We start from the raw sequence: 992247 nt of genomic DNA on the forward strand, positions 1-992247 counted from the left end.
TTAGTATGCGAGTTATATGAGTAAGTATATGGGAAATGTCTCTGGGTGCGGATGTTTGTACAAGATGTGAGTGGGGCTGAGCGGCGCAATTACAAATTGGGGTTGAGTCGCTCCCAGATTTCCATATAAAAAAAACTATCGCTTTAGAATTTAATTCCGAATTCCTGAAATTTATAAGAGACAAAAATTTTAAATAGGTGTCCCTATTTATTCCGGACAACTACTTCAAGGCAGAGTTGGAAATTTGCTGTGCTGAGTGAGCTGAGCTGTCTGAGTGAGCTGAGCAGTTCAGCTCAGTGATTTTTGAAAATGATCTGATCTGCTCAGCTCAGCCCAGCTCAGACAATTATCACTTTGCTCAGCTCAGCGATTTTAACACAATTTTACTTCTAAAAACAGCTCAGCTCAGCTCAGCTCAACTACCTTAAAAAAGGTCTGCTCAGCTCAGCTCAGCTCAATGACCCCCGAAATAGGCCAGCTCAGCCCAGTTAAGCTCAGCGAAATTCTCACTCAGGACAGCTCAGCTCAGCTCAACAATAATAAAGCAAAATTTGCAACTCTGCCTGCGCTGAGCAACCTGTGTAGAAAACCTGACTCAGGCACCTAAAAGCTGAGCGACTTGAGCGAAAGTTTTCTTCGAAAGAAGCTTAATATTTTTCGCTGGCAGGTTAAAGGCTGAAGGTGCGAAGGTATCAATTCCTTTCGGCTGAGTGACTGTAACTGGGTGCACTTGAGAGATTCATTTGATGTGCTTTGTGCAGTTCGAGAGTGCGCCTTCTGTCGCCTTTCTCGACTCTTGAGCAATTCCTGGCTGCTCTGGATTTATTATTAATTCTTGAATATTTATAGCTGCTCGAAGGTAAATAAATAAGTCCATCCCGTACGCCATTATCTAATTTATCATTTTTCATTTTATACTTATTAGTAGCGCTTGCTGAGCAGATGACCCGTTCCAGTATTATCATTTCAATTATGCATTGCATTAGCTTAGCTAAGCATCACCAAATCAACAATCACGAGCTTACGTATACTCGCCCATTACTCTCACTCGCTAAAGATCGGCTACTGTCAATAAGAAAGTCAGAACTTGATTTTACTTTAAAAAAAAGTTCCTTTAGGCCTTTAAACCTGTGTTGAAACCTGAGTCAGGAAGTTTTTGGCTGAAAATGGACAATTTTATGTGCATTTTGGCTTATGCAGTGAATGATGTTTTCGATTTCAGAATTGTTTTCGTTTTTTGTTTTTGCTGGAAAAACGCTTAAAAATGCAGCGCGAGGCTAAGCTGTTTAGTTGACTCTAAATTTCACACCCTCGTTTAGCCACTCGCCAAAATATTTGCCCGCCCGAAATCACCACTCTACAGCTACCTCTACAATTTTATATCAAACCACTATCAATTACGCTTCTTGCGTTTTCCCCAGACCAGAGTCGGTCAATCTCAGTCTGTAACGATTCTTGAACAGTAACTCGCGAGATCTGACAGTAAAAAACCGCGCCGCCGTCCTCAAACTTTTCTCATTATGGTTTCTTGCGTTACTTCCAGCCTATCTCTCCCAAAGTATTTTCGCATAAAATATTCAATCAGAAAATGTCAAATCGCGATTCCCAAAAATCGAAATCGCTTCTTTTTGATGAGCGCTCAACCGAGATTTACTTTGCGGAGCACATTTGCGGCTGGTAATAGCAGTAGTAAATACAGTTTCAGTTTAGCCAAGTACAGTAGTTAGCAGCTCTGAACTGCTCCGGACTAAGCTCGGCAATCTGAGTAGAAAACCTGAGTCAGGATTTGAAAAAGAGCTTTCTCAGACCCTGACTCAGGTTTTCTACTCACGTTGGAGAGCTCATTCCGAAGCAGTTCAGAGCTGAACTACTGTAATTTTTTGGTGAAAAATCTGTGTAAAAAACCTGTGTCAGGATTTGAAAAAGAGATCTTTCAGACCCTGACTCAGGTTTTCTACTCAGGTCTGAGAGCTCATTCCGGAGCAGTTCAGAGCTGAACTACTGTACTTGGCTAAACTGGTCCGGACAGAGCTCTGCATCCTGAGTAGAAAACCTGAGTCAGGGTCTGAAAGATCTCTTTTTCAAATTCTGACACAGGTTTTTTACACAGATTTGTCACCAAAAAGTCAGAATTGCCGATTTTTTTTTTATTAGCAAAAGGTCGCCACAAACAGTCAATACTACTGTATTAATTGCGCTGAATTCCCAGAGCAGACTTCGAAGTTGAATTTATTGCACTTCTATTTTTAATGTGTCCTTGCATTAAAAGAGAGTGTGCGTATTTGAAATCGTATTCAAGCGGAGATCTTCAAAGGAATACATTTAATTCATTTCCAAAATATAATTAAAAATGGATGAATACATTTAGAACATCCACCGCGGAATTAGGAAGCCAGCAGACGCACCTGCTCACAATTTATATACACTAAACATAAAGGCTCATCCACCGCTCAAGCAAAATACAGCAAGAAAAATAACCGATTCTTTGTAAAATTGTAGCGATTGAAGGTCGCAATTAGGAGGAATACTTAAGAAAATGTTTATTTGAAAAAAAGACTTGACGTTACTTCTTCAAAGATTGATCTGAAGGCTGAAGGACAATGTGCGTTCAAGAGTAAATAAACAGAAGCTGACTGAAAATACAAAACAAAACTCAAAATTCTAGCGTGATAAATTGCCGGGCGCAATCATCAAGGTCACCTGCCAGATCAGCATTCGCGTTTTTTGACGGATTACTGTATTAGCGGCGGTTTGTATCAATGATGATCTACTGGCCTGGTTTGTCTTCAACAGACTTCGTTTTTCATAAATTAGGGCATTTCAGTTGGCATTGAGATTGCTGGAGGAGAAGTTCTGGTGACTCGAATTTATTATGATTAGTTTTGAAATGGCTTGATTTGGATTTTCTATTTCTAGCGCTTTAGGAGACATTTCGTTATATAATTGAATAATCCCAAAATAACGAAATGGAAGTAGCATGAAAATAGTTTAGCCCCTTTTATTTTTAGAGGGAGTCAAATGGGTTCCTTTTTGAAGAGTATTTAAGTAAAAGTGACAGTCGCGATAGATCTACTCTGTTTGGGGCAAAACACTCGGAAGATGTTTTCCGTCGTTTGTATATTTAAAACATAGATATTGTTTGTTTTCATTGCTTCTTTACAAGGCCGAAAATGCACCTTTCCAATGTGTTAGAATTTTTATAAATCGACTTGTCAAGTTTATGCATACACTTTCCAATTGTATTTCTTGTCTTTTCACTGCTAGAATTAGAGTTGCAAATTTGTTGAGCTGAGTGAGCTGAGCTGGCTGAAAAGGATCTGATCTGCTCAGCTCAGCTCAGCTCACCCAGCTCAGCTCTAATTAGGGTCTGCTCAGCTCAGCTCAGCTCAACCAGCTCAGCTCTAATTAGGGTCTGCTCAGCTCAGCTCAACTACCTAAAAAAAGGTCTGCTCAGCTCAGGTCAGCTCAATGACCTCTGAAAAGGGGCAGCTCACCTCAGCTCAGCTCAGTGAGCTCCGAAGTAGGCCAGCTCAGCTCAGAGAATTTTTTACACAGGTCAGTTCAGCTCAGCTCGGCGAAAATAAAGCAAAATTTGCAACTCTGGCTAGAATGACCAACAGAGTGGCCATGGCAATCTAATGGGTTAAGAGGTTATTTTGGCATCTCTTCCCATGGCAGTCGTTATCATTGTTGTGTTACATAACCGGTTGGAGTGGGATTGATAAGCAGTTTCGTTATTTTTCAATTGAAGAATCGAAAAATGTTCGAATTGGCTTTGGAAAAACAGAAGTTATCTCAAAACAACAGAGACAATTTAAATTCTCGGTGGGAGACTCTTTTATTGATAAGAGCCCAGTCAAAATAATCGAAGTGGCGAGCGCCGTACTGTCTGAGCAAAATTATCGTTTTCATTTGGAAAGTGCCAAATCTGAAGCCTTTCAACTCTCAACGGCCAGATAACACAAAAGTGGAGACACAAGTCCGCATTCTCGCTTTCTTGGACAGCTCTCGAACGTTTGTAGAAAACCTGAGTCAAGATTTGAAGGACGATGGAATATGTATTAACACGAAAACATGCATTTCGAATTGATTTCATTTGCCTGGCATAAGTTTTACCGAAATCAGCGAGAGTGATTAATATTTGAAAAATATAACTTTTGGGAAAAAGCGTAGAAATGCTTGAAATTCCGTAAATTTCGGCGGTGGCCGCGGTGCAAAGCGTATTAAGGACAATAAAACTAGATTGGAATTCGATCACGTGTCGCGCCGAGTATTTTTTAGTGCCTTTCTCACGCCCGAACTTGCACTGGCTACAAACAGGCCTAAGCCGTCTGATTGGATCTAATTGCCATTGCAGCTGATAATAAGTCCATAAAGGGGCACCCATAAAGACCTAAAGATCTACTCTCCTTGTTTTTATTGCCCCGCTGTGTGCACAGAAGTGCAATTAATCGCCGCTTAATTTTTAATCCGCAAAAGATGAGCCCAGAAAAGCAGACTAACGGTGTAATCCGCCTGCCATCTTGGACTTCCGGCGCATCGATTCGCAACTTTCAATAATTATACATTACATGCCTGATCAAATCCAAATGACGCCCTAAACCGATCTAAAGCAGCCAAAATTCGAATCGATTACAACTTTTTTAATTCACTTCCGAAACTGAACTTTTCTTGTTTCAATGTCAATTTCAATTAACAAACGATCAATAATCTAAAACTTCTTACCCATAAATAGAGTAAAGCCAATTCATGGAAGTGATTTTATGGATCAGGTTTTTGATTGGCCGGTAGGCCAAATACAGCAATCTTATTGGATATCCAAAAATGCACTTCTATAAATTGGTTTAGTCCCATAAATAAGGGTATCACCCAGAATAAACCAATTTATGGAAGTGCATTTTTGGATAGCCAATAAGATTGCTGTATTTGGCCTACCGGCCAATCAAAACCCTGATCCACAAAATCACTTCCATGAATTGGTTTAACCCTTATTTATTGACCTCCCTCTTTAAGGGGGTCCCTTAATTAATCCAGTAAAGTCATTTTCAAAGCGGAGATCTGCAGTACTGAAAACGTTGGACTGCAGTATTCGGCTGCGCGTTTAATAGCGAGGTCGGTAAGCAATTATGATTCAGTTAATATGATTAAGGGGGTCAATACGATAATGAAATAATGTTTCATATCGGAAGGGGCTGCTAGTACCGTTCCCAGGGTCGAACGGTTAAGCTGCTTTGCAAATGCTCCTCAATTATGAGCTTTTTGAGCTCGATTTGAGCTAGGGAGACATTTTTTGTCGGAAGGATGCAAAAAGCTTGACCGGACAAATCCCAGAAAGCCGTTGAGCCGCACGATAGCCACCCGAAGCCATTTTCGCCATCAATTTATTCACAAGCCTATAGTTAACCGCTATACCTTCTCGAAAGCCCAGCCAGTTTCTATTCTAGCTTTCCACGACCTCGCTAATTGGAGGTTAATAACGCCGGCGCCAAGAATGAAATGCAGATTTTGGCACTTCAAAAATTAACTTTAACTTCCCGAAAAGATTTAGCCAAAAAGATGGTCTCCAAGACCAAAGGGGAAAATATTCAATTAGAAAAAAAGAGAGTCTGATAATGAATAACTGCTAAAACATAACTGCGCATTCGAGATAGAATTTGCAGAACAACAAAGGGTTAAAGGGAGGTGAGTATTTTGTGTTTGGGAGATACACGACGTAACGAAGGTGTCAAATGTCCAATTGACCTCGAAAATAGTAAATATATTTGCTTCTAAATAATTCTTATTTCCATTTTCATCGCCAAATCAAAAACTAATTAACAACACATTCGATTAAAAACACAAGCAAGAAAAAGGCAGAGAAAGAATAACTCGAAAGTCGGATTTGGCCAAGGCCGCATAAATGGATTAACAATGAGATTCAGACTTTTGAGATGGCTTTTCTTTCTATTAAACCAGTAATAGAACATATTCATTTTGAAATCGTTGAGTTGTCTGCGCTAGTTAATAGCAGATGAATCAAAAGCGAGACTTCCCGCCGTTTCCGTCGTAAAACAGCAAAAAGGAGCGTATATTTAGAATAATCTTTCAACAAGGAAAATATAATTTTACGATTTTTGTGATCCATCTTCTCTCGCCTCCAATTATTTACACACACACCGAGTTAGTGCGGCGAAGATCACCCATCCATTTTTGCCAATTATTTGCTCGTTGCTCAGTCAGTAACAGAATGTTATTCTGGCTTTAGGAGGTGACTTAAAGATCTGGGTTTTTATTGGCCGGTAGGCCAAATACAGCAATCTTATTGGCTATTCAAAAAAAAACACTTCCAATTTTTGGTTTAGTCCATTTTTTGGTTTTTTTTTAAAGCTTCCAGATACAAATCTTTCAAGAAAAAAAATATTGCCATCGAATCTGGCCTAGAAAAAAACTTCCGAAAGAAGTGAGCGAACTTGTCAAATTTAAAGAAACGGGCGGTTGAAAGCGGCGCCGGGTAATTTCGCCTTTGAAGGCGGCGGGTAGAACTGATCTAGGGAGCACAGCTGGAATTGCGCTCAGAAGGCGCCCTTATCAGATTCCAGGAAGCGTCATTTTTATGGCGACCAGAAAGATGCCAGCGCCGATTCTGCTGATTCTAGCGCTGATTTTATGTCACTGCAGGATACTAAATCTCTAAAAGGGATCAATAAAACGATGCTGCTTTTCTCACGCCCCACGACTTTCATTCTCTTTATACAGGCTCCATTCTACAGGAGTCATAAACTATTTTCAGCAACACAATATTTTCAATGAAGCTTTTCGCTGAAAGAAGAGCTAAATAAAAGCGAAATAATGTATATTTATGTTATTCTGGTGGCTCCCTTTTCTTTGTTACCAGTTGGCAGTGTTGATCCAACAAGCTAATGTCGATTGAGATACATTCGACATTAGTATTTGGCTGAAGATGAGGCCTGGCTTATTTTGGTAGTCTGTTTTTACAAATTACGCCGTTTGGGAATTTATTTTTTACGTGTCGCACCAACAAGAATATAATTTTCTTTTCCCTGTTTTGGAGTATATTTTGGACATTGGCTTGGCGGCACACCGCGTTGCAGCCGACAAAAACGTGTACCCGACTCTAAAATCGAAAATCGAAAGGAAGAGCTTTAGAAATAAATAAATTTTCATCGCTATTAATCAAAATAAAAAAATGGGAGTGTAGATGATTGTGATTTTGTGCAGAGTTGCAAATTTTCTGAACTGAGTGAGCTGAGCTGGCTGAGTGAGCTAAGCAGTCGCTCAGCTCAGTGATTTTGGGAAATGATCTGATCTGCTCAGCTCATCTTAGCTCAGACAATTTTCACTCAGCTCAGCTCAGCTCAATTATTTTCGAACATGATCTGTTTTGCTCAGCTCAGCTCAGACAATTATCACTTAGCTCAGCTCAGCTCAATGATTTGAATACAATTTTACTACCAAAACATAGTAAAAATAGCTCAGCCCAGCTCAATCAGCTCAGCTCAGCTCAGCTCAACTACCTTAAACAAAAGGTCTGCTCAGCTCAGCTCCGCTCAATGACCTCTGAAAAAGGCCAGCTTAGCTCAGCTCATCTCAGAAACCTCCGAAATAGGACAGCTCAGCTCAGCTCAAAGAAATTTTTACTCAGCTCAGCTCAGCTTAGCAAAATAAATCAAAATTTTCAACTCTGATTTTGTGGATCGCGCGTTCAAGCAGCGTATTAATATTAAATTAAATAAAAAGGAGATCATGTCTATTCCGCTCCAAATGCTCCAATACTGTAGCTAATTTGTTAGAAAAAAATAATTAAAAGAAAGTGCGGCTCCCCATAGATTTGGCTCTATATGAAGTCCATAGAATCTAACTCTTGTAAAGCGAAATTCAAAATAGACTCGCGGCGGCTGGTTAAAAGACCCCCCAAAGTGGAAGTCGCAATTGAAATTTTCTCAGATCGATTTCACAAAAATAACATTATTGCTCAAATCAGGGCATAAAAGAAATCGAACAATTTCCGCAAAGCCCATTTATGGCCCTTGGAAATCGACCTCATTAGCCTTGTTTGCCATTTTTTGTACTCTTGGGCCGAATCAATATTATGAGGCTTCTGATCGCCTTTTGTACGGAATGGGGCTAAATCTAATTACCCCACAACTTTCATAAAAAATTAAAAGAATGTCAAGAAGACCAAGTCCCGCTTTTGAACCCTTTTTTTGAAGCGAGAAAATTTAACGCTTTTTTATGCATTAGGGGCTTCAATCTGAGTTTGGCAGTCTATGTAAAAACCTGAGTCAGGTTCTGATGAGTTTAAATGAAAAGCCGCGTAGCGGCTTTATTTTAAAAACGAAGCCGCAAGGCGGCTTCGCCAATATTTCAAAGTTGAAATGATTATGAGCGGCTTCGTTTAAAAGGCCGCTACGCGGCTTTCCATTCAAGCTCTTCAGAAACTGACTCAGGCTTTCTACGCAGGTTGCCGTGCTCAGATTTGCGCTGTCAAAAATGAAGCGTGATTTAAAAGTTAAAGTGTTAGAAATGTCGAATTGTATAAACCGCGCTTGAAAATACAAGGCGGACATTTGTAGAAGTTAGGATAAACAGGCTGTGATCTCCGGTGCTCGCTCTGAGCGTGGCCACTTCACACTTTCGACATTCCGCGCGAATAGTTACACTCTGCCTTCTTTGATCATTTTTACGACTCTTTGGCCAGTTCCAAATTTCCGCGCCACTTGTACAGCTCTCACCAGAGAGAGTAGAATCAAAATCAAGTCTTGAGTGGTACTAAAATTTCGCGCTTTCTAGTGCGTTTGATATTTATCTGATGAAGCGAGCCTTTATCGCTTTCCCAGGCGACGATCTTCTTCTTCTTTTTTCCTTGCAACTTGAAATTGATGCTGTATGATGCAAGGTGCACCTATGCGCTGGAAAATTGGGATTTCGTGGAATCGGAATCAAGAATTACAGATCAAATGGGACTTTCATTTATTCAATATCCCGCCTCTAAATCCTCCTCTTTCTAAGAGCGATCCTTGATTTATCAGCCTGTGACAGGGTTGCAAATTTTGTGAGCTAGCTGAGCTGAGCTAGCTGAGCTACAACTTTGAGGTGACGGTCAGCTCAGCTCAATTTTTCTGAAGAAAGCTAGCTCAGCTCAGCTCAGCTCAATGGTTTTTCGAAAAGTGCCAGCTCAGCTCAGCTAGCTCAATTTTAACCTCAGCTCAGCTAGCTCAGCTCAGAAAAAAATTTCAAAAATTTGCAACTCTGGCCTGTGATAGCTTGAAAAACATGTATTGACTAGAATACTTCCTGGCAAAGCCCGGAAAAAGTCCGGAATGCGCGCGCACGAAAAAATACAAGAAAAATGTTCGAAAAAAAAGAAAGGTTGAAGATTTTGCATATTTTGGAGTGTTTCGAGCAAACACTCTCAGTGTCGCGTGTGTCTGAATAAATGACCTGGTCATCGCGTTCAGCGTGTGCCTAGATTTGGGTCAGCAAGCGCTTCTGTACATAATGGGATACAATTGCGATCACCTGCCGCGCCAAAAATGTTGATACTGATACGTGTGGGCTCGGCGGGAAACTACTAATCAGATTTTCAGCCCCAGGCGTGCCCAGAGCAAATATACCCAATTGGGCACGCACTAAACAAAATCCCTTATACAAATCAGCTCAGCGGGACTCGGCCTGGCCTCCTTTGCAATTTTGATTTCGAGGATTAGCCACATTTGATTTTCGTTGTTCCAAATTTAGCCCGGTACTAGCACTATCTACAGCCCGGTTTATGATTTTTCATGGCCGGAAGAGCTGATCAGCGGTGGTCAAATCATAGCTAATCGGTGGACCTTGGCCTGGGATTATCCCACAGTAAAAGCTATAAATATTTTCGCGCTAGTTTTTATTTTGACGGAGGCGCGCACCATCGATCAGATTTAATATTTTAAGTGGGCGGCTATGCATTCTAATCTATCACCATTTTTATGTTGCTCTTTCTTTTCTTTTTTTCAATCAGGCAGCTGAGCGAGAGTTTTGTGTGCTCGCTCTTTGATGAGCGCAGGAAAATATTCTGGGCTCAAGGCCAAGGCGCCTCTAGAACCAAAAGAATTCACTCTCAGCCTTGATCTTTGCGAGCCACCCTTTCATGATTAACGGGTGCTGAGCGATTTGAACTCGCTCCTGCCCAGCCCAGATTTTGATTTTTTGAAAATCCACCCATCAAAAATGCTTCAAATCAAAAACGCTCCATATTCGAGAGTCTCCTTCTTATCGAGCTGAATATTTTGATTCCCGGTTGATATTGAGCCAGCCGATCTTGGAAGGAATCAAGGCCGGAAAATCGGCCAGCAATGTTTATGTTTATAAAACAATATTGATAAGCGTGTTTTTTGGGTTGAAATTTCCATGTTTTAGGGCAAGAACAAGTATGCCAAAAGTATTGTTCGTATTCCAACGAAATTTGCCACGATTAGGAATGTCCACAATTCAATCGCTGGCGACTTCGAATCCAAATCTTCGTATTTTTGAGAGTTTGAAAATGAACTCAAGGGTTTGAACTTGTTTCTGCCAAAAAACAGTCAAAATCGCAACCTTTCAGAATTTTTCAAAGCTCTATTTCATTAAATTAACATCAATAAGTTAGAAGCGATCCATTTTTTATCAATACTTTATTAAAAATAACGAATTCAAACTTGATTTTAGCACCTTCATGGATGGTCTTATTACGCGGCTTATCAGTAACAGGTTGATTTGAAGTGTTTTCTTTATAAATTGTTTTCATTTGCGCGGCGATAAAATTATTCGCGCCCGCCCGAAAGGTTTATTTACTGATTCGAACATTCAGTTATATTTAGCTAGTTTTATATAAGAGCGGAGCTAAATATATATCATCCCTTTTTTCCATTGCAGATTTGATTAGCGAATGAGCTATGTTGTTGTTGTTGCAAGTTAACCCCCCTGCTGAGTTAAGCGTTTATATAACCGGTGGCGCGCGAGTGCACGTATATGGCTTTTCTGAGTTTGTATTCGCCCGTTGAGAGCCTTAGCTCGTCCAGGCGGAGCGCTGATTAAAGCACGCGCGCCCCCGCGCTCTACTGCCACCGCCAAATGTGACGAGCCACCGCGGTCGAATACAAATCTCCAAGTCCACCGGATACCTTTACACAAAACACAGCACCAAAAAAATAAGTGCAAAAAGAAAATTCTTCCAACAGTTTTTTGAAAGAAGCAACTTTTGCGAAAAGAAAAAAAAAGAGCCGCCATGACTCTAGCAATGGAGCAGGCCACAGTACAAACAGCCGCTACAGTTAACACACACAATACAGAGATTGCTGACAGTATAACCTGCGGAGTCTGCGACGAGAAATTCTACCACGTGAGCAACTTCCTCAAACACAAATCCTCTTGCCAGGGAGAATCAGAAAAGCCAGAATCAGGTAAGTCAAGGAAGAGAGATTTCCCAGTAGAATAGAAATTAAGCCCCACTACAACAGTCTTATACAGTCACATTTGTATAATTTTAATCAGACAAATTTGTATCGTCCAAATTAAAAGCACAGGGAAACGTATTTCTATTTTGAATAAAAATATTTTTTTAAAACACTTCCCAACTCAATTATTTAAAAAATAACAACAGCCTTTTCCCATCAAAAATTTTTCTAAAAGGAGGATTTTCAGAGTCGCCAACAAAATCGGAGTCTTCGAGCTCGAGTTCCGAATCTCCCGGCGCCTATCTCTGCCAAGCGTGCCCGAACCTCGTCTACCCTTCCTCAGATCTGCTTCGTCTGCATCTTCTCGGTAAGTACAGTAAGAGTCCAGCAAGCGCCAGTCGATACAGTCAGTCCAGAGCGATGTAGAATCGATCTACATCGTCTAATGAGATTAATTGGTAGTTTTGACAACATGAATTGAATATTCAAATCGACTCAGGCTGCACAAAAATATACCAAGGGTATCTTTGAATATAATTTTAATTTAAAATGGAATTAAGACTCTCACCGAGTGTATCTGCCAGCGGGCGTCGACCTTTCATCAATGTTGCAAGAAACGAAAGCGTTTCAGGTTCATCCCGACACGGCTAAGAAAATCGCCACCCTCTGCCAGAGGTAAGTCCAGATAAGGGGCTTCAGTCTACTAGACAAACGGAAAGAAAAATGCATAAAATTCGGACTCATAAAACGTTGGAAACTTTTGCTTGCTGCCCAAGAGAGCATATCATTTATCAGCATAGAAACTAACTACATAGCGTTGGGTATACCCTTAATTATAACGGAAGGCAAGATTCGATTTGCGTATGTGTCATGTATATCTTGCCAAGGAAAATTGAATTCATTAACCCGCAGTGTATTTTCGAAACATTTTGGGCGCCGCTGTTTGCTTTTCGAAAACAATTTCAAAACAGCGCTTATTTTACATTTTTCCATATACAGAGAAATGGTACGAGCAAAAAAGCGCGAGTAGTTTTTTTCTTATTTCGCGAGAGGGCGATTATGCAAACTGGATTTCCCACTCGCGAATATCGCAGCACAACTTGATAAATTATTTCCACATTCAGTTTCGACTGGATGATGCATTAAGGAGCCCCCTAACGATCACTTTCAAAGGAGGAAATGTAATTATCTGAATAGGTTCACATCGTCAATTTTCTTATTTCATTTTTTTTTTCTTTTCGTCAAAAATTATGGTGGGGGTGCTCCTTAGCGTATTTTGGTACAAGGCTTCGTTTATTTTTCATTTCGCAAATGCAAATTCGAAATCGAAAGAGAAAAAGTAATTATTAATGTCTTTTGGCCGCATAAGTAAATTACACTTCTGCGGACATATTTTGCGGTCGCCTTTTATTGTATGCTAATATACAATATAAATACTCAGATCGCCAAAACTATTTTCTGTGGTCTCGCAGAATTTACGCGCCAAGCAGCAATAACACGCCATGCAAAACACTATATCTAAGAAATATAATTATTATCTTTGTTTCGCGACTTCCTAATCACTCTGTGCGCGAGTGTTTTCCTACCGGGGGAAATATATTTCCGATTTCTCAAATAACAGAAATCTAAAATAAACGTTTAGCTCCAAGAAAAACACCTTTGACGAGACTGGCTCAGATGGCAACTCCGAAATCTCCGAAAGCCCCGACTCCGGCAACGACTCAGAACACAAGAAGGTAAGCCCGTGTTACTTTGAGCGATTTATACCCACAGTAACTCTCTTACCCGGTCCAAGTACTACACAAGCAACATTGATTCCGCGGTTTTAGTTTTCTTGGTTGCGGTCTGCGGTCGCTACAACCAGGGCGGGGTCGCTTAAAAAAAGACACCAATCAAAAAAAGCTGTTATTTGTTACTTTTGTTAATGTTTACTTAATTCTGTATTCAGGACCTCTCTGGCCAAGACCTGTCAGTCTCTCCTGGCGGGGGCAAGTCGTCTACCGAAGGCACTGATAGCGGCAACCACGAGCTCCGATCACCAGAAGTCTCAGCCGATGTGATCAAGCCCTCGCTTCCCAACATGCCTCAGATCCCCAGCCAGTTGACGCGAAACTTCCTCGAGAACTTGGTCGCCAGCCGTCTTCGGGCCAATCTGGAGCAGCAGCAGAAAATCAACAACGAGAACAACAAACCTAGCGGACTTCCACTGCCGAACCCCTTCGCTCAGGCGACGAATCCGCTCAATGGCGCTCCTCTGGTGCCCTTCCGCCTTCCATTCGCCGGTCTTCCACAAGCTGCTTCGGCTGCCGCGCTCAACTTCAACGCCTCGCCATTCAACCAACAGGCACAAGCTCAGCCTCAGCAGCCACTAAGTGTGATCGGACAGACCCGCCCTGCTGATTCCAACACTCTCTACCAGCCCGCCGTCAAGAGACGACGACGCGGATACGGATCTGAGGTAAGACCAGCGCACCCTTAACTTGTAGGACATCCGGTATTCGATATTATAGACTTTGGGTTGTAAACATGAAAGAATGATTTGACATTTTTGCGACTATTCACCATAAAGTCATTCATTTAAGACTTATCTATCTCTATAGCAGCGACTTTTATTAACTTCATCATCGAAATTGAACTGATGTCATAAACGATTATCTAACTAAACATTCAGGTCGGTACTGAAAATTTGCGAATCGAACGAGACGGCGATGGATACATGTGCCCACTCTGCAACTACAAGTCTCGAGTCCGATCCAACCTTACCATTCATCTTCGAACTCACACTGGTTACAAGCCATACAAGGTAAGATCTCCTAAACTTTTCCATTTGATGTGCGAATTCTCTAAAAGAAAATAATCTTTTGAAAAGTTTTAAAACCTCAACCTAATTATTCAATTCTAGTGCCCATATTGCCCATACTCGTCCTCCCAGTCTGGCCCGCTGAAGATCCACATCCGTGGACACACCGGCGAGAAGCCCTACCGATGCGAATACTGCTCCTACGCTTCAACCTGCAGAGGAAACCTCAAGGTCCATCAAGAACGACACCACAAGGAAGAGATTCTCAAGCACGGCGTCAACGCTGGTATCCGCGGGCCCGGTCAAGAAAACACTTCGCCCAAGATGATTCCCGATGGACCTCTTGCCGTTAACACTTCTGTCTCAGCTGGCGAAGAAACCAAGACGAGCGCACCAGCTAGCCCCGAGATGACCAACCAGAGCAAACCGTCCGCTCCTACCTCACTTCCAAACTTCATGCCGACTTCCATCCCAAGCTCCACTCCGATGATGCCGAACCCTCTGTCGCAGTTCGCCGGTTTCCCACCTGCCAGCTCTGCCGCATCCTTCATGTCCCCATTCAATCCCTCTGGCCTTCTCAACATCTTGAGCCAACAACGAGCTGCCGGAGGACACCACTTCCCACTCAACCTTCCCACCCCACCAGCCGCTGGCGAGAGCGAAGGGGCCCAAGTATCTGAAATCGAAGAAGACGTTCCCGTCGAGGAGGAAATGCCCGTCAACGTCGAGCCCACCGCCGCCCCCGTCGCCGCCGACGTCAAAGTGGAGCTCTAGTCTGACAAGCCATGTTCTCCAAAAAATCACCAACAGCTCTGATATTCGAAAAGAAATAACTCTGCACTGAAATACTTTCCTTCCTACAACGTCGTTCTAGATATTTATTTCTATCCTTTTGGTATGCCCTCTTCCTTATGAGTATTCAATTCCGAGTATGACCCTACTACTATTACGCTCTGAACACTTTGCCACAATGCCTACAGGATCGCCCTGTACAGCTTATTTTTGTATATACTGTGTCGTTAAATAAACAAAAAATATTTTAAAGCCTTGCTTTGTTTTTTTATAAAGCTCACGTTTTTATATTATTGGCATTATGAATATTCCTCTTGTAAATAAAGATAACGCTCGTGTCTAAAAGCTGATAAGAGAAAGAGCAATATATAACATTTTGCATCTTCGCTACCTCATCACACAAATTGAAAAAAAATGATTTTGATTGATGCAAAAAGCAGAGAAATAGAATTGTACTCGAGAGAGGAACACATGATTGAACTGTCCATCATTCTCATAATTGCGTTTTTCGTGATGCTCTGGGTGACTATTTTGCTCGTCTGGGTCTTTGTCAACTATAAGCCTTTCAAAACAGAATCTGTACAAAATGAAGACCGTCCGAATGGGCGAAAGAAATCAACCTTCTCGGAATCAATCACTGGATCAAGAGAGAATATCATCTAACAAGCGTTTCACTAAAAATTGTTAATAAAACTGATTGTTGGTTATATTTGGTTGTCATCCTTGATTTCAAAATGGAATAAGTTTTCAAAAATACCAATGCGACCTATCTTTCTTTACTTTCTATGTGTATTTTTGTCTATGTCTCGTCTGCCCTAGTCGTCTTGGATTGCTTTTTTTAAGTTTTTCCTGCATAAAATGAGCGAAATAGACTTCTTCGTTTAAAAAAGTCTACGGAAATGATCAATTATTATAACATATATTATGTCAGAAGAGGATCTATTCAATAGATACGAAGGTGAGTAGCAGTTTAAATTCCTACTAAAACAAAAAGGGCTGAATGAATCAGTACGAACGGCGAAAAGGAGTAGTTTGAGGGCGCATAGAACTAGTAAGGAGTAAATGAAAAGTGACGCTACTGTCCGTCCCTACAACGTAAAAGACAAGGAGTGAAAGCAAACAGAAGGAGGAAAATAAGCGTAAACAGGTATTAAAGAAATTGTTATCGTTGGTATCGTGTTTGTTTTAAATAAATAGATAAGAGTTTGTTTGATGATAGAGAGAAGGAGAAAGCACAATAAAGCTCTGGTAAGTAGTTAAAAGACATGAGTTACAGTGGATTGAGGGGTTTCACTCCCCAATTCTTGATCATCAAATTCATATTTTCCCGAAAACCTGGGGGCAGAAAAACCCCTCAATCTACTGTAATACTTGAACGAAATGGGACTAATTCTGGCAGTTCCTAGAGTGGCTGCCAGCTAACTGTTTTTTTTCAATTTTGATTTTAAATATCGGAAGAGCACGTGACACATAAATACGACGTACATTTACGCAGCGTACGAGAACTTTCTTGTCACATGCGGGGACGCCAAGGATTTTCTTTTCTGCAAGTCTGACGTCAAGAAACCATTCTCACTCCTTCCGGAGGCTGTTGCTGAATATTTTTGTCAATTTTTCAAGTTTTCAAAGACGCGTTTTTGGATTTTTATTTATTCTATTTTTATGAATTCAAAGCAGTTAACGAACTGGACAGTATAATTTATTGAGCAAGTATGTTCAGAGTATTCTAGTGCGAGGCAGAAACGATGCTCACCTCAGTGACGTTCTCGCGCTCGTCGTCAAACATTTGCGCGACGACTTTGACCAGCGCGCCGGGAGTGTACTCCCATTGTTTTTCCTCTTTTGGCACCGCCAAGTTCAGTTCGTCCATTTTACCACTCAAGAAGTCCAGGTCCGGGTCCAGTTCGTCGTCAGAAGCGTCAGAGTCAGTGTCGAAGTCGATCGTCGGATACGCGTCCTCGTCAACCATGCAAAAGTCAAGATCATCCTCAGAGAAGCATTTCAGCATTCGGGATTTAACTGATTTCAGGTTGAAAATAATGAAAACAATATTTTACTCACATGATGTTGGGGTGTAGTCGAATTCGTCAGTGATGGAAATAATGTTGTCCTTAGCCTTGTTGTTCTTGTTGTTTTCGCTGCTCGACCAAGTTCCCTTGAAGATAGTCATGCAGAGCAGAACGACCATTACTGCCGCAGAGGTCTGCGTAGTCGCCGATTTGGCGTTCTTGCCTTGGAACTGCTGGTTCACCACGTTTCGCAATTCGCGGACCTAGGAATCAGTCATTTAATTTCAAGCAAAATAAGCGTACCTGGCTCATCAAGGACTTGTTCTGCGCTCGTTCCTTTTCGAGTTCTCGCTCCAATCGCGACGATTTGCTTTCATAGTGCTTTGCCTTCTCCTCCAAATCGGTCATGTGTTCCTTTTTCCGGCGGCGGCTTTCTTGCGCCGACTTCTTGTTCTTAATTTTTCGCTTTGCTTTCTTGATGTTTTTCTCGTTCGCCTCCCAGTTGTTCTGTTCGAGGACTGCGTTGATTTCTGCCTGAGACATTTCGCCGTCGATGGTGAAATCCTCCTCTTGGATTTGAACACTTTCGGGTGCCTTTTCAATCTTGACGATTTTTGGCGAGTCGCATTTTTCGATTCTTGCCTTTTTCTTTGGCGTTGGTTTCTACAAGGATATGTTACAAATGCGACAAATAGTATGATCAATTTCTTAATTTATTCTTTACCACAAAGGATTGACATTAAAAGGTTAGATAACATTTGAAACAGATGAAAATGTAGGTTCATTTTATAGTATTAATCATTGGAGACCTCCTCATGGGCATTACTCATTTTCATAACGCTTACCCTTACTATAGAATCATTTCATTATTTTTATAATCAATCTAAATTTTGCGGGGCTTATATTCGCAAAACAGTCCAAAAGAGGGCGCAGGATGATCGACACCCTCAGTGGGAGAGAATTCTTATTTGGTTCGATCCTACCGATAATCATCTTCACAGAAATTTATGTTTAGTTTGTAGGGTTTTAATTAATAATGTTATTCGTCTTATGATTGATACATAAATAGATAAACTGTACCTTTTCGCGAATCGAGATGCGTCTTTTTTCACAATTTCTCGTTTCAACTTCGCTCGCCGTCTTGATCACAATTTGCGTTGGTGTTGGTTTGTACTCAACAAGTGCATCGGATGTTTGACATGCCAGCTCGTTGTAGGTGATACTTGGCTGGGGCGAGTTTGTCGAAATCGTAGAGGTGGCCGACGATGGCGAGGATTGCGGAGAGCAGCCATGGCCTGAGTCGATTTCGTACTGAGATTAATTTGAAACGAGGTAAAGGTAATTGGTCTTACTTTGATAGACGATAGTGAGCTCGCCTGGTCAAAAACTGCTGGGTCGAAATCGTTGATTATTGAATCCTAATCGGCTTGATTTAAAAAAAAAAACAAGGAATTTTTAAACTTACGAAATCGATATCGGTCTGAAACGGCGGAAGGAAGTCATCTTCGTAACAGTTGCCAATCACTGGATCGGCCGAGCCCTCGTCCATGTGGCGCTTGTGTCGTTTCTCTGTTCTGTTGGAAAGAATAAAAACGCGCTAGTTCCCGCAGTGGGTGGTGGTGGGTTTGTTTCGGGCACACAAAACCGGGCGAGGTACCGAGAGCCAATCCCCCGAAACGTCTAAATATCAAACGGACAAAACAAGCACTAAGTCGCAACTAGGCGGAATTAATCACACCATGGATTGAAGAATGAAATTTTGTGAGTTTGAAGCACAGGCTCAATTATTACAGAAAAAGAAGGAAAGAAAAAATGGGAAACTCTTCGATTTACACCAGAAATCATAGAAAAGGGCAGAATCATTCAATCGGAAATTTCGCAGGCCATAAATTAATTAACGTTTGTGCAGAGATTCTCTTTGTTGATATCAACAAAATGACAGTGGAAAATTATTTAAGCTAATGCTTCGAATGCAATAGCAATCATGACGCTACCCGCATCGGGTACTTTTGCAGAGTCTCTTTCTTTGCAATAGGAGGCTCTTCCGGCCCTAGCTACCATATCCTTTGTCGCCTCTGCTCCTGCCCTCGCTGCTTTTGCCGCTTTATTCAGATCGGCAGAAGACTGCAGCTCTCGAAGAGCAGGACAAAGAGCATCGAGCATGGTTCGGTCCTGTTCAGCCGCTCGACCGATTTGCATTATTTGTGTACATCCGGACGAAAGGGCAGCGATTACAACTGGCGCCGTAAATTGCTCTTCCGAAATCTTTATCGTAGTAGCGAACGCGGTGAACAGCAAACTGAGAAGGCTTCCGGACGAACCGCCCATATCGTTTTCAAGCGCAGAGGCGATTCTGTAGAAAAACGCGGAAGGATCACAATCAAGCCCATCAATTGCTTTTAATACAGCTTCGGCACCAAGAGCAACGGTCGATCCACAATCGCCATCGCCCGCAGCAGCGTCCAACTCGTTCAGAAGGTCTTTGGAAGCAATCAACGAGGCACAAACTTTCTGGACAATCGCGCGAACTCCAGAAACACCCCAGTTGACAGTCTTTGGGCAGTCAAAAGTTTCTTTTGTTTCTTGAGTGTCTATCTCTCCACCAGGAGTTGTCAGGGCTGGCCAAGCTGGGAAGGAACAAGGGGCGGTGATAAATTCACGGATCTCGGTGTTCATTTTTAAGAGACTGAAATTAGCGCCCGCCATGTCCAACGATGTCATTATGTGACCAGAGCCCACAAGGGAAACTAAAGGAGAGCTTTAGCTACAGAAAAAAATAGAATTTAAAAGAACTCTTTATTTCTTCAAAAGAACTACATCGAATACATTATTAAAAATTACGACAAATAGACAAGCTAAATTAATCAATCGATTTTATTACCTTTTGCGTTCTGCGCTTCAATTTCTTCGACAATAGCCGTGATCAAATTCAGCTGCTCGATCTCTGTAAGTCCGCCGAGATTGTTGATCAAAAGAAGCAAATCGTCGCTGGGCGAAAGCTTGATTCTCCGTTGAACAGGCTTCAAAAGTTCTTGGACGAGAGCACGCGTAGAAGTGATTTTGTATTTCCTGATTCCCGGCTCGCCATGGACGCCAAGCCCGAGTTCTACCTCTCCCGGATTCAACTGAAAAAAGAAAATAACGCGCTAGCTTGGAGTAGTGTTCAAGTGCGCACTAGTACAGACTCCGTGCCACCCGAAATGGATTAATATTAATTCACTACTGCTATATGGAAGCTTGAGGCATTATCTACCTATTCAGCTACAAATTGGGATCTTTCCAAACAGGACTTATACACAATCAACTTATAAATCTAGCTAGTCATCCGGGAGTAACAGCTAATTTTAAAAGAAGCTAATTTTTGAACTTTATTTTTAACTTACATTAATCCCCGACTCGCCACTAGGAAGCGAACATCCCGTGGCAGCAAAGCCAATCGTTCCCAGCCTGCTCTCTTCAGTCACTTCCTCGAAAAGCTTGCCCATGTATTCGAGATCTTTGCCTGCCTCAGCTGCAGCACCGAGAGTTTTTATCGCGGCGATACCGCCGAGCAGTCCTCTTCTTCCCACAGCCTATTTAATCAAGCATGAAAATTGTGAGAATAGCGTTTAATTAGCTACCTTGTCTTCTGACTCGAGCGCGCAATCGTCAGCGACGAAGTGAATAGAAACTCGAATACCCTCGGCTCTTGCTCGTTCCGCAGCGAGGCCAAAGTTAATTCTGTCCCCAGTGTAGTTGAATACTACGAGCATGACACCTCCAGGACCGGCTACTTTGCGCAAAGCAGCGAGAACAGCTCCTGCGGGAGGCGAGGCGAAAACAGAACCGGCTACAGCTGCGGTCAAACCACCTTTACGAGGATTTACGGATTAGTTGAGACGATATCGTTTTATGGGGAATTCTATGGACCATAGACTATGGTCTTTCTAAAAGACCATCATCGATGTTTTGTACTCGTTCATAAATATCCTTTCCTTGACCGACAAGACCAGCAGCAAAGGGCTCATGTCCCGATCCTCCACCAGAAACAATAGCAACCTTCCCCTCCTCTGCATTCCAGTCTCTGCGATAGACGACTCGCTAAAAAAGTCATTTGAACTTTTTGAAAATTTTGCAACTGCCGGAGCTTGCTACAAGCTTTTTACGAGCTTGAAATCATTATTGTTGCGATTGATCGCCCTTCCCCAAGGGGGAATTGTTTAATCACAGCTTTTTTGCCTTGTTTTATATATTTATCGGGGACCAAAACAAACCTCTTTGCACCGCTTCGGGAAGCGATGACCTTTAAGATTGGCTATATAAATGGAGATATGTCTGGTAGGCGAATAACAAGTTACAATATCATTTATTTTTGAATACAAGGTTCAGTAGTACAAGATACAAAGAAAAAGTGAAGAAAATGTTTCATTTTACAGATTTCATTATGAACAATTTTCAACCCAGTATTAGAAACACTGTAAGCTATAGTTTCATTTTAAGTTATTGATGCTATCATCTAAACTTTGACCATCTTTATTCATACAACTGTCCAAAAGAGGGCGCAAGATGAGAAAGATTCCTAGTGGGAGAGCATCATCATTTGGTTCGTTTTTAGTCACTGATAATCATCTACTGTGGCGTCCGCTAGTACCCATTTTAGAACTCGTTCCCAAAAGAAAAAAAGACTTTACCCAACTCACCTCATGCAGCAAAAGGCCGAGCTTATCTGTGGTTCGGACAAGGCCCGTCAAAGCGCATCTAACTGGGTCGTCATCCGTTATCAAATGACCACTGCGCGACATATCTAAAGGAAATCTTGTTTTTCGAATGAAAAAAATAAGGGTTGATTTGTTTTTTTTACGGAACAAAGAAAAAGAATGGTTGTTTATTTATAGAAGGTAAGTCAAAATATAATCGCTGGTGTTTATCCTTTCTTTCTGTATTTTCTGATGGTTTCTTCGACGAACTGGTCTTTGGCCGATTTGAAAGTGCCAGTTTGAAAGCTTTTCTTCGCATTCCCGCGCCCGAAGCCAAGAGGCGTTTTCACCTTCACCTCGGGCACGTGATCGAAGTAATTCTCGGTGACTTTGCCTTCACTCCGGAACTTGCGCGAGCCAAAAGACTTTCCTTTCGTATTTCGAACGCTTTCTGTAACAGTCCCAGATCGTTTGATTTTTAATAGTTCTTCGTATGCTTCTTTTATTTCGATATATTTGTCATTTTTTGCCTGAACATTCAAGTTTTCGCTTGTATTAAATTTACGAGCTACGAAGACTGGCAATTCTAAGACCACACTAGAACTTTACCTTGTTCCCTTGCGCCAAGTCCGGATGATAAATGCGGGACTTAGAGTAAAAGGCCTTTTTCAACTCTTCAGCGGAGGCATCTTGTCCGACTCCCAGCAGCTCTCTGTAATATGGAACCCCTTTGAAAGACTGTAGTGGCGTCAGGCGCACAGTACGAGTCGTTAGCTTCAGGGCCTGCCGAACATTTAGCATATACATCTAATCAATCAATTTTTAGATCATTTTCTTTTTAAAATTTACAGTTTATTAAATATTATGATAAGGAATTTCAGAACAGGAGTTATCAGTTTAATGAAGAAGTGGAAGATGTTTTGAACAGAAGAAACAGAAGACGAAGGAATTCTAAGGCGTTATTGTGATTGATAAAGGAAAAGAATGGCTACAGTAACTTACACAGGAAAAAGGCAAAAGAACTACGATTCATTATTGGGAGAGAGCAAGGCCTGATCCCACGGGGTTTTTCGATGACGCTGGTAAAAGAGCATCGCGGATAATAACAAAATCCCGAACAGGATGAATGAAAGAGTGAGACCCAAAAGTAAGCTGGTAGAAGACTCTCGGAGACGAACAATTCCCGAATGTTCTTCTATCATATCGTCAGAGTGAAGTAGAGTCCAGGATTCTCCATTTGAAGAAAGAACTGAAAACCCACCAGCGCTGAAAATTATTATCATCTTCTTGCATAATTTCTCTTCAAAAAACAGAGACTTGATAGCTGAACCATGAGAATTCTTAGTCACGCAATGTTCTATTTGAATAACCACTCTATTTCAGTTCACTTTATTTGTGAACTCAAGTTCAACTGAAATGAACCAAGTTCTCTTATTGACCCATTTTTAATATTGATAATGCTTTACTTACGATTGAGTGAAGGATGATCCATTTAAAACAGTATTCGGATTAACTCTGAAGTATTTTTCGGGCATAGACAGGGGCGCATTTGGAAATAGTTCTTCTAGGACTTCTTCGCTAATTTCTTCACAAATACCGTGAACAGCAGCTTGAAGACCAGTTCCAGAACAATCCCCTTTCGATTGGTAAACAAGCGCGTCAACAGGAATCGCATTTGCCCCGTTTTGAAAATCTTTGAGGAAGCAAGTAGACTTTAGTCCCGTTAGTACTTTGTGAGATGTAGATGGATTTGAATAAGAAACTGTATAAGCGCTCTCTTCGGTTAAACAAGTCGTGCTCGATTTGAGTCCGTGAAGGTCAGTTTTCCTATCGCCTTTGCCGCTATTTGGTGGGTTGTTGTCGCTTCCCGTCCAGTGAAGATTGATTAGGCCGGATTTGGGCACGCTGAGCACATTCGGGTGAATAGACTGGTACATGTTCGGATACACCTCGAGCGAGTTTCCACGCTTGCCCGAGATAGTCAAGTCAACTATTTCATTACCCACGGATGGTTTTTCAACGGTGAAAGAATGCGTCCTGTCTTGGAAAGTTCGACCGTACTGGCCAGTATTGATGTTCAACTGATTTTTCACAAGCGGCAAGTCTTTGAAAATCTGCACTTGGGGATTCGCTCGGAGCTCGTAGCCTCGTTCGCCGCCATTTAGGCCATAGAGAGGGCCCATTCGCAGTTTTGAAGAAGACGAATCTTGAGTCGTTGGATAGTCGCCAGTGGAAATATTGTATCGGACGCGGATAGTACAGGGCGTATTCGTCGGAAAGTCATCAGGAATGCGCCACTGGAACTTGGAAAGTGTTCCTGGACCATTGTCGCCATGGAAATTATCGCGGCTAGGCGTTGGCGAGCCGCAGAAAGGCCTTTGATCGTTTTTCTCTGCCTCCCATTTTACTGGAACTGCGGAGAACTGATCGCAGCCTTCTTTGGTCAGCGGCAATTTCGGCCCATTTTCGCCAAGTGTTTCCAGATCCTTCTGATTGCGGACTTTACAATAGCCGGAATAATCATCAAGCGAGGCAAGGAGCTTGCTGCAATCTTGATAGTCGGTTAAAATGGCGATATCTTTCCAGGGGGAGCGACCCCAGTAAGGATAGTAATCGCGTTCTTCTGGACATTCAAGGCCGTAGCGGTTTCCGTTGTTGTTTTGCCTCGTGTACTGAGATTAAAACTTGAAGACTTTGAAATTAGACTTGGTTTACCTTGGCTGATGAGCCTTTGAGTTTTTGGGTGCTGGTGAAAAGGCCTTTGTTCCTTTCGCGAGCCTTGCAATAGGCGTAGTTGGCGTGACTCTCGTGCATTCCATGTTCTGGTTGTGGATCGCCTTCCAGAGGAATGGTACCAGGGTTTTTGCCATCGCGAAGTTCTCTCGAGCACATGTATTGGATAACTTATTAGGGCTTTCTTAAACTATCCTTGTTTCGGAAATAAAATTGATCAGAAAAAAACTTGTAAAATAAAACGAAACATCAATGGGATTGTCCCTTTGAGTAACTATTTAAAACCATTCCTGTATCGCAGTGAGCATTTCCAGAGTTGCAGGAGTGTTGCTGAGTGTAAGATATGTCCAGTGTCTGGCCTCTATATAAGACCAGTTCCTGAAGTCCTTTATTTACTCCTCCACGGTTGTTATTCTGCGAGTCGAACAAGCGATTGGCATTTTTCCTCGCTCTTCCATCTCCATTGAGTCTGTTGTTTGATCCTCGAGGATGCGTTACATAGATATCTGCACTAACTACAGAGAGCGCTGATACGTATAGAATCCATTTTTCCTCCCATTTCATTCTGAATAAGCCTTTGATTTAGTAGTTTGTAGTTTTAGTTCTCGACTAAAAAGCGCAAAAACAAAGAAACAGCTTCGTCTGAAGTCTTGGCAGTCGGCAAATTGCGAAGGTAGGTGATGAATTGCTGACGAACGCGCCCCAGTTGAACGGGTGTCTTCGCTTCTTCTAGCGTCACACTTTCTCCGATACAAGTCTAAACGTTTTGGTAAGTCCATGACCAGCATCAAAACGGGGCACCTTTACTGTAACGCCGCAACCTCCAGCGTCTTTCTGTGCACTTAGAATTTGCTTGATGATTTCTTTGACCTTCTTATCCGTCTCTTGAAGGAAATCTGTGCTCTTCAGTGGCGGATTTGTCGTCGCTCGATTACTTTTCAACCCTAGAGGAAAAAGCTCAATAACTGCTCATTTCTCAGCGCCTTACCTTTGCCTGAAGCGGCCCCTAGAAGCGTCTCCTTCTCAATTTCCTCCTCGTCTAAAAGTGGGATAAGAGGCGACTCCCATCTTCTATTTTTGTCTGGTTCTTCCCATCTCATAATCAGCTCATCTAATTGTTGCTTCGTGTAACTTTCGCTTTCCCTAGCCTCATTTCTTTCTCGACAAAGCTGATGATTCCCAACTGGCACTACTGTACAGCAAGTGGTACTGGCAGCGCGGGCGATGCACCAGAGCTCGTAGCGGAAACCCTTGATGTAATTTGGACTGTCGACAATTGTGATCGTGCTTTTTGAAATGTACTTTTCTACTTGATTGCGAATTCTTCCTCGTGCTTCTTTTTCTGCTCCGAAATCGCCATAGTCTTTTCTAGCGTTTTTAATGTTAATTCTTTCTATAAAAAGTCCTGCAAATCATAAAATACAAAACAAGTATTCTTAAAAACGCATTCCTGAATATTTCACCCCAGCCAATTCATCATTGACGGTAGTAATCGCGGACCAGCCGCGTTTTTCTAGCTCCGGCTTCAAAATTTCTCTAATTTCTTCCGTTCTTTTCGTTTTTCCAGAACAAGGCAGTCCACAAACGATGATTAGCGGCATTCTTTCGTCCTTTTCTTTCTTCCCTTTTACGAAAATTCTTCTCTTTTACGCTTTTCTTCTGGCGCTGCTGCCTTCAGTGGGAAAATTCAATGATGACTCATTCTGACACTCAACGACCAGCGACAATGAAAAAAAGCGAGCAAACTCCGGCCAGCGCGGACAGAGAAAAAACTAAATGATAAAATGAAACTCAAAGTTGGTTCGTTAACTGCAGATATGTTAGAATGCAATTTGATGTACTTTTGGAAGAAAGAGGAACGACAATGAAGAAATAATGATCAAATACGACATTCATTCGAACAAGAAGATATTTTGCATGAAGAACTGACGAAACCTATTTCCTCATTAGCTTTACGAATTATTCTTCTGTATTCCCATTTTTTTAGCAAAATACAAACCTACGCGTAGTCTCTACCGGAGGCATCAGCCCGGTATCATCAAAAAACGCGAGAAAACTAAAACTGCCGGATTTATCCAACCCTTTATTTTTATCACCAGAGAAGATATATTTTCATAAATAATAACAAACAGTTTACTGTAACCTTAGAACAATTATTTCTCACTTATCGCGAGCTCAAAATGATTCAATCTAAGGTTGAATATTTTCAGATGTTAATAAAATTCGACGCGAAATCGGCCAGGGTGAAGGGTTTATCCTTTCACCCAAAGAGGCCGTGGATTCTCTGCTCGCTCCACAATGGGTCGATTCAACTTTACGATTACCGAATGCTCACTAGAATCGAACAATTCGAGGAGCACGACGGACCAGTTCGAGGAATTGCCTTTCACAGTCAGCAGCCCCTCTTTGTTTCTGGAGGAGACGATTACAAAATCAAGGTTATTCATCTACTAATTCATTAATTAGCCAATATCAATTAGTGAAAGACATGTTTTAGCCTCTTACTAGTAGTAAAATTATCATTTGTAGCGATTTTAATCCTTGACAGGCTATTTTTTGAAGCAAGAGAAACTAACCTCCACGTTGGCCGTTGTGACGTCAATAAAAGAATCAACGGCGCGTAGGCTACGTGGCCTTAGGAGGGAGCGCTAAATTCTAAACGATCCCTTTTAGGTCTGGAACTACAAGCTCAAAAGATGTCTCTTCACCTTGCTGGGTCACTTGGACTACATCCGAACAGTTTCCTTCCACTCCGAGTTGCCCTGGATTCTTTCGTGCTCGGACGATCAGACAATCCGAATCTGGAATTGGCAGAGTCGCTCTTGCGTCTCCGTCTTGACCGGACACAACCACTACGTTATGTCTGCCCAGTTCCATCCAACAGAAGATCTCGTCGTCTCCGCCTCGCTCGATCAGACCGTTCGAATCTGGGACATTTCCAACTTGAAAACGAAGAACAGCTCCGGCGCACCTGGCATGTCCGGTCCAAGTGGTCCAGGAGGATCCAACAGTGGCAACTCTCCTCAATCGCTTGACCTCTTCTCCACCAGTGGTGCTCAGGTTAAATCGGTGCTTGAAGGCCACGACCGAGGAGTCAACTGGGCCTCTTTCCATCCTTCCATGCCATTGATCGTCTCTGCTGCTGATGATCGACAGGTCAAACTGTGGCGATACAACGAGACGAAAGCATGGGAGCTCGACACTTGCCGTGGTCACTACAACAATGTCTCCTGCTGCTTGTTCCATCCTCGTCAGGAGCTCATCCTCTCCTCATCCGAAGATAAGTCGATTCGAGTCTGGGACGTGCAGAAGCGAACCGGTCTCCATACCTTCCGTCGCGACCACGATCGATTCTGGATCATGTCTGCCCATCCAACTCTCAACCTCTTTGCAGCTGGCCACGATCAAGGTCTCATCATCTTCAAGCTTGAGCGTGAGCGCCCAGCTTACGCCAGCAACGGCAATTTGGTCTACTACGTCAAGGACAAGTTCTTGCGACAGTTGGATCTCACCACTTCCAAGGATACGCCACTCATGATGCTCCGAGCTACCACTCAGAAGGCACCAGTCTATTCCATGAGCTACAATGCGGCAGAGAACGCAGTCTTGCTCTGTACCCGATCTTCCAACGTGGAAAACTCCACTTACGACCTGTACCAGGTTCCCAAGTCTTCGGACTCTTCGAACCCTGATCAGCCAGAAGGCAAACGATCATCTGGATTGACAGCCGTTTGGGTGGCCCGAAACCGATTCGCTGTGATCGACAGAACTCATTCGATCCAGATCAAGAATCTCAAGAACGAAGTCACAAAGAAAATCCAGTTGAATGGAGTGGACGAAATCTTCCAGGCCGGCCCAGGACACTTGCTTCTTCGGGATTCGGAAGGAATCACGCTCTACGATGTCCAACAGAAGCGAAACCTCGCTCAGGCTAAGATCGGCAAGGTCAAATACGTCATCTGGTCGCCAGACAACTCCCAAGTCGCTCTTTTGGCCAAGAACCAGATCCTCATCTGCAATAAAAAGCTCGAAACACTCGCCAAAATCACCGAAAACCGCGTCAAATCCGCCGCCTGGGACGAAAACGGCATTCTCATTTACACCACCGCTCATCACATCAAATATGCCCTTCCCAATGGTGACCACGGAATTATCCGAACTCTGTACGTCCCGATCTACATCACCAAGGTCCAGGGTAGCAAGGTATTCTGCTTGGATCGAGAAGCACGCCCTAGAATCCTCAACATCGACCCTACCGAGTACAAGTTCAAACTCGCCCTTGTTCAACGTAAATACGACGAGGTCCTCCAAATGGTTCGTGGTGCCAAGCTCGTCGGCCAGTCTATCATCGCTTATCTCAAAGAGAAGGGATACCCAGAAGTCGCCCTTCACTTTGTCAAAGATGACAAGACCCGGTTCGCACTTGCTCTCGATTGCGGCAACATCGAAGTTGCTCTGGAAGCGGCTCGAAGCCTTGACGATAAGTCCTGTTGGGAGCGTCTTTCTGAAGCTGCCCTCCAGCAAGGAAACGTTGAAGTTGTTGAGCTCTGCTACCAGCGAACTAACAATCTCAACAAGCTTTCATTCTTGTATCTTCTCAACGGCAATCACGACAAGCTGAAGAAGATGATGAAGATCTCTGCTGTCAAAGGAGACGTGTCTGGTCACTTCCAGACTTCCCTCTACCTCGGCGATGTTGAAGAACGAATCAACATTCTCAAGGGTTGCGGACAGAAGTCGCTCGCTTACCTCACCGCCGCTACTCACGGTCTTTCCGAACAAGCTGAAGAAATTAAGGAAGGCGTCCAAGGTGAACTTCCGACTCCACTTGAAGATGCTGCGCTCCTTGTTCCACCACCATGCAAGACCAAGGACAACGGAAACTGGCCGCTGCTGACCGTCTCCAAGGGCTTCTTCGAAGGTGCAATCAAGAACAAGGGCGCTGGCATTGCTGACGATGTCAACGATGATGATGACGATGGCAGCGTCGGCTGGGGCAATGATAGTCTTAACTCTGAAGCGAGTGACGACGAAATCGAAGCCAAATCCGAGGATGGCTCTGGTTGGGGCGGCGATTCCGATGACGACCTCGACATTCCAGACGATATCGATATTGGACCAGATCCAGTCGGCGACGGCAGTTACGTTCCACCAACCAAGGGTACCAGCCAGGCAATCCACTGGGCCAACAACTCCCAGCTTGCTGGAGATCACGTTGCTGCTGGGTAAGTAGATTTAATTATTTATTTTTGTTTACAAAATCCCAGCTCCTTCGAGTCTGCATGTCGACTTCTTCACGATCAGCTGGCAATGGTTGATTTCACTGAGATGAAGCCTGTCTTTATGCAGTGCTACGCCGGTGCTCGATCCTCTTTCGTCGGTCTTCCATCTCTCGTCCCTATGACTGGCTTCCCTCATCGCAACTGGCGAGATGCTGGACCAAAGAATGGACTTCCAAACATTTCCATCAAGCTCGAAACTTTGACTGACCGACTCCAGGAAGCTTACACTGTAAGATTGCTTCAGTTCATTCTCAATTTAACTTTGCTAATTTTAGCTGACGACCAAGGGTAAGTTCCAGGATGCCGTTGATACCATGCGTCGAGTGATGCTCCTTGTTCCCTTGACCGTTGTCGACACCAAGAACAAAATCGCCGAGGCCCAAGAGCTCATCCGAATCTGCCGTGAATACATCATCGCTCTCTCAATGGAAATTGAACGAAAGACCCTGCCAAAGGTTTGTTCTCGATAAAGCAACATCTAGTCCTAACATTTAATTCCAGAGCGAGGCCAAGCGCTCTTGCGAAATGGCTGCTTACATGACGCACTGTCAACTGCAGCCCAAACACTTGATCCTCTCCCTCAACACAGCGATGACCCTTGCTTACAAGATCAAAAACTTCAAGTCTGCCCACGCTTTTGCCAAGCGGTTAATCGAGATGGGACCCAAGCCCGAAGTCGCGCAAAAAGCTAGAAAGGTAAACCAACATCTAAGTAACACTCAGTAACTCTTGAATATTCAGGTTCTCGCTGCTTGCGAAAAGAATCTTTCCGACGAGGTCGCTCTCGATTATGATCAGCATAATCCCTTCGACCTTTGCGCTGCATCATACACGCCAATCTACAGGTAAACCCAGTCACTCAATTATCAGATACTAAACATACTTTTCAGAGGAAAGGCTGTGGTCAAGGACCCTCTCTCCGGAGCTTCATACCTTCCAGAATACAACGGACAAGTGTGTCGCGTCACCAAAGCCACGAAAATCGGCGCCGATGTTGTCGGTCTCCGCATTAGCCCTATTCAGTTCCGTTAAATCACTATCTTAACTCCACTTGATAAAAACGCAAGTTTATGTTCAGCAACTTTCAATATTTTAGTATCATTCTAAGTGCAATCTGTATTTAAAAATAAACCAAACTTCATTTCCCCAATAACAAAAAATCCCAACTAGAAAGTATCCGTACTTTCTACTTATTCGTGCATTACAGCATTTTTGCAGCAGTTGTTTGTATATTTATTGCATTTACATTTGTACAGGAATTTGGCCTCGCCTGTTTCAGGACTCGCTTGATAGCATTACTTTGTTGAATAGTTCGAGCACTTCGCCTTGCATCTTTTGGATTTTAGCTAAAACGAAAGATTTAATCGAATAATTTAAAATTAGCAAGAAAACTGGGAATTCCGAATAGCATCGACTTTCTAGAAACGTTCTTCTTTTCTTATGAGAACCATAAGTATGTGAAAGTTATGATATTTAAACAATATTGGTCGAATGATCTGAATATCCATTTTTCGTCAATGTTTGCGGTTATCTTGGCTATGATTAAACTTAATGATCCGGAAAGCGATGGATCATCGGAGAACCTTGTATACGCCGGCATACGGGGAGTAAATCTCCATCTGAGCCAACTTACGACTACCCAGGTCGATGACCAGATCACCGATCAAGCCCGCCTATTTTTACGGAAGCATATGCTTATAAGTATGCTTCATTGAGTTATGACTGTCACTCGGAAAACATCGCGGCCCGATCTACTTTAGTTTAAACTCACACTGTTGTTCATTGAGTTGTGAGTTGATTTGTTCGAGCGCATTCTCCATGTCGGTATTTTGATTTTTCAACTTCGCATTCATATTCGAGATATTTCCCTCCGCGTTGTGAAGATTAATTAGCTAAACAATCAAATTGGTAACTTCCAACTTTCACTTACGTTTTCTTCAATTTTCTTGTTGGAGAGTTTGAATTCCTCACTCAGCGCGTCGAACTGCAAGTTCCAGTCCGACTTTTCGTTGGTTAGTTGTTCTCTTTCTCGGGTGCATCAATCATTCCCCAAAAAAAGGGATGAAATAAAAGTAGACTGATAAAGCACCTTTCCTAGTTTTGGCAACGTCAATCTGTAGGTTCTTTAATCGATGGTTCACGCCCCTATCAGAACCTCAATTTGCTTTTATTAATTGACTACTTGTATAATCGTCTTACCAGAACCAAGAACAGCGTTTTTCGCCTTCAGCAACTGTTTCGACTGGTCAGATAGGTTTTCGAGCATTTTCGCATGATCTACGATTATTTACTAGCGGTTTTAAATCACGTGTTTTTGGACATACCGTTGTACCATTTTTTCATGACGACCATTGTGTTGATAACGCCCTTTCCAGCATCCGTCAGATTTCTGAACGACAGCTCGCCATCAATTTTATTCCCAAAGAGCAGATACTCCATCTCTTGTACCGATAGAGTTTGTTGAGTGACGAGTTCTTGCGCTTGACCAACGTCAGCACTAGAAGAGCGTTATATTCCCGCCTGGGATGGTCTTATTCTTCACCTGACTTTGTTAACGCGCTGGGAGAAAGAGTCCCAGCGCTCTTCGTTGTTTGAAAATTGCACCACTAAAATAATCATTCCAGAGATAATATTTCGTTTGAAAATTACCAGTGACTAGAACTAGCGAGAGAGTAATTGCGAGGCAGATTATGTTCGTAAGGAGCGATGCGTTTTTCTTCATCAAGTCAAAGGGCGTTCGTTTGAACAACACTGACTCGACATCTGTATCTATTGTACCTTAATCACTCTCTTGATAAATTAGTTACAATCACACTGGGTACCTTGTTTGTGGAGCGAAAAGCGCGAGCGTGACTGAAGTAGTGGCGAAGTTCCATGTGCTCCTCCACCAGCACCGCCGCTCTGGTTCAATGCACGAGGGAGCGAGTTAGTTTTCATCAAGCTTGATTTCTCTCTTCTTTCATTTGGGTGAAAACTTGCAATTAATATTATGATTGCTAAGAATAACATAAAAAGATTTAAATTCCTTTCGGCAGAATTCATCCCTTTTTCCTAATTTCATGATTATTGAGCGAGTAGTTTCTATGTAGCTGTGGCCTGATTGCTGGATAGGGCGTAATTTCATCGATGTTCTCTACAATCACACAATCTGCTTGATTCGCCCCGTCGTAAGTAGTGCTCGAGTCGGCTGTATGCGACGACATCGTCCTGCTTCGTTGCTTGCGTTTTCTCAACAGGCTCTTCTTGTTGCTCTCATTGCTCTCGCAGGTCTCATAGGCGCAGTTTTTGGCACAGAGCTCTCTGAAGCGCGTTCGCTTTATTTTTTATTTGCCCTTGCTATAATAACTTTGGCTTCTCTTTACTGTACTTACGTTGAACAGTAAAGCGAAGAGTCCTCTGAGTTGATTTGAAGGTGTCGAAATTAAAATTAAATTAAAAGACGTTTTGTTTACCTATCTGACTAGATAGAGATGAGCCAGCGCAGTCCAATCCCTCCAGATCGCAAAGATTCAACTTCAAAAATATTTTTCGTGAAACGAGCTCTCTCACAACGAGATTGTTAGCTTAGCTACTGAACTTATCTGATCATATAAAAGAGCATCGTTTATTCTATTTAGGACATCATTTATAATTGAATTTGACATTGTTTTGAGGGAGTTTGAAGCGGTTAAAGAGTTTGGAGAAAGTGTGCAGTTGAATTTTTGACATCGATTAGTTGATATAAAAATAAAATAATGCCAGCAGGCATTGCCCAAATCTTAAGATCTTAGTGCCAAGGAAAAGCTCAGATCCTGGACTTTCTCAAACTGTCATAAGTACTCATTACTACGATAAAAAAGGGATGATTTTATCAATGAGAATTAAGGCAATTATTGAAGCATACCTCCTGAAGTTCGCTAAGACTTTCAGAATAAACATCGGCGACGTAAAAACATCCGATCTTCTTTCTCACTCTTGGCTTCTTTGGCCGCGCTAGAATGCTAGAATATTGCACGGTTGAAATTTTTACTTTGAGAGGATCTATTTCCAAGAGAACGAATAAGACGTAGACTTCCTCGACCGCGCGATTTCCTCCTTGATCCCGAAAAGCTGCTTCTCAGTTTTTCTTGATAAGTTTCATCAACAATAATTATGGTACTTTGTCAAAGTTGAACTTTCGAAGAGTTGTGACCTTTGAAATAGAGTGCAGTTGAAACTTTCCTTCGATCGAGAGACTTTTCCAAAGTCCATTCAGCGTCCTTGGGAATGGCTTTTTGTTGCTTCGCTGGGTGCGTCTAATTGATCAGAATGAAAAAGAAAAACAAAGACCTCGTGATAAATATTTACTCGGTTGATGTACTACGACCGCGGAAGGGACCCCTCAGGGACTTTTCAAGGACGCGTTTTATTACGTTCAAGAAGTTCAAGAAAGAATCATCTTCTAGCATATTTAATCTTCTTTACCTGGAGATAGCGATCGTTTCCTTTTCTTGATATCTGCACGCACCTGAAATTTCATGAGCATAAATTATTGAGTTTGATTTATATTAACCTTCGTGCTCTTCGTTGTCATCAAATACTTCAGTAGACTTTTCTTGGAACATAACTTGAGACTTTTCGTCTTTGACAACTTTCGGGGTCGAAGGTTCCATGTGATTTTCAAAGAATTGATCGATGAGTTCTTCTAAGTCTGAGAATTTGGTCTGCTCTGGAATGGGATCAAAAGAATCGTTAGATTATTAAATCTACTGTTGAAGACTTCTTTATCCTTTCCTGGAAATTGAAAGTCGTTTAGATAATCAATCGACTCATTCTTTTCCTTGTCCTTTCGCGTTAGAGACATATATTTATCCGTGCATAAAACTTCGTCACTTCCATTTTCTGGCTAAAGTGACGCTAGTATAATTTGAAGATTATGAAAGCGAAAACTTACATCAACACGAGTGCTATTGCTAGTAACACATTTATCTTCCTGTGTCGTTTGGGCTTTACTTGAGACAAAGTCCAGAAACTTTTGGGCGATTTCTCTCATTCCGCTCAAAATTACTCCCTTTTCAGTCACTCATCTGGAGTAACTGATCAAACAAATCCAAGACTTCCCTTTTTGGATCTTTTCGCTGCAAATCAAAGATCTTATACGTTTACTTCAACATATCATATGGAATAAATAAGTTATTTTTCAATTAAACAAACTGTTTTTTTTTTTACTTTTGATTAAATTGCGACCCGATTTTTGTAATTTTCAAGCGCAATCCTGGCTCGCACATAATTGTGTTCAAGTCTCTCATAATGTTCTCTCTCGGTGCCTTCATTTTTATAGCTTAACTTTTCTTATACTAAAAAAGTTACAGAGACTGACAGTGTTCTCAAACTCAAAGATGAAAGTTTCTGTCCCGCTCTTGACATGCTAATTGATTTATGATGACATAACAAAGCGAGAAATCACTCATTTCCTAGTCTTTCCGCAAAAGTATTAATCTTATCCTCTTTGGCGCTAAAATATAAGACTGGAAATAAAAAGAAGACACTTTCAAGCAGCGAAAAAAACTACTTGAACGTCAAGGCGACAAGGATCTTCGAAACATGGTGTTCAAGAAATCGGGTTAAATTTGTACGATCCAGCTTGCAAGGCCGCTCAGTACGTCAAATTAGACTTCTATGCCGTCGTATCTTGTCTATCTCGAAAACTCGGCCTTCAAATCGGTGCTTTTTCAAGGTTTTCAAGGTTACTGATGATAAATTTCCGCTTGTGACGCGTCTTTACAGTGCTTCGCCGAAGCAAATTTTGCATTCTGATTGTTTGCGAAGGGGTTTGTACAGGCGATGTCCTTGGATTAAGCGTCCTTGAGTCGATAAGAATCACCGGAATTTTACTTCAAGGACAAATTCTGTTTGTTTCTCCTATAAATATCTCTCAACATCCTTCTCTAGGAATCACAAACTGCATTTCCAAAATGCCAGCAAAATCAAAGAGTGCCAAGAAGCCAGAGTCGGTGAAAGCCGAAACAATCAAATCAAAAAATGAAATCACAGGAACAAGCTTCGCAGTGAAAATTGCAGTCGCAAGTGTTCTTTTCCTCTTGCTCAAGAATTTCGCTCATCGGTGAGTGGTAAATTTCATCTAACAAATGCTAATTCTATTTTTAGAGGGATCGAAAAAGCTCTTGGCGAAAGCCGGGTTTATGAGAAAACAGAGCCTTTTTTCACGATCGATAACTTTATGGACGAAGAAGACATCGATGAGCTCCGCCAATTTCTTTACAAAAAGCGCCGATTTGTCACTGGACTCGATGCATTCTCCGACGACCGAGGAATCGAGCACATTGGCGAAGGAGTAGAGGCGGACGAAAATGGAAACTGCCCGAAGGATCTTTACCGAACTGAGCAAGGAAACTGCTTCATCCCCGGACGATTCGACATTGGCAAGCATTTCTTCCTCACCGGCGGTCTTACTGGAGCAAAAGAAACTTACGAAAAACTGTTGAGCTCAATCTACGCCTACTACGGAATTCTGCCAAAGGATTTCATCGAAACCAGTCCGATTCTCGAGCGACTTTTCAAACGACCTCAGTACGTTGAAGCTATGGACACTCTCTGCCGAAACCATGGCCAGGAAGATTACTACTTCAAACCGACTCAGGTACTATCCAAATCTAACCACTCAAGTTTGCCCATCATCAAATCTTAGGTTAACATCGTTCTCGTCACTCCCGGCCAAGACTTGCCGCTTCATTACGATAACGGATGGTTCTGGGGCGCCAATCGATTCACCATTCCCGACTATTTGACCGTCGCCATGACCACTTCTGGACTTTGGGATCACCTCAAAATTCGACAAGCGCAATCTGTTGTTTACCTTCACGGCAGCAAGGACGACCCCATTTTCAAGCACGGCGGAAAGTAAGCAAAAAATATTGCGAGCAATTTCCTTATGAAATTTCTAGCTACGTCTTCTACCCTGATGGTCCTGGCGGTGAGATGCGACAAATTGTTCCAAAACGAGGAATGGGAGTGATCATGGACGGTGGTCAAATGTAAGATTTTAAAACCAATAACAAGTGATGATTGTTCTATTTAGTCCCCACGGAGGTCAGCGAATCGCCGAACATTACACTGTCGCCAACCACGGAGGCAAAGATCAGTTCCACCGAGTTGAGTACCAGAGCAACGATACTTGGTACATCATGAACGATGACGATATCATCTCCACCGTCAAAACTGAAGATCTCCGACTCAGCTTTGTCTGGCGCGGACTCTGCTTCGACAGCAAAGAGCACGCCGACTCGTACGACTCTTATCCAGGTGACTTTAGTAATGATAGAGAACAGATGGACTAACTCAAGTTTAGAAATCCCACTTGAAGAAATCCTCAACACCTTTGAAGCAGACATGAAGAAGCGAGGCGTCCTTCCTAAAAATGCTCCTCGACCACCACCAAAAGAGTTTGCCCACACTCTCATCAAGACCTACATTTCCATGCCGCCACAGAACGTGCACAACACTCTTCCATTCAACTACTGCATAATCTCCAAGGAATACCCCTGGCTCAAGACGATTCTTTCGCCGTTCTGCGAGGACGTACAGCCGTACAAGCGGCTGAACGACGAGCTCCCTCCTGCTCGTCCTTTCTGCGGCGGTAGAAAATCCACGAATTGTCCAGAAGAGTAATTTTTTACGGAAATGAAGATATGCTAAGTTTGTATACTCAAAACTGTTTGTTTATGTAATTAGTTTTATCGACCCTGTTTGTCCTCGTTCAATGATAAAGACGCGCTTTTTTTAAGGTTGTGCAAGTTATTTTTCTTATTGTATGATTCTACACCAGGAACACCATATATAGTTGGAATCAGTGAAAAATTCTGAGAACTTTGACCTTTTTAGTTTTCGAAAATTCCGTTTCCGGTCCGATTCTAGAGCCGGAAGTTGACGTAATTTAGGTGTAAGGGTAACGTGTGAGGTATCAAATTGATGCTCAGAAGATTCTGAGTCACCTCATCATCATTTCATAGGAAAAAACCGTCCCAACCGCGGTCTAACCGACTGGTTAAACTATGAAAAAAAGCTTAAATTGATGAATTTTTTTTCAGTTTTAACCGGTTGCTTTCACCGGGATTCTCTTCGTAAATGAAAGGAAATCTTCTGAGCATCAATTTAATAGATCACGCTTTACCCTAACTACTAAATTACGTCAACTTCCGGCTCTAGAATCGGACCGGAAGTGGAATTTTCGAAAACTAAAAAGGTCAAAGTTCTTAGAATTTTTCGCTGATTCCAAATATATATGGTGTTCCTGGTGTAGAATCATACAATAAGAAAAATAACTTGCACAACCTTTAAAAAAGCGCGTCAAAATAAATACACATGTAAATATGAATTTCTGGTGAGTTTGTCTTTGTTTCTTTTTTATTTTGGACTCTTGGATCTCATAATCTTGCTAATCACTAGAAACCGGTTCACCGGACGCTCACTCGCCTCGAGTCAGACCCGAGGCGCCCTGTGAATGGCACGAGCTCGCGGACGGCGTCGTGCCCCCTCTAGGAGTCGGTTTTTCGTCATCGAGTCAGTCCCCGAAGGAACTACAGTAGAGGGCTTCTGAGGTTGTCCAACCGAACGAACGTATAGTCATCTTATGGTTTTTCGGCTCGAAAATATCAATGAAGTGAAAAAGCTAGAACAGTATTAGTGATGAATTAGTACTGTTTCCCTTACCAAAAGGAACTGCTCTAACGAATTGACTACAAAGAAAAGCCTGTATGGGTTTGGTTTTGTAAAGTTCAAGAAATCACTTCCTTTCTGAATCACCAGACGGCCCTGCATAAGTCTTACAATTTCCTCAAAACCCAATTGAATCCTCCGCGCCAGCTGCTTCCTGTCCAATTGGTCGAGTTACGTCATTCCCGGCATCATCTTGATTTTCATCAGAGCGGCGCTTTTTTTTCATTTTTGGGGCATTTCCGAAGTCGCGAGAAAAAAAAGGAAGAATTTTCTAGATCGCGGGGCGCCGCCCCCGGTTTTCCTCGATGATCGCATTCGGCCATTCCTCGGTCCTCCGCTCACCCAAATTCGAGCAACAGGTAAATCAGAGAATTCGTCCTTGTCGAGTGCTTATTAGAGAAAATCTAGGCGAAAAATTAAGCGATTATTATTGGCTAAAATTTTACACGCCACGCGCTGCGTAAATTTGTGCTTATTCGCCGAAACAGGGATTTTTTCAACAAAATGATCGTTTTTTAAAGATTTTTTGGTTTTAGAAATTGTTGATTCAGAGAGCTAACACGATACGGTGCCCGTGTTTGGATCAGAAAGAGGCGCAAGACTACGAAATGCGCCGCGCGTCGAACACTTACGACCCACGTGTCGATATTCGGGTAAGATTTCTCTCTTTTTACTGAACTGTAAAAACTCGCTTCCTTCTGTTCTTTTTTTCTGATATTTTACTCCGACTCTTCAGAACTATCCTGTGAGTCCCGAGAAGTACTTTTATCTCCTAAGGAAGGAAGGCAAATTAGAATCTTCTGAAACTTTTGATCTTGATCTTGACTCATTCGAGGTTGATACCCTTATTCTATGTTCTCAAAGCAACGCGCTCTCTTTAGTACAACAGTCGGACGACCAACAAAGTCACCCGGGAGCAGCTTTTCAACGCGATCGACGCCTACAAGGGCAAAGATGCCGACGTCAAAGTTGCAGTGAAGGAGATCCAGCTCATCCTTGGCGAAAATCCCGACCTGATCTACGAGGTGGACGATGACGGTGACAACGCGCTGATCCACGCGTGTAAGCGGCAAATCCACCCGCGATACCGCAACTTCTGGATTCGAAAAGGGCCCGACATCGAGGTCGTCAACGCACTACTGCACTACGGCGCCGATCCCAATGCTCGAAATCAAGAAGGAAAAACAGCGCTGCATTACGCCTGTATGTTTGAACCGCGAAGCTCCAAAGTTCGGTTAGTTCTTACTTAAATTAAGCGGTAAAGAGCCTTACGCCTTTTCTAGTGATATGTACGAAACAATCACAAAAATCAACGAAGAGGAAAAGCGTCTTCTCACCCGAGTCGTCCGAAAACTCATCAAGTAACCTTTTTTTCACTGTCTGCTTTTCTTATTTTCACTCTTCAGAGCCGGTGGTGATCTTAGACTGCACGATAAAGATAACAAGCTGCCATTTGATTACGCAAAGGTATCATTGATTATTTAGTGACCGTTTACTAACTGTATCAAAAGGAAATCCATCAAACACGATTCCGAAACGAGATGGTCAAGTTCCTCAGCTTCCAAAAGGAAGAGTTTATCCGCGACATTGATATGCATGTAGATCCAACTCGGTTGAATCGGGTGATTCCTGGCTTGAAGAAAAAGAATGCTAGAAAGGTGAGTGAATTAGAATGAAAAGGACGATCCAAGTGTCTAGGAGAAAAAGAGGAAGGAAGACGAGATTAACTCGTTTTTAGGGCCGCCTCTTCTAAAGGTACCAGATACATTCATCTCTAACTAAAATGAACTATTCAGACTTTGATGGGAAAGCCAAGTTTCATCCTTGACCAGCCGAAGCTCAAGTTCACCGGTTTCGGAGTTGTGCTCGAGAAGACCGGAGGCAAGATGGGCGGCTTTGGCGAGGCGTGCTCCATCCCGTACATTCACGACTCGACCCTGTTTGACCAGAAGAGCGAGCAGAAGATCCGCATTCGCCACTTGAGCCTCATCATGTCGCGACGTGTTTGGCGCGGGACACCTGTCACCTATCTTTCCCGCGAAGAGGATCTTCCCGACGAAAAGGGCGACCTGAAGAGTTTCGAACGTTCAGACAAGTACGATCATCTCAATGCTGAGATCATGAAGAACTCGACCATTCGTCACCCGAATTTGCTTTTGATGATGGCGCTCGTCCACGATCAATCTTCGGCCCTCATCAAGGGAATCGTTTACGAACGAGTTGAGCTTGGCACAATGAAACACTTGATGAAAATCGGACAGGTACCAAAACTCTCCTTTGTCATTTTCTAATCGTTACTATTCTAGGAGATCGAGCCCTTCGAGTGGGTGCCGTTGATGACTCAAATTGCCGACGCCGTTCAATTCCTCCATGAGTCCAATATCATCCACCAAGCGATCATTCCTGAAGCTATCATGATCATGTCGTCAAAAGTCGCGAAGCTCGGAGCTCTTTGTTTCTCCCGCCCCGCGAATGACAAGTCTTTCAATTACGAAAGTACCCGGATCCCCGAACGTCTCCATCGATACATCGCCCCTGAAGTCCTCCGAAATGACCTTCCAACAAGAGGAGTCGACGCGTTCTCTCTTTGCGCTGTTCTTTTCGAGCTCATGACCGGTTATGCTCCCTGGGCTTCCACTAAGGTAAGAAATTTCAAACCTCCATGTACTCAATACCAATTTAGAATGCAAAAGATCGCGTTAGTATCGAAATCCCTGCCGAGGCTCCGCCGACCGATCTCCATACAACTGTCCGAATCGGCCTCTCACTCGAGCTGCGGGAACGTAAAACTCGCCTTATCGACATCATTTACGTTCTTGGAAACATCAAGATGATGTACCACCGACTCGAGTGTGAATCGCGCAACACTGGATCCTATACTGGATCTTACCAGACAATGAAACGTAAGTCTGGTGTCAATCGACACTGAAAATCATCCATATTTGTAGGCGCACAAAACTTGACCGATTCGCCAAACAGCAAAGCCTCCAGATTCTCCCGAGGTTCGAGATTTTCTCGACCCTCAAAGTTGAGCTTTACTCGACGAAAATCTGCAACTCTAGCCGACGTCCGACCAGTGGGAAGTCTCCGATACTTTGAGGAGGTCTCTAGCAAGCGCCAACGTAAGTTTAGAATGAGTACACAATCTACTTATACGCATTCAGCCGATTATTTTGTGGACATGAATGCAAATCCGACCCTTGAAGATCTTGACTACACACAGCCGTTCCATCTTCAGTACGACACGCATACTGTCTCCGCCCCTCCAACCTCCCGATCGAAGCAATCGTCTATTCGAATGGAGCAGTACCTCACCGAACAGCTTCAACACGTCTCCTTCAATAAAGAAGACATCAGTGAAAATGCGCCAACACCCGAGCGCCGACAAAACACTACTCCTGCGCGCGGAAACATCTTTGCTGATCTCCAGAAGGAAATTGACACGGCCCAGAATGAGCCTTCCGAAGGCTACGACTTGAATGGACTTCGCACTCAACTTGAAGATGCGAAGCGGCAGATCGAGGAACAAGAGGCGCAGATCAAATCGATGGAGGAGACACAAGACCTCTACGTCACTGCCCGCGAAGATCTCGACGTAACCCCCGAATGGTCAACGAGCCACCCATTTGTCCGCCACGAAAGTCGACCAGTGCCATGCGCGTTCGACACCACTCCGACTGTGAGTCCAAAGAATCCTACGAGACTCAACTGAATGCAGCTTGGTTCGCCAAGCGAAAGGAGGAAGCTAAGAAGGCAAGAGAAGCAAAGGAAGAGGCGATGTTCAAAGTCCCAGAAGTGCCACAGGTGGACGCCAATTCATTGAAGAAATCAGCTTCCAGCACCTCCAACGCGTCCTCCAAAGGATCCTTTAGCGCTGGTCTTATCAACCACTTCGAGCGAATTTCGGCCATTGCTTTGTCCAAGTCAGAGACCTCACTGCCCACACCACGAATTAAAGAGACAGAGCCACGAGAAGCCAAATCATCAATCTGGTTTGAATTTTCTCTCATGAAACTCATTTTTTTTAACTCTTTTTAGCCATAACTACATTGATGCGAGCATTGAGGAAAAGATCGAGATCTTGGCAGCGCCGTCTACATCTGCTACCGACACTGCCAAATTGATTTTGAATGACACCTTCAACAAGGCAGTCCCAGCAAGCTGCTTGGAAGAAGCTATCGACGACAACAGTTTCGATAGTGAAGTTCTGCTGTCCGGTTCGGACGTTTCCCGAGCTCGCAGCTATACCGCGAGTATCAGTAGCATTGCCAGCTCGCCCTCTGAGACCTTGCCACGAGCAGAAGAGTCAACTTTTGAGCCCCCGACTGATCAAACTCTTGAATGGCAGTACGACGACTTTGTCGCCGAAAAACTCTATGGTAAAACAGGCAAAAATCAAATCTCTCAAACAATATCGTAAGGGCTCGATCTCAATGGAAAGAAAGTCTTCGGAAAGGGCGAACATCACGTCCCCGTGACCGAGTACATCGACGACGTCGATAGCGAAGAAGCTGTAGTCGTCAACCGCGAAGAGATCGATTACATGGAACCCAAACTCGTCGAAGCAAAGTCAAAGATGCGTGATGCAAACGAAATCCCTCGCATCTCAGTTCAGGTAGACTTTATTGACGAGGTCCAGCTTCTTACAATAATTCCAGACCGCCACTCCACCATTTCCCACTCTCCGAAAGACCTCCGGCATGGATGTGCGCCAGCTGCCAAAGCCCAACTTGGGCTTGAGCGATCTTCAAGAGGAGAGCCTCAACGTCACCCAAGACCTAGGAAAAGTGCCGCAGACACCATCACGACTTTCCTTTCCGCAAAAACTTGCCAAGTTTCGAAATGCGGAAGCATCAACAAGCAGCGAAAAGTGCATCTTCACTGCTCCACGAAGCAAGGGAGACGTTACTGATAGCGACAAACCAACTCCGCTGTCCGTAGTGACCTCTACTCCATCCGTGGATCGATTCGGCAAGACAGTAAGTCATTATTTTCGGAATTGGATAGTTGGAAACATAGAGGAGAATTTGAATCAACTTTCATCGTTCAGGCACAGCTGGAGGAGTTTGATTTGAACGACTCTTTCGAAATCGAAGGAGATACAGCTCTTAGCTTGAAAGAAGACCAATTAAATGACGAATCCGATTCGGGAGAAGCTTCCGAGATCTCCTTCGTCGCGAAGCGCTTGTCCAGTCCTCTCCGAGAGGCAGAGGAGATCAAGCAGATGATCAGCGATTCGCAGACATCGTTACTCGCCGCAGAGCAAAAGCAAAGAGCCGCAGAAGGCATTGAAGGGCGACGGGCTATCCTTTCTCGTTGCAAGCAGCATGAAACCTTCTCCAAGTCAGTCGATTACGAAGGTAAGACGCTCTCTTCGATTATGTCAGTAATCAAAACGATGGAATAGGTTTTGCTGGACTTGAATCCGAAGAAGATGGAAACATGAACGAGACGATGACCATTTCCAAAGGAGGAAACAAATATTAAAGAAAAACACTCCATGAAAAAACAGAAAAAAGAACAAAAAAAACATGAAAAAATTTAAAAAAAAAAGAACAAAAAAATACACATCGCCTAAAAACTTTAGTGCGAAATCAGGGAACTATTATTTTCCCACTGCCATTTATCTTCAACAATTCCAGGCGTTTAGTTCCTTTTTGCGAGCTTTTCATCCTTTTTTGTTGACCTTCCATTTATCGTTTTGATTTTTGAATTTTTCCGCGGCCTCTTTCTTCTTTATTTTTCCATCGAAAAATATCGTCGAAAGGTTGCATTAAATTTTTATCCCATTTTTTGCTCTCAATAATTATTGATTAACTCACTTCTGAAATAATTAAAGTAATTATTGCGCAAAATTTGTCTCTATTGAACACTGTCTTTGCTGCTATTTGCCCTGACAACTATGAGAGTTAATAAATATCTATTTATTTTATTGCCTGACTTTTCGTACTGATATTTTCAAGCTTGAAAATCTCAGAGAGTCCCGAGTCCTTGCGAGTTCATCTTGTTTTGCAGCTATTTTTTTGCATCACCTGACCTTTGTCATCAACTTCAAATCAATCACGACTTCAGTAAATCAACAGGGTTATTACTGACATGTAGAAACGGTTTTTCTAAGAAACCGAATAAATTATAAGTAATTATTTATTCTTAAAAAACGTAGTTTTAATAAATAGAACACGAAAAGTTTTTCCTGAATTCATTTAAAAAGTTATATTCTTGAAATTATCAAAATTTAAAATTTCTCGGAGTCGAGCCGCTGGCATTTGTGAGTCACTGGGAGGGTGGTGATTGGCTGGGCGGCGCCTTTGAAGTGCGATTTGGCGAGTTCGAGGCGCAAGTTCCACCCAGAAACAGAGAAAACGGGTACTTTCCGCGCTTGGCTCTTCGCTCGAGTCGAGTTGGCGCGGCGGGACGGGCCGGGCCGGACTCCTGCTCGCGGAGAGGCGGGCGCGCGCGGCCCGACCCGCTGCTGACGTGGCACCAGGCGAGAAACAAATCTCAAATCTCCAAAACTAAAATCCAACAAACTCAGAGTCTCGCCCTTTTTCAGTAATTACACTTTGCAAATACCAAAATAAGAGATTATCCTTTCCAGCACGAAGATTCTTCCGTATGTTAATTTTTTTAGTCTTTTCAAATTCAATTATTTGTAAATCTAAAAGCTTTTCTTCAATTATCGCTAATCTCTTAATTAATTTAACAAAGAACACTTTTCAGTTATCGATAAATATGATTATTTCTGTTATTATTTAATTTTTGATCTCCAAAATTATTATTTTTGTTAAGAAAAATTTTTAAGTCTCATTTTTTTCGAGTACTATTCAAAAAAAATAAAAACAATTCTGTAAAATTTGATCTGAAACTTCAATTTTTCTATAGAATTAAGATAATTGATTTTTCTTTATATTGAGATTTAAAAATCATTTCTTGAAAATTAGTTTCGCTAAAAATATCAAGCTAGACATGTTATTTTGTCTCTTGGCTAGGCGAGAGTCTATTTACCAAGTTGGACCATCATCACCAGTTTTAAGCTTTTCTTTTGTTTTAAATTTTCGAGAAATTCTTCATCGTCTTTTCGGATTAGACTGACACGAATTCGGAAAGATGTTTTTGTGGGACTGGTTTACTGGCGTGCTGAAGGGCCTCGGCCTCATGAACAAATCTGGTAAGGAATTCTGTACTGGGATCGGCAACCTGTGTAGAAAACCTGACTCAGGTTCAGAACATCTGGGTCTTTTCAGCTTCGTTTTCTAAAAGCCGCTACGCTGCTTTTCATTTGAGCTCCTTAAAACCTGACTCAGGTTTTCTACCGAGGTTCCCGATATCTGATTCTGTAACTAAGTATGTGAAATGCTGTTTAGGAAAATTGATGTTCCTCGGACTCGACAACGCCGGTAAAACCACCTTGCTTCACATGTTGAAAGACGACCGCATGGGAATCCACGAGCCAACACTGCATCCTACTTCTGAAACGCTTTCCATGGGTCAGTTATCCAGCTTGAAGACATTCTAACGGCCTTGTTCTTTTCAAGATCTTTAAAATAGTCTTTAGGTGGAATGAAATTCACGACTTTCGATTTGGGCGGTCACGAGCAGGCCCGCCGAGTGTGGAAAGAATACTTCCCAGCCGTCGACGGAATCGTCTTCATGATCGACTGCGCCGACCAAGAACGTCTCTACGAATCCAAGGTTGGTCTTTCATCCCCTTTTTCTAGATTACACTTACCGCCCCCTAGCATTTGTGTTCAAGAACCCTTCAAGTCGTCCGTTCTTTTACCCTTTAATTTCAGGCTGAGTTGGACCAGCTTCTGACAGACGAGCAAGTGGCGAACGTTCCCGTCCTCATTCTTGGCAACAAAATCGACAAGCCGGGCGCTTGCTCCGAAGAACAGCTGCGACACTTTTTCCAAATGGCGACCACGGGGAAGAACGCGCCGAGAATAGACGAATTGAACACGCGCCCGATCGAGCTCTTCATGTGCTCGGTGCTGAAGAAGCAGGGCTACGGCGAGGGCTTCCGCTGGTTGGCCAACTACATCAACTAGAATGCTAGAATGAAAGAAAGAAAAACACACAACCGCCCTTACCCGCCCCAACAACTACAACTGCAAATATGAATTCCGCAATAATGAATACAAATACAAAGAAACCTTATGATTATATGATATCTGCTCTCCGACAATAACCGAAAAGATGAAAATAATGAAAGTTATAACCCGCTTCTTAAAAAAAACACCAACCAACAAGAAACAACACGGACGACCTTTTTCACTGCTTTACAAAAAATTCTGATCAATATTCAAACTTGAGAGTGAAAAGTTTTCACTTAATGACGAAAAACCTTTAACAAAAACTTAAAAATATAATAAACCTTTCAAAATAAACGTTTATCGTCAACTCGTCTTTTGATCGAAGTATTTACTAAATGCAAGTTATTAAAAAGGCTTTTCTAGTTAGTTTTTTTGTTTTTTAATTTTAAAATCTAGTCTATTCTTTTCGCAGTTTTTTGATAGTTCTTTACTTCTACGGGGAGATGTGTTTTACATGCAAATTTGTACTTGAAAATAGAAACTACGAATTCTCGGTTCTTCTGAAAATAATGCTCTCTAGAATTTCCGGGTAATGTAGTTCCTCGTATCTTCATGTTAGTTTGAAGGATTGAATTGAAGACATGATTGTGTGTAAATACATCTCTTTACTATTTTCGGTTCCGAGCAATTTTCTCATTCTCCAAATCTCTAACATACTCACACTTCCAGATCCGCATCTCTAGCCTCTACCCAGCCTCTACTCATTCTTATATTATCACAAAAAGTATCTTCAGCAAGAACAAAACTCAAACTAGACTATATAAATCTTCTTTTTTTTTCCATTTCGCGATGGCGAATTTAGGCTTATTTCAGTTGTCACCAACCTGGTTCCTAAATCTAAGTTTAGCTCGACTTCCACGATAATTTTCCCTTTTTTCCAGAGAAAATTTGCAGTTTTGATAGTTTCGAGCTAGTTATTTTTTTACTAATTCCCCTATTAAACTATTACCATGCTATAGTATCATTATCGTTTTACTCAATCGTGATTTGTCTATCAGTGCAATAGCAATTCTTTAATTCTGATTCTTTCGCCTTTAGTATATTTACTTCAGTTTCGGTATTCAAATGTCTGGCTTGATCGGACTTGGCGGATATGGATCGGACTCAGATTCGGACTCTGCTTCCGGAAGTCCTGGCTCAAGAACGAGAGCATCGTCGTCTGGAGAGATGGAAGTCGATGGAAAGGACGTGATTACAGTTGGCGACGGGGATGCCAGTATGGATGAAGAGGAGATTGTCAATGCCGATGCAGCGGCCGAATTTTCTTCGGAATTGAGAAGGATGAGCAGGTATTTAAATAAAATTTTAAGGCCCAATAGACACCGTCTCTTAGTGCTGGGCTTCCTATAAGCATCCAACTTCCTCCACCTCCAACTGGCAAAATTGACCAGAACTCGAAAGTCCAGTACTTCAAAATGTTAGACGGCTACAAGAAAGGAATGAACATCAACAAGCAAATCAAGAGTGCGAAATCCTACAGGAACCCTTCAATCTATTCCAAGCTCATCGACTACTTCAACATCAAAGAAGGCGGCTCCAACTTTCCAAAAGATGTCTTTGACCCGACAAAGCTTAAAAATGATACGAAGTTTCATTACAAGGTTTGAAATTTGATAAAATAATAATCTCGATATTTCAACTTCCAGGAATTGTCGAAACTTCAAAATCAGCTTGAGGAAAAACGCCAAAAAGAAGAGAAGCAAAGAATCCTTTTGGCGAGAGAGAAAGAAGCAGGTCCCGCGGTTGTCAGCTCAAGATCGAAAAATCACAATGGAAAGTCCATCCCCGCCGTCGGTATTCTTGCCAAGAAGACATCAAAGGCTGGTTTTGAACATTATTTACTTAGAAAGAGATTGCTTGGGAATTTATTTTTCAATACTGAAAGGCTCGTGAAACGCTCAAGAAAGAAATAGGCGAGGTGAAATTTGGAAAGAGCAAATTTATGAGTCCTGATTAGGGTTATTCAAGACTGTACTTCGTAGAGTTCTGGCTTACTTGAGTCTATAATCTACTAGCCTAATGTTTGAAAAATATAATCCAACATTAGATATCGACTAGCGATTCCAAAACCTTGCGACAGGATCGAAGATAGCCCCTACTCTGCCAAGTTACGTGATTTCTCCAGCTTTTTTCTTCTCAACTGTCTAGAATTTCCTGTTCATGTAAATAATAACAGACTGCCCTTGACCGATAAGCTTACCGTGTCCTACTTTTTATCCTTCTCCGCAGATATATCGAATTCGCAAATTACTAAATATAGAATCGTGTTATTTCAGAAATCGGATTAGAAAAAGAATGGCTAGTTATATCAACCCAAAGAAGCGAAAACGATGAGTGCAACTTTTACAGGCGAGTTTTTGATAGCGCTACGAAAAGCGCCTTCCAAGCGCACTCAGCAAGATATTCAAACATTACAGAAGACCTTCAAGGAATAGTTCATACACTTTATTAGAAAATATCTTCTTCTTTGGTTACATAGTTGTTGAACTTTGTGGTAGACGTTATCATCGCTAAAGTCTCGCCCGGATTCTGAATTGTTAAAATACTCGACGAAGGCGCGTTACGAATATTATCCTCCCAACTCTATTCTATTCAAAAAAGGTGACGAGTACACCTCCTGGTTCATCCTCCTATCCGGCGCGGTTTTCTCCACTGGTTCCGTTTTCTATCCACCTGCATGTTTCGGACAGGAGCCACCCGCTGGCGGCAGTTCGAAGCGTCCCTCCCAGTGCTACACAGTGGAGCCCTCGGAGTTGATCGTCATCGATACTGAGCGGGCGCGTAGAAAGTCATCGACGACGTCGGTGACGCCAACATTGAGTCCTAGCCGCCCTCATGTTCGAGTCAGAAGCTCGATTGCGTCTAATGACTCGCCATCTCACTCAGGAACGGGAATATTATCTTAAAAAATGTCAGCTTTTGAGCAAAATGTAACTCCCAAAAGTAGACTATTACTCCTACAATTTGAACTTCGAAGACAATGGCGACTCAGACGGAGAGGAAGGCTCACTTCCCAACTCGTTGCGCTCCTCTTGTCCGAGTCTGCTCATAAAAGATCAGGCGCTGGACGCGCTCGAGAAGCAAAAAGATGAGCGAACGGAGGAGGAAATTGACATGCTCCATGAGTTTTTGCAAGTGTTGCCGGCGTTCAACAACCTTACTGGACCGGTGAGGCGGGAGCTGTGCCGACACATGGTCTACGTCTCCGTAGAGGAGAAGGGACAGACAGTTCTAGGTAAGACAATTGCGGAGTTGCTTTTCTTTTGCCCGTGGGCTCGACTTTCTGACTGCCTATTTTTTCTAACGGCGTATTATGATTGTCTTTTCTAGGGGACGGAGAAGAGCTAGACTCGTGGGCTGTTCTGTTGTCCGGTAAAGTAGAGCTTCGTCATCTCGATGGGCGAAAAGAACTGCTTGAAGTTGGCAAGTCCTTCGGCGTCACACCTTCCCTTGAGAAACAGTATCATAGGGGAACTCTTGTTTCTCTTGAGCCGGACGCCCAATTCGTCTGCATCGAGCAAGCACAGTACTACGACATTCTTCACCGCGGCCGGGAGAATATGATCGACGTCCTTGATCAAGTCACTGGCGAAGTCTGTCTCGTGAAAGAAAAACGAATGGACGGTCCTGTTGCAATTCGTGGCACGCCAAAAGCGCTGTTGACCTATCTCCTCGAGCACGATTCCAAAGCGGACAAGTTCTTTATTGAGGACTTTTTGCTCATGTCGCGCATCTTTCTCCAGAGCCTCTCGCAAATTGGAGACACGCTATTACAGTGGTTCGAGCAGCCAAGCTACAGGCGAAACGTTACTCGCGTCGTCTCACTCTGGGTGAACGAGCATTTCTGCGATTTCGACACCAACCGAGAGCTGCTTACATTCCTCGAGAGCTTCGAGCGACGACTGGAAGAAGAAAATCTCCCTCAAGAGCGTGATCTGCTGCATTTGGTTTGCGAAAGCAAGCCTCGAGAGCGTGTAATCAAAATGGTGCGAAAAGATGTTGAAGGAGAGCTCTTCTTCAAAGTAATGGGGGGCGCAGAAAAGGGCTATCCTTTGTATGTAAGCTCTGTGGACGCTGGAAGCCCGGCGGACTCAGCCGGACTTAAACGAGGCGACATGATCCTGGCGATGAACGATCGAAACTTCGAAACGATGAGCTACGAGATCGCAATGAAAACGATGAAGCGGCATACGGACATGACATTTTCCGTGAGGACGAATCTGTTCGGTTTCAAGAAAATGGCGGCCGAGATCAAGCATCAAAAATCGACGCCAAAAATAATGAGTTCAGTCAAGGAGCCAAAAGTGAAGAAAACATCCAAGAGCCTCTCGAGCTGGAATATTTTTGGAACGAAGAAAAATCAAAAAGAAAAACCTTCCATTTTACCTAACCCGCCGAAATTCAACAAAAGCGCTCATGGCTCCATTGACTCGCGCGATCCTGAGGCTGATCAGGACTTTCAAGGTGCGTATATTAACTACACGGAAGATTTACTCTGGTGAATAGAGCTAGTTCTTATAAAGCACGCTCTTGTTGGTGATAATTGGTGACCATGTCTTCTAGGAAATCTATTTATGAAAATGCTTCTCCCGAAGGGTAAACAAAACAAAACCTGATTGATTTCTCGCTAGAAAGTCGCTCTCGGCTTATCATCGCTGCATATTATTATGCTTATCGTTACATATGAATTTTGACCACTAAAATCAAAAACTCTTGATTGATCTTGCATGCTTTTTCAATTATAAAAATACCAATCGAGTGTATTTTTGCCATGATGATGTCGATTTTGAATCAAGCGCAAAAAGCTACTTGATTAGGATTCGATTTAATTTTCTAAAAAAAATATAGAGCGAGCAGAAGAAAAGGTGATAACTGCAATTTAGATTTGCCGGACGTTGAGGCAATCAAAATCTTTCGCTCTGATCAAACATACAAGTACTTATCCATCACAAAAGAGACGACAGCTAAAGAAGGTATTTGATTCGTATACATTTTCGTTAATACTTAATTTCGCACATATAGTTGTTCGCATGGCACTCCGAGAATTCGGCTACGCAGAGGATGAAATACAAGGGCTCACATCAGACAATGAGCCACAGTACTCTCTCTCGAAAGTCTCCTGCCAGGTACAAAGCCTCGATAAGTCAAAGACGGCGTGATCGTCAATTTTAGGATGTTTCGATCAAGCAGTCGCGCTTCCCGGACCAAGTTGCCGATCTTTCATCAAAAATCAGCCTCAATGAGCGATACTACCTCAAAGCCCTCAAAGAAACTGCTCCACTTGGTAAGATTTCCGTTCATTATTTGTCGTTTTTTATGTTCCAATCGTCCTTATTCAACAAAACTCTATTTAATACGCTTTTAGTTCCGGATTACCTAGCCCCAGAATTGGTGAAAGAATCCCACATATCCTTCCTTGACCTATCGACCTACGAGCTCGCTTTTCAACTAACAATACGCGATTACAACATTTTCCGGAACGTACTACCTACCGACTACGTCAACGACATTTTTCATCGCATCGGCGGCCAGAAAGACCCCTCTCATATCAAGGTATAGCATCTTTTCTTTTCTGCTACTATCAATATTTTAAAGGAGATGAACAGCTTGGAAGCGCTGGTGAACGAGGAAATGTTTTGGGTGGTGCACGAAGTGCTCCAAGAAACCAATCTCCACCGCCGCGCCAACAGTCTCAAACAGTTCATTCAAACTTGCATTCACCTAAAAGAACTTAAAAACTACAATTCTCTCTTCGCAATCATTTCCGGGCTTGATCATACGGCCGTCGCGCGTCTCAAGCAAACCTGGACCGCTGTCAGTCCCAAAAATCGCAAGAAATTCGAAGAACTCAAGGTACAGTTAATTCCAAAAAAAAAAACAGACACTTACGATTTTAGGCCTTGATGGAACCTTCGCGTAACTTCTCAACCTATCGCTCGCTGAAGCAGAAGAACGAAGTTCCGCCCCTCATCCCTTTTGTACCTGTTGTCAAAAAGGACTTGACTTTCATCCATTTGGGAAACGATACCAAGGTTGAAGGCTTGATCAACTTTGAGAAGATGAGAGATTTTGCCCGCGAAATCCGCACTCTTCGAAAGTACTGCGAACCCATGGCATTTCACTCTAGTTACAGGTAAACCCTCTTAAATGTCATTAATATGAATTCTGAATGAATTCTTTAGTCAAAAGAACGACTCTGCTCTGAGTCAAGGAACGACGCTATCTCGCAAGACAAACCAGAGCAGGATGCTCAATCCAGAAAAGCTCTATAAAGAAAAAGCGGCCGAGCGAAAGGTCAAACAGTACTTGGAAGCTCACTGGTCAAAAATCATCAAGGATGAAGACTCTTTGATGGCTGTATCGAAAAATCTCGAGCCTCCCCCTGGTGCGTTCTGGGGATAACTTTTTGTTCTGACAATTTAATTAAAGCACCGGCATCTACAACGAGTTCACGAAAGTCTACTGGTGATAATTTATCCGTGAGCTCTTCACCAGGCATCTCAATCCGCCACAAGTCAGCGTTAAAGCAGCAACAACCGTCCTCGACGCATTCTAGAGGCAACAGCGAGCCAGTTCTTCTCAGCCCAATGATATCTGTGACCAAAGGGAACAACAGAAAAATGGTGCCAGTCACAGAGCTTCCTAAATTCGGTTCGTCTTATTACTTTCTTTCGAAATCGACGAGCTGTTTTCAGGCGCCGATAGCAGCCGCAACTACAATAAACTGATGTCCCTGGCTGAGCCCCCTGTCGGGACCAATGTGTCACGCTACGGCGGGGACAGACGGCGCTATCGCTCTGGACAGTCGGACTCTTCCGCCAATACCAATTCCACAAGCTACACCAATAACTCCGCGCCTGTAATTTCCTGTAAGTCCAAAGCATTCAGACACACTCCCATAACTCTTAACAATAAGCTCGAGTTGTTCTCGCTAAACCACCCCTGCCTCCCTCAAAAGAAACAAGCCACAAAGTCAAAAGTTCTGAAGCAAAACTTCGTGAAAGTTCATCGAAGCAAGGCTCGAGGCCAGTCTCGGAGCACATCAAGAGTCTGACCCTCTCGTCGAAAGAGCGAAAACGCCAGCGTTCTGTTGATCAGTCACGTGAAAGGTAACGCTCTAAAGTTATAATTGGTATGTAGAATTGTTCTAGTGACGTGACGCTTATCTCAACGAAGCCCTTGAGCGGCAGCAATCGCTCTAACCATCGTTCAACGCCCGATTTGTTCCAAGCTCCTATCAACCCCATTTACCAGCCGGCGCAGTCGCGCGATGCCACCTTTGTTACCAAAATCTGATTTCATACAGTCACCTTCCAGAGATTTCTCCGTAAAGCTGAAATTCAACAAGTTCTGGTAGCTGATTGTATTTATTTACGTCTACTAGTCTGTCTATGCTACACCATGATTCTAGTGCCCTTAGACGATTGGGTGCATCTCTGCTCCGTCATTTTTGAATGCTGCCAATTATCAAAGATATTGACCTCATGCGACCTCCTTAATTATTGCTCTATCCTCTGAACTAAACTATCATCTTCTTCCATATTCGAATCCGGAAGGCTCCGCCGTTGAAATCGTAGCAATATATTCACTTGGAACAAATTTACTATAAATGCTGTTCGCAAGTGAAATTAGTTCAGCGGCTACGATTTCATACGATAAGTTCATTGCCTTTCAACTTTTAATTTTTTTTTCTGTAAAACCCCAAAGACGATACTAATCTTATATTTGGGCCATTCGCTCGAATCTTCCACTTTCATTTCCTTGATTCTTCCTTGATTTCATTTTTAGATCAGCCCAAAGATGTCGGTTTTTGAATACGGACGAGTCCAGGAAGCATGGAAAGATAAGGACGGCATTGAGCGAACTGCGTCTGAGCTCCTTGAACCAGAACATATCGGCAACAAAGAGTACCTAATGAGAGTCGATATGCGAACAGACGCATTTATGAAAGGGAGAATTGCATTTGGACCGAAAGGAGTTAAGAAACCCGCGTCAGTTGGAGAAGACCAACTGGTGATCTTCTTTGAGCCTACAAGGAAAGCGTGATGCTTGCATTTACTTATCAACGTAGTTTTTTGACACAATCATCCCACAATCAGTTTTCTGGAGGCTATTATTGATGGAAATAAATTGAAGCTGTCCGGAAACAACATGGAAGCTCTCATTATTAAGCCAGGGCGGACGTACGCACTCAAAAACCCAGCGAAAGAGATCAAGTATTTCGGAATGGCTCCATAACTCGTAGTAATTTAAACTAGACATTATGTTGAAAAGCCTCAAAGACTTCACTTTGCTGAATGGTCCCTTTGGCGATATCAATGAAGAGTCAAACGGGGAAATCTCCCTTACCGAACATACAGAATACGATCCTGAAGCTACCGAAGAAGCCACCCAAGGGTTTCTTGAGAGCTTATTTTCAACACTGTATCTTCTTTTTTAGTTATACTTTGATGACAACCGATGGATCTGAGAAAACTGGTGTAACAGAAGGAACTACGCGTGTCTCTTCCGACGAATTTTCTGAAGAAGAATGAGATCCATTCGAATATTAGAAAAATGCACATCACCAGCTGCATTTATCGACAAGCTGCCACTTACCCCATTCCACCATATTCGTTCCATGTATCATAAATTTGGTTATAAACTTGTCACATTTTTGAAAATTTGTTGCTTATGTCTGTTTCCATTAGAGTGGAGCGGAAAGTATGGCAGAAGAAGTGGATAATCCGACGCCGCTTAAATTCGGTGCGGACAAGCGTTTTCGCGAGGCCATTACAGAAATGGCGCTTTCGCCCAGGCACGATTTGATTGCTCTCGCCACTGAGGGCTCGCAGGTGCTTCTCCATCGCTATGAAAAGTTGGAGCGTGTTTGGGTCTTCGAAAAGATCGCTAGTTTCGACGAAAACAAAATCTCCGCCCTTTGCTGGCGAGATGATGGTCACGTCCTCGCTGTAGCGTACTGGATTGATGGCAGTGATGGCTTTTACAAACTTCTGGATGTTCGTACAGGTTCCTTTTCTGACAATCACGGATAAGATTCAAACTCGTTTCAGGTCAGAGCCGCCCAATAGACACTTTTCCGGACTTCGACTTGACAATTCCAAGTCCGTGCATTTCGATGCACTGGTCCTTCTCCTCCCACGAATGCAAAATCGACGAACGAGTGCGATTCTTTGGTCGCCTTCCGGACATATCAAAAAATGTTCGCGAGCCGAACATAGAAACGCTTGTAACGAGGAACACGAGCATTCTTGTGATGGTACTCAAAGACGAAACGGTTCAAGGTTTTGGATTCGGAATTGTGCCGATTTTCTCGTTGAAATTCGATTTTTTCCCAACAGAGGCTTACCTCAAGCGGGATTTCTCGGAGATGATTATCATATCTTCGCCAGATGGAAGAAAATTAGACCAAAAAGTGGTCAAAATGAACGCGCTAAAAGAAAATATGAGAGTCATCCACAGGTGGAAATTTAATAAATAATGAATTGGGTTGAGCTGCGTCTTAAGATACTGCACCTATGTGTGTGCAGTAGAACTAACCATCATCTACTTGCAATTGTGCATGGAAGAAATGCGAAATACGTGGAACCACGGGCTGGGCCCACTAACTCATCACATCCCGCATGAAATGAGCAATCATTTCATAATGTTTTATCTTTGGGGAATAAAAAGCACCAAGTTGATTGCCTTCCTCAAAAATTATCTTCCGTTGGAGCCCTACAAGAAAGTGTGTGCCGATATGGCGAACAAGTATGTCCAGCTTCAGAAATTGTCGATGGTGAATTTTATGCAGGCTGCAGATAAGCTCTATGGGCTCATCCATACGGTGTCCTCTTTGTGTCGGCTTCCAAAGGTTACTTCGTCCCTTTTTGGATTACTATTTTAAATGAAATATAGTTATTCGAACTGCTCGCTCCTGACCATGTGCTGATTAACTTTGAGTACATTGAAACTCGCGCTGCTGAACTCATCTTGAAGAACACTATGTTTCTTCGTGAAATGGACGATCTCTTCCGCTGCGCTGTGGCGTTTTCCTCCTGGATAATCGTTCAGTACGAGAGGCTCGATCCGCCAGAATCAGGAGAACTGTCCGAAGATAACGAACACGACCAAGATGAGGAGCTCATTATGAGGTAGCAAAAGTACTATTGTCAATTGCATCAGGGTTTATTGCAGATTCCTGCAAGTGTATGTCGCTTCGAAAAGAGACAACATCATGGAATATCTCAACTCAGAGCCGATGCATCCCAACGAGCATGCAAAAAGATGGGGAATCTGCCTGGAGCGAGTTTATCGAAAAACATGGCTTCACACAGCACTTAATCCAGAAAGATGATCCACAAGTGTCGCTTAAAACGGCTCTCGATTATGTCCGTCGTCTATTTGTGGTGAGTGTTTGGGAAATCGAAATTGGACTTTATTTTTAATTCGTCCCTAGAAATACTGTTTCCGCGAAGACGACGACTCATTTGGTTGTCCGAAGAGCAAATTATCGGATGAACTGGAATCTTCCATTGGCGATTTGCAACAGTTCGTTACGCACGATGATGCGCCAATGGTATTTGTGAGTTTGAAAGAAGCAAACTGGACATAGTAAGACCGGACTAAAGGGTTCCTTAATGATTTTATTTTTCAGTCCTGTTTGCTGCACTCTTACACAGACGCACCTCAATATTCTCCGTTACGACGACATGTGGCCGAGTGATCTTGGTGAGGAGGAAGAAGGACGTCATATAGCAGAGGTGTACCGGCTCAATTCAGAATATCGTGTGCTTGATTTTGCTTTATTTCTTTATCATGTGCGGGACCAAGTTGCAGAAGGGTTTGCACTAGAAGTTTCCGTCGAGGACGAAACGCAGCAACGCCTCACACACTACGAGTTCTCCTACGACGAGCGAGACGAACCTCCTCACGTGAAGTCCTTCATTTCTCTTCACAACCACAACTTCTCCTCGCTCGAGCTCAGCGTGCGCCGGAGTCTCATCGCTCTTCACAGTGCTGAGTCCAACATCGTCAACGTCTATCAGCTAAAGGACGACGGACAGATCCTCGTGAAGAAGTAACTTAATCTATTCCACAGAAACTTACTGCACTGCCCTGTATGTACCACTCTGCCCTGACAGGACTCACCTGAAAATGAAATTTGATTGCTCTTTCTTTAGAATGCAAATAATCGCATTGCTGATATTTTTAATCAGCTCGGTCGAATCAGAATCGAGCGAGTTCTGCGATGATGGAGTCACAGACGCGGAGCAAGATCTTCCCGAAAATTGCAGGACTCCTGATAGTTGGAAAACCTGTCCGGAGTGGCACTGTGATGTGAAATGGCCGATACAGAACCAAACCGAGCTTCTGTATATAAAACCTCAAGGTAAAGCTCAATTAATGACCACCTTTCTAAGCGCACTTTTTAAAGAAATGGACACGGGCGGCCACGTTTGTAGAACCGACGAGCGAGAAAATTTTTATCCAAAGTCAGGCTATCCGAACGGGATTCCAGTCTCTGGCCATCACACGCCAAAATGGCCGAAATACGGCGAATACTACTGGGTTCCTCCGCTTCGATATGTTCATGCTCTCGAGCATGGTGCGATTGTATTCATGTACCATCCTTGCACAGACGAGCAGCAAGTGCGACGTCTTCGAAAAATCGCCACAAGTTGCTTGTGGAAACATCTTTTTTTCTCGTTCAAAGGTGATTAACATAAGCGAAAGCAATTGCTATCTTTCTAAACTAGGCGATTTAAATGGCACTTATCCGATGGCTGCCGTAGCATGGGGAAATCTGGTGAAGATTCCGCAGATCAACGACAGCAACTCCGCCGCCATCAAGATCTGGATCAAAGAACACGCAAAAGTTGGCGGAAACAATGAAGGTCGCGTCTTTGGGAATGGCGCATACAGCCTCGCTTTGGTGAAAGAAGCTGGAATAGTAACCGTCGAAGAGGACTCGGAAATCTGCCCAGAAACAATTGATGATCAGGCAGAGACAGTTAAGAAGGCTTTGGAGATTTTGAAAAACAACGAGACTCCGCTCGAAGAAATTCACAAAATGATCCAGGTTCCTGAAGCGCCAATCGAAGTCTCCAACATTACCGACATCCTCGAGAATAGCGCCCCGATCGTTGAAACAAGTGCCAGCTCAACGGAAGCGACAGTGCAAGAGACAAGCTCCTCTCAGTCAGTTTTTGAAGCGCCGGAAAATGCTCCTGAACCAAGTGTCATCTATCCAACAAAAGTTAAAAGTGGCGAAACGCAGCCACCGTTGACTCAGCTGACTGATAATGACATGGGCGAATATGCACAAACTGAAGATGAATACTCCGAAGAGAAGAATGCCGAAGAAACGTCATTTCCGGAAATCGGCACTGAAGGAGCCTTTAGCACAGTAAACGACGATTTTACGACGACAGTTGACCCTTCCAGGCAAGGAAAAGATCTCATCTTTCAAGTGCTTATTCAATTTTAGAGTCACGAAGAAAGAATCGCTGCAGGACGAAGTAAATCAAAGTGGTGAGCCGCTGTGGGCTTTTACGTCCTTGTTAATCTTAGTAATCGGTGAGTACAATTTATTTGCCTCTGATAGTTTTACTTGTTCGTTTCTTATCAGGGCTGGCCGTGGCGATCCGGCGATCGAAAATGCTCAATCGCAAGAGTCCGCGAAAGGCGTACCACAACGTCCAAGACAGCTGGTCGGACGACGAAGGGACCATCTCTGTCGGAAGTGAGTTCTATTAAACTATACATCCAGTTGAGCGTCTTTTCTTAGCGCTGGTGCGCGGTTTCCGGCGCAAATCAAAAGACGAGCAGTCGTACTCCCTTCTCCAGACTCGCCAAGACGAACCCTGATCAGATGCGTCTTCCTGCCAAGCAAAAATCAATTCGTTACTCAACGTACTCTTCTTCTTCTGTAACTTCAAAGATAAACCTAATCGCAAAGACAATCAAAGAAAACCAAATCACAAACTCGCAAAATGACAAAAACTCCGCTAATCCAAGCAAATGCCAATCAAAGATCTCGCAAGAGAAGTTCTCTGTAAAACTACGACTGTAAATTATATTTATCCAACTTGTGCAATATTCATCTTTTCTTCTTCTTGTTCAAAATCCGACAATTCCGCTTCACATTTACTAAATATATTAAATAATATATTATTTCGAAAAAAAAATGTGCAAAATCATTTCTCGCAGAATGCTGAAGATCCGCGGATCGACGGTGAAGCAGTGCATTCGCTGTAAGGGCAACTCGGAATCGGCGAATCGCTTCTTCAAGCGCATGAACCAGCAGTACAACCAGTCCATCGAGCAATCGATCAACCCGGCGCTCGAAAACTATTACAAGCGGCCAGACATACTGCCCCATTTGCTGCCCCCGGGATCGAAAAAGATCAACGACCCCGTCGACTTGTACAATGCCAGATTGGAGAGCGACTACTCAAATCAAAGGTAAAACACTCAGACCGTCCAAGAATAATCAGAAGCGGCAGTATCGCCTCTGTGAAGGCGAAAATGGCGCAAGAGCCGATCAACGAGCACTACAACATGTCAATGTGGGAGTTTCAAAAACGCCCCTGGAAAACGTACGGTCCTCGGAACACTGCTTACCACGAAACGCTCATTATTCAAGTAGAATTCGCCTGGAATAACATCAGATTTCGTTGTATGGATCCAAACTGGCAGAAATACTATGAAGGTAAAGCAAAAGTGGCGAGTTTTTAATTTGAATCAAAAAAGGTCACGACGAGAACGATCTCGGAGATGTCAGATGGCAAGAGCACTTCCCAGAAAAGACAAATTCATTTTTTACCAAACTCGGGCCTTATGGCAGCCAGGTGCTTTATTCGGACATGGTAAGAGTCCTCCGGAAGTTCTGTCGAATTTTCCACTGTTTCCAAGCCTTGACTATCGATAATGATCGATGTTGACTTTAATTTCTAGCGCGTTCAAGGATTCCAGGGCTCCGCATCGCGAGTTGAAGCAAACGTAGAATATGTTGCTGGCAAGTTTGGCGACGAAATCGTTAATCGAGGGTGGGACCCTTACGCAAGGTAAAACTTTTATCTCAAATCTGACTCGGTCGACTCGAAAGTCGCCATCGTGGAAAACACATGGACGGCCGTTCATTCGTTCATTTTATTTTTCGCGCAAAGAGATTTTTAGAAAAAAATACGAGGCTTTTAGGTTGGTTTTGGACTTTTGGGGAAAGAACAAGGGTTTGAGAAGTACTGTGATAAAGGGTATTCTATCCTCGGGGGTGAGGATAGTCTCTTTTACAGAATCTACAGCAGATGCTGAAATTGTCAAGGAAAGTGTTTCTGAAACCAGTTCAAATAATTGAAAGAAAGTTTAGCGTTTAGAAAAGATTTTTTGGAAACATGAAAAAGCCAAAATATAAACAAAAGTATACTGCCGTTCATCCTGACAACTCGGGCATGTGGCATAGATTCTGGCGCATGAAGGATGCAGAAGCAGCTGGAAAAGACTTTGACGAACCTGAGGAATAATATTCAAAGAAAAACTTCATTGCTTGACAAGCTCTTATCCATTTATAATTTAGAATGAATCTCGGATCGGAAAATCGCCCCGTGCTCGGAGTTCGAAGGCCTGCCAAGGACCTTCAGCGCAAAATGGAGTCGCTAAATGTCAACAAGGTAACGAACGAAAAAGGAGTGTGGTTTATCGAAATCTCATTCCCTCTATAAGCTTCATCTCTTTATTATAGGCGTCAGAAGCGGTGACTACAGCTCCCGCGGAAAAAGAAACGAAAGGAGGGCTTACTGAAGCCGAAATTCTGGAAGAAGCAGTTTGCCAGAACCCAGACGCATTCGATCCTTCAAGTTGCAATCCTGGCGACGACCTAGTCGACGCCTTCCAATCCTACACCTCGAAGTAAGAACGACTTCTGCTTTCTTTTGCTAACAAATCTTCTTTAGAAAAATTTTCGGGACTTTGGATGATAAAACATCTGGCACAAACTTCATGCCGTTTCCGTGGATGGATAGAAACAACAAGCGGAGCGCCTTTGAAGACCTCGACCATTCATTTTTCGACCATAGTTCGTCTTCCAACCAGTCCATGTCTCCGCCATCCCACTATGACAGCAGCTTCGACCTGGACGCTCTCGATCTCTAAAAAGAACACCAACTACTGTCAGCTGCATTCATGAGCAAACACCAGGTCAAACGTATCTCAGAACCGCCAATTCCATGTTCACAAGTTGTGAATCATAGTGAATAACAACTTTCAACCTTTTCAAAATTCGAATTTCTAAACTTCACGATCATTCTAGCTTTTTATATAGGATCCCAAACGAACTGTTTTGTTCTTCAAAAATTTACACCGTGACTATAGCATATTTTCTCAAATCATCTTTCTTTTTTCTTTGTTTTCTCACCGCCATTTTCTGCGCAAATGTTTTTGAAATACGTGTTTTATACTACTCACACGAAGCATCATCATTTCACCATTCCGTCCTATTATAGCTATAATAGAACCCAATACTCTTTTGAATTTTAATCTTAACCGTCTTGAAATCATTAGAATGGATGAAGAGGTGATCGAAATTCACACACTCTCGGAATTCGAAGGGCTGGATGAGAAAACCGAGTCGACGGACGAGGAGTCGATGATCAAAGTCATGGCGAAGTCGCGTCTTCCAAGCGAAGACTCTGGAATCGGCATCAACGATGGCGATAACGCGAGTTCTGGAAAAGTTTTATACCCTACTACTCCGAACATGGCTTTGGTTCGACTAGAACTCAATGGCCGCGATGGTTCTGGTATTTATATAGGTTTTGCTTTGGCATGTCTAACACTCGTTTCATGTGAAAGCCGGCCTTCAATGAAATGTTTTTTTTCGTGGTATTATATCCTGAATATAATGCTACTCCTCAATCAAAGTAAGACTCATAATGACCTGATAAATTCAGACAATAAAGCAGTCTGGGAGAACACAGGACTCGTGCCAAAGTACTACAAGCCCTACTCACTCATCGAAACAGACGGCCAGTCAAGTCAAGAAAATGGGCCAGTCTACAAGTGTCACTTTTGCCACATGCATTACAAAGGTAACTCTTCAAGATCGTCCTGGCTTGCTTATAATTGTCGCCTTAATAGGTCACAATTCCATCGTTTATCACGCCCGTCGTCATGTAGGCGATTATCCGTATAAATGTGGAGAACCCGGTTGCAATTTTCACGAGGTAAATAAATTTAAAAAATCTAAAAAGCTTTTTTAATAAAAAATAGGTCTGCAAATCGGGTCTAAGCTCCCACACTCGTCGCACAGGGCACCGCGCTCAAATAAGAATAGAAGGACCAGAACGCGAGGCAGCACCGGCGAGGACGGTAACTCCGGTCTCCAAGGTGGAGAAGATGCCCGACCCGGACCAATTTGCATCGAACTTGATCAAGGAACGAACCCAAAATGCAATCGGCAAACAATTTCTTCCCGAAAGTCAGAAGAAGTTCTTTCTTTCTGAAAGACTTCAGAAACACGAATCGATGCCACCCTTTTGCGAGGACTTCAGAAACTTCAAACCGATTCGCCACTCTTCACTAGTACCGGTAACATTTCATTCTAGTGCCAATTTTAACTATCATTTTTCAGTCAGTTCCAGAGAGCCAGCGGGCAAAAGTCTACGAAGAAGCGACAGGAATGATTCCCAAGTATATGAAGCCCTTCAGGATCCTGCCAGTGACGGAGAACAAGGTGGTGTACAAGTGTGATCGCTGCGGAAGCAACTACACCAGCTACGACGACATCGTCTCGCACGCTCGTCGCCACTACGGCGATCATCCTTATCGCTGCATCACTTGTGGATTCGCCGGCGTCTGCAGAAGCGCCTTGGAGATGCACATGTTCGAGAAAGACCATCCGAAGGCAATCTTTCTGAAGCATTCTAACGTCCATGAGTTCATCCTCAAGCCGAAACAAAAGCCAGACAATGCCACTGAAAAACGCTCACGAGTGAGCTCGCCTTCTCCGCAAATCACCCCGCGCTTCATGCAGACTCAGTCAAATGGGGACCCGATTAAGGACGATCCTGCTCTACGACTTCAGTACGCTCGGGCGATGCAAGCTCAGGCCAAAGTTGCATCCGAGTCGGGCTGGAACAGTACTCCTATTAAAGATCCGATGGCTTCAAGTCTAGATATGTCCAATTACTTCTTGGCAAATGGATTCCCTTGGTTCGCGTCCTATCCCTTCCCGCCCTCCGTCAATCAGACTGGTCAGCCTCTTGCGACTTCGGCCCCACCTAAGAAACCTCAGCAGCCACCTAAAGCCTCAAAGAAAGCAAAGGCCCAAGAAGATACGCTAAAGAGAACGCCCAGATCATCTCCAGCGCCCGTTGCAGATTCAGACGTCCCCAAGAAAGTGCCCAAACCGCCAATGAGCCCATTGACGATCAAAAAAGAAACGCTAGAACTTCCAAAAACGCCTGAACCTTCAAGAGAAAAACTTTTGATTGTTCCAAAAAGTAAGTCTTCTTTGTCGAGTATCTTTTGATGAAAAAATTAAAGATGGCGTGAAGAGGAAAGCCGAGGAAGAACAAGCGCCTGATCTGACGATAAAAATGGTGCCAGAAATTCCCGACTACGAGCACCTGATCTGGCTCGCCGAGAAAGTTCAAGCGCGGAACGATTTGCTCACGCACAACTGGGACTTTTGCTCCACTTGCAAGTCTGCCTTTTACAACACTGATCTGTACATGTCACACTTTGCCTCTTCTCCCGAATGCCGCCCTCCAAAATAAAAAAAAAGACAACCCGCACCCTCACCCATGAACCAAACAACCAACAACTCACCAATTTTTTCATCACATGTTTCTAAGTTCAATTAAAAAAAGACCTAAAAGCTAAAAAAATCTCAAGTACCTCAACGAGTGTCTCTTCTTCTGTTTGTCATTTCACGCCTTATCGCCTTATTAAAAATTCTTATCATTGCTGTTTTTTCTATAAGCAAATATCTGCTTATATTTTTTATTATTTAATTAATGAAACAAACAAGGTTGCAGAAACATTTCTTCAAGTATCAATCAGGGATATTTCTTTCTTTGAGTCGATTTTCAGAAAGAAATAATTGTATATAAAATATTGATAAATTTTCATTCGTGTATATTTAAATTTAAATTTAATGTGTTCTTTAACGACTACACTTTATAAAACAGCTCTGCAAGTCGTGAATCAGAATTATTAGTTAAAATCACCATTTGTTCAATCCAAACTGCCAAAGATGACATTTTTCGTGAATTAAAAATGATCGTACATTTTCTCTTCTTGACGCTTATCACATTTAATTTTCAAACCAGTGCACTATCAAAAAAAAATGAACAAACAAAAAACTGCTGCTCAATTCTCGTTTTTGCTTAAAAAAAAAAGACAACTGTCCACAATAAAAAGAAAACTTCGAAAAACTCATTGAAATTTAATTTAAACAAGCTTTATTTGAACATTTCTAAGCGGTCATTTACGTTTTTCTTGGACTGGTTTTTTTATTCTCGCTCGATTAAAAATTGATTTGTTTTCGGTTCAGATGGGGGAATAAAATGATCCCAGAATATCGCAGTGAATGCTCGGTTTCACTGCTTCAGCGAAACGACTGTCCAAGAAATGGGAACAAAGGTTAGTTCTGCTCCCTTTTTTGAGGAGAGTGTGAGAGCGCAGGTTCAGGTTTCGTCGAAGTGGCGTCGTGGAACGACTGGGTGGTGGCGGCGCCGACTGAAAAGACCCTCTTCCTGATCCACCGCGAAAACAAGCGCCTGAATACGGTGCATCTCGACCTGCACGAGATCCTGCCATCGACGACAAACGTCGCCAAACGAAAAATACTCGATTTGGCGATTTATTATTCCGAAAAGAAAGAGGAAGTTTCCATCTACATCTACGTCATGCTGGAGCAGGCGGAGAAGAAGTTTTCGATTTACGAAATTAAATTCCTACGCACCAAGAGCATTGACGATATCAAAAATGGATCAGCAGAGAGACGATCGCAGCTTTTACTTGACCCGCCAGGTTAGTTTTTCTCCCTTGCAAAAATTAACTCATTGGGCGCGAGCCTGGCCCTGTGCGTTGGCAACCGCGTGGCGTTTTAAAACGCCACGTAGTTTTTCTCGATTTTGAAGCCTTTCTTAATTAATTTCTCTTACTTTTAAAGAATCGATTGATAGAAAATCGTTCGGGCTATCCATTGATGCCAATTTTATGTTTTATCTCCGTCGGAAATAACTGTAAATAGCCACTGAAGATTGACCAAAAAACAGGAAGGCGCCGCGCGCTCTCCCTCTGTTTTCCCTTTTTGAAGGGAAAAGCGCGTGAGTAACGCCTATTTTGGCCGAGTCAGACTTTTTCTTTTCGATTTTAGAACAAGTTCTTCTCGTAAAAAATATATTTTTAAATGATCAGTTTGTAGAAAAATGTCCGAACTTTTCAAAAAAATAAGAATTTTATCTATCCGTCGGGAAATTTTAAGAGAAATGCCGCGCCAAAGTCCTCGTGGCGTTTAAAAACGCCACGTGCGCCCAAAGGGTTAAGGATAAAAAAGGCAGATCCTCCTTGGAGCTTGACCGACTTACAGGAGTTAGAATGCCTCTAAATCAGTAAATTGAGATTTTCTCCCGTTAAAATGTTAAATTTATAAAACAATCAGTTCAGTGAATGCCGAAAGTCAAGCCACTCCGTCAAAATCCAAGCTCTCCAAGTTTCAACTGGGTTTCGACCGGAACCCCTTCACGAAAGGAAATGACGAGCCCCGGCCAGTGCGCATTTATATCTATGGAATCCTCGGGCAGAAGGGGCGCATCTTCTGCTACGATTTGGACAAGAGCACCAGCGCGCGAAACAACTCTGCTCGCAAAGTGATGACCTTCGAGACGAACCAGGTTCCCCTCTGCTTTGAAGCGGGCAATACGGAAGTGACGAAAGAAAATCCGATCGAACGAGGCAAACTTGCGGTCGTCATCCGGCAAGGAAACGCTGGCAACCTAGGCGATCCAAATATCAAAATCAAAGAAGACGTCTCCAAGAATTCCACGACACCCAACAACGGAAAGCGCGAAGTCAAAATTCCTGGCATTTACAAATGTCCCGGTAACTGCGGTTCTTTTCGACAAGTTATTTAAATTTGTTTTAGAGTTGATACGATGGCATCCGCACAAAGACTGGTTATGTGTAGTTTCTGTGAAAGACAACACTTACGCTCCAGTTGGCCGGCAAGTCTGCCTTTTTGACTTGGCAGAAAGCAGGAATCCGAAGTCTGATCGTTCAAAGAGATCCAAAGCACGCTACGAATTCCAACTTGATTCTTCCGGCCAAGTCTTTGTTTCTTGGAGGCCGTGTTCTTCCTGCGATCCCAACGCACACACCTACAATCCATTTCAATTTCTGTATTACACCTCCAGTGAAGAGGCGACCCCCGTCTACCTCATGGACTTTCGTCGTGCTTCTGTTCCTATAGGGGTTTTCAAAGCTCAAGGTTCGGTTTCAGCGTTGATTTAGCTCTTCACTTTTTCGCGGGTATTTTACTGAAAATAACTTGTTGTGCGATTCCAGACGGTCGAATTGATAAAGACCGTCTGGGACCAATGATAACATAAGCCCTATCCATCCTCAGGCTAAGTGATAATTTAGGAGAGTCTATCCGCTGTATTTCCGTAAACCAAAACGGGCGGGGAATGTACGCCGCTACGATTGAAGGGAAAGTCCATTACTTCGCGTTCAAAGCAAATGATGTTCTCTACTCAAGCGTGGAGGACAAGCTGCCAAAGAGGGCAATCGCGATCGCTCCCAGTGGAGAGATAATTCAATCTGTTAGGAAAGAGTTTTTTAAATTTTAGAAATCATCTTTCCTTTTTTAATTATCGAAGTCATGTAAAACTCGACCAGTATTAACAAGACCGCCGGGAAGCGGAGCTCACATGAGCTGATCCCCACCCAGAGTTTATCGTTCGAGCACCCGCGCAGCTACTATCACAAGCGCCAGTCTAGCATGAACGGCTTGGACGATATGCGCTCCAGTGTATCGTCGACAAATTCAGACTTGGGGTAAGGCTGTCACACACTGAGCGCCACTAACACCTTGTTTTCTCAATAAAAGAAGCTACAGCTACGAGAGCGACTTAATACATGAACGGTCGAGCTTGAAAACGAGCAAGAACAGAGAAGATTTTCCTAAAATTGGTGACAGGTCAGTCTTCCTTGATTGCTACTGCAAATATAAAATATTAATTTTCAGCGCTGCTGGATTCGTTCAAGACCGAACATTCAGTGTTATCTATTCACCCCCTAGGCCAAGCGCCTTTGCTGAGTTCGCCGAGCTCATGCGCATTCCAGAAGGAGAGAGTCCCGCTGTCCAGGCTCGTCAGATTGCCGAGCTTGCAACGGAACTAGGCGTGATGAATCAAGACTTCTATGTTCGTCTTGCTGATTTCCTCGAAGATGTTCCCTTGTCCAGGATAGAAGAGATCCCTGCGGATCTAGCTCCAGCTGCTCCCAACGAGTCACTCGATAATGTCAGTGGCGAGCTTTCTGACGAGTCCGACGCTTTTTCGGAAACAAACGAGGAGCAAGAACTCGGGACGATGGTCTACAATGATCCGCCTCCACCCATCTACACGCAGAATTCTGATGCTAAATCTCAAATCTCGAGCTCATCCATAACAAGGAGGGAGATTCCAAGCGAAGATTCCGAAGCAGTGGTACCTAATATATTCATCAATTCTATCTATTACCCGGATATATATATATATATACGTTGAGATCAAAGATAAATATCTGCTCCACTAGAATACTGATATAGAAGAAGAAGAGCCCAAAAAACGTAAACAACGCTGCTCCCCAGCTAGAGATATAAAGCCACGAACATGCCTAATGGTTATCGACTGTAAATCCCTGGTTCAACAAGCTGAACTGAAAACTGAAGGTAATCGACTGATACAAGTGAAAGAAGCGTGTATTCTCCTTTGTAGACTTGGTCTTTCGTCTCTTCGCTCAGGAAGTCGCCAATATTCAAACCTTCGAATGCATTCAGGCTGCTGTAGTAGCCGTGTGCGTTTTGGGCGAAAAAATCGTCAAAATTCTTGAATCGGAAGGCGTCCCTTGCGACCTCATTGAAAGCTGGTTCCTAGAATACTTCGACTACTTGTCTAGTCGTTCTCTTTTCATTCAAAAAACTTTGATTTCTCGCAGATGTCCGATCGCTAATATCCGCGAGATGCTTTATAAGGTAAGTTTTGAAGTGATTAAGTTTTAGGAAAATCAAATCGAATTTTATTCTCATCATTTTGAATGATCTTTGATTTGATTGAATAATTGAATCGTTGAAGTCACGATTCACTGATTAACCATTTCTTTTAGATGACCTTAGAGAACTTAGATGAACATATTATGTTAATGTTGATGGAATTGAGTAGTTTGATGGTAGTATAAAAACGATAATTTATCATCCATTTATCTCCCCATTTTTCATTTATTTCTTATAACACTGCTCTTTGCTACGCGAATGCTGCTTCCGCTCGCGCTTCTTTTCTTCACTGCACGCGCCTTTATGCCCTTCCCTGCGAGATAACGAGCAAAAATAACATCGTTTTCAGCCAGCTGATGACAGTGGCCTCGAGACAATGCATTCTGGCCCTTCGTACAGAGTGACGTATCCCCTCGGCTGTGGCCACTGTAGGATGCAGCAAACTAACGAGCCTGGCGTGGCCACGAGCTGCGAAAAGTGCAAGCGTTTCATAATTTGCGACGTCTGCAAATTGCCCTGTTCCGACTCTCTCAGGTGCACTTTCCTTCTTCGTCAACTTTCAAGGCCCGTTTTCAGTCAATTCTGCCGCCTCTGCCGTCATGGGGGCCATGTCGAGCATTACGAAGCTTGGGAAGCTGAAAACTCGCGCTGCATGGTCGCTGGCTGCGAATGCGTCGGTCATTAATTATTCAAAATTGATAATGCCAAAAACTATTTTTTTCTATATATTTTCTACTATTCATGCCTTTGATTCTTCAATTTATTTTCAACCGCAACAGTTGATTCTATTCACCCCAAAAAACACTGCCGCTTTGCTTCACTCTCGCTATAATCAAGATTCAACTTCGTTCAACTTCCAGGACTTGAATTTGAGACCGTTCAGATTTTCGAAAAGTATGTCCCGCGCTGTTGGTGTTTCCCGTGTTCTCTCAAGACGATTCTTGACGTACGAGACGACCAAGACCCACAAGGATCACTCCGCCACTCGAAAGTTCCTCCTCAACAAATGTAATTATCACAAACCTAGTTCCAATCTTCCCATTGAATTTTATAGTATTCGGCCAGGGAAAACTATCTGAGAAGCAATACTTCGCCAACGAGTACAAAAGAAGCTGCATGTGGTCGACTGGTCTTTGGCTCTTGTGGTCGATGTGGATCTTTAACGATAAGTGGGATTCCGTTTCTTTCCTGGTGAAGTCGAACAAGACTCCCCAGGTAAGACAAGACATGTATCAGCAGCTGACAGACATACACTTTGTTTTGGATTAAATGCAAAATTCGTTTTATGTGCCAGTGGGATAAGAAAAGAAGTTTAACTGCAAAATTTTAATTATATCTATCTGAAACCAACCATGAATTTTTATTGTTTATGCTTGACAAAATATCTTAACAAGGCATCTTGCAATTTAAAAATGAGCAGAAACCGCGTGTTCTTTCCATTTTCGTAAAAAAGAGAGAACGAGCTTTTTTCTAGTTAGTTACTTTATTGTGACTTTGTTGTTTCACTTGATTAAAAAGCGATTCAGATGTATCCCGCTGTTCCTGTGAAAGAGTTGCACTGGACCCCATTCGGCTGGGGCTTCTGGGGCTAAACGAGAAGACTCTCAGACTCTCCTGTATCTCAGATATCTGTTAAACGAATTATTTATTCCTATTGAACAACCACAAGAAAAAACGCATAAGAGTTCATTTTCAACGGTCCCTTGAGTTTTGTTCTTCAGAACGGAAACTCGGACGCTTCAATAGAGACCGCAAAAATGGTGATTCGAAATCGGAATCCGCACCGTAATCGCCCGACACGACCTGTTATGGCGCGGAACGGGCGCAACTACCAAAACGGCAACACAAGCTCAACTAGGATCGGATTCAGAAACAAACGATCAAACCTTTATTAATGCCTCTTTCTTCGACAATTTCTGAATCTCCCGTTAGTCATACAACATCTTGGCTTTGGGTTTTCTTTGTCTGGGCGTTTATGTCAGCGCTGGACATTTTCCTAACCTTCAGGATCGAATACTTCTATCCTGTTTTTCTAGCTATTCAAGAAACTCATTATTTATGGAAAACTTCTACGCTGTCAAGGTAAAACAAAATTATCGCATTGCAGGCTATAAATTTGATAATTTCAGTCTTTTCTTCCTCGTCGTCAATATCTCTGCAGATATAACGATATTTTCATTATGGAAAAGCGACAATTTATTTATTTTTGCAGGATTCCTAGTCTGGCTCAATGTAAGTAGAAAATCCTCTTTGCTGCTTCTTAAGAGATTGTTTAGGTGATCTTTAGCGGGCTAGAAATTAAATCGCCGACGCTTTACACAGCCTTTGGTAGTATAGTAATCGTTCTGCTCGACTTTGCGCTATATTCGACAAAATCGAATCCAGAAAACGAAGGATATTATTTCGCCGAGGGGTTAAAACCCGTCGCTGCGCATTGTATTGGCTATCCTCTTGTTTCTATAGGTTTGCTTTTGTCTAGTCTTATCTCTGATTTATCATCCGGTTAGGTTATTGTATGAAGCGATATATGGCCTATCTTCTAAGGCTAAGAAAGCAGAATGAAGTCGAAGCAAAGAATAAATATTATTATAATCTTCTTTATGAAGCATTGCCGCCTTCTGCCGTAAGTTACCGAAATATGGGACACCATTTGATTTGCTTTTCAGTATAATCACTCTTCCGACAAAGTTTGGGAGAAAGACTTTCTCGAATTGGAGCCCGACCGCGACGATGGCGAAAGTTCAACATCGAGCAAGTCGGAGCGAGACACGAAGCCGGACAAAGACAGCCCTGGCTGGTCGCAGCGATTAAAAGACATTTTCCAGGACTTGACGTGCTTCTCAAACTCCAGTCGATCTCATTTACTAACGGTTAGAGCAGAGAAAACATTTTCCAAGGTGGATTAATCGATGCTTTCAGGTAAAGGAGCCCGGGCGAAGTCAGTCAAACAGCGGCAAAAACTCTAGCGGAGGCTCGAATCTGCGCGCGTATCGTCTCTACCGATGGCTGGAATCAATCGCGTGCTGGTTACGTGAGTGTTTCGCCAGTTCCGGTGTGAACGCGTCGAGCTCTGCCAGCAACAATGCTCCTTCTGTACATAATTCGGCCGATAATTCGAGCAGTGCTGCGAATAGCCCTAGCGCGGCTGCAGGCCCTAGCTCCTCGTCGTCAAGCTCGAGCCACGTGACGAGCAATTCGGGAAGCGGGAAAAGTCCATCAAGTTCAAGCAACAACTCTCACAACTCGGGACGGCGGAATACAGCGTCGAACAGGGCAGCGAAGGGGGAGCACGCGAATTCGAAAGCGAGCCACCACTCGAGCCAGTCCCAGTCAGCAAGCAACTCCGGCGTAGAGAAAAGTCTACCTAAAAATTCAGCCTCAGATAACTGCCAAAAAAGTGAAAATACAAACAACTCTAAACATAATAACCACACCAAGAAGAATCACCATGAAACCGGCGAAAACGGCGATGGCCAGTATTCGCGCCACACGCCAACTAAAAAGGAAAAGAACAACCTAAAGAATCAGAGTAACGGCGAGCACTTGTACACGCAAATACAGAAACAGGATTCTATCAAAAACGACGATTCGCAAAGCAACCAAAACAGGTAAATTTCTCCAATTGAAATCAACAACGACAATTTCTCTCATTTTCGGCAAATCTCTTTTTACACATTTTTTCATTATGAATCCTTTCTCGATTATGTAACTGAGGACTTCAAATTTTCAGAAAAATATTGATTCTTTTTGTTTTGATATCACCACCAATTTTCGGACAGAGTTAATAAACACGCATTGCAATTATACGAAATGGTCATTTTTGGCAAGGCGAATGTGCGATGTAATGTGCAACGTAAGGGAAACTGTTTTTGGGGAAGGCGTGTTGATCATCCGATCAGTCAGTTTTCTTCGTAGATGTCTGAATTGAAATACAAAAGCGAGCGATCCCCGTGCTCTGAGGGCTCAAATCCTCTCCCCGACGCCGCGTTGTTTGCGAGTTGGAATATTTTTCTAGAGCATCATTTTTCGCGACTTGTTTGTGAGTTCTCTCAGTCAGATAAAAATAGCTGAAATCGCACGCACGAATACGATTTTTACGAAACAATGCCAAACAAGAAAAAGAACTCGACCAAGAAAGCTGTTCCCAACAAGGGTTCTAGCAACAAGTTATTTATGCCCAAGACCTTGCCAAAATGCCCATTTCCCAAGGTTGAGCCGCCCAAAACTGAGGCTAAAATTGAAGAGCCTTCCGCGTAAGTACAGCCAGAATTCTGTTTTTACGGGAAAATGTCGTTCACTATTATGAAATCAAGGAAGAGTTCGGTTACTTTTACTAACATGTAATTTTAGTCGAGGTGACTCTGATGCTGCCCAAGCCGAGTTGGGTCGAATCAAGCGCGAGAACGAAAAACTCAAGAAAAACGAGATCCAGCTAAAAGGCAAGATCGACGACTTGACGCAGCACGAAGAGTTCACGAAAAACAATTCGAGGACGTCAAGAAGCGAGACGAGAGCCTTCGCAATCAGCTCAAGGTTGAGCGAGAGCGAACTGGTGACCTCCGATCGCAATTGAAGGAGAAGAACGAGGAAACCCGCCTTCTCCAGAGCTCCTTGAATGACCGTGAATCCGAGAACGAGCGCCTCCGACATCAACTCAAGAAAAGCGAAATGGATCGTGAAATGCTGATTCAGGTGAGTCAAAATATATATAAACAAATATTGTTCTAGAAACTAATCTTTAAAAATATTTAGCAATTCCAATTTTATTAGTTTCCACTATCTTTAACCTTATTTTCATGGAGAATTAATTGCTTCTTTAGGATGCTAAAAATCGAGAACAAGAACTGCAACATTTGCGATCCAAGCTTGCAGAAGGCGACCTCAAGATCAACCAGCTCCACCGAATGGTCGAGGAACGGCAACAGAGTGTCCGAAACAACCAGGAAAAGCTCCAGGCCGAGAGCCGGCTCAAGCTTGTAAGTACTCAAATTATCGATCCCGAGCTTAATGAATCTCTAGCAACTGTTGGAACGATTGAACACCCAGCAGCAAGAAATAGAAGATCTCCGTCACCGCTCTACTCTTTACCAGCGTCCAGTTATTCACGACTTTCAGTAAACTCGCGAATAATATTGATAATACTCACATTTCCTGTATCACACCCCCTGTAGAGGCTGCACCCATAAATACACCAACATTTGCAAACACCAACACATGCTCGTGGGCTTGGCCTCAAACTACTGACGCTCCATGCGATAACAACTCTTTTCATCCTTGGACGGAAAAGTCGTTATCTTGAAAAGCCTGTGTAGTTCCCGTTTATTTTCTTTGGGAGCTTATTTTGATCCAAGTTCACGCGCAACGCCCTTTTCGAGAATTCTTCAATACCTTTTTCGATTTCACTTAAAGAACCCTTTCTAGCACGAGTAAAAATGAAACATGAAATTTCCGAACACCTTGAGAGATTTAACCATCTCTCGCTCAGTGCGTCTAACAACAAAATTAGCAACGCCCCCACCATTCTTCCTTTTTGAAAAGCGTTATTCAAAGTGAAATAGAATATATGTTCATGTTCAAAATGCTGTCTGTTGGTTGTCGTTTTATAAAGCGAGCAAGGATGAGCTTTGCTTGAAAAACTTCTTGGGTGGAGGTTCGCCATTTTCAATTATGAGATTGTTATGTAACAAGCATCGTTCTCAGAGATGCATGCGAGCTACTGTTAAGTTTTTTCGCTGAAGTTTTATGTGAGGGAAAAATCAGAGAAGTGATTTCAGATGCGGCTGTCGGAAGCGAAAAGCGTCATCCAAAAAGTTAAGCCGCATAAAATTGGTATCCGTTTCCCCAAGCGCGCCGCGTGGACACCAACAAGTGAGTCGCACCTAGAAATCAAGGAAGAGTAAGGCTAGCCTGATATTCGTAGTTCCCGCCTCTGGTCCAAAGATCCCAGATGAAATTTTGAGACTCGCCATTGTCAAGAGTCCGAGCGCAAGCAAGGCAGCTCCAGCAAAGACAGCCGCTGCCATTCCAGAGGGAGTTCCACGCATGCGCGATGGTCGACCAAAGTACGAAGGTACACTAAGAATAGGCTTATCAGTTAAAAAAAACGACGAATACTGTTGTTTTCTAAAGCGTAAATATTGACAACTATTCTTGCTTCTTTATTATCTTTAAATTAGACATCCCCGTGACAAACATTCGAAACGTTATTGCGAAGCGTTTAACTGAATCGAAACAGACAATTCCACACCAGTATACTTCAATTAAAGTCTCTGTTGACAACGCGATGGCTCTTCGCGTCGCACTCAAGGTACCAATTCGTCTTTTTTCGTAATTTTCAATTTCTCTTCTAGGAGTCCGGCGTCAACGTTTCAATGAACGACATTGTATTGAAAGCAGTGTCCATTGCGCTGAAGCAAGTGCCGGAGTTGAACGCAGTCTGGTCCGACGGAGACGTCCAGAGACTCGAGGACGTTGACATGTGTATTGCCGTGGCGACCGATGCCGGCCTCTTCGCTCCCAAATTGTCCAAAGTCGATCAGCTCGGTCTATCTGGAGTCAACGCGCACGTCAAAGATATCGCTGGACGAGCTAGAGAGGGCAAGCTCACTCCCAGCGAGCTGAGTGGGGGCGGATTCAGCGTTTCTAATTTGGGAATGTTCGGAATCACTGAATTTACCGCCGTCATCAATCCTCCTCAGGCTGGAATCCTGGCCGTTGGAGGCATTGAAAAGGAACTCACTCTTGATGGTTTAGTGTAAGTGCATATTGGGTGACTGTGTTTCATCTCAAGTTGGCTCCATCAAATCCAGCTAATATTTTCGTTTAGTAACACAATGACCCTAACACTCTCTTCCGACGGTCGCTCAGTTGACGTCAACGACGCGTTTGTATTCTGCGAGAAGCTGAAAGCGATCTTAGAAAATCCCAGAATAATGCTTATGTTATGAGCCCCTTTTCACTTCAAGTTCAACTATTTATTCAGTCAAAAAAATTGATCCTTCCTTCAATATAAAAGCAAAAGTGCAGGCAACTGCGTGAAACTAATAAAAATCAGAGCCTAACCTTGATATAAAACATGGAAGAAAAGATACAGTAGTTATGAGCTGAACTGTATTTTATTGTTGTCGATTTTTTTCATTTGCAGGAGCGTTGAACTTGGGAATGGTTTAGCAAGTGAATGTACAGAAATATGCAGTTAGCGGCGATTTTCGCGCAGTGGGAGTCTTTCCTCCTTTCCTCGCCGAAGTTCTTTTCGCTTTCTTTTCTTTTTCTTGAGAGTTAATGTCGCTTCTTGGCCGAAAGCGATGATAAGAGCGGCGAAGAGCACTGAGAAGGCGATCGTCAGCGCGTAAATGTACGGGTAGAATTTGTCGTCCAGGATTCCCTAAGTTACAGTTAAGACGAAGACTGTATTTGAAGATAGTAAAACACTGGGTCTACTAGTAGATTTTAATTAAACCTGATAGATGCTTGTCGTAAAGAACTTCTTGCATCCGTCCAGAGCACAATTTTTCATGGGTGGATCATTCGGGCAGACATCCATTACGTTTACGATATTTCCCTCGTCGTCATCATAACAAGGCGAGTAAAATATCTCTGGTTCGTTGGCGCTGTGAAAAATACTGCACGTCGAGTCGGGTTTGTAAGGAGACGTGAATGTCGATTCAAACGAGTTGTATGACCTGTCGTCGTCGTAATAGCTAGATGTATCATTTGAGTAGTCGTAGTAGTTGCTTGAAACGTCTGTTGAATCTCCATCGTCGGGAAAGTTGTGAATGTTCGCTTTTATATAGTCCTGGTGTTCATCGAGAACCACCCAGCGGTAAATCAACGAAAGCTTGAATTTCACGTTGCAGTGATCAAAGACATTGTCCCAGCCACAGCATAGATATTCCTTCTCCCAGCTCTATTTTAGGATAGTCATAAAAATGATTTCTTTCTTTTGATTGCTAGCGTTTATTCTCCGCGATGAAAAAGAAAGAATCTGAATCAAAGTTACTATTCAGTCAATCTATCCGCCTTCCTGTATGTATTCAAGATTGACGATTCTCAACAGTAGCCAAACCTCGTAGATAAATTTCTCCCCAATATCGGCGACCACGGCGACTTGATCGGACATCATGCCCTCGCTCATGTATTCTTCGCAGTAGCCTTCGCCGAGATGCCTGATGCAGCTCATGTACTTGATCATGTAGATACAGAAGCTTAGACCAAAGAGCAGGATAGCAATGAGAATGCCCGTGGGTGGGATTTACACTTTATGATCATTATTCTTCTAATTAGATTTTCGCTCGAGTGCACAATTGACACCCGTTTACGAATAATAAAATTATCAAAATCGAAAATAATGATGAAAAAGAAGATTTGAAAATCCCATGTCTTGATACGTTCGCCAGGCGATTTTGTTCCCACTGAAGCCTAGGCCATGAAAGGCAGCAAAAGTAGCGCCAAACATGTAGAAAGAATTGATCAGGTTCCGTATTTGCTCGGCAGTAAGGATCAGTTTCTTGTGTGGAACGTTTTCGACCATACTATTGTATTCAGTGATCCTTGAAAAGGTGAATATTGGCTTGAATATTGACAAAGGCTTCTTACTTTTCTTGAATTTTTAGACCTTGAGAATTGTGGAAGTGAAGCGTGGCTGTGATGATGACGACACCAAGGAGCATTCCCAAAAACGCGACCACTTTGGTCAGCGTTGGCGAGGGCTGTCTCTGGGATTGAAATTGCATTTTCAAGATTTTCGTTGGATCAACTCATTTGCTCTCTGTTTATTCAGGGGAGTATATTAAACTACTCTTTCTGATGATTAGACTCAAGGAACTCGTTGCTAGAGTCGTGGGCGCCACACGTCCTCAAGCGCTGAAAAAATGAACAAAGCTTAAAAAATTCAAACGCTCATTTTCGCTCTTCATTTATTGCTCAGACTTTTTTATTGCGACGTCCTTCAAAATACGCGAATTCCTTTGAAAATCATCGTAAAAGGAAAAGAAAGAGTACATTGTTCGACAACGAGAAATTACAAATTTGATTAAAAGGGAGATTTTTATTCACTGTTATTTACAGTATTATTAAATGTTTGAATAATCTCGTCGACTTCTTGAAAAGATTTTTGGCTTTTTCCGACTTGGGCTCTGTACTGGGCTTTTATATTTCCACAAGCTGAATTGTTAAGATTCATTTTTTCCCTGATGCATTTTACCTTGATATCTTGCAACGACAACAAACTGAAAACGAATTTCTTTTCGCTTGAATCCTTCGTACTCTGCGATAGCGAATCCAACCCGCGTCGACTTTTTCCAACAAAGCTGGCTGTAATGTCCCCATTCGTGAAATGTGTCCATGTTGGGCTCGGCATCGTCGGAGATTTCATTCAGATAAATGGGCATCTCTTCATACCACGACTTGAGTGAGCTTTGTATTAGAAGTGTGTCACGTGCTCGCTTCGAGAGGCCTCTAATCGATTTATAGTGGCTCCGATAAGAGAGATTTTCTCCAGCTCTTTTTGAGGTTTTTTAAAATAATAAACCATGTTTGGTATTCTTGGAAAAAGGGCTGAATAGTTGTTGAGAGTATAAAAACCTTGACCATGTCGCTCAGTCACGTGTCCAGTAAGATTATTCTCAGCCAGCTCATTTGCTGCATTTTGAGCTTCGTCACACAATTTTCTGCATAAAACCAAAGGACCTGTATCTTCATGAAAGCTTCGGTAAAAATTATGCCGAAAAAGTCCTTCGATTTGATACGCTCTGAATCCTACAATGATTAACTTTAAACGATGTGATTCGTAGCGAACTGCACCTTGTTGTTTGTATATTTGTCTTTCGTAAGGGGCCTCTCCAAGACTCAGAAGTGAAAATTTCGAAAGAGAAAGTTCCGAAGCATTGACGATACTTTCTGGCTGAGAAACGGCTGGCTCGTTGTCAAGTTGAGAAACAGAGCAATTTTCAAGAAATGTTACTTCTTTCTCTTGCTGTTGGAGAGGTGGAATCTCTTTCAATTCGTCTGGCTTTTCATCTAGAATCGGGTCTACAACCTCTGTGGCTTTTGAATCAGAACAACCCATGTTTCTGAATCTGCGCCACATTAATACAAGGGATCTCACCAAGACAACGCGAGGAATAGGAACGATTCCATTAGCAAAATATTTACTTATCTCGATGAGCACCTTATCGGCATCATTTTGACAATGCATCGAAAACGGTGGAAGAATATGTTTGACACCAGCCTTGATAAATTATCGCAAGTCCTGTTAGAACGTCTTTGAATTGCAAAAAACGGGTTTGCTTAATTGCTTGGATTAACGAGAATGCAACTGCTTAATTGCTTATTGTGCGACTGCGATCAAGAAAGACTAACACAGATTTTTTTTTGGCTTTTTAGTGTTTTTATTATACATAGCCGGATGTGAAAGGTAAGATGAAGTGACAGTGAAGTGAAGTGAAGAGAGTCGATCGTGCAGTTACGAGAAGAGCTTCTTGTTGTTGGACTTTCGTCCATCTGGGAAGCCCCTCCCGAGGATCGACTTATTCGTATAAGTCGTCTGAAATTCAAAGTTAGAAATGGGAAGTCGAAAATTGAAAGCTCACCTTTATGTCGCCAAATGCGTCGTAGGAGTGGTTGGTGACGCAAGTTGTGGCGATTGAAGAGACCGGACTTGTCACTGTATCATCACCTTTCATGAACTTTTCGAAGAAAGCACTGCCCAGGTTGAGTAGTGCTTTCAGAAGTCCGTGCTAGAAATAAAAATGAGTAATGAAAAAACAATTTCAGAAGAGAGAATTGTCCAAAGTAGAGGGCGAAAGACAGTCCTTAAAAATTAATGATGCCCTTTACTAAAGATAATTCTACAAGGAAGTCTTCCTTGATTTCCAAATTGGTTTACCTGATAGATGGATGCTTCGTGGATTTGATTGGCATCGGGCAGTTCAGTCACGAAGCCGATGAGACTTGGGCCGACGCTTTTTGAAATAGCCTCGATTGTCATTCGGTTCTGGTCAGAGCGTTGGGAAACCTATGTTTTTAAGAGATTATTTGAGAAAGACTTGATTTGCTGTTTACCTGAATCAGATGAATGAGCATAAATGCGAGTGTATCTCGATGGACGTCGGGCAGCTCGGAGAAGAGATCCTTCAGCAGCGTCGCGTTCTCATCCTTGTAGGCTTGGATGAACGACGGCATCTGCGCCCAGGTCAACAGAGGCTGATCGATCATGTTCCGGAAAAAGTCCTTCAGCGTTGAGCAGATCACGTTTGTGTCCGTGATCGTCTTCAGATGCTGCGTCGTGACTCGGCCAGAAATCATTTTCTAAAGAAAAGTTCAGTTTTTTTAAAATTCAAAAGTTCGTACTTTTTTCAGCTCGTTGACTTCTTTCGCCGCTCCGGAGATTCTGTAGATGCCTTCCTCGAGGATTCTAGCGTCGACTTCGTGAACTGCTTGGTAGACAAACTGCGGAATCAGCGGGTGTACATTGCGATTCGCGCAGTACTAAATAAATGCGTCAATACGTTTGATAGCTGGAGTTGGGACTCACCTCAATCAGCGGACGCTTTGTGGTGATGGCTTCGGACTGGACCAGGCAAGCTTTGGCAACGTCGAATCTGCACTGACTGTGGACGGCCAAGCGGCAAGTCACGCACTTGAACGCTTCGGACGCGAATTTGATCTTTTTGGAGCAAACTTCGCATTCCTTGGTGATGGGATTGTGAATAGACCGCTTCTCAGCAGTGATTCACAAACGAGGGCGATTTTCCCATCTTGGCCGGGCTCGTCAGCGAGGACATCTTGAGCTTGGCCCGCACTGGGGCCTTCACGTTCCAGAACGAGTCCGTGTCGCCGGTCTGTTCGCTTTCTCGATCGCCGGATCGCCGCCGCAGTGTCTTCGACATTTGCCGCTTTCGCGAGTTGATCGAAATGTTCAATCGCGACGAGTTCATCACGTCATCGTCGAGACCGTCCTCCGCCGTCCTGTCGATGACGTCCGAGTTGTCCAGCAAGTCGTACTGGCTGTCATCCTCGAACGTCTCGTGAATGACTCGGTTTTGCGGGATCGGCCGGCGCTTCATCGACTTCTGTCGGGAGACCGCCCGGATCAGCCGTTGCTTCTTCTCCGGGCCGATAGCGCTCCCGATTTGTCCTCCTTCATTGTCCAGGATCACTTCTTTGCAGAGCGCGACGACATCTTCCAACTCCCCGATTTCGGCTTGGAGAGAGGCGTTCTCTGTCTCCAAGCTCAACACCGTCCTGAAAAAAAAAATCGTTAGAAACAAGTTCAATCGAAAATTTTTAGGGGAAATGACAACTTTAGCAATCTGTGTTGAAACCTTGTTGTTTTCAAATAGATACTAAATTAGTAAAATAGGAAATTTTGACTGTTCCGAAAAGACTTACTTGGAGTTGTGATTTAGTTGCGTCGTCACCGTCTGCAACTGTTTCTGCAATTCACGGACTTTTTTCGTGCTCGAAGTCGCGTCCTGGTCGCGCCTTTGATACTTTTGTTGGAGAGTCATCATCTTCTCCGCCAAAACGAGCATGCAGTCTTCCAGCTCGTTCTTTTCTGTCGTTGTTTGTTTCATCTGATTCATGATGTCATCAAACATCGACAGAAGGGAAGAGTTCTGGTTGACCTCCTTAAATTTTTTTATTTTCACATTTCAAATTTTGAAATAAAAAGAAAATAATTCATTGAAAATTTTTTTATATATCAAAAAAATAAAAACTAACCTGGGCTTCATCGAGATGCCGAATAGTTTCTCTGAACGACTGGAATTTCTTCAATGGTGGTGGTGGAGCAACCCTCTTTGCCATTTTTGTGCGTTTTAGTGGCAGTCCAGAATCTATATTATTGTTAAATTTTGTAAAAATATCTCTGTCCTACCTGTTTGAACGCAGAAATGGGAGTGAAGTCAGATTGAACGTGCGGTGCTCAGAACAACAAGAGCACCATCTGGTTTTGACGTGGCAGAGTCAAATTAGTGCGCGATCAAAAATATTTTCGTTGCTTTTTTGCGGGAAAAACACGAAAACATTTTAATTTTCTTTATTTGGAAATTTTATTGAAGATAGATCGCATAATTAGGAAACTCGCTGAAAAATGAGCTCTTTTTGCGCTTACTAAAAGGGAGTATTATACAGTTTTAGAAAGCCCAAGAGCTGGGCTTCATTTTGACTATTGATAGTAGGGTGGTCAACTCATGCCCTTGGGCGTTTTGAGCCTTCCAAAGTCCCGGGTTTATGAGTAAGCGGTCCATATCAACTTGTAGAGGAGGCTCTGACGGTTCAGAATATGTGTAGAAAACCATCGTCACCCCCTATTCTAGAGGCTCTAGAAGGCCCGGAAGTTGAAGAAGTCACCTAAAACTCAGCACTTTTTACGAAAATAGAGTAAAAGTGCAATATTTTCATCGGAATTTGTTAGAAAAACGTTTTCACTGACTTTATGACACACAAAATTTAGTCTGGGGTCCTTTCGGGTTGAGTTTTTACGAAATTCTATTTTTCTCACAATATGACCCCACGTGACCTCAAATGACCCCAGAGTAAATTTTGTGTGTCATAAAGTCAGTAAAAACGTCTTTCTACTAAATTCCGATGAAAATATTGCACTTTTACTCTATTTTCGTAAAAAATGCTGATTTTCAGGTGACTTCTTCAACTTCCGGGCCTTCTAGAGCCTCTAGAATAGGGGGTGACGATGGTTTTCTACACATATTCTGAACCGTCAGAGTCTCCTCTACAAGTTGATATGGATTGCTTACTCATAAACCCGTGAGAAAAAAAGTTACAACCTTTTTTCTGAACTTACCCCATTTTCGGGACTTTGGAAGGCTCAAAACGCCCAAGGGCATGAGTTGACCACCCTACTATCAATAGTCAAAATAAAGCCCAGCTCTTGGGCTTTCTAAAACTGTATAATACTCCCTTTTAGTAAGCGCAAAAAGAGCTCATTTTTCATCGAGTTTCCTACGCATAATCTATTTAACTATAATTTGCAGCGATAATGCATTAAATACAGTAGTAGCACAAGAAATTGTCACTCATTGACTTTGAATGATTGTCAATCAGAGGAGAAATTGGAAAATGATAAAGAAGTGTTTGATTTTGCTTTATTTAAAAGTTTGAAATTGCTTTTCTTACAATTCTATAATTGGGATCTGATGAGGTCGTAGTAAGCGCCTCGTTTGTCCAGTAGTTCTTGGTGGCGGCCGCTTTCCACGATGACGCCGTTGTCGACGACGGCGATAACGGTGGAAAGTCGTTGCGCGATCAGAATCGCAGTTCGCCCTTGCCGCGCCTTGTCCAGCGCATCTTGCAAGATCTAAACCGATTTTCAATTTTTGAATTTCTTTCGTTTTCCGTGTACAGATTCTTGCAATGATTACTGCTTTTCATGAAATAAAATCCTTCAAATTTTACCGGGAAGCAGTTTTCTCAAGTTCGGGGAAAGTGAGACTTCTTACTTGTTTGTAAAATCAACAGTCGGTCGAGTTTCGTTATGCATACAGAAGTCTGGCGCGCGTGCCTTGCTCTTGTGCAGACATTCACTGTCCGCTCTTCCAGTCAACGTCGACGGTTTCAAGAGCCTTTTGTCCGCGCTACCCTACTTTCCAGCGCACGTTTAGAAAAAGTAGAAGCAAGAGAAAAGAACCAGCCTGAAGGCGAATGGGGGATCGCTTCCACAGGGCCGCCAAGGATGGCTCCTCGCCGCAGGGGAAGGCCTTGCTCAAAGAAGCTACCAGTCGTGATCTCAACAGGTTGATCTAAAATTCTATTTTGAATTAATAATAACTAGTCGAAACACAATTTTCCATCAGTAATTTCAAATGAGTTTATTTCCTTTAGAAAATTAAGATATTTTATTAACAAAAATCGTCCCAATATCGATAAACCATAACTCTAAATTCTAGACGAGATAAAGAAGGAATGACTCCAACTCTAATCGCCGCTCAAGAAGGTCACTCAGAAGGTAAATCAACGGGAACTCTGAAAAATAGCCTTTACGGGCCATAAAAATATTATTTGCAAATGAAATTTTCATTTAGCCTTGATGGTGTGCATTCAGCGCGGAGGAAAGCCAAATCTTTACAACGCTATCGGCCAGACGACTCTTCATTTAGGCCGGTTGTTGATTGCGAATTTAGCTTTTTTATTTTATTTTTCTTGTGAGAATGTTTGCATGCGCGGTCAAACACTTGCTTGCGATTCGGCAAAAATTCAAAATCCTCTGGGAGCTTTTCCTGACAATTCTAATAACCTCATAAGCCACTGATCGTGGACACTTCCGCATTGTCGACTATATCTGCAAATACTACGAAGAAGATTTGGTCAAGATCCTTTTTATGATGGATTTGGCCGGTAATACGGCCAAAATGCTGGCAACTACTCAAGGTTATCGATTCATAATTCCGTGATTTTTAACAGCTTTTAGGGCACAAGAAACTTATCGCTTTACTGGACAGATGTGAGGCAGAACTGAACAAGCGAAATCCGAAAAAAGTCAAGAAATACAAAGAAAAAGCAAAGAAAGAAATGGAAGTCTGCAAAAAGAAATATTCAAAAATCATGGTGCGTCCTACTTTTCTTCATTCCAGATCTAGGGCTAAGATAAATATGCCCGCATTAGATATAATTCTCGTTCGAGTACTTGAGTACTTCATATTTCCCTCTTGAAGAGTTTAAGGGCTAAATCGGTGACCAGGGATGAATAGATAAGCTACTAGAACGAGTGATAAAGGTGAATCCTTCAATTACAGCTTCTTCTTCAGCAAAAACACAAAAACGAAAAACAAAGTTCATCAGCTCCTTCAAAGAAGACTGTCTATGGCGAGGCAACGTGCGTAAAAACGATGAATTTTCTCTTACTTCAGCTTTGATTGATTCAGTGTCACAACAAAAACAGCCGATGGGGGAAACAACAAGTTCCTTGGAAATTTCACGATGGGTAAGCGAATCGGAACAGTTCGCCGAAAAGAAATGCTCGATATGGTCGACTTTTCCGCGATGGACGAAGTCGACGGAACGATGACAGTTTCTTCCAATAAAAACGTTCTCTTCGGACAAGGCACCGTCAAGAGCACGACCAAGTAAGAACCAACTTGGAGTCCATCTATCAATGCGATATTCTAGGAACGGAGCATCCAAAGCGCGCCCAGATGTTCGAGACATTTTCGGCCAAAATGGAGATCTAGACGATGATCTAGCGGAAAATGGTGAGCTGGGCTCGGTCTCGGCCGTGGGCATGATCAGCACCAACCGCTTCTTCTTCAATAACAACGCTCTTGCCGAGCAGTTTGATCATTTAGGAGCGGCCGCAACTACAGGAGGAGCTACTTTTATCGGTAACTTTTTTAACAATTTTTGAAAGTTAATGTTATATTTAGACAAGAATGAAGAGAGCGATTCAGAGCAAGGGTTCAATTTTTGATAATAATTTAATTAAAAATGTTGCTTGATGAACCCTTCCCATTGATGATTCATTGATTGAAAGTGACGACGATGAGGAACAAACCTCCGATCCTCTGGAGAACTTCCTGGCCGCGCTTGGGCTCAATGACTATTGGGATTTATTCAAAAAGGAGAAGATGGACATTGAAGGTGTAAACTGAAAAGGAAGGAATACTAACATTGACTTTTAGCGGTAATGATGTCGAGCGATGCTGATTTACGCGCGCTGGGAGTGCCTCTCGGCCCTAGAATTAAAATCCTGAAGACGATGGATTCCCGCCGGGCTGCAATGGCCTCCATCCAAGCTGCTTCTTCCGACGAGCCAGAAACTCACGCGTTTTAGCAGCTCCCGTCTAAGTTTGAGTCTTTTCTACTAGCTTCTACTGTAATTGTTTCTTTTGTTCACTGACGATTCCTCATTTTGTTTCTGGCCGCTCGTATCGCCGTCGTTTTACATCTTCTGCTTTATCGGGATGTAATAAAATAAACCTGGTTTGTTTTGAAACCTTTCGATAAAAAAAAAAAAGAATTATAGAATTTCAAATTGAAGTATTCGAAATTTAGGCGTTAGAAAACCACGCCACAAAGAAAAAAATCTTGGATCTATTTTTCCTTGTCCAAAAGAATTGACGCAAGACTTCAAGTGGCCACTTGACTCTTGACGGGTTAACCTTGTCTACCCAGCTTGTAGTTGACAAGGAATAATAAAAAAATATATAATAGAATAAGTTTATAAAGAGCTTTATCAGCTCTTTCTGACCGAAAATCGTTGCCAATTGTACTTTGAAAGAGGCCTTTTTCTTCTTGTCTAATCAATCTCTTCAATCGGACGTACTCCCCTTACGCAGTGCTCAAGTTTGTTTGTTTGTTTTGAATGTGCCCCAGTCCTGGCGTGATCTCGCATTTCCAAAATCATTAGAGAAAAATATGAAGATTTTTAGGCTATTTAATATTTTGTTGGGCGGTGCTCTTGCTGGCAAGAATAACCAGTAAAGGATTAACAATTTCATCTGCATTTGCTGGTTGATTATTTCAGAATTGAAATGATGAAAACTTGTCTTTTAAAAATTGCTAATTCAAAATAAGAAAAACATCAAGATTCCCGACGGCTTAGTGAAAATGCAGTTCAAGCCGTGCACGGAAGGAAGGGGCGGAACAGGCGACTTGACAGAGACGATCGGAAACGTACACTCGATCCAGATAGAAGCCTGCGAATGGACGGGAAAGAACAATGAGTGGTGCGGCCTCAAGATCGGCAGTTTCAACTCGATCTACGTCGAGTACGACATGGCCAACGCTCACAAGCTCTCCTCCGGTCCTATCAAGAAATACCCAAAAAAGGGAGACCAATTGAACGTTGCCATTTGCGGCCGGATTCCTGTAAGACCCCCTTTTTTATATCGACCAATTGACTTTTTCAGGGTGTCCCGATTTGTGCCCCGTTTTCCCTTCCAAATACAAATGCATGTGAACAAGGTATATTTTTCAATCAAGGCCTTCTTATTTCAAAGCATATCCGTTAAGGAATCAATTGTAAAAGACGAAAGGTGAAGAAAAATAAGCTGGACAAGAAACGCGTCTTCCGAGTCGCACTGGAAATTCAAGGTACGCATCATTCCTTCAAGAAGATACCTTCAACCTTCTTTGTTCAGAAATTTATCCACAAGTAAAGGTGGTTTCCGAATGGCAGATCAAGGACCCCACTCAACCCGACGCACCCCCTTTATTCTGCTTCAATCTGCCCCTCGCTGTCGTCCCCTAACTCGGCAAATAAATCGGACAATATGGCGCCGCTGAGTGCCCAAAAGAAAAATAACATAAAACCTTCTCTGAGTGTTGTTCTTTTTTGTCAGCAAAAGTTGCCTTTTCAAAATTTCTCCTCAAGTACTTTCCCACCAATATTTTGATTTCATAAGATAATTTCTCTCTCGCTCTTTTTGGTTAAATTCAGTAGTGTAGATCTTACATAACACTTATCTACTCCACGTTTACGACTCTTATAAATTCATAAAACTTCCATTCTTATATTTTATTTAAAGTTCTTAATTTCAAGTGTGCACCCTTCGCAAACTAGTAGTTTTTTTGGGGAGAGAAGTTTCGAAAAAGGCATATTTAAAAAAGTTGACCACTTTATTTCGGCAGCATGTCATGTAAGAATGTGTCAAGTGTGTCGGGCAAGATGTACAAAAAATTGTTGTAAGAAAAAAATTCATTCATTGGAATGAATTCAGGAATATAAAAGTGTCGGAAGGAAGAACTCGTCCAGGGTAATTAGTAGACTTCTGGCAGGCATTTTCCGATTTCAACGCAAGACTTGATGAAGATTCTTTCCAGCTTCGTCTTTTTCGCTTCCTAGAAAATAAATAAGATTTTGGGTTTTTTGGCAAGGATTTTTGAATATAGCTGTATTAGGAAAATTATATATTGATTGACTGACGATGTTGTCGATGTGCGCCTTCTTGCAGAATCCAATGTCAACAAGTTGAGCCTGAATGAAGTCTTTGTATCGCTCGTAGACAGCCTTGATCTCTCCGGTGTAGTCGATTTCAGATGTGTGGCGAAGGAAGTCTTCGTCAAGATTGAAGTTGGGGTCGAGGGCAGCACCGCCGCACTCGTGCCATTTCTCGTAGATTTGGTTGAAATGCTCAGAAATCATGTTGCTGATGCGCTCGTGATATTTGTCGCCTTTTTTGGATGAGAAAACCGCGCTTGCCTCTACGAACTTATCTTATCAGCCACAACAGTTTATGCAATAATAGTGTTAATGAAAAAGATACAATAACCTCCCCGAGGAAAACTAGAAAGTTCTTGACGCGAAACTGATACTGAAAAAAAATATAAATAGTCCCAAATGATTCTACTAATTAGTTTTGGGCTTTTCAATTTGCTTATCTGACGGGGTGATCGCATATCTCTGTTAGCCAGTAGCTGTCATCTTTATCCATTCCTGGAGTGAATATCTTGTTGAGCAAGAGCTCTTCGGTCTCCTTCAAGTTGACGATTTCCTCTCGCACTTCGTTGGGTACAAAGTAGCGGTCCACCATTTGGTAAACCAGTCGGAAGCCGCCAGACAGTTCGTTGATTGTTCCGTCGGAGTCAAAGGCAATCACCAAGTGATTTGTCGGAAGTTCGATCCAGTCTCGCCACTCTCTAGATGCAATCTGAAAAGAGGATGTCCTGAAATCACAAAAGATGAATTTGAAGCAACCTTGGTCTTGTTATAACTGAGAAGCGCTGGAAGTCCGTTGTAGGTCATTCCCTTCGTATGAGGACTATTGCAGAGCCGTCCATATTTTTCGCCGCCGCCGCCAATCACGTGAAGACGGTCTGCTCCGCAAATCTGCTGGTGCTCGATGTCGAATCCTTTTCCTTGTGTGATTCTTAACGTTCAATTTAAAACACGATCAAGACCTTCCAGTAGCTCACCTGATTCGAATACGGTGATTCGGGTTGTCAGAAATGATCTCCCAGCGGCAAGAAAATCCCTTGGTTGGGTCAATATTCTGCTTGGCTTTTCTCTTGAGACGAATCCGACCTCGATTCTTAGTTAGAACTTTTCCTTTGCATTTCGGGTTGATCTGGCGGCAAATTTTTGGACTTTGAAGAGGTTAAAAATTCGTACTTAGGAGAGCTATCGAAATTTCTCTTTCTCTATTTTCTCTGTTAAACCTCTAGCTTGGGCACAAAGGCATATCATGAAGGTATCTATCACTAGGCTTATAAGATGAAATTTCGGCCCATCTTTATAAGTTAGTTTAGAGGTTATATGACACAGTTTTGGAAAGCTCAGAAGGTGAGCTTTCATTTGGGCACAATATCAAGGGGTCTGGTTTATGCCCGCAAGGCAATTCATGAGACCGGAAGTTCCGAAATCGGCACTAGATCTCTTCAATCGAATTTTTGAGTGCCGGTAGTCACTCGAAATGGCTCCAGAGTAGATGCGTTAGAAAGCCCAGCGTCTGAGCTTTCCAAAACGCTAAAAAAATCTAGCTGCCCTGCTACCTAGTGGCCGCTAGGGGCGCTAGAATAGTGAATTTTAAGGATTTCTAGGAAGAAAACTGCATAATCTTGGTCTCAACCGGTTGGTTTTGTCACTGTTAAACGTCACTACTAAGATGTTTACGTCTTTATTAACAAATTCAAGCCTTAAATTTCGACCAAATGAGCAAGTTCTAGTGCAAGAAATCCCATTTACGGTGCCAAATTTGAGTTTCTAGCGCCCCTAGCGACCACTAGGTAGCAGGGCAGCTAGATTTTATTAGCATTTTGGAAAGCTCAGACACTGCGCTTTCTAACGCGCCTACTCTGAAGCCATTTCGAGTGACTACCGGTACTAAAAAATTCGATTGAAGAGATCTAGTGCCGATTTCGGAACTTCCGGTCTCATGAATTGCCTTGCGGGCATAAACCAGACCCCTTGATATGGTGCCCAAATGAAAGTTCAGCTTCTGGGCTTTCCAAAACTGTAACATATGACCCCTAAACTAAGCTAGAAAAATGAGCCAAGTTTTCATCTAATAAGCCTATCTATCACTCAATCCAGTTGCAATTCCTACAGAACTCTCTAATGCAGATATTCCCAAAAAGGGCAGGAAGAAGTTAAAAAGTCTCATCTTTGAAAAGATGTCGACGAAAGAATTGACTGATGCTCTAACTACGAACTTTCAAGCGAGCGGTGCTTTTCTAGCGCGCAGAAACGATGGCGCTGTTTCGCCCGCCATGAGATTTCGTGCGCCAGCAAAAATCATGTGACGCATGGAAAACCCTTGGCTGTTTCTAACTTTTTACTGTATATTTTCTTTCGCAGATAAAAGAGTCTATATAATCTTTCTTTTAGATTTATTTGAAACTAGTTGTCTATGAGCAGTTCTATGTCACTTGTTGAAGGTTTCTTGCACACAATGAAGTAGGGTCTTTCGGTTTTAACGAGAAGGAAACGTGTGCAAAAAGTCGAAGTTGGGGAAGTTGAGAAAGCGATATCTGTTTCATACAGTGCACGGTCAGTACAGTTCAATTACAGTAGGTGGTTTTAGTTCCTCAAAAACGGCAAGAGGAGACATGTCAATTCACAGTTTGCTTTGTTCCGGCGATCAGCATCGGTACACTCCTTGATTCACAAACATCAGATTCCCTAAAAGAAAACATAAGAAAAAGAACGTCATTTGAGGGAAAGTTTTAGCTATACTTTTTTTCTAATGAAACTTACCGGAAACTCCATGGTGGTATCCATGAGAGGACTGAACGTTCGGGAGGGCGGACTAAAAAAACTGTTAGTTTTCAAATTTTAAATGTGCTTGGCTGTCTCACCGAATCGTACATTGACTGGTTTTCAGGAATGTCCTCGACTTTGACAGAAAACGCGGCCGTTGAGGCGCCTAGATCCACTTGATTCGCCTGAACAAAACAACTTTGAATAAATGTAAGGCTCTTGAAATTGCTAAAGGAGCTAGCTCACGCCCTGAAATTTTCGCTAAGATGTTCTTTTCTAACTTCAATAGTCAAAATAAAAGTCTGTTAATTACCACGTGCTCTTGATCGTCCTCGGTACTGAACTGCACGCCAGGTGCAGAGTTTGGCTGAGAGGCACCTTCTATTGGAACGCGGTGGCAGGAAGTTTGGCCTGATTCGGATTCCGACTCAGAGTTCGGCGAGTCAAGGCCAGCTGAAGTGTCCTTCCCATCAGGAAGCTTGTCTTTTGTTGATCGCTTCATTTTGTAGCTAAACAGGGCATAATTAAGCTGCTAAAACGGCTTAATGGGCCTAATGGGGTTAGGGTCACTGATGATGACGACAGCGCCGTGTCTCCCAAAGTGGACAACGGGCTGCCGGGTTTAATCGCTTACCGATGGTTCTGGAACCAGATTTTCACTTGAGTCGGCGTCAAGTTAATCAGCTGGGCAAGAGCTTCGCGTTCCGGCGCAGAGAGGTACTTTTGTTGCTTGAAGCGTCGCTCCAATTCGAAAACCTGAAAATATAATCAGAGCTAAAGAAAATAATGTCATTCCCTAATTTTTTGACTGAGAAAAGTAATTTACAAGAAAATTAATCTGTTATTTTTGATCGAAAATTAAAAAAGAGAGTCTTGCAAATTTTGTTATTGAAGAGGGAGCCTTGTAGTCTAGGGAGTTGTGTTATGAAAAGCACAAAAAGTCAAGCAGAAGTACTTAATCAAGAAAAAGCAACAGGGCACTCGAGGCTAGGTTGAACAAAAGCGACACATGTCCGGGACATGCCGGCGGCGAGTGAAGTGGCTAGCGATCTCAAGGACGAAGCCATCCCCTCCCACAAGGGATTAACTGGCAACAACTTGTGCCTCGTTGATTTTGCCAGTCTGGGCAACTGTGGAATTATTCCAGCTATTGTGAATTCAAACAATGGGTGAGAAAGGCGAGGTCAACTAATTGCAAATATCTAGGAATAATTTGGGCGTAGTACTAAAAGACAAACAGTCTTGTATTCTCAAATAAATGAATAATCAAAAAGGTTATCGTACGTTATATTATTTTTAGCTTCCTAAAGTTATTTTTTCTTTGCAAAAAATCTCACCTGAGCTTGGGAGAAAAGAACTCTCCGTTTTCTTCTTTGAGCTGAGGGCTGCATAATGTGCTTGTAGTCAGATCCGAAGCCATACGAAGTAGGCAGGTAGAGCGAGCCTCGAGCTGCCACTGAATGAGAAAATCAGAATCATTAGAATGAAAAATGTATTTGATCCGGCGGGTATTTGAACGGAATTAGCACGTAACACTCAACGGAAAGCAAGCTATCAGTCCCTGTTAGTTCCTCTCCCTCACTGATACCGAAGCTGGCCCGAAGCTGGGGACCGCCTCTCTGACAGCTCCGGGGACTTCGCCTCACTTCCATGTGCAGTAAATATTTTTAGGCACACACAATGATTTTTTGATGAGCGGCGTGCGCTCTTGATGATGGGGGTAATCAGCGCCGAGGAGATAAATATTTGAATCATTGCGCGTTTGCTAATTATTTGCACCAACATGCGGGTGGTGTTTGGCGGTGGCTTTAAGGCTCGTGCGCGGCCCTGTGCATTTGGGTACGCAAATAATAGACAAACTTGTTAAGGGATTAGATGAGTGGTTAACACTTACTGGAGCTGGTGAATTGGCTAGTGCTCATATTGCCCGATGGTGGGTACCACGCGGTAGGTCCGGCTGAGTACGGATCGCTCGTGTAGCTGGACGGGGAAATGGTCTAAAATGCGTGTCTGGCGGAAATCAAAGCGCTTGAAAATACCTGCGACAAGTAAGGCGTCATTGGAGAGGTAGCATGCGGCAGATTGTGATACGTAGGTCCATAAGAGGACATAGTTTGGGTCTACGAACAAGGTTTAATGACGAAAAAATTTTCGCAAAATTTAAAGTTCAGACTTTTGAATGACTGTAGTTTTAATTTTCATCAAATATTACCTGTGCTCGATAGACATCATTCGTTGGGTCGTAGGAGGAGTAAAGAAGTTGCTGAGGATCTTGGTGGTGGAGCAAGTCATTGACGGAATAAGAGTTGCCGGAGGAAGTTGGCGATTCTTCACTCACGGAGCTTCGGAGAAAACTTTACTCTCTGTTTTGGGAATCTCTTTTAGACTTACAGTTGCGTGCTTGAAAGCGTGATTTGCTCTTGGGAAGTGTCGGCAGCAGGAGGTGTTTGGTTGCTGATGTCGATGGAGTCACTCATGATCGTTTTAAGGGAGTGTGGAGAGTCTTCAAGAGTCTCAGATCAATGTCTGTAGTTAGGGGTAAAGTGGTCAGTTGATTGGTAATTATGTGTCTCTAATTGAGCTTCTGTAGCACCCTCTGAGAGTACCCTCGAATGCTTCTTAGAGGCTATCGGGCCGATTTGTCCCGAAGCGAGTTTTCGGTGGAACAGCGCCACCGCCGAGCGGCGTGTTCGAGTGCTCATTAGGCGATTCGCTCCGCGCTCGCCCTGGGCCGAGTCATGATCCCCCGCAGAACTCGCTGTGCAAATACACATTGAATTATCATTCATCTAGAACCCTAACCGAGACTGGCCAAACACAGCAGGGGAAAAGAACGTAGCAGTATTTATCCCTAAAAACCAACATTTTTGATGACCCAGATTCGAGTTTGCCTTGCTGATTTCATCGCAGAGCAACAAGTTCGAGGGGATTTTGTGAGGGGATGGAGGCTAATTAGAGGGTCAAGTGATGGTACAGAAGCAGAAATGAAAAAACGAAGCAGGTCAAGTCCGCTTCTTAGAAAGTACTGAAGAGGCTGTCGGACATGTCCTCCGGGGCACTTCGGAGGCGTGGAAAAGTGTCCGTAAGTCCCTCATCAAGCAGCCTCATCGGAATAAGTTTGGGCACACTGGGCACTTATCGTCGCCCCTTCTACTTCACGCTTCCCGAGAAACATCCGAGGCGGCGACGATAAACGTCCAAAGAAAAATATAAACTAATGGCTTCTGTGTATCATTCGAACGTTCCCTCCAGGAAACTTCCAAGGCCGAAACTAATCCATCTTCCAATATAGATTCAGTAGAACTTCCTCGCATAGCAAAACGTCAAGAATAGATGACAAGTCATAGATTTTCCGAAGAAAATTAGCGATGATTTTTTCCGCAAAAATTGTATTCAACCATGTTTGAGCAGAATCTTGGTGGCGATGGATAAGCAGCTTTGCATTTTCTTTTGTTTCGATGTGAATAGAAGCCGCTTCTCGAGGATAGTTAAGGAGGTCCTGCTCGCATTTTTCTTAGCCACTCGATTCTAGTTTCAAGCATCCTTCAGAAACAACTCGGCCTAGACCAAAAAAACGCCTTGAATCGCTCAACTTTGCGCGACTTATAATAACACAACCTTCAACTTATATTAACAGTAATCTGCAATAAATTATTGCCATTAATGAAAATATAATTGTCTAGATACTCAAGTTTCGTGAGAGTCGATCCTAATTTTAGAGCAAATACGATGAAGGTTTGAAAAAGATTTTACGGAAACTTGGGACTTGTTTGAGTAAACGGCAGCGCTCCGGCTTGATTCTTGATGAAAAAAGTTCAAAAGTCGCGCCGCCACTTCTATGCCTTCTGGTTTTACTTGTTAGATGAATGCGATAATTGAGCGATATGCAAACAGTAATTACAGTGATCCGCTTGCTCTTGCAGAGTTTTTATTGAACTTGACTCTGATTGAAAGTTGCCTTAATTTTTACCACACATTTTTGTATGAAGTTTAAAATTACTTGTGTAAATAGCCAAGTCCACGAACCGCGATGAAAATAGGGCTCTTTGACAGTAGTTTTTATTTTTTGCTCCACGAGACGAATTGCAGTTCTTGATTCCATTAAAATCCAAAAGACAGTGTTGCGTGTTAGCGACAGTGTCCCTTTGTTGGGCGAACAAATGCAGTGGACTCTTGAACATTTTGGCGTTTGTTAATTTCTATGCCAAGATTAGACTCGGATGTTTGCCCCGAAAAGCTCCGAAGCTAAATTTCCCACCCCAAAAATGCGGAAGCATGGCCACAAATGATTATGCAAAAACAAACCGACTTTGATCCTGCTGTAAGTGGTGATTTAAGCATCCGCGTGCACGGCCCCGATTTATCAACGGATCCGTGACAAACACACCTGGTATAAAAATATATTTTATTTGAATAGAAAAAGAAGAATATTAAATATCGATAGGTTTGGGTTGCGGTTTGCGGAAGTGGCGCATCGTAGATCCCGGTTGCGTCGGCTTGAAGGGAGCCATCGCACCGTAAGGGCGAGGGATGGGGATCGTGCCATCCTTGGGAATGTACGCGTTGGGGCGGGGCACAGCTGTAGATAGGAACTCATCGCAGTCATCAGGCTCAGTGGGAACAACTAAAATTTATTTTAAAACATTGACTCCGGTATTTTTGAAAATTTGAAATCAAGGAAGAGTACTCACATGTAATTCGCTTCCACTCTTGCTCGCACTGTCGATTTGGCGGTAGACCTTGATCCATTCGCTGCACCGACTCAACCAAGAGCTCCTCGAGTTGAACGCGTTTGCGTTCGGTTTCAGAGAGCTTTAACTTGACCATGCTCAGCTCAGCTACTCGCGCCATCACTGAACGCGTTCTGTTCGCCAATTGACTTTGCGCGTTGTTGATTTGGAGAGAAAGATCCAGAGCAGGTCCCTGGAAAAAAATTACTCCAAAGAGCCTGGAAGGAAAGCTTTACCTTTGAGTAGCTGTTTCGTTCTTGTTGTTTTTCTAGCAGCCGTGTAACATGTTGCAGTAAGAGTTCTTTTTCCAAAGCGACTTCTTCAATATTAGCCAGACGGTTTTGAATCTGCTCGAGCTTATTTTTCAGTTCATCTGGGGCCAAATCTTCACCAGGTAATTCTCGTGCCCGCTCGTCGAAAAAGCTAAAACCGCAAAATTAGCCAGGACAAAAACAATCAACGAGTTACTTTTCTGGATCACAAAGTTTCTCCTCCAAGCTTTCGGTTTTCTTTCTTATTCTCGCGAGTTTAACCTTGAGTTCGACTAGCTCCTGCTCGTTCTGCTGCAGTTTAGGGATCTTCTCACTCCATAGAGCGATCTGTCGCAGATCTTGCTTCATTTGCAGCTTGAGGAATCGGATGTTTTCGTCGAACTCATGGATCTTCAACTCGCCGTTTTGAATCAACTGCTCTTGCACGTTCAAACGCTCGTAGAAGATGCAGACTTCTTCTTCGCGCTCCACAAGGGTGACTCCCCGTTCGTTTCTGTGCAAAATGGCCTTTTCGATTTGAATAAGAAGATTTCGCGAGTCCTCTTCTGACTTCACTCCCTAAAATGAAAATTAGATTGAAGTTGAAATGCAATTTTTGTACCATATTATTGAGTCGGTCAATATCAAGCTTTCGGCTAGCAAGAGTGTCATCGATTCCATTTTGAACGTCAATTGCTTTTGACTTTTCGTTTTGCAAGTTTTCGAGCTCGGCCTTTGCGTGAGCCTTTTGTAGCTCTGCTTTGTGCAAGTTTTTCATTTTTTCTTTGGCGGATGCTTGAAGTATTTCAACCTCGTTGGAGAGTATTCTTAGCTTGTCGCGAAGTTCAGATGCCTTTTGCGTCGATCCTTGGATCAGATGTACGTACTTGTTCTTTTCGTTTTTGATCACGTCGTATAGCTTCGCGAATTCGTCCTGCTGCGTCGCAAGTTCTTCGCATCGTTTGCGGTGGTCCTTGAGCACCAGATCGCGCTGCTTCTTTTCCTGCGTGATTGTTTTGATTCTGGTTGTAGCTCGAACGAGGTCTCGTGATTTGTGCTCCCGCTCGTCTTCTTTGATCTGGCGGATTCTGGTGAGTTCCACAAGACTGGCACGCTCCTCTTCTTGTCGCCGGAGAAGACGTTCTTCTTCAATGAGCATTTCTTCGTAGCGCACTTTCTCCATCGCAGTCATCTTTTGTTGGTGCTGAAGTTTGCGTTTTCCTTCCTCAACTTCTTTTGTGAGATATTTTCGCTGTTTCATCAGCTCAGCCGGGTCCGGCAGCTCGTCAAATGCGTCTTGTGCTTTTTGATTTAGAACTTGTTGTTGACGGAGGGCAGAGGAAGCGTGTCCCTGCATGATCTCCTTACGCTTAAGAGCTTTGATCGTCTTGTCCATCTCTTTGTTCTGACGGGCGTAAATTTCGGAGGCATGCTGTTTTTCGCTATTTCGGTGCTTGAACTTGAGCTGAATCTCCGTTTTTTCGATGTTTTGCTCGTGTTGCCGATCGGCTTCGATTGCCAGATCATGGTTTAACTTCTGTTCTCGCTGAGTGGCGCGCTCGATAGCGATTCGGATGTCCTCATGCTCCATCTTTACCGCTTCGTAATCGCCTATCCTCTGTCTGTTAATTTCGCCTTCCATGCGGTTCTTCTCTTCGAGCCCGCGAAGATGCATTACGACTTTATCCCGTGCGAGCCGCTCTTTCTCCAAGATTTTCATAAGCTTGTCGGACTCCTTCTGAAGTTGCTGGGGGACATTGTGGATTTCTGGACAGACGAGTTTGTTGCGGAGCGTTTCTTGCTCGTCCATGCACTCCTTGAGCTCTCGCGCTTCCCGCTCTGCTTCTTTGACTTTTTGGTCGACAGCGATCTTCAACTGGGAGATTTCCGTCCTCCGCTGTCGATTCTCTTTGCGGAGCTCTTCCTCTTCCCGCTCCATGTCTCGTTTCTTCACCTCCGCTTCCTCCGCATTTGGCTGAATACGCGCAAGTTGCCGCTCTAGATCAGCCTTTTCTTTGTAGTACTCCATCAGGTACTGGTCAAGCGATGTTGAGCGATCCTCTGCTGCGCGTAGCACATTTCGCTGCTCGAGGAGCTTTGCGCGCACCTTGCTTACTTCGGCATCGGGGTCTTCTACATAATTGTCGGCGGCGAGGCACGCTCGTTGCTCGTCGATTTCTTCCGTGTACTCTCGCGCCTTGTTCAGCAGCGCCTGCTCTTCGTCCCGGTATTTTTCAAGCTTATTGAACGCCTATGGAATTTATAGAATAAATGTTGAAATGTTGGACTTCGTTACCTCTGAGTACTTGGTGCGGAGACGCTGCAGCTTGAACTCATCCACCTCTCCTTTAGCGGATAGCTCTTCCAAGTTTTGGATGGCGGGCGCAATGTCTATCTCCGTCATTTCGTACTCATACCTATCCGGCGGCATGATTTCCTCGTCCATTTTCAAGGATTACCGATCTCTGGTCTGAACCTAGTAATTGATGATAATTGATTTATTGCGATATCGTAATTTGTTGCTGGCGTTAGGCAGACATCGTCTTTGTTTCTCGGCAAAATGTGCAGTATGCAATAGTCATTATTTACAGTGACAGTTTCAGTAGAAGTGAGGCGTTTCCCCGAGGACAAAAAAATAAGGGTAAAAAGCGAGGGGGAAGATGAGGACAATTGTGAGAAGCCTAAATATGTGCTAATTGTATCTTAGAAACTTGTGGAATTGACTATCCAAGTCTAAGCCGGTGTTCTTTAGAAATACATACATTTAGGACAGAGTTTTTATAGAATCGTGTTTACTATGTCTGACAGACATGATACAGACATTTTTATTCAAGCCTACGCGATTCTTATAGGATAAACTCAGATTTAACAATTCCTTGTATTTTAAAAGAAATCAAGTTTTAGAACTTTGGTTCAATTTCAAAGTAAAAGTGTCTAAGATGCATTTTGGAAAAGTACGTAGCTTAAAATATCATTTTTCAGGGATCGATTCTGAAAATGAAAAGAAATAGAGGAAGAGATAGAAGATAAAAAAATAATGAAAGAGCAGTCGGGGGGTTTTAGGAAACATGTGATTGATTCTCTGGGTTGAACAAAGTTGGTTTTTGAGTTTTTTCTTCTTTTTGAACTATTCAATGTAGATTTTGTGATAGTCATTGCCACCAAAGTTCTGATTGCACTTGGGACACTTTCTTTGGCGAGTTTCGTAACGCGTTTTCAGACACTTAAATTTAGTTTCATCGTTTGGTCAAAATTTGACTTGGACTCTAATTTTTTAAGCTTCGATATTTTCAAAGGATAGATGAGACCCCTAAGTAGAGAGCTATATAACGACCTCGTCTATTTTAAGGATGTAGCCAGGGAAAATTTACCTTGTAACAGAAAACGTGAAAGCATTTTGTCAGGATAGCATTTTTTTCTTCGATATTACAAATTGGGCATTTTAACCGTTTCTGGTAGCGTTCGATTTGCTCATTCAGAACCATATACGTCATATCAGTCTAAATCGAAAATTGTAACTACATTTCGTTCACTGCAACTGCTGGTTTACCTTTCCCCTTTTCTTGTCCATATGATAGCTGGATCGTTGCGCCTTGGCGCGCATCTCCTCGATTTGATCGTTTTTGCTTTTGATAATTCTTTGTACGTCTTGAAGTTCATTCAATTTATCGTGTTCCTTCCTTTTTTGATCCTGGCAGAGTTGGGCGAGCTCGATTGAGCGACGCTTGTGCAGCTCCAGCGCCTGAAACAAGATTTAAATATTTTTGTTGATTTTCTAGAGCCTGTTTTGGAATATACGACTCCAGCTCAAACAATCATTCCAGACGACAGAGAGAGAGAAGGACAATAGATACAAATGGATGAGACTGACTCAAAGAACCGAAAAGAGTTCTTCGATCGGCTAAGGCGATCGCCCTTCAAACCGAAACGATCGGACTTTTACGAAGAATACGGAGAGCCGAGCCTTTGGCGACCTAGAAATACTCCTAGCCGCGGATCAAATCCACTCTTATGCTATCATGTATTTCAATTTAATTGAAACAATTCAGCGAATCCATTTCTGATCCGTTTTCTAAGCCCTCCATTAGAGCTCTATAGCGACGATTCTGACTATGAAGAGATCATGGAACAAAGAGAGCGAGAAAGGGAAGAGCGAGAGAGAAGATCTAGTCAGTCAGATGTTTCAAGCGGATCTAGTGCTAGCATCATGTGTGAGTAGTAAACTTTAGCATTAAGTTGAGCGCATTTTGAGGCACTGAAAGACATTAAATGTTTAAGTTAATTGTGGAGCGGCTACTTTTGAAGATGTAATGGAACTAACCCCGCGAATGGAGGATGAAGAGATCCCTTGTTCGCTCCCTTCTCTCGGCGAGAATCCTTCCCGATTTATGCTCGCTGTTAGCGCAGGTACAACAATAACCGCTTCAACAAGCCGATTTTGATTCTAGGAACAAAACGAGCCTATGATTTATTGTTCCTGACCGTTTGCGCTTACCACTACTGCCTTCTCTCTGCCATGCGAACGAAGGAATCTATCGTCAATTTCTGCCACGCTGCCAAAGCCTTTTTTAAAGACTTCATTCAACTATACCCAGATGAACAAGTAATGCCTGCGATAAATTCTACAACTAAAATCATTTCTAGCAAATTTTGTGCAAACGCATCTTCCAAGTCTACTACCACACAAATTACGGCGACGCAATCAAGATTTTCTTCACCTTTTGCTTTGCCTACGTTTTATTTTCCTTCAGAGTTTACTAGAAAAACTATTTACACTTAACCACAAGGTACGCTAATCGATTCTAGCACCGTCAAAAATCTGCTTTGAAGCGAAAAAGAGAAGCAAACGAGTTTCATTACCTGAGTACGGAGAGAGAGTTCCTGTTCGCCGTTTTTCACTTGCGCTGTTTGGAGCATTTCCTTCTCTTCCAGCTGTCGAACGAGTTTCTGTTGACTCTCGGCCTGTGCTTCCAGCTGTAAGATTTTACTTTCCAGTACTTCTTTTTCTTTCGCTTGTATTTGCTATTGAATAAAACACTCAATATATCTAGCAACGTCGAACGTTATTACCTGCAGGCTTCCAATCTTGATGCGCTCTTGAAACAGGTTAAAATACTCCTTGTCCTTGTCACGGAGATCTTGAACGAGCCGAACATTTTGCTCTTGTATCTCTTCCAATGCCTTAGATCCAAATCAAAACAATATATTTCGCAAAGAAAAAAGAGCTTACCAAGCCGGTCTTTTCGAACTCGTCCTGCATCGATGCATCCTGAAGCTCTTTTTCTGCGTTTGCTCGTTTCAACTCGGCGATTTTCGCTTCGTATTCCTCCACCAGCGCTCTCTTCTGGTGCTCCAAGACGAGGCAATCGCGTGGCAGTTCGTTCAGCCTCCTTCAGAAAGCTTTAGCGACACGCTTAAACCCTCCTTTACCTCAAGTAGGACGTGCGTAGATCAGAGAGCCTGGACTCCATCTCAGCCAGTCGCATTTTATAATCATTTGCTTCGCTGGGCTCATGATTCGTCAGCAGAGCTTCGAGTCTCGCAGCTTTGTCTCGTGCACGCAGCAGCTCGCATTCAAGGCCTTCCACTGAGCTTTCTAGCGCTTTCTGCGGAATTCCTGAATCCAATTATACAGCAAAAAGAGCGTAAAAAGAGTACCTGTTTCAAGAACTTCATTTTCCAAATCCGTGAATATCCTGTAGACAGGCTCTTCTCGTTGTTTCTGGAGGAGTTGTTCGGCCTTGAGACCTTCGATTTCTTGCTGCTGCTCGCGCGTTTTACGTTTTTGCCTGTTGAGTTCGGCTTTCAGTTGGCGATTGTGGGATTGAAGCGAGTTGATCAGCTGGCGCATTTCTCGATTGATGGGTCCTGCTTGCTCGGTCGCTTTCTGGTGCTAAAAATTTGGTGTTATTAAATTGATAAAAACAACAATTGTGAATTTTTTAATTGATAAACAAAATATATTAAATTTGTACTTACCAAATGATACTCGTTGCAGACTTTGTCGTATTGCAACTGAAGCGTGTGATTTTGTGCTTCCTGTTCTTTGAGTTTCGTTCTCATTTGCTCCTGCAGATTGAGTTCTTCGCATTCCATCTGCTCGAGTTGTCTGAGGAAGAGGTTGCGCATTCCTTCGTGCGAAGCCCGGGCATCTTCGGCCTGCCTCTTCAGCAGCTCCGATTGTTGGTACAAAACCGAAAACTGCGCCTTCAACGATTGATAGACGCCGCTGGTGATGATGACCGCTTCGGAGGGATTTTTAACGCGCAGCTCCATGTTGTCGCGCTCCGTTTGCAACTCGGACAGCTTCGCCCTCAGCTCGGCGATCTCGTTATCTTTTTCTTGGAGAGCCTCGTCTCTATTTTCGGCAGTGATGGCTTTTGGCGAGAGCTGCCATAAGGTTTCAATTTTGTTTATTTTTTCTCAATCGAATAATAAAAAAAAACTTATTGAAATTTAAAACTCTCTTTAAAAATTTGATATTGAAACCGTGCCTTGTCCTCGTACTCTTCTTTCGGCTGTTTCTTCTCCGGCACCTTCGCAGAGCGGCTTTTCATCTGTCCAATGAGTCTGTAGTTGCGTTTCGTCAGTTGCTCGCATTTGTGCTTCAAGTCTTCGCAGAGTTCCGTCTTCTCCTCCAAATCGTTCTCGACTTTTTCTAACTCGGCCGAGAGGTCTCTGTTCTTTTCCGTCACCTCGGCCGCCATTTTTTTGACTTCGGCATCGTTGACGCCAGCCAGGAGGCGCTGCACGCAGCGGAGAGTGAAGTCGTTTTCAGATCTAAAATTTCAAAGGTAGCAAGTTTCTTTTATTTCTTTATTAAATCGACTAATTATTCTTTGTTTTTAGTAACGAAGCTTCAAAATTCAACTATTGGAATTAAAAAAATCACTCATTCTCGAAATTTTATTCTAAATCTTTCATTTCAAGTTAGGGTTTGACTGAGAATCAAAGAGAAGGAGGCTTGGATTTATCCTTAAGGATTTTTGTTTTTTAAACTATCCAGTTTTGATTTAAAATTAAAACTAACCGTAATCGCCTTCCAAAAACACGTAAAACTTCATCAGATTCGGGGGCTTCGTCGAATTCCTTTTGAACCTCCTCTTCCGTTGGAAAATGATAGGTGAGATTGACCGGCTGGTTTGTCAGCGTCCCCAGCTCGGCGGAGAACTCTTTCCACCAGCTCCGGACGACTCGGTAAAACGCTTTCTTCTCCGCGAGTTTCTTTTCGGCCACTTCGGCGCGCTGCAGACTTTCGCTTTTGATCTTCTTCTCCGCTTCGAGCAGATCAACCAGTCTAATGAAACGCTAGAATTCGAGACTCTAAGAAGGAGGATCGTACCTTGCTTTGGAGAACTCGTTGACTCGTTTGTCAAGTTCTTCGGAAGAAGAAATCGTCCCTAATCGATATTGTGGCAGTGAGGACATGCATGATCCTGAAGAACCCAAATCCAGCGCATCCTGAAATCATGGCTTGAAAGCTGCCCAACTCAGGAACGAATAGATAACAATAGATAGCGCAAGAAGTTATCTTAATTCTAGAGATATGCCTGGATAACAGATGGCCACAGACATTCCCTATCTGTACTCTTTGAATGATACCCAAATCAATGATTGTGTTTTAAATTTAATGATTAAGCTACTGACTATACGAAAATAATTTGAAATAAAAAACATCCAGTTACGAGAACGTTCATTTTTAATTGGAATTGGAAATTACTACTAATTCTAGCTAATTATAAAGTAATTTACCATGGCGTTGACTTTCTTCTCCAGCGGGAGGCCATCCGGACCCTCGTCCGCAGTCCTTTTCATCATAGCTTCGTTAGAGACTATTACTGTATGTTAATACTTTATTTTCGATAATAATAATATTAAATTCCAGATATATTCATTTTCCTTTTTTTATCCTTGAAAAATCAAAAATATTCCCAGATTTATTGATAGAGATATTGAACAATCAAACTTTTGACACTTTTGTTTTATTGTTTTTGATCTAAAACGATAGAACGGGAAACTTCTTTACCTTTATCTTGAGTGAGGATTGAGGCTTTCAGTTTGAAATTTGAAATTGAGATTGAATGCTTGTGTCAGGGATAGATACTAGTTACAGTGAGTTGAGAATGGTTGAGATAGGTGGCAAAAAAGAGAGAGAATAGCGGTGTCAGGAATTGAGAAGCGTCAACTTGAGGAGCGTTGCTTTCTTCCTCCGCTGAAAATCTGTCTGGCAGACAGTCTGCAGGACGACAATGCAGGTAGTATTCTCGGACTTAGGAAGGAAACTAGGCTCGGCGCTCGGGCATTTTATTCGCCGCTCAACGACGCTGCGGCCAATCAGCGCCCAGAGAAATACATTCCAATTCCATTTCTAGCGAGATTCCTTTCGAATGCGAGAACTCTCCTTATTTCTAATGCTATTTCTCACTAGAGCTCTCTCGTAGTTTATGATTACGTAATGTTTAACGACTTGAAAGCGGAGAATACAGTCTACTAGACTTGATTATCATCAAATCTAATTTATATATTGCTTAAATTAATTGATCATCCATTTATGATTGATTATTTAGTAGGAGATTCCGTCAACTATTACTAACAGTGTCCATTTCACACTGATTACAATTGCAATTACAGTTAGGGAACATTAAAGTTCAGAACATCGTTAACACAATGAGTTCGAATTAATCAATTAAGCAAATGCTTGATTAATGATTGATAAAAAGAAGGCCTGGATACGGTGAAAGCTCACCAAGAAATCGAAGAAGGAAGAAATAGAATCAAGAATATAGAAGGATTTCAAGAATTTCAATGTCGCTCTCTTCTCAGCGTGCCTCAAGAAAGGATCTTCAAACATGACTTTCCTCCCTCATTTTCTGTCAAAATAAATTCCTTTCCTTGCCTCATTAATCGCTCATGACAAATTCGTGGAGCTAGAATGATCCTTGATAAAGGCAGAACTCGGCAAATGTACCGTGCGATATGCAGCCGGACTACCAGGCGGAGGTGCATGATCACGGGACGATCAGAATCGCACTCGCCACTCCTCCCGGCCAGGAGAATCAACGCCTCAATGATCGAGTCCAGTTGAAGCTAGAGAAGCACAAAGAGCTCTCTATTTCCGGCAGAAATCTTCGGATGCGTTACTCGTGGAGTAAGGGTTACTCCGGCGAATGGCTAGCTGCTAGTGCTTGGGGAGATGTTCAGCTTTATCGGCGGCCGCTTGGATTGATTTTTATTGTTGATGCGAAGCGGCAGGAAGATGCTGATAGAGGAATTGAAGAGTACATAGTTAGGGGTCTTCCATGATTTCATGATCGAATTTTAAAACTGATTGTTCTTTGTATTAAAAATCCTTTTCTAAGCTCTCCGAAAGGAACTGAACGCATCTGTCTATGACGGGCGCTGCTTGCTGGTAGGCAGCAAAAGCAGTCAACCGCTCAAACCCGACATTCTTCACTTTCAATCCGTCGATGCTTGGAAAACTTCTTGGAAGGATATTGAAGACATGGTGACGTCGATCTACTACATTCTCGAGTCCAAACGCGTTGAGAGGTCGTCTATGTCTTCTTCCAACTCGGACAAGTCTTACCCAATGCTAATGGCTCCCTTCGAACGTCGGGAGGGAAATCTAGACTTTGATTCGCGAAGCTTTCGCAAGAAACTTCAAGGACGATTGAGAAAACACATCGGGGATCTGTGTCTGCTCTGTGGCCTCCCACAAGAGGCGTTGATTGCCTATCACAGCGCATTAGATGCTCTGCGCCTTTCTCAAGATCATCTCTGGGTTGCGGCTTCGCTAGAATCTCTGCGCCGTGACAGCGTCGTATTCAACCGTAGTCAAGTCTGATCATTGCTTGGAATCGCCGAATGACATTTTCGAAAAATACCGCGAAGCAGTGATCAATTACTCGAAGTTTAAGGAAGCAGGTGTTCTCGAACTCGAAGCGTGTCTAAAAGCGACGAAGGTTCTTGTTAATATGGGTCGAAACTTGGACGCCTCTGATTTTCTTCAAAACACAATCTACATTGGCATCAAATTGCCAAGCGAGCGTGAGATTGAAAGGCTCTCGACTCTGGCCGATCTATACGGGATGATCGGTTTCAAGAGGAAAGAGGCTTTTTACAAGCGAGTAGCTGCAATGTACTGTGTTGCCGATCAGAACAATTCCGAAGCCCGGTGGCAGCAGTGTTTCAGCCTTCTTCGGGAGAGTTTGCCCGGCTTCAGTCTCGAACACGTTCTCGGATTTATAAAGTCGAGCGAATACGAAACAGACCTGTTTCTTTCATCCGGAGAATCGACTGGCTGGCCGGCGGTGCAGGCGCGCGTTCTCCACGAACTAGCCTTTTCAGCACGGAAGATTGGCGATACCAAGCTTGCAATCAAACTTTTATCCGGCCTCCTGCATAGTACCCACTCGTTTCTTAACAAATCGGAGCAGGAAGAGATGCTCCAAGCTTTGAAGAACTACTCCTCTGCGTGTCGAGAGGAAAGCGAAATCCTCTACGAGCCGATTTGTTTACCGAGCTTTGTTAATGTTGTGATACCGACGGGAAATGGAGATCCAAACCTTGAACCAATCGAGGTATTGTAGAAACTATCAATTTTTCTTACTAATCGATAATACTTATATATTTCCATAAGTAACGAAATTCCATAGACTACGGCCCAACAAACCAATCGAGTTTTCATCTACTCACCATTCGAAAAAGACCGGAAAAAGATCCGCTGGGTGAAATCTGAAGTCAACACAATCGAACTGATATTCTACAATCCACTTGCTGCGGAAATCGATGTCAATCACATATCTGTAAGGAGTTATTTTTCAAAACACGTCGTGAATCTGCTTGTTTCTATAGATCGTTGCGAAGGGAGAAGCTTCCCCAGTGAATATCAAGCCGCAAAGTGTTCGTTTGTCGCCTGGATCTCATGTTTCTGTCAAAATCGACTGCATCTGCGAGATTGTTGGTGAATTCGAAATCACCGGCTACAGAATCGATCTATACGGTCTCGTCTACGAGGTTCACTTTGAGCGGCTTTTGAAAAAACGAAAGGTTCATAAACTCTCAACATTTTGATAGTTAATATGTTTTGTAGGAAATTTACATTCTGAAAAGCTACAAGATCGAAGTGATCGACACGATTCCGATGCTCGGAGTCGACGTGTCCCTCGTCCAATCTCCAAAAGCGTTGAATATCGTCCGCGAACTCCAAGAAAACCAACAAGTCAAGTACAAATCTGCCTTCTACGACGGGGAACATCAGAAAATTGCGATCACGATCGAGAACGTTTCTCAAATCCCCATCGGCGAAATTGAAGTTTATCAAGAAGTCGATAGTGAATCAAAGGGAGTGATTAACTTTTCATGCGAGAGTGCTCCTTCTACTTTGAAACCCGGCGAACGCGTCATTTTCGAAGCCTTCTTCGACAGTGAATTGAAAGACAGCAAAATTGAGACCGTCCTGCACTTCATCAAAATCAACTACAAAGGTAAACAGTTGCCTTAGCCGGTTGTTTTCACTCAAAACAACTAAGTAAGAGTTTCGATCAATGATAAATTAGAGCTCATTCTTTCCATCAAAATTTGCAATAACTTTTTTCAAAAGAGCACTCCGATGTTTGCTACATGCGTACACACACGACGATCTTCGAAAGTGATATCATCCGTCCCCTGGAAGTTATCGGCCTCTGCGTGAAGCAGTCAGAATCATCCGAATACGCAACGATCGTCCTAGAATGTCATAACAAGGCAATCGAGGAGATAAACATCATTCAGTCGTACATTTTTCTAATTCAAAAAGAAAAAAATCTAATCCTCATCTAGTGTGCCTAATCAACAGGGACCTGCTTCGCTGAAATCAACTGTCGTTCGAAATGGGCACGCATCCGTGCTCTACGTCCAAATTGAGAAGCTAGCGCACATTCCACTTTCCGAACAGTGCATGGAATCTGCGCTCGGACTCAAATGGCGCTGCGATCCAGCTCGTTATGGGGTCGTTCATCTTTCTTCCACCACACTTAACACGAATGAACTCATCGCCCTTCAGGTATGTTCATTTTTCCCAAAGATCGATTTGTATTCCGTGAATCAAGGCTAGTCCTCTCTACTGGGAGTCTGAAGTCGATGATGAGCCACTGGAAGAAATCGTCAAAAATGGAAAAGTAATGGAGCCCATGATCGTCCGGACGACAGCGATCAACCGCACCAACGAGCCCTTTGAAGATCTCAAAATAATGCTTGAAGCCGTCCAAGAAGACTCCCGCGGGGAGTTCAATGTTCTCGACGGTGCGATCATGTCCACTGGCCTCAACGAAGCATTGACTCAAGTGTTGGAGTCGAAGTCCTCCGTTGAATTTTCTCACATGATGATTCCACGCTTTGCTGGCAATTTCAAAATTCGCTTCAGGGCGTTTGTCGCGGATAAAGGTTGGTTCTTGTAGATCAATAGGGAATTATGAAACTTAAGGTTCTTCGCTCAAATCTTTCGTCTCTCCGAGTTATTCTTTCTGTATCAGCCATCCTTCAACTGCCTTATAGGATCATTCTTCTGTTTCTTATTCCTCCGGTTTATTCTATTAATATTTCCTAATATTCATATTCGGATACATGAAAATCACTTTTGCGGAGCAAAATTCTACCCCCCATGTTTCTTGTGCTCATTAGAAAGAGCAACTCCTAAGGAGTCGAATGGTATAGTTTTGAGGGTCTGAGTCATCACATATGACGTCATAAGGGCCCCCTTTGAAAAATGGGCATGTCCCCCTGTATCTCCGAAAATTTTCAGAAATTTATGGAGATTTTGATATCGTTGGAAAGCCCACCTCAAACTGGCTATGAGCACAAGGTGTGCAAGAAAAAATTTCTAGGAAAAAATTTTTTTCTGGGACAAAAACTTTTTACCCAAAATTTTTTTCGGATTTTTTTATTGCGCACCTGGTGCTCTTAACCAGTTTGAGTTGGGCTTTCCAACGATACCAAAGTCTCTATATATTTCTGAAAATTTTCGGAGATACAGGGGGACATGACCTGACATTTTCAGGTACTTTCGGCACTAGAATTGGCGATTTTTCGTGGCTTAGACACATAAAGATTGCACTCTTCGACTCCTCGGAACCTGCGCTACAAGATGAGCACAGAAAATATTGGGTTCCCGATTTCGCTCCGCAAAAGTCATTTTCATCTATCTTCGTCCCTTTCAACGATCTTTTTTTAGATGATGGAAGTCGATCAAAGCACCTCAGCCTGGCTGCTGAGCAGGGCACTCAACGCAAAGAACATCAACGAGGCACGTGTGTGGCTCGAATCCGCCAAATTAGAAAGCCCAAAATCCTTCAACATGATGATATCTGCTTACGAACTTGAGTGCAGGGCGCTTACGTCTCCAAAAGACACTGCTAATGTGATATTAGGTAGAAATAATGATGAATGTGCTTGAATAATTAGCTCTTTAAGGCCTCGTTAAGAATGAAGAATTCATCAATGAGCCCCGACTGTGGGACGAGGAATGGTTCTGAGACGCGAAGTTATTCCTAGAAAGAAAACTTATAAAGAGACAGCTTCAGAACTCAAACAGGTTAGAATACTGCTTGAATCTGATACAGATTCCAACAGGACAGCCGTGAATATATTTCGCAGCGAAGTAATCACTGCTCTCGGGCCAACGAATTTCCGCGAATTGATCATCGAATTCATCAACATCTACAAGCAAGAAATTGAGCTGCACATCGAGCTCCTTCTTAAGATTCTAAAGAAGTATCCAGATTACATCAAACCAGTTGGGCCAAATGTTTGCGACAAGCTTTTCATGGGCGAGAAGCACGACGCTGGAGAGGACCCAGATTTGACGCCGCTAAATAGGAAACGACACTTGGCTGTAAATACTGTTTTCCCAGTGCTATTTGAATCCGGCAAGTTGGACGCTGTGCAGGCAAAGACTTTGTATAAATGGTTCCAAAAGAGTCTTGAATATACAGTTTGGTACGTCTCTACGACTAAGCGCCCCAGTGATCTGCCAATGATTGAGTAAGTTCAAGCCGTTAACTTATGAACCCATTAAATATTTTGTTAAAGAGGAGATGCATGGGAGAAACTGCGAAAGATCAGATTGCATATTGGTAAACACGCAGGTTGGGAAGCCGAGCCCTCCCTTCCTTGTCAACCAGCGCAAGCTTTGTGGCAAATGGTCAAATGGCTGAAGTCGATCTACCTCCCTTTCAACTACAACTCGCGCAGGCCCCCGCCGAATTTAAACGCCATTCGCAAGCAGACATTTTACACTGCGGTTAACGTCTACCTCGAAGCAGCAGTGCGCTACATGGCCATTTCCGAACCTGCCTTGATCAGGAATCTATCGGGCAAAAAAACCTACAGTCAATTCCCTATCTACGGCATGATTATTGATGCTGCGGATAAACCAAAAGGAAAATACTTTGACAAAAATTGTAAGTCAACCATTTTCCTGAAACAAAAAAACTAAATAAATATAGTCGAGGACATGTGCGAGCGTCAGCAATTCTTTACCGCTTCGATCGCCGCCAAGAAGATTTTGACCGACGACGATATTTTCGCCGAAGATTTGCAAAAGCTGCAACGGGCGCTGAAATTCAACAAATGGCACTGGCTCGAAGCGTTTCACATTGATTGCTCGTTCAAAGACGGGGATTTCGACCATGCGATTTTTCGGCTCTCGCATTTGATAAAGGTCAGTTGCGGAATAATTGGCTAACTATTACGATATTTTTGTTTCAGGCTGAAAATTGGCAATCTCCGCTGTTATACAGATGGCGAGTTCAACTAGGCTCCTGTTATTATGAGCTGAAGAAGATCAGGACGTCTGTAACATATCTTTACGATGCGATGATGCAAGAGCAAGAAGACGCCTTCGACACGGAAATCGACGGGGAATACATTCTCTCAAATCAAATGGGAGAAATCGAATGGGTTCGAGGAGTACACTGCGACGTCCTCATCATAGGTGGGCAATAATTAAGGAGTACTTTTGAATTACGCTCTATTTCGTAGCAATTCATGCGATTCTTAATGCTACTGCAGTGCTACTCGACCGAGCAAACGCCGCTAATGCACCACACCCGAGACAAATGCAAATCGTCGGATGGATGCTAGTACTGAGCCAGTACGAGTGGCCCCGCTTCTTCGAGACGACAAAGTACGCTATCGAGAAAATCAAGAGCGAAGGAAGCTTTACGTATCCAAACATGCTCGATTTCATTTACGAAGGAGGAGTCATCGAGGAACTCGCCTGGCTGCTCAATCAGGTAATTTTGCAAACAAACAAAAAAAGACACGAGTTTTTGGAAGGTCAGTTGAATTCAGTTATTCTTTTGATTCCTTCCAAAAAACCAGAATTTTATGTGAAAAATTGATTTTATTCAGGGCAGTTCAAGCTCGGTGAAATGGGCTTCTGCTAGCCGTATCACTTTCCCATTTCCTTTTAGGAATCCAGGGAATTGCTTAACATACTGTGTCCATTGCCAATTTTTTGGCTTCTTGTCGAGCTAAAATTACAGAATTACTCAAGAATCTTAATTAAAAAAATATTCTGGTATGATTAAAATTACCTGAAATATGACGGTTTCGGACCCTCCTTTCCCCTCACTGGCGAAGGAGACTGATGACTAAAACTGAAAAAATAAAGTTGGGATCTCGTGTTCTAGAAATCAACACGTGATTTTACCGATTTCATGGAATTTTTAGGATGTGCCGCTGAATATATCGAACGCAAATGAGCCCAGGGAGCTACGCGAGCAGCTTATCAAGGCGGTGCGTTCAACGATCTCCCCTTCTATCTGTATTCGTAATTTCCTTATCATAACAAAGGAAGAGATCCTCTCCGAAATGGAGCTGCCCAACCGTTAATCTTTCTACTTTCAATTACCCTCTCAACGCTGCGCTCATCGTCGACCTGCTAAAATCTTCAAGGATAAAACAAATTGAAAAGAAAAGTAACAACTCTCTTCATTTTCACTTTTCAGATCGAGATCGAAATGCGCCGCAATAGCCGTATTTTATTGCTATTTGGCATAATATGGTTCAGTGGTGTATATTTATATGTTAGAAATTCCGACAACTCAAGCGGTGTGTACAAGGCGGAAAGTAATCCAAGGCATGGGAATAGAGTAAGCAAGGATGCCTCTGAAAAACGTAAGAGTTTGGAATTGAAATCAAGGAAGAGTATCAATTCTTTAGATCATAAAAAGAAAAGCACAAGCCAAAAAGCCCGCTGCACAACGAAAATGACAAGATTGACGCTGAAAAACTAGAACACGACATTGAAGATATCGAGCATGGCATCGAAGATCTCAAGAATGATGGCAAGAAAGACGAGTTTGCTGAAATTGAAGACAGCATAAGGCATGATCTGGAAGGCGGAAAGGATCAAGACTACGGCGACATGGAAGGCATTTCGGATAATGCTGAAGATGGAGATGAAAGTGAAGGCGACGAGAGTAAGGCGCACGCTGACCCGACAGGAGATACCAAGATCAACAAAGAAATCGAAGAAGGCATCGAAAATGTTGAATTCGAGCAAGACGAGTTGCAAGGTCCACCGACTGAAAAGTCAGTCCAAGGTATGCGACGATTTTTGATTATTCAACTCCTATATTTCATTAGATGACGATGATGAGGATGATGAAATGGAGGAGGACGAAGACGAGGAAGACGACGGCAAAGTAGATTGGTGGGATTTCGACGATGCGGCATACCTAGCTGCCGGCGCTCTAGGTCCAGACGACGATCCTTACGAGGCGAACAAGTTCAACCAGGCTGCGTCTGATCGAATAAAAAGCGATCGGGCGGTTCCAGACACTCGCCACAAAGAATGCAGCAAGCAAAAGTTCCCAGTCAATGATCTGCCCGATACTACTGTCATCATCACATATCACAACGAAGCTCACTCAACCCTCTTGCGAACGGTGATCTCGGTTCTTCACAGATCGCCTGCTCATCTGATCAAGGAAATTATCCTCGTAGACGATTTCTCCAAAAACCCGAACATTGGACCTCCATTGACGAAGATCAAAAAAGTCAAAGCGATTCGGAATCCAAAGCGAGAAGGGCTTATCCGATCACGAGTTCGTGGAGCCGCTATCGCAACTGGCAAAGTTCTGACTTTCTTGGACTCGCACGTGGAAGCAAATGAAGGCTGGTTGGAACCCCTTTTGGGAAGAATTCACGAATCCAGAACGGCTGTCGTTTCCCCGGTGAGTTTTAATTGAAATCAAGAAGAATATTTTACCGCAAATTTCGTTTTGAAAGCAAAGAACGAATTTTCATTTAACGGCCTTACTCAAAGAATTCGCCAACTAGCCAAATAAGCTCACTATAACATCCCTAAATATTTGACCGAGAACTGACGATAACCGCACTATATATAGCATCTCTAAATTCTGATTCTGAACCTGCAAGAAAACATAAATACAACACACTTTGGAAAGTCTTGTTTTTGAAAGGACATGACCAAAGTTTTAAGTTCGTACAGTAAATTGATTTTATTCAGGTAATTTTGAGCTCAAACTCGGCTTTTGCTAACCGTATCACTTTCCCCGTTCCTCTTGGAACTCGCACTTTTGTTCTTCCCTCTTAGGACGGCTTTGAATTCAAGCTCGCTTGCAGGGAATTTCTTCAAGCTCTCTAATTCGAGAGTTCATTTTCGCTCTCTTCTTCACTAAACCAACAAAATTAGTTTAGCATCACTTGTAAATCGGAATTTTTCAACAAAAAATCATTAATTACCTGTGTATTTGGCGGCTTCGGACCCTCCTTTCTCCAAACTGGACCGAAGGAGACTGACGAAAAAAGTGAAAAACATTGTAGGTCCCATCTAAGGGATCCATGTTCTAGAGAATCGTGTCACGTGATTTTCATGTTTTTGAGTTTCACTTTTCTCGAAAACTTGATTTTTTTCTAATTTCTTTTGTTAGATCATTGATGTCATCGGAATGGACGATTTCCACTACGTCGGAGCTTCTGCTGACTTGAAAGGAGGTTTCAATTGGGATCTTGTTTTCAAGTGGGACTACATGAGCGAGCAAGAACGACGCGAGCGACGAAAAGCACCGACCAGTCCCATTCGAACTCCGATGATTGCTGGCGGTCTATTCAGCATCGGTATCTGACAACTAGTTTTTATCCGATAATTAATTTCTTCAGAGAAAAATTGGTTCCATGAGCTGGGCGAGTATGACATGGACATGGACGTTTGGGGCGGCGAGAATCTTGAAATTTCATTCCGCGTTTGGCAATGCCACGGCACACTAGAAATCATTCCTTGCTCCCGAGTCGGCCATGTTTTCAGGAAAAAGCATCCATACACATTCCCTGGAGGATCCGGCAATGTGTTTGCCAAGAATACAAGACGCGCGGCTGAAGTCTGGATGGACGAGTACAAAGGTATGAGATCGAATATGCTGGTTGAAATCAAGGAAGAATGTCTTGGTAGTGGCTCAGAGTCCAATCTTTTTTCCTTCAATTTTTTAAAACTATTCTTGGTTTTTAAGAATTCTACTTTGCCGCGGTTCCAAGCGCAAAGATGGTCAAGTTTGGCGACATTTCGAAAAGAACGGAGATCCGAGAAAAGTAAATTTGATTACGTTTATTTATGGATAGTGACTTTTATATCTAAGGCTTCAATGCAAATCGTTTTCGTGGTTCCTGGAGAACGTCTACCCGGAGCTGCGAATTCCAAATAAGGACGCAATCGGGTGGGGTGCTGTCAGCCAGAAAAACAAGGGGCTCGAGGAGTGCATAGGCACGGATTTAATTAAACAAATTTCTCCGATAATGTCGATATTGCTTCGCAACAGAAATTGAGTAAAGAGAATATCGAGCAGCGATATTCGTTATCCGAGAATTTGTCCGTTTCAAAGATGTTCAATCCGGCCAAAAAGACACGCTTGGAAATACACATGGCGGCGGCACAATTGGAATGTACAGGTGCCACGGCGACGGGGGCAATCAAGAGTTTACGTTGACCAAAGAGGGCAAGGAGTTTAGACACATGGATCTATGCATTGGCTACAATGCCAAAGGTAAGGGCAATTCGAAATTTCTAATTATCAAAGCAAGAGGCTAAGAGAAAGCAATCGCTTATTCGATTTGTAATGAGCGTGAATTCAGAGCCCGTCGGGAACCCTGTCAAATTTAACACGTGTCACCAAATGAGCCACCAGCGCTGGGAATACTTCGGAAGCCAAATAAAGCCCGAGGGACACACCAATCTGTGCCTGGACTCGAAGAACCACTTGGAGAAGGGGCTCACGCTCGAGGTGTGCAACCACTCAAGGACGCAGGTTTTCTCGTTTGAAATGAGAAACATCAAGTAGACAAAAAAATGTCAGTCGAAGAAAACGACGAAGACGAACAACCGCAAAGTGTAAAAAAAAAACAATTACTCGCTCATGGATCTTAGCGCACATTCAAAGCTTATCAACTTATTAGCTCATGATCTTCAGCCTTAAATTAACTCAACCCGAGTGCCGACATTTTCGCTAAAAACACGCAAAGCTTAATCTTGTAAATGTCACAAAGTCTTAAGTTTGTGGCGCGTTTAATCTTTATTTTTTTCTCCTTTTCGTGGCCTAGTTGAGATTTCCATTGTTCAAAGTTTTTAAATGAGATGTTGCTTCATATTTTCTGTCAAAACCAGTTTTTTCCCAAAAAACAACCTCCTATCCACATTATTATTTTTATCGACTTTTCTACTGCTGATACTTAGATTTTTCTTCTATTCTTTATTCTTCTATTCACTGTACCTTTTTATTGCTTTCTGCCACGGGCGTAGACTCGGTGCTGTATTTTCTGGGAACGTTGCAAATATTATTAAATCATTCAGTCTCAACCTTTTCTTTCTTTTCTTAGCAATGTCGGACATTCGGAAGCGAAAATCAGCTCAGGCCAGTTCTAAAGACAGCGCCAACGGAGCCAAATCGTCCGCTCCCGCTGCAGCGAGCTCAAGCTGGCTTGTGAAAATCTTGATTTTTGCAGCAATCGGAGTTTCATTTGTCCTCTTTGCTCCTGTCGAAATCACTGTTTCTTATAAGACGCCTCTCATTCTCCAGCACTTCCAAAGCCAAGAATCCGCTTCCAGTCCGACGCAGTTCAAATCTCAGCCAGCTTCCGAGGAAGTTCATTCTCCTCAAAGCTCGTCAGAACCCGAAGTCGCTGAAGCTCAAAAAGAGCCATATCCAGTGCCAGAATTTGTTCCAACAGATTTCGTACCACTAAACGGCGAAGAAGAGAAATCCTTCGATCTTTACAAAGCAGCACGAACAGTCAGTCCCGAGGACGTCTACGTCGATCCCAATAGCCAGCCTTGGCACAAGTTCGACATCAAAAGCTACATCGACGAGGGGAGAATCAAGAACAAGAAAGATGCCTATAAAACCGCCGCGTTTAATCAGCTCGTATCCGACGACGTCCCAATGGACCGAAATATTCCAGACACGCGGCTGGGAAGATGCAACACTGTCGAATGGCCACGAGAAGGTCTACCGACTACTTCCGTCATCATCACTTTCCACAATGAGCTTCGTTCGACCCTTCTTCGAACCATCATTTCTGTCATCAGAAGAACACCGAGCAACATTCTCAAAGAAATCGTCCTCGTCGACGATGCTTCTTCTGACCCTCGCATCGGAATGGAACTAATCAAAATTAACAAAGTGAAGCTTATTGTCAACCGAGAACGACAGGGCCTCATAAGGTGATTCTCAGTTTTAAAATATGTTCGTTTATCATTCATCGTTAGAGCGCGAATCCGGGCAGCGATGATCGCCACTGGAGAGACCTTCACATTTCTCGATAGCCACGTAGAAGTCAATCAAGAGTGGATCCAGCCTCTGATGCTTAGAATTAAAGAAAATCCAAAAATGGTCGTTGCTCCAATTATCGATGTCATCAATAAAGTAACGCTAATTACTTCTGGAAAAGAAATGAAACATGAAATTAGGACAATTTCCAATACATCGGCGCAGACGCTTTCCTGACTGGCGGCGTCAGCTGGGCAATGGTATTCCGATGGGACTGGCTGACTCGATCCGAGATGGAATCAATGGATCATACAGTTGGACTCAAAAGTCCAACGATCGCCGGCGGACTCTTCTCAGTTGGTATGTTTATTCATTTTTTTCTTCTGTTCAGCTGATAATTAAGGTAAGGCTTGGTTCCACGAACTTGGTGAGTATGATGATCAAATGGATATCTGGGGCGGAGAGAACATTGAGTTTTCCTTCCGAGTCTGGCAGTGTGGCGGAGAAATGGAAATTCTTCCCTGCTCAAGGGTAGGAATTAACAGCTGTATATTGTTTTTAATTACTTAGGTCGGCCATGTTTTCCGCGACGACCACCCTTACGACTTTGGCAAGAAGGGATCTAACCACGTCTTCGTGAAGAACAACAATCGCTTCGTGCACACCTGGATGGACGAGTACTCAAGTACGCTTTATTAATGAATAGGCAGATCAACTCAATCATCATTTAGCGTTTTATTACGGAACAAGGCCAAACGCCAGATCAATCTTGCCAGGAGATCTGTCCGTCCGAAAGCACTTCAAGCAAAAGCTCCAATGCAAGGGTTTCAAATGGTACATGGAAAATGTGTATCCAAGACAACACATGCCCGAGAGAAACTCGATCGCGTGGGGACATGCCAAGCGTGGCGAACATTGCCTTACTGGTACACTCTTATATCGGAAGCGCTCTTTATCAACCGTTTTTTTTTTTGAAGTTTTTAACTTGTCGAAGCCAGTGGAAGGAGTCTACGGCCAGCTTGGCGGAGGCAACTGCAACCAAGGACTCTACAATCCAAACTTCCAAGACATGGACAAACAGAGCCTGGTTCTGAAGAAAGATTCTGGCCTCTTTCAACAGCCGACAAAGATTCTTGTTGATGGTCAAGAAGTATACGAGAACAAGTGCTTTGGAACTATCGAAAAACCTCCTAAAGGTAGATCATTTGTCTGGCCAGTTTTCATTAAAACAATCTTCAGACGGATCAAAAGTCGTCCTGGCAGACTGTGCGGAGGAGGATAACGATCACCAGCGTTGGGTGTATCACAACGTCAATTTGAAATTGGACGCTTATCAGCACTTGTGTCTAGACGCATTCCAGCTCGGCACGTTCAGACTTAAAAAGTGTGCTAACAAAGACTCGCAGCAGTTCCTCTTCGAAATGCTGCATATTTAATTCCTTCGAGTTTCACTCTCTTTTTATTCATCTTCTAGTGCAATATCTTTTTTATACTTTTGCAATTTTAAACATTGCCTTCTTTTTAATAAAGCTGTATTCTTTGATTTCCCAAATGCTACCGGTACACACCGAATCTGTTGCCTTATTTAAATGATAAATAAAAATCTAGTTAAATTGCCTGCTTCTTTCTATTTCACCATCTTCGAGATTCTGTGCTCCGAAACAAGATTAGTTCACTTCTGTTCCTCGAAAATACACTTCAGTTAAATCAAACAAAAATTGACAGAAATTCAATTAAGATGGCTTCTCTCGCCAGTCGCGTTTCCATAGTTCAGGGAGACATCACAAAACTGCGCTGCGACGCGATTGTTAATGCTGCCAACAGGTCCCTCCTCGGAGGTGGAGGAGTAGACGGTGCAATTCATCGAGCCGCTGGGAGGAAACTGTTGGAAGAATGTAGAACGCTGAAGGGTTGCGAAACTGGCCAAGCGAAGATAACCAAAGGCTACAACCTGCCAGGTTTGTAATCCTTCAAGTCAATTTATTAACAGCCTTTATAGCTAAACATGTGATACACACCGTCGGACCAAACGTCTACAGAGGAGAAAACAAAGAACTGCTCCGAGACGCGTACCAAAACTCGCTCAACGTCGCCATCGAAAACAAACTAAAATCAATCGCATTCCCTTGCATATCCACTGGCATCTACGGCTATCCACAAGAGGATGCCGCCCATGTAGCGTTAAATGTGACGAAGAAAACGCTCGAGGAAAACGAAGTGCTCGAACAGGTCATCTTCTGCGTCTTTCTCGACAGCGACAGAAAGATTTACGAAGAGCTCAAGCCAAAGTACTTTCCGGAAGCGGAGAAGTCCGCAGAAGGAAAAAAGGAAGAAAACGGATCTTCGGAGTCCGATTTACTCAATCTTCCAGACGTGCCTTCAGAGGAGCCAGTACCGAAGTTGGCCAAAATCGAGCCGGAAAAAGAGGCAGCCGAAACTCCTGACGAGCAAAAAATAAAAGAAGAAAAATCTGAGTTATAATTTATCGGCAATACATGTTCAACTTTAATTCCTTCAAAAAAAAAAGACATTATTAAAAAACGCAACGATTTTCTTGTTAAGAATGCTTATTTAAAAATCTGTTAGCAAGAGCTGATGCGTAAAAATTCGTTCGGATAGTTATGGCAGCTAGAAAGTACCGATTAAATTGGAATGCTGGCTTCATTCATGCGACAAAGGTTTCTTTCCGTTTTCGCTCCTTTTTGTTTTATATAATTTTTTATTAACGGGTTATTTATAGCGCGGGTGCTCGTTTGGTCTCCGCATTTCAAACGAAAATGTAGAGCTTGATGAATCACAAGTCCAACAATCCGGAGGAGGAATCGATGTTGTGGCAATTGCTGGTGTTATTCGCGCGAGCGGAGAGGAAAACTGCAACTGTCTTGGAGCCGTGACACGAGCCTCTGTAGTCGGCAAAGTCGGATCGACTGACATTCTTAAAATCAACGAATTCAAGGTAAATGAGACGACCGTCTTTTTTGGAATAAATTCTAGGACCCTTGCCCTCGATTTGACAATTCATAGAACATTCTAGTTTGTGCGAATAAACGCGCCAGAAAAAGAAGTTGCTTCAAAACAACTCAACGACCTAGCAAAACTACTCGGAGAAGGCGAATACTACTTTAGCATCAATCAAAGCGACGAGCGCCCGTTTGACATCACAACTTCATTCCAGAATCAACTCTCTGGAAGTGAAGGCAATTCTGAGTACTTCTGGAACAGGGTAAATAGTCTTGGAATTTTACTTCTCCATCAACGATTGCTAGAGTTTGTGGGCGCATTTCGCGCCGCTAGAAGAGCAAATAAAAGCTAGCTGGTTGATAAGGATAACATGTGGCTACATCAATTTCAAAAAATGTTATGCTGGAGCAAGACAAATCCACGTGGGGCTCATTTCGAGACTTTCCACTGGCCGCGTTGGAACTCGATTCATGACCAGGTTAGCTCTGAAAGTGTTGGTCTTTCGCTTACTTATGCTGTCAGAGGAATCGACGATAGTGGCTATGTTGCAAATTATGTTGAATCGGAAACAATCGTGATCGAAGGAGAAAACATTCTAGCGCATCTTCAAATACGCGGATCCGTACCAACCTTCTGGGAACAGCCAGGAATAAATTTTGGCCAACACAAATGCAACATTGTGCGAAACCTTGAAGGCTCATACCCAGCCAGTCTCAAGCATTTCTCGCGAATTCTCGAGTCGTTTTCTGTTTGTAGAATTGGTTGGTTAATTCAAGTGTAGAGCTTTTATATGCTATTTTTCTTAGTTAACTTGCTGGGAAAAGGCGAGGGAGAAGATAAAGTCTCATCTGCTTTTGCTGAAGTTATAACTAAAGCACAAAACCAGGTACATTTTTATCTACGTCTCCTATAATTGCATAAATTTGATTATTCAGGGTCTTCAATTGGAGTACACAGCAATCGATTACCACAAAGAAACACCAAAAGGCAAGAACTTGCACTCTGTCCTGATGGGTCACATCGGCGAAGCTCTCTCAAATCATCAGTTCTTGAATTTCACAAACGGAAGCTTTGTCTCTCAGCAAAGTGGCGTCGTTCGAACAAACTGTCTCGACTGTCTTGACCGGACCAATGCCGTGCAAACAGTGATAGGTATCTTTGTTTCTTTTGAATGTTCAATCGTTCATGATGATGTTAAGCGTTGGAATGTCTTGGGAAGATTTTAACAGAAATGAACATCGATGGAAGTCAAGCATCGCGCTTCAACGAGACCATCAAATCGCTCTGGACAGAAAGTGGCAACGCGATTTCACACATGTACGCCGGTACCGGCGCATTAGAATCTGGCTCAAAGCTACAAGATGCCACAAGATCTATCTCAAGAACAATCAAGAACAACACTGGCTCGGACGGTACTCTTCGTTGATTTTTATTTTCAAATCTTGAACTTGTTTTTAGAGAACAAGCAACGATTGATTGAGCGACTTCTCTATGGTGACCTTCCTATGACTCTTCGTGGACAGAAGATTCTTTCTCTGCTCGGAAACGAAGCCGTTTCTTTGTCAAAAGAAATTTCTGAGAATATCTACTTCCGTCGCGACGAATTTGCAACAGAGTTGCCCATTCGTGTTTCTTGCTGCACTTGGAACGTCAATGGGGGCACCCGTTCGCCTAATTTGAACACCGATCTTGGCGAAGACAAGTTTGCCGACTGGTTGTTAGGAAAAGCTGATAGAAGACGAGCGGCGTACGATTTTACTGGCGAAGCAGAATCCGATCTTAGCTTTGTTGCAGGAGATATAATTACAGTCACAGGAACGAGTTCAAATTGAATTTAATACCGCTTGAATCTAAGCCGGCTGATAGATAGTTTTGAGCTTGATGAAAGGAGAATTAGAAGGCGGCGAGTGGCTTCAAGGATCATGTGGAGATCGCCAAGGAATTTTCCCGGCCGCATTTGTAGAAGATATCCCGGAAGACACTTACATCGCGTCTTTCGACTATTGTTCTGAGGAGACCGGAGATCTGGCCTTCATGAAGGGCGAGAAAATTATCGTGATTGATAAGTCGAAGGGCGACTGGTGGGAAGGCGAGTCTTCAGATGGAAGACGAGGAATTTTTCCAGCTGCTTTCGTGGAGCTCGAAGACCCTCGTGGTCGGCCACCAGATGTTCTTGTCGTCGCGTTTCAAGAAATCGTCGACCTGACTCCTGATAATATTGCCAAAGCACCGACAAAGAATATGGAAGTTTGGACGGAACTCCTTGAAAGCGCCCTGATCGAAAAAGGGCTCAACTACATCCACCTTCGCTCTGAACAATTAGTTGGTGCTGCGATTTGCGTTTGGGTACGCCAGCATCACATGGATCACATTCAAAATTTGTCTTTCACCAAAGTCAAGACTGGTATCAATGCCGGTGTGTACACTGGCGGCAATAAAGGTGCGCTATTGGTGAAATTCCAGCTGTACAACTCTTCAATGGCTTTCGTGTGTGCACATTTCGCCGCACATCAGAAGCAAATCGCCCAGCGAAATTCAGACATGCACGAGATTTACCAAAAAGGAATGTTCCAGCGAAGCTCGCCTTTGTCCGCTCAAGAGTGGCAATTCTGGCTCGGAGATTTGAACTATCGCATTGATATTGACCGTCAGCAGTGCATAAACTCAATTGAAAATCAGGACTGGAATACTCTTCTCGAAAAAGACCAGCTTATCGATCAAATGGCAAAGAACAAAGTTTTCAATGGCTGGCAAGAGGGAAAGATTCGTTTTGCCCCGACTTACAAGTACGACAAGGCATCCGATGTGTATGATTCATCAGAAAAGGCGAGAATACCTGCCTGGTGCGATCGCGTCTTGTGGCAACGCGAGACCGAAGATAATGGCGGATCAGTTCTCGATTGTGGGCATGTAGTGCATTACGGTCGATATGAAATCAAAAGCTCAGACCATCGTCCTGTATGCTGTCTCATCGACATTAATGTGCTTCGCAGCGACGAAAGCATTCTTTATGAGGTCATCAACGAAGAAATTAATCGAGCGACGAACTCATCGTCGTCTAGAACGCCAAGTTACGAGAGCCAGGAGCAACCTCAAAGCGTCTATCAAGAACAGACTCAAAATTTCTACCAGGAACCGCCACCGCAGCCTGACCATGTTCCTGCTTCTATTCCTGTCCAGTCGGCAGACGCGAGTGATATGGCGTGGAATGATCCTTTCGGCACTGTCCAACAAGTCGAACAAAAGGCAGCAAAGAAATCTGGTCCACCGCGTCCTCCACCTCCAAAACGACCTCCTCCGCCAAAACTTCAAAATCAAAATGGTGTGCCAGGAGGTCCTTCGCGGCCACCTCCTCCTTCTAAGAAGTCGCCGCCGCCATTGCCTTCGAATAAGGGTACGATCAAGCGAATCCAAGTGGCACGCTCCGCGCCAATACCTCCGTCAGCGGGTCTGCCCAGTCCGCTTAAGCCGATGAAGGCAACAATTTCTTCAGCAAAAGTTCCGCCTATGATTCCTTCACGCCAGCCTAGCGTCGCGCCTAAAACTAACCATGAATTTGGCAAGCCGTTATCTGCCCCTCCACCAGCATCGATTGCCCGCGCTAGACCTGGTCGAGCAGCTCCATCTCCAGTTAATCAAAGTATAACGCCTTTTCCAACTGCTCCGTCCCAGCCTCAGACAAAAGCTCCTCCTGCTATTCCTAATAGAACACCCGCCCAGCCACCCGGATACTCCTCAACTCAACTGCTTCAGCCTAAGATTGCACACTCCGCTCCTCAGCCCGTTTACAGCATACCACCTATCGTCAATAACAACTCGATTTCGTCATCGACAGCTCAGCCTGAAATACCCATCAGAGAGCAGTTCCTCAAACACATGAACATCACTCCAACCATCGACCCATTCGCGGCCAAGCCCGATGACAATGTTTATCAAGTGCCCCCTAGTGACAGTTTCGACGACTTCTTCGCTAACCGAGCAAGACAGGCACCACCTCCAGCACCAAAACCAGCAGTTGCGACGAATCCATTCGCAACCAGTGCCCCTCGGCCAACTACACTTGGTCCATTTGCCCAAACCTTGCAACCTGCTCCGGCGAACCCTTTTCAGCAGCAACAATTGCCTTTCTACTCGTCAGTGCCGGTGCAACCGATGATGCAGCAGCCTCAGCAACAGCCACAGAGGATAGGAGTGAGCGACTTGCCAGCGCCTCTGATGCCTTCGAAATCGGCCACGATCTCGTCGAGCGGATCCAAGCCCCGTGCAGCCATCAACTTATCCGACTTCGACCCCTTAAGTTAAACTCACTTCCTTGTAAATTACACCCCATCTATCCAGTGCAATCCACATATCAACTACATGTTCAATATAACTTATTTTAACATGCTTTAAAGATATCTACCGCGACTTGTAATCACTGATCTTCGTGTGCGTCATTTTACTACTATTCAAAAAGCTTTTTACTATGCTCATGTCTTCATTTTTCTTCATAAGCTTAATCAGTGATATTAGTTATCAGATAAATTGTACCAACTCAAGTTTTAGTTCTCGATTTTTAGACATTGTCTGATGACGATTTTTGGAAGAATGCAAGATATACGCTAATGCTTCCAAAAATGTTTGGAATAATTTATTTATTGGGAGTGGCTCTTTGCACCGACCTCTGTCACATCAATGAAGAAAAGTTCGTTCGACTCTGGGATGGCGAAGACTTTCTCCTTGCTGCGGATATCGATACAATCACCGCTTCGCCGCTCAACAACGACATGGAGCACAGGCGTCTTGTCGAAGAATGCCGCGGCATCGTGGCGATTGACTATATCTACTCGGAGAAAACTATCGTCTGGGCTGAGTCAGAGACTGCTCCGCCAAGAATAAACGTTTACCAAACTGCTAAAAATGAGTTTTGGTACTTCGATCTCCACGAGGGTTCCGATATTAAGTCCATGGCTGTTGATTGGGTGGCGAAGAATGTTTACTGGTTCGACGATACTGACGAGGCGATCAAAGTCTGTAGTCTTTTCAGCTGCCAAGCACTCTCCGATGAAGAGCCGAAAAAGAAGTCATGTTCGTGTAAAACTCTCTTGCTAAAAATCCAGAATCAAAAGGCATCTCGCGATCTGGTAATAGATTCACATGGAAGTCGCCTGTTCTTCATCAATGAAAACTCCCTGGAGTCGGTGAATCTAGATGGAACGAACAGACAAGTGCTAATTAACTCCAGAGATGTAGTGGGAAATAAAATCTCCGGCTTAGCTATGTATGATAGAAACAACCTGATTTACGGCTCTCCCGAGCTGAAAATACATAAGCTGAACCTCATCACTGATACTTCGCAAACAGCTGCCCTTCCTCTTTCGCAAACGATGCTGTTTTCATCGAAAAGATTCCTCTCGCGCGAAATGGTTGAGCAGACAGCTGAACGAGCTGGCTTGAGCTTTATTCTTTCGTTGACGAGTCTCTCGTCCTCGCTTCAGGATCCATTGGCGAATCCTTGTAAAGATTCGCAATGCTCTGATCTCTGTCTACGCTCTCCAACAGGGTTTACTTGCTCTTGCTCGGCTGGCCTTGCTCTTTATCCTAATTCAACTACACTTTGCCGAGAACATCCGGAATCTTTCATCATACTGGCTAAGGAACAAGTTCTTCGGAGAATATCACTTGATACCGAAGAGCACGAATACATGAAGTTGGTAGAATACGGCGATTCCTCTCGTTCTATCACCGCAGTTTCAATTGATCCCTTGTTCGGGAAGATATATTATTCGACCGTCTACTCGGATGAAGACGGAAAAAGCATTGGATCGACAATCCATAGTGTCAGAATCGACGGTTCTAACCAGGTCGACTTGATTTCGGACGGTCTTGCAGAAGTGGAAGGTTTAGCGCTGGACTCACAGAATCAATTGATCTACTGGGCTGACAAAATAATGATGCACATCGAAGTGGCTGCATTGACTTGCAGATGCAACGTACGTGGTTGCTTGCACGAGCATTGTCGCCGCATCATCGTAACATCGAAGGACCACAAGCCAGACTTCCAGCCGCGCTCGATCGTCGCTGCGCATGGCTACATCTTCTGGACAGACATTGCTTCCTGCAAGATCGTTCGCGCTCACGGCAGCGGTGGATCCCAAGACGTGCTCAGAACGTACAACACTCGCACATCGCATGGTTGCCCGAATAAAATCAGCATCTCGGATGATGGGAATAAACTTTTTGTCATCGTGCGAGACTTGAAAATTCGTGTAGAAAGCTACATCGAAGTTCTGCACAACATAATTCCCGAGCTTTCTCCTGGAGCAAAGATTGAGTCTCAATTATTTAAAAGATTTCCAGGGCGTGATTTTGAGAGCATCAAAGTCTTCAAAAACTCAGTTTTTGTAGTTGGACAGAGTGCGCCACTAACTGAAGTAAATGCAGGCGGGCAAGAAAAAAGATTCTACGGGACTGGGCACTTGAACAGTGATGTGCTGGACATACAAGATCTGTCCGTAAAAATCGGAAAAAATGAGCAGATCTGCGACTTTATTCAATTCGCGAAGCCGGGAAATGGACGAAACTGCCAATGTCCAGATGGACTATCCAATACACTCGACACTTCTTCGGCAGGCTTGGGCAGATCCTGCAAAGGTCCAGAGCTTGACCTGCTGTTTCTTCTATTGGACGACAATGATAATCGATATAAATTCCACCAGCTCCCGATTGGTGACGAGACAAGCAACGACCGATCGACAGAAGTGCACGAGTTTGAGCAAAATAATCTTCGCGAGCCTTCTTTCGACTTTCACTACAAAACTGACCGAATATTTTTCTTCGCCAAGGAAAAATTTACCACGCTTTACACAGCGCAGCGCAAGAAAACCGGCAAGTTTCGAAAACCAGTTCAGATAACCAACGTTGGTCTCGAAGGAGCCGTCAAGCTTGCTGTCGATTGGATAGGAGATAGCGTTTACTGGACGAATAACATCCTCCATCGTGTGGAGCAAATTGTCTTCGATGGAAGCGTTCGACGCACGATCGTGCATGACTGCGACCAGCCTCATGCAATAGCTGTTGATTCATCTGCTGGTTACATTTTTTACTCCGATTTTTCTACCTCTGACGATTTTGCCAGTCTCAGTCGTGTCGATATGTCTGGCGAGAACAAAGTATCAGTTCTCGGGCCACACTCAGATTACAGGCAGATTCTTTCTATCTCTCTCGACATCATCAAGCAGGAAATGTACTTGCTCGACGAAATGAAGAATTCGATTGTCAAAGTCCCCTACGACGGGACTACGGCGGAGATTGTGTATTCTTATCAAGCCGAAACGCCGTCTATCACTTCTATTTCCTTCTATCACAGCGTTATTTACTGGTCTGAGTTGAAAGATCGGAGCTCTTGTGAGCTAAAGTCTCTCCAGCTTCGCGATTACAGCAACTCTAGAGCGAAAACTATCGGCAAACTGAGTAGCAAACCCCTTGGACTCACTGTAGTAGCTCCTCAGGTCGGCTGGGGGCAATGCAACATACCAAGGCCGAGTAACTATCCTCAGTACAAAGAGAGCATTTGCATTGCGAAGCCGACAGAAGACGAACACATACACAAATCTGAAAATGTCTGCTCGACTCACTTTAGCCTTCAGTACGACATTTGCAAGGCGCCAAAAGAGTTTCTGATCTTTGCCCAGGAGCGAGAAATTTCGCGTGTTCTTCTGAAACATGCAAGTGATACTACCGACCAGATCATTCCAATTCACGGAATCGGGAAGACCTTTTCAATGGCATGGGATACTTATGCTGGCAAGGGACGCTTTTATTGGGTGGATTCAGATAAGGATAACCAAATCTTCTCATCCAGAGGCGTCGGAGATGCACCAGTCTTGTTCCTGCCTAAAGAGCGGTCATATGCGAAGAATATTGCTATCCACGAATTGAGTGGAATGATTTTCTGGACACTCGCCAGCAGAGACGATCGGAACGAAGAAGCGACAATTTGCTACGCCTTCCTGACTGAAGACGGCGAAGGAAAAGGCGGAAAGTGTTTGGACGAGTGGACGCGTTCTGAGCACCGAAGTATGATGAGCAACATCTGGAACAACATCCGCCCAGATCTGATCGTCATCCACCAGCTGACGGGAACTATCATCTTCACCAACGACTGTAAAACTTCTGACGAGTCTTGCCAGCTCATCTTCACGACCAATATTTTCGAAGGTAAAATCTAGTAGAATGAAACATAATTATTTTTACTCCTGTAGTTTCTTCTGGCCGCATATCAGCTCCAACTCCATGCGTCGTTTTTGAAGCGACGCCTCCTGTAACCGCTATCGCTGTGTACAGCCCACCAGAAGATCCTTACCTCGTAAAACTGTTCTGGTCCGACGAATTCAAGATTTATCACAAGGAGTTTACCATCCCCCGCCATCGAGCGTCAATCTGTCCTGATCAAGGAGAGAGCAAAACTTTGAGTCTCAATTGTGATATAGAATGTTGGTATATCATCTGAGTCCACAATAACATTCATTTCATTAGCAAAAATCATCCCCAACGGAATTGCAATCGCCGAAGACGAGCTCTTCTGGGTCGACGGCTCCGCACTCAAACGGTCGAAAGTCGGCCAAGGACAGAGTTGCGCGCCAACTCAAACCGTCATTGATCGCGAACTCAAAAATCTAACCGCCATTGCAATTGTTAGAAGCAACGATCGCATCAATGACCTCCGCTACGAGTGCATCCACAAAAACTGTTCTCATTTTTGTGTTGGTAAGATTTTCATCTTCGATAAAAATTCTGTTTTTAACCTTTTAAAAATAGCTGACTCGTCGCTGTCATCATCGGTCCAGTGCAAGTGCCCACCTGGATTGGAACTGATGCGGAATGCCAAAGACTGCGATAAAGGAAAATGCGGAGATAAATTCACCTGCGGAGCGGGATCAGGGTAAAAACTTTCTTTCTCGGGCCATTTTTCCTATTTTTGTATAGAACGAGTCCTGATTGTATTGAGCAGATTTATGTTTGCGATGGAAACTCAGACTGCGTCGATGGGAGTGATGAAAGCCCAAATCTTTGCAATCGTTGTTTGGAAAACGAGTTTTCTTGTGGAAATGGCGAGTGTATTGATAGGTAGGAGATCAGAAGGAACTTTCAATTGACATGAATTTTAGTGATAAACACTGCAATGGAATCCCAGATTGCCAAGATGGAAGTGATGAACGCATATGTCCGATTACATGCGAGTTAAATGTAAGTACTGATTTGCGTTGATCTTTTGTTTCACTTTGAAAAAAAGGCAAGAAAGGAGCGGCATTATATAAGCACCCAAGCGCTTTGTTATGCAACTTTTGTTTGAGGTGACAAGCTAGCCAAATGAGCAAGCATTTCGAAAGTAAAGAGATTATTTTTTCTAGCAAAACCGGTGTTACGACGCTCTTAAATGCTACGATGTCTCGGAGAAATGTAATGGCGTGGATGACTGCGATGATGGAAGCGATGAGCAAGACTGCCCCGAGCCTATTGACGCGGTAAACTTTTTATTTTTCTTTCATTCTTTTGAAGGATGTTTTTAGACCGCGAAGATTGTTATTTACATCGTCGCCTTCTTCGTCTTCTTCCTGACCATAATCATCATCATCATCGTGGTGCTTACAAGACCACGGCCAATCACACAAGAGCAAAACATTCATTTACAAATTATTCAACCCCCACCGGTAAATCATTTATTTTCCAAACAATAATAAATTTGATTCATTTCAGCCGTTGAGTCATCGTTCGAGCATGATGCCTCCTCCTTATCACTCGCATGCGGACAGTGTCTACTCCGCCGAATACGAAGTCAATGTTCCGTTGATGGCTCCACCGCCAAGTGTCATTTCCTCGGGAGTGGCGGCTCCTCTACGGCTCCCTCTCTCTCACCGCCAGCGTCAGCAACAATTCAGCCATGATACTCTTTCGGAGAGCAGTCGTGGCTCTGGAACGGGCGATTCGAATCCGCCCTCCTGCAAAGTAAATATAAGACGCCTCTCGCAAGAAACAGACCTGATTGTTCCGGGTTCTTATGCGCCTTGCTCAACCCCTATTCCAACCTCTGAAGAATGAAACGTTCTTCAACAGACATTGTTAAACTACTGTAATTGTAAATAAGTTTTATTCTGTAGATTACTGAATCAATCGCAAACTGCTTCCTTTGATTTCTTTTTCCAAAATAGTTCCATTCCTCTGTGCCTTCAATTTCTATCCAATTCCCAAAGTAATACAAGTCACCTACCTCCAGAAACATCCTCCCAAACATCACCATTCAGAGTCATGATCTCCCGAGTTGCCCTTGCCGCCCCACGAGTTGCCACCCGAGTCGCTGTCCGGTAAGAAATGCAGTTCCTTATTCAAAGCTTACGGTTTAACTCAAGACCCTTGGCTGTCTCCGCCCAGGCTCGAGATATCGACACCGCCGCCAAGTTCATCGGTGCTGGTGCTGCCACCGTCGGTGTTGCTGGCTCTGGAGCTGGTAAGATTGTTTTAGCGATTAAATAGAACTAACAAATGCTTGAGGTATCGGAACTGTGTTCGGCTCCCTCATCATCGGTTACGCCCGAAACCCATCCTTGAAGGCTCAGCTCTTCTCCTACGCCATTCTCGGATTTGCCCTCTCTGAAGCCATGGGTCTCTTCTGCTTGATGGTCGCCTTCCTCATCCTCTTCGCTTTGTAAGCGCGATGCCAGACGGTTGAAATTACAATAGGACAAATTACTGTTACGTGTTCTTACAGTTCAATGATATGTAGTGTGCACAACAAATACAGACTATCCTAAAGACGCGCGTAATTTTATTTTCTTCTCAAGATGAAATCGGGGCATGTTCGGGGCTCGTAAAAAAACACAGGATTCGGAGCATCTGGCGCGTCTTCAGAAGGAGTTCGAGACTGACTTCAGCAATAAAGTGGTATGCCAAGATGATTTCTGAGTTGGGCGTTGATTTCTTCTTGTAGGAAGTACCAGTTAATCGGTCATGGGTGCGCGGCGAAGTCGTCCAGCGCGGCAACACCGGCATGAATATGGCCAGCCACAATTTAGCGGCAAAGAACTCGCTCTACCGACCCGAACTCCAACAGGTATTGGATCATCCCCCTAGCACCGGCCAAAGATCCTTCCAAAATCATACTCTCGCCGATAAAACGGCACTCGTGCGTTTGCTCATCAACTGACCAGATTGATTTTAAGCAGCATAAGGGCCTTAATCAAAATGCGTTTCAAAAAACAGCTTCTCCAAATGCGATTGACTCCTTGGAAGCTAACGGCAGGGTTCTCATTGCAGTAGTACAATTGTCCTCTTGTATCATAAAATGAACGTAAAACAACATTAGTTGACGATATGAGCATATGAGAATCCTCGAAGCAAATAAGCCTAATAAGCCAAAGTTTGGCAAAAAAACTGAAAAGAAAAAATCTCAAATGGAGATTTTCAAAGAAGAAATAAAAGCTAAACACGAGGCAGCAGAGGCCCTAAAGGCCAAGCAAAAGGAAAAGGCCAAATTGACTGGCATTCCTGTTGACTACAATCCAAACTTTAATGCTCAAGCTATTTCAGACCAGGTAATTTCTGACGAAGCTCTCTTTTTTAAAGATGATCTAGGGCGACCCACATTCGACGAACATCTTCATCGCGTCCCTCAGCAGTCGATGTACCGAAGAGGACGTAACTCGTCACTTCGGACGATTCGGGCCGCTCGTTTCCGTAAAGATCATGTATCCAAGAACTCAGGAAGAAAAATTCAAGGATCGCAACTGAAGGGATCCTAGCTTCTGCTGAATCTCCCACTTCTAGCGTAGTTTGCCTGCTCTCTATATCTGGACGAGTGAAGAAAACGAGTAAAGTATCTTTGACGTCTGTATTTCGAGCTGGAGTAAAATAGAGGTTAATTCACGAACTGCGTGAATTACCGAATGAAGAGAAATACACGGCGGCGACCGAGCAAAGCTCGATCTAGATAAGCAAGTGACCTTAGGGGACGAGGGAGTCTAACGAATCTAAGATCCCAATACCCCCCATGAGACTGAAACGTCCTCTAAGGCCAAAGTGTGTGATTTTTGCAGGAGTATAAGCGTAAGATGAGTAACATGGCAGGTTCGAAACGTCGAGGCAGTCTGATTCGCGTTAAAAACCCTTTTTGGGAAAAAGCTTGAATCAGATGCGAAGTTTTCGTGATGTCCGAGCGGTGATGACATGAAGGAGTAGCTGCACATGTAGAAGAACTCAAAATACGTCGGCGACGGTAAACTGTGATAATTTCCGTACCTTTTCAGGCCCCGGTCGATGAATAGGGGACCTGAGTGGGGCAGTACTTGCGCTTAGTCGTATGACTGACCCGAGTTTGTGCCGATGTTTAGAGGTTCGACGGGCCTCGTTTCACGGTGTGCTCGTTTTGTATGTTTCGGGAGATGAGCTGCTCCAACTTCGGTTAAAGTCGCATTCGGATCGGCGCCGGCTGAGTATTGACGATCTGGTGAAGACTTTGGACGGGTTCTTTTCTTGCTGTTTTCAGTTGCTGAGCCCTCAACTACTGTTGAATTTTGTTTATCGACTGACATATGGCTATTGTCGGGCGCAGCAACCTCCGAAATCACTGTAGCATCAGCTGACATGTCCTCGGCAGTTTCATAAAGAGTACCACCAGAGTACCAGCGATCTGACGGCTCGGCTGGAGCTACCGACGAGTCCAAAATAGATGTAGCGGTTGTATCTCCCAGATTTTCCATGTCCAATCGGCGTCTACTTTCCAAAATAGGTGATAGAGATGATCTTGGCGGTTTTTCCATAGCAACCATCGGAGTCGACGCGACCTGAGAAGATTTCCTCCCCATGCGACTTCGACCCGGACTTTTCCATCGGTTTGGAAGTAGGAACAGGCGATTTTTGTGGGACTTTCGACTTAACGATTTCGGTTAAATGTGGGAATACGTACTCGGCCTCGTAGTAATCAATCCAGCGTAAGTCGTGATTTCGTTCTGCGGCGTGAACCACGTGTTCTCGATGGATGAAATCACGTTGTCCTTTTTATCTTCGACCATGACGACCCAGTCGTTGCTCGAAACGGCTTTCAGGGGACCTACCCAGCGTTCCTTCTTGCTTTTAGCGTCGGTCAGGTTTTCTCGCTTAATGTACACGACAGCGCCAGCGGGATTGGTCTCGGCTTAGGCTCGTTTTTCAGCCTGTGCTCCATGGCTCGGTCAGCAGCTTCCATCGCAGTTTTCACAATGGCTTCCGCCGATTTCGCTAAAGCTCCCACATTGAGACCAAACACCTGAGGTGTTTCCGCTGTCATTTCTGCGCCAGTAGAGTGGGTGAAAGTACTTTTTCGGCCAAACCAAACTTCTCGCGGTGAAATTTTCGTGCTTTTGTTTTTCACACTATTGAGCGCGCGCATCACGTGGGGAACGCAGTCGGCCCAAGTTTTTCGACCGGAAGATGAGTTGACCATGCAGAATAGACTGTTTTTGATAGTCCGATTCGCTCTTTCTGCGAAAGCGTTTGATTGAGGGTGAAATGCGGTACTTATTGTATGTTTTATCTGGTTAAGCTTACACATTTCGTCAATCACGCTTGCGCAGAAGTGGGTACCTCTGTCACTGTGTAGATGTTTCGGCAAGAAATCCATGGGAAGGAAGACCTTGTAGATGAGCGCTTTTGCAGCGCAGATAGCAGTGTCGGACCGCGTCGGAATGCACCAAGTGTAGCGAGAGAAAGTGTCCGCCACCACCAAATAATACTTGAATCCGCCAGCGGGAGGCATACAAGCGAAATCGATCTGAATCGATTCGCCAGCTGTTTTTCCACGACGAAGGGTTCCAAGTGGCGGTTTGGTACGAGTTCCAGCAGATCCTTTTCTGCGTAGGCAAGGGACGCAGCTGTGGACGTAGTTAGAAACATCGTCTTGAAATGAAGGCCACCAAACGTCCTCTAATCGCTCTAAAGTCCGCGGCTCGCCCAGATGACCGGACAAGTCGTGAGCTAGAAAGAGAAAGTGACTTTTACCGCTTCCGGTACCACCGCCCGCGCGCCAGATTTGAATTGACACATCAAGCACCCGGTAGTGTTATCCAGGAACAGAGCTTTTTCCATCTTGAGTAGAGACGATTGTCGGTGGTCGGAGTCCTTCACCAGCGATTTTATGTCCAGTGGCTCCTTACCAGATTCCAGAAAAGTGATGATTGCACTCAGAGCAGAGTCCTCCCTTTGATAGTCCAGAATGTTATTATAATTCGCTGACACCAACGGAATCTCCATTGGCGCCGCGATAGCCTTGACGTTTACCTTATGTATCTTCACCTCTGATAAAGTGATTTTCTCCGGAAACTGATTTTCGTTCCAGAAAGGGACGAAGACACGTACTGGTGAATTCTTGTCGATTTCGTACTCGCGACCAACGGGAAACTCAGAGTCGTATCCAAGTGATTTGTCGTCCTCGCCAGGTCTGCGGCTCATAAAGTCGGCGAATTGATTTTCTGATCCCTTGATGTAGACAATGTGAAAATCGAATTCTTCCAATCGGCTTTGCCATCGGCTTATTTTAGAATTCTTGAACTTCTTTTTGTGTAGGAAGATCAAAGATCGGTGGTCTGTGTGAATCTGAAAGAATCTACCTTTCAGGAGCTTTTCCAGTCGCTCGCAGCACCAGACAATGCTAAACATTTCCTTTTCTGAAGTGTTCCATTTTCTTTCAGCTTTGTTGAAGGTGTGGGAAATCGCGCTTACTAGGTGCACTCTCCCGCCATACTCTTGTAGCAGGACGCCACCCGCTGCGTACAGGCTCGCGTCTGTGTAGAGATGAAAAGACTCGTCAAAGTTAGGAAAACTTATGACTGGAGTCTCGGAGAGTCGTCGTTGAATTTCCTTGAGCGCCAAATCCGCTTCTTTGGTCCACTTGAAACAATTTGTTTCGTTCGCCGAATTTCGAACATCGTTTATGGGCTTCATTCTGCTCGAGAAGCAACCGGATGAAATAGCTTCGCCCATTTTCGTTTCTAGAAAACCTCGGATCCAATTCAATGACCCGATTAATGAAGCTAACTCCTTTTGGGAGCGTGGGGGTTTCATCTGACGAAGAGCGGAGACTTGCGCAGGGTCCGGTTTGATTCCATCTTCGTTGATGATTCGGCCCAAAAAGTGAGCTTCGGATTGTAGGAAAGAGCACTTTTCGCCCTTGAGTTTAGCGTTAAACTTGCGGAGCGCGATGAATAGGTTTCGGAGAGTGTTGTAATAGCAGCTGAAAGTCTTCCCAAAACACACTATGTCATCGATATAAGAAAGCATCTTTTTCCTGGTGGGGCTTGAGTCGAGAATTGTGTTTACGACGCGCGAGAATATATTCCCCGAGCATCGATAACCGAATGGTAGTCTGCAGAAGGCGTAAGATTTCCCACCCCACTGGAAGGAAGTCTTGTACCTGTCGCTTTTCTTTACAGGGCACTGCCAATATCCACTTCGTAGATCAACTGTGGCGAAAAACTTATTGCCCGGTCCAATGTTCGCAATCGTATCCTCCATGCTTGGGAGATGGTAAGGGTCGGATTTGTCGGAGAGGCATTTGTTCAGGCTGTTTTTGTAGTTGATGCAGAAGCGCATTTCCCCAGATTTCTTAGGAATAGGCAATACCGGGCTGTTAAACCCTTTCTGGTCTTTGATCTCTTCTATTATTTTCGTTTCGAGCAGTTCGGAGATGTGATCGCTGACCTGACCATGAAAAGCTTGCGGAATCGGGTGTTGACTGATGTTTCGACTCGTACCATCAGTCGGGATTTCGATCTCGAACGGGAATTCACCCATTTTTTGACCGTCGCAGCCGAATCTGTCGTCGAATTCCAAACACAGCTCGGCGACCATCTTCTTTTGCCCCGGGTCTGCGTCTGCTGGTAGGGTTATTCCGAGTTTTTGCTTCGCTAGCTGAATGGGGCACCTGGCTGCGTTCTTGTTCGGCGCGTCCAGCTTTGGGACTTCTCGTGGTGGTTGAGTGCGGGACCGATCGCTGTCTTTGACCGCTGATCTAGTCGTCAAGTATTTCTTGATTTTGGTCCGCTTCACTCCGTCCAGCTTCACCACTTGAGTCTCAGTTTGTGTGAAGGCTTCGTTGTAGCAAAATGAGAGAGTACGATTCTTATTGTCGACTGTGAAGCTGTCCGTCATCGCATTCTCTAGTATATCGCGGCCCAGTAGACTTGGGTATTTACTGCCTGGCATGATGGTGAGATTCAAGGAGAATGCAGGGCCACCATTGAATGATAAGCGGCAGGGAAGGATACCCCTCGGCTGCTCGGCGGGGATATTTGGGCTGAAACCGGTGACCTTGAAGGGGCAGGGCTTCAGCATCTGGAGAAATTTGTCGGGAACGTAAGCAGCGGACAGACAGGAGGACTCGGCTCCGCTGTCGACTTCCATCGATACGTCAAAACTTTTAGAGCCCGTAATGATGGTAGCCGAAGCGAAATAAGCCTTTCCTGGTCGCTTCTTCTTCACTGTGTAAAAGTGAACATCGAATGGTTGGAAATCTTCGACGTTCTTAGTCGTATTAATCTTCTTGGATTCTGGTTGTTTATCGTCTTTCCCATCCTTAGAATCGGTGCTGGCGCGCTTAGCATTCTTCTTCTTTTTGTTCTTATTTCTGTTGAAGTGCTGGGAGACGGTCGCGCTGTCAACTCGATTCTGTCTTGTGGATTGGGCGAGACGGCAGAGTTCGTTGATATCGTAAACTTTTGATAGGCTTGGAAGGATTGCGTTGAAAACGTCTGGTTCTTCTTTCCTAAGATTCAAGTACAGCATCATCGTCGAGAATATGTCGAATATTTCATCGACCCCGGCGTCGGCTGACTTCTCTTGTCGGTAAGAGTTCAAAGTCGCTTGCTTCGCCTCGTTCATCTTTTGCAAGACGTTGGCGGTGTAGTGTGCAAACGGCTTCGAATGGTCGTATTCGACGTCGAAAACTTCGCTTAGCTTCAGTAAGTAGTGACTCTTCGCGGCGAATGATTTCTCTAGCAGCGCCTTGGCCGATTTCCAGTCTTGACAATTCAGAAATTCGGTTCCAAGTGAGCGTTCGATGTTCAAGTCGAAGTGGCTGTACACTGCTGCGATGAAAGGCTGTTCACGTGAAGGTCTGTCGCGGACGTAGGCGCGGTGATAAATGTCGGCTCTGCCCAAGAAGGTGTTGAAAGATGTGTTGCATGCGGCGTCCAGCTTCGGCAAGTCTTGGACGTGACGAGACCAGGTAGTGGCCACCCATGCTTCTTCTCTCATTGTAGCATTCGTAGATTCTTTTCCTTGATCGAGCTCGCAGGTAAGAAGCGTTGTACTGAGCTGTTCTAATTTTACTCTGCTTTCTGTGATCAAGGGCTCTAGGCTTGGCTTAAGTGATTCGTCATTTCGCACTTGTTCTTCGAGGTAGTTTACTCGATCGTTTATGCTTCTTATTTCGGTGACGGTTTCTAGCAGTGATTTGTTCGCCGCCATAGCTCGAAATATATCGGCAGTAAGGGTTTATGGGCCTTGGATTACCTTTCAGGCCCTCAGAAAATACTGCGACTAAAAGTCGCAATATGATGAGCTGAGGTGCCTTTTTGCGCAAACGCCCGACGATTTCTCTGTCCAGCGATTGTCGAAATTTCAAGGTCTGGTCCAAGGGTCGATTCTTCGTAAACTTCTCTCGATTTTTGGTGAAAAGTGGCGAAAGAATTCTGTTTTTCTGAGTATTTTAGGTTTTCCCCGGCGTGCGTGCGTGGTTGCGTGGGCGCGACTTTCGGCGCGTGGGTCGTGGTGGCGCTCGTGTGGTGGCGCTCGCTCGGGGTGGTGTTGGTGTGGTGCGGCGCGGAAAATTCTCTGAGTGGAGTTTCTCCGGCGGCGCGGTGGCGGTTGGTGATTCGGTTCCCCTCGACTCCGCTGACGGCCAATCAGCGTCCAAGTTGCGAAACTTCGGTTGTCGATGGCGGAAAATTTACCTTTTCTCCAACGGGACTACTCTGATACCACTGAAGGGATCCTAGCTTCTGCTGAATCTCCCACTTCTAGCGTAGTTTGCCTGCTCTCTATATCTGGACGAGTGAAGAAAACGAGTAAAGTATCTTTGACGTCTGTATTTCGAGCTGGAGTAAAATAGAGGTTAATTCACGAACTGCGTGAATTACCGAATGAAGAGAAATACACGGCGGCGACCGAGCAAAGCTCGATCTAGATAAGCAAGTGACCTTAGGGGACGAGGGAGTCTAACGAATCTAAGATCCCAATACAACTGCGCATTCGTTGCTTATTGCTGCAGAAAGTAACATTTTGACAAGGTTCTCTGTATAATTATATTTTTAGTGACGCGGAACGAGCAATGAGCAAGCTGCAAAACACAGACTTCAGAGGAGTTGACTTGAAGCTTGGCTGGGGCAAAGCCGTTCCCAATATTCAGTTGCAGAATCCACTGTACGTTCCAGATCGGTTGAAGTGGCTCCTGACACCGCCGAAGCAGTCGAACTTGCCGCTAAACGCACAGCCACCCCCAAACTTTCAACACTCGAATTTCGAACGGGATCTGCACAAGTGCACGGGTAAGAAACAGTTTATGAAACCTTTTATCATTGATTTCAGTGCGTGTTGTGATTCCCAACGACGCAGCGCTGACTCGACTGATCAACCGAACTGTCGAGTTCGTCGTCAAACAAGGGCCTATGTTCGAAGCGATGCTGATGGACAAAGAGGCAAACAATCCCATGTTTCAGTTTCTTTACGACTTCCAGTGTCCTGCGCACTCCTATTACAGGTTTCTTGAGTCTCTTTCGCCCTTGTCACATATTTCATAGGTGGCGTCTGTATTCAATTTTGAATGGTGAATCGTTCACTTTCTGGAGAACAAATCGCTTCAAGCTCTACGCCGGTGGACCCTGGTGGAAGCCCCCGATTCTTCCTTTCATCACACATGGAATGCCCGACAGTGACGAGGACGATTTCGATTCCGATCCGCGAGACTCGAGACCAGGATTTGCCCCCATTGGAAGAAATTCTGTAAGTCAATTTGACGATGAGCCGCGAGCTGGTCTTGGAGCATCACGAGAGCCTGAACTTGCTCCACGATCGGATTGGGATCCTATTGACAACTCAAAGAATGACTATCAGAAAGAGAAGAAAGAGGAGAGCTCGAAAATGTCATCTGTTTACAGGTATAAACGAAACTCATCCGCGCAAATTAACTTGATTCCAGAAACGAATTTGATTCGGCTTTGAACACTCTCACCCCTGTTCGCGATCTGGTAGGTGATCTAATGGCACTCTGCATCGACCAAGTTGATCACGCTCAAGAAATCACCGAAGCGATCATCGAATCGGTCATGGCAGACGAATGCTCGTTAGACCAGCGTCTGGGTAGAATCTACCTCATCTCTGATATTCTTTACAATGGTTCTGCAGCGCCGAAAGCGTCCAAGTATCGAATCCTCTTTGACCAGCACCTTGAGAAGATCTTCGAGAAGATGCACTCGGTGCACAGCGCAATCAAAACACCCTTCGTCGCGGACCAGTTCAAAAATCGTATTAAGACGCTCTTCCAGGCGTGGACAGCTTGGAGTCTTTTTACAAACGAAACTTTGATCAAGTTACACAACATCTTCATGGGGATCGAAGAGGAGAAAAAGGAAGCAGAGTCATCATCGGAGGACTCCGATGTCGATGGTGTCGAAATCGATGACAAGCCCGAAGCGGCTGAGTCCAAGAAAGCAACTTCATCCGATGAAGATGAAGACGACGTTGACGGGGTTCCCCTGGAACAGGCAAAGCCCGCTGCCGCACAAGAGCCAGCGCAAAAGAAGCCAGCGCCGAGCACAAGTGCGAGTGGTGCGAAACCCGCTGGAGTTGGATCCGGCTTCGTCGCATCCAAATGGGAAGCTGTTGACGAAGATGATGTTAAAAACGAAGCAGTCACTAGCGGAGAGATCTTCGCCGACTTGAAGAAGATGGAGCAGGAGAAAAAGAGAAACGAAGAAATGGACGACAAAAAGAGGCCAAGCCTTTGTATCTTCAATCGGACGCTTGGAGAAAAGCGATAAGAGACGTCGAAGTCAAGGTTATTTGATTTTCTACATCTTGTGTTATCTTTATGCCATCTTAGGTCATCGAATACTGCGAGCAGTTGAGAGTGGTGGACGATTCAATTCAAGCAGAAACTTATAGAAGTGGACTAATTGCCAAACTCGCCGAGAAGTTCAAAAACGACCCAAGGTATTTAAACTCTCCTTCGTTATCAAAATCTTACGAGTTGCTTTTCTCTTACAGCTAAAGCTAAAAATTCATAGCATTAAATCATGGGGATTAATTGTCCAGGGTAGCCTTCAAACTTATCAAAAATTAGTTGAAATCAAGGACGAGGGGCTCACTAAATCTTATTTCAGCATTTGGGAGGAGAGTCCTCGTAGTAGTCCAACCATGAAAAGGTCGAAGAAAGAACGAAAAGGCAGCGGGGAAAAACGATCGAGGAAGAGAAGTCGGTCGCGTGATCGAAGAAGACGCTCTCGTTCGAGGTCTAGATCGAGGTACTCTTGAGGCGATGAGTTTTTTCTTATTCTCAATTCTAGGGAAAGAAGGAGGAAAAGAAGATAGCTTCTGATTGACGAACAAGTACGCAATCTCATCACTGCAAAAATCAACTTGGAACGAGCTCGGCGAAAGCAAGAGAGCCTCATTTAAATGTACAGTTACTGCTCTTGTCCTATCTCTTCGTTCTATCAACTTACAGTCCTTTATCGAAAACGCCCCAGCCAGAAGAAAATCGTCCATTCTGTTCAAGCCAAATGCTTCCTAAACCTTTTGCATGAAGCTGTTGAAAGTTCTTTTCTTGTGTCACTATTCAAAGTAATGACAAGTCAGGAAAAATATATTTCCAAATTAAAATTTAAAAAAAATGGCAGAAGTTGGACTCTTTAGAACGGATTGTATTTTTTTCCGTTCTCTCCTTTTTCTAGTGTTTATTTTAATGCATCTAAAAATATATGAAAAACATCAGCAAATGCTTCAATTGAAGGTTAATTTGAGACAGAGGCTCATTGAATTATTTTCAATAATTTTTTTCTTTCATTAATTTCGACGAAGGGAAGTCATTAGGTGCAAAAAAGGCGGCAAACGGGAAGAAAATCAAGCAAGATGGCGGGAAGATAGCCGCAGGAGTCCCTTTTCGGTTGCATAGGTCCCATTCTGAGAAATTTCGACTCGATCGTCGCGGCGACCAATCAGCTGCAGGCATTTTTCGAAAAGCGCCAGAGCGCGCTCCGCTTGTTTTTGGAATTCGCGGTGCTCGCAAAAAAGGCCCTTCACTCCCTTTTCTGACAAATTAGAGGGGCAAGCAATTTCTCAGGAGGCTAATTCTAGCATTTCGAATTCTCAAAATATGGGTGAAAATGAGAGCAACTCGTCGAAGATGCGAGTCGTCGTCAGAATTAGACCCATGAACACGAGAGAAATAAACAATGACGAAGAGAGTATAATCGAGCAAATTGACGACAAGGTAAATAAATTATAGTTCCCCGAAAATTCTATCAAAAATAACTTATATTTTCCATGCAAAAAGATCGTTGAGACTGAGCTTTCCATCTTTTATAAGAACTTTTATTTCCTAACGAAACCGCAAATAAATCAACATATTTATTTCAGGCGCTAGTATTCGACCCAGAAGTCGAAGAAGACGCCTACCTGCAAGGCTTCAAAAAAGTGGCTCGTCTGGGACAGAAGAAAAATCGAAAACACCGTCCCCGACGAAACAATACTTTCTGCTTTGATGCAGTTTTCGGCGACACCTCCACACAGGTTCGTTTTTTTATATAACCGACACTTTCTTATCTTGATTGTTTCTAGCAAGAGGTGTACGAGCAGACGACGGCAGATACGATCGAAACGATCGTTGAGGGCTACAACGCCACCGTCTTCGCGTATGGAGCCACTGGCGCTGGAAAAACGCACACGATGCTCGGTACGCCGGAGGATCCAGGAGTCATCTGCAGAACAGTCCAAGCGCTCTTTACAAAAATGGCAGAGTTGAGAGAATCTTCGACGGATACGAAGGTAATTTCTAGCTTTTTCCTTGATTTCAATCAATGTTCCGAATTTTTGATTGTGTCTCCAACTCTGTCTTCTAGTACAAAATCACTGTCAACTACCTGGAAGTCTACAACGAGCGAATCAACGATTTGCTGAACGACAGTAAGAAATCAAAAGACCTGCCGATGCGCGATATTGCCGGAGCTATAAACATCCGAGGACTGTCAGAAAAAGAGCCGAAAACGGCGGAAGAACTCATGGCCTGGCTCAAGGAGGGCAACAATCTGAGAACACAGGTGAGAAGAATGCAAACTCGAATGAGCTAAATTGACGCTATGTTCTTTCCTAGCATCCAACCGATGCGAATGCGCAGAGTAGTCGATCTCATGCCGTTTTCGTTGTGCATTTCACGCAAATGGCAGGAACAACGAGGACGATTTCAAAGTTGACTTTGGTCGATCTTGCGGGTTCCGAAAGAGCGCAGGCTACTCCGAATATGGGCCTGAGGTAAGTGTTTATAAACAATGCAGTTCTGTAGAGAGAATGATTTAGACTCCGCGAAGGTGGTAACATTAACAAGTCATTGCTGGCACTTGGCAATGTTATCAACGCGCTTGCTGATCCGAAACACAAGGGGCACATCAATTATCGAGATTCGAAGCTGACGCGAATCCTTAAAGACGGTCTCGGCGGAACTTGCCGTACGATTATGATTGCCAATGTGTCCCCTGCCGACAAAGTCTATGAAGATACACTCAATACGATTAAGGTACAAATCACATGCTCATTTACATTAGACTCAATTTTTTCTAGTACGCTGACAGAGCGAAATCGATCAGATCTAGTCTGACCAAGAGAGTGATGGAGACGCAAATGCATGTCGGAAACTACAAAAAGATTATCGAGGATCAGAAACTTCGAATCAAGCGACTTGAGGCAAGTAAATTTCGATTTGTAACTGAGATCATGGAAGAGAACCTTTCAAACCATTAATTTCCAACAGTTACCTGGTGATAAAAATATCTTTAGGCGGAGAACGCAGAGCTTAAAAAGAACGGCCCAGCGAAGACAGGTCGATTGTCGAAGGCGGCTGATCCCATCTGGGGCACGCTGACAAAGCTCCAGTCGGAAGTTATCAGGCTCACCGGCGAGCAGCGAATCGCCATGTGCGAGAAGCAGCTCAAAGAATTCGACTTTGAGGTCAAAAAACTCGCCACTGAGAATACTGAACGCACGCCAGGCTCGAACAGATACGAGCGAACGCTGGCAAGCTTCGACCTGCGCGTGTCTCGCATTGAGGAGAAAATCGAAGAGCATATCAAACAGTTCAAGAACTCAATTCCTCAAGAAAAGGTAATTTCCACCCTGAAAGAAGTGGCCCAACTTATTCTATTTTCAGCCGACAGATGAGGTCAAATCGCAGCAGGCGGCGGAGGTGAACTATCAAAAGTCCATCATGTACCAAAGTCTCTGCGGAAAGCTCTTCGAGAAGATCAAGCAGCAGCACGAACTGATCGTAAAAGTAGCCGCCCTCAGCGACGACAACGACAAGCTGCCAGAAGTTCTCTGCCCAGCGCAGCCGCCAGTGTCCTTCTCTGACGAGAGTTTGCCGGAATTCCTCAAGATTGAGACGCGCTTCTCATTCGATGACTTCGTTCCTGCGAAATCAATCTCGCGCACTCGCAGAGGCATCGTTTTCAATGTAAGATCTATCTTTGCTTACAAGAGCTAAATTAAAACTATCAGCGCTCTGAACCGACGAAGAAAAGGCCCGTCAGTGCTGCGCGAAAGCCAATGCCTACTTCGTCGCTCAAAAAAACAAAATCGGACCCTGCTCTTCGTCCGAGCCGAGTGCGAACTCCTGTCGATCGTCAGAAAGCCCCTTCTTCTGCTGAAACGAAGAAGCGACCCATTTCGAGGGTCGACGCTGCGAGTGAGCCAAAGAAAAGAAAGACAGAGGTAGGAAAGAACATTAATTCTTATCACTAACAATAAATCAGAGTCCAAAAAGTTCTGCCAATAAGAGCGCTCTTGATTCCTCGATTGAGAACGAAGTCCGTCAAGAAAAGGTAAAATTTCACATCTAAACATTATACTTACTGGTACTCTTTCAGCCTCTTCCTCGATACATGCAGGCAACGGCAACGTCGGCCAAGCAGTCTCGCATTCGGCAGAAAAAAGCCGAAGACAGGCGCAAGGAGAACAGCCAAAGATTGAAGGAGTTGAAGGAACGCCAGCAAAACATACATAAAAAACCCTTCCCCTTCAAAAGTTCTCCATAACTCACCCTCTCATTTTCATCCACACGTTTTCACTCACCATTTTCACCAAACCAAAGTTTCACTATGTAAATTCACTATTTAATTGTATATATTCACTCACTACCTGTACTTTTCACATTCCAATAAAATACTCAAAACGAGAACCAAGCAAAAAATATCCGTGTTATTGACTGAATGTGAGCATGTTCTATTTCAAATAGACTATTTGCAGGTTAATTTTTCCTTGATTCCAGTTAGATCACTTTCGCAGTTCTCTTCATCGCAAATCTTTGGAAAAGAGTAGAATGAGACAAAAAATAGCAGCTAATGACTTCGTTTGTACTTGATATTTGTTGAGCAGTAGATCTATAAAAGAAGACTTGGTGCAGTTGCAAATTCTAAAAGTTCAAAATGAAGTTTTTCTTCCTCGGCCCAGCAGGAAAAGATTCCAAAATAGAGACAGCTTTGGTTCTATTTCGTTTTGAAATCCTCGTGAAGCTGCAGCTGTAGTAGATGAGCGTTTCACGCATCGAGTTGGGGCTGGAAAATTGACTGGATTGAAAAGATCGGGAAACTTTGATGGAGAAGCACGGGAATGGTTTGAATTTCGTGGGATTCCCTTCACTGCAAAACTAAAGAGGTTTGATTATCCAACTTACTTGGATCCTTTCCAGTGGAGCGAGGAGATTCTTGATGCAACAGGCAATCCAACTTCATGAATTCATTGACTGCTAATTATTTATTCAAGAATATGGCGATATCTGTAGGCAAGGGAACCAAGGCTCGGAGGACTGCCTGACGCTCAACATTCTGGCGCCAGATTCGCTCTCCAGCGAGCAATCGCCTCGTGCCGTCATGATTTGGATTCATGGCGGTGCTTTTGTCACCGGAAGCGGTGCCGGTTCCAATCAGGTGAGGTCAGAACACTTTCCAATTTCCAACGATTCTCCCAGCCATCAACTCAATCACATTACACTGATGGGCGTGCATTAGCGTTACATGAAGATGTTATAGTTGTCAATCTCAATTATCGCTTGGGCACCGTTGGCTTCCTCGCTGGAATCGATGATGCTCATAGTTTTGGTGCAAGTTTATGTACATAAGTGGATCAATATCATTTTTTGCAGCATAAGATAAGAGGAAATTTCGGCGTTCGAGATCAGCAGGTGGCAATTGAATGGGTTTTCCGTAACATTGCCGATTTTGGAGGCGACCCAAGCCGGATCAACATTTTTGGTTGTTCTGCTGGAGGCCGCTCGGTTGGAGCCCAACTCGTCACCTCATACAACGACGGCATTATTTTCAGCGCTATCGGACAGTCTGGCGACATCTCATCCGACCTGATCTGGGACAATTTTGCAGAGGATAACTTACATGCTGTGCTTGAAAACACAAACTGCGCTGAGGCCGCTAGTCACCTTGACTGCTTACGAAATGTTGAGATTGACACTTTGCAGCGTGCTGCTGACAGCTCCAAGGAAGGTTTTGATCAGTTTTTGCATAAGAACAGTATCTCATTACTGGAACGCTATACGCAAGTTTTTCACAAAAACTACTCTTATACGTAGAATCCAAAGTCACGAATTTTCAATTGATAAATGTTTGAAATTATTACAAAAGGCACAGAACAGAGAGTGGCAGTGGGGAGTCGTCGTTGATGGTGACTTTTTGTTGACAGGTAGAGGACTAAGGCATTTTTGCATCAAGATTTCTTTTAAAAAATCATCTGTAGATGTGGAATGAAGGAAAATACTTCTGACGAGAACTGCGTTCGCCGCCATTCCCAAGTCAAGTTCATGTCAGGACCCAAGATCAACTAATGTAAGGACTTAATTTAAGTTGTAAAAACAGTACGTGTCCGGATCTCCAGTAAGGCTGCTGCTCCGCTGACGGATACGCATTTGCACCTTCGTGGACACGCAATGACGGAGAGGGTTCTATTGAAAAGATAAGACTTGTCAAATCAGTTTTTGATCACGAAATCATACAGTTATGAATTTCAATTTTTGACAAGCTTTTAGTCTGTAGAAGCTATGTACGATTTTACAGTTCCTTTTGGCTACCGAAATGAGTCGCTGGAGGTAGCAAAACTTACTTACAGGTGACGTATAAAATATCACTTTCAAGTCCAACACTAAAACTTTTTACAGAAATTGGGAGAATCCCTGGGACGAGTATTTTATTCGAAACCTGACAATCGAAGCTGAAACTGATTGGCGATACTGTGCCCCTACCATCAATATGCACCAAGACAGATCCTTGCTTGACGAAAATGATGAGACGTATTTCTACTACTTTGATGTTCCGTCTGATCTCTCTGGTGGCATGCAGGGGGCAAATCATTGCACAGATAACAAGTATCAATTCGGACATCCGATTTTAAATCCGCTGTCATCGCCAGCGGATAAACTCCTGAGTCGGCAAATGATGAGATACTGGGCGAACATGGCCAAGTACGGATCCCCGAATGATCCTGAAGGAGACGATGATCTTCCGAAATGGGACGCTTATCATCAAGGTAAGTGATTTTATATTGAGCTCTTTGAGTAGAAGTTTAGAACGGCGCAACTATCTTCGAATTGACCACGGCGTCCTTGAAAACGAGGACAACTTTAGGAGCCGCTTCAGTGCCACTTGGATTGACACCATTCGAAATGTCGAAGATCTCCGAAACGACTAAACTTTACAATAAAAAAATCGGTTCCGAATGAACTTTTTTCAAATTTGTGCGTTGTCATGTTTCTGCTTGTATAAATATTTCTCCGCTGATCGGGCTTAATAAGGTGGAAGCGATTGGCTCGAGTTTTAGCGGCTCAAGTTAGAGTACTTCTTGGATCCGCCGCGCTGGTGATTTCGTGTTACTTCCGAGAGGTACAGTTATTGACGTAGCAAAATATATGCACGTTTTTGCTTAGATTTGAGTTTTATTTCAGAATTCAAAAGTATCTTTGTTGCAGCGAAAACGAGAGAGAGAGTGGTTAAAAACGAGTAAGGGATTGCGGGTCAGAATCGTAGAGTCGAATTGTAGAAAAAGGAAGAATATTCTAAACAAGGCCGTCGTAGAGAGAAAGCGCCTGGACGATGGACTTGTCCATTCTAGCGCCTTCGAAGAACTCTTCCTTTGAGAGCTCGCCATTGCCATCTTCGTCCATTTTGGCGAAAATGCGGTCCACTTTTTGCTCAGGTGTTTCGGACTCCGAGAAGTTGCCAACCATGCGGAAGATGGCGGTAACAATTTGCATCATTTCTTCGCGAGAGATTGTTCCGTTGTTGTCGATGTCGTACAATCGGAAAGCCCCTAAACAGTCGTGTGAGTTCAAAAGTTTGATTTTAGGGAAAAATAAGGGATAATATAGTAAGAGGAGAACTTACATTCGAGTTTTTCTTCGAAGTGACCTCGAGAAGTTAGTGAGAGGGCTGTTATAAACTCGGTGAATTCGATGCTTCCGTCGTTATTCTCGTCGAAGACGTTGAAGACGAATGCGGCAAATGCAGAAGGATCGCCCTTGGGGAAGAAGCTCTGGTAGATCTTGGCGAATTCGTATCTAGTCAGCTTCCCAGTTGGGCAATCTTGGAGGAAGCCGTCGTGCCAGTGCCGGATCTCCTCGCGAGTGAAGTTCGTCTCTTCAACCAGCTTGTTCATCGCAACCTTGTTGAGCTTTGACTTGTGGATTCCCATTTCTTTCTTTTTGTTCTTTCGAGTTTTTCGATTTTTGTTATGAGCTCTAGTCCGCGGTTGCCACTTATATATACTGCTCCTGACGTAATAATGGAGCGAGCGCCGTAAAATTTTATTTGCCTTCTAAGTAGTTCGTTACTCACAGAATTTAACCGACCTTGAACACTTCAAGCATTTATGGAGCTATTTACGAGCAGAAGGCAGATTGGAAAGGCGATCTTTCTTGTTGATAAGGGCTTCCTCTTATGTTTTAGGGTCGCTAAAACGGAACAGCTCACTTATTCACCGCTGATTAATTGATTTGTTTTTAGGAAACAGCGACAACAAACAGGAAGTCACCTAATTATAGAATTCAAAGTCAACATCAGAAGTTTCAGTTTTCGAAAAATCAGGGTGGTTCTCTAGAACACGGGAGGCGAAAAGTTGTTTCTGAAATTTTTCATTCATTACTTTCTCAGCGAAAGTGATTGAAAGTCCGAAAAAGACAAGATAAAGGTAAGCTAAACTAATTTTCAGTTTCATCATTTTTATCTTATTTTGCTAGTGCTGCAAGTGGCGCTCTCCGAGAAGCTTTCGTTCACCTGTCCCTTCGAAGAAAATGGTGGACGAAGAAATCGAGCGAAAACAAAAAGAACTTGCGGAGAAGTCAATGACCTAAAGAAGTGACCGGCAAATATACAGTCTGAAAACTGTTACTACCTTCAACACTTCCTGAATAAAATCAATTTGAATTCCAAAAAAAAATTTTTAAGATTTTGTAATCAAAAAATTTGCTTTACAAAATCTTTGATATTCTTTTGTCATTCTTATTTCAGCAAAAAGCAAAGCAGGGCATTTCAATTTCAACAAAAAATAATAAGTGAAAGCAACTTTTTAAGGTTCTCATTGAGCTTTTTTTCTGGCAATTTGGAACCTTTTTGCGCGATTATGCGCCATGAACTGGCCGTCTAATTATCTGAGTTGAATTCAAAAAGGCGGCCAAATGCGACACGTAGTTTTTCGCCAGTAAGTAGCTGAAATGGGTTCAACTAGCATTTTCCGGCGAAGCAAAAGTAGAGCGATTAATTGCCACTGCTCGGGAATAATTGAAAGGTTGAGCGAGGAATTTCGCGCGACAGAGCCAAGTGCCGCCAATTACATTACATAGTCGTTACTAATCTGCTCGAGTTCCGGTACTTGAGAAGAGCTCCCACTCGCGCAGAGGCAGAATTCATCTGATAAGCGATGCACTCATCATTTCCTGCGTTTCCCATCGTTAGCAGTTTACGTGAACTCTTATCGACTCCGTTATAGTGAAAAGAAATTTCGCCACTCAAAAACTATAGGAACTATAGGAAAACGTGTAAAAATATGTGTTGGTCGAGAATAAGGGTTCATTTTGACCAAGATTGAGCCAAAAACTCGAGAAGAAATCGCTCAAAGTTCCCCAAAAAAGTGAATTTTGCGGATTTTTGCCTCTACTTTTACATTCTTTTGTCAAAACTATGGGTAGGGCCCAGCCGCAAAAAATGGCCAACTCGAAATCGCTGTTTTTTTCAAAATCTGTCATGATAGGATGATAGAGCAGCTCAAGCTGAACAACTTTCATATTGAAGACTTTTGAAAAACCTTTGTTGTGTGACCGGAAATGACCTGCAAAAGTCCGAAAATCGCACCAAAATCGGTTTTTGGCCTGCGCAAGGTGTGCGCATCGGAAAAGTGTCTATTTTTTCTTCTTATTAAAAAGCTCAGGCTCTGAGCTATCTGTAGGTACCAAAAAAGTGGTCTTGGTACCCATTTTTCTAAGTAAAGACTGCCGGAAAGTACCGGAAACCAGCGAAAACTGGCAAAAATGCCGGAAATTAAGGATAGGCTTCTAACTACTACATCTTTTTCGTCCTCGACGTTTAAAAACACTTAAGGTCAACTTCGGCCACTAAGTGCCGGAGGACCTCCCGGAGGACCCCTCTGCTGGAAGACAAGCTGCTGGAAGACCAGTATTTAAAAATAAAGACACAAACAAAATATAAAGGCTGGATTGGCTGGTTATTGCCGTATTCGGCCACTTGATGCCGGAGGACCTCCTGGAGGACCCCTCAGCTGGAAAACAAGGTACTGGAAGACCAGTATTTAAGAAGAAAGATATAAATAAAATATAAAGCCTGGATTGCCTCGTTATTGCCGTTATCGGCCACTTGATGCCGAAGGACCTCCCGGAGGACCCTCTGCTGGAAGACAAGCTGATGGAAGACCAAAATAAAAAAATAAATAAAAAGCCTTGTCTGGGCACAAATTGCCACATTTGGCCAAACTCGATCACTTAAGAGACATCTCGAAAGACCTTAAACAAAAGACATACTGCTGGAAGACTTATTGGAAAAAATAAGTTGCTTTTCTTGTAACACGTCTGTTTATTAAATTTGTCAAGGAAGAAGAGGCCCGTTAATTCTTTTCAATCAGAACCAGGGCGAAGCCGACCCGGAGGAGGCCACGCCCGCTTATTCTTTTCAATCAGAGTCAGGGCGAAGCCGACCCGAAGGGAGGCCACGCCCGGTTATTCTTTTCAATCAGAGTCAGGGCGAAGCCGACCCGAAGGGAGGCCACGCCCGTTTATTCTTTTCAATCAGAGTCAGGGCGAAGCCGACCCGAAGGGAGGCCACGCCCATTAATTCTTTCAATCAGAACCAGGGCGAAGCCGACTCGAAGGGAGGCAACGCCCGTTTATTCTTTTCAATCAGAGTCAGGGCGAAGCCGACCCGGAGGAGGCAACGCCCGTTTATTCTTTTCAATCAGAGTCAGGGCGAAGCCGACCCGAAGGGGATGCCACGCCCGTTTGTTCTTTCAATCAGAGTCAGGGCGAAGCGGACCCGAAGGGGAGGCCACGCTTGTTTATTCTTTTCAATCAGAGTCAGGGCGAAGCCGACCCGAAGGGGAGGCAACGCCCGTTTATTCTTTTCAAACAGACTCAGGGCGAAGCGGACCCGAAGGGGAGGCCACGCCCGTTTGTTCTTTCAATCAGAGTCAGGGCGAAGCCGACCCGAAGGAGGCAACGCCCGTTTATTCTTTCAAACAGACTCAGGGCGAAGCGGACCCGAAGGGAGGCCACGCTTGTTTATTCTTTTCAATCAGAGTCAGGGCGAAGCCGACCCGAAGGGTGGCAACGCCCGTTTATTCTTTTCAATCAGAGTCAGGGCGAAGCCGTCCCGAAGAGGAGGCAACGCCCGTTTATTCTTTCAATCAGAGTCAGGGCGAAGCCGACCCGAAGGAGGCAACGCCCGTTTATTCTTTTCAATCAGAGTCAGGGCGAAGCCGACAAGAAGTCGAGGCTACGCTTGCTTATTCTTTTCAATCAGAGCCAGGCCGAAAGGGTTTAACAGGCCTTGACTTGTTCGCTTCTTATCGTTGAATTCCGATCTTCTGGGAATTTCGAATTTTGAATCTGTGAAAAGCCTCCCGGATGATTCGTGAGACTGATAGGTTCGGAAAAACTCGAAATACTCAGGATCTTGTACAGATGAAATGCTCGGTCTGGGACAGCCATATTTCACGGAAGCGTCTTAAACCAGGCGTTTTTTTTTTATTTTTGTCTCTAGCGTCAATTTTGCTTCCAACAAAAAAAATCACCCCCGGTCGGGTTCCAGATTATCCATCGCGGTCGGCTGTGCCCTGACTCTGATTGGAAAGTGTTAACAGGCGTGGCCTCCCCTTCGGGTCGGCTTCGCCCTGACTCTGATTCAAAAGAATAAACTGGTTTGGCCTCCCCTTCGGGTCGGCTTCGCCCTGTTTCTGATTGGTGAGAATAAACGGGCGTTGCCTCTCCTTCGGGTCGGCTTTGCCCTGACTCTGATTGAATAGAATAAACGGCCGTTGCCTCTCCTTCGTGTCGGCTTCGCCCTGACTCTGATTGAATAGAATAAACGGCCGTTGCCTCCCTTCGTGTCGGCTTCGCCCTGACTCTGATTGAATAGAATAAACGGCCGTTGCCTCTCCTTCGGGTCGGCTTCGCCCTGACTCTGATTGAATAGAATAAACGGCCGTTGCCTCTCCTTCGTGTCGGCTTCGCCCTGACTCTGATTGAAAGAATAAACGGGCGTTGCCTCCCTTCGGGTCGGCTTCGCCCTGACTCTGATTGAAAAGAATAAACGGGCGTTGCCTCCTCTTCGGGTCGGCTTCGCCCTGGTTCTGATTGAAAGAATAAACGGGCGTGGCCTCCCTTCGGGTCCGCTTCGCCCTGACTCTGATTGAAAAGATTAACGGGCGTTGCCTCCCTTCGGGTCGGCTTCGCCCTGGTTCTGATTGAAAGAATAAACGGGCGTGGCCTCCCCTTCGGGTCCGCTTCGCCCTGACTCTGATTGAAAAGAATAAATGGGCGTGGCCTCCCCTTCGGGTCGGCTTCGCCCTGACTCTGATTGAAAAGAATAAACGGGCGTGGCCTCCCCTTCGGGTCGGCTTCGCCCTGGTTCTGATTGAAAAGAATAAACGGGCGTGGCCTCCCCTTCGGGTCGGCTTCGCCCTGACTCTGATTGAAAAGAATAACCGGGCGTGGCCTCCCCTTCGGGTCGGCTTCGCCCTGGTTCTGATTGAAAAGAATTAACGGGCCTCTTCTTTCTTGACAAATTTAATAAACAGACGTGTTACAAGAAAAGCAACTTATTTTTTCCAATTAGTCTTCCAGCAGTCTGTCTTTTTGTTTAAGGTCTTTCGAGATGTCTCTTAAGTGATCGAGTTTGGCCAAATGTGGCAATTTGTGCCCAGACAAGGCTTTTTATTTATTTTTTTTTTTATTTTGGTCTTCCATCAGCTTGTCTTCCAGCAGAGGGTCCTCCGGGAGGTCCTTCGGCATCAAGTGGCCGATAACGGCAATAACGAGGCAATCCAGGCTTTATATTTTATTTATATCTTTCTTCTTAAATACTGGTCTTCCAGTACCTTGTTTTCCAGCTGAGGGGTCCTCCAGGAGGTCCTCCGGCATCAAGTGGCCGAATACGGCAATAACCAGCCAATCCAGCCTTTATATTTTGTTTGTGTCTTTATTTTTAAATACTGGTCTTCCAGTACCTTGTTTTCCAGCTGAGGGGTCCTCCAGGAGGTCTTCCGGCATCAAGTGGCCGAATACGGCAATAACCAGCCAATCCAGCCTTTATATTTTGTTTGTGTCTTTATTTTTAAATACTGGTCTTCCAGTACCTTGTTTTCCAGCTGAGGGGTCCTCCAGGAGGTCTTCCGGCATCAAGTGGCCGAATACGGCAATAACCAGCCAATCCAGCCTTTATATTTTGTTTGTGTCTTTATTTTTAAATACTGGTCTTCCAGCAGCTTGTCTTCCAGCAGAGGGGTCCTCCGGGAGGTCCTCCGGCACTTAGTGGCCGAAGTTGACCTTGAGTGTTTTTAAACGTCGAGGACGAAAAAGATGTAGTAGTTAGAAGCCTATCCTTAATTTCCGGCATTTTTGCCAGTTTTCGCTGGTTTCCGGTACTTTCCGGCAGTCTTTACTCAGAAAAAATGGGTACCAAGACCACTTTTTTTTGGTACCTACAGATAGCTCAGAGCCTGAGCTTTTTAATTAGAAGAAAAAAATAGACACTTTTCCGATGCGCACACCTTGCGCAGGCCAAAAAACCGATTTTGGTGCGATTTTCGGACTTTTGCAGGTCATTTCCGGTCACACAACAAAGGTTTTTCAAAAGTCTTCAATATGAAAGTTGTTTAGCTTGAGCTGCTCTATCATCCTATCATGACAGATTTTGAAAAAACAGCGATTTCGAGTTGGCCATTTTTGCGGCTGGGCCCTAACTATGGGTTGAAACTGAGTGAGAGCCAATTTTTCGTTAAAACAGGCTTCACGAACCATTTTCTATTCAAGAAAAAACTGCTCGACAAAAGGAATTATTGAATTTTTTAGAAAAACCGGGTCTTATGATCGACCACCACCCCTTAAAAGCGACGACAAGCGGAAAATATTTCAGAACTTTGTTCTCGGCTCCTGAAAAATACATTAGTACTATGAAAATATTTGTTCTTTTTTTATCAGTCTCAGTAGCAACGGATTGCAATAAAGTGAGAGAATTCCTCTATCCAGATGATGAATGAAAATGACATTCTCGGGACCGAACTCTGATCCCCATGTTTCTTGTGCTTATCTTGAAGCCCGTGTTCTGAGTAGTCGAACAGTATAGGTTAGGGGTCTAAGTCATCAACAATGACGTCATAGGGATAACCTATTGGTCGAAACCTATGTAGTCCTCTAATTTTTAACTGAGTGTATAAAAGTAATTTGATCTTGGGCTCATTCAAAAGGGCAGCTCGAGATCTAGGTCGGGAGACAAAAACCACGGTCAACCACCCGTTGAACCACGTGGTAAAAATCTTGAAACCGGGCGGTTAACAGCGATTTATAGCTCCCGACCTAGATCTCGAGCTCGTCTTTCGAATGAGCCCAAAATCAACATATTTTTATATGTTCAATAAAAAGTTATGGCACTACATAGGTTTTCCCCATAAGGCCCTCTTTCCGACCGAAATGACGTCATTGACGATGACTCAGACCCTAAGTTACATACCATTGGACTCCCCAGATCACGCGCTTTCAGATAAGCTCAAGAAACATGGGGGTCAATATTTCGTCCCGAGAATGTCATTTTCATCCATCAGATGAACCTTCTTGTGGCAGCTCAATGAGCTGTGGAGATGATTACGCTTGTGTTGTGACTGAAACATGCTCCTCTTATCAATGTTTGAGCGCTCCTCAATGCCCAGCTGGTACCACCTACACCGTATTTACTTCCACTGCAGCTGAGTATGGGAATGAAACTCATGCATATAGTGTAAATGATGGATTCTACTGTGCACCCGATGGTTTATTATGCGATTATGATGATAATGGCGACTTCTTCATCAAAATGATAGTCGACGATAAGCTTCCCGGTTCAGACTTCGGTATTCCAGATACACGTGAAGTGACACTGATTTCAAAGTCAAAACATGATCAGCATTCCGATGGACCATTTAAGCAATTTTCAACCTCTAATCAGAGTTGCAAATTTGGCTTTATTTTCGCTGAGCTGAGCTTAGCTGAGCTGAATGAGAAATTCTCTGAGCTGAGTTGAGCTGGCCTATTTCGGAGCGCACTGAGCTGAGCTGAGCTGAGTTGGCCATTTTCAGAGGTCATTGAGCTGAGCTGAGCTGAGCAGACCCTTTTTTAAGGTAGTTGAGCTGAGTTGAGCTGAGCAGACCCTAATTAGAGCTGAGCTGGGCTGAGTGAGCTGAGTTGAGCTATTTTTTACTGTTTTTTAGTAGTGAAATTGTGTTAATATCATTGAGCTGAGCTGAGCTGAGCTGAATGATGCTTGTCTGAGCTGAGCAGAAAAGATCATGTTCGTGAATAATTGAGCTGAGCTGAGCTAAGTGATTATTGTCTGAGCTGAGCTGAGCAGATAAATTCATTTTCGAAAATCAGTGAGCTGAGCTGAGCTGAGCGACTGCTCAGCTCACTCAGCCAGCTCAGCTCACTCAGCTCAGCAAATTTGCAACTCTGCCTCTAATTGCAAAGGACAAGTAGTTGGAGACAAGGTCTTCTTCAAAAAATCTGTAACGGACCCAAATTGTGCTAATGAGTTTGATTTCAGTTATGGCCTTTCTGAAACAAATGGGTACATGCATGTTATCGATTTCGCTATAGGTTAAAAGAAATGGATCAAATATATTTTTAATATGCTCTAATAGGTTTTGACGATTTGTGGCAAGTAAATTCTTTCGGAAAAGAAACAATTCAAAAAGGAGGTGTTTCGAAGATTTTACAATGTAGAATGAAGACGTCAAGTGGTGGATACTGGGATCCAAACCCAAAAGTGAATCGACTTTTCAACTACGAAAATGCTACATTTGATGTTGATTTTCAGTTTGATGTGTATTCAGATGATCAATTTTCCATAGGACAGAAATTAAACTGGACCATTTCAAAACTATTCTTTATTATCGAACTCAATTTATATCTCTGTATTAGAATCAAATGGCATAATCGTGCTTAATGAAGGGAAAAGTAACGGAGGAATGTATATTAATGCCAAATCTGATCGTGTGAACAATTACATTTTTCATCTGAGGTATTTTTTTTTGCTTTATTGATAATCTAAATATAAATTCTCAGAGAATGCACAACGTTTTTGCATGAAAAGTCAATTGATAACGATGGCACACTCCGAACAACACAAAGATCTTTTTCATTCTTGAACAACGGCTGCATAGAAAATGATATTAATGATGGTCGAGGAAAAGGCTACAACCAACTAGATAGTACTTATTATCAAAAAATAACTCGGACAGAATGGACCAATTCAACAAATACAGTACACAATGATCAGCTTCTTATAAAAGCTGAGGTTGACAAAAATACAAAAGACGGTATAGACAAGGTAATGTTTGTTAAAAACCGAATCAGATGATTTCAGTACACATACTCGTGTGAGATGGTTCTATGTCCGACCGAAGCTATAATGCTAGAAGATGATCCAACAAAACCATGCTACTGGAATAGCGAGAAATGCCCGGGTCGATATGAAAATTTGTTCTCTGAGCCAACCTCGCGAGATAGAAGATCAACAAGATCGAATGCTGTTGAGACGGTTAACTCTGTGCAGAAAATTAAGATGATTAGAAAGGAAGTCGAGTTCAGAATTCAGAGAAGCGCCAATCTTACATCGACTGAAACAGAAGATACTCCTGAAACGACAACAACAACATCCACAACAACAACAGCAACATCAACAACAACAACATCAACAACAACATCACCACCAACAACAAAAACATCAACAACATCAACAACAACAACATCAACAACAAAAACAACATCATCAACATCATCAACAACAACATCAACAACGACAACAACAACAAAAACAACTACAACAAAAATAACTACAACAACAACTACAACTACAACTACAACTACAACTACAGTGAAAACCGAAACGACAACTACAGCAAAAACTACAATAACAACTACAACGGCAGCGCCGACTACCTGTGGAACTGACAAGGCTTTTTCAAGCGTTACCATGGTCGCTGTTCTCATTTTTCTGAATTTTGTTCAGTGAAAAAATATTTTTTCTTCCTTCATCTTTTCTCCTGACTTCTAATTGATATTCTATTTCTAATCAGCTATAAAATACTAACATTTCATTAAAAAAAAAATTCTTCGATTACAATTGCTGACGACATAATATTCTCCGAATTTTCAGCTTCACGGTAGTAGTAATTGAGGCTTGCTTGGAAATGAAAATGGAAATCAAAGCCGTGTGGACAAAAATTAGTATAGAGATTTAAATGCGCATTCTTTTCATTAGCAATAAAGTAAGGAGGTAATTTTTGTTGCAACGTTTTTTTTTATTTTACGGTTTGGTATATCTGAACATGCGTTTTTGCTCAAATTTAAGGGCAATTCTTTTCGCTCGCTTCTTTCCAAGAATCGCTTCAACTTGCTTGAAATCAGTAATTGGACGTGCCTCGATAATTCGTTTAGCGTATGTTTTACCAATGCCGGAGATCCAGTCTACCATGCAGTCGAGGGAGATGTTGAGATGATCAATGAATGCTTTGTGGGAAGAGTCGTCGCCCTCGATTTCTCGGAGATGAGCCATTATGATCCAAAACATGTCAGAATCTTGGACGAAGAGGTCGGTCGGCTGAGAAATTCCGTCGGGAGGGGAGCTTTCTTTCTTGAAATTTTCGAGTTTTTCTTTGTAATTGAGTCTTTTCTCGTCTCGTTCGCCCTTCAGAATTCGAAGTTGGCTCTCCAAGTCGTTGATTTTCGTGTCCATCTCGGCGATTCGATTCCATTCTTTCCTGAAGACGAGGTTGTTATGTCGAAGATGCTGGGTGTATTCTTCCACCGTTTTTGCGGCTTTCGGCTTGCGCATATCTGCATCGTCCGAAAGTTTTCGCTTTTTTGATTGAATAGGCCTTTCTGGAGTTTTTGCTGATTCATTCATCTTTTTTTTCTGTTATGGAAGGTTTCAGGTTTGCATTTTTATTTGCAGAAGATCAGATAGATGGCGCTCATTTGGCCATTCGTAGCAGATGGTCAAGCTGTTGGAAAGACCAAATAACCAGCCGAGAAAAAAGACTACACACTGTTAGATGATAATAATCATCATTTCCTTCACAGAACAAACCATTTTAATAGTTAGTAGTAGTAGTTAATTTCGGGGAAACTTCAGTTCAAGGGAAACTCGTTTGAAAAGAAGGCCGAAAATCAAAGCCGTGGTCAATAAAATAACGAATAAACGAGAATAAACCAGTTTGAGCTACTGTCGACTAATGACCAGCAATTTTGATGCAATAACACGTGTATTTTCGAGAAGAAAGGAGCTCGCTTTACGATACTGGTCAAGGACCGGCGGGACATGAAGAACGCTCGTGTCCGACATGCGTCATCTGTTGGTCGAGAGAAGTGCCACTTGCACCTTTTTAGAACATCCATGAAGATGTTCTTAGTGCCTTCTCGGAAATCACGGGCTTTATACTTCTCCTCTTTTCACGTTCAATTTAGACGGAAGCGGTGTTGTTTTGCAAGCTCGAAAAATCTGTGTATTAAATGAATTAGTGGTCGACTAAATGAGCCTCTTTTTAGACTGTAAAATTCGATGAGTCAAATTGAGACTGTAAAAATTCTAAGTAAGAGTGATTAATTCAATTTGTCGCAAAAAAGTGATTTGTATCAGAATTTTAACGCGTTTACTTGGCTAAGCTGATGATTTAAGTTTGGCGAAATTGACTTAGCATGGGTGGCAGGTGATACGTGATCCGGGAATCTCAAGATTGAATGGCACAAATCCCGGCAACGTGAAATCATTCATGCTCGTTATCGACTGCTGCTGTTTAGAGTGGTAAAGCGATTTTGCGTATTATTGCAGGAATCCGGCTATAAGTTCGGCGCCACGAGGCTGCTATTGCAGATCTGCGCGCTGTTCATTCGAGGTCACCTTTTGGAGTTTTTGGAAGGAGCACGTGAAGACAGTCGCTAATGATCTAAAACGCCATGGCAGCTGGGAATCGTTGGAAGTGTTTGGGCACTTGGCCGGGCTTGGGTCACCGAGACCGCGGCGCTAAAACCAGAGCAGAAAGCAGTGGCGGCTCCACTCGCCTCCTCTCCACTCGCAAAACACGCGCTCTCGACATAACAGCCGCGCCGATATTCCAGAATCAACAACGATAATTCCAACGTGATCCTGCTTGATGCAATCGCCGCCATGATGTGAGCCTGCAGCGCTGCCCTTTGTCCAAGTGCTCGAAGATTGCCAAATCAAAGGAAAAAAAGAGAAAATCGAATTTTTACGAAAGATTCACTGAGTTTCACTGTGTTTACTTTCTGAGTTTTGATATTTCGTATTTTGATATTTGAAGGAGCTCGGCGGCTGACCCTGGCGGCTTTTCGACGAGCGGCTGGAAAACAAATTTTTTGGTCGAATACGTAGAGGAGAAGCCCGCCCGATTGCAGATTAACGAAGGGATTACTAATAGCTTGGTTAGCGCAATTGACAAAAGTTGACGGTCTCTAATTAGCGGCCCGAGCGGCCGGTTGGGCAGCTGCCGCCGACTCTTTACGGAATTAAACGGGCTTGACATATAACGTAACTCAGCAGCGATTACTTAACGAAAAGGTTCGCCAAAAAACGCTTGACGTTTCTTTTCATCCATAATTGCTGCTGTAGAAGAAGAAATGCTGCAAATTCAATTGAACCCAGCAATTAAAAGAAACGCCATCAATCAGGAAATTGCAATAACAAGTAGGTATTTTCCCATGAAAAAAGCAAGACATCCGGATCGCCGATCGTTCTTATCTCTTGTGCAACGTTGATTGATAAATCGACATCCTGAAATCGACAGAACTTGAAATCTTGATTTTATGCGCTCACAAGCACTCATTAAAATATGCACTCACTAAAAGAAAGATCCGCGAACGCAACGTTAAAATTCTCTAGATCAGAAAAAACAACAACCATAACTTTCTTTTCAAACATCCCCGTTTGGAGTTTTTCCAGCTCGTTGGAGCTCAAGTCCTGAATCAAGGCGCTAGGACTTCCTTTGAACAACTGAAATTGCAATACCATTTATGCATAATTTTTGAAGGGGACAGGGCCCCCTCGTTTTGCGAAAAAACATTGAAAACATGGCCGGGGAACGGCTCTCTATCGAAGAGGTGCTTGATCCTTGCTTGGAATTAGATCTGCGTCCTCGAAAAGCAATCAGCGAATGTGTTTTTCTTTCAAATTATGTGATTGAAGCGGTTGTCCTTCTTAAGAAATCTGCTGCCCGAGTTTATTGAAAATCCTGCAGGCCGCGGTTGGGCACAGCAGCTGCCAATTTCGCCACTTCTAAATGCCCGTCTCGGACTTTCTCAACTTCGCCCAACTTTGCGGATCCCAACTTAGAACTCGGCCCAACTATCTATTTTCATTCATGGAGCAGTTCCAAAAAATCGTCAACCATGACTAAATCAATGAAGGACGTAAAGAAAAAGCGCTATATTTGTAAAACATAATTGATGATTTTGCGTATGTTGCGTATGTTGCGTAAGTTCCATCAGTTGATTAATTCAGGCGGAACCCAAAAAATACAACCTTGTAGTCAAGGCCTAATCATGAAGCGTGGGCTCCAGCCGCTCGGCAACCTGTGTAGAAACCTGAGTCAGGCTTTGAAGAGCTAAAATGAAAAGCCGCGTAGCGGCTTTTTGAAAACGAAGCCCCAAAGCGGCTTCGCCAATATTTTCAAGTACATAATAGTGATTTTGTTGCAAAGCCGCTTTGCGGCTTCGTTTTCAAAAAGCCGCTACGCGGCTTTTGATTTTAGCTCTTCAAAGCCTCGCTCAGGTTTTCTACACAGGTTGCCGAGCCCAGCATGAAACCTGCAATTGCGAAATGCAAAAGAGAAAAGAGAAACAAAACGATTTTGAAAGAGTATTTTCACCCTTTCAAAATCGGTTATTTGAGATTTTACAGTAGGAAATTGATTTTATTCAGGAGTTATGTAAAATTTGCAACTTGTCAGGAAGTTGATCAGATCGGCAATGTCTATCGCTGATCTTCTCGTCCAAATCGTCTTTTTCAAGATGTATTTGAACTCGATGGATTGTGACCATTTTGACTTTGTCGCTTCTCCGTCTTTTCGACTGAAATTGACCGAGTGGAAGGCCATCCCATCGAGTTGAAAGCTAAAAAAAAATTAATTCGCCGCCGAAAATCATCAAAACTCACCGTTTAACTCTCAAAATTCGGACTTTCAATCACCCAGGATGTGAAAGTGATAAATGAAAAAATGCCCATAACAACTTGTGCTCAACCCGTGTTCTAGAGACGAGCGAACAAAATTTTCGACCTGGGAGATTTAGAAAGTGCGAGATCTTCCTCAGCGCGTGTTTAAATCGGAGTACGTAGGGCCGTGTCATAATGTGTGTCTAAATAAAGGCTCGCAGGTCTGATTAGCGCAGCTGAAGGTGGCTTTATGTATTCTTCGATATCCATGATGACCGCAGGAAAAATAACGATGGGCTCCCATTATCCTGCTGGACTTCTGTTAAGACAACAACGCTCGACCATACTTTCAATAAAGACGCTTTAGAAGCACTTTTCTTCGCTTTTTTTGTTTTAAGATTTGGTGCAATTGTGTTAATTGGAACGTGGGGATGGTTAGTTCGTTTGTGCGCTAAGCCCGATTGTGAGTAGTAAGCGCCCGTTCTCGCCGTTCTTTTTTGGTTGAGCAGTCTTTTTGGGGAGGGAGCGTCACGTGTCCGCTGCGGGGAGCGATGTCCGCACTCCGTCCGACAGAAAATCAAAATCCAAAGCGCTCCATCAAAGACACCTTGTACTGCTCAAAAATGGAAATCGCACCGCCCGCAACTATGAAATCGACACCAAGCCATATCCCTAGTGAGTGAACATCCAAATCAAAGACGACGTGGGTCAAAAAGAGGAAGTAACCCTCCTTACAAAAAAAGCTAGTGAAAAAACGATGTAACATTCTTGCGAAGATCTAAGCGCTAGTGACCCAATTTCTGTTTATTCCGGAACAATGTCAAATAGAAAGGAGAAGAAACGGGATGGAATGGAATTTGTGAAGGAAAAAATTGACGATCGTGGATCTGATCCAACTGGGCACGAAATGAGCAGATGACGCGCAATGGAACATTCTTGGGGATTCCTGCGGCGCTTTGCTCCTGAAGAAGTATTCGAAAATCGAGCGATTCCAACGGGTCGTGGATCGGAACGCAGCACAGTTATTACCTCACTCTGCCTTCCCATTTCATTTTCAACAATTCAAACGGGCGAAGAAACTTTAAGTGGATGAGCCGATAAGTTTTTTTTCTCTGCTTCTATTTTTTTGTGTAGTCATGGCGAATTCTTTTTAGAAGAAAAATTTTGAAATTTGCCAATTGAACGTAGCTTATGCATTAAGGAGATGAGCGTGGAAATGGAGAAAGGATGGTCCTCTCTGAGCGGGTGAATCGATCTGATGAAACCTTAGCTCGCTCTTCTCGTCACACGTTCCATCACGCCAGCCGGAAGCTCCTCGTAGAAAGAGAACTCGCCAGTCGAGTGACCATTCATCATTTCTAAGCGATTAAGATGCGCTAGTTTAACTGATCTCCATCAAAGCACTTTCTTTGTTCAATTCATGGGGAAATGCAAACGTAGACAATACTACTTATAAGATAAAAGTAGGACGATTCAATGTTCATCTGTCTTAGGAAAGACCTTTTTTTCTAGGATCTGAAGATTTTTAATGTAAAGTAATCATATATAGTTCGAAAGAAAAGAGAAAGACGAATGAGACTACATTTTTAGATTTTTTAATCAATGGAGAATTTTCATTCTAGAGCGATTTTTGTTTATGATCAACATGTGCAGTTGAGAAGCACGCTTTTTCAATACCACAATATGAGAACCTGACCCTAACCCTAAGCATCAAACTAAAGCTGGAACAATACTACTGTTTCTCAAAAGTGACGTGTAAGCAAGTCAAGCTTGTGTCTTTCCTGAGTGTTCATCTTCAGGAGCGAGCATAGATTTGATTTGTCTGAGGGCGTTTAAAACAGAACTCGATCTTTGTTGCGAAGAAATTCACGCGTCTTTTGCGTTCAACAAAATCAAATAAACCCCAAGAAAGGGAAAAAACGTCGAAAATGACGACAACTACATTATTTTTTTTATAATCACAAGGTGGACCAGAGTCAGTCGCTCTCACGTTGTTGCGCAATCGAAAAATACTGAAACGAACAGAAACTAAAATTATCCCTTCCACTTTTGTTGAGGAGCTCATGAGGGTGAGAAGAAAGTGGGGTTTTCAAGAGCCCGCAATAGTTCGCCTTTTCAAAAAGAAAAATTAGAGCATCAGAGTCTTCAATTTGTGAAACGCGAATTTGAAAAGTGTTCAAATTTCAAAATTTAAATCGGCACTTTTTGACTTTATTGATTTAGGGGTACATAATTTATGTTTATCGCTAATTTATGTAGATGTTTTTTTTCGCTAAGAAAGTTGATAAGCAGCGAGAAGTGAAAATATTTTAGATGAGACTTGTTTATCTGTCAAATAGAGCTGCAAGAAGAGGTCGATAACCAGCACCTTTGATGGTGGGGGTCCGCACGTTCACGCAATATTCCGAGAAGATCCGGAATTTACGTGATAAGCTCTTGTAGCTTATCGACTCTGACAGAGACTGTATTCCTGCCTGCAATAAGACCTGCAACTGGGCTCGACAATCTGAGTAGAGAACCTGAGTCAGGCATTCTAAGAGCTAAAATGAAAAGCCGCATCGCGGCTTTTTTAAAAACGAAGCCGCTTTCAGGAGTCTAAAGAAAATTTATATGGTTTATTTGAGAAGCCGCTTTGCGGCTTCGTTTAAAAAAAAAGCCGCTGTGCGGCTTTTCATTTTAGCTCTTAGAATGCCTGACTCAGGTTCTCTACTCAGATTGTCGAGCCCAGACCTGCAAATGCGAATGCAAAATTTCTCAATAAAGCGAGAAAAACAAGAGGATTCTGAAAGGGCTTTTTGCCCTTTCAGAATAGCTAAAACAGAGTTTTACTTTAGTAGAAATTGATTTTATTCAGGAGTTATGTAAAATTTGCAACTTGTTACAGATTTTATTGTGGTCCGCGATTTTCCGGAGTTGAAGTTGGCTCCAAGAGTTTTTCGGAGGAAGTTGAAGTTAGCTCCAAGTCGCAAACTAAAAAAGAAAAATAAGCTCATCGTCGAAAATGATAAAAACTCACCTATTTACTCGGTTAATTTGGACTTTCAATCACTCAGGGTGTGAAAGTGATAAATGAAAAAATGCAAAGAAAAACTTGAGCTTAGGCCGTGTTCTAGAGATGATCGACAAACTTTCAATTCTTTGGTCGCTAAAAATTTTTCTTCCTCGCATTTTTGCGAAGCCGATTTGCGGCTTACTTGTTAAAAAAAGCCGCTAAACCCTATCAAACCCTGAGTCAGGGCCTGACTCAGGTCTTCTGCGATGGTTGCCGACCCCATTTCATGACTATTTTATTCAGAGATGAAAATTGCTTTTCAGTAAGTTTTGAAAATTCAAAGAACTTAAGGTTCTTTTCTTATGCAAGCGAAGAATGCATTTCGAAATTGCATTGTTGACTAGGGATCAGTAGATTGAATGAGTAAACTCGTGAAAGCGCGGCTCGCTTGCGCCTCCGCCAAACAGCGCCGCCGATTCTTGAGCTATAAATGCGTGGATCAGGTGGGACAGGGGATCAACCATCGCCAGAGAAGACTTATTAAAAGAGAACTTTTTATATTTTATAGGTAACCTTAGAGACTCGACGAATACTTGGACGCCTCTTTTTATTTGACAAATTTTTTTGCGCTTGAATTAATTTTAATAATTATTTTAACTTTCTCTAAAAAATAGGGTTTTTTTGAAGATAGAAAACACTCTGGCTAAAAATATTTTTAGTGTAAGTATTTTCAGTGATTTTTAGCTTTCTTGACTGATTTTTATAGTTAAAGATTTGGTTTGCAAAAATACTTTCTGGAATTAAAATTAATTAAAAAATGTAGTTAAAAAATAAGTAAAATAAAAAATTGCAAATGTGAACCAAGCGAAGATGAAAATAACCTTGTTTGCCATCTTTTCTGTAAATGCCCAAGAAGACTCAGAATCAGCATCTTCACCAGTTGTGCCGCGATTTCCAATCATCGCAGGTAAATTTCCCGAAAGCCAAGTTGCAGGAGTTCCTCAAAGTGACCTTTTAGGATCTCGACTATCGCGTAAATTCGTCGACTTTCGAAACATGTGGCGAGAGTATGGATACACTCAGCAGCAGCTCACAAGTGTAAGGCTTCTTTTTTTTAACAGTGTGACACCCTTATTTTTGACCCTTATTGATACCCATATTCCTGATATAACGTTCTTTTTCTGATTCCCTCTCTTACCATTTTTGTAGCTATACGGTTACGGCTGCTACTGCCTGAACTTGGGCGGCAGTCCGATGAGCGGCCTTGGCGAGCTCAACGGATCGAAGCCAATGGACGAAATCGACCGAACTTGCTTCCACTGGACTCGGTGCAACCGCTGCGCTGCGATCGACTACGGCGAGCAGTGCAGGGCCGAGGACAAGAGCTACAACTTCGAGATCGACCCTGTTACCAAGGAAATCACTTGCAAAGGTAAACTGGCAAAACTATCCTCTCTCCTTGACACGGCGTTGGTTAGACAAAAAGAACAGCTGCAAATGGGCGATCTGCGAGTGCGACAAAGATCAGGTGATTTCGATGAAACAGTTCGTCGACCAAATGACTCCGGACAGCCCAATGCTCGCTCACAACGGATTCGATACGGAGGCACAGTGCCAGAAGAGAGAAGTTTCGAGGATGGAATCAGGAATGGTTGCAAATTTATCGCTTTCGTGCATTTTCCTTTCAATTTTAAAAGAATTTTTCGTCGTTCTTTTTTCCGATTCTGCGGTCTTTGAGACTTCAAGACGGTTAAATCGACGACTATATGATTTTTTTAATTTAAAACTTTCAAATTCTCGACCAAAATTGAAGCGTCGCGAAAACAGTGCTGCGGCGAGTTCCCAAAGCGGCTACCATTCAACGAGAACCTGAAGCAATGCTGCGATGGAAAAGTCAAGAGCCACGGATCCTGCATCTAGTCGCGCGGGTTTTTTCCCCTTGCCGACGATGATGATGCTCTTATTTTTTTTTTTGTAAATATGGTCGACCCTTTTTTCTTGATTTTTGAACTTGCAGGTTTAACAGGGCATTACAGTAACACGCAGTATTCCGTTCTCTACCTTGCATACATGTCTGCTTTTTCCAAAAATTAACTTTAACCCTCGCTCGTTTTTTTTCCTTCCTTCAGCTAGTTCCAGAACCGCCGATTCCAGGAAGACAGAAAACGCAGCCAGCCGACGCCCGAAGATCCTAGAAGATCGGACGAAGAGTGACTTTAAAACGAACCACTCCTGTACATTCTTTTCAAAAACACAAACACCAAAAACGCAATTTTAATCAATCGCTAGTTTTCAATCACTTGTAAATAAATTTTCATTTGTTTCTTTTGGAGACAAATTCGCATTTTCAAATTTAAATCAACGTCTCTTTCTTTCAAAACTTATTACAGAAGCACTGTTCTGAAGCAATCCAGACTATCTGTATCTTATGATATACCCTTTAAAGTTTAAACTGATAGTTACTGGCCTCAGCAACCTGAAAACTTGGCCTCAGAGCTAATCTAAAGCAGAAATTGGGTTGTTGTTGTCGCCCTGGGATTTTCTTTTCTGAAACTTTCGGCGCGAAAGTAAAGTAAAAATAGACCAGTTTTCATTCAAAGACTTCATTTTCTGATTTTTTCCTTCAAAGAAAACAGAACTTTTTTTATTCAATGCTGCGGTGTAAACTTTGCAATTTTGAAGCTCCTAAGCAAGGAGCTAAATCGGGTGTAGGGCGGCCACGGTACAAATTTGTACCGCCGTTACAAATTTGTACCGCCGGTACAAAAATTTTTGTACCCCCGGTACAAGCCAAAAATAAAATTTGAGAAAAAGAGTGCGCTTCGCGCTAGAATTGAAGGAAACTCCTTCTTGGTATAGCTGAGGTGGAGTTCTGTCCAAAAATGAGCTTTATTTTGGGTAAAAATCGGTTTTTATTGTCAAAAAACTTATCATTTTTTGTACCGCCGGTACAAAATTTGTACCCGCGGTACAAATTTCACTTTTGTACCGCGGCCGCCCGCCCCCCGCTAAATCACCGAATAAATATGTGCAATGGTTGATGCGAAGGCATATCAGAGAAGAACACGCAGAGAGAGTACCACTAGCTTCCGTTGCTCAAGGGATTTTCTTCAACGAAAACATCATTTATCTAGAAGGTAAGTTCTAAATAAAAAGTTAGACAGTTTCTCATCTGATAAAAAATCAACTTGAATGGGGAGTTTTGCTTTGAGATGGTTCCATTCTGATTTTTGAACGTTTTTTTTTTGAAAAATGTTGCGTTGTAAAATTTGCGCTTTTGAAGCCCCAAAGGTAATTGCAAAGCAAAAGCAGCGGGTAGAAGAGATTTTGAGGAAGCATATACGCTTGCAGCATAGTGATATATTCCCAGCTACTAACTCCTTTGCTCAGGGAAAATTCTTCGTCGAAAATATCATCTACGACGGTAAGCTAAGATTTTTCTTGATTATTATTTTTGATCTTAACTTTTTAACCACTATTTTTGTCAATTTGAATGACAAAGAACCTGCTTCAAGCAAAATAGGAGACCAAATTGTGGCCGATAAAAATCAACCCCGCTCCCATGAAAATCAGTTTTCCCAACCGGCACAAACGTTTTTCTTTGTATTACTATTTTCAAATTGAAATGTTGAAATGCAAGTTATGCTCTTTCGAAACTCCCCTGAACAATATGAAAACGACTTACAATATAGAAAAGAAGATTCGGATACATCTTAGAGAACAGCATTCAAGTAGTATTCCAACAAAACCCGCCGAGATTGGATCCTTTTTTAAAAAGAATATTATTTATGCTAAAGGTGCGGGGATCCCCTTGTTTATAATAAGAGCCATAGAAAGCTTTTGATTGCATGTAGCTAAAATTTTTGTGGTTAAAATTGTCTTTTAGGCAACGAATCGGCGATAAGTCAAGTTCAGAAGTCAGCTCCAACGGAAGAGGTCCCGAAAAACGTTCAATTTGCGAAGCCTTCTGGTCTGCGAAAATCAACGAGAACCGTCAGCACAGGAGATGAGCCGATGACAAAAGGTAGAAGACTTTTTCTCAGAGGAAATTTAATAATTATTACGAAATTTCTCGCCCAGACCTCGGCGCAAGAAAGAAGACGGTCGATAAAGACACCATGATTCAATGCAAAATTTGCACCTTCGTTGCACCCATAGTGACTGGAAGAGGACAAAGACCGGAAATATATGAAGCCAATGTTAGACGCCACATACGGGAGGTGCACGCTAAACTGCTCCCAAGAAGCAACAAAGATATTGGAATATTTTTAAGCAAGAATATCCGCTACTTACGAGGTATGTTTAATAAAATTCAAATATATTTATTTCTATTATAATAAATACTAGCTAAATGTAGTGAATGACATGATACCTTGTTTTAGTAAAGAAATCTTAGTTCCGTAAAATTCATATTCTGAGAATTCAACTTTGAGTTCCCGCGATCTGACAATTGGCCATTTTTAGGAGACGGGGCAGCCCACGCAGCTCCAGCGATATTGAGCCAGATAAAGAAAGAGCCCGAAATTACTATCGAGGAGCTATCGCCTGAAGAGTCTTATCCTGAAGAGTTTTCAGAAGAAGAAGAGGACGAAGATGCTGAGCGAAGAATGAGCGCGATGGATACTGAAAACTGGGAAGAGAATAAAGAGAACATGAGCGAAGAGTCAAGAGCGAGAGAGAATCATTGCGAAGAAACTGAAAGAACGAACGAAGGCAGTGCCAAAGAGCAACAGAAAGAAAAAGAGCAAGCAGCGGAGAATAAAGAAGAGGAAAGTGAAGAAGAGCGCTTGCGTGAAATGTCCCGACAGGTGGACATTTTCAGTGGCTACATGATCCAGTTGCCGCAGGAACGAGTCGGAAATGAAAAAATAGACAAAAAGCACCTTGGCAAATATGGCGATTACTCGCGTCTGATTCCTCTGGAGAATCAACAAGGAACATTTGAAGAATGTCCACGAGGTAAGAGCTTTATCGTTGCCCAATTAATATGCTCAAAAAAGCCTCTGGCCAATAAAAAGCCTGGTAATTCCAGGCTGGAATTTTCTAACGAACATTATTATCAGGCAAAACCTAACGATTGTCTTTTTAGAGATGTTCGTTCTTCCCGATAGCAGCAGAAAATGGAAACCCGTCAATCTCTGCGATGAGGAGATCGGCGAGACAAAGTGTTTCCGCTACCTGACGCCTCATGGCAACATCTCCGATCCTTACTATGGCCGTCTTGTCTACCTGCACGACACTCCCTTCACCAAGCGCACGGTTCGCGACGCGGAGGTGCCAGACAACGAGCTCTTCTGGTACCTTTTTGCTACAAACATGATCCAAACATGTCAAAAGAAGAGTACATAAAGATGGAGAGAAAGTTTCACAAGACGATGGAGGCGGTTCAGACGCCGGAGCAACTCGCTGACATTGTTCGAAAATCACATCGCGAAGTTGAAGAGGAAGAGAATCGGACGCAAGGCACAAGTTCTTCGACCGGCGCCGACTCGCAGGTGCAGGCGGAAAAATCCAAGAAAAACGAGTTTTCTGACTTGGGTCTTGATATGAGCGATGAGGAGGAAGACGAGGGCATTGTTGAGGCAGCAAATAAAGACCCCTCGATTGATGATGACATGGAAAAGTGCCTGAAAGGACTGGAGCTGTCTGATGAGGAAGAAGACGAAGATGAAGAGGGAAGCGAGAATGTCGACGGCAAACAGGCGCGAAAAGAATGGATGAAAAAGCAGAAAGCGGATCTTATCGAGAAGATCGCCAGAGCAATTCACAAGAATATCATGCTCACTAAAAGGGAGAAAGAGGTAAAGAGTTTTCTACGCGAAAAGAATCCGCTTGCTTACATTTATATTATAGATCGATGATGAAATGGACAGGCTCATGCAAAATCGATCCGACGAGATCGAACGACGAATCGAGGAACGCTACACTTGCGGAACATGCGGAAAGATGCTCGATTCTGTTAAGGCAACCAGAGTTCCAAAACTAGCGAAATCGTGATTTTAGTTTAGCTCTAAAGCTTTGTCTTGATTACTTGAAATCTTTTGAACTCTGAATCAGGGAGTTCCAGAAGCGAAACACGAGCATTTCTGCAAACTGGCCTCCAACATCTAGCTCCAGAAAGTCACAACAACATTCTCCACAACATTTTTCTTCACACCAAAGCCCATTTTGGCGACTATTTCACTGTCACTCACTCCTCAATAAAATTGAGATCAATCAATCCTCTTTTTCTTCCTTTGTTACATTTCTTGCATGAATCAACACAGATAGTTACAGTTCGCGCTCGTTTAAGAATGACAGGGGAGATCGTAATAAAGCTAACGTCGCCAGACTTCCCTGAAATCGAAGCGGAAGCGATCGAAGTTCCGCTCACTACGGGACCAGAAGAGCTCAAGGTGATCTTTCTTAATGTTTAGGACGTAAATTAACCCTACGATTGTAGACACTGGTGAAAGGGCTCAATGCAGAACTCGAAGAAGGAGTTCAACTCGACTTTCTCCTGCGCGACCAGTTGATTCGACAATCGTTGGCGAAGCACTTGGACGAAAACGCCATCGAGACAGATGTCAAGTTGGAAATTCTAGTTCTGAAAAAGCAAGATGCGCCTGTGCCAGAGAACTCTTACTCAGCTGAAGATTGGATATCAGACATTTCCTGTAGAGGGGATCAAGGAATGGTCCTTATTGCAAAATATTGAATCAGATTCAATGAATCTTGCCTTTTTAAAGTGTCTTATCCAGGATAATCTATCCTGATGGCAATTTGTTAGCTTGATTGCATAAGAACCGGATAAAGTATTACTTGCATCGTACGATGGAACGGTAGCACTGTGGGATGCTGAAGAAGACGAAGTACTCTTTAGTGTCAATTGCTCGAGAAACGTTGACCAGAGCGAGCCGATCAAATGTGTCGCCTGGGTGCACTCAGAGAAAGAAGACAGTTTTTGCAGCGGGAAGTATGGATGGCGACGTGGCTGTATTTAGATGGGAGAATGATCGCTCGAAAAAGGCTGTTCCCATGTACTCCCTCAGGTAAGGCTGTAAAATAAGAAACTTTACTAACCATTTTTTCCAGAGGACATCATGGATCAGTAGACACTGTGGCCTGCCCGAGTGAGGGTGTGATTGTGAGCGGCGGGCAAGACAAAAAAGTAAGAATTTGGAAAGACATCGCGGACCTTCCTCTGGGATGGGAAGAGCTTTCCGCCAAGAAACGAGCCAAACGAGAAGAAAGAGGAGAGGTTAAAACCTCAGGTAAGATATTTTTATCTTGCGACGTAGAAGTAAAACTGAGTAGATACGATTATGGAAGGACATACTGAGTCAGTCTCGTGCTCGACTGTTTTGTCGAAGGAAGAAGTAGCGACGGCCGGAATGGACAACACTTTGAGAATCTGGGACTTGAACAAAATGGCCGAATCGAACACGCTCTCGGGAGTCAAGGCTTTCTTCGACATTGACTACTCCAAGCACTCGAATCTCATTGCCTCGGGAAGTAGCGACAGACATGTGCGGCTTTGGGACCCTAGAACGACCACTGGAAAGGTAAGACTGGTGCTTTATAAAGCCTTTTTGTGTGATCGCGAAACTCGTCCTTTCTTTCTTTATATTAACTTATAGGTTTCTGCGCAATCACTTACCTCTCATTCTCTTTGGGTCTCAACAGTGCGGTGGAATCCAAACGACAAGAATCAGCTGTTGAGTGGAAGCTACGATAATGTTGTAAAAATGTGGGACGTGCGCAGTACCAAGACGCCACTGTATGACATGCAAAAGCATGAAGATAAGGTACGTCTAAGTTATAAAAAGCGGATGTTGACGTATTCACTTATTTAGGTCCTTTGTTCGGATTGGTCCAGGTCGAAGTTGGTTGTTTCCGGTGGCTCTGATAAACAGATTCATAGCTACCGTGTCAAGTAGAATGTTATTTTTTGCGAATAAATGCTGCCCTGCCTCAAAGTTTTCAAGAAGAAATGAACCTCATGCTTTTTCATGCATGAGTATCATAGTATGCTTTCCTTGTTTTGAGTTGTTGAGCGTTGTGTAGACAGAAGTTGATAGAAGTGAACTTTGTGAAAGAGAAACAAGATCAGGATTGTAACTTTTTAACTGAAGGAAAACTGCGGAGGCATTGATTGACTTTTTTAGACAGCGGATTTAAATTTTCTTTGGAAAGATTGATTAAGGAATGATCAGCTCACACGCCAGTTGTTTTGAATCGGACTCATCTTTGGCTCGTCTAAATCGTCGCTAGAAGGCTGCGAGGAAGGTTCTGTTTGCTCTTCGACCGCGCTCAAGTTTCTTGAGTTGACGAGGTCGCCGGAAGAAACCGCTGGGTCATTTGGATTGTTCAGTACTGTGGTGATTGTCGGCGGCGCTGGCACTTCTCTTGTCTGCCCGTCGCAGAGCGTGACGACGCGGTTCGAAACTGGTTCAACGGGCGAACCTAGGGCAGAATCAGCATTGCTCGGCTGCTTTTCGGACTTGAGATCCAAGTTCATTGATTCACGATTGTTTTGCGATGCTTGGAACTCGTGCTCATCCACATGGCTATCGCCTTCAGATCTTGCAGAACCTAAAATTTCACGGTCTTAAATTCAGCATGATATTTCAAAGTATCAACTTAATTCTACTCACCGAATCTATCTCCTTTTCTAAACGAGTGCTGGTGGACGAACTCATTGGGCCCACCGCGTTCTCGGTACGGATTGATGATCCTACTGCTGCCAATAAACGATTCAGAACCGTCGCTTCTATTGGACTCAGCGTAGCTCAGCAATCTACGACGCTGATTCCGCTCTGAGCCGCGTGAACGAATAGACATTTTCGACATTAGATGATTTGACTCCAGATGCCCCGCCAGAAGATGCGAGCGACTATTTCCAATGTCTCCTTCGTTTAAATCGAGCACGGACTCTAGGGGCACAAAGTCTGCATCTGGCTTCACACCAATATTCGCCGTCGATCCTAGAAACAAAAGACTGGTAAACGGATGAATCTCGGTCTTATTTACCGAGGAATGGCTCTTTCTTGTGTTCTAGCGCGTCTTCAGTGTATGGAGCTTCGGCGAAAGTCTTTCCAACCCAAATATCTTCGTCGTCGGAATCGGTGGGTGAGACATTATGAAGGGTATCGACGGCGAGGAAAGATACTTCCAAGTTTCTATCGATAATCATGTTCACTTCATAATCTTCGTCGTCCATTCCGAAAGGATTGATCAGCTGCTCTGCGACCTTCATCCATCCCATGTAGAAAAAGAATTCTAGCAGCGTATAAATCGGTAGGATTCCATAGAAATGCTCGTCCGAGTCTGAAACTCTGGTCGTATTCAGTGGAGAACAATCCTCTGTGCCGAGCATTTTCTGGCGGCCAAAAAGGGCAAGCACGAAGTATCCATAGACCGCCACGCAGACCACTTAAAATGATGGTAAATTTCAATTTCCTTCGTAACTTCTATTCTTGTAGATTCTTACCTTGCGTGTAAACAAGTGGTATACAAATCCAATCATAACTTTGAAGCATTCCCAAATTGCCTCGATAGCCTTGCATCTCATTCACAAGCCTGTCCAAAGTAATATCGCTAGCTACAAAGAAAGAACTGTTAGATGATTTGTTAAGTGAGCTAGAACAAACATATTAGGCCTTCTTTTCGGGCACGATTCAGCGTGTTGATGTACCAAGTGAAGGGAATCCAGTATTTCAGTTGAGTGGTTTCAATTGAATCGTAGGTTTCTCGCTCCGACTCTGTCATAAAACCGGCAGAGTACACGTGTTCGATTGTGGGAAATCGAGTTTTCACTGACGCAGCTCCTCAAGGTTCGCATTGTTCTTATTACAGGCTGAAAACAGTTCCTTTCTTGCTCTTTACATTTGAGTAAATGCGTTGAGTTATCGATGAGAACCTTTCCTACGTCACGAAACGTCAGTATCGCTGCCAGGTTCAGCCATCTCACGAGTTTTCGACGATAACTGACGGCCTTCTTGCATTTCTGACATTCTTTTTTACGGCACGAGCCGTCTGAGTCTATCAAATCTGTTTAATTTGCGGCAAATAAACCCAAATAAGCGTCTTTAGAAATTTCCAGTCTGTCTATCTGCCAAGACTGGAGATTTAAGGTAAACGTCTCTTTTGAAAAGTTCATAGACTGTCCATAATTGATATACCTTTATCTGTGACGTGATGCCTCAAGTATAAACTGATAAAAAGCATATTTCTATCAGGCCAAGGAATATTCATGTACTGATTCCACCACCTTCCAATGACGACCGAAACGAAGAAGCCAAGAATGAAACTGAGCGGCACATAATTGGAGAACTCGTTTACTTCCACGCAAAAGTCCTCGAATACACCGCGAAGACTCGGATATTTGCACAGGGCTGGATCGGAGCTCGGACTGTAACTCAATTATTTATAAAACTGTTCCATTGTCAAAAGAAAGTTGGCCTTTCGCCAATGTGCTAAGTCCGACCCTTTCCCATTTTGTTCACCATCGCGATCGAGTAATAAATTCCCAGCCACGTGAGCAGCTCCCTAAAATGCAACTGTATTAACTATAGAATCTTATTCGCCCTACCTCCAAAATAGCTTGTAAACGCTTCCTCTCCACTTGAAGAGTAGCTTTCCAAAACCCATGAATTTGACTTCGGCGACATCTTGACTGTAAGTGATTGTCATTCTCTATGTATTTGGGCACGCTGCTGCCGGGCCTGTCAGCCAGCAATCGGTCCGCGACGCAATTTCAAAGATCTTTTCTTCTGAGAGCAATGAAGGGAGCTTGAGGGCGACCCGTTTTCGTTGCGCAACCACCCCCCTTATCCAGTCTGCGGCGCCACCCTACAACTGGATCATCCTGAACTACCGCAGCCACCCTAAAAAGTATATTTCGAGTACACTTTTAGAGTGTAGAAAAGTGGGCGTTAAGCTATTTAAGTACTGACAACCCTTAAAATCGTTCCTTATTGACCTAGAAATACGCAGTATCCACGATGATAAGTATAAATTCCTTCGCTTTGATATTCACTGGGAAATTAAACAGCTGAGCATTAATTTGATCCGGTAAATGACCCAAATTAGATTGAAAGAGATCAAAAGACGAAATGAGACTTTTGCCTTTAGGATTAGTCGCGGCTCAATCAGAGTACTATTTTCAGCACTGGTGCGGTGCTTATTACCTTCCTATGCTCGATGATGCTAATTGCGCCAAGGAGGGCTCGATGAATTACTTCTACTCTTAAAATTAAAGCCTTAAAATAATTGTTTTGGATAATGATGCAGAGAATTGATTTAAGAGCCTCTGACTCAAGAAACTGGTTCATACTAGCTCCGCCCACCCTTAATTAATTTACAATCATCGTTCCGATTTTAATTTTTCACGCCGATAATTAACCTTTGCGAAGTCATTGACGTAGCTTGCATCTTATCGATGAAAATTCGATTTTCAATCGATTTACACGTTTTCTAGGAACAAGTTGTGTAAATAAGGACTTGCTGATTAAGCTTGCCTATCCAAGCAGAAGACGATCAGCGCGCCGGCAAAGTTTGCACATGATTTGTAAAGGCCGTAACAATCATGAACTTCTGGAGAAAGTTCGTCAATGACTTCGTAAAAGAAAGACTTTCCCTTCCGATTTGACTCGCGGCGAGTGTCCGGTGCCCGTGCTCACATCCGTCCCCAGTGGATACGTAGGCCAGTCTTTGAATAGAGAAGCAGCTCCATTGCCCCATGGGGAGCCACTTTCTTTCAAAGCCGAAAAAAGCTGATACAGCTTTGGATCGAATTCAAGTGGACACTTCAAGGCTTAGTCACGTCACCGGCGCTGATGTCTGTATTGTAATGACGAAAAGGGTGAACATCAATGGAAAAGTTCGTCCTTACAACAAATACTTCTGCAATTCTAGTGCAGCTGCTAATACTGCTTATGAGACGTGGTCTTCTTCGAAAGTATTTGCAGCAGCAAATGCGGGAAGCAACATGCGAAAAGGTTCACCAACTTGCTCTAGCGGACGCTTTGGACTTGACGCCAAAGTCTGGGGCAAAAACGGATACACACAGCTTGCAGATCTCGTTACCGCCGTCGTTGCTTACGACGAAACAGCTGGTTATAGCTCCAATGGTCTCTCTGCCTATTTCCACGATATTGGTGGGAGAGATTCAATGAACTCCCTCGTCAAGGAAAGGGTCCTTGTTGTCTTCAAGCTTCAACAAGTACACTTTATTGATCCATTAAAAGTCTCCGTGGCTTGGGCAGTCCCAGAATTCGTTGGGTGGGAATTATGGCGAGTCAGTCCCCTAGTAAGCGATTATTACTTTCATCTGCAAAAAAGGAGAATATTTATTGATTATTAGCGATCTGGGGTTGACATTTATCGACGAATACGGCGAAGCTTGCGTCGTATCAAGAGACAATCCATCTCAAGTGTATCCCAATTCACTGACGTTGCTTGCTCAGAGTGAGCTTTTAAGAAGACTTGTCCAGCACAACATCGTTGATGAAGGTGTCCAGTGGCCCAACTTAGAAGCTCGAGATCTCGAGCAAATCCTCTACGGAGCTGACGAGACGGGTTTATTCGGCTCTCAGCAGTGGGGAGGAATGACCGCGGATACAGCCATCTACCTACAGAACTCACTGAACATGCCAGAAGTAGAGAGGCTTTCTGGGGGATCGTGGCGAATTTACTCCAAGCTTGGCGCGGGTTATTCGAGCTCTCGAAGAGTTGGAGAGATCATTACACTCGCTTATGGGTGTTTCCCAGATCTTCTAAGTAAAATTCGTGTTGCTGCTATGAAATTAATTGCTTTCAGATGATCGCGAAAATTTCGAGTTTACAGTTGCTGTAAGAGGTTCAGTTGCCAACGATAGCTTTTTGTTCAATGCTGAGCAGCGGGTCAAGGATGCAATGGATAGAACTATTCAAGCTGTTTGGGAAGGAAGACTAAACTAGTAACAAACTGGTATTGACTGCTTCAAATAAAAGATTAGTCAAATTTACTTCTGATTTATGTAAAAATTCGAAAGGTAGGGTGAATCAACGTACGAGGACAAGGATGCCTGACGATGATTTACAGAATAGAGTTCTAGTGATGAAGAGATCCATGGGAGTTCTGGGACGAGTGAGTGACGAGCTGGAGTAGCGCCAGGACGGGTCAAAGTTCGTAACGCGTTACGATGAGTTAACTGGGCGGGGAGGAGACTTTGCCACTCGATCAAGAGGCTACCAATGACAAACATTTGCCAAAAACAGAAAAGCAAAAAGAAAAATGAAAATGGTGAGCTGAAGAGAATCGAATTCCGCCGGAAGCGCATTTCCTACAGACACATTTTGAAGCAAATTCGACGTGGAAATTGATCATTTTTATGACCAAAATGTCAGAAAGTCTTCATTAGACTTGCTAAACTTTAAAAAAATTGAAAAATTCTTTAGATGTAATTAATAAAAATTCTCTCGCAGATAATTAAGAAATAAATGTTCATCGTAAATAGCCTTAAAAATTCAAAAGTAGAAAATTTAGCTGAATCGCGAATCAAATATGATAATTTTTAAATGAAAATTGAGAATCTTCAATGACAAAAAAAAACGAGGTCTTTGAAAAACGTGTCAGTTCACACTAAACTCGAGATAAGCGTGTTTGATGAAAACCTGCCTAGAAATTGAAACAGTAGGAATCAGGACAGAAGCAGAATTAGGTTGCCGTTTTGAATCGAGTGATTCTGGCCCGAGGAATGGTTTTTATCATTATTTTGTTTTGATTGAAAATGAAGGAATGTTTGGGTGGTCAACTGGCATATTTAGGGACAACAATGCTCCGATTTTTGGCCAACCGGTGTGGTGCAGAGGCAGGTGAAAAGAACCGGTGCAGTACCATCCGGCTGGCGGTAACACACCGCTTCTTTTACTACTCTGAGCCTCCTCTAGCAGCTCCACCTCCGCCACTTTCCGCCATTCTCAATTTTTCTTAAGGAGCTCCCCAATTAACAAAGGAATTTCGCCAGCGAAGCCGCCAGAGAAAGCCGCAACGAGAAGCCGCAATCGAGAGAGAAAAAAATGAGAAACAATCGACGTTAACTTGGCCTGTGCAAAGCCCTAACATGTCTAGTAGCCCGGGGGGAGTGTGTAGACATGAAGGGAGTAGCACCCGCCAAGCGTTCGAACCCTCGACTAACTTTGAAAGAGAATACAGCGAAGATTAGAGAGCCTAGAGACAGCACCTCGCCTCTGAACTCGCAAACCGGCAAAGCGCAGCAAAGTTATTTTGGCTTTATTCAGCGACCTTTCCAGTTTTCCAATTGTGCGCCTCGTTTTACACCAATTCGATCGTAATTTAGCCTGTACACACGTGCAAACGCAATGCTCAATTGGTCGAAAATGCCGCTCTAGCTCTAGCCTAGGTTAGAGCGGTTTTAATTTGAACGTTCAACCTCTACGACACTTACTGCCGGGCTTGATATTCAATTTGTCACATGCAAAAATCAAAATAAACGTTGGAAATTTTAAACTTGTTTTCACAAAGCACGAACTTGTCTAGTCTTTAAAATATCGACTTGTGCTGGAAAATCGGCAAGGCCGAAATACTCTTTTGTGAGATACAAAATTTCTGTAGCGAATTTTTAACATTACTTTTACAAAAAAATGATGAAAGAAAATGCAAGCTTGGAGCAATTTCTGATCGTGATAGAAGCAGGCCGCTCCCCTGCCAAGATGAAAAATCCTCAGCAGCTGTCCGGACTCCGGAGCATTCCGGAAATTCAACCATCTGCGGCCACGCGATGTCCGGTGGAACATTTAATCACCGCGAATTTCGTAAAAGCAGAAAACAATCAATTTAGCAAACAATCAAAAAAATAACAACGATGATCTCTAAGAACAGCATCAAAAACTTTTTCTCCAAGAAGCACGAGCGGTTCGACAAGAAAGAGAAGAAGCTGAACTCTTCCATGATTTCACTGCCTTTTGGAGCAGTGAAAAACAGCTTTGACACGAGCTACAGGCAGTTCGACAGTGGCAAAGGCGATACACAAAGAAGACCCAACAACTCATCCTCGAATGGCTACCAACAACTGTAAACGCTACCGCTTATCATGATTCAAATGCAAATAAAAAAAGAAAAAAAAAACTAATTGATACCAAAAACGTATGATGATTAAATTTGAAATTTATTGAGAGGAAAGAGGCCGAAAAGTAAATCAAAGCTGAATGACTAGGATGACCGTATATGCCGGAATCGTCGTTTAGAAGAGTTTTTGTACTTCGGTCGTTTCGAACGGCTTTCTGCAGATTGGACAGCTTTTTGGATTGACGGATTCGAGACAGGAGAGGCAGAAAGTATGCCAGCAAGACTTGATAACCGCCCGGTGATGCTGGTTCTTGTCGAAGGGCGAGAAGCAGACTCTGCAGCAGTTTTCATCAGCTTCATCTAAAAAAGATATAATAATTTAATATTATATATTATTATATTAAATATTATTATTTTACAGTGCCTCTGATTTGTATTACAAAATAAAAATTTTTCTGTGCCTTACCTGCTTGCCCCTGGTTATCCCGGTTGAGCTCTGGTCTCTCTTCGAAACGCATAATTCTTTCGTCTAAATATTATTATACTTAAAATAGATATAGAGAGTAATAATTCTGAATCCTTAATTCAGAACATTTATTCTATAATACATATTTTAATATGCAGAACTCAAATTATTACGCGCAAAGAAAAATACCTGCCCGATTCCGGTTTTCGAATATCTCTCGCATGAGTGTTTGCCTTATGTTTTGAAGTTGAATTTCGTAACTTTTCGGCGAGAAACAGACTCTGCAGCAGTTTTCATCAGCTTCATCTAAAAAATATTTAATAATTTAATATAATATATTTTACAGTTATTATTTTACAGTGCCTCTGCTTTGTATTACAAAATATAAATTTTTCTGTGCCTTACCTCCTTGTTTAAACTGGCTTGTTGAAATATTATATATTATATATATATATTATATATATAGAAATATTATATAGATATAGAGAGTAACGATTCATATAGAGAGTAATAAATTATTACTAATAATTCAGAACATTTATTCTATGATACATATTTTAATAGACTGAACTCAAATTTTTTACGTGCAACGAAAAATACCTGTCTGGATTCGCATAATGCAAGAATTTCTTCCTTCTGAAGTTTCGCATAATTCTCGCATGCGTCTTAGCCTTATGCGTTGAAGTTCAAGAAATTGAAGTTCGTCGTCATCGCTCAGTTTTCCCACTTTTCTCGACATCCCGCAAAAAGCTCGGGCTAGAGTGAACAATTTTCGGTTTAGGAAAGCAACAACCGGTGCAAAAAGCCTCGGAGCACAGATTAAAGACAAAAATTGTTTTTTTCAGATTGAAAATCGCACTGAAAAAGGGGTCAGAGTTAACTAGGGTCGATTCATTTGTTATGATTTCACTAACGGCAGCCCTAAGATTGTAGGGCCGCGTTCAAAACTTGAGAATCTAAGTGTCGACCACATGAGCTAAAGACTACGCCACCGGTTTTGAGTTTACAAGGTTTTTCGATGAAGGTTCCCCGTTTTCGATTCCTTGTTGTGAGCAGAGTGTTATCCCTGTTAGGAAGGTGGTGGCTCAGTAGTCTCGCTCTTGTGGCACACAGCCTAGTCCTCCGGGTGCTGCGCACTTGGTCGGATAAACTCTGCGAACAAGTCAACTAGATGCATCGGAGATGCTTGTACAAAGACCGGGCGGTAGAAGAGCAAGACTGTTTATGGTCTTCGAGGAGCGATAAGTCGAATGAAAAAAGCTGTGAGGATCAAAAAGGGGGGTTTTATGAAATAGCAACGTTTAATTTAGGCAGAATCTCTGCCCCAGAGATGACTACTTTTAGTGATCAAGAAAATCTTTTTTTCAGAAAATTTCAAAATTAGATGCCCTCTGTGAGGCTCGAACTCACGACCTTCAGATTATGAGACTGACGCGCTAACCAACTGCGCCAAGAAGGCAACTGATCAGGCCACTGTTGCTGAGCACAATAAGGACAAGGAAGAGAGACGGGTTTGTTTCGTTTTAAAATGTATCCGACAACTTGTGCGTTTGTGTATTAATGTTTACAGTATTTACAAAAAGAAGTGTTTCAAATGGATCGTCTTCGTCAGCGCGCGGCGAAACTCCTTGGCGATGTTGTCTTCCGGGAGTCGAGAGCTTGTCTGTTTCATCAAGTTGATTTCCAGAAGAGAGAATGAGTTAAGTCGCCAATTATTTGGTTTTCGCCGGGCCACGCTGTTCCCGTGACGAGCATTTTCATTAGCCCCCAAAAAGACGTTTTTTAAATATATAAAAAAAATCCATCGGAGTTGATATAAATTTTAACCCATAAAAAACAAATAGCCGGGGTTGGACGGACCGCGAGTAGTAAATCGCCGGTCGGGTCGGACCGAGTAAGAAGGAAACCGGGCGGTCGGGAAAGAGAGGAGTCGAGGATCGAGATGGGGGCCGAACGGGCGCGGGAATTGGTACCGTCCCGGCCTGTTCAGCAGTGGTACCGGTTAACCCACCGCGGCCGCGACTGCTGACTCCGCCGCGCGAAGCGATCTTACCAGGCGCCAGACCTGACTAGTGGAAAAACTACAGGTAGCTAATCCAACTCAGACGATTAAGTTTTAAGCGCTGGGAGAAAATGGCTGGAGCCGAAAATGTTGAGCTCCAAGTCAAAAAAAACAAAATGAATCGTAGAAGCAACAAAAAATAATTATACAATATCCAGTGTGTCCTTAGAGTGAGAATACAGCCATCTCCAGAGAAATAAGTAGGGCCACCATTGATTCTTTTAACAATCGACGGCGCGGGATTTCACCTCGCCGTTGCAGCACTGCAACCATTTCTGGTCGTATGTCTGTTTTGAGGTACAAATATGACTAACTTCTTATCTAAGGGTAAACTACTTATTCACTAGATTAGGAGAGAATCGAGAGTGTGACTGGAGTACCAAGCTTGTTGCCGCAGCAGCCCTTGGTCTGAGAGTCGAATGGGAATCTGTGGCTGGCGTAGTCGCCACAGCACTGGGTGTTGTTGTCTTTTCCAGAGCTTTTGAGTTGGACGGGGCTGACCAATTTGGCGCGGATGTTGGTGTTCGCGTTGGGGTCTACTCCGCAGAGATCTTCGCGCTCCATCGAGTACTTCGAGAAGGCGAGATTCCACTCAAATGCGGCGCTGAAAAAAACAAAATGAAAAAAAAAGGTCTTGAGTGAAAGCGGGAATCGGGACAAAAGTCCAGCACCAACTCCTGGCCGAGCTACCACACCGCGATACAGGCCCTCGCTGAGTAGCGCTCGCGAGCAACACTCTCGCTGCAAGAGCCGCTCGATTCAAACCCGCTTCTCTCGCCTCCCTCTACTACGGGGCCTGTAGTACAGGCGTTTTTATTGTAAATGAATTAATCAATATTATAATTGGCTTAAATTAATGGTTGGCTTAAATTATTGATTGGCTTAATTTAAAGGTTAGGGTTAGGGGGCACCGCGCAAAATGACAGAACAGTCTCACCCGAGGGGGATAGGCTAGGGTTAGTTAGGGTTACCGAAGGTAACCCTAAGTAACCCTAGACTAGACCCCGGCATTTTAGGACCTAAGGGGCGAAGCCCCGTGGTAAGGGGCAATTAGATTTATCATTTTCTGCTCATATCATTATTAAAGGGTCAATTGAAAACATAGAATTAATGATGAAGGCAAGAATATTGAACCCGTTATAATTGTGGGCCCCTTAATAATAGTTATTATTAATAAAAGTTATTATATATAATTTATATCACTTCTTCTGGTTCAAAATCTGAAGATGGTAAGCTTTTATTTTCCATCAAGTGCTTTTGATTTCAGCGGGCGCGCTCCGCTGCGCCCCCCATATCTTGGCTAGTAGCGCAGTGTGGTAGCTCGGCCAGGCGTTGGTGCTGGACTTTTGTGGTCCACTTACTCTGTTTCTACACGCTGCATGTCTTTGGCAAAAGCGACCGAGCATTCGCACAGGTTCCGTCCACAGCTGTTTTCCTCGTCGTGGCACTGTGCGGACTTCTCCAAAGTGATAGGATCTTCCTCGAAAGTGATGTTGTACTGATTCAAGTTGTAAGAAACTCAAGCAAAGTCGCGATCAAAGAATTACCTTTGTGAGATGGTCGCATTGCTTTCCATTGTCGATTCCGAGACACCGTTGACACTAGAAATGAATTTTAGAGAATTGACAATTGCCAAAATATTATTGCGCCTCTTGAAAAATCATCAATCTTGGTTGCATTCTATTACGAGCGCGAAAGCCGCGATTACGATAGACGGGCTGCGTAACCACTCTATCTACAATAGATAGAGGCCCCGACTGATCCTGCAACGTAACCATTGGAAACTGATAACTATCTTGGTGTCTTTAAGGATACTCGTGATCTAGGGTGATACTCTTCGTTGATTGCAGATCTGACAAACCTGGTGAAACTTGAAACAAGCGGAATCTGCTGCATCGAGCCTCTCGCCGTGGCCGGAGAAGAAGGCGTTCTCGAGACCGTTCTGGAAGCAGTAGCATCCGTAACGGTCGTACTTGTGCCCAGTGAAGAACTTGGTCAGTTGGTGAAGCTAAAATTGCGTTAACCTAAGGCCAAACGAAAAGTCTTTACCGTATCCATAAGCTGACGAGCCGCTCCCGCCTGGTCGTCATGTTTGACGCCCAGGGTAAAGGGCACAAATGTAGAGACTAGAATCAACTTTTAACCAAAGTAATTTTTGATCTATTAATTTATATCCTACTAGACACCATAAGTAAAGTGTTTGATTAGTTTGCTGGCAAAAGAGAAATTAAAAAAAAAAATATTGAAAATTTGAATTTTTTGAAATCCTGGATCGCCCGGAATCCTGAATCCCCCGATTCGGGCGATCAAGGAAAACGGGCGATTCAGGATCCGGGTGATCCAGGATTTCGGGCAATCCAGGAGCAGCCATTTCAGATACCAAAATATCGAACAAATTTAAATGTCTTTAACAAGGAATCCTTATTTTGGTGTTCTATATTTTGATATCCGGAGTTATTGGAGTAGCGATTACGCAAACCAATAGCCTTGAAAATTACCGATATCCGAAATAGTTATCAACGAGGAGAATTAAATTATAGCTAATTATCTAAGGATCGTTGAATAAGTAAAGAGTTGATATAACGTGAATGAGTGGCTGAATAGTCGTTGAGTTTTCGAGTGGTTATATTAATTGGTTTCGGTTGGAGTGTTTAATTGTATGAAATTATTCGATTGATGCAACGTTTGGTTAGTTGATCGACGCCGAAATCAATTTTGAAAAGGAGGGCGCCGTAAAAACAAAAACGCGCGCAGCTGTGGTCAAATAAGCCAACTAATTGGGATTCACGTTGTCAGCCTTTTTTAAGGCGCTAAGCGTGCGCGTTAACTAAACACCGGTTACAGTTCAATAATATTGACAGAGGAAGCTTTTCCCAGAAGAAAGCAGGAGTTAGGCGACAGAAACGAAAATATGAAAAAGATTCAAATTTTTAATCTAGATCCGCTCGAATAATATTTACGCTTGTGGGTGATCTTAAGGTCTTGACAAAAGAATTGATTCTAAGAAAAATTTGATAGGAAAGACGTATGCCTCGGAAATTCTGGAATATTTATTAGACTTATTAATAAAAATATTACATAAGAAGCTCCAAATGCATTAGGTCTATTCCTCTCTAAATCTTACTATGGCTCTTGAAATTTCAATTTCTAATCATGAATTCAGAAATATAAGGGAGTCACCATGCTACTAGGGCTAGGGCTAGGGCAAACAATAATCATTTTTTATGATAAATACACCCTTTATTGCTGCTTAAAAATTTAAATAAATCGTAAATTCGATGATTTTTTTTTCTAAAAATGAATTTTCATGAAAAGTTTCAATGAAGAAAATCTGTCTTTCTGTCAAAGACATTCGATTTTTTCATCATTTGGGGTTTGAAGAAGGCGTCGACGGGTGTTTTCTCTCGAGTCTCTTTCGGTGTTACTTACGGATTGAGCATAAAAGTTTCATCGTGGCGCTTTCTGTTTCTTTTTCAAGTGTGAGATAGAAAAGAGGGCTAGAAAAGTAGGTATCTGAAGAGAAAGCAAGAAAGGCCGGAAACTTTGTTCCAAATGTCCGGACGAAGCCGATGCAGCAAAAAAATCAAACTCGGAAAAGTTTTAACACTTTGGAAGCAAAGCGCGCTTTTATAGTCGACGCAGCGCGCCACTCGCGGACTATGCGCGCTCGCGAACGCTCATCGCGCGCGATGGCACTAGTGAGCTAAACATGAGATAGGCGGTGGAGAAGAGCGCGCGATCGAATTCTATGCGTCACACGGTGGGAAAATTATCGTTCCCGTAATAATACATTTAGGGGTTGTCCACTTTGTGTCGGGGTCAAAACTTCGCACCTGGAAAGAACGGGCAGGATCTCCAGCCGAGCAAATAGGATGCAAGGGTCGGCCGACATGTGCTAACTCCTACAGAGACTGCTCTCAGCGCAAAATCGAAGCTGCACTCGGCACGAGATGTGTGAGCCATTGAGTAAGTACAGTATATGATCACAGGGCATATTGAGTCCAAGATCAGGATCAAGCTCAGCCGCGTATAACTTATATATACGGTATAAGTCTCAATTAATTATTGACAGTTATGCGAAAAAATATAAGTTGGACAAATCTTGCCTAATTTTTAGCTTGCGATTGGCGAAATAAGGGTGAAATAAAGGTTATTATACACCTCCTGAGGCACGAGAGTCGAAAAATTAGCTTTCGCGCAGAAATGCGTTGAAGTTTTGAAAAAAGTAAAAAAAACTGTAGATATCTATCGCTTAGCTATTTTTAGATTACACTTCGACTACTCTTGGTTAGGGTTAGGGTGAGGGTTGCTGAGGTGTTTTGGCGGGTCGGCTAAAAATGACAATTCTGAAGGGTAAGATTAATTAAAAAATATTTACTTGATACCCTTAACCCTGGTTTTCACGATTACCCCTAGAGGCAAGAATTGAGCAATTTTTATTTTTGAGTCTTCCATTTTTTCATATTTGAAGCTTATCCGCGGCTGAGATTGATCCTAATCTTGAGCTCAATCTGCCCTGTGATCATATTTACTTAATGGCTCATACATCTCGTGCCGAGTGCAGCTCCGATTTTGCGCTGAGAGCAGTCTCTGCAGGAGTTAGCACATGTCGGCGGACCCTTGCATCCTATTCGCTCGGCTGGAGATCCTGCCCGTTCTTTCCAGGTGCGAAGTTTTGACCCCGACACAAAGTGGAGTGTGCCTACATTTATTCAGGGCTCAATGAAGTTTATTTTTCGGAAGATAATTTTCAATGCAGAATTTTCAATGTCTCAGTTTTGAATAATTTTCTTTTCAGTAGTGTAATCGTTGAAAGAAGTTTCGTAGTCCTCGATTGTAATTTTCCTTATGAACAAGTTTCTTGTAGTCTTTGATCTGCTCTTCCAAGGCATGTTTCTTTTCTTGCATCTGTATTTTGAGGAGTTCGGCGCAAATATGTTTGTCAGACCTTCTTACAACATCTGAACATCCGGGGCAGCTAAAGATATTAAAATATTTGTAGAGATACTTATTTAATTTACCTGAATTTTCGATTGCATTCTTCTTCCCAGTGGTTCTGCCTGTCCATGTAGTTCACAATTGCCTTTTTCACATTTTATTATCTTATTAATTGATAGTAGATTACCTTGCAATCATCTCCCAAGCAATGGTACATAAACGACTGCTTATAAAGTTGCCTTTCAATGGGATAGATTGGCTTGAGAATGTCCATAATTCCACCGAGATAATTCCGCTTTAATTCAAATTTCCATTTATCATCGCTCCGAAGATATTCGATAAGAGTTTCGTTGGGCACAATTTTTTCGCAGCACGGATATCGATAGACGTTCTCTTGTTTAAATGGACCCTCATTAGTATGTGGAACTTGGATTGATTCAACTTGGAAACGGTAGCAATCCAAGCAAGTAAGTTTGTCACAGCACATGGTTTTGTATTCTTCCTCCATGAAATCAGACCATTTGCTGCAGAAAATGCATTTTTCGTCCTTTTGGAAGGGATTTATTCTCTGAAAAAATTTGAAGAAATCTGTCATTCTATTACTTTGAGAAGTAAAAAATGAGTCGGTTGCGATTTGATGCGAGCTTTTATACCCGCTTTAAAATATCTCTCGATATTTCTTGTACAATTCCTATTAGCCACTTTCGAAATAGATTGATCATGGAGTTTCGAATATTGAATGTTGATGTATTCAGGGCTCAATGAATTTTATTTTTTGGAAGATAAATTTCAGTGCAGACTTTCAATGCTTCAGTTTTGAATAGTTTTGTTTTCAGATAAATAATTGTGGAAAGTAGTTTCGTAGTCGTCGACTGCAGTTTTCCCGCTCATCAAGCTTCTTGTATTCTTTGAACTGCTCTTCCAACTCATCTTTCTTTTCTTGTATCTGTATATTGAGGAGTGCGACGCAAGCATGTTTTTCAGCCCTTCTAAAAATCCGAGCATCCCAGGCATCTAAAGATATTTCAATACTTACGATTCGTTACGATATATAGTTACGAATATAATTGTTCAATTTACCTGAATTTTCGATTGCATTCTTTTTCCCAATGGTTCTGCCTGTCCACATAATCCACGACAACCTTGATTTATCGAAATGTTATGCCATATATATTAATAGCAAGTTACCTTGCAATCCACGCATTGGTACACTAACGACTCTATATACGGTTGCGTTTCCAGAGGGAAGACGGGCTTAAGAGTCTCCATAATCCCGGCGAGAAACCGATATCGGAAGAACCATTTGATGTCCTTTTCTCCGACATAGTCACAATTTGTGACTCTTTGTGACTCATGAAGAATATGGTTAGGCACCTCGTTTTCACAGCACGGATATCGATAAACGTTCTCGGAGCCAAATATCGAATCATAATTTGGAGGCAGTTTGATTGATTCAACTTTAGAGCGGTAGCAATCCAAGCAAGTAAGTTTATCACAGCACATGGTTCTGTATTCCTCCTCGATAAAATCAGACCATTTTCTACAGAAAATGCATTTTTCGTCCTTTTTTTCGGGAAGTATTCCCTTAAAAAAATGGAAAAATTCTTTCATCTTAGTTTGAAAAGAAAAAAAAATGAGCTGTTTCCGATCTAAGGCGACTTTTATACCCAGTTTAAATATCTCACGATTTTTCCTTTCCAGACACTTTAAAAGTTTGACGATTTGATTCTAAGGAAGTTTATCTTTCAAAATTAATTTCAAATGTGAATGCAGAACTCTAAGATGAGCCAAAATTTGGCTGATGACCTTGAGGATAAGTGGCAGTTGAGCAGCGTATCTAAAAAGCGCCGCAGCTGATGTTCACAGAAGATAAACGCTATCGGAAATACACGCCATTTGTATCACTCTATTTAAATAAATTTGACTAAACAGGCCTCATGTGTATAAGCGCTCGCCCGTTCCAAAGTCGCGTTGTTCTTAGTTAGTAGCAAAATCGAGCTATTGAATCGAAGAAACGTGTTTGTATTTTGGGGCGGAGGGATACGTGAAGATTGGGAATTCGGATTTTCCGTCTCCGGCTTATGTAAACGCTAGAGCTCTGAGCTGTTCACGGGAAGTCTCAAGAGTCGCTTCTGCTTTGAGCCCTGTTGACTCGCTACAACCAGCTTTTACCCAGATCTAGGTGCACTTCTAACTTTGCGAGAGAAGATCAATCCCTGTCTAAAAACTGTTCATCGAGCGCGCACACCATAAATAAGTCTCAGATCGAAAATCAACATTGAGATGCCGCGCTCGTGAAATGATAAAATGAATTATCAGAATTTTTCTTCTCGCAGTACATGACGCAATAGACGACTACACCCCCAACTACTGTTAAGTCGCAAGATGCACTCGTTGCCGGATTCCGCTTTCACTTGGACAAACGTGCCCGTCTTCCCAAGCTCTTAAACGCTGCGGTTTTAATTCCAATGCGATCAACATCCGATCAGACGCGTTTCGTTTCTCTTTTGTGGAACATCTGAGCAATTTCTAGCTATGTGTTGGATCATTTCCCGTTTGATGAAGCGCATTCCACGAAGAGGAGCTAGCAAGCCCATTCCAACATGTTCAAAAAGCGCGCCCGAAAAACAGCTCATTGATCCTCTTGGAAAAAACTAACACAAATTGAACTGAATCTGAATCTGCTGGTCACCAGATCGGGTAAAAATTGCGGCTCTCAAGAAACTCGAGCTTGGTGGATCTTTATTGCACGTTCGTCTTTGAACAGTTACTGTGGGAAGCCACGTGATGCAATTCTAATTTAGTCGAAATTGGGAAGTCGCAAAGAGTCGCTTTAAAAACGTCGCAACTTTTCGCCGGAACATCGTGTTCACTTGAGAACGTGAAAATGAGATGAGAACTGAACTAATAACCAACGCGGCCGGCGGTATCTTTCCTTGTTGCTACAGTAGTGTGCTGTTCATTGATGGTTCAAAAAACCGCTGCGAATTATGCATTGATGACGTAGACAAAGCCTGTTGCTGTCGAAGAAACATTTCTAAGTGCCATTCTCGTGTCTAAACAAAATTCTTGCGCTGCGCCCCTTTGACATTCAATTTTCGAATATTTAGACTCATAAAAGCATGCTCAAATAAATAAGTCATATTTTTGTCAATATTTTTGATACCCTTTTCTGGCCGCTAAACTTGAGTCAGAGTTGAAAATTTTTGAAAATTTCTTCTGAGCTAGCTGAGCTGAGCTGAGCTGGCGCCTTTTAAAAACCACTGAGCTGAGCTGGGGCTTATCTGAAAATTTTGAGCTGAGCTGACGATTTCTCGAACTGAGCTAGCTGAGCCGAGGTCAAATTGAGCTGAGCTGAGCTGAGCTGACCCTCAAAATTGCTGAGCTGAGCTGTAGCTCAGCTAGATCAGATAGCTCAGCTCAGCAAACTCACAAAATTTGTAACTCGGGCCGGAGTCAATTTTAGATAAAATCCAGAAAGTCTTGGGATGTGTTAAGAACGTAGTAATTACAATAATTTATACGGTTGGCATTCCAGTCTAGCTCATTTGCTACGTTTTTATCCAAATTCCAACAGGCGGGGTCTCATTTAATTCCTTCTCCGAAGTTGGTCCCTTGGTTGAGCAGCAGACTCCCTTAAGACAGCCGGGTCAAGCCAGGCTACTTAGCTCTGATCCTCTTAGTTATATAATTACTTAACAAAAGGGTAGTTCTGAGGAGCGAAGTTTGCGGAAGCCCAGTTTGGCAAGGCGTAATTACGATAAAGACTCCTTCTAGATTACGAAAGACGGGCCGGCCATTTGTTGGCGCTGGAAACGTGAGTCACACTGCTGGACTTCCTCTCTTATCACAAATACACTCATCAGGGCAGATTTAATCGCGATTCGGGAGAAAGTACTTTCGCAGGCAAAAGAAAGAACGAACTCCGCCAGTCGAAAATATACCGCGATTCTGATTTCTGACTGACTAATTTTTGATCGAATTTCCATTGTTACAAAGAACAGCTGAAAAAGAGAAGCCGCTTGCGGCTTCGAGCAAAGATACGGAATAGCCGCGCTTCGCGCGGCTTAAGTTTGTTCTTGCTCGAAGCCGCAAGCGGCTTCTCTTTTTCAGCTGTTCAAAATTAGTCAGTCAGAAATCAGAATCACCGTGAAAAGTCCAGCTAAATTGTATATTTGCGAGTTCCTTACTGTAAAGAAAAAACTACTATAAGATGAGGGGAGAGGATGACGTACGTTGCTAAATTTGGTTTCTACGTCCAAGCTCTTCCTTCTTCCCTGAAAAGCGCATCTCACGTAGACTTACGAGTGATAGGCGCAGATTTCGACGTCCAAGATAGTTAACGCGTAAATATTTACTTTCATCGCCTCCCGAATACGTTCATTTCGTCTTCGTTCGTTGGAAAATAGCTTGGTGCTCAGCAAGATCCTCGCAAAGTGTGTCGTCAAATCGAAGTGCGATTTTCTGGGTTCCTGGAGAGTGTGGAAACGCGCTTCCACGATGGAAATTGCTTCCTTCCGCGCTGTTGGAAAAACAAAGCTCACTTTGTGATGTGGGAAATTGGCGGGCTCTGCGTGAACTGTGAAAATATAGCTGCCGATAGCTTACGTAGTCGGACTTGGAGCGAACGTGGAGCTCTTCTTCTACTGCAGAGTGCTCTTGTTTAGCCGACGCAGTTATAGAAGGCTCAGCGCATGTTGCATCAAGTTCCAATTAGTAGCTCAACACTAAACCCTCCCTTGTTTCTGCTTCAAATATTTTGCGACATGAAATTAATGAGCATCTTTAGAGCGCTAAATATTTTTGATTCGAAATTTATTGTCTGAAGATTGTCTCGGCAACCTGTGTAGAAAACCTGAGTCAGGCTCTGAGAGATCTTTTTTTATAATAAATTACCATCTCAATTCTTTTCTTAGGCTTTCTCAGAGCCTGACTCAGGTTTTCTACACAGGTTGCCGAGACAATCTTCAGAAAATTAATTTTGAGTCAAAAATATTTAGCGCTCTAAAGATGCTAATAAACTTCAATCTATAGATTTTTGCCTTTTTTTTAATCGAAATACGCCGAGTGGAGACTAGCTTCAATTCTGGAAGAAAAATCTTCGATTTCTAGTCGAAATTATTTCCACTCAAAAAAAGTAGGCAACTACCTCATTCAGGAAAAAAAGAAAAGAGAGGAGAGAGAGAAATGCAAAACTTTTCATTTTCACCGGATCGATCTCACTCAGGAAGCTGGTCATTTTCGAGGGATGAACCGCGCTCGGCTCCTTCTATCTCAGCAACGAGCAACCAGTCGGCGAGGAGAAACATAATTTTGCGAGATTCGGCTCGAGATCAATTTAGAACTCAGCTCAATCGAAACAGGAACAAGTTTTTTTAATTACATTATACACGTAGCGCTTTTTTATAATTATATGAGACCAACCTTAGAAACTTTTAATACTTGATGCTGGGCTCGTAGAAAGCCTGAGTCTTCTTCTTTTCTCAAAAACTTGCAAAAGTCAATTTCATCGCTCATTTCCGAGAAGTTATTCTCAAGTGCTCCAGCCGCGTCAAGACTCTTTTCCGCAGCGAGAAAGTCGCGAAATTCGCTCGACCAGCTTCATCGAAATTGCACAACCTGTTCCGTCGGTATCTCCGATTAATCGGCCAAGCTGGGCAGTTCGCATCAATCATCACAACGAACAGAATCGTCAAGAGTCTCTGAGTCAACAAAGTCTGCAGCCTTGGCCAAGTCAGCTAACTGACAGTCAGAGATCGCATAGAAGAACCACCGGATCTATCATCATTGACTCGCTACAACGTCTTGAAGATGACATCATTGAAGGTATTTTCCCACGTCTTTGAAAAAAAAGATAGAAAATCTCTCTTCTAGCTGAAGAAAATGCAGTGCCAATCTATCTGTCCGATTTGGTCCCTCACTTCCAGGTACAATCATTTCCTCTTTTTGAATATGCTAAACAGCCTTTTTTTTAGACAAGAGGACAAATGTCTGTCTTCCCGAATCCTTTCTCAAGAAAGAGTTTCATTAATTAATTATTTGATAAGCCTAAACAATAATTTCGGAACTCGAACAAAAGATGCGAGAATTCAGAGTGCGGAAACAAAGATCTTGATCTTCTATTTGGCGTAAAAAGTATGTTTGAACTTAGGGAATTATTGAGAGTTCAAAATTCAGAGAGCTGTTATCATATTCTTTGTTTGGATTGCCTTCAAATTTCGCCGAATTCGCAACATGCGCGGAGCCGACTTCGCTCCATTTTCAACTCTATCAGGAAAAGGGTGCTTTAGACACGATCTTATCAGGGAAACATATTTCTCGAGCCCCTAAAAAGAGGACTTGGCACTTGTGGCTCCACTGCTTCCGGAAGAAGTTCAACCAGAGGAAGTTTCTCTGCTTCAGAGTCGCAGGAAGTGGATCTCTTTATGAATCTTCTATCCTTTTAGTATTTGACAATATTGAATATTCTTATCCTCAAAAAAGTCTCAACGAAGCGATTTGTCTGGCGCCCAAAAATTGTCCAAATTTGTCCGACGACTCTTTCCCTTCTTTCGACCAAAAGATTCAGCCACCCAAGGCGACGATGCGCTCACTGCTTTCTGTCCCATGTAGATTATTCTTTCAATTGAAGTTCAGACTGAACGATGATTTTAGTTGCAAAACGGAGACCTCTTTTGAGCCTCTTTTCGAACCTGGGTTCGGCAACCTGACTAAAAAACCTGAGTCAGGGTTCATAAAATTACAAATGAAAAGCCGTGTAGCGGCTTTTTTAAAAACGAAGCCGCGAAGCCGCTTCGCCAGAAATTAAAAATAAGATTGAGGAATAACATTGCGAAGCCGCTTCGCGGCTTCGTTTTTAAAAAAGCAGCTACGCGGCTTTTCATTTGTAATCTTATGAACCCTGACTCAGGTTTTTTACTCAGGTTGCCGAGCCCAGCTACGAACATGGCGACAAACTCTGCGATCCAGAAACTTACCAGCGTGAATACGAGCTTACCCGACAAGTCCAGGCTGCTTTCCTAGCCAGGTACAGTTGTTAAAGAGTTATTCTAACGATAACTCTTTGTTTCTAGAGAGAACGAGTTCGTGGAAATGGTCGAAGAAGGCAAACGAAGCTACCAAGAAGCATCGGAACTGCACGGCAGCCAAGACTCGAATAGATTTTCGTGAAATTTGAAATTTGAATAAAGTGTTTTCAAATCGTGACTGTTTTAATTTCAGTTCCATCAGATTTATTGCCGGAGGGGCGCCTTTGCGGTGGTTGAAAATTGAATATGCCAGAAAGTGGAAAATCGTGAAGGGAGAAGATGTAAACATTGGTTAGCACAGGAGCACACGGCGGGGCTTCTAGAGCTCATTGAGGCTCATGAGCTGCTAGAGAGAACACCGACTCCCTGGAATTATGCTCAAGCTACGGAGTTCTAGAATATAAGCTACGATTATAGAGAGTGGAAGTCTCGAACTCTGGCGGAGGAAAATGTGATCGAAGAATTCGCAAGTTGAAATTTTCAAGTAAAATCAGTTTATTTTAAAAATAATTAATCGACGTTTCTATTATTTCAAAATGACACGAATCGCAACGTGCTGGAAATGAGCTAGCGGTGCAATTACTTCTATTTTGTAATCTCACAAAACTATTTGCGAGCTCGACACCTTCACAAAGCTGATCCCCTTTTTGGCATTTCACGCCAGCGCCCGTTTGGTCAAATTTAGATTCCCCGGTGAGCTTCTTTTTAAAAGGCGCAAATTAGAAATTCGTCTATCTTTTTTTTAATTTTCTTCAAACGGTCTGCTTTTAAGATCCCGCTACAAATACTGCTCCCTTTTGCGATTTGCTCCCGCTGATCAAGTCGAATGCTTTTATTCGTTGCACGAACTCGTCCTTCCATGGCTCGAGCTGTGCGTTTAGATGTCAAGGTGAAGATCGTCTTCTGGACGAGTATGGACAGGAAGTGAACAGGTACACGACTTGCTTCTGCGACGAGAAAGATTTGTGCGACTGGAGAGGCGTCGCCCAAGAAGCGAAATGCAAGAACCCAGAGAAGGTGCGCGAAGAACTCGTTTCCAGCGTCAACAAGGGCTTCGTCAAAGCCTATCTCAAAGAAGAAATGACGCCGATCATGCTGAAGGTCTCGAAAAGCACTGGTGGAAACATCCGCCGCGTCATTAAAAAGTCGAAAAAGCTCCGGAAGCAAGTTTTGAAGGCGATTCCATCTTCGGATGATGGTTTGACCGAGTTCTTCGACCAAAAGGACAAACTGCAGATCATCAATGACGTTCCGCAAAGGGCTCTAAATATTGATTGAGCTTGGGTAGAAAATCGAAGCTGTCCAAAGTGAAAAATCTTTGGCGGAATTATGATAATGCTCTTTGAACGAGAGAGAGACTTGTGAGCCCGGTCTAGATAGATGTAGAGGAACTTGAGCGGAACATCAAAGCGGACAGCAGCGGCAGTTGCAAACCGCTCACTCTCAGTCAAGGGGCAAAACCGCTAGCTTTTTTTGCTTAGATAACATAAGGGGGTCAATATCAAATAAGAATATGCGATGATTTTATCCTTTCCAGATTCGGAAGCGTAGAATGCTCAAATGGCTTCGTGGAGAACTCAGAATGCAAGAATGTCTGCAAAGAAGGCTATGTTCTCCACAGAAAGTCGCCTGGAAAACGCGTTTGTATTTGTACAAAATGGGGCTGCACATGGCTCAAGAAAACGCCCGCACGATGCCAGAGACGGACAAAACGTGGCAGAGTCAAAGCAAACTGGTTAAAAATTTTTTCGATTCCGATTTATTCGGCAAATTTCTTAAAATACACTTTTTAACCAAAGACAGGCGGCGTGAATCTTCCTTCCTGCGTGCACATTGCCAACGGTGTCAAGGTGAGAGCGGCGTCGATACTAACCAGCGCGTTAAGAGATCTCAATTTGCGGATTTAAGCTTTCCGTCTTTTGCTTTTTTTGCTGAGCAGGGATTTACGTGGCTCATCAGATCTCCTGGCGCTGGGATTCGACCGAATATCATTTCGTTCTTTTATTAGGTTCTTGTTCGTTCCAATCGATGTGTGTGCCCAAGCGGATGGCGAAACAGCGACAGGTGTGCCTCGCCAAACGACGATTGGACCGAGCCGTGTCGCTTCTCTCACCCAGCTAGTCTCGTTAAATACCGGTAAATCGGAAGATAGCAAACGTAAAAGGGCACCTAACGTGTTCACCCAACTCCTTAAAAAAGGGCAAGGCAATTTAGATTGGCCGCACCCTCTGCCAAATCTATTTAATTGCTAATTTTGTAGGGAGGAGGAGTTCGGAAACGTCAAAGTGAAACTAGACTGCTCGAACACAAGAATATCAACGCCGATTTCGGAGGATGGAAACGAAGAGTCTTTCCAAGGGCCTTTCGTAAAAATGATAGTTCCCGGCCATACGACCCAAGTGGACTTCCACAGTTCCGGCCTCACCATTCTCAAGCGAGAGCTTCTTGAAGGTAACGCAATCCAAATCATGAAATAAGCAGTGAGATTCTCTGAATTTTAGAGGGCTCGTTTTTTATTTAAATCCCCCTCTTTTTGTCTGTTCTAGCGGAGTAAAAGCTTACTTTCTGATTGTGCAACGTGGCGATTTAGGTTTGTGTACTTTTCGCGCGGCCGCAAATTTAACGCCCGTGTATCGGATCCGCGAATTTCAGTAGCTCTTAGACTGACCCCATGATTTGGCGCGAGCACGGGCGAATTGATTTCACGCTTTTCTATTTATACCCTGCTTTCATCAGATGATGACCATTTCCACTCTGACTCGATTTCGTCATTTTGAGATAATCGCATTTAGGCGCTTTCCGTCTTCAGACAGCCGACTTCTCCGAAAACTTTCTTAAAAATTTGCCCTTTGACTTATTTGTCAAAAACCAGGAACAGTTCCATCTTCACTAAAAAACCCTAGAACCCAAGAATCGAAACAATAGGCCCATCGATTGAACTGCCCAAAGATCATCTCGGAAATCAACCTTTCGAAAAATCAGATTCATTCTGTTCCACCGCGACTCTTCCTTGGACTCAACCAGTTGAAATCGATTGATCTTAGTCACAACCAAATCACTACTCTCAACAAACTTCTATTCAAAGACGCCAATTCAGTCACACATCTGGATCTTTCTAACAACAGACTTCTCTCAATAACGCGTGTTACGCTGATGAACATGATAAATCTGCAGGTAAATGAAAATAGATCGAATACCAGTGTCGCAAATTTTACTTTGTTTTTGCTCAGCTGGGCTGGTCTGAGAAAAAAATTTTCTTAGCTGAGCTGAGCTGGCCTATCTCGGAGGTAACTGAGCTGAGCTGAGTTAAGCTGGCCTTTTTCTGAGATCATTGAGCTGAGCTGAGCTGAGCTGAGCAGACTTTTTTTTAAGGTAGTTGAGCTGAGCTGAGCTGAGCTAATTTTACTGTGTTTTTGGTAGTTAAATTGTGTAAAAATCATTGAGCTGAGCTGAGCTAAGTGATAATTGTCTGAGCTGAGCTGAGCAGAACAGATCATGTTTAAAAATATTTGAGCTGAGCTGAGCTGAGCTGAGCTGAGTGAAAGTTGTCTGAGCTGAGTCGAGCACATCAGATCATTTTCAAAAACCACTGAGCTGAGCTGAGCTCAGCTCACTCAGCTCAGCAAATTTGCTATCTGTCGAATACTATGGTATTACCACGGTGTTAAAATAGCTAGGAAAACGTGGGTTTGCGACGTTTACCCCTTCAAGTGAACAGTTGTACCTTGTAAACTTATAGAGCCTGGATCTATCAAGCAACCGGTTCCGCGATCTAAGCCCGCTGAAGTTTGACGGGAAGCAGTTGGAGAGCATCAAGTTGGACCATAACAACGTGAGTCTTATCAAAACATCTTAGAAGTAGCTAAATGTAAACAACGATGATCCTCTAATGCGATCGTTTTCAGCTGGACAAGCTCTCGATGACCATGTTCAAGTATTTGGACAATGTCAAGGAAGGTGCTCTTTAAAATTCAACTCGGAAAAATCGGAACTGTAAAAAGCACATAAAAGACTTTCTCGGCGCGCGGAAACCGACTGGAAGCAATTCCCTCTTTTATTTCGAACAAGCTTCCTTCTGCCATTGCGATGGATTTCGGGGAGGGTTGAACTGCAAACGAATACGAAAGAGTAACGGAAAACGAGGAGCACTTATCGTGTCCCCGCTCGAGCGGCTAAAGCTTTCCAAAGCTCTTTTTCTTGCTTCTCTGAGGCCGCCGCGCGTATCGTAACGTGTATCCTTAATTTTGAATTCATCCGAACCCAAAAAACCCAAAAAAGCGCAAAACAAAATTTCGGAGATAAAAGAAGACCAGTTCAAAAACGCGACACGGCTGAAGCGGCTCTTTATGGAAGACAACGCCATCAAGGATATCCCAGAAAGCGCCTTTGGCGAGTGCGAAACGTTGGTATTCCTTGACTTTCGAAGAAATAGGTTCAAACGCGTCAAGAATGACTGGATCAAGTAAGTGCGAAGATTGGTTAATTCGATCTTCTGATATACTTTTTGGCCCCTTCTTCCAAAGTGTGAGGATTTTTGTTATTAGGGGGGGTCTAAAATCATTTGATAAAAATTAGTTTTAGGGGGTCAAATAAATAAAATTGATAAAAAATGACCATTTTTGGTGCATTTTCGCGAAAATGGCCCTACTTCGAGTGGATTTTTGACCGATTTTTTCCGGCCAAAATTTTTTCTACTTCTCCCTGCCTGATTTTTCAACCCTTTTCTATCCACCAGTTACCTCAGATTTTGCCTATCTCATCTGGTTTTCCCGCATTTTTGGTCACGGAAATCCCGATTCTCGTCGACCCCCCCCCTTAATTTGAGGAAAACGCTGATACATATGATAGGTAATATTGTTAGTAAAATATGGTTAGCGTCCTGGACCAGGAAGTTGTAAATTTTTAGCAAAAGTGGTAGCAAAGTGGTTTAGGCATGAATATTATTCATGAGCCAAATACTAGTAGGAAAATCTTATTAGAAATAAAAACCTTTTTATTCTGGTAAGACTCTTATGACAAGTCTGACTTTCTAAGAGCTTGAAAATGACCAGCTAGCAGCAATCGAGCATGTTAGTAGAATGAGCGGACGCGGGCTTTATCTAACAATAATACTTTCTACGTAATAATTAAGGAAGTGCGCTAATTTGACACACGTGTTCTTCGGCCAGAACGACATCCAGGAAGTGCCGAAAGCCTTGTTCAACCCGCACGAAAATCTCCGCACCTTCGATCTGAGCAACAATCGCATCAAGAAGCTGCCGGTCGAGTTCGCCGAGGAGAACCAGGAGCGGTGTTTCTTTTTTCCCAAAATCGTACGATAATCCAAACACGTGGTTTAATTTTGTGATTGAAATTGCTCACCTGAATGAAGGACCTGGCCCACATTTTTCTTCAAAATAATTTGATCAAACGGCTTCCAACGCACCTTTTCTATGGCTCAGGACAGGGTCCCAAATTAGAAAGAAACTTCTACACTGTAGATTTTATAGATGAAGCTCATTTTACCAGAAGTTTTCCGCAAGATTTTCGACTACTAAGCTTGTGGCTTCAGGATTGTCGATCAAGATTCCAAAAAGGTGTCCAACTTCATCGATAAAATTCCAAAACCTGGGCGAAAGATTGACAATCTTGGACCTAATTTTCGAGCTTTTCTTGACTTCTAGTCGAAAATCTTGCGGCTGGTTTTTCGCAAAAAAATCGTTGAAAGAGTGCAAGAGTACCCAAAGTACAGAGAGGCTCAAGTCAATCGACTTGGCGAATAACCGGTTATTGACAGGTGCGTTGAACGTTTATCGCTTTTTTTACAAATGTGATTTGTCCGCTTTAGTCGGAAACGTGCTGCCCCGCGACCTCAATATTCGCCCGGATCACGTCAACCTCATCAATCTATCCAGGAACAAGAACGTCGGCGAGGAGCTCAACAAGGCAAGATTATGTCATTTTGGCTGGAGCTGACTAAAACATGAATTCTAGCGCTGGGCCGGCTACGACTCCTGGCACTACAAGAGCGGCGCCGTGTTGCATCCCGTCGAAGACCCCATGACCGCTTTCGAGAACGCACTCAAGGAGTCCAGTCACCACTTACGGTAGAGCGGCTTCTCTTATCGCTCGAGTTCATTAAATTGACGCTTCAGATCGCTAAATCCCACTGGTGGCCTCGTTGAGCGCTTCGGCTTTACGCCTTTCGAAGACGACCAGGTAAATCACAAATTTACACGCTCTAAACTAAAATATAAACGCATGCATTCGTACGGGGATGAGCGTCGATTAGACCGACGAAATTTCTGACGAATAATTTTTAGGAAGAAGCTGGAGCTCTTGGACTTCGTCGCGCGCTCGACAATCTTTCTGGCACTTCGTTCGGAAGCTCCGCGCTGCCGGAGAACGAGCTCTAGCGAATCTGTCCTTTCGTTATCGCCTTCCCTTGCTTTCTTTCTTTCTGACCTTCTAATTGTTCATCGCGCCACTCAGCTGGACTTATCTTGCCCCTCTTGCGGCGCGTCTGCATGAATACGCAATAAACATGCCACGACAGACAACAAACCACTTTTACGAATATCTTTTCATCTTCTTCCTTTTTGGAAATGCTTCCTGTCAGAAAAAGTCTCCATGATGACTCGATCATCCTTTTTCGGCAGTTTCAAAAACCTAGTCATAGGCTGCTGGGCTCAGCAACCTGTGTAGAAAGCCTGAGTCAGGGTCTGAAAGAGCTGAAAGAGCAGCGGCTTTTTTAAAAACGAAGCCGCGAAGCGGCTTCGCCAAAATTTTTGATAGATTGTAATGGTAGTATTAGCGAAGTCGCTTCGCGGCTTCGTTTTTAAAGAAGCCGCTGCGCGGTTTTTAATTTCAGCTTTTTCGGACCCTGACTCAGGCTTTCTACACAGGTTGCCGAGCCCAGATAGGCTGGGCAGAGTAGGAGAATACTTACTCTTTGCGAGTTCTTTTTTTTTCTTTGCTGAAAGTTCACAGAAAAAAAAATCTGAAAATTGAGAGTTGAGTTATTAACTAGGCTAAATGGAGGGATTTTTTATGAGGTGAAAATTGCTGAAATGGGCCATCGAGATGATATAATAACTTGCGCTGGAATCTCTAATTAGAGAAACGAAGAAAAAAAGAAGTGGAAATGAAAAGAAGGATTGAAGTCTTTGAATCAGAAACTTTGCAAAAGGTAGGTAAAGTCGTTAAATTAATTTTTTTTCACGATACAGATCCCGAAAATATATTTGATAATTAGTTTTATGCATTTGACGGAGGTGTTTTTAGATGCAGTAAAATAAAAATAGGGAAGTTAGGACTTGATCTAACGCTGGTAACGCATGCTTTCAGCACCTGTGCTTGATGCTCTGCGTCATTTTTAATGACCATTCTAGAATTAGCAAATTAATTAAAGAAAATTGCAACTTGTCCCTTTTATTTAATTTTATGAGAAGTCCGAGAGCCAGAAGAGCGGCAGTTCTTTCCGGCGAGGAGCTAGAGCTCGACCATGCGGAGAAATTTAGAATTCACAGGACAGAGGCAAGCTTTTTCTTTTCAATAATTTTTTCAATCGCTAAAATGTTATAATTAAATATTTTAAGACAATGCGCGAATTCGCATCGCGAAAACAGCACTTCGTGATTCTCAACTGCTCCGGCCAAAAATTCAGAATCGCTCGATTTCTTTTGGATAAGGATTGCCTCCGAAATCATCAACTTACCATAATTACTTCCAATGAAAGAAAGTAGTGAATCCAAGAGTAGTACCCCAACACGCTTCTGGGCACGGAAGAAAAACGTGCTCCTTTTTGGTTAGAAGAAGGTAAAAATCGGAAACTGCGGTCGATAGTCTTAGTTTTAGATAATGAATTCTTCCTCGACCGTCATTACTCTGCCAATGGGCTTCCAAACACGTTTTCTTCGCCGCAGATAGCGCCTCTTTCTTACTTAGCCGCGCAATTAAAACACAGTAGTACTGTAGTCGAAAACGGCGACAGTAGTAGGTAGCCCTGTTTGAGCATTCCGCGCGATTTTCGACTTCTATAGAACTGGGAAGCTGCGGCGACCGTTGGATATCCCTCTCAATATTTTTATACAAGAAGTTCAATATTTTGAGGTGCGACTCGCTAATATTTCCACTTGAGCTTGTTTAGCTCCACAAAGAGATTATTGGACAAGAATACCTCGAACTGCCATCTGAAAAGCTTCTCGACGCGACTGTGAGGAGCTACGAGCTCAATTATGATGGGATCAAGTCGTACATCAGGGACATCGTGGAACAGGATACAGACAGGAATACAGTTACGCAATCAAATGACAAGAATGACTACAAAAATCTGAGACTTGATATCGATAACCGAGCTCCAAAAAAGTCGGTAATACTTCGAAAGTTGTTCCCAAGATTGTCCATTTTTAGATGCTCTGTGCTTTCATTGGCCGATAGTTCTTTGTTATTATGTAATCCGAAAATCGAAAATCTTGGACTCAAATTCCGAAGCCTTATCGACAAATTTAGACCCCCCTCTTCAATATTTGACCAAGAATGTCGGTGTCTAGTGGACATTGCGTTGAAAGAGATAGTGTCACTATCACAGTTAGTCGTTTTGCGTAACTTGTAATGAGCTGGCCGGCGAAAATTTTCTTCTTCATGCAAATGAGCTTCATCCTGATTTCAGTCGGGAACTTTGTGCTCGCAACGCTACCGCAGTATCGCGACGACTCAGCTTTGAACACTCTGCCGATTCCGAGTCCGGACTCTAAGCAGTTTCCCTTCTTTGTCGTGGAGATTTTCTGCATTCTATATTTTGTTCTCGAGGTGAGATGCTTTGCGCACGTGGTCTGATTGAGCACAAAAAGAGCACTTTTCAATTTCGTGGCTTACGTATTCTTTTCAGCTTCTAATTCGATTTTGGGTAGCGCTCTCGCCTGCCGAGTTCTTTGCCGACATTTTGTAAAAGCTTTCGAAAAAAATAATCTCAATTTAGAAAAATTATTTTTAAATTTCAAATATAAAAGTTGCAGCTATGAGTTGCAAATTTGCTGAGCTGAGAAAGCTGAGCTGGCTGAGTGAAAATTTCTCTGAGCTGAGCTGAGCTGGCCTATCCCGGAGGTAACTGAGCTGAGCTGAGCTGGAGTTTTTCTGAGATCATTGAGCTGAACTGAGCTCAGCAGACATTTTTTTAAAGTAGTTGGGCTCAGCTGAGCTGAGCAGACCCTAATTTGAGCTGAGCTGAGCTGGTTGAGCTGTGTTTTTAGTAGTAAATTTGTCATTGAGCTGAGCTAAGTGATAATTCGCTGAGCTGAGCTGAGCAGATCAGATCAGATCATTTTCAGAAACGACTGAGAAAAACTCCAGCTCAGCTCAGCTCAGCTCAGCTCAGCTCAGTTACCTCCGGGATAGGCCAGCTCAGCTCAGCTCAGAGAAATTTTCCCTCGGGCCAGCTCAGCTCAGCAAAAATAAAGTAAAATTTGCAACTCTGCAGCTCTGCAATAAAAACGTCATAAAAGCACTTTAGAAAGCCTTTTACTAGAACCAGATCGATATACTAGCAATTGTGCCATTCTTCACTGATGTTCTTCTGTCACTTGGCTTCAAAAATAACTACCTTTGCATTTGGTGGAGCGCCTCAATTACAGTGGCTCTAAGAGCATCTAAGAATTTCACCAAACATTGGGAATCACGTGCATAATTTCTCAAAGACTCTGAGGTTTTGATTTCGCGCGCCAAATCGACCAGAGAGATGAAATTCTTGAGCGTAATAATAGGTTGAACTCGGAGATTAGGAATGACGGAATTTTGTCAAATACAGCGCCAGGAAATTGCTGATTTAGGGGAGACACGCAAAAATCTAATTGATGAAGTAACGAGCAATATTTTTTATAACAGAAAAGGATGTTCTAAAAGAGCTGGGTTTAGAGAAGCCAGGAGAGTAGACTTTTTACGAGATAAGTGGCCACGAAGCGAAATACAGCTTGGTGCTTGTCTTCCGAATCATCCGCGTCTTCAGAATTATTCGCGTCCTCAAACTACTGCGGTAAGGAACTACATCGTTTCTGATCATATTTCTAATAGACATAACTTTTGCCTCCTCGCGCTCGTCAAAACCTTCAAATACGCTGGTGCTGATTTGGCCTACGTCAATATCTTCATTTTTGGTGAGTCAAAAAAACACAAAATTAGATAATTTTAAAAATTCAAACGTTTAGTTTTTGGTACGCTTTTTGCAAGTTTAGAATGGTTTCTTGAGGAAAGGCTTCAGCAGAAAAAAAGAAATAGGGGATAAACACGAATTGCTTTAAAATTTAAAAAAATTGAAATTGCGAGAAAGCCGCTGCAGGACCACACGGACAGCGAGAATAAATTCCGCTCCATCCCAGATGGCATTTGGTGGGCCATCATCACCATGACCACCGTCGGCTACGGAGACATGTCCCCCTCTTCCACGGCAGGCAAATGCGTTGGTTTTGTTACGGTTACATAAAACGCTTTCGGTTCTGTTCAGCAGCGCTCTTTTCAAATGTCTTTTTCTCTTATGTAACCATCAACAGCTTGTGCTCTGGTTGGACTGCTATGCATTGCGTTGCCGATTCCCGGTTTCATCGCTAAGTTCCAGATGCTTTACGAATACGAAAGCTCAAATCTTCGCGGGCGGCGAGAGTTCACCAAGAGAGTTAAGAAGCTGTCGATTCTGGACGACAGGCAAAGCATCATTCATGCCAAGAAAGAAGATCACGCGCGTTATCTCATTCAAGAGTATCTCTTCTCTCGGGCGGATATTAAACAGACCTGACTGCTTTTCACCTTTTTATAATAAAAATGTACGTATGAAGCGTTCTTTCAATCAAAGCCTTCTATTGTTTTTGAGTTGATAGCATCGAGTTCGTGGAAAATTGCAATGTCAGCTCTAAGCAGAAACATTCAAAGGAGCGTTTAATCGACGAATAATATTTACGTTTGCCTGATCGTTTTTTTTCCATTACGATCCATTCTCTCTCATGGCCATCGCGCAATAAATGCCTTCCGAAATAAGCCACTTATAAGGGGCCTATGATTATGACGAGTTCTTTTTATTCAAAATACACAATAGACGCCTGGCAAAATAGTACTTCGCTGCGTAATCATACCCTCGCAGCAAAATTACTGTTCGACCAAAAAAAGATATCTTTTTTTACGTAACAAGCGTTATCAGCAAATATGAAAATGCGCATCACACAGCTGGTGATTTTACTATTTTGGAAACACTATTTGATCGTTGACCTGATTCAATACCGGTAGGGGGGAGCAGCTGTTGGCGTTTGTCAGATGATTTGACCGGATAACCCATTTCCAACTCCTTATAAGGAGCTCTGATCGAGCAGAAGCATTCAATTCTAAATTAGCGTTTTCAACAAAAAACAAAGAGTATATTTTTTATTCGATTTTCTCTCAACGTTTTAATTCCATGGACAACCAAATGGATGACCAAGATATTTGCGGTCTTGCCGCTGCTATCACTTTGTTGGTGCTGCTGGTTTTGTATGTGTTCTGTAAATTGTTCGTCTGTGGTTGCGAATTTGTTGCTGTGACTCCGTTCAAAATTGCAAAATGGATCTTCAAGACGATGGCTATGAATCCCTACGAAAACTACAAGAAGAATCGAGGCGGAGAGACAAGTGAATACAACCCAACGGATCTTGAATTAGGCTATCCTGCTGAAACTCAGATCCTCGACGAATCACTGGACACATTCAACTTGAATGATTCAAGCAATAGATGAATCTGAAGAAGAAAAAGAAAATGATGATCAACCGTTGATCATCCAATTCTCAAATTTAATAATTTGAAAATTTGTAAATGTTTCTAACTCTTCGAGTCTTCACTTTTCTTCTGTTTCTCTTTTCCTAGCATTCTTTTTAGATCTATTTTATTGAGCTTATCATAAATATTATAACTAGGAAAATTAATTATGACAAATTATAACTTGAGACTTCAATATAACAATTACTTCTGTTAAACTGTGTTTAAATAAAATTGATTTCGAAATTTCATGTTGCGATTGATAGTCACTTTGGAAAATTTGTAAATGCCTGAGTTTCTAATTCGAGTCTTCACTTTTCTTCTGCTTGTTTTTGCTCTTCGGCCGTGGAAGTCTTCGACTTGTTTTCACAGGACTAATTGCTCCTCTCGACAGCTCTTTACGTTTCTTTTCTAAACTTGTGCAGATCAACCAAATTCCCCGCATAAAACTCCTGCGGCCATGCATACATGTGTTATTGCATTAGCAGGCTATTTATGAATCAGTCCGGAAGCGGAAATAATCCAGCTTGAAATATTTATCGAATGTTTATGCGCCCGCTTGCATGTTGCTAGACTCGTTTCTGTCAAAAATTAACACACAGATATGCACAAACATAATTTATCCTGCTTTTTGGAGCATTTTATAATTTCGCAAACTTGTAAAAAAAATCTAAAAAATTTTTCGCTTCGCTTCGCTTTCGAAATTTTGATTTGCTTCGTTTCGCTTTCGCTTTAAATTAAAGAAAAATTCGCTTCGCTTCGCTTTCGCTTTAAAATAAAGAAAAATTCGCTTCGCTTCGCTTTCGCTTTCGAAATTTTTCGCTTCGTTTCGCTTTCGCTTTAAATTAAAAAAAAATCGCTTCGCTTCGGTTCGCTTCGCTTTCGAAATTTTTAAAAAATTTTCGCTTTCGCTTTTCATTTTTGGCCAAAATCCAGAGCCCTGTATGGGTAATTTTCGAGTCTCGAGGACAATTTTAATGGCTCATTTATCTACTAAGTAACTGATTCTCAAAAAAATTATATGCACGTAAAAATACTTCAAACAATATAATATCAATCGACACGTCCTTGTAGGGGTTATGAACTCGGTCCGTGACAAAGTGACCCGAAAAGTGTTTTTGAACAAAAACGTTTTTTTTTCGAGCAGGGTCGATTAGAATCACTTTCCCGGGAAGTCGCCTTTTCTGTTTACAATTTTTTGTTGGAGAGAAAATGAAAGATAAAAGCGAAAACTGCGAAGAGTATGAAGAACAAAGTTCGGAGAAATCAGTAAGATTTATTTTCTCTAAAAAGAATAAAGAAGGCGTAGATTGTTCCGCTGCGGCGATACCAGATTGTAGTTCTGTGCTTATGTTGCTACATCAACTTTATCTCAAACATGTCCTTCACGATTCTAGCGTCGTTTTTCGACGACAACGCGACCAAACACGGCCTGACAAAGACAGAAGTCGGCTTTATTGTCGCCATCTACGCGGGAATAGCTACGGTCGGCTGTCCAATCTTCGGAATTTTTCTTGCGCAAATTGGCAAAAAGTTCACGCTCATAGCAGGTTTGCATAACAACTAACTTTTCTTCTCAGTTGATAAAATAAAAATAAATAACTCCAGATTATGAAATTAGAGTAAATATTCGAATACTTCTAGGGCTGACATGCGCCGCCGTTTGCGCGGGGTTATTCGCTTTTCTTGACGATATCGAGGATCCGTCCACCTATCTTTGGATTGGTATTCTTCTACGCGGCGTCCAAGCAGTTGGGGTTTCGGCATACTTCACCGCCACTTATGCTTTACTTGTCGAAGAGTGGCGCGGTTCTCGACTCTCACTCGCACTTGGCGTTTATGAGGCCTTCACTGGTCTGGGCATGATTTTGGGGCCTATTACAGGCTCTATTTTGTACAGGCAAGATTTGGACAAGTTTAAACGCCCGTAAAAGCTATTCTCTAGTGTTGGCGGATATCGGCTGCCTTTTTTGGTCGTCTGTGGAATGCTCCTTCTCGCAGCAATAATCAACCTAGCCGCACTGGAAAACAAAGACGTTTTTGGACAAATTGGAGCCGACGAAGACGAAGCACTCCTTGGCAACGAAACGATTTCGACCAAAGATGGAATAAAGACACTTCTCTCCAGCGGACTTTTTCTCATTCCAAATCTCTTGATGATTCCCGTCTGGTCTTGCATGGATTTCGCCATTCCCTTCGTGGGCACTTATTTAGAAGAGTGCGAGCCTGGTAATGTGTTTGAGTGAACATCTAAATTCTATAATTCGACTAAAAGGAACGACTAAGATCCAAGTGGGTTTGCTCTTTGTGGTCTTTGCAGTTGCGTACATGCTCACTTCGCCACTTTGGGGATTCTTGTGCGGCCAATTTCCCGTCTCCCGCTCCCTCATGTTCTGGGGTTCCTTTCTCGCTGCCTTGAGCTACTTTTTTCTCGGCCCAAGCCCGTGGCTTCAGAACATTGGTCTGTACTACTCCTGCTCCTTCACGAGAATAGCGCTTGTAATGGCCGTTCTTGGCCTCAGTTTGGCCGCGGCTATCATTCCAAGCTGTAACGAAATGGTCGAAGTCGCGCGAGCAGAAGGAGTAGAAGAACAAAGTAATCACTAGAAGTAAAAACTCTGCACTCATCATTCGTTTTAGCTTCTGATTTTATCGGAGGGCTGATAAATTCGCTCATTTTTCTCGGTGAATTTGTCGGACCAACTTTCGGTGGCTATATGCTCGACTATGCTCACGGAGACTTTCCCGTTGGCTGCTCTTTTTTCTCGATCGTTTGCATGGTCATCGTTTTTCTCTGTAAGTAAAAAATGTGTCGCTCAACGAAAGGGTTTTTTTAAGGTGGAGTTTGGTGGATCGGACTTTTGATGAAGCGAAAATGGAAGCAGAAGAAAGAATCCGCTGCCGAAAGAGATATCAGAAATATCAGAAATACTGAAGAACGATACAGTAGAAGAATACGAAGACGGATCCACTCACAACATTATGTTAGAGACCTAAGGAGTTTTCGCCATTTATTTTCCCGTTTTTAGCAAATTTCGACCGGGCCCAAATCCTTGACAGAATCTCTTGGAAGCTCTCTTCGGATCCCCATGCATTGTCACGAGCCAAGGACCTCAGAACAAGTGTCGAGTGACGAGTTCCCGATTTGAAATGTGAACCGTTCGTGCTTTTGATGATAAGCTCTTCTCGTTTTTTTTCTAAATAACTAAATAAAAGTCAATTGCTTATTCTTTGTATTGGCTATTTTCCTTTTGATCTTTGTTGAATCGGAATTTGACGCTTACGCGGGACTGGATTAAGTGCAGTCCCGACATCCGACGATTTGGAAAGGAGATGACGAGGGGAAGGTACTCACCGCGCTCCACCAGATACTTATCGCCAGGTACCAAATATTTCAAACGAATACCTTTTCCTAACGTGTGTTTCCTCCTTCCTAGACAACGTAACACTTTCGGCTAATAACTGTCAACTCATTCCTCAGCATTCTTTCACGGCACTGTTCACGCAGAACAGTACAAATCTGGGCTCGGCAACCTGAGTAGAAATGAGTCAGGGTTTAAAAATCAAAAATGAAAAGCCGCGTAGCGGCTTTTTTAAAAACGAAGCCGCAAAGCGGCTTCGCCAGAAGTTAAAAATAAGATTGAAGAATAATATTGCGAAGCCACTTCGCGGCTTCGTTTTTAAAAAAGCCGCTACGCGGCTTTTCATTTTTGATTTTTAAACCCTGACTCATTTCTACTCAGGTTACCGAGCCCAGGTACAAATTCCTCGATGGTACCGATTTCATGCTCTCATTATGGTATCATTATGAGAGCATGAAGTTTTCTCATAGCATAACAACTTGCCAATCGATGACCTTCTTTGATTGAATCAATCAGCACAGGTGCAAGAGCTGATTATAGTTCGATCTTTTGATGGTATGCTCTCTACTGTCATCGTTTTGTTACTATAAATGTGTTTGAAAATGCAAATAAGTATTAATTTTAAAATGAACCTGTTCCCGTAAATAGGCTTGCAGCACAAATGTCTTGCTGATTTTTTTCTTTCTAAATAAGTTTATTCATCGCTGTTAAAATGACTTATCAACAAATTCTACTCCTTCACAATCAAATGCTAGATCCAATAAAATATGTTTTCTTCTGACAAGTTATCTAGTGCTATCCTCAAAAGAACACGCCTGTTATAAAAAAATGCCGTGTTCATTTTTGAAGGAGTTCCTTTCGCATTGAGTTATTTGCTTGCACAAGTAAGCTAGTTGATGACGACAAATTAAGCCGCTGCAACGCACTTCTGGAATTTACATTCGCACTGGAAGCACTTCGTATAAGTCGAATCAGGGCAAGAGGATTGTGACTTTTTTGAGGTTTAGATGTCGCTCAAAAAATATTCCTCAGCAGACATTTGCTTCTTTGAATTTTAGTGTTGAATGCTAACGTGTCGCAAATACGGACATTTTACCGTTACTGAGTGTGCAAGGGCTGGCTGATCCGGTAGTTGGCGATTATCCGAAAATTGACTCGATCGCGGCACTTTCTGATTGCGCCTTGAAAAGGATCAAGGACACGTTGTACTTGGAGACTCCTTGATACTAGAAGGTCTTTCGCGAAAGTCGCTACACAAAGGTTTTTCCGAAAAAGAAAATTTAGATGAACGATCTAATGACTAGGCAAAGGCGGTCGATTTTTCTAATGACTTGAAGACGCGTTGGAAATGACCAATTTGAGATTGGGACTTTCTCATGGCTCGCTCTTTCTAAGGGCTTCCTATGATCGTTAAGGACTCCATCTGGACTTGAAACGTTCATTAAATGACGAGTTCCTCCGCTTAATATCTTTCTCCGTGCGACAAAATGACAATCGAAGGAAAAATTGAAGAATAAGAGGGCTAGGGCAAAGGCCTTATGAAAATTATAATGTAACATCTGTTTGAAGCCGTTGAATAGGCAAGAATTCCACGAATTTATTCACAGATTGCCTCATTTCAGCTGCTTCAGAACTGGTTCGAACGAGAGATTTTATCTCTCTGCTGGCATCATTCAGAGGCTATAAATGGGACCGAAAGCGTAGGAAGGAGACATTTTAAAATGAATCAATTAAAAAAGTAGCTCAAGCGCCAAATACAGTAGCTTTCCATTTTCGAAAAATAAATAAAATGATATCATTTTAATTTCGATTTCTGTGATTCGTAACTATTCTGTAATAAAGATAACTCAAGAAAATTCAATCGAAAATTATTTTATACTCAAACTCTTAAAAAACAATTTTACCATATTAATTGAAACTAAGATTTTCAAAAAAAAATCTAGCCTGATCTCTGCGTCCTTTTCTAACATAGCGAAGAGGGGATTAATCAGCTGGAGAATTCTTGTGTTTGGAACACCTCGAAGAAATTTTAATTCGCGCCTTGTGGAGTTGCCGATTAGCTATCTAAGTAAAACATTGTCCCCGTGGTGTAACTAACGCAAACGTTGGTTTGGGTGAACAGTTTTAGAAAGTAAGAAAGAGAGAAAAAACGATGATGAATTAATTTTGAAAAGAACGGCTAAAAATTGCCATCAACCAGTTAATTATTTCTGTCAACAAAAAAAAAGTTACATAAGAAAAAGCTTTTCAAATCTTGAAAATGTTATCACAAAGAAAAGTTGTGCAAAGGCGGCGCGTATCGGCGCGGATTACTTTTAAAATTCTTGTGCATTTCACGTTTGATATGCAGCGCAGCGGATTTGAATGAGCGTCGAGCAGAAAAAGCAGCGCCGGGGTCAGCACTAATATTTTCGTTTCGCAGGGGTTGAACGCCAATTTGCTAAACAGGCATCAGACCCAGTTTACATAATTTAATTCCAGGCACGCAGCGGCCAGTTCCACTCGCAAATAGCTACGCTCGGACTGAGCACAGCCGTATTACTTTTCGATTGTTCGTCTAAGAAGTTCTTCCCGCAGAGGTTCAACCACTTTCCAACCTTTCGACGTGTTTTACTGATCAAGTTTCTATCGGCACTAGAATTGTGCAGCACCTAAATAAGTTTTAACGAAAAGCGGTTTTTTTTATAACGAAGCCGCGAAACTAATATTACCTTGATTGGGCGACCTGTTCAAAAAGCATGAGCCAGAGTCAGAAAAATAGTTAATGAAAAGCCGCGTAGCGGCTTTTCTAGAAACGAAGCCGCGAAGCGGCTTCTCCGGAGTTTTTCCAAATCATGTTGGAAAATCATTTTTTTGAAGCCGCGAAGCGGCTTTGTTTCTAAAAAAGCCGCTACGCGGCTTTTCATTAACTATTTTTCGGACCCTAACTCAGGTTTTCTACACAGTTTGTCGAGCCTTGTATTTTGCATATCATCGAAATTCGATTCAAATGATCTAATAATTGCGTTATGAAAAACAAGATAAGTTCTTTTAGCGGCGCAAAAGCCAACGTGCTGCAGAGGGTGTCAGCTGGAAGATTAAAGTGTATAAATTTACACTCGCTAAGAGTCCACTAATGAGCTTTTAGTTGAAAAATTCGAAATTGAACCCAACTTCGCTAAAGCGGGCTATTATTTTTGCTCTGATCCGATTAATTCGACTTTTCTGGGTACAGTTAGCCAACTGCTTCGCGCTTCAGCATGAGCGCCAGAGTTGCAAATTTTGGTTTATTTTTGCTGAGCTGCCGTTTTTCAGAGGTCATTGAGCTGAGCTGAGCAGACCTATTTTTTAGGAAGTTGAGCTGAGCTGTGCTGGGTGAGCTGAGCTGAGCTGAGCTGTTTTTACTGTATTTTTAGTAGTAAAATTGTGTTAAAATCATTGAGCTAAGCTGAGTAATACTTGTCTGAGCTGAGCTGAGCAGAACTGATCATGTTCGAAAATTATTGAGCTGAGCTGAGCTGAGCTGAGTGATAATTGTCTGAGCTGAGCTGAGATGAGCAGATATGATCATTTTCGAAAATCACTGAGCTGAGCTGACTGCTCAGCTCACTCAGCCAGCTCAGCTCACTCAGCTCAACAAATTTGCAACTCTGATGAGCGCAGACTCTTGGTAAGGTTGAAGAGGATTTCGGAGAAAAACGTGAATATTACGGGAAATCTAAAGAGTGCTTGAAAAGTCCTGAAGAGCAGCCTTTCAATCAATCTGACGGGGGATTCTTTCTTGTTTCCGTTCTTTATGAGATTGAGACATCCTTGAGACTAATAGGGTATTCAAAATTCGGAGGAAACATAGGATAAAAGAAGCGTTTATACAAAGCTTGTAACTGAGGCGTAAAAACAATTATTTACTTTAAAGAATAGTATGTTTTCTTTTGAAAGAAAGAATAATTTTGTTTGTCTTGGTCAATCTCTTTTACCCCGTCTTTTATTTAGCCATAAATACGAAAGCAGAGAATAAGCCAACATTTAAAGATTTTCAGACATTTTTTTTAATATCCGGGTTGGGACAATGCGGACAACGAAACGATGGTCTCGCTTTGCCTGTTTCAGTCTGAAAACTTTCAGAAGAGAGAAAGCGCTGTGGATGAGTGTTTTTAAAGAAAAGAGAAGCTTTCTCTTGTGGCTTTCGTTTTTGGCGATCATTACTTGCACAGCTTTGAATGAATTTTCTGTCGATCAAAAGAGCCTTTTGAAATTTTCTAAAAGCATAAGCACCCCGACAAATAAGGAAAAAAGCTCAACTACTGAATGTCGATCATGATTTTGTTTGAATAAATTAGAGCTTTAAAAGTTCTACTCAAATGTACTACCAGCAGAAAGTTATTACGGCCTGAGTTGCGAGGCGATCATTAACTCTTCTTTATCGGACGCGGAATTGGAGAAATTACAGCAAAGAATACAAAATACGAAGCAAGAAGACAGAGAAGAGTTCTTCGCGACGCTGTCAGAGTCGAACTTAACAAGCTGGATCGAAAACGAGCGGTGCGACTCCTTCATCAAAAAACGCAAGTACATCACGGCTCCATTGAGCGATCGCGAGGCAGAGTTCCCCATTGCATATGCAATCGTGGCGTACGAAAAAGCGGGCGAAGTCGAGGTCAGTTCTTTTTAGCTAATATTTTTCAGCTTTATTTCTGCTTTCAGCGTCTTTTGCGCTCTATCTATCGCCCGCAGAATGTCTACTGCATCCACGCGGATAAGAAATCAGACAATACATTTTACCAAGCTCTGGTAAGGCTAGCCAGTTGTTTTCCGAATGTGATTCTAGCGTCGAAAAGAGAAACAGTGACTTACGCTCATTATTCAAGGATAGGTTCGAATTCCTAAGCTCAGGAGACTTTGGCTGATGTTCTTAACCCTTCGTAGACTGCAGGCAGATTTTAACTGCATGGAAGATCTGTTGAATCATCCCATCAAATGGAAATATTACATCAACTTGTGCGGAACGGACTTTCCCCTGAAAACGAACGCAGAAATTGTCCGCTATTTGTCGTACATCTCGCCGCACAACGAGATCGAATGCGTCCCCATGAGTCCTGGAAAAGTAGCCAGGCTGACCTGGCATTATCAGCTGGAGAAAGGGGAAAATGGGAAATATAATGTTGTTAACACAAGAGAGGAAAATCCACCGCCACCTCGTAAGTTGTCAGAAATTCTGGAAATTCTGTTGAATTAATGATTTTTTAAAGACGGAATCGGAAAATACGCAGGCTCAGCGTACAACATTCTCTCCCGCGCCTTCGTCGACTACACGATGAACAACTCAACGGTGTTCGAGATTCGCCAGTGGAGCCGGGATACGCTCACGCCAGACGAGTTCCTCTGGGCAGCGCTCAGCAGATTTCCAGGAGCGCCGGGCTATCTTCCGCCAAATCCGCGATACGACAAGAATGAATTCCAGGTTCTCTTTTTTCCTCCCTTTGGTTTACGAAAAACGTGGTTCAGAGTCTCGCAAGAATCGTAAAATGGTACGACCACGTTCTCAATGGGCTCTATCCTAGATGTTACGGAGCGTATCGCCATGGAATTTGTGTCTATGGGGCCGGCGACTTACCATGGGTACTTTTCTAATTGATAATTTGATCTCGTTAAAACTTTGTCATAATGCCCTTGTTGAGCCAAATAATTGGACATAGTGGGAAACACTAATAGAACAAGAAACACGGCAATTAAAACGTGTCGTTAATTAACGAAATTTCGTGTAGCTACTCGAACAGAAGCACCTCTTTGCGAACAAGTTCAGCGCGTGGAACGACGATTTGGCCATCCAGTGCTTGGAAAAACACCTGAGGAGAAAGGAGCTTTCCGAAAAGTTTTAAAGCCTTTTGGATTATTCAGATTAGACTATTTTTGAATTATTTCGGCGGTACTAACTATTGGTGACCAGAGTTGCAAATTTTGCTTTATTTTCGCTGAGCTGAGCTGACCTGCGTGAAAAATTCACTGAGCTGAGCTGAGCTGAGCTGAGCTGGCCTATTTCGGAGCTCACCGAGCTGAGCTGAGCAGCCATTTTTCAGAGGTCATTGAGCTGAGCTAATTAGACCTCTAATTAGAGCTGAGCTGAGCTGGGTGAGCTAAACTGAGCTGTTTTTTACTGTATTTTTAGTAGTAAAAATGTGTTAATATCATCGAGCTGAGCTGAGTGATACTTGTCTGAGCTGAGCTGAGCGGAACTGATCATGCTCGAAAATAATTGAGCTGAGCTGAGCTGAGCTGAGTGATAATTGTCTTAGCTGAGCTGGGCTGAGCTGAGCAGATCAGATCATTTTTGAAAATCACTGAGCTGAGCTGAGCGACTGCAGCCAGTTCAGCTCACTCAGCTCAACAAATTTGCAACTCTGTTGGTCCCAAAAACAGTACCTGCTTATTATTATTTCTGTAAGAGCAAAAGTAAGTTGAATATATAACTATTTATATCACTGTGCAATAATAAATTGAATCTTGCCATTCAAAAACAGTCAATTTAAAGTTCCTTCTCAAAAGTTTTTATTGACTTTATAAAGTGTCACTTACACGTGAAAAGAAGAAACATTCCTACATTATGAAATTTGCATATGAATGTTCTCAAATAAAACAAAGGCTGGAAAAACTCGCGGAAATTGGGAAATTACGAGATCATTAGGCAGAGAGGTCATTAGGTGTTTCTTTATAACTTTTACTGCTATCCCTCAGAGAAGATCTTTCGCAATAAGTAATTGCCAATAACCATCTCACGACGTAATCAAATCGAAAAACTATTAACCCAGCGTTTGACATAGAAGACTGACGGTTTTTCTGAAGAAGGCAAACAACTGAAACTGAACTAGAGTTTGCATATCGCCAATTTTTAATGAGAGATCAGGGGTTCGTCGTTACTATTAGCAAAAAGACTTTTTCGTTGTACTGCAGCATTCCTAGGGTAAGGGTTAGGGTTAGGAAAAACATAGTGTACTCAATTTTCACAAAACTTTTACTGTAGATGTAATTTTTTCCGCTGATTCCAAAAATGCCGAAATCATAATGAAACTCTAAGTTTCTGGTTATTTATAGCTGATAAGGTCGCTTGGTGGTAAGCTCTAGTACTTGGTTGGGTTAGAAAGTAATCTTTGACTGGAGTCGACTAATTCTTAGTAAACCGGTAGCTTACCTCTTCCGGGAACTTGGGTCAGAAAAAGAAACACTTGATTAATCACTATCATTAATTTTATGCTTTAAAGTCGAGCTGTTAAAACCACGATATGTGCTTTTCTCTGACCATAACAATTAAAAATATCAGGTCTAACTTCAAGTGAACCCCTTTTGAGAGAAAATAGAAGAGAAAAGATGAAAACATACGTCAAAGTTTTATTGATACTTCTGGCTATTTTTCTTGTTGTCTTTGAAAATTTCGGTTTTCAACGAGTTAAAAGAGAGACAGTCTCGAGAATAAAATGGATTTCTGCGACGTTATCGCCGAAATTGTATAATCAAACGCCAGCTAGGGCTCGAAATATATTTATTTTAGGTAGTGGGGGTTTATCGGTCGGGCCCTCTCTATTAGGGTTAGGGTTAGGGTTAGGGTTTACCTAGCCCTAACCCTAACCCCAAGGTTTGCCAAGGGGGCTTTACCCTCCTGGACGCCCCCCCCTAACCCGACCGATAAATCCACTGCATTTTAAGATGTTAGCTGTTTATTTTTTTTTTCGCAGCCTGAATTTAAGCCGAATATTACTACAAAGTTTCGTGCAATCAAATCGCGAGCGAACGCAATTCCACTGAGCTTGATAATCTCGAGCAAATAGTCCGGGAAACGTCAGATGATGAGAAAGACTGGATTCGACAGGTCATGCCGGACAGCGTGTTGACGGGAAAACGGGTTAAACAAAGTTATGCTTAGAAAGCGACGTTTAAATTGGTAGTAACTTTGACGGGTTGTAAATAACCGTTTGAAGAGAAAACTGAACGTGAGTGCAGCGCGTTTATTGACGAACGGGGATACATCACTTCGCCACTGTCCGCGGAAGAAGAAAACTACCCGATTGCGTATTCGATTGTGGCCTACGAAAAGGCCGGAGAAGTCGAGGTTAGTTCTTCACGCATTTTTTCCATTTCTGCTGAATTTTTAAAATTTTCTTTCAGCGCCTTTTGCGCTCCATCTATCGCCCGCAGAATGTCTACTGCATCCACGCGGATAAAAAATCAGAAAAGTCATTTTACGAAGCTTTGGAAGGCCTGGCCAGCTGTTTTCCGAATGTGATTTTAGCGTCGAAAAGAGAAACCGTCGTTTACGCGCATTATTCTAGGATAGGTTGCAATCGTTTATTGTATGAAGAGACGATTACACTTTCAGTCAGAGTTGCAAATTTGTTGAGCTGAGTGAGCTGAGCTGAGCGACAGTGATTTTCGAAAATGATCTGATCTGCTCAGCTCAGCTCAGACAATTATCACTCAGCTCAGCTCAGCTTAGCTCAATTATTTTCGAACATGATCAGTTCTGCTCAGCTCAACTCAGCTCAGCTCATTGATTTTAACATAATTTTACTACTAAAAAAAGAGTAAAAAACAGCTCAGCTCAGCTCTTATTAGGGTCTGCTAAGCTCAGCTCAGCTCAATGAGCTCCGAAATAGGCCAGCTCAGCTCAGCTCAGCTCAGTGAGCTCCGAAATAGGCCAGCTCAGCTCAGCTCAGCTCAGCGAAAATAAAGCAAAATTTGCAACTCTGCTTGCAGTAAAATTTAGGATTTACAACCTTTCAAGACTGCAGGCAGATTTCAACTGCATGGAAGATTTACTAAACTTCCCTGTCAACTGGAAATACCACATTAATTTATGCGGCACGGACTTTCCTCTGAAGACAAACGCAGAGATCGTCCGCTATTTGCAGTTCATCGAGCCATCTAATGAAATTGAAAGCTGGCCGATGAGCAAGATGAAGAAAGACCGAATTGCATTCGCGCACAATCTGGTCGACGGGAGAAAACTCTATATTTCAAAGAAAAAAGGAGACGCGAAATCGCCACCTCCGCGTAAGCCAAAAAATAGAGTTGAATATAAAAAAAGATACAATTTTCAAGATGAAGTTCCAGAGTTCGCAGGCTCCGCGTACAACATTCTATCACGTGCCTTCGTTGATTACGTCATGACTGACGAGAAAATACAGGATTTGAAAGAATGGTCGAAAGATGTGTTTTCCCCCGACGAGTTCTTCTGGGCTGCTTTAGGTCGCTTCCCACTGGCTCCCGGCAGCATTCCACCAACCGGAATTTTCAACAAGAATGAGTTTCAATCCTTGGCGCGGCTGACAAAATGGCAAACGCACGTAAAAAATGGCCAGTATCCGAGATGCCATGGAGAGTACAGACACGATGTTTGCGTCTACGGAGCTGGAGACTTGTCTTGGGTAAGCAACAGCCGCAAAATGGAAATTGAAATTGCTTTTAGTTGCTGGAGCAGAAGCATCTCTTCGCGAATAAATTCAGCGCGTGGACGGATGAATTAGCTCTTCAGTGCTTGGAAAAGATTCTTCGTGAAAGGGAAATCAAAAACAGCCAAGATGTTTGACCATCCGATATCCTTAGCCCACGATAGTCGGTAAAACTTTGCTAGGTGGACCCTAGACTGCCCATTTCAAAAGCCTATCCTAAGTTTTATCGACAGTCTAACGGACGAGCTCTAGAATTTGATACTGTACCTTTCTTTCTAGGTTTATTATAGTTCAATTAAATAAATAACTCGAAATTAAAAGAGGAAACCCAACGTGAGAGAATTTTCAAATTGCTTCCGATGGCGAAATTAGGAGTGTCAAAAGCGACTACTGTATTTTGAAAAGGCGACTTTAAAAGGAAGTTGTTTCTGAGAAGTACCGGGGCAAGAGGATAGTTTGTGTTGTTTCTAAACGGGGCCAAGTGCAGCGGCCCAAAACGTGGCCTAATCTCGGAGAGTGATTCTTGAATCTCGACTGATAAGTAGAAAACGGGGCTTCTTGCAATCTTGCGCGGCGCGGATTTGTGCAAGTACTCTAGCTCTGACAGATCGGACAAACACAAAGAAATTCGCCACTGATAGCCAAGGACAGAGCCCGACGCGCAGAAACAACAAAGTCCAGATGCTATCCCTTCACTTTTTTTTATATTTGAAAAGCGGCTGACACGATAGAACCTTATCGACTAAAGAATCCCAGCTCAGTCGGAAACAATCAAACAAACATCACCAAGATAAAATTAAATACGAATGTTAAACTAACCTTTTTTGCCTGTGAAGAAACCCTGAGTAAGGATCTGGAAGATCTCTTTTAAATGAAGCGAAAATTTTCTTTCGAATTCTGGCGAAGCCGCTATGCGGCTTCGTTTAAGAAAAAGCCGCTACGCGGCTTTTCGTTGGGAGACACTGACGCCGGCCCCCTGGGGGGCGGGGCGGCCCAGAGCGGCCGTGGGCGGCTGGCGTCAGTGTCCCCGTTTTCGTTAGAGATCTTTTAGACCCTGACTCAGGTTTTCTACACAGGATATCGAACTCTGAGTTGGGATATCCATCTTCGACCCTCTAGTGTTAAACTAGGCGAAAAAAGTCTACACAACGACCGCAAAAAGAACTGAAAACGACAAAATAAGAGTGCAAAATTGATTTTATTCAGAATGATAAGTATGGTCACATATTCCCATAACAGGGATATGAAATCTCTAACTTTATTGTAAGAGCACTTTTTCTTCGACTTGGTTTTTCGGTCGACCATGATCTTTGTGTACAGTCCACTTTGACTGTCGATTTCAGAAGCTCTTGGGTGGACTCCACTGTGAACTTTAAAATAATTTCTGTTAAAAATTAAAATTCTCTTCATAAAAGAATTTACCTGTAAATTTTCGTCTTCGGACTGTCAAGATCCCAGTAAGATCGGGAACTGACTGAAATGGAATTTTAGCCCTGACAACAACATCAGCTCTAGAGACTTTTTTTCTCGAATCTCAAAAATAGCTCTCCCAGAGAAAATAAGTCGAAAATATCGACATTTTTGTTGATTCTGTGAGTTCCGACGGTTGAAATTCTTTCATTTTTGGTCAGCTTATGGAGAAGATGGTGACGCTTTCAGAAATCGACTTTTTGAAAAATTTCATCGGTGAAATTTTTCAAAAATTCAATTTTCAACCTGAAAATGCTTTTTATTCGAAACTTCACTTTTGAATTTTTCTAAAACATGGATATTTAAAATCTCCACCATCTATTTTATAAGTGACCGAAAAATGGAAGATTTTTGACCGTCTGAACTCGTAAAATTCACTCGTCATCTTTCTTGGAATGAAGATTCTTTCAAGTTAAAATTATGAAAGAAGGTTGTCAGAAGATCTTACCTGTAGTGACAGTAAGACGCATTTTCGCATTCTTTATGGCGGGATTCTTGGCATTTTCCTTCGCGTCGTTGTAGAATTGTCGGTGAGCAAGATAGTGTTTCAAAAATAAAATTATGTTCAGATGCAAAGATATGATGATAGGAAAGAAATGGCACGAAAGAGACAGGATTGTGATAATACAAAGTTTTTTCCTAAGAAACTGCACAGAGATAAGGTATAAAAAACAAATTTATAGGATTTAAAGAATGAAAGGGACAGCCTGAAGATGGGGCAAATTGCGAATGATCATGGGGAAGGTAGCGAGTGTCAGTATGATGATTTCAAGCATGATACAAGCAAGTACGTGGTAGAAGAGTGTGAAGTAATCGGATACACGACCAGGGAAGAAGTTCATCTTTTCGTCGACGTTTTTCCCAAAAAGAAAATTTTGAATTTCTCTATTTATTGTTTTTCCGAGTGTTTTTCTTTCAAATGGCAACTGAACGATTGGTTGATGAAAATTCGTATGGCCACGTAGCTTTCATTTTTACACAAATCGAACCTATATTCATCCTGATAAGAATTAATAGGCTTTCGGAATGTAAGTCTTTTTTTTTCTTCGGTCGGATTCATTTCAAGTAATAAATTCCCGTTTCTCGGAAAAAAAGGAGCGCTTAGGGCCTAAACTGGACCCGATTGAAGCAAGGGTGCCAATTTACACGTAAAACAGAGTCATAGTTATTTTCCCATTTTCGCGCGAATGGAATATTATGGCATTTCGGCAATTATGTTATTCAGTGATTTGCTTTTGATTCGAATTCCCACGAATTTCAAAACGTTAGCCAAGCAGAAATCAATTAATTCCAGCGCCGGCGTTGCTCTTTCTTCTTTCACTTTTACTTAGAAAAAAGAGTCAGAATAAAGAGTAAAGTCTTTATTAAAAAGAAAGAGGATGACGGAGAAGATCTGCTTTGACAGGAACTCTGTTAGCTCGGTCCACGACTTTCAAGTCAAAGGAACCTTCAGGATCTTTACGGAGACTTTTCTCAGGTAATCAAGGAACTATACAAAAGTTTGAGAAGAAAATTAAGCGATTTGTTGATCGACAACGAGTGCCAATGCGAAGGCGAGCCAGTGAATCCGGTTCTTCCACTTGAGCTGGTCTTTGTCATCGACGGATCTGACTCGTTCAACCAAGGAGTTAGAAACCAGCGGGGACTGATTGAAAAGGAGGCGTCTTTCAAGTACACTTGCGAGTGGGTGGCGAACTTCGTCAAGTCAATCAATCCATCACATTACCCGGCGGTGGTTGTCTCTGTTTTCCAGTTCTCTGGGCAGAAGTCGCACGAGGCCCGCTACAAACCTGGATCGGGCGGCCTTGCTTCCACCTCGATCGATGGCGTCAAGGACTGGCACTACAAGACGATCCTCAAGCCAACTCTTCTCCGCCCGAACATGTCTACGGTCAATCTTGTCGACACAATCAAGAAGCAAGAGCAGCTCGACTCCAACTGTCAACTTTTCCTCTGTCTCCAAGATTTGGGTATGAGCAACTTTCTTGCGCAAATGGACCAGGTTAGCTCTGAGATACAGTTTATAATTAATTAAACCTCAAATTTTTAGGCAGTGCCGAGAGAACTAGGCGCAACAGCAGTCGAACGGGCAATGATAATCCTGACAAACGGAAACAATTGGGACCTCAATACATTGAAGCGATGGGACGAGCCCACTGTCGTCACAGGTTAGAAATTACACGCACGCGGAAAAACAATCAGAACCGTTAAGATAAGGCACGTGTGGCCGCACTGCTCAGCAAATCGTACAACAACGTCGTCCCAATCTGCGTCCAAGACGAGCCGCTCGACCCAGAAGCCAAACAATTCGTCAGCTCCAAGGCCCGTTTGCCAAAAAATAGACGTGTCTCTTTCCAAATTTTGAGAATTTGAACGTTTTGCAAACGCGAAATCAAGCTTTCCAAGCCGCGCAACACAGGCATCGTCGTCGAAAACAACAAATTTTTCGAGCAATTGGCCGCCGCCAAGACTGCTCTCCTGCAACGACTAAAGCTCAACTGAAGATTGCTCTTTTCAAAATAGAAATCGAAATAGAAGAAAATCGTGTTTTTTTTTTGGTCACAAAGATTTGTAGCGGCTATCAATGCCTAGCAGTTGTCGATAGGTTGTGTTTTCCGTTTGGACTTTTTCCGAGTGACGGATTAGTTCCGCGATTTCTGACTGTAGAATTTGTCGTGCCTCGGTCTGAATAATTTAAGGGTAGGGCAAGGTAAGCAAGTTTTTTTACCTGTTTTTGCATTTTCTCGGAAATATATCCTTTGATAGTGCCTAGCTCGTCCTGAAGATGTCTTATCTGTTTTTTCAGTGCCTCTTCTTTATCTGGACTTGTTTCTACTTTTTCTTCTGGTTCTTCTTTCTTAGGGTCTTCGCCAGGGAGATTGGCGAATTTCAAGTTCGTAAATTCGGAAAGATAGTCTGTGTCTATTGAAAAGGTTATGAAAAAGACCTCGCTTCATTTGTCTGTTTTTAGCTTAGATTTCCTGAACCTCTTCCTATCATACAGTCTCTTACGCTCGTAGAAGTCATTAATGAAAAATATTGACTTGTGCAAATATGTTTTTTCAATAAGCTTATTAGCGAGACTGTCAAATTTATTCAGACAAAATTTTTGAGAACAAAGCGCGAGACACCCACGCTCCGTCATCTGTTTGCCGACTTACTCTACTTAGCTTGTTACTTTTTTTTGGAGGCACTGTAGATTGTACAGGAAGAGGCCAGGATTAGAACGCTACAATGGAGGCTTACCTTCTTCATTTTTCTCAGCGCTTTTGTAGGGATACGGCAGCTGAAGGAATGAAAGTGTTAATAAGAAGAAGTTGGTAATTTTTTGCTTGAATTTATATAAAGAGTTACCTGGGCAAGCCTCTCTGGTTGCTTAGGAGGAAGTTGTGGGGATGTGGCTGGCTCAGTGTGCGATAAAAGCGACTGTCCGCAAGCCGGCGTGGGTGGCGACGAAATCCCTAAATTGAGGTTTTGAATTTTGCCCGTTATCAGCTTTCCGCTTCTTTCCTCATTACTACCTGTGTCTATCGCTTTCTCGGCAGTAGTGAACGTCGCCTTGTCAATTACTTCTGGCTCCGTGCAGGTGAAACGCACCGTTTTCTGCTTGCTGTCTATTGCTACTGTTTCCTTGTCGAAGTCATTGAACCAGCTTTGGTTGAACTCCGTCAGCTCTTCTTTTTCCTTCAAAAATTTCAACATCGGACTTTTTCGCTCACGCAGCGGCGAAATACTCTCGATGCGTCTCGCCGAGCTCTAGAATCACATTCCTCCTCTTTTTTTTGCATAATTTATTTCCTACCTCAGATGGCTGCCAAAGTCGCTGCGAGGACTGATCCTTTGAGAAATCTTTTTATTAATTTTAAGCACTGGAATTAGTCTAAATCGTTTTGACTCCGCTTAAATCGGGATATCCAATCATATCTCGGTCAAAAAATATATATGAACCCCATTTACAGTAACTCTAGAAATAAACGTCAGTGCATAAACCTTCCTAATCGCCATTGAAGATCTTCGATATCCGAGTTGAGCTTCGCGAGTCTGTTATTCCAAGCGTCTAAAAAGCAGGATCATCTTGCGGCTTCACCCTGGCTGACCCGGGGTCGCCGCTTGCTTACCGTATCGCGTGCGCACTTCGTTTAACGCCACATACATCGTCAAATAAGACATCTTCACGAAAAAGAGAAAAAACGAAAATGAAAAAAAAAATCTTGGCGAAATTCTCTGCCGCGTGAATTCGCCGATTTCTGGCAGCGAGCAATACGGCGATGAATATTTCACCAAATGCTGAATTTTTTAGCGATCTCGCTGGAAATCAATTCACACGCTGGAAACAGCGTAGATTAAATTGATCCTGCTTTATATTTTCTGGGGCTTATATCGATGGCTGGAGTTATTGAATTGTTTATCTCAAGTTGGAGACATAGAGGAGAATTGAAATAATCTATATAATATTGAGCATATTAAAATCTTTCCAAAATAGGGGAGAATTAAAGTGAAAAGTATAATTCTGATTGTAAGATTTTATTAAATCTTTTCGGCGAATCAAAATGGTAGAAAAGAGACTCCGACTAATCAGAACGCTACTAGTAGATTACTCTTTTTTTGCAAATTTTAACTGCAAGGAATTCTCAATTGAACGTCGTTATCAGCATTCGAGAGGCTAAAAAAGTGTTTCTTTCTTAGAGAGTAAGAGAGCACTTGAAGGTACTTTTGATTTCTCTTAGAGATTTCTGGAACGCGGGCGCGTAAGCTGTTGCTCCGGAAGAGTGGCCCTGTCGAGATCCGACAAATTGTGAAAACTATTCTCGTTTTAGAAGCGTGCCCTGTAAGTGCTTATCGGAAAACCTCGGCGGCGTTGATGTAACGTTTCAATTAACGCATAATCGGACGCAGACCTGTCCCTCTTCTGTCCGCGCCTGTCCGAAGCTGGAGAACTCATCACTCTTTTCTAGCTCCACAAACTCACAATTAAAATGAATAAGAACACTGGGCGATTTCTCCATGTGTGGCATCACATTTATTATTTGAAAGAGAAAACAGCTGAATATCCAAAACGACGCAGATCAGAACAGAATAAGACACAAATTATTGACCGGGAGTGGTATCCCCATACCATCATTTTCTCCACGGGATTCTGACTGTAGCTCTGACTGCTTGTCGTTGAAGGTGGTCATCGCGAACATTTGTTCAATGTTTGAATGTGAAGAAAATATGTTCTAACGGGTATACAGTCGATGAAACAGAAGAAAACTGAGCTGTATACATTCAGAACATATGGGCAAAAGGTGGCTCAAAAGAGTGTGCAAATTAAAGTTAGTCAGAAACAGGAAAGTGAGAAGAAAATAAGACAACAAGTTTTCGTGTTGCGAGGGGTCAAGAATAGAAAAAATAAGTGGAAAAGATTAAAAGTTAAGAGCGGAGATTCTCGAAAAAGAAGATCTCACTTTTTAAGTTTAGAAGAATTACTGTCGATTACGTCGAGCTCGTCGAATGCTGAGAGTAGGCAGTTGAGGCTCGTCGTTCTCGTAGCTATCGTAGTTGGGAGATTCGAAAGAGGAATAGTCATCGAGGATGATGTCCCGGGTCACCGGTACTTCTAAAATTCGTCGATCATATTTGCTCCTCTTAATTTTCTATAAAACTTACCAACATTGGCGGAAGCGTTGGCATCATCATCTTCTGGCTCAGGGCCCTTGTTGGGTCCCTTTTGGGTTACCTAAGAAAGCACTTGTTACGACAACTTAAATTTCACTTTAATATACCTCGGGGAATTTAGGGTAGCACTGAGAAGGATCACACAGACCAGGGGGACCGACAACACCTTGTGGACCTGGCTGACCGAATCCACCTCTTGGGCCGGGCTCACCACGTTCACCGGGTCTTCCGTCTCGACCAAAGCCTGGAGCACCTCGTGGACCAGCTGGACCCATCATACCAGGTTCACCGCGGATAGACATACCAGGAGGTCCCTATGATTGCGATTGAAGAATTCTACTTTTTAGATGCCTGAATACCTTTTCACCTTCTGGACCCTTGCTACCCTTAAGACCTTGTGGACCAATCTGACCAGCAGGACCAGCAGGACCTTGAGGACCAGCTGGACCAACAGGACCAGGATCACCATTTCTGCCAGCGGGACCAGGAGGACCAGGAAGACCAGGGTAACCACGAATACCAGCAGGACCATTTCGCTGTTTAGGGAATTCCAAATTCTTGAGCTCATCTCGGATAAGAGCGAGGCAGATTTCCTTGAAAGAAGAATGATATAATTTTCGATCTCAGTAATTTTGATACTAACCCTAATAACGTTGTCGTCAGGGTTCATGCCGGGAGGACCCATCATACCCATTGGACCAGGAGCACCTCGTTGACCAAGTGGGCCACGGGGACCGACTGGACCTCGACCACCCTGTTCACCTTGTTTGCCAGGGGGACCCATAGGACCTCGGCCACCGTTCTCACCACGTTCACCAGGCTGTCCAGATTCTCCAGGATTACCTTGGGGACCACGTTCACCAGTTTTTCCAGGAGGACCTTCTGGGCCAGGAGGACCTTGAGCTCCGTCGAGACCGCCGACACCTTGATCACCCTTGTGTCCCTTGGGACCAGATGGACCAGGAAGACCAGCAATACCTTGAGGACCAGGCAGGCCAGTTTCACCAGTAAGACCGGGACCACCAGCAGGACCTTGTGGACCGGGCTCACCACGCATACCAGTTTCACCAGTAAGACCTTGTTCACCAGGTCGTCCAGATTCACCGGGGGGACCAGCTGGACCAGTCTCGCCAGGAGGACCAGCATCACCATTCAAACCAGCAGCTCCAGTTTCACCGGGGGGACCGGGTTCGCCTTGATGACCCTTAGCGCCAGTCTCACCAGGGGGACCAGGCTGACCATCAGCTCCAGGCTCTCCGTCGTTTCCGTCAGCACCAGTCTCACCAGGTGGGCCAGGCTCGCCATCCTGACCGTCGGCTCCAGCAGGGCCCATAGGACCAGCAGCGCCGACTGGACCTTGAATACCTTGAGGACCTTGTGGACCTTTTGGTCCAGTCTCGCCAGGTTGTCCAGGCTCTCCAGGCTCACCAGGATATCCTTGGTTTCCTTGCTGTCCTCGAACACCTTGTGGACCAGGGGCACCATCTTTTCCTTGCCGTCCAGACTCACCAGGGACACCAGGAGGACCAGCGGGACCAATAAGACCTTGTTCTCCAGGAGGACCAGTTTCACCCTGAACACCAGGCTCGCCGGGAGGACCTCGCTTTCCGTCTGGTCCAGGTTCACCACGTCGACCGGCGTGACCTTTAGCACCAGCAGGACCGGGTGGTCCACCACCTTCACCAGCTGGGCCGGGAGGACCTGCAGGTCCAGTCTCTCCAGGAGCACCAGGAGCACCAGGTTCGCCGTCTCTACCAGGGAGTCCGTCTCTTCCAGGCTCACCCTAAAATAAAAAATTAATATTATAAATTATAGATTCCAATTGTGAAAAATTTGATGGGTTTAAAAAATTACCGCAGCACTAGAAAATGAAGCATTATCTGAGTCAGGAATAGCTGCTGGGTTATTCGGGATTTCGGTTGTTGTCGGGGGAAGAGTTGTTGTTTCGTCAACAACAGACTGGACAAAAATAGACTGGTCGAAGTTGGACTGTTGGGAGCTGTCCAAAGAGGTACTAGAAAGCACAAGCGGAACCGGTTCAGGCTCTGCTGAGGTTGACCCAGCAGAATCTACAATCGGCAACGCAGGCAACTCGTAGCTAGGATCATCTGACGTCTCGTAGCTTCCTGATGCACTCGAACTACTACCGAAGTCCGAGTAGGAAGCCGAGGCCGATGATGAGCCATCTGATACGCTGTCAGAGAAGGACTCTGAGGAGGAAGAAGAAGAATTATTCTGTCGACTTTTTCTCTTGAGTCTTTTCTCTGCCTTGCGCCGCTTTCTGGCTTCCTTCTCAGCCCGCTTCGCTTCTCTCTCTGCCTTTTTCTGTTGCTTGAGAAGGGCTCTCTCTGACCTAGAAAGGCTCTTGCTGGCGTAAGCCGCAGAGCCCCCGGATCAGCTCCCGCCGCAGCCGAGGCCGAGGCCACGGCCAGGCTAGCCAACGAGAACAATCGCATCAGAAGACTCTCTCTAGGATGCGATCTGTTTCAAGTTGTTCATCCGGCGTGGCTAGTGTGGCTCAGCCCAACCCGACCAAGCCCCTTTTGTGAAGAGAGCAAACAAGGAGGAGTTCACTCTGAGACTCTCTTTGTTTGTTCAAGAGCGTGATGGGGGTTGATCAATTACATTTGATTAATGAGTTTCTATTCCAGAGCAAGTACGCCGGCCGGGCAACTACCGAAGTTAAATAAACCCCCACGGAACTTTTCGAACTTTTCTCACACGCTACTCTCATTCCTAAAAACCTCACCATGGGAAAGGTAAATCTGTAAATTTGTACTTTTTGTGATTACACCGAGGAATAACTTTGAATGTTACTTTTTCAGGCCTTTTTTCAGATAGGTTACCCATGAAGCTTACCCGAATTTACTAATGATGCTGAAATTAGCTAGTTTTTATATCAATTGATTCATTATAGACCGGAAAACTCGAAGTGAATCTGATAACATTTAATTGATAAATGGAGGATTTTTCTTTTGAAATCAAGAAGGACCAACCCTACTTTTTTTGATTTTAACTTACTGATAGATCATACTGGCGCTTTATCCTTTCGTGGGAGCGTTTTGCTTGTGCTCCCGTGGCCACAAGGCCCATAAGGAGTGTAGGCCAGAGCTTCATCTTCGACTCTGCGGGCGATTATACCGAATACTGTATCCAAAACAAAAAATCTCTCGCTACAGTATTTGGTATGGCTGCGGTGTTTTCGGTGAGTCCCAGTCGCTAGATGTTTTTGCGCTCTGGACTGCTCTTGTAGTCCAAAGGGGGCTGTGCAAGGTCGCCACACGGCGGCGTCACGTGTCAAAAAATATCAAAAATCAAATTTTCTCGCACCTTGGATCAGCCGCGCACCGAGACTGAAGGATTGAGAGTGCCCGGCAATGTGTGCCCAAATCACACTAGCTTGTGTGACTGGCCATCGCCACTGGGTGGTGTTCACTTACATCCCGAAAAATCTTTTAGGATCCCTTTTTTCAGCTCTTTTCCCACAATGGTAAAAACTATTCTGCAAAATTTGTCATTGGCTTACCGGTCGAGGTCCTCTTGGAGGTCCTTGGAATCCCTCTTCGTCTGGTATCTCGCCAGGTGATGCATTGTCCTCGTCAACGGGTGCTCCAGGCTCGCCTGACAGTGAATCAACGTCACCTTCTGGGTTAAACGAATCGTTACTTTCCGCTGGAAGAAGTTGTTGATCAGGAGCTCCTGGAAGTCCTTGGATATTATCATCCTTTCCCATGCAAGGGTAGCAAGGCTCCTCGTCACCGAATGAATCTCCTCTGTTTTCGCCTCTAGATTTCTGGTTAATTTTCAGTCTAAAATCCGAACAAATTTTAAAGCAGCTATACGTACGTGTAGAAAGAGCCTTCGTTCTCTGGAGAAATGTAAAGTTCGCTTGAAGAGTCTTCCGGTTGGTCCATGATTTGCAAAATCTCTTCGTTGTTGCTCGAGTAAGCGTCCATGTAAAGAGCGCTTGCATCGTTGTACTCAGGCCAGCGAGCGTCGCAGTGAATGTTGAAGAATTGAATGTCCACTGGCACGGAGTTGATGTGTGTGCCACGGCCGGAAGTTGCCATGCTCGTTCTTCGCTCGCCGGAACGAATGTCCTGGAAATCATCAAGCAAGCTGAAAAGGCGAGTGTTCACATGATGGAAGAACTTTTTGAAAAAATCCCGTGCTAATGGGAAAACAAGTGCCAAGACAAAATTTCAACTTCGCCAAGGTCAAGTCACTCACCTCAAGGGTAGACCCAACTCTGAGGTGCTAACTTTGTCGCTGTCGATAAACAGGCCGACGCTTTTATCCTCGCGGTTTCCGTACACCTGCAACGAGAGCTGATGCCATTCCGTGTTGAAGAGAGGCTCCGCGTTTTTGAGCTCGGAGTTGATGAGGACCTTGCCGGAGCTGTCCGCCACGATGAAGCTGACCGTTTTCCGCCGGCCGTTGATTTGGACGGAGTACTCGGCCAATCCGTCGAAGATCTTGAAGAGGTCCCACACTTGCCCCGTGGTGTACTCGGGCATGCGCAAAATACAGTTGATCGAGAACTCCTTTGGCAACACCGGTGTCTGCGCATTCACCAAGCTGGCATCGTTGGAGATTCTATACGCGCGTTGTCGATTAGTACTTCCGGCGATTTCTGTCACGCCGAGAAGCTGTTCTCGATCTAGAGCGAGTTTAAAACAGTGAATAAATAAGAAAGCTACCGAGTCCAAATTGAGAGATGAAATCGAAGGCTGGGATGTCGCCACCTTGAGTGTAGACATCAACGCCTGCGCAGAAGTCCTCGATCTCATCCGCTGTGACAGCGGCGCCGAGGAACAGGCCGCGTATCACAGATTTTCTCCTGAATAAATTATTTGAAAATATTGGAAGGAAAAACAGTAAGATGATGATGTTCTAATAATCTTGCTGATTAGTTGATTTCCATTTTGAGCACTGTATGTAGGCCTGTATAATCTAATTAGTACCAAGTGTGGTCCCTAACGAGGAGCTCAGCGTCAAATTCCTCAACGTCACAATGATTCGCCGGTTAAATTTCCGCTTAAAATTCTCTCGAGCGGGTGCTAATTGGCTCTCTTGTACAAAGTCAATCTCTGTCGCCATCTTCGGGGGCGAAAATGGAAAAATTAATAACGAACTTACCACGACATCGTGAAGATGATGAAGTGAGTCTAATCTAATCAGAAAACTGAAGCGAAAAGGGGAGTTTGGACACTCGAAAGCCCCAATTTTGACGCTTTCACGTGTTAGCACAAATAATCAACCCAAGTCGGACGGCCAAATCACCAATTCAACAACAACTTGAGCTCTACTCGTCTTTCCCAGAAAATTCTAGCCAACTAAAGAACTTCAGAATTAAATCATAAATGGTCGACAGTTCGAAACTCATTCTTAGCAAGCAAAAACTCTGCAGTCAATATTATAAATAAAATATTATAATCATAATCATGATTTAAAAAGGAACACTTAGACGTGAAACTGGTGGAAGATTTTTATCAACAAAAAAAAAACCGGAAGCTACGATAAAATCCTCAGATAATAGCCCGTGTTGATCGATAAGGGAAGCTTTATTGCAGCTGGACCGCTAGAAGCGCCAAACCCTCCATGGGTTTCTCCAATATAAATAGGAAAAGAAAAATTGGATCTTCATCTATTCGTTGATAAAATGATACTAATATAAAAAAGTTTTTTGATTCATAACTTAAAAATAAGTTATGAAACATACGACATTATTTATCTACCTGAAGTTTTCTTCAAGCACGGAACCATTCAGCAACTTTTGACCTTTTGTCTAGTTTCCGATGATTTATTGAATAAAAAAGCATTAATAACTGTCTATTCTCGATATTTTTTTTATTATTTTCAATAATAAATTCTGTAATATGATTTGAGTCACAATATATCTTGCCCTTAGTGGCACCCAAACTATTATTGAGTTCTTTTCCCAACTCAACGGTCTAGCCTAGACTCTAAGGTTATCATTCCCCATTAATACTTAAAGTATTAAATATCGTTTAGCGATGATTTCATTCTTCAAACAAGAAAAACGTGAAATGTAAATTTGTTATCGAGCTGAGTCAGAAAAAGAAACTCGTCTGCGCGGGCGAGTTTTCCCTTTTCGCGAAAACCGCCGCTGGATTTTTATAAACGACCTCGTCAAAGAGAACTACCTACACCCTGGGCTTATTTGTGACGAGATAGCGGGTCCTTTGATAGCTGCCCTAAGCCAGCATTATCGAAAATTCCTATCATCCGACCCACAGATTGAATCATTCTGGATGTCGCTTATTAGAGGTTATTGCGCGCGCTTCAAATCAACAATGCTGGCGGATTAAAGGAATTTTGATAAAGGTTGCTCAGTCATAGTATCAGCGTTTCCTTATCTCGTCACAAATAAGCCCAGGGTGTAGGTAACGTAAAATGGGAGAAAGTGAAGATTACGATTTTGTGAACGGATCGACAAATCAACCTGGCGGTTCAAATCAGCTCTACCCGAGTCTGTCTCCTTTTGCTTCTTAAAGAGAGGGAATGACTTCAACTCGGACGGACTTGTCGACCGAGGAAGGGGATCATCAAAACCGCGATGAGTCGCATTCGCCGATTTCGATGGCCAGCACGGGAATCAGCTTCGAAGAAATAGGCCATGACGATATTGAAGATATCAAGTAAGTTCTAGGGCAGTTGTTGATATGACCATCTTTAAGGATTGAAAACTAAGAATCTCGAAAAAAACAATCAATTTATTTTTATTTTAAAATTTGTTCAGTAAATCGGAAGCTGGCAAAAAGTCACCGACGATTTCTTCACTTGCTTCTTCCTCCTCAAAAGATGTTTCGATTATAGAAGACGCTTCGGAAACAGAAGTCAGCGGCGACGACGAAGAAAGCTCAACTGCCGCCAATCGTAATCTTCGAAAGCAATCGGAAATGCAGTTGGAGGAAGAGCCAGTCGTTGCTCCAGAGCAACCTCCTTTGCCGGACTCTCCGGCTTACACTCCGCGGGGATTAAACGACTCGCTAGTGAGCAGTGGATCTCTTCAAAGCCTTCGAGGACGGGGCCGTGGGCGGCTTCGAATGCCGCAGCCGCCAAAAATGACCGACCTTGGAGAATCACTAAAAATTCGTCAAGTCACCAACTGATGCCGTGCCTCTAAGGTAAAAGATCTATTTGAGGCTTTACTCAAAGTTGTTTCACCGTAATTCACCTTTTAGAACGAATCATCCTTTCCAGTACTCGGATCCAGAGTTGAAAGCCGAGCCTGCTCTAATTGAGAATCTTGAAATAGCAGCACCAAGTCCGCCCCAAAGAGCCACCGTTGAAAGCGACTTTTCTGAAGAGGATGCGGATGACGAGCGTAACAATTCGAGAGAAGAGAGCCCGGTTCTAGAAGAACGCCCCGAGACGCCGGTCAGAGATCAGAGAGAAGAAGAACGAAATCATGGAGGAGAAGCTTCGAATCTACAAGTTCCAAATGAGGAATTTTTTAATTTTGAAGAAATCATTCGGGATTTGCGGGAAGAGCTGGAAACGACTAGAACTGAATTTGATCTTCAACAAGACTCCCAAGTTGACGAATTGAACTCTCTGAAGGAAGAAATAAAGCGTCTGATGAAACAAAATACCAAATTAGGTGATGAGAATGAAGAAATAAGCTAGAATTACGAGAAGCTTCGCGAAAGTTACGATCAAGTTCTGCAGGGGACACGGACTATTAGTCCTTTGAAAGGATCAGTGCATTTTCAATTCCTTATTATTACTATCTATTTGTCAATAAATAAAATTTACGCCTTGCATCAATAAGTAGATACATCATCATTAGCAGCTTTTGGTGACGGTAGAGGCGAGTTGGAAGAGGGTCATTGAAGTTTATTCAAGTCCTACAGCTCGAACTATACAAAAGAAAAAGGAACAGCGGATAAGTGTACATGTGCTCTGTTTTGTTCATGGCTGTGGTGCAGCTTCAAGTGTCAGTGTACAGGTTTGGGTGGCCATAATGAACGTCGCACTCAATTTCGCGACAGTGCACGCTTTTTCGAGTTTTTAATTGTGAAATTAAAATTGTAAAAAGTTGAACTTGAAAACCCGTAGCAAAATCGTCCGGCGTTGTAGTCGTCCATGTCCACTCTTTTTTTCAGCGAGACTTTGGAAGCAGAATCAACGATCAACGAAATAAGGCCGCCGAGCCAAGAAAGGCCGAGTAATGTCCAGATGTAAACTGAAATGAAAAACTTCAACTATGAAATATTTTTTTTACTACTCTAAAAAAAATAATGCTAAGGAAACTGCCAGAGCTATTTTCATTTTCAACTAAATTTTTGGACAATCCCCGCCCAAGATTCTCGGGGATGGCCACTTGTCAACGTCAATTATAAGTATCGATAAATCGGTTGTTTTACCCGTTACTCTGTAGAAATCGAAATATATCTGTCCAATTTGATTATGCTCGTGATCGTTGGTGACGTCTCTGTCCTGGCGATGTTGCTCCTTGTATCGAATGTAGTCCGCTAGTGAAGAAAAAAAACGCATTTCATCAATACTAAATAAAGATAAAACTCGCTTACATGTTGGGCAGTAGTCGCCGAAGCCGATTGTAAGAAGCGTGATCATCGTGAAATACCACGCTTCAAGCAGCGTCCAGCCCTCGATGTGATGGAAGACTACGGCTTTTTTAGTGGTTCAAAAATGAACCCGCATTTGTCGAATTCGGAAATATTGTCTTTTGAACCTGGCTGGAATGAGCGAGCAAAAAATGAAACCGCCGACGACGTAGACAAGCAAGGCAATGGCGGAAGCGAAACGAGCAGTTGTTTTTGCGACTTTGCGTTCTAGTTCTTTGAACTTTTCGAGCAAGAAATCCGATGTCCTCTTCATGATGTAATAAAAAAGCGGCACTCCGATCATTGCATAGCAGATGCAGAAGACCTTTCCTGGGTTCGTGCTTGGATACACATTTCCATATCCTAATTTCTTTACATTCCTTTTCACAGATTACAAGATAGAGTACCTAGAGTTGTGACAACTGTGCCGACAAAGTAGTACGAGCTCAGAAACGACCATTTATTTGTGCACCCGTCCGAAATCATGTCAGCATGGTCGACAGCACCAGATTTGACAGTTTTTAGCAGCTCACTGAAGAAATAGCTAGATCTTTCGCCAGAACACTTTCCAAGATGGGTGCACTTACTTGTACATTTCTTTGGTCATTGTGATATTGTCGTCTTTGCTCAAGTCCTTTAGCTCTGTCATGTTCCTGCCGAAGCTAAAGAGAAGTAATTAGCGCTACTGTTCTGAGACTGTTGCGTTAATATTAATCCAGTTACTGTATCCCTCTGAATGCTCAGAAGGACTCACGTTTGCCAGACCATCTCTTCGCCAGCGACCAAGTAGAGTCTCCCAAACTCATTAACAAATTCGCATTTTTGTTCTTCGACAGGCCTTTCCAGCTGCATAAACATGTAAGCTCTTTCACCATCGGTTGCTCAACTGAAGATGCCTCTTTCTAGCCGCTAAGCTTTTGATCAACCGGTGCCCAAAGAACAAGTACGAGAAATACAGTAGCAAAAGGAACCAGTACGTCCAACATGAGAAGTTTTCGTAAAAGCTGTCGGGGAGACTGTTGTCCAGATTGAACCTTAATTGAATTTCAGCCTCTTTTTGCCAGGTCTAAATTTAAATCGAGTTAAAGCTCGACCCCTCTTTCTCTAACTTTGCTCAAGCTGAGATCATCAAAACAGGGCTGCTATTAAGGATATAGCCGTTCTCAAGGCACTTTCGTAGCGCCGAAATGGGGCGATAAATTTTTTTCATTTCAAGACAGGTCCTACCTAAAATTATGTCTACAGTTCGATTCTGATGTTTTTGAAAATTTTTTTCAAAGAAAATTTCTCTCTAGACCGATTTGAAATCTTACGATCACTTTTTCTCGAAATTTTTCAATTAAATCGCTAAAACTAAACCGTGTATTATTATGAAAAACTGTTAATCTAGCTTCGTAGGGCCTCAAAATTTGAAAACTCGAGCAAATTTTAATTCTAGCGTCTTCTTCTTTTTGGCTCTTCTTTTTCAAAAATGCTGCGTTCAGGGCTCTCGACCAATCAGCGCGCTCTTTCACATGCGCGCCTCACCGCGCGATGGAGGAGAGCGTCCAGCGCAGCGAACCAGAGCGCTGTCTGACGCTTTGGCTCACTCAAGTAAGCCTCATAAAAATGGCTGTAGAATCATAAATATTTGGAATCTATTTAAATTTAGGCCCTAGGAATGTAGAAAAAGGTCCAAATTTTTAATTTATCAAAAAACTCTACCGATTTAATGGAAAATTCTTGAGAAAAAGTGATCGTAAGATTTAAAATTGCTCTAGAGAGAAATTTTTCCATTAAAAAATTAAAAAGAACACTAGAATCGGGTGTCTTAGGCAATTTTAGGTAGGGTTCCTTTTGAAATTAAAAATTTTATCGTCCCATTTTGGCGCTACGAAAGTGCCTTGAGAACGGCTATATCCTTAACATTAAAAAGCATGATCGATGAACTTACCAATTTTTGCTGGGGCTGGTTTGACTTCCACTTCTTTGTTTGAGTTTTTCTTGGTGGGCGTCGAATGAGTTTTTCATCTGCAGTGGACCATCATGCGCCTGAATGTTAAATACAGAATAACAGAAGCAGAAGCCAAGAGTTTACTTTGCACTGAACGCACTTTCTACACTCTGTTCTCTTTCTACCGCAATAACATATGTTTAATCCCGCTCCATACTAAGCGCCCTCCATCTGGGTTCGGCAACCTGAGTAAAAACCTGAGTCAGGGTTCATAAGATTACAAATGAAAAGCCGCGTAGCGGCTTTTTAAAAACGAAGCCGCGAAGCGGCTTCGCCAGAAGTTAAAAATAAGATTGAGGAATAATATTGCGAAGCCGCTTAGCGGCTTCGTTTTTAAAAGCCGCTACGCGGCTTTTCATTTGTAATCTTATGAACCCTGACTCAGGTTTTTTACTCAGGTTGCCGAGCCCAGCCCTCCATTCTTAAGATTTTTCAGAAAGCGAATAAAAAAATCTAATAAAATTTTTTCGACAATCGTGGATCGAGTGTTGATCTTTTGTCGAGGAAAAAGAGACCGAAGGAGTCTTCTCTTGGATGTTATATTAACTTACTTTAACATGGTTGTAGTAAGTTTCGACGCTGATTTCCCAGTCTGATTTCACTCTCATGCCTTACTGCAACTTCTCGGCATCGGAAAGAAGATTGAAAAGAGGATTAAGATGCGCTGCCTGTAAAAATGGATGGGTTCAGGGGCGAAATGCAAAAAATGTCTTGAGTGATTTGGGGCAGTAAAAGCAACATATGAATTATAAAAGAGGCAAAGAGGGATGTGCTGGCGTCGAGATATACAGTACTTCTATGCTTGAAAAAAGAACACAGTCAATTTAAAATGCAAAGAAAGAAGAAAATTTAGATACGGGCGCTTAAAAAACTGTTCTTATGAGAAACCATAAAACTTAGTTTTCTTTTGAGAATTAGTATTTTTATGCGCGGCGACTTTTTTGAGTCATTAACCCAAGGTATATCATCCTCTAGGACGACGTAAAGACTCTTTACTAACAACATAACAAACTATAAGCTACAATATAAATTTCTGAATGACCATACTCTAAGAACGATTTCTTTTGAGCGAAATTTTCGCGAAAAGTTTTGGTAAAAAGCGAAAGCGAAGCGAAGCGAATTGAAATTACAAGAAGCGATAGCGAAGCGAATTCGCTTCGCTTCGCTCATGAGCGAATTCGCGAAGCGAATTCAGACCCCTGGTATGAATCATACTGTATAATTCATACTGTTGAAAGGAGAAGATTTCTCTCTCTTAGGGAGAGATCCTTCTTTGGTCTCTGATTACCATTCTTGCGATGGACATCGTTTTTCCAACAATAATTTAGTAAAAAGGCCATTTTTAATCGAAGAAATCAAGGAAGACTCACTTCTTTCAGCAAGCGAAAACTGTTTCCTTCTCTTATTTTGAGCATCATCCTGGAAATGAATGAGAAAGACGAGAGAGTAAGAAAAATGTTTTAATCAAGGAACAAATGGAATTTGATATTTATGAGTACAGGGTTAACTCTACGAAACTCAGCCGATCGATTTTCGTGCACGAGATATGCCAGAGTTGTCTTACTCAGTTTTTGTTCCTTTTTTTATCCCGCGATATGAAATTAATTTTTAATTTTAGCAGTAGAGACAAAAATAATATATAAACAATTTTCTTGACTTGAGTCTTGAGTTGACGACCAATGGTTATTGTGTCGGAAGACAAGCTATAGTTTCTGATGATGAAGGCCTTCACCATGAAGGCCTTGTCCTTTCTGAAACATGTCGAACATGTTGTTGGTAAATATGCTTCTTTCAAGGTCTTTTAGCTTTGAAAACGTAAATCAGGGATCTATTTATGAGTTATCAGAATGATCGGAAAGAGTTGCATTTGAGAAGTCAGCAGTAAACTATATATAGCCCGATATCTGGAAAAATAAAGGGCTAAAAAATAAAGCTAAGACTAAAATGTAAAAATTTGGAGAACTGGCCCAAATAAGTCTTATTTGAAATTAGGGTACCTAAAAATTGGTCGAAAAGATACCTTTTAATGTTCATTTTAAAGGGTTTCCCTGAAGTAAGACAAAAAAAATGATCTTCTATAATATCATTCCGGCTTAGAAAATAAACGCGAAGTAAAATTGTCGTAAAAAGTACCTACCATTTTGACGGGGTATCATTTTCTCTTCTCTTTTTAGTGGTGGATGATGGTGATGCTCATTACTGCAGTCGCCTGATAAGATATTAATAGCATAACTATCGACCACGAGAGGCTACAAACCGGATCAATTCACCTCTTCAATATTGAATGTAAAACGTTTAGCATTGATTCGACCAACACGAAAAACGGCTGAAATGATGATACACAGACTGCAGTGCACTGCACAAAATATTCTATGTAATCGAAATCGATCATTCCCAGAATATTTTAAAAACAAAATAATTTAAAGAAAAAATAACTATGCAAACTGACAACACGATCAGCGTCATGAATCATGAAAAAAAGAAGCGCCATGCATTTTTATTTCTGAAAGAATTCTTTCAAGAGTTATGATAATGACGCCCTTATTTTAAAGGAGCAAAAGAAAGTTGAACTCTTACTTGAAAATTAGCTGTCCCAGGGGATTAAAGGGGACTATGCTTTAATACAAAATAAAATCGCAGTATAGAGCGGGAAGCATTTTCAGCATTATGAAAACCACACTTGCCACACCTGGAGATTACCCGTAGAAGAACTCTTCTGATTCACTTACTGCACTTTTGACACCTTAAACCCACTGCACAGAGCGAAAAAATGCAGCACGTCAATTATTCATAAATAATCAAAATTTTGTCCTTGAATCAATTAAGGACCCCCCCCCTGAAACATTTTTCCTCGAAAATTTCAAAACATCCATATTTAAAATATGATATTTTGGCTTCTTAGTGTGCCTGGAAGTTAAATTCATCATGAAAACTTGTCTGGAGCAATTTTTGACCAATAAACAACAAAAATTTCATCAGAATTTGAGTTTTTTCGTCAATTTTCGACAATAAGTCCCATTTTCAAACGCGATTTTGAGGGTGTTAGAGTCGAGATAGACTCTCAAAAAATAAAGCCTCAAATCGTTTTTGACCTGTAAAATCCATTTCCGGGGTCAAAATTATAGCTTCTTGCCAAGCGATAGTACATTTTTGAAATAGGAATTAATGAAATATTTTTATAAAAAATGGTATTTGAAGAAAAATCGAAATTCTTGAGTACGTCAAACTTTGCCCTGTCCTTGCTGAAGTTGGTGACAATGCCATTTGTCGGGTGAAATGTAGAGTCCCCTTTAATACTCTAATATTTGCAAAGCCTAGGCTGCAAATCCACTCCCATGTTAGGCGAATATCTATTTAGGAAAATGGGTCGTTTAATTTCCGCTCCTGAAAATGGCATTCTTTTCGATGTTACCAGAGAAAGAAAAAGCTTAGATAAAGGAACTGGGATAGAATCGCTTGATCAGATCACGAGGAAATAATTGAGTGATGAGATTATCCAAAAAATGAGATTATGAAGGATCTTGTCCAGGATTACGTCTGCTCCAAAGGGGCCTACATTAACCCGGCAATGGAGATCTTCGACTTCCACACGACAGGACGAGGTTTTATTGCCAAGACGTCCGCGATCCTAAAACTCTTCAAATTTCTAACCCCCGCCTTCTAGCTCGATCAACAGGGGCCAAATGGTGCTCGAAGTGCCGCAGACTGCAGTGATAACGCCAAACTGGATTTATCACAACGCCATTTCCGTAATCTACAAATCAAAATTTCAATAATCAATAAGTGGTATTCAATTAGTGCGTTTCGAATATTGTCGTGCTCGAAAACGACTTCAAAATTGACGCCTTTGATTTGGTCATTCTCTGGTTGATCCACGAGAAACAGAAGGGCATGCAGTCCTCAGTCAGGGACTATATCACTGTAAGTTGCTTTAATCAGTCCATTCATTCACCAATTCAAGTCGATGCCGAGCCAGTGCACGCTTCCACACCATTATCGGCCCCGCCATATGAAACTCTTTCCGAAGCAGTTTCGTCAGAAAGTCGATACTCAAAAGAGCGACCTACTGGCACGCTACGAGTACTTGGACAAATGCTATCGACGGCACGGGCGTGGAATCGCCTTTGCTGAATTTCAGGTAGCAGCAGTTTCAGTTGCACAGCTATAAACTAACTCGCGCTAAGTGGGCAGCAACTATGGTGTTAACGAGATCAATTCAAGGTCACGGTCTCGAACTTTCAAGTGAACTGACAAAGCACGAAAATGTCAAGTAGAAAACCTTTCCTTACCCAGTACCTAAGCTAAAATGATTCTAGACCTTGAAAGCAAGCAAAGGGTCTCAAGTTGTGCTGTGAGTTGATTGACGCACCTTGGTTTAAAAGCGCAGAATCTGCGTCGGAAATTGGCCTCTGCCCTTTCTTCGGTAAGATGAGCGGTACTCTTCCTTGATTTCAAAATTGATTTAGATCTCTTGAACCACTCATCTGAGAATAACTGCGAGTGGGATTTCAACCCTGTTACTGGCTCCGTCTGGGTGGAAGCCATTGGAGACATAAAAAACTCAGGCAAGAAAAATCTGGAAATGAAAAATTTTCATCCCAAGAGCACAGTTATCAAAGCCCTACTGAGTCGGAGTGAGACTTTATTCGTTCAGATCAATTGCTCATCGATTACGACCAAGGATGCGACGACTACATGTTAATCAATTACGGATTCTGTTTGCCACCTGGGGAAAACCCAAAGACCGCCCTTGAGCTTTCTTGGGTAAGTTGTAACCGTATTCCCCAGAGTTGCAAATTTTGATTAATGTTTCTGAGCTGAGCTGAGCTGACCTGAGTAAAAATTTCTCTGAGCTGAGCAGGCCTATTTCGGAGGTTACTGAGCTGAGCTGAGCTGAGCTGGCCTTTTTCAGAGGTCATTGAGCGGAGCTGAGCTGAGCAGACATTTTGTTTAAGAGAGTTGAGCTGAGCTGAGCTGAGCGGACCCTAATTAGAGCTGAACTGAGCGGATTGAGCTGAGCTGAGCTGTTTTTTACTGTTTTTTCGTAGTAAAATTGTATTCAAATCATTGAGCTGAGCTGAGCTAAATGATAGTTGTCTGAGCTGAGCAGAACAGATCATGTTCGAAAATAATTGAGCTGAGCTGAGCTGAGCTGAGTGAAAATTGTCTGAGCTGAGCTGAGCAGATCAGATCATTTGGCAAAATCACTGAGCTGAGCTGAGCTGAGCGACTGCTCAGCTCACTCAGCCAGCTCAGCTCACTCAGCTCAGCAAATTTGTAACTCTGGTATTCCCTTTTTAAGAGGAATAATAACACATCCTCTGCGGCGTTTCCAACGAAAATTTAGTCAGAAATCAGAGCTGTGATCGAAGCAAACGTGACCAGCGATATCCGTCAAGTGCAACAAATCTTCAACAGGACTAAAATCGACACAGAAAACGCAGAAGAGCGACTTGTCTTTAAAATCTTCCACGATCGAATTCCATTCAAGTTTTCCTACATTTTCGAGGAGATTTTCAATTCGGTCAGTTCTTGATATTATTCAATGAGTATTCAACTGTTCTCCAAGGCTTCATTTGAGGAAAAGGGAATTTTATTCCACAAGCGTCTTTCCGACGAGCGTCTAGCAGACGAAGACTTCCAGGCGCTTTATTTGGAGCATCTCCAGCGCGTCATCCTGCTCAAGTGCTTGGAATCGCGCTGCGCCGAGCTCGACGAGCTCAACCAAGCTTTCGACCATGCGAAGTTGACGATGGACGCGACACGGCTTTACCAAGTCGGACAGATTTTGAAAAATCACAGCGCCATCGCCTTCAAATGGCGAAACGAACTGACCGCCGAGACCGACCGCTTGAAAATCGAGCTTGAAGTGTTTCAACTGGCCAAAAATCTGGATAACTGCGAGATCGACAATTCAGAAATCGAAAACGAAATTACCGCCTGATTTCAAATTTTTCATTTCTTACACTTTTCATACTTTCAAGGTTCAATACATTCATATAAAAATAATCTTCTCTTGCCAACTTCGTTGATTTCATCTAAAAAAGTGTCCAAAAGAGTGGGAAGTCAATCCAAAGAAGAATTTAATAGGGTTGAGCTACGAGTAGGACGGAAGCCATAAAGCCAACCGACGCGGGTATTTTTCTCGCCAAGGGTCGCTCAGGGCCGATATTTCGCTTTTCGCTTTTCCTTTCGCCAACTATCGAGCTTCGAAATCAGCGGAAAGACATAACGAATTTTCAAAAATAATGAAAAAGTGAAAAGAGAAAGTGAATGGCGCACGCTTATCAGAGAACATTTAAAAAAGTTCTAGGTGAAGGGCTCAAAGTCGAAGAAAAATAGCAAGACTGTAAACTACTGGTCGAGTAGTAAAAGGTTGTTCTTTGTAACTTATGGATCAATTCCTTATACGTCTAATTTTTCGGCTATAACGTGGCTAAATCGACAATTACATCCTTAAAGTAATCTTCAAAGCAAAAATGAGGATCTAAAAGTTTTCTTGCGGTTTCTTGTTCTTTGAGCCAAAGTAAAGGACCGCATACGCTCAACGCTGATGAATTGCGAGTGGCGGCGGTCCGCTTCAGAGATCGCTACTACAACATTAAGGTGAGTGAAAATTCACTGAACGGTAAGAAACACAACATTCCAAGAGAGAGCATGTTGGCTTCGGCGAATACGAGCGCCGCGACAATCTCAAAAGCAGCTTCTACATCAAGACATTCGATGACATTTTTCCGAGGCTACAGGAATTGGATACTCACATATTTTCACTCCTAAAGGCCTTTTATATAAGAGGGAGGGTCAGTACTGAAAATGTCACGAATGTCACGAGTGTCACGAAAGTCACGAATGTCACGATTTTGCTGAAAATGTCACGAAAAAGAAACATGTTTTCGTGAAATTCGTGACATTCGTGACACTCGTTACACTCGTGACAATCGTGACATTTTCAGCACTGTCGAGATGGAGACTCTTAATATTTCTGTTGACTTCTGAATCCGTGAAAAGCGCTTCCGGCGAGTGAACTACTTTCCACATCAGATGAAATACCGAAAAAACATCGCCGACGCGTTAACAGCGCAAATCTGCTGCGGCGATAACAGTTTGGAACACATCTGGAAGAGCAAGAAGAAGAAAATGCGCCTCAAAACAATGCCAAGTTTTACAAGATTAAATCGAGAACGTAGTTAATTCTCAAGCAACAGCTGTAAATCTTGGGAAAAGACGCACGCGATCGCGGGTTTTCACGATGGACGCAAGGTCGGCCTTCTGAAAAACGAGACGGAATCGACGTTCAACTTCGGCCGACACTCAGGAGCTGCCTTCAGACCTACGCCTTTTAATCAGCTCCTGTTTCTGGCTTTCAGCAAAAACGTAGCTCTCGTTCAAAGCCTAACAATAACAATAAACACTTGATTCAGGAGTTCGAAAGCATGGACTTTATCAACGCTGTAGCGCGGGACCAGATCAAGACGAATCTGCTCCCATCTCCGTCCTCGTTTCTTTTGGCAGGACACGTATCCCTGCAGCAGCAAAACTTGGAAAAGCTCGTCGGTCCGGCAGGCTTCCTCTTTTCGCAGGGAAACAACACACTTTATGCAGACTGCGGCTCCGACTACGAATACTTTATCCTCCGCGGCGGCAAAGTCGTCGGCGAATCCAACAAGCAAAAAGCACATTACAAGATGGAAAAAGGTTCCGTTTTTTCAATCAAACCCATTTGGCATATTTTGTTATTCTAGGAGACGTAGTGGTTGTTGCCTGCGAAAATTGCAAAAACTTCTTGAATCACGATGAGCTAAATACACTCACAGTTCGAATCCAAGGAATGTTATTTTTCAGTTCTAAGAAGAAGAGGGAGATCTTGTAGCGGTCTTATAAGCCCCTATTTTTTCTCGCTAGAATTTTCAAAACTAAGAATAACCCGAAAAGGTCCAACTTCCGTGGCACAGTTCTGTTCAGCGGCGGTTTCCGAGGCAGCAGTCTGCATCGTCTCCTACGTCAAGCAAAAAGTGTACGCCACAGGCCAGCAGAAGCGCGAAATCAACTTCATCTGCGTCGTCGCCGTCGTGACAGACTCCGACGCTGTTTACCAACTCTGAACTCCACCAAGCTCATCGACTTTCTTTCTAATAAACATTCAATTTCGACATTCAATACATGAAAAAGTGTTGGATCATGGAGACGCGGTAGAATTTTCTCTCATCGCGGGAAATTAGTTTTGCGGCGTGAGAAAATCCCCTTCCAAGAGCACATTCCTCAGAGCAACCGGCTGGTTACGTCTATTTGCATTGACAATCGAGCGTATCGAAGCATGCTACGCAACAGATCGCTCTGTTGCTTCCCAGCCCCTCCTATTTTCTCTCCAGTCATGCATACCCAGCAAAAAAACACGGATCCCAAATAGGCGTCGCCCGGTTCATCTTAGTTTTACACTCCCTTTTTGGCTTCACGATTGAGTAACTTTGGAAACTGGGACCAATGATTGTCGATTATGTCATTTATTATAAATTAATTAAATTTATAAAAGTATCTATTAATTAAATTAATTTGAATAATTAATTTGTCGATTCATGTCTTATAATCGAACGTAGAAAATGATATATTCAGAAGCAAAAAGAGTTATTTTTCAGGAGAAACTCATATTTGAGTTCTGAAATTTTTTTTCCTGAAACAAACGTTTACCGACTTCTTATCATGCGCATAGCTGAAATAAAGATAATACACTGAACTGTATTTTCTTTGTATTTTTCAAGGTAACCAAGTTTCGGAAGCAGAAGGAACCAGTCGGTGATTTAAGGGCTTATGCGTCATGCATGATCAGCAGAATACTCGAGAAAGGGGCGTCAACCGGTTCAAGCAGCCTTGTTGACAGCGCTTTAGGCCACTTTTGGCGGTAAAGTGGCTAGGGATTGGGTCTCAAGACTGGCGTGTTCTATCGGGCCATTCTCTCTCGGATCTTAGTCGACCTCGGACGTTTCTACTAGGCAGCCCCTCCTCTCCTTATTTATAGAGAAAGTAGCTTGTAAATTGGGAGATGCGCCTGACCCAGCGAGTTGCCGCCTTCGCCAAGGCTCCCAAGGTCCTTATCACTGGTGGCGGCGGTCAGCTCGGCCCTGGTCTCGCCAGGCTGCTTAGAGAGCAATATGGACACGAAAATGTGGTCCTCAGCGATGTCCGCAAACCCAACAATCCAGAGGCTTACAACGGTCCCTGGAAGTACGCCGATGTCACCGACTACAAAGGTCTTGAGAAGATCATCGTCGAACAGGACATTGACTGGGTCGTAAGTAAAAATTAGAAATGTACTGTAAATTTTCTAAAGGGCTCCTAAATCGAAATAATGCAAATTTTTCTTGAAGGAAAATTAAATAAAGGACAACCTTATTTCAATGACCCTTCAAAAGAGAAAAAAAATCACTCGATTTGAAACCTTATTTTAAAAATATTTAAGTTCAACTTCGCGGCTTTGCTCTCTGCTGTGTCGGAGGCGATGCCCGAGCTGGCCTACAACGTCAACGTGGGTGGCTGCAAAAACGTCCTCGACTTGGCGAAAGTGCACAATTTGCGCGTGTTCATTCCATCGACGATTGGGGCGTACGGGCCTACTTCCAAGTTGACGCATCCGGACGGCGTGCCAGACATTGACATTCAGCGCTGCACCTCGCTCTACGGCGTCCACAAGGTTTTCGTGGAGAACTTGGGCGAGAACTATTTGCGGTAAGGCATTGGCGAGAGGCTGATATTACGCGGTCGCTGTATCTCGCTAAGTGATAAGCTTTTTTCGAGCATTTTTGAGAATGTTTTAAAAAACGGGCGTTTTCAGCAAGTTCGGCGTGGACTTCCGCTGCCTGCGCTATCCGGGCATCATCTCCGCCGACACTGAGCCAGGTGCGTAGCAAATAAACCACTTGGTTAATTCCGCTGTTGATAGGCGGGGGCACCACCGACTACGCTGTCGACATTTACAAGAAGGCCGTCAAGGGCGAGAACTACACCTGCTACTTGAAGCCGGACTCGACGTTGCCGATGATGCACGTCGACGACTGTCTCAGAGCAACAAAAGAGTTCATGGAGGTAATTACGCGCATCCGGATCAGTTTCGAAAAAAGAGAATCATCTCTTGACGAATCACCCAATTCATCAGAGAAATTTTGAATTGCGAATATACTTTATATCAAATTTCGAAAAGAAAGATATCATTACTTTTCCCTTAAAAAGATCAGCATTTGTCTTCAATAACTCTTAAAAATTAGGGTTCTGCCAGCTAAAATCCTTAATTTCTTAATTTGAGGTTCAAAAGAGAGCTCGGGTGGCGAAAATAAGTGCGGGCAACAATTAGCGATTCTAAGTCTTCTTTCAGTCGTCAGCGGAGCTTCTCAACGTGGCTCGCCCGGGCAACCGATGCTACAACATCAGCGCGATGAGTTTCAACCCGGCGCTGGTGCACGACTCGATCAAGACCTTCTTCCCGCAGTTCGAGGTTGATTACAAGATCGATCCGGTGAGACAGGCGATTGCCGACTCTTGGCCACGCCGCTTCGACGACAGAAACGCTAGGTCAGTTTAACTTACAGATTATCGTTTGGACGAGAAAGTGTCTCCCCGCGGAACTTCGAAAGGGGATTTTCAACGGCAGTAGGAATTAGACACAGCTAAAGAAAAGCTCTTATCAAAGAGGAAATACTGATTTCCAGAAATCTTTTCTTTTTTTCTAGGTCTAAGAAGAATTGGAAATTTTTGAATTTTTTTTTTCAGAGCTGAGCTAGCTGAGCTGAGGTCGAAATCGAGCTGAGCTGAGCTGAGCTGTTTTTTTTTTCAAAAAAATTGATCTGAGCTGACCCTCACTTCAAAATTGCTGAGCTGAGCTGAGCTGTAGCTCAGCTAGCTCACAAAATTTGCAACTCTGGGTCTTAGAATAGACATTAGTTCTTCATAAATTGTGAAAATGAGTAAGAACCGTGTCGCTCTAAAAGGACTGTCATGTAAGTTGATTGTTATTGTTCAGAGAAGTGTGGGGCTGGGATCACGAATACGACCTGGCAAAGTTGACTGAATACATGATCCAGAATCTGGGCGGATCGACTGCTGCTGAAAGCAAAAAGGCTTCACTGTGAGGGTCAAATGCTTAGTTTGACCTTCTGTCTTTTGAATGTGCGACTGATTGCAAAATTCAACTCTCGAGTTACATTGCTTTGAACGTTATTATGAAAAAATAAACAGCGTCTGATTGATACTTTCTCGTCCAGATCGATTTCCGCGAAGCAGGACGGGCCCCTTAGTTCAAGTGGCAGCGGAACCACCACCACTCAAAGTTATGTTTCTTCAATCGCCAGGCAAAGATAGACGCCCATTCTGAGAAAAAAAAAATATTCAAAATTTAAGAAACGGGCTTATATTATTCGTAAGTGTCACTTCCTGTCACTCGCTGAATGCGAAAAACTCAATTTCATCGCTTCGAAGAACTGTTTTTTTCTGAACGTGCTAAGAAAGAAAAAGTTTTCTCTGTCGACAGTTACTGTATATTTTGACGGGCAGAAATTAAGGAGGCCGCCATTTTACGCTCATTTACCAGAACTCGAACGTAATTGGGGCTAGGGTTAGTGCAAATGGAGCAAATAAGGAAGCAATAATTCACAGAAAAGCGTCAGAAAAAGAAGGTCCAATCCAAGTAAATCACAGATGAAGGCGCGCATGAAGAGTGTGGCAAAGCTTTCCATGGTCACTTTCCAGTATGATACATTTTCCACGCCATTTTTCGCTGCTGAAATCGAAATTCTGTAGAGAACGAAGACAATGATGAAGAAGAGCTTTCGTTGAACTGGTGGACGACGAATATCGGTGTTGATTTTCAGCCATTCCTGATGAGATGGATCTTTATTTAGCTCGTCTATTCTTCTTAAAATTTCATCGGCGATCTCTATTGCCTCTCTTTCTTGCCAGCCCTGGTCAAAGTCATGTTCGCACTCCTCGATTCTAGGTGCCGCTTTTTCGAGGTCTTCATCCTTCTTCTTGAAGTTGTCTTTCTCCAAGCTGAACATGTTTTGAATTCTTGGTTTTTTTACGTTTGTTTCCAAAATGGTACGTATTTATATCCCCAATGGCGCTAGACTAGCAGCAGTTTAGCAGCTGGATATCAGTATTTTTCAAGATTGATTGGCCTTTTTCACGAAATTCAAATTCGTACGATTTGATTTTGCGTTTATTCGTGAGATTTCGGTATTTTTATGAAAATTTCGGAATGATTTTTTCAATTATTTACTGAGCCCAGGGCCTAACTCAAACGATTTGAAACCTAATAATCAAAAATATTTATTTAAAAAAAAAATTATGCTTGGTAATTGTTGGATATGCTTTTTTTTCAAGGAGAAATTCAATAAGTTTTTTTTTTGCAAATGTTGAACTTTTTTCTTTTTCTTTTTGAGAAAGCAAAATTCAAGTCGGTTGAGTAAGCGGGTTATTCGATAGATAGCGAGGGCTAGTGAATTCATTGAGGGGCGGGTTTTTAACAAGTGCGAGCACCTTTCCCGAAAGAATAATAAACGCGGCAAAGTGAACGCGCAAGAAGTTCTTTTTCTCTCAGTTTCAGATTGGAGATATGGAACTGGCGCGTGTCTTTAGAACGATTTGACAAATGTTCGCGAGTTGTAAGGGGCCCAGTCGCCGATTGTCCAGCAAGCCGTGGTGATAACGCCGGCCAAAGCGAATTAGCTTCCTGCGAATTAACGCTGCCCAAATCCAAATTAAGCAAAACCAAAATTATCGTTTTTATTTTTTCGCCCTAATCGCTGAAGACAAGGGCAGCTTAAAATTTGTTCCTTTCTTGAAGAAATTCCCAAAAGTAATTTTTTTTATTCAAATTTATTTTTTACTCGCTCAGATTGAAAATATTCAAATTTTTAGTAAAAGAAATTTTTTTCAAAAATTGCTTATTTTCTCGGATGAAAAGATCCGCGGGAACGAGTCGGAAAGATCCTAAATTTCAACGTCGATCATTCAAATGAGCTGTCCTGAGCAGCTCGTTAGAACGAAATTAAAGTCGATCGCAGAAGAAAGCTTCTAAAGCCGCTATTGAGTTGAAAGAAACGGAGTTGTTAAAATTTGTAGATGGAGCGGATTTTTAACTCTGGTAGCTTTTATTGACAAAATAGGCCTATCAAGACCGCAGCGACATTATAACTGTTTGCTACTAGAAAACATGCGCTAAGCAGATTTTTCCTTTTGATCGCAAGTTCCTCTGATCGCTTGAAACATGAGGATCACGTGTTCTTTACCCTAGCCCGCCGTTGGTAACGATATTTGGCTTTGGCGGGCTGAGGTCAAAAATAACCGATTTGTTGTCGATTTTGGCCATTGCGCGATCTTATAAGAAATTTTGATTCAAATCGGAGATTGAAAATTTTTCGTTACCCGCCATTTCAGAGCGCCAGATTCCGCATTTCGAGAAAAAGCTCGCTTTTTGAGACGTTTTTCTTCAAGAGATCATGAGTAGCAAGGCCGCGAAACAGCTTCATCCTCCCGCCGAAAAAGTCACTTCTTGGGGACTTTATGGAAAATGCGCCGCCTGCCTTAGGTTTGTGGTGAATCAGAATGAATTTAAACTAAAATTTAGTCCCGTTCAATCAACAACGGTCGTAGCGAGTGGGAAACGAGTCTGCCGACAGTGCCAAGCTGGCCAATTTACTTCTGATCCAGCAGATTTAATTTTTACAGAGTCGGATGCGACATTCGAATGTCCTGCTTCCAAAACTTGTGGCGCGAAAGATCTTTCTCGCCGCCAGTTTTGGATTGGAAGCTGCTGCAAAAATGGTGCGAAGGAAACTTCGATGCTCCTCGTCCATGATGATGGTGAGTTAAATTTATTTATGAGGATATAGCTTTGTGAATTATAATTAAGAACGAACGAAGTGCGAGTCGCTCTCGATTGTCACCAAGATCTTCAACGAGGCACGAGAGGACGAAGTCACTGCTGAATGCGACGCTAAAATGGCTGGAGAAGAACTCATTCAAGCTCAAAAAGTTCTCCAAAAGGCACAAGCTGCGTGCGATAACGCGAAGCAAAAAGTCAGTAAAGCGAACGAGAGCCTTCTCAACAAGAAAACATGGCGAAAGAAAGCTCAAAAACGAGTTCTTGTTTTTGCGTCGTTTTTGTCGTTGGAGGATAGTGATCCAGGTCAGACTCATAAATGAAAATTAGGGAAACAACTTATTATAGAAACGGAGCCTGAAACATCGGTTTTTGAGGAAACTTCAGAAGAGGAACCTGTTGTTTCCCGCGACGAACCAAAAAGTACTCTAGACTACTGCAAGCTCTGCTACGAGGATTACGACAAGAAAGAGCATTTGTTACATAAATGCGTCTATGAGCCATGTAGTCACTTTGGCTGTATGGGTTGCTTCTCTAAAACCAAGGGCTCGTGTCCATTCTGCAAAAAATCAGGACATTTTATTTCTCTTTATGAACGTTAAATTTTTCTGCCTTCCTAGTTCAATTAAGTTTATCTTTTAAAAATAAAAACATCAAACTTTCAGATTCAAGAAGAATCTTTTAATATTTTCCTTTGCATTTAAAATTAGCAGGAAGTGTAATTCTTTCCTGGAAAGAAAGTGTGCCCTTTTAGGAGAACAAAGAGCTGCTGCGGTGGAAAGTGTGATTAGATTTGTTTTCTGGCTCTCAAGTGATTATGTAAGTTGAGTGAACACGGGCGCGAGGGCGCTCCAGGGACCGCGCTCCACCACCACCAGGAGCGAAACGCTAAATCGTTAATTTTGCTCTTCATTTTCTCGATCTTCTTAAAAATTGCCACATTTTTTTAATAAATCTTTTTATTGAAAAGCAAAACAGAGAAAAGCAAAGATCAGAGAGTGCTGAAATCAACGAAGAGAACAAAAAGAAAAATGGTATTTTTTTATTTCACGCAAATTTTTTTCGAGGATTTTTTCGAGTTTGACGACGATTGTTTCATAAAGCAAACTAGATTATTATTTTCGCGTAAGGGAAGCCACAAATGTTTAATAACAGAAAACCTGCCAAGTTTAGATGCAAGCGTCGTCCTCAACCGAGGGCTACATTTAATCCTCAGCTGCGGCAACTTAACAATAATTAAAGAAGCAACACCCGATTTTTCAAAAATAACTCGCGGAAAATGTCTATTTCGGAGGTTTTTTTTTTCAAGTGTCAATTAAAAATACCTTCATTTGTGATAAAATTTGAATACAAAGCTGTGGTCTCCGCGGTATCCTCTTCTAGAAAGTGATCAACTCACGGTCGGGGTTACTTCCTAGGCTCAAGGACGCGTAAGGACCGTTGATCCAATAATATTATTGAGTTAGGCTCTAGTCCAATTGCTAAGCCACTCCAATTTGCTGTAACAGGAAAGCGCGTATTAAATAAGTACGGCTTGAGCGCAAGTAGCGAACAATGAAAAAGTTGGAAAACGCTTGTCACAAGTGTTTTTGCCGAAAATAGAAAGGCATCGTGAAAACAACTCTCGTGTACATACTCACATTCCTCAAATATGCTTCTAATAAGCTCCTTATCTACAAATGATTTACTGAATTCGAGTTGTCCTTATTATTGGAATTGGCATTAAATTTACATTGAGCCCGTTTTTTACTTTGTACTTTTTGATTCTTTTTTTTTTTTGGAAAAAAATTGATTATTTTCTCGTAAAAGGAGCGCGCCTAAGCATGTTATTTCGTCGCTTGAAAATTGCGCCCAAGACATCGTCAGCTTCACGTAACTCCTCAAGGCTCTCTCCTCTTCGCAAAGATCTTTGTTTTTATCCCAAAAATACATCACCGAAAACACGCGTTCTTTGTGGCAATTCAAATTTAGGTGCGGTCAAGTTTGCTCCTTTCTCTAGTCGCCGCGGAGAAATTACCTTGCCAGCAAAAAGCGCCAAGCAAAAGTTACCAATCTCTACTTGTACTAACAAGCTTGCTGAAAATTAATTTCGCGTCTTATTATTTATTGTTTGTTAACTTGTTGGAAGAAACAGAAACTCTGATGGAAAGCGTCACTGGATCGAAGAACTTCCTCGTAAACTAAAGGTAGGCTGACGGAAAGCTTGTTTTAGTTAGGGTTAGGGTTAGACCTTATATATGAGTCATATATGATATGCCTTTATCATATTATATGATACATACATATCATAAATGATACTATATATACTCATATATTATATGTATGTATCATATAATATGATAAAATCATATCATATATGAGTCATATAATATGACTCATATATAAGGTCTAACCCTAACCCTAACTCTAACTAATATATGATTAGTTAGCCTAATTATATATGATTTATACATATATATACATCATATAATATGATATATATTGATATATTGATATATATTATATAAAATATGAATCATATTATATGATATATAATATCTTAAATGAGAGCTCTAGTAGCAAGGTGCTATATTATTTGTCATCCTAAAAATCATTGACAACTCCATTCTAGTAAATTTCTTCGTGCAAAGAAGAACAAATCAAGAGTGTTTCTAAAATGTTTTACTAGTCTAGTAGAACGTTGAGAGTAAATCTCTGTCGGAAGCACAGAACGTCATCTCGTTAAATCGTTTCTTTCCGTTCTTCTTTTTTGTACGCAAAGAGTGCTAATGGGATCAATTTCAGCTCTCGTCGAGTTCGCGGTCGGCAGGGGTGGCGGATTCTTGCTGCGACGGAAGACCGTACAGGACTGGATCAGACAAAATCAAACACAACGCTCACAGGTCAAGAAAGTATTAATAAACGGGCACGAGTTTACGAAACGAGGCATTAGCACGTTGCTCTTTTTGGAAAGAGGCGGGCTACTTCCAAGATTGGCAGCGCTTTAAGCTCTGAAAAATGATCCGAAAAAGCTCCTCTCGAAGTCAGTGTTGTTTCAAGCGAATAATTCCGAACACGAAGACGTGCTGTTTTACCGGGGAAGTGGTCGATCGCGGGTTAGCCTGTCCATGCGCGCCTTCCGGCGAGTGGGTACGCGTCGAGAGGGATAGATTGGCGACGCTCACTTCGGCCATGGAGCAGCTCGGAAAGAAAGTCGGTGCGGCAGCGGAAGAAAACTTCAATCAGCTCAAGAAAACGGAAGAAACAATAAAACGAGCCGATTCATTCGCCACAGAGTTGGGAAAAGAGCTCTGCGACTTACTCAGATTAAGCATTCAAGATCCAGAATGCAGAAATATTGAGACGTCGATTTTGGAGGACAGATTCGAAAGGAAACGGTTTTTTTTTCTCGAAATATTCTTTATTTAATATTTTACAATTAGAATTATGCATCGTTTTTTTTTTGCCAACAAGATCGCCGGTTTCCATTTTATTCCAAGAGGCAGGGATAGGTGGTACGACGGGTGGAGATAGAACGAGAGCCGGGTTCAGTAACAAACGTATTTTCTAAAAGGAACTCGCTTTGAATATCGTTGATGTGCTCATCTTCCGGCAAATAGTCCCCATTGATGATTTTTCTGAACGCAGAGCTTTCCCTCCCTTATTTTCCTTTGAAAATACCTAAGGCAGTTGAGAAGCATTCCAATGATAAAAGTAAAGAGTAGAGCGACGCAAGCTGCCATTACATTCAGCCAGGGAACGATCAGTTCTTTTTCGAAACGATTTTAGATCAAGGTTGAGAAATGAAAGGTTGAAGTTTACGATTACCTGCAGCGAGCTTGCGATTTTTCGCAATGAGAGCGTGATCATAATATGCTGGCACAAAGAAGTGACCGCGAATTGTGGCTAAATGATTTCAAAAATCAAATCTCCGGGGCAGAAAAGTAAAAAGCTTACCGGAACGCAAAAACTCGTCCAAAGGAAGTTCCCCATTCATTCTTTCTTTTTCGTCCCTTTGTGTCTCTGTCTCTAGTTTCGATTTTAAAAGGTCTACTCTCTAAGGTTCCAGTACGACTCAGTAAGCCACATATTTATCGGTTGTATTATAAGCGATTAAGCGATAAATGTAAAATCGCGAAAATCTGTGCGAAAAGGGGCGCTGGATCGGAAAACGAGTACGGCGCTAATGATGCATAAGTAACGAGTCCATCAGTTTGATCGACAATCGAGTTACAGTAAGAGAAAACCGAGACAGGCCCCAACGACGCGTGCGACCCCGCCGAGGAGTCACAATCCACGAGGAAGTGGTGCTTTCCCGCGACTATGGCAGCAGCGAATACGGGAATGAATACGAGTACGAGGAAGAATACGAAGAGTACGGCAACGCCGGTAATGAGCAAACTGATAACGAAAGCGCGCTTAACTTGTTTAACTTTTGAAGAAAGACTTAACGACTTCGTGGAGTACGATGCCGAGCCGGAAGAAAACTACGTCCCGCAGCAAGAACAGATTTACTCACTTGTACAGGCAAATGCTCGAAAACTATATTGAGCATTACATATTTCTACCACTGCGTCTTCGGTGAAAAATGTAGCTAGACTTGCTCATTCGTTAATTACAAAGTCGAGCCTTTACTAGAAAAGAGCATCTCTTCGCGGCGAGATTACAGGCGGCTCGGCGGCGCTTCTCCGGAGCAAGTATCTAGCAGAGCAATTCAAGCACGTAAGTTCTATTCTAAGCTCCCTAGAGAGCCCCTTGCGCGAGAGTGAGTACATCGTCGAGGCGCTAGAAAAAACGGAAAAGAGTGGTGAGTGCTCGACCGCGCCCTGGCTCTCGAACACCTCCCAGTACCTAGAGCAGTTCAAGGACTTGCAGCTGCAAGTTGATCAACTGTATCAAGAAGCAGGTAAGAAGGAAATTTATTGCGCGGCGCTGAATTTGAAATTAGGCGCCCGAGTCCTTGCCGGTCAATCTAAGTGGATAGCCGACAAATACTCGGAACTGGCTTATTGGCACGAGAGGCACGATCGCGCGAATCAAAATTATGATAATTATATCGATGAAGAGTACGAGTACTACCAAAGCTGATTTCAACCCTCTTTCTACTTCAAAATAAAACAACATCTACCTCTGTTCATTTGCCATTTGTTCGTTAGCTTTATTCTGCAAATCAAATTAAATTAGTAAAGTCGGATGAAGTCGGATTCCCTCGCTGGCTTATTGCAAGTCGGGCAGCATTGTCGACGCGAGAAAGAGGCTTTGATGCACGTATTTCCAAACTTGTGGCCGCACTTGAGAGCGATTTGGAAGTGGTCCTGTTCGTTGAACGGGTCGAAACAAATGGCGCAATTGTTTTCTAAAATTTTCAAATGCCTCTGTCAAAAAAGCATTGATCGTTACCTTCTTCAAGTTGCTCCAGTCGTTCCATTTTTTCTTTGTGCTCTTTTGCTTGTTGGGCTCTTTTCTGTTTTTCCTGATTCAGAAGTTCCTCCATACTCTTGCGCTAGAAAAAAAAATCATAGAAATATTCGTTAAAAAATGCCTTACTCTGACAGATTGTTGAGCCAGTTGTGCCTTTTGATTTTCATTTAGCTCCCTGTAATCGTTTACGTTCGACTCTGCCTGAAGTTTCTCCATCAACAACTTTTCTTTTTCATCGAGTTCATTTCGAATGTTCTTGTGCAAGTCTTCTTCGGCCTGCGCCAGCCGGCGAATTTCTGTTTCTTGAACCTCGATTTTCGTGTTCGCTTGTTGCAGCTGCAAATTCAAGTTATCAAAAAGACTAAAGCTGAATTGCGAGAAATGACCTGTATTTTGAGGCTATCGCAATCGCCCTGCTTCCACTTCAAGTCTTCGTTGAGCTTTTTTTAGGTTCAGACTTTTGTTTTAGGATTCTTATTTGAAAAGGAACTTCATGAAAATCGGTCGATAATTGTAAGAAAGCGAGTCCGACCGAACCTTGCTGCATTGTTCATTGGCCAAGCGTTGTGCATCCGCTGCAGAGCGAAGGAAATAAAGCACTTGACGGTTGGCGTTTGTTCTCGCTTTTTTCCACTGGGCATTTTCATTCTCCAGTTCCTCGATTCGCCGCTCACATTTCTTCCTCTGCGCAGTTTGTTCGTTTTTTTCTGATTCAATATTTTTGACGTATTTTTCCATGTCGTTGTGGTAACTGTCCACCTCTGCATCTTTTTTTCGGATTAAATTTTTAAGCTCAGCTACAGTGCCAAGACTTTCTTCCGATGTTCTTTTCAATGCTTCGTATTCTTCTTGTAATCCGTCAATTTGAGCTTCCAATTCACTTTTCTCTTCAGTTATTGTTTTGAGATTCTTGACAGTGCTATAATATCATCTATCAGAGACCTTTCACAAGCTTTTAAGCTGGAAAATGTCTAGTAGACATCGACATTTCGGGGGTTAGGGCTTCGGGGAGGGACACTGTATATATTTGTTCAAGAATTTAGGTAAATTACTAATTTAGCACATTCCTTTTGAAATTCTCTTCTCTCTTCTTGTCTTCTTCTCGTCAAGACGGAGTTTTTATTTTTGGATTCTTGAAGTTCAGCAGAAGCTTGTTCGAATTGCTGGAAAACTTGATCGTAGCTTTCGCGAAGCTGCTCGTAATTCTGGCTTATCTCTTCATTCTCTTCACCTAATTCGGTATTTCGTTTTATCAGACGCTTTATTTCTTCCTTCAAAGAGTTCAATTCGTCAACTTGGGAGCCTTGTTGAAGAGCGAATTCAGTTCTCGTCGTTTCTAGCTCTTCCCGCAAATCTTGAATTATTTCTTCATAATTAAAAAATTCCTCATTTGGAACTTGAAGATTCGAAGCTTCTCCTCCATGATTTCGTTCTTCTTCTCTTTGATCTCTGATCGGCGTCTCGGGGCGGTCTTCTAGAGCTGGGCTCTCTTCTCTCGAATGGTTACGCTCGTCATCCGCATCGTCTTCAGAAAAATCGCTTTCAACGGTGGCTCTTTGGGGCGGACTCGGTGCTGCTATTTCAAGATTCTCAATTAGAGCAGGCTCGGCTTTCGGCTCTGGATCCGAGTACTGGAAAGGATGATTCGTTCTAAAGGGTGAATTACGGCAAACCACTTTGAGTAAAGCCACAAATAACTTTCTTACCTTGGAGGCACGGCATCAGTTGGTGACTTTTCGAATTTTCTTTGTGATTCTCCAAGGTCGGTCCTTTTTGGCGGCTGCGGCATTCGAAGCCGTCCACGGCCCCGTCCTCGAAGGCTTTGAAGAGATCCACTGCTCACTAGTGAGTCGTTTAACCCCCGCGGAGTGTAAGGCGGAGAGTCCGGCAAAGGAGGTTGCTCTGGAGCAACGACTGGCTCTTCCTCTAACGGCATTTCCGATTGCTTTCGAAGATAACGATTGGCGGCAGTTGAGCTTTCTTCGTCGTCGCCGCTGACTTCTGTTTCCGAAGCGTCTGCTATAATCGAAACATCTTTTGAGGAGGAAGAAGCAAGTGAAGAAATCGTCGGAGATTTTTTGCCAGCTTCCGATTTACTGAACAGATTTTCGAGATTCTTAGTTTTCAATCCTCAAAGATGGTCAAATCAACAACTGCCCTAGAACTTACTTGATATCTTCAATATCGTCAAGGCCTATTTCTTCGAAGCTCGTCGACAAGTCCGTCCGAGTTGAAGTCATTCTCTCTCTTTGAGAAGCAAAAGGAGACAGGCTCGGGTAGAGCTGATTTGAACCGCCAGGTTGATTTGTCGATCCATTAACAAAATCGTAATCTTCACTTTCTCCCATTTTACGTTAGTTCTCTTTGACGAGGTCGTTTTTAAAAATCCAGCGGCGGTTTTTGCGAAAAGGGAAAACTCGCCCGCGCAGACGAGTTTCTCTTTCTGACTCAGCTCGATAACAAATTTACATTTCACGTTTTTCTTGTTTGAAGAATGAAACCATCGCTTAACGATATTTAATAAACTTAGTCATCTCTGTTTGCACAGGCATTACTGAAATAAATAGGGTGAAAATTTCAAGAATTTTTGAAACAAAAATTATTAAAAAATATTCTTTAAAAATCACTTACAGAGCCAAAATGGGCTTTCAAAACGACTCCTCCTTGATTTCATCCCCGCAAAAAAGAAAAGATGGATATATAGCAGAGGGAGGTTTCGATCCTCCGACCTCTGGGTTATGGGCCCAGCACGCTTCCGCTGCGCCACTCTGCTGAAAGCAAGCACCTCGATTTGCCGTTATCAATGAACACCGATGGAGGGCGATCCGTTATCATCGAGGATTTTTCTTTCGAAGTATCGGCTTCAGTTGGGGATATTCTCTTTCGACAGGAAATAGGGAAGGCAATGCTAAAAACGATGAATATGCTTATCGGCATAAGGAATTTCCTATCACCCCAGCACCGCTGATTAATCAACGAGAAGCGCATCTCGGGTGAATAAGTCATCATTTTTACCGACCTATCTTATTCGATTCTAAGATTTTTTCGCGCCAAAAGAAATTGTGCGCACCGTTCGAGGCCATCCAAATGTCTGAAAATAGAGGAAAATTGTGAACAATCTGAATCATTCGATTCCATTTTTCTTTTTTTTTCGTTTCTTGACTGCGCCTCCGATTCGATTCCGCTTTCAATCACGAGACCATAATTGAACTGCCAACTTCCAGTCCCGAACCAAGCGAGAAATTTTGTACCGCCAGAACGAAGAAAAGATGAACTCTCATCTTCAGAAGCTCTCAGAGAATCTAAATATGCTTGAATCGATGATGGAGGAAGTTTGGTCCTCTACGGAGTCTTTCGATTTCACAGGTGAGAAAATCGCATTCAGTGAAGCTTTTTTTATGTTTATTTTTTTTTGCTCTCCATTGATGTGTCGAGAAATGTCGGATAATTTAACCAGTGGCGAATTAATGAGGATAATTTTAGAGACCGGTCAAGTGGAACAGCTGATGTTCCTCCCTCACGACGTTGTCAGTTTCGTCGACGGTAATTGATTAAAAATGAAAAACGACTTGATTGTATTTTGGATTTCAGAAGACGGAACAATCATTCGCGGTGTGGTCAAGAACACAGACTATTTGGGCGATGACCTTGGCCTCAGCTTCAAGGAGAAGATTGCGAAGCTCAAACATAAATATGTCGATAACAACGCTGAGACTTTCACAGTATCCACCTTTCCGTCGAAAAAGGTCGTCCATAAACAAGGCGAAGAGCTTAAGCTGCTCCATCGACCATTCATTTTGGGCGACGTTGTCAGACGAGACAAGAGTGATGAGATCGGAACAGTTGTTGCGATCGAGTTTGAAAGTGACGTCAGAGTCCCAGGTACAAACTTGGAATTGGAGAAGATCTCTTCAAAAAGGTTTGAAGTTAATAATGAATATCAATTCTTATTATTTGTTCAGACTTTTTTCCTGTGCTCCGACCTTTCCTGGGCAGAAGGTGGCTCTCAACGGCTGGATCGGCGAAATAACAAAGTACAAGAGTAAAACAGGAAGCATGGCGGAAACCGGTTCATTTTCTTCGAGCGACGAGGTCGAAGTCAACTGGGTCGCCTGCGGAAAGAATGAGCCGTCCCCAAAACCGAACAGCAAAGTTGACTCTTCTGAACTATCGCAGCTGCAAGCGCCTTGGAACCAGGAGAATATTGCCTACAAGAATTCTGGCACTACCTCCAAGATTTGGGGTGTTAGACTCGGGGACCGCTTTAGAATCAAGCTTGCAGAAGAAGAAGCACAGCGTCTCAACATCCTGATGAAAAGTCAAGAAGTCAACCCTTCGAAAGTCGTTGACCTTGCGAAACCCAATTATTCGAAGGATGCAAAGAAGATTTCCTCGGATGATTTTCTGGAAAAGCTGGCAAAGATCGCCAACGATGACGAGAACCAAAACTGGGTATGCCTCCGCTTTCCCAACTTCACGGTGATAACTTACAAAGGCAATTCGTCGACTTGGTACAACGACTTGGATCCAGAAGATCCCGACCCAAAAAAGATCAGCAGCTTGTTCGAGGCTATTTTCAAGAATGAAAAGGTAGACAAGGAGGGGATGAAGGAGAAAGTAAACCGAGCTTACGAAGAAATCGAAAAGCTACTTGGGGAAAAACTTTCACTTGACAGCATGAATATCCAATTTAATGAATTCACATGGCCAATGCCGGAAGGGAAGACGAGAAAGAATTACGAATTCGACCTGGGATATCAATCAGGCGTGGAAAACTCAGCCAATTTTGAATTCAAAGATGAGAAGTGGATTGCCGTCGAGATCACTTCTTGCACGTCGACTTGTAAGGTGGTATGGCAATCGGGTGAAATCGAAGACTGCAATTCTACTGAACTCTCGAAATACCCCTCTCTTATAATTTCGCAGAAGTTCCTTCCAGGCAAGTTTTATTAAAGCGAAGTACTTATTGATGGTTGAATAATAGGCAATTATGTTGCTCGTAAAAAACAGGAAAATCTCGCCGAATGGGGTAGCATCTTTTCCGTCGATTTCACTAAGAAGCAAATGGTTGTCCAATGGTACATCGACGAAACAACTAAAGAACGAGAAACAGTCTCTTTCAACGACACGAATGCTCATCCAGATCTCAAATTTCCCCTCGGAAGCCTCGTTGTAAACAAGAGTCAATCACAGATCAACTGTCCGGGCGTCGGAATGGTAAAAGGCTACCTACCTTGCGGAAAACTCGAGATAATGTGGGCCGATAGGACCTGAGTTATAATTCTAACAGATCTCAAGAACAATAAGTAAGACAGCTGAGCAAAAAATTATAACTCTGAGCAGAACAGAGTCTCCCGTTTTTCCAACTCAACTCATCCCCGAAAGTCTGCTCTTCCCAAAAGAAGACTTTTCATGGTCCATGCCATGGACCATGGGAAGTGGAGCAGGCTATGGAATGTCCGAAGAAGACGGATCAAAAACAACCGAGGAGAAGATTTCCGAGATTACAGAGCCTGTTATTGATGAGGTGCCTATTGCCGATCTTGGCCAAGGAACGGGCTCATCAGCAACTGCTATTTTGAAAAAAAAATAGCTCGTTAGTCCGTCAAAAGTTCATTTTCTTGAAGATCCCAGTCCAAGTCACGCTTTCTTCAATTCCAAAAATGATCACTCAAAGGCTAGGTTCATATAATTTCCACCCTTCATTTGATGTATCGTTATGAAGGAAAAAAGAATAACCGAACAAAAAGTCATTTTTAAAGATTTACAACTCTGAAATCAGCAGACTTCAAACGTCGATCCCTAAAGGTGTTCACTTGTGGGCATATGAAAGTCGCCTCGATTTACTTTCATTCGCCATCGAAGGTATCCGAAATTCCATTTCAATTCTTCGAGAGCATTTTTGTTAAGGGCCAGCAGGGACTCCTTACGAACACTGCCTCTTCTGCTTCGACGTTTGCCTTCCAGATGGATACCCGCTCACCTCCCCGCCGAAAGTCCGCTACAGATCAACGCTAAATACAAGGTTTTCCTCTTTCTCTTTATTAGAAGCTCACGCATTTTTTCAGAATCAATCCAAATCTATACGCCGACGGTAAGGTCTGCCTATCCCTCCTTGGAACTTGGGCGGGTAATGGGTGCGAGAAGTGGAAATACAATTCGAATCTTTTGCAATTGCTAGTCTCGCTTCAAGGTAAACGAATCAGAGGCATTTGCGAATTATCATTCCTACTAAGGGCTCACACTGAATGCCGAGCCGTATTTCAACGAGCCTGTCCACGAGCTTACAAAAAATAAAATATCTGGCGAAAAAGGCTCAAAGATATACAATCAGGGTATCACGAAAACACTCTGCGATCACGTGATCACGACAATCAGGTAAAGAACATCCACAACTACAGTATTTCTAACAACGTCCGTCGCAGAAATCCAGGACAGCCATTCGAAGAGCTCGTGAAGGAGTTCTACTTTGGATCGAAGCCGTCCGAGAAAAAAGGAGTCATTGACAAGTTCATCGAAAAGATGGAAAAGCTGACTACAGAAAACCCAGGCGATTTAGCTTATCCACTCTTGCCCATCTCAGACGACTCAAAATCTTTTCTGTCAGGTCAGAAGCTCATTCTATATTTTATTCTATAACCATTTACTAGCAAAAGTCAAAACGCTGAAGAAAATCAAGTCCGAAAATGATGAGAATGTCACATCTTCTGCCTAGAAGTTCATCACTGTACATTATTTTTCGGCTGCCTCTTCGCTCTCCTCCTTGCTATCAAAAAAACTGGCTGCAAATGACCTTGGCTACTTGAGTCTGCGTTGATTTATGAATGTTGATATGTATAAATTTTGGCGCCTGTACAATTTTCGATGCAACAGCGATGACATAGTATCAGTTGGCCGCTTTTTCATAAATATTTTATTTGAATGAAAGAAAGAAAGAATATTAGAAGATTTAATTTTATTATTCTAAAAAGAGCGAGGTAATGGTTCTGTCAAAGAATATCAAGGCGTTTTTGGCAAGAGGGGTCACGTGACCAGGGTCGACTTTGTTGACCGTATTTGTCTTTTGCTGATTTGGTCAAAGTTGTTTGAATGAAACGTTGTTGTGCGGGCTGCTACTCCGCGACGAGAGCCGTTCCGCGGAAGGAAACACTCTTCTCTGGTCGATGGCGTCTTCCAGCCGCAGTTCTGAGAGAGGAGTTCCCAGGTCGCCGCAAGGGAGTGTTCTCGCCCTTTTGAGCACCACTCGGCCGCGCGGGCGGTGCCACCAGTTGCGTCGAGTCAGACTCTGACTCGGCAGTGCCCGAATTCTTGCCGCTGCCGAAGGAGTTTGTCCGGCTCATTCGGTCAGCCTGCGCAAAGTTAGAATATCCAACGCGGGTGTTCAACGGCACCAGCGATGGCTCCGGTCCTTGTTCTGAAGAAAACAATTATTAGCAACTTCTCAGTGATATTTTCCAGAATTGAATTTTGAAGAATTGCCTTACCGAGAAAAACACTATCGGCGTAGTTGTTGTTGGTGGTGTCGAGGGGTTGAGAGTTGTTGGCGGCGGGTAACGAGTAAGTGGCGCGGTGGGGAATGTTGGCACTTGTATTATCGATTTCTACAGAGTTGCTCTGGGCGTGCTCTTCCTGCGACACTCGGATAAAGTAGCGAGAGTGGAAGATCACCAAGCGTCCGCATAGATACACATTGTAGAGGCTCATCAGCGCAAGGAAACCCTTAGTCTGGATCAGCGCGTGCTCAGTTTATCTACTTCTTCTTTCTTAATTGAATCGAGAAGATATGCCACGCGAACCCGATTTGGCATACGATAATGCTTATTTATCCCCTTTTCTCGTGGTAGAAATTGAAAACAGAAAAGTTCTCTTTGTTGATATCAAGACGCGATTTCTGATCCTCATTCCTGACAAGCGCATTCAATAAATAAACAGCTGCGCAGTATTGAAATTTCATTCGTCAAGAGCTCTATCCCCAGATATTCCAGCGTCGTATCTGACATTCCTCCCTTTGTTTGGCTGTTTTCAGCTCTGTTCGAGTAGAGTATTGACAGATAAGCACCAAAACTCGACGAGCCAGTGCAAATTAACGACTAAAATATGGTTTAAAAAAGGGATGACAAAGTGCTTTCTTACGAGTAAGCAGGAGGTGCCGTATGCCCATTTGGAATTGACGCAAGCGCCCTTCCTGGGTTTTTCAAAGTACTCATTTTTATAACAAGTCTTCCTAAACCGTGGAGTTGATCTAACCCGAACCTGACCAGATTCTGAGTGGGCAGAGATCGCGAATAGCGACGCTATCACTGCAAAACATGAACAAATCATCCCATGTCCGAATGGACCGTAGGTGTCTTCTGAAAAAATGGTTCAAAAAGGGTTAAACTCATAATCAAGACTATTTATATAAAGAAGATTGAATCTGATTTTGAATTTTTAATTCTCGTTTTAAATTTTCCGAGAATATGATTTAGGTCAATTTGTTTCTCTTTTTTCTATTAATTTTTCATCGTTTTTTGAACCCTTTGCAAAACATGATCTCGTGATGTGATTCATGCTTATTTTGTTTTCTGTTCTAAAGGCGGAGCCTTTTTTCTTCACATCGATTTCATAATCGGACGATTGCTTGCAGAATTCACTGTAACTGAGGGCGAGAATGATGATGTCCAACAGCCAGATCAATACGCACAGTACTGTTGAGGTGACGGCAACTCGTGACACTCCATTGATACTTTTGCAAGGGTCACTCTTTTCGTCCGCCTTTGCTTTTAATTTTCTAATTGTGTTAGTAATTAGAGCGCGTGTAGCTAATCTATCAATTGAATGTTGGAACAGAGCTGTCCCGGGCAATTAATTAGCTCCATATGCGTAAACCTTGAGCCAGAGGTCATCGTTTATCCCCTCATTTCGCAACTGTACTGTATTGATAATGCATAAGTAGAAACGGTTATGAGCGGCGCCGGCTCTGTTCCAATTATTCGCGCATTACTGTAAATTGCACTCGAACACGTGGACTTATCGAAAATCTAGATAACCGGCGTGAAGGAAGAAATCTCTGAAATCTCCGGGTTGCATGTGATTTAGAAGGGATCAACCGGGATTTTCACCTACTTTCATTGCATTATCCTATTACAAATACTATCGCCCCGCTAATCTCAATGAAACAGAAGAGCCCAAACCGCTTAAAAAAATAAATATTTTCCCAATTTTGATGAACTTGTTAGTCTGAATCTAGGATAGAAAGCCGCAGTCAGTATTTTAAGAGCTTTTTATTAAGGACCCCCCTCCCCCCTGGGCTCGGCAACCTGTGTAGAAAGCCTGAGTCAGGGTCTGAAAAAGCTGAAATTAAAAGCCGCGCAGCGGCTTTTTAAAAAACTAAGCCGCGAAGCGGCTTCGCTAATACTACCATTACAATCTATCAAAAATTTTGGCAAAGCCGCTTTGCGGCTTTTAATTTCAGCTCTTTCAGGCCCTGACTCAGGCTTTCTACACAGGTTGCCGAGCCCAGCCTCCCCCGTCAAGTTTGACGATTTTCGGGAATCAATTCTTCAAAAATCGTCAAGAAAAATTTCAAAAATCTTAAGGGGATCAACCCGATATCCTTCTTTGAAAAAGTCGCTAGGAGAGAATTACGAACCTGACTCTAGTTAGGCATTTTAAGGATAGATCGGTCTTTAATTAGTAAGGAAAAAGGCATAATTACAGTAACAACAACTCTTTCCCACGTCGTAATAATAATTTGAAGGCGAAAGTTGAGTCGAGAATGCATGTATTTTTGCGAAAAACGATGCAGCTCAGCAGCATCAAGCACGAATTTGGAATTGTGACACTATGACACGATGAAATAGTATAAATGCCAAGTCAATGACGAACCAATTAAAAATTAATTAAAAACGAAATTATTAATTTTGCTTCAAAAGACAAATTATATTTCGGCTTGGGAACGTATTTTACTATTATCCACTGTCTGGCGAAAAAAAAGGTTGAAAAAGTTCACTCAAGTTATCGCCGAGTAAGATGACGGACAGTAACTTCAGTCTTCAGTTTCTGATCATTACAGAAAAAAAAAGTACGAATAATTGATATTTCTGCTGTCATAAAATGACTCGCAACACGTGACACGTGTGTCTGTTTGGGAGGTGTTGCATTTGGCCAGGAATATAAATAAGAACTTACGTAGATTTATAAGAACCATATTATGGGGCTTGGTGAACGGGGCGATTTTGAGCTAAATTATGAATGAGCAGCCGGCTTTTGCAAAGCTCGGATAGCCGATAATTAGAGCTTTTAACCTAAACTTATTAATTCTGAAGTCGGAATATTGATCTCAGTCGAGATTTTAATGCAATCAACCGACACGCCAGCCCAGCTGGTATCCTCCAAAAAAAGCCCAGACACATTCGAAACTGAACTTCAAAGATGGCAATATTCAATATCAAAAATACTACATAGCTAACTGTATTTTTTAAGGCATTTCGACCCGAAAGCCGGGTTGGATCCATCTTGTTGGGTTTCTGGGCTTATTGGCATATGATTGGCTTACATCAGCCATACAGGCTTTTGATTGGCTAAAACCCCAGGAGCATCCCCATCCCCCATAAAACCTTAAAGAACTACCCTCAACCCCACGTTGCTAAGAGCCCATTCCAGCTACTGTAATTACTGTTTCAGTTGCGGTCTAATAAGTGTTCCCTTTCCTCATGTCATAATTTCCGCCTCTGGAGGTAGTTACTGGATCTGTTCATAATTTTTCGTAAAGCAGCTTTTTCAGTCTTTTTGTTTCTTCTTTGCTACTGAGTTCTTTTCTGGAGTCTCTCTTTCTGGCTTTGGCACTCTCTGGACTTTCGCCTTGGTTTTGCAAAGGGTTTTTTTTGGGGTAAGAAGGAAGAAGTGAGCTATAGTGAGCCGCCAGGACTGAGATAAGCTTCTATCTGATTCGCGTCGCCGTAAAAATAAGCGGCGGAGGGCGCGCAACGCGCTGAAGAGAAAGGGCGCCCGAGGGGCTCCGCATGGAACTTCTCCATCTCTCCCTTTATCTGTACGGGAGTATACGAGCATATGTGTAGACCGTCTTCTACTTCCGAAAATCATTGGAAACGGTCGATCGAGCGCAGCAAATTCCGAAGCTGGCGCTGGTTGAACCCAGAAATTTATTCTAATTTTAGAACTCGCGCTTTTTTAAAGAACTTGTTTGTTTCGCAAATCTAAAAATTATTCAACAATTTTCTCTAAAGACTAATCTTCAATGAAGAGCTAAGATGTTCTAACTTGATCTTTTCGTGATCACTTTAAGGGGGTGGTGGTCGAGAATTAGGATTCTTTCAACCTAAAAAACTCAATTTTTTTCAAAAAAATTTTTCTTGTTCTCAATCTAAATAAGTTTAAAAGGGTTCAAATTGTGTGGGTGGTTTGGTTTTAGAAAAAATTTTCAAGGGAAAAATGACGAAATCGAGCGTCAAAGTCGACCTAAAATCGCGTTTTTAGTTATTTTTCAGTCGACATTTTCCGACATTTTCCGACCACCACCCCCTTAAGGGTGTCACTATGTTAAATCTTTGGAAAAAACCAGCTCATTGAAGCCACGGTAAATCATTTTTAAGAAATCGGATGGATATATAATAGGAGCTAATTTGTCACATTGAAAAGGCAAAACAGTAATAGATGGGCACTCGAAGGGACATATTGGCACTCCGAGGGAGGTTTTTGTCTCAAGTTGGATTAATTGGAGCGGCTCTTTGTGTTGCCACTGCTCAAGAAAAAAAAACACAACGCAAAAAGAAAATTTCGCGCTCTTGAAGTAAACGCTTTTGAAAAAGGTTAATTCCATCTCTCCCAGTTCCGAGCCCAATTTACTATAAACGGATTACACAGCCACTTCCTTAAAGTACTATCTAACGCGTTCAAAAACGAGGCGAAATGTGATTTCTTCAAAGCTCAAGGAACATATAGAATTGGCACTGGGAATTGTCACTGAGGCGGAAAGAAAACGCGTCCGTCAAAAAGTGAGCCGAGCCGTACTTAAATCTAGTACCTGTCATGATTGTTTTCGAATCTTGGTGGTGCTTTCCGGCAGTCAGAAGATCGCGCCGGCAATTTTTCCGTCTTCGCCAATTTTAAAAAAGAATTTCAGATTGAGAAATAATTCGAATGATCTGATTTTAAGGGAGTAGACCGCGTAAAATTAATTTTTATAGTTTGATACATCAAGCTACGCTAGAACTAAAGTTGAAATAAAAATAAGGGTGTCACTACGTTTTCTTACGGAAAACTCTTTGTGAACATCGGGACTGGGCTCGGCAACCTGTGTAAAAAACTTGAGTCAGGGTTCTAAAAGAGTAAAATGAAAAGCCGCGTAGCGGCTTTTTTTCAAACGAAGCCGCAAAGCGGCTTCGCCAAAGTTACAAACTCAATGAATTATTTATTTAGTTAAAATAAATATTTAGTTATACCTATATATATATATTATAGGTATATATATTATATATATATTATTTAGTTAAAATAATTCATTGAGTTTGTAACTTTGGCGAAGCCGCTTTGCGGCTTCGTTTTCAAAAAAAGCCGCTACTCTTAAAGCCGCTTACTCTTTTAGAACCCTGACTCAGGTTTTTTACTCAGGTTGCCGAGCCCAGCATCGGGATATACCCTTAAGTTTTTGAAGGAATAGTTTTAACAGGATTAAAATGAAAATATGGAGAAGACAATAAAAGTGTCTTCTTTGGGTAGACTAATCCTGTTTAGGGTTGGCTATCTGCTAACCTCAAAAATTGGTTCAGATTCTTTTCGACGAGTAATATTTAAACTGTAAATAACAGTTAGCCAAGGCCTGGGTCAGAGCAACAACCGCAACGCAGCCTGGCAGAATAAGGGATAAGTCCACGATCCCAATTTAAGGAGGCGCATTACGTTTTAGAGCTCAGATCAGGCTCAGATGATCCAACCGCGCTCAGCCGCACTCAAGGCGAACATCAAAGGACGCCGCTTCCGGCAGCACGATTTTCGTGGGTTTAACTCGCGCCCGGAAAATGATCTGTTAATCGAAAGCTCTTGTAAATCAGCGAAAGTTTAAATGAGCGTAATCAAAGCCAGAAAATCGTGATTTTGCTTTACCGAGATTTTGCTTGATAAAATAAGGGTATCACTTCGAAAGCGAAAAGGCTCGATTAATCGAAAGCTGTTGTAAATCAGCGGAAGATGCTCGTTTTAATAAGGGTAATCGAATCCAGAAAATCGCGCTTTTGACTTAGGGAGATTTGTACTGCTCGCCCGAGACCGGCCACTTTTGACAGTATAACGAGCAGCTAAGCCCTGGGCCGAATTTAAAGACACATTGCTGACACATAAGCCGCGCCAAGACCGGATTACTTGTAAACGCATGGAAACGAGTATCCCCTTCTCTTTGTCGAAGAATATGTTATTCTAAAAAATAACCTTGAAAACGGGCGGCTGGATCAATCAATGAAGAAAAAGCCTTTTCTTCATTATTACTAGATACAGTAAGCTTCTAAGCAGGGTGAAGCGCGGTCCTCAGACTTCAGAGCGCAAATTTTGAGAATAATTATGATGGGGACGGGCGCGAAATTTAATTTCAGAGAGCAAATTAAAAACGCCACATTTGAGGTTTTTGTGACAAGACAATCGAACATTTTTTGGGGAAAAGGGGATGAATTTAATCAATCGATTTTACGCCGCGCGGACAGGCGCCAATCTGAGCTGGAACCTGCTCAAGAAAACTAACGAAAAGCTAGGCACCTAAAAGGCAAATCCCACTAATGAGCCCGCAAGAGCATTCTAGTCCTATTCCGCGTTTGTCTGACTAAGACTATTTCCACCCACTTACAGGAGCGAAGCTTAGGGTTACAGTCTTCCTTTTGACTTTGCGAGGGATGTTATTATGCCTGAAAACTGCTTGAAAAAGGATTTTACGATGCGAAACTCCTGCGTTTAAGTCTTGTGTGATTTGGATTTGGATTAACTATGAATTAAGCAAAAATTTGAATTAAGCGATAAGGGACTCAGAAAAGCAGCCGATCCGCTTTCAAGCTCACCTGTGCGATTAGGGTGAGCTTAAATTTAGCCGAGACGACAAACGGTATAAACAAACTCTATAAACAAAACATCGAAAGCCGACTTGAAACATTTTTTATCGTAATTCCTTTTGAATCTATTTCCTATCGTGTTTTCAGTTTTTTGGCAAATTGAACAAGTCAAAGTTGCAAATTTTGATTAATTTTTCTGAGCTGAGCTGGCCTTTTTCAGAGGTCATTGAGCTGAGCTGAGCAGACTTTTTTTTAAGGTAGTTGAGCTGAGCTGAGCGGACCCTAATTAGAGCTGAGCTGAGCTGAGCTGTTTTTTACTGTTTTTTGGTAGTAAAATTGTATTCAAATCATTGAGCTGAGCTGAGTTGAGCTAGGTGACAATTGTCTGAGCTGAGCTGAGCTGAGCAGAGCAGATCAGATCATTTTCCAAAATCACTGAGCTGAGCTCAGCTCACTAAGCTCAGCAAATTTGCAACTCTGCAACAAGTAGTAATCGTTCTTCTCGAGTCATTCATTTTACTGTTTCAAATCGAACTTTTCGATCTTTTTTGTTGATTTTAATACAACTCTATATTTAACTAGCTATTTTTCGTAATCAATTGCTTATACCACAGCTTTGAAGCCAATTTAATAGACACTTGACGGCTGGGCCAGCCGAGCTGTGGTAGGATTAAGACAGCGGAAGCGGATATTACTACCTTTCTTTCACTTTTTCGAAAATGTTGTTTTGTCAACTGAGCTGAAGTGAGCGTGCGAAAACTCATTTCGCAATTTAAGTTTCTGAAAAGCGGCTCGGTTTTGTTGTGACCAAAAATCAACTTCTTTCATGCTTCTTTATTTAGTGAAACATCCAATTGCAACGAGATGCAAACCTGGAGCGCTCCAGCTGCTTTTTCAGACAAGCGGAAACCATTTCCGTCAATTTCGCGTTCATTTTCAACCGTTCAAGAAAACCGCACTGGACCGCCGATTCTTATTTTTTTTACTGTCAGTAAGTATACCTTTTTCTTTTATTTTGACCCTGGCGAGAAAAATGTGCTCCCTAACCCTAACCGTACTCAGAGTTGCAAATTTGTTGAGCTGAGTGAGCTGAGCAGTCGCTCAGCTCAGTGATTTTCGAAAATGATCTGATTTGCTCAGCTCAGCTCAGTTTAGACAATTATCACTCAGCTCAGCTCTGCTCAGCTCAATAATTTTCGAACATGATCAGTTCTGCTCAGCTCAGCTCAGACAAGTATCACTCAGCTCAGCTCAGCTCAGCTCAATGATTTTAACACAATTCTACTACTAAAAATAGAGTAATTAACAGATCAGATCAGCTCACCCAGCTCAGCTCAGCTCTAATTAGGGTCTACTCAGCTCAGCTCAGCTCAATGACCTCTGAAAAAGGGCAGCTCAGCTCATTGAGCTGCGAAATAGGCCAGCTCAGCAAAAATAAACCAAAATTTGCAACTCTGACCGTATTCACGATTTAGGAGCTTGATTTTCTAGTAGAAGCAACCGATTTTCATCCTTATCTTTTAATTAGCGATAATTTACTTTTGATTTTATCACTCGATTTCGTAAACAAGAAGAAAAAAGTTTGATAAGTAAATTAAAGCGTGGAGAATGAGAAAGGAAGGCGCCCTCTGTTTGAGGTTGTGACAGAGGAAAATCAAAATCGTTTAGACGGAACTGTCAAAGCTTCTCTGAACGTTTATTTTTCACTTCGAAAAACGATGTTGTTGCGCGATCATCACACTAGAAGGATAAAGACAAACTTCGAAACAGAAAAAAACCAAATTCGATAATAAACAACCTCGCATTCCGATACATACAGATTTATGTAGATTTATAGAGCCACAGTAGAGTTGCAAATTTTTTTTTTTCAAATCTGCCAAATTTTTTTTTATTTTGGCTGAGCTGACCTGCGTGAAAAATGCTCTGAGCTGAGCTGAGCTGGCCTATTTCGGAGCTCGTTGAGCTGAGCTGCCCTTTTTCAGAGGTCATTGAGCTGAGCTGAGCAGACCTTTTTTTAGGTAGTTGAGCTGAGCTGAGCCGGGTGAGCTGAACTGAGCTGTTTTTTACTGTATTTTTAGTAGTAAAATTGTGTTTAAATCATTGAGCCGAGCTGAGCTGAGTGATAATTGTCTGAGCTGAGCTGAGCAGAACAGATCATGTTCGAAAATAATTGAGCTGAGCTGAGCTGGCCATAGTAGAGTGAACATACAGTCACTGGCGAAATAATCAACCAAGTGAGAGTGAGACGAAGTTTTCGACTTGAACTAATCACGCAAATTAGCGAGATTGGACACACAGGAACACTTCAAGTGGCTCCGAGTCCGTTAGAGTGAGATTGGATTTTTCCTTCTCGGGATTGAAATTTAGGAAACAACGAAAAGAAACAACTTTTGTTTGAAAATTAGGTTTTCGGATATTCGATAAGGCAAGTTGTTGTAAGCTGATTAGGATGAGTCGGGATGTGTATCTAATCTTGTAAAAAATATCGACGAAAAAGCGCCACTTCTTTTATATAATTTTGTATGCACGTTCCGCGAGTGTTATTTGATTTTTCCCAAAACATAACATAGTTTTCTCAACTACTGAAACCTTTGAATCTAATTTATTTGAAATACTAGTTTGTACCCAGAAGCAAGCACAGGACCAAAGCGCCGATATACAGTACAATTTGGAAAATGCCCACTGCTCTGCCGACGTGGTACTTGATAATAGGTAAAATCAAAAGCAGGGAGAGAAGAAGAAGCGTAGTTCCTCCTAAAAGGGCGGCTTCGAGGGCTCGCAGATCCAATTCTATATCTTCCCAGTCGTTGGAAACGATGGAGATGGTACAACCAAGGCCGGTTCCAACTTTTTATGCGCTTTGAATAGTGATTTTGGCCAGAGTTGCAAATTTTGATTAATTTTTCTGAGCTGAGCTGGCCTATGTCGGAGGTTACTGAGCTGAGCTGGCCATTTTCAGCGGTCATTGAGCGGAGCTGAGCTGAGCAGACCTTCTGTTTAAGAGAGTTGAGCTGAGCTGAGCTGAGCGGACCCTAATAAGAGCTGAGTTGATTGAGCTGAGCTGGGCGGGTTTTTACTATTTTTTGGTAGTAAAATTGTATTCAAATCATTGAGCTGAGCTGAGCTAAGTGATTATTGTCTGAGCTGAGCTGAGCAGATCAGATCAGATCATCTTCCAAAATCACTGAGCTGAGCTGAGGTGAGCGACTGCTCAGCTCACTCAGCTCAGCAAATTTGCAACTCTGATTTTGGCAAATAAAGAATTTGCTAATTCAAAACGGTTCCTAAAAGATTGAGAAGGGGAGAGCCAAAGCATGCTGCCACAGCTGTACCAGCTTTGCCGATTCTAGAGAGACCCAAGTCAGCGACGAGATCGCCAACAGAATTCGCCCATGCTAAAAAAAGGAAACATTATCGCGACTGATCTTGTCAAGAATGTTACCGAGGAATGTCAGTCCCATAACGACGTTGTTTATTTTCCAGAAGAATCCTAGAGCAGTGAGCAGTCCGACGACTTCATTGGCGAGAACGAATACCCACAACATTCCGCCGAGAAAGCCCGGAATCGTGAATAAAAAGTAAGCCGATGATGGCTTCTCCAAGGGCTTTTTGAAGCATGTCAGGAAAACAACTAAACAGTGATGAAGACTGCAGCCGATTTAAAAGTGACATACAAGCAGCGAAAAGAACAGAAAGGGCAGCAGGAATGATCGCTCTATTCCAACCACCAGTGCAGACGTCATTGTCATCACAGTAGGCTCCGAAGTTTGGCTCACTGAAAATGAATTTGAAGATCAATTTCTCTACTTCCTAGAATCATGAATTTTTCCCTACCCATATTGCTGAAGAAGGATGTACCAAAGCCAGGGGAAGCTCACGGCTTGCGCGTACGCCAACGGTCGATTCCATGTTTCCTTTTCATCCTCGCCGACGACTGGGACTGTAAGCTTGCCAAGTAAGAACAGTGGCGCCATTAAAATTGCGAGGGCCTTGCCAATGATGCCGGCTTCTTCCCATTCCTCGGGATCCCATGGAACGAACATTTCCTAATCATTTCAAAAATCATATTCATTCGAGTCTAGTAACTACACAACCGAAAATTCTCTACTTTCCATATAATAATAGAAAAAGAAAAGAATAAGTACCTTGATGTACTCTCTTCGAGTTTTGAAGCCAACTTCGCTCGCTTTTTGAACAGAGAGCATACTCGGGCGTGGAGTGTGTCCTGCTCGGCTGAAGTTCAAAATTAACATCAAAGCAATCGTTCTCCTCCTTGATTTCAATTCTTGAGCGTCACTATGACCCACCTTGAAACGTTTGAGAGCGCTCTCATTCGATTTTTGGCGATACCAAGAGTATTAGTTGCTGTATTAGATCTTGATCTTCCTTCTGGATTCGATCCATCAACTGTCATTGTATTTCTGGCAGAGGCAAATTTTGAAGCAGGAAGTGAATCGTTATTTTCTGTGGCGACATCTTCGTCAGGATTATCGTAAGTAAACCCTTAGAAATTCTAGCTTTCTTTCTTTTTTTTAGTTGATCTTACCTTTTGCTTTCGAAAGTCCAAGAATTTTGCCAAAGCGGCCGCCGAGACCGACAAATAGAACGTAGATAACATAGAGGACAAGGAAGCCTATCGAATCAAACAATTCAATCTTGCCCTTGAACAAGCATTGAAGAAGCCAGTAAAGCGACCACAAGTAGAAGATGACGTCGCGGAGCAGCGGTCTGGCAGCGGGCGTAAACGGTCTGATCAAAGTTTGAACATGAAAATTTAAGTAAATATAATTGCTGAAGTCAGGCGAGTTCAAACTTTCGTAGTAATCATACAGGCTCCGGCGACGACGCTTGTCACAAACAATCCCGCTCCTTTGATGGGCTCTAATCTTTGTTTATCCAAATCTGCTATGCAAATACAGTACTATTCCAGTGAATTCATCAGAATTCCTTGAAAGTGACAGCGTCAAGGAGACGAAAATCTTTAGTTCCCTGCCTATGAGTGATCCAATGGCGAGCTTGGCGACTTCTCCACCTGCACCGAAACTGGCAATGGCAGAGAAAATGTCAGGAGCGCCGTTGCCAAAAGCGACCAATGTCACACCAGCTACATTTTCGGAAAGCTTCAACTGGGAGGAGATCTTGGTCAAATTGGGTACAAAAAATGCATCTGCCACGAGGCCAAGAGCGATGAAAAGCCACAGACACCACAAAGAGTAGAGAATATTCATTCCTTGAAAACAACGACGACTCTTTGAAAATCGAAACTCATTTTCTTACCAATAAAAAACGCATCGTTTTTGATGTTTTCTGAGCATAGAACAACTTCGACGTATTCCACAAAAGTCTCTTCTAGCTCACAGCTCTCTACAGCTTCGTAGAAGTCGCACCAGTCAGTTCTGTTAAAGTCGTGAAATTCTTCACAAACTTTGCCGTCGAATTGTCCCGTCGAATTTCTGACTGCCCAGTTAAAACTCTGTGCCAGCTCCAATCCTCCGCTCATCCCAACTGAGCTCATCTTCTTCGAGAAAACGAACTTGAAAAGAAAAAAAACTGTTAATTTGAATTTATCACATTTAAAACTCGCGGATCAGCGGCGCAAGAACGCGTATTTACTATTTACGGAGTCTTATCAAACTTTTCAAACGGCATGTGTAAACGGAAAAGTCGAGGTCCGCTTCACTGATTTGTTGATTCTTTGGAAGTAATCCTACTATCGAACTTTGAGAAAACAAAATCTTTCCGCCCGAAAAAAAAGTCTGTGCCTTAATTCTATAAGAGGCCGGTTCTGAACGGAGTTTCCTTATCTGGTTAAAATCAGAGTTGCAAATTTTGGAAATTTTTTCTGAGCTGAGCTAGCTGAGCTGAGGTCGAAATTGAGCTGAGCTGAGCTCAGCTGGCCCCTTATAAAAACAACTGAGCTGAGCTGAGCTGGATTTAAAAAAAAAATTGAGCTGAGCTGAGCTGGGGCATATTTGAAAATTTTTGAGCTGAGCTGAGCTGACGATTTCTCAAACTGAGCTAGCTGAGCTGAGCTGACCATTTTTATGCTGAGCTAGCTGAGCTGAGCTGGCTCTTTTCGAAGAACCATTGAGCTGAGCTAGCTGAGCTGAGGTCAAATTGAGCTGAGCTGAGCTGTAGCTCAGCTAGTTCACAAAATTTGCAACTCTGGTTAAAATGCTAGTTACTTGCTCTTTTACTTGCCAAAGGATTTATTAAAATCCTAATTTACCTCTTTAAAAAATTCTGGTCAGGAACTACAACTCTTCCATAAATTATCGAAGGAACTATTTCTTCGTCACGCATCTGCAAATTTCGCTATGCGCAAAAAATCTTTATCGACCAAATGTAAAGTTTTCGAAAGTTTTATTTCCTCGCCTCGCGTATTTGACTTGGTAAAAATCCATTCGTTTAAAAAACGATAATAATTCCAAAATAAGATTATTATTTGTCCTGTCATCAGATTTGCTCAAAAATGGAGCTCTTATTTTAATTTAGAATCTGAAGCGAGTCATTGAGTGTCCGCGCTGCAACGGGCAATTTGCATTTTTGCCAACGAGGCTCCTTATTCGACCAAATATCTTTCCAGCGGAGTGTAGACCGTGTTACGAGCAATCTTATTAAACCACCAAACTCATCTGCCAAATTCCAAGATATTAAAAACTATTACTATTTAACAACTATACAGTATAAACAGAGTTGCAAATTTGCTGAGCTGAGTGAGCTGAGCGGCCGCTCAGCTCAGCTCAGATAGTTTTCACTCAGCTCAGCTCACATCAATTATTTTCGACCATGATCTGTTCTGCTCAGCTCAGCTCAACTCAAACATTTATCACTTTGCTCAGCTCAGCTCAGCTCAATGATTTCGACACAATTTAACTATTAAAAACAAAGTAAAAACAGCTCAGCTCAGCTCAACTAGCTCAGCTCAGCTCTAATTAGGGTCCGCTCAGCTCAGCTCGACTACCTTAAAAAAGCTCTGCTCAGCTCAGCTCCGCTCAATGACCTCTGAAAAAGGCCAGCTCAGCTCAGCTCAGTTATCTCGGAAATACGCCAGCTCAGCTCAGAGAAATTTTTACTCAGGTCAGCTCAGCAAAAATAAACAAAATTTGCAACTCTGAGTATAAATCTTTACTGCTTGTTAATTTATTGAATACACTTTTATTACGTCTAAGTTGAGTTACCAACTGTATACTAAATACTAAGAGTTTATAAAAGAAATTAATGATGTTTATGTATTTTCCTTTATTTCCAAAAGAAGTAATAGTTTTAACCCGATCGAATGATTCGGGAGCTAAAAATAATTACCTTTTGTGCTTCCCCAAAATATTATCCGCTCTTGGCAGCTTTCAGAAAAAAAGCTTGCAACTGCAGTAAAAAGTCAATTACAAGCACTTTTCAATTTGAACTGCACGTTTCCCAATGAGAAAGGCAGGGAATTTACAAAATTTATTCAGATTCAAGTTGACCCAAAAGTGGCCGAATTTTAAAACCAGTCGTTTGTTGCCCCCAATGCGCATTTGTGAAACGAATGATGTCGCTAAGAATGACAGTTTTTAAACAGTTACGGAGTGGTGGAATTATTTTGGCCTCGTCTCGTCGTCAATTGTCGTGCCAAATAATGCCGGACGCTGAGAAACAAATGCTTTGAGGGATTAACTCTACTTTCTAATTGTCAGGGCTGGCATAGCCTTGAAGTCTTACGGCTATTTTGGAGGCAATAATACTTAGTTACAGTCAACATCGGCTGATTTAGAGCACTATTAAGACAAACTTGACCAACTTTTAAAGAAAGTTCGACTGTAATAGACTGTAGATTCTGTTCTACACTGTTCTACAGTCCCTAACCTTTAACCTAACCTATAATAATCATTTTTTTAATTTCTTAAATAAAAATTTTATAAAAAAATTTATATTTCTTTGGTGATCTTGAGGCTAGTTAACGATTTTCCCGTAAAAGTGGTTAAGTGCTTAATGACGAAATAATGCGCGCTATCTCAGTACCGTCGTGCGTTTCATACGTTTATCGGGCTGGAGGTTCAAGGGCGTCGGAATGGAGCGCGCTCATTCGGCCAAGGAAATTCGAGCGCCGCGGGAGATCGAGCTTTATTCTTGCTGCGCGATAAGGACGCCACCTCGGCAAATCGTCCTGCACCAAAACAGGGCCTTTTGTACCCAGCACATGGGTGAATATCGGTCGTAAGAAGAGCCCACAAATAGAGATTTTAGATAGAGAAATAGAAAACTAGAACAAAATCGAGATAAAAATGAAGCTGCTCAAATGGGTTATTTTCGCTGCTTGCGCACTTGCTAGCCAGAAAAAGGAGTGCAGAAGCCAAGCAGGAGGAGCCGGACCTGAAGTTAAATATGTCACATCAGACGGATATCCAGCCAAGTCGAAAACAGTTGAAGAATGCGTCTGGAAGTAAGGCTTTTTCTTGCAGCGAATTTGAATTTCGTACTTGACCTACTAGTTAAAATTTCGGCTTTCAGGGGACAATATAAAGGATTAAGCTTTGTGTATATAGATGAAAAATTCGGACATCAATAGATAAAAATAAAAAATAATAAAAAAAATATATGACAACAGATAAAAGAAAAAAATATCTGTTGATGTCTATTTTTCTTTGAAATAATACATATCACTACAATATAAGGGTAAATAAGGCCAGCTGGAAGTTGGCAACCGCTTCATTTTGATAAAAACAACAAGTTATTGCATCCTTATTTACAAAGCTGTCACGAGCAAAGTATGCCACTTGAAAATATTACTTGTAAAAGATGTTTCGAAATGTCCAACTAGACAGTACTTCCAAAACTTTATTTTAATGATGTCGTGCTATGTTTCAATATTAAACTCGCTGTCTAACGGGCAGTTTTGGGATAATCTCCTGCCACGAAATGATTCGAAAAACATCCTTTTCGGGAATGAAATTAGTGAAAAAAAGCAGCTAAGAATTTAAGACATATTTAGGCCTAGTTTATTTTTCTTCAAATAGGACTCAGAATGGGATTTATTAATTTATCATTTTAACCTTATTGAACCTTTTTCTTTTAAGCCCTTTAGTAATAGGTTACTAATAACAATTCAGTTTACAAGTAAACTACGGCCAATACATCAAAATCATGCCATCTACGATCTCAGTTCCCTGCTCTGGAGGCGGTGGAGTCGTCTTCAAAGAGCTCCTCAAAGAAGGGAAAAAAGAACGTGAAGTCTCTTCAAAAATGTACTGCGGCGCAAATGCGAAAATTCCATCCCTTGTGTCGACCGGAGTCCGTCTCGAAATTTACTTCAAAGCTCCGGTAACTATCCTTTTGCGAGATTGATTTGGAAGAACCCCAAAAATAGAAATAATGATAAACAAATGAGTTGGGGAAAAGAACGAGCACTGTATCTTTTGACAACATTTTCTGAGACTTTAAGGCACCCTAAGTGGCAGATTAGGCGCCCTACGTTCCCCTCAACGCGTAAACGGATTGCCAATTTCACGTTCGTGAAGGTCAAGGCGCACGAATAGACTGCCTGAAATTTTGAATCAAGACACGTCTTTTAGCCTGGAAGCAAACTGAAGATCGGCTACAAAATGACAGAATCGTCTGGCGGAACTACGGTGGCCCAGGCCGGCGGCGCCAGAGCAGTTGTCGGCGGCTCAATCAAATACAACCCGCACAATAAATTCACCTCTCGAACAAGTACAAGCTCAAACTATGCACGAGAAGTTCCACTTTTAGGAAAATGTCGAGCCAATTTTTGTGCAGATTAAGGCTGCCTTAGCTCAATTTTCAGAATATCGTCGTTGATTTAGCCATCTTAAAACGTGGCTTGACATTTTGAACAAGGCTCAAAAACTCCGCCAAAAGTCGAAAGCAAGGGAAATCCACTGGTGTTCCTTCTCGCCGGAGTGATCGTCTGCGGCGTCGTAGGCTCCCTAATGTACAAGTTCATGTACGCGAAGGAGGATGACTCCCCCGCGCCGGTGATGGAGAAAAAAGCGGAAACGAAAGAAGTTTCGAATTCCGCTCTTCGCACTTGCTCGGAGGAAACTACTGATACAAATCTCTCCTCGAATTAAGAAAAAAGAAAACATTCAAATCCTTCAACCCGGTTTTTAATAAAATACATGTGTCTAAAAAGCTTCTGTCTTTGTCAATTAAAACTCTTGATATCATGAAAGAGAAGTCAAGGATCATGTCATTGACATGTATGTCTTTTATTCCAGTTAGAAGGTTCAGATGATAAGCATTTTTTCAGTCGAAGAGGCAGTTCAAAATAATGTTCAATGATAAGAGTCTAGGGCCCAGACTCTAGGCAGAAGATGTGGCTTCCTTTTCTTCTTCGGATTTGATTTCCTTCAGCGTTTCGATTTTCGCTATAATTTTTTAGAACTCAGAATATCGTGGAAAAATAACCTGACAGGGTGGATTTCAACTTGTCTACGATTGGCAGTAGTGGATAAGCCAAATCCTCTGGGTTTTCGCCAGTCAGCTTTTCCATCTTATCGATAAACTTGCCGATGACTCCTTCTTTCTTTTCCAGCTTCGATCCAAAGTAGAACTCCTTCACGAGCTCTTCAAATGGCTGTCCTGGATTTCTGCGACGGATGTTGTTAAAAATAGTGAAGTTGTGGATGTTCTTTACCTGATCGTTGTGATCACATGTTGGCAGAGATATTTTGTGATATCCTGGTTATATTTCCTTGAGCCGTTTACGCCAGCGTCGGTCTTTCTTGTTTTCTCGTAGCCAGGCTCGTTGAAATAAGGCTCGGCATTCAGTGTCAGCCCTGAGAAGAAATTGTTATACGCAAATATTTCTGATTTCTTTACCTTGAAGCGAGACGAGCAATTGCAAGAGATTGGAAGTGTATTTCCACTTCTCGCACCCATTACCCGCCCAAGTTCCCAGGAGGGATAGGCAGACCTTCCCGTCATCGTAGAGATTTGGATTGATTCTGAAAAAATGCATGAGCTTCTAATAAAGAGAAAGAGGAAAACCTTCTATCCAGCGTTGATCTGTAGCGGACTTTCGGCGGGGAGGTGAGCGGGTATCCGTCTGGAAGGCAAATGTCGAAGCAGAAGAGGCAGTGTTCGTAAGGAGTCCCTGCTGGCCCTTGAAAAGTGCTCTCGAAGAATTGAAATGGAATTTCTGATACCTTCGATGGCGAATGAAAGTAAATCGAGGCGACTTTCATATGCCCACAAGTGAACACCTTTGGGGATCGACGTTTGAAGTCTGCTGATTTCAGAGTTGTAAATCTTCAAAAATGACTTTTTGTTAGGTTATTATTTTTTCCTTCATAACGGTACATCAAATAAAGAGTGGAAATAAGATGAACCTAGCCTTTGAGTGGTCATTTTTGGAATTGAAGAAAGCGTGAGTTGGGCTTGGATCCTCGAGAAAATGAACTTTTGACGGACTTATGAACCATTTTTTGTTGAAAAAAGCACTTGCTGATAATCCCGTTCCTTGCCCAAGATCGGCAATAGGTACATCATCAATAACAGGCTCTGTTATCTCGGAAATCTTCTCCTCGGTTGTTTTTGATCCGCCTTCTTCGGACATTCCATAGCCTGCTTCACTTTCCATGGGCCATGAATAGTCTTCTTTTGGGAAGAGTACACTTTCGGGGGTCAGTTGAGTTGGAAAAACGGGGGATTCCGTTCTACTCAAAGTTATAATTTTTATCTCAGCCGTTTCGGTTATTGTTCTGGAGATCAGTAAGAATTATAACTCTAGTCCTATCGGCCCACATTATCTCGAGTTTTCCGCATGACAGGAAGCCCTTTACCATTCCGACGCCCGGGCAGTTGATCTGCGATGAACTGTTGCTTACAACGAGGCTTCCGAGGGGAAATTTGAAAACTGGATGAGCGGTCGCGTCGTTGAAAGAGATTGTTTCTCGTTCTTTAGTTGTTTCGTCGATAAACCATTTGACAACGACTTGCTTCTTGGCGAAATCGACGGAGACAACGCTTCCCCATTCGGCGAGGTTTTCTTGATTTTTACGAACAACGTAATTCCCTATTATTAATCATCAATATGAACTTCGCTGTAGTTAGACTTGCCTGGAAGGAACTTGCGCCATTGAGAATGATTACTACATGTTGAGAGTCCAGTAGAATCGCAGTCTTCGATTTCGCCCGATTGCCATTGCACCTTACAAATCGACGTGCAAGTAGCGACCTCGATGCAAATCCAGCTCTCTTCTTCGAACTGGAAATTGGCTGCCCCTTCTAAGCTTGACTTTTCTTCTAGTAAGAACTCAATATTCTTCTCATCAAAGTGGATGTTCATGCTGCCAAGCGAATATTTCTTCCCGAGTAGCTTTTCAATTTCTTCGAAAACTCGGTTTACTTTATTTTTCATCCCCTCTTTGTCCACTTTTTCATTTTTGAAAATAGTCTCGAACAAGCTACTGATCACTTTTGGTTTGGAATCCTCGTGATCCATGCCGTCTAAGTAAGTCCTCGACTCTCCTTCATATGTGTCCACCATGAAGTTTGGAAAGCGGAGACATATGTAACTTGACTTCTCGTCATCGTTGGCGATCTTCGTCAGCATTTCCAGAAAATCATCGGAGGAGAGCTTCTTTCCTTTTTTCGAATGGCTCGGTTTCGCAAAATGACGGAACTCCGAAGGGTCGACCTCTTGACTTTTCAGCATTCTGTTCAAACTCTGCGCCTCTTCGTTTGTAAGCTTGATTCTAAAGCGATCGTAGAGTAGAACACCCCAAAACTTGGTGGCAGTGTCAGAATTCTTGTAGGCAGTATTCTCCTGGTTCCAAGGCGCTTGCAGTTGAGGCAGCTCAGAAGAGTCAACTTTGCTGTTCGGTTTTGGGGACGGCTCATTTTTTCCGCAGGCGACCCAGTTGACTTCGACCTCGTCGCTCGAAGAAAATGAACCGGTTTCCGCCATGCTTCCTGTCTTACTCTTGTACTTTGTTATTTCGCCGATCCAGCCGTTGAGAGCCACCTTCTGCCCATAAAAAGTCGGATCACAGGAAAGAAGTCTGAACAAAATAATAAGAATTGATATTCATTATTAACTTCAAACCTTTTTGAAGAGATCTTCTCCAATTCCAAGTTTGTACCTGGGACTCTGACGTCACTTTCGAACTCGATCGCAACGACTGTTCCGATTTCATCACTCTTGCCTCGTCTGACAACCTCGCCCAACATGAATGGTCGATGGAGAAGCTTTAGCTCTTCGCTTTGTTTATGGACGACCTTTTTCGACGGATAGGTGGAGATTTTGAATTTCTCAGCCTTCTTATCACTCAACGACCAGTTCCCAAACGACAAGTCCACATCGTCCGCGAACACACCGCGAATGGTTGTCCCCTCTTCTTAATTACGAAAATTAGTAAAGTGTTTTTTCAATTTTAACTCAATTACCGTCGATGAAACTGACAACGTCGTCAGGAAGGAACATTGGGTCTTTCTGCGCCTGAGCGATTCCTAAAAAATAAGTTTGCCAACAGAAACATTTTCTGATAATTCTCGATGCATCAAGTCTCACTGATTTCGAATTTCTCACCTCCATGGGACCAATGGTCGGCCGAGGCATCGACAGAATCAATAGACTCCGAGGTAGACCCTTTGTTCTCCGTTAACGATTCATCCATGTACAGGTTCTCTGAAAAACTCATCTCTTTCTTGTTTTTTTGGCGGTTACCCGTTCTTCTTGATGTTTTTATCAAAACTAAAAATTGGAAGTCAAATTATGGTTTCTTGACTGAAACAAGATGAAGCTGAATTGGCGTGCAATCCAGAAACGAAAAAAAAGAAAATAATCTTTCACAGTTTCTCTCTTTTCTAGACATTCGGATGGCCTCGGATGGGGCGGCTATTTTCTGTTGGCTCCTAAAAATCTGCGAATCGAAGAAGATAGGTCGGTAAAAATGATGACTTATCAACCCGTGATACATTTTTCTATGATTTCTTCGGGCTGGTGCACTGATACGAATGTCTATCAAAATCAGTTGAAGTCAGCAATTCGCAATAAAACGAATTCACACGCCTCCTTCGTCGGTCAGATGTCTTAGATGTTCTGTTGCTTGATCTTGCTTGAAGAAGGTCAAATCTTGGTCAGTGGTCGGTTTTGTCGGGTTCGCAAGTTCTGACCGAAAGCCCGATCGACCCGACCACAGATCAGGCCAATTTTCAAGGCGACGCTTCTTCCGACCAACCCCGACCTGGAAAAAGGTCGGTGCCGACCCTAGTCCGCTACAGAAAAAGCCATTCTTCTAGTGCCAAAGTTTCAAACTGAAAAATACAGTAGTGCAAGAGGATCGGCACATTTTCTTTCTGCCTAGCTAGTTGTAGCCCTCTAATAGCTCCCCCTATTTCAATCTTACGGTTCTATTCTCGCGTCGCTTTCGAACCAAACAGGATTTCCGACCCTGGCTAGTGAGTCGTCAATCTTAGAAACGGGTTCGTCTTGCCAAAAATATTACAAAAAATCTCGAGAAAACAGAAAACAAGATGGTGGATTCTTTCGAGCCCGCTGAATTAGAACAGCTCTCGCAAAAGATGGAGCATCTGTACTCTCGAGAAAAAGACGAAGGAGATGCATTCGCGGACGGTATTTTCTACTGAGATTTTTCTCGGACAAGGTTAATCATTCAGGTAATCGAGCTCGATCAAAGTTGTCGAAGAAACGGCAGTTTGAAGAGTCTGACGAAGAAGAAATTATGAGCCAAGCGAAGAAGGCGCATCTAACAGTCTCGTTGAAAGAAGCTTTGTCTCGAACGGCGGTGGCTCGTGAGAAGACAGAATTCACTGTAAAAGACTGCCAAGATCTTGATCAATTGGTAAGAACTTCTCTTCAACAGAAAAATTATCGCTAAATAAATTTAAGAAAGCACGATACGAAGAAATGCAAGACGAACTCAACAACCTCCAGCGCAAATACACGGAGCTGGAGAACAAGGTGGACAATTTCGGCCATAAACTCGACCGATTCAGGTTCTTGTTCAGAAAACCATCTTCCAATTTTCGTTTTATTTTAGGGAGCAAAAATGAAGAGTCTCGAAAATGTCGATTGAGAATAATTAGCACTCCTGCTTGAATTCCATTTTGAACGAATAAAGCTTTAACAAGAACTGATTGCAACTGAATTGTAATAACTTTAGGAATCAAAGAGGCAGATTTGAAACATTGGCAAATTCGAAAAAATCTCTAGATGAAATGCAGCTTGTTTTCATTTTCATTACACAGTGGCAGAGCGCTAAGAGAGGCACGCTGTACAAAGGATTCTTGTAGACTTCCTCTGAAGTGTTAGTAGAAGGGAAATGTTCTAGAACTCCTCATGATTTTATTTTGCAGCGGGGATTTTTCAGTCAGTTGAGTTCTAAGATGAAAAATGACTTTTTTGGTCATTTTTCTTGGCGACCGAGTCGATAAAGTTGCATAAGGGGGTTTTTAGATAGGTCAGAAATCTTCGCCAAGGACTTGTGTTCAGAGAGCCCGCTCTAGTGACTACGAGACAGCTCGGAAATTGGTTCGATTCAAAGTCGAACGAACCAATTTGGTAAGATGCCCGATTGGAGGATATTTTCCTCGACACAAGGTTCTCTAGAAGGTGGAATATTATCATTATTGGCTGAATAGTTGGGTGAGTCTTCAAATCGACTTTTTATGAGAAAGGAACGAAGAAAAATGACGCTGCCTTCTATTGTCGACTTCGGTCTCTAGAACTGTTATTTCCCTCCCGCATTCTTTGCCTTTCTCCGCAGTTTAAAATAACTTTTGAGAGTCTAACAGTGCTTGCTTTAGATTGCGCCCGACTGTTTCCTTGACTGTCATGAATCGCGACATACAAAACCTGTGCACTGGCGCTTCTGGCCTTCAACGATTGAAGATCTCCGGCAACTACTCCAAATCTCTCCATGGCTCGCAGGATTGTATTCGATAGATAATGGAAAAGAGCAGCAAACATAGAAGTTAACATAGAAGTGGCGTCTAAGAAGCTTCTTAGTTAGTAACGGAAATTTATCGAACACTGAAAAGACTTCCCTGGCATCAAACTCTTCCACGAAGAGCCATGGAGTAACGGGTTACTTCAAGCGCAAGGGTCTGTCCCTTCTAGGTGACAACAACGGCCAGAAGGTAAGTAACGTCTTTAAAATTCTGCTGACTTTCGTTTGAAGGTGCGAAAAACTTGTGATGTCAAAAAAATCACAAGAGAGAGAAGCGTTGTCCGCCGACTCTCTCAAGGCTCACTCAAGGGTAAGGAAGAGACCAAGGAGCGAGTGCAAGTGCCAGACGACGAGGTTAATCTCGCGTTTCCGCTGAATGAACCAGGAGAAGATCGTTTTGGAGCGATCAGACCCAAGATCGAGCCCTGGAGACAAGCGATCTGGGATCGATTGCCGGCGGAAAAGAAAATGATTCCCTTTCCGTCTTATGAGCCGTATTCCTTCACTTGTAAGATAAAAGTTCGATTCCATAATCTTCTTTCACACTGTAGCGTTCGAATATGTCCGTGCTCGAGAACTCAAGCCAAAGCACGTCGTTGATCCCGCCTACCTCCAAAAGCACAAAGTCCTCAGTCCAAGACATCGATACATCCTCGTCAATTGGATGATGGAAGTCCAGGAGAGCGACGACCACTACTTCCGCAACGAGCAGCTGTTCCAGGCTGTCCGCTTCATCGATGTCTATCTAAGGAAGGAGCCCACAACTAATCGAACTCGTGACTATTTGAATTACTATCTTCCGTGCAGTAGTTTTAAATTAGATTTTGATAAGAGTCCTCGTTGTTGTCGACTTCAAAAAAGCAAGACGGAGAGCTTGGAATTGGATCGATTTCAGCTACTGGGAATTACTGCCATGTTCGTCGCCTGCAAAATCGGGGTGCGTTATAAATATCCGAGAGCATTCGTAAAATTTAGTTCAGATGCAGGATTATGCGGATATCAAATCATGGGCGATCCTCGGCGACCCTGAGCAGCCTTACGACACTGCAGACATCCGCAGGTTCGAGATTAAACTTATGCAAGCGATCGACTGGGATGCGGAAATTTCAACTGCGTATTATTCCCAGAAGCGACTGTCCATGCTCGCCAAGTTGAAGGACCACCAGGTAAGCGAAAATTTCTCAGAGAGTTTAACTCTTGTTATAATCAGTGCCACATGGTCCGATATCAACTCGAATTGTCACTGCTTGCGAGCGAGTTGGTCCCCGTCCGCCCCTCAATTGTAACTGCTGCTGCCGTCCTCGTTGCGAAGACGTACTTTGGCCAGCCCGTCGAATGGGACGATTACTTGGCCTACCACAGGAACGGCTCCACCTTTGACAGCGTATATTTTTGTACCATGAAAAAAGGTCGACCCTCTAAACAGCGGCTACAGACTCCACGATCTCCTCCCTGTATGCAAGAGTCTCGTCTACCTGATGAAAAACGCCTACAGCATCGGAAAGGCGAACCTCAAAGGCGCCAAAAATATTGTCTTCGCAAAGTATTCCAGCGACGACTGCGCAAATGTGAGTTGATCGATTCGTGCCCGTCGTTGTGGGATGAAATGAATTTTTAGATTGCGCTGCTCGACGAAAGGCTCTTTTTGAACTTGAGAGATTTGGAGTAAAGACTCTTTCGTTTTTTTTTTATTGTATTTTTCTTTCTGTATTTTTTACTGTAAATAAAAAATGATGAAGTCTCCAAGACTTTAAACATAAACGTGAATAGAACTGATTATTTGGTCGACTACAAATTTGTAATGACATCTTTGCTCAGTTCTATTGATTCTCTTTCTGACTCTTATACCTGCCTAACAATGCAACCTGCATAAGAAACCAAATAAGACATTAGTGCACCCAAATTCGAGTTTTAGCCTTTTAACTGCAAATTTGAGATTGGTTAAATCAAATTATAAATATATTCATATTGAAGGCGTGATCGAACAAAAATTTCAGTTTGGAATGAAAAAATAGAATTGATTGCAGAAGTAATTGTTGCACAAGAAAAGAGCAGTAATTGAAAGGGGCAAAAGAAAGTTGTCAATAGGCGGAAGTATCAATGAAAAAGAAGGCGATAAAAAAGGACTCTTTTATGATGGGGGAGCGAGAACAAGGAACTTGGTGAGCGTTGATTGAATGACTGGTATTTGGAGAACTTCTGTATTCCGCGAGTCGATATACGCAGGATCCATACTCGCTACAGTGCGATTAACTTCAGCGAGGACTTCGTGAATGTCTCGATTGTCGGTACTTTTCAGCCGATCCAAAACCTCGCACTAGAAATATTTTCTGTTCAACTGCAAACAACCCTTTTATCTTACCAAAGCGACAACGAAAAAGCTTCCAACTGTAGTGCTTCTCAGCGAATAGTGTTTTTCAATAGAAGAGTAGTGGATCAAACAATCAGCATCATAGGGCCACCTAGAATTGCTTTCGTTAAAATATTCCTTAACCCGATTAACAGAAAAGAGAGAAATTGTTACCTTTTTTGCACGGTGTTTCCTTGAGCTACGAGATGCGTCTTGCTGAATTTATTTCCTCGACAGGCGTTTACAAAGAAGAGCTTTGGTTTCTTGGCCATGGTTCTGTTTGCCTTTTTTAGATAATAAATCATTATTCCTACCACCAGTATTCCTTCGTAATGATTTTTATCCGCTCCTTAATAGGATCGACAAAGAAGTTCAAATCCGTGTGTGTGTCCTTCAAATAAATGATGTTATTCGCACTTCCATGCGACGAAATCGCCATGCCGAATACTTCGATATTTGAAAGATCCATGTTTTTGAAACTTTGAAGAATGTCCTCTGTGAATTTTTTGTCCGCGTTGTTGTAGATTCGAACTTCGAAGCCAAGGCGCAACATTGTTTTATTCAGTCTGGCGACGTCATTTTTCGCACCGTGTCTGAAATAAGACTAATACTGATCCTGGCTCCCTTCTTACCTCTTATTGACCACAGTACCGGTCGGAGTTCCGTCCTCATTAATCCAAACGCACGAGTTATCAAAGCTTTCGATTCCAAAGATCAAGAAAATCTTCTTCTTCGACTGCTCGACCTTTTTCCAATCATATTCGCGCTTTGTGTAAGTAGAACTAGCACTGCTGGGCTTAGTAGTTTTCGAAGAGGAAGGTGGCTGAGCGTCAGTTGTCGTATCTGATTTTTTCAAACCGACAACTTTCTTGAAGCTCTTGATGATTCCGTCGACTACGTCTCCTTCGTCGTACTCGTTCTCGACTTCGGGCAGCTTTGCTGGGTCATAAGACTTTTCCGTGACGTCCTCCCAAAGCTCAGCGTTCTTCTCTTCCGACATAATTTCTGAAAACGGCGAATGATGAGTCTTCCATGATTTCGAATAGATTTTCACTAGTTTCTCTAGTGAACTCAGGTAAATTTATTGATTCTGAAGGCATAATTGGACAAAAATTCAGGTTGGAATGGGTGTAATAAAAAATAATTGATTGAAGAAATTATCTGTTGTTGCACAAGTCAAAGAACGGTAATTGACAGAAGTTAAAGAAACAGTCAAACATAAGTCCAGTCAAATGGGGGAGCGAGATAAAGGAACGTTGTGAGCGTAGATTGAATAACTGGTATCTGGAGCACTTCTCCTCGATCCTCGATAGGAGTAGGATCCAAACGCGCTACATTGCGATTGACTTCAGCAAGCACCTCGTGAATGTCTCGCTGGTTTGTACTTTTCAGCTGATCAAAAACATCGCACTAAAAATAGTTTCTGATTCTCTGAAATAAAACTCCTCATACCAGGGCTGAAACGAAATAGCTTCCAGTTTTCCTGTCTCTCAGGGAAACTTGTTTTTCAATCGTCGAGAAGTGGATCAAACAATCAGCATCATACGGCCATCTAAAATTTATTTCGTAAAAACGTTCTCTTTAAGATACTCAATAGATAATACTCAACTAACTGAAATGGTTAAGACATTTCTTTATTCAGAATTAGAATTTTAGTCGTGGAGAAAATTGCTTTGAAAGAGTGCCTCAGGAACTCTCTCCTTCCCCTTTACGACGACGTGTTTATTAAAACTGATTTAGGAGGGTTTAATTTTTACCTTTTTTGTACTGTGTTTCCTTGAGCTACAAGATGCGTCTTGCCGATTCCCTTTCCCCGGCATGCATTAACAAAGAACAGCTTCGGTTTCGCGGCCAGAGTTATGTTCGACTTTTACAGATATTAAATTAAGATTTCATGATCTGATGGTTCAACCGTCCGCTATAATATTTGTATCTGCTCCTTAATTGGATCCACGAAGAAATTCAAATCCGTATGAGTGTCCTTCAGATAAATGATGTTATTCGCACTTCCATGGGACGAAATAGCCATGCCGAATACTTCGATATTCGACAGGTCAATCTTTTTGAAGATTTTCAGAATATCCTCCGCGACGTATTTCGAAGGATTATGATAAATACGAACTTCGAAGCCAAGGCGCACCATCGTTTTAGTTAGCCTTGCGATATCTTCCTTTGCACCATCTCTGAAATGAGGTTCAATATTACTGTCTCAACTTATCTCTGTTTTATAACTTTCAATTAAAACAAGGATCTGATAGAAGTTTAATCCAAAAGCCTAATTTAACCTTTTATTGACCACAGTTTTAGTCCGCTTTCCAGTCTTATCATCAATCCAAACGCACGACTTATCAAAGTGCTCAATTCCAAAGATCAAGAAAATCTTTTTCGACTCCTTGACCTTTTTCCAATCGTATTCACGCTTCGTGTAAGTAAAAGTAGCACTGCTAGGCTTAATAGTCTTCGAAGAGGAAGGTGGCTGAGCATCAGTTGTCGTATCTGTTTTTTTGCAACCGCTTTCTTGGGCTTTCTTGAAGCTGTTGCTTCTGAGAAATCCGTCGACCTCAGCTCCTTCGTCATATTCATCCTCGACTTCGGGTAGCTTTGATGGATCATAAGACTTCTCCGTGAGTTCTTTCCAAAGCTCAGCGTTCGTGTCTTCCAGCATTATTTCTGAAAACGGCGAACGATGAGTCCTCTTTGATTTCGAATAAATAGATTCTCAACTAGTAACTCTAGTGAACTTAGGAGTAGAAAGACAGAGAATTTTCTTCGAAGTTTAAAACTTCGAGTTCAAGAATTTGGACACAAAATCAGTCGCTTTAGGATCGTTTTGAAGGAGCTCATCGAAGGGTCGGTGCATTTGCGATTCCTGAGAATAGCCGACAACCAACTCCTGGAAATCCATCTGGCCTTTGCCGAGGAGCAACTCGATCGCGCGAGTGTCAGAAATGTTACTGAAGAGATTGTTATTTTAAAATGGTGGCATTTTCCTTCCAATCACCTGTTTTTGGCGAATTCGTTTTTGATAACTTGTCGGTAGACATTGACGGGAATAGAAGATTTGTTCAAGACGAGGATCTCTGGGGCGGCTCTGTAGAATGCTTTGTACAAGGTGAGGACTCGAAGACGAGAGTTGGCCTGAAAGGAGAGAGCATTAGGGTTAATGGGGTTGCGGAAGTCTTACTCTGGCATAGTCGGCTCGAGCTTGAGTGTTCAACTTCTCGGATGGGGTCTGCTTGACGTATCCTTCGACGGAGGCGCCGGAGTTGCGAACCGCCTGGCTCCTTACGACAGCTCGAGTCAACATTCTAGTAGTAAAAGATAGAGTTCTGCTTTTTTAGATACTTTGTAAATAACAAAAGAAAACGGCGCTTATTTTCTTATTTTTTTGACCTATTAAATTTATAATAAATAGATACCTTCAAAATATTTGTGTTTTGGTCATTTTAAATCTTCATAAAATCAAATTTAAATATTTTCATTGCTATTTCTCTACATTTAAATCTGACCAAACGAAGAGAAACCAAGCTAAACTAGCAAATCATTTTCCCTTTAATCATTTTTACTACTTTTCCTTCTCTTCTATAAATTTCCCTTTTTATTATTTACCCTTTTATTCAATTTTCGATATTAAAAAAGCATTGAAAGAACTTTCTTTATTTAGATTTTATTGAAAATAGAAGGAGGAAAATTGTAATTCAGCTCAGAAAAAAGGAGGAAAAAACACATCAAGAATAACCACAGATAGAAATTGTTTCGTAGGGTCATGTTTTTGGAAAAGTAAAGTAACGAGGTAGAATTATTTACAAAATCGGAAAGTAGTAAAAGTCAAGTAGAGTGCTAAAAGGTGAGAACAACTGTATAAATAAGGAGGAGTGGGTGTTCAGTGAGAAGTGTCGAGAAGAGGCGTTTTTGAGCGGAATCGGGAGAAGTGGGAGGCAAATGACTGCTGCACCCCTTGCGAGTGTTCACATTGATTCACTGCGCCCGACTTTCTACAATGTTTGCAGACGAGCACGCCGCAGGAGCTAGAAAATAGAGTTGAGAAAGGTCAAAGGTCGGGTCGAGCGACGTACCGGCAGTGCCAAGGGCGGCGAAACCAAATACTGGCGTGGCATTGGTGGCAGTTCTTGTGGCGCGTCTCGATGTTCTTGCGTCGGAAATTGTGCTGGTCGGTTTTGGAGAGGTAGGAAGAGTCCTCGGATTGAAAGAGGAGGAGGCAGTTGACGAAGAGGGATGACTCATCGTCCAGGTCGATATACTTGCCAGTGGTAGGCTCGATGATGTTCACTTTCTCGAAATCAACGCCGCGCAGACGGTTGCATTTTTTCAAAGTATCTCCCACGGACACTAGAAACTAGAGTTACCGACCTAGAGCACAAGAAAAATGACTCACCATCGTCGTGGACTGCAACAGTTGTGAGACCGTTGAGTGTTAGAACTTGGAAAGTCCTCCGCGGCATGCCGAAGTTTCGTCGCTGAGTGATGTCGTAAGCTGGTTTCATTTCTGTGAGCATCATTTTTTCTATGATTGATGGATTGATTGAGGATGAGTTGAGTAGTCAGAAAAATACAGTATGCGCCGATTTCAATTTTATAAATCTGAAAAGAAGAGGGGTTAAAATCTAGAATTTTTTAAGTGAGCTTAAACTTGAACATTAATAATTGAACTAGACGGGACGTTTCTTGTGCGTCTCATGTGTGGCAGTCTAACAGGTGAACAAGTCGAGAGGTTCGTCCTGAATCTCACTCTTCTTCTTCCTCTTCGTCCATGGTAATGTCCATGACTTCTATCGACGTTTCCGCCTCGACTCTGCGCATCTTTTGCTCCAGCCCATGAATCGCTTGAAGAAGGACATGCACTTCTTTTCTTCTCTCGTTTAGCTTGGAATCGAGCCCTTCCTTTTCTATAAAAACGACGGTTAGAATTATTCTCTTCCTTGATTTCAGATGATTTACCGATAGTTAAAGCGTCGATGTCTTCTTTTATTTTCTCGATTTCGGCGTTGGACGTTGCTCTGTCAGGATGTTTGTTGATGATTTTGGCAAAGGCGTCGTATTCTTGCTGATTGGACTTGTATTTTCGCGCTTCTTTCAGCTCGGCTCTGAAATCGCATAAAATTTTAAGCTAGAACTGTTGAACGTACGTTGCTTTTTCTATCATTTTCGAGGCATTGGACATTTCAACTTCAACTTCTTTCTCGTTGTCAATGTATTTTTGTCGTTGGCGCTCGTTGGCCTTGGCGATCATTGTCAACTTCTTCACCTGCGAACGAAGTTGAAAACGAAAGTACTTATGAATGGCCCTGGCAAGCTTCCTTGACCTAGGAACGGATAATTGACCTGATATTCCGCTTGATCGAGCATTTGCAAAATCTTCTGTCCAGCTGCCTGATCAGGTTCCGGACTGTTGCACCACTAAACCAAATACTCACTATTTCTTATTTACTCTCTCGCGCGAAGTTTCAGGTTTTGAAAGTTCTAGGCACGTCGAAAGGTACTTTTACGAGTCTTACCCGAAGAAAGGATTTTAATAAAAGTGTCAGCTTCCTGTCATCGCCCGCACCCTCGCCGTCAAGCAACAATCGTGTGCGAATCACTTCATCGTCCTTAGCGGTGTTCATTCTAAAATAACTAATATTGGAGAAAATCTTCATCAAAATTCATAAAAAACGAATAACTTTGTAGACTTTAAACTAAAAAGAAAATTGACCTGAGCTGCCTCGAGTTTTCCGTAAATTTGAGCTCTAAATCAGCAGCTATTTGGCAATCCAACTTTTGGAAAAAGGAAAAGACACTGCCTAATCATTGCTGATTTAATAAACTCACAGAAATGTAACCCTCAACAGCGGGGGGTAGGGATAAAATTTTCACGCGTTTCTTTCACAACGGGTGTTAAAATTATCCTCCGCAAATTTTAACCCTTGGCAGCTGGCTGGTATTTAAAGGTTATTAGGATCCGGCGAGGATCGATTTGAAGTTGCTAAAAATATCGTTTTTTTTTTCTTTTCAAGCCCAACAAATTTAACGAATTTTAAGAATTCCAGGGTAAGAAATTTCACCCCTGTTCTTTATTCGATAAATCTAATTCTTCAATGACAATCGCATAATTTCTTTCCCTCTTTCCGGAGCAGAAAATACCTGCAACAGAAAGATGACAAATCGAAAAACAATCTCTAAATTCTTCTTTCAAATCGCTGATTCCATCTTCCTTCTGTTCTTCTTTCTCTAATAACAGCACTTGGGAAGCTTTTCCTCTTCTTCTCTCAAAAATCTCTTTCACTTCTGACTTCGAGTCTTTTTAAAACGGTTCAAAAACACTCCAAACTCTATTTCCGGGAGAATGAAGCGTGCGGGCATTTCCGCTTCTTAATCCGGTCGAGGAAAAAGGAAAACGGCGAAAAATTGATAGTGCGTGGCCCGCGGTGCTTGCTCTCAAAGTGCCCGTCATTTTGGTTATGGGGTTTTTTTAAATTGGTGATTTGAACCGGACCGACAGCGGCGCAATAATGCGCCAAGCCAGATGCGCTCACGCGCGCCGCGATCTCGACGGACGCCCCGCGCGGCAGACAGGACACGAGGATACTGAAGCTCCCTAAATCTTCGCTGCGGATGCTGTTTTTGGGCTTCTTGGAGTAGAAAAGTTAGGGTGATGGGATAAGAATGATGGGAAATATCTTTGCTATTCGTTGGAAATTGAAGTTAAAACTCGAACCTTAGACCAAGAAAGGGACCATTTTGAAAATTTATGAGAAAATGATAGAAGATGACCTGATAGAAGCTACTGTACGCTTTAGTCTCTTATATTCAAGATCTAAAAAACAATCTGAACAAAAACACGGATCAAATAAAAAAGCGAATAAGCAAAATATCAAAGGCCAATAAAACTTAGTAGACAATCATTATTTGAGGGGATAAACTACCGTTTACGATAAACATAGACAACATTTTGTTTATTGATTTTTGGGAATAAGCCCGTTCCTGGTACCAGTGGCAATGTCCTCCGAGGTGATGAAAGAGTACATGCTCTGAGCTTGAAAGCTAGGCGCCATCAGTTCGATCAGCTGGTCGCGGTGCGAACAAGCGAGGCGCAGTTGATTTGAGGCTCCCGCCGCTAAGAGGTGTTCCATCCCTCGTAAACCTTTGCAGAGCTTTAAACCGACCGCCATCAGTTAAAAGCAATAAACCACGGGCAACCAAAAATGCATGCTGTTTTAGAAGCACTAACTTTTCCTTCAATACAACCCATGTTGTAGAAAATCTCAAACTCTAAAAAACCATTTATTCTCGGGCATTTTAGTTTAGCTATTTTGATGAAAATATTTTTTCTATAATTTGAAAAATATCGTTCCAGCTTTCATCCTTTTTTGAACAATTGCATTGCACATTTTTTTAGTTCCTATTCTTCAGAGAAATCTTCTGAGAATTCAAATAAGCCCATAAAAATACCCAATGCTCCGGATTTTTGAAAATTTATGACATGCTTATTTAGATGGGAGCCGGATATCATTTTTTGTCGTGTCTTTGAGCAAAGCCATAAATCGCCGAAAGTCAGTGTGCTCAAATTTCCCTATTTTCCCACTTGTGATATTTCCTTCCGATAAGAAATTTTGAAATTTCCAATTGTGTGAAAATCTCAGCTCATAAAGTTTGGACCTGGGAAGATTGCAACAGTGATTTATGAGTATTGCCTTTTCTGCAATTCTATCTGTAATAAACATACTGTTGGGAGGAAGTTATTGTTGCTCATTGGCTCATGGGTATTTATTCAAGAACCAGTGGGGTATAATTTATTTTTGGGGTCCCCTTGAAGAGCTGAGAAAATATTTTTCCCACAGGTTCGAAAACAGGAAGTGGCGGGTGCTGCGATAGTGGCGGGATTAGACACCCTGTCCTAGACTGGCCGAGATACATTTCCGCTCCCCTGCTGAGATTTATGGTACCTCCTATGGCGGCAAATCCTTTCAAATTCGGCCGTTAAGCTCTCTCCTATGATTCCGGACAAGTACAATTCCTCGTTGAACAGCGCAGCTTGAGAATATGGCCCAACAACGGAGCAGGCCCAATTCGAGCGGCTAGTCACTTTCAACCTTATTTTTTCGTTGATCTACTAGCAGAGTAAAAGCTCTTCGTGATAGCCTATTACATATAAACATTAGGTCTTCGAGTCTTTATTGAAGAACGAAAACATTTCGTGAGAGGAAAACTAGATAAACGATCCTTTTCGAGTTTCCAGAGTCGCCTCCTCTTGCCAAGACGTTGATGATGAACGACTGGTCGGGTGGCAAGTCAACTTCGACACAGAGCCTGGTCGGCGTTTTTTTCTCGCCTTTGAAGAATTCGTTGTACGCCGCATTCATTGTGTTAAATTGACTGTGCGAAGAATTGAAACGTGTGATTATTTTTCTCTCGCTTTTGAACCAACCTTAAATCGCGGAGAAATAGCTGCACTTGAACAATGTCGGCTCTATTGAGGCCTCTCGCCTTTAGCCCGCAATTAACAGTTTCCAGCGCGGCGGCGAGGGTTGAAGAGCTGAGACCGGAAATCGCCACGAATCGACCATCGGATGCGATGATTTTACCCTCCGTGACTGCTGGAACGGCCGCTGCATCTGATCGATACTGCACAAGTGTGTTGGGAAAATATTCACTCTAATAGCCACGGAAGCGGGAACGCGCACGCGATCCAATGCACTGACAAATTTCATGCTTAGACTTTGCTCGAGATCTTCATCAGAGATCGAATTTTATGTTCCCAAATTTCAATCATTCAATTAATAATCATCATTAATTCGGGTCAGAAATGTCTGAAGAAAAATCTCCTTTTGTATTGTATAGCCCCTCTAACCCACTCAAGAAGTATTTCTCGAATGACCTTTAGCCTTGGATAAAAATAAAGGATGAATGAAAACCCCGTCAAGAAATTCGGCTCATCCCTTTATTGAGAAACAGGGAAAAAATAAATCGAGGTGTATATTTTCATTTGAGCGCTACGTTTTTTGTCGCATCGACAAAATGAAATTCTGGTTATTGTTGCATGCATAGAAGCGTGACCTAGTTAGCGAGTACGGCTTTTATGTAGCATTTGAAGCAGTAATCCTCGAAAACAATGGACACCATAAACAGGGTAAATCGGCTTATCGAACAACACGCGGCCTATATCCCCCACTAAAACTTGATTCAAGGCCTCTTGACCTAGACCATGCTAAAAAAATCTCATCCCACAAAAAAAGGATGACGAAAAAAAGTCCAAATTGGCATTCAATAAGTTAGTTTAGACAGCATGTAACTTATGTATTGAAGATTTTTTTGCAATTCTCACACCCTTCTTTTTTGTTGTGAGAAAAACACAACTCGCTCTAGTGGCTCATGTAATCCGGATTCTTGATCCCTGAAAACAGAAAATCTAGTCGCGAACACACATTCCTGTCGCATCGCTGGCGAAAGCCTCCAATCCGCGTTTCCGCTTTCTGACTGCCGGAAACTCTTGGTCTCTTTGGAATGCGTTGAGCAACACTCTACTAAACAGCGACTACTTGTTTCCCACTTCTTTCACTTTCTCAAATCATCTCCTAAAGAAGCTTTCTTTATTTGGAGGTAGTAAACCGGGGCGTCGAAGTCATCCGAGTGCAAGATCGTTTCTGTCTCCTCTAGAGCGATTTTCTTCTTGTAGAGAGGACAGTCGGTCACGAACGATTCGAATTCGCCACCTGAAAAGGGAGATGACTATATTGAGAAAATAGGGGTAAAGAGAAAAGTGAAATGTACCCCTAAACAACTCTGTATCAACAGAGAACAGAAGAGGATGAAATTCAAAGCGCTTTGAAGCTCGAATCGCCACGAGCGTAAAATTTAAGCGCACTGTTACCTTCGCCCGCCGGATGTACTCCGAATTTCTCTTCCAAAGTTAAGAGCGTCGGGGTCAGCTCGTGAAGCAGCTTTCCGACGTGCTTCCGGTTTAATCCCAGCGCCGCCACTTTTACAATGACGACCTCGAAGCCAAGTTGCGACAAGTCCTGGATGTACTGCTTCTGATCTTTTTGCCAAAGCGGAGCGAGTGAAACCAGCCCAAGTCGGCTGCAAACGGACTCAACTCGTACTCGCTGGTAATCTTTCTAGGCGGTCAAAGTTTTAAATAAAGGGTATCTCCATCGATTAGGCAATCTTTAACGAATTTCAAAATTTGGGAATCATGGAGGAGAATCTTTCAAAATATCAAAGGTCTTCGAAAAATGAGCCGCTTTCCTGAAAGAAGAGCACCGCAGCAAATTCCATCAATTTGCATCTGTTTCTTCATTTTTGCCAGAAGAAGGTAGAGATCTTCCACTTCGTCGCCTTCTGATGGTGTGTAGTCCATGGTTGAGCAGTTGGACTTGCTTTTAGAGCCTTGCGTGAAGATGGGCAATTCAAGCGCTTGAGCAACGAGTGAGATTCCTTCTGTAGCGACAGATTGGTACATTTCCGAGTCGGGCTCGCCGCCATCCTCGGGATAAATGTGGCCAATACACGTGACATCGTGGCCCGATGCAACTTAGCAATCCGAGTTTGATGGATGGAAAAATTACTCTAGTACGTAAAAAAAGGATCGGAGCAGTGAAGCGTGGAGCTACTCAATTTATTTAGTACAACTGTTCTCTAGGTCACACGTCCGTCAAACTTTCCTACAGCGTGAAGGGCGAACAGCGAATCTTTCCCACCGGAAAGCAAGGCGCCGATTTTCATATTTATTTCTTATTACGCTTTCGACTTTCTATACACAAACAATCTACATTTTCTTTAGAACTTTATTTTTTAATTTCCGAGGAAAATATTTCAACATTGAAATTAGTTTAAAAAACTGGAGGAGTCTACCCCCATAAATACTTTGAAAAACTCCTATTGAACAATTTAGGGGTCCTTTTCCGACGGTCAGTCGACAATTTAAGGAGACTCCAGATATTCTGATATTGAAGTATTCAGAAGGGTTTTATTTAGAATAGCGAATAGATTCAAATAGGTAAAAAGATAAAATTGGTACATGCAACAACGTATGATGTGAGTGTGTGTGTACGAATATGTTTTTTTTGCAGACAGTGTACTGTTATTATATAAAATTGATATTTTCTGAAGGTGAAAATGGCATTGTTTGTATGACAAAAATAGAAAGGTAAACAATAGTTTTTTTAAACATGAAGAATTAGGCGGGCAGATTTTTTTTCAATTATTCGTTCAATATTTAGCAGCTTGTCTAGTCGGTCTAAAAATAACGATGAGGGATGGAGAAAAAAATACTTCCGCTCTTGTTAGTTTTTGAAAAATACAAAGAAAGAAAATCGCAAAATAGAACCTTTCTCTCGACTTTTCTGTTATGATAACTTTCTCGTTCAAATTTTCTAACTAGCGGCTATAAATTTAAATTTACAGTAGCTTTAATCAAATACAGTAGGGCTTACTTTAATGATGTCGGAAACTGGGACAGCTTTTGTCTGCGAATCGCGTCGTGGAAAACCGTTGCTTCCGTTGCTTCCGAGGAGGGCCTGTGCATTTGCCTGAGAATGTAAATCAGTGAGTTTGTTAATTTGCCAATTTTAATGCGCATCTTCATTGACCCCGGGGGTCAAGAAGTGTCAGTTCACGAGTGAACGAACCTGGAGTGATTTGGCGTGAGACGCAGCAGCAGCGAAATAGTCGACCTGGGCGTCGATGAATTCCTGGTACGCTCTCAACTAGAAGGAAAATGAATGATCACGCCTCTTGCCTGGAATGATAAGTTAACAAATTCGCACCTGTGTTGAGTGATGCGAGCTCGTTCCTTCCAGCAATAGTTTCAGGAGCTCTTGTTGTCTTTCAAAGTCCGTCTAAAATTCAAAAGCGTTAAAAATCAAAACTCTTTAATCAAAGATCACCTGTAAATTGCGAACTTCTTTCTCCTGCTGATCTCGACCTTCGAGGGTCTTCACCTTTTTCAACTTTGCTTTTGCCGCGTCCAGGTCCAATCGTTTTGTCTCCAGAATTCCCTTTTCCTTGAAAATAGTTTTTGCATCGTTCTCGAGGAATGTCTTGAATGGTCCAATTACACATTCCTTCGCCTTGTCCAAATAAATCTTCTCTGCCTTTGAAATTTCGATTTGGGCGTTACCAGAAGCCTCAAGAATAGCTCCTAGTTGTTCATTGCTTTCTTTTGCTCCGGCACTCGAGCAGAGGAGGGATGACCCGAGTGATTCCAGCCCAGAGAGGTCTTGAGGTCGTCCAAGCGAGTTGCCAGAGTCGATCTGTAAATAACGCTTATGGAATACTTCGAAAGTGAAGGAAGATAAGCTAGTAACTCTTATTTTGGTTAGAGATGAAAAATCAGAATCGCCAGATCAAAAGACCTTACCACCTTATTACTCTCACAACTCGCCCATTTTTGATTGATCGAGCCTAACTACAAGCAGAGCTTGCTAAACGAGCACAGTATCAACATTCGAGCGTACCTTGCTGAGAACGAGCTTCTCCATGCGGAGGTTTGGGTTTGGTTGAACGAGCGCATTCATTGAATCGCAAATTTTCGACAAATTGACTTGCATCACTTGAAAGCGGCGGAACATGACGTCCACATCCGGGTCAAGCGGCGTCTTCTCCACTGAAAACATATTTTGGAATAAATTAACGATTGTCCAAGATAATCCGGCTTTATAAACAAGAATACACTTCTCTTTTTGTATTCACGGAAAAGTGGAGCGGGGGTCACTCAAATCTCTTCCTTGCCATTATTTTTAAGCGGGAAAAGCTTTAGTTTGCAGTGGTACCTTGGCCTAACTGCAGTTGCTCTTCTGTGTACTGCTTCGCCCTGCTAAAGAGGGTTGAAGCATCTGAGGCGAATTTTTTGACGTCGATTCCGAGTCCCTCCATGGGCGAGCCAGGCAATCTGAGCGACATTTTCTTGGAGTAACTTTGAAACTTTCAGAGTTCACTCTGAAAAGCAACTCGAATTTTTTATCACTTTCTTTTCGAAAAACTTTAAATAATTTCGAATAAAAAACAGGGTTGAAGAAGGGTCTGAAATTAGGCAATGGAAAGTCGAGGAATGTCGATTGTTTCGTTTTTCTGAACTGATTGATATTGAGCGATGACCTCATCGATTGAGTGAAGAGCTTCTTGGAAGAGGCTCGAGTCGAAGCCATCCACGTGGTTGTAGTGGTGGAGGTGAGCTTTTCGGCGGTAGAGTTTGGAGAAACGAGATTTCAGCGCCGTGAAGGATGGTAAAATGCTCGTTGAGTTGTGAAGACCGAGAAGGGAGAAGGGCTGACCACTTGGCGCGACTAGAATGGTTAGGGTTAAGCTTCAAGGCCTCGTAAATAGACTTACCGTTGCATAGACCAACCTTCCATCCATCTTGGTTCCAATTGACAAACTGCAACTAAAGATAAATTTACAAAAATGCAAGCAGGTCTAACATGGTCGCACTCAATGAAGCGTAATTCTAGCGTTATAATACCTGTTTGGCAAGACGGGAAATGTTTCGCCGCATGTCCGATAATTCAATTTTGCCTCTCGCGATCAAGGCCGAAGCCGCAAGTACAGATCGTCTCGGATCGCCGCCCACGAGCGCATGCGTGCCCAAAATATACCAGGTCAACAAAAAGAGAATAGGATACTGGATGCTATTTAGATTGATTCCAGATTAACAACGCGTCTCTTGAGAGTCGAGTAAAATCGAAATTGCTGTAAATTGTGGACCTGGACCGAAAAAGCGCTTGTGAACATTTCATCGAGCCGTCTGATGGGAAGATTCAGATCTTTGGAGAGGAAGAGAGGGGAGAGACAAGTAGTGAGATAGTGCATCCGTGGGAAGGGAACGAGGTTCATCGTGATTTCGTTCAAATCGACATTGAGTGATCCTGGGAATCGGCAGGAAGAAGTGATGTTCAAAATACTCTGAAAAGATGGGTTACTTACTTCAAATTCAAAAGAGAATAGCCAGTTCTGCCGATATTTTCTGATATTTTTCAGCCCCGGTCGTTTATTTTTTAATCTTGTTGTCTCTTTTCTTTGTTCAATTTAAGTTAAATCACAAAAAAAGATGGCTGCTATGGCCGGCCGATTAATATATCAATAATGTTTGGTTTAGGGCATTAATGAATGAGCAAAATGCTCAGGCAAGAAAAAATGTCATATCGATTCAATTCGACATTCAATTTGTCAATGCAAATCAGATATTTACTGACCTGGGCGACTAACGAGTTCATCTCGCCCCAGCTCGTCTTTTTCTCGCTGCCGGCATTTGCAGTTTCCGTGATGCGGTGTCTAGAATTGTTCGAAGCGGCCTTGACGCGATTGGTGATCTCAGCGAGGGACGAGTTGTCGACTGGCATCACGGAATTTGCATAATCGGTCAATTGACGCATTGCTAGCATTGAATTGTAAGGGCTTGTGATGACATCGTCGTCTCCTGATGGATACACTTTGTTTTGGGCTCTTTAATGAAATATTCATAAAGGCTAGATAAGACATCATCTCTCGATGAAATTGTTTGAAGAGGCCTTGTTCTTATCCTCGAAATCGAGCCCTTTGCCTGGAGTAACTAGCCTCTCAATATCAGGAAATTCATCTGCCAGTACTGACAGTACATTTGTCCCCAAGCCCGATCCAGTGCCACCACCCATCGAGTGAATAATGAACCAGCTACTCATTGCTTCGCATTTTTCAGCAGTATGTCTCAGCACTTCATAAATTCCCTCTCCTTTAGGAGGGTTACTCACAGTTTCAAAGTAGAAACATCAAATTGACGGTAATTAACTGTTTACGGTTTCCCCGGCCTGTATCGCGATCCATATTCATAAAAGCCAACGGCCCAGTTATTTCCGGAGCCAGATTGGGAAGTGACGGACAGGGCGGGATCAAAGAGCTCTCCGATGGATGAGCGTTGAGACGCCTCCACAACAGACTCTTCCATATCAATTAGGACTGCGCGCGCTTTTAACGACGAAATTGGAGAGCTAAAAATATCATTCCAGCTTTCTGTCCAACCTAAGGTTCTTCAAGTTGAACCATCAATTACCCGACTTTGAGCTCCCTTCCAGAGGACGAATCAGTATTCCGAAAAAACGAGCTCAGCGCCATGTCATAAACAGTATCTTGTTTGGCTACAGAATGCTCTGCCAAGGCCATTTCCCAGAATCGCCGGCCAATTTGATTGCCGCATTGGCCGACTTCGACGAGCACATTTTCAGTCATATTCTGAAGGCACCATAAGTTATTCCTTGCTAAGAGGGCCCCATACTTTATGAGATCGAATAAGGGTGTCCTAGCCTATAAGGCTAATATCAAAGCAGCGCTGATGATAACCCTGACACCTCTTAGACGAAGGGAATTAGGCCTCCTTAATGACTACTTTCCTGTGGTACTGAGCTGCTCCTTTTTCTGAACACACTTACACCCACACAGGACCTAATAAGGTCTGTACCGAAGAAAAACTACTCCAACGTATGGTTTCAGTACCTCGGGAGATAACGACTATTCAGCGTAGAATGATCAAGGAACTGTATTACAGAATCGAAAAGAGAGGCAAGATTAGAGCGATTGAATGAATTCGACCAAACGGGAGTTGAAAAGTTCTGGATCGTCCAAATAACAAGGGTGTTTCCCATTTGGAATCATGAGAACTGAAGAGTGGGGAATGTTGGACATGAAATCAACTGAAGTCGCGCCCAGGGATTTGTCTAGTTCGCCGTAGATGATCAGCGTCGGGACAGTGATTTTAGCATAGTCCTCTTTGCTACAGAAAGGTTACAATTGTTCCTCAAGAAAAGGACGAGAAATGAAGTACCTTACTCTATTAGCACCAACAGGAGCGACTGGAACATAACCCGCAAGACGTTCTGCTCCCTTCTCTTTCAAAAAAGGAACAGAATAACTACCAGACATCGACGGAGAAACGAGAACAAACTTTTCACCAGGATAAAATTTGTTCAAATAGGTGACAGTGTCGGACGGCTTTGAAATTCCTTTTGACTCGCCAAAACCGGGCAAATCAATCGCTACTCCTCTGATGTTTGCTTTTGACAGAGCTTCAAGAGTGTTTGTTTCAACCCAAGTTGCAGAAGAAAACGCAGCTCCGTGGAGTAAAAGAACTGGCGGATGAGATGAGGAACTTTTTTGGCTTTTTATATCAGAAGATTCTTACAACAAGTTGAGAAATTCTGAGTCCTAAGAGCCCTCTTGAGGATTTTTGACAAATGAGAGGGGGACCTGATGACTCAAAAAATGGCCCGTATTTGTAAGGATTTGAAAACCATTCCTAGGTCCAAACGGAACTTTCTTCAACTCAGGATAAGGAAAAACATCGTTTTGTTTCTCGCTAGAAACAGATTTCGCAGATGGAGGCTCAGCCATATCAGAATCTTTCGTCGAAGAAAAAATTAAAATTATTCCAAAAACGAACAACGCCGAAGCTGCGATTTTTAAAATGGTATTCTTCGACAAATATTTGCCTGTTTGGTTTTCGAGTAATTTCACTTTGTCCGACATTCTCAACTTGAAGAATTCGACTTTTGACTTCTGCAGAGGAAAAAAATACAAGTTTTATTGATTTTCAAAGAAAATAATAATATATTTATATCCTATTTTTAAAAAAGGCAGTAACTGTGGAATGGGAAACAAAAAAGTAATAATTAGACTACGTTCTTTTGGATACGTCAGTAATTGAGTAAACAGTAGAATGAATCAGTCGTCCTTCTATTTTTGAACTTGAGTTCTTGATTTCTAAATCTCCATCTGGGCGGTTTTGTTGCTCACTTCGCCGTAGAGGAAGTGCTCTTCGTATTCTTTGAGATACTCGGTCGAGCGCTTCTCGTCCATAAACAAGCCGTAGCACTTTCGAACGTCTTCTACGCTCACTTGCTGGAAGATTCAAGGTTAGGGTTCGGAAATCATAGCTAGAGCTTTACCTTGCTCTTCTTTCTTTTGGCGTGGAGGGCTGCGGGAGTGATCAACTGAATAGCATAGCGGAGGGAGGAGTCGTTTGCGATCTTCGTCAGTACATTCAAAGCCATCTTCAATTTTTAATTGATAAGCGTGCTAAAGAGGGCAGAACTTACGTCTTCCATGTTAACATCTTCTTCCTCGCAGCGCGTCTTCAAAATCAATCTCAATTCGTCTTCCGTGTATGGCTCCGTTCGAATGATAATCAAACGATCGAGCAAATCTGTAGGGAGACCATGAGCCGTCTAAAAAAGGGGAATGAAAATCGGAAGAATACGGGTGTACAATCGTACTTTATAATCAGTTCCACGGATTCTAGTGACGCCTCTGTTCGTAGCCATAACCATAATCGGCGCCATTTCGTCTTCTAGTGCTCTGTTCAGAAAACTGAAGCACTCAATGTCCAGCATGTGGACCTAAAAGCGAAATGATGAAGATGAAATGATATGTGAATGAAATCGAACCTCGTCGATGAATAAAACGCCGGGAATGATGTCGGCTTTGCCTTGCTCGCGCCACTCGGAGACTTTCTTGTTGATTTGGCTTCTGACTTCGGAGGTAATTTCGCCAGTGTCGCCGCTGAAGAGGGCCAAGTAACCTGAAAATTGATTGTGAGCTTTCTTAACTAAATCTGGCAGCTGCTGCTGGCCTCTATAACTACCAAGATGTTTATTGATGGAAAATGATTTTACGGTAGAGCAATTTCATGAAAAAAGAATCATGATTTAAAACTACGAAAGGGCGCCTTATTTTCGTGCTATAAATACCTCCCAGAATCAAGGGAGTTCCTAAAGTGCAATTTACACATTTGTTAGTCATTTTATTTTCTTACAGATGCCAATTTCTCAATGAAATTTTCCTGCTGCAAACGAAGACTGAAATGAAACGAAAGGCCAGCTCAAGAGTGAATTCACCTCATCGTATTTCTTAACGCTATGAAAACCTGATTCTCGAATATAAATTAACACACTAAACAATCTCTATTCTTGTACAGTGGGTTGCGCAGTTGGTTGCCCCTCTGCGATTGCAGCTTTGGTTGCCCCTTTGCCCGCGCTTTTTTTATTGTTCCTTTCTAGACTCGCTCAAAGTGATTGCAGGATTGGTTGCCCCATCGCCCGCTCTTTAGGGGGCAACTACCTGCGCAACCCACTGTATCTGAGTAACATCGCTCATTCATCTATCCAAGAATTCTATTCAATTAATCAATAACCTCTCTCTACTAACTCCTTTCAAAGCTCCTCCCTTCGGAAATCCTCATGCTGCATGAGTCATGGATAGGGGGAAATCACTAATAATTGAGTTTTTTTTCTAGCTTAGTAGGATGGGAGTTTAATACAGTTTTAGAATCCCCAGAAGCTGGGGATCATTTTGACTATTCATAGTGGGGGTTGATCTCGTACCCTGAGGCGATTTACATTCCTCCGAAGTCCCAAAATCTGGCCAATTTCGGAAATGAGAATTTTTGTAGCCCTAACTCGACCTTTTAGAGGTCGTCGACTATGCCAGGTTGTAGCCCAGGCTCTGGCGGTCATTTTGAGCCCTAGAAAAGTAGTGAGGGGGGTGGGTCCCTGGGGAGCTAGAGCCTCTTGTAGTTAGGGAACTCGACAAAAATTAAGTACTTTTTCACAAAAAGTATATTATTTGTATCACGAATGCGTTCCAAAGACTTTTATTCGAAATTTATTCATTAAAAAATGGTAAAAATGTCATTTGGGGTCATCTGAGGTCAGATGGGGTCACTTATCAGAATTTTATGTATTTCTCATAATTCTTGACCAAAAGTGACCTCAGCTGACCTCAAATGACATTTTTACCATTTTTTAATGAATAAATTTCGAATAAAAGTCTTTGGAACGCATTCGTGATACAAATAATATACTTTTTGTGAAAAAGTACTTAATTTTTGTCGAGTTCCCTAACTACAAGAGGCTCTAGCTCCCCAGGGACCCACCCCCCTCACTACTTTTCTAGGGCTCAAAATGACCGCCAGAGCCTGGGCTACAACCTGGCATAGTCGACGACCTCTAAAAGGTCGAGTTAGGGCTACAAAAATTCTCATTTCCGAAATTGGCCAGATTTTGGGACTTCGGAGGAATGTAAATCGCCTCAGGGTACGAGATCAACCCCCACTATGAATAGTCAAAATGATCCCCAGCTTCTGGGGATTCTAAAACTGTATTATACTCCCATCCTACTAAGCTAGAAAAAAAGCTCAATTATTAGTGATTTCCCCTAGTCATGGACCATTCAGAGAAGGAATACAGTACCTTGCGCTCGGGAGTTAATAACATCGATCTCATGCATCGTGACAGTATGAACGACTTCCTTTCGCTTCTCCAGTTCTCCTTCGGGACATTGCACGAATCGCACACTTCCAGAGGAAGCGTCGAAGTCTCTTCAAAGCCGATAAAATCTTAGTAACTCGCAAAGACAAACCTGGCTCTGGTGAAGCTTCGTCCCAATTTGGAAACGCGTCCGGAAGCCTTGTCGATGCTGACGACGTCTCCGGCCGTGATCTTTTCTTTCGTGATTTGCTCGATCATTTTCTGGCCGAGATCATAAACAGTCTCCATGTCGGTCGTCTTGATCGTCAGTTTTCCGATCTTTTGGCCGGTTCCGGTCGCGGGTCGCTCAATTTCAATTTCGACGACTTCTCCTTCCAGAATTTCCGCTTCTTCCTTGATCCTTACTCCAATCGACTTTCGAAACGCCTGAAAAATCATTTGAAAAGAGAGCCAAATACCGGCGTTCGTACCTGCGTCAAAGCTTCAGTCTTGCTCATGTCGTGTGAGAAGATTTCTGAGGCTCCCATTGCCGTAAAAGGCGTGTCCTTGCCCAAAGACTGCGCCATACCCATTGCAATGGCTGTTTTACCCGTTCCAGGCTGTCCGGCAATTAGGACTGCTCGGCCAGCGATGCGTCCAGACTACGAAAGAAGTCACTTTCATTTTTCACAAAAAGCTAGTCAGCTGACCTTTGCCATTTGAAGCATGACCCCAGCGCCTCGACGGGCTTTTTCTGTCCAACCATTCCCTGTGAAGTTTCCCGCGGCTCCAGCTCATCGGAAAGACCTAATCCGCGAATGTGAGAATGAGCAGACACTCGCTCGATTCTGGTCGTATCCCGCACTTCTGTCAAAACCTTCGAATCCATTCTAAAAACGCACGAGTTATTTTTTATTGCAAAATTTCGAGAAAAATTAAGAGGTTAACAAATTTTCTTGACGAAAGTCTTTCTCGTTACATAGAAATTACGATCTGCAAATATTTACGCTTTTTTGCTCTAATAAAGCGGCGAAAATCAAGTCGAGAAGAATAGGAAGAAAAATTGCGAATTCTTTCGCGGCGCGGCCAATCAGCGCTTGAGAAGGAGCCAGAGAATCTTCCGTCTCAAAAATCGTCGGATTCTACAGATGCTCCGAAATTTACGTATACGAGCCGCTAGGAAGGGATTTAGAGACAGCTTTTCATCCAAAAAGAGATTAAAATTCTAAACAGACGATTTTAATAATAATTCAAAATTTTTCTCTCAAAAGAAGCTCTAGAAAAACAACGCTGATCCCGTTTTAAAGCTACTACACGAAATACGGAATCTCCCGAAATGCAACAGATGCGGAAATCAAGAAGGCGATAAATGCGTACACTCTGAATAATGCTTTCAAATCTCCTTTTTCTGCGCCCCTGCCGAAGAGTCCCAAAAGCAGACTTGGACTTGTTGCGATTTTTGCGGCAAGGGATCAGTTTGCCAAATATATTCTCATTTATCAGAGGTACATTCATATCCTAGTTATATAAAATGTTGAAGCAGCAAAAATTCATGGAACTCTTATTGATACACCGCATAAAGTCTTCATTATAAATTGTGAAATGATATCCAAGAGGCACGATATTAGGGAAGTTTCAAAATTTTGTGACATGGCAAAAATTTTGAAGTTTCCCATGACGAACTCACACTATTTCCTTAAGCTCTTCATTTTAGCATTTTTACTTTGGAAATCGTCGATAGCTCTCCGTTTTATTTCAAATTGTTTACAAAAGATCGAGCGCCACATTTAGCGTGTTACTCAACAAATACCATCTTGACCTAAATTGTATACCTAGGACTCCCCAGCAATTTCAAATTTATTCAATCCTCAGATCAGATTGATAATATAGTTCAAGTTGGAAAAAATCGAGTAAGGTAATTATGAGTATCTTGGGCTGCTCGTATTCAAAATAAGATTGAAAAGGGGGAATTTTAAAAATCATTGACAAATAACTCTTTAGACAAGCTTACAACATCTGGGTAGACGAACGTAATCTTGGAAAGGCGATGGCAACTGCTCTCTATTCTAAAAATCATCTTCTCGTCTGACGATCAAAATAAAAGAAAACAAGGAAGAGAACGCGACGAAAAATGAACACAACTTAAGTGCCGATTATTTGAACAGAAGACTGGCCGAGGAACAGAAAGCAGCGTGGAGTGGAACCAGTTCAAGACAAAAAACAGTTGATGAAAACAAGAGGGATGAGAAAGCAACAGAAAACAATAGAAGCTCAACAGAGAAAAGTGAGATAAAAGGAGAGACTGTTCTAAAAGGCGAAATTGAACAAGAACCTATTCTCCCGAAGGTAATTGTTTACACAGCCAATACGGTATCTCCCATAAAAGTGCTTTCTTGCTGCGAAAATGAAACTAGGGCATTCTCTTTTTTGAACGACCCACGATGTTTGCCATGTTCTCTTGGGTCGATCTAAGGCTCCATATAAAAACGCAAACCTATTCGAGTACGACTCAGTTTAAATAATCTTTATTTTTAACCAGAAGATGTTCATTAATGCTTTTTATAAAATATTCTACAGCGAAACAAGCAGTTCCCCAAGTCTGAGTAACCTGAGTTACTCGTAGTACGTAAATAAAAGATATAAATGAAAATTAGCCCCTCGTCTCATTGTCTGCAAAACTTTGAATTTTATTTCAGGGAGTCGGTGTAGCACTGAGCGCAGGTCTACTACTATCACTTCGTTCTCCATTGGGCAAACGATTTCTTGCCCCTTTCTTGACTGCTTTATTGGTCCCTTTCGCTGCGATTTTCTATTACTTGTTCGAAGATGGTAGAAGTATTTCCGACGATCCGAACTCTTCTTATCCAAGAGAATCGATAATTGAAATGAGGCGGAAAAGAAGAGAACGCGAAAGTTTAGATTCGATTGAGCACAAAGACACCTGATATTCTTCCCTGAAGTTCTTATATTTAAAATCATACGGATACTAGCTGCTAAGAAGCATCTAAAACTATTGATTCAAGAATGGCATTCGACCCGACAGAGCATCCGCATAGAAGGTTCAACCCGCTGCTAGACGAATGGGTTCTAGTTTCGCCGCATAGAATGAAGCGACCATGGAGCGGCCAAGTCGACCCGCCAGAGATGGACGATGTTCCTGTAAGTAGCTTACTCCAGTCCTTTCTCGTCAACGATGATTAGGAATACGATCCGAAAAATCCCCTCTGTCCTGGAAATACGAGATCGAACGGAGAAAAGAACCCGGAATACGAAACAACTTTCGTCTTTCCCAACGATTTCCCTGCTATTCTTACGGATACGCCTGAGCCTCCCAAGGGTAACAAACCCTCTTTTTCAAGCATTAGATATCAAACGATTTTAGATGAGAAGCCAAAACTGTTCAGAAGCGCCCCCGTCCGCGGCGAATGCAAAGTCATCTGTTTCCATCCAAAAACAAACGTCACTTTGGCCAAAATGAAGACGGAAGAGCTCAACCAAGTTGTGGACGCCTGGGTTGAGCAAGCAACGAATCTCGAAAAGTACAAATGGGTGCAGATCTTTGAAAATCGAGGGAAAATGATGGGCTGCTCGAATCCACATCCGCATTGTCAGATTTGGGCGACTGATGTTTTACCAACGCTCCCAGAAAAAGCTGATAATTCGCAAAGAAAATATTTCAAGGAACGGGTTTTCCGGTTCTGGTTTGATTTAATTGAATGATTCTGCTTTTGAAAACCCACTGAAAAGGAAGAAAACACGCCGATGCTTGACGATTACTGCAAAGAAGAGCTCTCTCGTCGCGAAAGAATCGTAGTCGAAAACGATCACTGGCTAGTGGTCGTTCCTTACTGGGCGACTTGGCCTTACCAGACGCTTGTTTTGCCCAAGTTTCCGATGAAACGAATTCAGGAACTTGGAGCATCTGAAAGAGCGGAGGAGAAGATTTCCTTTGGAAACATTATCAATCAGTTGACAATCAAGTACGACAATCTTTTCAAATGCAACTTTCCGTACTCCGGCGGATTTTATTCTGCGCCCAACGGATCTGAAGGAAAAGGGAAAAGATCAACCTTTATTACAGCTTAATCGTAATAAAAGACTTCCTTCTATCCCAACTTGAGACGATGCTCATTGGACATTCCACGGGCACTTTTACCCGCCACTCCTGAGATCCGCTTCTGTTAGAAAATTCATGGTCGGTTTCGAAATGCTCGGAATGCCACAGCGCGATCTCACAGCTGAGCAAGCGGCCAAAACCCTTCGCGATTTGCCACAAGTTCATTATACAACGCAACAATGAGAAACAAAAACTACCATTCTAGTGTTATATCCAATTATCTGTACCAACTGCTAATTACTTCGTGATTTCTGTCAAATGTTAAAAGACATCAATTCCAAAAATTCAATTTTCAATTTAAATTTTATTTAATTTCAACGAATTTCAATTGATAAAAATGACTTCAGAGAAAATGGGAGACCGGAGAAGCACGATCGAGGGAGAGTCATTTTTCATGGAAACAGCTCGAGAGCTCCTCAGAGATAAATACATACTCATCATTGGCGATTCAGTGCAGGGGTGTGCATTCGGCTCTCGGGCATTCGGCTGCCCGACAAATTTTTCGGGCAAATCAGGTTCGGCTCGGCTCTCGGTCGGCTGGTGACCTGAAATTCTCTCGGGCAGGTTCGGGCAGGCTCGGGCATTCGGGCAATTCGGCCCAATCTTCGGGCAACCGGGCACCCGGCCAAAGTTAGAGAGTAAGAAAGAATTTTACAGAGATCTGTGCTTGATTCTTCGACTGATATCTACCAATAACCTTATAAATTGATAATCCAAAATTTTGCCATCAGAAATTTGGCCGATTTTCCTCAAAATCGGTTGTTTTTTGAGCTCAGATTTATATTAATTTTCCGAAAATCATTGCCCGAAATGCCCGAAAATTAGCCCAAATTGCCCGAGCCGAAAGTTGAGCCGAAGCCGATTCGGGCACTTCGGGCACCTCGGCTCGGCTCGGCTTTCGGCCGGCCCAACACTGATTTTTCGTTTCGGCTCGGCCCTCGGTCGGCCCGACACCCGATTTCGGGCCGAATGCACACCCATGATTCAGTGCAGGTACGTTATTTGAATTGAAATCAAGGAAGAGTACGAAAGTTAACAAATACCATCTAGCGCTGCGTTTACAAAGACCTGATTGCGCTGTTGGAGGACGGTTGCATGATGACTGAGAAGGAAAAGCGAGCGAAGTTGGAGCCCTGTTATAGAGGCGATCGACTGGTTGCGGAGACAGAAGCTTGCAACGGAACGCACTTTTGCGAGGTTCGCGAGTGGCGAGGTATTCCGAAGAATGAAGCGTGGGAAGATAGTATTCTCATTAGATTCATTTTCACAACGAAAGTACATAGGAACCGGTTATCAAATACAAGAGATAGGACCCGACTCAGATAGTTCTTCTCTTATAATTTTAAACCGGGTTGAAGCGACGCATTGGAAAATATGATCACTTTGTACACGGAGGATCATTTTCCCGACGTAATTTACATGCAGAGCACGTTTTGGGACATAACCAGATACGGAGATGGCATAGAATTAAACGGACAGCGATTTTTCCTCAATACACCTGGAATCTCCGTCTATTGGTCGATCACGTGGACAAATTGTGGAAAAAGGAAGAGTTGAGACGCGCAGAACATGTGCGAAATCATGGACCGCCGGCAAATCCTAGAGATTTAGATCGGCCGTTGAAGATTTGGCGCAGCGCTCTTCCGATCGGCAGACACGCACGGGGAGGATTGTTGGTCAAAGAAGTGCGTTTCGGCGAAAACTCCGAGGCCTTCCGCGTAGACATGGGCTTCGCGAACATCGCCGCGCAAAAAGTGATAGCCACCACTGACTGGGATTACTTGGACGCGCACTACATTTACCGAAAGATCCAAAACACGGACAACTTTCGGGAAGCAGATGGCGTCCACTGGAATCAACTTGCTCATCGCTGGCTCACGTTTATCTTTCTACAGCGAGTGTGCAAGCTATGGCGTTACAAAATCGAGTCATCGCCTGAGGAACTGGCAAAAATGTTCCAAGACGTGGCGAACAGAGCCTGCACCGAGAGACCAAAACATAGAGGTGAAAAAAGAAAAGACAGATCTCCTAGTGTTGATCGAAAAAAGCGTCGATCAGAGAGCAACAGCCGAGGAAACCATCATGACGGCCGTGGTGGAAATCATCACAATCGACCAGTGCATCACCATCGTGACTCGACCCCGAATCACGGAGACTGGAAGCAGACCTATCAGCCTCCTTCCAGCGGATGGGTACCTACGCCTGTCCAAACCAATCGTCACAACCCGTTCCAACAATTGCCTCAATCAAACCCCTTCCAACAACGGCCACAGAGTCATGGCTGGGGCCCCGTCCATCCTCCAAGACCTCACTTACCGCCCCCGGGACCTCCTCCTCGATATGAGCCTCCTCCAAGGCAGCATGTGCCTCCTCCAAGGCTCCAGTACCATCCTCCAGGTCCTTTCAGACCCATTTTAACCCCACCTCCACCGCCAAATTCCCAGTCTTACAACAGATACGGAGAATTTTGATCCTGTTATTTTTCTGCTAAATATTTCTCACTGTCTGCCTTCATTTTTATTGATTTTTTACGGATAAAAGAAAACATTGAAACTCAAGCTCACGATAAATAAAACACTTGCTGAACAAATAAAAAAGGAAATAGTGATTAGTTCGAACTTTTTGAACTGATCCCTAGTGGCCCAGGAATTGATTTGGATCTACGGAATATACTTTTATTTAGGCATTATTCGATATTGGTGAACGTAACTGTGAGAATGTGGAAAGTGGAATGTGAAAAATTGTTGGCAGGAGTACGATTTCGAACGTTTCAGAGTTCTAAGGAGTCGTCGGCGATATCGTTGTGGAAGAGACGTTGATTGGGAGTCGGGTCCGGCGAGTTGAGCTAGAATAGTGGCTACTTTTTTAGTGTAGAAAAGGAGTCGCTTACCTTGACTTCTGACAATTGCATCCTGAGTCCAGTCGAGTTGCGCCCAGATTGTCCTCTCTGCTTGTCGAATATTTTTTTCACGAAGTCTAAAAAACTTAATCGCTATTTCAGAAGGAAACTCATGCCTGGTGTGACTTCTTGCTCTAGCTGAGGATTGAGGGTTGTCGGAGTTTGAGGAGGAAGATGATCATCAATGTCTTGTTCCTGGAGGATTGCTTCCTTCTCCACCACGTCGAGTATTTGCTCGAAGAGCCTTTCCTCCGAATGCTCTTCTGCTGCTGCTTTTACTTCTTCGACTTTGCGTTCCAGAGCGGCCACTTTAGTCGCCATGTCTCGCTCGCACTTTGCTTGGTAGTCGCTAATGCCGGTTATTAAATTATTTATTAATCAAGAATGCCCATACCTAGCGAGCTCTTGGAGCTGCTTCGAATTGTGCTCGTTGATTGAGCCTAGGAGATCGCGAAACTTCGCACAATTCTTGGCGATTACACACTCTAGCTCGTGAACTTTTCCGTCAATCGGCACTTTGTTCGGTTTGACTTCGGCCTTGAAATTGGGAAAAGTCTCGAGCGTGTCGCAAATTTGCTCTTGTGCCTCGACCAGTGACTTTCTGAGCTTGCCATTTTCGTCGGAGAGCGAGCCGATCTGTTTCTGAAGCCGGTCGATGGCCAGTGCGCTTGTGTTGCCGTTGCGAACGGAGCCGGCGGCTAGAGATCCTTTCATGTTGATAACGAGCTCCATTTTCGCTCGTTTCTCTCGAGTACTCGGCCTGAAACAGAATAACCACTAAATCGCAAATGGTTCTTTACCCTCTCGACAAGTCGCTGAGTTTGTCCTTGAAGCGGCCGTTCTCTGATTCAAGCTTTCTCTTGTCGATTCTAAAATATTCAAGTTAGTTTCAGACGAAAACTTTGACGCATATCTAACTTGAACTTGCTGTCCTGGTTCTTGAGCGAAATCGACAACTTCTTTGCTTGTTCAGTTTTTTCTCGCAATTTCAATTCGAGCGAGTCAATTCTCTTCAAGTGCTTGAGCTCTCGTGCTCGCGCATCGTGCAGAAGTCGCTCCAGCTTCTCGATCTCGTTTTCTTGATTCTGCACTTTCTGATTCGAGCTTTTCAATTCCAGCTGCTGCTTGCGGTACTCTTCGTTGATTGCAGAAACGCGATCGGTTATTTTCCGCTCTCGGTCCAGCAAGCTTCTCAATGCGACTCCGACTTTTTCTTGGTCCAAAGCGCCTTTTGGAAGGAATTATTGACTGCAAATAGCTCAAATCTGCATATATGCACTTATGGGCATCAGATCTATGAAGACAATGAAATCCGTTCCTGATAGCAAAATACCATCCATCCCGTTTGCTATCAGTCGGCTGTTGAGCGAACCAAAGGGGTGCTGAGCCTCAAACACCTCTTCCTCATCGAGACTGTCGAAATCGTCGATGAGCGGCATCTTTTTCTGAAAGAGGTAAGATTTTTTAACTAGATTCGCGAAGGAGATAGTATTATTGGATATTGCAACAGGAAGACTGGATGGGTACAGCGACGTGCAGAAAAATGGCACAAAAAAGTGAGGGAAGAATCTTTAATCTCAATAACTTTGATAGTACGTATTTTGTAGTCGGAAAACCTGATAGGATTTTTTGAAGATTTTGAAGAAATGAGAAGGAACTTTGTTTCAAGAGAGCAAGACAGTGGAATGTTAAAATTTACAAATAAAAAGTTTGCAAGTTTGTAAGATGAAAATAAAAGTGCTAAATGAGAAGTACCATTGTTGTAAGGAAGTAGTGTTGTTCGAAAATGCCGTTTTGGGCAGCTGGCGATAGGCATAGACAGGATGATCTGGACAGTGAACATGAACGCCGAAGATAGATTTGTTTTAACAAAAAATTGCTTTTTTCATTGCATATTTACTTTTCGAAAACTTGTGCTTAAATTATTCGATTCTGAGGGGGACGTCATCGAGAGCTTCTTCCGAGTCTGACAGATGCTGCAAATAAAAGCGTTATTTCATGTAAAGATAAGATTAGCTCTATTAATAGTTAACTCACAGTTTTGCTTGTAAAACGCCGTGACAGAGCCATAAACGGGCGGTTGATGAAGCTTCCCATTCCGGACAGCTGATCAGAGAATGAACGGGAACCCTGTTTCGTGATATAATTTCTCTTGATAGACAAAACCGACTAGGTGTATTCAAGTTGAGTGAATACGAACTGAAGCGTCGTTGGGGGAAAAGTGTCGGCTGGATCCGTATCAGATCAACGGTTAAAAGTTTTAAGATTTGCGGGGCGATAAAAAACAGTGATCATCTTATAGAAACCTGTTTTACTTCCAGATCTAACTGATTCTGGACATAAGCTAATTTAAAATCTCGATCAATAAATTATTTCAAATATCATGAATCAATCACATTCCTGGATAGTAGAAGGTGTTCCAACGCTCGACAGATTTCTCGATAGCGTTCGGAGTGGGTCGTATTTGTCCTTACGCGGTGATGGAGACATCTAAAATGGATCGTTTATTCATGGAAAAGGATTGATGACGGTACTCTTGGCTGAAGCGAGCTTGAGTTGAGCATTTCCCCGGCCGAGCGTAATCGTTCTCGATGAAATACTTGATTACTGGGCGCTTGATTGAGCAAATTAACGGAGAGCACGTGATCGCCGTTTATGAGCGGGTGCTCGACGAGCGTTGCTTCTGCCGATGAGAAGAAAGCTGTTTCGTCTTCTGAACAAGCTAAGTAAGCCACTGTAAAGAATGATCCAAAATGCTTATAAGGGATCCCTTGTTAAACTTACTAAAGGTATTGGTTATATTTCGCAAAGGATCAATGGGAGTCACGGGGCAGGAAGACATTCCAGGGCGAGTTTTATTTCCGACGGCTGTGGAATTCATGTGTATAGGCGTCTCGGGAAACATGAGCTAAAAGACAACTATTGAAAGATGGAATTAAAAGAGGGATTCTCTACATTTCCAACGGAAACTCGGTCATCAGCAATGCGCTTGGCGGCGTTGAGGGATTCTAGCGCTAATTCGGTAAATGGATCGCCTTTGTTATTGTCAGTGAGCATTTTGCTCAGGAGGGAGATGAGCTCTTTGTTCTGACGGAGAAGTTGTTCGCAGCGCACTTCAGTTTCGACCCTGGCACCTTGCTCTGCGGAAAGAATCGTTTCCATTCTTCGGATTTTGTTCGCCAAGGCGCGGGTCTCGTGCTCCGCCAGTTCGACCTGCTGGCGAAGGAGGACGACGCGAGCAGAGTCCGACGACTCTCGGCTGTCAACTGAGTCTTCTTCTAACTTGCAATGAGCTGGGGTACCCTGAAATGGACTTTAGTAAAGAAGGAAGGAAAGGAGAAGGGAACCTTGAGGCTGAGCTTCATGCTTTTCCGCGGCGAGGATTTCTGAGAGACTTGAACATTCTCTTCCGAGTTGTCGTTCTCGTCCGTGTTGTGAGCCTTGTCATCCTCGTTGATTCGGTGGACGACGTCGAACGCTTGGCCGATTGTTCGAACAGTATTCGTGGCAGTGTCTTTTCGAGTCTTGAACACACTGCACTTGAATGCCGCGGACCTTGAATTACAGAATTAAGAACAGCTGTCTTTGGTAGTATGCTCTTACTTGGCATCTCTAGCAATGTATGACCAAATGTTAAGATCGGAGGAGTCATGGGAGACGTAAAAGATTCGGTTTATCGGGTCGTGCATTAGCTCTTGTAGAATTGGTGCGCCTGTCTTTGAATTCTTCGGCTGGCGAAGAGAAACGCGCACGCCATCTACAGACACCATGATGTCGACTTTTTTCTTCTTGGTCGAGCGTGCTTTGAACTCGTATCGCACTTTTCGCATAGCAGCGACGATTTCAACGCGCGAATGGGGCTACAAAGAAAGGTTAAGCACATTTCAGCGCTTTATTTGTACCTTGGGGATCTCTAGACTGCCGATAAAGCGAGCTTTGAACTTGATTCCGGCGCGGAAGGCTTCTTCCGCGTGGACTTTTAGGCGCCCCTCGCTGGTATCATCGATCTGGTTGTAACCAGCAGGGGCAGAAGTCGACCTCGCTAGCGACGAACCCAGCTGCAGCAGGTTCTTCATTTCCACCATCCCTCATTCGTCTGAAAACAACAATACAATGCGCAACTGATTCAAAATGATGATTTTATTTGTGGCGGAACAAGAAATCAGAAGAAAATGGCAGTTTTTAAGGGCCGTTTTCAATACATCTTTTCGAAAGAAAATCCAGTCGAACTTCTTGGGCGAAAAAGATTAACAGTTACAGTCAGAGAGGAGAAAATACGAATGGAACATGAAAAGACGCATCTACTAGGAGAAAAAGAAAGAAAAGAAGAAAGAGTGGTTGGACAGCCGATTCAATATGAATTTTGAGGGCAGAGGGTGGCAGAGAAAAAATACATAAAAGAACAGTAATGGAACTCTTTTTAGAGCGAGTAGAATTGAATGAAAGTTAATCAGTAGTCATCTACAGCTTGACGATTGTTGACGGTGTTTCCTTTTCCATCGCAAGCGACCACTAGAATGTGAAAATTAAGATTATGCGCAGATTAGAGAGGCGATATTGAATCATTGAAGTTATAATTCCGAAGGAAAAATTTCTACTGTTTCTTTCAGTAGCTAAAACGTCAAAAGAATGTAATATTTCATTGATTTGTCTACCTTTGACTTTGGGAACTTGAATGCAATCTATGACTTCTCTGAACTCGGCATTTTCAATCACGAAGGTCCACACATTGTCGCAGAATCTATAATTCATGAAATTACACAGTTTATCGATTGCGCCCCTTGAGCATCGTTACCGGTATGTGTTGAGTTTGCCTTTGAAAGTGATTCGGTTGCGCACTTTATTCGCCAGAGCGTAGTTGATAGCCTTGTCGAACTAGATAATAAATGCACAGTTAGTTTTTTCTTTAAACCCCCTATCTTTGATTCTGATAAAATATGACAAGTCTCAAGCTATTATATTTTATTCTATTCTTGTCAATTTGAATAACTCTATATTTTTCATCAAAAGAAAGGGCAAGTCTCAAAATTCGCTGGTAAACCTCTTCGAGCACTTTCTGTCGGAGGCTGTGTGAGATCGCCTGCTGCTGAATCAGTTCATCCAACGAGTCGATCAGAGTCGTCCCTAGCGTCGTGTTCCTGTACAGCTGGTAATTCATCCCAGAGCTCATGCTTTCTTTTTTTACTGCTCCGATGACAACTTCAACTCTACAACTTCTTGATTTCAATTTTATTTGATTTTCTGTAGTTCAGATATTATTAGCTTCTGTTTTGTTTTTAAATCCTAGACTTCGGCGTTTATTTTTTAATTTTTGACGAAGGCAATAAATACTATTTTTTATGAGAAAGGGTCAGTTCGACTCAGTACAGTTGGGAAAAACAAGCAAGAGGAGAACTTAGAAGAACTGGGAGCGGAGGACGGTCTGGTTGATCTTGGCCTTGACCTTCTTGTAAGTATCGGCGTTTCGGAGATAGTTGTGGGTGACGCCAAGACCGAAGAGATGAGCGCCTGGCGTCGAGGAGTGACCTGTGGTGATGGTCTAAGAATAATGGGTTAGACTGATCGAGCTAGAAAGAGAGACCATAAGCGCTCGAAAAACTTGATGGACTGGAATTTCAAAGGGTCTACAGTAGTTAACGCTTTTAAATCCATGGGATAAAAGTTCGGCTCCGAGACTTTCTCGTACCCGACGTCGCCCCGTGTAAAATGGACCAGGAAGATATTTGGGTGAAAACTACGCTTGAGTGTAGCCGCGTTTTCAATATGTCAGCCGACAATTCTATCATCAAAATAAGAAATAAAATTAATGAACTCACATCGAGCATCCATTTCTCGTCTTCTTCGGCTTGGTATTGTCGGCCAACGTTGTTGAGGAATCGGTGATCGGCGGCGATGGGAGCCCAGTCTTCGTAGGGCATGACTTCTTTGCACATGGTGACCTGTTCACCTCGGCCGATTCGGAAGTACATATCTACATAACAAAGTCATCGCGGTATTTCACCAGAGTTTCGAATCTTTTGATGCACATCTGGAAGTCGAGATGTCCAAAAAATGTCATTTTATCAAAGTAAAACTTTCATGGGATCTCAATTTTGCTAGTTCGTACAAAAAGGTGGACTTACCCTGTCGCTGGTTATCGTAAAGTCGATCTCTCATAGCATCGTAAGAAGTGTCCAAGTGGTTGTTCTGGTCGTCGCAGAGCATACCGACCTAATTTTAAATGGTGAAAAAGGAGGAATTTGCCTGTTTGACTTACTCGAGAGTGGTTACCGTGGGGCCAGTCCATTCGGAACTTCCACTTGTTGAGGGACTGGAGGTAGCCGGGCTGCTCGTTCGAAACCTGAGCGTGCTGCACGTGGCTGCCCATGGGAGCGACGGAGAGGGCGCTATCGTCGATTGGGTTGAATCCTTCGCCTTCGCCTGGAAAAGCAAGCGGTTAGAGATGAGACATGGGGGAAATGGTTTACCGTTGATGTCGTTCGAGGTAGCGGCGTAAGAGCCATCGTATTGGCAGTCGAGCTTCTTGGAAGCGTCGAAAGCCTCGATCTCACTGGCGGGCTTGACCTTGCCGGCGAATCGGAACCATTCGAGAAGACCTGAAGAGGGTATGAAGCTCTCGAATTTGCAAGAAGAAGCTTACCAAAGTTGATTGGGATATCGTGAGCCTTTCGAGCAACGACGACTCGAGTGGCGTTCTTTAAGACAAACAACTTCATCTGAAACAGATTTTTTAAAAGAAATAGCCATGTGATCATTATTTAAAATAAGTAGTGTATTTTTAATCTCTTTCGCAAAATAAAAAATAGGTTGCAAGGAAGAGGTTCTGTATGGCAACGGGCGGAAATGGAAAATATTAATGGCAAGAAGATAGGTCGAACAACGAGAACTATAGAGGCGGAGAAATCTTTTTATGTAAAAAAGGTGCTCTCTCATCAATTATTTTAAAACGATGATTGACAGGAGGGCCCCGTATTGAGAAACCCAAGTGCTGTGGTCATGCAGGTGCTTTTCGAAAACGGCTTGAAAATAATAAATTTGAAAGGGGCTCTATTTTAGTTCTAGAGAAATCGAATTGTTGAAATTATTTGAGATTGAGTAAAGCTTATTTCTTAATTATCAAATTATTTATGAATTAAATAAAAATTTTAGATTAAAAGGTGAAAACTTCTTCGACTTGGTCACGTTTATTCTATTCGTCTGATAGGCTTTATTTAAAGTTAGAAGCTATTTCTTAGTTACAGTTACTTTGATTAAAAATTCTAAAGTTATTGAGCATTGCTGAAATTCTAAAGTGTGATTGTCACGTTCTTGGCAAATTTAATAGTTTTTTGTTTAATCTCATCTTTTTATCTCTCTCGATATAATTGTTTCTTTTGAATGTCGTTGTTGTTTTCAGTAAAAAATTTCGGCAAAAGAAGAAAAAAGCAAAAAAGGATCTGTGACGTAACTGAAAATCAACTAGCCGATTCGCGAGCAAGGGCAAATGCCTCTTCGCTAGAGCAAACAGAACTTTTTTTTCTATTTCTCGATTTTTCAAGATTTTTGGCCTTTTTTATCTTTGTACTTTTTGAACAAAAAAGAAGTTGTTAGTTCTGAGAAGATGCATATATTTGGAGTAGAGAGTAAGGTCTAGATTTTTCGCTGTTTTTGAAACTTTAGTATTTAAGTTTAATGCATTCGTTTTTTTTTAATATCAGGGCCACAGAAAAAAGTTTGAAACAGAAAAGAAGGGGCAACATTTTACTGTACAATTACTGTACATTTATGCAATAAGAACTATAACAGGGGAAGCCTTAGAAAACTAAGAGTTGGATTATTGACAAACGTTTTCAATCAATTAGCTACAAAAATGGTTCAAAATAAGCCCAGTCCTAAAATAGAATAGAGGAATGGTTGTTTTGAGATCAAAGTGTAGAAAATCTAATTGAAAAAAGTTCGATAAAAATGAAAAATATGAAAAAGGGCAGCATTTACTAACAAGTATAAATGTTGAATCAGAAAGTCGCCATTATCGGACGATGAGATATCGATATCCAGAGCGATCCCTATTCATTCAACTCATCCTTGCAGTACTTCTCTTTCATAGAAGTAATTTATCTTCGATTTAATGTAGTGCACAATTTAATGTGGTATGTAAAGTTGTCTAGAATGCTGTATCAAGCCAGAAATTGACTGTACTAATCCTAGCTTCGTGGAAAAATACAACTCGAAAAATTTTTGAACACACAAAGAGAGAAATAAATTGAAAAAAAGCATAACGGGTCATTCTTATTGTCAAAATAGTAAAGTTTAGTAGTAAGTAGTATCTTTGTCGTTGTTGTTTATTTTTTTGAACTGCTCGGGCTGAAGAAGACTGATTTGTTGAGTTGGAACCACTGGATAAAAAACAAAAGGGTGAGGTCAGCTGAGTTGATTCTAAGACGAAAAACCGTATAGTAGAATACGTTTTCTTTGGGCACACATGGTCCAGGAGCTTGATCAATTTTCACAATTCACACAGTGGTACTGGAGCAACTTTTTTTGTTTTTTGGGTTGGGGCGAGTTTGGGGAGAAGTGCGTCTCGTGGGCTATTCTTTTTTTTTAAACAGAAGCAATAATGTAGCAAGCAAGGGAATTAGCGACACTGGAACAATACTACCAAGTCGTACAAAGACAGACTTGTGGCAGTTACAGTTAAGATAAAAGTAGTGAACCAGTACTACTACTAGCTGCTGTTGCTGCTTCAGAATAAAATACATAAATTAAAAGGAAGAAGAAAATGGTGAACTCGTCAGTCTCCGCCGTCGAGATCGTTCTTCTGATTCGAATTCATTTCGATCTTCTTCGCCCGGAGTGCTGCTAGACGCGCTTTTCGCTCTTCATCCCGCTTCTTTTGCGCTTCGATTTGAGCGGGCCTAAACTACAGTAAGAAAAGAAAAGGCAAAAAAGCACTCACGATTTTTTAGCTGGAGTTTTTCCTGCTTTCTTCTTCACAACTTTCTTTGGCGCTTCTTTTTTCTCAACCTTAAAATTTAATTAATTAATTCCAAGAAATTATAGAGTTTGACAAACCTGCCAGCTGTTTTCCTTGAGTTTCTTGATGTTTTGGCACTTTTCCTTCATCTGGTCGACTTGGATGTTGACTAGCTCCCAAAATCCGACCAGGTCTTCTTCAGTTGGCGGCGCGACTTCGTCTTTTTTCAACGGTAATTCGCCCTTGGCTTTGAGGCACAAATTGCGGAATTGTTTGCCCAGTTTATCCTGGCATAGGAGTCGGCAGCCTCCGACTACGGCAGTTATTTCGTCTTTGATGTCAAGCGGGATTTCCTAAAAATACGTTGTTTCTTTTGGCAATTATGGCAGATCTCTGATACCCTCTAGTCACTAGAGTCACTAGTGGGTTAACTGTAAGGTCACTGATCTCAAATAAGCTGCATAATGAGTTAAATGGAGATAAAAATGAAATTCTACCTCAACGAGTTAATTATGTTTAACTTACCGATGGTTCTGTGGTGAGAAACGCTTCGACCTCAGTTGCCGCCGCTAGAATTTGCGAAATGGTGGAGTTAAGCTCTTGCAATAACTCATCGGCCTTTTCGTGCGTAGCGTTCTTTTCGCCCTTCTCTCTCTTCTCGGAGGAGTCATTTTTCATCTCATTTGAAATTACTCTGTTTGAGCTTTCTGAGCTGCTGCCGCTGCTTTTCGCGGAGCCTCGCGAACCGCGCCGAGTAGTAGCAGCACTCACTTCACTATTCGTGTGATTGGCAGATGGAGACTCTGTAGTTTTTTCTTTCTGAAATGCAAACACCGTCCCGACGGGGATGTCGTCATAGCTCCGCGGCGTTGCTTTCGCCGAATCGTCTGAACAGGGTAAAATAATTACGTTTGCTTTCCGACACTTATCAAAGGAGATAAACGCAGCCCGCGCGTATTTGGTCACTTGAGTGAACAAATACTAGTCTAAATGGCCAAAAAGTGGGCATTTACACCAAAAAAGTGACCGGAAGAGTCATAAATGACCATATAATAGCATAACAGGCTACGATAGGGCATAAATAAACAGCGAGAAGGGCAAAAATGGTCGAAAAAGCTTACCTATGTTAGGAACATCGTCAAGTGCAAGCGGCCTGGTCATGCTATCGTCGAGCGGCTGGTCGTTTTCATTTTCCAAATGCTGGGCGTCGGAGGAGGAGAGGTTGGAAGGTTGAATCTTTGGAATGGGAAGACTTTCTGATAAGTTGAGCTCTCCGGTTTCAACTTGTGGCGGCGCATCTCGCGCGGTTTCCTCTTCGGAGGTGTTGCTCTCCCGCTTCAGAGGAAGCTTACTGCCAGCGTCGACTTCGTTCCCGTTGATGTCTGTTGCATCTGGCTGCATTTGATCATTTTTCTCGAGTGATTTCTGAAAGCCCGGATTAAAATTTATCAAAGCAGCATTTATTTGTTTATTGCGCCCAGAGGAGCTTCCGATCATGATGAATTTATTGCCCCTTACTAGTAGTTAGTACCTATGCTTTAGTTTGAGTAGCTATAATACCTTGAGTATCTCCCTAGAAAATTCTCTAACTCGTGATAAACGAAGCAATAAAAAAGGTATTCGTGAAGGAGAATCACATTTTTCTCAGAGCAGCTTCAACTAATAAAAAAAGTGCTGCACTAAATTGATTGTGACGTGTTTTAGGAAAACAGTAGCTTTGTCAATTATTTACAGAGCACTCTTTAATCACCTCATAAAAAGAAAAACTCAGTCATACTTGAATGAAAGCACGCTCGTATTTAGTTAGATCTTGACATCAATAAAAGTAGAATTATTAGGACCTTATTCTTAAATGAAATGAGCAAAATTATGGCTGTATGCTTCGAATAAATTTGAAGACAAATGTAATTACATATATCAATCACAGTTATAAATCATCACCAAAAAACAACAAATTAATACTTGAAACTTCAACTTAGCCCTCGCGAAAGCCTAAAGTAGCGAGAATGGGAGCAAGTACTTACGAATCCGCACAAATATCCGAGGAATTTCATGGCGCTCTCTTTGACAACAAAAATGAATAAAAACAAAGTGGCATGGAGCATGAAGCTAGCAACGAGTGGAGCAAGTCATCATCTCTTTGCGACACAATCACGGGCCCTGTGCGAGTGTGAGTGCGACCTGATGACAAAGCTTTGACGAGCACAATAAGACGGGGGGCGATAAACTGGACCGACAAAAAAAATATTTGCTAAGGCCATTAGGGGGCGCACAGGGCGGCAAGAGTAGCATATTGTCTTCGCTTTGATCGAATAACCTTTCTTAGAAATTAGGAACAATAATTTAGTAATGAACACGCCGCAGGCCATGTGGCTAATCGATTCCTCCGCCCGCCGAAGAAAAAAAAATCGGAGGGATCATTGATTTTCCCGCAAAGTTGATCCGCTAATAAAATAATTAACTCTGTCTTTGCTCAATAGTCAAAAAGTCGAAAATACTGTAGTGAAAGCAAACAAGTTTAACTTCAAGAAGAAAAATTTTCAAAAATTGAATCAAGGAAGACAATTTTCCCTGCACCACTTTTCGGTAAAATAATGTTCAAAATAATATTGAAGAATAAAATAAAAAACGTACCTCTTCTACTTGAAAGTCGGCAAAAGCACTTGGGTCTTGCGAGACCCGCCTGGAGGAGCGTGAATCTTTGGAAGATTTTCTTGATTTTGAGTCCCTCGATTTCGAGCTGTCTTTCCTTTTCAGTCCCTTGAATACCGAGTTGAACCACTTGGAGCCGGACTCGACCACCCTAGCCGAGGGCTGGGGCTTCGAGGAGCGCGCCCCCATTCTAAAAAAAGGCGGATGTAATGACCCTTGCCGGGATTAATTTTTTTTTCTTCTCATTCAAATTCTTTCTCGTTCACAAATAGTTGGCCAAAAACACAGAAATAGTAAGTTACTCCATCGCTGCTTGCTCGACCGGGAATCTTTTGTCTTCGCCGCGGACACTTTCGAAATCCGGCACCACCTCCAAATCCTTCGGCCTCACATACGTTCCAAGACCAGCGGCTGCTTCCGCTTCTAAAAAAACGATCAAACTATTATTCTGAAAATCTCTTTTTTTTACCTTTCTGAGTGAATGGTGCGTCCTTGAGCTTTTTGACCTGTTGCTTGTGCTTCTTTGATCGCAAATGTTCTGTCAGTGCTTGTCTGTTGATCATGTGACGGCTGAAAATAAAATTTTAATTAAGACTTTCTTTGAATGGAAGCTAATTTTAATCCGATTACGAGCTCTTATCAGGAATCATGTTTTTGTCAAGTCGCCAATAATCCATGTCAGAAGGCAAAAAAGCTGGCAACTACTGATAATTCAAACCATAAAAACAATCGGCAATTACAAGCAGCGCAGTAATCTAGAGCTCTAAATCTCTCTGTGTCAGTTGATGATAAGCGCATCTGCTCCGGGCGTGCGGAAGGTACGCCACGGGGTCGGCAAGGGCGCTCCTGCGGCTTATGGAGTCACCTAAAGGCGAGCAAGAGGTGCTAGGGGCCATCTGATGACACAATTTCTCTCTCACGACTATTAATTTGGCTTCCGGTTATTCGAAATCAAGGAAGAGAACCGCGGGAAAATGAATTAATCTAGACGATTATAGTTGATAAGCCCTTTGATCATTAGCTGGATTAGACTTCTTACTCGCAATGTAAGCAATAATTCTGTCCAGCTCCAGGAAGATCGTCGTTTAACGAAGGATCGGCAACGAGCGCAGCCACATTCTCGGGCTTGAAGTTCTCGTGAATTTGGTCCAAGTGCAGAACTTTGGTTTCGAACTTGGTCTTGAGGTAGTGTGACTCGGGCTTGACGGTGCCCTTCTTTTTCTTGGCGCCTTTGCCTTTACCTCCTCTCTTTCCCTTTCGTTTAGCCATCTTCTGTTTATAGTTCTGAGCCGATTTGCTGACGAGTTAACGGAAAAGTTCTAAAGGAAAATCCATCATGCCGCGCTCTTCCAGTTTTTTCAAAAAAGTAAAAACAAAGTTGTATAAAAATAATCTTGAGAAGGATAAAGCAGTGCATTTGTGAGATAGGAATATTACTGTAAGAAGGGGGAATGTTTGTTGACAGGTTGAGATCAGGATCTTCGGTCAGAGACTTTGGTTCTGAACCTGTCCTTGAAGTCGGCGCAGTTTTTGATTCGTTTTTTCGCTTTGAAACTTGAGGTCTTTGATTTAGGATTAAAAAATGCTTTATTAATAATAGACTGAAAAGAAACTCATGAATTCGGAGCTCAAGAATGAAGCTTTATTTCCAAGAAAACCATAAAAACCACCTAGGTCTGATGAGTTTATATCTAATCTCAAGAAATACCGGCCGTTCTACAGCTCGTTTTGAGCGGTAGAATTACCACCGTGTCGTTTAAGAACTCGCTGGAACCACTTATTATGTTCCATTGAGTGTCATATCGACCGTAGATAGATGTTGTGAGATTCGCTAACGTTGAAGGATATTTTCACCTTCATGTTTGATGGTAGCCTCACCGACAGCTAATTTATTTAATCCCGAATGCCTGTAATTTGTCTTTTCAAGGACTCGATTTCTTGATCAGCGTCAGCGACTTTGCTTCTCAATTCAATTCGATCCTCGTCCGCGGCGTCGGAGCGCGCGGCTGCGATCTTTGCCTTTTCAATTTGAACGTCTCGATCTGCCTCAAGCTCCGACTAATAAAATTTGCTAAAAAGCGAGACAACAAAGTTAACTTTTTCCTATAAGAAAGTGTCAATGAAGTGTTGTACTACAACAGTTGCAACACCAATCTAGAATATGAGAAACCTTGAGAAGCTCATTGGCGTATTGCTGCTCGCGAAGGGTGCGTATCGTCTGTTCCAAGGTGCGAACTGTATCTTCAGCAGAGCCCAGCTGTCGCTTTAGGCCTGCGATGGTCTCCCGGAGATCTTCTGCTACGGCTTCCTGCAAAATAAATAGATTCGACTCATTCGAGCTAGACTATTTGCCTTTTCGGTGATATGTTCCAAATGCAAGGCGATCTCCCTTGTAGTATTGTCAGAAGTAGACTGTAACTTGGCATTGAGATCCCTGGATCCTTCAAGAGCCGATTGCAGAGCCGTACATTCGTCTGTCTTGTGCTGCAGAAGCTCCTCCAATTGACGAACATTCGATGAAAGTTCGCCAATGTTACCTTCGTTGACTTTCGAAGCTAGACACAATTATTGATCACCAAATCGGGAAAAGAGACTGACCATGAAGATGCTCCACAATTTCATTTTCCAGTTCAATCGCTTTTTGCGACAACTGCGTCTTTTCATTTTCTGTATTCTCCAAATGTCTAGACATTGCCTCATACTCGCTGATTACCGTACTAAATTATCAGATAAAACGTAAGAAAGGAAGAATCTATTTTTACCTGAGATCGGTCGTTAGCTTTTGATTCGTTGCTTCTAGTTCGGCGATTTTATCGTTGAATACTGTCAGCTCGCGACGAGAATGGGTGAGTTGCACTTCGATGCCGTTTATTTTTTCATCGTCGGTTTCGATCTTACAGGGTTTCAAACGATGTCATAGATAACGTCAGGTAACTGTATATATTGGCCCCTCTATGTATTATTAATACAGTATTAGTCTTGTTAGATAAACAGGAACTATCTTTTGCATTCTTCTATATCATTTCATTAACGGGAGCCACCATTGACTGTAAATAAATAATTTATTACTGGAATTCCTCGTATTCGTAAATAACGCAATAAGGATGTATACATCTCCAAATTCATATCTACCCGACAAATTGAGCACTGTGTGGCGGACTCTTTATACTCACAAATGCGAGCAAAACGCCACATCCAAATATTGGATTCCAAAAAAAGAATAGAGAATAAAAATGCGAGTCCTGGGCTTCGTAGTTTTTCTCAATTTTCTAAGTTTGCTTCAAGCAAGAGTAATTAACATATTCGACCTCCAACCTGGCCCTTCTGCGATCAATGTCCTCCCGAATAGAGCTCAACCGCAGTTACAGTTACGATCGGCGAGTAAAAGGAGCATGGAGAGGCATGAAAAACTGCACGAAAAAGGACAAAACGAAAAAGAAAGATTGTCTCGCTCCAGGACGGCTGGTACATGCCGACGCATTTCTACGATCACGTGGGCTTTCTCATTTTCCACTCTCATTCTGCTGTCAACTCAAAGGTCTACTAATAAAGCTACCTCACTGAAAAACGCGTTCAACCCGTTCCTTGCTCTTATAATCGTCTCTTTGTTCGACAGCAATGCCCAATTCTTTAGTCAACGCTTCGTTCTCACCTACCAGAAGATCAACCTTTTCTGCCAGTTGTCGTTTCTCTCGGGATGCGTTTTCACGCGACGCGATGAGATCGCTTTCGATGGAGCGCTAGAATAGAATTAAGACCTCGTCGATCATCTATCACTTACCTTCTCTTCCAGTTGTTTTCTCGCTTGAGAAAGCTTTCTCTCTAAATCATCAACTTGATCATGAAGTAGCTCGATTTCCTGCTTTAAATTCGCGATGAGCGTTTTTTGCTCGCCAGAACTATGTTCGCTAGTTTTTGCACTTTTCTCCAGCTTCACCAGTCGTTCTGATTTCTCATCAAGCGCAATTGTCAACGCATCTTTTTCGCGATCGAGCGTGGTTACTGTATTCCGCAACTTGGCGTTTTCTTGGCTTAGATCGGTGTTGTTGGAGACTAGGACTTGCATTCGGCCTTCCAGAGCGTTGTTCTTTTCGACTTCGGCATCGAACTCCGATTGAAGCTGAAGTCCAGCTCATTTTTTGTTAAAAAAAGTTGACGAACCTTTGATCGAACTCGCATCATTTCTCGGTTAGTAGAATCGGCTTGGGATCGCAACAAATGAACCTCGTCAAGATCGCATCGGACTTTTTCCGCCTCAGCTTTGAGGTATTCATTTGCATTTTTCAATCTAAGGGACTATTGATTTTGCAATCAAAAACGAAGCAACTGACCTGTAAGCATCAGCCTGTGCCTCCTCGAGCTTGGACTTCATCGCCGACTGCGCCATAAGAAGTTCTCGTCGTTCATTTTCGAGGAGACGGGCTCGATTTTCTAAGTCCTCGACACTTTGCTCGAGCGTCACTGTATCGATGATTTTGTTCTCTCGGTTGATTTTGACCTGTTCGAGGAGCGTGTCGCGCTCGCATTCGAGTTTTCTCAAATCATTGACGGCTCTGTCGCGCTCTTGTTGGAGTCGTTTGAGAATTGCCTCGTCGGAGGATTGACCTGGTGCTTTTCGCCCTTTGCTCGGCGAGTTTGTGATCACTTCGCGTCGGAGGGTCGCAAGTTCGTTGTTGGACTCAGCGAAGCTGAGCTCCAATCGGTCTCGCTCTTGCTGCAACACTTTCACATTGGCTGCTACCTCGGCATACTGTCGTTGAAGCGTGATCACTTCTTTTCGGGCTGCGTCTCGCTCGAGAACAATCGCTTCTACCCGCTCTGGCGTCACGACTTCATCACCAAGGCCGCCATTTCTCGCCGAAATCGTTCGATATGCATCCTGGTAAAAGTCTCGCTCCTTTCTCAGCGCAACAATATCTTCTCCAGGCTCAATGTCGCTTAGCAATCGCTGAAGACGCTCCGAGTTTTCGCTCTCTCTACCGAGCTTGGCCGACATTTCCGTCAACTCGTCTTCCAACCCTCGGATTTTTCGTTCCAAGGTTTGCTTCTCTACAAGAGTCGAGTTATTATCGGCTTTAGCGACGGCCAGTTGTCGTTCTTTCTCCAACGCAGTTGCCATTTGGCCGATTTCATTGACCTCTGCTCTAAGTTTGTCATTCTTAGAGCGGAGGCTTTCAATTTCAAGATTGAGTGATTCGGCCGACTCTTCTGCCTCAATTTGGGCTTCCTGAGCCAGTTCTAGCTGGAGGGTCAACTGAGAAATGACCTTTTCAGACTGCTTAGCCGCTGCATCAATCGTTATCGCTGCTTCGGGGCGGCCACCAGAGAGTTGTCGTCGAAGCCGCTCGTTTTCCGTTTCAGTGAGTTCCTTTTGCTTCCTCAGATACTTCAGCCTGTCGTCGGACTCTTTTTTCGCATCACGGAGCTTGGCACATTCGCCCTCGAGCGCGTTGCATCGCTGCTCTGCAATTTTGAGTACATCAGCGACGTAGAGATCATTGGCAGCTGGAATCGGCGTCGCCTTGAATTCGGAAAATGGAAGAGTATTGTCGAGCGTTATTCTCTGTCTTCGCGTGGTCGTGCTGCTCTTCTTTCCAGTCTCTGTAACGATTGCAGTGGCGCTTGCTTCCTGTAACTTACGTAGCTTTTCGCTCTTGGCGTATCCCTCTTTTTCCAGCTGTTTGATTTTCATGAGATACTGCGTGTTGAGAAAACGCAAATCGGAGTTTTCATTTTGAAGCTTTCGACCACGCTGCTGAAAGTTGGCCGATGTTTCCACGAGTTTATCCTTGATCGAGACAATGTTTTTATGAAGCTCATTATTTTCGCTCATCAATCGCGAGTTGTCCTGTCTGAACGGCTCCACTGTTTCCTCAAAGCTACTCGTCGTAACCGTTGGCTGTGTTTCGTGGAGAGGAAGCGGTTTCATCCGCGCCTTTTTGAGCGATTCAGTTGTGTGGACCAGATCGGCGAAAAGACGCTCGACGAGAGGAATACTGTCGATTCCGAGAGGAGCTTTGTAGCCAAACGCGTCTAGCCGCGATCTGACTGCGTTGTATTTTTCTTCGACCCCCATGTCTGAAGTCAGTAGCTTTAAGACATCTTTGAATTGAAAGGAAGGGAAAGTAGAATATAGGCTGAAATTATCATTTTTAGATGACCAAGGATATCACCGAGGGAATGAATCCTGGACTATGTACGCAGGGTAATTTTATACCCCTAGAATAGTATGTTTTAGGTGTATAGAGAAAATAAATAGAATGGTGGACTTGGATTTGTAGTTCACTCAAAGGCGATACACTCATCAACTAGTTTCTTCATCGCTTCCTTCTCAATTGCAGCGGCAATTCTCTCTTAATCGATTTCGTTAACTAACTGTTCCCAGGAAGTGACGCGGAAGCTCCTTTTTTCCCGCGGTGGAATTAATCGTTTCTCACGTTGGAGCGTTTTTGATTACCTTTATCATTTATCTGTCGATTGGAATCGTCTTCCTGTTGGAGCGTTCCCGGCCTAGCAAGTATTTTCAGCTTGTAACGGTAAGGAAAGTCGCGGCGGATCTTCTCGCTGATGAATAATCCGATCATCGTGGAGAGGTGGCTTAGTTTGGGTTGTTCTTTGCTCGGTTCGAGTTCTCCTGCTCTTTCGAGGATTCCATGAATGACCCTTCATCAGTGAGTGACTGTCGGCTTGTACCAAACCACCAAGTCGTAATAGTCCTCTCCGAGCTCACTCACTTCGATCCATTCTTCACGGACGATATCGAGCTCTTCCAGAGTCTCTTAATCATCTTTACTACAGCTGGAGGGCTATTTACGAGCATCTTCAGAGAGATCAAGGGGACTAAAGGGACCTAGAGAGGTATTTAGGTACTTATGGAGGGGCCTTGAAGAACGTACCAGGTCGCTCTGGATCCCGAATCGGAGCGATCAAATCGTATAAATCCCCTTTTATGTCCGTCATCCTCTTTTCATGTCCTCTCTTTCTGAACTGGGTTTGCTCAAAAACGGTCAACAAGGAATTATTTCTTGAAATTGAATGAAGTATTAATGCTTAATACAAAATAGCTGTTTGGTTTATTAATAAAAAGGTCAAGGTCTTAAATCCAGTCAAAAAATATAAGTTTGTGAGTGTCAAACTTGAGAATTTATGGTACAAGTAGGATTTGATTGAAATTAAGGAAGCAGAGAAGAATAAAAGCTTATTTTTTTCGTGTGCGTGTTGTTTATCTCAGAAGAAATTGAATGTTTCATGATGATGATTTTTTAGGTTTCAGCAAGAATGAAGAGTTCAGCGCTGGAGTGCTCTAGAATTGGAAAGAGATTAGTGTCTTACTAACAAATATTGAAAATAACGCCCGTTCAGTGGTTTTGAATCAACGAGAACTGCCTCGATTTAGACGCAATGTAGCTCTTTTTTGGGAAGAGGTAGATTTCGTCGAATTACAGTCAGCAATTTTGAGTCAAAATTCAGGCGCGTCTGCAGACTTAGTACCTGGTCAGGAAAAGTCTCTCGTCGGCCTCGGAAAAGATAGGATTGCGTTTGTAGTTTTCGATCATTTTGTCTAAACTTTCAAACTTGCGCTGTCCGATTTGATACTGATTGTCGATCAGTGAAACGCGGAAGTGTTTCACTTTCGTTCGCCCCTTCACCGAAACCGAAAAGTTTCCTGCGACTTTGGAGCTTTCAGAAGGCCTAAGAAAAGTGTTAACCGAAATTGCGATTGAAGACCATCTTACCTAACGAGAAATATGCCTTCTGAAGCTGGCATGAGTTTGTTCTCGGCGATGCCACGAGAACTGACACTTTCGTGAAACCATTCTCGATCGGCGATTTCTGGATATCTGGAATTTTGGTGAAAGGACTCGGGTTGCGAGATTGGCTTTTCTTCTGGAACTGGATAGGTTTGCTCAATTACTTCTGTGTAGATTCTGGGGACGAGGCCGATCTGACCGTTTTGGTTTCGAGCGACCCACTTTCTTGAGGGTTCTTTTGCAATTTTCTTTTGGAATTTTTCGATAAATTACTCAAATAAGATTAATTAAAGGGCTGAGAAACGCTTCAAAGCTTTATTTTTGACCCTTTCCCATTCAGGATCATCAGCGGGCTTGCCCAAGATCTCGAGCTCCTCGTTTTCTTGAAAAGGGAGCTCGCTCTCGTTCTGTCCCGCGAAAGGATAGAGGCAGCGCACATTCTCCAAAATCGGCGAATTGTGGTTGTAATTTTGAAGAATAGAGAGCTCGCTCTCAAGCGGCATTCCCGCGGCGTTGCTCTCCGCGCCAGCCTGAAAACACGCGCGATAAAGCAACTTATCAAATTATGTCACTTGTTATGCATATTTAATTTGAGGAGTAGCTTTTCATGTATTACCTGATCGTCGTTGTTTTCGGTTACGTAATTGGACGGGAACCATCCGTCTTCGCCCGTTTCCAAATTGCGTCCTCTCCACCACTTGTCCTCCGATTCCTCCAGCACGACGACCCTGTTCCCTTTCGTCAATTCCAGCTCGTCATCTCGCTGCTTTTCGTAGTTGTACTTGGCCACGACGCGTCTTTCCTGGCTGCCAGCGTCGCTCTTCGATTCTTTTGGCTTATTGTTGAAGCCGAAAGGCAGCTTCTTCTTTCGCGAAATGTAATTTGAAGGAACGTAACCAGTTTGTCCGTTTTTGTTGCGCACCTTCCACCAAGTCTTTGAATCGTCCAAAAGTGTCAGCGCCTCGTTTTTCGTCATTGACAGCTCGGAGTTATCTGAACAAGGAGAATAATGATCGTTTACGAATTCCTTTGTTATTCATCATTTGATCTATAATGGAAAATCATTAGTCTAGCAGCAGAAATGTTAATGTGTCCATTCGTTACTCTTATATAACATTTTTACGGTAGATCTATGTCTGTAAATGAGTGGCCAGCAGACTGAAAAGACTAGCCCTTTACGGGAAGAATGACCCCAAACTGGGCTCGGCTACCTGAGTAGAGAACCACGCAGCTCAGGTCCTATAAAAGCTATAATCGAAAGCAGATTCTCAAACATATTAAATCTGTAATCTTACGCGGCTATTCATTATGCTTTTTTAGGACCCTGACTCAGTTTTCCTAAAGAGGTTGCCGAGCCCTGTCTCTAATATAAAATCAACTTTGGTTTTACGGGATAAATAGTAATTACAAATTATTCGAATTCGTTCGAGTCTTCGCTTTTTCTGATGATTCTATCGAATAAAGGAAGCTTCCTTGATAATTCTATTAAAAGAACGATACTAGAATTATTTGACACTCTCTAGGTATTTACTTTCTGCTTTGTAATCATATTTGGCTGTAACTTCTTCCATCATAGAATCTCTTCTTTAATTTCTTTTCTTCTTGATGCTCTTGTTTGTTAATTACTCTTTCGTCATAAGTTTTTCGTGTTCTAGAAATTGAGCTGGTTTCTTTTTTTATTCCTGAATTTAGTTTTTTGGATGAGCCGAGCGCCAGCTAATTTCCCTTTTTTTCGCTGCCGAGGAGCCAATCAGGTCGCGGCGTTCACCCACGGTTAACGCCGATTTCGCGCCGATTCTTTTCGAAAACGTGGCCGGATCATCCCCAAAGCCACACTGTGGCAATATTCTAACGATAAAACACATCTCTCCTCGTTATACCGTAAACATTTAGGATTCGCCCGCGCGCGGTAATTTGGGAGTTTCTTTTGTCTCTAGAACTCGAGTTGTTGTCAGGCCTCACTTTTGCCGTTTTAGTCAGTTTGCCAACTTGAAAAGTCCGAAAAGGACAGAAAAAAGGTGAGAATTCATTGATTTTACTCGAGTTTGATTTTAACTTCGAGTATTTTAGCAGAGCCCTAGAGAAGAGCGATTCGCCCTTCAATCGTCGCAAGACCGACATTGACATCAAGCCTGGAAAATCATGCAAGCTTCTTAACCATGCATCACGCATGATTACGGAAATAAAGTTCTGAAAAACAGAATCAGACGTTCATTGTCCACCTGAATAAAATCAATTTCATTGCACCTCGAGTCTTTGTTGTCTTTTTGCTTAACAGATTGTTACTTTGAAATGTCGTTCTGCGGTTGATGTGTAGTGGATAGACTGTAGTCAAGTTAGTTTGAAACCAAAGCTTTGATTTTAGTTATAGAAAAGTAACTGCCCTAAAGAAACCTCAAGAAAGACAAATCTGATGTAACCATTGTGCATTTTATTATTCAGAGACAGTGTTCGAATTTCGAAAGGCAGTTAAAAAGGTCCTAATTCTCGCTCGGATTGAATTGGAGGTTTTCGATTTTCCTGAGCCTTACAACGGTTATTCATTACCAGTAGAACCCTTTCGAGTTGCCTTCTTCAGATTAATGGCAGATGGTCTTTTTTAAGTTCGATAAATAATATTCTCTAATAATAATTTTATAGTCAAAAATAGCAAAATATTCGAACTTTTCCTGGAAGCCTCCTCGATTTCTTCAAGTGTCTTCCCTTCACACGTATGCGGCTCGTAAATTTTATCGTGTTCGTAGGTTGACTTATCAAATGTTCTGATGTCTTCGGTTTTCCAGACGATGGTTCTTCCACCATTATGCGCTTGGAATAATTCCGTGCATGAACACTATAAATAGGAGCTTGTATTCTTTCTTTTTTCTTACTTTTATGATATGTCGACCACTGCATTCTTTAATTGAGCATCGGACTATTAATTCTCCGCGACCAGCATTGTAGTAGCTGAAGTAAGCAGAAATCGATAAATGGTCAGATTCCAGGTGCAAGTAAGGATTCGATTTCTGTGATACGAGTACTTTGGATAAGTACCAATCACGTTCGAGTCTTTCTTGCTCTACGTTTGGCGCGAGAGGAGCAGACTGTTCATCTAAAATACAATAATAACTATTCTTAAATAAAAGAACTATCATACCTATGTTGGGAAAAACTGGTTCCTCGCCGTAATCGTCAGCGAGTTCCTGTTCTATGACAGCGCTAAGATCGAGAAGATTGATTTCGTCTCCATCTTGCTCGCTAAATACACTTGTCAACGAGCAGTCGATTTTTTTTTTATAAAAATTAAGGATTCTCGCGTAAATTTGAGACTAATCGTCAAAATCATTATTTGTTCCTACCTTTGATTTTCAGCTTGATGCTCGAGTTGAGCGATATCTGGCTCATCCAAGTCCTCGTCAGGCTGCATAAGAAGAAGATCTTCTTGAGCAAACTGGTTCGTAGAAGAACTTCCAGTAGGCGCCTCCCTTAATAATTTTTGAAAAACTATTCAACTCAAAGTTTTCAGTTGAGAGCCTTTTTTCACAAATAAAAGGCATAAAATTATCGCCGAAGGAAGGCAGTTACCCCACCGTAGACTTACCTGTACGTGTCGTTGTTGATTTCATCATTTTTTTGCGTAGAACTGAAAATGCCATTGAGCTCAATGACATTGGCCTCATTGTCAAGTTCTTCTTGCAATCTTCGAAGATCTTCTTTCTTCTTCTGCAGTTCTAGTAGCTTATTTTGCTGCTCTTGCAGCTTATTTTCCCGCTCTTTGAGCACGTTCAAGTCTTCCGTAGTCTGTTCTAGCATATTATCGATTTTGTCCATCGTCTTGATTCTCTTTATCAAATTTTGCTATCTCTTGTCTTCACTTTAAAATCGCGAAGTGAGAGAATTCCTCTTTTGACCGGGTTTAAATAGTCGACGATTTTCTAGAAAGCAAAACGCTCCGGTAAAGAGACAGCGCCCAGCGTGCTTTTCTAGAAAATCACATTCTGGAAAGGAATCTTTTCTAATGTTGCTGAGCTCAGCACAAATGCTCGTTGTTCAAATTAAAGAAAATTTAGAAATTGTTTAGGAAATAATTTATTTACGAATGAGTTTATACAGATAGATAGATTCAGTAGAATTAAATAGATTCTTCGATCGCAGGTAAAGACTTCGGCTCTGTTTGTGCAGCAGAATATGCTCGGACGGAAGATTTCACGCTTTCGAACATTTTTATATGAACTCGCTTACATGAAATTTTACCTTTTTGGGCCTGGACTGGATGCAGAAGTGTTCCTACTTCTGTTTGTGCGGCTTCTCGCTGATTTAATTTGCAAGTGGCGGACGAAACATGCGACGATACAGGGATGATAGACCAACGGCATTTCGCACATTATTTTCGTCCTGTTTTTGTTCTTGACGCTTTCCAGGAGCTCTTGCTCTTCTAAAGTCATCACGGGTTTGTGAACGGTCTAAAGACCAAAGTGAGATCAAAATTTAATGATCGAAGTAACCTTGAAGGTCTTCCATCTTTCTTTAAACTCGTCGCTGAGTGATTTTGGCTTTGCATGAAGCATGAGCATATGCGCCACGAAAGGCCGTGCCCTAATCTCTTTCAAAATAATCCTGCAAGCTTCCGGCATCATCGTCAGGAAGCCCAGAGCTGTTGCTGCTCCATCCCTTCCCGTTTCGGACATGAGTGGGGAAGAAATCACATCGCAGAGCACTTCGCAGACGCCGATTGAAATTAACCCACTAGAAATATTCAGTACGTTGATTATTTCCTTCAATGCTTACTTGGCGACTCCAGAGCCTTTCAATCGAATGAGTGCTGCAATATGATTTGTAGCAGCTGCGGCGAGTTCCACATCGTAGCTATCTTTTGCTTCTGTCGCCTGATATATCTTTAACAAAAAGGGCTCAAGGAAGATTGTTACCTTTTTAGCTCCTTCAATTAGAATTTTCACTCCTGCAGCGGCAAGTAGAGCTGGATCACGATCTTCAATGCTCTTGGCCAGCACGACTTGGTGAAAAGCAGCATCGTATCTTACTTCTTCGATTAGGAATCTCGTGTATTGACAAACCTGTAAGCTAGAATTTCCGAATTAAGCAGGTCGTCAATGGATTCGCCAGTAAGACCATCGATACATTCTCGAATAGCGGCGATATTTTGCGACGAATTGAAACAGAAAACGCTCAAGGCTGCTGCTGCATGAAGTTGAACCTAAACAGCTCGTCCATTTTCTTCTTTGATTTCGCGCGTACTTACTTTAATATCATTCGAGTAGTACAATTTGACGACCAAAAGAAACGACCAATCTGGATCTGCTTGCAGTTCTTTTGTCGTTGTTTTATTTCCAAGTGTCAAACAGGCGAGAGTAAACGCAGCATTGACAGAGACAGAGTCAGAGTTCGAGTGAATCAAAAGATTTAGAAGCAGTCTGATAGTAGAACTGGAGCCAGAAGCTGCACGTGCGACAGTCTTTTGAGCAAGAACATTAGGTACGAGTCCAGAACTGACGCAGAGAAGGGAAAGTGTTCTCAGAACATCGATCACGACTTGAGGCTCTTTGGAACGAATGATTGTCATGAGTACTTTTGCCGAGTCAGCTTCGAGAACCTCCTTTTGTCTGCTTTCTGGTCCTCTGCAGAGAACACCCAGAGCCTCGGTGGCCACTTTGTGAAGCGTGTGCGTGTCGTTGGTGTTGTTGAGTGGAGTATCTTGTAGAATCGAGATTAGCAAGGGTTCACCTATCAGCGTTGCGATCGCCTTTTGCTCTCCAAGCTCGCCACCTGAAAGCGTCCACAGCGCTTCAAGGGTAGAAGCTTTAACATCCAACTGTGATTTTGTCTGATCCAGAACGATTTGAAGATTTCGCGCTGCTCCAAGATCTATAAGAGCAGTAGAACACACGCGGCTGTTCTCTGACACACGTTGGAGCGTCCTGATAGCGCGCAGTTGCATCGTCTTGTGACTTGACGCTTGCGCTAATGTGATCATTCCGGTCAGAAGCTTTGGAACTTTTGCGATGGCGCTTTGATTGCCGCTGGTTTTCGAAAGAGCGCTGACTGAATCGAGAAGGGCGAGAACAAGTTGTTCACTTTCTTCTATGTTTTCGCGGCTGACGAGTTCGAATGCATTCGCCAAATACTCGAAAATAACGGGTTGTTTTCCAACGACTTCGGGAGCACTTTCGTCGGACTCGACAACATGAGTGAGAATTCTAGCCGTGGCGATGACGAGAGGAAGGGCGGCCTCGTGACTGCGAGAGAGTGAAGTGAGGATGACCTCTAGAATGGAGTTCTGGAAGGTGATAAAAGCCCAGTCTAAAGACGACTCGCAAATGAGAAGCAAACAGTCGAAGCCATATCCAATGACCTCTGGCGTGCTTTGAAATGCCTTTTGGTAAAGTTCAACATTAAATTACTGAGGCAAAAAAGTTTCTAATAGATACCTGTTTACAAATCATCTAAAATGACGCTGAAACTTTTCCTTGAGTACGTCCACGAGTGTACAAATGCCGCCCGCCTCGACAAAGATCTCCTGATACTTGAGACAGCCATCAAATATTGCAGTGAGCAGATCAATGGCGCAAATTAATCTCTCCGCGTCAGGATTCGTGTATTGAAGCGCGCTCTTCACGGCATTCACTCCGTCAAAATTGTCCACAAAGTTTGAACAAAGTGTTCCATTCGCGCCGCCATCTTCCACAATAAGCTTTCTGAGTTGCTCGCAGCAGGCTGCAGAATCTTCATTTTTCCCATTAGAAATAATGCTGACGAGTTCTTTCCAGCATTTTTTGTCGAAGTCGAGGATAGCTTTCACACATTTTTCGTTGTCCTAAATTAGAAAATTAAGCTTGCATATTAAAATCAGGGCTGATCGTAATTTCGCTTATACTCATAGTCTGCCAATGAAACTTATATTTTTGGAATCTACAGAACTTTCTGAATCTGTTGAGCCAAAAAATTTTTTGATAAAAATGAGATTTAGGGGGTGAAATTAACAAAATTGTAAAAAAATGACCATTTTTGGTGCATTTTCGCGAAAATGGCACTACTTTGACGCGATTTTTGACCGACTTTTGCTGCTCCAAATTTTTTCTAGTTCTTGTCGCTGTATTTCTACAACCCTTTTCTATTCACCGGGAAATTCATATTTTACCTATCTAATAAGGTTTTTCCGGATTTTTGGTTACAAAAATTCCGATTCTCGTCGACCCCCCCTTAATTTCGACCAGAAATATTGAAAGTGATTTACCGGCGTTTATTTATAGACTATCTAAAAAAGGGCTAGCCTAAGCCAATAAGGTATATAACCGTCTATTTCAAAATTAATGCCATCATGGATAACCTTAGGATGTTTTTGTAGAGCAACTTCTTGAAAAAAAGGATTGTTAGGTTTGTTTTCTACTTACGAAGTACAGCTGTTGCATAAACTCTTTTCTATTCATTTTGTCGATTTGGGAGAACTTACATTGAGAGCGGCCACTTGAAGGGCAGAGAATCCTTTTGAGCAGCGCTGGCGCAGGTCGGCCCCGAGCTCGAGCAAACAGCTCACCGACTCAGCCTTGCCCACTGCAGCACTGAAATAATCCACTTTAATGGTTTTCTCTTGATAAAAGAGCAAATTGGTTTCATTTGTTTATATTCCAACATTATTAGACAGTTTCAAATCGATTTTCTTTCGTAAAATTAATTGAAAAGAGAGCTGTCAAAAATCAGTAGCGCAAACGAACTAAACAAACTCAAACTATTTAAATGTCACTGAATTTATGGCAACAAACAGTAGCCTAGGAAAGTGGAAGAATAAAATGAGCTCACCTGAGAAGCAAAGGCGTGAATTGATGCTGATCGCGTACTTTGAGTTCCAATAATTGCGGATCTGCTTCGCAAAATATTCGAACTAGCTTTGATTTTCAAAAAGTTTTTCCTATTTTTTGTTTGATAGAGAGTTTTTTGAAATCAATTCCTTGGTTGAGAAGGGGTTTGTCGGCGACGACCATGTGGTGCACAACTGCAAGGCCATTATCGTCAAACTCTACTCAGGATTTAATCAAATTGGTACGAACCCGTTTTTTACCCATCAGATCGAGTCTTCTAAATTTTTCTTCCTTCCGATGGCGCGGGTTATCGAGGAAAAGGTGGACGCCAGAGTCGAAGAGTAAGTCTTGAAAGCAGGTCACGAAATGATGTCTGATTACAAAATTAAATCCCCTTCTAGCCAAATATTTGACTCATCCCAGCGTACTGCCATTTAAACTTTTAGGTGACCTTAGCTGGAGTTTCAAATCGAAAGCGCGCTTTACCTTGTTCACAAACATAAATTTATTCTAGCTTCGACAAACAACTACGGGAGCTCTGTGCGACATTCTCTCTTTTTAACAGTAATTTACGAACAAGACCTGGATTCGTTACCACTCGCTGAAAGTCTCTCCACTGAGTGCTTAAAAATTAAAAGTTAAACTTTGAGAAATTAAAAGTTCCATAAACACAAAGAGCTCCTATCCAGAAATCAACTGCTGCCCTGGTTACGCGTTATTATGAGCAACTTGCAAACAGAGAAAATATTTCTCTCATTGATCGTAAAAGACTATTACTTCAATTAAATTGAAAGAAAATCATTAAAACATAGAAACAGAAATAAAGATAGAAATGGCAATTCTGAGTCGGGAAGAGTTTTTGTTTCTACAAAGCTAAAACCCAAAAATAAGGGTCTTCTTCAAAATTCTCAAAAATATGATAGAAACTCGTATTTTTTTAGGGATGAAATTTTCATCATGAAAACCTAAATTGCAATTTCTGTCGACTCGATTTCCAAGAGGGAGATTTCAAAATTCCGTAAATTCTTACTTTGAGTTCAAGACTCTCATAAGTTCCTCGTAAATCTCGCCATCTTCAAAGAAAAAAAAAATTTTCTATCCCCTATCAAACGTGCAAATTGCCGTCAGTTCTCATGCGATAAATCTTTTACAAACGTTATCTGTCAAGAAACACAGCGCGCTTCTCCTTGTTGTTTGCAGAATGTCAAGCGCTGCATTTTTCCTCTCCTGGTGGTGATTCTACTGTTTAGTATCAGTTCAGGAAAGAAATTGGAGAAAAGAGCGAGAATCGTTTGTTCATAAGTGAACTAATGAACCTGGCAAGTTGTGTTTGAAGCAAAAATAGTCAACGCTTTTCTTGTTGATTTAGTGCACTCAAAACGGAATCAAGTGTCTTGAGTAACTGCAGTATAAAGCGGCGACTTTTGTTCGAACCCTCGCCTGCAACCGTACCGCTTATGATGATCTCACGATCAACAACTTAAGGTTATACAGGCCCTTAAAGGTAAGGTTGTTAAGTGCAGCTTTTTTTCGGGTTTTTAAGTGGGGTATACCCTTAATTTTTTTTTCCAGGATAAAGTTAAGGCCCTAAGCTACAACTGTTTTCTTTTTGAGAGTTTTTGGTCTTCGAACTTAAGGAGGACAGCCCCTTTAAAATTTTAAAAGTCGAATCTAAGTCAAATTTCCAGATTTTTTTATTAAAAGGCAAAAAATTTTTGACTTTTTATCTTGATGGGGGTCCTTAACTTAGGATTTATCGTCAACGGAAGTCTATTTAATTGAGTACCCTTAATTGTTAGTTGCACTCACACATTTGCCACGGCTCCATCATCTGGCATGATTCTCTCTATTCGTTCTTATAATTATAGAAGGTCGCTCTTTCCGAGAAATGTCGGAGATGATCTATCCGTAGCGAAGCGATCAAATAGCAACGATACATGTATGAAATTCAGAGTTTTTAATTTTCTTTCACAGAACGATACAATTCCGAGTACAATGGAGGGCATTTTTTTGTTTGAATTTCGGTGTTTCGATTCTCGCCTCGAGCACATAATTCCACTCAGGCACTTCCGTTGGGCACGCTCCCACACTTTCAGAATGCAGCAAAGAAGAAGCTACAGAGAGCTGTACTTACTTTACAACTAAAAGATAAAGGTTTGAATTAACTCCATCTTAGATCAGTTTATCTTACCAGTAGGAGGAAGATTTTAGTTCTCTCAGCGGGTGATGAGTGTTTCGCGGGTGTGATGCTTTCCCACAGAGGATCACTGCGCGCCCTCTTTTGAGAAAACTTTGCATAAACGCTCACGAACTCTTTCCCAAACACTGAAATGTATTCGAACGAACTCAACGTTGACCATCGCAAGTTAGCATCGCTCGACCGAAAGTTTAGAAATTTGGTTTCCAACGACAAGCAGCAGCGTACCTTCACCCAAGCGCATCTACTCAAGATTATCAAAGAATATGCTGGATTGATGAAAGACGAAATTTTCGAACCCGACAGAAGAAACGCACAGTTCATAATCGAACGGATCACATTGGAGCCGGAGATGACGCGATTCGAAGCTCTTGATCTTCTTTCGGTGAAATTTACGCGAAGTAGCAGAAAATAACGAATTATTTCAGCTTCTTTCGATTGCTTCTACAAAAAAGGCTTGCGACATAATTCTCGACAAAAACATGGCAACGAAGGCTTCTTGCTTCATGATGTTGCAGGCGATCGATGGCTCAGACGAAGACTATGACATCCCTAAAATCCAACGGACTTATTTTGGTACAGACCAAGCTTCTGATGAGCCTGGCGATCGACTTGATGGAGCTGCCCCAGAAGGTTCTCCACCAACAACAGCAGTGGTCGAGAATCGACGACGCTCATCCAGACAACGACGCCCTCCTCCGCGCCTATCATATTCTCGCCGAGGGCAGCATAGTTGCCAACTGCTGTGACAAACTGATATTTCCTAAAGCAAACTTCAAAAGCCTACCCCTAACTTATAATAAATCAAATGCCCGAATTACAATTGGTGGATCATTTAATTAAGATGATTAAAAAATAATTTTATTCTTTTTTTATAAATACTAGAAAAAAGACTCAAAACTAAAGTATCTTCTGAGCAGTAGAAAAAGCTCCGGGAGTGGCGAACAAGCATAAAATCGGTGCCGGTAACACGGCTATTATGGAAATGAGAAGTGCACCTGGAGAGTGGTTTTGTTGGCAATTGGGAAAAACCAAAATCCAAAAATCGCCAAATATGTCTGAAATCGAATTCGGAATTCAATTCCGAAATCACCCTTCTCAGCTTTTTCCTCAAGCTCGAAATTAAACTTGTTATGTTTCAACTTGTCCATCTCAGCATTATTCTAATTCTAGCGCTGGAAACAAAAACTCACACTGCAGCATTTGCGGTGGGAACGTAAAATTTTTCACCTTCCGAAAAGATTTAGATAAAGTTTTCCGCCGAGCTATCTTTTTCAATTACCGCTCATCCGGGGTTTACCATTTGCGTCTTCTCCACCCAAAATATTTCTAAAGGAGTTCACCTAAGACGTTTTCGATTTCATGCTTGTTTGCGATAGCATCAGTACGTTCTAACGCGCTTTAAAAATCACACTACAGATAGGCTAAAACTTTCAGGCTTGTGACTTTTATGAAAACCAAAGAATTAGATCCCAGACCTCCAAAAAAAGCTCTTTTTGATGATGTTTTGGTGGAGGATAATGGCAGCCATCGCTACTTGGAGCAGTCGCATCCGATAAAGATCTGCTTCCAATTCCATTAGGTTTTGGATTTTTTCTAATTTGGATAAATTTGGCTGAGCCATTCACCCGATCACTGGTGCCGCGCAGGTGTTAAAATTTCGCCACCCGCAGAAATAGACTTTGTATAAGCACCCATGCCAGGAGAATATTCAAGCAGTGGCTCTTGTCTTCAAAAAACGTTCTTTTCTAGGAAGAATCACTTCTAAAAATCAATAGAAAAAAGAATGATTTTCCTAGTATGCCTCGTATGCAAGCCATTTTCTAACAGTTCTTCGGAAGAACTTCTTCCTAAATGTGATTGAAGAGGTTCCTGTGGGAGAGTTCCTCCCGCCCGTGAGCTCCACTTTTGTTGCGTAGGCGGCTCGCACGGGATCATCCGCTCAGTACTCATTCGCCACTCAGTCGAACTCAGACTTGAACTTCACACCTCAACAGAGAATTCTTCCGACTTTCCGCTGTCATTCCTCTTTTTCAACAACCATTCTGATTCGATTTCTTTTAGATAAATCTGCGGCGTATTCGATGCTTCTTCCCGGGCGGTTGGTTGGCTCGTCTTTTCGATGAGTCCACCTATCCGTTCTTCCCGGTTTGACGAGCGTCGGTGTATGGTCCTTATTGCAAGGAACATATGCTGGGGTTGGTCTTCTGGCCGAAGAAGCATTCGCAAATGAGAAGGGCTCTTTTCAGGGTCTGATTCCGGTTCCTGAAGCCTAACCGGGAGAAGAATCGCAAATGATCAGCTACAAGCTGACGCTCTCGTAAGAAACCTTCAAGTGAGAAATTAATTAAACCATTTTTAGGGAACGAGACGAGATGACGAAACACAGGACAGTGTTTCAAATCTTCCAGGCAGCGAAGCTCTCAAAGACAAAGACACAGAGCGACTTTTACGAATTTCCTTATTCTGAGATGAATCCTTTTTCTTTGCTATCCAATGAAACCTATCTTCTCTTTTCACACATGGCATTTTCTCTTTCTATATTTTGAAGCAGGTCGATTTTAAAAGATTTAGATTAGCGCGAGTTTCATGTGTTTAGGCTCTGGAGATAGATCTGGTTAGGGTGAACGTGTAGCGTAATCCCATTCATTTGGGTCACGTGATTACGATTACGCAATTTTCATTATTCGGAATTGAGTTTCGCGTCTTATTTGTATTGAATTTGTTTCACTTTCACGGCTGTCGACCCCGCCTCGGAGCAATCACTTTAGACTCTCCACCTTGGCAAGAGGAGATTCTATTTTTCGAAAAGTAATTTGTTTCAAATGGTCCACCGAAATTGGGTAAAGCAACTCAATCTCCGAAAACCAACTCGATTGACTCTCACGCTCCACCAAAGAAAACATTATGTCACCGACCTCGCACGAAAAATATCATAATTCTAGCGCCAAGCTTCTCCTTTAGAAAATCCTTACAATGACAGATCATGTTCTGTAACTTCTTTTCGATAGAACGGAGCAGAGTTGCAAATTTGCTGAGCTGAGTGAGCTGAGCTGGCTGAGTGAGCTGAGCAGTCGCTCAGCTCAGCTCAGACAATAATCACTCAGCTCAGCTCAGCTCAGCTCGAATTATTCTCGAACATGATTTGTTCTGCTCAGCTCAGCTCAGACAAGTATCATTCAGCTCAGCTCAGCTCAGCTAAATGATTCTAACACAATATCAATACTAAAAAACAGTAAAAAAACAGCTCAACCCAGCTCACTCAGCTCACTCAGCTCAGCTCAGCTCAACTACCTTAAAAAAAGGTCTGCTCAGCTCAGCTCAGCTCAATGACCTCTGAAAATGGCCAGCTCACCTCAGCTCAGCTCAGTGAGCTCCGAAATAGGTCAGCTCAGCTCAGCTCAGCTCAATGACCTCTGAAAATGGCAAACTCACCTCAGCTCAGCTCAGTGAGCTCCGAAATAGGTCAGCTCAGCTCAGCTCAGCTCATAGAATTTCTCACTTAGGGCAGCTCAGCTCAGCGAAAATAAAGCCAAATTTGCAACTCTGGGACGGAGGGCAGCTGAACAAAATCGAGTTGGAGTGGTGAGCGGTTTTGGATTTGTTGTCAATCAGATTGACCTTCTCGGATCATCGTATTATGTTCTAGTGCTAGGAGCTTGTTGCGCGCGATGTCGGCAAAAAGACCAGGCGGACATTTGGCTTTGATGCACCGCCATGTAAATTCCAGAGTGATTTCCAAAGGAGCCAGGCTTCTGATTGAATTAAAAAGTAGCGGCGCTACTCACGTGGTGGCGCTTTCCCACGGAGCATTCATGAAAAAAAAAGCTGCAATTAGAAAAAAACGCACCTGTAAGCGCTGACATCAAAATCTCCGTCCGTAATTGAAAAATTGAAACAAATTCGATAAATTACACTCCGAACTAAATTCGAAATGCACTCTCTGTTTGCCATCAGAACTTCCCAAAATATACAAGTACTGATTTCTCTCGACTGCGAGTCGGCAGACCGAGATTTAATATTCAAACAGCAGATTCTTAATTTTGCCATAAATTGATTAAGGATTTCCAAGATCTGAGGCAACGGGATGATGCTTGTTTTTCGATTATAATAATATACAAAAAAAGCTGCTTATCGGAAACGCGAGATTTTTCGAGTCCGGTTTATTGATATAAAGTTAGTCAGGAAATTGAAAGCAGCGCTAGAATCTAGTGGCACACCATGCCCATCCACTCGATTATTGGTAGAAGGTATTCGGCGATTGTCGAAACGACTTTGAGGAGAAAAGAAAAACCAGCCTTGAATCTGTCCGCGAATTTCGTCGGCAAGTCTCTGAGTTGAGGACAAGTTGATCTTGCTGGCGTTGGAGACATTTCTTCGCCAAAATTTCAGAAATTTTCAAAAGTCAAATTTATTCTACAATCCAAATTCTCGACGTCTTTTTATATGCCAGAAAAATACATCGCGAAAAATGTACATCGTCTCAGAAAAATAGCGAGGAGAAAAGATCACGATTGAGAACTCTCGATAACTAAAGATTCAACTGGTAAATTTTTATCCGCGTCAGAAAGGCTTATGGTTCAGTCAAAACGTAAGCTGGGCTCGACAACCTGTGTAGAAAACCTGAGTAAGGGTTTGAAAGGAGCTATACGAAAAACGAAGCCGCAAATCTTCTAAAATAAGAATTAGAATATAAGAAGAAAAGGGGTTTGCTCCTTTCGGCTCGGCTAATCGCATTGGGCTCTTATGTGTCTACAGTTGCATAAATAGTCCAAGGTATCGAGTGTTAATGGGCGTTCATTTGACGGCGATTAGTGTGCGAAAATATTTAAAATTTCCTTTTTGTCGCCGCTAAGTTAGCAACCTTGGCGCTACGGATTTTCCAAATTGGTGTAAAATTCGAAATCTTTGAAGGGATTCCGAACGCTAAAATAAAGCAACTGCACCGCGACAGCACAGGTGCCCAAACCTCGCACGCACTTCTAACCAAAGCTACTCTATAATCAGGAAAGCGTACTATTAGAAATACGCATTTCAACCGAGCTAGTGCAAAAAAATCTTTATGTTGATAAAAAAAATGACCGCCTTTAAAGCTAATACTAATTGATGAAAATAACGAAAACTAAGATTTCTAACCCTACTATGCTATTTTTATGACTGCACTATTTAATCCTTTGTCAGAGTATTTTGTAATATCGGTCAAGAAGCAAGCGGTCAAGAAGCAAGCGTGATCGAAAAAAGGGATGGGCGCGTAATTTGATAACGGGCTCGCTTCCAGATTGGAAGCAATGGTCGAGCTCCCAGGTGCTGTAATCGAATGAAGTCGGTTTTCTGGTTTATTTAAGTCTAACAGTTAAAAATCCAAAAATGCTTAAATCGAATCTCCGGCCGTTGTCAGCGGTTTCTAGCGGGCCCAAGGAATGGCAAGAAAAAAAAATATTTTCGAACGGCCCTCGCCCCTCGTGATTAATTGACGTTGATAGATTCAATTGTGGTTCGACTAGATGTAAGTTTCACTAAGCGCGACCGATTCAATCAGCCAAACATTACAAGTTTTTGTTTTAAGATGGCCAACTTGTGACCTATTAGGACTTGTTCCGTGAAAACACGGCATCAGCCGGAATAAGATTAGCTAGCGCTAGATCCTTAATCGTCCCTGTAATGGAAGCATGGTATTTTTAATCTAAGGGGGTAGGAGTCGTTAGAGTTGACCTGTTCCCTTGGTATTCCTCATGAGTTGAAGTACTGGTGATAGTTTTTTTTATATGTGAATTTTCCTATTTCTAGTATTTTCCGTAAGGGTGGAACAACGCTTATTCTCTTTCAAGGGGTTAGAAACAGCTTTTTTCCGAAAAAGCCGATTTTTGACCGACGCTACTGAGAAGAGAATCTTATATTTTCAATTTTTCTCTTCAGGTTTAGATAGATACATCTTAGATCTAGGAACATCTCTCTCGAAATCTGTTTTAGTCATCAAATTTTTGAGTAATCGGGCTCAGAAGCAACTCATCTCGCCGAAATTCTTGATTTTCGCCAATTTTCAACCACGAATACCTCGAGTCCCGTGATAGTTAAACAAATTTCATACACATTTTTGTGATGCTCAACCCCTTTTCTAGGAACATTTATAAGGAAATTCCGTTAACATAAATAAATCTTATGTTTTCTTTTATGTAGCTACAGTTCAAAATCGAGAAAGCTGTTTCTACCCCCTTAAGATTCTGAAGAAAGACCCTTACTTCATAGCCTGTGGACCAAAGGTAAGGGAAGATGTGTCTTTAGAAATGATTTATACGGTAAGAAATTCTTTACTACTTTTTAAAGGTTTCGACTATTTTCATGGCAATAAGGGACCTTTTGGATGGCACTTTCAGAATGTGCTCGTTCTCCGAACTCGCGCGGTAACTCATTTAGCCGGACGACTCCTCTTTTTCAAATTGTACTCCGACTTGATCAAATTTCGCCCGTGGAGCAAAGTACAATGCGCCTAACATTTCCTCTTCCGGCAACAAATTGTTTTGCTATTTTCCGCCTCGTGATAGTATTAGCGTCTTTTTCGGAATTGGAGCTGTTTTGTACTGCTTCGAAAAAAGTCGCGAAATGCTCTTGCGGCTTGCGGCTTAGTGATCTAGTACGAGCTAATCTTCTGCTTCCGAGTTTTCGACTTTTTCGTCTTTTTTTTTTTCCAAATTCCAAATCTAATTGAGAAAAGATCGAGTTAGGACTTCGGTCAGCCAGGGCGTGGCTGGTGCATTGCGGCGGAGCGAGTTGCGGCCGCCCGCTGAATCCAACAAAACGGAAATTTCCGACAAAAAACTCAGACTAAGCGACTGAACGCCATGATCTGTACTGTACATGCGCTTTTACCAGTGCTCGCGGCCGAGCGCAGCTGAAAGTGGAAAAACGAAACGCGAACAATGTCCCCTGCCAGGAGTGACATGGAACACCGTCACCTGAATGCAGCTGACTAAACGAAGACTGTCTCTATTTGAAAAGCTTTTGGCCACTGATCAGTTTTAGAACGGAAGAGAGAGGCGTTAGGGTTAGGTTTACGGTTAACGTAAGGGAGGGATTTAGCGCGTCTTGAGATAAGAGAAGACGATTATGTAAGGTTGTGGTCGCGGTGGTGTGTCTCGGTCAAGGCGCTTTCTACTTCCGGTGCGCAGCTTCCGCCGGGAAAACAGGTGCTCTCCTTGGAGGGGATCACAGGGAGTCGGTGGTGGCAGCGCGGTGCACGTGGCCAACCACCAGAATCAGCCAACTCCAAAAGGACAAACGCTAAACCCATTAAGCGATGTGAATAAATGCCAAAACGTTGGCGGCAGCTAGCAGCTGCGGAAGTGACGTTCGTGTGAACGTCAAATACTAACTCCGAAAAGTAAAAGTAAAAATATAGCTCAATGTAGATTAATTAACACTGATTGAGTGAAACGAGTACCCAAACGCGCGGCGCGGGGCTCATCAAGCTGACTTTTCAGTTTGCGCTATTTATCGTAAAACAGTTGTTCTGTTTTGTCTCTGGCCCTTAATTACATTGCAAACAAGACTATGCTGCCGGGGATGACACTAGAATCATTCCTTTTCCGGTCCCAAATCGAATTAGACGTTATTTAGAGAAAGAGAAACTTACTTAATCCGACCGAAGAACAAAAAGGTAATTTCTTGTTTTTCCTTGTCTGAAACTAATCATCCTAAAATCCAATCACTGTTCCAGCAAAAAATAAAGAATGTTTTTCCAAAAAACAAATCAGCACTAATCTTCTAGCGCCGAAAGGAGCCTCTTACTGTAACAATAATGCATCTAAACAAGAATGAAAAATAAATATAAATAAATTACGATAATTTTAAAAATTTTTCTCCTTATTAATTTTTTATTTATTCCATTATTGTTTCAGTAAGTTGTTACTCGCGCTAGAATGTTTAGGGTTAGGGTTTTCTGTATTGAATTTTTTCTGGTTATTTTTTTTCTTGATAAATCTTTGAATTGAAATGATTTTTAGCTTTCCTGAAAAAAGAATTTTTTTTTAATATTGAAATCTTGCTTATTAATTTTTCTCTAATATTCTTCGTTTTGACATTTTTTTTTCTGGATTCGCTTTCTATTTTTTTGGGGAGTTTTTTGCGCAACGGTAAATAATTCGCTTTGTGTAGCGCGTCGCTCTAAGTTCTTGCAGCTAACTTAATGGCGGCGGGCGGCGTAACAAAATCGTATCGGCCAAATCATTACAATCGAATCTATTATGCCGAGGCCAGGCCTACTCCAGGCCACTTGGGGAAATGCAATAACGCCGCCACCAAACTCGTCAATTTTCTTAAACGAATTCCACGTTCACTACACACAGGACCAGCTACCACTACTCTTCTTTGCTGCCGCGAAATTATGAAAAAGAAAATCGGATTTTCTTCTATTTATTATTCCAAAACAGGGCAATTCAAAGAGAAAATCATCTCGTTTCGTTGTTATCAATTTGTAGCTAGAAAATAGCGGCGATTCAGCGCTCGTATTTCTAAAATTTGAACTAAAACTTGGCCCATTTTTTTCAGAAAAAAAACAAACAGAAACAGGGAAAAATAAGCAACAAGTCTGTGTTTTTGGCAAACAAAGGACGTTTGTGGAATCAAGTGCACGGCGAGAGATATATTCAACTCGAAGAGTAACTCGATTAGAAATATATTTTGTTACATCACAAAGCTTATTTTGAGGAAAATAATTACAACCCAAATAAAGCGAACTTCTTCGCGGTGAAAGCAAGCGCTTTCTGTCTTTGCGGATTGTTGATGCTCCCATTTTCCATTTGGGAAAAATTTCTTCTTGATTCTTGAAGCTGCTGGAGCTTCCGGGAGTCGGGCGGGTTGAAGTTCTGGCGCGGCTGTAGCTCTAGGGCGCTCGCTCCTCCACCAAACGCGACGCTCAAAACTGCTCGCAGACTGATTGACGCCAACTTCACCACTAGACACCTTGACGCCACTCAGGCGACGTTAAGTCTCTCTTTTCTTGCCCATTCTGATTTCCAAACCAACCGCTCCGTCGACGACTCAGAGATCCCGAGAGACCAATTGCCATCGCAAATGATTTAAAAGAGAGAGAAAGAGAGGTAAAAATAAAGTGAAGAGGAGACTTACTTTTTGAGCTCATTTCTAGCCGAATATGTGCTATTTTCAGTCTATTTTTCAACTTATTTTTGTATGAATTGGTTTTTTGAAATCTTCGATTTTTAGATTTTTTTCTAAATCGCTCTTTTTTTTCGATTTTTGAGAGTTTTGCGGAGTTTTAGGAAGTATTTTTTTCACAAGTTTCAAACACTTACTCCCGTACTACATCGTTTACGATTATCACAATTAAAAATTTGCTGCTTTGAACTTTTGAAATTCGCGTTTTTCGGCAAGGACCAAGTCTGAGTAGATTCGCGCGCGTTAATTGGCCGCGGCTGGTGGCAGGAGTGGCGCTGTTTCGCGCTTACAGTTTTTCTTTAATTAATTAGCATCAATTTCTTTTTTTTTACATGTCAAGTTGATTATTACGTATATTGAATCAACTGCCCAGGATGTAAATGAGTTGCTCTCAATCGACGAGTGCTCAAATTTATTATTTTTCAACAAATGAGTCGGAAGAACAAATTCAATTTGTCAACTTGCTAATCGAGGGCAAACGAGCTAATTCTGCCGTGTTTTGGAATTCTTGTTTTTTTCTTTTCTCGTCGGATACTTTAAATTTTACCATCAAAAACGGTTTCCAAAGAGCGATTTTCAGCTATCTTTTCTTCAAAAGTTAACATAAGGATACCCTTATTTTGTCCGACCAAAAGAAGGCTTGATCTAGTACCTTTGAAATATTCTTCATTCTAGAGGAGATAAACTTTCATAGCTATGTTTTATTGAAGTCGGGCCTTTGAAGAAACTTTAGGGCCAGTTTTTTGAAAGAATGAGGCTCAAGAAGGTCGATATTTTTGAAAGTTAGCAAGTTGATATTTCGAGATGATATCGGCACTGACCTTTGGCTTCGGTTTTTAGGGATTTGATTGGATTAGAGCGTCCGGGGAATGGCATTTTGCCGCCGACAACGGGCCGATAAATAGAAAAGGTCCGATGCTGCACTTTCACTTCGAGGCTAAATCAACACTAAACATGTCATTTCTATTCTGAGTCGATAATCAGCTCACTTAGACACTGCCACTCGCAATTAGCCACATGGATAATACGCCCCTAATAGCCAAATCGATAAACAAACACATTCCACAGAGGAAACTGTATTTCACCTTCCTCTTCTTTTCACGCTCTAGTGCTAGTAAGATAGCGCCGATAAAAATTATACAAGAATAATTTACGTAAGTCATGTTCGCTGAGTACATTTACGTAAAGTGATTATATTTTTATCGCGCTGATTTTACAGTTGAGCGATTATTCAATCCGAATCCTTGTTATTTTTTGATCTTTATATAATCAGCAATAACTTACTATTAGCTCGTAGAAATAAAATCTGCTCCACTCGACTTACAAAATTAGAAGTAACGATATGTATTTAAAGCCGACGGATTTATTGTTATATATGATACATTACATAAATGATGAATATTCCCTCAAAGCTATCAAAACATTATCTAACATATTCTGTAGATAGACACTCACATAAATAAAGAAAGAGAGGTTGCCACGCCTCCCGTAATTGACCCGTTTGTGCGTAAATGTGACATATCTTTTAGAACAATCACAAGAATAATTTTTTCCCTATTTAGAAATAAAATTGAACAACTACGTAAATCACATTTTTAAAAACTCAAGAATTTGAAATGCATTTTGTTCTATCGTTTTTTTATATGAAAAAATCCTTAAGGGTGTCAACAACGATTATATTCCAACTTTTGACCCCGGTAGAGGCACCTTAAGTTGGGTTGTTCAAGATTCTTTATATGTCAAAAGAAAGTTTAAACCCTTCTGTGACGCGTCTGAAAGCCCGATTTTGGATTAGTACTCTCGTTAATCCTCCCGCCGACTTCAAAGGAAGTCCGTTTTACACAAAATAGGGGTAACTTTTAACCCCCATTACTAGAATTCTAGACGAGATGTGAATCTGAAATTTTCAGAGAAGAATCTTCAGACAAAACTACGAATCATAAGAGAGACCCTTATTCGATCGTTGTTGACACCCTTAAAAAAGCATTTAAAACATTTCATAAAATAATTTTCCATTTTTACATTATGGAGGTTATTCATGGATTGTGAGTGTTTGAAATCGATAGGTGTGTATTGCTATTATAAGATTGGTTTTAGATAATTGTACACGACTCCGGCGCTGTTGCAGAAAAGAACGCCCTCAGCTGAGTCTTCGAGAATTTCCCGAGCTCCAAATTAGAAAACTCATTTAACAAAAAAATCAAAGCAAGGAAATTTAATTTTCGCAAATCATCCTCAACGTCCTCCAAATATCATGGCTACTGACACCGAGACAAAGAGAGAAGTGATGGAGCTTCCGGTTACGCCGACTCCAACTTACAATCAGGTGATTTTAGACAAGAAAGGCCGGCATAATTACTTTTTAGCAGAGCCCACTTGGGATGTTTCCAACTTCATTGTCGCGCCCATGGCCGGAGAGTTCACCAAACACGACTCCCTCCGGCGTGTCGCTTAATCTAGGCAGTCCTGCAGGCAGCGCTTCCGGTCAAGTTCTCCCGACGACAACAGGCAACCCTGCCACAACAGTCACGAGTACCGCTGTCACATCCTCTCCCAGCGTGGCGAACATTTCTTCAGCAGGCGTCAAGTCATCGCCATCGCCGCCTCCAGGAGTGCCCGATGCGAGCAAGGACGGAAAAAGTTCACCGACGTACTCGGACTCGACGAGCTCGCGTTGCTTTCCCTATCCTTATCCAACTCCGGCGCGGAGAAGACATCGGACCTCCTTCACCCAAGAACAGTTGAACTTGCTAGAAAGTGCCTTCGCCAAAACGCAGTACCCCGACATCTACTACAGAGAAGAACTAGCGTCAAGGACGAAATTGACAGAAGCTAGAATCCAGGTACGTTCCTCTTTCGTTGTACCCAAAACAGCGCTCGAAACTCCAAACAGGAAAAAATAAGGTGTCGCTGGCTCTTTCATTTCGCCGCCATTTAGCAACGGATTAGGACTTTCGACACATGTTCACAACTGATCCTAACATTTTTGAGAATGAGCAAAAAAGTATATGTATCCTACCGCGTATAATTCGATTACGGCTCCAGTCTTACATGTTTCAAAACTCAACTACAGCTCTATAAAGTTTGTGTTTATACAGACACGGATCTTACTCGAGAACGAGTAATCGCTAGACGTACTTTCAGAGTTAACATAGTGACACCCTTAATTTTGGGGTGGTGTCTGGAACCGACAAAAAAATTTCGACAAATTTCGCGTGGGCGGCTACTCGGCTGTTGATTGGCCCGTTTACAAAATCCAGGCTTCTCGTTGGTTAAAAATTTCAACGCAAAATTTGTGGAAATTTTTTTGTCGGTTCCAGACACCTTCCCTTAATTTTGTCGCTTTTTCTATCAAAATCTAGCTAATCATAATTTCCAATAAAAGATAAGCTGCAAATCGAACTTCGATAAAAACTAAAATTAGCTGATGGTGAGATTTTTGTCCATTTTTTTTTGTGTTCGGCGTAAATAGCCGGTTTCACAAGGAGTGTATGAAAATTCAAATCAAATTACTCGAAGGCGACTTTTCTATTTTGGCTAACAACAGAGCCGGCCACTGGCTTCACATGCGTCTATCCTCCACCGGCGATAAAGGGGAGAAGATTCGTAGCTCTCCGAAAAAGTAGTAGTAGCGCAAAAGTGATTTGCACAACAAATATATTTATCACTGGACAAATCAAGCTGAGAAATTAAAATCGAACCTTGCTTTTTCGCTCTTTTCTTTCTCTGTCTATATTCAATATACGACGATTGAGATTTGGTAAACATATTTGCACCAAAGCAAGAGCTATAAGCAGGAGAAAGAGTATTTTCTTCGAAAACGTAACAAATAGGAGCAGGACAACTCTATTTTTAACATCTTGATGGTCCTAAAAGAAGCGTTTTTATTAAATTACAGTACTTCTTTGCGACCTTCCGAGCTAGGCTCGGCAGCCTGTGTAGAAAGCCTGAGTCAGGGTCTGAAAGAACTAAAGTGAAAAGCCGCGCAGCGGCTTTTTCAAAAACAAAGCCGCGAAGCGGCTTCGCCTGAATTTTTGATAGATTGTAATGGTAATATTAGCGAAGCCGCTTCGCGGCTTCGTTTTCAAAAAAGCCGCTGCGCGGCTTTTCATTTCTGTTTTTTAGGACCCTGACTCAGGTTTTCCACACAGGTAGCCGAGCCCAGCTTCCGATCCTAGGAGCATGAAGTCGAAATAAGTTTCTCAAATCTACCTGTTAGTTTTGAACCCTTTATTAAACCGTTAATTAAACGTTGTATTCAGGTCTGGTTCCAAAACCGTCGAGCAAAGTTCCGAAAAGTGCAGCGCCAAATGATGGCTTCGAATGCTCTCCAGTCACAGCCCAATTTGCTCAATCGTTCACCAGCTGGAATCACTCCATTTTCGCAAGGATTCCAAGGTCTACCTTGCCCGTCCGGACTCTACAGTGCCGCGGGAAGCTATAGCTACTATCCTCTGAACACCGGCGTGCCAGGTGCTCCGGAACAGAGTCCTCTCAACACGTAAGTCCCTGAATTTTGGAATTCAATTTGGAAAGTGTTTATTGCTAAAAAGCTGTTGGCTAATCTCCCCTTTAACTGTTGAATTTCTTCGGAGGGCAAAAAGACCACCCCAAATGTCTCCTCAAATTGAATTTGGGTAACTCAATTTCCCGCCCGAAGCGTCTTCCCAAAATACGATTTTTGACACTTTAAGGGTATAGTTGTCTATTTGCCTATCTAGGAGATCTTATTTCTCAGAACTTTTTGATTGTACGGCTGGCCAAAATAGCTAGGAAGAAAGAGCTCCAGTAAAATGGCAATTTAGCTTATTTACTCAGTCAATATCTTCACTAAGAAATGATGATGAAAGTTTCAGTTATAAAACTGCAATATCGGCAAAATCTGGCGCTTGAATTTTGAAATGGCAGCTTTGAAAATGAAAAAAAGATCCTCAAAAGTCAAGCTCAGACGTAGTACTAGCCGCCCAAAACAAGTTCTAATCGGCCTAATTGCCCGCCGCGACATTTTCCTTTCATCTTCACAGCTCCGACCCCCGGTCATCGGTCAACAGCCAGATTCACACGTTTTTTTGGAAGATTTTGGAAATTTAAATCTCCTGACCCGCGCCGCGCGTTTACAAAACACCAAATTACCAAATGCACCTTCAAAGCGTTGGAACCTTGATTAATCCCGTTTTTTCATTTTAGTGGCGACTCGGCACTGGACAACGCATCCGCCGCCTCTGCTTGGGGAAGTTACTCGCGCAGCTTCGCCTTGCCGCCCAGTTCAGCCGGCTTCTTGCCTGGCAACGGCAACTCTGCGCAGAATTCGCTCCTCCAACTCGCCGGGCTCCAAGGACTCGACAAGTGGCAGTAGTCCTTGCAGTCAGTAGTCTCTTCTAGTTTCTCTAAAATCTCGACCCTAATTATCAACCTTTCCCACCTTCACTGGGTCTTCACAAAATGAAACACGAAAAAATCAATCTAACTGTAACTTACTAGTGATGACTGTAACTGTAACTTTTATTCTCATTCTTTCTATTTTTATTTTGCCAGTACTGTACTGTGATAATTAAATTTGTAAATTGGACTTGTTTGGACAAGTTCGCCTTGGAAATAATAAAAAAAATACACGTAAAAGTAAAAGTTGAACCATTCTTGTATGAACTCAAGTAAATGGCTTTCTTGGTGTTCCAGCAGAGCAAATCCAATAATTGATGATTTATATTCTTGTTCACGGCTTATACAACAAACATTCGATTGAACCGAAATTTAATTCAAAATATTTAATTAAATTAATCTAAAAATTAAGCTTGGCAACCGGTGTAAAAACCTGAGTAAGGGTCTGAAAAATCCTTAATAAAAAGCTGAAAATCTTTCAAACCCTGACTCAGGTTTTTGACACAGGTTTCCGAGTCCAAGTATCTCAATTCAAGCATTTTGAGCATAAAATCAAGTTTGCCCTACCTCCCCCTTAATTTGTTTACAAGCGTATATATTGTGCAATATTTGGCTATTGGAACTAACCAGCTGTCACGTGTTTAGCAGGCGCTTTTCCTCCGCATCAAAACACGAAAAAACTGCGTCTTCGCCTGAAAGTGAGGCGTTGTTGACGGAAAAACGGCGCGGCGGAAATTCGAAAAGCCAAAATCGTGTTAGACTCCTGATCTCCGGTCTGATAAGGGGAAATTTATCCAATTGTCAAGTTTGGCTCTTGATTTGCATAATTACGGCTTGGACGAGAATGCGCTGCACAAGCAATGCGCTGCGGACGCGCTGTTTACTTGTTTGGACGAAGCCGTCATTCGCCGGAAGTACCGCCGCTGACAAAAGCTAACCAGATATACATATATGCCCATCTATAATAGCATAAACGTTTTAAAGGCCCTATCATACTTTCAAGACGCGCTGAGGTGTCGTTCATAAATTTGACGGCGATGATTTTAGTACCGCAAATCCGACTTTAGTACAAATCCGACAATGGTACAAAAAAAATATTTGTACTAAAGTCGGATTTGTACTAAAATCGGATTTGTACTAAAATCGCCCCCGTCCATAAATTTTTATGGAAATGTTAACATGTGAGAAACAAGGTGGGAAACACTCGTAATTGCGTTCTAGAGCAATTATTTGTTTCCCACTTCGTTTTTGATTGAAAAAGAAGCAAGTGAGAAAGACTTGAGTTTCTAGAGATACAAGAAACTTGACGGCGTTTATGACAAAAAATAATGATCTCCAACAATTTCGAATATCTCTAGAAACCCCTGTCTTTCTCACTTCCTTTTTTTCAAAGAAAAACAAAGTGGGAAACAGATAAATTACCTAGAACGATTACTAGAAGTGTTTCTCACCCTGTTTCTCAGCTAACAAAAACATGAATAAATGAGCATCTACTGACGATGATGAAGATTTTGGTGTTCGAATGATGGCAAATAATCAACCGTAATCTGCTAAGCTAACTTTTCTGGCACATTATTATTCCTCAAACTGGCTTGAGCCGCGACAAAGTAGCAGGTGCAGCTTTGGGCCGCGCATTTCGCGAAAATTGGCTAAAAATATTATCCGGGTTGGGCGATTTTGACGGAAGTGCAACCACAATCGCGTGCACCTGTTTGTCCATTTGCTTTTTGCCATTTTCCTCGGCGGCGCATTTCCTTTCTATTTTTGGAGGCGAACCAGCGGACCGGATGTCCGACTGCGAAGACTTCCCTTGGCGCCAAGTCAGTAATATTAATTAAGATAATCGATTATGTCGCGCAAAGGTCGCCAAAGGTTCCACTCCGCTCTGAACTGATCAACGCCACATTAGATTACTCGCATCGAAAATCATCAATTCGACGACACTAATGCTCAAGCCAATCTTTTCTATTCAATAAAAACTATCAATTGGGTCCAAATTATCGCCGTACCTTCGGAAACAGAGTTGCAAATTTTTTCTGAGCTGAGCTAGCTGAGCTGAGGTTGAGATTGAGCTGAGCTGAGCTGAACTGGCCCCATTTAAAAACAACTGAGCTGAGCTGAGCTAGCTGAGCTGAGGTTAAAATTGAGCTAGCTGAGCTGGCTCTCTTCGAAAACCATTGAGCTGAGCTGAGCTGAGCTAGCTTTCTTCATTAAAATTGAGCTGAGCTGACCCTCACCTCAAAATTGCTGAGCTGAGCTGAGGTGTAGCTCAGCTCAGCTAGGTCACAAAATTTGCAACTCTGTTCGGAAATTGATTTTGAAGTCGTCAATTTTCAGTTTCCTACATTTTAAAATTGCCAATCTTGGGCACAAATGGCGAAGGTTGAATGACAATCTTGGAGATAGGTTGCAGATGCATGATCGACAATTTCGGAAGGAGCTCTAGAATTCTAGTAGCGAAGGCAGTTCATGTTTAGGTAGCGCAATAATTAGGCGAGGCGAATTTCAACCGCCAAGTCAATTCTAATTCAGATCCAAATTCAGCACCAGGTAGAAACTCAAAATCGTAAAGATCTGAAATTCAAAATTCCTCGCAGCTGACTCGCAACTGACCAAAATAGAGAAGCAAATGTGAAAAGTGAATATCCACGAAGGAAGCAATCACTTCCAATATGCTTAGAAAAGGTCGCGAAAACTGCTGAAAATGCCATTATACACAATGACCAAGGTTGAATCATCATTTCTTCAAAAATTCAAGTGAGAAGAACTTGGATAATTCTAGAGAGCTTATTTTGCCAGTAAAATCTTCCTCATCGTCGGGTTTTCGAATTACATGTATTGATTTGTGGTATTCACGCGCTGATTGCTGGGGTGTTGGATTTGGTGGTGCCAGGTGCCCCAACAGAAGGGCTAAGCATTAGCCGGCGCGAGCAAATAGCCAGTTACACATACAGGTCATTCGACATTTATTATGCTTCGCTTGACCCTTCTACTCTATGCACATGCTCCTCCATTCTCCTCACACTTGTGTGTTTACGCCAAAACAGCGCCAGAAAGGACACAAGGTGTCGTCTGTGTTTGGCTTTCTGACTTTCTTTGACAAATAATTTGATTTCCAAAGACAAACGCCACCTGAGTGAGCATTTTTTTTTCTTACGGCTACTTTGCTCAATACTTGCTACAGTAGAAGTATTCTATTTGTAAATATAGTACTCTCTACTAATGAAAACGCTAATCTTAACACCGAAAATTCGGGAAGGTGTCTGGAACCGACAAAAAAATTTCGACAAATTTTGCGTGGAAATTTCCAACCAATCAGAAGCCTGGATTTGGCATACCGGCCAATCAGCAGCCGAGTAGCCGCCCACACAAAATTTGTCGAAATTTTTTGTCGGTTCCAGACACCACCCCGAAAATTCTAGGGTTTAAAGCCCTTGAGGACAAGAAAGTTTGATTCATGCTGTTTCTAAACCCAATAAATAGACAATTTGTTTTGCGATGAAAATATTTTATTAGACTAATGTACAGCGAGGAATGCAGGAAAACTGCTTTGACAAAAAAAATGTATTTGATTTAAAAATTGTTCGAGTTTTGTTGTAGGGTCGGGAAAGGACAGTTTTGCTTGATCTTGGCAAGTTTTTTGTGTGACATACAGAAAGGAAGAGAATTGACAGTAATTGAATTGAGAACATCTAAGAGAACGTCTAGTGCCATTTTAGCTCGCCACTGGCGCCCCATTTCGCTGGGTCGAGTCCTTGGAGGCCAGCGAATTGGAGAAGAGGGTTTTGAGCCGCGGGCGTGTTCCCAGCCGCGGAACCGGGCGGTGTGGGGAGTGAGAGCTGGCTCCGAGCGTATGCTGACCAATCGTAAGCCGCTCCTTCGCTAGCGCTAGAATATGCAGTTAGAATTCATCAATCACTCGTTCAGGGACTTACTTTGGCGGGGGTAAATCACCAGAGCTCATGGCCGAGTTTCCCAGCGGATAATAAGGGTAACTTGTCGGCGCTGGATATCCGGGTAGCGAGGGCATCGCTGGAAAACCTTGAGGAAATGATGTCGGTATCTGTGGTCTGGCGGTGGCACTGTGCGCACCCAGTGGGCTTGAAGATGTGTTGAGCGAAACGGCCATCATTTGGCGCTGTACTTTGCGGAATTTGGCGCGGCGGTTCTGGAACCAAACCTGAAAATAGACTTATCAATCAATCAAAATAAAGGGAAATAATTAACATTGCTTCGATAATAAGTTATTTTTTATGTTATTAAAAGTTATTAAAAAAAATAAAGAATTAAAAAAAAATATTTATTTTATAAATTTTAAATTTGAATTTTTTATTTTCTAATTTCTAACAATTATTTGTGAAGAAAGATTTGTCAGTTGTCTTTGGAAAGAAGAAAATAGAAAGTGTTGGAAAATGGACCGCAAGAATTATTTTGAATTTTTGAAAATTCACCTAGAAGGTGCCGCATCTCGATTTCACAGTTTCGCATTTAACGCTGCTTAGCTCTTTTCTGCGGTTCTGCTTAGGTGAGAAAATTCAGCTAGCAGGACCGGAAGTCGGGATCAAAGGGGACGCACGTGACTTTATTATTTTGGAACTTTGCCGTTGGGAAGTGGATGCTTTTCGCTAAAGCGGAAACAAAGCAGAAAACCTAATTACCCCAGCGCTACAAATATCACGTAAAATCTCGAAAATAAATGCGTCTCCTTCTTCACTTCCGATCGGGGCGAAATGCGAAAATACCAGCGCTGCGCCATCCTTTCCGTAAATATTAATAATCTAATGAGAGGGCATTTTAGTCACGTTCCAAACAGTTTCGCAACAGAACGGATATCAACCCCGTTGACAAAACAAATTCAATTTAGACGTTTGTTTTAATCTTCAGGAAACGAGTTGTTTTGGCTCCTAGTTCTTTATATATGTTTCAAACTCAGATGTCAGCTTACTAATTATGTTTATTAAATGCTCAACAAAACTTTTTCCTCCCTCAACAATTCAATACGTTTTATAATTAACAACTAGTAATTTTTATTGGTTTGACGCCCTTATACTAGGCAATAAGGATTGGAAAGAATTTTGATAAGGATTGAAACTTTATTATCCCGAGTAAAAATAAGGGTGTCACTGCGCTAGTATGGTCCATACTGGGCTCGGCAACCTGAGTAGAAAACCTGAGTCAGTGTCTGAAAGAGCAAAGATGAAAAGCCGCGTAGCGGCTTTTTTAGAAATGAAGCCGCAAAGCGGCTTCGCCAGAATTTAAATATAAGATGGAAAAATATTTTGCGAAGCCGCTTCGCGGCTTCGTTTCTTAAAAAGCCGCTACGCGGCTTTTCATCTTTGCTCTTTCAGACCCTGACTCAGGTTTTCTACTCAGGTTGCCGAGCCCAGAGTATGGACAAAATACCATATTTGAGGATTGACGCGGATTTGAACCATAAGTTATGGTCCATAACTATTTCCTTAGTATATAATTTATTTGAGAAAAAAAAACAATAAAATTCTCGTTGAATACTTTTGACTACTTCGAGGGTCTCGAAAATGGAAGACTCCTCTAAGTGTTACAGTCATTTAAAAAGTATCTTTAATTCTGAGCGAGGCAAAAATGCCGTGACTAGGCAATTTGCTTTCAACAGGACTAGCGGCGCTGGAGCCTTCGGACAAACCGGAAACGCGAATTTCACACTTCGTCGGGGAAAATAAATTGGCGAGCCCAGGCGCACCTGCTGACTCGCCATCTCGTGACAAAAGTGATTAATGTTTTTCCCTTCGCCATCAACACCACCACCGCGAGGTGCAGGACTACGCCCTCTAAAATTTACACCGCAGCCAATGAGCAAGTCTTACGCCCGTAATAATTTATAAAAATAGCTCCGCTTTTTAAAACAAATATTTTAAAACATCTGTAAAAAAAGAAACAAATAAACGATTTTCTTTTTATACATCAAATTATAATTAAACTATTAGCTCGTTGATTTGTGCAAAACATTTTGTTGGCCCTTATTATAAAATCTGAAAAATTCTGAAGGGAGTTAGAGGCTGGGCTCGGCAACCTGTGTAGAAAACCTGAGTCAGGGTCTGAAAGATCTATAATGAACGCTCTTTAAACGAAGCCGCGAAGCGGCTTCGCCAACTTATTATTTCAATAAGTTGAAAAATTCTGGCGAAGCCGCTTTGCGGCTTCGATTTTAAAAGCCGCTACGCGGCTTTTCATTTTAGATCTTTCAGATCCTGACTCAGGTTTTCTACACAGGTTTCCGAGCCCAGGTTAGAGGTAAAAGAAAAGCCCCAGAGTTAAAAAAATAAACGTTTCAAAAGAAGGTGAGTAAAGTCGAAAGAAGAAAAGAAATGAAATTGGGGGCTCGTTCATTGTTTGGAAAGTTTTTTTGGTGGTGGTTGATTAGTACGCGTTTGATTTGTCACGGCTCGGTATAATTACGGTGTTTGGGTAAAAAGGCGGGCGGTGGTGCTGGTGTTGATTTGGTGTACAAATAGCACCTGTGTTTGGCGTCCACTGCGTCGGGCCAGTTCGAAAGAGACTGAAAGCCGCGCGATGGCGTACTTTGATCCCACGGTATCAATCCTATTCCAAAATCAAACCCCGTTGAGTTAATGAAATCAGGCAGCTGCTGTTTTACGAAAATACGAATTTCGCCAGTCGATGATCTGTCACTCGCGCCCGAGACCGGCCACCGTTAAAATCCGATTTACTAACGATACTTATACCTTTTAAATACCCACTTTTATCATGTACCTACCTAAGTTTTCACTAATAAAAGAAAAAGTCATATTGAACAAAATCACCCAAATTCAATTATTCTAATCAGTGTTCCTAAAAGAAAATAATCTTTGGAATAAAATTATTTTCTCAGAAGCCTTTTTGATCACCTTTTTTAACATAAAAAAAAATTATTAAAAAAAAAAATTTATTGACCGAGAAATTTATTTGTACTTTCACTTTCTTCCCCAGCTGATATTTACTAATTATTATTCGTAAAATTACTCGAAACGGGTTAATAAATAGGTTGCTATTAATTAATAAAGAGATAAAAAAAGCTACTATTAATGTAAATATCCAGAAAAGGGCTCGATCGAAAATGCCTTTTTATATAGATGAAAGTATTCTTCAACCCATATACATTTATTCAGATCTTAGCCAGTTAGCAGCCGAGCTTCTTTGTTGATGATAAGAAAGTGGGGGTAAGGTGTAAGTGAGTTATGCAAGAGGACTTCTCCAGCACAAAGTTCTGATTGAGTAGATTAAAATTGAATTGGCGCGGGTGATAGAATTTAAAAAATTCTATTTTTCAGAAAGCAGATTGTCAAAATTCAATTGTCAAATTTCAATGTGAGCATGTAATTAACCAAGTTATTTCTGACGAGAAAGATCCACTTTTCAAGCCCTTACTTTACAAACAATCTTTTTACGTAAAAACGAGAATAAAAATAGCTCTATATAGCTAGTAGAGTTCGGAACGGATTTTATGCTTGGCTAAGTTGAAGCTTTGATTTAGCTGGTACATAAACAGATTACGTAAGCTCTAATTAGGCATGAACTAATCGAACAATTTACACAATACTGCCGGTGTTTACCTGAATTCTAGCTTCGGTGAGCTTCGTTCTTGACGCCAGTTCTTCTCTGTAGTAGATATCTGGATATTGCGTCTTGGCGAAGGCACTTTCGAGCAGGTTTAGTTGATCCTGAGTGAATGAGGTTCGATGTCTACGTCTGGCCGGGGTCGGATAAGGGTACGAGAAACAGCGCTCGTTTGCGTTGCCGACAGAAGACGTGTAGTTGGGCGATTCTTTGCCGCTGTCCCGCGACTCTGTTTTTGGCGGAGAAGCAGACTTGGAATCTGATAAGAACGGTCAAGACATGCTCGCGCGTCGTGGAAAGTTAGATTTCTAGCTACTACTGACTCGAGATCGGAAAGAAAAATGGATTTATAATGTCATTTGCAAATGTTGCGTTATGTCGCGCTCGTTGAAAAGCGGACTCTCCAAGTTTCGAAAGGTCACTTTCGGCTTTTGTCACTTATTATTTTTTGTCTTGCCCGTTTCCTGAAGAAGTTTGCTCTTCTAGTGGCGGTGTCTCGATTTCGGCAACATGAGCGTGCAGCGCCTGGTTGTGCGCGTCCCCGATCCAGGGAGTGTCTCCAAAGGCGACGGAGGAGGTGGAGTTCTGAGCTTGAACTGGGCCCACGTCCGAGTTCGTCATTGTCTCCTTGGCGAGAACAGGCGCACTCGGAACTGCGTTATCGACCAGCGCCGAAATGGTGATGTCTAAGCATCAATAGTTAGCGTTAACTCTCTTTCTCTCTCTTTTCTTTTTGTTTTGTTTTATTGATGATGATTGTGACTCTCACCTTTGGTGTTTTCGTGTTAATTAATTGGATGTTGATGAACGAAGTTTGCGTTAGTTTCTCTCTGTAATTGTAAGATCGGATGAATCAAACAGAATTAGCTGATTGAATTAATTCGAGCGGATTTACGAAAAGCGCGAAAAGTAAAAGTGTTGAGCTGAGCCGCGGAGGGTAGACGGACAGGCGTCAATGGTGGAGCAGGCGCCGCCTCGTCTACACCACCAGAAGCGTAGCACCACCACACCCCACTCGTTGCTGCCACCAACGGACCACCACCGAGCTAGGCGACCTTTCAAAAACCAATTAGGGTATCCAACCAGACCGGAAGTCCGCAGCCAACGACGAAAATGACACTGTACCAATCGTCAACACCAGAAATTCGTGCGTTTCCATCGCTTCTTTCAATAATTAAGAAACTTCGACAAAGTAAATTAGCAACCTCTTTTGAAAATTTTCTCTCAGGAAGATTTTCATGGCTTGAATTTAACAATTAAAAACTCAAGTTTTTGCAACAAAAGTCGATCAATAGAACTTTCTTCTTATAAGAGCAGTAGATTTTCTACTGTAGGATACAGCACTTTTACAATTGACTGCAGTTTTAGTTGAACTGCCCTTTTTCGACGGTTAAAGTTGCGGATTAGAATTCTAGCGTTGTTTCGTTTCTTTTCTTTTTCGCTCATTCGGGCTAATTAACTTTCCATAATCCCAACGCGCATCGAATTTTTTTTCGCCTTTTCCTCGGTGCTATTTGAAGAGTTACGTTTCAGGCTTCTCCTTCGAGGAAAATTTTTATTTTCAATATTAATTTATTTGACTTCTCGCGAGTCAGAGTAGCGTCCCGCCAATTAGATATACATTTGACGTTAACCAAATCAAATCAAGTTTGACAAACGAGGACAGCTCGCCGCTGGGAGGCGCTGTTTGCGACCGAGTTCTCAAGAAATAGCAAAACTGCTCCTTGCTTTATAGACCCTTGTAATTGGGTTATATAAAGATCAAAGGAAGCGGCGCACGATGTATAGACTTGTTAGTTTTGCGCCGGCGTCAAAGTACTTTGGTGGAGGCACCGTGTGGATTTTGACACCTTGACCCACCGCCGGTTAATTAGATTAAAGCACGCTATCCCTGCACAGCGCACAACCAACCCGCAATTCAGAAAGCAACTGAACTCTACATCAACAACTTTTATAAATGCAATAACAAAAAAATCATATCAGTAACTATTTTATTTCTATTTCACAGGGAAAATTATTGGAAAAGAGGTTCCATCAGCGGCGTCGAATGATTTGTGCAAAGTAAGCATCTTTAACACGGTCAATTCTTACCACGTTATTGCGATTCTCTTGATCCTCTGTTTGGATACTGTCGTAGTTTGGAGCCTGAGTTTCACCAGGAAGTCGATAAACCTTGAATTATTATTTTATCTCTTTAAAATCTAATTCTCATATAAATTGATTTACCTGAAGTGGAGGAGCCTCCATAATTCGCAATGGATCCTTGCAGCCGTTCGTCCTTGGGTTAACCCAGTTGAAGATGTAATTTCGCTCAATATGCTCCCAAGAGAATGGAGTCAAAACTTTTGGGCGACATCGGAATTCGGCCCGGCCATCTCCAGGAGTCTCTTGAATCATTATCACAGTCGCCATATTCAATTCAACACCACATTGAAAAGGAAATCTTGTTCGACATCCTTTAGGAAAGCTTATTGTAGATTCAGAGATTAATTTTAGAAAAAACAAAAACTCTAAAAATATTTTAATTTTTTCTGAACCAACCCATAACGCTTGCGGAAGACTCTGAACCAGTTGTCATTGATCTTGGAGACGTTTTTTCGATCTAAATGTTATTTGAATTGAATTCAAATAATTTACACTACACTTTGCATTTCTGCACTTACTGAAAAATGGTTGTTGAAGTGAGTTCTCTGCTAGTCGAATAACGTCATCCTTGTTAAACTTGCATCTCTTAGCATTAAAAGTGACTTTACATTGCAGGGCAAGAAAATCTTCGAACTCGGTTTGCTCGGGATTGTCGCGCTTTTTTTCTACTCCAAAGTTGTCGTCTTATAATATTGAATGTAAAGAGTAAAATATTCATCTTTGCAGTACGTTCCTGATTCCTCTTTGTTATCTTGATGATGTTTCTCACGTTATGGAGCGAAATCGGCCTTTCGAACTCATCAGTAGCCCAGGTCATCAACTCTTTCTGCTTCATTGTCGGATCGGTATTTTCATACTTCTCCGCAATGAGCTTTTTGATGTCATCAGACAGTCCTCGTGGCATGATTCTCTCCTATTGTCTACAAAAAAGTAGTTTTACTTGCGAAAATTTTATATGCAAAACAGTATCTTTTAAAAATCTATCTCTGAGAAATAATGCACAAAACTCTTCCCAAGTTTGAAAATGAAGAAAAAATCACGGGGCGCGGGCTTATAAGCTCTTTCTCCGAATCGAAAATGACGACCGGCACAAGAGTTTTGCTCTCTAGATTTTGCCCGCTCCAGAAAAGACCTATCCAGCCTGCGTCTCGAAACCGACTCAAATGAAATCAACAACGACTAAGCTACTGAAGCAAAACTACCAACTCCTGCACCGCATTTTCGAACAGAAGAAACTGACACATTCAGATGAAACTACAGTCATTAACTGAGTTTCATCATTTCGATAGTTTTTGTTTTAAAAAATTGTTTATTGAAGTATTTGATGAGAGCAAGAGAACTTGCTCTCACTGGAAGACTTTTTGTGAAGAAAGAATCTTGGTTTTTTGTCGCCCAATCACTAGAATAGCAATTGGACAGGAAGTTGAAACAATAAGGGAGGTGCCTGAAATATTTTTACGCTGGTTTTTGCCGCTTTTTGCAGTTTCTTACCTGGTAATCTTGATTTTTCGGACCCAAAATACGTCCTACCCACTCTTCAGGTGGCTAGAAAGTGAATGGCTGAAATTCAAATTGGTCTGAAAACAACTTCGATTCTAGAGAATCTGAGTACCTTGTTTTGGGTAGGAGCTCATCCAGCTCTGGAATCTTTGGCGCGGGAGCTTTAGTAAACGAGTACTTGGCACAAATGGCGTCTATCAGTGGTGCCTCAGTTTTCTCGCGCGATGCTAGTTTTGCTGCCTAAAATGATGATAAAAATTTTATTTTATCATAAAATAAAGGCTCAGAAAAGGGATGAAAATTCTTACCCTCTTGAGTCGAATGTTTTCAATCGCTTTCTCCAGCCTAGCCACTTCCTCGCCGGTTTCTCGGTCCTGTATCTCGTAGAACAATTTCTCCTGCGTCAGGAACGCTTCTTCTTGTGAGCTAGATGGAACTCGCTGCGCTGGAGTCGGCTGAATTTTTTTGCTTATCTCGATCGGAAGAATGCAGTTTTATCTTACCGTCATGATTCTTTTGAAAGAAGGAGCATCATCCTCCGTCAAATCGACAAAGCTCAAGGTCGGCGCCGAGCTCGTCTCTTTCAAAGTTCTCGAGTGCATTTCAATGAGCTGCTTGTAGTCTTCTTTAGTCAAGGTTTTCTTGCTCATACTCATCATCGGCGTTCTCGGATTGCGAGTAGAACGCTTTGTCACGAGACCGCTTTTCGTCGCCGTCGGGCTGCTTGTTCGCCAGGAGACCTCTTCTAAAAACGATGGATAAGTAAATGTTTTATAATTTTCAGAATACCTTTCAAATCGCTTCGGGCTCCGAACCTCTTATTCTTTCCAGGTGAGGGGCAGTCAGAGGAAACGGCCTCGGAGACCTCTGAAAGAAGATTGCTCCCCGTCTCCGGCTCACTCATTTGTCTCGACTTTAGTTTCGGAAGATCCATATCATCAGCCCTATTTTGCATATCCGTCACCACGAGGCTCGATATCGTGGCATCATTCCCTTTACACAAAGTGTCCAGAGCATGTCTCAATTGAGATGTCTGGCGGGATGGCCAATTAATCTCCTGATGCCGCATTGCGTACGTTTCCGTCAGGAAATATTTTAATTTCGTTTCAAAGCTCAAATTCAATATATCTTAGTGATGATAAAAAATCGGAATGTTTCAGAGCTCTTCCTTGATAATTCCTTTTATTTTTGGCGTGAATTTACGGGTACCCTCCCAATCCCTGGGCAAAATCGAAAATCCAGGGATTCGGAGGGTCAAATCCAAAATGTTCTAGAAATGTCTTTTAGCTATTTTACATCAGATTCATTGATTAGTTTTTTCTAATAATTGGTTAGGGTTGAAAGCAAAACAACTTTAGCGAACTTATCTTTATGCATAGATGCAATATTTGTGAGCATACACTATTGATTGAATTCAAATGAAGTAATGCTTAAAATTAAAGCCTCAAAATCTTCATTAATATGGTCTCATAATTATTATGATAAAAATGTCGGTTGGAAACTACTTTTTGCTTCTATTCGATTTCCTTCTTTTAGGGTTAGTGTTTTATCAAACATGACATACAAGCTTTCTTGTAAAATGCTTAAATTTTTGATATATTTTGAAAAATGATAAATAAAAGATGTTTTTTGATCATTTGTAGGGGTTTTCTAGAACATCACCCTCCGAATCCCTGGACTTTCGCGAAAAACCCAGGGATTCGGAGGGTGCCCAGGGATTCGGAGGGTCACCCTGAATTTACGAGTAGATCTATTCTTATACCAATATATCAAATCTTTTTCGAAAGAATCTTTAATATCAGCATACTTGATAACAACCATGCCTAGAAAATTATTCCTTTAACACTAGAAATATATTTTTTGAGAAAACTGAAAAGTTCTTGTTTCAAGGAACGAGTATGCTCAGGTGAAAGAGCATCCTCGATTACGTATGCTGACTCAATCCGGTGGGGGGCTGAAAACGGAAATTTTCGAAAAAATGGGGTCGAAATCTCGAAAATGGTGGTTCTTATGACGCCAGTTTTGGGTACTTTTACTTTCCCGTTTTAAAAGGTCAATAGCTCATTTTGTAGCTCAGAGCCTGTGCTTTGCTGCAATGTATAGATGAGCCGGTCAGTATAAGCCAAAAATTATTCTCAGGACCTGAGAAGGTTGGGTACTTTTTCGCGATAAGCATGTCCCTTTCTTCTTTGATTTTGGCTAATTTTGTTCTATGTCAGGGCTGGCTGAATAAAGATTGTTATTATTGCCACTTATTGCCACTCTCTGCCGGAGGACCTCCCGGAGGACCCTTTTCATGGAAGACCAACTGCTGGAAGACCAATATAAAAAAAAATAAATAAATAGCCTTGCTTGGCCACCTATTGCCACATTTGGCAAATTTCGGTCGCTTTCTGCCGGAGGACCTCCCGGAGGACCCCCTTACTGGAAGACCAACTGAAGGGTAGGCCATGCCCGTTTATTTTATTCAATCAGAGTCAGGGCGAAGCCGACCCGAAGGGGAGGCCACGCCCCTTCATATTATTCAATAAGAGTCAGGGCGAAGCCGAGCCGAAGGGGAAGCCAAGCCCGTTCATTTTATTCAATCAGAGTCGTTTATCTTTAACAGTAATAATAAGCAAGCTAGAATAGTGAAACACAAGTCGATATTTATCTATCCAAGAGAAACAGCGTACTAAGGTAGTAGAGAGAAACAGGCGTTTTGAATAGTTTCTGCTTGTTGAAATGAAGCATCAGAAGCTACAGTTAGTAGTTTTTGGGCCGAGTATTGAATCACGCCGGCGCGTTGAAAGTTGATAGTAGTTACAGGCGTGTAATAAAGAAATGCATGTGTGACTGTAAAGAGATAAAGGCAGTGAAGTGACTGAAATTAAGGTGAAAGCACATGAATGATTTAGCACAGTAAAAAGTTCTATTGTTCGAGTCGCTGCTTGAGGCTAGGTAGAATCTTGACGGCGGCGACGTTGCTTCTCATGCCCTTGATAGTGTTGATGACACTGTCGCGGAGGCGGCGGGCTTCCCAGGCGGTGTTGTGATTTTCCCTGCAGGAGGGGTACTGCTTCATTTCGAAGCTCTAAAATTAAGGATAAGTGGGGTGGAAACTGGCCTTAATTCTTACCAAAAATCTCGTTCGGAGGATTGAAGTAACGCGGTTGATCTGGGGGATCACCATAAGCAGCCGCTCGTCCAGGAGCCTGAACGAGTGACCGCCCATGGGCTTCAGGATCTGGTCGATCCGACAGTACGGATAGTCTGCCTGGAACCGTTTGAAGCTCTCGATGTACTTCTGAAGGGTCTCTCGGGTCTCTTTGACCTTTTTGCGGTTTGAAACTGGCATTGGAAAAGGGCTATTTGGGCTCTCTGCTGTTTTCAGGGAGGAGCCGAAAACTCGAATGTATGTGATAGTGAATGCTTGATGGTTAAATAGAAAAAATCGTCGATTGATGGCGCCTCGTGTAAAGTTTGATTTTTTATCTGCGGCTGCGTATCCGGTTAGTTTCAGCTGTTTGCGATCAAATATAGTAGTGAGACACTTTTGATCCTCGCGGGTGATAGGGCTCGCGCAGGAGACGTCGATTAAGATTGAAATACAAAATAGTTAACTAAGGACGGTTGATATCACAACTACTGTACATTCTTAATATGACAAATGACAGTCCATAAATGAAAGATGATCACTTGAACTTGGTCAATGTAATCATTTGGAAATTAAACTACCTTAATTAAACTACAGTTCGTCAAAGAGACTTTCTTTCCTTACCAAATTTGGTCGGGAAGAGGGTTAGAAAATATCAAACAAAGGAATTTAACACGGCCGGAGTCCGGAGCCGCAATTCAAGGCTTAGGCTTTTTTGTGTTTTCTTATCAGAACTTTTATTCTCGTATATTCAAATAGTCTAGCAACCATAAATAAGAACACTTATAATTAAGGGTGTCAGTAGCGGGAGTCTAAATTATCTCCAGATTTTGGCATAAAATCATCAATTTATTAAGCACGCGACGGGCCAGAGGCCCTTACGCGCGCATTTTCTGGTAGAGAACTCATTGGGTTGGCGGGGCCCAACTCTCGCTCTTGTTCAGAACACTAATTTTCGCCAGGATTTGGTCAGACAAGACCCGGTTTGTACCCAACCGGGCGGCGCAGGGCGGCGCAAGGCGGCGCAAGGCGGCGCTAGGCGGCGCAAGGCGGCGCTATTCAGTACCCCCCCAGGAAAAGGGTCCTCCGGGAGGTCCTCCGGCAGAGAGTGGCAATAAGTGGCAATAATAACAATCTTTATTCAGCCAGCCCTGACATAGAACAAAATTAGCCAAAATCAAAGAAGAAAGGGACATGCTTATCGCGAAAAAGTACCCAACCTTCTCAGGTCCTGAGAATAATTTTTGGCTTATACTGACCGGCTCATCTATACATTGCAGCAAAGCACAGGCTCTGAGCTACAAAATGAGCTATTGACCTTTTAAAACGGGAAAGTAAAAGTACCCAAAACTGGCGTCATAAGAACCACCATTTTCGAGATTTCGACCCCATTTTTTCGAAAATTTCCGTTTTCAGCCCCCCACCGGATTGAGTCAGCATACGTAATCGAGGATGCTCTTTCACCTGAGCATACTCGTTCCTTGAAACAAGAACTTTTCAGTTTTCTCAAAAAATATATTTCTAGTAAGAATAATATTCTTTACTGCAAGTTTGTCATATCAACAGAATAAAGTTAATTCAACAGAAACGTTTAATTACGCTCTGGGGTGGTGGTCGGTTAGGGTTGGGGTTAGGGTTAGGGTTAGGGTTACTTCCATCTCTTGGAAAGAATTCTCTGCTATCAAATTTTTCAAATTTTTCAATTTCAAGCAGGTGCAATTATATCCAAATAAGGCGTTTGCGCTTTTCGCGCACTTATTTTCATTTCCAAATAAATGTCCAAATTATGTCGAAGCGCTTTTCGCGCTATTGCTTTTTAAAAATATTTTTTTTCCGTCTTAATGTTTTTATAGTGCTAAATGTTAAAATAGTGCTGATTATAAAAAAATATATAAAACGGTTTTTCACATTTATTATCTCATAATTTTGTGTTCAATTTTAGTGTGAGGAAATTGGTTCGAAAATGTTGAAATTACTGCCGAAATCATTTTTAAAGATAATTTCAGAAGGAAATACCAGTTAGATTTGGTAAACCCTACTTGGTAACAGAATTCAATGAATCAGAGTCTAATTATTAAGTTATATAAATTAGGGGCCATTTAGTCAGGAGAGCCATTTAGTCAGGGAGCCAGTTAGACAGACCTGACTAAATGGCTCTCCTGACTAAATTTGTTTTTTCCTTGACTTTTTTTTGCTTTCTGCTTCCATGGATGCTCTTTTCGCAAATCGAAAATATCGACCGCAGTTCTCTAGAATTGTTGTCGATGTCAGGCCTTTTTTACGAAGAGTGATCAGTCTTCGGATTTATCCGAGTCCGAATGGCATTGAAAAATAGGTGAGAATTGCTGCTAAATGCGTGATTTTTGAGACTTTTTTTTTATTTTTAGTGAGTTCGACTTCTACCTCCAATCTTCCAAAAGGACGGAGGAGAAGCAAATTGAAGAAGCATCGGCAACGATGGTCTCAAAGTGAAGACTCGTCTTTTGCTCTGCGAAAGAGCGCGGGCCTTTGGAAAAGGAAGATTCTCGCCAGAGAGCAAGCGAAAAAGACCAGTCACTTACGAAACAACTCCAGAATCGAATAAAATCCAAATACTCAAAACTAAAAAAATGTATTGCGTCTTTCTTTTCTTTCAAGCGGTTGACTGTAGTTTGGTTGCATTTTGAGGTAGAGAAGGAAAGTATTAGCGTTTTCAGTGGTGATCATTGATCGAAAATTTGTTGCGAAGGGTGAGAGCGATTTTGAAGATAAAATCGAGCACCTGCATAGTCGTCTATATTTTTCAATTTGCGAAATGCAAGATCGCGGAAATCATAACGCGAAATGTAGCCAAATTGGCTGTATATTTTCTCGAACCGGTTTGATTTAGCTCTGGTCTCTCTTCAGAACGTATAATTCTTTCGCCTTTTACTAAAGAATTCCGTGGAGAGGGACACTCTTATGAGTATCTGAATTTTTCTGAAGCTCCACACGGAGCAGTAAACCCAAACCAAACCGAAAAAGAACAACGATTTCGAGTGACAGCTCTTGCTCGCGCTCAATCTTCTTTTTAGAACTGATTATTTGCTCATGAAATTATCTACTTTGATTGCTTGGTATATTGATAATTATCATGTGCAAAACAATCATCTCCGCATCAATCATTCTTTGAGAACCATTATTGGGATCTCTAGAATTGTTGTCGATGTCAGGCCTTTTTTCCGAAGAGCAGTCAGTCTTCGGATTTTCCGAGTCCGGCGCACACGAACAAATAGGTAAGAACTGCTGCTGATTGCATTTTTGAGAACTCACTTCAAATTTTAAAGGCAAAGTATGTCTAATAATAAGCCCGAGAAGTGTTTCGTCGAAAGTGTTACGCTCTGAAAAGAGCGTAATCTACGTCTCACTCGACCAGTATCGGCAACAACGACGAAAACAAGCTCAACGGTTGGAAATCAACACATTCAGCCTAACAACTCCCACAAGTTCAAGACCTAAATGATCCAACACTTGGAACACACAAAAAGATGGAAAAACCAGTCTCTTACAAAAACAACTCAAGAATCGAATAAAGTCTCAAATTCTCGAAATCAAAAATGTCTCGTCTCTTTCTTTTTTATACGGTTGGATGTCGAAAGGTTGTTGGAAGTAGAGGATGATTTTGATGTGGTATTTATTCAGTAATAGTGAGATAATGAACTGTCATACTTATGAATGAAACATGAAGTGTTCCTTATAAAAATCTGACCAGAGCCCCAGCTCTTGAAATTTGGCTCGGCTGAGAGTTACAGTTATCAGTTTCGGTTTGGTTTGGGTTTACTGCTCCGTGTGGAGCTTCAGAAAAATTCAGATACTCATAAGAGTGTCCCTCTCCACGGAATTCTTTAGTAAAAGGCGAAAGAATTATACGTTTTGAAGAGAGACCAGAGCTAATGATTAGTTGTCCAACTAGAATCCCGAGCCGTCGAGTTGAGCGCCGCATTATGGTCTTTTCGTGGAGCGACGCACAGAGCGCGGCGCTATTTTTCAGCCAATGAGAATCGAAAGAAATTGAGAAAGAGAAGGAAAATGATCAGAAGTTTTAGCGGTAAGAGATTTCTGAATGTTGGGAATGCGCACTTTGGAAGATCTTTTAAATATGAGAAGCCAGATACCCAAAGGCCGATTGACAAAGGTAATTGAATTAATACAGGTAGAAATTAATTTGTCTATCAAAGATTATATTCTAAAATTAGTCTTCAGCAAAATACGAAGCTGACAAAGCCCGTTTTCAAACTAAAATGCCCGGCGCCATGCCGAAACGTTTTCTGAGGAAGATTCATCAAGTGCGCGCTGATCAAAGTTCCTGGGACCGAATGGACACCGACGAAAAACGCGCTCACATCGAGCGAGAAAAGGACCCCTTCCAGCCTGTAGTTTCCAACTTTGACGCGTACAAGAAGCAAATACGCTCGTCCCTGCGCCGCCCTCTTGAAGTTGTTTCAATTCCTGGGACGGACTCGGCTCCGCTGATCACTTGCTCCGGAACTGGCAACGCGAGCAACTTCAATCTCCAGAGCAACGAACGGTACCAGACATTCACGAAGATCCGTCTCTTTTCTGACACTTTCTCGTCCTCAGTTACTGACTCGACAAAGACTCGTCGTCCTGAGATCAACTTCAACGCTGTAGAATCAAATCGTTCGCTTTCTTCCAGCTCTTTTGCTTCGACAGAACTATCAGATGACCTCAAGAATAGCTTGGCCAATCTGAACTTTGTAAAAATGTCCAATATACAAAAAGAGGTCCTCGAAACATTCTTCAATTTCCCGGAAGCAGACATTGTTGGCATATCGGAAACCGGAAGTGGGAAGACATTGGCCTATATCTTGCCAGTCCTTCACAGCTGGTTGGAAAAAGGGTCGACTGCGCTGATTATCACGACGCAAAATCATTTGGCACTGCAGATTCGCGAATTGGCAGAAGAACTCATTCAACAGCTAGGCATTGGTAACAAGACTGATTCTTTCTAGGTCTGTTTAACAACCTTTAGATCCTTCCGAAGTTGTCTCTCTCACAGAAGTCGTGCCTATTATGATCAGAACTTTGCACTCGATCGACGCTGGAACAATACGTCGCGACTTGTTGGTTTTCGACGAGGCGGACGAAGTGTTCTCAAGTCAGAACTTTGCAAAGTCGTCGCAGCTCCTCTCTCTTGAAGGACAAAAAATACTCCTCGCGCCATTTCACTTCTCGGAAACGCAGTGGCCCTTGGTGCGAGAGTCACTTGGAAACAGGATCAACCTGGAGACAGACCTAGCAAATCGAATCCCTCTTCATATTCCACAAAAATTCCGCCGTCTCAAGCCAGAAGAACGCTCTTTGGACATCATCAAACGCCTCAAGAGCGGAAAACGAACGATCATCTACGTTAATCGATACAAAGAAGCGGTTTTTGTCGAGAGGCTGCTGAAGATGTACGAAGATGATGGATTTCAAACGATTCGAAAGGGGATGAACTCGCGTGAAGTTAGAATGGCTATCGATGATTTTGAAAGCGGGAAGATATCTGTTTTGATTGGAACGGACAAAATCAGCCGCGGAATTGACTTCTCTGCTTTAGAACAGGTAAGCTGACTTCTAGTCAACCAACAACCTCCATTTTTTAAAATATGCTCAATCCTACAAATTTAGATCATCAACTTCTGCCCACCCTATTCCGCCGCTGACTACTTGAACAGAATCGGTCGCACAGGAAGATTGGGCCAGTCGTTTGTCTCCAGTGTTATTACATACGCTGTAGATTCGAAAGAGCGAGAAAATTTACAAAGAGTGAAACTCATTGAAGAAGCTGTCAGAAGACATTCGAAGATTTCGGAACTTGATCCAAATTTTAATTTTGACCAGCATGCGAAAATTGTGCAAGAAAGAAAATACACTGCTAAAAGTTGAGAAAAAGATCAGAGAAAGAGAGTCTTCAAGACACTATCTCTTGCTGTGTGTTTGTATGAGTACTTGCTTTATTCTAGCTAAAGGAAAGGGCAGTGGGATTAATGAATTTTATAATGGACTAAGGGCAGGTTCTTTCTTAGAATAGCAGTTGTTTGTTGGCGATTTCGACGAGGATTGCTTTTCGCATCGTCTGCATGTTCTCGGCTTTGAAGTTGAACTCATTCAAGCCGCGGGAAAGGTAGTCGCCGAACTTGCAGGTGAAGACTCCGCAATCGCTGCTGTTGTCTTGCTGCGGCACTTGGTGAGACCAGGATTCGGTTGCCCAGTCCGGCGAGAGCTCTGAGCCCCTTTTCACTAGATGGAGGTTAATTTTGCATCAAATAATACGATTCATATTTGAAGGAAGTTTGCCCGGAAAAAATGTTGGTTTTTCAACAAGATATCCTTTATATAAAATTACCTTCGTGCTCGACTCTTAGATACTCAAGAATGAGTTCTCTGCACTCTTCATTCGAGGCACCCATGGAGTCCAGATAGATCACCTTCTTTTCCTTCATCAGAGCAGCCGCGATCGTCCAATGAACCCCGAGATGGATCGGAAAGAGCAGCCTATCCATTGCGAATATGTCGACCTTTTTCGTCCAGCGTTTCACGCCCTTGTGCCCGTTCTGCTTGACTTTCGGGTAGAAGAATGTCTTGAAGCAAAAGACTCGCGGGAGCTCTTTATCTGCTTCTGCGCGTTGCATTATCAGGTTGAAGTAACAGTTGATCACCAAATCATTCAACCACTGCCTGCCTAAAAATGAACTTCAGTTAAACTTTGATCTAAAATTTTTTCTACCTCTAAGTGTCAGGAGATCACTCTTCTTGCATTCTTCGCCGGCGATTTCTGCCACAATTTTATCTCGTCCTCTCGACCAAACAGAATCGACAAGCGCCAGTTGATCCTCATCCAGTTCTGGAATCTTTGGCGCGGGAGCTTTAGTAAACAAGTACTTGGCACAAATGGCGTCTATCAGTGGTGCCTCAGTTTTCTCGCGAGATGCTAGTTTTGCTGCCTAAAATGATGATAAAATAAAGGCTCAGAAAAGGGATGAAATTCGTACCCTCTTGAGTCGAATGTTTTCAAGCTCTTTCTCCAGCCTAGCCACTTCCTCGCCGGTTTCTCGGTCCTGTATCTCGTAGAACAATTTCTCCTGCGTCAGGAACGCTTCTTCTTGTGAGCTAGATGGCGAGCCCTTTGGCTTCAAGCCCTGAGCCAAGGATGCTCTGCTTTCTTTCTCTTCGATGATTTTCAATCGTGTTGAAACTCGCTGCGCTGGAGTCGGCTGAATGTTTTTGTTTATCTCGACCGGGAGAATGCAGTTTTATCTTACCGTCATGATTCTTTTGAAAGAAGGAGCATCATCCTCCGTCAAATCGACAAAGCTCAAGGTCGGCGCCGAGCTCGTCTCTTTCAAAGTTCTCGAGTGCATTTCAATGAGCTGCTTGTAGTCTTCCTTAGTCAAGGTTTTCTTGCTCATACTCATCATCGGCGTTCTCGGATTGCGAGTAGAACGCTTTGTCACGAGACCGCTTTTAGTCGCCTTCGGGCTGCTTGTTCGCCAGGAAACCTCTTCTAAAAAAGATGGATAAGTAAATGTTTTATAATTTTCAGAATACCTTTCAAATCGCTTCGGGCTCCGAACCTCTTATTCTTTCTCATTCTAATTCCAGGTGAGGGGCAGTAAGAGGAAACGGCCTTGGAGACCTTTGAAAGAAGATTGCTCCCCGTCTCCGGCTCACTCATTTTTCTCGACTTTGGTTTCGGAAGATCCAAATCATCAGCCCTATTTTCTTAAGTGAAAGGGCTCGAATCTGCAACTGTTACTTACGATTCTTGACTCGGTGTTGCTCTCTTCGGTGGTACTGACTTCTGCCTGGGCGAGATCGGAAGTCTACCACTTTGCTGCTCTTTTTTAAGAAAACTCAACATTGTAAAACTGTTTCTCGATTTCAGTCTGAAACTTTTCCGTTACTTTTTGGCGAAGGGCAGTCGAATCGCCGGTTTATTGGGCAGCGATCTGATCGGATAGGGCGGACGAAGGCCAAAGTAACAGATCGAACCATCACAATTCATTAAAAATTTCGAAAGGATAATATCTTTTTAGTGAACGAAATGTCGAGTATTTAGAGTTTCTTTATTCAATGAAGAAAAACGGCAGTGAAGGTGTCTGATTTTGAAACAATTGCTCTAAGGAGTCAGTGTTTTCCGGCAGCTGTAAAGAATTCTACGCCTGATGACATGACTATCATGGTGAATATGTGTTGATTGTGTGCCTGAAACATTGTTCACAAATCAGCACCAAGCTAGTGAGAACAAACCTAGTTGAATGAATCCACTGACTCTTCCGTCTGCTCCTCCGATCAATATCTTTCGTCCCTGTATCTCCAAATTCTTGAATCCATCAAGTTTCAATTGCCTAGCAAGTCCCTCGACTAAAAGTTTCTCATCAAAAAGCGTGAAGTTTCAACCATGCTTACCCGTCATTGATCCCCACAGTTTTTGCTCAATGTTTGATGTCCCTTCATAGTCTGTCGAGAATCTGAACTGGCCATTTGAAATGTTGAGCGTTCCCGAAATTGGGCCAACGAGGATTTCCGGATTGCTTGGAGCTGGTCGTAGGCCGAATCTACTCGCAGCAGAAACGTCCATCTGAATTGAAGAAGATGATCTAGCGTTCTTTTACGTTTCAATTACTTTGACTTCTCTGAATGTCTTGAAGCTGTTGAAATTATGCGTCTTCCCCGGATGGAAAATTCTCGGAGGAATGATAGACTCTCTCAATTTCGGATGTGTAAGCAAAATCGCCTGAAAAAGCAAGTTTAATTTCTGACTAACATGTGTTTCTCTTACTTGACAGATGATCAGCTCCTTTGGCTTGAGTTCTTGGATCATGATCTTCGCACTGGAAGTTGTCATTCTTGTATCAACAGGAACATGCTTTACGTTCATTCTACCAGCAAAGGCGTGAATCGGAAAACCAGCTTCAGTGCTTATAAATCTATTCCTCGGGTTCTTACTCCAGTCCTTTCCCAACTTGCGTGAAAGACCAAGTTCTAAGCAGGGATGTCCGCCGAAGAACACAGCCGGACTTCTGAAATTGTCTGAGAGGCCTTCGTTCGTATCTTCCAAAATTTTCAGCCTGCCCTTTTCGATGGCGATATCGTGATCGAATGGAAACTGAGGAAGAGCTGCCTTTTCTTGCTTGGCTTCTGACAAAGCCTGAATTATTCCAGTTAAGTTTTACTGAACATAAAGAGGAAAGAAAACCTCAGGGTAGATTTGGGCGTGAGCAAGAGCTGCCTTGGCGATGGGAGAAATGAAGTAAAAAGGGATGTGTCCTCTACCCATTTGGCTCAGATAGTCTATGAAAATCTCCAGCAAATCAAGCATAACTCCTGTCGGAAAAACGGGAAACATGACGCTGCCGCCGCGTTTGATAGTTTCATCTAGTGTCTGGCAGGCTTCGTTGACGGATCTGTCCGGCGAATAACCAGGGCAAGATTTTAGCCCGTTGATAATGAGCATGTCAGAGTCTTTCAAAGCGTTCGTGTCGACTCTAGACGCATGTGTCTTTAGACTAGTGTGATCGCAGACGTAAGAGATCTTCTTGTCGTATATTTCAATGACCCAGTTGCAAGAGCCGATGCAGAAGCCGCTTGAATGAGCCGTGATGGTTGCAATGCCATAGAGGTCAATTACTTCGCCGTAGTTGATTGCCTTGACGAATGAAAAACATGCATCGATTTGCTCAGACTCTGCCATCTTTTCTCCAGGCATACTACCTGTAGGTCTTCCTGTTAGTTCATTGCTTCGGATATCGTTCTCTACTTCTTGCATGTAAATACTGATTTCTACAAAGAAAAGCTAGAGATTCTGATTGTTAACCAGTCTTACCGACCTTTCAGATAGATTTTGGCGAATTCGAAAGTAGGTAAGGTGCAATAAATAATCCCTCCCCAATCTTTCTCTTTCCACGATTTGGAAATCCAAGGCAACCCGGCAAAAGAATGATAATTGGAGACAATGATCACATCGATCTCGTATAAATCGACGTAGCTGTTGACTGGGGGAATGAGAAGTCGAGGAGGACAGGGTTTGTGCGAGTGGCGACCGTTTATGAGACTAGAGAAGTCTAGACAGCAATCTGCGAGAATAACGATGCTTTCTGTTCGAAAGAGCCAACATGGAGATGTGTTAGGTGAAATATTGGTCACCTCCATTCTTAATTTTATTTTATTCTTAATTTTAAAGCACCTGCATTTCTGCTTTGCAAATCACAAAATAAAATAAAATATACGCCCATCAGAGTTTGAGAAAAGAAGCGACATTTTCTCACACTCCAAAAAAATATAAGAAAATAAATTATCCGTGTATTTGAATAAAATTTCATCAAGACAAAAAGCGAGACTTCATTTTTAATTTGTGAGGTTCTGAGAAGTGGTGAAGGAAAATTTTGGCGAGAGCAATTGGTGACTGAGTACAGTACTAAGTGGCATTTCTTGAAACTTGATTTTAGAAAAATTATGAAGATAAAAAGGCATATAACAATGTGGTTTGAAAATTGTTGCTAAAAAGAAGTGCGTCGTTTCTTGTCAGGATTAGTCGGACTCGGCCGGGGGAGAATGCAAAAAGAAGTGAGGAACAGAATGGCAGAGATCAGTTGCAGGCCAGGCACCATGATTAACATTGCGCTGTGAAAGGAGAGGACTTGACGAAGGAGGCTGATAAACGCCGCAGAATTCTGACAAACGAGGCGGAGGATGAAAATCGTGTAGCCGATAGCCTTCAAAACACGTAATAATCAAAATTAATCGGTCCGGCTGAGCATTACCTGCCCCTGAATGCGGGAGGGGAAAAAGCTGGAATAGCAGACGAGGAAGATCCCGAACCACATCTCGATGATCATATAAGCAAGATAGAGAAGGTAAAAACAATACGGAGAATCCACAGTGAGCACGACTGCCATCAGAGGGCCACCAACAAACTGCGACAAAAAGAGAACCAACAGTCCCGCTCTTGGCCCCGCCAGCCGCTCGTTCTTCTGAATCGCATCGGTGAGCAAGCCGCCCAGGAAGGATCCACTGACTCCGGCGACTATTGGCGCAAATGGAAGATAACTCTCCGCCTCTTCAAATTTCCGCTCGTTTTTGAAGTAATCCACCTGATTGTAGCCGAACGTGAAGCCGGCTGTATGGCGGCATAAGGCGCCTATAAGCATTAAAAGCGTTTCATTTCGTTTGGCGATGTTGAGTATTTCAAGCAGATTCTTCTTCAGCTCTTCGAGTGCTGGAGCTTGTGGATTCACTTTTTCTCCTTTAGAATACGCCGAGCTTTTTGCTGACTTTTTTCTGCGACTTAATTCTAAATTTTATAAGTAAAAGTGGGACTAATTTGATTACCTAGAATCAAGATGGAGACAAAACATAAAAAGCACAGGCACCCCAGGGAATAATAACTCCACCAAAACTTGTCTTGCGTGATTTTGTTCAAGACGATGGCGGAAGAATAAGCTAAATAAATCGCCCAGTTGTAGACTCCCATTGCTTTTGATGTGTGTTTCACGAAGAGAGAGGTGATGACGGTGACGCAAATCGGCTGAATTGCTCCTTCAGCAGCTCCGGTCAGAACGCGGAGAAGGGCAGCGATTCCGTAAGACCAGGCGTGAGGAACTGCTAATTGAGTGAAGCCCAATATAAGGACGGATGCAGCCAAGTAGAGCAGGCGGCGATCGGCATCGTCAGCAGCAAAACCAAAGAGAATGGTAGTGATAGAAACTGGCACCACGTAAAGAGTCGCTAAGATCATCTGTATTGGGGCCTCGTCCGTGAAGGTGCAGGTACAGTTAGAGGCGCAAAGGCTTCCATTCTTGAATAACTTATTTGAGGTCCTTATTTCTGGAGTTTCTAATTTTGACTTGTAAAAAATACTTATTATACATTATCTGTGTAAATAGTTAACTCGAAAATAGCCCAATAATAAAATTGCTAAAATTAAAGACAAATTACTTATGAATCATAACCTATGATACAGCTACGTGACTTTCGTAAGACTCCTCAAAAATTCATAAAAGGCCATAAATTCAAATCATTGATACGATCAATTTTTAGTGCTAATAATTCACCTTTCCTGTCCATCGACGAGCTCACAATCGAGTCTACCGACTCCTCCAAATGTAGCAGCGGCTAATTGCTTCTGGTTCATGGCAGGCATGTAGAGAATCTGCTGTGCGCAGAAAAATGTAAACGAGAAAACGGCGAGGTAAACGAGCTTTTCGGCATTCTTGCCCATTCTGAATTTCTTGACTCTAACTCTGCTTTTTGATGTTGCGTCTTTTGAACTGAACGGGATTTGTTGTTTTGTAATTGTTTCATTAGGGAAGTTAATAATCCTAGAGACGAGGCCACTTACGCTCTTCTGGGCGCGCGAAGAAACGCATCTTTCGCCGAAGCGAGTTTGAAATACTTGCAGATTAAAAGCAGAATTACGACGAGTTTAGGCTAGCAATAAATAAGTTAAGGAATCAACGAAGAAAACGAAGCAAAAGACGCATTTCTTGGCCGCGACCGAGAATAAAAAAGATGCCGAATTTAAAAAATAGATCAGTGTAATATGTGATAGGATGAACAATTGTAAATGGCCAGTGTATAATGTATAAGCGTGGTAGAAATACAGAGTTAATTTTAAATATAAAATATAGTTGCAATTGATATTGATATATACACTCGTATAACGCAGCTAGTAAGTTGATAGAAAGGAGGTAATCCTGCCGCTTTTTGCGCCGAAGTTCGATTTCCTTCGACGAAAAAAGAGGGACGAACGAAAAAGAGGGACAAGTGCACTTGAAGACATCAAAAACTTGAAGATCACTTTACTCGACTACATACAGTAAGGTTGATTTAAATACAGAGGCTCCCCAACACGCGCTAGACCTACTAAACTTAATGATTGCTGGGCAGAGTTCGAATGTATGAGCGCTAGAAGAGTAAAGTAACTTAAATAAGAAACATAAAGCAAAGTAAAGAAAAATTGACACCGATTTTATCATCATTGTATTATAAATTTTTCGTGACTACACAAAAGGACCGGAAGGTGAAAACATTGCACATGTGATTTTTGTCAAGGTGAATTTGCATGGGTTGATATTCTATGTTCTTTGTTTTTAATATACATACATATTTTATTTCATATTCTTTTGAAGATATTGTAGGAACTCGTAGTAGGATTGCTTATAAGAATCATCAACGGAGCTTTTCTCAGAGGCTTTCTGTCCAGGAGTCTTTTTTTGAAAATGGAAAAAAATGAATTCTAGTGAAAAATCGAGACCCATAACAGAGGCGGATAAGAAGTGATGATCCTTGCCTGAGAGCTTGTTCTGTCCCGTATTAATTTTCTCAGAATAGCATTATCTTTTAAGTTGCCGTCCGCTCTAAATGGACAAAGAGAAGTTACACAAAGGGGTAGCTTCGGAACAGAATTACCTTATGATCTGAATTGGCGCGCCATGGGAACGATCGTCTTGGAGGGAGTTGATAAAATTGCGCACATACGTCCTAGACTCTGGTTCGTTCGAATTTTCGTCTTCGGGCTCTTCCGGTAGCTCGAAAATGTCTCCATCCATCAATTGCCCGTATGATTTATCTAAATAATTATGATAGATTTCACTTGGCATTTTGACCATTTTCTTACCCAAAACATCTCTGAAAAATTCTTGCGGCGCGTGAACACTGATAAACAGCAATAATTTCCAGCCGCAGTCCATCAAAAACACCTGTCCTTTGCCAATACTTTCGGCAGTTAGCGGTAGACACCTCACGATCGGACTCTCTGGAACTGGGAAATCCGGATCTAATCATTTCATTTCTAATTCTGTTTTGAATAGATTTCGATTACCTGTTGCCCTGCTCGAGTCTTCGTCATTTTCGAATAATTGTTCTTGCTTGATATTGTCGATTTTGTAGAGCGCAGGGAGCCAGTGATATCTCGAATACTTCATCGGCGACTGCTTGATATCTGTCATTAGGAAGGCCTTGTTATCCAAGTTCCTATTGTCTAGCCTAACGAATGAAAAGTTAAGCTCTGTGAAACTTTAATTTTAGCTGTACCTGAATGCATCTGACTTGAGCAGGGCTGAAATATATAGAGCGAAAGGCCCAAGACTTCTTCTTGGAACGAGAACAGCAGTAGGGTCTCTTTTCTGATAAGCGGGAAGACATTCTTTGTAGTTCGACAGTGCATCAGTGGCAGCGTGAAGCAGCTACAGAAATTTTCTGTTAAAAGCCGCTTGGATGATTATACTAATGACTTACCGCTTCTCTGGCATCATTGACAGTGTGAGTTAGGGACCTTTCAACAGCAAAATGTGCCAGCATTGCAGCAACAAGCTCAGCTAGGAAAATCAATAATGGACTTTCAAATAAGAGTTGAGTTATTACCGTCAGCGTTATTGTATACATCTTGAAGCTGATTTGTTACTGGGAAGGACATCGTATGGACTCGAATTCTCCTGTCTCCCTTTGTCGAGGTGTAAAGTAACGCGCACTGGAATCCAACGTAGTCGTATCCTTTGAGATCTTCGTCAATTTGCAAACGCATTGCGTAGCCAGAGTCCGGACTAAATTAATCTTTGCTCAATTTCGAGGTTTTTATTTGAAAGGTACCTGATACACGCGAGATTAAGTAAATCCGTTGATCTAACAAAGAAGTTTCCAAAGAATGTGTGAATAGAAATGCCTCTGGTCGCTCGAACGCGCATGACAGATTCGAAACCGATTTTTCTCACGAGATAGCGGTGGAAATCGCTGCGGAATCGCTCAGATTGAACAGGATTTGTTTCAATATGCAAGCCTGGAATCGAAATAATATTTCAATCAAAGCAACTGCTTTTTACCTGGATATCTATAAACATGTCCAGCGCTATTTCTCGCCACTGGAGCCAACGAAGCAATGTCTTGGAATTGATGACCAAAGAGGAAAAGATCAATCGCTATGTGTTGCTGATTCGCTTCAATTGCCAGGGTCTTGTAAAAGTCCGTAACGCCGTTTAAACATTCACCATCATTGGGTGTCCGTTCCTGCAGTTTTCCGAGGCCCTCGGAGATCCGTGTCGTAGAGAAGAGCGATATCCTTCCGCCGTTTTTAGAAAGCATCTTTTGGCCAACAGTGATTGCCGATCCGCCGCAGGATGAGGGTGAAAGTGTTGATTTGAAAAGATTTGGCAGCATTTTGAGGAATTGTTCTATCTGTGAAGCGGATTCTTGTCGATTCACTTAAATAATTGGATAAAAAAGGAAGCGAGGGCTGCTTTTTAGAAAGAATTGCCTCGATAAATCTATGCTGAAATCAAAGAAGATAATCATTTTGTCAAGTTTGAGTTTTTTACCTAAAATAGAATCTGGCATTGGTTCAAAAGGATCATCAATATCGGAAACGGACAACAACTGCGGCTGGGCAAGTTCATCGCTCAAATTGAAGAAATGTAGCGAACTGTCGAAACACAAGAAGCCAATTTTTGTTCTCCTATCACCAGGCATATTTTTGTATTCATGTAGTAGCTCGTCCGCGAGTATTTCGAGATAGCCTGACTGGACTGCGTTGAAACTGACATCAATGATGAATAAATATTGAGCGGCTTGAGGTGGACGGGACATGTATTCGGACGGGGCGATGAATTCAACGGTTGAGTTGACACATTCCGGTCGTTCCTCTGGCTTTCCGTACTCTTTTGTAACTGGATTACTTTTGAATTCCTCCGGCACTTCATTAATTCTACTGCACAAATTGCATTTCCACCTGTTCATGTCGATAAAGCTCACGAAGGGGTTGATATAAGCGCGGCAGCTTCTACACCGCACGATATTTGACGTCGTTATTACAGGTAGTGTCAGTAAGTCTTTGTAAGGATGCAATAGGAGTCCGAAAGGGAGCTTTGCTTTTTGACAGAGAGCATCGCTCGAAGGGATCGCTTGAAGAGTACAGCTCATTACTTCTCGATCACAATTTTTTCGATTTGGAGGAATTCGCTGGATGCCCGGTGGAGGCTGCGTCTGGTACCTTACTTCGGGAGGGACATATGTGCCGTCTGCGCTCAAAATTGGAGCACGTAAATCCATTAAATTGATAGGTTCGGATTCTTGTTGATTCTGCTGGCCGCCGAAATTCATATTGCCAAATTGTTGATTTAGATTTCCTCCAGGACCTGGTGGTTGACCGTAACTGTTCATCTGGGGAGGGGGCTGCTGGGGATATCCATTGGTCATTTGTGGTTGTTGACCGATACTCGTCGGTGGTGGAGGTCTTGGCTGCGAGGTGACGGGTTGGTATGAGCCGCCAGATGGATAGGAAGGTGGCGCTTGTGGAAGCGGTGGTCGATTCGACATCTGAGGAGGTGGGACTTGCATTGGCGTTGTGTTATTCATACCAAATCCACTGGGTGGCTGGGAAGCCATCACAGGCTTCGGCGGCGCTGGCATCATTCCTGGCATTGTAGGTGGCTGCAAACTGGGCGCTGACAGCGTTGGAGGGCGCGGAGGGTGACCGGCCATCTGCGGCATTTGCATTTGGCTCGGTGGGGCACCAAGACTAGTTGGGGGCATCGGTGGCACGCCAGGTCTACTCATTTGAGGAGGTACTGCTCCAGGAGGGGGTTGCATTCCGGGCATTTGCGGCGGCTGTGGGTAACTGTTACTAGTGCCATTCTGCGGAGGCATGGTCGGCCTAGCCTGCCCGTAATTAGCTCCTGGACCGTATCCATTCTGCTGTCCTTGAGGGTACTTTCCAGGATAGCCCTGGTTATAACTCATTCCACAAACACTGCTATCACCCGGCCCTCTAAAGTAAAAAGGGTTTAAAAAAGAATCGACTCTTTTCAGGGACAAACAGTATCTTTATTGTTTTTTTTCAGGGGTAAACTCTTTTTCAGGAGGAAAATCTTTCAGTAGTTGTTTCAAGAAAAGCAAGAATAGAATAGAAGACAATGGGAAATCGAAATAAAATGAACTGTTCACGAAGTGGTCGTCTGATGAATGGGAGCTGAGGCTGAATTTGGACGAGACGGAGTTGTGGAGGAGTTTGTTCCTTCTGTGGATTCTGAAGTGAGTGCCACCGCGGGACCTGTTTTACTCGAGCTGACTTTCACAGAGGCACTGAAAGAAACGGATTAGAAATTAATAGGAGAGATAGTCTCACCTTGAACTATTGTGGTTATCTTGGACATGAAGAACAACGTATTCGCTCATAGAATTAGAACAAAAAGAAGCAAGAGCGACAACGGAAGAAATATCTGCGTGTGGTGGGAAGGGACTACCATGCTCTAAAGATAGAATTGTTAATTCATATTTCAAATCAGCTAATTTTTCAAAATTTGGCGATTGATGTAACAATCAAAGGAAATCTGCCGCATTATGGGAAATTACCATCAAAACGGAATAAACAATCAAAAAAAGGAGGCGACAGGCTTATCACCTGTCTTAGTCTACGCAAAACTAAGAGTTCAAAAAGGGCGCAATTTCGGACACCTGGCCGTAGATGGCGCTAGGGGCGCCAAAAAGGGATATTTATGCGCTCCCTTCAGCGAATATTCATAAAAAAATCCCACAGTTTACAAGAAGAAAGCTTAAAAAAAAACTCAAGAAAAATGTGCTTTCTGGAAAATGAATCGAACACTTCCAAGACTTTTTCCCAGGCTGAACTCGAGAGAATCGTCAACTTCTCGGCAAAGGAAAACTACTGTCCTTTCTGCAGGAAAACACTAGCTGGGCCCAGAATCGGTCTAGTCGTACATCTCGCAATGGTTCACACGGAACGATCGCTTTTCGACTGTACTCGTGTCCTCACTTCTGCCGAGACAACAAGATTCGTCCTCGCCCGAAAGAAACGAATCGACACCCTACTAGCTGTCCCACAGTAGTTTCTATCTATTTCTCTTCAACCCTCAACTCTATTTCATCGAAAACTGCCCTTCAATAAAACCAAAAAAAAATGAATTCACTTCAAAATTTTTTTTAACTTACCAAGAGCAGAAACGGAAAAATCGTCAGATTGATTGACAGAAGAAGTAGTTTCAGCCCACGTCGAATTAGAAGTATTAAGGCTTGTTGATTGCTGCTGGGTTGTTGGGGCTTGCGGAGCGGGCTCAGCAACTTCAATGTGTTGGGCGGGCGCGTCGTGTCGATTTAGTAGGCGCAGGGCGCGATTGCCTGGAACTCGGATTCCACAGCCGCCTGGTTGATTTCAGTTAACAAGGATAAAAAGGCATGGATAATCACCTGTTCGGCAAAGGGTAATCGGAATCACCCCGTAGACATACATCATTATCACTGGCACACCGACACCAACTAAACTTGAGTATGAATAAAAAGTTTCGAAAATATTAAAGAGCCTGGAGAGATCAATTAAAAACTTACCAGTGACACCAGCGACAAGGGGCGATAAGAGGAAGGCAAGAGTGGAGCCTAGTCCTACCAGTGCTCTTCTTTTGCCCTTGGAAATTTCAGATTTCTTCTTTAGCTCGGAGCGGATTTGGCGACCGGTCCAAATTGGAACGCCGACGATTGTGGCAGGAATGGCTACTCCAGCCATGAGGCCGATCATCGGGGAGCAAGCACAAGTGTTCCGATTTGCTATTATTTAGAAGTTTAGTTTTATTATTATGAAATGCTAGAGTGAGCTGCTCTTACCCAGAAAACAATCTTCTTTTTGCTCCAGATTTGTTTTCCCCAGAAGGTGCATCCAGACGGAGAAAGATAGTGAAGATCTGAGATTTCCTTTAAACAGAGCCAACAAAATTCGCAGCCACAGCGGCAAGTAATGTGGTTGCAACTCCCATCATCCATTTTGCTTATCAATGCTCCACATCGTGGGCAGGGGCGGATGTCTGCGGACTGTTTCAACGCACGCGACGTCAACGAGGTGGCGATTTTGTTCCACGAGCTCCAGGGCGAGAAGTTCATTTCCGTTTCGATCAGTGATGTCAGCCGAGCTTGGTCACATGATTGATCTGCGTGCCAAGGACCTCGACAATGGTAGCAGAAGCTAGTGTTGCAGCCCTTTCTCTTGAAAAAGGGTTGAACGCGGGATAAGGGAGGGAAGACCTTGTACCTGACAATTGATTTTGGGACAAGACGCAAAATCATTTGCTATCAAAGCGAATCCACAATCGGGCTTTGGGCACCAGCGCGTATCTCTGTCTCTGTGCAGGTAATGCCGGACGGATATTTCGTTGTATTTTTCAAAATATTTACTGAATCCATCAGTAACTCAAGATCATAAAAAAGGGAAGTACCTCTCTAGAATTCGCTTTGCGTCGCAGGGATGAATGGGCTCAGGACAAGACATACACGTCGGCAGTTTTCCTAAAAACAGAATCATAATCGACTTCGTCATCGGCTTGAAGGGTACCTTCGTCAATTTGTTGGTGACAGTAAAATACCAAACAGTTGATACAGGGCGTTGGGTGGCACTGCAGTAGCCATTCCTCTGGCTGCACTGGGCTTGTGTCGAAGCATATTGGACACGTGGAACTACTGGAGGAGGCGGTGGAGTAGCGCGAAGGTTCTGACTTTTTCCTCAGCGGGATTTCTTCTTTTTCGTCGTTTATCAGCGACTCTACCGCTTCGTCTTTTATTGAAGACTTTGAGCTCGTCATTCTAGGAAAAATAATAGTCCTAATAATTTTAACACCATGATTCACACCATGGTCCATGAAGGAGTCCCATTGATGAAATTTGTCTACTCTGCTGTATAAATGCATTTATTACAGGTACTTACAGGTCTTTTCTCTCCTCGATTGGTAAACTGGAGGAGCTACCATTGTCCTTTTTTCTCCTTCTAAAGGAGAAGAAGCGCCGTAGGAAGCCTCGAGATCTCTAAAATTATCCGGTGATGATCGGTTATTGTAAAGCTACGGTTGCTTACAGTAGATCTAGTGGACAAAGTAGAAATGCCCGAACAGACGCTTTTGTATCATTTCCCGATTTTAATTTCATCGCTCCGATCTATCCGATACCATTATCAGTTCTGAACGATTTTGATACTCAAAGTACGTTTTACCCAGTTTATTTCACAGAGAGGGAGAAGTAAATCATTCCTCATCTGGTACTGGCTCTTCGAATTTTCTCTTTCTTCCTTGAATCGCTGCACTTTTTACCGTCTTCGTTCGAATAGATGAGATGCTCTCGGCGTTAGAATCGGCCCATTCCAGCACCAAACGTCTTAATTCAACGATTAGACGATTTCAAAGTAGTTTTTTTTTTATGAGCGAGCTGAGCTGGCTCGTCTACACCTTGGCGGATATAAGTACGCGAGGGGAGACTCATCACAACATTGGTGAAAATTCTAGCCATAAAAAATTCCAAGGATGAATACGCTAATAATAGAGTTGTCGCGAAATCAGAGTTAGTCGCCTTCCTGGTGACAGCAGTGGTGTAAAAATTTCTTCAGACACTGTCTAGCAGACAAAAGCTAGCCAGCACAAAGCTCAACGGAAACCAAATGAGCCAGCTCAGCTTGCTAAGCTAACCGGAAAGATCTTGATTTTGCTTCTAGTTTTACTAATAAATGCTCGAGTACTTAAAAATTTTCGGACGAGGTATTGTGACAAACGAATTTCGTCGCGACAATGTAGTCACTATTATCAAAGTAGTAAAAACTGGTCGGACTGCGAGTCAAAAGCAGGGCTCGTCCGGGATTTGAACCCGGGACCTCGCGCACCCGAAGCGCGAATCATACCCCTAGACCAACGAGCCACGTTGGCGGCGCCACCCCAAGGCCACTACAAATCACGGCCTCTCACCTTCCATAAATATGCGTCGACAGTTTCAACGCCGCAAATGCGGAACTCGCGTCCGCTGCCAATTTGTATTCGACAAAGGCGAAACCACGATGCTTTCCAGTCGGATTCTTCGGCATTCGAACGAATTTCAACTCGCCAAAGGTCGAAAACAGCTGCTCCAGTTCGGGAACTTAACGAATGAGGGTAAAAGCATCCGAAGATAAAATGAAGTTTATCTTTTTTCTTTACCTTGGCATTGGAAAGGAACATTCCTGACCATGATCTTAGATGAGCCCTCTGGCTGATCTTGGTTTTTCGCTTCTTGACGATTGTTAAGTTTTTCTTCCTCTTTCTTAGATATTTTCAGGTTGATCCGGTGGCCGTCGAGTTCAATTCCCTGGATCGTTTTCACTGCTTTGCTCGCCAAATCGGGGCTGGCCATTTTCACCCATCCGTATCCCATCGACAAGTACTTTCCTCGTTCCAAACGCTTTGAAATCGAGCACTCTGCTACTTTGCCCACCTTCTTCTCAAACAGTTCCTTCAGGCCTTCATCAGTTGTCGCAAAGTTGACATTTTTCACGAAGATCATTGCTCCGCTATTTTCCATCGAAGACGCGCTGGTTACAAGTCGCTTTTTCACCGTTTTCTCGTCTTCCAGACAGTCAATAATGGACTTTATATTGAGGCCAAAAAGTTTTGACAGCTTTTGGTTAAATTCGTTAAATACTTTATTTTGTCAGAATGATTAAAGTCCCTTCCTGAAGGAGCCCATTCCAAATACAGCGGCCTATCTCCAAATCTCGAATACGCTACTGCCTTGAACGCTCTCTTTGCATTAATACTTCCATCGAACTCTACAAGTGCTGCCAAGCCACTCGGAGGCATGATAATTCTCCCAAGGCCGCCGAACTTCTCGAACTTGAAGCGCAGCTCTGTCGGCAACGCCCCCGAGGGCAAATTCTTGACGAGGATGATCTTGTCGGATCGTGTGGCGTCTTTTTTGAAAGTATCTAGCTTCACTCCGTGATCTTTTAAGTACTCGCTAAAAGTTTTTTTCAAGATCAAAATCACATCGTTAAAAATTTTCGCGCAACGAGCAGATTATCACAAGGTGTACCAAATCGACTCGATTACATCAATGAGAAACGGGGGCTACTGTTGCTCTAGGATAAAAGTTACCTTATGTCAGAAACAATTTGGGATTCGCCAAGGGCCAGTTGCACTGCCACATCGTCTCGTTTCATGATTTGGTCTTTGCTCAGTTGATAGCGTTTGCTCATTTCGTCGGCGACCGCGTTCGCTCCGACGAACAAGGAATTCCAGGAGAAGTCTTCCTTGTCTGCATTTTCCTTCATCTTTGCCATTTTCTCTTTTTTATAGCTTGTGTTCAAGTTCGGATCTGTTCGCGGGACATAATTCTTCTTCGCAACTGCTTCTCTACCTAAATTAAAAAATCCTTGAAAATAGATGCAAGGAAAACGGATTTTACCAGGAAGTACATGCATAATTCGCCCCTGAAAGCTAGAACCATCAAGTTCGGCCATTGCTCTAACCGCGTTTTCTGGCATCTGATATTCGACGAATGCAAATCCTTTTGGTCTCTTTGTCGTTTCATCTGTCGGCAAAACCAGCTCGGTCAAAGTTCCGTATGATGATAGCAAGTCTTGAGACGGTTCAAAACTGAAAACCTCAAGCAAAGGTCAGAAAAAACAGAATCTCAGTTGAACCATTTTCCTTTCAAATCTGTTTCGGTGCACAAATACGACAAGTTTCGAAGGAACAATCTTCCAGTATCCGCCACATCTTCCGTCTTTTCCTCCTCTTTTGCGTCCTCTTCATCGTCCGAGTCAACCAGATCTTTGTCAACTTTTGCCTCAATAAAGGCTTTCTTGTCATTTTTAGGCTTTTCTTTTCTAGCTTTTTTGGCGCTGCCGGCATTGCCCCGGAAGTCCTTCGCGAGTTCGACTTTGATCTTGTTGACGCCGACTTTGGCGCCGTTTAATTCGTTGAGCGCGCGTTGTGCATCCTCCGGCCGCGCAAATCCAATAAATGCGATTCTTCGCGAAACACCGTCTTCATTTTTCAATAACCTACAGTCTGTTATTTTCCCACCAGAGCGGCTGAAGAACTCGCGCAGAAATTTTTCATCGCAGTTTTTCGTCAAGTTTTTGACACATATCCTCGACTCCTCGATTTGCGTCATTCTGGTATTGGAATATCAAAGCTGGAGGCTTAGAAAAATAAAATAAAAGTATTGTGAGAAATTAAAAAGTGAAAGAATAAAAAAATTAATGCGAGCTTGCGCCCATTATGACAGGTTTGATAGGAGGGACGGGAGGGAAGTATTGGCTCTGGGAGTGGCTTTTGAAGGTTCAGACTTTTTTCACTCGAGTCACGTGATTTTCCCATCAAAATAGAAACCGAAAAGAACCATTCCTGAAGGCAGTTGTATCTCTTTCAATTGAATCGTCGTCGGGAGTAACGTTCAAATCGTCGTAATCGTGTTCGTAGGAATTCGTTACTCTCGGAATCGGACTTGGAACATCAACGTCCCTTGACGGATCGGAAATAATTGTCGACGACTGTAGACTGCTAACTGAGTTTTGCGGGAGAACGTCATGAGTCTCATTTAAATCCAAGGCGCGGAGCAAGTTGCATGGTGCTTCACTAACATCTGTCGGGCTTATTGTTTCATAAAGAGCCGTCGGTTTCGATTTTTTATCGACCGCCTTGGCGAGGCTCGTTTCGTTGAACCACAGGAACATGCAGAGTTGCTCGCCGCCGACGGCAAAGCCGTCACTGCTAGCGTCAATCGCAGTTACTCGCTCTGGGCACTCGACATCGTCGATGTGCATCTTCATTGTTGGCGACCACAACTGATTAGAAAGTTGAAATCAAGGAAGAAAATTTGGAAGACTGCAATTATGCTCGGTTCAGGGCTTTTCCTATCCCTACATTATAAAATAATAAAGGATGAACCGAGAATAGTTACATTATTCCGAGATTTATACCTTAAGTTGACCTCTTGCATAAGATAGGGTGAACGCCTTTACTGAAGCGGTAAAGAGCAATCTATCGGCGTCGGTAGCATAATGCATCAGCTTCTGCCGCTGGATAATTTTATTCTTTGAGATAGAAATTTGGAACGACGAATAATCCTCTAACACAACAATGAGCACAGTCTCTGCGATGAAGATCCAGTTGATAATACACCCTTCATTTTTTGTTTGAATTTTGGCTGAAGAATTATGTGTTTTTGAAGGAAAAAGGGAGCAATTACCAATTTGATCTAAATAGGGAGAGTATAATTGAATTTTGCTGCGCGATGATCGGCACAATGTCGTTATAAATTTGCCATCGGGGCTGGGCACTAGCTTGTTTGTTGAGTGTCTGTTCGCACCGTCTGTAATTGATCTCGACACATGAAATCTTCCGTTACTATAAAGTACAACTGCAATGTCGCCTTGAGAATCCAAAGTGTACAACACACTTTGCGAATGATAAACGAGACTTCGTACGCTTCCTTCGTTGAAACTTAGGGATCCTCGAAGTTTGCCAGGCTTATCTCCAGCTTAAAAATAGCAATCAAGAGAATGTACAATCTAATGGCCAACTTACATAATTCATAAATGTCGATCCTTCCTGACACGAATCCCAAGGCAAGAGTTTTTTCTTCTTCATCAAGTGCTAGCGCTGTCAACTGCTCTGGCAGTTCTAGCTGAAGAATTTGAACAAGCGTTTGAAATTGACTCGAATCCCAGATTCGAACATCAGAGCGTGAAGCTGTCGCAAGTAGATTATTTGTAAATGCACAGAAGAGAATCCGACTGCGGTGGAAACGCGTGAGGGTTCGAAATTGCCTCTTCGGCACATTGAGTAGCCCGATCAATTTAGCATCGGAGACAACGAGGACTTCGTCTTCAACTGGATTGTCGGTTGGCACGAACTTTACAATTCTGTAGCCAAGAGCGAGCTCGAAGGGAATCCTTTCGTATTCAGGTGTCCAGCTTCGTACAAGGCCATCTGAAGTTCCCACTAGGAGGCAGTTTTCACGAGCGAGAATGGCGGTAACTTCGTGAGACTTTTGCTTGTGGAAGAGTTGGTGGGCGGAGAGAAGAGTCATCCTTTCGGGATCTATTCGCAGAAGAGTTCCGCCCTTAGTGCCGGCGAAAAGTCCCATCTCGCTGTAAGTGAGAGTATTGACGATGGAAGTGGCTTGTGTACCAAGGTTAACAGCAGCAGAGCGCAGATGATTCTGATGACGAGTTCGCCAAATACGCACGCCTCTGTCCCCTCCAGTGACGAATTCAAGAGGTTCTCGCTTCGAGATGATGACTAGATCATTGATCTGCTGATCGGTGCTTCCTCTGCAGATCTCAACTGGATTATATGGATCTGAAAGGTTCCAGAGAGCGACGGAGTTGTGGCTCGAGCCGAGCTTCGTGCACTTGCCGGCGATTACCAAAGTCGACTTTCGAAAATCCATGAATCGAGCAATAATCGACGTGGAAATAATCGACACAAGCCTCTCCCGGTGGCGGACTCGAAGCTCACCTGTAACTTCCGATGAGACAGTCAAATCGCCAATTTTGACAACGCAGATTATATCGAACTTCGACGCGGGGTAGCATTGCTGCGCTAAAGTTTCTTTCGACATCCGAACGATATTCTTTCCACAGCCATAAAGTATGTGATCTCCATCGTCTACCGGCATCGCTGTAAATCCGCAAGTTGCTGCTATGCCGTACTTTTTACTGTTCCCCTCTTCTCTCCATGAATCTCGTTGACTAGCCTTGTATTTTTCAGTCGTAGAAGTTATTTCGGGTGATATCCTCTCGGGGTGGATTTCGCCCTCGATCTGACTTGTTTCTGGTCTGAATTCATTGAGAACTTGGACAGACGCGATCGGAGGTACTTCATCAAAACTCATTTTTGAACTGATTGGACGGATGCACGCTCCTGAAACGGGCCTAGTCTGCAGTGGAGGGCGTGCTTTAGAAGAGGCAGGGCGAGGCGGACACTTCTGTTGCTGTTTGTGAAGCAGATCAGACTTTTTGCAACTTCGTAATCGTACTCTTCCGTCGGGAACCTGACCATTTGATACTTTCTATCCCAGAAGTCGTTTCTTTCGACAACAAAGTTCATTTCTCTTGGCATCGGCGCCAAGTTATCAGAAATATTTCTGAAACCTTCTGCTCGCGCTTGTTTGATCGATATCTTCGGATCGTATTCTGTATCGCTCGTATAACAGCCTTTTACGGTCATGTCAGAGCAAAGTTGAACCTGCCGAATGTGCGAGAATGTTCGACCAAAGTGAATGCGCAGCAGTTGTTTTAAATCTACGATGAACATGAGCCAGCCGCTGATTTCCGGCGCACGGCCAGGGCATCCCACGTTACCTAAAACATGCATAAATTACTTGGTTTTCATTTTATTCCACCGAGAAGATCAGCGACAGTGCTTCTTTTGGGAGGAATGACGAATGGGAATTGCGCCATATTTGCGGCTAGACGTTTGTTTTTGTACATGTTGGAAAAGGAAACGCGGCATGTGAAGTTTTCTTCGCTGGCGATGTCAAGATGGAAGACAAAGTACTTGAGGGGAGTTGGACGAAAAGCGAGGTAGAAGAAACGCCCGTTGAGACTGACATGTCCGTTGGCAGGGACTTGGATAAAGTTTTTGGCCGATATGTCCCCAGAAATGGACCACACTTGCGAACGGATGAGATTGTTGGTCTTGGCTCTCACTGCACCCTGCGTGCGCGCTTTCTCATTTGGGCGGTATGTTTTGAGCAAGGAGACAAAAGGGTTTTGCCAGTACGACATTTACTGCGATTTCAGAGCATTCTGAAAAGTAAAAGCTGGCATCTTTTAACTTAAGTAAAAAATCTGCAATAATAAGGTGCATGGGACTTTTCTAGTTTTCATTTCTTTTTGAAGTGGAGTCGGGCAGTGTTCACGAGGTGGCGCATTGTCGGTCTACCATGAGGACAGTTCCAAGGCTACGATTGCATATTATTAACTGACTCTCACTATTTCTCTTTGATTAAAAACGTACCTGGTCCATGGTAGACATGTTTTTGAGCATTCGCTGCATTTGGTATCTTTTGAGGGCCTCGCCGATCATCACTGACGAGCGACAAGCTGCCATGGCATTTATACGTCTAATTTTCGACGGCTTCGGATTAAAGTCGCCTTCGTTAATGAGGAACAGCATCTCGTGCACGTCCTCTTCTCCCAGTGTCGATCGTCCTACGCGAGGCACCGCCGTCATTCGAACACAATCGGGGTCGGAGAAGTCGAAGTTGAATCCATATTTTTTGAAGAGGGCAACTTTCTCTTGGAGAATTTGATCCTCGCCTGGATTGAGTGTCATGCGTTTTCCAATAACTAGCGGCTGGGACTCGATTTTCTTGCTCATTAATCGCTCGAAATTAAACTTCTCGTCGCAGGCGTGCTGATCAATTAGGAATAGGTCCTCTCTCAGCTGGCCAATAATGAATCCTCTGTTAAACTGGCCGACGACTTCCATTTTCGTGAAATCCTCTTTCGAGAATTTCTTCGTCAGTTCCTCTTCGGCATTCCTCTGGTCGCTCAATTTCGCGTAAAAGCTTCGCCCTTGAAAAATTTCCATTTTCCTACGCTCTTCTTTTTCTTTAGCCGCTTTTATCGACTCCAGGGAGATTTTTATCCGTGGCCCTCTTTGCTTGTGCTCCCTCCGCGGTTCGGAATCGTCGTCGTATATAATCTTCATTTTCTTGATCTCCTCGATTCCTTCTTTCACTGCCTGAGGGAGTTTGTTCGTAGGGATGAGATCGATGGACTCTACTCGTTTCCCTTCACTTTCGCTTTTATCTGAACTGTTAAGACTTTCTCCAATTCGTTTTAACGAGTCAGCGAGGGCCTCTACATTGTCTTCTGTCTGTGGCTTCTCCTCGAATAGATCAACTGAGTTATCTAACTCTTCGCTACTCGGGTCTTTTTCAGGATTTCCTTCAGAAGCCTCGAAGTCAATAAATTGTCTAAAGGTCTTGTTAATACTTCTGAAAGCTACAGAGGTTCTTCTTGTAAATATCTTGTAAAGCATACCTAGCGAGTATCGCTTCTGGCGGCAAGGGCTTTTTCTTCGGCTCGACCACATCGTCTATAATGAAGGAGTCGGTTTCAGTTCTAGTGGAGGTTAGTGGCTCCGGGGTCTTTGGCCTAACGAATTCGATGATTGTTGATTCTTCTTCTTTCGGCTCATTATTGGCAGTCGGCAGTGGCGTGTAAAACTCGATGATGTTTCGCTGCTTATGTTCTGGAGACATGGATACATCTTCGGAATTTCTTTCTTTTCCAGTAAAAGGCGGAATCGGTGCGGTAAAGTCTAGTTTTGCCATTTTGGAAGGTCTTTGAGTACAATCGCTTTCAGGATCTTGCGAAAGAGTTGCGTCACTTTGAGTGAAATCAACGGAGTTTTCAGCGAGGCTACTAGTTTCCCTGGTCGACTGAGTACTGAAGCTCGTACTGAATTGATCCATGGATAATTGCGTCATTGAAACGACATCGCGTTCCGTAGAACCCCAGATGTTTTGTAACAGCATTCGAAAGCGAAATTGACAGTGCTTCTGATTCTGCAAGAGCACGGTTCTTTTGTCGGGGGCCAAATTGATATCCACCGCGCTTTGGTCCACTTCAATATTGAGGACGACGACTGGGTACTTTCTAGACGTTGTTTTTCGCCATTCTTGATTCATGATTCGCGAGAGAAAGGGAGCATCAATAGGTCGTCCATTTACAAAGAAAAATTGACGATCAGGAGAGGTTCTCCCGCCAGAGTCGGTTTTCGAAATGAAACCAGTAAATTTAAAGATTCGCGCTTTTTCAAGGTGGCCTTCAATCACTTCCTACAAAAATTAACCAGTTCAAATGTGATGGGCATAATTTGAAATGACCTCGGTTGGTGAATGAAGATTCCAAAACGATTCGATTTCGTCTCGACCGGCATTGAAATCATCTTCAATTTCAACGAGTCCTTTCGCAATTTCACCGCCAAGGACAGTCGATATTTTGCCTTTCATTCCTTCCCCAGCTCGAGTTTGAATTTCCGTCTTCATCGACCGCCCGTTTTTCGTTGTAACGACGATTCTGGCGTTTGCGATCAGGGCATAACTCATCATCGTTGCCAGAGCTCGCTGTGCCTCGCGCTTGGCATTTTGTTTGAAAACGCTTCTGCGAACTGGAATTCGATGAAACAGGTTCTCAACTCGTATTGTCGTTCCATTGCTCGACTGGGCTTTTATTTCCTGCGATATTATCGAGCCGTACTGGTCAAATTCCAACGCCGCCCCGATCTGATCCGCCGCCGTCTTCGTAAAGACCTTGAGGGTAGAGATCGCCCCCAAAGCCGCAAGAGCTTCCCCGCGAAATCCAAAAGTGCCGATCGCTTCGAGATCGTCGAACTCTTTTAACTTAGAAGTAGCATGTCTCATGGCGATTTTGTCGTAGTTCTCTGCTGCTATTCCGGAGCCATTATCCTTCACCTCGATCAGTTCAACGCCGTTGTCAACGAGCGTGACGGTAATTTTGTCTGCCCCTGCATCCAGTGCATTTTCTACGAGCTCCTTGACCGCTACGGACAAGGAAACGACCACTTGATTAGTTGATAACGAATGTACTGTTTTCTCGTCTAACTCGGAAATTCCTCGCTTCATCGTTCTTTCTCCATTCTAAATTTAAAAATTGGAATGATTGAATCTTTTAAAATTGGTTTTATTACAAATTAAAAGAGTTAATCCTCCACGTTGAGCCAGTTCTGATTGCCACGTCTGGCCACTGTGTTAGCCACAAAGGGCTTAAATTTGGACTTGCGCAAGCTATCAACAGGTGGAGCAATTAATAAGGGAACTTTTTCACGGATAACTCTGGTCCTCGCCGTAAACGCAGCCTTCTTCGTTCCTGGGTAGTCATAAATCAATTCTTCCTGGACCAGTTCGCCTTGCGAGAAATCAGAGTACTTGGGTAGTTCAAGATTTGTTCGAACGTTTCTATTTTGCCATAGTTTGTGGTTAAAACCTTACATTGGATTTTACAGTGACCAATTGAATGATTAACATCGTCGAATTTGAAAATCATGACTCTAACGGTCATTTAGAACCACAAGATTTAGAATCCAATCCTTGAAAATTTGATTTTGGCTCTAGGTGATTATCTCTGTGTGTTTGTAGTTGTACTCCGGGAGATATTTCTTGATGAATGTGCTAAATTCACCCTCAATAATCAGCCAAGACATAATATTTTTTGAAACAGCGCAAATTCGGCTAAAAGCAGCTCGAATCATACCGGGTAGTTGCCTCTATGCCGGGCATTCTGCGCCCTGGATGTGTAAAGCTTTCCCTGCCCGTGTGGCGTAAACGATAGCGATAGTCCTCTTTTACAAACGAGAATCCGATTCATTCTTGGTGATTCAACGTTAATTTCAAGACAAAGACGCGACTCGTTTTAATAATAAAATATATTTTATGAAATAGAAAAATATCTCTCATGTGGTAATAGAAAAATAGTTATGTTTATACAGTTAAAACGCGAGCGAAACGAAGGATCACTTATTGAAGAGCTGGGTTATGCTGGTAGAGATACTCGGCCAGGAAGTCGACGGGATCCGTGGGTTTCACCTTGGCGCATTCAATCAGGCCAGCTGTGAGAGTGGGCATCACGTGAGTAGCAACATACTGGCGGAATGGACGGGCTTTTTCTTCCAAAATTTGCTTAATTTCATATTTTAAAAGAAGATGATGATGAAAATGCGTACCCTTTCTTGTCGTCGGACTTCTTCGAGTTGAGCGGTCCAAAGCCCGATGTTAGCTTTTCGGGCCTTGGCTTCGGCAGCCTCTTTCTTGGCTTTGAGGGCTCTTGAGATTGCATCACGGGCCTGTTGATCTGCCAATTCAACGCGAGCGAGCTCCTAAATCCGTGAACTTATTCCGCACGGTCCTAAAAGATGAAGATTTACCTCCTTCTCTTCAGGAGTGAGTCCGTAATGTCGAGGGGGGCCGACAGCCTTTTTGATCGCTTCGATAATGGGTGCGTTTTCCTCGTCATTATTTTGAGTTACATCTGCGATGACGGGGTCGATTTCCATTTCACTGAACCAGTGGATAACGGTGTCTTCTTCCGCTCGATCGGCTTGGAATTGAGCGTGACGTCGGAGAAAACCCTCTTCGTTATTGTGAGTTCCTTGGACGACTTCTTCGGGCAGATTCATCATTCTTTCCTTCAGGAAATCATTTGTAGCTGATAAGTCAACGACTAAAATTAACAAAGTTAAGCGACCGCAGATAATGATCCCTACTCACTCATTTCTGGGACTTTATTGCCAGCAGGTTTGCCCTGTGGTTCTCCTTCTTCGTCCATTTCTTCGAAGATGGCTTTCGCTTGAGCATACGTTTTGGGATAACCGTCGAGGACGTAGCCTTTGTTCAGAACTGGTTTGGATTCGAGTTTTTGTTTCAGTAAATCGATGATGAGCGATTCTTCGATGCGTCCATCGTTTGCCGCCATCGACTCTTTCAGCTGAGTGAGAGTGGCTTCGGCTTCGGAGGCTTTTTCTTGGACCTCTTCTTCTTCTTCATCTGTCAATTTAGATTAGTTCACGAATTCAATATGATATCTGACTCAGATTCTGAGGGGAATGAATTAAATTCACGTAAAAACTCACCATCTTCAGCTGGAGCATCTCCCTTGGCAACAAGTTGTTCAAGATTTTTAATGGAGTCTTCAATGACTGCTTTTACGTGGATGTGATGGATTTTGTAGTGCGCTGCGAGTTCAGTAGCGACACAAGTTTTTCCAACACCCGGTGGGCCAAGGACAATGATTCGAATAGGGAGAAGGCCTCGCGATTTCTTGTACTCCATGACGACATCTTCTACCATTTCGACGAGGCCGTCTTCGCAGACCCAACGGAAGGTGAAGTCGTTGCGGACGGTGCCACCCTCGATCATCAAATTGCACGAGAGAGCGTCCAAGGCCAGTTGACTGATGTCATTAGTCGCCTGGGCATCGGCCTTGGGCACAACATTAGTTCGTCCAGTTGTAAGAGTGCTGGAAACGCGCTTGACGATGTCGCGCACGGAAGAGTGAGACTGATCTACAGCCAGAATGTATTTCGTCTTGGGCATCAAGTCGATCGTGTACAAAACTGTTGAGGCCAAATCTCGAACGTGGATCATCGGCACAACTGAAAGTTTTCATCGTTAGATCATCTAACTTAGATGCTATTCCTAGTAAAGAAGGACATACTTCCTTGTCCGTAGCCACTTCCATAGATAGGCAACGATTCATCCCCACTCCATGCGGCTTTGAACATCCAGTGCAAGAGCGATTCTCCATCACCATAGCAAATACCCGCGCATATCACGTAGCAAGTCAGATATTTCTTCAGCTGGTTTCCCATTTTGATCGCGAGCTAAATTCAAATTATTTGATCACTTGAGTTTTCAATGTACATTTAAAAGTTCTTTATTCAATGAGTACCTTTTCGAGAGCAATGTGATCTTTGAATTTGGGACTTGTTCGACGTTTTCGATAGTCGTCTTCGGTGAATGGAATTTCTGGATCGTCTGGGTCGAGGTGCTTCGTCTCCAGCCATGTCATACAGGTCGAAGCGAGGACAAACGTTTTTGGAGCTGTAAAGTGCTGAGCTTCCTATAATCGTTGTAAATTTTTGACAGAGATTGAGTGAGATACGAACCTGTTGAATGAATTCCAAAGCAGCCATGGCCTCAGCAGTGTGTTCTCCTTCAGCGATCGAGTAGATAATAACATCTGCCGCCATGATCGCTGCTTGGACAGAGGCAGAGTCATTTTTCACGATTCTGCAGTTGAAATCCGGCTCTCGTGGCTCTTCGCCCTCGATTTCCAAAAGAGTTCCAGAGACGATGAAGTTGCTCTTGATTCATTTTTAACCAGAGTCAATAAAGAATAAGTTCTGTACCTTGTTGTTTCGGGCATTTTCGAGGGCTTCTTCCTCCTCCTCGGGCTCCACTGGCGGAGTATGTGTTCACATAGTTTACGAAGACCTGGATTAAGTAGTTAGTTAGTTGGGCGATCGAGAGGTAACTGTCTTACATGTGGAATGCGTGGTCCGTCCTCATGATTCTCCTCAATGTCTGACATATTCTTTCCGGAGTTTTGATAAACTAATTGTCTAAATCACAACTGCTGTCAATCAACTCTAATAATTAATAACTAACAACGAAATGCGCATTGTTCTAGAAGTTCCTGCCTTTCAAAAGCCATTTTATTTTGTAGTTTGACGAAGGGAAAAAGGGCTAACACCTGAACTTTCTCGAGCTAACTGTGGGAAGGTTACAAGTTGTAATAAAGAACGATTCAAGCAGATATAGGTTGAAATTGCGTATTGCTTTCATAGTATTCCGATTGATCCAGGGCTACTTCGCAACTTTCGCGGAGAATTTGAGCAGAACTTGTTCTAAAAAGGTATCAGAAGAAGAGGCCGATTAATCTTTCTCACCGATGTTTCTTTAGACATTCACTAGCAACATCACTTGACATATTTCCGAGTGCTTCTGCAGCTTCATGCCGGACCATTCCATGCTCGAGTTCGTCGTCGACAACTTGGACGAGTCGCCCAGTCGCGTGTGAGCCCTCTTCCCCAAGCTGGCCAAAGACAAAGGCGATTTCATGTCTAAACAGGGCCGATTTCGTTTCTTTGAAGCCGCTCAAAAGGGCTTCTATGCATTCATTTCTTTCCGCCTCTGTTTTCATCTTTGGCAAAACGTCTCGCAAGCCGAACATCGCCCTGTAACGATCGAAAAGCGAGAGTTCCGTGTTCATCAGCGCCTTGCTGAGTTTTGCGACGTCTTCTTCTTCGGATCGCGGCGCTGGATCGACCGAGTTGAATCTGTTTTTCATCAAGTGCTGCTTGTCCGGATGCTCTTCCAAGAACTTGATCTTGTCGAAAGCTAGTTCGGCCGTTTCCCTAACTTCTATATCCCTATCGTTTGCAGCGAGCTCTTTCAGCATTTCAAGATAATCTGGAGGGCCAATGGCGCCGATCGCTTCCACCGCTTCGTGTCGAACTACCGGTTCTTGTTTCATATCATTGAGACAGTTCTTTAAAATCTCCAGCGCCTTCTCGCTCTTCGTCTGGCCCAGGCAATAAGCGACCTCGTGCTTGAGCAACTCGGAAGAATCGGCAAACGCCTTGCCCATTTCTTCGATGCATCGGTCGGTTCCAAGCCCTTTGAGGGAGAAAAGCGCGCGAAATCGACGAGCCAAGTTCTCCCCTTCGAAATTGTTCAAAATGCCGCTGTACTTTGTGATTAATTCGTCGAGCTCCTGTGCGTTCATTCTAAAATCGTCAAAATTATTGTTCTCGAAGCCCAAAACAGTTTTTAGACTTTTGTCTCTTCTTCAATTCATTTTTGAAGCTCGTAAAAGTCACAGTCGTTGAGATACAGTACTTCGTTGCCAAGAACCGTCCAGTTAGGGACGAGTCTTCTCGCGAATATCTCAAGAAAGCGCCCTTTTGGCGCCAGTTTCTCCAAAAACGCGTGAATCGCTGGCTTCTGGCTGTGGACACGGCTTGGAATGGTGGCAAACGTAGTGTTACATAACTCGGGCACAAGGGATTCTCTTCGGGAAAAGAAAAGAAGTTTCTCCGAGGGCAGTTTATGAGCATTTCCAAAAGGCACGACGGGTTCTCCATTTGCCGCGATTTTCAACCATCTCCACGTGGCACAGTGGGAAAAGCCCCGTTTCTCCATGAATTCGTCGATGTATTCTAGCACTCTTTGTTCGAGGATTATTTTCTCTAGATTATTTTCCAAAAGACCATAAGAGCCCGTTTTCGCCACCGCGTTTGTAGCTAAAATTTCCCCAACAAATTAGGCGCAAATTTCTTTGCACTGCCAAACACATGTTTTATTAACAGAATGGAATAACTAGTGTCAACATGACAAAATTTTTGGAGGGGGCTACGACCCCTTGTTAACTCGAAAAGAATCCTTTCCTAGCGTTGTTGGTGATCCAAATCGCGACAAAGCCATCATTTGTCGTGATTTTCTCAAGCCTCAGCGACTCCAGCAGGGTCATCGAATTCGTCGAGTACTTTTTCCTCTCGAAACGGACTTGTTCTTCCATGGCGGATCCAAATAGACAACGTCGAACTTTTCATCGAAGACCACTTTTTCCACGTCGGCGAGGATGAACCGCGCATTTCCAGGAACTACAAACAAATATGTCTTGAGTTGGAGGTTTTTAACGAAGCAGTACCTAAGTAAGAAGCTCCTTCAATTTTGAGCTTGATGGTTTCAATTTTCGCGTTTGAGCAAAGTCTATTCGTGAAGAATTCCTTCGGCTGGCCAGAATGAAAATTCTCCAGCACAAGTTCTGACTGTAATTGATCAGAAGTTCCACTGTCCAAGTTGAGCAGTGGCTTTTTATCTGCTCGTCAGGGCTCGCTAGAATCGCTTCCGCCAGCTCGCCAAATTTACTCTCTTGTCGCAGCCTTTTCAGTTGATTTTCCAAAGCCTAAGTATCCAACTTAGAATTCTCTCACTTCTTACTTCTTTTTCTACATTTTCGTCGTCGGAAAGTTCCAATTTCTTGCCACTTTTCATCGCGTTTTTAAAATACTGCTGCTTCACGAAAAGTGTTCGTTTGAAATTCCAGAATTCTTCATTTTCATCTTCTTCGGGAATCTTCAAATCTCCATCATCAAGAAAAAGAAGCTTCTCTTCTCCGTTAGAATTCATTTTTTCTTTACAAATTTCAGGGCGCCCATCGATTTATGACTCATCGCGTCACTATCCGCCGTTTCGAATGAAAAGAAAAAGAAGCGTCCCTAGCTGGGATCGAACCAGCAACCTCTCGATTAACAGTCGAACGCGCTAACCAATTGCGCCATAGAGACAACTGAGGGAGGGTCTAAAAGCCTACACTATATAACACAGCTTATGATTTTGCAAAAAGTTATCTTTATATTGATCAAATTTCGCGTCCCACTCGACCCATCGTAGCCCGGTCGGTAAATAAAAGGCTACACCTGTATCATAGAGCGTGAAGCCCCGAGTTCGAATCCCAGGCTTCTCGACTCTCTTGTGTTCAATGGGATTGGCTCGGAAGAAATCGGCGAATCTAAATAAGGAATCATACATCTTCATTGATGTTCATGGGGAATACAACATTCCTTTTCCTTTTGAATGATTGATGATGAGTGTATATTATACACTTTATAAGAACAAAAATGTGATATTTTTCAATTTGAACTCCGGATTTTGCTCGGCAGAAGTCATTTTCATCTATCGCCGCTTGTATCATTTAATATAGAATATATTCTTCTATACTAGAGAATCTAATAGACTATTATTAATAGTAATGAGGACAATTTGAAATTGTCAATTTCACTGGATCACTTTGCTTTATTACGATTTCTTTACTAACAAATGTGTACATCGGTAATATTAAATCAGAAGCATGAAAAAATTAGTTGAAGTTCCTGACGGAAAAGTTGTGGAAAGTTACGATTTGCCGATCTTGTCGCTACGAAGAAGCATTTTCGCCGCGGCAATTCTAGAGGAGCATTCGTTCCCAAGGCGACATGGCTGCTCTCTTGATCTCCGCCTAAAAATATTGCGCTTTAGGAAATCTAAAAAGGGTGCATTTTCCGGGCAGTGTAGGTCCTAGATTCTAGGAGGCTTCATTCTCTTTTGAAGAAGAACTCAGCCTTGAAAATTAGAAACTAGGGTACCGTCTCTGGTTAGAGTTATGAGTGTCTTCAAGTTGTAATTTACCTGAGGAAACTGCATGCTGTCATCGAAGATTCTTCGCCAGAACTGATCTTCGAGATTGTCATTTTCCTGCTGGCCGATGTTGTCGCTATCCCGCGGAAGCGCTAAAACAAGGGTTTACTCTTTACTCTGTTCTCTCAGCAGCTCTCACAGTAGATGGAATTTGCGAAGACGAGGGGCGCCAAAGTCAGAGTGAAAAATTTCATTTTCTTTCTTTTTTGTTGGAAGTGGAAGTTCTGTCCTGGCGAAGATTCCGCGCTCCGCCTTTATATAATTTTTCTACACCAGATGGCGAGCGATTTTGGCCAATATCCTGTAACTAGCTGGTTATTGCTTCAATTTTTAAATAAAGAGGCATTATTAGCACTTGTCGATAATACTCAGTCTCAATCAACAGCCCCCATCGATTGTCAGTAATTCACCTCGGCGAAATTTCTCTGATTCAATCATCCCCCACTGAAGTTGCAGAATGAGCAGTGTTCCAAAGTAGAAGTAAGCGAGTACTGTCATGTTTTTCCTCTTTTGTGGAGATTTTATGTTTCCAGTTTTCTGGAAAATTTCCAAAAAAGTATGCAATTTTGAGTTGTGCGCCGCAAATTTCTTGGAATAAAAAGTCAGAAAAGAGATTAAAATTGATATTCATAAAGGAGAATTTAACTAACTACTAAAATAGGTGGTGGTCTAAACTTTGAAGTTCTTACGTGCGATAAGAACTTCGTGTGGCCTAAACTTTGATCGTTCCCATGTGTGATTCTTTGAGAAAGTGGCCTAAACTTTGAATTTCCCCGGAGGCACTTCTGCCATCGGTGACTAGAGCACCGCCCGCTAAGGCCACTACGCTTTATGCAGACCAATAAGGTTTACGTTTTTCATTCAAGGTGATGACACACATAGAACTAGTTAGGGCGCCTCAGGGGAAATTCAAAGTTTAGACCACTTTCACACATAGGAAGAATCAAAGTTTAGGCCACTTTCTTAAAGAATCGCACATGGGAACGATCAAAGTTTAGGCCACACGAAGTTCTTATCGCACGTAAGAACTTCAAAGTTTAGACCACCACCTATTTTAAAAACTTTGGAAAAAACCCAACAACTGGTCCGGGAACTTAACGAATCATTCGCTCGTTCTGGTGGTCCTTCTTAATTTATTATTACTCAAGACTTAACATACTCAAGCTTTAAAAACCATTTCTGCTAACCGAGCTTTAACTCATTCATGATTTTGTGTTCAAACGAAATAAATGATTGATTTTCAGCGGTCTTAATTCTGGATGCTTATCCCTGTCAAAAGACACCCGAAAAAATCGCAAATCCAATTGGAAGTAAAAATTACGAGTAGCTAGTAAACTAACCACAAAGAAAGATTTCTTTTTACGCTTGGCCAATATTTGGGTCGGATTGAATTGAATATTCGCCTCCATGGGTAATCATTTTCGAGATGTTTTATATTTTAATAACGATTACTTGAAGAAAGAGAGCGTTTTCACGCTCCAAGTATTTTGTGCTCATTGGCACCGTCTTAGAGAGCTCCTCTCATTCAATTGTGTTCTATCACTTCTCCAGTGCGAGACTTCTACTCTACTTTCTCTTTTGAACGCCACGAGCGCTGATAACACACCGATTAAGTTAAGCTGTAAGTTAAGATGCTCATTTCATTGCTGCCTTTCCTGATTTACTCGATCCGCGCTGTTGTTTATCCAGGGCCAAGCGGTGGTGAACTCAGCACTACTACAGGTATCTTTTAGGAGAAATTATGACAAGTAAAGTTGATCAATACTGTAGAAGGGACTGAAGGAGAGCCACGTGAAGTAGTTGAATGGCACTGCGATTTCGATGACGGTTACGGCGAGATTCAAGGGCAAGTGATCATCAGGGAGGTTGAAAGGGAGCATGAACAACACACCATCACGACAAAAGAAGGTAACAAATAAAAAGTGAAATCTTTAGTGCTTTAATCTAGCCCTAGTCGAGTTTGCCGGCGACCTTACTTCCACCAATGAAGTTGTCAAAACAGGAAAGGCTCTAAAACGCTGATGAACTTTGACTCGAGATAGTTTTCCCTCGGGACCAGAATGAGGTTCGTTTTTACTGAAAAAGCGTTCTATTATTCAACGAATATAAGAAATGTATAAGGTAATAAACTCTCTAGTCTAACTGAACTGACGTTGAATCAGATAGTTCAGATATGAAAGTTTAATGTTTGAGCTCATCAAGGAAAATTCGGATTTCATGTTCACGAAAAGGCTATTGACGAAGACGGAGATTGTTCCACTGCTGGAGGTCACTTTTCTTTCGGAAATCAACCACATGGGCCCAAAAACGCAACGACAAATGACAGGTTAAGACTGAGAAAGAAAGAAAATAACCTCGTGATCATAATTTATTTAGACATTATGGCGATCTTGGGAACGTAGACTTTGTTGATGGCGTTACTTCTTTCAAGTTCACTGACGAGAACTTGAGCCTGATGAAAGATGTAAGTTTCTACTCGTGGTTTTCCAGCGAGATATTGGATATTAGGGGTCATTTTGATGACGATTATTAGGATGGGAAGTTTTTCGGAAACAGATCAATTGTCATTCACGATCGATTCGATGATGGAAACTCCGCAGGAGAGAATCTAGGAAACAGGTAAGCCCATTTTTTCATGATTCGTTTCTCGAAAAAAAATCCCAAGAGTTGGATGCTGCAACGTGAAGAAGAGCTCCGCGAAAAGTACACTTCTCAACTCGACCCTACTGTCGATCGTTGTTTACGCTTTTCTCCTTTTCTAGCTCTGCCAGCAATAAAATCACAAATTAGGATCTTGAATATTTCCGGCTTGAGTGGTTTTAGCAGCTCAGTGGAAAATCCTGGCTCGTTGTTTCTTTGCCCTGGGGGTTGCATCATAGGCTGACTCGTTTTCAGAAAGAGTATTTTTTCTTTCGAAGCTAGAATTCGAATTTTTTTAATGGAGCCTACCAGCTGGCAGGTAGTGCTCGGCTCGGTTTTTGTCCTTGCATACATATTTTTGATTATACAGAGAGATCTAGTCATACGAAGAGTGCAGTACACAGGCTTGTTGGCAATTGTTAGTTGTAGTTAAAAGGAGAAACACCATTGATGATTATTTTATGGTCCGATTGGAATTCAAGTTGTTTGATCCGTAATTGCGAAGCGGCTGCTTTCTTTGATCATTTAAAATTTTCAATCGAGGCCATAACATATAGCCGTAAACGATAAGAATTGTCAACTGACTCGAAAGTTCCCCGAGTTCCGTATGAACGATGCGACGGTTCTAAGACCGTAGAATTCTTCAAATTCAGCAAGGATATTGCAGGTAACATAAACAACGGCGATGAGCGAAATGAGCTGCCATTTTAAAATTGGATCGGAATGAAAATGTAATACGCTGCGACAGCTTGTAATGAAATTTCTCGCCTGTTGCTCAAAACGTCAATAGCCACCGGTTTATTAGATCAGCGAGAGATAATTTGAACGAGTCGATCTCTTCATTGCGGCCTTCTTAAAAAAATAATGAATTCAGGGTATACAATGTTGCATTGTCAGGTGGTATTTGTTACCTTGAGGGTTTTAATGTTGTAGAATTTTATTTCCAAGAAAAAATCAAAAATCAAGTAGGCCAAGGGGGTAGATATCAAGAATCGTATTTCCTGTCAGTGTTTTCTCAAATTTTTAACATAGTGACACCCTTATTTTTTCGGCTCAAAATATATTTCAGGCAATTATCTCTTTCCTATGGAAGCCAAAAATTTTGATTTCCTGAGCTTTAGAGGTGCTAGAATGCAAATCGGGCACCTCCGATTGTCGCCAAAATGACCATTTTAGGAAAGTTAGCGATCTTTGGCGAAAAATTTTGGTAAAAATTTTTTTGAAATTCGAAATTTCGGCTTCCATAGGAAATAGAGAAAGGTTGAAAGTTTTGTTTCCAAAGTAAAATAAGGGTGTTACTGTTTTAACTTTGTGAGAAAAGTCTGACAGAAAATCCCGATTTTTGATATCAACCTCCTTATTCATATATCATGATTTTCTAGTTATTCTTTAAAATTATTTTGTAACAGCATTATCATTATTAGTTTTTAATCTCTAATTTTAGAAAATCTGCCCGCTGAGTTCATCTCCAAAGTAAAAGAACGCTTCGCAGCACGTCTTGCCTTGTTGAAAAAAGAATGCTTCCACAAAAAGCAAGAGCCAATTTTTCCCACGTTCGCAGAGTTCAACAGAAAATTCCCAAAGTGGTACGAATTTCGCGGCGCCCGATTTACTGACGCGATTTCGCGGGATCCGGCAGTATTCGGATGCGCCGCGCTCAAGTCAGGTAATAAAAAAGTTGCTTTTCGGAGCATTCTTTTGATAAAATTTGCTTGTTCACATTTTACATGTTTCACAAGCGAGTGGTGTTTTACGAACCGTGGTGATGAATTGGGCTGGCGAAGAGTTTCACTCGCAAACGTACTTAGATCACCTAAGGAATGGGACTCATCCAAAGAAATCTAAGGTTTTTTAAATACGAAAAAAAGCCCAGAATAGAACATTTACAAACGAAGATCTTTCTTCAATCCTCTCTTCCGAAAATGCTCTCCGAATTCTGTTCGTTCGGAATCCGATGAGTCGGTTTTGCACCGCTTGGGGTCAGAAATTCAAAGTCGGGGGCGAGTATCAACTGCACCGGGAAGAGTGGCTCAAGAATTGGCCATATTTGGAGCGCTACGAAAAAGAGAATACTGCCAATGTGATCGGTTTTGACGACTTTGTGGATTTTTTCAAAACTCGACTCCTGGCTCTTTCAACTCTCATTGGAATACCATCCAAGGTAAGTTGCTAGAGTCTGGAGAGTCGATTGTGCAGTTTAGACTCGTGCGACATTTGCCGATTCCCGTACCAGTATATCGTCAAAGAAGAAACTCTCGACGCTGATCTTTTAGTTATTGCAAAGGAGCACAACTTGACCTTGCCCAGAAGCTTCTTTGAAACTATGCATGGCAAATCTTCAAATAGCAATTCAAGAAGAAACTACGCTAGCTGGGAGGATGTTTATAGAGGAGTTGGGGACGATTCGAAATACGCCCTGCTGCTTTCTTCAATTGAGAGAGAAAAAATTGCCAAAATCGTGACCGATTATGCAGACGACTTCACATTACTTGGATATTCCTTCGATTTGGATTCACTGAAGCTGGCTGGCCTTGACTCGCGAAAATGAGCCGCCGATTCCCAAGCTGGGAAAGAGACGGAACGACCTTGATACATTTTATGGGCTGCCAATTCTGTTAAATAAATCGCTGCATAACTGCCTCTATCCGCTCTAGTAATCTACTTTGATAAGGAATCTCAGCAGGTGCGCATTTTACGCCTGGGGGTACGGTAGCGCCATTCACGGATATAAATAGTTCTCTCTTGGAATTGGAACAGTCACAAAACTGAGAATTCAAAACTGAAAAAATGAAGATTGCTTTTTTGCTATTTATCGCGAGAGAGGCCGTTTTAGCCGAAATTCAGCTCTTCAAAACCTCCTGTTCCGAGTGTGCTCCCGAGTACGACTGCCAAGATGTTGCAGTAGAGATGTACAGAAACTTGGCTCATCAACGAGCACAGCGTCACGTGCCGCAGTTACTCGATATGTTCTTTACTTCAGAACACCGATTCTTTTGCCTCAAAGGAAAGGTTCTCCAGTTTTAGAAAGAAATTTGTTTAGTTTAGACGTCTATTCTCGTTTTCCCAATTTAAGGGTACTCGAAACAGTTTTTTTATTAAAGTGAATTAACAGTAAATGCGTTTAATTCTCTTGCGAACCGTTTTAAAGGCCACTCAGAGGTGAACTTTCGCTTTGAGCTTCCGATCCCGGATTTAAACATGGCAACAATTCCTACCTTACTGGCATTCGATGGGCGCCAGGAACTCGCCCTTTCTGTTCTCGCCATTCGAGATCGCTACGTCGAAGGCTACGACAGTCTTTCTCAACGACTTCCGAGCCAAGTGGAGAAATTCATCTCCCAACTTGGTAAGCAAGACGATAATTTGAAGGAACACTATCTGAGTTTTTATTATTAGAATTTTCGGACGAAAGCAATCTCCTCCAATTTATGAGCGAATACCTCATGCTCGCCGAACTCGCGTATATTGAGCGCAATTTAGAGGTAAATTTAATCAAAAAATATAAAATATAATCTGCTCACGTCATAATGTGCACGGCAAATGATCTCGCGTGACGACACGTTTAGGATTATTAGGCGCGAGATTAGTCTTTCTAAATCTTATATCAGGTTATTTCCATTCTGCCATCCCTCCTCGTCGCAGCAACAGAAAGTGCTTCAGCAGAATCGATGACTGAATTGCTCGAAAACAGCAGCGGCAAAAACAAACGACTTTACGAAATGCTCATGTACGTCGGTCTCCAAAGCAGCATGGAACCAGCCGGAGATGCGGAGCATACAACTGACTTTTCCAGATTTGCGGCAATCATGAACTTCATTCGAGTGAGTCCTGGGATAATTGATTTGCCAATGACATGAAAATATTAATTATTATTATTTTCTCTTTTAGGATTCGAACACAAACTTAGAGCAGAAAATTTCCACCTTAGAAGATCCAAACGCTCATCCCGAATACTACCAACAGACCGTTGAAAATGACTACAAGGTTCAGCAGCCTCATCAAGGATTCAGCCCAGGTACTTTAAATACTTTCAAGTTCTTTCAAAGACGTTATTGTTTAGCTCTTCTGTTCGTAATGTCGAAGGAAGACGAAGCTTTCTCAGTCGAGGAGTTTATTTTCATCCTTCAAAGTACTCCCTCACTCGCCCAAGATCCGATCATTCCCTACTTGTACATGAAAGACTCTGACAACCACGAAAAACTGCGCACATATTTGATGGCTCGTTTGCTCAACCCAGAGCTTTTCCAGAACAACGGAAATAATATGTCCACGGCTTTGGCACTCCTTCAATAAAATCCTGTTCTTATTCCTGTTCTCTCGCTACCTCAAACTTTCCTCCAATAAATTTTAGAAAAAAAAGAAAGAAAATCATTTTAAAATTAATTGATCTCATTTTAAAGAAGAGCGTTGGAATAATAGTTTTTCTTTGTAAGTCATAAAATGAATTGAAGATGTGTTGATGTCAGGATTTATCCATAAAATGAAAAGGATTCAAATTCAGCGGGCTTTTCGGAGGAGTCCGAGGGAGCAAGGTTGAGGCTGGAGGCTCCGGACGAAGACTTCGACGATGACTTCGATGAGTGAGAAGAGGACGAAGTTGAGCTAGAAAGGCGACTGTGAACACTCGATGCATCATCATCCTTGTCTTCATCATCAGATTCCGGAACTCTTTGGGCCATTTCTTCCAGCCAGTCTGGAATTTCGGCATCTCCTTCCTTAGATTAAAAGTTAATTTCCCTCATCTTACTAAAGGAATTACCCTCATGAGTTTAACCAGGATGGGGGTTTTGGTGAAATCGTTGTAACTACCCCTTCCTTGCACAAAAGTGACTGCGGTGCCAGGACGACCAACGCGTCCAGTTCGCCCGATTCGATGGATGTAGTCGTCGTGGAAAACGTCTTTGTCCGAGCAGTCGAAGTTGACGATCAAATCGACAGCGGGAATGTCCAATCCGCGGGCGGCCACGTTCGTCGCAATCAAAACTGGGCAGTTGCTAGTCGCAAAGTTCCAGAGCGCAAACTCCCGCTGCTCCTGAGAGCGATCGCCGTGCATCGTCATGCATTTGTATTTCAGTTTATCACTGAGGAGACAACCCAAGTAGTCGACCTTGGCTTTTGTATTCGCGAAGACGAGGGCCTTCTTGCTGCTGCCATCAGTGCCGACTTCGTACTCCTTCAGCACTTTGTCGAGTTCTTTTGGTTTCTTCTCTGGACCGTCTATCTGGACGACTTTTTGTTCGACGGAAGCACTTAAACAATTAAGTTATTTAACGCTCCCATATTTTTGATCTTACCTTGGAGCATTGAGAATTCCACATTGAGCGTACAAGTAATCCTCACGGAGAAACCCGTTGGCGAAGCTTTGAACTTCCGCTGGAAAAGTGGCGGAAGTGAGAACCTTGCAAATTGGGCCTTGTGGTCGCTCTCCTCGCTTTGCTTCAATTTTCTTGATGATGAGGTTGCTGATTTCGGCGAAACCTTCGTCGAGCATTCGATCCGCTTCGTCGAGCACGACAAAATCGCAGCTCGCAAAATGTTGCTTAAAACCGTTTAGATGGCTGTTTAATTTGATAATTTAGCTACCTCAGTAACGCCTTCGACTTTGGGAAAGAGGATATCATCAACGCGGCCAGGAGACCCGACGATAATGTCAGCTCCGAAGGCGTGGAAGCGCTGGGTTCTTCGATTGGTGCCGCCGTAGAGGTTGCTGACTTTGATTGTCTCGCCTAAAAGAGAAGTAGAGGATTGAAAAATGAAGAGGGACTTACGTTCAAGTCCGCGAGTGAGCTTGACGGCTTCCTTGGCGATTTGAATCGCCAGTTCTCGAGTAGGAGTCATAATCACAGCTCGAGGGTCGACTCCAATGATTCCTTCGACACCTGGAATTTCACTTGATCTCTCTCGAGCAAATTTTTTCTGTCTAAATTTGTGGTGAATATAAAAATGATTTAAAATATTAAGTTTTACCTTGGATTATTCAAAATGTAATTTATGAGGGGAATTAAGAAAGCTCCTGTCTTTCCCGAACCAGTTTGAGCGTTGATAAGAATGTCTTGCCCCTCTTGAATCGGGTACATTGACACTCGCTGAACAAGCAATGGAGTTTCCCAGCCATAGACGCTCAAGTTTGTAGCCAATTGTGGGTGAAGATTGAGCTCTTCGTAGGAGTAGCAGAGATATTGCTCAGGTTTGAGCTTGATGATCTCACCGTTGACGGCTTGGAAGACTTGAAAGTCGAGGGACTCGATCTTTTTAAGCTCGTCTCCTGGGTTGTTGATCGGATGGAGCTCGTCGTCGGCTTCGAGAGCGTGGCAAATGTGCCCGCTGTAGAAGCGATTCACTTAAAATTATTGTTAAATAATTAACTTATTGTAGCTTACATTCGAGTTGCTTCCAAATTCGCTCTTTCTCCTTTTCTTCGTCAATTGTTTGATTATTGTTTTCTTCATCTGCGGGTTTGAAGTCGCCAAAGCCAGCTTTACCATTCGACTGCTCAGAAGAATCAGCAACGCCGCTTTCATTTGAATTCTGTTTACCAAATCCTGATAGTTTTCGACTGCTTGAGCTTCCTGACTCCAAGATATCAGCATCCTCATCATCATTGTTCTTTTGGCCGAACCCTGCAAATTTCACGCTGCTTTCTGATTTTTCATCATCTTCCGGTTCTTTCACGGACGAGCTTTTCTCCCCGCCAAATCCTTCAAATTTTTTAACACTGTCTTCATCATCGCCGTCTTCTTTATCTGTTTCTACTTCTGTATCGGAGCCTTCGATCGGGACAAAGGCTTCAGAAGACGTTTCTGATTCGGGCGTTTTGAGGCCAAGCTTGCTTACTTCTCTGGCTAAATCGATCGCTTGTAGTCGCTCTTTTTCTTGATCATGGCTGCTTTCTTTTTCCTTCTCGCGTTTCGCCTTCCACTCCTCGTAGATCTGATGGTAGAGCGGATCGACATGTTCGCCCGCACGCTCACCCTCAGTGTGTCCATAAGTGTACTGGCGATCGAGAACCAGCGGTCGATTGAATTTGTTGAGATATTCTAGTTTACGGCTAAAGTACTCGTCTCTGTAGAATCCCTGCTTTCTTTCTTCAGTTTCTGAAAAGATAATATTTTATATCAGGATTTAGTATATTATTCAATTATTTGAAGTTAGAAGGAATTATTTCAGCGTTCTTTTATTTAGCTTTTTAATTTACCTTCTTGATCACTCTTCGCCCCAAACCCACCGAGATGGACAGATTTTTCTTCATCGCTCTCGCCAGAAACCTCTAGAATCGCGCTTTCTTCGGAATCATCCTTTTGACGATTATCTTTTTTAAACGTAGATGTACTTCGGCTATCTTTGTTTTTCTCGTTGTTGATGCCAGAATGGGTAGTTGACGGACACGAACTGCTATTTTTTTCCTAAAATCATTATTTTATCTAATGCTATTTTAGAGTTGTCAAAACCAAAAATTGGCATTTTCAAATTTAACTTTCTTTCAAAATTAACATAGTAACACCCTTAGTCGAAAATTACTCGAAAAAATCAAGGAGAAAAATGTTTTCAAAAGAAACTCGCTGCCTTCTCCTTAATAAATTAAATACTTACAGAAGAAGATATTCCAGTCAGTGGAGTTTTGGAAGAAGACATTGTGGAAGAAGAGGCGATTTCTGCGATACCCGCCATCGTATCCTGTCCACTTGAATGAGGCTCCTTTTGAGAACCTGAAAAAACGTCAGAATCGCCTTTCCCCTCCGAATCTGCCATTTTGGCAGTTTCTCTCTCTCTCTGCTTCTGCCTCGATCTCCGACTTACCCGGCTTAATATCCGCCATTTTGAAAGTTCCCGATACAAGTAAGTCTCTCTTTCAGGATCCCGAGTAAAATTTATAATTCCTCGTTGCTCTCGAGAAATCGAAAAGTAAATGGACAAATCTGGCCGAGTAGATCTTGCTCTCGCCCATGTGGAGAAGATTCGAGCCGACTTCGAAGTGCATTTTTGACTCTGCAAGGTAGACTAGGCTTTTCTCAGTGTCTCGCAGACTGAAAGTTTTCTCAACAATTTCAAAGTCAGACTCGAGTCAACAAATATGATGTCCATAGCTTTGGCACTCCTAGAATTAATATCCTGCTGAATCAGCAGTGCTGATCTTTTGCTACCTTAGACCTCCCTCCAATAATAATAATAGGGAAAACGAATTTTATGAAAATGGAAATTTGATGAACTCGATTATTACCCTCGTGAATTTGACTTTTATTCTTGCCGAACTCGATGTTCTTGTGACCAAGCACGACCCTTTTTGAAACATAAAATGATAAAATAAGAGAAGAGAGCATGAACATCGCAAGGTACAAGGGCGAGTAACATTAAAAAGAAATGTAAAATGAGATTCAGAAACATGAAAAATTGGTCTCTTCTTCTTCTTTGTTCAGTATTCATTCTTCTGGTTTCTTTCTTGAATGTTAATAGGACGAAAAAATCGAGACTTTCATCTTCTTTTTACAAAAGGACATTTTTAGCAAGGGATTTAACCAAAATATAAATTCAATTATTTGCCAAAAAGTATCCCATCTCAGTTATTCACGGCCTCAATACGAATCAAGAACGAGACTTTTTTCTTCATCATGATTCCAAGGAAAAAGTCCACGAAGCAAAGAGAAACGAAATCGGAAAAGAAAAACAAATGATCAAAATTCTCCACGGCCGGAATTACGGACATTTGCGAACTCAAAATCCACAATTCAACTTCAAGTTCCACTTTGTATCCGCCTTCAATCACCGTGCTGGAAGAAAGTCTCCTAATTTCATCACTGAAATTGCAAGAGTACTTTCATCTTATCCCCATCCAGCAGAGTGGACAATAATCCTTCCAAAATACCAACAAAACATTGGCAATCCGAACTGGCTCGATCACCTGACTGGATTGGAAGGCAACTATTTAGTCTGCGCAAAAGAAGGAAAACTTGCGGTGGGGAGTGAGCGACGCAAGCATTTTGTCGCCTTAGCTGAGGATTTAGAAGACTTGAAAGAGGAAGACTTAAAAACCTGCGTTGACGATGCTTTTGCGATCAAAACCTCACTCTTGAAAGATTTGTTAGCGGCTAAGAATTACAGCGTTAGTTTGTCGACGGAGATGTTACTTGACGAAGCGCTTTTTGACGAGAACAAGACCTTTCTCTCCAGTTGGCTCTATTACCGGTCACAGGTAAGGGACTAAAAAATTATCAGATTAGAGGTTCTAGTCGTCAAGTCTCAAAAATTCGGAAACGAAGTTTGTCGATTTCGAAGAGTTACGTCAGAAGTCCTTGCAACATACTCATGCCGTCGGATTCGAAACGAGCCAGAAGCCAAACTGTCTTGTTCGCAAAAACTGATTGAATTCTTCCCGACTAAATCCGACCAGCTCCCCGATATCTATCTCCAGAACGAAAATCAAGCGCGAGAAGTGATACTTCGCCACCCATTAAAATCTTGCAAGGAAAAGAAAAAACTGCTGGTTCTTGTAAAAACGTCTCCAATTGCTAGTCAACGCGCAATCAGAGACTTTTATCGACAATTTTTCGCAGCATTTTTAGGTGATCAAGAATACAGCTTGGTTTTCGTTATTGGAGCGAAGGGACTTTCGGACTCTTCTGGGGAGCTAAAAGCCGAAATTGAACTCAACGACGACTTCCTGATCGCCCTCTTCGAAGATAGCTATGAAAGCTTGCCCCACAAAACTTTTGCGACTCTGCAATATTTGACGGGCGTCTGCAAAGACAAATTCGAGTACTTGCTCTTCATCGACGACGATACCCTTCTGGACCTGGAGCGGATTTCTCAATTTCTTCTTTCTTCTGATTCCAGCTCGCCTTTCATCCGCTGCCTGCCTGGCAACTATCTATCTCTGGACGCAGCTCCCTACACTGGAAAATACTTTCTTTTCCCGGAAATGTGGCCGGTCGACTACAAACCGCCGAAATACTGCAACGGACAATGCTCGCTCTGGTCCAAAACAGCTGTAACACGCGTTTTCAAGGAAGCTCTGCGGACCGACAGACGAGAATTTAGACTAGAAGACTTCTTCTTCAGCGGAATTCTGCGCGAAAAAGCGCGAGTTCATAATGTCAAGGGGCTCAAATACACGAACAAAGACGGAGTTTCCGCTGGCTTGTGTCGACATTTCCCTAAAAATGGATTGGCAGACTTTATAAGCAAGAATTTCGAAGATGATGGCAATAAAACGAGAAAACTGAAAATAAAGGACGTCAATTTTCTGGATAATGTCTTTCTGGATGCTTTTTAATTGCAATTGACTCTTCCTTGATTTCAACTGATCATTAACAATTTAAGAAAATCGTTGCCAAAAGCGTTATTAGGAGTTATATCGAGCACGTCATTATGAACATATCAATAACTCGAATAAACAATTCTGATCGTTCTATTCTTCTAATTGCACGAGAGACTTTTCCTCGATTCTATCATTCCCATTCGGCAGAAAATGAGCTACGATGACTCTCTTGAAGAGTGCCAGCACGAGCACGTTTTCGAGCGTCTTGCAAAGAGATACGTTCAGCCCGGCGCTGATGTCCACGTGGGAGCAGCCGACGGAGAGTATTGCATCAGTGACTTGCGTTATTTTGGATCGCTCAAGAACTCGCGCCACGTGATCACGCACTTTTTTGCGGACTTCTTACTCTTGGATTCGGCCTCGTTGTTGTCATCAGGAAGACTTTTCGGTTTGTTTCTGACTTGAATTGATAAAATAATTTTATCAGGTGGAGTTTCGTGGAATGTCTGTACATTGGCGCTGTCCAAATAAGTGCTTCCGTCGCTATTTTTATGAGGAAAGACAAGAAGCTTCTTGTAATTATGGTATCAGTGATTTTCTTTTTGAACTGCTTTCTTTGCGGCTCGATTCTTACGAGATTCGCCATTGAACGAGATCGACTTGAAGGTACTCTTGAAATGAAAAAATCATCATCTCGAAAACATATTTTAGAGATTCGGCATTACCACGCTGATTCACCTGGATTGTGGTCAATAATAGTCTGCCTTCTCAGGAAATTTGAAAAGCATTTTTGAGAATAATTTTTTTTCTTTTGATATTTTCAATCAAAAGTGCACTCGTGGAAATTGTCCTTGGCTTGTCCTCTCTAGGAGCATGCTTGCGCTACGCAGATTCGATGGGTGAGCCATTTTATTAAACAAAACGATTAACGATTATTTTCAGACAATCTGCGTTATCGATTGAAGATTTACCAGCTGGCGACTGAGGTGAACAACATCTCGGAGTTGATCAGTCCGAGCTCCTCGCTCGAGTCCTTTCTCAAAGGAATAGTCGCACACTAACAAACACACTAACACTAGCACGCACTCTATTCATCGATTGTACACTTCAATACAGTCATAATGCCTTCACCAGCATTCGAGAGCTACTGCCAGTCGTCGAAGAGACTTGGAGCGTCTGGGAGCAACAATAGCACGCCCATCATTTTGGATTCTAATGGCATCCCGATCTCGAAAAACGCTCCTTCAGACACTGAATTTGACATGTGACATGTGATATTCACCAGTAATAACTCTCACTGTAACTAACAAATTTTAAACGTCATTGTAATTGTGTAAATAAAGTTTCACAAATCAATGTGCAAAAAGAATTACTGGGATAGATTGTTGTCTATTCTATTGTCTAAACTTTAGACTCTAAAGTCAATAGAATTAAATTAAGAATCCGGACCTGCGTGACGAAATATTGCGCGCACTCTCAGCGGACTCACTTGCGATGGACAAAAAGGGACGAGGTAAGTGTGCGCTTGCTTAAGTGAGTGCGAATTGAGTGTTCAGCGTGTAGAGGAGAACCGCTCGTGCACAACAGATCAAAGCTAGGTATCGCCGCAACACGAGAACAAGTCATTTTAAGGCGTCGGCCAACGAGGCGGCTTCGGCAACAACAATGGCGACTCGGGTGGCGAAGGCGATGAAGAGGATGAGTCGAATCCTCCTTCAATCGGAGACGAGTTTGAACTTGATCTCCAGGAACGGCTCCTGCTACTCACTTGAAAGATACGTAATACTGCAAAATTCTCCGAGTGAAGCAGCAATCGGAGCCATTTTCAAAGATGGACGATTTGAACGCTGAAATGGAAATAACAGAAGCGCCGAGTCCAAATGATAACGATTGATTTCCGAAATTGAGAGAATTAATAAAAGCTTGGAAGTTTAATAAACATTAGAAATTTATTTACAGCTCATATAAAATGACAGTTATTAGCATGTTCCAGTAGGTCGAGTTGCTCCATCTAGACAGCATTCTAGTCGACCGGAGTGGTAGGGATGACGCTGAAGTCCTTCTCCGCAGCATTGAACTGGGTCTTCCTTGTTGTCTGCATTTTTGAATGCGCCCGAGATCTTGCTATTTCGGTTTTCGTTTGACTTCGATGACTTTGGAGAAGAGTTGATAAGCTAAAAACGAGATCATTTTCCTTGCTACATCTTCGCGTTACCTGTTGGATTCCGCAAGTTTCTTGTCTATCGAAGCCATTAAGTTTGTGAAACCGCGCTTTCCATGAATTCCGAGCAGCGAAAATTTCATTTGCAAAATCAAGATCTAGTCGACAAAGGTCACCCGCACAAGTTCCCACTGGATTTTCTTAAAAAAAATTAATAATTATTCGTCGATTAATTTAGGCTTACCGCATGTTGCACGTCCTTTGGTGTCGGTGACCCACTCGTACTCGGTATCGGGCGTGCAGCCGTCGAAATCTCGCTTCAAACATTGATAGCTTTTGAAAAGCTGCATGCAGATTGTGTCGATCTCGTCGACGGGTTCTCCTGTTCCGACCCAGAAGTCAGATTTCATTGATTCCATTGTTGGCGTGCAGTAGCAACCGTAATTACGATAACGCTCCTCGCCTCGGACACTCGATCCACGAGCATCGAGATCATCATCATCATCGTGATCCTCATCGTCGTGTTCGTGTTCGTGGTCTTCTTCATCTTCGTGCTCGTGGTCTTCCTCATCGTGGTTGCTTCCAGCAGCGGACTTGAGAACGACGGGTGTTTCGATAGCGATGAGGTCGATATCGCGGAGGGAAAGCAATCTAAAGACATGCAATCAACGTCACGAAATAAAATTAATATCCTTATCATTTCACCATTTTCCCTTCTCTTCTCATTAAAATCGCGCACAATCGCGAATAAATCTAAACTCAGTCTAATTCGAAAAAAAGCAATGGACAGCAGTGGAGACTCTCCAGTAGAGATCGAGGAGAATCATCATTTGAATGATACTCGTCAAGTTGATGAAAAAGGACCCTTTGATTCTTTTTTACAGACTTTGGCTACGGAAGTTACTGTTCAATTCTGGGTTCTCGTGCTCTTTGGGCTAGTCATTTTCGTCGTTGTACTCGGTGAGTTCGATATTTATGGAATTAAAATAACTTTTCATCATTTAGTTCGATGTGGGGGCTGCTGCTGTTGCCCTCGATCGAGGCGACTTTCTCGTCCTCGGCAGCCTTACAGAATGAATTTCAACTACTAAGTCAACTCAGAATCTCAGAAGCAGAATAAACTCTTATATTTCGACTTACTTAGAGGAGAATCGAAGAACGGTAGCAGGCGTCAGGGGAACATAAGGCATCGCCGTGGTCATTTCAAACTCCTCGAGCTCCAGTTCAGGGTATCCTGGATGGGGATGAGCTCCGGCGAGGACAGCAAGGGTAGCAATAGTTGTTTTCATTATAAGTATTTATAATCTCTGGAGAAGTTAAAAAAAAGAGTTGGTTTGCCGAATTATTCCCTTTCGGTTGAGTGCTGATTTTCTCAGCTATTAGATTGTTTTTATGCGCTGGCCAACGTGCGAGAAACAAAACAGATAATGTTCAACAGGTGAGCTGGACATTTTCTGATAACTGACACTCGAGGAAAACATTATGACTTTCTTCAAGTTATGAAATACGAGATCTATTTGATATTTGGTGAAAGAGGTGAAGATGGACCAGATGAGGTGTCTGAAGCCGGAGAAACTGGTACCAACAATTTGAGAGGCTTCTCAAAATAATTGAAAGAATATGATTCATATTATATGAATATTTCTTCCGTCTTTTGCGGGTAAGTGCTGATGATTGCGAGATCGAAATTTGGTGAGTTTTTTTTTTATCTCTATTGAGTGTCTTTTGTAGAGAGGTAAGTTTATATTTGCATTTGCGTTTTGATGACAGGTTTTGTGTAGCTGGTGTGTATCTCCGTGTGACGGGAGGGGCTTTCAGTGGAAATGGGGGGTGGAGGAGACTGCTTTCTCTGGATTGACTGCCACTCGCCCGAGAAATGTTTCGAAAGCAACTACCCGTGAAAACGAAACTTATGTCTCTTCTGAATCACATTGACCTACAGCCTATTCTACAGTGTCGTTCTGTAATGAGATTTTATTCTCAGAAATTCATTTGGGACTTATCATATCTTCGAGGTCCTTTTCCAAAAGCTCCAGCTGATATTTCGCTTGATCAAGATCCTCTTAAAATTCATTTATAAATTTAAGGCACTAAATAAATCATAAAACTTCGAAGTTCAAAGATAGAACATCAAACTCACTCTTTATCTTTGCTAAGTTTGGCTTGGAATCGTCTCCGCTGCCTTCCGAATTCTCAATTTTCGGAAGAAGAGCTTCAATTTTCACGACTTTGCCGTCTTCACCCCCATTGTCAAGAGTCGAAAGTTGCAGTTCCAAAATCTCTCCAGATGATTCTCCCGCTGTTCCTAGATTTGCGCAACTCTCTCTGAATTAAAAAAAAAATAAGAAAAATTAGTTTGGAAACAAATCACTTGCGCTTGTCGGTAGCGAATTCAAGAAGACATTCCAGTACGCGTGCTCGTTTTTCTTGAACTTTTTATGCTTCTCAATGAGAAGTTCTCATAAAGAATTTCTACTCTGCTCGACAACCTGTGTAGACAACCTGAGTCAGGGTCTGGAATCAGTTAAATGGACAGCTGCGTATCGTTTTTTCTGTAAAAGCGCCTGGTCTGGGACGGTCAAAAATACGCCTGGTTTGGGACGGTCGGGCCGTTTAAAGATCAAAGGCACACGCCCAGGGGTGATTTTTAACTTATTGGAAGCGAAATTGGCGAATAAACGAAACTTCAAAGCGGCTTTTCATTCAGACCCTGTTTCAGGTTTTCTTGAGATTAGATCCATCATATGGTCCATGTGTATTTAAATTTTAATCCTCGTGATGATAACCCTATCAAATTAGTTGTTGAAAATTTACTGCCTCTTGATTTTCAGTATTCTTTTTGAAGCATTTCCTGAAAGACTCTCTGCGGAAATAAACAGCGCTATGAAAAAAATAAGAAGTCCGATTTGTCCTCTCATTGTGAGTTTTGTCTCTTGTTCAAAAAGGGGATGATCTGGCAGGGCTAATAAGAGGGGGCTCAAATTGGACAATTATATTAGAGAAGTCGCAGTAATAGAGCCTCATTCGATTTACACTCATACTTTCAAGCGCATTCAAAACTTTTTTCATTGTTAAAAACTTTTTCATTTTTTTGAAAAGAGGATTTTTTATAAAGAGCATTAAAATTAAATAACTCAAAAAAAATTAACAATAATTATTTTTGCAGTGAAGAAATCGTTCAATCTCACACGTGACAGAAGTTCAAACTTTGGGGATGAGATTGAATAGGACGCGAAATCGGAACACGCGTCGTCTCCATTTTTATTGACTCTGACAGCATCTTTTGTATCCTTCCAGAACAAATAGATAAGGTTTATTTAACTCCGGGCTAAAATAATCTAAAAACTTGGAGCAGAATCTAGGGCACAGGAAAAATCACGTGCTCATCTAATTCCTGAATTCTCGGACATAGAAATGGTCGTATTTTCTTCTGGATTCTATTCAGCCTAATTTGCCTTTGGATCTCATTTATCGAGGCGCACTTGACACACAGCAGGGAGCCCGACTAAGAGTGATAAGAACTAGGCAACCGGCGGCGAAAAGTGTTTTCCAAAGGAAGTGATCTCCTGCCACCATTTAGCCCAGTTTTCTTCTCCACTTCAGCTTCCGGATCGTTGATGTTTGACGAGCACCACCTGAAATACCTTGGTAGAAAATTTTATCATCGCAGAAGAAAGTTCGTTCTTTTTTTAACTTAAAAGTTTAAAGAAATTTTCTTAAAGGTTATCAAATAAAGATAAAAAACCAAGCGGTATTTCTGGGTAATGGCGGGATCGGGTCTTTATAAAGATTGGGTCTTTTTGAAAAGACTCATTCCCGCCGTCACCGCGCGGTACCGGCGGGATCGGGTCTTTGTAGAGACTTTCTCAACTTGCCAAGTACAGTTGAAACAAAAAAAAGTTTAAACTGTTCGATCAATGAGTTCCCTAGAAAATAAGCGCGAAGCGCACGCTCGCTCTGGAAATAGTTTAAAATACCATTTTCACTTATTCTAGGTTCCTCGAAAAAGACCCAATCTTTTTTTCTCGAAAATAAAAGATCCATTGCTTCAAAAAAAGACCCAGTCTTTGCGCAAAGACCCAATCTTTATAAAGACCCAATCCCGCCGTCAACCGTATTTCTAGCAGAGCCTTTCATTAGGCAATTTACTTCTTTAGTCTGCAAACCTCCGAAAATGGGCCAGAATAATAAGCAAGTTTGAATTAGAAAATTTAAACTTTGTATTATGAAAACATTCAAGTTAAAAGTATAAAAGCTTGATTTATTCTATATCTTCTGTTATCTTATTCAGCTCTTTAAAAATTCTCGAAGAGCGTTAAAATCAGCTATTATATCTAAGTAAATATTTTGGCCGGATTTGAAGGGTAGTTTTTGATTAGCTTGTGGCTTGTAAACACCTTCCATTGTAAAGGAGCGGATTAGCGGAGCTGCAAGACCATTTTTGAAGCAACAAGGAGACTATAGGTGGCCAATTGTCCCGATTATTGCGCCGCGCTGCTTCGGAGCCCCATCTGGAGGTCGGAAATCGAGAAGGGCAAAAGTCCACAAGTCCAAAAATTACAAATCATCAACATAAACTTCTTATCAATTCGAAATTAATTGAATTAAAAGCAAGAGACGAGAAAAAACGACGGTCGATGGAGAACTTTAATGCCACTTACGAGCCGGAGCAACTTCTTCACAAATCTGGTGAGGGAGATTTTTTAGCCAAAGAGAGTCAAGTCGGATTATTTTCATCATTTTCTCTAATATTGAGCTTTCTTTCTTTCTGAACTGATTTTAAGAATCAGTTAGAAAATTCAACAAGAAAAATGGCGCTGTTTTTTGTCTAAAGATTCTGAAATTAGTTATAAAAAACTTGTGATATAAAATAATAAATTAAATATTAGTAGGGCTGGATCTCTCCGAAAGCGGTGGCGAGATGAACCAGTTGGGAGGACACTTCGTGAACGGACGTCCACTGCCAAATCACACTCGAACCAAGGTAAACTGAACTTTTCCAAGTTGAGTCATTGACGGAATTAATTGTCAGATCGTGGAAATGGCCCGAGAAGGAACGCGTCCATGCGACATCTCGAGACGGCTGCGCGTCAGCCACGGCTGCGTCTCCAAAATACTTCAACGGTAGTTTTCCTCTACAAATTGTATTCATTTCCGTTACTCGACGCTTAGGTTCAACGAGACTGGCTCAATCCTTCCCGGTTCTATTGGCGGTTCGAAGCCGCGGGTGACTACTCCGCAGATCGTCAACAAAATCAGAAGCTACAAAAGACTCGATCCAGGTAATTTAAACAATCATAGGAATTTTGGTTTCATGAGAGATTAGGATATTTTTGAGTCTTTTCTTTCTTTCCACTTCTACCTCACTTCCGCAATCGCACAATATACCCATCTCGTTCCCACTGCCATGAACAAACACGATGGTTTCAATCCTATTTCTCTAAATTAAATAACTTTTTTTTCTAATCAAATTTGAATTAAGGAATGTTTGCCTGGGAAATCAGAGACCGTTTGATAGAAGACAAGGTGTGCGACGGGAATTCTGCTCCTTCTGTATCTTCCATTTCACGCATTTTGCGCAACAAAATCGGCAACATCTTCTACTCCAGGCAGGAAGACGAAGACGAGACACCACCAGCGAAGAGTCAGCGAACTCGTAAAAGAAACCGACCGCAGCAGGACCCTTCTTTTGTTCAAGGTTCCGGCGAATTTTCGATTCATTTTTCGTAAAACTGATTTAGCAAAACAAGAAAACAAACTCTACTCTCCACCGCCGAGCGTAAATCACCTTCTTGGCGCGAGCGCTAACTCTACCGGACGTTTCATCGCTGGCAGTCCTGGAAGCTCTCTCTCCGAAACGGTGAGTTATCAATCAGATTAGAAAGAATGCAGTTAGTTTCATTTCCTTGATCTTGATGTCTAACTTGAACTATTCTTTAGTCTGGATCTTCTACTCCCGGCCAGGTCTTTCCAAAGCAAGAGCCGGATTTATCCGCTCAGATCTGTCCGATCCCTCTGGAGCACCAAACTGCGTACCCCGCTTATCACCAGCCCTTTCCTTACTACCCAATGCCTTACCAACCGCAGCACCACCACCTCAACGCGCAACATGGACACCAAAGCGCGAGTTACGAAGCAGCTCATTGCTTCGCGCAAAACCACAAGTTCTTCAATGGCCTTCCGGTAACTACCAAAAGCACGAGCGAAGAGTGTTAATCATTTTTAAGCTGAATCACTACATCAGTTTCGAGCAACAAAACGACATTATGAACAACACACAGCTCTGATCTCTCCTCAAAAAGAAAAAAACTAAATGCCAATCATCAGACCCTTTTTTCTTTCAGATTCTGCACAACTCTTGTCAATAAAAGCGCCTTCCAAGATATTGAAAATTCATTGTTGTTTGATTATTTTTTTTTATTAATAATTTATCTGTTTGGTCAACTTAAACTTTTGGAAAAAGAAAGGCGATAAATTTATTTTGAAAATATTTAATATGATTTTATTTAATTAAATAGTTGAAGTAAATTTTTCTTATAATTTATTTTGAGATATGAATTTGCGTTTGGCTAGTTTGGATTGATATTGTCGGTAGTTTGTTTAATTTGTTGCCAAAGATTGGCGATTAGAATTTGATCGCGGCGTAATTAGCTGCAGGGGACTGATTGTTCCTGTCGCTAATTGCGGAGTGTGCCCTAAGCCCTAAGCCCGATCGCCATCGATTGTGATTCATTACCGAAATATACTAAGCCCGGTTTAGCGGATTGTAAGAGCTCTTTGGGCAGCGTTTCCCGCACCCAAGCTGGACGAAAACCTAGAGAACTAAAACAAATCCTTTTTGCCACGATTCCTCACAACTCGCAATCATGGAAGACTCATAGGAAACGATCAACTTAGAGAATCACTTCTGAATTCTTCAAAAAGAGAAAGTATTGTTTTGAAGAATATTCTTAAAAATAACAAGAAAAATATTAAATCCAATGTTTTTAAAATGTAGTTTTTTAGCCTTTCCAAAAGTATAAAAATAATATTTTGATCCGTGATAGAAGTAAGATTGCTGGCTGCAATCAAAGAGGAGAAGATCGAAAAATAAATAATAAAGTTGAAAGAGAACTCGCCGTATGAATGGTGGGAATGATCCATTCTAGCAGAGATAACATAGAAGAGTCTCGACCGGAGAGAGACACGAATAGCCGCAAATATGCTGGCAGACTTTGTGATTAAAAAGTCGACGAGGAGAAGAAAAAAGGATGCAAAGCACAGCCAGGTATTTACTAAGCGAATCAGAGAAGAAACTCGAATCGGCTCTATCCCCTTATTTTTACATTGCCCGCAAACCGTATATTAAAAATGATTGTGACGCTAGAATTTCCGTGAAGCCCAATCAATCTAGCGATTCAGTCCCATAAGGAACGCTCTCAGTATAAACATAGGCATTTGAGTTCGATTGACATTTTTATAGGGTTGAGCGCGTCGCCAGCAGGCCTTCTCTGATATTATATGAGGTTATGACCCGAGTCGCACCTTCACCGTTTCGTCTTTATTACTAGCCGCGCTTTCCAAGTTTTATTGTTACAGGCAATTATCAGCTTCCATCTTGAGCTTTATTCGTCCCCAAGATTGACGGTTAATCCATTCCCGTATCGTCTCATTTTTCTCCTAAACTTTTTTAGAATTATTTTTCTAATTCTTATTTCTCATCAATAATTTTTATGTTTTTGTAAAAGTCTCACGTGTTTTTCCCATGATCGAAAGTTCCACTGTGAGTAGAAAATAAGAGGCAGGTACAGTCAGCTGGCAGGGGTTGAGGAGCTACAGTCAGTTGGTAGTTTCACTCCGCCAAAGCCGACGTACTGTCAGTCTAAACAACTTTAACCGCTTTCAGAAGAGATCGTCTTTGCGAGACAAAACTTGTCAGATAAGGTATCAAGTACTTGCCTATCAGACTATAAGAATAGCTCCACCGAAAGAGTAAAAGGGAGAGCGCTTTTTTTGAAAAGAGAGAAAATAAGGAAAAATTATAACAAAGAGAATTTTTCATTCAAAATAAAGGTAAACCTATATTTTCCCATCAAAAGCATTACGGTACTCAGATGAAAATTTCAAAGGATTTTCAAAGGATTTAGAAAATGTACAGATTCGAAAAACTTGCAATTACAGTCTTATATTTATAATTTCGATCCAAAGTTTTTTGCACGAATAAATGTGGCTTTGGTGTTCGAAGTGAGTGGCTAGAGCGTTTGAAGGGTTAATTGAGTACTGAGATTGCTTGGCCTGCGGCGAGTGTGAGTCGTCTTTGACTGTGTGCGTGCCCAAGGAAAATTTCTTGCGGGAGATAGACACCTCACTGGATGGGCGCTTGCCGAGAGCTCAAGCCTTTACTAGCACTGTACAGAGCTCTGTGCCCAAAACACACTTGAACCGTTTTTTCCGGCCGACTTTTCACAAGAGAGCGCGTGCCCGACCCACAGAAGTAAGAATTTATAAGGTAAAAATTGAGTGTTTACAGCCTCCAAAGTTGACGCTAGAATTTACACCTGAACGCCCCAAAAATTAAATTAACTTGGAAATTTTTTTTTCATTTATTTTATTCAGCCGCTCAAATTTTCTTTGTCCTCCAAATCTGTGGAAAAAGAAAATCTATAAAGAAAATAAATTTTTCAAAATTAAGAATCTAAATATATTCCTTGAACTTTCGTTATTCAATTAATTAATTTTGGGTTAATTTATTATTTTTATTTAAAAAAATTATTATCAAATCTCTCGTTTTCTTTCTTTTTTTTTATCTTTTCCGGTGAAAAAATGAACTTCAGTTTGCGACGGGTGCCATCTTTCGTGGGCAAGAAATGATTGTATCGAATAATTTATTGCTTTTACTTTTATTTTCTATTAACGGGGCTGATACAAAACGGTGTTGGTGGCGCCCGTGCGCCGTCGGCGGCTTTAGGCACACTGCAAGCCCGGGCATCCATGTGCGATCTTCCTATCCATGCCACGCTCTCATCGCTGACTCTACTCACTCTGCCCGGTGTGAGAGAATCATTCCAGAGCCATTCCAATTAAAGCTCCTTTTTTGCTAAAAGAGACTCTGACTGTAACGACCATCGCGAGGGCGAATAAGAGAGAAAGTGGAATTGATCGAACTTGCGAAATTAATTAATCGAAAAAGACAATCTCCAGCAACTCAAAAAAAAAACTGAAAAAAAACGAGAGAGAGAGGCGGCAAACCAGAGATCATAAGAAAATCTATCAAGAAGGGTCAAATTTACTTTTACTGATGTCGGGCACTCTCTGACGCTGCTTTGCCGGCGTCTGGGTGGATTTGATGGTTCAGTGGGTTCTGAATCGCGACCGGAGCAAGTCAGTCCAACTACTTTTTCTAATTTGCAAAAAGATCTTATTATTAAAGAAAGATTTTATTTAGACAGTTATGCTTACTTTTACTAAAATTTCTATAATTATTTTATTACTAGCGTCTTTAAATTAAATCAATTGCAATTGCAAAATCCAGATTTCTTTTTTTACCGAGCGGTAGATGGCGCTAGTCAGATTTTAACCGACCATTCAGGACTCGAATCTGGCGGTGGACCTGGGCACGACTTGGGCCGCCCCGTGCCACAATCCTCTACGCCCATAAGGAACTGTTGTTCAATGTGACGGATGCTAATGATCATTTTGAGAAAAATGTTAATGCGTATCAATTGGCTGGATAAAAATCAATAGGTTAATAATTCATCCCCAGTTATGAATAACAGTGAGGAGGAGTATGCAGAATGACGACACAAAGGGAATCACGAACTGGAACACCGTACTAGCCGTGAGTAGTCTGCCAGCTTTCTTGCAGCAGAAGAAGCGTATAATCGCCCGTAGAATGCATCTGCTAAACCTGGTAGCGCGCGCGGAGGAGCAGAGCCAGGATAAATTGGCGCGCGCACCGTGGGTGCCATGATCAACCAGATAAACCGTCTGTTAATCGCTCTACCCGGTCCGCTATCATTGATATTCTTAATTCGCGATTCGAATTTGCTCCTCCTGCCGTTGCCAAGCCCAATATCATGAGCGACACGGGACCGTTGAATCCCGGAAATATACAATTTTTCTTGAAAACTCATTTGAAACTTCAGAACGCTCAATCTGGCGGTCCAAATGTCGCACAGAAGAAAAAGCCAAAAGCTCAAACGGGGATATTTGCTAACAAGGCTCCTCGGGCCTTATTTTGCCTTACTCTCCAGAACAAATACCGCCGTTTCTGCATTAAGCTTGTTGAATTAAAGGTATTGCCAAAGTGCGTTAATTATGTATACAGGCTCCTAATCGCCTCTCACTGGCTGATCGCGTCTTTAAGGCCTTTGATTATTTTATTCTTCTCACTATCATTGCCAACTGTATCACGCTGGGCGTCCAAACACCTTATCCGCAGAGCGACTCTGATCCCACGAATGAAAAAGTGGTAAGTTTCAACTCCATCTACCCGATTTCCGTTCTTAGCAATCTCGAAGTACTTAAGTCTGTCTACATTATTTTCGATACTACAGAAACGAGTAAAATTTCTTTTAAAAAATCAAAACTACGCGCCGGACCAACTACTCGCTAGTGATGACAACACGCAGCGGTGATAAATGAGCACTTGGTGGCGCAGGCGGTGCTTTAAATAATGAATGAAATGCAGCATATATCCGACAGTGAATTAGGATTATATATCGATTCATTCGATTTCTGCTTTCTTCCCGGGTGTATTCAATTTAATGTAAACAGACAAATCCCGCGGCGGACGAATCACCGTTACTAATCGCTTCGCTTCAGGAAAACATAGAATATGTATTTATGGTTATCTTCACGTTCGAGTGCGTGCTCAAAATCATCGCTTATGGATTTACGATGCATCCGAACTCCTACCTCCGCAACGGATGGAACATCCTCGATTTCACCATTGTGATCATCGGCCTGGTGTCTACTGTCATGGAAAGAATCGTCTCCAAAACCACTGATTTCAAAGCTTTACGTGCCTTTCGAGTGCTTCGACCACTTCGCCTAGTTTCTGGAGTGCCAAGTAAGCTCCAACTCAAGCTCCCTCCTTTAATCACAGTGCTTTAGGTTTACAAGTTGTCTTGAACTCAATCTTCCGTGCTATGATTCCACTTCTCCACATTACTCTCCTGGTAAGTCGCGCGAAATGACGAGAAAGAAATATTGTTTAAAAAATTATTTAGGTGTTTTTGTTATCGTGATTTATGCAATCATCGGCCTCGAGCTTTTCAAGGGAAAGCTCCACGCCACGTGTTACAAATTAGGAACCCAAACCTGGGTGAACGTCAGCGACCTTTATGGACCAGAAGCGCCTTTAGTATTGAAAGACCCTGGCGATTTTTCCGTCGACGAAGACGGCTCGCCCTTTCCTTGCGATCCTCAGATAACGCAGGGAAGAGACTCTCGCTGGAAGTATCAGCCAAAGTACAGCACCAATTACAGTGACGACGACAATCACGGCCGAGTTTGTCTTGAAAACGAGCTCTGCCTCGGCCCTGCAGGAGAGGCTCATAAATTTTGCATAAAAGCTGTCATTAATATTTTTTGAAATATTCGACGAAAAACTACTTTGTATTATTCAATTAATTGTTGAGATTTGAGTGCGATATTGCGTGCCCAAATCGCGCGTATGTGTGCCCACAGGGCATGTTAACTATTTACGAGGTTTATGATGCGATTCAACTTGCATGGTTTGACTACACCAATGTCATGTCAGGAGCAATATAGATCCGAGCTCTTTTGAGTATGATTGAGACTGGTATTGAGCATACTGTCGCGCGGCCAAGTAATTGTTCCATACACTTCAGATAAACTGCAAGACAAGCTACAGTAGCGTTTTGCTATCGGATTTGCGCCCATACTAAATGTCAGCGCGAATAGCACTCGTACTGAGCCAGGTTAAGCCTGTCTCACACTTGATCCAGAGACGAACATGTTCGACCCTAATAAGCCGCAAGTCGACAATTGCTACCACGACCCGGAATGGCCCGGTTGGCGCGGTTGGGAAGGACCGCACGGCGGTATCATCAACTTCGACAACATCTTCTTCGCCATGATCACCGTCTTCCAATGCATCACGATGGAAGGCTGGACGGACGTCCTCTACTATGTGAGTATTCTTACTGTCTAATTACAGAGTCTGACATTGCTCGCCGCAAGAGCTGATGCCCGTCACTGTCACTGCTTTCTCTGACGCGCTAGCTTCGACTGTAGCTCCCCTCCCAAATTGTTTGTTTTCGACGAAAGTTTAAAAGACACTCCCGATTTCCAAATTGTGAGTTTGGGCGTCTGTTAATAATAAAGAGGGTATTAAAATTAAATTCATCATCAACCAACCGCCCCTTACTCCGTCAGACACGCCTGGGCCGTGACAGTTGCGCCCTTGGGAGAAATTATTGCCACATTTCGATAGACAGATCGCCCAGAATGAGTGCCTGCTTTTTCTAAACAAAGATTTGATACTCTTATCTTAACGTTTCTAAATGAATTTAGGTAAATAATGCTTATGGACGATTATGGGCTCAGGGTTTCATTCCCGTGCCTACGATCTATTTCGTCAGTTTGATTATCATCGGCTCGTATTTTGTGATGAACCTAATTCTTGGTGTTCTTTCCGGAGAGTTTTCAAAGGAAAGAGAGAAGGCGCGCGCCCGAGGCGACTTCCAAAAGCTGCGCGAGAAGACGCAGATGGAAGCCGATTTCAAGGGCTACTTGGATTGGATCACCCGCGCTGAAGATATCGAGCCAGAGGACGACGATCTCGACGACAACTTGTCCCTGCTGAGGGAGAACTCGCGCCTCGGCAAGATGGCGATCATCGACAATCACATCGACATGCCGGATTACGCTGGCAGTGACTCCAGCTCAATCAAGCGAGCCAATTTGGGCTGGTGGGGCAAGACCAAACGCAAAATGTTTCCAGCTTGCTACAGCAAGAAAAAGTAAGTCTCGGAGTTTATGCTCGCTTGCGTAACTTGACGAACTTTTGTTGAAGGAAGAGATTAGGGAGTTGACACCCATAATAGCTTAACCGTAGAAAGGGCATCTGCGCCCCTTAATCGCTCAGAATGAGCTTGGCAATCAGCAGTAATTTACAGCTCGTGTTGTTAGCGCCTGGCCATCAAGAAGTAGTCATGGGATTGTCACTTTAGCTCTTCTTGATTGATCGTGTCCTCTTTTCCAAAAACGTAAAACTTCCATTATCCTTATTTTCTACTGCTTTATACTTTGTCAAACTTTTACGCGGGCATCATTCTAAAGTTGTCCTTAGAAGCCGTAATTGGCATCTAATTTAAGAAAGAGCTTCTTTATGAAAATAAACTTACTTAAAAAATTAATCTTTAACGGAACTAAATTAAAATTGAAGCGAGTCTTTTCGCCGCTGGAATGGACGAAACAGAAAACGCCTGCGTTTCTTGGTCAAGTCAAAATCTTTTTACTGGTTCATCATTTTCCTCGTCTTTTTAAATACTGTCGTGCAGGCCTCTGAACACTACAATCAGCCCGACTGGCTCACCAATGTTCAACGTAAGTTTAGCAGTAGCTTTTCCTTTTCTGAGATTTTCAGTTGTCGCGAATAAAGTGCTGCTTGGGCTGTTTACGGCCGAAATGTTTCTAAAAATGTATGCTCTGGGACTTGTGACTTATTTTTCGTCATTGTTCAATCGGTTCGACTGTTTCGTCGTTTGCGGCTCCATCATCGAACTCATCCTTACCTCGGCTAATGTCCTCGAACCACTTGGAATTTCTGTTCTGCGTTGCGTACGCCTTCTGTAACGGGATCCACCAAACAAGTCAACTTCGAGATTTAAAGAGTAAAATGTCTCCTTCGTGAGCTAGCTGGCCATTAAGAATTAATACCGAAAAAACGTTAAAGTTAGTGTTTCAATTGCGAAGCAATCCCCATGGGGCCAGTGCGGCCCGCAGAGTATCTTTTTGCATGATAATTATGGGGAAAATATTTGAGCAGAGCTTGGCCAAGTGCCAGTCTGCTGCGGCGCGATCAAGATCGAATGTGGATCCCCCCGATAGCGAATCTTTAAAGTGACCAAGTACTGGGAGTCACTGTCAAACTTAGGAAAGCCTTGACAAATGTAAACATTTAGGAATAATTAGCATTTGATCCAAATCAATAGATCGCGCTCCGGTGATTTCTAAACTAGGCTTAATTCAAAAGGAAAACTTAAATTCTTGAAGCGATTGTCAAGGCGTGAAAAAGTTGCCTCTTTATTGAATTCAATCCGTTCAATCGCCTCACTGCTTTTGCTGCTAGGACTTTTTATAATTATCTTCAGGTACGTTATAATTAATTATTTGATGAGCATAGCATTACTTATTCATGCACTATTATTATTTTCTGTGATGCAGGCTTCATTAAATACAAGAATAGGGCAGATGCAGAGGGTGATGTTTTACTGCTTCGCCTTAATGTCCTTTTCTTTTGCAATCGATAAGAATATAGATTCTAAGGATATCTAATGGATTATTCACATATTTATACGCATATAGTGTAGCCATGCCAGCTAGCGACTCGATTTCCTTCCAACAAAAAGTCGCTCTTTCACGCATCAGAAAGCACTTAGCAATAACTATTACAGAATTACCGATTTGTAGTTTGCTTGGGATGCAACTCTTTGGTGGAAAATTCAACACAATCGACCAGGCACAGACGCGCTCGAATTTCGATGATTTTCTACACGCGCTGCTTACTGTCTTTCAAATCCTCACTGGTGAGGATTGGAATTCTGTCATGTATTCTGGAATCCAAGCTTACGAAGGTCCAGCAAAGCCATGGTTACGAATTTGAAAAAATGACTGTTGATTATGCAGTGCAAGATTTTTTTCCTTCTTGATTTTAAGGTGCCACTTTTGTAACCCTACTAAGCCACTTGGAATGGTGGTCTCAGTCTATTTTATCATTCTGTTCGTCTTCGGAAACTACATTCTGTTGAATGTTTTCCTCGCCATTGCCGTCGATAATCTGGCTGATGCGGAAAGCCTCACTAAATCTCAGCTAGGGTCAACAGCGATCCGCCGATCGATTCTTATACTCATGCATTTATAGCTTTAGAAATAAGAAAAATGATTCCTCGCGTTGACCTAAAAACAAGAAAGAAAATGAAGAAGAAAAGAAACGCAAGAAAACTCTCCGCTTCCAGAAAATCTCAAGGGTCTTCCGAAAACGCCAAGTTGTGGAACAAGTGGAGCAACAAGTCCAACTGCCCGAAGAGGTAGAGGAGATTGACGAAGAAATCGCCGAGAACCAACATGTGCGAATAGAAGTCACTTCCGCCTCGGACAGTGAGTCCCTTCATTTGCCTGAGGGAGACGAAGACTCGGAACCTGAAGTGCCTTCTGGGCCCCGCCCGAAACGACTTTCTGATCTGAACCTCAAGGAGAAAACGGTTCCTATGCCCAATGCGTCGGCTTTCTTCTGCTTGAGCACGACTAACCCCTTCAGGAAGATATGCCACAAGATTGTCAACTTGAACGTCTTCAACAACATCATCCTCGCATGTATTGTCTTCTCCTCAATTACTCTTGCAATCGAAGATCCGATCGACGAGTCATCGAGGAAAAATCAAATTCTGAAGATTTTCGATTACTTCTTCACTTCAATCTTCACCATGGAAATTGTGCTCAAAGTGATCTCCTACGGTGCCATCTTCCACAAAGGCTCCTACATGCGATCTTGGTTCAATCTTCTGGATTTGCTCGTTGTTTGTGTCTCTTTGCTGTCGATTTTCAGCGATTCATCGACATCTGACATTTCCGTGCTCAAGATTTTGCGAGTTCTTCGAGTTCTGCGACCGCTGCGAGCCATTAATCGAGCAAAAGGACTGAAGCACGTCGTCCAGTGCGTCTTTGTTGCAATCGGTACCATTCAGAATATCATTCTCATCACTATGTTGCTCATCTTCATGTTCGCTTGTATTGGCGTCCAGTTGTTCAAAGGAAGACTTTATGCCTGCAGTGATAATTCCAAGACGACCATGGAAGAGTGTAAAGGTAAAAAACTTAAAATTACGCTCTCATTGAATAACGAAATTTCAGGCGAATATGTGGAATTTGAAGACAACACATTCAATAAGCCTGTTTTGCGCCAGCGCGAATGGCAGAACAGCGATTTCAACTACGACACTGTGCACGGCGCGATGCTGTCACTCTTCGTCGTGGCCACTTTTGAAGGCTGGCCAAGTCTGCTGTACAAGTAAGCGATCGTCGAAAAATTTTTATAAGGAAGCAATTATTCTGGTCCTTGTCGCGGCTGGGCGTAAATCTATTGTAATCCTAGCTAAGCTGCGTGATTCATTTACTCAAAATCAATTTCGCGCAATTTCGTCTCTCCCGTGTCTTATGGAATCGTTTTAGGTCAATTGACTCCTGGTCGGAGGACCACGGACCGAAGTACATGGCTCGCTCTGGCGTTTCCCTCTTCTACATTGCATACATTATTGTCATTGCGTTCTTCATGATGAACATCTTCGTCGGTTTCGTCATTGTCACCTTCCAAGAGCAAGGAGAAATGGAATATAAGAACTGCGAACTCGACAAGAATCAACGCCAGTGCTTAGGAAAGGCTTACTAAACCAACTATTTTGAAAGCTTGGGAAAAAATAAGCAGTAGTTCAAAACTTTTGCTTACTATTTGAATGAATTAAAAAGCCGTTACAAAGAATACGCGCTAAAAGCGAAACCCATTCCACGATATATGCCGTCAAATCCCTGGCAATACCGCGTTTGGCTCGTTGTCAACTCACCTTACTTCGAGTACTTTATGCTCGGCCTTATTTTATTGAATACCCTCTGTGACGGATTTCTTAATTTAATCAGATCTACGAGATTATGAAAACAGTAGAAGCTTTAAAAGCTTTCGAAATCCGTAATCAGTTTAACAGTTCAGCACGACCAACAAATCCCCAATCTAACGACCCTACTTGGCTACCTAAATGTTGTCTTCACTACGCTCTTTACCATCGAAATGGTCTTCAAAATGGTGGCCTTCAAACCAAAAGTTAGGCAATCTAATTGATCACTGATCTAATTGAATTTCAGCATTATTTCCAAGATCCCTGGAACACTTTTGATTTCATCGTTGTTGTTGGCTCCATTGCCGACTTGTTCGCCGATTCCAAGGACAACAACCTTTCGATCAAGGTTTCTTTCTTCCGTCTATTTCGCGTTCTTCGACTTGTCAAGGCACGGATCGCGAAATTATTAAAATGGAGCTTAATTTCATCTAATACGTCAAAATGAGATGAGTGCTATATATCCAGTTAAATCGGCAGATATTTATGCGAAGGGCTAAACAATTTGAGTAAATGACCAAAAAACGAATTAGATCGATCCTAGGATAGCTGCTTTCGCGGGGCGAAGGCATTCGGACACTGCTGTGGACCTTTGTCAAGTCAATCCGCGCTTTGCCATACGTTGCCATGTTAATCTTGCTACTCTTCTTCATCTATGGCGTTGTCGGCATGCAAATGTTTGGCACCATTCAGCCGCTCGAGCATAAAATGATCAACGAAAATAACAATTTCAAATCGGTAATCTAACTTAATTATAACACGAATGATACGAGTGCTTCAGTTCTTCCAGTCAATGTTGCTGCTCTTCCGCTGTATGACTGGAGAAGCATGGCAAGATATTATGCTGGACTCGGTGGCAAATCGCGAATGTAATCAGCGCTACCTCCAGTCTTTGCCTGACCTGAAGGGAATCGACTATCCACCGATTCGCCCTGAAGACGGCGACAAAGAAAAACAGCGTCTCTTCGATATCTACATGGAGAAGAAGTTCTCTTGCGGTTCCAACTTTGCCTACGTCTACTTTATCAGTTTCTACATGTTTTGTGCCTTCTTGATCATCAACCTTTTCGTTGCTGTCATCATGGACAATTTCGACTACCTGACGCGGGACTGGTCGATCTTGGGGCCCCATCATCTGGACGAGTTTGCCCGCATCTGGGCTGAATATGATCACGACGCCAAGGGCAGAATCAAGCATCTGGACGTCGTTACTCTTCTGCGACGCATTCAGCCTCCTCTTGGTTTTGGACGTCTTTGTCCACACAGAGTTGCCTGCAAGCGCTTGGTCTCGATGAACATGCCGTTACAGTCTGATGGAACGGTTATGTTCAATGCTACTTTGTTTGCTCTTATCAGAACCTCGCTCAAAATAAAAACTGAAGGTAGGAAATTAATCCTCTCTTCAGCGTACTAAACTTTCATTTCAAGGAAATATTGATCAGGCAAATGAAGAACTTCGCTCTGTGATCAAGAAGATTTGGAAGCGAACGTCCATGAAGCTACTGGATCAAGTCGTTCCTCCAGCTGGGAATGACGATGTGACAGTTGGCAAGTTCTACGCCACTTATCTCATCCAGGTCATTTCTACTCCCAAATATTTTTTTGAATATCATTTTTAGGAATATTTCCGCAAATTCAAACAGCGGAAGTTAGAGCGTCAGACCGGTGGCCATCGAACTGCAGCCGCTCTCCAAGCCGGCATTAGGTGAATATCAGAGCGAGAGGCAAATCACTGGATTATCTTTTTTTAAGATCGCTGCAAGAACTCGGTCCAGAGATTAAGCGGGTTATCTCCTCCGACAACATCCACGCTGCTGCTGCCGCTGCCTCAGGAGAAGATGGCGACTTTGTCGACGAAACTTGTTACGAAGACGAGGAGCCAGTTCACAGGTCAGTCAAATTAAAAAAGTAAACGATTTTCATCTCTTTTTTCAGACGACGACATTCACTTTTTGGAAACTGGGCGAAGAATCAAAATTCACAGTTCAAAAACTCCTCTGATCCCGTTTACCACACTGTTCGTCCCTTGCAGGTCCAGAAAGTTTATCCTAAATACGACGACCCACGTGGGGAAAAGAGCTCATTCCCAACGATTACAACTACGAGAGCCACTATGGCAGTCAGGAAAGGGAGCATTTTACATCACCAAGATTCTCTTCCATGATTTCAAAATGCAACCTCTAAAAGCGCCATCAGCGTCCAGCTCATCCTCTTCAGCGAAGTGACCGTGCTCCCATCGCTGTCGAAGATGAGGACTCGTCCTTTCCAGAAGATCAGGAGTTCACTGACGAGGACATAAATACCAACAACAACCACATCGCAAATCACTCAAGTGATGCAACCTTCTTGGGCGTCGAGTAAGCCTCTTTCGAACGACAAAAACTAATCTCGCACTTTAGCCAGCCTGAATATCTCACAGATACTACAGTTTCACAGCCGCATTCACCAATTGGAGCCTTATCAAATCTCGTCAACTCTATTCGCCGCACAATGGGCCGCAAACTACCTCCTACGCCCTTCCACAAGCCCTACTTGGAGGAGTCAGTAGAAACCTTCATTCCGCAAAATACCTCAAGGTTGCGCCCCTCTTTCTTTTTTCTTGCTAAGCTTTCTTCCCAGGCCATCGGTTGATAGTCAAAGTTTCTACGAACGTCGCTCTCTCGGCCGGGCGAGCAACTACGAAGCCAGCGGCGCCTTCCACCAGCAGAAGTCGTACTCGTCCTCGGAATCGGACTCTAGCGACCCGACCCGCGTGCCCAAGTACAACTCGACCGTGATCGGCCGCAGCACGCGCAGCCTGATCCAGCAAGTCTTCCTCGACGAAGATCTGCCGCAACTCGCCGCCGACTCTGACATTGTCTCAATCACGGGCAGCGAAATCGCCAACTCTTTCCAGATTCCCCTGGAGCAGCTGGAGAACGCAGCAGATGAGGTAGCCGAACATAAGAGAGACCGTTGTTCATTATTTACTTACAGGTGATTTCGACTAGCTCACGCTACTCGCTGGAGGAGAGCGGCTTCGCCCGCACTTCCATGCCAAATTACGACAGTTGGGTAGAATCGACGTGAAATTTTCCAATTTCTCCAAAAAAGAAAAAAATAACCTCCGACGATGCCTCAGCACAGATACTTTACTGTACTTCCGATTCAAAGTTCAAAACCTTTTTTCCCAAAGTTTACCTTTTTATTTTAATTTTTCACTTTCAGAAGCCATCTTACAATCGCGTTTTTGGCCCTAATAGTTTTCATTATTATTTCCCTTTAACACTCTATTTATTTATTCAAATGACCCTAGCTGGGGAGAAGACTGTAAAGAAAAGGCTTTTAAACCGAACGAACCTGCCACCAATTAGAATATCAATAAATATTATCAAACAAATAAACTTCTTTATGTCTTTTTGAAACTTGGCTGAAGACATAGAAGAAGAAATTTCAAAAGGCCAGGAATAGTTATCTTCGTAGTCTGGAGTTAAGAAATTCTTAATAATATATTATATATCATTTGCAGTTATTAATGAAATTATAAAAAGCGTGTTGATGGAAAATCATCGAGGAAAAGTTTTCTTGACTTTCGAAAGTCAACGATAAATGCCGAGCTTTTCGAGAAACTGGCTCGAAAAATCAAAACTCGCATTTCTCTTCTTTCGAGATTGGACCAAAGTCAGTCCGCTTTTTGACTTCAGAAGAGCAGTTTGAAAGTTTTTGTGACGAGATGAGTTTGCTGAAAAAGAGACCGAAACTCAAAGGAACAGGGGAGTTACTAGCATCTTACTGTAGTAAATGCATTACGGCTTGTGATGAGTATGTAATCAATTGAAAGAGGACGCTTGAATTTTCGTTTGTGACCTCGATTGAAAGATGAAAAGGCAGCAAGGACTCAAGAAGAGCCAGTGATCCCTTCATCTGCGCCTGAAGTTCGGCAGATACCGAGCGAAATTATGTCCATCGACGTTTCTGGTTTGACTATGAAAGAGGCGGTGGAGCTACGAACGGACCAGTACAATCAATTGGTCAAAAGTACAGGCGATTTGTGAGTCACTAGTCATTTTCCCGATTTGCCAATGTGTAACTTTGCTTTTAGGAATATCTTCGATTGCGCTCTAGAAATCGCCAACGAACGGGCGGATCTGACTCGTCAGCTTGAAACCGTGCAAGAAGACGTGCTCAAGGAAGACGTCTCGATCGGTACGAACGTGCCACTGTTTTTCATTCCTGATCGTTTTTTTCTAGCGGCGAAGGCGATTCAAATGGTAGACGCTCCCTTTCTTCTTGAAAAACAGCCTTCGATCAAAGAAGAAGATCTCCAGAAACTCGCTGCTTCTGCTGATTCGGCCCGAGCTGCTTTTAATTGGCGCGCAGATCAATTGAAAGGTATTTAAGACTCTGTAAATTATCGCTACATGAATTTTAGAATTGGAAAAGAAAGCAGATGAAAACTTCTCGGAGCAGCGGGAAAAGATCCGAGAAGAAAGCCGCGAACTGCGAAAGCAGACGGAAGAGATTTGGGAGCAAATCAGACGAGAGGACGATGCCGCCATTCAGGTCTTCAGAGGTGGACCAGGAGAGGAAGATGAAGAGGATGACTTTGGAATTGGCGAGGAAGAGTTTCGAGAAATCAACGAAATGCTTGAGGGTCTCAAGTTAGATACGGCGGTAAGACAATTAATCAAGATACATTTTTTATAAAAATTATAATTGCTAAATATATTTTGCAGGAAATTCGAGCGCGCCAAGAGGCGGAAAAGGAAGAAATGATGCGGTCGTTGGAGCAAACGCGAGTCAAGACAACGCAAAATGAAAAGATCGCGTCGCTCAAGATCGAAAAAGCGGAAAAGATGTTGGCGGAGAAAAGAGCGAAGGATGACGCGCTGAATGCGGAGATTGAGACGCTCGAGCGAGAGATTGCGGCTGAGGAGATGGTTTTCCAAACTGAAAGGTAGTTTACTTTGCTCGAAGTTAATGAGTACTATTTTTGCAACTTTCAGGGAGAAAATAGTGCGCTTAGATGAAGAAGAAAGGGCGCTAGCCGATGACATCGCCCGACAACAAGAGGAAAGCGACGAGCTTGATAAGCAAATCGCAGAACTCTCCAAAGTCCTTGAGGAGCAGAATGCGCTGCTCTCCCAGGAAATGGCTGAGAACGATGCCCTTGCTAAGAAAGAAGTCGATTTGGAGAAGGAAGTTGCTGACTTAAAAAATGAGTATTCTGCAGCGCAAAACTCCATGTCGATCGGCTGGACGAACTCGATCACGCTCAGACGGGAAATCACCGCCGGCAAGGATGATTTGGCTAGGATTTCTGAAGAATGGAAGGCGGCTGAGGAGGAGAAGGAAAAATCGAGAATGGAGCTGGAACAAAAGGTCAACCTTTTCCAAGGTAATTTTTAAAACCAAAATGGATAAGCAGTGATTATCGTTAAGAGTTGGAGAAGAAAGTCGCTTCTGAGGAGGCTTCGCTCGCGAGTGGCAAGAAAGAGCTAGAATTGGCGAAAGAAAAGTGTTCCAAATTGGGCGAAGAAAATCAAGTCGCTGAAGATTCCGCCGCTGAGCTCGACGATAACATCAAAAAGTAAGTTTTATCCTTTACTTAAAAAGTAATTTTGAATAAGGCTCACTTCTGATGTTGACCAACTCGTCGAGAAGCAGAAGCAATATGAAGCTCTTCTTGTCCCCGAAGATAATTGATACAAAATACTAGTTTGAATGTCAATAAAGAAGATATCATACAATTTTCTCTGTCTGTTTGTCTTCCTCAATGATTTCGATAACTTGTTTATCTCCTTTCTATTTCTTTTTGTTACAATTGCAACCGATTATTATTTGTTTGAAAACTCGCAGTGATTATCAACATTGACCTAGTTTCAACCGCTCAAAACCATGCGCGATTGCATCCTCGACGCCATCGTCCTCGAATGCGCCACCTACCTAGCTAATCCTCATCAAGATTCCGACCTCTTTTCATTGAATAAACTTAGTTGGACTTCGCGCAAGAATGAACAATTTTAGAGGTGAAAAGACGAACTTAGATTCCACTAGATGAAAATCTCAGAGAGCTAAGCAACTTGAAGACCGCCATTTTATTTTGCAGGTCAGACTCGTTCTCGAGAAAAAACTTTACCTAGATTTTTTTTCAGCAATATTTGCTAGAGAAAAAAAAGGAACCAGAAATGATCGCTATTTATAAATTATTTAAAGAGGGCACTTTAGATGAAAACAACAATGAAAAAGGTAAAACAAAGAGAATTGCATACAATTATTAACGATTTTTAGACTACCAAAAATGGGTCTACCTAAAATGGGAAAAAGAAACGACCGACATTGAACACTCTTTGGGAATTCTCGACAAGCTTCGATCATTGGAAAGCAAACTTGCCCAAGTGATCAAGGTAGGCATCTCTACTTGGGCTTAAAAAGTCAGATGTTATTCATCCATTTAGAACATCAAGAAACGACTGGATAATTTCGAGGACAAAGTCTTTTTCGGAATCTGGAAGGCAGACGACATAATCATCAAATGGGAGAAGAGAAAGCTTGAAAGCGCTCTTGAGGAACAAATTGCTCTCGCGAAGGATATTCAGAAGTTGGAAAGCGATCTTTTCCGTTTGCTCAATGTCGCATAATTTTACTTTCTTCAAAACTGTTCACAAACTTTAACACTGCAAAAAATTCGTAAAACAAATAAAAATTCATAAAATCCGAGAAAAACTCACTTCAATTCTCTTCCAGCAGGGGTCCTCCGCTCCGCGTGGGAAAAAGTCCTCATCTAAAATCGGCGCGCGCAGAATTATTTCTAGATGAAAACCGGGTGATGTTTATGATTTGAGAGAAGACTTACAGTAACTGCCAGTAAAACGCGAGAAATGACGAAACGAATAAAAGTGCACGAGGAAGGTAATGTGGGTATCAGCTTTGAGGCTGGCAGATTGCTCACGTGGGGAGATTCCCTGGTCAAGGCGTGGCCCAAAGGATTGGAAAATGAAGCTGAGGAGTTGGAATGCTTCGGCGACGTCCGACATGCCCTTTCTATCAAGCATGAAAATAAGATTTATGGTAATAGTCCTTTTAAAACGCGTGAAGGACTGAAACTTTATTTTAGTTCACGTGACATCCGAAAGTGTCGACACTGAGACTTACGAGTGGCCTTCTTTGCTCGAGGATAAGAACTACACTCTCTTCCGCTTTACCTGCGACATCGGCTGCATTGCCTCGCTCAAGAACGCGGAGTCCATCCAAGCAGCAGCCGGAGCCGGCGATTTCAAGGTTAAATGGAAAGACCTTCAACGGCAAAGAGAAGTGACTCTTGAAGGACACGATGCGCCTATCCTGAGCGTTGCCATTGATCCTAGAGGCAAGCTAGTATGTTCAAGCTCCTGCGACGGCTTCCTCAAAATCTGGGACTTATCAAAGGCCGAATGCATCTTCAACGAAAAGCTATTCTTCAGATCCAGCGACATCGAACACGCCAAGTGCTCGGCCAAGCTCGAGTTTGAGCCAAGAAGCGGAGAACTGCTCGCCGTTCTTGTCGAAAAGGGCGCCAAGATCTTCAATCGTTCGGACAACACTCTCCTCCACGACATTGAAGAGCCAGAAGTTCCGAAAACCCTCGCTTGGTCCAAGTGTGGCAGCGTTTTGGCCATCGCTCTCAAGACTGTGGTTAATTTTTATGACACAAAAAGGCAAGTTCGAGAGATAAAAATGAATTTTACATAAAACCATAGTTTCTCAAAAATCCACGAAATCTGCTCCGAAGAAAACTCTCCAATTTCCGGCATTTGCTTCACGGACAAAAGCGTTTTGATCGCCGAAAAGTCTGGAACGCTTATTTCAACCCCAACGAGCGATTTCATCACAAAAGAAATGAAAGGAAAGTCTTCTTCGCTGCCCAAACCAGTCGCGAAAATCGTCTCAGAAGAATCAGTCGCTATGTCTGTCGACGATGAAGAAAGTAGGAACAACCAATTCCTCGACGAGGAAGCTGGAGAAGCTGGAGAGGAGGAGGAAGTGGACGATCTTGAAGCGCTCTGGGACGAAGATGCAAAATCCGAGACGGATGAGAAAGCGAATGAAGAGGGAGCGATGGAGTTCGACGAGGATTCCAACAACGCGGTCAGTCTCAACGCTGTTAGGGACAGCGTCCCTATGGATAAGCCAAGAGAATACTCTGATGGCGAAGACGATGATTTAGCTGGAGCGATCTATGAAGGCCCGCAGCCCTCGCAGATGCAAAAAGCATTCCAGCCAGGCGAGAGTCCAAATTACAATGCCAGCAGGTACCTGTGCTGGAATTCGACGGGAATCATCAAAGGAATGATCGACGAGCAGCGGGGCATTTCTACGATCATCATCGAGTTTCATGACGTGTCCGTTCATCACTCAGTCCAGCTTGCCAATCAACACGATTTTGTTCTCGGCGATATGTCGGAACAAGGTAGATCATCAGTTAAGTATTGCTTTCATTTCTGATTTTAGCGATTATTCTCGCTTCGAAAGGTGAGCTCGAAGGCGAAGATAGAAAGAAATCAATCGTCAAAGTGATGAATTTCAAATCCTGGTGGGACAAAAACCGAGAATGGCAAGTCGAGCTTGCTAGAAGAGAAATCGCAGAGGTAGTCTGTGCTTCTACTGATTCCGTGGCTGTCGGAACCAGTGCTCGGTGAGTTTTAACTTCTTGAAACTCTCTTCTCAGATTTTATTACAGAAACATCCGGATGTTCTCGCATGCAGGTGCTCAAATCAGGCTGGTTACCGTTCCCGGTCCAATTGTAACGATGTCGTCGAATCTCGAGCAACTATTTTATGTTTACCATCGACATCAAGGATTCGAAGGAGATCAATACATGGCATGTGGAACCATCGCAAGCAGAAGAATCGGGAAGAAGCGACGAACAGCAAACATTCCCAGCGATGTTGCAATTTCCCCAGGAGCGAAACTGGCATGGGTAGGCTTTACCGACGAGGGAACGCCAGCTACATACGACACGACAGGCATCGTTCGAATTGGTAAGAATATCTATTAGAAAATTAAATATTATATTTTTTCAGTTGGTTGGGCTGATCGTCAATGGTTCCCGATCGCGAACATGACTACGATCAAAAAGAATTTCAAGACGGTCGACTGGTGGTACATGATTTCGATCAACGAAGGAAACAAAGAGATCGCAGCCGTACATTGCGAAAATGCAACCTATCCTGAGGTGCATCCGAGGCCCGAAGTTCACGTGATGAGGATAAACATGCCCCTAGTTAATCCGAAGACGGACATTTCTATCCAAGAATCTGAATTGGTATGTTTGCCGTTTATCCAAATGATGATTTTGTTTTTAGATGATAAATGCAAATATCACAGGCACGATCGACTCTTTGAAAAAACGTGGATATGACAACGACGACGAGATGGAAGAGCTCGTCCAGAAGCAGATCACGAAGGGCATTCTAAAGCTATTGCTCGGAGCGATTATTCAGGATGCCGATGATCGCGGCTATGAGATTTGCAAATTGTTGGAGCATCCGGGGCAGATTCAGATGGCCGTGCGACTCGCCAACAATAAGGTTTGATTTTGTTGAGATAGAATGAGGTTGAAAAACGAATCTTAGGGACGAATAAAACTGGCGGAAAGACTGAACGATCTGGCGAGAAAACGGGCGGAAGAAGACGATAGCTCTTCTGAGGAAGAAGAAGAAGAAGAGGATGAAAACGAGGATGAAGACGCGGTGGAAGAAATCGAGGAGGAAGAAGTCGTCGAGCAAGGGATTCCAGACGAAGGAATAGCCAACGAAGTCAGCCAAGATGGTTCTACAAGTAATTGAAGCTGTTATTGTCGAGTTACTGAGCTTGAAATTAAGTTTCGAACGTGTCGACCACGCAGGGAAGCACTCAGGAGTCACGAGAAGCTGAAGGAGATGCAAGAGCTGCGGAAGAGAGACTTGCGAGACAGAAGGCGCGCAATCCCTTTGCGCAAACGAGCACAGAGGACGATAAAGAGAATGACAAAACCACGCTTGACGAACTGCCAAAGTCGGAGGCCCAAAGATCGAAGCCAAAGACTATGAAAGACAAACTCGCCAGATTCAGGTAAAAGAGACGCAATGAAACATTTGCGAAGTGGTTTTTAGAAGCAAGCAGAAAGCCTCTGGAGCTGCGGCGAAGTCTTCGAAGATTCAGTCCAAGATCGCCTTCGGCAAGCGGAAAGAGCTGTCCACAGAAGAGCCAGCGACAAAAAAGCTCAAGGCCTCGGCATTAGAAGCCAGCAGTGACAACGCGAGCGGATCAGCTGTCTCTACCTCGATGGCGATGGATGATTTCGCCGCTGGGTCTGATTCTGATTAAATTCTACTTTAGAGAAAAATTCTAGTTCACATTTATCACTGCCTTTATCAATAAAGTCCATCAGCCTCAATACACAAACAAGCAAATTCGAGACATTTGAAAGTTTGCCCAATATTCGTTTTTTTTAATTTTAGTTTTCTGCTCAATTCTAGTAAATCAGGGTCTCCTTTTTTTATCTTTCTTGTAATACCGCGGTAGATGTCATGCTATTCTGCCAGAAACAAAAGAATAAGACGAAAAATTGTTAATAATTTATTTTGTAAACTTCGCTTTACAAAATAATCTCGTCGGAACAGTTACATCCATCATTCTGACTGCAGATGCGATTCATTCTGTAGCAGCCTCCCGTTTCCAAGATATCTTCCCTTTCTGTCCACGCGAAAGAATGTTGCTTCTTTTTTCACTCAGTGAGAGCCTTTTCTCGAAGTTTTGCAGCGTTCTCGCGCAGTTCGTCAGGTTTGATTTGGGCTCCCATGTTGCTGACTCAAGTGGCCATCCTTTCCAGAGCACATGATATTGAATTACTCCGTTGCTGGATCGCCGCTTTCCCATGATCTCCTGGACTTCCCATTCTTTCTCCGAATCTGCTTTCTTTTTCGTTTCCTTTGTCGAATGCTTGGTTTCGTCTTTGTATTCAGTTTTCATCCGCTCAGCTTCATCAAACAACTGATTCTCGTCAATATCCTCAGCGTAGTAATTGAGTTCTCGTTTTTTCGCGGCGCGTTCTCGTCCTTGATTTTGTCGGATGTTTTCACCCCTCTCTTCCTTTACTTGAGTCTTCTTATCTTCGAAACGCGTTGGAGTAACCTTAACTACATTTTGAAGTAGGTGCTTGTCTTTCCACGGCACATATCGTTTTTTATAAGAGAGGCTATCGTCCTTTTCAAGCTTATCATCCGGGCTAAATTTCGTATGTATGATCGTGAAAACGTATCCCTGAATGAAATCGTTTATAAATAATTATTCTTCAAAAGTTAAATTGACCTTGGAGTAGATGAAGTTATTGACAATATTTTCATCTTCCGAAATAAAATCCGCCACTTTGGGCTTTCGTCTTTTTTCAATCTTCCTTCTCATCGTTTTGTTCCTCGAAAAATTCTCTTCCAAGCGTAAAGCGTGAAAAATTGTGGCTTCGGAAAAGAAATTTCGCTTGCAACGCAAACTTAAGAACAACGGCCCTTATTTTTGTCTGAAAAAAGTCTTCCAGACATCCTCAAAAGTTTTTTTCTACATTCAAAAAGCGCCATCAAAAGTGCGTCCAAGATTGGGAGTTACGCGTACTCAATAGCCTTTCGAGAATCAGTCGGAACGAGTCGAAAAAAACTCACTTGCTTCAAAGGAAAACCAATCAGTCCGCTTTGTTACACGTGAAGTTTCCTTTTTTTCTTTTTTTTTTTTTGAAAATGATGAATTTTTCAACTGAGGATCATGACCGAGGCAGGAAAAGAGAAAAGCGAAAAACGCAGGTAAAACCTTCTGAATTACTACTGTATTCTACGGTTACTGTAGCATGAAGAGACGTACATGACAGATTTGGAGGGGATTCTGACAGATGGAGGAGAGTTTTCGTCTCAAAAACGACTCAAAATATCGCAAAGTTTCAAGAAGGAAGGGCTCTGAAAATACTTCTTGTGTAATAATTTAATTATAACGTAATGTCAGAGTAAAAAAACGTAATTGTAAGAGCCAACAAAGACACAAAACGAGCAGAAATCACCCTCCGGAATCCCGTCCAGAAGTCCTCCTTCAAGACTCATTCAGGGTGCGCCTCGACAGTCCCAAAAGAAGACATCAAAATCAGGATTTTTACTGGAGAAGTACCTTTCGCCAGAAGCCATAATAGTCTGTCGAAAATGCGCCAAGAGGGTTGATCCAAGACAGGACATTGCCAAGACTGTGGACATTCTAGAGCGCGAGTTCACTGTTTCTAACTGCACAAAAGTGCTTTGCAGAACATGTAAGTGATTGACTTTTTAGAGTAAACTTTCTGACACCGTTTTTCTTTCAGGTAGTGAGAGAGCTCAATCGAAACGAGAAAGCTGCATGAGACACTGTTTTGTGGAAAAATGCGAGAGGCATCCGTTGATCGAGTTTTTCATCCCGCTTTACTGCGACTGGAAAACTGTCTACCAGCCAAGGAAATGTCAGCTACAATCAAGCACTGTTGTGACGAAGCAAATCGAGCGCGAACGAGAAAATGTCAAATTTAGCTACCAAAATTTGCAAAGAGATTCGAGAAAGACGCAGCAAGAAATCCATCTGCACCAGAAGATTCAAAATGAATTGATGGCAAAGGAACAGGTCGCAATTACAGTATGATTAGTATTTTTCCGCAAGTAAAGATCTGATAACAGGAACGCATGTTTTCCGAAAATCTGGAAAAAGCATTCAAGGACAATAATGTTGTCGAGCAGAGAATCGCCCAGAGCAACCGATACATCCAAACCTCATCAGAACTCTCTGTAAAGCTTTCTCAATGACAGTATAACGAGTTACCGGTATATTTAGAAGCAGAGCGACATGGTACAGGAGCGAAGCAACTATCTGACAAAGAAACTCAAAGAGGCTACCAATTTCAAAATGTCGCTTTTGGAACGGATCAAGTCGATGAACATCAACTTTTAGATGAGTTTATTTACTGCGACAATGTACAATAATAAACAATCATATATACGGCATTGTGGACTTTGATGAATAAACAATAGGGCATCGTGGCTGTTGAAAGGATTGAGTTGGTGGGTGTTGAATCTTTAAAATGGGATATCCGTGCCGCTTCCTAACGGGCTGTTCAGCTGGCACTAGAACGCTCTCCAAGGACCGCGGCGAGTACTCGTAGGCGAGCAGCATCGAGCCACTGATTTCTTGTAAAAAATTCATGCACTCGATATTCAATGTTTTGGGACCAGCCGGTCGAAGCTCCATCTTCCCATTTAGAAGTTTGCCCTTTTCGTTTTTGAGATTATGAGAGGATTGCTGCTCCTCCTAATAAGTGCACTCGACGCAGGTACTTTCACGTAGAGAAAGGACAAGAGATTAAACTGGATTTAAGCGATCATTCGACAGACCATCTGCAAGAACAAGAATGAGATTGACTCGGCCTCTCTTTCCGTCAATTTTGTCCAAGTTAGCATTGACGGAAAATCGCTCGAGAAGGTGACGAAGATTCCGCTACGAAGTGCAAATGAAATCACAGATGACAATCGCATTCTAGATCAGCGTAACTATCAACACATTTTTTCGGAAATCATTAATCTTCAATTCTAGCCGTAACAAATGTCGTCTTCGAGCTGCTTATAAGAATTGGTATGAAGAGTTCCTGGATCTAATCTATCATTTTGTCCATTTTAGAAATCGTCTGGAATACTAGAAATACCGCAGATAGGCTGTGCTTGTCTGGCCTTGAAGTTAGAAAAATAGGACTACTCCAGGCACTGGTTAAATTTCAAGTCATTTGATAATGATTTAGAATAAGTTTTTAATAAAAATTATTTAACCGTGCAAAAGCCGATCCAAATTTTGGATGAAGTTGACGGCCAAATTTACCAGTTCGGCTGTCCTTTTACAGATTGCGTCAAACAGAAGACAAAGTTTCTGCCTCCACGGTTAAACTTTCCTTCGAACGGAACATTCTATTCAGGAAATACTCGCCAAAGCTGACTCAGTTGAATACAGTCAAATTTATTAACAGTCTGGGTACTTGTGGGAACACATGTTCTACAGATGTAGTAGGTGACTAACTAAAACCCTTATTTTGGCAAGAATACAAATCGCAGAGTCCTGTCGAGCTAAAAAGGGCCTCTTGAATATTTTAATCAATCTCTAGAGCGCAAATGAGGGAGAACGATTAACTTTATCGATTAAAGACTCAAATTAATCGAGCGCCGTACTTCCATCTTTTAACTCATCGGAACTTCTTTCTTTTGCCTGTAAAAAAAGAAATAAGAAAGCCACGCTGTTCTTCACTGTTCAGTCAAAAGGCTGTAGCTCAACATAAAATTGATTGTGGAACGTGTGTCGAGTAAGCAAAAGTCGTTTCCGTAAAACTGCGAAATATGACCGACGAAAATGACCTGAAGAGTGACACGGCGGTCGGAGAATCCATCGACAAGCTCAACCGTTACTTCGACAACCTGTTCGAAGACGTGACAAATTTTGACGGGTCACGTGCAGCCGTTTTCCGTCCTTATTCGGGCTATCTCCTGGCAGATGTTGTCTTGACATTCACGGACTGGACAGATAATTGGCGAATTGATTTGCAAAAGCCGTCCATCATGGACTCGATGAAAACTGCGCTAGGAAATGTCAATCATCATGTTCATGAATTTTCATAATGACATCAGAAGACGCCTGTTGTTTTCAAAAAGGCATTCTGAAATCATAGAAGAGTACTGGTGACATTCCAAAGAAACCTACGAGAACTCAGTGTCCATTGAAAACTTTCCTCAATACCACGAAATGGAAACAGCCCTAATTGCCCTCTTTCCGACGCTTACTTTTTGCGGTCTCATCTTTCCCGCGTTCATCAGTTTTAAACACGAGTCGGGCCCTAAGTATGCACCCACAAACTCTTTTTCCATCTTCTTCTTTCAGCGTGACTCGAGCGTAACCGATTTTAAGACGGTGTCGGCGTTGGCTTTTTATGATTTTTACAGTTGTGGAGACTTATTTGGACGTTCGCGTTTGGCAGAAATTCGCAACAACTGGCATGACTCTGACTGGATACGATCCAACTATTTCTAACTTGATGATATTTTTCACCTTCATGACTTTCTTAGTCCAACTTGTGAAGTTTAATCTGGCCGTCATCCCCCACATTAAAGGCCAGATTCGCAATCACATCAGAAATCGATATCTGCAGCAACTTGACTCTAATCTTTCTAAAAGCATACAGACGAGTTAAATTCGGCGACGACAAGTACAGTGTGGACACTACAAGAACTGTTTTTAAAATTGACAGCTTCACGGCAACGTTGTATATTTTCGGCCGAGTCCCGCTCTCGTTCATTGTCCATTTTTACCTTGTGAAAATGAAAGTTCCTCGTGCCATAGGAGCGGATATCAATTAATTGTTACAAAAATAATTTCAGGGCATTAATTATAATTTGCTAGAACAAATAAATTAAATCCGTGGATCAGGTTGAGTTTTGAATAAAAAGAAAATTAAAAGATAGCCACGAAAATTGCTTTGAGATAAACTCAAAAAAGTACCACGAGAACTAACTTGGAAGCTGATCTTTCACGTGCCAATCTACCTTTATCTCTTTTGGGTCGCTTATCAGAAGGTATTTTTAACGTCTGTCGTTATATCAATTTTTAATTTTAAAAAGGTTCGAAGAAGCATCAAAGCGACACGAGATTGCAGACTGAAACCTTCCGCACAAGTCGGCAATCCCAACTGGCAATGGGTCTGTGAACCATCACGCACCACTTGCTGACCATATTTTAGCTCCTTGGAATGCCTTATTTTCTAGCTCCATTCTACTCCATCATGCTTGTTGCTGCAACAACAAGCTATCTTCAGATGGACGAAAAATCCCAGCTCTCCCTCAAAGGCTGCATTGTCGGCCAAGTAAACATCTGCTATCCGAAAGTTTTTTTAATAGCATATTTTCAGAACCCCGTCTCACAAAATCCGCTAAGTTTTCGCTGCCTCCGCGCGGTTGACTACGCAATTCTGATCTTCTTCTCGGTCTTTATGTTGTCTGGGCTGGTCATGTTCATCTTCAGAATCATCAATAAGCAGGTAATTATTTTACTTATCCGATAATTTCTTAACTTTTTTGAAAAAAAGATGGAGCTGCTCCCCGCGCTGAACGAGGAAAGTTACTCGAGAGGAAATCGTGCTCGCGCGCAGAAATCAAAGAGGACTCAGCCAGCCGAAGAAAGCAGCGAAAAAGTACCGTGAACTTGATAATTGACAATAATTGGTTTCAGACACAAGCGGCTGTGGTTTACGACGCAGCGAAAGAGACCTCATCGAAAGTCGTCACCAAAGCTGTTAAAAGTAGGAGTGGCTACAGTATAAAGAGTATCCAATCAAACGGGTAAGGCCGTCCTGTTACAGTCGCACGCTAATGACGGACGTAGAACTCTTTTTACAGTGTATTCAGGTCCGAAGCTTCCCGCCTCCTCGACCAAGAAACCGAACGAACTGAGAAGGAGTCATTCAAAAGTTTTTGATGTGCCCAATTTACCTCAAAAAGTCAAATACCTTACCTGACCTTCTTAACAACTGCCTCTCTGACCCTACCATCGAATCAGCATAATTATGTACATTTGTTACTGTAAATAACACGCATAATAAACGCAATGGGAAAATGAATGTGGCGCATTTCACAGAAAGACAACGTTTAACATAAGCCAAGTGGTCATTGTTTGAGCTTTGTTTATACGTTAGAACGTCATGAATGTAAACAACGCAACTACTCTGATTTTCAAAACAGCGCCTTCATCTTAAATTTTTCCTAATATTTTTTTCGCCACATACACGCGGTCAAGAAATTCCAGGATAAAAAAAAGGATTGCTCGAAAAGAAGAATGCCAGCTGAAAATGAGACTAAAAGCTCTCAAAATATGCTAAAAAAGGAATCGAACTTCTGGATACTAAAAATTCCGCGGATTACAAATTCATCACTGGACAAAAAAACGCGATTCCGATAAGAAAAGCGAGCTCGTTAAAATTTTCCATTGTTTCCAGCGAAACACAACAAACCGTAAAAACCCGATGGGCCCTACTTCTGAATTGAAATGAAGAGTTTCTGATGAGGATCAAATTTCGAGAGCTTTTCAATGTCATATATTTTATTGTGTTAGCGTTTTTGACCTTTCAAGTTGCGAAGAGAATCTTTCAAGAAAACTTCGAAATCATTCGAAAACACAATGAGCAGATCACGAAGTGGAAGCTGCTTATTATCGCTAATAGTGAGGATTGGCAGATTGTACAGGTACTGATCTTTGTCATTGATGATTTCTGACGTTATGCTCTAGCAACAATACATAGATTTGCTTCGTCGAAAACTTCCGTCATTCGAATTTGAATTCGATTTTTTCCAGTCACCCAAGAATTCTAAATTTAATCTCGGCGATGTTTACATGCCAACAATGGCCATCCCAGCGAACTTTTTGATTCTCTTTCCAAAGCTGGACTTCTTGAAGATCGGATTTCTTCTCTCCCGCGAAATCGGCGTTTGCGCCAAGCCTATGGCGGGCAGCGATGACGTAAAATCGTGGAAAGACATGGGCAATTTTTACGAAAACGAAAATGCTGTCGACAGGCCGGACAATCCAAAGTTCGAATTCGCAGGGAGCCTGATAGAGTGCGACGGGCCACTTATCTTCGACCAGAACGTGAAGACATTTATCGACTTGGAAATCGACGTCCGTTCCTTCAACTCTCCAACCGGCTTCTCAGACGCTGCTCGGAAGAAGTACTGGCCTCGCGAATTCATCCTCAAAGAAGTACCGAAAATCCCTTTTCACCAGTTTCATTCTCCTTCCGAGCCTATTCGATTCACTCACATTCCAAACGACGCCTGCCAAAAAATAGTCTTCCCCGTTTTTGTCAAATCTACTGTTACCAAAGTTGGTCTGCGCAATCTCATCCGCGAGAACTTTAAACTCTGGAACATTGATAGCGGCAAACTTTTCTTCATCTTCGGCGAAACAACCCAGTCTTCCAGAGAGGCGCTAGAAAACGAGATCCAAAAGTACGACGATATCATTATCACAAGCTACGAGGACACTTACGACAATTTACCATACAAGACATTCGGCGCGTATAAATTCATTGAAGAATATTGTAATCTGTAAGAATCTTTTATGAAGATCTTGTTGATGAGTTTTAGGGCTTCTTGGATCATCATTCATGACGACGATACATTCATCAAATACGAGCGGCAGTACGAAATCTTCAAGCGATCTAATTTCTTCCCAAAAGAGCACCTACAGTGTATGTACGGCTACTTCACAGAAGAAGCGCCACTGAGATGGTCAAAGTACGGAGTTGGCTTTCGCGAATATCCCTTTGGCTACTACTACCCGAAATTTTGCCACGGGCCCTGCATGTCGGTAAGTTTGAATTCTAACGAAAGAGACTCGATTTGAACTATTCAGTTGTCAAAAGCAGCTGCTTCGAAAATTTACCATCAAGCAATGATCACAAATTGGAATGGAATTATCCTTGAAGATGTTCTCTTCAGGAACAGTGTCCAAAGCGGGCAGATATACAATACAACAACGACAAATTAGGCTGCACAAAATTAAAAAAAAGTAAAATTTGAACACTGTAAACAAGTGGTATCATCCGTGAGTTGGCGAATGTAACCTCGATGGACATCGAGCGCGGAAGCTGCGAGCACATCTCCAGCCGTTTACCCTCCAAAGAAGCCGCTTTTCAAAAACTTTTAGACGCGTCGCGGAGAAAAGCTGGCGTTTCTAAACAACCCTCGCCCGGATAACGAATTTCCATAATTCAAAAGCAAGAACCATTAACTCTGACAGCACGCTGACGTTTGGGTCCTTATCCTTATCTTTGTGGACTCGTTAGCTAATTGTATTTTTCTCAAGCAACTGACAATAAAGAAAACCTCAACTGCACAATGTGATATGCATCGAATAATATGACGTATAAAGAGTCTTAAATTGAGAGACTGATTATGAAATTGAAGTAGCATCTTTAATTTGGATGAAAAACTGCAAAATAGCTGCAAAAAAAACAACAAAAGACACATATTTTTGAAGAATCAACTTTAGCATTCAAAAATAAGTTGAGATTTGAGAAATTGATTTTATTCAGAGTTCCGGAATGGTGATGGAAGTGTCCGGTATCGTCTCTCCTTTCTTTCTGCTGAACGGAGAGTCAGAAAGTTACTGCAAGAATCGGCAGCAATTGGTCTCCAGCAAGGATAATTTTCCAAACAAGTTGTCAATCGTTCCTAAATTTATTTTATTTCAGAGTTCGTTTACGTTTCTAACTTACGTGTATTTTTTGCCTTTTCGGACTTTTTCAGCCTCTCGAAAGAGGTGAATGAAAAATTCTGAAAACAGTCGGAGCGGAGGCTCGATTCTAGAGACGCAGTAGTGTATTTTTGACATTAACAATAAATTTTGATTCTCTGTTCTCGGGTATGAAAAATCTAGTTCTACGAACAATTATCCAAGTTTTAACAGTGTTTTTTGAATGCTTATGAAAGTTAGTTCAATGAATTTCAACATTGATAAATCGGCGCTAACAAACTCGGCACGTTCAAGGTTCACGAAAGGGACTTGGCTTCGTAGAAATGTAAATTGTCTTTGGGTAATTGAATTAAGCCGCAATCGTCATCGAGAGCGATTCCGGTTTGCGTCAGAGCTGGCGCTGCTTTAACATGCTTCTAAATATTTGTTGCACGCGGTTCTCAGCGCCACCACCACGAATTCCTCCAAGACACACTTGGAAGGCGAGAGTGATTTGATTGTTGGAAGACGAAGAGGAATGCGAGCTTTTTTCGCTCTCGCCGCTTTGGTGATAAACCAGGCAGCAGCAAAAGAAAAGATCTTCAAACAGATTCTTACAAAAAACACAAAATGCGAGCGCGCCAGATATGCAGGAAAGAATCAAAACTGAAAATTGAGAATAAAAAAAGAGAGAGAGAGAAAAAAAGAAATTGAAAGAATTCATTTTGGTTAACTAGAAGACCGGGAAAGAAATTGAAAATGAAGAATTACATGTAGAAGCTCATATTTTGATTCTTGAAAGGAAAAATCTTCCCAATGGCGCATATAATCGACGGGGAAGAGTTCTCCGGTGAGCATTTGCTCACAAAATTCACAGAGAAAGAAAGGAAGGTGATGAAGCCCAAGCACTGCATGCGGCGGTGCTTTCGATACGCAGGTTGTGTGGCCTTCAACTACCACTACTTTGACGATTTCGACATTTGCGAGCTCTTCTCAGCAGTCGGGCCAACAATAGAGAACACTGCTAATGTCACACGAGGCTTCTTCTCCTCCGACTGCGACGTAATTGACGATTTTTATGATTACCGCATGTCCAGAGAAGTCTCCATCATCTTCAAAAAAGTGTCTGAGTTCGTCGACGACGAAGTCAGAAAAAATCTACTCACGGATGTTTTGACAGTCAATAATCTGCGACCAGATATGAACAACAAGTGGAATCTAACAGCGCTCGGGCGAAATGGAGATACAGGTTTGAGCGAAGCAGAACGCTTCAAGTTCCAAGTGACGGAATTTCCACTCGGTGAGCACACCATGTGCCATTTCAAGTTCGAAGTCGACCGAGTGGTGAGAGTTAACTCGGAACGAGATAACAGTGAGTACATAAAAGAGTTCTTCGGGTCCGACGATGTCTTTGTCGCCAATTTGTTTAAAATCAAGTGGCCCGAGAACATAGAGCTCTATGACATCGAAGCGTCCCCGTCCGACATTCGCATTGTCTCCTCGCAAGAGTACTATGGAATGAAAGGGAGAAAGGCAGATCGCGTTGATGGTAAATGCACTGCGTTAGCAGGAGAGCTCAAGTGCACTTGCGGGCCGGGTCTTTATTGGGAAGATGGAGCGTGCAAGGACGTTGACGAGTGTCAGGATGAAGATGTCGGCAACTACATCTGCGGAAAAAATCAGGAACGGGTCGAGGAAGACAATGAAAACTGAGACTGCTGCCTTCTTTAACTCGATGTAAAGGAATGCTGGAATCAGCGCGGCTCATTCAACTGCATATCATACCCAGAGCATGACGAGTTTAAATCCGCAGCTGCTCAGCGAATCGCCATTCTTATTGCCAGACAAGGTACTATCTACAAGAAAGTCTAGAATTTTACTATTCCCAGAAAAACTGCCAAAACGATTCGATTACTCAACATGGGTTATGAACATCATCCTCTTCATGGACGAAATCGACAACGTTTCAATCGACGGCAACTGCACTAATCCCTTCAACTATGACCATTTCGATTCTGCTTACGACATCGCGCGCGCTGGAGACACCAATGTATCATCAAAAAGCTATCAGCAATTCCTTTATTTTCATTTATAGATCTGGTTTCAACAGCTTTACGAGAAAGTATTCTGGGTCTTCAAAGATTGCGACAAGTACGGGCGGATGAAAGAGTATTTCCGAAAAGTCCGCCGCCTCTATCGCCAAGGAGTGCGCTCTGGCAAAAATCCCGACATGTTTACCGACTTGAACGAGGAACACATGCTCGCGAAGTTTTCCTCGGCTGACTACGAAGAAGAAAATTACGAAGACTACTTCCAGGAGCGCTCAAGGAAACTAGAATCAAAGTTGATATCTGCGCCTCGAAAGGAAGACCACCATCAAGCAGCTCGAAATGAATTCGAAAGCATCGACTGGAGCTGGACGGATGACTACAATTGGTCGTAGATATGTTTTATATTCACTGTACATTTTTGAGATAGCTGTAATATAACTGTAACATATACTGAAGCCGGGCTGTGAATTGATGAACTAGCTGTGGTAGTCGACGACGTAAGCGAGCACGCCGAGGGGTTGGCCGATGATAATTTGAGTCCACACGAGCATGTTTCCGTAGCTTGGTCCCAGCTTTTCTCCGATGACTAGGCGATGTTAAAAGAGTTTAAGTATTGAGATGCTTTCATGAGAAAATTTTAAAACTTACAAGTAGTGATTGGCTGCATCGGGATTTGTGTGATCATCCCAAAGAAGGAGTAGAATCGAAGTCTTTGAAGAGGAACAGAGATGAAAAGCTCGTGCATTACGGCAGAGAACAGGAAAACTGCGCAAGCGGTCATCGCTTTTGAGCAGCCTGCACGAAGAAGAGGTTTGTAGAGATGGCGAACACACCATTTGTGCACAGGAATATTCCAAGCTTGCCAAAAGTACTGCACGTCCTTAAAAAATGAGTTTTTGGCTTTCACGTTAAAATTTTACCGTAGCGTTCCACCAGTCGCGGTAAAATTCGCGATCGCCAAATCGAAGCAACTCGGCAAGAAAGTTGAGCCAGGAATGAAAAATCAGGAAGAAAGCGCAGAACCAGACAATGTTGTTAGACACGGACATGGCGAGAAGATGATAAAGAAACTTTTGAGGACTTTCTTAGTCTCGGTTTTTAAATTTCCTTTGCGATGACGTGAAAAGATAGAATATCGGATATAAAACCGTGCCTGATCCATCAACAGCAGCTCTGTCCATATGTGGCATCAGCCACTGCTGGATAAGCGCAATCATGAGCCAGAATAGAAAGAGAGTTTCAAACAGCCGCTTGAAAAGAAAATAAGGACGGACTTTCTCGGTTCGTGGGTATTCCATTTCATAGCACAAGGTCGGCGCCAGGATAAAATAATACAGATTCGCGGTAGTCAGATTATTCGGATACATCATTTCAACTTGTTGATCATTATCACCAGTAGCTGTTGGCATTGAGAACCGTCGTTTTCTTTTTCGATTTTGTTTCGCGTTTTCGCTTGTTACTGTAGCTGACTTAGCACTGTACCAGCGATTTGCCTGTGCATATGACCACATCTACGATATTTCTTTGTCAGTTTTCAAAAAAATTTACCTTGAGGAAAAAAACGATAGAGAAAATTATACTGATAAACGAGGGAATGGGCATTTCCGGAGCCAGAAGAACTTGAATGCAAGGAGCAATAACGATGAGTAGACAGTTGACTACATGTGCAGTTTTTCCAGTTGATTCAGAAAGATTGCCCTGTGCCATTTGCCGCTCGATGTGCAGACTGACCAACGCGAAGAGGTTGATCTCGATAAATATCCAGGTGTTAGTCCAATGCATTGGGTCCTTTGCTAACTCCCAGAAAGAAGGCAGTACATGAATTCGAAATCCAAATGTCACAAGATTCTCCACAAACAGTCTAAAAGCAATGATTACCTTCTTGGACATCTACGCAAACATTTGGTAATCTCCGAGTTATGCAACGCGAACTTTGATATGTTCCGAAAGGAGCCTTCTGAATAATATTTACCCGTCTAGATTTAACTTGTTTTCGAAAATGATGACGTTAAATTTCTGATGAAATTATTTCAGAATAACAATAAAATTGGCTCTAGAAATGATATGAAACTAAATATCTCAAGTTTACCTTACATTGGCGAACAAAAGCATTACTTTGAGCAAGTTGATAAAGCCCGAGAAGTTCTCCCAGTTGCTGGCGGATGACATCAACGATGGACGACTTTCATGGCAGATTTTGGTCTTTCTCTTTTCGTAGTCAGGAATGTTCGATCCAGAAGAGTACAAATTCTGCTGCGATTTAAAATTCTCTTCATGCACATCAGAGATAGACCTTTGGCTCAAGAAGCGACGACGTATTTCGTTAGCTGAAGTACTTTAACATTCTCAATTTTAAATAAAAACATACATTTGAAGGCTTGCGGAGCCATCTTCTAGCTCTGAGGTCTCCACTCGAGATCTGGGGCAGAGAGTTGTGTACCTGAACTGTGCTGCATGCGTATTAGCTGCAAATAAGGTAATGCAAATAAGACTGCTGATGATCGAGGTTAAGATTGAGCAAATACCCTTCCATCCTGCGTATTTTTGACCGGAAATCGATAAGACAGAAGTCTGTCGTTTATGATGTCAAGTTCACTTTGATCACAATCCATCGCTAGCGGCAAAATAAGGTGATGTTTACTAAAGCCACCGCCCGAATTAAAAAATCAAAATCGCTTCACACATTCTCCTTAAAGAAAGAGATCGCAAGCGAAAAGAGCAACAAAAGATGTCTCTGTCGGGAAAAGTATGTGTCGTCACAGCTGCTGGGCAGGGAATCGGAAGAGCAAGTGCTGAGGCGTTCTTCAACGCGGGCGGAAAGGTTTTCGCAAGGTAAAGAGTACTAAATTTCCGAAGATAAGAATTTCTAAGTGACATCAACGAGGAGCTTCTGAAAACGCTTCCTGAAGGAATTGAATCTGCTAAGCTCGATGTAACCGATTCAGCTGCCGTAAGCGCCTATTTCTCTAACTTTGAAAAGATCGATGTTCTCTTCAACGTTGCCGGTTGGGTACCACATGGAACAATCCTGGATTCTGATGATGACGTCTTTGATAAGGCAATGGATCTCAACGTCAAGAGCATGTTTCGGTAATCATTGCAGAACCCTTATATTTACTCAAAATAATGTTTAAGGACTTCACGAGCAGTCATTCCGATCATGCTTAAAAATGGTGGTGGTTCAATAATCAACATGAGCTCTGTTGCGTCAAGCAGAAAGGTAAGCTAGAAGGATAGCTACAACACTAGCAACTCAATAGGGAGTCCCATTGCGATGCGTGTATAACACTACCAAAGCTGCGGTCATTGGGTTGACAAAGTCGATCGCGGCTGATTTCATCAAAGAAGGCATCAGATGCAATGCGATCATGCCTGGCACAGTCGACACTCCAAGGTTCCACCCTTGCATGTCAGATGTAACCAACCTATTTTAGTCTCCAAGAGCGCATCGCAAGTACAAAAGGAATGACAAAGGAAGAAGCCCTCGACATGTTCATGAAACGTCAGCCAACTGGAACACTCATGGGTGCTGGTGATGTGGCTCAACTCGCTGTCTATTTAGCAAGCGATCACGCCAAACTTGTAACAGGTGGAGAGCACGTTATTGACGGAGGATGGAGTCTTTGAGCTGCGAAATGCGTTATCACTTGCGAAACATTTTCAATTATAAGCCTGCAAAGAGTAGTCATTGATCCTGATTCTACACGTATTTATCTGTAATAAAAATGAAATCATAAGAAAAAGAAAGAGAGAAACGAGTTCACACTTTCAAATCGAGTTTGGCGGCCAGTTCAAGTTCATATTTATTCTTTAAACAGAGTCAAGGACTGGTGGTTCGTAGGAATCAACGACTTGTCCGTCATTGGCACCGCCTTTGACGACCTTGCCGGACTCGCCGTGCATATCCAAAAGCTTGGACATATCGAATCGGGGCTTCTTGAGGACCTTCACTTTTCGGATGTAGACATCGTGGAGAGGGTAGGTGGAGGCGGCGGCCTTAAGGATCTCCTGACCAATAGAGTCGGGGAGAAGCTTGGCGACAATGTTCTTGATGTCGGAGGTGGAGACCTAGACAGATGCTATCATCAAGAACGAATGATAGAGTTCGATGAAATTACCTCTCGTCGCATGATGGTCATCATCTTCTTTCGGATGGTTCGGACCTGGGTGGTCTGAGCGTAGGTGGTCTTCTTGACCTGGTTCTGTCGCTTCTTGGTGAATCCGACAGCGAAGAGTCGAAGCTTGTATCTAATGAGATCTTTAGAACCTTGTTGCACTGAGTTCAGGCGACTTACCCGTCAGTGGAGGTGACGTCAACGTGGGCCTCGATCTTGGTCTGCCACTTCTTGATCATGGAGCACTGCTTGTCGCGGGTGAGCTCCATACCGTGGAAGTTGGTGAGACAGTTGTCGCCCTGAACCTCCTCGCAGATGAGTCGGAACTTCTTGTAGGTGGACTCGTCACCGTGGAGGTCAGCCTGGTTGACTTCGTAAACTCGGCCTCGGAGACCGTCAGCGGCAAGCTATAACGAGTGGTTAAGTTTGGTCGCAATTGATAAAAAAAAGCACCTTGGTACCGGCAGATCGAGTGACGAGGGTCTGGCCAACAGTTCGGGTCTTGAAAACAGCTGGGGCCTTGACCTTGTACCATTCCTTCTTGGTGAAGGGATCAACGATCTTCTTCTTGTTACCCTTTCGGCCCTTGGTCAGTCTCTTGTTCTTACCAACCGCCATGTTGGGTTAATGAATCCGTTAGATCTAAATAATGATCAATTACAGAGAGGGCGTTGCAAGAACGGAATTTAACGGAATTAGGAGAAGAGGAAAGCAGATTCAGGATTGGTTGGAATTATTTTCCGAGTTGATGCATTTTTGCAGCTCTTCGTAGTGATCAAACAGTTGCTGAGGGTTCATGCACTCTCGTAAAAAGCAATGGTCCAGCAGTTGTTCGTAGTGCGCCCGGTCGATGGGGTCTTTCTGAACAAAGGCATGAGGCACAGCAGCAATTAAATGTTGATTACCTTTAAGCACAGCGATATGAAATGTGCGCAGGACTCTGGGAATCGATCATCTTGGTCGAGGCCAGGAGGCGGGTCCTCCATGACCATTTTAAGAATATCGAACTGTGTAGAAGCGTTTGTGAAGGGGTGTTTTCCGTCGGCAAGCTCAATGAGGGAAACACCCAGACTCCAGATGTCTGACTTGAATGTATACCCCTCTAAAAATTAGATGAAATTAAAAAACTTCACTTGAGGCAAATTTTGATAAAAAATTTTTTCGTGCTCAGAAGAAAGAGCAGAAAATTCTGAGTTGAATGGGCTAGATTTGACCCGAAAACTTTAACTTAATGACCCCAAAAATTGCGTAACAAAGTCCAAATTAGGGCATTTTTGGTAAACTTTTGGGGAACTTTTAAGGGGGTTTCCGTTGGACTTATTCGACGTTCTATAGCTCAAAAGAATCGCCGTCAAAAATTGAGGGGGGGTTTTTAAGGGTTTTGAAAAAACTTAAGAAAAAAATTTTGACCATTTTTCGACCGGTCGGTTTGAAGGTGTTTCTCTTGGAATTTTTCAAAATCCGCAAAAACCCCCCCTCAATTTTCGATGACAATTCTTATGAGCCCAAGAACGCCGAGAAAGTCAATCAAAAACCCCTTCAAATCGGCCCCAAAGTTTTTTGAGGAAAATGACTCATAATGACGTCATTTCAAAAAATTATAGAGCCGGAAGTAGACCAATCGACTCAGAATTTTCTACTCTTTCATATGGGGCCATAAAATTTTTCTGAAAAATTTTGCCTCAAATGAGGTTTTTTAATTTCATCTTAGATAACAGCATACTCAAAAAAAGCAGTTATTTACCTCCGGCCTTGATTCTTTCAGGACTCATGTAGGGCTTGCAGCCGACATTGGTCTTAGCCATCGAATTCACCAAATTGCCGGCAATGCCGAAGTCGCAGACGAGGATCGAGACCGTGCTCTCCTGCTTCTTTATGAGAATGTTCGACGGCTTGATATCTCGGTGCATCATCTTTTTTTCGTGAAGAAATTTTATCGCGTTTAGGACAGCATGCGCCACAGATGCTAGACACTTTTATTGAATTTGAGTATTCTAAGTTCTTTGGATAAATGTTTGATAACTGGAGTGGGAAAAGGATGCGATAAATATGTTTGGCTCACCTAGAACAAAGTCATTGACACAGAGCTCGTATTGATGGGCTTTTTTATAATATAGGTCGAGGGACATGTCGCACAGTTCCATGCATATCAGGATTTCACCCTCTTTGAAAAGCGCTCCCAGATAGCTGACTGTATATGGACACTCTATTGTCGATTTGTTTACTTCAAGATCTTTCATCATTGTTTTTTGTTCCTAGGGAACCTATCAATTAAGAAAAGAGAGCGCAGAACTTACATTATTGTCATCCTGAAATGTGATGTGCTTGACAGCGAAGACGTAGTCCGGATGAGTCCTGAGAAATGACCGAGTGACGATGCCAAAGGTCCCTTGGCCGATGTGTTCGATGTCGACGAGGTCGCGAGCATTAACATTCTGCGAAGTGCCGTCGGGAAATATTAGAGGCGCCTGCACATTGGGGATCCACCCATCTGTTCTGTTCGGCTCTCGGTTTGAAGTTTGCAGGGGGATTTTAAGCTAGAAAGACAGTAAGAATCGGGGTATTCGCAGAGGACTTACTCTGGGCCCTCTTCGGTGGAGTGCAAAGTGCTTATCTACTTAGAATTAGACGCTTTCGCGAGAAGTGATAAACAATAAAATTTGATAAGAAGATGCACCCCACCTATTTTTCTTCGCTTTCGCCTTTTTGGTCGACAAGGGTCGTTGCTCGTCACTCATTTCGACTCCTAGCCATTTACGCAGGGCTCAATCTAAAGCAAAGGACGATAAATTGCTGCTCGATGGGGCTTGATTCCGAAGAGGCCGAGGAACTTGTTGCAAACACACAAAAGAAAAATTACTTCTTTCTTGGGGCAGCGTTCTTGGCAGCTTCGGCGGCGTCCGCGGCCTTCTTGACTCGGGCACCCTGGAGCTTGGCGTTGGCACGGGCCATTCGGAGAGCCTGGAAAACGGAGTGCTTCTTCTCCTCGGCGGTGATAGCTCGGGCCTAATGAACAAATCAGTGGCTTGTCATCATAAAGATAGACTTACGGGTTCCTGGGCGGTGAAGACGTGGTCCTGTCGGATTGGGAGCTGAGGAACCTGAGTGGCGGTGGCGAGTTCTTCGGCAGAGGAGTCGCCCTTGCCGGCCTTACCAGCCTTTCGTGGGAAAACGATGAGCTAAAACAAAAGTTAGACTAGTAACTAATGAGGGTGATTCACCTTGGATCGGTACTCCTTCAGTCGAGCAACGTTGGCCTGAAGACCTTCGACGGACTTGTTTCGTCGTCGAGAGTCAATGGCGATGCCAAGCTGTCGGGCTTCTCGGACGGTGAATCCGGCTCCCTTGAGTTCGTCTTGGGTGAAACCTCGTCCAGCTCGGACTCGGATGTTGTATCGAGCAGTCTGGCATCGGACAATTGGTCGAAGAGCGCCTCCGGACGGTCGTGGGGCAATAGCGGCGGCCTACAACAGAAATAAGTAGGTTTGAATAACTCACAGAGGGTTTTCCTTACCTTGTCCTTTCGGGCATTTTGTCGTCGCTCCTTTCGAGCGGGCTGGTTGAACCAGGTTCGGACTCTTCGCTTCCAGTCCTTATGGAAGTGGGCGTTGGCCAGAATGTTGTTCCTTTTGCCAACCATGGCTTTTTGGTCCGAGCTCTGAAATTGAACAGTCGTTAGTTCTGTGTTAAAACAAGTAGTCTCTTTGCAGATTAAATAAGTTGGTGCCCTTAAACAGGTTATATATCAGTTTCATCCCTTTTCGGGATTAAATAAGTTGGTGCCCTTTTCAGGTGGAATATCGATGTCGAACCCTTTTAGGGTCAACTTCAGGGAGAACTTGTGCCTGAAAGGAAACGTTAGTTTATATTTTTTGCAAGATATCATTAAATAATATATGATTTAAGTAGACACCTCAGCAACAGTGTATAATCTTGATCAAGCAGGGGTTGTCACGCTGTTCTAGTGGTCTCTGGGAGCCAATCAAAATAACTTTGGTAGCTTCCAGAAGAGCTTGACAGAAATCCAAAAGTTCTGGAATAACTTGAGGTGACTGACAATCCAAAAGAAATCACGAGAGCCCGAGCTTGATGTACTCATAGAATGGATTTACTATTGTCATCATAGGCGTTTACACTTGTAAATTTAAATGAAACTTACACGTTCGGATGATTCTGAAGATGACCTTTCTCTACTTCAGCGTTGACCGGGTATTCCGTCCAGGAGGGCAGCATTCGCCCTATTACGCGGATGAGCATTCGCCCATTTCTCAAATTTTCAAATCACATCTAAAATAGTTAAGAAATTAGTTTCTTGTCGAATGCGCCGAAGAAAACGGCTGAAATTGAAGTTCTTGGAATAAATAGATAACTGTGAACTGATAAAACAGAACGGGAGGAATGTGAAGAACACTTTTTGCGCTTTAGTACTCGAAGAATTTGAGCATTCGCGCTTACTTTGTTTGAGAAGATAGGTGCTTGCTTTCAACAGTTGTGATACAGAACGAGTGAATAAGAGGGGGTGAAAGTACAGAAGGTCGGATCAGTCGTGAATCAAGAGGAATTAGAAACAATAAGCAAAACTACAGCTCGATCGAAATGGCGGTTTGTTCGCGGTGTAACATTGAAGAATCATTTTGTTTTGTTTTTGGGTTGCAATTGAAGTTGGGATTGAAGAAAAGAATAAATAAAAACTACCCGCGATGGAGCCACTTCTGGAGCTTTTCGCTTCAGAAAGCCTCGCTGAAGTTTTCGTTGTTTTCGAAGTTTGCTTGGCGAGATTCTCGCAGCGAATATGACAGTGGTGAGAACTGGTTTTCAAATGTAAAACCGTCAAATGGATTGTCTGCAAAAGAGACAGTTAGTTTCGCTATCAATTATTTAGCGTGTACCTGGACCGAGAGTTCCAACAGCGGCTTGATTGACGGAATTGGGGATTGGCGAGTTTCGGAAGGACGCCTCGATGTATTTTCCATCGGTCGGTCCGTTCTAAGACAACAAATTATAAGAATTCATCAAAATATATTTCTTGGGGCGATGAATTCGCCTCAGAGGTATCGCTTGTGTTGGATTCTAATCTTGTGCGCTTGCGAGCCTCACCCGCTCACGCCCTCTCAGATATCCGTTCTTTTACACGATCATCACCGACGATTTTAATTGTTTACGCTTGAATTATACTTGACTCACCAAATTAGGGATGAAGGGAGGGGGAATTTTCTTGGCCAGTAGCTTATCCCAAGCTACGTCTCGGAAGAACTTGTGGCATTTGATTTCTTCCCAGTCCGACTCTCCGTGACCGAGACGCTCTTTTGGATTTTTCTGTAGGACGTGCTGCAGGAAGTCGCGCATTTCTGACCTGAAAGATAGTTTAATGATCTGTCTTTATCGTTTAATTGTAAACTTACGAGACAGAGGTTGGCAACTTGAGAGGTTTGTAAAGTATTCCTCTGTACATTTCATCAACGACACGTGAGTAGAATGGAGGCAGGCCATATACCATCTCGTAAGTGACTGCTCCAAGGCACCACCAGTCGATAGACCTGGTGTACGGTTGCTTCTTTAGTACTTCTGGAGCCAGATACTGAAGATTAACGTTATAGGCGAAATAAAGTTCTTTATAACTATTAGTTTGAAGTTATGTCCTCAGAAACGTATAATAATCCTGACCTGTCATGTGGCGATTCCTCCGCTAGAGCTCTTTTGGATCAATCGGAAATAACTTCCGACCGGTCTAAAGAGAAAGAACCAGAGAGAAATGCTTCCTTCCGGAGAAGTCAAAGCTTGACCCAATGGCTGACAAAAGCGTTAGATAATCGCCAGGGATGATTGGTACTCAGAGAATGGATTTACTATTGTCGTCATTGACATTTATCAGCTGTACGAAAATATAAGCAAAAAGATTTACCTCCGGCGTGCCGCAGAAGGTATCCGTTGTTGTGCCCGCTTTCATGTTGTCTTTACAGAGGCCAAAGTCAGTGAGTTTCACGTGTCCGTCCGAGTTAAGAAGGATGTTCTCTGGCTTGAGGTCGCGGTAGATCAGCTGTCTCTCGTGCATGTAGCCGATCGCGGAGCCTATTTCGGCGGAGTAAAACTTGGCTCTCGATTCTGGAAAGGTCCTGTCGCGTTGGAGGTGGAAAAAGAGCTCTCCGCTAAAATTCTGATTGAGAATTGGCGAGGTGAGTAATCGCGTGGGCGGCGCAATATTGCGCGCGCTGGAGGAATGATAACTTACCCGTTAACGTAATCCAGGACAAAATAGAGCTTGTCCACAGTCTGGAAGGAGTATTTCAGGGAGACGAGGAAGGGGTGCTTTAGGTTGTCGATGAGCACGCGTCGTTCGCAGTTGATATGGTCGGTTTCATTCTTCTGAAGGATCTTCTTTTTCTCAAGCGTCTTGATAGCGTAGTACTTGTTTGATTGCCCGTTCATCGTCGCCAAATAAACGCGACCGAAAGAACCTTTTCCGATCTGCATTATGTATGTGAAATCCCTAATGAAAAGTTCAGGACATAGCACCGACGGCTTGTACTTACGTTGGCGTTAGATGACGTGATTCTGTAACTCCGAGACTGATGTCGCCGATGTGCTCGCTGGAGATGGAATACTCGCTCTTAGAAGAAGGAAGTCTCCCGTTGAGTCCTTTTGGGCCATAGAGAAACTTAGGAACGCTTTCGTGCTGCATGAAATGTCTGTTTCCGACGACCTGTTTCATCATTCGATCCAAAGTGTCCAGCCTTAATCATTTGTCTAGGAGTTGTTACTCAGGCGTTGAATTTACCTGTGAACGTAAAATTTCTTGTTGAGCTTCTGAAAAATGGCCTTTGCGCCTCTGACGGGGAGTTCGAGCTTGTCAGAGGAGACCTCTTTGTTGAGTAGCTTGCCGAGATGAATAAACTCGTTGAAGGAGCGCTGCGTGACCGACTTGTTGTTGGAGGCATCGGTGTACGTAACCTGGGATTTCTTTCTAGCTCCCAAAGGCTTTTTGTGTACCTACCAAGTACTCGTCTGAGCTGGTTCCGTTCGGGTCGGTGACGACGCTCACCGTCGCGACAGACATTATTCGATTTTCGATCTATAAATGCCAAATATTTAGATGACCGGCGATTTGTTTCAAAAATAATAAATACTGTCAGTCTGTATTTCACAGAATATAAATAGAACGCCTGGTTAGGTGAATAGTTGACGCAGGTGGTAATCAACCTTTTTGGTTGATTAACAGTTCCGTTTGAATCCAAACGGATCGAATGAGCCTTTCTGACTCTTTCGGCTCACATAGGCACAGGGCCGCCACTCAGGGAATTATAGCAGCCCATTTTCGCCTCTAAGGATGAACAAGTAGGGAGACCCGGCTTCTTCGCGAAACTGGACGATGGACGGGCCCCGCGGTTCACAGCGCAAAAACATTCGACCGTCTAAAAAAGAAAAATGAAAGTGAGTTGTTGTTTTGTGGTGAAATAGAGAGCTCTTCTGAATGTGAGTGAGATATAGGCAGTGTTGATAACTGAAAAAATAATACAAAAATAGGTATCCATTTGCCGGCAGTTGTAATTTTTCCTAGATGCTGGGATTTGAACTTATTGTAGTCAGCTTCACTTTCTTCTTGATTTTTTTCGCCGGCCTGAAACGAAACAGTAAGGGTTTTCACTCCTTATTTAAGAATAATTCTCGCTTATAAATCTGGACTTACTTGGCATCTGCGACGAGAGTGTCGGACACGGATTTAGCCATCAAGTCAGTTTTTCCTGCCGTTTTCGCCGCTGGTGGGAAGATGTTTCTTGATGGTCCCGGGCCGGGAGAAGCAGAACGGCTACTTGGCCCGGGAGAAGCAGCTGGGGTTGTATTCGCAGAAGAAAGTGGCGATGCATACTGAACAACTGACTTCTGCTTCGAGGCAAGATGAAGTTTCGGACCCGTCTTCTTTGTCCGCATCGGAGTAGCAGTCTTCTTCTTTACTTTGCCATCAGATGACTTGAGAGACTTCACAGAGCCGCCAGATGATGACCTGCTAGCGACCGATGATGACGAAGGAGTCTTTTTCTTCGCGCTGAGAAGAAATATCGGCGCAATCTTGACAACTTTATTCGTCGGCGTTGTCATTGTTGGAACCTCCTCGTTCGAGCTGCTCTTCGAAGTACTGGAAGATTGAGATGTCTTCGAAGATTTCTTAGAGCTCGCCTTCGGCAAAATTCCGGGCTTAGGGAGACCTTCGGGCTTCGGTAAAGCCATTTCTACATCGTCGTCGATGATAATCGCTGCCGAAGATGAAGCTGGTTGCGCGGCCCCGCCAGGGGATTTTTCTTTTGACTCCGACAGTTTTTCGAGCTTCTCGGTGAGCATCGCTGTATCGAGAACTTTTCGCCTTTTCTCCACGCTCTCAGCCTGATCATCTTCGAACGTCGACTTTCTCTTCTTGTCATTCTTCTTCTTTGGAATGAGCGTGTTGACTTTTTCGGCCGGGGGAACTTTCGCGTTCGCATTCGAAACCGCCTTCGTCGCCAGTGGAGCGGCTTTCGAAGACGGAGTCTTCTTCTTGCTCTTTGCGACGAGCTGATTGACCACGGGAAGAGCCGCTGCCTTCGTTATCTTTGGCGCAGAAATATTTTCCTTGCTTTTCCCGGAGTCGCCGATTTTCGCCTTCTGGATACCAGTCGTCAATTTCTGCACCGGATCTTCTTTCGCCTTCGAAGCAAGCTTCTTTTTCTCCGCCTTTTTGAACGCGGCAGCGATGGAGGCAGCTTGCTTCTTCGCCTCCTTTTCTTTCTGCTTTTCGAGCTTGGCCGCTGCTCTCTCCGCATCCCTAGCCTGCTTTCTTGCTTCTTTTTCGGCTGCTTTGGCAGCAAGAATGGCTTCTTTCTTCTTTTCGGCGCGGCGCTTCTTGACAAATGCTTCCAGTTTGACCCGCCTGTTGATAATCTTGCCGATTTTTTGTCGCATTTGGGATGGAGAATCGCTCAGAATCGGGCCCATCTTCTTCTGGTCAAGATAAACAGAGGAGATATACCCGTCGCGAGAGCTAACCATGAGATGCGTGCCACAATTTGACCAAGATGCGTCCGTCATATTCGCATAATGGTTGTCGACGATCCTTGCGATTGGGCGCATATCATGCGTGTCGTAGAGCACCACCGAGTTCTCGCAGATAGCAGCCAGAATCATGCGGTAAGGCATTTTAAGGATCGTCTCCATTTCGTACCCATCCTTGTCGAGCTTAGGCGCATAGAGCGTGGGACACCAACGAACTGCCAAAACGGGCTCGGGCGAAGCAAGGAGAAACATCGGCGTCTTCAAACTGCGGCGGGTGAAGATCGCGATGCACGTCTTTCTAGGCGGGCCCTTCGATTTTCGTCCACTTTCTCCCGAAGAGGAAGACGCAACTGTAAGAGCACTCTTCGTTTCTTCCTTATTGGCTTTTGGAGATTAGGCTCGCTAGCGTCCATCTCCATCGCTTCTGGCTTCTGCGTGTCATCATTTTTTGATTTTCGTCCCTTTTTAGAACCCTCCGACTTGTGAGGAATTTCCGCGCCGGGGCAAGCAAGAAGAAGGCCAGTTGGGCACCACTGGAGTCGCCTGACAAAACCAGCAAGATTATCATCAGCGAAGATTCGCACTGGACGGTCATGCTCTTTTGTCGGAATGACTCTCGACACTGCCGCTTTGGAAACGAAACGGTCTTTCTTCTTCTTCTTTTTCTTCCGATCGACCCAGCAGCGCATCGAGCGATCGGCCGACAAGGTAGCAAATAGCTTTCCAAGAGGGTCGATAGCGCAGCCCTGGACGTAGTGAGTGTGATTGGTGAGCTGGGCGATTTTGGTTTTGTTCCATGGATCCCAAATGATCATCGAGTTGTCAATGCCGCAGCTGGCGAGTTTGCGACCATCGGAAGACCAGGAAAGATCCACAACGTCTTCGATGTGGCCGCGGAGAGTCGTCTCGCATTTCCAACACTCCGAGCCCATGTCCTCATCAGGATCAGCTCCAAAGACGACTGTCGGCTTTGCGCCCGGATGGTGCACCCAAATCAAAATGTAAGAGTCGTCAGCGGCCGAGGCTGATGGAAAATTTTGAATTTGAAAGAATAAAACATGAAGTTCTTACCTAGAATAGTTTTGCCGTTTTTAGTAACAGGAGAAAAACGAACAGCACCGATTCCTTTTTCGTGACGGGAGAGCGTTGCTGTGTGCTTGATGTCGATGTCTCCGTCTCGGCGGTGGGAGATTATCCAGACTCTGGGCAGGAAAGTTGAAAGAGGGAAGATTTTAATAAATAATTGGGAGATTTTAAGAATAAATATACGGACCTTATTCATAACGAAATTTCAAATAGGTTAGAAATTTACACTTATTTTAAGAATAACTGAAAATTATGAAGCTTTTCTTACCTGACCATCGTGTCGACACCACCACTAGCCATTCGGAATCCGCATTTATCGGCTCCTTGAGCTCTCACTCGAGCGATCTTCCGAACACCGTCGGTTGCGGCGTGATAGTTGATCGTCTTTTGCGGAACATGATGCTTGTAGGGTAGGAAATCTACCGCATGAATGGCCTCTTTTTTGTGCCAGATGATCTCATTCGTTCTTCGAGAAAGTTTGACAAAAATACGAACATCTCGAACGAAGAATTCAAGAAAATTATTCACAAATTGGAAAAACAACTTTCATTAATAAATATTTAATAGAATATCGTAAATAAAATAAGAAAGATTGAAAATAAATACCAAAAATTCTTCGCGCCGAAATTTATTTTTCGAGTCGTCGATTTTCTGTGTCAATCTCTAGCCTGGTTTTCGCGGAGTAAAAGCCGTGAGGACGACCTTTGGGCACTTCTACAACCTCGTCAGGTGTCGGTTCTTTTCTCTGTTTTGCTTTGGGCCTGAATCTAACATTTTTACGTTCCATTGGGGCAGATCCGAGAGGGAAAAAACTCTAAAGCGCGACTCTTTCACTACACGTGAAGCGCGGTTGGCCAATTGGTTCGGCGAGGCGCGCCAGCTCTCGGCCAATCAGCGCCGGGGAGAGCGCAAATACCTTCAAAAAATCCAAAGAATACGCGCAAAGGGAAAACGAGCACGCATCTTCCCACCCTCCAGCTGATCCCCAACCTATCCCATATCAGTGCCATTAAATATTTTTTGCTATTTTAAAGTGGTTTATTAATTCAACAGAATTTTAATTCATCGTATTCTGTTTTTATTTTGAATTCTTAAATCCCAAAAGAGAATTTATCAGGGAACATTCACGTGGGTCACTACGATTGTGGAGGACTCTTCGTGTGTCTTCCAGCAGACCATTCAGACTCCTAGGGAAGAGGTCGCCAAGGGGCGCGATCTCTTTAGCGCGCCAAATTTGAATCGCAATCGAAAAATATGAAAAACATGCAGAGATCGAGACTTTCTCGAAGACTTGGCGATCTGTGGAATGGAAAACTTTCAGCTTTTTTTACACGAAGCTTTTATTTCCTCGGTTAGAGTTTGAAAAACTCTTTTATTTTGGGAAGTTGTTTTTATTACATTTGCCAACTAATAAAAATGAAGACTTTCGAAACATCCTTTATTTTGGAGCTTTTCGAAATGAAATTTTTATTCAAGGTATGCTTGTTTATTGGAGATGGATATCGCGCGAGTTAAAACAGGGAGAACAAAAATAAATTTCATGGATTTCTGAGGAACGAAAACAAGGTTGATTCAGACCACTTGGCAGATGTTTCGATATTTTGTTGTCTACTTGATGTACTTGTACATGAATCGACGGTGGAAGTCCGATCGGATAGTGTCGTTCACTGAATTAATTTTCGAGAGGCTGAAAATGCTGGGACTATTTACCGAAGTTTTTCTTCTTTTCAGGCTCTTGTCGGGCGCAGTTCTTGAAGACGACGTCGTCATCCCACCGCCGTTTCACTGCAGTTTGCGCTTTCTTTCCATCGTTGAGCAGTGGGTTGCCCCTAAATTAAAATATTCATATAGTAGGCTTGATCATTCCTAATTGCCGCATTCTTCCTTGATCGCAAACAAATCGGATTCATATATTTTAGGGGAAAAAATATCATAAAAGTGGACGAGAATTGATTTGATTTTGAATGCTTACTTGAGAATATTTTCCTGGCGAATTCTTTCTTCATCTTCAGCGCGAGCGGCTTCTTGTTCTTTCTTTTCTTCTTCTCGTTCAGCTTTAATCTAAAAACGCGGAATAAGCATGCCAAAAGCAAAACTTTTCACGGACCTTGTTGAGCTCGGCCAAGAGATCGGCGGTCTCGTCTTCTTCATCTGATGAGTCGTCGTCTGAGTCTTCTATCGGCTCGTCCGCGTCTATATTCCTTGTCCGAGACGAGCCTGACGTTATCGCTGAGTGCGCTACTGACGAACTCGAGCTACGAAGAACGAATAACATAAGAAACTAGCCGGATCGAGTGGACCTCACCTTGAGCCCTTGTACATTCCTCGTTCCTTGTTTCTGTCTTCTCGAGCCTTTCGCTCGGCCTGCTCGAGTTTCTTCTTGAAATCGGTCATTTCGTAGTCGGCCTCGTTTCCCTACAAGAGACTTTTCATCCCGTCAGAAGATGAAAGCCAGTACCTGTCCATCTCCTCGGTACTTGAGGGTCATTTGCGAGGGCATGTCTCGGGTAGAAACTTGCTTGGAGAGCTGACCCAAGTCAGTCTCTCCCTTCATCATTCCACCCTTCGCCGGCTCGAAGGTCGGCCGCGCTGCCGTTGTCATTTTTTACGCTTCTAAACTTTTACTCACATATTTTGTGAATAAGCAAACTTTTTGTCAGAGAATTACTAGTCGTCGAGCAGCATAGACTCTACCAGGAATATCTTTACCCTGGTTCAAATTAAAAGAAATCATTTGTGTGACATTAAGGATAAAAGTAGTCGAAGTTTTAAACTCGAAGATCCTCATGAAAAGCATGATTATTAAAAAGAAATAAGCTCAATGCATATCTTCTTGCTAACATCATCTACCCGGTATTTTCTTGCGCGAAAGCTGCTGTATGACAAATAGAAAAGACGCATGAATTAAAAAAAGGTATTTGTTATCGTGTTGGCACAGAAAAAAGGTCGATAAATTGTTGGAACAGGATGGAAAAATTGAATACGGACTTCCTGCATCCAACTAAGCCCAACTCTTCTAGCATCTGCCTTTCGTTTCAATGTCCATGTCGGGCATCGTTGTCTCTCTTATCGACCTCCCTGTTGATAGGTGAGGAGAGGTCTCGCAAATGGTTGTAGTCATTGTTGATTTCAACGTCGTCAGATCCGAATCTCGCATAGAACCATACTTTGGGCGCTACGCCGTCCGCCAATCTAGAATTTAAAAAGAATTAAATAATGTAAGTTAGAGAATAATAGTCTTCAGTATCTCAACGGAGATTACTGACATTTAGTGATTTTACAGGATCACCGAATAACATGAGTGCAGAAGTACAGATCTTGACAGCAGCTTCCTATTCCATTATAGGAAGATATTACTCTGCAGAAGTTCCTGCCCCTTTCATCTCAGAGTGCTTCATTCTTCGACTTGTGATTCGAATTCTGTTAGTACTCTGATTCGACGCATTTTCAAAAACGAATAGGGAGTAAGGTCTCCGAAGAGATCATTTCGAAAGTCATTCCGTTCAAGTCTAAAGGAGTGGAGATTAAAATAAGGACAAGTTTGCGTGGGGTTGAACTTTGCAATTTTGAAGAAAGACAATGATGCAGAGGGGACAGCTTTAAAGTGCATTTTCATATTTTTAAGTTGGTTAGTTGAAGTGGTGATGACTACAGCCCGTGTAGTTAAAGGCAGTAGTCGAGGTCGAAGTCATCGTCGTGATGACCAATCTTGAAAACACTATTTATCTCAGAGAAAATGTCGGAAAACTAAAGGCTCCTGTCTCTATTATTGCAAAAATGCAACTGAGAATAAATGACTAAAAAAGGATAATCCCGTTGATTCGCCTACGCGAGCGGAGGTGGGTTAAAAAGCTCATACGATAAGTCGCGCTCTTATTGGCTTATGCTAGTTGCCTACGATATCTGCTCACGCACGCCATCAGGGCTCAATGGTGTCCCCCGCAGCGCTACGGAACCAACCACCGCGTAAAGAAATGAGCCATCAATTCAATTACAGGCGCGAATAATCTGTATTGATTAATTATATTATAGAATAGTAGCTCGGAATATTGTTCTAGAATTAAGTCTTTTTATTTCTAAAATTGAAGAAGTGGAATGCCATTTGCATACCTTTTCAAGATAAGATTTCTGATGTTGGAGTTCTTTTTCGCGGATGTTTTGGATCAGGGTGAGTCTGTGATAGGCAGGCAGAGCCTCCATGTAACTGTCACTGTGGTTGACCCGTCGTATCGAGTCCGTGAACTAGAAAAGCATTGAGTGAAAGGAGATGAGAGCTTATGCTTACGCTTAGAGTTAGACTGTGATTGAGAATTTGGGAGGTCATCGCAGCGGGAAGATTTCTGTCAGAGAGGAAGATCGGCCCTCCAGCAGCGCCGACCTCCAGGGATTTGAAATTTTCTTGCTCGTTGATTGACAACTTGTGAAAGGGTTTGAATTTGGATGGAAGACGGGTTTTCCGCGAGACGAACTGGCTCGTCAGAACTGTGTCGACTTTCACGAGAGTTGTTGTGACTGGACGAATTATGATTTCAACGAAAGGGAAGTCGGAGTCTTGCGTGCCTGGCATGTAAGAACCTCCACTCTCGTCCCAAGTGATCATGATTTCACGATTACCTAAATGGATTTAATAAGAATGAAATTGCAGAAGATATGATATCTTACCGATCGTGGCCAGCTTTTGATGGTCCTTATTCGTCGGCAGTAATGTAGCGACTGTATATTGTATTTTTGAAATATCATCGCAGTGAAGATAAGTAAACTTGCCGTGTCGTGTAAAATCAAGTCCAGAAACAGCATGATTGTGTTCGGGGCCTTTTCGTTGGAGACGAACCTTGTCTCCAAGCCCTTCCAAGAATCGCGTGTATCGGACGCTGCCGCTCGAATTGTCAAAAATATCGGACCAGTTTTTCTGTCCAGGGGCTACGTAAACCAGGGCTACTTGAATCTTCGAAAAGGGCATGTGATCATCGAGTTGCTCAAGAAGATCGGGATGTGTAGCGCGCACCGGTAAAGAATCCTCTGGATTGCGACCGCGAGGGTACGCGTTGTCGTACAGCCAGAGATAGGCGCACTCGGGCGTCAGCACTTCATTGGCGAAGCCTTCGATCGACGCGTAGTTCCTGATCATGCCAGCTGGCTTTCGAATAACTTCCATGTACGAGACGCCGCAAGACTTTACCGGAATGGAAATTGAATGAACATTGTATCCACGTATCCAGTGAAAAGTTGGGGCACCGACGAAAAACTAAAAAAAACCCATTACCTCCTACAATTATTAAAAAATACTCACATCAGCATAAACTGGATTTTCTTCTGCAAAAACTTTGTTGCCGAGCATGTTGTGCTTGAAAACATCACGGAGTGTCACCACAAGATCTTTGTTGAAATTAAGAATCTTCTCGAGCTTCGCCAGATCTTCTTTCAGCTTTCGTTCAAGTTTCTCTTTTTCCTCTTTTCCTTTTGCGCCGAAAGAACTTCTTCTATTTTGTGATTGTTTTTCTCTAAAAATAGAGATTATGGCTGCTGGTGTATTTTATTATTTAACGAACCTGACTTTGTTTTCGATTCTGTCGATGGCGGACTTGTACAAAAGACCTGTCTTGCCATGCGAGATGAGCAGATTCAAGTAACGAGGTCGCTTTTCGATCGCAAGGCGAAAAAGAGCTTCATAACACCTGTATAAGCAAGAGTGATGTTCATGTGCTGATCTGAGGGCGTGTCTTTTTGGTCGATGTCTCCATTGAGGAAGAAGCCGAAAATTTCGAACATGTGAACATAATTGTTCGATTTACTTAACCCAGTTTTATACAAAGAAAACGCAACCAAAACGTTTAAGATAAATGAGGGACGAAGAGTTTCAAAACTGTTTCTTGTGGCCAAATTGCTCAAATCTTCACCCGTGAAGATATGGCAAAGATCAGCCCGGCGAATGAGCGCAATCAAGAACTCGAGAAACCAGGGAATATTTTCACATGGCCAGTTGCGAGCCATTTTGTGCCGGAAGTAGTCGAATATGACATCGATTAACCAACTGACTTCTGCACCAGGCTGCGATACGCGAACCTTCCAATCTTTAGTGAGGTTCTTTTTCAATGAATTTGAGTTATGAAGGTTTCGTTGTTTGGTGATTACTGCAAGATCTAGCGGTTATCGTAACCAAAAAGCTTGAGCTCCCCCGGGACGCCAAAACGCAACCGGATTCAATGTTCGGAATACGGGCTATTTCGTTGATCGACTTTCGATCCGCGAATGAAATGATTCCGAAACTCTAGTTTTTAAACTAGAATTTAAATTCGGTAACATCAGAGCAATTTCTATTTTATGGTTTTGGAACCTTTCATTTGGTGGGTAATTCGACAGCTGCGATCTTGAGAGAAGTTAGACACATCGTGTTGAAATTGATTACGTTTCTCTGCTCCTGTTTGATCGACTCTGAGGCAAGCATGGGACGGCAGGCCAGTGCCGATCGCCGGATAAACGTAGCCAGTACGTTTTCAGTCTCGCCCGCCTCTGGAAGAAAGCGCTCGTAACTTAAGAATCAGTCATTCAGGATAAATTGAACGAGCGCCTTTTACCTAAAGAGCAGGCCAAAAGCTGACACGGACAAGTAATTGAGATCCTCAAGGGTGTGCGTGTCCTTCGTGTCATTTTCTGACAAATAGAGTCGATACGATTTCCAGCAGTCGACGTGCGTTTTCTCGATCGAACGCTCGGAGGAAGAGAGCGAGTAGAATGTAAGGAAGACTTTTTGAATCGTCTTCTTCTCGAGCGAACAAAACAGACTGTGATTCTCCAGCGCCTGCTTCAGGAAGAAAACGGCATTATAAATCAAATCAATGGAGACAAAAGAAGCGCTGGATGGCTCTGTCAGCAAGGAGATCTCGCTGTGTAGTAGTTCTAGGAGCTTTGAGATGATTCTCTCCAGTTCAGGCTAGAGACAGGAGGGTAGAACTGTGAGTCATAGAAGGAATCATACCTGGCGGAGAGCACTTCTTGGAAAGATTAACTGGTTAAATGATAACTGGTCGTTGATAAGGCGCAGACTGAGCAATGATTTGTAGCAATCAATTTTTTGATGATAAATAACGTTCTGAAGAGATCCATTTTCTTGTGTCTTTTGGGTTAAGTGAATCAGGTACTCGAGGACGACGGGGAAGGCACACTGGAGATGGTTGCCAAGCTTGCGTTCGCTGAGCGTGAGCAAGTGCGTGAACATAAGTGAGTTGAAATAGCGGTGCTGTTCGGGGGTGAAGCAGTGTTGAACTGGGATGGAGCAGATGGGCATTCGGGTCGAGATAAATGTGTGGATAATCGAATAACAATGTTGAACATCGGATAGAATGAGGAAATTCGTATTAGAAACTGAAATATAAATTCTTAAAACAAATAACGGTATTTTTCATCGTTACCAAGTCGAAGAAGAAGTGAGAACAATTTTTGAAAGTCTTGAAAGTTGAGATCGAGAGGAGGCGAATTTGAATTTTGAAGTCTCTTCTGAAAGAAATTGAAGATGTCGGTTGAAAGCTGGGCACTGATGGTCTCCGAATGCATAGTCGAAAGAAATCGCTCGATCCTGTCGGTGGCAACTGAGAGATTTTCCTTCACAAGGGCTTTTTTCAGTCCACAAGAAAAATAAAAAGAATAGATTATTGAGCGAGCCCGTTCCTCGAGAGGCAGATAAGAAAGAATGTTGGGTTCGGTGTTGACTTTGGACTCGCCATCTTTGTACATCTTTTCCAGCAGCGTGAGAAGAGCAAGCGATTTGTCGCTCTTTGGAAGATCGACCGAAGGACTCAGGACAGAGTCGCAAATGTCTTAAATGAAGATGATGATTGCTCTGTCAATGTGATGGTTGAAGAAAGGTACCTTTGAGTTTCTCGTCCGAATAGAGTTTGAAGAAATTGATACTGTCTTGAAAGATTGTGAACTTTTGTGGAAATGAATGCTCGCATGTGAGAATTGTTTTGACGAAGTTGTGGAGCAGGGCCAACGAGTACGGACTGAGGAATTCTTTTTGCTTTAGGAGGGATTGCTGGAAAAGGCACGAAATCGTGCTCCCCAGAGCAGCCGCGGTGGTGCAGCTTCGCGGCTCAGGAGCAGCAATCTCCAGCGCTCGCAGCAGAGTCACAAAGTTATCGCAGCTTTCCCACAAATAGTCGCCGACGATCGGAACCGAAAGCAAAATTGCCTCTTACAAAAAAGTATTTAGCGAGCTTTGAGAATATGGGACTTACCAGGGGCGAATTCTTTGCCGGCCTGTCTCGCAAGAAATTTACAGAAGTGAATGAAGTCGGAAGACGATTTGATTTTCTCTTGGAGATTTTGAAGAAGTTTTTTTTCCGAGTTTGTGCCTGATGTTTGACGGAAGAGGCGGCACAGCGTAAGAAGAAGTTGTTCCTTTTCTTTTTTGAAGAGGGAAAAGTGTTCGGTGAAATTTTCCTGCTGCCCTGACATAATTTCGTTGATTTTAGGGTTAGACGCGTTAAAACGATAAAAACCGGGAAGCCTGGTTTTCGCTAGTTACCTATCAAATAGAGGAAATCCATGAATACTTCTATGACCGTTTCCTCTTCATTCGGACTAAGGAGACAAACAGACGAATCGAGAATCTTCTGATAAAGACAGCCATCCCATCTGATGAGTCGTTTCGCCACGCTGAGCCAGAGGACTTTCCCCTCGCCGTTCAACTCTGCCGTCGAAAATTCCGAGCAAATGAATTCTGAACAAAACATTCCTTTCAAAAATCATATCATAAACTGTTACTGTACCGAAGATGCTTGTAAAGGTCTCGGACGTCTCGCAAATATGACAACCATTGATGAGAATGTAGATGACTTTCAAGGTCCAGTACTTGCGCGTGAAAGAATCAGTCGATTTTTGAACGTATTCGAAGAGCTCTTCTGGTTCGTACTAAAACAGAAGTTCAAATAAAAGAAAAGGAAATGATGAACAACCTTGGCTGCATCTGTGACAAGGCGGACGATTTGCTCTTCTGTTTCTTTCGATTCAGGTGAGGAGGAAGAATTGACGATTTGCTGGTGAATGTCGGGGATTCGCGTTGCTTGACTTCGATTCTTTTCAGCGATTCACAAAAATAAGGGAGATAATTTTAAATGGAAAAGAAGTTGAGAAAATTAACTTTTGAAAAATAATACAAAAATTCCGAAAGTCGGAGTGCTTAACGAAAGCAATTGCATCAAAATAAAACGATTTGATTCTGTGAGAGTGGATTTGGCTGCACTAGATTGTGCTTATCAAATTGGCTGGATTAGAGATAGCCCTTTAGCGACGTCGAGACGGTTCTCAAGGGGAGGATCACCCGGTTCATTTTCAATTCAGTTTCAATCGCTGCCTGACTGTCGAGCGGGTTGTAGAGCTGACTTTGGAGGTTGCTCGACATCAATCCCCTCTAAAGAGATAAAACGTTAGCCTTTTTCGTTCTTTTCTTCCTTTTCCTGCTCATGTTGGCCGAAGAGACTGGCCTTGCCAAACTTTTAGTAAGTAGGCATCCGCCAAAATAGACTTTTTATCAACTTAGTTCTCCATTTTTAAACTAATTTTGCAAGGACACCAGAATCAGATGTGAATAGGGAGGCGGACTATGTTCACTATCGGTGATTTTTAGAAAGAAAAAATAATTGCAGAGGATTGTTAATAATTTCTACTTTTCGCCGATTTTTTCTGTTCTAATTTCCCGAGGTGGAAATTTCTGCACGACTACGGTAATTTGACACGACTAAAATCGACTCGTTTTCCGATTTTCCAATTATTTTTTTTGGTACAGTTTACGAGAGACTATCGGTAAGGAAGAGAGGTCTGTGGGTTGAATCTCTTTCGCGAGCTGGAATTGAGAATCTGGCCGGAGAGAGAGAGAGAGTCGCTCGGGAGCAGCAAGATTGGTAGAGACGCGCCCAATCGCCGCTCTTCTCTCAGTCTGTCAGTCTTTCTTTCTCGCTTTTCCCTTTCCGAGGACATTTCCCTGTCAATCCACAATAATTGTGGTTTTTCAATCTATACATTCGTTGATTATTTCTATTCGCATTTTTTCAACTCACATTAGATTTGCCTTGTCAATCAAATTCGATGATTCTTTTGTGTTAAATATCAATTACTGAAACTACACCGTATCTCATGCCCAAGAATTATTCACAGGAAGTTTACGGAGAGAAAAACTCATTGAATCCAACAGTTATTGTGGGATTTATCCAAATTTTATACACAATTGATTCGGTGAGAGCTTAGCTGTATGTTTAATACTTTGTTAATTCTCCTGTTCGTTACTGTGAGAACACAGTAGAGGAGAAAACCGTACTGTTAGATCTTGTGATTGATGAGACGAATCGTAAGACGCTTAAAAATATTATTGTTTTCAGAGGAACAATATTTTTCATCGAATTTGCGTCCGTAGCAGCTTTGCGTCTTCTCGTAGAGCAACAGTTACTAGCATACAGACAGTATTCCGCAGCATGGTAAGACACGCAGCTAGAGACGGACGCTTTCTAGAACGGAGGCTATTTTCGACTAGAAGTTGCGTCACTTCCCGAAAGTTCGGGAGCCTAAATTATCGAGAGTATCCCAATGACGTTAAATTCTCAGACAAACTTTCCCGTCGGAGGAATTCTGCCCAAGGATGAGACTGGAGTCGCGCAACTACTCGCCGAGAAACCCTACCTCGACGGGCGAGGACAAATCGTCGCTGTCTTAGATCAGGCAATGGCTTACAAAAAAAAGAAAACCATTTTACTAAAAATAATCGTTCAAAACCATGATAAAAGGGCGTAGATCCCGGCGCAGCTGGCCTCATCGTCACTTCTGAAGGAAAACCAAAGGTCATTGACGTGATCGACACTACTGGCTCTGGAGATGTGGATACGACCTCTGTGGCGAAAGTCGAAATCGCCGAAGATGGCTCGAAGTTCCTCACTGGCCTTACTGGCAGAAAACTGGTCCTTCCCGCCGAATGGAAGAACCCGAGCGAGAAGTGGAACGTAGGAGTTATCGACTTGACAAAGATCTTCCCAAGCTACCTAAAGAACCGAATGAACAAGACCTGTAAAGACGAGGAATGGTCGCCAGCTTACAACAGCGCGCTCTCGAACGCACAGGACAACGTCAACCAAACTACGAGTTTGGACGTTACTGTCCTCAAGAATCAGATGAAAAAAGAAAGCGCCAAGGAAACGTTGGAGGCGCTGAAAAAGCTCAACTCAGGATGGAAGAACCTGAGCTTCATCGCCGACGTCGTCGTCTGGAACAATGGAGAGGAGCTTGTCGCCGTTCTTGACTCATCGTTTCGCGGCGACTTGAGCTCTTGCAAAGTGATGCGTGATTACGCCACTGCGCAAGAATGGCACAAGCTCAGCGAGGAGACTCAGGTGGGTTTCAAAATTAGAGGGACAAATGCCTCAATTGAGCCAATCACAAGCTCGTATTTTTTAAAGGATGCACCCTCTTGAGGATGAAAAAACGCGATAACTCCGATAATATTGAATATATCGGAAATTCCAATGTTCGAGGCAAAGAGCATCAGATTCTGAACAGATTGATAATTTATTGTCTGGGGGTTCTATGGCTCTGGTCGGAGCTAGAGCAAAAGTAGTTTTGTCCCTCTAATTTTGAAACCCACCTCAGCTCAACTACAATTTCAAGATTTTCGACGACAAAATGGTCCAGGTCGTTTGCCCCAGCGGCTCTCACGGCACCCACGTCGCCGGAATCGTCGCCGCATATCACCCAGATGAAGAGGACAAGAATGGCATTGCTCCCGGTGCGCAGATCATTTCCGTCAAGATTGGCGACTCCCGATTGAATACCCTTGAAACGCAGGCAGGTTTCATTCGAGGCCTCCGAGCGGCTGTTCGTGGCGGTGCTTCCATCGCTAATTTCTCCTATGGCGAGCCGGCTAAATATCCAATGAAGGGCGCTTCAGCGCGTGAAATCACAGAGTGCTATCTCAAGCATAAAATGCTCTTCATCACATCGGCTGGAAACTCTGGCCCCGCTCTTACAACAGTCGGAGCTCCAGCTTCTATTTCCGATCATCTTCTTTCCGTCGGTGCTTTTGCCGCGCCCTCCTCCCACTTGCCATGCTATTCGTTGAAGGAACAAGGTCACGAAATCAACTACACGTGGTCCTCTCGCGGCCCCACCCAGGACGGAGGTGTTGGCGTCAACGTTTCAGCTCCCGGTGTTGCCATTACCGCCGTTCCCACCGCCACGTTAATGAATAATCAATTGATGAACGGGACTTCAATGGCGGCTCCCTCTGCTGCCGGCGCCGCTGCTTGTATTCTCAGCTCGTTGAACGGCGAAGAATGGACCCCCGCTGGACTGAAGCGAGCTATGGAAAATGGCGCACGAACGATTCCAGGCGCTGAGAAAGAAACCCAAGGACGTGGTCTCATTCAGGTCCCCAAGTCTGCCGAAATCATTAAAAACGTTGATTCCGCGCATTATCAGCTGAAAGTTTCCGGTGGAAAGCGTGGCGTTTATCTTCGAGAACCATGGGAAACCGAAGAGATTCAGACGATTGCCATGTCCGTCAAGCCGAGTTTTGTTCACCAAAAACCCAAGTCTGAAATTGTCGCCTTCGAAAAGCATTGTCTCATCAAGAACCCGGCGAAATCTTGGATCCGGGCTCCTGAATTCATTCATCTGAATTCCGGAGAGAAGCACTTCTCAATCGAAGTGGACCCGACGCGTCTTCCAGCCGGAGATTACCGCTCGGCGCACCTCACCGTCGTCGAATCCGGCAACGAACAAGAGGTGCTTTTTGTCATTCCTGTGACAGTTGTCAAGCCACTCGAGCTCGATCCAGGCGCAACCAAACAAAAGGAGCTCAACTTTTCACCTGGACAAATTGAGCGTCAATTCTTCAAAGTCCCAGTCGGTGCTAGCTACGCGAAGGTTTACCCTTTGGTTGTTATAAAACATCAACTTTGGTTGTTAAGGTCACTGTAGCTGCTACTGGATCTGAGACTGGCCGTTTCATGGTCCACGTCGCCCAGCTTGAAAACGAGAAGCACTTTGATGTAAAAACCGAAGAAAAGTTCTACTCACTCAACTCCACTGGTAATATCTAGCGTTCAAAACAATATTATAAAATATTCTTCAGAAGCACCAAAAGTGTTTGCTGTTCCAGTGAGTGAGTGTGGCACAGTGGAGCTTACTCTCGCCAAGTTCTGGTCGTCGCAAGGACAGTGCACTGCGCGCTGGTCGATCGAGTTCGGCGGCCTCTCCGTGACTAGTCCGACGGATCTAGCTCAATGCGCCAATGAGTTCATCATCAAGTCCCCTCTTCCCGAAAAGATCTTGCCAAAGGCAACTTTCGACCAGCTCGTCATTCCCATGGCGCCGCAGAATGTTTCCATCTGTCCGATCGAGTCACTTCCATACGATAAACCACTGAACGAGGCCGAGCGAACTTTCCTCGCAAAAATCGACTACTCCTTCTCTCTCGGCTCCAAAAGTGATATCACGATGAACTGCCCAACCCTCGAAGGGCTCCTCTACGAGTCCGAATTCTCGGAAACTCTCATTCATGTCTTCGATTCGCACAATAAGCACGTTTTTACGACAGAAGTTCTTAAGCCATCAAGCTGGAAGGTTAACCTTCCAAAGGCTGACTACAAGGTGCAAATGCACATCGCTGGTAATTAAAATAAACAAAAAAACTCAATTTTTAATTTTATAAATTTCTCGCAACTAGTTACTAACGATAGTAATTACCTTTTTGATGATTATACGTTCTTTCATTTTTCGTTTCTCGACTTTTTGTTTCTCTCTTATCTAGGCACGAATTACACGCTGCTGGAATCTCTGAGCAAAAATCTACAACTTGATGTTCTCCAAAAACTCTCCAAGCCAGTTGCCGTCGATGCGTTCTGGAAGCATATGGACGCACTGGCGGGTGCACCCAAGGAAAGAATTGAAAAATATTTTTCCGTAAAAAAGTCGTGTCTCACAGACGGTGACGTCGCCTTTAGACTTTGACATAAATAATCACTGTGATGGCATTTGGAACTGATTCTAGTTGTCTTGCAGACTCCGTTCTTTTTTTCAATTTTGCCAAGGCAAAGGACAAAACTCTAAAGCCTAACACACCCGTATCGCTGTACCTGGGCCCTGGAATGACGGAGCTGGATCAGTCCGACCTTGCCAAGGCCGAAGGCGGTCGATACTTGAAGGGATCACTCACCATCCTCAAGGATGACGTAACCAAGAAGGTCGAGAAACACAGGTACCCTGCTGACAACAGCGGTTTTACGCCCTGTTTATTTGAGCATCATCTCAATGGCGTTGTTGTTTTTGCGCGAGTTGTATCATGTAAAGCGCTGAGCTCAGCATGTCGCAAGATACTCAAAAGTGATTACTAAACGGATTTCGTTCAGCATTCGAATGAGCCTTCGCCCGCGCGCCAAGTCCAAGACTGACGCCCCGCCAAAATCTGAAAAGGACAATTCGATCGAAACAATCGAGCGCAACGCGAATGTCAGCTGGGTCAAGGCTGGCCATGGCGGTTCCGACTACTTTAAAGTTGCCGTCGAGAAGTACCCCGATCATGTCCCTCTCCATCACGTAATTGCTCATTTTCAGACATACTCATCTTCAACGATTTTTTAGGCTAGGTTGCAGTTTTTGACCAAAGAGTCCAAGGTCGGAGCCCCTGTCACCACTGACGAGGTTGCCAAGCTCTGCGAAGTCATCGAGCAACTTGTTGATTTGAAAACAGCCATTTACAATAGCTCCATGAAGGTAATCCAAATTTCATTAAAGGATTCTGAGATGTTCTTTTCAGGGCAAGCTCACCGCTGATGAACAGAAACTGGTAGATGCGGCTAAAGAAGAAAAGGCGGCTCTTCAGCTTGCCACTGTAACGAAGATCAGAGCGAAGCTTAGCCAACACGAGAAGGGTGGCGATGACTCGGCCGTGTTAGAGCTACTCAAAAACCTGTTGAGAATGAATGACTTCATCGCAGAGGGCAAAGACAAAGAAGTCCTAAAGATGAATGTAGAAGTTGGAATGCGACTGGGATTCCCTGGCCTTTCACTCAAGGTACGTAGATAAATCGTGGTTTACGTCTTAGATCATTAAACTCTTCCGTTGTAACAATTTACGAGCTCCAGGATGTTCGCATCTCTTTCAATATACATTTTTAGGCTGTCTCGAAGCTAACAGCCGACAGCGACTCAAAAGACCTTGCAAAAACGTTAGCATCACTGTATTCGGACTTGGGATGGGATTTTGCTGCAACGAACCAAGAGCAGAAGATCGTCGCCGACTTCCCTCATGCCCAGCTCTTTCTCTAAATAGACCCAAAATCGTTATTTCTTTCTCGTGCTAGGTCCAAGCCTGTCTTTTGTTTTCATAGGCTAGGACTTACTAAGACTCTATATTCCAAAAACCTAGTCACAGCTAAGTACCGCTGTGCCCTTTTATGCAACTTTAAACATGTTTAAAAAGTAACCTCAAACAAGCGAAACAACCTATAAAGAATAATATCATTTGTCTCTTAGTTCTATTTTTAATTTCGAATGCAATGCTTCATATTTTTAAGTTTCTATCTTCTCGAAGTTCACTTTCAAGAAGTCCACAATTCCGGAGTTCATATTGTTCCGTTTCCACTTTTTGATATTGAATAAATTTCAAGCTATAAACGTGTGTGAGTGTTAGAGTAGTAGGTTTACCAGCTGTACTAGACTGTCCCCAATGAGACAGTCAGAGCACTGCCGATTATTGTTGATGATCTGGAGTTGAAAATTGCAGACGTGAGTTAAGAATGAGCGAAGTTGTGAAGCTGATCTTATGCGGCGACTCGGCTGTTGGCAAATCCAAATTGGGTAAATAGAAGCTAGATGTCTAGATTTCAGCGGCTCGTAGCTTCACTTTTCATGCTCTCATCAGATCATAATTCACATCCATTTCATCACACTTAACTAATTTTGCTTTTAAAACACTCTTGTATTCGAAATGCCACGATTTCAAAAGCCGCAAAATAAGAAGAAAATGAGTGTTTACCATTCAGAAAAAAAATGAGTGAAATAACATCAATCATTCGTCTTTCAAAACAATCGAAACTAAATTGTCAATCCTAGTCGAGAGATTTCTCATGGACGATTACAGCAAGCACACGTCCTCGACGTACGCCATCACTAAGTTCACACAAGACGTAGACGTCGATGGTCAAAAAGTGAAGGTGGATCTGTGGGACACCGCAGGACAGGTACTTTCATTCTATCCAAAGAAGAACAAAGTCAAAATGACCCGTATTTAGGAACGTTTTAAAACGCTCCATTCGGGCTTTTATCACGGTGCGCACGTGGCAATTCTAGTGTTTGACTCGACGCGCAAAATAACGTATCGAAACCTGCAGGACACGTGGTATCCTGAATTAAGAAAATATCGCGAGAATATTCCAGTTCTAGTTATCGCAAATAAAATTGATGAAAATCAAAAAGCAACGACGATCAAATTTAATTTCCCAGCCAAGCACGGGCTCTACATGAATTACACATCTGGTAAAATAAGAAACAGCTCTGTAGAGAAAAGTATATCACCTTTAGCGGCTGACGGACGAAACGTAGTGAAAGTTTTCCACGACGCACTGCGCGCCGGAGTCAAATACAAGAAAGACACTTCTTTGCACAGCTTCAGCGAAATGATCACACAAGAGCTCGACCAGTGGGACGATTCCGACGAAGATGCAAGTTAATTACCCTTACTCAGCCTCGCTAGATTCCCTTCTCTCATTCTTCGTAGCCTTTTCGCTGTTCCGCGAGCCGTTAATTTGTTTCCTTACTATTTCAACTCCCCGTTCGATTTTCTGTTTTGATCTCCTCACTGTTGCGCCTTTATATTTTTCTAGCAATGATTTTTATTTTTGTTATGTTTGTTAAAATCCTCGTCTTAATATCGTTGATTCTAGTTGCTCGAAATCGGTAATGTAAGAGATGTCCGGACGAAGTGAAAGTCGATCCGAAACTCCTAGTGAGAAGGCGCCAGAAAAACCACAAGAAACGGAGAAAATGACTCTTCCAGAGGTTGTTGTCTCTTTTCTTTTAGTTTCTAAAGACATCTTTCAGGAGAGTAGTGCTCCACCTACTTCTGGAACTCAAGCTGCACCAGAAGCAGCGAAAAAGGAAACTCCGATAGAACCCTCGCTGGCTCCAAAGATTCCAGCTCTGCAACCGGGCTGGCCTGAAGGTCCCGTGTCTACGCCTAGCAACCCTAATTGGTCGTCACAACCGACAACGCAGCAGAACCCAGCGACGTCACAGTCAGTAGGTCCCAATTGGGACGTCCACGTTGATCAGTCAAAAGCGTGGGATAGCGATGACAAAGGCAAGGCGCCGCCAGCCGCGCCGGGACAGAACCCATGGCCGACTACGTCCGCTTCGCCGGGAACTGACGTCTGGAACCCGTCCCGTCCGAATAGTAAAGGGATTTAAACACGAAGGTTTTTCATTTGAACTTTAGATTCAGCACAATGGGGGCCACCTCCGCAAGCAACGCAGCAGCATCCGCAACAATCTCTTCCAACCTCATGGCCACAGCATCCATCGAGTCAGCCGACGAACTCGACGCCAACGCAATCATTGCCCTCCAGTATGCCCTCAACGATCGGTAATACCAGCCAAATACCGCCGAATCCAGCAAATCCTAACTGGGGTCCGCCATCGCAGCACCCATCTCAGGTACATTTATTATACTCAATTTGAATTTACAGTCGAATTTTAGCAGAAAAGCCAGCAGCCGGCGCAGAATCCGTCCGGAAGCTCTGCTCAAAACTGGGGACCAGGCCCTTCGACACCCAGTCAAACAGGCGAGAACAGATCCGGCCCATGGGGCCCTGGATCTAGCGGGGATGCTCCAGCGACATCAGTGCCTCAGAGCGCTGCTCCTCCAAGCTGGAACACTCCTGGAAGCACACCCAGTACATCGCAGCCACAAACGCCTAATTGGGGTGCTCAGGGAGAACCCAGAGGTTCTTCATCCAGTTGGGGAACGACAGGTAATTTTAACTTTTCTTTTATCATTAACAATAACTTCAAAGGAATCGACGGAATCGGTCTCAGTTCTTTTGGAGACTCCCGTCAACTCAAATTACCAGGTTTAAATCTAGACGAATTCTTAGTTGACCAAACTGTTTAGACATTTCGCATCTCTCCGAAGAGCAGCAAAAGCTTATCAACAACAACGAGGGCTGGGGTAAACGGCCAATTTCTCAGAGCACTAAATGGGAAATCTCAGAATCAAGCCAGCATGATTCTAGACCGAGATTACCATCGCAGGCGACTGGAACTGAACTGTGGGATCCGAAAGTAAATAAGATTTTTTAAATATTATATCATGAATTTATCTCAAGGGCCCTGTGCATATGAACCAACGTGAACAACCGAGCGGTCGAAATCCAATGTGGCCACACGCACCTTCTGGTCCAGGCGAGCCAAGAGAAAGTTCCTGGCCCAGTAGCCACAATCATCCTGGCAGCGGCATGAGAGTATGACTGAAAACAAACTTCCCAAAGACTAATCATGCGTTTCAGTACCCTAGCGACCACTGGCCTCGCGATCCGGTCGCCCATCAGCCCGTTCAACGGCCTCCATGGCCGTCGCAAAATCCATATGACTCGGTCAGTTGCTAAAATCATTCACAAAAGTTTAAACGATTTTAGGACTGGCCACAGAACAGATCACAGCATAACAATGATCCAAGCCCCTGGGATCCCCCACCAAGGTGCGTCTTTACACGACTTTCAGCTTCTTTAACCCGTTAAGGCCGTCTTATCCCAATCCTGGAGGTCGCGGCGGATACGGTGGTGGCCGCGACTGGCAGCATCATGACAAGAGACCGAACGAAAACATCAGTGGCTGGCCAGGCGATGTAGGCTTTATGTTGAAATGGGGTCCGGCATATTTTTTTCACGTTCTAACTTTAATACTTCTTTCACTTTTGTTAATTTTAAGCTTCTAAGATTATATTTGACGATACGTTTCGTACGTTGATGATCTTCAGGCTATTAAATCACAGGTATAGACAGTCAGGCTTTTGAAATAGCTTTAAAGTAGTCCCATCAAGTTGCTTTTACATCTAGCTTTTCTTGATTACGCTCTTCGATTACTAATTAAAGAAATGCCGTGCCCAAATGGGAAAACTGATTTTTAACGTTATTTAGTCGAGGAGGCCGAACCCCGGAATGCCGAACTATATAAATGTAAGATTTACTGTTTTTTGATCATATACCATGATAACTTTAGATCTCTAATGCGTTGAAATACAACCTGTTACCTGGGAATATTCGCTCACAGATGCAAATGTGCAGCAAAGATACGCTCGAACAGCTCGACAGACTTTGCCAGATGCTCCTCTCAGAATGGGGCAAGCGAGAGTCACTTGCTAGCAACATGAATGTAAGTCCAAAGCTGTTTCTTTCTCGCTCCTACTGTCTTTTCAGCAAACTAATTTCACCTCGTATCAACAACGACAGCAAATTGAGCAAATGATTAACCATCATTCAAGCAATGAACAGGTTTTTGACTATCTGGAAAGAAACGAACTAACTATTTTTGAAGAAACACAGAAGCGATATTATGTCACTATTGAATCCCGGTTTTGGCGGTGGTCACCGTGGTGGCCATCCTGGAAGCAGGCCGTTCCCTCATATGCCAGACCCGTAAGAAATCTCTTCAAGAGTTCGTTTTCACACTATTTTCAGCGCTTCTAGCTTCCCACAGGAACCTATTTGGGGATTACCGAAAGAGACACCAAAGCCTCATGATCTTGACCCTGATATGCCGGTAAGAAAATTATTGAAGACTCTAAAAGAGCTGGATGAATTTCTTATCAACATCATTTAGCCAATTGGTGGTCTCAATTTGAACACTCCAAAACAGAGCGACGTAGTGATACCACCCGCGTTCGTTCCTGGACAGAGATGGGAAGGTGCCAAACCTCAGATGGAGCTCGAAAGAAATAAACCAATCGGAGAGTATCAGCAGAGCATTCCCGCCATCTTCAAGAATACTCCCAGCAGGGTAAACGATCAACAGTGCTCGCAGCGTCATAGTAAACAATTTTAGGAAAGCAAATGGTCCGATTCTGCGACTTCGGACAGTCCAAGCTGGGGCAACTCGAACATGCGCGAGATTTGGAGAGGTGGACCGCGGGGTGGAAGCGGCGGCCACTGGGCTAATCATCCTGACAGTAATCAGACTTGGGGACCGCATGGTAACTTCAAGCGCAAATGATTCAACGCTTTGAATGAAGCTTTTCAGAGTAAAAGACTCCTCCCCGCCTTGGTCTGACCCTAATACGCTACAAGTTCCTCTTGTCACCACAAATCCATCCAACTTTAAACAAACTACAAAAAACAACACCAAACTTGAACTGCGATGCACGAACCCCTCGTCTCGGTGCACACCCTTATGTTTAATTAGCAAATACTCTGCCTAAACGTCTTAATCTCCTTCACTGCTAGAACCAGTCGTGAACCGCGAATTTGCTCAGCCAAAAAAGAGCTCACCTCGGCGAACTTTTTTCACTTTTGAAAATTCTTTCTTCAAATCTAATCTTCTTGGTATCGTAAAGCGTGGTTTCTTCTCGGTTTCGTGACGGTCCCGAGTCTCGATGAAGGAGGAGCTCATCCAGTCCCTCCCGATTCCAGCCAAAGACCTTTGCTTGTTCCACCGCCGCTTACCTCATAAATTTTTCGCATTTTATTTTAACCAACCGTTTCAGACCAGATAATCCCTAAGCACGGCCGTTCTACTGCACCCTGTACTACTTTTTCTACCTGGATTTTCTCAATTTTCCGGGGCTGCTTTTATTGTGCCTACCTAACCTATCCGAAACACCAACAACCCAAACACACATCTTTCGGGCATCACTAGAACAACCCCACCAAGTTAGGCAAAATCAATTCTACACTCTAAAACACCCATTCTCGCTAATTGACAAAAACCCACTGACCCAACTCAAACCTTCCCACGAATTCTAACTCGATGCCCAGGACACAACTTAAAATCACCAAAAACCGTTCATTATAAATTCTCAAAAATTAAAAAAAACAAATTCTAATTCGTCGTCCAAGTGCAGTTTTCAACTGCGCGCTTTCAAGAAAAATCTCAATGAAATATAAAATAAAATGCTTTTTTTTTCCATATTATTTTTTCTTGCTGGGGACGCGTCAAGTGAGCTCAACGTTCCGACGAGCTCAAGGGCTTTCTTGGGCTATAATTGGCTGCCCCCGATCGCTCTCCGTCCTCGGTGTATATGCCCGGTTATCCCCGGTCGATTTATGATCCATTTATATAAACATGAAGTTTTGAAGCTGCTTTTACTGTAACGGGAGAATAATAAGCTGCCTCGCCTCAAATATTAAACTCCAGTTATACGCCCCGCATCCAGCAAAGTTTTCAACTTATTTCGTCTTTTTTTATTCAACCACATATATTTCTAACAATTCGGGCTGTAAGTTCCAAAGTTCGGAGAGTCGCTAAACCTTGACCGCGAAGATGCTAATAAAAAAAAACTTAAAGCAATCTTCCAGACATTGTAGTTCCATCTTTCAGATGGAGTGTCTCGTAGTGCGCCAAAAAATCCCTTGCCAATGTACTTCTGTCATTCCGAAGAGTGCTTCAGAAAGCTGTCTGCACTGGGACAACTCATCTCGTTAGTCTCGTGTTTTCGCTGCTCTCCTTACTTACAGTAGTTTGTCGTTTTTACAATTTTCAGTTTTTTACTCCCTGCGGATTGATCTGTTATCGAGCGTTCAAGCATGGTGAATTCTTCTTTTTTAAATTTCTTTAACGTTATTTTTTGCTTCGTAATCGTGCTAGGCCTACGTCCGTTCTCGTCTTTCCAACATTTTTCTTTTCCTCTTTTTCGCGCCAGTTGTTTTTCCGAAACTGTTTTTTAAAAAATTTCTCCTATTGAGACTTTAATTTCCCTACCTTGAATTTTCCAGTGCGGGTTTTGCCATTGATGACATAAGGTGGCTTCTCTGGCTCAGCCCGGCGCGCCCGCTACTGAATGTAACTTCAACCTTTTTTTCTATTTTTTAAATGTGCATTTTCGTCTTGCGACTATCTATAAAATCAAAATGAAATATTCTGCATTACTCGAAATGTTTGACTTGTCCTCGCTGCGAAAACAAATGAAAACATCAAAAATCGTTGAGCCTAACCCTGCCCTATCCAAAACGAAAAAGATTGAGCTTCAAACTCTCTGTGCCTAGTTCACCGACTTAACTGTAGCCCGGCCTCTCGGTCCCGCCCGAAACAACTGCAAACAGGGGCCACACTTTCCAAAGCCAATGCCTACAATTAATCAAGTTCTGCACTAACTTACTCACTCCTGAAGCAGGGCCCGTTCACTCTGGAGTTTCAAGCTATTTTTTCTTTGATTTCCGTTTGTTTCATTCGTCTGTTTCGCCCTCTCGTGGAGAAATATATATTTCTTATGCCATCATGTTAAACTGAAACTATATTCATACCCATTATCGCTTCCTTACGCTCCCCGCTTTCAGAACACTCGAGATGGAGCCCAAAGATCTCAACCTCAAAGTCATGAGGATATCAAAACCGGTTCTTCACGAGCGCGTCCCGATTTTCTCAGAAGAAGACAACGATTTAGAAGAGTCTGATGCCTCTGGACTTAGTTCTGCTTATTTGATGCCGAACTCTGTTGGCGACTTTTATTTAGGAGAGCCCGCTCATTTCTTGCTATCCATTCAAAACATGTCTAATCCACCGATTCAGTTCTCCGATGTGAAGGTCACCGTCCAGGTATTTTTCTTTTCATAAAAATAGAACTCAGTCAAATTTTAAAGACAGAATCAAGAAACGCCCCACGAACAATAAATGGCGACGTTGCAATAGGCGTACTAGCACCAAATGAGATTCGAACGACACAAGTAAAAATCGACTGCCGTTATCCCGAAGAAATGAACATGCTTTGCGCAGTGGAGTACTCACGGGATGGACAGCCGGGCAACTATCGCCGCAAGTATTTGCTCCCAGTTCGAAAGCCTTTTGACATTTCTTGGCAATGGACAGCTCTGGCGAAAGGGTCAGCAATGCTCAATGTAATCATCACCAACAAAGTTGTCGGACGTACTGTTCTGTTCCAAACTTGCGCGCTTAACAACAGTGCAGGGGAGAAAAGGTGCAACATCACAGCGCTAAACAGTGGCGAGAAGAAGCCTATCGAAGTGGACACGGTATTTTCAAGAGGATTCATGGTTGAGTCTGTTGATGGCAATGATTTCACCACAGAACTTCTTTCGCTCGATTTGAAATGGTTGCCTTCAAATGGCCAAGTTGGACATATTCAGTATTCGCAGATAAAACCAAAGGTATCGTGACAAATCAACTCGAGTTCTCTTCCATGATTTCAAAGGAAATGACTTCACAATCTCGCCAATTAGTTCAGACATATCCTAATCTTCTTATTCAAGGTAGAGAAGAGGCCAAAGCTGGAACTTTCGATTCACAACCTGGACGATCAGCCTTTTCCACCCAAGTGCAACGAAGCCTTTTCATTTTCTGTGTTTATCTGCAATCAGACTGAACGCGTTATGGAAGTCGAAGTGCTTTTAGACAGGTTAACAAATATTATTCCATCTCATTTTGACTTTGATTTTTCAGTGATGAGAGCGAGTCGATCAAGTGGAACTGCGTTTCAAAGTTTGATCTTGGCAAGCTTGCTCCTTCTGCTCAAAAAACAGTTTCTCTGAGCGCGATTCCTCTTCTCAAAGGCTTCCACTCACTCCCGTCTATCATCGTCAACGATCACTTGCTGAATCAGACTTACGCCTTCCGCGATTTCTACCGCGTCCCTGTCTCCTAGTCAATTTAGAATTCGGAAATCAATTAAACCCGTCGATATCTTCATCTCTTTCTGTTTCATGCTCATTCTCATTCGTGCGCCGATTTCTCGCTGTAAATAATAAATAATTAACTTATTCGAAAGTCGCATCTTTCAGTTACACAATGTACGTAGTTGTCATGGTTGGCCTTCCGGGCTCAGGGAAATCAACTTTTGCTAAGCAGCTCTCTCAGGCATCAAACTTCAAGCTCTTTGAGCTCGATCAAGTTTTCGAAAATGATCCCTACAGTAAGGGCGATTGACAATTGACAATTTAAGCTTCACGGTTCAGATGAGAAGATCAATCGCCAATACGTGTTTGATCAGATAGAATCGCAATTCGAGCAATTTTCAAAAAATAACAAAGAATTCGGATGCATTGTTGACGATCTCGGTCACCTACGCTCGATCCGGCGTTTTTGGTAGGTCTATGACCTCTTAAATTTCGTTGATAACTCTTCTGAGGTTCAATCTGGTCTGTGAGCATCAGGATCGTCGAATAATGCAGGGTCAATACAATATTTATGAGCATGATAGTGATTAAGATTGTCTTGATCCTTTTATCAGTCTTTATTGAAATAGCCACCCCCGCGCATGTATGTAAAGAAAGAAATGGCTTGAGAACACATCCGGTCCCAGCGCAATCAATGGAAAAAATTATCCAAACTTATGAATCGCCCGGAAACGAATACTTCGAGAAAAACTTAGTGCGCCTCCGCTCCATTGATTCCCTGTCGATCGAGATTGTGCTCCGTGCAATTCGTAGTTCTGTGTTCATCGAGCTTAGGAAGCAAGAAAAATGCCAGACAGAACAGAGTCAGCAGCACTTAGTTTGGGTTAAAGCATCCTTCTTTGTGATCAAAACTATTAGCCATGTAAAGCCCTTTTGAAAGTAGAAATCGCCATTCGGAAAGAAATATCGGAACGAATTAAAAAGTGTTCGTCCCCCTCTTCAAAAAGAAAACTTGCCAGGAGTCTCAATTCGCTCAAAACTAGACTTTTGAATGATCCCTCAAACCTTTCTCTTTCCGATTTCAGTCGACTAGCTGACGAGTTAGATTAGGAAACGCTGCATTTTAAATGAATTATTTAACGATTTCTTGAGCTAGAATGGCAGACTCGGGCTCAAATCCTGAAGAGGGTTCGATCCCCAACGAATCGGTTCAATCAGTTGGCCAGAGTTTCATCGAGCCAACAGGCGAGGAAATCAACGACACCGCCGTTATTGACAGCTTCGAGGACACTGGAAAACCGTCCGTTCCTGTCGACGGGAACCAGGCCGCTGGACAAGGCGCTGCTCCACTACCAGGAGTGAGTGGTGCCGCCAATGCTACTAATACGGACTTTTTCAACCAGGTATTGGACTGAGTAATCTACTTGTTTAATCTATGTATTCGTGGTGCTAAATCAATTTCGCTCACTTTGAGATTCTTGAATCCAAGAATTTCGTGTTTAATCAGTTGTTGTATTTGGAATAAAATCAGTATTCGTCCTAATTACTAAGTTCTTTGTTTCAGAAAGTTGTGTTAACAAATAATTTCCTTATCAATCTGTTTCTTCTCAAATTAGTCCTAGATTCGAAAAGAAACTACTTTACCAACCTCGAAATTCACTAATTCTCTAGAACGCTCATTTGCATTAGCTTTTTTCTACGCATTTGAATTGAGATTTTCTTTTTTCTCCCATATTTGGAAAAAAAGACAACGAAATGGGGACAAGTGCGTCTCCAACAGCCCCGACGAAGACAGAGATTAAGCCGTCTCGTGCGGTTATGCACAACCGTTTTCAGGAAAACTCGTTGATTAAAGACCCAAAGAAAACAAGGCTCATCTCACCGACGATTCGACAACCTAGAGGAACTAAGAAGATCAAGCCAAAAGTGTACATTCCAGTGATGATTGGTATCCCAACTCCGGTGCTCGTGAGGCCCGAATTCGACCCCGCACTAGATTTCAATTTTTACGACCCTTCTCTTTCTCCGCCATTGCCTAGCCCGTTCTTTGACTATGGTTACTCTTCAGGAATTGCGTCTCCTTGGAGCTCAAGTGGTTTCAGCAGTTCTACAAGCCCCTGTATCTCCCCCTTTTTTTCTCCTAAACCCTGGCACGCCCCGTTCCAGGACTCCCTCAACTCTCAAAACCCCTCACCTAAGAATGCATTTACACCAAAACAATCCTCTGATGCCGGTTTACTAGCTCCTACGCCTCAAATCGCCGAGAAACCAACTCAGACATTGAACCCGAAGCCCATTCCAATCGCCAAGACCAGACCACCTCCGATTATCAAGCCAAAGCTGATTCAACACTCACAACCAAGAACAGCTCTTATTGTCAAGCCAAAGAAAGTTTCCAATCCTAAGCTTATTCCAAAAGCCACGCAAAAACCACCTCCTGCTGCCAAGCGAAGCTATAGTGCCAGTGTTCGAGGAGTTCAAAAACCCAGACTAAGCCCAGTAAAAGCCCAGAAAAAACTTACCTACAGCGACAGTGTCAAGCGATCTCTAACTGCCAACCCAGAACAAACCCAAAACAATTCGTACTCAGCCGGCAAACATTCCAATCCCAGAAAGGATATCAAGAAATCGTCAAAAGGGCAAGTTTATAAACCCCCACATCTCAAGAAGCGCGAAGCTGCTGAAAAAGCCGCTCAAGAGTCTGCCAAAGAAGCCGCCGAAAGAGCTGCTAAAGAGCCCACTCATGTAGCAGCCGAAGAAGTAAGAAAAGAAGACCCTATAGGTCCAGAAAACTCACCAAAGAAAAAAGAATTTTTGGCGCTTTGTAAACCCTTCAGGCAGCCGGAAGAACCAATTCTCTACCGCCGTGAGCCACTTCTCAAACCTCCGATGCCTGCACAAGCTCCCAGACAAATGGGTTTCGGTGTAAGAACTCACCAATTAATGTCACCGTTCCAGTTCTTCCGCGAACGACAGCAAGCTGAAAAGAGAGGGGTTATTATTACTCCCAATTATCGACAGTTATCAAGTTACTGAGATTTCGGTTTTCGCTGATATAAGATAATCAATTTGAATGACAACTACTTCAGTACTTTCCATAAAGAATTTAATTCTATTATCTCATCAAAAGCCGTCATCTTCTTTTTTTTTCAGTTATCTCAGACTCTGAGTCAGAGCAAAGCGTTTTTTTTGTAAATTACCCATTTTTTTCATTCACTGCATGCGATAATCAATCACAATTAACTAACATTCAATCTCCTAGCTCAGAGTGAGGCTCTCATGCCAATGATTTCTAGCTATGGTGAGTTAACGCCTTCCTAACTCAACTTTTAGCTGGACATGAGCACGCTGCTTCAAAATCAAGCAACTTTGAGCCTTTTGCAACAACAACAGCAGCTCCTTACCGGCCAAGCTCCAAACACTGCCCAAACAAATCAAGCAAATCTCTTGCTTGCTGCCCAGCTGGCTCAGCTTCAGTCCCTTATGCCTTGGGCTCCCGCAATGGCACAAACTGCTCCCCCAGCAGACTTGTATGCACAGCTAGGCGCTACTGCTCAACTGCTTAATCCTTTTATGGGCTTTCCAGTAAGTAAAAACATAAAATTTAAATTTTTTTCTTTTATGAAGAACTTATGCCAACTAATCTTCTTACAGGCTGATGGCATGTACAATCCGCTAGCAATGAATCCGATGACAGGATGGCCAGGCGCCCCGCAATCTCAAAACCATCGTCCATCGCAAAAGACTGCCTCTCAGAATGCAAAAAGCTCAAAGTCAGCTGGAAACAGAAGCCAACAGACGCCGAGCACTTCCGGCAAGTCGCCATTTGGCATGAGCGCGTTGGAGACTCAACTTATCGATATTATCAACGGACAAGCGCAGCAAGGAGAAGGCTCACAAAATGGCGAGGATACCGATAGATACTCGCGCAAGGTTTTTGTTGGCGGCCTCCCGGTTAGTTCACATTTTGATTTTCCTCCTGTTAAATATCGATTCTTTCCAGCCTGACATTGACGAAGATGAGATCCAGGCGTCTTTCCGAAAGTATGGCCCCTTGGTTGTTGACTGGCCTCATAAAAATGAGTCTCGATCGTACTTTCCCCCAAAGGTAAAAACATTTTTTTGTCAAGCTTTTTATCTAATCCTCAAGGGCTACGCCTTCTTGCTCTTCCAAGACGAGGTGTCCGTCCATGGTCTTGTGCAAGTCTGCGTCAAGGAAGACGACAAATTATTCACGACCATCTCCAGTCCCACGATCAAAGACAAGGCCGTTCAAATTCGACCTTGGAACCTAAGGTACGTATCAATATTCTGATCAGCACTTTTCATCTTTATTTAGCGACTCAGACTATGTGATGGATGGTTCGGCGCCTCTCGACCCGAGGAAAACTATTTTTGTTGGAGGCGTTCCTAGGTAGATTTTTTTCAGTCAAATGAGCGTGGACTTTATTTGAATTAGGCCTCTGCGAGCTGTGGAATTAGCGATCATTATGGAGCGTCTCTACGGTTCTGTTTGTTACGCTGGAATCGACACGGACCCCGAACTCAAGTACCCAAAAGGCGCTGGACGAGTGGCCTTCTCCTCGCAACAAAGCTACATCGCAGCCATTTCTGCTCGATTTGTGCAGCTGCAGTACGGCGACATCGATAAGCGCGTAGAAGTAAAGCCTTACGTCCTCGACGACCAAATGTGTGACGAATGCGCCGGGCAGCGATGTGGGGGCAAGTTTGCGCCCTTCTTCTGCGCAAACGTGAACTGCCTCCAGGTGAGTTGGCATTGAAAATCCGCCTTGTTCATTTGGGAAATCGACTCATAATTAACTTTTGTACTGTACCTATATTTATTTAGTATTATTAATAAATATTTATTTATACAAGAAAAAAAAAACTAATAGCTTCATTCATTAACCTATGCATGCGACTCAAGGCTAGTCGGTGCTCGTCACGTAATTCAGAGTGATTAAAATGGAATCCCTTTTAATTACTGAAATTGGTGATTTACAAAAAAACAAACCTTTCAATTCAAAAGAAATTCTTCATTGAATTGTAGTATTATTGCGAGAACTGTTGGGCGTCTATTCACGCACGGCCCGAGCGTGCCTTCCACAAGCCCTTGGTGAAGGAATCCACCTACACGAGGTCGAACAGGACCAGCGGGCAGCAGCAACAAGCGAGTGCCCAAAGCGCCGCCGCCGCCACCCAATCCCAACAAGCCAGCCAGTTCCTGCTCTCGTGAAAGTCATTAGTACTTGATTCTTAAGTTCCTCATCAACTTATTTCTCTGCTAGCTCGTATTGACTTTGCTAGTTTTTAATATCCGAAGTCTTTATTTTTCTTCACAGCGGAGCACTCGTGCCCAAACCCACCCAAACAATTCATTGTCATACTTATTGTCAAGTATAAACCAAAAGTGGATTGCCGAACAAATTTGGCCTTGCCAAATTTATACCGTCTTTGGAGCTATCTTTTTGGCTGCTAACCAAAAGACCTTTTACTAGTTTCGGACCTGTCTTGCTTTTAAAAGACTGTTTTCTAAGAACTGTTTTTGTTTTCATATATTTCTACTTAACGCCGGAACGCATAAAATTTTTTCAACGACGAACGCAGATGGTACCAATTAATTGGTATGCCCCTTTTACCCCTTTTTGACAATGAAACTGATTAGCTCACTGTATAAATGATATAGATAAATGATTCTCAGACGCTAAGCTTCAATTTCATCCCCATATTATACCGATATCATAACATAAATATGAGTAAATATGCGTATTGCCAAATGTGTTGAAATGGCATCGAAGGGCGCTGTACCAATTAATTGGTCGCTGTGCGTTTCGGCGTTAAGCTTAAGCTCGTCTGTTTTTATCAGATACTCGTAATTTTTCATTTTTCTCAAATATATATTTTAATATTTTAACAATTTATTTTTGCGCGGTTATTTTGGCCTGTCATCGCCGCAAAAGTTTTTTATATTTACAAAGGCATCTTTTATATTAAAATAAGAATTCTCAAGTGCATACGTTATAATTGTGTAAATACTATATAAACAAATGGAAAAGCACCTTCTCAACCCCCAAGTGAACAACCCCATGACACTTAATTTTCACTGTGTTACTCCCCGCTGGTGCAACTTTGCTGATTCATATAAATTTATATCTTTTCGTAGAACAGCTTCTTTTCTCTCTTGTCGTGAAGCATTCAGTTCAGGGTAAGACGTTTGCTTAGAAAGACTTCGCCAACTGATGATTTTTAGTAAAGCGACTCTAGATCCCCAAAATAGCATTTTCGAATCTAAAAGCTCAATAAATTCATGTTCTATAAGAGCTTTAGTTTCCCTTAGCAAAGTTCTCTTCCTTGATTTCAGAATAGATTTTTTAAAACCAAATCTATCTATTTTTATAATGTTAAAAATCTAATTCTTGGAAAAACACGAAAAGCTCCCGAATCCCCGTTTCCCATATTTTTCTATAATCGTTTTACTAAAACACATCGGTGAAGGGTTGTACTCAAAGCACGTTCTGCCTATTTATCAGCCCATCGCAAAAACAACAATTACGAAGCAGACCTGTAGAAATTAGCCAGTTGCCGAACTCCTGGAGCTCTAAAGCACTGCTACATTACAGAGGAGATTCTAGCTTCTTCAAAGAGTCCATCGCTTATTTTTTGACTGGTCAGTTTTCAAATTTCTTTCTTCAAAAATCTACCCCTTTCACCTTTCACACTTGACCAAGTTAGTACAGTAAGACGGATTCTAGCTTTAAATGGCAGCCCTTTTCCCCAGAATGTGACATTTCAATGTGCCCTTATTCTTTTTTCTCAGCCGCGGATTTTCTATTTTTCCTTCTAAAAACTCTTGCATGAGCTGGCTGCCGAGATTTTTAATTCGAAACTTTTGACTGTTTAAATTACTGAAACTGTATAATTCAAAAAATATTGCAAACTAAAAACTTTATTAAAAAAAACAAGAATTCTGGAGTTTTCCGACTCTTCCCACCCGCCAGATGTCTTCCCACAACTACTAGATTGATATTTTTCTTATAATCAAAAATAATAAAATAAAAAAGGCTCAAGAAATGCAAAGTGCCTGACAAAGGTGAGAATTTATATATCCGATTCTAGGATCCGCAACCTGTGTAGAAAGCCTGAGTTCAGGGTTTGAGAAAGCTTGCTAAGTTGCTTCATTTTTGTAAAAGCCGGTTAGCTATTCCAAATCCTGACTCAGGTTTCCTACACAGGTTGACGCCCCCAGATCAAAGTGTCTTTCTTTTTCTAACTTGATCTCGCTCTTTGCATTCTTTGTGTCGATTTATACTTATTTATAACATTTGTATGTGTATCTCGCCCACTTTTCTACATTTGTAAAACAATTTCTTCGTTTCGGCATCGCTCGATACCGAAATGCTCATGCCTTATAATAAAAAGCGAAAACAAGAAGTGACTTGGAACGGAACTAATTTCTGTTTCTCTCTTTAGAAATGCAGAAGCCGAAGATGTTGCCAGTTTTGCCGGTTTCGCACCGCATCGACTACTTGTTCGAAGTCGCCGAGACGGTTTCCATCGAAATGATGAAGGAGCGCGACTGCATGATTCTCCCTGTTGAAGCAGTCGCTGATGAAGTGGCCAAGTTGCTACCTGATAGGCCGCAAGGCCAGCATTCGATGCGAGCGCCTGGCTATCTCTTCCGCTACATGCTGGATGTACTGTCGCTTATTGCACCTACTCCTCGGATCGAGTATCGACTGAAGGCGCGGACAAACCGTTTGCTTCACGATGGCACGCACGTCCACCTCTTGAATCAAAAGTACTGGTTCCCCTCGCCGACCTCTTTTATCGCTAGGAGTGCATGCCGAGTCAGATTGCCTAATCATATCACCCGTCATGTCTTCGACCTTACAGTAAACTTCCAGTGCATCCAGGGTTATTGGTACAATCGAAAGAAAGAGAAGGGCTTGCTTCTCACCCCTCTTGGCCAAAGTATCGGTAACGAATCAGTGAGCTTTCTTTTTTATCGTTTGTTTCAGTCGAAGACTACGGCTGCTTCGCCACCTATTTATTAGAACGCTGCAAGCAATACCGACCGAACTGGAGCGAGGAGGACGTGAAATTATACAAAAAGCGTTTGATAGGTCAAATTTTGAATATTTTGGAGAAGCAGGTGAATCACACCACGATCGTGGACATGGCCTATTTGACATTTTATTCGTTCTCGCATGTGCCGATGATTGTGGACACTGAGCTGATCTACAGACTCACCGAATCGGACGCGAAATTCGAAAGAGACGGGCTCTTTTTGAAGAGAGCGGGATTCAGAGGATTTTACGTCAATCCGGGAGAAATGGACGACGAATGGAACTCGCTGGATCCTGAAGAAGACGTAACGGACGACGTAGCGAAATTGGGCGACGATGACATTCTGCAGTCTTCGATCGTCTCCGAAGAAACATGGGAATAGTTCCCTGGATCGCTCTCCAAGAGACTTTTGCCACTTACTGCCCTTAGACTTCATTTATTCCCTCTAGCTGTACATACACGACTGAAAAAGCAAACCTAGTCGAACTTCCTTTTTATTAGAATGGGCGTCGAAAATGATTCTGCGACGCTGGAAATTAGCAAGAAAAGGAGACTCGGGTTTGACAAGAAGCAAGCGACGTTTTCGTCTATGTCTTCGTCGCTTATGATGACGTCCGCTCTGCGACAGAAAGAACGATTCAAAGCGTTCGTAGAATTCTCGACGGCGATAGACGAAAAGCTAAGAAAACTGCATTTGAACATGACCGAGCGGGTGTTTCGGGATATTCTGATGTATGTTTCTGAAGTAGAAAGCCTCATGGACGCGGAACGAGTGATCGAAGACAGCGTTCGTCTTCTGCCAGTGATTTGCTTCAACACCGGCATCAATCTAGCCGATCACAAGGAGACGTTTAAAATCCTCGGCAAATATCTCGAGAAGGAGCTGGGCGAGTCAAACATAAAAGTGTGCAGACTCGCGGCAAGCAAGGTGACGACGCTGAAATCGACCTTCGCAAGCATGTGCAACCAGCTGGGCGTCAAGTACTCGGTCGACGCGACGATCACAAACATTGAGAAGCACTTTCGTCAAGAACAACTTCAACTGGACGAAGAAGAGCTGCAAAAGACGCAAGAGCCACTGATCGTCATTATTCTGGAAAACTGCGAGGCCATCGACATTCGAATCTTTTCGAAGTTCCTGGAGATCATCGCAAATGCGCAGAGCAAGCTCAAGATCATGGTCATCCTCGGAATAGCTACTGACACCGAAATGCTCAAAGATCTAATCCCATATGAAGCGCTTTCGCTTTGCGATATCAAACAGTTTCGCTGCTTGGCGGCGACGCATTACCTCCAAGAATTCCTCGACGCGGAAGTTATGCATCCTGATTCATACTTCCAACTTTCTGGTCGCTGTTTCGAGTGGTCCCTTATTGAGTTTCTTAGGTAGCGTACCCATATCGAACTGCATTCGAACTAATCCGTGATTAAGCCATGACTTCTCTGTGGCAAACTATGCCTCAAAGTTAAAGTTTGCAGCTTTGGCGCATTACTCAAACTACTTTGCTTCTTTCGCTTGTTGGCCTCGAGAAAAGTCACTTGAAATTGCGAAAACGATCAGCAAACGAGAAATCGCTATTGTCAACTCTCTTCCTTCAGTAAAACAAAGTCCGATTTCCTCGGCAGCGGAGTTCGTCGCAGCAATAGAAGAATTCTTCGACAACGAGCGAAAGACGCGCATGTTGCTCAAGTGTCTGCTCTCTGTTCAAAGTCACTTCATCGACCCTGTTTTCGGAACGCGCTCGCCAAATATATATGCGTTCGTTATCGGAAGCGATCTACAAGTCCACCGAATATCGAAAGTTTATTACTTACTACGGAGTCCTCGACTTAAAATCCTTCCAAAAATCAATTGAAGAGCTTTGGAAACTCCTTGGGAGCTCCCCAGGGATAGAGAATTTTCCGATGCTTAGTGAAGCCGTTTCCGATACATTTGATCGCTTACAAAATGAGGACTTGAACAAATTACTCGAAGACCCCGACCTCAAGGAACCAGAAATTAAGCGGCCGAAGAGAGCAGCGAAGAATGCATTCGAGCTTCAAAAGCAACTCAAGGACATGGCGCTACAGAATAAGCCGGGTCCGAAGACCGTTTTTCAGGTACGATTTAGTCAATTATTTTCTTATAAAAACTTTTTCAATAGGAGGTCAGAAAGGAATTCTGCGGGAGACTAGATAAAATCGTCGAAAAATACTTGAGTAAGGCGCGACAAGAAAAGCCTTTCGCGGAGATTTTCTTCTTTTACAAACTCAAACTGGTCGACAACAAGATGGTCCCTCCGATGGTCAATAACATCGAGCGCTCCCTTAAGAATCCGTTTCAATACACTAAGTAAGCGACTCGCTTATTTCAAAATATCGAATATGAAATTAAGGGACGAAAAGATGCAACTGGTAAACGCAGATAGCAGTAATCCCAACCTTCCGCCTGTGTGTGTTGCTTTCAAGCTCTTTACTCAAATGGGTTCGATGGTGAATGTCGCAGACTGGCTTGACTCCTTCAAGTGTATTCTTGAAACCAGAAACAAGAAAATCAAGAAGGAAGACTTGGATGCCACGTTTTTTCAATCAGTCAGCGATCTTCAGTTTCTCGGCCTTCTGAAACCCACACAGCGAAAAACCGATCACGTCCAGAAAGTCACCTGGGCACTTTGAACATTAGAATTCACTTGTTTATCCAATTATCACTGCCTCTCAAATTAAAAACTAGGTCTGTCATCCTTTAGACTCTCAAAGGTCACTTTCAGCATGACTCGGGCGAAATGCAAGGATGGCATCAAGAATATCTTGAAGTTGAGTTCTTGCGGCATCGTTCCACCCGCGTTGTATGTATCTGGTGCGGCTGGTTGTGGCAAGACGCACATGCTGAAGCAGATCATTGCGGAAAGACGGATGGAGGAGCCAGTCGATGTGGTTTTTATTAAATCGAATGAAATCTATTCTTCGCGGCTCTTTTACGAAGCCATTGTTAATGGTGTTCATGAGGCGACCGGAAGTGACACAAAACTACCGGTCATTGGCGACAATCCAAGGTGAACATCTATTTTCCCTCAATTCAGTCGAGTTACTTCTATAAAAGCTCAATGTTCTACGTTGTTGGAGAACTGTTGGCGGCACATGAGCGTCCAGTTTTCGTCGTGATCGAGCGGGCAGACTTGTTCATCAAGAATCTGCCAGAAGCAGCGACATCCCTCGCTCAACATGAAAAGTTTATACCAGACAATCGCTTGTGCGTCATTTTCGAGTCTCGAGTTGCCTTTCACTCCGTCATCTATCCAAAATCGGCAGTGTCGCCAGTGATCTTTCCCCTCCCGGAGTACAGCTCTCAAGAAGTTGAAGCTATTCTGCGCAAAGAGAAGCCCGCTGACATGTCCGACGTGCTCTTTCACAATTTCATTCAAGCGATTATGGGTTATTTCTACTTATCGACGCACGATTTGCGTTTGCTCAAGTACGTGGTGCAAGAGCAGCTGCCAGTGTATGCAAAGCCCGTGCTAGATGGAGATGTAAGCGAGAACTCGGCGATCTTGCTGTGGCGGAAAATTGAGCCGACATTCAGAGCGGCAAGAGCAAGTTTGTTCTTGAAGTCGAGTCAAGAGGAAGACAATCATGTGTAAGCTTATAGAACACAAGCATCGTTCTCTTTCTTACAGCGCTTTAGAATTGACTTGCCTTACTTCTCCAAACACTTGTTGATCGCTTCCTACCTTGCTTCATTCAATCCTCCGAAAACGGACAAAAGATACTTCCTCAAGAACGCTGGCAAGATTAAAAAGAAACGAACTTTTCGAGGGCCTGAAGTGAAACAGCGACTGATCGGGCCTCTCCAGTTTTCTATGGACCGGCTTATTGCCATTTTTGAATCGATTACAGAATCTGAGGACCGCAGTATTTCGATTTTATCACAACTCAGAACTCTCGTTAAGCTCAAGCTTATCACAATTGGTAAGGAAGTAAGTCGGTGCATTGATTTAAAAATTTACCGTTTAGCTTCGAGCGACACACAAGTTCTTCAACCAAAGATGAAATGCAATTGCTCCGAAGACTTCATGCGCAAAATTGCCCACTCTGTCCGCTTCGAGTTGGACTCGTATCTTTTCGACAATGTCTAGATATTTTTTGCTTCGTTTCCTAGGCGCATCCAAGTTACACTCACAGCCACATTTACAGTTCTTATCGACTTTCTTATTTCAGACCTAACTCGGAGTGAATGATATGATAGTACATGAATGGCGGTGATAAGATGCTTTTCGCTGAGCAAGCTGCGCGTTCGGATCCATCCGAGGTAACAAAGAAACTTGGCACTTCAGCTGAACGAGGTCTCTCTTCCGTTCAAGTTACCGAAAAACGGCGTCTATATGGAAGCAATGAGCTCAAACCGCCCCAACCACCGCCTATTTGGAAAAGATATTTGAGCCAGTTCAAGGATCCGCTCATCGGATTGCTTGTTGGCTCGGCCCTTGTCTCGGTCCTGACAGGCCAATTTGATGATGCAATTTCAATCTTCATCGCACTCGTTATCGTCGTCAGTGTTGGCTTCATTCAGGTAGCGAAAACAATTATTTCAACATTTGATCATCTTTGATTTTCAGGAATACCGATCAGAGCAGGCCCTTGAAAAATTAACAAAATTAGTTCCCCCAAAAGCGCGTGTTGTGCGCGATGGGCGCGAGGTCGACATGCTCGCTTCTGAACTCGTTTCTGGCGATTTAGTCATTCTCAAAACTGGAGATCGCGTTCCTGCCGACATAAGAATCATCAGCCAAAATGGTTTTCTCGTTGACGAGAGCTCAATGACTGGTGAGCCAGAGCCACAAGCGAAAACCATTGAGTCGATCGTTGTTGTTGGGACTTCTCAAACTTACAGCAATATGGCCTACATGGGATGTCTTGTCTTATCAGGCAATTGTCGAGGTATCGTCACTGCGATAGGAGAAAGCTCGCAGTTCGGTGAAATGGTCAAGCTCCTCTCTCAAGAAGAACCCCCGAGGACTCCACTTCAAGTTTCTATGGACAAACTAGGCCAACAACTGTCCTTTGTTTCCTTCGGCGTCATCGGAGTCATCTTCTTGATAGGCATGATCCAGGGCAAGGGTGTTTTGGAAATGTTCACGATGGGCGTCTCCTTGGCTGTCGCCGCTATTCCAGAAGGTCTCCCAATTGTCGTTACAGTAACACTCGCTCTTGGTGTATTGCGAATGGCCTCTCACAATGCTGTAGTGCGTCGTCTTCCAGCAGTGGAAACGCTTGGTAGCGTCGATGTTCTTTGTTCGGACAAAACTGGAACATTGACGAAAGGCGAAATGGCCGTGACTGAAGCTTTACTCTCCGATGGCTCAAGAGCGAGCATCGGGCAGTTGGTCATGCTCCATGGTGAAGTTCAGCACGGACGATCACATCCACTCATGGAAGCATTGACGACAGCATGCGTAGTGTGCAACAACGTCCAGCCGACGTATGGTAAAAAAAGAGGCCTTGGCAATCCAACAGAAGCAGCGTTGATGGGCTTCGCTCAGAAACTAGGACTCGAAGATCTGCGGAATGACTGGCAACGTGTCAAAGAAATCCCATTCACTTCAGATTCTAAAACGATGGCGGTACAGGCTGTCTACAACAGAGATCCCGATCGCAAGCCATTGTGGTTCGTAAAAGGTGCACCAGAGATCATCCTCGAAAAATGTTTTCTCTTCCAAACACGGGATGGGCGACAAAATCTAACTACGAAAACAAGGATATCACTAAATGATCACGCGACGTATATGATGAATCAGGGTCTTCGTGTTCTAGCAATTGCCAAGGGAGAGAAAACGCCCGACGAGTTAATATTCCTTGGTCTAGTCGGGATTTCTGATCCACCGCGACCGTCCGCCTCGAAAGCAGTCGCCGAGCTCCGTGAAAGAGGTGTCGAACTCAAAATGATCACTGGAGGTAATTTCAAATCTTATTGCGAATCTCAATCATATTGTCCTATATTTTCTTTTCAGATGCCCGTGAGACGGCTCTTGCTATCGCTGCCAAGCTTGGAATAGGCCGGGATTTCGCAGTATCAGGAGAAGAAGTCAGCAATCTGGATGCAACCGAACTGACCCGATTAGCGAACAAAGCAAATGTGTTCTATCGCACATCGCCTCAGCACAAACTTAAAATTGTCAAAGTATGTTCAATTTGATTATTCATATTCATTAAAATATTTCAGGCGCTTCAACTCTGTGGAAGAACAGTTGGAATGATAGGAGATGGGGTAAACGATGCGGTAGCCGTGAAAAAGGCCGACATTGGCATATCAATGGGAGTTAATGGAACTGACGTTTGCCGAGAAGCCGCGGATATGGTTCTTTTAGGTGCTAATAAGTATTCCACAAACTTTTTACACATTTTAAGATGATAACTTGCAAACGATCGTTCCAGCGATTGAAGAGGGAAAATCAATTTTCTACAATATCCGCAACTTCGTTACTTTTCAGCTTTCTACCTCAATCGCTGCGCTGAGTCTCATCGCTATCTCGACAATACTAGGCCTGCCATCGCCACTAAACGCCATGCAGGTGCTATGGATTAATATACTTATGGACGGACCTCCAGCACAGAGTCTCGGGCTGGAGCCCAGCGATCCCGACCTTACCAAGGGCAAGCCAAGGCCAAGAGGGCAAAAACTATTGAACAAGAGCATCATCAAAAGGATACTTATCAATGCTACTTTGATTCTTTGCGGGACACTTTGGGTCCTGACCAGAGAATATCTAGGTACACAAGGTTGGATTTTGTCGTCTCTATAAGCTGTTTTAAGACGATGGGCGGCTTTCTGATCACGAGAGAACAATGACCTTTACCTGCTTCGTTTTCTTCGACATGATGAATGCACTTGCCTGTCGATCCCAGACGAAATCAATTCGTCATCTTCCTCCGAATAAACCGCTTTTCATTGCCGTCTCTTTGTCCATCGTCGCTCAGTGTAAGTTCCTTTGCCATTCAGCGTTTTCTTAAGAGCTCGTATTTAGTACTCGTTGTCTATTGGGCGCCACTGCAGTCCGTGTTCCAAACACAATCACTGTCTCTCAAGGACATGATGACGATAGTCGTTATTTCTTCATCGGTGCTAGTGACTTCCGAGTGGATGAAGTACAAGAGCCGTACTCAACGGAAACCTGCCGGATCGCCTGTGCTGCGTGAAGTCATCTGAAAATAGCTTTAATCAAGATCGAACTGCTCAGAGTTTGAGTGCTGTTTTGAATCGCCAAGTAGTGTCTTAAGTGAATTTTACCTGCCCAAAGAACTTGCTATCATATTTATATACATATATCTTCTTTTTCATTCATTCTCGACTTGTGCAATATTTAATCTAATAAATTTAAAAATATTACATCTTCTTATCGTTTTTTCTCGAGAACTGGCGACAAAAACGACGTATTTCTGTTGTTGCAGGCACACGTCTTTTCAAAGTGCAAGAAGTAAAATGTGCGTTAGTGTAGAATGGTGTTGTAAATGAATTCGGAAGAGAAACGGCGCAAACTTGAAAGCAACAAAATAGTTCTACCGCCGCTCAGTACAGTAACACATCGTCAAATTCTGGAGCAATTAGCGACAAGCGACTCTACAAGCATTGAACTCCCCTCTGGATCGGGGACGTCAATATTTACCGTCGAAAAGTTCCAGCCGGGGAAATGAAGAATACGTCATTCGTCCTCTCGATAGACTCAACTGTTCCAAACGATGATTCGCGACGATCACTTTCGCGAAAATGGAAACGCTTGACTGTAATACACTGTTTTGCAGTGCTCGAGAATAAAATTCGGTTTAGCAATGTCAGAAGCGAATCCTTATTGTCTTTGTGATTCTCATCACGACTTTGACTTATGTGAGCCACAATCTCAATGAAATAAAGCGTCGTCATCATCAGCAGAAGAAAGCTCACAGAATGAACGAAAAACCAGAGCATGCTATTGAAGATGATCAGCAATACTTGAACGATTATAGATCTGAAAAGTACGAAGAGCGTGACGAATTCGAGAAGGCTCAAGGTTTGGCATAAATTTTATTTAGTTTATCTTTATAATAATGAGTAACAACGAGAAGGAATACTTAATCTTTTTTGATAGTTATTCCACCAGACTCAGATGGCGGACGTTTTGAAATTGATCCCGATGAGCCCGAGTACGAACTTGAAGAGCGCGACGAAGACACTCCCGAGGAAATCGAGCCAGAACCAGCCCGCGTTTCTGATGATAGTTATGGACACTGGAGAGGATCCGGCCGTGAAAATCGAAATATGACCGCAGTGAAAGAAGCGTTTCTACATGCTTGGAGGGGATACACGACCTATGCGCTTGGTCACGATATGCTCAAACCATTAAGCCATCGTTACGAAGATTGGTTCACCACTGGCGGAGACCAGATGGCTCTGACAGTAAGAAATCACCAAAATAAGTGTTTGGCTAACTCAAGTTTTAGCTGATAGACTCGCTCGACACAATGCTGATAATGAATCTCACGAGCGAATTCAAAGAAGCGCGGATGTTCGTCAAGAACCGCCTCAGTCTCCAGCCAGACAACGGCCGAGTTAACCTCTTCGAATGTACCATTCGTGTTCTTGGGGGATTCATCTCAACTTACTATCTCACAGGGTATTTAATTCGCTGATGTTTTTAAAATCTATAAATATCTATAAATCTAATTTTAGCGACGAGCTATTCAAAGAAAAAGCTCTTGACATAGGCGATCGACTACTGCCAGCGATTACATCGTCAAAGTCTTCGGTACCATATTCCGATATCAACCTCAGAACTCGGGTCGCAAAGCAACCAGCTTGGGGTTCAAGCTCGTCGACAAGCGAAGTCACGACGATACAGATGGAATTCGGAGCGCTCAGGTTAGAGTAGTTTTATTTTGTTTCGTTTATTCCGATGAATTTGAGTACAGAGAATCTAGCACAGTAAATTTTCTTTCTCTTTGTTGTTGTTTCCTCTTTTTTCTTCTGCTTTGTAATTTTTCCACGCCTTCGCGAGATACCATTTGTAGGTTCGAGTCTTCGGAATCTTTGTTTTTGCCAGGAAATCTTCGAATTCTTGGAATGCGTTTTCGTCGAATTTCTCAATTTTCAGGGCTTTGTCTTTCTCCATCATCATGTGCCAGTACTCGATTTGAGCGGAGATTGCCTCACCCTTGATATTTTCAGCGAATTTCTCCGTCCACTCTTTGTATGTTAGCGTCATTTTCTGGAGTAAAAAATGCGTTCTAGCCAGGTTAATAATGCCGCGGACTACCAGCCACTCGGTTGAGTGAGTTGATCGCTATCGCTTCTGATTAAGATGATAGGATAATGAACGAACCTCTTTTATTAGATCGAGCCACTCACGCCACTTTAAGCTACATCTCTGGCGATCGTCACTGGGATGATGCTGTGCGAGATGTTTCCCGCCACGTCTCTCGGCTTGAAACCGGAAAATTGGACGGCCTGGTTCCTCTTTGGATCGATCCAAAGACTGGACAGTTCTCCAAAAATGGAGTGACTTATACGATGGGCGCTAGAACTGATAGGTCTGGAAGATCTTTGTGCTTTATGATATAACTTTAGTTTAGCTATTACGAGTATCTTTTCAAGCGTTGGTACCAGTCGGGTAAAAGCTCCGAGTACAGCTTCATGGTTCAAGACTTCCAAGACTCTATGGAAGGTGTCAAGAAACATCTCTTTGGATACACACAGCCTAACAAATTTCTTTTCGTTGGCGAGAAAGTAGGAACGAGATTCAGCCCAAAAATGGATCATCTTGTCTGCTTTCTCCCCGGCACTCTAGGTAAGAACTGAATCGAAATAAACTGCACACTACTAATATATACTTAAGCACTTGCTGTTCACGAAAAAAAACTCTCGCAAGAATGGTTAGAGCACGCCGAGAAAATTCTTGAAACATGTCACCAGTTTTACGTAACAGAGACTGGCCTGGCACCTGAGATTTCCTACTTCAATACAGACGATCCTTCTAAACCAGATTTGAATATCCACACTGCAGATAGATTTTCCATCCTTCGCCCAGGTAAGTCGTCCTTGATCTCATCATTTTACTGTTTTATTGAAGAAACTGTGGAGAGCTACTTCTATCTGTGGAGACTTACGAAAAATCAGAAATACCGCGACTGGGGTTGGGAGTTCTTCCTCAACCTGGAGAAGTACGCTCGCGTAAAAGACGGCTACACGAGTATAGCTAATGTAGAGTCTAAAACGAAACCTTCGCCAAAAGACAAAATGGAGTCTTTTTCCTAGGAGAAACGCTAAAGGTTTTCCTCGTGGTTGTATTCTATATATCGATTAATGACTTTAGTACCTGTATTTATTATTCTCCGACGACGATATGCTTCCGCTGTCCGAGTGGGTGTTCAACACGGAAGCTCATCCCTTCCGCGTGCAAAAATAAAAAGAAAAGAGTTCAAGCAAACATGACTCAAAGTAGTGACAGAAAGTGCACATGCCAAATATCTTCAAAATTCTGTTTATTTATTTCAACGACTGGTTTTTTACTGTCTTGATTGAGTGGCGCGTTCTAACTGAAGCTGGAGTTAGTACTGAGCGAAGCTCAATAAGCTCGACTGTGGAATATTTAACTTATCATTCTTCTTCTTTTTCTGTAGCGCTTGCCTTGCGAAATTCATTCACCGAGGGTGCAACAATTCAGTTACTTCATGACTAAAACCTACTGCTTAGAAAAGTGTTCTCAGCTTTCTTCATTCAGAATAACAACAAAAATATGAATCCACTGATAAAACAAGTGCTCCAGCGATTTCTCAAGTCACAGGGACGAAGAATCCTGATGCGCGGCGCGGCTAGACTTGCGGCTGGCCTGGGAGCAGGTTAACGCCTGTTTTGAAATAGATTTTTAATAGTTTTCTAGCTGGTGCTGGGGCGGCGGCTAGTGGTGCCGCTGGAGCTGGAGCCGCAGCAGGTGCCAGTGCTGGAGCTGCTGCCGCCGGGGCAGGAGCCGCTGCTGCTGGGGCTGGAGCAAGTGCTGCTTCTCTCGGAGCTGTTGCCCAAGTCGCCGGTCGAATCCCCGCTGCGATGTACCCGATCACTATTCCAGTCATGATGCTCGTCGTGTACGGAAGCGAATACTTAGAAGGCGACGAAAAGAAAGAAACTGTAGTGACAAAAAGCATAATCGAGAAGAGACGAGAAAGACTCGCGAAAGAGCAAAGTGAAGATAATAACTCGACTGATAACAAAAGCTTATCTCTGTAAAATATATTTTATTTTTCGATTCAAAGCAAATAAAAAGAAGGATCATGGAAATGCAAACTATTGATTCTTTTTTTTATTTTCTGCATCAGCATTTTGAATATGAAATCATAGAAGAGTTTGAGGCAACGTAATTCTGGTTTACTCGTACCTTTGCAAGTTTTAGATAGTGTTAGTATTTTCAGTAGTTTATTCATAAAAAAGTCTTCAAAAGTGTGATCAGTATCAATGGTTTATGTATCCGTCAAATAAAAATATGGCTAGTTGCAGACCTACTACTTCAGGACGAGATTCAGGCGGAATCGTTCTTCTCAGTTTTCACGTCCCTAAAACAAAAAAGAATAAATGAGTTTTGATCATTGAAACTTACGGTTCGGAATCGTCGTCGGTCAGGTCGATGAAGTCACCTGTGGCGCCCCTAAAGATAAAATAGACTTGGTCTTGATCTGTAAGCACTTACTCTTCGGATGTCGCAGCTTGATCTTGCTCAGAAGTTGGTCCTTCATCTTGTCGGGGAGTTTTCGATTGGTCTTGCACAGCAGCTTGATCGAGGCATGAATGCGAGATACTTTCGATGATTTCATAATTTTCCCGCTTCAAGGTGGAAGCATTGTCGATGTTTAGCTTGCAAACGGGTCGGCCATCGGAAGACGAATACCAAGTTTTCATTATGTCTGGTTGACGGAGTTTGAGGATATGCCGCCCACTACATTTCTTCTTCTGACCACCTGTAGCTCTTTTTGAATATATATTATATACTTTAATTGAAGAGTTTCTTTAGAGAACTTACGTGCAGTACACTCTCACTGTATCTGATTCATGGCGAACTGCGCAGCCATAATATTCTCTTCGTACGCCATTTTCGTCAATTAAGAACTTTCGGCTGCCGTTGTTCTCAGTGACATTAATGAGTTGGGGCATATTTGGGGACGTTTTAACAGCAGTAGACAAGTTATTTTTCGGCGTATTACTAGTTTCCGCCTTTTTTCTAGAAGCCGCTTTTTGAGCCTTCGGTTTTGATTTCTCCGACTTTTTTTTCTTGGAGCTGGCTGGAAAAACTTCATCATCAAGAGCAAATTCTTGAGCTCCTTCTTCTTGGGATGCTTGTTCTTGAACTGCAGTTGTTCGCTTTCGCTTTGATGGTGGGCGGAGCCCTGCTCGTCTAGATGTACCGGAGGTAGTTGGCGCTTCTTGAATGGTTGGTGGACCTGGCGCAGCTGGTTCAGAAGGAGAAGCTACGCGATTTTTTATTCATTTCCGGGGTGATACCAAAGTTACCTTGAGAAAATTCGGCTGGAGAAGGTGTCGATGAAGGTGTCGACTGCGATGGTGGGCGGAGCCCTGTTCGTAGAGATGTACCGGAGGTAGTTGGCGCTTCTTGAATGGTTGGTGGACCTGGCGCAGCTGGTTCAGAAGGAGAAGCTACGCGATTTTTTATTCATTTCCGGGGTGATACCAAAGTTACCTTGAGAAAATTCGGCTGGAGAAGGTGTCGATGAAGGTGTCGACTGCGATGGTGGGCGGAGCCCTGTTCGTAGAGATGTACCGGAGGTAGTTGGCGCTTCTTGAATGGTTGGTGGACCTGGCGCAGCTGGTTCAGAAGGAGAAGCTACGCGATTTTTTATTCATTTCCGGGGTGATACCAAAGTTACCTTGAGAAAATTCGGCTGGAGAAGGTGTCGATGAAGGTGTCGACTGCGTCGGTAATGGAGCTTTTGAAGCTAAAAAGCTGTAGATATATTTTGGATATTAAGCCTACCATGAGAGTCATTGATATTTTGTTGACGTCCCTTGTCAACTTGATTTAAAATCATTCGAATGATAGCTAACTCGTCGTCAATTGGGGGATCATCGTTCTCCTGATACTTTCTCTTCATTGACTCGATTTGCCGGCAGAGACCTGGAATATAGACGGCAAGGGCCATTGCTTTTGCCATCGCGAAAAAATATACTTCTCCAAAATCTGGGGAATAATATAGATTTCTATATTTTTCGGCTGTGGTCTGCGTTAGTACGACGAAATAAGTTTGAATCGTGTGTCAACCTAAGCAAGGAATCGGATTGGCTGTCCGTCACAAGGCATCGAGGGGAATTTTTCCTGCCCGATCAGAAAAGATCGCCGCCAACAGCTCCTCTGCTGACGCAGCGCTGATATTGAAAATTCTCAGATAAGAAAAAAGCTACACAAATGTAGCGCTTCTGATGACTTTTCAGTGATAAAGACCTTATAATCAGTGATTCTTTCATCAGTATTTATTCAAAATGAAGTGTCATTAAAACAATTCAGAAAATATAAAAGAATGGCGCTTACTTGCAATAATTAAAAAAAGACGTTCATAAAATTTCGAGGTCGTCTCTAGAACATCTGTTATTGACTGGTCGTCTTGATGATTTTCATTCATTCCGAAAATCCGGATATTCCGGGTCCACAAAAGATGAATTACCATAAGAATTTTTCGGGCAAAAAAATTTTTTTTGAGATATTGGTATATTCTGAAAGCCCGTAAAAAGTTATACAGAATCACCAAATTCTAGGGTCAGATGACGTCATTATGACGTCATCGGGCTGATTTGAAAATTTTGTCTTTGGAACGCTTTTTCGAGCCGAAAACGTTTTTTAATTTTATCTTTCTCGACGGATTTGGATTTTCCATGAAAAACTACGTAGGGACCCGGGATCAAACCATTGAATATCAACCATTACCGACCGGTTCAATTTTTGAAACCGGTCGGTTCGAAAAATAAACCTCGGGTCCCTACGTAGTTTTTGATGGCGAACAACATGCCATCAATCGAAAAATCTATTTCCAGCAAAAACCGCCTCAAAAAGCGTTCCAAAGTCTCATGAATTTGGAGCCTTTTCGGACATTTATTCATCATAAATGACGTCATAATGACGTCATTGAGCCCTAGAAATTTGGGAATCGACTAATTTTGACTTGGGCTTTCAGAATATGTTCTTATCTCAAAAAATTTTTTTTCGGCCGAAAAATTCTTATGGTAATTCATCAAAATGTCATTTTCCAGGTAAATTATTGAATTCTAGTTAGATTTTCAGTTTTAGCTAGCTTTCACATTTGTTCTTTGCAAAACTAATTCTTTATTTTGTAGCATTCGCGAAGCCGCGGCCGAAGACCATGTCGAAAGCGGCTCAAGTTGCCTGAACTAGGCGCCAAACTCGAGGCTGCAAAAAGGGAAACGAGTTCAAAGTAATCCTGACAAATGCAGCCTCAACTAGATTGCCTGACAAAGGCAGCCTCAACTAGATTCTCAAAAAAAGGGAATTCCAAAAACTTTCAAATAAACTTTACTATTTCATCTTCTCTATCAGATTTTTTCCTCGAAGGAACTCTCCTAGAAGGGACAAAATCTGTTTTGTGTGTTTGTAATTTGTTGCAGGAAAATCTAAAAGAAAAAAATGCAAGCTCGTAGTTACCACATGTAAAAATGCTCATTTGCTTTTTGAAAGGCAGAGATCTGCATAGAAACATGGTTTTAGTTTTAAAATAGCTATTTTATTCAAATAAATAAGAATTGAAAATAATTTTTGAACTTAAAAAATACAAAACTACAAGGTAGATAAATTAGATTGAGTTCCATCGCTGAGATCTGCGAGCATGAACGGGCCGATGGCCATGCTGAAGTTTGTCGAGCTAAAATTAATCGTCAATTTGTGAACGATAGAAAATCATTTTACCTGTTTTGGATAGAACGGCCAACTCGAGCAGTGTGTTTGCATGCGTCTCCGGTGCACAAGGCGGCAGTGCATTGAAGTGTAGAGTCACGGAGGTGCGTGTTGAGCAAAATCAAGGAGAACTCGACGCCAGTTGCAGGCTGAGGAGTGTCGAAAGAAGCGTGAGCGTGACCAGAGCTCTCAAGTGCCACTCCGTCTTCGATGATGGGAGTTTGAGTATTGCCAGCAACAAGGTAGCACTAGTAGAAATCAATTTCATCATCTTTAATTTTGACACTTACATTTTTGACGCGGATGCCAGTCTGTGAGCCAAGCTCTGGGAACTGATCGAATGAGTTGGCAGTAGGAGCAAGATTGACGAAGATTTCTTCCCTCACAAGAAGAACTGGGCTTGATCGGGCTCGACGGTGAATTCCAGCACGAGCATCAACGCTGAAGAACTTCATCTCTACTTCAAAAGTCTAAAACGATTCATTAAAATATCTACCAAGTCTACTATCTTACCGCTTGATCGGCTTCTACCGAGATCTTCGGCCACTCAAGAGGGGTAATCGTGGCTGGAGTGAGGTCAACGCCATACTGACACTGGAAGGAGAAGATTGTTGTCACAACTGGAGTAGTTCCTTCAAAGGTACGAAGAGATCTGACACTGCTTCCAAAGGTAAGTACGCCGTTCTCCACAGCTGGTGCAGAAATCTTGCTGAAGTCTTTTCGCTCGATTCGGAGAGTAGAAAGTGCTCCACCGTCAGAAAACACCAATTGATTGTCAGTACCAGTTGCAAACTTTGCGTCGCTCTTGAAAATGTGACGGAGGAGGAGATCGTTAGTAACCCTATTTTATATGATAAATGCTCGTGCAAAATACTTGTAGACTTACGTGACAGTAATGTGATCACTTGCGCAGTTGAGTTGTGGCTCATCGAAGTTGCATCTCTTGCCGAGGAAGTATCTACCTTGTTTGTTGGTGCAAGTGTAGTCGTATCCATCGTGATCTCCATCGGCGCACTCACATCCGTTTTGACAAGGAGATAAAGCATTGCAAATGGACTTTCGTTTCTCAGTGCAAATGGCAACTTGGTTCTCCATTTTGCACTCGTGAGTTGATAAGTTGCACTTTGATTGGCAATCCTGAATACAAATAAATCTACTGCTTAGTTAATCAAAGTACCTCTTGGCAGTTGCTGCCATAAACGCCATCAGGGCATCTGCAGGACATCGAATTGACGCCATGAGTACACCATCCTCGTCCACATTTCCTGGTGCATGGAATCATTACTTCGCAATAGGGGCCTTTCCAGCCAGGCGCGCAGCTGCATTGAGCTTCTCCGTTGATGTTGTTGCACACACCATCGTTGTAGCACTTGGTTTCGACGCAAGGATCACGTGAAGCGCAAGTTGGGCCAAAGTAACCGTCTCGACAGGCGCAGTAATTGCCATCTAAAAATCTTTATAAAATTTTATTTCCATATCCAACTTACAGCGTTGAGCGTCATAAACGCAGGGGGCACCATTCTGGCAGATGCCAACATTTCCACAGCTATCTTGAACGGTACATGTTTTTCCGCTCCAACCTTCGTTGCAAACACAGTAATCATCGGCACTGGAGAGGTCGATGCATCGACCGTTGGTGGAGCAAATGAGGTCCTCGCCGCACTGTAAATAGTTGAAGGCTTGAGCCTGGTCGCACATAATGCCCTTCCAGCCACTGTCGCAGGAACAGTAATCATCGGTGTCCTGGGGAGTCTGGATACATTTGCCATGTACGCCACAGTAGTTCAGATCACGGCAAGTGACCGATCCTGCTTGAATGGGTATGTTGCATGAGGCACCCTGCCAGCCGACATTGCAATCACAGTATGCGTCAGCAGATGGTTTACTGAAGCAACGACCGTGGTTGTTGCAGTAATTCAGATCCGAGCAGCTCTTCTGATTTGAAATCGGTTTCGCGTTGGCGCAATTGTCGCCAGTGTATAACGAGTTGCAGATACAGATCGCTTTTGACTGGTTTTCAAAATGTCTCGATTTCCGTTGAATTTTTGAAATTTCGAAAAACCGCGCCTGAGTCGGGTCCCGTCATCGCGCACTGGCCGTTTCCGTTGCACCAGTTGAGCTCGTCGCAGCTTGATGCAGTGACCGGATTCACGTCAAAGTCGACTCCACCAGGCGCTTCGGCGCAAAAGTAGAAATTAAACTGCTCATTAAGAGTCCAACACTTGTTCGTGCCTGCCATGCAGGTATTACACTCGTCTCTGTTTCTACTTCCGTAAGTGAGGGTGTTGCAAGCCACGCAGTTTATGTTTGGAGCCGCAGTACTCGGAGCTGCTGTACTTGGTGTATGGGATTCACCAATCGAAAACGCTCGCCCATTTATGCCTTTGAAAATACGTTATCAATTAACTCTGAAAGCCATACTAATTCGAATGAATATTTTTGATAAAAGAAACAATTCAAATTAATCGAATTATTTTCTTATAAAGATATTTTTTAGTTATCAATATCAGTTTACAATATCTGGTTCTCTTTATTCTGGTACTCAAACTTACTTGCATTTATCCCGGCGATGAGAGCATTTATGAGTATCCTTACTCTTGTCATCTTTGTTGTTGCTGTTGTTGATGGAAAAATTAAAGATAAAAAACGTAAACGTTGCCCTTCCTTTCGGACAAAAAAAAAACAAAATAAAAACTCAAAATCAAAAAATTAAAAAGTGGCCCGCACGGGCGGTGAAAAAACTCAAAGTGAAGAGCGTCGACTTTTGCCGGTGAAAATTTCGACTTGCAACGTAAAAAACATCGATTTCGCGCACGCCAACAGATTTTTTTTTCAAATCGCACTATTGTTCATGCAACTTTCTTAAAATTGCAGGATCGTCTCTAGAACATCTCTTGTTGACTGGGCGTTTTGAGGATTTGCAGTCATTCGGAAATCCGGATTTTCCGGGTCCAAAAAATGTCATTTCCAGGTAAATTATTGAATTCTAGTCAGATTTTCAGTTTTAGGTGGCTTTCACATTTCTTCTCTGCAGTTCTAACTCTTTATTTTGTAGCATTCGCGATGCCGCGGCCGAAGACCATGTCGAAAGCGGCTCAAGTTGCCTGAACTAGGCGCCAAACTCGAGGCTGCAAAAAGGGAAACGAGTTCAAAGTTATCCTGACAAATGCAGCCTCAACTAGATTGCCTAACAAAGGCAGCCTCAACTAGATTTTCTTAAAAGGGAATTCGAAAAACTTTCAAATAAACTTTATTATTTCAACTTCTCCAATAGATTCTATTCTAAAAAGGGTATAATCTGATTTTGTCTTTTGCCGTTTATTGCAGGAAAAAATCATAGAAGATACAAGTAGAGCAGGCATGCAGAATTGCTTTCATCTGAAAATAGTTGGGATTTTATGCATGTAGACTTGCATCAATATTATAACGCTAACTTCCTCGTCTATCCCCATGCCTTGATAGCTCAGTTGGGAGAGCGTCAGACTGAAGATCTGAAGGTCCTGTGTTCGATCCACAGTCAAGGCATATCTTTTTCTATTAAAAATTCTAGCGTAGATTGCCTTCGTTTGATTTTGAGCTGCACAAATGCTCTTTCTTGCATGAAAAATTGATTACGACGAATTTTGATTATAATTGTTTTTATTTTTGTTTTTTTTTTGAACTTGGCCTTTTACGCCGTGTTAGGGTCGTTTCAGATGAAGAAAGAGTGCAAGAATATTTCAAAATAGCTCACAATATGACAATGCGATAGAGTATCTGTAAATACGTTTGTACAGTTGGGTTTCGAGGTAGCAGCAGATATATATCCTTAATTTTTGTTTGGACGGTGGCGGTCATTCGAATTCGAATCGTATGTCAGTGTTACAGTGACTTTATGCCAGAAGCAATTTACAGTGCTAGCTTTGTACATGGCGCTTTGGAACTGGATGAGCGTGGAAGTGCCCGCTAGAACTCAGAAGAGGTCCTTCTGTTCGGGCTGAACTAATCGTGGCGTAAATAGCCTGTCCGCATGGCTCCTGGTAGCTCTCTTCGTAAGGCGGGGAGGACCAGTCAGATCACCAACTAAAACGATGATAAGAACTTTAGCTTTTGTAACAAATTTAAATACAGCGTAAAATTGAAAAAAGAGACTTACGTGATAAGTTATGAGAAAGCAAGTGGTGGGGAACTCGTCTCGGGAGCATATTTGGGTATGGATGTTCCTTCGGATCAATGAAGACGAACTCGCGAGGCTCAAGGGCAGCGGAAGAGCTCGGAGAAGCAGCCATAAGCACTTGATCGGTGACACCTGATCCCATCGTATAACTTGACCCTTCGTGCTCGGAAGACTTCATGCTGTTTTTGTGCTTGACCATGAAAGCGAGAAGAATGACAGCGAAGAGCGACAGAAGTCCAAGCATCACGGCAAGGACGTACCAGATCCAATGATTGTCGACTTGAGATGGATCGACAGTTGAGACATCGTAAGCGGCACTGAGAATGACTTCGTCGCGGTAGGTCAGAACTGAGGAAAGATCTGACTTGCCAATGAGGGAGTGACGGATTTCTTTGACAACGAGCTCTGCCGAAGATTGATGCTTGACGACAACAACGACTACGCCTGCTTGGGCAGACTCGCAATTCAGAGATGTTTTCTTGTGTTCAGCAACTCGTGCAAGAGACGGAAGGAAATTGAGAGCGCCGCAGACGTCCATCGCATGAACTCCTCGTTCAAGCGAGGAAATTCGAGCAACATCAAATTGAATGCGCAGTTCGAGGCAGTAAGGAGCCTTGCACGAAGCGGGCGGTGCCACTGTGTAGGGTAAAGTCTTCTTCTGACAAGTGTAGCGGCTCGAACAACGAGAAGAGACGCAGTTTTCGTGAACGTTCGGTGTCTCCAACTTGCATATCTCATCTGAGAGACATGTGGCAGAGGGCGCATGTGGAGAACAGCTAACTGGACCACAGTCGAGCTTGGAGCAGGAGACGTCGCCATCGTGGCAAGTGCAAGTGTTACACTGCTCGCGCCAGGAATAAGAATGAACAAAGAGCTTTCCTTTGTAGGCACAGGAACGTTTCGTTGGAGAAGACGAAAGTTTTTCACAATAATTGCCTTCGCGACCGGGAGGACAGAGGCAATCGAAGCCGCCAACTTTGTCGACGCAGGTTGAGCCGTAAGCGCATTGATCATTCGCACAATCGTCAATGTCTAAAAATGAGATAAGAATGAAATTGGAATCAAGGAAGACGATTTTTTAGGTAGATTTTCTTCGTTAGTATTTTACCTTTTCGACAGTCCGCTCCAACAAAGCCAGGTCGGCATTTGCACTCATAATGGTTCATTTTTGAAAGACAAGTTCCTCCATTGAAACAAGGCTCGGGCTGGCACATGTCAATTTCTATAAATGTGAATAAGAACATGGTATTGACATTTGAAAATCTTACGTTTGTCACAATTGTCACCAGTGAAGCCAGCTTTGCATCGACATTCGAATTCTTTGCCGTTTTTCGGTACGCAGGTGCCATTTTCACACGAGTTCGCTGAGCATGGCGATTTGGCGTCTAAAAATGTGAAAATCAACATCTGTAACATTTAATCCGGGAGTTACCGATTTGGCAGAAGGCTCCCTTGGTTCCCTGAGGACATTCGCAGGAAATGCCTGTCGAGAGCCTCGTGTCCGGAACACATGTTCCAGCGTTGCAAGGGCTCGAGTTTTTACAAATCTCCTCTGCGGTGTAGGCTAAACACGAGTTATTAACAGCTCAATCTTGCTTTCCAAGTACCTTTGGTAAACTGGCAAATGTGTCCTTTCCAGCCTTCGGCGCAGCTGCAGCTAAAGTCAGCAGGGTGGCCCGAATCGCCTCGGATGCATTCTCCACCATTGAGACAAAGGTTTTCGGAGCTAGAGCAGACGTGGTTCTCTTCCTCGCACCGGGAACCAGAAAAGCCAGTTGGACAGAGACATTCGTAGGAATTGACGCCATCGAGACAAACTCCATTGTTTTGGCATGGGTTTGAAGCGCAATCGTCAATATCTAAAAATAACGTTTGAATACTCATTCTGTTAATTATAAATCTACTGAGGGAAAAAACGATGAGAAAATTAATCAGATGAATGAAAAACGTCACACTAGCTATTTCAGTCTGCGAGAAATGGCAAGTTTGTCGAGCGCTCAAGGTCAAATTTACGATGCTGGGAAGTGATCTGAGCATGGCGGTTCACATGGATCAGGATTCACGAAAACGATTTCGCGACGTTTGCCATTACGCGGCGACGGATACTGTATAAAGGAGCGCGTTTCGAGGGGCTATTAAATCATTTCCTCGGTGAAATATGATTCTTGGCCGCGGCATGGAAAAATGTTTCGTTATCGCGTTTACGATGGTGCACCGCTGAATCTGCCTCCGGGCAATGTGCGTGCCCATTTCCGCCGGCGAATTATTTAGGCACAATTATGACGCTATAAATTCTCCTCGCCAAAGCGGCACATTAAGCATCTGCCTTTTATGCTCAACAGGGCAATTTCACGCGCGTCGATAGAACATGCGAAAATAAATTCGCACAGCGTCTACCAGTCTCGCCTTGGACTCCGTAACGTGTTACTTTGACTTTTATGTGAATGGTTTTTGGCTGTGATACCCTTAATATGAAAGGTTTTTCTGGCGTTAATTTGTGAACATGTGTTGAGTGTGGCTAATTCAAACCGGTCGAAATCATTCAATCAGGTACCCATAAATCTGGTCTCGAATTAAAGAGCAGCCTCGGCTTTCGATTGAATTTTAAATTTTTAGGGCGACCGCTAAATGGTGTCAAAACGCCAGTAGTGACCGCAGCTACGAGATAGCCGCCGCCTTTCTCATTCTTGTTGGAAGAGACTCAAAAAATTAACGAAATCGGCGTTCGCTCTTTAATGAAATTATCAAGGGGCCGTGTTTCGCGAGGCCGAAACTATTCGAATTGATAAAAGTTCAAGGTCTGGACTTTTTGTTCAGCAAACGGAGCGAGCTTTTTTATGTTGACTTTCCCACGAGAATCACTGTTGATTCTGGTCAGAGTCGTGCAACTCTACGTAAACACGTTGCTGCGCAGTTTCCTGTCATCGTAAGCTCCCTCAAAACTGTGCCAGGTTTCTCCTCCTGTACTTACTTTCTTCGCAGAAATCTCCAACAAATCCTTCATCGCACTGGCAGCTGAAGCTTTCGAATCCCTGAGCGCGGCAAGTGCCATGGTCGCCGCAGACCTTGGTTGTCAGTCGCTCTGTTTTGCCCGTGCGAACGTCGGTGAGTCTGGTCTCACATGCGTCAATCACTGAAGAAGAAATTATCGGCGATGATTAATGGCTTTTGCAGGAAGTGGGTTTGCGCCTCCGTCACAGGGAGGAATTTCCGGGCGCCGTGTTTCGCTGTCGCACGAGCATGACATTTTCGACATTTAAATGTTTAAAATTGAGAGCTGCCACTTCTCCTCCTTTCTCGAGCATGCACATTCCTGCATGAGTAGTGAACAAAAGAAAGGGCCATGCAAATGAGGACAAAGTGGAGCTACCGGCTACATATTTCTAATTTACCGCGCGTTCGTCACTGTGGTCGCCTTTGGAATGCGAGAAAATTAACGGCGAAAGTGATTTTTTCAGAAAAATGTCCCCAGAATAAACTTTGCGTCTTTTTTTTACCTTCGCAAGACGCATCGGGTTGTGCGCAGTAGTCCTTGACTCGTTCACAGTTTCGCCCTTCAAACTCCTCCTTGCACTGACACTCGTAGTCGTTAGCAACGTTGAAGCATTTGCCGTCGTTTTGACAGGGATTGGCGGAACAGAAGCCCATCGGAATCTACAAGCAATGATTACAAACAAGCACACAAATATTAATACAGCTCGTCTTTTAAGTATTCATAGCTAGTTGAACCGCTAACTAGGCAATTAGGAGTAAATTGAAGCTTGTCTGAAGATTTGCATAATTCAGCACCCTTCAGGGCGAGAACGCTTGTCCCCGAGGAGAATTTCGGAAATTTATTTCATTTTATTATTTTCGGCTGTATTTGTGCTGAAAGTTACCTCGCACTTGCGTCCCGAGAAGCCACTGGGACAGAGGCACTTGAAGTCGCCGACCATATCGCTGCACGTGCCGCCGTTGCTACACGGATTTTGGGCGCACTCGTTAGTTTCGATCTCGCAGCGCTCGCCTTCGAAACCATTTGGGCACACACACTTGAAGGAGCCGATCGCATCCTGAAGTAATTTCAGTTACGAGCGGAAGTTCTCAACATCTCTCAACGAGTTCGTTTTCTGCTGAGAAGGCTCTTTTCTCGCCCCGGGCCGGAACGAGTCCCACCCCGAGTGAATTTATAAGCCGAATAAGCTAATGAAGAGAATATCTGGTATTTGGAAGGATATTCAATTTTTTCCCTGGAAAAGGGCGGTATTATAGCGAATGAATTTTCAAATATTTGGGTGGTATAGAATGCGTGCACAAAGTGGCCCGTCTGTGGTGTTACACTTACGATGCATGTCGCCCCATTCGCGCACTTTGGAGCGCCGTCTTCGCCCGCCAAGCACTCGTCGATTTCTGAAAGTGGTTAGGCTACGAATCTCCACAGCCGCTGTCTACCTTTTTCGCAGAAGACGCCTTCGTAGCCGGCCTTGCAGTGGCAGAAGAAAGTGCCTGCGCTGTTGATGCATCTGTGCGCGTTTTGGCACGGGTTCACCGCTTCTTCGCACTCGTCCACGTCTAAATTACAGTCAGTACAACGGTACATGCGCGCGCGTCTTGTTTGAACTAAATTAAGTACCCACGGGGATGTTGGGCACGCGCGGGCCATAAATCACGCCTCTGGCACTTGTTTTCACAAATATTATCCTACTAGAGGTGAAAGTAGATTAGTTGGATTTATTTCCGCGCTTTAAATCGCTCAATGTTTTCATAATAAATCAAGCAACATTCGCGAGCGCTATTTTAATTGTTGTGGAGCGAGCGGATGAGCATGAGGCGCAGGGCTGGGCAGGGCCAGATAAATATACATCTTCCGGAATTTACATTTCGGATAAGCCTCAGACGGGGTTCCGTAAAGATGCATGATTCAGCCTAGGGCACGTAATACAAGGAAGCCTTTATCGTACTTCCCCAGCAGCGTGGTATTTGAATTGGCATTTGCTGGAATGGAGGCGCAAGATTAGCCAAATTGTCATAAAATTACTCAAAAATTGCTCCACTCTAATACTACCTCTAAATATGAAGACTTTCGTTTTAAAAGAAACAAGTTCCATACAGAGTTATTTTTCAAGAAGACACTAGAAATGAAGCTCGAACCATTTCGATTCCAGATCTTATTTTATATGAAAAGAGCTCTGTAGTTTGCGAAACGCGGAAAAGTATTTATTATTTTGGCGTTTGGCGCGTGTGAGATAAGTCGCCCGTTCTCTCTTTTTCTAAGGCGATCTCGGCGGCCCTTATCGCATTCTTATCAGGAGCCATAATTGTCAAAAATTGTCATTTCATCGGGGGATTATGACGAGATCTTGGAAAAATATTCTTCATCGAGCTCATCCCCTTCAATTTACTTTTTCTAAAGGCCAGTGCTCCGCCGCGCAATTATTTTAAAAAAGTATTTTTTCTGGAACGTCTCCGCACACACAAAAATCTGGCACGTGATCAGATGGGGCACGACGTTCGTTTCTTTTCTAAACAAAGGCCGACGGAGTAATTGTCGGATGGCGGGATTATCAGCTAGAGTTCCTCGCGCCCAGGTGGTGCCCCACAGTGATAACAAAACTGCGAAATGATATTTTGATAAGGAAAAGACGCCCAGCTGGGTCGGAGAAGTCCGTGACTAGACCTCTTATCGCAAAAATTCCGCGCGAAAATTTTCTTCTTAGCAAAAACATAGCCTCTCTTACCTAATTGACAGGTTTTGCCAGTCCATCCAGCGGGACAAGCGCAGACGAAATCGCCCTCGCGATCAAGACAAGTTCCGCCATTTTTGCAGGGCGAGTTTGCACACTCATTAATGTTTATGTTGCAGTATGGTCCGGTCCATCCCTCTTTGCAAGAGCACGTGAAGGAACCTTCCCTGGTGGCCTCGCACATTCCGTTTTTTCCACAAGGGTTGGAGACGCACGCGTTTGCCTGGTGCTCGCATCGGCGACCTGAAATTAAAAGAATTAAATCAAAAGTTTCCAGCTTGGAAATTGAAAAATCGATCAGAAAAGAAGGCGGAAATGATAGATAAAATTTGTCGATTCGCCCAATTGGCCACTTTTCGCTCAAAGCCCGATAAACCTTATAATTGCTGCCTTCATCCGTTAAATGAGGGTTTTCCTCGAGGGGCACCGCTAGACCAAAAATAACAGTCCATAAGTTTAGCGTTTTTGCTTCTCCTGGCCTTACTGTATTATTAGAATCTACATTCACCCGTGAAAATTAATAATAGATCTGTGCAAAATCTGTTGGGCGAATTTAGGGTGGTTTATATAAAGGTTATCTGAAATTAACTACGGATCATTAGGGGACTGAGCATTCTGTGTCGGATTCGGTGATTAGCCGTTTCACTTACCGTGGTAGCCAGGGAGGCAAGTGCAAGTGAAATTGCCGTAAGTATTTTCGCATTTGGACTCGTTCTGGCAGGGATTGGACTCGCACGAGTTCAGGTTGATGTCGCAAAACTTGCCGCCCCAGAATGGCGTGCACTTGCAATCGAAGGGTTCGTCACACGTGCCGTGTACGCAGCCTTCCGCAGGAATACACTCGTCGCAGAACTGACCAGTCCAGCCATGGCGGCATCTAAAAAAGATTTTGAGAAAAATAATATCCAAGGTGTTGTAAAGGGATGAAGGGTGGAACGGAGCTCTTCAATCAGATGGCCCTTAAAACTTCCACCTTATAAATCGATCATATTTAAGCTGTCAAGCAAGGAGCCCAAAAATTTCAGTGCCCTCATCTTGGCAGACATTCTAGGCATGCTCGGCTAGGTGACACAATTTCAAAGCTCTCTTCCGACAGATTGTTAGGATTGCGGATCTCCGCTCGCCGATCTGATGGATGAGCTGGATTGGACCTTCTGTCACCGAGAAAATGGGAGCAGCTCTGAAAAGTATCTCGCGAAATTGGAGCGACTTAAATCGACGCCAATTACCACCGCCGCCACGCATGTCCGATAACATGGCACATTCAACTCGAGTGGATAATTTCTGACAAGTGAGCTACTTTACAGAAAATACCCAAAAGATTCTCGAATGGACGATTTCGAAGGACATCATTTGTTACCATACGATTTGTTAATTAATGAGGAGGTGAGGTATTGATTCGATTAAGGGTATCGAAGTCATCTGGCTGACCTCGCCGTGCCCAAATGCGGCTAGCGGGCTGACAGGTTTAGGCATTTCGCTGTCAATATTCTATTTCCATTCGGTCGCCCTTTGGACATTCGAAATTTCTTCTTCATTAGTAAAATCATATCAAGTCATTGAGAACGCGCGGTGGCTGTTAATTTTTAATCCAGCCAGCCGAGCTTTCATTAATTTGGAATTTCGCTGACACGTGATAAAGATGAACCCGTACAGCTCGGGAGCACCTGTACCAGTGGTCTCCTAAGGACCCGCTGCGAAGATGCCAGTTTTATTTTATCAATTATTATTAAAGAGTATATCGAATTTGAGGCTTACCTGCATTCGCCAGCTTTCGTACAGTATCCGTGTTCCTGGTGGCACTTCTCGCTGCAAATCGCTGAAAAATGTGATTATGGCTTTTGCGGAAAACGCTTGTGGGAAAATGCAGAACGCCGCCCACCGAGAGGATGTCTTTCCAACCGGCACTCCAGCCACTTTATCGCGGAAGTGGCGAAGAAGACTTCCCCACGGTTAACGGTTAATCAAAATGCAACGCCTGTTAATAAGCACTTGATCAGGGCGTATTTTTTAAATTCGAGAATCTTGTTGTATTTTTAGCTCGTTCTGCGCAAGTGGCCGCTTTTGATTAATGAGAATATTCCTCGCACAGGCGAAACTACGCGCGGATGAGCTTCGCTGATCCTGAAGACGATTAACTTGTCGAATCGGTCATAATTTCGGGGCGATTTGATTCTAGCGCCAAAGGGTGTACATTCGCCCTCAGAGTAGGCAACTCTCGCAATTGATCAATGACGACAGACGGGGAATGGGCTCGAGTTTCAACCAGTTCCGGAACCCGCTCCCGCCACTCGATACCGTGACAATCATTTTTTTGATGATTGGCAAACGTGAATTCTAGCGATACTAACTTTACTCGCGGCTCCTCGTAGCCCGAAAAGAGGAGCATTCGAGTTAAAATTCTTACAGAAGCTGATCGGCACTTTTAATACGCGCTGCTAATAAAACTAGTTGGCTTGGATATTTTCCTTTGTCTAGGGTCAAAAATCTGAATGTCGAAATGTTTGCCTAGTAGTCATAAGCGCACACTTTGCTTTCCCACGGGCACTCGAGCATCAGAAAATAAAGAAGACCTTGGCCGTAATGGAAACGGGCTTTTTTACTCACGTTGATCGCAGTTGTCGCCACCCCAGCCGTCGAGGCAGACTTTCTCGCCGAAGCGATTGCAGAAGAAGTGGCCGGCTTCGTCGTCGTGGGCCTCGCAAAAGGTTGAACAGCTCATGTCATAGTAGTTGGCGTCACATTCCACCTTCAGCAGATACTCGATTGTGGCCACACTTCCTCGGTGAACTCTTTTCATCCACTCCCCGGTCGGACGGATAGTCTCGCTTTCTTCGGTCCATTCAATCAACTGGGCTTCTGAATCTTCATCGTAGTCCAGAGCTTCCAGTCGCATGTGGTATCGGTACTGAAGAATAAGATTAGTAACATGACTTTTTCAGATATTCTTGTAAAGTTCGCCACTGAAGAGTCAATTTCTAAAAAGTGGTCATCGAATGATTTTTATTTCTAAATAGTAGTTTCATCCCCAGGTGGCCGCGATTGTAGCACGTTTTGTGTTGATTTTGAAAAGTGGCACCCTCTGTTACGTTGGTGGAGATAAATGGCCGCTTCGTGTACTTGCGACTAATCTGGCTCAAGTCGCGAAAATAGAAACGGTGAGGACAAAGGACACTCGAATGAGAAGTGAATTTGGATCATCAGGCGTGGTCATCAAGAGGACTCGAAGATCAAAGGCGGCCATAATCCGTGAATTAAAAACTCGCCAAGAATTCCCGAGATTTAAAAATTTTCAAGTTGCTCCCAGTTATTTTTACTATTTTTGCTTTACATAGTGTTTGGCCAAGGATGAAAAGGAACTTTGTAAGCTGGAGTGACAGTTTCCCAACGCGAGTTTGGACCAGCTGGGCAAATAAGAGAGATGCGCGATAGAACAATATTTGCCCCGTACAAAATAATATGTGCTTGGAATACTGTGTTTGACGGGGGCAGGTGTAATAGTTCCAAAAACAATAATCTTTTGGGAAATATTTCCGGCCACTTGAGTCCATCCTCACACGTGACTTTGAAATGGTCAACGATCAAACTTGGAGGAAAATTGAATTTCGATAAAAAACGGAGCGCCGTTTTTTTTGAGAGGCGATTTTTGTCCCTTATCTATATAGCGAGGCTATAATCAATAGCCAGAAATTACAACCCTAACTGGCATGAAATTTCGGAAGTGGTGCTACATTTCCGCCCCGGACGGCAGCCCGTGACCGATAAGGAAACCATATCTTCAATTCACGGATGCCCTTGCAGAACTAGAAACTCCTCATGAATTCGTTTTCGGAGTTCGCAGTTGAATCTCTTGTTTGCCAACGTTTTCAGCAGCGGGGGAGCCGGAACAGCGGAAATGGTTTTATCGAGTTTTGCGCAGAACTCAGCCGCCAGTCCAAAAAAGGTCACTCAGCTGTAGAAAAATGAAACGAAATGTTCCTTTCAGCGCCAAAAAACGCGCCTTTCTCAAGTTCACGCTACGCCGAATCACAATAATAAACGCATTCATTATTAGGATGCGAGCCAGTCCAGTTTTTATCAAGTTATGTTTTATCATTAACTATAATGATGCCTATCTGGCCAAAAATCACAAGTAAAGAGGTCTTGTCAAAGTAAACATTTTATTCAAGAATCCACTTAGTTTTTAACTGGCTGTGAGACTGGCGGCGCTCCAGGAGCAGCGCTAGAATCCCGCGCCAATCCGACAGGAGCACTATGTTCCTGCCTTCCATTTCTTGACCGTGGTCCATGACACTTATCGCCATAAGCGCGTCATGTAGCAGAAAAAGCCCCTTGCGCGGCGATAAGTTAACTTATCCGCTCGATACATGCACCGCTCTTTGAAAGTTTCAAATGTCGCGGGGAGGTCCGAATCAGCGCTAGAAAAATGTTCAGCACTTTGTCGAACGCACCGGTTACGCGAGGCGCGTTTGATCACACCGCCGCGGCGTACGGGCCGCGCGTAAACGGGTTAAGGAATATGCTAGGCAAGTGAATCATGTGACGGATAAGCGGATTAGCCGGCTGAATTTTTTTCTTTCGTGATTTTTGGAGGCGTACACATTCACCACCGCAATTATGTTACGCCGGGCGCCATCACGCGGTGAGATAAGCCACGCTCTCGTATAAATAAACCGTCAGATCTCAATCGCCGCACGGTTAACCTCTCGGCGCATACAGAAAGCCAGCAATAACACCCTGTCATCGCAGGGCCCTTTTAATTCACTTAACCCTTGAGATAACTTTGAAATCACATTTGCGGCGCTCAATCTCGGCGAGTAACTCGATTCTCTGACTGTAAATACACAGCCAAGGGAAGTAATGGTTTTTACGAGTGCGCTAATAGGCGCTCAACCACCGCTCGTAACTCAAATGCGAAATGCAACGCGCTCCCTGTTTACCCTAAGCACCTGCTCCATAAATATACTCGCCCTGGAAAGTGTGAAACGGGTCACCTTTTTCAAGAACGAGAAATCCCTGCTATGAACTGAAAATAGAAATTAAAAATTAATGATTTAGGTATCTATAAAATCAGTTTTCTAATGATCAAAGTTTCACATGAGTGCGAAAAACCCAGGCTGGTCAGAGCAGGAAGCAATCTCATCCAGATGATAAGCGGCTTATCCCGGAAGAAAGCTCCCTTTGTGAAAGAAAAAACATCGATGACCATCTGTAGGTCTCAGTGTGTGTGTTTTGCCACATCGCTGAATATCGGAAGTGAATAAAACCCAAAACATGGTCTCCGATCCCGCGCCTCGTGAATATTTAGCCGCTTCGGGAAGGAAAAGCAACGAAAAGTACTGAATTTGCCTGCATTAGTCTATTTAGGCTTGAGCCAATGCACAATTCATAAGTGTGTTTATTGTCCGGGCTTGAATATTTATCCCCTGGAGTGTGCTTCAATAACTGCTGCCTCTTTATTCATTTCGAACTGCGCGCCAAGTTGAAGTTCAAGTGCTCTCACAAGGGATTCTTTTTTTTCACTGATAGTCCTGTTTCCAGCGAATTTTACTTTTTTATTTGAAACGCGGCGAAAATTTCCAAGCTCTAATTCAAGCCTTTTTGATCCGGAAATTTGTTGTTTCAGCGCGAAAGTGAATGTACGCCCTTAATGTTATTTTTAAGGGGAAATTTGGTGGGAGCTTCCCATCTGTGTTTTCACAAGGGTGGCTTTGAAGGCGCCTGTTTTTGGAAGGTTGTATGTAGAGGGATTAGCAGCCAAGTGAGCAAAATAAGCATCAGGAATAAAACGAAGCGGACTTGCTCCCGGATCGCAGCCGACCGCGGAACAGCTTCTTGCGGTGCTGTAATGGCACCTTGCTGCAAATTTGGCGAGTACACAAGCCGAACGTCATAACCCCTAGAAATCAGTTTCGACGGCCAGAAGAAAGATCTCCCGAAAAGGCCTTATCAACTGGATGCAAATTGATGCGAGAATCGAACTTCAACAATAAGAAGCTCTTTTTATTTTCTGGATTGTTTTAGGGTGCGAGGCAGCGCAGCGGGGATGGCCCGTTCCCTTTCTCCACGGACAAAAAGGTTTAATTTACCTTGTCTTTTCGAAATCGAATTCGAAATTAATTTTCTTTGAGAAATTACCCTAACCCTTATAAAAGAAATGCGCCATGTCAACATTGTGACATTGGCCACATCTGGCGCTATCTCATTAATAACTGTCAGGACTGACTGTAACTTACTCCTGTGCACTGGAGCCTAGCGAAATACGGGCTCCTAAGGATCTTAGGTGCGAAGAAGAAATCCGGGATTTCCATCTGCGCGGCCAGCTTTCGCGGTCGGCTTTGGGGTAATATTTTGGCTTTGGATGAATTATTTTTTCAAAAACTGGGCGAAAAAGAAAGAACTCAAGAATCAAGTCGAAAAGTCACGGGAGTCAACCAGGGGCGTGCTTCATCCCCGGCGATAAATTCCCAAATGTCAATGAATCGACCCGAAAATTCCACTCGCGCGCACCGCAAAAAACTAAAGCAAGAAAAATCATAAAAAGAAGGAGGCCAACCGATAATTGTATAAAAATATGGGGCGCTGTAGGGAGTCCCTTGAAGTGCCCAATTCGCTTATAGGTTTCGCGGTGGGTAGTCGGCGGCCCATGTCAAATGTCTCAATCGGGGAGATGTCTCAATCCATCAAATCTTTATCAGAGGCGGTCTCCTGACGCCCTGTCCTTCCAATCACCCAGATCCTTCTCACCGAACAACTCATTTCACGGTTACCTTGCTTCAGAGCATCATCATTATAAGACTACCCCTTATGTCTAACGATTTAACAATGATTTTAAAGTTGAGTATCTTCAGTAGTACGCGAGTATTTCTTACAACAAGTCAAATTAGCGTCTAAGGGTAACCAAAGCTGAACGAATATAAAAAGCTCGGTGAATTATTAATTTCAAATCGGATAATTTAAGCACGTAGAAATACTTGTCCGGATGCTCGATAATCCGGCCTTGCGGATTGTTGTAATTAATTTTCATCAGCAACAGGCCCGACTGAACGGCGATGTCGATAATTTGAAAAATTACTGCCTCTGATTAACATTTACTGTGTCCAAGCAGCGAGATTTTTTTTTCTATATCAAATGCTTATCAATAAAAAAAGTTTATCAAGTGAACCTTGAACCGAGCGGTCGAAAATGTTTCAAGGGGTGACCGTGATTTTGCGCGGTTATACGATAAGCGGTTTTTTAAAAAATGTATAAGGCTAGATTGAGATATCGAGCGGTGGAACCACTAGTGAGGCGGGCTCCTCGAAATAAGCCGGAAATGGATGGCGGCACCTTCAAAGACTCATTTTGTTTTGTTGGCATTTTTCATTCAGAGAGCGGCGAGTGAAATTCGATAGTTCGGTTTGGACGACAACCTAACCATAAGAAGACGAGTGCGAAGAGGAGCGATCAGTGGACAGGAAGAATCAAGCGCGGTTGAAATTCAAAACCTGCTTTTAAAATCACCCAAAAAGAAAAAAAAAGTCGTATTCGATGACCACTTTTGAAAGTAGAATTCCGACTTCCTTCTTTTTATAAAAAACTTACCATCCAACTTTGGGAGAAAGGAATCTTCATCTGGAATGGAGTTTCTGCTTCGTTAAGATCTAGATGGGCAGGATTCTCGAAGCTGTTTCCACCGAGAACCGGCGTTTCTGCTTCTCCAAAGGTGCAGCTTCCTTCATCGGCATAAGGCGAGAAGCAAACGCGGAAGAAAGTGTCGCACTGGTCGGAACAGATCCTTTTCTTCCTGTGGCTCTGTCCGTCGCAGCATCTACCGTTCTCCGCCGCGTACCCCGCCGAGTTAGTGATCTTTGTGATAACCACCGATATCACTCCAGAGCTCTGAAACCAAGCGGTTAGAAACACAAATACCACCATGAGAAAATACGCCAAAGAAACAAAAATATTTGACTTCAAAAAATTATCCTTTCATTTCGCACTTATCGATAAAAAAATAAAATTATCAAAAAAAATTAAACCTGCATGAAATCAAATCCGCGCGAGAAATACAAGTTTTCAATCCAATTTTGAGAATATTATGTGGCAACAGGCTCAGAAGGGGATTAAGATGAGCAAAAACACTTCGAAAAATTAAATGGTAGCTGTGACATTTGGGGATGATGGAGTAATCCTGTTGCGTCTCCATTCAAATAGAAAATTTGCGTCCACCGACCTTTGAAAAAAAATAAGAAACGGGAAACGCGCGGAGCCGGAAAATTGGAGGAAAAAAATGAAATTTTCACATGCTTGTACTTTTCGGAAAAGTGGAGCAGATAAAGCGGCCGCTCGTTTATCCGACAGGTCATCACTAAAAGTGCCAATTTGTCCGGCACACTGTCAGATACAACACAGCCAAAATACTAAACTAGCCATAATTTTACTATTTAAAAACTTCTAGTCTTTCCTTGAAAAGATTCAAAAGACCGCTCACTTTTTACAGTACGAATATATTTTAGCATTACAGTTAGCCTCTTTAGAAAGTAATATATCTTTTTTTTTAGCCGTGGAAGAAGATTTACTGTCCGTTTACTGTTCATACTTGGCCAATAAAAGCCCAACTGTATAGGTCAGCTGTTGATTTATTGTAAGATCGTCAATTTTCATTAAAAAATAAGAAACTTTTTCAAAGCTGGATTTGCTCCAAACGAAAGAGGAAAAGATTGAAATTTGAAAATTGAAAATTGGATTGGTATTGAATTAGGCGCGCGGAAATGTGGTTTATATCGTCAATAAATTGGAAATTTGGCTTGATCAGTCTAAATACTATTTCGAGTGTCCCAAAACAGCGCACTTTCTATTTCCGAAATAATTTACCTGGGCGCACTTGATGCCGGACAAGGCAGACAGCAGGCGCAGGATAATCTGCTCGGGGCTTTCGAATACTTCCGCTGAGGATCAAAAACTTCCCAAAAAATAATCATAAAGCCGCTTTTTTTTGCTTTCAACTTTTTTAATTTCTTTCGGACAAAAACAGTATTCTTAGGGAGAATCGGCAATGTGCTTGCTTTTCAGTCGATAGCCCATAAAAAGAGATTAATTCCCCGAATCCATGAATTTCGCGAGTTGAACAAAGGCTCCAGTTGAAAATTGGGGAACGAAACTAAAAGGCTCTCCGCTGGGAGTTGAATAACAGCCGCTGCGACTTAACTAATTGGCAATTAATCCGAATCCGTATTTTGGCCAGTCCCTAAAGAAGGATGAGCTGAGCTAATAAAAATTCAATGGGAAGGAATTCTAGCCGCATTCTTCCGCCAGGGATTAATTCAAAAGCGAGACAGTCTGCCCAAAAATCTTACGCCAGGGTCAAGCCCCAGCCAACAATTGATTTTTTTACGAATACTGGATTGATTTTTAGAAAATTAGAAAAAAACTCGGCAAACGTAAAATGCGGGCTTGAGTCCGAATTTTCAAAAAGTCAATTTTATTTGTATTTTTTTTTCAAATTTCTCCATTGATAATTAATTTCTTTCCAAAACAAAATCAGCATGAGGTGGCACGTGACCTTGAAAAGTTGGAGAAAAGCGGCGTCGTGGGAACGCTCGGGAATAGATCTGCGATATCCGGAGTTATATCGTGTGCGAATTCGTCTTGATCGCATTTTGGATTGAAATCATCGAAAACTCATTTCCTTGGAAGGGAGAAAAAACGGTGAATTTAGCGGATTCGGCAGCTTGCTTGAAATCAATTGCCTCTCTCACGAGAAATGTCGAGAGCTGTACCATTTGCTTTGTTGAATTTATTAACCGTGGGAAAAGTAGCTGCTCAGAACATCATAAAACCAAGAAAATGAATCGCTCAATAAGCGTTACCAACTCCTTCAAATAAAGATAAAATTGACTTTTCGTGAAGAAAAAAATTGCCAAAAGAAAGTTTTTTTGTTTTTGTTATAATTTTTATATAAGAAACTTTCTTAAATTTTTTTTTACAAAAGAGCTTTTTTTTAAGTTTTAGGCGAATTAGAAAACCTCAAAAGTATATGTGGATGCGGACGGAAGGCGTCCGAGGATGTTTGTTTGAAAGGTTTAATAATAATCCGGTTGACGCGGCGGGCGATTATCCGCACGAAAAATGTGGCTTAGCCCTTATCACAAGAAAGTCTTTTTTAAGCAAAAATTTATTCGAAAGCCCGCTCCTTCATGATTGCTTTGCTAATTAACAAATTACAAAGGCAGCTCTTGTTCTTCGGGAATCTTCATAAGTCGAGTTTCTTCTTTTCAAATCTCTATCTTCAAATTTCAGTTCTAATCTCTTTGTTGTCTCCAAAACTGTTTCTTCCTAAAAGCAGCAAATATGACTGGTATTATTATTACTTCAATAGGAATTTATTTCCTCGGAGATTTTTTTTTTCGTGGAGCAAATTTCGAGAAGCGCGGCGCAGTGCGCGCTCGTAGCTCTCCGGCGCCGCCAAGAAAGCGCAAAAAATATAGGGCGGCGCATTAGTAGAGCGCAACACCACGCACTTCTAGCGCTACCCTAAGCATATCAAACATGTTGATTCAAATGTTGCATAAGAAAGAAATGGAAAGACCGTCTTTATTCAACTCTACTTCAAATTAATTGCATTAGCCAAAGTATAGATACCTTCTGACTGTAATTAGTACAATACTGTAATTACACTTCGTTAATTTGATCTTAAAACTGAAGGCTTTGAAGATTATCGCTTCCGTCCTATTATTATTATAGTGATAATTATTGAAGAAAAGGTGGTCATGATTTTCACGAGTAGAATAAAAACTGGATATTGGTAGTGTGCGAAATCTAAAACTCGATTTGCGAGTTTGAGGAATTCGCTGGCTCTATTACACATGTTTGTTATTGGGCGCACTTCCGGCTCCGGGGAAATTACTCTGAAGAGAGGCTTTACCAAAAAATAACCATCGGAAATTGGCGCCTTTGTGTGTTTTATTAGGACGATTAGCATGATTCCTCGCTGGTTATTTTCTCTCTGACTCTAACTTCCTCGTGACGTACGGCTTTAACACCAATTACCGTTATTGCAATCAACTTTACGAGTTTGATTTTATTGCTTGTTCCATCTAGAATACTTACTTTTATGCTGCTAATTAGGAGAGTTAATGAGATGGACTTCTGATAAACCCTCTCTCTGCAGAAACGAAGAGGATTTTATTTCTTTTAAAATGAAGCGATCTACTTTCCGAGTCGAAATTCTATATCTTTGAATCTTTGGCAAAGTTCTGATAGATTAGTTCTCGCTTGAGTGCTCAAGAATAACAACTGATGGTTGCTCGATGCGAGTATAAGTCGCCCAAGCAGGCCAATTTCATCGTAAACGATGATTTACAACAGGCACGCGCAACACCTGCCCTACTACAGTAACATACAGTAGCCAAGAAGTGAAATATACCGACGGCGCGCACAAAGGGATGATCTTCTGAGGGTAATCCAGTTTATGGTCCCCTATTATCCCCAACATACTGACAATGCGACTCGCGCTGGCTCCCCGCCAACTGCCGATAGATCTCGGCTCCTATCGCCGACGATTTCAGAAAAAAAAACGAAGCAGGTTCAGAAGAAGGCTGGAAAAAAGCCAAAGTATGGACAAAACGCTCTTAGCGAAATTATTAATGCCCAGCGCTTTCAATTTCGAGTGCTATCGCAATTTCAGCCCTGACAAATAAAACAATCAAAAATACTGCAAGACTTGGTCAGAATATTTAAAACTGGAAGGCTTCGATTCCAAGCTTTTAACTTTTTAATTCGCTGAGTCGATAAGAGCCTGTCATTTTTGTACTTTGAGCGTCAGCTATGTTTATGCCGAGTTTGTCAGAAGTCGCCTTCATTTAGGCTCCCGTAGTCCTTGACCCTGTTAGCGCTGCCATGTCCCTATTACTTTATGGGCCATCGGCGCCATGTTTGAAAGTGGCTTCTTGTCTGATCTCGGTTCCGCCCCGCCGCGCGTTTTGATCTCAATCAGCAGAACTCGCTGCTCAGAAAAGAAACTCTCAGGTACTTTCTACTGGCGCCCATCCAAAATTACTTTCAATCCGAAATCGCTCTTCCTTGATTCACGAGTAAATTTTCGTTGAATTTTAAACCATTCAACAGTTTAGTCCAACGAACTTCGCTGACGATAAAAGAAGATAATTTATTCATGTCTTTCGTGAAGCGTCACATCTTTTTTTTACTTTTTTCGTAATTTCACAGTTTTCACAAAATGTTCAATTTTTTTTCTTTCTTTTTCGTTTTTTCTTGTGCCGAAAATTCGGATCCGCAAAGTGTCCATTACTTCGAGAGAACACATGATAACGGAAATTCTATTCAAGGGACTCAGAGTGTTCTTGAAGCAGTATGCGAATCCCCGACAGTGCAAGGAAACTTACCAGGTCGAGTTTTGCTAGCTCTCTTCGTTGATTTCCTCCGTTGAAATCAATTCGAAACTCGAGAAAGGGGTGGATGTGAAACTAAAATGGAACTCTCTGGAATCCTGGATAAAAGATCCAAACCAATCAAGATTTATTAATAAGACGATTCTTGTTAGAGAATCTCTCGAAAAATTAAAGACGAAAAAATTCATAAATTGGCGAAATCAAGCGTACAGTAAAAACCGCTGGTTTGGGACACCTGAAAATCCTTCTGGTTTGGGACAGTCGGGCGAATTAACGATCAAAGGCACGCGGCCACGGGGGTGTTTTTAAACTGACCGCTTTACCCGGAAGGCGAAAGTGGCGCGCGAGAGCAAAAGTGAAAATACTTCTAGTTTGGGACACGTGGGTGGACTAGGGGTGTCCCAGACCAGCGGTTTTTATTGTACAAGAACTCAACGTATCAATTTGTAGGCAAGCTCCTTTCTTAATTATTTCGTGCTTACGATGTTTAGCTGTCGAAGTTGGCGGAGTCGACAAAGAGATGGTTGCGTTTCCCATCAATGGTTCAGTAATGGTCAACGCTGTTATCTGTCAACTCGCGGATGATGGTCACAAGTTTAATGACTTTCTTGGAGTTTACTGGCATTATCTGCTTGTTTCACAGCCGTTGGTTTCAAGAACCACATCCTGGATCGAAGATCAATGCACTAGTCATCAGGGCTCAGTTCCACACATAATCGACAACAGAATGTTTCACCATTTGACGATTTGGGGCAAATCAAGGAACATAACTGACTTTCTCGTTCGAGCAAATGACGACCTACGATGGCTGAGTACTGACACAGATAGAGATGCGGCTAGGACAGGCTTGGTTTGAACAAATAGTTTTAACGACTTTCTCGTTTGAATATTCTAAAAAATCAAATAAAAGGACCTTCATCGTATAAATTATTCAATGTTACTTCTGGACTCCTTCCTGTACCCGGTGATTTCAAATTTGAAGATTACCAAGAAAATGAAAACGCATTAGGAACAGCTTTACTTTCACAACAATCAAAATTGTCAGTAAGAAGCAAGATATAAAGCTGAGAAAGTCTGCGAGTTCTCAAGCCACCGCGTCTTCGCTATCAAACCTGTCAATCAGACGGAAATTCCCGGTGTTCAATGCGAATCGACATCAGCGAGCTCTATCGAAGGATCCTCGACGGAAGATTACTTCTCTCCGAATTTTAACAGAAACAAAGTCCTTATTCATGGCATGGATTTTGGAAGTTGTGACGACCCGTTTTATTACAACACTAGCATGAAATTTGATTCGCTTTCTTGGGAAGGCAACAGATATGGAAGCTCTGTCGAAGCTTGGCTTTTCCTTCCACGAACCCAAACGTCCGAAATGGCGAACTTTGGTGCTATCCCAGGCATCGCGCCATTTACGCCTTGTGTCTCCAAATTTAAAGCTTCGGCAATGCCCAGAGCTTGTTTTAATCCTCTTGACAATGTCACTCTTATGCTCGGGGTAACTTTTTTTATTCAGAAGAAATCATTAACTATTAATTGAGGTTAACATGAATTTGGAGGAACGCAACTACAAGGCCAGATGGCCAAGAGTTCGACTTCGTCTTCGGATAGACTTTTATGAAGAGGTAATCTTTCACCTTTTATGTTTATCATTTTTTTATCTCAGGCGGATTCATGGCTTCAAATTTACGAAAATGACCCATTTCGGTCGGAGTTTCATGAAGTTTCAGATCTCAGCACGCAAGAACTCACGATTGACTCCCACGACCGTGACATAATTGTACTTCCTCTTCGCGATTCATCATTATTTCTTGCCAACGCAAGTCATGGACCCGATTATCATGTTCTTCTCCATTTCGAAGATTTGCCGGATTTCAGTGTCGCAATAAGGGATCAGGCATTCATCAAGACACTCGACAATGGACTCTACAGTACTTTCATGAGTTCGTTTTCCACGTATACTTTCGGAAATGGAGGTCAACCATTCTTGTTCACGGTGAAAAATGCGTCGAGTCTTCAAACGAAAAAGGAAATTAATTTCGATCTTGAACAGCCTGAGATCGGCTTTGCGAAAGAAAACTTTATTTATGGCTGGCGGAAGGACGGAAATACCGATTTAGTATTCGATTCACTAAAATATGACGACAGCCGATACGAACTTATAAACAGCACAGAGACAACCAGCCACAAATGCTTCCACAACTGCATCAAGGCACCAGGTCTCTGTTTGACGTTCGATTTCAACAAGGATACTGGAATATGTTTTCGAGTCCATTTAAAATGGGCTTTCCACGGGACTGGAAGTGATCTATCTAAAACTCAACAATTTCTTCAGTACGACGATAGAAGAAGAAAAGCCGCTTATTTAGTTGAAGTCCCTAAAGAGGTCAATTTTACTCCTCGGGCAAAATTTTCAATACCTTCGCATAAGCTTTTTTATGCTCCTTCCACTACTGCTTTATCATTTGAACTATTTTTCAGGAATAGGTAGATTATTTCGTAAGAAAACTTACAATATGACAAAAAGTACCCTCACTTAGCAACGATATTGATGCCTGTAAATCTTTTGTAAAAGCCATGTCTCCTTCGGATTTTTACGTCATTCATCGAGAAATTATAGAAGCTCAGAATCTGGAGAAATTTTACGAATGCAGAGTATACACAAAAATAACGTCAGAAGAGTTTGAAGATAAATTACACGGCGACACGACTATTATTGAGAGTTGGACCGATTGGTTTTCCTATGAATTTGAAGAAATGGATAATTATCGCTTCGAAACGATCGAGGACAACGGAGTAGATTGTAAATTTAGTGAACACCTTCCATCGTTTCACTATATCACAGATGATTTTGATGTCCTGAATATTCGATATTATACCGATATTTCAATGTGTTTTGAATATTGTAACGCTGATTCTAGATGCGATGCCTTTTACATTGTATTTGAACTAACATCGACTAGTACTACTATCTGTTACTTCATTATTGCTGAGGACTGGAATCACTCAAGTGTTCAAGCGTGTCCAAGATTTAAGAAAACAGGCCACAGTAATGCAGGCGGACTAGAACCTTTTGGACAGAGTTTGAAACACTTGCTCGAAAATACACTAACTCATGCTTACAAGACTTGTTATGGCCCTGCCGATGTCATATCATCAAAGTATGAACCATATATTTCAACAGCTTGGAAAATCGACGAGTCCCACAGTTTTGACTGCAGTGCCAATACTTCGCTGACGAATCGCTTTGTAATGAAAAATTTAGCAACAGGCGAACAGGTGTGCTTCCCTTTGACCCTGACAATGATCGACAAACTTGAGTTCAACAAGTCGCCAGATAAATACGAAATGCAAATATCTGTTTGTGACATAAACGAATGCCTAGCAAACCCTTGTGGCGATGCAGGTCAATGTGAAAATACAGGTTAGGTTTTTTTCTTTTACACTATATGAATTTTATATAATTGTGTATCATCTTTATTATCTTCCTTACTCTCCAAGAAAAATCTGAAATTTAGACGGTGGCTATGAGTGTGTTTGTGATGATGGTTATTCTCAAAGAAATTCTGAAGCAGTCTGTGAAGATATCAACGAATGCGATTCCCAAGAATGGAGAGGAAACTCTTTTTTTGTACAAGCTAAAAGACGCTCTGCCACACTGGATTCCGATGGACCTTGCAGTGAGCATGCGTATTGCATCAATCTTGAAGGTAGCTACGAATGTGAATGCAAAGCTGGATATGAAGGTATCAGCTGCAGAGGAATCGAATGTGATGCCGGCCACAATTGTACTGACATAAATGAATGCGAGACTTTCTGCTTTGGGGAAAATTCTGATTGCGTTAATACTCCTGGAAGTTTTACGTGTTCCTGCTCTACTGGCTTTGCTTTCCAAGAAGGAGAATGCACAGACATTGACGAGTGTAGAGTTTCTACTTTCACTTGTTCTCAGAACTCAATTTGTAGTAACAATCTTGGAAGCTATTCGTGTGACTGTCAAAAAGGATTCACAAAAGCAGCCAATGGAGAGTGCGCGGACATTGATGAGTGCGATTATGATGTCTGCGAGTACGACTGCAGGAACACAGTCGGCAGTTACGAGTGCGTGTGTCCAGTAGGCACAGAAGTGGCAGGCAGCGGCAAATGTACCAAAGTGAAGAGCGAAGTAGAGATGAAGGATTCCGCCAAAATGACGAAGCAATTGATGGCGCAGATGGTAGACGAGTCTATGAAGAATGTCGTCAGCTCAATTGACTATACGATGAACAACATGGCTAACTTTTCTGAAAAAGTTTCGCAAGCACTGTCGGAAACAGCAATTTCGCTGGAAAAGACGATCAAATCGATGGTGAATCCAAAGATGCCGGAAGAAGACCCGTTTTTGGAGCTTATTATGGCTCACGCATTCGACATGACAATGCGGAAGTCTTCAACAATGACCGAGGCGATGAGCAAAATGGCAGAATTTTTCGAGTTTGGAAATATTTTTGGAGAGTCTAATGATTTCTTTGCCCTAGCAGAGGGACAAGTCGGCAATTTAACATTGCCGAATTTAGAAATCCTCCAGTCAGCAAAAACAAGAACTCTCAGCGGAAGCCTTAGAGCCTCTCAAATGAATGTCAACCCGTTTATCCATTCTTTGGGCGATCTTTCCCTTGATCCGAACGTTTTCTTTATCGAAAGTTCTCCATCAGAAGTGCTTTTTCACGTTAAAAAGAAAAGTAACGCGAGAAGATTTACGAAAAGAATTGCGAAAAATTCGGGGGAAGTTATTCGATTTGAACTGAAAGAAAAGGAAGAGTTTTTTGTCTTCATGCAGCCCGAGTCGCTTGATAGTTTTCGAGTGTACCTGAGTTTTTGGAAGGCGCCAGAGCCACATACCGGTGATTTTATTGAACAAGTGATTTTGCCAGATTGGAAAGGCATCTCAAACATCACTTCAATCGATTGCAAAAGAAGCAAATGCGAAGGAAATCCGTTCGGAATACGCCTGAGAGGAGATCTGCTCGACTTGTGTTTTATAAATGATCATTGCTCTCTGTTTCTGAGAATCGACAATGTCAACGCACCCGTGCATCTTTCTATGGATATTTTGGCGTTTTCGTCGACTTGTTTGATAGAAAAAGGCTCATCTTGGAAATCTGATAGCTGTCAAATCAGTCCTGCTTCTACGGATACAGATGTTTTTTGTCTCTGCAAGAATTTAACTGACAAAGTCATGATGACAACGAAGACTAATGGGCTTTCTGTTAGAATGAATTATTTATCAGGTTAAGTTGTATAGATTTCAGAAATCCTTAAAATAATATAGAAACGATTACGATTGTGACAACATGGACTGTTTCTATGGTTCCCCTCGTGCTGTTTTTCATTTGGGCGGCGATGCTTTCCCAAGCGCGTTTCACCGACAGACTGATTTTCAATCAATTACGTTTGCGACCAGTTCGTTCAATTTCTATCGCGCCAAAGAAACGCTGGTATATTCTGACAATAGAAACGCGGTTCTCTGTCAAGTCCGCGCCATCAGAAGTAACGTTGTCACTTTGCTCGACTGATTGGATAGGCACTGAAGTTTGGGAAACTGTAACTCTGAGTGGAAGAATTTATAACGGAGGCGTTTTTTGTTTCCTTGTTCAATTACAGCCAGGGTTAGAAACAAAGTTCCTAGAGCTTGATGCGGATGTAACAACTGGAGGGGACTTTGCATTCTATCCTTCAAAAGTGGAGATACGAAGAATCAACCGAGACATCTTCGATCTGCCCAAAATATTCAAACTGGAAAAATACTCTTCTGTAAAACATGATTTTCATTTTGATGGCGCAATTATGGCATCAAAGAACTCTTTGAAAACATCATATCCTGGATCTCAACCTTCACCGTCTCCATTTCATGATCTACTCCTGGATCACTTTCTCTTTGAAAATTTCTGGACGACTCCATCTTTACTGAAACGCTACTCACACTTTTCTCAGACAATGAGACGTCTTGTTGGTGGAATATCCGTTGGCATTGTGGTGTTCGTCAATTTTCTTTACTATCTTAATGTCCGTCCAGGATTTGTCTTTATCAATAGTCGAGTAATCATTTTTGGGCCATTCTATTTGAGTCCTCATCTGTTTTTGTCATCCTTGATTGCAGTGATGTTTTCAACGACGATCACGACAATGTTGAAATCTATTTTAGAGAAAGTCCCACCAGCAAGTCTCAGTTGTCTCTCGCGCTCTGCAGTTATACTCAAAACATTCTATGTCCGAAATTTGATTTCGATCTTTCTGGTGCTAGTAATTTCGTGGCTGGCGATTCACTGCGCCGTGGGATATCAAAACTTGTCTGTCTTCGACCGCGATCTACTTGCAACATCGGTCTTTGTCTCTGTTGTCGCTGATGTTATATTTATTCCCTTATTGAAGAGTTACGCTTTGGCCGTTGCAAAGCGAGCGGTGAATTATCCGATCATTGTTATTTTTCCGAAACTAACGGCAGAGTATCACACGAACCCATGCTCATCAACCATCTTCAAATCGACAACTACAGCGCTAGAAATGAAGAAAACAGTGAAACGATCAAAACAGCGTCGGGATATTCTGAAAACTCTTTTCAAGTTTCTCAAGCTGGGCCTAATCTCGGGCAGTCTTTTGGGCATCACGAACTCGATTGTCCCTACTGGGCAATCAAAATTTTTTATTGATTCGAATATTCGACAAGCTCTTGAAGCTGGACTTGAAGATGTTTTGAGTATGAAAGACATTTGGACGTATTTGTCCAAAGAAACAATATCTTTCATTCACCCGAATCATCTGTCGCCGAATGGAGAAAAGCTTTCTGAAGATAATCGCAAGTTTGCCGCCGACCTGGTGAATTTTCGACTGGGCCCGGCTATTCTAAAGCAGCACAGAAATACTTGTGGAATTTATGAAATCGGATGGAAGGAAAAGGAATCCAATGATACGGGTGTGTTGCAGAAAATGAAAGAGTCGCCACTTCACTCACCCTGGGTCTCTCATACAGAAAGTGTGATTCCTTCTGATTTGACGCTTCAGTCACCAATTGAAATCGAAGGTTGTGAGTTCTCAACGATTCTAGGGACGTCAGTGACAAGTGGCAAATTTATTCTTGGCGAACTCCGTAAGAACAAGTGGATAGACTTGAAAAGCAGTGTAGTCATATTTGAACAGTCGTTTCTCCAAGCGCATTCAAATGCTTTCATTCAACTGCGCATCATTTTTGAACTAGTCGACGGCGGCGGAGTAGTCAGCTCCCTCACCATCCAACAGTTGAGGAATGTTGACCTCAGCGACAACACAATCGCAGTCAGCCTTACGATCTTCGGTTTCTTTCTGGCCGCGCAAATCATCTACTGCCTCAAACTGTTCACGCTGAAGAAACTGAGTTTCTACTCCTTCTTTCACTTTGGAATAATGTGCATGGACCTCTCTATCGTCGTAATTTTCATTTACCGAACTGAGTTGCTCCGCCAAACAATGGCTACCTTCACCATGAATCCAAAAGGCACGCCCAACTTCGGAAAGCTGTTTCTAGTTCAGTATCACTTCTTCTCCCTTGTTTCTGTATCTCTCTTTCTGCATATACTCTACTTGATACATATATTCTCGACGCTGAATATTGTCCGATCGTACAAGTACGTGATCAAGAGCTTGAGAAAATCACTGTCTCCGTTTCTAGGACTTTTGCTGCCAGTACAGGTAGATTTTACAATAAGTTGTTTTTTGTTTATCATTTTAGCTCGGCCTTGCATCGATCGTTTATCTTATTTTCCAAAGCTATTCGGTAATGTACAATGGCTTCTCTCATACTTTTCTTTTAATCATTTGGCAGGGCTATCTACGTCCTTCTGGTAACGCTGCTGCATTATTCAAATCACTTTAATGTGTTCAGATATGCGAGAAGAGATAGAAACGCTGCCAGGAGATTTGCAGATGTTGGCGAAGCTTATCTACCTGTTTCTCAACTTTTCGATGCTCTTCCTTGTCATCAACATCATCATCACTATCATCTGCGACGAGAACACCCGCGTCCGAAAAATCGAGCACCAATTCGACTGGCTCCCTTTCACCAGCTACTGGACGAAAAAACGAGCCAAAAGTGTATTCAAACGAGCCAAAAAACTCTTTACTTTACAAAAATAAAAGAAATATAAATAATTATTTTCAACATTCACATTAGAATTGCTATCGTCATTCAGGAACAATAGCGGTTATCAACAAAAAAGACATGTTCTCCAAATCTTCCGAATCCATCCAAGTCACGTGATAGTTGTTCTTTGTCGAAAACGTTCTTTCCTGGTCGCGGTTTCAGTGTTTCTGTACGACAAGAGTCATTCTTTGTGCATCCACCGAGGACGATGATTTTTCCATCTTGTTCCATGACCGCTAAAACATAGTTGGCCCAAAAGCCAGCAAACCTATTTTCCAACCTGGAGATATTCTAGAAGTTTTAAGCTGTGGACCGGAGATCCAGCTGTTTCCGTTGAAAATCCACACTCTTGAAGTACTTCCCGCTCCTCTGTTTCCTCCGAGCGTGAGCAGTCTTCCTTGAACGACCACTGTTGAGAAATCGTAAATAGTACCTTCGCTAAACGGTATCGAAGGAAGCTCGTTCCAGCGACCAGATTGGTAAGCCTCGACTTTTGGTTTTTCGTTTCCAGCGATCAGGGTCAGTTTTCCTTGATAGTTGTTTATTCCACCTCGCAAATGGTAGTGCAAATGATCGGGAAGCGCCTGAATTTATTGTTAAAGACTGGCTGCGATAAATGAGATGACCTCTATCTGATTTATGTCTGAAAAACTCCAACAGCTTTTCAGACTGCCTCTCATTTGAGGAGAGCAAAAAGAGACCTCTTCCTTGTTTGAATAACAAAGCCCGCTTAAAAACTGGCTATCTAGCTTTTGCACACTTCTGAAGCCGCAGGAATCACGACCTAACGAGAAGATCTCATCGTTGTTGACTCCTGCGCCAAGAAAAAGAGGCTTGTCTTCCCAGAGAACTGAGCAAGATCGACTTATATGATCGAGATCTATTTCGTTCACAAGATCGATGTGTTCAAAGTCCCCAACGCCGATTTGATACTGATCAAGAGGATGAATTTAAACAATCTACAAAGAATTCTTTGCTGAAAATTTTCATCCCTTGCTTGAATACAACCATATTGCCGAGCTCGTGCTCAGCCATGACCAGGAATGTATCTTTTACTCCACAAACGCCGCAGGTTTTTCGACAAACTTCGAGAAACAACTCGTTATGCTCAAGGAAGCAGTTTTCTTTGTTCTCAACGCAAGTTGGCAAGATATCGCCGCATTCTCCATCACGAATTTCCGAAACAAAAGTGGTTGTAGACGCCGTCGTCATTGTCCAGCCATCAGTCGTCGATGTTTCAAATGATTCTGTTCTTGTTACGACTTCTGTTGTTGTTGACGTTGTTGTTGTTGTTGTTGTTCTTGTCGTAGTTCTTTTGGTTGAAATAGTCATCGGTTTGCATTCTGCCGAACAGGTTTTAAAACAGTTATTCTTTATGTAAGATTGGTTACATCTAAATACGTTGTTATTTTCTAAAAATTTAAATTCACTTACGATGGGACTAAACGATCACAATTGCTCCAAATATCAATGCATTTGCGCCCCTCGAACTCCATTGAGGGCGTCGCTGCAACTGTAGAGGTGATCGTATTTTTAGTGGTTGGAATAAATGAAATGTATTTATCCACATTCATAGTAAGATTAATCTTTGGAGTTGGTCTAGTTGTTGTTCTTCTAGTCGTTGTTTTCCTGGTTGTTGTGGTTCGCTTTGTAGGCGTTTTTCGAGTTGTCTTTTCAGGCCTTGGTCTTTTTGTACGCGCTGTCGTTCTCTTCGTTGTCCTCTTCGTTGTTGGCTTCGGAGTAGGTGGCATTGTGACAGACACGCGGCAAAGGCCACACGTTTTCTGACAGTATTTTCGAATCTGTTCAGTCAGTGCAGAGCCCGGAGAACTGTGACAGTATTGCTTCGTAGTGCTACAGTTTGTGGCTCGATCAGAACAAGAGGATGAATTCTGAGTTGGCTGTACAAGTTGTTGTTGATAAGCTGGAGTTCGATTTGGATATTGATGGTTGTATTGGCTGTATGTACTAGCCACTGTTGGAGCCTGGGTGAGATGGGCATAAGGTGTATAATACGCTGGCGTCGGATAGGCCGGTTGGAATTGATAAGGTTTTTGAGGATATTGCCAGGGATTGTGGTACTGCGGTTGGGTGAATTGATACTGTGGCAGGGATGGAGAACCCATCGTAAATGGATATCGCTGCGTAAATGCGATAGGTGCTGCCGTAGCCCATGAAGACTTCGTAGTTTTAGGTTTCCTGGTAGTTCTTTTTGTTGTTCTCCGAGGCTTAGTTGTTTTTGGCTTTCTTGTTGTCTGAAAAGATGGTATTTGAGATATTTATAAATTAACGAGATTTTACCTTTGTTTTCTTCTTAGACTTCGATTTATTTTGGTTACTAGACTTATTTCCACACAGACCACATGTCTTTTTACAATTCTGGGCGTACGTACTTCCTGGATTCGAGCAAAGAAATTGATATGTTGGGCAGGTACTAAAGACATCAGCGCACATCGTTGCGGCCATGAAATTAACTCCGTATTTTGCTGCCACTTTGCGCGCGTATTTACGCTTTGCTTGCCGCATCGGCTTTTCTATCTGCCTCTTCTGATACTGCGTGAGTTGTGGCTTTTCATTGCACGCGTTGCACGTCACTTTGCAAGAATCTCTTATGTATTTGTTTGAACACTCATGAGCAAGGGAATTGCAATTTATAAAGTTGTCTGAGCACGCCGAGATGACCGAAAATGTAAGGAACGGAAAAAGCTTCATTATTATCGTAAAATGTTCTGATACAATTTACAACCATCTTCATGAAAGAAAGGATGGAACTTTGCCTCGGGCTGCAGTGATTCTAACTCCTCGTGACGGGATGATTATGATTCTTGGAATTTTTAAAATTTATAAAGTGAAAAATTAAGAGTCAGTTGTTCGTTTTATTATTTTTGAAGTGCTCGTTGTTTTCAGTGTCCTCAGATATTTACAGAATTTGGAGAGGTGTCCTAGCGGCTTGTGCATTTCTTGTAGTTCGTGATTGCTTAGTATCCGACCTTGACTTCTTCGCCGACGCACTTGGTGTAGTCGCAAGTCGGGATGACGCCTGGCGCCTCAGTGTCGATTGTCACAGGCTTCGCGGTTCCCAAGCAGTCGAAGAGCAGTTGGTAGTCCATCGTGTTCTGAAGAGCAACCATGATCTTGTCTTGCTTGGTGTTTCCAGTAACGTCTGGCTTTGTCTTCGCAGCGCTAAAATTGTGTGTTCAAGCAAGAAGAATCAATCAAATGGATCTTACTAGAAGCCGAAGGTGACGGAATTGTGTCGGCCTGGTTCATCGTCTCTGTTTCTGTAGTAGACGTTGTCGAATGTGTGGTAGTTGGTCATTGGAGTCGTCAAGTCATGTTCGGCAGCATTGTGAAGATCCAAGAAGTAGGCCTTGAAGTTCTCGTCTCTGAAACCGAGGAGACCATCGACGCTGCAAGCGCGCTGAGACATGACGTAGTACTGCTGGTAGGTGTTCTTTTGGGCAACAGCGGCGCTGGCAAACTGGAAGTAGTCCATCGTATCACCTTGGTAGATGGTCTAAGGCGCTGGTTAAGAAACGGTGAGGGAAGCGAATGGATACCTTGTACATGTTGTATTTGGACAAAGGAGGCTCGTTTGCCTTGATTGCAGCGATGACATCGGTCGTGCATGGACAAGGATCAACAGTAGTAGTGGTTCCCTCAGTCGTTGAAGTGGTCGTTGACTCGGTAGTTGTGGAGGTGGTCGTGGTTGTTGTGGTAGTAGTAGTAGTAGTAGTAGTGGCTGAAAATGTTATTCTCTCGCTCAGAAATGAATTTTAGAATATATTATTTCGGTCAAAGAAAATTCCGATGGATGCACGATGAGAAACATCGAGTAGCCAGCGATAATTGCTTTCATTTTCTCTCAAAAATGAGCAGCTGGAGATATGAAAGGTATCGTTTTATGGAGCGTTGAGAAAAGGGCAAAATCAATGAGCGGTTAAATTGACGAGTGATCAAAATTGCAATCAAATGTCAGAGAATGAATTCCAATGGAGATTTAGAAATGACCTGCAAGTTTTATGGATCTTTACTCATGAAACTACTATATTCTGTCATCAATTTTACGTGCCTGCTTTTCTTGAAATATTCTGTAATTTTCCTGCAATAACTGACAAAAGAAAAAATCTCGATTTCGTGCATTTTTGAACAAAATCTGATGGAGAAATTGAAATAATAAAGTTTATTTGAAAGTTTTTGGAATTCCCTTTTTGGAGAATCTAGTTGAGGCTGCATTTGTTAGGATAACCTTGAACTCGTTTCCCTTTTTGCAGCCTCGAGTTTGGCGCCTAGTTCAGGCAACTTGAGCCGCTTTCGACATGGTCATCGGCCGCGGCTTCGCGAATGCTACAAAATAAAGAATTAGTTTTGCAAAGAACAAATGTGAAAGTCAGCTAAAACTGAAAATCTGACTAGAATTTACCTGGAAAATGACATTTTGAGGACCCGGATAATCCGGATTTCCGAATGAATGCAAATCCTCAAAACGCCCAGTCAATAAGGGATGTTCTAGAGATGATGTGGAACTTTTTGCATAAGCACTCACTCAAAATCAACTTTCAAAGAAAAACTCTACCTAGAGACTCATATTCATCAAGTCCGCATCTTTCATTACTACTCGTTTCAGCTCTGATCCGATTCTCGCTAATCAGGAGATGTGATGAGCAGTTACGAGCATTTGACTCGTGCTCGCCACCTTGATCCGCCATTTTCTTCACAAATAATTTTTGTTATTTGTAAATTGTTACCAATTTGTTTGTTCATTTATCGAGAGCACAGATTTCAAAGAAATATTTTTTTCTCTGCAGCGATGAGTGATGATTCCGAGGAAATGCCAGAAGAACTGTTGGAATTCGGAAGCAATCTACGAAACTTACTTCTTACCTACAGAAATGGAGTGCACGAGAACAAGCTTATTGCAGACTTCCGAGATGTTACAGGCGAAGACGTGCCAGGTACCTTTGAGATATTTTGCGTTTCTCTATTTTTTTGTTTTGCAGAGATTCTCGGCAAGTTTGAATACAAGGGGCTTGACGATCCGGAATTACTTGAAGATTTCGAGGAACTGATCCGTTTCGAAAATGGTATATTTCATGGTATTCCACTTGATATCCAAATGGCTCAAGTAGAGTAAGCACTCATTCTTGTTTCGACACCTGATAACGTTTTTGCAGCCTAATTCGAAAGACAAGAAACAGAAAACTCGACAAATTTGGACGGCGTCGAAGACGAAGACGAAAGCCACTCTTTGCCCGTCCACAGATCTCGAAATTCTTTGAGCAAAAAGATGGTGAAGCGGAGGTTACCTTGCCGAGCCGCAGGAAGTGCTCACCTCCCGCTGAAAAAAGGGAAACTAGCTGCTACATCTTCTCGATGGAGACAATCTACGACGGAAGCTCGTCGAATGGCGTAAAACTCATCCAGCTCAAGAAAGACAACAAAGACTTCATCAACCTGTGGGTCATTGGAGGAGAGGAGAATCTCTTTTTCAGCAAAGAGTCCTTGCCAAAAGTTGTTGTAAGTTTAATCGCTTGATTGCTCTTTTCTGAACTTTTCAGGCGAAAGAGGAGGACGTGGACTTTCTCAACTGCCAAATCGAGCGATGGGCCGCTAATCGTCTACTGCCAATCGTCAAGTCGCCGCCAGTCATTCCAAAGCCAGTCTACAGGAGCGAAATCAATCTGATGAAACTCGAGAAGTTCTGCGACCTCTTACTCGACGAGACTTTCGATTCCAGCGCTGGCACTCCTCTCATTAGGCGCGGTGTCCACAACTAATGAAACACTAAACAAAATATTCCTTCCCGGATAAAGAAATAGTGGGAAGCCAAAAATAAAGAATCCACAGGTTCGTCCGTTACAAACTTCTCTGCGAAAAACGACAGAAAGAAGCACAAAGAAGAAAGAAAGAACAACAAAGAAAGCAAAGACGAAGGCGTTGCTAACTTCTCAATCATGACTTCGCGAGGCTCTTGAACAAGAAGAAATCTACACTACAGTATTAACGCTATCTTTGATTAGCCACCCTCAACATTTTCCCAAGTTTCTAAACCAACTCTGAGCTGAGAACTTCCCCAAAACTACACTAATCGACCGGTAATCTTTCTTGATTTCTTCCTGCAATAAACGAAAAAAAAACACGCAAATCCTGATTTTACCCTATTCAGAGTAAAATCTACTGGAGTATTTTGAGTATTAAAGTTTATTTGAATGAAAGTTTTTGGAATTCCCTCTTCGGACAATCTAGTTGAGGCTGCCTTTGACAGGTCCTGGGTAACTTTGAACTCGTTTCGGCAGCGTGGTTGTATTTCAGCTCTGCCTGATTTAGGCATTTGAGCAGCTTTCGATATCGTCGGCGGCGGCAGAACATTAAATTCTTAAAATTTAACAGTCAGTTTGAAATAATAAAAGTGCTGAAAGGCTTACCTGAAAATTGTCATCTTGCGGACCCGGAAAATCCAGAATTCCGAATGACTGAAAATGCTTCAAAATAGGCAGTCAACAAGAGCGATTCTAGAGATCATCGCAAATTTCCAAGAACAAGTCAAAACCATCAACCACCAGCGCCCTCGAGTATTTACGCAATTCAAAAAGTATTAAAACTGCTATCTGGAAAAATCTGGAAATCCTCGCCAATATTGACGACTCAAAACTATTTCGAGAATTGGATTTTTCGCGAAAATGGCGCCGCGTATGGATTCATTTGTAGCTTCAAGAGCCATTATGGAACTACATAATTTCAATTCTTCTTCAAATTTCGAAAACGACGTCATTTTATCCGACTTTGTTGACCTTGTTATCCTCAGTCCGGAAGAAGAATCGAAGCTGGAGATGGTGACCCTGCCAATGGTACGTATTGCAAAGTAGAGAAATGGGGTTCTAATCTGGTGATTTTTGACTCGTCGCGATGATGAATTCTAGATTAATAACAGCAGGAAACGCATCGCCAATAACAAGCACGTACTGCCGGCTAAAATACTTTTTCGAGCGGGGGTGTACCGAAAATAGGAAAAAAATTGTTCAAAAAAATCAGTCGGTCAGACATGGGGCGATTTGGGCGCGGAAGAAACAGATTTTTGGACGCCACTTTTCCATTTCGAATCAGAGACGAAACGAGATTTTGACTTTTTTTCTACTCCGCCGAGATTTTAGTTTGTAGCGCTTATTTTAACTCTTATTCTTGGCATAATTATTAGATATTATTTATCCTCAGTAGATTCTCCTTGTGTCTTGTGGTGTGACTGTAGGATAGATTATACAATTCGAGTAATTTATTCTTTACCTCTATTATTTCCGCTTCGCCCTCGACTTCTAGCGGATGATATTCTATAATTGAGTGTTTTCAGTTGGTGACAATGTCGAAGCGCTCGGCGGAATCCAGCCAGAAGCCCAGCATCTTGGAGGTGCTGAAGATTGAACGGGTGCCACCTCGACACCGGATGAGCGACGATGATCCGCTCCTGCCACAAGTCGGCTCACCGGAAATTTCTCCTCTTCCAGCTCCAACCCAACAGGAATGGTATAAATACTTTTAGTCTCTTCCTTGATTTCAAAGGCAATTTCGTACCTCCGAAAAAAGAGCGAAGCGGACGACACTGGCATCGAAGAAATTAACTCGGATGACAGTGACTGCCCTACCAAACGATTCAAGGTACCGTTTGATTTTCATTTTCCTTGCTTAATTCTTTCAAGGGCGACGACTCGACTGGAAACTCGAACTTGGCTGAGCTGAACACTGTCTACCCGGACTATCTCGCTGCTTACGACTCGCCAACCCCTGGCCAGGCCTTCCCAGCTACTCCGCAAGAGAGACCTGTCCCGCCGATCTCCATCTTTCAGAGCAACACGCCTAAAACGCACACCACCCCCAATCCGACGACCGACTACTTTCCGGAGATCAAGATTGAAAAGGTAATTCCAACTTCTAAAAAAGCTAAAACTGACAGCGAAAGATTCAGACTTCGGAAGACGGTTCAATCAATGGAACTCCATCCCGAGCTTTGAACGACTCTGGCTACTTCGAGTCGAAATTCGAAGTTCCAAAAACTTCGATCCAGACACCACCTCGCTATCCAATGTACCGGAACGAGGCGATCGGGTCTTTCTCCGGCCACCACGCTGTTCACCCGTACGGTGTCAACTTTCCCCACCCGCCAAATGGTCAAGAGACAAATCAACCATTCCAACAATCGGTATCTTTGAAAACCTCAAGAGCTAACTTTTAACTTGTTGAAATTGCAGCAGTTCGGAATGATGCCCTTTGGCTACGGAGGCATGTCTCCAGCAATGGTACAGGAACACCATCATCGAATTATGCAACACATGATGATGATCCGACAGCAGCAGCAGCAGTACTACGAGGAGAACCGTGTTCAGTACTTCAACGGGCACCAGATCTCGCCGACGAAGATCAAGGTAAAAAATTATCAAATTCTCTTTTTCACTGACACACGTACGTAGATTACGAACACGACTGAGCGAGTGACGAGCCCTGGGCCTGTTCCAGCCGACTTCGATCCGGAGATCCACGGCTCCACCTCGCACCCAATTCTCGTCAAGATCTCCAAGTACTCTCTGACGAGCACTTCAACGGGGATAAACTTTTATTTCCGAATCTTCGGCCGTGTTTTCAAAGCACGCAGGTACGATTCTGACATTCTCACTCACGCCTTTCAACTGATTTTTAGAGATTCCTTCAGCAAGGACAAGACGATGATGTACCTTCGCTGCAATACCTGCCCGAAAGAACCTTGCAAGTGGCGGGCGAAGATCAGGCTCCTCAATCCTGAGATCAAGATTGAGGACGAGAAGGAATGTTCAGAAGAAGAAAACTAATAAAATAATTTCAATAAGAATTCTTGTTTTGAACAGACAAAGTTCCAAGATATTGAGAACTATCAAGTGCTGTCGAACACGAAGGCCCACCACCACCACCCAGCCTGCAGAGAGCTCTCCCTCACCGACAGCGATATGGTTGGAAACACGGACAATCGTCTATCGCCGACCCTAGCGCTACCTGACGCATCTCCCAGCGCGCCCCAGCTAACGATGACGACCATGGCGACTCCTTAGCTGCCTTGGTCATGACGAGTATCCTCCCTCCGATAAGTTCTCATTTTTATCACTGCTCGACACGTCTTAGTTTCACTGCCTTTTTAGAATACTAGACCTGCCTCCTTCACTTTGACTCGAATTAAAGATGAAGGAATCACATCTATTTAATAAACTTTAATTAAATCTAAATTTGTAAGCGTTTGTTTTTTATGCAAAAAAGTGAAGGTTAAGCTTAAAAACTAATTACAAAAATTTTTGTCAAAAAAAGAATATTCGAAACAGTTGTTTCTAGAACAGCATTGTTTTTCTTTGAATTTCTGCGCCAAGAGAGTTCCAAAATGCCCCTTTTTTATGCTTCTGGCCCAAATTAAATGATCTAACCAGACCAAAAACGCTCTCTAATTAAATTTCTTCGACAAAAAGACCTTCTCTACCAAACTCTAAACATTCCTATCCACTCATTTCCTCTAATCTCTGGTAGACGCTCTAGAAACTCAAGACTACCAAACTAAACCGCAATACGCCACAAAGAAAGGAACATGAACATTTTTGGATCAAGAGGTACATAGTCTGTAAACTATGTGCCTCTTGAAAGAAGATTTTCAGGAAAAAAAGTTTATTGGTTCGTTCATTGTCATGAAGAAAGTTGACTGGGTTTTCGGGTAATAATATCGTGCGCCGACCTTTTCAGGTCATCCTTTAATTCTGAAGGTGCTTTAGGATTGAATTCGTTTGAGTCACACCTTCTAAAAAGATTCATTTAGAAAAGAAAATCCACGATTAAAGAAACTTACCAGAATTTTGGATTCTTTTTTCGTCTCTTGACGGTGACCCGACTATCTGAACAAAGAAAGGTTGAGAAATGCCAAAAGGTCTATCATAAATGAAAATTAAAAAAAAAATTACACAACGAACATACCTGATAGTCTGACTGCTTCGGACTCGTCTATTCGGAAAATTGGATTTTCACGAATGAGGCCAAAATTGAAAATAGGCTTGAGGAGCGCGCGTGTTCTAGAAACTTTTGCTCAAAAATGAAAACAACAACAACACCGAGCGGCATCACTAGAATCGTGAAAGTTGCAGTTTTTGAAGCTTTCACTTCATTTTATAAGTTTGCAAACTGCACTGTATCACATTCTAATGCAGTAAACGTACTGTAAAAAGGCTACGGAAGTACTTGACTTTCTTCAAAGATTGTAGACTCCATTCGAAGATTTTATTTCACGAGCACAATGAAAAAAAACGAACGTTTCAAATATTTGATGGAGCGAGCAACTCTTGCCGGGGACTCGAAGTCCCGTAAAGAGATACAAAGATGGGGCAGCGAAAGTTAAAGTTTCTCAAAAATGCAATAATCGTCTTTTAATTGTTTCACTTTTCTTTCATTTCTTAGAGATCATGGCGCTCGATAGGGAGCAGGAAGGTGTCGAAACTGGCCTGCATGAAAAACTATTTTGCTAAAGGCTGACTTTTTAAAGAACATAGACCAGTTTCGACGCCTTCCCATGGGAGCTTTTTATAGATGAGTCTTCTAAGAATGACGGGAGAAACTTCACAAAGAAATACTTTCTCGTTGGATTAGCTGCACTAATAGTAGGTATTGGAGGTGGCATTGGTATTGGCTGGGCGATAAGAGGCGATTCTAGCGAGGTTGAACCTGAATTTCAAGGTCCTGAAACCCTTGATTTTGACCCCTTCGAGTTCATCGATGCTAATACTGACAACAACACAATTGGAGGTTAGATCTACCTCGACGAGCGAAATTCCTAATTTTAAGGATATCTCCGTGCTCTTGCTGCAAAACCTCATATTGGCGGATCATTAGAGGATGAAATCACTACAAAGAACATCGTCAGAACTGCGATGGAAGAAGCAGGCTTGACAATAAAAGAAACAACTTACAATGTTTTGCTCTCTTATCCAAAACGAGAAGATGGCCAGCGAAACTACGTTGCGCTGAAAGATAGTTCAGATAACATAATTGAAAGCTCGAAGTCCGCAGAGGTCGAAGAAATTCTTGATGATACTCAGGACGACCCATTAGTCTACAATCCGTTCATCGCTTACGCCAAGGCTACTCCAGCTGAAGGCCTGACTGCAGATCTCGTTTACGTAAATTACGCTCGCAAAGAAGACTTCATCCGCCTTGAAGAAGATCTCAAGATCGATCCCACTGGGAAGATCTGCATTTGCCGATATGGAAAGATTTTCAGAGGGAATAAAGCGCGAGAAGCAGAAATATACGGTTGCGCTGGATTAATTATTTTCTCCGACTCCGCGGACTATGCGCCTGAATGGGTAAAGATGTGACAGTATTCATTCACGTATATTTGTATTAATTATCTCAGGCTGAAGTTATTCTTATGGAAAATTATAGACCGAGCCTTATCCAGAATCATGGTGGTTACCGGGCACGGGCGCACAGAGAGGCACCACATATCTTGATAATGGCGATCCAGAGACACCGTTTTATCCATCTATTGGTGGTGCTTATCGATGGGATAGGTTCGGATAACTACAACAAAATATTTACTTATTGTTGTTTCCAGAGAAAAAGTCGAAAAATATGGGGCGAAGTACGACTTACCCGGCCTTCCAAATATACCAATTACTCCAATTGGTTACAATGATGCTGAAAAACTACTTGTTGCGATCGGTGGCGATAAAGCTCCTGAAGACTGGCAAGGAGGGATCAAGGACGAAAACGGCAATGTGATTGATTACAACTTGGGCCCAACAATGAAAGATGGACAGGTAATGCCGAGAGCTGCTTCAATGTCTTATGAAACTTCTTTTTATCAGAAAGGATTTATGTTCGTCAGAACAACAGAAGAAAGACGTGATACAACCAATGTGTTGGGGTATTTTGAGGTAATTTATGAATAGTTGATCAATGAAACAACTGTGATAGGGTACTGTTGAGCCTGATCGATATGTAATTCTTGGTAACCATCGAGACGCGTGGGTATTCGGAGCGATTGACCCGAGTTCGGGCACATGCACAATGCTTGAAATTGTTCGCGTTTTTGGCGAGATGTATCGAAAAGGGTGGCGCCCCAGACGCACGATCATGTTCGCCTCTTGGGGATCGGAGGAGTACGGACTCATCGGCTCACAAGAATTCGTAGAGGAGCATCTCACCCAACTTACAGCATCTGCAGTTGCGTATGTTAATATCGACGTGGCCGTTGGTGGAAATTACTCACTAAGTACTCGGGGAACACCTAATTTCGAAGACTTGATGTTTGAAACCGCAAAGACTGTCGATAACCCGCGAAAAGTAGAAGACGATGGCGCCGCCTCTCTCTATGACAATATGATGCTCAGAAATGCGAAGGACGAAAACGGAAAACTCGTGTTTGGAGGTGTGGGCTCTGGCTCCGACTACGCTCCATTCTTGCAGCAAGTTGGAGTTTCTGTCTGCGACATTAGCTGGCGATGCGACCCGCATTACAGCTATCCAGTCTACCACTCTGTCTACGAGACAGTCCCCCTCGTGGAGAAGTTCGTAGATCCTGGCTATAAAATTCACCAGCAGGTCGCCAAATTTACAGCAAAAATGATGGCTCAGCTATCACAAGATGCAAAGATTCCGCTAAAAGTTGTGCAGTACGCTGCTAGAGTCTCTAAAGAAGTTAACAGCTTGGAAACTGCGCTCAACAATTATCCAAGCAATGGTGTGGATCTTACGTTTTTGAAGCAATATGCTAACAAATTCACAAAAGGTAATAGTTTCTATGTAATCGTCTAGAAATATAAAATGTGATTAAAGCTGCTGCTGATTTTCAAGCTAAATTCGAGGATGCTACTGATGCTCAGGAGATCAAACGATTGAACGATCAAGTCATGAGAGTCGAGCGTAGCTTCATAGATCCAAATGGTCTTCCAGAGAGACTTCAATACAGACACGTCGGTAAGTGCCTAGCCCATGTATTTGTGTCCTGTGTAAAATTTGTTTCTAGTATTTGCTCCAAGCAGTAAAAACTCATACGCAAGTGCAGCGTTTCCGGCAGTTTACGACGCGCTCTTTGAAATTGAAAAATTGACAGGTTATTATTCTTATTCCGAAATTTTGCTTACAATAATTCGAAAAGGCGAGGAAGAAGTAACCGCTTGGGAAATGGTGAAGGAGCAGGTGTCAACTCTTTCATTCTTCATTTACAACGCGGCGGAAGCTCTTAAATTATCAGTCATTTAAATTTCCCTTCCGTATATATTCTCTAATAAACCAAAATTATGCTCCATTGTCTTTTAAAATATCGCGCTGATGTCCAAAAGTCTTGCGTATTTACTTATCGCAAATCGCATTTCACATTTCGTTGACTTCATCTTCTCTCTTTTTCTTTTGGAATTCTCGTTATGGACCAACTTATATCCATCGAGGTATTAAACTTCCTTGTTTTTTTTCCCTTTCCAGAGTTTTTAAGGACCCTTTGGAACAAAATGAGAAGTCGGAAGAGAAAGCCAACCGGAATGAACAAGAACCAAATGATTCTATTATAATGACTTCGGTTGTTAATTTATCATTTTCCAAGTAACAAATGGTTAATTTTTTCTGGTTTTCTGGGCCATAAACATTATCACCGGGGAATATTTAACCTCATAAATAACAACCGATTACTGCCAAAAAATTCACCTGAATCAGCTAAAAAGACTGTTAGGTTTGATTTGGAGAAAAAGATGCCTGACGAGGTACTTAAATTTCTCACCATGAGATCACCATTTTTTTCGCCGAGGTGGATCCAAAAGAAGATGTGAAAAATGTCGATGCAGTCTTTGGCGACTCGTCGAAAACAGGGTTCTTTGCAAAAGGAAGAGAGCTAGAATCGGTGAACACGAATCACTTTTACACTGAACTGGAAAGGAATGGTTCGCTAATTTTGATTTAAAATGTTCGAATAGAGTCAACAAGTTTCGCGCTAATCAATTAATTTTCTGATAGAGTCATTTCCAATTAGGAAAAGTGACTGTAGAAAGTAACGTCTCACAATGTATTTTTATCGGATATCAATAGCGCCAATAATAAATCAGCGTTTGGAGCGCCTTGGGCCCCCCTTGGGTGTTAAACAGCTGATCAGTACAGCAGAAGTATTTTGTACAGTCGGAATTTTTCTATCCCGAGAAATTATCCGCTCGCTGTCCCCGACTGAGAGACAGAACGAGAGAAAGAAACTATCTTTGCTGCTTTTGAGAGCGGAAGGTTCTGATCTTGGCGAACCATGATGTCAGACAAAAAATGGCATCATTTGAGAGCCAAGATCAGGAAGAGTTTGAAATCATTGTCATTTATTCATTAACTTGAATTGATCAAATTTGAAACTCGAATACAGGGCTTTGAGAACGAAAATAAAAAATCACTTTATAAACCCGGGCGAGTATCTGAGCCAGAACGTAGAGTATCTCCCGCCATGGAGCCAGTCGTACCGCGAGTGGCTGGTCCAGCAACCGAAACGACTCGACTGGGACAGATGGTAATTACGGTAATCATATGTAGATTATTAATAAGTAGCTAGCTCTGAATCTTATGTATATTTTCTGAAAGGTGTCTGGGTCGGGGCCACCCTCTGAATACACATTTTTGCTGATGATTTACTTTATTCTTTTCTCGATTTCACTTAACACTTCATTTATATGCGTCAAGGCGTCAAGTGCGCTCTATTTATGGGGTCTTTCGAGGTTGAAATTTTCTGAAATAAAAACATCTCTCGATTGCGTTTTTCCTCTGAATCGAGTCTGAACTTGGCTCATTGTGAGATGATCTCGAAACGGGCCTTGAGTGTCTGTCGGAGAGTCTCCTCTGCATTGGCACTTTGTGAAGTCTAGCATTCACTTTGTAAAGCGGAAGAGCGAACTTTCACGAAAGCGGGTAGCAAAGATGCGCTACTGTGCTAAAAGTCACGCTATTGTTCTTTGCATATTTAGTAAATTCACAGGAGTCAGAAGGCGCTCAGTGGCTGTGCGGGGGCCTTTGCACCCTCAGATTAGGCCTTCCTCGCACAGAGAGATATACACGCGCGATAATAGAGCATCACCTGCTGCGCTGCCAAACTTACGTTTACGCCTTTTTCAACACCAATCCTACTACGAGAGCGTTTTTTTTTCCGAAGCAAGACCTGGCGACAGGCACCAAGGAACCGAGCCCACATCAAATATCGGAGATTCGTTTACGTATCCTTATTCAGATATCGTATTATTGATACGTCGCATAATGAATTATTTAGGCACGGCCGAATCTTTTTAGCCCCTCGCTTTTTACTCATGAAACTTTACAACTAAGGACTTTTTCGAATTTACTTTTTCATGTGATTGGGTATGGCTTGTTACATTCACGAGAGTCACTTTACAATTAAGCCAACTTTACCGAAATTTATTAAGAAAAACAAATGTTTAAATTTTTTCTAATAACTTATTTGAATTATCCACTTTTTTGCGTTATTTTTGAGCGTAACATTGTGCAAGAAAGAGTACTGTAAGTTTGGTGCGCGTTGGCGCCTCCCTATTTCTACGAAGGATAGAGCAAGAAACAACTATTGAGTTGGTATTGAATTTTGAATGAAACATTTTGGGGCGCTTTTTCAATTTATGGGAACATATCGATCCTATAACTTAGTAATGCATTGATACTTCTTTTTCTATACCGGAGAGAAAGTCTCTTACTTTTTGCCGAGCTCGATGAATGTCGACCTGAGAAATAGAAATGAAGAGTCGAGAAAATGCGCACCACTGTCAAACTAATTTGCGTCCATGGGTAACTTCCGCCTTCTAGCACCGTATTTTATTGCGCACAAAAATGCACAGAAAAGCTTTCTGATTCGATTAAGCCTTTAGGTTAATTAGCTTCAGAAGCTCCAGAAGTTTACATGTGGTGCATGAATTTTTAAACATAATCATCACGTCTAGTGACCAAAGCTAATGTAACATATGAGAGATGTTGACTCGGAGTATTGAGGGGGATGAATGGTTCGTCGAAAACACAAACCGCCCAGACACGATGGCATTTATTGGTAATATTCTTTTCAATGCAAATGATTTTTCTTCTCCCCGCAATTCCATGAATGAGGAGCGATCAGTGACCGCTCACTGTTCATCAATTATTTTGAGCTCTGTCTGCTAAGTTGTGGTTCCAGTTCCCTTTTTTACAGGCGCACGCGTGGCACATTATCCTTCAGAAATGAACGATATTTCTGTTGTTCGTACAGATTAAATTTGTTTGATAATCTATTTACAACAGCTAGTTTTTTTTATTAAAAGTGTAGAAAATGAACAAATTAAATTGAATGTATATATTGAAAATCAGGTGTTGTGCATATTTCTTACTGATTTCAGGCTGATGATGGGGATGATCGGATTCACCGTCGGCTTCATCGGCTTCTTGCTTCACAACGTTATCGATGCGATTGAAGAGCCAATACTTGAGAAAGCTCTCGGTAATATCTATAACTGCGATCTGAAACTCCTAAACGCCACATTTTTGAATAGATCTCGCCAAAGAAGACAAAATCGGCATAGTATGGTGCTGGCGCGTTGGAATGGGCGTCATACTCGCCACTCTTTCTTCCGTTATTATAGGACAGTTTCCACTTTTCTTGGAAGAAGGAAAAAGTTATCAATTTCGAAACCAAAAACAGTCTATTTTCGTCCATCTGCCGGCGGTTCGGGGATCCCAGAACTCATCGCCTTTCTCAACGGAACCTCTATCCGTCATATTTATAATGTCCGCACACTGCTTGCCAAATTCGCCTCTTGCGCCTTCGCTGTTAGTGCAGGTTAGTCGTTGTCGTTGTCGATTTTTTGATAATTTTTTTCTCGCAAGGTTTATTTGCCGGACCAGAAGGTCCCATGATTCATATTGGCGCACTTGTTGGTGCTGGCCTCTCTCAATTCAAGTCTGACTCGATGGGAATCAATCTCGCCTATTTTCAGCGTTTTCGAAATCCGGAAGACAGGTTTTCTTATAGTTCTTCAACTTCGGTAGTCATCTATGTATTCAATATAGACGAAACTTTATCTCCGCTGGTGCTGCAGCGGGAGTATCCAGTGCTTTCGGAGCGCCTGTTGGAGGGCTTCTCTTCTCGATGGAAGAGGTTTCAAGTTTCTGGTCGAATCGACTCACGTGGCAGGTGTTCTTCTGTTCAATGATCGCTGCTTTCACTACAAACATTTTCAACTCCGCATTTCTAGGATTCCACTACCAAGTAATACTCAAAAGACTTCCTTTCATCTAGCTCCTATTCAGGGATCATTTGGCTTATTGAAAGAGTCGAACATTCTTTTCAAGTCGAAATTGGAGATTCTCAATAATATCATCATCTTCATTCCAACAGTAAAACCGAGCCCAAGCCTCCTGCTCAATATGAATTTCTTTTTAGATCTGCCTCGGTATCATTGGAGGAGGATTAGGAAGTTTATTCGTCTTTTTGAACCTGAAAATCGTTCGACTGAAGGATTGGCTTGAAACGTTCTCTTTCTCGAACAGATTCAAAAAACTTCTCAAAATTGCAGAAGTGATTTTGATCATCACATTGACCGCAACAATCTCAACTACACTTCCACTGGCTCGGCAATGCCAGAAGCCTCGGTAAAATCCATTTATTGACTTTGTTCAATAACAATTACAGCTGTTACGCCGCAAATGCTATCGAAGCAAACCAAATAACACAGGAGTCTTGTTCTGTCAACTATGCTGGCATCCCACATCCTATGCCTCCCGTCACTGGTGACATGGGGGCTGCTGGAACGTTTGACTGCATGAAGCACTTTAACGAGGTTGAAAAAGCATAAATTTTTTGATCAAACGTCTGTCCCATAAGGTGCCCATAAAAACAGGTGTTTCTGCGAATGGAAAGTGGCGCTACACTAATCAAACGTACAACGAGCTGAGCTCGCTTCTGTACACTTCACAAGACCATGCAATCAACCAGCTTCTTTCGAGAGGGACCCATAAGCAGTACTCTCCAGAAGGTACAGTATTTGAAAGAACAAACAATCAGTTTCATAGGTCTTTTATATTATTTTATTCCATACTTTCTTCTGGCCTGCTGGACGTCAACGGCTTCTTTATCCGTCGGCTTGGTAATGCCAATGCTTACGATAGGCGCTCTTTATGGACGAATGATTGGGGAGCTCCTGGTTATTTGGTTCGGCGAGCATTTTTACTACGGCAAGTTAGGTCCTAAACTTATCAAATTGACGCAAATTTGCAGGCGACAAGTATTCTGATGCATCCGATTATAAAGCATGGATGGATCCCGGAGCTATTGCATTGATCGGGGCTGCGAGCTTTTTCGCTGGTGTCTCTCGTCTCACCATCTCACTGACGGTAATCATGATTGAGATCACCAATGATGTGACGATGCTGCTGCCTATTATGACTGCAATTATGGTTGCAAAGATTGTCGGCGACCAACTCACCCATCCAATTTACCATGCTCTGCTGGAAGTCAAGTGTATACCCATTCTTGACGAAGAGCCCGTGGTTTATACGCAAGATCCAAATGGTCGATCTGTTCTGTAAGTAAATCGAACTCAAAACAATAGCATGGGAAACAATTTCAGACGGAATCTTGAGCTTCACACAGTCTCAGAAGTTATGACGCGGACTGTTACTACACTCAATCAAAAAGTCAACGTCGTCGACCTTGCCTCGTCTTTGAAGGGGAACAAACACATGAGTTTCCCCGTGCTGGATGAGAAAGGCTACTGTGGAACTATAAACAGAATCGATCTCATTCAGTTGCTGCAGCACCCAGAGCTCTTCCAACTTCCAGGTTAGAGAGAAGATCAAACTATGTCTTCATAATGTTTCAGATGAGCCTCCGAAAACAAATGTTCTGAAATTTCATTCCGTGCACACCGATAAGCTGCACGAAGATGAAGCCTCGATTCTTGACTCGGCCATCGAGCACGGATCCGAGAAAAATTTGTATATTCTTCCTTATACAAACCGCTCATCAATCGCTCTACCTGACTCTTTCTCACTTCACCGAGCTTATTTATTACTAAGGTAACTTGACGCAGCTTTGACGTTTTTTAACCGCGTTTCAGGACTCTGGGAATCAGAGTGTTAGTCTTACTTGACGATCGAAACATGCCTTCTGGAATTCTGACGAGGAAGGACTTGATGGGCTTCGCTGTTGAAGAAAAACTTCAAGCTTCGATAACGAGGTCTCTCTCTGAAAGCGACCCAAACAGTAAGTGAAAAGTGATGTCAGATTGCTCATTCCCTCTTTCAGCGCAAACTACAATCACCACCGTCACCACTGGAATCAATAGCATCGGTCCCTGTTCAATCAACCAATATACTGTTTCTTGACCCTCTTCTTCACTAGTTTTATTAATTAATTATAAATACAGCATCTTACTTTATCAGTCTCGAATCCGCAAATGTAAGCTGCCTCTTCTCTAGGAAGATCTACGAGATAAGTTTATTGCTGGCGAATTGACATGTGTGAATGAGAGTGAATCTTTATTTTCCTTTGAGCTTTTTGAACTGACTTTGAACGTTTGTAACAGAAACTGACTCGTTGGCGTCGTCATCAAAGTCATACCACTCGCCATCTTCAAGCTCCACTTCGAAGCTCTTGCCATTTTCTGTCGAAGCAACCAGTCCCCCTCGGCATTCCCATTCGACAGGCTCCAATCCTCGGCAATCAAATGACACTATTTGCTACAACGCGTTTTAATATTTACGCGATTAAAGATTTCGTACTTGAAAACCGCCCTTCTCGGCATCATAAGCTTTACGGCTTCCGTCTTCAATGCTGATGTTGCTCTCTCGACCGCAAAGCTAGAAATTCGTTTACAAAGACAGTCACAAAATAGAGTTTTACAGACCTTACAGTTGAGAACCATGTTCGCCAATCCACGACCACCTTTGACTTCAATTGTATCTTCCTGATCCAAGTACACCCAGTCCGTTATTTCGCCGCAGTTCCCACAGCAGATCTTCACAAAATAGCTAGATAAATCAGTAAGTCAGAATTCAAGCTGACAAGAATACAATAATTTTGTGTAAATAAGAATAATTCACCGGAAGTCGGTCCCAGCAGCCTCAATCTTGGCGATATTTTCAACGTCGAAAGATACTTCCAATCCGATTCGAGGCATTCTTCAATAAGAAAAGATTAAAAAGGTTTCTTATAAAAAATATATTTGTCAGTACAAAAACTAAACAGGAGAAACAAGAATTGATGATATTCGAACATATTTTTTTGGATTTTTGTCGATTTTCCGGCTGATTTCTCCCGCAGCGAGGACTCCCTTCTCTTCTGATTTGGAGTACTCGCATTCGAAGGAGATAAAAATTTGACGAAAGACGTGGTAGGTCACATCTTCGATGGTTTTTTCTTCGATGTATTTATTTAGGGCACCTTCTTTGGCAAGTGTCATGGTTGCTTTGCACAATGTCATCATGCAGGTACAAAAAGGATAAGAATCAGGACTTTTTGTGCAGCTTTGCGAAAAGGACTTCTTCACTACCGAGTCTTCACTCAGTCTGAGTAAGAGCCAGAGACCAAAGACTCCCACGCCGCGAAGATCAGTCGCTGGGTCGTTTCCTTGAAAGCCGATTTTTTGCCAGTGCGAGCCGTATCGCCGTGGACATGGCTCCGTGGTTAGATTTTCGTAAAGAGTCGCCAGAACCTCGTACTGTGTTTCTTCCGGCAGGGCGCCAAGTGATAACTTTGTCAGTGAAAGGATCGAGGCTAATTTTTCCCGACAGCGCTTTTCCAATAATGGTGGTCCAAAAATGTAACGTCGGATTTTTGAGAAAAGGGAAAGTTCATTCGCTTCTAAGATTGCAGCACAGCGAGGGCCTTCAACGATTTGAATGAAGTCGGTTATCAGTCTTTGTGATAAGACTCTTTACTTGGGGTCATTTTTGTCTTTTTTTTTTTTCCTATTCTCAAGTTCAGAATCTCATCAGTTTTATAGTTGACCCTTGCCGAGAATACGAATCGCCCGACTGCAAAGTCGCTAACTGCTTCCCTCCCTGAGCCTCAACGAAGTCCCACTCGTCCAGAGCCTCTTGGTACTGTTGCTCGTCATGAAATGCGTCACCCTCCATAGAGTTCGATCTGAGATGTTTTTCATAAGAAAAGGTACTACAAAATTTGAACATTCGAGCTATTCATTGCTGGTCTTTGAACTCAATAAACATAAAAAAGAAGAGACAGATATTCTTGTAGTGTTATAGTGTTGAATGTTGGCCTTTATAGGAGTCATCAAGAAGGAACGAAACAGTGAAAAAGTTATTTTTATCGAGAAGGAGATTTGTACAGCGCTGAAGAAACTCGAAGAATAAATACTTTCTTCCGAGGGAGGACTTGTTAGACTGATGTTTATCCTTCAACACGCTCGAGCTTGGAGGGCGTCTGGTGGTTCGTCAGCATCTTCTTAATCTAAAAAATCACGATGAACAGAGTCTATTGAGCAAGTTCTCTCGTACCTCAGCAATAGCCCAGGCTGGGTTCAGATGTTTGGGACAAGCTTTCGTGCAGTTCATAATAGTGTGACACTTGAAGACGGAATAAGCATCGTTCATCTTTTCAAGTCGTTCAGCCTTTAAAACAGTCATCTACCAAAGTGAATTGCAAACGATTCTTACGGTGTAATCATCCCGAGAGTCGATGAGCCATCTGTAAGCTTGCTGAATAATAGCAGGGCCGAGGTACTTGTCACCATTCCACCAGTAGGATGGGCAAGAGGTGGAGCAGCAGGCGCAGAGGATGCACTGACAAAGAAAATTATAAACCGCTGATTTTTTGTTGAAATTTACCTCGTAAAGTCCATCAAGTTTTGCTCGATCAGCCTCGCTCTGGTAGTTTTCGGTAGTTCGTGGAGTTTCGTCTCGTTTCTTCAGCCAGGGCTCGATGGATTTGTACTGGGCGTAGAAGTTGTTCATATCGGGGACAAGATCCTTAACGACGTACATGTGGGGCAGGGGCCAGATCTTGGTAGTCTTCCCAACATCGGTGCAGTACGAAAGACAGGCTACATGAAAAAGAAGTAGCGTGGATGTGAGAGACAGAGTTTCAATTACCCAAGTTGTTGACACCATCGATGTTCATGGCACAGGAGCCACAGATACCTTCTCGGCAGGATCGTCGGAAAGTGAGGGTAGGGTCGATTTCGTTCTGAAAGAAACTACTGAAGTTGAGAAGATTCAAGATTATACCTTGATCTTGATAAGAGCATCAAGAACCATGGGGCCGCAAGTGTTCATGTCGACCTTGTAAGTCTCCATTCGGGGCTGTCCACCATCATCAGGGTTCCATCTGTAGATCTGGAACTCTTTGGTACCCTACAACTTTCAATAAGACACATTCATAACTAGTAAAGGAGTCCACCTTGTCAACTGGCTTGGGGTTAGAGAGGGCGGCAGCCTTGAGAGTAACGGAGAACTTCTTGCTCTGCGTCGTCACCTGGCGCAACATTTTTCTCTGAAGCGGAATCAATTAAAAATACAAAAAAAATAGAGATGGAGTCGAAAGGTCAATAGTTTCGGTGAAATAGGGTAGAAAACAGGTTGCGAACAGAAAAATGAAGCTGAAGGTTTATTTGAGGCAGGATCTTTCAAAGCGTTGGCAAAATCGAATAATTATCACTAAAGCACGCAATGCTCAAAATAAGCAATTGCCAAGGACTATTTAAAAGTTTGCGACGCTTTCCTGAAATGAGTGTTTCCAATATAACCTCCACGCATACTTCGATACACATTCTGTTCGAATTGTCTCTTATCACGCTTCAGAACATCGGCGGCTTCTTTATTCAATGGATCGTCTGGGTTAGGTTCCTACAAACCAAGATGTAAAAATGAATTTGAATGTCAACAAGGAAAATATTGCGAGTGTAAAACTTTAAACAGAACATGTCTGTTGATTTTTATCTTATCTTACAAAATGCAATTTATCCAAGAGACTTACCAAGAAGAGAAACTGTAGCCCATAAATGACGGAGTTAATGTTGAGCACTGGTTTCCAATCCTCTCTGAGAATATTCAAGCAGACGTTACCGTCAAGGTCGATGTTCGGGTGGTAGACTTGCGTTTCGCATTTCACCTAAACGTTGAAAAAAGCTACTTTTTCCCTTTTTATTCGCATTTTTGCGCTATCGGGAGCTTTTTGCGCTTTTCCTTCGCCGCGCCGCGCCATTACACAACGATTACGTAACTCTGGGAAAAGGGTCAGCTAGAATAATCGACGTTGTAGTTCGCTAATTTCACTGTCTACTATTACTCTTTTTTGATCAGTGTTAGATAAGCTCTCATCGTGATATGCGCTAGAATTTGATTGCATCTACTGGCTGTTTCAGGCGAACTCCTGATTGGTTTAGGGACCTGAGACCCCCAGAATGATAAGTGTCTAATTATAAAAGCCTTGAAATTTGAAGCAAAAATTATATTATTACTAGATTTTGTATTGCTTTAGCTTTTATGATAAAAAAAGTCAACGAAAACGAAAACAGATAAGGTGACCTACCTTTGGTGGCTCGTGTGGATATATCTGGGGCACTTTAAATCTGAAGACGAACCTTCCGCCTTGGTAGAAACCCTGGTCCGGGCAGATTTGTAATTTGAAGTTCAGCAGGTCGTCGCGATTTTCGAAGTGAGTTTGACATGTTGGAGGAATGTCCAGGTCGTTGATGTCCTAATCAAGAGCTTCGTTAGCTTATTGCTAGAGATATGGGCCGAATTATACTATTCACTTGAAATAAAGGCGATCGGGTTTGTTTGACGAACCTTGGCTATTCTGAGCTGCGCTGCGGAGATTTTACTTTTTGGCTGATTCCCAGCCGCCTCTTCAGCCTTTTTCTGCTCTTTCATCGACGACAGACGAATCATCTTTCTATTCTGACAATTTTTCGAAATGCGCTATTTTTTGTCGAATTTGAATTCCTGGTGTATTTCAACGTTGTGAGCAGGGACGTAGATAAGTTTGATAGAATTGAATTATGATTCGCTCTGTTTTTATACTTTTTTTTTTATGCAAACTGAATTTTGAACTTAATCTCAGATTTTTAGTTTTGAAAAGCTCGATAGGTTTCTTTTTGCTGTATCGAGAGCGAAGCAGATTTTCACAAACAGGAGAGACTGTAATTATACGTCTAACTGTAGACTGTCTCTAGGGGATTTTAGGAGTCTGATTGATGCAGATTTTCTGAAGGAGCTCTTATGAGGCGCTCGACAAGAGTCATGTTCAGTTTTAAGGCTGTCAACATTTGTAAACTGTGTGGACACACTTGGGGGTAGTTTTACGACTGAGATTTTAGTGAAGTAGAATGATTAAGAGCGAGATCTGAAGTGAAGAGTTCAGTGATTTGTACAGAGAAAGGAATACTTTGTTCTTAACTTAAAATATCAAGCAGTGATAGTTTTTAGTAATTGAAATTGGTCTCATGTAATTGGCTAGCTCTTCCGGTTAATCCTTGCCCCCAAAGGACAGCATCATTCTAGTAGCTCTTCAAAAGCTTTTCGGTGCCAAAAGTTTGGGTCTTTTCGACCTAATATAATTTGACCTGCAAGTTTCGAGGAACACGAATGAAATAATGGGACCTCTTAGGGTGGAGAGGATCAAGCGAAAAAGAGACATAACAAAAAATAAAAAAACGAAAAAACGAAAGGAATATTAGTTGATTGAAAGAAGCAAGTTGAAAGAAATTTACAAGTTTTTTTTTCATGTGGAACAGTTTTTTTAGAAAGATCTTGAAGAATTTGTTATAGAAATCTTTCAGGAGTAGTTTTTTTATGTTGTTGCGGGAATAGTAAGGAGCAGACTGGAGAATTAAGCGCGACCCATCAGCTTCTCGATGCATCTGATGCCCTGTTCTTGGTATTCTCTCTTCGTTACCCACCACTGCAGGTTGTTTTTCATGATGTCAGCCAGCACAGCGCCGCCGAGGAAAACCTTTTTTAGGAAAAAATCGTTATTGACAGCTAAATGCACTTTAACGTACCAGATGTTTTCTTCTTGGAGGATCTTCGACGCCGATTTTAAACTTTTTATATTGATTCACGTCTCCCTGAACGTTTCTGTTGGTAAACTTTATAGACAAAAAGAAGTGGGCTATGAAAATATTGACATGAACTGAGTAGAATAGTTCAATCCGGCTCTTGAAAGCTTCATTAATTGCCGCGGATGAGTAGCATTACCTTGACTACGTTCTGGAAATAGAGCTGCTTGAGTTCACGCGTCATCCGACTGGGCAGACCTGGGTACATCGTGCTTCCGCCTGAAAGGACGATGTGTTTGTACAGCTCTGGGCGAATGTCCATATCGGCTCCCTGAAGAGGGCGAGTTTTGGAAAAGAAGCACTCAAGCGGCAGTCAATCTAACCTGAATGGCGTTGAAAAGCATTTGCGCGACTCCCTCTTTTTCTACGTCGACTAAATGTGGCTGGAAGAGAGCTTCTGGTGCTTGGAATCGCTCGGCACCGATCTGAGATGGATTATACTCTGAGTTACATGCTCGTTTAGTACGTACAGTGATTTCTCTTCCGTCGGGCAGCGTGTACTTTTCTACAAGTGTTGTTGTTTCTTGCGCGAGTCGGTCTTCTTGCTCGACATCGTAGGCAACGTAACAGAATTTTTCTTTGATTTCACGAACTGTATCAAAATCAGCAGAGTGGTTGAAGGCTACAACCAACAATAAGTCCGTCTAGGTAGATCCGATTCGAACTTACCATAACCACGGAGAAGCAATAGTTTGATTAGGTACTTAGTTATGTCTCGACCAGCGACGTCGAGGCGTTTTGTGATGTTTTGCAGGCCGAAGCCTTCATAGACTGGGCAAATGTGAGTGACGCCATCGCCACTATCGACGACGACGCCTGTATGAAGACCCTGTGCGTATAGTGTCAGGACAGCTTGGATCGCCACGTAAGCGCCTGAAAACACTTATTTTTCTGAAGGGTAGAAAGTATCGGTACCTTGAAAGCCGTATTTTTCGAACATGGTCTCGACAAGTCGTTCTCGATTCTTTTTTGGGTTCATTGGTGCTTCTGTTAAAAGAATTTTGGATAGCGTTGGGTCAATGTTCAAGCATTCATTGCCAAAAGTGTGGTCCCACAGAAGCTCCATGTCATCCCAGTTTCGAATGATTCCGTTTTCCATCGGATACTGGATATCTAGCGAATGCCTCAGATCCGCTGCTTGTTGCCCGACGATGATGTCCTTTAGCATGGCACCGCCTAAATAAGACTTAACAATTGAAATAAAATCGCTGATTAGTTCGGAAAGAACACATTTTAGAACATTTCTCAATTCTCGCCTCGAGAAAAAATAACACGAAAAGCTCACGGTGAAGATTACTCGCAACTATACCATTTTTTAAACGTTGTCGATTTTTATAAGCTAAAAGCATTTTATGTGGCAACGATGGGCCCTACAAACCTTCTTTCGATTTCGCGCGAAGGATGGGTCTACCGACCATGGCGGGAAAGATATGGGCGGGAAAGTTGGCGCCCGCGAAGCCGCACTTAACGAAGCCGGTGCCATTGTCGCAAACGACCACTTTGTGTCCTTCGCTGTCTGTCATTTCAACCTCTGTATTCTAAAGCGAACAAATTTGCGCCACGGTCAATTATGATGACAGTCAGTAACAATGAATAATTTCAAGCATGCTGAATCATACTGCCAAATAAGCCCTCCCTCGTCTCCACTACTTCCGCTGGTTTGAATTTTTGACATCAACAACGATTACTTCATGGTTAAACATGAAACGGTGGCTTTTAAGGAACTGATTGTTAATCTTTATTAAGGCAAAAATAACTCTGTCATAGAAAAATAGACGCTTTGCAGCAATATCTGTACAGTGGAATATTCAGGGGTCATGTGGAGGTTGATGTGCGTTTCAATGCATTTAGTTGGATGGGATTGTGAATACAAAAATATATGTTTTTGGGAAGGTTCAGTCTTTGAGTTGATCCGTAATGAGCTCGTGCAGCAGACATTCCATTTTGAGCAACTTGTCCGAGTAGTTCTCTTCTATTAGTTTTTGGAATTTGTGGAGGGTCTCGATCTGAACTCGCTGGTCGTTTGAATTGTTCCTATTTCGTACCTGTCGCTGTTTTTGCTGAGCTAGGACGTGCTCGTGGTGCTCCACAACTGTATCTAGATCTTTTTCCAGCGCCAAATTCAGTCGTTTCATTGCTTCTACATGCGTTACTAGTAGTTCGTGGTCTTCTGCACCAGATTGCTACGCAAACAGTCGTAATTATCAAAATTGACAAAGAGGCTTGTTACTTGAAGTTTGGAGATGTTGGACGCGTGATTTGTTCGTTGGGCTTCTCGTTTTGATCTTAGCTGGTGATGTAGGACTTTGACGGAATCATTTTGAATTTTGGCGTCGCACGCGGCAAGATGGGACTCTTTTGCTCTGACCTACGATGACGAAGCTTAAGGTAAGGAGATACTGTAAAACTTTACCTGAATCAAAGCCAGATTAGTTTCACGTGCGTCTCCACCATTTTTAATGCGGGCCAGTTCTGTCCTTGCAGATTCAAGGTCGAGCCGGAGAGCCTTAAAATCGATTACTCAGAACGTAAAACGAACAAATAGAAGACGCTACCTGATATTCTTGGGCGAGCTTCACGTCATGGTCCGTCTCTTTGCTTTCCAACGCCCACATCAAACCGTTCCGCTGGAGCTTTTGAGCACGAACCGCCATGAACTTCTTCGCTGCGGCGATTCGGGCTTCTTCATCGACTTCTTTCGTCGTTTTTAATCGTGCTAAATGATATGGTCAACTCATGAAGGCTTATGAGACCGTACTTAGAAGAGATAGCATATTTTTTCGTTGGTCGTTATCAGCTCGCTTCTGCCGGCTCAGATCCTTGTTCAGCTCCGAGATTTCTTTCCGAATTGACCTAGCGCTGCCTCTTTTGACATCTTTCATGCTTTTCATCATTTCATGAAATTTGAAGAAAGCTGAAACGAGTTTAATGTTGCTTTTTTGAACAGCTAAATGCACCTTTATCCAAATTGCTATCGGTGAGAATGAGCAAGGCAGCGGATGAATGGATCCCTCTCGGCGGCACATTTTGACCAGGTGGATAGATGATAAAATTGAGCGAGTATCCATTTCTTGAGACGGAAAGTATCGCGGCGTGTCGTATACTGAGACTGTCCCTGGCACGAACAGCTTGGTTGAAGTATTCGATCACTTCTTTTGAGCTCTTGGCGAGCACTTCTTCGGACGCATTGAGACAGCCTTTTATAAACTCATAAAACGTTCCGTGTCTAGAGTCTGGGAAGGATTTAGAGTGCCCCTGACTGTATAATCTCAATTGTAAATACACGCGCAGTCTAATCTCAATTCAAAATAAATCTAGATTAACCGTTTGAGTTTCAAAACCAACTCCGCTTTCTGGAAACGATCTTTTCCTGAACAATAGTTCACCGCTTTCAAAGCGCGAGTAAATAGAATATGCGGTGAGATATGTCAATGATGGGGAAGTAAGCACATTTCTTTGACCTTTGGCGACGAGGATTTAAATAGCAAATGGGCGAGATAAAGGCCTATCTTAGACAGGTACTGAATGAGTACATAGCTACCTGGAGCTTTGTTTTGATTAAATTTTTATAATGGATTTGCACTCTTCGTTGATCTCAAGAGATAAAAAATGATTTGTTTTAATAAGCTTTCCTGAAAGAAGCGAACGTGGATTCTCATTAAGCTCCGAAGCAGAAACAAGACAAACGGAACCACCACTGACGCTTAGCAAATCTTCAATCACGGGCTTCCAGAGCCATTCAAGATCATCACTCTTCGCTGCGATAAAAGTTTTCTCTTTCTCATTTTGCGTCGATTTCAAGAACTTCGCTAAGTGTGTTCGATTGCGCGAAGGACCGGTCTCATCGACTGTGAATTTTTCGCCTTCTACTTGGACACTTTGCCGGGATCAATTTCGGTTCGGGGGATTCGGGTTACAGTTGTTCAGTTGACCAGTTTTAAAGTTAAAATCTGGATTGGAGATACAAGGCCCGCGAAGATTTTATGGCGGACAAAAAGAGTTAACAAAAGTTATTCATATTGCTTTAAAATTTCAACAATGACGTAGTTTTATTGATGAGAAAAACATATCAAAATTGACGGAAACGAGTTCCCATAAAAATGAGCCCACACTGTCTTGATTGATGAACTAAAATGAACCCTTCCTGTTTTGTGTGACGACGAGCGATTCGAGATTATCCGGAAACGTTACATAGAGCATTTCAGTCTATTTGATAAAAAGAAGATGAGTGGCGGTTGAATTGAATGTTTGAAATGGTCATTTAGATTGATTGGAATTTTTCCAAAAAATAATGAGTTTGATTTCAATGAAAAAGAATGGGCTGAATGAGAAGAAATTGAAAAACAAGGTCAATCGATAGATTTGTACAAGTAAGAAGGGAAATTCTAGCTGTATATAACTGTGAATAGTTTACAGAATAGTAGAAGAAAAATGATTAAGGCAACTACCACGAAATGATCAATTTTGAAGACTCTATCGTACGCGGCGTGGAAAATTGTCAAAAAACGTTTTTTGAAGCAACATTTTAAAGACTATCGTATGCAATGACATGGCGTCTGCCAAAGAACCAGATCATAGCGCCTGATATCGCTGCAACTAGGGGCACTACAGTAAAGATGAGAGCAAAGGGGAAGTTTTGTTTGTCGGAACATCTAAATCCGTCAAAACCGTCGTCGCACTTTTTCTTTGTTCAACGCTGCTGGGTCTCTAGGATCCAATTAAACGGTACGTGTATTTGCATGGCTCTTCATTTGCGGCCTCTTGAAACAGAAATCTAGGCCTTACTTAATCTCTCGAAAAAAGCTTCATTCAAGGACTCAGACATTTACTTTTCGACGGATGAGGAAGATCGCATGAATTGTAAGACTGTTGCCATTGACGACAATTAAATGCCAGATGACTGCCAACAGATCTATTATATTCAGGTCGTCATTAAAGAATCTTCTTGAAGAGAAGCTCTTTCAAAAGATGACGATAATGATTGCGGTTGTTCAAAGAGCCCTTTCTATTTTTCTAAACTTGAATGATTGAAAAACTTTGCTTAAGTAGCGAAGATTGAACCGGAATTATTTCTGTGTTGGAACTCAGAGAAGTCTTCTAAGGGGTTCTCTCTTTCAAAAATACTTTTTGATTTCCAATTCTCAAAAATCATTGAAACGAAGAAAAATGAGGCTCTTTCTCTAAGCAAATAACGGCTGACGACAAAAGCGGCAGCAAAGCGCCCAAAGCGCAAGCTACTCGTAAAAGCTGTTCATTGTATTCTGAGGGGTTTTAACTCCAAATCCATTAATATCAGGATTTGCTTCTGCGAGTGCGCTCTTTTGAGCAGTTGAACAAGTTCCTGACAGTTGAAGACGCCTGGGCCTGCGTCGACGCATTGGGAGTTCTCTGGACAAGTATCTACAGGTGATTACGTTAGTCTCTGTCAACAAAAACGCATGTTCAAGGGAGGAGCGTCCTCAGATTAGACAAATTTATAGTCCACCAAATATTGACCGAGAATTTGCTCTGAGCTTGAACGAAATACTTACAGTTGTTGAAGGGTGAATCATTCTTCTGGTAGGCGCAGAAGCTCGCCTGTCCTTCACATTGGCGGTAGGACTTGGAGATATGATCATCTTCTTCCCAAGCAGCAAAGGTCTTTGTGCTATTCGTTGTGAAGTCTTTTACAGTCAACGCGCCGGGACATGTACAATCCAATCTCAGTGTTCTGAAGTGGAGTCAGATGCAATTTATGGCCGGGAAACCGCAATTTTCTGCCTCTAATTTCTTTTCTTTTTGTTCTCCGAATTACACTCGTATTTCCAACAAAAGTAACAATCGCCAAGGAAAAATCTCTTTTTAGGAAGCATTTTTATACGAAGAATAACTCGAGAAAAAAACACTCGACGTTTGGGTCCTAATTTGTTTGATGATATCAGTATAGAAATTATCCGCGTCGTCTTTGGAGATGAGAGAGCAAGCAAAGTGCGGATTATACAAATAGTGACATTCCAGCGTAACGAAAACAGCGCCAGCAACAATAGCGATTAGAGTCTCCGTTCAAATAAGACTGCCAGTTAAATAACCACAGCTAATCACGGATCTCTCTTTACACACAATTGTTGGCGACTGTATCCTTATGATGTTCACAAAAATTTCGAAAAGCGTAAATATTGGGGCTAATCGCCTTAACAACTTTTCCTAGAGGGGTCCTAGCGGCGTCCTTGACCCCTTAGAACAGACTTACACTGTGGACAACTGCAGGGCATTAGCAAGGTCGGAATTATTCCTCAGAGGACATGGTACATCTGCTTTTGTCCTGAAGTCTAAAAGCTCCAGAATACTGATGTCTTCGACGTCCACGGAGGTAGCGTTCTCGCAGAATGAAAAAGACGCACCAACGGTCTTGTTTTTACTGTTTTGACAGAAGGACCCTCGTTTACTAAAGAATATATCAATCGGTTAATTCAGTTGAAAGACGTTTTACCTTCGTAAGATGCTTCCTTCTACAGTTTCACAAAAAGACGATAGAATTTCCAGGTCCCCACACTCTTCGCTGTCATTCTGTGCTCCAACGAACACCAACAGTACCGAAATCAATAGTCTCATTCTAAAAGTATTTGGTTTGAAAACTTGGTTAAATGGTCACTCAAAGGTTTCCCCGAGTGTATTCCCAGATCGAAAGTGCCGCAGAAACGTGAACATTTAATGATCTGATGATTCCTTTCTGTGGGATTTCTAGCACCACGTCCAACAAACCAATAATGTGCGCTGGAATGCCTTCTCGTTCATTTCCGAGAACTACCACACATTTTTTCGGGAAGTTGAACTAAAAGAAAAAGTTTTAATTTCATGATCTATCTAAGTCAATATGACACCTCTTCAATCGAAATAGAATTCGCAGTTTGCTCGAGTCCAGCCAAGCAGTAGCCCTTATTCTTCATCGACATCAACCACTGTGGGATGTTACGCGCTTTAACTTCCTGGATGTCAATCCATTTCATCGCCGTCACTGCCAAACTAGTGTAGTCTTTTGCCTTCACTTTGGTATAGATTTTGACATCAACAAAGAATCTTCGAAGAGTCAAGAATTAAAATTTAAATACCATGGTTCCTTTAATACAGACAGATTGTCAAAGGTAAGAGACTCAGCTCCAAAAACTTCCGCTGTCCTTGTAATTCCACCAAGATTATTTGCTTTGTCTATCAGCGAGGCGCATATCACCAATCCTTGTGAAAATGAAAGTTAGTAGACTTCCGTAAGCAACGAACAGAAAGTGGTATTTGGACAGTTCTCTCACCTTCGCAACTTTTCTTTTCAAGCTCAATGTCCTGAATCCAAGGAGTAATCTTCTGCTGAACATCCGTCACCCCAGGCTCAGTTTTAACATCAGCATTTGGTGTCTTGTCTCCGGATTCATTCGCCGCCTTCCATTTTCTTTCTGCCCATCTGTCCATTTGTTTTTCGAAGGGCAAGTTAGTCCGGTGCGACACTTAAGAAGAACACTTGAAATGACTATGCGCAGGCTTGTTTCCTCCTTGTTTGCTCAGAGGGAGTTTAGATAAGATGATCCGAAAAGTAATCTGGAAACACTATCAAGGCGATTCGCACTATTTACCAAGAAATCAACGCTGTCGCATATGTCAACAACTATCGATTTATAGCTAAGATAAAGAGAAAGTATCAATGCAATGAAACTTACGTTCTTGCAGAAGTGGCAGACTTATCAGGTTCTTTTCCTGTGAGCCTACAGAAAGAGGTATCGAGCGGAATATGCCAACGAAAGAAAGATCGTCCATGACATTTACTTCCGAAAAGAACATATTTCCCATGACTTTGTCGACCTGGCGTCCTAAACTGCCTCGCTCCTTTTGCGAGTCTGAAAACTGCACATGCCGTCCTAGAAACGGAAACATTTGATTGATTGCCACTCCTTGCGCAGGGTCGTTCTGAGTGCTCTTGTAGAGTTTGTTGACCACTGCAATGGCGTGAATCCTCACGTTGATATTGCTGCATTGCTGCAATCGGAGGGATTGCTCAAGAAACTTCATCGTAAATTGTGGGATCTGAGAACGGAAGTATTAATTTCAATTCACAGGGAGATTTGCTATTTACTTTGACGCTGATACAAAACAGCATGCCAACCACGAGCACGGAGGAAATCGAACCGCTATAGTTGAGAAACTCATCGTCCTTAAAAAATTCATTCAAACAAAAATAATGCATACAAATTACCTCCAGGATTTGATCAATTTTCTTCCATTCCTCGGTACTGTATGTAATTAACTTTGCCAGCGATATTTGCTGCAACATTCGGACTGACGGTTCTTCTTCATTTGACAATGTATTTAGGATCGCATCAACGAGTTCGGATATCGCGTCCGTCTCCTTGAGCTTGATGTTTTCTTCAATAAGTTGAGTGACGAGCAAGAGAATCGACTGCCAGCAGCGTTCTCTTGTCAGATGTGTGGCGGAGTTTTTATGACACGTTTGTTTCCTTTTTGTTTCCCTAATATGCTCTTTTACAAGCATCATGATGACATCGTTAGGAGGACACTCATTACACAAAACTTCGTCTTTAATATATCGGAGAATAAGATCGACCCCATACTTGCGAACCATCATCATTTCTGTTAGAATGTCAACTTGATACTCGTTTTGTGGAATGTCTTTTAGTACACCTTGTTCTTCAAGCTCGTCGACTTTTCTAGCAGTGTGGAGTTCAACAAGAACATCTTTATTGAATCCAGCTCCTGAAGTCAAAGCAGCAAAAGTCAGAAAGGGTTTGTGGTCGGGATAAGCACAGTAACGAGCATACTTAGAGATGATTGGCAGTATCATCCCATGTCGAGTAGCAGCCTTGTCTTGTATTTCTTTGAAAAGTTTTTCCATCACCAAGTCTGCAAATCGACTAAAAAAGGAGTCTTCGTGCATCAACACCCTCGAAAACAATTCATAAAGTTGATGGCAGTGACGACTTCCGAAATTCGCCTTGATTTCTCTCCATAGAGCCCATATGAAATCGTCTATTCCGTCATTCCGTTCATTACCAACATTCCGATATATATTATAACAATCAGGGTTGTCTAACGTCCTGAGAAGACTTTCCACCACTGGGATCTAAATGACCTTCATTGCATTCGATAAATTCGACTCTCAAGTACCTGTCCAGTAATGTCAACCGTCGAGAGTGCCTCCAAACTTTCAGCAACAGTAGCTTCGTGTTTCAATAAGCTTGCACATTGCCAGGCAAGCTCTACGGCTCCTTTTTGGTCATTGCTCGATGAATTGCAGATTCGAAGCGGAATTTGAAGAACATCTTTTCCGGTGAAATTTGGGATAATTGGGACATCGTCGCTCATCTTTTCGAGTAAGAACTTGAGAGTTTTCAGTGCCATTATTACGAAGTGAGAGTACTTATGTCGAACATTAGAGTTCAGAATCAAAGGGACTAGCTGCTGGTTCACGAGAGTCCTTCCGCCAGGCTCGAGGGAAGAGAGGTTTGCTTCACATGCTGCGAGGAGTAAATCGAAAGTGCTAAAATCTGCATCAAGATTTCTGATATTTTCCCATCGCTGGAAGAATTTGATCAGGAGTTCGAAGAGAGACACAGTAATGGCGTCAAAAGTCATTCGTGGCTTCAAGTGGATCATCTCTCTGTAGCGTTTAAGAGTGGATGTGATGAGAGAAAAGGTTTGTGCGTTTTTAGGGTCCAGCTCAAGCCGCTTCGTTTCCAGTTGAAAATTGTCAAAGACTGAACGATGAAGTAGCTGGCTAGTGTAAGGACAATTCACGGTTTCTTCTGGCGGCGCGAGAGGTCTTGCAAGGGAGTAATACGATAGACTACCAACGTCTGCATTAAGCTTCATCAGCAAAGCTTTCTTCAGGAGTTCATCAAAAACCATTTGGTCTACAATTTTTATGATCAGTCTTTGGGTAGCACACCGAACTTTCAAATGGTGCTTCTTCGTTCTCTCATAAAAAATTATTTCAAGCCGTTCCAACATCTTATGAGTTACATCTGGTAATTCATGCTTTTCTGAAATCCGCGAAAGAAGATCTTTTTCATTCGATATACTAAATATCCAGTAGAACAATGGCGTCGGGGACTGATTGAAGTTTGATAATGATTCAACGACTGAAGGAAGAAGTGATTCGTTGTTTTGTAAAAATGTCCTCATGTACCGCGCCATTTTCGGCTGATTGAATTCGCTTCCGTCCAATGCTTCTTCCTCTACATATAAACCTAGCTGAGATGTTGTTGGAATAAGACAGTCGCTAACGAAATAATGCGTCCCATCCGAAGATTCCATCTCCCGCATATTCATCAACACTAACTTGCAGAAAGATGCGACTACTTTCTTGTTCTCGTGGCAAAAAGACCGTCGAAAAGGCAGGAATTTAATGAATGGTTCAATTTTCTTGTTTTCAAGCCACTTGATGAATCTGTTTTGGTGCGTGTCGACGATGTGTTGTTGATTTTCCTCTAAAAGCATGAGCATAGAGAGGAGTTCCTTCTCATCCACACCATCACTAAAAATCCACTCCCAATCCTTAAGTCTCTTTTGCAATAAGTTGTACAGTAAACTTTGCGCTTCTTTACGGTCCACAGCGCTTGAGGAGACGAAAGCTTCATAACATTTATTGAGAACACTGCAGTCATACAACTTGTAAAAATGCGGGAACAGCGCGAGGTGCGCTGAAATGGATGGGTATTGATGGAATTTTATCAGTTCTTCGAGATGGTTCCAGAGGCGGGAATCTTCATGTGTCAATGTTCTTCGTAAGAAGCCATTAATTGCCTGAATAAATGCACGGGAGACAATATCATTGTTTTCGATATAGATGAAGATGATTTCACTCGTAAAATGACAGGCCTTCTTGTTGAACGCTTTCGCCGCTTTTTCCAACTCGGTAAAGAGACAAATCAGGGCGGTCAGGTTCTGGTCATCAAGCAAGCGATTTATAAATGGACGATAGTGGTTCTGTATTAATGGATTTGTAATTGAATATATCCTCACGAAATTGATGACTTTTGTAAACTTGATGAATGACTCCTCCTTTGCCAGAAACTCCGCGTATTCAATGAGTGTCTGTTCCGACTTATCATCTATCAGAGGACGCTGGCGAGCCAAAGAATTGTAGTCCTTATTTTTTGTTCAATTAGGTGCGTCGTTATTTCCCTGCATAACTGGTAATTTACGAACAATGCCTTGACATCGAAAAACTCCTCGATAGTTATGCCTCGCCCGTTCGTGAGAGCTAGTACTCTTTTTCAATAATACTCATCTAGTGCATCACTCTGAAGAAGGAATGACATTTATTTCACGGACGCACAAGTGTTACTTTTACTGTATGAGATCAACAGGCAAAACACTGTATATTTAGAACTCGGAACATCGTTATATAGATTTGAAATAAATTAGGAAATTTGAATTTTTCGAATTTCTTCAAACTTCGAGGGAAATGCCGGCGGCCTCTTGTCTTCGGACGTCTTCGGCAAATCGTTCCTCGAGGTAAGGCTTGAACCACCGGATAAGACCTGAGGAATATTCATTAAAGAAATTCTCCGCCAAATATTGATTACCTTGGGCTGGCCATGCAGCACCGTCGGCGAGCGCGCAAATAGTGTTTCCTTCGACCTGCTTCGAGATTTCCCAGAGCTGTTCGATTTCCTCGGGTCCTCGAGACTGTCCGAAAGTCCATCGCTTGAGGATGTCGTTCATCCATGAAACGCCTTCTCGGCAGGGAGTGCACTGACCGCAAGACTCGTGCTTGTAGAACTCCATCAATCGCCAGATACATTCGACTGGATCATCGTCCTTGTCTATCGGAAAAGTTGAGTATTAAAAAATTAATTGTTGACTTACTCATGACGATGAGAGCGGCAGTGCCAAGACCAGATGGAGCAGCGGCAAGAGCGTCGAAGTCCATCATAATATCGTCACAAATGTGCTACGAAATCGTTATCATTTGAAAGGCTAAAGAAAGAAATAACCTTGGGAAGAAGGGGAGTGGAGGAACCACCGGGAATGACAGCTAGCAGGTTGTCCCAGCCGCCCCGGACACCACCGGCGTGCTTTTCAATAAGTTCCTAAACAAATGATAAGGAATTCCGAAGTAGAATCGAAGGACTCACTCTCATCGGGATGGACATGGTCTCCTCAACGGTGCAGGGAGTGTTAACGTTTCCGGAAATATTGAAGAGCTTGGTGCCAGTGTTTCGCTCTCGTCCGAAGGAGGCGAACCAGTCGGCTCCTCGTCGGCAAATGGTTGGAGCAACGGCGATAGTTTCGACGTTGTTGACGGTGGTAGGGCAGCCAAAAGCGCCGACGGCGGCGGGGAATGGTGGCTTCAGTCTGGGCTTTCCCTAGTAAAATCCATGGTATAGAGATTTGAAAATGATGCCTTATGTGTACCTGCTTTCCCTCGAGAGATTCAATAAGCGCGGTTTCTTCGCCGCAGACGTACGCACCAGCACCTCGCTGGACGTAAACGTCAAAGTCGTAGCCAGTGCCGCAAGCGTTCTCGCCGAGGTATCCCTTGGCGTATGCCTCTCGCACAGCGTACATTAAATTGGAGGTTTCGTTGTAGAACTCTCCGCGGACGTAGATGTAGGCAGCTCGAGCACCCATGGCGTAACCAGCTACCAGGCAGCCTTCGATGAGCTTGTGAGGGTCGTGTCGCATAATATCTCGATCTTTGCAAGTTCCTGGCTCTCCCTCATCGGCGTTGACAACAAGGTACTTAATTTGAATTAGGGAAGATCGGAAAGAAAATAATGATTTTACCTTTGGTCGACCATCGGTGACAGGGACATTCATAAAGGACCACTTGAGACCAGTGGGGAAACCGGCACCACCACGTCCTCGAAGGCCGGAATCCTTAACCTCCTGCTGGATCCATTCGGCACCCTTGAGGATGATCTCTTTCGTCTTGTACCAGTCGCCTCGAGCTTCGGCACCCTTGATCGACCAGTCGTGGAAGCCGTACAGGTTTGTGAAGATTCGATCTGTTGAAGAATAAATAAACGAAAAGGACTTCTATTTGATTTTTACCTTGATCCTTCATGGGCGCATTGTTGATCACTCCGGACGCCCTGGCCGAAGTGCGGGCCGCAGTCTTTGCGATCCGATTCAGCATTCTTCAATTTTCAAAAGTTAAGCTCTTACAAAAAAACTATCCGTTGATTTTGAGGCTCTCTTTGCTGAGCGGGTTGGGTTTTTCTATTTTTTCGCCCCTAGGTAATCGTGGGTAAGACCTTCCCAGACCGCGGTAAAGAAAATTCTCGAGCTGTTACGTAACACCCAGTCATTTTAATTCAAAAGGAAAAATCTTTTGTACTATCAGTATGGGGGTGATAAGGGTCAAGTGTGATGACTCAACGCTTTCTTATCGCCTCGTGTTAAAAAGTACTAAATAAATAGTGCGAGAAATTTTAAAGTATCACCATCTAATGCGGTTAAATTAACAAAATAGTGATCTTGATTTACTAAAATTAATATGACTACCATGAATACGGAAGGAAAATTACTATTTTTAATCTCACGGTATGAATTTATTAAATTTTTAATTAAAAAACTAAAGACAATTTATGAAGCTCGTTCTTAAGAAATTTAATGTAAAATTAATTTTCTCGGAATATAAATTAAAGTGCACGTGATTGACTGTTCAAGATTATGCTGAGAAAGTGTTCTGTCCAATTTCTCTATCAGAAGAAAAAGTCTGTTGATGAGGTCGATTCGAGGTCGGATGGTTCGGTCCTCTTGGCGCCGCCCATTGGCTAAAATCACAAAAGCGCGAAGGAAAGAAGCGGGGTCCTAAGAAAAAAAGGGAGGATATTCTGCGCTTCTTTTTCTTCATGAAAACGTCTTATTCTGCCTATTTCTAAGTTTCTGTCAGAATTTTCCATGTTAAAAAATTGCCTTACAATGAGAAAATCTTGATAAAATGGTTATTGAAATGAAATGGTATATTTTTTAATTGCTGCAAAACACGCTCCTCATAATAAAAAAGATTGTATGGAAACTTGAATGAATCAATTGAACGTATATCCATTGCATTTTTGAATCTAGAAAGTGTGCCGAACGGAGCTAGGAAAGTTGCGGGGCTGATCATGAATCTTTGGAAGAACATGGATCTTGAGCGACGAAAACGCCAAAAAGATATAGGCTCTGCTGGTTCTGCAATTAAGTATATTAAAAAAATGACTGCTCAGGCGTATAATCACGAATTTTCCTCGAATGCAGGTTCTTTCTTTTCATGGGGGGACAGAAAACGATTAGCGTTTTCTCTCTAAAGAACCAGGAATAGCGACGCGGGATATCATCATTTTCGGCGGCTACCAGGCTGGGAAAAGCTCTGTCATTCGAACTTTACTCAACGAAGATGCTCCTACGGAAAGTACAGTTGGTCTTAATTACTCGTACTATCGAGCGAAGAGCCGGAATAATGAGGCAAATAGTCATGGGTTCCATTTTATAGAACTTTTGTGTAAATTTGCAGAAGAAAAAAAACTCAAAGAAACCATCTTTTTATACACAAATCGATACCCAAATATAAAGAAATTTCAATCTTTGGGAAATCGGCGGCGAACTCAACTCATCCGGGCGAAATATGGCTTTAGTTCCACTGAAGCATTCTACGAATATCGTTCTCGTTCTAGTCTTGGATTTGGCCACTTTGTCGCAAGTAGAAGATCTGGTTAAGAAGTTGGGAAAGTTCAGCAGCGCGATAAAGGAGAAAAAAGTCAAGCTGGCCATTGTGGCGAATAAATACGATCAGTTCAGGAAATGATTTCGCATTTTTAAAAATAGAGAAGGATGATCTTAGAATTTCAAGCATTTTTTAGCAAATTCTGATTTATAAAATAAAAAATCATTATGAAAGTTCTTTGAAAAGCGACGTGAAAGCAGCTGTGAACGAGTTTCTAAAAGTTTCTTCGAAGTATCTCAAGGCTTCGTTGATCCAATGCTCGTGCACTCAAGAATCGCAAAAGACCATCCTCCGGCGCTTCTTCCAGAGCGAAGTGTTCCACCTCTCGGCTGTATCTTCCCTCTCGGAGTCGTCGACGGACAATTCGCAGCCGCTGGTTCTTCTTCAGGGAGCACAGAAAGTCCAAGTGACGAGTACTGTCGATTCCGCCGCCATTGAACTCTCCCAAGTCGTCGAGGTAACGTTCCGCGCGCTACAATTCATGTATCGAATGTAATTTAAACAGAGAAGCCGCCAGCGGCTTTGAGTAAAAAAAAATACTAAGCCGAGCGCGGCTGTAACGATTCATTTGAACAAAGCCGCAAGTGGCTTTTTGTCTATCAGTTAGATTTCGTTAAAATAGTAAATAGCATAGAAAGATCTCCTAATCCATCATTTTTCAATTCGGTGTTGAATAATTTGAATTTTCTCCGCTTGAAGAATCAGACGTTGTCATTATTTTGACTGTCTAGCAGAAAGCTCTAGCTGCTAGGGATATTTATGGAGCGCCTTGCTTGATGCCAAATTTAAACTGTTGTTTCTAGCAAGAGAGAATAAAGTCTTCATCGATGAATCAACGCCAGCCGGAGAACATGGACAACTTCGCGGACAGCGAAATCGACGGCGCCGTAAGGCACTTCCACAACCATCGCGAGTACTCCAAACTCGCTCAACTCCAGTTGAGCTAAAAACGAAAGCGTCTTCTTTCGTCGTCATTTTCTTTATGTTCTATTTTTCTACTTCAACAGCTACTTTTCTATGAGAACGACATTTTTATATGTTTTCTAAATACGGTTCGAAAGAGTTTTCTTTAGATTCTTGGCGTAATGGCGGATTTGACTGGACCAAAAGCGAGCTTCATCAAACTTGTCTCTTCTGACGACCATGAATTCATCATCAGAAAGGATGTTGCTCTTACCAGTGGCCATGACCGTGGATAAATACATTTTTCATAACCTTTTTTGTTGAATTACGCGTATTTTTCAACGTCTAAAGAACGATCAAAGCGATGTTGAGCGGCCCCGGCTCGTTTCAGGAAAATGAAACGAACACCATCAAATTTCAGGAAATCCCCTCTCATGTTCTGAATAAAGGTAGCTTATTCTTTCTTCTCCTAATCTATTTACTCGAAGTCTGCCACTATTTCACGTACAAAGCACGGTACACCAATTCTGCCATGGAAATTCCGGAATTCCCGATCGCCCCCGAAGTCGCACTCGAACTCCTCATGGCGGCCAATTTCTTGGACTGCTAGCTTCGTTTCCACCGTTCAAAACAATAACTCAACAACCGCCAGATAAACGTGAATTATTATATTTACCCTTTGTTTTATTTTGTTTTGTATTCTATTTCAAGCAGAGTTCAAAATTAGTTTTTTTCCTTCTCGCTGAACACCTCTTAATCTTCCTCTTACCAAGATTCGATATCTTTTATTCACCTTAAACATGTATTTTTCTGTAATCCTTGCTGACTCGATAGCTTTAGAATGGAATACGAAGGGTTGGAAATACTTTTAAAAAGCAAACATGATCTTGAAGTGGAAACCATCGCTGGGAACTTGACTGCACCAGTCCTAGAAGCCTTTCCGAAAACTGCGAAACTGATCGACTCTCCTTTCAGTGGTCTTCAAATACGACTGAAGCTGCTCGCGGAAATAGCCCAGTCCGCTTCTGAAAGCAAAGACTTGATTGTCTCGGCGGACATGCTCGCATACTCAAAACTGCTACTAGAACAAGCGGTCGTTTTTGCAATTTCTCCGAACTTAAGGTGCGCTTTCATATCCTGCTCAATGATATAGCTTTTAAATTAAGTAAAGGAATTGGAATTCCAGTTGAGAAACGACTGAAGATGCATGAAAAGTCAGTGTTCAAAGTTGATTTTCAGCGAAACAAAGATCCAAGCGCCGAAGTGCTACATATGACATTGGAGAGTATGTACGACATTTTGACATCCAAAACAATGTTTGCTCCGTCCGCAAAACGATTAAGCATAGGATTGGTTTTGACTGTTTAAATATTGTTAATAGTGGTCATCTATTGACAATAGACTATTGTTCGCACTGATCTAAAACCCCCCAAAAAGACATCCTCTGTGCATGCATACAATTGGGCTTTGGACGAAAGAATGATGCGCAAAATGACAACGAGATGTTTGCAACGCGCGAGCAGGGTCTTTCAGCCCGAAGAATGCTGCTGTCTTTTTGTGACAGCACTCCACTCACGCTCGTCTTCCAAGAACTGTGTCTCATCATGATTGCAGAAAAGCAATCCGAAGGAAAGTGGGGCCCTCGGACTTGGTTCAGAGCTGGTTGCAAAAAGATTATTCAGCGATGCATGAAACAGGAAAACGCACTCTCCGCCTTCCTCGATGCTCTCATGGGTCCAGAAAGCGTTCTGATGAAAACTCCCCAGCCGATTTCGTCAATCAAATTGTACGTTTCTTTAGCCGGCCCACTGGATAGCGAAGATAAATTTGAAGAAATGAAAATACTTTTGGAGGGAGCCGACAACCTTGAACCAAATCAAGCACTTTTTCTATCCGTCGTCATCGCTCAGCAGAAGCTTTATAAACTTATTACTTTCGATGAAGACAACGCGTCCTCGAGCATGCGCAGAATAAAGACCGTTCTCCAGTGTCTGCCTAAAGATTCAGACATCGGTGGCTTGGAAGAGGTCCACCAGTTCGCAAAGAAACAGACTAAGGTTATTTATCAATACGCTATCGTCTTGGGGCAGAACTGTATCGAAGGCCAAACTAATTACGACACCGCCTTCGAAGTTCTTCAAATCCTCTCATCCACGGATATCCTCAGCCTCGTTCACTCCAGAGCTGAGTTTTCCTACAATTTCGATTTCACAAGAGTCCCTCCAAAGCCATTCAACGGAGATGTTGAAATCCGGATTTTGGCGGAACTCATCCGCCAAACAAGTCGCAACTGCCGTCTTGATATTCTAGTCGATTTGTTGAAATTTTCCTTTCGTTCAACAGATATGGAGTACAAGGAAGCTTACTGTCTCCTGTTAGGGGCATTTTTGGAAACATCGCCGGAATTCGTTGTTGAGCTGATGAATAACGAAGAGAACATTCCTCAGATTTTAACAGTTTGTGAACTGATCTTTCCGCACGCAGATGATTCTGACCTTCGTCAGTTCATCCTCTCCATCGTGGCCCTCCTTCTTTCAGACTTGGTTGGCTATTCGCTTGCTACGAAGAAGCAGGTCCGTGAGAGAATGGCCCCCATTATCACTCAGCTCATTCACTCCGAGGAGAATGCGGAGGTATTGCGCACCGCGAAAGATATTCTGACGAAAGTCCTTACCTTCGGCCAGACGCAAAATGAAACGAAGAAAAGCCATGAAGACGAGTGGAAATCAACAGGCAAGGAAAATCTATCGCATTCCAAAGACAAGAAAATGACTCTGAGAACTTGGGCAGAATATTTGGACTCGAATGAAATACCGCTTCGTAGTGGAGCGATAAGAGAACTCACATCAGCTCTTCAAAAGAACGCGCTCCCGGATGATCTCTCCGAAAAATTAGAAAAGAACTGCATGCTAGTTTTGCAACTGAAGACGGAGCCGTTTTTATTTCTCTCTGCTGTGGAGGCATTGTGCCAATTCGCTCTCAAGCGAAAAGAAGTCTTTGATCATCTGGTGGATCTTCTCAGAACGCAGGCGTCCAGAAATCCTGAGTTAGCTGTTCAAATCGGAGAGGTACTTTCCCGAACATGCAAAGGACTCGGGGATATGGCTCCTTGTTACGCAACAACCCTTATTCCAGTTCTTTTGTCGATTGCTTCTGCCAAAAATCTCGACAACATGATAATAGCGAGTGCGATTTCTACCGCCAGTGATCTACTGCCTCTTTGTAAATTTCTCCTTCATGACATACAGGTTTCGCGAAACGATTAGAGAGCAATTTTTTGAGAGCTGGTTTTAGTACGAAGTCGGTGCGGCTATTGTTGGCTTCCTTTCGCCAACAGTCGACGAATCCGTTCAAAAGTCCGCTTGCGAAATGGCAAAACAGATATTTACCGCTATCGGGCCTCGATTCTCGACTTTCACGGACGGAATCGTTCTCGAGGTCTATCGAGCGCTAAAGAAGATTGTTAAAGATCCCCTTACGTCAAAATGGCTCTATAACAGCGCTGCTCTGGCGCTGGAGTCCGTCGACCAGGCTGTGAAAGATTACCTGACTCCATCACAGAAAATGGAAAAGAAAATTCAAGTCTTGGATTGACAACCAAGCAATTCCAGTCAAAATGATTCCGCAGCTTACTTTTATGTTTCTTTTAAGATTGTGCCATGTTTTATCGCGTTGAATAGAGAGGCGCACTTGTCGGAATTATGAACTCAGCTCCCCTCAGTATTCGGCGACGCGCATGTGGAATCAACCCGAGGCGCGCTCAGCACCAACTAGAATGCATCGCTGAAGATCATCTAGTTCGAGGCCAGAAGACAATAGAAGCTAAGTTGCCTGATCACACGAAGAGCACTTATGCCATTGCTTTCTCTGCATGTGGCAAATACTGTGCTACTTCTACCGGTAATGGCACACTTTAGTTGTGTCCATAATTTTTCAATTCAAGGGGATCACAATGTTCACGTAATCGAGCGAGCAACGGGGAAGCTAGTGAAAACCCTAACAGGTCATCCTCGGACTTGCTGGTCGGTCGTCTTCCATCCCAAAAATCCAAAGCTCATTGCATCCGCTGATCTCAGTGGAGAGGTGCGCGTCTGGTGCGTCGATACGGGAGAAGGGCCCGTCTGGAGACGCGTTAGAGGCGTCGTGGAAAGAGAAACGAATAGGTAACCATTTCGCATTTTTCGGTTTGCTTGAGTTGCTTCGTAGTAGCGAGTCGCTACTTGATTTTCATCATGCGAATCAAAAAATCATGAATAACTAAAAATACTTTTTAGCGAATTCATTGAAAACATAGAAAACATTCCTCCTCCTGACGAGGAGGAACTGGGGTAAAAAAGTAACAATCATTTATCATACTTGCATGCTTCACTTAATTTAGCTCGGCACACTGCACGCATTTACAAAAAGTGAACTCGTAAAACAATTTGAATCAGCTGTGCCGGGATAAATCGAATTTTAAAAAACGATGAGTTTCAGTAAGAAATGCTAGTCAATCTTTGAGTAAGGGATGATGGACCCATTCTTATTGAAGCTTATCAAATACCCGTATAAAACTATATTTAGGGTATCGGTATGCTTTCATCCACGAGACAATGTGCTAGCTATAGGTATTAGCAATGAATTGCACTTGTGGGATTGGTGGGAAGACTTTAAGCCTTTTGTCTCTCTCAAAACAGGTTCTGACGCAGAAAAATATTATTCTGCCGTTTTTCGCCGGATGGAAAGTATGAGTCCAATATCTTGAACCATGTTCCTACTTTCACCTTTAGACAACTTATCACTGCCATCAGTAGCGCTCCAGAAACTGCCTCTCCCCAGCCCCCAGACCCTTTTCAAGAGATCATAACTCATGCAGATCCGATCGTCTTGACCCGTGAAAATACTCGTGCCCAGTTTTCCGCTATGGGTTCAAAAGCATTTCTTTGTTTTTGATCATCACAAGTATAAAGCTTATATTTGAATCCGTAATAGAAAATACAAGCCAGCAGCCCTCCACGAGCACAAATGTGGACGAGACAAATATGAGACAAACCTCGAGGACGCGTGATACGAGTCCTTTACGAGTGACGTCCCCGCGAAATTCTCGGATTTCGCCATTCCATCGGCGTCATCATCGAACAAATCAAAATCAAAACCCCCTCGGTCAGCAGCCCTTTTCACTGACTGTACCTGGTGCGAATGTTGCTCCTGGCGATTGGGGAGCCAGCGTCCCTCCAGGAATGGATAAATTGTTTTTCAACCGATCTGATTTATGAAAGAAAAATATTTTTTTTATCACTCACTTGAGCTTCAATTACATATGGGCATCTAGAGGACCTTACATCGGACATGCAAGACAGAGGTGACGATTTGTAATCACGAAATCATTTGTCAATGATTTTTAGCCATTCCAGGAACTATTTACCCACTCGGAAACTCAAGAGCGATTCCGTTACTCAGGCCCAATTATGTTACATCAGGCGACGATGGCGTTAGCATCGAGCAACTTATCGGCTCGCGTACTCTTCAAAGGTAGTTCTACCACTTACGAATCCATGTAATTATTTCTAAGGGCGTTTGTAAGGGATTTCGCCATGCACTTACAGTACGATCGCCACCGTCCACGCGAAGAGAAAAAGAAGCTGTGCAGGCTGCAGCTATGGGACTTCGATCCGCAAAATCTACCAGAAATATCACTACCAAATGTTGGTCATCTTCTCTCCCGCGTCAAGCTCAACAACGACTCTTCAGTTTCCATCGCAAAAGATTTCAGGTAGCAGCATACGTATTACAGCAGTCCCTAACTTTTCTTCAAGTCAAATCGCTTGCTTCGTCCAGGAGCAGAGCGGGAGAGAACATCACTACTCATCGATTTTCTCCAAACTGACACTCGTCGTTATCTCTCTGCGCCCGAATAATCTAGGAGACACGCTTTGGTCGAGGAACTTTGGAAACGACGCGTTATGTGTCTCGATAAGGTAAGTGATGAAAAACTATCGGAAATAACCAGTGACTCCAGTCCAATGAATAACTATCTCGCAATCGGAATGAAAGTTCGAAGAATGAGCTTTCCGCCGCGGAATGTCCCGCTGATTGAATTCTATTCTATGAACGACTCCACCCGGGCTGTTTCAACGATGACGGCGGACTTGAGCTCCAACTTTAGTAGCCGAAACCAACAATTCGTCGTTAACACGATTGCGTTCATGCCCACGTATGTGGTTTTAGATATTTAATTTATAAACATATCCTTTAGACCAGGGCAAGGGCTACTCTACGGCACTTCAACTGGAAAACTGTGTCTCGTGGTTCCAGATTCTGCGAAAGAAAACTCGTCCGAAACTGAGGACCCTCTGAGCGAACGAGAACGTCAGGAGCAACGAGCGGAAAGCAGAGATAACCTCCGCGCGCGGCTACGTTCTGCACAACGTCAGGATAGGGTTTTATTTTCATAAGTTCATGTCTATTTAAGAAATAAACGTATAAACATTGACTTGAATCCTTACCAGGCATCAATCCGAAATACGACTTCCTATCTTCGTCTGGGCGAGAACACAGTTTCAGTCACTCCTGCATATTCAAGCACGCGTTCGCGGGCTATTTCCGTTATGAATCGACTTGATACTGCTCGTGGCATTCTTCGACGCACAACGCAAGATCCACTTTTGTCAAGTGGTTCTATAACCGAGTACAGGCCTGTCACAGTTCAGTTGCAGTCTGGTCAAAACGTACGTATCACGGTCTTGGAAACTTTGATAGTACTTTCCTTGGTAAAAAAATATTTCTCAGGGTGAGATCGGAATTATAAGACGAGATGTTTCGCCAACATTACTTAATCCTCCGAGTCGGTCTTCATCGGAACGAAACGCCATTTTGAACCGGAATGCTCCTGCGCAATTTAGCTCTCCTTTGTCTCAACGTCGTCGAACTCGGCGAAGGTCAGCAGCGTCTTCCAGATCATCAAGCGCACCTCAACGATCGAGAAGACGCGCGGATGTCCCTACTAATATCGCAGATTATTCTGCATACATCGAACAGATAAGGCTTGAAAGCGTGGCAAGGGTAGCTGCGGCGAGACAGGAAGCGAGGTTAGCCGCTGAGGCCAGGCGCGATGCCAGTACGAACACCGATTCGAGTTCAGCAGAACCCTCCAGGACTTCAAGAGCATCTACTTCAACCTCCTCCCAGCAACCTACTCGATCATCTGCTCGACTGAGAGAACGACGAACATCACCTACTACTCAAGCTCAAACCAGGCGGCAGCTGATGGAGAATTTACGTAGAAATGCGGAAAGTTCTGGCACTCAGCAATTGGATATCCAGGCCTTACAGCGAGACTTGATAGAACAACGTGCTCAACTTGCGAGGCAGCATGCGATCCTAGTAGAACATCAGCGCATGAACAGTCGCCTTAGGAGACGAGTCGTCCATCAAGAGCGGTTAGATGAGTTGATGGTACGTTCCGTTTTACTTTTATTTAAAATGATTGAAATCTTAGAGAATCACTGATGACGCGAGGAACAGTCTTACTTCGCTAGAGCCTGTTCCCTTATTCGCGGAAGATGTAGGATTTAACGTTCACCCAGCACATTCTCCACCTACAACGTTGACGCCGCAAACGATCGCTCCATTTCCAAGAGAAGAGAATTCGGGACCGGCTCCTCCTGCAACTATCGCCCAGTCGACCGATCAGGCGGCTGGAGCGCATATTATCGATCCCAATGTTCACATGCGACTTCTGGAAATTGAAAACGCTTTGAACAATCCAACTTCTTCATCGCCCACGAATCCGTCAGAACCTCCACACAGCGACCGTTAGTTTTTCAACAAAGGTGCCGCCACTCCCAGCTTGCTGTGTAAAAATTCCTTGCCAAGTATTTTCCCATCTTAAAACAACTTTCAACTTATTCAAAAATAAAATTCAACTATTCCTGTACTCTCGAACGGATAAAAATGAAAATGCATTTTCAGCTGAAGAAAATCAATTATTTTTTGATCTCTTAATTACCTCCTTTATTATTTTAGAACGATAGCTAGAATGGACGCCGGCAATAACAAAAAGTTTTACACTCATTCGAAAATCGAAGATTGGCGGAAGAATATTCATAGAGGGCAGAATATACCAAATGATGACGAACCTTCAATCTCTGCCACTAATAATAGCAACACTATCAGTAGTGAGATGATGGATCTCTATGAATCGTAAGTAAATTTGGAATATTTATGAGAACCCTTTAAATCCATTTTTAGAATGGACTCAGTTTCTGTCATCGAGTCCTCTGCCGACAGAGCAACAAAGAGGATGCAACAGGCGTTAATAGTATGGTTCATCAGTAGAAATATCTTATAAACCTTTACTTAGGCACACTGCGAACGAGAGAGGTCCTTAGACAATTTCCGAAGGTCAAGAAGATCTGGTTCGCTCCTGAAGGAATGTTAAATTTTCTAAATATGTATCTTTGATCAAGAAAATATAAGAGTTAATAGAAATTTTAATCGAGACAAGGATTTGATAAATTTAATTGCCTCCCACCATCCCTACGGGTTCGAGGAAAAAAACTTGGAGGACATAATGATGGCATCAGAGGAAATAAGAAGAATGGCAAAGAAAATCATCGCAACGTTCGATGTCGACGAAAACAAGCCTCCAAATGGCGAGTACATCCTCTGGAATCTTAACGGCCTCATCGAAATAATAAAGACATGCTGCGTCTACTCCGTGTCAAGAAAATCATCCACCGTTGGTTTTCAACCGAGGAAATTTGATCGAAAAATTTCTACATCGATTGCCGATCGCATGATCTACCAAGAAGACAACTTCATGAATGCCAACGAGGAAATAGTCTTTACAGCAGACTGCTATTTCCATCGCCTTTGTCTGATCCTCAATGATGCTCGAATCATATATGGATCTCAAAAGCCAACAATCAACAGACTCGCTCAGACACTACGAGCGGACCGTGTGGCATCAAGTCTTCTCGTCAAATTGTTCTCTCTCTTGGATGGATCGGAAGAATTACGAAGGGAAAATAAGCAAACAAGAGTTCATCAGGGGTACGATGCGTTTACTGTTCTCAGGTGGGCTCTTTCAAAAACATTTCTCTTTAGCAGACGAAATTTAGACTGCCCTATCAATATCCGGAGTCGATCGCTGAAGGCCACGAAGAGATGCTTTTGTACTTGGTAACAAGTCCGTATGCTTCCCATTTGAAAGAAATGGCCGCATATAAAGATCGCTCTGCTCAAAACATTGAAGAGATAGCCATCGTCGCGTAAGTAAAAGAAAATGGACTTTTTTATCCTTGATTCAGACCCGGTCTGGCGTCAACACCGCAATTTATTTGGGAAAAAATAACGAACGAAACTGGTCCGTCTCTTGAAAATTTTGAATTGGAAACTATCGCGACTGATCAAGACCAGAAATTGTGGCGAGAAGAAAAATGGAAAATATTCGAAGAGGCGAAGTATCGCGATGAAGATGGCAAAACTTTTTTTGCTAAACGCTCAGTCGGGGTTCCTTGTCAGCTGTCGAAAAATGGCTGTAAAAATACGGAGGAGCACCGACGACGAATACTATTTGATGGAATCGGAAATGACTAAAAAGCTACAGAAGTTCGCTGACGAGCGACGAAAAGAAATCGGAGGAATGAATTCTAGTCGACCGACTGTATCACTACCGCCGCCATACGCTGTTCGAGGAAGAGAACAACATCTCAAGCCCAATATGTTGCTGCTTAAATGTACTGAAGGTATCGAGGCGGTCGACCGAGTAATCATTCAACACGGAAAGTGGTTTGACCTCAACCATAGATCATACTTTGAAAGAAGGCGATTCTTTTTCGAATCCGCGCCCGGGCTAAAACCTACTCGCCATCAGAAGTTGATGAATAATGACGATTACCGGCTTTGGTGTTACTATGTAGATTATGGTTATCACGAGGAGGTAGATGTCGGAGATTTGTATTTTCCACCTAAATTCGCCTTTCAGGTCAGTCAGCTAAGACTCCATCATTTTGATTGTTCTTTCAGTGCCCAGCGACCGCCCTACCGATTCTCATGGCTGATATTGAAATCAAAGACGATCAAGAACTAGCGATGGCGAGCAAGTTTTGTAGCGACATAAACTGGAGCGTCTGTCATAGATATTCGTATCTATTGGGCTTTGTAACAGATAATAGAAGTGATCCTGATGAATATCCGGTGTTCCACATTAAACTTTTAAAGGAAACACTCGTCGACGAAGAAGGCAATGATTCCGTTCCGATCGTAAGAATTATACTTGTTTTTTTTCATTTAACTTTCTTATTTAGGGACTTTTTTCACGGTTAGATGCCGTTAGAGGGGGAATGAATGGATGCGAGCCTTACTTTGCGGAGGACTACACCAACTATAGGATAGCGTCTTTTTCGAAGAAATATGACTACACTTGTCATCCAAGACAAAGACGCTGAAGAACATACACATCAATTTATACTAAAATCCTGCTAAATTTGAGTTATACAAAATGTCTTCAATTGAATTCCGTTTCAAGTTCTTACTTTCTATGTAGCTATAAAACAAACATATTTATAACTGTCATAATACTGCCCACCACTCAATGAACAGTTTTGACTCAGTTTCTTCAAAGCCTTCACTGTGAAGGCTTCACAAATAAACAAAAAGATCTCAATCATTTGGTGATAAGTAAAAAGAACGCTTATCAAAGTTGTAAACATCAAGTGTATTTATTAATTATTGCAGGGCCTTGAATTTCATAGAAAATGCATGCAAATATGTAATGAACAGTCGCGTCGATGCTATGTGTTATCAGTGAAGTCAGCGTCAGTGTCATTTGGAATCTCACTTACATGCTGAGTATGAGGCGTAATAGAGACGTCGGAATCGACTGAAGAACTTTTGCTCCACTGGAGAGACGACGCGACTTCTGATTGTTTGAGTCTCATCAGGTCAGTTCTTGGGATCGGTTACGTGATTTTATACATTGAAATTAAGTACCTATCGAATGAGTTAAGTTGTTGTGGTATTTCGAAGGAGGGTGCCGACCAGCTCTGTGGAAATATGTTCGTATCTAAAATAAATATGCTCCAGGATAGCCAATATGCGTTCATTTGTCATTAGCTTAAGTTAAGACCAAAGGCGGCATATTACTTATTATCATTACTGTCGATTAATTATTAAATTCACAGAAGTACTCACAATGTGAGGAAAAATTGATTTTCGGCCAGTTGAAGTTCTGCGGGGGGTACATCTGTGGCGCATGCCCATCACTACTCGATGGAAAGAATCCTGAGTTGAAGGGCGACCTTAAAAAATGATGACATTAGCTCGAAGACAAGAATTTTTAAACTTACGGATGACCCAAGGAGAACGGCGGAAATGGCATTCCATGATGCCCTAATCTTTTGCGGCGATTCCCTCTAGGTCGCCTTAAAATTATAAAAATTTAAATAAAGCTACTAAAAGTTTTAAGACCTGTCTCGAGCTCGACGATTTTGAAACCATACTTGAATCTTGTTTTCTGCAATATTGAGGCATTTTGCAAGACGAGCTTTGTCGTCCCGAGATGGATACTAGTCGTTGATCAGCAATTCTGAACTTTCGAGCGTTACCTGTTGATCTTTGTAGACATTTTCAAGCTCGTTTCGTTGCTCTGGCGTGAAGTAAACCCTTTTCTTTGCTCCTAATTCCAGAGCGCGTTTTCCACTCTCTGCGACGGCCTAAATCGAATCTTATCAATGTCAAATTTGTCGAAGAGCTACTTCGGAAAGTTTTCTGTAACAAGTTTGTTGTGAGCTTTCTGATGCTGTGGTTGTCAGAGCAGGCTTTGGCTCCTCGTAGAATATTTTATTGCTAACGCAATTTGTTTGATAATTGCTCTAAATTAAGGTTAATGATTAAGCTGGAGATGGTCCGGGCGTTTACCTGATAATGGGTACTTGAAGTGACATCCTTCTGAATAGCACTCGCCATATTTTTGATAGTTATCAAAATAGGTGACAGTCTCTTATGTGTTTGATCTTTATAAAAGTATATTCCATCACCAATATAAAATACATAGGTGGCGCAAAAGTGAGCAAGAGACAGCGCGCCTCTCGCTATGGCCCAATCTTTTTGCAAATCGACAATTTTACGCGCATGGGATGCGAACAACGACGATTGTTTTGCTTGCTTGAATAGCGGAGTGCAGTGTGAATTATATCTTTTAGGTACTTTCATAAAAAAGATTCTCTGAACGAAAATGCCCTGATAGTTTGTTCTTGCTCCCTGGTATCGATAAACTAAACATGTTTGAAATTAATTAGATGTTATTTGCATGTTTTAATCACTCGAGCGCGTTCCTCCGGCATCAGCAGGAAGCGATGCAGCATTGCTTGTTTCCCATCGATTTTTGTCTAGCCGACGGAGCCAAATCAGCGGAATCTGAAGTTGCGTGTTATCATTCTCGACTCCTTTGATAAGGTCGCTGTAGTGCGTTCCCATTATCCCCGAGGCTGAGAAGCTCAATCAGCGCACATGCAAAAATGCGTCGAATGCATCGTCATTTTATTTTCCTGCGGATCAATCTAATTATTAGACAATGAACAAGTCTCCCGTGAGATCTGTCGGCGCAAGAACAAACGGAAAGACCATCTCATGCGTTTCAAGCTGATTCTGTAAACACATCAAAAATACAAAAAAAAATCCAGTGATATATTTTTGTATTCTAGCAACGAGCCGGTCAGTGGTAAAACTTCACAATGCCAGTTTTACAGGTGATGGTTTAATGTCGGCAGGAAGGGGAAGTGTGGGTTTCTGGTCGACCGCAGGTGCCTTCAAAAATTTACTTATCAAGTACATTGAAGATTGGCACTTACTTTTCTATTAGATAAATAATCTTGCATACGGAGCTCTTCGATCGAAAATTGCTTAGCATGGTCCATTGCGGAATAACTGACAAAGGCAACGTTCTCCGAACCCGCACCCGGATTGGTTTCAGTTGCCATTGTTGGCTGATTCACGAGTTAATAAATTTTGTTTTAATTTGTTAATAATTACCTGAAATTTTTGAGACGTTCCGTCGATGGCATTCGATACAAAAGTAAACCACTTAGGTTTGTCCGTTTCAGGAAACGAAAGAACGCTCTTTTCGGTAAAGAAACCGTCTTAAAATTTTCATTTTAGTTCCAAAAATTGTTATATTTCAAACGAACCTAGTTCCTCCTTCATCAAGCTAAACGCAGTTTTTGTCCAATCCAGATGGATCAGCATAAGCTGAAGACGTCTTTTCGAAGTTCCAAGGGATTTTTCGAAAACATCGCGTCTATCGATGACTTCTCCGATTTCAAGATTTAACTGTCCCAGGTCAGGCACAGGACAGTGTCCCTCATTTGAAAAAAGAAAGTTGGGTCTACCCAACCAGATTCCTTCTGCCCAGACTACTTACAGGGATACAAATTTGTTAATATTGGATTCATGTGGTATTTTTTATAAGAATTATTATTTCATTCTTAAAATTCGCGTTCCGAGTCCTTTTGGGTATTTCCGCTCGATAACGGCATCTTGTCCGAGGATAAGAATCTTCTTTTTGAATTGGTCTATCATTGCTTCTTTTCCTTCGATTTCATGTTTCTCAGAAGCTATATCCTTCTCCAGCCCTTCCATTTTCTTTTTTAGTCTCTGTTCAAAATGGATTAATGAAAGCTACAAACTTATACATTACCTTCAGCTCCTCAAAATTCATGTTCGCTCTAGCCATCTTGCCCGCGATGTCGTCAAAGCTGATAGAGTCTTTTCCCTGAGCAGTTGTCTTTGACATTTTTTTTCAAATTTGAAAGCTGCGTCGTTCTCGGAGAGAGTTTTGCCAAAGGTTTCGCGCCGATTGATTCATAGATTTGGGTTTCGATAACTGATTTTTGTAATTCGCCAATGATGAATCATCTTTTACATCGATGATTTTCGCTTTGTGCACAAATCTATCATCTTGTAAATTTATGCCCATAATTAAGAAATAAACAGTTTGCTGATAGGAGATGAGTAGCATAAATCTACATAGAACAATGATATCCCGGCACTGACGTCCCAGAACAAACTAGACTGTCTGGTTGTTTGTTGGGCACTTGATTTGCAAATAAGCAAAAAGTTCCCATTGGCGATTAAGTTCGGCAGCAAATAATCCAGCTCGGCATTTTTTGCGACGTACCAAAGCGCAGGTCACTTTCAAGAGAGTCGCCTCCCGCAAATGAGAGTCCTACAAAGCTTCGCCTTTCTGGCGACAGTCCTGGCACAATCGTTCGAGCGAGGGCCGCGCCCCAGCCCGGTTTCGGACACGTGTCTAGGCATTCCAGTCAACGCTCAATGTGACTGTCTTAATCAGTAAGTGCTTCCTCTTCCGCACAGGCAGCGACGTTCTTTTTTAGAAACCCGCTCGATTGCGATCATTGCGTCGCCATCGTCGTCCATCTCGGCTGCGACATTCAGGGCGAACTCAAAATCATCAAAGAACAGGTCAAGGGTATTCTCGATCAGCTTCGAGACCGCGATCTCTTCCCCGGAGTCATCCAGCTATCAATGGTCTACTTCGGTCACGAACTTAGACAACAGGTCAGTTATTTCGGCGACTGCTTATCTACGAAGCAATTAGATTCCAGTTACCTTCGATGATGCTCTCCAGGAGCTCGACATGATTGTTGACGATCTCAAGAATGTTGTCGATCAGATTTCTCCCATGCCAAAAGGAAAGGCTCAACAAAATAAGCATAATCCTTCTCATTAAACAATCGACGCAAAGCAACATTTTTCGAGTCTTGAACAAGCTAATATCACTGCTGCCATGGAATCTACTTTCACCCTGTTTGACCAGTGGACGACGAGTATGGGCCGCCCTAGATGCAAATCGAAAACAATCTTCTTGATCACCAACGGCCACATCATTTGTGGGCCATGCGTCTGTCGAGGATTCGAGATGTGCAAAGATTACAACGAAAGCGAGGAACAATGCTGGGAAGAGACTAATCGCCAAGTAAATATGTATTTTAGACTCACTTTTCATACTTTTGCTTAGTATCAAAGGAAGATCGAGGAACTAAAGCGAAAGTACCAAGATGTCAATGTCGTCGTTGCGACTCCGAATGAAAAACCCTGTGGAAGGCCTTTCGGAAGTGATCTTCAATTGGCTAATGAACGGTACTTATCATCATAAAACTCTTTAATTCAAAGTTCGTGAACAAGGTTCTCCGAAGATTGTTTCAACGAAGATAATGTCATTGGCTTGAGCAAGTGGCGACGCAGCTGTTATGACAGAGCGCTTAATAACAGAGCCGCTGACTGTCCTCCAGAAGTAATTTCGTCTCCACGATCCGTAAGCTGGCATAAAACTAGCAGCTCATTCGTCGATTTTGTCGCGCAAACTTCTCGAACTGGTTGTTCTGTCGATGATCTCTCACATGGTAGGATATGTTTTAGATAATTAAACTTATTGTGATTTTAGAATGTGAATGTGACATCGAAGTGCGAGTTCGCGCGGGCACTCCGACATTTGAAGATGGTTGCTGCGGACCACGCGGTGGACCAGGTCTACCAGGTCTCCGCGGTCCCAATGGCCCAAAAGGACCTAACGGGTCTCCTGGTGGAGAGGGTATTCAAGGCGATTGCGGTCCACCTGGACCAAAAGGAAGTGTTGGACTACCAGGACCTGACGGTAAGTTTTGGCAAGCAAATATACTCAGAACAAATTGATTAGGATCAAACGGACCACGCGGTGCTGCTGGAACTCCCGGTCAACCTGGCCAACCTGGCGGAGCTGGTCTTCCAGGCCAACGAGGAAAAGATGGACTTCGAGGAAACAACGGACTTCCTGGTCAGCCTGGCCTTCCGGGCGCCGCTGGACTCCCAGGTTTACCTGGAAACCAAGGACCAAGAGGTTTCCCTGGACCAGATGGACCTGACGGACCACAAGGTAGCGCTGGTTCCGCTGGAACTGGTATCGACAGCGTCAGATACTACGAAGGTAATAGACATTTCTAACTTTAGATTAAATTTTTTTAGCGTATGTTCGAAAGTTGAGACAAACCGTTATCCGTAGTCTGCAGCGAGATGGTCAAAACTCAGTTTTCTTCAAGCAGCTTCGCAATATTCTCCAAGAAGAGGTAAAAGAGTATAAATACTTAATTCAAATCACGTAACAAATATTCAGAAGAACCGTGTTTGCAAGTGCGGATGTGATTTTGATACCGACAACTACGGCACATGCAAGGCTAACTTCAGCCCACGATACAACCCAGTAGTTTCTCCACGATACAGCACCTGCGAAGTCCAGAGACCTCCTTTCATCGGATATCCAGAGACCAGCTATCCCCCTGTGAATCAGGAAGGGAAAGGATTCTTGAGAATCAATAAGAATCTCGAGGACAGAATGGTTCGTACTAAGCATTAAAAAATCTCGCTAATGAGAATTATAGATGGTTGTGGACAACAATGAAACCAACGGTGTAAACGTCCGGTCAATGCCTCCCGTGATGGGTCACAGCGCAGGTCCGAAAGTTATTCGACGACGTCGCAAGGACCATTAAATTTGACCAAATCCCTCAACGCTTTTATTTCTCCTGACTGTTTATGCTCACGTGAAAGCTGTGAGTTATCACTTTATTACAACTCTTAAATAAAGACGATAACATTAACAAAAATCATCATCGTCTGATTGACTGCAGAAGTGGACGTCAATCCTTGTCGGATCCATGTGACACTGCTCGCGTAAGCCAAAGCTCTTATCGAAATTCCTCCTTGATTTCAACAGTTTTATACGGAATATTAGCCATAAAAAAGAACATAAATTTGCAGAAAAGTTCCCTCAAAACATTTCTTTCCGTCGCTGCTAACGGATTAAAATAAATATTTCTGCACCGCTATGTTGATATCATGCTATCGAAGCATGAATCGTGCGGTCTTTTGGTATCTCCGCGGAAAGCTTGCGCTAAATTGGTACTGGTGGCGCCAACGAGCGAAATCGTGCACGTTCTGAGCGATGATAACGCGTCACTTTGAGCTAGAATTTTCCTTGGAGGCAAAATTGCACTGCTCGAAAATTACAGTCTAGTTAATGCTTGGCAACTTTAATAAAGCAAACCGAGACAGAGATTAACGAAGATTACGTCCAGAGAGATCAATCGAACAGGAAGAATGAAAATTGCTGCCCTTTTCGTTTGTCTTGGTGAAATCTTGGCAAGTCAAGGTGTGTTATTATCATCATTTTAGAAATCTAAACTCATTAAGGGGCGGGTCGACGAGAATCGGAATTTTTAAACCAATTTTCCCGAAAAACGCGATTCTGTAAACATATTTTGACTTATCAGGTGAGAACAGAAGGGTATTTAGAAGACAGCGGCAACGAGTTTCACGAGTTTTTGCAGGAATTTCGTGCACTTCATTACCAAATGTGGCATAAAAAATAGCGAAAAAATCGCAAAATTGCCAAAATTGCGATTTGGGGTCCACTTTGAGACACGATTACGCCCATTTTTTCTGGACAAATTTTTTTCTAGTTTTCGCCGCTGTATTCTTCAAACCCTTTTCTACTCACCTGACCAATCAGAATTTTTCATTCAAAGCTAGTTTTTCCGGAATTTTGGTTGAAAAAATCCCGATTCTCGTCGACCTCCCCCTTAAATTCGAATCTGTCATGCAAATTTAAGCTTTATTCTTTTACTTATGATTTTAACAAGTTATTTTACATCTGATAAAAACAAAAACCGAGTAAACACTTTATGGGCTAATATACTTCAAATGAAACTTTGATTATTTACCCTAAAGTAATGGATGCGAAAATATTTTCCCTGGGAGGTGTACTCATAGTTTAGTATTTGTATTCGCTTGAAACAATACGCGGAACAAATGGGACTTTTTAGACACCAGCCCCCATTGGACCACCGTTAACGTTATCACTAAGTGGCAAGCTCAAGACTTTATCATTTTTTCCGAATGACATTTTGCGAAAAAATCAAATTCTAAAATAGAGCTTTTCTCATTTTTAGTTTTAAACTAAAAGACTAATAGTCTCATTACAAATTTTACTTCCACAAGGATCAATTCCGAATCTAGGACTACAGACTTGTTTATTATGAAGTGTAGTCACTTTTAACCTGGTCACTCCTCACGAATCCCAGACATGCGAGCTCGGTTCACGTTAATTTCAAGGTTGAAATGTTTAGTAACCGTAATTTGACCAACGAATTTTGCGCGATCCCGTCAGCCATAATAAATTGAGTTTACATGATAGCACTGAATAAAATAATTAATATCTGGCCGTGCATGATTTTGAGTGGACCAACTCGAAAATAGCTTATCCTCTAAACTTACAACGAAATATACCGAATATAAAATTTTCTTAAATATCCATCATTGAAAAGCGAACGTTCCCGCTGTCAAAAGTCGTTGAAAATCTCCTTCTCTCACTGGTTCCCATTTTGCGGCTAAATCAATTAAGCGGCTATTTAACGCAAGAATTGGTCCACAACTTGACATTTACCGCCCTCGATAAGATTTAAATTTCATTTCTTTGAGAATCAATTATGTTCATTGCTTTTTAGCACACATTTTTCCCATGCTGATAAATTATTTTAGTTCACCAAGGAAAAATATGTGGAGAGCAAACAAACTTTGCGTAAGTCTTTATGTCCAAATTAGCAGATGTGTTCTAATCTCGGTTTAGCTTGGGTGGCCAAAGCCAAATACTAAAGAGTCCGTTCTATCCGACACCTTTCCCTGGACAGATCCAATGTGTGTGGAACATAAAAGCGCTCAATCCTTCAATGAGAGTGAAGATCGAGTTTCAAGACTGGATTATCCCGACCTCAGGAAAGGGGTGCGACCAGACTTATCTCCAAGTCACGGATGGCGGTTCGGGAGTGGACCCGGCCACCGGCATGGCCGCAGCCACTGGCTTCGTCAAATTATGCGGACGAAACCCAGGTACAATTTCTACCGCAATAACATATTTAAACAATCTCAGGCTTTATCGTCACGCACAATAACGAGGTCTCTCTGCTTTTACATGGGGACAGTAGCGGAGGTGCAGGCCCTTCGGCGCTTTCATTGCCGCCTGTTCAGAGATTCAGGTAATCGAAAGAATCTCTAGTATGCTGTTGAAATACCGACTTTGTAGGTTGGTAATTTCAACGACCCAGGATCGTCCCAGAATGCTGGACTACAAAGGTCATTCCGTCACAAATGGCCGTCCTAAGTCACTGGATGCTCCGGCGCCGGCTCGTGCAACTGCGCCGCCGCGAATGATGATGCCAAGAACAAATTTAGCTCCTAGACCAAGAATGCCTCCTTACGGACATCCTGCTCAGATTCCCAGCCATCCAGGTGCTCATCCTCCTAGACTTCACGCCGAGTTTCAAGGAGCAATTCATGGAGGCTCTTCAAATGCCTGGTAATTTTCTACACACGAGAGCACTAATTTAAGCCAAATTCAGGCCAACACAAGCTACTGTCACAACTTCTCAAATTGACAACGACTCCAAGTCGAGCAAAAAAGTCGCAACGCAAGTGGGTAACGTAGGAATCATTCTGCTTGTTCTTGCAGTTTTACTCTTTGCCGTCCTGGGAATCGTCTACTTCCGCAAAAAGCGCACAAAAGACGAAGAAAAGGAAGAAGAAAAACCTGAGCAAAAATAGACTTCATTCTCAATTAGACCCTTGTGTATTTTCGCATTATCTGTACAGCTTTCTGATATTAAAGTCGAAAACGAAGAAGGATAAGTCCATTTAAAGCAAACATGGCCGTGACCGGAGTGCTTCCTGTCAGAATTTGACAGTTGCCCCTGTCAAGTTATTAGCGTTGTGGAGGGAGAACGGAAGTGTGTTCCCACATTGCATGAGCTGACCTACAAAATCTGATACCGCGGATTAAATGAGATGTCGGGTATTACTAGAGAGCCCTGATTTCCAAAGATTATTTAATCTAATAGATTTGCCAATAAAATAAATTCACAAGAAAATACAAAGAATTGAGGTAGAATAGAATGATATTTTCGAAGCAAAAGAATTTTAAACAGTTGAATGAAGGAGAAACTAAACGATGTCGATTTGGAAGTCAGAATCGTAACCTGCCGCGTCTTTAGTGTCGAGACCTTCGATAAGATTTCTCAGCAAGTTTATTTCGCGTCGACTGAATTATATTTGTAACTATTTGATGGACTTTTATGACTAGAACCTGTTATCTAACAACGCTCTTGGATCGTCCGACACTGGGCGAAATAGGTTCGGTGCCATCACCATTGCCAGATTTGACGAGTCCATTCTTGTCTTCAGCGCGATCTGATAAATAGTCAACTGAGCATTGTCTTTGAATGGAGAAATTACCTCTGGCTTGGTAAATGTCTGTAAGAATCGGATGAGATGCAATAGCGTTGCTTGATTTTCAGCCGGAAGTTTCGCAACGATCGCTATTGAAGATTCCATGTCTTCAGAGCAATCAAGTATTTCCTCCGTAATGGAAAGCGGGAAAATGGGTTCTGAGAGCTCGCGAAACCACAGTTTCAGCAAAGAACAGGCAACATGGCAATCAACAGAAGAGGTATCGACGATTTCGTAATCTTCGACCTTAACTAGCCATTAGACCCTGAAATTATCGATCAAGTTTACCTGAGTTTTAAGAGCATGAACTTTATCAATCTCTCCGGGCAACCGAAAAATCCCTTCAGTAGTAAATCCACCAAGGCGGATAATTTCTTTGGTAAGTTCTTTTTGAATCCAAGGAATCTCCAACTCAGGAAACTTTTCTTTTTGAATAACAAGCAGCTTCTGAAGACTGATTCCGAACATGCTTTCATGGTAAAGATGACGCTAGAATTGATATTACTCATCAGAATGGAGATCAGTCGTTTTTTACTTTTGCTTGAAGAATTTCGCTCATGCTTGGCTCCACTAATCCTCGTCGATTTCCCTTTGTTAAAATCTTCTCTAAGTGACTTCTGCAAATTTTCTCCAGCTGAGTTTCGCCAATTGCATTTGCGGCTGTTGCAGCGACTTCGTCCAGCCATTCGAGAATCACGTCCGACAACGTCAAAGAAGGAGCAGTAAAGAACAGAAGAATTGCTACAAGCTCAAGTCCCCTTTGAAGAGATTCCTTTACTTCTGGATTTCCTCGAGACTGAATTTTTAGAAATAACAATGAAATCAAGGAAGAGTACGTACTTGCTTGATTATGATCGCATAGATTTCATTCGCTAGATCACTTTGATTCCATCCGTAGACAACGAGTTTTTTCAAGTCGTCATTATTTTCAGATTTCAGATAATTGTTGACTGATTTGAAGCATTCGTTGAATTCTTTTTGAACCAATTTGCTCGGGCTGATTGTCAATGGTCGCTTCAGAGCTTTTTTCTGGTGAATAAGAAGTTCACCTCATCAGGCTATTCTCATTTTCTGTTAAAGATAAAATTAAAGTCATAAATGACAAAAAAGTTTTAGTAGCCTTCCCTACGGTTATTGGTTTCTTCATGAAGCCCTTGTTCAACTGGAAAGCTGGTGACGAGGCTTGCCCAAAACTTTCCATCAGTGATTTGCGCTCAAGGCGACGAGCTGAGTTCGGGCACTTTGCTGATCCCGCTCTTTGCAGTTTGTTCTCTGGCGTCTTCGTCAACGTTTCGTTTGCACTTGATTTCGACGATCCATTCGATTTCGAGGAAAGCTGGCGCACTCTCATGGCAGTTCCAGGTGATTCCGCAATTTCCGCTGCTTGATGAGTCTTTTTCTCTTTCAAAGAGTTTTTCAACAGTTTAAATTTACTCTGCGGTTTTTTCAATTTCCTATCAAGAATATTTGAAAACTCTGGCTAGTATGGGAGTAGAAAAGGCCGATTGTGCTTTCCTGGAGAGTGTCGGCGGCGTTCGGGGACGCTCAGCTCCGACCCCGGGCACTCGAGTCTCGGGCATCTCTTGCTGAATGCATCTTGACGCATCTGGCACGCAGGACTTGTGGTAGAAAATAAAGATAAGAGAACCCACGCTCGGTTACCTGCGAGCGCTGATGCAACGGCTCCTTGAACTTTAATTTTGCGTTTGTTTCTCTAATTGGAACAATGACGTTTGATCGCGAGTGTTGATGGCCGGAGAAGGACTTTGGCTGAAAGGTCGAAAATTTGGGAGGAATGGTCTCTTCTTGAATTGCTTCGATCAAATCTTCTCGCGAGCTCATTGAATGTCCAGCGCTCGAAGGAAGACGAGCTTTCATCTTTTCTTCTTCTTCTTTTTGCTGGAACCGAGCAAGAGGGATTATATCCGCATCTATAGGACGATGCCAAACAGTCATGGACTTGACAGTGTTGTAGTAGTAAAAGCGCCTGTTTCAAAGTGTTTAATGCATAAAAATAAAGAAGAAAATACCCGGATGCATGATCAAATAGCTCCCACCACTGATTCATCGAAAACGGTTTAACTGGGACACCAACAGGAGCAATCCACTGGCATTCTCCACTTCCCAGATCGGCGAACATTCTCTCCCCTCGCTCATAAATCTCTACCCACATGATGGACGCACTTCTTCTTTCTCAGCGTAAATCCTCTTCGAACATTTCTTTATTTTTTCTCTAAAATCAAGGGGGTGAACTTTCGAATGAAACTCGGGCGAAATAATAGTTCCATAGAACTGGTTAGAAAAAAAAAGGGAGAAAATGAGAATCAGCGAAGCGCGTCGAGAGCAAATTCTTCAATTATGCAAAGAGGGCGGGACGATTTTGAAATCAATGTACACCTGCCCGTTCGACACGGGATGATAACCTTCATTATAAATTCACATAATTGTACTGCTATTAAAATCGTCAACGAAAAAAATACGTTTTGAGACTGAAAAGTCTTACTGTAAGACTTCCACTCGTCTCGTTTGTGGCTTGGTCTCTCTGGAAAGGAATTTATTTTTTATCTTCTTTATTCTCTTTTTGATCTAATTTAGGCTGATTTTTGAAAAAAAATGTGGTATTGACGGAAGCATACGCTTTCGCCAAAAAAAAGCGGTAATCGATGCCACTTTTGTCTTATGGCGAAATCGAAAAGATTTATCGCTCGAAGGCTTCCCGCTCGAACCAATTCGGGTCACCCCTTGAAATACTATTTTTCAAATTTGGGTTAATTAAATTCAGTTGGCGAGCTTCTGTTGGTTGATTATACTTACAAGTTTTGTGCTCTTTGAGTCTCGTGATAAACGTCATCGGTGAAACTGAGCAAGTCTCAGGTCATTTCCTCTGCTGTCTGACGCGGACTGAACCTTTTACTAAGAAACATACGAAACGAGAGGGGAAATCGCGCGGATTAACCTTCTCCGACAGCCCCACTACTCATAAAACATTACAAACATTTCCTGTCTAACCTGAACAAACTCTTATGCAACCTGATCTTGCTTGACTGCTCGAACATAACCCCGTGATAATTTCCACGGAATATTAAAAAATTCTAGCTTTAAGGACCCCCGTCAGCTTTTTCCTTCGAAAAATGGAAATTTTTAAAAACACCATGTTTTTGGTTCTTAATGCGTCTTCAAGTTAAACTTGCTTCAAAAACTTGATAAGAGGAATTTTTGACCAAGAAAAATCAAATATTTTTGCCAAAATCAGGGCAAATTCGTCAATTATCGGCGAAAAGTCCAATTTTCAAATGCTATTTTGGGGGGTGAAGGAGTCGAGATAGACCCCCAAAAATGAAGCCTCAAAATGGTTTTTGGCCTGTAGAATCCATTTCCGGGGTCAAAATTTAAAAATTCCGAAATTTGATTTTTCGAAAAGGGGGGGGGGTCCTTTATACAAAAATATAGACTCCATCTCTATGAAATAAAATTCTGGTAAATCATTACTCTTTACAGAATGAGTTGCTTCTAAAAGGCTACATTTCTATAACATATAAGTATTAAGTATGTTCACATGGCAATTTAAACTCCTTATCAATACATAAATGCTTGTTGGACAACTTTCTAGGACTAATTTTGCGGGAACAAGGCAATTTGAAAGTTAAACTTTGAAAACACTTTTTGATCGGCTTTATTTTACAATTTTGGCTATTTTATTGGAAAAAAAATAAAATTGTTGAAGATTCATTTCTGGCAGGGTCACAGTGAAATAATGACATTGGTACAGTTATAATGGCAACTCATACTTTTGGTTAAATAGAATAAGGCTATAATTCACTTATTTATATAAATATTTATATAATTAGTCGCGCAGATGCCTCCTTGGGCGGCACCACTTGATCAGCTGGAGCAAGAAGCCGATGCTAAGGACTCCGACGACGAAGGCCGACGGCGTCGGCAGGTAAGACGACCACGGGTGAGACAGACCAAGCAACACTTGCAACTCTTTCGTCCCTTCTTTACTAGAAGCGGGCTTCAGATGTTTATAACCACTTGGTTGTTATATAAGAACTTGGTTCAAGCGGCTTAATATTTAATTGGAAGAGAACCGCAATTATACAATTATCGCGGCAGAAATACCGTAACAACAAAACTCTTTTATTGTTCTATTTACGGAACAATTTCTCAAAAAGCGTCTAAACCTGCGACATAGGTTTATCGTTTTATGAACGAGAAATTCGCAAATGGTATCGTACATTTCTCAGAGCTCGATCTACTTTTGTTCGCCGTAATGTTCAAAAAGAAAAATAGATGATTTTGGATCTGCCAGTGAAAAACATCTTATATAAGTTGACATTCGAATTTTTTTTTTCTGGAACAATAATTTGTACCAATATGGGTAAGTCTTCATTTTATATATCATGTTTACATGGTAATTTGTTCTTAACATATCTTAAATTTAAGGCAATTTTCTATCTGGTTCTTTTTAAAGATGAAAGATGTAAAAATGATTTAATGATCTTGATTCCATAAAATTAAAACCCGTTTTCACTAATATTCGTAATTATCGAAATAATTAATATTTTCTGAAGCCCTAACAATAATTATCGACTTCTTCTAACCAGTCGAGAAGTGTCTGTTTGCTTGGAAAGCCTCGCGATTCTACAATCTTCTTGTAAAAAAGGCCAGAGGCTTTCATCGTCCTCAGCTTGTCAGGACGATCGAAAGAGGTCCAGAAGAGACCGAAACGCTCTGTGTAGCCATGAGCCCATTCGAAGTTGTCCATTAGACTCCATGCAGTGTAGCCTACGACGTTAACTTCGTCGATCCGGATCGCCATCAACACGTTGTTGAGATAGTTTTGAAAGAAGTTAACGCGCGGCTGGTCGCAAAGTGTGACGCTTTCAGGACGATCGGAAACGCCATTCTCCGTCACCACGATCTCGCGGTAATTCGGATATTGATGCTTTATCCAACTTTTCAACGGTTTAATAATAAGTCATCTTTCGATAAAATTGTATTTTCAGCTGCTTCTTTTTAATTTAAAAAAACAAAATAAACCGCTGCCTAAGAAGCTTTCGAATGCCCCATGGAACCGGCCTGAGCCACGAAGAACCGCTTGTTGGCCAACTCGGATCTGCAAAAGCTCTCAGATCCTGGTCGCAGTTGTAGTGATCGTCTGAACAAAAACATTTAACAAATACCTAAAGTTTTAAATAGTACCTTCATCTGAACACTGCTTGTACTGGACCATTCGGGTAGTGTACGAGTTGAGCCCGAGGAAGTCAAAAGTGCCCTTTATATAATCAATCTCATCCTGGCTGAATTCCGGGAGGCGACTTTTTCGAAATCCTTTCGCGTTCGTCTTCGATTTAACAGTTTCCTTGATTACCGCCGGATAGTCGCCGAGAAGAATCGGATGTGCCCAAATGCCAATGTACCTAAAGCGCCCAGTCAGAATGCCGCTCTATCCAAAGACTACAAAAAATGTCACCTATTTCCTTTCAAACCCCAGTCTTGAAATTTGAACTTATCCCTTTACATTTACGACTACTTTTTCTGAGAAAATTACCATTGAAGAAATCTATCGGCAGCGTCTCTATTTGCTACAGAATTGTCCACCGGCTGGGCCCAGTCGCAGTTGAGCGTGATGCCAACCTCTCCGAATTGCAAGTTCCGATAGCGCTCAGCGTAAAGCCGGTACGCCGCTGCATGCGCTCGCAAAATTGTGTACGACGTATTGTAAGTTCCCGTTCCATGAAGCTTGTAGCCAGGCGCCATGTAACCCTAATTTGATTTTGCTAGTGAGGCCAAAGCGTTAAACACTTACGATTTCATATCCACCTAAGGAGGTTTCTCTGGGCTCGTTGAACGTGATCCATCTCTTCACTTTGGGCCCAAAGCTTTTGAAGCAAAGATCCGCGTATTCCTGAAAACGCTCGGCCAGCGAGACGTTTGTCCAACCGCCGTAGTCCTGGAGCTTTTGAGGCAGGTCCCAATGGTAGAGTGTCACCATCGCCTCGATTTTCTCCTCCTCTGAAAAGTATGGCTAATTCAGTTTTTTGGTCAAGGAAAAAGTTATTTCATAAGTTCAAAATTTGACCATCAAATAGATGCTTACCAAGTTTGTTGAGAAGTTTGTGATAGTAATCGAGGCCGGACTCGCTGATTCCTTCAGAAATTACTCCGGTTGGTATGAGCCTGCTCCAAGAAATCGAGAATCTGTAGAAATCCAGCCCCAGAGCGGCAACATTCTTCACGTCAGTCTCGTAGTTTCGGAAAGAATCGCAGGCTTCATCGCCTGTGGACCCATCTTCTATATTTCCTATTTAGGGCTGCTTATCGTTGTTTGTTTTACAAAGATTATACATAAACAAAAGATCGTTAAAAATGAGCGTCTGATTTATTCTGTTGCAAGCCCGCTTTCCTGGAGTATGAGAAAATGTATCCCATATGTTCTTTCCTCTGTGAGAGGCTCCACCTTCGACTTGATAAGAAGCAGTCGCGATGCCAAAACGGAAACCGGCCGGGAACTGGTCAAAGTAAATCTTGTCGTACTCGCTCGGCAAGCCTGAAGTAAGTATTGTTTGTCAGGGTTGCTTCTGCAATTGAAATATTGGCTTTAAAATTTCGAAATTGCGAAATTTTGAACAAAAACTTGAGACGAAATAAAGACCGCGGCAATTTCACACCCACCACCTTGGAGCGAATTCGCTAATCGTAACATAAGGAGATAAAACGGATGAGAATTTATCGCAAGCATGTTCTAGCCTAGCCCTTTTTTCATTCTTGTTTTTCAGCATTAAAAAATAAATCACAATGATCCTTACCGTTAAGCATAAACACCGCCGTTCCAAGAGTGAGAATTGTTACTGTTCCCGGTTCAGTTTTGATTAAAATATCTGATTATATAATTTTCAATTGTACGATAATCAAGTTGAACAAATTGTTTTTTAAATTGGTTTTCTGAAAATAGCAACAAGATCCAGCTTCAAAAGTGTTATGTAAAACACGTTGTACTAATATAAAATATAAGTTGTTTGAAGTTGCTAAAATAAATTGGCGCGGTAAATATGAAATATGTCCTCCCTTATATTTAATTACTTGGCATTGTCGGCAATTCTCGGACTTGGTGAGACACAAGAACTTTTTTTTTTATCCAAACTTATATAAGAAATTGTAAAATGTTAAAAGACGTATAAATGATAATAACAACGCACAATAAAAGATAAAATGCGCTTGTCTAAAAATTGAACCAGCTCCTGTGAAAATAAAAGACCTAACATTGCGAAGCAAGACGTTCAAGCAGCAAAGGTTGAAGAGCTCCTCCATAGTTCAACTTCGTTGTTTCGTTCTCTAGGGTCGAATATCAACGTGGCGTCTTCGTGGCCAAAGGAGAAGCTCTCTACTTCGCGTGCATATTCAGTTCTGGTGAGTATTTCCGCCTCTTTCGATTTATGATTTTCAAAATTGAGATTTTAATGAAGGGAGAGTGGAGAGCTCGGCGGGAAAACAAGCTCAGCGCAGCATTGCCGCCGGTCATAAACATTCGAACCGCTTAAACTGAGCCCAAAGCTCAAGCCAGTGAGTGGATCTTATCACTGTTATTTTACAAAAAAAGGTTGAAGGCTAGCATGATATTCCCGCTTGAAACAGCGATAGTTCCCTCAAAAGTTTTGATTGAAATCAACGAGGAGAAAATGCGTGACGGAATCCAGTGTAAAAGACTTGATGCTCCTTATCACGTGCTTTTCGAACAAATTTCGACTTGCATGGTGTTCCTCGATGTTTCTTAGAAAGGGAAGCTAACCACGGAGATCTAGCGTCCTGACTGTCCCTTGTGTGCCTCTTTTCTGGCGCGCGAGAGTACCGAGATTCGCCACTATAAAACCCAGTCCTGTCCAAGAAAATGCCAAGAGTTCCTCGTTTCTAAGAACCAAACAAACAAAAAATCAATTTCCATAAGATGAACATTCTTGCTCTATTATTCGCTCTTTTGGCTTTATTCGTCAGTGGTTCCGTTGGAGATCTGATCGGCTACAACCGCGGCCAGAACAACGTCAACATCTTAAACATGAGCCGACACAAGCTTTCAAGCCGTCGATACCGTAAAAACTATCACGAAAACAGCAAGGCGAAGCCAAGCTCCAATATTCGAAGACTTCTCCTGCAGTACCTCTCGGAACGATAAATCATAGTCTCTTCTCATCATCAGTATTCCTATTTACAGAGTACCGATCCCTTTTTCTTATCAGTTTATTAGTTATTTATCTGTTGTACCTTTCCATTGCAATAAATAGTAATTTTACAATTACTACTTTGCTTGTTCCTTCCGTTCTAAGATAAGACATTCCATATGCATAAATATTATTGAGGCGAAATTCAATGAGTATCAATTTTTTATTTGAAGGAAATTTGGCCTACTGGTCATCATGCAGTGTGATGGAATTGATCAATAATTTTGAAGATATTTGTACAGAAATTTGGATGCAGAATAATTTGAAATAATGATGAATTGAAGAAGAGTACAATACTCTAGTCTAATTTAGAGGTGAATAACTAATAATGACTGAAATACTGGTAGGATGAATTATTTGCTTAGAAATCGGTTGAAAATCTTCCTGAAATGGTCTGGATTATGGCCCATAACTTATAAGTTATCGCCAATTTGGCTCAAAAAAACCATCCGCAATCTGGGTTGTCCTTAGTTGCCATGCGTCGCAAGTAAGTCTCCAAAACCAACAGCAACTAAATTCTTATTTAGATTTTAGCCTTTTCGTTTTCTACCAACCTCTTCCGAATGTCCCCGCCAGTGTCGAGTAGACTTGTCACAGCCATAGAGATGTTCCCGCTGCAAAATCTTGACTTTGAACGTCTTTTTCTTCTTTTCATTTGCTATCTTCTCGAGGACTTTGTTGGAATAGCCACCATGAGGGAAGAAGCAGTAATATTCAGGTGTTGTTGGAAGAGGAGGATCGGAGAACATGTTGTTTTCATACTGCAACACATTCACAAACTGAACCGACGGTCCTTGTGGGGTGTTGAATCTGAATCGTACTCGGCAAAGAGGATGAGGAGCTCTATCTTTTTTATCGACATGTCTGGCGAAGTCAGCAGCGTTCCAGATGATTTTTCCTTCATAGGTTTTCCCCACTTCAAGAGGTGGGTACTTTACCGGTGGAGGACTTTCAACCTCATCCGCCATTTGTCGATCAGTATCTTTTTTTTTCTTTTCAGTAAAAAATATCTGTCAACTTTTGATTTTTTTTGCAATTCTGCTAGTGAAAGCTAAACTAGCTGGATCCGCGCTTATATACGGCCGAAAAATAATTCATGATCAGCGTTGATGAGCTCCTAAGTTTCCGAAAAGCTCAAAAAGATCACTTTGGATTGTGTTTCTTCGTATCCTGCATACTCTCATAAAATACAAGCGAGGGGTCTCTTGGAAATAATTAACATGTCTCAGAGTTAATTATTTTACACTTTTGCCATAAAACTTCGAATGAAGGATTTCATTATTTCGTGAGATAAGAAATGAAAGTAATTAATCATAAATGCGCAATAATCGTAAATTTGAAAAATATAAATAAGGATTTCTAAGGATCGGACTGAATCAGCATCATGAAGCGGAAAATATTTTAATTCCGTTGCTTAAAATTCTTACATAAGCGAGAAGAGCATACCTTCTTGCCTGAAAAGTGCGTTGAATTTACAAATTTTATTCCCCGAGTTGTGAGCGAAGAGAGTCAGTAAAGATATACTCCGCGATTCTGGCGGGAGAAAGGAGATGACAGTAATGGTAGCATCGTGGATCAGGCGCCTTAGGGAAATAAGGGAATTCGTATGGAGTCTTCAGCGATCTAGCAACAACTGAAAAATGTTTTAGATTCAATATTGAATTTGTTAATCGATGAAAACGTTCAATCTTTACGTTTCTGTGCCGACAAAGACAATAAATTATCGATCTTCGCAAAATATTATATAACACGTCCGAATTGCTTTATGGAAATTCAGGGCTGTGGAAGGTAGACCACCGGTCTGTGAAGCCTTCACCAAAAGGAACGCGACGAATTGACTCTATTAGGTCTTCAAGATGAAAAATTTCAATCTATACCAATAAATAAAATTGTTTTACTTACTCTCCAGCGCGTCAACTTTTCCATCAACGATTCTTTCATTGTATTCAAGCCCAAACTCGAGCCAACTTGGTCCTGCAATAACCACGTTGTCCTCCATCATTTGCATTGGGACGCCATTTTCGTAGAATCTTTCCAAGGCTAAATTATAATGAGTAAAGTCGCGGCCCGCCATTTATAATATTTTGTTTATAAATTAAAATTATTCTGTCATCTACCTATAAGATGTGATCTGTCTGATCAGTTTCTGGGATTTGAAAGAAGGAGATGTTAATTTATGGCAATGTACACCTGGCTCTTTCGCAAGACTTACCTCTTGTACCCTCTAAGGATTCAAGGACGAGGTCGTATGCGGCTTGGTTGATCTCTTGACAAAATGACGGGCCATCCAGTTCGCGGTAATCAGCTTCTTCTGGTTCTTTGTAGCCACTAGTATTTCAGCGTTGAAATCAACGAAGACGCCTATTCTGACCTGAAAATATAAGTGCATTGGCGAGAAAAGATTTTGGTGTGCAGAGTCCATGCAGATGCATAGGTTTCATTCTCATCCCAGAATACTTGTGTATAAATCTCGTTCGTCAACTGCATCGGATCGTTTTCATCCACGTAGATGTACGGCAAATGATGCAAACATGCAGGGCATTTGAAGCCTGGTCGTGAGCTAAAGAAATATAAAAATTAAAATTTGAATGGAAAAATAGATCTTCCGAAATCAACATCTATATTTGCTGTCGTCAGCATCAATTTCGCCCATTAGAGATAAATTTCCGCATAATTTTAGTTGATCGATTTAGATTATCTACCCGATAGACAACAGATCAATATCTTAGTACCTTAGAGCGGCCATCTTTGCGGTGACATTGTATTTATAACCGGCAGCTTCCATTTCAGAATCCTCGTTGCAAAAACCAGAAACATAACGCTTCGTTCAGTTTACAAATCAAAATTCGTAAATCCAATTCGTTTACAAAATAGATTTTGAACTAAATGCCTGTGCGAAAACTCCCCATGGAGCCCCATCCTCTTCACAGAGGCCTCTATCACCGGACCAAACAGTAGGACAAAGATCTGGATCCCAGTCTGGTCCAATTTGATTTTGGCCACCGTAGTAGTAATTATTCTCGAGTGCAAAAGCCTTGAGAGAGGGATCCAGCATCGAGGCGGCTTCGTTTCGTTTCCTCGTCAAGTAATCGCTAAATTGTTTTAATTTTGAGCACAAGAAAAATATCTACTTTGGAGCATTTGTATCAAGGTTGTGGAGAAATGCATCAAATGCCTTTTTGAATTCTTCGAGATATTCTTCCAGAGAGATTTCTCCTTTCAAATCTCCTGATTTGTCAAAAACATCTTGGTCGTCCATGATTCCATAGTGGTTTCCTCCATTAACAATTACCACGTGGTTTTTCTCCGCGCTTCCATGAAAGAGATCCTCGCCAACGCGCGTGACTCGAGAAACTCCATCGAGCTCGCCGATGAAAGACAAGCTCTTTGGTCTGAGCGGGTCATTCTCTGGTCGCCAGAAAGAACGAGGCACTCCAGCGCCGATGAAAACAACTCCGCCAAGCACCGCTGTATCGTCAGATTTCCAAGCCTCAGCGGCTTCGCTTCCGTGGACAATCGACAGTGTTCCACCGCTTCCAGAAGCGCAGACAGATTCTTCGACTGAAGTCATCAAAGAGCGATAGAGGTCGGCAGATACTGGCAGCGAACCGATTCTAGCAGTGTACAAGCCAACATATGTTCCACAAAAGAAAAAACCCATGTCAGGATCCGCCCTGGCAAGAGCCAAAAGAGGAAGTGCTATTCTCATTATAAACTGTCTCTGTTATCGAGACTTTTAAAAAAGTCAAATGAGTCCGAGTTTGCGACAGATGGTACATTTTCATGGTGCAGTTACCTCAAGGGCGTTATCTTATTTGCAGTAATGTTTAAACTTCTTAAACAGTACGTTTTCTAGCTAATAAAATTGATTGGAGACCCGCGAATCGGTGGATTCTTAAAATTCTCGATGTTGATTAAAAATAGTCTCTAGATGCGGAGTCTATTTGTTGATGATTTTCATTCCTGAATTCACTCGCCAAAAATGAATTACTCCAACGAGCCAGAATCCTACAAAGCCAAAGTCATACAAGCTTTGCTCAACGAAGAAGAAGATCCTCATGAAGGTATCGAATGGACGACGCTTGAAGACTTCATGGCCGATATTTTGCCCACCCGAGCCGAACTCAAAGGTAAACAATAACAATTTGAGTAAAAAACAACGCAATTTTAGTGCCCACGACGAAAGCCAAGCACCCTTCGGCACCTTCAGAGGAAAAGCTTCGATCAATAAAGACTATCCTCGAGGAGATGAGAAAGAACAAAGAAAACCGAGTCGATCTCGTACAAACATCGAAGAACATCCAGCGAACAGATGACGGCTTCTCGTTCAAACCGAACTCAAAAAATCAAGAGTAACATGACGCTTTCTATCGTTCTCTTCTGTAGTTCATGTCCTGTACTTCTATACATCAAGTCTGCACAAGAATAAATAGACAGCAATCTCAGATTGCCAATCTGTAATAGTGACCGTTTTTATAAGAGAACGGTGACTTTTGAACACTATTATTTGTATCATAGGAACCAACTTTATTTGAATTGAAAAGTAGCTTTAACATAAATATTTTGTTTCTAAGGGAATAGCTTAGAAGTTCGTGGTCTGTGGGTAAAGCCAGACCCAGAACCAACAGGTCGTGAGGAAAACCAAGAAGAAGGGCAGGTTGACATCGAAGTTGGGCGTCAGCATAAGCTAGTAGATAGAAGAGTAAATCGTGTTAAAAATAGCTCTCGTACCATGATGATTTCCAATTCGAAGAGAAGGAAGACCCAGATGACAAAGGTGAAGCCGGCGAAGATGACACCGCCCATCTGGTTGAAACCGCACTCGTAGGGCTGTTCGTAATGGGGCTTGTGGGCCATGTTGGTAGATCGCTCCTGCATCAAGTGGTAAGCGCCGATGAGACCGCTGACCATGCCGATTTCGAAAACGACTTCTCGATCAAGCTAAAGCACTTATTTCCACAAAAGTCAAGAGGAGGTTTCAAAAAAACCTGAGTGAGGTGAGATCTCTTGGCGAGGAGATTTGTCTTTCCGTAGGAGCCAGAAGAGAGTTCTCGGCGGCTCTATATTGTAAAATGAATTGACGATTTTATCAAGGAAAACTCACTGTCAAGGGATACTGGGCAGTCTTGAGCGCCATGCTTCGCATAGCGGGAATTTGTGCGACCCGGGCGAGCATTCCGACTTGTACTTTCTGAAGAAAATCGGGTGAAACAAGGAAACTATTGCGCTTGAGACATTTTATTAGGAATAACGTTGTCGCCAGCATTTAACAGCATCAAAACAGGTGTTTCAATTTAAGAAAGTATTTTGTCGGAGACAGAGAGTAGCTTGGGCACAATTTTCTACTGCGAATAAAAAAGAGAAGGAGGGAGTCATTCTCGGTCATTCGGGGACGCTTCCGAGAGGGCCGACGGGAGAAGAGTTCAATGTAGTCTGGAATAGAAGTTTGTAAAAATAGCCACAGATGAAGCAGTGAGGACTGAATTGAATTGAGTCGTGAAATTTCAATATTTACAAGTGAACAAGTAGAAAAATCAGCCTCTGCTTTGAAATTGTTCTACTGCTTTACTCGTTTGCTAATCAGAGAGAAGGAAAATGAAAAGGTTTATGAATTTTCGATGAAATGGTTTCGATCGCGAATATTGTAAGATTTTCACATGTAGCGGCACAGCTGAGTGTGAAGATGGGAGGGCCAGGGGAACAGGCTTCAGTGTATACTTCCTGTATCTTGCTGTAGTGGGAATGTATACTAGGCTAGCTACGAACACACGCGAACAAAGAGCTAGAGCCTGTCAATGCCAGAGTTTTAGAAAAGTAACAATCCAGTTCGAGAAAATATACATTAAAATTATAATATCACTTCCGGTGCGCTAAACTTTCAAAAGTCTAAATTTAAAAAGAGCCTAAACTGTGTTTGAAAACTAAAATTGACAAGCTGAATCTCGCTCTAGCTCTTTTTTTCGGCATGTGGAATGCGCTAAACGATGGATCTCTCCTTACCGGCAACGAAAAAGAATTGAAGTGAAATAAAAATAAGTGAGAAAGAGCTTCAATAACGGGGTCTAGCATTTTTTTTTTCGCGAAACTGAAATTAACTGAAAGCAAACTTAAAATGAAAAGTAAAACAAAAAATGAATTTTATAGGTAAATAACACTTGGAATTGAATTTTCTGGGCCCGGGAATTTAGTTTCATGTATGTACTCGTTCGGTTAGGTCAGTAAGATTAAGCAAAAGGAGACTTAAAGTAAATGAGAATAATGAATGGTGAATCGAATGCTTTCTGGACCGAATCTAAAGCACATTCTCAGGAAGACAGTTGGAGGAGACATTCAGGCACGCACTGGAAAGACAGTTCCAATGGATGGCCAGAGAGGGAGGAGAAACGCGAATTCAACATTCAAATAGGCCTCGGAAGAAGAATATCGCCCGCTCAAAGTTCACCTTGTACGGTCCTCGAAAAGAGAGAAAACTTAAAATTGAAAAGAGCCATTCAAATAAATGAAGGAAACGGAAATAATTGCTTCGTAAATTGTTGTTTTGAAAAGCTTCAAAGCCATATTTAGGGTGCGCTCAGTGTGCTGGGCCCATTCTTTTTGATGATGCTATCTGATTCCATATACAAGTGAATTCGAAGTTGGAAATTATAAAAAGAAAATCAGAAGAAAATTATTATTGGGGATTATTTCATATAAAAAAAGTGAATAGAATACAATTTGTCGTTGAGTAATTATACAGGTATAAATACGGTGAGGCGCCGCTCGGTTAAATCCAAAATCGGATGTCCCTTGGTTGGAGAGAGGAAAACGTTGTTGCTGCTTGAATCGAGGCTAGCCGAAGGGAGGTTCTTATTCTAATTGGCGCTGCTGGGCCCGGGACTCATCGGCTCGGTCTTGGGCTCTGCAGAAGCGCTCGTGGTCGAAGTTGAAGAGCCGGCGGGAGCCTCCGCTCCATCAGCGACGGCAGTGCTACTGCTCGCAGCAGAAACTGGCATCAGCAAACCGTTGATAGTTGGTTCAATTTGTAACTCGTGCTAAAGAAAGGTGATTATTTTAGACGATTTCCAAAGAGACGTACTCTTGTGAAGTTGAAAAGTGGAGGAAGAGGTTTCTTATTTGGCAATCTTGTATCAGGCTGACGGAGAACATCAAAGAATGTATGCGAGCAGGCTTTGAGGGGTCTGAAATTCATCGTTAGCAAAATATACTAGTAATATTATTACTAGATAATAAAAAATGATCAAGGTGAGTATGGAAGTGTCAAAACTTACGTAATTCTGGCAGCGGGTCGATATTCCAGCAAATTAGAGCAGAGAGCGATTGCTTCTGTCGAGGTTCTTGGGCGAAACACTAGAAATTTTAGATACGCTCGAGCAGATTCGATAAGCTTTTACCTTTGCTCCATGGGTGAGCCTTTATCATTGGAAATTTGAGTTCAGTATAATTTGGATTCATGTCTTTGATCTGCTCTCGCGTTGGCGTTCCAAGCACCTTGATGATTTCGACAAGCTGATCGACGCCGGAGTCACCGGGGAAAATCGGTTGGCCGAGAAGCAACTCAGCAAGGACGCAACCGGCTGACCAGACGTCAATCTGGCAAGTGTAATCGGTAGCTCCGAAAATCAATTCTGGTGCGCGGTAATATCTTGAGCATATATATGAAACGTTCGGTTCGTTCTGAAAGGAAATGTCAAATAAAGAAGTTGTATGAGACTTACAGGAATGAGTTGTTTAGCGGATCCAAAGTCGCAAAGCTTCAACACGCCTGACTCCGGATCAAGCAAAAGATTCTGAGGTTTGATGTCACGGTGACAGATTCCATGAGAATGAATATACGCCAAAGCACGGAAGAGCTGATACATATACAGCTTGATCAGGAGAATCGGAATCATTTGCTAAATATAATTGGATTTCCTTTTTGCCGCGCGTAATTTATTCACCTTTGCTTTTCCATAATTTCTTGCAAGTCTGTACAAATTTTCGGGGACCAAGTCTAGCACCAAATTTAAATACACTTCGTCCTTAACATTATCCTTAATTAATTACAAAGTAAGCAAACTTTTATCGCAAAAATGCGCTTACCCTCTTGTCTCCGCCTGAGTAGAAGAAAAAGCGAAGAGCGACGATGTTTGTGTGCTCGATCTTCCTCATTATTGAAAGTTCTCGATTCTTGAAGCGCTTGTCTTGCAGCACTTTCTTGATCGCGATTACATTTTGATCTGCTGGTCCTGCGTCGTCCAGAAGTCGAGCCTAAAAGTGCGACCTCGAAAGCGCGAGACTAGAAACTTGATCCTACCTGGTAGACGACTCCGAATGATCCATTTCCAATGACTTTCGTGTCAGTGTAGGATATTTCAATCGGCTGGTCGGATCCATGGCCGGGTGTAGCGAGCACAACAGTGACTGAAAAATTTAAATCTCTAGTAAATGACGAAGGCTTTTATCAAGGCAGTGAGTTTTTTTAACAAAAGATATTAAGAGAAAGTTTGCTTATTCATTGCAAAAGCTTTTTGTCTTTGGAAACATCTGTTTTTAGCCTTGAATGATCAATATAATTAAAATTGTCAATATTGATAGAATGCAGCTATTACAAGCTAGTTGAAATCTGCATTCACGCTTTTCTTACATAAATGATTAAGAACTTAATGTTTCTAGAATACTTCTGTTTGTTTACGCTGTTAACAGGTGGTTCTATGCGATTGAATGCTTTTGCTGATAATTGGAAATAATTGCGGTGATAAATGAATACTATTCGTTGCTTGGATGTTCGAACCTGGATCGGAAGATATCATATTGACTGAAAGAAGTTTAAACCTGCTGCAGTTACTGCAACGACTGAGTACCTATTCCTGTCCCTTCAAATGGTGACGATGAAAGCTGTGACTCTGACTCTGATAGCTCTGTCTCTGTTTCTACAAAGAAATGATCGTGCACTGAAATCATGGAAGAGTATAAAATCCATACCTTGATTGTTATTTGGCTGGTTGTTGAAAATTCGATCGCGTTCTCTGGACGACCTCATCTCGTTTTGTTTCTTTAGCTGCTTGCCTCTGATTCAGCGTTTTCTTTACTCGAGTTCTATTCTCGTTTCATTCAGATACAGTATTCAGTCCTTACTTTGGATTTCGATTTTGGACTCGTCAAGCTGCGATTTCCTTCGCGCTTCGCCGGGCGACGCTTCTCAACGATTGCTTCCGTTTGGATAATGACGGATATCGTGTCGCCGAGTTCTGAAAACAGCAGATGTTCTAGAAGCGGTAAATAACTTTTTCCATTTTTTCGAGTAATCTGAATATCAGTGGAAAGCGTCGCAGGATCATACAGAATCGTCGCGCAAAGCAGTCGTAGTAAAGTATTTAATTGAAGAAATCGAAAACAGTTTTCTAGCGAGATAGGCAAAACGTTGTATCAAAGAATGAAGTAATGAAAACTTAAGTGTAACATGTCTAAATGCAAAAGAACGGTCAGATTATTGGTGCCAGTCCTTAATTTTTGGCAGAATCAAAACGAGACAAGAGTGGGCTTTATAAGGTCAACTTTACGCTTCACGCTTGTATAGTTTCTTGAGAATCGTCCTGAATATGACTGGATCAAGAGGACCACTGTAGTTTTTGATCGAGTCGGTTATCCGTCCGAAACTAATAACAAAATTAAGGTACTTTTCGAATTCTTTAATAACCTTGCGATTTTACGATTATTTTTAGTCTCACCTTTCTTCCTCATAATTTCTGAAGCGTTTTTCCAGATTGAGATCTGAGTACAATTCTTTAATTCTTTGCTCGCATTCTTCATTTTTTCGCCCATAGTTATCTTTGATAAGTTGTCTTTGCTGTTGCGACGCATATTTCAATGCTTCGACTACAAGCCAGCTGCACTTGTTATCCTAAGAAGCTCGTTAAAACGGCACTCGAGTTATTAGAGGCGTTATTTAGGGTTGGTTTGGGTGACCGTCATTTGATGGCCGCCATCGAAAGTACTTTCGACCTACTTGAATGTCAGTTCCGATTTTGCCCGTGACTTCGGGATTACCGAAGCAGTCGATGAAGTCGTCTTGTGCTTGGAAGTAGTGTCCCATTTGAAGTGTGATTTTCTTGAGCTGAGGGCAGTTAGAGTCCTGCCGCGCCGCTACAAGACCGCTCGCAATTGGAAGATAGAATGAGTAGACTGAGGTTTTGTATTTGACAATGGCACTGTAGGTTTCTTCGGTGAAGCGAGAAAGATCCACGTCGGAGCACTCGGAATTCTGCATGTCTAACGTCTGACCCATTTCAGTAATGATTGTTGCCCATTCAAAAAGCTCCACTAGCTTTTCTACAGGAACATAGCTCGGCAAGGAACGCAAAAGAAGATAGACACACATCTCTATAACAGGAGAGTTTTAACACCAAAGAGCACATTTCATAGAATCTAACCGATAGAGAGAGCGTCGTTAATTGCCATCAACCCTACGTTAGGGTTTTTGTACCAACAAGGCCTTCCTCTTCGAGTGACAGATGAATCCATCACATCATCGACGACGAGAAAGCATGTCTATTAAACTATTGAAGATGGACAATACTAGCTTCTATTTCTACCTGTAAGCATTCCATTGCCCAACCGAGGACAAGCGCATCTTCTTCAGACACTCTCGAATCGTCTGCCGTCAAAAGAAACACCTGGGAAGCAATCATACCACGAGACATTTTTCCACCGCTAAGATTGTATTCTAGTGACTTTTCCAGTTGCCTCGTTGCCGGATGGCAGTCCAAATCGACAATGCCCGCGCTGTTGTTGTGTTTGTAGAGTCCGTTAATGGCGATTTTGATTGCATTGTCGGAAAACTTGGCAAAGCGCTTGAGATGAATCGCACGAGCCATTCTAGATCGGATAATGTTGAATAAAAGTTGTGGTGGTTAAGTTGAAACTATATGACAGATTTGTGAAGTGAAGGCAGTATCGAGGTTGCAAACAATATTCAAGGAAGAAGGCGTCGAAGGGCTTACAGAAGTGATTGTCTAAAAATATCTACAAATGTTATTTTTGGGTGAAAATATTTAATTAGTTGGTAAATATTTCTTCGGGGTCAAAAAAGATTCGTACCTTCAAATATCTTTATTTGTTGTGGCGATAAGTAGCGGACATGTTTTATTTTGATGCTCCATTTGGACAAAATTTCACGGTTGAGCCCGTGGCGAATGAGGAGCTTGAGTGTTTGAACACCGTCCCACGACTGCGAAACGACATTGCGCGGTCGAAAAAGAGCATCAAGCACCGTGTTTCCTTTTTTAGTAGAAAGGTTGGGGTCGGCGTGAGCCTCCAGCAGGATCTTGGCGATGGGCGCGCACACCATCCGATGATAGCACTACTGATCACTTCATACAAGAGAATTAGAAGAGAGTTCGATTACCAGAAGCATCAGCGGTGTGACGCCAGATTCGTCGCGCTCGTTGGGATCTGCTCGAGTTGGGCAGCGAGCTGGAAGATTCTTTACAGAAAGCAACTGCTTCAAAGGTGCCATTCCGTTTGAGATAAGTGACGGGCGACGAACTGAAAAAGACGATATTTTTAGACAATTTTCTCTTATGAAATGAGTTGGTTACTAAATTGATATTCGACTCGCGGTAGCGAAGAATACAGACGTCTTATATTGATAAAGATGAATTTATCGATCTAGCTGAAAAATAAACAACTCCATACCTTTTTGAGCAGGAGCAACAGTGATGTTCGGTGCTGATACTCGTCGTGGTCTAGCGTCAGCTTCAGATGGTTTGATCTTGTATGACTCTCGACGTTGGTCGAGCTGTTTTCAGTTTTGGACGATTCCGGTCAAAGATTTATAGAACTGAATAAACATCTAATTGGCTTAATAAAAATCGGGCAGACGGGCATGAAACTGTTCCTTTGCTTTCGCCTTGTCGAAGTTTTGAATCATTAGACATGTCTCGCCAAGGCATCGACACTCGGACGTCTGTCCCAGCCCGAACTCGTAGTAAGACTGGTCGGGCCGGTAAAGAACGAATTCAACCAGCTCAGCGCCGAATTTGACATTGGAGCAACGAATTATTCGCGACAAGAGCGACTCTGTCGAATACGGAATCTTTTGAAAACACTTGAGGTTCATTACTTGGCGCTATAAAATCAATGAGGTAGGAGAAGTTCCATAGAATACGCGCTTACCTCAAACGTAGGTCCTATCCGTAATCTACAAATAAAATCCCACGGCTTTAGTAGCAATAAGTGTATCGAGTCTGAACAGAGATGGATTTGCTTGGATGCTTTGTAGCCATACTGGTGCGGGTCGCCTGCGACAGCAGCTTCTGAAGGTGATCATGAAAATTTGAGAAAAAGAACATGCGTGAGAACGGTGAAGCTATAAGCAAATGACACTAATACCTGCCTTCGCTAGATGATTCTTCAATCAGATCATAGATTACTTGGCTGGCAAATCGGAAAAGAACGGAGTCCTTTTTGAGCGCCTGGCTCAACAGGATCCTGTCTTTCCGCTGTTCCCAAAAATGCTAGCACTAGGTTCGCTTATTTTTCTATTTCGGCAATAACTAGTGAGGCGTATAACTTTATTATACTTGAGTAGAACTTGCTACGTGATCCAAGAGGGATAAACAGCCGATTATAAAATTAACTTAACGTTTGTTAGTCGATTTACGTGATGATAATGAAATTGTTAGTGTTTCTATCTTCGAGATAGTTTAGCTAAATGAGTACCATCTTGAGAACCTAGAAGACCTTAAGACCAGTTAAACTGTTGCAAGCGCCAGACCTATCCCAGAATCGCAAGGACTCGTGTCCTATTACATCAACCATCCTTAATACTCCATGTTTTTTTATCGGAAAAGAAGATAGAAAATTGCAACATTGGTAGAATTTATTGGTGAATATCGGTCGTGGTTGTCATTTGTTGTGAAGACGGATAAGACAACGGGAAGAAACTATAACTACGCAAGAAGAAATACAGGGCAAAAAGTGAAGATAAAAATGGTTCGGTTCTGGACATCGGTAAGGTAGTTTTTTACTTCAATACGCAAAGGCAAATTAGTTTGTTTTTATTGAAAAGGAGAAAATTTAATTTTGCGTTTGAAAAACAGGCTTTAGGAGACAACATTTGGAGACGGGTTCTTTCGGTTAGTTATTCATCAAGTATTGAACTATCTGAGTTGCCAAAAATGAAAATTCAAAGCGAATGCTTTTAGAAGAAAATATTAAATTCGTGAACAAAGAAAAAATTGAAAACGTTGAACATGTTTTTTTTCAATAAAAGAAGGAATCTCAATATTGTGAGGTACATAATTTAATTTCATTTTCCGTTAATTAATATTACAAACAGTGATAAAAAAGCAAAGTAAAAAGGAACAGTGAAAAAGAAGTGATAGTTTGGTGAAGGTGAAGTGAAGGGGCGTCGAATTTGGTGGAGAATCAGTAGAGAGCAATTAGCCAGTGTACATTTTGACCTGCTCGTCTACCTTTACGTCGCCCTCGCCGAGCATGCCGTGTTGCTCGAGCATCTTATTGATCGCCTCGAGTTGCTGCTTTTTGACTTGAATAATCATTAAAATACGATTCGAAGTGACGTTTTCTTACTTTCTTTTTCGGAGTCTTTTTCCTCAGCAGCAGTCGACAGGTCGACCAACGGAGCCTAAATTTTTTCTAACATTCGTGCTTTATTTGATGACTACTTACGTGTTCTCCAGCGCTTGAAAGAATTGTGTCATCAGCGAGATTTCCTTGCTGGAACTGATAATAATGTTGAAAATATTGATAAATAATAATAAGAGTACCTCTTCGCCAGTTGTTTCAGTACAGTCGAGGTCTGGGAGAGCGATCTCTTCGATTCCGGATAGAGACTCGTCAGCCTTATCTTTGGTAGGCTCACTCATCAATTCAAGAGTGTCATCTTTCGCTGAAGACACGGCTGGTTCGGATGGAGTCTTTTCCATCAGTTCGAGCGTATCTTCTTTCGCGACAGAGTCGTTGATAGCCGACTCATCGGCGATAGATGTTATCTCTTGAATACCAGTCAAAGAGAATTCGTCCTGCGACTCATCAGCCACATTTTTTTCAGTTGCGTTGACATCGATTGGCACAATTGGCTTCTCTTCGATGTCGACTTCAACTGGCGCAGCCTTCAAAAATAATTAAAAAAATATTTCAAAATAAAAAGATTAACCTGGCTGAGCTTGGTTTCGTCCTTAGGAAGAATATTCATGTCTCCCATGAGCTCGTCGATGGCAGCATCTACCTTCGCGATGTCAATCGCTTTGACGACGTCTTCTTCCGTATCGACTGCTTCTGCGCCAGAAACGCGTTCTTCCACAGCCTTTTTGCTCGAAGCATCAGCTTCTTCGCGATCGATTGCTTCTTGTTGGACGCTCACTGGTGGGACGGACTCGGCCACTTGCTTCGACATCTCGACATCCTGATCTGACACAAGGATGGGAGATGACGACTTGACCTCCTCGAGAGGGTCTTCGTCGTCTGATGGCTCCGTTCGAATCGATGGCGAGTTAGAACGCTCCTCGATCTTCGTCTCCTCAGTCTGTTCAGTTGCTTCAGAAACGACTGCCTGAGGAATGACCGGCTCAGACTCAGCCACTGGCTCAGCTTCAACGATATCTTCTTTTGGAGCTTCAAGGTCTTCGTCAGCGTCGTGGATGCTGTCGAAGTTCACGAGCATTGAGACTTTACTATCCTCGCTCTCTGGACTCTAAACCATTAATAGACTAAAAGTTCTCTTGTAACAAGTTATTACCTCTACAGCGCACTCTTCTTCCTCAGACTGTGGCTCAGTCTCTTTCTCTGGCTCAGGCTTGCTCTCGAGGGTTGTGTCGACGAAGGACATGAATTGAGTCTCTTCCATGGCAGCTTTTGGCTCCTCATTTATCGTTGCCTCGCCTTCTTCGACAACGCGCTCTTGCTCCTCTTCAGCCGGCATGTCGTTGGCCTCAGAGTTGGAGATGCGCTCGAACTCAGAAGAACCGGTCGAGTTGGACTCTTCCTTGTCTTCATTGATTGTCTCAGAGAGCTTGAATGCTGGCTCTGGGATAATCACGGGCGAAGGCGTTTCTTTCGGCTCCTCGTCTTTCTCCTTCTAAATATTCGAAATAACTTTATATCACAAAATATATAGTTTACCTCTTCCACATTTTCTTCCTTCCGAGTCTCTTGGACTCTTACTGGCTCTGGAATCGTGTCAGGTCCGAAAAATCGGTACCCGAGGCACGCGATGATGATCGTGAAGACCAAACCCAATGTGGTCCATGGGGTGGCCTCCTCCTCATCGTAAGTTGTCATTCTGAACGCGTCTCTAGGATTTTCTGTAGAAAATAATTTTTTCACGCTGCCTCTTAAAAGAAGACTAGGTGAATGATGAAATAACGACAAAAATCGCAGAGGGAATGGCGCCATTCAGACGAAAAATGCATTTTTAGATTTTAATCAGATTTAACCGACGAAAACATCAAGTTCACGGGGGTGCTGTTGCCACGTCAGCTTCTGATAGACACTAAATATGGGTTTAACATCAGAGAACAGCATTCTCGTCTTACTTATCGCGCTGTTTGATATAATTCGTCGAAGATGACTTGCATTCCGCGTATGATTCAAAGTCGGGCATGATTTGTCGAAACTTCCTAAATAGATATTTCGGCGCGAGAATGGAATGGCTCTTCTCCAGACGAAAGTTTTTCTTGATTGCGCCGTGTTTATATCCTAATTTGCCGGTCAACTGCTCCGCCTTAGCCATGCACAAGTTCCAGGCCAAGCAAGAACTAGCCGAAACAACTTTGGATCCGTCATTGTTGTTAACTGCTCGAGGAGATTTTTCAAAGATGGGTTTTTCAACGACAGATGTTTCGACTTGATTGAGTCTCTTTAGAGGGAATGAGACAGGCTCGATATGTGACGTAATTGACAGAAGATGGTCCCTTTCCGAAAATGCACGAGTCAGGGACTTTTGATCATCGACACAAGGTCCAAAGATCATCTTAAGCGGAATCAACGGCGCGTGAAACAAATGACTCAGCATCGCTCCTTGCCACCCACAAGAGTTCCATTTGGTTATCTTATCTATAATTGTACTTAAATTGATAGATACTTTTAAGTTTAGCCAAACCTGAGCAACTCATAGAAACAGTGGCAGGGCCGCGGCCGCCCTTTGTTCTGCTGACCCCAAGTTGGTGAAAGTTGGCACCTTCACCTTTCGGATCTGCCCCTGATTGCACTGGTCTTGCACCCGTCCTGAAGATGTCTCCTTCTCCCAACAAAACGCGTTCTGATCGAAAGTCATCTAAGATTCCTGTGCGGGCTCGTTTTGCAGGGACAGGATCATCCTGATCCGACTCCATCTCGACAATAGAAGCATCGCCACATGGCAGGGCGGAAGAATAGAAATAAAACTTCCACCTGAGTCGCCATTTTCCATCTTCGATTTCTTCAACATACGAGTTGTCTTTCTTTTGGATGCTTTCCAGAAGAAAATGAATAAAGGCTCGTCTCGCCAGTACTTCGGCATGACTATCTGCTATGATCGTCCCTAAACTTTTTCAAATTTAAGAGACTCAAAGATGTTGAATATGAACAATATGATTACTAGATATAGCAAGTTTGAATAAATAAATGTACCTGGGGTAGCTTGATTGACTCTTGAAAGCCCAACACACTGAGTTCCAGCTCCGATAGCTACTGTTTCCAGCTCACTATTTTCTTTTATTAGTACTATTCCCGCTAGAACAGTCCACTCGCTTTTTTCCTTCGTCGAGGCAGCATTCTTTGCATACTTTATGTATGTTTCTTGAACAATTCTAGCTATGGCTTCGTCTGTTATTTGGTCCATTCTAAAGACGAGTTGCTAAAGTTGCTTTTTGCTGATGAAAAGTTCTTCTTCGAGACGGGCTATTTCTCCGTCGATATCTGCTACTCTTGTCTTGATAGATTCCATGTTTTCGGGAGATATTTTCCACTGAGGGCCCAGTTCTTGCGCAGCAGGGGAAAATATTATTGGCGACCTATAAAACAACAATCGAAGAAAATATAAATACAATCATATCAACGATTCAAAATTAATTATCCATTATTTCGGTAATAGAATTAGACACATAACCAAGATAAGGAATTCACCTCATGATGGAATTAATTAATATTGAAAACGAGCGGTAATTAAAAAGAAAAACTGACCTTCGTTCCATAAGAATGTAGCCGCTACGAGCACAACCGAAATTCGTGATGTCCGGACACAAATCGTCGCGTAACTTCTTCCAATTCAGCTCAAGCTCACTGGCACTAGGGCGGTTTATCTCTTCTTTGATTTTGGTCTTTGTTATCGCTAGCTCAAGTGAGAGTGTTTCGGCGATCTTGAGCGCGTCTTGAAGATCAAGGGTGGCGGGTACTTGCTGCGTAGTGCAGAACTGTTTGAACGATTCGATGTGCTTGGCCATTTTGACACACTGAGAGTGTGTCGTATCTGAAGAGATAGGGTTCAATCATCATTTTGTAGATTTAGCTTATTCTAGTGCCAAATCACTAAAGTTGGCAGCAGCGTGGCGGGAAATAAATATAATTAAACGAGAATTTGATTACTCAAATATTGAATATTGAGCTTGCCTATAATAATTGAACTAAAAGGAAAAACTTCAAACTTTGAGGTCTACAGTATCTCCCAGACGATCTGCATACCGCTTGAGAACTGGATTCACCTCTGCTTCGATAAACTCTTCGACTTGTTCTGGCGCTCTGCCGATAAACGTTGCCGGGTCTGAAATAATTAACATCTCTCGTTGTTGCTTCTTATCAATCTCTCACCGAGTAATGAGTCAAGCTGCTGGTGAATGGACGCAAAAAGTCGCATTGACGAATCCTGTGGATCAAATCATTCTCGGCGCCCTCGTTCTTGACGCGCGCGCCTGCCTAGGGAATATTTTTGAATACACATGGGAGCACATACGGAGCTACTAACCTCTTGGGACAAAACTCGGAATTTTTCGTGGGCTTCTTGGCGACTGCCACCTGCTTTTACGACAGCCATCAGGATATTTTCCGCTGCCATAAAGGGCAACTCTTCTTTTACGTGTTTTTCGATTACTTTCGGGTAGACAACTATCATCAATATCGATTTAATAATCTTAACGATCGGTTTACCTAATCCTTCGGTGATATTTTGAAGCAAAATTGCAATCGCGTCCGCCGTGAGAAATGCTTCAGGAAGATAAAGTCTCCGCGCGGCCGAATCATCGAGAGTGCGCTCCATCCACTGCACGGAGATTGTTTGTAGCGCAGCATTCGGCAAAGTGAGCAAGTGGCGAGCCAGACCGCAGCATCTCTCGGATCGCATTGGGTTCCGCTTGTAAGGCATCGCTTTTTTGAAGAGTCGTTATTTTCGGCTTCAGACGAGAGCTTTTTACCTGATGATCCGATTTGCTTCTTCTCGAAGGGTTCTTCCAGTTCCTTCATCGATGCCAAGAGACGAATGTCTGATGCCATCTTATGAGCACTAGCGGCGAATTCCGCCAACGCGTTGATAACATGCGCGTCCTGTTTTCGCGGATAAGTCTGCCCAGTGATCAAATAATGGGATTTGAAGCCGGCCAATTCTGTGAGCCGCGCGTCCAGCTGCCGAACCTTCTCATGATCGCCAGCAAAGAGTTCCAAGAAGCTTCCTTGTGTTCCAGTTGTGCCTTTAACTCCGCGGAAACGGAGCGAGTCGCGAACACGTTTTAGGTTTGACAGATCACTGATCATGTCTTGAAGCCAAAGACACGCGCGCTTCCCGACAGTTGTCATTTGAGCAGGCTAATGATAAGAATAGGTCTTGAATTGTAAGGAAAAACGAACCTGGAGATGAGTGAAGCCAAGAGTAGGAAGATGTCTGTACTCGTTAGCGAACTTCGACAGTCTGTCAATGCAAGTGGCAATCTTTGGAATGAGAATGTCGAGAGCATCGCGCATGATGATGCAGTCTGCGTTGTCGCCGACGAAACAGCTTGTCGCCCCAAGATGAATGATCGGAGCTGCAAGCGGCGCGGCGACACTGAGCTGGGTTCACACAATCGAAGCACATTCAAATCGGTGCTATGCGAAGAAAGTTGGCGAAAGTTTGATTTTGAAAACCCCGCCCCAAAAGTGTGCACATGCGCCATCACATCGTGGCGGCGGAGTTTCTCCTCCTTTGCAGCCATTTCATAGTCGATCTTGTGGATATTGGCGCGCAGCTGTTCCACTTGCTCCAAACTAACGCTTTCTTTGGAGAGATTCACGAAATTCTATCTTTCTTCTTGCAGTAGTGTTTTTATCAAATTGAAAAAAGTCGTTTCCAAGTGAATTTCCATTTCCTATTCCAAGCTCGTGCTCGGCCTGAGCGAGCCAAGTCCAAAGCTGTCTCCAAGAAGAGAATTTCTTGTGGCTTCCGAAGTTCGCATTCATTTCGTTCGAAACATATCGAGTAGAAAGGGGAGAAACGTACTTATCATTATCCATCTTTTTCTATGCAAAAGACATTTTAAAAACCTTTTATTCGAACAAAACAGCTGCCAAGAAAGGAGTAGTGCAATCTGTTTGAAAGCAATTTGAGTACCAGTCAGTCATTAACATTAACAGTATAAATTTCATTTTTATTAAAAAATTACTTAAAAACTAGCTTTTATAAGTCTTATCACAATAAAAGCATAATTATCAATTTTTTCGCAGGAATATTCCTCTAAAAACAAGGTTTCTTCAGTCGATATAATTTGAGGTTGTTCCCACGGTGCGGGGAAAATCGCTGAAGCAATTTCAAACTGGCGCGCTCTCAGAGACAAACTGCTTCTGATTCGCCGATTCTTTAGAATACTAATTTACTGGATTGGAAACAGTACTCTGCCTCTAATTTTGCCGAACCGGCTAGCTGCTCATATTCTCACACAAATGCATAATTTTAAATGCATTTACTCAGATTCTGAACCTTTCTACACCAGAATTTCTACTACCGAACAACCGAAAAAGACAGGAGCAAGTGGAAATTTATTTTATTCATTTTATTCGTTCAAACAGTTCTAGAGCCAATTTTGGAACTTCCGGTCCCAGAAATTGTCTTGTGGGCATGAGCCAGACCTCGATATGGGTACCAAATGAAAGCTCTCGTCCTAAGCTTTCGAAAATTATGTCAGCAGTAAGCCTAAAAATAGGAGTAGAACGGTTATTGAAGTCGGAAGTCGGTAGAAATCGAGGGAAAGATTTACAAAGAAGAAGACACTCTCGGCCAGTTAAGCTTTTCTATTCTCGAGTACAGTATCTATTCATCTTATCTCACGTACAGAAGCCAGCAGGGGATAATGAGCAGTGCTTATTCGAGCTGCGAGCTGGAAATTGAGGACTAAGCAAAAAAAGCTTATCAAAGTCGGGTTCATCGGATTCGATGTAGCTGTCGGGGCGGACGTAGACGATGAAGTTGTACATTGACTAGAAGACGAGTGTCCGTCGCATTTGAGCGTGCTCCAACAAAAACACATAAATAGTGTCGTATGTTTCATAACTTATTTTTAAGTTATGAAGCAAAAACGCTTTTATTTTAGTTTCATTTTATCAAAGAATAGATGAGGATCTGCTTTTCTTTTTCCTATTTATATACGAGAAACTCATGGAGGGTTTGGCGCTTCTAGCGGTCCAGCTGCAAGATAGATTCCCTTATCTATCAACACGGGCTATTATCTGAGGATTTTATCGTAGCTTCCGGTTTTTTTATGTTGATTAAAATCTTCCACCAGTTTCACGTCTATTAGCTCGTCTTAGCTTTCTCTTCGATTGGATTTTGTATCCATTTGATTGTGGGTCGTTGTAGTTTTAAGTATATTCGACTTTATGTCCCAATTTTAAAAATTAAATTCCAAGTTTCTTAACAAAAATTATAGAATTATAGTGAGCCCCTATTTTTGGTAAAAAGACAAAATTTGACAGAAATTGACAGTCGGCAAATCGACCGCAAAATCCGCAAAGTGCGAAGTGCGATGAAAGTTAAAAAGTGCGGAATACGACTGCGAAAAGAATCGCACTTTTCAAAAATTCTGCGGAAAGTGCGGAGTGCGGGGCGATGAAAAAATATCAGGTTTGAGTGCGGTGCGGAGTGCGAAATTTCCGCAGTCGCACCTCGCACTGCGAAGGCACATTCCTGATTAGAAGTTCTAATCAGTTCTAATTTAGTTCTAATTTAGAACTGTTACCCGGCAGTACTCCTCCATCAAAGGAGCCTCTCTCCGGTAATTTTTCGTTCGGGTAGACGATCATTTCTTTACGTCACGATATTTCTTTACCGTGTTCCTAGGTTTGACACACCATTACGGGAATGAAATTCCCGGGGAATCCTCATGAAAGAAGAGTGATTAAACTCTTCGGGATTCGAACTAACTTGACATTTTTTGCCTATCAACCCACTAGCCACACCACCAGCTAGTGCCCGAGAAAAAGGATGAGAAACTGGTTTATATATTGAAGAATACATATCAGAGTATAAACACAGAATACGCATTTTTGATTATACAATCACTTTTATATTTAAACGAGCAAATGAGATCAAAAAGGGAAGCAAAATTTCGAAAATTTATGTTGACCGGATTAAATTTTCAAAATTTTATTTCAAAAGGAGCAGACACAAAAAACATTTTCAAGATGGTATCTAAAAAGCGGGAAGGGATGAGCTTGTCAAAGTGAAGTAGTTGCGGTGAATTATTCTTCTTCGTCGTCCCTGAACAGGGAGAAATCCCTGTTGATAACTTGGCGCAGGCGAGTTTTTATATGCTTGTGTAGGGCCTGAGATCATGTGTTAGAGTGTGAGAATAAAAGTTTTAGGTACCTTTATCTCTGAGTTTTTGCGAAGATACTCTTCGCTCTTCTTCGCCATCAGCGCCCACTCTGCCTCATAGTGGTAGGCAAAGTTGCGCAGCGACCATAAAACGATAATTGTCATCATTGTTTCGGAAGAATCGACGGCCTAGAATCGTCATAAGAAGATTTCATCATAATTTGCTCTTACCTCTTGCGCTTGAACACAAAGAGTGGCTTTGATTCCAGGATGAAGCTGCATGTCATAGACCTTGAGCAACTTCCAAACCGCTCCCTCGTCTTTCCAGGTTCCTGTGAGAGGACACGCTAGCTGTATCAAATGTTCGTGAATCTAAAAATCGATGGACTAAGTTTTTCGTTGATTTTGATTCAACGTACCTGATCCTTTGGAATAGTAGCTTCGTATTTTTCCCAGCCCATCTTTGTCTTTGACTTGTGCTTTGTCTTGTTGCGGCTTGAGCTGCGGGTGTTGTCGTCAGAGTCGGAATCGAGGCAAGTCCCTTCGACCTCCAAGAGCTCTTCCTCTGCATATTCGACGTCAACATTGGTAGAGAAAGATTTAAAGCACGAGAGTTGCACTTACCTCGTCCAGAATACGCAGCAATGTCGGATACTGCATTCGACATCATTGTTGGCATTCCTTGCGGTCTCGACTCGTCCGCGGTCCATGTAAATAGAGGTTTCACATTTTGCTGCGTTGAAAATCAAAGTACGCTTATTGCCATGTAAACAACGTTGAAACCCTTATCCAGAGTAGTTATGAAGAGTCTCCAACGCTGAGTTCGTCAGATGGAAGCTTGCCGATGGATCTGATCCTGCCTTTGGTGCGTTTCCTTTTTCGCAGATACCGATGAAGGCGGTATAAGCGTGTAGGATGTTGCCCTCTTTTGATAATTCAACAATGCGGTCCTTCACTTCAGCATGCTCGCCCTATGATTTTCATTTCGATGCCGTAAAGCTAGCTTAATTACCTGGAATCCAATTGACCTTCTCAGCACTTCGAGCTTCTGGATTTCTTGTTTGGCCCAGTATGACATCAACGAGGTGTTCTCATTAGCTAAGCATCAAAAGATGATAAAATGAAGGAGATTTTTATATGGAAAATCTTACATTGAACAGGATTAATTGGAAACTCGTGAATGTATTCCGCATCTTGATCACCAATTTTGAACGTCATTTCTACGCGAATATTTTGGCCTTCATATTTTTTCAGGAAACCCTCATTGATCTTCTTGATTCGGAAAAATAGCCTTGTCTCTTCATAGATATAGACCTCATCGCCCTTAATTCCTGGGCCGGATGGGATGCACTAGCACGAAAAGTTAGTAAATTCTTCTATATATTTATGGCATCTCTCTATGTCTGCTTCATACCTGAGGAGGGAGCGATGGAAAATTGACGTCAATCAATACCAAGACTGGCTCCGTCGTGTATCTCGCAAGCTGGAGAACTTTCTGAGTCATTCTGTCGTTTAGATTCACGTAGATCGACTGTCCTCTTGTGTTTTTAGCGACGCCGTCAACAAGACCTAAAGCCAGTTGAATGGATAGTCATCTGAAGTCAACTTACATGTTGAAGCGCCGGAGCCAATGCCAACTGTAAATATCCGATTCTTTTCTTTATTTCTAGCACAAAATTCGAGCACTTCCTCGGTGTTAGACACTGATCCATCGGTCAGCAGGATGATATCTCGAACCTCAACTTTCGGATCCAGGTAGCAATTGAAGATTTCTTATTTCAAAAATTAGAAAAGTTTTGGATAAAAAGGTTACCTTCAAGAGGCTTGAGAAGTTCTGTTCCTCCGAGATTGGCAACCATTTCGTCGATATGCATTTTTGCTTCAGTGATGTTCTGGGATGTGTAAGGCTGAGCTACATCCCAGAGCTTTGAAAAGCTAGGCAAATAAAATTATTTATATAAATCGAGATCGGGCATTACCGGGATCCGAATGATACGATATTGAACTTGCATTTGCGAGGCAATTGTTGGATAGCTTGCTAAAAATGGCTTGATCTGAGTTCTAAAATATCGATCTACCGTGAGACAGTGCTTTGCTTGCTTCATAAGACTGCCGCTCATACTTCCGGATCGATCGATCAGGAAGATGTATTCCTTCATTTTCTCTTCTTTCTTCAAAAATTCTGGGATGAAATTGTCGGGAATAAGCTTCTTTGGTTTTATATGAGTTACATAAATGGCCTCTTTCTTGTTGCACTCGAAAGCATCGGTCATATTTCCAATTGAAAAGTCTTTTCCAAGTGAGTTTTCGATGAAAATCTCAATATCAACTGGACAAACTTTAAGTTCCTCCGAATCTAAATCACTGTTATTCACCGAAATAGCGTTACTCGCTTACTAAGAGCCCATCGCTCCAACTTCAACTCTTCGTGGACATGCTTGGATATCTTTCGCTCGACTATTTTTCCAGTTGAATCCATGATCTTGCCAAAGACTCGCTTTGCTGGCGGCTCGCATGTAAGGTAAACTTTTGTTACAAAAGTTGAATCGTAAATGTTCTCATGGAGATTGTGCTGAGGCACTCGTTCCCCGACAACAAATCGTTTCTTGTGGCTCATTGGGAGGTGAAGCTTCATGAGTCGAGAGCGGCTGTCAGAGGATTGATGTCGATGCTTGCCGCCTTCTTCAACCTTGAGATCCATGAAATACTCGAAATTAACAGCCACAGATTGGTCCGGTCCAATTTGCCCAAGCTCGATAATGAAAGAGTCAGCAGCCGTGTTGTCCAGAGTGCCCATGACGGCGGCCTTATCTTCATCCTTAGATTGTTGGAAGATCTGAGACGCCTGTTCACGTTCAGTAATCTTCGCTTTGATTCGGTGCACAAGAGTGTTTTCCTTATTTACGGTTCAAAACGGTTCTCTTCTATATTTACATTCTTTATTATAGTTTAGAAACGCTCCTTGGAATAAAGCTCAGCTTCGAACTTGCATACTGATGCTCCATTATGAATCGGGTAGATAAACTTTGATTCTTGTCGAGTATCTTCGGAGTAGTTTCGAGCTTGCGGTGTGGGAATAAAGCGCACTTTGTTCTTCACAGTGCAGATTCGGTTGACAATGTTGATGTTGACAACATATTCAGCCACCTTATTTCTGTGTTTAGCAATTTTGTACAAAACTTTTCATCTCACCTTCATGTTCTCGATTCGAGGAAGGAAGCAGTAGTTGTCGAACTTCGTTTATGCTCATTTTTGTGTGTATCGAATTTGAAATCAAGAAAGATTTTTTTGAGAATAACAATGAGAAAATCTCAACCAATTATAATTATTTTCTATAATCGAACAGAGAGTCTGTGGAAGATCTTTGGGAGCATTTTCCTGTTCATGAATATAGCCAATTTTGGCTTCTTCTTGAGAGTCGACAGACTCCCTCCATCCGCTTTGCGAGTACGGCATCTCTAAAGTGGCCACGGCGCTGGAAAGATACGCTCCTGGTTCAACTCAATTTAAGCGAACTGTCCTTGGCGTATTTTTGATACTTTCTTGTGTATATCTGGCTCAAGCGCTGTCGGAGTTGATCTCCAACGGGTCGCTTTACGAATAGTGAGCTGCTACCCGTTTCGAATTTTCACGCTCAAGTGAATCGATTTGAAAAAGCACTGGAAGGCGCCGGATCGTGATTCGATCGATTTCATTTCAATTTAATCAAAATTCGAAATTCCGAAAATTTCAACGCCGCAAAAACGATACAACCTTGCTAGACTCTCATAATGAGAACCTTTATCTTTGACCCCCCTATCATTCAAATTTTACGTCACCCTAACGCAACAAAAGTAGATTTAGGTAAAGCATCATTTTATTTAGCAGAAACAGGTGTCATAGGTTAAGTGTCTTGCGAAGATTCACTCCAATGTCTTTGATAGGATCGTCATATTTGCGTAAAAACATCGCTGGTACCAGTCCCTTCGATCCATTGTATCTAAACATATGTTATCCTTTACACTGGGGTAAAACGATTCTACCTGACAAGCCACCATCCATCAACATTCTCCTCAAGAACACTAACTATGCAATTTTCCTCCACGGATAGTTCTTTATCGTTTGTTGCTCGAAACTTCTCAGTTACCAGGTAGTCATTATTTTTGATGAAAGCTTTATTCTCTATGCCATTCTCAAGACTGAAATCTACACTCAGCTTTCAACAAATAAGAGTTAACGAACCCTTGAGAAGATTCAGTAGTCGACGTTCTTGACTCTTCGTGAATGTAGCTTGCAGGGACCCAGCCGCTTTCTCCAGTTTCGTAGTTTTCAACTAGCCACCATCCAGTTGGCTCGCGCATTATGACATTGAGACGATCCCCTTTGCTCAGCGATATTTCACCTTCTCCCCCGCTTGTATAATCCTCTTCAATCATGGTAAATACAAAGCTATGAAGATCTTTTACCAAGGACGTATGCTCCACTTTCTTCTATCGCTTCTATGTTTCCATAAATGTGGGCAAGCGATTTCCGAACAGTTTTGCGATAGTTTTCTGTTTCCATTACAGAATGGTCAATCATCATAAATGTCTGGTATTTTGATAGTCAAGTTTCTTTGGTTTAATTATGCCACGACAAAATATACGCTGCTCGATCATTTTAACCTCAATTTCCTGACAAGTCTCGTCGTCAGGTGTCTTTGCTAAATCGTACATTGAAATTCGTCGCGCAGAAAAGAAAAGCCTGACTGGACCGGATAGAAGAATTTCCGTGTAGTATTCAAGCAGCGAGAAGTATTCGCTTATTACAGGGACCAAATGAGTATATACAGTCAGGCGCATTTCGGAGCGAAATCGAAGTCGCTTTTTGATTTTGGTGCCCGAAGGATCGAGATCAGATCTGGCGTTTTTTGAAGCCATGTTTTCGATCAATGCGGTGAGTTCTCGTATTTGCTTTTCAAGGACTCTATATCATAAATCGAACACAATTCTATTGTCGTAATGAATTGGGGTCATGGAAGAGCCCTAAACTGTAACGATTTGTAAACCAACACTTCCGACTCGTCATTCCATGTAACCATTATCAAAAATAGATAGGTCTTCTTGGGCGTGAAACATTTTTGAATTCCAGATATGGAAAATGATTTCGGAAATCTTATAAAAATTTGATGCAAGTTTCAATGGAAGATAGAATATAACCTTGAAGGACGACCTAAGGACTTTGACGATGTTCCATATTTCGAGTCATTTACCAAGGAAATTCTGTCTTGGGTTTGTAAAGTAGTCAATTGTGCTTGAACCTCCCAAACATTAAGAATAAGAGCTAATTTAGATCATGAAATTAAATCATAAATGAAGTTTTTCTAACTGTTTTCAAGCGAAACTCCCATTCAAACTAAATACTATCTAATCTTAACGAACTTCAAACCAAACTCTTACAGATTTCTTCTGTCTCGTTGAATTCATCTCTTTGCTCGAACTATTCAAATCGAAGCGGTATTCTCTATTGTCTTTCGTACTTTTAGTCGTTAGACGATTTTTTTGTAATTGAGGCCTGATGAAAAGCCAAAAAAGATTCAAATTTGCGACGACACGTTTACGAGAGCTGAGTGAGCTCAAAACTAATTTCACTGCCTGAATTTTTTTATTGTACCCCAGTTAGGGGAAACAAAAAAACCGCAAGGTATATTGACTTGTGGTCATCCAGGAAATATCAGTTAGTAGTTGCAAGGTTACATCAGTATCTGCCAGTTGCTGAATACTAACTCGGCCCCTTTGATAAAAGCGCTGATTTACTGCATCTATTATTGCCATAAAATTCGGTTGTTTGATTTCCTTCCGAGCGCTGCGATTGATGAATAGTAACTTTCTTCCGACCTGCAATGTCAACAAAAGACAATCACTACAACCAGTGCTACTGGTTGGGGCGTAAATTCATTTTGTTTTTTTGGAACTTTATTTTAGAAAAATGTGGCTTACCAAGAAAATATTATTAATTTGACTAATTAACTAAGTGTAATTAGACTAATTGCAAAGAAAAGCAGGTGAAAGAGAGCCACAAATTTACGATAGTGGGGCAGTTGAAGATTACGGGAGGTGAGAATTAATATGTACAGTTTGATGAGGGAGTGTTTATATTGTTTCCATTGAGAAAAGGCACGCTTTGGATTTGACCTGAGAAGAGCGGCAATAGAATCGATTGACAGATTGGCGGATCTAGGCGCTATCTTCGGTTTCCGAATCGGCGCTGGAGTAGAGAATCTGCGTTCGTCGGGGACGATCCTCGTTCTCGGAGTCCGCCTCGTAAGTTGAGACGTCGCTGTCGGAGTCGAAGAAGAGACCCGACTTCTGGTTGAAATCCTGGAAAGAGTGATGAAATGATCTTTTCACATGAAAGGAACTTACGCGGACGCTGATGCTGTGCGCCTCGTCGGCAGTATCTGGGAGGCCAATCATGCCGTCTTAGAGTGTTATTTATCTAAGTTCTTGAAAGGTTATAAATTTTCTCACCTTCGTCGTTGAATTCGCTCATTTTCTGGCACTTCCATGGGCCTCTTTTGTCAGGTCTGTACGCTCGGAAACCAAGTTTGTTCAAGTGCTCGCGGCGGGTTCTCATCGTGGGCCAAGGATAGATCAGCTTCGTCTTACTTTTCTGCATCATGCTTTTAGCTTGCTTCCGTTGCTCAGGAAGAAGCGATGACTCGTCGACCAATTCCGCTGTCCATTCGTCTTCGCTCCCTTCCCAGTTGCACTGCAAAAGAAAGCAAAATTTCATTTTAGAGACATTTTTGTCTTACCCAGACACGCCAAGCCTTGATATTGGTTCCGCGGCCCCAAACGGGGTAGAAGCCGTCCAATTGCTAGAAAATAACGATTCAGAACCGAATTTGAAAAGTGAAGTTCTTACTTTGAGCGTGGCTCCAGTCTTCGCTTCTTCCGTTGCCTTGCGCTTCATACCGCGTCGGCCAAGAACTGGCTTTTCTTTCCGGGCGATGTTCGTTGTGCGTGGAGCTGGGGCGAGTCGCATCTTTTCCCAATTTCTTAAAAAGAAAAGTGTAAGCAAAATCAAGTTTACAGGCAGCAGTAATTGGGGATACGTTGGTCGCAGTATGGTTGTAGAAGAAATAAAGAAATAGTGGTACATGTTTAAAACTTAAAATGAAGAAGAAAGAAAAAATGCTAAGATTTGAAACTGAACTTTCAGGGAAAAGTTAGAATTATGTACAGAAAATGAGCAAACGCGCGAGTTTCATTGCTCTAGCGCAGAGATGACAGTTTCAAGCGCCAATCTTCCGTGGGGCGACAGAAGTCCCCAGATGTCCGAGGACCTGATTTGCGGAACAGAGCTCAAAGGAACAAAAGTAAGGGCTGTTGCTTCGTCGGTTTCGCTGCCTCCTTCTCTCCACGAAGCTTCAACTTTCTCTTTCGTCAGCGATGTCGTAATCTGTCAAAAAAATCGAGTTATAAAAAGGGTCATAAAATAGGGGCTAAAAAGTGGCTCTGAGGCTGTTGTTAAAACCTAATTTTCCTTTTTCCAATATAAAAAAAGGGAAAACGCGCCAATCACAGATGTTGAACAAAACCTACACGGAAATAGAAGTTTACTCTTCCAGCAAGCGTCCCCAATCGCGCCACAGCGTACAACCTGGGCTCTGACAGATCTTCCTTTGAAATGTTGAATTCGCAGTGCATTTCGTCCTTGAAAGAGTCGAAGAGCTCGTCTCTCACTTGCGACGGACAAGACGAATCGACTTTGCTTGGTTCTGCGTGGCCGCCAGGAGTGTCCAAAAGACCTGCGTGTTCGCCTACCCAGCTTGCTCGCTTGACGATGACGATGTAATTGTCTGATGTTATTAGCACGCCATTCACACTAGAATTAAATTAAATATCTATTTGTAAACAGAAAAATGAAAATGAAAAATGAAAATATCTCTACAAATAGCTGTAATCATTCCAATAAAATCAAATAAGTTGAGAAGCCGCTCGCGGCTTTGAGCTAACACAAAGGGAGCCGCTTTTTTCGCGGCTTTTCGAGAACAGTATTCGATAGATTTTCAGTTATACCTTCTGTCCGAAGCGGTTAAAATAAGCTTACCCAATGATATCGGCGAACATAGACCTAGTGCCACACTTCTTGATGTAATCAACGGATTCTGGATTTAGATTGGTGCCAACATGCTGTCTATAATCCGACACGCCGATGCCAAGCGTAATTTTGCTGTGCTGGGAAGTGCTCTGCGGGCGGTAGATATCAATACTCCTCTCTTGCGAGTCCAGAATCGAGCCCAGCCGGAATTTGCTTTTTGAATAGAGACGCGAGTTCGCAGCGCATTTTTCCGCCCAGACGCGTTCGACTATCTTCTCCAGCTCCTTGCTCGTCTCGTGATCGAATTCAGACGAGAGAAGGACATCCACTTGACTCTTCTCTAGCCCAGGCCATGGAGTTTGAAAGATTTGAAACGAATCGAACAGCGTCTCCATTTCGCAACTCATTCTTGAAAAGTACTAACTAGTTTTGTGATGTTTCTCTGTAAAAAATGGCCAAAATTCCAGCAGAATATGATTGAATATTTTAATGAAATTTTAAAGAAGAAAAGAAATTCGTAAAAAGAGGAAAATCGAGTTTGAATTTTGAACTTTTCGTCGTCTGGGCGAGGATCCCAGAACGGCGCCATTGGCTCTTTTTTCAGCGAAAAATCAAACAACGTACGAAAAATCGAACTACTCTTTGAAATTGCGGGAATCGTACTTCTCTAGAGAAATCTGATCGGGAAGTCCAATTCTTCATCGGGAGTGATAAAACAGTAACATTTTATTAACGACTCTTTTCCTGAGTTTCCTTTTAATAACATGCCTTTTGCTAATATTAATTATGGTGCGCACATGCCTACATATTTCGTATAACTTACCGTACTGCGTCGAAGAAATGATTTTATACAAAAATGTTATTTTATTTAGTAAAGTAATAGTTTATTACTAATGAAACAGGGTCATTTTATTGTTACCTAACTGTTGAATTAACATTTATATTTCCGATTTATGTGTATTAACGATTTCTTCCTTGATTTAAAATTTCAACAGAAGTTTCAATACAAGGTCATGTAAGTCGGTTGTTGTTTTGAAATAATGCGATTGCATCTAAAAATGCGCAAGGGCGACTTTGCTCTTCGCTCCCAATGTCCGTTAATTTTCTCTGCGAAAAAGCTGCACAGAGGCCGATTTACGAATTCATTTTATGAGGGCTCTTTTGTCCGCCGCCGTTTAGCGTGGATGAATTTATGTGTTTTGCATTTTTAAGAAAATAAAAGTGGCGAACGCGAATTTGAGAGAATTGCGAATACTGAGGAGTCGGACTGATGAGTGCCGCTGAGTCGGGCTCGGAGGATGACTCTCCCGGTGTCCTGCGCGAGCGGAATCTACAGTCGGGACTCTCAGGCAGACGACAACGGATGGGCATGCGCAGACGCGAGACCATTGGCACTTCTGCACCGAGCACTGAGAATGTTAAGAGGTAACGTTAACGCCAGAACTCTTACAGTAACTATGACGAATTTCTAACGATATTTGCTCGCAAACTCGAATTCTAACATCGTATCCTAACCCAGTGAAAACCTCCTTGAAGGGGTAAACCAATATCGAAGCGAAATCGGTGAAAACCAGATTGAAAACGCAGCGCAATTCGGCGCTGGAAAAAACGACTCGCCACCAGTAGACGAGATATGATCTCGAAACTCTCTGCCCCGAGCATTCTAACCGTTGAGTACGTTGAAAACTCATTTCAAACCTCATCGCCATTTACCATCGTCAATGGTCCATCGACATTTTTCATCTTTGAAGTTTTCTCTTCACGGAATCATTATTTTGTTTCAGAAATCGGCACCCTGCAGAATTGGTCTTTCGCGAATTGATAACGACAGAGGAGACGTATGTACAGCGGCTAAATGCGTACAGAGAAGTGCGTCAGCGACTGGAGCAGAGGCTCCGGCACCTCAAGAGTGACGTGAAGCGACAAGTCGAGCAGGCGCTCGATCCTCCGGGCTTGGAAGCGATCATGCGTCTTCACAGGTAAATCGACGATTCTTGTCGCATCTCGATTCTACTATGACTTCAGAGATGAGATTCTACCTCAACTGAAGCGACGATATAACATGAATGGCGAGCTGTGCTTTGGAGATATCTTTTCGTCGAAATTTATTGCGCCTTTCTTCAAAATCTATGCGGAGTTTCTTTCGCAGAAAGAATTAATCGACATGGAAATCCATAAACTGCGAAAGAACACACTCATCGGGCCACATGTAAATAGCATCGAGCAAAGAGACATTCCAGGAACGTGAAAAAAAGACTTCAATCAATAGAAATTTGCTTGAAAAGTTTATTTTTTACACGAAGTTAGAACTGCTCAATGGTCTGAAAATAGGCTTAAATGTGCTTCTTCTGGAGCCGGTGCAGAGAATACCAAGGTTTGCTCTCTTCTACGCTGACTGATAATTTATTGTTTCTTTGGTAGATATGAGCTGTTGCTGCGCGATTATATTAAACGACTGGACAAAGATCACGTGGATTTACCCGCTGCGATCGAGGCCGAGAAACTCGTTCAAGAAGCTAATGTCTCTAATAATAAGAAAAAGGCAATGGCCGAGAAACGCGGCTATCTGGCGAAACTAGCGAAAGATATTTCCGGACTGGGGCCGCTAGTCGATGGTAGACGGAATCTTATTTATCATGAATCTACTTATAAACTCAGTAAGACAGCTTTTTTATTGATCAAATAGTTAAAATATTATTAAGAACAAAAATCGTATACGCCAAAGAGAGCCGATATTCTCATACTCAACGATGTGGTGGTCATTTGCGCCGAACGCAACATCAGTAAAGGTATGGAAGTGAAGGCGAAACTGCCGCTGGAAACGCTCTACGTCGAGAAGCTAGACATGCCCGTCCAGGTGGGCAAGAACTCGAACGATTATCGAAATGTGAAGGGTCTGCGACTGTCGTCTATCAAGGAAACTGTTGGTATGAGACAAATCGATTTTCGAACGATTGAGTACTTTCAATTTAGATCTTGTCGAATGTCCACTCAAAGATCACTCCGGCCATTTGTCGTCCACGCGCTCCTCCGTCGAGAAGATTTATTCGATCCTCATTTCCGTCATTCGCGAATTACAGGAGAGTCTCTTGACGCTGAAGCGAGGAGATGATCATCCTGTTCTTGAGCTGCCAGAGAATGACGATGAGCCGGTTAAATTTCCGCCTATTCGATTGGGTTCAAGAGCGCCGAGACTGATGCGCGAATCTGATGTTTCTGCGTGCATGATGTGCACCCGTGGAAATCGATCAAGGGGCTTCAGGAAGGGCTTTTCAAAAAAATGATGTTTTGATTTGTAAAAGAGAGGACATTTACATTGACGAGAAATATCGAGTTTGGAAAGCCTAATTTCAGCAGTGGTTCAAGCTTGATTCATTGTAGAATTTGCGGGCGCTTGGTTTGTTCCTCCTGTCTTGTCACCGGGCATGCCCCGCTTCAAGTGGATTTCCTTGATGTCAAGGACTCGAAAGACCTTCACGTCTGCAAACTGTGTATACGAAACTCAGAAGACAACTCCGTGGATTCCCATTTTTCCCACTATCCAATGGTAATTACTTGTAAACGTTCTGATTTTCAAGCAAAAGTGTTAAGCACTTTGACGACTACTGGAGACAAATTTCTGGCTCAGCGCAAGGCTACTTGAAGGTGCTGATCCCAGAGAAGGGGATCTTTGGCTCTGAGTACAGCAAGGCGTGGTGTGCAATCCTCACGGATTGGAATGTGGGCCAGTCGCTCAAAGTCATTGTCAAAAGAGCGCCTTGTTACGGTTCAATAATTATCTCCGTCGCACTTGAATATTACACAGCTATAGATAAAATTCATTCTTGAACCTATTTGAAGTGATACGGAAAACTTGTTCGAAGCAGACTTGAACAGTTCCTTCACATTTGATCGACTAGTTGCTGACAATCAGCGCCAGTGGCTTCTGTCGAACGGACATCTGCGGATTCGTCTCCTCCTCGAAGAGGACCACTTGCGCGACGACTGGGTCACTGCTTTCAGATTTGCGATCCAAAGTAAGAAGCCTCTCTTTTCTTCAAAAATAATATCATTCTTTCTAGTGGCAGGTGATGCCTTCCCCGGTAAAACCGCACCGAGCCAACATGCTTTGCCTCATGATCGTATTCTCCTTCGCGATGGCACCAAGGAACTGCTCCCTTAAATTCCCTGACAAAGAAATTTCCCTTGCCATTGATTTTTGACCATTCTAAGTATCGACCCTTTATTTTCTTCAGATAATAAGATATGACGAGATTTATTAGAGAAAGTAAGACTATGAGTCGATTTTTTTATTTGGCAAAATTTGTATTTTGCATGTAATAGTTTTTTCCCCTTTGCTACTAATCTGGAATGATAGGAAACTAAAAACACTTGCTAACAAATGTTATTACCGTTCGTTACTGGAATTATATTGAATTAAACTGATAGAGCCACTTTGTGAAGAGCACGCGTCAGAGCTTGGATCGATCTCGCGAGGCACGCTCTAACCGAGAAAAACGGGTTCGTAGCCTTCAACCAACAGATCTATACAAGGTGGGTTGAAAATTCTCGCGAAATTTTCAACCATTGTGATTTCAAACCTCTTTCTTTCCATTCGTTTCAAACGCTTAATTTCAGTACACAAAGGATCAAATATCGGGCCCGCTTTCTGCTTTCTTCCAAAGCTCAAACACCTCCAGTCAGCTGCACCAAGCGCCTCCACGGGCGAGTCGAATCTCGCGCTCACACTCACTTCGTTCAAGCACCAAAACAGACCTTATCTCTGACGTAATAGGAGCATCAACGAACTTGGTCATAAACTTCTTCTTTAGCCGATGTCTATTCCTGATCACTTCGTCCACGGCTCTCCTCATTCTTCCCCAGTCAAAGCCCACTTGTCACACTTGAATCCCTCACTAAGGTACTCTTGCTCAAAACCCATTTCATATAATGAATGATTATAGCCACAAAGTATCCACAGGAAGCCTGGATGACATCTATTTATGCAAGAAAACAGAGCAGGCAGCGCCGGATTCTTTCAAGCGCAACGAAAAAGAGCGCTTCTCAGCGCGCTTCAAACTTGGCTCACGGCTCAAGGTAAAAACCGATCGTCCTTGATTTTGTAACTAATATTTGTTATTCCATTCAGAATCTTGTTCGCACGAACAAATAGCGCAAAGACGAAAAAATCGCTGCATCGCCGAATGAAAACGTCCCTTCACCTCTTGTTCACTTCTTCACATTTTTAAATTAAAATAAAAATATCACTCTTCGTATCAGTGCAAAGATAACGTAAAACATTCTCAAACACTTCCATTCAATTTTGACAATGCCCTTCGCTCAAATCCACCTTCCGTGCAGTTCCAATCAAAGTTCGTTCTTTCGCTTCTTGACAATCGTGTAATACGTAACTTTGTAAATACAGACATTTGTTAAGAAAGACAGACACAAGTTACAAACTTCTAACGAAAATAAAATCACCAGCAATACTTGTATTATACTAGAGCATCTGGTATGCTCAATTTATCATTTTTTTCGAGCAAAAATTTGAGATTTCCGCAAAATAGAGATTGCCAAACTGAATCGTTGTTGATTTTGTGAGTTTTTTTCAATTTTTCTTGCATTTTTTATACAACTAAAGCATCTAATTTTATACGCTGTTTTTCAACATTATTATCTGCCGCTTCTACAAGAACCAATTCATTTTCTTTCCTCTTCACAATCGTTTCAAATGCTAAAAATGCAGTCACCAGTGCCTCCAAAATTATAATTTCGAATTCAATTCGTATGCAGTGTATATTCACGTACTGTGTGTTATTATGTATCTTATAACTTGCGCTGTGTTGTCACTTTCGCGAAAGCAAAAGGAGAAAAAACACTGTCTTGTAGTCTATTTTGGGGAGTGCGCGCCCCGCGTTTCTAGAACACGATCAATCCCATTCCGTTATTATTGCACCAAGTCAGTCAAATACACTCGGTTATACACGCAACACGCAAGTTTCAATTATGTCCTACCGGCACGGTTACGGCTACGACTACGATTACGACTGGCAGCGCCAACGAGCGCGAGCGTCGTGCAGCGACTCGTGCTTCTCAGTCCTTCCCCAAGCGCGTCTGGTCATCCTTCTCCCTCGATAATCTCCCGAATCAATACCACTGTAATATTTTAAGAAGGAGAGGAGGGAGCGTAATCCATGAAAAAGCGATGGAGTACCTAAAGGATAAGCCCCTCAACGAGAAGCAACTGGTAAGTGTCAAGAAACACAAGTACCGCGCAGAAGGCATCACCTACTTAGAGGAATATCTCCAGGAAAGGTTCGACTTTGTCAAAAAACAAAGATTCTACTTCTGGAAATGACTTTTGTAGTATCGGGTTTTTAATACTGGGAGAGGAATCGAAAGTCATTCTTCGCAAGAAAAGCACTTGAAACAGAAGTAAAATGACTTTTATATCAATAGAACTTTTTCTTTTAATTTTCCAGTGACAACGCAATTTTAGACGGTATTTCAAGGGAAATTCCAATTAGAAAATATTTCCCCTTTGGGTTTATGAAAGAGCATCTCATGAAAAGAACTGGCTAACTTTGCGTTGTCATTGGGAGCGAGAAGGAATGCTTTTTTGCATTTATCAACCTCGACGAAGCCATTTTGGAATGCGATCGTTCCTCATGTTCCACGCTGGATCGCACCCAACTTGATCACCCTCGTTGGACTGCTTCTCAACGCCTTGTCACTTTCGTGGCTGCTTTTTGAGCGTCTTTACTACGGCCGGGGATCGTTTAGTACCTACATCTACTGCGGGGTCTCTTTGTTCATCTACCAGGTAGATATAAACAGCAAAATCGGCAGCGTTCGTTTATGCTCTTAGACCTTGGACTCTATCGATGGAAAACACGCGCGAAACATCGGCGTTGCGAATCCACTCGGTGAACTTTTGACCACGGCTGTGACTCCATCTCCACCATTTTCCTTTCTCTTTCCATCGGTGTGATGCTTGGTGCGCACATTACTGAAGTATGCCATAAGCTCATTAGAACCCCCTTTTTATTGATATTTTAGCCATTTTACTTTTGTGCTGGTGTTATTCTTGCTTCGCATTTTTTCTACTGCAGCCACTGGGTTGCCTATGTCACTGGAGCTCTTCATTTCGGTAGAATAGACGTTATCGAAGCCCATTATGCATGTAAGCGAAAATACATGCACCGGGCAGCAGAGCGTTAAATTATTTTCTCTAGGCATCTTTTCGTACTTTTTCACGGCTTTTGTTGGCGAAGAATTCTGGGACAATGTCTACGTCTTGGACTACCCTGTTCGATGGGCATACTACGCCGTTTTGAGTACATTTACTATCTGTTTTCTGATTCATTTATATTTTCCATAGTCGGTGGCCTTGCAGGCGTCACGCCTAGATACTGCGACTTGTGCACTACTGCTGGCAGCGGAATGAACGGCTCAACATGTGCGAACACATCCATCCTCTCCCCCAGCGGCCCCGTTTTCTGCGTCCTCACCCTCGGCGTCCAAGTCATCTACCGCTCTGGACTCTACAAAAGGCAAGCTCCAAATACCACGCTTCTTTTAACAATTAACTTTAGAGAGCCGATACTGTCCGCCCTGATCGTCGCCCTCGCTATTGCCAAAATTACGAACAAGCTGATCGTCGCAACTATCACCAAAAAAGATCTCTGCCTTTGGGATCCGATTTTGGTCGCTCTCATCGTCTTGTTCATGAACCAGTACTGGTACGCAATAATTCCTGAAGTTCCCCTCCTGTACCTCGGAGTCGCCTACTCCATCTTCAATCTCGCCACTTATTTAAATAGGAACTTGGTCGAATTACCTTTTAAATTTTTTGTTAAAATTGAAGAATTACGGATTGGTTTACGAATAATTTCAATATAATATAAAACTAACATGAGCCTATATTCGACCATGCCCAAAGCACTTACCACCAGATTGCCGATTGTTTGGACGTTAACATCTTGACGGTCAAGGAAAAGTCCAAGAAACAATGAACGCAATACGGAAACTACTTGATCGTCGTATGTTCTTCATCGTTCTCTTCAATGAAAAAATAGTCTTTGCAATTATCTGATTTTCTCTATTTCTATGTCTCTGTTGTAGAAAGAGACAAATTCAGCTCTCTTTCTAATATTCTTCGTGACTCCTTCAAAACATGAATAAATATATTTAATTCGGAATTCTAACCCTGCGTCGCTATTTTCTTTTCAATTATGCAATCATGGAAGATAATGTTAGGAAACTATTTATTTCTTACGGGAGACATAGAAAATAGTACGGTTCAGTATAAGAAAGGTATAGTGTTGAAGTAGGAAGAAAGAGAATCTATGGTGAAAGATGACAGTGGGCGCAGACACATATAGATAGTAAAAGGTCCTCTCGGAGTTTCTTGGCGTTCTTCTTATTCGTCGTTACAATCGTCTTCTTGCTCTGCATTCATCCTTTTTAGCAATTCGTTGGATGATCGTCGACTTTCGACCATCGCCTCCGCTTTTTCCAAGTCAAAAGTAAAGACATCTTCATTGATTGGAGTGAGAAGAACATGACAGTAGGCGTTGCGAATTGTAACATGAGGACCACTGAAGAAAAGCTTGTACATCACCTTCGTAGCTGTGTCCGTGCCAATAGTAAAAGGGGTGTCATTTGGTCGTTGCAGCATCACCATTCTTCTTACGTTGACGAGCTCGTCGATCCGAGTGAGTTGATGCTCGTCTTTCTCGCAAAACACATGAGGAGTTGGGCCAACGTCGAAATCTGTCCAGTAGGAGTCTTCCAGCTTGATTGATTCTCCGCCGTAAATGTAGGATAGCCAAAATAGGCATTCAGTGTGGTCAGGGCCGGCGAGCTGCTTTGGAAATGAATAACCGCAGGAGAGGTGGACTTCATACTTGCCTTTGTCGGAAATCATCCTCAGTTGAAAGTCAGGATGGCCTAGGACTCGAGTGAATTTGACGATTGCAATGTCTTTCATTTTTTTCTTTTACGATTATTTCGGAATTCATGCCAGATTATATCCGTAGTAAACCCGAAAGATGGCGCAACATGCGAGGAGTAATCAGCGGGGGATAGACGCTATCTCACAAGACAGGTGATTATCTCCGCCATCAAATTTCGTACATCCGCTAAGAAGTTCTTAGTAAGAACTACAAACCGAACCAAATAGACAAAACTTTCAGCCATAATCACAATTGATAAAAGAACGACACCGTATTTTGTCAGAGTTTTGGGGTTTGTATTTAACAAAATATATTTTTACAGTGGCAGTTCAGCTTTTCAAGAATTTTCCGTTTCGTGTGTCAAAGTTGGAATGTTCGCAAAGCTGGAATAAATATGAACTTGAAGTTGTCGACCTGGGGCCGTTTGGCTAGTTTGTAGAGGTAGAAGGTGTTTTTTATAAACATTTACAGTTGGTAGGGTCATCGGTTGATAGTTCCTTCTATGGTCGGTCTTCAGTAGATAGGCGCGGGCAAAGAGTACTCGTTTGGCTCGACTTCAAGTGTCATTTTAGAAGCAAACTCGAGACGCTGGAGCATGAGGAGCAGTGGATCACCGTCGATGCGGCGCAGTCCACAGTCAGCCGCACTCAGCTGATCAAAGACAAAGTCGTTCTTCCACTCAAAGCTAAAAGAAACGATTAATTAAGCTCGTGATTCGACATGTTAAATGTCAAAGGGCCGTTAAATTAATATCTATAATAGCGGGCAACACATTCTCAGGATCGTTTCCGCTTAGATGCGAAAGTAGTTTTTAATCACTTACTTGTTTTTTATCCAATTGACGATGTCGAACCAGTCTTGTCCTTTGTCTCCATATTCTCTCACCCCCTCAATGATCGCCGCAAGCATGTAAGGCCTGAGTCGCTGATTCCACAGCCGAACAAACCAATTCTGGAATTCGCTCGCATTCCAGGGGCAAGTCTCGTACCAAGCGGATCCTAAAAGTATGGCGTTAATCCCGTTCCGATTTTCGCTAATTCAGTACCTATTTTTGCCTGGGAATTCTTGTAGGTGATAAGCATCATATTTATCTTTTCATGGAGATTCTCAAGGAACTTGATCTGGTTGTTGACGGAACGGCGGGCCTTGACTGGACCGTGCATGACGACATGATTTGCGTATTTCATTCGCAACTTCATGGCTAAATCAGCACCCCCGCAAACCATTTGAACAACACTAAAGAGGAGGGTTAGTTAAATTCTACAAAGCAGCATTCTATTAAACTATCGTTCTTCGGAAGCGCTCAATCCACGGGGCAATACACAAGCTCCGCCGCGATATCATAACTCGATTTATAGCGCGCGGTGCACATCAAAAGACCGTATTTTAGAAAGAAAAATGTCAAAAGAACTCACTGAAATATTTCGGCGCACTCAGCGGAAACTTCGTTCTCCTTTCCGATTGCCACTACGATCGGTGTCTTCCCCGCGATCGTAAAGTCTTCAGAAGATCCTGCTGCTCGACTAGGGCGATATCAACGATGAGGATGATTGGCCGATCTTGCTCAGCTTCTGGTTCGTCGGAAAGCGGCTCAAACAGCGCTTGCAGGGCTTCCATGTCCTTGACAATGCCAGCTGTTTTGATTGCATGGTGGGGAATGTCCTTGGATGCCTCAACAGATAGTTCCTGACAGGCGAGAATCTGTGCGATTCGGCGAGCAAGATCTTTCTTGCTATCAGCTGCAGTTCCAGAAATGAGAATGCGACGAGACTCGATTGCAGCGTCGAATATTTGAGAAGCTTTGCTCAAGTGAATCGCCTCGTTGAGAGCAATTGCAGCGGCGAAGCTAACCCGAACACAAGCACTTCCATTGTTGACCTGGAAATATTCGTTAAATCAGAGACAAGGAAACAATTGATTCAATCAACCGCCGTTTACATGAACTTTTCAAACTCACCTCAGTTTTGACGATCGATTGCGCTGTCAGTCCAAACGATTTTTCGTCCATTTGTTTCAAATACTCTTCGAAGACAACGTGGATTTCCGCTTCGACATCGTCGACGTCATCCGTCGACAAGTGGCCGATGACGCGTTTGTCGTCGCTGAAGGTTTCAAGATAGACTGGTACTTTCTTGTCGTCACTGTCGGAGGAGAGATTCTTCATCGAGGAAAGCGTCCCGTTTGCGAATGAGGAGCGATTGCAAATGTTTCCGTTAGAGTTCTTTAGCAGATCACGCTCTTCTCGTAGAGCCTTAGAGTAAATATTTTGGAAAAAGATTATTTCATCGTAAAAATACCTGAAGCTCCTCAAGCAGCTGATCTCTTTCGTGTTGATACGAAAGCGCAGCCAGGCGAACATCGGTCAGTCTTCTGTCCGATTCCTTCAGTTTCTGGTCCTTTTCTTTGATAATATTCTTCATTTCATCGACAGACTCGTTGGTCTCGGAAGTATTGATGGACTCGTCGTCATCTATGATGCCCAGCACTTCGCCGCAAGAAGAGCGCGATGCAGATGGATACTTGCTCGATCGGCTTTTGCCAAAAGCAGAACGAAATGAATCGCGCAGCTGAAATAAATTTGTCAAACTCACTCAATCGAAATATTATTTTTTCTGGCAGTGTGAAATGCGCCCCGTTTTGTTTATATTATTTTGGATCCCACGAAGTCGAAATTTTTCAGAAAAAGAAAAGTTTCTCACAAAAAAAGATTTTACATGGAATGATTGTCGATGAGAAAATAATATTAACCTGTCGACGCATGGACGTCTTTCGCCCTAACGTGGACTCAAACGACGTTGAGCTGAGCGGTTCATCAACCATTGAAACGGGCCTTTTATCGTGCTATATCAAAATGTTGAAATTTTGTTTCTCTATTTGTTGATTTCTCGATTTAATTTTTCAGAAATCTTGTAATCCGAATATTTCTCTCACTATTTGAAAAAAGTGGGTATCGATTCGGATTGGGAGAAAAAAGCGCGAAATTAAAGATTTTGTACGATAAAACTTTCGATTCACATCTGTCAGAGAGATGCACGCATTTCGCCCTGGGCATGCATTTTCTGATTCTCAACTGTCGAGTTGAAACTTACCCAGTTCTTTCGATCGTTGCGTTTGCGCAGCTCTTCGAAGCTGTTGCTGCTCGAGTTGGACGCGTGGGACGAGATCGAGGTCATGCTCTCGGCGGGCACAACTTTTTCGGTCATTGTGGGCGAGTTGACGGCCGCTTCCTTCTTCGACTCTTTACATGCGCTCGTTTCAACTGATTCTGCGTTTGTCTCTGTGATGGTGTCGTCCTTTTCGTTGGTGTTCTTGCTTTCTGGCGAAGAGATTCGGAATTTCTGCAGTTGCTGCTCGAATGCGGCGCACACAGTTTGCTGAAAGAATGTTACTTTCAATTCACACACAAAAAGCGAAGAAAAAAGGGATGAAAGGACCCTCGAAAAAGGGATGAATAGAGTCCCTACGCAGATCGATGATTTTGAATGAACCTAGGAACCAGCAAGTTTGAGAACTCGAGGGGATTGTTTTCAGAGCATTTTCCAACAGCTGATCATGTGAGATCATTGTTATTGTGACGCTCCAAGTCCGGCTAGAGGGGGCAGAGCCTAAGCCGTTTGAAATCGAGAGGACTCGAGTTTCCTTCGTCAAAGGCGGATTCGGGAAATTGCCTCGTGCTCGAGCCACTTGAAAAGACAATTGTATTCGAATGCGAGTTAGCCGAGCTGACATAACGAGCTCTGATTGTGGCGAATTTGGGAATACAAGCAATAAAAACATTTTTTTTTGTTTTTTTGGGTGTCAATGTCAATCTGTATTTGGATTGTGCAAATGGAGCTTGCGAGTTCAAGGGCGTACGAATTGCGATTGCACTTTTTTGAAGCAGATCAAACAACGGAAAGCCACGCTTTTGGAAGAATGAGGAATTGTTATGGCTTCAGCATTTCGAATGCTGAGGCTTACATTCTGCGCGCAAGATCGATTACAGTCAAATTGACATAACGGCAGCGTCAAACTGTCCGCGAAACGTTAAAACACCCGCTTTGAATATCGATTTTGAGTTAAACTCGGAAGTTACCTTCGCTTTTCGGATTGAGGCCGATCGCTCCAGTGTGCCTAAATTGGCGCTGAATTTGCGCGATTTACTCGGCTTCAACGCCACGGCGGAGTCGTCCTTTGGAAGTGTACTGTCCGATTTGGTGGTTTTGGACCGCCTTGGAAGGGGCATGGTACTGTAGTTCGGCTTTCCTCGACTCAAAGAAGGAAGACTTCTCCGCCGCTGGACCTTGGCAGCTCTCTGCTCTTCAGAAGCGGAACTAGACGAGCCCTTCCGTATGGAATTCACTCTCTGCAAAAGTCTCTGTGGAGAAATATCCATCTTCTTTCTTTAATCAAAATCTCTTGCTGTTGTTTTTTATTATTTCCGTCGAAAATTTCAAAATATGGAATTTTAATTTTATCTGTCTCCTTTCTGGTCAAGTATCGGAGAACAAGCGCTGGGGCAGTCGGAAACCGCCCTCGAGCGCCCCCGCCTGAGTAGCGCGTTTCCGTCAAATTTATACGCTCAAGCGAAAAATTTTTTTATCACTGGACCGTTCTCGACATCAACGATGATAACGATCGTCAGGCTGATAAGGCAGTAAGTACATGTGTTCTCAGGAGTTTGTTTTTACTGGAAAAGGAAAGATAATGATTTCGCGCTTCCTCTACAATTTCTCACGAGGCTTTGCTCTGACTGATTGAAAAAGCTACTAAAGTAAGTAGGAAACGCAGAATTCGAGACCGCTGGAAACAAACGAACTTAGAAGGCGATGTTGTCAAAGGAATAGTTGATCAATCAAATTTAAGAATTAAGCTGTCGTTCCCGTCCCAAATCGTAGCTTTTGACACCTTGATAGGTCGTCCAGTTCATGGCGGATTTCTTCCGGGCCCTTTGGTCTAATCAAGGATAATAGGACCCCTATCTAGGTGGCCTCGAATCACGTCGGACTTGGCACCGGGCCGACGACGGTGGGTCTACGTGTGAATTATCATAGCAATGGCTTCGTTCGTTAATCGACTGCTCTACTGTACATGTGCATTTCTAACTGTAGCTCGAGTGTTTGAAAAGGACACGAGCTGCTGCCCCTTTCCCAAAGGCGATTATTTAGATAAACTCTCAATCTTCTGTCAAAATTGAAGGGCATTCAATTAAACAACATTACAAATTGAATTACACTTTGCAGCTTCAAAATTACTGTAGGAAGGGAAAACTGGATTCTGTTAGTTTTAAAAATCGGGTAGCATGTTTGTTTTAACTTGCCCGTGAACATCACTCGACCGGAAAAGCAAACTTCGCTGCCCTTTTTTGCAATTTCAATATTAGACAGATAAACACGCAACATCCCAATTAACAATGACGCTCAACCTTGATAGCGAGAGTAAAGTGCAAAACGAACCCTCAAGCTTGGAAAGTCCGTTTATCAAAGTCGGCGGCTTGACCGGCTTTGTGTATTGTCCCCTAGTTTTCCTGACAAAAGAGAAAGGACATGCTTGCTCGTCATGATCGCGGCTTGAGATCAATCCCCCTCGAACCGTACTCGAACAAAATACATTATCCGTTTTTATCAATTTTAACCTCTCCGCGTGGCGCCCCTCTTATACAATAGAAGAAAAAAATCAGCATAATTACAGAGCGAGCTCCTAGGTTCGCATCGATCGTAATTTTCGTCGATTGAGCCCTTTCATGTTCCTCCTCTTAGCGGTCGCTTTTCAACGCGAGTAATTACGGGACTTACGTTTTGTTCGAGCTGACGTTCTTTTGAGTTTATCTGCTCCTGAAGCTGCGATATTTTGGACTCGTAGTTCTCCAAATAGTTCCGGAGGCGGAAAATCTAAATAATTACAGTAAGCTATCGCTCATTAGAATCCAATTGAATAGTAAAATAAAAACTCTGCAGCTGAATAACTCCGCAAGCACCTGTCTAACAGGTAGATAGGGCTCTGTTAGCAAGCGGTGTTATCAGCTGATAAGACAATTTTTTAGAGCGCTTGAATCTGACTGTAACTCTGGCTCACCTCTTCTCTGTCTTCTGGATTTGAGTACAAGCTCACGCGAGATCCCTTGTAAAGTGAAGCGTCGTTTTCACCTAAACACGTTGACGATGTCTGGATATGCCCTGTTTCCGCTGTTATAAATTTCAAGCACACTTGCGGACAGTTTTTCGCGAGATAAAGATGCTTTCAAAATCAAGACAGGTATTATGAGAGACAATAATAGCTAATTATGAGATTGGTATTCATTCTATCGACAATTATTTTGATTAGATTATGTATACTTGCTTAACATTGATAAACATGCAGTTTATCAGAGCTGAAGCCCTGTTGGTGGCTCCCAGCTGAACATCTGGGCGATATTCTCATGCATTCACAAGGGCACGTTCTCTGATATTGCCAAATTCCGATGTTGAAAGCAGCGATGTTGAGAGTCAGGATTCTCTTACCTTTGAGATTTTGCGATGAGAAGGATCGACCGTAGTTTCGAGGCATTGACTGGTAGTAAGGATAGCGCACAGAAGGCGAGACTGTCGGATTGTTACTCTCCGTTTTTCTCAATGAATGAAAGTCCCTGAGAATTGGTCAGTTTTGAAAATATTAGAGTGATAAATTTCAACTGAAAATTTTCTCTGGTTTATGAAAAACTCGGAGCGTTTCTCACAAAAAAGACGCGATTTTTAATCACAAGGTAAAACTTCAAAGGTCATCTAGTAGCTACCAATTTTGCCTTACCGTTTAGCGTGGAAAGAGCGTCGTTGTTGAGATCGATTAGGAAGAAGGGACTTTCTCTCGTAAGTGGTGTCAGAATGAACTGATTCTGGTGGAGTGGAAATCAATCGCCGGAGAGGACTCTTCTTTTCGCGCAGAATACCTTGATTTGGCCGAGGGAGGATAGAACAAGAGCTGTCTGATGAATTCTCCGCTTGGATGGCGATTTTCTCTTCATGAACACTGAGAGATTTCGTCTTTGCCAGCCTAGCAGCAACTTTCGATGACCCGAGCCGTTTCCTCTCCATTTCTGAAAGAAAATATCAATTTCAGCTCAATGCCCTGTTCAGAGCGGTGTGGGGAGATCTCATTCGTGTATAATAAAAAGAATGATTGACCAATCTAGCCAAGTTCAAAGATAAACTAAACTCACCAGGATCGCCAGTCGGACTACGAGGATTCGTCGAGCCGCTGGAGCAAGAAATTTCATCCGTAAGAACATCCTCATCTGGAGAAGAGAAGTCATCCGGGTCCCATCTGAAAAGTCGGATTAGTTGAAAATTATCAAATTAGATTTTCTCTGACCCTAGAATTGAGAGAGAGAGGCGGTGTATCTTGATGTCCGATTTAGAGAGTCTCTTTGAAAGCCGTCCCCGTTTGAATGGGGACTGGGCAGTAAAGCACTTGAAAAGCATAGACAAAATTGTGTTCTGTCTTGTATCGGTTGGTTATTTTTTGTGAATGAGCTTGTGAATGAAGGAAAAAAATATAGCTGCCGAAGACCAAGCAGGGTGGCCCGGTGATAACGCTACTAAAAGACAGCGGGAAAAAGAGAAGTCTGACGTATTCCTCCTCTCGTATCGTTACTTCAAAGGAGTGAAAAATCCCTTGATTCTTGTATTAGTGTCTCGTTTTTATTAATAAATATGGGATAAATCTTAGCTCGTACCTGTAATATTTCGCCCATTTGATAGTGTTCTCTAAGTGAAGCTGTGCTCCAGAGAAACTGATTCTAATACCTAGCGTGCTCATGCTTCTAACATTTGCAAGTTCTCTTTGAAATTATAAAAGTGGCTGATCGGCGAGCGATCTGACTCGCCGCTGAGCGTCAAAACTAGGCTCAGTCTGGACTTGAACATGCCAAAAACTGTCCACAGAATAGCTTAATTTCCTTTCCTCTGACCGCACTGGAAAATGCGGCTTTAAATCTCAATTAGCGCCTACCCGCAGGAATATGCTAAGACTGATATTGAATCCTTAAATCAACGTAGTAATTTGACATAAAACTGAAACCTTTGGCAAAGAAGCAAGGCAAAATTCAGCATTTTCTCTGCTTTTCATTTGGAAGCAAATAATTCCAAATCAATGATGAGTTGGAGCTAAGTTGGAAACCAGCGCTTTTAGTGGTTACATCAGAGTCTCTCTCTTGTCAATATTTTATTTCTTTTCTTGAACCGCCTCTTTGCTCAATACTCAATAAATGCTTACCTTTCGAGTCGCTGGAGTAGATCACTACGTTCCATCGCCCGTCGGACAGCACTCAACGCCGGATCGTCTACTTGGACATCATCTAAGTCCATTTCCCCGCTTTCAGAAATTCGAGGAGTCGTGTACGAACAAAACAGTGAGTTTGGTCGAGGTCTTGGACGCGCTCTCGGTGATCGCGTTTGAACATCTTTTAATGCTTCGTACGATTTCGTTCTAGCGATATTCGATTGAAAAGATTCCACCATCAGAGAAATCTGTGATGCAGTATCGGAAGCTGTAGGCGAAGTTGCAGACTTGAAACAATCATCGTCATCATCGTCGTTGAGGTACTCGTTGTTGTCTCCATTTTTGACCGGGGACTCTTTGATAAAAGACTTCGTATCGGATAAGCATGACGATGCAGATGTGTCTGGGCGGTCGGAGCCCTCCTCTATCGTTTCTTTGGAGATTTCTTTGACGGAGAGATTCAAGTCGATTTCTTCGTCGACGACCATTTCGTCACCGACGAGGTCGATGATGCTAATTTTTGACGACATTGACGGATTTCGAGCCATATTAGACGCTATTGAACTTGACGTGCTGGGCTTTCGTTCTTTTTGTACAAGAACAAGGCTCTTTGGGCGAGCTCTTGTTGTAGAATCTTCGGAGAGGACAGAATTTTTGGGTGGAAGATCTGGGGGAGTTTCATTAGATGGCGACTCGATATCGATCAGTGCAGGATTAACTTGAGGATCTTCTTGGTCAACTTCTGGCACATTTCGCTTGATTTTAGGGTTACTCGCTGGAAATTGCGACGATAATTTTTAGGCACTTTTGGCGAGAATAAATTTCCAATTGACCGGCGCTCCGTTCCCGTTTGCGTTTGCTCTTTTTCAGTAGCGACTGGTTTTTCAGGCTTGATGTCGAGCTGTGGTTTCGAAACTTTCATTTGCTTCCGTCCAAATTTAGGCGACATTTGTGAAAGCTTCGAGAAAGTCGAAGCGATTTTTGACTTTCCATCTCCCTTTGAAGGAGCAGTTTTAGGACTTGTAGGAAGGTTCTTTGTAGGTGGTTCAGGAGATTTATCGCTTGTAGATGTGCTTCTTTGAGGTAATGGCGGCGGCTCGACTTTCTTCGTCGCCGTTTCTTGAGGTCGCGCATCAGATTCTTTCAGAGTTTTCGGTTTCCTTAGATTGGACGGCCTGGTTGAGCTCGATTGCGAAAGTCTTCGTACGATTTGCTGGGAGGAAGTTGATGCTGGGGCAGGTGCAGCTGGGGCTACCCTACTCTCTGATTTGGAGGCGGAGACGTAAGGCAGTCGGGTCCCATGGGGCACTTCGGAGGCAGCTTTGGCAGTTGGGCTTTTGATTCCTGTTTTGAAAGTTGGTGGCCTAATACGCGATGAAGACATAGAAGAGGACTCGGTTGATAATCTTGAAGAAGTCGTCATCATTTCTGTTGTCTCCTTCTTCATTCTTGTTGATTTCAGGGGGAGGGAGGTAGGTTTTTGGATTTGACTTGTGCGAGCAGTTTGTTTTGCAGGCGTTTGCTTTTCAGGCAACTTGGGTGGCACTGGTTCAGCAGGGTCTACTGATAACTTTGAAGTTGTGCGCTGCGGCGGAGCTGGCGCGGTCTTTGGGCGGACCAGCCCCTTTGTTGACTTTGTCAGTTTTGAGGGAGTAGAGCAAGTCGAACTTTTACTCGTACCGACTGCAGATCGTCTCGGTGGTTTAGATGCATTTGTCGATGCTACCGAGGATGCGCGGGATGAGTTGGAGGCAGATCGCGGTCTCGGAGGCTTCTTTTCTATTTTCTCTCGCATCTCCGGCTCTAAAAAGATGATAAAAAACGAATGCAAAAAATAAGGAATCTACCTAAGTTAAAGCGTACTCTACTCATTTGAGGGAATATTGCGATTCCAAGTTCAATTACGCGTCCATAATTTTAATCTATGGCGCACTAGGGAATTCCTACTCGATGATTACTCGTCATTAAAAGTAGTTCACCGCAAAATGGAGTCCAGTGGATTCTCTACGAATACAAATATGGTATCTGTAAATCATTGCCTCCTTTTTCGGCGGGGTTTAACATGTTCTCAGATCTTCTGAGACATTAAAGATTTACGGATACTATCTGAGCAATTATTGATCTCAATCATGAGGCCAATGGTCGTGTGCCTAACTACGAGCCCTGCCCTCTAACGTAAATGAGATGTTGGGTTCATAGGCGGGAGGAATTAGACAAAACCAGCCACTTATCCGTATCGATTTAACTCGACCAACATCTGGCCTTCCAAAACTCTCCTGATAACTAACTGATCCTCCAGTAAGATCGTGACAGAAGCTGACCACCCAGTCAAGCTTATTCGAGCGATAATATGGATGGAACTTACCGCTGGGAGTTGTCGGTGTCTTGCTCGGTCGCTGGAAGCCAAAGCCGGACTTTGGATTAGCCTTTGGCTGCCCAACTTTGGATTCGCTAGCTGCACCTCTGTCGGGAGTACTTTTTACGGCACTGGGGAGATTTCGCTTTGGTAGTCGACTCATCGTCCTAAATAGCATTTGTTATGACAAGATCTTGAGTTATTAATCAATTTCCAAAACATGAGCACTTGAACGCATATTCTGCCACTGGAGTGTTTTGGCAAGCGCTCAAATCTAGTACCGGGCAGCGACTCACGAGGAATACTCGAACATGGAAATGCCGCTGCTCAACAAAGAGAAACATTTTCGTTGAATACTCAGAATTAACGAGTGAAATTGTGTCAATTGTTGAAATTATATTTGAAAATAGACTTTAATATGTAATACTCACGCATCAATCTCTCCTAGAATAAGATCTACTTCAATAAAAAACTGTTCGTCTGCCAAGTTATCTCTCATCGCTTCAGAAATTCGAAAATCAGCGAAAAAAGCGAAGAGTGTTTTTTGAGTTTGCTCCCAACTGTGTGCCCAGATTTTGGGCTGTAATTAATCCCGCTTATAGCAGATCGATGCGGGAGTGTTTTCAATTCCATCCCGCTACAATATCCTTAATCAGCTGGAGCTGCTCGCCTTGAAAGGCTCGAGCGCTTTGGGCACACAGGCCACGCTCGCATGGGCTCATTCGAGTCCCTTGGGAAGACCTTCAAGGGATTCCTAAATGTCAGGACCGACGGGTCGCATTGAATTTCGAGATTAATTTTTAATGCGCTCAATACCGAAAAATCGTATGCACGCTACGGTACTGGAAAGTCTTTTTAGTTTTTTACTTACAGTGATTTTCTGCTTGTTGGTATCTGTGGCGGTTTTATTTTTGTGATCGCTTGTTCTTTTCGTGTCTCTCGTGGCTAAATGAACCAAAATTAGATGTCAGCTTTGCCCCTGTGTGCCCGATAGGAAGATAGCCTCTTCCTTGATCTCATTGAAAAATAAAAATATTTTGGGCCCTTATCGCGGTGTCGTACTCGAGTCATAGCTGGTCCAGAGTTATCCAGAGTGGCCGACATTGCCTTCGTCAAAAGATCACAGTCCGTGAAACAACTACCTTTTGTCCCCAAGTGTGTTTGCGTTCGTGTACATATCCGGCCGCTCAACTAGAATGAGCACTTTCAATTACTTTATTTACCAGAACTCAAGTACTCTTCACAATTAAAGACAAGCTCCAACTACCGGCACGGTCACTGTTTGATGACTGTATATTTTTCACATACAATTTTTCTAAGTAAAAGTAAACCACTCTTTTATGTTAATAAACGGAAGTTAATTGTATTACCAAGAAAAGATTCATTTTCTCGAGTGGCCACTTGTGCAAGAAAGCGTTGAAATTAGGGTTTAGCGAGGGTGAGCACCTGGAGAAAACGCTAGAATAGGAGCGAATGGAACGTCCGAAGGTACTTGTGATCAACCAGGTCGAATTACAATGAGTGACTTCCGGCTGCGCGAGTGTAATCATGAGAATAAATTTAGAAATAAATGACTTTTACAAAGAATCAAAATATCGAATAGCGGATGCTCTTTGTCAAAAGCATTTATCAGAATCGAGAATTGGAAAATTCCGAAATTCCTTGTTTGGCATTTCTTGGACTAGGCGTGAGATTATCGTGCTGAGGCCTTTATCAACTGACCGCAATTGATGTGAGCTCGACCGCGAGAATGGGCGCAGGTTGGCTGCGTTCCTACTTTTTGCTCACTTTTGAAGAAATTTTAGGATTTCACGCGCCGTCGCGGTGAATTCGCCAAGGCAGTGCTCTTTGATGGTCCTGACTGGGATCACTTCTATCCGTTTCCGGATTATCCCGCGCAAAGAAAATAATAGGCAGAGGCGAAGGTAAGAACCATGAAAGAGCCGAAAAAGACTCTTGAGATCGAGGAAAAAATGACCAGGGCGAAAAACTCTCTGGAAATAATCAACTAGTTCTAACCTGTTGCTCAGTTCGAGGCTTCGCATTCTCTTTTTCTTCTTTGTATCGGGATAGGTTGTAGCAAAAAGCGAGGACTGCGTCTAAGTCACCGTCCAAAATTCCTAAATTTTCATTTTGAATATTCTCCGATCCCTTTATTTTCCTGCCTTCGAGTCCATCTGTTCGACATTGGATTTTTGAATATTTTAACACATTTTTGGAGACTCTTGTAGGGCCCTTATAAGGAAAATTATCGATTCGCGTGAAAAAAAAAACCGGACAGATTGGGCCCGGAAGAAATTCGCTGCGTTGAAATAGGTCAATAGCCGAAATTTTGATAGCAAATGAAGCTAATTTAGTATCGACGCGGCTCAGAGCGCAACACATGGCGTCTTTGATCCCTCTAAGCGAGGCAGACGGCTTCTCAAAATGAGAAATTGCATAGAGGGTTTTTAGTTATTCTCGAGTACTTCGTTCTGTCACGACCGTAAAACCTACTTTCTTTATTTGCTGGTGGTAAATAGAAAGCGTTCAAGATTTTCAATTTCGTCCAGTTAATCGCAATGAATTGAGTTTCAAAAAAAAAGTTGACAGGTATGGGCTTGTGTTTTGATCTAAGCGAGCAGGATGATCTCGGCTCTGTTGCTTCTCGCCAGCTGAGTTTTTAGTAAATTGGAAAACTCTGAGAGCGCACGGCAGCTGACTCGTCTAGATTATCCCGCACCGCCGAACATGAAAACGAGAAATCCCCATTCTGTGCCAAAAAAATAGCAACACTCCGTACGCCGACTTTCCTTATCCAATAAAACACCTAAAATATGGAAATCAAATCTCCACCGTCTTAGGTTTTCTATTTTGGCTTCGGATCAAACGGAGGAAAATGAATTCCCAGTACTCCATGATTACGGCTTTGCTTCTAGGGCGAGTTAAAGGGTGTGGTTCCTCATGGAATGTCAATTAGAGGCGCGAAAGAAATAGTTTTGCCTTCTTTGAAATCAACCTTCTTGAGCTAATGGCCAATTTCAATAAGGAGTTGAGATTCGAAATCCTAGCACCCCCCTTTCTTGTGCTCATTAGAAAGAGCGCAAAAAGTTACGCTAGAAAATAGTACTTTTAGAGGATGAATCCCCGAAAATGACGTCACGATGACTCATTGAAGTTCCAAAAGTCCAAAACTTTGCCACGCTCTCATTTTTTTTCTAGAAATGGAAAATTTGAGTTCGATACAGGAAAATGATCGTCTTGAGCCACTCTACCTGAAGAGCTACATATAAAAGATCCAACTCAAGAAAACTCTAGAACTAAAACTAGAAAATTTTTTTTTCTAGAGGTGGATCTTTCAAATGTAGCTCTTCAGGTAGAGTGGCTCAAGACGATCATTTTCCTGTATCGAACTCAAATTTTCCATTTCTAGAAAAAAAATGAGAGCGTGGCAAAGTTTTGGACTTTTGGAACTTCAATGAGTCATCGTGACGTCATTTTCGGGGATTCATCCTCTAAAAGTACTATTTTCTAGCGTAACTTTTTGCGCTCTTTCTAATGAGCACAAGAAAGGGGGGTGCTAGGATTTCGAATCTCAACTCCTTATTGAAATTGGCCAATCCAAACCCTTCAAATTTGGGATTTTCCCATCTGGATAAAAATGGTTTCTATTTTATTAAAATTGTAAACGCACGAAGATAAAAATAGCTTAGCATTAGGTTGCTGCTTGAGAAGTTCCCAAAGTCCCTTGTGGAAATACAAACTAACCTTGTTGACCTTTCAACTTCCCATGCACGTCTCTAATAATAGAATCTTCTTTTCTTTAGGCTCTTATTATTGTTTTACCCTGTTGTGGTCAAAACGGGGGGGTTGTTTAGGCGAAAGTTTGTTTCAAAATTTTCGAAAAGGCGCCATGTTCGAACTTACTCTGCAAAAAAGGACGGTGCGCGTAGAGGGCGCTGCTGCGTCCGAGTAACCCGACGATGACTCATTCCTCCACCGCCGCCAGTCACCATGACGGGCTGCACTACTACGAGCATGCTCATCACTCGTGTCAACCCTTTTTCTTACTCATTGTGGATGATTCTAGTAGGCTAATCATTCAGTTCATGCAAAGAATTAGTTTACATATTCTTACATAAAAAGAATCATAATCTCAGAATTATTAAATTGAGTGCATTTTGATCGGCAGTGATTTTCGAGACAGCTCAGACTGATCATTCAAGAATCCCCGTTCGCGCTGCTGATTTACGAGGCCTCGAAAAGGTGGAATGTGCTTGTTAAATATTCCGATTTTTGGAGGGACTCGTCGGACAGCGCCGAACAAGAACAAAAACATTTGGGCAATACATTAATCATCAGATGCATTAATAGACACCCCGCTGTCTGCCAGAATCAATACTGATTAGCAGTAATTAAGTAATCCTTAGTAGAAAATGAAATATTCAAGTGATTTGTGGTCCGATGCACGGACAACAAAGCTCTTAGCCATATTTGTACGGATAGGTGTCTACAGCTTTGCCGAAGCGCATTTTATGCACTGAGGCGGATTTGACAGAGTCATCTGGTGGCACTTGGTGCTCGAAAATGCGCGCCACCAGTGGTATCAGACAATGTCACCTGCTGCGAGGAGCGATAAATAAAGTCAAACCGACCGGTGCCTGGCCCCTGGCCAATAAGAGCACTCTTCAGCCCTTTATTCAAGAAGTGGATTATAACATGAAACAGCGACTCTGTTCACTAAATGGCAAGCCACTTAGATCCTTCGATTTTGCTCTTGAAAGTCGTGGGATATTTTCTAAGCGGTAGATCTACGCGGTTTCAAAGCTCCCCCAAATGGAATTATTTATTCATTTCTAAGCGGTCTAATTTGAATGTTCTGTGATTTGCGGATGGGATATATGATTCTTTCATTCGCTAATTAGGATCTTCCATCATCATAGTTGTCATTGATTATTGTTAGAACACGCGCGAGGCTTGATAAACGACTTAGGAAGTGCCCAGTTGGCACGGGTCTTTCAATACCAAATAAGCACCCACAAAGTTGAATAAATACCCCGATCCAGTGAAAACTTGAGGGACTCTGAGCGATGATTATCCGGATATAACATTGATTCAATAATTTGCATACCGTTTGGTGAGCAGTCAGCAAGGTCGCATCCGCGCTCGCTCAGCTGTTTCAAAACTGCGCGCACGTGATCCTCCGATGTTTCGTCGAGTTTACGGCGCGGTCGCTCCCCAGCTGATTCAAGGTTAGCGTGTGCATAAAATGCAAAAAAAGGAACCCGGAGAAAGTTAGTTTCGACCTACTTGTCAAATAGACGAGCTCGTCTAAGATGTCTAAATTGGAGAGGTCCACTCTTATGTCAGAGACGCGTCCAGACAGCTGTTCTTGAGCCCAGCTCGTGTAAATCTTAATAAAATCCGTCATCGGAGGAAAATGTATTTGTCCAGTGATCGCACACTGCCTTCTCTCTGTTGGACGAAACTTGTCCGTAAACAATGAGCAAGGGATGATGGATCAGAGGAGCCGACTCATTCAAATATTTGTCGGAAGAAGAGGGAGGGATCAGCCTTAGACCACCCCCTACCGCAAGATCGATTGCAGTTTCACCACAGGATCCGCCTTACTGTAAAAACTTGTGACCCCATGTGGGCCCATTTTAAACCTTTTTTATAGCCCGACATTTTCACAAGTAGTTTGATTTTAGTCTTGCGGGAAATTTACCTGTAGCATTCTCATGTTGTTCCTCTGTAGCATAAACTTCATTATCTTCTGTCTTCTCTCCCGTTCGCCATAATCTCTAACTAAAAACAAGTGTTTTGTCGCTGTCCATGCTGAAAATGGGGAAAATAGCAAAGTGCATGTGTATCATGTCACGTGTTAGCTTTTGTTGCATATTAGTGTGTTGATGCCAAGGATCGAATATTTAAATTTGGTTATTGCCAATAACTAACTGTTTAGGATGACCTTTGGGAAGCGCAAGTAAAGAAAAATTGGGCAAAGCAGGGGCCTTAGGGGAGGAAGAAAATCAAATTTCGTCCTTGGCTCGTGCTCGGATCACAAGCGCCGAGCATCTGGCGGATAAGCCCACTTTAGTTTTGATTATCTTTAACTTCAGATTCTGAGCTCTGCTCACAGGTGCGCATCTTTGACTCGCTGCAATTGTCTTCTGACAAGGCCGCGATCGTCAGGAGACAGCTCATTACAATCACTGCAATAAAATGCACCAGCTAAACCTATTAAATCTTGCAACGAAGATCAACAAAACCCAACTCCTTTCAAGCGTTGAAAGCTCTGAAATGAGCATCTTCTCCCTGGATATTCTGTGACTTACCAAGTCCGAGAAACAGTCGCTATTTTCAAATTTCTTCGGGCTAATTATTCTTCTGGCATATCTCTATTTTACTTCCGGTATCTCTCATTCAAAAGTCGCTTATCAGTTTGGATCTTTTCGTATTCCGGGAAGCGAAAAAGTAAAGTCGACAGTGGCACAGTCGTGTTTTCCCGCGACGTGAGCGCCACCCGCGCGCACTCCGAAAAGGGTTTAGCAGCGCTTTTCACAATTTCTGGAGCGTTTTTGAACCCTCCTTTTGTGTGCCCTGCTTTGCCGGGGAAAGACTTATTAGTTTGAGACTATAAACCTTTTTATTATATATAGGCTGTCCGATTTACGAGTTCGCGCGGGGAGTCAATGCTATTTCAATGAGCGGAGTATGACTAGGTCTTAGCCCGAGGTCACTTGTCCACTGGAGAGCTTGAGCTCGAGCACACAATCATCAGATCGGATCGTTCAAGCACTCGATGCTTTATAGAGCTGAAAAGGGATGATAACAATCACCGTGCATAGTAATATTCGTAACACGTGGCTTGTACCATTCAGAATGGAGCTATTCTTACAACAACTTGAAAGAAGTGAAAAACTGTCAATCAAGAAGGCCTCAGAATTCGACGAGAGTGGATAAATATTGAGTCGCTTAATTAGAGCCTCGATTTACGATATTGCTTTGCTGGGGCTAGTTTCGAGCGTCTGATTTATAATCGCGATGGCTAAGTGCCACATATAAAGGTCAAGCGAGGTGGGTTTCGTCTGAAATGGCAAATTTGTCCCTTTGAGGTGAGTTTACGGCCTGCTACGATCATATTGGTGGGGAACTTTTATCACCTCAACATTTATCAATGGGAAGCACAACTGTCAAGCAGTTTCGTTTTTGTCGAAAAGATCAAATTTTCACTTTCACAAAATCATCCGCAATAAAAGCCCATTTAAAATTATAAAAGCATCGAGAAGATGAGCTAAAATGACACTTATTCATGAGCTTCTATTCTCATTTTCAGATTTGGCTTTGAAGTGATCAGGGAATGATTAAACAGGGCTGCAAGAGTTTCGCACGAGCAGTCGCGCGTTTCCAATCAATCAATGTCATTTTACGCGTGCACCGTAAATGTCGAGCCAGGAAGTTGCGTAAAAGAATAAAGCTTGGGACCCGAATGAACATGTCAAACTCAGCAAAAAGCGTCCCTTCGTAAGTGCCCCGGTTTTTCAAGCTCGAGTGATTGAAAATAACAGAATTACGAAAAACGGTTTGTACCTGAGCTAGCTTCGTACGGGTTCCAATCGTAAACGACCTCTTTATTTTCCGAAAAACTCGCATTCAACATACTTGAAGCAGGAGAAATGTGTTCGTAGTAACGCTTACATAAAATTAACTAAAGAGGAGAGGATCTAATTGTAAGGTCCAGGGGCGATTTTAGGATAGTTGAGTGGCCCCATTATCTGCGAGTTTAGTCGATGAATCAACACTGGAGTCAACGCCTTGACCCGCAATGGCGCCTGAAATTCAGCTTTCGTCTTTCCTTGTCCTCCACCTTCCTTGTTGAATTCGCATGAAATGATTTTCTTTCGATTCTTTTGTCTATCAGACTCCGGCTCAGTCTGGCTGTTAGCGTCAAGAGCGTTCTCGCGCCGTGTCGGACGGAGCGGGATCTTCTCGCAGGCAGGGATGTGCTTTTTGCCATTTTTTGGAGTGCGGTGCGAAGTGCGATTTTTTTCAAATTTTCATGCGCAGTGCGGCGCAGAGTGCGAAGAGCGGAAGATAAGGAAAATTGCGGAAAATTTTGCGAAAAAATTGCGATTTTCTCCGAGATTTCGAAAAAATGAGTAAAAGAGAGCTCTGAGAGCTTGAACTAAAAAACTTTTCTTGTCGCACTGCCTTCGACCCACTGTGGCCCGGTCGTTAAATGAATCGGCCACATAGCAAGAGGCCCCGAGTTCGAATCCCAGGCTTCTTCGCTATCTTGAGCTCGATGGGATTGACTCGGATGGGAAAGGGGGGCGAAAGGAGCACTGGACAATCAAATATCTGTGAAGGAGTCCCTCCCTTCTACTTCTAAAATTTAGAACTCTTATTTTGGAATTTTTGCGAACGACAAAATTTGCCAAATTTTCGCAAAAGTTCTCTTATTTCAGGTCCTCATATTTTGGAAAACCACTGTAGTTATCCGAAGAAAAATACTATTATGATTTTTAGGTCGCCGAAATTCTTCAAAAAGGAACCACAACAAATCTCTCAACTCTTACCTTCATGCAAGGAGCTGATCTTTCCCTATTTGGAATTGACGGTATTCGCGCAACCAGGGAAGATGCGGATACACTGGAGAAGATGGCTTCGAGCTTTCTATTCCGGCAGAATCAGTAGAAGAATTAACGCAGAAACTGATGGAGGATGGAGCGCTTTTGGCAGGACTTGGAGCGACGGATACATTGAGGTTGGAAGCTGGATTGTGTCTTTATGGGAAAGGGTTGAAAAGGGGGTGCGAGTCGCAGGTGCGGCGAATCTCCTTTTCTTATTTGGAGATGAGCAAAGCGAGTCCACATTGTGGACTCCACAACATAAGAAACGACGAGTCGTGTCAGAAGCGAACCGGGGAATTCGGCTGGAAAAAAACTTTTTCAAATCAAAATCAATGTATAAAAAGCCCTGTCCCACCAAGAAAGCTCACAAATATTTTTTTTATTATTTGGGAAGACGAGAAAACGAAGAGAATTCGTCGATGGGTTCCCAGCAAGAGAAGAGCCAAAAGAGCGCGGAAGAGATTCCAAACGTACAATTCCAATCTAAGGCAGATTCATCCCAAACTGAGGTAGAATGAATTGTTACATCTTTATATTATCCTTTGATTTAGACAGGTTCTGATGTCAGAGAGCTCTCCCAAAAGATGGAAGAGCTGTCTTCTCAAGAAAAGCCTGAAGAAGACGATGTTATCTGCCACGATAGCCAGGCTACGAAGGTCACGAAAAAGCGGCCAATCGATGACAATGAGAAAATACACCCGACAAAGACACCTCACATGGAAATCAAGGAGGAAACCAATAAACGTCCAGAGAAGAAAGCCAAACAAGATGATTCCTCTTCTTCTGATGATGAAGGTATGAAAGCGTAAATTCTCTATGTATAGACATTTTTTTGTTTTTTTTTAGGGTCAGATCTTGTCCAGCGAACTTTCGATGTTTGCGCTTGTATTCTTGACCTTCTTCGCAAGTACGACGTTCCTGATCGTGATCGACATGAAGCAATAAGTTTTATTGAGAAGAGAATCATTGAGGTAAGTTTGAGAAGCTAGTAATTTTTAAGTCTATAAAAAGTTAAGCTCGAAAATTTTCTCGAAGATAGAAAAGATCCACGTCCAATACAGCGACCTTGCAGAGTGACGGCTATAGATGGTCACAACGCATGCCTATTGGATTTATTAGAGATGCAAGATGAGCTTTTCCAGCTCAGAACGAAATTAACTCGGTCGTTTCAGGACATCCAAGCTTGCTTATCCATCTATAAAGCCACTCTGACACAGGTAAAAGCCACTTTCTAACAATTGTAAGCAAGATTGTCTTTCAGCTGCGGAAATTCAATAAATGATGAAGATCCCTGAAATTTATGCCCGATCTTATTTTTGAAAAATCACTTCCTGCTAAAAGTACACAACAGTAAAATTCACATTATCCTGCTTTATAAGTTATAAGTTTCCTGCACAAATAAAAACAAGACAACAAACAAAGACTCAACTGTTTCCTGTTCTGAGTAGTCGTTAACTTTTGTTGAACAGAAGACAGTTTTCAAGAGAAGTGAAAGACAAATTGATTTTATTCAGGATTTAGATGCAATTCAAGGCTGCATTCGGATTTCCGAATGCTGAGAGAGTTGAAGATCACATGCTACCCTCTAAAGGTAACATGTCATCGTCATCCGATACTTCTTTCTCGATGTTGCGACTTGAGTCGCTCTCGTCGCTAGAATTTTCGTTAAAATCGTCGTGAAATTCACGCATTACCTTTTGTTTTTCGCCGTTCGGACCTTGAAACTCCAAGGTGAAGTGACTTGAATGAGCAGCGAAGCCCTCACAACGACAACAATTCTAGAGAAATTGTGGAGTATATCGTCTCTTGAAAACAACCGCTTCTGTAGCGAATTCTATGTTACGTCATAATTGCGTAAGAAAATGATCGCTTTCCGCTGCATTTTCAGCTGGAATTAATTAAAACACCTATTTTAAATGTCAGCTAATCACAAGAGAAGAATTAGGCAATTTCGGAAATCATAGAGGAGCGCTGTTGACTCCGCGCTTCTGATTGGCTGGCGCGGCCGTTGACGAGAAAAGTCCTCCCTCGAGTTTTTCATCCAGAGGATGAGAATAGCTTTCCAACCCAATTAGTATCGATTTTCTGTTCTTTTTCGTCTTGCCCTTTGAACTTGTACCCCGTGATCTTTCGAGAACTATCCTTTATTTTTCTCCACTGTCTTCAAAAAACTTCTTTCAGAGAGGGCAAATTATGAAATAAAGAAAATAATAATGACAGAAACGAAGAATCACGAAGATCAAGAAGTCTTCCAAGGCGATATTGTCTCGTTCACCGACGGTAATTTCGTTAAAAGCGATTTTGAAAAGCTAATTTATGAATTCAGAAAATGGCAAAATCGTCCGCGGCGTGGTCGAAGTCTCCGGCCTCGATTCAGAAAGCGACATCCTCGAGAGCATGGAAAACGCCGAGCTTCCGAAAGACATGGTGAAGATCTTCACCTACCCTACTCACGAGCTCGTCGACAAAGAGATGAAAGACGTAAAGCTGCTCGATCGATCGCTCATGGTCGGCGACACTGTCAGACGAGGCAAGAGTGGCGAAATCGGCACTGTAGTCGCCCTCGAGATCGAAAGTGACGTGAGAGTTCTGGATACGAACATGGGAATGAAGAAAATTTCATCCAAAAGGTTTATTGAATCTATTTTCGATCCACTAACGAGTTTGAAAATAGATTTGAACCGTTCGTTCGCTTGAACGAAGGAGATAAAGTGGCTCACAATGGATGGATCGGACAGATTCGAGAGCTCGAAGAAGATAAAATAGGGTTGACGACGACGCACGGACGATTAGATTTGGAGGACGATGGTCAAATTAATCCAGACTTTCGCTTGCTTTCATCGAGAGGCGTTTATGAGCCAATTGCGGATTGGAGAAGGAACGAAGAAGATTCTAGTGTTTATCTTAATCAACAGGAAAGGCTTATTAATAACGACTAACATTTCCGAAAGGATGTGATTTATTTATGTTTGTATCTTTTGAGCCAATAATCAGCTCCATGGCGCCTACTCAAAAAAGGGAGACGATGCATTCGCGGTTGTGACCGATGTAGGCAACGGTGATGCTGAAGTCAACTGGGTTGCGTATGGACACAACGAGCAAGCGGAAATGCCGAAAAACGAGTGGTACTCTTCTGAGCTGTGGCAGTTACAAGCTCCGTGGCTCGAGGAAAATATTGCAAACACAGAGGGACAAGGAATCACGCTCGGGGCCCGTTACAAGATAAAATTAACAGACGAAGAAGCGAAGAGTCTCAACTTCTTGAGAAACAACCCAGAAGCTAAAGAATTCAACGGTTCCAAAGATGTTCAAGTTTGGCAGTCGCCTGAGCCGCTGCAGACAGAGAAAGAAGTAGAGATCTCTTTCAATGATGTAATTGAACTGCTGTGGAAGATTACCGACCAGACAGAAGACGAGACTGCGCCCTGGATAAAAATCGACTTCGGCAAATATTCGGTGATCACATACGAAGGCGAATCAATCTGCAAATATGACTCAAAGAGGGGAGAACGCGTTGCCGAACACATCAGCTGCTTGTTTGAACCGATTATCTTTGGAAAGGTCGACAAGGAAGGTACGAAGCAGGAAGTGGCGCGGCGGACCGAGCAAGTTTTCGCAGAAGTTGGAAAGATACTCGGGAAGCAGTTTGAGCCAGACAAGTTGAAGATACACATGAGTCAGTTCACGATGGAGTCAGCGGGCGAAGGAAAGTGGAGAAAGTTCAGAACGATCATTAAAGAAGATCCAAATCTGAAAGCAGCTCTGCGCGGCCAGGGCCACTCAAAGTACGAGTTCAAAAAAGAAAACTGCATTTCCGTCGAAGTCACCGACTATTTCGCCAAGTGCAAAGTTATGTGGCAATCTGGCGAGACTGGAGAATATCATTCCACACAACTCTTCCCTGCACTTCATATAAATGATCACGATTTCTGTCCAAGTAAGTTAAATTGTTACTCTTTTTGCTAATCAAATGTTAGCCGATTTCGTCGTTCGTGAAATACGCGAAAATCTTGAGGAGTGGGGAAACGTCATTTCTGTCGATTTCGTCGAGAAACAACTCGTCGTTCAGTGGCATATCGACGATCAAGAGAAAGAACGAGAAACAGTCTCCGTTTTCGATGTGGTGGACCACCCCGATTATAAATTCCGCCTAGGAGAGCTTGTAGTTGGCACGGGCACTTCTGACAGTAATCCTGCCGGTGTCGGAATGGTGCAAAACATCTTGCCTTCCGGAAAACTTGAGATCTTGTGGGCGGACAGGACAGAGTCTCTTGTTTTGCCGACGCATCTGATCTCAGAATATGTACTCTTTGGTGATGGCTATGATCACGATGATGACATTGACCCAGAAGACTATGCCGAACTAACTGGTTAGAAATTATCAGAATTTTCGATCCTGATGTTATTTTAAGATGGCGAAGGAGATGATTGTGATAGCTCGGATGGCAGTTGGGAATCAGAAGACAGCGATGTCGCAATGGACGAGGAGAGAAAACTTGAATTGGACGAAGAGCTCAAAGGCTTCATCAACGCCTCGGCAGGTCCATCTGAAGCGAAAAAAATCAAGTCAGAGGAGGATTTGGAAGCTCGCGTACTCGCTTATGTCTACGCCAACGGAACAGGTTCGGGAACCGTTATTTTTTAATCAAATTTGAATTTATTCTAAGAGGAAAGTTGTCTTGAAAAAATTGACAAGCTGGAAGACATAGACGAGGAGCTGAAACGAATAAAACAAGCAAAGAAGGAAGTCAAAGCTGAAATGGCGGCTGAAAACCAAAGATTGGAAGAGAAAGCAAATGAAATGATTGCGGAAATTACCGAGCCGGCTAGTAACGATGTGCCTCTTGATGAGCTTGGTGAAGGAACGGATTAACATGAACAGGTTTTTATCGCCTAAGAAACGTCTCATAAGTCCGTCAAAAGTACACTATTTTGAACTTCCGAGTCCAACTCACGCTTACTACAAAATCAAAACCGAACATCCCAAGGCTTGGTTCATCATTTTGTAAAGCAGAACTCTTAAATTGGATGAAAATGAGTAACCAACAAAAAAGTCATTTTTGAAAATCTACAACGCCGAAATAAAGCGGCTACAGACCTCGCTCCCGAAAGGAATTCACTTGTGGACCTATGAAAGTCGCCTTGATTTGTTTTCTTTTGCCATCGAAGGTATTAACGATTGCAAAACGAAATATCCTTACAGTCTTTTAATAGGGCCGGCTGGAACTCCTTACGAGTACTGTCTCTTCTGTTTCGACATCTGTCTTCCAGAAGGCTATCCGCTTACATCTCCCCCCAAGGTCCACTACAAATCCGCCATCAAGCAAAAGTATGATCCCCTATAATTTTGATTCGACTTGAGATTTTTTTCAGAATCAATCCAAATCTTTACGATACTGGAAATGTTTGTCTATCACTACTTGGAACATGGGCGGCGAAAAGAGACTCTGAAGACTGGAATTATCATTCAAATCTTTTGCAGTTGTTGGTATCGCTTCAAGGTAAATTTGAAAGATCTCTCCACAAGTTGAACTTATAAATTTAGGTCTAACACTCAACTCCGAACCTTACTACAACGAAGCTGGCTACGATCGCCAAAAAGACACTGAATCTGGCATGGAGAACGCCAAAAGTTACAACGAGTTTATCACAGTGAAGCTCTGCGACCACGTGATCTCAACTATAAGGTAAAGAATTGGAGGAAACCGCAGTGAGTAACATCAATGCTAGAAACCCGGGAGAGCCGTTTGAACAGCTCGTGAAAGACTTCTATTTCGGCTCCGAGCTTAGCGAAAAAGAGGGCATCTTGGGCAAGTTTATGGAAAAGGTGGAAAACTTAACAACCGAAAGCCCAGACGATCTACCTTATCCGCTGCTTCCTATCTCAAAAGGCTGTAAATCCGCACTATCAGGTTCTATTTTCTATTGATATTTATTTTTGCTAACCGCCTGCGTAGTGAAACTGGAAAAGCTGAAAGAAATCAAATCCGAAAACGGAGAAAAGTTCACCTCTCCCCTTGTCTAGTCCTATCAAATTTTATCCATCACTCATTATTTTTCAACTGCCTCAATTACTTCAACGGAAAAAGTTCAACTTCAAGAGTCTTAAGCCTAGTCACTGAAATAAACGACAAAAATAATATGTTTTTCGAAACTGTTTCTTCGCCTCACTTCCCCCTTTCAGAACGAATGTAACTTGATGAGCGGGAAACAGCAAAAATCCATCTTGTCGTTTTTCAACAAGACTCCTAATGCCAAGTCCAGCGGAGGGGTTACACCTTCAAAATCAAAGCCGCCAAAGACCAGCGTCGGGTCATCAGAAAAGAAGAAGAAATCGTAAGTTCTTCCACTGTAAGTCTTCTCTCAACCAATTCCTAGTCCTTCGTTGAAAGAAAATAGAAATGATCCGGTCGCGAAGAAGCTTGATCTCGGAGCCTCAGGCTCAAAGTCCAAGAAAGCTCGGATTGACGATGAAGAGTCGGAAGAAGAACTGAAGATACCGCCCCGAAGAAGTACTGGAAAGCGACGACGAGCAATAATTGAATCTGACAGTGATGACGATAAGGAAAGCGGCTTATGATTTATTTTAGACATTGCGTAATTCTCGATTATCTCATTTTTTGAAATTCATTACAAGCCCGACTGTAGGGTCCAGAAAAGAAACAGAAAAGCTCCCGGAAGCGAAAGGAATCCGAGGATGACGATTTCAAACCCCCAGGAGATGCCGAGGAATCATCGGATGATGCAATGGATGTTTCCATCGCTGAAAGCGAAGACGAGACGATGTCTGAGCCAGAAGAATCTCCAAAGAAGAAGAAAAAACCCGTTGCACGGGCCAAGAGTACTGCTGCTCCAAGAAAGCGAAATGTCAACACGACGATGAACGATATGAGCGTCTTTGCTGCGGACAATGACGAAGACGGCGAAGGCTCATCCGAAGTTGTATGGGCGCATGAAGAGCTAGAGTGGCTCAAACCCGAAAACATCAAGGACGCGAAGGGACGAAAGTACGATGACGTTAACTACGATCCAACTACACTGCATATCCCCGATGCCTACATCAAATCGTTGACTCCAGGCATGGGAAATTGGTGGAAAATCAAGTCCCGCAACTATGACGTAGTTATATTTTACAAGGTCGGCAAGTTCTACGAGCTTTATCATATGGATGCAATCATTGGTGTTCAAAACTGCGGCATCACCTTTATGAAAGGAAAGTTCGCCCATGCTGGCTTCCCCGAAATGCGATTCGATCATTTTGCTTCAATGCTCGTGACGAAGGGATTCAAAGTCGCCCGAGTCGAGCAAACTGAAACTCAGGATAACAACAAGGCCCGAGTCAAAGAGTCCAAAGACTGGAAGGGCGTCTCTAAGAAACTTGACAAATTCGAGAAGCAGACACGACGAGAAGTCTGCAACATCGTCACACCAGGAACACGAATGGCCGCCTTCAATACCCATGACGATCTCGGCCACAAAGAAGGCCTCTTCGCTTCTATCTTCGAAGCAGATAAGACTATTGGTGTTGCCTTGGTAGACACTTCCACGAGTGAGTTGATCGTTGGCCAGTTTGGCGACGACACTTTCTACTCAAACCTTCGGACTCTTCTCAGCCAGCGTCATATTTCCCAGTTGATGAAGCAGAAAAAAGCCTGCCTTTCACCAAATCTCTTCCAGGTGCTTTCGGCCACGAGCAAGGGAATTTGCTACGATGATCTCCCCGACAAGAGTTTCTTAGAGCTTGATAAAACGAAGAAGATCATTCGAGAGATCGAAACTGAAAAAATCAAAATGGATACGCTATTGGAAATCTGCGACGCGAATCCTGTTGGTGCGCAAGCTCTTGGAGCTTTGCTCACACAGCTCAAGCGATATGAAATTATCCATGAAGTGCTCCGAACAAGTTCCTTTGTGCAATACGAAACGGCGGAAAGGCTGACGAAGAAGGTTGTGACTCAGCAGCGGATGGTTATGGACGCTGCCACCTTGATCAACCTTGGAGTGACGCAGGGCGATGATCTAGGATCGACAAATGCCCCCGAAATCCGGATCGGGTTTTCGTCGGATTTTCTCGAAGTCTGATTTTTCCGATCGGGTTTTTGTCGGGTTTTCGTCGGGTTTTTATCGGATTTTCGTAGGGTATTTTTCGGGTTTTTGTAGGGTATTTTTCGGGTTTTTGTCGGGTTTTTGTCGGGTCTTTGTCGGGTTCTTGTCGAGTTGTCACAACACTGAAGTTGAATCAAGTAAGATGAATCCAAATGGGGGAAAATAGACATAATTTTTGGCTAACAGAATTTCGGGTACTGTCTTTAATCAAACTGATGAGTAGATCCGAAGAGAAACCCGACGAAAATACCCTACAAAAATCCGATAAATGACCCTATAAAAACCCGATTTTGTAGGGTCGCCAAAATTTCAGCGTCGGGTTTTTGTAGGGTCGGCAGAATCCAACAAAAACCCGAGAAAAACGTCGGTTTTCGATCGGATGTCGGGTGGGACTTGTCGATCCTAGGCGATGATGGATCAGAAAGAGGGTCCTTGCTGCGCAAGCTGGACACGTGCTGCTCTCCTGGAGGAAAGAGAAAACTTTGGGAGACAGTCATTTCTCCTCCTGCAAACGCAGATGTCATTCGACATCGTCAAGGTACGACAGATATAACTAGAAATCCCATATTCATAATTTCTTTCTGCCTAGAATGCATTAAAGCGCTGATGGAGGACAAGGACTTTTGCAAAGATGCCAGAAAGCTGATTTCTGGTCTGCCGGATCTTGCCCGTCTCATCAGCCGCTTTGGGAACTTGAGCTTTGGAATTCGGCCATCCGATCACCCCGATAAGCGCGCAGTCATGTACGAGGAGATTCTTTACAACCGCCAGAAGACTCGAACTTTTTGCAAAGTCCTCTCTGGTTTTCGCTCAATTGATTCCTGGATAAAGAAAGTATCGGAAACCAAGTACGATCTAGCTAAAATCCTGCAGCTTGTTGATAACAAGAGCATTGTGATTGACGATCTCCTGGAGACTTGGAAAAAGACGTTTGACATGGAGAAGGCCAAGCGAGATGAAAAACTCACTCCAAAAGAAGGAGCGAACCCTCCTTTTGACGATGCCGTCAAGGAAATCAAACGGATCGAAGGTGAAGCCGAGGCTTTCCGCTCAGAAGTCGCCGATAATTACGGTCATGCCAAATTGCTCAAATCTGGAAAGCTGTATTTCGTCATTCAAGTCCGCGATACAGTGAAGCCCCCTCATGAATGGACCTCCATCGGACTCAGCAAGGGATTCAAGAAATACCAAGCGCCAGAGTTGGATGAGCTCAACAAAGAAATGGACCGCCAAGTCAACTTGAAAGACATAGCCTTGAGTGAAGCTTCTTCAATGATTTTTGGCAGATTTTACGAAAGTGCTCCCCGATGGCTAGCGATCGTCAAAATAATTGATGAGTTGGATGCCCTCATCTCACTCGCAAACTATGGAAATTCCATCGAGGAGCGATGCTTCCCAGAGATTCTTGATGATGGCGAAGTTCTTAGGTAACTATTGCGTTTTACTAACCACTTATTAATTTGAATACTTCAGCTTCACTCAAGGAAAGCATCCCACTGTTGACCTCGCCAATTTTATTCCAAACGATGTTGACTTGGAAGACGGTGGGAAATGCATCCTCCTAACCGGTCCAAACATGGGCGGTAAGTCTACAATTCTGCGACAAATTGGTCTTCTCGCTATTCTCGCGCATTATGGATGCCCTGTTCCTGCCGAAAGCATGCAGATCTCGCCCATTGATCGCATCTTTACCCGACTCGGAGCCTCTGATCGCCTCCTTGCTGGTATGACTTTTCAACTGAAAATATCAATCACCGTTTATTATTCTAGGCGAGTCCACATTTATGGTGGAGATGGCGGAGACCAGCTCAATCCTGAAGAGCAGCACCAAGCAATCTCTTCTTTTGCTCGACGAGCTCGGTCGAGGAACCGCCACCCACGATGGGTCTTCAATCGCTCAAGCCGTTCTAGAAAACCTCTCTTCCAGAAAGGTCCGAACAATTTTCTCCACTCACTACCACACCCTCTGCCTCATGCTCCCCGCTGGTTGTGTTTCTAAACACATGAGCTGCCACGTAGAAAAGGTAATTCCAAACCGACTTATTGTCGACAGAAAGCTGACACATATTTTAGGACGAAGAAACTGGCTTGGAGAAAGTCACGTTTCTGTACACTCTATGTGACGGCCATGCTTCGCGCTCTCATGGATTCCACGCTGCTAGAAGCGCCGGAATACCCGATCAAGTCGTCCTCGCCGCCCAAAGAGCTGCCAAAGATCTTCAAAAGTTGCACAATGGACTTCAATACATCAACCATTTCAAACGGCAGCGATTTGAGAAGGCGCAGCACTTCAAGTTCATCGAATGCGATGACCAGATGGTATAGATTACCTATCAGCATTTTGTAGGCTCCTGACAAGTTCATTTATCAACTGCCAAGAAATTTTACGAATAAAGCCTATTGAAAAACCAAAGATCAGTAAATGCTGTTAACAGGCAACTCACCCACGCGTTATCGTTCTTATTTCGTTGATCTTGCATTTATTGTAACTGATAATATTTGCCCAAAGACTTTGAATCATCAAGAACGAGCCAAAGTCAGAACTTTTCCATTCGCCAAAAATTCGATTGGACTAAGGCAAAACTTTTATCGCCTGTAGAGAATCTCTAGATGTTATATTTTTTTAAAAGTTTTTTATTCAGATTATGATCAGACATGACTGAATCGTTAATCCAGCTCAGATTTGGGACTCGAGGGGAACCACCTAAAAGTGCCATCAGCAACCCGCGCAAAACTGTTGATGATTTCGTTGAAGAGTTTCGGCGAGCAAAAGAAATCGTCGCGGTCAAAGAGCGCGAATCCAAATTCTTGACCGGTATCAACAAGGTAAGCCATCTTTTTGATTGAATGCGGTTATTCTCGGTGTAGTTCTCTGAAGTATTCGAAGTCGCAGAGGACGAGTATTTGTCTAACCATCCAGATCCGTTCGATGAACGCGCTCCGTTTTCAATTGTGCCTGACTGTTCCCTTGGAAAACTACAGAAAAACCTTTCAGAGTATCCAGGCTTGTTTTGAAACTCGTAAATCTCCTCAATGAGAAACTCGTTTCAAAGCTAAAATCAGAATTTCTCGATGAAGTTATCGAAGACTGCATTTTGCGCGCGACATGCAAAGACCTCCAAAAAGCAACATGTCGACTTCTTTTGCTGACGCTGCCCGGATTCGAAGCAGCGGCGACTTTTTCATCGTTTGGAGATCGACTTATCCCCAAACTTCACAGCTGGGCAGAGCTTCCGCTTTCAAATCCGCTATCTGGATACGCTGCGGGTTTTCTTGGCCATGCGATGGAGTCCAGCGATCTTGTGTCCGACTATCGGACCATCAATCAACGACTCGTCCCAGTCGTAATTAGACGACTTCAAGAAGCAGTGGAGAACCTCCGGCCACGGCCATTTCCCCACTCATCTTCGCCCCCATCCAAAAGAATGCGACATTCCACCTTAGAAATCTACGACGACAGTGATTCCCGCGGCTCTTTCACATCAGAAGCTGACCTGAGACAAGAACACAAGCTTCATCCTCTAGGAAATCCTCGGAAAATCGTCCTCTACTTGCAGTACTTGACGCCCATGGGTGAGTACTTTGACCAACTTCCGTCATTTATGGAACACGACGCACTTGGAACGGTACTGGACCTTCTGGACATTGGAGATAACATCATGAAACTAGAAACGTTGAAACTACTCTCATCGATGCTCTGCCATAATAAGGTAGCGCTGGACTTTGTCAATCGAAGCGGGTTGGAGCGACTAACAAGCGTGAGCAAAAGCTCAAGAGCTGGTGCAGCAGTTGCTGTTTGTCTGTATTACCTCGCATACAACGGGGACGTGATGGAGCGATTTTTTCAGATAAGCCGCGAAAAGATGAGGGGCGTAATCAGTTACGCTTTGGATCTGATCGAAGTAAAGCATGATTCCGCCCGAGTACACTCAATAATGTTCTTCACGTATATTCTTCTCAACCCGAAAAACCGGGTGATGCTCCAGATCTTCGACGAAAAAGACGGTGTCCGGCGAATATTCAACGTGATCTCGACCATGTCAGTTCTCCAAAACGGCGACATTGAAGACCAAGAAAGTCATGCTGAGAAAACGAGCTGCAAGATGGCATCTGTTTGTTTAAAACGATATATCGAGAGGAATATCGTCTTGAAGGCTGAAGCTTTGGGAATAAATACTGCTCTTTACCAACTAGAATCGAACACTCAGTCAACCGGCAAGAAAATGTCCCTCTACGATCTCGCAGAGAAGATAAACAATTATGGGACTGGCTGCTTTCTATCAAAGATGGGCTTCTTGCGAAAGTTCATACATATGAAATGCATCCGAACGCTCCTTCGTCTTGCTTTACGATGTGCGGATTGGACGGGCTTCACTGGGCGCATAGAAACGATCCGTGCCTTGATTGACATCGTGGCCATTTGTTCGTTGTCTTTTGAGGCGATCATGCAGCTTTGCGAACCCATTGTGTCTGAGGATTTCTTTGAGAGTGCCATACAATTCAGAACACAGGCTCCCCCGGCGGACTTAGATAGTAGGCATCCGTCTGACGACCACCGCAACTGTGGCCTCAGTCTCCTTTTGCTTATGGTTGAAGATAATAGTGAGGATGGTCACTTCTTCAGTGAAGAGTATTTTACCATCTATCGCCGTTGTATAATTTTTCCTTGTAGCATTCGCGCCTCTGCTCTAGACATTCTGAAATCAGCCTGTTACGTTTCACCGCGGCGAAAAGCCAGCGAAGTTGTATTTGGTGTTCTCCAGAAAAACCACGGCATTCAAATTCTCATTAATCTCATGGACAATCCAGCGTTACGGTATGAACATGATAAAGACCTTGATAAACAATATTTTTTAGCATTGGGGCGACAATAGCCCTAGCAGGAATCGCCCGCCTTGATCACGTGAAACAAATTGTCAGAAAAGTGCTCCAGCCAAAACACATCGTGCGACAGTTTTTCCTTGGCGATTCTTCGAATCTTGAAGACTTCCAACGAGCACTGAATCATCTCTCAGATATTTCTGGAATGCCTAAGTACAGTTCTGAAACTTGGGATATCGAAAAAATAACGAGGCGAAATGAGATCCTGAAGAATACAAAGATTCTTGTCGACCAAAAGGAGATCTTGCAATTAGTAGAGGCTCATCTACGTGAGGCTGGACTGCCGCAAACAGCGGAAATGCTCAGAAACGAGGCTGGAATATCATCGATGAATTACAAGTCCGCCTTCAAAACTCCGCGCCAACGAACCAGTTCCTTCGATGAAAATGCGCTTCCAACTCCACGATGTACTGCTCTCAGTGAAATTTCGACAAACGTTTCTCCCCAGAAACCGACTCAACCTAAAATACGATTTTCAAATGCCAGCAGATCACAGAATTCATTAACGTTCTCAAAGACCGTGTTGCCTCCGAATGTTCCTGCTAAACAAGAAGAATCAGAGGAGCCCGAAATCCTCTTTAGCCTCACAGATGCCGTTCGATCATACTTCCGCGAACAGTGGCATGCAAAATGTAAAAACCCAATATCGTCTTGCCCAAGATTCTCAATCTATAAACAACACAAATGCCCAGAAAAGCGTCCTGATCCGACTCCAGTACCACTGCCGATCCGTCTTAGATCCCGGAAAATTAAAAACTATCGTGCCGGTGACCGAGGAAACATTTTGGACAAGCAATTTGTTTGGAATAGGTTTAGATCGATGCCAGTGAATATTCGCACCCCTGCAGATCAAGGGTTCTAAAAACGGGCGACCGTGTTTGACTGAAGACGCAGTTCCAAATACCGCATTGTTCATTCGTAAATGAAGGCGTTGTTTTAGTGATAATTGCGAATAAGGACCTTCGTCTTCTAGTTATCTCTAGTCAATCGTTTTTTGAACCTTTGCTCCAGATCAACACGCGACTGCCTGTGCGTTGAGTACCAATGAGAATCTCCTTATTGTTGGCAGTACCAACGGGGATGTTCTCATGTACGACACGAACACTGATCACAACCAGGCCGCTTACAATTGCTGTGAGAATGCGATCATTCATATTGGAGTGACCGAACGATTTGTGACAACAACGCAGCGATACGGGTCGCATCCAACCACTCTTTGGTCGTTTCCCGATATGGACATTGTGAAGGATTTCGAAGACCCAGCGGTGATCTGGGGAGAATTCGCAAAGCACAGCAATCGATTGGCGCTTACTTGCGAGAAAGAATGCATTCTCTACGACGTGGAGACCGATAAGGTTAGACCTGATCTTAGACGTCAAATTCAACTTTATTTTAAGGCACTCTTGAACATTCCTTACATCGATTTGGGCTGTGGCTATGAGCAAAATAGGACCTTTTTTGGACCTGGTGACGATGTGTTCCTATCCGACGGATGCTTGTGGGATCTACGAAGTGGCAAAAAGATAACCCGATTCGACAAACTGAACCAGAACGTCTCGGGTATCTTTTGTTCCTCCTTAATTTTATTAATTAATATTTAGGTATCTTTCATCCGACCCAGCCACATGTCATCATCAGCTCTGAGATTTGGGATATAAGGATGGTGGATTCGAATAGAATTCTAAAGCAGGTACCTGAGCTGCGTGGAATCTGGCCGCGATTCACGCCAAGAAGCGACGCCATGTTCGCAGCAAAGTGGTTTTCCGACATTGAAAACCAGGATATTTATGAGCTGGATAGCGTGATAAAGATTTATGACCCGATGGATTATGAGTGAGTTGATTATCATGTGACGGAAATTACAGCAACTTTAGGAACTTGGGAACATGGAAGTTTGAGTCTAACAGATCGAAAATCCCACGGCGGAAAGTACTGGATTTTACAATGAACAAATCAGAAAGAATGGTGAATGTTTTGGAGTCAGATATGAGCAAGCACGTTCAGGTAGAGCTTCTTACTTTCTCAGTTTGTAATTTTGTGGATCAGACGAACTGCGTGAGCGCGCGATGGTACCAGATTGGAATGTTGCAGGACGACGATGACGAAGAGTCCGACAATGCGAGCGACAACAGTGATAACGATTACGGCGGAATGGGTCGACGCCCACATAGAGACGAGATGGATGACTTTACGGACGAAGAAGGATCGGATTATGAAATCTACGAAGGCCCACGGCTTGGGCTAGGACACCAGTCTCGGAGGTCAGTTTCTATTCGCGCTTCTACGCCACCGAGTCAACGGCCCAGCGACGTCCTGAACAGAGACACGCGCATCGTCAGTCTTCGTGAGAGTCCTCTGGATCCGGTGGTCAACGCCATGCAGCAAGCTAATAGAGAGCGAGAAATTCAAGTACCGCCCTCAATCAATCGATCACCGTCTATTCCAGGCGTTATTCCAGATGATGGAGACGAAGATTGGGAAGGCAAGGGACAAACAGTTTAGCGATCTATACGAAAATTCGTATAATTATTAAAATAATTATTTTATCTCTTCGTCACGTAGAAATTAATAGTATCAATTTGTTTACCCAAAGAAAGATATTGAAGAGGAACAAGGAGAGTCCGAAGGCAGTGCGTGATTCGCCAAGACAAGTCAACTGATATCTGTAATATTTCTAGAGTAAAACTCATTTAACATTTTTTCTTTAACACTGCCTCACATGCTTCAACTACAGAAAACGTCATTTTAACGTGTATTAGCCAGGCTTATTCGCAGCTTAATTGAATAATTCTGACACTTGAGCTGATAGAGTCAGAACAGAAAGTGCTTCTGAATCAGATTCAACCTTCTGATAGATAATATTTTTTGACAAGCGTTGCCAAAATTTCAACAGCCGTAATTTTGAGTACTCTCATGGCTTAAGTTTGTTTGGTTTTACGTCCTAATGACTGCTTCTTGAAATCGGCTAGATAAAAGTATTTCGTCCGGAGCATCAAATTCTAGTGGCGAGGGTTCAACCTGTTCCTGTTTATTGAAGTCAAGGAAAAATATAAGAAATACAAACGGACACGGAAATAAGAAGAGATTTATCTTGATATTCTCTTCTCTCGTTGTTTTCTTTTTTTATAAAAATAAATGCATTTATTATAAAAATATCATAAATATAAAATAAAAGATCTGAAAGGGCAAACGCAGGTTAGGAGACTTCTGGTTGGTTTGTTTCGGACTTGAGGGAGATGAGCGAAAGCGACTGAATGTGCGATCTGACGTTGACGAGTTCAATGAGTTTGATGTCTTTCGGGTTGTTCCGCTTTTCTTCCATCTGGTGCATTATCAAGTCGACTTGTTCGAATTCTATCCAGGGCGCGAGTATTCTTTCTAAAATCGGGGTCAGCGATGCTGCATCTCTGAAACGGAATTACCGTTGAAGAAGTCGACAATTTCGGTCATCACACTCGCCGAGGAAATAAGAGATCGAGCGACTGAGTCGCCGGACTTGATTCGCTTTTCGGACATGTCCGATATCGTTTGCAGTAAGCTGCCGGACTTGGTTGGTCCGTTTGTTGTCGGCGTTTGCGTTGAATTGGAGATTGTTTTTTCTAGTTTGTTACTGGAGACGGAGGACATCGATTTCACGACGGTTGCGCTTCCCTCTTCCTCGTTGGGCATTGGGTTACCGTATTCGCCGGAGAGTCGGTTTGGCGGTTTAACTGTACATCTTCTGTTTTTAATTGGCTGCTGTTCTTGTTCGCGGGCTTAGAAAGACATTCATTTCATTCTGCGAAACTGGTTAAGTTCAAGCCCTTCCTGTGGGGTCTGCGTTACTATCTGGCGTGTCGAGTTGATTTCTCAATTGCTCTTCTGTTTCACTTTGATTGTCTTGTGACGAGCGACCTTCCTCTATCGTGGTGCGAGAAATCTCCGAGTCGATCTTTTCTTCCAGCGGCGGATCTGGGTTGATTCTGACTGATTTTTCGACCGGTGCTACTGGTGGCGGTGCGATCTCGGGTTCTGGCTCTTCTGGCGGATTTCGCTCTTCTATGATAAGTCCGATCAGCGCATTTGCGAATTGAATAAAACTGATTGTTCTGTCAATATCTTCTTCCATAACTGGATCGTCGCGACTAATGTTTCATTTGTATATCGATTTAAATCAGATAGTTTATGAACTTACCACATGATTCTCACGCCTTGTGTTGGAGTGAACGGACTTTTGATTTTCTTCAGAAACTGAAGGAAATCTCTACCCGTCATTCCGTAATCATTTGCTGCCCAGATCCGCGAAAGGCCTTCCCGCATTTTACAAATTTCTATTTTGTAAAGTTCTACGAAGAATTAAATAGATAATTTTTTAAAAGCTCGCCAACCTCTGTAAGGAGTTTTGACCGGCTTGAGGAGCATTCCGTCGAGTAAAAACTGAACTCCATCATCCAACTTTTGCTGCGGAAAGAGCACTCTAGCAGTATTGACCAAAAACCAAGCAAACTCGCGGAGCAGGAGAGGGCGCATAGGATCTTTGATGTTTTCGGAGTAGAAGCCTTCAATCGGGTTTAGCTTGACAATGCCGTAGTCGACGCAAAGCCGATCAAAGTGCATGAGTCGGAAGACGTTGTCCTCGGCATAGGTCGAATAGAGGTGGCGGATTTGGCCGATGTTTCGAATTATTCCAGCTTTTCCGGCAGCGAGGAGTTCTCCGAGAGTCGAGTCGAGCTGGCTTTCTGTGATAGAGTAAAATGTGTCGCCGTTGTCAAACTGATCGACTATTCTGTCATCCTAAATTGTTCTTTAATCTTTCGGTAAAATATCTTGGAACAAACCTCAAATAAGATAGGCGCCTCTTTATAGCCATTAGTAGAGACGACTTCTGCTTCTCCCCATTTCTTGTCTTCCTTCCATTCGCCATTATAATAAGATCCGTCCCCGTAAGTCATCGCGCCGATCCCATCTCGCTGACCGTTTTTCCAGCTGCCACTGTACTCTGCGTTTCTTGATCCGTGCCATTTTGCTGAACAAAAAAGCTCAAATTCAAGATCATCAATAAATATTGTTCAAACCTGTTCCTTCTCCATGCTGTATTCCATTTTGCCACTCGCCTTCGTAAGTTTGCTCTGCATCGACCCAGATCATCTTTCCTTGGCCGTGGCGTTTTCCATTTTTCCACTCTCCAACGTAAGAATCATCGTTGCCCCAGTGTCTTTCGCCGAAGCCGTCGCAGAGGCCGTTTTTCCAGCTGCCTTCGTAGAAGCTTTTCTCGTTCCATTGGCAGCGTCCTTCCCCATGTCTTTTTGAAAAAAAAGATTAAGATGGCGTTTCATGATGAATAAACTTACTTTTTGCCGGCTTTCCAGAAGCCATGATAAGTAATTTCGCCAAGGCGAAAGACACCTTCGCCGTGGCGATAACCGGCGGCAACTTCGCCTTCGTACTCGCCGCCGTCAGGGAAATAAATGCGCCCTGTGCCTTGAATCGAGCTCTGGACAAAGTCGCCCTCATAGGTCCACCCATTCTCGAGCTTGAGTTTTCCCTTTCCGTGGGGTCTACCCATCACAACGTCGCCTTCGTACACCGCCCCAGAACGCAGAATCATCTGGCCGAATCCGTGCGGGATGGATCCTTCGCATGGGCCTGTCCAAGAAGAGACTATCAGATGAAGAAACTCATTGAGCGTGTCCGTCTTGAACGTATCTTCTTTCTGTACAAAATCATCTTTATTTTTTAAGTTAAATCGAAAGGTTGACTTACTGGGGGCTCCTCTTCAGGCTGTGCTTCTATTACTTCTGGTATTTCCTCGACAGGGGGCTCTTCTTCTTTTGGCGCTTCTTCTTTTTGCCTAGGTTTTTTCATTTTAATATCGTTTATTCTGAGAACTGCTGCTTTCCTTTCTATATCAAAACAACTTTTCTAGAAACGCAGCTCACTTCACGCTTCTACTTACGGCTCTTCCTCCTTCTTTGGCGGTGCAAGGGACTTCTTCCTATCTTTAGGCATTTTTGTTTTAGAGGCGTTCCCTTTCCCCATCTTTTCTGCTTTATCGTTGATTCTTCGGACAGTAGTACTCGGGTATTCTAGAAGGTGCATTTTTAGTACTCGAATCTACCATTCAGTAATTTTTCTATTTTGAACATGTCCTGCTTGAAATGCGAAAGAAAGATAGAATACGGCCAACTGGTATTGCTCCATTTTTATTTAGTTGACAATAAATAGAAAATAGCAGTTAATGCACATTATTTGCCTAGATTTGGAGTGAACGGTTGTTGAGTTACAGTTATTATCAATTTCGACCGCAGCAGTGTAAGGTATTTGCTACGTGATAAAGCCTAAACGGAGGAGGAAGCGGAACACCAGCGAGTTGCCGCGGCTGGCGATTACTTTGGGGCGGCAGCAGCGGCCGCAGCTTTGATTCGGGCACGCTTGCCGACGACGGCTTGAAACCCCTTTGTGATGGCGACGACTGTACGCTCGCTAGAATCGAGTTTAACAATTCAATATTCACCCGAGAACTTACGATTGACAAATGTCACATTTGACGAAGAAGAGTCGGTCGCGCTTTTCGAGACTGGTCTGGTACGATTTGCACGTCTTGCACTGGACGTACTCCTTACAGTACGCCTTGAGCACCTTCTCCATCGCCTTGTTGACGAATTTACCCTTGAGAATCAAACCACCGGACGCGTCCTGGTTTCCAGTAGTTCCCAACTCGGCGAAGATGTAAAGCAACAAGTGATCGGACTTTCTGTTCAATGCCCTAAAAAGAAATACGCTAGAAAACATGATAAATCTTCACTTCTTACTTGGCGGTGGCGTCGAAATTGGAGAAAGCCGTCTTCTTGGTACCGATACGAGCGAGTTTTGGAGGAGGAACAACGAGCTTTTGAGAGCTCTCTCCAGAGGAGGGATTGTTCTTGTTGATGATAGCGTAAACGCGGTCCAAGAGCTCTTCGTAAAGGAAGCCGTCTCGGCCCATGTCTCGGTCGAGCCATGGCCGCTCCGATTTCTGACCAGGCTCGGCGGTCTTTTCAAGTCCATCAGCCTAAAAATATGAATAACAGATAAATAAAGAAGCGTGTCTTACTGAAAGAGAAGCTCCAATGTCCAAGGCAGCTTTGTTCTTTTTCTTCTTCTTCTTGTCGAGACTGAGCTCGTCAAGATCTCCAACGAGATCTTCTTCTCCTTCTCCGAGGTCAAGAGTAACCTTCTTGCTCTTCTTCTTCTTTTTCAACGTCTCGTCGAACTTGGTGACATCGACGTTCGATCCATCCTCGCCACCGAAAAGGTCTTCGTTGGCTGCATCATCCAAGATCTTTCGCTGATCCGTGGTATCTTCGACATCAAGAGGAGCCGCAGTCTTCTTCTTCTTCTTTTTCTTGGTCAGGTCGATATCGGGCAACTCGGCGTCGGACATCTCTAAATCAACAGATTATTAATTCAAGCGTAATCTACGCGTAAGGTTATTAAAATCGCCAGTTTAAAAACATGAATTTCTCTGAAACACTAAAATTCCTAACGCTAAAGGGGATAATTGTGAGAATTTCTCATTCAAGAATCTTTCTTTTTATTTGATTGGGCTCGCGGTGCTAGTCCGCGCCAATAAGATCGGAGTTATTTCAACGCACCTCACTTTCGGAAATCCTTCTCAGAAGGACTCAGAAGGGTTAAAAAATTACCTAATGATTCTCCTTCACCCCAGTATCTGAATATTCCGTTGTATCGAATGGTAGATCGTTGTTTTATGCTGTAAGCGGCACAGTAATGCCATAGCATCGACATTATTATTAGCAAAAATTCTACATAAGTATCATTCGCCATTTTGAATCTTTTACTTTTTCGATGAAACTTTTTGATTGTTGTCTACTCCTCCCTTTCTTTATATAGGCTTTCATTTCGTGAAATTTCTCGCCTGAAAGCAAGGAATCCTGATTGATTATCAACGATAATTTCTCATACAGTAATATCATTCAAGATCTTTCACAACGAAGATACAACTAGACCGATTGTTAGAACCAATTTGAAGGCATAATTTAAAGTTCATTGCACCGACAAAAAGCACACAGAGTGGACTGTCTGCGCCGGGTTAATGAGATCGACGAAAATATCGATCGCTGCATTTTTCTCTGCAGTTGCGAAAGGCGTCTTCAGATCGATCGGCAGCGACATTTCCCGGCTTCAAAAGCTCATTTATAAGGGTTTAAAATCGGGGATGATCATTTTTAAAGAGAAAATTGTCTACTACAGCCGAACCGTCGTACATGGACCGTGTACAGATAACTTGAGCAATTTTGCAGAGCTGCTTTTATGGGTGACTTAAAACATCGAGTATCATCCTTCTCAGCCCTTTTTTAGATAGCTCTTATCTACATGCTCATTGCTGGAGTACTCGGTATGCAAAAACAGGTAGCTCAAAGTCTTTATCACAAATCTACTTCTTCTCAAGGGGCGAAAATCAACGAAGACTCGCCGAGAGGCGAAACAACTCGCACATACTGTCCAAGAAACTCGAGAAAAACTGCTGAAAATATAACCACAACGAACAAGAGAACACTCTGAAACACATTTGGTTTTTCGAAAGTTTTATTGTAAAATAGTGTGATCAGTTTCAATTAATATTTAATTATCCGTTGAAAAAATGTATCAGGGCAGTGAAAAATCGCCATTGATGTGCTCAGTCTATTATGATGGGTTCTTGTTTAACATCAGCTCCACTAAAAATGATATGAACAGACTCAGGTTGAGTCACCCAAGAAAATACTTACGGTTCTTGCGGTGGAGTTCCTCGACCTTCGGTTCCACCATTTTGAACAGCTTGAGGACCTGGCGTTTCCTAAAAGATATCTTGGGAAGGAAACGAACACATTTGACGTACCCGAACACAAGTATGTTCATCTGGAAATTGTTCGACAATCTTGTAGTTGGAGATTTGATCGATCTCCTCTTTGTCGGTATTCAGCTTTCGTTTTTTGCGATTATAAACATCGTCGGTGGTGAGAATCATATCATTCGGCTTCTCGATCGAAAGCCGATACTTTCCCGGGCACAGTTTTCCTTTGGTTGTCGGGCGACTAAATTTTTTATAATACCTAATTTAGTACTAGAATATATTTACCCGTCACAATTGACTCGGAATGTGTCGTCCAAGCGGATATTGTCTTTGAGATAGTACCAACACTCTGTTACGCCATCGGTGATGAGAAATTTTCGAGTCGCGGCACCTCTTTCCTCGATCTTCAGAATCTTTGGCAAATCGAGCAGCGATTGCCAATGGGTAACGTCATTTCCATCTAAATGATAGTCAATTAATAGAGAAGTAACGCACATCTTTTACTTACGATTTTGATTCGATCCCTGCGGACGGGTGGAGGACGGAATCGGAGACAATGGAGGAGGCGTGATCGAAGTCCGCGGAACGGCATCAGCACGGCCGTTGTATGAAGTCGATGATCCAAAATAAGTGGCGTGAACTTCGTTCCTTGAAGTTTCACTGATGTCAACTACTTTCAAGTAGTTTCGAAGTACTTGGAATTCCACTTTCACCGTCTCAGGGTCCGTCCGGTCCTGCACTTTCTCTTCGATCTCTTGTATTTTCTGCCAGATGAGTGGCCACATGGTGCATTCTCGCATCTTTCTCGTTAGCTCTTGATCTTTTGCTTTTTCCATTTTTGAAAATTTTGGAAAATTGTGGAAATCGAATTTGATTTCAAAAGAGTGAAAGAGAAAGAAGATATGAATTGCGAATCTATCGCGCTATTCGAATCTATCCTGTGGGTCGGATGATAGGAATTTTCGATAATGCTGGCGTAGGGCCGCAATCAAAGGCCCCGCTATCTCGTCACAAATAAGCACAGGGTGTAGAGAGTTGACTGGAAAAGAAAAGAGAGAAAAACCTCCGTTCTTTCTAGATTCTACCATGACGTGACAACGCGGTGATGATGCGCGCTCGGAACCCTACATTTCTAGATTTTGCTTTGCTACCCCAAATGGGGGCCAAGCTACCAGATGAGTGTGCGTCATCTCTGCGTTGTCACGTGATCATTTTCCGAAATTAAAAAAAACCGGTGACAAGCTTTATTAGAAGGATGGGCACATTTTACCCACAATAAAAGGGGAGCCCTCTTGGCATAAAAGAATGGATGGAAAGACAGTCTAATCCATTTAGCAAGAAACGAGTTGCCCTGTAACGAAAAAAATATAACGACAACAAACAAGAAAACAGTAGAAGTTTTTATTTATTGTGTATTAGCGATTCACGAGCATGGAATTTCTATTTTGCTTTATTTCTGGCAGAGCGGCGGAGTTTTTGTCCAGCACCAAAAAGTCGTCGTGGACTCATTTTGTAATTCTCGTCCGACGCTTCTTTCAATGGTGTTCGTCCAACGATACTTCGTTCTAAGCTGTCGCCGGCGCTGACGTGTCCACTGTCATCAAGTGACTTCTCCTCTTCGATTTTTGGCGAAGCTGCCAGCAACTGATTTAGGCTTATTGCCTTCTTCGCAATCGGCCTTTCTTCTATTTCTTTAGGAACTGGTGTTTTTCCGCTAGAATTCTCATAAATTTACTAAAATAGCAAAATAACCAACCTTTGGCCACTTTTGAGTAATTTCTTCAAGTCGAGCTCTCTGTTGACATCCGGCGTTTCTGTGTTTCTTCCGGATCTAGTTTTTGGCATTTTCAAGGTTTTCGCAAATGAAGGCCTGCATAAAAATGAGGTAACTTAGCAAAAAGAAAGGCGCAATGGGGCCACCAAATAACCGTTGGCGGTGATTTAGTCATCAGATAAAGGTGGAATTGAGTCGATGAGATCGTCAACGCTTTTTTGGAAAATTATCTTTCATTTCTATATTTTAGGATACAACTTTACAAATAGGGATGTCGAGCACAATGGCCCGACCTACTCCCGCATGAGGGCGCAGGGTGCGCGGAGGACTCTGAGTCCTCCGAACTACGCGAGTCCAGGGAGAACTGATGAGTTGGCGGTAAACCCTAAATACGCTAAGCGAGCGTAACACCTGGGAGTGAGGGCAGCAGGGGCGGGCGGGATATTTTTGTTCTACCCATGCTAGTATCAATTCTAGAGGCGAATAGGAGTGATGGCTTTGTTTCTATGGGACTTATATATATCAGAAGAAAGCTCTTCGCACACAGAACATGGATTTTACGGAATTAAAAGACAAAGTTAATGGTATTCCTAAAGATGGGGGAACCAAAGATAAACCTATCATTTTTCACATCGGCAAAACCAGAAAGCTACGCTTTTTATCTGCAGTAAGGAGAGAAGATTGAAGGAAAATACCAGAGGTTCCGGATGCGAATAAGGCACTTTCTCCTCTTTTACTTTTCCTGTAACTTCCCACTAATTTTCCACAAGTAGGTGTTTTTGACTCTTTATTTAGATTCAGCGCAAAATTTCACTCTAGAAAAGTCTTCCTTGTTTATAAATAGCTTCATAAAAATGTGCGCGAAAAATCACTCTAGTGAAATTTAGCTCCTAAGGGGGGTACTACGCCGTCAGAACTGATGGCGGTGTTTGAACAGAGATTGACACACTTCACGCTGGGATTAGGCGGCTTCGCGCTCCCTTCCTTACTTGCTCACCCGCTGAGTAATTCGGGTGCGCGTCGTTTGCTACGGTTTGGGGGGTTTGCGTATATTTCTACGATGCGTATATTTCTACGGTGCGTATATTTCTACGGTCAAAAATGAATCATAGGGACCGTAGCAATTGACGCACAGTTTAGGGTGGGCAAAAAGCCGGGTCGGTTTTGTCGGTTATTAATAAATTAAAAGAATTTAAAGCTATCTAAGTCGGTCGGAACGAGTGTCTGGCCGGTTTTCCCTTAAAAAAAGATGAAATTCATCATGAATAAGTATCATACTTTGACAATGCTTATTCCACCAAGGTTTAAAATTATTTTCCTTCATATTGTTTTCATTTTTGTAAGGGAAAACCGACCAGACACTCGTTCCGACCGACTTAGATAGGCTAGATAGCTTTAAATTCTTTTAATTCTATTAATAACCGACAAAACCGACCCGGCTTTTTGCCCACCCTAAACTGTGCGTCAATTGCTACGGTCCCTATGACTCATTTTTGACCGTAGAAATATACGCACCGTAGAAATATACGCATCGTAGAAATATACGCAAACCCCCCAAACCGTAGCAAACGACGCGCACCCGAGTAATTCATGGAGGTTCTCCTCTACGCTCCTCTGCGCACTCTCCTCCGGCGCCATGCTCAGAGCGCTCTTCAACCTCTTTTCCGCTCTTCCACCTCTTTTTCGCGCGCCCTCTTGCGGATGGAGGTCGGGCCATTATGCTTTTACCCCACAAATAGGCTTTATTCACGCTCATTTAGCAATAGCAACACGGACAGAAAGGGACAAGTGAGAGAGCTGGAAGCGATCTTGATTCTTTCCAACAAGTTCGCTCATTTGAATCTAAAATATTTATTGAAAAAAGAGTGAAATTAGATCCACTGACCTCGTTGTTATCTTCGGTCATAAGCGTGACTTTTGTCTGCACTTTCCAATCAAAGACCTGTTTCGTCGGGTATCGCTAAAATCATTATTTTTAGCGAAGATGATTTAAATTCTTTCAGTACTCTGAAGTAGCCAGTAGCGAGCCCGTAGAGATAACAAGTAATAGTTCTATAAAGCTCCTCTCCAGAAGGAGGGTCGTTCAATGTAAATTCGCCAAAGGAATCTTCATATTGGTCATTGTTGGTAACTAAATGGATAACGAAGAATTTTCGAAATGAAAACTTGCTTTTTGGATTTTGTTTGGCAATGTATTCGCCAAGCGTTCCCAAAGGCCGGCCAAATTTGTCGAAAATCTTCCATCCGTTGAAGTCATTTGCTCTTTCTCTTTGATCGGTTCTGTAGTTTCGGTAAGAATTGTCTAAAACGAGCACCATTGTTTTTTTGAGTTCTCCCTTTCCTTGCTAAAAAGATCGAAAAATTGTGTCAAGAACGAGCCCTGAGAGAGATCAACGCACGAAAGAGAGAGAGGAGATGACGCCACGTTTGACACTGTTTAGCGCTGTAGGAATAAGGCAGAGACGCCCTTGAACTCGACTAAATCTGAAAGCTTGATTTTTCAGAGGCCCTGCTGATTTATTCAGAATTTGAGGAGATATAGAAACGATCGTAAGAAACTGCAAGAAACTTGAAGTCATTAATTGATTAATTGTTGAACTTTATTTACAAATTGTGATTATGATTACAATTGAATCGAAAAAAATCAGACAAAAATAGAGAAAAACATTATTTCTCCAGCAAAGAAAAATTCAGCATTCTCAGTTGATGATAAAAAGTTTATATGGCTATTTTTCGTGTTGTTCGCCGCGGCTGGGTGTTGGGTGGGCGGTAGGACGCTGGTAGATGAAGAGGGTATGTCCTTTTTGCAGCTACTTTGAAGAGGCGAGCGTTACAGTCGGAAATGTAGTCCCATCCTTTTGGTTCACCATTCCATACATTGTTATCTTCTGTTGATCTTTTTTCTGGTCGGACTGAGATTGTTTTGCGCCTCTTCGCCAAATTTTCGCATTTCGCAGGAGATTCTTCTTCATTTTTTCGTTTTCTTCCAGATTTCTTCGAATTTTGACCCAACTGGACCCCGACTTCCTTGAATTTCTTGTGCAGGTTTGCCCTTTCGTTAATACATTTGTAAAGCTGAAGCGCTACCTCGCGGTCGTTTACCATTTCAACGGTCTGCAACTCTCGACCCAACTGTTTCACTGCCTTCGGTTTCCTTTGCTGTTTTGTCCTATCGTTGATACTTTTATAAAGCTGAATCGCGTGCTCTCGCTTGATTGATTTTTCTGTTGTATTTTCCAACTGCTCTACTGCTTTCGGTTTCTTTTGCCGCTCTGCCCTATCGATGATCGTAGAAGCGTTAAGCTGAAGCCCGAACTCGTGGTCTGCGCGTTGACGCTCTAGTTGGCTGAGAAAATCGTTAAAGTACTGTCCTTAGCAGACATCGACTTACTTCAGCCAGACTTCAGATGGTGTTGGCTCGTTGGTATTTGTTAAAACGCGATATATTCTACTTTCAAGGGTCCTCATTCTCTTTTCGTACTTTGATGCCAAATCCGCATTTTTCTCCCGTGTACTTTTTCTTCTTTTGATTTTCTTGAGTTTTTGCTGACAAACGGCGTGCTCGTGGAATAAAAATTTTAAACTGGTATTTTTTATTCTTGCGTCAGGTAAAGATTCAGCATTTTCTCGTTCATTTTGAATCACGTACACTCGGTCAAATATTGCCATAATCTTAATTTTTCTCAACGTTTATCGAGAAAAATTTCGAAGGCGAATCTTTTTAAAAATGGGATTGGTCGCCGATCATACAGATAATGAAACCAATATAGATTTAATAACGATAAGGACTTCACTGGCAGTTTTCTTGTTTACAGGAATGAATTTATTGAGCGTATATCGTTATAAAACTTCATATTTGATGCAGTAGACTAAGACATGTCAGCTTCTTATCTACTCTGTAATTAATTACAGTTTGTTCGTCCGACTGAAAGCATGATATAATATCATTGATATTTTTTAGAATCTATGATTTGCTTACGATATCGAAGGTGAGTGGCGAAAAAAGATCGTCTTCGTCGTTTAGAGAGAACTTCTTGCTGATCACGTGAATTTTGTATTCCATCGTTTCTTCATCAATGTTCTCGTCAGCGGCGAATATGAACAAGCCCTTTTACTGCTCAATTCTTTACGTCTTTCGATCAATAAAAGGCTGTAGCTTGAGCGGTTTCCTTTGAAATTAGGCAGTTTATATGAGCACCAGGTATAGCTACATGTTCGACAATGTCAGTTCCGTCGACGGTGGATGAGAAAATGGTGTCACCACCTTCGGCCCAATACAGCTTTTCTTCTTTATCGTCAAATGCCATGGCACTTGTTTCATAAAATGTTGTATTCTTGAAAAGAGGTCTATCCATATTTATTTTGTTTTCTTTTTGAAAAGAATTGAAATGGCCATATTCAAAGTTTACAGTTCAATTCTCTTGGCTTTTCCTGTAATGTTGTTCTGATAGAAGCTTCCTCGAAAAGAAACGAGAACTTGAGAGCTTGTAACTGAGAGGGATTCCCAAGGAAGACCAATGATAGGATGAGCAAGGGCAATGGAAGGCCTCCGATCTAACTCAAGATTGATGCTTCCGATAACAGAAATAAGCTGCTCTGTCTTGAGAATAAACCAGATATAGTCTCGAGAAATAGATAAGTCAATGATTTCGCTTTGGTCGCTGATCAAGAAAAAGTTTTCTTTTACCGAAAAACTCTCGTTTTCGGGCGATAAGGAGTGAAAGTGGACGACGGAAGAATTCTTTGTCTAGTTGCACAAAAAATAATCAACTTTTCTCGCTAAAAAATGTGTAACTCTTCCTTGACTCCATAAATTAGAAATTTTCTTTTGTCGTCTATCACAAATGTTGTTACTTGGCCTTCAACCAGGGTGGAACGTTGGGACCGGGCAAGTCGGGCAAACCGGGCAAAAAATCGGGCGGGCGTGCAAATCGGGCGGCGTAGGGCTCGATTTTACGAGGTAAAAATCGGGCAAAGTCGGGCAATCGGGCAAAAATCGGCGCCCGGAAAAAGTCGGCGTCCGGATGAAAAAATGGCATCTTATGGGACATTAATACTGAAATTTTCTTTAAAAACGTCCGGTTTCGGTTCTCCATGAGTGCCCTTCTTCTTTCGAGATACAAAATAATCCTTCCTCTTCAATAAATTTACATATTTTTTGGTTTTGGGGTTGCCGAAATTTCCGGGCAAAAGTCGGCACCCGGGCAAATCGGGCGGGCAAAAAGTCGGGCGGCCATCGGGCGGCGCCGACAAAAAAAAATTTAATCGGGCGGGCAATCGGGCGGCCAAATTCAAATATTTTGCCCCAACGTTCCACCCTGCTTCAACAGATGCTAGAATAGGAATCGAGGACAGCTCTTGTTTCAAGTGCACTTCTGGATTGACACTTATTTCGTAAAATACTGTCTTATCCGTTGTTTGATTGTAGCCATCGTAGACGAGTTTGACTCCATCATCGCAGACGGTAATATCGCAACTTTCCCACCTTCTTTCGGGATCTGTTGTGTAGCACCAGGCTCCTCGCAAGTCCAAATGAAGGTTCACATGATTGCGTCGTGAGTTTGTTCTATAATAAAGCCTACTAATTGTAAGAAGCATAGAAGCAAATCTGAGAAAAGAGAATGAACCCAATCTAAATCCGGATTTCTGCAGAAGTTGTGATCATTTGGAGGCTGCGGCACTGCTTTTGGCACGTGAGGAAATGTTTCATTCCATTTCTGACAAGTTCGTCCAGAGAAAGTTTGAGAGAGCGTTCCATTATAAGTGAGACTCGTATTGTGAGGCCAGCATGTCTTCTCTTGAAACACCGTCTTCCATGTGATTTGAAAGCCCTCGCCGCTTTCTGATCCGTCGGTGAAAAATAGCATTCCAATTTTAATGAATCCTTCACTGTTAGCTTCGAATGTGAAAGAAGTAGAATTGCCTCTGCAAAGTGTTTTTATGTTCGACACACTTCCGTAGTTAGATACTTCGAAAATGCTCAGTGAATCCCATAGACATGGAAGATCGTTCTGCTATTCGTTGCAAAATAAAAGTAAGTTATTACTTTTGAATCCTACTTCTGAAAACAATCGTTCTTCGCCCAGTTTCAAGTAATCCACTCGCAGATGAACCCTTTTAGGGATAGTCGTTCCGACTGAAGTGGGCTTATGAAGCGTTTTTTAAACATGAGAGACCAACGTTATTCTCGTTAATCAAACACTTTCCTGAAGATGCCATCGACAGTTGATGCTGCTTTCGTAAATGTCTCCAAATGCTTCTCGGGAAGAAAGTAAGCCTCTAGCCACACGAAAGGTTTCGCCACAAAGACTTTGGACACTAGAAACTAAGAAAAACTTAAAAAGGTGCATCATGCCCATTTAATTGGCATAAAAGCCGCTAGTTTATCGGACATTGTATCAGACTCTAGCGCACCGCCCGGGGAACGGTCATTTTGTTGATTAACTTGAACAACATAACTCCAATGAATGAAACAGATTTATCGTTGTATATTTCTATCAAAGCTCCAGACTTTTTCGGTCGCGCAGATGCTTTTATCGATCGAAAAAAAAGATACACACAATGGTAGGTTGTATCAAAGGATGAAAAAACCCGCTGCATTGTACATAATCTGCGTCGGGTAAAACTCTTCCTTTGTTGAAAAAGGCTGAGATTTGCTTAAATTATTTATATAATGTAATTATTTCTTAATTGAGCTGATTAAAGTTGCTCGATTGAACAGAAAATGCCAAGAACTGGACCAAAAAATCGAATGGAATCAACAAAGACTTCGCGAAATACATCGCGAAAACGACCATTTGAAAGAACAGAAAGCTCAAACTCAGGCTCTTCTCAACGAAACGATCCGTAAGTGATACCCACGAATTTTTTCCTGTACTTTTTAAGAAAATGCACTCTACACCTCTACAGAAGACGAAGATCTCCAAGGAATAACCTTCAAACATGATGATTTGGCTTCTTAGTTTAAAAACTGAATTTCATAATTTTTTTTTCAAATACTGCATTCAAGTTCGCTTATATAAGCGACAGGTATTCTTGAATAAACAAATTTCAACATGACCTTTTTTGGACCCGGCGGCATAGCACTATTAAAAATATTTGCCAATGACAAGCATTGTGCCTTCAAAATCGTCTGTTCTCTACGATAGAATCACTTATTGATGGTAGACTTCTCGAAGACGAAGCATTACAGAAGTCCCTTAGAGCAGGTGTTTTCCTTTGCTATTTTGAGAGTTCTGTTATCTTAAAAATTGAAGAAGAAGAGTAAACTTGTCGTTATTTATTTCCTACCGGACTCAGTTGATGTCCACATCTGGTGGCTAAAAAATTCTTCGGAACCGCTTGTCAGGATAGATGGGCGTCAGGACGCGGAGAAAAATAGACAGGAACTTTTGTCGGATGACTAAAAAGGCGAAAACTCAGGCGTTAGATACGATGAGTCGAATTACGGCAGGTTGAAATTCTACCATTCAGGAAGGACTTTTTGAAAGGCAATTTACTTTTTATAATAAGGATCTTTGTTTTGAGAAAAAAAAGAATCGGCTCGAAGAATCGATGAGAACAAATAAAACGGTCGTTTTCCCACTAACAAACTCATTTTACCTTTTGAGACACAGAGAAATAACGAGAGAATCTTTTGCTGTACAAATGATATTAACCGCTATTTTTAAGAATTTTTACCACTTGAGATACAATGAGTCGAGAATTCGATGAGCGCTCTATTAGAAGCTCTGCAAGTAGATACAGAAGGGGCCATGAATACGCTCCGTCGTTAGCTGGGTCAGATGGGTTCCGATCTGCCTATTCTGGGGGATCTTCGAATTATCATGGAGGAATAGGAAGAGGTCGAGGAGGAAGTCGCGCTGGACATGCTGAGCGATCAAGGATCTCTAGTTCCCATAGAACTTCAGGTTACCTCCCTCCCACCAGCGAGTCAGAGTTCAAATTCTCGAGAACGAGAAGAAACTAGCGCTCTTCCGTTCGTAGTGCCAGTGTCTACTGTTAAAAAAGAACTCTGTTAAAGATATTTGGTTCCGTTGACCATCGATCCGAACACTCAGGCACATTGAGACCAACATCACGAAGTGAATCGAGGTTGGAAGTATACGACCCTGGAATGCATTCTGAAAACCCTGCCGCCCAAGAAATTTGTTCAATTAATTTATAATTAAATGCATAATTTTTTATTAGTTCTTCCTTTTTTCTAACCTTTTGAATTTTACTAAAAGTAAACAAACTCTACAGAAGACTGAAGAATATCGATGAACAGATTCGCCACAACAGAGTCATAATCAGAAATAAACATCAAGAAAATGATGTTCTTGAGCGAAAGAAAAACGATACGCAGAAACTTCTCGAGGAAACAATCCGTAAGCAAAATATATTTTCATATTCAGCCTGTAATTTATATTCACTCGAAAGAAACCCTCCATTTCACTTCTGAAAGCCATGAAGAATATCCCCCTGCCCTTACTTCTGAGAATGGAAACCCTCTTCAAGGACCACTTGGAAAGATTACTGAGGTCGATACTGATGCAGACAATAGCATGGACACATCACTTTAGTAAGCCCTATTTTGAACTAAAATACCCTCTCTTTACAAACTTCTAAGATGCTGTTCATGCAGAAAGAGTATTAAGAAAACACAGTCACAAGAATCAATTTCCTCGGTAAATTTATTTTATTTTCTGCTGGGCAAATTATAAACGACCTCTTGTAGATTTCGCTGTTGAAGAATAAACTGAAATATTTAATAAATAACAACTCTCACCCTGAAAAACTCGCCTTTATGATCTTTTGTTCCATACGATTGAAGTATCTGAGCACATTAGCATCTGCCCAAACGAGATCAAACTTCTCCTTTAGCTCCCACTTCGGATCAATATCCTCGACAGTTGCAATGAGAAAATCCCCTTCTAGCCAGGCATGATCTTGAGTGAAAGTCTGCTAAGTTATTATGTCTTTGATTACCTGTGTTGTAAATACTATCAATAGTATTGTCAGAGGAAGCGACAAAGAAGTTAATTCCTTCGAAAGTTTTAACGATTGTTACTAAAACTACAGAAACTAGAATATTTGAAACTCTTTCTAAGTAGTTCTCGAGGTCTTGAATCTTATTTTCTCCATCCTTATGAATCCAAAAAGGAAGTTGATGCTCGTTACTAGTGCATCCTCTTGCGAGAAATCTTCTTCCAGAAACGACGAGCATATAAGAAACTTTGTTGGCACCTGGTTTGTCAAGGCGACCCACGCCAACACCTCCAGTGCGTCCGATTTTATTCAAAGTAGCGTTCTTGGGAATACTCTGGGGCAAACCGATCACAACTGGGTCGTAATCTTCCCAAGGCGCGTCCCATTTTAGATTTTCATCTGGAACCGGAAATTTAGGTTTTTGACCGGGCAGCGAGCTTCGACTGAGTCTCCACTTGGCGGCGCTTTTCTCCACAATCGCAGTAATATGGCTTTGTATTGTCGAAACGCGTTGGATAATCGTGGGCTCTTCGAAATGGTCTTTGATCAGACGATTGGAGTCCGTGGAACTTCAAGAATATAAAAACTAAAAATTTGTTCAACTCACTTTTCCACTGAGCGTCCCCAGACACAGAATAACGGCGGCGACTGTTGTTCCTTCGGCTCTTTTGTTACTTCCCCTGTAATCCTTTCTGTTGATCTTTTTGCACCTTTTGGCTCGCTTTCTGCTCTTGAAATTCGTCTGTTTCGGCTGTTTAGAGTGCTTCTTGTCATTCCATATATTTCGAAATCGCTTGAATTCTACTGAAAAGTTGAAGCACCGCGAAAGTTACCTGGGAAAACCATCAAGGCTCATATGCTCCAAGCATTCCTCACGGGTCGGTTTCGGAAGAGGGTCTGTTTGAGCACTAGTTGTTACCATGACTGGTGGGGGAGTGGGCGGCGGTGGTGTTGGAAGTGGTGTTGGTGTTCGTATTTTTACAATTGGTTTCCCTCCAACTGAGGATATTGACTCCTCTTTTCAATAATTCAACATTGCCTTTTTTGTTTTCACAAAGTGGCTCCGAAAATTAGGAACTACTAAATCTTCCGCTCACCCCCTGAGAACTAAATCTCACGATGAGATCAAACCAGCTGTACACGCGGTACCCCGCCGAATTCCGTCGCTAAAGCGCCATCAGCTGGACAAAAGTGTAGATAAAAATAAACACCCGGTTTTCTTTCTATCAAAACAAAATGCAATCAGATAGAAAGCGAAAATCGACCGGACCCAAAGTTTGTGGCGCTCAATTGAGACTTCGAAAAATCCAGCGCAGAAGGCTTGGAGAGCACATTCGCCAAATGATCGAAGCTGAAAATGAGCTCGAGAAACTGCGGAAAGAGGAGCAAGAAAAGCAAAAGAAAGCACAAGAAGATGAGCGAAGAAAAAAGGAAGAAGACCAGCGAAAACAAAAAGAAGAAGAGAATGTGAAGAAGTTCCGACAATTTTTCAGCAAGGAAATTCTCGAGATGCGACGACGACTCTACATAAACGAAACATGGTAAAAGAACAGACTGCCTCCACTGAGAAATACTGCAAATTATCTAATTCTGAAATAACTCGAACTTATTTGGAATAAAACAAAAATCGTGAAGCTGGCGAGTTTTTTATGAGATCCGTGGGATTGAATTCAATTACTGTATCGCAATATGACGCCGATCCAGCCCAAAAAGCCGGGCAAAACGAGTTTCCCATCCTTCACCAGATCGAGAATATCTCACAAAGAGCATCGTCGAGACCACTGCAGAGAAATTAAACTACTAGATTATGTCGAATCATTTCCTAGAGATACTTGCATTTCTTCCAAATTCGCATGAAGTAGGGCTATCTTCTCATTCATTTTATCGAGCTCCCTTTTACCATCTCCTTCATTTTTGCCTGTCACCTTTTCTTCTAGTTTTTCAAACATTAACTTCTTTGAAATATTAGTCTTTTTCCAGGTTAGACTTGTTGATAAGTTCAATTTTGTTTATCTCTAACCGGCCTGTAATTTTTGCATTTCTTTCTGCTGAGTTTCATCCAATGGCGGGCTAATTCCTTGAATTTCCTCTGATTCAGGGTTTAACTGCTCTCTGAGAAAATAAACTGCTTCGGTAATAACCCGTTCCTAAAGAGCTGCTCAAAATATCGCTATGCCAGGATGCTGGAAGCTGATGTTCTTGTGCCATTACCTTCAATGTGAAAAAGATCCAGATAAGCGCATAAAAAAGGTAAGCAATTGTGATGACGGGGATGATTGAATGAGTCCTCATGCAGCGGACATCTGTATCGAGAATATTTGTTTCGGTGAAATTCCCACATTGTTCAACATCATATCGTGACTCTAACATTTCATTTGTTCTACATTTATGCCCAAGTGATTATAATTCTCAGTTACAGAGGCTATTTTAGAACATGCCTGAAAGAGATCATCGTTTGATTGCAAAAACAAGGCCGAAAATGAGCGGGAGACGATGCCACGGAAAAGGTCGGTCGAACGAGGTTCGTTGGGAAAGAGCAATCCTTGGGTCGTGATTCCAAAGCTGACGACAAGGAGGAGTAAGTAAATTCCGTTCCAGTAGACAGCACGACTTTCAAAGGTGTCACAAACCTCGCCGACTGTATTTACGTGTCTAATAGCCAAGCAATACCGTCCTTGAATACCAGATTAAGCCCGCAGCATGTGCAACGGTCAATCAAACGATAATGAAAGGTCCTTCGCTATTTCGTAAATATCATAATGATCTCATTATCGCGTCCACGCGTTTCTTATTCACGCAAAGGCGCTTAAAAAATTTAGGCAACGTAAAGACAAAACTCAAAGCAAAGAGAATCAACCCATTGTACAGACCATCGCTCAGTTGTAAAACTGTACCAGTTTCGCTACTCGTAATGCTTCGCATAATAATGGCAAAAGAAAGGAGAATCCAGGAGATTCCAGTTGATAAGTTTACGAGTGACCTTTTTTGCTGATTGAAAATCATGATTGATTACTGGTACTTGATATAAATGAGTATTTCTCCGAATGGATCATTATAACTCGAGGCTGATCATTTCAGCGTATTTAAACCGCATCCTGTGCCAGATAAATTCATTCGCGTTTCGCCAGTCGCGTACAACGGTGAAAACGGCCAGCGCAAAGTTCAACCCTTGCAGCGCGTAAACCAAGTACTCTTCCGGCTGAGGCGACGAATAGAACTTCTGCAAGAGCACTATTGAATAGAGGACAAGCATGACCAGATAAAATAGAGTTCCATAAATGTGCTGGACAAACGGCACGGCCAAGAACTGACCCGTCGATGCAGAAATTGATGTTGATTGGTTCTGTTTCTTTGGCAAGTTAAAAAAGTTAGCTTTGCAAAGAATACTGCTTAGTTTTTCCTGCTTCTATCCAGAAAAACCAAGATAAACTAATCTGGATTCTTGGCGTAGCTTGCACTATCGACAAAGAAAATTACTTTTCTAGATTTTAGCTGTTCTTCAGCCATCCAATCAAAGCCACTCTAGACCACCTGGATGTCAGAAAATGAGTGACAAACGTTTTCTCCAGTCAAGAGGTCCGTACTTTCCCCATCGTGAATTAAAAAAAAGCGTAGGTAAAATACGGAGTTCCAGCTTTGAGAAAAAAAACTCGACTGTTACTGTAACCAATCAAGGGGTGCTTTGTCAGAAGTGTCCAAAAGGACTGTCTTCTTGGAATGCTAGAAGAAAACGGACTTTTGTCACTTCTAGCAGAGCTTCCCTTTCAACCGACGACAAATTTAATCTTCGACTCGAAAAGGTGTTTGAAACCATAATGGATAAACTAGAACGACAGTATTTGTATTTTTCTATACTCGCCTATTACAACATCGAATCAAATCTTGCTACAGGTGGTCAGAAGAAAGTGCAGACATCTTTAGGGCAAACATTCAATCCCTGAAGCAGCCTGGGCGGTCTTCCGGCCATCTGAGAGCGCATTCGACAAATACACCTCACCAGAAGTCCGTAAGAAGCCCTATTTCGGTAATAATCCTCATCCCCTAAGCAGGGCGAGACCGGGCGACGCTGGGCGGCGCAGGGCGGCGGAAGGCGGCGCAGGGCGGCACAATTCAGTGTCTCCCCTTTCTTCTACTCAATTACTTTTTATGCTATTCTTTTAACTCATTTCCTTGACAGAAAACTTCGCCATAAGGGGGCAGAAAAAAGAGATAATGAAAAACGTGTAATTTCTTTTCTTCCTAAAGTATTTGTGAGGCGTTAACGAGCTACAGTAACTGAGGAACGAAGGTTTACCTTAGTGGGATGAGAGCGCCGTACCACCTACTCGAAATGTGCTCTTGGATAATCTGGCCGAGTTTTTCACTTTGAGTGGGATATACGAAGTGGCGCACTTGAATTTTTAGTATTTTATATCCGACTGTTGAGTTCCATCGACTCACAGTATCTAACTAACTGAGTTTATATCCAATTTTTGAAGCGGCGAAAGCAGCTTCTTCAGTCGCACATCGCCCCATTGAGAGCATCGAAAATTCATCACTTGCTCGTGTTCGCTGATAGATAGCTTGCCAAAGCAATCCGTTAAAATCGCCATCGCAACAGGACATTTTAGCACGTGAGCGGCTACAGCTGCGTTTGGAAGTAAATTCCGCCGCAGACGGGGAAGACAATGAGCAGCAACTTCAGCCTTTGAGTTGACCAGCGCCCAAACTAGAATTGTATGGAAAAAGTCGTCGTTTTCCATGTTGAGAGGACATCTGTCGAAATTGAATCCTTTTAAAAGCATAAAAAATGCCCGAATTTTCGGTGTTTTGGTACATTTAGGATAATCATTCACGCGATTTCCTTGAACGCCAGCGAAATATTCCAGCAGCCAAAATCTGCGGACGGGCATATTTTAACAAACTCTGCGTGATTGGAGATAAGCGGCCCGTTTCCTGATTCTTTCATGTATAAACTGGCCAGGATTAGCCGCCTCGTCCGCTGCGAACAGGCGGTATATCGTTTTTGAAATGTTGGGCGACTTTCGAGGGCTACCCACTTAACGGATCACGTGTTCTCCGTAATAGGCAGCCGTTCCGAGCGCAGATTCTGAAATTGCTGGCAGACGAGTCGAACGAAAAACACTTCGTCCTTGAGCAAAGCTGATACTACTCGTTCAATAAGTTCCGTAGACCCTTAAAAGCAACGAATGAGCAGCGAAAGTGGTTAGAAATCACACCTAAAATAGCGTTGTAGTCGTCGATAGGGCAGTTTTCAAGAAAGTCGGCGCAGATGGACTCATTGTGAGAAATCAACGAGAAAGTTTCAATCGGCGAAAATTTGAGGTTTGCTTCTCAATGCTCTGAAATCATTCATACTTTTCTTTATCAGTATTTTTCAATTTTAAGCTGTCCTATTTGTCGTTCAAAGTTATTCTCCAAGAGGATCAGGTTGTGAGCGAACTTGTTGTACAAGTCTTCTGAAGGCTGTTTTCCAAGAAGGTTCTAAAGAGAGGCAAGATGACCTTTGGCTAATTCTTAAAGAAAAACAAGGCTTGAAAAGAACTTAATAAATATCGTGTGCTCTTTCTTCTGATCGCAGTAGAAAGCGGGTTGAGCTGTGGCGCGAGTGGATTCATTAGCACGGGCACTCCCTTTGATATCACGTCTCGGATTCTCCTCTCATCCTTTGCAGCTTTATTTGGGATCAAAATGCGATAGAAAAGCGAACCTTTAAAAAAGAGAATTCGATCCGCTAGACTAGAAGCACTTGAAAACGTGGACATTGCCAGTATGTCTCTAAGCCCGCTCTAATATCATCCGGAAACTTGGTTAGAAGCGTGTGGGTTAGATTTGGGTCCAAACTTGTGTTTTCGCCTTCATCGACGACTCCGATAAATTTGACCGTTTGTTTAAACTAGATCGCCAATTCATAAAAAAATGAGAGCATTTAAAATTGCGCCCACCTTCGAGTTCAAACGTGTAAGTTGCGAGTCAATATCGCACCTGACGCCAGAGACGAGCACTACTGCCTCTGTTTTTGCTGCAAAGTAGAAAAGCAGCTTTAATTTCTCGACGAGCTCGTGGCGAGGCCAGTCGCTTAAAAAGGCTACCTTTTTACTCCGGCAAGAAGAAGTACCTGCAATTCGCGAGTGGACCACCTCTGACGATGAGCAAAAGGCTCGGACGTTCTTGAAACCATTGGTTGACAATTGAGCCGAAATTATTACGATTGGCATAAGCCACCTTCCCAACTGATTGAATACTTTTCAAGTCTCTCGTTCGTTCCATCTCCAGAGACAAGCAAAAACCTCTAAAAACTCGTCCCCAATTCTCTCATCTCGAGCAAGTGGCAAAAAGAATTCGCGAAGGAGAAGCACTGTACTGGCGATACTTGATCTTTGCCCATTGTAACGGTTCACATTTGCCCGCTGGAAGAAAAAAGGGAGTTACTGTGGTTACTTGGCCTGGCTTTAATTCGCGGCAAATAAGCATTTCACAAATTCGGCAATTGGAATTTTAATTGTAAATCGCAGATTGACAAAGTGCTGCTCGTTTATTATCCTACAAGAAGAAACTTCCGCCGCGTCAATTTATTTTCATAGCCAAACTTAATAAAATTCAATTTAGGTGAGAACGTCTAAACATTTGGACAGGTGATGAATGGCTCCTCTCATTGCCGTTTTCAAACGCGGTCCCATCCATTAGAAAACCTATTAATGTTGATTTTCGCTGTAAAAAACGACGCTCGCTACGCTTGAAAGGTTAATTTTGTTGGAGCGTGTTCCCGGAACTAATTAACTAATATAGGCTTTGGGGAGCTTAGTTCTCCTGTACTTTCGCATTATCACACGCCTTCCGACACGAATATTCGGCCCCTGCATATTCAGTTAAAGGATATGCATGTCAAGGCGCTACAAATTAAATTTGCGCACCTTGCATAGGGACACAGCCGCACAAGAACCAGTTAGAATGACGCCCTCACACTTTATTTAGAACGTAAATATCCAGCGAAAAAATAACATCTGCAACGTTGATTATTGGCGCCCAGAAGAAAATTAAAACGAGCATGCGGAATTCCATCGCGGACAAACAAGCTGTGATGAAAGAGAAGAGCCTCTGAGAGCGTAAAAAACGAGGAATGCATGAGACAGTGGCGATGGAGTACTCTGATGTGAGTATTCTCACGATGCTCGCCACAATCCCATATTGCCCCGCGGGGATATTGGGCTTTATTCATGATTCTGCCCCTACCCGGACCGGGTGGTTACTACTCCGTTTGATTGAGGTTAGAAGCGCGGAATAGCGCCACCGTTTTCACGTAGTCCGCGTGCCGTAGAATCAACGCGCCGCCCTTACTACAACTACACATTCACAACACAACCCTAGAAAAAGCAAACGATTCACTTCACTTACCTCAACACGCTTTTTTCCTATATTCGGCTGGGGAAGTAGAGAAGGAAAGAAAAATGAAGCGGGAATGAGAAAAAACACGGAAGATAATTTAAACGTGGAATGGGCAGACTAATCAAACAATGGGACAAATGGAGCCAAGAAAGAGAAGATGCATCTGTATTGCTTTGACTTGTGCGCTGACTCTGGAACGGCTCATACAATCAAAAATTTCTTAGACTTTGATTTTTATTTGCTGAGCCGCGGAATAGATTTTCATCCTAGCAGGCACACTATGCGGTATTTTCATCCCCAAAATGCTAACATCAGCGCCCGAGCACGTAGAGGTCACTTCAGGTATGCCCAAAATTCTAGCGCCAAAACAGGGTCAACGTGCGAATGAGTATCGGCGCGATAATCTAAGCGCAACACATAAACTTGCACAAACAAAGCTTTTCCAGCGGGGGCTAGAATCATTGGCAATTTGGCATTAATAGAGTTCGGCCACAGCGTGCAGATAATTTATTCAAATGATGACAGGAAATTTGAAAGTTTGAAAATTATCGTTTTCTCGATTTGCCGGCTGATTCACATCTTGATGAAGAGAATACCCTCATAATTAGCTAAATTGCGGAGCCACTTTTAGATTTAGCTCAAGGGCCTGGTGCGCTTCAAATAACACTAGTCTTCCTCCGCGTCCGATGGTACAGACAAAATTTTACCAGCACTTTTTGATCGTTGAGTTTCTAAACAATATGCCCTTATAGATAGCGATACGCTTGCAAAAGCTCTCTGACTGCGTTATCAGCCGCAGGTGGCCTATATCCCCTTCACCCGCGAAAATTCGTGGTGTAATGATAACGCAGACGAATGTATAATTAAATTTCATGAAAAAGCAGCATCTTGCTTGATTTGCAACGGATTATTAATGCAATCGTTAGATTGAGAAGACAAATTCACTCAGAATAAATTCAGCGAGCGCGCCGATTGAAGTGAGCTCCACGACAAGCGCGAGCACGCTGAGCAGCGACTCGACATTCACAGAGCTTGAAACTACCACTACCACAACAACCGAAGCAATAACAACGACAACTACGACAACTACAACGACGACAACTACCTCAACAACAACAACTACCGCATTCCCAACAACAACGAGCACGGTGCCCGTAATAGAAGCAGGCGAGCCGTTGCTCAACTTTTTAAAGAGCACGAGAGAAGATGACGAGCCCAAAATCGACTTTATAGACACGATGGACACGACACAAAGTAGAGTTCACATTGTAAATATTACTACTGGAAGCTGGATGTTCGGCGATGTCGAGAATCTTTGGTCACATTATCTCGTGATATTTGTTCCAAAGGGAAAGGTCACGATAGCAACATCACTGCCCGTTTATTTTTAAAACAGCAACGAATTAGTTATTCAAACCTTCTAAAAGTACCGCGACCAAAACCTCGATGGAAACGGATTCTTCTACTCAACCGAGGGGCCTGCTGATGGCAGCGATATGCTCCTCTCAATCGAAGCCGAATTCATGAAGGGTCTCGCGGAGCGCACAGGATCCGTCACAGCGCTGCTCTACGGTAATCCGCCCTCTCCGTTGCGACATGGCACCGGGTCAAACGACACGGAAGAGGTCTTCTTCGGAAACCAGATCTTGGCGCTATCGTGGGATTACGCCCGCAAATCCGAGCCTGTCGATCCTTCGGTGAGTCGTTTTTTTTCATTTATATATAACACCTGGAAAAATTAAATAATCCATTTATTAATTCTAAAATTATAGTTATGATATGTATGCAAAAAATAAGAAAGAATCCTTGAATTGTGGATATTTCAGGCCTTTTCTTAAATGAATCGAGACCGGGAATGAATCCTCGGTAACATGATCCGAACGTTAGCCCTTTGCGGCATCCGAGCTCTCGAGAAATATGCCAAAGAATGCTTGTGCATTTGCGATGTTCCGCTCTCTCCTTTTTGTATAAGAAAAACGCAGCGGAACAAACGCGTTCCGTTACGTTTAACTCAAACATCATTTCCGTGAAGTCCATAATTGGCGAGGCGCGGATTGAGCGCGGCCACACTCGAGAGTGTTCTTCTTTCTCATCTGTTCGTTCAGAAAAACGTGGTCTTTCCGATCCTGCGATCTGTTTTGCGAAGCTTGGACGCGGTGACGGACATTGTGCAGGAGAAAGACGAGCTGCCGGTTCCGATTAGCAATTTCTGCGTGATGTCGGAAGTCCCCTTCGTCGCCTGGCTCGCTGGAGTAGATCCGAGGGTCAAGTGCTCAGTTCCGATACTGACTGACTTGATTAACGGCACCGCCCAGTTCGAGCGGCAGTACAGGTAAAAACCCCCACGTTTCGAATAATTTCTTGTGAAAATATAAAAATCGTCGCGCTACAAGCGTAAAATCAAATTTCAAATGGGAAAAATCGTAGCGCTCAAAACTTGTCTCGAATAATTTTCAAAGTTCCTGCATTTCTTTTTTTAAAAAAGTGATCAAAGGTCTATGGCTGGCTGGAGTCATCACTGGGCTGGCTTTGGGGATCTGTTTGACGACCTGGGCTCGAGAGAGCTCTGGGAGGTTCTTCGACATGTGGACCCGATTTATCAACCAGAAAGATTCAATCAATCGATTCTCATGCTCAGAGCCGGAAACGACGAAGCTTCTGGTAGATACTAAGTCATTCCTCAATGCTTATACAATATATATTAAGTTCCCGATGCAACTTACGATTTCTACGACAAAATGAGCAAGAACCAAAAGATCTACCTACGCTCGCTGCCCAACTCGTTGCATGAGATCGACGAGCGTTTCCGCAACACCATCGAAGGCTTTTACGTTGCCGATCGAAGCCAGTCGCGAGAGTAAGTCTACTTCATTCAATCAAGCTTGTAAAGAGAGAAGTACTCGGTCTCTGACTAGAGGAATGCGCCGTGCATAAATTTATATTTTCTTCAAAAATGTGCTTTTAGAAGCCCGCAGCCAAATCTAAATTGGACTTTGCTTGCCACTGACGAAGAGAACGAGATCATCGTCACCAGTGATAGACGACCTTCGCGGATAACAGTGTGGATGTCTGAAACGCAGAACAGGAACAAGAAGGATTTCAGACTTTTGAAGCTGGTCAAGGATGGCGTCACCGCGCAAAACAGTCAATATTTGTGAGGAGATTCAGTTGACTTTCGCTGTTTTACTGTTCTTGTAGGCCCTTCAAGGAACCTCCTTACCTCGAAGACATCACTTTCGATTTGGAGCGATATCGAGGCAGGCGCCAGGCGATGTACACTCAGCTGTACACTTACCGGGCGAGTTTCGAAATGCCCCCGAAAGGCTACTGGAAAGCATACTTCATCGAACTCGAGTTCGTCGGCCAGTGGTCCTCGCAGATCTACACCACGGAGACAAACGTGATCCCGAACAAGCTGCCCTGGCAGGGATGCTGGGAGAACCAGCGCAAGAAGCACTTCTACGACTGCGAGAAAAAGTACGAGCGTCGCTTCTTGTGACAGAGCAGAATCATCAATACAGAGTACCTCTACGAAAGTGGGAGGCACTGCCGCGCGCCGGAAAGTGCTCTTATTCACTATTTTTATAATCTTTAACCTATGTAAAATGCCCTCAATCAATACACTTCCTGAAAACATATTTATTAATAAATTTCTATTCAAATTTCAGAATCAGTGTAGAATTTTTATTTATTCGCAGACTTTCGAAATTAGCTCTTTATCTTTCGCCGCAGCTAAAAAACTTTATAATTTGTATGCAAATTATCTCAAACCTTGTATTTCGCAGAGAAGAGAACTTCGACAATCTTTATCGCACTTTGAATGCTGGCTTTTGTGGTACTTGTTTGCAAAATACTTTCGAAAACTGCCACTGCTTTTGCCGTCTTTCCACGCTGCGACGAGTGCACCCCATGATTCAGGAGACAGGTCTTGAAGATTGTACTCCGCTCTCGCCGAGTATGACTAGATAATGATGAAAATTAGAGGCTTTTCATGAGAAATAATGACCTTGAAGAACTTCGGCGTTTCGTTTCTAGCAACGTCTTCTACATTCGTTTTGAAGGTATGATGCTCCAGTACAGCAAAAGTGGTATTTTCCCGTTCCCAACTGAGTAAGGCTGATTTTGTCATCGAAAAGGTAAGAAAATTGCCCTCATCAAGTTCATAAAATATTAACACTGAAATCAGTCCTGTCAATTTCGTACACTCTGAAAGAAGGATCCACACCCTCCCATGTTGTCACACTTGGAGTGACATAGGCTATGTTGCTTGGTTGCTTCTCGTCGTAGTCAGAATAGAACACTTTTATGTGATCCCAATGGGTGTGGCCATAAAACTGTACAGTGACGGTTTCTGAGAACCTAGTCAAATTTATAATAGCCCTAAATCTATACGCCGTACCGATCGATTATTTTGTAGAACTCCGCCGAGCAAAAGTGGATCGTGTCGGGCTCTCCAGGTGGTATGTGTCCTAATAATAGCACTTTTTCCGACGTAGCTTCGGCCCTCACTAATGTGTCCACAAGCCATTGATGTTGGTTGCTTACGGTTTTTGAAGGGAAGTATGTAATTTTAATTTGTAAGGGTTTGTCGCCTCGTGAATAGAAAATGCACGAGTGACACGGCGCAACTAGCTGTTATCAGTTGTTATATTCACGGGAGAAAACCGAGCCCGGGGTCGCCATCCGTGAGAAGAATCCAGAAGTTCTCATCGTTGCAGAAGTTCGAGTTGATGGAGACGACTCTGAAGCCCGGTCGTAAAAGCTGCGTGTACTGAAGGAAGGGGATGCTTTTAGTCAGAATAAGGATCAATTTTATACATATCCGTGGCGTTTTATGGTCTCGTAAGATTGTGCCTCGAGTCCAAATGGTTCCCACGCGTCTGCTAACACCTAGATGGGCTTTAGATTTTTCACACATGGCAGAAATTACTTCGTAGAGCCAATAGTCGCTGCTGGGAAAGGCGTTGACCGGAACTCCTTCATGATTCCCGACCGACGGTAAAATCACTGTTTTCTGAATAAAATAAAATAGAACTAACGCCAGAGGAAGAACTTGCCGGAAATCTTTTGCGAAATTCTTGCGTGATATTGAATATTAGACCAGCGGTAGTCCGGGGAGAGTACTCCCAGAGGTTATGTGCTAAAATTATAAAAATGGCTTTGATCAAAGAATCAGCTTACCCGGCGCGTCACCTGTCCAAAAAAGGAAGTCCGGTTCGGGAAGCGTCTCTTTTGCTGCATCTGAGGCTGATAAAGAAACTCGCTCAAATAATCGAATAAAATATGAAAGGTGTCCTTTCCTAAAGTGGCGGCAAATGTTCTGAATGGAATGTCACAGGATGCTTTTGTGCCCCAGAAAAACGCTGAATTTGCTGCGCTTTTTTGTGAGCTTCCAGTTGAGGAAGAGCGGCAGCATAGCGGCTGATCGCATTCAGATAGCGCGTTCTCTTCGTAATCCAGGTCAATGTGGACGTCGGTTATGTGGAGAACTTTGAGAGTTTTAACTGGCTCGGTCTGGGGTTGAAAATGTGAAGTTGAGATTTCAACCTTTGTGCTCTTTGAAATTTATAACCCGCGCTTAGTTGGGAACGCCGTCTTCGATCGTGGACGCTTTCTAGTTGGGATTTGAACTTGCTTCCATTCGAACAGATTCCAAATCTCAGCCGAAGAAAAACAATCGGGCAGAATCAAATTGCAAACTGATTGAGGACTGGGTCGGACATTACGCACAACGGCGAGAAACTCCGGCCGGAAGAGGTCAATCGTCCCGTAGCAAATGTTTTTGTCGAATATTTTAAACTGCCAGCAGATTTTCTTGAGAGACCTTGTCTTTTGATGCTAATGGAATTTCGTGATTATCGCGGCTGAAGAGACAAAGATACGTCTCCTTGTCTCCAACAATAACCATTTAGCTAACTTTGACAAATGAACGCGTTGGCCCCTCGCTCGGTTCTCACAAACGGCAATAAGGTTTTCACCCCCGCTTCGCATGCGAGACATTTCGTCGAGTAAGCTAGAATATTGACCGCTCCAAATAACTGTTAATTAATTCTGCTTTTCTACCTCTTGACTTTAGAACAAGTGATGCGTCGGCCAGACAAATAGCAAGAAAGATTACCAGCTTCATGAGCAATAAACCTTCTCTTTTAAACTTTCCGCTCTCGCCTTTTTAATCCATTGTTTATTTTTTTTATCAGAACTTGATCTCGAAATCAAGTCTGGGCGAAAATCGTTGATTCTTTTCTGAACCTATCCCGCTCGTAAAAATGCTTTTAGTAGGAAACAGAAAGTGACAGAAGAAGAAGCAGAAAGTGATAATACATTGATTGAGGGCGGAGATTAGCCAAAGCGGGTATTATTTTCGGACAGCGCTTCAAGCTGGGAAGATGAACTTTTCGCGTCATTTTTTCGCGGATCCTCACCCCCTGTGAAATCTAGCAACAGTTTCACAAGCAACGTTTTTTTGATGTTTGGCGGAATTCAATCGATCCGACGTCATTCGCCGTTTATCCTATATTTTCCATCGATTAACAGCAAAATGGCGATTAATAATTTTCGCGGGCTCAATACTTTTTTCTCCCTTCTTTCAATCTAGGTACCGGGCAAAATATAAGCAAGTGGCTTTGTCCCACGGCAATGGAGCTGGGATTCGATTTCGTAAATTTTCTCGTCATTGCCAAAATTGAAAAGGATTGATGGATGATTTTATTCTTGAGATTTGCTCGAATCGCATTAGGTTTTTTTTTCAGCGCAAGTCATTTTTGTCAATTGCAATTTCGCTTATTGGATGTTTTATGCTTGAATGCGCTGTCAAGAAGGTATTCCTGTTTTCGACAGTTTGGGAGGCTGTTACGTTGGCTTCGTAGGCTAAAGTTAAAATGGGCATTGGATTTGGTAGTTATCGGAGAACGAGTAGAGAGATCGACTCGGTTGGGATTGGTTGAGGAGCGCCTCCCGACCCATCTGGCTGCTATTTTTGCTCATATGGTCTAACCACCACGCTGAGAATATAACTCGCTTTTGTACAGGAAGGAAGTTACAGAGAGGACGAAGATCGACAACCGAAAAAGAAATTCATAAAAATCCAAAGCAAGTAAGTCTGATATTCGATCATCCCAGTCACCCCACACACCATTAAATATTCATTTTTTTTTGGGGAAAGGTGATTTTGCTTTTGTTGTTGGCAAAAACAGAAAATGGCCATTTTGTTTCGAGAATTTATTATTATTTTTGGGGAATCTTGAGCGGAAGAAGGAAAGCCTTGATCGTATCGTTTTTGTCGTGTTTTTGGGGAGTCAAGGTCGCCCATGGATGGATAATCCCAAGGGAGCCCATTTCAAGGTGAAGTCAACTTCAGCCCTCGCCCGGCCAGAATTGTCTTTTTAAAAGGTACAGCTTTCGCGTTACTCAGTGAATAGACCTTGCAAATCGATCTGCAAATAGCTTAGCTCCATTTCAAACTTAAGTTTATCTATATCTTTGCTTGAGAAGCTCCTTTCCATCAATCCCTTTTTTTTAATTATTTTTTTTTCATAAATTTGAATAGTTTTATGTTATTCGAAAAATTTTACGAGTTTTCCCTTTGAAAGGGCGTCAAAATCTGGAGATTATTGAAAATGTTTTATTCCAAGAGGATGACAGTGAGGACGTGACGTGCCCTGTTTCTCAAAGCTGCAATACACTTTACTGCAGTTCGTAGCTGGCACAAATATAAAACTAAACCCGACTTATCCACAATTCGCCCAAAGTACGGATGCCGATCAATTTTCAGTACAAGCTCACGCATCCCCGTAAAAGGGCACTGGTAAGGTTCGCTCTGGAACAGGCGCCCCAACTGATAAAATAAAAACAATTAAGGGTGTCCCCAACGATCGAGTTTGACTGTTCTTAGTCGGGTGACCAAACTATTTTTAAGGAAGCTGCCTTAACCGAAAAGCCTTCAGTAAGTCCTATAAAAATTAGCTCAAAGTATAGCCTGTTTAAAAAAAAAATCGTTGGGGACACCCTTAAAGCGAGAGTTTTTATTTAGTAGAGATTATCGCTCATTAGTATCGATTTCTTATACCTAATGATTTCAAGGTTGTCTTGTTTAAAAAAACTACTCGTTTTGTGATAATTTCAGATTTTTGTGTCTCTTTTTTTGGAAGTGTTGGTTTTTAAACTGTCGATTGAATTGATAAGTGAAGGAGAATAGTGACAGGTGAAGGTACTTAGGCGTACTGGTTCTTTGGAGAGCCTGGGCGCCGTTGAAATATTCATCTCTTGACAACAGATCAGAATGCTCTGCTTTCTTGATGACACTAGTTGGATGCACCCCTGAACGCTTTCGCTTTACTAAATAGAGCTCAGAGAGGGATAAGCGTCGAACAGATAGATACAATTTTTTCTATTATATTGCCAATTCTATATCTGGCTAGGGCGAGCGAGGCAATGATCTTCTTTTTTTCACAGCCAAAGAAATCGAGAAAGTAAAATGACTCTTTTTCTGGAATAATTTATCCGTAGCGTTTCAAACGCAGCCGCACAGCACACACACTGCATGATTCGCAAAAAGGATGATAAAGATTAGCCAAGCTGAGTAGAGAAATCTTGTTCAGAAAAAAAAAGGTGGAATCGAATTGAGAATGACCGTCCTGGCGTGCAATTTGAGATATCCCCAAATGAGATATCCTTGTAGTTCGATTTTCTGCAACAACTTGCGGGAATTTAATGATCGCTACTTTTTAATCAATTTTGTTTCTTTTTCATCTTGGCGGGTTTCTTCCTTGATTCCAAGGTTTTCTCTTTTCGAGCGCTCGGGAAATATTCGCGAATATTTTGAATGATTAGAACATCGCTAAATTATAGATGCGGACTAGGAATAATACGCTAGAATATTCAAATATTTGAGCGAAGAACTTGACTCGCCGCACGGGCTCAAGAACTGTTGATTATTTATCAGATCTTTCTTCTCTCAAACTCAAAGGAAAATTCTGAGAGAGAAGGACGAAGGCCAACTAAAATGTGAAAAAGAACGGTTTCATATTTAATTGGATTGAGGTCTCTGGGAGGATGTTTGGGATAAGGGCATTTAATGAAGGAAATGGCCGAAGAGATCAAGTGCGGTCTTTAGGGTGGGTTAGGCACACGCTTTTGGGTTCATTTATCGCTAATTGCCCCAGGCGCATGGGCATGTTCTTAATTTGCCTTAAATTCGATTCCATGTTTTACAATATCTGATGATGCGTGATGCGCCATCTAGGGCGTCGTTTATTATCCATTCAACGATGGCGGCGGAATTTGGGCACACTTATCAAACTTGCTAGAGCTTCTCACAACACCATCGAAAAGCATGGAAACAGAGAATCCCATAACATAGAGCGAATTCCTCAGCACAAACTAACAGAATGCCGACGCGCATTCAAGAGCTCCACGAGCCCACGGCTTTGGCCAAATCTAGAACATTCCCGTTCTATGAGTCCGACTTGCTTGTGGATGAGGTGTGCATGGAAAATGATTTTTTTTTCATAACTGAACGTGTTCAGTTTGAGCCGGCCAAGATAAAATTATGATCGCCAATTACCTTTTGAAGCAAAAATTAAAGAGTTCAGAACTTTTCTTATAATGAAACATATCAGTGGACTTATTCTAGTTTATATGATTATAGAGAAAGCATTATTTATTAGACTTAAAAGCCTACAGAAAGAATTAAATAGTGGAGAATATATTAAATACTTACTGAAACAAATAAATGCTTTATTTCAAAATTTAATGTTTAAAATTTGTTAAGATGGAAGGAAACAACAGCGACCGATTTATTGTGAAGACGACAAGCCTGGAACTGTAAGTATTTGTCATTGTGTGGAAAAATGATTAGGAAAAAATAACTTGGGATTATTCTGTAGTTTCGAGAAGGACGGGTCGATCGCACTGAGTGACCATAATTGCATTCTTGCGGATTTCTTAATTTATCCAAAAATCTATAATCACTTGTTTTATCTGACGGTCGCCGAGTAATCATTTATCCTCATTTTCCAGCTCGATGGATTTAAAAGCATTCTGAAAAAAGGTGCAGTAGCAAAGCCGCTCGCAAGAGTGAAAATTAAAGTCAAATTAAAAACAGAACAGCGTCGCAGTCTGTGGCAGACAGAACTTTCAAGGCATAAACATTGGTTAAGTAATAGATTAGGCAGAAACTTCGGCTGCCTGAATAAGCAATTCAAGCAGAGCCGATACGTTAGTGCCGCAAGAGTACTCCAATGTCAGAACTGGGCCTAAACAGCCAAGTAGGCATCGCATTGAATTTTTGTACAATAAGCAAAAACGACAATGAAGATTGTAAAGTTCTTTCAGAAATGGAGATGAGGAGTCCCTACTACGGCAGAATTCGCAGCCGACAGTCACAGAATCAACTTACTGGACAAAGGACAAGAATATCCCCGATCTGCTGGCGAATTTGGATAGCGAGAAAAAGGTAAACATGTCTCAATCTGTCGATGCTGTCTGATCAGCATCTTAAGTTTTTTAATTATTCATTTCAAACTTTTATTTAGCCCGTTGGAAATCGACTCTCCACGCTAATGGGTGTGTTTTTCCCCACTATGCAGAATATTTTCGGGGTGATACTCTTCATTCGTATGAGTTGGGTGGTTGGCGTTTGCGGCTATCCTCAGGCTTTTCTTCTTGTCTCCACGTGTTGCCTCACTACCATGCTGACGGCAATCTCGATGTCAGCCGTCGCCACTAATGGCAAAATATCGGCCGGTGGAAGTTACTACATGATCAGTCGCAACCTAGGCCCAAGTTTCGGCGGCTCAGGATAGAGTTCAAGTCAACATTCATTTTACGCCCGAGGAGTCGACTCAGCGACACAGCTACTCGCAATTAGCAGCTAAAGAACTCTATTAAAGTCGGCATACTGTTCTATTTGGGCACAACTTTTGCCTGCGCAATGTACATTCTCGGAGCAGTCGAGATCATCACCAAATACATCGCTCCAAGTTTATCGCTCGGCTGGGGATCGCCGGGAAGTGACGGCTTCTTCACTATATATTTTAACGATTGCAGAATATACGGCACAATCATCTTGCTATTAATGGTTACGATTGTTTATGTTGGAGTAAAGGCACGGGCTGAAAAACTCTTTCGAAAGAACTTTCCAGAAGACGGATTAATTTTTCTCTTATTTGAGTGCCGTTTATCAATCAGAGCTTACCTCTACTAAATTAAAGTGACACTCGCTCCAGCCTGCGAAAGTATGTGAATTACTCCGCAAACATCTTCCTCGGAGTGACGCTGATTAGTATTGCCACTATTTTTGCTGGATTTGTTAAAAACGCTGCATTTCCTTCTACTGCCCAAGATGATCTTCATGTCTGTCTGCTCGGGCCCAGATTACTCAGACAGCCAGAAGATGAATACTGCTCAGGTAATTATTCGCTCGAATCCTAATTGTATGCATTTTCTAAGCCATTCAATTTCGAACTTGAGCCTGAATTTGTCTCGTTTGTCAAAATAAATATTAAACTATCAATAGTGTACCGTAATGATAGTGGATCCTACAAGCCAACCTGGATCTACAACCAATTTTGTCCTCCTGTAAACGACTCAACCTTTGCTAAGCTGTTTGAAAATGATCAGCACTTGGCACCCTGTCATGATTATCTCAAAAAACTGGAGCTAGTATCTCGAGTACCAATTCCTGGTGCGGGAAACTCAGAGGAGTGGAAAATTAATATCAACTCTGGCTACATGGATCAAGGGCAATTCGTCTCTGCTGACCTAAACGCTTTCGACCAGAGCTCGCTCAATGTCTACAAGAATGAAACAGCTGAAAAGGAACTTGGTGACAAAATCGATCAGATCTTCATTCGCGCTGATATGACGTCCTCTTTTGCTATCCTCATCGGTAATTTTTATCTGCAAGTACCGTAAATAACTTCGTTAGGAATCTTCTTTCCTTCTTGCACTGGAATCATGGCGGGAAGCAACCGTTCTGGAGATCTTGCGAATCCAGCAGCGTCTATTCCAAAAGGGACCATCTCTGCTATTCTTGTTACTTCTATATGCTATCTGTCAACGGTGATTCTTTTCGGTATCTCGGTCGACGGGGCTGTCCTTCGAGATAAGTTTGGTCAATCATTGTCAAGGTCGAACAAGCTTCTAACAGCCAAAGTTGTCTGGCCGCACGAAATGGTCATGCTTATAGGTTGCTTACTCTCTACTCTCGGTGCTGGTAAGATTTATACCCAGCTACTTGCGGTAACGAATATCATCAAGGTTTACAAAGTTTGACTGGTGCTCCTCGTTTGCTCCAAAGTATCGCCCGTGACGGGATCATACCTTTTCTACGCCCAGTAGCAGCTGGAAAACCGGGATCGGGAGAACCCACATGGGCAATTCTTGTCACTGCCGTTATCTGCGAGGTCGGAATCCTCATCGCTGCACTTGATGCCTACATAGCCCCGCTCGCTACTCTTTTCTTTCTCATGTGCTACATGTTCGTCAATGTAGCATGTGCGCTTCAGGGTTTCTTGAAATCTCCAAGTTGGCGTCCGACGTGGCGATATTATCACTGGGGCTTCTCCTGTCTTGGTGCCTTTCTTTGTTTTATGTTAATGTGGATGGTGGGCTGGAAACTGGTCCTTGTTGTCTTAGCGATTGCGCTCTTCCTTTACAAATACATTGGTAAGAATTAACCTCTCACTTTTTAGCAATAATTTTTTAGCCTACAAAGGTGCAGAAGCTGAATGGGGAGATGGTCTCAGAGGCTTGTACCTCTCCGTAGCGAGATATGCACTGTATCAAATGCCTCAAACCAAAGTAAGTGCTTCCTCTTCTATGTCTTCAATAATGACTCTTTCACAGAGTCTACATACGAAAAACTATCGCCCACAAATACTCGCCTTTTGCAAATACGACCAAAAGTCCAAAACAATTTCAAATCCAGATATTGTCAAAGTTGCTCGCGATTTAAAGGCGGGCAAAGGATTGTCAATGTACGCCAGCGTGCTGGAAGGTGACATACTCGACTCGGAGTCGACCTCGGAAGTGGAAGAGTGCAAAATGCAACTCGGTAATCTGCTGAGACAACACGGTTGCAAGGCCTTCACGAATATTCTCCTCCAAAAGGACGTCCCACAGGTAATTTACTCGGATCTTTAATCAGTGAGAGCTTACGTGTCTTTGAGGGAATGTCAGCGCTAATGCAGACATCGGGCTTGGGCTCGCTAAAACACAATTCCGTACTGATCAGTTGGCCAAAAGACTTCGATAGAACATCGTCGACGACACGGTTCAACAAAACGCTTCGTGCTGCGAATTCGACCGGCCTTGCATGCATGGGTAAGATTTACAAATGACAAATGCAACCAATTCTATATCGACGTTTAGTCACTAAATGCTCAAGCTCATGGCCCTCGGAGCCAATTCAGAAGGGAACCATCGATGTCTGGTGGATCATTCACGACGGCGGTCTAATAATGCTCGTCGCCTGGCTGCTCAAAAAGAGTCGAACTTGGAAGGGATGCAAGATTAGACTCTTTGCCGTCGCTCAGGATTCTGATAACTCTATTCTTCTGGAGCAGAGATTACAGGTAACTTACCGTTACAGTTTTCATTAATTATACAAATACTAACAGGAGCATATTGCTGGTCTTCGAATCGGAATCTCCCAAATAAAAGTTGTTGAACTTAACAAGCAGGACATAAGCGCGTACGCTTACCAGGTAAAAAATCAGTTCAAACTTAAAGTAAACATTTTTTTTAAAGAGAACGGTAAAAATGGACCAGCGAAACGAACTTCTGACAGAACTTGGCGTTGAGGACATTGGATTAGTGGCGGAAGAAGTCAGAGCAGGTAATTTGCTTGAGCCAGGGCTTTTTGAAACGGAGACAAATCAGCAAATAATTCTAAAGAGCGTAAAAACATTTTAGTGAGCGCAGAAAGTCAAAATCATTTGGAGAAGATCGTCACCGACAATAATATGACATGGAGCCCGACTCACAACTCAAACCGCAACAATGCCGAAATCATCCATCAACTGAGGGTAAATCATCTAATCAGAGCTCATTTAAAAAAAAAACGGTAGCAGATTCTTTATTAACCCAATTATTTAAAGCGGGTGAAATTCGACGAGTCGGACTATGCCAAGACTTACGCAAGAATGCACAACGCTCGTGCACTCAACAACGTGATTTTGGATGATTCTGATAGTGCTTCGCTGGTCATTATCAACCTCCCAGCACCACCAAGCAATAACACAGAGCGGTAAGCATGTCCTTCAATCGCTGTTCAATACCCTCTTCTACCGTAAATAACAAACTCTAGTGAACGAACGTACATGATGTTTATCGAAGCGCTGACGATGAATTTGGAACGAGTTCTGTTAATAAGAGGCAGTGGGAAAGAAGTAATCACAGCATACGGCTAGAAGCAAGAAGAAGCCTACTTTGATCTCGTTTTACCTCTTCCGGACTCTATCACTCATTCACTTCCAGTTCTTCAGAACAAACAACTAGGCGCTTTTTTAAATTACTGAAAGGAACCCTATCAACCAAGAATGCTTCAAATAATTGAGCCAAAACACACTTCACCGAACTGTTATTGAGCCTCAAGGTGTATTTAACTGTAACTAACTTAGTACTTCAAAATGCAGTAAATAATCTCTGAAATAAACCCAAAAAATCTTCTAAAAAAGCACGAGTGCGCACTCAAGAGGGGAATCTCACGAAGCATAATTATTAATTAATGCATGCACCTTTGGATGAGTTATGAAAAGGTTATGTCACCGAGTGCTTCGTTCCGGTATTCGTCTTGTCTCTGCAGGGTTTTAAACGGATCCAGAGAATATCCACTCCAGAAAAAGGGTGCAATGAAAGTCAAGAGTTCCGAATTTTGATGCGGTTGACGATTGAAAATGTTCCTCGGCTATCATATTTTCCTAACGGTGTCATTATCAATTTCATTCCCTCAAAGATAGCATTGAAAGTTATCGCATCCGTCATTGGAGTTTTTTTTTATCGAAGATAGATTACGGTATTGGCAAAATAACAGTGTCTCCAGAAGATCGTATTTTTTTTCTTATAGCAGTTTATTCAGTGGATAATCTATCAGTCAGAATTCAAGCGTCAGATAGTTGTCGTTTTTACCGTTATCGAAAAATAATTTATCTATCTCAAATGCTTTTAGTAGAGATTAGGAGCGTAAATTAACCGGATGTGTTTATTTTTTGGTGCTTTTTGGAGTCACAATGTGTTGAATTCGGGCTCGGCGAGGTTGTGTTGATACGAAATTGCGATTTTTCTATTCTCCGGTAAGTTGACTTTGTTTTCTGCAAAAGGGATCAAAATTCAAATTCCATGGATTTTTACCAAGTCAGCGTCAAAATTGACCCCGGCCTATTACATCGAGTAGATAGCAGGCAACGTCGGCGAATCTCATCGTATGATAGCGTGTTTTGTAAAAAGGATATTTATCTAAAATTGATCGTATTTTTTCTCGACGAAAAAGAAGCCTTGCCTATGATCGCTTGAACTCGATCAGATGCGTTCGAGATGATCGTCTTTTCAAGGCGGTCGCCTTTTCTGAGTCCAGGCGCGTGGATCGTATTCCAGTGCAAATTTTCACTTTTTTCGAGAACCTCGACAGCCGCATTCATGTCCTCCAAAACATGGCCGATAAGGTGGCGGAGGAAAAATCGCGCTCCGCAACCAGAAAGCCCACCCTTTATCTCGCTTCCTTTATCGTCTGTATACCAAGACATGAGAGCTGAGGGTCAATGTTAACTGGAGGGACAATTCCGTTTAGGATTTACCGATGATGTTGAAGACGTCGCGTTCGGCCATCACCTCGACAATCATTTTCATCCATTTCTGGTAGAGATCGATGTTCCATCCTTTGTTATTGCGTCGATGAAAATTTAGCGTACTTAGACACGGGCGAGAACGTTGCCTACTTATTACTTGAGTAAACAGCTAAAGAAGTGGCGAGTCGTTACTTGGGACTTTTGTTTTGCAAATCTAACGAAATCTAAGCTACAAGGCTCCCCAGGTTAATGAAAACTTTATTACTTAGCCCTAATGAAGTGTAACCGGCAACATTCCCGCCCAAATTTCCTGAGGACAACGTTGATGCCTGAGAGACCTTTTGAGTTCAAAAAAGAAAATCATTCGAAGAAAAAAAACGATAAGAAGTGCATTTTGAACCTTTCCTTTGCCCACGGCAGCCGGGTCAAAAATATCGCACTCGATGATGGTGAGATACTGTTTGGCACGCTCTTTTGCGAGATTTTCCACTTGACTCGACGGCCGATAGCGCGAGGAGCCAGGTCAGTCAGGGTCCGAGGGGAAGGGTGCGCTCGCTTGGAAAATCTCCCCCTGATTGCCTTTCACCTCTCGTTTGTATTTGGACACTTGTCGCTCTAATTTTTCCTTGCAAAGATTTGAAGAACTGGCAGCAGTTCAACTTCCTGTTTGCTCAGTTCACAATCGAACCAGAACTTTTACGAAAACTGAACGACTTCAACAGAAACTCTTGAATCTTTTCCTTGTTGCGCACGAAGCACGTGATCGTGTGATTGTTTCGCAGCGCCTGATCAGTGGGATACTTTTTTAAAATCATTTGCGTCATTTTTTCTGATATCGGCCAAGAAGCGAATCATTAATTTTTCCCAAGGTTAGAATTATCGAAAATGAATGGCCCGAAATCAATTGCATTATTGAAGCCACATTCAAAGCTATTTTCATTTTATTTATCACAAGATTAAAGCTACTAAGTTGAGTAAATATTTTCAAGCGAATTTCGTCAGCACGTAGTGTGCTGTTTATTCTTCTAGTTCATTTTTACGCAAATAATGACCTCGCGTGTGGCTTCTGGCAAGGTATTCTAATGGAATCGTATTCTTGACAATACGTGACAGTTACTGTTTGTCGATGATGGAGCTTGCTTTTGTTAAAGATATCCCGTTTTTCCTTTTCGAGAAAAAGGCTGCCCGTCTTTCCCGTCGCCCCGAAGAGAGCGATCTTGTAGATGTGCCTGGAAGTTGTTCTCCGTCTAAAGTAATCGTGCGACGAACTGGTTCGCGAATTTTCGATTTTATTTACACTTTACGGGCGCGTAAAACATGAACTGCCGGAGCTCGGGAAAGAACTGCCGAACGCTAGGATGCTTACCGATGGAGAGCTTTCATCATTTCACTCATGTTTGCGGGAGAACTGATTACGTCAAATTTTATTCTTGTTTAGCGTTCCTTTGTCTCCTCAGCGCTCGAGCTGGAGCTCAAAGAAGTCGAAAAGCTCAACAATAATAACGAACGATCTTGCCTCTTCGTTGGCCTCTCTTTCTCTCCGTCTCTCTATTTTTCCCTCTGTCGAATTCCCCAAAAAGGAAGAAAAACGTGGAAGTAGTAGTGTGGAAGCGGGAGACTTTGAGTAATCTGGCGGTTCTCTCCGTTTTCGTTTGCGTTGCAGTAATGAGAATGAGCGCAACGCCGTGTGTAGCGCTCTGCGCCGCGAGTCAGCCAAGCACTTTCCCTGGGCAAGGCAAAAAAATAATAACAGACCCGACAGTGCGATAACAAAAACGCAATATTTTATAATTATTATGAAAAATGAAAACTACGGTTCTGAAGAGTCGACTCTTTTTGCGTTAGGAACGGAAATAATTTATTAATCGAGGCGTTTTGTATTTTTTACGAGTCTTGGATGAAGGATGAGCTGCTCTTTTTTCCAAATGCATCCGAAAGCAGGGCAAAGTAAGGATCCGTTAGACCCTGCGGCCATGAGAGGATATTATGCTTACTTTATGATTCAGAAGAGTATTTTTTAGTACTAGGTACACTCATGCTCCCGGTTAGAACAACTGCTCTTCAATCCATTAAAAGTAGACAAACTAGAAAAACAAATATTTGTTCAGACTGTATAGAAGACAACGGCTATGTTCATCACGAACAACAAATAATCTACAGTAGCCCTCTTCAGAAATTCTTGAAATCTCAGTGTCATCTGAGCAGTGAGCTTCTTATCAACCTGCATGTTATGAAACGCGTTCTATTCTAATTTGTCTAAAACCGAAAAGCGGCAAAGTTGCCCAGTCGCGTGGTTTTCGTGGTCGCCTTGAAAGGGCTTTTCCCCGATACAACGTACAGATAATAAAAATCTTGGACAATTTGATTGTTGGATTGAGTTTTGAATTTGTTGTGGTAACGATTTGCCTTGCAAAAGAATTGGAGAGCAATTATCCGCGGTTTTTTATAAAAGCGTATATTAGGCTAGTTTTCAAGTTAAAGAGTGAACAGAAAACGAGGCTTGCGCCGGCGAAGGTTATGAACAGCAGGTGCACGAGGCGAATCTCCAAATAAGGGAATCGGCAGATTCGCGATCACAACATCCCCCCAGATTCGACTGGCGTGAAGGTTGACCGACGCAGAGTCCAAGTTGGTGACGAGAGCGGGTTCGTCGACTTGAAGTATCCTCGTTGTCTTTTCTGATCAAATAGTGATAATAAATGATTTGTTATGATCTTCCTTGGAAAGGTACAGTCTTTTTCCGGACGCGCCGCGGATATCTTTCGGTGAACGATGAGGCCGGTTCAGCGTCGGGTCGGCTCTTAACAACGGGGTTCTCGGGTTGATTTTGGCCGCAATAATCCGGGTCCAGGTGCTGTGGACGGTCCTTGTAGAGAATACAGTGATGTCGGTGTACCCAACTGAGCTTTCCACTAATGTCCAGTCGAACTATAACGCCATTAGTGTCCACCACTTCAAAGGGTCCATTCCAAGCGCCCTTGCTCTCCTTCGTTTCCGCGGACATGGGTCTTTTTAGCAGAACTCTGTCGCCTTTGGTTATCGTTATTGGTTCAATTATAGATTTTCCCTTATTTTTAGCGACGAGGTCTGCTTCCGATTGAGCTAAATCGACGAGCTTGTGGACGCGGCTTAGGGTCGCGGCTATTTCAGTGGCGTACGTTTTTGGAGAATCCGCGGATGGGTTTTCGGCCATTTGTATTCCGTCGAACGAAGGTTTTCTTCCGTAAATAATTTCGAATGGCGAGACGCGCGTTGCCACATTTTTGCATTTATTCATAGTACTCACCACTGATGGTAGAACTAATTCCCAACACAGATTTCGTTCCAAGGCGATTCCATATAACGCATTTTTGAGAACACGGTGTGATCGTTCTAGGCATCCAGTACTTTCCGGGCGATAAGGAACATGTAAATTCTGCTTGACTCCAAGCAAATGACAAAGCTCACTCAGCATTTCATTTCGGAAATGTTTACCTTGGTCGCTGCTGATAATCTTCGGGAAATCGTACAATAGAATGTGACGCATAATTTGGCGAGCAGCGTCACTTGCTCGGCACCTCGCAGTCGGATAAACCGACAAGAAACGACTGTATCCATCCATAATGGTTAATGCGTATGATTTACCGGTTTTCGATCGCTCGAGTTGTATAAAGTCGACATAAATGATTTCCCATGGCCGCTTGGCACGGTAAAGAGTCTGCATATCTGGTTTACCTTTCTGCATGTCCTGGCCTTTTCTTTTCAGGCAAATGTCGCAACTTGAGACAAATCCGCGGATATCGTCCAATTGGTCGGGCCACCACGACCATGATAGCAATTCCCTTGTTCGATCAACTCCGGTGTGCGCTTTGTGATGAGCAGCTTTTAAATAGTGAGGAATAAGGCTTTTGGGAAGCACAAGGCACTTCTTTTCCCCCCAGTTGATCGTCAAGGCTTTACTCTCCGGATGGATTTCCAATTTTTTCGACCAGCGTTTGTATGATTCTATGCCGTAAAGACTATCTGGGACTTGCCATTTTTCCGCGGATATTTTGTTTTCTACAAAGTTTTTTACTGTACCTATGAGTTTATCTTCTGATTGAGCATTTTCAATTATCCGCAGCTCCAGGATAGGTACATTTTCGCTCAGAACTCCTGTGGCAGCTGATTTTAAAGCATAAATTTCCGCGGCGACTTCTTTGTTTTCGAGGAGCATTTTCTGTGGTAAACTTCCTCCACCGCACCATGACGGGATATAAATTATGAGGTCGCTCTCTCCGGCCGGATTGTAGAATTTTCCTGCCAGTTCGTCGCTTGGTTTTTCGTTTTTCGCACAGACTTTGTGCCACGGTCGTGACAATATATCTGCCAGACAATTGTCTTGTCCTTTAATGTACTGAATTATAAATCGAAACTTACTGAGTCGATCTTGCCATCTTTGGAGCTTGTCGTTTGCCATTATTTTCTTGTCCAAGGCGCATAAAGCTTTGTGATCGGTGAGGCATAAGAATGGCTTTCCCTCCAAATAATATGAAAATTTCTCGATTGTCATCAATAGTGCGAAAGCTTCTCGTTCCGTCGTTGACCATTTCGATTCTGTTGACGACAGTGTTTTCGAATAAACGGCGATCAGTTTTTGTTTGTTGCCGAATTTTTGCATAATGGCTCCTCCAATAGCCACTTTGGATGCATCGCAAACGACCACAAATGGTCGAGAAAAATCAGGAGACTAAATACCTTATTACTTGCCAAGATCCTTTTTGCGTTATCGAAGCTCGCTTGAGCGTCGTCATTCCACTGAAATGGTTTATTTTGCCTGTTCAGCACAGACATTTCTTTGACGATTGAGCTGAATGAGTTGATGGCCACTCGGTCACCAACGTTGCATGAGATCCAGCTTTTCCACCAACCAAGGGTTCCGAGGACTGACATTAATTCCTTCCTGTTCCGCGGTGGCTGCAATTCCTTTATTGCTTTCATGTTTTCTTCTGGGATGCTTATCCCTTCCGCGGAAATTTGTCGGCCCATGAATTTTGTTGATCGCCGGCCGAAATTGCACTTTTTTCCCCCCAGCTTGACGCCGAATTTTTCACAGGCATCCAAAACCTGCTCCAAGACCTGAAGATGCGTTTCTTCGTCACGGCTATGTAGCAATATATCATCCACATAGCTTTTGAAGTTGTTTTGTAGCTTCACCGTCCCTAGCATTTTTGCGACACATTTGCAAAATGCGTCGCCGCTGTGTTTCATTCCAAACGGCATTCTGATGTACTGATACAACTTGTCCTTATAATAAAAATTCGTTTTATGTCGGTCGTCTGGGTGGATTTCCATGTTCCAATATGCCGCGTTTATATCAATGTCAGAGAAGATGTGGTTTCCAGTCTCAATGTCCGCAAACAAACAATCTATATTTGGCACGTTCCAGATGTCCGTCTCCTCTGTGAGGCACTGGTTAAGCCCGGACTTGAAATCGGAGCATACTCTTATATCGTCGTCTTTTTAGGGACAATGACTAGTGGACTGTGAAAACCCTTTCCGTCGGGGCACTCCTCGATTATCTTCCCATTGAGCATCGTTTCCATCTTACCATCTACTTTCGGTTGCAGATGTTTGGCTATTGGCCGCGGTCGAGCGCTTTTCGTTAATCCAGGGATTGTCGGGATCCTCACTTGCTCCGAAAACAGGCCTACTTTATCGTTTGGCCCTTTGAAAACTTTTTGCTTTCGGAAGAGGATATTGATGAATCGTTCGAAATTTTCACCTTTGAAAATTGTGTTGTCGAGTTTTAGTTCTTTCGTTTTCTCCAGTAGTTCCACCTTTTGCTGCGTCGTTAATTTGCTGGCTTCCATCCTAAACAGCGCGTTGACTTCTGACCAAGGGAATAGGACCCTTCGGCCAGAGTGAATCATTATTTCCATTCCATAACCGGCAATTTTGAAGCTTCCGTGCTCGCTGCTTGAGTGCCCTATGATAAAATCTTTGCCGAGGATTGCCGGCAAACCTTCTCTCACGATGTAAAAGCATACACCGCGGAATTTGTAATTTGATTGGTGAGCTTTCACTATTGCGGATATCCTACCAATTGATTTTATTCTTCCACATCCGCGGAATTCCATTGAAGTTGGCTCGATAAACTTGTGAAGTGACGATGGAAGGAGATGCATTGGCAAAATACATTTGTCAGATCCGCTGTCGACCAATGCAGTGACTTTTAGTGTAAATCCATTCATCATAAGTGTAATTTTTGTGTTGAAGAAAGAATTAGTGATATTTGTGCTGCACGATAAGCATGCTGATAATTCGCACTCATTACCAGCATTTATAGAAAAACCGACGCTTCATTTTCCTCTGGTAGACGTTCTTCTTCATTTGCTTGAGCAACGAAAGTGTTGGTCTTCTTACCGCGGTCTTCTTGTCGTTTAGGTTTCTCGTGACGAAATCTGCAGTTTTTGACTCTGCAGTTCCCAGAGGCAAAATACTTGCATATTGGCATTTTTGACTTTGGTTTCTGGCTCTGGCGTGCGAAAAATACTGATCCGCCCTGATTGGTTGTTTGAGAAATCAGGAATTCGACTTTTGTCGCGATTGTTTGAGCGTCTGAGATTTGAGCCCATTCATTGGCCATGTGTGCGTGCACCGAAGGTTTCGTGACTTTCAATCGCCCCGCGATAATGCTCGCAGAAACGAAGTCGAATATGTCATCCGCGGTTGGAGCATTAGTATCGTCGTTTTCTTGTGTGCCCGGGTTCTTTTTCATTTTGGTTCGGCGGATTTGAGCGCAAATAGCGGCTTTAGCCGGCTCCATACGATCTTCTATGTCCTGCGCGTACTTTTTCCACGGTGAATTTTCGTCGAATTGCGTTTCCATTACTCTTGTTAAGAGTTGCAGCGCTGATAATCCCGAATCGTATGTTAAATTTAACCACTCGCGCAGCTCAATCCAAGTTTTCGTCGATTTTGTTGCGTTTTTAAGCCGCGAGTAAATTGAAGGGCTGAAGCGCAGCTTAACCTTTGACGCGAAGATTTCGTGCAATTTTGGGTCATCGGCGATATAAATTTCGTAAATTTGTGTTACTTTGGAAGTGAACACCGATGTTTCATCGAAATCTCGCCCGCTGTATGTTAATTCGTTCAGGGCATTTTCCGCGGATTTGACCGCACTTGCCTGCTCTCTGGTTAACTCGTTACCTTCCACTTTGATCCCGTCGATGGCGATGTCCAGCTTTGCCTTGAGTTTCTTCTGTAATTCTTTTTTCTCTTTTGTGGCTGCTGAATTTGGCGAATTGAGCGCCGTTATTTCTTCATCTAGCTCAGCGATCGTTTCTCGGATCCATTTGAGAGTTTCGAGCGACATGGCGAAAAGCAGTTAGGTGACTCTTTTGAATGGCGTTACCTTATTGGTGCACTCAGATTTCAATTTCGATAGGTTTCGAAATTGCTGAGTGACCTCCGTGGAGGGTTTGATTCCCGCTCAGGATTAATCCACGTGATTGGCTGAAACCACAACTTGCGTTTGCTTCTCGGCGAATTGGTCCACCAAGATGATTTTCTTCCCAAATTAGCTTCTCTAGATGGCTGGCTGGGAATGGGTGTTGTAGGACCGTGGGGTCGATTTTTCCTGGTACCAGTATGTTGTGGTAACGATTTGCCTTGCAAAAGAATTGGAGAGCAATTATCCGCGGTTTTTTATAAAAGCGTATATTAGGCTAGTTTTCAAGTTAAAGAGTGAACAGAAAACGAGGCTTGCGCCGGCGAAGGTTATGAACAGCAGGTGCACGAGGCGAATCTCCAAATAAGGGAATCGGCAGATTCGCGATCACAACAAATTCGTCCACAATCTGGAATTCTCAGATGGCATTCCCGCGAGTTTTTGGTTTCTCATTTAGAATTCGTCTTTCTAAAAGAGTCATGGGCTGACAGCTTAGACTCGAGATTGGCTTAATAACGTTTAGGGTCGTATTTATTTCTATGATACAAAGTGTGTGTGTTATTCAATGAACAGTTTTTTTTGTCTGGGCCTATCGGTCATCTCGGCGTTTTTTGGCATCCATCGTCGAAGGGAAGGGGATTGAGGTGTTTTTTTTCAAAAGTGGGACAGCTTATTGTCCCGATTTTCTGCTTTCGCGGCGTTGTTGTTGGCGCTTAGCTCGCAACTCGGCGCGAACGAGATTTCTTTGGGCACGCTTCTCTTGGCGAAGTTTCATCCGCTCCAGGCGCCTCTGTGTGCGTTTAATGTTCGCTGAACTTCCGATGTTGATGCTGTCTAAAGTTGTTACCCGTAATGATGATTTTCGAACGAATGAAATCTGTTCTGATCTGATGGAAAAGAATTGTAGAAAAATGCATGTTTTTTATATAAAATACCGATAAAAAATACCTGAGGCGCTTTTTAACGACGCAATTTCATTCAACTGTGCAGTGAGATGCGGGTCAGCGTTTACTTTCACTGGCAGGCAGGGATGTGGATCAGCAAAAATTTTCCTTTGTTTTGCGCTGCGATAGCGGAAATTTTTCGAACTTATTTTGCGCTGTTTTGCGCTGCGGAATCCGAAAATCGCGCAATTTGCGGAATTTTGCGTTGTTTTGCGGAAAATCAAAATTTGTTGATTTTGCGAAAATTTTGCGGATTTTGCGCTTTTTGCGGAATTGCGGATTGCGCAGATGACACGCAATTTGCGTAATTTTGCGAAATTTGCGGGATTTTCGCGCATTTTCCGTAAATTTGCGGATTTTGCGGGATTTTCGCGCATTTTGCGAAAATCTGCGAATTTTGTGGTATTTTTGGCCCCATTTATTTCTACTTGAAATGGAGAAATTTTGGGGACATTATTCCGAGGTTATAAAAAGATATTTTCAAGGTTTTCAAAAAGATTTTTTAAATAACGGGTGTGGGTGGGGTTGGGGACAGAACTGAGATTGATCAACTCAGAGTTCCAAGCCTTTGTCAAGCCCCTTAAATTTAGAAATCAAGGAACGGGGCTGAAACGGCCCGAAGGGCCGTCAAGCCCCTTAAATTTAGAAATCATGGAAAAATTAAATTATCACCCAGCAAAATTCCATCGAACCGTCCGGTTTTATTTTTGCCGGCAAAATGACCGGCCGGTTAACTTCGAGATCGGACGGTTTTATGTCGGGTGATTTTTCTGTTTTTCTTCCGCAAATTACCGTCGAAGTTGAGAATGCGATGATGAATGAGGATTTGATTCGGAAATCTTAACAATTAACATAAAAAAATATAGAAATTCTACGCCAAATCCCGCAAAATCGCATTTTGCGGACTGCAAATGTATTGAGATTTTGTGGAATTTTCGCGCAAAATGCGCTTTTGCGCGCAATTTTGCGGAAAAATTGCGGAAATTTTTGGGGCTGATTTTGCGCTGTTTTGCGCTGCAGAATGAAAAATCCCGCATTTTGCGCTGTTTTGCGGATTTTGCGCTGCGGATCCACATCCCTGCTGGCAGGGAACAGTTCTCGCCGCAAACAGACTCAATCCAGCCCATATACGACGTCACTCTAAATATTTACACGTACACCCTATAAAGTCTTTAATTGCCTTCAATACCTGGTAAACACGCCGTAGTTGGTCGACTGACCGCAAGTTGTTCCGAAAGAAGTGATTCCTGAAATGAACCAAGTTTTCGTTCCGTCATCACCTTCCGCCGCAGCCAAGAGCGGCCCACCCGAGTCCCCTTCGCAGGTGTTTGCGTTCGACGTGCCCGAGCCCGCACACATTTGGTATTCGGCGCTTTTTCGGTTTCACGATTCAATTTCGCTAAAAAATTTGATACAGTTCGTCTTCAAAGACGTGCATTTATTTTTTAGCTCGAGAACCAGTCCTGTAAATGAGATAAATGTCTTGGCAGATCTGATCGTCGACGACGTCCATGTCTACTTTTTGAAGGGTCTTAGCCAGGGAAGTTCCCTCGCCTGCTTTTCCCCAGCCGATAACGACGCGTTGTTGCTCCTCGAAGCTGACAGCTATCGAGGGAAGACAGACTGGCCTGATAAACTCGGAGAATCTCACCGATCGTGGAATGCCAATCAGCGCGATGTCGTGACTGTTCGTCGCATAGCTGAAGCGAGGATGCGGCTCAATTAGGTTTGGCACGATCATCTCAATTCCGTTATCTATCGAGCTTATCCCGGCTATCTACCTGGATGTCTTCCGTTGAAGTGAACAATCGTGAGGTTCCTCCGATCGCCAGCAAGTACTGAGCAGCTTTTGTGTTGACATTGTTGGACTGAAATTTAATAAAGCGTCAAAAACCACTTATTTCGCAAAAAAAACTCACCTGGTCGAGAAAACAGTGCGCAGCTGAAAGTACCCAGTTAGAGCTTACTAATGTGGCGCCACAGATAAGATTTCTGAAAACGTTACTCTCTTTTCTAAAAGGTTAACTTGTGTTTGGCACCTGTTGCGGAGTAACTGCACTGCCCATGGCCACTCTCCGGTGTTGGCATTGCGTCCGCCGAGGATGCGCGTCACGGGGCGAGAAGAGAATCGCGACTGCTCAAGGAATGCGCCGCTTCGGCCACAGAATGGACTTGTAGATTTCTGTGGACATTGCTCGATCGTAATGCATCGTCCATCGTGTAGCAAATGCCGCTCAGGCGGACAAGCACACCCGGCCCGGCACGTTTGCTCGCTGCAGCCCGCTGGATATGGATCCGCGCATGTCGCCACACTTTCGCAAACGCAAGGCTGCCAAGCTTACACAGGTTTAACATTTCACTAAGTTCATCACAAAATAACGAATATTTCTAACCATCGCGCCCCAAGCCCAATTTTGCTTTTGGGCCGCAACAGAAACTCAACTATTTTTGTGAAAACATTGAATTGGACCGCATGGTTATGTTCTAAAAATGATTAAACCCTTCATTTATCGCCCTCGCATCTTTCATCCAGCTTGGTTTTTTGTACAAAGGACCATCTTGCTGCAAAGCCCGCAAACTCGCTTCCTTTGTCCGAGTTGAACTGGAGTTGCATTCTGTTTGAAGAGGAGAATATCGGCCCTGGAACGCGCTTGCCGCAGAACGTTCGCTCCATTACTGAATCGACTACGACTAAATTGTCGAATAAGCATTGCTGGTGATCCTCAATGTGAAATGCGGTAAATTCGAGTCGTATTGTATATCCAACGGGCGCTTGAATCTCCCAGTTGCATTTGTGCTCTGAAGGATACGCCAAGGGATGGTTGAGCGTTGAAAGCGTTCCTGAAATTGGTTTGTTTAGCGATTTTTTTAATGTCAATTTTGGTACCTTTTCCAGCGGTTAGTTTTCGCAAGCCGCCGCATCCACTCGTTTCTTCACATCTAATGTCTTTTCCTGTAGCTTCGCCGACTTTCAGATATCCCGCACAGCAGGTGTAATCGTTTACTATACATTTGGCGAGCACAGTGAAGACTTTAGTGATCCAACATTCGCCAGCGAACATTAGCTCACAATAATGATACTCTTTGTGGCAGTCTTGTGTCTTTTTCAGGGATCAACATTGAGGGAGCAAAACTACTGTATTCGAATGAGGGGGCATCACGCGACGTGGTCGTCCAACTGATTACCCCGTCTGCGCCCGTGTCCGTGAAATCATTTGCGCAACGGAATCTCTTTCATTAGAAGCGGAAACCTCATCAAGAACAAGCAAGAGCGGAATTGCTATAGCAATTTGCGAAAGTTGCAAATTCAATTGCAGACGTTCCAAGCAGAACTAAGTATTCAATTAAGGAGGGGTTGACGCATGTTCGCCCTTTATTACTCTGAGCGAGGCTACGTCGCCATAATTCCAGAGTGTCGGACAGAAGCGGCCCTTGTCGCTCGAAATGAAAGAAGAACCTTGTTCAGTGCAAAAGTGAAAACAACGGTATTGACCCAACCACATCTCTTATAACATACATCAAACAGAACATGGTGCTAAAAACTCCAAATGAAGTGAAAGCCCAAAATAAACGTTAAATTCAAGGAAAACGTTCGAAAACAAGCGAACTGATTTCTTCATGTTTCTCCTCAAATAGCAATTCAACACTGCCCTTAATAAGGACCTTTCACACGAAAGACAAAGAATTTAGCTTTCTTAAAAAGTCTAAAAAAGTCGATCACCGGTCCTTTTGCTGTGTACATACGCCATTGCCGACGTAATTCTTTTCTGAAGCAGCAGATAACTTGGCACGGTTTTCCTAAGTTTGCCATTTTGAAATTTTCGCGATAGGCGTCTCGCCCAGCCGAATGTCAAAATAATTGTAATTAAATGGCGATAGGATTTACCCTATGCGCGTACGATACTAGTAACGTCAGCGTTTAAGATACACGCACCGGAACTTATCAGTCCGCTGCGTGCTCGACTTCATAGATGTTTTTTCCATAGAAAACGCACAATCAGTGCTAATCGTCCAATTAGCCGTTCATGATTATTTACGTGTGCTACTGTTGTTTTTTGAGCAAACAAAAATCAATTACGCTAAATTCCCACTCCCGTTGATTAAATTCAACATGCTTTGAATAAATGACAAAAAGCTAGCTTCTAGGGGATGTTCTTAGGGGTTTAAACTTATGTGTACCAAACACAAGAAAATATTTTCAACGTTTTGATTAAGCTATGTTACTCTCAAATATACCTTGATAAAATGTTGAAAAAATAAATTAACAAAAGTTTTCTTAAAAATTATCGGCATTTTTAACCGTTGCCTGAGTGATTCCGGTCGCATACGCTAGAATGAATTTGGAAAGGAACATCCAACTTCGTAATTTATGCTTCTTCCTCTTTCCTTCCTGCTCTTGTCTTTCTCTCTTTCTTTTTTTTTCTACAAGGATCTCTCTCGAAATATGCTGTTTATTTTCCAACTCCTGGTTAAAAATTAGGGCTCATCATTTTATTTTCTATATTCGAAAGGCGGCAACACGTCAGATCAAGGGTAGAACTTTGTATTTTGTTTCATTGAGCCACCTCAGCTCATCTTGTGGCGTAGTCGCTCGCTCTCCGGCGCCCTCGGAGGCATCTCGATCGCTTACAATCGTGTGGGATCTCCCCCTTAAGGGGGTAGATATCAAGAATCGGATTTGCTGTCAGTGTTTTCTCAAATTTTTAACATAGGGACCCCCTTATTTTTTCAGCTCGAAATCTATTTCAGGCAATTATCTTTTTCCTATGGAAGCCAAGAATTTTAATTTCTTGAGCTTTCGAGGTGCTATAATGTAAATCTGGCACTTCCGATTGTCGCCAAAATGACCATTTTAGGAAAGTTAGCGATTTTTGACGAAAAATTTTGTTAAAATTTTTTTTGAAATTCGAAATTTCGGCTTCCATAGGAAATAGAGAAAGGTCTAAAGTTTTTGTTTACAAGGAAAAATAAGGGTGTCACTATTTTAACTTTGGGAGAAAAGTCTGACGGAAACTGGCGATTCTTGATATCTACCTCCTTAAGGCTCCAGATAATTTATCCCTCGATACTCTTGCATGTTATCAAATAAGCCGGAACAAGAAAGTTGTCCTGAAACCGAATTGATTAATGTACTCACTTAATATTCCGCACTGATCTCAATTTGAGCGATCAGATATTAAATCAATAGTTCAAAATTACTGAATCTTGAAGTCTTTGAAATTTGTCAAGCTAATTTTTTTCGTTGAAATCTCCAGTCCGAATATTGAAACACCTCAGATAGAAAAGCTGTAGCATTGAATGTCAATTATATTGAGGTTATAATTTGATCAGCATGCATTTTGATAGAAAAAAACGCTGATGCTCGGATTGACTCGATGATATTTTGGATTTGGAGGTCATAAAGGGTTAACCTTGGCTTTTTCGTATCTCTCTCTCGGAAATGGCAGCTCACGTGCAAGTGTATTGAAGGGATAATTTGATTTTTAGAATCTTGGATTGCGGCGACGATTGGCCGTACTTCCTTCCCAAATTTTGGAGAAGTAGCAATTTAGAAGCGCTTTGCGTAAATATTCAAAGCTCCGCCGTGCATATAGGAAAGGTTATGCGCTGGCTAATATTTATGTGCATCAGACCTTACTTACGTAGAAGCTTATCACGTCTCCAGCCCGTTGCAACGGGGCGTAGTAGTACAGGAAACCACAGAGGATCGCTCGAGAGGCTTTTGAGAAGATGATGCGCCTCGCCAACAAGTACGTTAATTAGACCTCGGAGCGCTCTTTAGAAGCAAACTTATGCAAGATAAGGGAATCACAACTGGCCTCTCTCACAATTGTCAGGCCTAATTGTGGCCTTACTTAACAATTCTCAGACTTTTTTTCTTTCAGTCGGAGTTGCCTGGTCGCCACGATTATAGCGACGATATGTGGCGTTGTTATTTTAGTGCCTAATTCCGAAAGATGGTGGAAAATTTTTGTTTCGTCTATAAATTGAATTATCCTGGCAGCAACTCGTCACCTTTCCAAACGAAATTGATATCATAGATTATATCCACCGATAAGTACGACAATCCAGTTGTGTCCGAAAGCGCCATTCTAGCTGGCGATCATCGTCTTCCGAATTTGGACTTGTCGATTTGCACGTCGGTTGCGCACTTTGGAAGGGATAATACATTATTTTCGAGTTCGGATTTGACGTAGATGCCCGGGAACGATGTTTTCTTGCGGGTTAATAATCAGATTAGCGTGGGACGTTGTAGACTGGCGATTAAGACGGTCTCTGACGCTGATGGCTCCAAATATTACGGATTAGTACAAGCAGAACCACGCTCATCTGCAAAAATACGAATCACCAGCTCATTACGGTCGCCGCTGCGCAAAATTAGGGTTGATTCAAATTTGAGAAAAAAATTATTATCCGACAAAAGACGGCTTCAATGAGGGCTCTTCCAGCATCGTCAGCGCTAGAAGAAGCGAAAATCACACTGTTGGAGGAATAAGGTTCACAAAACGCGATCAAGCAACTCTCCGCCCCAAATTTTTCTGACCTTTGCTGACTAGGCACGTGTAAAATCACATAGAATCGTGAAGTCCTGCTTAGAGGACAACCGTTCCGGCCAGCGTCAGATCAACAAGCCTGCTCATTATTTCCAAATTATGAGGTTTTCTCCAAGAGCCATCTTTTTCCTCATTTCGGCTTCGCCCGGATTCTCGATCTTATACGTACATATGCAGCAAAGGTTTTGGTTTCGCTCTTGTCCAACAAACAATTGGAGATATAATCGTTGCTGTTTTGAACTTTTGAAGGCTCATTGACAGCAGATAATGCGTTTGACGGTGACTTCCGGATTGTCAGTGTGGCAATTTTAGACTCGCACGATGCTACAATCAAAAATATCAGGAGAACGATGACCAGTTAGGGTCATAATCCGGAAAATTCTTCAATTCAAGAATATATTAATTGAGTTATTTTAATCATCTGAATAATGAGCCTAGTGAAAAGTCTAACAAAGGTAAAAAAAGCTTAATATTTTTTCCCGAAAGGTCGACTTTAGTGCGTCAACTACACGGTATCAACTCAAGACGGGGAAATATTGCTGATGGACAATAAAGCTGATGCTAACTATGCATCGTACGTGTTCGTTCGATCCCAAAATGTCACACAGTTTTATAAGATGGAAGTTTTGGAGCGTCCAGGAACGGAATTGATGAGCTTAGGGGAATCGTTTTGAGCGTTAGATTCATCAGTTTTTCTCGAAGCAAAGTACTTTTTAAATCGACATTTCGACGTGCTCCACAGTGGAGGGTCCTCGAGACTTGAGCCATCTTACCTCTCAGTTGAGAAAATCCCGAGGTCGTTATTGACAAGGCAAGCAATTCTTTGAACTTCTGATTCGACAAAGATCGTTAAGAATCAACACAGACTACATTTCGCCGGGAAACTACTTCGCCTTCAAGGTTGATAGGGCGCTAGAAACAAGGTAATCTCAAGTGCCATTCTCCTCGATTACATCCTAAACCAAGAGAGAAGAATTTGCTTCTGACGGAAGCTGTTTATCTTTTCGGGACGATAATGGGCTTCACTGTGATACTAACAATAACTGGCAAATGCGTCTGTTCGACTTGGGCGGGACATGGAACAGATATTTTCAAATAAATAATCATCTTTCGATTGGCTTAATATTGATTCCATTAAAAGTACAATGAGCGGTACTCGCTACCTTCCCGTTCCAAGGTGACTCGATTCCGACTTGATTTCCGACTAATTCTAGATTTAGAGCGTTCTCTACGACTTCGAAGACCCAGATTCGTATTTTGAGAAGTCCGAAGGTATAATTTTGCATAAGTTATAATCGCGAATGAAACTTTCTATCCAGTCGCCACTCGGCCGATTTCTACTTATGCAGAGGCCCTTACGCCGAAGGAGACGAACCTGCATCACATCTGAAATGAATTTTTTAATTTTACATTTTCTGAAAAACGCCACCTCACCTGCTGAAGAAATAAATGAAAGCAACACACTCTCGTTTACTCCTCCCTTCATCCACCTGCAAAGGAGCGCGTGTTTGAATAATGTTTGACTCTCGACTTTTCGCTTCTAAATTTCAATAAGCGCTGACGCGTGGAGAGTCGTGGAGACAGCTGCAATTTTATGTCAATGCGAAACTCTCAATTGCAATTATCCCTGTTTTTAATGCAAATATGCCAGGCTGCCCTCTTCTTTTAACATAATTATTTTTCAAAACTCGTTCACTTAGGCAAATCAGAATAAATTCGCGTTTTTTTAGTTTAAAAATATTTATTTAATTTCTTGATTTTTTTTCTGCAGTAGAAAAGAGTTCAACTCCAAATGATTTTTTGGATCTGGTCGTTGGTGAATACTTCTCGGCAAACTGGACAGTGCTTCGGATCGACTTGTTCCAAACAGCTAGCGCAGAAGACATGTCGGCAACGGAGAACGCTCATTGCGCGATCCCCATCGTTGAATCGCTCCAAGCATATCTTGCACTTCATCCGGGCGTCGATCGTTTCATCGTCCACTGAACGAAGTAAATAAGGCTCTAGCACATCATCTACTCACGTTCTTGATGTCCGATGCCCAAAAGCTTCTTCTCTGCCTTGATAACTCCTTCGTACTTGACTTTCTTCTTTCTCGCGACTGCGATTGCCTCTTCATATTCTCTCTTAGCGCCGGTCTTGAGCTTAGCAAACTCATCTTTTAACAAAGTTTTTACTTGATTTTCGTGTTGAAATCATTTGATTGTGGAACTGTATTTAACTTCGATCCTAGAGCCGGCTTTTTGACGGCATCTTCGCAGCAGCTGTTCGTCCAGAAAAGATCGAAGTCCAATGAAGCGCAAGAAAAGGCTTCAATCACATGCATAAAAACGTAGCAAAATTTAATAATGGAGGAAATTGAAAAAAAGCATGCAGATGATTGAATCCTTTTGGCCGCATTTCTTCGCCGGGCAGCAAAAGACGTCTTCTTCTCCTTCAAATGCCTTGAAAGGACAGTTCTTGTAGGTTTTCTTGTAGCACCGGTCGCAGAGATACGCAACGGGGACATTTCGTATTGAACCCCATTCATCGGTGACCCTGTGATCGGCCACTTTCATCAAGGATCGCGGGCAACTTCATTATTTTTCAAATAAAATAAAATCAAAATTTATTACCGGTTACAATCGCTACAGTAGCGATGAGCATAAGCTGGGCGAAGAAAGTCCTTTGAAATAAAGTTTCTCATCTTGTTGATTTAAAAAACGTTCGATTTGAAAAGTCTCGATATTTGTTGGATTTATGGGTGAGAGTGGCTATTTATTAATTTCTTTCGAAACGAATGTCTCACGGCCAACCGGTGAATACAACAACACAAAAATAAGTTACGTAAGTCTTTCCGTCTAAATTTTGCCTTCATCATTTTTGCATAAAACTAACAAAAAGAAGGGTTTTAGAGGATCAAATGCGTCACACGTTGTTCAAGTGACAGTAATCGCACTACAGTAGAATTCTTTTTACGATAGAACTTGTAGATATGAGTTGTTTATTCAGAAAAGGGCATTCTTCAACAAGACCTTACAGAATGAAAAAAATGTAGCGAATTCAGCTCACGTTTTACCAGTCATCGTTGTGTATAAGTCAACGATCAGTATAATCCTGAAGAACATGTGGAACTTTCGAAAAAAGGAACTTTGAGTTTATCTTAATAAAAAAGAAACAAAAATGTTTAAGAAATAAATACATTTTATTAAAAAATAAAGAGATTGTACAGAGCAGAGGAAATTCTTGAAGTATTCAATTTGGAGGTTCTTGGATTTGAAAGCTTATCGGCTCGACCGAATCGTCAAAAATGTTGTTTGAAAGGCCAATTACTAGTGCAGTTATCGTCAAGCCAACTAGTAAAACTGTGCCGGATTCATTGGGTATAGAATTTTTTGGCTTATAAATCGCATTTGAACCCAAAACTAGAACACAACTGAGAATCAGCGTGATACACTTTCGCCGCACTAGAATTTCGGGCTCACCAGGCACGCTTAAAAGTAATTAGGCCTATCGCAAAGTATTCTATTTACCCAACGTGTTTCCAAATGAATCTTGGTGCAACACACCAAGTAGATCCAAGTCCTCTTAGCACTGACTTTTCAGAATTCTAAGACAGGTTTTTAAAACAGGCTGTTTCCAAGATTTCAAACCTTCAATCGAGCTGCTAAAAGCGATGGAACAGGGCCATCGCCATTGTGAATCGTTGAAATGTCGTTTGAATCAATCGAGAGTGGCCGCTGTCGTCTCTATGTTGATCGTTTCCAGTTTTTTTTTATTTTCAAGCAATTATATTTTAAACCTTTTTAGGAGCACCAGGTGCGTCATCAGATGTCAGGTCCATCTTGAGTCGCGTTGCTTGTCTTTCTTCCAAGATTTTACTATCAAATATTTAAGCCGAAGAAGGATGAGATATTACTTTAAAACTGAAATCTGATGCTGCAGTTTCTGAATCGTTTCTGACATCTCCTCTTTCTGGCGCGAACTGTGCAGTTTAATGCTCTCTTGCAGTCTAAATGCTTTGTTGATTTCTCCTCCTTGATTTCAAGAAGGCGCAAACCTATCCTCCATTTGCTGTTTCAATTCGGACACCTTCTCTTGCAGCCTGGCATGGTCGCGGAGTTGTTGTTGGTGGAAAGCGGTCTTCAATGAAAAATTATCAAAAGAGACAATATTTATGTGTACCTTGAAAAATTGCAATTCTTTGTTCAGCTCAACCTTTCTTGGCCGCTTTGAAAAATACTCTCTTTCTATGAAATATTTTACGACGCCTTTAAATATCTTCGATACTCAACCTTGACCTCCGGAAGACGGATGCTCATGATGATAAGTCTCCACTAGGTCACCTGGCAAGTGGGGAGTAGACTCCCAGGAGTTGTACAGTCTCTCTTCTCCAGGAGTATCTCCTTCGGGATAAACCTTTTGATAGAAACTGGCATGTGGTGGCGCCGGTTTCGGCACATTCTTCGGGTTTTTGCAGTTCCAAGTTCTAATTAATCCCATAAAAGCGATCTTCAACTCAGTTGTACTACCTTGTCAAATGCCTCTCATTTCTCTCCATCCAATTTACTTCGTGAGTCTTTCCAGAGTTCGTCTCATATCTCCAAAATGGCTTTCCAACACTTGGTACTTATAGCATTGGCAAAATTTTCAAAAGAAGCCTTTCCTGTATGTTCCTTTGCTCTCGTCAATCTTCGAAAGGTTCGAATTGCCCCATTTGAATCTCAGCCCCATAATGAAAAAAAAAGAAAAGAAATACTTTGAAAGTGAGGATAATCTTTTTGGTCAACTCAGGCAGCTTCGAACCTTACTCGTGTTCTGAAGTGCGTCCTTCCTCTGTCCGCTCCGCCAACTTAAACACTTTCAAGCTACTTTTTAAGATAAATGACTTTCGATGCAACCATTCTCAAGCTTGCTTTCAAATTCTGTTTTCAGTTGTTACCTTGGACTCATTTCGCTTCAGATCGTCGAAAGTATCATCTCTTGGCGGATGCGAAAGACCAGGCGGGATGTAATGCTCAGTACTTTCCAGAGTAAAAAAAATGTTGCCATTTGGCATGATGTTTTTGGCGAATATTTTCAACTCATTATTCCTGTCTCGAACTAACTGGGAGAGATTGAGCGTTTCGAATGAGCTCTTTGAAAGCTGGCTTTCGTGATGTTGATTTTCTTGGCTTCTATTCGAGTTAATCTCGTGATGCGACGCTTCTTCGTCCATTCTTCCGCAAAACTCTTGCTGAAAAAAACTCCAGAAAAAAAGAACTGGTTGATCTTATCTAGCAAGTTTTTCTTCACAACAAGTTTACTACTCAGTAACTCTATAATGTATCTCAAAAAGGCAACGCACCAAATTTGCCACTCAGCGCTGCTCAAGTAGCAAACGGACAAAGAGAACGAGCCGCTCTTTGAGCAAGGAACATTTTAACAGAATTTATCCCTCTAAGTAAACAGATAAAGACTTCTTAAGACGTCCCCTTCAATGCTTTCCCTGTCCGATTTCCAATGACTATGTCCTGCTTGATTCGATTCAAAGAGAAGGTGTAAAAAGAGATTTATTAACCGTTTTTTATGAAAAGATTTACGAAAATATAAGGCTCTCAAGCTCGCTATCCGCATCGTCAATCTTTTAATGGTCGGAATAAGATTTCGAAACGTTCAAAAGATCAAAAATAGTGACCGTTTCCTGCATCCCGTCTATAATTATGTCCAATGCTTCTGTCAGTCGCTGCGCATCTCGATCCTTTGAAAAGTCTATATTCGCTTGCTGGTCTTTCATACTCTTCAAATTTTCAGTTTTTAAGTCTGATAAAAAGTGCGAATACCTGAACTTCTTCGTCCAATCTCTTTATGTTGTTTTGTAAAAAATCAAAAGTAGTCTTCAAGGGATTGCCAGATGCTTATGTCTTTTAAAATTAACGTTTCAATGGCAATGGAACCCTCCTTTAAAAGTTGTACGCTTCTTCCTTGATCCTCGTTGCTCGGATCATCCGCCTGAAAGATGTGATACAGCCTGTGATAGTTATAAAGTGTACTAATTACCTGCATCTGTGGAACTCGATATCGCTCCGTCGACAGATCGGAGAGTTGATTCTTCAGCGTGTGAATTTCGCTCTCAAGAATATTGCACTCTGTTCTGATCTTCGCCAAAGTGCTTCGCATGATCAAATTTGTTTCTTTTATGTCTCGAAGTTCAGCTTCCATCTGAGATCTTTTTCTCTGGTTAGAAAGTGTCTCTCTTTCAAGTGACGATATTTTCTCTAACCAAGACTAGTAAAGCTCCTTCGCTCTCTGGATCGTTTGGACACGGCCAGTGGGAATATAAAGCTTGCTATTTTCATACTTCTTTATTATTTACTCTCTGTTATATGCTCAGACGTATTGCTGGCGTTTGATTTGACAACTTCCTGGCTGAACTATCTCGTCTCAGCAGCCTTAACCGTAAAAATAATTGCCAAACTTTCATAAATATCAGATAATGGGAAGCCTACATTGCCACCACTAGAGGCCATTAATTTGACGACCGCTGCTTCGTTTAGCTTATAAAAGCTTAAATTGAAAGTGACCTTTGCACACCTTTGGTCCCTTTTCGCTTTACCAGTATCGTTAAAAATAATTGAGCGATTAATAAATTTCTTGTCAAAGCCGAAACATCAAACGCTCTTTACGAAAACGAAACAATGCCACTTGTAATTAGTGAATTCCTAAGAGGTTAACTTTATTGCCGCGGAAATTTTAAAATAAAATTTCACTTTAATGATGTTTTACGAGGTTTCCTTTGAACGTCGAGTCAGCGACTTCTGTGGCGGTAAATATTTATTGGAGGAAAACAATATCTGCGTTCGTAGACAACAGATGGAGATACGGTGTCCTTGACACAGAAGGTCAGTTCTCAATGCTTTCGAACTCACGTCAAAAATTCTGATGCAGAAGTTTGAGTCAAAGTCCAAAAGATTTCATCAGAGGACAATAATTTGACTTTGACTGATTGGGAAAAGCAGTAAACTGTCCTTAGCCTCAAAGGCTTAGACAGCTCATAGGATCGAATTCCTACTATTTTGATGGTCCTGATTAAGGATTCCTGTCTTAGCACTATTTCGATGTTTTGCTTGATCATGCGCCGGAAATAGTCTTTCAAAAAATGGAAGAGCGACCAAAAGAAGTCCCAATTTTGAACCCTGTTCAGTAAAGAGCTTTCAATTACTGAGAGAAAAATTTATCCTCCGAAACTTTGAAAGCTTTTGCCAGACCTCGCAACCCGGTAGATTTTTAGTTGATAGGAGTGAAGTTAGAATTCAGAGAGCTTCAGGTAAAATGCCCACCTAAAATCTCTTTCTTTATTTCTAAGGATATTATGACACATTTGATGCAGTACAGAAAAAATCAAACGAAGTAGCATTTGGCCACTGTGGTTGCTGCCTTTGAAGATGAACAAATTATTTGATAAAAACTGTATTAAAATCATTTAAACGAGCACAGGTGAATTAAAGGTCTAATCGTGTGTAGATCCGAAAGAAGTACTGGTAGATTTAATGCCTTGGTATACAAAGAATTCGATTCTCTGCCGGCATCAAGAAGTGATGATTCCATTCTTTGTGGGCTCCGTGGCTCCACAATGTATGCCAGCCTTTTTCCGTGAATGTTGTGTCGATCGGAGCATCAGGACTTACTTCGAATCGGAACTCTCTGAAAACAATCAGTTATTTCTACCACAAAAGAGTTGACATTACTTGATAAGATTTTTCATAAAATGGAACACCTCCAAGTTGGCTAAGATTTGACCGGGGCAAGATCGTTTGCCAATGAAAAAGGGCATCAAGTTTTCGTTCTTTTTGAACTCGCCATTTTCGTCGAGAAATCTTTCTGGCTTGAATTTGTAAGGATCCTACGATTTTAGGTACAAAAATAAACGAACAATCATGTCATACCGGAAAGTAACGCTCAGAGAAGCAGACACCCGTGTGACTGTAAGCCAGAAAATCATCTTTTGAGAATTTGTAATCTGAAAGAAAAGTTAGAAAAGATGAAAAATAGAGTAAAAACCTTCAATAGTCATATCCTCAGTAACAACATGGAACAAGCTACGCCAGACCATCGGGCACATTCTGTAGCTCTCGTACATGACCGCCATCAAGTAATGACAGTCAGTGAAGGAATCTGCACGGAAGTCTTGAGCAGCGAGCAAGTCGTAAAGCTTTTGTTGCACGGGCGGATTCATGGCCAGTTGCCGCATGCAGCTAGCAGTCGACGTAGCGGTAGTATCAGCTCCTGCAAGAATCATCGCCTAAATAGCATATTTACGATCGCCTGTTAAACCATTTTTTAAATTGCAAATCATCAAAAAAGATTGGTTTAATAAATAACCTGAAGCGTGTGAACAATGTCCCAATATGTACACAGGCCTTTTTGCCTGTCCGTCTCCAGTGGAGCAATAAGTGAAGAGCTATCGTCGCCAACTTGCCAGTTTTTATTGTGCGTCTCGATCAGCTCGATGATTTCGGTTGTAAATCCCTGTTGTACTTTAGTTAGAAAACGAGAATTCTAGATAGTTTCACCTGAAGCTCGCCTGTCCATTTGGGCCATAAAGAGATGGGGATAAGATTTCTGACCCATCTAGGGAGGAGAACAAGGAAGAGTTTGTGGCCATCCAGCCGTGTTAGAGTATGAAGAGCTTTGCATGAATACTAGAAGAGTATTTTTACCGATTTTCAATCATTAAATCAAGTGCTTACGTTAATCATCGTTCTGATCCAAGACTCTTGGGTGGAGCAATCGATGTTGAACGAGACACCAAGGAGGACGGACATGGCAGCTGGCATCGTAACGTTATCAAATGGATAAAAAGGAACGGCGCCATTTTTTCCCTCTTCCTTAATTCGACGAACCATTCCTGGGATTTCGCGCTCAATGGCTTCCATCCAAACTGGCTCAAGCGACTTTTTGGCGAGAACTTCCATCACTCTCTTTCTGCAGAGCTTTCCGATTTTCGACCCTTCAGGATCAGAGCGTTTAAAATCTCGAAGCATTCCAGTTTCATCTGCATTACAGGTCTCCCATTTGATATGTTTCTTCGTGCGATATCGGTACTCGGAGTTCAAGTCGAACCAGCCCTTCATGTCCAAGTGGCCGTATGCGGAATCGTTTTTGAGAAAAACTTCTCGCGCAGTTTTCGGGTCATTGATCCAGTGAATGTCGATTTTGACGAGGCCGAGCCAGTTGAGCATTGGATAGGCGTGCATTTTGACGTTATTCTTGATATTTTCCCTCATAGATAATATAGCATGATACGGACCCTCGCCTTGTGGTGGGTCCCAGTAGGGCATGTGAGCATTTTTTCTACCAGTAAGGTAGAATTTTAAAACCGCAAGGGCTGCTGTACACGCAGCTAGTTCCACGATCATCGGAGCTCTCTTATTTGGGAAAAAGAACATTCTGTTCGTTTTTGTCCTGCTTTCTGTTTGCTAACCTTGAGCCGGGAAAAATTTCGCGTCACTTTTTCAAGGACGAAAGTTCACGACAGCAGAAGTCCAATTTGTCGAGACATTGAGTTGCAAGGTCTTTTGAACGGTCAACTTAGATCAAGTAAGCTTATTGGGCATCCTGGCGACCTTGTCCTTCGCCAAATAGAGAATGACCTCGACAAGCACAAATTGAATAACCTCGACAGTGTCAGGGCTAGTTGACAACTAGTAGTTGTAACTAGTTAAAAACGTAATTGTGCTAGTACTTACTTCTCAGGTAAATAAATCGACTAAATCAGGAGGAGGGCTTGATTGAGTCTATAATGTGAATTGCTCTCTTGAGTATTGAAAATAATCGGATAACTATTAAAATCTGATGATAAAATCTAATCGATCTTGAATCAAGCTCTTGGATAAAAAAAAATTTCACTCGCCCCAAAGCATGTTTAAGTAGTTAAAAAACGCTCGTAAAATTACCCAATCTACAGTTATTTTCATCCTCAAGTCAAACCATCTCGCTGGCGATTCCTCTACAAAATGTGCTTCTACAAATTTCAGTTTATATTCTTCAAGGGTGTGAAAGCAATTTATCTTGCATGTAACATGCACGGTGCTTTAATCACTGGAGTTTACCATATTTACCCTGTAAGATGTTCCCGAATGTAGGCTACACGATGCCTGAATATTTCTGGGGAGCAAAACAATACTCGTCCAGAGAATACTGTGTAGAATAAAACTCTTTTATTGGCAGTGTGATAAAGGAAAGAAATTGAAAATAGAACAATATCTCATAAATGATGAGGGTATAATTCGATTCTTGAAGTTTCGCCTAAGTTGATCATCATTTCGGGCCTCCTCTTGCGGCGGAGTTTTGAATGACATCCTAGATTTAAGATTTAGTTCTATCGCCTCTGTATAAATAAATTACCTGTGAATTATACATTTCGAAAATTTGGTCTGCTGAAGTGGCCATTTCAGGAGACTTATCGTCTCTTTCTCGAATGAACCGAGGGAAACGCAGGGAGATTCCCTAAATTTTAGCTTGAGGATGAAAATATGACTTCGAACGTTACCTTTGAAGGATCAGCAAGACCAGTAGCAGCAGTGTGCACTGGAGAAATTGAGAGATCTGCGCACTTGATCTCCCAAACCATTTCTGGCTCGAAGTAGACGTCTGCAGTGACACCACCGAGGCGATAGTAAGATTTCTTCTCGCTCTTTATCTTCTCTAGCCGCTCGGTAAACTAAAAATGGATAGGTTTAATGATATGTAGAAAGAAGTGCAAAGCGCACCAGCTTGAGATTCTCGTCGGTCAATCCCGTGCCAAGCTTGCACACAGTCTGGTACTCCTCGTTGTCTGCATCGTAAACTCCAAGGAGAAAACCGCCATAATTGCCGCTGCGCTTTCCTTTTCCGTAATAGGCGCCCATCACAAGCACATCAACTGAGTCGGCAACGCCACTGCCAAGATAGTCCTTCTTCAATTTGAGCCAGCTATTTTAAAACTCATAATCTGATTCTATTGACATTTTTACCTGTGTGAGCGTTTTGAAATCTCGTACGAGTCTTCAAGGGCTTTGACCATCAGACCTAGGACATGTCCATAAGAATAAATCATTGATAATATTTTACCTTCAGTGGAGTCTTTCACGGCTTGATCCAAAAAGACCTGTAGCTCGTCGATCTCGCACATGTCCTTTGCGGTGGCAAAGACGAACTCCCCTTCAATGCTCTTGAAATGCTTGTGGAGCAGTTCCCTTCGTTCACGGAGCGACTTCTTCACCAGAGACTCGCCGTTGAGGTAGAGTAAATCGAAGGCGTGAATACACACTTGCACCTTGATGTCTTTCGCATCAACATCCTTTCGCTTACGAGTAGTGAGCACTTGAAAGGGGAGAATCTGTTTGGTCTCGGGGTCCCACGCGACGCTCTCCGAGTCGATAACAGCCGATGTTACATCTTGCAAGCAGTTGGGCATTCTCGTCATGACGTCTAAAAAACACAGTGAATCTCAATCATATAGAGAGTCTCATTACCTGGATATTTGGACGTGTTGTCTTCTTGGTTTCTGGAGTAGACTCGGAAAGAGCCATCTTCCAACAAGTGGATTTGCGCTCGTTCTCCGTCATATTTGTATTCGGCAGTGAACTCGGCTCCAGCGCCAAAGCGAGTCAGAATTTCGGTGATTGCTTTCGTCGGATGAGCCAACATTGGTTTTAGTGGCACTCCAGGTTGAAGAGAAACGTGGTCGGCGAGGTTATCCGACCCGTGCTCGAGCAAAGCGTCGACAATGATTTTGTAATTTGGAAGCTCGCTAAGGATAACTTATTTACTTGAAAACGTAAATATCTTACCAGTAGGCTTCTTTTACGATCGCATCAACTCGATCGTAGCGTTCCTTGGAGAACTTGGAGTTTTTCGTCTCTCCAAGCTCGTGGAAGACGATTGCCCTGGCCAAAGCAGATAAGACTGTAGCTTCAGAGACACCGATACGAAGTTTTCCTGCGCAAGAGCGGATCAAGAATCTCGCCTCTGAACCAACGCAAGCAACGAGCAAGCCCTTGATAAGGTCGACTTTTGTGTTCATAGAACTCTGCCCAGAAACTTTCGCGATCTTTTGCAACTGACCGTAGACTTTTTGCATCTTGAGAGGGGGTGGCTTGAACATCAGTTTCTGAGACCCCTAAACTTTGTTATTTTTTCTTTAATCATATTATGATTGAACCTTTGAATTCTCAGCAACTTCACCAAGATCACCAAGGGATTGCATATCCGCCTTGATTTTCTGATTCGGGCGGCCTGTTGCTTGGGAAATCGCCTTGATGAGGACCATATCACCGATTCCTAGCTCGACGCCTTCGTAAGTAGCAGCAAGCAGATTAAGTGATAGATGGAGGGCAGTGACGACATCTTCGGCTGTGTTAAGTGCGATTACAGAGCGATAGAAATTTGCCAAGTACTCGGTCTTGTTCAGTCGCCCAGAGGTCTCTTCGCAGCATTTTAAAGTCTTCGAAATTTATTATTTTGCTACGAAGAGAATTGTCATTTACCTGGCATAAAGCTGCGTAAGGGACAGGTTGGCCTTCCTTCCAGCAGGCATTTTTGATAGCATGGTAATTTGACAAGGTGGGATTGTAGTCGCCTTCCTTCACTTCTGGCACTTTGGCTGGTGATTTTTTTGGAGAGGAGGAGGAGGGCGAAGTGTCGCGAGCTTTAGACGGTGATTTTGGTTCTTTCTTTACCTTTGATTCCTTCTTCGGGGAGACTTTTGCCTCTTTTTTCGCCTTTTTGGGAGAAGCTTTGGGCTCCTTTTTCACTTCCTTTTTTGTGGAATTCTGCTTCTTTGAGAAGAAGTCCGATGCCATCTTTGGAATGCCCATGGTCTCACTGGACTTGTCTTTTCCCAAGGAACTAGGCCCAGGCTTATCATTATTGTCCTCTACTGGACTGGCGGAAAACGGCTCAGTGTCTCCGTATTCTCGCTGAGGAAGATTGGATCCTTCATCTGAAGAGCCAGAATTCGGTCCGGTAACTTTCCGTGAGTTTTTCGAAGATTTTTCGTCGCGCAATTCTTTTTTGCTCTTTTTCACATGAATTCTTTTCTCGTCGTTGAACAAATCTTTCTGAAGCCAAGCAGCCTCATCACCGAGATCGTCGTCGTCGTTAGAATCGTACTCCAGATTATCAGATGAAGAATGAACTGATCCTTCGTACTCTCCATCGTCCTCGTCTTCGGAATCCGAGTCATCAATAGCACGACGATTGAAGTTTGGCCGATGCAGTTCATCCTCACTTTCGCTGTCACTGACCACAAACCCCTTCATTTCATTTCGGATTTTAGATTTTTTCTTCTTCTTTTTCTCCGTTTCTTTATCTTTCTTGAGTTTTTTCTTCGGGGGCTTCTGCTCTTCCTTCTCCACAACTGAAACAGTTTATTAAATCGACAACTACGTTCACTCATTATCTACCTGGCGCATTGTCTTCCTCTTCCGTGCTTTCTAGGCCCTTGTTGCGGCTTCTTTTTCTTCTAATATCATCGTCATCTTCTGAATCAATGAGGATCTTCTTCGTCTTTTTGACGAGGTCTTTTTCGTTCTCTTTGTTACTCAAACCAAGCGGTTTCTTAGTTTGAGCTGCTTCTGATGTCTTGGCACTATTTTTCGGCTTTCAAAGTGGTTCGGTCAGATTTTTTCACGATAAGGAATTTTAGTTTTCGTTCCCTGCTGAGACGCGTGTTTGTGGCGCCCTCTTTAGCGCAAGAAACGATACATAAACGGGAAAATAAAGTAAGGGGTCGATTATATAATGAAACACTTAACGTTTTAAGGTAATGGAACCAGCACCCAGTTAATTAGAAGTTTGAAACACGTTATTACTAAGAAGATGTAAGGATCTTCGAGGCACATTATTCTGTATTGCTTATTTCAATAAAAAACTGACAATTAAACCCTTTCCTTGAAGAAGGAGCTAATAGAAGTCTGTTGTTTCGACATTCTGCTAGCACAAGTCGCCGAAGACGTCAGAAAGCGCAAACGGCAAAAGCTTCTGGAAAGCGTGACGCCAACTTAAATTCATACAGTTAAAAGCCATTATAGAAAGTTGAAATATTGAAGCATAAATACAAAAAGTTGCAGACTCGCTGTTTGCAGCACAGTTTTGAACGAAGGAAGCAGTGAGGTTGAATATTTTTGGATTTTTTGTTCTTTTGGGCAGAGAATATAATTGAAAGAAATAATTTATTCTATCTAGGCTGATTGAAGCCGCCGAACTTTTCGTTGTGTTTTTGCTGAAATTTATCATTTTAGAATAGTCATTAGCAAGGCAGAGTTCAAAATCCGGTTGATGAAGGGTCTTTTGACGGATTTGGATCTCTGCAGAAGAAAAATGGGAAAATACCTCGAAATAAAGAAAAAGAACGATTCAATAATATATATTGAATAATATAAGAGAACCTAGAAAAAAACTCTTATATTATCTAATATATATCATTAGGGTCTTAAGTGCCGCGTGTGCTAGTAAAATTGTTAGTTTTATAAGGATGAAAGCCTCATCATTGAGAGGTTCTGAAAGGGGATTGTTCGTACCTGGCGCACTTTGTCATTTTGTTTCATTTCTTCATAAATACAAATTGGTAGTTCGCGATAAATTAGACTACTAATTGTGGGGCTCGGATGAGCGACGCCTGTATTTCTTCCGTCCATGAAGTCCTGCAGTTTGATTTCGCGATGTTTTAAACACTTCCACCTTGGGCCTTCAGCCGTAGGACTATCGTTCTTATTTTAATATAAATTCCCATTCAATTTGATTGAATTTCACCTGCTTCCATAATTTAACAATTCCACCAGAGTTCCCAGAGACGAGAAAATTGCCAGTGGAATCAAAACTCAGATCCCAAACCCATTTCGTTTCGTCTCCTGCGACCAAATTGTCAAGGAGCCTTGGAACATGTGCTGATTCCATTTCAAAGAGTGAGATTATTCCTGAACTTTGGGAAACGGCGAATCTCTGCGCATCGTGACACCAGCACACTCGCAATCCATAGACCTTCTCAACAGTTGTCGGCGCTAGAATACAGCTAATTTCAGCTGGCATAAGAATCAATACCTTTGTACGGCCATCCAGGCTCAGTAAGCTCGATTAATTCCACAGTAGACGTGACTACATCATTATCAGTACTTTCATTGACGATTTTAATGCTGAAGAAGTAAATCAGGCCGTCCCAGTCAGTCGCCACAAGAAACTCTCCACACGGGTCGCAGGCGATGCTTTGTATCGGCCTCGTTCTTTCATTTCGATAAAGCAGTGTCAACCAGGATCTAGAAAATCGACAATAACAATTGGCCCTTGAATTAGAACTAACTCTTTGTCAGCTTTGGGAGACCAAAACCAAATTTGACCGTGTGTATCGGACACAAAGCATTCAATTCCGTTCCTGTAGACTGAGCAGCTGGTGGCAGCGTAATCGAGCGAGCCCATATTCTTGTCGCTTCGGGTGTGCCGTGGCGTGAGTTCGCAAGTCTCAACAGCAGCGATCTCGCGGCCAGTGTTGTGCATGAACTCTTGTTGCTGATCGGCTGAGAACTTTTGCTTTATCAAGCTGGTCATTACGAGGAAGACCTTAGCATCGTAGCTCGTTGCGAAGAGATGTTTGTGGTTGTCAGCTTCGTTCGAGAAGCGAACACAGGTGACATTCTGATTCGATTTGTTCGAAGAGCGTTGGAGGGACAGATCGATGTGCAAGGACTGGGTGCCAAGGGTGTACGCTTAAAAGAAGGTCGCTAAATATTGTGGTTGCGTGTAGACGCGCTTGCTCTCTTACCCGAAATCATTCCTCGTGCACCTGCCGTAACGATGAATGACCAAGGAATTCCCGCTCCATCGTGACCGACAAAAATGTCCATGCTCGGCGCGTGGCCTGGTAGATCCTTGCAAGTCATGGATATCTGGTGCTGCTCCAGGTCGTACCAGAGACGAACTTTGGAGTCGTACGATGCCGTGAATAGAATAGGAACAACAGTCATTGCTCTAGTGATTTTTTCAGTATTGTTTTCGTTTATTTTCTTTTATTTGAAAGATTGCACAATAAAGTTTAATGAAAGTCAATGAAGAATCGTCACTTACGATGAACGGTTATATAGGTTGAAACTATATAGATAAGGAACATGTTCGATTATAGCCTTTTTAGGTACTCAAAGTGAAGAAATGGACGAGATTGTTTATAGTAGCAGATTTTGCATTTAGATAATGGAACAAATAGTTTGTAGTAACAAGTTTTCATTTACAAGAGTGGCTTCAGTTAACCCCGATCTGGCGCCCCAGGATTTCCCAATTGTTCACCATCATCTTTTGGACGGCGATTAGGGCGTTGTATCGAACTGTTTGGTCCTTCAAGCAAAGGCTTAATCAAAGCAGATAAGTTAGTATACCTGATGCGCCATTAGCTGCATGACAGTTTGCTTAGCCGAGATTTCATCGATAACTTGTCTTCCTCTTGGATAATGCGTCACAAACTCCCCTAGATCATGGCATCCTACACTCAGGCACTGAAATAATAGAAATTAGTAAGTAAATTCCTTAGACGGTGTCAACCTCGGTGTTTTGATCGGTTTCGAGAATGTGTGTCAGTCTCCGCAGGATCTTGTAGTCTTTTTCAACGAGTCTTTGGGCATTCTCCCTCCAGAATTTGTTGTTTGTGTGTACTGGACTCCAAGATAGGCGACCCGAGTTGACTTCAGAGCTGAAAAGACCTGTTAAACATAAATAGAGAAAGAAAACCTTACCAGAACTCCTCAAAGCTTGAGAGGTTTTGCTCGACTTCGGAAAGCTTGGCGACGACGATTTTCAGATCTTCTTCCATTTCTTCGTCTTCGAGTTGTTTCTCTGTCAAAACCTAGTAAGACGAAATAAATTCTTGAAGAAGAATGACAAAAGGCTAACCTGTATCGACTTTTGGACCTTGCAGCCGATCAATGCCGAGCAGATATCACGAGCTTTATCAGCGTTGCATTTTTCGATTAGATTTCGGAAGACTGCCAGGCAAATTCTAGAGACTTTCTGCTTTTCCGTTTGGCGAAGGACATCACAGACTGGGATCGTGATCTGTTTTTTGAAAAGATCATCTGCACACGAAAAACTGATCAGCCAAAAACAGCAAACAACCTGAAAAAATACTCATATAAATAATGAAGGACTTTTTCAATTATCACCTGATATTGAAGCTGAAAGCCTTGGTTTCGAGTAGCAAGAACTTCCATCAGTTGATCAACAATGCCATGCTCGACGACTAGCTTTCGATAACATTCAGCGCGGAGTAAGATCATCAATGCGGAGCTAGTAGCAGTCAACCATTCGGCATTTAGAGGCGTCAGCTGTCCGCGAATCCAACCGAGGTAGCCGTCCGACTCGGCGGACGAGAAACGAAGCTTTCCAAAAGTAGCTAGCTTTGCTGATATTCTAACCATGAGTTTGACGATAAGTTCTTCTATTTAAAAATAGTCGTCGTCATGACAAACTCCGTTCCTAGCGGCTTGATTACAAATAAACTTGTCCGGTCTTGAGAGAAGCGTAACGAAAGGAGTCCAAGCTTGCTGTCCAAGAGTAACAGCATGCTCGTGGAAGATCATGATGTTCTCCTTGTTCATCGTAAGAATATCATCAACCATGGTCAACAAGTATCGCACAGTCTGATCGCGTGCAATCTGCCCGATCAAATTCGTGAGCGCTTTGGCTGCGTTTTTCCCGTAGCGATCGAGAATTTGCTGCTTATTGATGGCGTTCTTTTCAGCATCGAAAGCGTTGATGAATTCGAAGTCTTCTTCCGAAATCATTTGGCTGTGAGAAAAACATTAAATCGGCAAGATCGTACGATGAAAATCACCTTTGACGATAACTTTTCCAGTTGACGATCAAAATTCTGGTATTTTTGATCTCATCTTGGAGCAAATCCGCAGCAGGCAAGTCAACCATCTCTTTAAAAGCGCAAAATTAGCTTGGAAAATTTAGAAATGAATTAGTTAGAAATGAACTAATAAATGAACAAGGCGAATTTAAGTCGTAAAGAAAATTGAACTAGAAAGAAGAAAGTTTGAGACAGTTTGCTCTATTTTGCAGCAAGCAAGTCTTGCGTCTTGCTCAAGACTTTACTCAATTGGCAGTTGATACTTCGCTTGTTGAAGTTGCTCGGAGGCTTTTATTCGCTAAAAACACTTAGTTTGCGAAGACGTTTTTTTCGTACCTTCAGAAGTTCTTTTCCTTTTTTGAAAAAGCCTTCTTCAGAGGATAATTTCGCGATAAAAGTGGCGAGAGGACGAAGCGGCCTCAGCGTCACATCGGTGAGATGCTTGAACCATGAGCTCGGAAGGAGTTCGACAATCCCCGCGCACCTATTCAAAGTATTTCCATCCTAAAAAGAACGGCTCAGCAAGGATTTTCTAAGATATTGCGATAAAGCGATCGAGGAAAAATGGTTAGCGATAAATGAAGTAGAAACGGCTGGCAGACCTTTGGCAGTGATCTGAGCCTCATTAAGAGGTCTTTATTTATAAGTCCATCGATAACAAGGCTTTGCAGCGTGTGGGAAGCAAAGAATTCGTCAAACTCGAGAATATTTCGAACAAGTTTCAAGGATCGATTCCACTGACGCTGGAAATAAAGACCCTCGCCAACAGTGAAATCGGGTTTTCTATCAGAATCCAGAATAGGAATAAAAATATCTTCGTCGCGGCATCTTCTATTTCAAGAGTTATTCATTGCGCCATTAATTTAGCGAATTTGAGCAATCTAGCGTAAATTCTAGCATTAAAAACTCTTTCACTGAGACGGGCAAGAATGTTCGCGGCGAGTTTCTTCATTTTGTCGTCTTCTTGGTGCGCCCATGGCAGGTTCTTCATCAGAGGCGAGTAAAGAAACTCTGTTAGACATTTCGTCTGTCTTGAACTGATCGGGTCGTATATCTCCTTCACCCACCAATTGACAGTTTCTAGAGGATACTTTCCAAGGACAAATGGGAGCAACATTAGTTCTGGTTCTTCAGGGGCGATCGAATAACGTATCACGTTTTCTAGCGTTTTTGTCTTCTCGAGCGAGCAAGTTTGAGGCGTCCAACCTTTCATTTCCACCTTTAAAACGGGAATAATGATCGAGCCGGCGCATTCTTCAACGAAGCAGACTTTGTACCAGCGAGGAAAGCTCACACGCCACTTGTTGAAGCGATTGAGTAAAAGATGACTGTCCGTGTATTCTTCAACAACATCTGCGTAAATCTGTAGCCGCTCTTCTTCCAGCTTTCGAAATTTTTCTTCGAAAACAGCAGCGTTCTCCGGATCGAGCTCATCGTCTGTCGAGTCTCCTGGCTCGTGATGCTTAGACTTTGGACGCATTTCAGCTCGTCTTCGTCTTCGTCCATCTCGAGCACTAAATTTATTTTGAATGAGACGATTAGGAATAAGCTAGTCTCGTACCGAATTCTGCTTTGAACGTCGGGCGCCAGGGTCTCAATAGGAATGCCGTTTTTCTTTCCGTGAAAGGGAAACTGCTGGCCACAGTCCTTCACGTCCAGTTGTCTTCTCCGCAGAACAACAGACGCTCTTTCCGCTTGAAGATCTCGAAGTTGTCTGTGCCACTTTTCGACGTCTTCCCGCTTCGAGTTGATGAAATTCGTAAAGTCTTTAAGCCACGCTTTCATTTCGCTGAAGTAAGTGTATCGTTCTTGCAGCTCAATTTCGCTTGCTTCTTCTCTAAACAAAAAATACACGTCCTCGTCCTAAATCAACGCTCTTACGGAAGTGGTTCTTCAGATCTTTCTTCCTCGGCCTTAATGTTCTTCAAATTCTGCTGGCATTCTTCTAGACGCTCTTTTACATCGCCAAGTTTGTTTTCCATTCGTGTCAGGACGTTCTCGATATTCTTCATATTCCTCGTCATTGTTTCCAACGGCGTACTCGACATATGCCCTGGCACATTCGAGCCTCGTATCAACTCGGATTCCCATCTTTAAAAAATGGTTAAAATAAAGCAGCAAGAGGGAGTGTTTACTTTTGGACGGATTCGTCATCACGCTCTCGGCCAACGTCGATGTCGTCTTGGGCGAATCCGTTTGTTCTAACACCTTCCATTTTAATTACATTTTCTTCGCCGTCAGAATCTTGCTGCGCCAGTCGACCGCCTTTTTTCGACGCTTTGGACTATAAAAATGTTTCTCTATAGATCAAAAGTGGCAGTATCTCTTACCCTTGAGATGGGAATGTAGGACTCTTCTTTGTTTCGTCTAGCTTCTTCTCTTCTTTTTCTGGCTTCGTGGATGGCATTGGCGTCGGGAATGGCACCTCCTCCGCCCATTCTGTCCAAGATCTTTTCCCTGAAGGCGCTTTTGACGCCCGCCTGGGCATCAGCTCTGTCGAGTTCTTCTGAATTCATGATCACCGGCGCCGTGTCCATTGGAATGGATTTCTGGGTATTCTTCAGCCGAGAAAGGTCCGCAGCAGAGTAGCTATTCCCCGATCCCCAGTAAGAGCCGCGATTCTCCTTTGACTCTTTTTCCACTTCGCTTCTTAGCTTTTCTGCGAGTTTGCGACTTCTGTTCGACTTTTTGACCTTGAATTCTGCCGAGTCTCCTTCTGTATCGTCATCTCCGAAACTCAGTGCTGGCTTGGGCTTGTTCTTCTTCTCCTTTTTCGCCTTTTTTTCTTTTTTCGCTTTTGGCTGAATTGGAGGAGTCGGAATGGCGGATTCTTCCGCCTCTTCGATTTCCATGTCGTCGCCATCGTCAGTTTCAATTTTGCGAATGCTTCTTTGACCTCGCGGCTTTCGAGATCGAAACATTCTGAATGACAACTTCCATTACTTTTAGTAAACTTTCTAAAAGTCACGCAATGAACCACAGTACGGCGATTTTCACCTCCAGCGTATTCAATTCTAACATAAGACTAATGTCAACAGTGATTTTCGAACAAATCGGCAAAGTTTCGAGAATTTCACGCAAGAATCAAGATATTCAAATGAGAGACTTTAATCTTGCCATTTTTGCTGACTTGACAATTTTTCCAAAAAAAAGATTCATTTTTTTGCATTTTCGCAACTTCTCTAGATTTCCCGCCTACGCACGTCTATAAATTGCCCTTCTCCCCATCAAAATTTTCAAGCGAAGAGAAATTCAGCGTATTCGTCAAATAAACTGTCTTGCCTTTTATTTTTTTCTTTTCCTTTTTGAGGTCTGCTGATCTGTGGCGCTCAAAAAAACTCGCACGCGCTTGTGATTGGCCGCTCAACCTTCGGACTTTCTCCGTATTCCTATAAAGAAGTCATTAAAATTTGATGGCTGCAATAATGCGCTTTTTGACAGTTTTTTGAAATTTCAGATTTCGGATTCTGAAAAGAAAATAGAGAATCACGATTGAAGAGGATGGATTCTTCTTCACAAAAAGAGTCCCAGAAGAAGAGCGACTCTTCTCAGAAGAAAAAGAAGAAAAAACCAAAGAAGGAAAGAGTTATCAATCAATATTAGTACATATCAAAGTTCGAAAATTGAGCCGTTTATGAACAAGTTTGATAACTGAAGCCAGTTAAACAGAGGTCATTATGAGAAGTTCTTGAAATCGAAGGGTTGGGTCGATCCAAATCTTGCTTCAGTGGCAGAAACAACGACTTTGCTCAAGAATTTCTTCAAAAAGCTTTCCGAGCTCAGCAAACAGCATGACTTCGAGGAAAATGCGGAGAGAACTCAATCGTAAGTTCGCTGAAAATCTCAAATATCTATCATTTATTCAAAGAATTCTCCACAAAAAATATGAGCAGACTTCAAAACGCTTCAAGAAGAGCATGGAATGCGTGAAGATCGTCAACAAAGCCCTGTGCGAGGTGACTGCTGAGAACTGGATTTCTCTCGCGAAAGAGATGGAGGAAATGTTTAATGCGCGCAAAGAGCAGGTTTGCGAAGAAACGACCAAGTTGGCCGAGAAACACGAATCCTGGAAGATCGAGGATTTGTACGACCGACTCTATGACCAGCTAGATGCTATACATAAGAAGATAAAAGATCTCGAGAAAAAAGGTGAGTCAAAAGTAGGGCGGGAGTAGAGGACCCCATTGTAGGTTCTCTTCTATGTCTTCAAATTGAATTGAAAAGAAATTCGATTTATCACTTCGTTTTTTAGAAGAGGCATTGAGTGACGAAGAAGCCTGGGGAAACAAATCCAACTACTTGCGACAGTGCGAGTACAAAAAGCAGGCTGTGAAGATTTACTCAAGGATTCAAAAACTGAATCACGAAACATGCAGTCTTAATCGCGCTCGAGGAAAGTTGAAAACTCTGTCTGTTCTCGTTCAAGCTCGTGAGCAATCAGTAAAGAGCTAAGATTTTCAACTGAATCAGACAAAAAGATCAAGCTAGAGAAGATTCAACTTTTGAACAACCCAGAGTTCAAAAATCTGCAACAAGTCCTCGAAGCCTTCATCAATTCCGAAGAGGATCTGCCGGACATTGACGACTACAAGGACTTGATTAATAGATGGCGAGATAAACATTTGAAACGCGAACCAGAAAACAAGAGTATACAGAAGCTGACTGGGAAAGCCCTGATTGCAGTTGCTTCGCAGGTTCTACGGGAGGCGACAGAAAAGTGGAGCAAGAGGCGAAAAAAAGACTTTGCGGAAGATTTTCTTACGGAAGTTTCTCAGCCAAAGGATCAAGAACTGGAGAAGAAGTTGAACGAGAATAAAAAGCGCTGTAGATACATGGACAAGCCGGTCAAGAGTGTGAACGAGCTCCTCAATGAATTCATGGTGAAGCAAGAGGCTCAGGATATCGGCTTTGATGAGATCGACCTTGAGGATAATGAAGAAGACGAAGAAGATCAAGAATCCAAGTCTTCAGTCTCTTCGAATGAATTCGGGTAAGTTCTTATTTTCCGTAAGTTTTGACTAAACAATCTCTGAATAGCTTTTAATAATTTTCTTAGACATTTGATTGCAGAATGTGAATCAGAGGTCGAATTCGACAAAGACGATGAGTTGTTTGATGAAAACAAGCCATCGACTTCTGCTTTACCACCTGGAATCCCTAAGCCAGATACCCCAATGGAAGAGTCTTCCGATGAATGGTCTGGACCAGAAGATGACGGGAAGGAAGCTGTTCCAGAAGAAGAGTCCTCTGATGAGTGGTCTTCGCCGGAAAACAACGAGAACTCTTCGAATAATGAGAAAAACACGAGCCTCCAGCTCCCAAGCACTTCTGCTTCAAACGGATTTCTGATAAAAGCGGAACCTGTTGCAAGAAACGAGCGCTCTTCCCAAGAAAACAACAAGAACAACTCATCTGCTGGTCTACAACAAGGACCAAAGTCTGGAATCAAGGAAGAGTTCGGCTATCAAAAGCAACAGCTTGCATCGACTCCACACGAAAACCTCGTGGTGAAGGAAGAGCATGTACATGTAAAAAAGAAGCGTAGAGTTCAGCTTGTTTCTAGACCTTTGTCTGATTCTGAAAAATCGAGTGATGAAGAAATCAAAGAAGTTAAAAGTTCAACTGCTAAAAAGTCGAGGGATCCAAGTATCTTGGATGAACTTGAAGGGTCAAGTGATGACACGCCGCTAGACAGCCTTTTTGGGGAAGAAGAAAAGGAAAAAGTGATGTCTAAGGCAGAGAAGCTCACCGCTGAATATAAAGCACAGAAGGCAATACATGAAACTACCAAAGCAGAATACGAAGCACAGGTCGCTGCCTATGAGGCAAGGAAGAAGGAGAGGGAAGCAATGAAGAAGGAGAGGGAGGCAAAGAAGGCTAGGAAAGCAGCTAGATTAGCGAATCCGAGTATTCTTGATTGCCTTGAGACCCAGTCTTCATCTGAGTGCCCTCCAAGCTCTTCCACTGCCGATGAAATGATGCCTTCAACATCGAGAGCACTGAAACCTTCAGAAGATATACCTAAAAATATTTCTAAGGAAATAATAAAACTGGTTCTACTCGGAGAAAAGTTTAAAGAAACTAAAAAGAAAAAACAACAGCCTATTGATCCTATCGTAATCGACTCGGACTCTGATGATGGCTACAAAGCTGAACCAGAAGCATCGCCTCAGAAGAAAAAAATAACAGCGAAGCCTTCGAAGGAGAAGAAGCAGAAGAAAGGAGACGATAACTGTCAAATTCTCATCACTTCTTCAGACGAAGACGAACCGCCACCCCTAGAAGCAAGCACCAACAAAGCAAAGAGAGCTCGCGCTCTTGATTCTCCGAAAACATTTGAAGCTAATATAGCTAAAAAGAAGAAAGTAGTCTCTCCGCCGAGACCTGTCATAACTCCGCCCCCAGAAGAAGTAATGGACCATCTACTTGGCAAGCCAGAATCCCAAGAACGGCCAACGGAGGAAGTGGAGGACGAGTTTTCACGAATGGCTGTGCAAAACGAGTCAATCCGAGTTATTCAGGGCAACGCACGTGAATCTAAAACCGACCGGTTCGTGCAACGCGAGCCACCACGGTTTTCTCCTGAGAATGCCTTTCGACAACCACCACTTACTTCGAAGAATGTTTTCTCTAACAGTCCTCAAAAACTGAGGAACTCTGTGATTATGGTCAATTCGAGAGTTGCTAGACTGTCAATAAGTCCCACTGAAGGAACTGGTTTTATGAAATTTAATTCAAAAAATAATTCGCAATAAATAAAATATAGAATTCAAACAACCACGAAAAGCCAGGGTCACCTCGAAACGTCCAGCCTCACCACCTCAACGAGAACCTCCTGCTCGTCGTCCTGTTGCCAAAAGTGAATCAAAGAAGCGAAACGAAAAGAAAGAGTATGAAGTCATTTCTCTATTGGACTCAGACTGAGTCTTCGTGTATTATTTTTACAGCCTCTCATTGAAAATAACCACATGTACATTCTTTTTCATTCACATATTTTACATAATTCATAATTCATCCCTCACATTGAAACAAGATTTCATAAAGCACTATCAGTTGAATTATTGTTCTGTTGATTCCAATATATTTCTACAGTTCAGGTTAAATTCCTTGCTCACGAAGATATTTTGACTTCCCCATATTTAAACATGTATTAAAGCTCATTTTCGGAAACTGCCACTATCTTCTGCAAAAATAAATAACCACTTTTCTAACGGAAAGTATCCGAGTTTCATCAGTCTTTTTTTGCAGTCAAGGAAGATAACAGGAGTGTTTAAATAAGTTTATTTATTTCATAAAGAGTGGCGATTGCATCAAGATAAGGTCAGTTAGAGATTCGAGAAATGCGAACACCTAGAAAAGGCTCTTTTTTTCGGCTGCGTCAAAATATAGAAAAAAGATCTCATCTAACTGATGTCTCATCACTCGGCTAATGTGAAAAAAAAATAGTAAAACCAGGAAAGCAACGGTGCTGATAAAATTGAAGCCAACAAGGATGAAGCTTGAGCTAGATGATGGACTTTCTGACTCCATAGCGTTTTTATTGTTTTTTTTTTTGGTTCGGGAGTCCTCGTCCAATTGAGCTCCCCAATCGTTGATTAGGTGATTATTGAAGTCGAAATTTCAAATACATAAAAGTGGGGCGGCTCAACTGGGCTGAAGAGTGTGGGTTTGGAAGGCTGCTGCTTTCTTTAGCTAAACTTGTCCTTGGAAAATTCAGATCACAATTAAAAGGCATACAGCAGAAATATAGAACTGGCCCAACTAAAAGTAGCAGCAGCCGCGTGAAATTTGAACAAACGCTTCTAACGTTAGTGCCGCTAGAATCGGTTGACTAACACCTCATAAAATTTCTTTTTTCTCGTTTTCCAAATATCATGGACATCCCTAGCAGAGAATAACATGGTGAACAGGAACATATCGCAAAAAATCGATTTCAGTTAGAGAACCTTGAAAAGTATGAATTCCAGTAGGAGTAGGTTGAACGTGTAGATAAAGGGATGGAGTAAAATATACCAGCAACAAGGGTCGTCAAAGTTACATAAGCTGAACAAACTGCATTCCAGGGGGCAGGGCCATTCCCTGTACGTTTTGGACATTTTGCATCGCTCCCAATTGCGTCTGCCCGAGTTGGCCCATCTGCATGTGCGTAAAGTTGGGCACGAGAATCGGTTGGTAAGCGGCGGCGTATGCAGATTGCAGTTTCTGAATTTATACGATTAACTCTCTGGTCTTGAGAGACGGGCACTTACGAGTTTGGCCTGGATTCGTTGTTGCTCCCGGAATCGCTCGTACGGAACCCATCTTGGTTTTGGCGGTTTACCCTCTAGCGTCGCTTTGTGTCTTTGGCTGCGCAAGTGCTGCAGAAGCTGCACTTCCGAATTAAGCGTGACGTGGCATAGCTCGCATTTGTACTGGTGGTTTGACCGGGGCTTGACAGGCTCGATCTTATCTGGACGAGGAGGAACTGGAATCCCCGCGATTGTGTTTTTATGGCGCAATGAGCCGAGATGCTGTTTCATTTGAGTATCAGAATTGACCCACACGTCGCAATCCTTGCAGTGAAGACTTTCGTCTGAAAAAATATGATCAAGGGGGCGTTGAAAGTTTCTCTACCCTAAGGCTAGTCTAACTATTCTATTGGAAAATCCACTTGAAAGAGACTTACCAAGAGGCTTGATAGTTCTGACAACTCGTTTGACGTAAGGAGGTAGGTTTTCCAGCATCTTTTTGACCTCTTCTTCCATGTCAAGTCGTGCTTTCTTCTCCTCCTCGGTTTCTTCTCGGATTTCTAACGGATCGAGGGGAAAGAGCGGCTGATTTGAGCTAGTTGAGCCATTCTCGTTCGCAGCACACATCATTTCTTTGTCCTCTTCGGCCATTCTAGCGGCATCGACTTCGCAGTTCTCGGCCTTGGCTTCTTCAAATTGCTCGACTTGCGCCTCCAGAGCCAAGTTTTCTGCGTTGAGGCTAGCGGCCTAGAAAACGGTTTAGATAGGTTCGCTCAGTATCCACTGCCTACCATTCATCCCGCTTTCAAAGTACCCCCCAGTAAGTATTTTCAAAGACCACTCTTCCTTAGTGGTACTTATGATATTCATTGCATTTGTTTCATTTTGATTTTGATACATTTTGTGACTGGCCCGAGATATGTCAGTATCTGGCGGGTCCTGGTCAGTTTACCCTTGGAATAAAAAGTTGAATGCCAAACTTCAAGTCAATCTTTTCAAGTTTTTCTCTCACCGGACATTGATAATGAAAATGCCACATTATACACCTGTTTGTAACGATTTAGTTGAACGAACTCAACAGTATCATTATTCAATTATTCACCAGTAGTGTAAGAGTAACTCATGCACTGCTATGAGTTTCTATCGATCTTAGTCTGATTTTAATATTTCACGCCCCTGCTGCGTTGAAAAATTTCACCATGTCAAATGATAAGAAGATAATGTCGAGCTAAGCGACAGTCTGTCCGACACATGTATCATAATGGTACACCTCATTACCTGCTCTTGTTTGAAGATCCCGTTCATCGTGCTTTGTTCGGCCGTGATACTGGCGCTTGCTTCAGGATTGGTTTCTGTTGGTGGAGCTGCTTCAACGGCCTCTTTTGAGTCCCTTTCTTTGAGCTCTCTCTTTCGCCGTCTGATCTCGGTGATTCTGGCGTGTCGCTTCCCTCGATAATGGGTGTCAGCTTGTCCCTAAACGTAATCTATGACGATCAACCGACTCTATAGATCCTCGGATGACTTTAAAAAGAATAATGATTTGGGCTCGGGGCGAATACTTGCTTTTATAGAAGTGATAGACCACCTCGCAAGGGTGGAGGAAGCGCTCTCTTTTGGCGAGTTTGAACTAGTTCCCAAGAGAGATAGATTCAAATAAATTGCCTCCAAGGCTTGGTGCTGGTGCACAGCACCAATCGAAAACGTTTTTCAATGTGCAAATGCCCGTGAATTGCGAAAACTGGACGCTGTTGCCGCCCTGGGGAAAGTCAGCAGCACCACCAGTCGATTAATTTTCGCTTTAGGAGGTGGTACAGTAGGCACCAACAAATTCTTTACCTTATTCAAAATCGTCAATTTCCTCGATTTCTCTGGTTTGGCCAATCTAAGCTGCCCAAATAAACAAAAAAAAGCAGCGTTTTTGATCGGGCGGGTTTTCGGCCGAATTGTCTCTCGGACAATGTTATAACTAATAAGTGCACCAACTTTCTAATAATGAGAAGTTGATCATAAGCTGGCAATCAATACCGTGTCGGGCACAAAATTGGAATTCGGGCTAATCGCCACTGGCCAAATCAGTCACATCTTCAAAGGAAGGTAATCAAACCCTCATTTTTTTCATAAAAACTGATGACAATTTCGGATCTTTCAAAAACTATTTCCAATTTGTAATTCAGTAGCGATCCCTCCCTACTCGTGACCCTCCCTCTTTCTGGAGGCGTATTTTACCTGGCTGTTGAAATTGACGTTGCAGGTTTCGCAGCGAAGCGTTTCTCTCTTCGGACGGAAGCTTTTCTCCTTGTTCAAGACGCTGCTGACGAGGGCGCTTTCAACTGGGCCGAGCTGAAAAATTAAATCAAAAATGATAAAGTAATAAAAAGGCAAAAATAAAGCGAGCTTCGAAAACGTGCGCTCTTTGAAATTACTGTCGCTGAATTCTTTGGCGCCTCTGAAGCTCTTTCCCGTCTCTTGAAAATCGAGCAAGTACCTACTAGACGCGTTCCTTATTGGAGCAGTATGGCTGTCCATAACGGAATGGCCTGTGCGAGTCCTAGGACCAGTTAAATATTTATGTCGTAGTTGCACTATGAAACCATTTATCGATATCCTACATATTCACTGCATCATATATCCGAGAACGAAGCGAGAAAGAAGCCCATAAAATGTGATATTTTATTGATCCCGATCACTTTGCGAAATTTCCGTCTCATTGAACCGGCAATACGCTTCTGGCAACAATTTCTTTACAATTAGCTCTGCCTCTCAAATCAATTCCAGTTACCTTATTTTGACGAATTCCAAAAACTCTTATTTATGATTTTGAAAAAATTATTTCTCTTCTACTGAAAACTTGGATGCATCCCGGACCGAAGAGCCGCGAAATTCTCGAAATAAAATCCTTGCGAAATCCGAAATCAAGAAAAAATCGAGATAAAATCCCGTCCTGGGAACACTTTGAAATCAAAATCTGTGCTCAGCAACCTGAGTGGAAAACCTGAGTCAGGGTTTGAAAGGTTTAAAGTTATAAAAAAAATTTTTTAAAAGTAGTTATTTTAGAGAAAAATGGAGCTTCGTTTTTATGAACCATGACTTAGATTTCCGAGCCTAGTACTAACAAAATATTGTTATTAAAAATGTTGATTGTAATAAATAAAAAGTACCTAGAGGCGTTGGTGATTTTTAGTTCTGGAAGAGTGAGGTGTTTCTCTATTGGCGTTTAGTTATGAAGATAGTAGACTTATAAAGGAGTAGATTGTGATTTGAGTGATCGAACTTTACACAAGTCACTGTGCTCAAATATTTGTCGATTATTCTCTCAATAAGTAGTAGCCGCGGAGAGGAGAGACACATGCTGGTGCCGATCGCGGCCACATGGCAACTAAGCCGCCCATAAAAGAGATTGATACTTTCTGCACAACATTAGTACTACGGTACCCAATAAATAACGTGCATTCACATTCTGACTCAGGAAAAAAGGAAACTAGGAGTAAAATTGATTGACAGCGAAAAGCACCACAAGCGTCTAGAAGCGACACACAGAGGGCGAATAGCCGCAAACGAGCTATCCCAGCTCTCTAGCACTCGAAAATCTTCATTTTTGTCTAGTACCAATTTATTGATTTCAGTAATTTAGGACTAAACATATCAAAAATTTATGAAGCGTTCGTTGCCTTTTTCCTTAAATTTAAGCTAGACTTGTCATTTGAAAGGATTCTAGCGCCCAAAGGTTACCGAGTCCAGACTTGAAGTCATTGATTCCACGAATAATACACGATTGAGTTGACCCAAGCAGTACTGGGCTCGGCAACCTGAGTAAAAAACATGAGTCAGGGTTCATAAGATTACAAATGAAAAGCCGCGTAGCGGCTTTTTTAAAAACGAAGCCGCGAAGCGGCTTCGCCAGAAGTTAAAAATAAGATTGAAGAATAATATTGCGAAGCCGCTTAGCGGCTTCGTTTTTAAAAAAGCCGCTACGCGGCTTTTCATTTGTAATCTTATGAACCCTGACTCAGGTTTTTTACTCAGGTTGCCGAGCCCAGAAGCAGTACCTTTTAGAAGTCAAAATAAGGGGATTCGTTAGAGTCTTCAAAATTGAAAAAAAAACTCTTAGCGAAAATCTCGATCTTCTCTATTTTTTCTGAAAGAGAAAGAGAGAGTGAGAGTGATTTAAATAAGAAGTAAGGAACAAAAGGCTTGAGTGGTCAAAAAACTTTTCTTTACATTTCTACTTCGGAGGTGCCATTTATCGACGGATTCTTTCTATTTGAAATCGCAGTTGCGTACTTTTCTACTTTCTAATGACGAAATACAACATTTCGCTGCTTTGAAATTCTAGCTGAAAGTCAAGTTGAACAAGTTGGCGAAAATGAGCAACACCAGAATCGGATATTCTTGAATGAGGCGTGTATCTCTCTGCCCGCTTCTCTGTGCTGGAAGAGGATCTCATTTTATTATTTCATTTTGACGATTGTTAATTCGATTAATCAAAATTCAGCCGTCGTGGAATTTTACGATCTATAGGCGCTCTTTCCTTTTCGATTTACATTTTTTCAGTTTGAAAAAAAAGAGAGAAAAAAGGCGAATTTATTGAAATGTTAATAGAAAACTGATGATGATCCTAACATTATCGCCTTCAAGAGAAGCTGAGAAACTGTTTTCAACGACTTATAAATTGTGCTATTATTCATTATGAAATGTTTACTTTATCTTTAATATTTATTAGTTCTAATAAAAATGCAATTCCCTACTTATTTTATATACGATCGAATATTTCTACCATTAAAAATTTTCTACTGCAAATAAATAAATGAGCTATCAAAAACGAAGATGCGTCAATAATCTAATGTAAGAAAAAAAAAGAGAGGTGATAAATAGCTAATTTAAGAGCTAGATGAAATAGTAGGCCAAAAGTCCCAGGGCTTAGCTTTTCATTTATGGCTCATAAATCTTGCCCTGGCTCGAAGTTTGGCCGGACGTACTGGCAATTCTATGATGCTAGGTGTCGAGAATTAGATAGTTTTCTTCTTTAGATCGCCTTTCTCTCCCTTGTTTCGCCAAAGGTGATGAGTTATGTCTCTGTCAAATGCACACTTAATCGTGTTTTCTATTTTGTTCGAGTTAGGGCTGCCTGGGTCGGCTTACCTCGCGAGGGGGCTTTCTTTACAGTCACACCCGTATATCCGAGTAGCGTTCGAAATGAGCTCTTATCAGAATTTGTGAGCGCTCAAGCATTAACAGAGCAATTTTGAGCGCGAGTTAACACAGAACACACACTGTAAGCAAAAATAACAAAACTGCGATTTACAGATAGTTCTACATTAAATTAAACTCGACCCTTCATCGCGTCTATTAGCAGTAGTGGCGTCAAAGTAAATTCAAAAGAAGAAGGAAGCATTATTTTTTTCAAAATTACACGATGAATTTTCTGATTAACCAATTACATTGTATACGATTAGAGCAATTTTTGAATCAGTAATAAAAGAAGACTTTTTTTTTACAAGGATCTCCTTGTTGTTTGCACTCGGAAGGGAGCTTCCGCGCTGCGGGTCCAGAAGGATTTGAGAATTTATAGGCTCCTTTCGTCGCTATAAAACCTTCTCTAGTTGTGATAAGAGGACCATGTACCGTAATTTGTTCACACTTGGCGCGATCTGCGCACAAGCCAACATAATTTCGATAGCGATAATAGCACGTGCAGCGAGAACAGATTGACAGCTTGTAGTAAGTAAAGACATACAGCTACCAAGTAGCTAGTTCTTGTTTTTTGCGTAACGCAATAATTCACTCGCTTATTCTTGAAGCTCATGAACCTCCATGAACCGAAATATGTCCTTCTATTTGACTCGGATTGTTAATAATTATGAGAAACAAGACGAACATGGCGATCTATTTTTACTGTACTAGGGGGTTACTATTACTTCTAGAGGCGATTTTCTGGAAGTTAGATTTTATGGATGTTAGATTTTCTGGAAAAGGCGATTTTCTGGAACTTCCAGAAAGTCTAATATTCCAGAAAATCTAACTTTCAGAAAATCGCCTCTCTCAGTAATAGTACCCCCATAGTACAGTAAAAATAGATCGCCATGTTCGTCTTGTTTCTTATAATTATTAACAATCCGAGTCACTTCGAGAGGCTTCAAACTCTTTAAAATTCTTCGACCAAAAGAGACTTTACTATTTAAAATAAAATAACATTGAAATCAACAAGTTCAAATAAGTCTTAGAAACCAACCTTGCTGTTGATGAAATTTATCAATCGGCGTTTATCCCTTCTGCTTAAATTTCCTCTCATAGTTCGAATTATCAAAAGTAAGCCATCAAAAATTGTATTTTTAAAAAAAGATCAGCAGTTGCAAGTTGCAAGTTCTTGTCAGGACGAAAAAAGGCTCCTTTTGAAAGTTGCCGAGTTCACATTTCATCGCCTATTTGATCATTTATCAGGATCAATTATAATTTGCCAGGTCAACAATCAACGCAAAGACGATCAGAGCATTTTTCCAGTAATACTATTTTTGTAATTGCTGAACCTGGCGTGTTTGTCTGCTAGTCCCCGGCGACCATGAACGACTATTAGGGGGAATTCTCCTTTTACAACTGACAGGTTAATGTCCGGATATTCACGCATTTCCGCTGCCTCGTCCATCTCTATTATTTCTCCAAGTGAAAATCAGGCTCTAATTTAGCGCTTGATTTTGATCCACTCTTGATTGTTTTATCGCTAGTAGTTGCTTCCATGCTATTCTTTCTAAGCGAAGCGTTGAAATCATGGAAGACACGCGCTACCTTTGAATTTGTAAACTAAACTTACTATCGCCGTTCATCTTATCTTTCATTTTCGGCCATTTTCGAAACTTCGCCAGAATTTTAAAATATTTTGGAATGGTTATTTTGCGAAGCCGCTTTGCGGCTTCGTTTCTAAAAGAAGCCGCTACGCGGCTTTTTCATTAAAGATCTTTCAAACCCTGACTCAGGTTTTTACACAGGTTGCCGAGCTCAGCTGTAGGTTCAATAAGCGAATCTACAGTCATCCAGAAGCTCCATCGGAAGATAGCTCTTTCAAGACTCGGACGCGTTGAATTTTTCAATGCCAATAATTTAAAATTCATTCGCGCGTTGAATAAATCTTGCTGTGAAATAATTGATGGGCGCTGTTTTTAGACGGTGCTAGAAATTCTGATTTGGAAGAGTACGGGGCTTCGCGCATAGTTAAAAATTGAAGACTGATATTTATCGGTTTAAATATGCGTCGGGAGTTCTTTACGAGATGATGGCAAGAATGGTTAAATTTGGAAATATCTCACCTGTGTATTTCCAAGATGGGCCGACAGAGGGAGCGTCACGTGCTGCAGCCCTTGCATGGCCGGTTGTTGGACTAAATAATACTTTTTAAGTTTATTTAATCAACCTATATTCACGTGACTTCAATCAGACCGGTTCAAGTGAATGTGAAGAGTAAATAAAACTCCAGATCGATTATCATAACTTCATAATCGATCCATTATCGTAAAATAGGCTAACCAAAGTGGTCGAAAACTGATCTCGGTTTGGTAACTCATTTTCATTATCAAAAAGAACTTCAAATAACAAACTCTTGAAATGAAAATTTCAAACAGTAAATCGTCGTTTTTTGAAGCTTCTTTTAGGGAGTCTAAAAAGAACTTTGGCGCGAGGCAGAGAGCGGGTAGGATTGATGTGAGAACATTGTGCTAAAAGCACTTGATAAACGATCCTGTTCGAACCTGTGTCGAGTACCACTCGAGGCACTTTCGCCGAATTTTACCCGCTGAAAGACGCAGGCGGCAGGAAAATCAGCTACTACCCGCGGCCCTCGGGGGCAACTTTCTCCTCGCCTTTCGACTTTCGAGTTTTGTTTTGTTTATGTCAACAAAAGTCAACAGTAATGTTAATGCGTGCAAATAGTTACGTGTGCTTTACTTCTTATTTCTATTAAAATCTCGGAAAATTCTATTAAAAAATCACGATTAATTTTATAATGAAAAAAAGGCGATTTATATATTCATGTTTGCTACCTTTCATATATTGCATTGGAGCTTGAGCTCCGCCGAGCATCATAGGCGTGAGCATAGAAAACTGCAGGGCTTGATTCTGGAGTTGATTCGACGCCATCAAAGCGGCCGTCGACGCAGCAGGCTCCCTGGTTGGCGTCTGGGGACTTTTAAAGAGTCCGCTCATCTCTTCTTTCTCTTTCTTATCTTCGTGTATCAGTTCTCTACTACTGTGCTTTAGAATCCTTTCCGGCTCTTCGAGGGAATCGTCTCTCGCCGCTGCCCGTGGCTCCGTCAGCTCGCGAATTGAGCAGCGCCTCTTTGGCGCCGCCGCGACTGAGCTTAGCCGAGCAAACTTGGCTCCACCAGAGTTTCAAGCTCAATCCGCCTATCATCTCTTCTCCTATCTTGTCAAGGTCAAAGAAGCCTCTCTCGCATCAGTGTTTCCTCAAAACAGGCAAATGAAAAGACGCTCGCTCAAAATTATGATGGATCACCGTCTGATAATTAGCCACAGTAGAAAATCGACAAACACAAACTTACTTCGACCATTTATCTGTTTAGCGCCAACTAGAAGCTTCCGAAACTTAAGACATCTCAATAAACTAAATAAAATTAATTAAAAGTATTCTCATTTTATTGAAAATCCATGGCAGATTTTGAACTATAGAAAGTTCTTGATAAAGATTATTTTAAAGAGATTTTAAAAGCAAAATTATTTTTTAAGAACAAGAAAAAATACAGCTTCGGAATCATGGAGGATAAATATTTCGCGAACTTAAATTTCGAAAGAATAACAATTTCGTCGTTCAAAGATACCAAGTGGCAGTTTATTAAGACTCGGGCAAACATCGTTTAGTGCGTAATTCGTTATTTAGCTTAAATGGCAGGTGGATTAGCTGCATTTTGACAAACGGAAGGTTGAGCTCCATGTAAGTTGACGCGGCCCCCTGCTCGCATACGTAGCTTCAACAAAAACATCGTTGATCTTAACGGGCGGTTAAATATTTTTCTTCTTTTCAACTGCTTAGCCAATGGCCACTGCGCTCCTAAGTAAACCGGTCGGTAGCAGTTACAAATTAAACTTGATTCCTTGCTTGAGGAGCTACTCGTCCCCTGGGCAGTAGTAATTACGGAGACGGGCACAGAAAATCAAGAAGCATGGCCCGAGATGAATAGAATTATTGATACCCAAAACTGCGATTAATTTTTCAGTGCGCTAGAAACTCTTTTCTTCTTTCTTCACTTCGAGGTTTCGGTTTATTGGCTCACATGGCACCTAGGCGCAATGATAACACAAATCGTACAACACTCGGGCCACCTGTAGGGCGTCGCAAGTACTCGATATTTTTTCGAGTTCTCATTGATCTCACTGTAACCCGCTAAAGCGTGAAATGAGCATATTTTTCGTCAGATTTCTTCATTTCTGTTTGCGTAATAATGTGTTTACATACTGTATGTAACATACAGTAAGTAGTAGTACATTATAACGGTTTTATTGAGAGTTATTTATCATAACCGAAGTCAACTGCAACTTTTTTCAAGAAGTCTCTTGAAGGATAAGAGACCTGCTCGGTGCAAACTTGGAAGTTTGAAAACTTTGATCTTGAAACTCTAACAAATTCCGCCGATGTTTTGCCCGTCTCTCTATCTCTTTCTCTCTCTCTCTCTCTCTCTGTTTTAAATGTGCTCGGTCGTGTGTGCTCAACAATCGGATAGAAAGTTGCAGCTATGACCAGAGTGAGCTCGATGGTCCTAGCGGGAACTTTTTAGGCGCATGCTGGCTTGCATTGAAAAAAAAAGAGTTTATCGTGCTGCGTCAAAGCAGTGTTCTGGCTGATTAGAGAGAGCACTAGAGCCGAATTCATCGCTCGAAGATATCTTCAATCATTCTCACTAATGGCAGCTGGGCCGGGCCTGGGGCCCTTTAGCATACATTCCTCCCATCCGACACCACATCCGGACGCTCATGTTTGACACAAAGCTATCTACTATCAAGCTAATTTGAGATGATAACAGCTCCAGTTTTCAAACATTGTTTTTATGTCATTCCAATAGAACAAAATCCGCCTATTGCTTCTAGTAAGGCTTTTTCCTGGCAGTTGCTGCAACCATGATCAATTTTAAATGGCCATGATCAACGTGGATAAGTCAGAAATTGTCTTGAGTTGGAGGATCTTTCTCGCTCCCCTCTGTCTCCCGGATATGGATTTACCAGCTCATTCGCGATTAACTTCACCATGATGACGATTGAGTTTTATAAAAAGCGATTTGCGGAGAGATTCAAGAGACGTTTTGGCCCCGGTGCTGTTGTAATTTGCACTTGCGGTAGTATGAGCTGCACAACTCCAACAATTCAGTTCAAAGTGGCGAAAGGGAAGGGTTTCCCACCTTGTAGATTTTCTTTCTCTTTCTACAGGCGGCAAACTTTTCAAGAAAATCTGATGCGAATCAACCGGGAGATTGACGTCCACGAAGCCTACATGATTCAAGCTGTTCAGAAACAAGCATGTTCCTTGCGAAACTCTGCTGTATCCATTTTTGAGGCAGTCTGAAAGTCTCTTTCCAATCTTTATTATGATGCTTTTAGGAACTGAATTTTCGAATGAAATTTCCGGAAACGGCCAGAAGCATGTGGACTTTGTATGGCGGATATCATCGTGAGTTTATGCCAGGCTTCAGGCAAAACATCATCCATGAAATCAAAAAGACCACACTCCACCAGCATCGAGCAGCTCCCATCGGCTGCATCCACGGACCAATTTCCCCATTCAGATCCCAAATTGTCAGGAATCGTTTTATCAAAATTGAAAAAAATCGTCTATTCTATTGATAAATCGACGAAGGGATGACCAAGGGAAAGTATACAAGATTGGAGATCAGGCTACTTTTATCATTGTTCCGAGAGATGCTAATGGACAGGAAAAGGTCATGAATATATAAATAATATATATAAATAATAAATAATATTCTTAAAGTTAAAGTTAGTTCATATTCATGACTTTTTCAAGTTCATTTTCCAGAAAAAAGTTCCCGAGAAGCAGCCATTCGTGGTAAAAATATATCCCGAAGTCCACAAGATCACAGTATATCCATGTTTGAATGCTGCTAAAAAGCTCTTTGTCAAGGTGAATTTTTTGATTTTTTATATAACACGGATGAAAATTAGGTCGATGTCGATCTGCTTGAAGAAGGAGAATTCAACGTCCAGGTGATCTTGAACTGGTATGGAATCATATCGAAGCCATTCCCAATCACCGTCGATGGCTTTGATCGTTCCCTCATTTCTTTCATAGACGAAGATCGTGAACAGTAAGGTCATAATGGTAACTGTTATCATAATTTTCTGAAGAGAGGTTAAAAACCAGCCAGACATCGTCAGTGGTCACGGACACGGCGACGACCAAGTCAATCGCGCTTGGGGGGTCTGTGCTCTTCCAGGCGGACTTTTCGCTGTTGGGGATCGAGGCAACCATCAAGTAAAAGTCTTCACAACAAGAGGGGAAATAGTCGACATCTACCCTCCGAGAATGACTCCTGGCGAGCCTATGCCCCCAAGCACAGAACGAGGTAAATCTCAACACATGCTTATATTTTCGATTTTCAGGATTATTTGACAAACCCTGCGGACTTGCGTACACAAGAACTCCCGAATCAGCGATCGTAGTTGCAGACAAGGACAATCACAGGGTTGCAATTTTGCTGTGGGACAAGAAGAGGAATAAGCTCAAGTACGAGTGAGTAATAATTGAATGAAACCTGTTTTAATTCTATAGTCGAGCTTTTGGAAAAGAGGGAACGAAGATCGGACAGTTCAAGTATCCATGGGACGTTTCAGTGAATTTAAGCGGAGAAATCGCCGTTTCGGACTCTCGAAATTGGCGTGTTCAGGTTTTGCCAGAATTACGAACTTGGACAATCATGCAATGTTTTTTAGCTCTTCACATTCCTTGGAGACTATATCGCATCGTTCGGATATGGGAACGAACCCGAGCATCTCAAAGCATCAGTCTTCACCAGTTCACGGCCGTTGAACTACCCACGAGGAATCGTCTTTGACAAGAAAGGAAACTTGCTTGTCACTGATTTCAATGCGCACACTGTCACGATCATCGACCCCGAGTTCAAGAAGTCAATGCAATTCGGCTGCTCCCAAAAGGCAGCAAACGGAGCGCCCTCTCCGCCTTCTTTGTCACCGCCTTCGTTCTCTCCACCTCACCGAGATGACTTGGACTGGTCGACACTGGACATTTCCGATAACGATAGCAGCAGTGAAGAGGAGCAACAACAGACCAGCAGTGCATTTATGCATTATTTTGACTTGAATAAAGACGAAGAGATCGATCATGTGATCATGGAAAGGAATGGCTTCAGATCATGTGAGGAGATCAAAAATGAAATAGCAATCTCAAGCCAAATAAGACCAGCCGGTATTGCCATCGACAGAGACGGAAATTTCTATGTTGCTGTGTGCAAATTTCGTAAAATTTACGTACGTTTTCTTATCATTCAAAATGGAGACAAAAAAGGGTTTAGGTATTCAATCCTGATCGAACTCTCCGGGGCAAAATCATCAACGAAAATCTGCGAAAACCAGCAGGAATCTGCATCACAACCGAAGGAAGACTGGTTGTGGTCGAAGAAGGCGAAAACGATCGAATTTCAACTGTTGAGGACCAACACCGAATTCTTATTTTCTAATTTCCGAAATGTACAGTACATTGGGTTCCTCTTCTCTCCGCCGAACTCTACTTTTTAAATTGAAATCGTATCTTCTCAAAGTCTCCGTTTTAGCATGTTTGACAATTATAGATAATAAAAGAAACAGAGTCGAAATTTATGTGTTTTGCTAGTGTATTTGCAGGCAGGAATGTGCCTCCGCAGTGCGGATTCCGCACTAAACTTCGCAGTGCGAGACTGCGGAAATTTCGCACTTCGCACTTTCCGCAGAATTTTTGAAAAGTGCGATTCTTTTCGCAGATTTTAATCAAGATAAAAAAACCGGAAGCTATGATAAAATCCTCAGATAACAGCCCGTGTTGATAGATAAGGGAAGCTATCTTGCAGCTGGACCGCTAGAAGCGCCAAGCCCTCCATGGGTTTCTCCGATATAAATAGGAAAAAGAAAAATCAGATCTTCATCTATTCGTTGATAAAATGAAACTAAAATAAAAAACGTTTTTTGCTTCATAACTTAAAAATAAGTTATGAATCATACGACACTATTTATTTAAAACACATTTCAATTTAAGCAAGGGAAGAAAAAGAAGAAAAGAAAAAAGTTGAATTTGTCGCCCATGGTATATTTTTTCCTTCATAAAACTACTACATAAAACCTTCATAACCGGGCCCAATTCAGTGGTTTTCCAAAATAAGAGGACCTAAATTTATGTGTTTTGCTAGTGTATTTGCAGGTATAAAGGATAGTGTTGGAAGGAAAAAGAAAACTTTTTATCAATATAATATAACAGTGCGATTCTTGGGAAGGCAATTGCAGTCTTCACATAAAAACTCGAGTAATATTCTCCTCGTGAATCTCGTTCTGACAGAGATGGCAGTAGAACTTCGTTTGGTTTGCTAAAATAATCTTTCTTTGCGAGCTGTTTTTTGGTATCTCTTACGTTTTCGCTGCCGGGAGAATTCCATTTTTATGCAAGTCCAGCAGGCGCCGTGTCCACATGGATGGGGATTGATGTATTTGGCGTGTTTGTCGTCGTCGAACGGTCTTTAATCGGATTTGAAATGAGACAAATATATTTAATTTTGACTCACTCGAAGCAGATCGGGCAAGTCTCGAGGCCTTCAATTTTCAATTTGAGCCTTCTGAGTTCTTCCTTGAGCGCAGCATTTTCATCCTTCAGAGCTTGTTCTGGCGAGACTACGACGGGAACGGCCTTGATTTTCTTCGCTTTATCATGTTTTCTGTTCGCATTTTCCGAGTCAGCCTGGCTTTTAGATTCTTTCGCGACAAGTTTTGCGGCCACTTGCTTATGACAGTTGGTTTTTACTTGCTTTGATCTTCCTATTGTGAGCCATTCTGCTTTATCAAAATTATCCAGCTCGAGCTGAAATACTTATTATCGAAAAAAGAATCAATCGCACCTGAGAAGCAGGAACACCAGATTCCCCAGAAAAGGGCTTCTCTTCACTATTTGCAAGCTGACTCGCTTTAGCGAGAAAATTTTCTTCCTTTCGCTGATTTGGCTTTTTGCATTTTTTGGCTGGCTTTTTCTTCTTTCCTTTTTTCGAGTTCTTTTTTTCTTGAGCTTTTTTATCTTCATCCTCGACCCAATCAGGAAGCTGGTACTCTTCCTTGTCGATGACGTTTATTTCGTAAATGAATCTTCCTTGGAGCCCTTGGACATTAGCTGGTTCCTTGGACTCCTTGAATTTAAGCTGCGGCGCTAAATTTTTATTAAGAAAAGGTTTCTCTTGAGAAGCTCAGCACTTTTACCATTCCCGACTGGAATCAACAAGGTGTGGTCCTGCTCCAGATAGTTATTTTTTCTTTGAACGATGTTATGTTTGCTATGGCACTGTTCGGCAGACTCAGGATCGTACTCGCCAATAAGAAGATAAACTTGTGCTTCCTGATTTCTTTTCGCCAGCAATTCCTCGATTTCTTTCAATTTTGGTGTCTTATTTTGAATAATTCTCAGCGGTTCGTAATATTCCATCGTCAAAGATCGCAAGTCGATATAGCATGGAGTTCCTGGCAAAAAATTATCCCGCGATGGTCGAAGTGTATATCGCCCGTTTCCGAGGTTGATCTTTCTTAGATCTCTCAACACGACGTCTTGGACAGCGTCCATCCAGCGCATCAGTGGAATCTTTTCTGAACAGTCACAGTCGTCTCCGAATCCCTCTGCGCAGACATCGGGTGAATTTTTGAAGTCAAACCATTTCTTCATGTGCTGTATTGCAAAATTCATCTGATGAATCACTCGGAAGCCGTCTTTTTCGATGTGTTCAGTAACATCATATTCTTTCTTGTCGACGACGCTTACTTGATAAAGAAATCTTCCGTGGTAGCCAGGAATGTGACATGGTTCAGTTGAACGATCGAATTTAAGTTTTGGATCTAAATTTTCAGCATTCGTAAAAAATGAGGATTTATTTTTTTACCATTTTCCTTGCCCATTGGAATCAGCAAGGTGGACTGGCCAAGACTCACTTCTTTGTCCAAACTATCCGGTTTGACAAGTTCTTTACAAGCTCCGACGAGAATGTGTAATGGTAATCTCGTTCTTCTATTTCTTTTAGCAAGCAAACCAGCCATTTCTTTCGACGTTTTGGTTCTGGTCAAAATAATTTTTTCGAAATTTTCTACCTCCAGCGATCGCAAGTCTATATAAGACGGAAAAGCCGAAGCGTGAAGTGAATATCGTCCTTTACTGATCTGTTCTAAGTCCCTCATTACGACTTTCCCGACATTTTCCACCATCGATTTTGCAATTAGTTTTTGTTGATTCAGTGATAATTCAGTGTTCATTCTCTCGTAAAATACCTCAAGCTATTAGGTAAAAAGAAAACAATGCATATTCTGAAAACAAACATCGAAACTAAGAATGTATTCTCGAGAAAAAATTTCGATCGTTCCCCTTATTTAACCAAGTCTCACAAAATCTTTATTTCGAACTGAGCAAGGACACCCTTAATCGGTAGAACTGTCAAATGCCTTATCAGTTCTTTGGTTAGCAGTGAATAATGAATGTAACGGGTGTTGAAAATGACCGAGTTAAACAATAATTTGTTTAAATCGAACGTTACGACGTTCAGGAAGCTCCTGAGAAATCCATTCACTTCCGGAGTCTTTTCTTACAAACTTCGGACACAAAAAAACGACCAAATAGTCAGATCCGTAGTTAGTGAACAAAGAACTTTTTCCACAGGGCCATATATAAGGACAGTTCACAAATACATTCCGACTTTAGTCAATCGTTCCAGCTAAGTTCTGATTTCATGAAGATTGCTGCGAGCTTGCTTATAGGAAAAGTTGCTTATAGATAAATTATTTGAGAATGAACAAAGAGATAGAGATAGCATTAAAGCTTAACTTTGATAAGCAAGCAGTACTGCCTATCAAGGAGACGGAGAATGTAGACCTGGAGGTTTATGGTGGGCTGCGGAACAATGTGCAAACGAAGATGCCTGCTGCAGTGATCAACAGCTTTGCACAAAATATTGCGCCGAAGAAGACTTCTACGCTCATTTTGCCGAACAGAATAGATTCCTTGATTGTTATCAGTAAGATTTTTTTCTTATTAGGGAATTTCATTTCCTTATATTTAAGGCCTGCTTGGGTTGACTTTTTGCCAAAAGAATGTCGAGAAGATCAAAACTCAGAGGATTGCTGCAGTATGCGCGGAAACATTTGCACAATTTTTGCACTAGGTGTCGACCAGCCAAGCACCAGTGCTATCGATCTTAATCTGTCCTTGGACGCCAATATCGAAATTAATCTCGGCCTTGGCGACTTGCTCACCATCAGCGTAAGCACCATTGTTTCTTTGATTCTTCATAAGGATTTATCTTTAGGGAGAGAAACTCAAAGATATCCTTCTTGAATTGAGAAGCGAGTGTGCTTCATACACGACTACTACCACTACAACTACCACAACAACTACGACATCCACGACGACTACTACCACAACTCCCGAGAAGATCACCACAACACCGATTTCGACCGAAAAGACGACGACCACAACTGTTTCAAAGACCACGACTACATTTACGACTACTCCAGTGACAACGACAACTGTCCCAATAACTACAACTACAACAATTCCTTCAACCACATCAAGCGATCCTATCACAACTACTGAAATCTTAACAACTTCGATGCTTACAACCGAGGACTTCACAACTACCGAGGAATTCACAACTACGGAGGAGATTGATTTCACTACTACTGTCGATACTTTTACAACGACTGAGGAGATCATCTTCACAACTGAAGAGCAAGTAGTTACTGAAGAAACTATCACAACCGAAGAAATGGTTTTTACAACTGAGCCCGAAACTGTGTTTACAACAGAGTCTGATCCAATCACCACCACAGAAGTAGAGACAACTACATCAATCATCGATTCAACAACAGAGGAACAGAAGCCAGTTACGAAGGTTGATACGACAACAGTGGTTGTAGAAACAACAACCGATCCAACAACAAAAGCTGAGTCAACTACAGAAATCGAGCTAGAGACAACCACATTCGGTGAGTTAACTACCGAAGAAAGCACTACCATGATCGAGGAGACAACGTTTGAGCCAACCACGACGTTTGAAACTACGACAACATTCGAACCAACCACACCAGAAAAAACGACTACTGAGTCATTGACGACAACTTCCGAAATTGTTACTGCAGGCCCAACAACTAAAATTCCTGAAACCACTACATCTAATTTGGAGACAACAACGACTAGAATCTCTACTACAATGAAGTCAACTACGGTTCCAGTCACAACTACTACGACTAATATAAAGACCACAACATATCCAAAAACGACCACAAAAGCGACTTCGTCGACGACAACCTCAATCCCTATCACTTTCTCTTCAACTACTACGACTTCGAAAGTACCAATAACTACTGGTAGCACATCAACCACTACAGTCAAGCCAACAACCACAACAATGGAACCAACAACAACAATGAGGCCAGCAACTACAACAATGAAGCCAACAACCACCGCGGCAACCACTACAACTACCAAGATCGTTACAGTTCCCACAGTTACAACTGCACGACCAGCTGGGGGTTCTGACTGTGAACTTTTCCTCGAGCTGCTGACCGAGAAAGCCGGCTGCTGTTCTAGCTGCTGCGGCGGACAAGTTGTTTTTGCCCCGGCTGAAAGTGACGTCCACACTAACGTCAATGTCAAGCAAAACTTCATTACAAACATCAACGTTCATGCCCCCGAAAAAATTCATACATTTGAGAAAGACCAGGTTCTATAAGCTTTAAAATGTTTTACTAATGAGAATAAGATCGAGGAAATGTTTGGTGAATTCTCCGAGCGATTCGGTTTCGATGGAAAACTCGAGGATCTTTTTGCGATGTTCCACCAAGAGAAGCCTATCGCATGGACAACAACTACGACTACTTCAGCGCCAATGACAACGCAGCAAGTCAACTACAAGCGCGAAATCTGCGACGATTACCTCCGAACTCTCAGTAAATATCATTTCGTTGAATTTCAGACAAGTCTTTTTAAGTCCGAAAGCTGCACGGTAAGGGGGGAAAAATCAACTTCGATCACGACGTTGTCATCTCTGTTGATATCGATGTCGAACACTCTCAGCGACACTTGACACGGGATCAGGTTAATTTATCTATTGAATGAGGACATCGGCCTAACGCGTTTTTAACAGCTCAAATCTGCGTTTAACCAATTTTGCAAGGAAAAGGGAATTTCGGCGGATTTCGACGAGGTATTCCAAGAGTACAAGAACAACCGAGCATAAACATTTCTTCTGATCAATTGTCCCTGCAACACCTCCTATTTACAGAAATATAATAGCCAATCCAAGCGCGAATTAAAATATATACATTTTTTTCTTTTAAAGAGTACAGTCTCATATACTGATTGAAATATACTCGGCTTCCTTTTTTTGGGGTCGTGAAAATTCTAAACGGCGGATAACATTGATTTCATTTGACCTGTGCCTTTTGCATTGGACATTCCTTGGGAACAAGCGGTTCTGTCGTCTCGGATTGATGAATTCTTATTTGTGGAATATCTTCGTTTGCTTGGAATTTGGACGGGTATCGCTTCGGCGTTATGGAGTACCTTTCACACGTTCAAAACGCTTTTATTCAAATGGCTCAGTTTATCGAACTGGGCCACCTTCAAATTGGCGAGGGGCTGAGAAGGTTTTGACATTTCTTGATCCAGTTCCGCAGAAAATGTGAACATAACAAAGCGCTTTGCAGAAATATATAAGTGTCATGCGCTCGACTTACGCATTCGCATAATAACGTTATCTATGACGAGGTGAACACATATTTCGTAGCCGGACACGAAAAGAAGGATGATAGGGGGCAGAAGTAAATACACCACTTTCCAGTTCCTAAAATAGTGAATGGTAGCAATGAGGTTATAATATTGGCGAAAGATACTGCGATACGAGTACGTGAATACATTATTTTCGGGCAAATATGGTGAACAATTAACATACCCAAAGTATCTAACAGAGGGATGAACCATCGAGCGAAGGAAGAATTTCTCTTAGAAAATAGGAGGATAATCTCAGTGAGCTATGCCTAACGATGTCAATTATTTATTCAGAACATTATTCGTAAATCGATACGCAAATCTATATTTAATTTAAACTACTGCAATTATCTCCCTCTCAAATACAATGTGCTTCTATTATACCGAATGTCGAATATCATCAAATCAGATGATATTTTCGATTCAGGTCAAGTCGAGACAACAGATTCGTTATTATGTAAAATCATATTTTTACTTTCAAAAACTGAGAAAATTTCCAAATAAGGTAAATTTTTAAGTTAACCAGCTGCTTGCATTTTTGAGCGCTTACCCCGGGAAATATTATTTTTAAGTCAGACACGAAATTTTCGATGTTGCGAACAGAGATTTTATTAGTTTTATGTGGAGTCGCATTCGTGGATGCAAACGACTGCGTTGAGGGTACTCAAACGTGGGTCAACTGCGATGGGTACAAGCAATGCTTAGACGGCAAAACACGGGACTTCATTTGCAATGCTGGCTTCCAGGTCCACAAGGCAGGCGATGGAAAACTAGCGTGCAAGGTAAGTGACGGGCGATGATCTTGCTTCCTTGAATCTGTTTGTTTTGAATTATGCTAATGCGGCATTGTTTAGCACCCACATCAAGACCACATTGGCGACGACTTTGGCGAATGTTTCCAGCACGAGTGCCTCAACAACGATCCTGACTACGTGATTCCCATCGACTGCAATCATTTCTACGGCTGTCTTCATCACCAAAAGGTAGAGCACGCATTTTGAAGCAGTGTTGTTTTGAAAATTATTAGGTTCGAAAAACATGTCCAGATGGCAAGGTGCACGACGGCGTCTCGCCATATTGCGTGTCTGCTGATTCGCTTCAGTCTTCGCACAAATGCTACAGTTCCGAATGTACCGAAGGCACCGTCTATCCGATCGACTGCGATTCCTTCCGCTCCTGTATTGGTGGCAAAATGCGCAGCGTCTTTTGTAAGACCGGACTTGTGCACGACGGCCAGGCGAACAAATGCGTCAAGCTAAATGAGCTTCCAGGTATAGAAACGTACGCAATTTTCACTTTTCTAAGAAGCGATCATTTTCAGCGGGACACAAGTGCCACCCCGCTCCAACGACAACAGCAGCCAGTGCGCGGCCAACACTCCCTCCATTATGCGTAGAAGGCACAATCAAACCAGTCAGCTGTAACTCGTTTGAAATCTGCGCCGATGGGCTTTTCAGACAAGTATTTTGCGCCCCTGGATCTGTGCACGTCGGCTTCGAAGGTACGAATGAGAGACTCTCGAAGCTAAAAATTGATCCTATTGTTCTAAGCCAACCTCATTTTCCGTCGCTCTACTAGCAGATCTATGGTTCAAAACATATGAACAGTCTAAAAAGAATTAAAGCCTTTTGTAAGTTTTTTATCTTGTTTGACAAGATGGATTTGGTAATCCTCTTTATAGAATATTCTAGTTCCCTCTTGAAAGAATTAAAATGTAAACTAAGTAGCTGGTACGAGGTTAAGTCCTTTTTCAACGTATACTGATTCTGAGTGGCAATTCGGCGAAAGCGTCTTGTCACTGATGCTCGTGATTATATTGGGTGCCTTTACAACCCAGATAGTTTGCTTTTGTCAATTCAAACAGAGTCGCCACCCGGATTTTCTAACCACGTTTTGAGCGCAAATAAACCTTATTCTGCCATTTCGGGCATTGTTTGTCAGCTTTATGTTTTTCAGCCGAGTGCATAAGACAAGAACAATTGGTTTGTGGAACTAAGTGCGCTGCTTCGTGCCCAGTCGAGGTATGCAAGGCTGGCGACGTCCTCCACATCGACTGTAACTCCTTCTACCTCTGTATCGACAACCAGTGGGTTTCAACTCACTGCGAAGCCGGCAAAGTCCACGCGAACGCCAACTTGGGTATGTGTGTGTTTTGAATGATTTAGCAATAAGCGGCAGCGCGAATTGCAATTCTACGCGCGCATGAGCCGAGAGAATCTCTTTTTATGTGATGCATTAGAACAGAAAGGATGCATAACTAATTGTACCGTAGCGCAATGCGTCGATAAGAGCAGCCTTCAATGCGATTCTGTATGCGCACCTGCTTGCGCTGTCATTCCAGTGGTGGATATCTGTGAGCGAGGTGCCATAGAACAAATCGACTGTTCGTCCTTCAACTACTGTCTCGGCGATCGATGGGTTACCAAGTACTGCAGCGAGGGGCTCGTTATGGCTGCGCCGGATCAAGGTTAGCAAGAAACAAAAAAACTTGTTATTCAATTTTTCACTTTAGCTCAATGTGTTTCGCCAAAGAGTCTGCCGTGTGGCTCAACATGCGCCCAGGATTGCTGCATTTCTGGTTCGATCATTCCTCTTGATTGCCAATCGTTCAAACTCTGCGTCAATGGAGAATGGAAGAGCTCGACTTGCAACGATGGACTGGTGCATGCCGACCCTCTTGTCGCACAGTGCTTCTCGCCCAATGTTCTCGCGTGTGACTCACGTTGTGCGCCTGCATGTACTACTCCTGCTCCAGCTACAACTACTGCTCCGCCCCCACCAGCCGGAGACGTCACCGACGAAGAAGAGTACGAACATGATATGCTTGGACACTACGTGCACGTTGAGAGCATCAGCTGCGTCAAATACCTCTTTTGCTACGGACACACTCACAGGTACAAAATCAAAAAGAAGGAACACGCGTGAAACTTGAATTAAGCAACGATCCGTCGCAACATCGATGCGATGAAGTAGACTGCAATCCTGGTTTCGTTCACCTGGTTGGCCAGCAAGGTAACTTCCTCTTTTGTAAACGCAAAGTGGTCGCGCTTTCTTGCAGCTCACGCAAGTCCCCACCGCGTCACAAAGCCAGCTTTGATACAAACTAAAAGCATCAATTATGAACTCAAAATTCGCTAAACTCGTTTTCTATAGCTACCGAAATTTCTTTTTTTAAATGGAAAAACGTATTTTTTAGAAGCTTTCATTATTCCTTGATAAGTCTTCTTTGGTGAGTAGAAGGGCTTGGCGCTAACCGAGAGTTATTCAGTTGGCTGTATCCCTCAAGAATTTATCGACTGTAAACATGAGTGTGGGCCTGCTTGTCCTCCACCAACCGTGTGTGCCTGATGAAGGTGCCCGCCACACGTGGCGCAGCAGATTGACGAATCGAAGACATCTGATACCATCTACGCTTATCATTAACGTACTTTGTTTTAACAACTGTTGTTAAAAGCCCCTCACTGTTTTAGACGAGTCTTTCTGCCCCTGCCACGCATAATAATAAATAACTCTTTTAACAGAAAAGAACTGTCTCAATATTATCTCAAGTTAACGCCAGAACAAGCAATTAATAAAGCTGGAATTAGGAATCAATCATTTTCGCGAAAGTAGGAAACGTGCTTGGGATATATCTCCGAGCTAAGTGTGGTACTGTGGCCAGTTATCAAACAACGGGCTCGTCAAATTGGCTGATAAACGGCCCCCCATCGAGAGAGACCGCCCGGCGCTTAGTTACAAGACCTTTTGCTGCACAAGTCCCCCAGTGAGGAAAAAAAAAACGATAACGCGCGGCCAGTTGCGGCGGGCAGCACTGGTAACGTGGTTGATCTTGCGCCATATTCAACGCTGAAAATATTCTAGAGCAAAATTGCAACATCCCAAATTCTATCTCCGTCGAATTGCAGTTTCTTCTCGAAAATTTCGCTCGATAAAGAAACTTATTGAACAAGGAATGAATATCTTAATCAGTCTCAAGCATCACATGACTGTTGTCAGCAGTCTCTTCTACTCTTGAATAGAGAGTGCCAATCGTAGCAAATTCAGATTTTCCCAAACACACACACAGAGCGAGACAGTACCAGAAGTTCTACTCGATAAGCAAAGAAGCCGATTGCCTTTGTTTATAAGCATTTATAAACACGCTCTTTAAATCATTACGCACTTAAACACACAGATTTTTAGCACCTCGGCAAAGTCACGTTTTTCCACTCGAAGTTTTCCTGAAAATTTCCAAGTCCAAGATTTTAGAAACGAGTTGGAGATCGACGTTGCGTGAAATAGAAGAATCCTCAGCCATGGTTACTGCATCGTGCTCATGACCCTTATTCGTATTTGATAATCCGCGCATTATGGTGAATAATCGTGGCTTGGGCCTCTGATCCGAGATAATTCAGGTTACCTAGCGCAGACGCTCTCGTCCAGAAAGTGCTTGACCTTGCGAAAACGTTTAAACGAGCTCACGAAAATGAGCGACTGCTGATCCTCTAATTTGCCAGTGCATGTTGCCTGTGTGCAGAATCGCCGCGCCTTCGCTTTTTACGGTTTACGCAGGCTCCGGGGCTTTACGTGAGCCAACTTAATGAGCATCTTGGGAAGCCAGAGCCCTTAGTTATTCTGTTCGGAGAGTGCAAAACCGCATCTATCCCCGACCTTTTCGAAATAGAGACTAAACCTGAAATTTATACTTTGAGCGATTACACAACAACCGTCAAAATAGTCATACTTGTATTATGAGCAGACTGATTTTTCTGTCACTAATAATGACAGGTCTAGATCTATTTAACTTTGAGTTCGCTGGAACCAGTGTTAAAAATAGCCATTGATTTAAACAAATTTTTGCATAATTTTCAACAACGTGAGGGAGATGAATGTAGTATTGGCCACCAAGACAAGCGAGTTGCGACAAGCCAAAATGTGTATGAACAAGTAACCGGAGTTGAATACGAAGCCGCGCTATTCAAGGAACTCATTACAAACGCGCCGGAAACCCGTCGGTAACATCGTTCGTTTTTTCTTTCTTTCTTCGTCGCTTACGAGTACAGGAGTACTTTATTGTCGATTGAGCTTGATAAGTGTTTTCCAGCAGCTCAAGAACTCAGTGGATCACGCCTTTCGAGTGGCTCTCCTCAACCACTCTGGACTCAACAGTTTCCGGCTGCTCGGGCGAGCTCTAATTTCTAACTATCCACAGCTGCCAGTTGAGAAAGAGAGTCCTTTCCATAAACGGGCAAAAGTACCCCTTAGAGGCGGCCATCGGCGATAAGGCAACTCAGCAACACGTATGAGCGAGTTGCTGCGAGAAATCGGGGCTTCATTTCCGCCCCGGCCGAGTTTAACAATTGAAAATATTTAAACGCAAGTGAATTTGCATACGCACTGATTCCACGTTAGTCGACACTTAAACTTCAATCGGTACCAGTGATGGAAAAGTATCTCTAGAATGCTTGTTGCCGAAGAAATGATATTTCTTAAGAAATCTTTAATTAAAAATCGTCAGCATCTTTTTGACGACCACTTTTTCAGTTTTCAAGCGTCAATGAGAAATTACGGTTGGATCGTGGTCGGCTGAGCCCCTAAATGGGGCTCATATAAAGGTAAAACTAAACGAAATATCATAAACTTATTGTCTCTTTTAGCAGACTTTCGCCATCTCCATCGAGGCAACAGAAGTGTGAACGAATAATTACCGTTTCTCCGTTTTTCATCTGCTGATAATAAATAATTTAAGGACTTTTTCGTTTTTGTAGAATAATTCAACTGCTCAAGAATTATCTACAGTTATAATTGTGTCTCGTTTTTCATGAGCATCATCTGCCTTTTTCAGTGTATCGCAAATGCTAGAATTCTAGTGGAGCATTTCTTCTCGCCTACAAGCTCAGATGATGTTGTTCTGGTGTGTTGACGCTCATGAGAGCGGAGCTATACGTCGGTCAGAATGCTTCTGTAATTGCGTTTTCAGAATTTGCCCAAAGCAAGTGCTCCGAAAAATTTTCAGTAGCGATCTTGGCATTCCTCAGCTCTCCTTCTAATTTGCGGCGAAAGATTTGATTGCGTTTTTTCAGCCGGTTAGCTCATCGTCATTTTTTTATTTTCAAAGTTGCTACATTTTGGAAATCAGGAGGTGACCTCAAGGCAGAGTTAAGTGAGCGAAATGCTCAAATATGCATAATGAGCATCGCAGTTAACGCTCAAGAATAGTACGAGAAATTCCTGGAATACGAATATCATACAAACTTGCTTCTTTTACCTAAACAAGTGCATTTCAGAAATTCTGGCGCGAATTGAAGATATTTTTTTTGAATTGTCGACTTTTCAAAAATTTTCGATAACATGATCACAGATTTGCAATAAATTAAAAAAGAGAATGAGATGGTTTCACGGAAGAATCTAATGCATCAAAGCGCGACAAGTGGCCGCGTTCTTTAGCGCGAATTTAGCAAAAACTATGCGTTTTCTGGCGGACAGTGCCCTGTTGAGCAATAAACACGATGTAATAGTACGGTTAACGGAAAGGCCTCACGCAGCATCTGGGCCCGAATTCCACAGCTGCGAAAGTGGACACCGTGGGCGTCTAGTTATGCCTCCTGACATTCCTCAAAACGGCAAGACTCAGAGTCCACAGCTTTCTGCGTACACTTCACTTCACTCGCTCGTCACAGAATGAACTCGCATTACGCAAATTGTTTATCATATTGCCATGCAAACTCGCACCGAGAAACTGTGGAAATACTCGAATCTCCGAGCTTGCAGCTCTTTCAGACGTCTGTTCGGGCAGACTGACGATAATGGTGCCTCAAAATCGTCTTTTAATTTGCTCTGCGTCAATTTCTTCTTTGAGAATAAAAACATGATAAGGAGCAGACAAAACAATTCTTGCGACTTGGGGGTTTATATACCGAGCTAAATGCAATTTCGCGTGCAGATAGATAGTCAATTTGGACAAAAGAACGTTTCTAAGATAAAGATGAACTTCGACGAGATTTTTCAAGTTTCCAAAAAGGATGAACTACCTGGGATTGACGATTGGATTTATAAACTTGCTGATAATTCTGAAGAATCTGAGATAGACGATTCCTTACTCGTCGAGTTTCTCAACTCTGGAGGTAACTTATTTTGGATTTGATGAAAAACATGCAGAGGATGTACATTGTACAATATATCTTGAATTTCAGTGATCAATGGAACGGTGCTTGGACTGTACGCTTTGGCAGTAGTGGTCGGGTTTCTTCTGGTAGTCTTTGCGGCAGTGGGCGCGTTTGCTCTACTGAAAGGCCTTTGCGAAGCATGCATCAAAAAAGCTGAAGTTGTACCAGTGTGAAATCTCGCCGGATTACAACTTCTTGAACAATTTTAAAACTTCCGAATTTTGCTCAAAATCATCGACTGTTCTTCTTTTTATTTGGATTGATAATTGACTTAATAAAAAACCAACAACTGATTAAAGCTTAATCAGGTTCTAATAATATTTGAACTGTTCTTAATTTCTCCGTACTGATTCTAGGTGAGTAAGTTAAACTTTTTCTACCGGGTGTAGATAGCGTCGGGTGCTCACGTTACGTGCTCGAAATAATTTCCTTTTCCAATCGAAGAGGGAACGATTTAGACCCCATCAATCGTGAGCCCCTTAAGTGACGGAGTATCCGATGCTCTCGCCAGGCTTAGTTGAGCCTCTTCGAGCGACTCAGAGTAGTAATTTGTTTCTAACCTTTTTATTCTATTTTGGAAGCCGCAGTAACTTCACAAAAACAGATTATGGGCTCCTCGAAACCGAGTGGTACTAAAAATGCGTGTGGAATATTTTTGCTGCTGAGAAGAAGCGCACTTTACGATTTCGTCGCACCGGGCGCACAAATGGCGATCATCGCCCTCAGAATGATCCCATGTGAGAGCTAATTGACCTCAAACACCGACCAGGTGACTAAAAACCGAGCACGGGAACTATGCATTCAGTTATTATGCAGTCCCGGCACTTTTTCGGCCATTTCTTCGAATTTGAACTGCGAATTGAGAGAAGAGAATAGATATTTACGCTAGAAAATGGTGGAAATCAGCAAATAAATTAAAGGCTAGCGCGAAACCAGCATATTCTCTGCTAGATTCTACCAGGAAGAGTCTCTAAGTTCTACAGGCTTTAATTTCTCGATTTATCAAAACAAAAACATTAGCGATGGCCGGGCGGCGCCACGTTGAGTCAATCACAGCTGATGTTTTGGACATCAGTTAATCGGCAGCGTTTGGCTTATATCAGAGGGGAAGGGATGTCATTTCCCAAATTGCGGTTATCATCGTCCACAACGGGGCTGAGCAGTGATCGCCTACAGGATTATCCATCCTCAAAGTTGCCTTATCGCCTGAGACCGCTGATATCAAGCCGGGCGAGAGTGACTAGAAAGCTTTGCCGATAAATTCCACGATATACTCTAAAACTCCAAAAATTAGATAAAAATAACGAACCGTCCCCCTCGCCGCCCGTTCATTATCGACCATGTAAATTGTCCAGCGTGGAATTTTTCATACAATATACGTTTCCGCCCTTCAACGGCTCTGGGCTGGCAGCTCATCTTATCAGTTATAAAGTTTTTATCAAATCATGTCTCCACGAAATTGAAAGAAAATATATTCCACAAGAAAATTGAATTTCCATCAGCTGAAGACATTCCCAAATGAGCGAGTTTTCAAAGGAAGTTCAACAGAACCTGGGCTCGGAAGCCTGTGTAGAAATCCTGAGTCAGAGACCTAAAAGTTCTGATTCATGATTTCTCCCCAGGTTGACGAGCTCTGGAGGAAACTTTTGAACCTTGAAGAGAGTAGTACCCCGTATCAATCTTCTTTTCAACGAAGTTCAAAAAAGAAGGAAGTCGGTAGTTAAAATCTGTTAGTGAAACTGGTGATTGGTTTGTTATCGGTGCGTTATTCGCATTAACTTTCGCGAGGGTTGAGTGCTCTTCATCCATAAATTTAGAGATACGATTTCAGAAAAGCGACTCGGGCAGTCACGTTTGCTTAAATTTCTATTGAATCGCTTATATTTCCTTTCCTTCGGCTGCTCGTTATGGTTTCTTTGCGGCGCGGCAAGAAAACGCACCTGTGGTGCCTAGAAATCACTCAAGCGCCAGTCTATCACTATACGTTTTAGCTCCTTCCGATGTTCTACAAACCGCAAAGTGTAACTCTACTAAAATATGAAATCTTTCTAGCACTGACAAAGCGGCCGTCCATTATTTTCCGCAGATTTCCCTAATAAAAATTTCTTGTAGATGATGAATTCTTCTGTTGATTTTACACTGAAGATACTGTGTATCTACAATCGCATCTTACGCAATTAGAAAATTCTGATCATTAGATAACCAAATTTAGTGTCCTATTTTTCTTTCGATTTTCATTTCGAGAAGTTCTTTTGCGGGGTATTTTTTCGAGAATGTGGCTGATTCTCTAGATTCTGACTTGAGCGCCTCGCCTTTCGGAAGGCGAAGTTTCTTTTTTTTGTCGAGAAAGATATTTTTTGATTTTTTCTGATTGGACTCAGGTCTTACGAGAGAAGATGAAGAATCACACCGAGATTTTTTACTTGGAAGAGGCTGTTTCTCCAGGAGAACATGGATGCTGCGCCTCATGCAAAAGGTTATCGACGTAAAAAATTACAAATTTAATCATAAAAATAAAGATATCCTCCCAACACCGCACTCATCAACGATGTCTCATATTGTGGTGAGTGTGTCATAGAAAAATTTCCTTTCGACATCTATAAAACAGTGGAATTCACTGACTCCGATGCAATGTATCGATGCCAGTTTTGTGATAAGGAAGACCTCTCTTTTCGAGAAGCCTTCATCGGATCATGCTGTAGCATTTCTTTAAATGCCGATTTTGATGGTATGTATTCAAGATTTTTTTCTTTATTTTGCGTGAAAATTTAGTGGAGGACAGATATGCAGAACTCCAGCTTGTCCAAAAAATCTACCGAGAATCAATAACGAAAGTACGTTCACTCAAAGAGGAATCAAAACAAGCTAAAGAAGATGTAAAAGAAAAGAAAAATGAGGCCAAAGAAGCGGATAAAGCTTTCGAAGAAGTGGAAAAAGCTGTCGAAGAAGCGGAAATAGCTTTTGCGAATCTTCACTTTCTTGCCCGTCCCCGTATTTTCCCCCGGGCAAACGCCCAATTTCCAACTCTGCTCGAAGGACTAAAAGAAGATTTTAAAAAATCCAAAGAAAATCGCAAAAAAGCAATAGAAAATTTGAAAAAGTCCGAAGAAAAAAGTGTATCTGCTGATAAAAGACTTGAAGCGGAAAAGGAGTTCCGTAATGAAGCGAAAAAACGATGTCTGATGGTCACACGGAAATTTGAAGGTTAGAAATTGATTTTATTAAATTGGTCTAACAGTTCATAGATGATAGTTCTGACGATGAGGGACCAGCCAAAAAGAAATCAAAGGAACCCCTCTCTACTGAACGGAATGAATGCGGTATCTGCTGCAATCCCTACGACGACGAGCACCATGAAGCCGTCCTTACTTCATGTGGGCATAAGACTTGCTACATGTGTATAACCGCCAAACTGCCCTCGAAAAAATGCGCATTCTGCAAGAAGCCCTTCACCGCCAAAAACATACTCAAGGTTTTCAACCCTTTGTAAACTTTTTCCCTGCCTGTCCAATCTACCATGAGATTTTTTTAGAGAGGGAGAAGGCCCCTGGCCTCGCTTCCCCGTTTCACTCTCGGGGAAGTCTAGAAATTTCTTTCAGCTCCTGTTGGGTACCTCAGAATAAAGAATTTAGAGTGCGGCGCACTGCGGAAAAATACCGTCATTTGATTGGCTAGCCGCGCTAAGCGCGCGCGGCTAAACTGAGAGTCCCAGAGGGCTTAGGACCCTCAGATTCTCCGATCTCCCTTTAGAAAAAAATCTCATGGTAGTATCTACTCCGATCCTCTATCGTCGAGCAAAAAATAAAAAACAAAATAACTCAAACCAAAATTTCTTATTTATTCAGCATTTCTATTTCAAGATAAGTCTTAAAAAGCTGTGTTTCGAATTACTCCGCGAGTCACTGGATTTATAAAATTGCTCCGTCCTGTAACGAAGTTATACTGGAATCTGCGGGAAAGAGGTTTCATCAAATTGCCACGCAAGTTATCGTATTTATCGTTGCGCAAGTTGACGCTGATTCAAAAGCAAATTATGTATAAATAGAAATCTGATATATTTCTTATTTTGGCTCTGTGGTCCGGCGCCTTATCTAAAGAGAAACCCTGTCAAGTCTTCGTATCAATTGAACCAGCTTGTTTGAGTTATTCAACAGAATTGAGAGCGATCTTCAAAATGCAATATTTTCTCGAAGGGTTAAGCTTCCGTCCAGCCGCTTGTGCTTGTACTACGAAAGTACAAGCGACCAGTGAAAGCCTCGCAAAGCCCCTGCCAGCCACAGAGTTGGCCATTTCGACGCGCGCCGCAGCGCCACCTGAGCGATACGCTACAACTCATCAGCGCACCCTTGCCACAACCCTAGACCATCTTTCAGAAAAAAAGGACTTTTTCCCGGCGATCATAATATTTTTCCAATAGTCAGCAAAATCGAACTCATTTAGAGGATTTTTCAAGACAAAACTAGAGCTTATTTAAACGAAGACGAAAAGAATAGAGATTAACGAAAATCAGCGCGAAAAAATGAAAGAAGAAGAAGACATTTTCCGACAGGTGAGAAAATCAAAATCCTAAAACGAAAGATATCTTCTAAATTGTAAATTGTGCTTAATTGATCAACCATTTCTGTTGTAAAGGTTGAAATGATCAGCGTTCTTTTTTCTTGCACTCTTTTCTGAATTAATATCCCCATCCTTGTAGATTCTAGCAAAAGCTGGAGCATTTACTGCTGTCGATTTAACGATATTGTCAATAACCTTTGATTAAAAGTAGCCTAGAAATGAGCAAATCATGTTACTATTTAATTTGATATGTTCTTTTGTATTTTCTACATGAAAATGCGCTATTAGATTTTCCTCGTTTTGCAACGGTTGATCCAGAAAACACAAAAGTCAAGTTAAAATTAGGCAGAAAACTCAATCAAAATCAGCAGTGAATCAATTTCGGAGCTAGAAAAATAAACAGTGCGATATTAATTTGTTCAATAATGCGGCGAATAATGCCAAGCTTGAAACAAAGAATGCTTTAAATGGTTTTAGAAATTTCGAACAAGAGTTTTTCACTCTTGAATCGAGACTCTTTTTCAGTAAGAAAAAATGGTGAGCAGCTATTTTCCAATTAAAAAAGTGCCGGACTGCTTTGAAATCTGAAAATGTTTTATTGAAAATTAACTTCTGAGATTGATTTAGAGCCTTGGCTGAAAGTTTTGAAGTGTTTTGCTCATTTGAATATAGGAAAGATAGTTGAGTAAAAATGTTTAACGTTGAGGCAGGCCGTAGGAGAAGGTAATCTTTGGGTAAGGATTTGACATCGAACACGTTTCCGGATTACAGAGTCGTTAACGCCGCGACGATGAATATCGATCAAATAGCTAATACGTGTCCGCTGCAATTTATTTTAATAATTATTTATGCCGAAACTGAGGGCATCTGTCGCCTTTGCGCTTTCCGGCCACCTCCTAAACTCATTTTACAGTACCAGCCTTTAAATAGCCTGAAAATCGCGAAGCCGCCTGCGGCTTCCAGTAAAAAAGTGTCAAAAGACATACAGTAACGATCTTTTCGTTGTTTTAGCGGAGAGATACTGAAGCAGGAGTGCGGGGAAAATGAGCTCAACTCGTCGCTCCCGCCAAACAACTGCCCAAGAGGAGTTTTGACATCGAGTTGTCATTCTTATTGACGCCACTTGTGGATCTCCAGGAAACAAACAAAATTGTCATCCTTTTTTTCAAATAAAAAATGTAGCATGGGTACTTGTGTTCTGGCTAAGTTGGTTGAGTAAGCCCTTCATATTAGACACGAGGTCATCTTGACCTTAGCTCGGTAATTTTGGGATGAGCGCAATTAGAAGCGAATTTTGCACAAGCACCAACACTCGTCAACAATCAACAACTCTTAGTTTTCTGATTTGATAACGCTTCTTTCATTTGAGCGAATTTAAGTATCTTCTCGAAAATTTTACTAAAGAATAAGTCGCCCTTTGAAAAATCTACTCATTATTTCGAATTCCTTTTTCTTAAAATATCGTTTTTTTTTTTGATAAAAGTAAATATTTTCTGCTGAATATAAACGGTTACGAAACGTGTTGATAATTGACAAAATAAGATCTAGTTACATGGAAAGCAGCTTTATATTGTTGTCCGGGCATATTCCATAAATTCTCATGATGCGGAATATTTTCCGGTATTACAAGACCTATTTCCGGCCTAGGCAAAATATTTGAGTTTGCGGACACAATCAAATGGCCCTGCGATTATCTCCTGCCCGCCCTCTATCCAAAATTCAAGTGCTTTAGAAACCAATTAATAATTTTTCTAACTAATAAAATTCAATCGAAAAGATAACGGCCACGAAAAACATCCAGAACAAGAAATTTTATAGGCGGTACTTTAGGAGCCAGAAAAAGCATTTTTCGGCAACATGTATAAGAAAACTGAGTCAGGTTCTCAAGGGCCTAAATGAAAAGCCGCGTAGCGGTTTTTTTTTAACGAAGCCGCGAAGCGGCTTCGCCAGAACTTAAAAATGGATAAAAGATATAATTTTGCGAAGCCGCTTCGCGGCTTCATTTTTCAAAAAAGCCGCTTCGCGGCTTTTTACTTAGGCTTTGAAGAACCTGATTCAGATTATTCACACAGGTTGCCGAGCCTAGTTTTAGAGGGTTCAGAAGGCGCTGCCAAGCGTTAACAATGCGATGATGAGTTTTAATGAAAAAGAAAGCGCTGGGCGGGGGATTGAATCTTTGCCGTGCTAAACTTCCTTGGAATCAGGGATTTAACACCCGCTCGTGTGTTTGGCCTGGCAGTGGACGGTCGGTGACATCCGTTTTTCATTTCTCGCCATTCGCCAAAATTCGATCTGTCGCAAAAGAAAAACTGGTTGATCAGCGCTGTCTCGCGCCGGAAGTGACTCTCAGCGAGTAAATTGAAGGAACTCGAAATTCACGCAAATAGTGGCCTCTCTCCTTCAACTCAAGAATTCCATAGTCCAGCACTCCGCTGCGCAACGTGCGCCTGCCCAACTCTCGAGCTTCTCACACGTCTCTCGTTGTATTTTACTTGACAAGCCGGCGCAGGCGATTGTTAATTGTAGATCACACTCTCCCAGCAGTTATCCTTTCCTTTTATCTTTTCCTAAAATTCAAATTTCAAGGGGAAAACATCCTGGGAGCGGCAACCTGTGTGGAAAACCTGAGTCAGGTTCTGAAGAGCCAAAATGAAAAGCCGCGCAGCGGCTTTTTTAAAAACGAAGCCGCGAAGCGGCTTCGCAATTCAATCACTCTTATCTATTTTTAAATATTGGCGAAGCCGCTTTGCGGCTTCGTTTTTTAAAAAGCCGCTTTGCGGCTTTTCATTTAAGCTCTTCAAAACCTGACTCAGGTTTTCTACACAGGTTGTCGAGCCCAGAAAACATCGTAAAACTGATTCTCTAACTGACTCATGAGCTAGAATTAAGGTTCAGACACCCATAATTTTATCCAATCAAAAGAAACTTTTAACTTTTTCAATTTTTATTCCATTTTTTATTGAAAAGTTTTTCGCAGTTTTCGTCCCTCATTGAAATCTTCCCTCGTTCTGTTAATGAATAAATAAGATGATTCCCTCAGCCGTGATACTAACTTTCAACTTCAGAGTTCTTCAATATGCGTCAACTACTGTGGCAAAGCCGTAAAAGTGAGCGACTTGACGCGTCGGAGCACAGTGACCCAGGTGATACGGAAGCTCGTCAAGCAGCTGTCCCTGCACAACGAAACAAGCTGGGAGATTGTGGAAGTAAGTTAATAACGTCTTTCTGGGATGCGGCGTGTTCTTGATTAAAAAAACAGTGAAATTTGGGATAACACGTTGTGCTTCGCGAAGCTCCATGTTCCGAAGGGAATTTCAATCGAACTCGCGAAATAAAGCGCCAGCACGTGTGTACAGCTATAATTTCGTTGCTCGCGAAGGAGTCCAAAATCCTTAAATAGACTCGGCAAAAAGCGCCGTTTATATTCAACTAATTCACTTTTTAGAGCAGCTTTTTTTCAAAGTGATTCGATCAAAATCAAGCGATGCATTCAATTTGATTGTATTTTACTGAAATTAGTATTTTATTTTGAAACAATCGGCAAAATTGGTGCTCTCACGTGCCATCGTAATATTTTCAAAGGCACTAGCGGCCCAGTCCAACTTGAGTAAACACGCTCGCTGGATTTGGTCGGTTAAGAGGGAGACCTTAACAAAATCAGGAATATTTATTTACCGGTTCAGGAGTGGCGGGGTACCGAGCGACCGTTACCTACTCGTACACGTCTATTGAAAGTTTGGCACGCATGGTCCTCTGAGCAAGTGCATGTCAGCTTCAGACTCCAGCTCTCCTCCAAGCGAAGTGCCTCCTACAGACATCGAAGAAGACATCGCCACTCCGTCAGAGGTACAGTATACTACAGTGATAGTTTTTTTTTCGATCGTATTCGCTAAAAACTTAGGACGTTTAATCGATCGAATATGACTACTCCTGCAGCGCAAAATTGAATATGAGCGAGTCTTTTTGCAATCTCATTTTTGGCGTTTCATTTTTCAAATATTATTCTTAATTGACGCCTCACGTTATCCCGTTTGGACGCAGAAGGTTCAGAATCAATTTTGTCGCTTCTTTGGGCCTGTGACGTGAGATTTATTTTCGAAATAATTACGGACGAACGCAAACACGTGCCATAATATTTCATCAATCGGCAGCATTAGAAACAACCCTTTCCAAAGGCGGGTTAGGAGCTCTTCCCACCGATAATCCCACGGCGAGGCTTCTTTAAAAAGCTTCTTTAAAAATAATTTCAAAACACGACAGCTAGAAAAAATGAATATGCGATACAACCATTTTGACATCAGATAATTACGATCAACATCGCGATAAGGAAATGAGCGGGAATTTCAGGACAAGACCAAAACTATTTTTTTTTCTCTTTCAGAAGGGCAACGAAGATACATCTCCGAGTGGAGCGAGAGCGAGTCTTCCGAATCTTCGGACTCGTTCCTTTCCGACTCCATCGTCAGCGACAGCTCAACAGAATCCGAGTCCGACTGCGAGCTCGTTCTCCGAAGCCGGAAGAAGACGACTCCACAAGTCGACCTCGCAGCGGAGCGCAAGAAACAAATCGAGCTCATCCAGAGTCAGCAGATTTCCCTCGCCGCCATGGCTAAAACCGAGGCGCAATTGAATGCAAGTATCGAGACGCAATTAGCGAAGATCGAGGCTGGTGCGAAACAGGAAGGACTGATAACGGCGTTGGGCTCCTCTTACAAACTGGTTTGTTCTTTATCATTATTTCAATCCATTTTTAACGGTTCAATTTAAGATCGCAAGCATAGAAGAGCGCCTGGCCCCGTTGAAAAAAGAAATCATCGAGCTAAACAGCCAAATCTCCGAACTCACTTCAAACAGCTCTGAAAACAGCGCCGTACTGCAGCTAAGAGCAGCCATCGACGCGCAAATTGAGATCACGAAAAGGTAAAGTCCAGCCAAAAGTCGACTAGAATCAAATGACTTAATTTTGAAAGGCCTTTTTTATCCCAGAGGGTCATTTGCTGGCCGCCTCCGTGGTGAATTTAGAATTTGAGAAAAAGGCGAATGTTTTGCAACGGATTCGCGCCCTGTATTTAAAAAAATGAGAGCTTTGACGTTCGGCGAAAGTCGGAAGTGGGACGCTGCAAACGTTCATGGAAATTGTTAGCTTTTTTTTTACCACGCAAAAGCGCTCTTTCGTAATCTACTATTGAAGTTTCTTTGTTGGGTATTTATTCTTTTAACGGGTTAGGGTTAGGGTTAGAGCTAGGGTTAGGGTTAATTAATTGTTTTGCATTTTGGATTTTTTGTTTTCTTCTTTTTCTTTACTTATATTGAAAACCGTAAAAGCGAAATTGCCTAAATTTAAAAATCAAAGGTGCGGCAACTAAAACTGGGCGCGAGCAAGAAAAAGCGCAACTATCTCGTCGTGTCGCTCTCAAGCACCACTTGGTCACGATAAACGTGATCATTTTTTTTTTCTTAAATATAACCTTTCTAAACAGGAGAGAAAACTCCGCCCATGCAGGAATTTGCTTGTCTCCTGTTAACCAAAAATCTTCATTCCAAGACGCAAATTTCGATAATTTCGCGATTTCGTGTTTCGATAATTCATCTTTCCAAATGTCAGAGTTAGAAGAGAAAGGAGAAAACGGATACGTCTTCTAGCTCTGGTTTAACATTTAGTGTTTTTCTCACAGTCGTGAGGCCATAATCGCGTTCATCACCGAATCGTAATCCGGTTTCGAGAACGTTTGTAAAATAAAAGGAGGGAGCCAGAAAAAGAGAGAGAGCCGCAAAATTTTGCAACGACTGTAAAAGCGAGCATAAGCGCATACATCTTTATGTAAATTTGAAAAAAAACGAGAGGATCATCATTTGAGGCTTTCGTCATTTGAGGCACCGCATAGTGACTACGCTCGTCACTTGAATAAAGGCTAAATCGCCAGAAATTGGCCGAGAATATACTTCTGCCGGGCTTTAGCCGTGATAAGCTTTTCTGCGGCTAATTCAATCAGGTGTCGCCTTTTTCTTTCTTTCAATTGTCGCTTGATCCCGCGTTTGATAAAGAGAACCTTGGGCTAGAAATTCGAGCGAATTTATATTTACGGCCTATCTACTGGAACATGGCTGATAAAACGCTGGCGACACGATAAAACATTTTGTGCATAAGTCAATGTAAGACTAAGCGCCCTTATCGTGGTCCGGATCAAGGGGAGCTTTTAGAACGGGAGGCCTACGATTCTAGTGCCGCAGAGAATCGCGTTTTTCGGTTCAAACATTGCAAATTAATTAATCAAATTAGGAAAGTGGTTCTTGGCTTTTATGTTTATAAGAGCGATCCTCGTATTTAGAGTAGAGCTTGTCAAAAAGTGCGAAGGAGCTCTAGGAATAAAGCCCTTGTCAAAAGTTGTGTTTAGACTCGATGATGAAGCCGAAGAGCTTGCGGCCGCACAACATGATCTAGCGGAATGCGTGGAGGACAGAGAGCACTTTCTCCTTGATTCGATCCACAACGCGAGTGGAAACCAGCAGGTAAGCCGCGATTCTAACCCGCCTAGGATGCTAGAGAGCGAAAAGTCGAGCAATTCCTCCTCGGAAGACGCCGACGACGAATGGTCAATGGGCCGGCTGAGTTCCTACGACGAAAATGTTGAGAAGAAGCACACGTCGAAAATGGAAACGAGCGGTGCATACGGCCGCGTCAAGCCGGTTTATTCTACATCGACGACCTGTTCGGACTCTGGGCACGTGTCCGATGGTTCAGACTCGAAGAACGGGTCGGCAGATCGCTTCAGTTTCACCGACAGTGCGATTGACTCATCGACAGAATGCAAAGCCAAACTAAGGAACGTGGTCCAAAGCGCACAAAACCTGGCGAGATTAAGTTACCATCCAACTTGGCTCACAGACTTTACCAGTTATGACCTAATAACCTAAAGCGATAAAATTTATCATCAGTATTTAGTCTCTTTTTTTGCTGACCACTTGCGAGATCAAATTGTCACGTTGAAAGTGACTCGGATTCAGTGAGACTGAACTACGTGCAACAACTGCGGCAGAGCTCGTTGATCATTCGCAGCACATCCATCAGACTGTCTCGAGAAGCCAGACGACAGAACTCCTCACTTCAGAAAGCTCGCGAAACGAGTCCTAGCAAGAAGGCGAGCTCTCAAAAGCAGCCGGAAAAGACGAAAACGGCGGCGAAAGAAAACCCGCTGCGTGTTAGTTCTGTGTTCGAAACGCTCGTCTGAAATCAATTATTTAATAGCTTGTCAAGTTAACAAACCCTTCTTTCCTCAACGTTTTAAAATAAACGATCGACAGATGTTGACCCTAACTTAACCGAAATCTCTTTTTTTACGAAATTAATGCCCGCCAGGTGGAATTAATGAAGTGAGCCTTTTTCCCGCGCTTCTTAATTTATGCTAGATAACATATGGAATGATGATTCTTTTGGCGACCCGAGGAAACACTACAAACACCAGGGTCACCCGTTCCACGATCACAGAGATAGATAGTCATTTCAATTTGTTACTCAAATAAACGCGCCTCTTTAATCGACTCTAAAACATAATTAATCAAAAAATCTTCGAAATTGAAGTCAAACCAAGATTCTCAAGTACTGCTACAATCATATTACTGTAGGGGGTATTCGAGGAAAAATTCAAGAATATTAATGAATAGGCATTATTTGCATAATTTACGAAAATTTTGAAGCCAATACAAAAAGTTGCAGCTGGGCTCGGCAACCTGAGTGGAATACCTGAGTCAGGTTCTGAAGAGCCAAAATGAAAAGTCGCGTAGCGGCTTTTTTAAAAACGAAGCCGCTAAGCGGCTTCGCAATATAACCACTTTAATCTATTTTAAAATACTGGCGAAGCCGCTTTGTGGCTTCGTTTTTTAAAAAAGCCGCTACGCGGCTTTTCATTTTGGCTCTTCAGAACCTGACTCAGGTTTAGCTTTTCAAAACCTGACACAGGTTTTCCACTCAGGTTGCCGAGCCTAGAGTTTCAGCGACAATCGAAATCGCTGCCTAATTGCATCACCAAAAAAAGCGCATGTTTAATTGCCAACTTGACATTGGGGGGAGCGACGTGGTTAATATAACTACGAGTGGACAAGGCTTTCTTGTAGCGAAAGAATTGATTTCGTGAGTGAAGCGCGAAATCGTCATGAACGCGTCTCTCAAACCACAATTTGGTTACCCCCGGTATCCAAATTTTCTCTCTTCCGATTTTTCAAGCTCGGAAATATTCGCTTTCGATTTTCCATGCTTTTCTGATTTCTTTTGGTAATCTTAAAATTTTAAAATTCTCGATCTCGTTTTATTTTTCTTTCTAAAAAGTGCGATTCTTTCTAAACAGAAGCGCAGGCAATTAGGCGAATTGCTAGATGACGGACGGTAACTAGTTGATTATAGATTTGCTCAACCAGTACTCTCTTCTGTGGGGAGTAAGCTCATTTAGGAAAATATTAGGAGTCTGAGACCGCGGCGGTCTCAAATCAGCCCAAAGCCTGTGGCCTGCTCGCAACTTGATTTTTCAGACTCCCAAAATCGAATCTAATCAGGCGGGGATGAGCCACACCACGCAACAACGTCTTCAAAAACATGCGCAATGCGTGTACTCTCCCTCCCGTAACGGCTTTAGAATGTCTGACACTTCCGACGTTGGTAAATGACGCAATTTTTTAATTTTCACAAACAGCGATTTTTCTCACAGCGTTTTTCGAGGACCACGTTTTTGGAATAAATTTAATTCCTCGAAATAAAACGATAACAATAAACAAGTGGAAAGAGATAACCCCAAAATTTGCCCCAAAAAAGCGATTTAATCCCTGTTTGTTTGACTCTCCAGTGGTTTAAAAAAGCTCCTCCAATTACTGTTAGTCCTGCTCAATTAAAAAACAGCAGACCTTGAATGAACCGCCAACCAATTTAGCAAAAATGCTTCGGATAAAAAAAATCAAGGTTTTCAAAAATGGACTTTATTTTGGTTTGATATATTTAGGGTCTCCGGACAAAAATTATCTTTCGATCCTCGAGGGGTTTTTTGCATTTTTATGGGCTCTATCGATAGCTTAGAAGATACTCAGGAAGAATATGAAATAAAAAAATAGGTGTATAATTTTGGAAGTTGGTCAAAAAAGGGATTAAAAATTCGTACTTTTTCACATTTTGGCATTTTTGACCAACTTCCGAAATTATACACCTACTTTTTTATTTCATATTCTTGCTTGAAATCATCTAAGCTATCCATTGAGCCGATAAAAATGTAAAAAACCCTTGAGGATCAAAAATTAGCATTTTTTTACCGGGAACCCTAGATATAGATAGATATATTCAGCTAGATAAACACTATTCTTGTCGCTTATGAGTCCTTATTACTGTTTTTCATGAGCTGTCACTCAATGATGAAACTAAAGGGAGACACAATGGTTTTAGTAGGCTCTTTAATTTACTGAATTGTTTCAAAAGTGTAACCTGAAGAATCGCGCATTTGATGGGTGAGTCCGCGCAGCTGCAAATATCTTCCTTTACTTTCGTGCACTTTTAGAATTAAGTCGGTGCTGCCGGCTAATTGCATCATCGAAAACGCTCAAATCCGTTTGATTGGATTCGGCACAGTATAATTCTGCGCTACTTCTACTTTGCTGTTATATTATGCGCTTATTGTCAAAGTAAACGAAGCTTTTTAAGAAAGCGAAAATTTACTTGCACGCCTTCTAACGCTAAAATCATGGCGATTAGGAGAAATTAACGACCCTAAGTACCCTAATTATGATTTAATGCCAACTGTTAGAGTTTTGGGCGGAATTGAAATCATGGAAGAAAATGCCATTCCAAAATGCTTTCTACTTCGTCTGCGCGATCGCGAATGTGCCGCTACTTTTGTTTGCATTTGTATCCGCATTTTTGTAGACCGAAAAGAACTCCAAAGGAAAATGCCAAATAGCGTCACCGACAAACATTTATGCAATTGAGAAAGTCTTTTCGGAGAAGTTTCAGGGCATTGAAGGGAGACGATTCGGGCGACACGGAACAGCGAAAAGGAAAAAGCGGTTCACTTTTGATTTCAACCCTTATTTCGAAAATTCTTCTTTTGAACCGGTTCCAAAAGAGGTCGAAAGGAAAGAGTAAGTTGGGGAACTCCTGCAAATAGCGGAAGTTTTTTCTATTTTCAGACGGAAGTTGTCATTTTCGAAAGACCATTTTTTCAGAAGCAAAAATTTCAACGCTTATGCAAATATTTACCCGACATTCTATCAATTTAATCGCGAATATTCTATGAGTTCAACAATTTGAGATTCCCAAACTTTGCAAATTCCAAAACAAAGCTATGAATCCAAGCAGTTCTGCACTTTTCAAATTAGAATTTTCCTAACTTGAAGCTAACTTTAATATGCTTGATTGATGAAAACAAGTCAATTTTTTGGACTATTTTCACGATCTGTGTAGAAACGGCTTGCTTGGTTTTCCCAAAGTACGTCAAAAATTCCACCATGATAATTACGTTACGGATGGACGTAGCCATGATCTCATTCAGAGTGACATTTGTGATCTTTACTAGGAAAAAATTCCAGCTCTAGATTTATGTCTTGTTAAATGCCACCTTTGAAGTCTTTTGAGCGATTCCTGTGAAAGAAATTAATCCTACAAACTTTAATTTCTAGCTAGTAATTTATCCAACTATCGAATTTTCGTGCGAAAATTGATTGAACGATGAGGTCGTTAATTTATTACACGGAGCGCGAGAAAGAGTAACTTGGGTAAATGTAAGCTACTCAACCTTGCTGCAATATTGTATGGTGGTTATGGAGACGAGGTCTTGAGTGTTTGGGATTTTTTAACTTTGAAATGCGCTTAGTCGCTCTCACGAGGCATTCCATCAGGCTTCTCCCGCCGCGTTGCGCCTTACCGCGTGTGCCTAAATCCTCCCCAAAAAGGGCGCAGCCCAGTCTAAGATCAGCCAGATTTAACTCTGACGATTCTGGACTAGAGATCATTTAACAAAGAGCATCGCCCGAAGTACAGTTGAAATACAAGGATCAACCCTTTTTACCATTTGCCAATTCTAGAGCCGACGAGCGAATTCTTGTAGAAGACGAGTGGACTGTCCGGAATAGTAGTACATTTCGCATCGAAGGTCAGTTCGAATTTTAAGAGTATTGAACAAGCATAGCAGTGAAAAGATGGTCGAATAGTTCAAATCAATACTCCGCAAATAGTCAGTTGACACAAGGACAAACGTTCAAGCCTGAGCGTAGGTCTTTTATCGAGCTCTAGAACGTTTCAGCCAGCGAGTTCTGAGCCCAGTGAGTGCCCTTTTGAGTGTTTGACGAGCAAAGCTAACTAACCTAGGATGCTTAGGAAATCTAAAACAAAACAAGCGAGTCAAAATTGATAACGACTCATAATTTGTTGGGAAATCGGGGAAATTCGCGAACGTAATTGGATATTTTTCAGATCATTGTTACGTCAATCCGGCGCTGAGCTTGACCGTGGACGATTTTGGTAAGAGCCGACGTGCCCTTGAGCGAGTGAGTTCGCTCGAAAGAAGGGCGCTTTTACGATTTGGATCATTCCATTGTTACGCGCTATTTTTACGCGGAGCAAGGGGCAGAAAATCAATTCAGAGAAATCTTATTAGTCAAGTAGAACTTGCCCTGCGGCGCGTGTACAGGCAGAGTCTAGTTGAGTGCGGTATTTGCACTAGGAAAGTCGAGTACATTTTAGTTAAACTTTCACTAATATTATGGGTGGTTGAAGGAGTCCGTTCGATCAGATCAGCGCGCCGCTACCTGCCCGATTCCTTTTCTTGAGAGAGTACTCTTGTCCGGCATCTTATCGGACATCTATTTTCAGAAATGGCAAGCTATGAGGGCCTTTCCAGGGTCGTCGAGATCAAGAGGAAAAAGAAGAAGGATCCTCTAGGCTTCAAAGTCGCCTATATACCGGACAGAAAGGGAAACGTAAGTCTTACTATAGCTTTTCTCATATCTATCAAAATTTAAAAATTAGTGAAAAAGATTATTTGATGTTTCTTCCGTAAAAATGTCGAGTTAGTTTTCTAATGAAATACTGTTTCAATTAATTCTTCGAAATTCCCCGCGAGATCTTCGGATAATTTAGCTTTGGCAGAGTTGATAAGACTTAGAGCATTGCAAACAGTCTTATAGAAGTACCGGGCGCATGTGTGCTTCCAGCCCTTAAGTAAATATTACCGTCAGTCAGTGACCTTAAAGCAATCTCTGTTGATCGCCGAGGAAGGAATTCCACTTGAAGAATTCAGCGTCATTTAGGATTGGCAATTCGTTAACAGGGCTCATTCAGGTGTTTACCGCGGTTACTGAAGGTAGCATCTCAGCGCAATGTGGTCTCCTTGCTGGTGATCGAGCCCTATCTATCGATGGAAAGAACGTTGAAAAGCTCGATCATCAGAAATTTGTCGACACTCTCAAGAAGACAAAGACAAACATCAAACTCGGCGTCATCGGATACCAGGTCGATCCAGTCAATCCCGCTCGAGATGCCGAAGCAGCTGATCTTGGATTCAAGATTTGCGTTCTCAAGAAAGAAGGCAAGGGATACGGCTTCTCGTTGAACACCAATCCTGGCTCGACCGAAGGAACTTCGGAGCACGTTCTTCAAAAGGTTGCTCCAGGTGGTGCTGCCGACAAAGCTGGTGTTTCTGATGGTATGCACCTTATCGCCATCAACGGCGTCGATTTGACATCGAAGAGCCACGCTGAAATCGTCAATATTGTCAAGAAAGGCGGCTCTACTCTCGTTGTCAAGGTCAAAACCGGACCCAAGAAAGAAGAAGACGAACGATCGGAAATGGCAGAGAGCGAGATCGCTGCTGCCAAATCCGTCGCACCGGTTGAAAAAGCGTCGACAAATCTGCACGAGTCGTTCGCGTCATGCGAAGCTCCGGCACCGATTACGGCTTCAAGATCGTTTTCAATCAAGAAATTAGAAAAAGTGCTGTTACTAATGTTAGCAATTCCACTCCGGCTGATATTTGCGGTCTTAAGCAGGGCGATATGGACGTGGTACTCGATAAAAAATAGAATTTTCAACTTCAGCAAGAAATACTATTAGTTCAACATTGATTGGCAAATATTTTCCGTAGCAGGCGGGGTCCCGCCGCGGAATACCCAAGAAATAGATTTTGGGAGTTTGCTTTGTTTATTCACTATAATCGTTTATCTTTGTAAATCTTTGCTACTTGAATTAGAAGAATTCATATAACGGAAGTTGATTACCACGAAATAAAGCATCTGGGCTGTGAACTCAAAGTCTATTGTCGGGCTTTCTCATTCGGAAGTGGTTAGCCTCATCCGCACTCATCAAAACCACGTCGTCTTCCTTGTCACCAGCCTCGCCGCTCACGATCAATTTGTCGCCGACGGTACCGAACCAGACGCAAGCCAGGCCACTCTTGCTTGGGAAGCGGTAGGAAAGTCACTCTCTCCAAAACTTATTTTTTATTAGGATTACGGTAACTTCGGTATCCCGCGAAATCTTTTGGTTGAGAAGCAGCCTGATGTCAAATATGGCTTTAACTTGACTTACAAATGTAGGTAGTCTTAAAATGGGAACAGAAGTAGCTCTTGAGTCTTTATACCTGTGAAATTATATATTTTACTCATCATAAACTTCAGCACACACACATGCGATCACAGTAAACCCTGGCTCGCCCGCGGAAGCTGCTGGATTCCAAAATGGCGACATAGGAAAGGATATAAAAATTCTCCTGATTTGCGAAAGAGTCGTGCATATCCGGAAAATAAAACCGGTTGTTAAACTACCTTTTGCAAATACCAATGACTTGTATCGCTATAACGGCATTTTTGAGCTAATATTTGGACACCGTTTGTGATATTATCGAAATTTGTAATGTAGTACTGCCGGGAGTTTGTATTTGCGCTTCGTGAGCATAAAAGTTACTTTTGCCAAGGACAATCTCCGATTCTTAGACGGGAAATTTAAAGGGCTTGTAAAGCTTACAATACGTAGATATTCAAGGTGGCTCGTTTTATACGATCACGGGCATTTTTATATTCATAAAAGTCTGTGCCATCAATGGAGCCGACGTGGAGGGACTCTCCCACAGCGACGCGATGACCCACGCCAAAGTTCATGATAACCACATTGAGATGACTGTCATCGACCCTGCTGCCTTGAAACTATTCCAAAAACTCGGCATCAAAATCACAACCGAATTGGCTGAGCTCCTCGCCAGCTTCAAGATCATCAAGCGCCAGCTTTCTGAGCCCCCACAATATGAAGAGGCCACTGCCCCTGAGCCTGAACCGGAAGAGGAAGAGCCCGAGCCCGAGGCAGAAGAGCCCGAGCCAGAGCCAGAGGAAGAAAGTGACAGGCTCGTCGAACATCCAGCACTTGCTGCCGCAGCCATCGCAAAGGCGAGGGTCAACAAATCGTTGCTATCGCTTCTGCCTTCTCTAATCACAGAGCAAATAATCTGGACGTGGCAATTAAAGGCAATAAAACATATTCACTCGAGGAATATCGTCAGGCTCTTGTTAAAAGACGAATGACCTGTGCACATGAAAATTTAATTTCAAATTTTCTGCTCGATTACGAATCTTAGATGCACTCGAGAACAGTTTTATTTAGCTTTGTATTTTTCCAAAGATCTTCTTATCCATGCGGATGACGTGAATTCCTAACGCCCTTTGTTGACCCAGTTGAAAGGCGCGCGCTGATTCTGATGGACCTGCCCCTCTACCCCGTCTTGTCACTCTCAAGGACAACAACGGATACGGCTTTTTCCTTCAAGACAAGGATGGTGGCCACTACCTCACAGATGTCGAAGAAGGCGAAGCCGCCCAATTGGCTGGCGTTCTCGACAACGATCGAATCGTTGAAGTCAACAATAAGAACGTCGAAGGTGCTAAACATAGCACTGTTGTCGATCTCATCCGACAGCACACTGATCACGTAACGTTCTTGGTCGTCGACAAGGAGTGCGATGACTACTATAAAGGAAAGTTTCATAATAAAATTACATAAAACGGCTATTATTCAAAAGACAAACATCCGACTTAATTGTAGCACTTCCTTCAGAGGTCAATGCTTGAACAAGTTTTTCCATAAAGTCTGTTTTCTTTTGTTGAAGAAGTTGTAATGAAACATTTGAATAGAGCGTGATGTAAAGATCACGAAGGCTCTGCTTGGAATTGAACCACGAGCACGCCTTATCCGAGTGAAGAAAGCCGAAGGTACCTTTGGTTTTGAGATGCACACTGAGCCTTCCGAGCTTGGCCGCGTCCAGCTTCTACGAAACATTGTTGTTGGTGGCCCGGCTGCTCAAGCGGGACTTGAGGAGCACGATCGAGTTCTTGAAATCAATGGCCAGACACTTGACGATGTCAGCCATGAAGACGCTGTTGACATTATTCGCAACTCGGGTGATACCGTTGTGTTCCTTGTTGCCGATGAGGAATGTCTCGCCTTCTTTGCCGCAAAATCGATCACAATTACTCGTGAGCAAGCGAATGAGCTCGAACCAGAGGAAGAGGAGGAGCCAGAGCCAGAACCAGAAGAAGAAAAACGTATCGAACACCCAATCGCAGCCGCTGCAGTTGTTGCTGCCGTTGTTCGATCTCGATCTCCATCACCGGAACCAGAGCCAGAGGCTGAACCCGAACCAGAAGCTGAAGCCGAACCCGAACCAGTTTCAGAAGAGGAGCCAGAACCCGAGCCAGAAGAAGAGAAACTTATTGAACACCCGGTTGCTGCTGCAGCTGTTGTTGCTGCTGTCCGAAGGTCTCCAACTCCTGAACCTGAGCCAGAAGCTGAGCCGGAACCCGAACCCGAAGAAGAACCAGAGCCTGAGGAAGAGCCAGAACCAGAAGAAGAAGAAAAACGCATTGAGCATCCTATTGCTGCAGCTGCCGTTGTTGCTGCCGCTGTTCGATCTCGATCACCATCACCCGAACCAGAACCTGAACCAGAAGCTGAACCTGAGCCAGAACCTGAACCTGAGACCACTTATGAAAGTGACCCAGAACCTGAACGAATCGCGCATCCAGTAGCCGCCGCCGTTGCTGTTGCTGCCGTGCGACGATCACCATCTCCTGAACCAGGGAAGTGGCTCAAATTCCTCCAGACATTCTATTTACTTTGACCTCCTAAAGCAAAGTCGTCTCCCAGTCGACATCCCAAAATTCTTACCTAGCAGAATACTAAAGTTTCCTAAAGTAAATAATTGAGCCATTCTAAAAGAAGCGGAACCCGAACCTGGTAAATATTGGCCCAAGCACAATAAAACTAATCACTAGAATTTCAAAAGAGTAATGTTGAAATAATCAGGATTATTTCAAGCTATTGTTGGCACTGCCGACTCACGTTCCTTCCTTTTGTTGAAAACATATTCGATTTCTAGTATCCACAACTCTTTCACTCACTAAAGATATTTTCATGTGAATGATTTCTTTTTTGACTATATATTATTTATAAGAGAAGATTAGAATGAAGGGGAAACATTTGAGTTTACTAAAAATAGCTTTAAAGAAAGCTGGTAAAAAATAAGACCTAGGATGAATCTTCTCCGCACATTGTCACTCCCATTTAGAAGTCGATTTCGAAGAGCCAGAGCCCGAGCCTTCCGTCAACGGAGACTCGGTCGCTGAATCGGTTCCAGAGCCCGATTCGGAGCCTGAACCAGAGGCACCAAAGGTGCCTGAAGGTAAACTGCTCATGCTCTCGTCGCTTTCCGTAGAAAACACGGTCACCAATCACTCTTCCATGATTTCAGCTTCAGATATTTTCCATAATTTCGGTTTTGGGAAAGTTAAGAAATTGATTGCGCAGTGATTATTTCATGAACCATGATCTTAAAAAAGTAACCAAAATCAATCCTAACATGCCATTCCAAGTTCATGAAGCAAATTTATCTGTCGCCGCCGCAGCCGGAATTTACGGAGGCCGCACAAACGGTAATCATTTGCTTCGTTCCACCCTCGCTACATCAAAACTGCATGGCTAAATTTTTTGATACATTCTGCTTTTAAAATAGATTTAGCAGTGACAGCAGCTGCCGCGACCGTTTCCACCATCACCACCGAAAAGACTGTGGCCCTAAAGGAAGAGCCAGATGTATCTGCTGGTCTTACCGTGGCGATGGCTAGACAAATGAAGATTTTCGGAACCGTCAAGTCCTTCAAGGTTAACCCACGAGCTCGAGTCAATGATCAAGTGCCTCTTGTCGATAGAACACCAACTCCTCAGCCAGCATACAGTGCTCCTACTCCAGTAGCTCCACCAGCTCCAAAACCAGTCCATGTTAAGCCAGCGGTAAATATATTAATTGATTAAAACTAAATTCAATAATAAATTGGAAAGGCTGCCGCTGCTGTTGTTGTTAACTCAAGCCAGCCACAAACTTCTAAGCCTCGGGCTCCAGCTGGTGCTTCAATCGCAGCTCTGATGAACCGATTCCAACAGGTAAACTAACTTTGGCTACATTTATAAGACAAACATTAAGGATGGAGACACTGATCAGGTTTTTTGTGTATTTGTGTAAAAACTTCATTAGCTAGAACTAACTAACTCCGGAGCGTTTTTGTTCATGTCCTCGAAGATTTCAGAAATTAATCAAGCTATTCAGAACGGACAAGTACTCACAGGAGGCCAGATGCCCGAGCAAGGAGTGCCAGAACAGCAGAGCGTCAAAATCGTCGCTGCTAAGGCAACTGTCGATGGCAGTGCGACCGCTGGCGCTATCGGAGTCGCTGTCAAACAACAGCCCAAATCACCTGAGCCTGTCGTCAATAAGGTCATGCGCCCCAACATCTCTGAGGTCAACAAAATGGCAAATGGACAGGGTTTGATTTAAATGCGTTTTATTTTTTAAAAATCTTTAGTCGCTCCGGCTGCGCCCATGCAACCAACACAGATGTACGGCCAGCCACAATACCAACAACCTCAGCAGCCATTCCAGCAGTACCCAATGTATCCGCAATCTCCTCAGGGTGGCTATCAACCATTCCCCGTACAGCCTTTTGCTCCGGTAATATTTTCGATGTCAACTTGAGATTTTGAAAGTGAGTTCAGTACGGCGCACCCCAACCCCAATATGGCGCTCCCCAACCTGGCTTCATGCCATACATGAACCAAATGCCTCCACAACAAGGCTTCTACCCACCTCCACCACCGCAACAGCAGCAGCAACAACAGCCACAGTACCGTTAATTTAACATGTAAGTTTTCAAACTCAATACTATCTCCTAGTTTGATGTTCTAGGTGTCTGCCTGCTCTTGTATATTTCCGAATTTAATCTTCAAGACGCCGCCGACCCTTTTAGTTTCAATTTTGTAGTGCTTTGAGGTCGCCCCACGGCCACAAATGCGAGCTTCTTGACTTCCTGCAGAAATGAACAACTAATTCGACTCTGATACGACTGTATATATATTGATAAATAAACCTAAAACCTTACTTTCGACTTGTATTTTTCATAAATTGATCATGCACAAAACATCACTCGAGACATATTTTTACTGCAATAAATACATACAGGTTTGGGTTTATCAGTTGTGTCAGGATTGTGCTCCCGAAAGTTTATTTCACTTTTCGGAGTCAGAAGATTGAGCTTGCGGGATATTTACAGTAGTGGCAGATTCTAAACTACTCAGTTTTGATTTGACAAGTTTGATATTTGTCCGAGAGCCAGATGTTCCTGGAGTCGACATTTTTGGAGTGGCCTGGCCGGATGAGCGAGGTGTTAGTTGACCATACGTTGTCTGGCCGCCGCCTTTACCGAAGATTATAGATAATAAGGTTTGGTTTTTGGTTTACCAGATTGAAATTGGACTGGACTGCTTCGTTCTTCAGCTTTCTTAGCAAGTCTCTCTAGAGCAGAAGAGACAGGCTTGATGTTCCCACCAGAAGGTTTTCTATTTCGTGGCTCCTGAGGCCCGAAAAAATTCAAATCAGCCAGCTTCGGTTCCGTTTTCACCTAAATTAAATTTAAGTTGATCATGCCGACTGTGATCTTCTCTACCTTTTGTTTTGCTATTTTTGTTTGAGATCGTTGGGTGTCCACCCGTGGCTTAGACGTCTTTGCAGCAATAGGTTGTGGCTATCGAAGAGAATTAGTTTCAAAATACTGTTAGCGGCCAACTTACAATTTGGACCGCTGGTTGAATGGCTGGCTGAATCGTTGGAACCATCGAAATCACTTGCCCACTAGTGCCCATTTGAGCTTGTTGAATTATTTGCTGACCAGGCAGAAGTTGAAACACTTGCTGTCCACTTTTCTGGTCGCCAGCAATCGCCTGTATGGTTGAAAAGTTTGACCCAAGGATTGACTGAAGTTGACTTTGAGGAATCTGGATGGCAGTCTGGCCCGTTGGTAGCTGAATTTGCTGAGTATTCGGGGCGATCATCATTCCACGCTGTTCTTGTGGTGGAGGTGCGGATGTTATCTTCGTTCTTGGCGCTACTGAGCTTGGCATACTCGAAACAGGAAGCAGTTTTGGACCTGGATTTTTGGGCGGTGGCTGAGGGCGTCGGGGAACTGCTTTCTTTGCTTCTGGGGCAGGTACTTGAAGAATGTTTCTCGTTGAATCAGAAAGTGGATTTGGCGCATTGATGTCATAAAGCCAGTTTTCAAGCTAAAGAAACTCAATAAGCTAGGGAGGATGTTATATATTTACCTTTATAACACTTCCAAGACCACCCTGTTGAAACGGCTTCTTCTCCCACTCAATAGGCGCATAATCTTTCGACTCAGTATTGTCGGAGTCGCCTCCATCGTCGCTGCTTCCTGATTCCGACAAAGTCCAAGGCTTATCTTGTTTGACTCCGCCAATTTCGGTACTTTCCTCGCCAAGAATGCTTTTGGAAATTTCCATTGATTCCTCTTGAATACCATTCAATTCCCTTTTACGAACGTTAACTTCTGACTTCGGAGGAACCATAGCTGAGAATCTTCCATTTGGTGTTCCTGGCTTCGAAGAATCGGACATGTTACTTTCAAGAAAGTTCGGCGTCGAAGCTCTTGAGTTTGCTCTCGAATTCGACCGCGAATTGGATCGCGAGTTCGATCTTGAGTTCGATTTTGAGTTCGATTTTGAGTTAGATCTTGAATTAGCTCTCGAAGTAGTACGCGAAGTTGCTCGAGAAGTATTGACGCTTGACTCTCCCGCATCAGTATCTTTCTTTCCTTCGTCCCAGTTGACATTTGCGAAGTGTTTTTCGTATGCCTCTTTCAGCTTTGCGACAGGTGTCTCACTGTATCCGGCGTCATCGAGGACAATGTCGTCAACATTTGAGGGCAGGTATCGATAAATGTAGGGAATGTTTGGATTCGAGGGATCGGCGATGTGTTCTTTACAGTGTTCTGCAAGTGGCAAAGCGCAGTCCCAGCAGTCTTCAAATACACACCGTCGCTTTGTTGGTTCCCTCACTTTATCTCCAGGCAACTTGTAAAGTTGATAACGTTTCTTCTTCGCTAACTGAGCGACAAGATACTCATTGCCTGTTAGTGAGTGTTTTAGGAAATCCAGACGGCCCGTCTTCTTTCCAGTTTGAACTAATTTCCTGTTGATAACATCCAGTTGTGCGAGTCGAAGTTCTTTTTCCGCCTGTGCAGCTTTTAGCATAAGCTTCAAGAATTCCTTCTCCTCAACAACGCTGGATTTTATCAGTGGATGGGGATTGTGTTCGACTGCTATTTCGGAGTCGGATTCTGGATAGTCCATCTCGCAATCCTTCAATTTTCGATACAGCTCCGGATTCGGTGAAATCTGTTTCATGTGTTGGCCGCATTGGATCTTATCATTAGCCTCGTTCTTGTCCGATTCTTTCTGTTCCTCCGATAAGTCTGCATCAGTGACTGAAAACACTCATGTTAACATCGATCTCGCCCCTCCGCAACTACCTTTCACTGGGCGTTGACATCTCTTGCCTGAAGCGTTCCTATATGCGCAGAGTCTGTAGCCCAAACTAGGGGCAAACTTCGAGCTCAAAATATGCCTCTGACAGTAGCTTGTACTCTCTATGACGACGTCGCAACACCGATTGTAACGACATGTGAAGCTGGAGGCTTTTTGATCAACTTTCTGCATCTGAGAAGGAAGAAGACTTGAGTGAAAAAAAATCTATTTATTCGAGTGTTGGACAGGTAAGAGGGAATAAAAAAGGTTCGTGAAAAGTTATTGACTATGCATAAAAGCATCCAAGTTTGAGAAATGTACGGGTAAAATGAATATGGCAGTTAGAAACTTTTCGTGATAGCTAGCAGGCTTCCCAGAAAATCTTCCGAAGCTTGAAGCTGCTGCCAACGCAAGGAGGACATGTTCTCCGCAGCCACTCAAATTTCATCCAAAGCACCCGATGTATATTGACGGCCGAAGGTTTCACGCGCTAATCAGTCGTCAATCATAAATCGAGGACTCTATAATTGACACGGTTGGATGAGGTGGAATTTAAGATAAAAAATCAGCAGATGTTGGAAAATAGCGCAAAAATAGGACTGTTAACTGTTACAGTTATTGTTGTCTGGACGAGAACCTCAAGAAGGCACAGGTTCAAGATCGCGTATGCGATATCAATCTTCACTAGCTTGTCTAGCTTGCAATTCCATCAGCTTCTGGCCTCAGACTTATGTCTGAAAGGCCGATTGGAAGGCGACTTGTGGCGTATTCAACGCCACATCTCAGTAGAAGGGAGAATCACTGTGTCAAGTCCTCGTCGGACAAGCGATCTAAAAAGGCTAGATAAGTATAAAGTCTTTTTTTCAGGGTTAATTACCTCCGCTTCTTTTTTGAATTCAGGACAGCCTTCACTGTCGCTTTTTGGGCCACCTCAAGAAATGTTGGGACGGCATTCCACTCGTGCTGATCGACCATTTACCAAAGCATCCGGACTTGCGATTTGAACTGTAGGTATCACTCGCTTCAGTCGCCATCGAAAGCTCGAACACTCTAGAAGAAAATAATTGTTAGATCAAAGTAAAGATATGAAAAGTTGAGTTCTGGTGAAATAAAAAAAGAAGGTTTTTGAAAGATTTGATAAGAAATGAAGTCCAGGAAATAAATTAACAGCTTGAGAGACTCTTGATAGGTAATCGGATTGTACTCTGGGACTGAGTTGTTGTCGTCGGAAGCATAAGCTTAGCATTGTGTCCTTATTAACGCTGTTCTCTTCCTTGATTTTCTCAATCGAGCGCTTCAGCAGCTCTCCTTCATCATATTCATTCGCAATCAGCCGCAGCACTTTCTTCTGACTTCCGGAATCAGACAAAAGTTCCAAAGGTTTCACTCGCTTTAAGAACTCTTATCTACCGGAAGGATACGACGCATACTCTCAAAACGTTTCTGAAAATTTAAAAATCAAGATTTTGTTAGAAGTGAAAGAGCATGAATTTTAAGTAAAAGAAGGCGGAAAGAATGGCCCTTCTGTCAGGTAAAAATGAAAGGTTTGAAAAGGAAGTTGAACAGGTGAATTTAAGGTAAAAATTGAGAACGAGTCAAAGAAGCTGAAGAACGAATTGACGTGTAGTACAAAATTAGAAAAGAAACTCAGATAGTAAGGAATGGGAACTAAATATTGGGTGGGAGAAGTGGCGATTCGTCTTAGTTTTACTGGCTGCTGTGAAGCTCCTGTGACTTGGAGAGTTTAAACTTGTCTCGGGCAAGTTTGCCGAGAGATATTCGTCCAATTTGGCCGTTTGGTCGCTTGTAGTTAAGTTCTAATAGATACGAGTAAGAGACGGAAGGGGTCGAAAGGTGGGGGGAAATCTCTTTGTCGTAAGCTCGCGTGAAATTATGCTCTGTGTCGGGTAAGTTCCGAGTCGGAAATGATCAAAGCTTCCTTGTGGCTCGAGCAGTGGCCCCCCGTGACAATCACTAACCAATAAGAGCGCAGGGCGCAGTGCGCCACCCGCCCCCGCGTGGTCCGCGCTATGCGCTCGTTGAGCGTGCCCACCGTTCGCAGTCTGACAGACACGCTTCCAGAATATCACAAAAAAAAAAACACTATTTTAAGATGAAAATTAATGTCTTATACAATCATTTCGATGGGATTACGACTAAAAAGATGCATGCTTACTAAATTTACACGAAATGTATTTCAAATGTGAATTTTATCAATAATAAAAGCTCATTACCTTTGTCAGTAATCGATGTTATCTTGACTGTCTCTCGACTGTTCGACTCGCGCTGGAAGAGGACGACGACTTCGTTTTTGAAAAAGTACTTCAATCCGATCTTGAGCTTGCCGTTTATGACTTGCACATCCTTCTAAATCAATGTTATCATTAATAATTGTTGTTCGCGCTTGATGATTTTTGTAAAGATAGTAACAAAATTGGAGCTTACAAAAATCTAAAGCAGGAAATGCTGAAGAAAATTTCCATCGCAAGAAGGCACGGTTAGGAAGCTGAATTATTGAAATTGTCTAATCGAAATTATTGAAGGAGCAGTTTGAGACTTAGAACGTTTAGAGCACTCTAGCGAATTCTACCTGAAGCTGGCCTAATAAAATGCGCAGAAAGTATTTACATGAAGATGATAAGAAAGCGGAAATAGGCGAGTATGCGGTGTACTGCTTCGAGTTTCTTTGAATGTTGAAATGTTGTTGAAAAAAGAGGGTCAAAAATGTTGAAAAGAAGAATAGGTCAATCTAGGTTTTAATGAATAATAGTAAATGTCTTTGAATTGAATTGTATCTTGGCAGGTCTCGAACTGGAAGTCGAAATGAAAGGTTAACATCTGCTCTGGTCTTATGGTCATCTATGCTTCATTTGTAAAAATAGCTAGCACTAGAATAAATAAGAAGATCATTTTCGATTGAAGAGAAGGAGAAAAAATAAGAATAAAGGAAAAAACGAACATTGAGACAGGTCAAATAACCTTTTGAGCTGGAGCGGCGTTGTCGCGACGCTTGCGACTCGTTTTGATGAGCTTGAGGTCTTCGGCGATCTCGGCCTCGGTGAGTAGGATTTCTGATTCAGTGAGAAGTGTCGCACTGTGGCCGACGCGTTTGCGCTTTGGATCCAGCTCAGGGTAATAGAGCTTCGCCTTCTTACGCAGCCACTTCAAGCCGCTGTTCTGAACGGGCTTATTAACAGCTCTCCTGTTATCGCCAAGTACCTGGATTGAAATGCTGAGGGGATCGTCTGGCTTGTCGTCCTTCGCATCACGCGGGCGTAATCGCCGTTTGTTCTTGTTTTCGTACATTTCAATCCAGTTGGGACACGAGTCCATTTGTGCCTTTTCCTCGAGCATCAAGCGCTGCTTCTCCTCGTATTCCTCATGCAGGCTTCAGAGAAATCATTTAAGATTTAGCAAAAACTTATCGAAGCTGGCCCTTTCCTGGAGTAGTTGATTTCTGAACTCTTCTCGTTTGCTTTCTAGCTCGGCGTCGGCCTCATTCATTTCCTGTTTGGACTCCGCTGTTGCCGAATCGCGCAAGTACTCCTTGTACGCATGAAGTGTTCGTTTGTCCGCAGCGGCTTTGGATTCAATCTTTTTCCATTTCTAAAACATTCTCCCGTCTAGATTCTAGACAACATGAGAGGAATCGACATAACACCGGATTACAGATCAATCAAACCATTAGTTACTTTACCATCACATTCAATTACTAGCTAGTGTAACAATCAAACAAATCAGCAATGATCGACTGGCTTTGTTTTCTCTTGTGACTATGTATTAGTGATTTTGAATAGTATGTTCGACGTAGCATGCATACATATTGATGTAGTACAAAGAGTGATATCAATCAATTAACATTTCAGTTTTCCGGCGCGTTGAAAAATACCTATCAACTACGACTAAATTCCTTTGAACGGAAACAACTCTACGTTTTCATATTTTTCTAACCTCATCGATACCGCAATACTGAAGTCTTTTCTCTCTGGCTTGAGCCTGGTAGATTGCCTCCGCTAAAACGCACGGTCCGCAAGGGCAAGTCTTTTGCCCCTCAAAAAAGCCTCGTCAGTGGATTTAAGATCGTTCCTTATTTTAACTGTGCTGAACAAGATAACTCAAAACAGCAGAAACGAATAAACTCAAACCCGTTTCCTGACCACTCAAACGGCCACACTCCCTCACACTTTCCCTCGGACGCAGGAATATTTATATTTTTCGACGGAATTTTAGGACTTTTTTCAACGAGGAAATCCTGAAAGATTCTCTGATTAGAAAACGTGAAACGAAACTAAGCACCAGCGATCAAACCTTCATCAGCTCAGGTAGCGTTTCTTGCTCTGTGTTCTCGGATAGAGAATATGCCCTTTATTAAAAGAACTCTCTTGTTCTTATTCACTGTGTCTTTCTCTAGCCATGCCTAATAGCTCGAGTTTGTCCTCCAAATCGGCGATTTGCGAAAGTAACTCTCCTTCTCTCTTTGATGGCGAAAGGAGGTCCTTTTGAGAGTCCGTATTGTCCTGTGAAATGTCCGATAGTTCTTCTGTCGAAATATCATCCATTTTCTTAAATTCGAATACATTTTATTTTCGAGTTCGAATTCGTTGAATGGGTACTGTTGAAGAAGGTCGAGTGAAGTACAGATTGAATGGTCTGAGTACAGAAAGATGTGAGCAGTTATCCGTGTTTGAAATGAATAATTTTCTTTCGTCGAATGATATGTACAGATATTTACTGGTAAAACGTAGGCATTGATTGATTGGTCGCTAGATTTCGGAACTTCAAAAGAGTCGCAAGAAGAGGCAAGTGAAGGTAAGATTTAATCTGTCTGGCCGGAGTAAGAGTTCAGTCGAGCTTCCGAAAATTGAATATACGCTTAAAATGATAGTTTACCTATATGATAAAGAATGTCCTTTCGAGTAATGATTCCTTGAAGTTTTCCATGTCGGAGGACCATGCAGTGGCGAATTCCAAGTTTTCGAAAGATCTAGAATGAAAATTCGATAAATTTGGAAAATAAGGACCGTTGAATACCTCTAGAACTAGCGCCATTGGGGTGACGTCGGACACATTCACCGGGGCAATATCGAGAATATGAGATAAACGAGCAATCGAGGGTTCTCCAGGCTTCTGGATAGGAACCGTGTCGGTAAAGTGTGCCATCGACTGGGAAGTGATTCCTTTACAGAGTTATTCGAAGGTCTGTCAAGCTCGAAGGCATGGAAAAATATAACTCAGTTCCTTGAGATTGCATGCGCAATTCGTCAATCGCAAGTTGAAGATCTTGGGCGACAACGAAGCCGATAAGACGCATGCATGATCGCGATAGAACGACTGGAAATCCATGGTATGGTGCGTTTTTGATCATCTCTTCAATCTTTCAAATAATTAAGGAAATTATCGAAAAGGGAGGAGTAACCTCGGCAAGTGTTTGACCTTCAGCAGTGATGACTTGGAGTTTCCGCTCGCTGTGATCTTCTGGCCGAGGACGCATAACATCACATGCGAGATTACTATAGTTATAATCCGTCTATCTTGAGGTCAAATAATGTCATACGCGACAGATGTGATAGATGATCTCATGATTCCTTCAAAAGTGACCCGGTCCTTACTATCGAGAAATGGGTAATTGTTGAGTTTGATGTGTAAATCGTAGATGCCTTCATGGCCAAAAGCGTCGCCGATCCACTTTGCAGTCATCGTTGCAACCATCAGTGGTACAATGTAGAAAAGGCCGCCAGTTAGTTCGTACATGATAACAACGAGCGAAACGGTCATTCGAGTAACACCAGATAAAGTACTCGCAGCGCCAACCATCGCATACAAGCCCGGATTGACACAAACTATCGAAAAATTGATGAAACCGTAGGTAGGAGTCGTTTACCTTGTCCTTCCCCGCAGTAGCTTGAGAAAATAGACCAGTGATTGAAGTTGAGAACAAATTGCTGAATTCCCAGACCTACAAGTCGACCGAAGATGGCACCAACAGTCATTGAAGGGATAAAAAGACCGGACGGGACTTTGATTCCGAAAGTAACGATTGTAAGCGCGATGTAAAGTAGCATTGCAAGAATGAGGCCAGTGATTGATCGTTTCTAAATGAAAAAATAAAGTTGAATAAATTTCATCTATATTACAATTTCAGGGCTTAGTCCTCCGATTATCATGTCATCAGCAGAAATGTGTTTTGAGTCGTTGGAATTGAGCGTATAGTGGCAGATGTCTTCATCCCATCGCTCGTAATTGCAAGTTTTGAAGAGCATCGCGATGAGGTCTGATTGAGCCATTTGGGTGTAGTAATTTGGAAAGCAAAGAATAGCCGTCGCTAAACAAAAACAACTTATTAGTAAAAATCAGTCATGATATAACTTACCAACACAAGTAACAACGACTTCGAGGTAAGGCCAGTCAGATAGTTTGGAGCTTCTTCGAAATTTACAGTAAATAATGTTCATTTTATTGAAGAACGCGCCATAGAGTCCACCAAGAATGCCAACAACAATAAAGCCGATGAGTTCGAACCAGTACCAGGGTTCGTCGTAGTGACTGTAGAACATAACGAGATGCTCGTTACCAAAGGGATTGATAGAGCGCAACACAAAAGCAGCAGTCATTGCTGATAAGAATGAACGATAAAGTGTCTTGAGTGGAAAATAGTAAGACACTTCTTCTAGGGAAAAGAGAACGCCACCGATGGGAGCTCCAAAAGCGACGGATACACCGGCAGCGGCGGCTGCAGAAAGCATTTCTCTTCTTTTGGCCTGATTGTATTTGTATTTTGGGAAGAGTCTCGAGATAGCGTTGCCGCAGCAAGATGCCACATGCACAAGAGGGCCTTCTTTTCCGAGGGAGAGGCCGGCACCGACTGCGAGTGGAAGTGCAAACATTTTCCCAAGAAGAGTGCAAATTCCCAAGTAACCGTGGATCACAAAACCCGACAGAATCGTCTTCACTTCTGGAATACCACTTCCAGTGGCGTACGGGGAGAAATACTTGACGACAAGTCCGCAAATGGCGCCCATAGTTACAGCGAATAGGATGTACATAAAGTAGTCCGCTGTGAAGAGAGAAGTCTGAGAAGAAGCACCGAACACTTCGCCCCATCGTTTCCACTCCGTGCAGTTTTCGGTCGAATACGAGGTCCAGCAGCATTGTTCTTGGTTCAACCAAAAATATCCAGTGCAGATTCCTCGCTTGAAATCGGCAAGCCACTTCGTCGTTACATCAACGACACCGGCGCACAATCCCGAGGCCACACCAATGAGCAAAACGACGATCCAGCCACTCGCTGCATCAACGATTTTGTTGATTTTGTCTTTTGCTGGAGACGAGCGGGAGCCTGCTGCTCGGTTGATCCTTTAAATTTAATGGCTAATCAACTTGTGCTTCGATTTTTGTGTTACCTCTGATGCCTTGCTTTATCCTTAGAAAGCTCTCTCAGCCAGTCTATCGAGTGATAATTTCTGTACTTTGCTCGGGGCTGAGGATGATTCCGTGACGTATTCGAGAAAGACATCTCGATCGCCAGGTCCGAAAAACGATCGCTTTCGAGAAGTTGATCATCACTGTCACTGTCCATTTCTAAAAGGAAAGCGATAGATTAATTGAATTTGTTTCTCAATTCTTCATTTGTACAGGTCGTCGTCAATCATTCGAGAAAAGAACATTCGGGTTTCAATTTTAACCGTCCTCCTTGTCCGTGTGGTGGCACTTTTGACAGCGATAGAAACATGTTTGACCTTCGTCAGCGCTTCGTAATTGCATCGTCTTAATTTGCAACGTAAAGAATCAAACTAAATTGCGAAAGAATCAACCTTGAGCCAAGCGAACATGTGCCCGCACTTGGAGCATAAGTGCGTCGTCTCCTGGCCCAGATTATCATCGTCCTTCTTCTTGAAGTAATTGCTAGGGTAGTTGATGATCACCTCCGACCAGTTCAAAACTGAGTCGTGGTAAATCTTCGCTGGCGCTTTGAACGGACACTTTTTGCAACGGATTACCATTTCTGTCGAGAAACTCTTTTTTCGGAATTTTGAAAATTTTAAATTCAGGATAAAGAAAAGAGACTCACAACTTTGAGATTTTCAAAAGCCTTTCACAGAATCGTCCAACAACATGGACAAAAAGTTTTATCTTCCATACTCTCGACCTGTGCTTTCATTCTAGCAAATTCCTCCTTGCTATACTCCTCTGTACTCATTCTGAAGCTTTATTCGATTATCACCAGTTGGACATACGGTGTCCCAATGAAGAGATCTACTGAATCAGTTAGTTTTCGCAGCTTCTTAACTTTAGAAATTTCATGAAATCGAAAAGCCATTAAGGGCCTCGAGTTTTTCAAATCTAAGGCCTCACTTTCCATTTCCGTCACTAGAAGCCGCAAGCGGGTCCTCAAGTTTAAATAAATAATTTATGACAAAATCTTCCTCGTTTCGGCAGCCTGTGAAGAGAACCTGAATCAGGGCTGGTAAAGCTTTTATAAAAAGTTACGCACCGTCTATTTCTAGCAAAGCGGCGAAAAAACTTTTTCCATGGTTGTTTCCGAAATCAATCATGAAGCGCTACACGGCTTTACATAGGACAATCACATAGCTTAATCAGGACCTTGACACAGGTATCTCCAAAGATTGCCGAACCCAGGACGATAGTTTTGGTGGTTCAAAACTGCAATGATTGACTAAATAACGAGACGAGAAAGAAATGTCCAGTAAAGGATTTATTCACAAGGCAGGAGAGGAAGCAGTTTACTTAGAGCCCTGCTTGGCCTTGAGGATCTTGACAACCATCTTCTGTTCGTCAACGAGGAAAGCTCGGACGATTCGGGATCGGACGGCGCCGCCGGAGAGGGTGCCACCGTACGCTCGGGAGACCTGGCAAAAACGTAAGACAAAGGATAAAAAGAAACTCGTTTATTAAAATGGTTATACTATTAGAAAAATGATAAGTCTGACGTACAGTCTTTTGTCGTCGGGAGAGCTTGGAAGCTTCTCGGGGTCGGACGGCGCGGACACCTCGAAGGGGCTGCTTAGTGTCACCGCAGATTGGGACGGAAGCGGCCTTCTTCACTCGCTAAAATTTGGCTGCAGAGATTTCTTATGAAAACATGTTCTTTTGGAGATCGGAAGTATTTACGACAAAACTTTTAAATAAACCTAAATCGTAATATCGCGAAGCCGCATAAACTTTCACCTAAGATTTTTAGGCCCTTACACAGGTTGTCTACGGAGATTGCCTAGCCCCGATTTTAGCAGGCTTCTTTCTCCGAAAGAAAGAGCTTTGATGAGGGTGTTAAAATAGAATGATAAATTTAATTCAAATCTAAATTAAGCATTAACTGTTTCTGCAGCCATTTCCTGGTAAACGAGCTTTCCACCGGGAGTCTTGACGATCTTTCGACCGTTAGAAGCGGTGTTGTAAGCCAGTCGACGACGGTAGGTAAGTCGCTGGACCATTGTGACCGATTTGATAAATCTGAAACCGCTTCATATTAGTTTTGACAAGGTATTGAGTTTATCAATTTAGATACGAGGAATTTTCATACAATAAGTATTAAAAAAAGTCAATCATCTATCCTTTTACTAATTATTTATACAAGTTAACGCTTATTGCTGCGATCAAAAGATGATAAATTATTCAATAAGGAAAATCTTCAGGAAAGTAACACCAATCTTCAAGTTCGACCTTCTTACAACGATCTCTAATGAAAATCCTCTCAATGGGGGGAGTTTTTAGGCCTCTAGAAACTCCAGAGTCACTGTAATAGTGGAAAAAGGAGGAGATTAGCACCGGATTCACGGAATTTCTCTGGTGGGAAGTATTTTTTCATTCTTTCCAGCAGCGCAGCCAATCAGCGCCGAGCAGGAAAAAGCGTGGGTGTTCTCGAGCGTGGATTGAGTCACCACGTGAAAACCAAAAGAAAAAAGAATCGACGGCGAATCAGTCGAATCAGTTCGCTTCCGTTCGCTCCGGCGATCGGGCGCGAACTCTGATTTTACTGATTCTCCAAGAAAATATAAAAATCGAAGAAGAAAATCAGTCAGTTTGAATGCCGACTCGAAGATACGATCGAAGTGAGAGAGATTGAGAGCGCCCTTTTCGAGTGAGTAAACAAAGCGTAACATTCTCTTATTTTGATTTCAGAATCGAAATAATCTATGTATCTTTACTTTTTTCTTCTTGGTCTTTATTATTCTTATTCAGGAATTGAAGGGGAGCCGTGAACGTCCTTGAGGGGAATCAACAGTTTCAATGTCCGCCAAGATATTGAAAAATGTAAGTTTCTCGCTTTGACTTCAGCTTTTGATTTTGTTGTTCAGGTTTCTCTTGGAAGACTTGGCGGTATGAGATAATCGAAATTCATTGAGTTCGATTCAATGAAGAAACGCAACCGAGACAGCGTTCCTGCTCGGTTGCCGACGCCCATCCTGAAACTGCCCTGCCACTCGTCCAAAGGAGCTGGATGGGCTACAACGTAACCCTAGTGGCGGCTGATTCTCCACAGTAAAGGTCGCTTCACCGCGATCTTCACTTCCACAAGGCTAGATGGAGATTCAGTTTGCCAAGAAACGTCGAAAACCGACGGCAGAATTCACTGAAAGAGTTATTAAAACTCTTTCTGTGTCTTGTACCTCAGAAAATCTTTCTGTGGCTTGTACCTCTTTATTCCCGCAACAATATCGCTGCCAGATTATATTTTAATTACTTCGAATTAACAAAAGTGTCTGATTTAGATAAATTATGAGCACGAAGTCTGGTTGTTCAAGAAGGTCACCAAAGCAACAACCAGTAATGTGAACGAAAGTGCGAAGTTTCTCGAGGAAGAAAACATGGCGTTTCTGAAGAAGCTTTTCATGACAAAAGTCATGAGAAGGCCTTTCAAATGGACGGAAGATTTCCCATCGTGTACTATTTCCTGAATACAATAAGAAACTACTTTTTCATAAAAAGATCTTTGTTTTTCTTGTGTTACTTTTTTACATTCGCAGAAATTATGCAGGTTTATGTCTTGACTTGTTTCTGCCATCTTATTCCGGAATAACTTGCTGTAGGAAAAAAATGCTGTCGAAAGCGGTAGATTTGCTTACTTTCCCCGAAATCAAACAAAAGCTCGTGGCGCGCGAACGTTGTCAAAGCATCGCCGCAGCCATGAGATCGGAGGAGTCCAAATTTCTGGTTTGACATCGTATCCATCGCATTTCCTAATTTGCAGTCTCAGAGTTGTAAGATTTCTAGTCTACTTGTTCCTTTTCTCATCACACAGAGCTCTTTTTCAACCAGCCCTGGCGGAGAGTACAGTAATCAAAAAAATGTTCGTCTAACAATGCAGCGGGATTAGCCACCTTCGGTGTTCATTTTCTTGTCTTTTTTTCTTCGCTTTTCTGAAAAGTTGCTTTTTCGTCTGAACAAGTCGGGCTCTTTCTTTTTGATCAATCCGCAAGTTCACTTTCGACAGATAGTGTTTTTTACGAAAGAGTCTTTTCAGTAACGGAAAAAAAGAGCGCGTCTTATTTGCAAAATACTTCTTTCAGGCGCAGGAAACTGTCAACTTCTCAATTGAAGACTCCATTTTCGTTTCCCAAGAGTTTTTTGGATCCCAGCGAGACTCTTTCTTTTTCAGAGTAAACTCGACTGTGGCATGCGAAGAGAATGATGCAGTTGGAAAAACCAGCCACTGAATCGGATCTGGCAAATGCTCAGGTAATTTTTCCCGTTTTTGCTAATCCCAAGGTTTAAAAAATAATTGTCAGGTGCAGTTCGACGAATGGCTTCAGAAGCAGAAAACCTCGCTGTCGGAAGAGAAGAGCCGACTCCAGGCGCAAAAGGAAAACCAGAACCCGATGAAGGCGCCGAAGGAAGATAGCGCGCTAGAATTAACGGGTAAAACGCAGCCTCTGCGCAGGAGCTACTCAAAAGACACAGAACCGTTGATTTTTAAAATGGGTGAAGAGAACCTTTACCGCAAGAGGCTTATTTCAAAAGGTATTGGTGAGGAGTCAGAACTTGTCGTTGTTGTTTTTGACAGCGGGAAGCGGTAATATCTAGCCCGATATTGCCGCCACCGACCAATCCATTTATCGAAGCGAAAATGGCACGCACTCTCACTTATCACGAATGGCACCTTTTAGCATCCGTAGCTTGCACTTTACACTCACTTATAGGTAGCGGCACGCTTTGCAAGTAAACGTTTATTCGCTTTTTTAGCTTTTTGTTCTTTTAGTTGTATGCACAGAAATGCATGAAGCTAATCTTCTCCTGATGTTAAGTGCTAAAATCATTCTTAGACGCGAGAATAGCGAAGACGGGCATCAATTTGCCACAAAAAGGCTACAATCCCTTCGACACAGATCTCACTCGAGAAGCGGCTCATCGTCGACGGCTTCCGCGTGAGGCTCCCTCATCGTCTGGTGGAGATCTCTTTGCGCATCGTCCAACAACGGCTGAAGTAAAAGATAAGCAAAGACGCGCCTACAAGGCAGCACTCGATGCTCAAATGGCATCGCGAAGACGAGGAGCTATCGCTTCTGTCAGAAGCCATAAAACAGAAATGCCCATGGGTTGGGTTCAGAGAGTTCTAGTGTTGATTTTTCATTCTATAAAATGAATTTCTCTCATCCAAAATAAGCAAATCCTCCAACAAAGCACGAGTCGATCATCCACCATCCAAGCTTTGAAACGCTTGTGAACAACCCCGAACTTAACCAAACTCCTCGGCCGACGAGTCAACTTGCCAAACAAGCGCAGAAATCCGCTGCTATTCAGACTCCTGATATAGACGACTACGAAGACGTAAAAGTACCGACTCCTCGAAATATCAGACAAAAATCGTTTGATCGCGCTCCTCCGCCGCAGTTCGTTCAGCAACCGGCTCCCCAAGTTCACATCGTGCACGCTCCTCCTGCTCAGCAACCAGCGAACCCGCCAGTCCAGCAGATATACCACCAACCTCCTCCCCCGTCGCACTCTATCGACGATTCTCGACTCCAAGCGGCCCTAGAGCAAGCGACGATGAATCTTCAATCGACAAGTGCTGCATTGACGCGCACTGGAGGCATCGCACCCGCGAATTTTGCTCAATATCCAACGACGACAGTGCAGTACTCTTCGCTTCCAACCTACCAAGAGCCGGAGAATCAAGTCAATACTCCCCGACGGGTGCAGATTGATCACACACCGAGAGTATCTCAAAACGAGCCACAGCAATACAGAACGCGCGGAGACGGATCAAATCCGAATAAGCAGTCCGCTAGTGATTACGCAAAAATGCTTCGAGAGCAAATCCAGCAAAGGCAAAGAGAGAAACAGAGGATCAAGAACGAGGAGAATGCATACAACGGTAACTTGTTTAAGAGAATTAAAAAGATTTAACAAAAACTTGTAGCTAAGAAAGAAGTGGAGATGAGATACTATGATCCTTTTGGACGAGGCGGAGCAGGCGCCCCTGTTCGAGGAAAAGACGGCCAAGTGATGACTGATTTGAGGCAAATGCAGTTCATCAATAAGCAGTTGGAAAACAACGTTGATCTGGTTAGATATAAATAAATGCCATACTCATATATAATCCTCCTTTAGACATACGAACTCAAGGACGTTGAACAACGAAATACTCCAGCTCCTCCATCCAGAATCGAACAACTCGATTACGATCGCGAAGAAGCGTTGGGAAAAGGAGCTCGTGTGAAAAGTGACATCTTTGGAGAGCCACAGAAAAAGGACTACAACTACATGGGTAAGTTCTTTCATAGACAAACTTCTCTATGCGACATTTTTTAGCTTACTTAGAAGATGAGATCAGAAAGAAAGAAGAATTGAAGAGGAAAAAGAAGGAGCAAGAAGAGGTTTGTTTTTTTGCGAAAGATTAGATTTATCATTCATGTCTCCAGCTTGAAGCGCAGAAGGAAGAGCAACGAATCATGAAAGAAATCGAAAAGCTCAACCGTCAAGCTGAGGAAGAAAAAAGACGCGAAGAACTTGCAAAGGCGCAGAAAGAAGTAAGCTTAGCAATCGCGAACTTTTCTTACGGTTAAATTCAGCAACAGAAGATGGCCTCTATTCAACGCCAAGCGCCCAAGCTACGGTTTTTACTAACTATGTCCGACGGCCATTTGCCGTGCTAACACCCGACTAAACTCACGTGCACGAAATAAATCACATGTATTTTTGATTCTTTAAAATTATGAATTAAACTTCCAGATTCCTTGATTGACTCTGATTTTGATTTACTTGATTTACATAAATGATTTTGAAAACTTTGATTTTTGGGAAAATTGGAAAAAACCGAAAACCAGGAAACGAAATTCGAAGAACCGAACGTCCATAAAACCGCAAAGGATCGCCCTAAAAAGGTTGTTGATACGTCTGGTTGGGATGCAGAGCAAAAGAAGCTCGACGACGCTCTTAAATCCGCGAAACATCGCTCTCAATCTCGCCAGTCTCAAAAAACGCCTCGTGAAATCCCGCGAACGCCAGCTCACGGAAACGAGCCCGTCCGCCGCTCTGATAACTTGCATCCTCCTCCAACAGCTTCGTACTCCTCCCCCGTTGCGAATCAATCGTACGAGCCTACAGTGAAAAGTCGATCTGACGAGGTGCAGCGCCGTACTCAGTTCAAAACCACTCCGCGCCAGCCTCAAAGAGAGTATCGATCACGCGGTCGTCAGTCTACTACATTGAGGTGACTCTTGTTTTCATTAAATTTTGCGGCTTATTGAATTGCGTCAGTGATATTTCTTGGGATCAGCGAAGTGAGATGAACCTTTATCTGGATCAGCCGGCGCCGTCGCGTCAGAGCCGACATCCCTATCACACAAACCACGCTGCGATTAACACGAAGGCGCTCGAAGAAATCGACCGAATGAAGGAAGCCCTTCAACAGGAACTGATGCACGTCCAGTACAAAGTCGAGCAGAAGAATCTCGAAAACAAATACAGCCAAGATCCGGTCTACAACAGTTCTTATCCAAAGGTAATTGGTTTCTTGCCTCTCAACTGATAAGGAGCTTGATTCATCCTTTCTTCAGACAACATATATCTAGGGTCTACGCGCAAAAAATGGGCAACCTCTTCCGCTTATTTTCACGGAAATCCAATTGTACCATATTTTAGAGCATCCCCGAATTAGTATAAATCGGTTTTAAAAAGAAAAAAAAATCGAGTTTTTCAACCCTTTTTCTCATGTCAAAGTTCCCAAATTCTGGTGTTTTTCAGTTTTTGGCACCGGAAGTGGGTCGCACCCCTATAAAGTACCCTTTTTTTTGTTCTCTGATAATAGCTTACCGTCTGTTGCATCTATATCAGCAAAAAAAATCGTATCGGGTACCTAGTGCAAGATGAGATTTTTAAGTCGGAAGTTCCTCCGGAAGCACTAAAAATGCCGAAATTCGCTCTACTTCTCTGAACTTGGGATTTCTTGAATGGATAACCCCTGCAACTTATCAGAACTGGTCTTACCAAGACTTATCTAACCGAACCGCGGCCCAACCAGCCGGTTTTCTTCAAGAATCATCGAGTGAACCATAATAATGTATGTTTTTTGAATATTGATCAATGGACGATCATTTTGCTCGGCCAGTAAATGGCCACTTATGGTCAACTTTGGTCTTGTTCGGCCGGAGGATCCCGGAGGACCTCCCTGGTGGAAGACCATCCGCTGGAAGACCAATATTCAAAATATTCAATATATGGCCGCGCTCGGTCAGTATATGGCCACCTTTGGTCATCATTGGTCATGTTCGGCCGGAGGACCCCGGAGGACCTCCCTGGTGGAAGACTATTAGATGGAAGACCAAAATTAAATAATAAAATAAAATGCCTTGCTGGGCTAAAAATTGACAATTTCGGCAAACTTTGGTCACTTTATGCTTGAGGACCCCTGGAGGACCCCTTTTGTCGGATAACAATCAACTGGAAGACCAACATTTAAAAAAATAAAAATCAATCATAGTCAATTCAGCGACGCCCATTTATTCTTTTAAATCAGTGTCAGGGCGAAGCCGACCCGGAGGGGAGGTCACGCCCATTTATTCTTTTCAATAAGAGTCAGGGCGAAGCCGACCCGGAGGAAAGGCCAGGCCCGATTATTCTTATCAATCAGTGTCAGGGCGAAGCCGACCCGGAGGGGAGGTCACGCCCATTTATTCTTTTCAATAAGAGTCAGGGCGAAGCCGACCCGGAGGAAAGGCCAGGCCCGATTATTCTTATCAATCAGTGTCAGGGCGAAGCCGACCCGAAGAGGAGGCCACGCTCGTTCATTCTTTTAAATCAGAGTCAGGGCGAAGCCGACCCGAAGGGGAGGCCACGCCCGTTCATTCTTTTCAATCGGTGTCAGGGCGAAGCCAACCCGAAGGGAGGCCACGCTCGTTCATTCTTTTCAATCAGTGTCTGGGCGAAGCCGACCCGAAGGAGGCCACGCCCGTTCATTCTTTTCAATCGGTGTCAGGGCGAAGCCGACCCGAAGGGGAGGCCACGCTCGTTCATTCTTTTCAATCAGTGTCTGGGCGAAGCCGCCCCGAAGGGGAGGACACGCTCGTTCATTCTTTTAAATAAGAGTCAGGGCGAAGCCGACCCGGAGGAAAGGCCAGGCCCGATTATTCTTATCAATCAGTGTCAGGGCGAAGCCGACCCGAAGAGGAGGCCACGCTCGTTCATTCTTTTAAATCAGAGTCAGGGCGAAGCCGACCCGAAGGAGGCCACGCCCGTTCATTCTTTCAATCGGTGTCAGGGCGAAGCCAACCCGAAGGGAGGCCACGCTCGTTCATTCTTTTCAATCAGTGTCTGGGCGAAGCCGACCCGAAGGAGGCCACGCCCGTTCATTCTTTTCAATCGGTGTCAGGGCGAAGCCGACCCGAAGGGAGGCCACGCTCGTTCATTCTTTTCAATCAGTGTCTGGGCGAAGCCGCCCCGAAGGGAGGACACGCTCGTTCATTCTTTTAAATAAGAGTCAGGGCGAAGCCGACCCGAAGGGAGGCCATGCCCGATTATTCTTTTCAATCAGTGTCAGGGCGGAGCCGACCCGGAGGGGAGGCCACGTTCGATCATTTTTTCCAATCAGAGTCAGGGCGAAGCCGACCCGAAGGGGAGGCCACGCCCGTTTTATTTTTAAAATCAGTGTCAGTGTGTAGCAGGCCCGAACGGGAGGCCATGCCCAATTGATTCTTTCAAATCAGTGTCAGGGCGAAGCCGACCCGGATGGAAGGCCACGCCCGAATATTTTTCTTAAACAGTGACAGGGCGAAGACCACCTGAAGGGGAGGCTACGCTCGTTTATTTTTTTTAATCAGAGGGAGGGCGGAGCTGACCCAAAGAGGAGGCCACGTTGGATCATCTTTCTCAGTCAGAGTCAGGGCGAAAAGGATTTAACAGGGCTTTTCTGTTGTGCTTTTGTCTGTTGAATTTTGAACGCTCTGAAATCCCGAATATTGAATCCGTAAGAAACCTTCCGAATGATTTTCGGGACGAAGTTATTCGGAAAATCTAAAAAAATTCGTGAACTTGAAATATTTTTAGAGACAAGCCTTGCTTTACCTCAGACTTAATAAGATGGACGGAAATGTGATTCTCTTCCGGTCGCCTTCGCCCAAACCCTGATTTAAAGAATGAACAGCCGTGGCCTCCCTTTCGGGTCGGCTTCGCCCTGACTCTGATTTAAAAGAATGAACGAGTGTGTCCTCCCCTTCGGGTCGGCTTCGCCCAGACACTGATTGAAAAGAATGAACGAGCGTGGCCTCCCTTCGGGTCGGCTTCGCCCTGACACCGATTGAAAAGAATGAACGAGCGTGTCCTCCCTTCGGGTCGGCTTCGCCCAGACACTGATTGAAAAGAATGAATGAGCTTGCCTCCCCTTCGGGTCGGCTTCGCCCTGACACCGATTGAAAGAATGAACGGGCGTGGCCTCCCTTCGGGTCGGCTTCGCCCTGACACTGATTGAAAAGAATAATCGGGCGTGGCTCTCCTTCGGGTCGGCTTCGCCCTGACACCGATTGAAAAGAATGAACGGGCGTGGCCTCCCTTCGGGTCGGCTTCGCCCTGACTCTAATTTAAAAGAATGAACGAGCGTGTCCTCCCCTTCGGGTCGGCTTCGCCCAGACACTGATTGAAAAGAATGAATGAGCTTGGCCTCCCCTTCGGGTCGGCTTCGCCCTGACACTGATTGAAAAGAATAATCGGGCGTGGCCTCCCCTTCGGGTCGGCTTCGCCCTGACTCTAATTTAAAAGAATGAACGAGCGTGTCCTCCCCTTCGGGTCGGCTTCGCCCAGACACTGATTGAAAAGAATGAATGAGCTTGGCCTCCCCTTCGGGTCGGCTTCGCCCTGACACTGATTGAAAAGAATAATCGGGCGTGGCCTCCCCTTCGGGTCGGCTTCGCCCTGACACCGATTGAAAAGAATGAACGGGCGTGGCCTCCCCTTCGGGTCGGCTTCGCCCTGACTCAAATTTAAAGGAATAAACGAGCGTGTCTTTCCCTTCGGGTCGGCTTCGCTCAGACACTGATTGAAAAGAATGAATGAGCTTGTCCTCCCCTTCGGGTCGGCTTCGCCCTGACACCGATTGAAAAGAATGAACGGGCGTGGCCTCCCCTTCGGGTCGGCTTCGCCCTGACTCAAATTTAAAGGAATAAACGAGCGTGTCTTTCCCTTCGGGTCGGCTTCGCTCAGACACTGATTGAAAAGAATGAATGAGCTTGTCCTCCCCTTCGGGTCGGCTTCGCCCTGACACCGATTGAAAAGAATGAACGGGCGTGGCCTCCCCTTCGGGTCGGCTTCGCCCTCACACTGATTGAAAAGAATAATCGGGCGTGGCCTCCCCTTCGGGTCGGTTTCGCCCTGACACCGATTGAAAAGAATGAACGGGCGTGGCCTCCCCTTCGGGTCGGCTTCGCCCTGACATTGATTGAAAAGAATAATCGGGCGTGGCCTCCCCTTCGGGTCGGCTTCGCCCTGACACCGATTGAAAAGAATGAACGAGCGTGGCCTTCCTTTCTGGTCGGCTTCGCCCTGACACTGATTGATAAGAATAATCGGGCCTGGCCTTTCCTCCGGGTCGGCTTCGCCCTGACTCTTATTGAAAAGAATAAATGGGCGTGACCTCCCCTCCGGGTCGGCTTCGCCCTGACACTGATTTAAAAGAATAAATGGGCGTCGCTGAATTGACTATGATTGATTTTTATTTTTTTTTAAATGTTGGTCTTCCAGTTGATTGTTATCCGACAAAAGGGGTCCTCCAGGGGTCCTCAAGCATAAAGTGACCAAAGTTTGCCGAAATTGTCAATTTTTAGCCCAGCAAGGCATTTTATTTTATTATTTAATTTTGGTCTTCCATCTAATAGTCTTCCACCAGGGAGGTCCTCCGGGGTCCTCCGGCCGAACATGACCAATGATGACCAAAGGTGGCCATATACTGACCGAGCGCGGCCATATATTGAATATTTTGAATATTGGTCTTCCAGCGGATGGTCTTCCACCAGGGAGGTCCTCCGGGATCCTCCGGCCGAACAAGACCAAAGTTGACCATAAGTGGCCATTTACTGGCCGAGCAAAATGATCGTCCATTGATCAATATTCAAAAAACATACATTATTATGGTTCACTCGATGATTCTTGAAGAAAACCGGCTGGTTGGGCCGCGGTTCGGTTAGATAAGTCTTGGTAAGACCAGTTCTGATAAGTTGCAGGGGTTATCCATTCAAGAAGTCCCAAGTTCAGAGAAGTAGAGCGAATTTCGGCATTTTTAGTGCTTCCGGAGGAACTTCCGACTTAAAAATCTCATCTTGCACTAGGTACCCGATACGATTTTTTTTGCTGATATAGATGCAACAGACGGTAAGCTATTATCAGAGAACAAAAAAAAGGGTACTTTATAGGGGTGCGACCCACTTCCGGTGCCAAAAACTGAAAAACACCAGAATTTGGGAACTTTGACATGAGAAAAAGGGTTGAAAAACTCGATTTTTTTTTCTTTTTAAAACCGATTTATACTAATTCGGGGATGCTCTAAAATATGGTACAATTGGATTTCCGTGAAAATAAGCGGAAGAGGTTGCCCATTTTTTGCGCGTAGACCCTACATATATCTTTTTTGTCGAGAATGGAACTCCTATACTTTTTGTATGTTTATACTCTTGCATGTATTTCGGTGAAGATGAAACTAAAATGTTCATTTTCAGCCGCAGTTTTCTGCACCGCCAAGGCACAATCTCTCCGCGCGGAATCGCTCTATTATGGCACCGCCAACGGATGAGCAGATTCGCCAAAACACGCAAGAGTACATTAACCGTACGACGGCGACGGATGATTTGACCGAAAAGGATCTTCTCGATATTAAAAACGACGATCAAATTGGCGATGGCGCTAAGCTTGACGATAACCCAGATCCTACTTTCTTGACTGCTGTTCCGACGGAAAAAAGTATTGATATTCAGAGGTCAACTAAGGTCGAATTCGCCCCGAGTCCTGAGTCTTCCCAGACTGAGTTGGATACAGGAAGGAGTTACTAAAGCATATTATGTTCTACAACTTTACTCTTCAAAAATCTCAATCAATCTCTCATCAAATTTTAGCTATTTCTTCGTAACTTTGATTAGCCGGACTTGCGGAAAGAAACGCTGCTCGCGAGGTATCTAAAATATCTTCTCTGCATTCTCGCTCCTCCCAAAAACTCATTCACACAGACAGCAGCGAAGCTGTGCTTGAGAACCGAAAAGTTTCAACCATCCAAACAGGGTTAAAAGGGGCTAAACGGCCGGGTGAAGAGCGTAAAGTGTCGCGCAAGATCCACGCGCTGCTCGAGCTCCAAGCCGAAGGTTCTAGCGAAGGGTTGAAAAGTGAGAGCTCAAACTTGAGCCAGCTGAACCGTCTCTCCGCCATGCGCCACGATATTCGCAAAAAGTGGCAGAGCGTCATAGACTAATCGTAAATTTTCGATGTTGATAAGATTATTCGTCGTTTTTTTTGTTGTTGTTTCCCGTCTCGCCCCTGGCAGAGAAACGGAATTTCATGTCAGAAAATTTTAAAATCTAAAGCTTTTTCGTTTCAGCCTTCGAATGCCAGTTTTATTGGTCAAGTAGATGAACTCATCTATGCTTACTAACATAACAGTAAGACTAACACGCTGTGTACTATTTGAACAAAATAACTTTCATTTTTTAAAAAGCCGGTATCTTGTCTTCCTCGTTGATTGCATAAGACATAGGTTCCGCCTTGAAATGATGATTAAAAGAATTGATTGAATTTGAACTCTTGCCCTGCTTGTTTTTGAATTTTTATGGCTACTGAAGCATGTGTGTATAGCGATAGAGGCATGAATATTCATCCCTAATTTGTTTTTCAGAAATTGATCTTGGAAGTTGAGAAGAGTCTTGAAGCGCCAGAAGACTCCAGCGATCGTCTGCAAATCGTCTCCAACTCTCATCTGGACTAACTTCATCGAACTCTCTACCTTCAACTTCAAATCAACCCTATCCCATAAATGACTGTACATTTACCTCCAAGAAACAAATTTCCAATTCTAAAGATAAACAGTGCACTTTCGCACAGCTTCCAAAATACCGTCATTGTCTTATTAAAAAAGTACCACTTTCCCTCGAACAATCAATTCGTCTTTCCTGCAATTCCCGATTCAAAAAACAAACCTACAGATTGGAATTTTCTCATACCAATTCTTGTAGAATCAAAACTGAAAAAAATATTTTATGTATTTTTATGCGACACAATTTTCTTTTTGTATTTCTATTTTTGTAGCACAATATAGTTCCTTTTCTATAAAACAAAGCAAAACTGATGAATTTAACATATTTTTAATCAGTATGTCGGCAACGAAGTCGGAACTGGAATCTCCGGGGGGAAATCGAAAGCTTCGCCCAGAGATCCAGAGATACGTTCCAGGAAAAACGAAGATCTCGAAACAAGAGCAAAACCAAAACGACGAAAATTCGCAAAAGCGCCTTTTAGGAAAGTTAAAAAACCCAACAAAATCGCTGACAAAAGCAAAAGTTCGAGAGTGTATTAAATCACATGACCAGAGTTGACCGGGCTTCTAACTAAAGAACAGAGCTTATAAATCAGAAGCAAAAGTTTCGAAATGAAAAACTGTCGCAGCAGAACAACGGCGAGAGAGCGAGAAGCCGAAAGAATTCGGAAAACGTTCCTGCCAAGAACGCGAATTCCGTAGCCACAAACAGCCACGCAAAAGCCATGGCCGAAACAAACAATAATGAGCAGCAGAAAAGCATCGAGCGCAAAGAACCCAATCCGAAGAAGCCAAATCAGAACAAACGCAAAAATACGAAGAAAAAAGGTAAACGCCCGACATTTCTTGCTCCCTCAAAGCCTTATCAATTAACTCTCAATAATCGCTGTTGTCTTCAGACAGTCGTCCCCAAAACACTCAACAGCAGGACAACTCAGACGCTCGTTCGGACATCTCGCGCGCTTCGACCAACATTTCCTCCCGCGGAGGCCGGAACAACCAAAATCGACAGAATCAAAAGTCGTCAAAGTTTCAAGAATTCCGAAAAATATCCAAGCAAAGAGAGGAAATCCAAGCCAAGGTCTCGGATTTGGTGTGACCCGCTGTGCGCAAAAATGAGTCCCCTGAAATGGCGCACAAAATGATGTGCGCAGCATTCGCGGATCACAGAAAAGGCTGTGATTCAGTCTAGCACACCGCCAAATTTGCTGTGGCCGATCACAGCTCTCAATCACAGAATTCGTGTGATCCAAAAATTAGGGATGGGAATTCAGGCTTTCATAACGAGGGATTGTTGAATCATCTCAAAGGTCGAAGCCGCGTTATCGGAAATTCTTATCATCCGGCCATGGGATGAATAGTTTTAACAGGTTTCAAATAAGTCGGACATAAATTGGTGGAGCGATTTTGAAAGTGTTAGAGTCGAGATATTTCGACTCTCTCTTTTGCACCATGTTGGGGAGGGTCTGATGTGTGTTAAATAAGATTTTGGTGTTATTTGAATATGTGGAGGTGGAGTAATGAAGTCACAAAGTTGATTGTGCCCTTCTATAACGCATTTTCATGACGTCATAACTCCACCACCAGAAATGTTATTGACACCAATTCTTCTTAAAATATGTAAACTTATATCCGGCTACAGTCTGCAAGTTACAGATCGTAATTATCTTAGCCCAATCAAAAGTTACAGACATCGTATGTCCGACTAATTTGAAGCCTGTTTTTCCTAATGAAATTCAGTGATAAATTCATGGGTCGGGCGAAAGGAATTCTGGATCACAAAAAAATTTGTGATCCAAATAAGACTGAATTTCAATTCTGTGATCGAGCCTCGATCACAGTTCTTCTGTGATCGAATAAACCTGCGCACATCTTATTGTGCGCCTTTTCAGGAGACATGTTTTCGTGCACAGCGGATCACACCAAATCCGAGACCTTGATCCAAGCTAGAGAGGAGCGCCCGCGAGACGATCGAGGATCCTACTCCCGCGGTGGTCCCCCAAGAGGAGGATCTCATCAACCAGATCGAGAAGTCCGTATTCAGCAAGAAACGAGAGAAGCAAGAGCTAAAAATGACAATCCTCCACGAAATAACAGAAACCGACACGAACCGACTAACCGACGAGACACAGACACCAGAACAAAATCTGAAACGTCGAGGGGTTCAAATAAAGAGAGCAATATAAGAAATCGCCAAGAAAACAACAGATCCAATAATCAAAAACAACAGAAGCCACGAGGCAAAGCAGAGGATAGAAGAAAAGTCGAAAAAGAAAAGACACCTCCTCCTGCTGAGCGAAAAGAAGCTTCACCGGAAATCAAGTCGCCAGAAAAGGCACTTGTGTCTACTCCACAGAAAACGGCCGATTGGGGTGATCTCATGAACGAGGAAGACGAAGGGTTTAGCTTCGAACCACCAGGCGTTTCCAGGCGCGATTCGTGGGCCACTCTTGAAAATTCTAGCAGCAGGGACGCTGATACGGCTCCAAGACCATCAGGAAGCGCCAGACAACGGCCACAGAAAATCAAAGAGGAAGATGACTCTTCATCATCGAAACGCGCAAACGGCATTTCAGTGATAAGAATAAATCCGTCGCAAATGTCCCGCGTGCGCAAAGAATCGGAAAAATACAACGCTTCAGGTTCGATCTTTCACTATTTCACAACATGCCCTATCAAATAATAATTAGACTCTGATGGGTACTCCACGACCGGGAATCCGGGAAGCGTTTATGGCAATCGTGCAAGGAAAAGGATCGATCGATTTAGTGCCGCTCTTGTAACTAACAGTGGCATCGACAAAAAAAAACTTACTTAAACGAGAAACATAGTAAACGAAAATAGATTAGCATGTCTTTTTAGTATCGAGAAAGTTATCCTTCCCAAAGAGCTCCGCCAAATGGTGCCCGAATGGTCAAAAGTCGACCGCGAGGTGGTGGCCGCGGCGGTTACGATCCGGATTACGACCGTAACATCAACAGATACAGGGGTCGAAACGACGACAACTTCCGAGATCAGGACCGTGTCGTCGAAATGGTCAACAACGATACTCGCAGACGCAGTAAGATCACTTTTTTTGGTTTCTTTTTTCATCGGTATTTAGCAAAAGAAAGCGACATGAAGTACAACCTCGAAAACGCAATTTGTAATTTCAAGCAAGCATATGAGAGCGCTCGTTTCTTAAAAACCTCAATTCCAGAAAAGAAACGCGCACTCGATATCTTCACACAACTTGTCACATTCCATCCCGTTTTTACTTTTTCGGAAAAAGTTTTTGATCTGGTAAGGTCGTTTGCAAATTCGCGATTTGTCATTTTTTAGGTCTGGAAGGGAATTTTTTACCGGGAAGTAGAGATCTTTCGAAAAAAACTCGAAAACAGCAACGATCAGGAGGAAACATCGAGGACTACTGCTGATTTCGTCGAATGTCTTCTGATGGGCGTGGACTTCTACGACGATCTCGTCCGCAGCTGCGAGGAAAAATTCCAATTCAGCGTCAAGTACCACGAAAATCACGGAATCAAAGTCGCTCGGGCAAAGCAAGTGAAAGTGTGTCTATATTTGTGCCAACAGTTCTTCATCCACATGGGCGACCTAAGTCGATACATCGAACAGCTCGATAGAAGCGGTAAGCCGACTATATCTTGAGATAAAACTGCACGTTGACGCATTGAGAAAAAAATATATATTTCGAACTTTATCTGTGAAAATGAAAGAAATCGATTTAAAAAAGCAGAAATCGCGAACTCCTTTAATTGATGCAAGAGTAACCAGCAGAGAAAGAGGACAAAAAAGTGGCTGTGAAAAAAAGAGGTTGACTCATATTTTAAGCCCTTCCGCGTCTGTCACGCAAGATGCCAAATTCGCGTGAGTTCTACACGACGGCCAAAAACCTGGATCCTAGGCATGCGAAGCCCCATTACCAGCTCGGCGTCCTTTCCACCGAGCAGCAGAGACATTTTGAAGCGATCATTCATTACATTCGCGCCGCTTCTGTTGATAAGGGAGGTGGCAGTGGCACTGCAATGAGCCTCAATAAAGGTACTAAACTTTGTCGTTCTCAAATCGTTAGCATAAAAAATAGAGTTCGAAATGGCTCGCCGCGAAGCAGTGTCTTTCCTCGCCCGAAAGGAGCACCAAAAAGAACTAGCAAAAACACTGGACAATCGAGAAATCTGGTTCATAAAGAGAAAACTGCCGAATATGTCGAAAGAGCAGCTGAATAAGCGTTTTAAATTGACGTTTCTCGCAGCTCTTGGTCGAATATTCACTGGGATCGACGTCGCTATGGTCAAAGACTTTCTGGAACAAGCGTACAGTGATTTGGACTCGCTCATTTCAATGACAAAGAATGGCGAAAGGCCATACATCCCCGCCGGTTTCCTCGTTGAATTGTCGATCGCCGCTGTCTTCGGAATTCAGCAAAGTATCGAAAGGAAGCAAAACGAGAAGGACGCGTTGATGATGTTCTTCGGTCTCTTGGCGCTGCTCTGTAGAAGACTCAAAAACAAACTCAAGAGCTTGATGAAGACATGTCCGGACGGGGACATTTACATCATCGGGGACGGAATGTGTCGACTACTCGCTTTTGACGAGATTCAAAATCGTACGACCCATGTCTACCCGAATCCGGGAAGAACGATCAACGAGATAAAACAGCGAGTTGAGCAGCTATCAATAACTACTGGTAAGAAAATGCACGATTTATATATGCCTGCCTCAAGCGTCCCTCCCAGTCCCACATGGTCTAGGGGTTAGGATTTCGGATTTTCACTCCGACGGCCCGGGTTCGATTCCCGGTGTGGGAGGACTTTTTCGTTTTTGATTTCTTACTGTTATTCAGGTCCTACTGTACCCATCTGCATCTTGCACGTCGGTAGCGAGGATTCATCGACTGCTCATCAGACAAAACCGGTTGAAGAGATCGTCACGAACTTCCGCGAACTCGTTTCCGTCGTTAAGGTTCGTCAGAGGAAATGATTCAATAAAATTCAATAACTAAATTTACTTTCAAATAGTCGACCTTTCCAAACGCTGCGATTTACTTTTCTGAGATTTTCCCTCGCTGGGATCAGGACAGTTCCAGATCAGAAAAGCTCAATAATGAGATGTACAGAATTGCGCCAGAGCTAGGCATCAAATTCCTTCGAAACAAAGAAAATTTCAACAGGAAGGAATTATTCGTATTCAAGTATGGCTATCTTCAGATCTCAATTTTTTTTTGCTTTGAATTAGGGAGAAAGAACTGACGGTCTTGAGCGACAAGGGCAAGAAGCTATTTAGTTCGGAGCTCACCAAGGTAGACAAGAAGCGTTTCGATAGTACACTAAGGAATGAATTCTAGTGCATCGAAAAAGAGCTGTCAAGCCACAACGATTTCGGCCGAGCGCTTGAGAACGATCAAGTGAGCGCACTTCTGCCAGCAATGCGCATTCTCACCGAGTACTTGGCCACTCATCACCAACAGTAATGATTGAAGCAGTGATAGACAGTTACGGAGTTTTTAGCTCAATGTTCGCCAGCCAGAGGATCCAAAATCTGGAAAGTGTAGGCAGCTGTGGAGCGATTTTCTCCGAGCTAGCGAATTTGATCTGCCACAAGGAACTCCCTGTTCACGTTTCTTCCACGACCAGGAGCAATCACCAAGATACAGTGAATTGTATCGAAACTGTCGATTTACAGGGATTCAAGCCGCTCAAAAACTCTGAAATCGGAAGGGTATTGTCCGTCATCTACCTCTCCCGGTTATCGCTTTTCTTAGGACTGGTTTGGTGCGAAGAGCAACCGACTTTTCGAAAATACAGTTCGAATGACAGTTATCTCCAAAGCCTTGGACGCCCATGCGAAGGAGGAAAATCGAGCGTTCCGTGTTCACAGAGGCCAGTTTTTGCCAACAGAGACTGACAAGAATAGCCCGAATGCGACCGACGACCGCTATTTGGTGAAATACGTAGTGCCGGATACTAACTGCTGGATCGAAAAATCAGATAAACGTGAGTATTCAGTCATTATCTATAACCTATAGACTATAGGCTACAGTATAGCGGGTGTTCGCTCTCCCGCTGAGTGAAAGATGGATCGTTTTTTAGAACATCGTGCGCCATCTTTTGGTCGAGCTAAAGCTTAAATATAGCAGTAAATCGTAAAAAATCAAGGAATAACATGTTCTTCAAATGAAGCAGTATCACATATGTACTTGAATCAATGAAAATCTTTATCAGGTCATTCGAAAATAGTTTCAAATAAAAATTGTAATGAATGAGAACTGAAAAAATAACCTGTCTTCCAGTGTCGAAATTATTCAATCTCGAAGATCTTCATCTGGAAGTGCTCGTTTCGCTCTGCGTCAAAGCCGAGCTTGAAGGTCTGACAAAGTCAGAAAAGCCAAAAGTCGCGAAGCAAGCAGAAAAGTCCCTCGATCTAATTGAATCCGAACGACTTCGTTCGCTTACTTCGAAGGGAGTCATTCTTGCAGGTTAGTTTGATCCTTCTTTACGGGGACAAGAGTTAACGATCGAAATTTTAGCTGGAAAATCGTACGCGGAGCAGCATCAAAACAATATCCGAAACGACGATATCATCAAAAACTCAGTGAAACTTGCCAAGAACTCCGTTCTATTAACAGACGATAAAAACCTAATGGTAGATTCGTATTTAGATATGATTGAATAACTTGTTCAGTTAAAATCTCGTTCCGAAAAAGTGCCTGTAATGATGGTGCATCAATTCCTCGACTGGAGCAGCAACTGCTAGAAATCGCGCTAAATCCAAGCAGCTTTCAGTGTGTGTTCCTGACTGGATGGAAATTTCTTATTCTCTCTATCGTCCAAACAAGTTCAAACAAACCAAATTCAAGAAAACATAAAACTAAAACCGAAAATCGTCAAAAATGAAAATTGAGCTTCTTCCTGTCACGACTTCAGAAACGTTCTTGGCCACATCGAACACTTGCCACTGCATAACGACGCAACATTTTTTCCTTTTCTACTTTTTAACACTTTCAGTTTCAATTTCGAGGCAGGCCCCTCCCTTTTTCCACAAATTCAAGATCTCCAATTTCTTTCTTTCGTTTTAAAAATCAACTTTTGCCGCTACTGACTGATTTTTTTCCAAAAATCTCCCGAAACAAGTGACGCAAGGCCGTTTTTTCTTTCGTACAAAACAAAAAAAAAGACCTTACAACATTTCTCAACGCAATTTGAACATTTTCTTGTGATAAAAGACCGTAAAAGTAGTGTTTCTATCAGTGAGAGCTTTCATTCTACTCATACCGCTTTCTTTGTAAATGTGATTTTTGCTTAACCTGCTTCCTGTTTTCTCTATTTTATGTTCTCGTGTGCCTTTCCTTGCTTCCCGAGAGCAAGAAGAGGAGAAGAAGATCGAGTCTGAGTCGGTTATCCTCTTTCTCTTTGTTCTGTCTTTCTTCTCCTCATTTATATATAAATCGGCAAAGAAAAAAACTAAAACTTTAAAACATTTAAACTCTTCAATTTCTTGTTCTACTGCTTTTCTGCCAGCATTGGTCCAATTTATTCATACAAAACAATTTCTTTCGCTTTCAAATAAATTTCTTTCCCTTTCAGAAAGCGTCCAACGGGTGTCTGCTTTGTCCCTGGTACAATCCGCAAATGTCCGATTATCAGACTCTGGAGCACGATTCAGAGTCCGAGAGTTTGCTGCCCGGGCCTACCACGGAAAATGAAAACGCGCCCTTGCTAGGCTCCTCGAGAAGTGGGCGCATTCCAGAGCCTCAGAATTGCTTCCCCGACCTCCTCGATTACACACAGCTTGTGAAAAATGTACGCAATGCATTTGCATTACCCATAGTTATTTCAAACTTAGGTGGAAATCGCCATTACTCGGGGACAGCTGCCAGAAAGAATCATCCAAGGAAGCTCTGGTAGCTACTTTGTCAAAAACATCGACGGTGACACTGTTGGCGTTTTCAAGCCGAAATGCGAGGAGCCCTACGGTCCGCAGAATCCAAAGTGGGGAAAGTACATTCAGCGCATGATGTGCCCCTGCGCTTTTGGCAGAACTTGTCTTCTCTCAAACCAGGCAAGAATCGAAGACATCTATCCTTCTTTATCGCTTACTTCAGGGATATCTTTCGGAAACAGGCGCATCAATCGTGGACAAGATGCTCGGCCTAGACATGGTTCCAGTGACGCGAGTTGTCCATCTGACCGCTGAGAGCTTCAACTACTCTGCCATCGACCGGGCAAAATCCAAAACAAAGGTCCATTTTTTGTGCAGCGTTGTTTCTTACTTTTTCTGTAGACCGCCACTGCAGAGAGAATACCGAAGCTAGGCAAGAAGTTCAACAGGCTAGGACTCCCACCAAAAACTGGCAGTTTACAGACCTTTGTTTCGGGTTACAAAGACGCCGAATACTGGCTCAGACGCTGGGACGATACTATTTCAGAAACGGCCAAGGTAGATTTGCGAAAATTGATTTAAAAAGGATGAGATTTGTTTCAGTCAGAGTTTCAATTGCAATTTGAACGTCTTGTTGTCTTGGACTATCTTATTCGAAACACAGATAGAGGTTCTGAAAACTGGTAAGCTGGGTAGCTCCCGATAAAGTTTACTTACCCGGATTTAGGTTGATAAAGTACACACCAGAGTCGGAATCGGACTCAGGCGAAAGCGTCAACGACGAATGGTCAGTCGTCAAACCAGCACAAGTGAAAATTGCGGCCATTGGTAAGTCAATAATCATACCTCTTGCTCATTAAAAAAACAACTAGACAACGGACTGGCCTTTCCGGTCAAGCATCCGGATAGTTGGCGCGCTTATCCCTATCACTGGGCTTGGCTTTCCCAGGCGCAGAAGCCCTTTTCTGAAGATACAATTCAGTTGGTTATGCACAAGGTAGGAGCTTTTGCTGCGAAAAAATCAACTAATGATTTTAGGTCAACAATCCGGGCTTCATTGAAGAACTCGTGGAGGAATTGAAGGAAGTGTTTAAAATGGACTCTGACTTTTCGGAAAAGAAGTTTGAAAAGCAAATGTCGGTTCTGCGAGGACAGGCGCTCAATCTGTCCCAAGCGATGAGGTAAGAGTACTTGAAGATTTATTGCATTTGCCTTCGAGGCATCGGGTAATGCTATCAGCATAAATATTATCAATTGCACTTCAATTGCTTGTCCCGGAAAGAGCGTTAATTTAAGAGAACGGAAATCGCCAGCCCAACTCGTCCAGATGACGCCAATCACGATCAACAAGTCGCCCGCGACGAGCATAGGCGGGCGCATCCGAACCGCAACGCAGCACTTCACTCAAAAGTTCCAACTGACGCGCCCCGTCTTCAGTTGGTGCTAGAAAGAACATCGGACAATCGCAATAATTTCAACTCCGCAGTACTTCAAAAAACCTTCTTTTATCAGAAAAAAGGAACACAGGTGCTCCTTTTTTAAATTTATCCACTTACCTTTCCTTTACTTGTATTATTTGAGCGGTAAACCCTAAAGATGATGCTGCTCTCCATTAATAATCGTTCGGACAAAGACTTTTTTGTCGGTTCCTCTTTGAAAGTAATTTTGTTTTTTAACGATCTTCTTAAAATTGATCGTGACGTTAAAAAAGTCCTTTTCTGGTCTTTTTGTCTCTGGAAAACTGCTTCAATTCCGGACATTTTGTATAACAAAAATTTTGACTTTTATCAACCTACAAAACAAACTCGTATTCTTCATTCTAAAAGTCTGTTTAATTTTTATTGTGCCCACTTAGAACTAACAGAAATGTTACTTCCGGGCTCTTTTTTTATCAAAATGCTTGCTTGCCTATTTTTTCAAAACCAAAACATACTACTATTCTTCTTCTTCTTTTGCTTTGGACAGAAGAAGAACATTCAAGAGTCTCTTGTCAGACTTGTTAAAAAGAAAATATCCAAATATTGTATTCTGAAATTCACCAGCTTCACAACTCTCTTTTTTAATCTCTGGACCTACAAAATATGTCATTTCATCAAATATTCATAACTTCAACCTATTCATAAAAAATAAAGACAAAAACTATCGCTGCTGATTGTCACTAAGTTCCCACTCAGTGGTTCCTAAATCCAACAGACAAAAAGTTGCCACTGGTATTAGCTGTACGAATTCATTTCTGTTCAACGTTTTTTTCCTTTCCTCGAACTATCGCAAACGCTTTGTGGCGGTAAATTGAAACTCATCTGTCTTGGCCAATTTTTATTGTGCAATAATATAATAATAATGATCCGATAGAGCTCGAGTTGAAACTGAACCCGCTTGACCAATCCTAGTTTTATTACTGTACTGGTATTTAACGATTTAACTCATTAAATCATCGAAGAACACTGGCGACTAGTACCAGTGGCAATTTGAGGCATGCAAAAACGAAGATGTCTATAGAGAATATGGTTTTAGCGTAAGTTACCGATCTTGAGTAGTGGAAGACCAATCCGTAAAATAGGATCTTGACGCACGATTAAAGTAGGAGGGATGAAGGAAAGATGCCTGGTCAGGCGGGTTCAGTCACAAGTTCACGGCTTGCGAGCGGTTACATAATACTAGCTGGATTCAGATTTTGTCAATATTGAAGCTTTCCCGTTCGGGTTCAGCCGAGGGCGCGGCGCTTCTCACGACCAGTGGCCGTTTTTGTCGACTCAAGTTGAAGTGGAGCGACCCCACGTTACCCAGCCATTGCTACTTACGCTCCAGCCAAAATAATAAAGAAAAGAGAAATTATAAACCAAGGATTGTAAATACAAACTGAGAGAAAGTGAGAAGGAATAACTACACACAGCACGAGGCGTGATCTACTGATGGACCCCGAGGATAAATGCTGATCTTTTTCTTACTGGCTACGACGATACTCAGTGAAAGCGACTTTTCTGGTAATAAAAGTTTTTTTTTTACTTCTATCATTCTACAAAGAACATGAAGTGCTCAAGAAGTTGAACATCCTTTTTAGAGAATCTCTGGTACAACTCGTTCGCGGACAGCGACGGGAAACTCGAGTACTCGTGCGTCGGAACTCCACGAAAAAATCCTGCGGAAACCGCCAGCGACGTTATTGGACCCTTCGAGGAGCTACGTCAGCAGTACCCGACAATATGTTCCTGCTACGACGATGTTCGAAACGAAGAACTTTGTCCCATCGACGTGAAGGCCGAGGCGGACAGCTGCGGACTTGTGTGCAAGATCAACTGCCGCAATCAGCGCGACCCGCTCAAATGCTTTGACAATCAGACGGGCGAACTTACAGAAGGGACGGGCTCTAATGCAAACTCCTTGTAGTCTAGACTTATTCTTTTTTCGCAGGGAGCAGTTGCGACAAATATTACATTTCCTCGATACAGTACGTGACTGTAGTTGCTCATGTGCGTGTTTTCTGTCTGCAATGGTTCGGCTTCCAGATCAGCCTTTTTCAGCCAATAAAATAAATTATTTATTGAGCCCGAACTCAGGTGCTCCGCAAAACCGAAGCTGCACCTTTCACCTCCGCTTCCCTTTTGAACCCGAGAACGACAAGCTTTATCCCTTTCCAGCGCGCGAGGACAATGGCTACTTCATCGAACACATTTATCGCAGTTGTCTTCACAAAAACTATGAGAACGATCAAGGTGAGTTCACTTTCTGCCATTTCTCTATCTTATCCATGGTTTTCTAGTTGACGACGCAGTGGCGCATCCCTTTTACTACTGCCAAAGCGTTGACTCGTGTCAGATTCTTGATTGTACCAATTTAACCGTCGAAAATATCATGTTTTATTACAGCGACATTGGTAAGTAGCCACTTTATTTTTCCTGGACATCCAGTTTGAATAATTATCGCTAAAACGATTTTTAAACGTAGACAGAAGCTATTACTATCATCTTCGTAAGTTACTACAGATTACTAAGTATACTACTGGAGACTAAAAGACTCGAAATTCTTCGCGATTTTAACAAGAAGTCATTACTAGAAATACTAGAATCAAAAATCTTCATTTCTAATTTACGGGTGTGTCTTTTAGTTGGAGTGTCTTATCCTTAAAATCGCGAGGCAATCCTCCCATTCGACTGGTCGTTGGTTAATTCAAAGTTAAGATCATTTTCCTGCGCAGAAAACGACGCCCGACAGGCACTTCATTTGCTCGTGCGATTACCCTTTCGTCAGTGCCCCTGGAGAACGCAACTTCACCAGTTGCAAGGCAAACGTCGAAGCCGTCTGGGCAGAGCTCAACTCGTTCAACGCTTTAGAAAAGTGCCTTATTGTCAATCAATGTAACACTGCTTGCGCTCAAGAGAAAAACGCCGCCAACTTGAGGTAATGCTCGAGAACTGCTTCTGTTCCACGAGATCTTACTCTTGCTTAGTATGAACAAGAAGTTGCGGCAAATCTGCGGCCAAGTTGGCGGACCAAACACCTTCCTGCTTTGGATTTGCTTCTTTGCCGTTTCGACGGCCGTGTTGTTCGTGCTCGTCGCTTACCGCCGTTGCAAGAGTTTTGGCTTTCGCGGTTCTGGTGGTCATGGGACAGACGCCGGCGCCACGGAAGTCACAATCCTTGTTGATTCCCGAGAAGAGCCTCTTCTCAAAGCTCTGAAAGTCTTCGAAGGTAGACGCTTGTAGTTGAAACAATCTCTCATCTCTCGCTTTTCAGGAAGCATTGAGACGAAGGCGGTCCCATACATTCTCACCAAGTTCCGTGATTTATATTCTCAAAGTTCAATCTTCGGCAGCATAACTTCTTCTGACGTTCTCAACGGGCGCCTGCCCCATCATTTCCTAGAACTTGACGCGTTTCTTCAAAGCCACTGTATTAATCAGGTGAGGGCGAAGCGAAGTAATCAGTCTTGCTGACGATCGAGTTCAGAATTCTTATCTTGACGATAACAAAGTTATCAAACTGCTCTACGATCTGAGTTGGTGGATCAACGAGCTCCACGGATCAGACCACGGAGGCCACAATGACAAATGGAGCCAAGAGCCAAAGACCTGGAGCATTTTTCACGGCGCAATCAATCCAACTAACATCAGAATCTGTATCCAAAACAACTGTACATATCTCATAGGTAGGCTCTTACAGTCTCACAGTCGAAAACTCAAACTCAGTCGTCAACTTCGCAACTGCCTCAGATCTACTTAATCAGCAAACTGTAAATAACCCATGTTACAATGAAGACTCAAAGGTAAAGAGCGCAAATGATTGCAAACAGGGACTTACTATCCGTTTAGCTGAGCTTCCATGGAAATTACCTGCCGCCCGAAATGATTACTAACCCTGAGAAGTCGGAGAAACGTTGCGTCTTGTCGGCGGATATCTACGCTTTCGCTTGCATTGCTTGGAAACTGCTTCACGCCTCTGTCGATCCTGCTTGCGCGCTAGAAGACCCTTATGACAGAGAGCTTAAAAAACTCAAAAGCGAAGTGCCAAATAGCTCGGAGCTGAGCGATAGCCAGAGCTTGAAGCTCCTTTTTGAGGATCGCTCGTTGAGGCCTAGCTTGTCTTTCGCTCGCGCCGAGCAGGACAAAATCGTCGACCTAATAAGTAAGGCGATTCAGTAGAACGGAGTCTATTTTGCCCCTTTTCAGATGACTGTTGGGTAGAACAGCCCGCGCTTAGATTGACTGCCGCACAACTCTTCCATCGTGTGAATGAGCTGTCCAGATGTTCTTCATCAGTTTGACTGTTTCTGTTCAAATGACTATTATTATCAAAAAGAACACTTATTATCCTAATAAAGACCAAAATTCACTCAAATAAAACAGAAAATACTTATGTCGTTGTCTTTTTAGCAAGATAGAATCAAAGGGGAGTGCATGAAAATTGAAAATTTGAATCCAATCAATCCGCGTTATTTATTCAATAAGTTCAGGCATATAATAACAATAATTTTGCCCATTTCACTTTCGCCGAAAATTCCAGTTCAGGAACAGGTGATATCGGGGATTTCCTTCATGTCTATCGTTCTTTTGAGATCCAAGCTGCTCTATCAAAGAAATCATCAAAATCGTTCGCTTTTTGTACTTTTCCCTTCAATGTCTGCGAATTTATGTTACAGGCTGGATAGGCAGATATTACTAATGAGGCATGGCAAGTTATTGAGCAACTTTCGATCAATCTGTTGACCAGAGTGTTCTTAGAATGGAGGCTAATGCGAACGAGGCCCCACAAGAGCCCAAGAACCCTTACCTCGATTCTGACTTTGACTTTGGAAAAGAAAATGCCTTCATGTTGAACGAAGTGCAGAACGACATCGCCTTCAATTTGAATAAAATCCAGCAGAAATATATTTACTCCAAAATGGGTAGGGACGCTTTTGGCTTGAAAAATGACATTATTGCGGTTTTTTGGTAGCAAAGATGTACAGATGCATGGCTGATTGCGAAGAGACAGAAAGTCGCGTTCGAGAGATTCCTCGTTGCCAGGCCGAGTGCTCGGAGAAGTTTGTCACTCCTGCGCGGCGCATCATCGAGGCCGAAGTCGACAGAGTCAACAACATGATCAATTTTGAATTGGATGAGTGCATCCAGACGGCGCGTAGCACCATTTACTCGGACAGTTTTAAAGAAGGTAAGTTGACTAGCTGGAATCGGGAATGAGTGCGATTTTTAGAAAACCGAGAAGCTGTGAATAACGAATATATGTTCTGCAACAAGATCGCATTGTCTGCCTTTAGCTCGCTCGTAAAGGGTGGCAAGTTTCTGGAGAAAGTCGGCAATAGACTCGAAGCAGAAACGCGAAGGGATGCAAAACTCGCCCAGACTGCCAAGAAGAGGCGATAGAACTCGAAACTCGTTTTCTCGACTCTCTATTCTTCCTCTAGATTCTTCTTTTTATCTCTAAATAGTTCCAGCCTGAAGAAAACAAACTTCAGCGCTCTCATTTTTTCCTAAATTCTTTGTCAAAGACTCCATCGTGCGAGTCTTATTTTTTCGTAGATTTTGTGTTTCTTTCCGTTTGTTTTCGTAGAGATCCCCTTAGAGAGAACAAGGGGCTTCGTTGATTTTGAAGTTCATAAAAAACCACCACTAATCAATTTTCCCTAACCTCATTTTTTCTCGCTCATATTTTTTTTTCTTGATTAATCATCTTTTCTTCCTAAACTCGTTTTACCTTCCTAACCCGTAAACCTCAACAATCGTTATTTTTTTCTTTTTGCTCATCCATGACACGCGCAATTGCTTCGGGAAAACTGCTTTTGCCTTGATCCGAAGCTGTTTCGACTTTTGCATCCCTTCGCAAGTGAAAATACGATGACCACTTTCTGACTTCACTTTTATTAATTATTCTATTCTATCACAAATTATAACAATCAAGTTAGATTAATACCTCGCGGCTTTAGAGAAAGAAATGATTTCGGCATGTTCCAACTTTGTCCGGCGAATTTATTTTATCTACGAAATGAATACTGGAATTTATCTTCTGAAGTTTCATGAGAAAGCAATTTATCATCTCATAACTGGCCGTGAGTACAGTTACTAGAGAGTTGATTGTTGAGTTTTCGTTAAGTTATTACTCTACTGATTTGCTATTCGACTTACACCTATCTCCCAAGCTATATGCGTAAGATGGGGCGCATTCTCTTCGGCAACATAGAAGATGAGCTGTAGTAAAGTCCGCCAAGGAAAAGAAGCTCATCAAAGAACAACGCAATTCTACTTCAAGTTGCACGGATCTATCCTCTTCTACTTGCATCGCTCACAAACGCGCTACTTCTATACACCTGCAAAGAAAAACTAACAATTTCTACTAGCTTTTTTCATTCCCAGTTCATTTTCAAATATTTTATTTAATGCAATGATGGCTAACTTGATTTTATTCAGTCTTTGTTCCGTAATGTCGATCGTTTAATTTCAAATAATGCTCAAACAACTGCTGATAGACGGGCTGAAGGGGAGATCTAAGGATGAGTTGAGGTAACTTATCTTGGAAAGCGTTAATTTCTTATCAAATTAGCGTCTTGCACAACGAGAGCGAGGAAGAAGCCAGCAGACTGTTCGAAGAACTCTGCGCGGAGAAAGATGACGTTGATCTAGCTACGAGGGAGTCTTACCTCACCATTCCTCGTTTCCACAAGGCGCTGCCGAAGGAAAATGAAGTCGTCAAGCACAAGCTACGGGAAGAAGCGCGCGCCCTCTTTCTCCAGCGCAAGTCGAATGCGCTCATGGACAATGAGGAACTGCAAAAGTTGTGGTTTCTCTTGGAAGAAAATAAAACCGAAAACGTGATGTCCGACGACCATTTGATAAGCTACAGGCAAGTATAAATAAAAATGGATAAAAACTAAATTATTCCTAGAAACTTCAAAGCGGTGGGCTCCAAGTGCTCCCAAAAGAGCCAGTCCTTCTTCACCGCGAAGACGTTCTTCAAGATCTACACTGGCGACAAAAGTGGCCAGATCTCAATAATGCAGTTTTTTAACTACGTCATGCGCAAAGTATGGCTGCAGCAGACGCGGATCGGGCTCTCACTCTACGACGTGTCGGGGCGCGGCTTTCTTCGCGAAATGGACCTAGAAAACTACATTCTCGAGCTGATCCCCACACTGCCTCAACTCCAGGGACTCGAGAAGACCTTCTACTCGTTCTATGTCTGCACCGCTGTCCGCAAGTTCTTTTTCTTCCTCGACCCTCTCAAGACTAACAGGTAAATCGACAGTAACGCTCCTTCAAAGTTCAAGGATTCACCTCCACTTTTCCGGTTGAAAAATGTGTGTTTTTATAGTTTATTCCCGTCGGTTCAAAATAAAAAAGAAAGAAAGATACAAAAAGAATAAATATTCTAGGGATCCCTAACAGTTGAAAATGAAAAAAATGGCAATTTTAGTATTCGGCGAGTGTAGTAGTTGAGTTCAATTGCCTAAACTTGAATATTGCCGTAGTAAATTATTGGACCGCGAGGGACCAGAGGGGCACTTCATCCACATTGTGCATTTGTTCGACTCTTGTCATGTATCGAGCTTCGGCGCGTTTCTTTTTGTTGATGCGGGCTTCTTCTTTCTCAAACACCCTCTAGAATAGTGCTTACTGACTAATACTGGCTATCGACAGGCAAACTACCTTGTGTTCCGCATCCCTTTTCGCTTTAAATTCGCGATGGGCTAGGTCTCGTTCGTACTCGAGCTGTTTGATGAAGTTCTTGTACGACTTGTCTGCGCCTCCAGGGATTGTTCCATCGTGTTGGACGTGCGGAAAGTTCAAGAAAGTAGGGTTTTGAAGGTACACGCCGCTGGTGTAGTTGTGAACACCCGTGCCGATCAAGTCTGGGCATTCAGGTACCTCCTTGAGCGGTCGCTCTTCTTCCGACGAAGAAGTGTCGTAGACATGCTTCTCGGCGTAGAAGTGACGTTTCGAGGGGTACAAAGGGCCGTGAGATTGAAGACCAAGATCGACTGGGATCGGGTTTTGTTGGGGAACGTGTCGCTCAACCCAGAAACGGCCGCGCTGCTCAGTTTGTTTGCGATAAACAGAACGACGAGAAGGAATCTCCTTCGGCTGGAAAACGTAACGCCGGGGAGCGTACGAAAAACCTTGAAATCGGCAATCTTTCTCGTCGTCGCTCAGCTCCTCGCGGTAAACCCACGCGCAATCGTTTTCTGAAGTTTTTTCGATAAAATTTGTGCAAAGTTTTAAAACTGACCGTCAAGAAGTTCGTGGCTGCTGTAAAGGAACTCAAATGGCATGGCGTTGAAGACGGGATCGAGCGTTATCTAAAATAAAACAATCGTTAAAAGAGTTGGATTCAATATCAAAAGTCTTCAAGAGTGCCGGTGGTAGAAGAAAATGAGTCCCTTAGAACGTCAGATATATAAACGAGAGTTCAGAAGCTGGTTTTTCAAAAAAAGGTCATAAATAACGGTAAATTCGTCCCATAATAGACTTTTTCCTCTCATTTCTGCGTCGGAAAGTGTATCTGAGCATACTTTCAACCTTCAACCCCTCACAACGACAACAAATCTAGAAACTCGAAAAATTTTTTTTTGAAAATCAACAACTTTTGCTAGAAATTCTGGAAGTCATGCCTTGTGTATTCTGTCCGAAGTTCTCTTTTAAAACAACCTCTTTTTTATCATAAGTTGTTTACCTAGATCTTTTTGAAACTCGTTCTTGATTGAAAAACTTATGATAATGAAGTCGTTATCCGTGAGAGAAAGTAAGTGCGGCCTAAATATCCGTCTTGATGACCCTTTCTCAGGATTGGAGCTGCTGAAGATGATTCCATGCTTGTTGGATTAGATTATTGACAATCTTTTCAGAATACGAATACAGGACATCCTTGCCTGCTCATTCCTCGACGACTTGCTAGAACTGCGCGACGAAGAACTCTCACAGGAGCTGCAAGACTCAAACTGGTTCTCCGCATCATCTGTTCTGCGAATCTACGGAAACTACCTAAATCTAGATCGCGATCACAACGGAATGCTCTCAAGACAAGAGCTGCAGAAATATGGCACGGGTTCCCTTAGTCCAGGTAAAATTTATTATTATAATCGGGGAACATTCGATTGGGGCCAAATTTTCCAGGGGCGAATCTGTTGCGGCTCATCATTTCGTCGAAGTACTTTTTCATTTCAAATAGATCTGTGAACAGCGTGTCCCTAGATAAAACACGATTGCTTAAAAAGCTTTACTAGAGTTAGAAACTCACTCTTTGAACTCGCTATGATCAGCATGGTCTTCGTGTTCCTTCGGTGGACTAACTTCATATTCGCTCTCTTGAACTTCTGAGTCTTCTTCAGCGTTGGATATTTTCAGCAGCCCAAAAAGCAGAAATCCAAGTCTCATTGTTGATTTTCGACAGATCTTTTTCTTGGTATTTAGAAACAAGGGATTCTCTTTATATCTTAAATGACAGATGAATGAATTTTTTATCCTACCAACTGCGGTGGCAACTGCGGCGCATCTATTTATTCCTTACTTTAAGAATAAATGGAATAGAGATACCGTATGTAAAAACATTTCTTTGATGCTTGCTTTGCTTGGATATTAGAATCGACACCCTTTTAGTATTTCTGGACAGAATTTACGAAGAATGCCTCACCTACGAAGGAGAACTGGACTACAAATCATACTTGGATTTCGTCCTTGCTTATGAATATCGGCAAGAGCCCGCTTCCATTCAATACTTTTTTAAGGTCATTTTCATTCGACTTTCGCTCAATAAAATCTTTTCTAGCTTTTGGACATTGACAAGAAATCATATCTCACACGCTGGGACCTTAATTTCTTCTTCCGGTCAATTCAAGAGATGATGCGCGAACTGAAGCAGGTACATTCATTATTTTTTAAACCCCTCTAATATTTTTTAGTTGCATTGGGTACGTCCTCAATTTTTTATCCAGCATCCTGATTGATTATCACCGTCAAAATTTCAATAGTTTTTCGATATACAATGCCAAGAAGATAGCAAATGGCTTTGTCTGATCAAAAAACAATTGCAAATTTTCTCGGACGCAATGAAGGAGTATGCTGATGTACTCCTTGTTGATTTCAAGGATATCTCACAAGCTTAGAATTTTAATGTGTTGGCTTAGATTGGAATTCAAGCTGAATATTTCAGGAGCCCGTTAAATTTGGCGACGTCAGCGATGAAATATTCGACATGACTCGACCAGCCGATCCTTATAAAATTACTCTCCGCGACTTGATAGACTGTGGCCAAGGTGGCACTGTGATTCGAATATTAATCGATCTGAATGAGTTCTGGATCTACGAAAACCGCGAAACGCTACTTGCTGAGCAAGAAGACTAGACATTCCTACCTGAATAAAACATGCATTTTTCACTGTTGCTTTCTTTATTTTCATAGAAATAAATTCCTTACATTCCTCACTATAGCTGTTCCTCACTATACTCAGTATTGATATTGTTGTATAAAAGAATGAAGGAGACCAATATCTTTAATTTAGAATGGAGCCGATAGAAGAATTGTATGATCTCTTTGAAAGATATGTAAATGCGCCGAATCGGGAGAAGACTCTCAATGCGATGTCAAATCATCCCCAAGGAAGGTTCCTTGCTGAACTTGTATTCCAGCGAGCAGACGCGAATGTTTTTCCTCGGCGAAGAATCATCTATTACCAGCGAACGAGCATGACGAATACGGCCCTTACGATGATCTCCTAGCAGCGCCCTTTTGCAGAGTGATCCTAAAATCGATGGCTACCGAGGATTATGTCATCAACTTGTTGAAGGACGAGTTCCGGGTCAAATTCGATTGTCTACCGAACAGCTTGTCTCATATGGCTAGGATCCTTGCCGAAAGAGAACAAATCAAGCAAGGGTCCCGTCCTCCAAAGGCCGTTTTGCGAACGAAGGGAGATGTGAAAATAGGGAGTAATTGGATCGTGATCAGAGAATGGGAACCTTTTGAAAACGAAGCATACGTGGACTTCCCACCATCAGCCTGTCACCATCAGGTTTATAAGATCTCAAGATCAGGTGGAACTCGTTTGGATAAATTAAATTTTCGAAAGAGTTTCGACTATATCAGTGAAGAATACCTTGGCGACGAGGACGGCCCGTCATTTTTCCTCTTTGAGCCCTTCCTCATTACGTTCCATCGAGATGATAACTACTTTGAGGTTTTCAATTTACTGGAACCTCACCAGTCGCCAAGAAAAATCAAGAGAGAAGGTCGAATATTGGGCGAAATGAAGACGTTATTGTACGAGGACGACTATGGAATACCCCACTGCGATGAGTCTCGATATGACGGCGATTTGCGTGTCGATGGAGAGATACCGGAAAGCGTTCTGTTTCCCGTACTGTTCAAACAAGATGCAACCAGCATTTGTGTCGAGTGTACTCGGATAAGTGGGTCTTCTATGGAAGTTCTTTTCAAGGAAACGATTTATTTACCTGAGGAGTACTACCGAAGGCCCAGGCTGCTTTTATTAGACCGTGATAACTTGGTTCTACAGATAAATCTCAAAGTCGGTGGAATTATGAATGATGTCACTTATGGATGTGTCGCTTTTCATATCTGCCTTTCTAAAAGAAAAGTAACTCGTTACTCTTTACCGGAGATTTCGGGATACCTTCACTTTGGGATGGTCGAAGAGTGTCTTGGTCTGGCAATTGACCAGGACGATTGCGAGGTAGGCTATCCCGATGAAGACGATGAAAATCAGGAGGATGACGCGGAAGACAATAGCGATTATCTTCAAATTATTACTTTTGGCGTCTTGTCAGAGCAGAAGGGTTTAGAAGTTCTTTGCTTTATCAAAAATAGCCCTACGGTTGGCATCGTTAAACAGGAGTTAGCACACTTCGAATCCTATGTCGATACTAGCGAAAATACATGTACCAAATTCAGCCTGAGAAGCTTGCTAAATCATCTTCATGATATGGACCAAGAGAAAGCTACTTTCACCAGAGAAGTAATGGGCGCCACCGTTACCAAACCCATAATTGACTTAGGTAATTTACAAATATAAGTGTTTGACTAATTCATTGATAATAATTATTATTAGAATGCTTCTGTCTTGGGGAAACTTCGGAAGAGAAGGCGAGGAAACAGTTTCGTATAGTAGATCGCTCAAAAATCGGCTGCGCTACACGCATAACTAAATGCGGTACAAGTGAAGACTCGGAGCCAGGATTTATGAAGGAGATCGAAATATTTATTTGATAGTTGTCAAATAATGTTCATTATTTTGCGCAGCCTTCTTTTTCATTCACATTACCTCTGCAGAAAACTCATTTACTGCCCACCATTTTACGCTCGATCGACATTATTTTTTTGCACTGAAAATTCAAATGCCAAGATTAAATTTTATCACTTCTCACGACATTCATTATCATTACTGATCTTTTTCGCAAAAGACTGAGAATGGCGACGAACTCGTCCATCGAAAATGGGAAGGTTCAAAAAACGATTCCTAACCAAGATTGCGCGATCCTTACGTTTCGGCCGACGTTCCACGAATTCAAGGACATGCCTAGATATATTCAATATATGGAGTCCCGAGGCGCACATCGTGGCGGAGTCGCAAAAGTGATTCCGCCAAAAGAGTGGAGCGATGGAATCCACAAACAGGAAAAAGTCGAAATTTTAGTTGACCAAAGCGTAATTGCTTTTTTATTGATTTTTACAAGAACTATCAGAAGATCGACAATATCGTCATTCACGAACCCATCGAGCAGAGCTTCCAAAGACAAGGAACCCGAGTCTGCGATGGCGTGTACGAGTCCTACAACATTCGCAAGAAATCGACGACAGTCCGCGACTTCCGTAAACTTTCCACCCACTGGCGCTACAAGCAGCCGCGTTCGGAGACCTACGACGATTTGGAGCGCAAGTATTGGAAAAACATCAGGTAAAGTAGTGATGTACTGTTATTATGATTGGCATATGCCAATTATGCTGTCTGCAATTATGAGTAATGACAGGGGTTTAGTTATGTTCCGCCGATTTACGGGGCTGATACAAATGGATCTCTCTTTGGCGCGGAGGTTGACATTTGGAACGTGGCAAAGTTAGACACATGTCTAGACGCTTTGATGGTGGATCACAACGGCATCAAGGGAGTAACGACGCCATATCTTTACTTTGGCATGTGGCGAGCAACGTTTCCATGGCACGTGGAGGACATGGACTTGTACTCGATAAACTATATACATGTCGGAGCTCCGAAAACTTGGTATGCGATCGCCCCCGAGGATGGAAAGGGAAGGGTTCAACAAGTTCAATGTGTAGTTTTGCTTCCTCTTTCCTACTTTTATTTTTCTTACTGTGAACTCGAACAAAAGCGTTTCGAAACATTCGCCTCGACGCTTCTTCCCGCGCAGTCGAGCAAATGCCCAGCATGGATGCGACACAAGACGACGTTGATAAATCCAAGTCTCATTCGTGCGAATGGTATCAGAGTGCGCAAGATTATCCACGAAGCTGGCGAGATAATGATTACATTTCCTTATGGGTAAAATTTCCATATTTATTCTTCAGTCCTCCTCATTATCTTCTCTTCAGTTATCATGCTGGGTTCAACCACGGATTCAACGCCGCAGAATCAACCAACTTCGCGACTCCTCGATGGATAAAGTTCGGAAGAGAGGCCATTCGATGCGTTTGCAAAGATGATAGCGTGAACATTGATATGGAATGCTTCAACCGATTCAACATTCCCGACATGCCTGGAAAGAGTTTTCACGAGGAAATTGTTCAAGCACCTTGTTTCGGAAGGGATTAAAATTTTCATTACTTTTGTCACTGCCATTAAAAAACTGTTGCAGTCGTTTAATCCCTTCATAAGACGACGAGCCCATCCACTGGAGGCGAAAATACAAAATCGAGCTCGATAAAAACCTCAACGAGCAAAGCATTGACCGTTACATTGCCTCGCACAAGGTCGATCGAGAGCTCTTCTACTCCAAGTACATGGCCTCGAATGCACGAATTCCGCCGCCGAAAAAGGGCATTTTCGATTATAAAATCGGCGAGAAAGTGTTTGTTCTTGTAAGTAGCAAGTTGCCTTAGGAGCTTCACCTGAAGAATGTATTTTTGCAGCGGAATTATCCTCGCGCCGTGCTTGATGCGACCATAACTGGACGATATGAAAGCGTGACGCTCATCGCAAGTCCTCTCGAGGAAGAAGATCGGTTTGAAATCGATTTGACGGACATCATGGACTTTGACGGAACAGAACGCGAGCCTGACATTGGAGAGACCTTTACTATCCTGCACTTTCCAGATCCAGTAAAGAAGCGCGACACGAAGAAGACGGCTGGCCCGCACGAGCTCAAAGTCACCCTTGTTGGTAAGTAGCAACTCATTTTATAAACCACCGGGATTATTTTTCTCTTCAGAAAAAGCAAAGTGTCAATATTATTGTTTGACAACAACGTTCGATGGGCGCCAAGTCATCTTTCCGTCTTCGAAGATTTGGAAAGAAATCGACGAAATTCCTAAAGCCCACCTTCCCAATAAACACAGAAGACCTCAAACTACCAAAGGAAGGGCAAACAGAGACATATCGAGCACTAACTCTTTTCGATTTCAAATGTCAAAAATCAAGCCCCCGAAAAAGATAACTCAACTGAATACGAAGCTGCCCAAAAGAAAACAAAATAGTTCCTTATCATGCCACCGTTGACCATGATAGAAACCACAATGATAGTCGTTAACACACTGCTGCTATTTATACCACTGCCGATCTGTCGTATTTTTCTTCAGCCACTGATCTGTCCTTTTGTCTGCGACTACAATAATTATTCACTATTTTTCTGGTTGTGCGCTACGTCCTCGCGGGCTTTACGATGAGTAATCAAATAGTATTTATGTCAATATTCGTAAAAAGCACACGCAACAAAATTTACTCTCTTTTGTAAAGAATCCAGAGCTCCAGAGGCCTGTGAAATTAAAATATTTTCTACATTTTATTTATTTTGCTAAAACTACTATCAGCCAGTCAATAAAGTCCTATTGAACAAGAAAAGAAACAAAAGAAAATGAGAATGAAATTTTTGCCCGGCGCTGGCTCTAACAAGTACGGTAGAATGGATAAGATCAGCTCGGTGTTTGGCGGCTCGACAGGCGCTGGAGGTGAAAACTCCGACACTAGCCCCATCACAGAAATCACTGGCGGCGAGAACTCCTCCATGTGTCCCTCGATGGGCTTCAAGGACAGGATGATTGCCTTTGGAGTTTGCACTGGGGTCGGAATCATGTTCTCCATCGGCGGAACTATCAACTTGTTCTTCATGAATTACGCAGGTACGATTTCGAACGACCTTAACTTGTCTAACCGATGAATTAGGATTCGCCGCTCTCTACTCTTTGGGCACCATCATTTCGCTTCTCGGTACTGGCTTCCTCCGCGGCCCGGTGAAGCAAATCAAAGCGCTCACGGATCCGAAACGAGCCATCGCAGTCGCCGTTCTCTTTATTTCAATCATCCTGACACTGGTCATTGCGCTCAACGACAACATTGCCAATCCGGGCAAAGGAATCCTCTGTATTATCTTCGTCGCGATGCAATTCCTGGCCTACGTCTGGTACTGCCTCAGCTATATTCCTTATGGACGGGAGACGATCATGGGCTGTTGCAAGTCCATTTGCTGAGTTTTTCGACTTCGCATTTTCTCTAGGTCTGTTTTGCTACAAAATCGTTGACAATGTTAGTCGTAGTGCTCAACTGTTTTTCAGGCGCGATGATTTTTCAATTGGTTTCCGGTTCAGCAAAAATTCCAAAAAAAAAGTGCAATTCAAGCTTCATCTCGCCCCAACTCTGAAAAGTTTCTTCTCTTGCGAAACGAGACACTAGTAGACACGAGATCATTCAACTTCCGCGACTTTCTCTCAAATGCATGTAACCAATTATTCACTAGCTTCTTTTCACCTTGTCCTCGACGGGAATCTGTTTCTTCTCGTTTTCATACCATTCATGCCACACGGTGTACATAAGTCATATATTTTATTTATCTTTCATTGTGTCAATTCCGCATTACATTACATCATATTGCTTCTGCGAGTAAAATGTTTAAATAAAAATATAGTGAAAATGAATTGATAATCAAAGATCTCGCTTTTATTTCAAAGCTAGATCGTGTTCTTTTACTCTTCTGCAGGTTTCTCGCATGTCGGAACGATAAAGATTGAATGGAATATTCTCTTCGTTGATTTCCATCTCCAAGCTTCTTCGAGTTCTTTTTTTCTCGACATGGGAAGATAGGTTGTTTATGGTGTGTCATAAATTGAGGTTTATTGTGGTGCGATTTCGCGGAAGTGGCCTTGATTCAAGTTCGATCGTTCAAGTCGATAATGATTTCGCGCATGCACCTGTAGTGGTAGCGGTTCTGTAAAAGGCGAAAAAACGCGCCCCGTGGGCACTGTTGGGCGCCTACCCGGATGGAACTGAGCTCGCTCCTTTTTTTTTAGAAATTATTTTTGATTAAAAGAATACCGAGCAATGAAATTGAGAGGATGAAAACGAAAGTGCGCCATTAGGGCAATTACTATTTATTACGGCGCCCCTTATAAACGAGAGAATACGGAAGAATGGAAAACTACGGCGAGAAAATGGACTTTGAATGCGAGAATGTTATTTCAATACGAAGAACTTATCGGGTAAGCTAGTTTCGGATCTGAATTAAAAATCTTACAAAAGTAAATTATTTATTTATCGAATTGATTCAAACGTTTTTGGAATTGTATAATAGCTTCGATTTTGGTATTCAAAATAATACCGAGGTTCCTGTCTATTTGGGTTAATACTGCTTTAATTTTATAACTTGGACGCGGGATAGAATTTATCACCTTCGTTGTCAAACTCATCTCCCCAGAGAAAAGGCGACTGGTCGAATCTGTCTCTCTGCTCTTGACCAGAGCGGACAAGATAGATTTAAACAGCGCTAGAAAGTGCTGACTAAGCCCAAATACAATAATCCCGTTTTTCGTCAAAGTTTAGCATCGATCGCGGTATCGATCAAAGTATGTATGCTCTAAGAAGGAAAGGGATATGTGTTAGGAATAGGAGAACCAGAGATATTGACTGCTAGAATCTACCCTTCATGAATCAAACAATTTAAGTCGAGCTCGGAAGAAAACTGTGGCAGCCACTCGCACAATAGTAACAACAGCAACAGTAGCACCAGCAGGGTGCTCGATATTGACATGGGTAATGAGCATGGCAAGCCGCGCTTGGGCTTATATCGGTAAGGGTTTTGCCAAAAGCATGATTGAAAGAAAAATATTCAGATGTGACAATATTTCCCTTGCGCTAGAAGATGAGTATTCCAGCTCGCCTGTCTCACAGGTAAAAAAGAAACGAGTGCTACAAATCGAAAGATGCACCGGTTGGAATTAAGAAATGCCAGCAAAGCTAGTTTTGTTGTTGGGGGGAAATGCCTGGTGATAATATTTAACCCGTTTTCTCACGGAAATCAGATTCAGAAATCGAGAAAATGAGATTCTTTCAGCAACAAAAGGTTAAAATATAATAAATATTTTTTTTAAATGTGTATTTCGGAATGATAAATTCAACTTGTTTTGGGTGCAACCAAAAAAAAAATCGCGGAGGAATTAAAAAAAAAGCTGGATGAAAGGTGCAGCCATTTAGGAGTAATGGGACGTAAATAGAAATCACCAAATTGCCTCTTGAGAGAATACTTCACCGCTTACTTCACCCTTAAGATTTTTTTCTTTCTTCAAAAGTTTGTTGTTGTTTTGCGAAGACAGAGAAAACAGGGGGACTGGCATGTTTCGAATTCAAAAAATTCAGACAAAAAAGGTACCCAAAATATGAAAATCAAAGCTTTGAACTATCCTTCTCTTTAGGAAGTTTATTTAGATTTTGATTTGAAGAACTTTTCCATTGAACGTCCGGGAGGGGCATTTTTGATTTATTGAAGGGCAATTTTTGCGGAAATGGTTCTATATGACTTGCCATCAATGTTCGATTTTACGATTATGGTAGCTCACGAATCATGAGTCAGGTTGCTCGCCAAAGTGGATTACCATGTAAATTTGGCTGCTCCCGCATTTCCCAAAATCCTGGATTTCCCAAATCCTGGATTTCTCAAAATCCTGAATTTCTCAAATCGCCAAATCAGGATTCTGCCGATTCTGGATTTTGGGAAATGCAGGATTTTTTTTCTTTTGAATAAGTTTTCTTGCTTGGTTTAAAAATCCAACCCAGATTCTTCTGAGTCAGAATCTTCTGACATAAAATCGGGTAATAATTTGGGCCTGTCCTGTGTACCTGTGTAAAATTGGGGGAAAAAAATTCTTTTGCTGTCCCTGTTTCTGTCTTAAACAGGCCTTTGTTTCCCGCTCAGGTCTTGACCATAGACAGGTTCCTGTGTAACAAGGTCAGGAACTGCATAAGTCAGGGAAAATATTAAAAGAAATCAATAGCGAAAGACGTCAAAAAGAGTTCAACAATCAAAATATGTGATAAATTCGCGTCTTTTTGTTTCTTTGTAATATTTTTTCTCAGAAATATCCTGTTTTTTGTCCTGTCACAGGGCCTGTTTCCAGTTTTCTGACCTGCTCAGACCTGTTCATGCAGGCCCTGACCTGTGTAACCTGTTGGATGAGCTGTGTAAAAAAACCTGTCCGAGTACCTGTCTAAAATCAGGATATTTTTACTTCCTGACCTGTGTACCTGTCTAAAATATGGGGCAGAATTTGTTTTCCTGTTCCTGTGTCTGTTCCTGACACAGTTTGACACACTTCTAAAAATCCTGCTTTTCCCAATCCTGCATTTCCCAAAATCCAGAATCGGCAGAATCCTGATTTGGCGATTTGAGAAATTCAGGATTTTGAGAAATCCAGGATTTGGGAAATCCAGGATTTTGGGAAATGCGGGAGTAGCCTGTAAATTTTCAGTAAACTAAAATTCTAAATTTCAAGCCGAAGTCTGAAAATGGCCAGAAAGAAAATGATGCAGAAGTTTGTGATCTCAGAGAAATGGACCGATTCAGAGGTTCTCAATAAATTCAACCTTTTATTTCTCAATTTTATTCTTTAATTTATTTTAGGCCCTAAAAGTTTGATGAACTGATTTTAGAGGGCCGAGAATAATCTTTTATTATTTTCACTTTCTGTCAATTAACGAGAGCGTTTTACGAGTCTCTCGATGCAGATCCATGCATGTCCATCTTACTTTTGCGACTTGTCCAAAATTATCGCTTTTAGTATTTGTGTCACGTTATTATGAAAACGAACAGCCGCGGCATTTTAAAATTTTTAGTAGAGAACTTTTGAAAAATGATGGCTTTAAAAATCCGCGCCAGAATCATTCTTGACGGGCTAAGCCAAATCATTGAATTCTTGCGTGCGAATAGGCCGAGCTTAGACGATAATGTCTATCAGACATGCGAGGTAGTATCTCAATGGGATTCCGCCCTTTTTTAGAACTAAGGCTTTACGCTCTAAAAAGCGCAATTTTACGGGAGAGCAAAGGCTCATCAGAGCAATTATCTTTATACTGATCGAAAATTACTTTTTGGCAGAATCGATGAATTAATGACTCAGTAAATAAAGGTGGGGAGGGCCAAATAACAGCTATTATCTCACCGGTGCCCCTTCGGCAGCTGAGCCCTTTTTCTCTTTGCGCTCGATTAGCCGCAAAAGAACATCTTTTCGAACTTGAATTCATCTTTTTCTTTAAAGGAGGAGGACGAGAAGGATCGCAAGAAAAAGAAGAAAAGGGATGACAAGTTCTGGAAGCGCAAGAAGGAGAAATATTTCGACCTAAGCGACGATAAACGCGCAGTGAAGACGGAGAACGAACGCGCTGGTGGATTTTCATCCACCCCGGCCAGTCCAATGTCACCTGTCATCCTTTTCCCAGGCATGTTGTTAGAATATCCACGATCATAAAATTGCCGTGGCTGATTTTCGCTCACAGTTGAACAACTAAACCTATTATCATCAAAATCATTCATTTTTTCAGGCGAATTATGATCTATCCAACAGAATTGCTATAAAAATAAGTCATTTCGTTTCTCAGAATTATTTTTTTTTGCTAAAAATAAAGAAGTTCAAAAAACTTGGATCGAGCCGGTTTCCTCATTCGATTACTGAGGTCGGGAACTCGAGTCAAGAAACCTATGGCCGGCGTAAGGTTTTTTCCTGATGTTTTTCTCATTATCAGTTCGTCCTCCTACAGTCGGGACTGTTAGGCCGCAGCCGTGAACTATGATAGGCTGACTTTGTGGATCAGCGCAACTAACCGAGTAAGCGTTGCTTCAGTTCTGGCTCCTTTTCGAGACATCAACGAGATACCTCACCCTTCAAGCGGCATTTTTTGGGGTCATTTTTATCTGGAAGAGCCCGAGCAATGCCCCGCTCTTAGGCTTTAGTAAACTTCGCTGAGATTTTTTGGAAGGCGACTGTGTTCTCGGGACTCGACCCCGCGCCCGTGCACTTGGCGGAGATCACCGGCACTGCAACTTGCGCCACAGTGTCCCGGCTGTGGCGCTCCCTTTTTCGGCTCTAGTGCGGTTTTAGCGATGCAAATCGCGATAGTCGTTGTTGATTGCAGATTGCGAGTAACATGATGATAGAAATTCTTGTCGAGCGACGAAATCAAGATAATAAAAAGCAACGTAATACAGTCGAGTTTACTTTACGTATTTGACAAGTTAAGACACTTCCAGCTCATGTTTGGGGTGACGTGTCGGCTTTATTATTAGGGGAAGTAGCTGCGGGCGCGTTTTTGATGAAGATGTTTGGGCACACAAATTTCCTAGCACATTCAGTAAAGAAACTTAAACTCCATTGTCGCCCGTGTTGACTGCATGAATGAGAAAACTCAATGCCGAGTCGTTTTTCTGACTGAGCACGTCTCCTCCCAATTTCATTAATTTTTCATTTTTACGCTTTGCGAGAGGCTAAATTTCAGACGAGGTAAATTATTAAAAAGCGAATAACTATGTTTGTTAAATGAGATGCGATTTATCACAGTGTTGACAAATTAAACCGGACAGGCGGGCCGGGACGGAACAAGACATGTCAATTTCGCCCCTCAATTACCAATTAGCAAAGTAGGATAAAACACCTCATTTCTTTTATTTGTTTGTCTCATTAACTCATCATTAGTTAAAGTCTGTAATAATTTTGATGAGTTTTTTTATATAAATCATTAGTCTAACAATTAAAAGACCGAACAGAAGAGCATCTGGAGCGACTGAGCGAAAGCGACATTCAGGTAGCGGGTGAGATTTCAGTTCACCGTAATTAACGGTCCATAAGTTAGTTAACTTATCGAAAGCGTAATAAATGAGTATTATTTTCCACCCGCTGAGCAGGCTCTCAAGGCGGCAGAAAACGAAAAATTCTCAAGCTCGGTGGCAGAAGAACTCTCCGGAGTGCGCGTTGACATTGATAGAAAAATTGAAACGTACGAGAATCTGACTCCAGCTGAGCTGCGAAATGCAGAGTTCCAGGCGAGCAGGCTGAGGAAGAAAGGTAATTATTCTGAACTGAAGAATGAAAGAAATAATTTAAATTCCTCAGCTTTTTTGGATGAAATTACATCTAGGCTTTTCGGGGCTTTGGCTTCTGGCCAGAACTCTGAAATTTTTTTAATCCGCTTTAAAAATGAAATTGTTCAGAGAGCTTTTTGGCTCAGAGTCAGATGATCCACCGGATCAAATCTCAACTGGGCAGAATTTCCAAAGAAGCCAAGATTGAAGATGAGCTGCCGCTTGAGCCACCGGAAGAAAACGCGAAGCTCTTGCGCTGGGTTGAGCAGTTCATCCCTTCGGAACATAAAGCGCACGTGAGCGCGCGACTCAAGCACCTGCTGCTCGAGAAAAACGCAGCTGAGTGTATTTGGGAGTCGACAGAAGCCAGCTCCGGGCACGTGGTTGTACAGCGCGATGTTCGCCAGAAGCGCAGAGGTGAGCTCAACAAACAAACGGTCCCTATCTTAATTCATCGCCGCCCTTATCACTTATTTCCAAGAAAGCCTTTTCTTTTTCGATGAAATTTTAAAAGTTATGGTGCCCAAGTTAGAGGCGGACATACCATTCTATCTGCTACTGTTTGACGAGAATATTATTCTAGAGCAAGAGGCGAAGAGCTTCTCAATCATTACTGAGCGACGGCTGGACGGAGAAGCCTTTGAAATAGAGACAGATAGCGGTGAATTAGAGTTGCCAACGAAGAGCAACGGTGCGGCTCAAGAATGCGCAGCATACGTGCTAGGATCTCTCCTAGAGGGCTCGATGAACTTGGTAAAAGGAAACGGGTTAACGAACTTAAAACAAAAAAGCTCTAAGTAAAATAACAAACGAAATTTTTGTTTAAAAGGAAAAGAAAGTTAGCTAATGATTTCCAAAGTCGAGGGATTAAATAATTTCCGCGCCAATAAAAAAAGAAAATACTTGATGGGTGCGAATCGGATGTCCGACAGTTGGCCTCGCTCCAGTCTTTTGAGCAGTCAGAGATCAATCAATTCATACCTCTTTAAGGCCTGTTCCGGCCCTCGTTTACGATCCTCCCCAAATAGCGCCGAATACACAAGAGCGTGCTTTCTCAATTTCGATAAGGCGAATTTTTTGACGTTTTTGAGCGAGCGCCAGATGGCGCCGAAAGAGCCACACAACAGAAACTTCAGTGGCCAAAAATATGACAGACAAGTTTATTGCAAGTCTAAAGTAAGTATCGTATGCTCTAACCCGAGGAAAGAAAAAGAGAGACTCAACGAAGAAGCGCTAGAAAAAGAATCAGAAGAAATTGGTATGTTAAAAAAATATGAAAACTTCTATCTCACAAATCTCGCCTTTATTTTTTAAACATTCAAATCTAGCGAGCAATCTTTTGGCGAATCTTCTCAATTCTGCGATCAAGGATACGAAAAAAGAGCGCCTGCATCAGGAAGCATCTGAAATATCAGCATCTATTCTTGAATCAATCGTGGACAATGTACCACATGCGAGCTCGGAGAAGACGATAAACGGACTCGTGGACGAGATCGTCAATCTCGCTGTAGACAAGGCGAGAAACGCGGCTTTTTGTCGGCGGATCTTGGACGACGTGGTCGATCAGCTTCAGTATACAAAACTCAACGAGATTGGAATACAGTGCCATCTCCCTAGCCCAACAATGAGCCCTAAATTGCCGAGAAAAGAGAAGAGCTTTTGTTTAACTGCTTCAAGAACATCACCGCCGCCATTGCCACCAAAACCTAATTCGTTACCTCAAGGACCAACTCCTCCTCTTCCTCCTAAAACTTCCAGTAATCCAGCACCACCTCCTCCCCCTCCACCGGCACCTCCAGCTCCATTCCAGAACGCCGGAGGTCCTCCTCCACCCCCTCCACCTCCAGGATGTACCCCTGGAGGCCCTCCTCCACCACCTAGTTGTGTGCCAGGTGGTCCTCCGCCGCCTCCACCAGCTCCTGGATGCATACCAGGGGGGCCTCCTCCTCCCCCACCCGGACCATCAGGTCCCGGTGGTCCTCCTCCACCACCTCCTCCTCCTGGATGTGTTCCTGGAGGGCCACCTCCGCCACCATGTCCACCTGGAGCTGCTGGTGGACCGCCGCCCCCTCCTCCTGCTCCTGGAATGGCAGGACCTCCAGGTGGACCGCCTCCACCTCCAGGAGCTCCGGGAATGCCTCCTATGATGGGTATGGCACCAGTTGCTCAAGCTGGTCCAAGAAAACCAACTCTTCAGCCGAAGCAACGAATGAAGCCTCTTTATTGGAATCGGCTGCAAGTGCACGAGTTACAGAAAAGGCGAATAGATCCATCGACTCTTCTTTGGGATAAACTTCAAGAAGTCGAACTTATCCAAGAGAGTGTGCTCGAGGCCGAGTTCAGCCAGTCGGCAAATATAGTAAAGCCAAAAGCGAAAAAGGTCGAAAAACCAAAGAAAATTCAACCAGTGAAGCTTTTGGATCCAAAACGGTGGCAGTCCGTTGGCATTTTTATGTCATCTTTGAAAGTGGACGTTGATTCTTTGAGAAGTGCACTTGTCAGCATGGATACGAAATGCGACATGGATCTCCTGCGCGGTGTTTATGAGCTCAGGGGAAGCAAAGAAGAACTCACCGAGATCAAAAGCTATCTGAAGGGACAAGAAGAGTTACCTGAAGAGAAGCGCGTCCCCGTTGACAAGCCCGAGACATTTCTGCTCAAACTTGATGCGATTCCTCAATTCGACACACGTGTTGCTTGCTTTATTTTCCACGAAACATTCATGGAGAATACGGAGGCTGTTGACTCTAAACTTATCATGCTCAATGACTTGGTGAAAATATTCAGAACAGGTGAAGAGATCCGCCGCATACTTGGCATGGTGCTCAGGATAGGCAATTATCTCAATGGAGGCAACCGCACGAGGTAAATCGAAAAAGATAATAAAATATAAACCTTAGCCACATTGGCCCGTGAATTACAAAAATAATTTAGGGGACAAGCAGACGGCTTCAAATTAGACGTTCTGCAGAAAATCCGCGATGTTAAAATGAACAACGGAGGAACTATGTTGACTTTCATTGTACGCCAATACATCACTGTGTTCCAAGACGACTATCTTGAAACTGCGACTTGTCCTGTGCCGAATATCACCAAAATTCTCAAAGTCTCTCAGCTAGAATTCGACCAATTCACGCGTGATACTACCAAATTGCTTCGAGACCATAAGAAATGCTCTGATATGCTGGCCACTGTGGAATTAGAAGCATCCGAGGATGACAAGGAACCATTTTACTCGTCGACGAAAAAGTAGGTCATCCATGATTTCTCACAAGATCCGATTCGATCAGATCCTTTCATTTATGATATTTTAAGAAAACTTGAAACTGCCCGGACGAAAATAGATTCACTCGGTCTCGACATAACAAAAGCTCGCAAGAATTTCCGGGCACTCATGGATTTCTACGCTGTCCAGCCAAAGAAACCAAATGTCGACCCAGAGCCGAAAGAATTCTTCGATCTATGGACTTCGTTTTGTGCTGAATTCAAGGTGAGAATTAGAAATTAAAAGAACGAGTAATAATTTGTTAGGATATTTGGGAGCGCGAGATAAAATTGGCGATGAAGCGCAAAAAACAAGCGGAGGTGAAGAAAGCTCAAGAACGAGTTGAATTCATCAGGTAAATCTTGGTGTAAAAACCCAAAACTATCAAGAAAATTAAGGAGGCAACAAAACTCGGACCGAAAATCGCTCAATTCCAACTCTTCGCCAAAAACTGGCGACAAACCAACAAGTCGCAAGAGCGGACTAAAGTCCCGTCTTCGTGAATCCCGAACAATGGACTCGATCCCCACCTAAGCAGCAAAAACTAAAAAAACACACTATGAACACATTCCAATGTTTACCTATTCTTGGGACATGCTACTGTCTAGATGTTCTATTTTGACCAAGAAGCCAACTTGACCAATCTACTTTACTTTCCCCAGACCCTTACATTTCTTTTGAAAATTCTACTTAATAAACGGATATTATCGCTCACTCTCTTTGTATTTATTGATAAGAGGAAAAATATCGTAAGTATATTATGCAGAAAATTATTTTTGTGTTTATTGAAAATCTTGAAGTCTGATGCTTAAAAGCTGTCCTCGGAAGTATCGTGTTCGTTTCCAAATAATTCACATTCAATATCTCTACGGAAATCGAAACCATATTTTTTCTTCGTGCATCTCAGATGCAGTATCTTGGTAAACGTCTTTCCATTCCTGTCGTAATGCTCATCGTAACGGCCAGACTCCGTATTTGAAGAAATGCTGTCTTCCATGATTTCAACGTCGAGGTCTTTTTCGTCGAAATGCCTTGAAATTTGTTTGGCCAAAGATTTGCAGGGGAAATTACCCGCTGCCAAATGTGCCGTTGGAGGAATGTTCTACTTCTGATTGATCACTCATTGACTGGTAATCGCTCCCCATGATTTCATCAAGTTCGTCGGAATTAACTAATTTTACAAAATGCGATTTTACGATGCATAAACTTACAAGAGGAAACAGAGCGCGAGTCAGTTCTGCTGTTCAGAAGGCTATTTTGCCCATAAAATATTCTTGGAAAAATTATCAGATAAGAGTCAAATCTCCCCTCTTACTGTTCATTTATGAAATAGTTTCGGGGGTTGGCCATGAATGATGTTCGTCTTTCCCGAATAGCAGATGATAAAGTTCTTCTTCTACTCCTAAAAAACCGCAATGAGTCACGGCTTCAGTTTTATTTCTCGAAGCCGCAAGTAGGTTCTCGATTTTAATGAGGAGAAATTTGTAATCACCTAAGGCGATACTTCGGTGTTCCGAATGTCAAGTTTTTCCTTATCTTTCTCAAAAACAGAAACAAGCAGCATTCATCTGATTTCATGCGTGATATAGATTCGATTCTGTTTTATAGTTGGAATGAGCTGAACCGTTTATACATAATGTATGTAGCAATTTGCTGGAGTATTAATGCTTCGACCTATCGGATAAGATCGGATTTAAAGCCATTTCTGGGCTTGCCAAATGGCAATCTTGAGATACAACAATCGCAGAAAATAGCTCGACAGATTGCAATCCACCAAAGGAACAACAAAATGACGGCAATATCTGTGGGGTAGTTTTTATTAAAATAGTTTAGCAGTGATTGTGATAGGCAATAATAAATAGGAGTCGGGTGAAAGATTATTTTTTCTTTTTCTGAGGTACATTAAGCATTACGAGTGGATCTTTTTTGATGGTGGAGGCGCTCTTCAATGCACGGGCGTGAGTTTTCACCTTTTTCTCGTATTCTTTCACCAAGTCAGGACAATTTTGCAGATTTTTGACCTCTTCCCATGTATTTTCGGACGAGTTGTAGCCGACCCATTTGACTTCGTACTCCACTTTTCCCAGTCGTACTCGTTTATTCAGTATTTTCTACATTCAATTACTTTTTTTCAGAGCACACGATTTCAAGTTACCTCGACTTCATACTCATCGGGTTCTCGCTTTGTTTTTACATAGATCTTTTCCTTCTTAGTTTTCTCTTTCTTTGAGGACTCGATTCCCACTCTCTCTTTCTTTGCCTTATCCGCTTTTGAACTATCCTCTTTGGAATTCTTCGATCCCTTTTTAATATGTTTGCGATTCTGAGCTTTCCATGTAGAGGCAAATTCCGAGCTAGACGTCTCTTTCTTCCCTGATCTTTTCCGTGTGACTTTCACCTTTTCAATAACTTCCACTTTTACTGCTTGCTTATCTGTAGTAGTTTTGTCTGCAGATGGATGCTCATTTTCTAATCCATCTTCAGCGCAATCAAGAACAGACTTTTGCTGGATGGGTTGAGCATGAGTAGATTCTGAAATATAAGTATGACTCATTGCTTCATTCTTAGTTCTCCCTTACCAGATGGATGTTCGTTTGCTTCAGTATCTACTGGTTGATCTGGACGCAGAGAGACAGATCCAAAAGAATATGTGATTGGGGAAGGTGCAGGTGAATCGTCTTCATCAATAGATCTCGGGCGGAGTCGTGGGAACGACCTACTTGAGCTCCAACTATCGTCGCTCTCTGAGTGAGGTTTTGGTGGTTCTTTGAGGGGCGGCTGTGCGGGTAGCTTTTGGTGCTGAGAAGTTGATGATGTTACACTCGTCGCTTCTTGAAAAAGGCTTGTTGTTGCTATTAATGGTGTGTTCCTTGGAGTGTCCTCTTTAGGCTAAAACAATTGGAGTTTAGCGGTCTTTAATTATTGGAATCTACCTCCAGACTGCTGCTAACAGATGGCTGAAGAGTATCTTCAAAGTTGATTATATCAGCATTCAAATAATCATTATTCCAGAGCGTCGATCTGAGATCCTTTTGAGGTGACGGAAAGAGACGATTGTCGTTGAGGTTCGGCGTGGATTCAGAGGTTTGTACTACGGTTGAGGGGGCGTCGTTAACTCTGGCTCCTTTTGAGAATTGTGGGGGCTGATCAGCTTCAGAAGGAGTATTCTCTTCTAGAGTGCTGGTAAGATCGTTTCCAGAAATATCAGCATCGAAAAATTCAAGTTCATCCAATACTGGCATCGAATCTTCATTGAAATCATTATTTTCAGATTCTGCAATCGGAGCTTCGCATTCGAGTCCTCCTTCCGTTGCGACTTCAGATTCTCTCAATGTGTCCTAAAATAAAATTAAGCACGAGATCTTTTCTGGCCTCTCTGCACCTTTGTCAAAAAGTTCTCGCTTATTATTTTGTCGACAATATTTGCAGCATTGTCGCGAGCTTTAGATGTTTTCTCATTCTTATCGGTGTTATCCTTTTCTTCGTTGATTTTGTTGTCTGTAGAGAACGACGTATTGGTAAAGATATTTGAAGAATCTGAACAAGATGGGGCAGAGAAAATTCCAAAGGGATCGGCATCACATTCAGGTTCAGGAGAAGACTTTGCTTTTTGCTTTTGTATTTCTGCTTTAGCACCATCCTCTTTCCAACTAGGACGAGATTCAATATCACAGGCTGGTCGCGAAATTGGAGGCTCAACAGAAACACTTCGTGCCCACTTACTGGATCTCTCAGGAGAGTGTCTCGGTATTACCCAACCACAGTCTGTTTCCGGCGGAGGGTTTACCTTTTGCTTTTGTATTTCTGTTTCGGTATGAATGCTTGGGAGTTTCGCCTGGTCGAGCTCTTGTTGATCCTCCAACGCTTCAGGATCCACTGACTTTTTGCGTTTGAGGATGCTTCTAGGAACCTTCACTTCTCTCACTCGCGATGATTGGTCTTTCCCTTCGATATGAGTTGATATGTTTGTCTCGTCAGATGCTTTCGCCTTTACCTCGTTCGAGTTTCGAGCTATCTTCAGTTGAGTTTCGGATATTTTCTTTTCGCTCTTCTCTTTCTCTCTTCTCCGTTGCGGCTCCGCTCTTGGGTCTTTAGGAGTGGTGTTCTTTGATGGTGATTCACCTGTCAGGTTCTTCTCTGGCCAAGTATGTGGTGCAGATTCAACCGATTTAGATTCAGCTTCCACATCGTTTTTCTCCAGAGAATTCGAAATTTCGCTCTTTTCGAAATTATTCGTGTTTTGGACCAAATCGACAGGATGAGGAATTACACACTTCCCAAAATTTTTATCCTGAGACTTTTCAATCTCCCTGCGCCACTGAGCGTTTTTTCTTGGATCTTTAGGAACTGTTTTCTTTATGGTAAGCTTCAGCTGTTTCAGAGCCTGATAAGACTGTTTTCTTTCCATTGCTTGTGCCTCTAATTCCGTACGTTCCTTTGCCTCCTTTTCTTTTTGCAACCGAGCTCGGATTCTCGGATCCCGTAAATTAATTTGCGAAGAGATCATTTTTTCTTCTAGCATTGAATCTATTTCTTGATTTTCCTGCTCAATTTGCGCCGCCTTCTCAGTCTGTAAACGCTGCGCGATTCTGGGATCTTTGAGAATGCTTTCATTTCCTTTTTCTTTCTTTTGTATTTCTGTTTTAGCATCAGGACTTTCATTATTCGCCTGTTCTTGCTTCTTTCGTTTGATCAGCTCTTCAACGTGGTTCAATCTCGCCTCAAGTTTTGTTCGTCGGGCTGTTCGTTTTAGATGCAAGCGCTCTTCTAGCGTTGACTTCGTAGGCAAAGTCGATTCTTTGCTAACTGGCTCATCCTTGTTCTTGACTCGTGTCCGCGTATCAATATCTCGAGGGTGCTTTTCTTTCTTGTCACATGCAGCATCATCATCTTTCCGACTCGGACGAATTTCAATATCCCAGCCTGATCGCGAACTCGGCCGCTCAGGAGAAACACTTCGGCCCCACTTACTGGATCTCTCAGGAGAGCGACTTGGTATTATCCAACCGCTTTCCTTCTTTTCGCTGGAACGTTTTTCGCGACTTCTCTCGCTCTTCCTCTTCGATTGGCTCTCAGCAGAAGATGATCGCTCTCTCGAGCTTGTTCTTTCTTCTGCGTTCAAGCTTCTTCGGCTTTTTCTTTCATCGACAAAAAGCGGGTGATCTCGCTCATGTTTTCGATCTTTTCGTGCATCTTCCCGACTTCGACGTTTTCCTCGCTCTTCTCGTCGATCAACGTGACTTCTCTGTTCTTCATGTCTTCGTTCTCTGCGTTTTTCCTCTTTTCTTCTGGTTTCTTCACTTCTTTGCTGATCTGCCTTGAACCACGAGATCTCTCTTGAATCCCGGCGCTCTTTTCCTTGATCCCATTCTCTTGTTCTCTCTGGAGAGGGCTCCCGCACAGGGCGTACAGACCATGCTCTCGACGATCCTTCTCTCTTTACGCTTACGCTGGTATCAGTTCCGACTTCAGTTATAGAGGTCTTCTTTTCCATCTGGTCAGATCTCATACCAATCGACTTCCGACGCTTCGAAATACGTTTTGGCATTAAATTGAAAACAACTGGAGCCACCGGGCTTGGTGATGAGACTGGGACCGGGGTCTCAGCAGGCGTAGTTCCTCCTGCAGTTTTAACTTCTTCAGTACATTTGGGAGCGCATTCTTCCGGTGAGGTTTCTCTCTCTTGCGAAGATTCATTTCCCAAGCATTCTTCTCGCTTTATAATGGAGCAATCAACATGATTTGGCTTCTCGGCAAGAGGATCATCTGGCTCCTCTGAAGATTGTCGCTCTTCTTCATTCTTCGTCGCTTGAACCAGTTCAACTGCAGCCCTGCACTCCTTCAAGAGCTTGTCTATTTGGTCTGGACTTTGAGGTAAGAAAAAACCGTGATTTTTCTCCGGACTTTCGTCTAGTTTTTCTTCGCTTTCATCCATCTGCACATCTTCTTGGACAAAAGCCTCAACTTCTTGACTCATGGTTTCAATAGCTACTCGATCATTTTTGTCCTCTGGATCATTCATTTCTTGATATTCAGGCAGGATAGGAAAATTCTGAAAATGCTCTTCGAGAGTTGTTTTGGTAGATTCAGTCACAACGGAGTCGACAATGCCGTCCATGATTTTTTCCTCTAGAGATTTTTCTTGTACTTTTCTCTCAGCTTCCGTCATATTCTCGGCAGTTTCACCGGCAGAAGTAACCTCATGAGACTCTTTTGTCGTTTCCTGATCGTTCGAAACCGACACCATCTCAGGAACTTCATCAGCGGGAATTTCCGATTGTTCAATATCAGCTTCAGCCACTGTTTCTTCTTGAAATGGCTCAATTCTAACTGGATCGCTGTCAGCTACCGCTACTTCGTTGCTAAATTTCCACTTTAGTCAGCAAGAAAATGGATAGTATTAACCTAGACTCAGTTTGATCATTAAAAGTTTCTGTAAACTGAAGATTATGCATTGCCAGTGCTTCTCGAATGACCTTCTTTTCAACCGGCGAAAGTTCCACTTTGCTTGATTCTTTCCCATCATTTGTTACCGGCTGATTACTTTCCAAATTGAACTTCGAATTAAGTGCTTCTCGCAAGGTATCTCTGGCCAGTGTTATTCTAGCTCGTAGAAATTTCCTGCGTAAGAATAAGTTCAACTCGATAGATTCAATAATTTTTTTTCGTTTTATTCACAAAAGTAACGTCGACATTTAACATTTAAGAACACTGATCCTAACATTTAATTGAATTGAAGAAGTTCCTTCTTCACTAACTGCATTTCGCATTTCGGCATCGTTGTATTCGCGGCATTGAAGAGCAGGAACAGGTGATGAACTTGTTTCGGGCAGATCCGCGTCTTCTTCCTCGTCTGGGATTTCATAGATGAAGTCGTTCGGATCCTGAGGGTCGGGTAACTCGCGTTTTATTTTCTCTTGATTCTGGTTTTGGTTTTTGTCGATTTGAGTTGATTTGGAAGAGCAAGCTTCTGAAGAATCAGTTTCGTCAGTAATCGAGTGAACAAGCTGCTCATCTGCGTTCTCGACGCTGTCCGCTTCTGGCACGAAGAGATCCTCTTCGGAGCCAATTGCAATCTTCGCCACGTACTTTTCGAACTCGATCACATCGTTGTAGTTTTCGACTTCGAAGATGGGAATCCACCTCTCCTCGCCATCCTTCATCACGTGATAGTGCGTCACGCGGTTGATCAATCGTCGAGCTTTGATCGCCAAGTTCTTTTTCTTTCTTTTCCGCAGCTTTTTTACTGGTGGCTCCAAAGCTTTCTGTGGGTCCGCATTTTCGTCGCTAAGAAAAAGAAGAAATTAGTTTTTCTGCTGAAAAATTGCAGCTTACGATATTTTGTCTGGCCGCTTGTTTCTCGACATTGTCGATGGCAGTGGCGGAACTTTGAAGGGACTACTAGAATGCGAAATCGATTCCATGGTCAAGGAATGATCGAGCGAGCAAGAAGTCGAGCATCAAATGCGATTTTCTTCGAATCTTCGAGTTCGATTTCAAATTGCTTCAATCTAAAATTCGAGCCTTCCTTAATTCTGTGTCTGTTAGTTCTTACGCCCAACTGTTCGACATAAATAAATTCGCTGTTTCCAGTGAATCAAGATTACGTGGGGATTGAGCACTCTAACATGTAGCCGAATTCTGAACTGAAACGTAGTTACTAGTTGCTGAGTCACTGTGGTAACTTCTGGCTAGAGCGTTTTTAGTAATTCCGCCAGCGGCTGAACGCTCGTTTACGTTTATGCCTTTCGTTGGGTTCACGCAGCGTAACCATGACGCAAAGTGAAGGGATGAGAAGCTAGCACGAGTTAGACTGATGATCAGATTCGTTCGCCCATTTACGCGGAACAACAAATCAACGAGATTGAATTGGGGAGTTTGGATCACTCATTAAACAATCATGAAAGAATAGATAAAATAAAACAGCTGGGTTAGGGTTAGGACTTCGTGAAGAGGCATAGTAGAAGCACAGAGTGAAGTTGGGCTACGAAGAAAAATCATTATTCTAGGCTCAGCAATTCGACTACAGTAGAATTTCTACTAGATAGAAGAGAATAGAAATAAGAGAGCTCTCAAATAAAATTAAAAAATAGGGAGTCGAGTAGGAAAGTCTTCCGTCTTAGTCCCTCTTGTTCAATTACCGTGAAATAGCAGATCGTAGACATTGTGTCACATTTTTTTATTATGGCTTTTGTTTTTGGCAATGGAGAGACGGGATCGCCCGGGGCACTTTCTGGGTCGGGGACGAACATACTTTTCACTATTTCAACTTGTGTTTCTCTCAACAAATTCCAGAGCCGCTTTATTTTTTCCTCCGCGCGCCGATGGGTTAAGCCCGCGGGAATCAGTTAAATCGTGCACTTTGTCTTTCTGTTTATTATTTTTAAAAGAGAAGGGCTGAAAACTGAAGGAATTCGAAAAATATAAAAAAAGAGAGGATTGCTGCTTAATCATTGATGACGTAATGCTGACGTGTTGTTTCAATTCTCCTTTCGAGTTGTGTTCAATTCGAAGCTGGGCTTGGGGATCAAGCCGCCTCGAGCCCGAAAAGCCAAAAAGAATTGAATTGAATTCAAAATTTTCAAATTTGAAATTTCGAAGATCAAAGAAGATTTTTTATCGTTGCGTTATCTATTTTTTCTACTTTCGTTTTAGTTTGGGAGAGGCTGCTTGAGTCATAAAGAAAAAAAAGATCAAACTCGTAAACCTAGACCAGACATTTTTTATCGATCAAGTAAAAAAAAGAGATTGGACCGAAGATCACCTCGTCTTTCCCTTCGAAAAATCTTCCCCCAAATGTAAGATCTTCTCTAGCTTGTGTCACTGTCCTTTTTTACAAGCAGCTGTTATTTATATTGACCGTTTATTTAAAAAATACTGATTTCTTTTTACAAGATTTCAAAAGATCAAATCTGCCATTAAAATTGATAGGCCGGATATTCAGTCACCTCGAAAATCTTCCCTCACGAACTTTTACTTTACGACTCTACTAGTAGTCAACTCCGTGACCAACAATACGACAATAGTGTTCGAGAGTGACTGTTTTTTTTTCAAACTTTCCGATTATTTCAAACTTAGTTAAAATAGGAAATTCATATTTTGAGATTTCGTTTGCGATAGCATCTGGAATCAACATCTGTAGATTCTGCACTAACAGATATTCCAAAAGAAAAAAACATCTATCGAGCAAAATTCAGAAGTTCAGTTGAGCATTTCGTTTTTTTTGCGTTGAAAACAACACGCTCTTTAGTTCCTTCATTGAGAATTTCATTGCAAAATTGGGCATTGTTGAATTTACAATTCGAATTCAAAACAGGAAATTGAAATAAAGAGAAAGCGAAAGTGTAAGCTCCACGTGAGCCATAGAACATTCCGCTAGAAATAGTAGAATTACTTCTGTTTGTGCGAGTTCCTCTATGTTTGCCGAGAGAGAGAGAGAGTGGCTTCAGTTCAGAGTCAAGGGCAGAGACGAGCAGACTGAACTGGCCCGTTCTCGAATATTATTAAAAATACTCTGTTTGTCAAACATCAATATTTGAACTGTTCAAATATTTAACTTTTACGTTATTTTTTCGATGAAATATGAAAATTATTCATTACTTACCATATCCAGCTCTTTCTTTAGCGTTCTATTATTTTTACATGATTTTTTAACTGAGATTCTATCATTTTAAACGAAGGCTAGAATAGGTACGGTTTCTCTTTCGATAGTCTCTATCGATTCCGGAGCACTGAAAAGTTAATTCGAAGTTAAAAGTTTCTTTTTTAGAAATTTATATGTATATTATTCCATGGCTCGCTGTCGAATCGAATACGTACTCGGCGACCTAGTTGATAACTTCTCAGAAGATCCGCCTGAATCTAGAGTAGCTAGGGTACGCAAAGAATTCCTCGAATATGGACTCGAGCTCCCGCATTTACAAGGTGAGAGGACCGATTTATTGATATTTTCAAGTGACTTATCGATGCTCCTTTTAGTCCAGCACTAAAACTCGAGAATCCGCACGCGTCTAATAATAAAGGATGATAATGATAAATTAATCTTATGATATTTCTAGCGAGCGATGTAACCAGTGCAAAAGCATTTCTCCGCTGTCTAGCCTTATGGCGAGGAAAAAGTCCGAGAGAGAATTCTATCGATAAAGCTGCAAATAACGAAACAGCGAGTGGGCCAGAAAACGCAATAGCAACAGCTGTGGCGATTGAAAACTCGTCAGAAAACGATGAAGTGGCGCGGGAAGAAGCGGGACCGTCTGTTCAGATTTCTGACCAGCCTGACGATGACTTTTACGTTCCAGGAGATGATGTTCCGATCGACAAGATTCTAGGCTTCGAAAAGCTGCAAGAGCTGCCGGTCACAGGAGCGGGTTCAGACGATTTTTGACAATTCAAAATGCAAACATGCTCTTTTATAAATTTCAATAAAATTGATAAACCGATCGTTCTTTACCCTTTTGTTAGACGAGAAAGCAAGCAACGATCAAGAAATGTCGACGATCGAGTCCGAGCTTGACGTCGAAGTCGAAATGATCGAAAGCCTGGCGGTCGAAAAATGGGCAGAAGTGGACAAGAAAGAGCTTCGTCGCGTTGGAAGCTTTTCCGACATGTCAAAAGTCGACATTCGCTTCAGTTTTCCAGAGCGCGACGTCGACGGCGAACTCCAAATTGACGAAGATGCGTTAGAGGTCAGTCGAAGCAGTGCGCTAACGAGAGGAAAACTGTTGTTTTAGGATGGTGAATTGGTCTCGGAAGACGAAAAGTCGACCAAATCGGAGAATGCAAAAGAAGAAGTCCCGAAAGTTGAGCCATACGCTCCTTTCTACAGAAAGATTGAGAAGAATGAAAGTAGACGCTGTAAAACAGCTTTTGATGAACGAACGACAGTCGAAGAAGATTTCTACGCTGAGATTAGAGAAAAACGGTAAGAATCATCGCATATTTGACTGTTGCTTGATTGTTGCATGATATTATTAGGAAGAACTTCCGTGAAATGCAAAGGCTAAAGCACGAACTGCAGGAGTCCAGGAAAAAGGCAGAAGAAGAAAGAATTCGCCGCGAAATGGAGGCACAAAACGCAGAAATCACAGATTTAACCGGGAGTGAGCCCAACTCGCGGGATGACTCGCGCCCCTTTTGTAAAGGTATGGATCCTCTCTTTACTCCAACTTCTTAGTTCGATTTTCTAGTTCCGCCAACAAAGATCTTGTTTAACAAGCAACGCAGCAGTAGTTCTTCTTCCAGGTCGCCTATTACGCACATTGGGAAGCCGATCACCATTCAAGTTCCACGACAAAACGTCAGGTAATTTTCAAAATTCGACTATTCTCGCCTTCAATGATGCGAGTTTAGTCCTATGCGGGGACTCCACCGTTTCGTCGACCAGATCTCAAAGCCTGCGCATAACGAGCCACCATCCCCGGTTCCCAAGAGCTTCCATCCGAGCCCGTTTCATTTCAACCACCGACCGGAGCAGCATTTTGCTCCGCCCCATGTCCGCCCCATCAAAGAAACGCAGTTTAAAGAAACCCCCGATCAGACGAACATTCGGCTCAACTTCGACGCGTTCGAAATCTTACTCAAGGATCCCTTCCGCTTCCACAACATTGAATTTGGCGATTCTAGATGTCATCTGTTCAAGAAAGCGAACGATTCTGATGCCGATCTGTATCCAAGTGCGGAATTCTTCACCGCAAGATTTCAAGGATTTGGTAAGCCAGTAAAACCGACTTCCTCGTGACCCTTCTTAGATCATAAGTTCTGCAGACTGGTGATAAACTACTTGGAAGATTGCACCCTCCCGAATTCTTGCTATAGAAGAGACTGCTCCATCCATGTCTGGTAAACTATCACTTTGTATTGTCATTTTCTTAATTGATAAAATGTCAGGAAACAATACGAAATCGAGCACTGCATTCCCTATAAGAGAAAGTCGCAAATCGACTATCGAATCTCCCGCAGCGCCGGTCACAATCACCCGGTGAAAGTTGGCACGACGACAGAAGTCACCATCGTAAGTTTATTTCAAGCTATGCTTTGTAACTTTCAATTATTAAGTCGGCGAGCGACGTGTTCAACTTCAACGGGTACGTCGCCAAGCACATGCCAAACACGGACACGAGTGATTGTGTCAAAACGATTCTTGGTCGCCCAGTTCCGCTGATCATTATTCACGCGCTCGTTTCCCTCCGCGGGGCCATCAAATCGGTAAAATGTCGCACATTTTCTTCGCATAGAACTTGAATTTTAGGCGAGCATCGAAGACTGGCGTGAGATCGCTTTGGAATTGGACATTATTCAGCCTTGGCCTACTCCCTTCGGGGGCAAGACTTTCGCCATGCAGATGATCGACGGAGTCAAGCACTTCACGAGAGAGGAGTACTCCAATCTTCTAGGCCACGTCGTCCGGGAACTCTCCCAGTACTACTCGTACGTATCTCCTTCACTTTCCCTTCCTACTTTCGAGTTCAGGCACTTCCAGCCGCTGTGCAAGACGATAACGCTGAACCAGACTGAAACGACGAAAAAGCATCCAATGCAATCAGGGATCGGCAACGAGGCGCAGTTCGCAAAGCGTCAGCGTCTATAGCGCCGCCGTTTTTAATAAGTTAATTAGAAACACAAGCAACAATTGCCTATCTAACTAAACCCAGCCGGCTTTTGTACAGTACTAATGCATTTATGTAAACTGAAATGCGGAAGAGGGTCCACTTCCGTTTGTTTCAAGGGCCGATCTTTTAAAACCTAACCGAGCTTACATTCACCGCGAGTGCAACTCTGCAACAGCCTTTGCTTTCCAACATTTTCTGTAAAAACAACAAAAGTAAATCAGTTCGCCAAGAAACTTCCTGTGTGTCTTCCCGTATGTATGACTAACTTCGTCGAACAAGGTGAACGTGGTTTGCTGCTTCTTTATACTAATGTTTACTTGATTAATATGAATGCAACTTATTTCTAATAATTAATAATAATAACTAGTATTACAAAATCAATTCTCAGCAGTGATAAATAATAATTATCAGATTTAATAAGAATATTATTAATATCAATAATTGATTTTGTTAATTCTAATTTTTAAGTTATTATTATTTATTGATGATAAAAAAAGCAAAAAAGAATACAACAAAACTAGATTACCCAATAATTCATAATTCGTGCTCCTCGACAATGCAGTACCCGCTTTCAAAATCACCAAATCATAACCATTGCACCCGGTCTTATAATTCGACTTGATTTGCGAACGATGTTTCTGGTGCTACCCAAAATATCCATCTCACTTATCTGCTTCGCGCCTTTCTCTTTCTCAAGGATTTTCATTTCTTTCTTGTTATGATTGTTTTTAAGTTTCCGAAGATAAACCTACCCGCCTTATTATTTATGTTAAGTTTATATAAATAAACAGATAACTACTTGCATTCTTGAGCTATGTGGAGTTTTATTGCAGGCACGAGAGAGGCACTCGACTTCGCGTTTTCAAAGGCAACATTGGTCTAGCTACATAACAGTGAAGAAATTCTCGGACGGTCACTTGTATAACATCGATTTTGACTTGCTTATTCTAAGATTCTAGCGGCTGCTTCTACAGATTTCTAATCGGGTCGCTTTCGGAAGTGAACTGATATAGGCATAAGCGCTGGTCTCTCACGTCGCCCCATCCTCCATTCGCTGAATTATCGTTTGAGAACTTTGACTCCTCAGGAATTTTGTTTGCATGGTATCTTTTACCTTTGAGCTTGGGGTACTTTGTCGGGCCGGTGTTTGAGAGATGAGATATTTTGGAAAAGAGAAGTTCCTTGGATGATGAAAGGGTCTTCTCTACGAATTCTAGAGCGCCTGTAAGATTACAGGAGTGAGACTTGGAATGGTAACCGCAGTCCCCGCCCATGTGGTAGATCCTGGGCATCACAGGGAAAATAACTTTCCACTTTTGTTCGACAGCGAGCGCCATGAGACTGAAATCAACGATGATTCCAGCCAAAAGATTCAAACAAAAACCTGAAGTCCCAATTATAATCGTCGTAGAAACAGTACTTAGACGAGTGAAGCTTCAAATTCTCGTAAAAACTTCTGTCGACAATCATTCCCATGTTGTGCTGACCAGATATCCAGACTCCAGTTCTCAGATAGTCCGTTTTGTAATTAGGCGCGGTCTTCGACTTGATGTACGTTCCCAATGTTCCAACCATAAAATCCTGCGGTTTTATTGAAATGTTATTTCGCCCTTGGATAAAAACCTTTGACTCTCGAATAACTGGAACGATGGAGTTTTGAATCTGCCAGAGAGCATCTTCAGCCAAGAAATGATCGTCTTCTAGGAGAAGAACAGTGTTAATGTCTTCCCGGTTGAAAATATAGTTGAGCTTCCAAGTCCAATGGAGCTTGATCTGACTGTATTTGACCTCTCTGTTCACTGTTTTCAATTGAATCATTCATCAGATTCATCATCAGCATAATTAAAAAACAATGCCTGAAATGGCCATACTTATCGGCCTTCGCCTCCTTGTTGCAGTTTACGTCAGCCGCCATCTTCGAATCTGAATTTATTATTTACAATGTGGCAGAACTTTATAGATTCAACTTGAATAATGCAGAATTAAAAATATAGATTATATACTCAAGAGCGTTCAGTCAATCCGCATTAATTATAGATTACCGACTTTTAGATGTCACTTATGATTGAAACTCTTTCCTCTTACCTTTTGGGCAATCGTTCGGGCTCTGCGCGGGGAATTGATCCTGAAACGCGGATTTAACTTTGAGTATCTTGCACATCGAGAATACCTTGTAGAATGCCATACTGAAGGGATGATGAATGATTGCAAGTTGACAGAAATGGACATTTGTCTTGAGGTAGTCTTCGATTTCCGGAATGAGTGTATCAAGCGAGATGACAAGCAGGCTCTTCTGGATTCCCCTGACCGATTTCAAGGAATCAAGGAGGACTTTTAAAAGATCCAGGCGATCGTGAACTTATTAAAGCTTAAACGACGTGGGCACAAAATGATGTACCTTGAACTAAGATGGTTATGAAATCATCGTCGAGAACGTGGTAGTCATTGTAAATCTGGAAGCTCTCATTTTCGCTATTTACAAAATACCGCTTCTTCTTCAGCTGTTCTTGCTCCTCATTGTCCTCTACTGGCAAATCGGGCAAATTTTGATGGACAAAGGCACGCCAGAGATCATCGTCTTTTCTTGAGTTGTAGTAAGGCTCGGCTGAAATCAAATAAATTGATGCTCTTACTGATTTCCTACCTGTGGGGGTATGATAGACATGAGACACAGTTCCTCCGGAGGAAAACCGTCGATTCTCATCAATCTACATTTCGAGTAATTTGAGAAAATCGAGAAACAATCACTCACCGCGTTTTCTACTTGCCTCTTCCTATAATTCGCGATGTCTATTCGAACCAGAGTGGCCACAAACAGTAATATGCTCCAGATAAATAAGTAAACAAGAAGCTACAAAAGCGATAATTATTGAATTTCGCTGGCTGCTATTATTCAACCTTTATTGAGCATCTTGCAAGCATCGATTGAGAAGTCTACTCATAGTTCGATTACGTTCGTCAAAGGTGGCTTTGCATTCTTCGTAATCTAGAAATTACATTATTTTTTCTCTCATTCTTCTTGATAGCGGGACGATCGTAAATTAGGGTTAGCTAAACGAGGTTGTATTTCCGCGAGGCGGCAATCGTAAAAGCCCTAATCGGGACTAAAGTAACCGAACAGTAGACTGCCGAGGGCAGGAATAATTACGTTAAATTAAAGTCGCTATTGTTGAGTTAGAGTTCTTCCTGTTCTCTTTACGTTTTGAATGGTAAGTTTCATTGCGGGCGGGGTGCTTTATGCTCGCAACTTCATTCATTACGTAAAGAGGGAGGGGATAATTTCTCTTCAATAATTCATTCCGAATTGAGTGAAATTGCAGCACTTACGAAACGTAACGCCATTAAAATAGCGCTGTGGATTTGAAGTAGTATTATTTTCTGAAAGAGGAAATATCTCTAATTGAGTGGAGATTATCGAAAATAGAATTTGACGAGCGCGCGTAGACACCAAACGGCGCGTAACAATTCTCCCTTATTATTTATTGAGAGTCGCCTCGAGGTGGTGCTGGACGACGATCGAGGAGGATCGACGGACACTCATAACGCTCGATTTTCGTCTTCAATAATTCAACCCTCTAATAGACTCACACTCAGACTCTCGTCGGCCTATGTAATAAGGAATAATATTTTTATTCCAGCGGATGATTCGCCCCACTCCCTCTGGGACCCTATTTCAGGATGCATACGCCAAAATATCTTTATCGACGATCAATTATAATCAAACGCGAGGATTAAGGAGCTTAACCTCGCCAAAGGGATCAAACGTTTGAAACAAATATTGCATTTATAGCTTGAGAAGATCTTTACTTTGAATCCCATATTATTTGGCGGATAGACGCCCTTTAGCTTGAACTCTTACCAATTCTAGAATCTAGAGAGTTCGCCGGGAGCGGCGATGCTTTCTCGAATGTTTTTTTTTCGCTGAAAATTAGTTTCGAGAATTGGCTGCGAAAGAATCTCGGCCGGCCTGTTTCTTCAGTTTGAGTTTTTACTCCTTCGGAAGACAACATATTTTTTGAGCTTCTGCAACGATTTGAGTGAGACAAGATGGCTAACTTCGAGTCCGTATGCAAAGCGCTCGAAAATGTCAAGAGTCTGTACGAACAGGAAATAAAGAGAGTCAAGGATGAACATGAAGAAGAAATTAAGAAACTCGAGGATGCCCACCAAAATGAAAAATGGACGCTAAATGCTTCCATTGAGGGGTTGAGGCGCGGAATGGAAGACAATTGGAGTGCATGGAAGATTTCAGAGGTATTTAAATTTTTTTTTTTTACAATTGTAAACTTTAATTAAATTTGTAAATTATGTTAAGAGTGCATACAAAAGATGCTTGGATGAGAAAATAGAGGTGGAGCGAAAACTGAAGGTATCGGAGGCCCAACGTATCGAATCGGGCAAAAAGCTTGAGGGATTGGGCAAAACAACTGAGGAACTGCGAAGCCAAGTGGAGGATCTCAAACAGAAACAGTACGATTTACTCTTTTAGCTCATTCTAATGATTTTAAAGACGAATGAGCGAATCGGACAAGGAGGTTGAAAAGGCGATGGAGGCTTTGATGAAAGCGTATGAAGCGGTAAGCTACTTAGAGTTTTTTAGACTATGTTTATAGTCAGTAATTAGTCATTGAATCAGACTTAATTACTCGTTTTAGAAAAAAGCTGCGGAAGACAAAGAAGAAGGCGGCCAAGTAGAAGCTGGCCCAGAACGAAAGAAGCGACGTACTCGCTGATTGAAAACGCCGCGGAAAAATAAAGAATTTTATTTGAGAATAAATGAAAAATACGAATCGACACCTAATTATCAAGAAGGAAAGGCAACAACAGCAGGGAAAATATCAAAATTATTGACGAAAATGCAAAAGCCGCAGTTTGCATTTAGCATGATACATACTGTTATAAAGCAGGCGCTTCTTAAAGTCAACTCTTTGGCGAATTTCGAATATCTATCAGACGACTAGTTTACACAATCGAGCGATATCGTTCTGCTGCTGTCAGTTCTCTGACGCTTGCAAACAAAATCTGCAAGACTCTGTACTCACTTATCTGTAATTGCTTTTCTAAGCTGCGAAATGTTTCTATTTTCCGTAAGCTCACCTCAAAGTTCTCTTCTATGATTTCTGTTGGCAATTTTCTTTGTTTATTGGTACTCTTCGTTTCTCTTCAAAGTCCTAGTAGATATTCTTTTTGACTTGTTTGGAGCCAAGCAAAATATCAGCCCGAAGTCAGATAAGCCTGTTTTATGGACAAAAAACGTGACATTTCTCGGGCTGAATAATTTCTCGAAGCGCGGGATTCCACACGATTCCTACAAAAAACATTTGCTCTTGATGTTTTATTTTATTTATTTTAAACAATCTTCTGACACTATTAAAGACTCTGGGTCGAGTCGTTTGAACTTTTAATTTAAAGATATGAAGCGCAGATTTGAAATATTAAATTGATCGTTCACATGGATAAGGAAATTAATAAACGCTAGAGTATTTTTAATGTTTTCTTGTCGGCGAGACAATTGGTGCATGGCAACAATTGCTTGGTGCATGGCATTTTGCTTGTCAAAAATTTCCGGAGTAACCTTCAGCGAAATTATGAGCTCGATGACATTTATGTTCGTTTTTTTGTAGGTCTTTGAGCAGTGAGTTTGAGCGTTTTGGCAAGCATAATTATGTTTATTAATGATATCCCACATTGGGAAATGATTAAGCTTGAAGGGAGTCGTGGGAAGTGTGAATCAGTTGTGGCGACACTCGCCTCGGGCGACTAGAGTGTGTTGGCGAGTGGCTTATCGCGCCTTTGCAGCGCGGCAGAGGAGGTCATCCCTCCGCACTGTGCGATGAGTTAGCTTGTAGTTCTGAGCTTTCTCACAGCTTAGTCGGTCCCTACCAGCCTTGGACCAGCTTACTGTAGCAGTACAGTAATAGATTCACTACGGGAAAATACACGCAAGCACGTTTTTGAACAGAAATAGAAACAAACCTTAAATTAACGAAAAGAGCAAAAAGAAAAGAAGAGGAAGAAAATGACGATGGAAGACGAAATGACAGAATATCCAGAGACGGAATGCGAAGCCGACGATGGACCCCAATCTATGGGCGGGCTTTTTTCTGGCAAAGGAGCCGCAAAAGGTAAAATTGGATTTATTCTTTGAAATTATTTGCTACAATTCACTTTCTTCTTTTCCATTTCTGATGATTTTTGTAGCGCAAAAAATGTTCCTTGCTCGAAAAGCTCGGATGGCGAAGTATTCGTCCGTCTCTTACGGCGAAAATACGGAGCACCCCGATCTTGAGGTATGTTAGTGGCAATTTTCAAGCAAAGATTAATGTTTTAAAACCAGCACTTGAACAACTCTGATGGGGAATCGTCGGAAGATAGTGAGGATGAGCATCAACAGGTGCTCAATCATGACGGACACATCGAAGCTTATGAAGGAGAAAACCTTGAACGAATTAGGTTCGACTTGGATCTCTTTTTCTATCTCCCTTTATCGATTATTTAGGCAGAAGAAGTCCGTTAAAGTCGAACACAAGCTGCAAACATCCGGAAAAGGCCTGAACCTCTTTCAACAACGTCAACAGCACGTTCAGAAGTACATCGTCGACCAACCAAATGAGAACTACGACAAGGACGCGAATCATAGTCACCTTAAAAACGGCAGCCAGAATGGCATCAATGGCAGTCAAATGAATGGGATCAACGGAACCAATGGAAATCATTCTTCCCCAACTCCGATGTTCTCTGTCAATCTAAAGCATGTCGGCGGCAAGTCATCTGAGAAAATGGGGGGAAACAGCGGCAGCAATCAAAATGGCGAGGCCAGCTTCAATATTCAGGAATGGGTCTGCACAGTTTTCAAGAGCTTTTCGCAGCGGAATGAAAATGTGCGACTTTGGTATTGAACCTTGGACATCGTCAATAACGGGTTACTATCACTTGCAGACCCTATCAAAAGCTGCGTCAGACTGGCCAACTCGAGTCGCTGACAAGAGAAGGACAAAGGAAAAGGTTTAAAAAGGTCTATTTTGATTTTATTCCAAAATCGCAAAATGAGCCAGAGAGACATGATCACATGATCAGACATCTGATATCCATGTGTATCGCTGCAAAAGGCGCCCTGCTAAGCTCGATAAAAAAAGAACAATGCTAGAATAAATCAAAGACACGCGATAGTTGATCGAGAAAAAAGTAACTTCGGTTAAATACGACTTCGTAAATCTTCAAAAGCACTCAAGAGAATCAGCAAAACGGGAGGGAGGAACAACAAGGACAAGCGTCGAACTTTGTGCTAAATGGAGCGGCGAAAAGTAGCGGAAGACAGCATCCAGTGAATCAAAGCCAAGAAGAGGATCGCCAATCTGTTAATAGCCAGGTGGGTGAAGTACTAGCGCGCGTAATCCCACTTTATGGCTCAACCCTTAGATGAGTAACGAAAGCGCAGTGAGCACCACGTCACTGCTCTCGTCTACGAACACGTTCGCGCGCGGCTGGAGTAGCTTCTCCAACGGTGCCACTCAAGGAAACAAGGCTTCATCCAGCTTCAGATCAGTAAGAGCGCCACAGGAATGCTCCACACTAGCCGATGAAAGAGTTATCACGAAAAATACATGGCTATTAAAACATAAGCTTTACAAAAAGTGTCAATGACACGTGTTGGTGTGTTAAAAGCGCCCAAAAGCCGAGTGTCGAGCAATTAATAGGGAAAAATCACCTCGATTTCCTGCTCTTCATCGATTAAAATAGGCAATGGAGTGAACAAGCCCTACCCATCATGGAACTCAAAGAATACTCCCTCACCTCGCAATAGTCTTCCAGGCACAGCTTACAATTTGTAATGGAATTATCAAAACTTCACCATTTTAACATTTGTAAAGCTCACACAGAAAATTCTACATCATTTCAAGCAAATTCAAATGCACAAAGACATTCAAGTACTCCTTCTACTTCAACTTTCCAGGCTCCTGCATTCAAGCCAATGCCTGTCTCGTCTCAAGCTACGTTTTCTCCAGCTCCAACTGCACCTGTGAATGGCACTTCATTCAAAAATATCCAGACGCCTTTCAGCCCGCCAACGGCTAGGGCATCCTTTTCTCCAGCGCCTCCAGCTCATGAAAGAACACGAAGCGCCAGCTGGGCCCCCACTGCTCAGAAAATCAATTCGAACGGAGTTGCACCAAAGAAAAAGCCACCACCACCACCCGCAGGAAAGCCAACCATGTCCCCTTTGCTTTCTCGTCGACAAGCTGCTTCGCCAGCTCCATCGTTTACTGAGCAGAGCTTTAACCCTTCTCCGCGCAATTCATCTTCAAGCCAGCAAGAAACTTTTAAATCGAGCTTTTCTGAACTGCAAATCGGTTCGCCAATGACCCAAAGAAAACTAAGCAACCCACCAGCAAAGCCCGAAATCGAGCTGCGAAGTCCACAGCCTAAAGTGTCCAACTTTTCCCTTCAATGGGATCAGACGTCAACGGCTTCAAACAACTTCCATACTGAGCCTGAGCCTGAGCCTGAAAGTAATTCTATCAATATCGAGGATGTTTCGTGTCATTCTGAAAGACAGCCTGACATTGTCGTTGATTTTGATATGAAATCACCGGTGCCCAGTTATTTGAACGGAAGTTCCTGTCAGGCAGCCAACGGCGATGATGATCAATTTCATGAGGATACCGCTTCTGTTACTTCCTTCAATTCGGAGGTCTTCGAACAACAGCAAGCTATGGAACAACAGGTTGCTTCTAACTCAGCGCCTCCACCCCCAGCAGGTCCTCCGGCTGCACCCACTTGTCCGCCGCCAGCACCAGAACCAGTGGAAGAAAGTAATCAAATGACTCCAACCGCCAATCTTATGGCAAATGCCTTCAAGGTAAGACAATAAATTGTGAATTTCATTGACAAAATTTTAAGATGGCTGCTGTTCCAAAACTACGAAAAGTTGCTGAGCCAGAAGTGAAATGGGGAGGACAAAAGCCAGTTTCTCAAGAGAGAGTTCAAAATTCCGTCAAAGAAGAGCAAAACAGAGTGTTTCAGGATCAACAACGCCAGCGGATGGAGCAGCAAAAACGAGAAATGGAGGAGAAACGGGTGAGGGAAGAAGCCAGCCGAATGCATCAGGTACGAAAAAAAACAAGATCAGACTATATCTGTTTCAAATAGCCTCCTGTTGCATCGACAGCGCAGTTTACACCGGTCAAGAATGGAGCTCCTCAGCGACGGGTGCATTTTTCCGAGGCTGAAGGAATTCGCCAACAACAAGGACCAATGAGCTACAATAAGGCTGCTACTGGTTTTAGACCCAATCCTCTACCCGAGACGCCATCAGCTCCTGTTTCTAAATTAAATACTTCAATTCAACACGTTCCTGTGCCACAAATGAACCGATCAGCAGCACCAAGACCTAAATTTATGGCTAAAAATTCAAATGTTCCCCCGATGGAAAGTTGGTCTTCTAACTCTGCGCCAAATACAGCCCCACAGCTTCCTCCAATGGACTTCAACAAACAGCAACCGGTAGCGCCTCCCCCAAAACCGCAGCCAAAGCGATGGCAACCAAGTTTCAAACCAGATCTTCCTCCTGTACAGATTCCAGATTACCAAAATTCGGGCAACTCAATTGTCATGGATAATCTGAACGCAACATACAATCCACCACCAGTGTAAGTTGTATGCCTAAAATCCAGAATGTTTAAGTATTTATTTACAGGCCATCCGTCAATCGACGTGCTCCACTCTCTCCTCCACAGAAAACGCCTCCCCCAACGCCAACAAAACCCGTTTGGTACCCTGGCATGCGTGCCGATCCGATGCAATTCTCTGGCCGCAAAACTAGTTACAAAACAGGACCCCCGCCACCCGCGCCCAAAGTTGGAATTGCTGCCAGTGACATCATTGCCGGTCCTTCCCGTCTTGTTGATAAGTTTGAGCTCAACAAGCCGGCAAAGCAAGAGTTTGTACCTGTAAGTTTCTGCATGAATTTGAAGTGATAATATCAGAAGGACTATTTTATAGACAACTTTTATAAAAACTTTCAGGACGCGTCACGCTTGAAACTCTTTCAAGACCTGATTGAACATCATGATGTAAATGAGAATTTCTAAATGAGTTTGTATTGAGTGTTTGAAAGCACGAAATATTTGAGAACGGAAAATCCAATTGAACAACGATTCTTGCATGACTTTGAGAATCAGAGTACTAAAAGAAAGAAACTAAGAAGCTGCATGAAAAGATTTTTTATCGAAGAGAAAATAAATTTTCCATCGTAATGACTATTTTTAAGCGGCCTCGAGGAGGTGGAGGATCGCGACCAGGTTCACGAAACGGCTTCACGAGTTTACGCGATGGCTACGAAAGCGACAGCGGTCTTGCTTACCGTTCAAAAACCAGTTTCAATAAATTCGACAATGGCCCAGCAAAAGCACAAGAAGCGCCAGCCGCATTCGTATTCGACCCAATGCAGTCCCGTGGCCGAGGAGCAAAGATGTTCGAGCGCCAGAAAAATAGAATGGGCAAGTTCACGCGGGACCACCGGGAAGACTACGAGCAGTATAAAGGCCAGCAGACGAAAAATGAATCATTCCAACACCAGGTGGCGAAAATCAAGCTTCTTGAAAATATTCATCGGTAATTTAGGTGCCTGTTTTGCCAGCATTGAGTTCGGTTCCGCCAAAGCCATCACTAGCCCGTCCTCAGCGAAAGAACAAAGAGCTCGGCGACTTCAACAGAATCATGAACCGATCCGGTAACCGACCTGCGCCCAATGTCTGGTCGCCTAGTGGTCCTCAAGAGTTCTAACAAGAACTTTTTATAAAAATAATTTTCTATTCCATTTGTATAATGACCATTAGTTCTATCTGCCTCTTTTTCAGTTTTTGACTCTATTAGTAGATACTTTTTAGAATCGAACCTAAATCGTGCTAGATGATAATTCAAGTAATTTATACTGATTTTATACCGACGTTAACAATGTCCCGCTAAAGTTGTCTTGTCTCTGCTCTTTCGCAGAATGTACATAAATAAACAGAATACTTCTATCTAAGTGAATACTCTTTATTTGATTGTCAATGTGTAAGCAACTGGAAAGAAAAGAACTTGGAACTGTAGGAAAGCAGGGATTGTATGGCGGAATTAAAATTTAGTCTTTCTTTGTGATTTTCGACGGGCGTCTATTAGACTCGTCGCCCCAGACGGCGCGCGCCTTCGTCTGGCGCATTCCGGGAAAGACGTTTTTGGAATGGCGCTTTGTGATCTTCATGTTTGGATCAGACTTGGTCCGACTGGGAAGCTGATCGTGCTCTGGCTTAGTTGGCTGGGGCTTGTCCGAATTCGTGGTCAAGAAAGAAGAAAGTGAGCCTTCTTTGTCGTTTAGTTGGTAGAGAATTTCGTCAAGTTTTTCTAAGCTTGCTGTTTCGTCGATAAACCTAGTATATTTTTTAGAAATAATGAAGAGCCATGTGCGCCTTACTGATCTAGTTGTTGTTCGAGCCTCGGAATGGAATCATTGAGTAGTTTACTCAAAATGTAATCCATATGGAGAGGCTCTATGGGACCAGTGGAAGAGTGATTCTCCTCTATGATCCTTGATGTTGTCCACTCAGAGGCATCAGATATTTTCGTCATCGCTGAAACCGAGTCAGAGAAAAACGGATCGTCCATCTAAAAACCACATCATTAGCAATAACATAAATAAACGAAAGAAAGTCAAACCTCATCAAGCTCAGGACTTGCACGCATCTCCTCATTCTCCGGAAGAACAGGATCGAAGTCTTCACAAAAACTAGATCCCCTTGAAAGTGGAGTAATCATTCCTTCAAAGCGTACCTTAATAAATTAAAATGACCGTTTCAATCTTTAGATCTCAAAATCTTACATGGTGTCGTATTTTTTTCTGCTTCTGAAGACCAAGCCACATTCGCATTCGTTTTTTGGCAAATGGCACAAGCTCATGATCTTGTGGCTCGAAGTTCTCATGTCGTGCCATCGAGAATTTCAAGTCATGAATTTGCTCTTAGTAATTTTGAGCTTTAAACAGTCGTCGTTTCTCTTACCTTTTCCCTTGCTTTTTGCAATACCACGGAAAATAATCGGCCCTAGAATGTAGAAAAAGACCATCAGGACGAAAGAAATCATCGATTGTCGTTCTTCTGTCTTTCCACTTGTTCGTTCAGTAGTTCGTAATAGTAAACTGGTCATATACATAAAGCCATCTGTGTAAGAATCAAAGAGCGATGAATTCCAACTTCTCACTGTTATTACTGCTGTTGTGAAAAAGAACATCAGCATAAGGAGAAAAAGGAAAGGAATGACCATTGACTTGATGAAAATTTTGACGAATTTGTTTGTGCAGTGCCAGCCTCGTTTAAAACGGAGTCCGGATAGCACACTTAGAAGGACGATAAACAACTGAATAGACTGGATCACGACGAATATGTAGTTTATTTGAAGAGCAGCGTAGAATCCTGTCGCGTTTTCGTCATCTTTAAATATTGCTAGTGACTCTTCTAGCAGGATCTCTTTGGTTATGTAGACGATTGTAGATGTGATTTGGAGACTGACGAGAAGCACCAAATTTCCAGCTTTCAAGCTAAACACATGAAGCCCGCTATTTCGTATCTTTCGCACTAGTTTTAGGAGCAGATAAAGACCATGAACAAGAAGAATTAGCTGAAGGAATAACGAAAGTTTAACTCCAGCCTTCCAGCTCTTAACGTAAGCAGAGTAACTTGTCACGTGAGCTTTGTAAATGGCTTGACCTTCAACACGAGACACGACAACAGCTGATGAGCTGACTGCACCGATCGATAGCACCACCGTATTTTTGAGCAGCACGATTTCTTGACTCTGGCGAAGATAATTCACCCAATCTTCTCCCTCACAGATAGCAGCATTTGTGTATTCTTCCAGAAATCCACACGTCTTTTCGATCTTCTGCCCGAAGAAAATCCCATTTAAACATGTAGAAGGCTGCTCCCTTGCAGGCTTTCTAATTGTGTAAAATCCTCCCAGAGGTTTTGAAACATTTGTTTTTCGTTCGATCTTGTCGCATGCGTAATTCAATTGTCGCAAAATGTCGTCTTCCTTGATTGCAACATTGGGAAACTCGAAACTTGGCTCAAGAATTTCACTCTTCGATATATTATTAGCAATGAGTCGATCTCCAACTGTCTCGTTTGCGATAGAAATGCAGAGAACGATGAAGAAAATAAGCTGAGTGAGAGCATATGTTCGCAATTGTTTGAGACGCTTTAATTTACGTGCGTTCTCACGCGCTTTTTCAAGCGCGAAGCCTTGCGGAGGGTTGACATTGAATGTCCGCGAGCTGGAAACGTCGTATTTGTCTATTGTTGGATGCTCAACGAGATTGTCCGACTCGCATGGGTCTTTGCGCACTCTCCGTAGTGACTGAATAACGGCCAAGAAGAGGATCTTTATCGGCTCAAGAATGAACAAACTTGTAATCAAGCAAATGAGCAGCGAAAGCATCCATCGGTTAGTCAAGTCTGGCCCAAACTCAGCGGCATATAAGTAGATGAAAATCGAACAAAGAATCATTATGCTGATGCACAGGAAGAAGGCGAGATGGATGGTCTGGTGCGGAAACAGACATTGATTCGAAGAGTGGTCTGTTGTGATGATTTCATCGTCCAGAAAATGTTCTTTCACCGGCCAATGATTTATTGCAGAGCTCATTTGAGAGTTTTCATCTGCCGAATAAAACGGAATCGGCTTCATTTCCATCTTATCTTCTGATAATTCTTTCTCCATAGGCTCTTTAATATCGAGACTTTTCTTCGAACATCTTGATGATACCAAATTTAAGTGTTCAGAGCTTATTCCAGAGTCGACCGTTTTGACGGAGCCGACGTTCGTACTCGATCGATCAGAGTTCAATTCAGAAGCGTCAACAGTGAGCGATGATTCTTGGGTGAATTTCGAGCCCCGGCGCAGTTGCATTTTTCTGAAGTCGCCCGATATCTCCGATGATTTTTTCGAGGATTGAAGTTCGGAGAAAGCGGACGAAGCAAAATCTCGTTGCAAGTCGATCGGGCGACTTTCGTTGGGTATTTCTATTTCGAGAGGGATTTCTATTCCTGTCCTAGGACGAGAAGGATGTACGTAAGAATGGCGGGATCTTGATCGTTTAAAAAGAAACGCTAACACCACGGAAATCGGGAAGGTCAGAAGAGATGCAATAATTCCAGTAACAATGTCGCTGGCATCGAACCAAAAGCCATACAGATTGAGCTTTGGATCACGATATTCTAAATTGTACCAGACCATCGTGAAAAGCGTAAAAATAAATAGACTCGCAGAAGCAACAGATAGACGCATCAGCCGCGTGTATCTTGAGCGTGTTGGCCTCGTAACGATTGAAAACCATAAGTGTGAGTCTGCCTTTTGGTACTGTCTGTGGACCCTGAACACCTCCTCAAAGAGCGTGATTTCTTCTGGAGATGCATGGTTTACTTCTTTTTCCACGGAGGATAGGCGATTGTTGTGATCGATTTGGAGCCAGTCATCGACCAAAAAGTAAAAGCGTTCTTTCGTTTGCAGATCTTTTACAATTACTCTCGATAAGAACCATGGTGGATCAAGGCCAGTGTTGTCATGCCAGATCTTCAGCTTGCTTATATTGCCTAAGTTTTCAAGTGTTGAAATTTGATAAATTTCGATCGAACCGCGCTGGAAAGGGCGATTGCTGTGTCCTAATTGACGACTTCCACTTTTTGCTTGATCACCATAAAGTCTGATTCCTACATTGGCTGTGGTTCCCGATCCCCAGCCGACGCCGGTTTTGATTGTTATTTCGTAGTCGAAGGGTCCATCTGGACCACAGTGTGGAATCGTTGAAGAGTATTTTAGATCATTGAGATCTAAGTACCTGCAGATCACTGCCGCAACAGCAAAAGCACCGATGAAGCCAGCTATCATGGCGATGGCACCTTTGTTTTTAGAAGGGCGGAGATCAATGTCGTCAAAGTCGATTGTATTAGGCGAAGAAATTGTTTCTCCTCCAAAGACAGTAGTGTGATTGGCAGTGCAGTTGATCCTGTTGGCATTCTCAGAAGTTTGAATTCCCCCTGCCATGCCGTTTTTCTTCCACAAATTGTCCGTGTTGTTAAAGTAGGAACACCCTATGTCGTAAGTCTTCACTTTAACATCTACTAATGTCGTCTCGAACATGTTCTCAATTGAGATTTGAGAGATGGGCACGCCCGGATCGTTGTTAACGTTGTAATTTTCGAAGTCGCAAAAGCCTTCTTCGTCGCAGTTTACTTCCACTTTGCGGCGGTTTCCGTTCGATGTCAGATAGACGCCATTTTTATCAACGTCGTACGGAGTCGTGTTGGTCGCTAGGCGGATGTTAATGTCGATGTACTGAGCATTCTCGTACGATCGGAAGAGGAAGCTTCGTGCACATTTTGGCGGAAGGCGAATCCATGTCGCAGAAGGAAGTGTAGACGTCTTCGTACATGATTGGTGACGATTGAGCATCGGCGGTTCGAGGCCAAGATCAATATCGCGTGCTGTAGGTTCCTTATTGCGTGGCATGACAATCACGATTGGCTTGATAAGATTTCGAAGTGGAACTATTGCTTCCGACATCAAAGCTTCCCGAAGAGAATCTGATGGATCGTTTGAAGCGCTTTGGCTCACCATGATATTGGCGAATTTCCAAAGCTTGAAGCTGACCAAAGATGTATCGAAGGCTTTTTTGCCAGTTCCTGTATCAAGCTCCATGATTTTTTCGGGATTGAATGTCATGAACGTCACTAGTAACTCGCTCGAAGTCGTTATGCTGTCGCTATATGCACTTCTTGGGATATCCGGAAGAACGATATCGGTGAATCCAAGATTGAATCGGCTCATACAGTTTATTGGACGTAATGCACGCAGACATTCTGAACCTAGAGATTCGGCGAAATGTCGACTCTGGAAGATGGAGAGCTTGGATTGTTTGATGTTTTCCAGCTTCCAAGGTGTTGCATTGGCGACTTCCCAGCGGCCCAGTGCGTACATAACGTCATTAAGTTGGGTTATAATTTTGAAGAGGCGATCGTTCGAACCGTCCACTGCGTCGTTGGTGATCACCTCAAGCACGTGGCCCATGCCGCCAAGAATGTCCTCGGCTGCTAAGGTCAGCGTTTCGTTCTGCTTGTGGTAGTCGTTTTCCGTTGAGCTAGTAATCTGATCAGCAAGTTTTTGCGATATATCAGTAGTCCAGTCGTAGAACTCCAGGTTCACGTGATTAGTTGTCGAATTGATAAAGTCTTATTTTAAGAATATATATTGATATCGAAATTCGAGTGAAATTATTATGATCGACTGCTGACCACGTGATTCATAGCTACGCCATGTTTCAGTAACGTGGTTGTTCAATTTCTGGCGTAAGGCCGATCCGTTATGTATTCATCCCTTGACGAGCGGGTGGCGGACGACCTCGAGGAAGACCGATGCCATTTGGCGTGTCTCAGTGAGCGAGATCGGTTTGAGAATCTCGTACGTCAGTACCTCCATGACGTACAATCGGATACGAAGACGCGTTTCTGGGGTAAGGGGAATCTCTGGAATGAGGCTGGCGTCGCTAATAGGCGCTGCGGGCGGCATTTTTGAGTTGAGGATCGACACAAAGCTTCCCGCAAAGGCAAAGATAAGCGCCGGATCCGCCTTTTGATCGATCAAATTCGAGAGTCCTTGCTCCTGGTTTCATCCACTACCCTTGATAAACAAATCGGGCCTTTAGAAAGGTGCGAAACCGTTCCTTGAATGCCGCGAAGTTGCCAGTTATCGGGCTCCTTTACCGCGACATACTCGCATTGCTCGGCGACTTTGAGGGCACCCGTCTCGCCTCTTATCCCAATACAAACCATTTGGCAGCCAAGCGGCAGATACGAGAAGATGTTTTCATTCTGTGAGCCTGTCCAAAGGATCAAAATGCACCTACTTCTACAAGCGTTTCAAAAACTTCTAGATACGTCAGTAAGATTGTTGAAGAAGGTGAATAGTTTTGCTCCTTTAGCTTTATAGAGAATATTGCCGTCGAGACCGCATGTTGGAATTCCCGCGTTCACATCGTTTGGATTTACTGTCGAACAGCGTTTTGGGCATTGTTCCGGACTTTCTGAGAGAGTTGCATAGCGCATTACATATGAAAGTGGCTTGTCGCGCTCATCGGCAATCCACTGGTTGCAGCGAAATTCAATTTTGCTTTGCGAAGCGCGGAAATCTCCGTTCATCCCTTAGCGAGGCATTCTTTGCACGTTCTACTCGATTAAGAAATTCAAGAGAGTGCCCCTCTCCTAGGTTTTGAGTAATAAACTCGCAGCTGCCTCCGTCTGGCGGCTTGTTCGGATTGAGGATAAACGTGCCAGCATTTCTATAGACGCCGCCTCGCTCGATCTGCAACGTAAAGCGGTAAAAGCGATTATCATCAAGTATTCCTTGTTTGATAATCAAGTACTGCGAAGAGTCACCAGTTGTCGAGGTCTCTTGGTTTATATCCACCTCTTCACAGTCATCATTAACAGGCGTCGAAGCTGGTTTACAATTTTCAAACTCGGTCTCGGACTGATGCACCGTCCATTTGTACTTGTAGCTCGTCGAGTTCATGATACAGGAGACATCCTCCTCATTGATCACCAATGGCTGCGCAGTCAGGTGAACCATCGACGTCCGAGATACTCGCTTGTGGAAGTTGCTCTGGCAGGAATTGCACTTGATCTCGATATTAGGAGCGAGTTCTTCGCCGATCGACGGCCGGTGAAATTTCAGCACTTGGCTGTCATATGCCTCGACAGGCTTGTGTGACGTCGTGAAGCTCACATTGAAGATATAGTTGAATCCTTCCATGAAGAAGTCGTTCCCTCGATTGATCTTGAGCTTTGCCTTGTTGTTGCATGTTTCCATCGCTTTTATTCAAGTTCAAAAAAAAGGATCAAGATAATGTGTCTTCGTACACAAACTCTAATTGAATGAGCAAGCTTGGTAAAGATGTCCATAGTTATCTTTTCAAGATATGGCTCGGTCAAAATGGCCGCTTGCCGGAATATTTTCTGGACCAAGTTATTCAACAAATTTCTTGTAAAAGGTCACACTATTTAAAACTAGTGATACCCTGAGATTTGATAAAAACAAAGAAATAAACAATTATAAGTGAAAATTTGTTCGTTCCAGATTCCGATTGGGTTTTCCTGGTATCTGAGAAAAATATTACTCCTGGAATCATCAAGATTCCAGAGTAGACCGCAGGCTACTTGGACAGCTGACAATTATGTTTGAACTCGGTGGCTGGTTGATTAGTTTCGAAGTCGGTGCGGCACACGTCCTGAATGACATCGTAAGCGTCAGCAATGAGATTATTGCAGGTCGTGGTCAGGTCTTCCACGAGAATCATCTCGGCGGTGGTGACTTGGCAGGACCAGGAATAGAGAATGCTCTGCTCGGAACAGTAGTCACTTGGGTTCGCGATCACGCAGTCAGGATCTTTCGGTCGGGTTAAGCGGGTCAAAACCACAGATCATGGTTTATTCAAAGTTTATCGACTCTATCTTTCTGAGAAGATTAACCCTGCCTATTGAATTTGATGCATCGATAAAGAGCGGTTTCCGATCCAGCGTTGGACATCCCTTATTTTCAATTCTAACTGTTGCGCCACGTAAGTACGCCAACAATGGACTGTCGGTGATGTTCAGTAAGTCGCCGTGCCAGCTTCCCACGATCTTTGGCTCCCCGGAGCAGTGGTCGTTTTCGAGATTTTGTGTGATGTTAAAGCTGTGGTCAGGGTTGGATGATTTCGTAACGACACTACTGGGTAGTACCGAAGAAAAAAATGATGACCAAATGATTTTAAACAAATCTATCAACTTAAGAGATAAAAGGGAAACTCAATTATATGGAAATATAAAATGCTGCCTGTTCGGGATGTTCGATATAATAATACATAGTTGGTATCAGCATCGATACGAAAATGACGGTATCCATTAAATACCAGCTGTTATGATAAGAAATAAACTGTTAAATAAAGAACAAGTCATCTGTAAGAAAATTCTGTCTAAAAACCCTTTGCAAAAGCAGTATTCTCCAGTGCGCAAGCTCCAATTTGGCAGTAACAGTCTGGCAATGCCCCTGTCAACATCTTTGACATCGATAATTTCGTCAGGGTCTGTGCCATCAGCATAACCGCGGCACATGGGCAGCCAATCCGGATTTTGTGACCAGTCATCGGCGCTTTCCTTGGTTTCGTCGCAGGACGCGTTTACGTTTGTTGATTTATTCAATTGAGATTCTAGCGCTCCCCGGTGCGCCATGTCATCAAGCAGCGTTATAAAAACATCTCTCAAGGGGGCAAAAATTACCTAGGACTTTCTGAGATTGTTTACCCCGTCGAGAGTGGTAATTGCGACCAATTAAGAGACGCATATTTGCTGCATTCTCATAAACGCACGGGTGTAGCGAAAAATAACACTGTGAAAAAATGACTTTGAAACCATTAGCTATGAACAGACGTCCCAGATTGAGAGCAGCTTACGTTGGGCCGCTTCTTCCACAAAGTCCAGCGCATGTTATCGAACTTGCATGGGTTGATCTGAATTGGATCTTTCCGCGGGTTATCTTTTCGCAACCTAGCAGTTTACAAAATTCTCTATGACAATATAACCAAGGACACGTTGTACCTTGGTATTATTTGGATAAATTATTTGCCACGACAAAGTGTAAAACTAATCATCATAACAAGCTATTATTAATAGTTTTAAGTGTGAGCTGTTTAGAGGTCCCGTTTTAGCCACAAAGTGTGACTCTCGAGTGTTGCTGAGTCCCCTTTTCCAGTTATATAATAGACAAAGAAATTGTATTAAAAAAATAACCCTAACTTGGCTCGTCTGATTTTGCTTGCTATCGACTTGAACTTCGAGAAGGACTGAGCGTGAGCGGTAAATCGGACTGAGTGGAGTGTGTTCAAGCTTCGGCGGTTTACAAGGCGGCTTAATGGTAAAGAAGTTCCATTGTTTGCCGTCTGGGATCGTATAGAGCCTGGCGGTGTTATTCGCTGTCGCCTTGATCGCATAATCGCTCTCGTACTGTGCTCGCCAGAAAAGAATCCCTTGATTGTCACTGTCGATGGATTAGCTTACTCAGAGTAAAGACGCCGTTTCCGCGTTTTATTAATCAATTATCGAGCTCACTTTTCGGAACTCACTTAAAGTGAATTCAAAAGAAAATCTTAAATTAAAAAAAAAACTGAGAAGTGATCAGATTGGCAATCCACTCCTGACCCTCGTGTCCGACCAGTTATTATCCGTTGTTCTGATGGAATAGGAGGTTTGTTTTCCATTTCCTTTCGCGTAGTTGACAGAAATCGCCACACAATCATTCGAGAATATAATATCCGTTTCAGTAGAATTAGAACTTGAAGATGGGTCAAGATTGACTGTCGAATTGATCGTACTACAAGTCCATGAAGGAGGCAGCAAACTACAGAACTGTCAAAGAAACAGAATCAAGTTTCGGCCGATATATGAGCAGGAAGAAACTCGACTCAGTTAATTTCAAGGATTCAAAGGAAACCCGATAGATAGATAAAAGTTTAGTATGCAAGCAATTACTTCTTAGACCCAGGCCTGACAACAATTTGAGCTTCGCCTCCAGTGAACACTCAAAAGGGTTAAAAATTTTCGCTAACACATTTTAGTTAGAAAAAAAAATAATTAACCCGCGCTATCGGAGTGACGACATCTATTTCCACGGCAGTTGATACCTGACAACTCAACAAGCTATTAAAAAAGCCTTTCTCGTCGCTGAGCGAGGCTTGAACGGAGATGGTATCGCCTGCTGTTATACCATCTATGTCAATGACCCTGTAAGCGACGTTCACTCAAGCGGCCCAAATTTGCCCCCTTAGTAAACTTGTTATGAACGTTTCCTGAGTTTGTATTCCCAATCAGCAGAAGTCTCCGTCACTCCATTCACCGTCCAGGTAGAGACGATGTTCGTGTTCTCAAACATGGACGGTCGCAGTCGATGGTACTCAACGCCATCAAAGGTACAAAGCTGAAGACGACAAGTCATCCTGTCAAGCTCTACTGCCGGCTTTCCATTGATCAGGTCAATCATGCAAACAGGGTCGTTTTCAGTTTGAGCTTGCGAGCAAATCACAACGTTTTGACAGACCGGGAGATCAAATGCCATGAACGTTTTTGAGGTTGAAATCATTGAAACTTCATTGATAAAATCGATCTCCATTGTATATTGCCCTGTAAATTGAGAGAGTTCTGATTGACCGGCTCGCCAATATATTTTTTTAAGAAATCAATTCAAGTAAACAATTCTTACGGGGCATGACTTAACCCAAAAATGACGGGCACTGATGATAAGGGTTGAAAATACCTCCGAGGCATTGCTTCAGTTGAATTCAAACACTAAAATACTTGGCGAGCCGTTTGCTAGACTGAACGTTCCATCCGTCCTGTCCATCCGAAAAGATTGAAATAGCAGGTCAGGAAGAGAAAGATCGATTGTCGAGATTTTCACGTTGCTTGCGAAATAGACAATCAGGAAATCACGCTTGTCAAACACAGGAATACAGGCGCTTTCCTGCCCCGGAACTCAGCAAGTAATAATTATTTTAAACATTACCCGATGCGGAATAAAGCAATAAAGAAGAAAGATGAGATCGATGAGGTTGCAAAAATTTTAGCTCATGACGTTTGGCGTCGAATGTTTGGCTCAACCTCTCGGTTCAACTATCTCGAAAAATTATTGTAAGCGGTTGTTTGGAGTTCTGTCCTGGCAGTTTCTTTTAAACTCCTCGTTGCTCGGGTGGTAGTACGCACGTGCTTATCAAGGTTCTGATAGTATTCCAAAAACCACACAATTAATATCCACATTTACAAACACCAATTCAAACCCTGGCCTGTCGGGTACTCTAAATAAGGCAAAATAACAAGAGCTGCTTGGATGGAAACATCAAGGTAATAAGTTTTCTCCTCCGCTTCGTTGAAAAGCTCCAAGATAAGTTGGTACTCGACGATTTCGCTGGATGACTCGAATGAAAACGATGCACCGAAATTGCGACTATTCTCCTCCAACTCCCAAGATATGTTTTGCGGCGCCACATTTGATACAGCTTGAAATCGAAGCTCAGTCGATACTGTCGCAAAAATCGTCGCCCAAATGTCTTCAGACGGATACGCAAGTAGTAATTGGTATAAGTTGGGAACACTTTTCTATAATCTTTTATGATAGGGCTTCGCGCCACAAGATCCTCCGGTCCTACTAGAGTCAAATCTCAAAAATAGGTATTTCTAAGGCAATGGTAATATCATATGACGTAAAGAAACACAATAATTTGCAAGTTAAAAGCTTATTCGCTGGTACGAGGAAGAGCGGTAGACGGTTTACCGTAAGCCACAAAGACAACAACAAAAGTGCTGGTAGCGACTGAGGTTTTAATAGTCATCTTCTGTACCCGTTCTCTATTGATTCGCCATTCAGTAAGACAGCCTCCAACTCCACCTGCTCGACTACAGTGATAAAGATGGTCTTCCGCGCCTCACTTAGTCTGTTTGAAGCCTTGACAGTTATATTGTAACGTCCGACAGAGCTGATTGATAAGGACTTGAAATCCTCAATACCGGAGTAACTTTGACTTTCGACTCCGGATATCAAAAACTGATAAGTTATGTTATTTCCCAATGATTTGCCCGTTTCGATTTTGAAACGCTTGTCAACTTTGGACAGCTTCATTTATGCATTGGTAGCTTTAAAAATACCGCAAATTCAGCGATAAAATATGCCCCATTTTTCATTGACAATCTTGAAGCTTTCCTGGAACGTAATTTTCTGTTCTAAATTTCGTCACGGGCAGAACTTCGAAGTCGGCAATTGGCTCAAGAACTTTGATGGTGAGCTCGTAAACTTCGGAATCGCCGTTCAAGTTCGTCGCGTAAATGTTGAAATAATGATTTCCGTATTGGCTCACAGTGAAGGACCACGTGTCGGACACAGTTGCATCGTCGGCAATGACGGCATCATTGCTGTCCCGAACAGACCACTTGTAGAGAGTGACGGCTTCTGAATCTTCGCTCAATCGGACGGTAAATCGCACCGTGGAATTTAAAAGCACATATTCAGAGTCCAAATTATTGATGACCACTTGAGAGATCTCGGGAGCCGCAACGACATTTACAAAGACCGAATTTTCAATCGTGCCAAGGAGATTTACTGCTTGCAACTTTATTTCGTGCTGTCCAAGCGACTTCAAATGGGATTACAAACATAAACGATTTTAGATAATGATAATTATAGAGCTTTTAATCCTTTGCCTTCATGGCCCAGTTGAGGGAGCCGGTCGGGTCCTCAGGTTCAAACCAGGCCGGAAAATCGGGCAAGATCTGATAGCGATACTGTAGGTGACTTCCTTTCTCCACGTTCGGGCGTATCCAGACCCTTCCATTAGGAGGAAGGGTATTTTTCGAAAGGTAAATACTTAGTCCCGATATTCGCTCCACCGCCAAGAAAGTAATGATAGATGATCGTGTACAATTCTCGCATGAACCACCGTTGCACATGATCGCCTCTGCTCGATAAGTTCCTGCCTGGTCGAGTCTGATTGGTTTTCTTTCGTCAGCTGCTGAGCCTTTCTCGCTGATGACTGTATTGTTTGTTTCTGTTCGTACTACTTGCCATTTGATTTCGCGAATTCCAAAATCGTCTGCGTCGAAATTTCTCTCTATTTCCAAGTCGAACTCCACGCCAACTTCAGCAACATCTACAGGTTTGATTGTAAAGGAAGGAATGTCAAGTAAAATCGTTACGGCAAGGCTGCCAGTGATGACTTCGCCATCAAGTCGCCACGTGCGTGATGAAACTGTGTAAGTCCCAGTACGAGTGTACTCATGCTTCAAGTTCCCAAGTCCAGTGCTTTCTAAAGTTATGTTTTTCGGCCCAGAGCCGTCTCCGAAATCGACTTCAATCAGGTTGATACTTTCAGTTACAGAAGCGTTGCATTGAAGCTCGTTTAGTACGACGGCGATCGGGTCACATCGAAGCTGACTTTCTCCCGGGGGATCGATGACTTTAGTTAGCTTTTTAAATGAATTGGAAAACAGGGAATGCGTCTGTACATGATGTTTTACGTGGTTGTGTTCGTGTAAGGAGCTTAGATTGTGGAACACAAGTAAGAAGCACGTATATAGAAAAAAACTATGGCGCAGCTGAACATCATTATTCGTGTCCTTTAACCTAAAGATACTTCGTACTTTTCGTTTGATTTCAGTTCGACGGAAAGGTTCTGTTCTCACGTAATTTTCGGATTAATCACTTTGTTAAAAATCAGTATTTGTAAAAATCAGTAAAAAGCTTTTCCTGTGAGAAGATGCGTAAGGGTTGCTTCGAACGGCGAAAAAGTGCTTCTAACAAAGCAGGAAATGTTAAATGTTCCTACTCGCGGGAAATAAACATCGACAGTATCTCCCACCGCCTCATCTCCGTTCCCGAGATCCCAAACGAGCTCAAATCGCTCGTTCCAGTTCGCAAATTGTTGGAAATTGCCGACTACGTAGAGCTCAGTGCGCGCGTTTGTCACGACGCGCGAGGCAATCGTAAACGGTAGCAGGAACGTTGGCTTGATGACGGTCAACTCGATTCGCGGAGCGACGGCCACGATTTCCTCGTTAACCTGCGAAAGGAGGCTAAAGTCCAAGCTGTTCGAGGGTTGCTAATTGTTCACAAACTAATGTCCATTGGCTTTGGTGGAGAATGGATAGTTCTATACTTATTTTCTCGAAATAACATCATCCGCGCTAATGTTAATGTCCGCGCGTATCTGCAAACAAGTTAAGTTGTTTGTAGATACGCACAAGATGGTAGTCGGATGCTCAATTCTCGCTCGATGTATTCAAAATTAGCGACCCAAAGCTGAACGTGCCCGCGTTGCCAGGCGCAGTAAGCCGCAGATCATCCCCGTCGCTGAAGGTTTGAGAGAGAAGCGTCCCGCCGTCTACTTTGAGCGTATTCCCGTTCAAGTTGCTGACTCGGAGGGAGAAGGTCTCGCCAGTCTCAACCATGCGAACAAGCTCGCCTTCGATATTTTCAACCTCGACATTGAAGTCGGTAAATCGCTCCAGAATTATAACTTGCGCAGTGGCCGAAAGAACTATCTCCGGAATATCGTCCAATTCCAACTCGACGAAGACTTGATACTGACCGGGCGATGAGAATCTGTACCGATTCTCCACCCTGTTAAAACGCTCATCTGCCGCTTCTCTGCCTTCAAAGAACCATGTAACCGTATAAGAAAGCGAGCTTGGCTAGATTTCCCAGTTGAAATAAAGTAATCGTCTTAGTTTTTATGTTACATGTTCGTCTCTAAAATCGAGCCGGGGAAAGCCGCAAAAGCGCATGTTCGGTTCTCATAAATCGCCGCAGAAGGCAAATCTTTACTTGTTACTCAAAAAATCAAGCGCTTTTCCCAGCCAAGCAAGAATTTCTTGACATCTTATTCAATCAGATTCTGTATGTAGAATTTTGAAATCCTCCCTTAGAGTTTGCGTATTCTCCATCGTAAGCCAAAAATCCACCGTTTCATCGACAAAGTATGATTTCGCGGAATTGAACGAAATCTGTAAATTCTCGATTCTTTCAAAGGAAATTACGGACCAGCATCGATAAACGCTTTCTATGTGGTCGAATGAAATTCCATACTGCGCCAGCATCGGATGGAATTCGCCCATTTGCCAGGCCTCCGCGTAGACGTTCAGTTGAGCTTCCTCATTTCCCGAAAACTGTATTGAGCGATAATCGACCGTTACTGTGGAAATGTTCGCGTTATTCTGAAGGGAGATGTCGATGTTTGCGGAGGAGGCTCGTTCAAGACCAGTTTTCGTCAAGCTCTCAGAAAGTGAAGATCTGGAACTGTAGGACTGCGTTGAGACCTAAACAAAGTTGGCATTTGCATTATTCATGCATGGACTTGAAATTGCAGCTGAATTGTAAAGGAGCTTCTAACTATATCTTATCATTTCAGATAAAATGGACAAGGGCACTTCATGCACATAATAATTTACGTGATGGATTTGGCCAGTGGCAATCAGTGCACTGACCTGGGCTCGGCAACCTGAGTAGAAAACCTGAGTCAGGGTCTGAAAGAGCAAAGATTAAAAGCCGCGTAGCGGCTTTTTTCGAAACGAAGTCGCGAAGCGGCTTCGCAAGATTATTATTCCATCTTATATTTAAATTCTGGCGAAGCCGCTTCGCGGCTTCGTTTCTAAAAAAGCCGCTACGCGGCTTTTAATCTTTGCTCTTTCAGACCCTGACTCAGGTTTTCTACTCAGGTTGCGGAGCCCAGTGTACTGAACAGAGTACACTCAGAGTTGAAATTTGACCTTCTAAAGCTGGGAGACACGCTTTTTGAGGAGAATTCATTAATCAAAACAAAAGGGCCGCTTCCTGCCGTTCTGGGGGCAGCTCTTGATTTTGCAGAATTTTGTAAAACTGCGTCCGCGAGTACTGGAGCACTTTATTGCCGCGGTGGAAATTTGCAACTTATCTACTCGGCCGAGTTGGCCGCCAACCACATGTCCTCCAGATTTTTTCCTCAGAATAATTAACTCTAACATTGGCCACAAGATTGCACCGTCTCAAAGCCCGTTAAGCTTCTTATTAGCGAGCGGATACAAATATACTCGTGTTCGCGCGTACCTGAAGATCAGTACTCCCATCAACATAAAAGGTAAGTCTAAGCGGATCTCCGTCGAAATGGCAGTAACAAAGAGTCGTTCCATTATTACACGGGATCGTCGTCTCGTAGACACCGCTCAACTCCATACTGCTGTACTCAAAAACCCCATTTCCAAGATTTATTGTCGATTCGGGCACCCAACTAAGTAGACCAGCTGCGTAATTGTCTGTATTCGTATCGCGGAAAACGCCATAGCTTTCACGGGATTTTTTGAAAAACAAAAGATACAACTTTTATTTACGTTTGCGTAAAATGGGCTCCTAATAAGCAGCTATTATTTCTTCTCCTTGCGGAAAAGTGCTTATTTTTGGCGTTGGGAAAAAGAACGCGCGTGTTTCCCACCGTGGTCATAATTGATAGAAATCATCAGTTCCTGATTCGGGAAAAAAGCTCTTGTTATGCGTTAAGCCCATTCACTGGAGCTGACAAAGTACTGCCAATGTCACAAGCCACTAATAGTGATGTCCGCTGCCCCGATTCTATGTAGCTACTACAATTACTTGATCACAAATGACAAGTTACAAGATAATCTATCCAAGAGCAGGGAAAACTTGTTCAAAATCAGATCTGCCGTTTTGCAATTTGATTTTAAATGCCCCAGAAAGGACACCTCTGGAAAAGTACTAAGAAAGCCACAGGGTCTGGCTCAGGTTTACTGGATAGAAGTTTTGGTTTGTTTTCGTAAGCTTCAAGTGCAATTCGTGCGCGCGCCCAACCCATGAGGGTCCTTGCGTAAACGGCTTACGCCAGACTTTACGAATTAAAACAACTCAGAATTAGAGCCACAGAATCCCGTCCCTGGGAGCGATGATTGCCGTCTTGTTCAGAAACACGTTTCCATCTGCGTCACGCACGATTCCGCGGTACTCGTCTGTGAACCCGATCGAGTTCTCTGTGTGCCCAAGGAGAAGAAACGCCATCGTAGTATTGAAGGTCGGGTGCAGTTCATCCCGGATTAGATACGTAAAGCCTTTTTAATGGATATCAAAAGATTTTTATACTTTCAACGTGAAAGAGCAAGAATCTGTCGAGTTCTGTGAAAACGAGAAGATGATCCATCTTTTCCTGTTGTATCTAGATCTGGATCAGCTGCCCCAAAAATAATCCCATACGATTTCGTTCCGTTGACGACAGCTATGTATCGGAAATTCTCGCTTGGATAGATCTCCACCGTCTGGGCTAGCAACTGGACGAAGAAGACCCACAGCAGTTGAAACATCTTCAACATCCTCGTGTTTGTTTTTTTAGCCAAAGTTGAAATTCTCCATTTTTTGATTTTCGTTTTTTTTTCGCCAAATTGTGGATTCTCTCTGATTTTCTGACTCTGGCGCTTTTGTGCCCAAGTCCACTTATCCGAGAAGCAAAACTAACAGGCAGCTTTTGTTTTATATAAATGAGCTGAAGACTATGAAACTTCCACCACTCATTTACAAATATTTGGGCGTAAGCGCTTTAGGGCATGTTCGCTTCTCCCCGAAGCCCCAGCAAAGGTCAACACGCAGCATGTGATTTTTTCGAGTCCAGTTCGAGTAATTTTGAACGGTAAAAAAAGGTTTGCGATTGAAACGACCGTTGCACCACTTCTTTTCCGTAAAGCGGAAAATCAATTCGTTTTCAGAAGCCACTCGCAAAAAGAGACTGTCTATTTTAACGCCTTCAGATGCGTCAAAACAAAGAAATTGTTATTCAGGTTTCGAAACTTTGCTAAATTTGTTTCCTCAGAAAAATAATGAGTCCGATTGGAAAGAAAGCGAAGCTGTGTTATTAAGGACCCCCGTCAACAATTTTTGAAAAATCAAAAATCGGCTTTTCATAATTTTGACCCCGGAAATCGATTCTATAGGTCAAAAAACGATTTTGAGGCTTCATTTTTTCGGGGTCTATCTCGACTCTAACACCCTCAAAATCGCGTTTGAAAATTGGACTTTTTGATGAAAAATGACGAAAAAGTCCAAATTTTGCTAAAATTTTAGATTTTTATTGGTCAAAAATTGCTCCGGACAAGTTTTAATGATGTATTGAACTTCCAGGCACACTAAGAAGCCAAAATATGGCTGTTTTGAAATTTTCGATTTTTTGAGGAAAAGTGTTGACGGGGGGTGGGGGGGGGGTCCTTAAAAGTCGATCTAAGGAATACTGTAATCAATGTTGTGGGTTTGGGTGGGGTTTAATACGCTTGCGCAAGCAAAGCAAAGCAAAAAAAAAGTCGACAAGCTGGATTGTTTTCAGTGAAAATGAAGCTCGTTTGTTAAATTTAATAATCGAGCGATCGAGCTGGGGAGGCCGTGTTTTGCAACTCTGTTTGGCGAAAAACATCGGCGACTACTTTTTTCGAATCCTATTTCGGGAAATCGTGTTGCCCACAATTCTACATGTTTTCAGCTAAACGCGACATGAACACGCCTGTGCACTTCTAAAAGGTTCCAAAAATTGCTTTTCTTGGCCAAATTTTACAACGCCCTGGAATGCAAATGTCGCCTCTGTTTCCAACAATTTGAAAGCTCAATTTTAGAAATTGGGCTGAAAGAGTTGCCAACGATTTTCGAGAATTGGAGGCGAGTTACTGTAAGCAGCAGCGGAAGAATTTGATAAGCGGCGATCTGGTCGGTAGATATTTCACGAAAATGTGCTCAATGTTGGACCGTGCAGAATGGATTACTCTACTAAACCTTGAAAGCGGCGAGACTAAAGCCGCTTTCCACGAGTTCTCTTTTTCCGGCACAAAATGTCTTCCCATAGAAAGTGTCCTCCTGAGAAGCTTTCATAAGAGCGAGTTCACTTCGGCGTCGGCCTCGTTTTCACGGCACGGGGAGGTCCTTTTTGGATCCTCACTGGAGCTCATTGGAAATACATGTCACATGTGTTTCGAAAGCCTCACTGAATTGGGAAACGCGATTAACACGACTGTCACGCCAGGTGCTACTTTCAAATTTCATTTTTTCCAGGCGCAAATCAAATTTTCTGCATCTCCAACAAACACAACAAAATTAGAACCCAGCGGAGTTGATAAAACAAGCAATACTTGAAACGTCCCAGTTTGGAAGCTTGAAACTTCCAATTTTATAACATAAAATTTTCCTGTAAAATGTCATGTTCATTTTCAGAAATTGGCCTTTTCCGTCTGAGATTCAGTATCTTCAATATACGCAATAAAATAAAAGAAGTGTCATTATTTATAAACTCTAAGAGAAAAAATGGGACAAATTCGTGATTTACGATGTCCACCTCTTTTAGATTACAAGAAATGTACTGTCTAGACTCGGCAACCTGTGTAGAAAACCTGAGTCAGGTTACGCGGCTACGCGGCTTTTCATTTTAGCTCTTCAAAGCCTGACTCAGGTTTTCTACACAGGTTGCCGAGCCCAGATTACTGTCACATAAAAAATGATTAAATATGGTTTTCGAAAGGCCTCGTTATTCTAAAAATACGAGATCAGAGGCGGAAGGATTGATAGGAAACGGAGAAGAAAAATTAATCCGGCCACATCTGCGGTTCAATCTTGTTCAAGCTTGGAAAGAGCGCGATTAAGTATGAACGGGCGGTTACAGTTACCACACTCGTCGACCAAACACTACTCTGGCCTTTTTCCCTTTCACCCTTGACGCGCTCAAGTTTTCGTTCGCGAGTTATCTCGGCGATAATTGCGGGGATGGAAGAAGAATGCGCTATAAATATTTTGTTTGGCTTGGAAGGAGTCGGGCGCGCTACTCGGAATGGAACTAACGGGTCTAAATCCACGTCTTTGGCGAAACCACGCGCTGCAATGCGCCAGCCGACCGCGGAATTCATTTTTCCGAAAAGACTATTTTCCGTTTCTGCAACGCATCATTCTATGATCTTGTTGCTGCTCCGCGAAAAGTTCTTTCTTCTTGTTTGAAAAATATACGGGCCGCGTATCTTTTTTTCGCCTGAGAAAAAGAAAGATTCAAAAGAACAAATGGCAATATCCCTCGGAGCTTTCCATTGAGTCGCGAATAAGAAGGACGTTCGAGTAAGTTCTCACGTTAGCTTCAGAGTCTCTATTAAACCCTCTGTCTCACTGTTTGTAAATTTGAAGTAGAGGGAGGTACGAGCTCTTATTCCCGAAACAAAAGTCTGCTTGAAATCGAACTCATAAGTTAAGGGTGTCAACAACGATCGAATAAGGGCGTCTCTTATGATTCGACCAATAAGTATCTTTTTATTTAGCTTACAAGGATTCCAAATCTTTTTTCAGATCTGAAATATCTCATCTAGAACACGAGATATGAAACATTCTATAGGCGCGCTAATGCACTAGCGCTTGAGCTACTGAAGTAGAAATGCACTATTAGAAAGGTGATTTTTTAATTTCCGGTTTTATACATCAAACTATATATTTTCTGAAAGCTTGAAAAAATCTCTATTCGCTGATACCAATATTGATAAGATCAGGCAATTTTTTCAAGTTCGAACTGCGCGCCAAAAGTCGCAAACACCTGCTCTTTGGCGTCGGGAAAGAGGATTAAGGGATTAATCAGTATACAATCTGAGCGCACCGGGTGATTGCCGAGGTATTAAACTATTATCCCTGTGAAAATAAGAATATTCGAGCTTTAGGAACACCACTAAAGTCGAGCACAAAAATTCGGAAAATCGTATGTTTACATAATGCATGCTGTCCGGATGCATGCATGCGAAATCGAAAAAAGGGCTTTCAGAGGCGTCGTACTTTTGTCTGAAGATTCTTCTCTGAAAATTTCAGATTCACACCTCATCTAGAATTCTAGTAACGGGGGTCAAAAGTTACCCCTATTTTGTGTAAAACGGGCTTCCTTTGAAGTCAGCGGGAGAATTAACGAGAGTACTAATCCAAAATCGGGCTTTCAGAGGCGTCACAAAAGGGTTTAAACTTTCTTTTGACATATAAAGAATCTTGAACAACCCAACTTAAGGTACCTCTACCGGGGTCAAAAGTTGGCCGAAAATCGTTGTTGACACCCTTAAGAAAAAAGAAGAGAGGGATTAAGTGGCGAGCACCTGCTGATTTTCAATTTCATTTAAAATGAATTAAGCGTATCCAACTGTTGCTTAGAACTTCTAAACACCAAATTACGATGATAAACAAACAAAGCAAATACAATTGTATCTTCGCTTTTGTATTTTTCAACGTTATTTTACCACCTTTGCAAGCTTGACAGTTTATGTCGTAGAAGTTCTTGTGTTCGAGTGTTTTCGAGTTGAGAGAATCGGAATTGTGAGAAAACCTGTGTAGAAAATTAGGAGGTTTAGACGCGTGACTTGTTACCATGACGAGGCTTCATGTAGCTTGCGTGTTCGAAACACTAGAATCCGGGTTTCTACGTCCGCGCGGCGGATCAACGCATCTCTCTTTTTTGAACGCGTGCTTTGATTTCTACCTTGCTAATTAAAGCGGTCACGAGCAGATTCCGCGAGTGGCGAGAGTCGTCAAAAAAATCTTACGAAATCTAATGCGATCGAAAATCTGCGAAAAAAGCACCAGCGGATCCCGTTTTTTTTGCAAATCAAATTCGCTTTGGCAAAAATGATGCGCTTTCTAACCGCCCAAAACAGGCTGATCACGTGTCCGTGCGGGGAAAATAGCTACTTCTGCGAACTGCGCCAGCTCGATTATTAGGACTCGCACGTGAAAATTGAAGATTCACGGGCCCATAAGTGTCGGGGCATTAGTGTCGCTTTTCTTGATTCTTAGAAATCGCGACTCTTTTTTCTTCTTAGAGCATTGCAAAGGGAGAAAGAAGGCTGCGTTTCTTGTGTACATGGAATATTACGAACGGGCAGGGCTAAAAGAAAGATAAATGAATTGAACACAAACATTCGGGGAAGGGTGCCCGGAGCTTGCCAATCGTAATCGTAATCATAAATCTGCTGATAAGCGAGCCCTTCTTGGAAGATTATGCGTACCCGCAAATCAACGTCAATTCCAACTGTGACTTCTATTTTCCGTTCAACTTACAGTAATCAATCAAAGAAATCTGTCGTCGCAATTGTCCATCAATCAAATCTTTGACTGATAAATTAGAAAAAAGCGGAGATAACTTAGTATCAGTCAACTTGACCAGCTCTTGTATAATCAGCTCACTGCATAATCATTTAGTCATTTATTGCTAATACTGGCATTGATAGTAAGTCGTTACCTGTAACGTGGGCAAGACTAGAACCCTGAAGAATAAATGGCCATGATTCCTGACGAAATGAACGCGGATTTTGATAAAGAAAGGAGCGGAAAATTTGGATCGTCTTTGGAGCAACAACGCTTGCCTCTCGAATTCACTAAAACATCAAACAATGAGGAGCACGGAACAGTGTGCGTTTTCTTTTTTCGGTGGATGATCTGGCGCAGATTCGCCAGTCCGCGGGGATTTATCTTGTTAACTCCCACGTTTTTGTCTTTTCGCAGTTGAAATTCCTCATTTTTCCAGCTGAAGCTTTCGTCCTTCAATAATAATCTATTTTTTCTTGTGCTATTTTTTGAAGCTTTTATCGGCTTATATTCTTCTCTCGAAGATTTCCATTATTGTGCGAGATTATTAAGTTCCGAAAAAGAGGGCAGAACTTGAGTAGTTCGGTAAGTGTTATGGGAGCTATCGGTGCTTGAAAGACTGTGAGCACGTGAGACGATAAGATTATCTGCGGCGGATCGCTCCTTCCAATAAAAGATTCTATCCGGATGCCGGCTTGGTTGAGCCACGTGCCCTGCAAAAACTAACCCGCTGATCATAATTACAGGCGCGCCTTCCGTATTTTCTAGCGGTTCCTGAATGCTTCTCTAAAATTTTTATCCTTCAAATTGCCTCCTTCGTTCTCTCTTCTCTGTTTATTACAGTAACAAGGCACAGCGCTAGCTCTAGCTTATTTTAACAGAGGAGGAAAAATAAAATAAGCAGTAGCTGGGTTAATTATTGGAGCAATCGAACAGATAAGCGCGATAAGAGAAGCTCTCCCTGTCCAAATATTTGCCCAAATTGACAAGTGAAGGACGGAAAGCAGGTCCCGCGCTCTCCCGCTGCGTCTTATCAGTAGCATTCTGTAGAGTGTTCTAAGTAGAAGAGACGGCTGGAATCAACTTGGCAAAAGAAAATACTGGACGACAGTTGAGCTTCATCGCCAAAGTCTGTTCGCACTAGAAAAGGAATTCGTTTCTAATTCTAGATTTAGCGAAATAATCTGCAGCCAACGAAGAATTTAATCTTATTCACACAATTTTCTTCCAAGCTTTCTTCTAGCAATCTCGAATTCCGAAGGAAAATTTGAAAAAAATTATCGTCGAAAAATTCAAATTCTTCCGGAGAGTCCTCGGCAATTCATTAATTAAAAGAAGCCTGAAAAATAGAGCCAGTACATTCTTGTGTCCGATAACCAAATGACCGGTCACCTGTGCTAACTCGAGATAAGCCAGCTCTTATAGCTACTCTCTTGGCGCGTGAAAACGTGAGTCCGTCACTGCTCGCCAGTAGATGCTACCGTCGAGTTTATCTGCCGATTTATTCTGACTATCGCCACTTGAAAGTCAATTTCAAGCACTTCAATACTGTACTAAGATTCTAGCCTCGCAGCGTGGGTAATTAAGCACGTGCAGAAAAAAAGGTTCGTCGGAGGAAGTAAATATTTTACGTGGAAAGCGAAAAGACCAGCATTCTTTAGAAAAATCTAAGAAGCGCCTGATTAACCTTACTCTATATAAAAAAGAGGAGCTCTAAAGAGGAAGATCACTGCGTTACCTCAAGCGGGCGGCGGAATCCGATAATCATCACTGGATTATCTGTAACCTCGCTTGTGGCTGCTTAGGCTGCCTCGCTGCGCTTCACAAAATTTATATTATTCAGGTAGCTCTTGCTTTTAATCCGCGACGAGAAGCAATACGGTAAGTAAACTTGTTGAAGCGGCGCTAATTACAGATACGTAAGCGACATTGGCTGCGATGACGTTGATTTTGATGGAGGAGTCAAGAGCTCGTCATTAAGAGCCGAGGCGGCTCGATCTTGATTCGCACTTGGATCGTGCCGCTTTCTCAAATTGGAATTCTTTTCTCAGGCCTCGCTTTCAGGATTCTCGCTTTTTTGTTTAGGCGGAAAACGTGGCATTAAATATAGAAATATTTTCATCAACTTCAAGTTATCATAAATGAAAATAGTGTTACGCTGCCATTTCCGTATTATACAAATTATTACAGAGCTGCATAAGTGTATTTATCTTGCCATCAAACGTGGGCATAATTACCGTAGTGGTTGCTTTTTAATTTGTTTTTAATCTATTTATTTTTCTTTTCAAAATTCTAAATTATTCGCGCTTGAAGATAGAAGGGTCCAAAAAATGCCCGTGAAGTCGGTTCTCGCAAAAGGTCGGGTTTTCGTGGCACAATTGAATGATAAAAGGGTTGAAGCTGATTTTTATGTGGTCTGGTCGTTGGAGAGCTTCCTCTTCGTCATCTTTGTGGTGCTCCTTATTTGACTTCCAGTAAGCTGGATTGTGCTCTTCTTCTTAGGGCTTTCCTTAAGGTACCCTGCTGGGCTCGGCAACCTGAGTAGAAAACCTGAGCGTCAAAATTTTAGCGTCATCCAACTTTGTCGAAGAATCACCCAACTTAAGGCCCCTTTTAAAATTTCTTGTCATCCAAAAAGGGGCCTTAAGTTAGGGTTTCACTGTATTTAAATTCTGGCGAAGCCGCTTTGCGGCTTCGTTTCTTAAAAAGCCGTTTTGCGGCTTTTCATCTTTGCTCTTTCAGACCCTGACTCAGGTACCCTGCGCTCGGCAACCTTCGTGGAAAACCTGAGTCAGGGTCTAAAAGATGTAACACAGGTTGCCGAGTCCAGGTTTCAGCTGTCGAGTAAACACCCTTGCTAAAATTCTTGATATGAGAAAGCCCTTGCGTAAAAGTAGAAGTGGTCTTGTTCGAGGAAGATTTCTCTTGAAAAAAACTCTTCCATCTGCAAAAATTGACGTTGCGCTGAAAACTCCAAAAGCGAGCAATATTTTTACCATTTTAAAAATTGCCCGACTAAATTTTACTCGATTCTGGCGACGCATAAATTAGATCAGTTCAATATATTTTTTTCGTTTTCGCGTCACTTGAATAATTGAGGTGGCCTAACACTGGTAATGATTTATTTAAAAGCGAGCTTTCTACGGGTTTACTATTTGGGAAACGTCATTTTCGATGCTTTCAATATTGGGACGCGATTTCAAGACGGAATTTAACCAAGTTCATTGCTGAAAAAACAGATTTATCGACGTTTTTTCAAAAAAAAATCATGAATTCCGGGCAGGTTTTCGAATCGGAAAATATGCCAGTAACTGTCACTGTATGTCGGAGCAGACATTTTATTTGGTTTCTGCCAGTTATTGTTATTTTTCTTTGCTATTTTTTTAATATTAATTGACAGCTCATTCGATCAAAAATGATTGTATACCTCTTTTTTTGGCGCTAGAAATTGCAGAAGAACAGATTACGTGTAAACTTTAAGTCCCTCGATCTTGAAATTGGTCGCTAGCCTCCAACTCCGAAGTTGGACGTGTTTCCAGATAATCGCAAATTATACCTTTCAAAAAATAACCTGTGCGGGTGCAAATGAAAATCTCGTTTTAAATCATCGCCATAGCTTCTTAATCCAATTCACAGTTCAAGCAAAATGGCCACCTTTTTCCACAAAATCAAATGATCCAAAAATTCGAGTTACAAGAGTGTATTTTTGATGGTAGAAATTTGAAAAATTATTTGGCTGAAAATATAGTTCAAAGCAAAAGAAAATCTCATCTTTCTTTGTACAGTCATTTTATGCAAGCTTTTTATATATTTTTAAAGTAACACGAGGCTTCGCAATTCTTGAGGAAGAGGAGACCACGTAGTTTACGAGAAAGGGACTTGAATAAATTGCATGACGCGGCCAAAGTGTGATAATACGCAAAGTTATAATGAGCACTGGTCGAGCTGGCCGAGCAAATAATTTCTTATTTGTATATTTCGACTTGTCACATCCTGTTCTTGCAAAAGACGTTCTAGTAGAACTACTAACTGTAGCATTTCCTACTCCTTTTTTCCATCAGCTTGCATTATTATCTATTCAGAATAGAATATTCTGTAGCTGCCGATTTTTGTCTACTTGCCGACTTTATTTAGTCTGATTGACACTAGCTATCTATCATCAGGTATTTCATTAAATTAAATATTCGGATTAAAAAAGGCTGTCTGCTAGACATTAGAATGAGCAGAGAGTCTCTGCCAGAGACACAGAAAACTTTGAACGCAAAACATTTAGTCAGAAGTAAGAAAAGTTCAACCATAATATTTTTTTAAACTGACTCAGCCCTTGAATATTCAGGCGCCGTTTAATAAAGCTGGCAATAATAGAAACGGGGCGAAAAATTTCTGCGACATTCCGTCGATCACTTCGAACGTGTCCTTCTGTGTGCCGTCACGATTTTCGTGAAGCTGGGATTTTCTAAAGCATACCAAGAAGTTTCCTCATCTTTTCGCGTCTTAAAACATTTAAGAATGCGGCAGATCAGGCAGCTTTTCTTTTGAACGAAAAATGCAAAAGAAGCTATACATTCCTGAGAAAAAAAAGTACAGGACAAGAATCGGACAAGCTCTTGAATCGTTTTCGCGGAAATAAAAACATAAATTCAGCCCGATAAAGAGAGCACCTGCGGATTGAGTCGTTCTAAATCGGAAGTATTTCCTACCCATGTTAAATCAAGTGCCGCTTTACAGAGTTATCAAGCGCGAGCGAAAATCGTAATATTGATGAACTCTCTGGGATTTAAGAGCCATTCTAAATCTGATAAGACGAGTTTGAGCAGCATCGTCACTATCGATTTTTTTTATTTTGGAATCTGGACGAAGAAAAACGATCAAAGAAGCGGATCCGAGTGTGAAAGAAGCGCTCACCGAGTGGCCCCGCGCGAGGTTTACTCAAGTTGTTATTCCTAGCGTTTGAGGAGGAGATTGGGCGAATTTAATGTTTTCCTTCCTCTTCAAGTTGGACGGGCCTGCCGCCTTTGTATCTACGTTTTTCTCGAAAGCGTGCCAATTCCGCAAACTTTCAAACACGCTCTTATCGAAATCTTCTAACCGTTAGCAGAATCGACTACGCCCGCCTCTCGGCTTGCGGTCCACTCGCTGACAAACGAAAATCACCAAACATAAATACATTACGAAAAGACACATCGTACTACTCTAACACTGTCAAAAATGAGGGATTCACTGTTTAATTTAATAACAGTCTGACAGAAAAGTGCGCCGTTGAAAAAACTTTGAAATTTATAATAAATTTTCTAGTTTGGATATATTTTATAATTTTCGAAAAATATATAAACTTTCTCTCTTTTTTTTTGCGCGGCGATGGAAAATCTGTTATTGAAAGTTTGTCGAATTTCACTTGTGGTCACTCAGAGTCACGTTTTGATTAGATTCAAGAGCGGCCCTTGCCTGATTCCTACCTACAAGCCTGGTAATATCAACTGCCTTTCCGGCTTTTCTTTTTCAGCGAGAATTCCCTTGGATTATCCCAATTTAAACCCCTACGAGATCTTAGGTCGTTTCTATCATTTATTTTTCCAACTAACTAAGCTGTGGTTAATGTTAACAGAGTTGTAATAGAAAAGTGGTTAGAGATTGTAGTTGCTTTGTAATTATTGTCATGGGTCACGGACCAAGGCCAACAACACTGTGGAATATTTCACCGAAAATACAAGCTTCTTTTGGACAGAAAAAACTCGTCGTAATTGACGCGGTAGTAGGGGGTTATCATTCGAGCTGCCCCTAACCCTAAACCTAACCCAGGGGGCTTCGCCCCCCTTGAGAGTTCCTAGTCCCTAACCCTAACCACGAGCCCAGATTCTAGAGATATTGGATTGCTCGAATCATAGGCTCGAATGATACGATCGAGGCATTTATCTTACGAAACCAAAATTAACGGAATCGCTGCAATTTTGCTTCTTTTTCTAAAGAGAAAAAATATTGATAAGGGTGTCAAGATGTTAAAACTACGAGAAAAAAAAGGGGAGAAGAGGTTCAATCCCCTAATTTTTTTTAGATCGATTGGGTCTAAAAGGATGTGTTCTGCATTTTGAAATTCAGAATTGTGAGGATTACGATTTCTCCGGAGCTGCTGAAGAAGTCCAATATGCTCCATCCGGGTTATGCATCAGAGCGATCCTTCTCTCGAAGGCGGCGAGTCGCGTTGCAGATAAGCCCGGCTCCGTCACAACTAAGTAGCGTCGGCTTTCCTCCAGGTTACCCCGCTCAACCAACGTGCCTCAGCTGAAATTTAATGGCTATAAAAGTGTTCTCACGAATGTGCTTGTTAGCAACAGGTTTCGTAAATGGGCTCTATTTGATTGCGGTTGCTCTCCACTCAGAATCTGGCAGTTACGAGCGCCCTAGCCTCAATCACCCACCCGCGGTCTTAAATTTTCACTTAAAACATTTTATGTTCCATTTTCGGCAAATTGAATCAAATACACTAATTTTTATACTACTGTCCCTTTCAGAAGATTTTGCTATTAGCAAGATAAATTCAATTAATTACTTTAATCAATAAAATTTATTTCCTTCTTTGAAGCGGCTTCCCTAGAATATAAAAAATAGATTGAAATGATAATTCGGCTAAGCCGCTTTGCGGCTTTGTTTAAAAAGTCGCTCCATTTAGTTTCCATTTAGCTCTTTAAGACCCTGACTCAGGTTTTCTACACAGGTTGCCGAGTCCAGCTTACCCGTGAATTAACAAGATTTTGATCAATTAATTAGACGTAATCAACTGAACAGTTAGTTGACGACCTTGAGGTTGTCTGACGAGTTCCTATTATTTGTAGAATTGCGTAGTTTTGAAGATTTGTTTGGAGTTTGATGATCTGCGTGGAAATTTGCAAAACCATTAGAAATCTCGGGCTCCTGGCAACAGTTGCCAAATTTAAAACAGTCAAAAAACTTTCGCAAATAGAGAGAAAAATCACAATTTGGAATCAGAAAAAAAAACAGAATATAAGAAAACAAAAGGCTTGAAAATCTTCATTTATTTCTTGCGAAAATGGGAAACTGTTGCAGCACGGAAAATAATGTTATTCAGCCAGACAATCATTCTTTAGGTTTGGGTCGATTACTTTTTTTGTCATAATTGGACAACAAGATGGAAAAATTACCAAAAAAAAAGGAAAAATCTGGGCTTGGCAACCTGTGTAGAAAACCTGAGTCAGGAATGGTAGTTTCGCGAAGGTTTGCTTGAAAATCAGACCCTGACTCAGGTTTTCTACACAGGTTCGAGAGCTCGTGGTAGAATAATGAATCGATAGATTTTTAAAATTTATGCAATCAAAATTAAAAATTTTGGCAAAATTCAAATTTTAAGCATTATCTTATTAAAGTTATTAAATTTGATATATGCTTTATTCTTGAATTGAGCAAAAGTTATGTACTACTAATTTCAATAAAATATCTGCGAAACTGGAGAACTAAAAATTCGCAAAAAGGTTGAACGTGTATAAACGAAGCATATATAATTTTCGCGTGAATCTACGGTAAGCCACGTTATGAAATGAAGAAGAGCATTGTATAAGAATAAGAGCAAGTAGGCCCGTGCAATTTGCGAGTGCGGCCAACTTGCCGAAAAGCGGCCGAAAGCCAAAAGAATGGAAACACGTGCTTTGCGACATTCCTTCGCGAAATGTGAATTCCGAATCTCGCAAAATCTGACATCGCCAAAATTTCCGAGCACTTCCTAGCCCGTGCTTTTACAAGCTCTTACTCTTCCATCCTTTTCCTCTTTTCGACCCGAAAAAACAGCGTCGTCGACGAGCTACTACGACGAACAAGAAGCCCCGATTAAGATTTTCGCCGATGAAAGTCAACGACGACCCTCAAATGCTTCTCAAATCACGCACTTTTCCGACGACATTCTTAAAAAGTAAGGTTCCTGAGAAAAAATCCCTTTCCCTGAGCTCGGACAAGGCGTCACTAAGGGAGCTCTTTACTAATATTGACAGAAGCACAAGCCACATCACATGCAGTGTGTGAGATAAAAACGAAATGCTTAGACAAAGGTTAATCCTAATTGCTTTATGAAAAGCATCTGGCGCTTCGGAGGTATTTTTTGTGATGTCTGACGATCTTTGATCTATTTCGACCCTAATTGGTATTTTCGTTCAAATAGAATTCCTGGCGCCTGGGTCAAATATGGGTAATCAACTAGAAGTAGTGTAACTCCTCCGAGAAGGTCTAATGCTGATAATTACCCTCGGCGGATTTGAATTTTTTCATTTGCGAACGGCGCTGCTGCTCGAGTGCGCACTACTAACAAGCAAAAATATTTTCTTTTTGATAACGCCCGCACCGATTTAAAAGCATTAGAGAGTCGACGCCCAAAACGTCTGTTTAGACCCGCCGTCAAGCTTCCTGAAACGGTCGACATTGTCGAGGAAGACGGAGATTCGGCAGATGGCGATTCGGCTTTTGAGGAGGAGCCTTCTGAGCTGCGAGATGCTCAGCCTTCGGTGGGGCCTATGCCTGCAGGATCGGTTTGCAAAGGGTCGATGTCCTGCTTAGCTTAGTAACTGATTTAGGGTCGATAAGGGGGCCCTTCAAGATCACCCGCATAGAAAACGCTATAGGGGCGCCCTCTTTTGATTGAGCTCTGAGATAAAATCTGGCGCATAAAACCATTGAATCATAATTTCAAAATGAAGCTCAATGCTTAAAAATATCTGTATTCATATCGACATTTATTTTATCATAAAATGAAAACGAAAGCTGTTTCTTCAATATCCTGAACTTTATGCCAGACCCTTTTCAATAAAAATGATTCTAAAGTGCTCTTTACATTGTAAATCGTTTAAAAAAGACAGAAGACATTCCACAGCTACACAGGAAGCAATTTTCATTTATCAGTCAGCTTCGAGAGCGGCGGACAGAATACACCAGGAGAATTTCAGGATGAAATCGCTCGAAAGTAAGTTTCCCTCTTCAGATAACAATGGTTTAGACATGTCATTAAAAAATAGACGCAGTGTTCTTCGTCAAATATGTACCCAAGTGAAACAGCTTTGCTGCTTGCAAATGAGCCAGTAAAGTTCGCTTTCGAAATGTTAATGGACTGCTCCATAACACGATCAGAAAGTCGCAGACAAAAAGAGTTTTTAAGCAGTTTAAAAAGGAGGATTTATTTTGTTTAGACGTACCGCGAAAGCCGAAAAGTCGAAAGTCCTGGATCGCGCTGCCCACGTCGCACAAGATCCCATCTGCCGAGGTTCTAGAGGAATCTTCCAAACACCAGGTGAGTCCTTTTAGAGGCATAATTCTACCCTAGAAAACATGTTAGAACAGATAAAGTGTCCTTTTTTTCGTGATTGTGATTGATAACGCTCACTAACAGAGACTCTGAGTCACGCTCATATTACGTTGACTGCTTATTTTGTTTGTTGGCGCTTTTTGACCCCACAACCAAGGATCATCATTTTACCACAATTGCTAACCAGCCTGGTTAACTCGGGTAAATAAATGTTACTCGAAGTTAAGAAAAGTACTGTAAATGAAGTGAGAATAAATACGTCCTCTTTTCTAGGATCTGCATCATAAAGATCTCCACATCGTAGAAAATATCATCGAAGAAGAAGATTACTACCGAAAGACAATGAACCGAGGGCGGCCGAGCATAAGCATCCAGCCACAACCGGAGTCGGCCTTTCTCGCCGAGCTGCGAAGAAAACAGAACGAGCCGCAAGTCCGCATCGCCGAGGAGAACAGCCGCGAGAGCAGTAGGAGCGGGGCCAGCTATAATAGCAAAGGCAGCTTTATTCCGGTAAGTACCGCTAAGCACCCTCCCCAATTCGCGCGAATCACGTTGCCATCTCTCGAGAACCGATCTTTTTGTCAAGTACTATTTTATAATTAGGAGAAAGAAGAGACTAAAGTTAAATTCGAAGAAGACAGTAAACCCAGTACAGAAAGTACTGATGATACTATTGAAAAGGTCCCAGTAAGTTTTACAAACAATTTCGCCCATCGAATTTGTTTGAAATCGACGCATGAACTAATCGCCAATTTCAGCCAATTTCGCGAAAATTTAGAAAAAAATTTCTAAATTTTTGAATTCAAATTTTGGAACTTCCATTTGAATATTATCTTCTCTAGAATATCGAATCAGATTTTTGACAAGCCGAAAAATTCTTTCACAAAGTTGAATTCAAATCTCAAAATTTATTTTAGGTTAGTCCTCTTCACGAAGTCGACTGAGGAAGAAAAAAAACGACCCTATCGAGAAAACTCTGACTGTATAAATTGGTGCTTTAGTGTGACTGTAAATAAATACGCGAAGATGTAGTTGTGAACTGTTGGAAGCGACTCGGCTAAAGCGAAGAAGCGAATTTCGCGTGTGTTCTTCAATTTGTAAAATTCGTGAGCGCGTGTAACCTGCGCGTACTCGTCTACCCTGATTATTTATGATAGTCGTCATTTGCTTGTAAGAAACAAGCGTTTTGGGCTCAATTAGTCTTATCAGCGGCAGTTTGGCGGATTTTGAATTCGCGTTCGTGCTGCTAATCGCGTGTTAGAACGTCTCGCACAGAGCTACCTATCGTTCAACTAAATCTAAGCCATAACATCGAAACTGGGGTCTCCCCTGCCAGAAGAGACAACCTAAAGATGCCCATCTTCCGACCTGTGTAGAAAGCCTGAGTCAGGATTTCTACACAGGTCGAGTCCAGATGCCCAGATTTGCAAATTTTCGAAAATTTTTTCTGAGCTGAGCTAGCTGAGCTGAGCTGGCTGTTTTCGAAAAACTATTGAGCTGAGCTGAGCTGAGCTGACCCAAACCTGAAAATTGCTGAGCTGAGCTGAGCTGTAGCGGATTTTGAATTCGAGCGTCATCACTTTCTGCAAAAATGATAAATACGTAATTATTCTTGTGCGAGAATGTATGAATTATTCGGGAGGCATAGTTTTTAATTTTGAAGAGGGAGCTATTTATTACTGCTACACAGATATTTGACATGCTTCAATTATGAAATTAACACACGTTGCTGTGTTCGTATCTCGCCTTGTTTGACTGGCCAAGGTTGAAACTTGAAAGGTGCTGATTGTAATTATCAATTGCAATTTCATTGTTTCATCGCTTGTCGCAATTCAACGGCCATGTCAAATTCGCAATACCAAGTGCGGTTTCTATGTAAGTCTAATTATGACGCTATTGTTTAACACTAGAACATCACCATCATCTCGTAACATCAACAACCCCCTGAAAAGACGCAATCCCTGATTCGCACTAAATTGACCCCAGAACAACGATTAAAAATCATAAGAAAATCTCGACGTTGGTTTTCATTTTTGAATCTGATTACGGTTTGTTGGAATGGCTCGGTCTGAATGACATTATCTGATGAAGGAAATTTTCATTCTCTGCTCGACGCACTTGAAATCAGTTTCTTCAACTCAAATCTGAATAAACTTAAGTTTTTCATGTCAGAATCGGACTCTCAAAATACTTTTCAAGAGAGGTATGAAGCTTGGGCAAACCAGATTCCTTGTATTCGGACAAGTGTACGTGGTGATTGGAGGGACTACGTCTGGGAATGGAATGAATCGTTGCCATGTGAGTCCTGTGAAGTGTAGGTCAACAATATTAATTCATTAAAAGTGAATTTTCGAAGTTTAACTGACATTATGTGGAAATTTGGAGAAAAATCCTGGTGTTCAGCATGTTATCTTAATTCGGACCCACATATTCGGAGAACTGGAAAGCCATACAGAGTTGATGCTATTCTCTTTTGCCAATGGTGTCAGAACAAGTTGTCTTTTTGGGAGGCGTGTGAAGGCATATGTTGCAACATAGGACTTGAACGGCAACAATCATTGCAAACCACGTTTTTTATATTCGAAGAACCAAGTCTTCGCGACCGACACATTCCATTGGAACTAAAACAACTCGATGAAATCAAAAAAGAACAAAAATTCCTTCAATACGACAATGAGCTTGCTAAGCTCAACTACGGGTTTTCACAAGAACTACTTGCGAAGCTCAAATACGAGTCCACACAAGAAAGACTTGCTCTTCACGACGAAAAGGAAAAAATGGCTCGTGAACGTTTAGGTCGAATCCTTATCAAGGCTGGAAAATCATTGATCGCCAACGGTAAGAGCAACTTCATTGTTTGTTTTTTATGAGTTTTCAGAGGACACAAAAAAGGGGTGAAGATAAGCTTACAAGATGAAGAGATGTTTCCATTAATCACCCAAAATCAAATTCCCTCTTCTCATTATTATGTTAGGAATACAAGATTAATTTTATAAAGAAGTTCTATGAGTTACGCAGGAAAATTAAGCGACTGTTATTATTTTTCAGAAAATATTCTCAAGCCAACACTAAGACAACCCTAGAAAAAAAGGTTTAGAACAGCGAAGTTCGAATAAAGGCTTAGTTGTTATTAAAAATATTAAGTATTTTTTCGTTCGTAAGAAAGCAATTTGAAATCAAATATTTGAAATAAAAAAGAAGCTAGAATTCGATCACGTGAGGAAGAGCAAAATCAAATTGGGTCGAATTCCATTCCCAGGGATTGTGCTCCACGCACATCTGCTTACAGGCGAAAGAATTCTCCGCAATTTGGCGGCAACGTGGGTTTCTTTTTTCTATGCACAAGTAAAACAGGGCTAAAATGAGCTGTTTGAATGAAATCGCACAAAAACTAGCTCGGCGTTGTCGATTTTGCATATATTTTTGAGCGCCAAATGATAAGTAGAATTTCTATGAAGACTTCTTCCAAAGACTTCAGCGCTTTGTTTCGACAATCGTGGGAGAAAAAAAATGCATTTCTAATTGCGTAATTTAAGTACAACGTGGGTGAGCCCAATACAGATGTTTTCGAGCGAGGACATGTGATATTGTAATTGATCTTTGATGACGAATGCCTCTCGTCAGGATGCAGAATTTAATGGCTTTATAATTTCCTTCTTTCCAATTTCCAGCGCTTCCCAGTTTTGCCCGCTCTCCAATTCTTCCGTAAAAGAAGGATTCAGTTCTGCGCTCAACTTCGAACTCATAAAACTCGCACTTTGCTTTCCGGAAAAGGGGAAAGAAGAGTGATAACCGCGAACACGCCTCGCACCCCTTTTTACACGCAGTGATCGTCTTCCATTCGATCTCATTAGCGCGGCTGACGATTCCCCCGCAGAGGACAAATTTTATTCTCCATTTGTTACATCCGCTCAAACAATTAAATAAGCGACCTTTCTCATTTTTCCAGCAAGGTTTTCTTTCAAAAATGCCAAATAAAATAAGGGCTGCTCATTTTAACGGGAAACTACTTTTGTTAGGGTTAGGGTTAGGGTTAGGGTTAATATTTCTTATATTACCCTAGATAGTCCCCTATTAAGGACCCCCCGTCAGCTTTTTTTGAAAAATCAAATTTCGGAATTTTTAAATTTTGACCCCGGAAATGGATTCTACGGGTCAAAATCGCATTTGAAAATTGGACTTTTCGCCGAAAATTGAAGAATTTGCACAAATTTCGATTTTTCTTGGTCAAAAATTCCTCTAATCAAGTTTTTGAAGCAAAGTTAACCTGCGGACGCATTAAGAACCAAAAGTATGGTGTTCTTCAAAATTTTCATTTTTTGAAGCTGACGAGGGGGTCCTTAACACATAAAGCTGAGGCTATTAAATCCGTTAAAATGAAGCCATCCCGGGAGTATTAAGCTATTTAAATGTGAATCTAATATATTATTATAATTATAATTCTTCTAAATTATTTTCAAATAGAATCTCTAGCGGCTAAAGTTAAATCAAATTCAAGCCTCCCAATAATTAATCAAAGTCACTAAACATTTTTGTTAGTGGGTGCACGTAACTTGCTAATTAATCTTCATCGATTCTATCTTAGAAGACAACAAAAAAAGGATGAGTAGATGATTGTAATGTCGTTCTTTTTGCTTCGAAAAGACCAGCGTTCAAAACATGCAGCTAAATTACACTCAAATAATCAAATTATTGCGCCCCAACAAACCATTGCGCTGAAAACTCGACTTTTGCGAATTGGGAATTCCACCTGCCACTAAAATTTACTGGCTTGTGGAGTTTTGACAACGCGCGCATTCCAAGTCCCCCAAACTCGCAAAAATATTCGAATCCGAAAAGATCAACGACTTCTCATCTCAGCCACCAAAATATACAAAAAGAAATTTGAAATTACTTAACGGGCGAAAATTGAATATTGCCAAAAGTAAAAGTGTTTATTCGTCGATGTCAATTTTTGGCAATTTCTGAGTAAATCCAAGGCATGTGGTCGAAAGTCTCCCATGAGCTGAAAATGGCCGTTTGGGCTATTCGGAGATCCTATAATCGGAAGTTCTTGAACTGAGGAGGAAGCCGCAGAAATAGCGAAAATTGAAATTCAAGTTTCTTCAAATTCTGAATTAGCCAAAGCCAAGAAAATCTGCCTCCATCGTGAAGATACAGTATTTGTCACAGTTGAAGTTATGGACGATCGAAAATGAAATTGAAGCGGAAGAAAGGCCAATCCGCAGGGTCGACGGATCTGGCTGCTTTCATAAAAGACGTTTTAAAAAGCCACTAAGTTGTTCTTGCGTGAACCCTTCGGCCGCGGAGCCGATTTAATCGTATTTCACGAGAATGCCGAACTCTGCCTTTCTAATAACAGCACAATTGGTCGAAATCGACACATAGTTAATCCGGCTCAGCTGGTTAGTTTTAGGCTCAATTCTGGCCGAGAATGTATAAGGCAAAAAATCAAAAAAAAACATTTCTCTTTGGCCAAAAATCATGTATTTTTCTAAATCTCAAAAGCTCGTTTCGCGGCTTGAGCGCCTTAAACTCCTGACTAATGAAGATTTACATCCGACTTTCTAAATCTTCGTTTTTAGAAGTACACGATAGAGTATCTTAGATAGTGCAAGAAAGAAAAGGTAGGTCACTTTTACAAGCTTCACTTTTATAAGCTGATTCTGTCGGAAAAATGAAGAGCTGAGCTCGGCAACCTGTGTAGAAAACCTGAGTCAGGCTTTGAAGAGCTAAAATGAAAAGCCGCGTTGCGGCTTTTTTTAAAACGAAGCCGCGAAGCGGCTTCGCCAATATTTTCAAGTACATAAGAGTGATTGTGTTGCGAAGCCGCTTCGCGGCTTCGTTTTCAAAAAAGCCGCTACGCGGCTTTTCATTTTAGCTCTTCAAAGCCCGACTCAGGTTTTCTACACAGGTTGCCGAGCACAGATGGAGAGAAGCGAAAATTTTCACAAGAAATAAAAGAAATTCTTGAGGAAATCGTAACTCTCAAAATGAATCATGAACTCTGCCAGCTGGTTCGAATAGTAAAAGACGCCACCATTTATAATTGACACATATAAATGACAGTTTCGAAAGCTACAGACCAGAAAAATAAAGTTGAAATCAAGAAAAAGCAAAAGAAAATGTGGAAAAGCTGCCAAGGAGCGCCTTTCCAGACCAAGTTCGGGCAATGCATTATTGAGTGCGCTGGCGTTGGGAGAACAGTTGCGGACACTTTTGGCGTTAACCGAATACTAAAAATTCGCCCGATCGGGTGCAGAACACCGAGCTACCATTTCAAAGATACTGGTGAGCTTGAAGCCGCTTTCTTGGAACATGGGACGTTGTCGACTGCCCAGGCGGATGCGGTTCTCATTGCACGAGAGAAAAATGATCTCAACAATTTGGGAAAATTGACGATGAAACTCTACAAAGAAGAACAGCAGCGAAAAAGAGAAGCGCCAACAGTAATCAAGCTCAGCGCCAAGCCAAAGAAGCCCCTCACCGACGAGGAGCTCATTCAACATTTCGGAGAACCGGGAAAACTGCAGCTAAAGCGCCGAAAACGAAAGGAGCCAAGAAAGCCGCCAAGAAAAAGCCCAACCAAGGAAAAGCTCCAAATGCGATTCGAAAAACACAGAAACCGGCTCGACTCTGATTGATCTCTCACTTGACAACCTAGCTGTCAATCTGCTCTTTCACTGTGCCTCTCCAAACTTTCGGCAACCTGTGTAGAACTCCTGAGTCAGGGTTTTGAAGAGCTTCACAAATTGCTGTTACCATTTATTTTTCAATACTACCTAAGCCGTTTTGACTGACTGAGAATTTCTACACAGGAAAAAATATATTCGAATAATGAATTGAAGGGGCAAGTTCAAATTTCCCAAAATATCGACGGAAAAACAGCGAATAATTTAGTCGACTCAGCAGCGCTCGCGCGCTCTCCGCGGCTTCATGAAATCTCAAAAATACACCGCGAGCGCCCTCCGCGCCTATGCCGAGAAGTACTTGAATTTTTCCTCTCGTCAAGTTTAGACAAAAATTTCAACCCTTTTTTACGTTTTCAGTGAGAGAATATCTATTTCCGAAGATTGACGATGAAAGTGTCTGCGGTTCTTGCTTCTTGCGTTGCTGGTATGAAAGAGATTCACAAAGAGAAAGAATAGCTGAAGACGGAACACTTGAAAATGCTTCTTTATTGGATAGATTAGAGTTTTTTTTTCCGTTCACGAATTTTGGAAAGTAATTATTGTTGTTTTTGTTTTTTGATAAAACTTGAAAGAGAGCGAAAATACGACGGCACTGAAAATGTCACGAATGTCACGAATATCACGAAATTGACCACTTTTTTCATGACACCGTCAGTAAGAGGGGCCGAAAAATTGAGTTGGGCCCGTCAACACAATGAGTTATCTACCAGATAATGCACGAAGAAGGACCCTTATAAAAACAGATTCGTGACATTTTTAGCCAACTCGTGACATTCGTGACATTCGTGACATTTTCAGTACCTGCCGAAAAGATGCTTCAGAAGATTGTTTTCGTCATTCACAAAAACTCGTAAAAATCTTGCTGTTCAGGAGTCTTTCTCTGAGCCAGAATATTAATGTTATTATGACTTTTTCCGTAAAAATTAAAGCGATACAGTTTCATGAAGCTGTATTGTCATTAAATTGCGCTCAATTTTATCGATAGCCCAATATTTCCTACACTAAGAATTCTGAAAATAAGTCAAGTCAAAAAAAAAATGTATAACAAAATTTCGATTTTGGAGAAGATCAATTTTAGTCAGCAATGCTTATTTAGCCACTTATTAACCTAGTTTTTACTCTACCCTCGAAATCGGAGAATGAGTTTTTTGGCATCTTCTTCGTTATTCAAAAGCTATTTTATTCGCGATCTCGAGACAATTGCCCGCCATGAAAATCCAAGCTCGGAACGTGGCACCAAAACTAGAGTCATGCAAAGTAAAAGTGCTTTATTCAAGAATTTCTTCAAAGTTGACACCTAGCGAGCTTGATCTCCGTTCCATAAAATTACGATTATTTTTGAAATTTAAATTCGATCTGATCGATTTTTTATGCGATTATGAATTCTCCTTACTCGCGAAAAAACGACGTGAAGTTAGATACTACCCTTATGTTTCTTAATGATCATTCTCAATTATTTTTTAATCGCTAAAAAACAGAAAAAATCTATCAGAAAAAACAGAAAAAAAATTTTTTAATAATTTAAAAAAAAATATTATTAAAAATTTTTTGTTCATTTTTTCGATAGGCAATTATTATGTTTGTTATTATTCAATAAAGATACTGGGGAGAAGCATTTTCAAGTAGTGCTCAGCAGGCGCTGTTGCTAGAATAGTTCCTCGATCGCCATTTTCCCACCATGAGAAATAAAAAATTAAGCGGCGCATTCCCTTTTTTCGATGCTCATTCCTTTTTTTTAGTTTTTTTATTGTTTATGAAATATTTCATCAAATACTACTGGTAGTTGATTAGATCATCAAAAAATATAACTGGATTGTCAACTGACATTTTGGTCTGAAATCAAAATCCGCCAAAATTATATTTTTTTCTGGTCGCGAAAGTGGCGAGCTAAGGAGCTGTCCTAGCAAAAGCGCCATCCATGGTCAAACTGAACTTTTCAGGTAAGAGCCTAAACTGGGCCACTCAGATGGTTCAGATGGTGTTGATGGTGCTTGTAATTTTAATAATTTGCCATATTTTGTGAGCCACACAAGAATAAAACCCACAATTACGGGTTGTTTTTTTGAATTAGAATCGCGCCTTCTCAATAACACTTAGCTCGCACTGATGAGAGGTGCTGTAATATCATAATTTGACATTTTCTTAGGCGAAGGTTATCTTTGTCGGATTATGTCTGATCGGGTGTAAACGTGAGCTATCTGCCATCTTTTAACCATAACGAGGATCATGGTCCTTTCATATTAGCAAAAATACTTTTGAAGAAACTGAACATAAGTTAGAAATTAGCATTAGCGCACCTACTCTGCTTCTTGGTCTAAAATTGCCGCAAAACTCTTGTGCACTTTTTAGTGCAAAAAATTTCCCTTATATCTCGCGAAAAAAGTAAAGGTTGTAAAAATATGATTGTTGAACTTAATTGTCGGAAATATGGGATAAATTAAGAGTGGATTTATAGAAAAGGATCGGGGCTAAAAATTGAAATGGGTGAAGATGTTCTATTCAGGAGGCTTTCAATTGGGCACTGACTACAACTTCGAGTGCCAGGAAAATGGAATTCTCGTCACATCCGAAGACTCTTCGTTTGTCTTGACTGATCGCGCAAAGAACATCGAGACGGAATGCAAAGGAATGGTTAATTTTGAAGCTTGCCACTTACAGTTTCTTAATTTTTTATTAATAATTCTTGTCGGGATACTTTAATTGCTAACTTTTGCTTTTTTTAAAAATTAAAATTATTATTTGAGATCTATGGATTTAAAGATTTTTGGTAGAAATAAAATTGAAGCCTTATTTTTTCATAACCTTTTGGAGCAACTTCGCATTGGAACAATTCTGGGGGTTCGATCTACTTGCCGCAATGCATCCAAATAAAAGAAGACACGCGTAACTGGTAATGATCCTTTTTTCTTTTGATTGTACTCCTTCTGGTTCACGGGAAATAATTTTGGTTGGGTCATTTTCTTGTTAACTTCGCTTGAAGGCTAATTGGATTTGTGGAAGCTAGAAACTGAGCAGAAACGATACTAAAAAGGGGTTGGCAAAGTATGCCAAATATGGACGGTATGATTACTAGCAACAAATTAAGTTTAGAACGCGGCCCGCGTCTTGCGTTTGTTTCCCGAAATCGTAAATTGAACCAGCTTTTGCTTTCACAAAATAATTTGCATAACCCCTGCCGGATAGGCGAGATCATTTATTGAGCAAATAGGAGCTAACTTTTTTCGAAAACATAGCTTTTATGTCTAAAAATAAAGCTGACACTACTGTTGATCCACGTCAGCCCTGTATAATAGCCCATATATAGACCATATTTGACTAGGATTGTACTACCTTCTTTGCAAGCAAATCACAAAGAATCTCTGTCAAAGATTATCGATTTTGGGTTTCGAAGAACTCTCCTTTTTCTGGGATTTATCTTCAATCTTGTGCTGCAAATTTCGATGTCTAGTCGAGGATTTAGGGGGATGTCTCAATTAAAAATATATTTTTGGGTATTAACATTCTGGGCTCGGCAACCTGAGTAGAAAACCTGAGTCAGGGTATAAAAGATTAGAAATGAAAAGCCGCGTAGCGGCTTTTTCAAAAGCAAAGCCGCGAAGCGGCTTCGCAATATTATTCTTCAATCATATTTTTAACTTCTGGCGAAGCCGCTTCGCGGCTTTGTTTTTAAAAGAGCCGCTACGCGGCTTTTCATTCGTAATCCTATAAACCCTGACTCAGGTTTTTTACTCAGGTTGCCGAGCCCAGCATTCTGGGTCCCCGAACCTGAGGGCTATTTAAATGCGTAGTATACCCTTATCCATCTGTTGCAAAGTCAAAACCCAACTGTTCAGGAACGGGCTGATCATCACGCGGAAAGAAGGACCTCGCAAGTGGAAGTCGCAGACAATCTTCGTCGAATGCGTGACAGGAAAATCTGAGCATGACCCTAAACTTTAGTGCTACTAGAGTAACTATAGCAAGTGCTATAATCTCCGCGGTATATTCATTTGTAGATAATGTATATTTGTGTCTCTATTCCTTTTTTCGTGTTTGTCAAGCTCACAACAAGCAGTCCTTTTGCGCCAAAGTTATAAAAATCAAGACCCTTAATTTAAAAATTGTAACCAGGAAGTATTAACCTACGATATGTGCCAACGCCGCGATGCCACGCGCTTGGCAGATTGATTTATTTAAGAGGCTGCCGAAACTGATGAAACTCACCATCCTCGCCTCCAAGTTCAATCAAAATTTGCAAAAAAAAAACAACATAAAAAGAAGAAAATGGATCGCTTCGATTCCAAAATACGAGAAAACCTTGTAAAGAATAAAACAGCTTGATCCACTGTCAATTTTCGAATAAACTTGACTTTTGATTTTTCCTGCAAAAAAAAGATAACGAGTGTGTATTTCATTCTTATTAGAAAGTCCTCGAATTCGCGGGAAGAAGATAATCACTCACGCTGGCAGTGTAATGGATTCTAGATCTGCTCTCCGGCGTCCGAGCCTGGCGGAGACTCGTCATTTTCGAATGAGGGAGTGTCGCCGACGCTTTTTTAATGTTGATTTTCACGGAAGTCCTTCTTTGATGAGATTGACTTCAACACTTTCCTGAAATCTACTTCGATCTCTTCCTGTTCGGCATCGTCCCCGTGTGCGTCTTAAAAGTCGTTGCTTTGCAATAGTAAAAAAAAAATTGAAAAATCACCAATTGCATCCAAATCGAAAGAATCACTTCCTCCGCCGCCATTGCTAGATTCCTCGTAAGCTAAATCGTCCCCAGCAGCGATTTCAAAGTCGCCATCTATTCCTAAAAAGACGAAGTTAATTCCGAGACAAATTTCAAGTAGTTAAACCTTCAAGAAGCATGAGACTTCGTTGACTAGAATCTTCAATCGAACAGGAAGTAAATAAATCCTCAGGACAGCTTTTCCGCTTTAACCAGTATTATTCCAAGAAAAAGCAAATGTAAGAGAAAGATAAGACTGTTTCTTGAAAGCTCATCCAACGTGTTTGGCTCTAGTCGTTGACTGTTCATCGCAGAGGTGTTTTTCAAGCCTTGGCTTCGCGAGGTCCACAGCAGTGCCATCGACATCTTTCGGGCGCGATGATAGGCCGTGTTCAACGAAGGCGAAAATTTCAGCGCTAGTAAATGGCCCAACAGCCTAAGCTCGAATTTAAACGCTGGCTGATTCCGCGGGGCCGATGCGGCTTACTGCCGGGGTCAACCCCTAAAGACGACCTTCTCCCTCGAAGAACGGGGCACTTATACAACTTAGATGCTGCTCTTATACAACAGACCGTTTATTTAGCTCGGCCCCTGCCCAAAGACCTCGGAATGTTTTTCTCTTGCGTTTCTCGTTCATCAAAGTAGTTTTTTTTTTGAGAAAATGATTACCGCCGTAGCGATTAAAAACGATTACTACTTTACTTTACCCGCTGTTGATTTTCTTAACTTCGATTATTTTGAACCCTTATCTGATTAAAACCAAAGCTGCTTTTCATCAATCTGGACAAGACTAGGAGACAAAGAAGACATAATTATGGAGTAACGGTTGTTCAACAGCCCCAAAAATTTTGAAAATTCAGAATCTAAGCTTTAAAAAGTGGATCGTTCTGATCGGAGAATGTTTCATTCTTCATCTTTCGTTGATAGTCTTTCGCTGATTCATCAGACGCCGCAAAAAAGAAAATCACAGCTTGTGGATTTTTAATTTTCAATCTTTGCGTAGTTGGTTTGAGAGAAAATGGAAGCAAACAATTATGCTTACGAGTGTGATGTCACTTCTAGCGGAATGTATGGACACTGCGACTATTGTCACCGGTAAGTCTTCCACAGGAAGTTTAACTTGATATAATTGCCCAAGTTATCCTCCTTCGACTACGGAAGTCAGCGGCGCTAGACTCTGTTGGAACTGCTTTCATGAGAAGTACCCAGGAGTTCAAGCAGAATTCCAAGTCTCCGATGCCACTTTCAAATGCCTGGGCGAATACTGCGAGGAAGAAAGCCTCTCTTATCGTCAGTATATTGCTGGATCTTGCTGTTCGGTCGCCTTGAATTTTACAGTTTGTATGTTTATTCTTTTGGTGTATTATTATTATTATTCAATATGATAAAATTCAACTAAATTTGCCTAAATGAGATAAATTGACTGAGCTCTCTTTAGGCAATGTGTCCGACACAGCTTTCTTTGAAATCACGAAATTGTATAAAGAATCAAGGAGAGAGCAAGAGTCCGCTGAGAAAGAGTCGATGGCAGCTGAAGAAGAGCTCGAAGACGCGGAAAATGAGGTTGAAAAAATAAGAAAGTCCCTCATAAAGGCAAAGGCAACGGTCAAATTTGCGAAACGAAAAGCTAACGCTGCTGAAAAGAATCTCAAAGAAAGACGAAATTGGAGTGAGACGGTTAGAAAACGTGCTCTTGTCGTTGCGAATGATGCTCTAGGATATGGTGAGTATTCTTTCTTAATAAATGTGCAACAGTAGTGACTACTTTGATTCTTGTGAGTAGAATGAGGTTTATTTCTAAGGTACAGTGGTTTATAAGAGTGTTTGCAGTTACAGAGTAAACATGGACTTGCGCCCTTTGACCATGGCGTGATTCTGAATATCGCTGTAGTTGACTACGGGAACTTTCCGTAGTTCTTTTCTGACCTGCACAACCAGCCCCCCCTAAGAAAGAAACACCTTATAACCCTGACCTCATTTTCCCTCTTATTTACCTTTCTATCCTATTATCCGATTATCTATCCTATTTTTCGTTAATTCTATCCTAAAAATCCCTTGTATTCCTCCCCCCTTTTGAAAACTGATTCCCTAATCATACTTAACCTCAAGGTAAAAATCACCATCCACTAGTGTCCAACGAAGGTTGTATTCTGGCCTATATGGCAGATCGTATGTGCTTATTGCCGCCATCGGGTATTTGCCTGATCCCAGTCCATCCACCTCTTTCAAAACCCCAATCACTGTATGGTCATTCAAAAAATGATGGTGAAAGATAAGTGACGACGTACACAAGTACATCTGTTTTAACTTTCTCACGTCTGTCGAAGTTGATCGTATGGTGATTCGCCAGGCGTTATTTTCAAAGAAGTAAACTTGCGCAAAGTCCTCATTTAGCTCGATTAGCTTATGGATCTTCCGTCTGTCTCCATTCAGTGGGTGATATGGGTTATATAATGAGTTGAATAATTCGTAGGCGTATTCTTTCAATGTGGCGCCTTCCCTCACTCGCATTGTTTTTATTTCAAGAAGGTCGTCGTCCTTTCTGTCAGTCCGAAGATCGTGATCTTGGTCTGCGAATTTGACCGTCCGCTGCAGTTGGTTATTTTCTCCCCTTTTTGTTGCAGTTGTTGTTCCAGCCGTTTCTGTTTCCATTTCTGACTCATTTCCTGCCGCAGTCGTTTTTACAACTCCAGTTGAATAATTGTCAATCGTGCCTGTATCCGGTGTGCCAGCAACCTCTGGTTCGGCATCCTCTCCCCCGCCTATTTCCGATCCTACGTCGACGTCGATGACCAGTGATCCATTTTCGACTTCCTCCAAAAAAGTTCGACCTCATTGTTTTCAAGCAGGGCTATTGAGCGATCCAGGTCAGTAGGGACTTGGTCGATTTCCATTTTCCTAAAACTTATTTTTAACTCATCCTTTGAGCTTTTTTTTAATTCTAGATTTCCTTATTTTTGGACCAGTTCCCTTTAGAACTGTCTTTCTGTTTGCTCAGTTTCCACTTTCCCTGTTGATGCAAACAATTGCAGCCAGCCACCGCCGGGCTTAACTGATTTTCTTTTTACCTACTAAAAGAGAAATTTTTTAACCTATGACCAGAAGTATTTAAGACCGACTAATTTATGCTTTTTCCTACAAACTCTCTTCGTTTTCTAATCTAAAACAGTTGCAGATAAGTTCCGTTCCCCAGTAGCACGGAAATACTGGCTTAAATTTGTTTTTCGCTTTAATGTCTGTAAGTATCTGAAACGCGAGTATGTCGAAAAAAAATGCGTCTCTCGTCTCCAGTTTTGGTTTATGGTCAAATTTATACAACTTTAAGAGTTCCTCCAGGTTTTTACCTAAATTCTCCGTATTACCTACTTCTTGGGTTGCCTCAGTATTAGGGGGATCCGGGAATAAATATGAAGGGGGACTAGTCACTACTGTGGGAATATTAACATATGTACATTCCGATTCAGAGGAAAAACTCATTGTTATTATTTAAGTGGCAGATAAACCGAACGGCGTCCTTGGTTATTTCGAGTAAACTCCGACGTATCAGTAAGTTGTTCCTCTTCCGATCTGAACGTCACAATCGGCTCCCGCTGTTTTTTCTGAAAAAGCTTTCTTATGCTTTTAAAGCAGTTTCCACAGCCTACAAAACAGCCTTTTATGAATTGAAAACCCCTCCGTGTTGCTACAAAGCAACATTTAATCCTCAAATAACAACAATATAGTCCTAAAAGAACTACAGTAACACTCACAGTAATTACAGTGTTAATGACCCACTGTGGAGCTATTTTAGATGCCATTGATATTCTCGGAAATTTATCTTCAAGTTTTTCCTTAGATCTTTCAACTAGTGATTTTCTTAAATCACCAAAATCTAGTGAACCTATTATCTCCGTATCCTCGAAATCTTCTTTTTCTGACAAAAATTTATTAAGTGACGATGTTTTTATTCCTGCCGTTATATCATAAAGTTTTACCTCCATCGTATAAGAATTATTTTTAGGGTTAGAAATTTTTCCTCCTACTCGAAATTCCGTTGTCGAACAACGAATCGTCTCCAGGTTCTCGCTTATCTCTAGCGCAGACACTCCTAATTTATCTCCGCTTTCTCTAACATCTAACTGTATATCCGTTTTTACCCCTGCCTTATCAATTGTCTGAAAATCACTAAAATGTGAAATCATCACAGTGTTTGACATCAAATCTCTCAAAAATAGGCAATCGGCTGGCAAAAGTAGCACATCGCTACTGCAGCTTGTCACTGCTTTGCCTGACAGTATTCCCCTAGAACACGGGTCCAGATAACTCTTTGTGATAAGAGATGAGTCGCAAAACCTTACAGCCCCGATCTCCTCGCACGCGTCAAGGTTATAGACACGTTTCGATTTTTTGTCCCTGCCTATGATTTTCGGGGTAGACAACCTTAAATACGCGAATTCTTCCTTTTTCTTTCCAGCCGGAAGTGGTATATGATGGACCCGAAAGGTTTCATCGATTTTGGTTAACGTTGGTACGAAATAACCAATCACGAATTTAATTCCTAACTGTTTTTTGTGTAATGTTACCTCAGACTGGACCAGGTCATAATGACCTTTACTGTAAAAATGATCACAGCCTTCCGTCGTCCCTTTGTTTAAATTTTTACAAACTCCACTAATGGTCCTGAAAACAATATGATTCGGATTTCGATTCAATACCGAAATTTCGAAGTCATGTATCGCGTTCAAGTAGCTGTTAAAATTTTCCATGACAAAATGTCTGAAGCTTGATTGTTCCAAATTAAGTTCAGAATTGCACCTCTGAAGGAGGTTGGTTTTGATAAGGTTCCTATTTTTGTTAACCTGAATGCCAACTTTCTCGAGTCCTTTTCCTAAGTTAGCCATCTCTATCTCATCCTCATTTATTCTATGAGTTACTTCCCCAAACTTTTTGTTCTCATTATATGAGTCGTAAAGGGACTTTAAAAAGTTGAGAGAACTCAAAATTATCGCTACCTCTCCCGTATCACGCCTTTCCCTATTCGCGTGTCTGCTCCTTGCATTCGGATCTATGGTAATCATATAGACCTCAGTTAATACAGTATCTTTGCAACTTCCCTCAAGGTGGTGTCCCCATATCGTCACATCATCCGAATCTAACACATATTCGAACAAAAGGTCAATCCTATGAAGATTTCTTCCCTTATCCCAGAATTCAGTTTTCACGTGATCCTCCAGATTGTAGTTAAAAAATTCAAATTGTAAATTATCCTCCAAAATCCTTGTACTTTCAACCTGATATTTAGCGTTTATCAAAATCGAGATTTTTGACTGTTGCTCAAATCTTTTTCTTAGTTGCAACACTACTCTAGCTGGAAAAATCTCCGAAAAAAGACTTATTTTAACCCTGTTGTCTTTCTTATCGTTCGAAAAATACGAGCACTGAGTAACGAAGTTAAAACCTGTACTAGTTTTCCTATCAAAAACAGTTTTCTCCAGCTTTGTATTTGGCCACTCCGAAGGCTTGTCATACAATTTTAGGCTTACTCCACTCGTTGATACCTCACTTGTTATAAACTTGGGACTAAACTCCTTCTCCCATACCTTCAAGAGTAATATTCCTGAATCTGTCTTATCTAGTCTTGACTGCTGAAACGGTGTGAATTCACTCGGAAGTGCCCAAAACGAACTTAGTAGTTCATTTGTCAAGATCGTACTTTCCTCAGTATGGTTACCTCTTATAAGACCTAGACAATCCCTAGAGAGCAGATTCTCTTTCGTTAGTACTGTTGGAAACAGTTCAAAACTCAAAAATTGTCCTTCCTGTGCTTCTACAAAGTAGGAGGGCATTTCCTCAGTAAGAAGGATACCCGAGTCATTTAATTTTTGTTCCAAAGCGTAAGCAATAGGCGAGCAACTAAGCAGAGCGTAGAGTAGCGCCCAAAAGCGTCTACTCATTTTCTTCTTCTCAAGTTATATCCTGAACATTGATTTTTAGTATCCGATGATCCTGGAAATTCTAGTTTGAGTTTCAAATCATAATCAAGTGGGCTAAAAACATAGTTATCCATTTTTAGAGAATCTAATACTATATTTTCTCACTTCAGTCACCACTTGCAACAGTAGTGACTACTTTGATTCTTGTGAGTAGAATGAGGTTTATTTCTAAGGTACAGTGGTTTATAAGAGTGTTTGCAGTTACAGAGTAAACATGGACTTGCGCCCTTTGACCATGGCGTGATTCTGAATATCGCTGTAGTTGACTACGGGAACTTTCCGTAGTTCTTTTCTGACCTGCACAAAATGGATTTTGACTGAAAATATCTTTCAGATGTTTCTTCTCATGACGCCTGCGAGATAAAGAAAGAAGAAGAAGAGACCGAGATGCACGAATGCAGACTGTGCTATAATCCTTACGGCGATGAGCGACCTGAAGCCGTCGTTATTCCATGCGGATACAAAGCCTGCTTCAACTGCCTATCGACTCTCCCGCGGAAAGTATGCCCTCACTGCCGAGCAGAGTTCACTGACGACAAACTTCTCAAGCTCCACTGATTTTCTCATTCTTTCTGACAGCACAACTATCGAAATTTTCACAAGTCTCCGATCTTCTGTCATCGAACACAACTAATAAAAATATCAAAATTAAGAATAGAGACTCATTTATTGCAAAATATATTTATAAAGTAGAATAAATCATTCTTGGGGAAGGGATCCCATTAAAATAGCCAGCAAAAAAGTTCAAAACGCAGTGGTCAGTGAAAGAATGAGCTTGCGTCTTGGCAAAGGATGTTATGCAAATGTAAATGAGGGTACAGGTGTTTATGAGGCGCCCGTTGACGCGTCTAATGACATCGATTGACAGTGTAGATTGCGGTTTTCGTTATTGATTTCACTCTTCACCGTCCACAGTCACCGACAGTTCCCGCACTACTTTCATTTTCACTTTTTTTATCCTCATTAAACTTGCCCAGTCAGAATTGACGTACTCCCTATTTTTGCTATGGTTTTTCTTGTTGTAGTTGTACAGAGAGTAAGTATCGTCCCAGCAGCTCGCCAACGAGTATTTATGTATTTACTAATTACAGTATGAAGATCAGTTGCCTTCACTTTCACTTTTGATGCAGATTTAAATTAACTGGATAAAACACAAAACTCTGACCGGGATTTATTGATTGCTGAGTCAATGCAGTCTGCATAATCGTTTGGTTATAGCAATGAATAGCTAAGTGAATAATTAAGGCGCACATTCCCCGAGAGATAAACAACTTCGAAGATGATGATGAGCATTTCTCTGAGATGGAGCCTCTTCAAGATACGAGCTCCTGTCGAACTTCGAAAGAATCGGAGGTAAAAAGGACTTATCCCTAGTTGTAGACACGAAAAGATTCTTTGTTGGATTAGCTCCTAATACTCGGACTAGTCTGAAAGAAATTATAGGCTTTTACTTAGAGTTTTAGGATCTAAGCCAGTAATCCAAACGATCTACGGATTAACCGAGCTTTCTCTTCAAAAATTCTAAATGCTTTTAGTGGCATTGCCCTGAATACAACGAAGACAAGTTGCAATGTGTCAAACCTCTTCCAGAAAAGCGCTATCGAATCGTGCTAACTGTAGACAAGCAACGAAAGACGACAGTTTTTGCGTCAGGGCCAAATCCAAGTTGGAACCAGGACTTTACTTTTGAACTCCCTGGACACAAGTTTGGACAGCTCATGGATTGCTCGAACAGATCAGGAAGAGTTCGATTGATTTCTTCGACATGGCGTCAGGAATAATTTTTGAGCTCTTGGAAGTCGAGGTAAAACTGGTGGAAAACTATCACTACGTAAATCGCGAAATCGGAAGCTGCCAAATCAAACTTGAAAACATTCCATATCAAAGGCTCGGCTAAAATAAGAATGAATAGAGTCCGACTCGATGGTCAGCTAATTAGCCGTAATAAGTCCTTGCCATGCCACATCTAACTGGTTTCGTCTATTCTCCTCGATTGATGCTCAAGTTCAGGACAGAGGCTTTTCAATACAAATTCTTCAAAAATCGCTGCCAATAATTTCTATTGAAAGCCTCAATAAGTTACAAATTCGATACGACTTGATGTTTGAGCTTGATCTGAACCCCTCCGAGTTGCATCAGCTCGAAATCAAGCTGAATACATGGCGCGAGGGATCTAAATAGACGCTTATTGAAACGCTTCGGCGACATAAATATAGAACCCTCTTGCTAGACAGATCATCTGATCCCAAAGCGCATTGAGTATTCTCAGCAAGGAAACTGGAGAATATATGTCCGATAAAATATCGCAAAAGAATGACATTAATGATCCATTGAAGTATCCATTTAGCGCGCCCAGATGCGTATAAAATACATATTAAAATTGATGGCTCGTGTACTGCTTTAAGAATTTCCAATTAGATACGCACAAAAAAAAACGAGAGAAAGCGGGGAAAAAAGGATGAATAAACCAAGAATGAGGCGCCCTCGTTCATTCATAGTTGACTGCAGTCCACTGTCTTTTTAAGGCATTACAGTCAGAATTAATTTTCTTGTCTTGTCCAATTACTAATAGAAAATATCGAAATCTATATATTCACCAAAGGGAAAATTGAGAGTAACGAGATGCCTGGCCATGGCGGCGAATATGGACGAAGAAACGACAGCCAGCTCCTCTGTAAGTACAAGCAGAACGTAGAAATAATGTATCAGTCAACACTCGCACTCGAGCTTCTCGGCCAAGGGCACATCTTTAGAGCATCTGCATTATTAGATCTATTCGATTGGCGAAAAAATCGGATATTTTTCTGATCCGAGCTTTACCAGCTTTTGAGATGGGGGAAATCCAAGAGAGAGTCCGCATGGAGGCAGGATGTAGACTTGCTGCAAATAAATTGGACGCCGTCTGAACTTAATATTTCACTAGTAGGTTCTATAAAATCTATAGGGCATTTTTCTCAGAAGGGGAGAGATAGTTAGGTGTCTGTAGATCGATAACGGAATGTAGATACTGACATGAATTGATAATGAAGACGGATGGCGTTGTCGATAGAGCTGTTACGCCCAAGCAGGAGCCGCTGAAGATGACTCGCAGAACGTACAATACGTGCCCTAATTTGGCCTTAGCCAAGACCCCCTATATACGCAAATGGCAGTAATTGAGCTTTACTTTTTCAATGACCATAGAAATGGTTTTTTTTGCTGAGGACTACCTCCAGGTATTGTTTTATCAGAGAATTATTCAACTCGCGACGCAGTGGCAGGCGGATTAGGAGCGAGAGAAATCATAGAAGAGAATCGCAAGAGAGAGAGAAAATATGGCTTTTTCAGATAATGGGCAGTGTTGTGGATTCCCTGCTGCGGCGCTCCACGGTGAAGATGGACACTTGTAATTCTTCTCAAGTGGTGAATCCGAACCGCTTCGTCCGCTCAAGTCCTGGAAGAGCTCGACAAAACGGTATGTTACTTCCGTTACGTTTATTGACGAATTTTATGCTTTTGCGGATGTGTTGCTATAGGGAAATTCTGTTTTGTAAAGATTCTTTTCGAGCAATTATAAATTGTCAGAAATGATTTTTTAATGGAGCCTTGATTTTGATTCTGGCGGAACACATATACGCGTTCTTGACAGGGACGAAGCGACAGTAAGACAAAAATGTATCCGACGTCGTTTATGAATAATTCCACCTGATTATAATCTGATATTAATATGCTATACACTGCCGTACTCTTCATCCTCAGCAGCAATCTCTTTTTTAAAAAGATGGACAAAACTATAATTACTGAAAATGAGAAAACGCCCAACAGTAGAAAGTCGGAGAGCTGCTGCAGATTTTCATGCGTCAAACTCAGGGAGCGTTTTGTAGTGAATGATAACATGATGTCGACTTCGACTTGGACGGAAGGAGAGTCAGGAATTGGATCAGAACTGCTCAGGTCAACAATTCCACCTGAAAACGCCACATCAAGTAAGTTAATATATTACTCAAAATTATTATCAGACGCTCTCTTCTACTTAAAATGAGTCATAATAGGAAGTTGTATAAAGACTTCTCCGATAAAAGAGCGCGATTTCGCCTTACTCACGAGAAAAGCACCTTATGATTTTACGACTTGAAATCATAGTGAAACATTGTTTCTAGTGAATCGAAGCCAGCTTGTATCAATATCCGACGAGGTGGTGGAGGGTTCACGCCAGACTCCGAGAAACCGCTGGGCGCAGTGTAGAGAAATGAGCCTCAATAAAAGCAAACAACGCATATCTACTGCTCAGGTACTTATTCATTCATTTCAAAAGACTTTGTTCAAGGTGTCTTTTAGAAAGATCTTGATGGAATCCTCAACATTGAAACCGAACAAAGAAATGCCTTGGCCGCCGTTAGTCGTATTCTTAATCAATATTCATCACACAGGTTAGCTGTCATAATGCATACAGTATCTATTTTTTAATTAAATTCGAAAGGATAAGTTCAAATGCCTCGTGGTAGAATATAAATAAGCTGACAAACAGACAGCTCTCGAATAAGGCTTGTTCAGAGCATCTGCATGCGCTGACGCCCGACATCACCCGCGACGGAGCCGCAACACCGATGCTGTGAATATGTCTGTTTACCGCAATACAGCCTCAGGTTTTTTCTCCTGTCGATTATGGGATGCACTCTAACACGATCTAATATAGCTCTCCTCTACCCACATAGAAGTCACAATCTTGTTCTATGGACGGCAAAACATCCGACCTACTGTACAAATTGTGAGGGACTTCTTTGGGGAATCACCAGGGCGCGTATCTTCTTAGCGTGTACATAACATACAGTTTATCTCTTTTGATACCTTGTCCTATGCGATTAAGTACTTGATGTAAGATCCGTGAATAGACAAGGTCTCAAATGCTCTGACTGCGGGGTCAAATGTCACGAGAGGTGCAGAGACATGCTTTCTATTGATTGTCTCCAGCGTGCTGCTAGCAAAAAGAGCTCCAACAAAAATGACACCCAGGAATTAAAGGAGTCGATGCTCCAACTGATCCAAGGCCGTCTTAAAACTGCTGCAGAGGAGCTGAAATTACTGGCGAATATCTTCAGTTTGACGCCAAGCGAATCCCAGCGAAATCTAGACTTGGTGAAAGACAAGTTGCTGAAGAAAGATTTGATCTGGTCGGCGAAGCTGAAAGTGACAGTTGTGGAAGCAAGAGGACTCATGCCAATGGACAAGAACGGGCTCTCAGATCCGTATTGCGCAGTTCAAGTTGGCAAGCATCACAAAAACACGACGACAAAGAAAGAAACCCTCGATCCAAAGTGGAATGAATCATTCGACTTCAAAGTTGAGAGCGCGCGTGAGTCCATTAAAATACGAATCTGGGATGAGGACGATGATCTGCGAAGTCGACTGAAAGACAAAATCCTACGAGAAGCGGATGACTTTCTCGGCCAAGTTGTGATTGACATACGCTCGATCACAGGTGACTCGGATAGCTGGTACGAGCTGCAACCAAGGACAGCGAAAACAACAATCAAGGGGAGCATTCGGATAAAGATTAGCATGACACGGAAAACTGACATTGATGGGGATGAAAAATTAGCGACAATTCCAAATCAATTTCTGATTCTTCACAGCCACATTCTTTCATATCTCCAAGACCTCACTGGAAACTCTAATTCCTCGAAAACAAGTCCGATAATTTCCTGCTCTAGTTCGGGACAAGTCTCCGTTTCCAACAGAATCGCCCAGAAAATTCTGGATTCCTTCACGAAGCACTACGGCATCACAAAGATCTTCATTCAAATGGCCACATTCGGACATTTGACCGAAAACTTAAATATGATCGACGCGGCAGAAACACTTTGGATTATTTCTGGACATGCCATTGAGCATTATTGGAACGGGGTTAATATTTTATCAAGACAAGTAGCTCCCATGGCACAAAGTTTGAACATGAATAATACTGATCAAAATCTCAGCTCGCAAAGAATTTTTTTTTCGTGCATAATTCGTTAAAATTTAAACCCTGATCTAGCCATGAACCTAACACGGCTCATCTGACAATGGATGAGCGCTTGTACGCATCAAATATCCAAAAGCGCAACTTGAGTGGACAGGTGAAAAAGGCAGAAATGTTCATCCGATTGAAGCTGAACTCCTATCGCATGCACTATGGAAAAAATTTGAATGAGCCGACCGCGCACAATTTGGAACTCTCGCTCAAGATACTCATCAAACTCGTTGAGTTCAAGGAGAAAGTCTTGAAGGAGAACAACAGCAAGCTCGACGAAATGATTCTCGACTGCTGCAGTAAATGCCACGAAATTACGTACGGGAATGTTTTTCACGAAGCAGAAGAGTATCAAGTAAGAGCATCAATTGCAGGCTCAGTTGATGATGGAGACGGACTCTGGCAGGAAAAGTTGGCGTATTCTTGTAACACAGATATTTTTAAGAGTTTTCAAAAACTTGTATCCTAACTAGAAACAGCAACAGGGTGAAAATACTGAGTCGAGTTGTGACCACTCAGCTCCACTGGAATTCTGGGAGCGTTTCTTGCGATGCGTTGTTTCACTTGTAGAAGAAGATATGGTCTACTACTCGCCCATTTTCACCTCCGTTATTCCCGATCTAAAGCTAACAACCTGCTCGGCGGTAAAGTTTTGGTCGATGTTGCTAAATGACTTGGTCGGGTTTTTGGAGCACGAGTCGGATTGCCGCCATTGGTCAACTACTTCCGACTACATGAAGCTTCAAAAGCTTGTCAAGGAGGTTTACGAGAGGCTGAGTGCGATGATTGATGATAAAAATTTCACTGGATTAGGAATGAGTTTAAAACTGCCAAGCATCGAATGAAAGAGTCGTCGTTGATTGCACTTTTGAAAACTCATAAAAAGCCCCTTATGCTGAGCACTTCATTCCTTTCACTTGCATTTGGCTGGACGACTGTATAATTGAATACTGTAAATATGTAGAGAAAAGCTATCAGCTCGATGAGTCTGACGGCTTTCAGCGAACAAACGAATACGTCAAATTCTCCAGCTCAGTTGTTGACTTGTTCGACATGCTTAATCAGCTGGGAGCGTCTACATCAAAACTGCGCTCAGACTGCCACAAATTTAATGGAATACTAGGACTCGTCTCATAAATACAAATTGAGTTAATTTTGCATTCAGTGTTATTGAAGTTCCTATTCTGAGACTATTGTAGAAAACAAATTTGCTCAAGTTGTGACGACTGCAATTTTTCATTACATAGAAATCTTCATGAAGGTAATCATTTCAAATTTAATTTCATCTCGAATTTTCTTTTTAGGATTTTCGAAAGTACCTGAATGAGGCTAACATATCCTATGTGATGACGAACAACATTCAACAAATTCGCGAACAGCTTCAAGATCTTTACATCACAATGGGCCAGGACCAACTTCACCCAAAGGCGCAAGAATATTTCAGAGAAGCTCAAAGCAAGTTATCCAAGACGATAGGTAAGCGGCTCTTTCTGTATCTCTGTTACTCTTTTCTTCATTTTAGACAAATGCATACGAATGCTTGGAGTTTCTTTGAAGCCTTGTACGGATTCTGGCATCGTCGCAATGTATAACGAGCTCCAACAACTTAGCCAAAACTTAGCTCCCAATTCAGCAAACATTGCTGCAGCGAGAGAGCAAGTTTTCCAGGTAAGAATCGCTCATAAGATCTTCGATATAAAAAAATTTGATAGGCACTTATACCACTGGTAAACGAACAACTGGACCATCTGCACGAGCACATCGAGCAAAAACCATTCTTCAAAATCCTCAAAATTGTCTGGAACTTTCTGATAGAAGGAATCCTGCACAAAATCATCCTCCATCCCGAAAGAATCGAGCCCATGGAAAACCGGACATATCTTTCGGCAACTTTGAAGGGAGGCTTTTCGAACTAAAATTAGTTGGCCCTTCATTGACTGGCAAATTGAAAGCTCTTATAAAGAAAACGCTGATTCGCACAGAAAGACCACTTACAAATTTTCAAGTGGAAGTTATATCAAACGTCATTGTTTCGCTTGAAGACTACTTTCATCAAAATGGGGAAGGATTGAAAAAAGCATTTTTCAACAAAGACAACTCCCTCCGCCAGCTAAAATACACTCTCGGCAAGTTGATGCAATCATTCGTTTTCTAATTATCTCTCCAGACAAATATACAGAAGAAACAGACGTGCTCATCTGGCGGCTAATGGATTCCTACACTTCAACAGCGAAAAAGATGCCTCCTGAACTCATTCGCCCTTCTATCGTTCTCGCATTCGAGCTCTCGCTCATTAAGAGCGGCAGAAAAACTTTCTCCTTGACGGTGAAAGTCAAATCTGTTGAGAACATGCCGCTAGAATTTTCAAAAGTCTTCCGCCCATTCGTTGAAGTTGCCGTCTACGGTCCGTCTGTGGAACAGATCGTTCATGTCCACGCTACTAAATCCAAGGTAAGCCAAAAGCCAAAAGTCGCAATTGTTCGCCAGCATGATTCTAGTACAACACTGCCAATGCAATTTTCGACCAAGAATTCTCCTCAACGTTGTCCAACGACTGGCGCAAATCCGAAATTCAGTTCTCGTTGAAAGATTTCTCGCTAATCGGAGAGAACCGATCTTTAGGACGGCACATTGTGCGCCTCTCTAATTTCAAAGATCTCCCACAAGTCGCAGAAACTGCTCCGCTCACCAAGCCGACTCCTTTTAGGTTTCTCGTCTTTTCTACTTTTCGTTTCTTTTACCCAATTTTTAGCAACAATGAAAACGTATTATTCCACTTGCTCCAGAAACGCTCATTCGACAACGTCGCCAAACAGTTCATCAGCTTGAAAGATTTCAGCATAGCAAACCACACAGCTTCAAGATCAACTACGAGACAACAGAAATAACTTCTTTCGAATATAATTGAATAAATGCGACCCTACTTCCCAAGGCGGTTGATTTCAACTAACTCTCAAGCGCAATGTTCTTCAACGATGCGTCAAAAAAAGGGCTGGCTCGGGATAAAAAGTCTCGAAGATAGTCGCTAATCGGAGAATCGACCTAATTATGAGGCCCGGGCGACATTTTCGTCATCTAATTGCCCAATCGCGGGCAATGTTCCACTTCTTCAGATTCCAAAGTTGTGCCCTTTCAAATGCCGGGGATCATTCTTCAGTGACGAGGAGGATGCAGCTGGATTGATTGAGGATGTGATGAGTAGAGCTCCAGTTTCGTATTTCCGAAAGGGCTCGCTCACGAGCTCGTCATAAATCAAAAAGAGTATTTAGCGTCAAAATGATCAAAACGCCTCGTCTAAGCGATTTTATAAAGCACTTTACGAGTTGACTTCAAAGTTGCACGAATGCGAAGTGTTTTTACTAAGTAACAACACGTCCTACTAAAAAACCGCTCGATTCTCACGTAAATAGCTTCCGCAGGACAACCGTATAAATTGTGCGAAAACACGTGTTTACGACTCTATAAGAAGACCTATTTGTTACTTCTGGAAGCAAAGAAACTTCCTCCGTCGCTGGAAGAAATTGGAACCATTGACCTTGATCGTGGGGTGGCTCATTGATTGTCTTATTTCGAAAACGGGCATTCAATAAATCGATTCTCCGAAAAACTGGAAGCTCGCTGAAGAAGAACTCTTTGAAAGTTATTTTTTCTACTTCCGATTGTCAAACAAAGAAATGGAAGTATTTTCAATGTTCCTACGAATTCGTAGTGTTTCTAACAGGAGACGATTTAATATGATGATGGAAGGCTTTAAGGATGTTTTGAAAGGACTTGAAACGCAGTTTAATCGAGTAGAATGAAGAAGGGAGTAGGAAAGAAGATAAAAGACGATGATAGAAAATGATTTCCACCCTGGGGTGGCGATGTGAGCTTCTGGCGCCTCACAATAAACTCTCTCCCGCTTTTTTTTCTGATGAGAAAAAAGAGCATCCAGCGACGGTGGCGCGTAGTAGCAGCAACACGACGAGTAACCACTCCACAATTTTTTTCTCTCTCTCTCTCTCTCAAATTAAGAGCTTCTTGGTCTAGTGGTGAGTAGCGAGTGTGTGTCGCAGCTCACTTTCGGGAAAACCTAACTTAAACGAGCTCGCCGAGAATTTTGCATTTTTCAAAAACGCTCCGAGCAAAATAAGAAAAAAGAAAAATATAACCACCGCGCTGAGATAAATTCCATTATAGAGAGCAACATCCAACACTTCCAAAACACGAAGGAAAGAGAAAGCGGTTTCGAGGGAGGAACTGAGCTCAATTCCAATTTGCAATGACAACTCCTCTTGCGCGAAAATCTGCCCCGGCGACCAGTTCCACTCAAGGTAATATCAATAATAGAAAGAAGCAATTGCGTCGATCAACTGTTTAGCCGCCGACTTTTACGGGGAAAGAAACACTGGAATCAGAATGGTTTCCACGGGCAAACTTGACGATGCCGCGGAAGAAGCCCGTAAAAATCTCATCAAGTCCATGGGCAAGAAGCCCCGTAACAGGTTCAAACGACTTTTACATTACTCTCAGAGGACTTTTCACTTGTAATTTTACATCAAAACAAGTCTTGGTGATAATAACAACACACGGCGGCGTGTTTAGATAAGGCTGATTGCCCTAGTCTCACAATAAGCTCATACTTTTCGAGCTCGAGCGAGTCGAGGGAATCCTGTTCCGCTTCATTTATGGCGGCTCGTTAAGCTTTCCAAAGTGTATCCTTTGCGCTGCGATCGGCAGATGGCATAGCCTTTTCAGCTAACAGAAATTTTGCGAAAAGAGCATTAATAATTAATTACCCGATGGTAACTATTGATTACCGAAAAAAGTATGTCAGGAAATCATAAAATAATTGAAAGCCCCTATTGAGGGTAGGAGAATGGCAATACGCATCCTTAGGTTAATTAGGTTAATCTTATTGGGTGTCCATTTTTCGGCAAATTAGATTTTTGTGGAGTGATCAATTTGACACTGATTTCAGCGTCACTGACAGATGGAAGCCCAAAGAAGAGCCCACTCAGGTGAGAGTTTGTTATTCTCAATATATCTCGGGGCTTAGCCCTTATTGTCATTTAAATTCTTTGTGCGTGAGTTCTGTACTCAAGACGAACTTAAGGAACAAAAGATTGGGCCGGACCAGAAGATTCAAAACTCGTACTCTGCGTACGAACAAAGGCGCAACTCGCGAATCGCCGAACGCACGGAGCAACTCAAGAAACTCCAAAAGGAACAGGAAGAAAAAGAAGCGGAAAGAATGGCCCGCATCGAGAAGCGTCGCAATGAGAGGTAAAAACAACAGATTCTCTTCTTTGTCTTCACTTGAAGAAATTCCAATTATGGATTTACTAGATTGCCTTATCCACCGAAAGATAAGCGTAAAAGCGTCTCAGAAGCGTATTGAAAAGGCCCGTCCAGTGGAATCACATTGAGTTAATCTCGGCGCCAGGCTTAGATTACTGCCTTTAATTGACTCATTACTTCAGATTGTCGTCAATCGGTGGTGTCGGGGAACCGGATCTGGCAAACGGCGTTAAAGATCTCAAAATTGGCGCAGGCGTGTCAAGGAATGTGCTCAATTTCGAATCCTAGAATCACTTTCGTTTCATAATTTTTCTATTGTTGAGCAGTGGAAACAGTTCTAGTGTGCCAGCTTCGCGAAAAACCGCTCCTCTTCCAGCTTCTCTCGACGAAACTAGTAATTATCCCCGCCTTTCTCATCGCTAATGTGGAGCAAAAAAAATACAAAATACAGATTTCACCCTGTCAAACCAAAATTACAGAAAAAGAGTTTTCAAATTTTCGTGAATTAACAACCTCTTCGTTCCTAAATTGTAATCGTTTACGCATGATATAGGACTCTTATTGACTGCTCATTATGGAAATAAAATTGCACTAGATGAAAAGCTAATTAGAGCTTTTAGAGAGTTGGAATTTTCAATTGTCCTATTCTCAAGCCTGTTCAATCTTTTCTTTCTCGTGCCTACAAAAAATGGTATAAATCCAATACTTGATCGGTAAGATCACTCTTGTAGACATCTTGGAAGCTTCGTGATCGTCTTTTGAAGAAAATAAGTACCTAAGGGAGCAAGTTGAAGTTGCTGTGTTGATTAAATCATGCCCAGAATTTTGTTGCAAGGTTGCCGTCTTCGAAGTTCAAACTGCTTCTCAGAAAATTCGCGATTCAAGCTTGCTGATATTTTTTGAAAAAAAAAATGATAAACAAACCGCAGAAGATTCTCTTTTTTCTTTTCTGCAGCTTAGGGTTAGACCCGATGCAAGATTGAGATTCACCTCAATCTTGCGCAGGTGAGCAGCAAGGCGATAGTGTCGAATCTCGGGAAGCGGTCTCGATTCTAAATCGCGCAAAAAGGTCGAATTCGAAAAACTGCAGTTGGAAGGAAATAGACAGAAAGAGAGAAATAGCTTCTAAGGCACAAACAAGCCGTCTAAAGGAGGCCGAACGCGGCAGAATTTACTAGTAACTGCCACCATCATTGGTATACTGTTGGATAATCTGACAGTGATCCGTTCCATGACAAACCGCGCCCATAATATTTTCGCTTTCTGAATACGCAAGAACAAGTGCACCGCACAGTTTATTTCTCTAAAAACGGAAACGAAAGATTGTGAAACCATGATCTTGCAAAATCATCCCTTTTCTTACGAAAAAAAACGAACCTGGTGTGAAAAAGAAAGAAAGGATCGCGCGAATTCGGATTTCCCGCAGCGGATCAGAGCCCGAGAATCATGCGATTGTTGCAGCTTAGGTTAACTGGCTCACGTTGGACATTATCAGACGGCGGCCGTGAGAGGATAATAAGAAATATTAAGCCATAGGATTAATTCCCTCTCTACTAGAGAGACTAGAGAGTCTCTAGTCTAAAGAGTAGATAGCCCGAATCAAAGCGACTTTCCAAGTTCACGAAAAAGGGGAACTGAATTAGCTAATCAACGAGCTGATCAACGAATAGTATCCATCTCGGGACGACAAAGCTCGTCTTGCAAAATGCCTCAACATAGCTGAAAACAAGATTCAAGTATGGTTTCAAAATCGTCGAGCTCGAGACAGGTCCTAAAACTTTTGGGAGCTTTATTTAAATTTTCACAATTTTAAGGCGACCTAGAGGGAATCGCCGCAAAAGATTGGGACATCATGGAATGCCATTTCCGCCGTTCTCCCTGGGTCATCCGTAAGTTAAAAATTTTTTGTCTTTGAGCTCATGTCATCATTTTTTAAGATCGCCCTTCAACTCAGGATTCTTTTCATCGAGTAGTGATGGGCATGCGCCACAGATGTACCCCCCGCAGAACTTCAACTGGCCGAAAATCAATTTTTCTTCACATTGTGAGTACTTCTGTGAATTTAATAATTAATCGACAGTAATGATAATTAGTAATATGCCGCCTTTGGTCTTAACTTAAGCTAATGACAAATGAACGCATATTGGCTATCCTGGAGCATATTTATTTTAGATACGAACATATTTCCACAGAGCTGGTCGGCACCCTCCTTCGAAATACCACAACAACTTAACTCATTCGATAGGTACTTAATTTCAATGTTTAAAATCACGTAACCGATCCCAAGAACTGACCTGATGAGACTCAAACAATCAGAAGTCGCTTCGTCTCTCCAGTGGAGCAACAGTTCTTCAGTCGATTCCGACGTCTCTATTACGCCTCATACTCAGCATGTGACTGAGATTCCAAATGACACTGACGGTGACTTCACTGATAACACATAGCATTGATGCGACTGTTCTTTACATTTTTGCATGCATTTTCTATGAAATTCAAGGCCCTGCAATAATTAATAAATACACTTGATGTTTACAACTTTGATAAGCGTTCTTTTTACTTATCACCAAATGATTGAGATCTTTTTGTTTATTTGTGAAGCCTTCACAGTGAAGGCTTTGAAGAAACTGAGTCAAAACTGTTCATTGAGTGGTGGGCAGTATTATGACAGTTATAAATATGTTTGTTTTATAGCTACATAGAAAGTAAGAACTTGAAACGGAATTCAATTGAAGATATTTTGTATAACTCAAATTTAGCACGATTTTAGTATAAATTGATGTGTATGTTCTTCAGCGTCTTTGTCTTGGATGACAAGTGTAGTCATATTTCTTCGAAAAAGACGCTATCCTATAGTTAGTGTAGTCCTCCGCAAAGTAAGGCTCGCATCCATTCATTCCCCCTCTAACGGCATCTAACCGTGAAAAAAGTCCCTAAATAAGAAAGTTAAATGAAAAAAAAAACAAATATTATTCTTACGATCGGAACGGAATCATTGCCTTCTTCGTCGACAAGTGTTTCCTTTAAAAGTTTAATGTGGAACACTGGATATTCATCAGGATCACTTCTATTATCTGTCACAAAGCCCAATAGATACGAATATCTATGACAGACGCTCCAGTTTATGTCGCTACAAAACTTGCTCGCCATCGCTAGTTCTTGATCGTCTGTGATTTCAATATCAGCCATGAGAATCGGTAGGGCGGTCGCTGGGCACTGAAAGAACAATCAAAATGATGGAGTCTTAGCTGACTGACCTGAAAGGCGAATTTAGGTGGAAAATACAAATCTCCGACATCTACCTCCTCGTGATAACCATAATCTACATAGTAACACCAAAGCCGGTAATCGTCATTATTCATCAACTTCTGATGGCGAGTAGGTTTTAGCCCGGGCGCGGATTCGAAAAAGAATCGCCTTCTTTCAAAGTATGATCTATGGTTGAGGTCAAACCACTTTCCGTGTTGAATGATTACTCGGTCGACCGCCTCGATACCTTCAGTACATTTAAGCAGCAACATATTGGGCTTGAGATGTTGTTCTCTTCCTCGAACAGCGTATGGCGGCGGTAGTGATACAGTCGGTCGACTAGAATTCATTCCTCCGATTTCTTTTCGTCGCTCGTCTGCGAACTTCTGTAGCTTTTTAGTCATTTCCGATTCCATCAAATAGTATTCGTCGTCGGTGGTCCTCCGTATTTTTACAGCCATTTTTCGACAGCTGACAAGGAACCCCGACTGAGCGTTTAGCAAAAAAGTTTTGCCATCTTCATCGCGATACTTCGCCTCTTCGAATATTTTCCATTTTTCTTCTCGCCACAATTTCTGGTCTTGATCAGTCGCGATAGTTTCCAATTCAAAATTTTCAAGAGACGGACCAGTTTCGTTCGTTATTTTTTTCCCAAATAAATTGCGGTGTTGACGCCAGACCGGGTCTGAATCAAGGATAAAAAAGTCCATTTTCTTTTACTTACGCGACGATGGCTATCTCTTCAATGTTTTGAGCAGAGCGATCTTTATATGCGGCCATTTCTTTCAAATGGGAAGCATACGGACTTGTTACCAAGTACAAAAGCATCTCTTCGTGGCCTTCAGCGATCGACTCCGGATATTGATAGGGCAGTCTAAATTTCGTCTGCTAAAGAGAAATGTTTTTGAAAGAGCCCACCTGAGAACAGCAAACGCATCGTACCCCTGATGAACTCTTGTTTGCTTATTTGCCCTTCGTAATTCTTCCGATCCATCCAAGAGAGAGAACAATTTGACGAGAAGACTTGATGCCACACGGTCCGCTCGTAGTGTCTGAGCGAGTCTGTTGATTCGGCGGTTCTGTTTCAGAGGCTGCGGTGCGGTCTTTCTCTGTTGCTATCTTGTACGAGCTGTGACGAATGAGAAGTAGTGCCCCCCACTAACAAATGGTGGTGGAGGACGATGATGAACTGAATTCATCTTCCCGTCGCAAAAATAGAACAGAAGATGCAAGGATAAATGAGGATGAAAGAACAACATCCTCATGGTCTAACAAAAACGGTCAAAATACCCCCACGCAGCCAGAGCGTGGTAGGCGGTTAGACTCAAAAAGCACCGATGACGTGGAGGGTGACAGCAGGTCGAGCAGATGGGATCTCGGAGGCGAGCGTCGCCTCGTCAACACGAAAGATGACCATAAAAGCCGATCATGGATATCAGAGAAATTCAACGAGCCTCAGGAATTGAGGTTCCTCCCTCCATGCACTCCACGTCGCAGAGCGCGAAGCGAGGACGAGTCGATGATGATGAGTCCCAAGCCAAAAAGTCAAGAGACGACCCTCACAACCAATCACCACCTGCTAGAGGCTACACTCCGAGTTTCCGCGGTAAGAACAAAAGAGGCCGTGGACGTGGTAGAGGACGTGGCGCTGGCAGAGGCTCGGCCTTCCGGGCAAACAGAGGTGAGCTTTCAAAACGTACCCATTATATCAAACCCCTTTTCACAAGGCACGCAACGGGAACATGGCCAAGACAACATCAATCGGCCCAACCAACCGCGTCGGCTCTTTGCTGGAATAGGAATCGATGATGGACGGGCGTCATCCTCGACCAATGACGCCGAAAGGAACACCAAAATTGTGAGGATCGAAGACATTAGGCACTATCCAGAGAATATCCCCATGGTAGAAGAACTTTTCGACGAGCGGGGAAAATTCCTCAGAAAGGAAAACGGGCACAATTACATCGCCAGCTCGGCTAAGGAACTTCTCACATACGAATACACCATGGACAAGATGATCATATTCAAAAAGGTCAAGTTTCACGAAGAGCGCTTTTACGAGGACATCATCGCGAATGGAAGATTCCCACGAACTGGAATCATGCTCGACATGGACTGGATCCCCCCAAGCTGGAAGAATATGGAGTATGACCTTCATATAATCACATCGGTCACAGTATTCGTGATGCAAGACACACTCGACAAATTGTGCATCCCAATGAAAGATATCAAATCCATGATAGTCATCAAAGAGGACGGTTCACTAGTACCCCTCAACTCAGGGGCGCTAACAGAAAACAAGAAGGCAACTGTAAGGGGCATACAGTTCTACTCTACAGTCTCCGCGCTGAAGATGATAACGCTGGCCAACGAGTGCCTGTCGCCGGTAGACCCCTTCTACGGCTGCAATAAGATACCTAGAATGGCGATGTTCTGGTGCTCCACAGAGCGCAAAGACAGATTGGGGCACTCGGCAATGGTTGCCACTCCCAATTGTGGAAAGACGATCATCGAAGTTCTATGCGCCGTCCTGAAACGCTACATGTACTACATTCGGAAATGCGGAGAATTCTACACCTTTCACAGCAAGAGCAACGTCATCAACGTTCTCCCGCTACGAACTATCTTCGACCTGTCACTCAAGGAAATGGAGGATGAGAAATTCTCTCCCTCGTATGACAGGTTCAAGGATTGGATGAACCTCTACAAACCCTACGTGTTCGACAGAAGATGCGCGGCCATGTCAGTGTCCATTGAGAGATTCCATCATCAAATGACCAAAACGGTACTCGCAATGCAAGAATACCATCTGGGCCGTGGCAACTCGCACTGGTTTACTATGTCCACCGACGACGCGTTCAAGATGAAGGTGAAGGATCAACAAGAGATCGCCAACGTCACGGAGGGAAAGATTACGATCGCCGATGTTGGTGCCAACCCTGACATTGGCATGTTTCGACCTGAGATCGCCAAAAGAAAAGGGGTATTTATGAACGATCTTGACAGGGTACGAGACGAACCAAGAGCGTGTGACAGCATCAAGCACATGGCCGGCGGCTCAGTTCAGGAGGTATCCGACGAACTCAAAAGAGTGGTCGAACAAACAAAGGACCAAGAGGAGGCTATCTCCAACGTCATGCTTTTCAGTCACTCCAACAACCGACAAGCCCTGAACTTTATGATCGAGATGCAAGCTATTAACACCAAACACGCAACTACGGTAGAGGAGAAGAGTGAAAAGCAAAATCTACTCGCCAAAATGCAAATCTATCGAAAAGAGCACAAGCTCCTATTCGACACCGACCCAACGTTGCTGGGAACTGTTAAAAGAAGTGTCGGGGAGCAGATAGAATGGGGCGTAAATACGAGGAACGCGAACGGCGATAAATACCGGGTGCCAATTGCTGAATACCTCAAGGATGGACAAGGCGATCAAACGACGAAAATCGCGACTATCAAGACGAAGGACCCGGAGTATAAATTCAACATTGCTGAATTCTACATGCAAGCCGGAAGTGAAGTCGCCCAGAAGTACATCCCTCCTGTCAAGGAAGATGCGAGGGTTCAACCGATGGATGATGATGAAGCACCATCCTCCGTCCAAAACATTAGCCATCCCTTAGATAAATGTCAGAATGATGGTACATCGTCTATGGGCAGGGAGAGCAAAGGAGAGGACACAGATCTGGAATCGCTCCTAGATGAAGATGAAAAGAAGAAATCTCTGGAAGCAGCGAAGCTCACCGAGCCCAAACAATACCTGATTAAACAAATGATGAAAGCAGCGAATGTGAGGATGTCAGCCTTCACGGACGATGATGCCTCTGAGGTATCGGTCTTCTGCAGCGCAGTCAGCCCGCCGGATGTGGCCAACGTAGCTGAAGTGGTGACTCCGAACCTAGTACAAATTTCAAAGATAGACAAAGGAAAGCCAGTGGACAAGGAAGTCATCGAAAACACCGGGTCTATCGTAAGCAATGCTAAGGCAAAATGGAACGCCATCTCACCCGCCGAGGAAGAATCGTCATGGAGGAACACGGTCGCTGTCTATAGATCCGCGGATGAATTCCTGGAGAAAGAGAACCTTCAATCGTACCCCGACCCTGAGGCGTTCACGAAGGCTCAGACATTGGCGGAGTGTGCAAGGACTGACCTGGAAAACACGATTAGGAGATACATACAGTCTAGCAACAAAAATGACATTAACACGGCCTGTCGGAAATGGCAATCCCTGATTTACGGACTAAGGGGATCTCTGATTAATCGATTGGAGAAACTCATCAACTGCGCGGAGGGCGAGTCTGCAGCCTCTTTAGGCCTAAACGACCCGGAAAAGCTCAAAGAATGGAACGGTTTCCTGAGAGCAAACCGGAACTTCAGGGAGGTGTTACACGACCCTGAGAAGCTAACCGTGCTTCATTGCTGCGACCCGGACGTCCTATCTCAAGACATGCCAGTCCCCAAATCACTAGCGATCTACAACTATGTGAAACTGGCTGGAATGGAGATGAACATCGACTGCACAAAGACGTGTGCCAACATCGTCATGAGCCAGCTGGTCGCGCTTGGACTAATCGTCACTAGCAGAAGAACTCACGCTGCAGTATACAATCCGGGCGAGCTGCCGGGACAACATCTTCTTAAATCGAAGCCCATCTTTGTTAGAGTAATTAAGGTAGGCCCAGATTTTACACACAAAAGGTGGTTAATGGCCAAAGAGTTTGTAAGGACAGTTGCAATTAAGGAGTACAAGCAAGAACTTGACTTCACTATAGACGACGTCCCCGACCTAGCCATGAATGAGCCACTTTTTCAGCTGTTTATAAATGAATTCTGGAGGAAGGTGGTGGCTAACAACCTCACGCTGGGGTTTAGAATCTGGATGAGGAAGCATGACTATCTAACATCATGCTCTTTTAGGGGTCTCACTAACGAAGATGACTCAAACTGTACAGACGGACTACCAGACCTCCCCCATCCCCCACTCACCATCACCTTCAAACAATTCAAGAACCTGTGCGAGATACAAAGAATGAAGAACAAAACACACAAGGTAAATGATATCATTAGAAGTGGAGAGGTACCCAAAATGCCAATTAGTCATGATATTCCATCCCCCCATGTATTTGCCAAAGGGAGAGGCCTAGAAGGAGTATTACCTGCGGCTGAGAATCTCCCCAAACTTAAACGATCGAGTAAAAACATCATCCCAACTGAAGGGGATCTAGAGAAAGCCGTGACAGAACATAATGAAAAGGTTGTCTCTGCTGCAGACAACCTAACAGTTGTATGCGCCAATCTTGGAAAGTGCTCCACGCTGGACAAGATTAAAAAACTGGTCAGAAGGCACCGAGGAGCCCACATCTTCACGGTGGCAGAGTTGTTTATCGAAAGAGATATGGCGTTAGACAGAGATAATTGGCCCGACGGATATCGTATACTGGCAGGCCAAGGGTCGACTGATGGGAAAAACCAATGCTTTTCCTTGATAGTAATTAGGTCTAACATAAAGGTTCTAAGGACAATCAACTGTCTACATCAAAACGCTGGGGCGCTATTGGACGTCAACGGCATCGAGATCTACATATTCTCAGTATACAACTTCTGCAACTCAGCCTTCGATGGGTACAAGAACAAGTTCGGCGTCAGCAGAGATGTCCTATACGAAGACCTCAACAAAATGAGGATGATGAGCACCGACCATCCTGCTATAATCGCAGGTGACTTTAATGTACAAGTCAATAATCCTAGGTGTCATGAGAGGAGTCAAGCGGACAAGATCCAGGCAGCAATGGACGGGTTCGAAAGGCTCACTAACTTCGTTACATTCAGGAGAGACTGTAAGAATGGGCGCACGATGGAGAGCTGTATCGATCATATCTACTTCTCACCCGGGAAAATCGACACCAACGAGATCTCCTGCAAGCCTGCCGATCACAGGACATCACTCGGGTCAGACGGTCACTGCGGAGTCATCTGCGAAATCCCAATCAGAGCTCCCGAAGGCAAAATATGGAAACTCTGGAAGGTACCGGACCAGAAGGAGAAAGATGAATGTTATAAAATAGGTATGAAAATGATGCTAAATAATATCGAAAAACTAGATAGGATGAAAGGCGACATGGATGAGGTCCAGCTAAGGCATGAAATTTTGGTGCAATATGCTCAGAAAACTCGGCCACTAGTCGACAAAATTAAGGTAACAGATCCTTATAAAATTGTGCAATCAAAAGCTACCAAAGAATGGCTGCAAGCTGGCTTCTACATCGAAAACCTCATAAAACAGAGCAAGATCGACGAAGTGCCACGAAGATGGTGGATCAGCATCGTCGACCTGTGGAATGAAATAAAGAAGATGATTGTGAAACTGAAGTGCGCGGACCGTAGATACCATCTTGCAAGAAAGTGTGACCCCGAGGAGCTATCTCTAACCGACTCTTGGGGCCTCTTTGGGCGCGAAATCAAGACAGCGAATGCACTCAGCATAGACGGCACGCCAAACCAGATTGCCGAAGAATTCGTACAATTACAGAGAAACACGAGTCCGGAGCTAGAAGGTTGTGTCGGAGACAAAGACGACCGCCTAACCACGTTACCAAAAGTATGTATAGAAAGATTCCGCGTGCACCCATGCGGAAAACTGCCAGCACTGGTAACAGTGTATAAAAAGTCCAAAAAAGCGACATGTGATGTCTTTAATATTAATAAGACTTGTCTAGAAACGCTGCCGCTCATAGGAGTACTGACGCTGGTCATCATGCCTGTAATGCTTGCTCTTCGAAACGGTAAGCTACTAAGAGTATGGAACTGCAACAGGGTAGTCCCAATACTTAAAAAGAACCTAAAGAAGCGACCTATAACCATCGCGTCCACAATAGGCAGTCTGGCAGAGAAAATGGTCTGCAAAACCTTCACGGACTATGTAATGCACTATGGCATAGTACCAAGTGTACAGTTTGGGTTTCGAAAAGCAAACAGCTGCGGAGCGGCTGTGTACCACTGTGCCAAGACGTTGTCCATGGCCATAGCTCCACAATTTGTGGATCATTGCGGCAGACAATTAGAGGAAGTAGTAGGAGGTATGGTCCTCATCGATGCCGCCAATGCGTTTGGCACGGTGGCTCATCCTCTGCTGATGAGCCTCCTGGGCCAATTCTGCTCGGATCTGTTCCTAGGATTCATTGAATCATTTTTGATCAGGTCCTTTAAAGTATGCATAAGGGGTTTCCTTAGCGAGGAAAAAGAACTAGAGGCTTTTGGGTTGCCTCAAGGCTCATCCTTGTCACCCATTGCATACAGCGTATTCAGCGCGGGCTTTCTTAAAAACCTCCGTTTAGATCCCGCTGAAGATAACTCTACCTGCGCCGATGGGGCACAAACGATGTGCAACTGCGATCATCATCCGGGTGGACGAACGAGCTGCCTCGAAAACGGTTTGATCCTTGGCGAAAGAAAGGACGACAATGACATTAGCGTTATAGCCGGACAGAAAGCCGCCTTCGCGGACGATCTGGCTGCATTGATCATCGCGCCAAACTCAACGGAAGCCGCCGTATCCCTGACATCCACGATCAGCCGAGCTACTAAGGAGATCAATGAAAAAGGGCTCAAGGTCGCTGAAACGAAGACAGAATGCTTCTTTGTCAGTAAGTCTAAGATCCCCGAGGAAATAACCTTTAACTCAACCACCATCAAAGCAAGTGAAAGCGTCAAGTACTTAGGAATTACCCTATCGGCAGAAAGAGGCAAAATATCCTATAGAATGCATGACATGAACGTCATGAGGAGGATGAGGGCGAATCATCATAAACTCATGACTCTTAAAGGAACGATATCACCAGTAGCAAATGCCAATATGGCAAGAGCTCTGGACATCGGAGTCATTAACCACGGAGCGGACTACAAGCCACTACCTTGCATCTCTATCACCAAGAGTTGGCAAAAGATTTATTGTTATACCCTGGCTAGGGTCTCGCCAAGGCCATGGTATATTGTGGAAATGGAAAGAAAGCTAATCCTTGAGGGAGGAAACCTATCCTCAATAATGAGAACGCACGAACCTCTCTGGGTTTCACTGAATTATCAGAGACTTGTAGTAGGAAAGCCCAGAGCGGACGAAGGGCTCGAAACGCTGGACAGATTCCGGCAGCCAACAATCTTTGATAACCTGATCTGCATGGCTATCAACAATATGCATAAGGTATTCAGATTGCGCACACCGGACACAGCGTGGAAAGCTCTGAGAGGTTGTCTCATCATGGTCAATGAAAGAGGAGAAAGCATTGGTCCGTTATTCGATTTCGGACGATGTGACAGATACACCGAACACCTTAGTGAGGAAACTAGATTTAGTGATGTTAGAAAATATGGGTTGTTCACATCGAAAGAACACAGTCACATAACTAAACTACGTTTGAATAGAGCCAGATTTAGGGCACTCTTCAATGCACAGGCTGTGACAGTGCGGTTCACCCTACCTAGGTCTCAGGATAACGGTCTGAGAATTGACAGGACGCAATGGCCCTACAACATGATGGCTCATTTTAACGATCTGCCTGCAAGTGTAAGGGCGGACTTTGTGCAAGATTGGTTTCCGAGCAGTCTAAAGAGATTTATGAAAGACAAACATAAACACTGGAAACGAAAAATTTGGTGTGAAAAATGTAGATATAGTTCCCCGTTCTATAACTATGATCTGCAAGTCGAGCTAGGAGACGCTCATCAAGTTACTAGAAGCGCGAAAAGAACGTATAGCACAAAGGAGGACATAAAAAGAGACAAGGAATACGATAAGTTATATGCAGAAATGCAGAATAACCAGGAAGACGCAAGCAAAATCCTGTCCATGCTCATTTGGTGGAGGCCATACAGGCTCAATAATGTAGCATTCAAGGACTTCGAGGCTATAATGCAAGTCATTCGATACCTGATGGCATATAAAGGATCAGGCACAGATATCATGCGCTTGCTAGCAGAAAATGAGGTCTGTCGGGACAAGTTCGCCAGGAGCTGCGTCAAAACCCTGAAGTTTCTCTGAAACCTTTTCACTTAACTTAATTATGTTGTTCAGAAATAATCAAGCTGGACCAGCGATTGGAAATGGTGAAGGCCATGACGAAACCGGACTATGCCCATGACTATGCAGTATTCTACCCCAGCTCCGGCAAAGTGAAAACGATCTCTCAGGCCATGATTAGGTCAGAAGGGTTAATCGAGAGGATGAACATCAAGCATGCTCTTCCTACCTTTTGGGGCGACGATGCTGAGCGAAGAAACCGCGTTATTAATGACTATAAGATGCCTGGCCACCTGATGGGACTATGCAACAAGTACTTCGCGGCATACGCGTCTCACTTCGGCAACTCCAAAGCCCAATTCAGGGCGTGGATGGGATTGAGTGCGCCGGTGCTTGGAGAAGATGCCCGTAGAAAGCGAATTGCGGTTCAAACTGCCTGGGAAAGAATCGCGAGTAAAGACAAATCCTCGTGGGGTCTAACATCCATCAACCTAATGGAGACCAGTGATCTACTCCGAAGCGACGAAGATAGGATGGCGAGACGATTGTTTGGCTCCTACTCGCTCGGCGGTGCAAACAGCCAAGAAACGAGCGCTGGCTTGGACCGCAAGCTGGAATCGGTTGCTGCTAGAGCGATTTTCTTTGAATATTTCCTACTACCGGGATGTGCCAGCATCATCCTCAACGATGTCAACGGACAAGCTGGCGCATGGACTGCAGCCAGAATGTCTGAATTAGCCCTGAGAAACAGGGACAGTATCCTCACCAACCCGGCAACTGTGGAGAAGCTCAATAAAGTCCTGGAAGTAGCCAATGTCCTCAATGAAGCGGACATACGAACGACGATCGGGGAAAGGCACCACCTCGCGGGTATCGCCGTGAGTCTAGTCAACCACCCGAGCAAATTTGAAATTGAAGCGCTGAAGTCCGAAATTCCCAGAATCATTGCGAAGTTCAGCCAAGGTGATGATCATGAAGCCCTGCTCAACTTCGCGAATAACAGTGACGTCGGCGGAGCGATCATCGAACTCAACGGCAATCTGGAGAAAGTTTGCTTTGGTCTTGGAACGGAAACGATGAATGAAGCACGCAAGGTAGTGAGGTCCTCTTTTGGGGCTACGATGACGATGATGCTGAATGACCTTGCTCTACACGCCATCAGCTCATTCTGCGAATTCTGCTCGTGCAAGAAAGACCAGAGTACGACAGCGAAGGCGAAGCTACAGGATAGAGTCGAAAACTGCTCGGATCTACTCAGACGGTTCGTCACAATCGCGACTGAAGTTGGAAACAAACGTAAGTCAGGCCATAGCAGGATGGACACCAGAGCATTCATGGAAGGACTGATGCGATTAGATCCAATCACCATCAGGCAACGCAGCGTATACGATCATTTCCAATGCATCATCAAGAGCAGAGGCTTCCATAGACTTAGACCCAGATGCCCGGCACCGCATATCATGTGGAGAAACAGGGCCTTTGGCAGCCTGATCCATCTAGAATTTTGCGAAGCCCTGCTGGTGCTTACGCAGCTTCTCTGCAAAAGCACTGGTCCGGGCTCTCTTTCCATTGTGGACCGGACGCAGAGAACAAGCTGCCTGCTATTTGCTGCAATAATAGGACAGATAAACGACATCATCTGCAGCATGACAACCGCGCTCGGGACGCAGAATCTAACAGTGGACTTCTACGAAATGTCCATGACTGCCGGAAAAATGGCAGAAATTACGAATCTTAAAGCCAGAGACGAAATTGTACTTGCAGGGAGCAGAACAACGCTCATGCACAGTGGTTTCTTCACTTGCGAGATCAGAAATATGGAAGAAAGGGAAAAACGGGAGATCTCCTCGCTCATGGCAAGGCAGGAACGAGCACTCTCAGCGTTGAGGGCAAATGCGGTGGCGCAAGCTGAATTTGTTAACACTAATTTTGAAGGACACACACCGCAGCTCATCTCCAACTTTGACTCCGATCACAAGCAATGTCCGATGATCTCCATGGTTCGCATAAACGAAACAAACCCAGGAGAGGGCATCGAATACACACTGCGCGAATCAATCCACGCTGCCAGGATCCGAGCAATAATCAACTGTCGCAAGCGAAGGGGCGAACATATCCCACTCCCAGTAAGAGTCTGGGCTCACGAAAACGAAACCACTGAAGAAGAAGAGGTGGAAATGCCTCAATTGTCATTAATCGACGACGAGGATGTGACTCGATCATCGTCAATGCTAAAAGTAACTATAAGACAGGGAAAAGAATATTTACGATAAATCCTCATTTTAGGGTCCGATTTGCCGACGTGACAGCAAAGCCGGACGAGGATAAGAAACCGTCAACAAAAACTCGGCGATATTGATGTACGAAGCCGAGCCAGCGTACGCAGAAAAAGTTTTAAACTCCTTGTATCTCGTATATTACTTGTTCTTTTATTCTTTGAGAGTGATGGTGCCCCTACCCCCGTTAACTGTACCCCTTGAACCTCTATCCAAGTTCTCTCCTAGCCATGGGTCTGTGTAGTTCGGAATAGACAACTACATTTAGCAATCATATAGCACCTTGTGCATATTTCATATTTCATCTGTCTAAAGAATACATAGATCTACTTGTACATGGGGCAGCACTTGTTTAAATATATTTCATAGTTACTGTAGTTACTTACATCCTCTCACATGTCAAATCCTTAACCATACATGTTGCCACATATCCCGCCGTAACCTATACATTAGCAATTATATATGCTTACATCATACACTTAGGCCCATCTAACCACGTGCATATTATGCTGCCCTCTCTATAAACAAGAAAAACATATATATCAATGACATATCCATAGGGACCCTCCAAACCAAAAAGAGATAGGAGGGCCCTCTTGCATCCTCGTAATGGTGTCTGTTGTTTATTCCAAAGCAAGTATACAGTAGGTTTTGTCACAGCAGATCGAGCGGTAAGCACATTAGGTCATGCAAATAAAGCCAAAAACTCGCGATGAGGCAGTACGAGGATCACATCTGTAAGAAAAAGCACTACTGCAAGGACGGGACAGCAGAAGCATTGTGAAGAAAAATGTAGGCTGGTTAACAGCGGGGCAGGCTAAGGCTGGTAGCGATTGACGGAAAGGCGAAGTCGTGCGGAGCGGCGAGTGCCGGAAGCAGTTACAGTAGGACGAGTCGAGGAAGTAGATGCATCAGAAACATCCTCGGATACAAAAGCAGCAGCTACGGTAGCGGGTGCAACTGTATCTAGGAAAGATGGTGTTGGATTATGATGAGATAATTCATAATGATAAATTCTCTAAAAAAGGGTACAGACAGTACCTGTAGGTGTATAAGTAGCCAATGCATGACATGTAGGGCGATCTTGAGAGCTGAAGGACGCCTCGGCTGCTATGGCACTGCCAACAACGTTGGAGCCCGATGGAGACGCAACACCCTCTGCAAAGGCGTCATCATCATCCTCAGCATCCCCGTCTTCGCTGGATGAGGAAGAGTCATCGTCCAGCTGCGAGGCAGAATGATCACTTTTCGCGACGATAGGAGTAGACGGACCATGATCAGGGAAAACAATTCCCCTTACGTCGAAAGTCGCGGAACGCAAGCAGGTAGCATCAGGGCATGTAAGAATAGGATAAGCCGGTCGTGGAGTATCGGTAACGTCGATGCCAGATCCCAAGAAACAACGCAAACAACCGGCATGTCGACAACGAACGTTCACAATTTCCTGCCGATAGGGAAACTTATAAGGACGACGACAGAATCGGCAGATTGAGCCAGGAGGAGTCTTGGTCTTGGACGACATCAACAGCTCCTATGCACGCAACGAAGTCTAAAGAAACAACCTCTCAGACAAGATAACGATAAGACTCAAGAGGAATTATTCTTATATTTCTGTATCATGTACAGTTTAAAATTATATTCAAAAGACATTTTCTGTGACAGAGAGGATACATGCCTGCACAGAGGATGAGAATTAGTCATTGTCATACAATGTTGGAGTTAAACAGTTGGTACAAGACTAAAATACATTGGGTTGAGACTCATGGGCAATGGCACCCGTAGGGAGACGAGCATCTTCTCGACAGGATCGTAGAAGGCCATGGGAGTCAAGAGAGGCACGGTCGTGGGTGATCGTCGAGTTTTGGAAGGAACGCGGTAAACACCGTAGACCCGTCTCATGTTCGCAGTCAGAAGAGCGTGGACGTCGTCAAGAACCCATCCTTTGCGCTCGCAGAGGTAACGACCAAGCGGACTCAATCGGTTGGCACCCAAGGGGATCGGCCAACTGGAACGGACGACTGGAGCTCTTTAAAACAAGGATTGAAAAGGGCACAGGGCACGTGAAGAATTAATTACCTTGGTTAGTGGCCTCGACGACTGAAGAGGGCAGAAATTTCTGATGACGAGCCTCTCGATCGCCAACATAGGTACATTCCTTGAGCTTGGGAGAGACCTGCTCGAGGGGGCGGTAAGACCGCAGGTCGCGGATGAGGCGGATCCATCCTGCTGTGTTCGAAGGGCAATCCTTGCTGATGCAAAACTTGGATTTGCAGCGACGAGCAGGCGCCAGCTCAGCGTGGAAAGCGGGAAAGACAGAGGTCAACATCCCGGACAAAGGGTTGGTGACATCGTGCAAGCTGGTGAGAACGCGATTCAGACGCTCGAGAGTCTCGACTGGTCGCAATCCGTGGCGAAAAGGGTTATCGGCCCCAAGGCGAGTTCTTAGAAATTAAAATTAAAATCAAATCTAAATTTAAATCTGAAACAAAAAGGAAGAGGACGATGGCCCATTATCATACCTCAAATCCAAAGCAGAGCGCTGAAAAGTGCCGGTCGGGTCACGCAAGGCGAGTAACTCAGCCGATGACTGGATGTAGGTCTGGTAGGTTGAAGCCAAAGCCAGGTAGTCACTAGTGAAGATAGGTTTACAGTCTGATAATAAAGACCGATTATATGCTTACCGCTCAAGGAAGCGGGGATTTCCACAGAAGCCCTCCATTCCTTCGGGGAGGAGAACAGAAGGAAAAGGCAATCGCGGGAACGAATCTGGCACGGGAGTATCATGATACCCGTTCGAACGATGCTGAGGATCGGCCATGAGAAGATAGCGGACATAAAGGCGGAAGGAATCCACGCGATTCGGAGTAAGATGATCACAATCCACCAACAAATCGCCAGTGGACTTTCTTATGGAGCAGTTGAATCCGAAGAGGCGCAGAAGACATTGCAAGGAGGATGACTCTGCAAGATAGTCCTCGTAATCCTTAACGAAAAGTTTAAGAGCGAAGCTGAGAAACTTAGAGGACAAATGGGTAAAAGGTTACCTGGTGTGTTGGCTGCTTCATCTCGTCGGGGAAAAATAAACGGAGAAAAACGCCGGGCGAGGCAAAGTGGCAATCGGCCAGAGTCCGCTGGTGGTTACTTTGTCCAATCGAAGTCAAGGACGGGGCAGGAGGATACACGACAACGTTTACGTCGAGAGGCGATCGCAGGTAGGTCGATTGCTCGCGCTGGCTTACGCAGCCATCCGTTACATCCCGAAGTTCGAAGAGGGGCCTGCATTGTCCATAGCGACAGATGGAGACGAAGAACTCGGACAAGAAATGAAGCGTCACCAAGCTAAAATAGTTAATCTTTCTTTGCAAATAGGTGTACGTGGTGGCTCAGAATAAAAGACTTACAGGGTACGACGCCCAACAGATAAGAGGAGGAGGCGAGAAGGCAGCCGCCTGAAGTCAAGCAAGTCTTGTCAAGACAAGTCAATAGACGAGGTCCGGCTCGGTGGTTTTGCAGTGGTGCGGTGCAGAAAGTTCTCGGAACATTTCGATTCATCAGATGCTGCAACAAGGAAGGTTGGAACCGCGTTTCGGGAGACAGGAAATAGACATAATCGCACTTCTGAAAGAACTCGGTTACTTCCGGTAGAGGACGATGTAGCAGCTTAATCAAGACAGTAAGTACTTACAGCACGTAGCAAAGCCAAAGATTGGGCGTGATTTCGAGCATGATCACGTGCCAGCGTCACTTCCATAGAGGTAGCACTTGCCTCGAACCGACCAGAAGCGCCCTCGAGGAACTTGTCATTGATGAACTCTGGCCACATCAAGAAGCCCCGCTGGTCGTCGGCAGAAAGGGTTGGTAGAATCTGACGAAGGAAGTGCACAAGACGATCTAAATGTTAATGTGGTTAACTTTCAGTGGACTGGAAGCTCACACACAAGGATGATGTATAACCATCATCCTCTTAAAATAGAGCTCGATAGACTCACCTAGATCAGAGAGATTCAGGTCTCGCAAGTAGGCTGCCACGCGATCTGACACTCGAGCAGCTGGATTCTGGCTGAAAGAGCGGAGAGTAGCAACCATGCATTCGGAAGCGGCACGGCGGGACAGGGGCTTGCCGGCCACTTGTCGGGCAGCCAAGTTCAGCTGCAGAGCGCGAGAAAAGGGCGAAAGTTGTGAAGAATCCAGGGTTGTCAAGGTTGGCGGAGTAGTCCCATGCGTTCCGTAGCGTCTATCGCGAACACGTCGGTGAGAACTACCTCTGGTGCGGGCAGAGGTGGTAGCAGAGCTGGTAGACGCGGTGCCAGAAGGAGTCGATGAAGAAGTAGAACCAGTTGCAGCGTGAGACGCAGTACCTTGTGCAGCGTTACTGGCGCCGGTAGCGCGAGTGACGCGAGTCGTCGAAGTAGATGGCGCGGCGGTCTCATGCTCACCTGTTGTCGGAGTAACAGGGTTAGACGAGCTGGCCCCAACCTCGCCTGGACCCGAAGAAGTAAGGGTTGAATCGGAAACTGCAGGAGCAGGAGGTGAGGAGTTCTGACCGTCAGCTGCTGAGGGGGACGATGCAGGAGGATCCTCGACGGGAGTCTCGACTCTAGTACCATTCAGGTCGCCATCTATATCATCAGGAACGTCGAGATCGATGAAGTCATTATGAGACACATCTTCATGACCCTCAGGAGATGGAGGAGACGCTGGTGACGAAGGTGGGGTGTGCCTTTGTGGAGTAGGTGACCTGGACTGAGCAGGAGCCGGGGAAGTCTCGGGTGCTGCGGTCGCGCTGGGAACGTCAGTGTCCGCAGCACTCGTTTGTGTGTCCATGGGCGTCGCAGCTGGAGGAGTGGACGCTGTAGAAACGGGAGATGTTGGTGGTGGCGAAGGTTGAGCACTCGTTGTTGCAACGTTCGGTGTATGAACGGGAGCGCCCATCGTGGCCCTCACTTGCGCGGTAGCGAGCAAATGCTCTTCGGGTCCTAAAGAATAGTATTTGTCAAGACTGGACTTAATAATTAGCAGGTACCTGCATCTACCAAGACTGAGACTTTATATCCGCCGGTTCCGTCCCCCTCCACTAAATAACGAGCGTTCAAATAGGAGGGTGGTGTGGCATCATCCTCATCGTCGCTTGGCAGAGGTGACCGCTGACGCATGGGGACAGTGTACTTGTGCAGCACGTCAGTGAGAGTCGTCAGAGAGGGGCCAACATGAGTTAGGTCAGAAGTTTGGTAACTTTCAAGAGGACGGTCTACAGAAAATCAGCTAAGTGATCTGAAAACAACTGAGGCCTTAATACCTGATTCAAACGAAGTCAACTCATACAGCGCCAAACGCACGCGATGTTCGGCATAGATGGTGTAATGCTGCATGTCTGTAGAATCAGGCAAGACACTGTGATCAGGAGAGATGACTCGACAGAACATCAGCAAGTACTTGGCATCTGACCCTAACGAAGAGATACGAGATCGGTAATCATTCCCGAACGAGGACCATACACCAGCCTTGAAATTGAAATTAAAATAATGATAAGAATAAAGCGGTGAGCAGTTGGGTAGCAGGCTGTATCTAGTGTACTCACGTTAAACATGTTTTGGAGAAGCCGGCAAGTAGTGGCGGTAGGGCGCACCTCCTGCAGAAGAGTAGGAAGATGACTCATCATCCTCGACAGCACGTGAGCAGGCGCAGAGACACGACGAAGAAAGTAGTTGACGCTGAAGAATGAAAATTTATGCTCCAAACTACAGATAACTCAAACATACCTCTCGTGCAGCAGATTGTAGGTAGGCAAGTGCGGGATTAGTCGGCTTTGGGAGACTTCCAAAGTCGTCTGATGGCGGATGTGATCCGAAAAAATCTCGAACAGGTCCACCAGTCGTACCACTAGTGCTCGGAGCTTTTGAATCTTCATCCGGCGATTAGAAAGATGATTCAGGGCCGGGTTGAGAAGGTAAGTGACCATATCCGAGCGTAAGGGTGCTAGGTAGATCACGAGCTGCCGGTCAAGTTGCTCACAAGCATGATGGCCGAGACTCGTGAGTTGTTGGCGTGATAAATCCCTGGAGAGTACGTCGCGGAGACTCTGTGTCACTACCTAAAAACATGCTTACAACGAACAGTCGACCTGCCAAAACACTGTACCTCGTCAGTTATCTCTGCGGAGACGCGAGTAAAATGGTAAAGCGCCGTGGAATACTCGATGTTATCGGGTCGGATCGTTGAAGTCGAGGTTAAAGTAGACTCCAACAACTCCCCTGGGCATTAATCGAGACGAAGGAGGAAGTGGGAAAGCTTGCGGAAGATGTTGAGGGCTGGTCAAGATCCTCAGGAAGTCGTACAGGCGGCTCCTCGGAACGCCGCTTTTTCTTGCTGGGGCCTTCATCAGTGGGAGAAGCGGGACGACCGCCTGACACAGATGGTGCATCACCATCGCAGGGGGCAACATTAGAAGGTTCCTACAAAAATGTTAATGAAATGTGAAAATGTGGCCAACACCCACAATGATCCAACCCTAGAATAGGACCTTAAATAGGACACGAGGATGATGTCTCACCATCCTTTATTTTAAGAAATTCTATCACACGGGAGACAAGTCAATTTATCGTCAAAATAGGGCAATCTCTTACACACTCCATAAATCTGGCTCTAATAGAAGGCGCAGCTCAAAAATGACTGAAGGATCGGCAATAAAGTCCAGCTGAAATCTAAAGCTTAAAAACTTAAATTGAAAAACCCGTAATTCTCTAGACCTAACTTTGTTTTTGTGAGCATATGGACGAGGATGCTCGAGCGTCCTGTAAGAATTGCGGTGATATATCATCAACGGTCAGGAAAGTCGAAGGGTTAGCGTAAAAGTAAACCCGGATATATCCCATTTCTCACCAAGGCCCACGGGGGCAAGACTCGATAAGTCGGTAATCTGCAATACTAGTAGATCTAACCTGTTCGGGGAGCTCGGACAAGCGAGCTGTGTAGAGGCGCACGGGAGTCGCAGGAAAATCGCCAAAGGATATCATCCCAAATATTTTCTCGGAGTCAGGAGACATGACGGAGTCACGGGGAAAAACGAATTGGCGGCGAGCTTGAACTAATTCGTATAAGATGCTGCCTTCAGGTGACCGAAAGCGCAAATGACGGAAAGAGTGGCGCGAAGCCCTCACAACAACACACATTCTAGAAAATTTTCAGCTAAATCTGGGGAAAATTTCCGCCAGGAATTCCTGGAAAAGTCGATTCCAAGAACACATAAGCAAAAATAATAAGGGGTTCTAGAAGATCACTGCGTTACATATTCATCGTCGAGAGCCCCATTTTTCTTCACAATTTTCGCTCCTCTACTATTTCTTCTTCTCTTATCATTATCACTCTCACTGCATACAGCAGTGGGTTTCAGTAAACAGTTTACTAGGATATGGTAAGTTCGCTGTGTGCACACCTGCTTATTACAGGCAGGAAAGAGAGACGCCGCTTTCAGGAGGATGATCTCTCTTCATGATCGGGCAGCTGCCAGATGGCATGATTGAAATCTAGAGGTCAAGGGCGGTCAAGCCCATGACGGACGCGTGAGCGTGATTCGCCACGACGAATGACGCATCGCCACCACGCAGTCGCATGACGCGAGAAGTGATCTCACCCGTTTATTACGACCCAGAGGAACTACGCCAATAATACGACTACATGCACGGACTACAAGTTAAATGATTGCGTAGAAGTGGGGGTCAAGGAAGAGGATGTCATGTCATCATCCTCGGTGCCCATACGCAGAACAGCTTCAATAGGATGATGCTAGGGCACAATAGTCAACGATACATCCACCGATTCCTGCAACTAATGATGATGAGGTCCCAGTACTCCTCCACCGCTAATTTCCTGCCAATTCTCCCCAAGAAGATCAAGAAGAAAAACACTTATGTACAACCTTCCTACTCTCCTCTACCCATTCCCCCCATGTTTCATCTTATCACCCTTTGTAACACCCTGTGTACCTATCACTACCCAACTATATAGTGCTATTTATTACTACTCATATTTAACACGTCCTGCGACTGTCTCACCTTAGTCATGCTGCCATTCCCACTTTTCTATCCATGATAGACGTACACTTTGCATTTGCCTATTCCTTGAACTTCTGTTTGCTAACCTCTTATTCTACATATCACACTCGTCTTGTATAACTAGGATGATGATGGTGCATCATCCTAGTTTATTATATATAAACTATTATCAGCAACTGCAATAAGTCAGTTCATTTATTTCACATATATTCAATTGTTTGTACAGGAGTTGGCCTGCTTGTCAGGTAAACTGCCACCTTACTTGTCAGAATCTGCTTCCAATAAATATAAAAAAGCGGGCCAGCCGTGTTTACTGAGTTGAAATTTCGTAAACACTATTCAAGCTAACGAAATTACAGACTCCTCCTTAGTAATATCCCTGTTTCCAAACAAACATCAAAAACGCAGGTCTACATTTATTTCACTCTTACAAGCAGAATGACTGTATTTTAGCTGTACTTGACCAGCGGATCGACGGATATCCGAAAGAAAAAAGCCTGATTTTTAAAACGTGGATCTGCTCAAGTTGGAAATCAAACAATGCAAACTGCGGCTTTTGCATTTCGACCACCAGCTCAGATAACCAAATGCCCTGCTGAGTTTTTATTTTATCTATTTTTGCATTCTATTATCTTCTTGATCAGACAATCGTGCAGATTTTCGAATCTTTCGACGAGTTGCTCGTCCTGGGGTGCTGTCTGCAGCAACGACGTTGGCCATTTCTTGAAGCTAAAATAATCAAATTACATCAACTGATGCAGAATTATCATAGGAATTAGTAAGAGAAAAGACTTCTCTCGGACTTACCACTTCATCCCGTCCGGCTTGCTTCGCGGTTTTTTTCGACTCTTCCATTTCCCTCTTCATAACTTTGCGGCAATTTCCAACCTACAAGTAGCGTTTCTTTTTCGAAAATTAAACCCATAGCGACGTACCGCTTCATCCACGAGAGCCTGAATCGCCACTTGAATATCCTCTTCTTTGGACGATGTCGTTTGAGTTGAAACATCGCGAGTGGGCCTAAATAAAAATAATTAGTAATATTAAAAAAGAAATGATTCTTACGGCTTTTTCTTCGAGGCTTCTATCTCTTTCTTCAAATTTTCATTCTCTTCCTTCAAATCATCAATCTCTTTCTTCTGATCTTCCTTCTTTTTCTTCAAAACTTTATTTTTCTTCTTGAATTCCTCGGCCTGCTCAACCCACTGTCTTTTTCTGAGCTCGGATCCTTCTAGTTCTTCAATTTTTTGTTTGTAAGCTCCCTAAATGAATCAGAATATGTGTGGAAATAAACGAAAATTCGAATGGGAAAAAGAAATCATACATACCTGAAGGGTTTGAACTTTCGAAAAATAGTCGTCGCACTTTTGATTGAGCTCCGTTTTCTCTTTTTCGTGTTCAGCCTCTACTTGATAGAGGAGTTCCCGTAAACCCATCGTACAATTTTGAATCCTCTAGCTGGAAAGAAACTTTTAGAAACTTGATTTTGAAAATGAGTGAGTCCAGATTGCTCCGCGCCGATTCTCGAAATGAAAATCAGCGCGTAAGCAAAATCAAGAAACGAAACGCCGCGCCACATTTCCTTTTGAGAACCGATAAAGGCATTTCGCCCAACTGAGCGTTTATCATTGTGATAAATTCAATAACCCTTTGTTATGGGCGACCCTTTGTTACTCGATAAAACGCTGGCGCTTTTGGGTTAGTTACTCAATAAAACGATGGCGCAGCAAAAAAAAATTTAATCGGTAAAACGATGGCACCCTTGTTAATCGAGGCGCGGGGCTCTCTTGCATGACGTCATCAGAGGACTCTTGCTGAAAAAAATAATGGAAAAGGGGATTCGAGCTCGCGCCCGCCACTCACTTTAGTTACCCCTTAAGGGGTAGCACTAACCACTCAGCTAGACTAATATGTTGAAAGACCCACATTTACAAGGGTTTATTGTTACATTTTCTCACATGGGAGCTCAAATGGTTCTCTCAGAAAATCATTGAATTGAGCTGAGCTGAGCAGGACATTTCAGAAATCACTGACGTGAGCTCTTGGCTCGGCAAACTGAGCTGTGCTGGGCTCGGCATCCTGACCTGTCTAAAAACCTTAGACAGGACCTGTTTCCTGTTTTTTGGCCCTGTCCTGTGTAGCTGTCCAAAATTGGGATTAAAATCTCGAAACCCTGTTTCTGTCCCTGACTAAAGACATGCCGGTTTACTTAACCAATTCTATTTTAATAAAGTGAAAGTGATGCTTTTAGGTTATTACTACTTACTTACTTTTAACCCATATGTTACGAAGTCACTTTTACTCATTATATACCTTAAGATTTGAAGTCAAGAATCAATTGCCAAGAAAATCAATCAGCCCAATAGCCTATCTCCCCAAGAGCTTCATGTCCCCAGCCTGGGCTAGGAGCATTTCCGTGTATTCAAAGTGCATGTCTTCAACTTATCTATCTTCCTGCAAGAGAGTCCTCCGATGACGTCACGCCAGAGAGCCCCGCGCCTCGATTAACAAGGGTGCCATCGTTTTATCGATTAAATTTTTTTTCGCCGCGCCATCGTTTTACCGATTAACAGAGGGCCGCCCGCCACAGTTTTATTGAGTAACTAGTTAAAAAGCGCCAGCGTTTTATCGAGTAACAAAGGGTCGCCCATGTTATGAATCATTTTATGATCATGGCCGGTCTTTTCAACCCTGTAAATTTTCCCTAGATAATCAATGTTTGTAAATTAGAAGAAAAGTTCATCGAAATCATTAATTCTAGCTTCTCAATTTCGACAGAGCTAGATTTATGCAGACACCGCGCCCGAATCATCCTTAGCATATTTTTTTGATTTCACAAAAAACCAGAATCTCAGCATTGCGAACCGGTTGTTTATTATTTTTCCTGCGAATGGGATAATTGACTAACTCGGTTTGACTGAGTGGCGAATATTCAACTAGGAAACGTGAGCTCAGCTGGAGGAGCAGATGCGCCGTCCGTTGACACTTTCTCACTCTTGGGCCAATGTTCCTGCTCCGCGCTTCTTTAGAGCGGCAAGTTTAGATCTTCAATGTTT

General features: G+C 42.6%; 259 protein-coding genes, 19 long non-coding RNA genes and 8 other non-coding genes across 331 annotated transcripts in view; 136 read left to right on the forward strand and 150 right to left on the reverse strand.

Moving 5' to 3' along the window:
• The first annotated feature begins 11133 nt into the window (after positions 1-11133).
• LOC145708194 (uncharacterized) lies at positions 11134-15257 on the forward strand. Its single transcript, XM_081785846.1, has 7 exons — positions 11134-11417; positions 11659-11778; positions 11972-12086; positions 13054-13147; positions 13360-13869; positions 14083-14214; positions 14314-15257. The coding sequence occupies exons 1-7, from the start codon at positions 11243-11245 to the stop codon at positions 14983-14985; spliced, it is 1818 nt and encodes a 605-aa protein (XP_081641972.1). The 5' UTR covers positions 11134-11242; the 3' UTR covers positions 14986-15257.
• Positions 15258-15906: 649 nt separating this feature from the next.
• On the reverse strand, positions 15907-18693 carry LOC145708155 (uncharacterized). The gene is made up of 7 exons (XM_081785799.1): positions 18478-18693; positions 18365-18430; positions 18093-18323; positions 17316-17675; positions 17065-17275; positions 16757-17022; positions 15907-16597 (listed from the first exon to the last, which is right to left on the reverse strand). Exons 1-7 carry the CDS (start codon positions 18559-18561, stop codon positions 16562-16564), a joined length of 1254 nt encoding a protein of 417 aa, XP_081641925.1. The 5' UTR covers positions 18562-18693; the 3' UTR covers positions 15907-16561.
• Positions 18694-18724: 31 nt separating this feature from the next.
• LOC145708154 (triokinase/FMN cyclase-like) lies at positions 18725-21085 on the reverse strand. Its single transcript, XM_081785798.1, has 5 exons — positions 20986-21085; positions 20633-20861; positions 20396-20584; positions 19894-20137; positions 18725-19759 (listed from the first exon to the last, which is right to left on the reverse strand). Exons 2-5 carry the CDS (start codon positions 20762-20764, stop codon positions 18966-18968), a joined length of 1359 nt encoding a protein of 452 aa, XP_081641924.1. The 5' UTR covers positions 20765-20861; positions 20986-21085; the 3' UTR covers positions 18725-18965.
• A 754-nt stretch (positions 21086-21839) lies between these two features.
• Positions 21840-22491, reverse strand: LOC145708156 (chaperone protein DnaJ-like). Its single transcript, XM_081785800.1, has 2 exons — positions 22298-22491; positions 21840-22218 (listed from the first exon to the last, which is right to left on the reverse strand). The coding sequence occupies exons 1-2, from the start codon at positions 22487-22489 to the stop codon at positions 21916-21918; spliced, it is 495 nt and encodes a 164-aa protein (XP_081641926.1). The 5' UTR covers positions 22490-22491; the 3' UTR covers positions 21840-21915.
• Positions 22492-22541: 50 nt separating this feature from the next.
• On the reverse strand, positions 22542-24587 carry LOC145708153 (protein DD3-3-like). Its single transcript, XM_081785797.1, has 3 exons — positions 24404-24587; positions 23159-24360; positions 22542-22954 (listed from the first exon to the last, which is right to left on the reverse strand). Exons 1-3 carry the CDS (start codon positions 24578-24580, stop codon positions 22711-22713), a joined length of 1623 nt encoding a protein of 540 aa, XP_081641923.1. The 5' UTR covers positions 24581-24587; the 3' UTR covers positions 22542-22710.
• Positions 24588-24983: 396 nt separating this feature from the next.
• On the reverse strand, positions 24984-26154 carry LOC145708157 (protein KTI12 homolog). The gene is made up of 4 exons (XM_081785801.1): positions 25866-26154; positions 25410-25784; positions 25223-25365; positions 24984-25178 (listed from the first exon to the last, which is right to left on the reverse strand). The coding sequence occupies exons 1-4, from the start codon at positions 26020-26022 to the stop codon at positions 25020-25022; spliced, it is 834 nt and encodes a 277-aa protein (XP_081641927.1). The 5' UTR covers positions 26023-26154; the 3' UTR covers positions 24984-25019.
• A 457-nt stretch (positions 26155-26611) lies between these two features.
• Positions 26612-30855, forward strand: LOC145708149 (coatomer subunit alpha-like). Its single transcript, XM_081785789.1, has 7 exons — positions 26612-26859; positions 27095-29646; positions 29689-29932; positions 29979-30158; positions 30205-30399; positions 30445-30548; positions 30594-30855. Exons 1-7 carry the CDS (start codon positions 26632-26634, stop codon positions 30733-30735), a joined length of 3645 nt encoding a protein of 1214 aa, XP_081641915.1. The 5' UTR covers positions 26612-26631; the 3' UTR covers positions 30736-30855.
• Positions 30856-30918: 63 nt separating this feature from the next.
• On the reverse strand, positions 30919-32655 carry LOC145708595 (uncharacterized). The gene is made up of 9 exons (XM_081786280.1): positions 32526-32655; positions 32353-32481; positions 32246-32309; positions 32028-32200; positions 31903-31980; positions 31798-31858; positions 31634-31727; positions 31475-31595; positions 30919-31049 (listed from the first exon to the last, which is right to left on the reverse strand). The coding sequence occupies exons 1-9, from the start codon at positions 32638-32640 to the stop codon at positions 30979-30981; spliced, it is 906 nt and encodes a 301-aa protein (XP_081642406.1). The 5' UTR covers positions 32641-32655; the 3' UTR covers positions 30919-30978.
• Positions 32656-35636: 2981 nt separating this feature from the next.
• LOC145708395 (uncharacterized) lies at positions 35637-37463 on the forward strand. The gene is made up of 6 exons (XM_081786058.1): positions 35637-35785; positions 35830-36322; positions 36371-36582; positions 36627-36716; positions 36761-36984; positions 37031-37463. Exons 1-6 carry the CDS (start codon positions 35637-35639, stop codon positions 37348-37350), a joined length of 1488 nt encoding a protein of 495 aa, XP_081642184.1. The 3' UTR covers positions 37351-37463.
• Positions 37464-38556: 1093 nt separating this feature from the next.
• LOC145708152 (uncharacterized) lies at positions 38557-42240 on the forward strand. 5 transcript variants are annotated; one of them, XM_081785791.1, is made up of 13 exons: positions 38557-38756; positions 38934-39050; positions 39134-39232; positions 39279-39631; positions 39681-39758; positions 39804-39864; positions 39909-40055; positions 40096-40152; positions 40194-40658; positions 40704-41039; positions 41081-41300; positions 41346-41519; positions 41562-42240. In XM_081785791.1, the coding sequence occupies exons 1-13, from the start codon at positions 38703-38705 to the stop codon at positions 42107-42109; spliced, it is 2709 nt and encodes a 902-aa protein (XP_081641917.1). In that variant the 5' UTR covers positions 38557-38702; the 3' UTR covers positions 42110-42240. The 5 variants fall into 5 exon arrangements, with proteins under 5 accessions (XP_081641917.1, XP_081641918.1, XP_081641919.1 ...); XM_081785792.1 differs by having other exon boundaries at positions 38949-39050; XM_081785793.1 differs by lacking the exon at positions 40096-40152 and having other exon boundaries at positions 38558-38756.
• Positions 42241-45411: 3171 nt separating this feature from the next.
• Positions 45412-47513, forward strand: LOC145706577 (small COPII coat GTPase SAR1B-like). Its single transcript, XM_081783997.1, has 4 exons — positions 45412-45565; positions 45762-45884; positions 45953-46089; positions 46191-47513. The coding sequence occupies exons 1-4, from the start codon at positions 45505-45507 to the stop codon at positions 46443-46445; spliced, it is 576 nt and encodes a 191-aa protein (XP_081640123.1). The 5' UTR covers positions 45412-45504; the 3' UTR covers positions 46446-47513.
• Positions 47514-47524: 11 nt separating this feature from the next.
• On the forward strand, positions 47525-48677 carry LOC145706576 (SAP30-binding protein-like). Of its 2 annotated transcripts, XM_081783995.1 has the most exons (5): positions 47525-47779; positions 47824-48091; positions 48137-48310; positions 48376-48441; positions 48537-48677. In XM_081783995.1, exons 1-5 carry the CDS (start codon positions 47556-47558, stop codon positions 48546-48548), a joined length of 744 nt encoding a protein of 247 aa, XP_081640121.1. In that variant the 5' UTR covers positions 47525-47555; the 3' UTR covers positions 48549-48677. The 2 variants fall into 2 exon arrangements, with proteins under 2 accessions (XP_081640121.1, XP_081640122.1); XM_081783996.1 differs by lacking the exon at positions 48376-48441 and having other exon boundaries at positions 48571-48677.
• Positions 48678-48820: 143 nt separating this feature from the next.
• Positions 48821-54246, forward strand: LOC145707297 (rap guanine nucleotide exchange factor 2-like). Its single transcript, XM_081784804.1, has 16 exons — positions 48821-48826; positions 48989-49367; positions 49426-49725; positions 49821-50954; positions 51054-51086; positions 51374-51463; positions 51513-51616; positions 51663-51774; positions 51856-52043; positions 52086-52343; positions 52388-52623; positions 52673-52875; positions 52920-53141; positions 53186-53359; positions 53407-53599; positions 53642-54246. The coding sequence occupies exons 1-16, from the start codon at positions 48821-48823 to the stop codon at positions 53784-53786; spliced, it is 3777 nt and encodes a 1258-aa protein (XP_081640930.1). The 3' UTR covers positions 53787-54246.
• A 26-nt stretch (positions 54247-54272) lies between these two features.
• On the forward strand, positions 54273-57068 carry LOC145710324 (anaphase-promoting complex subunit 4-like). Its single transcript, XM_081788062.1, has 8 exons — positions 54273-54706; positions 54765-54887; positions 54931-55499; positions 55544-55952; positions 55998-56343; positions 56388-56623; positions 56667-56878; positions 56929-57068. The coding sequence occupies exons 3-7, from the start codon at positions 55196-55198 to the stop codon at positions 56824-56826; spliced, it is 1455 nt and encodes a 484-aa protein (XP_081644188.1). The 5' UTR covers positions 54273-54706; positions 54765-54887; positions 54931-55195; the 3' UTR covers positions 56827-56878; positions 56929-57068.
• Positions 57035-59638, forward strand: LOC145707300 (uncharacterized). Its single transcript, XM_081784807.1, has 8 exons — positions 57035-57048; positions 57127-57549; positions 57653-57861; positions 57907-58185; positions 58229-58916; positions 58960-59048; positions 59101-59214; positions 59260-59638. Exons 1-8 carry the CDS (start codon positions 57035-57037, stop codon positions 59337-59339), a joined length of 1896 nt encoding a protein of 631 aa, XP_081640933.1. The 3' UTR covers positions 59340-59638.
• A 41-nt stretch (positions 59639-59679) lies between these two features.
• On the forward strand, positions 59680-61013 carry LOC145707466 (uncharacterized). Its single transcript, XM_081784997.1, has 6 exons — positions 59680-59936; positions 59978-60183; positions 60225-60340; positions 60429-60538; positions 60672-60792; positions 60872-61013. Exons 1-6 carry the CDS (start codon positions 59683-59685, stop codon positions 60992-60994), a joined length of 930 nt encoding a protein of 309 aa, XP_081641123.1. The 5' UTR covers positions 59680-59682; the 3' UTR covers positions 60995-61013.
• On the forward strand, positions 61009-62006 carry LOC145707467 (uncharacterized). The gene is made up of 3 exons (XM_081784998.1): positions 61009-61141; positions 61213-61379; positions 61424-62006. Exons 1-3 carry the CDS (start codon positions 61049-61051, stop codon positions 61620-61622), a joined length of 459 nt encoding a protein of 152 aa, XP_081641124.1. The 5' UTR covers positions 61009-61048; the 3' UTR covers positions 61623-62006.
• Positions 62007-62031: 25 nt separating this feature from the next.
• On the forward strand, positions 62032-64821 carry LOC145708653 (uncharacterized). The gene is made up of 6 exons (XM_081786351.1): positions 62032-62269; positions 62420-62557; positions 62607-62692; positions 62739-63056; positions 63100-63970; positions 64014-64821. The coding sequence occupies exons 1-6, from the start codon at positions 62032-62034 to the stop codon at positions 64244-64246; spliced, it is 1884 nt and encodes a 627-aa protein (XP_081642477.1). The 3' UTR covers positions 64247-64821.
• A 207-nt stretch (positions 64822-65028) lies between these two features.
• On the forward strand, positions 65029-69517 carry LOC145710523 (uncharacterized). Of its 3 annotated transcripts, none has more exons than XM_081788287.1 (13): positions 65029-65114; positions 65157-65504; positions 66144-66578; positions 66622-66963; positions 67119-67300; positions 67372-67532; positions 67585-67674; positions 67723-68185; positions 68274-68409; positions 68456-68712; positions 68844-68906; positions 69080-69264; positions 69307-69517. In XM_081788287.1, exons 1-13 carry the CDS (start codon positions 65039-65041, stop codon positions 69413-69415), a joined length of 2847 nt encoding a protein of 948 aa, XP_081644413.1. In that variant the 5' UTR covers positions 65029-65038; the 3' UTR covers positions 69416-69517. The 3 variants fall into 3 exon arrangements, with proteins under 3 accessions (XP_081644413.1, XP_081644414.1, XP_081644416.1); XM_081788288.1 differs by having other exon boundaries at positions 65163-65504; XM_081788290.1 differs by lacking the exon at positions 68844-68906.
• An 85-nt stretch (positions 69518-69602) lies between these two features.
• On the forward strand, positions 69603-73689 carry LOC145710524 (uncharacterized). Its single transcript, XM_081788291.1, has 11 exons — positions 69603-69738; positions 69785-69945; positions 70257-70585; positions 70660-70812; positions 70860-70962; positions 71007-71193; positions 71238-71353; positions 71397-71600; positions 71650-72338; positions 73081-73422; positions 73551-73689. Exons 3-10 carry the CDS (start codon positions 70488-70490, stop codon positions 73301-73303), a joined length of 1773 nt encoding a protein of 590 aa, XP_081644417.1. The 5' UTR covers positions 69603-69738; positions 69785-69945; positions 70257-70487; the 3' UTR covers positions 73304-73422; positions 73551-73689.
• A 766-nt stretch (positions 73690-74455) lies between these two features.
• Positions 74456-75798, forward strand: LOC145710525 (pyruvate dehydrogenase protein X component-like). Its single transcript, XM_081788292.1, has 5 exons — positions 74456-74598; positions 74651-74800; positions 74907-75037; positions 75081-75484; positions 75557-75798. The coding sequence occupies exons 1-5, from the start codon at positions 74505-74507 to the stop codon at positions 75675-75677; spliced, it is 900 nt and encodes a 299-aa protein (XP_081644418.1). The 5' UTR covers positions 74456-74504; the 3' UTR covers positions 75678-75798.
• Positions 75799-75839: 41 nt separating this feature from the next.
• LOC145708023 (uncharacterized) lies at positions 75840-77680 on the reverse strand. 2 transcript variants are annotated; one of them, XR_014134795.1, is made up of 3 exons: positions 77326-77680; positions 76190-77279; positions 75840-76114 (listed from the first exon to the last, which is right to left on the reverse strand). XR_014134795.1 is itself a non-coding variant. In XM_081785632.1 (2 exons), the coding sequence occupies exons 1-2, from the start codon at positions 76271-76273 to the stop codon at positions 75926-75928; spliced, it is 273 nt and encodes a 90-aa protein (XP_081641758.1). In that variant the 5' UTR covers positions 76274-77048; the 3' UTR covers positions 75840-75925. The 2 variants fall into 2 exon arrangements, 1 of the variants encoding a protein (XP_081641758.1); XM_081785632.1 differs by lacking the exon at positions 77326-77680 and having other exon boundaries at positions 76190-77048.
• Positions 77681-79192: 1512 nt separating this feature from the next.
• Positions 79193-80417, reverse strand: LOC145707314 (rac GTPase-activating protein 1-like). Its single transcript, XM_081784828.1, has 7 exons — positions 80411-80417; positions 80264-80376; positions 80080-80217; positions 79792-80037; positions 79616-79744; positions 79320-79466; positions 79193-79273 (listed from the first exon to the last, which is right to left on the reverse strand). The coding sequence occupies exons 1-7, from the start codon at positions 80415-80417 to the stop codon at positions 79193-79195; spliced, it is 861 nt and encodes a 286-aa protein (XP_081640954.1).
• A 16-nt stretch (positions 80418-80433) lies between these two features.
• LOC145707720 (uncharacterized) lies at positions 80434-81699 on the reverse strand. The gene is made up of 4 exons (XM_081785285.1): positions 81608-81699; positions 81454-81566; positions 81121-81359; positions 80434-80973 (listed from the first exon to the last, which is right to left on the reverse strand). Exons 2-4 carry the CDS (start codon positions 81535-81537, stop codon positions 80451-80453), a joined length of 846 nt encoding a protein of 281 aa, XP_081641411.1. The 5' UTR covers positions 81538-81566; positions 81608-81699; the 3' UTR covers positions 80434-80450.
• Positions 81700-83269: 1570 nt separating this feature from the next.
• LOC145707557 (ankyrin repeat and SAM domain-containing protein 4B-like) lies at positions 83270-85679 on the forward strand. The gene is made up of 11 exons (XM_081785106.1): positions 83270-83483; positions 83637-83695; positions 83772-83846; positions 83992-84117; positions 84158-84294; positions 84495-84562; positions 84612-84812; positions 84856-85067; positions 85110-85132; positions 85197-85323; positions 85365-85679. Exons 1-11 carry the CDS (start codon positions 83392-83394, stop codon positions 85514-85516), a joined length of 1272 nt encoding a protein of 423 aa, XP_081641232.1. The 5' UTR covers positions 83270-83391; the 3' UTR covers positions 85517-85679.
• A 553-nt stretch (positions 85680-86232) lies between these two features.
• On the forward strand, positions 86233-86992 carry LOC145708076 (NPC intracellular cholesterol transporter 2-like). The gene is made up of 4 exons (XM_081785695.1): positions 86233-86553; positions 86595-86649; positions 86698-86778; positions 86826-86992. Exons 1-4 carry the CDS (start codon positions 86293-86295, stop codon positions 86933-86935), a joined length of 507 nt encoding a protein of 168 aa, XP_081641821.1. The 5' UTR covers positions 86233-86292; the 3' UTR covers positions 86936-86992.
• A 309-nt stretch (positions 86993-87301) lies between these two features.
• LOC145709574 (uncharacterized) lies at positions 87302-87854 on the reverse strand. Its single transcript, XR_014134902.1, has 2 exons — positions 87611-87854; positions 87302-87525 (listed from the first exon to the last, which is right to left on the reverse strand). It is a non-coding gene; the product is annotated as an uncharacterized LOC145709574 (long non-coding RNA).
• A 207-nt stretch (positions 87855-88061) lies between these two features.
• On the reverse strand, positions 88062-89809 carry LOC145707325 (uncharacterized). Its single transcript, XM_081784841.1, has 4 exons — positions 89681-89809; positions 88600-88780; positions 88382-88553; positions 88062-88334 (listed from the first exon to the last, which is right to left on the reverse strand). The coding sequence occupies exons 1-4, from the start codon at positions 89685-89687 to the stop codon at positions 88062-88064; spliced, it is 633 nt and encodes a 210-aa protein (XP_081640967.1). The 5' UTR covers positions 89688-89809.
• Positions 89810-90037: 228 nt separating this feature from the next.
• On the reverse strand, positions 90038-93068 carry LOC145707020 (uncharacterized). Of its 2 annotated transcripts, XM_081784492.1 has the most exons (10): positions 92774-93068; positions 92595-92724; positions 92422-92502; positions 92277-92379; positions 91720-91838; positions 91017-91138; positions 90696-90891; positions 90481-90567; positions 90380-90431; positions 90038-90304 (listed from the first exon to the last, which is right to left on the reverse strand). In XM_081784492.1, the coding sequence occupies exons 1-10, from the start codon at positions 92857-92859 to the stop codon at positions 90264-90266; spliced, it is 1017 nt and encodes a 338-aa protein (XP_081640618.1). In that variant the 5' UTR covers positions 92860-93068; the 3' UTR covers positions 90038-90263. The 2 variants fall into 2 exon arrangements, with proteins under 2 accessions (XP_081640618.1, XP_081640620.1); XM_081784494.1 differs by lacking the exon at positions 90038-90304 and having other exon boundaries at positions 90380-90440; positions 92774-93063.
• Positions 93069-94773: 1705 nt separating this feature from the next.
• On the reverse strand, positions 94774-97867 carry LOC145708489 (coiled-coil domain-containing protein 146-like). Its single transcript, XM_081786161.1, has 6 exons — positions 97660-97867; positions 95986-97614; positions 95581-95942; positions 95349-95535; positions 95074-95305; positions 94774-95006 (listed from the first exon to the last, which is right to left on the reverse strand). The coding sequence occupies exons 1-6, from the start codon at positions 97807-97809 to the stop codon at positions 94813-94815; spliced, it is 2754 nt and encodes a 917-aa protein (XP_081642287.1). The 5' UTR covers positions 97810-97867; the 3' UTR covers positions 94774-94812.
• A 5-nt stretch (positions 97868-97872) lies between these two features.
• Positions 97873-103684, reverse strand: LOC145708491 (E3 ubiquitin-protein ligase BRE1A-like). Its single transcript, XM_081786164.1, has 14 exons — positions 103390-103684; positions 103116-103195; positions 102706-102824; positions 102394-102660; positions 101858-102143; positions 101343-101753; positions 101022-101256; positions 100794-100980; positions 100594-100753; positions 100434-100544; positions 100224-100385; positions 98914-99105; positions 98735-98863; positions 97873-98586 (listed from the first exon to the last, which is right to left on the reverse strand). The coding sequence occupies exons 2-14, from the start codon at positions 103179-103181 to the stop codon at positions 98491-98493; spliced, it is 2421 nt and encodes an 806-aa protein (XP_081642290.1). The 5' UTR covers positions 103182-103195; positions 103390-103684; the 3' UTR covers positions 97873-98490.
• Positions 99147-100413, forward strand: LOC145708496 (uncharacterized). Its single transcript, XM_081786175.1, has 5 exons — positions 99147-99574; positions 99642-99770; positions 99812-99966; positions 100008-100150; positions 100194-100413. The coding sequence occupies exons 1-4, from the start codon at positions 99487-99489 to the stop codon at positions 100122-100124; spliced, it is 489 nt and encodes a 162-aa protein (XP_081642301.1). The 5' UTR covers positions 99147-99486; the 3' UTR covers positions 100125-100150; positions 100194-100413.
• A 637-nt stretch (positions 103685-104321) lies between the features above and the next one.
• On the forward strand, positions 104322-107955 carry LOC145708490 (trafficking protein particle complex subunit 9-like). The gene is given in 9 exon segments (XM_081786163.1): positions 104322-105191; positions 105193-105943; positions 106019-106168; positions 106218-106412; positions 106456-106849; positions 106966-107137; positions 107184-107406; positions 107453-107786; positions 107827-107955. Coding segments are annotated over 9 exon segments (2616 nt in total). The 5' UTR covers positions 104322-104865; the 3' UTR covers positions 107898-107955.
• A 386-nt stretch (positions 107956-108341) lies between these two features.
• Positions 108342-111315, forward strand: LOC145708492 (integrator complex subunit 10-like). The gene is made up of 9 exons (XM_081786165.1): positions 108342-108529; positions 108574-108769; positions 108813-108867; positions 108939-109382; positions 109431-109801; positions 109847-110061; positions 110109-110334; positions 110382-110635; positions 111075-111315. Exons 4-9 carry the CDS (start codon positions 109165-109167, stop codon positions 111234-111236), a joined length of 1446 nt encoding a protein of 481 aa, XP_081642291.1. The 5' UTR covers positions 108342-108529; positions 108574-108769; positions 108813-108867; positions 108939-109164; the 3' UTR covers positions 111237-111315.
• Positions 111316-111629: 314 nt separating this feature from the next.
• LOC145707175 (polypeptide N-acetylgalactosaminyltransferase 2-like) lies at positions 111630-115212 on the forward strand. 2 transcript variants are annotated; one of them, XM_081784664.1, is made up of 8 exons: positions 111630-111949; positions 111993-112582; positions 113303-113489; positions 113532-113771; positions 113879-113957; positions 114005-114129; positions 114248-114409; positions 114498-115212. In XM_081784664.1, exons 1-8 carry the CDS (start codon positions 111772-111774, stop codon positions 114701-114703), a joined length of 1767 nt encoding a protein of 588 aa, XP_081640790.1. In that variant the 5' UTR covers positions 111630-111771; the 3' UTR covers positions 114704-115212. The 2 variants fall into 2 exon arrangements, with proteins under 2 accessions (XP_081640790.1, XP_081640791.1); XM_081784665.1 differs by having other exon boundaries at positions 114269-114409.
• Positions 115213-115240: 28 nt separating this feature from the next.
• LOC145707176 (polypeptide N-acetylgalactosaminyltransferase 2-like) lies at positions 115241-117832 on the forward strand. The gene is made up of 8 exons (XM_081784666.1): positions 115241-116082; positions 116128-116284; positions 116329-116488; positions 116532-116659; positions 116699-116813; positions 116860-117054; positions 117106-117324; positions 117368-117832. The coding sequence occupies exons 1-8, from the start codon at positions 115241-115243 to the stop codon at positions 117562-117564; spliced, it is 2013 nt and encodes a 670-aa protein (XP_081640792.1). The 3' UTR covers positions 117565-117832.
• A 24-nt stretch (positions 117833-117856) lies between these two features.
• On the forward strand, positions 117857-118663 carry LOC145707179 (macro domain-containing protein CT2219-like). Its single transcript, XM_081784670.1, has 2 exons — positions 117857-118086; positions 118128-118663. Exons 1-2 carry the CDS (start codon positions 117867-117869, stop codon positions 118607-118609), a joined length of 702 nt encoding a protein of 233 aa, XP_081640796.1. The 5' UTR covers positions 117857-117866; the 3' UTR covers positions 118610-118663.
• A 4-nt stretch (positions 118664-118667) lies between these two features.
• Positions 118668-123618, forward strand: LOC145707182 (synaptojanin-like). The gene is made up of 10 exons (XM_081784672.1): positions 118668-118806; positions 118869-119084; positions 119163-119351; positions 119395-119567; positions 119612-119850; positions 119896-119975; positions 120025-120241; positions 120289-120501; positions 120548-120910; positions 120978-123618. The coding sequence occupies exons 1-10, from the start codon at positions 118750-118752 to the stop codon at positions 123389-123391; spliced, it is 4161 nt and encodes a 1386-aa protein (XP_081640798.1). The 5' UTR covers positions 118668-118749; the 3' UTR covers positions 123392-123618.
• A 20-nt stretch (positions 123619-123638) lies between these two features.
• Positions 123639-129330, forward strand: LOC145707177 (uncharacterized). Its single transcript, XM_081784667.1, has 9 exons — positions 123639-127288; positions 127333-127563; positions 127607-127837; positions 127889-128012; positions 128057-128197; positions 128239-128317; positions 128482-128595; positions 128641-128781; positions 128828-129330. The coding sequence occupies exons 1-9, from the start codon at positions 123694-123696 to the stop codon at positions 129167-129169; spliced, it is 4998 nt and encodes a 1665-aa protein (XP_081640793.1). The 5' UTR covers positions 123639-123693; the 3' UTR covers positions 129170-129330.
• A 17-nt stretch (positions 129331-129347) lies between these two features.
• LOC145707181 (ATP synthase F(0) complex subunit C1, mitochondrial-like) lies at positions 129348-129880 on the forward strand. The gene is made up of 3 exons (XM_081784671.1): positions 129348-129432; positions 129478-129575; positions 129620-129880. Exons 1-3 carry the CDS (start codon positions 129377-129379, stop codon positions 129775-129777), a joined length of 312 nt encoding a protein of 103 aa, XP_081640797.1. The 5' UTR covers positions 129348-129376; the 3' UTR covers positions 129778-129880.
• Positions 129881-129888: 8 nt separating this feature from the next.
• LOC145707178 (U2 snRNP-associated SURP motif-containing protein-like) lies at positions 129889-139992 on the forward strand. 2 transcript variants are annotated; one of them, XM_081784668.1, is made up of 13 exons: positions 129889-130009; positions 130056-130178; positions 130288-130363; positions 130463-130659; positions 130700-130848; positions 137337-137369; positions 137411-137643; positions 137684-137855; positions 137896-138252; positions 138294-139151; positions 139197-139306; positions 139477-139617; positions 139660-139992. In XM_081784668.1, exons 1-10 carry the CDS (start codon positions 129923-129925, stop codon positions 139132-139134), a joined length of 2268 nt encoding a protein of 755 aa, XP_081640794.1. In that variant the 5' UTR covers positions 129889-129922; the 3' UTR covers positions 139135-139151; positions 139197-139306; positions 139477-139617; positions 139660-139992. The 2 variants fall into 2 exon arrangements, with proteins under 2 accessions (XP_081640794.1, XP_081640795.1); XM_081784669.1 differs by having other exon boundaries at positions 130291-130363.
• A 368-nt stretch (positions 139993-140360) lies between these two features.
• Positions 140361-143544, forward strand: LOC145708688 (kinesin-like protein KIF18A). Its single transcript, XM_081786386.1, has 12 exons — positions 140361-140585; positions 140732-140884; positions 140933-141139; positions 141214-141411; positions 141465-141622; positions 141668-141884; positions 141929-142051; positions 142145-142468; positions 142515-142817; positions 142862-143074; positions 143116-143184; positions 143230-143544. The coding sequence occupies exons 1-12, from the start codon at positions 140469-140471 to the stop codon at positions 143395-143397; spliced, it is 2250 nt and encodes a 749-aa protein (XP_081642512.1). The 5' UTR covers positions 140361-140468; the 3' UTR covers positions 143398-143544.
• Positions 143545-143681: 137 nt separating this feature from the next.
• LOC145707329 (bile salt-activated lipase-like) lies at positions 143682-146056 on the forward strand. Its single transcript, XM_081784846.1, has 9 exons — positions 143682-143715; positions 143875-144078; positions 144125-144288; positions 144330-144453; positions 144517-144858; positions 145251-145322; positions 145396-145477; positions 145527-145894; positions 145935-146056. Exons 1-9 carry the CDS (start codon positions 143682-143684, stop codon positions 146054-146056), a joined length of 1512 nt encoding a protein of 503 aa, XP_081640972.1.
• Positions 146057-146287: 231 nt separating this feature from the next.
• LOC145708495 (neuronal calcium sensor 1-like) lies at positions 146288-235637 on the reverse strand. 2 transcript variants are annotated; one of them, XM_081786174.1, is made up of 3 exons: positions 235627-235637; positions 146749-147057; positions 146288-146674 (listed from the first exon to the last, which is right to left on the reverse strand). In XM_081786174.1, the coding sequence occupies exons 2-3, from the start codon at positions 147053-147055 to the stop codon at positions 146421-146423; spliced, it is 561 nt and encodes a 186-aa protein (XP_081642300.1). In that variant the 5' UTR covers positions 147056-147057; positions 235627-235637; the 3' UTR covers positions 146288-146420. The 2 variants fall into 2 exon arrangements, with proteins under 2 accessions (XP_081642300.1, XP_081642299.1); XM_081786173.1 differs by lacking the exon at positions 235627-235637 and adding an exon at positions 167649-167653.
• LOC145707772 (uncharacterized) lies at positions 164101-165624 on the forward strand. Its single transcript, XM_081785347.1, has 4 exons — positions 164101-164243; positions 164295-164374; positions 164486-164708; positions 164755-165624. The coding sequence occupies exons 1-4, from the start codon at positions 164147-164149 to the stop codon at positions 165147-165149; spliced, it is 795 nt and encodes a 264-aa protein (XP_081641473.1). The 5' UTR covers positions 164101-164146; the 3' UTR covers positions 165150-165624.
• LOC145708493 (uncharacterized) lies at positions 166196-168627 on the forward strand. Of its 4 annotated transcripts, XM_081786170.1 has the most exons (6): positions 166493-166567; positions 166667-166700; positions 167163-167300; positions 167357-167572; positions 167741-168235; positions 168366-168627. In XM_081786170.1, the coding sequence occupies exons 1-6, from the start codon at positions 166529-166531 to the stop codon at positions 168623-168625; spliced, it is 1182 nt and encodes a 393-aa protein (XP_081642296.1). In that variant the 5' UTR covers positions 166493-166528; the 3' UTR covers positions 168626-168627. The 4 variants fall into 4 exon arrangements, with proteins under 4 accessions (XP_081642295.1, XP_081642296.1, XP_081642293.1 ...); XM_081786169.1 differs by lacking the exons at positions 166493-166567; positions 166667-166700 and adding an exon at positions 166196-166413; XM_081786167.1 differs by having other exon boundaries at positions 166499-166700.
• Positions 168627-169494, forward strand: LOC145708494 (uncharacterized). The gene is made up of 3 exons (XM_081786172.1): positions 168627-169077; positions 169130-169240; positions 169334-169494. Exons 1-3 carry the CDS (start codon positions 168628-168630, stop codon positions 169385-169387), a joined length of 615 nt encoding a protein of 204 aa, XP_081642298.1. The 5' UTR covers position 168627; the 3' UTR covers positions 169388-169494.
• Positions 169543-171259, forward strand: LOC145707333 (ribosome biogenesis protein wdr12-like). Its single transcript, XM_081784850.1, has 8 exons — positions 169543-169671; positions 169719-169944; positions 170069-170256; positions 170308-170315; positions 170351-170529; positions 170573-170820; positions 170896-171063; positions 171112-171259. The coding sequence occupies exons 1-8, from the start codon at positions 169570-169572 to the stop codon at positions 171193-171195; spliced, it is 1203 nt and encodes a 400-aa protein (XP_081640976.1). The 5' UTR covers positions 169543-169569; the 3' UTR covers positions 171196-171259.
• On the reverse strand, positions 171296-174082 carry LOC145707334 (bestrophin-4-like). Its single transcript, XM_081784851.1, has 9 exons — positions 173850-174082; positions 173745-173806; positions 173440-173652; positions 173144-173299; positions 172909-173082; positions 172749-172859; positions 172289-172690; positions 171913-172242; positions 171296-171850 (listed from the first exon to the last, which is right to left on the reverse strand). Exons 1-9 carry the CDS (start codon positions 173948-173950, stop codon positions 171468-171470), a joined length of 1932 nt encoding a protein of 643 aa, XP_081640977.1. The 5' UTR covers positions 173951-174082; the 3' UTR covers positions 171296-171467.
• LOC145707337 (uncharacterized) lies at positions 174999-176259 on the forward strand. The gene is made up of 4 exons (XM_081784853.1): positions 174999-175454; positions 175507-175568; positions 175623-176038; positions 176079-176259. Exons 1-4 carry the CDS (start codon positions 174999-175001, stop codon positions 176216-176218), a joined length of 1074 nt encoding a protein of 357 aa, XP_081640979.1. The 3' UTR covers positions 176219-176259.
• Positions 178410-179593, reverse strand: LOC145708252 (uncharacterized). Its single transcript, XM_081785910.1, has 4 exons — positions 179395-179593; positions 178984-179100; positions 178795-178857; positions 178410-178688 (listed from the first exon to the last, which is right to left on the reverse strand). Exons 1-4 carry the CDS (start codon positions 179531-179533, stop codon positions 178504-178506), a joined length of 504 nt encoding a protein of 167 aa, XP_081642036.1. The 5' UTR covers positions 179534-179593; the 3' UTR covers positions 178410-178503.
• On the reverse strand, positions 180180-180253 carry TRNAM-CAU (transfer RNA methionine (anticodon CAU)). The gene has a single exon. It is a non-coding gene; the product is annotated as a tRNA-Met (tRNA).
• On the reverse strand, positions 181190-184443 carry LOC145708526 (uncharacterized). Its single transcript, XM_081786206.1, has 6 exons — positions 184286-184443; positions 182906-182982; positions 182718-182864; positions 182404-182457; positions 182218-182354; positions 181190-181460 (listed from the first exon to the last, which is right to left on the reverse strand). The coding sequence occupies exons 1-6, from the start codon at positions 184305-184307 to the stop codon at positions 181205-181207; spliced, it is 693 nt and encodes a 230-aa protein (XP_081642332.1). The 5' UTR covers positions 184308-184443; the 3' UTR covers positions 181190-181204.
• On the forward strand, positions 194480-195715 carry LOC145707348 (uncharacterized). The gene is made up of 5 exons (XM_081784870.1): positions 194480-194557; positions 194622-194672; positions 194831-194958; positions 195083-195273; positions 195615-195715. Exons 1-5 carry the CDS (start codon positions 194480-194482, stop codon positions 195713-195715), a joined length of 549 nt encoding a protein of 182 aa, XP_081640996.1.
• On the forward strand, positions 195776-198143 carry LOC145707361 (uncharacterized). The gene is made up of 6 exons (XM_081784883.1): positions 195776-195996; positions 196562-196654; positions 196728-196772; positions 196831-196924; positions 197101-197284; positions 197954-198143. Exons 1-6 carry the CDS (start codon positions 195976-195978, stop codon positions 198141-198143), a joined length of 627 nt encoding a protein of 208 aa, XP_081641009.1. The 5' UTR covers positions 195776-195975.
• Positions 198800-199358, forward strand: LOC145709852 (uncharacterized). Its single transcript, XR_014134948.1, has 3 exons — positions 198800-198908; positions 198957-199020; positions 199125-199358. It is a non-coding gene; the product is annotated as an uncharacterized LOC145709852 (long non-coding RNA).
• Positions 205689-207818, forward strand: LOC145706886 (MFS-type transporter SLC18B1-like). The gene is made up of 8 exons (XM_081784344.1): positions 205689-205842; positions 205883-206123; positions 206218-206473; positions 206519-206802; positions 206849-207169; positions 207214-207369; positions 207412-207557; positions 207603-207818. The coding sequence occupies exons 1-8, from the start codon at positions 205786-205788 to the stop codon at positions 207720-207722; spliced, it is 1581 nt and encodes a 526-aa protein (XP_081640470.1). The 5' UTR covers positions 205689-205785; the 3' UTR covers positions 207723-207818.
• Positions 211984-213952, forward strand: LOC145707366 (beta-1,3-galactosyl-O-glycosyl-glycoprotein beta-1,6-N-acetylglucosaminyltransferase 3-like). Its single transcript, XM_081784885.1, has 7 exons — positions 211984-212064; positions 212266-212571; positions 212619-212787; positions 212846-213112; positions 213164-213375; positions 213420-213533; positions 213680-213952. Exons 1-7 carry the CDS (start codon positions 211984-211986, stop codon positions 213791-213793), a joined length of 1263 nt encoding a protein of 420 aa, XP_081641011.1. The 3' UTR covers positions 213794-213952.
• LOC145707367 (beta-1,3-galactosyl-O-glycosyl-glycoprotein beta-1,6-N-acetylglucosaminyltransferase-like) lies at positions 215779-217686 on the forward strand. Its single transcript, XM_081784886.1, has 6 exons — positions 215779-215818; positions 215885-216015; positions 216072-216228; positions 216681-216956; positions 217005-217330; positions 217372-217686. Exons 1-6 carry the CDS (start codon positions 215779-215781, stop codon positions 217489-217491), a joined length of 1050 nt encoding a protein of 349 aa, XP_081641012.1. The 3' UTR covers positions 217492-217686.
• Positions 220148-221212, forward strand: LOC145708460 (uncharacterized). The gene is made up of 4 exons (XM_081786131.1): positions 220148-220301; positions 220343-220826; positions 220875-220992; positions 221037-221212. Exons 1-4 carry the CDS (start codon positions 220204-220206, stop codon positions 221195-221197), a joined length of 861 nt encoding a protein of 286 aa, XP_081642257.1. The 5' UTR covers positions 220148-220203; the 3' UTR covers positions 221198-221212.
• Positions 221367-221912, reverse strand: LOC145709595 (uncharacterized). 2 transcript variants are annotated; one of them, XM_081787279.1, is made up of 3 exons: positions 221829-221912; positions 221553-221757; positions 221367-221509 (listed from the first exon to the last, which is right to left on the reverse strand). In XM_081787279.1, the coding sequence occupies exons 1-3, from the start codon at positions 221849-221851 to the stop codon at positions 221384-221386; spliced, it is 354 nt and encodes a 117-aa protein (XP_081643405.1). In that variant the 5' UTR covers positions 221852-221912; the 3' UTR covers positions 221367-221383. The 2 variants fall into 2 exon arrangements, with proteins under 2 accessions (XP_081643405.1, XP_081643406.1); XM_081787280.1 differs by having other exon boundaries at positions 221553-221740; positions 221812-221912.
• LOC145710350 (uncharacterized) lies at positions 223822-229672 on the reverse strand. The gene is made up of 10 exons (XM_081788087.1): positions 229622-229672; positions 229183-229322; positions 228713-229142; positions 228329-228601; positions 228009-228267; positions 225126-226265; positions 224842-225075; positions 224590-224796; positions 224474-224543; positions 223822-224423 (listed from the first exon to the last, which is right to left on the reverse strand). The coding sequence occupies exons 1-10, from the start codon at positions 229627-229629 to the stop codon at positions 224290-224292; spliced, it is 2895 nt and encodes a 964-aa protein (XP_081644213.1). The 5' UTR covers positions 229630-229672; the 3' UTR covers positions 223822-224289.
• LOC145708108 (uncharacterized) lies at positions 230634-232227 on the forward strand. The gene is made up of 3 exons (XM_081785731.1): positions 230634-231144; positions 231246-231633; positions 231691-232227. The coding sequence occupies exons 1-2, from the start codon at positions 231008-231010 to the stop codon at positions 231616-231618; spliced, it is 510 nt and encodes a 169-aa protein (XP_081641857.1). The 5' UTR covers positions 230634-231007; the 3' UTR covers positions 231619-231633; positions 231691-232227.
• LOC145707372 (potassium channel subfamily K member 2-like) lies at positions 232421-233934 on the reverse strand. Its single transcript, XM_081784894.1, has 8 exons — positions 233831-233934; positions 233664-233738; positions 233484-233608; positions 233205-233439; positions 233041-233138; positions 232876-232983; positions 232554-232694; positions 232421-232506 (listed from the first exon to the last, which is right to left on the reverse strand). Exons 1-8 carry the CDS (start codon positions 233932-233934, stop codon positions 232421-232423), a joined length of 972 nt encoding a protein of 323 aa, XP_081641020.1.
• Positions 235638-239036: 3399 nt separating the features above from the next.
• LOC145710062 (uncharacterized) lies at positions 239037-239492 on the forward strand. Its single transcript, XR_014134998.1, has 3 exons — positions 239037-239207; positions 239254-239290; positions 239400-239492. It is a non-coding gene; the product is annotated as an uncharacterized LOC145710062 (long non-coding RNA).
• Positions 239493-239497: 5 nt separating this feature from the next.
• Positions 239498-241052, forward strand: LOC145707377 (uncharacterized). The gene is made up of 5 exons (XM_081784896.1): positions 239498-239504; positions 239536-239634; positions 239724-239833; positions 240417-240593; positions 240639-241052. The coding sequence occupies exons 1-5, from the start codon at positions 239498-239500 to the stop codon at positions 241011-241013; spliced, it is 768 nt and encodes a 255-aa protein (XP_081641022.1). The 3' UTR covers positions 241014-241052.
• Positions 241053-241254: 202 nt separating this feature from the next.
• LOC145707721 (uncharacterized) lies at positions 241255-243226 on the forward strand. The gene is made up of 8 exons (XM_081785286.1): positions 241255-241382; positions 241602-241675; positions 241720-241813; positions 242076-242223; positions 242293-242443; positions 242491-242764; positions 242812-242892; positions 242999-243226. The coding sequence occupies exons 1-8, from the start codon at positions 241343-241345 to the stop codon at positions 243169-243171; spliced, it is 1035 nt and encodes a 344-aa protein (XP_081641412.1). The 5' UTR covers positions 241255-241342; the 3' UTR covers positions 243172-243226.
• Positions 243227-244032: 806 nt separating this feature from the next.
• Positions 244033-246299, forward strand: LOC145706592 (L-threonine 3-dehydrogenase, mitochondrial-like). Its single transcript, XM_081784012.1, has 6 exons — positions 244033-244355; positions 244524-244789; positions 244896-244960; positions 245004-245146; positions 245433-245629; positions 246078-246299. The coding sequence occupies exons 1-6, from the start codon at positions 244107-244109 to the stop codon at positions 246184-246186; spliced, it is 1029 nt and encodes a 342-aa protein (XP_081640138.1). The 5' UTR covers positions 244033-244106; the 3' UTR covers positions 246187-246299.
• A 2175-nt stretch (positions 246300-248474) lies between these two features.
• On the forward strand, positions 248475-249600 carry LOC145707517 (uncharacterized). The gene is made up of 4 exons (XM_081785055.1): positions 248475-248642; positions 248682-248917; positions 248967-249242; positions 249285-249600. The coding sequence occupies exons 1-4, from the start codon at positions 248554-248556 to the stop codon at positions 249536-249538; spliced, it is 855 nt and encodes a 284-aa protein (XP_081641181.1). The 5' UTR covers positions 248475-248553; the 3' UTR covers positions 249539-249600.
• Positions 249601-251933: 2333 nt separating this feature from the next.
• Positions 251934-254028, forward strand: LOC145707379 (uncharacterized). Its single transcript, XM_081784899.1, has 5 exons — positions 251934-252313; positions 253129-253304; positions 253357-253442; positions 253554-253821; positions 253864-254028. Exons 1-5 carry the CDS (start codon positions 251934-251936, stop codon positions 254001-254003), a joined length of 1050 nt encoding a protein of 349 aa, XP_081641025.1. The 3' UTR covers positions 254004-254028.
• Positions 254029-254058: 30 nt separating this feature from the next.
• On the reverse strand, positions 254059-256824 carry LOC145707382 (uncharacterized). Its single transcript, XM_081784902.1, has 8 exons — positions 256506-256824; positions 256043-256432; positions 255389-255986; positions 254874-255245; positions 254723-254776; positions 254463-254672; positions 254316-254418; positions 254059-254271 (listed from the first exon to the last, which is right to left on the reverse strand). The coding sequence occupies exons 1-8, from the start codon at positions 256682-256684 to the stop codon at positions 254096-254098; spliced, it is 2082 nt and encodes a 693-aa protein (XP_081641028.1). The 5' UTR covers positions 256685-256824; the 3' UTR covers positions 254059-254095.
• Positions 256825-257037: 213 nt separating this feature from the next.
• TRNAM-CAU (transfer RNA methionine (anticodon CAU)) lies at positions 257038-257109 on the reverse strand. Its single transcript has one exon. It is a non-coding gene; the product is annotated as a tRNA-Met (tRNA).
• A 264-nt stretch (positions 257110-257373) lies between these two features.
• On the forward strand, positions 257374-261114 carry LOC145708286 (uncharacterized). The gene is made up of 13 exons (XM_081785942.1): positions 257374-257702; positions 257820-257879; positions 257928-258255; positions 258299-259275; positions 259321-259606; positions 259683-259885; positions 259946-260013; positions 260087-260201; positions 260247-260361; positions 260405-260529; positions 260573-260714; positions 260762-260943; positions 260987-261114. The coding sequence occupies exons 1-13, from the start codon at positions 257606-257608 to the stop codon at positions 261049-261051; spliced, it is 2763 nt and encodes a 920-aa protein (XP_081642068.1). The 5' UTR covers positions 257374-257605; the 3' UTR covers positions 261052-261114.
• Positions 261115-261239: 125 nt separating this feature from the next.
• On the reverse strand, positions 261240-262088 carry LOC145708537 (uncharacterized). The gene is made up of 2 exons (XM_081786220.1): positions 261821-262088; positions 261240-261750 (listed from the first exon to the last, which is right to left on the reverse strand). The coding sequence occupies exons 1-2, from the start codon at positions 262038-262040 to the stop codon at positions 261449-261451; spliced, it is 522 nt and encodes a 173-aa protein (XP_081642346.1). The 5' UTR covers positions 262041-262088; the 3' UTR covers positions 261240-261448.
• Positions 262089-271636: 9548 nt separating this feature from the next.
• LOC145707384 (mitochondrial sodium/calcium exchanger protein-like) lies at positions 271637-274654 on the reverse strand. The gene is made up of 11 exons (XM_081784904.1): positions 274599-274654; positions 273647-273902; positions 273363-273599; positions 273183-273238; positions 272916-273114; positions 272677-272872; positions 272515-272602; positions 272204-272415; positions 272044-272144; positions 271812-272000; positions 271637-271764 (listed from the first exon to the last, which is right to left on the reverse strand). The coding sequence occupies exons 2-11, from the start codon at positions 273882-273884 to the stop codon at positions 271637-271639; spliced, it is 1644 nt and encodes a 547-aa protein (XP_081641030.1). The 5' UTR covers positions 273885-273902; positions 274599-274654.
• Positions 274655-276501: 1847 nt separating this feature from the next.
• LOC145708398 (uncharacterized) lies at positions 276502-278466 on the forward strand. Its single transcript, XM_081786060.1, has 3 exons — positions 276502-276791; positions 277459-277669; positions 277921-278466. Exons 1-3 carry the CDS (start codon positions 276634-276636, stop codon positions 278128-278130), a joined length of 579 nt encoding a protein of 192 aa, XP_081642186.1. The 5' UTR covers positions 276502-276633; the 3' UTR covers positions 278131-278466.
• A 125-nt stretch (positions 278467-278591) lies between these two features.
• Positions 278592-282036, reverse strand: LOC145707390 (uncharacterized). The gene is made up of 12 exons (XM_081784910.1): positions 281901-282036; positions 281759-281821; positions 281418-281709; positions 280430-281373; positions 280115-280385; positions 279705-280026; positions 279517-279631; positions 279359-279473; positions 279191-279315; positions 279006-279147; positions 278777-278958; positions 278592-278736 (listed from the first exon to the last, which is right to left on the reverse strand). The coding sequence occupies exons 1-12, from the start codon at positions 282010-282012 to the stop codon at positions 278672-278674; spliced, it is 2748 nt and encodes a 915-aa protein (XP_081641036.1). The 5' UTR covers positions 282013-282036; the 3' UTR covers positions 278592-278671.
• A 4193-nt stretch (positions 282037-286229) lies between these two features.
• On the reverse strand, positions 286230-287638 carry LOC145707943 (caspase-7-like). Its single transcript, XM_081785537.1, has 5 exons — positions 287266-287638; positions 286982-287226; positions 286808-286916; positions 286646-286745; positions 286230-286600 (listed from the first exon to the last, which is right to left on the reverse strand). The coding sequence occupies exons 1-5, from the start codon at positions 287631-287633 to the stop codon at positions 286415-286417; spliced, it is 1008 nt and encodes a 335-aa protein (XP_081641663.1). The 5' UTR covers positions 287634-287638; the 3' UTR covers positions 286230-286414.
• A 31-nt stretch (positions 287639-287669) lies between these two features.
• On the reverse strand, positions 287670-289324 carry LOC145707941 (caspase-7-like). Its single transcript, XM_081785536.1, has 5 exons — positions 288919-289324; positions 288573-288816; positions 288391-288500; positions 288086-288185; positions 287670-288043 (listed from the first exon to the last, which is right to left on the reverse strand). Exons 1-5 carry the CDS (start codon positions 289296-289298, stop codon positions 287846-287848), a joined length of 1032 nt encoding a protein of 343 aa, XP_081641662.1. The 5' UTR covers positions 289299-289324; the 3' UTR covers positions 287670-287845.
• Positions 289325-289329: 5 nt separating this feature from the next.
• LOC145707944 (NADH dehydrogenase [ubiquinone] 1 alpha subcomplex subunit 6-like) lies at positions 289330-289946 on the reverse strand. Its single transcript, XM_081785538.1, has 3 exons — positions 289818-289946; positions 289635-289771; positions 289330-289587 (listed from the first exon to the last, which is right to left on the reverse strand). Exons 1-3 carry the CDS (start codon positions 289938-289940, stop codon positions 289410-289412), a joined length of 438 nt encoding a protein of 145 aa, XP_081641664.1. The 5' UTR covers positions 289941-289946; the 3' UTR covers positions 289330-289409.
• A 351-nt stretch (positions 289947-290297) lies between these two features.
• On the reverse strand, positions 290298-291259 carry LOC145707634 (uncharacterized). The gene is made up of 3 exons (XM_081785192.1): positions 291030-291259; positions 290710-290983; positions 290298-290661 (listed from the first exon to the last, which is right to left on the reverse strand). Exons 1-3 carry the CDS (start codon positions 291151-291153, stop codon positions 290517-290519), a joined length of 543 nt encoding a protein of 180 aa, XP_081641318.1. The 5' UTR covers positions 291154-291259; the 3' UTR covers positions 290298-290516.
• Positions 291260-291262: 3 nt separating this feature from the next.
• On the reverse strand, positions 291263-292304 carry LOC145707633 (THO complex subunit 7 homolog). Its single transcript, XM_081785191.1, has 5 exons — positions 292150-292304; positions 291977-292051; positions 291781-291899; positions 291593-291738; positions 291263-291540 (listed from the first exon to the last, which is right to left on the reverse strand). The coding sequence occupies exons 1-5, from the start codon at positions 292288-292290 to the stop codon at positions 291380-291382; spliced, it is 642 nt and encodes a 213-aa protein (XP_081641317.1). The 5' UTR covers positions 292291-292304; the 3' UTR covers positions 291263-291379.
• A 2169-nt stretch (positions 292305-294473) lies between these two features.
• LOC145710637 (diphthine--ammonia ligase-like) lies at positions 294474-297191 on the reverse strand. Its single transcript, XM_081788431.1, has 7 exons — positions 296881-297191; positions 296502-296746; positions 296206-296343; positions 296060-296127; positions 295059-295255; positions 294853-295006; positions 294474-294722 (listed from the first exon to the last, which is right to left on the reverse strand). Exons 1-7 carry the CDS (start codon positions 297090-297092, stop codon positions 294528-294530), a joined length of 1209 nt encoding a protein of 402 aa, XP_081644557.1. The 5' UTR covers positions 297093-297191; the 3' UTR covers positions 294474-294527.
• Positions 297192-297579: 388 nt separating this feature from the next.
• LOC145710634 (endophilin-B1-like) lies at positions 297580-299590 on the reverse strand. Of its 2 annotated transcripts, XM_081788428.1 has the most exons (8): positions 299404-299590; positions 299089-299237; positions 298992-299039; positions 298519-298884; positions 298399-298470; positions 298261-298338; positions 298066-298161; positions 297580-297869 (listed from the first exon to the last, which is right to left on the reverse strand). In XM_081788428.1, the coding sequence occupies exons 1-8, from the start codon at positions 299531-299533 to the stop codon at positions 297861-297863; spliced, it is 948 nt and encodes a 315-aa protein (XP_081644554.1). In that variant the 5' UTR covers positions 299534-299590; the 3' UTR covers positions 297580-297860. The 2 variants fall into 2 exon arrangements, with proteins under 2 accessions (XP_081644554.1, XP_081644555.1); XM_081788429.1 differs by lacking the exon at positions 298992-299039.
• Positions 299591-299613: 23 nt separating this feature from the next.
• On the reverse strand, positions 299614-301854 carry LOC145710636 (tubulin epsilon chain-like). The gene is given in 8 exon segments (XM_081788430.1): positions 299614-299916; positions 299963-300014; positions 300093-300210; positions 300336-300532; positions 300823-301058; positions 301170-301332; positions 301374-301593; positions 301656-301854. Coding segments are annotated over 8 exon segments (1419 nt in total). The 5' UTR covers positions 301832-301854; the 3' UTR covers positions 299614-299659.
• Positions 301855-302120: 266 nt separating this feature from the next.
• Positions 302121-303124, reverse strand: LOC145707393 (putative protein-lysine deacylase ABHD14B). The gene is made up of 3 exons (XM_081784913.1): positions 303088-303124; positions 302424-302775; positions 302121-302372 (listed from the first exon to the last, which is right to left on the reverse strand). Exons 1-3 carry the CDS (start codon positions 303122-303124, stop codon positions 302168-302170), a joined length of 594 nt encoding a protein of 197 aa, XP_081641039.1. The 3' UTR covers positions 302121-302167.
• A 38-nt stretch (positions 303125-303162) lies between these two features.
• LOC145710157 (ruvB-like 2) lies at positions 303163-306731 on the reverse strand. Its single transcript, XM_081787857.1, is given in 10 exon segments — positions 303163-303496; positions 303544-303648; positions 303694-303822; positions 303871-303993; positions 304042-304175; positions 305845-305972; positions 306014-306288; positions 306333-306503; positions 306552-306592; positions 306595-306731. Coding segments are annotated over 10 exon segments (1380 nt in total). The 5' UTR covers position 306731; the 3' UTR covers positions 303163-303358.
• A 420-nt stretch (positions 306732-307151) lies between these two features.
• Positions 307152-308835, forward strand: LOC145710160 (uncharacterized). The gene is made up of 3 exons (XR_014135015.1): positions 307152-307346; positions 307843-308187; positions 308538-308835. It is a non-coding gene; the product is annotated as an uncharacterized LOC145710160 (long non-coding RNA).
• A 27-nt stretch (positions 308836-308862) lies between these two features.
• On the forward strand, positions 308863-310265 carry LOC145710159 (putative galactose-1-phosphate uridylyltransferase). Its single transcript, XM_081787858.1, has 5 exons — positions 308863-309000; positions 309043-309178; positions 309224-309528; positions 309589-309902; positions 309961-310265. The coding sequence occupies exons 1-5, from the start codon at positions 308866-308868 to the stop codon at positions 310139-310141; spliced, it is 1071 nt and encodes a 356-aa protein (XP_081643984.1). The 5' UTR covers positions 308863-308865; the 3' UTR covers positions 310142-310265.
• Positions 310266-312601: 2336 nt separating this feature from the next.
• LOC145707394 (uncharacterized) lies at positions 312602-314296 on the reverse strand. Its single transcript, XM_081784914.1, has 7 exons — positions 314191-314296; positions 313776-314085; positions 313658-313726; positions 313252-313617; positions 312974-313206; positions 312849-312934; positions 312602-312803 (listed from the first exon to the last, which is right to left on the reverse strand). Exons 1-7 carry the CDS (start codon positions 314294-314296, stop codon positions 312729-312731), a joined length of 1245 nt encoding a protein of 414 aa, XP_081641040.1. The 3' UTR covers positions 312602-312728.
• A 34-nt stretch (positions 314297-314330) lies between these two features.
• Positions 314331-316978, reverse strand: LOC145709559 (capon-like protein). Of its 2 annotated transcripts, none has more exons than XM_081787247.1 (9): positions 316760-316978; positions 316461-316717; positions 316205-316412; positions 315813-316160; positions 315642-315765; positions 315392-315570; positions 315257-315347; positions 314895-314986; positions 314331-314833 (listed from the first exon to the last, which is right to left on the reverse strand). In XM_081787247.1, exons 1-9 carry the CDS (start codon positions 316940-316942, stop codon positions 314780-314782), a joined length of 1536 nt encoding a protein of 511 aa, XP_081643373.1. In that variant the 5' UTR covers positions 316943-316978; the 3' UTR covers positions 314331-314779. The 2 variants fall into 2 exon arrangements, with proteins under 2 accessions (XP_081643373.1, XP_081643372.1); XM_081787246.1 differs by having other exon boundaries at positions 315392-315579.
• Positions 316979-317095: 117 nt separating this feature from the next.
• On the reverse strand, positions 317096-318059 carry LOC145709564 (transcription initiation factor IIA subunit 2-like). The gene is made up of 4 exons (XM_081787253.1): positions 317899-318059; positions 317653-317732; positions 317513-317598; positions 317096-317369 (listed from the first exon to the last, which is right to left on the reverse strand). Exons 1-4 carry the CDS (start codon positions 318025-318027, stop codon positions 317308-317310), a joined length of 357 nt encoding a protein of 118 aa, XP_081643379.1. The 5' UTR covers positions 318028-318059; the 3' UTR covers positions 317096-317307.
• A 45-nt stretch (positions 318060-318104) lies between these two features.
• On the reverse strand, positions 318105-319591 carry LOC145709561 (uncharacterized). The gene is made up of 6 exons (XM_081787250.1): positions 319498-319591; positions 319325-319453; positions 319114-319277; positions 318980-319067; positions 318674-318828; positions 318105-318396 (listed from the first exon to the last, which is right to left on the reverse strand). The coding sequence occupies exons 1-6, from the start codon at positions 319571-319573 to the stop codon at positions 318253-318255; spliced, it is 756 nt and encodes a 251-aa protein (XP_081643376.1). The 5' UTR covers positions 319574-319591; the 3' UTR covers positions 318105-318252.
• Positions 319592-319608: 17 nt separating this feature from the next.
• On the reverse strand, positions 319609-324651 carry LOC145709560 (uncharacterized). The gene is made up of 6 exons (XM_081787249.1): positions 324445-324651; positions 322932-323235; positions 322336-322697; positions 321909-322163; positions 321793-321860; positions 319609-321751 (listed from the first exon to the last, which is right to left on the reverse strand). The coding sequence occupies exons 1-6, from the start codon at positions 324649-324651 to the stop codon at positions 321628-321630; spliced, it is 1320 nt and encodes a 439-aa protein (XP_081643375.1). The 3' UTR covers positions 319609-321627.
• Positions 324652-324684: 33 nt separating this feature from the next.
• Positions 324685-325807, reverse strand: LOC145709562 (zinc finger protein 593-like). Its single transcript, XM_081787251.1, has 3 exons — positions 325502-325807; positions 324932-325032; positions 324685-324885 (listed from the first exon to the last, which is right to left on the reverse strand). Exons 1-3 carry the CDS (start codon positions 325729-325731, stop codon positions 324761-324763), a joined length of 456 nt encoding a protein of 151 aa, XP_081643377.1. The 5' UTR covers positions 325732-325807; the 3' UTR covers positions 324685-324760.
• An 8-nt stretch (positions 325808-325815) lies between these two features.
• On the reverse strand, positions 325816-330556 carry LOC145709558 (centrosomal protein of 135 kDa-like). Its single transcript, XM_081787245.1, has 10 exons — positions 328794-330556; positions 328624-328750; positions 328244-328582; positions 328047-328202; positions 327225-327355; positions 327061-327179; positions 326815-327017; positions 326633-326770; positions 326370-326520; positions 325816-326024 (listed from the first exon to the last, which is right to left on the reverse strand). The coding sequence occupies exons 1-10, from the start codon at positions 330536-330538 to the stop codon at positions 325948-325950; spliced, it is 3186 nt and encodes a 1061-aa protein (XP_081643371.1). The 5' UTR covers positions 330539-330556; the 3' UTR covers positions 325816-325947.
• A 123-nt stretch (positions 330557-330679) lies between these two features.
• Positions 330680-331446, reverse strand: LOC145709563 (cytosolic iron-sulfur assembly component 2A-like). Its single transcript, XM_081787252.1, has 4 exons — positions 331359-331446; positions 331132-331240; positions 330920-331059; positions 330680-330815 (listed from the first exon to the last, which is right to left on the reverse strand). Exons 1-4 carry the CDS (start codon positions 331420-331422, stop codon positions 330745-330747), a joined length of 384 nt encoding a protein of 127 aa, XP_081643378.1. The 5' UTR covers positions 331423-331446; the 3' UTR covers positions 330680-330744.
• Positions 331447-331516: 70 nt separating this feature from the next.
• LOC145708256 (cytoplasmic protein NCK2-like) lies at positions 331517-333960 on the reverse strand. Its single transcript, XM_081785911.1, has 6 exons — positions 333745-333960; positions 332830-333206; positions 332546-332743; positions 332199-332434; positions 331954-332154; positions 331517-331765 (listed from the first exon to the last, which is right to left on the reverse strand). Exons 1-6 carry the CDS (start codon positions 333785-333787, stop codon positions 331750-331752), a joined length of 1071 nt encoding a protein of 356 aa, XP_081642037.1. The 5' UTR covers positions 333788-333960; the 3' UTR covers positions 331517-331749.
• Positions 333961-334812: 852 nt separating this feature from the next.
• LOC145707396 (uncharacterized) lies at positions 334813-336005 on the reverse strand. Its single transcript, XM_081784916.1, has 6 exons — positions 335794-336005; positions 335552-335677; positions 335350-335450; positions 335084-335304; positions 334878-335046; positions 334813-334835 (listed from the first exon to the last, which is right to left on the reverse strand). The coding sequence occupies exons 1-6, from the start codon at positions 336003-336005 to the stop codon at positions 334813-334815; spliced, it is 852 nt and encodes a 283-aa protein (XP_081641042.1).
• Positions 336006-336252: 247 nt separating this feature from the next.
• LOC145707399 (uncharacterized) lies at positions 336253-340361 on the reverse strand. The gene is made up of 12 exons (XM_081784919.1): positions 340267-340361; positions 340145-340224; positions 340008-340093; positions 339661-339769; positions 338683-339024; positions 337453-338589; positions 337268-337407; positions 337121-337229; positions 336981-337078; positions 336698-336938; positions 336447-336655; positions 336253-336403 (listed from the first exon to the last, which is right to left on the reverse strand). Exons 1-12 carry the CDS (start codon positions 340268-340270, stop codon positions 336325-336327), a joined length of 2634 nt encoding a protein of 877 aa, XP_081641045.1. The 5' UTR covers positions 340271-340361; the 3' UTR covers positions 336253-336324.
• A 1758-nt stretch (positions 340362-342119) lies between these two features.
• On the forward strand, positions 342120-342952 carry LOC145707401 (uncharacterized). Its single transcript, XM_081784922.1, has 2 exons — positions 342120-342588; positions 342632-342952. The coding sequence occupies exons 1-2, from the start codon at positions 342337-342339 to the stop codon at positions 342950-342952; spliced, it is 573 nt and encodes a 190-aa protein (XP_081641048.1). The 5' UTR covers positions 342120-342336.
• Positions 342953-344271: 1319 nt separating this feature from the next.
• On the forward strand, positions 344272-344722 carry LOC145709758 (uncharacterized). Its single transcript, XR_014134936.1, has 2 exons — positions 344272-344523; positions 344566-344722. It is a non-coding gene; the product is annotated as an uncharacterized LOC145709758 (long non-coding RNA).
• A 6439-nt stretch (positions 344723-351161) lies between these two features.
• On the forward strand, positions 351162-356730 carry LOC145707404 (uncharacterized). The gene is made up of 5 exons (XM_081784926.1): positions 351162-351298; positions 353472-353700; positions 353744-354217; positions 355637-355875; positions 356562-356730. Exons 2-5 carry the CDS (start codon positions 353629-353631, stop codon positions 356728-356730), a joined length of 954 nt encoding a protein of 317 aa, XP_081641052.1. The 5' UTR covers positions 351162-351298; positions 353472-353628.
• A 3533-nt stretch (positions 356731-360263) lies between these two features.
• On the reverse strand, positions 360264-364609 carry LOC145707405 (protein gooseberry-like; the record flags this gene model as incomplete). Its single annotated transcript, XM_081784927.1, has 3 exons — positions 360264-360641; positions 360689-360933; positions 364343-364609. Coding segments are annotated over 3 exons (696 nt in total), but the record flags the coding sequence as incomplete, so codon positions are not given.
• Positions 364610-367834: 3225 nt separating this feature from the next.
• On the reverse strand, positions 367835-369088 carry LOC145710272 (uncharacterized). Of its 2 annotated transcripts, XM_081787993.1 has the most exons (6): positions 368781-369088; positions 368495-368736; positions 368300-368446; positions 368104-368231; positions 367983-368051; positions 367835-367935 (listed from the first exon to the last, which is right to left on the reverse strand). In XM_081787993.1, exons 1-5 carry the CDS (start codon positions 369058-369060, stop codon positions 368018-368020), a joined length of 831 nt encoding a protein of 276 aa, XP_081644119.1. In that variant the 5' UTR covers positions 369061-369088; the 3' UTR covers positions 367835-367935; positions 367983-368017. The 2 variants fall into 2 exon arrangements, 1 of the variants encoding a protein (XP_081644119.1); XR_014135027.1 differs by having other exon boundaries at positions 367859-367935; positions 367983-368231.
• Positions 369089-373993: 4905 nt separating this feature from the next.
• Positions 373994-374106, forward strand: LOC145710682 (U5 spliceosomal RNA). The gene has a single exon (XR_014135066.1). It is a non-coding gene; the product is annotated as a U5 spliceosomal RNA (small nuclear RNA).
• Positions 374107-374925: 819 nt separating this feature from the next.
• Positions 374926-375038, reverse strand: LOC145710680 (U5 spliceosomal RNA). Its single transcript, XR_014135064.1, has one exon. It is a non-coding gene; the product is annotated as a U5 spliceosomal RNA (small nuclear RNA).
• A 118-nt stretch (positions 375039-375156) lies between these two features.
• On the forward strand, positions 375157-377037 carry LOC145707411 (ATP-dependent RNA helicase SrmB-like). Its single transcript, XM_081784934.1, has 4 exons — positions 375157-375280; positions 375349-376095; positions 376139-376713; positions 376780-377037. Exons 1-4 carry the CDS (start codon positions 375175-375177, stop codon positions 377035-377037), a joined length of 1686 nt encoding a protein of 561 aa, XP_081641060.1. The 5' UTR covers positions 375157-375174.
• A 60-nt stretch (positions 377038-377097) lies between these two features.
• LOC145710270 (uncharacterized) lies at positions 377098-379074 on the reverse strand. The gene is made up of 7 exons (XM_081787991.1): positions 378912-379074; positions 378700-378866; positions 378414-378655; positions 378144-378365; positions 377879-378095; positions 377498-377833; positions 377098-377391 (listed from the first exon to the last, which is right to left on the reverse strand). The coding sequence occupies exons 1-7, from the start codon at positions 379010-379012 to the stop codon at positions 377174-377176; spliced, it is 1503 nt and encodes a 500-aa protein (XP_081644117.1). The 5' UTR covers positions 379013-379074; the 3' UTR covers positions 377098-377173.
• A 126-nt stretch (positions 379075-379200) lies between these two features.
• Positions 379201-381303, reverse strand: LOC145710269 (integrator complex subunit 9 homolog). The gene is made up of 7 exons (XM_081787989.1): positions 380982-381303; positions 380351-380934; positions 379934-380302; positions 379778-379888; positions 379561-379732; positions 379402-379515; positions 379201-379356 (listed from the first exon to the last, which is right to left on the reverse strand). Exons 1-7 carry the CDS (start codon positions 381301-381303, stop codon positions 379271-379273), a joined length of 1758 nt encoding a protein of 585 aa, XP_081644115.1. The 3' UTR covers positions 379201-379270.
• A 130-nt stretch (positions 381304-381433) lies between these two features.
• Positions 381434-383388, reverse strand: LOC145710271 (uncharacterized). Its single transcript, XM_081787992.1, has 4 exons — positions 383205-383388; positions 382483-382948; positions 381915-382444; positions 381434-381866 (listed from the first exon to the last, which is right to left on the reverse strand). Exons 2-4 carry the CDS (start codon positions 382886-382888, stop codon positions 381651-381653), a joined length of 1152 nt encoding a protein of 383 aa, XP_081644118.1. The 5' UTR covers positions 382889-382948; positions 383205-383388; the 3' UTR covers positions 381434-381650.
• Positions 383389-383423: 35 nt separating this feature from the next.
• Positions 383424-387906, reverse strand: LOC145710268 (protein transport protein Sec24A-like). The gene is made up of 11 exons (XM_081787988.1): positions 386463-387906; positions 385971-386348; positions 385741-385927; positions 385516-385694; positions 385390-385469; positions 385186-385337; positions 384974-385137; positions 384770-384928; positions 384562-384721; positions 384443-384509; positions 383424-384308 (listed from the first exon to the last, which is right to left on the reverse strand). The coding sequence occupies exons 1-11, from the start codon at positions 387880-387882 to the stop codon at positions 384261-384263; spliced, it is 2994 nt and encodes a 997-aa protein (XP_081644114.1). The 5' UTR covers positions 387883-387906; the 3' UTR covers positions 383424-384260.
• Positions 387907-387950: 44 nt separating this feature from the next.
• On the reverse strand, positions 387951-391104 carry LOC145709773 (E3 ubiquitin-protein ligase RNF19A-like). Its single transcript, XM_081787471.1, is given in 12 exon segments — positions 387951-388224; positions 388268-388391; positions 389092-389301; positions 389347-389415; positions 389485-389673; positions 389676-389700; positions 389758-390132; positions 390179-390320; positions 390363-390432; positions 390479-390726; positions 390848-390945; positions 390995-391104. Coding segments are annotated over 10 exon segments (1593 nt in total). The 5' UTR covers position 390726; positions 390848-390945; positions 390995-391104; the 3' UTR covers positions 387951-388082.
• A 15-nt stretch (positions 391105-391119) lies between these two features.
• On the reverse strand, positions 391120-394204 carry LOC145709776 (putative RNA-binding protein 19). Its single transcript, XM_081787475.1, has 7 exons — positions 393581-394204; positions 393343-393533; positions 393033-393294; positions 392612-392895; positions 392100-392549; positions 391872-392040; positions 391120-391290 (listed from the first exon to the last, which is right to left on the reverse strand). Exons 1-7 carry the CDS (start codon positions 394054-394056, stop codon positions 391161-391163), a joined length of 1962 nt encoding a protein of 653 aa, XP_081643601.1. The 5' UTR covers positions 394057-394204; the 3' UTR covers positions 391120-391160.
• On the reverse strand, positions 391753-391824 carry TRNAP-CGG (transfer RNA proline (anticodon CGG)). Its single transcript has one exon. It is a non-coding gene; the product is annotated as a tRNA-Pro (tRNA).
• On the reverse strand, positions 394142-397696 carry LOC145707414 (WD repeat-containing protein 90-like). The gene is made up of 6 exons (XM_081784937.1): positions 397294-397696; positions 395472-397252; positions 395134-395424; positions 394865-395091; positions 394275-394729; positions 394142-394214 (listed from the first exon to the last, which is right to left on the reverse strand). Exons 2-6 carry the CDS (start codon positions 396781-396783, stop codon positions 394142-394144), a joined length of 2358 nt encoding a protein of 785 aa, XP_081641063.1. The 5' UTR covers positions 396784-397252; positions 397294-397696.
• Positions 397697-397728: 32 nt separating this feature from the next.
• LOC145709774 (mismatch repair endonuclease PMS2-like) lies at positions 397729-400906 on the reverse strand. The gene is made up of 4 exons (XM_081787472.1): positions 399790-400906; positions 398942-399741; positions 397911-398874; positions 397729-397854 (listed from the first exon to the last, which is right to left on the reverse strand). Exons 1-4 carry the CDS (start codon positions 400546-400548, stop codon positions 397777-397779), a joined length of 2601 nt encoding a protein of 866 aa, XP_081643598.1. The 5' UTR covers positions 400549-400906; the 3' UTR covers positions 397729-397776.
• Positions 400907-401347: 441 nt separating this feature from the next.
• Positions 401348-403873, reverse strand: LOC145709775 (adenylate kinase 7-like). The gene is made up of 9 exons (XM_081787474.1): positions 403830-403873; positions 403587-403784; positions 403370-403540; positions 403136-403301; positions 402552-403073; positions 402190-402465; positions 401847-402142; positions 401646-401798; positions 401348-401601 (listed from the first exon to the last, which is right to left on the reverse strand). Exons 2-9 carry the CDS (start codon positions 403668-403670, stop codon positions 401440-401442), a joined length of 1830 nt encoding a protein of 609 aa, XP_081643600.1. The 5' UTR covers positions 403671-403784; positions 403830-403873; the 3' UTR covers positions 401348-401439.
• A 229-nt stretch (positions 403874-404102) lies between these two features.
• On the reverse strand, positions 404103-405231 carry LOC145708302 (deoxyhypusine hydroxylase-like). The gene is made up of 2 exons (XM_081785959.1): positions 404370-405231; positions 404103-404327 (listed from the first exon to the last, which is right to left on the reverse strand). The coding sequence occupies exons 1-2, from the start codon at positions 405206-405208 to the stop codon at positions 404228-404230; spliced, it is 939 nt and encodes a 312-aa protein (XP_081642085.1). The 5' UTR covers positions 405209-405231; the 3' UTR covers positions 404103-404227.
• Positions 405232-405271: 40 nt separating this feature from the next.
• On the reverse strand, positions 405272-406614 carry LOC145708729 (N(6)-adenine-specific methyltransferase METTL4-like). The gene is given in 5 exon segments (XM_081786427.1): positions 405272-405725; positions 405853-405972; positions 405975-406085; positions 406133-406306; positions 406419-406614. Coding segments are annotated over 5 exon segments (1050 nt in total). The 3' UTR covers positions 405272-405276.
• An 84-nt stretch (positions 406615-406698) lies between these two features.
• Positions 406699-406772, reverse strand: TRNAN-GUU (transfer RNA asparagine (anticodon GUU)). Its single transcript has one exon. It is a non-coding gene; the product is annotated as a tRNA-Asn (tRNA).
• A 499-nt stretch (positions 406773-407271) lies between these two features.
• Positions 407272-408559, reverse strand: LOC145708121 (uncharacterized). Its single transcript, XR_014134804.1, has 3 exons — positions 407801-408559; positions 407653-407753; positions 407272-407482 (listed from the first exon to the last, which is right to left on the reverse strand). It is a non-coding gene; the product is annotated as an uncharacterized LOC145708121 (long non-coding RNA).
• Positions 408560-409208: 649 nt separating this feature from the next.
• On the forward strand, positions 409209-410454 carry LOC145708662 (superoxide dismutase [Cu-Zn]-like). The gene is made up of 7 exons (XM_081786361.1): positions 409209-409383; positions 409432-409569; positions 409616-409661; positions 409862-409987; positions 410038-410125; positions 410195-410280; positions 410327-410454. Exons 1-7 carry the CDS (start codon positions 409293-409295, stop codon positions 410421-410423), a joined length of 672 nt encoding a protein of 223 aa, XP_081642487.1. The 5' UTR covers positions 409209-409292; the 3' UTR covers positions 410424-410454.
• Positions 410455-410590: 136 nt separating this feature from the next.
• Positions 410591-412116, forward strand: LOC145707198 (uncharacterized). The gene is made up of 3 exons (XR_014134737.1): positions 410591-410968; positions 411746-411967; positions 412041-412116. It is a non-coding gene; the product is annotated as an uncharacterized LOC145707198 (long non-coding RNA).
• A 926-nt stretch (positions 412117-413042) lies between these two features.
• LOC145707197 (uncharacterized) lies at positions 413043-414644 on the forward strand. Its single transcript, XM_081784689.1, has 6 exons — positions 413043-413301; positions 413446-413647; positions 413698-413783; positions 413910-414122; positions 414190-414316; positions 414362-414644. The coding sequence occupies exons 1-6, from the start codon at positions 413089-413091 to the stop codon at positions 414592-414594; spliced, it is 1074 nt and encodes a 357-aa protein (XP_081640815.1). The 5' UTR covers positions 413043-413088; the 3' UTR covers positions 414595-414644.
• A 119-nt stretch (positions 414645-414763) lies between these two features.
• On the reverse strand, positions 414764-418059 carry LOC145706485 (uncharacterized). Its single transcript, XM_081783903.1, has 9 exons — positions 417892-418059; positions 417497-417704; positions 416682-417395; positions 416269-416641; positions 416070-416221; positions 415885-416027; positions 415596-415840; positions 415061-415550; positions 414764-415016 (listed from the first exon to the last, which is right to left on the reverse strand). The coding sequence occupies exons 1-9, from the start codon at positions 418048-418050 to the stop codon at positions 414771-414773; spliced, it is 2730 nt and encodes a 909-aa protein (XP_081640029.1). The 5' UTR covers positions 418051-418059; the 3' UTR covers positions 414764-414770.
• A 907-nt stretch (positions 418060-418966) lies between these two features.
• On the forward strand, positions 418967-420668 carry LOC145708730 (uncharacterized). Its single transcript, XM_081786428.1, has 2 exons — positions 418967-419376; positions 419512-420668. Exons 1-2 carry the CDS (start codon positions 418967-418969, stop codon positions 420566-420568), a joined length of 1467 nt encoding a protein of 488 aa, XP_081642554.1. The 3' UTR covers positions 420569-420668.
• A 1832-nt stretch (positions 420669-422500) lies between these two features.
• Positions 422501-424063, reverse strand: LOC145708506 (uncharacterized). Its single transcript, XM_081786185.1, has 4 exons — positions 423855-424063; positions 422959-423365; positions 422769-422914; positions 422501-422727 (listed from the first exon to the last, which is right to left on the reverse strand). The coding sequence occupies exons 1-4, from the start codon at positions 424001-424003 to the stop codon at positions 422533-422535; spliced, it is 897 nt and encodes a 298-aa protein (XP_081642311.1). The 5' UTR covers positions 424004-424063; the 3' UTR covers positions 422501-422532.
• A 252-nt stretch (positions 424064-424315) lies between these two features.
• Positions 424316-425643, reverse strand: LOC145709640 (uncharacterized). The gene is made up of 4 exons (XR_014134920.1): positions 425575-425643; positions 425086-425155; positions 424855-425039; positions 424316-424776 (listed from the first exon to the last, which is right to left on the reverse strand). It is a non-coding gene; the product is annotated as an uncharacterized LOC145709640 (long non-coding RNA).
• Positions 425644-427292: 1649 nt separating this feature from the next.
• On the forward strand, positions 427293-429077 carry LOC145707915 (uncharacterized). Its single transcript, XM_081785505.1, has 8 exons — positions 427293-427403; positions 427604-427698; positions 427747-427838; positions 427887-427996; positions 428197-428412; positions 428456-428574; positions 428655-428897; positions 428942-429077. The coding sequence occupies exons 1-8, from the start codon at positions 427352-427354 to the stop codon at positions 428999-429001; spliced, it is 987 nt and encodes a 328-aa protein (XP_081641631.1). The 5' UTR covers positions 427293-427351; the 3' UTR covers positions 429002-429077.
• Positions 429078-430572: 1495 nt separating this feature from the next.
• Positions 430573-441728, forward strand: LOC145706484 (voltage-dependent L-type calcium channel subunit alpha-1D-like). The gene is made up of 29 exons (XM_081783902.1): positions 430573-430637; positions 432283-432350; positions 432475-432531; positions 432839-432988; positions 433060-433164; positions 433518-433764; positions 433809-433877; positions 433925-434058; positions 434692-434850; positions 435234-435682; positions 436108-436268; positions 436309-436513; position 436555; positions 436773-436807; positions 436949-437035; positions 437355-437519; positions 437619-437766; positions 437852-438749; positions 438795-438951; positions 439113-439313; positions 439416-439556; positions 439638-439755; positions 439797-439940; positions 440099-440287; positions 440331-440931; positions 440978-441126; positions 441169-441254; positions 441302-441439; positions 441485-441728. The coding sequence occupies exons 3-29, from the start codon at positions 432481-432483 to the stop codon at positions 441711-441713; spliced, it is 5217 nt and encodes a 1738-aa protein (XP_081640028.1). The 5' UTR covers positions 430573-430637; positions 432283-432350; positions 432475-432480; the 3' UTR covers positions 441714-441728.
• Positions 433529-464591, forward strand: LOC145706482 (dehydrogenase/reductase SDR family member 6-like). Of its 2 annotated transcripts, XM_081783900.1 has the most exons (6): positions 433529-433532; positions 463581-463693; positions 463733-463951; positions 463997-464081; positions 464122-464255; positions 464296-464591. In XM_081783900.1, the coding sequence occupies exons 2-6, from the start codon at positions 463590-463592 to the stop codon at positions 464486-464488; spliced, it is 735 nt and encodes a 244-aa protein (XP_081640026.1). In that variant the 5' UTR covers positions 433529-433532; positions 463581-463589; the 3' UTR covers positions 464489-464591. The 2 variants fall into 2 exon arrangements, with proteins under 2 accessions (XP_081640026.1, XP_081640025.1); XM_081783899.1 differs by lacking the exon at positions 433529-433532 and having other exon boundaries at positions 463505-463693; positions 464296-464590.
• On the forward strand, positions 441741-442888 carry LOC145706483 (uncharacterized). The gene is made up of 4 exons (XM_081783901.1): positions 441741-441906; positions 441949-442125; positions 442169-442481; positions 442526-442888. The coding sequence occupies exons 2-4, from the start codon at positions 442040-442042 to the stop codon at positions 442616-442618; spliced, it is 492 nt and encodes a 163-aa protein (XP_081640027.1). The 5' UTR covers positions 441741-441906; positions 441949-442039; the 3' UTR covers positions 442619-442888.
• Positions 443399-445325, forward strand: LOC145709450 (uncharacterized). Its single transcript, XM_081787134.1, has 8 exons — positions 443399-443579; positions 443631-443734; positions 443780-443920; positions 443961-444202; positions 444265-444485; positions 444535-444926; positions 444971-445118; positions 445159-445325. Exons 1-8 carry the CDS (start codon positions 443488-443490, stop codon positions 445232-445234), a joined length of 1416 nt encoding a protein of 471 aa, XP_081643260.1. The 5' UTR covers positions 443399-443487; the 3' UTR covers positions 445235-445325.
• On the forward strand, positions 446293-449942 carry LOC145707304 (WD repeat and HMG-box DNA-binding protein 1-like). Its single transcript, XM_081784811.1, has 10 exons — positions 446293-446599; positions 446646-447225; positions 447268-447977; positions 448019-448202; positions 448248-448549; positions 448592-448833; positions 448874-449098; positions 449144-449348; positions 449393-449621; positions 449663-449942. The coding sequence occupies exons 1-10, from the start codon at positions 446410-446412 to the stop codon at positions 449874-449876; spliced, it is 3081 nt and encodes a 1026-aa protein (XP_081640937.1). The 5' UTR covers positions 446293-446409; the 3' UTR covers positions 449877-449942.
• LOC145709485 (uncharacterized) lies at positions 450168-451014 on the reverse strand. Its single transcript, XM_081787176.1, has 2 exons — positions 450861-451014; positions 450168-450812 (listed from the first exon to the last, which is right to left on the reverse strand). Exons 1-2 carry the CDS (start codon positions 450951-450953, stop codon positions 450204-450206), a joined length of 702 nt encoding a protein of 233 aa, XP_081643302.1. The 5' UTR covers positions 450954-451014; the 3' UTR covers positions 450168-450203.
• LOC145708045 (uncharacterized) lies at positions 456619-458453 on the forward strand. The gene is made up of 4 exons (XM_081785661.1): positions 456619-456820; positions 456864-457681; positions 457721-457943; positions 457989-458453. The coding sequence occupies exons 1-4, from the start codon at positions 456638-456640 to the stop codon at positions 458121-458123; spliced, it is 1359 nt and encodes a 452-aa protein (XP_081641787.1). The 5' UTR covers positions 456619-456637; the 3' UTR covers positions 458124-458453.
• LOC145708272 (diacylglycerol O-acyltransferase 1-like) lies at positions 461239-463337 on the reverse strand. Its single transcript, XM_081785927.1, has 7 exons — positions 463230-463337; positions 462951-463188; positions 462410-462722; positions 462015-462372; positions 461782-461945; positions 461510-461741; positions 461239-461447 (listed from the first exon to the last, which is right to left on the reverse strand). Exons 1-7 carry the CDS (start codon positions 463249-463251, stop codon positions 461338-461340), a joined length of 1437 nt encoding a protein of 478 aa, XP_081642053.1. The 5' UTR covers positions 463252-463337; the 3' UTR covers positions 461239-461337.
• Positions 464592-464639: 48 nt separating the features above from the next.
• On the reverse strand, positions 464640-465650 carry LOC145706481 (small ribosomal subunit protein eS1-like). The gene is made up of 4 exons (XM_081783897.1): positions 465430-465650; positions 465157-465383; positions 464980-465109; positions 464640-464929 (listed from the first exon to the last, which is right to left on the reverse strand). Exons 1-4 carry the CDS (start codon positions 465592-465594, stop codon positions 464672-464674), a joined length of 780 nt encoding a protein of 259 aa, XP_081640023.1. The 5' UTR covers positions 465595-465650; the 3' UTR covers positions 464640-464671.
• LOC145708731 (dual specificity mitogen-activated protein kinase kinase 6-like) lies at positions 465648-467714 on the reverse strand. Its single transcript, XM_081786429.1, has 7 exons — positions 467654-467714; positions 467556-467590; positions 467274-467513; positions 467039-467231; positions 466721-466942; positions 465882-466078; positions 465648-465837 (listed from the first exon to the last, which is right to left on the reverse strand). Exons 1-7 carry the CDS (start codon positions 467712-467714, stop codon positions 465694-465696), a joined length of 1092 nt encoding a protein of 363 aa, XP_081642555.1. The 3' UTR covers positions 465648-465693.
• Positions 467715-467795: 81 nt separating this feature from the next.
• On the reverse strand, positions 467796-468670 carry LOC145706487 (large ribosomal subunit protein eL13-like). The gene is made up of 4 exons (XM_081783905.1): positions 468491-468670; positions 468198-468440; positions 468027-468155; positions 467796-467982 (listed from the first exon to the last, which is right to left on the reverse strand). The coding sequence occupies exons 1-4, from the start codon at positions 468614-468616 to the stop codon at positions 467833-467835; spliced, it is 648 nt and encodes a 215-aa protein (XP_081640031.1). The 5' UTR covers positions 468617-468670; the 3' UTR covers positions 467796-467832.
• On the reverse strand, positions 468560-469265 carry LOC145706489 (uncharacterized). Its single transcript, XR_014134688.1, has 2 exons — positions 469136-469265; positions 468560-468821 (listed from the first exon to the last, which is right to left on the reverse strand). It is a non-coding gene; the product is annotated as an uncharacterized LOC145706489 (long non-coding RNA).
• Positions 469266-469290: 25 nt separating this feature from the next.
• LOC145706486 (serine/threonine-protein kinase Sgk2-like) lies at positions 469291-472073 on the reverse strand. The gene is made up of 9 exons (XM_081783904.1): positions 471968-472073; positions 471752-471924; positions 471507-471707; positions 471206-471463; positions 470879-471122; positions 470379-470554; positions 470161-470329; positions 469866-469962; positions 469291-469819 (listed from the first exon to the last, which is right to left on the reverse strand). The coding sequence occupies exons 1-9, from the start codon at positions 472028-472030 to the stop codon at positions 469704-469706; spliced, it is 1497 nt and encodes a 498-aa protein (XP_081640030.1). The 5' UTR covers positions 472031-472073; the 3' UTR covers positions 469291-469703.
• A 336-nt stretch (positions 472074-472409) lies between these two features.
• Positions 472410-475943, reverse strand: LOC145706490 (uncharacterized). Its single transcript, XM_081783906.1, is given in 6 exon segments — positions 472410-472591; positions 472661-474261; positions 474264-475021; positions 475069-475199; positions 475352-475549; positions 475752-475943. Coding segments are annotated over 6 exon segments (2871 nt in total). The 5' UTR covers positions 475871-475943; the 3' UTR covers positions 472410-472527.
• A 604-nt stretch (positions 475944-476547) lies between these two features.
• On the reverse strand, positions 476548-477722 carry LOC145706561 (protein CWC15 homolog). The gene is made up of 6 exons (XM_081783979.1): positions 477542-477722; positions 477389-477498; positions 477191-477338; positions 477056-477144; positions 476794-476912; positions 476548-476750 (listed from the first exon to the last, which is right to left on the reverse strand). The coding sequence occupies exons 1-6, from the start codon at positions 477683-477685 to the stop codon at positions 476692-476694; spliced, it is 669 nt and encodes a 222-aa protein (XP_081640105.1). The 5' UTR covers positions 477686-477722; the 3' UTR covers positions 476548-476691.
• A 430-nt stretch (positions 477723-478152) lies between these two features.
• Positions 478153-480895, reverse strand: LOC145708448 (uncharacterized). Its single transcript, XM_081786119.1, has 6 exons — positions 480633-480895; positions 480374-480584; positions 479746-480328; positions 479369-479697; positions 479194-479325; positions 478153-478791 (listed from the first exon to the last, which is right to left on the reverse strand). Exons 2-6 carry the CDS (start codon positions 480419-480421, stop codon positions 478747-478749), a joined length of 1137 nt encoding a protein of 378 aa, XP_081642245.1. The 5' UTR covers positions 480422-480584; positions 480633-480895; the 3' UTR covers positions 478153-478746.
• A 4534-nt stretch (positions 480896-485429) lies between these two features.
• LOC145708202 (tripeptidyl-peptidase 2-like) lies at positions 485430-490754 on the forward strand. The gene is made up of 12 exons (XM_081785854.1): positions 485430-485552; positions 485680-485793; positions 485859-486453; positions 486710-487989; positions 488034-488154; positions 488198-488734; positions 488876-488998; positions 489151-489322; positions 489474-489660; positions 489706-489837; positions 489881-490138; positions 490243-490754. The coding sequence occupies exons 1-12, from the start codon at positions 485550-485552 to the stop codon at positions 490390-490392; spliced, it is 3672 nt and encodes a 1223-aa protein (XP_081641980.1). The 5' UTR covers positions 485430-485549; the 3' UTR covers positions 490393-490754.
• Positions 490755-490849: 95 nt separating this feature from the next.
• Positions 490850-491952, forward strand: LOC145708207 (rab-like protein 2A). The gene is made up of 4 exons (XM_081785862.1): positions 490850-490923; positions 491179-491306; positions 491358-491601; positions 491647-491952. The coding sequence occupies exons 1-4, from the start codon at positions 490863-490865 to the stop codon at positions 491793-491795; spliced, it is 582 nt and encodes a 193-aa protein (XP_081641988.1). The 5' UTR covers positions 490850-490862; the 3' UTR covers positions 491796-491952.
• A 51-nt stretch (positions 491953-492003) lies between these two features.
• Positions 492004-497582, forward strand: LOC145708203 (uncharacterized). 3 transcript variants are annotated; one of them, XM_081785855.1, is made up of 18 exons: positions 492004-492123; positions 492166-492517; positions 492560-492777; positions 492821-493094; positions 493137-493193; positions 493235-493404; positions 493449-493583; positions 493629-493715; positions 493758-493819; positions 493861-493966; positions 494259-494297; positions 494341-494493; positions 494538-494612; positions 494656-494756; positions 494799-494880; positions 494941-495117; positions 495163-495310; positions 495358-497582. In XM_081785855.1, exons 1-18 carry the CDS (start codon positions 492034-492036, stop codon positions 495360-495362), a joined length of 2331 nt encoding a protein of 776 aa, XP_081641981.1. In that variant the 5' UTR covers positions 492004-492033; the 3' UTR covers positions 495363-497582. The 3 variants fall into 3 exon arrangements, with proteins under 3 accessions (XP_081641981.1, XP_081641982.1, XP_081641983.1); XM_081785856.1 differs by having other exon boundaries at positions 492824-493094; XM_081785857.1 differs by lacking the exon at positions 493137-493193.
• Positions 497582-499043, forward strand: LOC145708205 (trafficking protein particle complex subunit 13-like). The gene is made up of 4 exons (XM_081785861.1): positions 497582-497868; positions 497913-498437; positions 498540-498685; positions 498730-499043. Exons 1-4 carry the CDS (start codon positions 497620-497622, stop codon positions 498929-498931), a joined length of 1122 nt encoding a protein of 373 aa, XP_081641987.1. The 5' UTR covers positions 497582-497619; the 3' UTR covers positions 498932-499043.
• Positions 499044-499065: 22 nt separating this feature from the next.
• On the forward strand, positions 499066-499493 carry LOC145708732 (uncharacterized). Its single transcript, XM_081786430.1, has 3 exons — positions 499066-499198; positions 499242-499371; positions 499415-499493. The coding sequence occupies exons 1-3, from the start codon at positions 499075-499077 to the stop codon at positions 499491-499493; spliced, it is 333 nt and encodes a 110-aa protein (XP_081642556.1). The 5' UTR covers positions 499066-499074.
• Positions 499494-500058: 565 nt separating this feature from the next.
• On the forward strand, positions 500059-506333 carry LOC145708204 (cytoplasmic polyadenylation element-binding protein 2-like). Of its 3 annotated transcripts, none has more exons than XM_081785858.1 (8): positions 500059-500305; positions 502236-502487; positions 502557-502856; positions 502906-503010; positions 503053-503198; positions 503242-503316; positions 503362-503668; positions 503953-506333. In XM_081785858.1, the coding sequence occupies exons 1-8, from the start codon at positions 500060-500062 to the stop codon at positions 504136-504138; spliced, it is 1617 nt and encodes a 538-aa protein (XP_081641984.1). In that variant the 5' UTR covers position 500059; the 3' UTR covers positions 504139-506333. The 3 variants fall into 3 exon arrangements, with proteins under 3 accessions (XP_081641984.1, XP_081641986.1, XP_081641985.1); XM_081785860.1 differs by lacking the exon at positions 500059-500305 and adding an exon at positions 501703-501827; XM_081785859.1 differs by lacking the exon at positions 500059-500305 and adding an exon at positions 501781-501896.
• Positions 506334-506376: 43 nt separating this feature from the next.
• LOC145710431 (uncharacterized) lies at positions 506377-507445 on the forward strand. The gene is made up of 2 exons (XM_081788188.1): positions 506377-506879; positions 506921-507445. Exons 1-2 carry the CDS (start codon positions 506390-506392, stop codon positions 507349-507351), a joined length of 921 nt encoding a protein of 306 aa, XP_081644314.1. The 5' UTR covers positions 506377-506389; the 3' UTR covers positions 507352-507445.
• On the forward strand, positions 507444-509689 carry LOC145710432 (origin recognition complex subunit 3-like). The gene is given in 5 exon segments (XM_081788189.1): positions 507444-508355; positions 508402-508798; positions 508800-509069; positions 509114-509301; positions 509345-509689. Coding segments are annotated over 5 exon segments (2019 nt in total). The 5' UTR covers positions 507444-507471; the 3' UTR covers positions 509625-509689.
• Positions 509690-509703: 14 nt separating this feature from the next.
• LOC145710434 (origin recognition complex subunit 5-like) lies at positions 509704-511136 on the forward strand. Its single transcript, XM_081788191.1, has 4 exons — positions 509704-510001; positions 510049-510582; positions 510631-510914; positions 510960-511136. Exons 1-4 carry the CDS (start codon positions 509718-509720, stop codon positions 511079-511081), a joined length of 1224 nt encoding a protein of 407 aa, XP_081644317.1. The 5' UTR covers positions 509704-509717; the 3' UTR covers positions 511082-511136.
• Positions 511137-511166: 30 nt separating this feature from the next.
• On the forward strand, positions 511167-514313 carry LOC145710433 (calcium-transporting ATPase type 2C member 1-like). Its single transcript, XM_081788190.1, has 7 exons — positions 511167-511515; positions 511562-512897; positions 512954-513123; positions 513166-513310; positions 513351-513713; positions 513757-513921; positions 513968-514313. The coding sequence occupies exons 1-7, from the start codon at positions 511195-511197 to the stop codon at positions 514147-514149; spliced, it is 2682 nt and encodes an 893-aa protein (XP_081644316.1). The 5' UTR covers positions 511167-511194; the 3' UTR covers positions 514150-514313.
• A 124-nt stretch (positions 514314-514437) lies between these two features.
• On the forward strand, positions 514438-517631 carry LOC145707799 (endoplasmic reticulum mannosyl-oligosaccharide 1,2-alpha-mannosidase-like). Its single transcript, XM_081785377.1, is given in 11 exon segments — positions 514438-514723; positions 514768-514987; positions 515066-515373; positions 515418-515590; positions 515647-515835; positions 516333-516503; positions 516546-516760; positions 516809-517000; positions 517043-517213; positions 517216-517241; positions 517286-517631. Coding segments are annotated over 11 exon segments (1851 nt in total). The 5' UTR covers positions 514438-514630; the 3' UTR covers positions 517379-517631.
• Positions 515843-516376, reverse strand: LOC145707801 (uncharacterized). The gene is made up of 2 exons (XR_014134772.1): positions 516296-516376; positions 515843-516256 (listed from the first exon to the last, which is right to left on the reverse strand). It is a non-coding gene; the product is annotated as an uncharacterized LOC145707801 (long non-coding RNA).
• Positions 517632-517671: 40 nt separating the features above from the next.
• Positions 517672-518215, forward strand: LOC145707800 (uncharacterized). Its single transcript, XM_081785378.1, has 2 exons — positions 517672-517811; positions 517853-518215. Exons 1-2 carry the CDS (start codon positions 517709-517711, stop codon positions 518194-518196), a joined length of 447 nt encoding a protein of 148 aa, XP_081641504.1. The 5' UTR covers positions 517672-517708; the 3' UTR covers positions 518197-518215.
• A 163-nt stretch (positions 518216-518378) lies between these two features.
• On the reverse strand, positions 518379-520274 carry LOC145708482 (uncharacterized). The gene is made up of 8 exons (XM_081786155.1): positions 519953-520274; positions 519846-519914; positions 519659-519802; positions 519472-519615; positions 518984-519428; positions 518654-518929; positions 518564-518611; positions 518379-518519 (listed from the first exon to the last, which is right to left on the reverse strand). The coding sequence occupies exons 1-8, from the start codon at positions 520128-520130 to the stop codon at positions 518486-518488; spliced, it is 1338 nt and encodes a 445-aa protein (XP_081642281.1). The 5' UTR covers positions 520131-520274; the 3' UTR covers positions 518379-518485.
• Positions 520275-521686: 1412 nt separating this feature from the next.
• On the reverse strand, positions 521687-524632 carry LOC145708191 (uncharacterized). The gene is made up of 9 exons (XM_081785841.1): positions 524431-524632; positions 523946-524260; positions 523366-523881; positions 523056-523324; positions 522765-523015; positions 522392-522719; positions 522169-522348; positions 521891-522126; positions 521687-521846 (listed from the first exon to the last, which is right to left on the reverse strand). The coding sequence occupies exons 1-9, from the start codon at positions 524480-524482 to the stop codon at positions 521762-521764; spliced, it is 2232 nt and encodes a 743-aa protein (XP_081641967.1). The 5' UTR covers positions 524483-524632; the 3' UTR covers positions 521687-521761.
• Positions 524633-525330: 698 nt separating this feature from the next.
• TRNAF-GAA (transfer RNA phenylalanine (anticodon GAA)) lies at positions 525331-525403 on the forward strand. Its single transcript has one exon. It is a non-coding gene; the product is annotated as a tRNA-Phe (tRNA).
• A 122-nt stretch (positions 525404-525525) lies between these two features.
• LOC145707332 (uncharacterized) lies at positions 525526-542126 on the reverse strand. The gene is made up of 18 exons (XM_081784849.1): positions 541929-542126; positions 540611-540658; positions 539342-539638; positions 534365-534665; positions 533516-533576; positions 532408-532634; positions 531752-532000; positions 530466-530585; positions 530359-530423; positions 529913-530086; positions 529532-529688; positions 529006-529167; positions 527642-527893; positions 527467-527598; positions 527303-527419; positions 527143-527256; positions 526014-527066; positions 525526-525940 (listed from the first exon to the last, which is right to left on the reverse strand). Exons 1-18 carry the CDS (start codon positions 541932-541934, stop codon positions 525831-525833), a joined length of 3645 nt encoding a protein of 1214 aa, XP_081640975.1. The 5' UTR covers positions 541935-542126; the 3' UTR covers positions 525526-525830.
• A 10197-nt stretch (positions 542127-552323) lies between these two features.
• Positions 552324-555005, reverse strand: LOC145707642 (uncharacterized). Its single transcript, XM_081785200.1, has 5 exons — positions 554597-555005; positions 553730-554550; positions 552922-553688; positions 552576-552879; positions 552324-552531 (listed from the first exon to the last, which is right to left on the reverse strand). Exons 1-3 carry the CDS (start codon positions 554819-554821, stop codon positions 553232-553234), a joined length of 1503 nt encoding a protein of 500 aa, XP_081641326.1. The 5' UTR covers positions 554822-555005; the 3' UTR covers positions 552324-552531; positions 552576-552879; positions 552922-553231.
• Positions 555006-555163: 158 nt separating this feature from the next.
• LOC145707514 (uncharacterized) lies at positions 555164-556154 on the reverse strand. Its single transcript, XM_081785052.1, has 3 exons — positions 555856-556154; positions 555526-555812; positions 555164-555478 (listed from the first exon to the last, which is right to left on the reverse strand). The coding sequence occupies exons 1-3, from the start codon at positions 555862-555864 to the stop codon at positions 555274-555276; spliced, it is 501 nt and encodes a 166-aa protein (XP_081641178.1). The 5' UTR covers positions 555865-556154; the 3' UTR covers positions 555164-555273.
• A 918-nt stretch (positions 556155-557072) lies between these two features.
• On the forward strand, positions 557073-558423 carry LOC145709471 (uncharacterized). Of its 2 annotated transcripts, XR_014134890.1 has the most exons (5): positions 557073-557250; positions 557296-557425; positions 557470-557812; positions 557854-558292; positions 558338-558423. XR_014134890.1 is itself a non-coding variant. In XM_081787163.1 (4 exons), the coding sequence occupies exons 1-4, from the start codon at positions 557106-557108 to the stop codon at positions 558070-558072; spliced, it is 837 nt and encodes a 278-aa protein (XP_081643289.1). In that variant the 5' UTR covers positions 557073-557105; the 3' UTR covers positions 558073-558409. The 2 variants fall into 2 exon arrangements, 1 of the variants encoding a protein (XP_081643289.1); XM_081787163.1 differs by having other exon boundaries at positions 557854-558409.
• Positions 558424-559649: 1226 nt separating this feature from the next.
• On the forward strand, positions 559650-561366 carry LOC145708733 (uncharacterized). The gene is made up of 8 exons (XM_081786431.1): positions 559650-559813; positions 559876-559945; positions 559987-560205; positions 560247-560486; positions 560536-560709; positions 560755-560936; positions 560982-561109; positions 561179-561366. The coding sequence occupies exons 1-8, from the start codon at positions 559650-559652 to the stop codon at positions 561364-561366; spliced, it is 1365 nt and encodes a 454-aa protein (XP_081642557.1).
• Positions 561367-561974: 608 nt separating this feature from the next.
• Positions 561975-562306, reverse strand: LOC145710440 (uncharacterized). Its single transcript, XR_014135040.1, has 3 exons — positions 562268-562306; positions 562143-562188; positions 561975-562094 (listed from the first exon to the last, which is right to left on the reverse strand). It is a non-coding gene; the product is annotated as an uncharacterized LOC145710440 (long non-coding RNA).
• Positions 562307-562722: 416 nt separating this feature from the next.
• LOC145707697 (glutamate carboxypeptidase 2-like) lies at positions 562723-565587 on the forward strand. Its single transcript, XM_081785258.1, has 9 exons — positions 562723-563089; positions 563129-563649; positions 563729-563856; positions 563901-564105; positions 564154-564222; positions 564263-565076; positions 565124-565264; positions 565314-565400; positions 565446-565587. The coding sequence occupies exons 2-9, from the start codon at positions 563215-563217 to the stop codon at positions 565547-565549; spliced, it is 1983 nt and encodes a 660-aa protein (XP_081641384.1). The 5' UTR covers positions 562723-563089; positions 563129-563214; the 3' UTR covers positions 565550-565587.
• A 388-nt stretch (positions 565588-565975) lies between these two features.
• On the forward strand, positions 565976-571719 carry LOC145708735 (chloride channel protein C-like). The gene is made up of 18 exons (XM_081786432.1): positions 565976-566043; positions 566088-566220; positions 566663-566822; positions 568678-568778; positions 568831-568895; positions 568955-569117; positions 569165-569297; positions 569348-569546; positions 569588-569674; positions 569721-569929; positions 569970-570117; positions 570162-570312; positions 570350-570511; positions 570555-570861; positions 570907-571118; positions 571159-571354; positions 571396-571541; positions 571584-571719. The coding sequence occupies exons 1-18, from the start codon at positions 566032-566034 to the stop codon at positions 571661-571663; spliced, it is 2664 nt and encodes an 887-aa protein (XP_081642558.1). The 5' UTR covers positions 565976-566031; the 3' UTR covers positions 571664-571719.
• A 42-nt stretch (positions 571720-571761) lies between these two features.
• On the reverse strand, positions 571762-572499 carry LOC145706996 (CXXC motif containing zinc binding protein-like). Its single transcript, XM_081784465.1, has 4 exons — positions 572381-572499; positions 572185-572308; positions 572060-572137; positions 571762-572017 (listed from the first exon to the last, which is right to left on the reverse strand). Exons 1-4 carry the CDS (start codon positions 572455-572457, stop codon positions 571817-571819), a joined length of 480 nt encoding a protein of 159 aa, XP_081640591.1. The 5' UTR covers positions 572458-572499; the 3' UTR covers positions 571762-571816.
• LOC145706995 (ELMO domain-containing protein 3-like) lies at positions 572492-573422 on the reverse strand. The gene is made up of 2 exons (XM_081784464.1): positions 573294-573422; positions 572492-573211 (listed from the first exon to the last, which is right to left on the reverse strand). Exons 1-2 carry the CDS (start codon positions 573413-573415, stop codon positions 572518-572520), a joined length of 816 nt encoding a protein of 271 aa, XP_081640590.1. The 5' UTR covers positions 573416-573422; the 3' UTR covers positions 572492-572517.
• A 38-nt stretch (positions 573423-573460) lies between these two features.
• LOC145709892 (succinate dehydrogenase [ubiquinone] iron-sulfur subunit-like) lies at positions 573461-574812 on the reverse strand. 2 transcript variants are annotated; one of them, XM_081787591.1, is made up of 7 exons: positions 574698-574812; positions 574526-574651; positions 574391-574484; positions 574127-574341; positions 573956-574081; positions 573797-573910; positions 573461-573749 (listed from the first exon to the last, which is right to left on the reverse strand). In XM_081787591.1, the coding sequence occupies exons 1-7, from the start codon at positions 574782-574784 to the stop codon at positions 573690-573692; spliced, it is 822 nt and encodes a 273-aa protein (XP_081643717.1). In that variant the 5' UTR covers positions 574785-574812; the 3' UTR covers positions 573461-573689. The 2 variants fall into 2 exon arrangements, with proteins under 2 accessions (XP_081643717.1, XP_081643715.1); XM_081787589.1 differs by having other exon boundaries at positions 574526-574646; positions 574693-574787.
• An 11-nt stretch (positions 574813-574823) lies between these two features.
• On the reverse strand, positions 574824-576230 carry LOC145709893 (nedd8-conjugating enzyme UbcE2M-like). The gene is made up of 5 exons (XM_081787592.1): positions 576089-576230; positions 575829-575996; positions 575274-575408; positions 575029-575143; positions 574824-574930 (listed from the first exon to the last, which is right to left on the reverse strand). The coding sequence occupies exons 1-5, from the start codon at positions 576188-576190 to the stop codon at positions 574905-574907; spliced, it is 546 nt and encodes a 181-aa protein (XP_081643718.1). The 5' UTR covers positions 576191-576230; the 3' UTR covers positions 574824-574904.
• Positions 576231-577112: 882 nt separating this feature from the next.
• On the reverse strand, positions 577113-578900 carry LOC145709891 (actin-related protein 2-like). The gene is made up of 8 exons (XM_081787588.1): positions 578738-578900; positions 578275-578535; positions 578029-578232; positions 577830-577981; positions 577683-577784; positions 577499-577630; positions 577303-577368; positions 577113-577253 (listed from the first exon to the last, which is right to left on the reverse strand). Exons 1-8 carry the CDS (start codon positions 578880-578882, stop codon positions 577131-577133), a joined length of 1185 nt encoding a protein of 394 aa, XP_081643714.1. The 5' UTR covers positions 578883-578900; the 3' UTR covers positions 577113-577130.
• Positions 578901-579084: 184 nt separating this feature from the next.
• On the reverse strand, positions 579085-581098 carry LOC145708736 (uncharacterized). Its single transcript, XM_081786433.1, has 8 exons — positions 581083-581098; positions 580317-580556; positions 580118-580273; positions 579915-580075; positions 579773-579865; positions 579590-579727; positions 579405-579542; positions 579085-579365 (listed from the first exon to the last, which is right to left on the reverse strand). The coding sequence occupies exons 1-8, from the start codon at positions 581096-581098 to the stop codon at positions 579255-579257; spliced, it is 1053 nt and encodes a 350-aa protein (XP_081642559.1). The 3' UTR covers positions 579085-579254.
• A 501-nt stretch (positions 581099-581599) lies between these two features.
• LOC145706882 (all-trans retinoic acid-induced differentiation factor-like) lies at positions 581600-583952 on the reverse strand. Its single transcript, XM_081784341.1, has 5 exons — positions 583829-583952; positions 583589-583783; positions 582891-583069; positions 582701-582759; positions 581600-582037 (listed from the first exon to the last, which is right to left on the reverse strand). Exons 1-5 carry the CDS (start codon positions 583948-583950, stop codon positions 581885-581887), a joined length of 708 nt encoding a protein of 235 aa, XP_081640467.1. The 5' UTR covers positions 583951-583952; the 3' UTR covers positions 581600-581884.
• A 38-nt stretch (positions 583953-583990) lies between these two features.
• On the reverse strand, positions 583991-588647 carry LOC145706871 (uncharacterized). Its single transcript, XM_081784325.1, has 9 exons — positions 588555-588647; positions 586507-588489; positions 585578-586462; positions 585458-585535; positions 585045-585408; positions 584643-584834; positions 584455-584571; positions 584220-584377; positions 583991-584170 (listed from the first exon to the last, which is right to left on the reverse strand). The coding sequence occupies exons 2-9, from the start codon at positions 587842-587844 to the stop codon at positions 583991-583993; spliced, it is 3312 nt and encodes a 1103-aa protein (XP_081640451.1). The 5' UTR covers positions 587845-588489; positions 588555-588647.
• Positions 588648-588676: 29 nt separating this feature from the next.
• LOC145706876 (NADH dehydrogenase [ubiquinone] flavoprotein 1, mitochondrial-like) lies at positions 588677-590554 on the reverse strand. The gene is made up of 8 exons (XM_081784331.1): positions 590401-590554; positions 590134-590354; positions 589762-590088; positions 589482-589712; positions 589341-589436; positions 589213-589297; positions 588930-589169; positions 588677-588884 (listed from the first exon to the last, which is right to left on the reverse strand). The coding sequence occupies exons 1-8, from the start codon at positions 590483-590485 to the stop codon at positions 588793-588795; spliced, it is 1377 nt and encodes a 458-aa protein (XP_081640457.1). The 5' UTR covers positions 590486-590554; the 3' UTR covers positions 588677-588792.
• Positions 590555-593119: 2565 nt separating this feature from the next.
• Positions 593120-593776, forward strand: LOC145710630 (elongin-C-like). Its single transcript, XM_081788424.1, has 3 exons — positions 593120-593239; positions 593311-593409; positions 593449-593776. The coding sequence occupies exons 1-3, from the start codon at positions 593143-593145 to the stop codon at positions 593568-593570; spliced, it is 318 nt and encodes a 105-aa protein (XP_081644550.1). The 5' UTR covers positions 593120-593142; the 3' UTR covers positions 593571-593776.
• A 625-nt stretch (positions 593777-594401) lies between these two features.
• LOC145706406 (uncharacterized) lies at positions 594402-596586 on the forward strand. The gene is made up of 2 exons (XM_081783804.1): positions 594402-596208; positions 596255-596586. Exons 1-2 carry the CDS (start codon positions 594463-594465, stop codon positions 596552-596554), a joined length of 2046 nt encoding a protein of 681 aa, XP_081639930.1. The 5' UTR covers positions 594402-594462; the 3' UTR covers positions 596555-596586.
• A 29-nt stretch (positions 596587-596615) lies between these two features.
• Positions 596616-598073, forward strand: LOC145706408 (activating molecule in BECN1-regulated autophagy protein 1B-like). Of its 3 annotated transcripts, XR_014134684.1 has the most exons (6): positions 596616-596860; positions 596904-597123; positions 597235-597288; positions 597524-597684; positions 597730-597859; positions 597931-598073. XR_014134684.1 is itself a non-coding variant. In XM_081783807.1 (5 exons), the coding sequence occupies exons 1-5, from the start codon at positions 596662-596664 to the stop codon at positions 597804-597806; spliced, it is 711 nt and encodes a 236-aa protein (XP_081639933.1). In that variant the 5' UTR covers positions 596616-596661; the 3' UTR covers positions 597807-597860. The 3 variants fall into 3 exon arrangements, 1 of the variants encoding a protein (XP_081639933.1); XR_014134685.1 differs by lacking the exon at positions 597235-597288; XM_081783807.1 differs by lacking the exon at positions 597931-598073 and having other exon boundaries at positions 597730-597860.
• Positions 597982-600935, forward strand: LOC145706405 (uncharacterized). Of its 2 annotated transcripts, none has more exons than XM_081783802.1 (10): positions 597982-598175; positions 598246-598301; positions 598345-598471; positions 598512-598712; positions 598756-598917; positions 598959-599153; positions 599196-599370; positions 599446-599667; positions 599729-600394; positions 600438-600935. In XM_081783802.1, the coding sequence occupies exons 1-10, from the start codon at positions 597982-597984 to the stop codon at positions 600756-600758; spliced, it is 2319 nt and encodes a 772-aa protein (XP_081639928.1). In that variant the 3' UTR covers positions 600759-600935. The 2 variants fall into 2 exon arrangements, with proteins under 2 accessions (XP_081639928.1, XP_081639929.1); XM_081783803.1 differs by having other exon boundaries at positions 598354-598471.
• A 13-nt stretch (positions 600936-600948) lies between these two features.
• LOC145706407 (uncharacterized) lies at positions 600949-603594 on the forward strand. Of its 2 annotated transcripts, XM_081783806.1 has the most exons (7): positions 600949-601141; positions 601190-601259; positions 601302-602017; positions 602062-602211; positions 602251-602927; positions 602969-603205; positions 603250-603594. In XM_081783806.1, exons 5-7 carry the CDS (start codon positions 602412-602414, stop codon positions 603388-603390), a joined length of 894 nt encoding a protein of 297 aa, XP_081639932.1. In that variant the 5' UTR covers positions 600949-601141; positions 601190-601259; positions 601302-602017; positions 602062-602211; positions 602251-602411; the 3' UTR covers positions 603391-603594. The 2 variants fall into 2 exon arrangements, with proteins under 2 accessions (XP_081639932.1, XP_081639931.1); XM_081783805.1 differs by lacking the exons at positions 602969-603205; positions 603250-603594 and having other exon boundaries at positions 602251-602611.
• Positions 603595-603669: 75 nt separating this feature from the next.
• LOC145709589 (pituitary homeobox x-like) lies at positions 603670-604944 on the reverse strand. The gene is made up of 8 exons (XM_081787273.1): positions 604862-604944; positions 604699-604815; positions 604549-604656; positions 604412-604509; positions 604291-604365; positions 604136-604242; positions 603935-604007; positions 603670-603892 (listed from the first exon to the last, which is right to left on the reverse strand). The coding sequence occupies exons 1-8, from the start codon at positions 604907-604909 to the stop codon at positions 603736-603738; spliced, it is 783 nt and encodes a 260-aa protein (XP_081643399.1). The 5' UTR covers positions 604910-604944; the 3' UTR covers positions 603670-603735.
• Positions 604945-605608: 664 nt separating this feature from the next.
• Positions 605609-606790, reverse strand: LOC145708307 (uncharacterized). Its single transcript, XM_081785966.1, has 6 exons — positions 606639-606790; positions 606448-606595; positions 606130-606354; positions 605975-606081; positions 605794-605928; positions 605609-605749 (listed from the first exon to the last, which is right to left on the reverse strand). The coding sequence occupies exons 1-6, from the start codon at positions 606732-606734 to the stop codon at positions 605672-605674; spliced, it is 789 nt and encodes a 262-aa protein (XP_081642092.1). The 5' UTR covers positions 606735-606790; the 3' UTR covers positions 605609-605671.
• A 287-nt stretch (positions 606791-607077) lies between these two features.
• Positions 607078-609576, forward strand: LOC145706874 (uncharacterized). The gene is made up of 11 exons (XM_081784327.1): positions 607078-607291; positions 607336-607519; positions 607560-607650; positions 607729-607937; positions 607980-608101; positions 608147-608364; positions 608406-608615; positions 608658-608924; positions 608963-609063; positions 609111-609332; positions 609376-609576. The coding sequence occupies exons 1-11, from the start codon at positions 607158-607160 to the stop codon at positions 609484-609486; spliced, it is 1869 nt and encodes a 622-aa protein (XP_081640453.1). The 5' UTR covers positions 607078-607157; the 3' UTR covers positions 609487-609576.
• A 396-nt stretch (positions 609577-609972) lies between these two features.
• LOC145706880 (uncharacterized) lies at positions 609973-612653 on the forward strand. Its single transcript, XM_081784339.1, has 6 exons — positions 609973-610145; positions 611534-611573; positions 611622-611881; positions 611922-612027; positions 612075-612347; positions 612391-612653. Exons 1-6 carry the CDS (start codon positions 610094-610096, stop codon positions 612590-612592), a joined length of 933 nt encoding a protein of 310 aa, XP_081640465.1. The 5' UTR covers positions 609973-610093; the 3' UTR covers positions 612593-612653.
• Positions 612654-612924: 271 nt separating this feature from the next.
• On the reverse strand, positions 612925-615683 carry LOC145706885 (rho GTPase-activating protein 39-like). Its single transcript, XM_081784343.1, has 10 exons — positions 615304-615683; positions 614936-615260; positions 614754-614892; positions 614393-614674; positions 614114-614316; positions 613809-614069; positions 613562-613762; positions 613280-613519; positions 613131-613234; positions 612925-613085 (listed from the first exon to the last, which is right to left on the reverse strand). Exons 1-10 carry the CDS (start codon positions 615444-615446, stop codon positions 612989-612991), a joined length of 1995 nt encoding a protein of 664 aa, XP_081640469.1. The 5' UTR covers positions 615447-615683; the 3' UTR covers positions 612925-612988.
• A 2166-nt stretch (positions 615684-617849) lies between these two features.
• LOC145708322 (lactase-like protein) lies at positions 617850-620834 on the reverse strand. Its single transcript, XM_081785982.1, has 9 exons — positions 620518-620834; positions 620086-620127; positions 619671-619826; positions 619377-619568; positions 619086-619291; positions 618828-619042; positions 618479-618696; positions 618323-618434; positions 617850-618231 (listed from the first exon to the last, which is right to left on the reverse strand). The coding sequence occupies exons 1-9, from the start codon at positions 620585-620587 to the stop codon at positions 617850-617852; spliced, it is 1593 nt and encodes a 530-aa protein (XP_081642108.1). The 5' UTR covers positions 620588-620834.
• A 924-nt stretch (positions 620835-621758) lies between these two features.
• LOC145709819 (uncharacterized) lies at positions 621759-622523 on the reverse strand. Its single transcript, XM_081787521.1, has 2 exons — positions 622047-622523; positions 621759-622003 (listed from the first exon to the last, which is right to left on the reverse strand). The coding sequence occupies exons 1-2, from the start codon at positions 622458-622460 to the stop codon at positions 621929-621931; spliced, it is 489 nt and encodes a 162-aa protein (XP_081643647.1). The 5' UTR covers positions 622461-622523; the 3' UTR covers positions 621759-621928.
• Positions 622524-622954: 431 nt separating this feature from the next.
• LOC145707672 (uncharacterized) lies at positions 622955-625202 on the reverse strand. The gene is made up of 7 exons (XM_081785231.1): positions 624624-625202; positions 624383-624584; positions 624225-624313; positions 623864-624052; positions 623705-623820; positions 623395-623532; positions 622955-623125 (listed from the first exon to the last, which is right to left on the reverse strand). Exons 1-7 carry the CDS (start codon positions 625199-625201, stop codon positions 622974-622976), a joined length of 1464 nt encoding a protein of 487 aa, XP_081641357.1. The 5' UTR covers position 625202; the 3' UTR covers positions 622955-622973.
• Positions 625203-625474: 272 nt separating this feature from the next.
• Positions 625475-625917, forward strand: LOC145708737 (uncharacterized). Its single transcript, XM_081786434.1, has 2 exons — positions 625475-625622; positions 625664-625917. The coding sequence occupies exons 1-2, from the start codon at positions 625475-625477 to the stop codon at positions 625846-625848; spliced, it is 333 nt and encodes a 110-aa protein (XP_081642560.1). The 3' UTR covers positions 625849-625917.
• Positions 625918-625995: 78 nt separating this feature from the next.
• LOC145706883 (uncharacterized) lies at positions 625996-626699 on the reverse strand. The gene is made up of 4 exons (XM_081784342.1): positions 626597-626699; positions 626481-626552; positions 626224-626433; positions 625996-626179 (listed from the first exon to the last, which is right to left on the reverse strand). The coding sequence occupies exons 1-4, from the start codon at positions 626666-626668 to the stop codon at positions 626075-626077; spliced, it is 459 nt and encodes a 152-aa protein (XP_081640468.1). The 5' UTR covers positions 626669-626699; the 3' UTR covers positions 625996-626074.
• A 15-nt stretch (positions 626700-626714) lies between these two features.
• On the reverse strand, positions 626715-630739 carry LOC145706877 (glycogen synthase kinase-3 beta-like). Of its 3 annotated transcripts, none has more exons than XM_081784333.1 (12): positions 630607-630739; positions 630454-630567; positions 630333-630401; positions 630263-630286; positions 629786-629892; positions 629572-629739; positions 629430-629510; positions 629208-629384; positions 628884-629166; positions 628761-628839; positions 628568-628670; positions 626715-628523 (listed from the first exon to the last, which is right to left on the reverse strand). In XM_081784333.1, the coding sequence occupies exons 2-12, from the start codon at positions 630509-630511 to the stop codon at positions 628344-628346; spliced, it is 1329 nt and encodes a 442-aa protein (XP_081640459.1). In that variant the 5' UTR covers positions 630512-630567; positions 630607-630739; the 3' UTR covers positions 626715-628343. The 3 variants fall into 3 exon arrangements, with proteins under 3 accessions (XP_081640459.1, XP_081640458.1, XP_081640460.1); XM_081784332.1 differs by having other exon boundaries at positions 629430-629522; XM_081784334.1 differs by lacking the exons at positions 630263-630286; positions 630333-630401 and having other exon boundaries at positions 629430-629522.
• A 71-nt stretch (positions 630740-630810) lies between these two features.
• On the reverse strand, positions 630811-632342 carry LOC145706881 (farnesyl pyrophosphate synthase-like). Its single transcript, XM_081784340.1, has 5 exons — positions 632064-632342; positions 631902-632019; positions 631478-631851; positions 631200-631372; positions 630811-631127 (listed from the first exon to the last, which is right to left on the reverse strand). The coding sequence occupies exons 1-5, from the start codon at positions 632169-632171 to the stop codon at positions 631028-631030; spliced, it is 873 nt and encodes a 290-aa protein (XP_081640466.1). The 5' UTR covers positions 632172-632342; the 3' UTR covers positions 630811-631027.
• Positions 632343-632386: 44 nt separating this feature from the next.
• Positions 632387-662841, reverse strand: LOC145706879 (uncharacterized). Of its 2 annotated transcripts, XM_081784336.1 has the most exons (9): positions 662838-662841; positions 634213-634298; positions 633866-633986; positions 633646-633785; positions 633368-633598; positions 633166-633268; positions 632876-633015; positions 632569-632830; positions 632387-632493 (listed from the first exon to the last, which is right to left on the reverse strand). In XM_081784336.1, exons 2-9 carry the CDS (start codon positions 634288-634290, stop codon positions 632468-632470), a joined length of 1101 nt encoding a protein of 366 aa, XP_081640462.1. In that variant the 5' UTR covers positions 634291-634298; positions 662838-662841; the 3' UTR covers positions 632387-632467. The 2 variants fall into 2 exon arrangements, with proteins under 2 accessions (XP_081640462.1, XP_081640463.1); XM_081784337.1 differs by lacking the exon at positions 632387-632493 and having other exon boundaries at positions 632636-632833.
• On the reverse strand, positions 634759-636847 carry LOC145707391 (uncharacterized). Its single transcript, XM_081784911.1, has 7 exons — positions 636616-636847; positions 636233-636571; positions 635651-636187; positions 635262-635606; positions 635164-635217; positions 635065-635119; positions 634759-635020 (listed from the first exon to the last, which is right to left on the reverse strand). Exons 1-7 carry the CDS (start codon positions 636772-636774, stop codon positions 634914-634916), a joined length of 1596 nt encoding a protein of 531 aa, XP_081641037.1. The 5' UTR covers positions 636775-636847; the 3' UTR covers positions 634759-634913.
• LOC145707392 (tRNA-specific adenosine deaminase 1-like) lies at positions 636843-638938 on the reverse strand. Its single transcript, XM_081784912.1, has 5 exons — positions 638656-638938; positions 638104-638486; positions 637595-638014; positions 637029-637548; positions 636843-636985 (listed from the first exon to the last, which is right to left on the reverse strand). The coding sequence occupies exons 2-5, from the start codon at positions 638312-638314 to the stop codon at positions 636925-636927; spliced, it is 1212 nt and encodes a 403-aa protein (XP_081641038.1). The 5' UTR covers positions 638315-638486; positions 638656-638938; the 3' UTR covers positions 636843-636924.
• On the reverse strand, positions 638976-640952 carry LOC145707461 (adenylosuccinate lyase-like). The gene is given in 9 exon segments (XM_081784991.1): positions 638976-639232; positions 639280-639318; positions 639321-639384; positions 639434-639573; positions 639616-639831; positions 639879-640266; positions 640309-640504; positions 640585-640713; positions 640808-640952. Coding segments are annotated over 9 exon segments (1437 nt in total). The 5' UTR covers positions 640951-640952; the 3' UTR covers positions 638976-639110.
• Positions 643011-643824, reverse strand: LOC145708116 (uncharacterized). The gene is made up of 4 exons (XM_081785739.1): positions 643666-643824; positions 643478-643618; positions 643298-643435; positions 643011-643254 (listed from the first exon to the last, which is right to left on the reverse strand). Exons 1-4 carry the CDS (start codon positions 643705-643707, stop codon positions 643171-643173), a joined length of 405 nt encoding a protein of 134 aa, XP_081641865.1. The 5' UTR covers positions 643708-643824; the 3' UTR covers positions 643011-643170.
• On the reverse strand, positions 644032-646139 carry LOC145708738 (von Willebrand factor A domain-containing protein DDB_G0285981-like). Its single transcript, XM_081786436.1, has 9 exons — positions 645644-646139; positions 645325-645602; positions 645226-645284; positions 645060-645181; positions 644857-645018; positions 644661-644815; positions 644398-644596; positions 644259-644344; positions 644032-644217 (listed from the first exon to the last, which is right to left on the reverse strand). Exons 1-9 carry the CDS (start codon positions 646041-646043, stop codon positions 644032-644034), a joined length of 1647 nt encoding a protein of 548 aa, XP_081642562.1. The 5' UTR covers positions 646044-646139.
• On the reverse strand, positions 646196-646476 carry LOC145708739 (uncharacterized). Its single transcript, XR_014134859.1, has 2 exons — positions 646439-646476; positions 646196-646393 (listed from the first exon to the last, which is right to left on the reverse strand). It is a non-coding gene; the product is annotated as an uncharacterized LOC145708739 (long non-coding RNA).
• Positions 647091-648172, reverse strand: LOC145708497 (NADPH oxidase organizer 1-like). The gene is made up of 4 exons (XM_081786176.1): positions 647692-648172; positions 647468-647651; positions 647269-647424; positions 647091-647225 (listed from the first exon to the last, which is right to left on the reverse strand). The coding sequence occupies exons 1-4, from the start codon at positions 647807-647809 to the stop codon at positions 647123-647125; spliced, it is 561 nt and encodes a 186-aa protein (XP_081642302.1). The 5' UTR covers positions 647810-648172; the 3' UTR covers positions 647091-647122.
• Positions 649168-650269, reverse strand: LOC145708586 (uncharacterized). Its single transcript, XM_081786274.1, has 5 exons — positions 650132-650269; positions 650022-650084; positions 649735-649975; positions 649630-649685; positions 649168-649584 (listed from the first exon to the last, which is right to left on the reverse strand). The coding sequence occupies exons 1-5, from the start codon at positions 650249-650251 to the stop codon at positions 649441-649443; spliced, it is 624 nt and encodes a 207-aa protein (XP_081642400.1). The 5' UTR covers positions 650252-650269; the 3' UTR covers positions 649168-649440.
• Positions 650290-651748, reverse strand: LOC145708587 (uridine diphosphate glucose pyrophosphatase NUDT22-like). Its single transcript, XM_081786275.1, has 3 exons — positions 651320-651748; positions 650812-651094; positions 650290-650668 (listed from the first exon to the last, which is right to left on the reverse strand). The coding sequence occupies exons 1-3, from the start codon at positions 651715-651717 to the stop codon at positions 650474-650476; spliced, it is 876 nt and encodes a 291-aa protein (XP_081642401.1). The 5' UTR covers positions 651718-651748; the 3' UTR covers positions 650290-650473.
• On the forward strand, positions 652448-654594 carry LOC145708740 (FYVE, RhoGEF and PH domain-containing protein 3-like). Its single transcript, XM_081786437.1, has 7 exons — positions 652448-652735; positions 653095-653289; positions 653336-653548; positions 653616-653684; positions 653732-653967; positions 654013-654237; positions 654284-654594. Exons 1-7 carry the CDS (start codon positions 652581-652583, stop codon positions 654592-654594), a joined length of 1404 nt encoding a protein of 467 aa, XP_081642563.1. The 5' UTR covers positions 652448-652580.
• Positions 655149-656565, forward strand: LOC145706884 (uncharacterized). Its single transcript, XR_014134714.1, has 6 exons — positions 655149-655326; positions 655372-655810; positions 655928-656077; positions 656122-656210; positions 656254-656386; positions 656439-656565. It is a non-coding gene; the product is annotated as an uncharacterized LOC145706884 (long non-coding RNA).
• On the forward strand, positions 657432-659490 carry LOC145706878 (choline/ethanolaminephosphotransferase 1-like). Its single transcript, XM_081784335.1, is given in 9 exon segments — positions 657432-657597; positions 657931-658112; positions 658158-658218; positions 658221-658303; positions 658349-658472; positions 658525-658626; positions 658671-658842; positions 658885-659115; positions 659235-659490. Coding segments are annotated over 9 exon segments (1128 nt in total). The 5' UTR covers positions 657432-657494; the 3' UTR covers positions 659305-659490.
• Positions 661294-669042, reverse strand: LOC145706873 (uncharacterized). The gene is made up of 11 exons (XM_081784326.1): positions 668476-669042; positions 667421-667524; positions 667012-667297; positions 666726-666850; positions 666301-666371; positions 666021-666116; positions 663336-663620; positions 662544-662813; positions 662204-662497; positions 661662-662124; positions 661294-661482 (listed from the first exon to the last, which is right to left on the reverse strand). The coding sequence occupies exons 1-10, from the start codon at positions 669027-669029 to the stop codon at positions 661714-661716; spliced, it is 2496 nt and encodes an 831-aa protein (XP_081640452.1). The 5' UTR covers positions 669030-669042; the 3' UTR covers positions 661294-661482; positions 661662-661713.
• Positions 669043-669146: 104 nt separating this feature from the next.
• LOC145706875 (uncharacterized) lies at positions 669147-677300 on the reverse strand. Of its 2 annotated transcripts, XM_081784330.1 has the most exons (8): positions 677155-677300; positions 676545-676624; positions 676127-676229; positions 675948-676058; positions 672857-672957; positions 671709-671782; positions 670847-671004; positions 669147-670284 (listed from the first exon to the last, which is right to left on the reverse strand). In XM_081784330.1, exons 2-8 carry the CDS (start codon positions 676584-676586, stop codon positions 669185-669187), a joined length of 1689 nt encoding a protein of 562 aa, XP_081640456.1. In that variant the 5' UTR covers positions 676587-676624; positions 677155-677300; the 3' UTR covers positions 669147-669184. The 2 variants fall into 2 exon arrangements, with proteins under 2 accessions (XP_081640456.1, XP_081640454.1); XM_081784328.1 differs by lacking the exon at positions 677155-677300 and having other exon boundaries at positions 676545-676656.
• A 2571-nt stretch (positions 677301-679871) lies between these two features.
• Positions 679872-680441, forward strand: LOC145708741 (uncharacterized). Its single transcript, XM_081786438.1, has 3 exons — positions 679872-679961; positions 680004-680247; positions 680299-680441. Exons 1-3 carry the CDS (start codon positions 679872-679874, stop codon positions 680439-680441), a joined length of 477 nt encoding a protein of 158 aa, XP_081642564.1.
• Positions 680442-681584: 1143 nt separating this feature from the next.
• On the forward strand, positions 681585-682391 carry LOC145708742 ((E3-independent) E2 ubiquitin-conjugating enzyme UBE2O-like). The gene is made up of 3 exons (XM_081786439.1): positions 681585-681732; positions 681779-682082; positions 682127-682391. The coding sequence occupies exons 1-3, from the start codon at positions 681666-681668 to the stop codon at positions 682389-682391; spliced, it is 636 nt and encodes a 211-aa protein (XP_081642565.1). The 5' UTR covers positions 681585-681665.
• Positions 682392-682443: 52 nt separating this feature from the next.
• LOC145708120 ((E3-independent) E2 ubiquitin-conjugating enzyme UBE2O-like) lies at positions 682444-685579 on the forward strand. Its single transcript, XM_081785743.1, has 11 exons — positions 682444-683389; positions 683430-683822; positions 683865-684074; positions 684120-684311; positions 684373-684440; positions 684507-684621; positions 684667-684781; positions 684826-684953; positions 684998-685139; positions 685183-685364; positions 685410-685579. Exons 1-11 carry the CDS (start codon positions 682561-682563, stop codon positions 685475-685477), a joined length of 2442 nt encoding a protein of 813 aa, XP_081641869.1. The 5' UTR covers positions 682444-682560; the 3' UTR covers positions 685478-685579.
• Positions 685580-685639: 60 nt separating this feature from the next.
• Positions 685640-689961, forward strand: LOC145706670 (DNA mismatch repair protein Msh6-like). Its single transcript, XM_081784097.1, has 8 exons — positions 685640-685788; positions 685831-686015; positions 686099-687463; positions 687965-688096; positions 688148-688985; positions 689032-689282; positions 689329-689582; positions 689632-689961. Exons 1-8 carry the CDS (start codon positions 685652-685654, stop codon positions 689881-689883), a joined length of 3414 nt encoding a protein of 1137 aa, XP_081640223.1. The 5' UTR covers positions 685640-685651; the 3' UTR covers positions 689884-689961.
• Positions 689962-690203: 242 nt separating this feature from the next.
• On the forward strand, positions 690204-695438 carry LOC145708743 (DDB1- and CUL4-associated factor 1-like). Its single transcript, XM_081786440.1, has 11 exons — positions 690204-690384; positions 690427-690562; positions 690622-692188; positions 692231-692374; positions 692416-693294; positions 693437-693794; positions 693837-693999; positions 694041-694272; positions 694314-694443; positions 694486-694921; positions 695037-695438. Exons 1-11 carry the CDS (start codon positions 690214-690216, stop codon positions 695075-695077), a joined length of 4257 nt encoding a protein of 1418 aa, XP_081642566.1. The 5' UTR covers positions 690204-690213; the 3' UTR covers positions 695078-695438.
• Positions 695439-695570: 132 nt separating this feature from the next.
• On the reverse strand, positions 695571-696108 carry LOC145710573 (uncharacterized). Its single transcript, XM_081788344.1, has 2 exons — positions 695862-696108; positions 695571-695817 (listed from the first exon to the last, which is right to left on the reverse strand). Exons 1-2 carry the CDS (start codon positions 696106-696108, stop codon positions 695636-695638), a joined length of 429 nt encoding a protein of 142 aa, XP_081644470.1. The 3' UTR covers positions 695571-695635.
• LOC145710565 (uncharacterized) lies at positions 695862-698500 on the reverse strand. Its single transcript, XM_081788334.1, has 8 exons — positions 698375-698500; positions 698182-698269; positions 697770-698131; positions 697494-697720; positions 697257-697444; positions 696807-697212; positions 696614-696764; positions 695862-696563 (listed from the first exon to the last, which is right to left on the reverse strand). Exons 1-8 carry the CDS (start codon positions 698455-698457, stop codon positions 696236-696238), a joined length of 1833 nt encoding a protein of 610 aa, XP_081644460.1. The 5' UTR covers positions 698458-698500; the 3' UTR covers positions 695862-696235.
• Positions 698501-698605: 105 nt separating this feature from the next.
• On the reverse strand, positions 698606-699877 carry LOC145710572 (eukaryotic translation initiation factor 2 subunit 2-like). Its single transcript, XM_081788342.1, has 4 exons — positions 699512-699877; positions 699231-699469; positions 698945-699184; positions 698606-698901 (listed from the first exon to the last, which is right to left on the reverse strand). The coding sequence occupies exons 1-4, from the start codon at positions 699839-699841 to the stop codon at positions 698805-698807; spliced, it is 906 nt and encodes a 301-aa protein (XP_081644468.1). The 5' UTR covers positions 699842-699877; the 3' UTR covers positions 698606-698804.
• A 715-nt stretch (positions 699878-700592) lies between these two features.
• Positions 700593-700973, forward strand: LOC145709890 (uncharacterized). Its single transcript, XR_014134956.1, has 3 exons — positions 700593-700735; positions 700780-700830; positions 700871-700973. It is a non-coding gene; the product is annotated as an uncharacterized LOC145709890 (long non-coding RNA).
• Positions 700974-702653: 1680 nt separating this feature from the next.
• On the reverse strand, positions 702654-703238 carry LOC145708300 (uncharacterized). The gene is made up of 2 exons (XM_081785957.1): positions 703011-703238; positions 702654-702968 (listed from the first exon to the last, which is right to left on the reverse strand). Exons 1-2 carry the CDS (start codon positions 703097-703099, stop codon positions 702695-702697), a joined length of 363 nt encoding a protein of 120 aa, XP_081642083.1. The 5' UTR covers positions 703100-703238; the 3' UTR covers positions 702654-702694.
• A 1397-nt stretch (positions 703239-704635) lies between these two features.
• On the reverse strand, positions 704636-705433 carry LOC145707743 (uncharacterized). Its single transcript, XM_081785314.1, has 4 exons — positions 705199-705433; positions 705035-705159; positions 704914-704988; positions 704636-704870 (listed from the first exon to the last, which is right to left on the reverse strand). The coding sequence occupies exons 1-4, from the start codon at positions 705344-705346 to the stop codon at positions 704781-704783; spliced, it is 438 nt and encodes a 145-aa protein (XP_081641440.1). The 5' UTR covers positions 705347-705433; the 3' UTR covers positions 704636-704780.
• A 215-nt stretch (positions 705434-705648) lies between these two features.
• On the reverse strand, positions 705649-706739 carry LOC145707742 (uncharacterized). The gene is made up of 2 exons (XM_081785313.1): positions 706420-706739; positions 705649-706374 (listed from the first exon to the last, which is right to left on the reverse strand). The coding sequence occupies exons 1-2, from the start codon at positions 706695-706697 to the stop codon at positions 705747-705749; spliced, it is 906 nt and encodes a 301-aa protein (XP_081641439.1). The 5' UTR covers positions 706698-706739; the 3' UTR covers positions 705649-705746.
• A 4520-nt stretch (positions 706740-711259) lies between these two features.
• On the forward strand, positions 711260-711807 carry LOC145708000 (uncharacterized). The gene is made up of 4 exons (XR_014134792.1): positions 711260-711397; positions 711450-711591; positions 711640-711697; positions 711748-711807. It is a non-coding gene; the product is annotated as an uncharacterized LOC145708000 (long non-coding RNA).
• LOC145707999 (uncharacterized) lies at positions 711702-713011 on the reverse strand. The gene is made up of 4 exons (XM_081785603.1): positions 712832-713011; positions 712606-712791; positions 711999-712567; positions 711702-711958 (listed from the first exon to the last, which is right to left on the reverse strand). Exons 1-4 carry the CDS (start codon positions 712918-712920, stop codon positions 711795-711797), a joined length of 1008 nt encoding a protein of 335 aa, XP_081641729.1. The 5' UTR covers positions 712921-713011; the 3' UTR covers positions 711702-711794.
• Positions 713012-717732: 4721 nt separating this feature from the next.
• LOC145708744 (uncharacterized) lies at positions 717733-718526 on the reverse strand. The gene is made up of 3 exons (XM_081786441.1): positions 718117-718526; positions 717944-718076; positions 717733-717894 (listed from the first exon to the last, which is right to left on the reverse strand). The coding sequence occupies exons 1-3, from the start codon at positions 718266-718268 to the stop codon at positions 717733-717735; spliced, it is 447 nt and encodes a 148-aa protein (XP_081642567.1). The 5' UTR covers positions 718269-718526.
• A 1122-nt stretch (positions 718527-719648) lies between these two features.
• Positions 719649-722998, forward strand: LOC145708746 (uncharacterized). The gene is made up of 8 exons (XM_081786442.1): positions 719649-719726; positions 720345-720739; positions 720812-721081; positions 721490-721716; positions 721879-722045; positions 722091-722241; positions 722350-722538; positions 722583-722998. Exons 1-8 carry the CDS (start codon positions 719687-719689, stop codon positions 722881-722883), a joined length of 1740 nt encoding a protein of 579 aa, XP_081642568.1. The 5' UTR covers positions 719649-719686; the 3' UTR covers positions 722884-722998.
• A 49-nt stretch (positions 722999-723047) lies between these two features.
• LOC145708747 (sphingomyelin phosphodiesterase-like) lies at positions 723048-725292 on the reverse strand. Its single transcript, XM_081786443.1, has 12 exons — positions 725209-725292; positions 724685-724898; positions 724566-724625; positions 724442-724524; positions 724315-724398; positions 724203-724274; positions 724055-724155; positions 723784-723924; positions 723573-723743; positions 723391-723490; positions 723156-723345; positions 723048-723116 (listed from the first exon to the last, which is right to left on the reverse strand). Exons 1-12 carry the CDS (start codon positions 725290-725292, stop codon positions 723073-723075), a joined length of 1344 nt encoding a protein of 447 aa, XP_081642569.1. The 3' UTR covers positions 723048-723072.
• A 3225-nt stretch (positions 725293-728517) lies between these two features.
• LOC145708748 (solute carrier family 12 member 4-like) lies at positions 728518-734035 on the forward strand. The gene is made up of 18 exons (XM_081786444.1): positions 728518-728863; positions 729154-729206; positions 729717-729837; positions 729917-730175; positions 730274-730488; positions 730620-730791; positions 730900-731271; positions 731311-731598; positions 731643-732050; positions 732091-732185; positions 732231-732506; positions 732554-732707; positions 732756-732958; positions 733004-733090; positions 733134-733221; positions 733299-733411; positions 733484-733632; positions 733693-734035. The coding sequence occupies exons 1-18, from the start codon at positions 728771-728773 to the stop codon at positions 733793-733795; spliced, it is 3249 nt and encodes a 1082-aa protein (XP_081642570.1). The 5' UTR covers positions 728518-728770; the 3' UTR covers positions 733796-734035.
• A 421-nt stretch (positions 734036-734456) lies between these two features.
• On the reverse strand, positions 734457-735505 carry LOC145708396 (uncharacterized). Its single transcript, XM_081786059.1, has 4 exons — positions 735179-735505; positions 734884-735132; positions 734763-734840; positions 734457-734695 (listed from the first exon to the last, which is right to left on the reverse strand). The coding sequence occupies exons 1-4, from the start codon at positions 735228-735230 to the stop codon at positions 734610-734612; spliced, it is 465 nt and encodes a 154-aa protein (XP_081642185.1). The 5' UTR covers positions 735231-735505; the 3' UTR covers positions 734457-734609.
• Positions 735394-737061, reverse strand: LOC145708749 (uncharacterized). The gene is made up of 6 exons (XM_081786446.1): positions 736536-737061; positions 736334-736416; positions 735905-735953; positions 735749-735789; positions 735570-735640; positions 735394-735507 (listed from the first exon to the last, which is right to left on the reverse strand). The coding sequence occupies exons 1-6, from the start codon at positions 736562-736564 to the stop codon at positions 735394-735396; spliced, it is 387 nt and encodes a 128-aa protein (XP_081642572.1). The 5' UTR covers positions 736565-737061.
• A 5993-nt stretch (positions 737062-743054) lies between these two features.
• On the reverse strand, positions 743055-746031 carry LOC145708750 (serine protease 27-like). The gene is made up of 9 exons (XM_081786447.1): positions 746025-746031; positions 745564-745861; positions 745444-745516; positions 745306-745392; positions 744983-745265; positions 744940-744946; positions 744714-744896; positions 743529-744664; positions 743055-743414 (listed from the first exon to the last, which is right to left on the reverse strand). Exons 1-8 carry the CDS (start codon positions 746029-746031, stop codon positions 744313-744315), a joined length of 1290 nt encoding a protein of 429 aa, XP_081642573.1. The 3' UTR covers positions 743055-743414; positions 743529-744312.
• On the reverse strand, positions 746028-746635 carry LOC145708751 (membrane frizzled-related protein-like). The gene is made up of 2 exons (XM_081786448.1): positions 746412-746635; positions 746028-746365 (listed from the first exon to the last, which is right to left on the reverse strand). The coding sequence occupies exons 1-2, from the start codon at positions 746584-746586 to the stop codon at positions 746028-746030; spliced, it is 513 nt and encodes a 170-aa protein (XP_081642574.1). The 5' UTR covers positions 746587-746635.
• Positions 746636-750929: 4294 nt separating this feature from the next.
• On the forward strand, positions 750930-751518 carry LOC145709726 (uncharacterized). Its single transcript, XR_014134932.1, has 4 exons — positions 750930-751001; positions 751045-751255; positions 751299-751350; positions 751398-751518. It is a non-coding gene; the product is annotated as an uncharacterized LOC145709726 (long non-coding RNA).
• A 292-nt stretch (positions 751519-751810) lies between these two features.
• LOC145708397 (uncharacterized) lies at positions 751811-752832 on the reverse strand. Its single transcript, XR_014134830.1, has 3 exons — positions 752694-752832; positions 752102-752652; positions 751811-752060 (listed from the first exon to the last, which is right to left on the reverse strand). It is a non-coding gene; the product is annotated as an uncharacterized LOC145708397 (long non-coding RNA).
• A 480-nt stretch (positions 752833-753312) lies between these two features.
• LOC145708752 (uncharacterized) lies at positions 753313-754618 on the reverse strand. The gene is made up of 9 exons (XM_081786449.1): positions 754590-754618; positions 754353-754546; positions 754243-754307; positions 754118-754200; positions 753977-754069; positions 753860-753938; positions 753711-753806; positions 753591-753667; positions 753313-753550 (listed from the first exon to the last, which is right to left on the reverse strand). The coding sequence occupies exons 1-9, from the start codon at positions 754616-754618 to the stop codon at positions 753313-753315; spliced, it is 954 nt and encodes a 317-aa protein (XP_081642575.1).
• A 2878-nt stretch (positions 754619-757496) lies between these two features.
• On the reverse strand, positions 757497-759912 carry LOC145707255 (cytochrome P450 2C3-like). The gene is made up of 8 exons (XM_081784750.1): positions 759786-759912; positions 758787-759740; positions 758610-758738; positions 758419-758565; positions 758098-758338; positions 757983-758056; positions 757785-757939; positions 757497-757740 (listed from the first exon to the last, which is right to left on the reverse strand). Exons 2-8 carry the CDS (start codon positions 759483-759485, stop codon positions 757584-757586), a joined length of 1602 nt encoding a protein of 533 aa, XP_081640876.1. The 5' UTR covers positions 759486-759740; positions 759786-759912; the 3' UTR covers positions 757497-757583.
• A 329-nt stretch (positions 759913-760241) lies between these two features.
• On the reverse strand, positions 760242-764078 carry LOC145710559 (DNA ligase 1-like). The gene is made up of 12 exons (XM_081788326.1): positions 763971-764078; positions 763485-763680; positions 762567-763438; positions 762242-762523; positions 761871-762199; positions 761553-761830; positions 761149-761508; positions 761052-761106; positions 760809-761010; positions 760589-760759; positions 760444-760545; positions 760242-760398 (listed from the first exon to the last, which is right to left on the reverse strand). The coding sequence occupies exons 1-12, from the start codon at positions 764007-764009 to the stop codon at positions 760357-760359; spliced, it is 2928 nt and encodes a 975-aa protein (XP_081644452.1). The 5' UTR covers positions 764010-764078; the 3' UTR covers positions 760242-760356.
• Positions 764079-764105: 27 nt separating this feature from the next.
• LOC145710568 (uncharacterized) lies at positions 764106-766037 on the reverse strand. Its single transcript, XM_081788338.1, has 6 exons — positions 765836-766037; positions 765377-765779; positions 765121-765332; positions 764833-765080; positions 764601-764789; positions 764106-764302 (listed from the first exon to the last, which is right to left on the reverse strand). Exons 1-6 carry the CDS (start codon positions 766035-766037, stop codon positions 764258-764260), a joined length of 1299 nt encoding a protein of 432 aa, XP_081644464.1. The 3' UTR covers positions 764106-764257.
• Positions 766038-766068: 31 nt separating this feature from the next.
• LOC145710575 (V-type proton ATPase subunit H-like) lies at positions 766069-768000 on the reverse strand. Its single transcript, XM_081788346.1, has 8 exons — positions 767894-768000; positions 767525-767847; positions 767223-767461; positions 766954-767175; positions 766797-766906; positions 766606-766753; positions 766443-766559; positions 766069-766401 (listed from the first exon to the last, which is right to left on the reverse strand). The coding sequence occupies exons 1-8, from the start codon at positions 767980-767982 to the stop codon at positions 766309-766311; spliced, it is 1341 nt and encodes a 446-aa protein (XP_081644472.1). The 5' UTR covers positions 767983-768000; the 3' UTR covers positions 766069-766308.
• Positions 768001-768013: 13 nt separating this feature from the next.
• LOC145710564 (PAX3- and PAX7-binding protein 1-like) lies at positions 768014-770846 on the reverse strand. Its single transcript, XM_081788333.1, has 8 exons — positions 770245-770846; positions 770050-770198; positions 769796-770005; positions 769476-769751; positions 768829-769428; positions 768517-768745; positions 768251-768418; positions 768014-768212 (listed from the first exon to the last, which is right to left on the reverse strand). Exons 1-8 carry the CDS (start codon positions 770833-770835, stop codon positions 768156-768158), a joined length of 2280 nt encoding a protein of 759 aa, XP_081644459.1. The 5' UTR covers positions 770836-770846; the 3' UTR covers positions 768014-768155.
• Positions 770847-771415: 569 nt separating this feature from the next.
• Positions 771416-775126, forward strand: LOC145708753 (uncharacterized). The gene is made up of 7 exons (XM_081786450.1): positions 771416-771499; positions 771576-771739; positions 771783-772063; positions 772167-772343; positions 772385-772904; positions 772971-774619; positions 774696-775126. The coding sequence occupies exons 1-7, from the start codon at positions 771416-771418 to the stop codon at positions 774836-774838; spliced, it is 3018 nt and encodes a 1005-aa protein (XP_081642576.1). The 3' UTR covers positions 774839-775126.
• Positions 775098-784386, reverse strand: LOC145710566 (zinc finger protein 385D-like). Its single transcript, XM_081788335.1, has 7 exons — positions 784170-784386; positions 783441-783511; positions 778369-778482; positions 777421-777615; positions 776580-776889; positions 776164-776486; positions 775098-776116 (listed from the first exon to the last, which is right to left on the reverse strand). The coding sequence occupies exons 1-7, from the start codon at positions 784330-784332 to the stop codon at positions 775949-775951; spliced, it is 1344 nt and encodes a 447-aa protein (XP_081644461.1). The 5' UTR covers positions 784333-784386; the 3' UTR covers positions 775098-775948.
• A 5201-nt stretch (positions 784387-789587) lies between these two features.
• LOC145708754 (uncharacterized) lies at positions 789588-791567 on the reverse strand. The gene is made up of 6 exons (XM_081786451.1): positions 791271-791567; positions 790600-791226; positions 790434-790549; positions 789918-790210; positions 789767-789870; positions 789588-789722 (listed from the first exon to the last, which is right to left on the reverse strand). The coding sequence occupies exons 1-6, from the start codon at positions 791560-791562 to the stop codon at positions 789646-789648; spliced, it is 1509 nt and encodes a 502-aa protein (XP_081642577.1). The 5' UTR covers positions 791563-791567; the 3' UTR covers positions 789588-789645.
• Positions 791568-792087: 520 nt separating this feature from the next.
• On the forward strand, positions 792088-794702 carry LOC145707924 (uncharacterized). The gene is made up of 7 exons (XM_081785514.1): positions 792088-792133; positions 792210-792392; positions 792439-792637; positions 792684-794099; positions 794139-794325; positions 794367-794473; positions 794523-794702. Exons 1-7 carry the CDS (start codon positions 792108-792110, stop codon positions 794613-794615), a joined length of 2211 nt encoding a protein of 736 aa, XP_081641640.1. The 5' UTR covers positions 792088-792107; the 3' UTR covers positions 794616-794702.
• Positions 794703-795716: 1014 nt separating this feature from the next.
• On the forward strand, positions 795717-798646 carry LOC145706994 (uncharacterized). Its single transcript, XM_081784462.1, has 9 exons — positions 795717-795927; positions 796000-796128; positions 796173-796416; positions 796467-796646; positions 797102-797284; positions 797418-797612; positions 797658-798039; positions 798084-798157; positions 798414-798646. Exons 1-9 carry the CDS (start codon positions 795736-795738, stop codon positions 798491-798493), a joined length of 1659 nt encoding a protein of 552 aa, XP_081640588.1. The 5' UTR covers positions 795717-795735; the 3' UTR covers positions 798494-798646.
• An 8020-nt stretch (positions 798647-806666) lies between these two features.
• LOC145707336 (uncharacterized) lies at positions 806667-814157 on the forward strand. Its single transcript, XM_081784852.1, has 6 exons — positions 806667-806839; positions 809913-810053; positions 810531-810693; positions 811229-811566; positions 811616-811767; positions 813243-814157. The coding sequence occupies exons 1-6, from the start codon at positions 806810-806812 to the stop codon at positions 813760-813762; spliced, it is 1344 nt and encodes a 447-aa protein (XP_081640978.1). The 5' UTR covers positions 806667-806809; the 3' UTR covers positions 813763-814157.
• A 3500-nt stretch (positions 814158-817657) lies between these two features.
• On the forward strand, positions 817658-818329 carry LOC145709997 (uncharacterized). Its single transcript, XR_014134987.1, has 3 exons — positions 817658-817852; positions 817903-817970; positions 818291-818329. It is a non-coding gene; the product is annotated as an uncharacterized LOC145709997 (long non-coding RNA).
• Positions 818330-818428: 99 nt separating this feature from the next.
• Positions 818429-819711, forward strand: LOC145708756 (Na(+)/H(+) exchange regulatory cofactor NHE-RF3-like). Its single transcript, XM_081786452.1, has 3 exons — positions 818429-818796; positions 819158-819599; positions 819641-819711. Exons 1-3 carry the CDS (start codon positions 818692-818694, stop codon positions 819709-819711), a joined length of 618 nt encoding a protein of 205 aa, XP_081642578.1. The 5' UTR covers positions 818429-818691.
• On the forward strand, positions 819498-825287 carry LOC145708757 (uncharacterized). Its single transcript, XM_081786453.1, has 17 exons — positions 819498-819872; positions 820105-820282; positions 820322-820406; positions 820492-820561; positions 820899-821253; positions 821546-821841; positions 821906-821919; positions 821995-822937; positions 823077-823096; positions 823428-823541; positions 823732-823791; positions 823878-824149; positions 824198-824299; positions 824463-824679; positions 824719-824864; positions 824909-825054; positions 825099-825287. Exons 1-16 carry the CDS (start codon positions 819748-819750, stop codon positions 825044-825046), a joined length of 3135 nt encoding a protein of 1044 aa, XP_081642579.1. The 5' UTR covers positions 819498-819747; the 3' UTR covers positions 825047-825054; positions 825099-825287.
• Positions 825288-825380: 93 nt separating this feature from the next.
• On the reverse strand, positions 825381-827948 carry LOC145710563 (uncharacterized). Its single transcript, XM_081788332.1, has 6 exons — positions 827737-827948; positions 826511-827691; positions 825980-826468; positions 825856-825933; positions 825651-825810; positions 825381-825606 (listed from the first exon to the last, which is right to left on the reverse strand). The coding sequence occupies exons 1-6, from the start codon at positions 827921-827923 to the stop codon at positions 825419-825421; spliced, it is 2283 nt and encodes a 760-aa protein (XP_081644458.1). The 5' UTR covers positions 827924-827948; the 3' UTR covers positions 825381-825418.
• Positions 827949-828282: 334 nt separating this feature from the next.
• LOC145710571 (uncharacterized) lies at positions 828283-832294 on the reverse strand. 2 transcript variants are annotated; one of them, XM_081788341.1, is made up of 8 exons: positions 832149-832294; positions 832040-832068; positions 831170-831337; positions 830951-831106; positions 830711-830908; positions 829966-830095; positions 828609-829548; positions 828283-828561 (listed from the first exon to the last, which is right to left on the reverse strand). In XM_081788341.1, exons 1-7 carry the CDS (start codon positions 832288-832290, stop codon positions 829439-829441), a joined length of 933 nt encoding a protein of 310 aa, XP_081644467.1. In that variant the 5' UTR covers positions 832291-832294; the 3' UTR covers positions 828283-828561; positions 828609-829438. The 2 variants fall into 2 exon arrangements, with proteins under 2 accessions (XP_081644467.1, XP_081644466.1); XM_081788340.1 differs by having other exon boundaries at positions 829966-830098.
• Positions 832295-832330: 36 nt separating this feature from the next.
• On the reverse strand, positions 832331-835744 carry LOC145710562 (H(+)/Cl(-) exchange transporter 5-like). Its single transcript, XM_081788330.1, has 11 exons — positions 835543-835744; positions 835132-835495; positions 834102-835084; positions 833866-834053; positions 833613-833823; positions 833336-833571; positions 833148-833258; positions 832967-833105; positions 832763-832905; positions 832622-832715; positions 832331-832582 (listed from the first exon to the last, which is right to left on the reverse strand). The coding sequence occupies exons 2-11, from the start codon at positions 835305-835307 to the stop codon at positions 832548-832550; spliced, it is 2316 nt and encodes a 771-aa protein (XP_081644456.1). The 5' UTR covers positions 835308-835495; positions 835543-835744; the 3' UTR covers positions 832331-832547.
• A 687-nt stretch (positions 835745-836431) lies between these two features.
• On the reverse strand, positions 836432-837226 carry LOC145710574 (uncharacterized). Its single transcript, XM_081788345.1, has 3 exons — positions 837082-837226; positions 836684-836797; positions 836432-836598 (listed from the first exon to the last, which is right to left on the reverse strand). Exons 1-3 carry the CDS (start codon positions 837178-837180, stop codon positions 836473-836475), a joined length of 339 nt encoding a protein of 112 aa, XP_081644471.1. The 5' UTR covers positions 837181-837226; the 3' UTR covers positions 836432-836472.
• A 384-nt stretch (positions 837227-837610) lies between these two features.
• On the forward strand, positions 837611-838674 carry LOC145710576 (uncharacterized). The gene is made up of 3 exons (XR_014135053.1): positions 837611-837827; positions 837929-838000; positions 838045-838674. It is a non-coding gene; the product is annotated as an uncharacterized LOC145710576 (long non-coding RNA).
• A 462-nt stretch (positions 838675-839136) lies between these two features.
• Positions 839137-849489, forward strand: LOC145710560 (uncharacterized). Of its 3 annotated transcripts, XM_081788328.1 has the most exons (15): positions 839138-839425; positions 839476-839707; positions 840010-840282; positions 840351-841061; positions 841107-841252; positions 841298-841454; positions 841499-841563; positions 841609-841716; positions 841759-841795; positions 842012-842399; positions 842447-842690; positions 847888-848201; positions 848303-848336; positions 848757-848817; positions 849051-849489. In XM_081788328.1, exons 1-14 carry the CDS (start codon positions 839375-839377, stop codon positions 848808-848810), a joined length of 2814 nt encoding a protein of 937 aa, XP_081644454.1. In that variant the 5' UTR covers positions 839138-839374; the 3' UTR covers positions 848811-848817; positions 849051-849489. The 3 variants fall into 3 exon arrangements, with proteins under 3 accessions (XP_081644455.1, XP_081644454.1, XP_081644453.1); XM_081788329.1 differs by lacking the exon at positions 848757-848817 and having other exon boundaries at positions 839137-839425; positions 839476-839605; XM_081788327.1 differs by lacking the exon at positions 848757-848817.
• Positions 849490-849751: 262 nt separating this feature from the next.
• On the forward strand, positions 849752-856737 carry LOC145710558 (telomerase-binding protein EST1A-like). The gene is made up of 18 exons (XM_081788325.1): positions 849752-850016; positions 850088-850271; positions 851124-851830; positions 851879-851933; positions 852074-852249; positions 852292-852470; positions 852510-852816; positions 853020-853229; positions 853273-853875; positions 854032-854150; positions 854207-854379; positions 854424-854487; positions 854533-854654; positions 854696-854906; positions 854950-855181; positions 855478-855663; positions 855715-855830; positions 855870-856737. The coding sequence occupies exons 1-18, from the start codon at positions 849914-849916 to the stop codon at positions 855939-855941; spliced, it is 3819 nt and encodes a 1272-aa protein (XP_081644451.1). The 5' UTR covers positions 849752-849913; the 3' UTR covers positions 855942-856737.
• Positions 853925-853996, forward strand: TRNAE-UUC (transfer RNA glutamic acid (anticodon UUC)). Its single transcript has one exon. It is a non-coding gene; the product is annotated as a tRNA-Glu (tRNA).
• Positions 856738-856743: 6 nt separating the features above from the next.
• On the forward strand, positions 856744-859433 carry LOC145710569 (phosphatidylinositol 4-kinase type 2-alpha-like). The gene is made up of 9 exons (XM_081788339.1): positions 856744-856987; positions 857031-857246; positions 857290-857427; positions 857469-857624; positions 857670-857749; positions 857794-857894; positions 857939-858063; positions 858105-858247; positions 858363-859433. The coding sequence occupies exons 1-9, from the start codon at positions 856817-856819 to the stop codon at positions 858511-858513; spliced, it is 1281 nt and encodes a 426-aa protein (XP_081644465.1). The 5' UTR covers positions 856744-856816; the 3' UTR covers positions 858514-859433.
• Positions 859434-859678: 245 nt separating this feature from the next.
• Positions 859679-862919, forward strand: LOC145708758 (uncharacterized). Its single transcript, XM_081786454.1, has 11 exons — positions 859679-860050; positions 860128-860449; positions 860613-860779; positions 860827-860940; positions 861245-861464; positions 861514-861755; positions 861801-861967; positions 862014-862212; positions 862253-862329; positions 862376-862688; positions 862733-862919. Exons 1-11 carry the CDS (start codon positions 859996-859998, stop codon positions 862825-862827), a joined length of 1971 nt encoding a protein of 656 aa, XP_081642580.1. The 5' UTR covers positions 859679-859995; the 3' UTR covers positions 862828-862919.
• Positions 862920-863285: 366 nt separating this feature from the next.
• On the forward strand, positions 863286-864412 carry LOC145707685 (uncharacterized). The gene is made up of 3 exons (XM_081785246.1): positions 863286-863448; positions 863499-863714; positions 863757-864412. The coding sequence occupies exons 1-3, from the start codon at positions 863286-863288 to the stop codon at positions 863924-863926; spliced, it is 549 nt and encodes a 182-aa protein (XP_081641372.1). The 3' UTR covers positions 863927-864412.
• Positions 864413-864963: 551 nt separating this feature from the next.
• LOC145710567 (serine/threonine-protein phosphatase 2A regulatory subunit B'' subunit gamma-like) lies at positions 864964-868980 on the forward strand. Of its 2 annotated transcripts, none has more exons than XM_081788336.1 (7): positions 864964-865060; positions 865101-865400; positions 865443-865790; positions 867400-867614; positions 868151-868278; positions 868320-868412; positions 868704-868980. In XM_081788336.1, exons 1-7 carry the CDS (start codon positions 865005-865007, stop codon positions 868893-868895), a joined length of 1332 nt encoding a protein of 443 aa, XP_081644462.1. In that variant the 5' UTR covers positions 864964-865004; the 3' UTR covers positions 868896-868980. The 2 variants fall into 2 exon arrangements, with proteins under 2 accessions (XP_081644462.1, XP_081644463.1); XM_081788337.1 differs by lacking the exon at positions 868704-868980 and adding an exon at positions 868453-868512.
• On the reverse strand, positions 865865-866957 carry LOC145708666 (uncharacterized). Its single transcript, XM_081786364.1, has 3 exons — positions 866784-866957; positions 866204-866739; positions 865865-866155 (listed from the first exon to the last, which is right to left on the reverse strand). Exons 1-3 carry the CDS (start codon positions 866824-866826, stop codon positions 866030-866032), a joined length of 705 nt encoding a protein of 234 aa, XP_081642490.1. The 5' UTR covers positions 866827-866957; the 3' UTR covers positions 865865-866029.
• Positions 868981-869056: 76 nt separating the features above from the next.
• Positions 869057-870936, forward strand: LOC145707059 (uncharacterized). Its single transcript, XM_081784535.1, has 2 exons — positions 869057-870565; positions 870619-870936. Exons 1-2 carry the CDS (start codon positions 869302-869304, stop codon positions 870774-870776), a joined length of 1422 nt encoding a protein of 473 aa, XP_081640661.1. The 5' UTR covers positions 869057-869301; the 3' UTR covers positions 870777-870936.
• Positions 870937-870971: 35 nt separating this feature from the next.
• LOC145710389 (lysine-specific demethylase 4D-like) lies at positions 870972-873300 on the forward strand. Its single transcript, XM_081788134.1, has 9 exons — positions 870972-871190; positions 871244-871464; positions 871546-871812; positions 871894-872067; positions 872118-872325; positions 872400-872603; positions 872655-872904; positions 872954-873096; positions 873171-873300. Exons 1-9 carry the CDS (start codon positions 870978-870980, stop codon positions 873216-873218), a joined length of 1728 nt encoding a protein of 575 aa, XP_081644260.1. The 5' UTR covers positions 870972-870977; the 3' UTR covers positions 873219-873300.
• Positions 873301-873595: 295 nt separating this feature from the next.
• On the forward strand, positions 873596-874647 carry LOC145710387 (vesicle transport protein SFT2B-like). The gene is made up of 3 exons (XM_081788132.1): positions 873596-873860; positions 873904-874234; positions 874293-874647. The coding sequence occupies exons 1-2, from the start codon at positions 873596-873598 to the stop codon at positions 874206-874208; spliced, it is 570 nt and encodes a 189-aa protein (XP_081644258.1). The 3' UTR covers positions 874209-874234; positions 874293-874647.
• Positions 874648-874987: 340 nt separating this feature from the next.
• LOC145710386 (uncharacterized) lies at positions 874988-884057 on the forward strand. 3 transcript variants are annotated; one of them, XM_081788129.1, is made up of 14 exons: positions 874988-875213; positions 875676-875800; positions 875844-875901; positions 878262-878442; positions 879755-879801; positions 879899-880061; positions 880208-880495; positions 880662-880834; positions 881282-881336; positions 881407-882943; positions 883013-883327; positions 883394-883568; positions 883610-883698; positions 883742-884057. In XM_081788129.1, the coding sequence occupies exons 1-14, from the start codon at positions 875145-875147 to the stop codon at positions 883875-883877; spliced, it is 3411 nt and encodes a 1136-aa protein (XP_081644255.1). In that variant the 5' UTR covers positions 874988-875144; the 3' UTR covers positions 883878-884057. The 3 variants fall into 3 exon arrangements, with proteins under 3 accessions (XP_081644255.1, XP_081644256.1, XP_081644257.1); XM_081788130.1 differs by having other exon boundaries at positions 879902-880061; XM_081788131.1 differs by lacking the exons at positions 874988-875213; positions 875676-875800; positions 875844-875901 and adding an exon at positions 877475-877572.
• LOC145710388 (uncharacterized) lies at positions 884058-884778 on the reverse strand. The gene is made up of 4 exons (XM_081788133.1): positions 884659-884778; positions 884555-884616; positions 884415-884514; positions 884058-884374 (listed from the first exon to the last, which is right to left on the reverse strand). Exons 1-4 carry the CDS (start codon positions 884691-884693, stop codon positions 884152-884154), a joined length of 420 nt encoding a protein of 139 aa, XP_081644259.1. The 5' UTR covers positions 884694-884778; the 3' UTR covers positions 884058-884151.
• Positions 884779-885151: 373 nt separating this feature from the next.
• LOC145707687 (uncharacterized) lies at positions 885152-889927 on the reverse strand. Its single transcript, XM_081785248.1, has 6 exons — positions 889749-889927; positions 886726-889705; positions 886277-886681; positions 885923-886232; positions 885499-885875; positions 885152-885454 (listed from the first exon to the last, which is right to left on the reverse strand). Exons 1-6 carry the CDS (start codon positions 889796-889798, stop codon positions 885221-885223), a joined length of 4356 nt encoding a protein of 1451 aa, XP_081641374.1. The 5' UTR covers positions 889799-889927; the 3' UTR covers positions 885152-885220.
• Positions 889928-890038: 111 nt separating this feature from the next.
• Positions 890039-891212, reverse strand: LOC145708082 (uncharacterized). The gene is made up of 2 exons (XM_081785704.1): positions 890679-891212; positions 890039-890630 (listed from the first exon to the last, which is right to left on the reverse strand). The coding sequence occupies exons 1-2, from the start codon at positions 890765-890767 to the stop codon at positions 890039-890041; spliced, it is 681 nt and encodes a 226-aa protein (XP_081641830.1). The 5' UTR covers positions 890768-891212.
• Positions 891213-892911: 1699 nt separating this feature from the next.
• LOC145708759 (uncharacterized) lies at positions 892912-893727 on the forward strand. The gene is made up of 2 exons (XM_081786456.1): positions 892912-893267; positions 893402-893727. The coding sequence occupies exons 1-2, from the start codon at positions 893135-893137 to the stop codon at positions 893725-893727; spliced, it is 459 nt and encodes a 152-aa protein (XP_081642582.1). The 5' UTR covers positions 892912-893134.
• Positions 893728-893808: 81 nt separating this feature from the next.
• LOC145710231 (uncharacterized) lies at positions 893809-896755 on the forward strand. Its single transcript, XM_081787947.1, has 10 exons — positions 893809-894028; positions 894074-894264; positions 894318-894484; positions 894530-894644; positions 894693-895051; positions 895091-895181; positions 895230-895353; positions 895398-895547; positions 895591-895769; positions 895812-896755. Exons 1-10 carry the CDS (start codon positions 893831-893833, stop codon positions 895927-895929), a joined length of 1692 nt encoding a protein of 563 aa, XP_081644073.1. The 5' UTR covers positions 893809-893830; the 3' UTR covers positions 895930-896755.
• Positions 896756-896775: 20 nt separating this feature from the next.
• Positions 896776-901187, reverse strand: LOC145708760 (alpha-1,6-mannosyl-glycoprotein 2-beta-N-acetylglucosaminyltransferase-like). Its single transcript, XM_081786457.1, has 12 exons — positions 901049-901187; positions 898850-898937; positions 898704-898802; positions 898596-898659; positions 898350-898556; positions 898122-898309; positions 898037-898076; positions 897808-897874; positions 897575-897770; positions 897336-897532; positions 897066-897292; positions 896776-897005 (listed from the first exon to the last, which is right to left on the reverse strand). The coding sequence occupies exons 2-12, from the start codon at positions 898871-898873 to the stop codon at positions 896920-896922; spliced, it is 1395 nt and encodes a 464-aa protein (XP_081642583.1). The 5' UTR covers positions 898874-898937; positions 901049-901187; the 3' UTR covers positions 896776-896919.
• Positions 901188-901738: 551 nt separating this feature from the next.
• On the forward strand, positions 901739-902850 carry LOC145708761 (uncharacterized). The gene is made up of 4 exons (XM_081786458.1): positions 901739-902076; positions 902153-902241; positions 902289-902404; positions 902451-902850. Exons 1-4 carry the CDS (start codon positions 901971-901973, stop codon positions 902848-902850), a joined length of 711 nt encoding a protein of 236 aa, XP_081642584.1. The 5' UTR covers positions 901739-901970.
• Positions 902851-903100: 250 nt separating this feature from the next.
• Positions 903101-906957, forward strand: LOC145710232 (uncharacterized). Of its 2 annotated transcripts, XM_081787948.1 has the most exons (10): positions 903101-903320; positions 903371-903509; positions 903647-903763; positions 903832-904811; positions 904853-905059; positions 905102-905601; positions 905649-905901; positions 905977-906024; positions 906222-906530; positions 906575-906957. In XM_081787948.1, the coding sequence occupies exons 2-10, from the start codon at positions 903371-903373 to the stop codon at positions 906734-906736; spliced, it is 2715 nt and encodes a 904-aa protein (XP_081644074.1). In that variant the 5' UTR covers positions 903101-903320; the 3' UTR covers positions 906737-906957. The 2 variants fall into 2 exon arrangements, with proteins under 2 accessions (XP_081644074.1, XP_081644075.1); XM_081787949.1 differs by lacking the exon at positions 905977-906024.
• Positions 906958-906987: 30 nt separating this feature from the next.
• Positions 906988-910093, reverse strand: LOC145710233 (polycystin-1-like). Its single transcript, XM_081787951.1, has 5 exons — positions 907990-910093; positions 907812-907948; positions 907649-907762; positions 907407-907597; positions 906988-907362 (listed from the first exon to the last, which is right to left on the reverse strand). The coding sequence occupies exons 1-5, from the start codon at positions 909893-909895 to the stop codon at positions 907077-907079; spliced, it is 2634 nt and encodes an 877-aa protein (XP_081644077.1). The 5' UTR covers positions 909896-910093; the 3' UTR covers positions 906988-907076.
• Positions 910009-913179, reverse strand: LOC145708762 (uncharacterized). Its single transcript, XM_081786460.1, has 5 exons — positions 912909-913179; positions 912700-912860; positions 912409-912643; positions 910103-912213; positions 910009-910026 (listed from the first exon to the last, which is right to left on the reverse strand). Exons 1-5 carry the CDS (start codon positions 913177-913179, stop codon positions 910009-910011), a joined length of 2796 nt encoding a protein of 931 aa, XP_081642586.1.
• A 24339-nt stretch (positions 913180-937518) lies between these two features.
• LOC145708606 (uncharacterized) lies at positions 937519-938984 on the forward strand. Of its 2 annotated transcripts, XM_081786293.1 has the most exons (5): positions 937519-937622; positions 937846-937946; positions 938235-938471; positions 938565-938648; positions 938879-938984. In XM_081786293.1, exons 1-5 carry the CDS (start codon positions 937607-937609, stop codon positions 938903-938905), a joined length of 465 nt encoding a protein of 154 aa, XP_081642419.1. In that variant the 5' UTR covers positions 937519-937606; the 3' UTR covers positions 938906-938984. The 2 variants fall into 2 exon arrangements, with proteins under 2 accessions (XP_081642419.1, XP_081642421.1); XM_081786295.1 differs by lacking the exon at positions 938565-938648 and having other exon boundaries at positions 938879-938975.
• A 1100-nt stretch (positions 938985-940084) lies between these two features.
• Positions 940085-940980, forward strand: LOC145709543 (uncharacterized). Its single transcript, XM_081787232.1, has 3 exons — positions 940085-940275; positions 940318-940799; positions 940840-940980. Exons 1-3 carry the CDS (start codon positions 940127-940129, stop codon positions 940857-940859), a joined length of 651 nt encoding a protein of 216 aa, XP_081643358.1. The 5' UTR covers positions 940085-940126; the 3' UTR covers positions 940860-940980.
• A 3981-nt stretch (positions 940981-944961) lies between these two features.
• The window catches only part of LOC145707739 (uncharacterized), a 72268-nt gene continuing 24982 nt past the window's right edge, over positions 944962-992247 (forward strand). Inside the window, exons 1-4 of one of the 4 annotated variants that reach the window (XM_081785308.1) lie at positions 944962-945077; positions 947157-947277; positions 947463-947543; positions 948487-949020. In XM_081785308.1, coding sequence (XP_081641434.1) covers positions 945041-945077; positions 947157-947277; positions 947463-947543; positions 948487-948592 — 345 coding nt within the window. In that variant the 5' untranslated portion in view covers positions 944962-945040 and the 3' untranslated portion in view covers positions 948593-949020. Of the gene's footprint in view, positions 945078-946176; positions 946594-947156; positions 947285-947462; positions 947544-948486; positions 949021-992247 lie in introns of those variants that run through there. The other 3 variants (XM_081785309.1, XM_081785310.1, XR_014134770.1) reach the window with 3 other exon arrangements.
• Positions 962525-963253, forward strand: LOC145707733 (protein unc-13 homolog C-like). The gene is made up of 4 exons (XM_081785303.1): positions 962525-962583; positions 962627-962798; positions 962845-962990; positions 963035-963253. Exons 1-4 carry the CDS (start codon positions 962578-962580, stop codon positions 963236-963238), a joined length of 528 nt encoding a protein of 175 aa, XP_081641429.1. The 5' UTR covers positions 962525-962577; the 3' UTR covers positions 963239-963253.
• On the forward strand, positions 963500-964230 carry LOC145707732 (protein unc-13 homolog A-like). The gene is made up of 3 exons (XM_081785302.1): positions 963500-963773; positions 963821-964029; positions 964075-964230. The coding sequence occupies exons 1-3, from the start codon at positions 963531-963533 to the stop codon at positions 964208-964210; spliced, it is 588 nt and encodes a 195-aa protein (XP_081641428.1). The 5' UTR covers positions 963500-963530; the 3' UTR covers positions 964211-964230.
• On the forward strand, positions 965277-966933 carry LOC145707735 (uncharacterized). Its single transcript, XM_081785305.1, has 6 exons — positions 965277-965353; positions 965502-965635; positions 965683-965806; positions 966283-966322; positions 966418-966587; positions 966785-966933. The coding sequence occupies exons 2-6, from the start codon at positions 965584-965586 to the stop codon at positions 966888-966890; spliced, it is 492 nt and encodes a 163-aa protein (XP_081641431.1). The 5' UTR covers positions 965277-965353; positions 965502-965583; the 3' UTR covers positions 966891-966933.
• Positions 968421-969070, forward strand: LOC145707737 (uncharacterized). The gene is made up of 4 exons (XM_081785307.1): positions 968421-968491; positions 968540-968646; positions 968775-968847; positions 968890-969070. Exons 1-4 carry the CDS (start codon positions 968460-968462, stop codon positions 969044-969046), a joined length of 369 nt encoding a protein of 122 aa, XP_081641433.1. The 5' UTR covers positions 968421-968459; the 3' UTR covers positions 969047-969070.
• Positions 969190-970910, reverse strand: LOC145707727 (uncharacterized). Its single transcript, XM_081785295.1, has 5 exons — positions 970767-970910; positions 970573-970722; positions 969857-970533; positions 969579-969815; positions 969190-969532 (listed from the first exon to the last, which is right to left on the reverse strand). The coding sequence occupies exons 3-5, from the start codon at positions 970307-970309 to the stop codon at positions 969392-969394; spliced, it is 831 nt and encodes a 276-aa protein (XP_081641421.1). The 5' UTR covers positions 970310-970533; positions 970573-970722; positions 970767-970910; the 3' UTR covers positions 969190-969391.
• On the reverse strand, positions 989696-990691 carry LOC145707731 (uncharacterized). The gene is made up of 5 exons (XM_081785301.1): positions 990520-990691; positions 990257-990453; positions 990127-990211; positions 989999-990079; positions 989696-989920 (listed from the first exon to the last, which is right to left on the reverse strand). Exons 1-5 carry the CDS (start codon positions 990625-990627, stop codon positions 989804-989806), a joined length of 588 nt encoding a protein of 195 aa, XP_081641427.1. The 5' UTR covers positions 990628-990691; the 3' UTR covers positions 989696-989803.

This window comes from Oikopleura dioica, chromosome XSR (genome assembly GCF_907165135.1).
Source record: "Oikopleura dioica chromosome XSR, OKI2018_I68_1.0, whole genome shotgun sequence".
NCBI classification, from domain to species: Eukaryota; Metazoa; Chordata; class Appendicularia; order Copelata; family Oikopleuridae; genus Oikopleura; species Oikopleura dioica.

What these genes read in the sequence shown, in the direction of transcription:
- LOC145710387 (XM_081788132.1), top strand. Translation starts at nt 873,596, where the DNA reads ATGAGAATGAAATTTTTGCCCGGCGCTGGCTCTAACAAGTACGGTAGA. An exon ending in GTTCTTCATGAATTACGCAG is followed by an intron (nt 873,861 to 873,903) that starts GTACGATTTCGA and finishes CCGATGAATTAG; the next exon opens with GATTCGCCGCTCTCTACTCT.
- LOC145707332 (XM_081784849.1), bottom strand. An exon ending in ACCCGATGCGTCTTGCGAAG is followed by an intron (nt 529,168 to 529,531) that starts GTAAAAAAAAGA and finishes TTTCTTCTTCAG; the next exon opens with TGATTGACGCATGTGAGACC. An exon ending in TGGAGATTTCTGCGAAGAAA is followed by an intron (nt 527,894 to 529,005) that starts GTAAGTACAGGA and finishes CGTTATTTTTAG; the next exon opens with ATATTGACGATTGCGCTTCA.
- LOC145710571 (XM_081788340.1), bottom strand. Translation starts at nt 832,290, where the DNA reads ATGGATGATATTTCGACAGAAGAACTATCGGACATTTCACAGGACAAT. An exon ending in GGACAAACTCGAGCTATTAG is followed by an intron (nt 832,069 to 832,148) that starts GCATGGCTAGAG and finishes CCGAGAACACAG; the next exon opens with AGCAAGAAACGCTACCTGAG. An exon ending in CGCTACCTGAGCTGATGAAG is followed by an intron (nt 831,338 to 832,039) that starts GTTTGATCGCTG and finishes AGAATGTTTTAG; the next exon opens with AAATGGAAAAAGATTGAATC.
- LOC145708586 (XM_081786274.1), bottom strand. Translation starts at nt 650,251, where the DNA reads ATGCGACTCGCCCCAGCTCCACGCACAACGAACATCGCCCGGAAAGAA. An exon ending in TCAAGGCTTGGCGTGTCTGG is followed by an intron (nt 649,976 to 650,021) that starts GTAAGACAAAAA and finishes TTTCTTTTGCAG; the next exon opens with TGCAACTGGGAAGGGAGCGA. An exon ending in CGCACAGCATCAGCGTCCGC is followed by an intron (nt 649,585 to 649,629) that starts GTAAGTTCCTTT and finishes CACTCTTTCCAG; the next exon opens with GATTTCAACCAGAAGTCGGG.
- LOC145707733 (XM_081785303.1), top strand. An exon ending in CAAGTTATCCAAGACGATAG is followed by an intron (nt 962,799 to 962,844) that starts GTAAGCGGCTCT and finishes TCTTCATTTTAG; the next exon opens with ACAAATGCATACGAATGCTT. An exon ending in CGAGAGAGCAAGTTTTCCAG is followed by an intron (nt 962,991 to 963,034) that starts GTAAGAATCGCT and finishes AAAATTTGATAG; the next exon opens with GCACTTATACCACTGGTAAA.
- LOC145707737 (XM_081785307.1), top strand. Translation starts at nt 968,460, where the DNA reads ATGCCATTTCCGCCGTTCTCCCTGGGTCATCC. An exon ending in CCGTTCTCCCTGGGTCATCC is followed by an intron (nt 968,492 to 968,539) that starts GTAAGTTAAAAA and finishes TCATTTTTTAAG; the next exon opens with ATCGCCCTTCAACTCAGGAT. An exon ending in CAACTTAACTCATTCGATAG is followed by an intron (nt 968,848 to 968,889) that starts GTACTTAATTTC and finishes ACCGATCCCAAG; the next exon opens with AACTGACCTGATGAGACTCA.
- LOC145706874 (XM_081784327.1), top strand. Translation starts at nt 607,158, where the DNA reads ATGAGAGTCCTACAAAGCTTCGCCTTTCTGGCGACAGTCCTGGCACAA. An exon ending in CAATGTGACTGTCTTAATCA is followed by an intron (nt 607,292 to 607,335) that starts GTAAGTGCTTCC and finishes GTTCTTTTTTAG; the next exon opens with AAACCCGCTCGATTGCGATC. An exon ending in TGGACTACCAGGACCTGACG is followed by an intron (nt 608,616 to 608,657) that starts GTAAGTTTTGGC and finishes CAAATTGATTAG; the next exon opens with GATCAAACGGACCACGCGGT.
- LOC145708252 (XM_081785910.1), bottom strand. Translation starts at nt 179,533, where the DNA reads ATGTCGAGAAAAGTGGGAAAACTGAGCGATGACGACGAACTTCAATTT. An exon ending in CGAAAACCGGAATCGGGCAG is followed by an intron (nt 178,858 to 178,983) that starts GTATTTTTCTTT and finishes AATAATATTTAG; the next exon opens with ACGAAAGAATTATGCGTTTC. An exon ending in GGATAACCAGGGGCAAGCAG is followed by an intron (nt 178,689 to 178,794) that starts GTAAGGCACAGA and finishes TATCTTTTTTAG; the next exon opens with ATGAAGCTGATGAAAACTGC.
- LOC145706880 (XM_081784339.1), top strand. Translation starts at nt 610,094, where the DNA reads ATGAAAATTGCTGCCCTTTTCGTTTGTCTTGGTGAAATCTTGGCAAGT. An exon ending in ATTATGCGGACGAAACCCAG is followed by an intron (nt 611,882 to 611,921) that starts GTACAATTTCTA and finishes AAACAATCTCAG; the next exon opens with GCTTTATCGTCACGCACAAT. An exon ending in GGAGGCTCTTCAAATGCCTG is followed by an intron (nt 612,348 to 612,390) that starts GTAATTTTCTAC and finishes AGCCAAATTCAG; the next exon opens with GCCAACACAAGCTACTGTCA.
- LOC145708203 (XM_081785855.1), top strand. Translation starts at nt 492,034, where the DNA reads ATGTCCGGACGAAGTGAAAGTCGATCCGAAACTCCTAGTGAGAAGGCG. An exon ending in CGCAAAATCCATATGACTCG is followed by an intron (nt 493,716 to 493,757) that starts GTCAGTTGCTAA and finishes AAACGATTTTAG; the next exon opens with GACTGGCCACAGAACAGATC. An exon ending in ATCATTCAAGCAATGAACAG is followed by an intron (nt 494,613 to 494,655) that starts GTTTTTGACTAT and finishes CTATTTTTGAAG; the next exon opens with AAACACAGAAGCGATATTAT.
- LOC145708493 (XM_081786167.1), top strand. Translation starts at nt 166,529, where the DNA reads ATGTTGCGTTGTAAAATTTGCGCTTTTGAAGCCCCAAAGGTAATTGCA. An exon ending in AGATGAGCCGATGACAAAAG is followed by an intron (nt 167,301 to 167,356) that starts GTAGAAGACTTT and finishes TTTCTCGCCCAG; the next exon opens with ACCTCGGCGCAAGAAAGAAG. An exon ending in ATTTGAAGAATGTCCACGAG is followed by an intron (nt 168,236 to 168,365) that starts GTAAGAGCTTTA and finishes TTGTCTTTTTAG; the next exon opens with AGATGTTCGTTCTTCCCGAT.
- LOC145709589 (XM_081787273.1), bottom strand. Translation starts at nt 604,909, where the DNA reads ATGGCGAGTGCTATTCAGAAGGATGTCACTTCAAGTACCCATTATCAG. An exon ending in CCGTTCTCCTTGGGTCATCC is followed by an intron (nt 604,243 to 604,290) that starts GTAAGTTTAAAA and finishes TCATTTTTTAAG; the next exon opens with GTCGCCCTTCAACTCAGGAT. An exon ending in AATCAATTTTTCCTCACATT is followed by an intron (nt 604,008 to 604,135) that starts GTGAGTACTTCT and finishes TATTTATTTTAG; the next exon opens with ATACGAACATATTTCCACAG.
- LOC145708460 (XM_081786131.1), top strand. Translation starts at nt 220,204, where the DNA reads ATGACGGAGAAGATCTGCTTTGACAGGAACTCTGTTAGCTCGGTCCAC. An exon ending in TTCTTGCGCAAATGGACCAG is followed by an intron (nt 220,827 to 220,874) that starts GTTAGCTCTGAG and finishes TCAAATTTTTAG; the next exon opens with GCAGTGCCGAGAGAACTAGG. An exon ending in CGAGCCCACTGTCGTCACAG is followed by an intron (nt 220,993 to 221,036) that starts GTTAGAAATTAC and finishes AGAACCGTTAAG; the next exon opens with ATAAGGCACGTGTGGCCGCA.
- LOC145708496 (XM_081786175.1), top strand. Translation starts at nt 99,487, where the DNA reads ATGGAACAAAGAGAGCGAGAAAGGGAAGAGCGAGAGAGAAGATCTAGT. An exon ending in TATGCTCGCTGTTAGCGCAG is followed by an intron (nt 99,771 to 99,811) that starts GTACAACAATAA and finishes TTTTGATTCTAG; the next exon opens with GAACAAAACGAGCCTATGAT. An exon ending in AACTATACCCAGATGAACAA is followed by an intron (nt 99,967 to 100,007) that starts GTAATGCCTGCG and finishes AATCATTTCTAG; the next exon opens with CAAATTTTGTGCAAACGCAT.
- LOC145706876 (XM_081784331.1), bottom strand. Translation starts at nt 590,485, where the DNA reads ATGCTGAATCGGATCGCAAAGACTGCGGCCCGCACTTCGGCCAGGGCG. An exon ending in TCACCGATGGTCGACCAAAG is followed by an intron (nt 590,089 to 590,133) that starts GTAAAATCATTA and finishes ATTCAAATTAAG; the next exon opens with TACCTTGTTGTCAACGCCGA. An exon ending in CCACTCCCCTTCTTCCCAAG is followed by an intron (nt 589,298 to 589,340) that starts GTTATTTCTTTC and finishes ACGATTTCGTAG; the next exon opens with CACATTTGTGACGATATTAT.
- LOC145709561 (XM_081787250.1), bottom strand. Translation starts at nt 319,573, where the DNA reads ATGAAGTTGTTTGTCTTAAAGAACGCCACTCGAGTCGTCGTTGCTCGA. An exon ending in TACCTCGAACGACATCAACG is followed by an intron (nt 319,278 to 319,324) that starts GTAAACCATTTC and finishes TTGCTTTTCCAG; the next exon opens with GCGAAGGCGAAGGATTCAAC. An exon ending in ACGAGAAATGGATGCTCGAT is followed by an intron (nt 318,397 to 318,673) that starts GTGAGTTCATTA and finishes CATTATTCTTAG; the next exon opens with ACCATCACCACAGGTCACTC.
- LOC145708492 (XM_081786165.1), top strand. Translation starts at nt 109,165, where the DNA reads ATGGGCGAGAAGCACGACGCTGGAGAGGACCCAGATTTGACGCCGCTA. An exon ending in GGCTCTCGCATTTGATAAAG is followed by an intron (nt 110,062 to 110,108) that starts GTCAGTTGCGGA and finishes TTTTTGTTTCAG; the next exon opens with GCTGAAAATTGGCAATCTCC. An exon ending in TCGCCTGGCTGCTCAATCAG is followed by an intron (nt 110,636 to 111,074) that starts GTAATTTTGCAA and finishes TGGAATTTTTAG; the next exon opens with GATGTGCCGCTGAATATATC.
- LOC145707178 (XM_081784668.1), top strand. Translation starts at nt 129,923, where the DNA reads ATGTTCGGGGCTCGTAAAAAAACACAGGATTCGGAGCATCTGGCGCGT. An exon ending in CCTGCGCACTCCTATTACAG is followed by an intron (nt 137,856 to 137,895) that starts GTTTCTTGAGTC and finishes CATATTTCATAG; the next exon opens with GTGGCGTCTGTATTCAATTT. An exon ending in AAAATGTCATCTGTTTACAG is followed by an intron (nt 138,253 to 138,293) that starts GTATAAACGAAA and finishes ACTTGATTCCAG; the next exon opens with AAACGAATTTGATTCGGCTT.
- LOC145710565 (XM_081788334.1), bottom strand. Translation starts at nt 698,457, where the DNA reads ATGGGGAAAGGGAACGCCTCTAAAACAAAAATGCCTAAAGATAGGAAG. An exon ending in AGCCTGAAGAGGAGCCCCCA is followed by an intron (nt 698,132 to 698,181) that starts GTAAGTCAACCT and finishes GATTTTGTACAG; the next exon opens with AAAGAAGATACGTTCAAGAC. An exon ending in ACAGCATGGAGAAGGAACAG is followed by an intron (nt 697,445 to 697,493) that starts GTTTGAACAATA and finishes TTTTTTGTTCAG; the next exon opens with CAAAATGGCACGGATCAAGA.
- LOC145707414 (XM_081784937.1), bottom strand. Translation starts at nt 396,783, where the DNA reads ATGAGTTTTGATGAAGTACCTCCGATCGCGTCTGTCCAAGTTCTCAAT. An exon ending in GATCGACATTTATGAATTAT is followed by an intron (nt 395,425 to 395,471) that starts GTAAGTTGGCCA and finishes GCTATTTTTAAG; the next exon opens with CTGGAGATAAGCCTGGCAAA. An exon ending in TTCAGGAATGGTTCTTTTCG is followed by an intron (nt 394,215 to 394,274) that starts GTTTCTATTTTG and finishes AACCTTCAAAAG; the next exon opens with CCACTCCCAGAGCCAATACT.
- LOC145707379 (XM_081784899.1), top strand. Translation starts at nt 251,934, where the DNA reads ATGATCCGAAAAAGCTCCTCTCGAAGTCAGTGTTGTTTCAAGCGAATA. An exon ending in AGATTTACTCACTTGTACAG is followed by an intron (nt 253,443 to 253,553) that starts GCAAATGCTCGA and finishes AGCCTTTACTAG; the next exon opens with AAAAGAGCATCTCTTCGCGG. An exon ending in TCAACTGTATCAAGAAGCAG is followed by an intron (nt 253,822 to 253,863) that starts GTAAGAAGGAAA and finishes ATTTGAAATTAG; the next exon opens with GCGCCCGAGTCCTTGCCGGT.
- LOC145709595 (XM_081787279.1), bottom strand. Translation starts at nt 221,851, where the DNA reads ATGACTTCTACGAGCGTAAGAGA. An exon ending in ACTTCTACGAGCGTAAGAGA is followed by an intron (nt 221,758 to 221,828) that starts CTGTATGATAGG and finishes CTTTTTCATAAC; the next exon opens with CTTTTCAATAGACACAGACT. An exon ending in CCGAGAAAATGCAAAAACAG is followed by an intron (nt 221,510 to 221,552) that starts GTAAAAAAACTT and finishes TAAATTATTCAG; the next exon opens with ACCGAGGCACGACAAATTCT.
- LOC145707633 (XM_081785191.1), bottom strand. Translation starts at nt 292,290, where the DNA reads ATGAAGATTTTCTCCAATATTAGTTATTTTAGAATGAACACCGCTAAG. An exon ending in TATTAAAATCCTTTCTTCGG is followed by an intron (nt 292,052 to 292,149) that starts GTAAGACTCGTA and finishes TATTTGGTTTAG; the next exon opens with TGGTGCAACAGTCCGGAACC. An exon ending in AAAATGATAGAAAAAGCAAC is followed by an intron (nt 291,739 to 291,780) that starts GTACGTTCAACA and finishes ATGCGATTTCAG; the next exon opens with AGCCGAGCTGAAAGAAGCGC.
- LOC145707334 (XM_081784851.1), bottom strand. Translation starts at nt 173,950, where the DNA reads ATGACAATCACTTACAGTCAAGATGTCGCCGAAGTCAAATTCATGGGT. An exon ending in GTTTACAAGCTATTTTGGAG is followed by an intron (nt 173,807 to 173,849) that starts GTAGGGCGAATA and finishes GTTGCATTTTAG; the next exon opens with GGAGCTGCTCACGTGGCTGG. An exon ending in GCATCACGTCACAGATAAAG is followed by an intron (nt 173,300 to 173,439) that starts GTATATCAATTA and finishes CAGATTTGATAG; the next exon opens with ACTCAGACGGCTCGTGCCGT.
- LOC145710272 (XM_081787993.1), bottom strand. Translation starts at nt 369,060, where the DNA reads ATGCGGCATCAGGAGATTAATTGGCCATCCCGCCAGACATCTCAATTG. An exon ending in AGCCCGAAGCGATTTGAAAG is followed by an intron (nt 368,737 to 368,780) that starts GTATTCTGAAAA and finishes CATCGTTTTTAG; the next exon opens with AAGAGGTCTCCTGGCGAACA. An exon ending in CTTTCAAAAGAATCATGACG is followed by an intron (nt 368,447 to 368,494) that starts GTAAGATAAAAC and finishes AAAAAAATTCAG; the next exon opens with CCGACTCCAGCGCAGCGAGT.
- LOC145708076 (XM_081785695.1), top strand. Translation starts at nt 86,293, where the DNA reads ATGCAGTTCAAGCCGTGCACGGAAGGAAGGGGCGGAACAGGCGACTTG. An exon ending in CCATTTGCGGCCGGATTCCT is followed by an intron (nt 86,554 to 86,594) that starts GTAAGACCCCCT and finishes TGACTTTTTCAG; the next exon opens with GGTGTCCCGATTTGTGCCCC. An exon ending in TACAAATGCATGTGAACAAG is followed by an intron (nt 86,650 to 86,697) that starts GTATATTTTTCA and finishes ATATCCGTTAAG; the next exon opens with GAATCAATTGTAAAAGACGA.
- LOC145710524 (XM_081788291.1), top strand. Translation starts at nt 70,488, where the DNA reads ATGGTGATTCGAAATCGGAATCCGCACCGTAATCGCCCGACACGACCT. An exon ending in CTATCCTCTTGTTTCTATAG is followed by an intron (nt 71,194 to 71,237) that starts GTTTGCTTTTGT and finishes TCATCCGGTTAG; the next exon opens with GTTATTGTATGAAGCGATAT. An exon ending in TCGCAAAGCAACCAAAACAG is followed by an intron (nt 72,339 to 73,080) that starts GTAAATTTCTCC and finishes ATGTAATTTTAG; the next exon opens with TCGAGGTGACTCTGATGCTG.
- LOC145708760 (XM_081786457.1), bottom strand. Translation starts at nt 898,873, where the DNA reads ATGCTTGCAAGATGCTCAATAAAG. An exon ending in AGAGGCAAGTAGAAAACGCG is followed by an intron (nt 898,660 to 898,703) that starts GTGAGTGATTGT and finishes CTCGAAATGTAG; the next exon opens with ATTGATGAGAATCGACGGTT. An exon ending in CATAACCATCTTAGTTCAAG is followed by an intron (nt 898,310 to 898,349) that starts GTACATCATTTT and finishes AGCTTTAATAAG; the next exon opens with TTCACGATCGCCTGGATCTT.
- LOC145707255 (XM_081784750.1), bottom strand. Translation starts at nt 759,485, where the DNA reads ATGTTCTTTTTCCCAAATAAGAGAGCTCCGATGATCGTGGAACTAGCT. An exon ending in TGAGGATATGACTATTGAAG is followed by an intron (nt 758,057 to 758,097) that starts GTTTTTACTCTA and finishes CTTTTCTTTCAG; the next exon opens with ATTACAAATTCTCAAAAGAT. An exon ending in TTTATGAAAAATCTTATCAA is followed by an intron (nt 757,741 to 757,784) that starts GTAATGTCAACT and finishes GATTGTTTTCAG; the next exon opens with AGAGTTCCGATTCGAAGTAA.
- LOC145707390 (XM_081784910.1), bottom strand. Translation starts at nt 282,012, where the DNA reads ATGAGTTTTTCAGAGAACCTGTACATGGATGAATCGTTAACGGAGAAC. An exon ending in ATTGCTCGTCTCGCTTCAAG is followed by an intron (nt 279,148 to 279,190) that starts GTAAAGAAATCA and finishes ATTTCTTCTCAG; the next exon opens with GGCTGACACTGAATGCCGAG. An exon ending in CATGTGATCACAACGATCAG is followed by an intron (nt 278,959 to 279,005) that starts GTAAAGAACATC and finishes CATCCGTCGCAG; the next exon opens with AAATCCAGGACAGCCATTTG.
- LOC145710562 (XM_081788330.1), bottom strand. Translation starts at nt 835,307, where the DNA reads ATGGACAGTGACAGTGATGATCAACTTCTCGAAAGCGATCGTTTTTCG. An exon ending in GAGGACTAAGCCCTGAAATT is followed by an intron (nt 833,824 to 833,865) that starts GTAATATAGATG and finishes TTTTTCATTTAG; the next exon opens with AAACGATCAATCACTGGCCT. An exon ending in GGACATTCTTTATCATATAG is followed by an intron (nt 832,583 to 832,621) that starts GTAAACTATCAT and finishes AATTTTCGGAAG; the next exon opens with CTCGACTGAACTCTTACTCC.
- LOC145707394 (XM_081784914.1), bottom strand. Translation starts at nt 314,296, where the DNA reads ATGCCGCTCATCGACGATTTCGACAGTCTCGATGAGGAAGAGGTGTTT. An exon ending in CAGCTCCAAGAGCTCGCTAG is followed by an intron (nt 313,207 to 313,251) that starts GTATGGGCATTC and finishes AACCGGCATTAG; the next exon opens with CGACTACCAAGCAAAGTGCG. An exon ending in AGAGCAAGAAGTCACACCAG is followed by an intron (nt 312,935 to 312,973) that starts GCATGAGTTTCC and finishes TAAGTTTTTTAG; the next exon opens with ACTTCGTGAAAAAAATATTC.
- LOC145708753 (XM_081786450.1), top strand. Translation starts at nt 771,416, where the DNA reads ATGGATTCTTCTTCACAAAAAGAGTCCCAGAAGAAGAGCGACTCTTCT. An exon ending in AAAAACCAAAGAAGGAAAGA is followed by an intron (nt 771,500 to 771,575) that starts GTTATCAATCAA and finishes AACTGAAGCCAG; the next exon opens with TTAAACAGAGGTCATTATGA. An exon ending in TAGACTGTCAATAAGTCCCA is followed by an intron (nt 774,620 to 774,695) that starts CTGAAGGAACTG and finishes TCAAACAACCAC; the next exon opens with GAAAAGCCAGGGTCACCTCG.
- LOC145706592 (XM_081784012.1), top strand. Translation starts at nt 244,107, where the DNA reads ATGCGCCTGACCCAGCGAGTTGCCGCCTTCGCCAAGGCTCCCAAGGTC. An exon ending in AACAGGACATTGACTGGGTC is followed by an intron (nt 244,356 to 244,523) that starts GTAAGTAAAAAT and finishes AAAATATTTAAG; the next exon opens with TTCAACTTCGCGGCTTTGCT. An exon ending in TTCGACGACAGAAACGCTAG is followed by an intron (nt 245,630 to 246,077) that starts GTCAGTTTAACT and finishes GTTATTGTTCAG; the next exon opens with AGAAGTGTGGGGCTGGGATC.
- LOC145708762 (XM_081786460.1), bottom strand. Translation starts at nt 913,179, where the DNA reads ATGAACGGAGATTTCCGCGCTTCGCAAAGCAAAATTGAATTTCGCTGC. An exon ending in TCTTACTGACGTATCTAGAA is followed by an intron (nt 912,861 to 912,908) that starts GTTTTTGAAACG and finishes TCCTTTGGACAG; the next exon opens with GCTCACAGAATGAAAACATC. An exon ending in GATCTCGCTCACTGAGACAC is followed by an intron (nt 912,214 to 912,408) that starts GCCAAATGGCAT and finishes TCTTAAAATAAG; the next exon opens with ACTTTATCAATTCGACAACT.
- LOC145708149 (XM_081785789.1), top strand. Translation starts at nt 26,632, where the DNA reads ATGTTAATAAAATTCGACGCGAAATCGGCCAGGGTGAAGGGTTTATCC. An exon ending in GAGACGATTACAAAATCAAG is followed by an intron (nt 26,860 to 27,094) that starts GTTATTCATCTA and finishes GATCCCTTTTAG; the next exon opens with GTCTGGAACTACAAGCTCAA. An exon ending in TCATACACGCCAATCTACAG is followed by an intron (nt 30,549 to 30,593) that starts GTAAACCCAGTC and finishes CATACTTTTCAG; the next exon opens with AGGAAAGGCTGTGGTCAAGG.
- LOC145708653 (XM_081786351.1), top strand. Translation starts at nt 62,032, where the DNA reads ATGGATGAAGAGGTGATCGAAATTCACACACTCTCGGAATTCGAAGGG. An exon ending in GCCACTCTTCACTAGTACCG is followed by an intron (nt 63,057 to 63,099) that starts GTAACATTTCAT and finishes ATCATTTTTCAG; the next exon opens with TCAGTTCCAGAGAGCCAGCG. An exon ending in ACTTTTGATTGTTCCAAAAA is followed by an intron (nt 63,971 to 64,013) that starts GTAAGTCTTCTT and finishes AAAAAATTAAAG; the next exon opens with ATGGCGTGAAGAGGAAAGCC.
- LOC145707020 (XM_081784492.1), bottom strand. Translation starts at nt 92,859, where the DNA reads ATGAGTGACTCCATCGACATCAGCAACCAAACACCTCCTGCTGCCGAC. An exon ending in TTCTTTTCTCCCAAGCTCAG is followed by an intron (nt 91,139 to 91,719) that starts GTGAGATTTTTT and finishes TTATATTTTCAG; the next exon opens with GTTTTCGAATTGGAGCGACG. An exon ending in ATCTGGTTCCAGAACCATCG is followed by an intron (nt 90,892 to 91,016) that starts GTAAGCGATTAA and finishes TGCCCTGTTTAG; the next exon opens with CTACAAAATGAAGCGATCAA.
- LOC145707372 (XM_081784894.1), bottom strand. Translation starts at nt 233,934, where the DNA reads ATGTTTATGCAGCTGGAAAGGCCTGTCGAAGAACAAAAATGCGAATTT. An exon ending in GAAGAGATGGTCTGGCAAAC is followed by an intron (nt 233,739 to 233,830) that starts GTGAGTCCTTCT and finishes ACTTCTCTTTAG; the next exon opens with CTTCGGCAGGAACATGACAG. An exon ending in CGGCGACTACTGCCCAACAT is followed by an intron (nt 232,984 to 233,040) that starts GTAAGCGAGTTT and finishes TTTCTTCACTAG; the next exon opens with CGGACTACATTCGATACAAG.
- LOC145708497 (XM_081786176.1), bottom strand. Translation starts at nt 647,809, where the DNA reads ATGATGATTGACCATTCTGTAATGGAAACAGAAAACTATCGCAAAACT. An exon ending in AAGTGGAGCATACGTCCTTG is followed by an intron (nt 647,652 to 647,691) that starts GTAAAAGATCTT and finishes CCATGATTGAAG; the next exon opens with AGGATTATACAAGCGGGGGA. An exon ending in GATGGATGGTGGCTTGTCAG is followed by an intron (nt 647,226 to 647,268) that starts GTAGAATCGTTT and finishes ACATATGTTTAG; the next exon opens with ATACAATGGATCGAAGGGAC.
- LOC145708731 (XM_081786429.1), bottom strand. Translation starts at nt 467,714, where the DNA reads ATGAGTGACGAGCAACGACCCTTGTCGACCAAAAAGGCGAAAGCGAAG. An exon ending in TCCACCGAAGAGGGCCCAGA is followed by an intron (nt 467,514 to 467,555) that starts GTAAGTCCTCTG and finishes CTGTCTTTCTAG; the next exon opens with CTTAAAATCCCCCTGCAAAC. An exon ending in TGAAAGAATCAAGGCCGGAG is followed by an intron (nt 466,079 to 466,720) that starts GTAAATAACTGC and finishes TCTAATTTTTAG; the next exon opens with AGGGGTATACATTCAAGTCA.
- LOC145710523 (XM_081788287.1), top strand. Translation starts at nt 65,039, where the DNA reads ATGATCCCAGAATATCGCAGTGAATGCTCGGTTTCACTGCTTCAGCGA. An exon ending in TGGCATTTACAAATGTCCCG is followed by an intron (nt 66,579 to 66,621) that starts GTAACTGCGGTT and finishes AATTTGTTTTAG; the next exon opens with AGTTGATACGATGGCATCCG. An exon ending in TCCGCGAGATGCTTTATAAG is followed by an intron (nt 68,713 to 68,843) that starts GTAAGTTTTGAA and finishes CATTTCTTTTAG; the next exon opens with ATGACCTTAGAGAACTTAGA.
- LOC145706871 (XM_081784325.1), bottom strand. Translation starts at nt 587,844, where the DNA reads ATGCTCATGCTTTTAGAGGAAAATCAACAACACATCGTCGACACGCAC. An exon ending in TGTTTTGTATCAGCGTCAAA is followed by an intron (nt 585,409 to 585,457) that starts GTAAATAGCAAA and finishes TTCCGTTCTCAG; the next exon opens with ATCCCACAATTTACGATGAA. An exon ending in TCTGCCACTTCTGCAAGAAC is followed by an intron (nt 584,835 to 585,044) that starts GTAAGTTTCATT and finishes GTTCTTCTTAAG; the next exon opens with TGTCGCACCGGACTAACTTG.
- LOC145707924 (XM_081785514.1), top strand. Translation starts at nt 792,108, where the DNA reads ATGAAGATTGCTGCGAGCTTGCTTAT. An exon ending in ATTGCTGCGAGCTTGCTTAT is followed by an intron (nt 792,134 to 792,209) that starts AGGAAAAGTTGC and finishes TTAACTTTGATA; the next exon opens with AGCAAGCAGTACTGCCTATC. An exon ending in GACACTTGACACGGGATCAG is followed by an intron (nt 794,474 to 794,522) that starts GTTAATTTATCT and finishes CGTTTTTAACAG; the next exon opens with CTCAAATCTGCGTTTAACCA.
- LOC145706883 (XM_081784342.1), bottom strand. Translation starts at nt 626,668, where the DNA reads ATGCTCGCCCGGGTCGCACAAATTCCCGCTATGCGAAGCATGGCGCTC. An exon ending in AGAGATCTCACCTCACTCAG is followed by an intron (nt 626,434 to 626,480) that starts GTTTTTTTGAAA and finishes TAAGTGCTTTAG; the next exon opens with CTTGATCGAGAAGTCGTTTT. An exon ending in TCGAATTGGAAATCATCATG is followed by an intron (nt 626,180 to 626,223) that starts GTACGAGAGCTA and finishes TCTATCTACTAG; the next exon opens with CTTATGCTGACGCCCAACTT.
- LOC145708153 (XM_081785797.1), bottom strand. Translation starts at nt 24,580, where the DNA reads ATGTGCTCGAGAGAACTTCGCGATGGCAAAAACCCTGGTACCATTCCT. An exon ending in TCAAAGGCTCATCAGCCAAG is followed by an intron (nt 24,361 to 24,403) that starts GTAAACCAAGTC and finishes TTTTAATCTCAG; the next exon opens with TACACGAGGCAAAACAACAA. An exon ending in GGATCATCCTTCACTCAATC is followed by an intron (nt 22,955 to 23,158) that starts GTAAGTAAAGCA and finishes AATAATTTTCAG; the next exon opens with CGCTGGTGGGTTTTCAGTTC.
- LOC145709564 (XM_081787253.1), bottom strand. Translation starts at nt 318,027, where the DNA reads ATGAGCTCTGGGATGAATTACCAGCTGTACAGGAACACGACGCTAGGG. An exon ending in GGCAAACTCAACACATACCG is followed by an intron (nt 317,599 to 317,652) that starts GTAACGATGCTC and finishes CATGAATTATAG; the next exon opens with ATTCTGCGACAATGTGTGGA. An exon ending in TCAAGTTCCCAAAGTCAAAG is followed by an intron (nt 317,370 to 317,512) that starts GTAGACAAATCA and finishes TTCACATTCTAG; the next exon opens with TGGTCGCTTGCGATGGAAAA.
- LOC145710567 (XM_081788336.1), top strand. Translation starts at nt 865,005, where the DNA reads ATGCTCAAACAACTGCTGATAGACGGGCTGAAGGGGAGATCTAAGGAT. An exon ending in GACCCTCTCAAGACTAACAG is followed by an intron (nt 865,791 to 867,399) that starts GTAAATCGACAG and finishes CAATCTTTTCAG; the next exon opens with AATACGAATACAGGACATCC. An exon ending in CACGGGTTCCCTTAGTCCAG is followed by an intron (nt 867,615 to 868,150) that starts GTAAAATTTATT and finishes ACACCCTTTTAG; the next exon opens with TATTTCTGGACAGAATTTAC.
- LOC145708152 (XM_081785791.1), top strand. Translation starts at nt 38,703, where the DNA reads ATGATCGCATTCGGCCATTCCTCGGTCCTCCGCTCACCCAAATTCGAG. An exon ending in TGCCATTTGATTACGCAAAG is followed by an intron (nt 39,865 to 39,908) that starts GTATCATTGATT and finishes CTGTATCAAAAG; the next exon opens with GAAATCCATCAAACACGATT. An exon ending in TAGGGCCGCCTCTTCTAAAG is followed by an intron (nt 40,153 to 40,193) that starts GTACCAGATACA and finishes TGAACTATTCAG; the next exon opens with ACTTTGATGGGAAAGCCAAG.
- LOC145709819 (XM_081787521.1), bottom strand. Translation starts at nt 622,460, where the DNA reads ATGGCGGATGAGGTTGAAAGTCCTCCACCGGTAAAGTACCCACCTCTT. An exon ending in GGCGGGGACATTCGGAAGAG is followed by an intron (nt 622,004 to 622,046) that starts GTTGGTAGAAAA and finishes ATAAGAATTTAG; the next exon opens with TTGCTGTTGGTTTTGGAGAC.
- LOC145710431 (XM_081788188.1), top strand. Translation starts at nt 506,390, where the DNA reads ATGTTGCCAGTTTTGCCGGTTTCGCACCGCATCGACTACTTGTTCGAA. An exon ending in CCCTCTTGGCCAAAGTATCG is followed by an intron (nt 506,880 to 506,920) that starts GTAACGAATCAG and finishes CGTTTGTTTCAG; the next exon opens with TCGAAGACTACGGCTGCTTC.
- LOC145710324 (XM_081788062.1), top strand. Translation starts at nt 55,196, where the DNA reads ATGGCAGAAGAAGTGGATAATCCGACGCCGCTTAAATTCGGTGCGGAC. An exon ending in AATATGAGAGTCATCCACAG is followed by an intron (nt 55,953 to 55,997) that starts GTGGAAATTTAA and finishes CTGCGTCTTAAG; the next exon opens with ATACTGCACCTATGTGTGTG. An exon ending in GATGAGGAGCTCATTATGAG is followed by an intron (nt 56,624 to 56,666) that starts GTAGCAAAAGTA and finishes GGTTTATTGCAG; the next exon opens with ATTCCTGCAAGTGTATGTCG.
- LOC145708740 (XM_081786437.1), top strand. Translation starts at nt 652,581, where the DNA reads ATGAGTGCCGCTGAGTCGGGCTCGGAGGATGACTCTCCCGGTGTCCTG. An exon ending in GCGATCATGCGTCTTCACAG is followed by an intron (nt 653,290 to 653,335) that starts GTAAATCGACGA and finishes CTATGACTTCAG; the next exon opens with AGATGAGATTCTACCTCAAC. An exon ending in GTCTATCAAGGAAACTGTTG is followed by an intron (nt 654,238 to 654,283) that starts GTATGAGACAAA and finishes CTTTCAATTTAG; the next exon opens with ATCTTGTCGAATGTCCACTC.
- LOC145708606 (XM_081786293.1), top strand. An exon ending in GCAAAGGCAGCTTTATTCCG is followed by an intron (nt 938,472 to 938,564) that starts GTAAGTACCGCT and finishes TTTTATAATTAG; the next exon opens with GAGAAAGAAGAGACTAAAGT. An exon ending in ATACTATTGAAAAGGTCCCA is followed by an intron (nt 938,649 to 938,878) that starts GTAAGTTTTACA and finishes AATTTATTTTAG; the next exon opens with GTTAGTCCTCTTCACGAAGT.
- LOC145706875 (XM_081784330.1), bottom strand. Translation starts at nt 676,586, where the DNA reads ATGAAGTTTATGCTACAGAGGAACAACATGAGAATGCTACAG. An exon ending in CCAACAAGCAGAAAATCACT is followed by an intron (nt 671,005 to 671,708) that starts GTAAGTAAAAAA and finishes AATGCTATTTAG; the next exon opens with GACGATGAGTCGACTACCAA. An exon ending in GACACCGACAACTCCCAGCG is followed by an intron (nt 670,285 to 670,846) that starts GTAAGTTCCATC and finishes TCATCTTTTTAG; the next exon opens with AGCCGGAGATGCGAGAGAAA.
- LOC145707361 (XM_081784883.1), top strand. Translation starts at nt 195,976, where the DNA reads ATGAACATGATAAATCTGCAG. An exon ending in TGAACATGATAAATCTGCAG is followed by an intron (nt 195,997 to 196,561) that starts GTAAATGAAAAT and finishes GTAAACTTATAG; the next exon opens with AGCCTGGATCTATCAAGCAA. An exon ending in TCAAGTATTTGGACAATGTC is followed by an intron (nt 196,773 to 196,830) that starts AAGGAAGGTGCT and finishes AAAAGCACATAA; the next exon opens with AAGACTTTCTCGGCGCGCGG.
- LOC145709559 (XM_081787246.1), bottom strand. Translation starts at nt 316,942, where the DNA reads ATGGTGGAAATGAAGAACCTGCTGCAGCTGGGTTCGTCGCTAGCGAGG. An exon ending in AAATATAACCAATACCTTTA is followed by an intron (nt 315,580 to 315,641) that starts GTAAGTTTAACA and finishes TGGCTTACTTAG; the next exon opens with CTTGTTCAGAAGACGAAACA. An exon ending in AACACCTTCTACTATCCAGG is followed by an intron (nt 314,987 to 315,256) that starts AATGTGATTGAT and finishes TCACGAAACAGG; the next exon opens with GTTCCCGTTCATTCTCTGAT.
- LOC145707404 (XM_081784926.1), top strand. Translation starts at nt 353,629, where the DNA reads ATGGCTACTGACACCGAGACAAAGAGAGAAGTGATGGAGCTTCCGGTT. An exon ending in CGACTCCAACTTACAATCAG is followed by an intron (nt 353,701 to 353,743) that starts GTGATTTTAGAC and finishes ACTTTTTAGCAG; the next exon opens with AGCCCACTTGGGATGTTTCC. An exon ending in TGACAGAAGCTAGAATCCAG is followed by an intron (nt 354,218 to 355,636) that starts GTACGTTCCTCT and finishes CGTTGTATTCAG; the next exon opens with GTCTGGTTCCAAAACCGTCG.
- LOC145708537 (XM_081786220.1), bottom strand. Translation starts at nt 262,040, where the DNA reads ATGAGCCTCTACAATGTGTATCTATGCGGACGCTTGGTGATCTTCCAC. An exon ending in CGCCGATAGTGTTTTTCTCG is followed by an intron (nt 261,751 to 261,820) that starts GTAAGGCAATTC and finishes TGTTTTCTTCAG; the next exon opens with AACAAGGACCGGAGCCATCG.
- LOC145707329 (XM_081784846.1), top strand. Translation starts at nt 143,682, where the DNA reads ATGAGACAAAAAATAGCAGCTAATGACTTCGTTT. An exon ending in AGCAGCTAATGACTTCGTTT is followed by an intron (nt 143,716 to 143,874) that starts GTACTTGATATT and finishes ATCCTCGTGAAG; the next exon opens with CTGCAGCTGTAGTAGATGAG. An exon ending in CGGAGAGGGTTCTATTGAAA is followed by an intron (nt 145,323 to 145,395) that starts AGATAAGACTTG and finishes TGACAAGCTTTT; the next exon opens with AGTCTGTAGAAGCTATGTAC.
- LOC145708156 (XM_081785800.1), bottom strand. Translation starts at nt 22,489, where the DNA reads ATGCTAAATGTTCGGCAGGCCCTGAAGCTAACGACTCGTACTGTGCGC. An exon ending in ACTTGGCGCAAGGGAACAAG is followed by an intron (nt 22,219 to 22,297) that starts GTAAAGTTCTAG and finishes TTGAATGTTCAG; the next exon opens with GCAAAAAATGACAAATATAT.
- LOC145706481 (XM_081783897.1), bottom strand. Translation starts at nt 465,594, where the DNA reads ATGGCGGTTGGTAAGAACAAGAGACTGACCAAGGGCCGAAAGGGTAAC. An exon ending in GACGTCACCTCCACTGACGG is followed by an intron (nt 465,110 to 465,156) that starts GTAAGTCGCCTG and finishes AGATCTCATTAG; the next exon opens with ATACAAGCTTCGACTCTTCG. An exon ending in TGACCATCATGCGACGAGAG is followed by an intron (nt 464,930 to 464,979) that starts GTAATTTCATCG and finishes GCATCTGTCTAG; the next exon opens with GTCTCCACCTCCGACATCAA.
- LOC145707466 (XM_081784997.1), top strand. Translation starts at nt 59,683, where the DNA reads ATGCTGAAGATCCGCGGATCGACGGTGAAGCAGTGCATTCGCTGTAAG. An exon ending in CTGGCAGAAATACTATGAAG is followed by an intron (nt 60,184 to 60,224) that starts GTAAAGCAAAAG and finishes GAATCAAAAAAG; the next exon opens with GTCACGACGAGAACGATCTC. An exon ending in AGGTGCTTTATTCGGACATG is followed by an intron (nt 60,341 to 60,428) that starts GTAAGAGTCCTC and finishes TTTAATTTCTAG; the next exon opens with CGCGTTCAAGGATTCCAGGG.
- LOC145708526 (XM_081786206.1), bottom strand. Translation starts at nt 184,307, where the DNA reads ATGAAACTTTTATGCTCAATCC. An exon ending in GAAACTTTTATGCTCAATCC is followed by an intron (nt 182,983 to 184,285) that starts GTAAGTAACACC and finishes AGTTGATTCTAG; the next exon opens with TCTCTACATTTGTGCCCTTT. An exon ending in CTCGTCAGCTTATGGATACG is followed by an intron (nt 182,865 to 182,905) that starts GTAAAGACTTTT and finishes ACGCAATTTTAG; the next exon opens with CTTCACCAACTGACCAAGTT.
- LOC145708256 (XM_081785911.1), bottom strand. Translation starts at nt 333,787, where the DNA reads ATGATGGAAGAAGTTACAGCCAAATATGATTACAAAGCAGAAA. An exon ending in ATATGATTACAAAGCAGAAA is followed by an intron (nt 333,207 to 333,744) that starts GTAAATACCTAG and finishes CTCCTTGTTCAG; the next exon opens with ATAACTCCGAGCTGTCAATG. An exon ending in CCGCTGATGATCCTGAATGG is followed by an intron (nt 332,435 to 332,545) that starts GAAAGGGTCAAA and finishes CCCTCAAGAAAG; the next exon opens with TGGGTCGCTCGAAACCAAAA.
- LOC145707304 (XM_081784811.1), top strand. Translation starts at nt 446,410, where the DNA reads ATGACGAAACGAATAAAAGTGCACGAGGAAGGTAATGTGGGTATCAGC. An exon ending in CTATCCAAGAATCTGAATTG is followed by an intron (nt 448,834 to 448,873) that starts GTATGTTTGCCG and finishes TTTTGTTTTTAG; the next exon opens with ATGATAAATGCAAATATCAC. An exon ending in CAGCCAAGATGGTTCTACAA is followed by an intron (nt 449,349 to 449,392) that starts GTAATTGAAGCT and finishes CTTGAAATTAAG; the next exon opens with TTTCGAACGTGTCGACCACG.
- LOC145708495 (XM_081786174.1), bottom strand. Translation starts at nt 147,055, where the DNA reads ATGGGAATCCACAAGTCAAAGCTCAACAAGGTTGCGATGAACAAGCTG. An exon ending in CTTCGAAGAAAAACTCGAAT is followed by an intron (nt 146,675 to 146,748) that starts GTAAGTTCTCCT and finishes ACGACTGTTTAG; the next exon opens with GGGCTTTCCGATTGTACGAC.
- LOC145707396 (XM_081784916.1), bottom strand. Translation starts at nt 336,005, where the DNA reads ATGCTAGAACAGACTACGGAAGACTTGAACGTGCTCAAAGAGCGGGAA. An exon ending in ATCAACAACGACACGTACAG is followed by an intron (nt 335,678 to 335,793) that starts GTAAGTCTACGG and finishes AAAATTATTAAG; the next exon opens with GGAGGCGCCTACTGGAAGTT. An exon ending in CGAGGAGGCTTCCAGGAAAA is followed by an intron (nt 334,836 to 334,877) that starts GTTCGAATATTT and finishes AATTATTATTAG; the next exon opens with AGAATATTATTTATCGAACT.
- LOC145710568 (XM_081788338.1), bottom strand. Translation starts at nt 766,037, where the DNA reads ATGACTGTTGTTCCTATTCTATTCACGGCATCGTACGACTCCAAAGTT. An exon ending in TCTCCCAAAGCTGACAAAGA is followed by an intron (nt 765,333 to 765,376) that starts GTTAGTTCTAAT and finishes TCGATTTTCTAG; the next exon opens with ATCCTGGTTGACACTGCTTT. An exon ending in AAAATGACAAAGTGCGCCAG is followed by an intron (nt 764,303 to 764,600) that starts GTACGAACAATC and finishes GATAAATTTCAG; the next exon opens with CAAAAACACAACGAAAAGTT.
- LOC145708748 (XM_081786444.1), top strand. Translation starts at nt 728,771, where the DNA reads ATGCCGACGCGCATTCAAGAGCTCCACGAGCCCACGGCTTTGGCCAAA. An exon ending in TTGTTTATGTTGGAGTAAAG is followed by an intron (nt 730,489 to 730,619) that starts GCACGGGCTGAA and finishes AGCCTGCGAAAG; the next exon opens with TATGTGAATTACTCCGCAAA. An exon ending in AGAAGATGAATACTGCTCAG is followed by an intron (nt 730,792 to 730,899) that starts GTAATTATTCGC and finishes AACTATCAATAG; the next exon opens with TGTACCGTAATGATAGTGGA.
- LOC145707177 (XM_081784667.1), top strand. Translation starts at nt 123,694, where the DNA reads ATGCTTCCAAAAATGTTTGGAATAATTTATTTATTGGGAGTGGCTCTT. An exon ending in CGATTACATGCGAGTTAAAT is followed by an intron (nt 128,318 to 128,481) that starts GTAAGTACTGAT and finishes TATTTTTTCTAG; the next exon opens with CAAAACCGGTGTTACGACGC. An exon ending in GCCCCGAGCCTATTGACGCG is followed by an intron (nt 128,596 to 128,640) that starts GTAAACTTTTTA and finishes GGATGTTTTTAG; the next exon opens with ACCGCGAAGATTGTTATTTA.
- LOC145708286 (XM_081785942.1), top strand. Translation starts at nt 257,606, where the DNA reads ATGAACTCTCATCTTCAGAAGCTCTCAGAGAATCTAAATATGCTTGAA. An exon ending in CCAAAAATGATCACTCAAAG is followed by an intron (nt 260,014 to 260,086) that starts GCTAGGTTCATA and finishes CCGAACAAAAAG; the next exon opens with TCATTTTTAAAGATTTACAA. An exon ending in ATTGCTAGTCTCGCTTCAAG is followed by an intron (nt 260,530 to 260,572) that starts GTAAACGAATCA and finishes ATTCCTACTAAG; the next exon opens with GGCTCACACTGAATGCCGAG.
- LOC145708194 (XM_081785846.1), top strand. Translation starts at nt 11,243, where the DNA reads ATGACTCTAGCAATGGAGCAGGCCACAGTACAAACAGCCGCTACAGTT. An exon ending in ATCAGAAAAGCCAGAATCAG is followed by an intron (nt 11,418 to 11,658) that starts GTAAGTCAAGGA and finishes GAGGATTTTCAG; the next exon opens with AGTCGCCAACAAAATCGGAG. An exon ending in GCTTCGTCTGCATCTTCTCG is followed by an intron (nt 11,779 to 11,971) that starts GTAAGTACAGTA and finishes AATGGAATTAAG; the next exon opens with ACTCTCACCGAGTGTATCTG.
- LOC145707297 (XM_081784804.1), top strand. An exon ending in AGAGACGACAGCTAAAGAAG is followed by an intron (nt 51,464 to 51,512) that starts GTATTTGATTCG and finishes TCGCACATATAG; the next exon opens with TTGTTCGCATGGCACTCCGA. An exon ending in CAAAGAAACTGCTCCACTTG is followed by an intron (nt 51,775 to 51,855) that starts GTAAGATTTCCG and finishes ATACGCTTTTAG; the next exon opens with TTCCGGATTACCTAGCCCCA.
- LOC145708204 (XM_081785858.1), top strand. Translation starts at nt 500,060, where the DNA reads ATGGCAGACTCGGGCTCAAATCCTGAAGAGGGTTCGATCCCCAACGAA. An exon ending in TTTTTGTTGGCGGCCTCCCG is followed by an intron (nt 502,857 to 502,905) that starts GTTAGTTCACAT and finishes GATTCTTTCCAG; the next exon opens with CCTGACATTGACGAAGATGA. An exon ending in TTTGTTGGAGGCGTTCCTAG is followed by an intron (nt 503,317 to 503,361) that starts GTAGATTTTTTT and finishes TATTTGAATTAG; the next exon opens with GCCTCTGCGAGCTGTGGAAT.
- LOC145708587 (XM_081786275.1), bottom strand. Translation starts at nt 651,717, where the DNA reads ATGAGTTGCGAAATGGAGACGCTGTTCGATTCGTTTCAAATCTTTCAA. An exon ending in ATGTTCGCCGATATCATTGG is followed by an intron (nt 651,095 to 651,319) that starts GTAAGCTTATTT and finishes ATTTAATTCTAG; the next exon opens with TGTGAATGGCGTGCTAATAA. An exon ending in GAGTAAACTTCTATTTCCGT is followed by an intron (nt 650,669 to 650,811) that starts GTAGGTTTTGTT and finishes TTTTTTTGACAG; the next exon opens with ATTACGACATCGCTGACGAA.
- LOC145710389 (XM_081788134.1), top strand. Translation starts at nt 870,978, where the DNA reads ATGGCGACGAACTCGTCCATCGAAAATGGGAAGGTTCAAAAAACGATT. An exon ending in AAGTATTGGAAAAACATCAG is followed by an intron (nt 871,465 to 871,545) that starts GTAAAGTAGTGA and finishes ACAGGGGTTTAG; the next exon opens with TTATGTTCCGCCGATTTACG. An exon ending in ACAGAAGACCTCAAACTACC is followed by an intron (nt 873,097 to 873,170) that starts AAAGGAAGGGCA and finishes CAAGCCCCCGAA; the next exon opens with AAAGATAACTCAACTGAATA.
- LOC145708742 (XM_081786439.1), top strand. Translation starts at nt 681,666, where the DNA reads ATGACAGAAACGAAGAATCACGAAGATCAAGAAGTCTTCCAAGGCGAT. An exon ending in TATTGTCTCGTTCACCGACG is followed by an intron (nt 681,733 to 681,778) that starts GTAATTTCGTTA and finishes TTATGAATTCAG; the next exon opens with AAAATGGCAAAATCGTCCGC. An exon ending in AAGAAAATTTCATCCAAAAG is followed by an intron (nt 682,083 to 682,126) that starts GTTTATTGAATC and finishes GTTTGAAAATAG; the next exon opens with ATTTGAACCGTTCGTTCGCT.
- LOC145707300 (XM_081784807.1), top strand. An exon ending in TCTGTATATAAAACCTCAAG is followed by an intron (nt 57,862 to 57,906) that starts GTAAAGCTCAAT and finishes CACTTTTTAAAG; the next exon opens with AAATGGACACGGGCGGCCAC. An exon ending in CTTGTTAATCTTAGTAATCG is followed by an intron (nt 59,049 to 59,100) that starts GTGAGTACAATT and finishes GTTTCTTATCAG; the next exon opens with GGCTGGCCGTGGCGATCCGG.
- LOC145708108 (XM_081785731.1), top strand. Translation starts at nt 231,008, where the DNA reads ATGACTTCAACTCGGACGGACTTGTCGACCGAGGAAGGGGATCATCAA. An exon ending in GACGATATTGAAGATATCAA is followed by an intron (nt 231,145 to 231,245) that starts GTAAGTTCTAGG and finishes AAATTTGTTCAG; the next exon opens with TAAATCGGAAGCTGGCAAAA.
- LOC145708307 (XM_081785966.1), bottom strand. Translation starts at nt 606,734, where the DNA reads ATGTCAAAGACAACTGCTCAGGGAAAAGACTCTATCAGCTTTGACGAC. An exon ending in GAACGTCTCAAAAATTTCAG is followed by an intron (nt 605,929 to 605,974) that starts GTAATTATTAAC and finishes CTCGTGAATCAG; the next exon opens with CCAACAATGGCAACTGAAAC. An exon ending in ATTATTTATCTAATAGAAAA is followed by an intron (nt 605,750 to 605,793) that starts GTAAGTGCCAAT and finishes AAATTTTTGAAG; the next exon opens with GCACCTGCGGTCGACCAGAA.
- LOC145710558 (XM_081788325.1), top strand. Translation starts at nt 849,914, where the DNA reads ATGGCCGAAACAAACAATAATGAGCAGCAGAAAAGCATCGAGCGCAAA. An exon ending in CAACGATACTCGCAGACGCA is followed by an intron (nt 852,250 to 852,291) that starts GTAAGATCACTT and finishes ATCGGTATTTAG; the next exon opens with CAAAAGAAAGCGACATGAAG. An exon ending in CGGAAAAAGTTTTTGATCTG is followed by an intron (nt 852,471 to 852,509) that starts GTAAGGTCGTTT and finishes GTCATTTTTTAG; the next exon opens with GTCTGGAAGGGAATTTTTTA.
- LOC145709450 (XM_081787134.1), top strand. Translation starts at nt 443,488, where the DNA reads ATGTCCATCGACGTTTCTGGTTTGACTATGAAAGAGGCGGTGGAGCTA. An exon ending in ATGGTTTTCCAAACTGAAAG is followed by an intron (nt 444,486 to 444,534) that starts GTAGTTTACTTT and finishes TGCAACTTTCAG; the next exon opens with GGAGAAAATAGTGCGCTTAG. An exon ending in AAAGGTCAACCTTTTCCAAG is followed by an intron (nt 444,927 to 444,970) that starts GTAATTTTTAAA and finishes ATTATCGTTAAG; the next exon opens with AGTTGGAGAAGAAAGTCGCT.
- LOC145708207 (XM_081785862.1), top strand. Translation starts at nt 490,863, where the DNA reads ATGAGCGAAGTTGTGAAGCTGATCTTATGCGGCGACTCGGCTGTTGGC. An exon ending in TGTGGGACACCGCAGGACAG is followed by an intron (nt 491,307 to 491,357) that starts GTACTTTCATTC and finishes ACCCGTATTTAG; the next exon opens with GAACGTTTTAAAACGCTCCA. An exon ending in CTACATGAATTACACATCTG is followed by an intron (nt 491,602 to 491,646) that starts GTAAAATAAGAA and finishes TATCACCTTTAG; the next exon opens with CGGCTGACGGACGAAACGTA.
- LOC145710575 (XM_081788346.1), bottom strand. Translation starts at nt 767,982, where the DNA reads ATGGTTGACTTGCCTGCTGCGGATTTGCTCCAAGATGAGATCAAAAAT. An exon ending in TCAAGCTTTGAGGAGTTCTG is followed by an intron (nt 766,754 to 766,796) that starts GTAAGGTTTTCT and finishes AGGTCTTTTCAG; the next exon opens with CTCTGAAGTCAACTCGGGTC. An exon ending in AAACCGATCAAAACACCGAG is followed by an intron (nt 766,560 to 766,605) that starts GTTGACACCGTC and finishes CTATTATTTCAG; the next exon opens with TGCCTGAGTGTAGGATGCCA.
- LOC145708396 (XM_081786059.1), bottom strand. Translation starts at nt 735,230, where the DNA reads ATGAAAATGATTGTCGAGGTGATGGCCGAACGCGACGTCTTCAACATC. An exon ending in CGACGTCTTCAACATCATCG is followed by an intron (nt 735,133 to 735,178) that starts GTAAATCCTAAA and finishes ATTGACCCTCAG; the next exon opens with CTCTCATGTCTTGGTATACA. An exon ending in CTATCTACTCGATGTAATAG is followed by an intron (nt 734,696 to 734,762) that starts GCCGGGGTCAAT and finishes TCCCTTTTGCAG; the next exon opens with AAAACAAAGTCAACTTACCG.
- LOC145707197 (XM_081784689.1), top strand. Translation starts at nt 413,089, where the DNA reads ATGAAGATTGCTTTTTTGCTATTTATCGCGAGAGAGGCCGTTTTAGCC. An exon ending in AACACCGATTCTTTTGCCTC is followed by an intron (nt 413,302 to 413,445) that starts AAAGGAAAGGTT and finishes GCGAACCGTTTT; the next exon opens with AAAGGCCACTCAGAGGTGAA. An exon ending in CAATCATGAACTTCATTCGA is followed by an intron (nt 414,123 to 414,189) that starts GTGAGTCCTGGG and finishes TTTCTCTTTTAG; the next exon opens with GATTCGAACACAAACTTAGA.
- LOC145708491 (XM_081786164.1), bottom strand. Translation starts at nt 103,181, where the DNA reads ATGATGAAAAGGACTGCGGACGAGGGTCCGGATGGCCTCCCGCTGGAG. An exon ending in AGAAGAAAGTCAACGCCATG is followed by an intron (nt 102,825 to 103,115) that starts GTAAATTACTTT and finishes CCATGATTTCAG; the next exon opens with GATGCGCTGGATTTGGGTTC. An exon ending in GTTTTTGGAAGGCGATTACG is followed by an intron (nt 102,144 to 102,393) that starts GTTAGTTTTAAT and finishes TTGAAATTTTAG; the next exon opens with ATCTGAAAACGACTTCACTC.
- LOC145710159 (XM_081787858.1), top strand. Translation starts at nt 308,866, where the DNA reads ATGGCATTCGACCCGACAGAGCATCCGCATAGAAGGTTCAACCCGCTG. An exon ending in CAGAGATGGACGATGTTCCT is followed by an intron (nt 309,001 to 309,042) that starts GTAAGTAGCTTA and finishes AACGATGATTAG; the next exon opens with GAATACGATCCGAAAAATCC. An exon ending in TACGCCTGAGCCTCCCAAGG is followed by an intron (nt 309,179 to 309,223) that starts GTAACAAACCCT and finishes AAACGATTTTAG; the next exon opens with ATGAGAAGCCAAAACTGTTC.
- LOC145710564 (XM_081788333.1), bottom strand. Translation starts at nt 770,835, where the DNA reads ATGTTTCGATCTCGAAAGCCGCGAGGTCAAAGAAGCATTCGCAAAATT. An exon ending in GATGACGAATCCGTCCAAAA is followed by an intron (nt 770,006 to 770,049) that starts GTAAACACTCCC and finishes CATTTTTTAAAG; the next exon opens with ATGGGAATCCGAGTTGATAC. An exon ending in AGATCTGAAGAACCACTTCC is followed by an intron (nt 769,752 to 769,795) that starts GTAAGAGCGTTG and finishes TTTTTTGTTTAG; the next exon opens with AGAAGAAGCAAGCGAAATTG.
- LOC145710270 (XM_081787991.1), bottom strand. Translation starts at nt 379,012, where the DNA reads ATGTTGAGTTTTCTTAAAAAAGAGCAGCAAAGTGGTAGACTTCCGATC. An exon ending in CTTTCAAAAGAATCATGACG is followed by an intron (nt 378,366 to 378,413) that starts GTAAGATAAAAC and finishes AAAAACATTCAG; the next exon opens with CCGACTCCAGCGCAGCGAGT. An exon ending in AAAACATTCGACTCAAGAGG is followed by an intron (nt 378,096 to 378,143) that starts GTACGAATTTCA and finishes TCATCATTTTAG; the next exon opens with GCAGCAAAACTAGCATCTCG.
- LOC145710231 (XM_081787947.1), top strand. Translation starts at nt 893,831, where the DNA reads ATGTCGACGATCGAGTCCGAGCTTGACGTCGAAGTCGAAATGATCGAA. An exon ending in GCTGAGATTAGAGAAAAACG is followed by an intron (nt 894,265 to 894,317) that starts GTAAGAATCATC and finishes TGATATTATTAG; the next exon opens with GAAGAACTTCCGTGAAATGC. An exon ending in GACTGCTCCATCCATGTCTG is followed by an intron (nt 895,182 to 895,229) that starts GTAAACTATCAC and finishes ATAAAATGTCAG; the next exon opens with GAAACAATACGAAATCGAGC.
- LOC145707393 (XM_081784913.1), bottom strand. Translation starts at nt 303,124, where the DNA reads ATGTCGGACAAAGTGAAATTACTCGAAAACCAAACAG. An exon ending in ATTACTCGAAAACCAAACAG is followed by an intron (nt 302,776 to 303,087) that starts GCAAATATTTGT and finishes ACTTGTTGTAAG; the next exon opens with AATCTTCTGATATAAAAAGC. An exon ending in GTTGGTGCTAATAGAGTAAG is followed by an intron (nt 302,373 to 302,423) that starts GTACTTCATTTC and finishes ACCTTTCTGTAG; the next exon opens with CAAAGAGGACTATGCTAAAA.
- LOC145710560 (XM_081788327.1), top strand. Translation starts at nt 839,375, where the DNA reads ATGATGCAGTTGGAAAAACCAGCCACTGAATCGGATCTGGCAAATGCT. An exon ending in AAAGGACTACAACTACATGG is followed by an intron (nt 841,455 to 841,498) that starts GTAAGTTCTTTC and finishes GACATTTTTTAG; the next exon opens with CTTACTTAGAAGATGAGATC. An exon ending in AAAGAAACGCTGCTCGCGAG is followed by an intron (nt 848,337 to 849,050) that starts GTATCTAAAATA and finishes TTTGTTTTTCAG; the next exon opens with AAATTGATCTTGGAAGTTGA.
- LOC145707514 (XM_081785052.1), bottom strand. An exon ending in TCCGTCACCTTCGGCTTCTA is followed by an intron (nt 555,479 to 555,525) that starts GTAAGATCCATT and finishes ACACAATTTTAG; the next exon opens with CGCTGCGAAGACAAAGCCAG.
- LOC145707176 (XM_081784666.1), top strand. Translation starts at nt 115,241, where the DNA reads ATGTCGGACATTCGGAAGCGAAAATCAGCTCAGGCCAGTTCTAAAGAC. An exon ending in GAACGACAGGGCCTCATAAG is followed by an intron (nt 116,083 to 116,127) that starts GTGATTCTCAGT and finishes ATTCATCGTTAG; the next exon opens with AGCGCGAATCCGGGCAGCGA. An exon ending in TGGCGAACATTGCCTTACTG is followed by an intron (nt 117,055 to 117,105) that starts GTACACTCTTAT and finishes TTTTTTTTGAAG; the next exon opens with TTTTTAACTTGTCGAAGCCA.
- LOC145707391 (XM_081784911.1), bottom strand. Translation starts at nt 636,774, where the DNA reads ATGACAACTTACGATGAGGAGGAGGCCACCCCATGGACCACATTGGGT. An exon ending in CTGAAACAACTGGCGAAGAG is followed by an intron (nt 635,218 to 635,261) that starts GTACTCTTATTA and finishes CATTATTATCAG; the next exon opens with TTCCAGCAAGGAAATCTCGC. An exon ending in AAAAGACTCCGAAAAAGAAA is followed by an intron (nt 635,021 to 635,064) that starts GTAAGAAAACGT and finishes TGATTATTCAAG; the next exon opens with TCAAAAAGCAGCAACTCGAG.
- LOC145706886 (XM_081784344.1), top strand. Translation starts at nt 205,786, where the DNA reads ATGAAAGATAAAAGCGAAAACTGCGAAGAGTATGAAGAACAAAGTTCG. An exon ending in AAAGTTCACGCTCATAGCAG is followed by an intron (nt 206,124 to 206,217) that starts GTTTGCATAACA and finishes GAATACTTCTAG; the next exon opens with GGCTGACATGCGCCGCCGTT. An exon ending in AGAAGGAGTAGAAGAACAAA is followed by an intron (nt 207,170 to 207,213) that starts GTAATCACTAGA and finishes CATTCGTTTTAG; the next exon opens with CTTCTGATTTTATCGGAGGG.
- LOC145708202 (XM_081785854.1), top strand. An exon ending in GCACAAGCTCAGCGAGGAGA is followed by an intron (nt 486,454 to 486,709) that starts CTCAGGTGGGTT and finishes TTTGAAACCCAC; the next exon opens with CTCAGCTCAACTACAATTTC. An exon ending in GGACGCACTGGCGGGTGCAC is followed by an intron (nt 488,999 to 489,150) that starts CCAAGGAAAGAA and finishes TTTTCAATTTTG; the next exon opens with CCAAGGCAAAGGACAAAACT.
- LOC145710269 (XM_081787989.1), bottom strand. Translation starts at nt 381,303, where the DNA reads ATGGAGGTGACCAATATTTCACCTAACACATCTCCATGTTGGCTCTTT. An exon ending in ACGCCCAAATCTACCCTGAG is followed by an intron (nt 380,303 to 380,350) that starts GTTTTCTTTCCT and finishes GGAATAATTCAG; the next exon opens with GCTTTGTCAGAAGCCAAGCA. An exon ending in CAGTGGATTCATTCAACTAG is followed by an intron (nt 379,357 to 379,401) that starts GTTTGTTCTCAC and finishes ACAATGTTTCAG; the next exon opens with GCACACAATCAACACATATT.
- LOC145708506 (XM_081786185.1), bottom strand. Translation starts at nt 424,003, where the DNA reads ATGAAAACAACTATTGCTACCCTTGCTGTCCTCGCCGGAGCTCATCCC. An exon ending in CAAAGGACGTGCAACATGCG is followed by an intron (nt 422,915 to 422,958) that starts GTAAGCCTAAAT and finishes ATTTTTTTTAAG; the next exon opens with AAAATCCAGTGGGAACTTGT. An exon ending in AAACTTGCGGAATCCAACAG is followed by an intron (nt 422,728 to 422,768) that starts GTAACGCGAAGA and finishes TCTCGTTTTTAG; the next exon opens with CTTATCAACTCTTCTCCAAA.
- LOC145709892 (XM_081787591.1), bottom strand. Translation starts at nt 574,784, where the DNA reads ATGTTGCGCCAGGTGACGACGCAGAGCAAGAAGTTCTCCGTTACTCTC. An exon ending in ATGCTCTTATCAAGATCAAG is followed by an intron (nt 574,485 to 574,525) that starts GTATAATCTTGA and finishes AGTTTCTTTCAG; the next exon opens with AACGAAATCGACCCTACCCT. An exon ending in ACTCTCGGGATGATTACACC is followed by an intron (nt 573,911 to 573,955) that starts GTAAGAATCGTT and finishes ACTGTTTTAAAG; the next exon opens with GCTGAACGACTTGAAAAGAT.
- LOC145708300 (XM_081785957.1), bottom strand. Translation starts at nt 703,099, where the DNA reads ATGCCAAAAACTAGATCCGGAAGAAACACAGAAACGCCGGATGTCAAC. An exon ending in TTACTCAAAAGTGGCCAAAG is followed by an intron (nt 702,969 to 703,010) that starts GTTGGTTATTTT and finishes TGAGAATTCTAG; the next exon opens with CGGAAAAACACCAGTTCCTA.
- LOC145707182 (XM_081784672.1), top strand. Translation starts at nt 118,750, where the DNA reads ATGGCAGCTAGAAAGTACCGATTAAATTGGAATGCTGGCTTCATTCAT. An exon ending in GCTTCATTCATGCGACAAAG is followed by an intron (nt 118,807 to 118,868) that starts GTTTCTTTCCGT and finishes GGTTATTTATAG; the next exon opens with CGCGGGTGCTCGTTTGGTCT. An exon ending in GAACAACACTGGCTCGGACG is followed by an intron (nt 120,502 to 120,547) that starts GTACTCTTCGTT and finishes ACTTGTTTTTAG; the next exon opens with AGAACAAGCAACGATTGATT.
- LOC145708736 (XM_081786433.1), bottom strand. An exon ending in CGATAGCAATTTGGATAAAG is followed by an intron (nt 580,274 to 580,316) that starts GTGCATTTAGCT and finishes AACTCGTTTCAG; the next exon opens with CTTTCTTCAAATTTCATGAA. An exon ending in AAATATGCTATCTCTTCTAA is followed by an intron (nt 580,076 to 580,117) that starts GTACGGTCTCAT and finishes CATATCATTTAG; the next exon opens with CACGATTAAAAACGACGAAA.
- LOC145709774 (XM_081787472.1), bottom strand. Translation starts at nt 400,548, where the DNA reads ATGAAGCGAGGAATTTCCGAGTTAGACGAGAAAACAGTACATTCGTTA. An exon ending in ATCTTCATTCACCAACCGAG is followed by an intron (nt 399,742 to 399,789) that starts GTCATTTCAAAT and finishes TAATTTTTGTAG; the next exon opens with GAAGTGATTGAAGGCCACCT. An exon ending in CCAGAAGCGATACTCGCTAG is followed by an intron (nt 398,875 to 398,941) that starts GTATGCTTTACA and finishes CAAGACCTTTAG; the next exon opens with ACAATTTATTGACTTCGAGG.
- LOC145708205 (XM_081785861.1), top strand. Translation starts at nt 497,620, where the DNA reads ATGGAGCCCAAAGATCTCAACCTCAAAGTCATGAGGATATCAAAACCG. An exon ending in ATGTGAAGGTCACCGTCCAG is followed by an intron (nt 497,869 to 497,912) that starts GTATTTTTCTTT and finishes CAAATTTTAAAG; the next exon opens with ACAGAATCAAGAAACGCCCC. An exon ending in ATTCGCAGATAAAACCAAAG is followed by an intron (nt 498,438 to 498,539) that starts GTATCGTGACAA and finishes TTCTTATTCAAG; the next exon opens with GTAGAGAAGAGGCCAAAGCT.
- LOC145707557 (XM_081785106.1), top strand. Translation starts at nt 83,392, where the DNA reads ATGGGGGATCGCTTCCACAGGGCCGCCAAGGATGGCTCCTCGCCGCAG. An exon ending in TCAAGAAGGTCACTCAGAAG is followed by an intron (nt 83,696 to 83,771) that starts GTAAATCAACGG and finishes ATTTTCATTTAG; the next exon opens with CCTTGATGGTGTGCATTCAG. An exon ending in ACCGTCAAGAGCACGACCAA is followed by an intron (nt 84,813 to 84,855) that starts GTAAGAACCAAC and finishes GCGATATTCTAG; the next exon opens with GAACGGAGCATCCAAAGCGC.
- LOC145710569 (XM_081788339.1), top strand. Translation starts at nt 856,817, where the DNA reads ATGTCCGATTATCAGACTCTGGAGCACGATTCAGAGTCCGAGAGTTTG. An exon ending in CTATTTCAGAAACGGCCAAG is followed by an intron (nt 857,625 to 857,669) that starts GTAGATTTGCGA and finishes GATTTGTTTCAG; the next exon opens with TCAGAGTTTCAATTGCAATT. An exon ending in GATAGAGGTTCTGAAAACTG is followed by an intron (nt 857,750 to 857,793) that starts GTAAGCTGGGTA and finishes ACCCGGATTTAG; the next exon opens with GTTGATAAAGTACACACCAG.
- LOC145706576 (XM_081783995.1), top strand. Translation starts at nt 47,556, where the DNA reads ATGTCTGGCTTGATCGGACTTGGCGGATATGGATCGGACTCAGATTCG. An exon ending in GAATTGAGAAGGATGAGCAG is followed by an intron (nt 47,780 to 47,823) that starts GTATTTAAATAA and finishes ACCGTCTCTTAG; the next exon opens with TGCTGGGCTTCCTATAAGCA. An exon ending in ATACGAAGTTTCATTACAAG is followed by an intron (nt 48,092 to 48,136) that starts GTTTGAAATTTG and finishes TTCAACTTCCAG; the next exon opens with GAATTGTCGAAACTTCAAAA.
- LOC145707337 (XM_081784853.1), top strand. Translation starts at nt 174,999, where the DNA reads ATGGGGAGCCACTTTCTTTCAAAGCCGAAAAAAGCTGATACAGCTTTG. An exon ending in ACTCCCTCGTCAAGGAAAGG is followed by an intron (nt 175,455 to 175,506) that starts GTCCTTGTTGTC and finishes ATCCATTAAAAG; the next exon opens with TCTCCGTGGCTTGGGCAGTC. An exon ending in GTGTTTCCCAGATCTTCTAA is followed by an intron (nt 176,039 to 176,078) that starts GTAAAATTCGTG and finishes AATTGCTTTCAG; the next exon opens with ATGATCGCGAAAATTTCGAG.
- LOC145706995 (XM_081784464.1), bottom strand. Translation starts at nt 573,415, where the DNA reads ATGGAGGGTGACGCATTTCATGACGAGCAACAGTACCAAGAGGCTCTG. An exon ending in TCGGGCGATTCGTATTCTCG is followed by an intron (nt 573,212 to 573,293) that starts GCAAGGGTCAAC and finishes CCCCAAGTAAAG; the next exon opens with AGTCTTATCACAAAGACTGA.
- LOC145710574 (XM_081788345.1), bottom strand. Translation starts at nt 837,180, where the DNA reads ATGGTCCAGCGACTTACCTACCGTCGTCGACTGGCTTACAACACCGCT. An exon ending in GTGGAAAGCTCGTTTACCAG is followed by an intron (nt 836,798 to 837,081) that starts GAAATGGCTGCA and finishes GCCAAATTTTAG; the next exon opens with CGAGTGAAGAAGGCCGCTTC. An exon ending in TCTCCCGACGACAAAAGACT is followed by an intron (nt 836,599 to 836,683) that starts GTACGTCAGACT and finishes CGTTTTTGCCAG; the next exon opens with GTCTCCCGAGCGTACGGTGG.
- LOC145708082 (XM_081785704.1), bottom strand. Translation starts at nt 890,767, where the DNA reads ATGGAATCGATTTCGCATTCTAGTAGTCCCTTCAAAGTTCCGCCACTG. An exon ending in AAGCGGCCAGACAAAATATC is followed by an intron (nt 890,631 to 890,678) that starts GTAAGCTGCAAT and finishes TCTTTTTCTTAG; the next exon opens with CGACGAAAATGCGGACCCAC.
- LOC145708741 (XM_081786438.1), top strand. Translation starts at nt 679,872, where the DNA reads ATGGGTTCCCAGCAAGAGAAGAGCCAAAAGAGCGCGGAAGAGATTCCA. An exon ending in CAGATTCATCCCAAACTGAG is followed by an intron (nt 679,962 to 680,003) that starts GTAGAATGAATT and finishes CCTTTGATTTAG; the next exon opens with ACAGGTTCTGATGTCAGAGA. An exon ending in CTCTTCTTCTGATGATGAAG is followed by an intron (nt 680,248 to 680,298) that starts GTATGAAAGCGT and finishes GTTTTTTTTTAG; the next exon opens with GGTCAGATCTTGTCCAGCGA.
- LOC145708754 (XM_081786451.1), bottom strand. Translation starts at nt 791,562, where the DNA reads ATGAGGGACTTAGAACAGATCAGTAAAGGACGATATTCACTTCACGCT. An exon ending in TCCAATGGGCAAGGAAAATG is followed by an intron (nt 791,227 to 791,270) that starts GTAAAAAAATAA and finishes CTGAAAATTTAG; the next exon opens with ATCCAAAACTTAAATTCGAT. An exon ending in AGTACCAGCTTCCTGATTGG is followed by an intron (nt 790,211 to 790,433) that starts GTCGAGGATGAA and finishes TAAGTATTTCAG; the next exon opens with CTCGAGCTGGATAATTTTGA.
- LOC145707742 (XM_081785313.1), bottom strand. Translation starts at nt 706,697, where the DNA reads ATGGCAATATTTGACCGAGTGTACGTGATTCAAAATGAACGAGAAAAT. An exon ending in CCATCTGAAGTCTGGCTGAA is followed by an intron (nt 706,375 to 706,419) that starts GTAAGTCGATGT and finishes CGATTTTCTCAG; the next exon opens with CCAACTAGAGCGTCAACGCG.
- LOC145709893 (XM_081787592.1), bottom strand. Translation starts at nt 576,190, where the DNA reads ATGATTCGTCTGTCGTCGATGAAAGAGCAGAAAAAGGCTGAAGAGGCG. An exon ending in CGCAGCTCAGAATAGCCAAG is followed by an intron (nt 575,997 to 576,088) that starts GTTCGTCAAACA and finishes GCTCTTGATTAG; the next exon opens with GACATCAACGACCTGGACAT. An exon ending in TGGAGGTTATATTGGAAACA is followed by an intron (nt 574,931 to 575,028) that starts CTCATTTCAGGA and finishes GATTTTGCCAAC; the next exon opens with GCTTTGAAAGATCCTGCCTC.
- LOC145707915 (XM_081785505.1), top strand. Translation starts at nt 427,352, where the DNA reads ATGGAGAACTTTAATGCCACTTACGAGCCGGAGCAACTTCTTCACAAA. An exon ending in GTCTCCAAAATACTTCAACG is followed by an intron (nt 427,839 to 427,886) that starts GTAGTTTTCCTC and finishes CTCGACGCTTAG; the next exon opens with GTTCAACGAGACTGGCTCAA. An exon ending in AGTTCTTCAATGGCCTTCCG is followed by an intron (nt 428,898 to 428,941) that starts GTAACTACCAAA and finishes ATCATTTTTAAG; the next exon opens with CTGAATCACTACATCAGTTT.
- LOC145708759 (XM_081786456.1), top strand. Translation starts at nt 893,135, where the DNA reads ATGGCTCGCTGTCGAATCGAATACGTACTCGGCGACCTAGTTGATAAC. An exon ending in CGAGCTCCCGCATTTACAAG is followed by an intron (nt 893,268 to 893,401) that starts GTGAGAGGACCG and finishes TGATATTTCTAG; the next exon opens with CGAGCGATGTAACCAGTGCA.
- LOC145707179 (XM_081784670.1), top strand. Translation starts at nt 117,867, where the DNA reads ATGGCTTCTCTCGCCAGTCGCGTTTCCATAGTTCAGGGAGACATCACA. An exon ending in CAAAGGCTACAACCTGCCAG is followed by an intron (nt 118,087 to 118,127) that starts GTTTGTAATCCT and finishes CAGCCTTTATAG; the next exon opens with CTAAACATGTGATACACACC.
- LOC145709558 (XM_081787245.1), bottom strand. Translation starts at nt 330,538, where the DNA reads ATGGGGGTCGAAGAAAAATACAACGCAGTCAGATCGCGGCTAGACGCG. An exon ending in GAAAACAACTGGAAGAGAAG is followed by an intron (nt 328,203 to 328,243) that starts GTAAGTGATAGA and finishes ATTCTATTCTAG; the next exon opens with CGCTCCATCGAAAGCGATCT. An exon ending in TGGAACATATCACCGAAAAG is followed by an intron (nt 326,771 to 326,814) that starts GCAAATAGTCTA and finishes TTTATTTTGCAG; the next exon opens with GAAGCCGTAGCAGAAGATCT.
- LOC145706561 (XM_081783979.1), bottom strand. Translation starts at nt 477,685, where the DNA reads ATGACAACGGCAGCGCGGCCGACCTTCGAGCCGGCGAAGGGTGGAATG. An exon ending in GGAATGTACAAGGGCTCAAG is followed by an intron (nt 477,339 to 477,388) that starts GTGAGGTCCACT and finishes CGTTCTTCGTAG; the next exon opens with CTCGAGTTCGTCAGTAGCGC. An exon ending in TCTTGGCCGAGCTCAACAAG is followed by an intron (nt 477,145 to 477,190) that starts GTCCGTGAAAAG and finishes CCGCGTTTTTAG; the next exon opens with ATTAAAGCTGAACGAGAAGA.
- LOC145706994 (XM_081784462.1), top strand. Translation starts at nt 795,736, where the DNA reads ATGTTGCGAACAGAGATTTTATTAGTTTTATGTGGAGTCGCATTCGTG. An exon ending in ATGGAAAACTAGCGTGCAAG is followed by an intron (nt 795,928 to 795,999) that starts GTAAGTGACGGG and finishes GGCATTGTTTAG; the next exon opens with CACCCACATCAAGACCACAT. An exon ending in TGTGCACGTCGGCTTCGAAG is followed by an intron (nt 796,647 to 797,101) that starts GTACGAATGAGA and finishes TATGTTTTTCAG; the next exon opens with CCGAGTGCATAAGACAAGAA.
- LOC145707731 (XM_081785301.1), bottom strand. Translation starts at nt 990,627, where the DNA reads ATGGGTTTACGGGAACTCCTCTATCAAGTAGAGGCTGAACACGAAAAA. An exon ending in CGAAAGTTCAAACCCTTCAG is followed by an intron (nt 990,454 to 990,519) that starts GTATGTATGATT and finishes TGATTCATTTAG; the next exon opens with GGAGCTTACAAACAAAAAAT. An exon ending in AAGCCGGACGGGATGAAGTG is followed by an intron (nt 989,921 to 989,998) that starts GTAAGTCCGAGA and finishes TGATTATTTTAG; the next exon opens with CTTCAAGAAATGGCCAACGT.
- LOC145708191 (XM_081785841.1), bottom strand. Translation starts at nt 524,482, where the DNA reads ATGACAAGAGTAAGGATACTCATAAATGCTCTCATCGCCGGGATAAAT. An exon ending in CTGGCATCCGCGTCAAAAAT is followed by an intron (nt 522,127 to 522,168) that starts GTAAGTGTCAAA and finishes GATTTCTACTAG; the next exon opens with TGCTACCTTGTTGCTGGCAA. An exon ending in GGCCGTTCTATCCAAAACAG is followed by an intron (nt 521,847 to 521,890) that starts GTAAAATGATTT and finishes GATTAATTTTAG; the next exon opens with CTCGACAAACTTCAGCATGG.
- LOC145707943 (XM_081785537.1), bottom strand. Translation starts at nt 287,633, where the DNA reads ATGTCGGAAGAGAAGAACGCTGAGCTTTGGGAGGACGTCACGGAAAAG. An exon ending in CTTTGTCGATCCTATTAAGG is followed by an intron (nt 286,917 to 286,981) that starts AGCGGATAAAAA and finishes ATCTAAAAAAGG; the next exon opens with CAAACAGAACCATGGCCAAG. An exon ending in GGAAACACCGTGCAAAAAAG is followed by an intron (nt 286,746 to 286,807) that starts GTAACAATTTCT and finishes AAGCAATTCTAG; the next exon opens with GTGGCCCTATGATGCTGATT.
- LOC145708045 (XM_081785661.1), top strand. Translation starts at nt 456,638, where the DNA reads ATGAGGATCAAATTTCGAGAGCTTTTCAATGTCATATATTTTATTGTG. An exon ending in AGGATTGGCAGATTGTACAG is followed by an intron (nt 456,821 to 456,863) that starts GTACTGATCTTT and finishes GTTATGCTCTAG; the next exon opens with CAACAATACATAGATTTGCT. An exon ending in GCCACGGGCCCTGCATGTCG is followed by an intron (nt 457,944 to 457,988) that starts GTAAGTTTGAAT and finishes TGAACTATTCAG; the next exon opens with TTGTCAAAAGCAGCTGCTTC.
- LOC145708494 (XM_081786172.1), top strand. Translation starts at nt 168,628, where the DNA reads ATGGAGAGAAAGTTTCACAAGACGATGGAGGCGGTTCAGACGCCGGAG. An exon ending in TCACTAAAAGGGAGAAAGAG is followed by an intron (nt 169,078 to 169,129) that starts GTAAAGAGTTTT and finishes TTTATATTATAG; the next exon opens with ATCGATGATGAAATGGACAG. An exon ending in AGATGCTCGATTCTGTTAAG is followed by an intron (nt 169,241 to 169,333) that starts GCAACCAGAGTT and finishes ACTCTGAATCAG; the next exon opens with GGAGTTCCAGAAGCGAAACA.
- LOC145707401 (XM_081784922.1), top strand. Translation starts at nt 342,337, where the DNA reads ATGTATTCGAACGAACTCAACGTTGACCATCGCAAGTTAGCATCGCTC. An exon ending in AAGCTCTTGATCTTCTTTCG is followed by an intron (nt 342,589 to 342,631) that starts GTGAAATTTACG and finishes GAATTATTTCAG; the next exon opens with CTTCTTTCGATTGCTTCTAC.
- LOC145709775 (XM_081787474.1), bottom strand. Translation starts at nt 403,670, where the DNA reads ATGGCGGCAGATGTTATTATCTACTCGATCGCTGAAGGAGAACACACT. An exon ending in AAGTGGCTACGGACAAGGAA is followed by an intron (nt 403,074 to 403,135) that starts GTATGTCCTTCT and finishes GAAAACTTTCAG; the next exon opens with TTGTGCCGATGATCCACGTT. An exon ending in TCACTCCTGAAGAGAAGGAG is followed by an intron (nt 401,799 to 401,846) that starts GTAAATCTTCAT and finishes TCACGGATTTAG; the next exon opens with GAGCTCGCTCGCGTTGAATT.
- LOC145707314 (XM_081784828.1), bottom strand. An exon ending in CAAAGCGTCCGCTGATTGAG is followed by an intron (nt 80,218 to 80,263) that starts GTGAGTCCCAAC and finishes GCATTTATTTAG; the next exon opens with TACTGCGCGAATCGCAATGT. An exon ending in ACGAAGCATCCATCTATCAG is followed by an intron (nt 79,467 to 79,615) that starts GTAAACCAATTT and finishes TTTTATTTCTAG; the next exon opens with CACGGACTTCTGAAAGCACT.
- LOC145708154 (XM_081785798.1), bottom strand. Translation starts at nt 20,764, where the DNA reads ATGCTCGTAGTATTCAACTACACTGGGGACAGAATTAACTTTGGCCTC. An exon ending in CGCTCGAGTCAGAAGACAAG is followed by an intron (nt 20,585 to 20,632) that starts GTAGCTAATTAA and finishes TTGATTAAATAG; the next exon opens with GCTGTGGGAAGAAGAGGACT. An exon ending in TGAAGCGCAGAACGCAAAAG is followed by an intron (nt 19,760 to 19,893) that starts GTAATAAAATCG and finishes GCTCTCCTTTAG; the next exon opens with TTTCCCTTGTGGGCTCTGGT.
- LOC145707721 (XM_081785286.1), top strand. Translation starts at nt 241,343, where the DNA reads ATGGCGCACGCTTATCAGAGAACATTTAAAAAAGTTCTAG. An exon ending in TGACATTTTTCCGAGGCTAC is followed by an intron (nt 241,814 to 242,075) that starts AGGAATTGGATA and finishes GAATCCGTGAAA; the next exon opens with AGCGCTTCCGGCGAGTGAAC. An exon ending in AAAATGCGCCTCAAAACAAT is followed by an intron (nt 242,224 to 242,292) that starts GCCAAGTTTTAC and finishes ATCTTGGGAAAA; the next exon opens with GACGCACGCGATCGCGGGTT.
- LOC145710634 (XM_081788428.1), bottom strand. Translation starts at nt 299,533, where the DNA reads ATGTCGCTCAGATTGCCTGGCTCGCCCATGGAGGGACTCGGAATCGAC. An exon ending in AAGAAGTTCGCAATTTACAG is followed by an intron (nt 298,471 to 298,518) that starts GTGATCTTTGAT and finishes TTTGAATTTTAG; the next exon opens with ACGGACTTTGAAAGACAACA. An exon ending in GCTCGCATCACTCAACACAG is followed by an intron (nt 298,339 to 298,398) that starts GTGCGAATTTGT and finishes TTTTCCTTCTAG; the next exon opens with TTGAGAGCGTACCAGGAATT.
- LOC145706408 (XM_081783807.1), top strand. Translation starts at nt 596,662, where the DNA reads ATGAACTCAGCTCCCCTCAGTATTCGGCGACGCGCATGTGGAATCAAC. An exon ending in ATACTGTGCTACTTCTACCG is followed by an intron (nt 596,861 to 596,903) that starts GTAATGGCACAC and finishes TTTCAATTCAAG; the next exon opens with GGGATCACAATGTTCACGTA. An exon ending in CGTTTTTCGCCGGATGGAAA is followed by an intron (nt 597,685 to 597,729) that starts GTATGAGTCCAA and finishes TTTCACCTTTAG; the next exon opens with ACAACTTATCACTGCCATCA.
- LOC145706486 (XM_081783904.1), bottom strand. Translation starts at nt 472,030, where the DNA reads ATGTCTGTCGCGACGGTGAGCGTCGTCACCGACCCGAACGGAACCAGC. An exon ending in GTCCTGGATTACGTTAACGG is followed by an intron (nt 471,123 to 471,205) that starts GTAAGTTATCAT and finishes TCAGAATTTTAG; the next exon opens with CGGAGAGCTCTTTTTCCACC. An exon ending in AAGTTGCCAACCTCTGTCTC is followed by an intron (nt 470,330 to 470,378) that starts GTAAGTTTACAA and finishes ACTATCTTTCAG; the next exon opens with GTCAGAAATGCGCGACTTCC.
- LOC145710525 (XM_081788292.1), top strand. Translation starts at nt 74,505, where the DNA reads ATGCGGCTGTCGGAAGCGAAAAGCGTCATCCAAAAAGTTAAGCCGCAT. An exon ending in TGGTCGACCAAAGTACGAAG is followed by an intron (nt 74,801 to 74,906) that starts GTACACTAAGAA and finishes TCTTTAAATTAG; the next exon opens with ACATCCCCGTGACAAACATT. An exon ending in CTCACTCTTGATGGTTTAGT is followed by an intron (nt 75,485 to 75,556) that starts GTAAGTGCATAT and finishes ATTTTCGTTTAG; the next exon opens with TAACACAATGACCCTAACAC.
- LOC145707411 (XM_081784934.1), top strand. Translation starts at nt 375,175, where the DNA reads ATGATCAGAAGTTTTAGCGGTAAGAGATTTCTGAATGTTGGGAATGCG. An exon ending in CATTCAACAGCTAGGCATTG is followed by an intron (nt 376,096 to 376,138) that starts GTAACAAGACTG and finishes AACAACCTTTAG; the next exon opens with ATCCTTCCGAAGTTGTCTCT. An exon ending in ACTTCTCTGCTTTAGAACAG is followed by an intron (nt 376,714 to 376,779) that starts GTAAGCTGACTT and finishes CTACAAATTTAG; the next exon opens with ATCATCAACTTCTGCCCACC.
- LOC145708752 (XM_081786449.1), bottom strand. Translation starts at nt 754,618, where the DNA reads ATGGAGAGAAATGAGAGGCATTTGACAAG. An exon ending in AATGAGAGGCATTTGACAAG is followed by an intron (nt 754,547 to 754,589) that starts GTAGTACAACTG and finishes GGGATTAATTAG; the next exon opens with AACTTGGAACTGCAAAAACC. An exon ending in AAACAGCAAATGGAGGATAG is followed by an intron (nt 754,070 to 754,117) that starts GTTTGCGCCTTC and finishes CAAAGCATTTAG; the next exon opens with ACTGCAAGAGAGCATTAAAC.
- LOC145707634 (XM_081785192.1), bottom strand. Translation starts at nt 291,153, where the DNA reads ATGATGCTCACAGAAATGAAACCAGCTTACGACATCACTCAGCGACGA. An exon ending in TGTTGCAGTCCACGACGATG is followed by an intron (nt 290,984 to 291,029) that starts GTGAGTCATTTT and finishes TCTAGTTTCTAG; the next exon opens with TGTCCGTGGGAGATACTTTG. An exon ending in CGCCGCCCTTGGCACTGCCG is followed by an intron (nt 290,662 to 290,709) that starts GTACGTCGCTCG and finishes TCTATTTTCTAG; the next exon opens with CTCCTGCGGCGTGCTCGTCT.
- LOC145708272 (XM_081785927.1), bottom strand. Translation starts at nt 463,251, where the DNA reads ATGGCTCCGCAAGCCTTCAAAT. An exon ending in CTTTTGTTCGCCAATGTAAG is followed by an intron (nt 462,723 to 462,950) that starts GTAAACTTGAGA and finishes CATTGCTTTTAG; the next exon opens with ACTGTTTGTGGAGAATCTTG. An exon ending in GATGCAGCCAATCACTACTT is followed by an intron (nt 461,448 to 461,509) that starts GTAAGTTTTAAA and finishes AACATCGCCTAG; the next exon opens with TCATCGGAGAAAAGCTGGGA.
- LOC145709560 (XM_081787249.1), bottom strand. Translation starts at nt 324,651, where the DNA reads ATGGGGGCGCGCTCCTCGAAGCCCCAGCCCTCGGCTAGGGTGGTCGAG. An exon ending in TTCTCACCACAGAACCATCG is followed by an intron (nt 322,164 to 322,335) that starts GTAAGTTAAACA and finishes ACGTATTTTTAG; the next exon opens with GAAATCCCGCTTGACATCAA. An exon ending in TCAAGGAAAACAGCTGGCAG is followed by an intron (nt 321,861 to 321,908) that starts GTTTGTCAAACT and finishes TTAAATTTTAAG; the next exon opens with GTTGAGAAAAAAGAAGCGCC.
- LOC145707333 (XM_081784850.1), top strand. Translation starts at nt 169,570, where the DNA reads ATGACAGGGGAGATCGTAATAAAGCTAACGTCGCCAGACTTCCCTGAA. An exon ending in CATTTCCTGTAGAGGGGATC is followed by an intron (nt 169,945 to 170,068) that starts AAGGAATGGTCC and finishes AAGAACCGGATA; the next exon opens with AAGTATTACTTGCATCGTAC. An exon ending in CTAGAACGACCACTGGAAAG is followed by an intron (nt 170,821 to 170,895) that starts GTAAGACTGGTG and finishes ATTAACTTATAG; the next exon opens with GTTTCTGCGCAATCACTTAC.
- LOC145710572 (XM_081788342.1), bottom strand. Translation starts at nt 699,841, where the DNA reads ATGTCCGACGCCGAGTTGCCCGATATCGACCTGACCAAGAAAAAGAAG. An exon ending in AATTTCGACGCCACCGCCAA is followed by an intron (nt 699,185 to 699,230) that starts GTAAGAAGTGAA and finishes ATTTCTTTTTAG; the next exon opens with GGCATTGAACAGAAAGTCCG. An exon ending in AAATGTGACATTTGTCAATC is followed by an intron (nt 698,902 to 698,944) that starts GTAAGTTCTCGG and finishes ACTCGATTCTAG; the next exon opens with CGAGCGTACAGTCGTCGCCA.
- LOC145708732 (XM_081786430.1), top strand. Translation starts at nt 499,075, where the DNA reads ATGTACGTAGTTGTCATGGTTGGCCTTCCGGGCTCAGGGAAATCAACT. An exon ending in TTTCGAAAATGATCCCTACA is followed by an intron (nt 499,199 to 499,241) that starts GTAAGGGCGATT and finishes TTCACGGTTCAG; the next exon opens with ATGAGAAGATCAATCGCCAA. An exon ending in CGCTCGATCCGGCGTTTTTG is followed by an intron (nt 499,372 to 499,414) that starts GTAGGTCTATGA and finishes AACTCTTCTGAG; the next exon opens with GTTCAATCTGGTCTGTGAGC.
- LOC145707517 (XM_081785055.1), top strand. Translation starts at nt 248,554, where the DNA reads ATGAGTAGCAAGGCCGCGAAACAGCTTCATCCTCCCGCCGAAAAAGTC. An exon ending in AAATGCGCCGCCTGCCTTAG is followed by an intron (nt 248,643 to 248,681) that starts GTTTGTGGTGAA and finishes ACTAAAATTTAG; the next exon opens with TCCCGTTCAATCAACAACGG. An exon ending in GTTGGAGGATAGTGATCCAG is followed by an intron (nt 249,243 to 249,284) that starts GTCAGACTCATA and finishes AACTTATTATAG; the next exon opens with AAACGGAGCCTGAAACATCG.
- LOC145706885 (XM_081784343.1), bottom strand. Translation starts at nt 615,446, where the DNA reads ATGTGGGTAGAGATTTATGAGCGAGGGGAGAGAATGTTCGCCGATCTG. An exon ending in CTATTTGATCATGCATCCGG is followed by an intron (nt 615,261 to 615,303) that starts GTATTTTCTTCT and finishes ACTTTGAAACAG; the next exon opens with GCGCTTTTACTACTACAACA. An exon ending in TTCATGCTCTTAAAACTCAG is followed by an intron (nt 613,520 to 613,561) that starts GTAAACTTGATC and finishes TGGCTAGTTAAG; the next exon opens with GTCGAAGATTACGAAATCGT.
- LOC145707366 (XM_081784885.1), top strand. Translation starts at nt 211,984, where the DNA reads ATGCGGACAACGAAACGATGGTCTCGCTTTGCCTGTTTCAGTCTGAAA. An exon ending in AAAAAGCGGGCGAAGTCGAG is followed by an intron (nt 212,572 to 212,618) that starts GTCAGTTCTTTT and finishes TTCTGCTTTCAG; the next exon opens with CGTCTTTTGCGCTCTATCTA. An exon ending in GGAAAATCCACCGCCACCTC is followed by an intron (nt 213,113 to 213,163) that starts GTAAGTTGTCAG and finishes GATTTTTTAAAG; the next exon opens with ACGGAATCGGAAAATACGCA.
- LOC145708688 (XM_081786386.1), top strand. Translation starts at nt 140,469, where the DNA reads ATGGGTGAAAATGAGAGCAACTCGTCGAAGATGCGAGTCGTCGTCAGA. An exon ending in ACTCCGAATATGGGCCTGAG is followed by an intron (nt 141,623 to 141,667) that starts GTAAGTGTTTAT and finishes AGAATGATTTAG; the next exon opens with ACTCCGCGAAGGTGGTAACA. An exon ending in GCAGAGGCATCGTTTTCAAT is followed by an intron (nt 142,818 to 142,861) that starts GTAAGATCTATC and finishes TAAAACTATCAG; the next exon opens with CGCTCTGAACCGACGAAGAA.
- LOC145708120 (XM_081785743.1), top strand. Translation starts at nt 682,561, where the DNA reads ATGCCGAAAAACGAGTGGTACTCTTCTGAGCTGTGGCAGTTACAAGCT. An exon ending in GCCTCTTGATGAGCTTGGTG is followed by an intron (nt 684,312 to 684,372) that starts AAGGAACGGATT and finishes TAAGTCCGTCAA; the next exon opens with AAGTACACTATTTTGAACTT. An exon ending in CACGTGATCTCAACTATAAG is followed by an intron (nt 685,140 to 685,182) that starts GTAAAGAATTGG and finishes CATCAATGCTAG; the next exon opens with AAACCCGGGAGAGCCGTTTG.
- LOC145708662 (XM_081786361.1), top strand. Translation starts at nt 409,293, where the DNA reads ATGCTCATTTCATTGCTGCCTTTCCTGATTTACTCGATCCGCGCTGTT. An exon ending in CACCATCACGACAAAAGAAG is followed by an intron (nt 409,570 to 409,615) that starts GTAACAAATAAA and finishes ATCTAGCCCTAG; the next exon opens with TCGAGTTTGCCGGCGACCTT. An exon ending in GGAGAGAATCTAGGAAACAG is followed by an intron (nt 410,281 to 410,326) that starts GTAAGCCCATTT and finishes AAAAATCCCAAG; the next exon opens with AGTTGGATGCTGCAACGTGA.
- LOC145708023 (XM_081785632.1), bottom strand. Translation starts at nt 76,273, where the DNA reads ATGGATGTCTGCCCGAATGATCCACCCATGAAAAATTGTGCTCTGGAC. An exon ending in TTACGACAAGCATCTATCAG is followed by an intron (nt 76,115 to 76,189) that starts GTTTAATTAAAA and finishes ACTGTAACTTAG; the next exon opens with GGAATCCTGGACGACAAATT.
- LOC145707743 (XM_081785314.1), bottom strand. Translation starts at nt 705,346, where the DNA reads ATGGTGCTCGTTTTAGACAATTCTTACCGAAACTACAGAACCGATCAA. An exon ending in TCGCTACTGGCTACTTCAGA is followed by an intron (nt 704,989 to 705,034) that starts GTACTGAAAGAA and finishes TAATGATTTTAG; the next exon opens with CGATACCCGACGAAACAGGT. An exon ending in TGACCGAAGATAACAACGAG is followed by an intron (nt 704,871 to 704,913) that starts GTCAGTGGATCT and finishes TAAATATTTTAG; the next exon opens with ATTCAAATGAGCGAACTTGT.
- LOC145708155 (XM_081785799.1), bottom strand. Translation starts at nt 18,561, where the DNA reads ATGGACGAGGGCTCGGCCGATCCAGTGATTGGCAACTGTTACGAAGAT. An exon ending in TTCAGACCGATATCGATTTC is followed by an intron (nt 18,431 to 18,477) that starts GTAAGTTTAAAA and finishes CAAGCCGATTAG; the next exon opens with GATTCAATAATCAACGATTT. An exon ending in CGACTACACCCCAACATCAT is followed by an intron (nt 17,023 to 17,064) that starts GTGAGTAAAATA and finishes ACCTGAAATCAG; the next exon opens with TTAAATCCCGAATGCTGAAA.
- LOC145708398 (XM_081786060.1), top strand. Translation starts at nt 276,634, where the DNA reads ATGAAGCTGCTCAAATGGGTTATTTTCGCTGCTTGCGCACTTGCTAGC. An exon ending in GTTGAAGAATGCGTCTGGAA is followed by an intron (nt 276,792 to 277,458) that starts GTAAGGCTTTTT and finishes ATAACAATTCAG; the next exon opens with TTTACAAGTAAACTACGGCC. An exon ending in AAATTTACTTCAAAGCTCCG is followed by an intron (nt 277,670 to 277,920) that starts GTAACTATCCTT and finishes CACGTCTTTTAG; the next exon opens with CCTGGAAGCAAACTGAAGAT.
- LOC145708733 (XM_081786431.1), top strand. Translation starts at nt 559,650, where the DNA reads ATGTCGAAGCGCTCGGCGGAATCCAGCCAGAAGCCCAGCATCTTGGAG. An exon ending in GCCCTACCAAACGATTCAAG is followed by an intron (nt 559,946 to 559,986) that starts GTACCGTTTGAT and finishes AATTCTTTCAAG; the next exon opens with GGCGACGACTCGACTGGAAA. An exon ending in GATTGAGGACGAGAAGGAAT is followed by an intron (nt 561,110 to 561,178) that starts GTTCAGAAGAAG and finishes CAAAGTTCCAAG; the next exon opens with ATATTGAGAACTATCAAGTG.
- LOC145706485 (XM_081783903.1), bottom strand. Translation starts at nt 418,050, where the DNA reads ATGGCAGATTCGGAGGGGAAAGGCGATTCTGACGTTTTTTCAGGTTCT. An exon ending in TGACTGGAATATCTTCTTCT is followed by an intron (nt 417,705 to 417,891) that starts GTAAGTATTTAA and finishes TAATGATTTTAG; the next exon opens with GAAAAAAATAGCAGTTCGTG. An exon ending in GGAATTCTCAATGCTCCAAG is followed by an intron (nt 415,551 to 415,595) that starts GTAAGATCAAAA and finishes TAATTGTTTAAG; the next exon opens with TGCTTCCGTCGAACAAAAAG.
- LOC145708322 (XM_081785982.1), bottom strand. Translation starts at nt 620,587, where the DNA reads ATGGAGGAGCTCTTCAACCTTTGCTGCTTGAACGTCTTGCTTCGCAAT. An exon ending in GGCGGTGTTTATGCTTAACG is followed by an intron (nt 619,827 to 620,085) that starts GTAAGGATCATT and finishes TACTTACTTCAG; the next exon opens with GCTTGCCGAGCGAGTACGAC. An exon ending in CAAGCAGTGTTCAGATGAAG is followed by an intron (nt 618,435 to 618,478) that starts GTACTATTTAAA and finishes GTTTTTGTTCAG; the next exon opens with ACGATCACTACAACTGCGAC.
- LOC145710232 (XM_081787948.1), top strand. Translation starts at nt 903,371, where the DNA reads ATGAGTAACGAAAGCGCAGTGAGCACCACGTCACTGCTCTCGTCTACG. An exon ending in ACCTCGCAATAGTCTTCCAG is followed by an intron (nt 903,764 to 903,831) that starts GCACAGCTTACA and finishes AAGCTCACACAG; the next exon opens with AAAATTCTACATCATTTCAA. An exon ending in ATGAATCATTCCAACACCAG is followed by an intron (nt 906,531 to 906,574) that starts GTGGCGAAAATC and finishes TCGGTAATTTAG; the next exon opens with GTGCCTGTTTTGCCAGCATT.
- LOC145709563 (XM_081787252.1), bottom strand. Translation starts at nt 331,422, where the DNA reads ATGACGGACATAAAAGGGGATTTATACGATTTGATCGCTCCGATTCGG. An exon ending in AAGCCGACAGTCACTCACTG is followed by an intron (nt 331,060 to 331,131) that starts ATGAAGGGTCAT and finishes ACCCAAACTAAG; the next exon opens with CCACCTCTCCACGATGATCG. An exon ending in TCGACAGATAAATGATAAAG is followed by an intron (nt 330,816 to 330,919) that starts GTAATCAAAAAC and finishes AAATCGATTAAG; the next exon opens with AGAGAATTGCCGCTGCAATT.
- LOC145706405 (XM_081783802.1), top strand. Translation starts at nt 597,982, where the DNA reads ATGAGACAAACCTCGAGGACGCGTGATACGAGTCCTTTACGAGTGACG. An exon ending in GCGTTATGTGTCTCGATAAG is followed by an intron (nt 598,918 to 598,958) that starts GTAAGTGATGAA and finishes CAGTGACTCCAG; the next exon opens with TCCAATGAATAACTATCTCG. An exon ending in ACGATTGCGTTCATGCCCAC is followed by an intron (nt 599,154 to 599,195) that starts GTATGTGGTTTT and finishes CATATCCTTTAG; the next exon opens with ACCAGGGCAAGGGCTACTCT.
- LOC145708157 (XM_081785801.1), bottom strand. Translation starts at nt 26,022, where the DNA reads ATGCCGCTAATCATCGTTTGTGGACTGCCTTGTTCTGGAAAAACGAAA. An exon ending in GGTGAAATATTCAGGAATGC is followed by an intron (nt 25,785 to 25,865) that starts GTTTTTAAGAAT and finishes ACGCTAGAAAAG; the next exon opens with ACTATGGCGATTTCGGAGCA. An exon ending in AGGGGCCGCTTCAGGCAAAG is followed by an intron (nt 25,366 to 25,409) that starts GTAAGGCGCTGA and finishes TTTTTCCTCTAG; the next exon opens with GGTTGAAAAGTAATCGAGCG.
- LOC145707325 (XM_081784841.1), bottom strand. An exon ending in AATCACCGTATTCGAATCAG is followed by an intron (nt 88,554 to 88,599) that starts GTGAGCTACTGG and finishes TTGAACGTTAAG; the next exon opens with AATCACACAAGGAAAAGGAT. An exon ending in TCAGTTATAACAAGACCAAG is followed by an intron (nt 88,335 to 88,381) that starts GTTGCTTCAAAT and finishes TCCTCTTTTCAG; the next exon opens with ATTGCATCTAGAGAGTGGCG.
- LOC145707399 (XM_081784919.1), bottom strand. An exon ending in TCAACCAAGGAATTGATTTC is followed by an intron (nt 340,094 to 340,144) that starts AAAAAACTCTCT and finishes TGAAAATCAAAG; the next exon opens with CTAGTTCGAATATTTTGCGA. An exon ending in AAAGATGGAAGACCTTCAAG is followed by an intron (nt 336,656 to 336,697) that starts GTTACTTCGATC and finishes TTTGGTCTTTAG; the next exon opens with ACCGTTCACAAACCCGTGAT.
- LOC145707672 (XM_081785231.1), bottom strand. Translation starts at nt 625,201, where the DNA reads ATGAGAATAGCACTTCCTCTTTTGGCTCTTGCCAGGGCGGATCCTGAC. An exon ending in GCAAAGATGGCCGCTCTAAG is followed by an intron (nt 624,053 to 624,224) that starts GTACTAAGATAT and finishes ATATTTCTTTAG; the next exon opens with CTCACGACCAGGCTTCAAAT. An exon ending in ATCCTTAGAGGGTACAAGAG is followed by an intron (nt 623,533 to 623,704) that starts GTAAGTCTTGCG and finishes ATTATAATTTAG; the next exon opens with CCTTGGAAAGATTCTACGAA.
- LOC145708757 (XM_081786453.1), top strand. Translation starts at nt 819,748, where the DNA reads ATGCGAAGCTCCGGCACCGATTACGGCTTCAAGATCGTTTTCAATCAA. An exon ending in GGATTCCAAAATGGCGACAT is followed by an intron (nt 820,562 to 820,898) that starts AGGAAAGGATAT and finishes TATATTCATAAA; the next exon opens with AGTCTGTGCCATCAATGGAG. An exon ending in AGAAGCGGAACCCGAACCTG is followed by an intron (nt 823,097 to 823,427) that starts GTAAATATTGGC and finishes ACTCCCATTTAG; the next exon opens with AAGTCGATTTCGAAGAGCCA.
- LOC145710566 (XM_081788335.1), bottom strand. Translation starts at nt 784,332, where the DNA reads ATGAGCGGACTCTTTAAAAGTCCCCAGACGCCAACCAGGGAGCCTGCT. An exon ending in CAGAACTATCAAGCCTCTTG is followed by an intron (nt 776,487 to 776,579) that starts GTAAGTCTCTTT and finishes ATATTTTTTCAG; the next exon opens with ACGAAAGTCTTCACTGCAAG. An exon ending in AACGAATCCAGGCCAAACTC is followed by an intron (nt 776,117 to 776,163) that starts GTAAGTGCCCGT and finishes GTATAAATTCAG; the next exon opens with AAACTGCAATCTGCATACGC.
- LOC145707348 (XM_081784870.1), top strand. Translation starts at nt 194,480, where the DNA reads ATGGGGCTGCACATGGCTCAAGAAAACGCCCGCACGATGCCAGAGACG. An exon ending in GGCAGAGTCAAAGCAAACTG is followed by an intron (nt 194,558 to 194,621) that starts GTTAAAAATTTT and finishes TTTTAACCAAAG; the next exon opens with ACAGGCGGCGTGAATCTTCC. An exon ending in GCTAGTCTCGTTAAATACCG is followed by an intron (nt 194,959 to 195,082) that starts GTAAATCGGAAG and finishes CTAATTTTGTAG; the next exon opens with GGAGGAGGAGTTCGGAAACG.
- LOC145710559 (XM_081788326.1), bottom strand. Translation starts at nt 764,009, where the DNA reads ATGTCGAAACAACAGACTTCTATTAGCTCCTTCTTCAAG. An exon ending in CTATTAGCTCCTTCTTCAAG is followed by an intron (nt 763,681 to 763,970) that starts GAAAGGGTTTAA and finishes CCACTTTGAAAG; the next exon opens with CCGAAAAATAGTGCCAAGAC. An exon ending in ATTTCAAAACGCTCACACAG is followed by an intron (nt 761,011 to 761,051) that starts GTAAAAATGTCA and finishes GTTTTAAAATAG; the next exon opens with CTGGCTCAAATTGAAGAAGG.
- LOC145707336 (XM_081784852.1), top strand. Translation starts at nt 806,810, where the DNA reads ATGAAAGAAGAAGAAGACATTTTCCGACAG. An exon ending in CAAGCTGGGAGATTGTGGAA is followed by an intron (nt 810,054 to 810,530) that starts GTAAGTTAATAA and finishes TTACCGGTTCAG; the next exon opens with GAGTGGCGGGGTACCGAGCG. An exon ending in TGGGCTCCTCTTACAAACTG is followed by an intron (nt 811,567 to 811,615) that starts GTTTGTTCTTTA and finishes GTTCAATTTAAG; the next exon opens with ATCGCAAGCATAGAAGAGCG.
- LOC145708749 (XM_081786446.1), bottom strand. Translation starts at nt 736,564, where the DNA reads ATGAGTGAAATGATGAAAGCTCTCCATCG. An exon ending in ATGATGAAAGCTCTCCATCG is followed by an intron (nt 736,417 to 736,535) that starts GTAAGCATCCTA and finishes CGATTACTTTAG; the next exon opens with ACGGAGAACAACTTCCAGGC. An exon ending in CAGCCTTTTTCTCGAAAAGG is followed by an intron (nt 735,954 to 736,333) that starts AAAAACGGGATA and finishes CCACTGATCAGG; the next exon opens with CGCTGCGAAACAATCACACG.
- LOC145707687 (XM_081785248.1), bottom strand. Translation starts at nt 889,798, where the DNA reads ATGCATAATCTTCAGTTTACAGAAACTTTTAATGATCAAACTGAGTCT. An exon ending in AATGATCAAACTGAGTCTAG is followed by an intron (nt 889,706 to 889,748) that starts GTTAATACTATC and finishes GTGGAAATTTAG; the next exon opens with CAACGAAGTAGCGGTAGCTG. An exon ending in CCGATGAGTATGAAGTCGAG is followed by an intron (nt 885,455 to 885,498) that starts GTAACTTGAAAT and finishes AATTGAATGTAG; the next exon opens with AAAATACTGAATAAACGAGT.
- LOC145706882 (XM_081784341.1), bottom strand. Translation starts at nt 583,950, where the DNA reads ATGAGACTATTGATTTCGGTACTGTTGGTGTTCGTTGGAGCACAGAAT. An exon ending in TGATTCACCCTTCAACAACT is followed by an intron (nt 582,760 to 582,890) that starts GTAAGTATTTCG and finishes AATCACCTGTAG; the next exon opens with ATACTTGTCCAGAGAACTCC. An exon ending in CAGGCGTCTTCAACTGTCAG is followed by an intron (nt 582,038 to 582,700) that starts GAACTTGTTCAA and finishes ACAAAGAAAAAG; the next exon opens with TGCGACGACGGTTTTGACGG.
- LOC145708116 (XM_081785739.1), bottom strand. Translation starts at nt 643,707, where the DNA reads ATGGGCTGGGAAAAATACGAAGCTACTATTCCAAAGGATCAG. An exon ending in TTTGTGTTCAAGCGCAAGAG is followed by an intron (nt 643,436 to 643,477) that starts GTAAGAGCAAAT and finishes TGACGATTCTAG; the next exon opens with GCCGTCGATTCTTCCGAAAC. An exon ending in GCAAAAACTCAGAGATAAAG is followed by an intron (nt 643,255 to 643,297) that starts GTACCTAAAACT and finishes ACATGATCTCAG; the next exon opens with GCCCTACACAAGCATATAAA.
- LOC145706877 (XM_081784332.1), bottom strand. Translation starts at nt 630,511, where the DNA reads ATGAGGTCGTCCAGAGAACGCGATCGAATTTTCAACAACCAGCCAAAT. An exon ending in CCAGCCAAATAACAATCAAG is followed by an intron (nt 630,402 to 630,453) that starts GTATGGATTTTA and finishes ATTTCTTTGTAG; the next exon opens with AAACAGAGACAGAGCTATCA. An exon ending in ATTTGAAGGGACAGGAATAG is followed by an intron (nt 630,287 to 630,332) that starts GTACTCAGTCGT and finishes AACTTCTTTCAG; the next exon opens with TCAATATGATATCTTCCGAT.
- LOC145710563 (XM_081788332.1), bottom strand. Translation starts at nt 827,923, where the DNA reads ATGCAGAAAGTTGATCAAAAAGCCTCCAGCTTCACATGTCGTTACAAT. An exon ending in ATGTCAACGCCCAGTGAAAG is followed by an intron (nt 827,692 to 827,736) that starts GTAGTTGCGGAG and finishes GAGTGTTTTCAG; the next exon opens with TCACTGATGCAGACTTATCG. An exon ending in CAAAAATAGCAAAACAAAAG is followed by an intron (nt 825,811 to 825,855) that starts GTAGAGAAGATC and finishes AATTTAATTTAG; the next exon opens with GTGAAAACGGAACCGAAGCT.
- LOC145707377 (XM_081784896.1), top strand. An exon ending in TGGAGACATAAAAAACTCAG is followed by an intron (nt 239,635 to 239,723) that starts GCAAGAAAAATC and finishes TTATTCGTTCAG; the next exon opens with ATCAATTGCTCATCGATTAC. An exon ending in CCGCCCTTGAGCTTTCTTGG is followed by an intron (nt 239,834 to 240,416) that starts GTAAGTTGTAAC and finishes ACGAAAATTTAG; the next exon opens with TCAGAAATCAGAGCTGTGAT.
- LOC145707367 (XM_081784886.1), top strand. Translation starts at nt 215,779, where the DNA reads ATGCCGGACAGCGTGTTGACGGGAAAACGGGTTAAACAAA. An exon ending in CGCGAAATCGCCACCTCCGC is followed by an intron (nt 216,957 to 217,004) that starts GTAAGCCAAAAA and finishes ACAATTTTCAAG; the next exon opens with ATGAAGTTCCAGAGTTCGCA. An exon ending in GAGCTGGAGACTTGTCTTGG is followed by an intron (nt 217,331 to 217,371) that starts GTAAGCAACAGC and finishes AATTGCTTTTAG; the next exon opens with TTGCTGGAGCAGAAGCATCT.
- LOC145709562 (XM_081787251.1), bottom strand. Translation starts at nt 325,731, where the DNA reads ATGGCTAAACGAAAGGGAAAGAGAGGAGGTAAAGGCAAAGGCGCCAAG. An exon ending in AATTATTGCTTACATTGCGA is followed by an intron (nt 325,033 to 325,501) that starts GTAAGAAGTCTA and finishes TTTTATTTTCAG; the next exon opens with CCGTCACATGATCAACAGAC. An exon ending in CGCACCATTCACTCAGAAAG is followed by an intron (nt 324,886 to 324,931) that starts GTAAAAAAAAGA and finishes TCGTTTTTTTAG; the next exon opens with AAGCGGAAGCAGCCGCTGGT.
- LOC145708761 (XM_081786458.1), top strand. Translation starts at nt 901,971, where the DNA reads ATGACGATGGAAGACGAAATGACAGAATATCCAGAGACGGAATGCGAA. An exon ending in CGGAGCACCCCGATCTTGAG is followed by an intron (nt 902,242 to 902,288) that starts GTATGTTAGTGG and finishes TTTTAAAACCAG; the next exon opens with CACTTGAACAACTCTGATGG. An exon ending in GAAAACCTTGAACGAATTAG is followed by an intron (nt 902,405 to 902,450) that starts GTTCGACTTGGA and finishes TCGATTATTTAG; the next exon opens with GCAGAAGAAGTCCGTTAAAG.
- LOC145707720 (XM_081785285.1), bottom strand. Translation starts at nt 81,537, where the DNA reads ATGGCAAAGAGGGTTGCTCCACCACCACCATTGAAGAAATTCCAGTCG. An exon ending in GGCATCTCGATGAAGCCCAG is followed by an intron (nt 81,360 to 81,453) that starts GTTAGTTTTTAT and finishes AAAAAATTTAAG; the next exon opens with GAGGTCAACCAGAACTCTTC. An exon ending in CAACTAAATCACAACTCCAA is followed by an intron (nt 80,974 to 81,120) that starts GTAAGTCTTTTC and finishes TTTTTTTTTCAG; the next exon opens with GACGGTGTTGAGCTTGGAGA.
- LOC145710388 (XM_081788133.1), bottom strand. Translation starts at nt 884,693, where the DNA reads ATGGCCAACCCCCGAAACTATTTCATAAATGAACA. An exon ending in CTCGCGCTCTGTTTCCTCTT is followed by an intron (nt 884,515 to 884,554) that starts GTAAGTTTATGC and finishes TTGTAAAATTAG; the next exon opens with TTAATTCCGACGAACTTGAT. An exon ending in AACGGCACATTTGGCAGCGG is followed by an intron (nt 884,375 to 884,414) that starts GTAATTTCCCCT and finishes ACAAATTTCAAG; the next exon opens with GCATTTCGACGAAAAAGACC.
- LOC145710637 (XM_081788431.1), bottom strand. Translation starts at nt 297,092, where the DNA reads ATGTACCAATCTGTCGCTACAGAAGGAATCTCACTCGTTGCTCAAGCG. An exon ending in TTTCGCCAGCGATGCGACAG is followed by an intron (nt 295,256 to 296,059) that starts GAATGTGTGTTC and finishes ACACTTGTGCAG; the next exon opens with TATCGATCAGATGCAGCGGC. An exon ending in ACTCTGGAAACTCGAAAAGG is followed by an intron (nt 294,723 to 294,852) that starts ATCGTTTATCTA and finishes GAAAAAATAAGG; the next exon opens with TTGAAAGTGACTAGCCGCTC.
- LOC145710573 (XM_081788344.1), bottom strand. Translation starts at nt 696,108, where the DNA reads ATGCCCAACGAGGAAGAGGGAAGCGCAACCGTCGTGAAATCGATGTCC. An exon ending in AATTGTCGACTTCTTCAACG is followed by an intron (nt 695,818 to 695,861) that starts GTAATTCCGTTT and finishes CCCCGATTTTAG; the next exon opens with AAAGAATACTCGCGCCCTGG.
- LOC145709543 (XM_081787232.1), top strand. Translation starts at nt 940,127, where the DNA reads ATGTCAGAATCGGACTCTCAAAATACTTTTCAAGAGAGGTATGAAGCT. An exon ending in CCATGTGAGTCCTGTGAAGT is followed by an intron (nt 940,276 to 940,317) that starts GTAGGTCAACAA and finishes GAATTTTCGAAG; the next exon opens with TTTAACTGACATTATGTGGA. An exon ending in AAAATCATTGATCGCCAACG is followed by an intron (nt 940,800 to 940,839) that starts GTAAGAGCAACT and finishes ATGAGTTTTCAG; the next exon opens with AGGACACAAAAAAGGGGTGA.
- LOC145707175 (XM_081784664.1), top strand. Translation starts at nt 111,772, where the DNA reads ATGGAAGGCATTTCGGATAATGCTGAAGATGGAGATGAAAGTGAAGGC. An exon ending in CTGGATGGACGAGTACAAAG is followed by an intron (nt 113,772 to 113,878) that starts GTATGAGATCGA and finishes TTGGTTTTTAAG; the next exon opens with AATTCTACTTTGCCGCGGTT. An exon ending in AGAACGGAGATCCGAGAAAA is followed by an intron (nt 113,958 to 114,004) that starts GTAAATTTGATT and finishes TTTATATCTAAG; the next exon opens with GCTTCAATGCAAATCGTTTT.
- LOC145708448 (XM_081786119.1), bottom strand. Translation starts at nt 480,421, where the DNA reads ATGCTCGGCAACAAAGTTTTTGCAGAAGAAAATCCAGTTTATGCTGAT. An exon ending in TCAAAAGCTGGCCACGATCG is followed by an intron (nt 479,698 to 479,745) that starts GTAAGATATCAT and finishes AAATCCATTTAG; the next exon opens with GTAATCGTGAAATCATGATC. An exon ending in AGAAATCTTATCTTGAAAAG is followed by an intron (nt 478,792 to 479,193) that starts GTATGCAAATGG and finishes AGTGTTTTCAAG; the next exon opens with ATTGGTCATCACGACGATGA.
- LOC145708747 (XM_081786443.1), bottom strand. Translation starts at nt 725,292, where the DNA reads ATGGTTATTGTTGGAGACAAGGAGACGTATCTTTGTCTCTTCAGCCGC. An exon ending in CTCACGGATGGCGACCCCGG is followed by an intron (nt 723,925 to 724,054) that starts GCTCGGTTTTCT and finishes AAAAACCGTAAG; the next exon opens with CAACCAACATCAATGGCTTG. An exon ending in AAACGCCGAAGTTCTTCAAG is followed by an intron (nt 723,346 to 723,390) that starts GTCATTATTTCT and finishes ATCATTATCTAG; the next exon opens with TCATACTCGGCGAGAGCGGA.
- LOC145707467 (XM_081784998.1), top strand. Translation starts at nt 61,049, where the DNA reads ATGAATCTCGGATCGGAAAATCGCCCCGTGCTCGGAGTTCGAAGGCCT. An exon ending in AGTCGCTAAATGTCAACAAG is followed by an intron (nt 61,142 to 61,212) that starts GTAACGAACGAA and finishes TCTTTATTATAG; the next exon opens with GCGTCAGAAGCGGTGACTAC. An exon ending in TTCCAATCCTACACCTCGAA is followed by an intron (nt 61,380 to 61,423) that starts GTAAGAACGACT and finishes AATCTTCTTTAG; the next exon opens with AAAAATTTTCGGGACTTTGG.
- LOC145707941 (XM_081785536.1), bottom strand. Translation starts at nt 289,298, where the DNA reads ATGCTGGAAGACACGAACGCTGAGCTTTGGAAAGAACTCACGGAGAAG. An exon ending in AAAACTGTGGTCAATAAAAG is followed by an intron (nt 288,817 to 288,918) that starts GTTAAATTAGGC and finishes ACCTCATTTCAG; the next exon opens with AGATGGTGCAAAGGAAGATA. An exon ending in GCTATTTCGTTTCAGCCCTG is followed by an intron (nt 288,044 to 288,085) that starts GTATGAGGAGTT and finishes AACTATTTTTAG; the next exon opens with TGCGATGTTTTTGATCAGCT.
- LOC145707384 (XM_081784904.1), bottom strand. Translation starts at nt 273,884, where the DNA reads ATGAGCTCAGTTGGGATGAGCGGAGGATTGGAGCTGGCACAGAGTTTT. An exon ending in GCGCTCTCAAACGTTTCAAG is followed by an intron (nt 272,603 to 272,676) that starts GTGGGTCATAGT and finishes TTTGAACTTCAG; the next exon opens with CCGAGCAGGACACACTCCAC. An exon ending in TATGGGACTGACATTCCTCG is followed by an intron (nt 271,765 to 271,811) that starts GTAACATTCTTG and finishes TCCTTTTTTTAG; the next exon opens with CATGGGCGAATTCTGTTGGC.
- LOC145707732 (XM_081785302.1), top strand. Translation starts at nt 963,531, where the DNA reads ATGGATTCCTACACTTCAACAGCGAAAAAGATGCCTCCTGAACTCATT. An exon ending in TCCACGCTACTAAATCCAAG is followed by an intron (nt 963,774 to 963,820) that starts GTAAGCCAAAAG and finishes GCATGATTCTAG; the next exon opens with TACAACACTGCCAATGCAAT. An exon ending in ACCAAGCCGACTCCTTTTAG is followed by an intron (nt 964,030 to 964,074) that starts GTTTCTCGTCTT and finishes CCCAATTTTTAG; the next exon opens with CAACAATGAAAACGTATTAT.
- LOC145708756 (XM_081786452.1), top strand. Translation starts at nt 818,692, where the DNA reads ATGGCAAGCTATGAGGGCCTTTCCAGGGTCGTCGAGATCAAGAGGAAA. An exon ending in TACCGGACAGAAAGGGAAAC is followed by an intron (nt 818,797 to 819,157) that starts GTAAGTCTTACT and finishes GGGCTCATTCAG; the next exon opens with GTGTTTACCGCGGTTACTGA. An exon ending in CGTCAATATTGTCAAGAAAG is followed by an intron (nt 819,600 to 819,640) that starts GCGGCTCTACTC and finishes ACCGGACCCAAG; the next exon opens with AAAGAAGAAGACGAACGATC.
- LOC145708744 (XM_081786441.1), bottom strand. Translation starts at nt 718,268, where the DNA reads ATGGAACGAACGAGAGACTTGAAAAGTATTCAATCAGTTGGGAAGGTG. An exon ending in GGTCCACTCGCGAATTGCAG is followed by an intron (nt 718,077 to 718,116) that starts GTACTTCTTCTT and finishes AGCCTTTTTAAG; the next exon opens with CGACTGGCCTCGCCACGAGC. An exon ending in TTACACGTTTGAACTCGAAG is followed by an intron (nt 717,895 to 717,943) that starts GTGGGCGCAATT and finishes TTGGCGATCTAG; the next exon opens with TTTAAACAAACGGTCAAATT.
- LOC145708489 (XM_081786161.1), bottom strand. Translation starts at nt 97,809, where the DNA reads ATGGACGAGGAAATCATGCCGCCGGATAGGTATGAGTACGAAATGACG. An exon ending in AAACTTTGTGATCCAGAAAA is followed by an intron (nt 95,536 to 95,580) that starts GTAACTCGTTGA and finishes TTGCGGTTTTAG; the next exon opens with CTTTTTCGACGAGCGGGCAC. An exon ending in AGAGTGGAAGCGAATTACAT is followed by an intron (nt 95,007 to 95,073) that starts GTGAGTACTCTT and finishes AATAAATTTTAG; the next exon opens with TTGTTCCCACTGAGCCTGAT.
- LOC145707181 (XM_081784671.1), top strand. Translation starts at nt 129,377, where the DNA reads ATGATCTCCCGAGTTGCCCTTGCCGCCCCACGAGTTGCCACCCGAGTC. An exon ending in GCCACCCGAGTCGCTGTCCG is followed by an intron (nt 129,433 to 129,477) that starts GTAAGAAATGCA and finishes GTTTAACTCAAG; the next exon opens with ACCCTTGGCTGTCTCCGCCC. An exon ending in TGTTGCTGGCTCTGGAGCTG is followed by an intron (nt 129,576 to 129,619) that starts GTAAGATTGTTT and finishes CAAATGCTTGAG; the next exon opens with GTATCGGAACTGTGTTCGGC.
- LOC145710271 (XM_081787992.1), bottom strand. Translation starts at nt 382,888, where the DNA reads ATGATCTTAGCGACTCTTTACGTGGTGCCAGTTTCTATCACTACCATT. An exon ending in TGTCTCCATCTTGATTCTAG is followed by an intron (nt 382,445 to 382,482) that starts GTAATCAAATTA and finishes TATAAAATTTAG; the next exon opens with AATTAAGTCGCAGAAAAAAG. An exon ending in CCTCCCGCATTCAGGGGCAG is followed by an intron (nt 381,867 to 381,914) that starts GTAATGCTCAGC and finishes CGTGTTTTGAAG; the next exon opens with GCTATCGGCTACACGATTTT.
- LOC145706996 (XM_081784465.1), bottom strand. Translation starts at nt 572,457, where the DNA reads ATGCCTCGAATCGGATTGGAAGTATCTTTCGACGTTGAAAATATCGCC. An exon ending in GCTGCTGGGACCGACTTCCG is followed by an intron (nt 572,309 to 572,380) that starts GTGAATTATTCT and finishes TGATTTATCTAG; the next exon opens with CTATTTTGTGAAGATCTGCT. An exon ending in ACATGGTTCTCAACTGTAAG is followed by an intron (nt 572,138 to 572,184) that starts GTCTGTAAAACT and finishes ACGAATTTCTAG; the next exon opens with CTTTGCGGTCGAGAGAGCAA.
- LOC145710233 (XM_081787951.1), bottom strand. Translation starts at nt 909,895, where the DNA reads ATGCAACTGCGCCGGGGCTCGAAATTCACCCAAGAATCATCGCTCACT. An exon ending in CAAGTCCTGAGCTTGATGAG is followed by an intron (nt 907,598 to 907,648) that starts GTTTGACTTTCT and finishes TGTGGTTTTTAG; the next exon opens with ATGGACGATCCGTTTTTCTC. An exon ending in CTCGAACAACAACTAGATCA is followed by an intron (nt 907,363 to 907,406) that starts GTAAGGCGCACA and finishes AAAATATACTAG; the next exon opens with GTTTATCGACGAAACAGCAA.
- LOC145708751 (XM_081786448.1), bottom strand. Translation starts at nt 746,586, where the DNA reads ATGTTCGCTGGCGAATGTTGGATCACTAAAGTCTTCACTGTGCTCGCC. An exon ending in AAAACTAACCGCTGGAAAAG is followed by an intron (nt 746,366 to 746,411) that starts GTACCAAAATTG and finishes AACCAATTTCAG; the next exon opens with GAACGCTTTCAACGCTCAAC.
- LOC145708666 (XM_081786364.1), bottom strand. Translation starts at nt 866,826, where the DNA reads ATGCCATTTGAGTTCCTTTACAGCAGCCACGAACTTCTTGACG. An exon ending in CAGCCACGAACTTCTTGACG is followed by an intron (nt 866,740 to 866,783) that starts GTCAGTTTTAAA and finishes AAAAAACTTCAG; the next exon opens with AAAACGATTGCGCGTGGGTT. An exon ending in AAAGGGATGCGGAACACAAG is followed by an intron (nt 866,156 to 866,203) that starts GTAGTTTGCCTG and finishes GCACTATTCTAG; the next exon opens with AGGGTGTTTGAGAAAGAAGA.
- LOC145710630 (XM_081788424.1), top strand. Translation starts at nt 593,143, where the DNA reads ATGGCGGATTTGACTGGACCAAAAGCGAGCTTCATCAAACTTGTCTCT. An exon ending in GGATGTTGCTCTTACCAGTG is followed by an intron (nt 593,240 to 593,310) that starts GCCATGACCGTG and finishes TCAACGTCTAAA; the next exon opens with GAACGATCAAAGCGATGTTG. An exon ending in CTCTCATGTTCTGAATAAAG is followed by an intron (nt 593,410 to 593,448) that starts GTAGCTTATTCT and finishes ATTTACTCGAAG; the next exon opens with TCTGCCACTATTTCACGTAC.
- LOC145706577 (XM_081783997.1), top strand. Translation starts at nt 45,505, where the DNA reads ATGTTTTTGTGGGACTGGTTTACTGGCGTGCTGAAGGGCCTCGGCCTC. An exon ending in CGGCCTCATGAACAAATCTG is followed by an intron (nt 45,566 to 45,761) that starts GTAAGGAATTCT and finishes AATGCTGTTTAG; the next exon opens with GAAAATTGATGTTCCTCGGA. An exon ending in TTCTGAAACGCTTTCCATGG is followed by an intron (nt 45,885 to 45,952) that starts GTCAGTTATCCA and finishes AATAGTCTTTAG; the next exon opens with GTGGAATGAAATTCACGACT.
- LOC145708735 (XM_081786432.1), top strand. An exon ending in CGACTCGACTGGGACAGATG is followed by an intron (nt 566,823 to 568,677) that starts GTAATTACGGTA and finishes TACTGATTTCAG; the next exon opens with GCTGATGATGGGGATGATCG. An exon ending in CTCTGAAAGCGACCCAAACA is followed by an intron (nt 571,542 to 571,583) that starts GTAAGTGAAAAG and finishes TCCCTCTTTCAG; the next exon opens with CGCAAACTACAATCACCACC.
- LOC145706873 (XM_081784326.1), bottom strand. Translation starts at nt 669,029, where the DNA reads ATGGCTCGAAATCCGTCAATGTCGTCAAAAATTAGCATCATCGACCTC. An exon ending in AACGTCAGCTCGAACAAAAC is followed by an intron (nt 663,621 to 666,020) that starts GTAAGTCCCGTA and finishes ACATTCTTTCAG; the next exon opens with CAAACTGTGTGCGCCGCATT. An exon ending in AATCGATCGTCAAAACTGAG is followed by an intron (nt 662,125 to 662,203) that starts GTGAGTTTGAAA and finishes GAATATTTCCAG; the next exon opens with GTCAACAATGGAAGTGCTTG.
- LOC145708302 (XM_081785959.1), bottom strand. Translation starts at nt 405,208, where the DNA reads ATGAACGCACAGGAGCTCGACGAATTAATCACAAAGTACAGCGGCATT. An exon ending in GAATGTCTAAAGAAACATCG is followed by an intron (nt 404,328 to 404,369) that starts GTGAGAAAGATT and finishes ATACCTTTTTAG; the next exon opens with AACAAGTTCTGCTCAAATTC.
- LOC145710268 (XM_081787988.1), bottom strand. Translation starts at nt 387,882, where the DNA reads ATGAGTTATAACCAGGGCTATCCTGGAAAGTACCCTCAAGGACAGCAG. An exon ending in TGTATACAATAACGCTGACG is followed by an intron (nt 385,470 to 385,515) that starts GTAATAACTCAA and finishes TGATTTTCCTAG; the next exon opens with CTGAGCTTGTTGCTGCAATG. An exon ending in GGGACAGAACAAGCTCTCAG is followed by an intron (nt 384,309 to 384,442) that starts GCAAGGATCATC and finishes GATTCTTATAAG; the next exon opens with CAATCCTACTACGAGTTCCT.
- LOC145706487 (XM_081783905.1), bottom strand. Translation starts at nt 468,616, where the DNA reads ATGGTTGGCAAAAGGAACAACATTCTGGCCAACGCCCACTTCCATAAG. An exon ending in AAAATGCCCGAAAGGACAAG is followed by an intron (nt 468,441 to 468,490) that starts GTAAGGAAAACC and finishes TTTCTGTTGTAG; the next exon opens with GCCGCCGCTATTGCCCCACG. An exon ending in TCTTCACCGCCCAGGAACCC is followed by an intron (nt 467,983 to 468,026) that starts GTAAGTCTATCT and finishes TTTGTTCATTAG; the next exon opens with GCCCGAGCTATCACCGCCGA.
- LOC145707059 (XM_081784535.1), top strand. Translation starts at nt 869,302, where the DNA reads ATGGCTACCGAGGATTATGTCATCAACTTGTTGAAGGACGAGTTCCGG. An exon ending in CAAACCCATAATTGACTTAG is followed by an intron (nt 870,566 to 870,618) that starts GTAATTTACAAA and finishes AATTATTATTAG; the next exon opens with AATGCTTCTGTCTTGGGGAA.
- LOC145707392 (XM_081784912.1), bottom strand. Translation starts at nt 638,314, where the DNA reads ATGGACCAAATAACAGACGAAGCCATAGCTAGAATTGTTCAAGAAACA. An exon ending in TGTTTCTATGAGTTGCTCAG is followed by an intron (nt 637,549 to 637,594) that starts GTTTGGCTAAAC and finishes GTACAATTATAG; the next exon opens with ATAAGATAACCAAATGGAAC. An exon ending in TATATCAAACAGCGCGATAA is followed by an intron (nt 636,986 to 637,028) that starts GTAAGACGAGAA and finishes ACCCATATTTAG; the next exon opens with TGTCTATCAGAAGCTGACGT.
- LOC145708758 (XM_081786454.1), top strand. Translation starts at nt 859,996, where the DNA reads ATGCTGATCTTTTTCTTACTGGCTACGACGATACTCAGTGAAAGCGAC. An exon ending in AAAAACGCCGCCAACTTGAG is followed by an intron (nt 861,465 to 861,513) that starts GTAATGCTCGAG and finishes ACTCTTGCTTAG; the next exon opens with TATGAACAAGAAGTTGCGGC. An exon ending in CAAAATCGTCGACCTAATAA is followed by an intron (nt 862,689 to 862,732) that starts GTAAGGCGATTC and finishes GCCCCTTTTCAG; the next exon opens with ATGACTGTTGGGTAGAACAG.
- LOC145706881 (XM_081784340.1), bottom strand. Translation starts at nt 632,171, where the DNA reads ATGTCTCGTGGTATGATTGCTTCCCAGGTGTTTCTTTTGACGGCAGAC. An exon ending in AAATCGGAACTGACATTCAA is followed by an intron (nt 631,373 to 631,477) that starts GTAGGTCGAAAG and finishes CGAGCTTCTTAG; the next exon opens with GATAACAAGTGCAGCTGGCT. An exon ending in AGAAATTATGAGGAAGAAAG is followed by an intron (nt 631,128 to 631,199) that starts GTGAGACTAAAA and finishes TTTTGTTATTAG; the next exon opens with TTTCGGACGGATAACCGACT.
- LOC145706407 (XM_081783805.1), top strand. Translation starts at nt 601,512, where the DNA reads ATGATGGCATCAGAGGAAATAAGAAGAATGGCAAAGAAAATCATCGCA. An exon ending in GATGCGTTTACTGTTCTCAG is followed by an intron (nt 602,018 to 602,061) that starts GTGGGCTCTTTC and finishes GACGAAATTTAG; the next exon opens with ACTGCCCTATCAATATCCGG. An exon ending in GAAGAGATAGCCATCGTCGC is followed by an intron (nt 602,212 to 602,250) that starts GTAAGTAAAAGA and finishes TCCTTGATTCAG; the next exon opens with ACCCGGTCTGGCGTCAACAC.
- LOC145706483 (XM_081783901.1), top strand. Translation starts at nt 442,040, where the DNA reads ATGGGCCGCAAACTACCTCCTACGCCCTTCCACAAGCCCTACTTGGAG. An exon ending in ATTCCGCAAAATACCTCAAG is followed by an intron (nt 442,126 to 442,168) that starts GTTGCGCCCCTC and finishes CTTTCTTCCCAG; the next exon opens with GCCATCGGTTGATAGTCAAA. An exon ending in TGGAGAACGCAGCAGATGAG is followed by an intron (nt 442,482 to 442,525) that starts GTAGCCGAACAT and finishes ATTTACTTACAG; the next exon opens with GTGATTTCGACTAGCTCACG.
- LOC145707944 (XM_081785538.1), bottom strand. Translation starts at nt 289,940, where the DNA reads ATGTTGACTCGAGCTGTCGTAAGGAGCCAGGCGGTTCGCAACTCCGGC. An exon ending in CTCGAGCCGACTATGCCAGA is followed by an intron (nt 289,772 to 289,817) that starts GTAAGACTTCCG and finishes CTCTCCTTTCAG; the next exon opens with GCCAACTCTCGTCTTCGAGT. An exon ending in AACGAATTCGCCAAAAACAG is followed by an intron (nt 289,588 to 289,634) that starts GTGATTGGAAGG and finishes CAATCTCTTCAG; the next exon opens with TAACATTTCTGACACTCGCG.
- LOC145707999 (XM_081785603.1), bottom strand. Translation starts at nt 712,920, where the DNA reads ATGGTAACAACTAGTGCTCAAACAGACCCTCTTCCGAAACCGACCCGT. An exon ending in AGCCTTGATGGTTTTCCCAG is followed by an intron (nt 712,792 to 712,831) that starts GTAACTTTCGCG and finishes GTAGAATTCAAG; the next exon opens with CGATTTCGAAATATATGGAA. An exon ending in TGGGGACGCTCAGTGGAAAA is followed by an intron (nt 712,568 to 712,605) that starts GTGAGTTGAACA and finishes ATATTCTTGAAG; the next exon opens with TTCCACGGACTCCAATCGTC.
- LOC145708482 (XM_081786155.1), bottom strand. Translation starts at nt 520,130, where the DNA reads ATGGCAAAAGCAATGGCCCTTGCCGTCTATATTCCAGGTCTCTGCCGG. An exon ending in TCCAGCCGAATTTTCTCAAG is followed by an intron (nt 519,616 to 519,658) that starts GTAACTTTGGTA and finishes AAAATCGCGTAG; the next exon opens with CTTCTCCTTCTGAACCAGCT. An exon ending in ACCGACGACGATTCCGAACC is followed by an intron (nt 518,520 to 518,563) that starts GTAAGTTTCAAT and finishes TTTTTGTTTTAG; the next exon opens with GGACGTGAAAACTGAGAAGA.
- LOC145706406 (XM_081783804.1), top strand. Translation starts at nt 594,463, where the DNA reads ATGTTTGCAACGCGCGAGCAGGGTCTTTCAGCCCGAAGAATGCTGCTG. An exon ending in TTCTCCTTCATGACATACAG is followed by an intron (nt 596,209 to 596,254) that starts GTTTCGCGAAAC and finishes AGCTGGTTTTAG; the next exon opens with TACGAAGTCGGTGCGGCTAT.
- LOC145709485 (XM_081787176.1), bottom strand. Translation starts at nt 450,953, where the DNA reads ATGAGAAGGAAGATTGAAAAAAGACGAAAGCCCAAAGTGGCGGATTTT. An exon ending in ATAACTTCATCTACTCCAAG is followed by an intron (nt 450,813 to 450,860) that starts GTCAATTTAACT and finishes GATTTCATTCAG; the next exon opens with GGATACGTTTTCACGATCAT.
- LOC145707800 (XM_081785378.1), top strand. Translation starts at nt 517,709, where the DNA reads ATGAATCCACTGATAAAACAAGTGCTCCAGCGATTTCTCAAGTCACAG. An exon ending in TGCGGCTGGCCTGGGAGCAG is followed by an intron (nt 517,812 to 517,852) that starts GTTAACGCCTGT and finishes ATAGTTTTCTAG; the next exon opens with CTGGTGCTGGGGCGGCGGCT.
- LOC145708750 (XM_081786447.1), bottom strand. An exon ending in GTGCAGTTACTCCGCAACAG is followed by an intron (nt 745,517 to 745,563) that starts GTGCCAAACACA and finishes TAACGTTTTCAG; the next exon opens with AAATCTTATCTGTGGCGCCA. An exon ending in CGCACTGTTTTCTCGACCAG is followed by an intron (nt 745,393 to 745,443) that starts GTGAGTTTTTTT and finishes ATTAAATTTCAG; the next exon opens with TCCAACAATGTCAACACAAA.
- LOC145710350 (XM_081788087.1), bottom strand. An exon ending in CTCCAAGAGGACCTCGACCG is followed by an intron (nt 226,266 to 228,008) that starts GTAAGCCAATGA and finishes TTTTTATTTTAG; the next exon opens with GGTGAGCCTGGAAGAGACGG. An exon ending in GCTACCCTAAATTCCCCGAG is followed by an intron (nt 224,544 to 224,589) that starts GTATATTAAAGT and finishes GTGCTTTCTTAG; the next exon opens with GTAACCCAAAAGGGACCCAA.
- LOC145707735 (XM_081785305.1), top strand. Translation starts at nt 965,584, where the DNA reads ATGACAACTCCTCTTGCGCGAAAATCTGCCCCGGCGACCAGTTCCACT. An exon ending in CCAAAGAAGAGCCCACTCAG is followed by an intron (nt 966,323 to 966,417) that starts GTGAGAGTTTGT and finishes GACGAACTTAAG; the next exon opens with GAACAAAAGATTGGGCCGGA. An exon ending in GAGAAGCGTCGCAATGAGAG is followed by an intron (nt 966,588 to 966,784) that starts GTAAAAACAACA and finishes TCATTACTTCAG; the next exon opens with ATTGTCGTCAATCGGTGGTG.
- LOC145707727 (XM_081785295.1), bottom strand. Translation starts at nt 970,309, where the DNA reads ATGGCTGTAAAAATACGGAGGACCACCGACGACGAATACTATTTGATG. An exon ending in CACCTAAATTCGCCTTTCAG is followed by an intron (nt 969,816 to 969,856) that starts GTCAGTCAGCTA and finishes TTGTTCTTTCAG; the next exon opens with TGCCCAGCGACCGCCCTACC. An exon ending in GCAATGATTCCGTTCCGATC is followed by an intron (nt 969,533 to 969,578) that starts GTAAGAATAATA and finishes TTTCTTATTTAG; the next exon opens with GGACTTTTTTCACGGTTAGA.
- LOC145710434 (XM_081788191.1), top strand. Translation starts at nt 509,718, where the DNA reads ATGACTCGGGCGAAATGCAAGGATGGCATCAAGAATATCTTGAAGTTG. An exon ending in GTCATTGGCGACAATCCAAG is followed by an intron (nt 510,002 to 510,048) that starts GTGAACATCTAT and finishes CTTCTATAAAAG; the next exon opens with CTCAATGTTCTACGTTGTTG. An exon ending in GCTCAAGCTTATCACAATTG is followed by an intron (nt 510,915 to 510,959) that starts GTAAGGAAGTAA and finishes TTTACCGTTTAG; the next exon opens with CTTCGAGCGACACACAAGTT.
- LOC145708743 (XM_081786440.1), top strand. Translation starts at nt 690,214, where the DNA reads ATGACTGAATCGTTAATCCAGCTCAGATTTGGGACTCGAGGGGAACCA. An exon ending in AAACCTTTCAGAGTATCCAG is followed by an intron (nt 690,563 to 690,621) that starts GCTTGTTTTGAA and finishes AGCTAAAATCAG; the next exon opens with AATTTCTCGATGAAGTTATC. An exon ending in ACGACGTGGAGACCGATAAG is followed by an intron (nt 693,795 to 693,836) that starts GTTAGACCTGAT and finishes CTTTATTTTAAG; the next exon opens with GCACTCTTGAACATTCCTTA.
- LOC145708730 (XM_081786428.1), top strand. Translation starts at nt 418,967, where the DNA reads ATGATCAAAATTCTCCACGGCCGGAATTACGGACATTTGCGAACTCAA. An exon ending in ACCTCACTCTTGAAAGATTT is followed by an intron (nt 419,377 to 419,511) that starts GTTAGCGGCTAA and finishes AAAAATTATCAG; the next exon opens with ATTAGAGGTTCTAGTCGTCA.
- LOC145706670 (XM_081784097.1), top strand. Translation starts at nt 685,652, where the DNA reads ATGAGCGGGAAACAGCAAAAATCCATCTTGTCGTTTTTCAACAAGACT. An exon ending in CAACCTTGGAGTGACGCAGG is followed by an intron (nt 687,464 to 687,964) that starts GCGATGATCTAG and finishes TGTCGATCCTAG; the next exon opens with GCGATGATGGATCAGAAAGA. An exon ending in TGAGCTGCCACGTAGAAAAG is followed by an intron (nt 689,583 to 689,631) that starts GTAATTCCAAAC and finishes CACATATTTTAG; the next exon opens with GACGAAGAAACTGGCTTGGA.
- LOC145707697 (XM_081785258.1), top strand. Translation starts at nt 563,215, where the DNA reads ATGGAAGAAGCAGGCTTGACAATAAAAGAAACAACTTACAATGTTTTG. An exon ending in TGCTAACAAATTCACAAAAG is followed by an intron (nt 565,077 to 565,123) that starts GTAATAGTTTCT and finishes ATGTGATTAAAG; the next exon opens with CTGCTGCTGATTTTCAAGCT. An exon ending in TGAAATTGAAAAATTGACAG is followed by an intron (nt 565,401 to 565,445) that starts GTTATTATTCTT and finishes TAATTCGAAAAG; the next exon opens with GCGAGGAAGAAGTAACCGCT.
- LOC145706482 (XM_081783900.1), top strand. Translation starts at nt 463,590, where the DNA reads ATGTCTCTGTCGGGAAAAGTATGTGTCGTCACAGCTGCTGGGCAGGGA. An exon ending in GGCGGAAAGGTTTTCGCAAG is followed by an intron (nt 463,694 to 463,732) that starts GTAAAGAGTACT and finishes AGAATTTCTAAG; the next exon opens with TGACATCAACGAGGAGCTTC. An exon ending in GGCACAGTCGACACTCCAAG is followed by an intron (nt 464,256 to 464,295) that starts GTTCCACCCTTG and finishes AACCTATTTTAG; the next exon opens with TCTCCAAGAGCGCATCGCAA.
- LOC145707772 (XM_081785347.1), top strand. Translation starts at nt 164,147, where the DNA reads ATGAAAATAACCTTGTTTGCCATCTTTTCTGTAAATGCCCAAGAAGAC. An exon ending in GCGATTTCCAATCATCGCAG is followed by an intron (nt 164,244 to 164,294) that starts GTAAATTTCCCG and finishes GTGACCTTTTAG; the next exon opens with GATCTCGACTATCGCGTAAA. An exon ending in CTCAGCAGCAGCTCACAAGT is followed by an intron (nt 164,375 to 164,485) that starts GTAAGGCTTCTT and finishes CCATTTTTGTAG; the next exon opens with CTATACGGTTACGGCTGCTA.
- LOC145709471 (XM_081787163.1), top strand. Translation starts at nt 557,106, where the DNA reads ATGAGTGATGATTCCGAGGAAATGCCAGAAGAACTGTTGGAATTCGGA. An exon ending in ATCCAAATGGCTCAAGTAGA is followed by an intron (nt 557,426 to 557,469) that starts GTAAGCACTCAT and finishes ACGTTTTTGCAG; the next exon opens with CCTAATTCGAAAGACAAGAA. An exon ending in AGTCCTTGCCAAAAGTTGTT is followed by an intron (nt 557,813 to 557,853) that starts GTAAGTTTAATC and finishes TGAACTTTTCAG; the next exon opens with GCGAAAGAGGAGGACGTGGA.
- LOC145709891 (XM_081787588.1), bottom strand. Translation starts at nt 578,882, where the DNA reads ATGACAGACAGCGAAGGACACAAAGTGGTCGTTTGCGACAATGGCACC. An exon ending in ATTTCCAGAACGTAGTCAAG is followed by an intron (nt 577,369 to 577,498) that starts GTAATGCTACTC and finishes AGAAACGTTCAG; the next exon opens with GGAGACGTGAATCAATATAA. An exon ending in CTCCAAGAAGAAAACATCTG is followed by an intron (nt 577,254 to 577,302) that starts GTACGTTAAAGT and finishes TTCCTAAAAAAG; the next exon opens with GTTTTCCTCGGCGGCGCTGT.
- LOC145708395 (XM_081786058.1), top strand. Translation starts at nt 35,637, where the DNA reads ATGCCAGCAAAATCAAAGAGTGCCAAGAAGCCAGAGTCGGTGAAAGCC. An exon ending in ATTTTCAAGCACGGCGGAAA is followed by an intron (nt 36,583 to 36,626) that starts GTAAGCAAAAAA and finishes TGAAATTTCTAG; the next exon opens with CTACGTCTTCTACCCTGATG. An exon ending in ATCATGGACGGTGGTCAAAT is followed by an intron (nt 36,717 to 36,760) that starts GTAAGATTTTAA and finishes TGTTCTATTTAG; the next exon opens with TCCCCACGGAGGTCAGCGAA.
- LOC145707685 (XM_081785246.1), top strand. Translation starts at nt 863,286, where the DNA reads ATGGAGGCTAATGCGAACGAGGCCCCACAAGAGCCCAAGAACCCTTAC. An exon ending in ATATATTTACTCCAAAATGG is followed by an intron (nt 863,449 to 863,498) that starts GTAGGGACGCTT and finishes GTTTTTTGGTAG; the next exon opens with CAAAGATGTACAGATGCATG. An exon ending in CTCGGACAGTTTTAAAGAAG is followed by an intron (nt 863,715 to 863,756) that starts GTAAGTTGACTA and finishes TGCGATTTTTAG; the next exon opens with AAAACCGAGAAGCTGTGAAT.
- LOC145707642 (XM_081785200.1), bottom strand. Translation starts at nt 554,821, where the DNA reads ATGCGGCAAGCAAAGCGTAAATACGCGCGCAAAGTGGCAGCAAAATAC. An exon ending in AGTCTAAGAAGAAAACAAAG is followed by an intron (nt 554,551 to 554,596) that starts GTAAAATCTCGT and finishes CCATCTTTTCAG; the next exon opens with ACAACAAGAAAGCCAAAAAC. An exon ending in TGTGATCGTTTAGTCCCATC is followed by an intron (nt 553,689 to 553,729) that starts GTAAGTGAATTT and finishes CAACGTATTTAG; the next exon opens with ATGTAACCAATCTTACATAA.
- LOC145710433 (XM_081788190.1), top strand. Translation starts at nt 511,195, where the DNA reads ATGAATGGCGGTGATAAGATGCTTTTCGCTGAGCAAGCTGCGCGTTCG. An exon ending in TCAGTGTTGGCTTCATTCAG is followed by an intron (nt 511,516 to 511,561) that starts GTAGCGAAAACA and finishes TTTGATTTTCAG; the next exon opens with GAATACCGATCAGAGCAGGC. An exon ending in TTTGTCCATCGTCGCTCAGT is followed by an intron (nt 513,922 to 513,967) that starts GTAAGTTCCTTT and finishes GCTCGTATTTAG; the next exon opens with TACTCGTTGTCTATTGGGCG.
- LOC145708746 (XM_081786442.1), top strand. Translation starts at nt 719,687, where the DNA reads ATGCTAACATCAGCGCCCGAGCACGTAGAGGTCACTTCAG. An exon ending in TATTTGTTCCAAAGGGAAAG is followed by an intron (nt 720,740 to 720,811) that starts GTCACGATAGCA and finishes ACCTTCTAAAAG; the next exon opens with TACCGCGACCAAAACCTCGA. An exon ending in CAGTTCGAGCGGCAGTACAG is followed by an intron (nt 721,717 to 721,878) that starts GTAAAAACCCCC and finishes AAGTGATCAAAG; the next exon opens with GTCTATGGCTGGCTGGAGTC.
- LOC145706484 (XM_081783902.1), top strand. Translation starts at nt 432,481, where the DNA reads ATGCAGAATGACGACACAAAGGGAATCACGAACTGGAACACCGTACTA. An exon ending in GACCATGGAAGAGTGTAAAG is followed by an intron (nt 438,750 to 438,794) that starts GTAAAAAACTTA and finishes ACGAAATTTCAG; the next exon opens with GCGAATATGTGGAATTTGAA. An exon ending in TGGTGGCCTTCAAACCAAAA is followed by an intron (nt 439,756 to 439,796) that starts GTTAGGCAATCT and finishes ATTGAATTTCAG; the next exon opens with CATTATTTCCAAGATCCCTG.
- LOC145710386 (XM_081788129.1), top strand. Translation starts at nt 875,145, where the DNA reads ATGGAAAACTACGGCGAGAAAATGGACTTTGAATGCGAGAATGTTATT. An exon ending in ACCTGTCATCCTTTTCCCAG is followed by an intron (nt 878,443 to 879,754) that starts GCATGTTGTTAG and finishes AACAATTAAAAG; the next exon opens with ACCGAACAGAAGAGCATCTG. An exon ending in TTTTACTCGTCGACGAAAAA is followed by an intron (nt 883,328 to 883,393) that starts GTAGGTCATCCA and finishes TGATATTTTAAG; the next exon opens with AAAACTTGAAACTGCCCGGA.
- LOC145708737 (XM_081786434.1), top strand. Translation starts at nt 625,475, where the DNA reads ATGAATTACTCCAACGAGCCAGAATCCTACAAAGCCAAAGTCATACAA. An exon ending in CACCCGAGCCGAACTCAAAG is followed by an intron (nt 625,623 to 625,663) that starts GTAAACAATAAC and finishes ACGCAATTTTAG; the next exon opens with TGCCCACGACGAAAGCCAAG.
- LOC145707382 (XM_081784902.1), bottom strand. Translation starts at nt 256,684, where the DNA reads ATGGGAGAAAGTGAAGATTACGATTTTGTTAATGGATCGACAAATCAA. An exon ending in GACGATATTGAAGATATCAA is followed by an intron (nt 256,433 to 256,505) that starts GTAAGTTCTAGG and finishes AAATCTGTTCAG; the next exon opens with TAAATCGGAAGCTGGCAAAA. An exon ending in TGGCTCAACAATCTGTCAGA is followed by an intron (nt 254,419 to 254,462) that starts GTAAGGCATTTT and finishes TTTTTTTTCTAG; the next exon opens with CGCAAGAGTATGGAGGAACT.
- LOC145708595 (XM_081786280.1), bottom strand. Translation starts at nt 32,640, where the DNA reads ATGAAAACTAACTCGCTCCCTCGTGCATTGAACCAGAGCGGCGGTGCT. An exon ending in CTTTTCGCTCCACAAACAAG is followed by an intron (nt 32,482 to 32,525) that starts GTACCCAGTGTG and finishes AGAGTGATTAAG; the next exon opens with GTACAATAGATACAGATGTC. An exon ending in ATTGACGTTGCCAAAACTAG is followed by an intron (nt 31,728 to 31,797) that starts GAAAGGTGCTTT and finishes CACCCGAGAAAG; the next exon opens with AGAACAACTAACCAACGAAA.
- LOC145709776 (XM_081787475.1), bottom strand. Translation starts at nt 394,056, where the DNA reads ATGACGCAAATCGAGGAGTCGAGGATATGTGTCAAAAACTTGACGAAA. An exon ending in ACAGATTTGAAAGGAAAATG is followed by an intron (nt 393,534 to 393,580) that starts GTTCAACTGAGA and finishes TGAGGTTTTCAG; the next exon opens with TTTTGAACCGTCTCAAGACT. An exon ending in TGTTCCTTTCCAATGCCAAG is followed by an intron (nt 392,041 to 392,099) that starts GTAAAGAAAAAA and finishes TCATTCGTTAAG; the next exon opens with TTCCCGAACTGGAGCAGCTG.
- LOC145708738 (XM_081786436.1), bottom strand. Translation starts at nt 646,043, where the DNA reads ATGGGCACTCTGGACAACACGGCTGCTGACTCTTTCATTATCGAGCTT. An exon ending in GTTGGAGCGATGGGCTCTTA is followed by an intron (nt 645,603 to 645,643) that starts GTAAGCGAGTAA and finishes ACAGTGATTTAG; the next exon opens with ATTCGGAGGAACTTAAAGTT. An exon ending in AAGCAAAGCACTGTCTCACG is followed by an intron (nt 645,285 to 645,324) that starts GTAGATCGATAT and finishes AGCCATTTTTAG; the next exon opens with CAAGCTATCCAACAATTGCC.
- LOC145706879 (XM_081784336.1), bottom strand. Translation starts at nt 634,290, where the DNA reads ATGGTTGATGTAATAGGACACGAGTCCTTGCGATTCTGGGATAGGTCT. An exon ending in ACAGTTTAACTGGTCTTAAG is followed by an intron (nt 633,987 to 634,212) that starts GTCTTCTAGGTT and finishes ACCTAGTGCTAG; the next exon opens with CATTTTTGGGAACAGCGGAA. An exon ending in TCGACAAGGCGAAAGCAAAG is followed by an intron (nt 633,269 to 633,367) that starts GAACAGTTTCAT and finishes AACTGAAAACAG; the next exon opens with CTCGACCAACGTCGAGAGTC.